The sequence below is a fragment of the Podarcis vaucheri genome, assembly GCF_965113315.1.
Source record: "Podarcis vaucheri genome assembly, chromosome: 1".
Classification (NCBI taxonomy): Eukaryota; Metazoa; Chordata; class Lepidosauria; order Squamata; family Lacertidae; genus Podarcis; species Podarcis vaucheri.
The window spans coordinates 101181656-102168110 of NC_138759.1; the positions used below are offsets into that span (position 1 = coordinate 101181656).

The window sequence follows — 986455 nt, forward strand, 5'->3', positions numbered from 1 at the left end:
TATTTCGCTTCTACCCAGTATTTAGAGTAGGTTCATTCAGGAATGACCCCCATTTATTTGTAGTGTTAGTGTCACTACTCAGGGCAATGTAACTTCTTTTGTGATTTGCTACAACTACTGTATAATAATTTCAAAAGAAAGCCATAGGGCCACACTAGGTAAATGAGCACTTTCCATTCCCCTATGACTATCTCTTCACAAACTGGCTGATGAATTATTACAAGGAAATATTACATTGGAGTTGCTGTCTTGTAATGGAAACAGAATGCTGATCTTGATGCATTAGGAAGATATTATTAAAATGATTCACTAAGATCATTTTAGAATAATTAGAAGGATGTGTTGCTTAAATACAAGTGACATCTCTCTCTCTCTCTCTCTCTCTCTCTCTCTCTGTGTGTGTGTGTGTGTGTGTTTCACGTATACAGTATTCACATGAGGTCTGAATTGACACTGACTGACCAGGAATGAACTGTTGGGGTTGTAGTGCAATCATTGAAGATGTTGACCGAATGTGTGGCAACTGTGAAAAAGGATCATTAGGAAAGGAACTGAAAACTGCTGAAATTATAATGCTGTTATACAAATCTAAGGCACGTACAGCCAGCCCAAGTTATTTTGGCACTGGAGGCAAACCACCAAATAGTGACCCCCTCCCCACAAGGGACCAAGGAGTAAGTAAACATTTACAAGAACAAGAAGGGAGGAATAAAGATCTACATCCAGATCAGCTGCTCCTGTGGACCCTGTCACCTGAGGCAGTCACCTCACCTTGCCTCATGGAGGGCCGGCCCTGATGACCACAACTGCAGTTGGAATATTCTGGTTGCCTGACCTCCAAAAATGATATTGTGGAGTTGACAAAGGTTCAGAGAAGGGCAAGCAAAATGATTGAGGGGATAGAGAAACTAAAGGGATGCTAATACTCTAGAATGGGGATCATTAAACACTCTAAAACAGGGGTGCCAACTTCAATAAAATGTTGTGGGGACACAGGTAAGCCCCGCCCCACATAATCACATGATGCAGTGCACACACCTTTCAAATGACAATGTTCATCAACTTGGGGGGATATGACCCCCTCAAATATTTTATTGTGGGGGCCGAAGCCCCCACAGCCCCTAAGAGTTGGCTCCTATGCTCTAGGGCAGGGTTAGCTAACACCCTATTATAATGCTGTCTTATCTGAACTCCCAATACATTTTTTATTATCTCCCCAAGACCCTGCCAATTTCTGCTGCAGAGGGGGGGGGGGGTTGTGTTCCTCTATATTTGTCTGCCATGGTGTGTGTGTGCGCACACACACACCCTCTGTATATGCACGTGCAACTGCATGTGAGGGTGAATGCAGCTGTCAGTCCCCCTGCCATTCTAGAGATAGGTAATACCCGCATAGGATACATTTTGCTGTATGCAGCATAGCAACAGCTTCAGATGTCTACCAGGCTGCTTGCAGATGTCAACTTATCGTCTTCAGCTACAGATGTGGCTAGATGAAACAGCTTCCCTTCTGCTGCCTGACAGGCTGAAGTGTTTACGCTACAGATTAATAGGCGTTCTTGTCACTAAACTCAGGTGGTAACAAGATACTGTATTTTATGACGTATTCTATCCATCTCTCAAATATCAAGCTTGAAAGCAACGGCTGTGCAGAGAAAACTATTTGAGAGTGCTTAAAATTAATTGCAATTGCAATTTATGTGAAACGAAATGATGTGCATTCCTGATACTGTATTATTTTTACATTGTTGAAAGAATTAGCGAGTTTAAAAGGCTGGAAATAAGAAACAAGTCTTCCTCATAAATGTCACATCCACGGGACTTGCTTCTGTGCAAACCTGCATAGGCTTGCTCAGTCTGTATTTTGTTTTGTTTTTAATGAGCATTTGTTCAATTACCAAGCAGTCTGGTACGCACTGTTGTTACTCTATTGGTCCCAGTGAGACAGTGAGGCATGCTTAAGTGATAGGGTGCTGCTTGTGCTTGCCAACTCTTGGTTTGGGATTATGGACTCTTTGGATCAAAAACCCTTATCCGACAGCTGCCAAACCAATTCCCTTCCCCATTCACCCTTAACAGAGAATTGCAGAGTAGAAGTGTAACACTGGTAGGAAACAGCAGCTTCTCCTTGCCCTCCCTTTCCAAAGCTTTCAAAACCTCATGCAAGGCCTGGTCTCTAGATGCTGCTAGGTAAGCCACTCTGCTGGTCCACTGAGTTCAGATCTCCCCCAAAATAAGCTGTTGCCACCACCTACTGATTTACAGACAGCAGTTGGAGTGTCCTTTTATATTGTTGCAGGCCACCCCAATCTCCAAGTGGTGCAAGATTCCACGGGTTCCAGGCCTTTACCGAGGGTTCATGTTTACTTTAGGAAATGAAACACAGTGGAGACTCTGATGTCTTCACATTTTTGCTGTTGTGGCCAGCCTGAGTGCCAGGGGTAAGGCAGTGGGCAGTAAGTGGCATGCAGAGGCAGCGGGCAGCGGCTGTGGCAGGGGGCAGCACGTGGAGGTGGAGTCAGGCTGCAAGCAGATGTCATTATGGTGTGGCACAGTGTGCACCAATGTTGGTCACCTGCAGTGTGGGCCCCTGGATGTCTTTATGATATGTGGTTTATTTACACATATATCCAACTTGGGCTTACGGTGGAGGGGTCTACAGCATTAACACCCCAAAAGCTTCTCCCATAGCTGCAGCCTTTGATTCAAGCAGAAATCAAGCACAGTGGTACCTCCGCTAACCCAGAAATAGTACCTCGGGTTAAGAACTTTGGTTCAGGATGAGAACAGTTTCAGGTTAAGAACAGACCTCCAGAACGAATTAAGTTCTTAACCCTTAGAGAGCTCTTAGAGAGCCAGTGTGGTGTAGTGGTTAAGAGTGGTGGTCTCGTAATCTGGGGAACCGGGTTCGCTTCCCCGCTCCTCCACATGCAGCTGCTGGGTGACCTTGGGCTAGTCACACTTCTCTGAAGTCTCTCAGCCCCACTCACCTCACAGGGTGTTTGTTGTGGGGGAGGAAGGGAAAGGAGAATGTCAGCCGCTTTGAGACTCCTTAAAGGGAGTAAAAGGCGGGATATCAAATCCAAACTCTTCTAACCCGAGGTACCGCTGTATTGTGCTCTGCCTTTCCAGCCTCCAACCTTTTTCATGCATCTTCTAACTTACATAACTCCGTCTAACCTCCCTACTTTAAACTCTAGCTTTAGCTGTTGAGAGAGGGGATCCTCACCCATTTGCATCGTGCACTGAGCCACCTTGATGGTTTCCCCCCCTCTTAATGGCCCATCACACAGGCAATCACCTCAACGCAAAAATTTAGCCTGGCTAAATTTGCTTTTTGGGATGCGGGTGGCGCTGTGGGTTAAACCACAGTGCCTAGGACTTGCCGATCAGAAGGTCAGCAGTTCGAATCCCCGTGACGGGGTGAGCTCCCGTTGCTCGGTCCCAGCTCCTGCCAACCTAGCAGTTCGAAACGACGTCAAAGTGCAAGTAGATAAATAGGTACCGCTCCGGCAGGAAGGTAAACGGCATTTCTGTGCGCTGCTCTGGTTTGCCAGAAACAGCTTAGTCATGCTGGCCACATGACCCGGAAGCTTTACACCGGCTCCCTCGGCCAATAAAGCGAGATGATGAGCACCACAACCCCAGAGTCGGCCATGACTGGACCTAATGGTCAGGGGTCCCCTTTACCATTTACCTAATTTGCTTTTAACACTTGCTGGATCAAAGGATTAGAAGTTTGGCAATTAGTTTGAAACCCTGATTCTAACACTTACTGGATCCAGGGATTTAGAGAGCTCTAACAACTCACGACTAGACCTAATGATCAGGGGTCCCTTTACCTTTACCTTGAACAACTCATAACAATATACCCAGCATGCGGGGTGAGATCTAAGCTATTATTCCCTAGAGCATAACATATCCATGCATTTAAAAATCACTATAATACCAAATAATAGTGTTAATAGCCTAACCTGCTCCCACTATATTAGCTGCCATAACTTCCAGCTATTTTCCTATATCTCTACTCTTCCTGATCTCATTCCTTTCTTCAAGCTGCAGCTCTCTGTGCAGCCGTCTCTCAACTCATCCCTTCTAACTGTCACTTCTCAGCCCAGCTCTCCATCTGTCATTTTCTCCCACCCTGCCCATCACACTCCCCTGCTGTCAATCATTTTTCCCACTCATCTTTTTATTACACCTCTTTCATAGTGAGGTACAGGTGGTGAAGTCTGGAAAATAGGGAAGAGCAGACAGTTTTTAGGAATGGGCTGGCAGTTGTAATTAGTACTGAGACAAAGAATCACAAAGGCAATATTTTAACATGAATTCTGTGGCATGTGATGCGTGTAAGCTCTCCCCCAAATGTATCTGAAATGCACAATTTCTGTGGCTGCAAAAGAAGTAAGGCAGCAGAAGTAACACATTTCCTTGTCTTCTGTCATCCCTGTCTTCTCCATGGCTCCCAATCCAAAGCTTAAAGTTAAGCAGCTCTTTATTGTTTTGGTGACTGGGCACCACTCCCCATCCTCCAAGCAATGTGCAGCACATCAGTAGTGGTTGGTGGTCCACAAGTGTTTACATGACCTCCTAACATCAGTGTCACTGTGGTGTATCAGGAGTGGGAGAGGCTTGGAAAAAGGGCTTTCAGTTAGCTCCAAGAATGTCATAGGTTTAAGGAGCAGTGCAGGGAGGTTACAAAGGATTTTCAAACATTCCCAAGCTGCTCTTTAAACTTCTGGTTTTTGGAGGTTTAAGGAAGAGCACTAGCACTGGGATGTTTTTTTAAAAAGGGCTTAACACCCTTCCTCATCTGGTTTGATCTTCCATGTGATTCCCATGATGTCTGATCTCATGCTGCTGTTGTGAAATGTGGGAGGGAAGGTTTAAAACTTCTCCCTGCCTGCAACCAACCAAGCACTGCTCAGCTGACTGGGGAAGAGCTGAGAATGGCGAAAAGGGGGCTGGACTCAGGAAAAGGAAACCTGAGTCAACACGTGCACATTCCCCAAGGCCTTTGGGGGGTTTATGCATATTAGCTGGAGGGTGTACAGAATTCAGCTGGTTGTTATGCACAATAACTACTCAACTCCACACTTTCCTTTGTAGAGTACATGGAAATGTACGGCTGTCGCCACCCATTTCATGCAGAAGCATGAAAAGGTATGAAGAACAGGGTAGTCTGGTGGCTTCATAATTGGGTGGAAGGCGAGAAGGGTGCTTAGTTGCTGCAATGTGTGGGAAAGGAAGATGCAGGGAGTTACCACAGGTGTGGTTTGCAAGGGGGTAGGCACAAGAGGAGGGGAGAGGCATGGGCATGTGGATGAAGGTGAAAACAAGGGCGCAAAGCAGGCTGGCAGAAATAGAGGAAAGAAATGGGGTTGGGATGGTGAAAGGGGACTTGAGGTGGGAAGTGGAAGCCCCATGGGGTTAATGTGGGGGAATGGCAGAGGGATTGGGAATGATGATGAACATTTTGGTTTTCGAACGCCATAAACCTGGAAGTAAATGCTTCGGTTTTCGAACACACCTCGAAAGTCAAACATGCCATGCGGCTTCTGCTGAGTGCAAGATCTGGAGGCCTAGCTGTTGGCTATTGTGTTTTTGGTTTTCAAACATTTCAGAACTCGCACGGTCTTCTGGAATGGATTACGTTCAAAAACTAAGCTACCTCTCTCTCTCTCTCTCTCTCTCTCTCTCTCTGTGTGTGTGTGTACAAGAGAGAGAGAGAGAGAGAGAGAGAGAGAGAGAGATCAAATTTATTTGTTGGATAGCCAGCTCTAGAATATGTGGCCTGATTTTCAGGCAACTGGGGAGAAATACCTATCTGCTGTGATGGTATCTGATCAGCACGAGATAAAACAAGATACTGAAAATCCTGCTGCCTGGAGTGGTTTATGGTAGAAATAAGCTGGTGTGTGTGTTTTTTATATAAAACTCTGTTGAAAGCTCATTGCAGCCCCCTCTGTGCTACACAGAGTAGCAAAAGACACAGATTTATCTTAAAACATTTTTCTTCGTTTTATAGCTCTACTGATGATTTTAAATGTTTATGCTATTGGTGCTTATATGCAGTAAATCATAAATGATATATTGCAACAACCCTTTGAAGTGAATTGCTTTTCTTACCTTTATTTTTTAAAATGTGAATTTAGTGTCTGTGAAGAGTAACAGATTGACAATACCAGTACATTAAGTCCCTCATTTATCTTCAGCAAAAGTATAAAGTGGACAAGAACAATATACTTCCCGCACCCCTCCTCCCCTCACAACACCGCTTGGCTCCCATGGCAAGTCACCCAAGCAAGAAGATTCCTCAACTTTGTTAATTTTTCTCACTTAATCTGTCTCCTCCAGGCTTGCAAATATAATCCTAGGTTTGTCATTTGCTTATCATAATTGTGATTTCAAATAGAAAAGCGGTGGAAAAGAATATCTATTGCATTTCCGACACTCCAAATCGTCACATTTCACTGGGGTTTTGTTTTAATTTCTTATCCATCCTTACCCTAAAAGCTATCAGTGAGTAACTGTTTTTTTAAAAACAGGGGGCAAAATAGTAAATTAAGATAAATACTTGAGTATTCAGTCTCTTCCAACATGTACATATAGTGTGAAATGTACATTAGAAAGACAGGAAGTTGCCATGGTCCAATAAGCTCAGTGCTGACTACGCCAATGGCAATTGCTCTCCAGGGGACATTTCTACCTGGAGATGCCAGAAACTAAACCTGGGACAAAGCAGGTGCTCTATAACTGACAGTGGCAGCTGGTAACATTTTTACTTGATAGAGCTAAAAATAGTTAACCTTGATGTTTTCGTCACAATGGAACTTGTACAGCACTTATTTAGGAAAGTGTGCCATTACACATGAGTAAAGCAGCAATTAGGGGACATTAACGGTTTTCTAAAAACAGTTTTAGCTAGCAAAAATAGCAGAGGCAGCCTTTCCCCCCTCTCAGTATTCCAACAAGCCAGTGTGGTGTAGTGGTTAAGAGCGGTAGACTCATAATCTGGTGAACTGGGTTCGGTTCCCCGCTCCTCCACATGCAGCTGCTGGGTGACCTTGGGCTAGTCACACTTCTTTGAAGTCTCTCAGCCCCACTCACCTCACAGAGTGTTTGTTGTGGGGGAGGAAGGGAAAGGAGAATGCTAGCCGCTTTGAGACTCCTTTGGGTAGTGATAAAGCGGGATATCAAATCCAAACTCCTCCTCCTCCTCCTCCTCTTCTTCTTCTTTGCTGAAACCTCTGCTGTTATTGAAAACTGCAATTTTCCTCTCAGTGATTCTCCATCCATGCTTTACTCAAACCTCTGCCATTGTTTTAAACCACCACTTTCCCCTTCGCAGTTCTGTCTCTTCTCACTCCTGTGTCATCACTTCTGCTGTTGTGCAAGCTGCCTTCATTTTTCCCCTCCAGTACCTTGCCCTGACTTAATGCAAATCGAGGATTGTGGTGCGGCACTAAAGATCCTCCAATGGCAGCTGTACAATGACAGCCTTACATTTTTATTATATGGAGAGGCAAGACACATGACTACATAGGTATCTGCACTAAATAATGATGCGCTCTTGCTATGATGAACAGAGCTCTGCAGATTTGCAAATCAAATTCAAGTAGTGGTTTCCCTTGGCCTAATACTTAAATATGCACCCTTGGAGAGTTACCACATCAAATCATTCTCTTTGGCTACCTAGCCATCATTTAATTTGCTGCAGCAACCTCCAATTTGTTTAATCTAATTTTGAAACATTGACTGAAAATGAACAAGACACTTTGTTTCCACATCTGTAACAAATGAGATGCAAAGGCTAATATCATAAACCAGCCATTCTGGAGAATTTCTGTAAAGATCAGCGAAGGAAATTGGTTTATGACTGTGTCCACATTCAACACAAAGGACCAAAGTATTCCACAGGTATTACAATTCAGTAGTTTGCATTTTTTCTATTCTGTAAACTGTCACAGTATAAAGACTGGAAATAAACCTGAGAATACAATAGTAGTAACAGCAGTAGTATTAGAAGTAATGTAGTAGTTATAGAAGCAGTAGTAATGTGATGTAATGGCCTGACATTGTAGTTTATAGTGCTTTAAAATAAGCAAGAAACCCAACAACACTAATCCCATAAACAAAAGAGAGTTGAATGCCTCCAAAGAGTGTACAATCTAAATTGCTACAGCAGAAGAGAAAACAAACAAAAAAAGGGACTGCAGACTTGGCCAAACATCTGAGGAAGAATAAGTCAGAAGTTCATATGTAGTAGATAGCACTAGGCCCCCGCACAAAAAGTCCCAATGGTTTTAATGAAGATGCTCTGCATCTGCTTAAAAGCAGCTGAAATCAGCTGGTCTCAAAAGTGCTTAACATTGGCACAACAAAAAATTGACAAGATATGAGGCTGGCTTGTAAAAAGTAAGGAGATGTGTAAGATTCAGCAGTTGCGTGTTGAGTTCCACAGTGCCACCCCCCAAATAATCACACACTTCACACATCAATTTTGTTTAAGGTTTTTGGCATAATTTTGGCCACAACTTTATTCAAAATACAAAAAATTGTGAGTGGTTGCTTAGGCATTGGTTATGACTATCTGTCCTGGCCCTCAAGGACAGGGCTGGCCCTTCCGGACTCCACCGGAAGCCAGCGTGGGAAACAAGTATTGGATAGAAGGGAGGCCGGGAAACAAGCCCTCACTTCTGACCCTCATGTTCCGGTGGGGCTTGCACGGCCCAAGTCCGGCTCCACGGACAAGGACAAAAGAATGGCAAGCCCCTGGATTCCTTTAACGGAATTCCCTTTCCGCATCATTTGGAGGGGTAGGCACTTACCCCTCCAAGCACCAATTAACCAATGCCTAACCGCCAACCTTACAAGTTGTGACGATTTGCTACGCAGTAGGCAAAAACCAAATGGCACCAGCCAATCAGCCAGATGGCAAAATTCCTACCGTGCCCCCGCACCAAGGCGAACGACACCATGACAGGCATAGCAAGGTCAAGCGATCAGCTTAAATAAAAAACCCCCCTATTAAAGGGAGGGAGGGCGGGTGATCCGATGCAAAACGGCCAAGAGGACGTCCCTACGTCTGGCCCTTCTATTTAAAGCTTCTGACTCCTCCTCCAAATTGGTAACAATCATATTCCCCCAGCAACCCGATTAACCCTAAAGGCCAGGGTTGCAGATTAATTTGCCTAGTCATGGCTGGGCGGCCTGTTCCCCAACCGCAACACGTGCTCTCTGTTAGGGAGAACACGCTATACAGAGCCTAAAAATGCTAATCTCCACTTAATTCTAAATAGACAAAAATATAACTTTTAAACTTAGGCAGAGTGAGGCGACAGTCTCAGGCAGCATATGCTAAGGAGCAGAGAGTGATCAGTTCCCTGTGTGCTACACAGCCTGTGCTGCATCCAGTGTGTTCAGGGGACTCTGTCTTGTTGGCATTTGTACATGGAATGGAGGAAGCACCACCTTCTCCTTCACCTTGCAGGCAGCAAAAAGTCTTGGGCTGGCCTTGATCAACGGGAAGGAAATGCCTGCTTTGTAGCCAGCGCAGGAAAGGAATGAGTGTAGGTTCCACAAATACAGCAATAGGATGTTACCTTTTGTCTTAAATCTTCCCTGCGTGTGTATGTGTGTACGTCTGCATGCATTTATTTAACATACAAATGGTTATCTTGCCTTCCCATCTTTGATTCCTGAGGTGTCTAAAATAAATTAAATATCTCAAAAGGCAAAAGAGATTCAAAACAGGAGCTGTTTAAAAGTTGAAAACCATAACACTATGAGACAAAGCAGCAGGGTGGGGAGAGGGAGAGGAAACGTGGCAGGCCCAAAGCCTGCCAAAACAGGAGGGTCAGCAATGAGGGGACAAGATATCTCTCTCTGGTCAGGGCCATAAAGAAGCCTTGGTCCCATATTCCTACACAATGCTGTTTAGATGCCGTCAGATGTGGAGGGAAGCCATTGCTACAGTAGAAAACTTAATAGATGAGCATATACAGGAGGGATGTGTGGATGTTGAGAAGTCATTTTCATGTGCAGTGGGATTGATTCACATATGGAATCTTGTTTCTATAGTGCTGAGTAGGGGAAAGGATCCCAAGTTCTCTTTCTTAAGTGGCAAGTTGTATAATGACAAGAAGTGGTTTCCACCCACCCGCACTGCAGATGATTTATCATTTTCTATTTATCAGCGTGGTGTTGTTTGCCATTTTGTACCCGTTCCCTTCCCCTGGGGCTCTGTGCTGTAGTGTACTCTGTCATTTTCAGCAGCTTACTTCAGACTTAACTGCCTTTAAAAGTTTGTCATCGTCTGCTAATTTGCCTGACACTTCACTCTTTGCATCACTTTTCTGGGTTATTAATCAAAAGGAGAAAAATAAGGTCTGATTTTGAACTTGGAGGACGCTAGACTTTGACCTGCTCTTAAACAATTCTCTCGAGGCAGTCATTTTTCAGCTCTGAAGAGAGCCAAGCCACTGATTCTTTATTGTCTTCACATTTATTTATTTTTTTGGACAAACTTTCCTTGACCTCACATGAGTAGCATCTTTTATTGCAAGCTTTCCCCAGTAAAAACACTTTAAAAATAAATAGAAACACAAACCCAGGATTCGTACATTTAACAATCCTAACTGTTTCCTGAATCCAGGTGTTCTAATGATTTCTGTTTTTCCCTCATTGCTTTGAACCTTTTGTGCTATTACTGTCATCTGCCACGGGCTGCCATTCATCACTGAGGAATTCTCAAGTGAGTGAATTTGATGAATTCCAGGTATAAATTTCTACATTGGAAGAAGAGTTGATATTTTAAATGACAGGAGGCTTCTGTCTTTTTGTCATGTTCCAGTGAAATGCTGGACACTGGCAAAAATCTAGTTAGATATCAAGACCTTTTTATTAGAATTTTTATGACTTTTCTTCATATGCATTCTTCTTTGTTGAGTTTTTATATAGATAGATTTTACAGCCTCAGTCCTATGCTAGCAAGGAATCGTGTGTTCATTTTAAGATCCCTGTTGAAGAATTTCATTTGGAACAAATCAGTTTTACACAGCAGAGTAAACATAAAAAGCTACATAATGAAGCTCATTCCATCATAAACTACAATAAATAAATAATATTAATTTTTATGTTTACATTAAATTATTCTCAATAAGCATAGGCTTCCGCTATATTAATACTAATTATTTTAAGCCATCTTGCGGATTCATTTAATACTGAGGCCCAAATGCAAATATATTAATTCCAGAATACAGTGGGACATAATTCTAAGTATTGTATCTAACTAAGTCATCTTCTTACTGCAAGGACTCCCATTTGTGCAAAGAAAGTTGCCCCTCTCCCCTTTGCCTGCCCTGTTCTGCTCTAGGTTTTCCTCCAACCGCCAGCAGCAGATTTGGAAGTTTCAGAAGTTCATGATGAGAGACAAGGAAAGTGAAGTTTTATTGAACAAGTGGAAGTGCTTACAGTAATGGAACTATCCTGTGGATGCAATTCATCTTTGAATTTTGTTCTAGACTGCAACCATGAGGCAATAAACTCTGTTGAAAACAATGGGATTTTCTACCATATAATGGGTGGGTACTGTCCAAAGAACAATGGCTTAATGACATTAACAACAACAACAAATGTTAGGGGCACCTAAACCTCATTGAACAGGATCCCAGAAGTCTAACTGATTTAAGCAGGATATTTAAGCAGGTGGTTAATTTCTTACATTATAATCAATGAGATATGGTTACCTTTGGTTAGACTACCTACTGAAATAAATGAGACTTGAGTACATAGTAAGGAACAGTACCATTGATTATTACGGGTCATAAGCTGTGACCAGGATAGTGCTCTTTTCACATTTCATTTCATTTCATTTCATTACAGTTTTATTATTTGCTATCCCAGCAATTAATTCCACATATTTCATTTTCATGTGTTCTACCTCTTCTCAGATTTTTTTTTTTTTACATCTGAATTGTAAAACCACTGAATTTTCCCCAATGTATCATTGAACCTATATACTCCAATAAATTAAATACAGTGAGATTATGCAAGGAGGGTGGACGGCAAAATTTGATAGTGAAGGGCCTGACCAACTACTATGACTGACTGAAAAGAAACCAGCAGAAAAAAGCTAATATGATTCCCTTCCCCCATCCACTAATGAACAGGGGCAGTAGGTCCAAAACCTCTTCTCCCCCTTCATAAACTTTTTTTAAAAAAGAAACTGTACTTATAGGGTGACACTGTGCATTCCAAATATGCAGTGCAGGTGAGAGCCCAGCTACCCATCGTAGATAGATAGGTAAGTAGGTATATATAGATATATTCTTTAAGTACCTAACAGCACCCCACGTAATGAAATCCATGGAATGGAACAATGACTTAGAAGAAGCAGAAAAGAAGAAGATCTATGATCTTTAACAAGAAAAAAGTTTTTCTATGAAGAAATCCAGAACATAAGCACAAAGTAAAGAGCAAAAGTGTTGCCTAGCGGTAGACAAAACTATCAGTCTTTGTTCACAAGCTTCTGTGAAAATATGGGGTACTGAACTTAAGGGTAGAAAAATTAGAAACTGACAGAAATTGAAATTAAGTAGTCCTCATAGGCATTCATAAGCATTTTAGTGTAGATGTCTCATAAAGCATACATTTTCTATGACATTTTGCCTAATACAGTGGTACCTCGGGTTACAGACGCTTCAGGTTACAGGCGCTTCAGGTTACAGACTCCACTAACCCAGAAATAGTACCTCGGGTTAAGATCTTTGCTTCAGGATGAGAACAGAAATTGTGCGGTGGCAGCATGGCAGCAGCAGGAGGCCCCATTAGCTAAAGTGGTGCTTCAGGTTAAGAACAGTTTCAGGTTAAGAATGGACCTCCAGAACGAATTAAGTTGTTAACCAAAGGTACCACTGTATTCACATTTTTGCAAAGCAGTTTCTCCTCATATAATGCACTTTTGTGTAACTTTCACCAATACACACATTTTTTTGTGCACACCTTACCCTAGTATATACATTTTGTACACAAGAATTGCATTGCAAAATTCAGAGAAATGTGAATTTTGAAGGCTGGCTGGTTTGGATTGTGTCTTGTTTCAAAAAGTAAAAATTAGGTATCTTTGTCTTTTAAGGCAAACTAAAAAAAAAAAATTCTCCTCCATCCAAGCCTTTGCTTTCTTATTTCAAAAGACCACCATCAGTTATTTGTCTTTTCTTCTTTCCACCTATCTATGCCAATCCAGACACATGTCAACATATCTTCTCCTCACTCAGTCAAATTGACAGCTCTGTTTCAGAATCACTGAAACAGTGCAATAATCACTGAGTGAACACTGATCAACTTTGCTAAATTACAGCAAGTGTATGCTTTGGGTGTAAGAGTTCTGTTAAAATGTGTATGGCATTCCCTGAATTGTTTTTTGTTTAGAATCAGCATATTCAGCTTGATGACCAAAATAATGGCCAACTTACAGAAGGTGGCTTTCACAACTAGTATGTCGCGGATGTATTATACGTTTGCTGCACAGGCAAAACTGTATGAGCCTATTCAGACATGGCTTTTCCACTGCCTTGGGAAAAGCTTCTCCATGAAAAGTCTGGCGATGGCCCTTGGGCTTGTACATGCCCTTACTTGTTCTTCTCATAGAAAGGAATGAATCTTTAAGGAGAACTTCATCTCTCACAGTCATGGGAAAGGCTGAGATTGAATGGATGCCCACATTTCCTCAAGGGGAGGAGAGGGTCAGGCTAGGAGCAAGGAATGAATACATGAGATGGCATGGCCTGCTCCCAAACTCTCCATGGGGAAAATACCTCATAAGGCAAGTGGCATCTAAGTAATCCAGAACCATCCCTGCCTGGTGCAATTAATAAAATGGCACCCCCTCATTCCATATACAAAAGCTAGCAGCTGAATCTGACCTTGACACTGACAACAGGACAACTGGCTACTTTAGGGAGTGTAGGGCAGGTCACGTGAAACACACAGCTTTATCAATTTAGCATTTTCCATCTGAGGCGGCTGCTTCACTCTGCCTCACAGTAGGACTGGCCCTGGAATTGGCTCTGTGTGAGCCTACTAATCATTAGAGAATATGCAATGCCACACGCTTCTCATGCTGCCACTTTCCCTAAGGAGGAGGCAGGCATAATGAAGTGAAAGGGACATAAAATCCCAATTGTATTGGACAGCAAAACACTGCCGTGTAGAAGCGTGGTACTTGCATTGTTTGGCCTTCCTTTATTTTGTTATATAGCCTATGTCTTCCACCAAACAACTAAGGTTTACAGTAAGAATAACTGATTTGTAACCCCATTTTAAAAGTGTCCCGCTTTTGTTGTATGCTCTCTGATGCATTATAGCCTGGGTCTTACTCTAAGCTGGTTTGTGTCGAATTATGCCACTACTTGGCCTCAAGTCGAAAGTAATAAATGTTTTGTTAAATAATTGATCTAAGACTATAGAATGAAGCAATTTATCACTGAGTCATGATTTTGTGCCTGTTTCCAGTAAATTGTTACAGTATAATTTCCTCCAGTCATTCATCTTAGAAGACTTCTAATGCTTAATGGCACCACACAATACTGAATTTGCCATGTTTAGAAAGAGGATTAGGCATTTATGCGAGCATCAAGAATATCTGTATTTGCCCCCAGTGCAAAAATAAAATAAAAAAATAATGTGCATTATCTTTTTAGTTAATTAACCTACGAGGTGAAATTTCAGTTGCATGCAGACTGCGACAAAATCATAACGCTTAATGACAAAACTTGTTGGATAACTGGATGAAAATGCAGGTGGAGAAAGGAGTAAAGTGGAATGTGTAGTAACCATGTCTAACATGCCCCTTCTGTTATGGAAAGGCAGCTACAGTAATGACTTTTCAACATCTCTTAAAAATGTATAAGCTTATCCAAGCTTTCCTGGACTTTATTAATTTTTAATCATTTTTGCTTTGGGCTCAACTCAGTTTTATTTGTGATGTGCAGCTGCATTTTGCTCTCAGCTTGTTTTTAGGAAATTTTCTTGAATTCTGTTGTGTTTTTATTGTTTTTATGTAAACCGCTTACAGATTTTATGATATTAGGCGGTATAAAATTTTAATAAATAAATAAAATTCTAGGACTCAGCACTGATATTTTATTAAAGACACTCCACATTTTATTCCTGGTGATTTGTTGAATGAATGAAGCCCTGGGTAGATCAACATTTTATCCAACAGCTGGTAGTATGGTGGGTGACAGTGGTTGCCTGGTCTCCCGAGAACTGATTTGCTACTGAAGGGAATGGTGGGGAGGCCAGTGTGAAGCAAACACACTGGCAGTAATGCCAGATTATCTCTGCCATGTACCAGCCTTTCCATTGCCTCACCCCTCTGCCTCCCACTGCTCTCTCCGAGCAGTGACTTGGTGGTTAGGAGGGCAGATGAGCGCTACCTGCTTGCCATGCCATCTGCTACTGATTTTATCAGTGTTTTGCATGTAGCTAGTGAGCTAGCTAGGATGATGATGATAATAATAATAATAATAATAATAATAATAATAATAATAATAATAATAATAATAATTTTATTTATATCCCGCCCTCCCCAGCCAAAGCCGGGCTCAGGGCGGCTAAGAACAATCAGATAATCCAACATTCTAAAAACATTTCATTATAAAAATTAATTAAAAAATATATGTGTGTATATGAGTCCCTTATTTCCTTGGGAACCCAATAATCTGGATAAGGGGAAGTGAATTTTGCATATTGATTGGAAAGCAAAACCTGCCATATATTGTCACTGCCATGCATCCAAAAACTCCCCGCCCCATTATTGCAGTCAAGGGAGGAAAAAACAGAGCTTCGTGAAGACCTTACTGGTGGCCTCATGCGGCTGGTGAGACTGTATTCTCTCCATAGGTTTCCAGTTGCTTTTACTACTTTGGAGCTTCTCATACTAGAGACAAGTTCGCTTTTTCCAAGGATGATCTTTGTGATGAGCTGTCAGGCTGCAGTGAGCTTTGGGAGAAAGATTTGTTCTGCAGATACTCAACTAGAATCAAGAAGTCTTAACTGAATCAGGCCAAAGGCATGTCTGCACTAGAGTGTTGCAGCCTCCTCCATCTTGCCAGCCAACCAGGCTCCTTCTGGTTGTCTGGCAAGATGGAGGAAGCTGCAACACTCTTCCACTAGCTCCTAGGCGGTCAGCTGCTCCTTCCTCAGACCCCCCCCCCCAATTTTCTGCTAATTCTCATTGCAGGAAAATATATCAGGGTGACGGAGGAGAGCAGAAATCTTCCCACTTCTACCCTCAACATGAAGGACTTTTAAGGGATGAGATCTTCAGTCTGAGAAAGTCCAAAGAGATGAGGGAGGGAGTGGAAAGAGCATTACCAGCTCTTCTCTTTCTCCATTTGCTGTCCTGTTTTCAGCCTCCAAAGCAGATTTGGGGAGCGTGTGGTCCACACAGGGAAGACAGTGGTTAAAGTCCCATTGTTGCTTATGGTAATCTTTGCACCGATGGGACATGTAGTAAAATACTGTTCTATGAGAGTTAAACAAGATAGGCCTTTTCATTTTAGAGTCCATTGAAAAATTGACATGAGTTCCCAGGAATATGGAACAAGCTCTGTACATACCTGTGCTGTATGCCTTACTGCTATGTCTAGATATACATACAAATCAGTCTGAAATTACCTACTTGCACCACTATGCTCTGTTGCTCTGTGTTTTCTAATTTAATTATTATTTTTAACTAGCTGTTGTTGTTATCTGCTAAAATCTGATTTTACATTCATATTGCTTATTTGCTTATGAATTTGATTATTGTGGATTTTATTGCCATTAGTTGCCTAAACAAACAAAAAATGGAAGTAGTTGAAGGATACAAATCAGTTGCCCTATGCTAAAAGTTTGCACTGTTCATTCAAAAATGAATGAAATGAATACTTTAGTGGAATGTATAAAAAAGGATATAAAGTAAAGCTGGGTGACAAAACCATGACAATAGAAACAGTATAATGAGAATGATTGGAAGTTTTATGCAGAAATTTTTATTTGATGGATATGATTTTGTACAAAGTTTCACTTCTTTTTCTTTTTTTCTTTCTTTCTTTTTTCTTTTCTCTTTTTCCTTTCTTTATTGTCTTTAAAAAAAAATTCCTGTACTTTTATGTCTTGATGTTTTCTCTTTTTTGTAACTTTTCTATACTTACCTTCATTGTACGTTTGTATTTTAAGCCAATAAAGATTTACCATGAAAAAAATAAAAAATAAAAGTTTGCACTGTTCTCAGAGAAATAATTCTGAATAATTGCCCCAACTGACAGTAGGAGACAGGTGAGAGAACATCCTGCACCCAAAGTGTCAGTACAGACATATCCTGCCAGTGAACTGAGACACTAATACTATGCTCACTTGGCTTGTGACATAAGTCAAAACACCATTCCTGTCACATGGGAGTGGTTCCTTTTAGAGTGCAGCTAATTTCCAACTCAGTTATAGCTCAATTTGAAATACTCCTGCAAACACATCAAAGGTGCAGATAATATACACCTTACTTTATTCAGTACAAAAATAATTTCTCACAAAAACTGCTTTAAACACACACACACACACACACACACACACACGTGGCAGAATGAAAGAAGTTATCTCTAAAGCATTTTTCCTTGCTTTTAAATGTACAGCTGTTGTTCTTGCAATTTAGATCTGAAAAACATTCTGAGTTGTTTTTTTTTTGGGGGGGGGGGTGACGTGGGAATACAAACAGCATCATTGTTGGTATTTTTACCAGCATTTGGGGAACAAAATTTATATTGCTTTTCTGGAAACTTTGTTATTTATTTTCATACCTTGATGGACCACCTTTCTCTCCTCACAGAATACAAGACAGCATACATATGGTTCTCAAATAGTCACCCATCCTAGCATTGGCCAGACCCTGAACCACCATTCAGGAGAAGGAGCAGGGTTGGGCTGAGGTAAAGCTACCCTAGCTCTCCCACTGCACATAACAGGCAGAGGCAAACTCAGCCCTCCAGACGTTTTGGGACTACAACTCCCATCATCCCTGACCACTAGGCCTGTTAGCTAGGGGTGATGGGAGTTGTAGTCTCAAAACATCTGGAGGGCCGAGTTTGCCTATGCCTGATCTAGCCCATCCAATATGGAGGGGGGCATTTCTTCCAGATCCTGACATATAGCAAACTGGAAAGTAATGGTGTGATGTTGCAGCTAAAACAGAGTGGGATGGGGAATGGGATATCCTTGCCTGAATGCAGGAATGACTGGGTGGAGATTCTGCCTGCTGTCCCTCTTCTTGATTTCCATGTATACTGTTTAATTCTTCATATGTGTATGTGATGATACACGTGTAGAGCTTTCTCCATGCAATCAGGAAGCCCAGAAAAGTAGCGTGGAAACAGCACTACAGATACACTCTTCTGTGCATATGGGATTGAGGCCTTCAGATGAAACTTTGGAGGTCAGGAGAAGACACAGCAAACACAACTATTCTCTCCTTCCTCACTTAAAAATAAATAAATTGTATTCTGTAATTTTCAAAAAGGCTTATCGATGTATAGATGTGCAACTCCATCTGCTACTTTTCCTAAAGGGAGTAAACATATTCATGGCAGTTTCAGAACACAACACAGAGCTGGGAATTGCTACTGTACCTGTGGTGCTGCACTATTGGTGACAATTTGTAAATGCCATTTCTTGATAGGCTGCAAATAATTAACGACTGAATGGCTAAACAGATTGCTTGGAAAGAAAGCCATTGTGAGCTTTGATCACTGAAAATTATTTTCTTTTTTTAAAAAAAACAAAAAACCTGCTGCTAACAGTAGGTAAAAAGTTAATGAGAAACATGTAAATGAGATACATGTAAATAATTAATATATCCTTCAGTTCTGAGAAAGATTTGTTGGTGCTGCTGCTTAATAATCAGTTAGTTCATTGTGTTTTTAATCCTTGACAATAAGGGTTGGACCGTTCTTTTCATACTTTTTTAAAAAAGAGTTAAATTGTTGTACTAATTACCTGGCAAATTGTGGCTTTTCATGTGTCTACCACCCAAACATCGTACTGGGATGCCTAGGGCAAATCACTTGGTAATATTATGCAAGAAGGAACATGCTACCAGGGCATTATAAACAGAAAAGAGCACATCAATTTGCTAAAAAGAAGTGTCAACGGCATGGCTGTAATTGCACAAATGTTGCTGCTGCTGCTATTAGCTATGGCAGCTGGGGCAAAGCAGCTAATGTTGAAGGCACCCTTGAGGCCAGAAATGAGATTTTTTGTTGGTACTTTGTGCTGCTCTTATCTTCTTGAGCCTTGATGCTGCAGCTATAGACATGATGCTATTGGGAAACATCAGCCATTACTTTGACCTAGTTTGGTGCACTTGTGTCATTAAATTCTTACATCCTTAATGTAAGACATGAACTGTTACGTGATTAAGAAGGCTCATACATTCTTCCGCCATCACCTGGTATGGGATGTTGCAGCTGGGTATCTTTGTCTGTTTTATTAGTTATTAATTGAGCTCATAATGAGCTGTCCTAGCATGGAAATAATCCAGGTCATTTGAACTGTGAGTTTCAAGTTTTGACACCAAAATTTGCAAGTTTGATGAGGAAGAGCCTTTCTTCAATCCATTGAACAAACCACAGAAAAGTTTTTCTCTGCTTTTCATCAAAATTCTATATACCAATCACACCTTACAGCTGTGCAAAAGCTCCCAGAGGTAAATCTTCAATTCTCCAGTGAACTGTGTGCACTCCCTGAACTGACCAACAGGGTACAGCACAATGAACCTTCTGAGCTCTAGGAGCAAAAAATGTTGACAATGCCTTAGTAGTCTGTCCAACTGTTGGCAAGCTCCCCAGTCAAACTAAATGAAAGCTTAGGCAGAGTCATTTTACATATTTTCTCATAAGCACTCCTGCCAGCCAATATAATTGTAGCCAAGACTGGGTAACTAGCTAGAATGGGGCAGTCACCAGTCATATGAGGTGAGGCATCAACTTCAAGAGATTTTGTGAAGGAACCTTCTAAGCACTAACTTGGATCATCAACTTTTCCTGAACTTGGTTTGTCATGGTGAAGGATTGAACTGGACATTTCTTCCTGAAGTTTAGGCACATGAAGGATGAGTTTTGAGGTTCAGCAGGAAAAGAAGAGAAAATCCAGTCTTTATTATTACCTTTAACTTTGCTCTGCTGTGCAAGCTGATATTGTACACAGTATGAAAGCTCAGCCAATGACCTCATTGCTAAAAACTTCCAAGAGCACAGTTTTCTTGATGGGACATCTTGCCACAATTTGGAGCATAAGATTCCAAATCTTTGTTTGGATTGCACTTCCTAGTCATCCTGCCTAGCAAGTGATATTTCTAAATCCAGGCATCTCAGCAAAATTCCTCCTAATAAATTTTATAAGAAAGTTATGATTGATAAGGGTTGATTTGTGTTTGAACTTTGCAAATTCACAATATTATCAGCCTTAACATCACAATATGAAGAAGTGTCTCCTATATTTGGATTCCTCAGTCAAATTCCAAAATGAAAGAAGCTAAAACCAGTTGCAAACATATATATACTCCTTTTTCGTTTTCTTTTCTCTCTCTCGCTCTGAATCAGATGAGGACAATATCTAAATGAGGACGATACAACTTTCTCTTCTTTCTGTCAATATCAGGCTCATGCAACTGTTAGCATGGGACAGCCCAAGAGAAAAGTATCTGGCTTTTCTCATCTTGCTTCCTATGCTTCCATTTGGTGTCATTGCCAGGCAACCAACCAGGAATACAATAAGGTGTGGGAAGAGCTAGTACGAATTCAGGTTACCTTTTGCAGCTGCTGTGGCAGGCGGTTCCAGTGCTATGGAAAATCTCACAGGGCTGTCTGGTAGACTGCTGTTCGGAATCTTATCACAGAGTAGTGCCCAGTAAGACTGGATGAGAAAAAGGGTCGTCCAGCAAGATACCTCATGGGTTCATCAGAGTAGATGATTTTTTATCAAGGACTTGTGCTTTTTATCTGGCTGTCAAGGTACAGAAAATGTAGAATGCACACAGACGTCTAGATAGATAGGTTGTAAAAGGAATGACAAGGTTGAATCAGATAGCTATTCAGGAATGTAATTAAATTGCTAGAATATTATACAACATTTTCATTCATATATTTTTAGTATGTTCATAATGCTTACACATTGTCCAGTAGATGGTGGTATTATTTCAGCAACTCTCTCACTCTTATCTCGGAACTGGTAACTCTCTCTCTCTCTAGCAACACTTGGGGTTCATAGAATCATAGAATTGGAAGGGACCCCAAGGGTCATCTAGTCCAACCACCTGCAATGCAGGAATCTCGACTAAAGCATCCATGACAAATGGCCATCCAACCTCTGCTTTAAAACTTCAAAGGAAGGAGAGTCCACCACCTACTGTTGAACAGCTTTTATTTCCAGAAAGCTCTTTCTGATGTTTAGTCAGTATCTCCTTTCTTGTAACTTGAATCCCTTAGTTTGGGTCAGAGCAGGAGAATACAAGTTGAGAGGTCATTGGGGGATCTTGGAACATGTTGAAAATAAATGTTTATAAACCTGCCCAAGATTTACTGATGGCAGTTATGAAAAGTACCTGTGTGAGATTTATGAAAGCTTCCGTTTTTGTAAGTGCAAGAGAAGCACAGTCCAAAGTGGGCTCTGCTACAATTTTTGGTTCTTGGTTTTTACTGTTTCTTCATAATTCTGAAAATGAAGACGTGAGAGAGGCACATTTTAGTTTTACAGTGGTACCTCGGGTTAAGAACTTAATTCGTTCTGGAGGTCCGTTCTTAACCTGAAACTGTTCTTAACCTGAAGCACCACTTTAGCTAATGGGGCCTCCCGCTGCCGCCGCATGATTTCTGTTCTCATCCTGAAGCAAAGTTCTTAACCTGAGGTAATATTTCTAGGTTAGAGGAGTCTGTAATCTGAAGCGTCTGTAACCTGAGGTACCACTGTATTTGGTTGCTAGGCTTTTGTTTTGGGCAGGATAAACACGCTTCTCATGAAGTAAGGTCTTGCTCAGAAATCTCACTAATTAGTAAGCATTCATGGACCACATGACTCTTTGGATATCATCTGTAGGTAGGGCTGCCATATGTCCTGCCAATCAGGCAAATGTACTGGGAAACTGGCAACAGGGGTTAAATCGTGCCTAAAAAGCTCCTGGTTTTTACTTTTTGAAATATGGCAACCCTATCTATAAGTGCTATACAAAAACAAAAACAACATCAAGTCCCTCCCCACAGACTTTTATTCTAAATTAGCATATCTAAATAATCCAATGTAAATGAACTGAGTTGTAAAATGGTCTATTATTGTGCTGCAGGCCTTTCTTATTTTACAGATAGCCTGGCCATGGTAATGGAGTGCATAAAGGCCAATGAACTGAAAATCAATCCAGACAAGATGGAGGTACTGTTTGTGGGTGGTTTGTCCCCCTGGATTAGTGTGCAACCTATTTCGAGGGGAGTTGCACTCCCAATACCCATGTTCATAGTTAGGGTTGCTCATTGATCAATCTTCTGTCAGTATTGGCTGATACACCAACTGTGACTCTAGCTACACACAGGTAACCCTTGCTTCAGTGATCCATGTCCTGGTAACCTTCTGTTTGGATTACTGCAATGGATTGTATGTCCAGTATATGGCTGAAAGATTGTTAAATTGGAGCTGGGAAACACAAACATATTACAGCAGTGCTTTGACACATCCAGTGATTTCCAGACCTGATTCAAAGTGTTTTCCTAAAGGCACTTCACAGCTTGAGACTAGAGCATTTGAAGGATTGCTTCTCCCCTACCCAGACTTTGAGAGCTTTGTCAGAGGCTCTTCCCAGGATATTTCCACTGGCAGCTTAACTAGTGTGAAAGAGCCTTTTCAGTAATGGCACCTTGTTTTTTGAATTCCTCCCACAGACAGGGAGGTGCTTACTCTGTTTTGCTACCATGCAAGTATCTTCCTATTAACCCAAGCCTTCTACATTCGTTCTATTTTAGTCCACTATTGTTCTCCGCATCCTATTTATTTACAGGTTGTCATATGACAAAAATGCAAACCAAAATCAAACCACCCCAAATTGAGTGTAAATCAGCATCCTGTTGTTCAATGCCACATCTGCAAGAACAGATGGGTGTGCCAATAGTGCTGACATACAGAACACAGGAGTTGTAACACAGATGGAACAGAAGCAGGACGGGACATGATACATACCAAAATACGCCCAAGGTTTTCATAGCAGTGGCACAAACCTGTGTGCCTAATGGTTAGAAGCAAAGCAAGGTGTTCAGGTGTTGCTAGGCTCCCAACAGGTCCAGTGTTAGGAAAGAACTAGTTGGTTGAATGAAGTTCACTAAATGAGTTCAGTAATCTCTAAACTGCCAGGTGAACTAAAGGGGATTTAGGTGTTGTGATCACCAGTTTATCCCGTTTAGAAAGGGGAAAGTGCTTGTTTTGCCCTGCATAGGAAGGGTTGTGTAAAAGTAATAATAACAACAACAACATATTTATACCCCATCCATCTGGCTGGGCTTCCCCAGCCACTTTGGGTGGCTCCCAACAGAATATTAATATTATTAATATTAATATTATTAATAATAATAATATCTAAGAGTATACAATCACAGTGTGACCTTATGACCCTTGACAGCTTCACCCTTGTCAATTATCGCAGTGACCTGAAATGTTTTATACTGGGATGCCAATTGATTTGTATAATAATAAAGCAATAAAACATCAAACATTAAAAACTTCTCTAAACATAAAATAAAAGTCCCTTGTATTTATCCCACATATATATCTCAATATTCCCTTGAGGTGGAATTTGGTAGCAGCTCTATCAGGAATTACCAACTTTCCCTTCTGAGTGGAGAGGTATTTTTTGCTGTGGACTCCCCAAAGAGGAAAGGGACATGGGTGGTGTTCTGGTCTAAACCACTGATCCTAGGGCTTGCCGATCAGAAGTCTGGCGGCTTGAATCCCTGTGACAGGGGTGAGCTCCCGTTGCTCAGTCCCTGCTCCTGCCAACCTAGCAGTTCGAAAGCATATCAAGTGCAAGTAGATAAATAGGTACTGCTGCGGCAGGAAGGTGTTTCCGTGCGCTGCTCTGGTTCGCCAGAAGTGGCTTTGTCATGCTGGCCACATGACCCAGAAGCTGTACGCAAGCTCCCTCGGCCAGTAAAGCGAGATGAGCACCACAACCCCAGAGTCAGCCATGACTGGACCTAACCGTCAGGGGTCCCTTTACCTTTACCTTTACCCCACAGAGGAGGCAGAATGTGACAGCCATAGTCCATCTTGAAAATTACAAAACAACAACAACTACTACTTTTAAGAACATTTATTTGGTGCTAAACTGTTCTGAGAAATGTCACTGCTTTTAGAAGCTTATTTTCCCCACCCTGCCTCAACATTTGTTGAATATTTTAGCTAAGCAGGAGCCGATAAATTTCCCTCAGACTTTAACTAGACAAAATTTAGTGGCAGCTCTAAATGGGGCATCTGACAATGGATGAAAATGCCACATCTTGCACTATAAGTGGCAGAAGCACAGAGAATCCATTCCACACAAAGAGCCACTACAAGCACAAAAACAAACAAAAGCAATTCACATTCAGCCCTTAATGCAAGGGAACATATTAAAATGGAAAGCACATGCGCATAAGGCTGCCTTAGAAATACAGACATGCTCCCCCTGCCCAACCCCAGTAATATAAAGCAATTTATATGTAAAGCATCTGTAATCGCAAAAAGTGCCTTAAATACAATATTCACATTCCAGCAATAAGAGCTCCTATATCTGACAATGATAAATCAACATATTAAAAGGCAGGCTGCTCTCTGCAGCAGATGCTATTTGGAAGGAAAACAACAAGTGAGGTTTGTAATGCGGAGTGAAAATAGTGACAGCACAAAGGGAGAGGAGTAGCTGTAGGCCAGAATACACACACCTTCAGCTGCAACTGCAGGCACACAAGGGGAAGAATGAAAAAGATGCAGTGACTTTGGGATTCCTCTCTGGCTGGAAGAAAAGAGCCAATGACTTGGAGGTTGGGATTCCACCACTTCTGAATCCTGACTGTTCTTTTGGAATCTCGCATTGGCTTATCATCCCACATTATTATTTTGTGTCACTATATTGTTGTCAGCTAGTCTGAAAGCAAGCAGAGATATGTGGATGTATTTTAAAAATAATAATAATCCTGCTTTCAACAAATCCACTTGTTAGTCAGAGTTGCAGGGATCTCTAGAAACAAGCTCACAGAGTCCTGTATTCTCACATGCTATGTAACCTTTTTGCATCAGACCGTCCTCATTTTGACAGCTTTCTGACAATATTATAAACCATGCATGCCAATAAATATTGACATCCTGGGCATCAGTGAACTAAAATGGATTGGAATGGGTGAATTCAGTTCAGATGACCATTATATCTACTGCTGTCGGCAAGAATCCTGTAGAAGAAACGGAGTGGCCCTCATAGTCAACAGAAGACAAGAGTGTCTGGTCTGCTCTGGTCCATGGGGTCATGAAGAGTCGGACATGACTAAACAACTAAACAACAACAAACAATGCATGCCAAACTAGGGAGACGTCACATCATACATTTAAAGCACCATAATACGGCTTTGAACACTTATAGAATCATAGTTGGAATGGACCCTGAGGATGGCGTCGCCCAAAGAATTCTGGGAGTTGTAGAAGAAGGTTGCTGGGGGTTGCTAGGAGACTCTTCTTCTGTTCCCGGAGCTACAATTCTCAGCATGGTTTAACAACCAATCCCTTTCCCCAGAAAACTGGGAATCATAGTTCTGCGATGGGAATACAGGATTCCTAAGAACTACCAGCACCCTTAACAAACTGCAGCTATCAGAATTCTTTGTGAGAAGCCAAGACTATTTCAAATGGTACCATGGTGCTTGCTTTAAATGTATCATGTGAATGTGGTCAGAGTCTGGAAAGGAACATTGTCCTGAAGCTCAGTATTGTCTCCACAGACTGGTAGCAGCTCTCCAGGGTTTCAGGCAAGGCTCTCTCCTAGCCCTGCTTGGAGATGCCAGGATTTGAATCGAGGACCATCTGCATGCAAAGGAGATGTTCTACACATGAGCTACAAACCTGGTTTTGATTAGTGTGAAGCAGCTGGCAAATTTTGTAGTTTTGCAACATCTCATTCTGTAAGGAGAAGCATTTCAGCTTGCCAGATGGAACCCCGCCCCTCTTGTTTTCCTGCACGCTATTTCAGGGGTTCTCCTGACTCCCCCAGAACTAATACCAGTTGGGGGAGAAATCCCATTGCACAAGTTCAGGGCTTCTGCTGATGGGACTCATTAGTTGAATCCCACCCCGTGTCTCCATTGTACCTTCAAATGTGTGCCACCACAGTAGTATTCCATCCATAATTTGCTGATCTCAGGCTCCACACATGATCTCCTGTTTGTTGCACAAAATGTAGTAGTTCTAAATCCAGAATCATTGATGTTCATCCTCAAAATTCTGCTTTCAATCTAGACCGATTCTAGATTCTGTTGTCCAGAAGGGAGGGTGTGGTTACTTGATATGCATTTGAAAACCCTCCCCTTGATTAGGTTATCCACACCTTATCCTTCCTGCACGGGCCCTGGATAAATGAAGAAGGAAGTAAGAATTTCGATCTTGGTCTACGTCATCCCACTATGTGGTGCACTGATGAGGCCACCTACATCTATTTTCAAATGGACACACTGAGGAGTAATGCAGAACCAATCTGCAATGAGCTTTTATTTTTTGAAATAAAACCAGTTTCCCAAGAAGCACTTTTCAGGGACAAGAAAATATGCAGCAAATCTAGTTTGTGCATGGACTACATAGAATATACAACTCCTCAGTCTCCATTAATTCTAGAATAAATTATTGTGTATGCAGAGCCTAAATCTGGGAAAGGGACTGCATGTGGGCTAGTGCTGGTCTGCTTCAAAAAAGAAAAAAAAGAAAAGAAAAAGAAAATATGCTACTGTTTCCATGAGGATCCCAGATGTATTTTGTCTGAATCTCCACCACAAAACTGACTGCAGCAGAATGAATTCATGGTCAGAATACAGAAATCCTCTATGGAAACTATAACTACCAGCTATTATGAGAGTAATATTTCCATCAGTAAAACAAATCCCCTGGAGATTTTGTTTTGTTTTGTCTGGGGATTGGCTTACTTTATGCATTAGAAAAGATGATGTGATGTTTGCCACATTAATTACTTTCAGCAAAAATCAGAACACAAATTACAAACTTTGCATGCATGAGGTAGTTGAAGTGCAGGTGCAGGCTCTGGCCTTTTCAGAAAATGCCAGCATTTGCACCTGTGGAATGAAACCAGCTCTTTGCAGCCTGAGATCTCAGAATCACATCCAGTCTCTCCCAGACTTATAACTGACTTCGGCACATGATGCAGAAAAAGAACAAACTTACACTTGGCCTATATTCTGCTTCAGTGGCGACAAAACAAAACAAGAGTTTGACTAGGCTGATGTGCTTTGGAACAATCCTAGTGGGGGACATGAAATTCCAGGTGGTCACCATCATCTTCTCTCTTTTTTGTAATTCTTTTTATTTGATTCTCAAAAATATAAACATACAACAAAAAACAATTCAGAATCCAACTACAGTGGACCCTTGGGTTACGTACCTCTCTGGATACGTAATATTCGGGTTGCGAAAGCGGCAAACCCGGAAGCATGACGTGAAATGAAACTACTCAGTTCTCCCTGATCATGTGATACTGCTCACTATTTCATCCTGCTTGTAGAACAGTTTTTTAAAAGATAATTAGCAAATGTGCCGGAAGCTGCAGAGGTGGTCAGAATCATAAATCCTTTATAATCCAGAATCACCAAGATTAGCTTAGTTTAGATTAGTTTATTTTTGTGGCTACTAAGCTACATTTTAGGGACGCAGGTGGCACTGTGGGTTAAACCACAGAGCCTAGGACTTGCCGATCAGAAGTCGGCAGTTCGAATCCCCACAACGGGGTGAGTTCCTGTTGCTCGGTCCCTGCTCCTGCCAACCTAGCAGTTCGAAAGCACATCAAAGTGCAAGTAAATATGTACTGCTCTGGTGGGAAGGTAAACAGCATTTCCGTGCACTGCTCTGGTTCACCAGAAGCGGCTTAGTCATGCTGGCCACATGACCCGGAAGCTTTACGCCGGCTCCCTTGGCCAATAAAGTGAGATGAGTGCCGCAACCCCAGAATCGGTCATGATTGGACCTAATGGTCAGGGGTCCCTTTAGCTTTAAGCTAAGTTCAAGGTGCTGGTGCAGGTGAACAAAACCCTATATAGCCTGGGACCAGGATAACTGAAAGTTCATGTCACTCTTTATATACCCAATCCATGAGCAGAAGATCAGATCCATTCTGTACTAAGAACAGGGCTTTTAGTGAGAAACAACCTACCATTTGACATTCCCTCCAGGTACGTGTTAAACTGGCACTATCTCCATTGGCTTTTTAGCCCCTATGGAAGACCTTCCTTTTTCAACAAGCCTTTTACACTAATATCTTTATCCCAGTCTGCATCTGTTCTGGAACTATCTTAAACTGTTTTTATATATGGAAGTGTTTTTAATAGTTTTTACACCTTTCTCATTTTGGGGTTGCAACAGTTTTATTTGTTTTATAATTGCATATTTTATCACTGTAAGCCACACCGGGACTTTATGGTAAAGGATGGGTAAGAAATCTAATAAATTACTATCATCACCATTTATTTATATGCTGGCTTTCCACAGAAAACTACTCTCAGGGTGGCTCGCAATAAATGACCTCTCATCTGTCTCTTCAGGTTGCTTGGTATGTTTTGTTTGTTTATTTGTTTGTTTTTGTCCAACAGTAAGTACACTATGAGCACAAAACAGAGGCAAACAACTACTTGCAGCTTAGTGCACACTAAGGATGGAGGCAGAATTCATTAGAACTGCTTGTCACAGCAGACCCAGTGAATTCGGTGGTTCCAAAGTTGCCTGTAAATCAGAACACAACTCCCAATCACACTACACATTTCTCCAGATTTTGCAATACATTTTCAGTGTCCCAAAAATGCATGTAAAACATATATTTTACGGGGGGGGGGGAGGCATATAAGGTGCATATTTTACAGAAAATCACATTGAAAAGCATTGAAATAAATACGTATTTTGTGGGAAGGCATACAAAATTGTATACATTTCACATATTCTTTCAAACACTCCATGCAATTTGGGATGGAAAAGACCAGACAAAAATGAAATCTGATGTGGTTAGCCTGGTCTGTCCATCCATAGTGTAAACTAAACAGAGAGATTCAGCCTGTTATCTCTCTCAGACTTATAGCCAGATAACTGTTTGCAAACACAGTATCATGGAGCTAAAGAAAAATCACAATTATGGTGATATTAGACCCCCAAAAGGCAAAGCTCTGCTTTGTTTGTCTTCTAGCGCAACTGTGATAGTAAAAACTTGGAAATTCTGTTTGTGTTCAAAGCTGCCAACCCTGTCACCAAGGTTAATAGCATCTTTGCCTTGGGCTCGTTCACACAGGCAATGAATCCCAAAGTGTTTTCACCCACTAATCTGAGTCATTCTTAGTTCAAGGTGTGTTCCTGTGAAATACACACAATGCCCACCTCTGCCTAAGAGGGTACTATTACTCTGCCTGTGATGCTGACTATAGGTTCAGTTATACTGAAGTGAGACAATGGCAAGAAATTATCCAGGGGACTTTCTTCTCATTTTAAAACTGCCATCTTGGATTTACAGCTTGATAATGCACATCTCAGGGTAAGTGATCAGGCCTGCAGTAGCAGCAAGATGCAGCACCTCCCCTAGGACTCTCAGTTAGCTCCCATCGCTAGCGGCCATTACAAGGGAAGGTAAAATTCTAAGCTCCAGAAATAACAGTGTTAGCGCCTTGGAATGAACTTGGCTCAGTGATACTCAGAGCAGTATGTCACAAAGCAAACCCACCTCCTTCAGAATATAACAAACATACCAAGCAAAATCATAGGCAATCTCACTATCATTTTCTATAATGGCTCTGCAGAGAAGTATAAATTTTACAGAGATTGATTGGTCTGGTAGATAAAGCCCATATCAGGTGAGCATCAAGCTGTGTTGTGAGATAGCTATGCAATGCGGGGCATGGAACATGAAACCTGGGGGAAGCGTAAAACCCGGGCAAAGCATCCAGTTACTGCCACATCATAAGTAGATTAACACACACAAACTCACATGCTTTGGTTCAGCTTTCTAATATCCAAGGCTATATTCAACTTTCAAATGGGTAAGCAAAAACTCCTCATCCCCGACAGTGTGCTATAAATTCAGGAGGCATAGCTATATCTAAGGAGAAAGCAATAAGCTTAACCTAGCCTTGACTTGCTGTTTGTCCTCCAAAGTTCTGGCTCTTTATTTTGTATTACTAGCCTCCCACATAATTCACAGTAATGAAATGCAAGTAGAACATTATATATATATTTATAATCCTTGGTTCACATTATTAGGAGTCTTAAAATAGCTATTTTGTAGCAATCCATAAAGTTTAATGTAGAGGCTGAATCCAGCATAAAAGAACTCTCTTCAATTTCTTTTGCATAGGGTTACGACCTTATTCATATGTGGCTTCTTTATTAGATTCAGAATGTGCCAAACTTTTTTATATGTATAGAAAAACACAGCAGGAACTAAAGTGACACTTCTGGCTCCTTGTGCACCTTGTGCTTTCATGATTCTGTTGGGAAGTGGAGAAACTTGAGGACCCTACAACTTTTGTGGTATTATGCAACAGGAAAGCGCTTGCCGTTAGATTTTTTTTAAACACCATGTTTTCATTCGTTTTCTAGCAAGCAGTAAAAATAACATTGCAAGTAACACAAGCAATGCTGCAGGGAGTAGACAGATGCAGAGCAATGAAAGAGCAATGGCCAATCAGAATATATATATACATATCTGAACTGAAAATGCATTAGAGCCCTGCCTAAATTCAGTGATATGAGAAGTAGGCTCTCCATTGTGAGATGAAGTGCTAGTGGATGGTATGTTGTGCTGAATTTTTTTTATCTATTTATTGCACTGATATCCCACCTGTTTCTCCAAGGATCTCAAAGTGGTTCTCCCCATCCACATTTAATGTCAACAACTATGAGGTAGGTAAAGCAGAGGAGAAGGTCACCCAGTGAGCTTCATGGCCAAGTGGGGATTCGAACCCTCACCTCCCACTCTAACCTTTACACCACACTTTTGTTAATAAAGCTTATAAATGGAAATAATGCTATATTGAATTTGTTGTGCTTCACTGTTCTTTTAATTAACCTGTAAGAACGGGCTTGTTTACAGGAGGTAATAGCCCCTGGACTTTCTTCAACTGTGATTTTTAAAAATCTAGACTCCAGCTGTGGTCTGCGGCACATTCAAAGCGAGAGAAACTCAGAAAGAAACATCTTGCTATCTATCTCAATACAGGCGGGTTTTTCATGGTAACAATGGCTAGGTTTTCACAATGCTGCCTCAGGATACCCATTCTGGAGGGTGGCAACACGAGAAGGGGCCTTCTCTGCATTGGCTCCCCACCTGTGGAATGCTCTCCCCAGGGTGCCTTCATTATAAACCTTTTTAACCAGGAATTCGGTTGATCTGTTGTTTTTGTTTTTATTATGTATTTTGTGGTTTTATATACTGATTTTCTTCTGTGAATTGGTATGCAAATTCAAATAATAATTCAGAAATTACAACTTTAGTCAACCAGGCCCTTGATTGAGGGACCAGGGTGGAGTGAAAGTGGCTTTGAATATTAGATAACAGGTGTATAATTTTTGGATGCAATGATAAACTATGGTTTGTCATTATGTAAACTATGGTTTATCATTAAGTAAGCAAGCCTCAGGCTCTTCAGCTTTCCCTCTCCTTCTCTTTCCCTGATGTGGCTGCATTTGCTTTTGTTTTTAACTAACCACAACACTATGCCCAAACCCAGACAAACTCTGGTCTGTTTTAAGCAGTGCTTTATTTCTAAAAAAAAAAAATGTTTAGGGGTACTCTCATTTTCCTACTCATATTGAAATACTGCCCCTCAATGAGGCCAAACTTAGATTCACAAAATGTTTAGGAGTATGCATACCCCTATGGCCCCCCCACCCGAAAAAGCACTGGTATTAAGTATGGTACTTAAAGTATGGTACCTTACATTAATGAGCCGACTTCGGTTCATTCTTTCTTTCTTTTCTTTTTTTAAAAAAATTAATTAAAGATTTTCCTTTGTTAAAAAAATTACGTGCTTTGTCTCTTTTTTCCAGGTTGTAGAGTCTTTTCAGGATGATTCAGACATAACACGAAACTGTGGTTAATTGGGAAAAGGAAGCAAAGGTTCTGATCTTCATAGCCATGCCAGAAAGGTGAGCACACAAGCCTAAGTCTTGTTCATGTAATGACAGCATGTCCGAATGAAGCCAGTGTGTTTGGTAAGCGGTAAAGATTGCAAGCATTTAAATTATTATCACTCCTGTCTACCCCATGGTGAGACATGCAACTCACCTGCTCCTCCTTTTTGAAATTTCCTATGATGGGGATGTTGCTCTGCTCTTTAGTTTAGATGTTATGCTGCATGCATAAGCAAAGGCAGTTCGACTCCCTTAGCTTGCCAATGTGTTTTCTGACACCTACCAGCATCCTTGGCCACCTGATGGAAAAGCAGAAAAGAATGATAGAAGCAAAGTAGGAGGTGGAGTTTTTAATTTTTCAAAAGCTTCACCAGCTATTGTATGTGTCAGAGCTGCTTCCAGATCCTAGCTCACAGAGGATCACGCTAGCCAGCAATCACTTTGTAAAAGTCTTTATTGAGTTACAGTTTCCATTCTCCAGCTGCTGCGTGCAACTCTACGTCTTATGGGTTAGACCGGCGAAGCTCCGTCTGAGTCTCCGCCCCTTGTACACCAACTTAATATCCTAGCCTTACTCCACCTTTTCCGCCTGACTGTTCTTCTCTGGGTCCCTCTGCCCCCCTGGGTCTCTTCCTTCCTGGATTCTTCTGACGCCGACCCCCCGGACCCTCCTGCCTCCTTGCGCCGGGCTTTAGGACCTGGCTCCCTTTCCGGGCTGCTTACTGCGCCACCTTCCTGTGCATTTGAACTTGGCGCGCGCGCCCAACCTTCCACTTTCCGTCTGACCGTTTCTTCGCTCCCTGATGGAGGTGTGGCCACTCCTGACTCGTGCCCTCCCTCCTGTTGTGAGCTGCCAGCGCTTGATACCTGACGCCCTTCCTCTCCCCTGCTCTCTGTTGGTGACACTGGTCCCGATTTCCAACTGCTCCCCTCTGAGCCCCCTCTGGCCCTTTCCTCCTGGGGTGTCCCCCTAGGCTCCCCCCTTGCCCTGGCCACTGGTGTTCCTTTCTGTGAATCTTCTGATTCACTGGAAAGACTCGGAGATCTCGGGTCGTCGTCATCACTCATCCTTTCTTCTGCCTCCTCCCCCTCGCTCTCTGTTTCCTCCCTTGCCCTTGCCTCTGCTCCTGAACCCCTGACAGTATGTATCAAACATTTTCCAATACAGCTATTGTATGCATCAAACATTTTCCCTTGGCTGGCAGAAATTTTATTTCTTTGTTGTTTTCCTTATTATTCTGAATGCTATTTAAACTGACAGTGTCTGAACACTGTGCCATGCACTGGCATCAGCTATTTTATTATTATTTTTAATAGCTGTGCACCAGTGCATACCGTTAGAAATTCCAAACACTCTCTCAAATAATAGGGGGAAAGTGGGGATTTATCAACATGCATGTGCACACACACACAGTCTGAGGACAAAATACTTGATTGCCTACCCTTAACACAGAATGAGGATTACTCCAGTCATAGATGATTATCTTTAGAAGAGAGGCACAATAGAGCTACTTGCTATCCCAAGAAGGATTCTCTGATTAACATGGGCTGATAGTCAGAGGTTTATTTACCAGCAATTATTCACAACTTTCCATTTTGACTTGCCCTTGACTGTCTGCAAGCAAATGGAAGAATTAACAAAAAGGTGGCGGAAGGACAGACACCGGAGCAAAACATAATTGTCTCTTACACTGTGCTGAAAACCAAACCATTTGAATACAATATCACATGATATGGTTCAAATAATTCTGATTAGCAAACTCTATTAGAGAACACAAATTTGTTATCACGCAGAGGGAAATGCAAAAGCTACAGTCCCTCAGCTCCCGCAAATCAGTTCGTTGAAGCAAATGGTGCTGCGCTGATTTACAACTGTTGGGGATGTGGCCCATTAGGTTTTGTGGAATCCTCTTTTTAGCAATTCTGCAATTTGATGTCTATTACAAGGTCCATGGAGTTGGCTTTAGGCATTGAAAGAAATGAGAAATACCTTGCCTATAGAGGAAGCTTTCTGGGGGTATGGGAATTGGAAGAGGGAAGATTGTTCATTTCTGCTTCAGATCTGAGAGGAATATAACTACATTTCTAAGAAGACGAGAGATGCATTATGTGTTCCTAGGTCTCTTCTGCTGTATCCATTCACCTATGCTCCATTTGATAAGTAATCTTGCTGACCGCTGCTAATGGGAACGTAATAGTGGACCAGATGGACTTTGGTTTTTCACTACCTATGAGAATGGTGTCAACACATCTTTCTCCAGAATATTGTTTTATCTGATCAAACCATTACCAAGAGAGATATGTCAAATCCTACCTGCTTTATTGTATGCGGAGACTTAGTACATCTCCACTATAGCAAAACCTGCACCACTTGTTTACTCTCAGTGTCTGCTGAACTGTGAATGCCAGAACACAGGACCCCTGACAGAGAAAGGAGATGAAGTAAGCTTTGGAGTCAGCTGGGGTTGCCACAGCGCATTTTACTTCAACCTTCTCTCACAGCTGGAGTTATCTTTCCACCTACTTGAAGCAATTCAAACCACATAATGCAAGGAGAAATTTGTGCACCCACGATAAATTGGATTGACAAAACTATCAGGGATGAGGAACTTGTCATTATATGAAAATGACTTTGGGTTTCATTTTGTTGTCTGGGGATAAGTTTGTATAAGGCAGCCCCCACGGTCCTGTTCCAGTCCTGCAGAGGAGCGCTTGGGGAAAGGCAGTTGTCACAACACCATGGACAGCTCCTAGCGAACAAGAAGTGGAATGAGGCCCGGTCCACTTAGCCTAGGCTCTGCTCCCACTCCTTAGGGAACTAGAATCTCTTATAGGAGCAACCATCTGGACTGAAGATTGCCTTCACTCCTTGGCCTCTTGCCTGGTGTGCTCCTTGTGCTGTTCAACCGGCAAAGCAAAGTGGGAGGCACTCAGTTCTTCAGGGGAAAGTGCCAATGAGGTTTCCTCAGGCCCTGATACTGTTCAGTGAGCTCCTGCTTGCCAGGCATGGGGGTGAGCCATTGAACTTCATGTTACAGCCTCCACATATATAGTTTAATATCCCCAGACCCTGAACTGACCTCACTTTCCCTAGCTGGCTATTGATTCCCCCCCCCCATTCCAGGTATGCATTGCTTGAGCAACAGGGTCCTCATGAGCACTCTAAGGAGTTCAACGTGGTGTACAAGGCTTTCTTCTCCTTGTTTTATGCTCACAACAACCCTGTGAGGTGGATTAGGCTGAGATACAGTGACTAGTCCAAGTTCACACAATGAGCTTTTATTCAATTCAACCCAGGTCATAATCTAACACTAATCATTACATTACACTGGGATTTTTTTTGTCTTCTTTGAATAAAAAATGGATATAAATTGACTGTTGTTACATTCCTCTCTTAAAGTTGACTTCTTATTTCTCTCTAGGCCACTTGAATTTTAAAGAGACTGAGCTCTCCCAAGCCCCCTTTGTGAGCATGGAACACTGAAATCATATGCACAGAATGGAATGTTGCGGGGGGGGGGGTGAGGTCATGTGACCTTAAATAGTTTGGATGCTTCCACAATATCTGAAGCTCAGGCAACCTTAATTGTTAGTGTTTTAGTTGACTATCAATCTTTAATCAAAACTTACTGAGGTTGTATTTTGAGAGTAACATAAAATTCTCTCTCTTTAAAGAAAGAGTTTCAGATAATCATGTGTCCTTCAATATGGGTCAGACTATAAAAAGAGGTGCTAAATGAAACTCGATCGTGTCTTTTAAATCACTTGTCCCTTTTCTGTAACTGTTCTATGGCTTGGTGCTGACCAAACAGGCCTCCTCCCCCCCCCACTTCTGCTTCTGCTTGGCAAACATCCTTTCCAGAGGAAAGGCAATGCACAGCAAGCTTTATGGATATCAGCTTGTGAAAAAAGAAGTTTACAATGGATTTGCTGACAGACCTTCAACTATTATAGACCTAGTCAACCAGCTATAATAAAGGGATTTATCTTGGATTAGAGTCCCTGGAATTAATCATTAATTGGATTAATGAACAGCAATTCATCATGCATGCCAAGCTTTGCCTTCTTCTGACTTCTTGCTCCAATCCCCTTGTAAAAATTTATCAAGGGGAACCCCTCTGCTTGCATAAAGTTCATGAACAAGTCTAAGAGATCTGTAATTTTGTCTTCAGTGGAAATGCCCAAAGTGATTACAATTCCTTCTGTTTCCTTTTATTCCCCCTCCCCCGGCCCCTGGTTATCTTATTATAATTTCCTTTTACTTACATTGGCTGATTACTCTTATTTCTAAAAGGGAAGTTGCAAAATTATCTTCATTATTACATTTTCCAAAGTACAAAATGAGGGTGATTGGATTGTGGATAATTTTAATGTGTTTTTTAAATAGGAAACTTGGTCATATGTTTAATAATGCTAAGTCAGGAGTGGGGATGCCAGGGCCAAATGCATACATCCAAGTGGGTGGCGCTGTGGTTTAAACCACTGTGCCACTTGGGCTTGCTGATCAGAAGGTCAGTGGTTAGAATCCCTGCAATGGGGTGAGCTCCTGTTGTTTGGTCCCAGCTCCTGCCAACCTAGCAGTTCAAAAGCACGCAGGGCAAGTAGATAAATAGGTACCGCTGCGGTGGGAAGGTAAACGGTGTTTCTGTGCACTGCTCTGACTTCGCCAGAAGTGGCTTAGTCATGCTGGCCACATGACCTGGAAAAACTGCCTGTGGACAAACGCTGGCTCCCTCAGCCTATAAAGCGAGATGAGTGCCACAACCCCAGAGGGTCTGCTGAGTCCCCCACATCACTGGGGAGTCCCGGCATGTGTCATGACAGCAGTCAGTCAAACCGGCTGGCTGGGGGGCATGGCTAGCTGCATTTAAGGGCCGCCCGACTGGGAGCTCTTTCCTCTGCTCCCAGCTTCCACAGATCTCCTGCCTTCCCGTCCTTTCTTCTTGCGTCTATCACCTGACCTTGTTATGGACTTTGGTTGGTCACCTGTTGAAGGGGCCTGGTAGGAATTTTTCCAATTGGCAGATTGGCACCAGCCACTTGGTATTCGCCTGCCTCATAGCAAATTGTCACAACTTTGTAAGGTTTGGCGGTTAGGCATTGGAAAAGCTTGGTTTATGGGAGGAGAGGTTGTGGCCATCACCTACTCCTCCTCTGTTAAAGGAATCTGGGGGTCGTGGTTCCTGTCCGAAGCCCGGGTGGAGGCTAGGCTAGGGCCATGGCACGACCTGTCTGGTAATCTTACGGGGAGATCTGAGTTGACGTACATCAACAGGGCTCCCCCTACAGGTGGTTAACCCTTGTGATACAGCTATAGTCAGTTCGGGTCCAATGCCTAAAGCCAATACCACTCACATTCTGTAACCAATAAAAGCTATGGCCTTTCCCCAGCCCATTAACCTAAAATAGTCGTGTCCACGTGTTTTATTCATCAAGGGAAGGGGGTGCGGGGCCTTGACACGCAATTTAAACTGGCTGCTGTGTTTTGGTTCTTGTATTATTTTAGGAAGTCCAAATTAGGCAGGTTTGCCTTTACATGTGAACTGAATCTAATTTATTCCTGGATAGCTCAGCAGGTGCTGCCAAGGTTGCAGGTTGGATCCCTGTATTGGACAGCTGCTTCTTCCTGCATTGCAGGGAGTTGGACTAGATTATACTCAGGGACCTTCCAACTCAACAATTCTATGATTCTACTCCCCATTCTTAATCCTTGCTTAGGGCAAAGACATGCTTTTAACAGATCTCCTTCACTAGATATGGGCAAAGGCACCCATAGTCCCTATTAACTTTGTTCTTTTAAAAAATAACTGCTATACATCCAGGTTGGAACTTTTGATGAGGAGGTTACTGTGGAAAGAAGTTTGTCTCCAGGCCGACTGAGGAATGGAGATATCTAGCAAAGCTCCAGCAAGAGCCTATTGGCTGTGTGAGCAGTCTTTCCTTAACTCTTTCTACTCAGCTAGCTGGGCAGGTGGGAAAGGCAGAGGAATGCAACCAGTTAGCATTAAGTCAGGAAACCAAGTTCAAACATAATAGCAAACTCAAGCCAAGATCCACAAATCAATTTCAAATCATGTTTTCAGTTTGATGCCCCCAAAGAAACAAATTAGTTGGCTGGGGCAGCTTTAGAAATGCAGACAATTCAGAGTTAAGCTAAACAAACCATGTTTTTGCATTGCATCTGAACCTAGTTAATATGTGTTAAAAATATTGGTACAATCTAGCTAAAAGACCACAACTTTCAAGTCCTTTCAGTTTCAATGGTGCTCCAAAGTGCTTCTGTTTGGTTGGAACATGCCCTGGGTAATTAGCATTGATAACCCTTAATAAGAAAATACATCTTACACTTCAGGGTCCCTTCCAACTCTACAATTCTATGATTCTGTGATTCAGTACAGTTTTAATTCTCTTGCCATAGCTTGCTGAAGATGATACATGATAAGAAATAATAAAAGAATTGTTTGCAACTTTCCCCTTGGTTAAGCAATTTACACCTTCAAAGGGAGCCATTCGCTGACTATGAAACTGTCAAATGAAGGGATTCCAAAATAGCACCAATGGTGCTGTTTAGCTTTTCGAAGGCTGAAAAATAAAATTGCAGGAAGTTTAATCCTTCTAGAGTTGCTAATCATTTTCTTTCAATACCCATAGCAGTTAGAAATGATTATAATGCCTCCGTTAACAGCAGGTCAGAATTAGAAAGGCAAATAATGTCTAAAACTTCAAAGTTACTTCATTGTAGATCTTCCTAATGCATATGCACAGGGTTTCAACTTGAAATCAAAGAAGATGTTAGCATGAAAAACTATGTAAATCATTAAGGCTGCAATCCTGCACATAGGCTGCTTAAATCCCATTCACTTTAATGGTACTTAAGCTGCCTAAATATGTGTAGGTTTGTAGCCTAAATCCTCTTTCTCTCCTAAAAGAAGATTAAAAGGAAAATGCATAAACCAGTATTTCCAGGGGAGACAGACAGTCCCATCAAAGTAAGCACACCTTACTAGGTCAGCATTATTTATCTGTGTTTATCTTTGGTTCGTTTTCCTTCGCTTTTGAACCACATTACGCCCATAATACAATTCTGTGATGTCACAAAATGCCTAAAGGACAATTATAATCCATATAGTTGTGTGTCTAATGCCTCCATTCCTAGGAAGTTAAGAGGAACCCTGCTGAAGCAGGGCCCTTCAAGTCCACTGTCCTCTTTCTCATAGTCACCAGCCCCAAGCAAGGATGGCTGGACCACGCAGCACTGGGATTCAGGTCAAGGCAACTTTGCATTTGCCCTATCTTAGTTGCATAGACATCTCAGAACAACTAAAAAAGCTGAACGATGTGTGGGTAGCCCAGTATAAACTCAACACTAATACCATATGATTACGTCAATGACATGCTGCAGAATACACCTGCCTCCTCATCAGTGTGGAGGGGTCCGATTTAATTTGGGGGGGCAGGAGTGTTGCATACCCTTATGTTATCAAATTCTGCCAAAAGTCACAGCTGGAGTTGCTGCTTAGGTATAATATGAAGAATGTAGAAAGAAGAAAAAGAGTTTATAGAGTTAGCCAGGGGCATTCACATGGAGGGGACCAAGATATGTTATATGTCATCCTATGCCTGCACAGTCATTGTGATTCAAAGAAAAGGGGATGGTGGGGCTACCATGAGGGTCGATCTGGCCTAAAGCTCTACCCCCCCCCCCCCGCAATCCAAAGAAAATGCTATAAGGAAAAGGCGAAGAACTTGGACGTGAGAATGAAACAAGATTAGTAGACCTGTAAATGAGTCACGGAGTTGCCGAGCATTAGAGTACATGGATGCAATACTCAGGACCTATTGTGTGTTGATGTGTCAGGTAGAATACTCAAAGAAACTCTAGACTCCAATTTAGGGCCAGTAGCTGTAATGGGGTATCTAGCTACAGGCATACCTCAGAGATATGGCTGGTTGAGATCCAGACCACTGCAATCAAGTGAATATGGCAATAAAGTGAGTCACACATTTTTATTTTTATTTTGTTCCCCAGTGTGTATAAAAGTTATGTTTACTCTATACTGTAGTCTATTATGACAGGCCACTCTGGCTGCAGGGGGAAAACCCGGCTCCTGCCTTAGCCCACTCCACTCCTGTGGCCAGAAGAGAGGCAGCAGCCAGAGTGGGGCCTTCCTTCCCCTGGAGGCAGCTGGGCTGCCTGCAGTTGCACCCATGTCCTTGTAAGAAGCAATGCCTGTAAAGCTCAATAAAATGAGGTGCAAGTCTTCCCTCCACTCTACTGCCAGTGAATGCTCTTGCGCTGTCCCCAAATCTGTGAGGCTTGTGGGGTGGGGGGCCCCAAAACAGATTGGGAGGCACAGCAGGAGAGGGGATAAGTCCTACTGCACAAGCGGAAGTTGTTCTGCCCATGCAATGAGTTACTTGGCACTGTTTGGATATAACCCATGTTGCTGATTGCCATGGATGTGGTCTGAGGAGTGTATGCTCTGGATGATGATACCCTGTGCTTTGGGCAATCATAAAGCGAAAGAGGCAGTGTTGTGTGTTTCAGAGCCATATGATCACTACAGATCTAGACAGTTTTAGAAACCCTCAGGAAAGAGTAAACAGGATCAGTTCCCTATAACTGCTTCTAATATATTAATGGCTATGTTTAAAGTAGATTTTGATTTTATTTCCCCCTTCCTTGCATTACCATTGACATTAGCAGAGGCAAAGTTAGGCCAGTGCTGAGCACTTCTGCAAATCCCTTAAGCTTCTTAGCTGAACCATTGTAGAGCTCTCTTTTAACACTGCTCATGCTAATGTGAGTTAGATGTGTTTTCCTGGTCCCTGTGGAGGCATCAAACTGTCTTTAATTGAGTTTAGAAAACCATGTTTTCTATCCTGGGCATGGCCCCCAAAAGCTCTGCCCAGATAAAATGGAACAGAATGAATTTCGAAACAACTCAGATGGAATGGTTAAAGAAACATTTATTGAGGTGGACAAAAGCCATATCATCCATCAGAAACAACACATAGCTTTGGCGAGTGCATTTGCTGAATAGTGTACTCACCATTTAACAATGGAAGCACCTTACCCCAGGGAATTATTTCTGCACAATTGTGTGGCTCAGGTAGAGATTCTCTGGCTGTGATTCCTCAACAAGATAAATAATGGCATGTGCTTCGCGGAACTGTGAATGCAATGGCAGTAAAGAAAGAAAAGTTTATTACATATAATTGCTTGCTCTGTTTATGCGACTTCCATAGGAGTTGGACAAGCAATTTAGTTTACAGAGATTTATAATGGTTTTCATGAAGATGTATGAAACTAAAAAGCTGTGAGCTTTTCCCAACCACCTATAAATCATTTTACACATTTAATTTCTCCTGGTCGTGTGTTTATATATGTATGTATATAAAAAATTAAGGCTGGCTTTCTGAACTGGCAGATACTTTGGGATTTCTTTTCCCACTCTGCATAAGTACAGCCTTCCTTCATTCAAATCGTAATATACATTACAACTGTTTAAAGCAGGGTTAATGGATGTTAACATTATATTTATTGAAACCCCCCCCCCCCGAAAATAATATATTACAGGTAGGTGCACAGAGGAATTATATATTTGGCTGCTAAGCTGAATAATAGTAATCATTATGGAAGAAAAATGAAACCAACAACTACATAATGATACAAAAACAGGGTTCCCTGTGTCTCCTAAGTAGCCCCAGAACTCCTCTAATGATCTGGGTCAATTTCCTATCTTCCAACATTACCCAACTGAAAACAGGAAAACTTTTATGTATGGTTTGCCACTAAGCCCCTATCCTATTTCTTGGCGGTGGCAGAATCTGCATCTGCTGCTGCTGAAGGGAACAAAAACCAAGAAATGTACTGCTAGCTGACAGCGGGGAGGCCAGCATTAGGAAAACAAGCCATGCAGAGTCCAGTGCAGGTGGTCATTGTCAGTTGCACTCTGTGACTTCTGTTTTTGAGGCATGCTTGGGAATCTTCATGGGGGTCTTTTGGAGAACTCAAAGAGCATCAGTGGTGTGTCCTATTGGGAAAGGTAAAGAGCAAGGGAATCTGGTTGCCTTCTCAGTCGCTGCCTCAAGGTGCCTGGAGCATCTTAAAAGTGGTGGTTCCAATGGCTCTCCTCATCCCTTGTCTTTCCCATCACAACAGGAAAGATCAGAGGCCATGGAAGCTGGCTCTTTGCTCCTACTCATCTGCATCACAAGATTTGGGTGGCTGTTGTGGGGAGGAAGGTTTTAAACATTCCCTCCCAACCACCTCCTCTGCCCTCCTGCTGCAGTGGACAAGGATGTGTGGCTCCTGTGTTTGTGGTTTATTTGAGAGTTCTTGGGTATTGTCAGTGTACAGTTCTCTGAAGCATTTGTATTCAGGCTCAAACTGAATGCCCGTCATGAAGTGCTATGCATGGTGTTGCCAAGGTGAGTGAGTCTGTTGTCCCCCATTGGTTATGCGCAAATTGCTTTTTCTGTTACTGATAATTTGGACTGCATTTTACAAAAGACTTCACACATCCTGGGTTAGTTGGGAGTGAGAATGTAGCAAAGGAAAATTTGAAAGTGTTTTCTTAGCTGAAAAAAAGAAAGGAAGAACTCATGCTGAACCAATGTCACTAGTATATAGTTGTGGTAGATTAGCAATATTGCATTATGTATCTGTGAGTGAGTAAGTATGTGTGCGTGCGTGCATGTGTACATAATCTTTTTGGCCCCTACAGTGCCACTGAAATTCTGTCAGTGAAAGATGTAAAGAGGGATAGGAGAGCTAGCAGATTTCTGGGCTGTGCATTTCACAGCTAGCTGTACTTATAAGCATTGCACTTTCCAACATAAAAACAGTCAAGTACAATATTACTCATTCAAATAGTCTGGAGTGGGTGGGGGAAGAGAACAAACCATTTAGGCTTTGTACATATGAACAAAGGCAAAACAGCAGCACATCATTATAGACTATTTGGGCAGTGGTGGGAAAGCAGCTGCTGATTTGGGTAGCCAGACTTTGGAGCGGACGTTGGAGAAAGCTGTACCTGCTTTTTCAGAAGCTGTAGGAAAAGCAACAAAGGAACTTGTGGTGCCTCAACAAGTAACACATTTATTATGGCACAATTTTTTATGGTCTAGAATTCACTGAATCAGACGCATGGTGTGTCAGATAAATTGGAAGGTATACACACACACACACACACACACACACAGTTGAAGAGGGGTAATTTAGAGAAGTCGGGTTAAAATAAAACAAAATGAAGAAACAAACAAAAACCCAGTCAGTAATAAAGACATAGAACTTACTGAGGGTGGAGACGGGGACAGTACGGGATGGTGAAAGTTTGGATACGATATTCCAGAGCATATATAGATTTGTGCCTGGGGAACAGTGTTAGGTGCTGTAAAGTTCCTGTCAGGGCCTTCTTAGCTATCTCCACCCCATCCTTTGGGCTGAACAAGGAAGGGTCAGTGGGTAAGAAAGAGGCTTTTGCTGACTGACACATGCAGGTCATGCGAAGTCAGGTAGGCAGAACTGCTTTCATCCCTCTACCCTGCTAATTTAGTCCTCTTACCTTGCACTATTCCCATCCTAAGTCTCCATCCCAAATCCTGTTTATTAGGCAGCAGTGCAGTCAGTTAAAGGACAGTTAAGCCCAACAAGCATAAGAATGGGCCCCTCCCTTTCCTTTTCCCTTTGTACAGTGGTACCTCGGGTTAAGAACTTAATTCGTTCTGGAGATCTGTTCTTAACCTAAAACTGTTCTTAACCTGAAGCACCACTTTAGCTAATGAGGCCTCCTGCTGCCGCTGCGCCACCGCCCCACGATTTCTGTTCTCATCCTGAAGCAAAGTTCTTAACCCGAGGTAATATTTCTGGGTTAGCAGAGTCTGTAACCTGAAGCGTATGTAACCTGAAGCCTATGTAACCCAAGGTATATAGATCCTACATACTCTTCAACATTCCACATGACACCCACACCATACATTTAAAGCATTCTTACACCACTGTACGAGTCATGATTTCCCTTAATGAATCCCGGGAACTGTAGTTTGTTAATGGTGCTAATAGTTTAAAGGGGGTGCTTAACAAGCTACAGTTCCCATGATTCATTGGAGAAACTTTTTAAAAAAAATTATTAAAAGTTATAACAAAACATATTTTCCAAAAACATATCCTTATTCCCCCCCATTTTTCCTCCCCCCCCAAACCCATCCCCCCACCCCACCCCCCGACTTCCCTCAGTTCCAGTCTTTGGTTTCTCCAATAATGCTGTTTTCTGCATGCTACAGAATTGTATAGATCCTCCAACTGTTTAGCTAATTATTATCAGTAAAAAAAAATTGTGAATGTTTATTCAAAACCTGCCAAGGAGTCCAGTTCGCTTTGTTGCATCTTCAAATACTTTGTGAAAGGTTCCCATTTATCCTTAAAGTCACAGTTATCCTTGTCCCGTAGCTTATGAGTCAATTTTGCCAGTTCTGCATAATCCATCAATTTTTCTTGCCATGATTCTTTAGTTGGGATTTCTTCAGTCTTCCATCCTTGTGCTACCAGAACTCTCGCGGCCATTGTCGCATACATGAAGATGTTTTTCAACTTTTTTGGCAGGTCTTTCCCTACAATCCCCAACAAAAATGCCTTGGGGTTTTTAACAAATGTTAAATGGAACATTTTCTTCAGTTCATTGTATATCATTTCCTAAACTTTTTTAATTACTTTACAATCCCACCACATATGATAAAATGTTCCCTCCTTTTCCTTACACTTCCAACGTATGTTTGAACTAGTTTTGTACATTTTCCCTAACTGCACTGGTGTTGTGTACCATCTGTACATCATCTTCATGTAATTCTCCTTCAATAGGGAACAATCTGTAAATTTTAAGTCAGTTTTCCATAATTTAACCCAATCCTCCATCATAATGTTGTGACCTACTCATTGGAGAAACTTTGACTCTTCCTTAAGGTGGCATAAGAATGCTTTTAAATGTGTAGTGTGGGTGTGAAATTTATTTGATCTGTCCTCATGTTGTTTTCTGGGCAGAAATAATAGCAATTAGGATGGTGAATAAGTAACATGCATTTCCAAGCTCTGGTTGTAATTAATTTGAAGGAGTGTTTATATAGGTAGAAGATTGTGCACATTGTCCTCTATGTCAGACGCACACAGATTAATTAATTAAACAGTGCCTTAAAAAAAATCTCTTCTGTTTGTGAAAGTTTGTCTGTATTTTGGTCCAGAACTTTTATACTTAAATTGGACAATTTTGCTTCTTTGCATTTTGTTTGGTAATTAGGAAGAGCACTGTAGCTTGAGCTTTTCAGTGACCTCTCTTTAAGATTGTGTTTGAATCATAGTTAATTTGTTAATCATAATTAGGGACGTGCTGGGATTAAGACATCCACGCTCTACGTATGTTTTTGCAAAATATACAGAATGTATTAAGAGACATGCTTGGCACAGTTATTGGAGATGCATAAACAGCTTTCTTATACCTTTGGTTCCAGTTCACAAGGTCACAAATATAGAATTTATGTGTACTGTACATGGTGTAATCCTCCACTAGTGTAATGTGTGTATTGGATAGCATGCCTTCATCCACACATATCCTTGATTCTTGTGAATCCCCACCTTTAAAGGGAAGGGACGTACAATGGCAATATTGGCATCCTGAACAAATTAATGATGCCATTTCTTCTGGTGGCAGCACAATTGCTAATCACAACAAAATTGGAAATCTGAGGAAGAAGGGCCTGGATGAAGAATCATAGAACTGAATTATAAAATCATAGCATTGGCAGGGACCCTAAGGGGCATCTAATCCAAACTCCTTTTGCCCAACGTGGGTCTTGAACCCACAAGCTTGAGATTAAGAGTCTCAGGCTCTACTGACTGAGCTATAAGAAGCCACCAAAGGTAAAACACACTGTTGCAAACAGCTCTACCTCAGAAACTGTTGGAACAAATTCTAGCAATGAAATGCATGTCTGATCTAGAGATTTATTATGGCTGCATTCAGACAGCACCCTATTCTATTTTCCTGATGTTCCCTTGACTGTTAATTTCCACATTTAATGTGATCTTTCACACAAATAAAAGCCACTTCTGGAAATCTAATAGAATCCAGTAGATGTTTAGCACTCATCACCATGAATTGTTTCCAGTAAAATCCATTTGTAACCACGTTGTGAGGGGATGATTAGCTGCTTGTGCTTAAAATTGTGCTCCCTCAGAGTTTGTGCGGCTCCACAAACCTCCGTGTGTGACAGAGCTCCTCAGACATGTCTGCTCTAGTCACTCGTAGAGTCTGACAGTGGCTGCCTGCGGAAGCGCTTCCAGCAAAGAAGCTCCTTAACGGAAACGCGTCTCCTGGACTCACGACGTGGCAGCTTCCGGCGAAGCATGGGTCTCCCTACGGTTGCTTCTGACACCTCCCCGCTGTTTTCGCTGGACGTGTCTCTCACCCCTTCCTCTCCCCTGCTAGTTCCTGCCTTGGCTGCTGCGTCTCTCTCAGCATTACTGAGATCCTCCTCCAGAGACCCCTCGCTCCCCCTGCTGGTCCCTGCTTTAGCTGCTGACTCTCTCCCAGCCTCTGGGAGCCCTACCACCTCCCTTTCCTCTGATGTCAGTTCCCTGACACACGTTAACTCAGAAAATCATGAGAGTTTTGCATTGTAATATCTTGTGAGAAAATTGGGAGTGATATCCTGGCATACAGTTCTTTTTCAGCATTTAAAAATGAGTGCAACATGGTAGTGTATTGATCAGAAAGGAAACATTCCACAATGGAACAGGTACTGCAGTGTAAAAGGACATCAGAAATGAATGCAACCTGTATGGTTGGAGTCTAGCAACAACCTACTCATTCTATCCTATTAGCATGGCTAGGAATAACAACGTAGGTTTTCAGTCCTTATTTAGAAAGCCTTGTCCTATTCAATTCCACACTACTTCTCTATATGGCTTATTTCCAAGAACTAGCAACAGTAAACAAATTATGTGTTCCCATACTGTTTTACATGGCAGTTAAGAAGTCCAATGTCTTTCCATTACTGCTGCAATATTTACCTGTTGGGACATTCAGGTGAAAAATATATTTTTGCTCTGTGCTTAAAATGGCACAATTGTAGAGTATCAACTTGCATTTTAAAGCCATAAATCCACAAAATTACATTATGCTTATAGTTGTCATCAAAATATAAAAGGGAGCATTAATCTTCCAGAATTTAATTTTGCCTGAATTTTAATTCCTCTCTTTATTACCAAGGGGATTTATAGATTTTCACAGAGTTTATGCTTGAGTAAATGGTATGCTACAGTACTAAAGTAATTTTCTAGCTGATAGTTTCAGCATTGTCCTCTTATTTTCTATTAATTTACATACAACTATTATGATACTGATTCATTTCTCAACTCAGCATAAGTGTTATGCTTGCAATATTTCTACACTTGGCTGATCTCTCCAACCAGACATGCCTTTGCCGAGGGAGAAGGTTGGATATTTCCTTCTGCACTTCTTCCTACTTTCTCCTTTTCCATCTTTGTTGGGTGTAATTTGCATAGAGGCAGCTAGCCTTGTTCCAAGGGGGAAATGCTTGTGTTGTTTATTTAAAACTGTACAGGTTGCAGTTTTGCTCAATGGTCCATGGTGACTAACAGATAAAATTACAACTAAAATGCAACAGTAGAAACAAACTAGCAGTACCAAAGCAAATCAAAGGCCAGTAAAAGAGATGCCCAAGCAACAATAATCACCTAGGCTTAAAAGCCTGGCAAAGCAGCAGTTTCCTAACAGCCAAATATGTAGTGCACAAGGACGAGGTAAACTTTCATGGGGAGAGAATTCCTTAACGTGGCCACTTTGGAAAAGGCCTTGTCTTGAATCACAACCAGCTGCACCTCTAATGGTGGTGGCATCCAAAGCAAGGTCTCCTTTGAAGACCTCAACAGATGGACAGGTTCATGGAGAAGAAAGCAGCCCTTTAGGTCCTCAGGGACCACACCATATAGAGCAGAAGTGGACAACAGCTTTTTTCTGACTAGAGCTGCATTCTCTCAGGGTTTATTTGTCAGGGACCGCATGCCAGAAGTGTTTGGAAGCAGAGCTGATGATGGTTGGAGCCAGAACCATAAGTTTTATGGATTAACTCATCTAGAACAAATACCACCTTGCTTTTCACCCTGGCTACCTCAGCTTAGAATTCCAGTGGAGGTCTACTAAAAAATAATCCCTGCTGTGTTTGATAGGGTTACTCTCAAATTTTATTTTTTTAGTCCAACAGATCAATAAGCTTCAGTTGTGGAAAGCAAGTGAAAGTAATTCCTTCTGACTCCATGCACAGACCCTGAGCAATTTCTTTTTATCAGATAAAATACTATACATCCCAACTGTTCTGGAACTACATGCATATAAGAGGGAAAGGATTTAAAAGGCCACTGGAAGCCAGTGCTGGTTAAGCAACAGTGGGATAGCATGATGTAAATAATGAGCAGGTGGCACTGTGGTCTAGACCACTGAGACTTGGGCTTGCCAATTGGAAGGTTGGCGGTTCGAAACCACACAATGGTGTGAGCTCCCGTTGCTGTGTCCCAGCTTCTGCCAGCCTAGCAGTTTGAAAGCATACCAGTGCAAGTAGATAAATAGGTAGTGGCACGGCAGGAAGGTAAATGACATTTTCGTGCGCTCTGGCTTCCATCACAGTGTTCCATTGCAACAGAAATGGAAAGCTGTCTATGAATAAATGGCAGCTTCCTCAGCCTGAAGGGAGATGAGTGCTGCACCCCATAGTCACCTTTGACTGGACTTAACCATCCAGGGGTCCTTTACCTTTACCTTTTTACCTGATACCCATCCTGGGCAGGCTGAAGTGCTTTCCGTGAGGCAGAGTGCTGAATATGAAAAGAGGACTCTTGTGGGGAAGTCAGTTTGCCTAAAGGCTATATCTGGAGAAACTTGCACCTCAGCAGAGAGCTCAGCTGAATTTTCAGAGCAAAATCTGAACCTGAAGGATCTGGTTTGTCTTGACTGGTCAGTTTCATTTTATATTCTTAGGTAGTGTATACATGGCACTATTCAGAAAGAGTGTGTCTGTAGTTGTATGGCCCTTCCGAGACTTGTAACACTCCAGAATGCTAGTGGGAGAAACCACAAACGCCACCTGCATTCATAGAAGGCTAGACATCTACTTGATGTCCTGGGTTTCTACAAGCAGAAGGTTTTTGTCCCGAGAAAGTTATACCTCCTTTCTGAAGTGGCACAGCCCCAGAGGGGTTGTTTCACATGCCTCTTCCAAACGCATGGACTATTTCTTTGGGAATGCAGGGCATTATCCAACTAACTAGATATGCTAGCACAAGAATCCTTAGCTGTGCAGTGGAACCCACCATCTCATCTACCCACACATGCACTGCCTGCCAGGTAAAACTGCTCTGGAGGGTTGGAGGGAAAACCCCAGAACAGATTTAGGGGTCCCATAGTTGTATTTGCAGAGTGATCAGAGAGTGATCAGAAGGCAGGGAAGTTCCATTGTGCAGTTAAAAGTCCTTACGCTAGCATAACTATTGGACACCACTCAAATGATGCAACCGTATTTAGAGAGCTAGTTGAATTTGGTTGAATAAATAATAGTGGTTTGTTGAGTGGCATCTTTTCTAAAACACAGATCCTGATGGAAGAAGTATGGAAAGGTTTAAGCAAAGATATATTCATTTAGACTTCTCCTTTAGCAGTCTTTGTTGGAAGGCAATGAATAACTTATAAATATTTAAATATAGAAATATGACACAGCTATGTTAATTTAACTCATAAATATTCTATGGACTCCCTAAGATTGCATATTGTTTTGCTTTGCAGCTTCCTTACTTGTACAATCTATTTTTAGGATTCAATTATCATATCAGGAACGGCATCATTTTCAATGAGCATGCACATACACACACAATTTCACCTATGATCAGAATTTAGCCAGGTGAGATTATTTAACATCCCGCCACCACACACATTTCAGTTGTACTAATTAATAGATTGCTAAAAGTAAAAACATTGTGGTGCTTCATGTGGAGCTGCCAGCTCATGGGAGCAGATATGTTAGCCTGAACCCATTACCTTAATTGTTATCAAACCATTTAAGTACAGTGGTACCTCTGGTTACGAACTTAATTCGTTCTGGAGGTCCATTTTTAACCTGAAACTGTTCTTAACCTGAGGTACCACTTTAGCTAATGGGGCCTTCCGCTGCCGCCGCGCTGCCACCACACGATTTCTGTTCTCATCCTGGGGCAAAGTGCTTAACCTAAGGTACTACTTCCGGGTTAGTGGAGTCTTGAGGTGTTTGTAACCCGCGGTACCACTGTACTGTATTTAGTTTTGAATTATCTGGCATTTTTAAAATGTTTTGCAAAAACTCAGTGTAAGAAAATGATTTCATGAACAGCTGTAAAAAGAAAAAGAAAAAGCAGTGCTTAGAACCAGGTACAAAGACAATTACTTGAACCAGGAAGTGGAAACGAACTTGAGCCCAAAACTGGCTTAGAGGATTTATGACATCCCCCTGCCGTAGGAACTGTAACTGAACCATGATTAAAATTCCCTGGCTTCTTTTGGGAGTGATAAGGTAAGGGCCTCACTTCCTCTTCTGAGTAACCATAGAGAGGAAGGCAAAAGTTAGTATTTTTGTAAGGTAACTGTTGCAGGAGATGAGAGGAGTAGCAGGAATTATCCTGGGATTGAGGGATCATTATTCTGTTTGCTGCAGGTATTTTGTACCACAAATACAAAGTTCATATGAATACACAGATAAAGCCAAGCTAAAAGTTTGAAATTTCTAGAGGCTGTGCTATATCAACATGAGAACATGAGGAAGAATTCTCTGCATCCATGCTATGATAAACAAAAAAGCCTAAAACACTTTACACCTCTCTCATGTGAAGATACACTACCTGTCTTTGATCATTTTGTTCTGCGACGCTGTGCAGATTTAGTTAACGAAGTTGAAATTGCTTCTGAATAGACATGCTTATGATGCAGATGCAAGCTGGCCTAGAGGATATCCTTTCTGAGATGAAGAAACCACAGTATCAGTATTATACATGTGGCTAAAGCACACACACTGATACAATTCCATTTACACTTGCCAGAAATCAGAAATACCTGAAATGAAACTAAAATGATGTTTTCTTTTCCTGCCATGCTAGCTGATTTAGAAATAATATTGTAGGACTGAAATTCATTCCGGCTGCACAGCTGTCAAGGAATTCTTTTTATATATAATTACAATGATACATACACAGGAAGTAGCCACGTAATTCTATGCATGTCTACTCAGAAGTAACTCCAACTGAGTTCAGTAAGGCTTGCTTCAAGGTAAGTATCATAGGTTTGCAACCTAAATCATATTAATTCCAAAATAAAAATAAAAAGAAGAAACAATTCTTAATATTAATGTATGTATGTAATAATAAAAAGAGGAGTAAAATCCAGGCATCACATTTCAAAGCAAATCTAACAATGGGTTTTGTTGCTTCTTTTCTTTTTAACATGATGTTGGTACAATACACTAACAGTTATTGAGGATGTTGCATATGTGCTTAGAAATTGCTTCTTTAAAAATACATTTTTCTCAAATTATTTATAATAGTGTCATATTTCACACTGCAATTGTAAACTGTGCACACTAATCATTCTATATAAAGTGCATTTGGATATATAAAATCAGTTAGATTTTCACAGTTGTGTCTGGACTGGAACCAAACCAAATAGGAATGAACAGGAACTAAACCCATATTTCTAATGGGGCAACTTTCTAAAGTGAATACAACAGTGCAACCTGATCTTCTTCACTGCACTTAGCAAAGAAATCAAAGAAGTCATGTTGATCCATAAAAACTTCAAACCATAATTGGATAATACCTTTATGAAGACCAACAAAAAAGTTACAAAAATGTGGCAAGCTTTTGAGTTCTCCAGACCTCTTCATCATGCAAGATGTTACACAAATCAAGGAATGGTGGGACAAGGGGACAAGGATACGCAAAAATAAATAAATAAATAAATAAATAAATAAATAAATAAAATGGGCAAATGTTGTCAAGAAGTCAGGTTGTAACCTAAAGAAAGTATCTTTCAACTGTGGACTTTGAAAAATGGTGGCTTGCTCACACAGCCATAATTGCCAGATGTTTTGGTAGGATGTCCAAAACTCATAGGAGATACAGAAATAGATGGAAATGAGATTTGTTGGGGGGGGGGAATGGTTGTGGCTAATGCCATTATGGCTTCCATAGACCACCTAGTTCTCTTAAATTCCTTCCATGTATCATTCATGGTGGGTAACCTGAAGCCCTCTAGATTTTCCTGGACTCGACTCCGTTCATTCCCCATCAAGCCCGTATATACATACCATTAGTGCAGTTTTGATGCCTAGTGTCACAGGTGAAGAGGACTCAAGAAATAGTCCTGAGTCAAAAAAAGAATAACCCAAGGAAAGCCTGTGGGCATTGCTGCCTATCTTCTACCCCATATGTTGAGAAACTTTCCCCTTTGCTTGGAATAATTATTTCGAGACCTAGAGAGATTTCGAAAAAGCTTCTCCATCCTTCATATTTTCTTCAGGCATGCTAAATAAATAATAATCCATTGCAATTTGCTACTGCATTCATGTGGTGATCTTTCACCCAAATGCTTTACTGTCCAGAAACACATTGCACCTTCCATCCCATTCATGCTTTACTAATTTTTTGAAAAGGTTAATACAGGTGGGCTTTTTTCCCGCTTTAATAGCTACTTGATCATTGCTGAAGTCATGCTGTATGCATTAGTCATGCAGACTAAAGAATATATCTAAATGTCGTATCCAATTATAAAGAGAGTTTTTCTTAAACTGGGATATCTATATTAGCACAGCTGGGATTGAGCAGACATGTTTATTAGGGGAAAGGGCACTGGGTTCAATGAGTTTTGGGTGTCTGCCAATCCTGAGGTAGTTGACTAGACGCTCGCCATCTGGTCAGTCAGTTATTTTGCCTGTAAAACCCATCCCGATAATGCATGGTAGCGACACACCATTGCTATTTTTTCTTCTGAGCGTGGTGCTCTCGCTAAATTACATTGCGTGCTGGGAAAACACAAGCATGTCATGAACAAAGGCACTACGACTTCTAGTTTCCAGATAGAACATCTTTCCTTCTCCTGAAGGTATCAATATGAACGGAGCTGTCCTGGCTTGGCAAACTTGTTGCGCAAATGCATGGAAACAAAAATACAATGTACGCAGGGCCAATGTCACGTCAATGTCATGACCTTATGAGTGGAAATACTAATGGAAGCCTGAGACTACACACACTGTCAGGTTGTAATTCACCATTTTCAAATTGCACAATAGAACAGGCATGGGAAACCCTAGGCCCAGGAATGAATGAGGTTGTCCAAGTCTCTCTACCTGGTTTTCCTCAGGTCACAGCCCTCAGTGGCCTTGCTTCACAACTTCTTGAGTATTTTCATGTGGCAGGAATGTATCATTGAACTCTGATAATGCCCCTTGCTTGCCTGGATGTAAATGAGGGTGTGGATGTATGTAGAAAGTAGCTTAGCATGTGAAGGTAAAATGTACATTGATTGTTCCACCCACTTTTACCTTTGGTCCCATCCACCAATGGCGTGTAGCTGTCAGAAGGTTGCCCAGGATGGGATGAAGCCCTTAGGTTGAAAAGGTTCCCCCACTCCACTGGTAGAATGTGGCACCCATCACTATGAGTTCACAGATTTTGATCCTGGGATTGGGTGTTCCTAGAACGCATATGTCTGAATTGTAATAGTTTCCTCTTTTTGATGCCTCAAACTCAACTATCAATGGAATATATAAGAAATATACAGTCCTTTTTCTCCTACTAGAAAGGGAACATTCCTAAAATAAACACTTCTGGTTTACATTCAGAAATAACACCATTTTTGAATATCATTCAGAGAACTTCTGAACATCCTCAAAGCAATAAAAAGCTTTAAAATGAGACCGAAAATTGGTAGTCTAGAAAATGGCATTTTAGAAATGGTAATGTCTATTCCACTCTTCCATTACTGGCAAAAATTGAGCTTGACATTTGGCGATATTGAAATATATTTAAACGTTCTTCTGAATCAGGTATGGAGTTAAATAAATGATGTGCTTAACATCATACCCCGCCCCCCAAAAAAAAGAGTGCCGCTCCTGCCTCTGTTTTCCACTATGTTATGATTCTGAAATTAGGTAATTTATATATAGATAGGTATTCAGTGAAGCAACATGCTAGCTTTGTGATTATTTCCTAAACACTGAGGTTAAGCAGCATTCTGTATAGCTGCTCAAAGAATCAACATTTCCCCTACCATCTCCCACCCAATCCCTTTATCAAGCTGTTGTTTCTTCTATCTGTTGCTGATTTGTTGAGTTTTTTATCCTTCCTTGGTCACATGGCTGATCTAAGCCAAACAAGGTATGGTGTAAAAAGAATGATCTTACAATCCAATGCAGCCAATATGGCTATGTGTTAATGTCATTAAGGGTGACTGAGACCAAACAATAATGAGGGCAATGTTCCTTGGATCAGTCACAAGGAATATCCCAACCATTGTACATCTACAATACTCAATGTATATGCTATCTTCCTTCTAAGGAGCTCAAGGTGGCATACATGGTTGTCCATCCTACCCATTTTTTTTCTTCACAACATTGTGAGTTTGGCTAGGTTGACCGACAGTGACTGGCCGAAGGTCACCCAGTGAACTTCACCACTGAGTGCTGATTGGAGATTTGAACTCTAGTCCCCCAGGTCTTCCCAGCCTGACTCTGCAATATTGCTTAGGTAACTATTCAAGCAGCAATAAAAGAAATGAGTTCTGGGTTTGAATAAAATTGTGAAACATTAAATTCTGTACTAAGCGCCTCATTAAAATGTCTACATTTACAGTCGAAACAAAATAAAAAAAAATTCCTTCCAGTAGCACCTTAGAGACCAACTAAGTTTGTAATTGGTATAGGCTTTTGTGTGCATGCACACTTCTTCAGATACACTGAAACAGAAGTCACCAGACCCTTATATTTAGTGAGAGGGTGGGAAGGGGTGTTACTCAGAAGGGTGGTGGGAATGGTTGATTGGCTGATAAGTGTGGTAAACCTGTTGACAACTGTTATCATGTAAAATAAGATAAAGCTATTTTTAGCCATCTCACCCCTTGCTTTTTCCTGTAAGACCAATTGCAGTCATTAAGAGTCATCAACATGAGTGGAGAGTGAAGAGCTGGACTCTAGTCTGATAATGCAGCAATATGTTACAATGGTGTTTTTGTTTGTTTGTTTGTTACTATTTATTATCAGTGTCGTCATTAGACATAAGGCACTGTCAAAAAATTGACACTTTTTCCAGCATGCATAATAATGCATTGCAAACAAAATAAGCACCATAGCTACATAAATAACCAGTAAAAAGCTAACACTAGATGTTCCAGAAATGCATATTCTTATTAAAATATAATTGAACTTACTCATTAGAAAAAAACCCTCTACAAATGTTAATACACTTAAAATATTGCTCAGGTAGCTATTCAAGCAAGAGTAATAGAAATGTGGTTTGCATCTGAAAATAGCTGTGCTTAGCATATGGGAGCATATTTTTAAATGAGGTCAGAGAGATCCGTATCAAATAAAATTGTGAAACATGTAATTATATACCAACTGCATCATTAAAATGTCTACATTTACTCAGTTTCTCAGGCAATGGTGTGGCACAAAGTACAATTAGATAGATATAATTGTGTTATGTTCAAAAGTGTCCCTTTAAGTATAACTGTAGCATGGTTTCCATTGTTATCTTTTCCCCCTTGTTAAACATTTTAATTATGTTTTAAGGCAGCACAGAAAAAACCAATAGGAAACAGATGGCCAGTCATGATATATTTTCTGTTAACCCAGTCCTACCCACCTGTAAATCCTGCATTAGCCAGTATCATTGGGTTGAATCCAAAGGGATTTCTACTCACATTTACACACTTGGGTAGATTAAGAATTATTTCTGCTGATTCTTCCATTCAGTGGCAGCTTCCTGCAAATATACCCACTTTGCTACTGATGATCCCTCTCCTTTCAGGGTAGAGTCTTCAAGAGGTCAGAGAAAGGGGGGAGAAAACTGATTTGTTGGTTCCAACTCTTCTGAGTAGAGACGAACAGCAGTAGGGATGTATGAATCTGTCAATTTCCATTTCTCATTTTTCCAGACTTGTCACATTTCCCCAGCATTGTTTTGTTTTGTAAAAAAGGAAATTTTCATTAAAATTATTCAGCATTTTCTGTGTGCATTATTTCCCATAATATAATGCATTTGAATAGTCTTTTTCACCAACGTATGTGTCTTTATTCACACTTTCCCCAATACGTGTATTTTTGCACACTTTTTTGGGTTGAGAAACTGAGTTGCAAGATTCGCAGAAGTGTGAATTTCAAAGGATAGCTAAATTTAACTTTATATTTTGTTTCACAAAGTGTGAATTAGATAGGTTTGTATTAAAATGAAAACTGAAATTCTTCCCCGTCCCTAATTACCATATACTCCAATAGAGGTAAGACATAGCTTAACTGATAGAAAGGAGAAGGAGAAGGAAACGTGAAATATTGATAGCAGCCTGGACAACTCAGTTGGTTAGAGCTTGGTGCTGATGTTGCCAAGGCTGCAGGTTCAATCCCCATACAGTTGCATACTCTTGCACCCCCTAGTCCAAGGGGGTTGGACTAGATGATCCTCAGGCCCCCTTCCAGCTCTACAATTCTATGATGCCTAAGAATTGGTCAAATTGCATAACCCCCACCCCATTCCATATTTTAGGTCAACTCACATATAATATAGACTACACCTATTGCGACCATTCTTAGGCATTTTATTTAATCTATGAGAGAAGTAAGGTGCCATCAGAACATAAATCAATGTTGATTTTATTTGAAATTAACACAGCCAGATGATGCTGGACCTTTAGTTAAAATCTGAACCCAAATTGCTTTTGAAATACTTACATTAGTCATTTTTTTCCAATGTAAAGTTACATTACATTAAGTCTTCTAATGATAATAATAATAATAATAACAATACCACACCCATCTGGCCGGGCCTCCCCAGCCCCACTCAGGGCGGCTTCCAACAAAATATTAAAATACAGTAATGCATCAAACATTAAAAGCTTCCCCACACAGGGCTGCCTTCAGATGTCTTCTAAAAGTCTGGTAGTTGTTTTTCTCTTTCACATCTGGTGGGAGGGCGTTCCACAGGGCGGGCGCCACTACCGAAAAGGCCCTCTGCCTGGTTCCCTGTAACTTGGCTTCTCACAGTGAAGGAACCTCCAGAAGGCCCCAGGTGCTGGACCTCAGTGTCCGGGTAGAACAATGGGAGTATAGTGGACCTTCAGGTATACTGGACCGAGGTCGTTTAGGGCTTTAAAGGTCAGCACCAACACTTTGAATTGTGCTCAGAAACACAATTGAACTATAATGAATAGGAATACCATTTGAACACTCCTTGTTGGCCTGGTGTTAATTAAGATTGTTTCAAATTTGGTCAAGGTGACCTTTGTGGCTCCCTTTTCTAGTAAAAGTTGAAACAATGCCTCTTAGTTGCAAATACTGGAACTATTTCGATTTATCATTATTCATTCAGTGTCTTTGCTCATCTAAAACTATCAGTTTCCTCTCAATTATGTCCATGAATCTTCCTAACTCATGAATAGTCCAAGTATATTTATTTCCAGACAAGGCAAAGCTTTGTTTAAATACAAAGTTGGCTAATGACGTTTCAAGATCCCCCCCCCCATTTATCTTAGAAGATAATGTTGCTAATATATTCATGGATTACTGCATAGATTTAGGCTAGTTTTAAATGATCTTCTGTTGAATCAAGATGACTACGAACATTAATGCTAGGAAGAATTATTGCTCCAACAGGCATCGTGGTTATTTCTTATGCATAATTTTAAGCAACTGGCATTCCATATCATTGGGGGCTCCTGTATTATTCTGTGTCGTGTTTGATTGGCCTCCACATACAAAATGTGAAAAGGTATCCAGTCCTTTGAAAAGACCTCCTCCACCCCCCAAAAAAGAAGCTAATTTCTAACCCTTGTGCTTGCAAAGGCATACATGCACAATGGTACTCTGACCTCTAAAGAGGGGTGAAAGCATATCCTGCTCTTCCTTCAAGGAGCTCAGAACAACACAGTATCACTGGAGGGCAGGGCAGGTTGAAAGATAGCATCTTGCTCTGGGCCACTTAAAGAGCTTTATAGGTCAGTCTATGAAGTGTTCACATCTAAACCCTGCACTTTATTGACTGTATCACGTTTATTATTTTTGCTGGATTTGATCCAGAGTGGAACCCTGCTCAAAAGACACAGGACAGAAAAGGGAATGTGCTTTCTTTTCTTATTCCTTTTTCCAACTGCAGCCTCCTGAAAGACTGATCTGGAAGGTTGGGACTGTTAGAAAAACACTGGGACCTAATTTGAATAATAGAATATCTGGCATCTGGTGGGCGGAGCTTTTGTGTTGTGCTCCGGCATCAGCCCCTCCCTTTGGGTGTTCAGCTAAGTTCAGTTAGAGCAGGCATCCCCAAACTTGGCCGTCCAGCTGTTTTGGGACTACAACTCCCATCTTCCCTAGCTAACAGGACCAGTAGTCAGGGATGATGGGAATTGTAGTCCCAAAACAGCTGGAGGGCTGAGTTTGGTGATGCCTGAGTTAGAGAGACCAACTGTCATTCTTGCCGCATGAGGTTGCTTTAGTTTCTTTCAGACAGTATGTTATTGTGTTACAGTTTTCTTTGTTATTAAAGCTTTGTTTGACATATACGTGAGCTGCTTACATTGCTGAAAGAAAAGAAACTCTGCTGAAGAATGGTGGAATATCCTAAACTTGGGTAAGTGAGGGGATATTCCCAGTCTGACAGGAGAATTGATTTTTTTAAATCACCTCCATCAACCACAACAGGGACACCCTCCAAAAAAGCATGGAGGGAGGATCTGGGATTATTACCTTTCTCCTTCCTCCAGGAGGTGCCTCCATTACATCTCAATCTCTTTCTTCTGTGTAAATCAGCTGGAGGACAAGGAAGAGAAGAGAGAGAATGAAAAAAGAGCTGTGAGTGGAGGGGGGCTTTTCCCATCCTTTGGCCACCCTGGGAAACTCAACAAACCTGCTGCACCTGGAACTGAGTGTGGAAGGTGCAGCTGAATGGGACACAGCTGTGGGCAGCCTGAGGAAATGCCATCCACCTGGGGCCTGCTCATAAACAGCAAGTCTAGAGGGAGAGACTAGAGTGATGTCTGCTGTTTCCAGGAGCTCCTCTCATGGTAAGACGGTTGTGCACGAGCTGAGAGTTTGTTGGACCCCGAGTGAGAACTCAGAGGCTGTGAGGGAGGTTGTGTCAGAAGGAAAAGGATCTTGATTTTTTAAAATTGGGTTTTATAAACATGAAAAATGTTATACAAACAAGTATACCAAGTTTTCTCATGCCATTTGTGTATCACAAAAATAGCATAACAAATGTGGAAAAATATCTACAACATATGTTTCATTATTAGTGGTCAGTGTACAAGTTCATGAATTGGTTTAAACAATTAGGAAGGGAAAGAAGGGAGAATGGTGTGTGGAGTGGTGTGCTTATGCTTCCATTATTCTACTTAGTGTGTGAGAGGGGTTCTGTCGGCGTTAATTGTATGGGTTCCCTTACTATTCTCTTGTTGTATTTCCCTGGTGGTGAGAGAGGTTGGGGGTGGCTTAGAGTGTGGTTGGTTGTCTTTGGTTAGCTGCAGGGTGAATTGTTGTGTGTGTGTGTGTGTGTGTGTGTGTGTGTGTATTTTTGAATCAGGTTAGCCAGATTGATTCGTATGCTGTTGGCAGTTTCTTGTTGTGGTCATGTTGGGCTGATTTTTATATATTAGTAACTTCACACTGAGGCAACATTTTTATATGTAACTGTATTTTTGTGATACTTGTTTAAGTTGTCTGTTGCTGCTTCTTGTTTGCACACCGCTTAAAGATACTTTTAATATATTAAGCGGTATAGCAATTAAATAATCAAATGAAAACCAAGGGCAAGCCTGAACTCAAAGCTTTGTTTTTACTGGTATCAGAGACCACTGCCACAAACATGTGATTAAGTAAACAAAAGCCCTTCCCACTAGGGTTTAGTAGGTTTGCATGGCTATAGATGTATTCTTTGACTCAGTAACATGCAGATGAGGGCAATGGTTTTCAGTGGAGTGTACACAAGTACAGCAGCATGAAGGATTGGAGTCTTACTTGGGTTTTTCATGCTATCTGAACTGATTTACATCTGCAGTATAATAGTCGTGTCCCAGCCAAAATTCTAAAGAACGGCAATTACAAGATAAATAGTGCAGTGCCTGCTACCGTTCACCTCGCAGGGTCATTTATAATGAAGCACTGGAATCCTCAAGAGGGATTACCAGGGAGCTGAACCAGTATTTAATGTCTGGCATCTTGAAAAATATATTGTCCAAAGGACCATGTGATTGCCATTAAAACAATCCCTTTGGACTGTTTGATTTAAGAAGCTGGTGGCAGGAGGCAAAATCTAAGTAGATGCAACTAAAATGCAAGGTTAACAACAGAGTGCCTAGCCATAAAAAAATCCCTCTTTAACAAAATGTAAGCACACCAACAGAGAGACACATCTTTATCGCTACTCCACAACATAACCAACTTTGGAAGCACATATGCATGCACACACTCCAAGGCAAAGTCAGCTTACATGTGTTTTATAACATGGTGAAAGCAGTAAGAACTCCACGGCTAAGGTTACTTCATATGCCAAGTACTGTTGAGTACTTCAAGTGTCAGCGAAATGGCAAGTTCATTTGTCTTCCTGAATGCGAATCTTAAAATAGAGAAAGATCTTTGCTCTGTAAATGCAAAATGATAATTGAGCTGCAAATCTCAATGGCCGATTAAAAAACAGAGGAAGAAAGTGGTGGCAGAGGTGCTGGCTAATTTGTCACCCCAAATTTCAGAGGGTTACCAGTTATGACACTACTAGATCAGCCTCTGGATGAGGAGTCATACCATGAGATCGTATGAGAAAGTGTTTTATTTCTAAGCAAGTGTTTTATTTCTAAGCTTGGTTGCAACAGCTTTGAGGACATATGGAGTCCACAGTAATTCAGCCACCTGTTGTGATGCTTTGCACATTGTCTAGTTGAGTGTCTCAATCTGGCCGTCTTTTCTCAAGCCCAGAAACTCCTGCGCACAGACTGAATCCACCTGCATCTATGGTGTCTGCATAAATTTTCATGAAGAAAGTTGATTTTTATGTCCCTTCCTTTTCACAACCCAATTTGCTCCCTCCATTTTGAGTTATAGGGAGAGCCAGAGACACACAACCAAAGCAGGCCCATGTGTCTATATAAGTGCAAATAGGTTTCTGGGCTTGGACCCAGCTGTTTACTTGTTTGAGGCGGATTATCCAGAAATGGAAACAGTGCTCAATATGGATATACCTTCAGGTATACAGGTATATATACCTGTATACCTGAAGGAGCATCTCCACCCCCATCATTCAGCCCGGACACTGAGATCCAGTGCCGAGGGCCTTCTGGTGGTTCTCTCATTGCGAGAAGTGAGGCTACAGGGAACCAGACAGAGGGCCTTCTCGGTAGTGGTGCCCACCCTGTGGAACGCCCTCCCATCAGGTGTCAAAGAGATAAACAACTACCTGACATTCAGAAGACATCTTAAGGCAGCCCTGCTCAGGGAAGTTTTTAATATGTACTGTTTTTAACACTTGATTGGGAGCCGCCCAGAGTGTCTGGGGAAACTCAGCCAGATGGGCAGGGTATAAATAATAAATTATTATTATTATTATTATGGAGATAATATTACTTTGTTCTTTTTTAAACAACCTTTCTTCTCTTTAATTTTTAAGGTTTTCCATGATTTGCTTCTCCTTAGCATTCATTTTCTCCATTCCTCTGCCATTACTCTTATTTAGGAATGGATAAAATGGTCAATTTCAGTTTCTCATTTCCCCCACCAATCTTAAATTCACTTTGTCATCATCATCTTGCCTTTTTTTTTTAAAAAAAAAGGGACCCTCCTAAAAATTGTCTGCATTTTAATGAGCATTTCTCCCAATACGCACATTTTTGCAAACTGCTCCCCCAAATAGAATGCATTTTTGTATGTCCTTTTCATGATACCATGGGTTTTTATGGGCACTCCCCCTAATACATGCATTCCTGTACACATTTTTTTGGCTAGAAAACTGAACTGCAAAAATTGAAAAGTGTGAATTTTAAAGGAGAGCTTTGCTTTGGTTCACATACTATTTTGGAAAGTTTGAAATGAATAGGTGCGCATCGGTGGTGTGCGGTGAATTTTTGTGTAGGGGAACAGTTAAAGCCAGCTTGTGAAGGCAATGGAGGGGGGGCGACTTCATCCACATGTCTTCCTGAAGTCATGTGTGTGAACATCGTGCCTCCCTCTCTAAGCTGGATAGAAGCTTCCCGGGCTTTGGGAAGGAGGTGCTGGGGAACATTTAGGGGACTAGCCTGGTCCACTGACTTTTACTGGTCCTGGAAATCCAAGTTTTGCTTTGTTTTAAAACTTTGCCAACATATCATTCCCCTTTCCTTTTACTCTCTTCTGTTGACCCCACGTTCCTTTTCATGTCCACTATTCTTCTGTTTATATCTCAATTGAATTGCAAGCCAGGAAACTTGTCATTTCATGTGTGTGCGCAGTGGCTCATATATTTTAGACCCTCTAGTTAAATGGTAAAAAAAAAGGGAAGTTGTGAATCATTTATAATTTTTCTGACTAGTATATAGTCACAACAAAGCAAGGTCAAAGAAGCAAAAGGGAAAGCATATTTTAAAAGGCTTCATCAATTAAACCAGAACATTGCTATTTGTGCTAAAGAAGAAGGAATAAAACTGCATAAGGTCATCATAATTACCAGGGAGCCTCCTTTTGTTTCATCAAATTCAAAGGCACAGTTTTGTTCCGGGTCATCTTCTTAATTTTACAGTGGCACAGAACTATCTACAATTATTCCAAAATACCTTCCTTGATTAGCTAGTAGTAAGTAATTCAGTAGTCCGTGGGTTGCTCAAGATGTGTTCTTTTTTCAAAGTGGAAGTTCAATATAACTTAACTGTTAAAGAAACTCAGTGTTCCAAATAAAATTGCCATGCATCTGTGGCCAAAGTACATGTGACACTAATTACATATCTTAAGTTGTATGTTTGTCCAGATGCAAATTGATCGGGCTACGAAATCTACAGAGGGTGGAGAAATTTAACCCTCTCTTCCTCTATCACGGTCTAGATGAAAATTGCCCTTCCAAAATTGCTACTTGCATGAGAGGAAAGATTCCATTAGTGCAACACTGGAGGGGGAGGGATTTTTCTGTGTGTCACCTTTTCTCTTCCCACCACCTCCCCATCACTCCAGAACCTAACTGAGCTCTACTGAGTCTGCTATTTGCATTTGAAAAAAGATTCACACAATATAACATTTAGTATGTGCAGTTTGGCCCCGACAAATTCAAATGAAGACAATAAAGGAGAAATATAGAAGTTGCCTTAGTTCTCTGGGAAGGGAGAGATAAATGCACACACTAAGGCACACACAGGTGGATGATACCTCCCCCTATCCCTTTGCTTCACACCAAATTGATCCCTATAGTTTCAGATAGCAAATGTATTGTTAAAAGCAAGTACATGTCAAATTATTTTCAGCATCTTAGGGGCTGAAGAAGACTAACTTTTTACTAGTTAGGATGGGGTAGCTATAGAGATTTAATTTGAGTAAAAAGAACAAGGTTGATTTAACAAGAATGAGGAATTCTATTGAAATACTCTCTGCAACTTCTAGCACCTCCCAAGAATCAGATTTATTTAAACTGTTTGGGCTTTGCATGGCCATTTTGGTGGATAGGGATGTGGGATGGCAACTATCTATCCATATGCTTCTTATTGCCCTATGCAAGCTGTAAGTAGAGATGCCATATTGGAGGGACATATGCACAACTTCCCTCTTGCTACATTGAAGCTCTGCAACTTGCGCTTCCTTAAAAAATGTATAGTTGACATTATTATTGTACTGTACAGTGCTTATATCCCACCTTTCATCAAGAACATGAGGTTGCATACAAGGTTCTCCTCCTCACCTTTTTATCCTCACAATAACTCCTGTGAGGTAGATTAGGCAGAGAGAGAGTGACTAGCTCAAAATCAGCCAGAGAACTGAAGAAAGAATTGAATCCTTGACACCCAGCTCCTAGTTCAATCCACTAACTAACAGCTACACCTCACTGTCTCTCACATTGAAGATAATTAAACTAAAATATAATTACAGAGGAATAGAGGAGGTGATGATCTTGTAAATACATTTGAACCAAGCTAATTTATAGGTCAAAATGTGCACTTTGAATTGTACCCTGAAGGCTGCAAGCCTGCAAGATGCCACATAAGCAGGGAAGCATGAAGTTAAGACAAAATGCTCGCTATTGCATTCTATGAAAGCAGAATATGGGGGGGGGGAGTGCTACTGGGAGCCTATCCTGAGCCATCACAACAAAATTGGATAGGAATAATAAGAAATGAATATTCAACCAAAATAATGAATGAAGAAAGCGACTGAATGGCTGATTTTCAAGTAATGAGCATAGTCAATTTCCTCACATTTCATACAGCACAAAACAAGTTTCCATCAGGAAAGTCACAAGGCATATCCCTTTCCAGATGTTTTATTGAATTATTTAAATACATGAGTCTATTAGCACCAATTCATGTCAGCGCTACACTTCAGGTGTGAAACGATCTTAAACGAATATCAGATAAAGGATGGACCTGTTGCAGCAATAGATTTACTGTTATGGATTTAAGAGGTCTCCACTGTATTCACATTACTTTATTGCCATTTAGTGCACTCTAATTAAAAATAAAAAGACTTCTCCTTGCCTTCCCTCCTCTTGTGCATTTCTGGAGTGATTTAGCTTTAAAGCGAAAGAGCAAATGACAGATCACAGGAAAATGTTAAACTATAAATCACCTACTTCTCTGGACACACTGACTATTTATGAGGTTGGAGGGTGAATTCTAGTTACGTTTCCAGGCATTTGGATACATTAATTCACCTGCATCACTGTATCCACCATGCACCATACTTCTGTGGATGTTAGTTACTGCCTTACTGAAAACCTGCCAAACATTTAGCAGGTCCTTGCCGGTTCCAACTGAGCCATGTTGCAGACTGGCAGAATGACTGCAGGGGGTCACTGAAACATGCAGTGCATAGAGGTATCAGTTCAGGTTGCTAGCAATGACCTCTGGTCATTGTAAGGGAAGAACAGACAGGAGGACAAATCAAGTTTATCCATATTTTAGAGGTGTTTTGGTTAGAGGTGGGCTCTAGCTTTTTCTGGGGGCAGGGGAACAAAAAGAAGCCGGCTGTAAAGCCAAGGGAGAATGAGAGAAATACTGCCAAGATTTCAGGGAGGATGGAGTTTGTTTGGCTTACCTTCCATCAAGGGCAGAGAACCTCAGGCCTAGGGGCTGAATGTGACCCTTCAGGTCTCCACAGGATTCCCATCACACTTCTTCCCCAGGCCCACTGCCTGTTCCCAGCCACACCCATAAGCAGCCTTGCTTCACAATCTTCTTGACTGTTTATGCCTGACTAAAATATGTCCTTTAATTCCAATAACTGCTTGCCTGGCTGAAGAATAGTGAAGGGTGTGTGTGTGTGTATATGTAGAAGCTAGCATAGCGTACATGAAACAGTTACATTCATTGTTCTTCCTACTTTTGTCTCTGGTTCCACACACGCCTGCCATGGCTCCTGAAAGGTTGCTCAGAAGGTACTGCACCCCTCAGGGTGAATAAAGTTAACCGCCCCTGCTTTACATAGAGTCATAAAGTTGCAAAGTACCCCGAGAGTCGTCTAGTCCAACTTCCTGCAATGCAGGAATCCATAACTAAAACATCCATGACAGATGGCCATCCAACCTCTGCTTAAAAACCTCCAAGGAAGAAGAGTCTGCAACCTCCTGAGGGAGTCCATTCCACTGTTGAACAGCTTTTACTGTCAGAAAGTTCTTCCTGATGTTTAGTCGCAATCTCCATTCTTGCAACTTGAATGCATTGATTCAAGTCCTACCTTCCAGAGCTTGCTCCATCCTCCACATGACAACCCTTTAGATATCTGAAGATGACTATTATATATCCCCTCAGTGTCCTCTTTTCCAAATGTCTCAAACATTCCTCATAAAGCAGATGAAGGCACCATCCAATTGTGCTGATGCTGGTGTAGCATGGCTCACCCCTCGCAGGGATTCAAACCGCTGACCTACCAATTGGCAAACCCTAGGTGGTTTAACCCACAGCGCCACCCCAGAAAGCAAATCCCAGTAACCTCTGAAGCAGTGAGATTGCTAAATGTAAATAGGCTTTAATAATAATTAATAAATAGCATCAAGATCCAACAATCAATGTTTATTTTGCTTAATAAGTGGGGTCACAGTCTTTTAATCCTACTTTCCCTTTCTACACTGCTATCTGTGCAGAGCTAGACATGTTTTTAAAAAAGTTTAAATAAGTGATCTCTCAAACGATGTGCAGAGCAGCATAATATTCTGGACAAAAGTTATTTTATCCTATGTTTATTATGTTAATTTGCTGCAGATTTTCAGTATATCTGTAGCAAAGAGGATCATTATAAGAGCCTCTGCTCATCATGGAAAACATTTCTGTTTGTTTTTCATTATCTCTTTCTTGTAGCAGCTGATTTTTCAATATTCATAAAAATAAAAGGTCCATTGTGCAGTGTATTATACACTCCTGCCAGAATCTGCTTAGTTTCCCCTCTGAAAGCTGAGCGAATCCTGCTTAGCATTATATGGCTGTCCTTAGCTCTCTTTTTAGCGGTGGCTGCCAAACCATTTGGAATTACTTGCTGTCTTTGTAACTTACACAAATGCCTGCTGGGGACTGAGATTAATACCAATTCACAGTGTATAACCTTTCCCACCTGCTCTCACTTTTAGTATTAGGATTGCCTTTTCCTGGGAGGAACAGTAAAAGAGGGTGATTTTCCTTGTTAAAGGTTGTCCTGGTTAAAGGATATTCTTTCAGCACCATTCCATAGTTTCTTGTTTTCTTTCTCTCCTTTGTTGATCCAGCTGTCTTTACAAGTTCCAAGTGTTGCCTTGTTAGATTAAAGCGGACTGAACTGAAGGGGCGGGGGGGGGGGGCTAAATGCAAGCATCCCTGCAAGTGTTGCCAGCTCTCATTCACTCTGACTTGAGCAAGCCTATGCCTAGAGATATCCACCATGAATTGGGCCGAAAAGGTGGCTTGAGAATAACCTGTTTTCCGTGGAGTATAAAGAGAGGAAAAATTTCCACTAGCCATTAATTGTCCCTTCTAAGATCTTATGCACCACTCTTCAGCTCCTCCTATTCAGGAACTGTGACAGGTGTTTAATAATGAATAGTGAAGTGTTAAATTGTATGTATATGAAGTCATTTTTCCTGATCACCGAAATTCCCCCCAAAAAAACCCTTTAGCAGCTGCACGTTAAATTCTGCAGGTTATGCCGCCAGAAAAGAATAATTCCTAACCCATAGAGCCATTCATGTATCAATTTAAATGCATTTGTCTGTGTGATGGAATAAAGCAGCTACTCTGTGAATGAAAAGCAGAGGAAAAGAATAATTCATCTAACCTTCACAATGGGAGAAAGTGGATGAGAATATGGTAATTATCTCAATGAAGTTTGACTGGAGCTCTAGTTTCATTACTCATGGAGGAAGCTGTGGTTTCTTTTATAAATATAATCATTTAGAACCATTCTGTTCTTCTTTCGGTTAAGCAAATAATAAAGTGCTTTAAGGAACTTTATGACAGTTTTGTTTTTATAGATGATGGGAGAGAATCAGGGAAGCATGTGCTTTCTTTCTAGGAAAATGAGGGGTCAAATCTAAAAACAATATTCCGCCCCCTAATCCGATAATGATTGGGTCTTTCCTAGGCCTGCTCGCAGGATATAAGTGTGGTTATTGAAATGCATGGAATGGAGGGCAGGATTGCATCCACACATCCTGCTCCCAACCTCTGTACATGCAGCTGCAGGTACAGACAGAGGCTGGATCTAGACACATCAAAGAAGCGCTTTAGTTAAAGGCATTGTAAACTTTGTATGAGAAATCAGATTGGCAAAAACGGAACTCCACAGCGCCATCTGGTGTCACAATGTTAGAATGCATATACAACACATATAAAGTGCTTTTTCTTTGCCAATGTAGCTGAGTCCAGAGCCCGTGCATGTGTGAACATGCATGCAATTGGGAATGCTGCCATTTTCAGTATTCCCTTTTGCCTGCAGGCTGTGTTCACACCAGCTAGCATGATCTTGCTGCAATCTCCTATTCCACACACTCAGAAAACATATCTCTTGTGAGCAGGGCTTCTCTAGTTACACAGCAGCTGGTTTAATATGTTATTTATTTATTTGATAAAATTTACACACCACTTGAGTGTAAAAAATAAATAAATCCTCAAAGCATTTTATAAAAAGATAACCATGAAGAGAAAAATTAACAACCATACTGTAAACATACAACAATTAAAATGTTAAAACAGATTAAAATTAGCATAACTTTCTAAACATATGGGTAGATGTTATAGAGAAATAGGCTGAGTGTCACCAGCATACTGATGGCGCTCCAGAACTCATAATGTCCACTCCCAACAGCTTCGTAGAAGAAGATGCCAAGGACCACTTTATTCTTATTCCATATTTTTTTCAGGGTTAAAATCACATGAGCAGAACTGAGCCTTGGTGACCACTTGCCCAAAGTACACATTGAAGGCTACATGTCAAGCAGATCCAGGGATGTTATCTGGCAGAGGCAGCTTGTCTTGTTTTGCCCCCGAGGCAAAACAGGAAGGAGCTGTCATTTGCCTGCTCCCTCTTGCCGCTGAAGCCTTGCTTACCACAATCTCATGAGGCTTTCATGAGATCTCCCCCAAACCCAGCAGAACCAATTCTCCTTGCTTCTCTGGTGGCAGCCAAAGGGCTTTGGTTTTTGCTTTGTTCCTGTTCCTTTTGAAATTTTCCTTTTGAAAATTTTCCATTTTCCCACTGAATCTTCATCTTCCCCCTCCCATTTGTAAAGCTTATCTAATCGGTTTTTATAATCGTGCCATCTGAACCAGGAGTGGGGGTGGTTTCAGCAATAAAATGGTGAGGCGGGGAGACCATGCCATTATTCCTATCCAGGCTGAGAGTCCTTGTGGCTTCTTATTGTAAAAGGGAAAAAAAGAGTTTCACTCACAAAAATTTGATGTCACATCTAGCGTGACCCTTGACAATGCTGCTTTAAGTGCATATATTGAAGCTTGCTCCATTTTCCTTTGTTCCTGCATAGATAGGTACCTTCCCTTTGTTCTTCACTTGGAAATAACACTGGACAAAAATGAAACGCACACTGAAGAAAGGCCTAAGGATAGCATGCCTTCAGCCCAGAACAAATGGAGGAAATTTCTCAATAAAACTATCATAATTTGCTTTATAACAGAGTTTCCAGACTGGCTTTCTGGCTTGGCTTCTCTCTCATGCCTTTACCTTAACTTTCTTTTTCTTGGTTAAAAACAAACAAACCCAAAACCAATCAATGTCTCAAATCTACTTACAGCTTGTTATCTGACTGGCTGCAGTCTTTACTCTAGGATAGTGCTATTACAGTTCCAATTTCATTAGACCACTCCCCTTCTCCAGTGGGTGGCACTGCGGACGTGCATCTGGGACCCCCCAGTGACCCGGCAGTGGGCAGAGGGAATGCTGCTCATGTCATTAGGACTCCCAGCTGAGTCACCCCCCTGGGCAACCAATCAGGTTAGCCAGGGGGCGTGGTCAGTACTGTTTAAACTGCAGCGCGGCTGAGGGCAACCTCCATTTGCCTTCTTGTTGGAGCTCTTTGCTGTAGTCATCGTCTTTGTTCACTGCTCTCAAGCAGCCACTTTGACCAGGCTCCATCAGTTGCAAGGCAGCTATAATCCCCGTGCCCACGAGATCAACTGTAAAGCAGTTCTTCTGTCCTCGCATTTGTCTTATCGGAGAGCTTGTGTACGAGTGAAGCACAGCATGGTCAAGGGCTGGAGAGTGCCATTAAAGTTCCAATATCATTAACAGATTTTCTGCAGTTCTTGAATATAGATTGTTTGAGCACTGTGCTTTAAGAATAGCCACCCAACTTTAAGCATTCACTTTATACATGAAAGAGAATGTGCCTTTTGCAATATTTGCACACATACATTTCCCACCACTCCAAAGCGGGGGGGGGGGGGATGCATTTTCTATAATTTGAGTCAGTATCATTATTATTATAAAGACAAGATGGGGGTACTGCAGTAGCCATAGCAACAGAATCAGGGGAAGGAAGAAGAGAATGGCTAAGATCTCTCCTTGTGTGTGTCAGGGCATTTTTTTCAGCCGGAACTCGCCGGAACTCAGTTTCAGCACCTCTCAGGTGGGCACCATTACTATTATAAGACAACAAGGGGGATGTTCATGGTGAGTTCCAGCACTTCTTTTTCTAGAAAAATAGCACGTGTATGTGTGTGTAGACAGACAGAGGGGAAGAGAGAGATGAATGAGAGAGGATATTATATAAGAAAAGCCATCCAGACAATTCTGAAACAGCAAGTAATATAATCTGTTGGTCAATTATTGCTCATTTCTCATTTTTATAGTAGTTTTGATCCAGAGTTGCACCAAGTGATGTCACAAAGGATGCCCCCATAGTCAGAGGCACGGAGGCAATTTTCACCAATTCCTTATTCTTCCTGGATTCCCCTATGCCCCCCTGTCTGCTCCCAGAAATTGAATGACCCTCAGAACACTACAGGTGGTTATACTAGGCAGGGTCAGTCCACCCATGAGGCAAGGTGAGGTGCTCACTTCAGGAGGCAGGATCCATAGTGGCAGCAAATCTGGCCTACAAAGGAATGCATCACCAGCTGCTGTTGCCACAGGGGCAGTAATGGAGACCAGATCTGCTGCCTCCGCAACAGCCCCCTGCCCAATGCTGCCTCTACAGCAGCCTCTTGGTGAATAGGAGGCACTGCTGGTACCCTCCTAGGGAAGAAATAGCGGAGGCTGCCCTCTGGGATCTCTCTTCAAGTATCCCTGCTGCTAAAATTGTGCTGTTGTTAAGCATGTCACAGCAAAAGATACAGACCAGTATGAAGTTGTGATGACAACAGGTTTGTATACTACATTCAAAAAAGTAAAAAAGGCTAATTAATTCAAGCTATCTGCTTTGTGTATATAAAGCCTTTAAAAAGGCCAGGCATGGGACCCTAATTAAAATCTATTAAAAACAATAAAAAAGGAAACAATTATGACAAAATACTAATATATTTTCAAGAGAGCTAAAACTAACAGAAGCTGTAGGTGCATAATATTTCTTTGTCTATCCGTGAAAACCACCCTCAGTTACATCTTTTGTTTTAAGAACAACTAGAATGAAAATGCTAGACTTCCATGCAGCACATTCTGATCAATGAGCCAAATAATGAAATTCTATTAGCCTTATATAGTAGCAATAATAGAAGGGCCGAGCAATCTAAAACCTGGCTGGGCAATGGCAGGGACAGTCCCATCATTTGTACCAGCCAGAGAAGCAGAGGGCAGAAGAAAGGCAGCTGTGAAGTATGTCAGCCTGGAGTTGGCATGCTGACTGGGCCTGTACAGGGCCTGATGCTGTCAAGTGAAAGTACTAGTGGAGTTGGCTTGGGATCCAGCAGATCCCAGGCTGGCTCTGCCCCCTTTTTTGGTTCTTTCCAAAGGCTACCACAAGCAAAATGTGCACCAGCTGTACTTCTACCACTTCCTGCAGGGAGCAGGAATTACTCCATTAGTATTTACTGTAAAAGTAAAGGGTAAAGGGACCCCTGACCATTGGGTCCAGTCATGACCGACTCTGGGTTTGCGGCGCTCATCTCGCTTTATTGGCCGTGGGAGCCGGTGTACAGCTTCCGGGTCATGTGGCCAGCATGACTAAGCTGCTTCTGGTGAACCAGAGCAGCACAACGCCGTTTACCTTCCCGCCGGAGCGGTACCTATTTATCTACTTGCACTTTGACATGCTTTCAAGCTGCTAGGTTGGCAGGAGCTGGGACCGAGCAACGGGAGCTCACCCCGTCGCGGGGATTCGAACTGCTGACCTTCCGATCGGCAAGTCCTAGGCTCTGTGGTTTAACCCACTGGGCCACCCGCGTCCCTAGTATTTACTGTACTATATTAGTAATTCAAAAACCAAGCAGTCTGGTCAAAGAGGAACAGATCACTGTGTCCCTCAACTGTTTGGCAGAAGGTGAGGAGGTTCAATGCTAGTAGCCTCTTAGCTGGCTAATATAAACATTTGCAGGTTCTATTGCTCAGCCAAGAACCTCCTACTTCACAACTGGTCTTTCAAGCAGGGCACTTCCTAATCAACAACTTGAATTGGAATTTGAGGCCTCTGTAGGTAAGTGCCTCCACTTCTGCTCACCATTCTGCCCTCTCATCACGCTCCCTTGCCTTTCACCCAGCTTCCTTTTATCTCCCAACACCAAAGAGGTAAAGCTAGGCTAGAGATCTGCTTCTCCAGATGTTGCTGAAGTTTACTGTTTAGATTTGACAAATTCATGGCCTAAAATTTTGTTGTATATTAAAGCTTTCTAACAACCAGTTCTGAAAGGTTTTCACTAAAGGAGATTGGGGGAAAACCTTTACCTTGTGGTAGGTCACAAGAGACAGTTGTGCAAATTCCAACTTGACTCATAGTTTCACTGGAACTAAGTGTTAAAAAACTTCAACTAGTTTAAAGTTTATCTACAGTAGTCTTTATTTTAAGTGGTTTGGTCCTTTGGGTTTTGAAAAAGAAATCTCTGTATGTAATACAATTGCCAAATGTTGCTCTTAAGAAAATAGCAATTGGTTCAATTTAGCAGTAGGAAGTGTGGCTAATGTGCACCTCACCTTCTGCTACAGTCAAAGCAAACAGGGCAGTGATTCCAAATGGCTCTTTGATTAATGATCACAAAACTTCATGATTCCTTTACTTGGGTGAACAGCTTTGGTGAAAACAGCAGTCCGCAGGACCTCAAAAGCAGCTGGATTTCATTGATTAAGAATGAAATAATAAAGTATTAATTTTACTAAACACGAATCCATCAAATAGCAGATCCCTAATGAAGGGGGCAGGGGATGTTGGGAATCTGCACCTGGTTTTTCAACTGCTAACATAATTTACAACGGCATAATTTATATTAGAAAAATGATATTCAGAGTAGCTATCAAAGATAAACATATATTGCAGAAGGGTTCTTCCTTCTATTTTAGAAGGTTGAACTATTATTTGGGTAATGAAACGACGATAGAATGGTCATCAATGTTTTGGAAAGTGGACATGAAAGACCAGCAAAGAAGAGCAGAAGGGAAATAACATTTGTCTCAATATGTCCGATTATTGCATTCAGTGGTAAAATTAAGCCACATTTATGATGAGGTAAATGTTTTCTTGTAACTTCAGATAAATAAGTTTGTCTTATTGGATAAGTGTTAGCCAAATTTATGGACAACTGTAAAAAAACCCATATTTTAGATTCCAAGTGAAGAGGCAGTCCTGATATTTCACACTTTCATCCAACCTCTTGAATGTACACTTGACTAACGAGGCTCAGTATATCAACCAAATTCTGCCTGAATGCTGCTGTTTGGAATGGGCACGGGGGGGGGGGGGTAGGGAGAGAGAGAGACTCATACATCAGAAATTGCCATGAGCTTTCCTCTTCAATATGTATATACATTTTCAAAATACAAAGAGCAAAGAAAGCCATATTTTTCAGGGGCAGTGGGGTGGGAGATGAGCTATTTATAAAGCAAGAATCCGAACACAGGAAAGGAAAACTAACGAGTGTTTGTTTACGTGAAGGTTCAAGCAGCTTCACTTGGGTTTTCGGCTCCAAAGTAGAGGATACACAAATACAGTATGTCTCTGGCAACTCAATTCCTAACTGCAAACAACAGGGAAGAATAAGGACCCACCCTCTGCCTGCGCAAAAACTCTCTGTCTCTCAAACTCCTCCTTCCAGCCCCACCCCAGCCTCTACCTGCATCCCATGATAACTCTTGCTCTCCCTCTTGGCTCTCCTCCTCCCACTGAGTCCGCCCTCTGCCTGCACATTTTTGAGAAGAAGCGCAAATATGTGAAAAAAGGTGTCCCGTTTAAAGTTCACACAGGACAGGGGACACTTTTCTCAAAAAAGAAAAAAAGGGGGGAAAAGGATGATCACATTTTTCTAGGGACAAGTGGCAACCCTAGCTATGGATCATCTACTTAGAATAATTCAGACCCTTAATCAGCATTTATACTTGGTTTTAACACTTCAGGCCTTAAATGGTCTTAAATAAATGATAGGAGGTGACTATAGTGCTGGATTATGAACCTGTCATATCCCAGATTTATATTTATGCTAGAAGCTAGAATGGTTTTTTTCTTTTTATCTAGACTGATGCCCAAGTGACACTGTCATTACCTTTTGTCCTGGTATAAAAATGCTGCATATTTATCAAAAGCAGTCACCACAAGGAATATAGATAGACACACACATACAGATAGACAGAGATACACAGGCAAACAAAATGAGAGGGTGAAATAGAGCAAAGTTTCTTTAACAACACTCCCTCCCCCAGCAGCAGTTTGTTCTTTTTAAGAGCAAATGGAACTGCAGGCATTAAAATTAAATCAGAGCAATTTCATGAAAGGAACAAAAAATGTCAAGACCAGTGAAACACATGCATAACTACATAATGAAGAATACAAAAGGAAAATTGGCTAGGAAAAAAAGAACATATGTGAGAAAAGACTATTCTTGAAGTCTACTGTGCAGTAACTATCTCAAAGCCTTAAAAATATATGAAATGAATTATCACTCTCTACTCACTTCATACCACTTATAATGAACATCAGGGAAAGGCTTTTTCTAATGCAAGAAAATTCTATTCATCCATCCCTATTATGAGGCTCATTCATCTGAGGTAAAAATCATTTTCATTTCTGATTTTGAGAGTTTCATAGGGGAGGAATGCTTATTCCTTTAAAGCATATTCAAAGAATATCCTATATGTCGTTGACTGTCATTTTATTGTACAGTGGTACCTCGGGTTACATACACTTCAGGTTACATACGCTTCAGGTTACAGACGCCGCTAATCCAGAAATAGTACCTTGGGTTAAGAACTTTGCTCAGGCTGAGAACAGAAATCGTGCTCCAGTGGCACGGCGGCAGTGGGAGGCCCCATTAGCTAAAGTGGTACCTCAGGTTAAGAACAGTTTCAGGTTAAGAACGGACCTCCAGAACGAATTAAGTAGTTAACCTGAGGTACCACTGTAGTTCGTGACAAATTTTAGAACTGGGGCAGTTTCGAAATCACAGGTACAATATGAGTGCCCCTAAACCACAGTTGGGCCAAGTTAGTCAAGACGTTGCCACCAGGTAGCTGTTCCTACAACTGCCTGGCCTTTTCAAACAAACCTAACTTTTGAAGGGCAGGGAGATGGCCAGCAGAAAAGAGCTTGTAGGCCTCATTCCTAAGGCCTGTGCACTCCCGAGGGTTTTGTTTTGTTTTGTTTTGTTTTGTTTGTTACTGGGATATATGGAAGTGTAGTTAAGTCACATCCCCATCCACTGCACAGACTTTAAGAATGAAACATACAAGGCCAATAAATGTCATGAGCCAGCCTTGTCCACCACCAGTCCCCCGCTTCCTGGCCAAGATCCAGTCTCCTTGGGAAGACTGAGACTGGATGAGGGCAACCACCCTTGCAGACCCTCCAAGTGTCACTATTTTCCAGGACATGGCTGGATCTACAGAAGCCATCCCAGTTTCTGATTTGACCTTGGAATGTCCCGCTTTTCCTTGGGACGTCCCTATTATTGGAGAGATGTTGGAGGGTAATTGAGTTATGCAACCCCTGAGCCAAGAAGATAAGTAACTATACAACCTTGAAAGGTAAAGGGACCCCTGACAATTAAGTCCAGTCGCGAACGACTCTGGAGTTGCAGTGCTCATCTTGCTCTATAGGCCGAGGGAGCTGGTGTTTGTCTGCTTCCACAGACAGTTTTTCCGGGTCATGAGCAGCGCACGGAAACGCTGTTTACCTTCCCACCGGAGTGGTGCCTATCTATAATAATTATAATAATAATAATTTATTATTTATACCCCGCCCATCTGGCTGGGCCTCCCCAGCCACTCTGGGCGGCTTCCAAAAAAAATTAAAATACTGTAATAATATTTATCTACTTGCATTGCGTGCATTCGAACTGCTAGGTTGGCAGGAACAGGGACCGAACAACGGGAACTCACCCCGTCGCAGGGATTCGAACCGCCAACCTTTCGATTGGCAAGCCCAAGTTACACAGCGCCACCTGCCAACCTTTGGAAAACACCTAAAGGCAGCCCTGTATAGGGAAGGGTTTTTAATGTTTTATTATGTTTTTATATATGTCGGAAGCCACCCAGAGCAGCTGGGGTAACCCAGTCAGATGGGCAAGGTATAAATAATAAAAATTATTATTATGAAATAGGACGTCCCTATTTTCAACGGAAAAAATGTTGGAGCGTATGTGATGATGAATCACAGTAAATCATAATAATGCCCTCACCCCATGTGTGCATTCCAGTGCCAAAAGCTGAACATTTCCTCCCCCCTCCCCCCAGATTCATAGACATTATGCACAAGACATCTCTAGTCAATGAATCTTCAGTCAGATCTAGTTCAACCAAGATGTAGCATGAATATTAAGACAAGAGATGGATGAGGTTTGCCTTCCTCATGGAATTGCTGAGTTTATTTGCCCCCATCCACAAATGCACCCCCCAAAAAATAAACTCCCACTGCAGTAGCCTTTGGAAAATACGCAACTCTTGGTGACTACCAGCTCTTTTTGCACACTAAAGAGGAAGGGATGAGTGGGGGGGGGGAATCTCTTCTTCCCTTTTTAATGCCACTGCTGCTGTGGTCCAAGTCCAATAAGTAGGTGTTTTCAAGAGAAGGACCAGTTCCAGACACACCATGTATTCAGTCTCTTCTGATGACACAACCCCATAATGCATATCAACTAGATAGATCCACACATTTGGGGAAATGGGGCATCTGAAAGCAACTCCAGCCTCAGATTACTCTGGCAGAAGATGAGTAAATCACAGATTATTCAGAATGTGATCTTATACACATTCCCTATAGAAAAGAATTCTTGATGGTGTGGGCTTATTGACGCTGCTGTGCTGTTCTTATAAATTAGACCAGGTGAAAAACATTGGGGCTATTTCACCTCTGAGGCAAGTTGACATGATTCAGTGGAGCTCCAAATTACAGCAATGAAAAGTGATTCCACATGTGTAACTTTCAGGTTAAATTTACAATGCTATAAAGGAGATTTTTAATAATATAAATAAACTTAAATCCCTCAACCTGCTGTTTTTTGGCCAGGGGGAATGAAGCCCAATTCATTTTCAATGCCATCCAGAGTACATAGCCCCTCAGCAAAGGCACTCTGGGTAACTTTAAACTTTTTTTTATCTTTTGAAGTATTTGAGTCTGTTACTAAAATGTTTAGATAATTTATCACCATCTTCACTTGGGAGAGATACTGCCTAAGAAAAACTGAGGAGAAGCCAAGAGGGATTGTTGAATCTCACAAAACTAACATTTAGCAGAGAACTGCTAAAGAATTTACAGTCAAGATGGATTGGAAAAAACTTTCCTCCATTCAGGCAGGCATGAGTTGAATTGGTTCCATGTGCTTATTTTTTGGTAACTGCATTTCTAGATACCATGTCAGTGAGAAACACCTGCTTGTCTTGACCACCCAGAGCAACCCAGAAGAAATCCAATATCATCCAATGTGTCCAGTAATCTAGATCAGATGGGGGAAATAGCTGCAAATTACTGGCAAGGAGGGACTTACTTTGCATTATTCAATATCAGTTACCTCTCTACACAACAGCAAGTATACTACTCTCCCTCCCCCCTCTCTATATATAATTTACAGGGGTAGCCAATGTGGTATCATGCCTGTGTTGTTGGACTACATATCCCATTATCCCTGATCAACAGCCATGGGGGCTGGGGCTGCCAGGAGTTGGAGGAAGATTCCCTACCCCTTCTATTTAGCAATTATGTAAAGGAAGAGGAAGAGACTCCTCCTAACAATGGAAGAAGAATGACCGCTATGTCCTATGGAGGGAGGAGAAAAGGATATCCTGTAAGTACAGATAGGATGGGGAGAGCACAAAAAAAATACAAGCATTGAATGAAAATGACAGATAAACCCATAGCATGCTCCCAAAGTGCTTGGAATGTCATGGAGGTTTCTGTTCATGTATATGACAGAAGGCAATGTATCTATTGGTGTTCTAAGTAGATGAGTGTTAGAAATGTGGCCAAATTCTTAGGAGTGTCCTGAATACAGGCTGTTTGTACAAAGTACTCTTTTCTGTGCAAAGTACCCTTTTGCCTTGTTTATCATTACTAGAATTCCTCATCCTGAGCTCTAAGTTGCATGGCATAGGGACAGAGAGCTATAGATGTATGCTGCAAACCCCCATCAACTTAGTATTGGTCTTCTTGTGTGGGGTTTATATAGTGGTGGTGCTGTACTGTGACTAGATCTCAACATACACCGTGTTCCATGCTGTCTAGTGACAGTGTGGGCAGTTGAAGGAAAGCAAAGGAAATTACTTGGACCACGGCCAGTGTAAAGTTGTGCTATCAGAGAGAGCATAACACAACTCTATCCTGTTTTAACAGAGTGTTCTGTCAGGGGATCAGTTCTTCTGGAATTCTATCAGTGGGACATCCATCAAATCTTTTATCTCATCGGCTGACAGAACCTGATCATTGTTTTCTGTCCTTAGAACAAAATCCTAAATACAACCCTCAGAATGGAATTTATTCTGAGTAAGGATGTATAGGATTCTGCTGTACCAGAAGGATGTTTCATAGGCCACAGTATTCTAGATCAATGGAAAAAGAAGTGTGTGCTATTAAAACGCCTTTATTATCATTCAGCCATTATCTCACTAATGTGTCATGGAGGTAGATGAGAATTTAGATTCAGCTCCTACCTTTTAGTAAAACCTGCAGTTTCAGTAACTTTACCATTATCTTTGTTAAAGCTCTGGATTCTTCCAGGTAAGTATTTCCTATTGCAACCATTTCCCTTTCCAGTAAATCTATATACAGTTCAAAATGGCTGATGAATTTGCAGTTTTATAGAGGTCTTTCTAATTATCTAATTTTTCTCTTGTCGTTTCTCACCCCTGGTAACACTTCTGAGGTTTATCTGTTCAATTTCATGATTTCTTTTTTCACAGAAAAGAAATTAAGGCCTGAGCTCGCCTTTAATGAGGGCAATGAAGACAAATGAGTGGCAAATAATATGGTAAGAACAATTTCCTAATAAATATAATTTATAGATAGAAAGGATGGAGTCGCCTCCTTAAAAAATACACCTGCATTCTGTTACTTCTATTTTAAGACTTCACAGGAAAAGAATATTGTAAATCCATGTGCTAGGAGGCCTTGGATAATCATTTATTTTCTTTGGATAAGAGAAATCTTAACTGCAGTAGAATTGAGTAATCCTCCTCCTCCCTAAACCTTTTATTGTAGTATACTTCTGTAGTATTCAGTGGGGGCTACCCTGGGTCAAGTGACCTAACAATTGCAGAACAATGTTTTACTCATTGAAAATTGTTTTTAGATTGGTTAGAGAGCTTCTACTTTATCTACTCTGCAATCTCTGGACGTTAGCAGGAATGGGAGATGGCATAGGGGAGAAACACAGTGCTTGGCCCTGTTTTCTTGGCTTAATAGCAAACTGCCAATAGAAAATAGAGTGTGCAGAGTTACCTAGACCTATGGCATGGCATGGGACGAGTTACAGATTAAAATAGATGGATGCCTCACTGCCCACCATCTCTTAATAGTTGGCATTCTTCTTGCTCAGTCCAGACCATTAGGTGGTAATATGGGAGGAACTTGAAACTTCTCAAACCTTTTAACCAATGTACCAGAGACTTTTCATATTTAGTTAAATATCCCCATGTGTAGTTTAGTTAGTACTTTAGTACTTTAGTTAACCCAGGGATACGGACTCCCCTCCCCATTGGTCACACTGCCTAGGGCTGATGGGAGCTAAAGTCCAACACCTGGAGATCCCCACATTCTCCTCCTCTGATATAGAGTCACTTGCATGGTGACTTTAGTTTTCAGCTGTCACAATTTCACAAATGTTAATTAGGAAGTATTACTTTAACATAGGTTTTGAAGCAGTCCTGGTCTCTGCTTGCTCTATTCTCTGAATAACTCACATTTTGAAAAGTACCTAAATACTTTATGCAAGGAAACAAATGCAGAACGCAGAAGCTAAAATGCATAACTAAAGGATTTGCTTGGGGTAGGATTTCCAATAGCAGGAAATGCTTATAGACCCCCAGAAAGCTCTGCTAAAAGTGTTCTTTAAAGCATACATGGCATAAGAAAATTTAAAATTGGGAGTGGGAAGATCTTGCAAGCATTAAGAGCATTTGGCATCACAGATTGCTGGATAGCACACAAATCTAAGTTCCTAGTTTCAGAATAATCATGAGCATGCACTGCATTAGTTGTAGTGAAATCAAAGCATTAGTTTTGACCTGCTCGTTAATTATAAATGCGGGTCATGCCACATATTGTTTATTGACCGCCTCAGAATCAATGTAACGTAGATCATACTAATTCAAGGAATCCAGACGGCTGCAGCATGCATGCCCATTGTCTTACCGAGGTGAAGGGTTCCTACGTGTATTATTTTCTTTTGTGAAATGCTTGCCTGTTCTTATTACTGTAAAATATTGCTTTCGTCTTTTTCTTTAGAAGCCCTCTCCCCAGGGCCATGAGATCTAAGAAGATACTTGATGTGAGGGAGGTAAGTGTGGGTTTTATTTTTCCTCAGAGCAATGCTCATTTAGAATTCACAGGAAGAACTCAAGGAGATATTTGCAACTTTTCCCCATCACACAAAGTTAATTTAATTTACTAGTAGTTTGATTGTCATGGCAAGGTACTGAGACACCTGGCATGGTTCTTTCTGTGATTTAAATTGTATCCACCGGTTCACATGCTATTATTTGCTTTGCTAGTCGTCTTGGTTCACCTACCATATCATGCAACAAAGGGCAATACCTTCCATGCCTTAAAAAATACCCAGGAATAATTAACCTCCCAAATAGTCCTGTATGCTTGTCAGAGAAGAGTTGTTAAACAAATGCAGAAACAAAGGAGGCCTATAATTAAACTTCACTGAAGGGCATTCCTGATATTTTCTGAGCTTCTTTGGGTGCTTTTTGTCAGGCTTTGTCTGTCGCTTTCAGTGCTTTCAGGTTTAGGCAGAACTGAACGGAACATTCACATTGCCTTCCAAGCTGTCCTTCCAAGCATTGCCTTCACACAAAAAATCTATGTGAGCTGTATTCAACCCACTCAACCTTTCTTTCTGCTCCATGCAGCCGCCATATGGTGTGACACTTCATCATAACTGCAAAGCTTCTTGTTCCAGGGCAAAAGCCAGGGAAACTTGTTTAGGGAATAATGCAACATTATGAGAGCCAGTGTGGTGTAGTGGTTAAGAGCAGTGGACTTGTAATCTGGTGAACCGGGTTCGATTCCCTGCTCCTCCACATGCAGCTGCTGGGTGACCTTGGGCTAGTCACACTTCTCTGAAGCCTCTCAGCCCCACTCACCTCACAGAGTGTTTGTTGTGGGGGAGGAAGGGAGAGGAGATTGTTAGCCACTTTGAGACTCCTTAGGGTAGTGATAAAGCAGGATATAAAATCCAAATTCCTCCTCTTATTACAGGTTGGATATTATAGCCCTAAAGTCGGACTGTGATTGTTCATACTGATAGATTATACTATTCTATTGATTATACTATTCCATTGGATTTCTCCCTGATTTGGATATTATTTTTATTTATTAGATTTGTATACCATTCTTCATTTGACCATCACAAAATACATAATAAAACAGAAAAAAATGAACAACCCCCCTCCCACAAACACATTTAAAATGCCATAGGACAGTGGTGGCCAGACTTGGCCCTCCGGCTGTTTTTGGAGCACAACTCCCATCATCCCTAGCTAACAGGTCAGGGATGATGGGAATTGTAGTCCAAAAACAGCTGAAGGGCCAAGTTTGGCTACCACTGCCATAGGATGTTAATCAGCCAAAGGCCTAGTTATAGAGAAATGTTTTCACCTGGTGTCTAAACGTATTTAATGAAGGCAACAAACACATTCTCATGTTGCCACCCTTTGGACCTCTTCTGGAGGAGGCACACAAAGAAGGTCCACAGATGATGGTTGCAGGGTCCAAGCTGGTTCATTTGGGGAGAGGCAGACCTTGAGGTATTGCAGTCCTGAGCCATTTAAGTATTAATAGGTTAAAACCAGCATTTTGAATTGGGCCTGGAAACTAATTGGCAGGCAAAGCAGTCGAGCCAGAACTGGTGTAATATGCTGTCTTGCCTCAGTGAGCAATCTGGCCATTAAATTCTGCACCAACCAGCTAATGTTTATGAAGTACCATATTTTTTGCTCTATATCTATAACACACACCCAACCATAACACGCACATAGTTTTTAGAGGAGGAAAAGCCGTAGGCATGCCACCCGTAGGCATTCCCTCCATAACACGCACAGACATTTTCCCTTACTTTCTAGGAGGAAAAAAGTGAGTGTTATGGTGCAAAAAATACGGTATCTTCAGAGGCAGCCCTACATATAATGTGCTGCAATGATCTAGGCTTGAGTTATAGATCTGAGTTAGTTATACCCACTGACTGACTATCATTCAAGAAGATTTTTGTGCTACCAGATTTCTTTTCAGTTGACTAGGCTCAGCACAGCAAATGCTAAGAATTGGTGGAGAATTTTGGATCTAGAATTACAAGATTCTAAGATACGATATTTAAGAAAATGCATTCACCTGAAGCATCAGGTAGAATGTTATCCAAGATGTACATAAATCCGTAAGGTTATAACTGTTGGGAAACTGTGTACGTGCAGCTACTCACACAGAGTCAGTTAAGGTTTGGCAGACAGCCAGAAGGCAATCTGAAGGAGTAAGTCTGCCTGGAGATAACAGAGACATGAAGACAGCTTCCTGATTGGTCAAGCTCTTTCAAGGGAGTGATAATTAATGGCCTACTAACTGGAATGTGTTAGTTCAGGAGTTCAGTGTTCAGAGTTCTGTGTATCAGTGTAGGAGTTGAGAGTCGTGTCAGAGAGAGCTAGCATAAGATCCGTGTTCTGTTCCTGTAAATAGTCCACTGTATATAATAAACACCTAACTACAAGTTCCTGGTTCCTGATTCGTCTATCCTGTCTGCAGCCAAGTCGCCAATTGCTTCCGTGGATTCTGCATGTACTCTGCTAGGTCTGGCTAAGGTCCTGCAACTAGTCAGAAAGTTGTGAAACACCAAATAGGTTTTACCAATAATAACACATGATCTAGAGTGGGGGGGGGGGACGACTGTTTTTTAGATCAAGACCCACACTCCCTTAATGGAAACTTTCTGGAGTTAGCACACCTGTGGTCCTGGGTACCAAAAGCAAAATTTGGTGATGCAACAGGTGTGATTCTTACCTTTGTACATTCCAGTCAGTCAAAATTCAAGGGTTTCTACACACATACACACCACATACACATTTTCCATATTTTATCCAGGCAAGGAAAAAGCATGACCGTACTTCAGTGATGCATTCCAGCCATGCAAAAGCACCTGAGGAAGGCTGATGAGGGTTGAGGCCTAGGAAGAGTCCCTGGTGGCATAGAGAGAGATCTAGTTATTGCCTTTGGCCTGGGGGTTCCATACCCCTGAATTGAGGAAACCTCAGGGGTTTTGACTGTGACATTAACAGAGAGGTGATAAAACGGGCTAACTAAATACAGGTGTAGGTGACTGTATTACATTTAAGCCACTGTTTTATTTTTCTCCCAACACAGCTTTTGGAGGGGGGGGTGTTGCATGAATATTTGCTTATTTTCCTGTATGGTGCTTTCTAGCACACAAAGATGTGTTCATATAAGAGAAGACAGATGCATCTCTTTTTAGTATAACACTTCTTGCTTGCCAAGTCAGCCAAAAACACCTCCTTGGCTGTTTTTCACAGGTGTTCTAAAAGGAGATGTTTTACTAAAAATATACATCATCATCGCCCTGGGCATGTATGCCTCTCCATATGAGATAGAAAGTAAGCCATGCATGAGTGAAACTTTTGGGAAAGAAGGGCAGTATTAGTAGATCACTTTTCATGAGATTGAGGTTGATGCTATGTTTGAGAGGAATAAGGTATTTTGTACTGGGACAATCATGTATATTTCTCAGGATGAGGTTTGCATAATTGATTCATGTTGAGAAAACAGACATAATCATATAATTGCCTAACCAATTCTTGTTGGTAGTTGTATAGAGAGCAGTAGCAACAATGTCTATAGAGAATTACCAAATCCTATGACTGGGGGGGCATAACAGAGATGCTTAAGATTATTCATGGTGTGGATAGAAAGGAGCTTCTCCCTCCACTCTCATAATACTAGAACCTTGGCCCAATCAATGTACCCAAATGTTAGAAGATTCAGGACAGACCAAAGAGAGTACACTTTTCACACAGTGCTTAGTCCAACTATGGAACTCACTCACACAGAAGTAATGATGGCTGCCAATATAAATGGCTTTAAAAGAGGATTAGACAAATTCATGCAGTCTAAGGCTATCAATGACTACCAATGATTGTCAGAGGCAGTATGCCTCTGTATACCAGCTGCTGGGAATGGCAAGAAGGGAGAATGCTGTTTTTCCCCAGGTCCTGCTTATAGGCTTCCCCTAGGCATCCAGTTGTCTTCTTATGTTCAGAATTGTATTTGAATTTTTATTTGCAGAAATAAAGAGGTGACTGAGAAGGAGGCATCATTCTGGAAAGTTGGGAACAGGGGCCTTTTATTTAAAGAAAGAATGGAGAAGTGAAGGGTTGCAGCTTTCTGTTTGATACTATTGTGGGCATATTTTGATCAGCAAAACAAGAATGGGCACTTATGCCTGGATGCAAGACACTGAGGAAATAGAGAACAGTCAAAATTGTACAGGAGACTCTGATAGATATATCATCTTTCCCTCTGGGCCATTGGAGAGATAAATCTGAAATTTATTCATAATCAAAGCAATTCTGTAAGGAAATAAATGGGTACGAAAAGAAATAGCCTTAACAACAACAACAACAACGAGTCAGTAAACACAGAAATTAAGGAAATAACAGATTGTACATTTTATTCATTTATATTAAAGGCCAGTCTTAAAAGGAATACCTAGCAAGACCATTAACAACGCAGAGCCCTCATTCTGTGATTTTATAGACCCCAAATCATTGCAGCCACTTTTGCTCCATACAGAAAGACTTTAATTTCCAATCATTCAGAGTGTACTGCTTGTACATTTTCAAGTGTTTATATGTTAGGAAACCTCATTGTATTCTAAATTGTACACATGTATGGAACCCAGGTGTGTTTGTCGTTGTGATTTTATAAATATGGGGGGGGGAGTACTGGGAGAAGTTGCAGTTCTAGATCCAAAATAACTAGCACACCTGGGGTCTATACATATGTGAACAATTGGGAGATTGCCACTAACGTTGTGATGCATCTTTAAAAATGCACATATAAAAATATATAAAATCCAACTCATAAGTTTTCCTTAGTGGTAAAATGTACAATGCTAATGCATAGCCTCTCCAATGAACTATTTTAGTGACTGTCTATAATAACTGATAAGGGACGCGGGTGGCGCTGTGGGCTAAAGCCTCAGCGCCTAGGGCTTGCCGATCGAGAGGTCGGCGGTTCGAATCCCCGCGGCGGGGTGCGCTCCCGCTGCTCGGTCCCAGCGCCTGCCAACCTAGCAGTTCGAAAGCACCCCCGGGGGCAAGTAGATAAATAGGTACCGCTTACCAGCGGGAAGGTAAACGGCGTTCCGTGTGCGGCTCTGGCTCGCCAGAGCAGCGTTGTCACGCTGGCCACGTGACCCGGAAGTGTCTCCGGACAGCGCTGGCCCCCGGCCAATAGATGTGAGATGGGCGCACAAACCCCAGAGTCTGTCAAGACTGGCCCGTTCGGGCAGGGGTACCTTTACCTTTACCTTTTTATAATAACTGATAAAATCATATATGAAAAATTCATACATGCAACCATTACTGCACCTCACCTTTTTTCATTCAGAAGCTGGACACAAAATCTGCCCCCCCCCAAAAAAAAATGTTTTGTGAGGGAGGAGGATAAAAACTACAGTTTTGGTGGTCTAAAACACAGGGATAGCATCACTTGAAGAAAGCATGGATTGGGAAGGTTGTGGGACTTTCTAATCCTAATTAAGGCTGATACAACTAGATAAATGGAACCTCTTGTGTACCCAACAGAAGAACTTGCGGTGCAAACACTCCCTTTACTATCCCAGGGATGGCCTTATTACATGTTGTCCCTGTTGCAAAGACAGAAAATAGTAACTCTGTAGAAACTACAAAGTTAATGTATCATCATTGTTTCCATTTACAAGCTCCTTCATTTTTTTCCCTTCAAGACCATAATTTTAGCACTTAAATCTTTGGCTACTTTCCTTTAGAGAAATCCCTGGACATACACACTGAAAATGTAATCCTAAGCATTTGTATTGCAGCCAAGAGAACAGGTCATTTTACTTAAGTCTAAAAATTCATCCTTTAGTCTCCTGGTGTGCATGGATTTTGCAGCACATTAGTTAAAGTCACATATTTTTCAGAGACAAAAAAATAACAGCTTGTTCTTAAACCACAGCACATTATGGGTTCTTTTAAGCAGCAAGAAATATGTGGTTTGATTCATACACAGTTATTTTTTGCAGCTTTGCCAGCATAAAACACTTGAGCATGCATCTGCTAGTAAACATTTTGATCTGTTGTAAGAGACAATCAATGAAATGAGTGTCAGAACATTGTTTCCATATTGCTCCCTAGATTACCATACCCACTGGCCAAATATTGCAGCCCAAGAGTGGGTGTAAATGTTTATTTTATTTTTTAAAAAAATGCATGTCACAAAGCTGCAGAAAGTTTGGCTCTCTAATGATCTTGCAAAAGTTGTGACATTTCCAAACTGGCTGGTTTTATGAGCAACTACTGTATTGAGGTATTTAGTGTGTGGCAGCCCCGCCTCCCAAAAACCCCCACCTTTCTTGGGCCAATAATTACATTATTAAGTACATGAATGAAACACTCCCTGAGTTGTTGCCCCTTTCTAACCCCTCAGGAATGGGGTAACTGAAACCAGTCCTTTTTTTTCTTTAAAAATGTTTAGGGGTACTCTCATTTTCCTACTCGTATTGAAATACTGCCCCAAACTTAGATTCACAAAATGTTTATGGGTATGCATACCCCTGAGTTCCCCCCAGAAAAAAAAAACAACACTGACTGAAACCATTAAGTTGTAGCACTTGTTGGAAATCATTTCCCTGCATTGTAAAATATCCACTTCAGGATCCCACCACTTCATCTTGCAGCACTGAATTATTGGTAAAACCTATTTGGTGTTTTGCAACTTTCTGACTAGTTGCAGGACCTTAGCCAGACCTAGCAGAGTACAAGCAGAATCCACGGAAGCAATTGGCGACTTAGCTGCAGACAGGATAGACGAAGCAGGAACTAGGAACTTGTAGTTAGGTGGACAGTGGACTATTTACAGGAACAGAACAAGGATCTTTTGCTAGCTCTCTCTGACACGACTCACAACTCCTACACTCACACACAGAACTCTAAACCTCTGAACACTGAACTAACACATTCCAGTTAGTAGGACATTAATTATCACTCCCTTGAGAGAGCTTGACCAATCAGGGAGCTGTATCCATGCCTCTGTTATCACCAGGCAGACCAACAGTTCCATGATTAGGTATGAACTATGTGGAATTATGTCCTTGCCTTATTGGTCTCTTCTGAGTACGGTGCAGGAACATTCCTACCTCAGCGGCTCTAATGGGCCAGAATGGGCAGGGGATCAGGTATAGCATTTTGTTGATACTGGTACCCTGACAACCTGGTAAACACTTTTCTGAGTTGCTGTTCCAGTACTGGATTTCATAGGACTGGCCTGTAAGCCAGCCTAACAGTAAATTGCATTGTCTTACAATCTGCTTTCCAGTATCATCACTGCTTCATGAATCTTCAGTACTCATTTATTTTTCACCCCCAATCATAAGAGATCCAGCTGTCCCTGGAATTTTTCCACTGAAATTGAGTCAGATCATTGCCATTGTCAATATGTACTTTTGTGAAGGTTTGGAAGAGATTCCTTAAGTGGAATTGGAGGTTTCTAATTTGTATTTTTATATGGCTCATTGTTATGCTAATGAAATCACAATGAAACAGCACCAGATGCAGTTTTACTGCCATGTACATGGTTCCTATTTCAAGAATATCCCATTGTGCTGAGTGGCTAATTGACTTACAATATGACTGATGAGTGCAGTATGCTTTAGACTCATTTCCAGCAGTTTCAGCTGTTATCACACCATATTTATAGATATTCTGGAAATATATAGGAAGAAATGCCTGCTGAATTATTAGTAGTCTCCTGCCTATTGTGGTAGTCAATAGAGAGTATAGGAACATAGGAGGTTGTCTTACAGCAAGTCAGACCATTGGTCCATCTAGTTCAGTATTGTCAGAGTAGACTGTCAGCAGCCCTCTAGCATTTCAGACAGGAGGCATTCTCAATCCTACATTGAGATGCTGGGGATTAAACATAGAATCATAGACTTGTAGAGTTGGACCCTGATCGTCACCTAGTCCAACCCCTAGAAATCTCAAGCATGCAAAACTTGTGGCCATCCAATTTCAACTTGGAAAACCACCAATGAAAGAGAGTCCTCCACCACCTGAGGGAGTCTGTTCCACTGCTGAACAGCTGTTACCATCAGAAAGTTTCCTAAATCAGTATGAGGAATGAGGGTGTGTTGTTGAGTGTTGTGCACAGGGTGGGGGGGAAGGTACCCTCGGTCTCATGTGTATTTCCACATTGAGTTGATCACTGTTCCTTTGAAAGGGGGAAAAAACTAAGTAAGAGGAAACAAGTGAACATGACCCTCATACTGTCTTTTATATGAGAAAAAAAATTCCATACAGTCTCTTTGATTACTCACTAATAAATCATTGCTTACTCCCATTCCTTCTCCTGCTAGCATGTTGAAACTACAGCAAATCACTGATCTTGCAAGACAAACAATGTGCCATCCATTTTAGAAACTATTATCCTTTGCTGTTGACGAAAGAGTGCCTTTTGTGTCTGGCTTTTGGAAACCAAGCTACATTGATATGCAATTCATAGAAGTTCAATTATGCCTCTGATGAAAACAATTACAGCTGGAATTTAAAAGTACAGATTAAAAGGTTTGAATACTTGGCAACAGTGATTTTAAGAAATATTAAAAGTAAATGGCTTTTTAATTCTATGAATTCATCAATTTGTAAGTTAATGAAATTAATGAAGCAAGAAATGAAATGGAAATTCTAGAAGTTTGCAGGCCTGTACTTAGTTTTCTGTCTATGCAAAGTCCTAGAATAGGCATTTACCACTACTAAGAGCTAAAGGTAATGAATAGCTTCATTTGAACACTAATTCAATTATACAACTCTCTTCCCTCCCCTTTCCCATCTACCAAATAATTTACAAATGTCTGAAGTCGACGATGGATGGACTTTCTTTTCTGACCAGCAGAAATCTGGGAACAAACACAATGGCCCTGATCCAGCAAAAGTTAGTCCCACTGAAGTCCCACTGAAAGCAATGGAGAAAAGGGAGTTTAGACTAACTTCTAATTCTAGTGGTTTTAGTGGGAATTCAGTCACAGTTAAGTTTAGTTGGATTGGCACAACCGTAAATATAAAGGCTGTAATACATAGGTTGAAACTACAGAACTATTGCTAAGGCTTCTGTATGGGTCCACACATTCCCTCCTTACTCTGAATAACAATATTAGCTAAGTTTTGTGCTTTTTCCTTCATATTGCAATGACTATACTGAGAGGTGACACTTTCTACATTATGGAGTGTGAACAGTAACACAATATCCAGAGAAAAGATTTCTTGCCGCATTTTTATTAGGAAGTGGGGAGTGATGAAGAGAGGTCCAAAGGCATTTGCTATACAGTAATTTCTTATTCTTTTCAACTTAGTTGCCAAAGGGAAATTTCGAGAAAGAACAAGAAATAAACTACAAACAGAGCTTCAGATTCATAAAGCCTTGAAGTTGGGGCTTTATTTTTCCTTAATTTTGTTCTGATACACAATGTAACCATTTTGTGAATCTAGCCATCATCCACCACTCACAACCACCCCATATATTACAATATCCTCCACAGATATTTACTTATCTACTAGGTGCTTATAATGTGGGCAAAACTGTCATGCTGCACTTAGAAAAATGGAAACTATGCATACTTCCACATGTAAATCTAAAGGAATAATTCTAACTGAATGTAGAAATATTGACTAAGGGCAGTATCCAACCAAGCTATTCTGTTAGAGCAAGGAATTCCATTTATGCAGTGGAACTCCCTCTCTGTTTCCCCTCCCTGCATCCTCCTCAAATCTGCTCCTGGAGGGTTAGGGGAACCCCCAGAAAAGGTTTAGAGGTAGTAGCATCAATATCTAATCATATACGCCTCAAAGCATTAAATATAATTTAAGCTGCATGTTGCATTCATATGTGAAACAAGTGTACAGATGTTCTTCACAGGAGTGTATGAGGCTGCCTTATACCTTGTAAGACCATTGGCTTGACTAGCCCAGTACTGACTTTCCAGAGTCTCTAACAGACTAGGGTTTTGCTGGCAAAGCATCCTTTCTGTCATTGATCTACAACCCATAAACTCCCCATGAACTGAGGCCAAGGTAGGATTCTCAAAAGGAGTAATGAGCTGGAATAACAAAGCAAAGCAAAATCTTTCGGGTTCAACAAATCACCTGACCAGGCATGGGTGTGGTCAAGCCTTCAGACTCAGATGCCATACCCTCTAATATTTCTCCAATGAAATTAGGGGCATCCTAAGGAAAAACAGGGCATTCCAGGATTAAATTTGAAACTGGGATGAGCCAGTGTGGTGTAGTGGTTAAGAGCAGTGGACTCTTAATCTGGTGAACCGGGTTTGCATCCCCGCTCCTCCACATGCAGCTGCTTGGGCTAGTCACGCTTCTCTGAAGTCTCTCAGCCCCACTCACTTCACAGAGTGTTTGTTGTGGAGGAGGAAGGGAAAGGAGATTGTTAGCCACTTTGAGACTCCTTAGGGTAGTGATAAGGCAGGATATCAAATCCAAACTCTTAGAATCATAGAATCATAGAGTTGGAAGAGACCACAAGGGCCATCGAGTCCAACCCCCTGCCAAGCAGGAAACACCATCAGAGCACTCCTGACATATGGTTGTCAAGCCTCTGCTTAAAGACCTCCAAAGTAGGAGACTCCACCACACTCCTTGGCAGCAAATTCCACTGTCGAACAGCTCTTACTGTCAGGAAGTTCTTCCGAATGTTTAGGTGGAATCTTCTTTCTTGTAGTTTGGATCCATTGCTCCGTGTCCGCTTCTCTGGAGCAGCAGAAAACAACCTTTCTCCCTCCTCTATGTGACATCCTTTTATATATTTGAACATGGCTATCATATCACCCCTTAACCTCCTCTTCTGCAGGCTAAACATGCCCAGCTCCCTTAGCCGTTCCTCATAAGGCATCGTTTCCAGGCCTTTGACCATTTTGGTTGCCCTCCTCTGGACACGTTCCAGTTTGTCAGTGTCCTTCTTGAATTGTGGTGCCCAGAACTGGACACGGTACTCCAGGTGAGGTCTGACCAGAGCAGAATACAGTGGCACTATTACTTCCCTTGATCTAGATGCTATACTCCTATTGATGCAGCCCAGAATTGCATTGGCTTTTTTAGCTGCCGCGTCACACTGTTGGCTCATGTCAAGTTTGTGGTCAACCAAGACTCCTAGATCCTTTTCACATGTACTGCTCTCAAGCCAGGTGTCCCCCATCTTGTATTTGTGCCTCTCATTTTTTTTGCCCAAGTGCAATACTTTACATTTCTCCCTGTTAAAATTCATCTTGTTTGTTTTGGCCCAGTTCTCTAATCTGTCAAGGTCGTTTTGAAGTGTGATCCTGTCCTCTGGGGTGTTAGCCACCCCTCCCAGTTTGGTGTCATCTGCAAATTTGATCAGGATGCCCTTGAGTCCATCATCCAAGTCGTTGATAAAGATGTTGAATAAGACTGGGCCCAAGACAGAACCCTGTGGCACCCCACTAGTCACTCTTCTCCAGGATGAAGAGGAACCATTGATGAGCACCCTTTGGGTTCGGTCAGTCAGCCAGTTACAAATCCACTGAGTGGTAGCATAGTCAAGACCGCATTTTACCAGCTTCTTTACAAGAATATCATGGGGCACCTTGTCAAATGCCTTGCTGAAATCAAGGTAGGCTACATCCACTGCGTTCCCTTCATCTACCAGGCTTGTAATTCTGTCAAAAAACGAGATCAGGTTAGTCTGACATGACTTATGACTTTCCTCCTCCTCCTCCCCTTCTTCTTCTTCTTCTTCTTCTTCTTCTTCTTCTTCTTATCTGGGACTGTCCCTGGAAAATCGAAACACTTGGAGGGTCCGAGATGCTCCTTCCTCTGTTCTAGAAACATAGGTAAATGGTGTGTGTACCCCCCCCCACACACATATGTAATGCAAAACATTGATCTTCAGTTAATGGGTTGTAGTGTACAAGTGATTGACACCAGGTGTAACTACTGTACCAGTTACACCAATAGTTTTAAAGGGGAGAAGGGAGAATAAAAAAGATAAAGAGAAGTAGCAAATCACAGTGGTCCCCATGTTGTAAGTTGTGACCGAACATGGCCCTGAGAAGTTTGAAGACTGCTGAGTAATAAAATTAAACTTTATACGAGGGGAAAACTTTTCAAGTTTGCAGTGGGCTAACTGTACCTAGGCCTATGTATGATGCAGCCAGTTGTACTTCCCATTTTTCATTGCCGTACCTAGATCCTGGCCCTGACGAGATTTAGATTTCTAAAACTGGGTAAAATTGCTACTTTGCCCGAAACAAAACACTATTCTAGTTCCAAAGAATATTTCTGCGATGATCTTTCAGATTTTCACATTAAAGGAATGTGTTGATCTTTGATGCCTTTGACCGTGTTCAGTTTGAAGCAGTCTTCATCCATTTCAAATAATTACAAAAACTGTAATATCTCATCTCTTTGTGATATTTTCTTTTTTTTTATTTAAACATTGAAGTCATACATTGTGTCTGACTAGTGCATGACCTAATCTGTGTCTTGCATCTCTGGTTCTCATGTTATTGTTGTTGCTATTATAACTGTATCTCTCTCTATAGCTTTTCATTCGTATGCCGCGTTATCTTGGCAGCAGCGAAGTAATCTCTGTTTTAATCATATAATTAATCTACAAGAAAATGTTGTTCTGCATCATCAAAAACTGATAAATATGTATTATAAAAGGGTGTGAGCCGTGGTGTTAAAGTAAATGGAACCTGCACACAATAACTTGATTAATCATTTTTCTCTCTTTGGTGAATCTTAAAATTGAGTTACTTTTGAAAGAATTTAATCTTGATAGAGAAAATTCTTCTGTAATATTAGTTAAAATGCTGTAATAAATGTATTCTATGAGGTTGGATCAAGGGTTCCATAGGATTGTGGTGGGACACTCTGGAACCGGGTAAAGGCTTGCAAGATGAAAACAATTACAACCGTAGTCATAAGGAATAAATAGAACATCAGAAAATACACAACCAAACTGAACAATTTCCACATAAATCATAATAAGATTGAAAATAAAGATACAAAAAATAATATAAAAAGCACCAACAACAACCCCCTCCCCCACAACCAAAAACACTAATAAGCATCTGATTAGTAGTCAGGGAATGAGCAGTAATTTTTGTTGTGGTAATTAGGAACTTAAGAAGCCAAGATATAACGATACAGTACAGAAAATATTTTTCCGAATCTTAAATCAAAGATATTTTTAAACTGTAATTATTATCACTACCAGCTTTTTTGACATGCACTTGCATTTCTCAACCCCATACAAGTTTTCTTTAAGTATTGCAATTAGCTAAGCTTGAATATAAAACTAATTGTGCTGAACTGATAAAGAATTTCGTGTTTAACTTCCACTTGATTTTTTAAAAAAATAAAATAAAAAATGTTTTAAAACAATTTATTGAGTTTTCAAGAAAATATTACATCATTCCAAGTAATTTGGTATATGTATAGAATACATTTCATGCTTTGTTCTCTCATATAAAATTATTATTTAAAATGTGCAGGTAGTATTAGACAGCTGAAGTCAACTCATTTTCACGTTAACCAAAAATGACTCTATAAATTGTTGAAACCAAACATACTTTTTCTGGTTTGTTGTGAGAGCAATAGGAAAGGGGATTGCCACTATGACAGGGAAATAAGGAGATAAGACAGAAATTTGAGTGAAAGTGGGTTGGGTTTATTTAATGAAAGATATTAAGTGAGGTGCGGCTAGTGTAGGAAGTGGTGAAGAGAGTGGTGATGACAGTGCAGGATGCTTAAAAATGTATAACTGTGGTGAGCCAACCCTGCTAAGGGAGGGGGTGGTATTGTTTATCTGCCCCTCCCCTTAAACCCCACCTTCTTAGATGAGCAGGAAGGCCTCCCTGATTAACTTTTGCAAGAGTCCCACAACACTGGACAGGCTGATACAAGTTGACCTCAAAAGTGCACCCTGCCTTGCTAGGGAGTCTCTCAGTCCTGAAGGCAAATCTTGAGATTATTAGACACTTTTAAGGTAGAAGAGGTAAATTACTACACCCTACCTCCTAAATGTGACCAAATTAATTTAACAGCTCCCACTCATCAACCTATTAATTTAACAGCTCCCACTCACCAATCTATATTTATCAAGATAGAGGACTTAAAACAAAACACGGACTAGGCAGAACACACACAATTTGTCAGCTGAGCCAACATGATAACAGGCCAGGAACTCCTACTCATCCCCACACGATGCCAAGCAGAGGAGCTTTTTACTCAAAGAGCTTGCACCTCTTAACAGCTATCCTCTTTGAATCTGAATATAGATAGATATAAAAAGATACAAGCTCCCTAAGGAATATTAGTTGCAAAATCTTTTGTCCGCTTCTAATCCTCTTTCTAGGAAGCTACCCGAAACCTTTTTCACTAGTGAAGTGATGCTCAGAAATCTGAATTGCAACTTACCGTATTTTTCCATCTATAAGTCACCCCCAGACTCAGATTTAAGAAAATGGGGTGAGGCACTATCCATGTATAAGACTCCCCCTAATTTTTGACATCATTTTTTAGGGAAAAAACCTAGTCTAATACACAGAAAAATAAGGTAATTGTCTCTGTTCAGTAAGTCTCAACATTTAAGATTGCATTCCTGTAGCCAGTTACCTGACTGTAAGTAAGCCCCAGTGAACTCAATGGGACTTAACTCTTCAGTAGGCACAAATAGCACGTTTAGCCTTCCACAAAAGAGTCATATATTGTTTCCAGCTCCTTCAAAAAATCAGTATGGAACCAGCCTGAAATATTTCATGCAGTCTTATCAAGAAACATTTTTTCTTCCTTCACTGAAGGTTTTGCCCACTTAGAAGACTTTGCACTCATCTTTATTATTATTTTTTCTAAATTCAATGAAAATACTATAGTTAAAATGTGTAACATGTGTAGCTTTAAGTCAGTCCTCAAGGAAGCCAGCATTCCCTTTCCAATTAAAATACAGCTCTGGAAGTGAAAGAGCATATTGAAGTGAATTTTAGTTCCATATAATGAAAGCTATAATAATCTTTGTTTCTGAAAAGGAAGCCACAGTGATTAAATATGTAATCATTATAACAGCATGATCTTAAACACTGAATAAAATACCAGCTGGACCCACCTCAGGTGCCTAATTCTTGTGGAGAACGAGAGCCCAGTGAACAATTTAATTTCGAAATTAATAGGTGGTTAGTAAGAAGCTAGGGACGAGAGCATATAAAGCATTGTACGTCAACGAAAAGATGGGGGGATGCCCCATGTTTGAGTCCATAATCTACGTAATTTAGGTATGAATGGATTTGTTCACACATAACAAAATGCAGATTACGGTATGCATAAGACTGTGGTAAATAGGAATATAAACAAAGTATTGGGTAAGACAAGGTTAGTTTTGCTTAATTAGACCAAATTCTTTTTTGAAAAAAGTAAAGCATTTCCCAAAGTGATGGTATTATAACTCACATTAGTGACAGCAAAAACAGATGTAGTTTTTGTTTCATAATCACTTAATAGAATAATAGAAAGCAATCTTACAGTCATTCCCTTTTAAAAGGGCAGACAGCTTAGTAAAATATTTGGATATATTTTGTTGTTATTAATTGATGCTTCATAAGGCAGTACAGTGGTACCTCGGGTTACATACACTTCAGGTTACAGACTCCTCTAACCTAGAAATATTGCCTCAGGTTAAGAACTTTGCTTCAGGATGAGAACAGAAATCGTGCTCTGGCGACGTGGCGGCAGCGTGAGGCCCCATTAGCTAAAGTGGTGCTTCAGGTTAAGAACAGTTTCATGTTAAGAACAGACCTCCGGAACTAATTAAGTACGTAACCCGAGGTACCACTGTATAGAATCAGGACAACATGGGGAGGTCTTTGCAGATCCTAGACTGTATTTGGACTTGAAATACCAAAGAAAAGTGTGGGTGTATAGAGAGGAAGTTTTAAGCAAGCATAATTTGTGGTGTTGCACAGCACCATAAATGATCATGGAGCACATCTGTAAACGCATCAACCTTTAGCCTCGTTCAGGGAGCTTGATGCAACATAAAATAGCCTTTTAACTGTACAGTGGTACCTTAGGTTACAGATGCTTCAGGTTACAGACGCTGCTAACCCAGAAATAGTACCTCGGGTTAAGAACTTTGCTTCAGGATAAGAACAGAAATCGTGCGGCGGCAGCAGGAGACCTCATTAGCTAAAGTGGTACCTCAGGTTAAGAACAGTTTCAGGTTAAGAACGGACCTCCAGAACGAATTAAGTTCTTAACCTGAGGTACCACTGTAGTCTTACTGGCAGGTTTTTTGATAGTTGGAATTTTCTGGCTTTTGAAAAGGAAGTATATTAAGATGCGATATTCTTCATACATAGGTGTTTCTGCATCTCAGACCAGTGTGTGTGTGTGTGTGTGTGAGAGAGAGAGAGAGAGAGAGAGAGAAAGAGAGAGCGAGAGAGAGAGCGCAGAAGTGGTCAGCAGGGTGGCAGAGGAAGGGCAGCATTGCACAGCTGGCTTCCCAATACAGAACTCGCAGCCCTTTGCTCTTCCCCTCTCGGTAAGCAGCAGCAGTGCTCGCCTTGGGAAGCCACATGGACAACACCGCCCTACTTGTACTACCCTGCAAACAACGACTGTGTTGCATGATGTGTTTGTGTCGGGGTGTGGAGGTGCATTCCCTTCATGCAGCTACAATTGCACTTCGAGACCCCCAACCACCCCCCAAAAATGAAGACACAGTGACACAGGATTTTAGTTTAAGTTACTGGGCAAAATTTAGGCCACAGCTTTATTGAATACAGAATGTGAGTGGTATTGGCTTAGGCATTGGAATCATCCAAACTACGTATATCAGACTCCCACCCGCATCTGATAAAAGGGTGAAACACCGCCAGAGGGAGCCCCACTGATGTGAACCGACTTGATTTCATCCCTGGTGCCCCCGTGGGGTCCTGGTATAGCCCTAGCCTCTACCACGGGGTTTCGGACAACGGCCAGGCCAACCCTGATTCCTTTAACAGAATACCCTTGAGCTTGGAGGGGCAGGTGATGGCCGCACCTCCCCTCCCCACACATTACTGATTGAATGCCTAACCGCCAAACCTTACAAAGTTGTGACGATTGTTAAGCGGTAGGCGAAAACCAAACGGCTCTGCCAATCTCCCAGATAGAAAAATTCCTACCAGGCCCCCATTGCAAAACTGGCGACCAACAACGTCCATAGTAAGGCCAACGCACCAGATTAAAGGGGTGAGTGGGTGCGTGATCCGTTGTGCAAAGGCAAAGAGGTCCAGCAAACATCGCACAGGGATTAAATAATGTTTTGTGGCCACCCTCCAAGCCAAGCCATTGGCTTTAGAGACCAAGTGACCACGAAACGACAAACCAGAGTGGTGCAGGGCATAGCCCTGCCCACACCAGGAGGTGGGAGATGCCTGGGGGCCTGAGCGCAACGCGTACCCTCCTTGAAGAGGATCTGATTTCCCATACTGCTTTAACATTCTATCCCTATTGACAGGGCACTCTGGCACCTGTAGCTGTGTGAGGGGAAGAGGGCTCACTTAACTCTCATAACCCTTAACAAACTGCAGGTCCCACAGCTCTTTGTAGAAAGCCATGACTGTTAAAGTGGAATTATAGTGCTTTAAATCTGTGTATGTCCCCATCCCCCGTCCCCACTCTTCTCAGGCTAGAAGCAGCAGGGCTTGCTCTTCGCTGTTTGCTATTACCTCCCAGGAAGCACAACCCACTCAGACTGTATCTACTAATAGGTATTTCATATTATATCCATTCTCTTTTAATGGAATGGAATGGAACTGAACATTACACAATCTTTAGGTTGTTCAGGCCTTCTAATAACATGCCCACTTCAACTGTGTGGGGGTTCAGTGATGGCATCCTTCAACTGCCATTCTTTGGTCTCTCTCCTTCCCTGTCCAACAATATGCCATGGATAGGACAGATTGCTGTTGCCCCAGGTCTGAGCTGATTGCTTGAGGAGGGCTTATGAAATTAGGCCAAGAGCCATTTGAAATTAGGCTGAGGGCTGCATGTGGCCCACCTCTGATCTAGGCCAATAAAAAATAAGTTGTCCCTTAAAGCTCTGGCAATACCATTTCACAGAATAATTCCATACACCACAGTAAAGGGAAGTGTGTAACAAACTAGAAGCATGAATTCTTCAGTTTCTCACAGCGAAATAAATACCCAGTTGTCCAGTTTATATTATTTTTATCTGAAAGTTTTCTGTAGTTAATAGTTGTTGTTTTGTGGTAGTGGTTGTTTTCTTTTAGTAGCTTGGTTAAATTCTAAGCTTCATTGACCTATCTGATTCCTTCCATTTTTCAGAAATTATTTCTTCTGGGCATATTCTTTTCTGAACATGGTTTACTGCCTGCTCAGACACACACTCCATTGCTTCTAATCAATTCTGACTATCCTTGTATGATATTTGTATGGAGCGCTGTCAGCTAAAAAGTAGCTGAAGCAGAAGACCTATTTCTTCACAATGGAATGCTAGAAAACTCATCCCTTTGACTCCCCAAATGCATTTGAAGGTAGACAAATACAGTACTGTACAATGGATTTTCAGTGATGCCTGCTACGGCATGCATACCTATCTGGTATATCAAAAGATTTTTAGCTGAAAATCTTCACCAAACTGAGTGGTGTGTCTGCACGACATGCACACATTAATTCACTCACACTGTAAACTGTTTTTCCTTCAGGGGGGGGGGGAAATGGTCTGAGATTATGTTAGGTGAGTAAACATGTTTAGCTCTAGGTCAGACATTGTAACAATAATAACATCAGTAAATTATTTCTAGCCCAGTCTCTGTCACGTATTCTCGCTAAGAAACTTGTTGGCAAACATGACCCTTTCTTACGCTTCAAGAAACTGAACTCTGTTTGGCTAATTTTGATTGTGTTGTCACGTGTTTCCCGCTTTCCTGAGTGGTGAGTAATTTACAGGGTTGGTGCTGTTTGAATTTGGCATCCTAACCTTTGGATGAGAATAGAGGCAGACTGATAATTTCTACTGTTGACCCACTTTGGAACCCTTTGGGGGAGGCAAAAGGGGGTTCAAATCTACTCACTATGTCCCCCATTTCCACATCTAGGCTATTCTTAATGGTTACTCTGGTGGTGGCTGCTGGTTGATAGACATCATTTGCTACTCTAAATTGCCTCTGTAAGTGACAGTACATTATCACATACCTTCAGTCCCAAGGCTATTCTGGGGATAGTAGGGGAGCAAGAACCACCACTTCCCACCTAGAATGCCTTTCTGAACAAGACTTGGTGCTGATGTAGCTGTCAAGAATTCTGCTCAATATTGATCCAGAGCAGATTCCAATGTATAGTTAGCAGAGTAAAATAAATGTAGCATGTTGCAGAATTCCATAAAAATAGACCAGAGGCAATTAATATTTCATCCAGCAGAGCTTTACTGCTACTGAAGGCAAATGAGCATAATGGTCACAAATCCATACCTTCAGGATTGGCACTGTCCGTAAGAAATCCAGTTGCAGCAGTCTTAACTTAAACTTATGATAACTTACAATAGGACTAAAACCTTAACACTAAGCATACCAAGTACAGGACACACCACAAGGAAAGAGAGATAGAAACTGAAACTCAGGCTGCTTCTGATCTATTATTGTAGTCAGCATGACTTTGAGTGAAAGAGATAACAGAACCAGTTTAAACCAGCTGTTCAGCTTCTCTGAAGGAATAACCCAAACATCAGGAACCTTCTGCCTGTTTCTAGGCAGAATATAAACTTGCTTGTCGGTAGAAACTTCCAGCTTGCACTAGCTTGTATCACACAGAGAAGCTTCCAGAACCCTCTTGAGTCAATAGAATAGGAAAGATCCTTGTTGTTGTTTAGTCGTTTAGTTGTGTCCGACTCTTCATGACCCCTTGGACCAGAGCACGCCAGGCACTTCTGTCTTCCACTGCCTCCCGCAGTGAAAGATCCTATTCTATTCTAAATAGGAGAGCTATATTTCAGCTAAGCCCTAGATGGGAGAGCAGTAGAGACTTGTCATTTCAAAAATATTTATGCTCTCTCTTTGTAGAAATCCAGTGGCATAGTGACACTTTCTCCAAGATCTGATGCATCTCATTTCAGATTCCTCGCTATTCCCTAATTATTGGCAGCCATCAGCCAGCCATTGTGGGCTGTTAACTAGCATTCTGTCTCATAAAGGAATTGTAAGGCAGAAACCACAATAGCATAGTTTGCCAGTAAAGTTTAAAACTCTGCTGCTATATTATCTCTTCTCCCTGAAGACATAACCCAAGATAAACAACTTTACCTTCACTACTAGCCAGCCTAAGGATTTTATTTCTCCAGTTACTTTTATCCCTTTCTCTCTGTTTTGTTTTCTTTGCACATTTGCATGTGAAATGAGAAAACTTTGCATTAGCTTGGCGAACTAGCTCCTTGGGACATTTATACCTTGTACTTGGCACTGTGCTGTTGAAGTCTATAGACCATCCACATGATGAGCTATTCAATGCATGTCTACCAATTTTAAGATTGCTTCTTAACATCTGTTCAGAATTTGTTCATCCTGATGGCCCAGACATCCTTTGTGCTTGGCTGAACATGGTAACTTATGATTACTCCATTTATGCCAGTTAAAAATCTAAACAAGTGCATCAGTGTGCACTCTGGTTTGTTTGCCTTTATGAATATATTGAGTTTAACTTTTTGGTGCCTTTGGGGGTTTCTGTCTGAAATGCAAAAAAACTCTTTTAGACAACAGCTACAGCATCATTATATGGGAAACAAGCAAGTGTTCTCCCAGGTCTGTCAACCTCCCCTCCAACTTTCTGTTATTACATTGTTATCTATCATTTCAAGTTAATGCTGGTGCTACATGCTAGATTAGACTAGGGTGCCCATATGTACTACTTTCCAGAGGTCAGCTGGAGGGCTTTCCAGTCCGAATCCAATTTAAAGATGAAGACCTATATAAAAGTGGAAAGGAGGGGCCTTGAAATTGCCCATCTATACTCAGCATTCCCTGAGCAGGCACTCAGGCCCCACTATGATCACAATCTTCCCCACTATGGTGAGACATATTGTATATCACTTTAAATTATAGTCACTGCCCCACAAGTGAGGCATCTGATCAAGATCTGCATTTTAAAATGAGCTTAAAAAATATATTTGTAAATGTTTGTATCTCTCATGCCAGGCAGAAACCATACTCTGGCAGCTGTTTATCTTCCTGGACAAAGCCCCCCCTGATTTATTTATAGCAGGAGCCAAAATTCTCAAAGTTGTAAAAAAGGGAATTACAGGCTGGGAGCAAAGGTTACTAGGTTACTGACCCTACAGAATACAATCAAGCTGCAAAAGCACTAATTAAGAGTTGGTAAATAGTAGGATTCATTGTTTAACAAAATATAATACCATGTGTCTCCCATTAGAGATTTGAGCCACATTTCCTAAGGTTAAAAGGGCAAATAGAAACAGCAGCTGGACTAGGGAAAGAGGCTTCTCTCTGAAGCTGCTTTGAAGCTTCAGAGAACTTAGAGAACTTAGCTTTTACTAAGTTCCTTTTCTTCTAAAAATCTATATATGTTATGTATGAAATATATTGGCTTAAATGTAATTATGCAAAGGATTTAGAAAGTTAGAAATGTTAGATTCTTATGTTAGATTCTTATTTCATTGATGGTGTGTGAGAATGTGAACCCAAGATCTCTGACCTCTGTTTAAGACAGAATGAGCATCTGTTTTAGCCATCTGTTTTGCAGTGAATAGGACAAGAGGGCAAAAGGTGAAATGTTAATTAAGGTGCCTTGTCGAGGTAAATGTAAGATATATGGCTACTTGTTTGCCATTTATAGATAGAAGGAAATACAGTAGTACCCCGCAAGACGAACGCCTCGCAAGACGGAAAACCCGCTAGACGAAAGGGTTTTCCGTTTCGGAGGCGCTTTGCAAAACGAATTTCCCTATGGGCTTGCTTCGCAAGACGACAGCCCATAGGGAAATCTCAGGGACAGCGGGGAAGCGCAGCGCGTCTTCCCCACTGTCCTCGGACCTCCTCCCGCTGCCGGCTTCGGAACGAAGCTCCGATGCCAGGCGGCGGGGGGGGGACGCCTCCTCCTGCCGCGCGGCACCGGAACGAAGCACCGATGCCGGGCGGGGGAGGGGGAACGCCTCCTCCCGCCGCGAGGCATCGGAACGAAGCTCCGATGCCGGGCGGCGGGGGGGGGAACGCCTCCTCCCGCCGCGCGGCACCGGAACGAAGCTCCGATGCCGGGCGGCGGGGGGGGGAACGCCTCCTCCCGCCGCGCGGCACCGGAACGAAGCTCCGATGCCGGGCGGCGGGGGGGGGAACGCCTCCTCCCGCCGCGCGGCACCGGAACGAAGCTCCGATGCCGGGCGGCGGGGGGGGGAACGCCTCCTCCCGCCGCGCGGCACCGGAACGAAGCTCCGATGCCGGGCGGCGGCGGGGGAACGCCTCCTCCCGCCGCGCGGCACCGGAACGAAGCTCCGATGCCGGGCGGCGGGGGGGAACGCCTCCTCCCGCCGCGCGGTACCGGAACGAAGCTCCGATGCCGGGCGGCGGGGGGGGGAACGCCTCCTCCCGCCGCGCGGCACCGGAACGAAGCTCCGATGCCGGGCGCCGGGGGGGAACGCCTCCTCCCGCCGCGCGGCACCGGAACGAAGCTCCGATGCCGGGCGCCGGGGGGGACGCCTCCTCCCGCCGCACGGCACCGGAACGAAGCTCCGATGCCGGGCGGCGGGGGGGGGCGCCTCCTCCCGCCGCGCGGCACCGGAACGAAGCTCCGATGCCGGGAGGCGGGGGGAACGCCTCCTCCCGCCGCGCGGCACCGGAACGAAGCTCCGATGCCGGGAGGCGGGGGGAACGCCTCCTCCCGCCGCGCGGCACCGGAACGAAGCTCCGATGCCGGGCGGCGGGGGGGAACGCCTCCTCCCGCCGCGCGGCATCGGAACAAAGCTCCGATGCCGGGGGGGCACCTTCTCCCGCCACCCGGCATCGGAACAAAGCTCCGATGCCGGGGGGGACACCTTCTCCCGCCACCCGGCATCGGATGGCTTTCCTGAAGACTTGGGGTGGGAGGAGGGTTTTCCTTCCCACCGCCAACATTCAGAATGCTGTTCTGAATGTTGGCGGTGGGGAGGAAAAACCCTCCTCCCACGCAAGCCCCGGGAACAGAGGGAAAGCGCTGCGCGCCTTCCCCTCTGTTCCCGTACCTGTCCTGAAGGCTTGTGGTGCGGAGAAAAGCCCTTCTCCGCACCGCCAGCCTGGCGAGCGGTTTCCCTAGGAACGCATTAATTGATTTTTAATGCATTCCTATGGGAAACCGTGCTTCGCAAGACGAAAAACTCGCAAGAAGAAAAAACTTGCGGAACCAATTAATTTCGTCTTGCGAGGCACCACTGTATAGCTCTTTGTCTCCCATAAAAGGTAATAGGAAATGGGTGTATCTTTTATGATTGGTTCTAGCAAACAGCCAATAGGAATTTCAACCAGGCTGATTGGACAGAGGCAGCCAAAGGAGGAGCAAGGGGGCTGGGCTGAGGGAATATAAGTGCTGGCCATCAGGGATGGAAGGGCAGAACTTTGGTAACCATATACCACTGTGTCTCTCATTTATTTGTCTGACAAATAAATTATTATTTTAATTTCTCTATTGCTGCGTTGAATATTTCATTCCAGCTAAGCGTTAACCACAAGCAGGGTGCTACACAAGCACTGCGTGTCTCTGCCTTATCGATGAGCTCAATATGCTGCCAGCTCACCAGGGTCCCCAAGGAAGCGACACAAAACAGTTTGTGGCACTGCACAAACACCCCACTTGTTAAATTTCCTCAGTCCTTCCCCTTTCCTGCTGGTCTAGTAGGGGAGATGGTGGCTTAACAATCAGCCCCTCTCCCCATGGAGCTCTGGGAATTATAGGGGCTTTCCTAACAGCTAACTACAGCTCCCAGGATGCTCTGGGGGCAGCCATGATTGTTTAAAGTGGGATGAATCTGCTTTAAATGTGTACTGCAGATGGGAGGGGTCTTACTAGGCTGGCTCTGTCAGCTGTGATAAAAAGAGCAGCACTATATGAAAAGACAGAAGTGGGTGACTGCATACTTGAGAGAAAGGATATATACATTAAGATTGATGTGTTGATGCTTATGATATTCAATCTTAATATGAGATTATGGGTTTTTTTCTCTGTCTTTCCCTTTTCTTTTATTCTTTCTTTCTCTGTTAAATATGTTATAAAATTAAAAATAATTTTCAAAAAATAATCATCAACCCAAACAAAAGACCTCTGAGCTGATGTTGGGAGGAAGCCCTGCCATCATCACAGTCGATGCAATGCAATGCATTCCTTCCAAGGCAAACAGCCACATCTGAAGAATGATTTTTCACCAGGATTGCAAGTGTGGAGAGGCGGATTAAAGGTTTGTTCCCCTTCCCACTTGATTTGCTCCCAGTAGCTGCTGTCTTCATTTTTTTTAACAACACTGTGAACATTATATACAAATACATATTTAATGTCATGTCCAGCTTGGTTGTCAGTTTGTAGCAAAGGTCTATCTAATCAAACTACCCCATTCAATCCCTGCCCAGTCTAAAGCCAGAATTGCTTTGAGAAATTGCTAAATTGAACTCACTTGTGTGAAAATGCAAATTATGCAATGCATTTTTTAGCCTTCCAAAGTTGTAAACTGAAAAGTTAAACTGGAAAGTTGGGTCTCTCTCTCTCTCTCTCTCTCTCTCTCTCTCTCTCTCTCTCTCTGTGTGTGTGTGTGTGTGTGAGAGAGAGAGAGAGAGAGAGAGAGAGAGAGAGAGAGAGAGAAACGGTAGCCTTTCTGTCTCTCTGCTTCAATCATACCCCTTCTTTATTTTTCAATAGCGGCAGTGCTTTATGACACAGTGATTCATGCCATCCTCACTACTGAGTTCAAGCTGCTTCACAGCAGTTTTCAGCAATGCAAAATGAAACATAAGTGGTAATTTCAGACAGTAGGGAATGGTTCATTCAGGATCTTGGGGTAAGCAGGTGTGACCTAGGCAGGCCTACATGATAAACTAAACATTTTTTTTCTGGGAGTAGTCTTAAGCCTTTGCTCTGAATCTTCAGACAGTTTGTACCAAACAATTATATCCTAATTAAACACTGAAATGCTTCTTTCTTACCAGCAAACCCTTACACAAACTCTTCCTGTACCCTATTAAGGTCTTTTCCTGGTGCCAGAGCAGCACTGCCAAAAGCTGCTTCTGCCTTGGCAAGGGGATGGGCGAGGTCTGGCTCCCAGCGGTAGAAGCTGAATCTGGGATCCCAGCATTCAGTTTTATATTCCGATGGTGCTGTGCAGAGGGGGCATAGAATTAGACTCCTACTTTCATAGACTTCAATGGGGAAAAGGCAGCTTAAATGTAAGGATGTCACTTTTAGTGATTCATGGCTCTCATTGTACATTCTCAGCTGCCGTCACATCATAGATGCTTTCCTCTAAAGAGATTTAGCTGCTTACATGCTTTGCAGACCTTGAGCGTCATAATGCAATCTGATGGTGAATGTTACCAACTATTGTTATAATGATAAAAGTCACAAAGTTGTATAACCAAATTGCATATAATGCAATGCACTAATACAGTGGATAATGCCTTGACCTAAGAAGCAATATGTGTTCACAGAACCAGACTTTCATGCACACTTTCATTTCTATGATTCATCAGCTGTTCTGGAAGCTCCATTGATAACATCATCCTGCAATATAATTTATTATTTATACCCCGCCCATCTGCTGGGCTTCCCCAGCCACTCTGGGCGGCTCAGTATTGTCTACACTGACTGGTAGTGACTTTCCAGCTTTGGAGACAGAAGTATTTTCCAGACCTTCCTGGAGATATCTGCAGAAGCCCCATCTGGCTGGGCTTCCCCAGCCACTCTGGGCGGCTCAGTATTGTCTACACTGACTGGTAGTGACTTTCCAGGCTTTGGAGACAGAAGTATTTTCCAGACCTTCCTGGAGATATCTGCAGAAGCTCTACTACCAAGCTAAGACCCTTCCATATTGAAATGTGGATAGGATGGATAAGAATGCACATTGCTGCCTATGACTTGGGCCACTAATCATGCACAACACCTTGTTTTGTGTAAGTACAGCTGGACTGGAGCCAGGAAATATATTCTAATATCACAGCACTTGAAGAAAGACATTTAAGACAACATAAAGGAAAGGGGAATATTGATATAAAAGATGTAGATTTCAGCATCTTACAAGTGTGTTGTGCTTGTGCTTTTATACCTCTTTATCATCTGCAGGATGATTGTTAACAAAGGCTTTCCCCAGTAGCTTGTAAGCAAAATGAAAGAGAAGATTTAATATGGATAATATGAAGCTCTTACCTATGTGCCAGAAAGCAGCTGATAAGGTTTTTCTTTGTGAAGTGCTGTTTATATTCACAGGTGAGAGAGTACAGGCCATTTCCTCTGAGGACAGATTCATCTTTGTGGATAGAATCACAGAATTGCAGAGTTAAAAGGCACCCCCAAGGGTCATCTAGTCCAACGTCCTGCAATGCAGGAATCTCAGCTAAACCATTCATGAAAGATGGCCATCCAACCTCTGCTTACAAACCTCCAAGGAAGGAGAGTCCACCATTGTTGAACAGCTCCTACCTTCAGAAAGTTCTTTCTGATCGTTAATCAGAATCTCTTTTGCTGTCACTTGAATCCATTGGTTCACGCTCTATCCTCCAGAGCAGGAGAAAACAAGCTTGCTCCATCTTACATGTGACAGCCCTTTAGAAATGTGCTAATTTTTTATTTTACTTTGGATGCCAAACACTGACCAAGATCCAAAGGGGTCCCGTCCCCCCCCCCCAGAAGTTAGCTTCTACGGGTAAACTACTCCTGAAGCTTTAATTCTGAAGTGGCTTGCTGGACATCATGGGTGAAAAGGACTGCCTTGGAAAGAGAGTCTTCAAGAGTCCAAGGTCCCCCATTCCCATTATGGTTAGGAAATACTTTTTCTATGAATCTTAGCATAAAACAAATGCTAACTTTTAGTTGGACCCAGCATCCCAGAGCAGCAGCAGAATATAGGAGCAGCTCATCGTTGCTGCTGCTAGCCCAGGCACAGGCAAGCTCAGCCCTCCAGATGTTTTGGGATTACAACTCACATCATCCCTAGCTAACAGGACCAGTGGTCAGGGATGATGGGGGTTGTAGTCCCAAAACATCTGGAGGTCCGAGTTTGCCAATGCCTGTCTAGCCTGACACAGGATGGAGGAGAGTAGTCGTAGTCATCACTCGAACTCTTCATGTCTCAATGAGCCATCAGAAAGCAGAATATTCACATCATCGGACATCACCTCAACAAACACAATGTTTTTCAACTGAGTTAACATTTTCAGCTGTAAGTCGTAAAATGATGACAAATCCTGATGTAGTGATTAGAGTCTCTGACTAAGGCTAATTGAAATCCCCACTCAGCTGTGAAATTTGCTGGGTGATTGGGCCAGTCACTGTCTGTCAGCCTAACCTGCCTCCTAGGGTTGTTGTGAGATAAAATAAAGGGTGGGGAAGCCATATATTATTATAAGCTGCCCTGAGTTTCTTTGAGGAAATGTGGGATAAAGATGTAATCTAAAAATAAGGTGATGTACATGCAGTGTATTCCCCCCCCCCCGGGCAGTATGCTGTGATATGGAGTACCAGCACCCAGCACCTTGTGGATGGGTGTGATATCTTTTAAGATATGAGTACCAACACCTCATTTTTAAAAGCACTTTGTACATGTATGTATAAATTAGCCTATCACCCTTTTGATTCTTTTAAGCACCTCTACATATCACAATTAATTATCACACAAAAGAAAAGCAGGTGTAAAGACGTATATATTTTCCAAGCTCCAAAACCTGAGATAAAGCAACGGCCAAACAGTAGTCAAATAAAACCATTCACGTGTAATGTATCTGCCAAGCGGTAGTTGTCAAAAACTCAATAAGAGAAATTTGAACTGCCTTGTGGTAAGTTTTGTTTACCAAACACAGCATCCAGCCCCATAGCCCCCAAAATAATATTATTCTTTTCTATAATTGTCATTTATTCTGTCTACTCTGATTGCAAAATCTTTTAAAGTACGTTAGTAAACTGAAACATTGAAAGCAGACACAAAATCTAATTATCCATTGTTTCAAAATACCATATGTTTCTTTTAACATCAAACAATGAAGTAGAACACATGCATATTTCAAAGAAGTCTTTGATAGTAATGGATAAGGAGAAAAGGCATTATCTTGGCCTATATACGGCACGTATGTTAAAATTTTTATTGAATGCTTTTATCTTGGCCAAATGTTTTACTTTTCCTCATACAGAAGGGTAAAAGAAAGCAGGCAATGTGGCTTGTCACTTCTATGGTAGACATAATTTTGGATCCAGTTATGATCCTGGAGACTATTTTTGGCATGTTGATCCTTCTTACAAAATGGCCAGATGTTCTTACCGACAGTATGAAGGGGCAGGGGAGACGTTGAAATAAAACATATATTGATAGCATCAGGAATAACCCAATTCTTTCTGAGTAGCGTAATCAATCCAAAATGCAAATGAAAGCAATTGCTTTTAATGCTGGAAGAAAAACTTATCTGCTGGTTGTTGTTTTTTAACCAGCTGGAAAAAGGAATAATTCCAATCACAGCATACAACCAAAGTATACCCTTTCTTCACATTCAAGTAAATGGATCTTGAATAAGAATTTAAATGTCAGTAAGAGGGGTCTAAAGAATCCTTTGCCAAAATAAGCCAAAAGATTGCCCATGTGGCTCTGTCTGGGAAAACAATAATTGCACGGGAGAGAGGAGAGGTGCCATGTACACTCACTCCGCCCCTGCCTTTGTCAACCATGTTGTCCCTTCCCAAAGGCTGTTGAGAGGTTGAGAGCACATCTGCAGTGGAGCTGCCTACTGAACCCACAGAAGCTGTCCCTGTGAGCTGGAGCCCTGAACAGCGGTGGGGATAAACACGCACGTCTCCTCTATCACTCAGTTTCTCCTCTATCGCACCATTGTAGCACTTACGTTTGACTAATGTCAGCTTATGGAAGTGAGAGCTGGACCATAAAGAAGGCTGATTGCCGAAGAATGAATGCTTTTGAATTATGGTGCTGGAGGAGACTCTTGAGAGTCCCGTGGACTGCAAGAAGATCAAACCTATCCATTCTTAAGGAAATCAGCCCTGAGTGCTCACTGGAAGGACAGATCCTGAAGCTGAGGCTCCAGTGCTTTGGCCACCTCATGAGAAGAGAAGACTCCCTGGAAAAGATTGTGATGTTGGGAAAGATGGAGGGCACAAGGAGAAGGGGACGACAGAGGACGAGATGGTTGGACAGTGTTCTCGAAGCTACAAACATGAGTTTGACCAAACTGCAGGAGGCAGTGGAAGACAGCAGTGCCTGGCGTGCTCTGGTCCATGGGGTCATGAAGAGTCGGACACGACTAAACAACAATATCAGCTTCTGGTGCTCTTTGGCTACTTGTTGTTCCTAAGAACTTACACCAGCTGCATCACTAACATGCCATTCTGTGTGGGATAAAAGCGAGAGAGGATTTTGAAGTTTCCAAACTCTTTTCTTCTACTTCCTCTATTGTTGTTATTCTTTGTAGATTTGTTCACTCTTTTTATTATACTGTGAAAAATTTCAATAAACCTTTTTTAAAACAAAAAATATACCATTGGTTCTCTTCCAAGCATGCTGGGATTTTACAATGTGACAGAGCGTAGTTTTTTGTACGCTACTTCTCCAACCACACTGAACAATCGAAACTGGAACCATTTAACAGTATTGTAGGATACACATGAAATGAAATACAACTCAATATGTCCTACTGGTGCAGTAATCCTCCAGTTTCTAGTGTTTGCACTTTGTAGGTGCAGTGTTGTACACAGTTACCTGGGAGTAAATCTCACTGAACTTAGTGAGACTTGCCTCTGAGTAGGCATGCTAAGGCTTGCACTGCAAAATACCCCAGGACATCATGGTAATTATGTGCCATTTCAGTTCACTCTACTTCCCCCACATGTGCCTAAATCCCCTTCTGTGCTTGAGTTTGTCCTTCCTGCTGTGCAATTAAATGCCATTCGAATCCTGATATCATTGTAGCAGATTGAGCTTGCCCTCGTGATCTTTTGCCATGGTCCAATCAAGAGAGAATAATAGACTTTCAATGTTGGGTTAGCCCAGCTTAATCTCTGTTATATGTTTCCTACCTGCAAATAGAGAATAGAACAGTTAGAGTTCAAGAGCTCCCCTACATAACTATCATTATATTAAGTAGAATTATTATTCCTATGTAGGCTAAAACTCAACCTTAATGATAGCCTCTGTATTATCATTAGTAGGTGTTTTCCTCATGATCCTATTTTTGAACGCTGTTTTCCCTGAATCATCCTACCAGCAAAGGAAAATGAGAGCTAACCTTCAATGCCTCAGGGGGACAAAAATCCCCTGTCAACCAAAACAACTGTTGTTTAAGACAAAGGAAAAGTAAGGTGTTGCTACATCTGCCTCCTCCTCTGTGGGAGGTAAGCACACATATCCCACAGAGCTCCCCGCCCTGAATAGTCCAACATTATATTTTGTTCTATTTTTAAAGTAATGTTCTGTGCACAGGTGAGTCTCATGCTGGGATTCTGATGGATTTAAGGTCTTAGTATGCAGATTAGTATGGAAATGGGGAAAGGAGGCGGGAGGAATATGTATTGTTTTCCACACTGCAGAAGTCTACTCACATCGGGGGCTTTTTCAAATTAGCATTGTTTTGAGATTGCTTTCCCCTAACACAGCTGAAAAGTTCATACAAAAGCAACACTTCATATGTCTGAGTAAAACAGATGCTTGACAGTGCAACCCTGAGAGTGCTTACCATACCCACGCCAGTGGTATAGGACTGTAGCAGTGGTGGGCTAGGAAAGAAATGTTTTTCCTTGGTTCATTTTGGTTTTGTTATTCATTCATAAAAATGACATTCATTTCTTTAGAAAGTTATTAAGATCACATGCATTTCTTTACTTACATGTCATATTGTTGGTTCCTTTATTTTAAGTCGCAACGAAGCTGGTTTCAACAGCTCCCTACTGGTAGCCATTGTTCTGTTTTCAAAGAGTGTTGTGTGGTTCTGAGGCATTCTTGGTTCATGGGGAGGCATAGCTCAGTAGTAGAACATCTGCTTTGCACACAGATGATTCTAGGTTTAATATCCAGCCTAAAAACCTAGGACAGGCATAGGCAAACTCAGCCCTCCAGATGTTTTGGGACTAGAACTCCCATCATCCCTAGCTAACAGGACCAGTGGTGATGGGAATTGTAATATCAAAACATCTTTGTTTTGTATGATTCCTTGCAAATGAAGGTGTTAAATGTTCAGAAAAAGTCAGGGGGCCTGGGCACGCCGGGGGCCTGGGCACGCCGGGTCGTCCTCTTATATACCTGCTGGGATTGACAAGGCATCTTATCCTCACCTGAATCTCATAGCTCTCCTGTAGCTGCCTATGATTAGTTATCATTAACTCTTGGGGGGGGGAGGATCACATGTCAGGTGCATGGAAGTTGCTGAACCGATTAACCAACTAGAAGGATTACTGTTAATAGCACCAGTTTTCCTGTAACTTGATATTGCTGGATAGTTTTGATGAACTGCAAAAGCATTTTTAGTTTGCTTTCTGTTTCCACCCTGGAACTTTTCTTTATTAGTGCCACTTTGTTTTGTATGATTTTCTGCTTGTATATGTTGGTATTATAATTATGTGCCCATTATATGCCTCGCTCTTCCCAGACCTGCTCTCTTTTGGCCTGTATTTTGGAGCTTTATAATTTAGGAAGACTTTGGAAGAACTAGTTGACAAGTCTTATCAGTCGCTGTCATATGAGTGGATTTTATTTGCTGCTATTCTGTTCTTCTGATGCACCAGGGTTTACACCGGCGTAATAGAGTTGGCCAGGATGCCAGAAGAGATACAATTTATGAGCTTTCTCCATTATCTGCACAGCAGAGGGTGTTCAGTCATCAGTGCAAAGGCTGAGCTGAAGTATTTCCTGCTGGTTACCTGCTTTCAGCAATAGGAGTCACTGTTTGGTAGTGCCCAATTGGTTAGCTGTCAGATTCTAGAGCTCCCTATTGGTGGCTCTTAGGTAATTCACAAAATACAGAGTCCATTCATAAAACACAGTATTCATACATAAAGCAGTAACATAAATCTCCATTGCTACATACTGGGTTTATACAATATTTCAGTGGTTGAACATACAAGCTTGTGGCCATGCTGTAGTGTCGTGCTTATGCAACTGTGAATAAAAGGTGGCTGGGCTCATTGTCTCAGGGTTGGGGGGGGATTTGATTTGATTAGTGCCACTTTATTTTGTACGATTCCTTGCAAATGAAGGTGTTAAATGTTCGGAAAAAGTCAGAAGCCCAAGGCAGTATAAGTTCCTCAACTAAATTTGTTCAACATTTGTCAGTGACAACAGCTCACTCATAGGAACACGAGAACTAAACTGACTGGACAACACAATAATGAACCCGAGCATGAAATTTGACAGTTGACAGCTGAAAATGCATGCACTTACTTGCCATTAGAAAGTTCGTCTACCAATGCTTATACGATTGGTTAGAACATGCCTTGTAACATAAGATGTGTTAAACCCAATACATAACATGGACTGCAAGAAGATAAACCTATCCATTCTGAAGGAAATCAGCCCTGAGTGCTCACTGGAAGGACAGAACCTGAAGCTGAGGCTCCAGTACTTTGGCCACATCATGAGAAGAGAAAACTCCCTGGAAAAGACCCTGATGTTGGGAAAGATGGAGGGCACAAGGAGAAGGGGACGACGGAGGATGAGATAGTTGGACAGTGTTCTCGAAGCTACTAACATGAGTTTGACCAAACTGCGGGAGGCAGTGGAAGACAGCAGTGCCTGGCATGCTCTGGTCCATGGGGTCACGAAGAGTCGGACACGACTAAACGACTAAACAACAACAAATGTGCATATGCTTCGTTTCAAAAGACAACAGTGTTTCCCCCCCGAACAGTTCCAAGAAACAGCAAATTTCATTTCTGGTTTTCAACACACAACGTGAGGTGTTGAAAGACTTGGTGATGCTACCTTTGGATGTCAGCCTCAGATTAGAATGTGATGAAAGAGGACATACAGCATTACTGGACAGTAAAATGCCTCCAGCCGCAAGCAAACCTGTCCTTGTTAATTTTATCTCAAACCCATTAGTGATTTGTCACTGCCTCTGAATTCTTCAATCCATTTTCTCTATAAAAATGTCAAGCTGTCTCTTAAATTCATTTATGCCATTGGCTTTTATGACCTTCCTTGAGATCTTACTTTTTGTTATTTCCCATCTTGTATGAAATAGCTCTGCCTGAGTGAATTCCCGGGTTGCTCTTAATTTTCTATTTTTGGCTCTGAGGCTGTATGTCCCCTAGTTACTAAATTCCTTACCAACAGGAACATTTTGTGCAATTAATATTTTTTTTGACCCAGTCTATTATCAATTAATTGGCCAAAATACCTATAAAAATAACCTCAGCTCAGTCCACATCTGGCAGCTTAAAAAAATATATTACGTGCAGAAAAGTTGCAGAAATTAGGAAGGGATTATTCACGCAGGGAGTACGCACAAACTGTTCTCATCCCAACACTTCTTCTTCTTCTTTGACGATCACTCGTAGCCGAGTAAGATTGTCTTCCATAAACACAGTTTTAACAGTGAGTCTGTAAGTGACTGTGGAGGCCAATTCTGGATCCACACATCCTTCCACAGTGGGGAAATTGGTTTCTGGGCGGGAGTTGATCACAGTGTGGATTTGCCAAGCGTACATTCCTCTTAGCATGTTTCTCCCTTGTGTCCTGAGTTTGAGTGTCTTCAAAGCCCATGACACCTTTGGTAAAGGCTGTTCTCCAACTGGAGCGCTCACAGGCCAGTGTTTCCCAGTTGTCAGTGTTTATACTACATTTTTTTATATTTGCCTTGAGACAGTCTTTAAACCTCTTTTGTTGACCACCAGCATTACACTTTCCATTTTTAAGTTCGGAATAGAGTAGTTGCTTTAGAAGATGATCGTCAGGTAGATTATTCAGGACTTTAATCCATGTCCCTGGAAAATATGTTTATGGTAGCTGGGAGTTGGACGCTCAATCTCTGAAACTCTGGACTTTGGTTGATTTTGGCTATGGTAAAATAAGGCATACAGATATATATAATCCTTGGAAACAAGTTCCATTCAAATCAATGTGACTTTACTTCCATGTAAAATTTAAAGCATCATGTTGGCAGCCACAAATCATGATATAGTTTAAATGCAACAAAGCTTGCCCAAAAGAAGCCAGGTAAAACAGTTTATGTTCCAGTTCTGCTTTCATAATATATTGAAAAACAGACTTGCCTATTCAAAATCAGGCTTCATAGAATCTAGAGTTGGAAGGGGCCCAAGGGTCATCTAGTCCAACCCCCTGCAGTGCAGGAATCTCAGCTAAAGCATCCATGACAGATGGCCATCCAACCTCTGCTTACAAACCAAGGAAGGAGAGGCCACCACTTCTCATGGGAATCTGTTCCACTGCTGAACAGCTCTTACTGTCAGAAAGTTTTTTTGAATGTTTAGTCAGAATCTCTTTCCTTGCAACTTGAAGCCATTGGTTTGAGTTTTACCCTCCAGAGCAGGAGAAGACAATCATGCTCCCTCATCCATGTGACAGCCCTTAAAATATTTGATGATGGTTATCTTATCCCCATTCAGTCTCTTCTTTTCCAGGCTAAACATGCCCACCTCCTTGAAGCACTCCTCATAAGGCTTAGTTTCTTAGACCCTTGATCATCCTGGTTGCCCTCCTCTGCACACTTTCCAGCTTCTAAACATCCTTCTTAAATTGTAGTGCCCAGAATTGGTCACAGTATTCCAAGTGTGGTCTGACTAAGGCAGAATAGAGTGGTACAATTCCTTCCCTTGATCTGGACACTATACTTCTGTTGATGCAGCCTAGAATAGCATTAGCTTTTTTGATGCTGCATCACACTGTTGGCTCATGTTAAGCTTGTGATCCACCAAGAGCCCTAGATCTTTTTTACATGTACTGCTAGTAAGCCTGGTGCCCCCCCCCCATATTTGTGAATCTGGTTCTTCTTGCCTAAGTGCAAAAACTTACATTTGTCCTTACTGAAATTCATTTTGTTAACTTGCGCCCAGTTCTCCAATCTGTTAAGGTTAATTTGAATTCTGATTCTGCCTTCTGTGGCATTGGCTACCCCTCCCAGTTTGGTGTAATCTGCAAATTTGATGAACATCCCCTCAACTCCTTCATCTAAGTCATTGATAAAGGCGTTGAACAACAACAGGCCCGGGACAGAACCCTGTGGCACCCCACTTGTCATTTTTTCCAGAATGATGAGGAACCATTAATGGGTTTGGTCAGTCAACCAGCTACAAATCCACCTAACAGTTACCTCGTTCAACCTACATTTTATCAGCTTCCTCACGAGAATATCATCAAATGCCTTACTGAAGTCAAGATATACTATATCCACAGCATTTCCCTGATCCACCAGGTTTGTAATTCCATCAAAAAAAGAAATCAGATTGGTCTGGCATGACTTACTTTTGAGAAACCCATGCTAGGTCTTAGTAATCACAGCATCTTTTTCTAAATGCTCACAGATCAACTGTTGAATTATCTGTTCTAGGACCTTCCCTGGTATCAATGTCAAGCTTGGTAGTTACCTGGGTCTTCCTTTCCCCCTTTTTTGAAGATGGAGACAACATTTGCCCACCTCTAGTCTGTAGGGACCTCACCTATTCTCCAAGAATTCATGCCCATGCCCATGCATTTGCCCACAGGAATTTCCCTGTAGAGTCATGTTCACAAGCATATGACCAAGTACAGCAGTGTGCATACAAATTATATTTATTTGGTGATTCTATACCTCACTTTTTGATTGACATCCTCAAAGCGGCTCACAGTGTTTATGAAATACTTGGATACAGAATATCCCACCCCTGTACAGCTACACCCAAGAAAGGATGGCATTCCTCTCAGGGTGAAGCAGGAACCTAATGTCTTCCTTACCTGCCTCCCCTCCAACTTCTTTTCCTCAGACCAGTTGGCGGTAGATGCTTCCATGGTTTTCTAGATTTGACCAGATATAACACTTTCATTTCCCTTTTGTAGTTAAAACTTTGACACCTTGGGTTTGTCATGGAAGTCCCATACTATAGTTTCCTATTGTACAGTAAAAATGTACCCTACCACATACATTAGTGAACATTCTAGAAAGTTGCTTGCTGTTTTATCATGGTGTAACGTGCAAACCAATGGCCCATGCATTAGAGAGGCCTTTTAAGTGCAACTGTAAATAAATTTCTGTGCTTACAAAGAAGCAAACATAAATAAAGTTCAAAGGCAAAACACCCTGAGACATAAATCAGGCTTTGAGTTCACTTTCTAATATATATATATTTACATAGGTAAATGAATAAAGAAGAATGAAATTAAATACAACACTCCACTGCTAATAGTGTCAGGGAAATAATAAATTTACAAAACTAATCTGTTCTACACAAGCTGAGCTAATGAGTGTCATATGGGTCACATCCTCAAATTGCAAATAAATGCTATCATTTATCAAACTAACATGTTATTCAATAAATCTTCACCGCCACTCTTTGTACTTATCTACTGTATCATTTCATATTTATTTCTGATTTAAGAAACTGTTTCCCGTGTCTGACCTCATATAATGGAAAACTACAGAAATCAGACAGTAGCTAATTCAAGAGCCGTATAATTTAGAGCTAAACAGAGTCAGAGACCACTGTTGGCGTGCTCCTCTTTCACTGCACTGTGTATCCTGAGCACAGATATTAACAACTGTTCGTCTTTCTGTGAGAAGTTCAGAATGCAAAACAGTGTGGCTTTTGAAAGACTTCAGAATGCACCAAGTTCAAATATGAAGGACTGTCACTCTTGGTGGATTTCCCCTTCACCTGATGAGTGGGGTTAAGGAGATGTGGGGCAATATTAATTTCCATCATTACACATACATTTCATTGAGTGAGCTGATACTTTTAAATCATAAGCCACATTGAGCAGAGGCAGGAAGTGAAAACAAATAAAGGCTCTATTAATGCAAGTTTGACATAAAAGAGCCAATGTCAAAGGCTTGGGATCCCTAGATGTTTGCCTCAGGCAGCGTTTTGCAGAAGGGTGGTGCTTGGCAGTGATTAGGGTATTCAAATGGCAGAGAATTTCAGGGCATATGAATGTTAATTTAGTCTGTGTCTCAAACTGCAGCTAAAAATCCTCTCACCATCTGCAGCTTGTGCTAGGAAGTGGTGTGGAGGGTTAGTTGAAAGCAGAAGATTCATTAATGCTCTCTTGAATCAGTGGTTAAGCGTGGAAAGGAAAACCTCTTTTTCCATGAGTGAGTCGGCTACTGAGTGAGATTCTACTCTTTTTGGGAAGGGTTCCAAACACAAAGCCCCAGCTGTTGGGTTGGAAAGGGGAGCTGTATGTGCAGGACATGTTTGTGCATAAGTTCCCTTTCCAACTGAGGATACTTGTGCTTCCTTAGCTGGATTGCGGCCGATTTGTGAGAATGCATATAGGACGGGTAGTCAACAAGGTACCTTGCAGGTGTTGTTGGACTACAAGTCCCATTATCCTTGGTTATTGACCATACTAGCTCAGGCTGGTGGGAGTCCAAAAACATCTGCAAGGCATCATGTTGACTACCATTGGCACATATATTTCATAGGAGGGGAACAGGATCTGGCTGGTTGGCCAGATCCTGGACTCCCTTACCACCCGTGGGCCACTTTGACAGGTCAGTATGACCACCCATCTGTCAACAACAGCATCATGACATCAGGTGACCCAACTTCAAAGAAAAGGAGTGCACTCTAAGTGAGCTCCTGATAATTTCCTTTCTTCTTTGCAGCCCTACATGGGTTTGCACCATCACCACCAAGGCAAAATATGACTCTCTGTAGCCAATCCCAGCAGCAGTTGCAGTCAGCATTTCTCAGCTGACCAATGCTGACAGCAGTCCTTGTTTTTCGCAAGAAAAGGTGCCAAATACAAGCTCCAGTTTGCAAAGGAATAATTTGGAGTGCAATCTGGAGTGCACTTTTATTTTTTTTATTTTTTTCAGTACATTTTTATTCAAATTACACAAAGAAAATATACAAATAAACATACCGCTAAACATATCAGTATACATATAAGTACATATTTACATAATTTATTATTTCCCTTCCCCAAATTATACAAAAAATCATAAAAAGAAAAAGAAAATCATAATATTTCGGGCTCTACCGAGCCCTGGACTCCCCTCCACCCTTTTGGTAAGTATCAAATAAATTCCACAATCACGTATTTTGTTTTTATTCTTAAAAGTTAATCACTCACTGTTAGATTTATTCCAACCCCGCCAGTTTCCTCTACAAATTGGTTCCGATATAATTCCAATATTTATTCCAATTTTTTTGAAATTTCTGTTCATCTTGGTCTCGTATTCTACCTGTTAGTCTAGCAAGCTCGGCATAGTTTACCATTTTGACCAAGAAATATGTTCTGGAGTGCACTTTTAGGCTCCCTGGTAATTCAAATCCCCAAAATGCAAGAAGAAACTTGCACAATTTCATAGGGTTCCCCAGAATCAGTTCATACATCCATTAACTCAGGTATGCAGTTGCATGAGTCTTACTTTATCTAACTGCATATAGGAGGGAGTGAACAGATAAGGCTGAAAACTGTACCACATGTTCATTGGAAGATTATGCCCTCGTCCTGCTTACTTTCTTTTTACAGTTGTAAGGGGTGGGGGGAGCACTGAAAGACAAGGTCTTTTTTCAGAAGTGACATTGTCTGTGCTCCTGTGGTGAGATGGGGTTAATTACAGCTACAATCTTAGACAGGAATTCATCCATCCTGTAGCCATAAGGGACAGAATGCTGTAACATCTTGCCTTCAAACATCATTCTCCCTTTCTCCCCCGCCCCTCTTAGAAATATTTGATTTATGTTGAACCTGCTTCTCAGTGCTTGCGTTATTGTGGAAACAGATAGGAAGTTGTTTCTGAAATCCACATGCCTCAACACTTAACTCACTTAAAATCGTGGCCTTTCTGTACCCTTCTAAAGTAGTACCCAATGGGCCCATTACAAAAGGAAAGGGGGGGCAAACACCTCTGCTCAAACTCTGAAATACTTCTGCAGATTCTTACTTAGGGTGCTCTGGCAAACTGCCTTAAATAAGCTACCGAAGCCTTCAGAAACACCATGTGTTGGGAGAAATTGCTGGCAGCTCTTGCACGACCACCATGGAAATTCTTGTCCGTACCTTTAAGGCATTGGTGCTGGTGGTAGAAGGTTCTGCCATCAGAGCTGTGCAAGTGCATTGCTGGGGCCTTGGTTGTTGCCCCTGGTGACATTAGCAGCTCAATAACTGCCCAGTTGGTATCTGTGTACTTGCACAGTGCTGGTTGCAGCATCCCCTTTAGGACCATGAAATTCCTACTTCTAGTGCAATAACTCCTGGAAGCAGTCTTCCTCATTGGCTGACTACCTCATTGGCCAATGTTCCCTATAAACTATTAGGAACAAAAAAATTGTCATCCCATCCAAAACAAAGCTATACGCTATCACATGCAAGTCACATTTGGGTGCACCACATTGGTGCATTGTTGGGTTTTTTGTTGTTGTTCTTGTTTAAATTCTTCTTGATTAAGACATTGAATAAGGTCTACAGCATGGAATCTGTCCTTTTCACTTATGAATATCAGATAAACTTCTAATTGTTCTGCGAACGTATTGCTCCGTGTACAGCTTTGTGCTAGCTGGCAGGGAACCGTCCCTGAAGAAAACTGGGGTGCCCTAGGCCTAGAAGAAGCCAATATGTTCTTGGAAGTACCCCAAGTTTTCTGAACATCTGGCTCTAATAGAACTGTTCTATGGTGACAGTAATATATTTTCAGCTAAGACCCTTTGAGGACCAACTGCATGTGTCAGCATCTGTGTAGCACCTTGTAATAGCATTCTGCAATGTCACCTTCCTGAACGAACTCTTCTCATTACAACAACATATCACAACCTTTGCTCAGAGAAATGTGAGAGGCTGGTGACCAGTCCTAGGTGGTTCCTTAATGCAGATAATGCTTTTGGCCAATGGCAATAGGATTAAAGGGTAAAAGCCTTTAAGAGTATGGAGATAAGTTGACAGAATATTATTTTTTAAGGAATGTATTCACTTGTCTTCCAACACAGAACAGAGTAGGTTTGCCAGGCTAAGGGTACTGGGTCTAGCTTTCCCATACTCATGCTGTTACTTGTAATTCACTTAGAAGCCCTGCAAGAGAATTGCCATTTTGACTTTTATATTTGACAGCTGAAATTTTGCATGGCTTGAATGCAGCTTAATGTACAAAAGTAAGAGTCACACCCATGACTCTGCCCACTTTTGCCCCAGCTGCCCTTACCACTGACTAGCATGTGGGCCTTGAAAGGCTTCCCAGGAGGGAATGCATACCTTGGGCTGAAAAAGGTTTCTCATCCCTATCCTAGCACAAGAATACATTTAAGAGCCTGCTGAAATTCTTCTCCGGTAGCCCAAAGTGGGACTTATCCTCTGAAAGACTTGATTTGTGTCTATTTGGTTATGTATCAGACAGATTCTTGACATGTCAAGAACCCTTCCAAATCCTGATTAGACCTAAGACTGCAATCCTATGCACATTTACCAGGGAATAATCCCCATTAAACATAATAGGACTTACCTCCAAGTAAAGATGTATAGGCTATTGAGATACTTCAGATGAGAGTGTCTTGCTTTGTTGTTATGGTAATGATGTGTTTTAATGTTTCCCTTTAAAGATAAAAACCTACCAGTGTATATGTGTCTTACAAATCATTTGCATATAGTTTATGTCACTGAAACTCCACAATGCATAGCCAAATTGCTAAAAATGTATTTACATGATATTAACTGTTGTGTTTCCTACTGCAAATGCCTCACATATGTTTAGTCAGCTATTTCTAATATGGCATGCACCATTAAAGATCAAGTAAATGTGTTTGCCGCGGCTGCCTGTTTAAACTGGCCTAATATACCATTCATAATAAGCAAAATGTACACAAGCATTGTAAGCTATTTTATAAATCATCATTATTAAAATACATGGGCTGCAATCCAGAGAAACAGGGCAATGTATTCTGTGGTGCTTTCTACGAGCAGCCTATGACTGACTTAACATGCTGGCGACAAAACTCAGCAGGGTTGTCAAATGCAGTTCTCAGTGCATGTAGCATCAAGAGTTGCTGACAGAAAAGCAAACAAGTGGTGTGTGTGTGAGAGAGAGATGGACTATTGTAAAGGAGGATTTAAATGCTAAATCATAGCCAAACTCTTAAATTGAAACAGATGGCTTTTTCAGTGTTGTTTGCATACTTTTACTGATCTAGACTGTAAATGCAGTGTTGTAAAGCACTTTTTAAGATACAATTTTTTAATGAACACTGTTACAACATAATTTTTCTGCACGCGTACCTCCGTAGCAACTTCATTAATAGATTATTAGAAACCCTGTTTTGATGCCTATGCGGAAGGTAAATGGGAAGGTGCAATACAGAAAGGGTGAATGGATAGAATAATTAGGAAGGAGATGGTGGCACAATGAATGAAGTAAACCAGTTGTCTTTCAGCACTAAAGTAGATACACTTCACTTTTTACAGCATATAAATAATGAACCTGTTAATTCCCATATTGGCTGTTCAAGGAAGCCACATGCTTCAGACTTCCCTACTGGCCCTCTTGAGGGTTAAGACCAGCAGAAGGAGCTCTTTCTATAGTTTGGTCTCCCTCGTAAGCTTGGGCATTGGAAGTCTGGGAGAGGACCTTCTCTGTGGCAGCCTTTAAGCTGTGGAATTCCCTCCCCGCAGAAATGCATTTGGTACCTTCATTGAACAGCTTTTCTCATACTTCTAGGACTCACCCTATTCTTTTGGTTTAAAATTACTTTTAATATTGTAGGGTGTTCTGTTTTTGTTTTGTTTTGTTTTGCTTTGCTTTTTTGCTTTGCTGGTTGTTGTTTTCTGTAACCTGTCCTGGGATCGCCCTGGTGAAGGGCAGGTAAGAAATCTAAAAATAATAATAATACCAGCAGCAGGTTTGTTTCCACCATGTTCACTCAGTTTGAAAGAGAACTTGAAAAAGAAATCAACCCTGTTTGAATATGCTCTCCAGAAGCAGGAGAGATGTCACCCACTGAACTGCATTATCTTCTTTGCACATTGATAGATCACAATTAAACTAGCATATCCCCATTTCTGATAATTCTGCATTTAATGTTCAAATAACAGCTCTAACCAGCTTCAGGAGGAAAGAAAGAAGGAATATACAAAAGAAACTGCAATGTGACTTCTGAAGATAGGTCACTAGAAAATTATGCTTTGCCAATTTGTTTTTAATGTTGAAAGTCATGAAAATAATCTTTCCCTTGTTTGGGTGCAGCAAAGTTGTTCTTGCCAACATGCCCGGTGGGCAAGAGTGTTGCTTATGTATTGAGACTTTGACCAACATCAGAAATTATTGTGGGTGAATTGTTTCTATCCAAACAGTTGGTCCAATTGCTGCATAACTGAACAAGATATGAACCTGTCTTATACTGAATCAGATCACTTTTCCATCTAAGCCAGTACTCTCTACCAGCAAACATTTCCCTAGGTCTCAGACTGAGGCCTTTTCTACCGTAATGCCATGTTTCACTCCATTTGGAGAAATTTCCATGCCCCCAGTATCCAGAGAAGACAAAGGCTGAAATCCTAAATGGGGGGGGGGGCTGAAGGTGGCTGGACTGCTTTATCCAAAGTTCTGTCAGTCTCTTAATGTTAGGATCGAATGTAAGGCTTCCACACTGTCACTAAAAGACAATCTGCTTGTTGTAGAATAACTAGCAGGGGCTCCCAGGAGGATCTCAAGATCAGCCTGATCTGTATCCATGACTGCTAGGTTCCCTGTTCCCAAGTTGTTTGAGGCATTAAATGCCAGCAGCAAAACATTGGGCTTGGTTCATAGGTAATAGGCCACAATACAGATCTTTCAACACTGGTATAAAATTGCATGTCCCACTAAGCATCCTAGCAGATGCATTTTTGCAGTAACTGTAGTTTCCAAACTAGCCACAAGGGTGGCACAAGTGCAGCCCCACATGTAACATATTACAGTAGTCTAATCGTAAGTGTAGCAATGACTAGACCACCATGGCAAGGCCAACCCTGTCCAGGAATAGTCATAACCAGTGATAGTGCTATTTTTCTAGAAAAAGGGGTGCCGGAACTCACCATGAATGCCTCCCTCATTCTCTTAAGATGGCAATGGTGCCCACTGAGTTCTGCTGAGTTTCAGCTGAAAAAAGCCGTGGTAGTGATTGATCTAAGAGCATCCTTAAACCATCCAACTGCTCTTTCAGAGGGACTGCAAGACCACCCAGAGCTGGTACACAGCTCAGTTCTCAGACCTGCCATTATCAAAGTTGCTGTGTGTGCAGAATAAGGTCCAATTTGTGCAACAGAACTTAATGCCCTCTCCTCCCTGCCCCATGCCCACCTGCAGCCTCTAAATGAGCTCTGGAAGATTAGGTGAACCCCCAGAACAGGTTTAAAGGGTCCAGGGGAGGAGAGGGTGGAAAACCTCATCTTGCAAATGGACTTCATCCCTGCCCCCCCACCACTTAGCACATTAAATTCAGCCCATTGTTTTCTTTCCAAAAAGCCAGGGAGATGCTGCAGAAGTTTGCATTTGTTCATTACTAACTTCAAGAGACTAACCTGACAGATAAATAGCTGTGTTAAGAACAAGGGGTAAAATAAACAGAGGTTGGCAAACTGCAAGAATGAATCAAACTTAAAATGAATCTGACTCATGTTATCATATCTTCTGTGAGATATAGGAAACAATCAACTCAAGGTCATGAAGTAAAATAATTGAGGCAGCAGGTTGCAGAGAGTGCAAAAAATCTTACAACAGAGCAGCAAATGGCAGTATCTGAAGCCAAAGTGCATAGCATTAAAGGCTGGCCCCGTGATTTTGACTGAGGCAGAAAATCCCATGTGCACCGCTCTGTGTGAGTAAAAATACAACAAGAAATCAAATTACTAAGCATTTGCTACCCTTTCACAACACCCAAAATCAACTGCCTGAGGCAGCTCTGCCTATTATTAGAGCCAGCCTTGAGCATAATAAGAGTACATGACTGCAGAGTTTTCTGGGGCATGAGTGGTATTACAATCCTATTCCCTTCCCCCACTAAAAATTGCAACACTGACACCCAGCATCTCTTAACTGGAAATATCAGGGATTGATCCTGGGATCTTGAGAGGCTAAAGCACATCTGCAGGTTGCAGAACTGATGCAAGATGACTTGACATCCTAATTCTCCACCACTGTAAGATACAAAAACCATAGTGGCCATTGGTGCTATTGCTTCAAGGCTAAGGAAAGAGACCTCTTAAAGCAGAGGAAGATGGTGGGTGTTGGAAAAGATATTCCCAGTCCTTTCAAAGAAGTAAAGGGGCAGAGTTTGTGCCCCATCCTAATGCTCACACAGGGCCCTGTGTTCAGTGTTGTATTGGCTTGAAGCAGATTTGCCCATGCCATGCAAAGCAAGTGTTGATGGAGCTATTCAGCACTCTGTGCCCTCCATGATTTATATGTGGTTCAAAGTGTGAGATGCACTAAGAAAAAGCCAGTGTGAGCTCATCTAGTGCCAGATAACTGGAGCATTTGGTTCCTCTTTGTCCCGTTCCTATTTCCATAGCATGAATGGGGTGCCAGTTTAGTAGCAGGTCCAACCCTGAACCGCAGAACTCCTCCAAACAACCTATTTATTGAGCAATCATCCTGATTTACTTGCAGAAGGCTTACGCAGAGGTTAGACTATGTCTGGCCTTCACTGGGCATTCATTCTGATTTGTTTATGGGGCAGTTACACAACGTTGAACATTCATCCGGATTTGCTTGTGGGGTGTTTATATGATTTCCCATTAAACATTTATTCATCCCACATTTTTCAGTGCGTGTCCCTGTCACTTCCTTAACCACAAAAAGTCTGGGTGTTTGTTTTTAATATAAAAAGTAGATTTGCTGCACTAGGGAAACAGTGCTTTAGTCCACTTTGAAGGCACAAACCTAAATTTCACAAAATAGGGACTGCCTGAAGGCACCTCTTTCCTAAAAGTTGCACAAAGGATTTATCCGAACCTAGCTCCACTCTCTTGCTTCCCTGGACTTGACTGCAGGTTCTTATTCCAAGTGCCAGTTAGTCTTTGTTTCCAGTTCCGCAGCACAGCAACCATTTTTGCAGCTGTTTTCCTGAATCCTTCATAATGCCTTCCGCAGTTCACAACACATGCCCGTTGCTAACAATAGGTAAAAATCTACAAATGAAAGGGAAGGATGCCAGCCGTAGCCAGTCAGGCACCCGCTCTGTTTGGCATAACATTTATGAATTACCGCCAGGCTTTTTTAAAATTCAATAAGCCAACCTGTTAAGTATGCAGTTTTGCCAGGCCTTTTCATTGAGAGCATACGATCTCCTCCCTAGATACGGGATTCTACTTCTGTCAGACTTTGCAGCTAAATTGGATACAAGGTTACCCAGATAATTAATCACACTCAGTGCTTATTGTGCATCATCCTTATTACGATGTGTGGGCAGATTTTGCACAGCTTGTATTTTGTCCTATCTGATTGTGTGAAAGCAGCCAGTTATCTCTCCTCCCATATAATCAGCTCATCAGCACCTCCAGCTTTCTTTCTCTCTTTATCCTTTTAAGAAATGTGAAACATTGCTGGAGATAATACGAAAGAGAGCTGTCAGGGAACAGGTCTCTAAAGAGCATTAAATAATGTTTCCGATTACACAACCTCAGTTACCACTGCGTGGCATTGTGCAGTTAACAGCCACCCAATATTTCGCTTTTCTTCCAGGTAGAAAATAGCGACGCATTATTGTATTGTAGCATTTTTGATTGTCACATCTTAGTCAGCCACATGCTCCCCTCAGTTATAATCAGACAATTACAGTGGAGTTAATAGAAGCCATGAGAAAAGAATTTGACACAATAACACAGAACCTGAACGTATGCAACCAATACGTTGTTATATGTTTGTGGCAGAATAGCTATATACCTTTGAGTGTGATCCAGTCATTTATGGAATATTAATTGCTCAAATTTTAGAAATATGGTTAAAAAAGAGAGGGATCTATCTTTGCTTTTTCACATTGTTTTTGGGCTTTTGTTTTTGGTATTTTATCTCGTTTTTATCTTACTGTTCACCAATTTAATAGAAACATAGAACTGTAGAGCTTGAAGGGACCCTGAGGGTCATCTAGTCCAACCCCCTGCAGTGCAGGAATACGCAGCTGTCTCCTATGGGGATCGAACCTGCAACCTTGGCATTATCAGCACCACACTCTAACTAACTGAGCTATCCACCTGATGGCTTCTGGCTGTGATGCACTTTATAAAATTGTAAAAGAAATAGAATAATAATGGAATGCTGTCCATATCTTTGGGGTTCTATTTTTAAATGTTGCTGTTGTTGCTTCTCTAGACATATTTGTCTCAAAGACTGATGTGCTCCATTCTCCTTCTGCATGTATCGTCTCCTTTATTCTCTGTTGCGTGCTTTAATCATAGAGTAGCATTGCATCTTTATCAGCCACGGTGAATACAATCAAGCCCTGGTTGCAGATTCTGATTAGGAGGTTTATGTTAACTGTGGTTAGCAGCAATGGAGGCATTTATGTTTGCCTGCTTGTTTAACACATTTATATCCCTGCCCTTTAGCCAAAAGGGCTCTCTTGAGTGGCTTACAAAGCGTAGTATTAAGACAGTCCTTGCCCTCAGGATCACAATCTAAAAAGACATGACCAAACAAGGAAAAAGGATTAGGAAAAGCATAGCACTATGCCATGGTTAAGCAAACCTGGAAAGGTTTATCAGGTGTCTTGTCTCTGGGAGGCTTGAAAAGTGTTGCCCAGGCTGCCTTTGTTACAGCTGTGGATGCCCATCCACCTTCTGAGCCTGCAGAAACAGAGAGGGCAGAAGGAACTCACTTCACCACCAACTATTCTCAGCTACCTCATCCATGTCCATGTTTCCTCTGCTGTCCAGAAGAACGGGTCTCATGTGGTGGTCTGCTCAGCTCAGCTACACCCTTGGCTCAGTCCCTTGCTGTTGAGGGAAAGCTTTCGGCCAACTCTGCTTCTGGGTAGCAAGCTGACTCTTGGTCTTGTCTGCTTCGCCAGAAGGCTCTTGTGGCTGTACCCTTGTGCCACAGCAGAATCTGTAATGCCCTAAGTTTGCATCTTCCTCCAGCTCTTCCCACCCTTCTCTTGTCTCTGTCCTCTCTTCTGCTGCAGTCTAATGAAGCTGCATATACATTCTACCAGCTGCATCCTTGGAAGCTCGCAGCCATTATGCTCCCCAAAAGCTTATTTGCACGAAAGAGGAGGAAATGGGGGGCAGGGATATTATGAAGGGGAAGCCTAAGGGCCCCCGTGCTCCATATACATATGGTTTTTGCTTGGCCAAACTCTCCTGTCCCTTCTCCCTTTTTTATTTATTTTTTAATTACTTTGCATACATGATTGCTGGGCATGCTACAAAGTGCAGTTGCTGGGGAGATTGCAACCACCCATCATTCTAATTGACTCAGACGTCTCAAATTCCATCTAAACATATAAATTACCATGTGAAATTTCATGCAAATTTATGAGCTGGACCTATGCTGAGTCTTCTTTTAGTTTTCAAAATGTTATTTTGAAGGTAAAATAAGAATCTGGTAAGAAATAGGAACTAAAAGAAAGAAAACTGTACAAAAAAAGGGGTTATGCGCTGAGTCTTTTAAGTACCCAGCAATACCTGCAGGTGATAGGGTGGGGAGTGTGGAAGGCATGTTCTCAAAACGTTGCAAACCCATGAATGTCACCTTGAGTTTCTCAGAGGAACAGTGAGATATAAATGTAGCCAGTCAGTCAGTCTCATAAGCACTGATCAGAGTATGGGAACACTGTGTCTGCTATCTGGCCTTTGAAATGAACTATCTAGTCAAAATTTAACGTGGTGTTCTTGTTTTTAAAAAACAAAAATTCAGAGGGAAGTGAACATCATGTTCAATCACAGAGGCGATCACAGGCAGTCTTTCATTTTCTTTTTTTCCTCCTAGGTTTGTGGCTTTAAGCTTCCTCTGAAGCACAAAGCCACAAGATCCAGAGTTGTGTGAGAGAGCTGGGCTAGAGGCAGGAAGCAGGCAGAAGCCAGAAAGTGAGGGCCATGCTTAATTTCTGCTTGAATCTATTGGGGAAGCCTCTGGGGTGTTAATGCTGTGAACTCTTCCATTGTAGGCTCAGGTTGTCTATATGTGTAAATGAACCATGTATGATAAAGACACTACAGTCTCCACTGCCCCACATTCCAAGGAAACTGAACCTTGGTTAAGCACCTGGGACCCCTGGAATCTCATACCTCTTGGGGATTGGAGTGGCGTGCAACAATATCAACAATTTTGTCCCTCTATAGCTATGTAATTTCTTGCTCTGTTAGAGATAAGAGGGTGGTTAATATTTTGTTTGCATATGTACAAGTTAAGGCTTAATAGAGCGAGCCATGCCACTAGTCATCTATTCACACTTGACAACAGAGTGCAAATTGTGGGTTGGGTCTCTCTGGACAGGCGAGTTAAGTAGGGAGTCCTTTTTAAAACCACCTTACCAGTCTCCCCCCACCTGGTACCCCCAGATGTTGTTTGACTACAACTCCCATCATCCTTGGCCATCGCCTATGCTGGCTGAGGCTGATGGGAATTATAGTCCTCCAACATCTCAAAGACACCATGTTGATGGAGGCAGCCTTTACCAGTTATCTTTTGTGTTTCCTGCTTTTCTACTTTTCATGTCCCTCCATCTTACGGACATAGAGCTTCTCTTAATTTAATTTAAACTTCTGCAGGTTCATGAAACCAACATTTAAAGCAATGATGGGCAAAAACCTCTTGATGTGATTCAACAATAGATAATAATTATGTGCATTTTTAGTGAGTTTTCTTTAAAAGAAAGCCAGTTTCTTTCCAACTGTCTTAAATATATTCATAATTCATCATGCCGCATAAAACTGGTTTAAAATCTAGTCCAAACCTCAGACAGCAATTTCTGCTTGCACAGAGTGAAGGGGGAGAGGGATACCCAAATGGGATTTATTGGCCTCAGGTGTCAGGGACGAAACCCAGCAGCACAACCCTGTTCATTAAGCTTTAGGCAAACATGACAGTGCAGCCAAAGAGGCCTAAGGCTTTTTTAAAAAAAGGTTTTAATAGCTTTCTACCTAGCTAGTGAAGCATTTGAGGTCTGTGACCACCTCAAAATATGTTTTGAGTCAACACAAATCATACACCCAAGCAAATGGCATAATGTCCTCTACGAGATGGCGTTAGATCCCACCCAGCCCAGAGCTTCCTGCAGGTTCATGGCACTGGAATTAAGGAACACAGCTAAGTCTACTAATTTCAGTGGGTTTACTCTGAGTAGAACTTATTTGAATACCACCCCATTTCTATAAATGCAATGTATAACATGCACAAGCGTTCTATATAACAGGCTTCCTCAACCATGGCCCTCCAGATGTTTTGAGACTACAGTTCCCATCATCCCTGACCACTGGTCCTGTTAGCCAGGGATCTTGGGAGTTGTAGGACAAAAACATCTGGAGGGCCGAGGTTGAGGAAGCCTGCTGTATAACATGCACAAACCATGTATTTCCTCAGGTTCTGCTCAGTTCAATGGGGCTCTCTCCAAATTAGCTAAGTATATCAGCTGCACAGTTTCACGTACTTGGTGTACTTGCTTTGCAATATTTGTTTGCTTTCTGATGGTGAATTATAATTAATCTGCCTGTTCTGCTGTATCTCATAGTCTATTCAAATGTTGTATCTCTTTACCCCCCACCTTCTTCTGGTCACATAACTCCTTGATTACCCAGAAATATTAATTCCCTGATTTACTACATCCATTTCCTATAGGACATGGGTAGCCAACATGCTGCCTTCCAGATGTTGCCAGAGTACAACTCCTATCATTCCTAACCAATGGCCATGCTGGCTGATGGGAGGTGGACTCCCACAGCATCTGGAGGGCATCACATTTGAACCCCTGCCATAGGATGTCCTAACACCATCCCAGTTGTTGAATACTGCACAGTCTCACAATAAGATATCATTCATTGCTTTCCTCTTTGCACCTCCTGCACAATTTCTGTTGATCCAAATTTTCCCTACACTGTTTAACCTCCAGTTAGAGCTGAATCACTCTAAAATGCCTTCCCATTAATGTACTCAGTATTAAAATATGCAAAATGAATAGACACTGGGTGTATTGTTCTGTAGTACAATACAATTTTACTGCACCGAAATTCCCCAAGAGCAAAAATATTATCTGTGATTAGGGCATAACATACTCTAACCATTATAACATCTGTTAGAAACAGGCAATATTCCAGTTATTTCAAGAGCATTTTGACTTTGAACATTGGGCTTCTCCCACAAAGGATGCTACCCTTATTTGCTAATATCATGCAAGTTGGTTTTATGAAAGATACATTGGATACATAGAAACAAACTCATTTTCCTCCTTCAAATTCATAGTGAGAACAAAATTATGGTAATAGAAACTTTCTTCTTTAAAAAGACACACATGTGGATGTGAAGATTTCCACCGTCGCCAAAACTGACATATCTGTAATATTCAAAAAGGAGAGGCAGTGTGATGTAGAGGTTAGAGTGGTGGACTAGGCCCTGGGGGACCAGGGTTCAAATCCTCACTGGGTCATTAAGATCACTGGGTGACCTTGGGTCCATCACTGCCTAACATACCTTATAGGGATGTTGTAAGGATTAAAGGAGGAAGGGGTGAACCATGAGCTTTGAACTCCTTGGAGAAAAAGGTGGGATATAAATGTAATCAATCAATCAATCAATCAAATGTATTAAAATATTTCTAACCATTCATGTCCACATGGAAATGCACAATTATACTATTCCCCCCACCAAGTATGTGCTTGTTTGCAATCACATTCTCTGAGCCAAGTCATAATTAGCCCAAAATTGTTCTTTTATAGGCCAAGTTAAAGCAATTATTTGAGTATACTAGAAAATGAATGGTTTACAGTGAGCTCAGAAGAAAATCAAAGACACAGAGGTCTTAAGCTCTAATTTCCCCCATTACTGCCAATATCCCTTGCTGCCCTGGGCAGTGAGATATAAGTTGAAATAATAATAATAATAATGATGATGATGATGATGATGATGATGGAGAGAGAGAGAGATGTAGCTAGGTAGGTTTATGCATAGTATACACACTTAAGTGGGAATTCATTAAAAGGGTTACTTCTGAATAGACATACATAGGACTCCATTCATAGAATCATAAAATTGTAGAGTTAGAAGGGACCACCAGGATCATCTAGTCCAACCCCCTGCAATGCAAGAATCTTTTGCCCAATTTGGGGCTTGAACCCACAACTCTGAGCTTAAGAGTCTCATGCTCTGCCACCTGAGCTATCCCAAAGAGCTGTGTTCTCCATAAATTTTCCATATCTTGCATTATGCTGCGGAACCTTGAAAGCCCAAAAGGCTTAGCTCAAAAGTTAACATACAAAACGGAGTTTTACAAACTGAATTTTGCTCATAAAATTCTTATCAATGGAAGTAATTGAGGAAGACCACTATAACATCCCTGGAGCTTTGAAGGTCTGCATTCCAACTTTTAAAATTAATGAAAGTCATTCCATGAATAAAGATACTGCCTTATTGCAAGGAAATTAATTCAGCAGCGAGGAAACTGTTTTCTCATCTTCCCTTTAAAGTTACACAAATGTGAGTTCTTAACTAATTAAGCATCTAGTAAGAAAGAGAGGACAGAAGAAAGGTCACCCTGGTAGAAGCTGGCACAGTTTGTTTCCCTCAAGAAAGATTATGGGATTGCTACAGTTGAAACTGTTTGAGATTATACTTGATAATTTGTAATTAACTCTCCAGGGTATTGTGAGACCCAGTTAATAAATACTTGAAACACGCTTGGGGATCATTGGAAGAAAGGTGCTATGGGGATGCAAAAGGTCATTACTCTGCTTATCACTTGCTTCCTCCCATTACAGAAGAATGCAGGGAAACCTCTGGATTTCTTGACACTGCAAACAGAAATCTGCAAAACCCTTGCAGATGTAAATTATCTCTTCCAGAGGGAGTTTGCATGTGTTTACATTGAGTATTACAAGTGTAATTCCTTCTATAGGTAAACAGTAATTGTTTTAATAATATTCACACTAATGTTGGTTAAGCTCTTTGCCGGTAGATAAGAGAGCCACAAAACAGAGTAAAATTATAAATACCAATGTTGTTACCCATTAACAAGATTTTCAAGTTTCTGCCAAAGGCAAAGAATGCCAATCACACGTTTCCATTTATGAGCATACCGTGCAATTTTTATTCTAAACAGTCTGCGAGGCATTTTAAACAGTCAAATAATAATCGAAAGCTCAGGACTAATTTGCATAGCTGCTGGGCTAATGGAGAGGGCTGGTTTCCAGACTCACAGTGAACTGTCATTTAGTGGTAAGGCACTTACACAGGCTTACCTGGAACCAGAAGCCCAAATTACAACTATGGGAGTTGCAGAAGGACCACTGACCTCCATCTCCTATCACATCTCAGTTGCATGTAACTGAAAAAAAGATGAAAAGATAAATGACAGGACAAACATATGACTCTTACTGGCATCTGAAGGCAGTCCTGTTTAGGGAAGCTTTTAATATTTGATGAATTATTGTATTTTAATATTTTGCTGGAAGCCGCCCAGAGTGGCTGGGGAAACCCAGCCAGATGGGTGGGGTATAAATTATTATTATTATTATTATTATTATTATTATTATTATTATTATGGCATTTCCCCACTTTGCAGCAGGGGTCAAAACAGTTATGTAATGGCATTTTGTGGTTCACCTTTAGTCGGCCCTGTGTGTGTTTAATAAAATAATGTGTTTTGGGTCAAGAGAATATTTCCTATTATGGCCCTTAGCACTGCAGGTTGTGATCATCTCTAATAGCTCAGAAGAGAGCAGGGTGGCACAATCCAGTAGGAGATTTTTTTTTCCTGTGCACATCTCACTGAAATGAATGGGAGCTACCCCAGAGGACTGTTCCACTCTTGTGCAGCTCTCATTGTTCCAGTGGGGCAGGCACAGGACATTGCCCCCATCATCATTATCACTATGTTTAGGACAGAGAAAAACGAGCTTTTGGCTAGATCTCCTACCCAAATAGCTCACTTACTTTTTTATGAGCCCAGTTACACTTAAAAAGAAAGGGAAAAAAGTTGCTCCTAATTATGCTGTTTAAAATTAGAAGTATCACACCAGCTGGGAAACATAAAAGAGAGCATTTACAACATTATTTAAAACACAGCAGCAAAAGAATAGAAGCCACATTGCCTATAAACCATCGGCGGAAAGAAAACAATTCTCAGACACTAACTACACAGGAAGCTACTTGTCCCTTGGCTGTACCAGCCTTTCATAATAAAAGCCTGAGCTGATATCCTTCCCTATGTGGGCCATGGCAGACAAAGCCCAATTGCTTGACCTACTCTCCAATTCCAGGTGATGGTGGTGGACTTGTACATGCCTCCTATAGTCCATTCATTTCTTCCCCTCTTCCTTGAGTGCAAAAACTTGGGTAATTTTATGGAGTGCAAGAAGCATGGTGGATGGTGCTATGGGCATTGATGGACAAACCCCTAAGTTTATCTTGAGATGGGACAGTGAAAACAGTATAGACTTCCCTGGAGCATCTCCTAAATATCTCAACAGCATCTCAGATATTGTTCATCAGGGCAGCTATGTCCATATGTGGAATGTCAGGCACCTCAGAAACTAAACGTTCCAGGGTCTTTCCACATGGGATGCTGCACCTAGTTCTCCTAGGCACCTGACATCCATATTATGGCACAGACACCCCAGAGAACTATGCCTTCTAGACTGTTTGGTGCTTTGAATGCTGCTGTGGCAGCAGTCTAGGTACCAGGAAAGGAAGACATAATTAAGACTTTCTGCAGATGTCTCTGTGCTACCTTGCAGTATAAATGAGGAGTTGGGGCACTTATGGGAGCAGGAACTCATGGGACCTGGCAAATGTTTTATGAACCCAGCCTCAAAACTTCATTTGAAATAGGAATTTCTCAAAACAGCTGGGACGGAGGAAGAGAGATTTGTAAGACCGCCACTGTGCGAACCAAAATCCCCCCTCAACTTTTCCACTCTGTTTCTGGATTCCAAAATGCCAGCTACTTATTGTTCTTAGATCCTCAAGCGTGCAATGTTATAGAGTCTTACTCAGGCTTTATAGGACAAAATATGGCACACCGAACTCCCTTAATGTATTAATATCCCCCTGTGCTCAAGGCAGACTGACTAGAAATATGAGCAGCTCATTTATTTGAGGACTACGGGATTATATTGGTTTGCAAAGCAAGGAGCTATTAATTTCTGGCCATACTCACACATTCTATTGTGGTGAATAAGATGCCTCCACAGGGTTGACCAGATTTAGTTCAAGACCTATATATCAAGCAGCAGAAAGACAGCTCCAATAAAAGATGTTTTAAAAGGTGAACACTGTTCTCCTTAATCAATAGACTAAATCAAGGTTCATTATGCTCCATCCATTTGTTGCACTGCTTTAAACACAGAATTAATTAAGAATCCTGAAAGCGTTGCCTAGGCTTGCTACAGAGGTAGCAACGGTGCTTTGCTTCAGTTCTGTCTTTCCTGTGGAGTCCAAGTACTGCAGAGAAAACTTTATTTGAGCGTCTGAAGATGATCTAATTGCTATACATGCTAGGGGTGTGATCTTTTCCTACATGGCTAGAGCAATTTCCACAGAGTTCAACGGAGCTGTATTTTCACATCTTCCCAAGCATGGATAAATGTGAGGCAGAGTACCAAAGCAGGCTGAGGAAAGGGAGAGGCATTATATGTAGGCAGAATCATAATTTGGCCACATAAAAAAGGAATTGTATCAAAGAAGAACAGATTTGAAACGAGTTAAATATTACTGCAAGAGGAGCTATTCAGCGAAGCAATGTTTTCTAATATCTGTGTAACATTTCAACTCTTTCCTTTAAGGACACTGGCGCTACTAGATAAACCAATGTCCCACACCATCTCTTTTGCTTGTTGAAAATCTTTAGGGCTATCCATGTACAAAGGTGTGTGAGGACCAGTTTATACATTTATTAGATGGTGAAGTGGAATTAATCGGTACACAACACAATCAAAATACGGGTCAAGCAAGTGTGGACAAGCCCAAATTTGTTGTTCTGGTAAGGTATGTTTCTAGCAAACTGCTAGAAACTGCAGTACTAACATTGAAGTCCTTTGTGACAGACAAATGGCCTGAGAAAAAAATGGCTCATTGAAAGGAAAGACTCCTTTTGGTTTCAGTAAAGGTCACTTCACACAGCCGATAGGCTTTCTACTTCTCCGTGTTTCCTGACATGCCCAGTACATGTTTGCATACACATTTTTCTAGTATTATTATGAATGTTTCCTTTTCAAATATTATGGTGTTCACCACAAAGTCATGCAATGAATGCAATGGAAAAATAAGGGTGAGGCAGTCAACAGATACATGATCAGTTCACATGACCACCAGGTGTGCACTTGTCCCATGCAGTGAGATGCAGTACTACAGACTGGAGCATCTCCCTGGGCAGTGAAGTATTCTTAGGCTCCTGGGCATAGCCAGGATTTGTGGGAACGGTAGGACTTTTGTTGGGTGGGACAGAACCAATGTGATTGGTCAGTTAAGTACTTGATGGGGGGCAGCTTCCCTCTCCCGCCTCCCCCCTTGGCTACGCCCATGTTCAGGCTCCAGATAGGCTTTGCCCATGGAATATGCCACCGGATTCTTGCAGGAAAAGGGTTCCTTTTTGGATGGACACTTTTGACTGGGCATCAACCATTTTCCTGGTTCTGGTGTGCTCTGCTTCCCTATCACAGTTCCCAGCTCCTGGAGCCCGCGTAACAGTTTCCCTATGAATCAAACCTGACAGTGTGTTTGCCATTGGATTTCTGCTTAAACTTGCTGGTTCCCTTGGCTTTCTGTCCAAGCTTGAGCTGATTGCACGCTGATATTTCCATATGCTCAGCCTTTTCACAAGCCTCTGCTAACCACCCAAAGTGTGGGCTAGGGGTGGGTATCTGAAAAGCAAGTTCCTGTGTGTGGCGACACCAACAGATAACTGCCCCAAGAGGAGAAGCGATTCTTGCAGGCATTTCATTTGCCAGGAAGTGGGTTGTGTGAATCAGCTGACAGTTGTAGCCTCAGAAAACATGCCTTTTAACATGCTTTTCATTGCGGCTATAGAGCTTGAGCCCATTTATGTTCACTGAGGATATTTTCAGATGGTTTTCTCCTTAAGAGCTCCTTCAATAGCTTTCCCCTTAACAATGGCTTCCCCCCCAAAAAAAAAAAAGTTTTCAGAAGGTGTTGTGTGATTGTGGTGAAAAGTCCCCCCAGCTGAGCTTTTATACCCGCATTAAAGACACACACCTTGCATCCTACCAGTGCAATTGTTGGAAAGGCTTGTATAACAAAAGCCCTTTCAAACACATTAGCAATATAATCCAAGGACTGGTTTTTGACTTGCTGTTGATGTGTTTTCTTCTTTCCCTTGATTTATGTTAGCAGCAGGTCACAAACACAACATTGGTACTAACAGAAAGCAACTGGGATGAATAAAATGTGGGATGAATGAGACAAAGGCCAGGGCATATTGAAGGGCTTCTTGAAAAAATGAGCGACATTTTCTCAGCCTAAAATACCTAGGAATCCAAATACAACAGGTTCTCTTGTGGCCATAACCATGTGAAAAACATGACCCTATCAACGCAGCAACAGCACTGCAAATGGCCAAAAGGGAGAAAAGGAAAGACTTAGGAGTGTGGAACCAGCACAGTAAAGCAACAACAATGCTGTCAGAAGGGGGTGGGTGGGAATGGCCATTGGTAGCAGCCTAGGAAGCTTCCTTAAACCAAGTCAAACCAACTGGCTCAGTATGGCAGGGGCTGGCAGGGGCTCTCCAGAGCTGCAGGAAGGAACATTCCTAGCCCTAGCTCGAGATCCTGGCGATTAAAACGGGGACTTCACATACAAATAATGTGCTTTGCTACTGAGCCTCTCTCCTTGAATGCATAACATGATTAATATACAAATCACTTTCTAAGTGTTGCACTTTGTCCAGCTCCTCACATATTTCTGGCCAGATGTGACAAGCACTTTAGTGATGTAAGCTTCCTGCAAGGGGGGGGGAGGTGCAAGTCTTATCCATTTCACTATTTTCATGTGTTTACAAGCAGCAGGCCCCCCTCTAAGTCATAGGAGCCAACTCCAGGGGGCCAAAGTCCATTTGCCCTCCATAAAATATTTGAGGGGCCTGGGACCCCCAAAGTTATTGGACACTGCCATTCAAATGGTGTGTGTGTGCCGTATCTTGTGATCGATTCTGCAGGATGGGCCTTACCTGCCCCCCCATTTTATTCAAGCTGGCACCCCTGCTCTCTCAGTCATACTTTCTCATCATGGTTACCAGATGCAAACACACCTTGTCGCATGTGTCCTCTGGTGGACTGTGCACCATTTTTCAATGTGAAAGTGATATATTTGAAGAAGCTAATTGTTCATCTGGGCCCTTATCTTTATGTAAATGTGTGGTTTTGCCAAGTGTTACACAGTCTGAAAACCCCAAGATCGGGAGTTCGTCATCTTGTAGCTGTTTGTTTCATAATTAGATAACAAATTGCAATCAGTCTGAGACCACTTAAAATGTTCTCTGTCCCTTTCCCCCCAAGATTCTGATTTGTTTGATATTAGAGCGTGTGCATCTTTGCACAGCTGATTTGGAATTGTGGTGTGGCATAGGAAATCATGCAGTGTTCTCTTTCATTCTTGCTATGCATGTCACAGTAAGGAAGCGGTTGAAAAGCTATAGAGAGACACACACACCCCTCCCTTGCTGGGTCCAAAGGCCTAGGAAAAATAACTCCCAAAGATGCCTTTTGATCATGATAGACGAAATGCCTTGTCTGATGAGTAAAGACTACCCATGCCCAACACAGAAAAAAAAAATCAATTCAAAAGACCTGTTGCAAGCAGGTTCTGAGTATTTAGGGCTGGGTAAATCAAATAGTAAGAAGAGGTTAAAAAAACAAAACATACTGTCGCAAGCACATTGTTTGCCATATTCATCAACCTCCATCTTCAAGGCCTTTAGGAAAGCAAAAACAAATGTTGAATGACAAGAAAAGGCCAATAATGTCTGTAGACCTAGCAGGCTAACACAGAAAGGCACCCTAGAACAAGAGACTAAATGTTAACACTTCCTTCAGGTACGATTGCTAACACAAAGAACAAATATTATTAGGAGCAAATGTTAAAGTATTCCAAGCTCAGCATTTTAGTCTGCAAAGCTCAGCCTATCTTTGGTGAATAATGCTCGTAAATACATCTAAAGGGGAGACAATCATGAGAAAAGAGATTATATTCAGAGACACAGCTTCAAAACTACATTTATTATTAATTCAATAGAGCCCCTCTCTTGAATTATTATGCACTTTTCATTTCAGATGCTCCTCTAAAGCAGTATCATTGGCAAGACTAAGAACGCAGTTCCATTTCTCATTTAGTACGAAGGCATGAAAAATACACTTTGCATAACTTGATATATCCAGTCTTTTTTTTTCTAGCCAAAGAAACAGGTCTGTTTCATTGCTGTACTTGTTTTGACCCAGACTATACTGTATAAGGTACCCTTCTTGCAAATGTTTTCCTTTTAATTTTAGTGTGGTAGCACATGAGAACAATGTGTGTACGAAGTTGTAGCCTTTAATTGAAATTAAAGGTAAAATCTCATATGAGAATTGTGTCCGCCTCAGAACACAAACAGGATTTGGGTTTAGAGTGAATGACTTCATTAAAACTAATCAGGATTGCCACTATTTTGCATTTTGCCTGAGTCTGCATCTGTATTTCCCTTGCTAGTGTTTTCTAATTTCACAAAAAGAAAGGGGGAGAAAGTGTGCTATGTGCAGGTGTTTTTTGCCCTGCGGTTTTGTCTGATTCTGCACTGCATCATTTTCCATATTTTCCAAAGAACATAATGTTATTTCTGCAATCTAACATTAGATTAACATGGCTGGACAAAAGAAGCAATTATGAATAGAGCAAGCAAACATCCCTGAAATTTCTTAATATTGAAAATGTCAGTGAGAGAGAGAGAGAGCTCATCAAAGTCTGACTTCGCAATCCTCTAGTCAAATGGTTGAATTTAATCTGGGAGGAAGAATTATTAATATTCCTTAGCGTCATTAACCTTGTTCAGTAATAAGATCAGTCAGTGCTTCATTTCTACTAGAGATGGGTAGACCCATCCCTGTCTGATATCGAATGAGGCTACACAGAATGGATTAATTTGCAGAACATCACTGAATATTCAGATTTTGTCTGTTTTCATTTTCAGTCCATTCTGAATGGAGGCACTAAAGATGATCCCAGTGGTGTCTTTGGGAGCACAGCAACTAGAGGTATTCCCACCATCAGCCCTCACTGCAGGCCATTGCCACCAAGTCCCTAACTTAGTAATGCAAGGATTGTGAAGGGATTGTGAAAACAATGGGAAACACTGGAGAATCTCCCTCCAAAAGCAAATATTAACATGAGAAGAGGGATTCCTTTCAGGAATGCATTGTCTGATTCCATTAATTACCCCCCCCCCCAATAATATGCTATTTGCATTTTAAAAAAACAAACAACCCCTGTTTATTAGTTGCAATATGCATTTAACATCACACCTACTTGGGCCCTTAGGCTTCAAGACTAGTGGTGGTCAGGTAATGAGGAAGCACAGGGAAATGTAGTTTCTATGCCTTCCATTCTGGAGTATGTAAACTGTATTATGTGCTCAGCCATATCCAGGGCACGAGGAAACACAGGAATTACATTTCCCATGTTTTTCACCCTATTCAGATACTGCTATATGGACATGAACGCTGAAGCCTTTTAGTTGCTGGAAGCCTTCCCCACCAATCACCTCACCCTGACAGGCAGGCCCAAATGATTGTCTCATTTGGAAAGTCATGTTTGTCTTATTTGAGAAGTTCTTCACATTGTGGTATTTAGGGTTTTTCCCCAGTGCAGATAATAATTCCACCATGTGAAATGGCTGGCATATGTTTAAGTGTTGTAATACTACAAATGAAACATGAAACAAAATGTTGCCAGTATGGACTGCTCCAGTTCAAGTTTCCAGTCAGCCAGCCACGTTCTCTTTCAATATATTCCCTTACATCCCCACCCCTGGTTTCCACTCTTTGCTCCCAAGAGTCATCATTCTGTGTCCACTGAGCATACTTAGTCCTCATTGGATTATTTTGGGTTTCCACATACACGCACACAATCCCCTCCAATCCTGGGGTACCCCAAAGCTTATGAGCACCTCTCCCTTGCACATGGGTGGTTTCATTATGGGTACATAAGTAACTGCACTCTAAGAAAGAGTTATAAGTTTATCAGGTTTGTAAGTCATGCATCTTTTGACTGAACTGTAATGAATGTGCAAAGCACACAGAAACTCCCCCAAGAATGAGCTTATTCTATCAATGTGTATGTCGATTCTCCACAACTGCAGTCAGGGCCGGCCCTAATATTGGGCAGAGTAAGTCAAGTCTCAAGCAGTAGATGCTGAGGGGCAGGGAATCATGGTGAGGTGCTGGGGAGCAGAACTGTGTATGCTGCCCTGCAGTGCTGGTTGTCTTGGGCTCACACATCCTGGAACAGGCGTAGACCACTTCTGATAGCCATTCATCACAAGGAAATGTATCTCAAATAGACTACCTGAAGAGCTAACTGCTTAATGACAATTCTCTAAAGTACACAGCATTATATTTAAGACTTAGAGGTGACCTTTGCTCAAGGGCCGGTGAAGCAGCTGCCTTCAAAGTGCCCCTGCACCTGTGTCCAACCTCCACCCCCAGTGTGAAATTGCTGCATCACACCACTGGGATTTTAAGTAGCTTTGACAGGGTGAGTTATTGTGTCAGTGCTAACATTCTGCATCAGGCTCTTTTCTATGTGGCTTTCATTCTGTTTTTCCCTGTAGGGGCTAAGAATGTGAGTCAAGCAGACCCTGGTTTCTCAGCCATAGACTCACCCTGGTTTAGGCAAGTTGGGATGCAAGAAGCATCAGTTCACATCTGCAATATGTGAATGACAATAATAGCTTTATTCAGGGATTCGCTGGATGAAAAGTGAATAGAGAGAAAATGTACCAAGCACCTAATTCCCTGAACTAATCATCCACAGCATCATCTTACCAGGATACAGTGTCAGATGATGATGATGATGATGATTGCATTTATTACCTGCCCTTCACCAGCAGGTCCCAGTGTGGGTTGCAACAATTTAAAATTCAGAATTATTAGCTCCTGCCCAGCCCTTCACTACTTCAAGACACTGCTCCAACACCTTCACTGCCTCTTCTGATTCAAATGGGCATCTCCCAATGGTTTCTTATCAGGGCCAGCCCAGTATGTTTTTCTGCTAGAGACTAAAAATATAAAATATAAAATAAAATAAAATGATGCTGTCCCCTCCCCCCACCTCTTACACCATAGCCCTCCTCCGCAGCTGCCACAGCCTCCTCCACAACCCCACCTCCTCTGCAGCCACTGCAGCCTCCTTCACTGCCACCTGAGACAACTGGAGGCAGCTCAGGGAAGCCTCAGTGCACTGAATATGGGAGGAAAGTAAAATGAGGCTGGTGAGGAGCAGGTGGCAGTGGACAGCATGCTTCTCAGAGGCTGGATCTGCTGCCTTTACCAGCTGCTGTCCTGGGGCAATGGCCTAACCCAGCCTCATGGGCAGACATGTTAAACAGCATAGAAGATAAAAGGTACCCACAGCTCAAAAGCCACAAGGCCTAGCAACAATCTCCAAGAGCTCCTTTTTGGCCATGATCCTTTAGGTAGGAGCAGAACCACTGTAACACAGTGCCTTCAGACTCCATCCCTCTGAATTGTTCCAGAAGTACATCATGGCCAATGATGGCAAAACCCACTGTCTCTTTTGCAATAAAGGTCATCAGTCTGGGCATCCAAGGTGGTTTCAATGCCAAACTTGGGCCTGAAGCCCAACTAGATATAGATATGGGATCTGAAAACATTGGACACACCCCTAGTCATATCCTGCTGAACCTTCTGAGGTCACAACACAGCCTTGGCATTGTCCTGAAACATATATATTGTCCCCGTTGCCACGCAATGCTCAGTCACTATTTTGAATAGCATACTATGTCTTTGCAGCTTGGTTAGTTCAAAAAATTGATTTTTTTCCAATGAATATGCAGGAGGCAAGTCTATTCAGATTACTCTGTAAAACACTGTGTGCTTAGTCAATTTTTGTTATTGATTGCACTGTGTTTAGTTTAATGTGTCAAGCCTTTGAGTATTACAACTTACTTCACGGTTCATTCTTTATGCCTGTGGAAATCCTTCTTTTTTAATTGCAAAATAAAAAAAGCCTGCTTTATAGTGCAGCATGAATACAGATAGATCCTAGCTGCAAACTTTGGATACAAATGTGGATTTATGATCCAATGCTGGAAGGGAGGTTCATGTAAGTCGAGAGTTTTCGTTCAAATTTCCTACTGTTTATACTGGTTGGAAGGTGGAGAATCTCTCTGTATGAAACATTTAATCTTGGTTTGTGAAGGAATCAGGGGGAGGGGAGCATTGTCTACAATCCTATGTGCAATGTTTTGTAGAAGTCAAATGGACTTCCAAATCAAAGTGTCAGACTTGCGGTGCCACTTTGCAAATAGTTCTGCTGAAATTTATTTTCACAAAATTTAGATTGATAGCCTTGTTCAGGAGTGGCATTACTTACTGGACTCTGACTTATTACACTGACCAAGATCTATTGAAATGGATGTTGCTTGCATAGCAACACTGAGCTGTGGATTAGAGCATTTACACTTTTACATTCTTCTGAAGATTACCTCTGTAGCAGCTTGAAGCTTGAACAACTGAGGTTTATTTCTAACCAGACTCACAGTTCACTCTCTGACCTTTACCTTAAACAATATCCCCACCGGTGGGCTTTGACCTTAACCATGTTTCAGATGGTGTAGTGTGGCAAAAGACATGAGTCTTTGTAAACGCTAGCATGCTAAGGTGCATCTGAAGCACGGGAGTGGGCTTGCTTCAGGAGCAAAATACCTGTGTTTCATGCCTCATGTCTGATCATTTAGAGTCTCTTCAAGGCACTAAAGGGAATAAGAGATGAATTTATTGGGGGGGGGGACCCTCTTCCTCCATTTCATGGCTGTCCATGCAGCATCCCTCATTGAATCCCTTAAACGGTTTCCTATCCACTCCCCATATCCAGTACAAAGATTTGGTCCCTATCTTCAAAACCCTCTTTGTTATCTTTCTGAGCTCATACTTCATGCTCAGTGCTGGATTACCAAATAGGCCAGTCTATGGCCCCACGCCTTTTAGGGCCTCCACAACAATGGATCAAAATATTATTAATTTGATATTGAAAGAAACTCACGATCAAGCTTTCTTAGTTCAATGTTATCCCACTAGAATGCATGCACAAGGCCCCCTGAGATTTAGACTGCCTATGGCCTCCACAGGGTTTAATCCAGTACTGCTCATTCATACTTAAACTATTCTTCCCCCACCACACTTTTGCTGCCCTGGAACTCCCAGAATATTTATGTCAAGGAAAGGAAAATCTGTGGACCTCCAGATGCTGATAGACTCCAATTCCCATCAGTCCCAGTCAGGGAAGTTGGGCATTGCAGTCCAGCAACCTCTGGAAGACCACAGATTCTATATCCCTGAACTATGTGATGCTTCTCCTCTCTCTTCTAGCAAATTCCCCTTCCAGACCCACTTTCTCCAGAATGCCTTGGTTTATTTCCTTATTCCTCATCCCTTTACATAAATCAAGCTGAAATAAATGTAGCTGAGCACATATTCTTCCTCGTTGACTCTCCCCTCCTCTTCTTCCCCTGTTCCTTTGAGCACTAACAATTCATATTCTAACTTGCATTAGGTGTTTAATAAAAACCATAAGTGTGAATATAATACACTGTATTCTGAATGTGATTGAGTGAGCCAATGAACAAATTTAGTCTTGTTGACGGCGGCAGTTATCTAAAGGTTTGCACTGAGCCACACAAAATGCACGTTGATGTGTTTTGCACCAAATTTTCTCATGTAAAGGCATAGCAGAAGACAGTTAACTTGTTTCAGATTGTATGCAACATGAGAGTGATTTTGAACCAGCTGCCAAAGCCAGGGCTGTTGTTGCAGAACACAGTACTGCCAGGGAGCAGGGGTGGGGGTGGGGAGAGGAAGAGAATGACACCTGGGTATTTATCAGCTAGCTTCCCAAAAATGCTCTCAAGTGTCAAATACAACTTGTATTCTCCTCTGGAAATCTTTTCTGGTTGGAAGGATTTCTTCATTCCAGAAAAAGCTGTGACCTCCTCTTGAGTGCAGTCAGCAGTGCCAATTATATTGGGTAACCCAACTGAGCAGAAACAAACCTTGACTTTCTTACTCTTTCTGTCAAGGCTTGTGCACTGAGCAGAAACTGGATTACATATTGATTTAGGGCATCTTCTTATCCAGGCATGTGTATTCATACTGAAGTGGTTGCCTGAATATTACTGGGCCTCAAGCCTGACAAATTGAAGTAAACTATTAGTTTCAGGATGCAAAACAACGCACGCATAAAGTCTTGCTGTCAGGCACACTGTGTTCGCAATTTAGTCTTCTCAGAGAAGGTTCCCATTCATGTCAGAGCTTGGTTCTACCAGGACCAATGTTGACAGCCTGCAGGGCTTAGGGAGGCAAGTGTCTCAACCCTCAGACTTCAAAATGAGAGATAGGGGGCGTTATTGTTCAATTGCCTGAGAAAGTAGCTTGAGAAAGTACATGGTTTAAAAGGCAAGTATTCTTTTCCCTCTCACTGAAATGGAATCCTGATGTGAATGAGCCAATGGTTGTGGCCAATTGCTATGCTCACGGCAATAATCTGTTACCAAGAAGATCAGCTAAAACTCTCCACATGCCTCAAGACCATGTGTCTATGTTAACCTTGCTCTCAGTAACTACTGTGGCAACACTCAGTGCCTTTTTAGGTTAAGTGAGAACTGGGTATCATTTACCAGGGGAATCCACAGTGATTCCCGCCAGATGCTCCTCAGAAGTGAATTCCCCCACATGTGACCCATATTATGACCCCATTTACTTAATAAAACCCTCAAAGTTCAATGCCGCCCCCCCAATTCGGGGTTAGTTAGAAGGACAAATCCTAAATTTAGAGTTGAGTTGCAGTGATGTGGGCAGGAAGCAAAACAGCAAGCATGGAGAGCCATGCTGGATCTCTGTTTGAATCCAAGGCTGCAGCTATGGGAGAAACAGTACCCTTTTGGGGTGTTGATGCTGTGCCTTCCTCCATTGTAGGTTCAGGGTGTATGTAAGTGTAAATAAACCATATAACATAAAGACACCACAGTCTCTGCTATGCCTCAATTCCAAAAGGAAACACAGACCCTGGTTAACCACCTGGAACCCCTGGAGTGGCATGCAATAGTGTATTAATATAAGCATGTTTTGATACAGTTATAACAGTGTATGTGCTACTTTTGGAAATCTGGAATGTATATAGCATGTTAAAATTGTGCATATTTTTAACAAAACCAGACAGTAACAGGATGGGAAATAAACCACTCATGGATTTTTGGGATGGGCATTTTAATGCATCAAAATAGACAGGAGACTTTAAAAAAAAAACCAAGACACGGGGAAAGTTCACATGAATTTGGTTCAAAAGAGCTGTAAATAAGCAAAGTATAGGCGTGTGTGTGTGTAATCAGAATATATATTTATATTAAAAAAAAACCCATATAAAAATATAGGGATCTGAATCCCTATATTTGTTGACAATCCAAATAATAAAGCATCACCCAGTAGTGATATTAGCAGTGTTACTGCCTGCTTTCTGCCCTGTATTCCTGTGGGCAATACTGTCTTATCTTCACTCATATTTGAGATTGGGGAACAGAGTGCCTCATCCTCCAGTTCTAACCAGGTAGCACTTCATCTGACCATATCATCTTAGGTTGCTGGTAAGATTTTATCTCAAGGGATCAGTCTACATCCTGTGCTGCCACATTTGTGTCAATGGAAGGCTTTTTCTCCACAGGAGCCATGAAGGAAATATAATGTGTGAGAAGGGATGATCTATGAATAACATGGCTCCCATGAATCCAGGTGCAGCAGTGGTGACATCTATGTCATTGGAAACTACCCCAGCCCTACATGCTGTAATCTGTCCTTAATGTTTCTAGTGTATTTTTTTTTTCCCCAATGGACAAAATGTTCTCACTTCACCCTTCTTCTATAGCAAGAGTGAAAAAATAAATTTTTATTCCTGCTCCCCATCTGCTGTAAAGAGCAATTTACCTGTAGGAGTAACACCAGTTCTTTATACGCCAGTGATTTCTTAATTTATAAACCAATCAGTTATGCACATTTCCCCATGAGGACCTCACATGTCAGGATATATTTTAACAGTTTATAAGCACTTCTAAATTAGATTAGCAGTATAGTAAGTAATAACGATCAAGGCTTGGGTCATTTCCTAGGTATTAATGGCCAGCTGGGGAAAGCTGATAGAGGCCAGGAAGTAACCAGAGATGCTGTTATCATTTTATTAGAGATTTGTTTGTTTGCTTTCAATTATAGGCAAAATGCATGTTCCTTTGATGCTGTGCAGCATGGCAGCATAGGAATAAAGTCACCCAGCAGAACAAGAATATTTCAACTCACAATTGCAGGAAATAATATTTCACTGTGTTTGCACCTGATTAGATTTGAGTGGGATTTATTTCAGATACATACACTGAGGACTTTTGCTTGTTTATTGATTTCTAACATCTATATCCCAGCTTTCCACCAAGGAGCTCAAAGTTGCAAGCACAGTTCTTCCTCCTTCCTCATTTGATCCTCATAACCACCCTGTGAGGTAGGTTAGGATGTGTGACTATGACTGGTCAAAGGTCACCTCGTGAGCTCCATGGCTGAGCGAGGATTTGAACTCTGGCCTCCAAGGTCCTAGTCCAACAATCAAACCACTACACAATACTGACTCGCTCTTCAGTCCAGAGAATGGCATGTGTGACATTGTCGACATGGGCTGCCATATGTCCGGATTTTCCCGGATACATTACCAATTACCGCGCAGACACTGCTTGCGTCTGCAGTATTCCGGATATGTCTGGAACGCCCGGGTGTATGGCAACCCTAGATGTAATTGAAATCAATGGGATTTGGTCATACTGGTATTCTGAAATCCTATTCAAATTAATGGGATTACTAAATTAACCAACCAGCCCTAAAGTGGTGCTTGATTGTGATTTTTATTATTTTGGCCTCTGAACATACTGGGACTTCTTGTTGTAAGGTGGGGGGGGGGATGAATATGAGAATTAACCTCTGCAGTATCAGCCTTCATTGCAGACTGCAGTCATAGCATGCATGTTGCTGTCATGAAGGGTTTCGAGCAGAGATGAACAAATGGTTTTCAGCAGTGTTAATCTCCATGAAATGTAGCAGATCTGAATGAGTTAGATTTCGAATGTGACATGCTTGTAGTTTTTGAGTGTCATGGCAATAGTCTCACGGATTCTGCCATTAAAAGAAACCCGGAAAAGAATGAAGGAGTGGAATGATGAACAAATGATTGAATGACAAATTGAAATATACTTCATATTTTTAGTCAGATCATGTCTTGCCATGCCACTGTGTTGCAACCAAGGCCCAATTCATGCATATATATAGACAATTTAATTGCTTACCAATGCACTGTTTGGTATGTGATGACAGGCAGTTCAATGGATGAATTGATGAATGAGTGAATAGGCTGCGTTATGTACAGCATTGAGAGCAATACTAGCACTGGAGCCAACTCCTAGGGTCCAAGGTCTCTCCAGCCCCCCAATAAAATATTTGAGGGGGCTGCCCCTGCAAAGTTGATGAGCATTGCCATTTAAATGGTGTGTATGCATCTTGTATTGTGATCAATTATGTGGGGTGGGGCTTACCTCCCCCCCCCCAATTTTATTCAAGTTGACACCCCTGGATAATAAGACTATTTTATGGGTGTAAGGAATTGCTAACTACTGCCTCAAGTGGCAAGTGGTATCTCTACAGCTTCAGTGAAGAACCATCAGGACTGGCTCTACCTACACTAGCCACTGATTTCCCCTGGGCAGAAAGGTGTATAAGAGGCTTCCTGTCACAATGAGACTTTTTGTCTTCCTGCACTCTAGTGTGCTCTTGTAGTCTTGGTTATTCCTCTATCTTGCTTCCTGGTTTGTCCTTTGGCTCCGTCTTGCTCATTGGTTCTGACCACTGAACATTCTCACAGTTCCTGCTTCTCAGTTCTGGATTCACTCCAGACTGCAGTTCGCAGCCCTGTCCTGACATTCAGGTACACAAACAATCACTTAATGTAGCAGTCAGAAATATAATAAAATATGTATGTGTGAGCCAGCTCAATGAATGAACAGGATTTAATACAGAGGCAACTTCAAATGAGGCAAACGCAAACATTGTTGTGGTGGAATAAATCTGTTGGTGTTCACTTTTAGTCATCTATCATTTGCCTTATCTTTCCCCTCTATCCCCAAATTTGCATATATGAAATTGGTCCTTTGTGCTTATCGTGGGCTGGTCTCACAGCAGCTGAATTTTAGTATATTTGCTGAAGCTATTGTTAATGACACTTCTAGCGAGGAGCATGTCTATACATGCACCAATTTTTGCAGACCTTGGCATGAACTACGAATTGTGTGGAACCATAAGTACAGGGCACAGTGGTTTACTGAGGTGGGGAGCCTTGTTTATCTAAACCCATCTTTTGAAACTATCTCAAGGTTCTAGTTATTCTGTGGCCGCCATCCGTATACTGATGACATGGGCTGTATAACATCTATCACTGTTATAGATGCCCAGCCGTAGTTTACAGACACAATTGCATAACATGTAGTAAACCCAACCTACACAAAGCACAACCCCAGCCAACATGACAATAGTCAAGGATAATGGGTGTTGTAGTCCAGCAACATCTGCAAGACACCCTGTTGTGTACACAATGCTGAACTAGTTTGACCAGTGGTATGACTCAGTATAGGGCACTTTCCTGCAGTGGGAGAGGAAGGGGGTACGGTGGGTATGGTCCGCACTGGGTGTCATCACTGAGGGGGATAAAAAATGAGTTTTTTAAAAAAAATTGGGCTCTCGAAACTTTTTAGGAGTGACGTGGTGGCTTAGGCACCTGCAGATTCCATGCTGCCTAAAACGGCAGCGTGGGACTTGCGTCTGCCTGCGGCCTCTCCCTCAACTGCCCTACAGCTGAGGGGGAGGCAGTGGAGAGGCTCCAAGCGGTGGAGAGGCTCGCCCCCCCATGGGCGCAGATCACTCCGCCCCCATGGGCGTGGATTGCCCTGTCCCCGGCTGCAGGACATGCCCCCGCACCAGGCACCCGAGCGGCTAGCTATGCCGCTGCCTTCCTGTGTTGCTATAGATACTGTTGGCAGTGCTTCTGAATAGGGGACAGCAATTAAAGGGCAATAATGGCTCAGTTCCATACTGCTGTTCTCTGCCTTTGAATGGGGGAAATTATGGGCAACTATGAACAAGCCTACACAGGTGATGCCCAACAATGAACTGGATCTGCTTTGTGACAATCTGCTTTTAGCTACCCTAAACATGAAATTCAATATGAAGGATCTTGGATATCTCTCTTTCTTTCTCTCTCTCTCTCTCTCTCTCACACACACACACACACAGAGAGAGAGAGAGAGAGAGAGAGAGAGAGAGAGATTTTTCATGTTATCAGATCAAGCAGCATAATGTTGAAATGCTGGGAGCCAACAGCATTCTGAGCATTATTCTCTACTAACTGCTGTTAGTTGCTTCCTGTAGCATAACTTTTAACAGCATGAGGACCACACTTTCTCAGTGCATGACTGCCACTTGTCCAGTAGGTGTTCTTGTCAGTCATTCCTTGGTTTGACTTGAGTGGATAACTGTGGAAATAGAAAAGCAACAATTATAACTAAGCACATAGCCCTGTGCTATAAGAAAAGAAAAAAAGGTCTTGTGCAACTTATATTTTACTCATCACAACCCTGACATCTAGACATCTGGCTCAACAATTTGTGTGACATGGGTTAGCTGAGAGTGGAAAGAGGGGCTGGAAAAGAAAACAGGCTCTGTCGTGTACCAAAAGCTTATGAAATGTTGATCTGGTGTGAGTACAATGAAATTTGTATGTAGTGTAATTATTTCAGATGTGTGTATCCGGTGATTGATGTTCATGGTACTGTCAGCAAGTAACATATCTCAGGTCAGATCCATTAGGGAGCTGTGGTTTTTTATACAAGATACATATGACTGTATAGGGACGCGGGTGGCGCTGTGGGTAAAACCTCAGTGCCTAGGACTTGCCGATCGCATGGTCGGCGGTTCGAATCCCCGTGGCGGGGTGAGCTCCCGTCGTTCGGTCCCAGCTCCTGCCCACCTAGCAGTTCAAAAGCACCCTTAAGTGCAAGTAGATAAATAGGGACCGCTTTCTAGTGGGAAGGTAACAGCGTTTCTGTGCGCTGCGCTGGTGCTGGCTTGCCAGAGCAGCTTCGTCACGCTGGCCACGTGACCCGGAAGTGTCTTCGGACAGCGCTGGCTCCCAGCCTCTTAAGCGAGATGAGCACGCAACCCCAGAGTCGGACACGACTGGCCCGTACGGGCATGGGTACCTTTAACTTTACCTTACATATGACTGTACCTATAAAGCAGAATCAAAAATGAGACATTGAAAGCTATAGTGAGATGGAACTGGTTGATGATCGACTTATAGAGTTGGAAGTATGCTAGTCCAAGCTTGATGCCGGATCCACAATGCAAATGGCAACTCCAGCATACCTGAGAAATGGCTATCCAGCCTCTGCTGTTGGAAGAAGAGGCTATTATATCTTGAGGTTCCACTGTTGAACAACTCTATTAGGAAGTTTCTCCTAGTTTATTTATTTTATTTCATAAAATTTAGGCACTGCTTGATTGTTTTGGGGGGAAGAACCTCAAAGCAGTTAACAACAACAACAAACAATGTTTAGGTGAAAACTGCATCTCTGCAGTTTTTACCAATTGATTCTATTCTGGCACTGTGGAATAAACAACAAGGTTGATCCATATTCTGTGTCACAGTCCTTTCGATATCTGAGGAGAATGCCCCTGCTTAATCTTCTTTTCTCCAGGCGAATAAATTTGGCATTCAGCGGTTCTGAGCCCAGAACCAAGAGAAGTGAATGATCTAAATGACATTTATTGGTACTTCCACAGGGTGCAACTAAGAAGGGCTTAAAAACATACAACTACAATCAATATCCAGGGTTTGTTGCCACAAAGTGCTCTATCTTCCTGTAATATGGGGACTAATGGCAAGAAAACCAAAGTGGACTTTACAAGGCCTTGCAGTTACTAAGAGACTCACACTGCGAGCTTGGAAGGATATTCACCATCTATTATGCAATGGATAATATGCTTGCTTCATTTGAATGTGTTTTCTATATCTATTGGTACATTTGAAGGGCATCTGGTAATCCACATATGTAAATTAAGATAGATGTGTTGATGTTTATTGTATTGCAAATGTGTGATCAGTTTTCTTCTCCTTTTTGTGTTGTAATTTTTCCATTTCTTGAATAAGTCTGCAATATATCTATAGATGGATAGATGGATTGATAGATAGATAGATAGATAGATAGATAGATAGATAGATGATAGATAGATAGATACTGGAAAAAGGATAAACTGAGAGATGGACAAAGGACTCCTTACCTCCCACTGGACAGCCAGTGTGGTGTAGTGGTTAAGAGCGGTAGTCTCATAATCTGGGGAACCGGGTTCGCTTCCCTGCTCCTCCACATGCTGCTGCTGGGTGACCTTGGGCTAGTCACACTTCTCTGAAGTCTCTCAGCCCCACTCACCTCACAGAGTGTTTGTTGTGGGGGAGGAAGGGAAAGGAGAATGTTAGCCGCTTTGAGACTCCTTAAAGGGAGTGAAAGGCGGGATATCAAAACCAAACTCTTCTTCTTCTTCTTCTTCTTCTTCTTCTTCTTCTTCTTCTTCTTCTTCTTCTTCTTCTTCTCCCTCTTAATACAGTGTCTTCTATGTGCAGCTTGGGAGAAAGCAGCTGAGGAGCATATTAATGGTCTCTCTTTTTCCATTTGTGTGTGTGTGCGTGCGTGCGTTTGTGTGTGGCTTGGGTTTAAGGATACAGTGGAACATCTGGAAAGCCTTTATGTTTTAGGACTCCAGTTGCCTATCCCTACTTTCTGAGTGAATATGGAATATAAATGACCAAGCAAGGAAGTAGCAATTCTTAACTGTAATTTGAAAAAATTTACTTAAACAATGAAGTTCTTAAAAGGAAGCAGCAATCTTATTCATTCCTGCCCACCACCAAAACCAAGAGAAAGCCCCCTTTCAGTTTGTTACTTAATTCATCCCGCTTATTAATACTCTCTCTCTCTCTCTCTCTCTATATATATATATATATTACTTAGATTCAGTACATATATATTTTACCAAGAATTCTCTGAAATGACTTGACAATTTGGATTGGAATAGTATTTATTCAGTATGGACCCTGCCTCTGAAAATAAATTCAACCTTCTGTCCACTGACATCAGCAGTTTGGTGTATTACTTCAATTATGAACACATTAGAAGGATGAAAGGATTGCAGTTCTGTTAGAGGAGCACAGGAGAGGTGTAGCCCACTTTAATTTTATAAGTAATGAGCCTGGAGGTTGTTGTTTTACCAGATCAGGCGGTGTGCTGCCTTTAAGCAAAAGTAAATATGCCAGACATAATTATTACAAATCCCCCAAAGCCTTCCTTACAAATTAGTTTTTGAGAAAGCAATTTTAAAAATGTCCCCACCTACTTTCTCACAGGATCATCCTTTAATGTTCTTGCCATTATTGGGATTCTGATTCCTATGTGTTTGATACAGCCTGTTCTAATAGACAAGCCGCACGCTGAAGCTCTGAATTTTCCAACACGTAAGCTCAGTTTGTTCATGAAACATGGTGAAGCCGCAGCTGTAGGGTGGTAAAGTTTTAAAGCCAGTGATTTCACCCCCAGCTGTACCATCACCGTGCCTATTCCTTTAATGATCCACATCATCCTCTTTCAGTAGGAATAGGAAAAAAATGTCTGCAGGTTAGTAGTTTAGTCATGTTCATTAAGCAAAGTTTGAAAATTCCTGTAGGAAAGAAGCCAGCTCACTCTGGAGTGATTTCCCCTATTGCAGTGTGAGGCAGTGATGTGCTTGATGCCAGCGGTGGAGCAAGCCGATCGGGCACCTGGGGCAGTGTGCATGCCCTGCGCCCGGGGTGGGGCCAGCCACCCACAGGGCACTGTGGGGCCTCCAAGGAGTCTGCCTGCCTCCTCCCACTCAGCCGCCCTACAGCTGAAGGGGAGGAAATGGGAGGGCTGTTTGGGGCAGTGTGGAGCCTGCGGGCACTCAAACCACCGCGTCACTCCCAGGAAAGACTCGTTGCTTGGGCGCGCTGCAGGCCCCACGGTGAGTGTCGCCCACCATTTTGCCACTCCCCTCAGTGGGGACACCCGGGGCAGCCCGCACCTACCACACCTCCCTTGCTACGCCCCTGCTTGATGCATGCTGACAGGCAAGGCACTCACAGCAGGGATAGGCAATGTGGTGCCCTCCAGATCATATTAGACTTCAGTTCCCATCATCCCTGAGTTTGGCCATGCTGGCTGGGGATGAGAGGAGTCCCAAAGCATCTATAGAATGCCATGTCACCTGTCCCAGACTTACAGGAATGGTTACCAAGCTCAGGAATCAGCTTCTTGTTGCAGTGCAGTAGACATGATAAGACTTGTTGTCTTGGTAAGACTTGCATTTCATGCAGGCATTTTTTGGTTAATGTTTTTGTTTGGCAGTGTTTGTCTCTTTTGCTTATTTGCATTGTTTATGAGTTTATTGATTTTATATACTTTTGAATCCTCCCTGGAACTCTTCATCTGAGAACCTGATGCTCTCTCAACATCCCGGGCTAGCAATAAGTAGTGTGAACATAAACAGGTAGCAAGGAGGGCACAAATCCTTACTGGGAAAGATGCAGGAAGGCATTTTCTCAGTCCCATTGATGATGCCATTGTGTGAGGTGACAGGCGATTAATAATTAATCAATTTCAGAATTATTTCAGAATCAGATTTATTTATCATTTGTCACTTTATTTTAATCTGTCCTGGGTCTCCCACCTCTAAATCAAACACAGACCACTAGCTCCAATGAGAGAGATTTTTCTGCTAAGTTTCTTCACCCACAACCCACAAATAAAGTGTAACACTGAGACTGCAGTGATTGTTTCTGGAATAGTTTTACAGCTGTGACTTCCCCATCATCAGAAAACCAAGTAAAAAGAAAAAGGAAAGAGGAATGTTTCCACTTTCTATAAACAACTATTACTACCCTTCCCCCAACATCTCACGTCAATCACAAGAGTCTGAAGCCAGTATTTCAAAGAATGCATTAAAGCTGCATACACACAAATTTTTATTTTAGAATCAGTAGACACTAAGTACTATTTTTTTTCTACATAGTCCACACACAATCTATAAGTATTTGGTTTTTCTTTCCTCTTCTTCTTTTGCTCCGAAAAGTCCTTGTTGAGAAATTGGCTTCATTTTGAAAACAAAAGCTCATTGCAGATTGATTCTGAAATTACCCTGTAGTGTGCCAGTTTGAAGACAGAGTTAGGTGGTCCAGGCAAAAAGGTAAAGGAACCCCAGACGCTTAAGTCCAGTCAAAGGCGACTATGGGGTTGCAGCGCTCATCTCACTTTCAGGCTGAGGGAGCTGCTGTATGTCCACAGACAGCTTTCCAGGACATGTGGCCAGCATGATTAAGCCACTTCTGGCGCAACGGGACACTGTGACGGAAGCCAGAGCTCACGGAAATGCCGTTCACCTTCCCGCCACAGCTGTACCTATTTATCTACTTGCACTGGCATGCTTTCGAACTGTTAGGTTGGCAGGAGCTGGGACAGAGCAACAGGACTCACCCCACCGTGGGGATTTGAACCACCGACCTTCCGGTTGGTGCTGTGATCTAAACCAGTGAGCATCTTGGGCCTGCCAGTAAGAAGGTTGGCAGACATATGCAGTGAGGAAAAGGTGTGGATAACCTAATCAAGGGAAGAGTTTTCAAATGTGGATCAAATAACCACACCCGCACTTGCTAGCAGCAGGACCTAGAATCATTCTAGCTCAAAAGCAGCATGTTGATGATAAACGTGGACAATTCGGAATAGAGGAAAACTACAATTTTTGTGTGTGCTGCAAATGGGCGAGTGTGTATGAATCCTGATACTTTGGAGACACTGACAAAGCCCAAGACGGCTATAGCCCTCAATGTACTGAAGGTGAAATTAATAACGAATAATGGAAACTTTGCACATATCTTGATGGAGTTTCTCTTCTCCTGTGTGCACCCTAGAAATTTTAATGTGCAGATTCTTTCATTCAGCACTGGAGAATTTTCAGCTTAAAATACATAGGAGATCAGAAGGAACGTGAAAGCAGGCAGACAAGAAAAGTGCAAAACAGCGAGAGCTATTCTGCAAGGCTATAATGACCTTTTAGTGCTCCTGAAATTCCTATGCTGTGATGTTTCATATTGAAGGCTGCCAAACAGATGGCGCTGTTATGCAGTCTCAAAAACAATACAGCACATACACCTTAGGGAAAATCCTGAATTTCAGATGAAACGCTACAGGTTTGCTATGATCAATTGCACTCAACAGTAGAGGCTCGTTTTTGTGTTTTTACAATCCAGGAGATTTCAAAGACACAGATCTAAATCATCTGCATTTTTTTGGCCACATCTGGCTAGAGATGATATGAGCATATCTTTTTAACCTTTTTTACTGTGAATTGGAAAGTAAGTACCTCTCTTAGTACTGTCCTTATAAAAATGCTATGTGTGATGTGTAAGTGAGGCCAATTAAATTCAATGAAGTTCCTAAAGACACAGTTCCAGAATTCAATTACTGGTTGAGATAGTCATATTAATGAATTCAGATTTTTCATTTGGAAGCTAAAAAGAGAAGGGAGAAATCCCATTTTCAGTTTTATTTGGAGACTGAACCTCTAAAGCAGAAGTATTTGAGTTGATTTTCGTGGGGAGCAGAAAGCAGCAAACTTCACCTGCTGTCAATCTAACAATGAGCACTGCTATGCAATGCCAGTCACTTTGTGCCCACAGAAAATGAGAACCGTTTTATCTGAAAAACAACTCTCCTCTTTCAACTTGATCTTCTTGAATATTCCTCTATTTCCAATCCAGCAAAATAAAATAGAAAGGGATAGCATGCATTTTGGCACCATCCTCTAATTATGCTACATCCCCCTGTGGAACTATACGAGGAGAGGGGATTCACACCCAAAGTTGTGCATGATTATTTAAGCTTTGTGGGGACAAAAGGTCCGAATCACATTGAAAGCAACATATGTCATCTAGAGAACCATATGAGCAGTCATTATTGTGTTTTCATCCCTAACGCCCTAAGGATATGATAGCAGCTAAGCAGGAGAATAAGATGACAATTGACTTTTGTAAACTGCTCTGAGAACCTTTTCAGCAAAAGGGTAGGGTATGAAATCTCGTCAGATGAAACAAATGAATAATGCCAAGATTGTTAAAAATGCTTTTTTTTATATAAAAAAAATAAAGGTCGGAGGCGGGAAGGACTTTGCATGGTACTGAAAGGATTGTAAAGTGAGTGCCTGGTGAGCCACCATGGGAAGGACATTCCACAGGCAGCAGCCACTGCTGACTTCACCCCATTGCCACCCTCCAACATTTTACAGTAGAGTAGTGCTCTGAGGCGGGTCTCCAGGGAAACTTAAGGTTCTAATAGGCTCATTGGTTCAACTAACTAACCGCAATCCAATACACGTTGATTCAGAGGTACCACTGTATTCATTGAAATCTGCTCCTAAGTAACTGTGTATAGATGTGTATCTGAAGAAGTGTGCATGCACACGAAAGCTCATACCAAGAACTAACTTAGTTGGTCTTTAAGGTGCTACTGGAAGGAATTTTTTTATTTTGTGTATAGAATTGCAGCTTTAGTTTAGCTCCAACCCAGAAGAGTAGACGCCCTAATCATGTACTTAAAAGGGATTACAAGAGTATCCAAGGCATTAGTATTTAAAGACATTCCTGGAAGTATGTCCAGCTTCATAAATATCATGGGAAATGAAGTGTAGGCAAGATCGTTGCAGAATTTAGCATTTATTGCTCCCTTCTAAGAGCTGCTCCCTTCTAAAAGTCTGCAGGCATTTATCTTAGCATTCTTTCCTTGCGAATTCTGACAATGACTCCTGGAATGAATTCACCCAAAATATCCAGCTCCCTTCTTTGAATTATTGCGATTACTAATTTGATTTAAAAGAGGCAATTTTCTTCGACAAGGCCAATCTGTATTTAAGGGAGGATGGAATATAGTATTATTATTCCTTCTGCTATCAATAAAAAAGGACCAAAGGCACCCTTGCAATTTCCCCCTTAAACGATCACTCCAACATGAAGAAGTAATTTAGTATAACATAATGATTAAAGACCCACAGATGACAGCATCATAAGAAAGCTATAGAGCCCTATGGCTTGGAGTATTTTTCTGGCTTACTGCCTATCCTCTCTTACAAGGGATTGTGATTGTGAGTGTTGGAATGAATTCACCCAAAATGACCTCTAGAGAAGAAGCCCCATTTTGCAAGAATGCTTTGAAATCAAGTGTTATTGCTGCATATATTTTTTTTTAAAAAAAGAAAGTAATATAACTTTTTTAAAAAATCATATTGGTGAAGAGATAGTAGATAGGCTATGGGCAAATTATTATCATATTTTGTACGTCAGATGGTCTCATATTAGAAATAAATTTAAAGAAACCAGGATGGTAAGAACAACAGAGAGTGACAGGCCTGCCTTGCACAAGGAGCAGATGAAATGTAAGCTGAGGAGATAGGCACAGTGCTTTGTTTTCTGGGGGGGACGCAGGGGGACTCATACCCCTAAATATTTTGTGAATCTAAATTTGGCCTCACTGAGGGGCAGTATTTCAATATGGATAGGCATAAGAGCAAATGAGAGGTGTAATGGATAGAGTCCCAGAAAAGAACTAGGGAGCCCTTTCTTCTTCAGACCCCACTCAGCAGTGAAGCCCACTTCATGAATATGAGTCAATCACCATTTCTCAACATAACCTGCCCTAATAATCTCACAAGGTTACTGTGAAGACAGCATGGCTGGAGGAAAGTACAATGTGTACTATCATCCCTGACCTACATGGAGGAAAAGCAGGATAGAAATGCAATCCATAAATAAAACACTCAGACCAATTCAGACTGGAAGGGAGCACGTTCTTCCTTCGCTCCAGTTTAGCTAAGGAAAACTGCATGCATAACTAATAGAAATTATATGAAATCTCAGAATGAAGTGTGTAATATCCATGAGATCCAGAACAAGACCCTGGGCCCTGGAGGTAACTGGGGAAGCCACCGTCATTAGGTGTCTAGTGGCTCAGCCGGTGCATTTGGCTCACCACAAACTCATCCAGAGTAAACTGCTGCCACCACCCACAGAGCAGCAGGGCTCTCCTTAAATATGTTTCACCATGCAGATAAAGACCAAAATATGGGGTGACAGAGGTGCCCACTTGAAGAAATATTGTGGGGGGCCAGCTAATCCCCGTTCTGCATAATCGATCACATGATGCAATGCGTGCAAACTATTTGAATGGGAATGCCCACCAACTTTGTGGGGGCCCAGTCCCCTCAAATATTTTATTGTGGGGGCCAAAGCCCCTACAATCCCTAGGAGTTGGCTCCTATGTGGGGTGAGATTTATTTCCCTGGACTCCAAGCATACACATCACGGATTCAAACCAGCTATCAGCTATTGAATTTGTTTGGGACACGTAACCAGGAAATGTAATCATGTAATAAAATATAGGAAACATATATCCAATGTGGATCAGAACTGTTTCGTTTCCAGTGCGCAGGAAACAGATAGACAGGATTTTCCCATATTTAACAATGTGATTCTTTTACCTTCGCTCTAAATTGCTACAAGAACAGTTGTATCGCATGATCTGCAGTTTGTACAGAGCCAGATAGAGAAGAATGCTTACAGAAAAGATTGTTTGGGGCATTGAGAGAAAAAGCACAGTGGTATTGTCAGCTGTCATACGTCGTACGCCTCCTGTCTGAAGAAAGCAAGAAACAGTGGTGTATGCAGTGATCCTGCCTGTATGAAATGAATGGATAATCCGCAGGCTTCCTTTCCAACTTGCTATCCTCTAGATCTATTTGTTCAGTCCATGGCCACTAGCCATGCTGGCTGGGGCTGATAGGAGTTGTGGTCTAAAAACATCTGGAACTGATAAGAGTTACAGTAAATTGCACATATATAGGCAGCAGTTGATGTCATGGTGGGTCTGTGCTGCTCACCTGACCTCCCTCCAGCTGAGTCACTACAGCATACCAGGATGGAAAGGGCAGGGTTGCAGAGCCATCATTCAGGGTGTGTTTGCACCATGCCAGCTTTGCTGCTGCTGAGCTCCTCCCCCCTCAATCCTGGTATGCTGCACTCAGGCTGACAGAGGTCAGGCGAATGGCATGGACCCACTATGCCAACTGCTGCTGCATATAGGAGCTTCATTCCCCCCCCCTTACAGGGAAATGCTTTCGATGTAGGAAATACAGATGGCATCAATCGCCCTCGGTCTGTGAACTGCAGGAAATCTAACCATTTCTCTGAACCAGTCAACTTTTGGAGAGGTTTTCATCTTCCCACTTGCAAGGATTTATGGCAGCATTACACACAGCAATAAAGACATGTGGTCATTATTAGAAGCCTGTGTTAGATAATCTGGTTGCTTAGGTTACTGGGCAGTTTAGCCTGCCAAAATGATGCATGAATTGATATAGCATCCACAAAAAGTAGAATTTAGATAATTTTAGTAAAAAACAAACAAAAAAAACCCTCATTAAAGAAAGGTCCCAAAGACTTTAGAATTAGCCTAGCAACCATCTTCTTCTTATTCTTTTTGCACAATGGCAACTTTCATTTGAAGATATCAGATTGAAAATTATCAGGTTTCCATTGTCACTTTCAACAAGAATAAGATTATCTCCCTTGTTTTTTGCCTTTAGAGAGAAGCTAGGAAAGGGAAACGTTTTAATGGCTTGGGTGCTACAGATTTTGCTGTATTTAGTGGGAGTGTGGTGATACTTTGCATAGGTGGCTGGGTCTGATAGCTGACAACTTACCCTAGTGACTGGCTTTGGGCTCTGGGCACAAGGCAATTAATTACATCATGGTTGTCAGGGCTTTGCCAAGACAAAATGAGTGAACCTAAGACAGCTCGCTACACCTGCACAGGAGGACAAAATTGTAATTGCACTTACCTAAGTTACTCTGAGCTGGCTCCCAAATAGCATTTTGTTTGTCAGCCATAACTCTTTCCATCTTCATGCATGGGATCATCCTCAACGTGTGTGTTGTGCAGCCCAGAAGAAGATGATTGTAAAAGAGATTAATGTTACATTCCTTTTGCCACCAAATAATGCTGGCTAGTTAGAAATGGTCTGGCACATTTCAGCTTTGAAAAGGTGCACAGATATATTAAAAGAGAGAGTGAGAAATAAACACTGCCCTAAGTAAAATAGTTCAGCCATATGCCAGCAAAGCTAACTAGCCAGCAGGCACTCTGAAAGCTTTGCTCATAAGAAACCTTGATTGTAATGCTTTTTGTCCATTAGTCATTTGGCGTGGATGCTTTAATCAGAAATATGCCATTCTGTTCATCACTTTGTATGCAAAATGACCACTTTCTTTAGCTATTTCCTGTGCATTTCCTGAAGGATAATTGTGTCATAGCAATGTGGTTTAGGGTGCATGCATGTATCATATCTATTGAGACACTCTTGATGACTTTGCTGTCAACTGGAATTCCATCTTGGATGGATGGTTGCGGTGCTACAAATCCAAAATCCATGTAGCAGTTGCTGCTTTGACAGAACAACCGAACAACAAGCAAAATGTACCCCAAACACTAGCCAGGTACATGTTTGTTTTTCAGAAATTGGATGTCCACACCACAAAGAGAGAAAGCGAAGAGAATAGATTGTGGGGTCATTTCAGGTCTCTGTGATTGAAAGGGTAACAACAACAACAAAATCATTGCGTGAGAAAGATTCAAGGCAGGTTTGGGAGACCTGCTTTGGAATACATCCAAAATTAATATAAAAAGATTCCAATTTCTACATAGGACAAGCAAGTCAGTCTCCCTACGCCAGGCTTCCTCAAACTCGGCCCTCCAGATGTTTTGGGCCTACAACTCCCATGATCCCTAGCCAGCAGGACCAGTGGTCAGGGATGATGGGAACTGTAGTCTCAAAACATCTGGGGGCCGAGTTTGAGGAAGCCTGCTCTACACAAAAGAATAATTCTGACATCAAAAATGTCCCAATAGCTGAGTCACTGCTGCTTATTGGTTTCACGGTACTGATCTACCTGCCTCTGCCTCTCCCATTAAGCAGCAGCGACTCAGATGTTGGGAGGTCAGGTGAGCACCAGTGACCCAACACACTGTCCACTAATGGCCACTGTGCTGCTTTCGCATGCATTTAAATTTTCAATGAATTGTCACAGACTGAACTTTTCGCATTTCGTTACCATTTAATCTCTGCTACCATTTCCCCCATCTACCTGGCAACTGGGGATCAGACGTCCTGAGGTGACAGTTTTATAGCAGATATATCAGTGTTCCTTAGGAATAGTTGTGCATGATGTGTGTGATGAAACCTCAAAATCCTTCTCTAAATGTGGGCCTCTGGTTTCTTTATTCGATCTTTTGTGATGCTACTTCTGTAAAATATTTACTGGACAGAAAGATGCTATATAAAGCTTTAAAAAATAATAATTACTTTTGACACAGAACATCTCTTTTCAGAATAAAAAATGGCACCTTTTAATATCCTGCAATGTTAGCTTTCTCAATCTGTCATGCTTCTCAACCTGCCAGAAAACCTGCTAATTGTGTCCATAAAACCTTTATTTGTCTAACTTAATATGTATTGTCCTAAAGCAGCAGCAGAGAGGAACAATAAAAGGAATGTTAGATTGAATTTGCAAATAATGATACTTTTGATACTGAGCACAAAAGCTATGTTCTAAATCTAAATCTCTGTTTTCCAATGGAATATTGGACTCTAATCAATTAAGCAGTCAAATATTGTCCCCTGACGAGTCAATTGATTGCCTGTTATTTGACCACAGTCAAATAATATTTCATGAAGGCAGGGAATGCCTTTGTTGACAGCCTGTTGTTATTTTTTTATTGCAGTTATATTTTTATTGCAGCATCTCACTATCAATTCCCCAAATTATCCTATTAATAATAGACCTCCTTTCTTTGTTTTATTTTGGAAAATCTCGTTTCTGTTTGGCTTCTGCTGTGATCATTTGTTTCTTTTCTCTCTGTACATTAATAATATATAGAATGGGACACAGTGGTCTAAACCACTAAGCCTCTTGGGCTTGCCGATTGTTAGGTCAGTGGTTCGAATCTGCGTGACAGGTTGAGCTCCCGTTGCTCTGTCCCAGCTTCTGCCAACCAGCAATTCAAAAGCATACCAGTGCAAGTAGATGAATAGGGGAAGGTAAATGGCGTTTTTGTGCGCTCTGGCCTTCGTCATGGTGTTGCTCCAGAAGCAGTTTAGTCATGCTGGCCACATGACCCAGAAAACTGTCTGTGGACAAATGCCGGCTCCCTGGCCAGAAAATGGAGATGAGCACCACACAACATTTTCAAATTTGAAAGAACTTAACCATCCATCCAGGGCCGTCTTTACCCGGGGGTGCAAGGGGTGCAGGGCACCTGGGCACCAAATTCTGGGGGGCTCCAGGCACCCACCACTGAAGCCGCCTAAGCTCTTAACCTGTTATGAAATAATAAATAATTTTGATCAAGCTATAAAAGCAAAATACATATATACCTAGGTATTACCAAAATGTATACCTACTGTTTCACTTAAAGACTTTCAACTTTGTGCACTCATTTACCAAAGATACGCTGCGCCAGCGGCGGCGCTCATCATTCACAATGGCACATTTTAATTTCATCACTTACAGTTCAAATTCATTTAGAGAAATACTTAAGTATACAATATACTTAAGTATAAGTGTATTGTAAATAAATGAGCAAATAAAAAAATTGTTTCTTTTTCCTCCCTTCTTTCGTAAACAAGAGATTAGGCGTAAGCGTGGTGTCTGACATAAGCATAACAAAAGTTAATTTGGGGGCTAAACTAAAATTGGGAGCGCTGGGTGGATCTTTACACCCTGGTGGCAAAGATCTAAATGCTAAAGACAGCCCTGCATCCATCCAGAGGAATATATAGAACATTTAAATATTGTTAAGTCTACAAATGACAATTAAGAGAGACAGAGAATAGTTGGTGTAATTCCTACCTGTAAAAGTTCTCAATCCTTTTACTTGGTCTTGGCAGTTTTTATTTGAAAAGCAAGGTTTGGAATTTCCACCCCCTTTTGAGTAATAGAACCGTAAGCCAAACTATATTATATTTCCTGACCATCATTTTTCACAAGTATCCTTTGCATCAGCATTTCTCTCATGCTAAACCAGCTCCTTTTGCACTGGAAGCCCTGAAAAGGTTGGCACCTCCAATCTGCAGAGGAGGACACACACATTATGCTCTCAAGCTTCAGAATCTTTATTTTATTTTTTTTAGCTCTTCTCCATGTTCTTCTGTATTGACCCTTGACTCCGGTGTCACTTAAAATGGCTATTGAAACAGTGATGGATATTATACAGACTCTGTAAAATCCCTTGCAATTACTGCAGAAATTGTCCAGAGGGATAGGCTAGGCTAGGTTAGGATATAACTACAGAAAACACAGCTATGGCCGGGGGTTGTGGGGTGAGAGAAATGTTAAGGTGGACACAAAGGTATTTCTTTTCATTCCTCCAAACTTTGTCACTCACACATTTGTTGCCCGAGCTCAAAATGAAATAATTGGATCCAAAGGTCAGGTCATACAAATGGCTTCTCACATTGCTCTTTGGGATACTGAAATCAGTCACTAGTCTGGAATCTGGCGTCTTTATACGGCCCTTGGTTCCGAAGCAGCAAAAGAACTTTCAAGACCCTGCCCCACCCTAGTTCCTGGCTTTGTAAAAGGAAACACCAGCAAATACCGTATTTTTTGCTCTATAAGGTGCACCAGACCATAAGACGTACCCAATTTTTGGAGGAGGAAAACAAGAAAAAAATATTCTGAATCCCAGAAGCCAGAACAGCAAGAGGGATCGATGTGCAGCGAAAGCAGCGATCCCTCTTGCTGTTCTGGCTTCTGGGATAGCTGCGCAGCCTGCATTCGCTCCATAAGACGCACACACATTTCCCCTTACTTTTTAGGAGCGGAAAAAGTGAGTCTTATACAGCAAAAAATACGGTACTTAACATTTATCAGTGGCTGCTCCAGATTTTGCGGCAGGCAACCAGAGAAATGGTATAATTCCTGTACCAGTAATACAGATTTCTGTTCTCCACATTATTCATCTTTTAAAACGATTATGAAGCAAAGGGTAACAGGTGGCTGGAGAGGTTCATTTTTTTCATCTGACTAGTAGCTCATTAGCAAACAAAATAGGCTTTCTATTCCCACCACTATGCTAAGATAGCTCTGTTAGTAGAGCATAAGACTCTTAATCGCAGGGTCATGATACACTTAATCTCAGGTTCGTGAGTTTGAGCCCCACATTGGGCAAAAGATTGTGGGAGGTTGGACTAGATTACTTTTGTGGTTCCAGCTCTTCAAAAGTGGTGTTTTATTCCTTTCCTTCACAGTTTTTTTATTTAATTCTCTATTGGCTTATTTTCTGCTTGACTCTAAGTGAGTGACATTCATTCCTGTACAGCTTTTTGCTATGCACTGTGCAATGTGGATCATGAAAGTAGCAAGCCAGAAAAAGGGACTGAGTATTTTGACTCCCACATTATGGAAAATTATAGCTAATATGATCGAAAGTGTTGCATGGATATTCCACATATACAACTACAAACAGATGCCATGCTCCCACGTATATTTTCCCTGTAACGTTTAATCTCACCTAATTTGGTATAGTGTTGTCGTTTTTTTTAAAAAAGGCAACATTCACCATTCTCTTCAGAGAGTTCTTTCACAGCCCAACCCAGTTCACAGTATGAACGTTGCCTCAACTGTCAACAGCTATGTTTTCCATCTGTTAATTATTTACTCTTATTTTTGGCTCTGCACTTTCCACTATGCTATAATTAATTCTCTTGTTTCTTGCTTGCTTCTCATAAATATTTGTCCCTTTGGAATTTTCTTCATAAATATAAGCGGTGAACTGAAACAAATGTGCAGGCTCTCACACAACTGTATGACCTCAAAATGCCTACAGGAGACTTCTAACCTCATGTTTCCTCTCCTGGACACATACGGTCTCCCAAGGCCAGCAAAATGCCTACATGGACCACTGTCAAAAAAGGGGTCGTGAATACGTAGTGTGGGGTTATATCATCCAATGAGAGGGTTGCATCCGTTAGTTAGTGAATCCAGACCAGTTCTCTGCATGCAACTGCCTCACCACCACATGGGACAGATTTAAGAATTATGTAGCACCACAATAAACAGGGATGAGTATTGCTAGCATGCTGGTCTAACCATGTGGGAGGAAATTGCCTGCATTGCTAAGATTCACCATGAGGCAGCAGCAGCTATGCTGCTCCAAATAATGTGTGAAGTGCCTGATCAATAGCTGGAGACTATCCTCTTCCCTCTCAACAGTGACCTTAAATGAAGTCAAGTTTAAGAGGGGGATGTTATACAACCTTTTAGCACTATAACTTCGGAGCAGCAGCTTTTTCAAAATACGAAGCTCTCAGCCATGTGAAATGAAACATGAATTTTCACACATCAGTATTCTAATATAAAAGCTTCAATGCAAATGACTGCCCTGAAGAGCCTTCCATGGATTTGGGGCATTTTCTTAAGGATTTAACTTTCATTAGAGAACTATCTTGGAAACTTGAGATAGATATAATCCTGGTCTCATGATTCACAGTCCTCCCAGTGTCATCCTATCCATTTTTGGAGGCTGACACTTATACAGATAAGAAGTGTGTTGCTAATCAGCATGAGTCTGCGATAATGTATAAATAAAATGGAATTGGCATAATGAAATTTCAAACCCCTAGGAGAAGGAAAAAGGATATAGCTTCTTTTTAAACATTCTTTGCCTAGAACAGAATAGGATTTGCTTATACGAAATGTAAGAAATTAAAGTGGGAATCCTGTTTAGAGCTATCATAAGAGCTATTAACTCAAATCTTAGCATTTGGTGGTACCTGACTTTTTGAATTTGCTTGAGTGGTATTGGTAAGCAAATGCAAAATAACCAAAGAAGTCAAATTGTCTGCTGAAGTCTATGAGACTAATCTTTCAGCAGAGTCTGCAAATGTGGCACAGTCACACTAGAAAGATGCAATAGCCACTAAAGTATATATCCAAAATAGACTGCCAACCAAGGGAACCACAGGTATAACTTTTGAACTTTGGCATGGAAGAGTACCAACGTCACACACAGTACATGTGTTTGGCAGTACCGTGCTACCTCGAGTTACAGATGCTTCTGGTTACAGACTCTGATAACCCAGAAATAGTACCTCAGGTTAAGAACTTTGCTTCAGGATGAGAACAGAAATCATGCTCTGGTGGTGTGGCAGCAGTGGGGGGCCCCATTAGCTAAAGTGGTGCTTCAGGTTAAGAACAGTTTCAGGTTAAGAACAGACCTCCAGAACGAATTAAGTTCTTAACCCGAGGTACCACTGTACTGCCTATGCCTATGTACCCAAGGAGAGTAGGCACAAGTTAGATTCCGGAGCAAAAGACTGGTATGATTGTCTATGCTCCAGGGAGTAAAGGATACAGAGTAATGGACTTGAATACTAAGAAAGTCAGAACAAGACATGTGGTTCATTTTGATGAACACATGAAAACTGATATGAGAGGAACAGTGATAAACTTTTCTGATCAGTCAGAGGAAGAAACACAAACCAACATAAGCTTTCTTGAATTGATGTATGACAGTCCAGATCTGCCTTCTACTGCCACATCACCTAGCACAGATGCTGAACAGGAAAGAGAAGCAGAGAAGCAGATTGCAAGAAGCAGCACAGTCAGAGGAGAGGAGGCTGATGATGAGATGCCTATGTTAGATGTTGCACTGACACATATGAAAACAGGGCTCTCCAAAGAACAGAATTAGAATTTTAATCAATGCTTACCAGCATAGTTAGTCCTTAACAGAAGCCAGAAGGCATAGTATCTATCTAAGTTTCCCCCCTTCACTTTCTTTGACACTTTCTACAGCAGTCAATCTTGTTTTGTCCATGACGACATTAATAATATGTAAGGAAGCACCAATCATTAAGTTATGTGGAGTGAGAGAAACACCGAACAGGATTGTTATTGTCATAATAATAATGACCCTCTTTGGAATGCTTGGAGAAATGGATTGTATGCAATCCATGGATTGTATGCAATTGTATGCAATTGTATGCAATCCATGGATTGTATGCAAACTTTTGACAATGTCATTGCCACAATGGATACCTAGTATACACAACAAATGACGTGATTTGCCTATTTATAGCTTTGTGGCACCCAACTGTCTTTGCTGAGTCCATGAGGGCCTAGGCATATGACAAGTTTTACAATCCAGCTTCATAAATTTTGTTTATTTCAGTGGATTTAATTCCTCCTGAGTAACAGAGACTAAATCACCTGAAACCCTTGTTTCAGTCTGTAACTGACTGATTTGTGGATTGCATTTTTTTAAAAAAACTTCATTTTACAATTTGCTGATGCCCAGAGTTTCAGCATTCTTTCTCCATACAACTTTTGTGGCTGTAGCAATTATTAATATGTTATTAAATTTCTTCTCCAGTAGCTGAGAAGGTATTAATTTTTAAAATGGGCATTTTCATGAAGGTGGTTTGAAGGTTCCGTCCATGCCATTCAGACATGACAGTGGCTCATTAATACCAATCTATCTGCCTAATGTTGTTTCAGTAAACAGGACTTTGAGGTTCTAGGTTTTTATTGTTTTCTGCTGTCATTTTGTTTTCTTTTTCCCACTCAAGCCACATCATTATTTGGAATGCACAAATTCGTTAACAGTACTTTCCTCTCAGGGAGAGATGAAGCCGATATATGGATGACTTTCTTTAGGACTTCACAGGATATCTTTGGAAAAGTCATTTTCCAGTAGTCATGCTCCAGTAGTGGGAAATCTCCAACCCAGGGACCAAATTAGGTCTGGCAAGGGTTCTACTTTGGCCCATGAGGCTGTTTATGTTTATATATATATATATATATATATATATATATATATATATATATATATTCCTTTTACAACAATTTAAACACTTACAGAAAAAACAAAGAAAAAACAGTACATTACAATACAAAAACACTACATAAAAATTAACAAAACAAAACAAAAACAATTTAAAAGCACATCAAAAGAGAAGAAAAAAGAAAAGAAAGAAACTTCCAATATCTTATCTTTCTTTCACATATTTCCACGGCCTCCTCACACCTCCCTTTTTATATTCCACTTCTATTAATTATTTCAGCAATTCCTTTCCATCTTCCCCTGTTTTCTATCCTATAATTATCTTAACACATTTTAACCTTATTTTCCTTTAATACTCTATTAATCTATTTATACTTAATTCCTTATAACATTTCTACTGAAGCCATATAGCTTCATTCCAACATTCTTCTAACATTCATTAATTTTACAATATTTCTATAAATAATCTTTAAACTTTTCCCAGTCTTCTTCCACCGACTCTTCTCCCTGGTCTCGGATCTTGCCAGTCTTTTCTGCCAATTCCATCTAGTCCATCAACTTCATCTGCCATTATCCAACACTTCAGTGCTTCCAAGAGACAACCATTCTCTCAGCCAGCAAAAAGCAGATGGTTCACAACAAAGTTAAGGGGTCTGGCAGGGCAGGTCCACCTCCTTCTTTAGCATCCGTCAATATCTTAAATTTTACTCGAGGCTTCCTGCCCTGCCAAACAAATCCAGAAACATCCCTCTGCCACCTCCTGAAACAATCCATCCCATCCAAAACTTGCACTATTTGGAACAAAAGCAACATCCCCGGCAACACAGCAACCCTCATCCCCACCACAACCACTCGGCCCAACAATAGCAACTTCAGATTTATCCATATTTCCCAATCCCCCTTCTCTTCAATCCAACGTCCTTCACAGTTACCCTTAAATAAATTCACATTTTTGGCGGCCATACTGACCCCCAAAAGCCTCTCTTTCTCAACTGATGTTAGTCCTGTCTCCTCTAGTCCTGTCTCCTTCTGAAGCTCTGTCAAGCTTTCCTTTCCCAATTCAGGTAGGGCTCTGGTCCTGAAATTCATCTGTTTTTCTTTAAGTTCCATCATAACAGATGTCACATCGAGTTGCCTTTGAATGGATGGGGCTCTCTCACACTCCAGTTGTATTGTTTTACATTCAGCAGCAAGGGTTTTCTCCCTGACTTCATCCGCAGTTTGCCGTGTCAAGGTAAATTCCTGTATCAATCTCTGGATGGTTTCTGTGTTGGTGTTCACCTTTTGTCCCAGATTGTCTGTTTTCCTGTGAAGCTGTTCCAGCTAATCATTTATTTTCACTAATGCGACCACTAAGGCCTCTTCTGTCGACATTTCATCTGTTTTTTCCTTTCCATTTGCCATAACACTTGAGAGATTCAAGGTCAATCTCAGAGTCTCACAATTTTTATCTTGCAGCTGGAAATCCCCCTAGCCCAGCTCTTATAAAGTAACCAATTTCAGAGACTTCCACTAGGGGGAAACAGTTTCTATTTATAATAGTCAACAATGTCCCCTTTAAACGCAACTCATACAATCCAAAGTTAGTTTCAGATTTCAGTTACTTTGTACTCCTTTTTAGAAGCAGCCGGAGACAGTAGAAACAATGTATTTCTCTTACTTTGCTAGCTGTCAAGGAACGTTCTAAGTGCTGTCAATGAACATTCCAAAATGTCAGTCCTACTGGCAGCCCGTTTCCAGGGTCAGAGCGGCGGTATTTTAACTCCCTTCACTCTCTCCTGCAGGCATACTCAGTCCACAACTTCCCCCCCTCTTCTCCTGCCTCCAATGGGGTTTTATGCTCTTTACCGATGGAAATTTAGACTTTTACAAAAGGCTTCCCAAGACTTCAGCCTACAGCCTCCTTGCCTCAGTCTGTTTACAAATAGGGAAGGCGGACTTCCTGTTTTGAACCTCCCCGTTTCAATGCCAAATTAAACGTTTAAAATCCGATTCTCCCGTCTCAGCTCTACTCATGGGTAATTACTTTGGAGTCAAATTGTCCACAGGAAAAAGTCAAGTTTTGGTAGTTAGAACCAAAATCTTGTAGTTGACTCTCCAATGAGAGGGGATGTCATTGGCAACCCTGAGTAGCAGCAGAGAAGCAATATTGTTAGATAACCTCCAGAGCTCACCGACAATTCATTAGACAGAAATGAGCTGGCATAAGTTGGTTGTAAGGTAGTCAGTTAACTACTTATTATTATTATTATTATTATTATTATTATTATTATTATTATTATTATTATTATTTCTACCCTGCCCATCTGCTTGGGTTTCCCCAGCCACTCTGATTCTTTAGCTTGTGTCTTTGCAATACATTTGAAATACATTTGCAAGAAGACACCATGGGCAACCATTTATGTGCTTTATGAAAATCTGGAAAAATAGCCCCTGGCGTGTCACAAGGGAGTGACAAAGCTTACTCCTTAGAGCAGGGGTCAGCAAGCTAAGGCCCATGGGCCAGAAGCAGCCCACAGAGGCCATTTAACCAGCCCTCGAGCCACCCCTGAACCAAGCTGCCCACTTGGAGAGTCCCTGAACACTGCACTAAACCAGCACAGTGCGGCATGGGGCTCTCTTCCACGGCTCTGGAAATTGCTTCTGCGCATGCCCAGACACCAGAAATTGCATCTGCGCATGTCTGCGGTGCCGGAAATTGCTTCTGCGCATGCCCAGACACCAGAAATTGCTTCTGTGCAGGTGCGATTTTTGGCATCTGGGCATGCGCAGAAGCAATTTCTGGTGCCACGGACATGCGCGCACAGAATTGCCAGCGTCGTGCTGCACCGGTCCAGCCCATGGAGGATCTCCATGGAAGTGACCGGCCCATGCCTGGTAAGCCTTGCCGACCCCTGCCTTGGAGGGATGGCTGCTTCAGTAGCACTTCAGAGTCAGTCTCTTCTGGCAGAGATTTGCCGATCTGCTGCATGGACTTCAGATCATACATTTGCCGGATGTGGTTAAGATTAAAAAGTACATTTCTCCCATTGCTGGTAGGAAATGTGTGTGTGTGTGTGGAAGAGAGAGAGAGACTGATTTGGGCCCATGTTGGATGGAGCAAAGGCTTAAAGCCGCCCTCTTTTCTGTACGTCACAATCTCAACCCAGGTCTTACCCCCTGCTTGTTTTTTAAACATATGCAAAGTCATGTTATGGGGCAACTGCCATGTCTCCAGTTTGGCCCTCAGTGGAATTTGAGTCTTGTTTAGTAGGATGCGGCCCAATAGAAAAACATTTTAATGATTTTATTTATTATTCACTTTCCAAAATGCAAACAGTTTAAGAGAAAGCTAACACAAACAAACACTGTTAAGTAGCTAAAGGCTTACCAGTGCAGAGGGCAGGAAGAGCTTAGAACTCTGCATGAAGCATCATTATCCTGGAATAATAGTTGATGCAGGGAGAACTGTGAAATGGGATGCTGGTTTGATTTTGTGTAATTCAGTCCCAAGGAAAACAACAGGAAGGGTCTGACAGAAATGAAGGAAGGCAGAATGCAATTTGGTCTTTGATGTGTAAACAGATTTAGTACAACAAAGATCAATGAGGAAACCCTCCAAAGGAATATGTATTTTAATGAATTATCATATTTCACGATTATTATTATTTTTTAAAAAATAAATAAATTTCAATTTCAATTATAGACCAGTTTATAAACAGTACTGTGCCTCTCAGGGAAAACATATGGCAATCAAAACTTCAATCAAAGTCCTGCCAAGTCTCTCATAAAAAAATAAATAGCCATAAGCCAGTGTGTTATTGTCCTTTTAATGTTAGTTGAATGCCTATAATTCTTCTCATGTCCGCCCCCGCTGTCAGCTTTGTGACATTATCGGCCTCTGTTTCACACTCCTCCCCTTGAAGATAGAAGATTAGCTCATATAGAAAATGTTGCCATGTTCTGGAGTATTATTTTGAGATGGGCTGATGGTTTATTAAAAAAACCCCAAAACAATAAAAATTATACACACTAGAAAAGTTACTATGAAGAGAAGGAGGGAAATGGATGTATCTTTTGAGAAAACTGAGTACAGCTGCAGTGAGGCAGCATTCCTCACCGATTATACCCAGAAATACACCGTATTTTTCACTCTATAACATGCACCCGACCATAACACGCACGTAGTTTTTAGAGGAGGAAAATCCGTAGGCATGCCACCCGTAGGCATTTCCTCCATAACACACACAGACATTTCCTCTTACTTTCTAGGAGGAAAAAAGTGAGTGTTATGGTGCAAAAAATACGGTAATTTAATGGGGCTTACTCCCAGGTAAGTGAAGTTAGGAATGTACCTTAAACTGTTTCTACAAGTAAATAGTACAAGAGCAGGGCTGCTTGCAATCTTCCCAGAATGCTCCTGTCCACCACACAGACATCTCTCTCTGCCTGCAGAGCGCAGAAGTACTTTGGGACAGTGTCACATGATTTTACTAAAGATGATCCTCCTCATATGGAGGTGGGGGGATGGGAAATCTATATAGTATTCAAAGGTCATGCAATGCATCTGCATGGGGAAATGATCTGTAAATCATACTTTTTCTTCTACATTGCACACTTGGCAAGCCATCAGTAATTTCCAGCCAGTGTTCCTGTGTTAGTAGCTGTGCTTTTGATTAAAAGTGTCTGTATCCGAGAAGCTGCATGGCTATGCTGACAGAACAGCAATTTAGAATCCTTGTACTCCAGCTTCAAAATTTGTGGTTTTTGCTCAGAACTCTTGTACTGAGGAGGGGGAAAGTCCCCCCCCCCACACACACACACACAGAGAGAGAGAGCGCTACCGTCAGTATAAGTGCTGCTTATAGGGTAAGGCATGTGCAGAGTCAACCCTAGTGGAAGTAAGAACATACACTGGAAAAAAATACATTGTACTAATTCAACCAGCACTTTCCCACTCATAAGTTGCCTCCAGACTGACACTATTTTGCAGGATGGATTCAAGCAAATTGAGGTTTGTGCAAGTGTTCTGTTGACTTAGCACAACAAAGCCACTTTTCTTGCAGTTTGGGAAACGACAGGGAAATTCATTGGAAAGGATCAGATGAATGTATGATTAATGGGAAGACATGGAGATATCCCACAGACAAATCAGACCAAAATGCTCAATAAAGACCAAGCCTAGTGTAATCTCCGGATATGCTTTCTACAAGCAAAACAGAATGAACGCACAATAAACATGTCACCCGAAGGAGCTCAGTTTTGCTTCTTGTATCAGCAACTGTGATAGCAACTACTACCTTATTGCCCTCCACAAAATCAAAATAAGAGCCGCACAGATCAAGCCTGAATACTTCATTCAGAAAACTCAAGTTTCATCTAGAGATCCTTGAATCATCCCTCTATCTTGAACCTTGTTTGATTGGCAACGTTGCTCCTTGTGGTGAACCAAAGAATGACTGACACCGTCCTCTTTGTCGGTACAGTGGTACCTCAGGTTAAGAACTTAATTCGTTCTGGAGGTCCATTCTTAACCTGAAGACCACTTTAGCTAATGGGGCCTCCTGTTGCTGCTGCACGATTTCTGTTCTCATCCTGAAGCAAAGTTCTTAACTCGAGGTAATATTTCTGGGTTAGCAGAGTCTGTAACCTGAAGCATCTGTAACCTGAGGTACCACTGTATTAATTTAGGCCCTGTACCACTGTATTTAATTTAGGAGGGGGAAATAGAAAGCCGCTGAACTACTTTGCCTACTCTTTTGCCTCTGTCTTCCTAACTAGCAGAGGTGCAGGAGAGAATGAAATTCTCTGCCAGGTGTTCTGGCTGCTAGTTTGCTTACCAGATGCAGGTGAGGTAATCACTAATTGATCTAGGAACAAGTGGCTCACTCCCTCTGCTGATCAAGTCCTTGATACATTCGCCCTCAGTTCCAGTGGGTTAAGACAGCTTCCTAAAGGCAGCTTGTGGTCAAACAGAAGGCATAAAGGGGTCAAATTACTTCCTTCTAATCCACCTGCTAAGTACAGCCTAAGTGGAAGGGAGTCTGGATGACAGCCATAGAGGGAAATATCTCAGCCCTTGAGAAGGTAAATATCTTACACTGAAATTCCTGTGAAACGTTTTTACTCTATTACAGCTGCAATTAAAAGCTCCCCTCTTTAGCTCACTGTCTTCTAATGGGATGCATTCTGGAGTAATTCAGGTTCTTCAAAGTTTGAATGCAAAAGGGATAGTACCTCACTAAAAGAATGCTTATATTCTAGACTAAATATTGAGCAAAAAGTGATGATATTGAGGATAGGTGAACTTACCCTCCCCTACTTTCTCTTTCACCTCATTTTCTTCCTTTCACCAGTTCTATTTATGTGTTACTCATGTGTAGGGCATGAGTGTAAAGTTGGGCTGAACATTTTGCCCTTCTGTAATGTTGCATTTCCATAATACGTAATTGTTCTTTGTTGTCACATGTGGATTGTGCTCACCTGTCAGCCATTTTTCTTTGTTGCATATATGGGAAAGTCACACATATTCCAAAGTTCCTCCCCAGTTCTCCTTAGACTACTTTAGGCATTACAAGCCTAATAACAGGTAACTGAAACAACTGCATATTATTATTTTATTATTATTATATGTGATCCTCAAGGCAGTGGCCTCAGAAGCACCATTCACACCGATGGTGCTTAATAATAATCATACGCAAAGCAACAATAATACGGTATGTTGTAATACAGCATAAGACCAATTTTATTGGGCCATTGGTTAACACTCCTGATATTGGTGCTCCTGTTGTGTGACTTTTAGAAGTGGAACCTGCATCTCTCACATTGCTGTATCTCGCTGCAGCTCAGATTCCTGCACCTTGTAGTGAGGAAGGCACCCAACTTCCTCTTCTAGTTATTACAGCAGAAGTGCAAAGAGTAGGCGTAGCTCTAGAAACTGAGACCCACTAACGCAGGCACAGCCCGTCAGCTATTTCTTGCTTGAAACTTTTCCTCTCTGAAATCTTGTCAGGGAACAAAAATAACAAGTTTATTGAGCCTTGTGGACTGCATTCATCTTGATGAGTCACACGCTGCTCCGGTCTGTGCTATTGCCACTTCTCTGTAATGTGCAATGCAGTCCTTAGAAGTAATACATGTTGGTTTCATGGGCACTTTATCGTTCTATGAGACCAAAGCAGAAACGACTGCCTGTGCCATTTTTTAAAATAGAATTTTGACACTTGCGTGGCTGGATTAGCCATTAAAAAAAAAATCCACTGAATAAGTGGAGATCAAGCTTGGCAGTAAGTCATTTTCTTTTCTGAAATGAAGCAATAATTCTTCTTGGTCTCACCACTTGAAGCGTCGTGCAAAATATTGCAGATACTAATGGGTTAAGCCAAACTAGGGTGGGGAAGCAATCACCCCATGCATACTTTTCTATGAAGTGCAGCTGGAAAGATGGCACAAAGAGAGCAGCTGAAGGCATAAAACATGGTGCAATACATGAAATAGTAGGATGTTTGTTCTCACAGCAGTTTCTTGAAGCACTAGGCTGCAGGTAAGATAGATGTGTTGTAAAAGCAAATGAGAAAGATCAGAAGCTGGGGCTGCTGACCTCTGTGGTGGGTGGAGGAGGCCAAGCTGAGGAAGACTTAGCAAAAACAAGATTTCCAATAGCCTAAATCTTAGGGAATGACAGGTTGTTGGATTAAAGAAAGCCAAAACCACAAGAACACCCCCACCGAAGTCAATTAGTGAGCATATGTCCTCCTAGAGGTGAAGCAGTTTCACACAGAGTTTGTGAAATTACTAATAACATCAGAAGGCTAAGCCTGAAGAAATTAGTTCTTTTCTAGGTATGATTGCTCCTGTGCCAATTAGTGCCTGAGGTCTTCTGACTGCAGGAGAGAGTGAGCGAGCTAGTATGTTGCATAGATCGTGCGGCAAAGTGTATTGACCCTTAATGAGGCCAAGTGTGTGGTCCAGAGTGAAGGGAGTTAGCAGCGCGTGAGAGGAACACATTATTGTCAAAGAGATATAATCAGATTATTGATCCATGAAGTCAAGGAAGGGAAGGCAAAAAAACAAAAAAATGCAACAAAATTTGTTTCCAATGTTGGCACGATTAATTACTACTTAGGGTCAGGTTGGCTACAAGGCAAAGCAGTACTGTTTTGTGTATGTGGGAGAGGAACATATGCCCAGCTACTTCACTTGCTATTTCTGGCAGATCCTGCCAAAGAGACAAACTGTTAAAGAGATAGCTGGGAAGTACCGTGGTAGAAGTAGTCATTCATACTAACTAAATTCCAGGCTAGATGACTGTAACATTCTCCGCCTTTGAAGGCGCTTCAATTAGTTCAGAATGCAGCTGTGTTAATTGGAGCAAGCACATAACCCTTACTATATGATCTGCAATGATAACCATATTGTTTCAAAGTGCAGCTTTAATCACTAAAAATCCCAAACAATCTAGACCAGAGTGTCTTAAACATAACCTTCACCATATGGATGTGTCTGGCCTGGCCTCCAAGAACTGCCTTGGAGGCTTTGCTCTAGTCCAGGCACAGGCAAACTCGGCCCTTCAGATGCTTTGGGACTACAATTCCCATCTTCCCTGACCACTGGTCCTGTTAGCTAGGGATGATGGGAGTTGTAGTCCCAAAACAGCTGGAGGGCTGAGTTTGCCTATGCCTGCTCTAGCCTTACCCCCGTTCTCCGCTCAGTGGCACTGAGATGTTAACAATGTAATAAGTGCCCTGCTGGTTTTGTTCTCACAATGGCCAGCCCAAAGCCATGAATGCAATAGCATTCTTCCTAATAATGCTCCATAGTAACTGGTATTCAAAGGCATACCACCATCACGGCTAGTCACTTTGGATAGCCTTATCGCTCATGAAATTTTCCAAACATTTCTTATGCTATCCCAGGTTGATAGTCAATTACTATATCTTGTGGCAGTGAGTTTTTGCAGTTTATCTATGTGCTTTGTGGAGAAGCGTATCCTGAATATGTCAGCATTCAGCTTCATTGGGTGACCGTAGATTCTAATATTTGGAACTAATAGACTTTAATTCCCATGGAAAATCTTTCCTTCTGGTTCCAAACTCCACTGGTCAGTCACAATGGAGCTTCCCATCTCTACCCTTCATTCTTGGTGACATATGTTTTGCTTTTGAAGACTTGCTTCCTCTCCCAAAGCACAGGGATTGGAGGGCTCTGCTAAAACGATTCCCTCTGATCATACATAAGACCCTTCCCCATATGCAAGTTTTTTGTAAGCAGGAGACGTGCATTTGCAAAGCTACTCCTCCTTGCCTGCCTCCCCCGGCTGTGCTGTTTTGCTAATACAATATGCTTAAAGGTAAAGGTAAAGGTACCCCTGCCCGAACGGGCCAGTCTTGACAGACTCTGGGGTTTGTGCGCCCATCTCACATCTATTGGCCGGGGGCCAGCGCTGTCCGAAGACACTTCCGGGTCACGTGGCCAGCGTGACAACGCTGCTCTGGCGAGCCAGAGCCGCACACGGAACGCCGTTTACCTTCCCGCTGGTAAGCGGTACCTATTTATCTACTTGCCCCCGGGGGTGCTTTCGAACTGCTAGGTGGGCAGGCGCTGGGACCGAGCAGCGGGAGCGCACCCCGCCGCGGGGATTCGAACCGCCGACCTTTCGATCGGCAAGCCCTAGGCGCTGAGGCTTTAGCCCACAGCGCCACCCGCGTCCCTACAATATGCTTAGATACAGCTTAACCATTAGTAGATGCTTGTATGTAGCATTTCTGAGATGTCTGGACCTGAAAATGCTTCAGAGGACCCTGGTTTGAATTGTGCGTTGTCATACAATTCCTTACAAGGCACCCTGCCTCATCTCTCAGTTCAAATCTGATGCACATTCCTATACTTTTACGACTTACCTAATATTCTAATACAGTCTAATCCATTTGCCTTCTGCAGTAAGTTTTTACTCTACATTTTTAAAAAACCAATATATACAGTAGATATAGTTCTCTGGGTGTCAGGGGCTGGTTAGCTGCTTGTGCTTAAAATTGTGCCCCTTCAGAGTTTGTGCGACCCCACAAACCTCTGTGTGTGACAGAGCTCCTCAGACATGTCTGCTCTAGTCACTAGTAGAGTCTGACAGTGGCTGTCTGCGGAAGCGCTTCCAGCAAAGAAGTTCCTTAACGGAAACGCGTCTCCTGGACTCACGACGTGGCAGCTTCCGGCGCAGCATGGGTCTCCCTGCAGTTGCTTCTGACACCTCCCCGCTATTTTCGCTCGAAGTGTCTCTCACCCCTCTCTCTCCCCTGCTGCTTCCTGCCTGGGCTGCTGCGTCTCTCTCAGCATTACTGAGATCCTCCTCCAGAGACCCCGCGCTCCCCCTGCTGGTCCCTGCTTTGGCTGTTGACTCTCTCCCAGTCTCTGGGAGCCTTACCACTTCCCTTTCCTCCGATGTCAGTTCCCTGACATCCACCTCCCCTCCAGGGCCCCCCTCTCCCCCGCCCCTACTTTCTCCTCTGGGCGGTGAGGAGCTGAAACCCCTAAAAGAATCCTCTTCATCTTCAGACGTCTCGAACAATTCCCTCCATCGGTCTTCGTTCCGACTCGCTGAATCCTCCTCCACCTCGGAATCAGCGAACCCCTCCAACTCTTCTTCGTCGTCGGTGGTGGCGAAGTATTCCCTCCGGAACCTCGCCACTGGCTGGGGTTTTCTAGGGAATCTCTGATGAAAAGTTTCAATCAAAACCTCGTCATCTACCTCCTCTGCCCTGACCCAGGTGTTTTCCGACTCCGGCTCCCCTTCCCACATTACCAAATACTCTACTTGCTCTCCCCTCCACCTGGAATCGAGAATCTCCGCTACATGGTAGCTGTGTTCTTTTTCTTCCATAGCTGGTCCCCTATTGACCCTCCCCTCTCTGTCCCCTATATACGGTGACAGCAATGATCTGTGGAACACTGGGTGCAACTTCATGTGGTTCGGTAACCGGAGTCTGAAAGCCACTGGGTTGACCTGTTGCGTGACTTCAAATGGGCCCAGTCTTTTGGGTCTTAACTTCTTACAACCTCCTTTAAATGGTAACCCTTGGGTGGACAGCCACACCTGGTCCCCCACCCTAATGCTTTCCCCTTCCCTTCTGGTTTTGTCTGCCTGCCTCTTATATTCCTCCTTCGCCCTGTTTAAATTAAGTTGGAGCTGGCGATGGATCGCTTCCATTTCTTCAACGAACTGTTCTGCGGCAGGAACGCTCCAGTTCTCCCCCTCCCCCCCTGGGAAGGCTCGGGGATGACACCCGTGATTGGCCAAAAAAGGGCTCATCCCCGTGGACACGTTCTCTGCATTGTTATAGGCAAATTCTGCCAACGCCAGCTTCTCCACCCAATCATTCTCTCTGTCATTCACATAACACCTCAAATATTGCTGGAGGACACCATTAGCTCTTTCCGCCTGCCCATTGGTTTCTGGATGACGGGCAGTGGAAAAATTCACCTCTACATGCAATAAGCTCATGAGCTTCCTCCAGAACCTGGAAGTAAATTGTTTCCCTCGGTCCGAAACCACCCTCAAGGGGGCACCATGCAACCTAAACACATTTTCCACAAACAATTTAGCGGTTTCTTCTGCTGTGACCGCATGTGAGCAGGCTATAAAGTGGGCCATCTTGGTTAACAGGTCTACCACAACCATAATGGCTGTCTTCCCTTTGGACCTGGGCAGATCAGTCATGAAATCTATTGCCACTGCCTCCCATGGTCTTTCCGGCGTGGGTAGTGGTTCTAATAAACCTGCCGGTGCCCGCCTCTCCCCCTTGGCTCGTTGACATCGGTCACACCCTCTCACATATTCACGCACATCTTCCCTGACCTTGGGCCACCAGAATTCCCTGGTAACCAGCCACATGGTTTTGTGTTGCCCAAAATGCCCTGCTGTGGGGCTATCGTGCAGTTGCTTGAGTACCTTTTCCCTCAATTCCCCTTCAGGTATGTATAACGCTCCCTTGTAGTACAACGCCCCGTTTCTCTCCTCAAAACCCCCGGGTTTGTCTCCCTCCCTCCGGAGACCCCTGAGTTTGTCCTGGGCGTATTCATCCTGCACCGTTCCCTCTACCAGTTCCCTTTGCCCCACCAAAGCCGCCCCACACACCCAGCGGTCCTCGGGAATAACATGGGTCTCTTCGGGTGCACCCTCTCCCTCCAAATATTCAGGTTTGCGTGAGAGAGCGTCCGCCCTAACGTTCTCCGGGCCTGGTACGTAACAAATCTCAAAGTTAAATTTGGAGAACTCCTGGGCCCATCTCAACTGCCTTTGGTTGAGCACTCGCGCAGTTCTCCAATACTCTAGATTCTTATGGTCCGTGCACACTTGCACCTTCTGTTGTGCACCAATTAGTAGATGCCTCCATCTCCGGAAGGCCTCATAAATCGCAAGAAGTTCCCGGTCGTGCACCGTGTAGTTTCTCTCAGATTTGTTCAGCTTTCGCGAAAAGAAGGCACACGGTCGCCACTCTGACCCCTCCTTCCCCGGCTGCAGAAGAAGCACCGCCCCTATGGCTCTGTCCGAAGCGTCTGTTTCGACCCTCAGCTTTTTTTGTAAATCCACATGTAGAAGTTGTTCGTCAGAGGCGAAGGCCCTTTTCAGTTCCTCAAACGCTCGCTCCGCCTCCCCCGTCCAAACAAACTTCTTTTTGCTGCTGAGACAGTCCGTGATGGGCGCCGTCAGGTGGGCGAAGTTTCGGATGAACTTACGATAAAAGTTTCCAAACCCTAGGAACCTCTGCACATCCTTCTTGGTCTTGGGTGTTTTCCATTCCAGCACCGCTTGAACCTTGCCGGGGTCCATGGCCAACCCCTTGTCTGACAAGCGGTACCCCAGGAATTCCACCTCCTTGGTATGAAACTGACACTTTTCCAGTTTCACCCACAGTCTGTTGGCTTGCAGCCTGCTCAACACTTCTCTGACGTCTCTCACATGTTGCTCCTCATTCTCCGAATACACCAACACGTCATCTAAGAAGGCCACGCAATTCTTGTAGAGCAAAGGCCCCAGTACATGGTTCATAAAGGCTTGAAAACACGCGGAGCCTGTTTGTAATCCAAAAGGCATAACGAGGTATTCAAATGCCCCCAAAGGGGTGAACATGGTGGTCTTCCATTCATCCCCTTTCCTTATACGTATCAGGTTGTACGCCCCCCTTAGGTCCAGCTTTGTAAAAATCTTTCCTTTTCGCACCCTGGTCAAAATATCATCAATCCTGGGCATAGGAAAAGCCGCCGGCTCTGTCACTGCATTTAGGGCCCGAAAGTCACATACCAGCCTCGGCTTGTCCGTGTTTTTTTTATCCACAAAAAACACTGGGCTACCCCCCGCTGCCTTGGACTCTCTGATGAAGCCTCTCTTCAGGTTCTTGTCAATGAACGCTCGCAACTCCTGCATCTCCCTGTCTGACATGGCATACAACTTGCCTACAGGAAGCTGTGCTCCAGGGAGTAAATTGATCTGGCAATCAAAGGGCCTATGCGGGGGTAGTTGGTCCGCTTCCTTCTCGCTGAACACGTCGCTGAGATCAGCATACTGTGGTGGCACCTTCCCCTTCTCCATCACTTCCGTCCCTGCTAGGGTGGCTTGGGCCCCTGCTGACCCCTTTTCCGCCCTGCAGTGTTCTAAGCAGTGTGCGGAACCGAAGGAAACCACTCTTTGATGCCAGCCCACCAGCGGATCATGTAGAGCTAGCCAGCTCATTCCCAAAATAATGGGAGCGCCTCCCAAGGTGGCCACATTAAACGCTATCAGTTCTGTGTGCCTTGCCACCCTCATTATAATTGGGACGGTATGCAAGCTGACGCCTCCTCCCAACAGTTCCCTGCCATCAATCGTGGTCACCTGCAGGGGGTTGCTTAAAGGGATAGTCTGTATCTGGTGTTCAGCAGCAAACTCCTTGCTCATGAAATTGCAGGAGCTGCCTGAGTCCAACAGCGCCTTTATTTTTAGGGGGTGTCCATTTTGCAGCTCTAGCGACCCTTCAATCACTAGAGCAGGTCGAGGAGCTTCTGGCACTGGCACTTGGGGAAGGGGCACTTTCACTGCTCTTTGGCCTGGCTGCAGTGCCCTGCTGGCAACCAGGCGTTGGCTTTTACCTGCTCCGTTTCTCCCTGCTCTTCCCCCTCAACAGCTCCCACCATCCCTTGCCATTCCTTCCTCTGGGGGCAGACTCTGGCAAAGTGGCCTGGCTGTTGGCAGAGATAGCATTTCCGGGCTCCCTTTCCCTCCTTCTTCGCCCCCTCACTGGGCTTTGAAACTGCGCGCGCGCGGGCTGTTCCGATTTCCATCGGCTCTGCCGGCGGGAAAGCTGGCTCAGGAATGTCTGGAATGCGTAACTCCTTCCAACGTTCCCCTCTCCCTTCCCGCCTCTCCAAGGCTCTTGCCTCCTGGCGCGCTCCAATGGTCAGCGCAGATTTGGTCAGCTGATCCATAGACCCCGCCCTGGGGCTCCTGGCCAGCTCGTCTTTCACAGCTGAAGAAAGACCTTCTTCAAATAGCATCTGAATGGGTGCCGCCGATAAATCCCACCCCAATCTGTGAATCAGCATGGTAAATTCAGTCCAGTACTCACGGACAGATCTGCTTCCCTGCTTGCAAGCCATTAGCTGTCTGCGTACCAACCCTTCCTCAATATCGCTGGAAAACATGATATCCATTGCACGAAAGAATTTCATAGTGTCCTTTAGGATATCGTTGTGCGTTGCCATCAGGGGTCGAACCCAGTCCCGCGCCCCCTTCTCAAGATGCCCAATTACGAACGCAACTCGCGATTCCTCATCAGGGAACTCATCAAACTGCACATTCAGAGCATATTGCATCTCAGTCCTAAAGGCATGGTAATCCTTGGGGTCCCCCCCAAACTTCTGCACCAATCCTGGTACCTTTCTGGGGAACTGAGTGGTTCTCCCCTTTTTGTCAGCATCCTGAGCCCTTCTCTCCTCGAGCCTCGCCGTCTGCAGCGCAAGTTGGACCTCCAGAGCTTGATACCTTTCTTCCAAGCTTGGACCAGCTCCAACCCCTGCGTCTCCGGTTCCGACTGGGTTGCTCATGATGCTTTCTCCTGCACAGGCAGCGTACAGAGACTGTCAGACTGCTGTCAGGGGCTGGTTAGCTGCTTGTGCTTAAAATTGTGCCCCTTCAGAGTTTGTGCGACCCCACAAACCTCTGTGTGTGACAGAGCTCCTCAGACATGTCTGCTCTAGTCACTAGTAGAGTCTGACAGTGGCTGTCTGCGGAAGCGCTTCCAGCAAAGAAGTTCCTTAACGGAAACGCGTCTCCTGGACTCACGACGTGGCAGCTTCCGGCGCAGCATGGGTCTCCCTGCAGTTGCTTCTGACACCTCCCCGCTATTTTCGCTCGAAGTGTCTCTCACCCCTCTCTCTCCCCTGCTGCTTCCTGCCTGGGCTGCTGCGTCTCTCTCAGCATTACTGAGATCCTCCTCCAGAGACCCCGCGCTCCCCCTGCTGGTCCCTGCTTTGGCTGTTGACTCTCTCCCAGTCTCTGGGAGCCTTACCACTTCCCTTTCCTCCGATGTCAGTTCCCTGACACTGGGTAAATCCTTTTTTTCCCTGCTCATGCTTAATGAACCTGGGAAAATGTGACGTGAAGTATGCATTCAAGATACATGACTAAAAGAACATTATTCAGGCATCATAGTGCATGAATAGGTATGACTGCTCCAGAAATATTGTGAAATAATAAAACTCTCCAAAAAGATAAACCCAGTCGTCATATATTTTGTAGAGTATTAGAATCGATCTTCTATAATTTTTAGGATTATTAAAGGATATTTCAAGAGTATTTATGTAAATGAATTGTTTACACATTGAAATGGACTGTAGTCAACAAAATTTTATAACATAATAACTGCTTTAGTCTTTAATGGGCTTTCAAGGCTCATTGGTGTTTTTGCTTAATGCAATACATGCCTATTGTCACCTGTCAGATTTTGAAATATTTGGATTTTCAATTGCCTTAACAGAGACCATGTCATTTTGGATGGACTGTGCAAGCTAAATAATAGTTGTAATAGGTTGTCTAGTTAGCTAAAGGCCACCTACAATTTCCCAACTGCAAGTTCTCTCTGTCTCAAGAAATAGAAATGCAGGACAGTTTAATAAAGAGCTAGTCCCACATCATTACATGTCACCAAATTTCAGAACCATACTAGTTCCTTCAAAAACTTGCATAAGGATAATCAGAATATATATATTTTTAACAGTGCCAAGCTCTTGCTGCCAGCAAGCTTCAGGCAGTAAATTTATTGTTTACCAGAACTTTGCTATTGCTTTCAGTTGTCAACTGTGTTTAAAAGTGTTGTCTTCCCTCTCTGAATAATGAGAAGAAGAAAATACAGGGCTAGGGATTCTAGATAGACATGAATATGGAGCAGCCTAATTTCTACATGATATTCTCTCTTTCAAAACCCTGACCCCTGGAAGCCTGCACAAAATGTGTTAGAAAATAGAAAGGTTTATATAAAAAATATCCACAGGCAGAATCTTAAGTCTATAAAGGTGTGGGCTCCCACCCTCATGAGTACAAAAATCCAGAGAGCTGAAGTAACAATATTATCATGCAACACCTTTATACTTGTGAAGATAGAAAGATGCTTTATACTGAGCCAGGTCACTGGTGCTGCTAATTCAATACTGTCTGCCATGACTGGCATGGCTGTCCTGGGTTTCAGGTGGGGGGCTTCTTTGGCAGTCTTACTTTAATTTCTGACTTTTTCAAGAGAAGATTGTGCTGTTTTAAGTCTGTGACGTTTCCAGCTAGTGGAAAAGTGTACATGAATATAATTTTAGGTTTTGTTTTTAAAAAACCTTACTTTCTTTAACATTGTACAATTATGATACAATGGTACCTTGGTTCTCAAACTTAATCCGTTCCGGGAGTCTGTTCAACTCCTGAAATCATCCAAAAGCCAAGGCACAGCTTCTGATTGGCTGTGGGAGCTTCCTGCAGTTGAGCGGAAGCTGCATCGGATGTTTGGCTTCCGAAAAACATTCGCACACTGGAACACTTACCTCCGGGTTTGCGGTGTTTGGGAGCCAAAGCGTACACGTGCCAAGGCGTTCGAGAACCAAGGTACGACTGTAGATTGTTGGGTTTTGTGTGGGGTTTTTTTGTGTGTGTGTGTGTGTGTGTGTGTGTGTTTAATGATTGCATTTTTAATGGGATTTTAGATTTTTATACTTTGATACTGGAAAACAAGATGCAACAGAACTTGGCTTTGAGAACCAGCATTTTAGAATTGGCTCTAAAATACTTTGAGCAATTGCACAATTTTGCATCTATAAAGATATTGCGTCTTACATAATCTAGCTTTGGTGCTTTCTCGGTAGTTTGCATTGCTAGCAAGCCCCTGATTAAAAAATGAATGTCCAGGTTTTCTGTTGGAACTTGGCTTTGTTTCGCAGTACGAATTTTTATCTGAAATTTAATTTTATTATGCCTGTTCATTGAAATTAAATTGCTATTGGAGTGGCTCATCTTGGGAAAATACAAATGTAGCATTGATGCTCCTTGATCAGATTTCATGATGATGATCAAATACCTCAGTCACACACATTGTTATAACTCATCCTTGAAATGTTGTTAAGCGATGCTTTCCATTAGGTTCAAATTGATGCTAGGCCATTATATATGAAAAAGATGCAACTTCTCATCCTAGCATCAAAATTCCTTGCTGACAACACAAAAACATCCAACCTCAGATTATATATATATATATATATATATTTGCTTTCGTAGATTTTCACGGGTACAGGAATGCAGGTTTTGGTGTCTTCGGGTGTCTTCCCGTGTAAGAGTCGGGGTGTCCATAAACACAATATCAAAACAGCCTTCTGCACCAACCAAAAAATAGCCAATATCCTCAGAAACCCAAAAGACAAAATCCAGCTGGAAAACCAAGGGGTCTATGAAATACCCTGCAAAGTCTGCCCAGCCACGTACATTGGACAAACAAACAGACGAATAAATGCACGTATCGCAGAACACAAGAATGCCGTCAAAAAAGAAGAAAAAACTTCCTCTCTTTTCCAACACATGAAAGAAACAGGACACGAAATTAATTTTGCAGATTCCAAATTGCTCTTTAACATGGAACATCACCACAAGAGAATAATCATGGAAGCCATCGAGATAGAGAAACACCCTCACAACATGAACAAGCGTGACGACACGTCCCGCCTGCCAGACATCTGGAAATTAGCCCTCCCCACAAAAACCGACACCAGAACCAGAGGCACACAGAACGCCGTCACCAATCAACCACACCAGACCCAAACCCAGACCCTCTCCACAGACATATTACAGACTCCATCCAGTAGCCAAACTATAGTGGCACCTCCGGATGCTGCACCCCCCTGCAATCCCTACACAGATCTGGCTGGCACAAGGCACAAAACCACAGCTCGCCCCTATACACGAAGCCAAGCCAGAGCACAACTAAATGCAGCACAGCCATCTTCTCAGAAAAACTCTTCACAAGCTCAAGAGGTCAAGACACGAAAGCTTTAGCAACTAATCTACACTTAATGACCCACCCAGTGGTATTCAGAATATCACTCATGAAATCACTCAAGATATCCCTCAAGTAATTAAGGAACAAAAGAAGAAAAGGCACACTAATCTATGAACTTCCTCTCTGCCCAGAACGTTGGAGGCTATACACCACACCCCTCAACAGTATTTATAGGAACTCAAACACCAGACTCTGCTCTGTTCCAGTAACAAGAAGCCGAAAGCACCAGCCTGAAGATGACGAGTGAGACCTCGTCGAAACGTCGCACAGACACCCCGACTCTTACACGGGAAGACACCCGAAGACACCAAAACCTGCATATATATATATATATATATATATATATATATATATATATATATCAAAAATAAATGAAACTGATTAACTGTTGAGTGCTACATAACTACAGCTAATTAAAGAGGCTTCAGTGATGTTTGTGCAGATATGCATGCTTATTACATCTAAAACCTATTATTTCCAAGGCTGGGAGGGCAGCTTACTTCAGTAGCGTAACTTGATAACAGCACAGTATTCTTAATTTGCTGACTGAAGATGGCCATTCCACAGCCATTCCTTCATAAACGTTTTGGGACCTAGGAAATTGTAATTTGTATTGCCCAGTTGTTAAAATCCCTATTTGAGGGCCTGGTGCTTGAGGAGGTAGTAGCAGTTGCCCTCAATTTGTTTTTGAATGAAATAGAAAAGATCACCTAAATTAATTTAAGTCCAGGTTTAGTCTGGGTTTGGGCACTAAGACCCTAATGTATGAGCTTTGTTGAGAGGGGAGAGGTGGAGTGTGATTCTGTTAATTCTTCTCTATCTCTCCACAGCGTTTGATACCATAGTATCTTGCAAGATTAACTCTGTAGAATGGGAGTTAGGGACACTCATGAGTCCAATCAGCAGAAGCCTTGTGCAAGGATTTTTACTTGCACAGTGGGGTCCCCCCTCATTTCCCCCCATGCCCCGTGAAACTGGCTTGCAGTGGTCAGAAGAATCCATGGAACAGTGCAGAACAGGGAGACAAGAGGGTGAAATGCTTGCCCAGATGAAACGATTACCTTAATGTGATGTTGGATTCCTCCCAGTGCTGCTTTCAGATAATAGCATGGGTGATTTTTGCTGTAGAGTCCTGCAAAGTTCCATCTTATCCCCCATGCTGTTAAACATATGTACCACTTGGTGAGATCATCAGAGGTTTTGGACTGTGGTGTTTTTCTCTATATATCATCTAAGTCAAGTGAGGCTGTGCAGGTGATAGGTTGCAGTCTGTGTAGATTACGACTGATTTTGTGTAGAATACAACTGTGCAGATTAAGTTTGTGTAGATTACCACACAACTGAATTTGATGTGGCTTGGGTGAGGACAAACAAACTAAAGCCAAACAAAGCCAGATAAGATAGAGGTGCTGTTGGTAAATGGTTCCTTTGTCTGGGAATTAGGTGAGCAATCTGTTCTACATGGGATTGCATTCCCCAAGCGAGCACAAGTGTGTAGAGACCCATTGCAGCTTTGGGGTTGGTTTGCCTCCTACCACAACTCCTGGACTGTGATGATATTGCCGCTATGATGCATTCTCTGGTTAAACTCTTGATTTGATTACTCACATGTGTAGTATGTGGAACTGCCGTTGAAAACTATTTGGAAGCTTCAGTTCCTGCAGAATGCAATTGCCAGAACTTCAGCTGGCACAGCCCAATGGAATAATTTTACACATCGAATCTGAATGACGTACATTGGATGTCTATTGGCTTCTGAGCCTAATGCAAAGTGCCTCTTCTTCCAGGCTTAGTTAAACAGCCTGGGACCAAATACATGAAGGGATTATTGCCTTTCCTTCCTCTAACCTTAATCTTAGGGTCTTCCAAGGGGGTTGGCTCTTCCCTTGCCCTAGGAAGTTTGTTACATGATAACAAGGGAGTTTTCTCTGTGGTGGCACCATATCTCTAGAATCCCTTTTCTATAGGAGTACAGTGGACAGTCGGGTTGTGAATGTGATCCGTGTGGGAGGCACATTCGCAACCCACAGCGCCGCGTCTGTGCACACGCGGGTTGCGATTTGGCGCTTCTGTGCATGCAACCCATTCCGGTACTTCCGGGTTTTGGCGCGTCCGTAACCCGAAAAAACACAACCTGAAGCATCTGTAACCCGAGGTATGACTGTACTGTTAATACCAATGTCAACATTTATTTATTTATTTATTTAATTTTATTGTATTTTATTTAGGTATTTTTCGTTTATTCATCCCTTTTATATTCCACATTGTTATCTTTGGAGATGGATGGCAGCAAAGGGCTTTAAATATTTTAATAATTGTAATATTTGTACCCTGCCCATCTGACTGGGTTAAATATAACATGAATGATACTGGGGAAAATAGCTTCCTCTTCTATTAGTGGATGCCTTTGCTGGATCAAAAGCAATTTCACGAGTGCAAGGGCACCAGTTGGTTCCACCTACTTTACTGCAGCACATTCAAATAAGCTACAAGGCCGGAAGATTGTTGCTGTCAGCCATTCACACTGAAATACACTGAACTGTAATTTGTATTTTATGTACAGTTCTTCACAAAGCATGACAATACTTTTGAACTGTCACTGAGTAACTAAGGGACTGCATTTGGCTCAGTCTCTCACTGTGTTCTAGTGACCTTGCATACTTAATCATAATTGAGAGTCAAGTGACTTTTATGGGACATGAATTTTAATTAGGCTTCACATTAACAGTGAAGGTACTTTGTCTAGAATTCCTCTGATTGTGATAATTAATTGGCTGTCAGGAGTCAGCCTCCTGTCTTCCAGAATCCGTTGAACAGCATATTTTCAAATATTTATGAAGATGTTTTAGTGTGTATCATAGAAAATTTCATTATCATTATAATTACGCTTGGAAATAGGACAGTTTTCTATTGTCAGATAAACCTTGGGAGATAACCCTTATATATACTCAGTTGAGCACTCAGCATGTGAGGGGTTCCTGCAGATACCAATTCATCAGTTGATCTGTTCTGCACAATATAGGAACCAGGCCTTTACTATGTACTATGGCCTTGCAGCACCTACACTTTGGAATCCCCTCCTGTTAAATATTAGGCAGAAACTGGCTCTGTTGTCTTTTGGCATCTACTTAAGACCTCCTTCTTCCAACAAGCCCTTTCTCAGAAACAAAATCTGAGAATCCAAGGCAAATACTCAAAGGAGATACAGAGAGAGCATGCAGCTTTATTTGTCTCTTATTGGAGCCCAAGGCAGCTGGCTTTTCTCTGTCAAATTCCACTTACACACACGGCATGAAGCCATATGGTCAGTGCTCTCAGGGGGGTAGTAATATTTGGAGTCTAGCACCAGCACACACATCAACCCATTCAAGAAATGTATTAAGAATAAAAGGCAGGTGGGCAAAAGAAAGAGGCAAAATGGAGCTTTTATAGAAAATAAAGAAAACAATTTAAGTCTACCCTATTGTAATTACTGAAGAGCAGGCTTCTGGTCTTATGGATAACATTGCAGTGTTGATAGATGAAAGTTGAAGGACAAAGACTGTTGGCAACAGTAATCTTCTAAAGGCACCTTCCTGATGGCCTTTGACTGACAGCTGGCTCTTAAGTAGCTACTCACAAGACAGTCATGCTCACCAGGAAGAGGTGCTTTAAATATTTGGACATTGGGAGAAGAGCTATTGCCTGGAGCTATTTCTCCTATCCTTGCTAGATGCAGCCCATTCCTCACTTAGTGTATTCAAGGGAAATGTGTGTCTTCCATTAGACATAATGGGAGATTAGGTAGACTGGGTAATCTTAACAGGACAGGCTGACAGTAGGGCATGGAGCCATGAGCTGGGGGGTCCATATGGTTGACCATGCCTGTGGAGAAGGGGGAGTTAAGGGCTTCAGTGAGTTCTATAAAAATACTGTTCTGGGATGGTCTGTTCTGTTCATATTGTTTTTTCTGTCATGTTTTAAAGATTTCCCTCAGCTTTATGGTTGCCATACAACAAGGTAAAGGGGACCCCAGACTATTAGGTCCAGTTGTGACTGACTCTGGGGTTGCGGCGCTCATCTCGCTTTATTGGCTGAGGGAGCCGGCGTACAGCTTCCGGGTCATGTGGCCAGCATGACTAAGCCGCTTCTGGCGAACCAGAGCAGCGCACGGAAATGCCGTTTACCTTCCCACCGGAGCGGTATCTATTTGTCTACTTGCATTTTGTGCTTTTGAACTGCTAGGTTGGCAGGAGCAGGGACTGTCGTGGGGATTCGAACCGCGACCTTCTGATCGGCAAGCCCTAGGCTCTGTGGTTTAACCCACAGCGCCAGCTAAAACTCATGCTGCAGTGGATCCCAGTGTATAATATTTTTATTAATACTGCAACTTCCAAACTAGGTATACAGGAGTGGGGGAGATTCCTCAGTTCATAGGTAATCTCCCCATTGAAGGAAGTTGGTGACTGATATGTTCCTTGGCCCTACAGTGTGAGCGGAAGAGAAAGTTATCTGAGAAGTGGCAAAAATTACTCTTATCACAAACGTTTCCCCCTCCTCACTTGGAGATAAATTGTGTCCCTGGTATCTTTTTGGCTGTAGATAAACTGATCAGATCTGTATTGCAAACATCTCTGTCCATTTAGATTGTGCTTAGGTCAAGTTTGAAGATAGAGTGTTTACTTTAAAAGTTAAAAATGACTGCATACAAAGATGCATTGAAAGAAACGAAAGAGCATAATGTAGGCTGTATTTTCAACCTGCTCCATAGGAAGGAGAGTGTTAATAGCCACATTAATTTTTACTTTTTCCTATGCATATCATTTTGTAACCTGTCTTGTCCTTTGTTACTGTTTTTAGTATGTTCTTCAATTTGGTGTACAGAAATCGCACCCTTTAAACTGTTTATTAAAAATGCAAATCCACCCTCTATAAAAGTAAAGTTTAAGAAAATTAGCCTCAGTTGATCAATTCTCAGCTGTTGAAGCACCATGGCAATCTCAGCAGAAAAGCCTCATGGTGTTGCTCTTTGTCTTTTAGGTTTGCTTTCTGCGGTGTGCTTTCATGCTCCTAAATAGTAATTCAAAGTTCATGAGGCAACAGTTTTATCCTGAGAGGAGCTTAGCCTTCTTTGGCAAGCTGAATTTCTTGTTTTCACTCAGAGTGGATAGCATGTCCTTTATCGCAGCTGATCGCACAAACATGAAAGGTTGTGTCTGGTGCCTTGCAGGGTACTTTAGATTTCCTTATCATTATAAGTCACCTTACGCTGCCTTTCCCCCTTTTCTTCTAAGCCACTATATTCCAAGATGAAAGAAAGAGGCGATAGGAACTCAGAGCAACAAACTTTCATTCTAATCCTTCTATGGGAAGTGTTTAGTTCTCTTTTTCTTTCTCTTCCAAAGACTACTACATAATGCAGACACTACTTACCTCTTTTCAGATTAATATGTTGGAATATAAGAAAACAATGCTCTAACATGGCACTAATATGGCTTGCCTTCTTTTTATAGGCAATGGCCTTAACATGATCACTATCTTCCAATGTAGTTTTGAAATTCATGATGTTCTGTCACTTGTGTTATCTCAGGGTTTTTTTTCATTCATCTTAACTATTTTCTCTTGATATATTCCACTTGCTCAAAGCTACTAGTGAAAAATGCTGGCAGAATTAAAAGAACAATGAAAGATTGAATCAAAATAGAAATAGATCAGCAACTTTCTAACATGAACATTGGTGATAGTAATTTTTAAAAAATGGGCTTGAGGGGTGTTAGGATTTTGTTTAGTTGTCTAGTTTTATTTTGTTAGGCATTTATGGAAAACAATAAAAATACTTAGCAAAGTAAAAATAAAAAATCCTGAGCTTCTGGTTTCTTCTCATGTTATAAAAATGTATTTCAAAGAAGGCTACTTTTACATTGTAATTACTATAATTACACTCTATATTATTATACAGCTTCTTGTTTTCTTCATAATGTCAGTGCAGTACTGGACATTTCTAGTACACTATCACAGGGCACAAATGTGTGTAATTTCAGACCTAATAAAAACTATCGCCTAATCATTTTTAAACTTTCCTCCCCTACCAATTGTTTTTATAGAGCAGAAGAAAACTCAGATAGGAGGAAATCAGTGGGTGAGGCACTGGCAGCACAATTTCGTAGATGCGAAAACTGGTAAGTACTCAAGCTTTCTCTGAGACTCTTCCATGTTGTTTTGCAGTCGTCCCCCCCCCTCACAATGCTTGAGGAAATGGGTTTGCTGATGTCACACATAATTCTGCCCTCAAATACCATGCCACCAAGTTCTTAATTTTTCTATCCATGTTTCTGATCTTAAACCAAAGGCAGGAATCGACTTCATGATAGAAGAGAGAGAGGATAAACTGTTACCTGTTTATCTGTGAGATCACCAAGTCTGAGCCCCCACTCTCACCCTCCCCCGCTCTGATAACTAAGTTATCTGTGTCTCATCTTCTTGCTTGGAGTCTGCGTCACTGTGACTTGGTTCCATCTCTGCATCTCCAGAAAAGAATTCCCGGGAGGGAGATGTGTGTGTTTTTCCTACTAGTCTCTGGGTTTGAGAGGTTTGCATGCACTCAAATGGTGTTTTGCAACTGGTTTGTGGCTGTGAGTGTTCATTTTGATGCCTTAAGCAGGCTCCTAAACTTTTGTTTTTGAGTATAGTACATCTGTTGAATATCTTCTACTGCCGCTGTTAAAAGTACAGGAACTTGGTGCAGAGAATAGGTTGCAACCATACTTGTTCCCCACAAGATGTACAATCTGAAAAACCTTTCTAGACTGCCTGGTTGGAGCAGGATTGTATACTGCCCAGTGAATTTTGGATGAAGGGCAGTATACAAATTTAATAAATAACAATGGTTGTCATTTTTTAAAAAAAAACCTTGGCTCTAAACCCAGGAGAAAATATGGGAAAATATGCATTGTGTTGGGTTGTTATGAGATAAAAAGAATGTATTATTACTATATGATTGATTACCTTGTGGTTACTAACATAATCCTATGCATTTTACGCAGAAGTAGGATTCACTTTGAGTGTGCATAGGCTTGCAGTGCTCTGCCTCCCTTTCCTTCTGCCTCTGCCTGACCATTATCTGCCCTACCCTTTGTCCCACTGGCCAGTGCTGGAAACAGAGCAGGAGCGCCAGCAGCTCTCTGGGAGGTTATTTAAAAGCACAGTAAGTGAGGGACGCGGGTGGCACTGTGGGTTAAACCACAGAGTCTAGGACTTGCTGATCAGAAGGTCGGTGGTTCGAATCCCCGCGACATTGTGAGCTCTCATTGTTCGGTCCCTGCTTCTGCCAACCTAGCAGTTTGAAAGCACGTCAAATAATTGATAAATAGGTACCGCTCCGGCGGGAAGGTAAACGGCGTTTCCGTGTGCTGCTCTCTGCTCTGGTTCGCCAGAAGTGGCTTAGTCATGCTGGCCATATGACCCAGAAGCTGTCTGCGGACAAACGTCGGCTCCCTCAGCCCATAGAGCGAAGTGAGTCGCAACCCCAGAGTTGGTCACGACGACCTAATGGTCAGGGGTACCTTTACCTTTACCTTTAAGAGAGATTAGTTAAAATGTAGGCCACAGATTAGGAAGGATGAACAGGACCAAGTGGCTTCTAGCGTAGTTGAATAGCAGTGTCACAAGACTATGAGAAAAGCTAGCCTAGCATTCTGTTCTTACAGTACCTGTTCTTACAATACCAGCTGCCGATGGGATGGCTACAAGCAGAACCTGAGTGCGAAAGCACTCTCCTCACTTATGACCCCCAGCAACTGGTATTCAGAGGTGTACTGTCTCCCAGCGATGAGGAAGAATTTAGTCAGCATAGCCAGCATCAGCTAGGAGGCCCTAATAGCCTTATCACTCCTCTTTTCAAACCATCCATGTTAGTGGCCATCATTATTTCTTGTCAGAGCAAATTTCATATAGTGTCAAGGTAGGTTTCCTTCAAAATTAGTGGACCTTCCCGAATGATGATAATTAACAAGAGTACCTGCTTGGCAAAATAATTGATGGACTTTGAGGAGCAAATTGGTAAATTTGTATGTATCAGCAAACCTACCATAACATTACGTTCAATGGGTCTTCTGTGAGTAGGACTTAATTGGCTATAGTCCACTGACTTGAACACTGAACATGTTTGTTTGTCACTGGTTGGACAGAGAATCCTGTGCACAAATAGATTTTTGTGCAGTATTCTTCAGAATGACCCAGAAACTAGAACCACGTGTACTAGCCATTTAAAAACCTTTGAAATCTGCCATTCATCATTCAGAAGGGCGAGTAGGGAGACTGGATTCAGCTTCCTCCCATGCAACTTTTTCACTGTCAACCATCTGACTAGTGAAATTTCAGCTTTTTAAAAAAGGCTTTGTCTTTGCAGATTGGTTACTTTGTCTGTCTTTCTCATGGATCAGAGCCACCATGTTTATTTACCAACTTTTACTCCTCTTAAACAGAAGAAGTAGAGTTTGACATTTTGTACAACTTTGTGTTGAGGGCAAAATATGACATAAAAATTGAAAGTTTGACATTTTGCTTCCCACGTTAAGTATAACGGATCTTTGTTTCTTGAGTTGACATTGCTCAAGAAATAGGTTTTTGAATGTATTTACAAACTCCTCAACAGGGTAGTTAGAGTGTTAGAGTTTCATTTGAGTAAATAGAAGTCAACATTTTTGTGAAGTATGTAGGACTTCATTTTTTAAAAAACATAGGCAAAATGACTTTTTTTAACCAAATGAAATATATTATTCTATTAAAAATAGTTTTAACCAATACTCAAAAAGGGTTGCGATATGTATAACATTGTTCAAGCACAACTGCACTAGTATTACATGAATCAAGTTCTTTTTAATAAAGGCCTCAACATGGCAAAGTTTAGAAATAGGTAGTATGCATGCACATAATACAACAAAATCTTTTATAAAACAGCTGTATTTTTTTGCAATGTTCGTACAAAGGGAAAAAAGAGCCACCACAAACATATTTAATCTGTTAGATTAATATCTCATGACAGCTAAAAAATCAGTAATGTGTAGCAGAAGAACAAAAGCCCCCACCCCCATTCTTTGTGTACAGGTGTGTGAAATCTTTTGTGCCTTTAAAGTTATGTATAAAATATTTCAAGGACTGTTTTTTTCTTAACAACCTAGAGAAATTGCACTATGTATTTCTGTCACAATTAAAAAAAGGCAAATTGTATTGATTTTTCTTTTTTTTTATTCTTCATAACAACATAAAATAAGCTAATACTGTACCAGAGAAAGTGCTGGAAACTCATTACATTGAACGCTTTCCACCCACTACTGAGAATGTGATTTTGAGGTTTGTTGAAGAAATTTTAAAAATAATCCACAGTAGCTTTTAAACAGATACAAAATGATGAAGACTGGCTTGATTTAATATTTTTAGGCAAGTATGGGTTCTCCCCACTCTTCCCTTTAAGAATTCTCTTATTGATGTGTGTGCTTATGGCTTTTTGCTCTCCTTACACCACGGGGGAATTCATCATACACAAATAATGCATATGGCCGAGTAAATAAATATATAATATGTGTGTAGGCGATGCCCTCTTGTGCTCCAGGTAAGCTACTGTATACAGGACTGCAGAATAGGCCTTAGCACACATCAATTAAGGTCCTTCCACTTGCAAGTCGTATATCACTAAGTTCTATACGGTTTTACTAAATACGAAGGTTTTTTACATGGTATATATGTTTAGTATAGCTTGGACGACCACTGAATCTCCAAAACGGAAAAATCTGTGTTCATGCAGACCATTAGATGTTCTCTATAGTACTCATAACTTCTTGGCAACCTAAAGCTAACTGTAAAAGGAAGTTATGCTTTATTTGTGAAATTAGGTTTCCTAAAATTTTAACAATCTGAAGTGAATTTTTAATGGGCACAAAGAGAGTAGACCATCCATACTTCCACCATTTAAAAGATAAACAAATTCACACACTGTACTACAGCCTTCAGACCATATAATGGAAAAGTGCAGATATCATCTTCATTGATTAAGTAAAACCAAAGGAAAAGGCTCATACAAAATAGATTGCTCATATTCACACTACAAAGGATTTTTTTTTAATTTGTAACAAATTCAATGTGTGTTATATCAGCAGCATTGTTGTAAATTTTACTGTAGTGCAGAATTTTTTCCCATAAAAATACCATACAAATGGTCAGTCAAGTCATCAGCAAAAGAAAAACCCAGAAAACCACCAACCAAACAGAAAAAAAATAAATCCAGAGGTAATGCTGATGCTAAAACAATTATAATACTGTTGGTACATAGAAAAGTAATCATTATATTTTATACATTTATACAGTATACAAAAGGTTACAATGGATTATGCCACAGTCTCCCTTATGCCAATATCTATTTTCTTTGGAAGGAGTTCTTTCCTCTCATCAACACTGGCTAAGGAGTTTCGACAATTTTGCCCATCCATGTACAATTTTGCATACACTGGATTGGAGTAGTTTGTTGGCTGAAAAGAGTTAAATATGAGATATTAAGAATAGCTCCAGCACAAAAATCAAGAGACCTCTCAATTTAATACATCATACAACGTGCACACATAGGAACAAATCAGGACATGATTATTCATTACCTTGGCTCACACAAATAACAAAGAGTTGTTAAATAACTAATGGGACATGCTTTTAATACAACTGATGACATGCAACATGAGGGGAAACAGTGCTTTGTGTCAGGGGGGTACTCAAGAGTACGCAGTACTGGCTCTTCTTTTTGTTAAAAAGTGTGGCACTTACTGTAACAACTTCATGGTGAGTACCGACGCCTATTTTTCAAGGGGGAAAAAACACTGAGGGGAAATCAAGTTTATTGGAAATATGGGAAGGGAACATATGAAAACTATGCCAATTCATTTCTCCGTTTCTTATATTTTCATATGATCCTGTTATGGAGAATATGAATAGCAGTTACCCTTGGAATGACCACAACTCTCAAGGGATACTGCTGCAGAAATGCTTACAAACTTCATAGTATGTTAGGATACCTGTTCTTCAGCGCAGCTGCCACCGCAATATTTTGATTTAAAAGTTAGTAAAGGGCAGGGTGCCTTAGTGACAATAATGGGTGCCTCTCTAGCCGGGACGTTGATCTAAGTCAATGAATAGTGTTTTAAAAGACTGCCTTCTTACTGTGTACAGACACAAATATTCACATGTGCGCAGTCCATTTGGATACATGTTCCACAGGCACATGAAGTGACTCTCAAGTTCTCCACTTGTATGAGGACAGCTGATGGAGAAACTCATACATGTTGTGCTTGTGCATGGAAGGCGTAGGAGAAGTTTCAAAGGGCAACTAGATCAGACTTAAATAAACTCTTTTCCTAAGTTCTAAATATCCTACTCACACACTTCAATATTTCACTTGGTAATTGTACTGAATATAAAAGCAACCACAACATTCAGACCACCTCGACATTGAGCCCATAGGACAGATCTAGTCATTAGACTTTGTTATGGTTTAATTATGAGCATTTTTGCAAGATGCCTTTTTTCTATAGTAATGTCTTTATAGCTTCTGTATCATTTTATTTACAAAAAAAGAATATGCTTGAAGCATGCATGAAAATATTAGATAATTTTCATCATTAGGATATAGTTAAAGGACCATAGGGACGCGGGTGGCCCTGTGGGTAAAACCTCAGTGCCTAGGGCTTGCTGATCGCATGGTCGGCGGTTCGAATTCCCGCGGCGGGGTGAGCCCCCGTCTTTCGGTCCCAGGTCCTGCCCACCTAGCAGTTCGAAAGCACCCTTAAGTGCAAGTAGATAAATAGGTACCGCTTTATAGCGGGAAGGTAAACGGCGTTTCCGTGTGCTGCGCTGGTGCTGGCTCGCCAGAGCAGCTTCGTCACGCTGGCCACGTGACCCGGAAGTGTCTCCGGACAGCGCTGGCCCCCGGCCTCTTAAGTGAGATGGGCACACAACCCTAGAGTCGGACACGACTTGCCCGTATGGGCAGGGGTACCTTTTCCTTTACCTAAAGGAAAGTTCTGGATATTATTAAGGCTGCAACCTTATGCATACCTAATTGATACTAGACTTAGTAGAATTATTGTTGAGTAAACACACATAGCATTGGGCTGAATGTTGTGTGATATAACCATAGCCTATGCAACTGGCTTGAGCTCCATTTTTCATGGCCAGATAAGCTCACAATTAAAGCCCTATAAAAGCCCAGTGAATGGGTCTGTCCAGTCTGTTTGTCTCATGCTGTATATTGTAAAAAGAAAAAGAAAAAAAGGGATTGCCAGCTCTACAACATCCTATGAACGTTTTGGTGCAATACATGCAAAATGATATCCAGTTGCAGAAACCACATTACAAATGAGTGTAAATGATTTCATATAAATACATGCATCCTTGCATATGAATATGATTATTAATAATAATGTCACTGATGTTTAAGAAAGTTTAAAGGTCTTTGATTCATTACTCATTAATTATGGGTCGGAGTCAGTCTTGACTTGTGGACATAAAGCCTTGTTCTGTCCACGGAAACCTTCTGATCTACGAAGAGGAGTGGCAGGGGGAGGTTATTTTTCCCAATTTCCCTCTCACTTTGCTGCCAGCAGTGCCGCCCCCCCCCACTGTTCTGGAGGGTCCCCAACCCTCGGGAAGAGTGTGGGAGAGAATTGGCAAAATTCACCTTCCTCCGCTACTTAACTGGAGCATACTCTGAGTGGAATGCCACTTGGAATATTCTAACCAGCAGGGAGCAAAGTCTGGATCCAGTCCAGCAGATGAAATTTAGAGAACGCTGGGAACATTCATGTCCAACTGCCTACTAATTTTAAAGCCTTTTAAGTTTACCACTAACTTTATTTCAGTTCTGTGCCTTGTGCTCATAAACTTGTTCCACTGCCCTAAAATCTGTTACACAATCCAGCGCACAATCAGGTACAGAGAACGCATCTAGTTGGGCATGTCATTTTGCTTATTAAGACACTAAATATTGTGTAATGTTACTGTCACATTATTTTGAGCAGCCGATAATACTCCAGATAAACCATTTGTCTGATGCAGGGTATTAATATATATATAAAGTGGCTAGTTGATCCTAATTTTAATGAAAAATTTATTACAATTTATTTCCCAGAGAAATAGTTTGTCATAAATTTGTGCACTTTTTCCTCCTGTCAGTTTCTTTTAGTGTGATAAAAAGTTTTCAGTTAGTTATGCTCACTTACTATCTTGCCTGAAGTTTCTCTTTGAATTAGTAGCTAAAAGGTGCAAACACTGATTTCTGTGAAAACAGATGTCAAAGCATCACCTTCGACACTACTGTCTAAATATGACTGAATATTTGAAATTATTTCTTAGCTGGATCTGGCTGCACCATAATGGGTTAGAGCTATTCAATTTGAAGTTTTCAAGATGGCGCTGACGACAACATAGTATCCAGTTCCTTTTGAGGATTATAACTCTTCTTCAGAGGTGGCTACCACATCATCTGTGGAAGACAGTTTTGGACAATTTCTCTTTGAAAGACCTAAAGAAGTATTATAATACTCAAAGTTCATTAGGTAATAAATTAGCTTATGTTCATCTTGGATGTCTCTTTTTCATTTGGTTACTTACTGCTTTGGCTGCCTTTCCTTCTTTTCTTTGTTTTACTGTAATGGGTGCCTTGTCTGTTTTAATTTTTCTGAAGAAGCTAACAATCTGTATGCTGCGCTGATGCTACACAGCAAAACATGACTTATCTATGAATAAGTTTCCTTCTTATCATTGCTTTATTTCCAGGGCCAAACTAGATGTGACATGAACTGTGTCAATACAATTAATGTGCATGTATCTAAATAGCAAGATTGTGAGGGTGGGTGGGGAGCAGAATTTAAATTCTTTATCTGCCTGCCACAAAATCACCTCTTTGAAGCTGCTACTTGTGTTTCTAAGGGAGCTCCCATTTGCAGCTGTATATCTATCCCCACAGGCACTGCAGGCTTCCCTGCAGCTGTTATTCACATAATAAATGTGCACATTAATTGCATTTTCACTTTTAACATCAGGTCTAGATTCATTTATACTGTTTCATATCATATTGTGTGGCTATTTTTAAATACACCATTCATTTAAATACTTGTTTGCATATTAGTGCTACCTTTATCAGTTGTAAACTCATACAAATCATTTCTAAATCTTGAGTAAGGGGCTATGGTAGAATGAGCATGGAAAATGAATGGCAGTTTCTCACCCCTGCTGTTAAAGGTCCTTTCAGGTCAGAGTTTAAGTAGATTGGCGGTGCTGTGTGGGGAAGCTTGAAGACTGTGGACCCTCCCCCTATATACCTGGCCTGCATTTAAATACAGCAATTTTTTTGCATTTAGTCCTTGTTTTTAAAATACTGCATTTTCCTTCTACATTTTGAAATCATATTGAACAAGCAATGAGTAAAATTACATACTTGAACTTTATCTTTTTCCAAAGATATTTTTTTTAATGCATACAAGTTTTAAAAATACTTTCATTAGTACAGGAAGCATTTCTGTTCTACAGTAATCTTCATTTTTTCAAATGGCCCTAGGGGCTAGCCCTAATTTATTGTATACACATGTGATTAATTGACTAGGACACACTTGGCTATTTCTAAAAACTATTCATAATCCAGCTACTCCTCTGTCATAGGGCAACTGTATACATCATAGTATTGAAATAATTCTTCAAGGTCTTGTACAGATGATGGTAATTTGGAACAACAGGAGTGTTTCCTTTTAAGTGATGGGGAGATTCTTTGAAAACTTAGCAAAACTACTTTGCTAGGGTTAGGTGTGCAACTGGGGTGTGTGTGTTCATTTGGCATGTAACAAAGAGATTGGCCAGAATTTTTATGTGCCTCAAAATACTTCACATGTACAAGATGAAAGAAGCCTCTCCCAGTGCCATTAAGGTGACCCCATGTTAAAAAAGGATATCACAGATTTGGAAAAGGTACAGGAAAGTAAAGCAAAAACCATTAAGGGTTATTGCACATTCCATACAAAGAATCACTTCAGTATATAGGTCTTTTTAGTCTAGAAAAAAAAAAACAATTAAGGATTGATAAATTGCATTTAGAGATAGAAATCCCTTTTGCATAATGCCGGAACATTTGATTGGGATTCTTTTTTAAAAACAACATTCATTGACACTGAGATGTGCAGATGGCGGCTATCTCTGATGAATTTCAAAAGAATAAGATCTGTTTTCCATGAATGGATCAAATACTGGTTGCCAGCATTAAATAAATGGAACCTCCATGTCTCTGAGGAGCAGATTTTGACACCTTCGTTCCATACGTGATTTTTCTAGATACACTGCTAGAAACAGAACGCTGGGCCAGATAAACCATTAACTCTGACCCATCCAGGCAGTGATAATCATTAAAATAATTTAAATCCCTATAAAGTTCCAGGCAGTTCTTAAGTTTTTACACTGTTTGCTCACTATCTTGCTATCGCTCCAGCATCACCATTGAATAATGAACAATTTGGAAATGGTACAATGGTCATTATGTAAAATAAGTCATTGAGCAGTCTCAGGCATGAGATATTTTGTAGCAGCGGGAAAGAGAGTGTTTTCCCATCACAGGTCTTCAAAATTAATTAGGTAAAAGCATATGGTTAGTGCAGATTTCAAATACCTGGCGGGGATAAGAAAGTATTACGTTTTTTCAGTTGAAAATAATCAATATATATTAGGAACAACTCACAATTGTTACAGTGTATAATACTGAGCTGGTTTCACACATGAATGTTTGCATTTGCGACTTATAGATTAAGCATTCTGGAAATAATGGGTTGGATTCAAATGAGTCTTTCCATTTCAGAAGAGGCCCTGATCAGTAAGAGTGGTGGAGGCTGGTCCACAGCCCTCCCACTGAAAATGTCACGTAATTAAAAATCCCTTCTCAAAATCTTGAAGCCATACATTCTGTTCTTATTATTTCTACCTTGCTCTTCTATAAGTTTGTCAGTGGACTTCTGAAATCAAACGTTAGGGCACTGTTCCTATCTGGCTATGACTCCACATACTTCCTCAAATCTGGAAGATATTCTCCTAAACCTCAGACATAACATAGGTTAATTATGATTAGTATGGTGTAATGAGCTTTTGCACATGAGCAGAGATTATTACTTCACATTTTCAGGACTGATCCATGCATTGCAAATATGTTCTGATTTGTTCTAATGGCTCAAATGAAACTGTCCGTCCCCCCTGATGGTTGGAATACTTTTGGGGTTTTTTGTTTTAATTTAGAGAAGTATATTTTGGATTATAAATAGTTAAATTGATTTTGGGGAGAGGAAACCTGTGTAAGCAAGTTTTCCCAGCATTTTAAAAGTTTTTATGTGTTTTGTTTTCTGGCAGTGGATGTATAGGTGTAAACAATACATAAATTCACAAACTTAGTCATGTGATACGGCTTAATTTCGAAGTAAGAGGTGCGGAATCAATCTTGTCTGAAAATGCTACTTAGACCCTCTTACATGGAAACACTTTCCCTGTCCAAAGATGTGCAGAGAAAAAAGAGACAGTGTCAGTCTGTACACATATAATGGCAAGCTTCTTAAATAAGTGCTGTCAAAATCCTATTGTGATGAAAGAGCAGGTTAAAAAATTCAGCCCTACTAAGTCAAAAAGCTACCAGCTACTACTGAATAAAGGGAGGCATTTTCACCAATTTTATTTTTCCCCACCTCCAGAGAGCTTTGGAAAACTCTGAAATAGTGTGGGAAGTACTTAGGAGGGCTGTAGGGGAGAAGAGAAATTTGCAAAAATTAACCCCTTCCTTGCATATTAGCTGGAGCCTTAACTGGATCAGAGCTTCTTTTTGCAAATGGAAGAATACCTTTGGATCCTACCCAATGACAATATTTTGCTATTACTGTATTTAAAACATAATTATTTAAATTAGGAAACAAATATTTGATTTTACCTTTTCTGGATTTAATGTAAAATCTGAAAGACCTCTTTCGTTGTGATTATGGCCCACCTCATACATATTATACGATGGATTTCCAATCTCTACATTGATTCCTCCATTTATAATTGGTTGTCGTCGGATTGTTTTTGCCCTAAAATATATCACAAGGGAAAGAGTGAACAAATTAATCTCTGTATTGGGTTGTGTGTGTGTGTGTGTGTGTGTGTGTATGTGTATAAAAAATCTGTGAAAAGAAGGAAGTGATTTTCAGGGTGGAGGGGAGATTGCCTTGCCAGATTAATTTTCAATGTTTCCAAGGGGAGTGGGAAGCTTTTCCTCTGCAAAGACACCCCTTCTGCAACTATCCCTTGAGAGTTCTCTTCTTAGTTTCTTACTGTTCTCTCACTAAACTCTCTCCTTGGAAAACATTATTAATTCCTATGACTTTCAGTACCTCTTATATGTTGCCCCATTACCTCTATAGATACCCCACAGCTTTCCAGTCTCTCTGTCTGCCAATTGCTCTATTTGTTTCTGGGAGGGGAGTTTTTGTTTTGTTTTTACTATTTATGTTGGGTTCTCATTTTGTATTTTTTGTGTGAATCGCCCTGTGATCTTCGGATGAAGGGCAGAATACAACAACTACTACTGCTGCTCCACTATGTTGTCTAATTGCAATATCAAGGTCAGCAAGTCTAAGCCAGAATCAATTCTCTTTCCTCCCAAGTCTTCCTTTCTTTAGCCTATGTCCGGTCTCCTTGGTAAATAGGTTTCACGTCTCTTCTTTGTACACTATATCCAGTTATTTGCCAAGTTTTAATGCCCTTCTTGCATACCTAAGTGCACCACTACCGAAAAGGCCCTCTGCCACATTCAGATGGTATGACAATTATCTGAACCCGGCAGAGGGCCTTTCAGTGGTGGTGCCCACACTGTGGAATGCCCTTCCATCAGATGTTAAGGAGTTGAGTAAGTATATAACATTTAGGAAACATCTAAAGGGAGCCCTGTATAGGGAAGCTTTTTAAGGTTTAATGTTTTACTGTGTTTTTTATATGCTGGAAGCTGCCCAGAGTGGCTGGGGCAATATAAATAATTTGTACCCCACCCATCTGGCTGGGTACAAATAAATTGTTGCTGTTGTTGTTAGTAGTAGCAGCAGTAGCAGCAGCAGTAGATTCCCCACTTCACTAGCTGTCCCTTTGTGTACCCAGCCTAAATATATTGTCCTTACCTATTGTATCTGTTGGTCTTGATTTCTTGATGCCCATGCCGTCCGCTCCACTAGCTCTCTCTTACTGCCTTAAACAGTCACGCCCATTCTCCCTTCTTTTTGCTTTGTTTTACTTTTGCCATGAACATGTAGCTGGCATCATTAAGTTCCTTTTCTTCAAGGTCTATCTGAAAATGTACCTTTTTATGTGGCCTTTGACTCATCTTCTTAATCCTAGTTCCCAACTATGATCAAGCTTTAAGTAAGTGTATTACATTTGCTCAAATTCATCAAGCCCTACCATTGACTCTCCCACCTCTGTTCCTGTTATATTCCCCATTGGCTATTTCATATTGCAAACTCTTTGGAGTATCTGCACATAGTGCCATGCAGAAATAGGATTGGACTGAAATTACACAACCATCATCACCATTCAAGGTTGGTTGTCCTTAGAACCTATCCAGTAAATTGCTTCTTCTTCCTTCAACAGAAATTTCTTACCTTCGCTTTCTTTTACAAAGTAGCAAACCTATTACCAAAGTAGTAATCAAGGTCACCAAGAGGACGAGTGGAACAATGATTGCAATGCTTCCTGCAACAAATAACAGAAACAGGTTTGACTACTGATAATTTAACACTTGGCAAGGAAACTTTGATAATACCTCAGTAAGCAGAGTGACATGCAACTTTGATTGTAATGTAGATCAGGTTTTAACAAATAGATAAAGTAAGGTAGGGATGGAATAATGGAAGCTGTTAAATGGTTTTTGTCTCACCTGAAACCTGAGTTGTAGTTTCTTTCCTGCCAAAAAGCTGTGAGCCAAGAATAAACCTTGGTTACAGCTTGTGGGTTTGTTTCGAGAGAAACCAACCATCAGCTCTGGTTTTGACATGATACTAAGCAGGAGCATATCTTAGCTCCCAGCGGTGTGGAAGCAGCCTGAACAGGGAAAAGCATTTACAGTAGCACATATTATGTTCACCTTTTAAACTATAGTTCAGTTTAACTGCATTTCAAACTAATGTTTGAACCAGGTCACTGACTGACCTAGAGTTGTTCATTATATTTCGGTGTTCTGATTCTAAAATATTCTACTGAGAAGTCTCTTTGGGTTCTCTCTATGACAAGATGAAAAGTGTAAATTCCTTCTACTATTAAGTTCCAGCAGTTGGCCTGCCTGTCATTCCTAAAGTCCTTTTTCAAAGCTGACATTTTACTTAAGTCATTCGTTGAGCTATTTGATTTCTGTTTATTAGCCATTTCACTGCCACCTGACAGTCATACTCCAGTCCCTCTTTGTGTATCAGTCTGTCACCAGTCTCCTAGATAGCTCAGCTAGTTAGAGTGTGGTGCTGATGATGCCAAGGTTGCAGGTTTGATCACCATGTGAGGCAGCTGCATATTCCTGCATTGCAAGAGGCTGGACAAGATGATCCTCAGAGTCTCTTCCAACTCTACAATTCTTTTATTCTATCCCTGTTTCAGTTTGTTAAAGTAGATTACAAGCCTTCTGGATAGTGATCATGACACCATACCATATGGTTAAAGTTTGTAACCACATACTACTCTGCCAAGCACAGGACATGCCAAACATGTTTATTTGCTGAAACATTACATTTGACCTCTCAAATGTAATGATCTAGGGACCATATTTAACTTTTCTTATCTACTTGTTAACCACCGACTTGTCTAAATAGGTCTCTAAACCAGTTAGAGAGTATACACATGCAAATACATGTTTCTGCATATGCATATCTTACTTGATGAGCACAAACAGGTCCTGCCTGGTTATCCTCTTGGACACAATAGCCCAGATTGTGTGCAAGAAACACTTAATTCTTTTTAAAAGTGAATTTCCTTATAGTTACATAACTACCTTTGATTTGGTGCACTTTCTTTTCTGTCAAGTGCTTTTTCAAAACCTAGTTTTCCATTAATTTTGATTTATTCTGCAATTCTAACTGAAACCGAACTTTATCCATCACTTGTAAACTTTCCTCCTATTGTCTTCCTATGGCCCAAACTAGATGTCATGCTTTTTAGTTCACAAATTACCTGCCATTGTGGGGACCTTGATTGGGATTCAGGCATGGAGGGGTAGTGGAGCTTTAACCTTTACCCTTATTTGATCCTGATTGAGATCAGTACCCCTCCCCTAATCCTGCAAATGGCATGGCAAGGGAGAAGAATCTCCCATTTGATTAAATGTTCCAATGTAAATGGCAGGTGCAGGGCCCCCTATCCATATCAGGACTGCGTTGGTGTAAAGAATTAACCTCCCCCTTTCCAGTGTCCCAAACTGTGAGCTTCCATGCTGTCAATTTGTGAAAGAAAATGTTTGCAAAGGCAAACTGCATAATAAACATTTCACATAGTTAGGCTCTAAGAGTTGCCCCATACTTTTCATATCAGAGCGCCCCACATGTCCACAGGAATGGTCAATTATCATCATCATTTTATTTGTATGCTGCCTTTCCAAAGATAAAACCATGCCCAAGGCAGCTTACAAAATGAAAAGATTTACATTACAAACATAACAAAAGTAGTCATAAACAGTAAAGAAAACATAAAAAACACACAACCGAATTGAACAATTTCCACTTAAATCATAAGATCTAAAAAATAAAGATACAATAAATTAATGTCAATAACAGTAGCAAAATGCCCATTCCCATAACTTCCACTGCTATCAAAAAATGCTTTGTTCCTTAAATAGCGGCTTAAATTATATTAACATTGTTATTCAAAAAAACTTACTTGTACTGATATTGTCAGATTTGCTGCTTTTAGGAGCTGGCCTCTCACACTGTGTACCAGACCAGTTGGTAGAGCATCTAAAACAACCCAATTAAGATAATAAAATCAACTGACACCTACAAATTATATAAAAATATATTAAACAGACATAGCCCACATTAATGACCAAAAAATCATGTCCTAGAGTCAACAAAAATTGTCTCCAATAAGGTGTAATGATGCTACCATTTTCATTTCTTCAATATTTATCAAAATTTACAAAATAATTAAGTGGTAATACAACAATGCCAGTTTGTACTGTTAACATTGGGTATCAAAACCTGCAATGAAAGTCACAGATAATAACTAAATATAAAGTCTCTTGTTAGTAGAGACTGATGACATTAAACATTCACAAACCGGGAAGTCTCATTTTTACTTACAAAACTGTTTTCATTTTACTATTCTCTCCTGTGTCTTTTGCAAAATGTCTTAACCTAAAATGTATTGACTTTAAACTAATAGAAGCACCAGAATAGGAATCCTAGGCATATAAGTAGCAATTATTTCTGTTCCTGAGCAATAATTGTGCTTTTTATGAACAGGCCACAAGTAGCAATGAAATGCTATTAAAAATGGAATATTCTGAAATGAGTTACTTGTTATCCATTAAGCTTGGGAGATACCTGGGCTGCATTATTTTAATTGGCTGATTTTCATGGGTAGTCAACCTGGTGCCCCCACCAGCTGTTTTTGGGCTACAGCTCTCAACCTTTGGACGTAATGGCGGGGGTTGCTGAGCTTTGGAGTCCAACAACATCTGGAAAACACCATGTCTGATACTCCTGCATTAATTGATTGCGGGTGGGGGTGGAATGGTTTCCAGAGAAGCAAACTAATTCTACCTCAGCGATGTCTGTCAATGGGGGGGGAAGCATCTAGGAAGATGCCTGAAGGAGACTGAAATAGAGTTATACCTTGTTTCTGATCATGTAGGCACATGTAAATTGTCTGCTTTATATCATGCCAGATATAAATTTTATGAGACAGTGCTGAGGAGCAAACTAGTTAACCATTCTTGTCAATTGATTGAAAGGAGTAAAGCAGAAGACAATCCCGTAACAAAGCCTTAAACTTTTCTACATCTCATGGATGGAAGACAGGTATTCTATCTACCAGTACTTGAGCCCCCTTTTCATCATAAAGGCAAGAGTAAAGCAGGGCATTTTAATCTTCATCTTCTTAAGATGAGAAAAATTGATCAGCATGTTGTACGGTGTAGAGATAGCCACCATAATATTTCATTAGATGAAATATATCTTGGTGGTATCTACTGTTATTAATTTGTTAATTTTGCTTATCCAAGGAAAAGTATACTTCTAGCTTTTCTTCTAGTAAAATCTGTCTACAGACTGATTTTACACACACACACACATATTTCCTCAGGCAAGGAGGTTCATTAACACTGAAATAGAATTTGTAGCGATGTAATGTTCAAGTCAATTAGCCTGTTCTTTGCACACTCTGAACTACACACACTTGATCAATTCGGCATAAAAAGTATTAAAAGCAACTCTATTTTCATACTTGAACGAAAGTTACCTTTAAGTCAAGAAGAAATCATCAAAGTTAAATTTAAGCTAATAGTACAAGTGTTTGCTATCATCTGTCTTAATGTTTGCTGCCATCTGTCCTGTATATGTTTGGACTGTTGTATCTCCATCCCAAACATGTTAACTATTGGAAAAACTTGTCTTAGTATCACATCTGCTTCTATCCTATATAGAGAAATGCAATTAAGCTATGGTTTCTAAGTATCTTGCCAATAGCAGCAGACTGTTGGAAAAGAGACTGGGTGGAATAGGATGTGTATGCAGGCTCTGGCCTTGCCTGCAGTTGCCATGCAACCCCAGAAAGGTTCTGCATGACTGAAAGGATGTGGCAATCTGTTATATGGCTGCACTGAATGTGTGTATGTGTGTGCACGCGCACACACATGCATACATCTGGGGAGAGGGGGAGCATCACTATTCAATTTTTCAGGTCTATAAAGCAGCCCTAACTTACCTGCAAATGGGATCCTCTTTAAGGAGGGTCCTGGTTGCGCACGGGCCCCTGAGAGAACCCCCACCAGGTTGAAGGTGCTGAGCATGGCCCAGACCTTGTCTGTATGGCCCCACAATCATACCAGGCTGTTTGAGCCAATCAGTGCAGTTGGCGTGATTGGTGGAGGCCTATAAAAGTGGCAGCGCGATGTGGCTGAGGCACTTGCTTCGCGTTGCAGAACACCCGCCCTCCCGTCCCTATTTGTAGGTGTTGCTGCTTTGGCCTTGATTCGGATATTGGTTGGTTGCCTGTTTTGGAACAGGGGCCGGGTAGGAATTTTTCCATTTGGCAAATTGGCAGTGTCCACTTGGTTTTCGCCTACCCCCCTTAGCAATCGTCACAACTGTGTAAGGTTAGGCGGTTAGGCATAGGCTTAATGAAGTGTGTGGGAGGGGAGGGGCGGCCATCACCTGCCCCTTCATGAATAAGGGTATTTCGGTAAAGGAATCTGGGGGTCCTGGATCTCGTCCAAAGTCCGCTTGAGGGGCTAGGGTCATGCCAGGACCACAGGAACCCAGGGGTGAGCTTCGTTGGTCTTCATCAATGTTGCGCCCTCATTTGGTGTTTACCCTTTCAGACTCCCTGCTGGGAGGGCAGGAGTCAGTGATAGTTTGTCAATGCCTAAGGCAATACCGCTCACTTTGCTGTAACCAATATAGCTGTGGCCGAAATTTTGCCCATTAACTTAACAACTGACACTGACTACGTGTCAGTGTGAAGTTATTTACTTGTGGAAGGGCTTGGGGGCCTTGAGGCGCAATAGACCATCAGACAGAAACTATGGTTTTTGGAAGCATAGTTTGGTATAAGAGAGTTGAGAAGATAAAAAGTTAAATATAGTAAAAGTTTGGATACATTCCAGTGAAGAAATATGAAAGTGTTTGTATGCAGTGAGTATCTGGCCCAATTTCTGAAAATACAAATTTTTAAAATTCTTTACATATTTGTAGCTTATATGGGACAGTTTACATGTTACTTATGCTTGATGGCAACAGATTCATTGCTATGGAGCAACACACATAAATAACTTGCTACTTTCTTTAAATTGTGCTGGCTATAAGTCATAATACCACAACTAATTTAGCACTGATGTATGTGATACAGTGCTTCCTGATTTTAAGTTCTAAACTTATTTCTGTAATATTTGTACACTTAACTGAAAATCTACAGTTATATTTCTTGATTTAAAAATCTGTAAAGTACAGTGCAGCAAATATCACTATGGTTTACAATAACATTTAGATTTCACAGGTGATAAATAAAACACCATTTGTAATAGCATACTACATGTGCTGAGTCCACACGTGATGACAACACAAAACAGAAAAGCGGAAAATCATACTATGTAGCCTAAATTAACATTGAAAAATAATAATTAAAGCCAGAGTAGCTATTTATTATTATAATTAGCAGACTATGTTCCTGGTACTAGCAATACTCATTTCAACACCTTTGAATGGTGTAGACTGCAAATACTCAAAAACAGGGGGAATGACATATTGTCGAATGGCGGCAGTAGAAGAAATATGTCCATCTATCTGTGGATGCGCTGTAAATCACAGAACCTTATTTTGGAGAAAAATCTTTCATATGTCAAATCTTAGTACCTTAACTTTGAAACAGTGAAATCGGGTGGCTGGTTATTAATTATTATTGCATTATTATTATAAATGGTGAACACATTGGGCACAAATCTAGCTGAGGCTAACATTTCTATCTCCTATTAATTACCATAGGAACTCTACACATATCATAATTATTCTTGAAAGTGCTTAATGGTAGCTGGATTGGTTGCGAGTTTGGGTCTGGGGCCAATACAAGGTGCTTATATTAGTGTTTAAAGCCCTAAACGAATTAGGCCCAAAATATCTGAAATACCAGATCATTCCCTGCAGACGCTCTTGTGGGTTAAGATCAATAGAGGGGCCCTACTCTGTATTATTATTATTATTTTTATTTCTTCAACTTAATCCCTGCCTGAAGGAGTCCGTCTACAACAAAACCAATTTTAAGCCCACTGCCCTCAGTAGTGTTTGTTTTTTGAAGGGTGCAGGGGTTTGCGTGGCCAGGTGAAGACAACATCTGTGGCAGTTGTGGCATTCCCTCCCTATGGAGGTACATCTGGCACCTTCGTTATATAAGGAGGAAGTCATCTGCTCTTTCCTTAAGCACAATCATTTATGCTTGCTAGACAGTAAAGTCCCCTTTTTGTCCTCCTGCATGCTGTTCTGGGGGTTCTCTTGACCCTCCAGAATGGATCTGGGGGAGGTGTGGAGGAACACAAGGAGAACTCCTATTGTACTAGTGGGATCTCTTGCACTGGCTTCTCCTAATGTGAAGGATTGGTTGGGCCAAAGATACCTTTGTATGCTGAAGACACATCTCTCTACTCTGGCCTTTGACTCTTCAGACATATATTTTAGTACCCACCATATTCCTCTGTCTATAATTATTTTTGAACTATTTTTTTTTTTAAAAATATTGAATTATAAATTGTTGTAACCAACGCTGTAATGGCGAAGTATGGATAAGATTAATAAATAATTGTGCTTTCCTCTTCTCAAAATCTGCATTAGAGGGTGAAATGTTGATAATTTTGTGCATAAAGCCCTTGCTTTACTTTTTCATGAACAATAGTTCTCACACAGCAATCTACACTTGTCCTAAATCTTTCATTCCTCTTTCCCCTGACTTTTTCACTGTTAATGAAGACTTCATATATGTAATAAAATCTAAAATTCTCAAATAAAGTATATTAGAATTGTTGTGTCAGGGAACTGCCATCGGAAAGACAGGTGGTGGAAGGGCTCACGGAGGTTGGGAGAGACTCAGCAGCTGAAAAGGGAACCAGCAGGGGGAGAGGCGGGTCTCTGAGGGAAAGTGAGCAGGAGGGATGGCTCAGAGACACTTCCAGCGAAAACAGTGGGGAGGTTTCTGGACCTCCTATAGGGACACCCACTCCGCGCCGGAAACTGTCACGACGTGAGTCCAGAAGACGTGTTTCCGTTAAGGAGCTTTTATGTTGGAAGCGATTCCGAAAGCAACCACTGTCGGAATCTGCCAGTGACTGACGGAGCCATGCTTAAGGGGCTCCGTTACAGACAGAGGTTTGCGGACTTGAACAAACTCTGAGGGATTTGGATTTTACGCACAAGCAGCTCATCATCCCATCACATGTTGGTTGTGGTTTAGGCCACTTTCTGTAATCAGACGACTAGTTGCAACGAAGGGTTCCTTGTAATGGTACTATCCTTGCCTTGTATTCCCCTCACAATGTTACTTCCAACACTTTTCTGTAGGATCTCCCAATCCTCCAGAGCAGAGTTTTAGAGGGTACAGGGGGTGGTAAGAAGAAGAGGAAATTTGCAAAAACTCTCCTGCAACAATAAAGTGCAGATCTGACCACTGTAAAGGTTCCTTTTTTTCAAACAAAAGAAGCTTCCTCTGCAAGCGAACTTTTTGAATCCAACCTGTTATTAATATACTGCAATCACATGATTAGAGCATTTTATCCTTAGATTAATTTTCTAAAATATATTCATAGATTCACTTGAGTCAGTGCTTACAGAAACAGAGTTTTGTGATTGGTGTTATCTGAAAAGATTCTGCAGAATTAATGCTGAAAAAAGGTGTGTGCCAATTCTAGACTAAAAATTGTACATTTTAAAGGGCCTGATTTTGAAGAAAAAAATCAAAATATTTTTGATAATATTGTTTAATTTTAAAATGTTCTTATAAACTTGTTGTGGTTCAGTATGCTGAAGAGTAGCATTTTTCAAAAGAATCCATTGACTGTGAAACGGTTAAGAAAATGTTAGTGATTGTTGTTGTATTATACAGTTCTGTCCTCACTTGACAGAGGTGTAGATGAATGCATATGGATGTTTCATATCATTCATAAAATTTCAATTGTTTGATGAGAACAATGGCTTTCTACAAGAGCCATATCCATTTTTAAGGCTAAACATTCAATCATTCAATCCACATTGTAGGCTGAAGCACTGACGGCATTTTGCCATTCTGCAGTGTAAAGTGGCATTCATAAAAGGAGTGTTTTGAGTATATTTATGATTCACTGATATCTGAGCAATCTACTGATTTAGCGTGTTCTCCTTCCTGGAGAGCATGTGTTGTGGTGGGGTCTGGCACGCCACCCCCTTGTTGCTGGGTGGGATCTTTTGGATAGCCATTAGCAAGGATTGGGTAGTTTCCTGTTACTAGGGAAATTTTGATGTTGCCAATTAAGGGGAAGGGCTAAAAGGTTTTAAATGAAGATACGCAGCACTGACTGTTCTCTTTGCTGCGTGCATCGGAAGACCCGCCCACCCTCCCTAGGTATTGGTCTTTGCATTGACCTTGCTATGCCTGTCATGGGGTCGTCTGCTTTTGGGGCAGGGGCCTGGTAGGAATTTTGTCCAGTTGGCTGATTGGCTGGTGCCATCTGGTTTTTGCCTACTGCGTAGCAAATCGTCACAATTTGTAAGGTTAGGCATTGGTTAAAAAATTGGTTGGTGGAGGGGGTATGGATTGGTGGTGCCTGCCCCTCCAATGCTACTGCTGCAAGGGAATTCCATTAAAGAAATATAGGGGCTTGCCATCCTTTCGTCCAAATCCCTGGTTGGGGCTTGGGCCGCGCAAGCTCCTGGGAGCATGCGGGGGGAGGTGAGGGTCTAGTGCCCGGCTCCATGCTCTCCCCAATATTGTTTTCCCCGACTGGCTTTTGCTGGAATCCTGAAGTCAGTCCTGTCCCGATGGCGGTGACAGATAGCCAGAACCAATGCCTAAGCAACCACTCACCTTTATGTATTTTAATAAATTTGTGGCCAAAATTATGCCAAAAACCTTAAACAAAATTATGTGTGAACTGTGATGTATTTGTGGGTGGCTTGTGGGACCTCGACACGCAAAGTGGGGCAGTCCTGTACATATCCACTGAACAGCAGGTCCCAATGAGTTCAGTCTAAGATAATTAAGATAACACCTAAAATCTTTTTTCTGTTTTTGATTACATTAGGTAACTAATGCATCTTGGTTGGTCTTCAACCTTTCTGCACATTTGAGTAGAGTAGATTTATATCTTCAGGATGATATGGCTTAGGAAAAATGAAATGAGCTGGTTAATGTAAAATGATGATGATGCTTCAGGAAGCAATTACAGTGTTTATAAGGGAGACAGACAGATTGGTCTACTTTGGATCTGTGTGCCTTGGATTTATTTGGGCAGCAACGTATGTTTAGATGAACCATATTAGAGAACCTTTTTGTTGTTTTTAGATTCAAAGAGGAAGTATAACTCAATACTGCCAGTTTACATATCATTTTATAAAGAACAGAATAATGAAAGACAACATTCTATGAGATTCAATAATAAACCTCTTAACTCATCTTAGGGCAGTGCCTTTATTAGGCCAAAATGTTGCAGAGTAGTGTGCAAGCTTATGAGTTTTCCAGAAATCTTCATCAGGCTAGAGTAACAAAGCAAGAGGGTTGGGGGATGGGTAAGTGGCTGGTGATAAAGCCATGGATCTCAGACTGTGGTTTGGTAAATCTTAAGACAGAATGTGAGAAGAGGCACCAGACATTATTCTGTGATATTTCAGCTGGCCTAATAATGGTATAGCCTTAAGATGGATTTTTAAATTCAGCATTGCTACTTTTTTTGTGTGACTTGAAAAATATCAAATTTAAGCAGTGGAATCCTAAACTGTGATCTTATATAACCTTTGCAGTTCTATTCTTTGACGGAATACTCCTTCCATTTTCTAGGAAAGGTGCCCAATTTGGTTTATAGTTACTTTTAAAATTATCTTATTAAGACCTGCTGTGTTGGGGAGGGATCTATCTATACTTCTATGTGACCTCCAGCTTTTAGGAATATATTCCTTGCTTAATATCCCTTAAAACTTCCCAGACTCTGTCATGCTTATGCTTCGGGTCATGGCAAAATACTGGGAGATACTGCAAATAAAATAGGAGTGAACAGCCTAGAGCTCAGGAACTGAACGTAGCCCTCCATACCTTTCCGCCTGGCCACACCACTTCCTCAGGACATGCCCCTTACCCCAGTTCTACTCCACATCCTTATTGAGTCTGTTTGGCTGTGTGGAATGCATCCAGTGCTTCCTGTCTGGTAGGGCTGGGCGATATATCAATATATTATCCAAAACCAGTTTGAAGTCCATGCCATGATATTCTTTGATCTAGCAGTATATAATGAATCATGACATGTGTGCTATGCAAAAGTCACAATGTGGGGAAAACTATGAGATTTTTATTCCTGCAGCCCGTTAATTCTGCTTGCCCAGCTCTTCCCTGCCTCTTGCAGCACGGAGAGAATCACAAGAGCAGGCACCAGCAAAAATTAGGATGTGGGGGGAAACCGTTAAGCCTGCCAATGCCCCTACAAAGATATCTGTTCAAAAACCAGATATCAACCACTGCCTGGTTCATATATCTCTAGACTGAGTGTAGTGTTTGTGTAGCTGGAATGCAGCCTGCTGCTGAAAGGTAAGAGTTGCATTCATGGTTTCACCCTCTTTGACCCCATCCACCACTGGCATGTGGTCTCTGGAAAGTTTCCCTACAAGAGAATGTGGCCCACAGGTTGAAAAGGTTCCTGAAATAAAACAATAGTATCACTATTGATAAAGTATTCTATATAGTGGGCTTTATTTATTAGTTAAAAATAACTTTAAAAGAGTTAAGAACAGTCAACAACCACAAAGGTTACAATCCTATACACACTTGACTAGGAGTATGTCCCATTGAACTCTGTGGGCTTACTTTTGAGTAGATATGTATAGGATTGCACTGTAAGTGCACTTGACAAAAGCAAATACATGCAAATAAAATAGCGAATGGGTACACAAAATACTCTGGCAGGAAAAACTCAAAGGAAAAGTAAGATTTATGCTGGGGGATACATTACATAGCACACCCTAGATGCCAAACATGTTAAATAATGTCTAGTTCACATCTTAAAAACAGAACCTTTTTCTTCCTAAACTTCTTCACAGATAGTCTATACACAAAGGAGATCCATATATAAAAAAGGAAAGAGAAACTTGACATGCCATACGTCCAGCATGCTGCTGGCAGAACGTTTGAACTGCGAAAAATTAAAATGGCCAACTAGAGAACTGTTTATTTGTAGCAGCAGCTTTACATTGCATATTCTCTATTTTAAGACTGCTAAGTGTATGGATTGGCACAAGCACATTGTGTGTAAGGTTCTCCATGCTCCTCAGGCAACCCAAATGGGAAGCAGCTTTCAAACATTAGGGGACCAAAGTGGCCCCACCATAATAAAAGGTTGCTTTTATTATGGGGCAGCCGTAAATTATGCCCACAAAACACAGTGTATGTTTATACTTATTTCTATCACTTGGTTTAAGCATACTTAATTACGTGTGGGACTTCTCCGCGACCCTTCCCCTCTGCAGGGAGGTGGGACCAATTCGGATGGTCCGCCCCCGCCACTTAATGGATCCAAATGGTTTCCAGAGAGTGGTAGGGGATGCTTTATCCCATGTTGATGGCCTTTCAGCTGACTCCCTGGTGGCCCGCTGGAATGCGGAGTTAACCAGGGCTATCGACTGTCTGGCTCCGAAGCGCCCTCTCCGATTGCATGGAGCCCGGACAGCCCCGTGGTTTTCTTCGGAGCTGAGGGCGATGAAACAATCGCTGAGACGGCTAGAGCGTCGGTGGCAGAAAACTCACTCCGAATCTGACCGGACACAGGTTAGAGCTCAACGTCGAGCCTACCAAGTGGCGATAGCGACGGCGAAGAAGACTTTCTTCACCGCCTCTATTGCATCTGCAGAAAATAGTAGCAGGAGACTCTTTCAGGTGGTCCGCAACTTAACGGAACCACCTTTACCATCGGGGCCTTGTAAAGACCCCAAGATCTCCTGCAACGATTTTGCAACGTTTTTTGCAGATAAAATCACTCATATTCGGAAGGAGCTAGACACCACCGTGGGAGCAGGGCTGGGGCGGGAGAGTGCTAGAGCCCTGTCTGGTCAAGTTGCATGGAATCAATTTCAATCCGTTACCCCCGAGGATGTGGACAGGCTGCTTGGACGAGTGAAACCAACCACCTGTCTCCTTGATCCTTGCCCATCCTGGCTTATAAAAGCTAGCCGGGAAGGGCTGGGCGATGGGCTCTGCGGGGTGGTGAATGCTTCCCTCTGTGAGGGAACATTCCCAGATCCGCTGAAAGAGGCGGTCATTAAACCGCTTCTTAAAAAACCATCTTTAGACCCGGCCAGTATGGCCAACTATCGCCCAGTCTCAAATCTTCCATTCTTGGGCAAGGTGATTGAGCGTGTGGTTGCTGAACAACTCCAGGCACGCCTGGAGGATGCGGACCATTTGGATCCCTTCCAATCAGGGTTCAGGCCTCATCATGGGACTGAAACTGCCTTGGTCGCACTGGTTGATGATCTCCGGCGAGCTAGGGACAAAGGTGAGAGTTGTTTCCTAGTTCTGCTGGATCTCTCAGCGGCCTTTGATACAATCGACCATAACATCCTTCTGGACCGTCTAGAGGGGTTGGGAGCTGGGGGGCACTGTTATACAGTGGTTTCGCTCCTTTCTCCTGGGCCGTGTTCAGAAAGTGGTGGTGGGGGATGAGTGTTCAGACCCTTGGGCCCTCACTTGTGGGGTGCCTCAGGGTTCCGTCCTCTCCCCCATGCTTTTTAACATCTATATGAAGCCGCTGGGAGAGATCATCAGGGGGTTTGGACTGGGTGTCCATCAATATGCAGATGATACCCAGCTCTACCTTTCTTTCAAATCAGAACCAGTGAAGGCGGTGAAGGTCCTGTGTGAGTGCCTGGAGGCGGTTGGAGGATGGATGGCGGCTAATGGATTGAAGTTGAATCCTGACAAGACAGAAGTACTGTTTTTGGGGGACAGGGGGCGGGCTGGTGTGGAGGACTCCCTGGTCCTGAATGGGGTAACTGTGCCCCTGAAGGACCAGGTGCGTAGCCTGGGAGTCATTTTGGACTCACAGCTGTCCATGGAGGCACAGGTCAATTCTGTATCCAGGGCAGCTGTCTACCAACTCCACCTGGTACGCAGGCTGAGACCCTACCTGCCCGCTGACTGTCTGGCCAGAGTGGTGCATGCTCTGGTTATCTCCCGCTTGGACTACTGCAATGCGCTCTACGTGGGGCTACCTTTGAAGGTGACTCGGAAACTACAACTAATCCAGAATGCGGCAGCTAGACTGGTGACTGGGGGCGGCCGCCGAGACCACATAACACCGGTCTTGAAAGACCTACATTGGCTCCCAGTACGTTTCCGAGCACAATTCAAAGTGTTGGTGTTGACCTTTAAAGCCCTAAACGGCTTCGGCCCAGTATACCTGAAGGAGCGTCTCCACCCCCATCGTTCTGCCCGGACACTGAGGTCCAGCGCCGAGGGCCTTCTGGCGGTTCCCTCATTGCGAGAAGCGAAGCTACAGGGAACCAGGCAGAGGGCCTTTTCGGTGGTGGCGCCCGCCCTGTGGAATGCCCTCCCATCGGATGTCAAGGTGATGGAAAACTACCGGACATTCAGAAAACATCTTAAGGCGGCCCTATTCAGGGAAGCTTTTAATGTATGATATTTTAATGTTTTTTTGGTTTCTGTGGAAGCCGCCCAGAGTGGCTGGGGAAACCCAGCCAGATGGGCGGGGTACAAATAATAAATTATTATTATTATTATTATTATTGCACCTAGTCTCAGTAGAAATGAGAGTTTTGAATTCAAGATACCGTAATACATTTTCCTGTTGCACAAGGCAAGTGTAGCTTCATATCTGAGTTGTGATTAAAAGCTGGCAATAAATAAAGATAAATTGCACATAGTAAAGAGATAAGGCAGATCTTCTAATTTGTTGTTGTTTGGAGAATTGCTTTAAAAATTCTTTTCTATTACATTGATTAAGATGTTTATCACTTCCAAGAGCTGACAAACTGTCTGCTTTCCTTGTTCAATTAATCTGTACATTGTAGAATTAAAGGGTAAGGTTTTAGAATATCAAACGGTGTATTTATGTGTAGTTTGGCATTTTTATAAACTTCAAGCTATTTAAATATAGACTTATTTATGAACCTCCTGACATGTCACCTTATTGTCATTATGTAGATAAATAGTAGTATAATATCCTGTCCTAATAATATAGCAATAGCATATCTGACACTATTTGAATACACTCATTAGCAAGACTACACAAAAGCTACATTTTATTGCACAAATGAACCCTGAGATTAAGTATAAATTGTGAAATGTATATGGATGTGCATGATGTGAACCAATGAACTGTGGCCTGAAATGATGTCACAAAATGCGCAGCATTAAGTGGAAGGTTAAACCTACTTGCATCTCGGTTCATTAAACGCAGTTAAAGTGCAAATTCCCTCATTCTGACAGTAGTAATCACAAGGGTTCACTTTCTGGTCACAGCGCTGACTTTTAAATCCCACAGAGCATCTGCAGAATTTCAGTAAAATACAGCTAAATAAATAAATATTCTGCCTTTTTTTGCCGAACATATTTTAAATGCATAGATAGTAGATAGATAGATATACACATCTGATGCTAAAACGTACAAGGAGAAAATATGCTCAGCATATCTATCTATGCACTAATTCAAGTGGGTACAAAGAGCAGTTATAACATATACTATGTAATTAAAGATGCCAATCACCCCTCTATCATTTCCAGTTAAAACTCTGAAAACTGTCAAAAACCAAAAAAAAGACCTGGATCAGCAAAATATTCATTACCACCACACTTGGTAAGAAAAGAAGATAAAATGGCACAAGGAATTGATTGGGTGTAAAAATGTTCTAATGATTGTCAGATACAGCAGCATACTCACAGACAGACGGGTATGTTTGTCTCTGGATCCAACTGACATATACCACCATTGTAGCAATAACCATCACATAATTGACAACTGGATGCAATCTTTCCATTTGTGCAGCTATAGGGGAAACATCATTACTGTTAGATACACTATTACTGTTGAATGCAGATTCTAGAAACCAAAGTCACTGCCAACCCATGTTGTTTACATTGTCAGTTATTTGACTGTACAAGGTTGAAAAAAGATAATGCATAGGAAGGTCAGAAGCCCTTGGATAATAAATAAATATCCAAAGATAAGCAAATTGTTCATATCTGGATGGTCCTGACAGTTCCATAGTAAAACACATGCCAATTATCCTAATTGTGTGATATGAAAACAGCAGACTGATTTACTCATGCCCATGTCCTTATTCTGAGATGAATGATTGAAGGATGTGAATTTATATCCAGGTAAGAATCAGAAGTCACTGATTAATATGTTACATTTTTAGCAGGGAAGTGAAAGGTACTAATGATTTTCATCCCTCCCATTCACACAGACACACACACACAATTTCCTGGGATATTTGTTCTTTTTGCCTTCTGGCTTGTTTTGAATCTCTGTGCTGATCGGAACAATTGGTATATATGTGTATTTTAAAATCTCATATATATATGGCACCAACTCAAGTTCAAGTACATTTGAACCACAGACTTGATACACAAGTAGTCAGTCATACTGTGTGCCACTATTTTGATACATGTTGATTAACTGTGCATGCATTGCACTGTTAAAATATTTTCCTCCTATTTAACTATTTATCATAATGTAGACTTACTTGCACATTATGTCATCGCTTTCCTTGTCCAGAATGCACTGCCCTCCATGGCATTTTATACATTTGTCTGTTTCACACTTTGGACCTTCATATCGTAGAGGACAGACACATTCTACATTGCCATCATCAGCAATGGTGCAGGATTCAGAATTAACACAATAATGATGGCAAACATCTGCAACGAATGAACATTTTATATACTACAAGTAATAAAAATAGGATACCGTATATTGTTAAACACAGCATCTTAATAGATTGATTATACCAACAGCTTCTCTCGCAACACAAGGCACTTCAATAAGATAGCCAATGGTCTTTTTTCACTTATGACAAATAAGTCTTACCACTATTCCCTGAGTAAGCATTCAGTTTGGCTGACTGTGGTTGGCATGACCACAGAGTTCCATTGGAACTGCCTTTTCTATTACCTTTTTACCTGTTGGGCAGATGTGACAGGAATCACTAGGAAGACCAACTATTTGATTCTCAGAAGATTGCTAAATGCACAAACCCTGTGTCTTCAATCTACAGATTTGGGTTTTCTTTGGAGAAACATGGGTGTCAAGTAAAATCTTCTTCCATTAAGCTCCCCACTTATATACCTCATCAAACCCCTCCTTAATGCAGGCCCATCCATAGAATTTGAAAACCCACTAGTTGACACAGCTCCAACGATTTCCTCTACCTTCCACACTACTCTCAAGGATTGCCCTAACATTTTCCATTGCTACAGGATCAGCTATCAAGAGCTAGAATAGGGAAACTTTGCTTACATGGCAGTCACCTTGGGTTTTAAAAACACAAGGCTATGCTCAAACCACTTTGCTTTCTCTTATAGACAAGGGCTTATTCTCTTCACTGTCTGTGAATGTGTTTATTATAATTGCTGTCCTGCATATATAATATATGGCAAATTTACATTAGTTACTGTGCATGCTTTTGTGTTAGTCTGTGAGAGTGTGTAAGTAAGGGGTGGCGTAGGTACACATTTAGGACAGTGTACAGTGGTTTCTACACACAAGCTGAGGGATTGTGACTGGCCCAAGGTCACTCAGTGAGCAGAAATTTGAACCCTCGCCTCCCATCCTCACTGTATACCACACTGACACTCTCTCTCAAAATTTTGATTTAAAATTTTACTCCACTCCTATTTAAGGGCTAATACTACTGGCCTGTATTACAAGATTATTGTAAAATTACTCCAACAATGCATGAGGAACATACTAAGGCCATAATGGTGTTGTAAGTGTTGTTTATCATAATGAATAAGTGATAAGCTACATAAGCCTATTTGGAGGTAATTGTTCTCTACTATAAGCCACAAAGTCTAATATATATCTAGGCAACAACTGCTTACAATAAATAATTCTCAAATCCTTGGAAGCTTTAAATAAATAACACCCCTTCCTTCTCCTTACTTTTATTTGCTCATTAATGGATTTAGTTTATCTGAAATATGCTGTTATTTTAGACTATGTCAGCAGACATTCAAATCTGATAATCAACACACAGTGTAGCGAGTACCCTTAAATTTACATTTAAATGAATTCTTTTTTTAAAAATGATGTTTGCAGAAGCAGTCAACCAGAAACAATTTGTCTGGCTTTTGAGTAAGCCTAAAGTAAATATTTTTTTTTTCTTAATCTGTGTGTCTGTCTGCATTGATTTATGTACTATATTGTTTTCAAATACCCAACTGAAGTTATTTTAGGATCCACAGAGTTTATTCAATACCAATAAGAAAAGAATCACCATTATTGCTGAGGGGTTTTCATTAAAAGCTTTGTATTTATTTAATAGTCTGCCTACTATAAATGTGCTCAATGAAAATTCTATTTAAGATGCATGTGATTTTCTTTCTTTTGCTGTTTGACAGATCTTGTTGTACAAATGAAATACTTTAGTATAATATAATAATTCATTGTATCAGAACTGTTCCAAGGCTTTCTTCTGGCTCTTCCAATTTTACAGTATTTGTAAGAAAAATTTAAATACTTCATGGCTTTGAATCTTTTTATTAGTTTACAACTTTGTTTTTGCGCTTTTTATTAATGGTGCATGTTGTGATTTTAAGTATGGGCATAGCCAGGATTTTTGTTGCGGGGGGGGGCGCAGAACCTCAGATTTCTATTGATTTTGATTGATTTAGGTGGGCAGCTGTCCCCCCTAAATTATGGCTGTAACGAGTTACATGCCATGATGTGGATACAATGTGAAAGCACTTTCTCAGAGGGTGGCTCAAAAAACTCTGGAATGCTTTGTCCAGTGTGTATTCATTCCTGCTTATTTTAGAAAGCTTTGTATAGCTGGTTTCAGCTGGCCTTTAGGGAGCTTTAAAATTGTACACAATAAAACTGGCTGCTATTTTGATTGTCTGATTAGGGTAGCTTTTATTACAATATAAATTTTAATTATACAGTTTTATTCTGGATGTTGGCTGCCCTGAAGTGTCTAGAAGAAGCTGTCATTTTTTAAAATAAAAAAATGCCGTTGGTATAGGTTGCTATTCATGTTTTAAACTTGCAAAGCTTTAGGTTTGCTGCCTTATATTGATAATACTTACAATATTGGCATCTGTCACCAGTATATTCAGGCTGACAATGGCAGCGGGGCTGATTTCCAGCAGTGACAGTGCAGGTCCCCCCATTTTGGCAAAAAGTATCACAAACTGTTTTGTTGCAGTTTGGACCTGTAAACCCCACTGTACAGCTGCATGTAGGCCTTCCTGGAAGACAGAAATTGAATTTGTAAAACTAAGTATGCATTTTTGACTGAAAAATATATAAGTGCAGTTAAGAAAAAAAATGTATGTTACAGACCAGTTATCATTCATGCCATGTACAACTAAACATTTTATAATTACTACTCAAATAAAGGAAATTTAAATTTAATAACATTAGCAGAAAGAATAACAGCAGATCCATAAGTGAAATGGAGGAACAATAAGCGATTTTGGCCCCTGTTTCTGTTACGCAAATATAAGATTCTAAATTTTCTTCTTGAATTCATTTAACATTTAAGGGTTATGAAGCATGGTTTTGTGTGTGTCTGTGTGTTTGCTGAACAGAATGCACAGAGCCTCAATGAGGCACTTCTTGATTAGGGATCTAGTGTCTAAAATGACAGCCAATTCATTTTAAATGTGCACTTCATTATTACAAAATAAGCAGCTGGAACTATGATACAATGTTGTAGTATCCCTACACCCTATGACAGCAGAGAAGGACCTATGGCCCACAGGTCTAATGAGGCACACTGGGCAAACTACACTCACTAAATTACTCTGGTGGTATCACCAACCACAATACTGTAGAGGAGTCTGCCCCTTTTGGCACTTCTAGCTTGCTGGACTCAATCCCCTATTTGACTTAGTGATTGTTTATATTCTTTCCTTTCTACCGAGTTTCCATTTATGCCCACTCTATCAATGATGTCATCCAAGACCAAGGTCTCCATTTCATCCATCTTGGTATAGAGGCTTCTAGCATTAGCATATTCAGACTTATAAACAGTGTCTCCCTTCAAGGGATAAAAATGAGAGCTTTCTATAGAAATAAGTGGAGACTTGTGCTGCAGTTTGGATTGGGAATCAGTGAGTCCACCATTCCCTCACAAAAAGCCTTCTGCAAAATGTGAGGTTACCCTGAGTCTCCTTCAGCATCATGGGTGGTTTATGTTTTGGGAACACAGGTGTGGCACTCTCAGCTGATAACTGGTAACAAAATATAAGATTCTAGCTTCAACATTCAATCCTGTGCATGTGTACTTAGGAGTAAGTCCCATTCAGTTCAATGGTACTTACTCCCTGGTAACTTTGAGCTCCTGCTTCTCCGTGATCCCCCTTCCCTCTCAGCTTCTCATACCACAACTGACCCCATTTAATAGATCTCTGTCCTTTGAGGGATTTACATGTCCATGGGTTACCAAGGAGAGTAGGAGGCAGGACAGTCAGCTTCTGCCCTCCCCCTATTTGCTACAAATATGTGGATCTAATCCTATATGTTAATCAGTTCAATAAATTCATTTCTACTGTTGTATTTTGGACACTAATTCTTGAAAAAGTAAAGTACATTTTTCATAAACTTTTGCTATTGTTAGTATTGCAGCTTTAGGTTTTAATTATGTTTGTCAGAGCCACGCTTTTAATTAACAGATGACATTTTCTCCGGTCGCTTATAATAGTTCAATACAACTGTCACAAATTTATACATTTTAATTAAAACTGCCCCAAACTCTACTTACGTGTTGTCCACAGAGGAATTTACCAAACGGCTTAACTGTAAGTAAACCACTAATGAATAAATCTAAGAGTTGGCGGTGAGATTTGTTTAACAAATTAACATTTGTGTCCAGATAATGAAGATCTATAATTTACAAGGTTGTGTTGCACAATTTTAACCCCCAGCACACTATGAATAGTAACTTGCAATTTGCCTAATTACTTACTTATTGTTATTACTTTGGATTTGATATCCCGCCTTTCACTCCCCTTCAGGAGTCTCAAAGCGGCTAACATTCTCCTTTCCCTTCCTCCCCCACGACAAACACTCTGTGAGGTGAGTGGGGCTGAGAGACTTCAGAGAAGTGTGACTGGCACAAGGTCACCCAGCAGCTGCATGTGGAGGAGCGGGGAAGCGAACCCGGTTCCCCAGATTACGTGACTACCGCTCCTTTTTAATTAAGCCTTGCTGCCAGTTTTGAATGCTCTATACCCTATTTGCAACATTTTTTTCTTGGGGCGCATTGGAAGAATCCATAGATATGGAAGCTATTCCTGTGCATGTATATTATTTTACCAGGATTATTTATTCCTCTATAATGCATGTGAATTTGGATGTTTGATTTTAATATATTTTTAGTATGTATCTGAATCAGAATACATGGCACAGTAACAATAGTAATAATAATATAACTTCAAAATTGTGTATTCATCAACTACTGAAACTTTTTTAAAAAACAACCTTTCACTGAAAAATGGTAGAAATACTCACCAAGGACAGAAGCTACACAGGTTCCTCCATTTTGGCAATAGTTGTTACAGTGGTTAGTTTCACATCTTTCCCCTGAATAACTTGGCCAACAGTAACATCTTTGATCACCCTTTTCATTAATAACACACCTTCCTCCATTTTCACAAGTCAGCTTACATGTATCATCTGTACTTAAAGCATAAACATGCAGATCAAATTCCTATAAATGTTAATCCAGGCATTCAAAGAAAATGAATGCTAGAATGATGTGAATCATGTGAGCTATAAGCATTTCAGAAATCTTGCAAAAATGTGCGTATTTGCCTTTACAAATAATGTATGTCAGCTACTTTTCACCTTGGCAAAAATATGCATTGATGCAACAGGAATGATTTTGTACATTAGTGCCTCCTAACACGGTTACATTTCCATATCCATAACATGATATGGCTGTAGGAAATAATAATATTTCTTGCTCTGATCTATTATACGACGACTGAAATGAATGTGCAATCTCAGATTTTAGCAGAGAAGCACAAGTCAGAGTTAACACTTTTCAAGTCTCCATGCATTTCATGCAATTTAGTAAGTTTTTCTGAAGTTGTTACAGTTTTTGAAATGTTACAGTTTTTCAAAACTCATCCATTTGTTCAGGCATAGGCAAACTCAGCCCTCAGATGTTTTGGGACCAGTGGTCAAGGGTGATAGGAGTTGTAGTCCCAAAACATCTGGAGGGCCAAGTTTGCCTATGCCTGCATTAGTTCTTAGACCTTTATATACAAAACCATAGGAACTGAAATCCTGCAAGGTTCTCCTGTTGGCTATTTGCCAAAAAGGAGACAAATAAGTTAGCAGCTGTACATTCATAATCATATTCACCTTTTCTTATAATAAATTATAATACCCACCTAAAATGCTCAAATCACTGCATGTTCCATTAAACAATGACTTTCCTTCAGGACATACACAAGCGGCACCTGAAGGGTTGAGTAAACAGAGGAACTCGCAGGTAAACTCCAAACAAGGATTGAGTGCTGTTTGAAGAGGGAGGAAAATCAGAAATGCATAAATGGATTATTTCTGAAATAAAGAATAAACAAATATGCCAAGGCCTTAAATTAATTAAGAGTCATGCCCTGAACAAATCTCTATGAATCAACTTGTGCTTTATATAATTAGCAATGCATTTAATTCCAGAAATAGTATTTTTGTCAGTGAATATTTTCTAAAGCAATCTGCTGTTCTGTTACTATTTTAATAAGTATTAATAACAGTCGTCAGCTAATTAAGATTAATGTTCCTTTAAAATCCTGTGATGCAGAAACTCTGATACAGAAAAATGACAGGTTGGAGAATTTTCTACTTAGAAAACAATCCGGTCAAAATAATTTTTAAGTGTATTGATTTCAACAGGAGGCATTAAAGCACATGACCGACAACACAATCATATACCTGTCTCTCCAGATTAAGTTCAATGGGACTTGCTTCTGAGTTGAGATATTTAAGACTGCATTGTATCTCTCTTAATTATATAACTGGGCAACCATTGCATAAATGAAAACCAAACTGAGGCCCCTAAACCTTGAGGTGTGGTCACATTTCAGCTTCATGGGCTGTGGTACTGAGGAGCATTAGCCTTGGTATTTTGCTGCATATATTTACTTACTTGTAGCATCATCCTAGACCCTTTCTCCTAATGCTTTAATATCTGTATGTTCCTCCTTTTGTGCACTCATCTCCATAGTTATCATGCGGTAAAGGTAAAGGGTAAAGGGACCCCTGACCATTAGGTCCAGTCATGACTGACTCTGGGGTTGCGGTGCCCATCTCGCTTTATTGGCTGAGGGAGCTGGCGTTTGTCCGTATACAGCTTCCGGGTCATGTGGCCAGCATGACTAAGCCGCTTCTGGCGAACCAGAGTAGCGCATGGAAACGCCGTTTACCTTCCCGCAGGAGTGGTACCTGTTTATCTACTTGCACTTTGACGTGCTTTTGAACTGCTAGGTTGGCAGGAGCAGGGATCGAACAACGGGAGCTCATCCCGTCACAGGGATTTGAACCACCGACCTTCTGATCGGCAAGCCCTGGGCTCTGAGGTTTAACCCACGGCACCACCCGCGTCACAGCGCCACCCGCATCTATCATACGGTAGGGCTGAGCATAACACATGAGGAATTATAATATTTGATAGAAGGCCATATAAATATCTTAAGCTCTCCAACTGGGTTCTGTGCTTAAAGAAGTAACTGCATCCAGTTTGAGAATAATAATTTATATTTATTCCAGAGTTCAATAGGTGGGCATCAATCACTCTATCTGTTAAGTTTCAAGCACTTAGAAATATATTTATAATTAACCAAGAGTATGTTTTAAGATCCTAAATTGTGTATTATCTCTGCTTAATCAAGATCTAAAAGTCCCAGTAGACTTTCAAGAATAAAAAGAACACTAAACCTAAGTGCTTTGGCTAGGTATCAAAATGGGCAATTAGTTTTCCCAACTTAAAATTCTTCTTTCAGTAAAACTATTGGGAGTAATCTTCTTCACTTTATATGATATGCTATGGTAAAATAAAAAAAAATGATGTATTCTTATGTCTGAAGTATTTATACAGAATAGATTTTTTTAGTTAACGGTGCTTTGTAAAATGAAAGACTTTTAATTTAAAAGAAAACTTATTTTTAAAATATTTCAACAATTTTACTTGGAAAATACAATACAGTCAGTCCAAAGATAAGTTTATCTTAATTAATTTTTTTCCACAAACATACCTGGCGACTGAATTATGACTATTACAAGATAACAAAGCCAATTAATTAGCAACATTAAAAGTTCACACCCAACTCTTTGCTAAATATCAGTGCTCGATGGGGAGACCCAAAATCAGACGAACTGCATTGAGGAAAGAAGGCAGTTGGTCTTTTATTGCAAGTGTACTGGTTACCTTTAGTTTTTTCCCCCATGAAATGCTTTCTACCCCAACCCCCACCCCTTCTCTTCTCTTCCCCCTTTTCTCATCAACCATAATACACTTGGCTACCAGTATCAGTTAAATAGCAATCTGCACCACCCAAAGGCAGATCTAGTGCATCCACTTATTCCCAGGATGCCAGAAAATAACTCACTTGAGTACACGTTGCCGGCATGCGTAACACCTATGAAGTTGCGTGTTCAGACCCAGAGATCTCCCTTCTAAATAAAGAAACATTTGACTCAAATTTTAGTTTTGGTTTTTGGCAGGCTTTAGGCCACAACTTTATTGATTACAGAAAAGTGAGTGGTTGCATAGGCTCTGGTTCAACTAGCTCCCTACACTCTTGCAGGTAGCGCTGACCCAGAGCTCTAAAATGGGCCAGCCAAGGGTGAACACCTGAGGCAGGTGAAAAGCCTGGGAGCAGACTCTGTTCACTCCCCAGATGCTCCCCTGGACTCAGGCACAGGCACAACCCCGTTTCAGGGGTTGACCAAACCAAGTTGAGTCCCTGGATTCCTTTAACGGAATACCCTTCACATAGGGATGGCGAGACCGTTCTCCCATCCCTATCACCTGAACCAGTGCCTATCCGCAACCTTACAAGTTGTGACGATTTGCTGCATGGCAGGTGAAACCCAAATGGCAACAGCCAATCAGTCAAGTGGAGAAAATTCCTGCTGTGGCCCTGCGATTGACCTTGCTATGACAGATGACACAAGATGGCATAGCAAGGTCAATCGCAAGAGGCCCTAAAATTAGGGAGAGGTGGGCGGGTGTTCTGACGCACGAGCCAAAAGAGGAAGTTCTGGGTCACGTGCATGGGTGTATATAGGTCCCTCAATCCGTTTAGACTGCAACCCCATTGGCCAGATTGAAACCCAGCATCGAGGACCCTACCAACTGGGTGCTGTGGCTATCCAATAGACCCACCCACAACCAAGAGGTCAGTCTCCAGATCTCACCGCAACATGTGCCCTCTTTTAGGGAGGACACGATCTATCATGTTTTCTCATATATATATATATATATATATATATATATATATATATATATATATTCCATGTACAATGTCTTAAATTTATAAAGATCTTAAAATATTGTATTGAAAAGGAACAAAATATACTCACAGTATGTTTGTTTATAGCGATGTGAAATCAAGGCACTTTTTGTCTTATCTGTCTCCGTATTTAGATATTCTACAGAGCCGTGACCAAATTTTTGTACTCTAAATGCACCATTTTTAGGTCCTGCTCCATATATATAATTTTCAAAAATATCAATTCTATGGGGATGGAGTAATCCTTGAAGAAGAAGAAATGTGTACATGTCAATTTAGATGCTATCATCTGGTAACAACATATTGCTAGTTGATATAAGCAGAATTTGGCGTGCCCAAGCAATGAAGCATTTACATGATTTCCCTGCTAGAGATAGTCACCCATCAATCTGCTGCAGGATTCTGGATGAATGTAGCAGGAGACAAAAACTGATTACAGTGGTACCTCTAGTTATGAACTGAATTTGTTCCGGAGGTCCGTTCTTAACCCGAAACTGTTCTTAACTAGTTGCATGCTTTTGCTAATGGGGCCTCTTGCTGCCGCTGTGCTGCCAGGACACGATTTCCATTCTCATCCTGGGGCAAAGTTCTCAACTCGAGGTAACTCTTTCAGGTTAGCGAAGTTTGTAACCTGAAGCATTTGTAACCCGAGGCGTTTGTAACTCGAGGTACCACTGTATTTGGATTGCATCACAGCCCTCATCATAGAGTGCCTTCTTTGTCACTGTTAGGTTTGGCACAGATCTGGTGGATGGTTGAGCTTCTGGGAGGACCACTGTCCTTTGGGCAGGGGGACTCAAGAAGTGTAGTATTCAAGCCTAAGGATGCTAAGGACTTGTAAAGGTAGGTAGTGGGCGTTGTAGGGACTGTTCCTCTGAGATGTCCCCTTCACTCCATTCCTCTTCTTCCAGGTCTGCCGATTAGAATAGGTCTGTGCCAGGAGAAGGCAGGGTGAGTGGGATTTGGGTATTCCCTGCAGCCCTGTCTCTTCGAAGTTAGAATAGATCAGGGAAAGCAGGAGGCCTGGAATCTCTAGCTTAGCCCCTGAGGGGCACCTTAGATCTAAACAGTTTGTACTGAAGGAGTGGGAGAGGAGCCCATCTCTCTTGCAAAGTGACTGCTTTGTTCAGGCAGGAGCAAAAAACTGATTGGGAGCTTCCCACTTTCCCAGGGAGTTTCTTCTTCTCCCTCATGACCAGAGCCATAGGCCTACACTGTTATGCCAGGAGTAGATGTTCAAGTGTTACGTTCTAATAGTTTCAAAGACTCATAGATGTACAAATACCCAAGAATATCCTGTTCATATCACAAGCCCTGCACTAAAGAAGAATTTACTTTAGCCTAACTTTGTTTGTCTAAATTATAATTTGAAAACTTGTTTTTCAAGCACAACAACCAAATGCTGCAGACTTATCTATAAAACTAAACGTATTTGCATGGTGTAGTTTAACCAAAGAATCTGGTTTACTGCCTGTAGAATATAAATTACTTTGGGGCAGAATCCACTGGATCCCATTTTGTGCTGACGTAGAGTGCAATAACCATTTCCAAGACGGTAACTAATTTTAAAAAGATGAAATAAACTTTAAAGCAGTATTTTGATATACGTTGTGATTCAGTTTAGGGTCTGTGGCCACTTGATTCAAATTATACATACCTTGCTTACTGGTCACACATATGACCAAATCAGATCCATCAAAGAGGACACTTCCAATTACAGATAATTCAAAATCAGCCCAGAACAAGCGCTGACTGAAGAGATCAACTACAAGACCTGCAAAAAACAACATTTTTGTCAAAATAATTCTCTTGAAAAATAGTCAGAAAAGAAAAATAGCACATACTCGCTACATAGCAACAACACAAAGGGCAAACACTATTTTAGAAGTTTGCTTATAAGGTTAGGTTTTATATATATAGTTTATATAGTTACAGAATCTCTCAAATGTGTTAATCGCCAATGGATACCAGAAAAACAGGGTTACGAAGCTAATCCAAAAAGAAACACCCCCCAAAAACCAAGACACAGAAGAAAACAATGGCATGGCCCTCCTTCCTTATATCAAGGGCACTACAGACAAAATTAGCAAAATCCTCCATAAACACAATATCAAAACAGCCTTCTGCACCAACCAAAAAATAGCCAATATCCTCAGAAACCCAAAAGACAAAATCCAGCTGGAAAACCAAGGGGTCTATGAAATACCCTGCAAAGTCTGCCCAGCCACGTACATTGGACAAACAAACAGACGAATAAATGCACGTATCGCAGAACACAAGAATGCCGTCAAAAAAGAAGAAAAAACTTCCTCTCTTTTCCAACACATGAAAGAAACAGGACACGAAATTAATTTTGCAGATTCCAAATTGCTCTTTAACATGGAACATCACCACAAGAGAATAATCATGGAAGCCATCGAGATAGAGAAACACCCTCACAACATGAACAAGCGTGACGACACGTCCCGCCTGCCAGACATCTGGAAATTAGCCCTCCCCACAAAAACCGACACCAGAACCAGAGGCACACAGAACGCCGTCACCAATCAACCACACCAGACCCAAACCCAGACCCTCTCCACAGACATATTACAGACTCCATCCAGTAGCCAAACTATAGTGGCACCTCCGGATGCTGCACCCCCCTGCAATCCCTACACAGATCTGGCTGGCACAAGGCACAAAATCACAGCTCGCCCCTATACACGAAGCCAAGCCAGAGCACAACTAAATGCAGCACAGCCATCTTCTCAGAAAAACTCTTCACAAGCTCAAGAGGTCAAGACACGAAAGCTTTAGCAACTAATCTACACTTAATGACCCACCCAGTGGTATTCAGAATATCACTCATGAAATCACTCAAGATATCCCTCAAGTAATTAAGGAACAAAAGAAGAAAAGGCACACTAATCTAGGAACTTCCTCTCTGCCCAGAACGTTGGAGGCTATACACCACACCCCTCAACAGTATTTATAGGAACTCAAACACCAGATTCTGCTCTGTTCCAGTAACAAGAAGCCGAAAGCACCAGCCTGAAGATGACGAGTGAGACCTCGTCGAAACGTCGCCCAGACACCCCGACTCTTACACGGGAAGACACCCGAAGACACCAAAACCTGCATTCCTGTACCCGTGAAAATCTACGAAAGCATATATATATATATATATATATATATATATATATATATATATATATATATGCAGGTTTTGGTGTCTTCGGGTGTCTTCCCGTGTAAGAGTCGGGGTGTCTGTGCGACGTTTCGACGAGGTCTCACTCGTCATCTTCAGGCTGGTGCTTTCGGCTTCTTGTTCAAGCTAATCCAAAGCTAATCCAAAAAGAAACACCCCCCAAAAACCAAGACACAGAAGAAAACAATGGCATGGCCCTCCTTCCTTATATCAAGGGCACTACAGACAAAATCAGCAAAATCCTCCATAAACACAATATCAAAACAGCCTTCTGCACCAACCAAAAAATAGCCAATATCCTCAGAAACCCAAAAGACAAAATCCAGCTGGAAAACCAAGGGGTCTATGAAATACCCTGCAAAGTCTGCCCAGCCACGTACATTGGACAAACAAACAGACGAATAAATGCACGTATCGCAGAACACAAGAATGCCGTCAAAAAAGAAGAAAAAACTTCCTCTCTTTTCCAACACATGAAAGAAACAGGACACGAAATTAATTTTGCAGATTCCAAATTGCTCTTTAACATGGAACATCACCACAAGAGAATAATCATGGAAGCCATCGAGATAGAGAAACACCCTCACAACATGAACAAGCGTGACGACACGTCCCGCCTGCCAGACATCTGGAAATTAGCCCTCCACACAAAAACCGACACTAGAACCAGAGGCACACAGAACGCCGTCACCAATCAACCACACCAGACCCAAACCCAGACCCTCTCCACAGACATATTACAGACTCCATCCAGTAACCAAACTATAGTGGCACCTCCGGATGCTGCACCCCCCTGCAATCCCTACACAGATCTGGCTGGCCCAAGGCACAAAACCATAGCTCGCCCCTATACACGAAGCCAAGCCAGAGCACAACTAAATGCAGCACAGCCATCTTCTCAGAAAAACTCTTCACAAGCTCAAGAGGTCAAGACACGAAAGCTTTAGCAACTAATCTACACTTAATGACCCACCCAGTGATATTCAGAATATCACTCATAAAATCACCCAAGATATCCCTCAAGTAATTAAGGAACAAAAGAAGAAAAGGCACACTAATCTAGGAACTTCCTCTCTGCCCAGAACGTTGGAGGCTATACACCACACCCCTCAACAGTATTTATAGGAACTCAAACACCAGACTCTGCTCTGTTCCAGTAACAAGAAGCCGAAAGCACCAGCCTGAAGATGACGAGTGAGACCTCGTCGAAACGTCGCACAGACACCCCGACTCTTACACGGGAAGACACCCGAAGACACCAAAACCTGCATTCCTGTACCCGTGAAAATCTACGAAAGCATATATATATATATATATATATATATATATATATATATGAATGAAACTGTTGGGAGTGGTCATAAAGAGATTTGGTGTGAGCTGTCACCAGGACATATGTTGATGACACCCAGCTCTATCTACTGGAATAATGTGAAACACTGCAGGTGCTTAATTGGTGCTTGGAGGCTGAATGAGGCCTAACAAACAGAATCCTTGATTCTTCTACCTCCCTCTATGCTATCCTGTCTGCAACTTGAGATTCACCAGGGAGACCATTTATTCCATCATCTAACAAATATGGTCTCTTAATACGGCCTTTTTGGTTTTTGCACTCAGATTGTGGAACACACTTCCCCATAGATTAGAGCAGTGCCAGCATTAGCTAGTTTTTGGTGTCAGGTGAAAATATTTATTTTGGGCTTTTAAACAATATTGGTCTTTGTATCAGAGTGTGACAACTAGGGGATCATGTATATTATTTTACATAGTGATGCGCTTGCTGTGTATTTTATGTTTGATTTTATGTTGCTGTATTTTTGTCTTGTTCTGTGATCTGCCCTGAGATCATCTATTGATGAAAGTTAGGAATCAATCAATTAAAGAACATTCGCTTTTCCCCTTCTTGTTTTTTTCATTGGCTTGCTGCACTGCAGAGCTACGGTCCCTTTGGATACTGCAAACCTCTATATATAATTCACCAAAAAAAAAAAAAATTGATGAGAAGCTACCTCTATTATTAATGTGTGTCTGCTAACATAGTGTTGATCCTATGCACATTTCTTCACAGTTTATAAATATTAGCATTTCTAAGACTGGGGTGGAGAACTTTTGTCCCTCCATATGTTGCTGAACTGCAATTCCTGCGGCCCCTGACCACTGACCAGGCACACTGGGGGTGATGGGGGCTGTAGTCAAACAATATCTGGAGGTCCACAGCTTCCAAGAACAATGATGAACTGTGCCTTATCAGCCTGTAGACAATGACATTACAGTGAAATCTAATAGGCCATGGTTTAGTAAGGAATGATTAAATGATTACTTTGATGATCTGAGTCATGTTAAGAGCTGCAGATGGTAAAAACATTTGAACCATAAAATGGTTTAATTTCTTGCTGCTGCTGTAACAATTTGACATTTTATAAGAATGAAAGGGTTTTTTATTATTTCTACTGAGGTAATAAGCGTAAATCAAATACTGCAAGTTATATATAGCAACAAAAGATCTTCTGAAAGTACAAAATTGATCTTCCACCTGGAGAAAAAGAGGAAATTGCAAAAGGCGTAATTCTGGATAGGTGAAAGAGATACATATCTGCAGCCTCAAAAAAATGACAGGGGGACAAAAGGAAAGGAATGATACCATCCGGTGCAGCATACAGTGGTCTGCTGAATGGGGCGTAATGCAGAATCAGCACCTTCACCACCTCTGAATGAACTACAGAATGTCTTAATTAGTCTTAGCTGAATTAGAATGCATTAAACGTAATTCTAGTTTGGGTCAGAATATTTAAAATATATCAACCATTTTTAACTCACATAGTACGTGTATCCTTGTGACAGATTAAAAAATCATTTAACACATCGAGTCTTTGGAAAAGAATTTACTTAAGGGAAGGGTATAATAAATCAATGTTTTCTGTACCTGTTGGTCTTTGCAAATTTTTTTGTACTAATATCCTCCTCAAGGTCCCATCCATTGCTGCTTCTTCTATGTGAGAATGGTCTCCAATTACTGTCCAGTACATCATGCTGGAAAGACCAAATACGAAATCACATTCTACTGACAAGCGTACATAATGCTAAACAGAAGAGGATGCCAACTGAACTTTGTCACCATCTTCTGTTGGTTTCAACTAAGAATGCAAACATTTTCTTTTGAACATCAACTCCAGTGGATCAGAATAACATCCTATATGCCAAACATTAAATGCAGATGCCCTAGCATTTACCATAATCATGTAAAGGCATCTTGCACCCTGTAAATAGGAGGGCCCAAACCTGTACAAGCAGGCATTCTATGGCAGCAGTAAAGAGTACAGATTTGGCACAGCACTGTGCAAAGTATATCTCATATTGGCACAAATACATGATATCTTGGGATGCGGGTGGCACTGTGGGTAAAACCTCAGCACCTAGGACTTGCCGATCGTATGGTCGGCGGTTCGAATCTCTGCGGCGGGGTGAGCTCCCGTCGTTCGGTCCCATCTCCTGCCCACCTAGCAGTTCGAAAGCACCCCTAAGTGCAAGTATATAAATAGGGACCGCTTTATAGCGGGAAGGTAACGGTGTTTCCGTGCGCTGTGCTGGTGCTGGCTCGCCAGAGCAGCTTCGTCACGCTGGCCACGTGACCCGGAAGTGTCTCCGGACAGCGCTGGCCCCCGGCCTCTTAAGCTAGATGGGCGCGCAACCCCAGAATCGGTCACAACTGGCCCATTCTGGCAGGGGTACCTTTACCTTTACCTTTACCTTTGCCTTACATGATATCTAGAGACCCATTGGATGTTGTTTGACAGTGAGTAGCTTTGATCATTCATGGTGATGTCTCTGCCACCATATTATGACACTGCCTGGCAATGACACAAGTGATCCTTACCCTGCAATTGCCAGTCAGTGGTGACCTCTTAATAGATTGTGTGTTCCCTTGTTCACTACTGTGTTTCCTCCTGAGCTGCCATCATTTAAAGGTTTCTTGGCTAAGGTCATCAATTTGTTGTTGAGGCATGCTTTGTTTTTCCAGGTACATTCCAGTTTGGTTGAATTAATCACATTCTCTGCTAGTCTAACTTTGAGGGGTGGGGTTCTGTTAAATAAATGTGCATGATTCCTTTCTGCATATTCTCTTCTTGCCTCTGGCCAGGATCCAAAGATCCAGCCTACAAGTTCCATATTTTCAACTGGGGCTTTGGATTGCTGTTTATTAAACAGCACTACCCAGTATGGTACAGGGAGTCTGCTGTTCAACAACAACAACAAAAACCCTGTAAAATAATTCTACTAAACATTTGAGGCTAGTCTGAAGTACGTAAGTTCTCTGGAGCCACACTTCTGTCACTAGAATTGTGTCTGTTTCTAAAAGTGAGGTCTTTCAAAAAACTTTTTTAAACTTCATTTAAAGATTGAGTAGGACCTATGTGACTCAGGTGAACCACTTAACATATTATTCACATAGGCTGTTGTGTACAGGATATGTCTTAGCATTGGCTGAATATGTAGCTTAGAATGTGGAGGAAATATGTGTAACAATTATTTTCCTCATTCTGAACAAAAGTCATCCAAGACACAGAAACCACACTGAATGATCTAGTAAGATAAATTTCATAAAGCCAACGATAACATGTACAAAGTTAGGTTTTAAACTCATAGAACAAAAATAGATCAAAGGTCTTCTTAACAACCTACCCTTTGGGAGGGTTTACGGCAATTGCATATGGTTCTCCTGCCATATTTGTAAGGAGCCTTGTGCAGTTTGGTCCATTTATCTGTCCTACATTGATGGAATATCTTAAACTTGTCCAGTGAGTTGTATAATAGCTGAACCAGTGCATTCTAGAATGATCAGTCCAGTAAATATTTCCAGCTATCCAGTCAACAGCAATATCTCTAGGCCTTTTGAATTCAGGACACTAGGAAAAAACACATCAGATTTTAAATTTAAAATGGCATACATTTCTCATATTTTAAAACTAACATTTTAATACTGAGTTCAAATGAACGTTTGAAATAAAAAATTGAAAAGGCGTTAATTTCAATAGTCTGCAATATCATACAATTAAACATGGAAAGATCAGTATCAACAAAGATCTTCTGTGGTTTAACATTAGCAGTCACCAAAGCTTCCCCACTTCTTCTTCTTTTGCAAGTTCCATATGACTACAATAAATTGCTGTAGGGAAAATATGAATAATAGGTAGGAGGGTTGCCAGATGGTTGCTTTGTGATATGTCACAATCGGCAAGCTTTCCATTGCACAGCACAACAGGTAGCTATTTAGGCACCTGTGCTTTGTCGTGTCTGGAAAACATTCATTATGGATTTTGCTAATAACTGTAAATGAATAATTGGCAGCTACTGAGGTACCATGCAGCAGCAATGAAGCAGTCGGGAGGTGGAACCCAACTGACAATGAAAGCAGGGCAGACAACAAGTAGCCCAAAAGTGGGATGATGGAGGAAAAGTCTAGCGAAATCTTCAGGTGATGAAAGAGCAAATGGGGTACAGCAGCTCTGTATGCAAAAGCATAGAAGAGTAGGTAGCAGTCCCAGGAAGATCATGTTTGCTCAGCTCACTAAGTTTAGACACTACCAGACAAGCAGTTCAGGAGCCCAGTTTTTCATTGTAGGGAGCATAATTGGTAAAGAATATTCCTTGAAATTGCAGATCGTTCTATTTCAAGCCTGCTCATTTTGTGGTCCAGCAAATGGTTTTTAGCCTACTGGTGTTATATTTTGATCTGTCAAAATACTTAACAATTTTCTTTTTGCAATTCAGCCAAGTAGAAAAAACGGATATTTTATTTATCAAGCTCCTGATGGTTGTATAAAGCACAGGGTAGACGTGCTTTATCTGATGATCAGACCCCGAACTAAGTATTCTTGTTTATAGCCCTGACCCTTCCCCTAGAATGTTTCCCTCTCAATTTTTCAGGTATACCACTGCTAGTGAGCGTATTATATTGTTTCAAAAATGAACAAACAACAAACAAAAAACCAACCAGAATAATATCTTTGCATTCAAAGTGATATATTGTACACAGAAAACATTTAAAGAAATTCTTTTCATAAACTAAAAGGTCAGTTCAATCTCCAGGTGATATGATAAGGACTGCATGGGGAAATATATGTGTGTGTGTGTGTACACACACCCAGACCCAGACACCCACCCTTAATCCTTGAAAAATGAGAAACCTACCCTCTCTATTTAAATTGAGTATTAAAGAAAAACTCACAATATCATCATAACAGTGTTGCTTTGAGATCATCACATGGGCAATGACTTTATCTAAAGAATTGTGCTTCTGCAGTATTCCAAACTTCTGCATTAGACAATCTGATAGTAACAAAGACCTAATGGTATTATTGTTTGACGCAACAGTTTCCAAAATACACGGACCAAAATTGACTTTGAATTTAGGGGACTAGTCATAAAAAATGCAAATTGGATAACAATTTCCAAACATATTTGAACACTCTTCAATAGCAACAAGTCATTGTTAAATAACTACAAATAATGACCTCAATGTGCTTTCCTCCAACCACCAATGCACTGTGCTTTTTCTCTATACTGCTAACCCCGCCGTCCCCTGCTGCTTCTTTGCTCTGATTTACCCAGTATCTATGCTGCTTTGCAACACAGAAGCAGGTCATTTAGCTTTTGTTTTGGTTGCATGTAACATTTAGTTATTTTTTAAAAAATTCTCATAGATTCCCCTGAAGTCTTAAGCTGAATGACTGAAGTCTGTCAGCTGAAATAACCTGTGGGAGATATTGTGATTGACAACATGCTTTATTTATGTTTGAAGTTTTATTAGTCTCTTTATTTGAATTATTTATATGCCACCCTGGGAAGGCAGCACAACTGAAAAGGCGCTTTCTATGGTCACAACCCACCTAACTTCAAAACGTAGAGGGATTCAGTGGAGGATCTGTGAAGATGATCATAACATTCAGCTGGTTCATGTCAGAGGAGGCAGTCCTTTATGTTCAGAATGAAAAACAAACCCCAGCAGGAGCCCCCTTCGTATTATTACTAACCTAGGCTAATTTGAATAGTAGGTAATCAATCTTGTTTAATGGGGACTTTTTATATTTCAAAATTACCACATGTAGTATACAAAAACCAAGGGGGAAAATCCAGTTCCAAATTAAAAATGAGCAAAAATATATGCTTAGTTTACTTACTATCACACCATTACTGCTTTGTCTCCTTTCTCCCTCATGGATCTTTGTATAGAAAATGCCTCCTGGATTAAACTGAGTACTCCAAATTATAATTTCCCCTTGATAATATAGATCCATTCCAGTTATTCTTGAATTATGTTCAATGTGTGCAATCTGTTGATGAACATCACTGTAGTTGAATGGATATACAAAACCCAGGATATCAGTGTCATTAGCAATGTAGAGAACTTGATCTTCAGAGCCTGGAGATTATTGTAATGAAATACAAAAATAAAGTAAATTTCAACTACTAAGAAGTAATGTGCTTCATGTATGTTAAATTTTCATATTTATTTGGATACTCCTGTTGCCATCCACACCCCACTTAGCTTTGGATACTTTTAAACCCCACTGAAGTCAATGGGGCAGTTTCAAAATAATTCCAGAGGTAAGTGTAGTGTGGAATGAAACCCTATAAACATATGGCCTTCCTACAAATAAAATATAATCTAATTTTAGCAACAAGTGTCTCATATGTAGGTATATTGAGTAACCTCCCCAGGATTATTGTTATGTGGGACTTCAACATTCAAGCCAAAACTGCCTTATCACAGCTGGCTAAGAATTTCATGACCACTGTGACAACCATGGGTCTTTCCCAGTACATTACTAGCCCTACATACAAAACAAGTGTTTGTCTTAGAGGAAAGTATATTCATACTCTTTTCATGGTCAGACCATTTTCAGGTGATTTTTGTCTTACTGTGGCTATTTCTCTCTGTGGAGGTATTAGGCACATTATGATGGCCCACTTCCAGAGATTTGTGGAAGCTGATCAGTTCTTAAATGATCTTGGAGAGTTCCCAGTTAATACGACTGGTGCTCCTGTGGAAGCCCGAGTCTCAGTATAGAATGGTGAGACAGAGAAGGTGGTGTCCTTGCTGTATCAATGACTTTTGAGGCTATCAACCACAGTGTACTTCTGAGGTGGAAGTTTATCTCTTCTTAAACTGCATATTATGTGACTTGGCATTCTGCACTTCAGTAGCAACAGTTCAAGGCTTTTCAATCTGGAATATGATACTGAGAAAAAGCTGTTTCCATAAATGCCTCTCTTTTCAAGCGTAAGAGATGCAAGCACAAAGCTGTAATTATCTCTTCACTTAGGGTGTTATTCTTTTCGGCGCGTATCAGAGATATAAATAGCAACACATGAAAGCAATGCACTTGGACTGCAGAATAGGATGTACACCTCGCACAAGCCAATCATTCAGTATGGAGCCAGGTTTTAAGCAACTTGAGATATGCAGAACTGGGAGGGCTTGGTAAGGATATTGGAGGTTGCAGAGACTTCCCATTGACTAGACTGTCCTGATGCACTGTTTCCATATGCATATGCATATGCATGGGGGGGGGGAGTGGGGGTAGGGATGGGGAGAAGAGAAGCAATTCTCTGTTGAGTTGTACAGGGATTCATTTGCTCATGAGCACTGTGGACTTTTGTGGGAAAGGATCATGTCCAATATGTCAACTAGTATATTCAAATTGTTTTACCTTTTGCAATGCAGCTGCTGTTTCTTTCCTTATAATTTTTTTCACAAGTACATTTGTATGATCCTTTCACATTGATACAAAGTTGGGAGCAGATGCCAAATATTGCACATTCATTGATATCTAGAAAAGAAAAACCTTTATCATTTCTTTTTCAATTCATTGTAGAAAGTCACGACAGATAACCATGAAATTGGAACTCAGATTTTTAAAAGCCCAAAGCAATTCAACTCTTAAAAAAAGAAAAGAAAATAGCTATTAGCTCAGTCTACAGGTTTAACCTTAGACTCCTAGACTAAGCAAAAGATGCTCAGATTTGAGTTTTGGCATATTATTCTAGCTATTGAAAAGAATTTTAGGCAGTCAAGATGGGCAGTTGACAACTTGTAGGCAGTCCCTTCAGGACACCAAGTGTGAGACTGTTCAAAACCCATCCAAAGAATCTGTTAAAACTGAGTCTTCTATAGTTCAAAGTGTATAAATCAGCAATTCCAAGCTTAAATACATATGCATGGTTATATCTCAGAAGAAAAACAACCAGCAGTTTTGTCATGGATTTTGCACAGAATGGCTTGATCTTCAAGTGAAGGCTGCTTAAATTCTAGAGGCCATTCTCCATTCAGGCTGTTGGATGGCATGTTGTGAATGCAGCAATGGAAAAGAAAGGTTTCTTTTGTACAACAGTCTATGCTGCAAGTAGATAGCTCTCCTATAGGAATTAACTGCCTTGATTTTAGCTAATTTCACTAGCTCTTCTAGATCAGATATCCTGTGAACACAGTCTGCAGCTATATTTTGTATTTTCATAAAACATACAAATCCGAAAACATACTGGATTTTACAGCTTGGGGGGGGAATCCATTGCCATCAAAGAACTGTCTGCCTTATGTAAAATGGTTCAATGACAAAAGTAACAAAATGCTAGACAACAGAGATAAATTGGGGAAGAAAGTTGGGCTGTAACTGAGTAAGAGCAACTTTGAAAGATGCATTTCTCTCTAGCTTTCTTTTGCTTGGTCTCTGTTTTATTGCTGTTGCCTTCCATTGGGACTTTTATTCATTTGTTTATTTAATTTATTTATCTATTGCAACATTCTTTTATCCTACCTTTAAAACTAGAGCAAAACCCCTTCATCTGTTTGCTGCCTGATCTGCACCCTTACATCATGCTTTAGTCTCATAATGAATGGAGTTCCTTTTTATTTACTTCGGACTGTCCCTCCTTCCCCCACGTTGAATTACGATGACCCAAATAAAATGCCAGACTTAGGTGTTCTCCTTAACTGCTTTTATTCGTAAACCTATAGTTCCAGAGTTTATAAGCTTGGAAAAAATAAATTGCTTTCCTTGATGAGAAGAGTGTTGGTTGAGGTATGCAAATAAATGTGAGATAGAAATGCTATGAGGCTGCTGTCACAAAGGCATCCTGTGGGAAATGTGACACAAGGAAGGATACGATAGTCCCCTGTGCAGTTGGGGAGTTACCCTCCTATGTGAAAGCAAGCCCCAATCTACCTCTCTCATTCACTTTTCTGATGGTACCTCACTTGCCCACACACCAGATCAGTTAAGGAGCACGAGACAGACTAACGCTGGTAGTCTCATAGAGACTGGTAAGGTAGAGGTAAAGGGACCCCTGACCATTAGGTCCATTCGTGGCTGACTCGGGTTGCGATGCTCATCTTACTTTGCTGGCCGAGGGAGCCGACGTTTGTCTGCAGACAGCTTCCGGGTCATGTGGCCAGCATGACTAAGCCGCTCCTGGCAAACCAGAGCAGCGCACGGAAACGCCGTTTACCTTCCCACTGGAGCAGTACCTATTTGTCTACTTGCACTATGACGTGCTTTCGAACTGCTAGGTTGGCAGGAGCAGGGACTGAGCAATGGGAGCTCACCCCGTTGCGGGGATTCGAAGCGCTGACCTTCTGATCGGCAAGTCCTAGGCTCTGTGGTTTAAACTACAGTGCCACCCGTGTCCCTCATAGATTCTGGGAATCCCTGCAATTAAGCACCTTCTTTTCTGGAAAATTTGTGGTATTTATTTAAATCTGTATCTGTTAAGGGGTGGGGAGGCATAACAAAGAGAGCCAAAAAGAATTTTGCAGGAGCTTAAAAACACAAAAAAAAATATTATGGATGGTTAACTTCCTAGTTCAAAACAAAAGGTTTTGTTGTCATTAATTTCAGACCCCCAAAGTGGACATCTCATAACCATACTTGATTGTTATTTGTCAGCTGCTTCAGATTCATTGTAAATATATAACTTTGGACCTTTTTATTATTGAATTTCTGTTTTTATAATACTATTTTACTGGTTTTGTGTTGTAGCTCTGTTTCTATTATACTGTTCTACTGTTTTCAATTCATGTTTTTGTATACCACTTGGGGATTTTTAAATACTAAGTGGTTTAGAATGCTTTTGAATACGTAAAACAAAAATAATTTAAGGCCATCTTTTGACATTTAATGTTGCTATTCATTTTTATGGAATATTTTTGAACATAAGGATTTCAAAGCAGTTTCTACACAAATACCTTCACACTGCCAGTTCCTTCTGTTCCTTTGAAATCCAGGCTTACACTGACAGAAAAGAGGTGTTTTCGTTTTATTACAATATGCATCATCACCACAAGGGTTCACATTGTTTTCGCAGCTATATTCAGTTAAGCCTAAAAAGGAAATAACAAAAGATGCAAAATCAAATGGATTTTAGTTTATTTCCATGTTTGTTACAGAACATCCATAGCCATTGTCTTCATTCGTAGCTGATGAAGAATTTTGTCTCCAAAGAAAGTCAGCTTTAATTTTTGTTTTGAAGTTAGCTAGTCCTGATATTGTATATGGTTGTATATACTGTAATGCCATGTTCCCAATCCTTCATGGTTTGCAGCATCAGGAATGAGACCCATGCTTCAACCCCCTCCTTTCCCATAATCAGCTTGGTTATTACTTCCTTTGATAAAGCCATTTTTGAGTGAGCCCTCAAAACCAAGTTCAGTTTGTATTCTACATACATACATAATTTTATTTTTATATTGCCTTTCCATAGCTAAAACTATGCTCAAAGAGGTTTACAATGTGAAAAAATACATAATTGCAAACAATGAACAAACACCCCAGTCCAATAATCTGTTCAGGTGCCTCAGTGTTTGGAGCTGGAGTCAGTCAGGGCCCTGTCCTCCCAAGCCAGGTGTGGAAAGACCTACAAGGCATGGAGAAGGTCTTCCAGGACTCACAGCCAAGCTCGTCTAAGAATGTGTTCCCCATCTCTTACTGCCCAGAAGCAATTAAAAACACATCCCTTCTAGAAAAACCGTCACAATATTTTCCACTACAGTTTTATTTAAATAGGTTTATTAGTAGGAAAAAAGCAAACAAGAGATAGTGTCCAAGATGAACTTTGTAGAGCCAGTGTGGTGTAATGGTTAGAGTGTTGGACTGTGACCTGGGAGACCAGGGTTTGAAGCTCAGCCTTGAAGCTCACTCAGCCTTGAAGCTCACTGGGTGAATTTGGGCCAGTCACCATTTCTTAGCCTAACGTACCTCACATGGTTGTTGTGAGGAGGAAACAGGGAGGAGAACTGTGTACACTACTTTGAGCTCCTTGGAAGACAAAGACGGTATGTAAATGTAATAAATAAATAAATTTCTCTCAAGGCTAAATGCAATAATGGCTCTTCCACACTCCCACTCATCCTGTTCCTAGAAAGCACAGATCTGAGAGATGTGCTGCTTCTCCCATAGCTTTCCCTGGGAAATCTGCTCCTTTCTGCTGAATCAGAACAAATATTAATCTGAGGAAAACCCAACTGGTGCTTGCTCCAATTCAGCGGTAAAGAGTGGATTTTCCTGAATGAAAGTGGCAGGACTAGCAGCAAGGGAAGTGTGGGTGAGCCCTGTCAATGTATCTCATTCCCTTATTACATAAAGGACTGCTTCAGATTGCAGATTGGAAGCTGTATTTGCAAAAGGGAAGTGAGTTCTTTAAATCATTTTAATATAGATATTTATGTATTCCCCACATTTTTAACATACAATGCACTTTATGATCCTGATCAGCTAATAAATTAACAGGAGGAAGCAATGTCAACTTTGGCTCAGTGGCCACTTTCACATGTAAGCCAAACTCTGGTTTACTGGCACCATGTGAATGTACAGGCCCTTGGGTAAGGTCACAGGTGGTGTGCTCCTCTCCTAGCTAAGATACTGTTTGGTTCATGCTAATTTAAATTCTATAAGATTACACATAACAGGTTCTATATAATATAAAAACATGTTCTTTTTTATTATTCTGAGAATGGCAAGCTTTCAACTTCTAAATCAAACTTACTTGTTTTACAGCCTTGCTCATCTGAACCATCACCACAGTCATCAAATTGATCACACTCCAGTTCCACAGGTACACACCGCTTATTGCTACAAGCAAATTCATCCTTTTTACAAGGCCTTGCCTTATATGTAGTTTTGTCTGCAAAATGTTACAAGCGAGCAATCAGATTTTTCTCCCTTTGATATTATTATCATTAATGGAACAAGTGCATTTAACAGTGAAACATTACCAATAAAAAAAATACTGTTTCCTGGATATGTAGAGACCTACTATATACTTGCAGCAGCCCATGACACATGACAATCAGAAGATTTCCATTTCTCCCACGGGAGAATTCAGTATCCCAGGATGCACATGTGCATGCTACAATTGCCCAGAGAAATACATATTTCACACAGCGGTGTCTGCACTTGCTGCTTCAAGAAGCGGCAAGAAAACACAAAACTGAGAGGATGGAGCTGTCTGAGTTGACATACACTCCCCTACCTCATTTTCTTGTTTTCCACTTGGGATACTAGCTTGGCCCTCATTGTCAGGATGTTTTCACTGAGTATCATGTGGAATAAGGAAGATGGAATATGCTGGTCTAGCCTATGGTCCTCCTGTGCTATGCCTACAAACAGCATTGAGTACCGCTGCACTGTGTACAATGTATAGGACACGAGACAGAAACTAGCAAAGGAGTGGTGGCTGTCGTTACCACGCTGATGCTTTAGCTGCAGTCAGTTCTGCTACTCATTCCTTTAATTTCAGTTCTCTATTCCACTGTAAGTCAAGGCGTCACTCAGTGAACCAGACATGACTTGGACAGTACAGACTTTGGTACTTATCAGGGCAAAATGATAACAATGGTCCTATGAAGTCCAGGTGATCGTGTCAAAGACTTGGACTTTATGGGATATCCTTAACACATAAGAGATGTTAGCATTTCACTGAACACAGTTGTTAGCCATATATTGTGACTGCCCTGATACCAACTTAGTCTGCATACAAAGCTCAGTTGGCAGAGCACGAGACTCTTAATCTAGGGGTCATTGGGCAAAGATTCTTGCACTGCAGGAAGTTGGAGGAGAAGATCCTTATGGTCCCTTCCAACTCTGATTCGATGAATATTATCCAATTAACTGCTAATGGTCCCATATAGCTTGTCCCATTCCTTAAGAACATGGTTTCACCCTGTAGGCCACCGAACCTATCAAGGACAATACACAACGTCTGTGCAGTGTTGATGACAAGATATAATCCACATATTTTCATAAATCAAATGAGAACTTTGGTCTTATGATAATCCAAAGGGGAAAAAAATACCCACCACAATGGTCTTCATCTGAGTCATCACCACAATCATCAATCCCATTACAAATCTGCTCACGTCTCAGACAGACTCGGTTATTTCTGCATCGGTAAGGCCTTGTTGGGGGACATGGAAATTTTACTGTGAAAAAGGGAGAGAGAAAACTAATACTATAATGCTCATTATGTATGGAATGTATCCGCTTTGAATAGAGAGGCAAAAGTGATTACATGCCAGATATAACTTGGATTGTATCCAGTGATCCATGTGTGTAGTTCTGCTGTTGCAACGGGAGTTCTATTTGCACACTTCTACCCCACCCCTTGCTCAGGAGGTGGCCCCTTTCCTCCTACCCACCCTGGGGTGAGTTAGATGGGACAGGAGAGGAATCAAAAACTCAGCAGTAGACACAGAAGTCTGTTGTACCAGTAGATTTAAGGGATTCAGCCCCTTAAACGTTTAACCAGGCCTTTACTATATGTATATACAGTGGTACCTTGAGTTACAAACGCCTCGGGTTACAAACGCTTCAGGTTACAAACTCCGCTAACCTGGAAGAGTTCCCTCGAGTTGAGAACTTTGCTCCAGGATGAGAACGGAAATCATGTGCCAGTGGTGCAGCGGCAGCAGGAGGCCCCATTAGCAAATGCACGCCTCAGGTTAAGAACAGTTTCAGGTTAAGAACGGACCTCCAGAACGAATTAAGTTCGTAACTAGAGGTACCACTGTATTATGACTTTAAAACTGCAAGATTTAGGAGACAAGGTATTGCTGAAATGTTCTCACTTCAATGCTAGCTCAACTATCAAGAAACTCCTCTTGGAACGTTTGGAGGGACCATGCACCACTACTGTGTTTTAACTTGCTTCTTTCCAATGTAGTATTTACAATGTTTACTATAAAGACATAGGCTGCATACACACTATATACCTTTAAAGCACCTTTGAAACACATACTTCCCCTCAAATAATTCTGGGCTCTTCTGTTTACCCCTCACAAGAGTTACAATTCCCAGCAGATCACAGAATTCTTTAAGAAGGAAAATGTGCTTTGAATGTGCTTTAGCAATATTGGGTGGAATTCAACATAGCGCTAAGTGGGGTATGCATGCGGGGAACAGGGTCACACAATGGGAATTTTCTACTGTTCCTGCTGCACACCCCCTAAGCCATTTTTAGAGAGTGGGGTGTTGGGATTACACTCTGGGCTATCTGCAGCCACTCCAGATCTCTGAGCGTCCTCCGGTGAGCATAGCTCTGGAAATGGCACCCTCCTCTTCTCCAGGGCACTCCAGCGACATAAACCAACTTGATTTATGCACACTAGCCTTCTCTTGACACAGCAAAAGAGAGAGGCATCATAGTTCTAAACTACTATTTATTTACGCTATATTACACAGACACAGAATGCACTCAACAGCTTAGTTGAATCCTTCCCACAATGTGTACACAGTCATAAATACGTATGAAAATGAAACGAAACAAAACAAAACAAAACAAGTGACCAAGCAAAACACAAAACTGAGCAGTCAAAAGGAAGTCAAATCAACACACCATACTGTACAAAATGAAACTTACCACATATTTCAGGGAGTTCATCAGAGTTATCTCCACAGTCATCTTCTCCATCACAAACCCAAAAATGCAGTTTACAGAGTGAATTGTTGCAAAGAAACTCATCCGATCTACATATATTCCCCCCTGAAAAACACGGAAAAAGGAAAATAGTTTATACATGTATTTTTATGCTTTAACGGGGTGTATAATGTGTCTGTTATTTTTCTATAGGGAAGCTGTTATCTTGTTGTTTGTTTGTGCATTTGGGGACAGATGTCTTGCTGTATGCCGGAGTCCTTTCTAATTCCTGGATCAAATAAGGATTCAGTTGCTGGACGAGTCAGACAGGTTTCTTGTCAAGGACCCCTAAATATGGGTTGTTAAGGTAACAGAAATTGGCTCTGTGCCAGAGGACAAATGAGTGGGCTCCCCTCCCTCACCTGGCTGTTACTGTGAAGGACAGGCCAGAGTTATGAATGTGAGCTGGAAACTAGAAGCAGGCAGCAGCCTGGGCAGCTGACAGATAAAGCCATGCCTGATTTCTGCTCGGATCCTAGGCTGTGGATATGGGAGAAGCAAGATCTTCTGGAGATGTTAATGCTGTGACTCCCTCCATTGTAGGCTCAGATTGTATATATGTTTAAATAAACCGTATGTAATAAAGACACCACAGTCTCCGCTGTCCCTCATGCCAAGGAAAATGAGCCCTGGTATGTGCCTAGACCTGCTGGAATTTTACACTGCTTGGAGATTGGGGTGGTGTCCGTTCTTTATCATCATCATCATCAACAACAACAACATCATCATACCACCCTATACCTGGAGGTCTCAGGGCGGTTCATAGAATAGAATAAAATAAAAATAAAAACAACAACCCAATAACCCCATATATATGATTCCGCATTGTGTTTTAATATATGGACTTGATTGATTGATTGATTGATTGATTGCTGCTGCCGATTGGAAGTGGAAGTGACATCAGTAGGGCAACAATTCTCAGCACCCAGTAGGAACGACCATTTACCACTCCTCCTATAAACCAACTCAGAACAATGTTGTGTTATCTGACGTAGAATAACCGCACAGGCACGTCAGACACCATTTGGGTGAAACCTGCTTTCGCACTACCACCGTAGTCAGTGGATGAGCACAACACGTTACAATAACTTTAAAGGCAAAAGAAAAAGAAGAATCTGTGCCATTTGCTGCTACATTTAGCTGTTAAGCCTCAATTCCCCCCATAAAAACCATTAAATAAATTTTACCTGCCCCCACAGTTGAAAAAGACAAAGTCTCCCTCTCTACTTGCCACTTGCAAATGGGCTAGTGAACTGAGATGGGCATTTTATTTAAATCCTATTTTGAAGCACGTCATTTAGATAAAGTAGCCTATTTTCAATATGGTTTTATTTTGATCATTTCCTAAATCTGATTTGCCTAAATCTTCTAAAATAATATGCTTTTTTCTAAAATGAAAAATAAACTTAATAGAGGAAACAGAATTATAGATCTCAAAAAATAGGTGGGCTTAATGCAAACACAGAAGGATTGATAAAAGAACAAATCCACAAATCAGCAGATAGTTTAATTATAAATACAGCCTTCACAGAGCACACACTTCAGAGATGGAAATTGGGATTATTCCTGTGATTGCCTAGGTTTAGGATGAACTAGATTTGTGAAAAGGCAGCCTCAATGAGATAATATTGCTCTATATTTTAAGGGATTACTACAAGTCATAATTCTTTTTTTTTATAAAAAGGATATGGCTTTTCTGAACAAAATAGTGACAGCTACAAAAATGCCGTTGTGCTAACGGCCAAGGAAAAAGGTCTATTCTATTGAACAAAATGTGACATTCTGCAGGTTAAGGTAAAGGGGGTGGGAGTATCGTCAACCACTTCTGTTGCTACCAGCTTTTTCTCCTTTTGTGCAAGTTATAGCACTTGAACATTTGGATAGCAACCTGAAAAGAGTTGAAGGCTGCAGTCATAAGGCCAAGTTGCAAGCTCCCCTTCAGTTCAACGGGGCTTGTGCCAATAGAACAAATGTAGTTCTATTGTAGATTCCCCCTCCCCCCCATGGTGATCTCTTACTCAGAGGCAGCCTGTTTTCCTTGTACATTCTTATAGCAAAATAAATAAATAAGGGCAAATAAAAATTACTTTGTTTGTATTAAGTCTTATGCAACACAATTTTACCCATATCTACTCTGAACCAAATCCCATTGAATTCAATGGATTTTACTTCCAGTGTGTTTCGATTACAGCCAACTAAGCACTGGGGAGGTTCATTCTGGTTAAATATGCATAGGACTATCCTGTGGGCACAGATATAATGGCAAAAGAAAGAAAAAATAATTACAGTACTGACATGTTTTGGACTGTTCTCCATGCTCCATAGGACTGTGTTTTGTATTTTATTGTATTTTAATATTTTGTTGGAAGCCACCCAGAGTGGCTGGGGAAACCCAGCCAAATGGGTGGGGTATAAATTATTATTATTATTATTATTATTATTATTATTATTATTATTATTAGTGGGGAAGAACATAATGACTCTCACCTCTGTCACAATGTTGTTCATCACTGCTATCCACACAGTCTTGGATTCCATCACAAAGCCATCTGATAGGGATACAGTGGGCCTTATTTTTACATCGAAACTGATCTTCCTTACATTCTGTTACACAATCCATCTGTTTAAATACATTTATATGTGGCAGTATTTATAAACAAAAGCAACAGAGTTATAGACAGACCAAGTAGAATTTGCCAAAACTGATAAAAATAATCCAAAGGTGGATCACTTTTCTCTTGCTGACAAAAAAGTTACAATTAACACTGAATATAAATAACTACAAATGCAAACAACACCATTCTGAGTTATAAAGGAGGGGGCATGACATCGACACCTTTGCCCTAAAACCACTCCTTAGCATCGAAAGTTACATGAGTAGAAGAAGTGTGACTGTGCACTGGGCTTTTCCACCTCTCCAGCTTTCAAGCAAGACTTTTTGTGAGTATAGAAAGTTGGGACCTGGGAAAGAGTGCAGGGGCTGGAGGAGGAAGGGGTATAAAAAGAAATGAAGGAGGGACCTATCTTGTGTGACTGGAAGTGCCCTTGCAGAAGCACAAAACACTTTTGGATACTGCTCAGTAACTACCACCCAGCCCACGGAGCGCCACTGTTCTTATGAAATTCCCCATATTTATTTCTTTATGGATTTATAACTTGCTTTTTGACCAAAGCCATCAAAGTGGGACACAAAGTGAAAATGTAAGGATTAAATTGTTGCATCCTGTTGCATATTGGTTTTTAAATGCAATAATTAAAACAGCAAACCTGGGCGTACTCAAGTAGTTGTCTGATCTTTCAAGCTCCTCAGACAAGAAACAGATCTGGTGAACCTCTGACATGAGGTAATTCCAGAATTTGGGGGCCAGAACTGAAAGGACCTTACAGCTATGCAAATCAATGAAAGATTCAACTACTCCATTATTGGGGGGAAATAGAAAAGCCCAGTAATGACTGAGTTATTTGCTTTTCTGTACAAGGAAACCTCTGGGGTAGAATGAAATTCCACAATATTTGCTACTTTAAATTCAAACTTCTAGCCAAAACTTTAGAGCAGGTCAAGACTAATTAACTGCGTACCTCATCAGAGCCATCAGGACAGTCATATTCTCCATTACATCTGAAAGATGCTGAGATACACCCTCCGCTGGCACACACATACTCACTCGAAGAGCAGGTTGGAGATGCTATATCAGAAATATATTTGGCATTAGAGAAAGGCAGTGCACTGTAAACTTGGTATTTGGTAAAATCTGTATTTCTACAGAGTGGCATGTTTGGTAAGGGCAAAATATATTACTAACAGTGTTTTTCATTGCAGTTAATAATTCTCTTATTCCCCCCCCCCCCCGATAAAGATTTACCTGGTTCACAATTTTTCTCATCTTCCCCAAGAATGCAGTCATCGTGTCCATCACATTTCCACTTTGAGGAAATGCACTGACCATTGGAGCATTGAAACTGGTCTTTTAAGCAGCCAGAATCACAGTATCTCTGTCATAAACAAAATAACGCAACCAATTGAAGTAATATACAATACAAAGTGCAAAAAGAAGATTATGCCTGGAAACGAACAGCATTTGTGAATTCTCCAGTAATAAAACAATCATTTCCAAAGTTATACAAAAGTAGCAGAAGTTATAAAATGGAATAGTAATCACAACTGGATAGCACGTATAGTAATTTGATTGGGTGATAGTCATGGACATGGCCACCTCAAATACGGTGACATTTTTCTTAAAGTACATTCAGAATTATCACTTCAAATACGGGCTAAAAATAGGGATATATGAAACCTTTCTTATTATTTTCTGTGATATTTCCACCTCATGGAAAATTGAGACCACGTGACAGGGCAGCAGCCAGATTTTTGCAAGGTTAGAATTTTCAGAACTCTTAACTCCAAAGTTACAAAGCTGCACACTAGTTTGGACCTGGACCGAAAAGGGATTAAGACGAGGTTTGATTATGCATTGAATCAAAGAACTGGATGGGACCCAAGGTTCATTTAGTCCAAGCCATTGCAGTGCAGGAATCTTAACTAAAGCATCCATGACAGACAGCCATCCAACCTCTACTTAAAAACCTCCAAGGAAGGAGAGTCTACCACCTTCTGAGGGAGTCTGTTCCACTGTCGGACACTCTTACCATCAGAAAGTTATCCCTGATGCTTCTGTTTTGGAAAAAAGCTCATAGCTTTTCACTTTAAAAAAAACCAATTTTTTTTTTGCTGTTGGGCAGCAATACCAGGCTATTTTACTCATAGTTTGTGATACCAAGTGTTGGCAGCTTGCTTTTCCTCAATGGAGCAGGCTATGATGCCATTTTATTTTGTTGACTTCCTTTTGCACAGGTCTTACTGGCTAGTTGTTTCTTTTAATATAGTCCCCCCCCCTGCAAACTACTAACTGACTTCCTCAGTAGATCAGGATATTTCCTGCAATCTAGTTCAAAGTTAATTGACCCCAATTCTACAATGTAGCAATAACATGAAGAATTTTTGTGAGACCATGTTGACTCAACCTTACTTTCAACTTCCTAGAAATTCTTACGTTTGAGCCTCCAAAGTCTTACATTTGAGCCTTTTCTTTAGGCAAAAACTAATACTAAAACTGAATTTTGGCAGTATGTTCTTCTGTCCTACCAGTTGCACATGTTAAAGGAGTGGGTTTGAAGTCATTTGCCACTCTTGCCATATATTTCTATACTGCCTTTGGATCTGCTTGCTCAGCAGCTATGTAGGGGAGGACCGGGACCAATGCTTGTAGATCCAAATCAAGTTGTTAATCCTGGATCTTACGTAGAGTATTGATCACATGGTTTTAGGTGGCGTGTGCATCAGTATATAAGCCCAAGCATGGATGTTTTGGGGGTACTGAGGTGGAAAAGGCACTTCACCCCCTGCTGCTAGTATCCCATCATATATAGGCGCTAAGTATCAAAACCAATCTCTTGCAAAGCCTTACCTCATCAGAGCCATCGGCACAATCATAATCACCGTCACACCAAAATCTTGCAGACATACAGTCTCCATTTGAGCAGTGAAAGTCTTTCTGAGCGCATGTTTGTGGTTCTGAAAGAAGAAATGTTTCAGATTCAAACTAAACATAAGTTAGAGAACTTTTTTCTTAGTTTGATTGAACTCTCCCAAGCTTACCCGTGATACACTAAGAACTGGAATCAGAACTGTTTCCTGGTTCCATTAATTTTGTGTTCTCCCTTTATATTATTTATAATGTTATACATCTGAGGGTGCTAATTGGGTTTAATAAATATTTGGATTTAATTAGAACCGGTATTTTAGAACCCATAATAGCTGGATTCATGTGTATTCAAGATGTGGGCTGGCAGCTGTTAATATGCGAAGAGTTAATTAACCTAAACACACTTCCTGGGTTGTGTATTTGACATTGTAATCCTGTAGAATCAACAAGTCTAAAAGCTAATTAGCTGAGGTAATTTCCTTGTGCGGTGACCACCTGGGGATAAGCCATTTAGGTGAAACAAAAGAATGAAAGGGCAGATCTCATTTGCAAATGTGCTGGTTCCCTCCCTCTCTCAAGGGCTAAGTGTGAATAAATGTGAAAAGCTAATCCCTTTTCAGGCAATGAGTTTTAGGACGTCAAAGGAAGGGCCTTCTCCTGGATTATAAAAGAGACCAGAATTTAGGCTATGGGGATTAGGGCTGGAGTGATGTAACCAGGAAGCTGGGTTGTGCTGGGCTTCTTGTTGTTGTTGCTATGGAATATTCTGGTGCATTTTGGGGTACTGCTGCTGTGAGCCCCTCCATTGGAAACTCTAGGTTGTATATATATGTGTGTGTGTGAATAAACTATATATCCTAAAGACACTAGCCTCCATTGAGCCTTATTCCTGAAGGAAACACTAACCCTGGGTAAGAATGCCTGCAACCCCTGGAATCTTATGCAGCTGCTTGGCAGAGATTGGGGTGGCGTGTAATAATATTGTAACATTATTATTATTATTTCAAAAAAATCCAGATTAAAAATGGGGGGGGGCATGCTCATACATATTTAAAATAAGTATGCTTGAAATTCAGAAACTATTGATAAAAGGTATTTTACACTTATATACCCGCAGAGGCTCTCCACTTTTTAGTTCCATATAAGAAAATATGCATTTTTAAAAAGGACTATTTTAACTATCAAAAGCTTCCCAAAAGCTTTTGATGTTACTACAATGTAGGCCAAAGTTTTAAAAAGAGGAGTGCTAATGTAGTGCTAAGGAGATCACTCCATCAGTTTGAGCATTTCTGCTTGTCTGATGGAATTATCTCCCTTCTTCTCCTCTCCCCCCCCCACCCCGCTGTGCACTGTTCTATGTATTCTCCTGCCCCCCCCCAGTCAATTTGGGAAGGCATAGGGACATACGGGGGGTGGGAGGAAGGGGAAACCTCATCGTGCACAAGCTTCTGCGATTATTATTATTATTATTATTATTATTATTATTATTATTATTATTTTCATTTCTATACTACTTTATAACGCATTTCCGTGCGCTGCTCTGGTTCGCCAGAAGCGGCTTAGTCATGCTGGCCACATGACCTGGAAGCTGTACGCCGGCTCCCTCAGCCAGTAAAGCGAGATGAGCGCCACAACCCCAGAGTTGGTCATGACTGGACCTAATGGTCAGGGGTCCCTTTACTTTTATACCACTTTGTATGTTAAGGGGAAAAAATCCTCAAAGCAAGACTGGCTGATTGAATTTGGACCCAAAGCTTTCTTTCACCTTTTTAAGCCATAGGAGCTAACAAACCAACACTGTGCACTTCTTGCTACTGCAGTTAGCTACTGTAGGTGATTTGACTTTACTTATTTCAACAGCTTATGCAAGTATTTCAAATACTCAAAAATTCAAATTTTGCTTCTGGAATAATAAGGCATGGTCTGACCAAGGCAGAATGGATCTGGACTTGATACAGCCTAGCATTAGCTTTTTTTGTTGTAGCTGCATCATGCTGTTGACTCATGTTAAATTTATGATCCATTAAGACCCCTAGATCCCTTTCACATGTACTACTAGTAAGTCAGAAATTACTTACTGCAGTTTTCTTCATCAGAATTGTCACCACAATCATTTTGGCTGTCACACCTCCAGTGATCTGGAATGCAGTTGCTGTTCTTACATTGGTATTCATGAGGCCCACAAGTTTTTTTATCTGTAACCAAGACAGATACTGCTTTTATTCTAATAATCTAAGGTAGTTAAGCATTGTGAAAAATGCATGTCAGATCTATAGCATATTAAACTATGTTTCACTAGCAAAGGTACTGAATTAATTATTGCTGCTATGTCAGAATGCATCTTATTTTTACCATATTATTATTTGCCCGAGGGTGGGGGATAATTATTTGCTTGGATCCAAACTTGGATGTGGCTGATGGGAAAATCTGAAACATAACTTTTCACAAGAGGCACTTCTGCCAGTAGAAGGGAAGAAGCAATTTAAGATTCCCCCTCCCCGCTGCAGCCTCTTGTGCCCTCAGAAAACTTGCTTCAGGGGATTTAGCGATTGTCTAGAACATGCGGGTGGCGCTGTGGGTTAAACCACAGAGCATAGGACGGCACTTCGAATCCCCGCAACAGGGTGAGCTCCCGTTGCTTGGTCCCTGCTCCTGCCAACCTAGCAGTTCGAAAGCATGTCAAATTGCAAGTAGATAAATAGGTACCACTCCAGCAGGAAGGTAAACAGCGTTTCTGTGCACTTCTCTGCTTCGCCAGAAGTGGCTTAGTCATGCTGGCCACATGATCCGGAAGCCGTACGCCAGCTCCCTTGGCCAATAAAGCGAGATGAGCACCGCAACCCCAGAATCGGTCATGATTGGACCTAACGGTCAGGGGTCCCTTTACCTTTTAGAACAGGCATGGTAGCAGAGGGAGGATAGAATCAACAAAAAAATCCCTCCCCTCCTCTTCCATCAGTGGGATTCTCCACTGGATCAAAACCCTTTTTCTGCATAGAAGGAGTCATTCTAATCTGAAATGATTCTAATATGAACTGACTTTATTACCACTAGTTGTGATGAAACACTTAATATTCTTGGGGGTTTTTTCAGGACCCACTCTTTTCCTTGGTTTCAACTGTTTTTAAATAGCTGCAAATCACCCTGGGACCTGCTGGTGAAGGGTGGGTAATAAATTTAGTAAGAATATTTTAAAAGTAATAATTCTTACAAGCCTTACAACAAAAATTGCTCCTGTACATGGTTACAAAGAGCTGGCATGCTCAATTCCATTCCCAATCTCACATGGTTTTTCATCCAAGAAGTAGGCTGTATTCAATGGACAATGAGTATGCTCAGTGGTCTTTGGGCTGTTGGCTTCTCTCACCACTTCATGATTTCTCTCTCTCTTTTGGTATGTCTGCAAACCCTGAATTCCCACCAAGCCTGCTGATATTTCACTCTTGTGCATGGGACATATAGCTTTGGCCACGTACGGGCAGGCACTAGAGAATTGCATTTGCCAGTAGTATACAGGATACTCACCACAGTTTGCCTCATCAGACCCATCAGCACAATCAGGATCCTCATCACAAACCCATAGTTTAGAAATGCAGTGCTTTGTTGTTTTACACTGAAAATGGTCAGGAGAACAGCTGTTTTCCGCTTTAAAGAAAATGAGCTACTTTAAGTACAGAAACTGTTTTCTAACATTCAGAAATTCTAATTAAAACAATCAAAGCTGTTTTAAACTAGCTTTCTCTCAATTCTTCAAACAAACAAAAAACCCAAACAAAAAAACCCAATGTCTTATCTCCACTTCCTACATTATTCAAATTATATTATTCAAAAGAATTCACCAAAACAACAATGTGTATATCATGTTTGACTGACCACAAATAATGCAATTTTGGAGTTTCTACGTAAGTAACTTACGACAATCTCTTTCATCTTCTTCATCACCGCAATCATCCTGTCCATTACACCTGAGATTTATTGGAATGCACTTTTGATTCTTGGTGCACTTGAATTGACCTGACAGGCAGACATGTGTATCTGAGGACAAACAAATAAGAAGCTTCAGGACAGAAAACTCGGGTGATTCTCATTTTATACTGCTCAGCTATATTACTGCTGTTTTGAATGCCTCATTATCAGGGCTGGTACCAGACTTCAGTGAGCACTCAGCATGATGTTTGCAATAAGTTCCCACCTGGATCTCTACGTAGTGCTGCAACATGCTACTACTGGCACTGCTGCCATCACCATCACTGTATGTTGCCACCAGTCACTCATCTCACCTTGAACCAGACTGGACAAGGCAGGCAGCAACACCTGTTGCTACTGCATGCTGCCACAACTTTTCAATGGGAATCAAGCTGTTACTTGGTTCTGATTTGCAGTGCTTGGCATATTTGCTTACCTAAAAATCAACCATTATCCAAAATAAAGAGATTTGAGGTCAGCTATTGCATTTTGGGTAATCATATTCGATATTAAATTGGCTCTTTGAATCTTGTTTGAACTGTTCATTAAAGTAATTTTAAGTTCAGACTTCTTCATGTTTATCTTACAAGCTGAAACTTTGCACACGCACACACACACACACACACACACACACACACCCGTTATTCCAAGTGCATTTTGAAATGACAAGCTGGCAACACATCATTACATCTCCTTCATGTAATTATGTTTTCCCTTCTCTATCACTCTTTTTCATTCCTCTTGTACATCAATTTTATCCAGGGTTTATTGCCAGACAGCCTTTTCACCAAACAAAGAAGAGTGTTTAAAGAGGTCACCGTTCTCTTGTAACTCTCCTGATAGCTGTTATCAGTCATCTTATAATAATATTAGAGTGATACACTCTTTGTAATTATCTTCCAACTTCTTAATGATTCTTAACAGCTAAACATTACTGGCAGCCTGGTACTATTCAGAATTTTAGCTAGGGAAACTCAAACACCTGGATGCACAACAGCTGATAAAATGGCATATTCTTTATCAGTTAAAGAGACAGGCTTGTCCTGTTTTACAGATTTCTAGCACTGTATCAGATCTCTTTAGTACTCTTGTGGCAACAGTAAGTTATAGAAACACTAGGGCAATGAGGTTTCTCCTTCAGTTCTTAGAACGTTGTGCTGGGATATTTGTGTGGTTTCACTTTCCCCACACCTGAAATACCCTTGCACAGCACTTCTGCACCTTAAACAGGATTGTCCTCATCCTGGAGCATTAGCACTGAAGACTAAACCAGCCACTGGATAGGAGATGTGAAATGCTAGCAGCCCTTTTGCAAGGGAACAATGAAGCTGAGGGAAGGTAAATTAGTAAGGAAGCATAATGAGAATATATAGAAGATTTGAGAAGATTGTAGAATGCAAAGATAAATGTAATGTCAGAATGTGTAGGAAATCGAGTAGGGGTGGAGGGAAGCAGGGGGAGGGACAAAAGAATATTATATTTGATTGTTTGATATATGTGGGGATGGGGAGTAGCTCTGGTATATTTGTAATGTGATGTAATATGGAAAAACCAATTAAAAAAGAAAAAAAGCTGGAGCACAGTACATGATGCTGTGCTGCAGCTGATAAATGGTAGACTATAGCATCAGATTCTCTAAAAAGCTTTTTCTTTGATTTCATTTATTTCAGAAAATTTATATACCACTTGATTGATTGAACAACAGCAACCTCAAAGCAGTCTCATGGCATATAATGCTTACCACAATTGAGTTCATCAGAGTTGTCTCCACAGTCATTCTCTCCATCACATATAAATGCTGGTAAAACACAGAGTCCAGTTCCACACTGAAATCGCCCAGGCTGGCATTTAAATTCAGCTGGAAAAAAGAATAAAGTGCTAAACAGCTGCATTTCATGGTAATGAGTTTTTTAAAAAACAGCAACAACACAACAGCCTATCATAGCATTTCTAGGCTTATGAAAAAGCTATCATATATTTGTTTACTAATAAATAGATATGTAAAGTGTCTATCTCTTAGTCCAAGTACGTTAATGAAAATTTTCCATTATAAGTCAGTGTTTTTTTTAATCAAATGCATATAAAATGTTTTGCAATTAACATGAATGCATGCCTCTACTCTGTAATTTTTAAAGCAACGTGAGAACTATCAGAAACTGGGTGATTCTAATTACTTCTCTTTCCTCAAAGAAGCAATTAAATGTATTTTCTCTTAGCTGTACTAAAATTGTTTCAGCCAGATGACTCTCTGTTTACAAATTCACAGCTACACCTTTCTCCCACAACTATATGACGTCCAAGCAGGAGATGTGGAAGCTAATTGGCATGAAACCTGAATTTCTCAGCAACTGTAAGTTGTGTGATTTCCTGCATTCTGATGTTCCTCAGGACATCAGATTGCAAGTACAGATCAGCAAAATGACTGCATTCAAACTACTTAATGCACCAGTACTTACTGTGAAGCACAAATACCTTCTGAATCAAAACAAGAAACAGTACCAGCTAAAATAAGTACAATGGTACCTCGGGTTAAGAACTTAATTCGTTCTGGAGGTCTATTCTTAACCTGAAACTGTTCTTAACCTGAAGAACCACTTTAGCTAATGGGGCCTCCTGCTGCTGCTGCACCGCCGCCGCATGATTTCTGTTCTCATCCTGGAGCAAAGTTCTTAACCCGAGGTACTACTTCTAGGTTAGCGGAGTCTGTAACCTGAAACATATGTAACCTGAAGCGTATGTAACCCGAGGTACCACTGTATGTGTATGCCTAGGTTAATAACTAAAACTGAAATTTGCCTCTCTGTGAGTGTGAAACTATGGTAGCTTGTTCAAATAGAATCTAGTCAACTCCAAAATTATTAGAAAGATTCTAGGCATCCATAGGAAGATGTTTTACAGCTTTGCTATAGGACTGCTACAAATCACTACTATGACACCACAGTCCTATGCATGCTTACTCAGAAATGAATCCCACACCATCATCCATTGGTACTTGCTGTAGTATGTGCATTTAATATTGTGGTCCACGAGTTCTTAATTTGATTGATTCATTTTAAAATTCTACATTTTCAGGGTTTTCTAAATTAATGGAAGATTTAATAAAACATTCTCCCCAAAATAGTAAGGGTTGCACATTTGGGAAGCCTTTCTCCATTCTAAACCTCAATGCAAGTCATATTTGTTCTTTATCATGGCATTAGTAGTGGTGACTTCACTCCTTCTAAGTAGCAAGCCACTCACCTACACCTTCACTTACATTTCCTCTGCAGCAGAGGACACTTTGAGCTCTAGACCTCAGAGATTTGATTGAAATTTGAGAACCATTAGCCCTGTGAAGCAAAGGCAGTCAAACATAACTAGTTTCCTTCCCAGTAATCCAGTCTGGATTTCAAATTACAGTGGTACCTCGGGTTACATACGCTTCAGGTTACATACGCTTCAGGTTACAGACTCTACTAACCCAGAAATAGTGCTCCAGGTTAAGAACTTTGCTTCAGGATGAGAACAGAAATCGTGCTCCGGCGTCATGGCAGCAGCAGGAGGCCCCATTAGCTAAAGTGGTACTTCAGGTTAAGAACAGTTTCAGGTTAAGTACGGACCTCCGGAACGAATTAAGTACTTAACCTGAGGTACCACTGTATAGTGAAAAATCACCTAAACTCAATTTGAATTGACCCACATGTATAAATATACCTATACACAGCAGCAATCAGTGTGGCTGAGTGGCAGCGCTCACTCTTGACAGCTGAGTTGCTGCTGCTTATGGAGAGGAAGAATGAGGCAGCGTTGGCCCAGTAAAGATGCACCAGCAGGAAAACCAGATTGGTTACACCTAGAGCTGTCCTATGCATGATGCAAGGCAAGGTGACCGCCTCAGGTGGCAGGACCTGCAGGGGCAACAGATGCCAATGTTTATCTTTATTCCTTCTTTGTTCCTGATGTCAGTCTTCACTCCCTCTTCCCTTCTTCCCTAGCAGGGAAGGGGGTGCCATTTTGTAGTTTGCCAAAATGCCATGGGGCGACCATGGTTCTACGGGTGTGTTAGCACAATGCCATCTTCCCTGCTGCTTTGCTGATCCACTACATACTCTTTACTGGCGGACAGCATTTGGTTGTTGCCTAGTAACTGCCTGACAGACTTCCAACATAACTAGATGAGGGAATACTGTTAATTGTATGGTAAGAAAGTGACCTGCTGAGGATCCTGTTTTGCTTCTGCTGTTGCACTGGAGCTCTAGGAAGCTTTCAAGCTTGCTGATTAAAAAAACTACTGGCCTAGTTTATTTAAAAAATTGAGAATGAAGAGATTTGAAGAGTGTGCACCAACCAATATAAGCCATGTGCAGCAGAAAAGTCTCCACTATGAATTACCATGCAGAAAATGCAAAGCTACGCAAGCCTGTTTTCATGAATATAATATATTTGTATTCACCTGTCACGTATTCATCTGTCATGGCAAAATTATAGCAGGCATACTTGTACCTGCTGCAAACATTGTTTACTTTTTAAAAAATGACAGGAGTATTGTGGCAGGTGCATGAACTATGAGCCTATCAAAATATCTGCAGATTTTACTGCTGCAGGATACTGCAGCAGTGTTATAAAAGTGCTAAGCAGCAGTACATCTTATGAAATCTCTAGTGATTGCCAGACTGCTGCAAATCTTCTTTTGTATTATTTGCAAAAGCTATAATATAAATAAGGGAGATATTAGGAAATTATTAAAAAAGTTAAATATTATACCAAGTTGCAGCAGAAACGCTTAGAAAAAGTTCTATTTCTCCAGATAATTAAGTTACTATCTAAATTGTTTGTTCACTCTGTAGCAGTCTTGTAGATTTTATTGACTTAACAACAAAGACAAAGTGTGTTCTCCCTCATGGAGAGCATGTGTTGCGGTGGGGGCTGACAAGACACCTCACTGTTGCTGGACAAAAGAGTTTGGCCATCTTTAAACAGGGGCGGGCTGTTACCAGGGAGATTTATATGTTGCCATTTATTGATTGACAGCCCTATTTGTTAAATACTCTGCACGCAGTGACAAGCTTCCTCTTTTCGCTGCGTGCTTCGGATCACCCACCCTCCCTCCCTAATGCTAGGCTGTTTGCTTGACCTTGCTATGCCTGTCATGGGGTCATCTGCTCTTGGGGCAGGGGCCCGGTAGGAGTTTTGTCCATTTGGCTGATTGGCTGGTGCCACTTGGTTTTTGCCTACTGCTTAGCAAATCGTCACAACTTGTAAGGTTGCGGTTAGGCATTGGTTTGGGAATTGGTTGGTGGAGGGGTACGTGCCTGCCCCTCCAATGCTGCTGCTGCAAGGGAATTCCGTTAAAGGAACCCAGGGGCTCGCCATGCTTTTGTCCGAACTCCCTGGCAAGTGGCTAGGGCCACGCAAGCCCCTGGGAGCATTTGGGGAGAGGTGAGGCATGGTTCCCAGTCCCGTCTCTCTCCCCGGGTGACTTACCCTTTCTGACTTCGCGGGGGGTGCAAATGTCAGACTCTCCCTGTGCGGGGTCAGTTAGTCGCTACCAAAGCCTAAGCAACCACTCACATTGCTCTATTTTTAATAAAGTTGTGGCCAAAAGAAGCCAAAAACCTTAAACATAAATCAAGTGTCATTGTATTCTTATTTGGGGTGTCTTGGGGACCTCGACACACAAATTTATATCCCACCTTCCTGCAAGAAACTAAAGGCGGCATTCATGGTTCTTTATCTCTCCATTGTATTCAAACAACAAACCTGTAAACTAGATTAGGCTGAGAGATTGGCTTAAGGTCATCAAGCAAATTTCATGGCCAAGTGGAGACCTGAATCCTACTCCAACCCTCTTAACCACCGTACCACATTGACTCTTACAGTAGGAAAATGCTAGGTTAATGCAACTTGCTAAAATACTTACGGCATTCTTCAGGTTCATCTGATCCATCCCCACAATCATCTACAGTGTCACACTTCCACCAGAATGGAATACATTTGTCAGTTTTGCAGCGGAACTGTAGGAGAAAGGTATAATATGGAAAACCTTCAAGTGTTAACAGTTTTTATTGAAATAACATGATTTTTTTTGCAGCTGAAAATAATTTATAAGAAATCAGAGCCCAAAGCCATAATATGGAGTCTGCTGTTCTTTGAAATTAGTTTCTTGCCCACTAAAGGTATTAATGATCTGGATTCACAGGCATACTTGGGCGAGTGGAAGGCACTTCCATTCTCATGGGTTGGGGGAGGGGGGTATTTTTGGAAATTCCATGACATGCTAGCTCAGAAACAGAGGGGGACAGTGGGCTATAAAAGCAAATGAGAGATGGAAGAGCCTGTTCCATGAATAGAACTTTGGAAATCAGGATCCAGGCCAATGCATTATCAGTCAAGTTAGGGTGGGAGAATAGCTTTGTCGATGTACTTAATGAAATTTATCCAAATAAGGAATATAAAGATAGATGATTTAGGCTTCAACACCATAACACCATAAACCAGATTTTCTGATTTTGAAAAAACAAAACAAAAAACCAAGTTCCTAACCAACAGTACCTTCATTCATTGCTCTTTAAAACTATTAGAGCCCTCCCCCCTTAATCTCAAAACTCTCACAAGCCTTTACGCTGCTTCAAAGTCTCTAAATACATTAATAAGTAATCCTTATAAATGTTACAATACACACGTTCTACTTACTTGACTGGCTGTGCAGTTTGATAAGCAAGTCTTATTATCTGCGGCGAGGTAAAAGTTGGTGGGGCAGGCACAGGTGTGTGTTTTGCCTGGGGACAGGAGGCACAGGTGACTACAGCCACCGTTAGTCAATGCACAAAGATGTTTAGGCACTAGGAATGCAAAAGAGGAAACAATTAAAATGTGCTAAGGTGATTCACATGAAAAGCAACATAGCTGGCTTTCCCCCAGATAAACTTCTGGCAAATAGAGGTACCTCAGTACGGCTAATAATAAAGTAAACAAATATGCATATAAATATTTACCATCAGACTATCTATATGAATGAAAGTAATTTTTTCCAGGGGCAGCACATCCCATTTCGCCACCCGAGGCAAAATGGAAAGGTGCTGCCCACCAAGTCCTCCCTTATCTGGGTCACGAGGCAGTTCCAGCAAGATCTCATGGAGTGCACAAGATTTCAGTGAGATCTTGCCAGAAGCCTGTGGCACTGCCACTTCTCCAGCAGTGGAGGCAGTGAGGTAGGATGCCCACCTAGGCACTCCCTCTTTGTGTCCTAATGCCTGAGGCAGCTGCCTCAGGCTACCTCATGGGCAGGCTGGCAGGCCCTGTGTGTGTTTGAATCAATGCAATTTAAAGGCCTTTTGTACTTTTTCCCACTTTTTCCTAGGATACACACACAAAAAGGTCCAAAAGGCCTTTAAATTGCATTGATTCAAACTGTCTATAAAATACAGTTTGCGTCGTATTATATTAGTTCAGACTAATTCAGCCAATTGACAAGCCTGAAGGACTCCTGAAATTCAAAAATACTCAGAACTAGCAGAGAATTCTGGACCCTGTGCAACCGTGAACTCTTTCTTGGTGTCCAGTAGAGACTTACTGGCAGTGGTTGCAGGCTCGGTAAGAGTTTACTTCTTTCCAGGGCCCGTTACAAAAATTGAGTGAGAACTGGGGCAGTTCACAAAGCCAACATAGGTTGCTTATATAATGGACCTTCAGTGTCAGACCTTCAGTGAAACTAACCATACTTCTAATATTTTGCTCTTCTTTCCGTCTTACTTCTTTAGCAATTCAATATAAAACTGCTTAGGTTAATCACTAAGCAAAGTCTTCAGAACTCTAATGAAGTCAGAATGCTCTTTACAGAACACATGCTGAAAATATTTACCATCAGGCTGTCTGTATGAATGATACACTTGGATATCAGTTATGGCATGCCACGAGTTAATCAGTGCTACTTTATCTGCTCCAGAGGTTTTATGGGCACGGTTGACTGTCTTGGTTTTTCCATCAGTCCAGTAGATGTAGTCTTCAAATAATGTGAGAGCAATCACGCCTAGAATATGTTGATTAGGAACTGCAAGAGAATGTAAGATTAATGTTCAGTTTTGGAAGACTGCCAGCTAAAATATTCCATACTGCAAAAGCTGACAAAGACAAGGACTGCATAGCTTCTTGTGAATAATGGCTGTGACAACCTGTCAAGCCTGGAGGCTCTTTGTTACCAGTTAAAAGTATCTAGGATTAAGATTAGATACATCAACCCCACTTGGCTAAACTCTGTTGGCCTAACCATAGTGAAAGAAACAGCTGGGTCCCAGGGAACTGATAGCAGGATACTATTTGAGCACTGCCACATGCAGATTTGAAAGTTTTTGCACAAATTGTAGGCTGGATGTAATTTATAGCTTCTGCAGGGATTCCTTAATTCTTTGGATGCAGCTTTGTTTCATCATACAAGGTTATTGTTCTATTTAAAAAGGCAATTCAAGGGCACACTGTTTTGGTTATACTGTGTCTAGGCATGCATATGGTGCGCTTCAAGTCACCACCACAACAGCAGCAGAAGAGCAAAGAGTGTCAGAGCAGAGCCTATTACTTTCTGGGCATGTACAAAAGACTCTTCCTTTCCACACAGCTTGAGTTCATGTTCAAGATAGTGAGTACACCCATTTCTCCAGCAATTTTCTTACAGTTTTTCATTTCTATCTGAACTTCTCCCACATTTTGGGATTGATGTTCCAAATTAACTGATTTTGTTTTCCGAGTGGCACTGTGCATTAATGGCAAATCATCCTCTCATGTCCCCCCCCCACTCCAACTTCAGAATTTTGTTCAGACCACTGAGTATGTTTAGTTCAGTGTCCCTTTGCATGCTGTTTTAAGTTCACCCATTACTAGTAACAAGCATGTAAAATAGTAATTCACAGTTCATAAAATTATCATGGCAGTAAGGATAAAGCTCTATGAAGAGAGAAGAAAATGAAGTTATGTGCATGAAAAACACTGCGTTTTTGTGCTGTAATGCTAGTATTCACTTTGTTGTGAATTATCAGGTGGGATTTCATGTGCGCTTTCAGGCTTATTTCATGCTCAAGGCCACAATTCCCCAAGGATCACCTCTCCCCATATGAACCGACCCAGACCCTGTGACCATCATCTGAAGCCCTTCTCTGTGTTCCTCTGCCATGAGAGGTCCAGAGGATGGCAACACAAGAACAGGCCTTTTCTGCAGTGGCTCCCCATTTGTGGAATGCTCTCTCCAGGAAGGTTTGCCCAGCACCTTCATTACATATCTTTAAGAACCAGATGCAAACATTTCTCTTTAACCAGGTCTTTGGCTGATTAACAATCTATATCTTTTTAAATATGTTTGTGGGAGGGCAGTTATTGGTTTTTGTTCTTGTTTTTATTATGTTTTGTGTTCTCATTTTGTATTTTTATGTGGTGAACCACCCTGCCATTTTCAGATGAAGAGTAGTATGCAAATGTTATTTAAAATAATATTACCTTAAAAAAACAAACTTTTAAATAACATTGCATTGTGGAATACTAACCATTCAAGACTACTGTGTAGAAGACTGCTACCTAAGAACTATTCCCATAATATGCACTGATTTAACAAACCCAGTGATCATAATACTATGGGAGAATTCAATGTTGCACTACGTTGAACGTTACAACAGTGCAAGCATTTCAGCTTGCCAATTGGAATGATCCCCCCCCCCGGCTACCTCCATGCCCTGTTCTGGGGGTTCTCTTGTCCCCCAAGCCAACTGCAGGAGGCACGAGGGGCGCTGGAGGGGAAAGACCCATTGTATAAGCAGAAGCCACTGAACTCTGGCCCTCTAGATTGGGCTCCGAAGGAGTATCACAAAAGGGATACAATGCAGTTTGTAGGGAAGGTAGCAAGTGAAGCAATCCATTGATGGTATAATACAGGAAAATATTTGCAAGTACTACAGTAGATGTTTGCGATGAGAATAGGAATTGTGCTATGTTTCATTTTTAAAATATCCATGAGTTTCATGTCAAACTCTTTTATGCTTGATATAAGCGCTGCATGTCATTGAGCGTATTACCACTGAGTGTATCTTTTTATGCTAAATCTAGTAACCTTTGTTTGACAAATGCTGCTTATAAAGAACTGTTAATCTTGTCTATCAAGATGTAAATTGATGTACGCAATTTTATTTACTGATAACTGCTCACAAGATAGTGCAACTGCTTATCAATCTATATTAATGATTTGTTTTCCATTTTTCTAAATGCTTTTTCCCCCTGTACCATTGAATAATTAATTATTTTAAATAACGGTACTAATTTTAGGAGATGACATTTGTCAGTTATGTGCAATCATTGGTAGTCCTTAGCCTTCCTCAGTCAGTATTGCTCCCATGTGGGGATGCCAAGTAGAACTTCCCCCTAGAATCTACATGTACTGTACAAACATCTGTATCAATAGCAGTGAAGGCTGATGCTGATTGGGGCTGGTAGGACAGAAGGCAAGGAGGTGAAAAATAGGTGGAGTCAGAGCCAGTAATAGGCAAAACCAACTATGGTAATTCTGGTTTTGTCCCCATTCTTCTGCCTGCCGAGTTCTACAGATTCTAAGGAGGGGAAGCTATTAAGACAGTGGACTGGGTGTAAGGAAGGAAGCAGGCAGGTGGGACCTTGCTGAGGAGAGACAGAGATTGGTGGAGGAGTACCCCATTTGGCTTATTGGACCAGTGATCAATAGAACCTTCCCCTTATGTAATATTTTACTTACTGATACAGTGCCTGTCAATAAATAAAGGTAAAGGGACCCTGACTGTTAAGACCAGTCGCGGACGACTCCGGGGTTGCGGCGCTCATCTCGCTTTACTGGCCAAGGGAGCCGGCATTTGTCTGCAGACAGCTTCCGGGTTATGTGGCCAGCATGACTAAACCACTTCTGGTGAACCAAAGCAGCTTACAGAAACACTGTTTACCTTCCTGCCAAAGCAGTACCTATTTATCTGCTTGCACTGGCGTGCTTTCGAACTGCTAGGTTGGCAGGAGCAGGGACCGAGCAACGGGAGCTCACCCCATCATGGGGATTTGAACCACTGACCTTCTGTTCAGCAAGCCCTAGGCTCAGTGGTTTAGACCACAGCGCCACCCACATCCCTTCTATCAATAAATATTTCTGAGCAAATAGGACTAGCCTGAACCCCTAAATAGCAACTGATCAGGAACAATTTTATCCCCCCCCCCCAGGTTCTTGTACTGCTCTAGGATTGGTGCTAACAAGATAAAGGGTGACAATTGTGTCAAAATATTAAATTATGACTGTGGACACTTGTTGAAAACACTGAGTGTGTTTTCCTCCACATATATTAGGAATACGCATATATAGAGGAGGAACTCTGAGAGCTTTAGCTCAGATTTATTGCTTGTTACAGGGCATCATCATGTAGGATGAAGTGGTTTAAGAGGAACCAAGATCTTTTCATCTTATAACACTTATACAAAATATGACTTTGCAGTACTAAATGAAAAGTCAGCTATTAAGGTGCACATTCTTTGACAGCAGGTGGCAGAACATGAAAGTCAAGTGGGTGGGGTGAAGGATGTGTGATAGGTACATTGATCACTATATAGGGGGATATGGTGACGTCAGAATCCGCAATTCTGCAACTATTCCTGAAGAAAGAAAATGTGACACATCAACAAAAGATTTGTTATCAAAGGAAGAATTGCAAATGTTATTGGTTTTCATTGAAGTACACTCTCTACTATTTGCTGAGTTCTGCCCACCTGCATCGTTATTCTGATATACCAGTAGCCTGCAAAGAAAGATTAAATAGTCCCAATGGCAAATCTGGCATTTCTAATATTTTACATCCCTTTCTGTAAGTAAAATTATATACAAAGCAAAGAAAGCATGGTTCTCTATAATCACTGTCTGCGATGGAATACTGGACTACGGTGGTACCTCGGTTTACGAACTTAATCCGTTCCGGGAGTCCGTTCTGTAACCAAAGCCATTCTTAAAACAAGGCACGCTTTCCCTAATGAGGCCTCCTGCTGCCGGTGCCCTTCCACTGTTCAGATTCCGTTCTTAGGCCAAGATGAAGTTTGCAAACCAGGACCCTACTTCCGGTTTTGTGGAGTTCGTATACCGGATAGTTTGTAAACAGGGCTGTTCTTAAACCAAGGTACCACTGTATACGGAAGTCCATTAAATGAGTTTGTAAATTAAACTGTTCACCATGGAAAGCATAATTTTGAGTATTTTGTCAAAGGTTTAATCAAGGGTTCATATGCAATTTACCATTTTATGTATAAAAATTATGCTTTGAATCTCGCTCATTAAATTATATACTCTTTATGACAACCTGTGTACTTTCTTCTTATTTTTTAAAAAATATGCACAGTTCAATATTGATTAATATTTATTTTATTTATAAACTAATATTGATGTTTTTAATATGATTTTGAATACAGTACTTATGAGATTTGAATAAAAAATATTAAAGGCAGGTGAATTCAGAAAAGTCCATCATTGTTCATATGTATGAACCTCCATTGTCTTCCATAGAGCTTTGACTATTTCATGTCAGCTGCAGAAGTAGTATAGTGCTGGCCTCATGAATAGAAACCAAGTTGGGAGACAACTCTTTCATTTTCCAAGTACTATGAGGTTAGAAATAGGGCCCTTTGAAGTTGAGCGCTAACTCCCCATTTGAACTTTCCCAATTTTGACAATATACACACAAAAATTAAACCGTGCTTACAAGAAATAAATTGGTAAATATGTGAAAAGTGATTCCCATTATAATCCTGATAGACAATATTATTACTCCTTTATTCTAGATGTGACCTGATGCTATGAGACAGTCAATTCCCAGATAACAACTAATAAGGCAAGATTCAAATCAGCGAAGTCTTCATTTAAATTAGCAGCTCAATCTGTCAACCATTTGCTGCCTGGCTTCTTAATTTAGTAGCAATAATCCCCCAAGCTTGCCTAGTAACAAATAAAAATATTTGGTACTTACATGTGTGCATGTACATTTGCTGTGCATATATATATATCAAGAAGTTTTGTACAGGAGTCACAGTGTCACAGCAGTAATTCTCAAATCGCTACAGTTGATTAAGGAGGTGAAGATCTCCAGAACTACACTAGTCAGAAGTAGCTAGCATGCTGCCCTCCAGATGTTGTTGAACTCATCAGGGGCAATGCTAATCAGGCCTGATGGGAATAGTCCAATAACATCTGGAGGGCACTTGCACTAATGGAACCCAGTAAACGAAATATAAAAAACGACTGGATTTTTTAAACTCTGTTCCACCGGATTTTTATACTAGAGAAAGATAGATACGAATGGGGGGGGGAATAGTAAATGTACATCATTAATTGGTCTTTATATATTCTTCCTCATTGGTCTTTGTATATCCCTGAGTTACATATTCTTGAATCACATATGTACTGTCATTTTAAAAGAACTAATGGCTGCACTTTTATTAATGAATGGAAATAAATGTTTTATGCTTGTACTGGTGATTTTCTCTCCTTTTATGTCTGCATTAAGTATTTTTAGCTTTGGAAAGGATAATTGAGTAGTGCTTTAAAAAAACAAAAACAAAAAAACAGCTACAGTCTCATGCTTTCCATCCTCTTGGATATGCAGTGTTCTGATTTCTTAGCATACATTATTGGTGAAAATGTAGTCGATAGAAATACGTTCACTTCTATAATGAGCATAAAAAACCTAGCTAAATAACAAAATGTCTGAACTTTGTTTCAGAGAGCAACTGACCTTTATTTCTACGAGAGCCATCCATGTTAGAAAATTCAATATGGCTTTCATCAGCCCAGTAGAGTCTTCTGTTGACATAATCTATTGTAAGAGCCATTGGTCTAGATATCTGTGTTTCTATCACAATTGTCTGATTAGAGCCATCCATGCCAACTCGGCCAATGTGAGGATACTCACAGCAATCAATCCAGTACAAATATCTAGGAAATAAAATTGATAACTCTTTTGTTTATTGATACAAATGTATTCGTCAGGGGGGAAAATGTGTATAATCAGGGGATCAAGAATTATTCTATTACTGCAATCCTAAACATTCTAACTAGGAAGTACTATTGCTGGTTAGTAAATATAGAGCTCACTGATTATATTACTTGTCAAAAGAGTGAAAATCTCTGAAATATGGGACAAACTAGACTCTATGGTGGCAGGTCCATTTCTTTTCACTTGTTGACTCCAGTTGAAACCAGGTGGTAGCAATCTTAATGTTACCAATAAAAGGAATGCACTGTCCTATGTCCTCTTCCCCTCAGTTGGAGCAAAGGATTAAAGTGGAATATGGTTCAGGAGACAGAAGGGTTCAGTGCCCTTCACCCACATCTTAATTTTATTGTTAATAAAATATCCTCACCCCAATTTATATGGATGTAATGAGCATATGAATGATGTCCCTATAAGACCTTGTTTGGCTGTACTGTCTCAGAAAACAATCACACATTGCAGGGCTGCTATTTTTGCTTGAGCAAATGATTCTGCAGGAAGATCCTGACTTCATCAATCAAATGACAAGTTCACAAATATTGATATTTTGCATCAGAAAAGAAAAACGAGTGACCCACATGTGGATCATGGGTCACATAAGATAAGGCGAGCTATTTCCACCACCGCCTGCCCCCCAAATTAGAAAAGGCTTCTGCTCATTTCTGAGGAGGAGAGGAGGATAGGCACTACTGTAGAAACATAAATAAGATTTCTAAAGTGCCCTTAATCAAAATTTATTCAGGCCAATTAAAATATTGTTTGGGGCAGCTGAAAACAAAAGAACACTTTGTGTTATCTATATGCAATGTTACACAACCATTTCCATGGCCACGGGGGCTTTAAATCTGCATATTGAAATCAATGGGCAGTTCACAGCATAAAACACAAATGCAAAATAAAAACAAGAACAAACATAGAAATAACACCCCTCCCCCCTCCATTTAAAAGGACATAGAGTCATAGAATGTTAATCAGACAAAGGCCTGGTTGAAGAGGAACATTTTCACCTGGTGCCTAAAGATGTATAATGAATAAAGACATCACTATTGATTTCAAGATGCTGCAGCTCCAAAAGCTGTTAGGTGAGAAACAGCAACCCACCGCTGAAGGCCCTTTTTCTCTCCCCTACCAGATGTCAAAGGGATGGCTGGGTGCTTGGCAGAGTCAATCAGGAAATCCTACTGCTTGCCTGTTCTTTGATGTGAACACTATTGCTCACCTGTTCTTTGAGATGAGAGCTCCCAAAGCTAATTTCCAGGCTAGACCAAAGCTGGCTTGCCTGATATCTCTAATAAATAGCTACAGTCCTGGCTTGTAACATCCAGAGAAATAATGCCCAAAGAAAATATGTCACTGGGTATAATTTGGAGCAAAACATCTTGTCAAGGAACAAAAAAGCTTTACCAAATTCTTAAGATCTACTGGATGTTTGTATTAATTTTAATTGAGGGACCCATCTGCCTGTTAATTGTAAAAAAGAATTCCTTATTCTGAAGCATAACTGTTTAAATATAGGGGAAGCTTTACTGCTTTATTATCTTATTTAAGGATGTTTCATCTCTTAATGATATTATGCTGTAAAGTTTTAACTTATTGCAAATATATCTCTGTCAGGTCACATAATTAACCCTCCTTCTGCCTTCAGAGGAGAAAAGGATATTTCAATTTTCCATTCTGGAATTTTCAAATATGTTATGATAAATACTTGAGTTGTCTTTTGTAACCATTAAACACATTCATAAACTAACCTCAGAACCCACATTCTCCTAATCAGATGTGATCAATTAACATAATTTGTAATATAGTTCCATACCCAGCTTGAGGATCTAAACAGAGATCTCTCGGGAACTTCACCCTTTTGCTCACAAGAACGGTGGGATACAAGCCATTGACTTTTGATACTTCAATAATCCTTTTTTCTGTGTCAGACCAATAGAGATTCTTTCCAACCCAGTCAACTGCAAGTGCATTAGGAACAGCTGTGTTATGAACTACCTAGAGAAATTAAAATTGTATAAGTAGTGGAATACACAGAAAAACAAGAACAGAATCCATTTCTTATTCTTGAAAAATATTTAGAAGATGCAAGAGAGAAACAAATGATATTACACTTGACAAATGTGATTTCGTAATTGGCAGCACAATTAATTGTATATCTACTGAGAAGTAAGTTTTGTTGTACTCAAAGAGAGTATATAAGATTACAGACCAAATTTCCCAAGGTATTTGAGGGAAATTATGCATTTCTTAAAGAATATTGAAAACAACAACGAAGAGGCTAAAGTAAAACCCAGGTTGGTTTGAGAAAGCTATTTTAAAATAGTAAATTAATAAGGTTGCCATATGTCCAGAATTTCCTGGACATATCTGGAATACTGTAGTTGTAAGCAGTGTCTGGGCAGAAATCGCTACAATGGCTGGGAAAATCTGGACATATGCCAACCCATGTTGGCTGTGTTGTTTTTTGGCAATTTTCTTTAAAAATAGCCAGAATTTGCCAGAAAAGCTCCACAACTTTGGGTAAAGCTAAAAAAAAGACTCAACAACTTTTCTGTCTGGATTTTCAGTGTTTGAAATATGGCAACCCTAAAATTAATTTTTTTGTCCCTTTTCTCCAAGTGCAGGCTGATATCCAAACTGCTAGTTTAGACACTAGACATGTCCAGTAGAACTGCTGCTTTTCACTTTTTTGATTTTGGCAAGCAGGAAGACATGTCATGTTGTAATCTGCTTCTGTGAAAGCCCCCCAGAATCAAATACAGTATGGAAAGTGGGCTGATTGCTTAGAAACACCTGGAGCATGTGAAATGCCTCTTTAGGTGTAACTGTCAGTAGGCGCTCCAGGAAAATTGACAGAAGACAGGAACAACCACCATTACTGTTAGACTTCAAGAACAAAGTGGGGTCCTTCCATATCAAGTGATCCAATACTTCATGTCTTCCCATTTTCTTAATATTTTGTACACTTGTTGAATGAGCAAAACTAAGTTTAAATCCATAGAATTCTAACATTATTGTTAATTCTATCACTCTGGTTTCGAACACATTTTTAAAAGAAAACCCTGACTAGCTTTTCAAATGCCCTTTAACTGAGTAACTTTCTAAAGAAATGCCTGATATGAAATGACTGATATTATAGGTTTAAGCCTTGTTTATTCTGTTATATTTACTCTAAGATCCTAAACAGAACCCAAATACGGCAGATATATATGCACAAAATATTTTTTAAAAATGTGATCTCATTGAGATCCTGTCAGGGAACTGACATCGGAGCCAGAGGCGGAGGCAAGGCTCCCAAGTGATGCTGGAGAAGGGCCCAGCAGGGAGAGAGGCAGCTCATCAGCTGGGGAAGGAAATCAGCGTAACACCAGGGATATAGAGCGGCTGATGGGGGAATCGGCGAGAGGGCTCCAGGACTCCTTGCCAGAGACCAGCGGGGAGAGCACGGGTCCTCCGCTACCCACACCCTCCCCTCCCTGCGCAGAAGACTTCCGCGCAGGGAGAGTAGGAGGAGACTTGGCATCAAACAGCTTTTATGCTGGAAAAGGTTTAAGAAACGCCCACTGACGGATTCTGCTAGCAACTGAAACAGCCACGAAGTGAATGGCTATCCAGACAGAAAAGGTTTAACCAGGCAACCTATCCAGGAGTGGCGGCAACTTACGCATGAGCAACCCCTATTATTATTACAGATCCCAATATTAAATTTTGCAAGTAGCTCTTAGAAATATTAATATATATTTTTGATTTTTAAAAAATCATATTCATTTTTAATCACTTTTTAAATTTTTTAATTTAACTTTGAAATCTAAAGTCCATCATGTGACATATCATATTAAAGCCAATGAAGTTCTGAAGAGATCAGTATTTTTAGTTTTGAAATATCCGGGCTGGGTTTTTAAGGCTTTTGTGTAGTCTGGCAAGGCCAAAATTTTCATTTTTCCTTTTTTTTTTGGAATTTCAAACCCTCATAACTAAAAAATGGGATGAGATTAAAAAAAACAAAACTTTAGATTTGAACTTAATTTTGATCATTCAACTGTGGGTTATCTGTGAGAGGTCTAGTTCTGTGGCCCTACCTTACTTATGTATCTCCTATGATGTTATAGTTTATAATTATTGTGTAATGTTTTAATTCTGACTATCGGTCGAATAAAGAAATTGATTGATTGATTGATTGATCATTCAACAAGTGTACCATACAGGATGCTGAAGCTATCAAGGGCAACTATCCAGTTACAGCTGTGGCCTTGCGTGGGATGGGCTATACCACTGCCACTTCATTTACAACTTCTGCACCTAATAGTAAGGCCACACATTCATCATCCCGCACAGAGGCCATCTGAGATCTTACAAGGTATCGCAGGCAGTGGTTTTCCCCCGCTAGAAAAATAGGTGCTGGCACTCACCATGAAGTTGTTACAGTAAGCACCATGAAGTTGTTACAGTTTAACAACAACAAAAGAGGTGCTGGTACTGTGTACACTTGAGTAAAAAGGTAAAGGTAAAGGGACCCCTGACCATTAGGTCCAGTCGTGGCCGGCTCTGGGGTTGCAGTGCTCATCTCGCTTTATTTGCCGAGGGAGCCGGCGTACAGCTTCCGGGTCATGTGGCCAGCATGACTAAGCCGCTTCTGGCGAACCAGAGCAGTGCACGGAAACGCCGTTTACCTTCCCGCTGGAGCGGTACCTATTTATCTACTTGCACTTTGACGTGCTTTCAAACTGCTAGGTTGGCAGGAGCAGGGACCGAGCAACAGGAGCTCACCCCGTCACGGGGATTCAAACCGCCAACCTTCTGATCAGCAAGTCCTAGGCTCTGTGATTTAACCCACAGTGCCACCCGTGTCCCTGTACCCTTGACTACCCCCTGGGAAAAAGCACTGATTGCAGGAGTATCCTGAGACCTTGTACAACTGTCCCAGAGCCCTGCAAGCAAGGCACAGGGCTTAAAAACTCTTTGCACCAATAACTTGTTAAGAAAAATAAGTTGCAAACATACAGGATAAATTCAATCAGCATACTTAAATGACTTTTCTAACCCATCAAATAAAACAAGCTGCTTTGACTTCATTCAATCATATTGTGACATACAGCATACAGTTTTGTAACGGTATCTTCATTTTTATTTGCTATTAGAATTACCTAACCACACATTTAACTGGACATGTATTAGCTGAATAAACTATCTGCACGATTTGAGCCCAGTTGATCTTTAGTAAAAAATAAAAATAAAGAACAGATATGCTATTTTGTATTTATAATAATTCTTACTAGCTTCAGTTGTGCAAATGCATAACCCTATTTGGCATATAATAATATTAAGTAGGAACCCAAATAATGTTTATAATTCCATGATTACTTTCCAATCACCTTGACATCATTTCCATTCAGATTCATTCTGTTTATTCTACTGCCATTTGGCCTGCTGGAATCAATCCAATAGACGAACTCCTCTTTGTAATCAAAGTCTACTGCAATCACATTGTTCAGACCCTGAAAAGGAAAAAATAATTAACCAGGTTTTTCCATAAGCCATTTAATACAACAAATATGAAAACTCTGACAAGATAAATAACCAAAGATTAATCAAAAGTGTATATAACTGTATAATATATGTCTTGTATATTTTCAAGTTTGATTTATATCTTTTAATAGAACATGATGCTGAAATAAGACTGCTCGATTGTGGCACTCACATGTTATTTAAACTGATAACTATAAATAACCTGAAATTAACTTCCCCTTTAAGTTAATTTATGTGTTACAAATTCAATTTTCCCCCCAAGTCATTAAGCAGTAAGGTTTGTACAAAAAATAAAGCACATTAAAGCACATCTACTAAACACCTGGAATTCCACAATTTCTTGGGGGGGGGGTAGTGTCCAACCTGGCTGCAAGGCCATTTTCCAGGACTTTTGATCTCCTAAAGCTCTGAATTTTTTGCAGCTAAAAAAATCTATGAACCACATTCTGGATCTTTAAAAAGAATATAACAGGAATCAAACACAAAGGATAATGGACTTTGTGAAATAATAATGAATGGAAGAAGGGGTGGTGAATGCTTCCCTCCGTGAGGGAGCCTTCCCAGACCTGCTGAAAGAGGCGGTTATTAAACCGCCTCTTAAAAAACCATCTTTAGATGCAGCCACAATGGCCAACTATCGCACAGTCTCAAATCTTCCATTCTTGGGCAAGGTGATTGAGCGAGTGGTTGCTGAACAACTCCAGGCACGCCTGGAAGAAGCGGACCATTTGGATCCCTTCCAGTCGGGATTCAGGCCTCATCATGGGACTGAAACTGCCTTGGTCGCACTGGTTGATGATCTCCGGCAGGCTATGGACAAAGGTGAGAGCTGTTTCCTAGTTCTGTTGGATCTCTCAGCGGCGTTTGATACCATCAACCATAGCATCCTTCTGGACCGTCTTGAGGGGCTGGGAGCTGGGGGCACTGTCATACAGTGGTTCCGCTCCTTCCTCCTGGGTTGTGTTCAGAAAGTGGTGGTGGGGGGATGAGTGTTCAGACCCCTGGGCTCTCACTTGTGGGGTGCCTCAGGGTTCTGTCCTCTCCCCCATGCCTTTCAACATTTACATGCAGCCGCTGGGAGAGATCATCAGGAGGTTTGGGCTGGGTGTTCATCAGTATGAGATGATACCCAGCTCTACCTCTCTTTTAAATCAGAACCAGTGAAGGCGGTGAAGGTCCTGTGTGAGTGTCTGGAGGCGGTTGGAGGATGGATGGCGGCTAACAGATTGAGGTTGAATCCTGACAAGACAGAAGTACTGTTTTGGGGGGACAGCAGGTGGGCAGGTGTGGAGGATTCCCTGGTCCTGAATGGGGTAACTGTGCCCCTGAAGGACCAGGTGCGCAGCCTGGGAGTCATTTTGGACTCACAGCTGTCCATGGAGGCACAGGTCAAATCTGTGTCCAGGGCAGCTGTTTACCAGCTCCATCTGGTACGTAGGCTGAGACCCTATCTGCCTGTGGACTGTCTCGCCAGAGTGGTGCATGCTCTGGTTATCTCCCGCTTGGACTACTGCAATGCGCTCTACGTGACTACTGCAATGTGCTCTACGTGGGGCTACCTTTGAAGGTGACTCGGAAACTACAACTAATCCAGAATGCGGCAGCTAGACTGGTGACTGGGGGTGGCCGCCGAGACCATATAACACCGGTCTTGAAAGACCTACATTGGCTCCCAGTACGTTTCCGAGCACAATTCAAAGTGTTGGTGCTGACCTTTAAAGCCCTAAATGGCCTCAGTCCAGTATATCTGAAGGAGCGTCTCCACCCCCATCATTCTACCCGGACGCTGAGGTCCAGCGCCAAGGGCCTTCTGGCGGTTCCCTCATTGCGAGAAGCAAAGCTACAGGGAACCAGGCAGAGGGCCTTCTTGGTAGTGGCGCCCGCCCTGTGGAACGCCCTCCCACGAGATGTCAAAGCGATAAACAACTACCTGACATTCAGGAGACATCTTAAGGCAGCCCTGTTCAGGGAAGTTTTCAACGTGTAATATTTTAGTGTATTTTTGGTTTCTATGGAAGCTACCCAGAGTGGCTGGGGAGGCCCAGCCAGATGGGTGGGGTATAAATAATAAATTATTATTATTATTAGTAGTAGTAGTAGTAGTAGTAGTAGTAGTAGTATTAGGGAATCCACCCCCCCCCCAATGTACTGCAACTGATTTAGCATGGTTCCAATCTATTTATGTCTGCAAGGATACAGTATACTTGGACAAGATTGCTTCAGAGCTCTTGCAATATTTCTTCTAGGTCCTATAACTTAATGGCAGGGATATTCAAATGATTCAGTTAGATGTAGTGCTAGTTTAAGTGGATGACATTTAAATGGAATTTTAGACTGAAAGGCAACATCCTCTGCAGGAGGATCCTAAGCAACCTATACGCAGCCACTGTCACCTGACCTGTTTTGAGTGCTGTCTTGGCATTGGGAGCCCTTATGTTATAGCCCCTAGAGATTTATCCCCTTTCAGTGGCAGTTTAGGTGTGGGAAAATAAATACCATCAAGTATAAGCTGACCGGAATACAGTGGCGTAGCATGGGTTGTCAGCACCCGGGGCAAGGCAAGTAATTTGCGCCACCTAACCCGTGGATTTGCGCCCCCTAACCCTAACCCCCAGATGTTGCGCCCAGTGCGGCCGGCCCCCCCTGCACCCCCCACGCTACGCCACTGCCGGAACATAAGCCGAGGCACCTAATTTTAGCACAAAAAACTGTGAAAACCTATTGACTCGAGTATAAGCTGGTTCACCACACCACAAACCTGGTGGTGGCTGCAGCGGCAGAGGAAGAACAAGCAGCCTGAAAGGGCTGCTTTCGGGCTGCTCGTTCCTCCTCCACTGCTGCCAACAGTGGCAAAGGCGGCGTAGGAAGGAGCAGCCCGAAAGGACCATCACTCGAGTACAAGCTGAGGGGGACTTTTTCAGCCTAAAAAATGTACTGAAAAAGTCGGCTTATACTCGAGTATATACGGTAGTTTGGTTTGGGCATGTTGACGCCCTTCAGGCACCTTTAGATGATGGGTTGGCCCGCGGGGCTCACTTCTCGGATTCTGCGGTTCAGAGGGTGAGATAGGAGCCTCCACCTGGGGTTCTGCAGTCCCAGGGATAAGGCTTCCTCACCTTCAGGGTGTTGCCTGGGAATTGGGGCAGGCTACGAAGCCGTGCCTTAATTCCTTCGGCAAGGGCGGGTCACCCAATGGCTACAGTTATACAGTTAAGTTAGTTCTTTCCCCATGGTCATCCCCCTCTGCTGATTTCAATTTAAGATCTAAATAAAAGTGTCCCAGTTAAACCCCATCTTATGTGCCTGCCTCTTTGTTTGCCTATTGAGGTGCAAAAGCAGGTGCAGGAGAAATTATTCAGGATTCCATTAGAAGTGTGAAGTTAGATCACATAACACTCAAATTGGGAACTCTCAGATGTAGTTTCTGAGAACAAGCTCTGGGGGGAAAGGGGGGGGGGTTCTCCAGGAAGGGAGAATAGATGCTGTTCATAGTATCTCACAGTTAATGAATCAAATGTTCTTGACAAAATTGACAGGATTTTGAAAGAATTCATCCTTTGAGTATGCCAAGCTGGCTTAGGTGCTTTATAAATTCTTAAAGAAAGATACAGATTCCGAATATAAAGAGAGTCAGTAGGAGGCATTGAAACAACTTAAACATCGGTCAACTTAAAAAAAAACCAAACACAAACACAAAATTTTAACATATTCTAATTCCAATCAACTGATATTTTAATATTTATACCCTCCAGAAAAAAATGTCCATTAAAAACTGTGCATTTGGAATACATGGTCCAGTATTTCTAGCAGAAATACTTACCATGAGTATACATTTACAAAATGGGTTGCAATTCACAGTAGAAATATGGGTCTTATTAGAGTAGGATAACACATGATATCATGATGACTGGTGCTCATAAAAATAGACACTGGTAGTGGAACTTTATTTGTAGGAAAAAAACATTTCAGCAGGTATGGCTACTCAGGATATTGGGACCTGAATAGTAATTAGATTTAACATATACATATTTGTATCAGGTTGAGTGGTCCATTCACATAATTAAGTAAGGTGACAAAGGAAAGCGTAATAAAGAGAAACCTCATTTATTATAGCCCTTTACAGTTACTAGAAATACAACAACTGAATTATAGACTTTTAATGCTCACAGCCAACCTTGTCCATAGCTTATCCTGTGCTATGGAGTGCAGTTAAGACTGTGGTTTTATGTTCATCAAGCATTCTAAACAGCAATGAGTATTAAGATTATTAAGTATTAATTAGATGATAATTGGAATTGTACCTGTTTCAATGAAGTGTAGTTGGATCCGTCAGTACTGATTTTTCTGATTTCATGATGGTCAGCCAGAATTAAAAAAGGTTCTTCATCTAAATATAGCGAAAGGAGAAAAATACTATGTTAGCATTTAAGTTAATTTATGGAGCTTCAAGAAAAGAAATACAAGTAGTGAAAAATAAAATGCTACATGCTGTGAACAGTGTTGTGGATGAAAGAAACATTAAAAGCATAATATTTCAAGTAAGATCAATGACGCGTCATAATCTGAACAAGAAATTCAATTAGCATTTCTTTCAGAGTACTTTAATTTAGCCTTTGTAATACAGAAAATGTATTAGCACTCTCAATAATTTCAATTCCAAAATGAATTTAAGCACAGCTACTCAGCCTGGCTTTTAAGGGACAAATAGGTGATAAGTAACAGTTGACATTAAGAAAGGGGAAAATTCAAAAGTCAGAAAGGTCCAAATTAATGCATGCCAGAATTTTCAGCGAGTAGTGAGCTGAATAGTTCTGAAAATACATTTAACTTACATTTTAATAATTCAAAATTTCTGTAAATGAAGTGCACGTGAAGCATACTTGGAGCTACTGTACATTAAAAAATACATTTATAGTGCAATACTATACATGTGTAATCACAAAGAAGCCCCATTAATTTTATTGGAACTTCCTAGTAAGTTATTCTCAGCACAACCTTAGAATAATATTTAAGAAATTTACAATAAAAGGAATGCTGAGCAAATTCAAACCACTCTAAGCCCTGATTTTCAGAGTGACAGATTTTCAGAGAGTCAGTTTTGCAAATCAGTTCTGGGCTACTCAAATGGCATGTAGAATGATGGTGTTGCCATGATCACCCCTGGCCTGTTTCTTCCATTTTGTGGAATGTTTCCCCTTTAATTTCCCAACAATACATGTCTCTTGCAACTGGGCCTACTGAACATTAAAGACCATTTGCATTAATTCTATTCCCACTAGCCCTCTCCTGCTTGTGAAAGGTGCATCCGTTCAATTTCCAGGGACCCTGCTTCCTCCTCAGCCCCCACACCACAGCCTGTCCCATTCAGTAGGCCCCATTTAGCTGACTCTCAGGAGAGGATTTGTGGAGGAGCTGCTGGGGCAAAGGGGGAAGGGAAGTCAGCTTCCTCCAGCACCCTGTCACATGCTTTTCTCTAGTTCCAATCCCATAATGTGAAACAAATGATGGGACAAGATGCTCACATCTGGACAAACATCTATTTTTACCTAAGAATAAGTATGCCTTAAGACAGTTTGGTTAGTACTGGAAAGTTTAATGCATTGTGCATTACACAGTTAATTTTGTTTGAACAAAGTATGTTTAGGTCTTAAACCTGCATGACTAAAGGAAAATGTCAAAACTAACTTAAGTTGCATTGCTTTCCATGGGACTTAGTTATGACTAAGCTTAACTGCACTGAGTCAGTAATATTCCAGAAGCCAAGGAAGCAAATGATACCTGAAAGTGACTTGCAGCCATTTGGGTTATTAGGTTGCACCTCATAGCCATCTGCACACAAACATTTGTAGGTGCCATACGTATTGATGCACTGCTGGCTGCACGGAAAGCCAGACAAACATTCATCAATATCCACACATGTTTTGCCATCATCCTTCATGTGGAAGCCAGGCCAGCATTTACACTACAAGGAAAAATAAAAGCAAATTATACATCAGACATCCTAAGGGTAGCTGCTTTCTTCCTTGCACAGGCACCGTATCAATGTGATCAAAACGTTGTTTAAAACCTAGTAATATAACATCTAAAATAACTTTTAAATGACAATTCAGACCAAGTCGTCCTCTCCAGGTGGTTTTCCATAGCAGAAGTTTTATATTTCTGCTGCATGTTTCTGTAAGAAATTCCAAAGCCCACTTTATGAAGGAGAAGAGGTAGCAAGGTTTTAGGATACAAGTTAGAGGTGGACTGTGAAGATCTACCCAAAGCATACAGATGACTGTGATCTCCTTGTCTCCATTGCTAAATGCTACACTAATATTTACCATCCTGCTCTTTCCAGGGCCAAAGCAGGGCAGAGAAGAGGAACCTAACTTTTCATACCAGTCATATTCGACTAGCAGGTAGAAATATTTTTCAGCAGCTTCTGCTCCCCCCATCACATACATACACATACAGATAGACCTTCCCTTAGATGCTTTAAAGAACCCTAGGGGAAAATGTTCCTCACACCACCTCTTATTCTTTCCTCCCAATCTTTTATCTTCTACTTTTCTCTCATACTTTTCTCTTCATTTCCCAATCATTAGACATAGGATGCTAGAAGCGTTCATACAAAAGTACTGGGGAAGCCAATGGGCTAGTATTGTGAAATTTCATTCCCCCCTCCCACTTCAAAAAGGTGAGTATAATCAAGCTCAGTCTTCATGCTAATTTACAAAAGCTCTAAACACATTTTTAATTTGTCATATATTTAATTTATTGGTGTTATTTTGATATTTCTGCTGGTTATTCAGTGTGATGGGACTAGTTTCACATGATTTTGTAGTTGTTTTAATGTTCTTTTAATTGTGAACCTGGGCAAAAATTTGTGGGAGATTAACATTTAAAAGTAAAATGATGACCAATTAAAATATTTTTAAGATGACTGACATTGCTATACATTTTTTTCCTTTGCTGCTTCCCTCAGTCTGCTTCTCTTTTTCTCACTACTACCACCAAAATATTTGGTGGGAGGGACTGATGGGAGCCATAGTTTTCCTACCCCTGCTTTGCACTCTGCAGTTTGCTGTGCAGTGTCCCAGTCTTAGATTTTAAGCATTTAGAACAATCCTTTAATCTGACCAAAAGAAAGTCATAACAAGATATTCAGACATATTTCAGTTTATTTGGCTTTCCATGAAACATTCCGCCCCCAAGACATATAAAACAAAATCTAGTATTAGTCATACAGTCTTATACCCTCTGTATTATATCAATGGAATAGCAAAAGCTGGTGAGCACAAGGTGTGCTCTCTTTTCCAGGAAGTGTCAAATTCTAATGTTTATGTCAAATATGCAAGTTAAATTTAAGATTTAAAACTCTATTTATAACGTACTATTTTACACACCAGGACTACCAACCTTGTACCCAACAGGAAGATCTTGACAATCTTGAGAACAGCCACTGACTTTCTTACTCAAGCATTCGTTAATATGGCAGTTTCTCTCATCCGATCCATCACCACAATCTTGTTTAGTATCACAAACATTTTCTTGGGGAATACACTTGCCATTTTTGCACATAAAAAAGGAACTGTTGCATGACTGTTCTAAAAATAAGAAACAAGAGGGAAAGGACACAAATGGATTGCAATGAACACGTTGAGATGTGTCAGGATTAACATGTGGGCTGCATCTTAATTTATAAACAGATCATTCGTGAAAATTCAGTCCAGTCCTTACATATTCTGTTTACATATCCCGCAGCAACATTTCCATTTATAGAAAGTTTGCCATCAATTTCACTGGACTGCATCACCAGTCAGTGTAACTATGATTAGTCATAAACATACTGCTGGTTTGTTTCAAATAGTAAATACAAGTTCTGTCTATATTTCCTTTCCTCTAACACCTATATGTATAGGCCAAGTGTGGCCCTCAGCTGGATTTCATCTGGCCCTTTGAGTTCCCTCCTGTCTATCAACTATTTAGCATAAAGATGGAAAAGGCCTTCATGTTGCAAAATATGGAACAGTGGGTCCTGCCTCTGCAGGAAGATCAAAGCATGGGGAGAATCAACAACAACAACAACAACAAGCCCTGCAGCACCCCACAGCTTAAGATCCAGGGGGCTGAGAAACTCTCATCCAGTGCTCCTTTCTGGAACTTTCCCTGGAACCACCACAGATCAGCTCACCAACCCCTGAGCTTCTGAGGCTGGAGGAACTACCGAGGACTTGTGTTCCTTGCAAATATGCAACGTTGCACACCTGCAGTTTTCAGGATGCAATTGTAGTTTTGGCGTTCAAGATTTTGAACAGAGTTAGGGCAAGGCTTACAGTTTTGCTGTGCAATTACGTTACTAGCCCTGGGTTGGACAATTTGAGAGCCTGATCCTCCCTTAGTTCTTTGTGGCCTGAATGTTCTCTCAACACTCCACAAATACCAAATTATACTGAAAACTACATTATTATTTAACAACAATGCTAAATTATTTTACACATATATTTAATTGTAAAGATATTTTAAAGGCTGAACCTGCACTTCTGCATTTTATGTTAATTGGATGTTCATCAGAATGGTCTGGACAATCAAAATCTCCATCACATTGCCACTGAGAATTTAACAGGCATCTTCCATCAGCACAGCTGAATTCTCCAGGATTACAGTGACGATAGCCTAAAAAAGAGTGGCCAAACATTAATAATGTAGACCTCTAATATTTATATTCCAAAAAAGGTACTATCTATCTTTTACAAACAGGAGCTGATTCATAGAACATTTCAAAGTACTTTGCAGATGTCTTCCTTAGCAGATGCAAACTTCAGCCATAGTGGTGACCAAACTATCCACCTCCTTCTCTGCTGCTGTGCCTCTACAGGTGACCTGGGTATGGCCAAAAGGAGCAGTTTCAACAGCTTTTAGCAAGGAGTTACAGGGCCACAACACCCGATTCCATGGCTGGAAGCTGTTGTAACTACTCTGACAAAGCAGAACAGTCTCCAACCATGAAACAGGGCACACAGGGCTTACAATTCTTCATGAGCAACTACAGTAGCAGATTTAACAGTTTCTGGATCTCTGCTAAATATGATAGGGTTGGGACATGTCTGCAACATGGCTGTAGCCTAGGCTCACATGACCTAGAATACTACACTGAAACTAGTTTTTGAAGACAGACTAGAAATGTGTCTGATCTGACAAATATAAAGGGTTTGAGTTTAAAACAATAAATTTTCTTACTTACTTTGCCAAACATTTATTAGGCATTACAAGTATAGGCCATCATAAAATATCCATATATAAAATTTTAAACTATATACAAATACACAGCCATGAAAATATATAATAACAAGGATTTTCATTGAGATTTCTTCCCGCTAAATAGTGCCATTCACCCCTCTAGGAGATACTATCCAATACATTTGTCAGATTAGAGTTTCTTTACTCAAAATTATTCTGCTGTGAGTTAAGCAGTAACCGGGCTGAAGCCACCCAATAAGTATTATGGCTCAGTTCCAATTTATCCCAAGCTCTGAAATTTCCAAATCCAAAACTCTATCCACAGCAAAGAAATACCTGTTTACCCTCTTGTTCTTTGATTTTACTGGTAAATGTGAAATGTTTATTTTCAAGAGAAATACATAGCGACTTATTTATAAATGATAACTCCATGGTCTATTTAAAGTTGACTGGATTCCACATTCTTTCAAATAGGACATATTGAAGAGATCAAATATCTGGTGCTTCTTAGAAACCATTTTAATACATTGACAAATTGCTCTGAAAAGGCAAAGATTTTCTCTACAGAAATCTTAAAGGAATATGAGCACTGCTTCCTTAGAAGAAGAAGAAATTTAAAACCTGTTAACTTACTTTCTTCAAACGATTTTATTCTATTTGTGGGGAGTTTATCCTTGTCAGCAGACAGATACAGAGCACACAAACTTCAGCATTAAGACCTGTCTCTGTATCATAGATTAACAGTGCAATCTCACACAGGTGTCCTCAGTAACTCACATTGAATTTAACAGACTTTCTCCCAGGTGTGCATAGGATTGCAGCCTAAGCTTCTCACAATGCTCCATTTATAGTGCACTAATGTACTACTACTAATGCCTTATTTTAGGGAAACTTATTTCAGGGAAAAATATTTTAGGGGAAAATATATTAGAAAAAGCAAAAGTAAGCACTTTCCTTTGAAACTTCTTTCTTTGGGAACTTGGAAATTTCAACTGGTTCAAAATGAAACAGCCAGATTACTGTCCATTTTTTCATTTCAAACTCATATAGCTCCAGTTTTAAAACAGCTGTACTGGTTGCCAGTTTGTGTCCACACCCACTTCACAGTGCTCACATTAAAGCCCCAAATGACATAGCCCCAAAAGTATCTTAAGAGTGCCTCCTTCCTTGCTGAAGCTTTCAGGTGTAAAAAATTATACTTGCCACATTCTAGCGATTCATCCGATCCATCTCCACAGTCATTATCATGGTCACATACAAACTGCTTGGGAATGCAGACTTTATTGTGGCATGTGAAAGTATTTTCATCACAAGTATTATTAGGAGCTAAGAAAAAGAAAATGGAGCGCAAGACAGTGAACCACCAACTTATAAAGAGAAAATGTCAAGTTATTGTCAGCCACCAATACAGTGGTACAGATAAATACAGCAACCCCTCATCTTATTTATGTATGTTGCAAAATGGTTCATACCACATCCTGCTGTGGCAAGCTCATCACTTCCATTCGGACAGTCTCTTTCACCATCACAAAGCCAGTGCTGAGGAACACAGGCATAGGAACCTAAGCAGCTGAACATGTCTGAGGCACAGGTTACGGAGCCTGGGGGGGGGAGGAATTGGTATGATTTTAATTTTATTTGTTATGTACAAAAGTTATATTCTGATTTGACTTGTTAAAAAATAAAATAACATATACTACAATTTTCTTTAATGATTTCTAAAATCTGAAGTCAAACAACAAAGACCATACATCTGAGTCAGTAGCAGTCAGGGACATGCATGGGTGGGACTGCACTGCTCAGCAGGGACAGTGTAGGCGCAACATTGAGATTGTAGGGTTGTGTCCACTTCTGTGCTACACTGTGCTGAGCTCCTTACTGCCTTTTCCTTCCTTCTCAGTAACTGGCAGTGATGTGCAGCATTGGGAAGTCAGAAGAGCAACACAGCTGCGCCTGCACAGCCCCACCAGCCACAACTGGTTCAAGGAACTTGGATATTGCTCATCAAGTTCTTATTACTGCACAATACCATATGTCTTATAAGGGATACCAAATACTACATATACTTCTTATATCCTACAGAATATGATAACGCTCCAATACTTATTTCTGGTGGTTGTTCATTGAGTTGACTGAATGAAGAGGCTAGGGCCAAGTAATTTTGAAATGTGCACCCCAAGCTCCTATTTGTATCACTGTAGTACTCACCACATATAGGTTTGCTTTCATCCAAGCCATTTCCACAATCATCCTCCCCATCACAAATCCATTGTTTAGAGATACACTTATTTTCAGAACAAGCAAACTGATTCCATGAACAAGAGGAATCTGCAAGGGCATGTAAATGATAGGTGTTGCATATATTCAATAGGAACAGATTCAATATCAACACTATGGAAAAAAATCTAGCATGCCCCCCCCCCACTGACAAGCAAAATTCTTCCTAGAAATTTCCGATGAAGTTCATTTCACATATTGCCCATCTGGAAATTCCCTTCAAAATTCCTAAATTGCCAATGGAATTTTGCTCAGCTTCTCCAGACAATGTTAAGCTTGTTTATATATATTTAAATCACATTATAAACTACCTCCCATCTTTAACAAACATAAATAAAAATAATTCTTGTTCTACTATTCAAAAACAGCTACGTAGAGGAAAAGACACATATGCATGCCTTCCAACAAGCATTTAAAAATGTAATTTTATGTTAAACAAATATCCTACAACATATTATGTGAATACTTTTGCCCACTACTTAAGGAATTTTAAGTTTTTACGAACATATTGTAAAAAAACAAAACAGCTTTAAGATCAAAATAATTACAAACTTTCTTAACAGCTTGAACTTATATGGTTCTGTGCAATCTAACAGTAATAAATATATATAAAGGTTCTCACAAGAAAAATGGCAAAGTTCTTTGAGTGACTAAATATTCAGTAAGGGACATTACACCATAGTAATACATATCAAACCCATTGAAATTGCAGAGGAGTCCTGCAGCAAGGCAGATTTTGATTATCTGTCCTTCTGCAGCCTCCACTGATATGTCCCTCATTGTTCCAGAAAGTTCTCCATCCCCCCGGAACAGCTTTTCAGGAGACTAAAGTAGCAAGGAATAATTTGTGGAAATCATCTCCTTCCCCTCCACCTCCTCTGCATACTCTAATCACACCAAAATATATTTATGTTTGTTGATCTCTAGCAAAGGAACCTAACAGCAGAATCCTATACATGTCACATCAAAGTCAACCCCTAGGTAATTTTAGACTTTGGAATGAATGGTCTTCTTGCATCCCTCCTTTAGAAGTCAACATGTATTATTTCAGTTGCGCGGCACACAACATATCTTTCTCCTCCCTCCCACCATTATCAGATTTTATATGACTTATTTTATGCTGCTCTCTGGTGGTCTTTGCAGGGGGCTGGACTGTGGGGCAAAGATCCTAACTGCACCACTCACTACAGAGCTATACAAGATTACAATCTAGGTATATATGTATATGATTAGAGCCTAAATGACCAAATCATACAATAAAGTGTTTGCTATGTATCATGCCTATATAATTTGCAGGATTTCAAGCTGTTCATTGAGATTTGTTAAAATACCAGTTTAGTTTAATTGTATTCTTTTTCTTGCAGAGATTTCAGTTGACATCTCCTTTGCACAAACACCCATGGTTCAAAGATCAGATACTAACAACAGTGAGGTAAGATACTAACCACAGTGCAATTCATCACTTCCATCTTCACAATCTTTTTGACCATCACATACCCAGGTATTCAAAATACACCTCCCACTTGGACAACTAAAATAATTTTCTTCACATGTATGCTTGTTTCGAACTGCAAAGAAAATAAAAGAAGCAATTTGTTTCTGGTAGTCATGGAATTTTGGATAAAATATACATAGAAAAGATTATCTGGGTTCGATCCACTAAATAGAAGGGCTCCTTTCATTCATGGAAGGGGTTTTGATCCATTAAAGGCTCCCACAGGAGAAAGGGAAGAGGCAATATTTGCCCATTTTCTCTTCCCCATGTAGCCATGCCACCTTCTGCATTCTTTTGGGCAGTTGCTCAGCTGTCCAGACCAGTTTCTCAGACACTGAAGGAATACCAACATTGCCGCTTCCTCCTATATGCAGGAGTGTTCCATATATAGGTTTGTCAAAGAGAAACTCAACATACAATAAAGTAACAATGCCACTAATGAATAATTCTTTATCATGAATAAATATAGAAATTATTTTTATTTCCATAATTACCTGGGCATTTAAGTTCATCTGTATAATCTCCACAGTCATTAGATCCATCACACATCCATTCTGGTAGTATACAAAGTGATGTAAAATTACAGCTAATAAATCCTGAAGATTTGACTCCAAGTTTATAGAAGTGAGCACAGTCTGTGCTATCTGAGGTACACAAAACGGAATGGGCTTACATTAGAATATATTATTTTCAGTGTGGATCTCATCACTGTGATTTCTTTGACAGTGGTTGCTTAATTTAGCTCCCACAATCACAGCATTGCCTGTTACCAATTGAATTACATCACACAAATTAAATTTACAGTTATATATTAGTATTGTATAAGAAACAAATAATTACAAATGGGAAAAAAACTAAATTCCTTACTGCAGTTTTTCTCATCAGAAGCATCCAAACAGTCCACAATCTGATTGCATTGTGCTGATTTTGCAATGCAAGTTCCATCTGCACAGTGAAATTCTGTTGAAGTACATCCTGAAACTACAGGGTGAAGTGTTTGGTGGGTGGGGAGTAAGAAAGAAAGATATACACATAACTTGCAAGGTTTGGAATACTTAAGTTTAAAGTTGCTACTAATTAATTATAACACTTAAATGTGTGTTGTTTAAAAGTAACAAGTTACACAGGGCCGTCTTAAGCATATCCGGTGCTATAGTGCAAAGATCCCTCCGGCGCCCCACCCCCCATTTCCCAGAGTTTCCAAGCCTCTGTGGGAATCGCTCTCCTCCCACGGGGGCTTGGGAAGGAAGCTGCAAACCCATCAGCCATATGATTGACGGGGCGCAGCCATATGATTGACGGGGCATTATGTCTGCCATTTTTATATAAACTGCTTGCGACTTTTCTGCAATTTTGTGCTGCTTTCTGTGAGACTAATTGAGACAGTGGCATCATGGCAAGAGTCTCAGCAAACAATTGTAAAGCAAAAAACAAAGGGAAAAGCATAACACATTTTTTGGAAGCCAGGACTGGAGTGTGCCAAAGTGCCCTGCCTGAAGAATCGCTGATGAAGCAGTGGTCCCAATTACTCTCTTCCCCATCCAACTATAACCAATTGATTTGAGATGCTTTTAATATTATCATATGCAAGTTGCCTTACGTTACTTTCTTTTTAGATATTTCACCTCACAGAATTAGTTTTATTTTCTGTACGTTCTACAAACCTATCATTTCACAATGCCATTGCACTTTGTGCACTAAAAAAAAAAGGTGATTTGCCAAAGTTACAGTCTTGAGTCTGCTTTTTCACTGGTTAAGCCAGACAGAAATTAAATGAAGAAAGATAGAATTATAGGGTAGAAATAAGGTAAGTGTCTGAGATATTTCTCCACAAAGTAGAACTACAGTAGACACATCGGTAATTGAACCAACAACAATATTCACAATTCTATTCACTGGGGTGGAGATTCAGGGATATCTGAAATCAATCTCACACAACATTGGTAAACAGTGCACAATGTAGTAGCATTGGGTTTGCACTCTGAACTGCTCGATTTTCACCTACAGAGGCCTATTTTGCACACATAGGACTGCTGCTGAAAGTGAAAAACGCCTGCAGACGCTTATTTCTACATACCACTTATTCAACAAAATATGTTGACTGAAATATTTGACTGGAATTGGGGGTGGGATGGTGGTGTTGAATTATAATTCTGGAGTTCAGATATGACTTTTATTGGTAGTCAATGAAAATAAATATTTGGTCATTGGTTCGGGGCACTCACAGATTCTTGAAATTTAATAAATGCTAGAATTCATAAACATTATACTGCAGGAAAAGAAACAAACAAAAGAAGTACCTTCACAGCCTATTTCATCAGACCCATCACCACAGTCATTTTTGCCATCGCACACTTGATCAGTTGTAATGCAGCGACGGTTAGAACAAGATTTAAAGCCTCTTCGACAGCTTCTATTTTCTGGTAAATTAAAATACAAAGACTATTATTTTATTTACATAACCTTCCTATTAACATGGCTAGATGAGAGTAAGTTTTGGAATTTGGAGCGGAGTCAATAAACTATGAATCAGCTTATATGGCTGGTCAGAAACATTACATGAAAACAAGATATGGCAATGTAACCCAATGAGATAAAAGGATCTTACCACAATAAAATAACTTCTCATCAGACTTGTCTTTACAATGGGCGATGCCATCGCAGGACAGCTGGTAATCAATGCATTCTCCATTTCCGCATTCAAACTCAGAGTAAAAGTTGCATGAGGAGTTTTTAGCTGAAAGAGTGAACAACAGAAAAGCAAGCATAAATTTGTTAGTTTGTTTGTTTGTTTGTTTGAAGTATGAATAATCTGCACTTCGCCCAAGGTTCCCAGGGTGGAAATATACACAGTCTAAGCAAAAGAAAAAAGAAAAGAAAGAAGATCAAAACAAGTGTTAAAACAAAATACAGAAGTTCAAAGTAATGGTGCAACAGCCAATGGCAATTCTGTAACTAACTAAATATATATTACACATATATATTTGTGTATATATTGTGTTTCACATATTTGTGAAATATGTGTATTTCAGACTGCAAATATTCCACTTCAGAGTGCCCTGGACCCAAACCATGGAGAAATAGAAGCCATGCTGCTATGAAAACACACACACACACACACACACACACACACACACACACACACATTTGTAATTTCCAATTTCATGATGTTCTGAAACCCTGAATCATTTCATTTTCTATTCAATTAAGAATGACTAGTTTTGGAATAATAGAATCACAGAATTGTAGAGTTGGGAGGGGCCGACTCTTCAACTAAATAGTTGGACTAGCAGGAGCCACAGCAAGGAGTCTCCTCTCTCTTTCCCCTATGTGCCCACCAATCAGTTCTGGGAGGATCGGAAGAAGGGGAAGGAGAGGGGAGATGGGCCTGCCTGGCCAACTTAAATGCTTGAATTGATGGAATAATCAGCTTAGCAATTTGTTGAATTCCACCCTCTTATGCCAACCATAAAAACCACATTTGTGCCAACCACAGATTACTACTATCTGCTACTGATTCCATACTGTCAATTAACAAGACCTGAACTGAAAGTAATGAATTTGGACCAGAACAGAACACTAAATTGGTGGTATACCAAAACAATAAAAATGTGCTCTTGCCTTCATTTCTCCACACATGAAAAATTTTAAGCATACTTGGAAAAGATATAATACAGTGGTACCTCGGGTTACATATGCTTCAGGATACAGACTCTGCAAACCCAGAAATAGTACCTCGGGTTAAGAACTTTGCTTCAGGATGAGAACTGAAATCGCGCAGAGGTGGCGCGGCAGCAGCAGGGGGCCCCATTAGCTAAAGTGGTGCTTCAGGTTAAGAACAGTTTCAGGTTAAGAACGGACCTCCGGAATGAATTAAGTACGTTACCAGAGGTACCACTGTACAGTGGTACCTCGAGTTACAACCGCCTCAGGTTACAAACGCTTCAGGTTACAAACTCAGCTAACCTGGAAGAGTTACCTCAAGTTGAGAACTTTGCCCCAGGATGAGAACAGAAATCGTGTGCCGGCGGCACAGCAGCAGCAAGAGGCCCCATTAGCATACCTCTAGTTAAGAACAGTTTCAGGTTAAGAACAGACCTCCGGAACGAATTAAGTTAGTAACTAGAGGTACCACTGTATTACAATGTAGCGTATCCGTTACCTAACAACCAGTGGTAAGATCTGTACTAAAGTTGTCTGAGTTAAACAGCTTAATGCCTTTGGGAAGTAAAAATACTTGAACATGTTGCCAAATTAATTCCAGTTTAGAACTTACTGCAAATCAGCTGTGTGAGGTGCTCTCAGTGATATGCTGATGGTTTATTAGTAGTGGTTCCAAGTCTATACTGAAATAAGCTGTTAATAAGAAATACTAATGTTTTAATTACATTAACTTGGAACCATTGCAAATCAGGTGCCTGTCCATACAAGATCAATTGATCTCTACAGGATATGAGTTTCACGGCTATTCTACGATTGTGGTACACTGCAGCTGTGCTACAGCTTTAATTAACATGCTTTTTATCACTGTAAATCATCTGTAGGAGCCACTTGATCTCAATTATAATGCCAAACAGGAGCACCAATGCAACAAGGACTGCATATCTGTAGTACAGTCACTTTAATTTATTGAAGAAAATCTGCTTTAGATCAACTCTACATGCACAATTCCAAAGTTTGAAACATTTTAATTCCAGCAGTCACCTATGCTCTTTAAATAGCCTCTTGATGTGAAGTATTCAAATAAATCATATACATTATTAAATACAACTAATTAACAAAATATGGAGATATAAAAATTGATGTAAATTTAATTGATGTTTACAGTTGTAAGCAGCACTTAAAGACTCTTGGAAAATGCCAAAAGTTTCATTGGAGAAAGATGCAAAAAGTCCTAAAATTTAGAGAATGGTAAAGGCAGAACGCTTACATTTCTCAGCTAACTTTCTGGATGTTTCAAAATACTGCTTCACATTTCTAGCCAGTGGTTTTAGATCACTCTCTTTATGAGAGTAATGGGTATGTGGAGAGTTTGCAGGCTGTGAGGAGTAGTTCCACTATTTGCCACCAGTCATGACTCTTGGACATTTGTGCAGTTGATATGCGCAAATAAAAATTAGTATTGTTATTGTTGTTATTGATTTGATTTGATTTATAACCAACATTTTACCCTAAAGTTTTACACTGAGTCTTACATTTGGCAGACAGATAGGTTAAGACAGAAGATAAAGGGTGCAGTGAAAAAGTTTGGGTACTCCTCCCATGGTTATGTGTAATTGTAAGGCATACATAATTCTTGGAACGCACAAGGGCAAATTCAAGCACTTACATATACATAAATTATATGCTTCAAAAGCTTTCATCAATATATTTTCCAGACAATTTAGCAGATACAAGCAAAATACTGCTGGATCTAGATATGCTGTAAGATTTTAATCTAACTAAATTTTACTGTGGAATTACCCTGTCAGAACCTGCTTCACCTGATTGCAGTTCAAAATTCCATATCTATGGCTTTCATGCCTTCTTTTGTTCCTGGTGCCGTTCCAGTGGCGGGGCTAAGCAGTCATGGTGGGCTCCGTTTGTCCTCCATCCCTCGCCCCGCCCCTGGGGTGCACAACACACACACACCCCAGGCAGTGTGGAGACAAGCTCCACTGCCGATTGCTGCTATTATCAATTAATATTACTTACGCACACATCTGTTGTCATCTGTAAGTATTCGTTCACCCCTACATGAACAATTAACACGGCCATCGGGGGTCAGAAGACATAAGTCATGACAGCCCCCATTCATCTGGGCACAAGGGGATAATTCACCTAAAAAAGAGAGAAAGAGAGACACTATAATATAAAACCATAAAAAGAAGTAATCTAATATTGACATTGGAACTACTTGCTTTATTGTTCAAAAACGCTTGATGATAATAGTAACAATAGTAATAATTTTATTATCTATGCCCTGCCCATCTGGCTGAGTTTCCCCAGCCACTCAATCTTGACTGATTTATGTCTAACAAAATTATGGGGCGCCTAAGGAAACACAAATTAATTGTAAGCTTTGCTCTTAGTACATAGAGGAAAAAATGGAAAATAGGAAGCTGCAAGGTGCTTCATCTGTGACTGTATTTTGATACCTTCAAAACTGTATATATAAATGAAAATATTGCAGTTTAAAAAAAAGGATTTTCCTTGCATAGCTGAACCTTGTGCCCTTCTCTTTTCCCTGGGGGTTTCCTCAATGTTCCAGAGAAAATTTGGGGGTAGCATTGTGTGCCAAGTCCCATTATGCTAGCAGGAATCCTTGTGCTGGCTTCTGCTAGTGCACATTTCTGCAATTATTTTTCCCTAATACAATGCATTTATATGCACACTTAACACTAATAATAGGCATTTTATATGCATTTTGAGATGAAGAACTGTATTGCAAAAATTTGAGAAGCGTGGATCTCAAAAAAAGCTGTGCTTCAGATCATCTACTGTTTTGGGAAGTGCAAATTATGTAGATTTGCGTTAAAATGAGAATGAAGCAGAATTTGTCCCACATTCCTAGGTGGTGGTGAGGGTAGCACTGATGGGAGTGTTGCTGCCAATCCAACACAAACCTCAATTTAGGAGTTGCCTTGCCCCAGGCCAGTCCAGGTAAACAGCAGTGATGTGGGGAGGGGGGGACTCCACACACACAGTTAATGGAGCAGTCTAATGAGCAGGCCAATAGTAACTATATTAGAAGAATTAGGTACGTTGAATTGGGTGGCATTAGTTCCTTCATGAAGTATGTGTCTAACCCCATTATTATAACACTGTGATGGTGTGTGATATGGATGGGCAAACTTGTCAATTTCTGTTTATCCCAGTTTCTCATTTTTCCACTCTTAAGTTCAGTTTTCCACATTTCCACATCATGTTGTGAATTAATTTAAAGAAAGGTCTTCATGACAATTCATGAGCATTTTAGTGTGACTTTCTCCAAAGCTTTGCATGCAATTTTACATTTTGCATGTGATTTCTCCTAAAATTGTGCATTTATATATGCAATTTTCACTAATGTGAGCATTGTTCGGCACACTTTAGTATACAACTCTTTATACTTTGCTGGACTACTGCATTGCAAAATTCAGAGAAGTTCAGATTTTGACAGATAGCTGTGCTTCAGTTAGCACACTGTTTTGAAAAATACAAATTGTAAATGCATATAAATGCAAATTGAATTAAACTTCTCTCCATCCCTAGTGCATGATGCCATAAATGCCTAGTACTACACTGCCTTAGGGAGTAATTTAGGCTATGGGACATTCACCCCAAAGAAGTTTGAAATGGATCTGTATCAGACACTGAGTTCCAAAGACCTTCCTGCAAATTCCAATCCATATCAAGATGCATTGTGCATTAGTCTATGAATTAACCATGCTGGGCAAGTCTGATTATGGTTATAACTTTCCAGGTGTTTGCACAAGGCTTGAAGAGAATTCTTCATCTTTCTTTATCCAAAGGAACACTGCAAACCCATCATCTTCTGAAGATTAGCACTTGTCAACAAATGCTTTAGTTAAGCTTGCAGCCCCCTTTGGTATGTGACTTTCCTGTCATATAAAAGGTTACTATATAACTAAATAAGGAATTACAGTATGATAAACTACAAAAATAACCTTTTTACTTTTTTATAAAAAAATAACTGTCTACCAATAAATAAATATTAATGGTGTGTTTGGTAACTTACAGCTGTTAGTGTCATTAGCAACAGCTATGATGCCCATTGGTTGATGTGGTATGTCAGATCTAAGAATTTTTGTATCTCCACCTGTATATTTATTGGATCGCAGAATAGCTCTTCTCACCCAGTCGGTCCAGAAGATCCAGTCATCATAAACGGCCAGACTGAGAAAGGTGCCAGGTCCAGATTTGACAATCACCTGGTTAGAAAAGGAAATAGGCATCAGTTGAATATATATTTATACTCCTGCTGTTTGTCTATTTCATTTCTTCCACAGGATGTTATTTTTGTTTCAATCAGTATCGGAGATTGGCAAGACAGATTGTTTCAACAAATGGCAAAAAGTTATTTCCAAAGATATCTGGCAAGGGAAAAACCATAACATATAAAGTATTGATAGATGTGAAAGAGAGAGAAGGTTTCTCTCTGCTGGATACGAGATTATATTACGAAGTAGATTGTATGTGCTGGTTGAAGGAATGGTTGTTATTGAATAAATCACATCTTTTAGATTTGGAAGGTCATGATAATATTTTAATAACATGGAAGGGTTAATGTAAAAACCTGCAGTTTCAATATATATATGGGATATACACAGGAATAGATATATAAAAGAATATGTTGAGATAATATGGAGTATGCAGGAAGATGATAAGAAATTTAGAAAACCACAGAAAGAGGAGGAAGGGAGTCGGAGTTTGAAATGTTAAAATTATGACTGAATAATTGTTGTTATATATATCAATTATTTAATAAAAGTAATTGGGATGCTATGTATCAGTTCTTGGCATGCTGGCATCATTTGTGTCATTGGAATACACAATAGTTCAGAATATAGTTGCATTTCTATAGCAATGTAGTTGCATTTGAATAATTAAAAGTCACACATTATTTTTCCCACATCAATAAGGATTAAAGGGCACTGAATGGAGAAGGCAATATTATTGTAAATTATTTTTCTTCAGTTATACAGAAAGTATCAGCATATTTCTAGAAATCAGCATTATGATCTTACTCACATTTCTGAGTGATCCATCATATTCACACCTTTCTATTTTCCCCAAGCTGCCATCGGAAAAGTACAATTTCTCTGCACTGTGATCAATCGCAAGTCCATTTGGTGTCAGGAGGTCAGTGCTAATAACAACTTGTGCATTTTTGCCATACAATGTAGCTCTCATGATGCTTGGATGCTGCTCATTCCAATTAGTCCAAAACATTAAACTATATGAAAAAAGGTTGAAAGACAGACACAATTTCCTCATCTTAAAATGGACATTTCAGCCACATAAATGGACATATAATGCAGCAGTAGTTCTGCTTTTAAAGCTGATGGAATTATTGAAAACAGGTCCTTGTAATCACCATGAAATCACATCTACATCAGCAGCACTTCTTTAGATTAAGGGAAACAACTACTGAAATAGGACAAAAGGTTCCAGGGTTGAGGGCAAATAGTCTAGATGTTTTGGGAGTGGGAGCTTTCTTTGACATCTTTTAAAATATGTAGTCTGAGCGTTAAAAGGTCTCCCCACCCCCCACACGGTCCATCTCTCTGCTCAGTCGCTGTAGGACATGTTTTCCTTAGGAGTTGACATGATGGCAACAACATTGTGTCAAGATGTAAGTGCTGTTGCTGTCAACTCCTGTGAGGGGGGGAAAAAACTTCGGCTGGCACTGATAGAAAAAGAAAATGTGCTTAACTCTTGGGCTACCTTTTAAAACATCAAGCTAAGTCACACTCCACCCAAATATTTTGGCTAACCCCACCACCAAAAGCTGAAAGGCAATCTAGACACACACACACACACACACACACACACACACACACACAAATCCCCACATTAGGATGGTGAAGTGCCACACTAGAAAGTGCCACTTCTGTTCAGGGATTCTAACAATCCAATCTCAGGGTTGAGATGCCATGGATATTCATCCAAGATTGACTTGAAAACAAATGTCTGGAGAAGAGGATTTTAAAAGAGAGATTTCAAGAAGCCTGGAAACTGTCATATCTCCAACTTGGAAGAAGAGCAGTGCAATAGAAAGCATTATGGCATTCCTTTCCCCTATAGCTACCAGTCCCTCAAGAACCCTTCTCTTTATTTTCCTACAATTAGGAGGTGGCAGTAGCAGCGAAGACATATTATTTTTTCTTCTTTCCACTCATTTGTCTTGAAGTGCTCCCTGGTGTATAACTCTGGCCTCAGCACATTAGGCAGATAGGTGGGTCTTGAGACTACAGGCCACAAGGCCTGTATGGAGATTCCAACACCCAAACTCAACTGCTCTGCCAGTTCTGATGCAGTCTCCAATGTGTTGGGATACAAGAAGAGGAATTGGGGAGAAACATTTCCTACTACCACCACCGTACTGTTTTACATGTCAGTAAAGGAAATAGGGGATACTTTAGGAGCCAACAGGAAGGTGGGGTGTCATTTGACAAGTCCTTCAGACGTGGGGAATAAAAGACTCGAAACCTGCATAGGCAACATATACAAACAAATGATTGCCCTTACCCCACACAACTTGAATCTTTTTACAAGCATCAAAAAGTAAGCAAAAAGATAAAGAACACTATCTAATACCAAAAGGAATTTGTGGAAATCGAGACATTTTGGGCAAAATCCATTAAAAACATTAAGGTGCAACTTACTCTTTGGTAGTCCCATAGACTATGATTGATGGGAATTATCTCATATTAGAAACATATACACACAACACTGTTTGTTTCCTAGTGCAACCAAGAGGAACCTAACTTGACAATGTAAAGTTTGTCATACAGTAACGAATATGACTATGGCACTTACTTTTGGCATTCATCAAGAGCTAATACATGTGGATGATCATCTTCAGACATAGTTATGACGGCTTCTCTGTTGAAAGCACCTCTCCGTTTCTGATCAACTGTGTGTCTTGTGATAGAAGACGTAGTAGAGCTGGTCCAGTACAAAGTATCCCATGTTCTATGATATGCAAGACCCTCCACAGAACCGACATCTGATAGAGAACACATATTTTATATTTAAATCAAGTGAGCACGTTCCAAAATAGAATTGTGTAAAACTGTCATTGTCACACATGCAAAAAAATGTAATTACCACACAAAAATAAGCTACCTGTGCAATGCTAATGGACACATGAATGTTTTAATAATTATTCTGGAAAATAATGGTTGAATAAGACTTGAATATGATTGAACATGATTGAATATGCTTGTTAAATAATAGCTTGAATTAACAGCAGTGGATAAATACAACAATTGGAATGTGAGTTGGGGGGTGAGTTATCTTGAATCAAGAATAAAGGGTGATAGCCAGCTAAGGCATATGCAGAGTTTTCAAAGGTTCTACTTGGGGTACGACTAATGTTGAATATCATCCAACTACTGGATACTGCAAAGCTTCCATACATACACAGAATGCTTCCAACATATATTGCCTGGCAGCTGGAGAAACGTTCCCAACATACACAGCAATCAGAGTGGTTTGTACATGTAGCAGGGGGACATAAATGCAGTTTATAAATAGTGGTTTGTAAATGTAGTAGGGGTTGGTTTGTGCGGGTTTGCAGAACTGTCAGGGAAAGTAAGTAAATAAAATGACCCCTTCAGAAGCCATAGGAGAATGGGGACTGCTGCAAGTCCTTTGATTTCAACTGGAATGTAGCCTATTGGAAATAGCCATTAAAGATGGATATGAAACCATTAGCAACTGTCATACACTAATTATTTGCCAACAAACTCGTGATAAATATTTTTCATTGTCATCTGAAGTGTCAAATAATATTTTGATAACATGAAAATCAATGCCATACACTGATTTTCTCAATCTGTAATAATGCATAGGATTTATATATCTATCAATATAATATTTTCAGCCCTAACACACTAAATCAGGGTGGGGAAGCTTTTTAGGCTAGTGGGCCAGATCACTATCTCTCCACCCCACACTTTAGTGCCTAAATTAAAGCACTGATGGCATTCAATACAGAGAGCACCAATTATATTTATTTCATTTCATTCATGAAGCAATGTGTTTATGAGTTTATGAGTTTCAAATGAAGTGAACACTAATACAATATGATATTAATATACAACACTCACATTATTCACCTGCTCCTGACAATCTGAATTAAATCAGTAATATGGTATATAACTGATTAACTGTCTACACAACGGAAAGCAACAGCTTATGATTTACAGAGGCAATGGTACAGTGATCACATCATTACATTGCCAAATGCCATCTATCACTTTTACTGAACTTAACAAAGATGGATTACATCCCACCAATGAGATGCAGCCCATGAATACTATCCTGCTGCTCTTCATCTGACTTGCCTGGAAAACGGAATAGCAAATAAATATCAAAATAACTGATGAAATCACATGAAACACCCTTTCCTGTGCATAGACAATACAAACAACTAAAAAACACCAGCCATTGCAATTGACACTTTTACAACTGGTTAGTTCAAACTAGAAAAACACACACAGAGAGATTGTAAATATTATTTCCCCCATGTTTTAAGTTCATTCAACGTATTATGTTTCTTGTTCTTAAGATTCAATTCTTAAAATATCCTACAAAAACGGAAGGCACAGTTATTCCTCCTCCAACCTCAGCCCTCTGAGACATGGTGAATAAGGTACATGAAACCTATTATGCCCCATGCAGGGTTGGCCCAGGATGTTTTGCCATTTGAGGCGAAGCAGAAATACTTCCCACCTCCACCTGAGCTTTCCCATCACCACCTCCTCCTTTGCAGCCTCTCCTTTCACTAAAGGAGGCAAGGGAGTAGGAGGAGGCCAGAAAGGAGCAGACGATGGCAGGCTAGCCAGCCCTGGCCCCATGAATTTTTTCCAAACAATATTGGGGGTTGCTGAACTAAAAGGAGCTGAAGAGCTTGATGCACATTCCTCATTTTCACACAAAGAAAGTTCCTACATAAATCTTTCCACCGGATAATGAGAAAAGCACAGTGGCGGTGGTGGAAAAGACTAGTGGATGATTACGAAAACACAGATTTCAGCAACAAATACAATCTGTTCTCTCACCACTGTACATGCTAAAACTGGGAACTAATAATAGCCATACATAATTAGGTGTTTGGCCTAAAGAATACTGTGAGCTGAGTTGTGGTCAATGCATTTTTGGAGGTATTTTAACCATATTATGCATTTACCGGTACTGCTTGTTTTCTTGTTTACTGTGCTCACTCATTGTGTTCACGCAATTTACCTTTTCAGGAAGAGTCTGTCAGTTGCTTTCCTAGCCCAGATGCTGGGAATGAGGTTGGTTTCTGACAATCTGTTCATACAGAATATTTGTAACAGACAACAGGTGGTCACCATTTGGTGACTGATATTAAAGCAGTGTTTTGAAGCAATAAACCATATGAGGATATGATTCAACAGTTCACACAAATTATAAATGGCACAATGAGAGCACTAATTAATTCTTTACTCTTTCAGTGGGTTCCTAAGATAGTCATAAAGCAACAAACCACCAATTGCCTACCCCCACCCCCAACATGTAATAATAAGCTATAATAAAAATGAATAAATTGGCAGGATGAAGAATTTGTCTCCTGACTGACAGATTGTTTGATTGTCTGATTAGATCTTTTTTGCAAACATTAAAAGAAAGATGCTACTTAGCATGATAAAATAAGTATGCATATGCAATTTGTAAAATTAGAAAATGTGGCACTTAGTGAACTCATCAACCAACTCATCGGAATAGAGATTTAACACTATAATGACACATGCTTTTTGCGGGACTCTTTATACACCATAAAGAAAGTTAAATATTAGGCAATTTCTATGGAGCTTATTAGTAAAAAACACAAAACATTTAATACTTTTTTCCTGGATTGTCACAGACTTCATATTTTATTCAACTCATGGTGAAATTACAAAAATGATATAAAGATCTTAAATTTTTATTATAGAAAAAGTTATTGTACAGAAGCCTAAAAATATTAAAGGAACCTAAAATATATATCATACTCAATAAGATAAATGCTAGCCTAGATGCTTTTGTCTGGCAGTTAAATAGGAACCACTTAACTAAAAGGAACAGTAACACACATATGAACAACCTCAGTGGAGAGATATGCAATATATTACAAAGCCAGTCACTTTGTGTTAGGGATAAATTGACTTTTATTCTATAACTCCTATTGCTTAAAGGTACAAATAGTCTAGGCAGCCTTTCAATTCAGAACACTAATATTATGAAATATGTGACAAACTGACAAAAGCAAATCAATAACATTTTCCATATATATATATACGCACTCGGCGCTGAATTAATACTAGCTTTTCTCACTCAGTCCTTTAAAATCCTTTCCTCTGTCAGATTTTTTAAAAAAGATATGTATTGGCTTCATAACTACGTCATGATATAGGAGTTGAAAGGAACTGGAGTCCAGTGAATAAGCTGATGAAGCTGTTGAGAGCAGCCATTAGAAGTTTTGGAGCAAAGTGTCACCAACGCAGCTCTATTTCTCTGTAGCATCTGAATCAGAAGAGGCTGTCAAAACTCCGGTGTGAATGCAGTAGTGAATTGGAGGGGGCCCCCTATAAACTATGCTTGAATCATGGGAAGATTTGGATGGGTGGTCCCCGTGTCCAGGCAATAGGCAAGTTACCTCTTCTTTCTTAAGGAGTATGAGTAGATAGGGACGCGGGTGGCGCTGCGGTCTAAACAACAGAGCCTAGGGCTTGCTGATCAGCAGGTCGGCGGTTCAAATCCCCGTGACAGGGTGAGCTCCCGTTGCTCAGTCCCTGCTCCTGCCAACCTAGCAGTTCGAAAGCACGTCAAAGTGCAAGTAGATAAATAGGTACCACTCCAGCGGGAAGGTAAATGGCATTTCCGTGCGCTGCTCTGGTCCACCAGAAGCGGCTTAGTCATGCTGGCCACATGACCTGGAAAAACTGTCTGCGGACAAAACGCTGGCAACCCCAGAGTCATCCGCGACTGGACTTAACGGTCAGGGGTCCCTTTACCTTTACCTTTATGTAGCTTGGGGGTGACTCCTGCACACATCTCTGTCACTAGAGGTACAACTGTCCTTTGTGTCTAGGAATGCCTTTTCATCACCTTCATCATCAGCTACAGTCATTACTGAACAGCCTGACCACTGTAGTACATATTTTGGTAAACTCGAGGCTGGTTTATTGCAACACGCTCTGTGTGCGGCTTCCCTTAGGCCTCTTCCAGAAAAACCAACTGGTCCAGAATGCAGTGGCATCATTGCTGCTGTTTTTTATAAATAAAATGCACTGGCTTCCCATCCACTACCAGGTCAGGCTCAAGGTTTTTTTACACCGTTCTGAACAACTTAGGTCCTAGTTACCTTACGGACAACCTGGACCTATTTATCCAAACTGGATTATTGAGATCATCTGTAGGACTGTTGTTAGTCAACTCCCAAGTTAGTAAGGCTGAATAGTAAGTAATAAAATGGGGAAGGAGAACTGAGGGAATCTATTTCTCCATCCCTTTCCTTCATTGGAAACCTTCATTGCAAGTGGAGCTCCATTAACCCCATGTCTGGCTCCAACTCACCATAATTTTAAACCAAATACAAGTGAAAATGCAAATTGCACCCCTAGTTGTTACCATCAGCAAAACAATTCTAAATCAGCAGCTTTTAAAGTTTTGTCAGGACAGTCAAAAGAATACTGTAAACTGCTCTGGGATCCTCAGATGAAAGGTGGTATATAAATTTATTTGTTGTTGTTAATTTTTTCAGTGATAAAGCAATAATTTTTTATTATTATTTAGCACCATCATAGTGCATGGCACCTTACAGAGTTACATGGGCATAAAAGATAAGACCTTGCCTCCAATCTAAGATGTAAATGATCTCTACCTATAACCACCACCACCCAATTTAAAAATGATAATTATATATTAATAGAAGCCTATCTCCCACTACTCCTATCCTGGTTTGTGACTTTTGCAAGCTCTCTCCTCATCCCCGCCCCCATGCTACTCCGTGCATAATCCAGGTTGGAAAGGATGCAGTGCATTCTTACGGACATTCAGACTGAAGAACTTTACTAATATAATTCAAACATAAAAGGAGAAGATGCTGTCAGTCTTAACTTGCTCTTATACAGTGGCGTAGCATGGGTTGTCAGCACCTGGGGCAAGGCAAGTAATTTGCGCCCCCTAACCCCCAGATGTTGCGCCCGGTGCGGCCGGCCCCCCTGCACCCCCCACGCTACGCCACTGCTCTTATACAGTTACTTATGCACCACTACAGGTAAATAATCTAACAAAATAACAACAACCAATACCAGGTTTATTATTGACCAACCACTAATTTAGTCTTTAAAAACCATAATAGTTTTACATCTAAAATCCCCAATGTTGGAGAGCAATCTTTTTCTCACTAGTAATGTTCATGTGCAAGAGATCACAAGTTGACAACGCAGCTGATCTTACATTTTAAACATACACAAGCACACACCCCTTTACTATATTAATCCTATGCTTACAATATGGTATTTAATTTGAAAAAGTGAATGCAGCATACATGACAGTTGACCGAACATATGGTGAGTTAAACTCTTCTTATATTTATTTATGGTAGTTAAAACTTGTCAGTGACTGATATCCTTGTGAGTTTTAAATCTGTTTTCAGTGAACTGGAAACATGTTAGATAATGGGTTGTTTATACACTGTAAATCTACTTTCAGTGAGCTGGAAATGTGTTAGATAATGGGTTGTTTATGAGTTGCAAATCTGTTCAGTGAGCTGAAAGTTTGTCAGATAATGGGCTGTTTATGAATTCTAAATCAATATTCAGTGAGTTGGAACTATGTTTGATAATGGTTTGTGTATGAGTAGTAAATCTGTTTCCAGTGAACTGGAAACATACTAGATAATGGGTTGTTTCGAAGTAGTAAATCTGTATCTAGTGAGGTGAAAACATGTTAGAGAATAGGGTGCTAGTGAGTTGTAAATCTGATTTAGTGAACTGGAAACCAGTTTAATGGAAGACTCCTTACAAGTCATAAATTTGGTTTCTGTGCAAAGAAAATGTTAAATTACGTGTAGGATTTGGGTAACCATTTGCTTTTAGGGATGTGTAAAATCCATCAATAAATAGTGTCTTTTTAAGTAGTAAAAGTTTCTGTGAAGTGGAAATGTATCTTCAATATCACCAATTTTATTCTTGAGTGTTTCAATGAAATACTGTAGATATTTGCTTGAATATACAGCAGCCAGATACAAATTTTGTTTTCTCTTAACTGGAGTAGGAGAGCCCAATTATCATAGTCAAAGCAATGAACAGGCATGGAAGGCTCTTCATTCCCTCTCTAAGATTAAAACCCTGAATTACATCAATGACACTTCCCCCTCCCCCCAATGCTACAAGCCCCTAAAAGGCAGAACTCTGAGTCACATCTAAATCTCTCAGACACTATGCCTACACCACTATATCTCTGAGGCTAATAGAAATATATGATAAAATGTTTTGCTTAACAGTTTTGCTTAATATCACTTCTACAATCTGTTCATGAAACAAATGTAGAAATTAGATTGGCCAGCTCAAGTAATATTGCCCTCTGTAATCTTGTGCATGAAGTTTGTCTCAGAGAAGAATTTTGGGATTTACCATGATCAGTTTTTCTTTGGGGCAAACATCACTTAGTTGAAACTGGAAGCCAGGGCTCAATGTTATTGAAATAGCAATTGTGAATGAAGGCAAATCATTTTTTTTAAAAAAGTTCAGCTGCAACCAGTGCATCAGTATCAGATGATATCCTAAAACCTGAGAGAATACATTTAGATTAAGAAATACTTAGATGCCCAATTTATTATTACAGCTTCCAGTCAATTAAAAGTCAGTAATTAATCACTTGCCTTTTAACCATTTAACCATTTAAGCTAATATTGTGTATTCCAAAACTCAACATATTGTGTTTGGAGAGTCTAAACAATTTATTACAATTCATTACAATTTAATAAACAAAAGCTACCACTCACTGCTAACAAGAAAAGTCTAGCTGGAATGTTTTCTTTTTCATTCCCTATTATGGGAACAGGCAGCTATGAACATAGCAGTAAAAAAGTGCACCCTTAAATTTGCCATCCCACAAATTAAACCAATTAAGGCTGCGATCTAAAAATATGTACAAAAGATAAAGTCCCAGTGAGTAAGCACTGCACTGTAAAGCTTCATTTATTGCAGCTATAATTTAGGGCATGAGATGGTTGCACTTTGGGGGGTAAAAATAACTAAAAGACAAGTGGATTTAAAAACAACTATGCATAAGTATACTTACTTTCAACTACAACTTTTCTGCCAGACCAATCATCTTTAATAAGTTGTATGTTTCCAAAGTGTGCATCACTGAAGAAGATTCGGTTAGTACCTCTTCCTTTTTGGCTGTAGTCAAAAGTCAGTGCTATCACATTTTTGAAATATTCAGGGTTTTCGTAAGGCTGTATTGGTGAATTTAAATTTGTTTCATCTGAAAGATGTATACTTTTAAATATTGTTCTTCCTGAATAAAGCAAATAGCCATCATGTCTCAGGCACGTAACTCCATCCTCGGCTAGGTAGCCATGTGCACATGCACATGTTCTCTGCATGTTTCCTCGAAAGAGGCAAAGTTGCTGACATCCACCATTGTTCTTGGCACAGATGTTGGTTCCTGCAGGGAGAACAATAAAAATTCTGATTTTTATAACTTACCATGTCGCTATGGAGGGTTTGGGGATCCTCTAGAACAGTGGGAAAGGCAGAATCATGAAAATGACCTCTCTACCTTTCTGCTGGAACTATTATTTACCACAGTCATTAATCAATGATTGAAAGAATTGTTGAGATTTTTATACAATTGCTAAGGATTACTGTTATAGATATATATTGGCTATGAATGTTCAAATGCCTCATACAAGGTCATATTTTATTATTTTAGAGGTATTAGAAGAGATATATGAAATATTAAGAAATGTTTATTTAAACAAATGTACTTGGAAACAAGTCCTTTTAATTTCAATATGATTTAAAAACAAATAAGTATGTATAGGCCTGGTTTGGTTTTGGTTGTTTTTATATATTAAAAAAAAACTGAAAGTATTTGTAAACAGTATAAATCAATATATAGAAATTCTATCTCTAGAAATACTTAAGTATATATAAATATAATCAAAAGCACAGACTTTTGTTTTAAGTGGTCTGGTTGGTTAAAAATGTTCATTGTAATATTTGTTAAATCAGGCAAAAATGAATAACTTAAGGACCAAATGTCAAAGTAACAACTTTTAAGTACCTCATGTTGGGAATCCAACCTGTTACTAACACAGTTGTCAAAACATATTTCAACTATTAATTTTAATTTGTACTTTTGATGTTAGCACAGTTTCTAATTATGGCTTGGATCCTGAATTTGCTTTTGCTGCTGGAAGAATCTCACGAACGGTGTTTTTCTAATGGTATGCTCCCACCGGTGAATGAGGGGATGATTTTGGTTGATTTTCCTATCCCTATGCAGCCCCATCCATAAAAATTGGGTCCAGATGGTTGGAGGACCCCCTAGAACAACAGCAGGGCTTCAGGGAGAAGAAACTGGTAAAAGATTGCCTCATTCCCTCTGCAATTCCTTGTTGGATCTAACATCTTCCATGAACAGAAGGAGTCCTTCGGTCTGCAGAAGGCATACTTAACCCTATATGTTTAAATATTTGCTTTTCTGAATTCTTCCATAGACAAAAAGGGGAAAAAATAGTAATGAAAACAGAATGATTTGATTACAAATTCAATCCAGATTCAAATGATTTAAGGAGCTAATGTTCACTATAAACATTTTATGTGTCTCTGTGTGTATTTGACTGTTCACTGTTTTAAAGAAGTCTACCAATTATTGTTCTTTCCAATAGAGACATTTGTTTACATGTAAACACAGTCCAGTAACTTTGGTGCACTGCTAATGGGAGATAAGCCAAAGGCACAATTCAAGAGGTGCTCCCCACTGCTGATGTAACCTTTCCCACCAACACAAAGCAGCTGAGCAGTAGTAACGCTAGACTAATTTTTGATTTCAGTATCTCACACCCCATAATCTGTTGCCATGTGGCCATAAAAATTGCCTGGCTTTTCTTTGCCTCTGTAACACAGCAGACTGATATGCAGAAATTAGTAGGTGAAGCTTTTCATGACACAAAAAGTACACATTACTAAACTGCTGCAAATCAAATAGCTGTTAAGGCCAACTACAGAACAGTTCAAAAGTTGACAGCTCTTGCCATGACATTTACCCTGATAATATCTTGTTCCTTGTTGGGAGCTTTTGCAACTGTTCTAGAATAAACATCTCCCAGTGAAACATGGGTTAGTTCCAGTGCCATGACCAGTGCTATTTTCCTAGGAAAAGAGGTGGCAGAACTCACCATGAATACTTCCTTTGTTATATTATAATGGCACCTGCCTGAGAGGGGCTGGAACAAAAGCCCTGGCCATGACTTTTGGCCTTGCGGTAAGATATGCCTGGGGTTTGCTTAAGTATCAGATGCCTGTGCAGTATGGGGGAGCAAGGGAGGTAAAAAAGGGTCATTACAGCAAAATAAAGTGTATTTGTAGATTACACTACATGTCCCCAATATATCTAAGCACATGAGACATCTTTCCTTGTCAAGCAAGCAGATAATTGAACACAATCCATTGAGCCTCTATGTGCAAGTCTATGGATGTGTACAGCATATGCACAGAAAGGCCTTTCCCTTTGGGCAGAATCCAGCCATGTTAAGCACTTTGAACCCCATTGATTTAAATGGAAGTTTTAAACACAGCTTTAAAGCATTTGTAAGTTGGCCTGAATCATTCCTTCCTTTTCCGAATAGCAGCTCCAAGATGTTGCTGTCTTTCAGAAAACCCAGTGTGCAGTGAATCATGCAATGTTGGTTTGCAAATTAAAATGCTATCTCAAAAAATGATCTTTCTGTGGTCTCCTCTCCATCTCTGCAGTTAGCACAACAAATGCCACAAACAAGCCATGAGCTTCTAGTTACCTAGCATAACATATTCAACTTACGCTGATGTCAGTTACGAAGTTTATACTACTTATTATAGTATAGCAACCTAGAAATACTTAATTGTTTCTTTTAGATGGAAAGACTTATGCAACCATGCAAATAATATCAAATATTTTGGAGACATTACAATCATTAATATTTTAGTAGGCTACAAAGGTTAATATTTGTTGTGGAAGGGTGTATATGCCACTTAATCAATAAACTTAATCAGTAAACTTAAACATATTTAAAAGTGTTACATATTTTGGATCATCTTTGCTTGTTGTAATGCCTTTCTGTTGTTGGTCTCCATCTGTCTCAAGAGACCACCGAGTGTGCCTGTGGAAACTAAGTCAAAGTACTGTGTTAACAGCACCAACTGACCTCATAGGGGCACAAATACTGGGGCACATTCCTGTTATATTTTTAGTTTCTTTACAACAACTTTACACACCCTGAGTGACCTTAATGGGACTCTGTGCAAATGAAAACCTGACTTTTGGCTTCAACTACTTTTCACTTCACTGATTTTAAATGCCCTTTAAACCATGCATTCAATTAAGACCCACTATCTAAAAATGAAGTTAATGCTATCAGTATTTAGGATCTTGCTGACAATGAAGATGCGGGCATCTCTGCTAGAAGGTCACATTAGAGGGTCAGTACTTGTTAAAGGATAAAACAGGTGTTTTGTGAACACTGAAATTATGCCTGTGCCTTCCTCCATCTTGAACGGCCATCATGATACCGATGCATTACAGCTTTAGGCCTGTGTTAATTACTTCTATCTTAATAAAACTTATTTTTTTAAAAATAGTTGAAATGAGATAGAAAACATTTCAAAATATTTTCACCTGTTTCCCCCCTTTGTCTTCCTGGCTCAGTGACAACCCCTCCCCCCCCAGACAAATTAACCATTTGTCGCCTAGTAAAATTTGAAAAGTGTATTAATATCATTCAGATATGATTTTTTTTTTCAAACTGTCAGTCATCAAATTCTAGCATGTTACTTCATTATTCTCCCTTACCCCCATTATTATTTCATCTAGTGCAATCAAGTTGTAGACACAGGCACCATTCTCCAGAATAAAACTGTTCAAAAGAAGCATAAAGCCTGTTTGAAGGAAGCAGGCATTAAATCTTACTAATTCAGCTGGGAGATATAATTTTTAAGGCACAACACACAAACACGCAAATATTTTTATTTCTGAAGGTAACATAAACAGAAGTGGGCAATAATCATCTATCAAAGCAATTAAAAATAAATATAATAAACCTTCTAGAGTGTTAGCCATGTTAGTTTGTTGCAGAAAACAACAGCAAAGCATTGTGTGGCATATTTAAAGACTAACAGATTTATTGCACTATTTTAGGATGTGAGCTGAGGATCGTGAAAGCTCATACCGTGATAAATACGTTAGTCTTTAAGGAGATACAAAGTTCTTAGTTATTTTTTAAAAAACTATCTACACTGGAAATTCAGGAACTTATTTAATAAACTGTAATATTGATGTCTTAGAAGATCCTTTTATTTATGTGTATAATATTCCACACAGTTTTCATTGTTATATAAAAAAGTGACATCTCAAGTGGAGGCAGCATATTGAGTCATTGTATCTATACTTACCACGAGTAAACAAAGACAAGCAAAACCTTTTGTATTCCTGAAATTTTAAGTGTATTGTGTGTGTATATATGCACAATTATAGTTCTCTGTTACCAGACCTAATAGGGAAATCAACACAAAATCCTCACATTTGTGTTCATCTATATTCTTGTAACATTAGAATAAAATGTAATCACAATGGGTTTTATCCAACTGATGCTCTTACATGAGTGCAGGAACTTTTGATCCAGCAGGAAGCATCCATTAATGGAGAACAAGAGCAAATTATTTTTTAAAAAAATTAATTCTCCCTCTACCCTGCAGCCTCCAGCATTTTCTTCAAATGTCCTGGGCAATCTCCCATCAACCCAGAACTGGTTTATTTTATAGGATTCATAAAGTACTACAGCATTCATAATCTAAAAACCAATATTAACAATATTTAAAGCCAAAAAATAAACTAAGCACTGCTGAATTCAGACACACACTTTCCAGCCATATGACACATAATATTTCACTCTATGTCAGTAGCAAGCATTACCTCTTTATTAGCAACAATGTGGTCTGTACCAATTTGGCCAAGAGTCAAGCCTAATGAGCACAGCAGCTCATCCCCAGTAGGTCTTGCCCCATGGCTCAGTGGCCGAGACTGTAAGTTCCTACCTCCCCACAGCTGTACAACTTCCCTCCTTTCCAGGGCTTTTCCAAGCAATCAGATACTGTGCCTGTGTGAAATCAACCTCTCCTCTCCCCCCCCCATTTCATGTCTCTTCTGGCTCTGGGAGGCCAGCGGGGACGGGAGCTTGTCATAGCAGGAGGGGGAGACACCTGTGATTCTTCACCAACCTGACTCATCCCTGCCTCTTGGCATCCCTCCTCCCCTGCTTAGGCTTCTGCCTCTGATTCTGAACTTCTCTCTTCCATAGATTCCCCCAGCTTACTAAAGTCCTTTTACCTCATTAGATTCTGACATCTCCTCTTCCCAGTCTTCTCCCTCTGACCACTCATTGTTGTCCCACCACCACTCCCCAGGGTTTCAGACCTCTTCCCTTGGTGGTTCTCCAGCTGCCTCTTCCCACCATTCCTCTGCATCCAACTAATCCATGACACTATTCAGTTCATTAAAGACACATAGACATAATGCCCACGGCAGCAACTTAGTCCTGAAAGTTCCTCAGGCTGGAGGTGGGACAGCACAGGTGAAACCAACCACCCCATGATAACAGATTAAGTCTCTTCTTCTGGAAACACCTCCGTTATGAAGGCTGCTAGGGTTGGAGGCTAAAGCAAAGCAGGTGGAAATGTTTGTTGTTCACTGGAGATTCCTTGTCTAGAATTTCAAGTGCTTCCAATACTAGCGTGAGACTAGTTTCAACCTGAGTGCATTCACCAAGTTTATGATGGACTTGGAGGATCATTTTCAGTTCAGTTCTAGTTCTAAGCTGAATTTATCACTCAGTATGGGAAATGGGGTGCTCCTTGCATCCTGATATCAGTTTATGTAAGTCATGCCTTCTTGATCACGACAGTCAGGAATGGCCTAAGACATTTTGTTGCCCGAGGTGAATGATTTATTTATTTATAAAAACATTTATATGCCACTCTTTCATAAAAATTGAAAACAAAAGCAGAAAACAATTTCTTTTGTTGCTACGTAATTTCTAAAGAACTTATCTATAGAATATGGTTATAAAATGTCCATTTTTTACTTTCTATCATACAAGAAACTTCATTTTGGGTGGGTGCATATTAAGTATTGAAAATATGTAACCTTTAGAAATTTCCTATATATTCTATATTTATTTACTTACTTACTTACCTACTTACTATATTTTACCAAGTAGGCCCAAAGTAAGGTGGGACTCAATGTCATAGAAATGTGGCTCACTTTAATTCTAAACTTTGTTTCAAACATACTGTGGTAAAATCTATTACATTTTAATTTCACATTGGTTTTTTTTCAATGATATTGGCCTGAATATTGTATGATCTTTACAATTGCTTTCTCCTATTTTTCATTTCCTGAACTATATTTATAATTATTAGGTAGGGGGTTATCTTATTTGATCATCATTTAGAATATTGTTTTATTTAATATTTTAATAAAATACTGAAGACTTGTATATATGACTGCTATTTAGCAATTTCTGAAAACATTCCATTCCAAAAATACAGTGGTTATTTTGTTTTTCATTAAAAAAAGGATGATAGGGGAAGAAGGGTACAATCAAACATTAAAGTGTTGAACAAAAGTTTACCTTTCTCACGTCCTCTATTGAAGACTTTCACTTCCTTCAAGTTTATTCCAAGACCTGTCCTCATGGATACAGCCTCTGTGGCATCATTTTTGTGGCCTCGTCTGATGGACCCATTTGCATGAGCTCTGCCAAAAAAATAATAAGAAAAGGAAATATCTGATCCACAAATCTCAACTAATTAAAATAAATTAAGTCATTAAAATGCAGGAGACATCTGGCCTAGCAGAAGGTGAAAAAGCATACTTTTGACTGTGATGTTGATATGGTTTAGCTTTGAATATCGAAAAGTGCCTTTTCTCTGGAAATTACATAGCTTTGTGAGATCCTTTCAGTGACCTTGCTAAAGAATGGCTAATCCTACAAGGGTGAAGCATTTGGCACAGAAATAACATTTTGAGACTCAAATACTTATGGAAAAATAAATTACCTGTCAGACCAGTAGATGTAAGCCCCGAAGACTGCGACTGAAAACATATCCACATTGCTTCCTGACAGCACAATCTCCCGATTCCTTCCACTCTCAAGGTCGATTCTTTCTATCTTGTCCATTCGAGCATCACACCAGTATAATTTATTTTCCTATGGATCAATTGAAAGGTAAGCTCCAAATACTTTTATCCTAGCTTTTATTAGGTAAATAAAATAATGAATGTTATGTGGTGTAAATGTTTTAGCATCTCATAGCATTAAATGGACTTTATTTGGAAGAAGGCACAAAACCAACCTCATGGTCTACAGAAATTCCATTAGGCCATGTAATTCCAGTGCCAACAAGAACCATCTTCTCTGATCCATCTAAACGTGCCTTGCCTATGCAGGGTGCCTGTCCCCATTCTGTCCAGAATAAATATCTATAACATGGGAAAAAATAGGATAAAATCTATGTTTATTGAAATTGATCACGGGGCAAGTTCTTGAGTACTATGAGCATTAGAAGGTTTGGGAAAGTTCTCATCATTGCCTGTTCACTGCATCTCTCACTTATGTTTCTGATAGTCAGAGGGTATAATGGATGAATGGTGTGGGATAGGGAATAAGGGGCTACTATAGGAGGTAAAAATTGGCAAAAATCAGACAGAAGCACCTTGTGCAAGAATGATAAACTTAGTATATTAAGAGGTAGGTGTACAATATATATATTCTTAATTAAAGGTTTTGTTTGCTAAATTTGCTAACTTGCAATATGTTACTTTGTTCACATACGCTTCTGTATACACAGATGTGCTCCATGAGATATGAAAATTATTAAGAATTTTTGCTAGTACCCACTCCTTAATGGCATCACATCATAGGTCTGCATACTGGATTCCCAGCACTGGCCCAAAGGGACTATGAACTATGGCCCAAATCCAAATTATTAAACAGTTAGTTCTGCATACTTATGTAAGCTTTTGGCTTGAACAGCTGCCCTTTGTTCCACATGGGAAACATCTCCATTACTGATAGGAGACTACGGCTGAGAGAATTACATTTTGATAAGATTGCCAAAGAAATTGAGGGCTAAATTGAGAGTTAAACTGGGAACACAAATACTTAACCACTATTTCAATAATTTGGTTCAAATGCATGCATATAAATTTTCAAGTTACCCTTTTTCTGGGTGTACAGCTATAGACCTTGGCTGGTCCAGACCCTGAGAAATGACTACATATCGAAAAGATCCATTCAGCCTGGAAACTTCAATATAGTTGAAGCCATGATCTGTCCAATATATATTACCTGGAATGGGGGGAAGCACCATTCAGTTATGGTGATATAAGCCTTTAAGAATGCTTATACTAACATGGCTATTAATGTAAGTTTTATGCCTGACTTATTACTTATTAATAAACAAAATCAACAGTTATATCGTATTTGTAATGGTCAAATGATATTATAGTATACTTGTTACAAATTCATACCTAACAATTCTAAGAGGATGTTTAAAATAAATCTTCAGGGAAAGGCCACAAGTAACAACAATCTGCCCCCCCCCAGTAAACAGAGTACATCAGAGCTTCTTACTGAGTTAATAAAACAAATACATCCAGAATAATATTTAAAAAAATGTGGCTAGTTCTAGACTCCCCATGCGTGGAGTAGAGATGTCCTCTGCAGAAAGGGAGTCAAGGTGATTTTCACAGATTTGTCGCTCCTCCAGCAGCCCACACTGTCCCATGAGAAGCTGCTATGGAGGATTGAGCACTTTCTAGAACAGCATGGAAGGTAATGTTGGAGGATGAAGGGGGAAGGAATATTATGGGTCTCTTACCCCACTTTCATTGGACCTGATGCCTTTTCCATGAGTGGAAGGAGTCATAGATTCATGGAAATGTAGAGTTGGAAGGGACCCTGAGTCCTTCCAGTCCTATGCTTGCATCCATCCCACTGAATATTGAAAAGGAAACTGAAAGATGCAAGCATAGCTAACCTACTATTTTCCCCTTGGTTACAAAGTAAACATGATTTGAAATCATGACTAGTATAATTGTTTTTAAAAGCATTTGATAGCATTGAATGGAGTTATTTATATCAGATGTTAAATTTAGCTTTGGAGATAAATTTATCAAATGGATTAAATGGATCTATCCAACCTCCCTGGCATTTGTTACAGTATCAAGGGATGAGTTCTGATACTCTCCATCTTTATAGAGGATGTATCAGAGCTTCCCTATCTCTGTTAGTATTTACTTTATCCAGTGCTTTTTTCTGGGGGGACGCAGGGGTAAATATTTTGTGAATCTTAAGTTTGGCCTCATTGAGGGGCAGTGTTTCAATATGAGTAGGAAAATGAGAGTACCCCCTAAACATTTTTTAAGGGGGGGGGAGCACTGGCTTTATCAATCAAGAATTTCAAAGAGTTTATCTATGTTCAGAACTAAAAGGGGTTAACATTTTTAAAAAGTGCAGGGTAAGACTATATGCAGATGATATCGAATTAACTTTGCTTGACCCAGCAGAGGGGTTTGAGAATGGGATAAAAATACACTCAGAATTTGCATTATTATCAGGTCATAAGGTCAATATGAACAAATCAGAATGGTTAGGATTTAACGTTGGGAGAAAAGAAAAAGACATGATAGCCACAGACTATTAAATTCGAGGGGGGGGGACACCAATTCAGTACTTGAAAACATGGATAAATGCAAAATCATCATCTGCTGTGGCAGAACAATCCAAACCATCAATGTGTGCGGATTGGATGGAAGTGCACCTCTACTGAGCTCTGCCACCTAAGCCAGCCTTCAGTCAACCAACGACAATGGAGTGATCAGTGTAGCACTTTCCTAGGTGGGCAGTAGGATACCTACCAACAGCAATGTGGCAGGGAATGGGAGGTTCTAAGCTGGTCCAGGAGCTGTTGGTTCTTGAAATGGTTTCTGTGGAGTTTGGAGTTTACAGGGTTAAAACTCCTTGGTGTCCTGTATCTGGGGAGGGGCCTGATGCAGGGCCGTATGTCACAGGCTTTGTCTGTGAAAGTTGGTTTCACTTTAGACTGAGAGACGCTGCAAAAGAAGCTGGGTGTGCTCTAAGCACTGGAGAGATGCCGGAAAGTTCTGATGAATTTATTGCTGTGTAAATAAACACTTTTAGAGATAGCAACGAACTGTCTCTGGACTTGATTTATCCCTCTATCTCACACAGACAGCAGGACTGCTGCGACTCTGTCAAGCTTGTAAAAAATTGAAGGTCACGACATGCACATATCCCAGGTCAGAAAGGAGGACCAGCAAACCCTTTGAGCTGGTTCATGCAGATTTATGTGGTCCGATGCAGGTAGCTTCTTTAAGTGGATCGAAGCATGTTTTGGTTCTGATTGATGATTTTTCGAGACACACCTGGCTGTTTGCACTTAAACACAAGTGGGAGGCGGCTGCACTGATCAGTGGAGGCGGTGGAGCTGCGTTTCTCTGCCAGGGTGGTTTCCTTTCAATCTGATTGAGGGGCGGAGTTCACAGGTTCTGCGCTGCAATCTTTCTTCAGGCAGAAAGGTATCAGTCATCGATTGACTGCCCCCTACAGTTCGCAACAGAAAACACCGCACCCTACAGGAAGCAGCGAATGCTATGCTGGCAGCCTCGGGTCTGCCACAGCGCTTTTGGACCGAGAGTTATAAGACGGCATGCTTTGTTCAGAACAGGGTGTTCAATTCAAGTGTGGGAGACACGCCCTACTTTCTGCTGCATGGGAAAAACCCTAAAGTGGATTTCTTGCGTGTGTTTGGCTGCGAGGCATGGGTCCTCATTCCAAAGGCCACTCGCAGAAAGGGTGAACCAAGATCTAGGAAAATGATATTTGTTGGCTATGAGCCGGGCTCAAAGGCGTGGCGTTTCGCATACCCTACTGGCAACCAGTCTAAGCTGCTTATTAGCGTCAGTGCTGAGTTTTGTGAGCAGAGTGGGTGGAAACGTCTTCACGGGAACCTGGATGTTCTGTTTGACTCAGATGAGGAAGAGGAGGAGGATGAAGCTGAACCTGTTGCTGAGGTGCACAGTCCACAGCCACAGAGTCCAGAACCAGAATCTCCAAGGCAGAGGCTCCGAACCTCTCCAAAGGGGAGTCCCAAGACCCCTCCACAGGTCTCTGTCAAGTCTGAGCCAAGGAGTGAGCCATCCTCGCCTGCAGACCCAGCTGTAAAGCTTAAAAGGTGCAGCAGGTCAGAGGGGGAGATTTCTGACACAGAGGATGGTGTGGCTGGCCCAAGTGAATCAGGCGCAGTTCCAGAGTTCACGCTGAGGAGATCAGCAAGGTCAACCAAGGGAAAGCCACCAGAAAGGTACGAAGCCACTAGCGTGTGGGTAAGTGTGGCTAGATGTGAACCTGAATCCTTTGAGGATGTTCAGAAGTTGCCTCAGGAAGAAGCTAGCAAATGGCGTGAGGCGATGCAGAAAGAGATGAACTCAATGGAGTCTCTTAGTGTGTTTTTACTCACACAGCTGCCGGCTGGCAAGCAGGCTGTGAGTTGCAGGTGGGTTTACCATCTTAAACCCACAGAAGCTGGAGAACCACAGTATAAAGTTAGGTTAGTAGCTCGTGGATTCACACAGAAGAAGGGAGTCCACTTCACGGAGGTCTCTTCGCCAACCTCGAGGGCCGAGACTTTGAGGACACTTTTAGCAGTTGCTGCAGAGAGGTTGGAAGGTGAACCATTTTGATGTGGATGTTGCCTACCTGAACTCAGACCTCCAGGAGGAGCTGTACATGCTTCCTCCTCCAAGGTTTGAAGTCAGTGTGCCAGGCATCGTGTGGCGGTTGCACAAATCCATCTATGGATTACGCCAATCTGCCAGAAATTGGAACATGTGTCTGAATGAAGCCTTAGAAGAGCTAGGTTTCAGGAGAAGTGTTGCGGACAGCTGTCTTTACCTTAGAGGTTCAGGTAAGATGCAGCAAGCTGCTCAGATTTTTGTTGATGATATCTTGATCATGACACAGACAGGTAAACAAGTGGAGAAGTTTGCTAAGGAGCTTGGAAAATGGTTCAAGCTCAAGCACCTTGGAGACGTCAAGTCGTATCTAGGTGTAGAGATAACGAGAGCAAGAGATGGAAGCTTTTTGCTCAGCCAGAAAGGTAAGATTGAACAGTTGCTTGAGAAGTTCAGAATGTCTGAGTGTGCAGGTGCCAAAACACCCATGGGGGCTGGTTACGTGAAAGAATGTCAGCAAGTAGAACGCGTTGTGTTCGAAAATACTGAACTCTTTCAATCAGCTCTGGGCAGTCTGCTGTATCTGTCACAGTGAAGCAGACCAGACATAGCGTTTGCTGTCAATCTGCTCAGTAGAGAGGCTTCAAGTCCTAGTGTGCAGGCCTGGAATGGTATTAAATGGGTGCTACGTTACCTGCAAGATACCAAAGATTTTTGCCTCAAGATGTCAGCTGAGGGTAGTATCAAGCTGACTGCATGGGTGGATTCAGATTAGGCTAACCTTGAGGACCGCAAATCAGTGTCAGGACTAGTGGTGAAGTTTGGGAACTCAGTAGTTGGGTGGAGGTCCCGGAAGCAAAGTCTCATAGCGCTTTCATCTACTGAGGCTGAGTTCAGTGCGCTATCTGAGGTTTGCAGAGAGCTGGAGTTCTATGTGTGTTTGGTCCAGGAACTCTGTGGAGAGCATTGTCTTCCCATCGTGGTGCATGAAGACAATCAACCGTGTCTCAAATTGGCCGAGACGGCGCAATTCAACACCAGGACCAAACATTTGGACATACGTTTTCAGAATGTGTGTCAGAGCGTTCGGAGGGCTCTAAAATACTGTCCCTCAACCAAGAACCTCGCTGATGGTTTCACAAAACCATTAACCTTCCAGAAGCATGAGGAGTTCTGTGAAGGTGTGTTTGGGGTGAGCATTGTTGCTTATTTCCCCAGATGCAGGGCAAGAGGGGGTGTGGAGTTTGCAGGGTTAAAACTCCTTGGTGTCCTGTATCTGGGGAGGGGCCTGACGCAGGGCCGTATGTCACAGGCTTTGTCTGTGAAAGTTGGTTTCACTTTAGACTAAGAGACGCTGCAAAAGAAGCTGCGTGTGCTCTAAGCACCGGAGAGATGCTGGAAAGTTCTGATGGATTTATTGCTGTGTAAATAAACACTTTTAGAGATAGCAAAGAACTGTCTCTGGACTTGATTTATCCCTCTATCTCACACAGACAGCAGGACTGCTGCGACTCTGTTTTCCTGCCCAGGACAGCCCCAAGCAGAACTATGCAGGGAAGCGCTGACTGGACGGCAGGATTTAATGGCCAAAGTTTCACTGCTATCACATGCAGCATCAAGTCAAATATAGGCTGCCACAGCAATCTACCTTCCATCCACTTTCTGCCAAGGCCACCAAACATAGCAGGGCTGTGAGGTCAGTGGTGGCTATGCTGCTTCGTACAGTCTCATCAAACAAAATTGTGCTTAGTCATCCATTTAAATAACATGATAATACCAGATGACAGATAAATGATAGTAACATTTATTAATGGCAGCACATTAGCTGTTGCCAACAGATGGAAAACAATTAACCCACACTCGTATGCATGAAAACATTGGATATAGTTTATATGGTCAACTTCACCAACGTGACAAAAGAAAGAGAGAACAAAATGATCGGTTCATACTAAAGAGCGTCTTTCTCTCTTCAGTACTGGAATGACAAAGTGCAAACATGCTCTTGCTCTTCTCTTGTGCAATCTTATTAATCTACTTTTACTATCATTTGTTTCATATATATAAATTGCCACAGTACTATTCTATTTATTGTTCCTGGGGGGCGGATGTGAAATGAGACTGATGTTTTTCATATGAAAGGTAATAAGAAAAGGAAAAGTCAAGCAAAACCTAAATGAACCCGAATAAAGAATTAAAAATGAAGAACTGGTGTTACCCGCTATCCAATCCACTGCAATGCCTTCTACTCTTCCCAAACCATTTGTAATGATGTCTTCCTTCCATGTCTGGTCCCTTCTAGCTCTGCTTATTTTGTTGAACCCCATGTCTGTCCAGTAGATTGTATCATTTCCTACAAAAGAAATATTAAAAATTAGCAATTATCAAAAATACAACCTTAAATCTGTAATAAATGAATCAACTTAAAACAAGATCTTGCGGGATGGGCTCAGTCTAATGGCGGCCTCTTCTTAGCACCTCAAGTGCATGGAGATGCCATTGATGAGAAACAGTGCCTCCATCATAGCTGCGTACATAGCTGCATACATAGCTGTGTACATAGCTGCTGTGATTTATGTAACTCTGCAAGACTGGGGGGGGGGGATGTTGGTACATATAAGCAGTGTACTTCATGAGCCGTCTTATTGACAGAAGTGTGAATACACATGGCAGTTCACCTTTTCTGTGAGCAAGAAAAGAATAGGTTTCCATTTTTACTGTTCATAAAAGGTTGAGCTATTTATCAAATGAGAAGATATGATGTTGTATAAGTTTGGTCCTCCAGGCAGTGTTGCCCTCCTTGGGATTGGGGGCACTGGGTTGGTGGCATTACACCCACCCCCACTCCCATGAGCCACTGTATTAAGTTTTTATGCACACTTGCCTTCCCCTTGTCCCTTCTAACAGTAACATAAGCATTCGTCTTTCAAATGTTTAGTTAGTATGGACATAATCTAGGTTGGCAAGTATAGATCAACTCTGATAAAAGGTTTCATGTTCAGTTGCATCAAATATTCAGGACTTCTGCTCCCACCTTGAACTCACAAGTCGCTTCCAAAAAAGATTATGGTGACAATATTCCGTAACTGCTCAAGATGTTAAAATATGTGTAAAATAAAGATAAATATTTGTATTCACCTGCATGAAAATCTATGCCCACAGCAAATGAGGCTCCTGATATAGGCATTAATGCATCTGTCTTATCATTTGGATCAAGAGGAACTCCTCTGATTCCTTCATGAACAGAATACATCAGGAATGATTCTATGCCTAAAGAAAACACACAGGCACAGAAACAGTAAAGATTAAAACCATTATGAATATCAGCAACTGGGGTGGATGGTGGGGTCTTCAAGGGACATTGGAAGGGAAAGAGGAATCAACATCAAACCTCATTAATAGCCTAATAGCTGTTTTGGGGATCTTATCTGATTAATGGTAGAACATATAAATGGAACACAAAAGTTCATACAAAAAAGTTGTATGAAAAAATAAGCACCTAATGCTACAATTCTATATCCATTTACCTAGGAATAAGTCTGAGGCAAATGGTTTCCTTTGGAACCAATCTGGTGTTTCTCCCAGTTCATGTGCACCATGACCACCTCCCTGGCCCCTCAACCCTTCCCTTCTCCCCCATGATAACTGACTGACTTGCTGGAAACCTAGCATAGGGGCTACACCCCAGCTGGTGAGCTACTTCTAAATAGCACTATAATTCAATTACTCCAGTACCTTTGCATTCATTGGACAAAACTAAAGCTGAGCCAAAAACAAAACAAAGAAACAACATTTTTTTTTACAACATTTCTAAAATGTTAATTTCCACACACCCCCCCCAAAGAAACCCCTGTGGTGGCTGACATTTTCTCCATTTTGAGAGGCCATTTCCACATGGCTTTAAACAGAAAACGGCAAGGTGGGGGGAATTTTACTCTTACTAAGCACTTGGGCAGAATATTGCCTTCACGTTTCCCCTTATATCTGCAAATATTAAAAGGATATATGGTTTCTTTCTATAAAATAAAATAAAAGCTTGATTTTCAAGGAAACTCCTGGAACATTGGGTAGTTTGTATGGTTTGCCCTGTGAAACGTCTACAAATATTGATTACTTTGAGCCAATGGTTTTCAAACTTTCTAAACTCAGAGAACATTTCCCACATTAACTTTCTTGCCTTGTAGAGGATTATGTGAACCGAGAATGAATCAAACATTAAAGAGGAACATCAATAATAGCAGACAAGCTGTCTTTCAAGAAACCATGTCCTTTCTTATAAAGAACCTCCTAATAAGCTTCCACGGAAACCTAGTGTTCCCAAGAACATAATTTAAAAGTGCTGTTTCAAGCAATTATTTCAGGGCATGTGTACAACTTACTAACACACTGATATATTGCTGATGGAAAAGTTTGAAAATGCACAAAGAGAGAGTGAAATCAACTGTTACAATTTCTTTGGGCCTTTTGCATATTTCCATTTGTTTTTTTAGAAGCAACATGTCAGAAGGCTCCGAAATCACTAATTCTGAAACTGCAAGAACTAGCTTTCTGTTATCAACATCAAAATGCAGAGATTGGAATTACAACAAATCCCCATATTAGTTAATTTTGTAAATTCTATAAAGTTAGTATAGGAAAACCTGTAATAGCAATAACGTACCAAAAATACACTCGGAAGGATCCAGAGTAACAATAGTCATTTTATTTCCCGACTATGAAGCAGTAGGAAATTACTCCAGTGCTTTTTATTTATTTCCTTTACTATGCATTATTATTTTATTTTATTTTGGTAATAGTGAAGCTGTACCTTGACACGACATACGGTTTTTCCGAAGGTTATAGCCTACAGTACACAAGCATGTCCGGGTTGATTCTGAGGTTGGTAAGCAAAGTTGGGAACATCCTCCATTATTGTGTTGACATGAATTGCTACCTATAATACAATGGAGTTGGGGAGGGGGATGAAATAGAAAACAATGTAACAATTATGTGTGGAATACAAATACGTAAAGGCTAAACTACATGTGACCTTAATTGCTTAATTCTGCCCTTGAGTATAGGTTCTGTTCCACAATAGCAGAGTAAAAGCTTTGATCCACATCGGTGCCCTAAAATTCACTTTAACCATTAGCCCCCATTGAAGTTCCAATCTGGGTTGGCTACCCACACCTACAGTTTGCATTGCAAAAACATTTTATTGTATCACTGTGGAGCAATTAAAACACCTTATGCACCACTCTAGGATCTTGACCCAGATTGGGCCTCCAGCACTGGCAATCGGGGGACCAAAGGAACGCACTTCGAAGTAGACAAGTAGGACTATGCTTTTAGTCATGTAATGCTGACACGAATTTAAAACATATTTATATAGTATTTCAATTAAAAAGTAGGATTATATTTTTTTGGAAAATATTGCAGTGGCAAAATAATCATCAAATTCATTTAATTATGAAATGCAAGTTTTCTGTTTTCAGTCAATCATAATTGTATTTCAAATTTATGTACTTTTAAAGTCTTCAAACCATGAGGTTTTCAATATTTTACAGAGAAAAGTTATTAAAACCTTCTCTAATAAAATATTTTAACCACATGGCCGCTTTCCAAACTATTTGGCATTCCCCTCCCTTTAACTCTAATTATAAGTCAAGAAGTTTGTATTCTAGTAATGAAAGCTGCCACCCAGGGCAGAGTACACTTAAGCCCCATTCCCTTGACACTCTGGGGCCAACTGTGCCAGAGTGGGTGAGCAGCCAATAATTACCCAATATTACCACATTTTTGCCAATTATGCATGTAATGGGAATTGGGGTTGCTTGTGCGTAAACTGCAAACTGCTCCAAGCTGGTTGTATAGCTAAACCTTTCCCTGGTTTGACAGCCCTTACAACGCGACTGTCTCAGTCACTGGCAGAATCCGTCAGTGGGCGTTTCCTAAACTTCTTCCAACATAAAAATTCCTTGACTCCAAGTCTCCTCCTAGATTCTCTGGGCGGAAGCTTTCTGCGCAGCGTAGGCATGCCAAGCGGAGGTCCTGTGCTCTCTCCGCTGATCTCACTGGAAGAGTCTCGGAGCCTCCCCTCCGCAGTACTCTCAGCCTCCCCTTTCTCCCTGGTGTCCCCTGGATTTCCTTCCCCAGCGGAAGCTCTCTCTCTCTCCTTGCTAGTTCCCTCCCCTGCATCATTGGAGAGTCTTACCTCTCCTCTTGCCTCTGATGGCAGTTCCCTGACAATGCAGATAACAATTAATATCAAAATAGTTCCAATTAATTCTATATTTATACAATTTAATCAAAGTGGTTTCCCGTGCTCCTTGATCAATGTTTATTTGTCCAGTTCTTATATTGCTGTGTTTCATTTTTTCCCCTTAACTTCTAATTACATTTCAGTTGGTATATTAATCGTTAAGGTAACAGCTACATTTTAAGTGAATACTATTCGAGTTATTACATTATCTAACTTTTCATAGGATTTCAAAAGAGGTGCTCTAATTATTTTCCTTTTCTCTGTCTGAATATATCCAGTTATAAAGTCCTTGGCCTTTGTTCACTGTCCCATTCTTGAAATTCCTCCAAATGCTTTTGTCTCTCAGCGTAGCTGGGGTGGGGCTATAATCTTGGAGAATTCTCAGAATATCTCATTAGCTCCCTCCCATCGTGCTCTCATCTTGCTCAATGTTTCTGGACAACAACATACTCCAACAGTCCACTCTTTCTCACTACTCAGTCAAGAGTGTTGAAGTTTCCACAGCCTGAGAAAAAGGGATCCGACTTCCACCACAGGACATCTTGCAGTACTTCATTTTAATTAATCACCATCAGCGTCTTCATGCCTCCCTCGTCTGCTGCCCCTAATCTTTATGACTGCATTTTGGCCAAAGTCCACTTGAGTTATATCTCTTTTCTGTTGTTCTTAAGGGTGGTAGAGGTGGTATCTGCTCTAATTTCCCAAGATAATCCATTCCAGCCGTAGAGCTCTCTTCTCCTTCTATTTCTTTAAACCACATGCAGATAACTGTTGTTTTAATCACAGGCTTTATTCCATTTGTTGGTGTTTAGTCGTTTAGTCGTGTCTGACTCTTCTTGACCCCATGGACCAGAGCACGCCAGGCACTCCTGTCTTCCACTGCCTCCCTCAGTTTGGTCAAACTCATACTGGTAGCTTCGAGAACACTATCCAACCATCCCATCCTCTGTTGTCCCCTTCTCCTTGTGCCCTCCATCTTTCCCAGCATCCCAGGCTTTATTCCATACTGCAGACCAACTTCATTTTATATCTTTAAGATTTTGCATCTGGAAAGGGTTGCCAAATCATTCATAAAGAAACTCAAAGTAAACAGGAAACCAGAGGCTCTCCTCTTTGCCATCCACCGCCCACACCAAATAAAATATTTTCCCAGTTCCAAACCTCAGATCAATGCAGCTGGGTAATTCCACAGTTCTGATGACAACAGCTTCTCTTGGAGTGTGCCTGACTTTAAAGCCAGTTAGAAATCCAATTTAACAGGAGAACTTCTGCTTCTTAATGGCGGCATAGGAGGGTTTTGCCAGGCAAAGTGCTTTTTGCACTCAGAGCCTTCCTGCCGCCCTCATTCCATGCCAGAGTGAGAACTGTAAGTGAAGCCTGCTCCTCCCTTCCCTGAGAGGAATTTCCAAGAATAATTGACCCTCTACCATTCTTTTCTTCCTTCGCTTTCTACCCCCACGGTCTTGTGGGGGCTACCTCCATTAAGGCAGACAGGTACCGGGAACCAGAATTATAAAATTTTAGAGCTGGAAGGAACTGCTTGTAGTATATGAAATCCAGCTGGTGAATTAGGCAAAGTTGTAGTTACAATGTTTGTAAAATGGAAAAAAAGAGGAGAATCGTTAGACTTCAATACATAATAAAGGAGTTGGGGTCCTTTAGACCTTCCATTCAAGGGCAACAGGCTCAATGAAGAACAGACAGGAGTTCTTATTGAGGCCTTATCTGCAGATAATTGATGCTAAATGAAGTTTTTGCTTTTATTAAATTCAAAGTTGATATAAAGTTATGATGTTGCCTTTATTAAACCCAAGCAATGTGTGGTGTCTCCTCCTTTTCATTAGTGGTTCGGGTTACAAATACTAGTATGGAAATAGTTATATTCCATTTATTTGGTACTAATACAACTGATCTATCATCAAGAGCAGATGTCCTAAGTTGAGCTTCCTTCAATGAAAGTACTTCTGCCATTCAATGGATGGGGATTCAATTCAGTGAAGAGGAGACACAGTATTTATTGATTCTCCTGCACTCTCTGCCCCACCTTTTAGGCTGCTCCAGAGGGCTTCTGAACCCTTTGGAGAGAAAAATTCAGGGGACACAAGGAAATAATAGCAGGAAAGAATAACTGGTGAAAATAACTTCTTTGATTCTATTTGTGAGAGAAGAGTGGAGCAAACCATTCAACTGATCATAATCATAGAAAATACAGTTTACCTTGTTGTGCTGCTTTATCATACACCTTCATATGTACAACTCCCGCAGTTTTGTTCCGCAGAACTGTGGGATTTCGTCCATCTTTCTTATTGCAGGTGCCCAGCTGGCCTAAGTTTTGGTCTGCCCACCATAGCTTCCGATCTGTAAAGATAATGTTTATCATTAAGGAAAAACACTTCTTTACTAATATAACAACTTTCATATAAAAATAGATTCCCATATGATGTCTTAGTTATTTATGAAGTAAAATGTTTTTAATATATTATTTTATTTTTAAAAATGCCTCTCTCTGCACCTAAGCATTTTTAATGAACAATAAATAATATCATGTGGGTGGTTGGATTTATTTATTTGATATACCACCCTTCATCCGAAGATCACAAAGCAGTTTACAACATAAACACACCAAAAAACCCACAAAATACATAGCCAAATAGCAAAAACAATACCACCCATCCAATGCATTAAAATAAGACCTATGAACAATGACAGTTCTATAACGTTACAGTGTTAAAAATGGCAAAGATTTGTCAAATACCTAAAGCCTCTTTTTTTTTTACAATTCTCTGTCACCCTATTAATAATAATTAAGATAAATAACAATTAGAAAGTACCGGTAATACTGTTTAATTAAGCGCAATGCATGATGCTGTATGAGCAGCACCACAGCTAGAAATACGAAGCAAAATACCATACCTTAGAGTTCCGGAAACAGTTTTGATGGTTTTTTTGTTCAGAATCAAAACTATTCCAGGAACTCTAAGGGACCAAATTTGTCTATTATGTCTAGAAGAAAGGCATTATATTATAACACTGGGTACCAGGCTCTCAGCACAAGTGGCGGTTCACCCCCTAGCTCCAGCATTAAAATATAGCCAACCCACTCAAAAAGCCCCAAAAGATTGGCTGTCGGTAAGAGATTACATGAAAAAACCGCATTGTTTTCAAACTATATCCTGGTTATGTTTTGACTAAATCTTGTAAAGAGTATTATTGAAAGAGAAAGAATTGGGAGACTTAAAACAAAATGACACAGTGAGGGGGAAAAATTGCAAAAGGAAAGCCGCAGTGAGGTGGTAGGAAGTCACGGGTGGGAAAAGATTTGTATGGGTAGATGTATAATGTATTAATTTAAGGAATTATTTTGTAATTCCTCAAGAATATATGTATATGTACAATCTATACTCAATAAAAACTAAACTTTAAACAAATAAATAGTCCCATCTGCTGTTGAAAATCATTGTAACTGGACAAGTGCGGCTCAAAAGCTGGTATATTATACAGAATCATCATGCAAGTTGCCTTTTAAAAACACAGAGCAGGCCAGCACTATCAATGGCTCCAGAACTAATTCCTGGGAGTTATGAGACCAGTCCCAGCAACCTATGACAACTTGTGCTTGTAAAATGGCTGGTAAGGGGAAAAGCAAGAAGGAGCAGAGACTTTAGAGGACATGTCTACTGCTGTTGCTTTTTCGTTTTTTGAAAGGGGAACTCTTTATGAAGGCAAATGCCAGACAATCAAATAAGTTCACCACCAAAGCTATGACTCAGGCACCTACTTTCTCACCATGTATTTATTTATCTTACTAAATAATTTCTACCACAAACTTCAAGATCAGGTTTCCGGGCAGTTTACAAATAAAATGATAAAACTCTATCATTACAAAAATGCAACCAAATGCAGTTAAAAGCAGTATTATTATTATTTTTAAAAAACACCCCAAAACCACAGTGTAAAAGTCCTTCACAGCACAGACTTATACATACATACTCTTTAAGTAAGAACAATTGAGTTCCCTGGTAAATGTGCATAGGATCACAGGCTTAGGACTAATTTCTTAGTTCTTACTAAAAAGCCCAAACATTTTTAAAAGCCTAGAATAAAAAAGGGTCCAGAACACACATGTGAAGGAAGTGGATTTTGCTATCCTGGATTGACCATAGGTCAATACTTGTAGGTATTGTTGCATAATTTACATGTATGGGAAAATATGTCTTTCTCATATGGACTGTTGCATCTTGTATGGGGGCGCATATTTTTACCTGTCTGTTCATTTGGGAGATTGTCATGTTAATGTGGACTTCCCCCTTTATAATGGGACTTCCTTTCGCTCTCCTATCCTCATACCTCATGCCCCTCAAATCTCCTAGGAAAGGCTGGAGGAACCAGGAAGTACCGTATATTTTGCTCTATAAGACTCACTTTTTCCCTCCTAAAAAGTAAGTGGAAATGTGTGTGCGTCTTAGGGAGCGAATGCAGGCTGCACAGCTATCCCAGAAGCCAGAACAGGAAGCGGGATCGCTGCTTTCACTGCACAGTGATCCCTCTTGCTGTTCTGGCTTCTGGGATTCAGAATATTTTTTTTCTTGTTTTCCTCCTCCCAAAACTAGGTGCGTCTTATGGTCTGGTGCGTCTTATGGAATGAAAAATACGGTATTTAAGCAAATACTTCCTGGAAAAAAGTTCTTGCACTAATGGGATGACTTTGTTGGATAAAACCCTTTGTTCTCTTACTGTGGTCTGCTTTGTATAACTTATATTCTGTTTTATGTAATTGTCTAAGTTTTTTTTAAAAAAATTAATTGATTGTTATAAATTGCCTTAGAGATCATATGGTCAAAAAGTGGGATGTAATTAAATAATGCATACATTAAATAAACATTAATAAAATAGGTAAATTGAATTAATATTTTCTCTTGCTGAAAAAAGCTCATTATTTTCAATCAGAAAACACAGTATCATCAGTATGTTATTGAAGGGTTCACACAGGAATTCTAAATATGAATAATAATCAACTGACAGCTGTGAAAAAGGCAAATTCCATACTTGGGATCATTAGTAAAGGAACTGAAAATAAAACTACCTCTATCATCAGTAGTACAGAGATGTTTGGACAAACAAGGTGACTCCAAGCAGGGGAGTAGGAAGGGGGCGGGGGGGGCAATTATACAAATCTATGGTGCAACTGCATTTGGAATAATGTGCACAGTTCTGGTTGTCTCATATCAAAAAGGATATTCTTGAGTTGGAGAAAGATTTTGAAATGGGCAATGAAAACAATCAAGGGGCTGGAACAATTCTCCTGTGAGGAAAGATTTCAGCATGAATGGCTTTTTGGTTTAGAGGAAAGGTAAGAGGTGACGTGACAGAAGTTTATAATATGATGCATGGCATGGAGAAAGTGGATACAGAATTTTTTTCCTCCTCCCTCTCTCATGACACTAGAACTCATGTGAAGCTGTATGTTGAAAGATCCAGTTCTTCAGCACGCAGAACACAGGTAAACTCATAGCAGGGAGCAACAGCCACTAATTTAGATGGGTTTCTAAGAAAGGGTTAGACAAATTCTCAGAAGATAATTTTATCGGTAGCTAGTACCATAACTGAAGGGACATGGGTGGCGCTGTGGGTTAAACCACAGAGCCTAGGACTTGCCGATCAGAAGGTTGGCGGTTCGAATCCCCACAATGGGGTGAGCTCCCGCTGCCCTTTCCCTGCTCCTGCCAACCTAGCAGTTCAAAAGCAAGTCAAAGTGCAAGTAGATAAATAGGTACCACTCTGGCGGGAAAGTAAACGGCGTTTCCATGCACTGCTCTGGTTCGCCAGAAGTGGCTTAGTCCTGCTGGCCACATGACCCAGAAGCTGTACACCGGCTCCCTCGGCCAGTAAAGCGAGATGAGCGCCGCAACCCCAGAGTTGGTCATGACTGGACCTTTACCTTTAGTACCATAACTATGCTGTGCTGCCACGGTCAGAGGCAATATGCTTCTGAATATCACTCGCTGTAAACCACAGGAGGGGAGGGTGTTCTTGTGCTTGTGGGTTTCACACAGGCATCTGGTTGGCAGTGTGCCCCTTACAAGGCCTGCCCCACTCCATACCTCCCATTGCTCAGAACCATTGCAAGTGGAGTCCTCCACTGCTCTCCCCAGCTCCCCTCTTCCAAGGCACATCCTACCTCCCTTAATTAAAGGCAACCCCCCCAATTAAAACACACAAATATTAAAAAGCAGTTAAAACAACTTTAAACCTTTTAAACAATATGGGCAAGGCTATCCCCAGGGAATATGATGTTATGGGGGCGGCCCTTGCCCTTGCCTCCCTCCAAAGCCATTCCCCCGAAAAAGGAGACCTCGTCAGCCCAGGTCTCGTTATAGCCTCGCTCCCCTAGCAGATTGAGGCAATGTGGGCTCTCAACCAGTCAGTCTGCAGGGGGTGGGGCAGGCATCTCTCTGCTGGCCAAAGGTGCAAAATGGCAGGCTTCCTGAAGAGGAAGCAGTTAGGTCTCATAAGGTCTTATTAAGATGCTGCCTCTTGACATATCTGCTTAAGTGCCGTGTAATGAGGCAACAAACACGTGTCATTAATAACAAATAGCAAAGTCATTTGTCATCACAAGTCCTAGCTATTAGAAGCGTTCTTTATTGTTTGCTGAATTGCCTGACAGCCAATAAGCCCTTATCACTAATTAACATTGCAAAAATATGCTCTCAGAACATCAGGTCAGTACCTTCACCCTGGTCTACCTAGTGATATGCTAATGTCCCCAAGGGGATAGAGTCCTGTTTCATCATAGAATGTCTTAGGTCAGCTTTCCACAGAGAACAACAAAGTCTAAACAGTTCCCTAATTCCACTTTTAATTAATTTACAACTCAATAGCCCAACAACCTATAATACTCAGCCTCCTTTCTCCAGGCTCTCACACAAAACACACAACCTCACCCAAGGTTTCATCTCCTCCCCACTCTCCACTTTTGTGCTTTTATTGAATCAACCAAGAAAAAAGTAATTTCTGGGGCTGAACCAAAGTTCACAAATGAGAACATTTGGCTCAAATTTTAGGAGGGGGCAAAAATCACTCTCCTGAAAATAGGTATGACTTGAAGGGTTAAAATTCTTTTAAAAAATTTTCAGGAGGCTTATCCTTGGTGGTGGTGATGCAGCAGTCCTTGCCATTCCCTCCCCCTTTCTTTATTCTAACTCTGCCAACCATGGGAGTGACAGAGCTGCTCTCGGCAGCCAAATCTGCCCCTCCCCTGCAAATGGCCTGTTGTAGTACAACTCGAGGACATTATGGGGACATCAGTGGCACCCACCCACTCCTATTGAAGCCAATTCCCTTTTAATTCCTCTTCAATTGCTTTTTAAATTTAGAAGACACTATATTGCAATAGTGCAATAAAGCGGTCTGCTGATCCCATATATATTTGATATTTTGTAAATCAGGCATATCTACATATAATTAATTTACTTTAAAAAAATACTCTTCAAGCAAACATGAGAACAGAAAAGCAAAGCAGCTATGATTAACAGAAAATCAAAGCAGCTAAGATTAACAGAACAAACTTAAACATGTCTACGCAGCAATATTTCCCGCTGCACTCGTGGAAGGGGTGGCCTTTTGATCCAACAGACATGTCTACTGCTGAAAGGGGAGGAGAGTATTGTCATTTTGTCTTTCCCCCTCCCCCTATGTCACCCTCTTATGGAAAATCACCCAATTTTTGAAGTTGGTTTTCAGAGGATGCAGGGTTGAGGGGGAATCAGTAAAATATGCCTCCCCTCTTTTTCTGTCAGAGGCATAAGGGCATCAAAAGGATCCCAGTCATTGAGTTCAATGGGGGTTATCACCCGGCAAGTAGGTATAGGATTGGAGCCCAAATATATGTATCACGTCATCTCATATATACCAATGGCTTAGACTCGTTCTTTTCTTACTCATAATGCATAGAAATTCAAAGTGTTTATTAAAAATCTATACAGATGCTTTGTGCATACATTGTGAATGCCTCACTGAACCACAGTAATAATGAATGCATTTCCCCCCTAACACTTTAAACAGATCTACAGGTTAATTAAATTCAAATGTGATGGTATCCACTTCCTGTGCAATATGATAAATTTATAAAATGATAATGGCATCTCCTAAAGCAATGATTCTGTGGAAAGATTGCTCTATACACATTATTATTATTATTGTTGTTGTTGTTGTTGTTGTTGTTGTTGTTGTTGTTGTTGTTGTAAATGTTCCTGAAGAGGTACAATGAATGTGCTTTTACAGCCACTGGCATGGACATAAGATGGGGACAGCAACAGCATTAAATAAAACAATGGATCTATGAAAGAGAATTTCTAATTATGGGACAGATCATCAAACCTGTCCCAGTTCTGTTAGATGGATATAGAACAACAACATGCAAATTGAGAAAAAGTTAGGCAACACTATCCTCTGCTGTTCACTCCAGCTTTGTTGATTTAAGACAAGGTGTTACCTAAACTTTCAACAAGGACTCCCTGCTTGGTCAATTCCAATGTGGTTTGTCTTGTCTATGAGTGAAGCTCTTGTGAGTCTCCAGTACTAAGGCAAATTCTATTCACTATAACAAACACTTTCACCCTTCCTACGTTATTTATGATTGATCAAAACTCACAGTACTGTATTGATTGATTGATTGATTGATTGATTGATTGATTGCATGCCTAGGCTACCCATGTATAAATGTTGTAATGGGAACCCAAAATCCATGCAATGAGAGACTATGTTTGCTGCAGTCAGTATCACTGCTAGATATTGTTTAGGATGTTAGCCATACCCTTCACTGTTCCAGCATTGCAAAAGTGAGGCAATCAGGAGTCAGACTCTTCCGACTTCAATCATACAAAGAAGTGTTCAAATAGTAGCTCCCTATGCAATTAATAAGCGGAATATTCACAGTACCGTTCAACTAATGGGCCTAACAAAATTATTGCTCCTTGTCAAGTCCTATACCAGGTAACTCCGCAACCGGGAGCTTCCCTGTGCAATCTGAGCAACATGTCTTCTTCAGTTCAGCATACCCCAAAGGAACATGTCATGGTAAGGCTCTTCTGCCTATTGCACTACTAATTAAGATAGTTGCTATTTGCATAAATAGTAAATAGTCTCTAGTCCACCTACCTCTCCTGCTAATTCCAATCATGTAATTAGACAATCCTGTTATCTTTGTTCTCAGATCACAGAATCATTTTTTTCACAACAGACATTAGAATTAGAAGACAATTCAGCACAGGGTTATCTCATCACTAGCCCTTAGAGTATTGGCCTTCTTTGCAGTCTCCTGCACCTATACAATTAAAAAAAATTCAAAAAATCAAAACAGAATTCTCAAAAATAGCCACATGCTGTTATCTTGTTTTCATCTTTGCAGTGACAATGGCTAAAATCCTTCTTAGGCTGCATAAATCCCATTAAAATCTAACTGTGAGCCAATGTCATTTCCTTTGTACAACTATTCTTTAATTACAGCAGAAGTTGTAATTTCATCATATTGGGGAAAACCATTAGTAAATTTGACTAAGCTCAGGAACTAAAAGTTCCAGTCACACAAAGGCTAGGCAATCAACTACATTTTGAGGAACTAGGAAGACTTGACATTTCAATGTAAAATAAAGAAGTAAAGAAATAAAAGAGCCTAGTTATTCAAAAGGAGATTTTCTATGCTCACCTGCCAAATACATAACCTTAAGCTGAAGAGCAATGTTTGTTCCCATTCAGTTGGAACAGAGAAAACACAGAAGAACACAGTTTAAGTTCCATCTATTATGTACAGGCAGCAAGTGTGCTATGTAAGCAGAAAACTTGTATACTTTTTAAGCGTCCTTCACACATTCTTAAGCACTAACATTTGTTTTCACTTAAATAGTTGATTAACTGCATAATATTAAAGTGTATCAATATTAGAATAGATGGATCAAATTAAAATACCTACCTGTGCTATTCACATACTATTTTATTTTACTATTTTAAGTATTATTTTACATTTAAAAATATGTAATCAATTTATGCCAACAGTGTTTTCCAGTAGCTAATTATAAACTTATTACTGTAGTTGGTTTATAATGATATAGAGGTGTGTGTATATATATACCTGTGTGTATGAGAGCGCGCACACAAAAATACACAGACACACACACACAAATATATATACAGTAACACTTCTGTACTTAGTGATACATCTTTTCCTTCAAGAGTTGAAACAATACTTTGAATACAGATTCCGATGGGGCATTAATTTTCATTAACGATTGTTTAAATCCTTAAGAGATGACAACCATATACTGTACTTAAAACTGGACAAATTGCCCAGATATATTTCATTTATCACTGCTAATGTGCTTAAGAATATTGTGGCAGTTAGAAAATTTAGGTGTACAGTGGTACCCCTGGTTGCGGACAGGATCCATTCTGGAGCTGCGGTTGAGTCCTGAGGTTTCCACAACTGGAGGGACTGCTTCTGCATACGCACAAGCGGCGGTAGAATGCTTCTGCGCATTTGCATGCAGCAAAAACCCAAAAATATACTTCTGGGTTTGCCGTTTATAACATTTGTTATAGTGAATATTGCCTGTCATTATAACCAGTTCAAGACTCATTGAATTGTTAAAGAGTATGTAGATCGATATCTGTTTAGGGGAAGTGTAATATAATATAATATAATATAATATAATATAATATAATATAATATAATTAATATAATATAAGTGTATGCATCAGTTAATTTAAAATGTAAGCTACAACTTTCTACATTTCTATACTGTGTGAAATAAATACAACACTTCAGGTATTCAAAGTATTTGTCATTTGTTTGCCTCTGTATTCAATAAAAATGTATGTTAATGTATACATACATTAACATGTATGTATGTATACATTAATTTATTGGTTATCAAATCCTATGACAGTCTTAATTATTGGTTATCAAATCCTATGACAATTTTGCTAGGATGCATGCATATCCTGGTGCATATACAAAACAAACATGAAGAGTTTGAAAGGAACTTTTTTGCCTTCGGCCATGGTTATCACAGAAAATGAGATGGAGGAAAACAGGGGACCTTTCCATTAAATCTTTGTTAAAATCAGCATGGTACACAATGAAAACAATTTTACATTATATAAGAGTATATAAAAGCGCACAGCTGATATGTGCATTTCAGAAAGTTTGACTACTATAACAATACTTAATTCTAATTTGCACGGTCAGTATCATATTTTATCAATTATGTACCTAGTTTATTTGTTCAAATATATTATATTGATCACTTAAGTAACAGAAAGCTTGTTTGACATATTTACGTTAATTTTTAGTCACAAGTGAGATGGGCTTGAACAAGACTAAAGGACATCTCCAAAGAAGCCCCCCCTGCCCCTTGCAAATCCACTGTGACCTGCATTCATTTTGCACACCTCACAATGACTCACTGTTCACCAAATGTAGATTGTCTAAGAAAATCCAAATCAATGCCTAAATCAAGGTCTTTCTAAGGAAGAAGGGTGTTGGTTCTCAACTTTATTGCTACTTGCTAACAAATGCAATGTCTGAAGTGGAGCTTTTTTTAGTTGGGGGGGTGGAACTGAAGGGAACTGCCCCAGGACTCACATATGAGAGGGGCGCATCAACACTGGCCTTGCAGCATTGTTGCCAAGGCTCAGGAAAAACAGAGAGTGAATCATCCTATCTCCACTCATTGCTGATTTCACTAACTGGGCTGGGGTCTTCCTCTCTGCATACAGAGGCCATCTGCTCTCCTGCCCTGTCCCCACGCTGGCCCTGCATGCAAAAGTGATGCTGCTGCCAAGAGACTAGATCTGCAATGCTGCCCCTCGCCATGGATACTCCTGATCACCCATAACAGGTAAAGTGGGGCAAGCCATGCTAATTGTTCTTCAGTGATGATATATTTGTGAGAAGAAAAATCCCTTAAAGATAGTGCTAGCCCCCATCTTTCTCCAGGAAATCTAATAATAATAATAATAATAATAATAATAATAATAATAATAATAATAATAATAATTTTCATTTATACCCCGCCCTCCCCGGCCAGAGCCAGGCTCAGGGCGGATAATGCCAGTAAAATCACAATAAAAACATAATGGGGGGAGGAGGGGGAATTTAAAATAAAGGTTAAAATGCAGCCTCATTTTAAAAGTATGCCCACGGATCAAAACCATAAGGGAGGGAAAACATAAGGGTCAGACTGAGTCCAAACCAAAGGCCAGGTGGAACAGCTCTGTCTTGCAGGCCCTGCAGAAAGGTGTCAAGTCCCTCAGGGCCCTAGTCTCTTGTGACAGAGCGTTCCACCAAGTTGGGGCCAGTACTGAAAAGGCCCTGGCCCTAGTTGAGACCAATTGAACCACTTTGTGACTTGGAACCTCCAAGGTGTTGTCATTTGTGGACCTTAAGGTCCTCCGCGGGGCATACCAGGAGAGGCAGTCCCGTAGGTACGTGGATCCTAGGCCGCGTAGGGCTTTAAAGGTCAAAACCAGCACCTTTAACCTGACCCTGTACTCCACTGGGAGCCAGTAAAGCATTGGATTAATGTGATCCTGCGGCAAGGACCCCGTAAGGAGCCTCGCTGCGGCATTCTGCACCCGCCGGGGTTTCTGGGTCAGCTTCAAGGGCATCCCAATGTAGAGTGAGTTACAATAATCAAGCCTGGAGGTGACCGTCACATGGATCACTGTGGCCAGATCAGGGCGAGAAAGGTAAGGGACCAACAGACCAAAATGCCACCTTTGCTGTGGTTGCAACCTGTGCCTCCATGGAAAGGGAGGCGTCTAAGGTTACACCCAAGCTCTTGACAGAAGGCGCTGGCACTAATTGAGCCTCCTCAAGAGATGGGAGTTGGCCGCCCAACCCCATGTCGCCCCGACCCAGCCAGAGGACCTGCGTCTTCAAAGGATTTAACTTCAACCGGCTCCCACGCAGCCACCCAGCCACAGCTTCCAAGCATCTGGGAAGAGGAGTTTGATTTGGGCAAAGGGTGCATGAGGGGAGGCTGTTCTCCTTACAAAAAAAATGGGCAGCAGAATGCACAATAATTTTTAGGGCTAAGTGGGCACTTCTGAATATGTAGATGCAGTTTCACCATTTGACTTAGTAAGCGACAGAAACGGTAGCTACTGAAACATCTATTGGGGGGATATGAATTTAATTAGCTGCTTAGACTTAGTTGAGCCATTAATTTGCCTAGCACAGTGCTGCCCTATTCTGTCTGGCAACTACGTTTCTGGCATGCAGTCCTCCTACCATTTATGCTCTTTAACTGGTAATGCTGACAATGGAACTTGAGACCATTCCCCCTGCACAAACACCATCGGAGTACCCTTCACAATTTGCAGGGCCAGTGCCAAACATCAAGGGGTCTTCAATCCAGGGATCCCCAGCCACCACCAATCCTACTTCTTACAGTGGCATAGCTGTCTATCCTCCTCCTCAAACACATACACATTCTTCACCAGCAGCCCCCTAGGCACTTGGGCTCTCAACAAGAGCCAAAGGAACCCTCCTTCTCATAGAGCCAGGCATTGTGAATTGCTGCAGAATTGTTTTTTTTAAAACTTGAAAAAATACCCTAAGTTTTAAAAGCATTTCCAGCTCCCATGACAACAAGTATTAATCATTATTAATTTAAAATAGTTCAGTTTTTGATCCTGCCTCTTTGGCAGTGCCAACGTCAGGCTCATATGTGCCCATAGTGCTGGAAAACCAAACGGGTCTGGTAGTGGTGCAGGCAGAGTCTGGTAGTTGGCACCAGCAGCACTGCCTGTTTGAGTTCTCTGCTCCCCCAAAATTAAAACACACCCTCACTGATGCAGGCAGAAGAAACTAAACACAGCAGCAACAGACTCTCCCCCTACCACCACCACCTCTGAGGCTGGCAATATTAGCAGTTGGAGTAAGTAGTAGAGCACAGTCTGGGAACACTGACTAGGCAACAGATCACAGTTTGACAACCCTGATTAAAACCAAATACCCAAACTCTGAACATTTCCAGTTTCACATTTTTAACTAACTAAAAAAATAGTGATTTGCTTTTACTGCCCTGTCTGTCAGCTCCAGTCAGGGAAGCACAACCCATTGCACTTGAGATTAACAAGTATATCCTCGTGATCCCTTTCCCCATCTCTCCTGTAATGCGAAGGATCACTTACACTATGATGTTGTGACATCACCTCATTGTTTTCCTAATCCTGTCAGTGGTTGCCAGTAAGCTACATTAGAGCTGGGAAAATGTGCTATGTGATGACATCATGGTACAGGGTCCTTCATAGTACAATGAAGAACACGACATGGCTATGTCATTTTCAGTTGCAGCACATGAGGAGAGTTGCCTTGTGGATACAGGGAACTGGCTTCCTCAACCTCAGCCCTCCAGATGTTTTTGGCCTACAACTCCCATGATCCCTAGTTAGCAGGACCCGTGGTCAGGAATGATGGGAATTGTAGTCTCAAAACATCTGGAGGGCCGAGGTTGAGGAAGCCTGATTTAGTCTAAGCAGCATTCTACAAGTTCCTCAAACTCCATGAATAACAGAAAACAAAAGATAAACTTGGCTCAGACCTCTAACTTTGTATGAATAAATCTCATAAGGCAGATTGGTTTCATCAGTGGATCACTGCAATGCCATACAAAAGCACACATAGTTATTCTTAATAAGAGTAATGGATCCTTTCCTGGTGTTGTTTTTAAATCCGCTCCAATACTGCTGGTCATTGTCAATTCCAGATACTACAGAGCATTACATTGTAAGATGCAGGTGGGGTTAAAATAATATGTCACATGTGATTACTCCTCAGAAGCACCAATTTTACTGGCCAAAGCACCACAAATTATACATACTTCATTACTAATTGCTATAAATAATTGCATGGGTCTTCGCATTAGATATAAATGCCCAAGCTACAAAACCTTTTGTTTAAAAATTATGTCAGTTTGACCCTCCTTTACTGTATCTGCAGCTGTGACACCTAGTTATGGCCTAACCAGTCCAATTAAATGACCATCCCTGACTTGTTTATTTCCACTCCCAAAGTGCAGAACAGGCAATGAGGCGAACCACTGACACCCCTGACACCAACATGCCCCCAAACCCGACTTGCTACAAACCCAGCAGCCAGCTATCCTGCATTCTCCTACAGAAGATGAGGTAGGAAAGTTGCACAATGTTCAGAACATCCTTTGTCCCCGTCACAGCCGCACATGCAGAGTCCTTGTATTCAGAGTCCCTGAAAAGCAGCAGCTCTAAGGAAATGGACCTACTCCCTGGTCCATCCAACATAGACCTACCAGCACCAGATCCCTCACCAAGCCAAGCCCTGCAAATCCTAAGGATTTACCTTGGACTACAGATATCAAGGAGTGGGCTACCCGCTCTTCTGAGCTTTAAGAAATGCCTGCAGCACCTCCAGTGAACCAGCAGCAATTTATCATGTGGCTACACCAGCTAAAGCCATGGTTACTAACAAGGGTGCCACATTGCCAGGATTTGTAATGAGGATTTGAAATTCATTTGAAGCATACCATGGTGTTATAGTCTCCTCCTTAATAACAAAAAAACCCCAAAACTTGTTATTACTTGTTTAAAAAATTGTGTGCTTGTGTGGTGGGGTGTCTGTGTTTCTGGGGCTGGATCTACACTCACCATTTAAACATTATTAGAACAGTATTAGAAATATCATTCTAAAAGATCAAGACAGAAAAAGTCCCATTCGGTTTCCTTTGGCTTCCTTTCCACAAGGTCTACCTAGTTTATGATAGCTAGTTGCTCTGCAGAGCGCTCTGGTGTCACATTTTAAAAACACATTATTAAAAAGAACATCATAGGGCTATATGGTTATCAGAACCATTCCTTAACTTTTTTTTTTTAGCGATAAACATGAATGTAGATCCGCCCTCAGTTTTGTTCAGAGCAGTATTTATATCAAGCAATTTGCAAGAATCATAGAATGCTAGCATTGGAAAAGACCATGAGGGTCATCTAGTCCAACCCCCTACAATGCAGGGATCTTTTGCCCAATGTGGAGTTTGAACCCACAGACCTAAGTTTAAGAGTGTAATGCTCTACCGACTGAACTGTCCTAGGTTCTTCCACCTCTGGTCCCTGTCCTTAATGGATGAGGCATGGTATACCTGTACCAGTCCTAAACTAGCAATTCTAGAAAGTGATCTTGGTTTTTTAATAGCAGCCCTGACTTACTTGCACAGCTAAATACTAAAAGCTGCATATTCCACAATACCAAAAAGGGAGGTATGGAAAGGTCTGTTACAAAAATGGAAAAGGGGCTATAACTGATAATGTTATATTCACTATGGAGCAGAGAGACTCCCATGGATAAAAATAATGCACTCCCCAAATCACCTGACTTCCAAAGTTTCTAAAACCATCTAGTTTAAAAGAAGATTTCTATACTATAGCTCAATGGAAATTTATCCATCAAACAATAGTTTAAACCAAAAAATTAAAACAAAAGAGGCTAACTTCAAAAAATTATACTAAGAAAGTACTTTCAGAGCAACGTGGGAGTTACTTTGAAAGGCTGACAGGAAAATGAAATGCTGAATATCAAACATGCTTATTTAGCTGTTTACTTACCCATAATGGTTAAGGCTGTAGCTTTCGTTAGTTCTTCTTTCATTGAGTCTATTACTTCAAAACTGCCACCATCTAAATTGCATCGGTTTATGGTTCCATTTCCTGAACTGATCCAATAAAGCCTGTTTTCTGCATAATCTATAGATAAACCTGAAAAAAATACAGTAAATGAAGCATATTTGAAACAATTTAAAACTTATGCATTTTTTTTATTGCTTACACAATAGCAAAATTTATCCACAAATTTTAAGTCATCTAAAAAGTAAAGAGCTGTTTGTGGCAAACAGCAAGCTAAGTTTTCATTTGGCTGAATAGTGTTGTGAGTTTGTGAGTGCTAGACCTCTAAATTCCTGGATCCTTTTAAGTGCTAGAATTTAATCAAGGCTTGAGGTGCCAAACTGAATGCCAGACACTTCTAATTCCTGGATCCAACAAATGCTAATAGCCAATTGGAACAACAAAGTATCAAAGGGCTCGTGCTAGATGGCAAGTGGGTGGAGCCCCCTCCCTCAACAGATAAAGCCATAGTTGAGAGGAGTTATATGAGCTAGAAGCTGGATGCAAAAAGCTGCAGGATGGAAAGGCAAAGAGACAAGAGATCCATGGCTGATTTCTGCTTGAATCCAAGGCTATGGCTATGGGAGAAAGAAAGACCGTATGGGGTGTTGATGCTGTGAATCATATATCTTAAAGACACCACAGTCTCTGCTGTGCCTCATTTCTAAAAGGAAACAGGAACCCAGGGTGATCGCCTAGAACCCCTGGATTCTTGTATCGCTCTGAGACTGGGGTAGAGTGTCATAATATGTTGTCTACTGTTCTGAGAAAACACATGGTCACCATACAATTATTTCTAGAAAAGGTACTTAATAGGATTGCTTAGTATTAATTACTGTTGCTGTGTTCTAGATTAGCATTTTTAGGAGGGGGAAATGGAGAGTGGAATACTAAGCAGGCCGCAGGTTTATAGAAAACATGATATAAAAGCATATTTTGACAGTAGCAGTATAATTACACTTTAGGATAAGAACCTGATAGTACTATGCAAGCATTCTGTATAGCAGCCTTCACTACATGGGTGCTCTCCCAGATGTTTTGATGCTGGCTAGAGCTAAAAAGAGTTGTAATCAAAAATACTGGGAGGGTGCCAAGTTTGTGAAGGCTGATGTATAAGGTTCTTCTCAGTTCTACATTTGTCTCACACAAGCACAGAGCATGGGGGGGTATTTCTTTCCTTTCTCCCTTCCTTGACAACCAGATCAGAAATATGTGGGAAATTCATTATGGGTCAGTCAGTCAGATGGAGGCTTAGCAATACTGCCATCGTAGGACTACCAAAGGATAGCTCCTTACTCTTCTCCACTGCTAGCAGGTAATAGGTGCTTGTCCCTTCTGTGAATGGAAGGGCTCCAGAGACTGATATTCAGTGGAGGCTCAGTGCAGTAGTAAGGGGAAGGAGGATCATCCCCTTGTAGACCTGTGTGCCATAGACTACACTGATTCATCTTCATGGAGGCACATTTTCAGGAAACTGTAGGGGAGAAAGAATGGGCGAAAACTGACCCCTTCTTCCTACAGTGGAATTGGCCTATGGCCACAGTCCTGCTCATGAGAACTCTGGACCCTATCCATAGAATAACTTATTTCAAAAAAGCAAATATATATGAAATTGATTACTTTGAATTTGTGGTATTAGGTTAAATAACTTCATTTTTATTGCCACAGAATTTTGGTCTATGCCAGTATTTTTGCATTCTATGCACCACTACGGTCACTCTATATCATAAAGAGTGCACAGTGTAAGAAATATACATAGTGGAAGATTGAGATGTGTGAGGGAAGATACATGTTTATTTGAAAACAGATTTTACGGGGGCAGGGGGACTCACAACAGGAAAGGGAAATATAAACTGGAAAATACTTTTAATTAATGACTCCAACCACATACTTCTAATTAATGAGTTCATTTAATTAATGAATAAAGCTTTTGCTCTTAATACTTCTGAAATCAAGCAATAAATCTAAATTAGGAATATTAAACAATGGATTAGCTTTGAATTTTTATTTTTATTTAAGAGGAGCAAAATTCATTCAGCCGAAACTGCCTGAAGGCTGCAATTATTCACTCAGTACCAGTACTCACTCATAGAATGCAAGATGGGTGTTCTGACAAGATTATGATGCACTTGTATTTCAAAATTTGCTTATGATTATAAGGTCTGGCAAAGTAAGTAAGATTTTAAAAACCAACAAGAAAAACATAAACCACTCAATTATTGAACACTTTCTTTCTCAAAACAAAAATCAATCCAGTGAACTCTAATAAAAGAAAGATTTCATATTAAATAAATTATTGTTTCTTTACAATTCTAGATTTTGAGGCTTTACTAACACTATTAGAAAGCTCATCTTCGTACAATAGGGCAAGGTAACAAACATTCTATGCTGCTCTTTCAAGCAGCTCCTTTTTGGATCTTGCTTTTTGTTACCCACTTAAAATCATAGCAAAAACATTCTGTACCAAATATAGCTTGCCCACCATTTTCAAGGGTAGTCCTATGTAGAATGCATCATAGCAGACCAATTGATTGTAATGTTTCAGGGACAAGGATTACTGAAGCTATAGTGGTCCAGGGTTACTACATTTATTGCTGAGGCTACCCTAATCTATGAATGGTCATAGCTGTTGAGCCCACAGGAGATAAAAATAGTCACTCCTAGCCATAGAAGCCACCAGGGCCTTAAGTGACAAGACTGGATCCAGGGGGATCCCCAAAATATGTAATTGATCCTTTAAGGGAAATGCAACCCCATCAAGAACTGAAAATCTTCCAGTTTACTGGACACAGAAGCAATCTACCCACAGCACCTCAAAGTCACAACTCTAATACACCAGGAACATTTATGAGCAAGTGGGTAAGGAAATATTTACGCCAGGATTTGTGGGATGTAAACACAGGAGCAGTCAATGACAACATTCCTAGAGTGTACATGTTACAACATGGGGTGGGATGTCTGTCCAGCAAGCAGGTAAACTTCCTGGGGACGGACTTCCTCTGCATGTGACCAGAGGTGGGTGTGGCCTCACCTGTGCAGGTAATGACAAAAGCACAGGGCAGGCAGCCATCTCTCTCTCTCTGCCATCACCTTTCGGATAAGCAAGATGCCCTCTTGGCTCTCAGCCAAGAGAGGAGAGGGCTATCTTCCTATAAGATAGATTCTAAGTATATGTAACCTTTTTAAGCCTGTCTGCCGTCTGGGATCATATTGTGAACAGATCGTGAGTAAACTCTTTTATACTTTTATAAAGACTGTGTTGTGTCTTATATTTTAAGAGGGAACAAAGGGGAAACTACCAGAGTAATTATTATAGAGGTTCTAGCGAACCTGTGCACACGTTACCGTTGCGAACTTAAAGGGGAATGTCTATAAACTCTGCTGATATTTTGGGAACTTGTTAGCACAAGTTGGATAAGGATATAATTAGTCAATATATCCTCTCCTGCACCCCAGAACATTCCCACAGGATTTAGGCATAGAACCGAACTGAATGCAGATAAAGATCTTGCCAAGATTAATATTGGATGACATTAAAGAAAACTATTTTAGAACCCTATCCCCGTGGTATTTAACTCCATACAGAATAAGTAAAATATATGGAACAGAGCAATGTAACTGCTGATGGTGTAATACACCTTGGGCAGATTTCAGTCTTGCATTTCAGAACTGCCAGATAATACAGTACAGATCTACTTGATTTTGTAACCAGTGCATCTGATACAGTATTAGTATCATATGTACTCTGGTTTCCTAACAGCCAGCAGCAACCAAGTGGCAGCATTCTGAATCTGTTCGAGTTTTTAAACTGTCTTAAAAGGCAGCCCCACATAGACTAACCAGGATGTGACTAATCAGTGCATTACCAAGGCTGACATAGGGTCATCTATGAACCTGCGAAGAAATCCTGTTTATTCAAAACTGTGTTTTAATGGGTATTGTGTAATGTATTCTGTTATTGTATTGCACTGTGCTTGGTGGGTGAAGTCTTCTGTCTGGTCAGATGGAAGTCAGTTTAACTGTCCCTGGGGACATCAACTGACAACTGAGGAGGGGTTGGAAATAGAACTGCCAGTATGCAAAAGAAGGAACAAAGGTGTGCATATTCTGATTGGCGGTTGCAGGTTTAGAATTCTTAGTTAGGCACAGTGATTGGCTAGGGCTTGTCTAGACTGGCCAGAAGAAGTGAATATAAGTCTGGGTGCTAGTCAGACAGAGGTCAGTCAGTGTTGGTTGCTGCTTGGTGTTCCTGGTAGGTAGCCAAAAGAAGAAGACAGCAGAGGAAAAGGAGGGAGGAAAACAAAGGCCTGAAAGGAAGGCAGAGTGGCTCGGTGGCCCCAAAACTTGCTGGGGTAATATGGCACCCTGAATGAGAACAAAATTTGGATCCCCCCCCCCTAAATATTCCTCATTTTCACAATAATTCCTTTTGGTACAGTTGCTTTTTAATGAATTTTCTCAGTAAAAAGGTAAAGGGACCCCTGACCATTAGGTCCAGTCGTGGCCGATTCTGGGGTTGTGGCGCTCATCTCACTTTATTGGCCGAGGGAGCTGGCATACAGCTTCCGGGTCATGTGGCCAGCATGACTAAGCCGCTTCTGGCAAACCAGAGCAGTGCACGGAAACGCCGTTTACCTTCCCGCTGGAGCGGTACCTATTTATCTACTTGCACTTTGACGTGCTTTCGAACTGCTAGGTGGGCAGGAGCAGGGACAGAGCAACGGGAGCTCACCCCGTCGTGGGGATTTGAACCACCGACTTTCTGATTGGCAAGTCCTAGGCTCTGTGATTTAACCCACAGCGCCACCTGCATCCCAAATTTTCTCAGTAGGAACACATAAATATAGAGTAGTAGTAGTAATAATAATAATAATAATAATGCACACCTTTGGCTCGGTGCCCTGTGCACCTGCACTGCCCTAAATCCAGAGTTGGAGGTAACTAAATTACTTGTTTTAAGCTGAAGAGAGGAGAGGAGAACCTATCTATGGTGCTGAGGGACAAGGAGTGATAGGCAGCTGGGAAATTGTGTCCTCCCTAAGAGAGGGCACATGTTGCGGTGAGACCTGGAGACTGACCTCTTGGTTGTGGGTGGGTCTACTGGATAGCCACAACACCCAATTGGTAGGTCCCTCATTGCAGGGTGTAATCTGGCCAATGGGGTGCAGTCTAAATGGATCGAGGGACCCATATAAACCCATGCACGTATCCCAGAGCTTCCTCTTTTGGCTCGTGCATCGGAACACCCGTCCACCTCTCCTTAATTTTAGGGCCTTTTGCAATTGAACTTGCTATGCCGTCTTGTGTCATCTGTCATAGCAAGGTCAATCGCAGGGGCACGGCAGGAATTTCCCCCACTTGGCTGGTTGGCTGTTGCCATTTGGGTTTCACCTGCCGCGTAGCAAATCAACACAACTTGTAAGGTTGTGGATAGGCACTGGTTCAGGTGATAGGGATGGGAGAACGGTCTCGCCATCCCTATGTGAAGGGTATTCCGTTAAAGGAATGCAGGGACTCAACTTGGTTTGGTCAACCCCTGAAAGGGGGTTGTGCCTGTGCCTGAGTCAAGAGGAGCATCTGGGGAGTGAACAGAGTCTGCTCCCAGGCTTTTCACCTGCCTCAGGTGTTCACCCTTGGCTGACCCATTTTAGAGCTCTGGGTCAGCGCTACCTGCAAGAGTGTAGGGAGCTAGTCGAACCAGAGCCTATGCAACCACTCACTTTTCTGTAATCAATAAAGTTGTGGCCTAAATTCTGCCAAAAACCAAACCTAAATTTGAGTCAAATATGTCTTTATTTAAGGGGGAGGTCTCTGGGTCTGAACATGCAATGCTAGGCTGTGGTGTTTGGTAAGAGAGCCAGAGGAAGATTCCAGGATAGCAAAACCAGACATGTGCTTCAATAGGTCAATAGGAGTTGAAACAGAGACTTCAATGAAAGACCGCAGTGACAGTGTTCATGAGGCTTAGCTGGATGGAGTAAACAGAAGGGCAATCTGGAAAAAGAGTTTTTAAAAGGTTCCACAAAACTGTCTTGGTGTAGTAATAGTAGCATTAAATAAGCGGTATTTAAGTAACAAGTTAGCAAAGTAGATTCCAATTTAAAGAGACAATGCTATATTAAAGTATACCTGAAGGAGCGTCTCCACCCCCATCATCCAGTCTGGGCACTGAGGTCCAGCACTGAGGGCCTTCTGGTGGTTCTCACACTGCGAGAAGCGAAGTTACAGGGAACCAGGCAGAAGGTCTTCTTGGTAGTGGCACCCGCCCTGTGGAACGCCCTCCCACCAAATGTCAAAGAAATAAACAACTATCTGATGTTTAGAAGACATCTGAAGGCAGCTCTGTTTAGGGAAGTTTTTAATGACTGATGTTTTAATGTATTTTTAATATTTTGTTGGAAGCCGACCAGAATGGCTGGGGAAACCCAGCCAGATGAGTGGGGTATAAATAATAAATTATTATTATTATTATTATTATTATTATTATTATTATTATTATTATTTAACTGCATAAGCTTGTGCGCTACATACTCTTGCAATAAACATTAATATCTTATTAAAAACACTAACTTGCTAGCCAAACCCCTACCATTCCCCTGCAGTAATCGAGTATCCCATTCCCATCCCACACTACTACTAAGCTCACTTTTCACCTTCCCAACTTAGATTTCATGATTTTATTCTACCTCCTGCACATAAAACAGACAGCATAATGCAGATAAGAATTGTTAAAAAACCCAACGTATTAGTCTGCACTGGGTACAATTTGAAATGTCGTAATCAAGAAATGCTCTGATTATGTCTTGGTTAAAATTTCAATGTTGCTGACCCTTTTATCTCTGTGTGAATAATGAGCCACTGTTTCTTTTATCATTCATGTATCACCAGACCATGGAAAGAATGAGCGTCATTAAAATAACTCTAAGTGATATAGATCACAAGTGAATATTTTAGGACTTAGCAATAAAAAGTCAATTAAACTATCTCCCAAAAACAGACATTTAGAAATAATTTATCATTTTGTGTTCCTAGAACTCTGAGAACATTCAAAGAGATTATCTGGTACTTCTCAGACTCAAAAGCACATTATATTTACGATAATCTTGTTAATTACGTGCCGTGCTTGTCAAACATGATGCTATAAAGCAATAATTAATGATGAGATGAAGAAATGAAGAATGCTATAATGTTAAGTTTCTAGAAGAAAACAAATCTGACCTTGTATCATACAATTGGAAGAGTACATGACAATATGAATAATTTTCAGCATTCAGGAGAAAGTTATTAGAACTACATAATGATAAAATGTTTGAGCGGTAGCCGCTAGTAACAACATATATATTAATCAAAAACCATGGATACATCAATCTAGAAACACGAGAGAGAAATTTTCCTTCATCTCTTTTTGTCGCTGGCTACAGAATGGCAAGAGCTGAAATCAATGCTATCAGTCTGGCAAGAATGATTTACTGGATAGAGAATTTTAAACTTGGTCTGTAGTTTGGATTCAGGACACTGAAAAGATACTACTGTGAAACTAAGGTGACATGGCACATGAGCAGGCTTCCACTCGTGCAGCATGACTTCCCCAGGCTCTTCCACCACCTCCTACACCTCTGGAGTAGTTTTTGGAGCTGCATGTGGGGCTGCAGGGGCGAAGAGGTATCCATTCTGTAAATGGTGTCCATTGCATTAACAGACAGACACCACTGCTTTTCACCCATAGTGCTGTGTACTTGCTTCTGTACTGCCCTCCCTCCCTGATTAGCCACTTAACTTGTTCCTTTCAGAACGGAACTCACATGCTACTTGGAGTATCTCCACAACTCATACAGCAATTCTAACAATACAATAGTAAATTGAAATCTGGAAGCCAGATTACCCATGACTCCTCATTCTCAGTCCAGCACAAGCTGTGGCCCAGCAAGCCAAACAGTATACATTGTCACCTACTTTTCTCCTTAAAATCATACATTTAAGAGAAAGTTGCACTAAAGTAACTCTACATGAAAATGAGTGATCGTAGTAATATTTACCAACTGGATCCTTTTGATTCTGAAACAGTATTTTGCTGTTGCTGCCATCCATATTTGCCACATTAATGGTGTTTCCATCAGTCCAAAAAAGTTTTCTTTACAAAGCAAGACAAAAAAAATTGCATTAAAAAAGATTAAGCTGCAATCCTATTCTGTTTTGCATTATCATATTGGAAATAAAATTGGCATGAATTCAGAGTGTCTCTGTATAGATTCTACAATATTCTTTTTTGACCACATTCTTCCCTTAGTTAAATAAATAAGTATGGTAACATTATATACTGAGCATGCCACAGGGTTACAATATAGACTGGTGAAAAAGCAACACAGAACCTCCCCCCTCAAACAAATAACATCCCCATCAGAGATGAATGCATGGAGTCCCCATTTCTGATTTCTTCTTCCACTCTCCCCCCTCCCTGCTTTTGGCAGGTGTGGAATTCTGAAAATTGTGATCTATACACAACTAGTAGATTTCATGGGGACTCCAACTCCCACAATGGGTTATCTATATTAGGAAGCTGGCAATGCACAAGAAACAGAGGCATCACTTCATAACTTAATTTATTAGTTAGTACAAGCAGAGCTCATCTTACATGGATTTCACTTATGTGATTGCAGCTATATGCAAACCACCCCAAAATCAATAAGCAAGTAGAGCACGAGGGCAGGAAGAAAATGGCCAGCAATCCCATCAGCTACTGGGAGAACACTTGGGTATGGATGGAGAGTTGGTGGAGTGTAGAGAGAGATTGGAGGCAGTTGGAGAGAGATCAGAAGAGGCTGGAGAGGTTGCGGAAAAGGTTGGCAAGTCACCAGAGAAAGTTGGAGGGATTTGCTGGGTTTTTAGGGTTTCCTGTGGAGTGTTCTGGCGTTAAGTGATTTTGCTTATACACACAATAGGCAAGAACGTAACCCTTGTGTAATATGAGATCAACCTGCATTTCACCTGAAAGACGATTGCAAAAATATTTGTGTAAATAATCATACTTTACCCTTTAGCTGGATGAACAGCAAGACACTGTGGTTTATCAATTCCATGTATAACCGAGGTTTTTAAAGAGCCATCTAAATGTGCCACGTTAATTTGTGTTTCATCAAACTCTGAGCTAATCCAGTATAAATTACGGGATAACCAATCCACAGCCAGTCCCCGAATGCTTTGAATGTCTGCAAAATGTCAAACAGCAAATAAGTTGCCTAATCAGCTCTACCAAGAAGTTTTCACTCATTATAGGAAGGCTTTAAATATCACTGAAATTGTAAACAGGAAGACCAAAACACAGGTAATGGGATGGATGCATTTGCCATTTTGTAATTAGAAAGAATTTTTCAATTAATGGAAGGGACAGAGATCTAGCAGAGGCTCCTACTGGTAGAAGGAAGGGTGAGGCAATTTTGGGTGATTTCACCCTGCAGCTTGCAGAGAGATCTCCCATACTGTTTCAGAGGGTCCCATGCTTCTCCAGAGCAGCTTTCTTCAATGGAGGCACAGGGAGATATAGGGGAAGTCAATGAAATCTCCTCCTTCCCTCCAGTGGAAGAGTTCTATGGACCGTGAATGGCCCACATCTTTCCATATCTTTCTGCGTTTAGAAAGGCATTGTTCACACACCTGTGAAAACTGTGTTGGTTGCAAAATATCAGTGGAGAATGTGTGAAAGGGTCCCATACAATACAAATTTAAGTATTATTTTTTCATAGATTGGTAGCAGTATCTACTTTTCTTTCTTTTTTAAAAAAATGCCCTTAAACTATGAATCTGTCCCTTCAATGCTGAATTTCATGGTGAGAAAATTGAACTTAAGAACTTAAGAAATGGTTTGTTGGACCAGACTGACATGCTTCTAGCTCAGCCTTCTAATCTATTATCAAAAGTGGCCAGATGTCTCCTGCAGCTCACAAGCTGGTTATGAAATCAATGGCCTTTATCTGCTTATTACAAATAAGATTCTGCCCCTGAAGCATCTTTGAAGGATTGTTTGTTCTAATTTCCCTTAGACTGAAACTGAATTCACTTAGCAAGACCACTAAATGTGGGTCCTAAAGTTTATATTATATACCGACTGCCTTAGCTATTCCATGATGACTCTCCAACATAACATCGTTAATGATGCAGGGCAGAAGGATTAGAACTTGAGAATTACTTACAAAATCCCAGTGCTGCATCAATGGTTTCTTATTATTTGACAAACATGAAACTGCTGCTATGGTATGTATCATTAAGAGCGAATTCAAAATGCTTAAATTCCATATCCTCCTGGGAACTTGTTTGAAGGCTTTAAAAAGGCGGCAGAATTAAATTAAAATGGTGGTTGTGGAAAAAAGGTGAATTCCATGTTAGGTATTGTTAGGGAAAAGATTTAATTTAAACGGCTCATATCACAGTGTTGTTACACAGACCCATAGAGTAGCTGCACTTGTAAAGTTCTAGATATAGCAAAACTAGAAAAGGTACAAAAAGAGAAAGCTGTAATGATCAAGGGGCTGGAGCAACACCCCTATGAGTACAGGTTATTTAACATTTGGGTTTTCTTTGTTTGGGGGGAAAAGGCAGGGGACATGCTGTCAGAAATATATAAAATTATGCATTGTGTGGAGAAAATGTGTTGAGTTTTTCTCCCTCAAGAATCTTGGATTATCCTATGAAGCTAAATCAGGAGTTAAATAAGGAGTACTACTTAACTCAGTACATAGTTGAACTGTGGGATTAATTGCCACAGGATGTAATGGTGGCCACTAACTTGAATGGCTTTAAAAAGAAGTTAGAGAAAATCATGAAGGATGAGGCTACAAAGGAACACTAGTCACAATGACTGTGTAAAACATCCAGTATGTTATGTCTCTGAACACCAGTTGCTGGGGACGCAAGTGGGATTAGTGTATTGCTCATGTTCTGCTGGTGGGCTTCCTGTAAGCATCTGTTTAGCCGCTGCAAGAACAGGATGCTGGACTAGATGGAGCATTGGCCTCATCCAGCAGGGCTCTTGAGGAACACAGGATGCTCTTTGACACTGCATCAGACCCATTGGTCCATCTCCATCCAGCTCAGTGTTTACACTTGACTGGCAGCGGTTTCCCAGGCTTTCGGCCAAGAGTCTGTCTCAAATCTACGTGATTTAATCCGAGGCTTTCTCTGTGCAAGGCACATATTCCACCAGAGATCTACAGCCCTTCCTGCTCTTATAACGCAGTTACTCAACAACACCATTTCGAACCTGAAAAAATATTTCTCAGTATAGTCTTAGGAGGCTGAATGATTCAAACTAGATCAGATATGTGCATTATGTAATAATTGACAAGTGTCTTGTATTGTACCAAATAACCTAAGATTAGTTTTGCACATTAAACATCACAACAAGATGTTTTTAGGCATAAGAGTGCTGCTATTAAAAGTGTTGTCAGATCTTCACAGTTCAGTTTGTTAGCCCCCGTCCACCAGTTGGACTTGCAATGTTGCATTTAAAATATGTTTACCTCTTGATATAACAGTTTCTAAACCAGTCCCATTAATGAAGGCCCGTTTTATAGTTTGCGTTTTCACATCAGTCCAGTATAAGCGCTCCTCTGCTGCATCAAAATCTACAACTGTTACATCATCTATATCAGGAACCGTGAAGGCTGTTATGTAGTTGAAGTATGGGTTCTCTATGTCAACACCTCTTATTTCTGAACGTCTGGCATAAAGAAGAAATTTTTTCATTTCTGTAAAAAATTAGGTATGCCATTTATTAGATGCAGATCAATGGAATATTATTACAATCTATATTTTGTTTTAATGATTATCTAAATTATACATTTATATATTATAATAATCTGGTATTCATGCATAATTTAGTACAAAGCAGGTAAGCACATTCATCTGGTCATTAGTAGAAGATCACATTGTCCCATGATAAGTAAAAAGTCAGCCATGTTTGTTTTTAAACAGATAAAAAACTAAGAAATCGTTTAAAATCCAAGTATCTGTTTTTCAGAATACAGTGTTACCTCAGGTTACATACGCTTCAGGTTACATACGCTTCAGGTTACTGACTCCGCTAACCCAGAAATAGTGCTTCAGGTTAAGAACTTTGCTTCAGGATGAGAATAGAAATCGTGCTCCGGCGGCATGGCAGCAGCAGGAGGCCCCATTAGCTAAAGCGGTGCTTCAGGTTAAGAACAGTTTCAGGTTAAGAACGGACCTCCGGAACGAATTAAGTACTTAACCCGAGGTACCACTGTATTTTTAAAAGACATAACATTATTTGGTAATTCTAAATGGCAATAGCAGGCAGTGTGCTGGGGAGGTGGTGCTTACCTGACCTCCAATCAGCTGCATCAGATTGGCTTACTACAGGTATAGGCAAACTCAGCCATCCAGATGTTTTGGGACTACAACCCCCATGATCCCTAGCTAACAGGACCAGTGGTCAGGGATGATGGGAACTGTAGTCCCAAAACATCTGGAGGGCCAAGTTTGCCTATGCCTGGCTTACTAGGATATAATGGGGAAGGTGTGAGATAGCAGTGAGGCACCAGCAAATGCACCAGCAAAATCAATATGCTGTTCCTGCCAATGTATTTGCATCATAATGCATCACTATAGTTTTAAAGTATTTCTTCTTAGAAGCTGCTTTCTGAGCTAAGACTCCGAAAGTGATATCAAGACCATTTCAGATGAGTACACTGAGATTAAAAACTGTTAAGTACTTTTTTTCATTCTGCACTTTACCTGCCTCATCATTTTCTGATGATGCCCTTTCTGCTTGCCAACCTCCCTGTTCTGCAGAGATAAGTTCGGTGAATGTACTAGACACATCCACAACAAAAAAGCGAAAGTAATAAATATCAAAGCTTGACAAGCCAAATACATTTGGGAATCTTGTTGGTTCACGTGAGGCAAGAGTTACCCTCAAAGTTATCAGTGAACAACATGTCCTCTACTCTGAAATTTAAGTAGTTAATAGAGAATATATGTGTGTGTAAGAGAGAGAGAGAGAGAGAGAGAGAGAGAGAGAGAGAGAGACTTACCATAGCATGTTTTTCTGTCTATTGACAGCTTCATTAGATGAGGACATGCACACGCAGCACTTCTGTTGTGATTTATCAGGCACATATGAGAGCACGGACCTCTGCCATTGTTAGCAGCGCAAGGATTGGGAGCTAGAATTAAAAATGTAAACTGAACATGCTAGTCATACATATATATGTATTCTGCAGGAGACCAATGAAGGCTGACAATGGGGGGAAAATATATTAGAAGAGGAGAGAGGAAGAGAATGGCAAACAAATCTACTCCATAGTAATAGTTCGCCACTGATGGACTCTTCTTCATTGGATGTTTTTAAGCAGTGGGTGGATGGCTATCTATCACGGATGCTTCAGTTGAGATTCCTGGATTGCAGGGGGTTGGTCTAGATGACCCTCAGGGTCCCTTCCAACTCCAATTCTGTGAGAATGCTGCTGCACTCAGGTCCTTCTTGCAGCATAGGCATCTGGTTAGCTACTGCGAGAACAGAATGTTGGACTAGATGAGCCACCAGCCTGATCTGGCAAGCTCTTCTTATGTTCTGAATTGTGTGCTCACTCACGTGGGTCGGAAGACATTGGGATCCTGTGGAGGCTCCTCAAAGTTAAGCAGTTTTCAAAAATTTGCCCCTGAAAACCCTACATTGACTCCACACTGCTCTGGAGCATCCCCAAACCCCTGGAGCAGCTTATCAGAGGGAAATGGGGGGGGGGGTGTAAGAGGGATGAGAAAGAGGATATTCCTTTCTTCTACTGTATTCTGTTTACGGTAATTTTGAATTCAAGCCATCAAAGCTTCAGAATAACCTCTTCAGAATTATCTCCCTAGTAAGCAGGGCTTTTTGAAAGCCGGAACTCCCTAGAATTCAGTTCCAGCACCTCTCAGGTGGGTGTCATTGCCATTCTAAGAGAACAATGGAGGTGTTTGTGGTGAGTTACGGTCTCTCTTTTCTAGAAAAATAGCACTGCTGGTAAGTGATCTGTTTCTGTATAGATGCAAAATAATTCTACATATATTTTTATAATCTGAAGACTTGTAATTTGGATGGCATGCTAAGAGATGCCTTTTTGAACTGCAATTATTGACAGCAGAGGCTTATAAAAAGGAAGCAGATACTTGTGATCCCTTCCCCTGCCTCAAATCACAAGAGGTGTTCCTGCTGCCGTAGTCCTTATAAACCACAGGAAAAAGTAGCTGTTAACATTTGCCCCCATTCCATACTGATCTATTAAAAATAATGGCAACATGAGAAGGTTCCCAGGTCAATGCCGTATACAATATACCAACACAGCCTAAAATAATATTTGTTATGGTTCTGACCTGGGGCTAAAAAAATCTAACCACTCTCTCCCATTTCCAGCCAATTGCTGGTAATACTTCACTGAAGCAGATGCAAAGGGCTGTTAACTCAATGTTTATGATTTCTTTAGTGCTCTTAATATTGCTAAAGTTTTAAGATGTCATTTAGCCAACAATAATGCTGCTCAGAAATGCTCCTTTTATTTATATAAGCAGCACAAAACAGGAAGCATTAAAAAGAATTTGAAGTGGTACTCACATAATGTTAATTTAACAAGTCAGTCATATAAATAATAATAGTTATTAGCTAAGAGATATTCAGGGGATGCAGGTGGTGCTGTGGTCTAAACCACTGAGCCTAGGACTTGCCGATCAGACAGTCGGTGGTTTGAATCCCCGTGACAGGGTGAGCTCCCGTTGCTCGGTCCCAGCTCCTACCAACCTAGCAGTTTGAAAGCACATCAAAGTGCAAGTAGATAAACAGGTCCCGCTCTGGCGGGAAGGTAAATGGCATTTCTGTGCGCTGCTCTGGTTTCGCCAGAAAAAGCTTAGTCATGCTGGCCACATGACCCAGAAAAACTGTCTGCAGACAAATGTTGGCTCCCTCAGCCAGTAAAGCGAGAGGCCGCCACAGCCCCAGAGTCATTTGCGACTGGACTTAACTATCAGGGGTCCTTTACCTTTACCTTTAAGAGATATTCATTCATATTGCTGGTATGTAATGTAGAATCTGACTATGAACAAAAAGACTATGACACTTTTATTAGAAGTGTTAATTTACCTTGTGGTTGACGACTTGGGTGATAGATTTGAAGATCAAAAGGTTGTGCACTAGTTTTTTGTATCACACTAACATTTTGTCCTGTCCATTTGTTGGCCTTTGACAATGTGTTTGTCCTCCAGTCTGTCCAATATACTTCACTCCCATACAAAGAGACAGCAAAGGGATGAGAAAGATATTCATGTCCTCGTATAATTTCTATCATGTCAGTTCCATCATACAGTGCGGAATAAATAGCATCTGACCTGAAAGATAACCCCCCAAACAGAAATCCATTGTGAGAGAATTCTGAAACTGGGCTTAGTGCAGTTATGAAACTATATTCTGGAAAATTAAACAAATATGAAAGGAATGTATTTCAAATGTTTGGCAAAGGATCATAGCCCAGTGATTCAATCCTTGGCATCTCCAGGAACAACTGGGGAGGGTGGGCAGGGTGGGAGGGGGGCTGCCTGAATCCTTAGAGAGCAGCTGCTAGTCAGTGCACACAATACTGAACTAAAGCAGGAATGAGTGGCTAATCAGCAGTCATCCAGATGTCATTGGGTTTCAACTCACTTCAGTCCCAGCCAGCATTGTTTATAGTTAGGGATGATGAAAGTTTAATCTAGCAGTATCTGGAAGGCGATATGGTTCCCAACCCTGGACTAAGAAATCTGACATGGTGAAGGCAGCTAGCTTCCTTAACTGACGTGCCTCTAGTCAATTCACCGAGACTGTAAGTGGAAGCGTTGGATAGGCAGTGAGGTTGGAGAAGTGCAATAATGTCAGTGGGGCCAATTCTGCACTCCTTCCGATGCATTTACATTACACCAGCCCCACCAACAAGGCTTTTTTCAGCTGGAGCTCACAGGAGTTCAGGTGGGCACCATTGCCATTCTAAGAGAACAAGGGAGAAGCTTATGGTGAGCTCTGGCTCCTCTTTTTCTAGAAAAATAACACCAGCCACCACCAGTTAGCTCCTCCCCCTCTTTGGTTTTGATATGCAACAGAGATCAGCTGGTGGGGGTTGTAAGCAGCACAGCCTCACTGCTGCCTGAGAGAGGTAATATGAAAGGGGAGCTACTGTTGGGTTCTGGGAGTCTGAACACAACGAGTGGCTTGACTTTATGCCACCATAGAAGTGCCTGGTGTCTGTTGTGCACATGGCTTAGTGAACAGCTGAAGACGTGCATAGATAGATCATCTGACTGATCTGGTCCTTGGACACAGGGTGGAATTACTCATGCCAGGTTGAGAGTGGGAGAGGAAGAATCCCAGCTCTCACATAAAGTGGAGGGGGCCTGCACTGAAGGGTTGTTAGCTTGTTGCTAACCTGTCTCCTTATGACGAGAATCTGGCAAAAATTAATAGAGCTGTTCCCATTCATCCCCAAACACTTCTTGTGTCTTCATTCCTACTTGCAGGGGTGGGAAGACAAAGAATAAAAGCAGCTCTGCAACTTTTCTTTTTCTCATACAAAAAGCACAGGGAACATTGTTACCTGGCATCTGTCCATACTATTCGTTTTTCAAAATGATCCACAGTAAGGCCATTAGGCCATGCTCCACTATCCATGTCTTTATATATTATCTTCCTTCCCGCTCCACTCATGGAAGCAGACTCAATGCGAGGAAAATTGGCATCCCAATCTGTCCAAAACAGAATTCTGAGTGATGCAAAAAAAAGAGAAAGAAAACAAAATTTACACTAAAAGATGAAACAAATAATATATACAGGTGTGTGTGTTTTTAATACCATCATCTTAGCAAATCTGGGCTAGTTATTCTAAGTAGAATACATTTCTGACATTGCCAAAACAGCTATAAAGTTTTAATCATGGAGTTCCATAACCTTCTAACACAATGAAACTATTCTGAAAGGAAATGAAACTATTCTCAGGATAGCTCAGTGAACAGAGCATGAGGCTCCTAATCTCGGGGTCATGGGTCTGAGCTCCATGTTGGGCAGAAGATTCCTGCACTGTAGGAGGTTGGACTTGATGACTCGCGTGGGCCCTTCCAAATCTACAATTCTGTGATTCTATGAAGTTGAGCAAATAGCCCATTTATATTAGAAACCCAATTCTACCCTATTTCCTATGGCCTCAGCAGCTGTGACACATGCTCAAAACAATATCTCAGTCCCTCCTTGCCACCAGCATGTCCTTGTCATTTACGATAGCGAAGCGAAATAAGGAGTGTGCCAGAAAGGACTGGAAGGCATAGATACATTTTCATTCAGCCTAGACTCCAGATGGTGTTTGGGTGTGCTCAGAACTGATCTTACTCCAACATCCACTGGAGGACAGTAATAATATGTCAAGGGGCGGGGAATAACATTTTAGAGTTGCATAGGAGGGATGCAAAAGATCCTAACCAGGAATTCTCCATTTTGAAGCACTGATAAGACTGATTTTCTCCCTACCTGATTTTCTTCCCTGCAGTGCGCCCTTATTCCCTCTTCTAATATTGCATACGGATAGAATTTTGAGACAGGTGCTTTACATTCCAGTGTCAAGATAAGTGCGAGTAATGTTAAGGCATAATCAATGCTAATTGGATGTAGACCTGATAGGCTATGGGCATTTGATTGCATTTGGACGTATAATTGCAACACATTTGAGGAGTGGTAGAAAGTAATGATCATGCTCTAAATCTATAAAGGGTATGTCTGATTGTGAAAGAGGTTCAACTTGGGAATTAACTGCCCATTTCCCCAAATGTAAGGGAACATGGCTGCTCTGCCTTCAGATACATTAAACTGGTATGAAGCAATCTTTGCAATCTGTGTCACTGAGAAAATGGGATGAAGGGGGAACAATATATATAGCTGATAAAGTCTATTACACAGGCTATTTTGGCAATTATACTATTTAATTTTCCTCCTTAAATATCCTACTTGATTTAATTAACATGTTGCTCTGACAGTACACCACTACCACCTGTAGAAACATGGGAAATGAAAATGAATGTGTGTATTATTTTTATTAACATTATTATCAACATTATTCATTATTAACATTAATTATTATTATTAACATTATTATTATCATCCCCACATAACTTGTTTCATAGTAGGGTCATGCTAAGGACAAATGAAAAACAACATCTCACAATACCTATGAAAAACATTTGCACAGTTTTGTTGTAAATAATCATTACAAATACATTTAATTACCCATATCTAGGATCCAAAGCAATAGCCCTAGGATGTTCCATGGCACCTGCTATTAATGTTGTCCTCAGTGTGCCATCTAATTTAGCAACTTCAATTTGGTCCAAATTGCTGTCTATCCAGTATATATTTCCAGCAATCCAGTCAACAGTAAGACCTTCAGGGGTAGCTAAGCCATGCTGGACCACTACTTCAATGGAGCTTACCCCTGTGAAAATATTAGAAGAGTTCTTAAAATGATTAACACGTTAAGTTTAAACTTGCACAAAGTAGACACTGCAACAGAAGAACTACTTACTTTTAAAATAATGATACTGTAAAACATTAGAAAAATTAATATATTAGAAAAATTAATATATAGTACCATAAGGCATTATAAAATAGTAGGTTTATGCCACATGTAGCCCATTCACAATTTTGCAATTATGGAGAAAACTGAGAAGTTTACTAATTTCAGAATGGTGAGCTATCTTTGCAACAACGTTTACCTTTTTAAAAAATAAATAAATTGCCTTGTGTTAGTGGGACTTGCTCCCAGTAATGTGTAATGTGTGTAACCCTATACACACATTACTGGGAGCAAGTCCCACTGAATTCAATGATGCTTACTTCCCAGTAGACATGTATAGGATTGCACTTTGAGACACTTTCTGTGGAACAGGAATTATCATTATCAATCCTCTAATATGCAAATTACCACACTAGGCACAGTATGACACGGAAACTATTAGGATTTACTAATATTATTTTCTTACTATAAAATACATTTTTGGCGTGCATCGTAGCAAGGGTGGCGCAGTGTCAACTATTAAGGCTGAGCAGAATTTGGCCACAATCCTGCACACTGTGTGCATGGAGAGCATGGTATGGATGGAGTTCATGTGTCCTCTCCCCGCCCCCACCTGTCGCCTCTGTTCATGAGCCTTCTACTATTCTAAGAGCCATCCTGTGACTCAACAAGGCCATTTGCACTTGCAGCTGAGACCCTCCCCCATCTTACCTTCAAGCATTTGGAGCCTGCTCTTCCCCAGGCCCATGGTGTGCAGGCTACTCCCAGCAGAAGCAGGAGTGGAGACACGTGCAGGGGCCTGGTGGGAGAGGGGAGGTTATACTAGAGCCCTACGGGAAAAACTTCACACTCTGTTCTCTGTGCAAGCAGCATGCAGGATTTCGGCCTGTGGAAATTTGTGTGTGTGTTTAAAAAAACCATAAATCATATGTATTGCATCATTCGTTCTACTGGTGGTAGGCTTTCCTTCCAGAGGAGAAAGAAGAAATGCTGGGAGCAGAAGCTCCCGTATGTTAATTGCAACTAAGAGTAGATATGGAGACTGAAATAAAGCAATCTGAGTAAACCTACTTACTCAGAAAGAAGCCCATTGTATGTGCTGTAATGTATCCATAATGCACATTTCAAAAGGCCACAAAATGCATGTATTTGGATACAGAGGAATCCTGTGTATGCCTACTCAGAAGCAGTTCCCATTGAGCTCAATGAAACTTACACCCAGGTAAGTGAATATAGGCTTGCAGCCTCTGCAGTCTGGCAGGGAAGAGTCTGCCATTCTGCCTACTTCCAAATGGTCTCTTTCTCAAAAACACCATGTCCTTTGTAAGTGTATTGTGCCCCCCGGTGGGACCTCCCCATATTCTGAGAACCACTTTCTGAACAGCTCCATATTCTAGGCTTGAGGTGTATTATGTTCAAACAACAACCATACTAATAACCCTACTGGATCCATCTAGTCCAGAACTCTGTTTTCCACAGCAACCAGGTGAGCTTATATGAGGGTCTTATAATAGTTCTCCCTCACTACTGCCTCTCAGTAAACTGTATTCAATGGCATACTGCCCCTAAACATAGAGGTTCAAGTTTGCCTAGGAAGCTTAGTTTGGTCAGAATTGAGGGTATACACTTCCAGAGTTTATGCTAACTACATTACTTCTGGTAAAATGAGCCACCATAACCATTAGAGGGCCGTGAAAATTTGTGTCTCAGGCTTTTTACCCATGTACTGTCTGAAACCAAAGGGGCACATTGCCTGCCAGATGGATATTTTTTTCCAGGTTTCCTACCCCACTAGTACCGCAAGCAAAAGGTGACAATCAAAAAAGTTTGGAGAACGTTAAACAAGGGGGAAATAGTATCACATTATAAGAGCCATTTTGGACTGTATTCTGTAATAGCATGTGGGAGAAATAATTTCCCCAGAATTTCATGGATTCAACATAATTTCACCAGTTTTCTCCAGTTGGCTTTTCCCAAGATCATTAAAAATAAATAATTCTTCATTAAAAATAAATAAAACTTCATTTCTTACCTCCAGTTTCAGAAAGCTTGCCTCTGTAAATTTTATCTTCAACCACATCTGTCCAGTACAGTAAGCTCTGATTGAAGTGAAAATCAAGTGCTATTGTATTTCTCAAACCAGGAACTAACAGGCTGTAATCCCGTTTCTGTAGATCGATCCTTCTGATCTCATGCCGAATAGAGAAAATTATGAAAGCTTCAAATGGATCTGGGAATACAAAAGTATTATTTGTATAAAATATAATGATTACATCATTATGGTGACAGTAATAAAAAGGCATTCATTAGACTAACTCTGACAGAATATTATAACCGTAAAATACTTATGCATTACATTTCTTGTAGTATTTTTTTCTAAAATACACATTGCCACTTAAATCTAACCTTTATTCAGCTACAACAATATTGATCTGACACTGCAAAAATGAAAATTAGATTCAACAAACTAACTGTGGTCTGAAGTTCTAGTAGCAGAAATTTATCATTGGTGACAGCTCAGAAATATTCACAGCAGAATCCTGTACATGTCTACTCAAAAGTAAAACCAACTGTGACCAATTGTGCTTTCTCTCATGTAAGATGTGCAGCCTGGCAGGGGAATCCACCACCTCAAGACAAGGGAAGGAAGCAATACAGTTTTCATTTTGCTCTCTCAAGAACCTTCCCCTGTGCTTTGCTATCTAGCCCTGAAGGACTGAGCACTTGATTGATTTATAGTAGAAAGTGTGGGGCAATTCTTCTATTGTGGGAAAGGAAAAACATGTCCTTTTATCCTCCTGCAACTTCACTGCATTTGCAGATGAGATTTTAGAAAGCACTTCATGGCACTTATCCATTCTATCCCACTACCTCCAGATGTCTAGGGCTCATTTCACACCTTTTACTTCTCTCCCCTTCCCATAATTTACACCTTCAACATCCCATGTTTCCTGGAGGCTACTAAGCATGTTCAGTCCTTGCTTATCTTCATTTTATGAACTAACACTTAAGCTCATTAGTCAGAGACTTCTGCATAACTTGGGTATACATGTATGCAGAAAACATGACCTTATCCATGGGTGGGTTCATTTCACCGACAAACCGACACACACATACAATGAACAAATGGGGATTCTTTACAACATTTGATTTCTCTTTATAGAAAAAGAGTAAAAATAGCAAGCAACAACAACAATGGGGAGCCACAGCAAAATGCTGTGGTGCATCCCCTGCTACTAACAGACAAACTTCTGTTCAATACTCTAGGCAGAATGGAAACAGTGTTCTAGAAACTTCATATATGTCAACATATCTTCAGGCTCAGCAACAACCTTACCCAGGTTTACCAAAAAACAGGAGAACAAAATAGGATAAATAAAAATTGTATTACTTTTATTTGTAAGTACCGTATTTTTCGCTCTATAAGACGCACCAGACAACAAGACGCACCTAGTTTTTGAAGGAGGAAAACAAGGAAAAAATAATTCTGAATCTCAGAAGCCAGAACAGCAAGAGGGATCGCTGCGCACTGAAAGCAGCAATCCCTCTTGCTGTTCTGGCTTCTGTGATAGCTGCGCAGCCTCATTCGCTCCATAAGACGCACACACATTTCCCCTTACTTTTTAGGAGGGAAAAAGTGAGTCTTATAGAGCAAAAAATACGGTAATCACCCATCTAAATTCAACATCCATTTGGAATGAGAGGAAAATTGGAGATGAATTATATGTACAGTATATTACAGTGTTAGATGCCTAATGGCAGCAGCTTCAAACCCCCAACACTAGCCCTGAAGTTGTGAATCATAAACCCCTTTCCTCAGTACAGATGTAAATATATGGGGTTCTTTGGTGTAATCTAGGCCAAAGGAACTGTTGGCTTAATCATGTATGGATGTCTGAGGGTAGATGTTGCTTGCGGTCTGTAAAAGATGGTGTGCTGTTATAAGAGTTGTAAACAATTCTGTTTTATTTTGTAAAAAAAAGAGAAAGTTTATAAATGTTAAAAGGAGGTAGACCGACTATGTTAATCCAGTGTTCCGCTCATTACTACTCAATAGGGCAGTTACTCCCATGTGGTCAGAAGAAAGATTATATAATCCCCCCATGTGAAAAATACAAGTATAAATAATCAGATCTGTATGTCAAGCTTTGTTAATTGAATGGCAATTTGTAAATCTCTACAATTTGTGAATAAACATTCAAAACCCTTTTAATCTAGGTGTTTAAGAGTTAAAGATGAAACAACCAGTGACATACTGCTTCTCCAAAGTGAATAGGCCTTATTTTGGTTACCCTATATTTTCATAAATGGAGTTCTACAGTAGTGAATAGTCTGTAAATGTCAACTTACCGATATTAGCACAGCTTTCTCCATCTTTATTGAGCTTCCAACCTTCATAACAGGAGCACTTAACGGTATTTTTATGCTGTTCACACACTTGGCTGCACTTCTGGTGTTTGGCACAATAATCTATGAATTCACAGGTTTTATTGTCTGAGCTCAGGTACAATCCTGGTGAGCATGAACACACAATTCTACCTCCAGGAACTATTGAGCACTGGTGGCTGCAACCGCCATTGTTAAGCAAGCATTCATCTGCAATTGAAGAAAACAAAACAGAAGTTGGTGTTTTTCAGACATAAAATGCAGACTAAAAGAAGGCTACCAGATCTGTAGTAAATTGTACTGGATTGAGACTAGAGAAAATTAATGTATAGAACTTTTCAGGAATCATTATAAATAAATTTCACTGCATCTTTTATTAGTGTTGGAAGGAAAAGTGGAGTATGTTACTACACATAAGGATTTTTGCTTATACAGTGGTACCTCTGGTTACCAACGTAATTCGTTCCAAAGGTCCGTTCTTAACCTGAAACAGTTCTTAACCTGAGGTATCACTTTAGCTAAGGGGCCTCCCGCTGCTCCGCATGATTTCTGTTCACATCCTGAAGCAAAGTTCTTAACCCGAGGTACTATTTCTGGGTTAGCGGAGTCTGTAACCCGAAGTGTTTGTAACCTGAGGTGTTTGTAACCTGAGGTGTTTGTAACCTGAGGTGTTTGTAACCCAAGGTACCACTGTAAAAGGTACATTGGGTGCCATTCTAGGTCAGAATAAAATGAATACAATAGGACCAAGTGCAACATCACAGTGCAAAAAGCCTACCCTCTAAATGGTTGTCTACAATGGTAGGGATCACAAATGGTCTAGAGAACATGCATAGGTCATGGCAGGACTTGCCTCTCTAATCCCTTCACTGTATCACTTTGACAGTGTGAAAATTATCACTGAATGCAGAGTTTGGAAGTCTGCTACAACCATCTAGAACTGGGAAGACAAAAATTGTGCAGATCCATTTCAGTGAAATGTTGTGCAATTTCAAGTGTAACAAGGAAAGGGATAATGAAAAGCTCAAGTGATAATGCACAAAGCTTTCACAATATTAATGTTTCCAAAGGGCAGATGCAAGTATACACGATAAATCTGATAAAGGGAACTTTTTAATATAGGAAAGAGCAAGAAGTACCACAAAGGACATCTTCATCAGATCCATCCGGGCAATCTCTTATCCCATTGCAGAGCTTCTCCGGCTGTAAGCAGATGGAAGTTTCATTTGCGCAGGGGTATTTTGGTGGTCCGCACATATACCCTTCACAATGATCTTCATCAGAGCGATCCTCACAGTCAATGTCCCCATCACACAGCCATGCTTTGCTAATGCATCTCCCTTGAAAAAAGAAAAATAAACACACAGAATCAGACCAAAAGCAAATGCAGGAAAATATTCTGAACAAAAATGTTCGGAAAAACTTTGCCTTGTATTTTAAAATAACACCTACAACAAAGTTGAGAACAGCCATTTCCTGCCCCAATGTCAAATTTAAAAAGCGTTTGATGGAACAAAAGTGCACGGAAGTAATTCAACATTTTATCTGTCCAAGGAGAGTATATAGAGAAAATGTGTGTGTGCGCGCACAGTGTTATTAAAAACATGAGCTTTGTTCCTCTTCCTCTTTAGTGCATTTTTAAATGCAAAGGAGGGGGAAATTTTATGGGAACAGTTACACTTTGCAATGTGACTAGGTAAAAACAGAATTCTGAATAAGAATAGAAGTGGTAACAAAGTATCCACCCCCCACCCATCCCCAATCCAAGATGAATCTGAAACAAATTTGTGAAGGATAATAATTTTTGAATAATCATAAATAAAAAGGGGTAATCTATGATCAGTTATTTGTTTAGATAGAATACTTATAAGCAGCTTCATATCTCTGAGACACTCTCAAATAGGGTTGCCATGTTTCAAAAAGTTACCACAATATCTGGTATCAAGTGCAGAAAGGCCCTACAGGGATATGCTTATTCAGGTGACATTTTCTGCCTTCAGCCTTTGCTATTTTTTCTTTTATTTCCCCAACTGCCATTTTTGTTTAAGGAATATTAAAATATAGATCTGAATTATTGAGATTAAAGGCAAATATTGAGAGTTATTATGCTCCTAAATTTATTTCAAGTCAATTGAACTGCCGAAGCCCTGATTTTGTTTTAATCGCCCTTCCGTGATCATTTTGTAGTTAGCTGTATCTCAATCCCGGTTCAAACACGAACAGTGGCACTGGGGAATCTGATGTTTGGCACCATTACACTATGGCTTACTATGTCAACATGTGGACTCTTGGAGGGGTTCTTACAGTGGCTTTGCCATTGCCTCAATCTGCCTTACTCCTCTATCATGCTGAGCTAGGCCAAGGATTGGCTTAGAGTATGGTCTGAACCCAGGATCATGGTTAAGTTCTCTCCACAATGACCACAAACTGTAGCCAAGAAACTCAAGGCAACTGCATGTGTCCTGTTGTTGTACATGAACTAACTGCACATGTGCCCATTTCTCTGCCTGTATCCATGCTTTCTTCACATGCTATTCATGAAAATCCTTTTGCTGTGAGTTTAACTATCTTGTAGGTACTAATAGTAAAAGGACAGTAAATAAAAAACTGGAAAAACAGGACCCCCAAAGCAGAAATTCTAGCCATCCATGACAGGTAACTTTGCTTCAATGACTCTAACAATCTCCCAGTTTTAACACATAATCTGTAAGGTATAATTAATTTAATAATATTGACTGACATAGTAAATAGTATACAACTGCACTTACTGCTAACTAATGCAGTGGTACCTTGGTTCTTGAATATATTCTGTTCCGGAAGACCGTTTGTGTTCTGAAACATTTGAAAACTGAGGCGCAAATAGCTATCTGTAAATTCAACTGAGAAAACTGAAAAACACAAAGCGGAAGCTGTTCGACTTCCGAGGCGCGTTTGAAAACGGAAGCATTTACTTCCGGCTTTTCGTCATTTGGGTTCTGAAACGTTCGTCAACGGAGACGTTTGAGAACCGAGGAGCCACAGTAATATACAATCATAAACTCAAAAAAACTTAATGATATATTTAATGGTGCTAAAAAAAACCCTATTCTAACATTGGACAGATTCCATTTCATATGAAAATAATTATCCAGAATACTCCCACTTTGCCTCCATTAATTTAAGCACTTCTGTAATCTTCCTTTTCCTTTTCTCATGTTGTCTACATCATTCCCATTAGCTGATCCATGCCCGATGCTCTGAGTATAGTACTATTGGCCCTTATTCAACTGCAAATGTGCAGGTCTGTCAGATAAGTAATTAGGGATGGACAAATAGGTTGATTTCAGTTCTCTGTTTCTTAAATTCAGTTCTTACATTTCCACGGCAATTTGTGTGTTTGTGTGTGTGTGTTTAAAAAATTCCTCATGAGAACTCATCAGCATTTTAGTGCTAATTTCTCTCAACGCACAAAAATGCAGTTTTGACTACTATACAGACTTTTTCAATCAATTTCCCCTAATATTATTAAGCATCTTTGTGTGCCATTTTCATTAATATATGCATTTATATGCTCATTTTACCTTGCTAAATGCATTTTCTTCATTGCATGGTTGGAGAACTGCACTGCAAAACTAAGAGAAGTGCAATTTGCTGGATGGGTGCATTTCTTCTCTATCTCTAGTAGTAATTATACCTAGAAGTTATTTAACAGAAAGGAAGTATAGGGGGAAGGAACCCTCCTAAACAGCTGATATGTATGTGCTCTTTCTTGTAGGGGCTATAAACTTCTAGCCCCAGTTCCTGCATCATGTTGCAGAAACCGTGTGTGCAGCATAAATTGGCATGTGCAAGTCTTTATTGAGCTAGGGCAGAAATGGGGAACCTGTGGTTTTCAAGCTGTTACTACACTCAAATGCCCATAACCCTTCACCATGTTACCGAGGGAGCTTGAGTCCAACAATTTCTGATGAGCCATTGGTTCCCCATCCCTGAGTCAGGGGGACCTTTCTTGGGTATATCTACATCTACATCCTAAGCTGGGCCATGATGATTACATTCCAGAAAAATACGTAACATTCCTTTAATACAAAACCACCCGCCTGTGAATTTGGCACCATAGGCCTCCCCGATAAAATGTTTTTTGGGAGGGGGGAGGTCACGGAGGCGGCCCTGGGCCAGTGGCAATGGGAGGAGGAGGAGACTGGGCACCAGAGAGGAGGAGTTGCCAGCCATTGACACCATCCTGATGCCTCATTTGGCTCCACTCTCTAGCTCCTAGCATCCCTGTTTCACACATACATCATGTGTGCATCATCACCCCCTCAATCTTCTACTTAAGTTGGCACTTCTGGAGAGCCTAATCTTTCCATTTCAGTTTCTCTTAGCTTCCTATTTTTCTGTTCATCAATTTCCATATCAGTTTGCAATATATATTTTTAACATAAAAGCATTTTAGTGTAATATACACACCTTTGTACACAATCTTCCAGAATATACACATTTTTGTGAGAACATTTCCATAATAAAATGCATTTTGGTATATTGTTTTTATTAATATATGCAATCTTATGCACACTTTCCCCAAATACACACTTTTTTGTTGGAGAACTGCATCATAAAATTCAGAGAAGTGTGTATTTTGAAAGCTAGCTGTGTTTTGCTTCAGGTGTTGTTCTAGGAAGTATGAATTCCTCCCCATCCCTACTCAGTGGCAGAAAAGTTCCCCAGATCTGCAAAGGAACAGCAGCTGTTGTCTCTCACTAACTTTTATAGCTGCCAACAGGCCCCATATTTTCTATTTCTAAGAGGATTACATTCAACTTTCCCTGCTACATCCCTCTTCTAATTTTTCCCCTTGTTTAACCCCCCCCCCAATATTCACAGGTCTCATCCAACATCTCACAATTGTTAATTTTTCAAAGTTGTTCGTATTTCCTCCTCTGTTCTCTTCAAGTCTGTTGCCTTGTTGGCCCAACATGAGGTTTTTATTTAATTGCCCAGTCTAGGCCAACAGAGAGCTAATGGAAGCCACTGATGCCAAGTAAATTGGAAATAACCCAAAGTAAATTGAGTTTGCTTCCATAATAACACACTGCCTCAATTCTGTTTTATAGATATATACACTTTTAGAATAAGTCTACTTCCTTGACTTCTTTTTCACTTTTCCCCTATAATTTATATAAAGATGACAAAATGACATTGGTGACCCCTATTCTCTCAAAATTTCCAGGCAGGACTTCCGAATGGTATCTGGTCTAACTTTTGACAGGTGTGAACAGATTATTAACAGAGATTGTGGATGGATATTTCCTTCTGGCTATAAAAACACAAATATCCATTAATTAAACCAGCTGCTGTTACAATTTTTAATCGGTTAAGGACTTTTTTTAAAAAACAAACAAACTTACCTTAAAATATGTAAGTTAAAGGTATTAGACATGTTTTAAGTATTCCTGACATCATATAGCATATATGTAGTACAACCCATTTTAATGTACTTAGCATGTTGTGATATTTTACTTGTATGGTTGTTGATTTAATTTTGTTCAGGTTTGTGACCACATAATAGATATTGTCAGGGAACTGACATCAGAGGAAAGGGAGTTGGTAGGGCTCCCAGAGACTGGGAGAGAGTCAGCAGCTAAAGCAGGGACAAGGAGGGGGAGCGAGGGGTCTCTGGAGGAGGAGCTCAGTAATGCTGAGAGAGACGCAGCAGCCCAGGCAGGAAACAGCAGGGGAGAGAAAGGGGTGAGAGACACTTCCAGCGAAAATAGCGGGGAGGTGTCAGAAGCAACTGCAGGGAGACCCATGCTTCGCCGGAAGCTGCCACGTCGTGAGTCCAGGAGACGCGTTTCCGTTAAGGAACTTCTTTGCTGGAAGCGCTTCCGCAGGCAGCCACTGTCAGACTCTACTAGTGACTAGAGCAGACATGTCTGAGGAGCTCTGTCACACACAGAGGTTTGTGGGGCCGCACAAACTCTGAAGGGGCACAATTTTAAGCACAAGCAGCTAATCATCCCCTGACAGCAGTCTGACAGTCTTTGTACGCTGCCTGTGCAGGAGAAAGCATCATGAGCAACCCAGCCGGAACCGGAGAGGCAGGGGTTGGAGCTGGTCCAAGCTTGGAAGAAAGGTATCAAGCTCTGGAGGTCCAACTTGCGCTGCAGACGGCGAGGCTCGAGGAGAGAAGGGCTCAGGATGCTGACAAAAAGGGGAGAACCACTCAGTTCCCCAGAAAGGTACCAGGATTGGTGCAGAAGTTTGGGGGGGACCCCAAGGATTACCATGCCTTTAGGACCGAGATGCAATATGCCCTGAATGTGCAGTTTGATGAGTTCCCTGATGAGGAATCGCGAGTTGCTTTCGTAATTGGGCATCTTGAGAAGGGGGCGCGGGACTGGGTTCGACCCCTGATGGCAAAGCACAACGATATCCTAAAGGACACTATGAAATTCTTTCGTGCAATGGATATCATGTTTTCCAGCGATATTGAGGAAGGGGTGGTGCGCAGACAGTTAATGGCTTGCAAGCAGGGAAGCAGATCTGTCCGTGAGTACTGGACTGAATTTACCATGCTGATTCACAGATTGGGGTGGGATTTATCGGCAGCACCCATTCAGATGCTATTTGAAGAAGGTCTTTCTTCAGCTGTGAAAGACGAGCTGGCCAAGAGCCCCAGGGCGGTGTCTATGGATCAGCTGACCAAATCTGCGCTGACCATTGGAGCGCGCCAGGAGGCAAGAGCCTTGGAGAGGCGGGAAGGGAGAGGGGAACGTTGGAAGGAGTTACGCATTCCAGACATTCCTGAGCCAGCTTTCCCGCCGGCAGAGCCGATGGAAATCGGAACAGCCCGCGCGCGCGCAGTTTCAAAGCCCAGTGAGGGGGCGAAGAAGGAGGGAAAGGGAGCCCGGAAATGCTATCTCTGCCAACAGCCAGGCCACTTTGCCAAAGTCTGCCCCCAGAGGAAGGAATGGCAAGGGATGGTGGGAGCAGTTGAGGGGGAAGAGCAGGGAGAAACGGAGCAGGTAAAAGCCAACGCCTGGTTGCCAACGTCAGGGCACTGCAGCCAGGCCAAAGAGCAGTGAAAGTGCCCGTGCCAGAAGCTCCTCGACCTGCTCTAGTGATTGAAGTGTCGCTAGAGCTGCAAAATGGACACCCCCTAAAAATAAAGGCGCTGTTGGACTCAGGCAGCTCCTGCAATTTTATGAGCAAGGAGTTTGCTGCTGAACATCAGATACAGACTATCCCTTTAAGCAACCCCCTGCAGGTGACCACGATCGATGGCAGGGAACTGTTGGGAGGAGGAGTTAGCTTGCAGACCGTCCCAATGATAATGAGGGTGGCAAGGCACACAGAACTGATAGCGTTTAATGTGGCCACCTTGGGAGGCGCTCCCATTATTTTGGGAATGAGCTGGCTAGCCTTACATGATCCGCTGGTGGGCTGGCATCAAAGAGTGGTTTCCTTCGGTTCAGCACATTGCTTAGAACACTGCAGGGGGGAAAAGGGGTCAGCAGGGGCCCAAGCCACCCTAGCAGGGACTGAAGTAATGGGGAAGGGGAAGGTGCCACCACAGTATGCTGATCTCAGCGACGTGTTCAGCGAGAAGGAAGCTGACCAACTACCCCCGCATAGGCCCTTTGATTGCCAGATCAATTTACTCCCTGGAGCACAGCTTCCTGTAGGCAAGTTGTATGCCATGTCAGACAGGGAAATGCAGGAGTTGCGAGCGTTCATTGACAAGAACCTGAAGAGAGGCTTCATCAGAGAGTCCAAGGCAGCGGGGGGTAGCCCAGTGTTTTTTGTGGATAAAAAAAACACGGACAAGCCGAGGCTGGTATGTGACTTTCGGCGCCTAAATGCAGTGACAGAGCCGGCGGCTTTTCCTATGCCCAGGATTGATGATATTTTGACCAGGGTGCGAAAAGGAAAGATTTTTACAAAGCTGGACCTAAGGGGGGCGTACAACCTGATACGTATAAGGAAAGGGGATGAATGGAAGACCACCATGTTCACCCCTTTGGGGGCATTTGAATACCTCGTTATGCCTTTTGGATTACAAACAGGCTCCGCGTGTTTTCAAGCCTTCATGAACCACGTACTGGGGCCTTTGCTCTACAAGAATTGCGTGGCCTTCTTAGATGACGTGTTGGTGTATTCGGAGAATGAGGAGCAACATGTGAGAGACGTCAGAGAAGTGTTGAGCAGGCTGCAAGCCAACAGACTGTGGGTGAAACTGGAGAAGTGTCAGTTTCATACCAAGGAGGTGGAATTCCTGGGGTACCGCTTGTCAGACAAGGGGTTGGCCATGGACCCCGGCAAGGTTCAAGCGGTGCTGGAATGGAAAACACCCAAGACCAAGAAGGATGTGCAGAGGTTCCTAGGGTTTGGAAACTTTTATCGTAAGTTCATCCGAAACTTCGCCCACCTGACGGCGCCCATCACGGACTGTCTCAGCAGTAAAAAGAAGTTTGTTTGGACGGGGGAGGCGGAGCGAGCGTTTGAGGAACTGAAAAGGGCCTTCGCCTCTGATGAACAACTTCTACATGTGGATTTACAAAAAAAGCTGAGGGTCGAAACAGATGCTTCTGACAGAGCCATAGGGGCGGTGCTTCTTCTGCAGCCGGGGAAGGAGGGGTCAGAGTGGCGACCGTGTGCCTTCTTTTCGCGAAAGCTGAACAAATCTGAGAGGAACTACACGGTGTACGACCGGGAACTTCTTGCGATTCATGAGGCCTTCCGGAGATGGAGGCACCTGCTAGTTGGTGCACAACAGAAGGTGCAAGTGTGCACGGACCATAAGAATCTAGAGTATTGGAGAACTGCGCGAGTGCTCAACCAACGGCAGTTGAGATGGGCCCAGGAGTTCTCCAAATTTAACTTTGAGATTTGTTACGTACCAGGCCCGGAGAACGTTAGGGCGGACGCTCTCTCACGCAAACCTGAATATTTGGAGGGAGAGGGTGCACCCGAAGAGACCCATGTCATTCCCGAGGACCGCTGGGTGTGTGGGGCGGCATTGGTGGGGCAAAGGGAACTGGTAGAGGGAACGGTGCAGGATGAATACGCCCAGGACAAACTCAGGGGTCTCAGGAGGGAGGGAGACAAACCCGGGGGTTTTGAGGAGAGAAACGGGGCGTTGTACTACAAGGGAGCGTTATACATACCTGAAGGGGAATTGAGGGAAAAGGTGCTCAAGCAACTGCACGATAGCCCCACAGCAGGGCATTTTGGGCAACACAAAACCATGTGGCTGGTTACCAGGGAATTCTGGTGGCCCAAGGTCAGGGAAGATGTGCGGGAATATGTGAGAGGGTGTGACCAATGCCAACGAGCCAAGGGGGAGAGGCGGGCACCGGCAGGTTTATTAGAACCACTACCCACGCCGGAAAGGCCATGGGAGGCAGTGGCAATAGATTTCATGACTGATCTGCCCAGGTCCAAAGGGAAAACAGCCATCATGGTTGTGGTAGACCTGTTAACCAAGATGGCCCACTTTATAGCCTGCTCACATGCGGTCACAGCGGAAGAAACCACTAAATTGTTTGTGGAAAATGTGTTTAGGCTGCATGGCGCCCCCTTGAGGGTGGTTTCTGACCGAGGGAAACAATTTACTTCCAGGTTCTGGAGGAAGCTCATGAGCTTATTGCATGTAGAGGTGAATTTCTCTACTGCCCGTCATCCAGAAACCAACGGGCAGGCGGAAAGAGCTAATGGTGTCCTCCAGCAATATTTGAGGTGTTATGCGAATGACAGAGAGAATGATTGGGTGGAGAAGCTGGCGTTGGCAGAATTTGCCTACAACAATGCAGAGAACGTGTCCACGGGGATGAGCCCTTTTTTGGCTAATCACGGGTGTCATCCCCGAGCCTTCCCAGGGGGGGAAGGGGAGAACTGGAGCGTTCCAGCCGCAGAACAGTTCGTTGAAGAAATGGAAGCGATCCATCGCCAGCTCCAACTTAGTTTAAACAGGGCGAAGGAGGAATATAAGAGGCAGGCAGACAAAACCAGAAGGGAAAGGGAAAGCATTAGGGTGGGGAACCAGGTGTGGCTGTCCACCCAAGGGTTACCATTTAAAGGAGGTTGTAAGAAGTTAAGACCCAAAAGGCTGGGCCCATTTGAAGTCACGCAACAGGTCAACCCAGTGGCTTTCAGACTCCGGTTACCGAACCACATGAAGTTGCACCCAGTGTTCCACAGGTCGTTGCTGTCACCGTATATAGGGGACAGAGAGGGGAGGGTCAATAGGGGACCAGCTATGGAGGAAAAAGAACACAGCTACCATGTAGCGGAGATTCTCGATTCCAGGTGGAAGGGAGAGCAAGTAGAGTATTTGGTAATGTGGGAAGGGGAGCCGGAGTCGGAAAACACCTGGGTCAGGGCAGAGGATGTAGATGACGAGGTTTTGATTGAAACTTTTCATCAGAGATTCCCTCGTAAACCCCAGCCAGTGGCGAGGTTCCGGAGGGAATACTTCGCCACCACCGACGAAGAAGAAGAGTTGGAGGGGTTCTCTGATTCCGAGGTGGAGGAGGATTCAGCGAGTCGGAACGGAGACCGATGGAGGGAAATGTTCGAGACGTCTGAAGATGAAGAGGATTCTTTTCGGGGTTTCAGCTCCTCACCGCCCAGAGGAGAGAGTAGGGGCGGGGGAGAAGGGGGCCCTGGAGGGGAGGTGGATGTCAGGGAACTGACATCAGAGGAAAGGGAGTTGGTAGGGCTCCCAGAGACTGGGAGAGAGTCAGCAGCTAAAGCAGGGACAAGGAGGGGGAGCGAGGGGTCTCTGGAGGAGGAGCTCAGTAATGCTGAGAGAGACGCAGCAGCCCAGGCAGGAAACAGCAGGGGAGAGAAAGGGGTGAGAGACACTTCCAGCGAAAATAGCGGGGAGGTGTCAGAAGCAACTGCAGGGAGACCCATGCTTCGCCGGAAGCTGCCACGTCGTGAGTCCAGGAGACGCGTTTCCGTTAAGGAACTTCTTTGCTGGAAGCGCTTCCGCAGGCAGCCACTGTCAGACTCTACTAGTGACTAGAGCAGACATGTCTGAGGAGCTCTGTCACACACAGAGGTTTGTGGGGCCGCACAAACTCTGAAGGGGCACAATTTTAAGCACAAGCAGCTAATCATCCCCTGACAGATATGTTTAGACTTCTTTTCACCTTAATGAAAAGAAAATAATCTATAATAGAATATTCTTCCTACACTCTGATAGGCTAGACACTTGCTATTATCTAAAACAAAATGCATATGTGAGCACATTAATCTTTATTGCACTACCTAGGAAAAGGCCTACAATTAAACTTTTATTGTTATTCATGTTTTGATACTTATTTCAATTTGAATGTATTTATGAAAAAAAGGTTTTTTCCCCTAGACATTGTTTTATTCTGTATTATTCTCTAAATAACTGCCCTATAGTAATTCATTCTTTGCTTTTATAGCTGTTACATACACACAGCTTCTACCTGCAAAGCTTTCAATCGTTTTGAAATATTTACACTATGCTATATTTCTTATTTAATAGCACTCTTTGCCAATTGCATCTGGAGTGTTTTACATTGAAATAATACAATGAAATAGATAAAACCACATCAAACAAAACTCCAGAAATAATTTTAAATGAGGGAGGTCATTGTAATTTATAAAAGAACACAGCATAACTGTGTGTATATATCAGCATTTTTGCTCACGGGGAGTGACACTCACTGTGCATGAACAAGGTCTACTAAGATAATAAAAAAGAATATATTTCAAACAGTAATGTAGCTTTTAGTCATGCAGTCCCTGGGAGCTTGTCCCATGGGCCACAGGATAGTATCAGACCTCCCTTCCAAACTTCAGAAAGATTTTGGATCCAGTGTCCCTGCCAACACAGAACCCTCCGTAACCCTGGCAGCTCCAATGTTGGTATGGCCAGTAGTTCTTCAGATCTGACTCCAACTTTAAGCGAAAAGCAAATAGTAGCATTAAAGAGAAACATGACCACTTTTATACTGGCAGAGCCAAAAATTATCTCTGGTTTTGGCAATATAAAATTGGTATATTGCTTTCAACTAAACAAATATTACTTTACTCTTAATAAAACAATTGTACCTGTGGTCTTGCAGGAAAATTTTGTTTTAGCGTCACATGGGCGTATGGTTCCATTACAGAACTTTTCGTCGCTGCCATCCTCACAGTCCTTTTCTCCATCACAGCGCCATAAGTCAGGAATACAGTTTCCATCCGGGTGGCACTGAAATTCTTTCCCATTACATCCTCCAAGAGAGGCTGTTTCTAAGATGATAATAATAATACAAATAGATGATCAAGATGACAAATGTCTCTGTGAGAAACCTGTTCTAACACAGACACTTCACTGGAGATGCTATGCCAAATCTATCTATCTATCTATCTATCTATCTATCTATCTATCTATCTATCTATCTAATGTGTATCAGCAGCTCCTCTCTGATCCTACATATGCTTATGCAGGGCAGCTGAGCACAAGCAAAGAAAGAAGTAGATTCTCCTTCCACTAGTGCCTGAAATCTGCTGTATACATGATCAATGTCAGCAAATTGTATGTTGAGACCCCAAAACCACCCCCTCCTCAATGAATGAGACACAAGGACACGGATATTAGGTTAATATTATTGGGCAAAGTTTGGTCACAACTTTATTGGTTACAGAATGTGAGCGGTATTGGCTTAGGCATTGGAGTTGACCTGACTATATCTGACTCCTGCCTGTCATGCAGGGAGTCCAGTAAGGGTCAACCACTGATAGGGGGAGCCCCGTCAATGCATACCAACTCGAGCTCCCCCTGGTGTTCCTGTCGGGGTCATGTCATGGCTCTAGTCCCCGACCCAGGCTTCGGATGAGAGCCACACCCCGGGATTCTTTTAACAGAATACCCTTAAGCTTGGAGGGGCAGGTGATGGCCACACTTCCCCTCCCCCATCATAAGATCAACCAATGCCTAACCACCAAACCTTACAAAGTTGTGACGATTGCTACGAGGTAGGCAAAAACCATGCCAATCTGCCAAGTGGAAAAATTCCTACCAGGCCCCTCAATGGTGACCAACCGTGGTCCATAGCAAGGCCAATGACGAAACCTGTAAATTAGGGAGGGCAGGCGGAAGTTTGAAGAAGCAGGCGGATTGGCTGGCTGGGTGGTGGCGTGGCAGGGAGCCTCCGAGTGACACGGGACTCAGTCCCCCGTCCCCAGAGGGGAGTTGGTGGCCACGTGGTCCACCACAACTCCTCCCCACTGTTAAGTGGAATGGATTTCCCAATAGTCCACATGTCTCCATTAACTGCAAATAAACAAACACAACTGTATCTGTCCTTTGCTGGATACCGAGGTGAGGTGCAAATGGGGGTTGTGCTACACCCCTCTCATTTCCTAAAGATCTCAGATTCAGTGAAGTGGGCGTTTAAAAAAAAATTAGTTTCCCTTCAGTGGATTAGAATGAACTGTGAAAGCAATTTTGACTTCCTAGAGTTTTGGTGCCAAAATTCAGTGGAGCAGGACTACATGATTCAACCCATCCTGAGACCACAAGATACATGGATGATACATCCTGAGATACATGGATTTATAGCTAACCAGTGAGTAATAGAAAGATGGTGGGTGGGAGTACTCAAGCACCCTACGCTATTCAGAGATCCAATACATTCTGAAGACCAAATAAGCAACTTGAGGCAAGTTGAAGGAACAACTTCTGGCTATATAATTATTATCATTCTTTTCTTAGAATGGGTTTATGTACTCTTCACCCCTCTTCTGTTGTTAACCAGATTGTGTTCTCTGTGGGATTAACAAGAATGAAATGAAACAGGATAGGAGCTGCTGGTCAAGTATTATTTGCTTACACACCATTTATTCTGATTTCACCCCAGTTGTAAGGAGGGAGAGACTAGTAGATTGATGGGACCTTCACCTCCCACTACTCTGAACCATGTCTCATACTTCTGCCACAAAGAAGTGTATTTTAATTAAGTTCATTCTTGCTCCTCCTTCGTCTGTAATAGTCACAATCCTATGCTTTCTTTAAACTTGGAGACATCCTTTTCAGTTACTAATTTTCTTTACGCAGTCTATTGATGCTGAGAAGATCAGAAAACTGTTGCACTGATGCAACTTGTTTCTTTATTTTACTCAAAGACTGAAAGAACTTCAAGGCTACCTGTGCTTGTGTTACAAAAATGTTTGTGCCATAAATTTAGCTTTTGCAAGGTTTGCCAGTGTAATTGCTCCTAGTTCTCTTTGAAGTTTTATACTGCTATTTTGTGATGTTACTTTGAGGCAATTTCAAGCAACCCTTGCTCAAAGTCATCACATCATTGAGTTTCAAAGCAGGGAGAAATCTGTGCTTGTGGCTTCACAGTGAAGTGTCCTTACCACTACATACATCATATTCCACAACACGGAATTCAAATGTTTATATTCATCCTGACTTTTCAAGCATAAAGAATGTATGCTGCTACCCTGAGAAAAAAGCTAATTATGAGGATATTTGCTGAAATTATAATGAAACTGACTAGTTTCTATCATATAATGATATTTGGGTTTTCAGGAGTCTAAAACCTAAGTATGTATGTGTTGCTTATTTCTAAACTTTCCAGCACATAATAATATTCCAGTGACCAGCTATTCATATACAGATAGGTAGCCGTGTTGGTCTGCCATAGTCAAAATAAAAAAATTCCTTCCAATAGCACCTTAAAGACCAACTAAGTTAGTTCTTGGTATGAGCTTTCGTGTGCATGCACACTTCTTCAGATACACTGAAACAGAAGTTGCCAGATCTTTCTATATAGTGAGAAGGTGGGGATATATAGAAGGATATATAGAAGGATCTGGCAACTTCTGTTTCAGTGTATCTGAAGAAGTGTGCATGCACACGAAAGCTCATACCAAGAACTAACTTAGTTGGTCTTTAAGGTGCTACTGGAAGGAATTTTTTTTATTTCAGCTATTCATAGTCATGGATTTATGTGGGACTTATGAGTGGTAAGCTGCATGCAGAACTGCACTTGCCAAAGACATCCAAGCACATTTTACAGCCTATTTGTAATTAAGTCACTCAATTTTCTCTTAACTCAGCAGTCTCCAACAGCAGCCAACTTTCCTGCTGTTGACAGAATGCCCTGTTTGGAACCTGGTGACACCAATCAAGAGCAGTCGCTTTTCTTCTTGGGAAGGCAGCTTCTGAAGCAGCTTGAGTTAGTGGTGCATTATGCAGACTTCCCTGCTGCCTTGCCTTTCCCCTCCTCATAAGTAGCAATGACTCAGCAGTCAGAAGGTCAGGTAAGCACTGTCACTCCACCTCACTACCTGCCAAAGATGCAGAGCCAAGTGTCCTACAAACTCAGACAATTGCTCTCTAGTTTGTTTCACCTGGAAATCTTTCTTCCTTTGTTTTTCTGAGGCTGCAGCTAGATTTGGATGCCCGAACTCTTCAGTCTTTGTTGTTCTTTGCTTAGGAGTGCCCCTGTTGGCCTCCACATTGCCCATGGCTTCCCCTTTCCTAAATATGTTAAACACTGCACCTTTTTCCTGAACATTTGCCCACTTTCCAACAGGCATTTACTATTCCTGATCAACTCCTTGAAGCATTAGGTTGCTTGTGCCCCCATGTCCCAGTAAATCCTTGTCATGGTCACTGAACGAGAATTTCATTTTGCTTTGGATTTATGCTGCTACAGAGGATCCCCACTTTCACTCTTTTGTCACAGGTTTCCAGCAGATCGTAAAAGAAGCCAGATTTCAGCACTTTCCCCACCACACCACTTGATACTGATGCATCACTGTGCAAGTATTATTTGATCTGTACTGCATCATTTATCTCACTCCTCACTTCTGGACAAGCCTTCAGTAATTTGCCTTACGATCTGCCTTTTAAAAAAAGGTTTATCCAAAAAAACCTCTCCCTTTGTTACTCCTGCTTGGGTATCTCAGGAGGCCCCCCTGCTACCTAGAACAAAGCTCCCAACATTACCCACATAACATAAAAGTTTTATGTTACGTGTAACATAAAAGTTTCTGGGCCAGTTCTGCCAGATGAACATCAGCTTCCCCTTCAGCAGATCAGAGTCAAGGCTACAAAGAGAAATGATTTTCTTAGCACCAGATTAATTTCCTCCACTTGTTTAATAAGGGCTTATTCATAGACTGAACATAGGAAGTGTGGGAACAATATACCTTTTGAACAGAGCACAGGCAACTTTTATACTGTTTATGAAGCTTAGCCTAAATGTTGTGGAGCAGAGATGCTTAAAATGAGCATCTTCTTTAGTTTGACACTATTCATCTACAGTCCACATGGGGAGGCTGTTTTCCATATCCCAGCAACACCTGAGGTGCAATTGGTGGGGATATTTGAAAATACCTGTTGTGGCACTCACAATCTGAACTGCCCTGCTATGAGATTTATTTAGCCTTGTCCCTGATGATATTCTATGTCCAGCCAAGAGCAGTCTAATTTCAGTGGATCTTTCGCCTGACCGTTGATTGCAATGATTGTTCTTGGCACTCATCTTGGGAGAGGGGGAAATCACATGAACCTTCTCATACACTGAAGTTACAGGACTACACTGACTGGCCCTGGCTTTTATATCTGGCAGCATGTTTGCCAATCATGTGACGTGCCCCTATGCACACACCGAGTTATGAGCAAATGACTCCTCCATGCAAGGGAAACTCCTGGACCAATCAGGAACACTACTTTATTATTTTATTTTTATCTTGCTTTTCAGACAATTATTGTCTTCCAAAGTGGCTAGCATACACAATTTTTAAAAAAGAATGAGATGCCCTGCCACAAACTAAGTATGTGTAAGAAGTCCTGTTGGAGCAGGCCAAAGACCACCTAATCCGGCATTCTGATCTCACAGTGACCAAGAAGATGCCTTGGGGAAGGGCACAAGCAGGGTGGCTTTTGTAAATTAAAAAGAGAAAACGGGATACGGAGATCCTGTCTTACAAGCTTAAAGGACAATACACTTCGAGGGGAAATGGGGAGGAGAAACAGAGATGCCCTTCAGATGTTGGCGGGCTCCAGCTCCTGTCAGCCACAGCCACTATGGCCAACAGACAGGGTTCATGGGAGTTGTAGTCCAATAATTTGGGGGATCTGGAGGGCCACAGATTCCCAATCCCTGTTTTAGCAATTCAATGTGAAATGGAAAGTAGGGAATTTACATTTTTAGTTATTAATAATCAATTAAAATTAAATAAATGGAGTCTACTCAACAGCGCCTCAGGATTTTCTTCAGCCAGCACCTACTTGGGTTTCTAGTCTTTCCCCAGTATTCATGACATCTTTCCTATACTTAAAAGAGCAGCATAATTCAGTGCAAACAGAATGTCTGCGTAAAGGGCAAACTGGATTTTATAAAGAGCTGCAAACCAGATTTTAAGTATAGTATTTAAAATCACATTCTCACAGACAGCTTGGCCTCAAGCTAAAATATAGCCTGTGGGTAAGCACAATTATTTATAAATAATTCATGTTGCTTTTAATGCTTAAATATTAATTCTTTTGTGCTAAAAGCATCAGGATAAGGGAAATCCGCGAGGATAAGTTGTGATTTTTTTTAATATGAAGATTTTAATTTGTGTATGTATATGCATGTATTTGTCCCTCAAAGCCAGCCTGGTTCTCCAGCACCTCATACACTGAAAGCATAAAGGGGGAGGGAAATGATCCATGCTTCTGGAGCAGGGCAGTCCAACCTCTCAGACCAAGTGGGCCACAAGAGTTCTTTGACAAAGAGCCCATGGGCCACACAATTAATTAAATTTCTGTATCTTAAATAAGAAGTCATTGCAAAGCATACTTCTCAGAAACATCATTTCTGTCAATGGCCTTGATAGTTTGGCTTGTACAACATTGCTGTTTACCATACACAAATTCAGTCCAAGCAGATGAAACCCGAGAGCACAGAATGAAGGAAGTTGTAAATTCATTCCCTCATTTGAGCTTGCATTCTTTGAATGGATTTTTACAGATGATCTTAGATAGTAACATAATACAATATCTATTATTTATATAGTGCCCTTCAGTCCTGAAAGGGGTCTAAAAGACACTTAATTACCATAAATATACACCTCAATACAGTGAAAACTGAAAGCACTGGAAATATATAAACCATTACTTTAAAGATAGCAAATAATGATGATAATAATAATATGCATTTAGAAATTAGATTATAAACCACTGAAGAATAAAAATGTTTTAGTTGCCACTTAAAAACTACAAATGATCAAAGAGGGGGCCAGCCAATTTTCTCTAGAGAGAGTTACAGCTGCTGTGCTACAACCGAAAAAGCATGGTCATAATGAAAATGCTCCCATGCTTAGCACGTGGTATATTATATTTTGACTTTTTTCTGTTGGAAGTCCAGAACATTTACTAAGCTTTGTTAACAATCCTTCAGATGTTCTAAGTTGTGCACATCTCTTATTTTATACATTTATACAGGCTCAAGTTTAAAGTTCTTCAATACCAAATGCCATATATGCATTCAGTTTAGCAGTACATTCTCATGCGTGTCTACTTGGAGATGGGGGAGAGAATTATATAAAATGCCAACCTTCCTTGGTGCAATTTGGTTTGTTTTCATCACTGAAGTCTCCACAGTCGTTGTCCCCATCACAAGCCCAATGACCTGGAATGCATCTGCCATTGGAACATCTGAACTGATTGTCAAAGCATGAATGAGCACAGTTCAGTTCATCACTGCCATCCCCACAGTCATCATCTGTAAAAATGTGTAAATAGTTTACTCATGCCTTAAAGTAGTCTTGCAAGCTATAAGCGGAAAATAGAATTTAGGATGGGTTCTCACTTCAGTTTAACCAGGCTTTAATTCATATTATTTTCTCCTTTTCAAATCAAAGTTCATACACACTCACCAAGCTAATAATTGTGTACATTTAAGTGGTCACGACTGGACCTAATGGTCAGGGGTTCCTTTACCTTTACCTTTAAGCAGATCAAAAAACCTCACCTTTAAACAATGCAACTAATACTACAGATAGTACACATATACATGTGTATGCACTTGACTCACATAACCATTTCCTTTATCATGAGACAAGAATATGTGGGTTGTGAATGTGTGTGTGTGTGTGTGTGTGTGTGTGTGTACTGTCATGTAATACATTCCCTGTGTGATTGGGGGCCATGTGCATTTGATGCCTCCCAACATGTAGAAGATCCTCACTTTAGGAAGTACTGAAACAAAGCCCAAGTGAATCAGAACAAGAGGCATATATATAAATCATGACACTTGAACAATCTGAGAAAATTTCCAGAGTAAGGATATTTCTGCCCCTTCCAAATGAGACTCTGCCCTCCATATAGAGAATAATTACTTCTTTACAATGCAGACAAAGAGAAGGAAGGATAATTTTGTGGTATTGTTTCATTAAATATGATGTTTCAGTAACTATTAAAATAACTGGATGCTCATGTCCTGTTGCAAAATATGCTCTTGGTACACTAAAGCATTTACCGTATGTTAAAAACATACATGGGACGCGGGTGGCGCTGTGGGTAAAACCTCAGTGCCTAGGACTTGCCAATCGCATGGTCGGCGGTTTGAATCCCCACGGCGGGGTGAGCTCCTGTCTTTCAGTCCCAGCTCCTGCCCACCTAGCAGTTCAAAAGCACCCCTAAGTGCAAGTAGATAAATAGGTACCACTTTATAGCGGGAAGGTAAACGGCGTTTCCGTGTGCTGCGCTGGTGCCGGCTCGCCAGAGCAGCTTCGTCACGCTGGCCACGTGACCCGGAAGTGTCTCCGGACAGCGCTGGCCCCTGGCCTCTTAAGTGAGATGGGCGCACAACCCTAGAGTCGGACACGACTGGCCCGTACAGGCAGGGGTACCTTTACCTTTACTTTAAAAACATACATATGGTCAAAAAAACCTGAATTATTGGTTCTTACCAGCATCACACTGCCACTTGCTACTTATGCATCTTCCATTTTTGCATATAAAATGAGCTAATGGGTCACAAGTAGGGAACTCTGTAAAGAGAAAAGTCTAACATGAAATGACAAAATGAATATACCAGTTTGACTCTTCCTTCACCAACGGAGGGATGGAAAATAAAAGTGTTATTACATTAGTAATTGTGGTGACCAATTCACGAGAAAATAATGTATATCTATAAATTTGTGCCATCTTTTAAATGCCTTCTGAAAATGCTTCCATTCCACCAGGCCTACACAGGTAATGAAGAATACATCTTTCCATAATGGTTTATTGATATTTGGTTTTAACATTTTTATATGTTTTTAATTGTATGTTTTATGTATAATTGCTGTAAATTTCTTTTTTCTTTTGATGATATTGTGGTATATAATACACTCTTCCCTGAGCTTTCTAGCAACTGGTATTCAGAAGCAAACTGTGTCCAACAGTGGTGATTTAATATAACCATCAGGGTTAGCAGCCTTAGTGTTTAGTACACAGATAAACCTATAAAATAAAACATTTATGGACAGTCCCCACACATTTTCTGCCGCCAAAGACATCTGAATGTATTAAACACACCAGGATTATGACCAGCTCTTCCGATAGTCGTACCTGATTTATGTCAGAACATAAATTAAATTAGCTCCCAACTTGTGTATACACCCTGAGAGATGTTATACAGAAGTCACGTTTGGTATTTTTTTCTCTGAGTTCTTTAAAAAAAATTATTTACTGTACTAGCATTTATTTATGGAACTATTGAACATATTTGCTAAAGCATTATTATTCCAGCTGAGAAGATTTCAATGCAAGTTGGAAGCTAGATACAGACAGGACAAAGGTGAATCAATGTAAGACTCTGTATTCACCTTTACTGCATTATACATAGCATATCTTGCTTCTGCAGACAAGGTTAGAATATATTATGGCTAAAGCAGAATCAACAGACAGTGTAAAGCTAGAGAAGCACCCACCCAAAAAGTAAACATACAGTGGTACCTCTGGTTATGTACTTAACCCGTTCTGGAGGTCCGTTCTTAACCTGAAACTGTTCTTAACCTGAAGCACCACTTTAGCTAATGGGGCCTCCTGCTGCCGCTGCGCCGCAGGAGCCTGATTTCTGTTCTTGTCCTGAAGCAAAGTTCTTAACCTGAAGCACTATTTCTGGGTTAGCGGAGTCTGTAACCTGAAGCGTATGTAACCTGAAGCGTATGTAACCCGAGGCACCACTGTATTTTGTTACACTTGCTCTCCTTAACAATTTTATCAAGCAAATAGATGACGCCTAAATCTGAATTGATATGACAGCTTTCTTTATTTCAAACTTGGCTTCAAATGAAAGCCAACGCAACTGAGAACATTGAGCTGAAAACCACCCTAACAAGAAGACTGTTGCTTCCCTAACAGTTGTGATATAATAATTTGTGCAAGGTATAAGAATTGCTGGTGTGTTGATAGAGATCAATGTACCTCTGTTTTCATTGCCTTGTGCAGCTACTTTCATAGCTTTGAATTTAAGTGCCTTAGATTGTAACATTTTGATATTGATGTATATTCTATAAACATCTAAGTGATTTGGATTAACCAGTGAAAGGTTTGTTAACTAAACGAGGATTTTTGTGTGTGAAGGAGATAATGTTGTTTATACGTCTAAGGAAAATTTAATTTGAATGTCTATTAGCTTGCACTCATTATGAAAAAAACCCCAAAACCTTTCAGCATTCTTTCTCATACACAACGTGGAGGAGGAGGGGGGGGGAAAGCTTGTGTGGTCTCAGCTAAAGGCAGTTCTGCTATCACTACCCAACAGTATGCAGAAGAACATTGCTTTAAATCCTATGCTCCACAGGGCTCAGTACAAGGATAGTATGGCAAAATCAGCATCTCAGAAAAGCAGACTACAAAGGTACAGGACAATATGAGCAGTATTTCCTTTGTTAACTTAGCTTTAATTGAAAAAGGAAATGCTGAGTGAACAAGTGGCTCAGTGTCAATTATTCTTGAAGCTCATTGAAGGTCTGTTGAAAAACCCATGCAATATTCTAATGTGTTTATGGTAAGCAGAATTAACACATGGCTCTTTTTCATATTATCTAATTTAAGATCAAGATACTAAGGATGTCTTCGTCATCCTTTGTATACGGGTGTTAAAGATAAGAAACTGGTTTCATATTTAGCCAAACTTAAACTAAAAATGCTCGTTTTCTAGAAAGCATCACAGGCAAATTTTTCTCCCTCACCTCACCTATAATATAGCTAACTTTTACATACAACTTGATGTAAAGTTGTGCCTAAGTTGCAGGGGCGGCACATCCCTTTCCCTGCCTTGCTGCTCCCACCACTGCCATACCTGTTGTCACTGCTGCTTCTCCACCTGCCCTGCCGCTTCCACAATTTTCGGTGAGAACTTGCATGATTTCAGCTGATACCAGAAGTGCTTCTATGCCAGAGGCAGCAGAGAACCTGTAGGTCCGCATTGTGGGGCTTCAGCCATCTCAGTTTGCTTAGATGGCTGAAGCTAGGAAGCAGGAGATGCCTGGTTCAAAACCTGTATCATCCATACATTGAATGGACAACCACAGCAAACTATATTCCCTTGGTCTTGGCCCATCTTATTCAATGTCAACAACAGCACTGGCCTTCTTTGCAGAGTTGTTGTAATGATGAATATGATAATGTGTGCAGGAATGTCTCGCCGGCTGGGCTGCAGCTGCAGTAATAGCATTCGAGCTGCAGCAATGCTGCTGCTATTGGGGAAAGTGAGGCAGTGGCAAGGTCAGGGCTGTACAGATGCCCCAGTGGAGCAAATCTGCCACTTCCACTTGTGCATCCATACAGTCCCACTACTGCCTTGCCAGGCGGCTATTGTTGTGGTTCCACCCCACTGGACAAGCTGCTACTGGATATATGTGCAGTGCTTTGAATATTCAAAGAACAAAGTGGTAAGGTATAACATAAAAACTAAGGTATACTTGACCTCAAACCATTGCTGTGCCCTGAAAAACTGTTGTTGTGGTGGCTTTCAGACATAGAATTATTGTGAAGTCACTAAACATGCACATTTCTCCCAGTGGTATGCTCAGATCAAGAATTTTCACACCAGGACATATTCTTCTCATACATCTACCTTCCTTTAATTTCATGCACAGAGCTGTTCTTCCCCCAGTCTCACCTGGGGATCAAACCTCGGGCCTTTCATGCAAAAAGCATGCGCTCAACAATAGCTACAGCCCCTCTCTTTGTAAGGCCTTTGTGGAGGTTGTATCAAGTTATATCATTCACATATCTTGAATTGAGGCTTATAGGTATCTTACCGTGGGAGTGAAAATGTGTCTATAGATGTAACAATATTAGGGATAAAAATACACTATTTGCTATATGTTCACCCAAGTGAATTTTTCAAATCAAGCATTTTGCAGTACCTGAATAAAGCACCTCAAGATCCTTTGACAGAATTATTATTAGATATGCATAATATTATTACAATATTATTCTTATATATTACATATACAGCAGTGTCATTTACCACAGCTGCCAAGAAATTAATGTGCACACATTTTAATGCATTTTATTAAAGATTTTAACTGATTTTAATCATCATGCTAACAATTCTAACTTGTATGCACAGTAAACAAGATGCATATAAAGTTGGTTTATGATACATTTCTATGCATACTGTCAAGGTACCTTTTTAAACAACAACAACTACCACCAAACAAAAAGCCACTAGTTTTACGCCAGCAGCAAAAACAGTCTCTACTGTGTATGTCGTAGAAGAAGGAGAGGACAAAGGAAGAAAGAGAGGACTGAGAAGAAGGAAAGATGACAGACGAGGATTATAACAGGTTGAGCAGCAGACCAGTGAGTGCATTTATCATAAAAATAAACAAATAAAGTCCTAAATAAAGAGTGAGGGCATGGGGTGGGGGAAAATAGATTGCTGTGATGGTCCAAGGAAGCAGCATTATTTATTTAACCTTTTTATTTTTTTACCACACTCTTCACCTGTAGAGGTTACCAGAGCTGCTAGCAGATCAGTAAAAAAACAAAGCAGTCCTCACACCTTTCAAGTATACAATCTGAAAGTCATGACACAAAAGGGAAACAGAAATTATAGGAAGAGTTTGGATTTGATATCCCACTTTATCACTACCCAAAGGTGTCTCAAAGCGTGTCCCTTCCTCCCCCAAAACAAACACTCTGTGAGCTGAGCGAGGCTGAGAGACTTCAGAGAAGTGTGACTAGCCCAAGGTCACCCAGCAGCTGCATGTGGAGGAGCGGGAAAGCGAACCCAATTCAACAGATTATGAGACTACCACTCTTAACCACTACACCACACTGGCTCTCTAGGAGAGAAGATGAAAATGGCAAACCAGTTTGGAAACAACTCAGGGACAGCAAAGGGAGCTGGACTCACATGACGTTCCCCACTAACTTGGTAGTGCAGTCCTATGCATTTTATCCGGAACAAGTCATTCTAGATAGCAGTCCCTCAGGGACAACCTTCCAGGGGTCAAGTGGCAGTGGAGTGTCGGTTCAAAGCCCAAGTGTGTTGAGAAGGTGGGTAACGCTATGGATGTGACTCTTTCCTTCTGCACTGTAGGCTGCATTCTACCCACACAAAGTCCAGAGGTTTCTACATGGACACATATCTGTGCATCCCTCTCCAAACAAGCAAGATGAATTACCATAGTCCAAGAACAAATAAGTTGGCAGCCATAGATACTCAACACCTTGGCATTATTATTATTATTATTATTATTATTATTATTATTATTATTATTATTATTATTATTATTATTTTGTTTCTACCACGCCCATCTGGCTGAGTTTTCCCAGCCACTCTGGGGAAGGATGCAGCATTTGCTATAATATCTCAGGCTGTCTGGCTTTCTGTGGTGACCCATAGAACAGCACACGAGCTTACAGTAAAAATAAAGTCCTAAAAATTTTTTTTTACCATACTATTCACCTGTAGAGGTTACCAGAAAGGCTAGCAAATCAATAAAAAAAAAACACAAGGCAGTCCCCTCAGGGAAACATAGAGCAACTTTAATGTAATTATAAAAAGACTTCCTGCTTTATTTGTATGTATATCGGTTTAATTTTTTACTTCCTCTATTAATCCCTGCCCAGCTTTTATTAGTACAAATTAGTGGTTGAAACTATTTACCACACACTATAAATGTGAATGTAAAAAATATTCATATCAAAATAACAAAAAATTGCTGCTGTTTGCCATTGCTTCATGTGTGTGCAATGCTCTTTATTTTTATTTTTTTTTCTGCTTGTGAGAAGTGCAGTTTGTCAGAATAAAGGTAGGGCTGTTTTTCACATGTTCAAAAGAACTCATCATTTTTCATTGAAAGTGATGGAATAAAGTGCTAATGAAACCTGTAACCTTGCCAGCATAATGAAAGAAAGGGAAAAGCCTCCGTTTGATAAAATCATTAGTGATCTCTCTGCAATGACCTCTATGCATAATGTGGAGTTTTTGGGGAGAGAGGGTGCATTTTTGTCTTGTTTAATCAGGGGAAGTCATGCTACAGTATTAAACATTGATCACCAGGCATTCATTATTGGACTAATGCCTTTCTGTTTCAAGCTGAAATACTAAGCACTCTGGGGAGTATGTCCCTTTCGACTCATTTCCTTCTGGGTATTTATCTGAAGCATCTTTACATTCATAGGATGGCTCTTGAACTCTGTGAACAGAACAGATGATAAGAACCCAGGAGAACCATAAAGGCAAACCTTCCTCCCCTCACACAGACGTTCACACCCAACATACATGCCAGCAATGGCACAGCGGCTCCTTCAGTTCTGCTACTATGGTACTGGCTCAGAACCACTGTAATATATGGAAGGAATTTATTCTGTGACATTGGTCATGAGAGGGGTAAAGAGGTGAGACAACGCATTAACCCCTATGGATGGAAATCAATGTAAGGCTGGGGGAGGGGGAAGTATGCAGGGAGACCCTTCCGCCCTAAGGAGTTGGTGTGCCTGCTTTCTGTCAAAATATGTATTTCATCCCAAACTCTTCCCTGCTGAATTCCCAATAGCATCACCAAATCAGCAAAGAATAGTGAAAACAACAATATGCGGAAATCTTCCCATCACTGAAATATCTCATGCTTTATACAGGAAGCGTGGAAGACTTTTCAGATGACAAAGGGAACTGTTTTGGACATTCTTTTTCATGAAAGGGAAGTCTTGGGCAACAAATGGGAAGCCCTAACATATGTCTTATTTCCAAAAAGGCTATTAATTAACTTACCACAAGATGCCATTTCATCCGATTCATCGCCGCAGTCATCTTCCCGATCACAAAGCCATGAACTTGGAATGCATCGTCCGTTACCACAAGAAAATTGGTCAGCTTGACATGTTCTTGCTTGAGAGAGAAATTGACATGGAAATAAGTATTAATTATTTTGCTTGACTATAATATAGCTCAACTACTATGTCAATTTCATGCACAACTGTACTTTCTAACATACATTTTATAGTAGCATCATACTTTAGTTGAGCCATTGAGCTTCTAATGCAAACTTATTTTAGCAAGCTGTTAAAAACCACTGTCAAAATTAAAGCTCTTAAAACATATTTAATTTTTTAAAAAAGAAAAAAAAGCTTCCTGATATTCATGATATGGCTTTAGGAAGAGAAAAAGGATGAGAAATAAAACAAAAAACCTCACAATAATTGCAACACACACACGATTAAAAATAATAATATAAATAATGTTAAAATCACAACACTATATTCAAAGATAATTCAAGTATGGCTACATTAAATGCCTATTTATGTTCTGAACTCTCATGTGCATCAGTGAAATCACTCAAAATGGGGAGTCGCCTGTCAGCTCAACAAAGCTCCACAGATGAGTGGCAAAGAAGCTTTCCTGCTTGGCAGCTGAGCTGCTAAAGGGAGCCCCGCTGACCCTCCGGCTCACGTAAGCTGGAGAGGCAGTGGATTTGCACAGCTGATGCGTAGGGAAGCTTCTATGCCATGTGTCAGCTGTACTGGTCAACCAAGCCTGGTTCCCCCTCTGGCTCACATAAGATGGAGGTGCAGCAGGGCTTTCTGACTAACAGCTGATGCATGGGAAAGCGCAGCAGCAGCCTCTTTCTCATTCATCACCTGTTAGCTGGGAGCCTCAGCAAAGCCCTGCCATGCCTCTGGATCACAAGGAAATATGATGTCCCCTTTGGGGGGGTCTGTGGAGGGTCTCCTCATGAGCCAGAGGCACAGTGAGGCTTTGCTGAGGCTCACCAGGTCTCTCCCCCCAGAGAGCTGCGTGTATGCATGGTTGCATGTGAATATATGTAAATGGGGGGATGCTGCTATATATAAATACATAAATAATTATAATTGCAAGATGCAGGGTGACAAATAACCTTACATGCTGTCTGTCAGTGCATCCTGCTTAATTTCAACTCCAACAAAATGTTTAAGAGAGACAAGTTTCTACTTTCAAAACAGCATAATGCTCTGATGGTCAAGTAAAGCCATATGGATAGATTAACTGCCAAATCACTTTGGAACAGCCAGGCACAAATAATAAGTAAAATGTCATTGGCATTCCAAACCTACTGCCATCAAAATCTCAATTCATTTAAATCTGCAGTAATCAGATAATCAGTAAGAGTTTGGTTCAGTGCAATTTTCCGCCCAGAGAATTTATTCAATGTAGGATTAAGATAAAACTTAGTCACCTCAGGAAGAAAGTTGTGGCTTCCCTCCCTCCTTTTTACCTGCACAAGTTTCATTTGATTCATCTTCACCACTGCCACAATCATTTGCTCCATCACAAAGCCACCTCTTGGGGATGCAACGGTTATTGTGGCACTTAAACTGATTGTCAAGACAGCTGTGATTGACTGGGAGAAAGAAATACTACATTTTATCTTAAGTACGTAACCAGACACAGTACTGCTGAAACACTGATAATATGGCTTATATTACATTGCATTTGGTGCAAAAAGGGTGAGAGGCATATAGTGTAACGCTATACATGTCTACCCAGAACTAAGTCCCATCAAGTTAAATGATTGTAAGCTGTTGTTTTATCTTTGTTAAATAAAGTATTTCCCCAAAATTAGTTCAGTGGGGCTGTTTTCCAGGTATATGTGCATAGTATTGCAGTCTTCACATTTTTAGACTACATGCATTTCTTTACTCAAGGATCCTAAAGTTTCAGTTACAAAAATAAAATAATTCATAATTCTAAAATAAGAATTAAGGATTGAAATTTCCCTTATACACAAATAAAGCTACAGAATTGGAAGCAACAATTTTAATGTACAAAAGTCAGAAACTAAACCATCCCTCAAATATTTTTAATTAATTAATTAATTTATCAAAACTCTTGATTGTCTATGGCGGTTTACAAAAACAAAAATATTAAAATGTTTAATAAATACCAGGTATTTAAAGGTAAAGGTACCCCTGCCCGAACGGGCCAGTCTTGCCAGACTCTGGGGTTTGTGCGCCCATCTCACATCTATTGGCCGGGGGCCAGCGCTGTCCGGAGACACTTCCGGGTCACGTGGCCAGCGTGACAACGCTGCTCTGGCGAGCCAGAGCCGCACACGGAACGCCGTTTACCTTCCCGCTGGTAAGCGGTACCTATTTATCTACTTGCCCCCGGGGGTGCTTTCGAACTGCTAGGTGGGCAGGCGCTGGGACCGAGCAGCGGGAGCGCACCCCGCCGCGGGGATTCGAACCGCCGACCTTTCGATCGGCAAGCCCTAGGCGCTGAGGCTTTAGCCCACAGCGCCACCCGCGTCCCCACCAGGTATTTAGCAACATTCAAAATATGATGAAAGTCAATAGCTAAAAAGAGATAAAACATATGCAATTTCTATACGTCTCGTTAATGCTGCCTAAACAAAAATGTTTTAAACCTGCATGTCAGAGAACAAGGCAGCAGCAGATGAAGTGTATTTGGAGGATTCAAACCCGAACAGAGGAAACCCTAACAAAGATTTCCCCCACTCCATTCTGTTTTGTTGATCTGGACATTGGCAAACATTCACAAAATATTCAACATTTGGATTTAAAGAAGCATAACTCTCTCTCTCACACACACACACACTTCTAAAGACAATTAAGACAGAAATTGGGATAAAGTTTTACCAGGAATGGGTACCAGAAAATCAGGACTAGGATGCATGAGCAGAACTACAGATGGTTTTTTGTTTTGTTTTGTCTTCAACCCTCAAAATTTACCAGAACCAGAAACAAAGTAATTAATGGCTGCTGCTGCTGCTGCACAATGCTAACTTTTAAGCACTATTTAAGGCTTAACAGAACTATCTCATGATTCATGGACAATGAAATGGGATGATTTCACTTCATCTGAAGTGTTATGCAGTTTAATATTGTTTGTGCTTTGAGCACATAACTGTGGCCCTTTTATGTAAGAAGGTTTCTACCCAATACTGCAAAACCTGAAAAACAGTGCTATATGTTTGTTTGTTTATTTATTTATTTCTCTATCTGCTTATTTAATTTTCTCAGAGACCATCACAAAAGCTACTGTTTGGAGGAATAGTATTTTACTTGTTGATATGTGTTTGGGGCAGTAGGAGTGGTCAGTTTATGTTTGGGTCTACTTAGCACTGAATCAATCTCTAAAATTGCTATTAATTGCACTGCTGTTACTCAAAAATGCAAATGTGCAAAGATTAACATGAAGTTCTCTAGTCAGCTTTGGTTACAAAAAAACAAACAAAACCACCACCGTAAAGTTAATGAGCATGAAATGTTGCTTATGATGCCCATTCAGTACATTCTTCCATATTTATTACATATTTTATAATGCCATAACTTATTACTACATGTCTTCACAATAATTATCTATCCATACATATAAAATTAATGTAGTTGAGGGCAATGCCTATTAACCAATAAAACAAGGGATCTTACAGTTCAAACCAAGAACAATAAAAGTTGAAGGATGCCAAGGAAGCCTATAAAGGCATAATGTTTCACATTGAAGGATTAAACTTCCCTAATAAGACACACAGGGAGCCAGAGCTGGCTTAATACCAACCTACTACGCTCCTTATGCTTAAATCCCAAAAGTCCTTAACTAGTTTTTCATGCTTTGTCTATTTATACTACAGCTGTATTCTTTTGGAGTCATTTATGTATGTGTAGTGGCCACTTATAACACTAACAAACAGAACATTTTAAGAAATAACAAATGCTTATTATTTTTGCTGTCTTTGACCCAACTCTGTATGTGGTACCAAATGAAATTTTACTATAAATTATCTATATTATGCCCATACAGGTAGACTGTGTATTGTTAATGCTGCTGCTGCTATTATTAAGCAAGTTTAAGATATGAGCTTCATTGTTCATAGGTTTGTTCTAGAGACAGTTTGCTGTTGTATCCGAGTATGTTTTTATGCTGCTGAAATTATGTTAAGGTCCTGCATAACATGATGTGGAAATTAATTGACCCATTAGGTTATGGGCACAAGGTAGTTTGCTTTGTATGCCTGGTTTATTGATATGCCACCACATCTAATCACTGTGTATATTTAAATGAGAGCCAACTATTTCTCAGAGCATCTCTCTTGCTGAAATCAAATGAAGTGTTTAATTTATGCTTGGATCATGCCCTGTGCTTTTAATGACGCTTCCCACCAGTTTCATTTTGAATTCTCACATTTTGAATAATTCAAAATGATGATCTGAAGGGCTTTGTATTTGCAAGCCTATTGCTATGATTTTGCACAGACAACACTTCCAATAGCGGGCTATGGAATAAATATAGATAGGAAATGGTAGTAATCTTGCCTATGAAACACAACAGCTTAAGATGAAAGTCTAAGGCTCTGAGGTCATAAAAACCACCTACAGTTCAGCAACCCTTCCAAAATGATAAAAGGAAAGCTTTATTGGACTTGGGGAAAAATGTGCAGCATATAAAAATGTACCTTGTGCTAAGCATGAAATTAGTCAAGAACTAAAACTGATTAAAATTGGATATAAAGCTTTTATGTTGTGCCAACAACAAGAGTAAAACTGTAATTTCAGTTCTCCCAAAAAAAATGACCACTGTTATTCAAAAGAAAAAAGGTCTGTGCAGTTCCTGTACTTATGAAATACTTGTTAACATCATACAGTTGTATGATGTTAACATACAGTCTGATTGTGCAGGGGCCAAGAAGCTAGTAGTATTCACAGCCATTGCTTATTATTACTATTCCATGAGCAGAAAACGAGGGATAGAACCAAAGACTACAGAAAGAGAGAAGAGACCCTCAAGCTGTTAGTCCAAAAACCTGGTGATTTAATAATACAACATAAAATGCCAATTTATTATTATTGCCTTATCTATAGATATGGACATCAACGGGTTGCAGTATTACATATTATTGGTCTGTAGTAGCAAAGTGCCCTCAGAATCAGGCTTTTGGTAGCAGGAGAAACAGAAGATTGGATTTTCACTTTTATCTTAGTGTAAAACTAGTATGAGAACAGATAAAAGCCACGGATGGAGATGGTGAAAAGCAAAGGAACAAAGACATAAAATCTAACTTTGAAACAGAAACTATCACACAGTGTCCAAAAGCACTGCTCTAGTCTTAGATCATACTGAGGGCTTCTTTGGCGATGGTTAAGGGATAGATAGTTTCGAATCACTTTTGCATTTGTTTCATTGTATGTCAATGCAGTCTCATTTCTGCATCAATCTTCGATTTTAAAAAAGAAGCAAAAATTGGCATTTAGATACATATATTTGAAAATGTTTACAAAGGCATACAAAATATGCATTTCTGAACACATTTTCTCTCTTAAAATGCACATTTCTGAATATATTTTTATACCTAATATGAATTTTAAGATTCATTTTAATACTTTTTTGAGCCAAGAACATCATCGCAAAATTGAAGTGTGTGACATCTGAAGGATGCCTATATTTTGAGCCACACATCAGACTGAGATATGTGGATCAATTCAGCCCTGTTAATATCAGAACTTCAGAAGCTTTATTCTTTGAGCACTCTTAGCCGTGCCCTTACTATATGCAAAGTCTGCCTTTACTGGTCCAAACAATTGCATGCAAGTGCACATTCAAATAGTAATTTACCGATAATGATTGAATGTTTGTCATCAGGAGAGAAAAACACTGCTAAAGAAGTAAGTGTGAAAAGTTATAAAGTGCTATTTTTAAAATGAACAACTTGAACAGACAGCAAGAATATGTGCCTAGAAATATGTCTTTTACAGAGATCAAAAAAGTGTTAAAAAATTCATCTGTTCAAAAGAAAGAAAGAAGAATTATTTAAGCATGTATGCATTTTTCAAACCTGAAAAGGCACATAAATAGCTCCCAATATAGGCCTTTATCTTTTTAAAAATGATACCATACTGATCACACTTCCCTAAGGCGATAGCAGCCGGGTCCTTTGATGACAGGTAACTTTCTCATATGCTCACTCATCTCTGTACATTCAGGAAACATTCATACACAAAAATCTAAATTTTATATCCAAATACAGATTTTTAAAACATTTTGATGAATTTTGGAGCTGAGAATTGCATTGGGGCACATGGAACTATGAAAGGTGATGGGCAATTCAGTTCCGATCTGCACTTCACTCGCAAAAGATCAGACTACTTTGTTCTGGAATTTGCAAAGACAGAATTCCTCCAGCATTCCTGCCTATGACAAATTGCCATGCTGCAGTCTATGACCCCATTCTCTCCCACAGGAACACAACTCTTTCCTCAAGATATGAAAACAACTTCTCCTTGGCACAATCCCCTCATGGTATGTGTGAATTTATTTATTTTAGTACATTTTTCTTCCATCATGGAACTCAAGCTAGAGTATATGGCGTTCCAAGGCAGTCTCTTCCATACAGACACTGATCAGGTCTAATCTTTATTTAGCTTTTGAAATATAGCTGTATCATGGGTCCTCAGACCTTGCCCTGGGACATTTTTAACAACTGGGTGGAAGTAGACCCAATTGTGTTGAGTCTTCCTCACCCAAATGGCCCCACCCATGTTTCTGCTTACATGCATGTGGACCAGATGCCCACATGATAGGCATGGGGTTGCACCACTCAGTGCATGTGGCCTTTGACACCTGCAATATGTATATTCAGGACCCACCATATCCTTTATGATTACTTTTTGTAATCAGAAGTTCCAAAAGTTGTTTTCAATGATGTATTTAAATTGTTGCAGCCTACTCTGGGACTTTAGGGTGAAGGGCAAGTAATAAAACATATATAACTATAACAATGATAATAACAATATAAACTAGAACATTTGAAAAGCATTCTAAGATTCGCATAGAAATAGGGATGCTGCAAATTATTGCTGACATGCTGTTGCCTCCAGTCACAATAAGCATTTCTCATCCTTGCAATGGCTTTTAGTAGTAAAGTAGTGGAAAACATTTAAGACATCACACTTTTGCCTGCATTTCAGTTCCCATATGTCTCCTTTACAATATATCGAGGCAGCAAAAGCTGTACAGCATCTTGTTCCAAACTTATGTCTGTTTTCTTGGACACTCTTCAAGACACCATTGCCAAGAAGCAACGAAGTGTTTAGCAACCTTCTGCACAGTAATTCTGGCTTCTGGGCATTTAAATTGATTTCCCCCAGTTTTTCCAGCAGAGTTTACCTCCTGGCCCAACAACCATGCAAGGGCAAGGGGCAGTAGCATTTGAGGAACAAAAGCAGACACATTAGAGGGTGTGAGGATCATTAGCATGATGAGCGTTATGAAGCAGGGTCCTCCCAGTATGCTTTAGAGTTCCTATTCCCTACAAATGCAGACCGAGAAAAAAATGAATGATATATATATATCTCTCTAAATGATTAGTCAGCTATGGCAGCTTCATTTCCATTCCCCTCAGACACTTACATATTTGCATAGATTAACACTCTCATTACATATTTTTTTTAATGAGAAAAGAACAGACCACACTTTGCACAGATACATACAGCAAATCTCTGAATGCTCATCAGAGCCATCAAGGCAATCATCATCCCCATCACAGCGCCAGCGGTCTTGGATACAGCGCCTGTTCTGACATTGAAACTCTCCAGGTTTGCATAACTTGGGTAGCACTTCTCCAGAATTAACTAAGGGTACAAATGCATAAAGAACATGCAGTATTAGCTGCCCATACACAAGCATTAATTATTCTTTCTACTTCATAGCCTTCAGCTCTCATTATTACATGTTCATAAAATGACAATCCTATCTGGAGTTTTCTGTAAGAGCAACAAAGTGCTGGGGATTCAGTCCACTTACTGGCTCCCACTCCAATATTAATCAATGGTTTAGGATGCTCCTGCATCATTGTAGTGCAAACCTTCACTATAATAACAGCACCCCATTTCCTTAAGTGCTAAATGTGTCCCTCTGAGCCTCTCCATCTGGCTCTTGGGACTCTCTTCAATAAATACCTCTCCCTAGCCATATTCCCTCTTCTCAGGACACACCTGTCACCAGCCCTGATTCACACCGTCCATGTGTGTGTTTGCCTACAACAAGGGGAACATTTATATTTCTTACTCTGCCCACTTCTACCTCTGACCCACCCCAAAAGGTTGCCTAGAAGGGAATGCAGCCTTCAAGCTGAAAATGTAAGGGGGGGGAGGGAGTCATTTCAGTCTAGGTTTAAAACAACCCCAAGACTACCTTTAAAGTCCCAAGCATTGAAGGGAAATCCTTAGAATACTGAACACTGTGTTCAGTAAAAAAAAAACCCCTCTGTGTTTTTCTGTTCTGCTGGTGAAAAAGCATAATCTCCTACACTTAGACATTTGCAGTTTTACAGACATTCACAGGCTTCATTTTTTCTCCCTACAACATTAGTATAAACTCAGATACTCTCTAGGAAGATCGTACTTGTGCATCTTGTACTGTTTCCCTCCAAATGCTGGTTATCAGCGCAAGCACACACTCTGCCTCCGGGAACAGCTAAACAGAGAGTGCTGCAGCCTCCATTGTTAACACGGCACGCGTTGTCGCCTGAAATAAAATAAAAAAGCAACCTTAATGACAAATAAACAACATGTTATAAGAGTATAATATACAGAGACCATGAAGAAAATTGCCTTTATCTAGCAGACACACTGCTTTGATCAATGTGGTTTCCTGCAGGTACAGCAGGTACAACATGATCTAATTTGGTCACAATCTTATCTCTTACTTTTAAAAGTATAGGACTACAATGAAACACTACACATTAGAATGAACTTATTTGTTTCATTTTCAAGCCACCCTTCCAGCTTTATCGTAACTGAGGTAACATATGTGATGCAGTGCTGGTGGTGTGCATTTAAGTTTACTGGGGAATTTAAAAACTGGCAAAATGCTGGTGTTTGAGAAGATTGGCATGCCAAGGGAGGGAGGGGTTGATATATTGAAAATATTCTGGTAGTATCCTTGTGTCAGTGATGGTCAGGCAGGGGTATCGGAGTAGCTTTCCCCCTCATACACTCAATTCATTTTCACCAAGAGGAATTCCTTACAACCATCCATTCCATATAGGACAAGCATTCTGGGTTCAGTTTCCCCCTTACAGCAGAGTGACAGAATACTGAAAAAGTGGGTCAGAAAGACTGGAACTGGTTTTTTGATTGTTTTAAAATGCACAGTGGAGCTTAAGGTTACAATCCTATAGCACTTACCTGGGAGTAAGCCCCATCAAACACAATGTGGCTTATATCTGAGTAGATAGATATATAGGGTTGTACTGAAAGCAACTGGTGTCAGTTGAAAGTTGTAAAATAAAAATGCATGTCAAGCTACGGAACAATAATATAAGACGAGGGCACTGATTATTATTGACTAGTGTTACTGCTGAATTTTGCCTGAAGCTATATTGGAAGTGGATGTTAAAGTTTTAGCTCTTGCAAAACATCTGAAAAAGAAAGAACTGCAGTTGGTTTTGCCACAACTAGAAAAATTCCTTAGACATTTACACAAACTTAGGTCATCTCCAATTCCACATAAAACAAAATTTAGAGCAAATTGGAGAGTCTTTTTGAGGCAAACAATTTCAGGCTTTTCAAGGGACTTTCAATAAGCCTAACATGACATCTCAGAGGATTTTGAACATCTTCATCACCTACTTAACCAGATAGTGAATGTGACCGAAATACCATTTCATCATTTTGAAACTTAAAATCTTTTCTGATTAATACCACAGACCACACAACTAGAGAGGCCTCAGGTGTTTATAAGCTCTGTAATACCATTCAGCTTTTAAGCTGTGTGTCAATAAGGCCTGGCTTAGATTGTTCCATGCATCACAGACAACCACTGTTGAAATACAGGCTTCATATAGCATTAAACTTTATTGCATGGCCTTAGAATCATAAAGAATATCAGTAACTAGATAATAGTTCTTAGACAAACAGCATAGACATTGTCTTATATTTAGTTAAGACAACATATATATGTATATGCGTGTTTATGTGTGTGTCTGGGATCCTGAAAATGATTCATTCAACAATACTAAGAAGGAAAAGTATTTCACAACTGCATTTTAGTTAACAAGAAAACCCATTAAAGTAAAATAAAACTTGGATGGTTACACAAATAACTCATATGTGACACATCCTTCAAGTTATCCTCAGTACAGCCTTAAAAAGCTGTTAACTGGTTTGTAAATGTAAGCTGACAAGAGGCATGTAGGGTCCATTTTTCAAGACTGTTCATAGGTGGCATCAAATTTATGTGTGTTTGTGTTGTGATTGTTTAGAACCTGAAATGTTGGATACATACATTTTAAATCCAAATCAACACTCGGTTTATTGAGCCATGTAACTACTACTACAAGTCTTGGAGGAGATATAAAAGTGGGGATTATTGATTAGTCCGTAGATGGATTTTTAACAAGCAGTTTATATAAGCTTAACTAGCGACATAGGCTTATATCCTACTTCCATTAAAGTAAATGGAAAGAATCAATTTGGATTCTGTGGAAACCAGACTAAATGTGCATGACGACTTTATTATTCTTCATCAAAACAGATCCCTATACCATTACCAAATAGGAAATCAATTACCATGTGATGCTTCTCTGTGTCTTTGAGACCAGCTAGAATTGTACATCACAATTGTACATTACAATTTTAGCTAGTGGCACAGCTAAAAGAGAGCCTGAGGTGAAATCTCTCTTGAAAGGTGAGAAATCTCCCCCGCCACACACATTCTGGGTAGTATAAAGGAACACAAGCTACCAATATTCAAGCAGCTGGTTATTTCCCATACCCAGGGCCCTTCTCTTATTATTTATTTTTGGATGTATGTATTTTGTGGATTTCTGAATAAATGTTCTCTGTGTTAAAAAATAAAAATAAAACACACACAATGAAATCCAGAAAGATGGACACCAAATAAAATAAAATAAAGTATAAAACCTAATAAATTATGATTATTTTATTATACTACTATTATTATGCTTTTTATTATTGTGCTCCATTTAATGTGTTCTCAATGTTGTACACTCCCCTGGGATCTTTTGCTACAGAGCAGTATATGAATTGATAACTAACTAACTAACAGCAGCTGCACAAAGCTGAAAGACTAACCAGCACAGAGTTATAATGAGTCCAGCAACTAAAAACTTTTTCAGATTCATAAGAGTATTCCAGAACATCCTTTGTTCCCTTAATGGCCCATTACTTATATTTTAACACTTGCTGGATCCAGGGATTAGCAGGGTCTTGGTATATACAGCCTACCCTGCCCACAACTAATAGCAATATTTTGCAAGAGAGAGAGAGAGAGAGAGAGAGAGAGAGAGAGAGAGAGAGAGAGAGAGAGAGAGAATGAGAATGTTTTAAACAGATGTTGGCCTTCCCAGTAAGCCAGTGTGACAGGAGGTCAGATAAGTGATGCTGCTGCATCAACTGCTTCGGATATATGCTGTTTGCACTCACATCTTGCATGCTTACTAATAAAATATAATCTCAGTACTTCCAATTTCACAGGCATTTAATGACCAGGGCAATGACTTTGGGACCTTTCATCCTGGGGGGAGCTTTGGCTAGGGTACCCACTCCAGTCTACCAGGTGGCAGAGAGATGTGAACTTCCCAGACAAGGCCAGCACTCTTGGCATTGGTGGGCTGCAATGGAAGCAAAAGTCACTCCCCAAACGCAGCAGATCTCCTTTTACAGCCATGGACAAGGCAGGAAAGGTCTCAGAATCCATGACCACTGCAGAAATGATGTGTGGAGTATCAGTTTGCTGCCAGGGATTCTAGACATGGTAGTCCAGGAAAACACACACTGCCAGGATCTGGGGTCATGGTGTTCCCTGACAGCAATTCATTACGTTGACTATTTCTTGTTTATGGACTTATACATACATTATATAATGATATTTATGATTTGTAAATTTTGGATTATAACTACTACTAATAATACATTTACCATACTTATTAGCCATGTGTTACGGCTGTATTTGAGCAGGATATGGGGAAGACCTGCTGTCTCTTCCCTCACCTTCCCTAAATTAAGCATCTGGACCTTGGGGTACTGAAGGGAAAGGAGGAAGAGATAGAATGAGGATATCCTGCTCAATCTCCAAGTGATCAGATGTACCATTCCTAATATCCATGCTTGATTTTTGTGAGTTTAATCTGGGCAGATAGCACAGTCTACCTTCTGTTTCGGAGTTCCATCTCTCTCTCTCTCTCTCTCGCTCTCTCTCTCTCTCTCTCTCTCCGACTTTCACTATATCTCTCTTCTCTGTGATGTTTGTTTATTTTGACAAACTCACAGTTGCAGAATCCATGCAGAGTCTACCTCCTCAAAATAAGGAAATCACCTATGGATTGAGAGAAAGACCCCCTCATCTATTGTTTATTGTTTTCAGTCTGCCTACCTAACTGGGGGGATTAGACTTAATCCAAACACTAGTTACCCTCCTCCCACCGAGGGGGGAGAATAAAAATAATTTTATGGAGGTCCCTATGAATTTCTAGTATTCTCTCTTTCAAAGCAAATTGATCATATTCAAATTTAACCTTGAACTTTTAGCTACACAGGAAAAGAACTGGAAGAGTTATCGGTCATCAGACTTAAAATTACATAGAAGAATGGTTAGATCTTACATCTTCAAAGCCATGAAAAGGTTATCAAAGCACAATGAACATAACTTCAGATCTTTTAACTACATATTTGCAGACCTTAAAAACTTCACAGAAAGATATTTAGATCAAAACCACAATAGGATTTGTTCAACATCCAATAATATTTTTAGAAGGTCAGAGCAAAAACCTAACAAATCTCAATATCTATAATTAATGGAGTATCTCCTCCAGTTAATAATAACTCTGATGTATGATGTATGATATTTGTTGACGCGAGTGGCGCTGTGTGTTAAACCACAGAGCCTAGGGCTTGCCGATCAGAAGGTCAGCGGTTCGAATCCCCACAACAGGGCGAACTCCCGTTGTCCGGTCCCTGCTCCTGCCAACCTAGCAGTTCAAAAGCACATCAAAGTGCAAGCAGATAAATAGGTACCGCTCCAGGGGGAAGGTAAACGGCGTTTCCGTGCACTGCTCTGGCTCGCCAGAAGTGGCTTAGTCATGCTGGCCACATGACCCGGAAGCTGTACACCGGCTCCCTCGGCCAGTAAATCAAGATGAGCGCAGCAACCCCAGAGTCTTCCGCGACTAGACCTAACAGTCAGGGGTTCCTTTACCTTTACCTTTACTATGTTGACTGGATCAATGAATTGTTGGAGAATAAATAGTTAATAGTAAACAACTACATAATCCACAGACATAATCCAGCAAGTCATTTGCAATTTATTTCAATGCATCATATTTATGACTAACTTAAGTCATATTTATTTTAATGGCAGTTAGTTGTAGCTAATGTTTGCTGGAATGTCTCACAAATTAATGACAAAGATTGAGGCAATGTGGTAAAAGGGTAGCCTTTCTGTAATTAATGTTAAAGCGCTGCTCAGTGTAAATACAGAAAATATTGTTCTCAGTACCTTGCTGCTTGTGGGGATCATAAATCTGAAGCCCAAACAGAGGTGATCTCTCACTTCTTAGAAGTGTCACGTTTCTAGTCATCAAATCCAGTTGGAAAATAGAGCCATTCATATAATCTGTCCAGAAAATATAATTCCTATGGTGTGACAGTCCAAATGGATGGTTTAATTCTTTTCCACTGTAGACCACCTACAATTAATCAACGTTAGTTAAAGAGATGTTAAAATTCACTGCACCAGTAAAATGCTTTACAATTCCACTTTAAAACAGACAAGGGGAGGGGGGAAGACAGAGACAGAATTTGAACAATTTTGTCCAAGCATAGATAAGCTGGTCAGAAACAGGCCATGTTCAAGGTCTTATTGTTAGCACACAAATCCCCTGAACAACCCAGGGCCATGTTACTTGAAATACCAGCTGCCTCACACGGACCTGAAAGATGTCTTAGATCATCTTGGGAAATTCTCATTGTGGTACCACATCTGACACAATGTCACAGGGTATTGATAAAAAGGGTATTTCCTGGTATTGACCCTATACTTTGGAATGCCATTCCTTCTACTATATGTGAAGCGGCAACCATCAGTGTCTTATAAATTCCCTGATATTCTGTTCCTGCTTTAATGTGTTTTTAATGCAGTTTTATACTACTCTTTTACTGGTTTTATGTTGCACCTTTGTTTTAATGTTATCGTTTAAGGTTTTTAATGTTGTGAACCACTTAGGGATTTTTTTAAAAAAATTAAGCAGTTTATACATGCTTTAAATAAATAAAATAAACCATATAGTCGTAAATACAAGGATTGATGTGGGTAATATTAACTAGCTTTGAATGTGTATTGGAGGAATTGTTCCTCTGTGCTGCATTAACCATTTGTGTGAAGATTCCCCATAAAAATTAAAACAATCTTAAGAACATTCTTAGCTAGGGAATAGCCCAGAAGAGCTATTTAGCTGTCTTAAGATTGTTATTGGTGCACTGACTTCTCTGTTTATTCTCAGTTTCACCTAAGGGTGCAATCAGGATAGAAATTGTGCTCATTGATCAACTGGAAACACTTTTTTTTTGCACTGATGATGGAACAGACTGAAAGCTGCAGAAATCTTTAGCAAAAGACAAATTAGTTTTTTTCACCCCTTTTGCAGAAAGTCCTCTAGAATGTCTGTGTAATTAACTGGAATCTTCATCCTACCCACAGAACTGGGAAGAAATTAAATGCAAGGAGCCAAGCACTGACAGGATTGTTCACACTTCACATTAAAAAAGTTAGGATACCGGAGCAGTTTTGTCTGACTGTTGATGGTTCTATATATATATAAAAATTCTTCCAAAAAATCCTTTTTTTTTTTTTTACTATGGCAGACCAACACAGCTACCTATCTACTACTGTTGATGGTTCTGTGATTCTGCCTAACGCACAAACATTGGTGAATAATCACTACATTAACCCTATGTGTACGGCTCGCTGGTTTAGGCGTATTTTTAGAATGTTATGCATTTATTTTTACATATCCTACTTTGCCTCCAAGGAGATCAAGGTGGCAAACATGGTTCTCTGGTTTTAGGAGAGGCAGACACAACCACACTGTCTTCTAGGTTCAAAACAATGGACTCTACTATATAAGCTACAATGGAAGTGTGAACTCTACTAGGTCAATGTCAGAGAAGCAGCATGTGCTACAAAAAGTATTTAAGTAGTTGGCTGTGCCAACCAATTAAGATGGTCAGGGAAAGCAATCCCATTAGCTTTAATTTGGACCTTTGTACTGTATCACCATGTACCGAAAACAACTCAACATTAACATAGGATTATTACGGTAGATAACAAAGTCTCTTTGTGTTCTGCTTCTTCTAAAGAAAATAAATAACATATGGTTGCACCCTGCAGCAGGATGCCAGCTAAACTACCTCAGTCATCCTTATGCTGGAAACGCCCCCCCACCCCCAGCACATAGATCAGCCATAGAAGGAAATTAATTAAAAAACAAATAAACCCAAAATTTAAAGTTGCAATATAATTCAGTGAAATGAAAGCTTGAGGGCAACACAGCATCACATTTCTTTCACCTTTCTGTCAGTTCCATTCAAAAATATTCGTTCAATGTGATCATAATAGGCATCACACCAGTACAATATGTTGTTTTGATAGTCCAGAGTTAATCCATTTGGCCACAACATCCTTGATGTAACAAAAATCTGTCGGTGGTAGCCATCCATCCATGCCTTCTCAATTCGTCCCACGCTATCGTCTATTTCATCTTCTTCCCAGTCTGTCCAATACATCCAGCTATGAAATGATAAATAAGCATCCATTTATTATTTGAACCAAATTGCAGAATGCCTTCTACAGAGATGCAGTAGCTCCATTGGGTTTCTACTTTAAGCCTTCTTAATGCTTTCTTTCTTCCTGTCAAGAGCAATAAATGAGTAACAGAGGTAATCCACCAAGGGGGGCAGGGGGAGAAAAGCTACTCCTATGTGACCTGAGAGAATATAATCAATTATATGATTACAAAACTGAATTGATTGACATGGAAAGTTGATGCTGTGCTAATGAGCTGCTTCGAACTTTACCTAATCACACTAGGCTTAGGATATCTCTTTCTTTTAACTGGCAAACTGACTTTATCATAAAGGAGAGAATTATGCAATGATTGGAGAATATGTATTTCTAATGCAAACTAATTTAACCATTTTCCCAGTTTGTGGAAATTTAATGACTAGGTATAAAGTAGTTCTGCAACCGGGAATACCCCTCAGCACTCCCATTAAAATTGTTTGTTTCCATAAAAGATTGTGAATCATCTCCCTTTTTATTATACAAAAATCACTATGTCATAATCAGGAGCAAACACTCTACACTATGGGTGATATGCAATTAAGTTACAGTAGACCCACTGAAATACATTGACTTAAGTCCAGTTTCAATGTATTGAATATGACTTACAGGGCTGTATTTTGAAATAAAATGTTTAGGATACCCTATACCCTGTAAGTCATAGCCAGGGAAAATATCAGTGCCTACAGAATTCTAAGACAAATTCATCAAGGAATAAGTTGCCGCTGGTATACACCATGATGACAGTATAGATAAAAGCAAAGTTTAGCAGTCTAGATTTCTGAATTCTATTACAAATTGGCACCAAATATTATTTGGTCTTACTGCAGAATTGAGGTAGTATCCAACATGCATGTTTCATAAATTCTGATGCAGTTGTGTGTCTGTGTGTAAGTTTGATGCCAAGCATGTTGAAAGACAGCTTATGCGATTGATGGTCAGACTATTGAACATCCATTCTGATTTGTTTATGGGTCAGTTGTATTACAATGGTCATTCATCCTGATTTGCTTGTGGGATGTTTACGTGTTTCTCCATTTAATCATTCATTCCACACTCTTTCCCCCATTACTTTCCTAATAGCAACAAATCTTATTTTTTTAAAGAGAATTTGTTGTGCACGGATAATGTAACACTTCCAACCACTTTAATTGCACAAACTTGAATTCCTGGTATGCTCTTGAATCCCTCCCCTCCCCCACAACAGTGACAGTCTGGAGGCACTCATCTACTTGTGCTCATCTGAAGGCACCTTTAGTAAAATCTTTATGTCAGCTATCTTGAATTGAAGTAAATAACCAGATCAATATACTCTTTGCTCTTCTCAACACTACAATGAATCAATAGCACTTGCAAACATTTATTTGACTTGTTAAAAGGCCATTGCTTAAAAATAGTCCTCTTTGTTTTACAGTTACCACCAGTCACGTCCCAAGCCAGGATCAACCAAAGTGGCATTAATGCTCACATCTGGAATTAATTAAAATACAGGCATAGCTTCAACAATATTTATCTGAAGCACAAAGAGAATTATAATGCAGTAACTAATATTCCTTTCTATAAAAAACAAACAAACCACGTGTTATTTTAAAAAGATACAAATGGGGGAACTGGCTGCTGTCAGGCACAGGATGCTCAAATACATAGATCACAATTCTGCTTAACTAAAATAGTTTAGTAAATGTGTGTCAGAACACCCTTTTTTCCAAACTTTCCCTTTCTGAACTATATAAGCTTAGTATTATGCTACAAATCTAGAAGACTGCAACCCATGAACTGGAACATTTCATAAACGCAATTGCCAGTGTCAATTTGATACAGGTTCAGCTCACATTTCTTCTATGTAGTTTAAGTCAATATAAGCTTCTTGTGGAATAGCTTGTGTTCAATCAAGTACTATGTAAAGGTGCAAACCCTGGAAAAATGGGAATTAGCCTTACCACGAATTTCTGTTTAATGATCTGGATGAAAGGCATTCCTCCTATGAGGAGGCAGAGTCCTCTCAATGCTTTTGCCTCCTCTCCAGGCAGAGGAATCATCCCCACTAAGTATGGACCACTGGTTCCTGATGGAGAAGATCCTCCTGAACATCAAACCTCTAGGGAGCCTGCACCATCAAACTGACTAGATCTGGGAACCAAACCCCTCAGGCCACCAGAATCACCTCAGTTTGGACTTGATGGACTTTCTGCACAGTTCTCTGAATCAAACTGAAGCCAGAAATGCATAAAGTTATCCCAGATGCCACTCTGTTTCCAGTGCAGCCAGAGACAAAAAAATGTGAATTGAAGGTGCTTAGCTGAACATTTTCTGCTGAAGCAAACAGGGCTGTCACTGGTTGACCCAGCTAGCACGCCAAAAAGTAGAGCACCATAGGGTTCAGCTGCCACTATGCCTCTTTCACAGTTATTTGGCTCAACAAGTCCACTCTTTTCAGATGTTCTGTCTTCAAGCTGAGTAGATGACACAGAAAGGTTTGCCATACTCAGAAGTTTGGATACCTCTGACATCAATATGCAGTATCACGAGCCTCCCTGTCTACTGACATAAGCCTTGGCCAAATTGTTGTAAATCCATATCAAACCAGAACAAACATGGCATCCCTGGTCCTCCAGAGTCAGGATCCTGCTCAAGGTAAACCATTTTCAAATTCAGAACATTGAGGCCCATCTTGACATTTTTGCCTTGGATAAAGGCCACCCCCCCTCCAGCCAAAGAGGTTTGAATTGGTAGTGAGAACCACACAAGAGGGCCCCTCCAGGGACACTCCTGCAGACAGATTATGGGGTGCCAGCCACCAAGACAGCTCCCTCTTCAGTGCAGATGGAATCCCCACCATCTCAGACCTCTTTGCTGCAATGACATATTGATATGACCTGAGCAGTTGATGAAGTGACCAGATATGAAATTGAGCCCATGGCAGGAAAACAAAGCTTGATAGCATCAAGCCCTGCAGATAGGTAGATTCTATCAGAGTGCTTGGCAAAGATCACAGAATGACATGTAAGGTCATCAGAAGCTTGTCCACCTATTCCAGCATCAGACATATCGAGAAACATTTGGTGTCAAGGCAAGCTCCAAGGTGCCTAAGAGACTTGCATGGGGAAGATGACACTCTTTTCCATGTTGACCAAAAATCCTGATTCTTGCAGACAGGTGGCTATTGTGTAGGTGTCCTGCATGCCCTGATTCTGAGAAGGGGCGTGCACCAGAATGTCATCCAGTTATGAAGGGACACAAATGCTCCTAGAGCATAGATGAAGTCCTTCACCCAAGAAAGGAACCAAGGAAATTTCCCCTCCCTTGGAAAGGCAATTGGGGGACCAAGACTCCTGGAGTACTCATTCCTGTCCTCTGCTGGCTGGAAGCTCTATATATGACATCAGCCAGAAGAGACTGTACAGCCACACATATCTTGGTGTCAGAAAGGCCTCCAGAGGGGCAGCTGAGAAGTGAGAGGAAGCCATTGGAGCAAATAGAACCACTTTCTGCCAACTGAAGAAAAAAGGTGGGAAAGCCACTGCTGTGTACCAAATGCTGCAGCCACTTCTTTTCAACAAGTACTAGTATGCTTGCTGAGAAGTTAAGCTGGGACCACACAAGCTAGCCAACTTGCCAAAAATTGAGGGGTTTAACACTGGTGGCCACTCTGAGAGTACCAGAAAGGACCCCTGGAGGGTTAAGTCCAGTCAAATGCAACTATGGGGTTGCGGCACTCATCTCACTTTCAGGTTGAGGGAGCCAGTGTTTGTCCACAGACAGCTTTCCAGGACACTGTCACGGAAATGCAGTTTACCTTCCCGTCACAGTGGTACCTATTTATCTACTTGCACTGGCGTGCTTTCGAAGTGCTAGCTTGGCAGGAGCTGGGACAGAGCAACAGGAGCTTACTCAGTTGCGGGTATTTGAACTGCCGACCTTCCAATCAGCAAGCCCAAGAGGCTCAGTGGTTTAGATCACAGCGCCACTCACATACTTATTATAGGCCTGCTAGCAAGAGAAAAAAGGAGCCAGCCACAAACAATGCATAAATGGCACTCCCACTTCATGGTGGTTCTTTGTAGGATTTGCCAAAAATCTGTTGCTGTGTAGCCAGTTTCCCCCTGATTGGAAAAAAGAAGTTGATGAAACTGGCCCTTTGTGGATATAATGTCCACAAACATACACCCCAAAGAAAAAACACCTACAAAGAATCCCAGAGGGTTGGGAGTGGGGGGAAAGGACCCAACGTTTTCTCATGACAAACCAACAAGCAACCAGGAGAGAAAACAATAATTCATAAAACTCACAGGAGATTAGTGAGTCACAGGAGATCAGTGGGGGGGGGGGGTCAGGAAAATAGTCTGAAGGAAGGTAAAAAACAACAGTAGTCTGAGAATCTATCAACTTTTGGGTTGTCCTGGTTTTTACCTTTTGAAATATGGCAACCCTACCTTGGGAAGACCTGCTTGAAGCCTCCAAGAGGAAGCATCATCTCATAGGAAGAATGTCTTCCATCTCTATAGACTAGTTGGTATATAGTTCATTATTCGGTCATATTCTGGTTTACTTTGGTTCTAGAACAGCATGAAGGTTCATTTGCTATACACTATCTAACTCACCCGCTATCTTAAAAAATCTGGTGAACTTGAATAATGAATAGTATAGAAAATAACATGCTGTCTTGCAACATTATTTTGTAAGGTTTTTAATATGCATATTGCAGCTTATAATATATTAGTTTCTGATCTTTTTAAAAATTTGCTTAATAAGAATATTACTACAACTATCTTGAAACTAGTGGAAGCAGCAAGGAAGGCTGTTTTATAAAGTACATTCACTTGAGACCATGATCCATTAATTTTGAAATGAACTGTTCTTTGAGTACATGTTCACTACTGACTGCTGTCTCCTGTGCCCCAAGCTGACAAAGCAGAGCAAAGAGCATTCTGATTAACATGAAGCTCATAACTTCTTAACGTATCTATCATTTCTCGGTTCTCTAAATTACTATCACACCACTTTGTGTAGGGGTGGGGTGGGGATCAGTTATTTGCACACTGTCAGATGAATGCTCTGGCCTGATTTCCCCTGGGCAAATTTCTCTGCTGTAGACTTGCACCGAGAAAACTTGCTGCAGCCAAATGCGGTGTTTCTCTGCTCCCAAGGCTCTTCTACAGCTGCAGAAGAGATGGGCAGAAAACTCAGCACAATTTCAGCTGTATATCTCTTCACCTTTAGCCCTCTGTAACATGGCAGACCTAAACCTAAGTACCGACTCTTCAATTAGCTATTGTCCCCCATTATGTCCAAACCAGGTTCAGAGCAAGCCAGGTTCTTTAACCTGTTTTATTTCACAGGGGTGCCAACTTAAATAAAATGGGGGGGGCAGCACAAGCAAGCCCCACCCCACAAAATCAATCACAAGATATGGTGTGCACACACCATTTGAATGGCTAATTATGTGCACGCTTTCGATTTAAATATATGGCATTTCCTATCCTATTTTCCTATATCCTCATAGAACTCTAGACCAATGGTTGCCATTAATTTGACTCTGAATTGATTTTGGAATGTATTTTAATTAAATGACTGTGATTTTATGTAAACTGTGCTTTTTTTACTGTTGTTAGCTGCTCTGAGCTCGGCTTTGGCTGGGGAGGGCGGGATATAAATATTATTATTATTATTATTATTATTATTATTATTATTATTATTATTAAAATGGTGATGGTGATTGTTTCTTCTTTGCAAGGTTGGCTTCATTTAAGCTTTCGGGTTGATTTTCTCACCCCAAGGTATCACCTGAGCTGATCTTCTCCAATCACTTCATATGGGGATACATTCAGAGGGTGATATTAGATTTCTTTGCTACCACTCTCCCATGTCAGGTTTTTCCAAAACTATTCAGTCCAAACATATAGTGGTCAAATCTCTCAGTGTATGTCAGCCCCTATTAAAAGCTTCAATCCACCTGGTCTTTGACAACTGACATCCTCTTTTAAATTGCATAAAAATTGAGTTGAAACTAGGTGCTGGCAAAGTCACCTTGTAGTGGGGCAAAAGGTGCTGTGATTCCATTGGTAGTTCAACTCAATATTTATGCAATTTAAAAAGACGATGTCAGTTGTCAAGAGTTAGCTATCTTGCTGACAGAGTTCAATGAACACTATTGCATACTAGGAAGGCTAATACTAAAGTTGTATCTTTAAGTAGATGGAAGCATGGTGTTTGTGGACCAGTTTAAGATTATAAAATCACTATTTAAATTCAAATTCTTAGAGGGACTATTGAAAAAACAGGATATTATAACATATGAACATAGAAAGCAGCCTAATATTGAATGTGACCATTAATCTATCTAGCTCAGTATTGTCTACCTGGACTGGAAAAGGTTGTCCAGGAAGTGCTGAGTTTTGTGTTCGAGATGAAGTCTTCAATGTGAGTAAATAGCTACTAGGCAATCTTCTATTATTGTAACAATCTAAAAGGTTTCAGTATTTGACTGTTTTTGAATCCACCTGTTAACTTTGCCAAATTGGCTCTTAAACTGTATTTGAGATAAAATAATATAAACAATTAAATAGTAATGTAGAATTGTTCTTCACCAATTTGGTCTTACTTTTCAAAAGGGATTTTTAATGTTACCATATTGTTCAATCTCCTTGTTGGTAGGGTTGGAATATTTTCATAACCACAATATTGGATGAATCCACATAGCTGCTGTTTTTCCTCTAATCCCTATTGTGCTCCTTGATATCAATTTGACTCTTCCCCTTCTGTTAAAATAGCCCAATTTTTGCAAAAAAAAATAAATCATTTCACACTCACAAATTATATAACGGTACATACAATGCATGCATAGTGCAAGGTACACATTCTGGCTTTTGCTTTCCCGGACACAAGAACTATTCAACTGACTCTCCTGTTCCTTTCCACTCTAGAAGCTGATGTCTACTCCAGTTTTACTCCATTTCCTGCCGGTTCCATTCTAGGCAGTGATTTTTATTCCAGTTCCATTCTATCCCCTCCCAGTCCATTCCCACTCACAGCATTTAGGATGCTAAGTCAGATCTTCAGTGAAAGAGCACAGCTAGCCGCTGAGTTTTAATTCCAAAACTATATATTAATTGAGTGAGTGCGTGAGTGAGTGAGTGAGAGTGTGTTTGTATGTGCGCACGTGTATATTTAATAATGTTTTGAGCTTGGAGTGAAGAAAACTAACCTAGCAGCAAACTGCATTCCCCCACACCCTTGGTAATTGTGCATATTTTATGCACAGTTACTAGTAGATAATGCTGCCTGGATACAAAGGGAGTAATGGTGGGTGAATCATAGTGGTGAATCATAGTGGAGAACCCAACTTTGGTGGTCACAAAAACAGCAAACTCCCAAGCATTATCCCCATGGACATTTAGGCATACAATTCACTTACATCCACTGAAATATCTAGCTTAACAGTGCGGGAGAATATTATTGGGGGGAGGGAGGTTAATGGTGAAAAGGGGCTAAATTTTATTTTAAATTATTTTTTAAAAGCTTTCATACCCATTGACAGGATCCACAACAATTCCTCTTGGGTGTGACATGTCTCCTTCCAACAGAATCTTCCGACTTTGAGAGGCTTTCTCTAATCTGGCAACATTAATTGTTTTCCTGTAGCCATCATTTGTCCAAAACAGATTATTTCCAAGCCAGTCTACTGCAATGCCTTCCACATTATCAAGATCTGTTTAAAGAAGCATCAGATATATTACACATGATATATTGCTAATGTTGTTATGTATTTGTCATGCTTTAAACCAGTTCACTTTATCTTAAGTCATCCAAATGTGATTAAGAAGTTAAGAGTGCATACTATGAAGGAAAGAAAACAAATTGATCCACTGTAAAATGTCCTAAATGTGTTATAACATCCATATGCAAAATATGCAAAAAACCAGTGTGGTACAGTGTCTAGAGGACTGGCTGACTGGCTTCTTATTCAGTAACAGAAGCTACTACCTGGGTTGTGAGGCTGAACTGCCATGCAGAGCTCCTTCAAAAAAGAGTTTGTAACAGCAGAAATAAATATTTGATCAAAAACAAGAATATAAAGTCAAAGGAAGAAAGCAGAATCAGACTGCAATTCTAGACACACTTACCTAGGATTATGTTCCATATGACTTACTGCAACTTATGAGCACACACGCAAAGGATAGCACTGTTAATTATACAGTGCACACAGAGACATATATATGCACTGCCCTTTGAGGGAACTGAGTATTATACATATTTCATTATGTCATGAATTCAGTATGTAAAGCCAAAAGATGTGGACAATATCGTTTATTAGAATGCATGCCAACAGACTAAAGGAAATGCAGACATCAAGGAAAGGAAGGGAAAATATTTCTAAAGTGTTTTGGCAAATTCTTCACAAAATTTGTAATGGGAGGGAAAGGAAAAGACCTAACTAAAAGCAACTGAAGATTCGTACTTAGCTCTTCTTAATAAATGTTACCAAGGAAATGGGTTTTTAACTTTCTAGGTACAATGAAGTTTTTCAATGGACGCCATCTGTGTGTGACACACACACACACACACACACACACACACCCCCCTAAGTTTTTGAATTAAGCAAATCCTTGGGATAACACTATTGTAGCACAGAAAGTCACATGGTAGGCATCTGTTCCAAAAATGCAATATAAGGAAATTAAAAATAAGCATTTAATGAATAGGGCTGCAAGCAGCTTAGGCCTTTCAGATCCTTAGAACAAAGGTTTTGAGGATGTTAATTTTTTTCAATAAAAATACTCTGTTTTTTTTTTTCCATTCCCCCACTTCCAATATATTTCCTGACTGGCACTAGGCTTGACAGTACCCAAAGTATTTAAATATAGCAGGCATAGTGGTAGGTCTGTGAGAAAACCAACCCAGCCTCTGACATGGTAGATTAATATGATTATACTGTGATACATCACATTTAAGCTTAGCAAAAGTAAAGAGGTAAAAAAGATTCTGGGGTAGAGGTAAATTTTGAAGTGCAGATCTCATCATGACATCCCCATTCCAAAAGGAGAATCTGAAAGGGCAAGTACCTATGTTGATTAGATATAAAACCCAAAGAGCAGCAGTATTGCATAATATTCACTTTATTAAGATGAGCTGACAGTCACAGAACTGGCAGAGGCAGATTTAGGGCAGCGCAACTGGTCCCCCCAGGGCACGTATAGGGGGTTCCTTCCTGCCCCCTTCCCAAAGCCTACATGGCACTTGCCCAGCTTTGGGAACGAGACAGAGGGGCTCTTGGGAAGGACATGGCAGCCAGGGCGATCCACCCCTTCCTCACCCACCCACCCCAGCCATGCCACTGTATAAACAGAAACAAGAAAATCAAAGGGACAATGTATACATTGGCAAATATGTAAATGGAATGGAACATGCCCAATGGACATGAGAATGGATTTCAGAATGGATGGTGACATGTTTGTACAAGATACTTTTATCAAAAAATTTCCTGCAAAACTTGAATCCCTGCGTCAAACTAAAATTCTTCTCCGTCTTATGATACTTTCCACCCAATGGAAAATGAGTGAAATGTTAAGGGTAGACTTCTATGTGCACTTACTTGGGAGTAAACTCCATTTAACTTAGTTGGAGCTATTTCTCAATAAACATAAATTGCATCAGCCTACACATATCATTAATCATGACTGCTCCTTTCATTGTCTACACTTCAAAATAACAGTACAGTGGTACCTCGGGATGCGAACGTGATCCATTCCGGAGCCCCGTTCGCATCCCAAACAGAACGTAAGACGCGACAACGTGTCTGCGCGTGTGCGGGTCACGTTTCGCCGCTTTTGCACATGCACGTGACGTCATTTTGACCATCTGCACATACGCGAGCGGCAAAACCCGGAAGTAACGCACTCCGTTACTTCTGGGTCGCCACAGAGTGCAACCCGAAAGCGCTCAACCTGAAGCGTATTTATCCCGAGGTATTACTGTACTCCTCAGTTACTAATCCAAAAGTGAAAAACTTAATTAGTTTCACTTTGGAAAAAGAACCTATTAAGGATACTCTTTATACACACACATTGCCTTCCCTTCTCTGTTGCTACACAACCTCCTCTAATGGCCTTTCCAGTTTCTCTATTTGATCTCTTTTAGTCTAAGATCATTTTAACCCAGGCCACAGACAAAACAGATAATCAAAGCTGCTGGAAAATTGCAACTCTTACTAAGCAAGTACAGAAGTATTGCTATGTTGTAGGCATCATTAAGCAGTGTCTGTGACAAGTACACTTTACAAGCACCTTCCTTAGCAAATATAATGAATTCTCCCCCTAAATTAATGGGCTTTTCTACCTGTTCTCTTTCCCTCCTTTTTCATTGTAGGTTATGTTACAACACGGGGGCATACAGGTAGACTAATAAAGTCTCAGACAACTTTTAAGTATTTCTGTTATCTGAGGCAGGCAAAGCTGTATAGATCAGGATATGGACTCAAGCTGCAATCCAAACCCCAAAGGGGGAGCGGTGGGCTTAATGGCATGACAGTACCACCACTGCAGTCGGGACTCAGGATGGAAGGTGGCTGGTAGTTAAATTGCTGAAGCATCCTAAAATGGCCATTATGTGGCTGCAGTGGAGCTGGCTCAGAAGATCCCAGGTTGGATAAGCCCCTTTCTGCCCTGTTTCAAGGTTGGCATCCCTCCGTAGGAGGAATTATCCACTCATTCGAACTCTGCCCTCACAAGGCCAGCACATGGTGGGTTTTTTGTGCAGCCTCAGTAATAGGCTGATCAATAAACCAAGGCCCCTCAAGACAGATGTGCTGTGGGTGGATACAGGAAATTGGTTTCATCATATTCTGTATAATGATGCATGCAAGGACACTCCTGATCCACTTCAGGCCAAGTTGGCCTCAGTGGCCACTAGTATCAGGTGACTGACAGGTGAACGGCCTCATTCATGTGTGAAATTTGGCATGGCAGGGATGAGAAGATAGGATCTGGCCCACCACTCAGAAAACATTCTCCGCCCCTGACTTAGACCATATACTGATGGACCCTATACATACGGTACACAAATGCTATGTAATATAATATACAAAACAGGAACCAATGGTCCAGATTTGTACCCCATTCACCTATTATTCATCCCTGTTTTATATAGTTCAGACCATTCAAATGCCGTCAGATTATCTTAACCAAGAGTAGAGAATTTAATCAGAAAGGGAAAGTGAGGGCAACCTAATATATAGGAATTCTGTAAATAAAAAGAATCTCATTTGCAATTAGATTTGTCCTTTGTTTTGATGCTGGGCAGAAAGAGAACTGGAAGGAAAAAAATTAAAAAGTGGCAGGAATATTTGGAGGCAGGGAATATTGTTCCAAACAAGTCACACCAGCAACCAACTAGAAGGAAAAATAGTATCAAGATTCGTCCAGCTGCATAATATAAAGAAAATGATGCAGAGGGGAGGGGGGAATAGATCATTTAGATCTACTAGCACTTATTAGAAGTCAGTGCACCTAGTAGTTAGTTTGAAATGTTCTAATTTTCCTTAAGCATAGATTAGCACTGTGTTATAAAGAATCTGTCTCATGATTAGAAAATGATTATTTCATAGTAGCTGAGAAAAAATCTCATTACCATGAAAAATGCAATGAAGTTTTCATGAAACAAAAGCATAAAGACACAGAAAAGTATTCACTACTGTACTCCTGGTCAGCTCAGCAAGGGCTATGAAGAATAGCAAATGAGATCAGCAAGGAAGGAATTAATTCCACTGTCACTTAAGTAGCAGAGCTTGAAATGCTTTTCTTTGAAATGGGAGTTTAGATATAATCTGCTGGTGAGTGAAGCTGCTTAGATGATTGACTGCAACATTCTTCGGTATGTACAATTTGAACTAAAGATGTCTTGGAAATAAGCTCCCTTGTGAGCTTGGTACCACTTGATGCCTTTGATGTATTGGGAGGGGGGAACCCTTCTCTGGGTATTTGGGCCATGCAGGATGTGTTAAAATTTGATATACTAATGACCGTAACATGCACCATGCACTTTGCAATAGTGTTTTTTGCAGTTCTTGTAGGCTTATTATGAAACAATTCTATTACTTTGCTGGTGTGGGGAAGATAGCTTTTTAAAATCTAGAAAAATGCAGAGCCACAGATGAAAGTAGGTATCAGAACCAGGCTACCAGCCTTGTATAGATCTGTAAGATCAACAGAACTGGGGATGGAGAACTTAGGGCTGGGGGTCAAATACAGCCCTCCAGACACCATCATCCATCCCTTGGGATTCTCCCTATGCCACACTTCCCAGCCAGATCTTGCCCCTTCAGGTCATATTCTGCACTGGCTTTGCATCATCCTTGAAATGCCCCACCCCCATGGAATGTGTTCTTGATCTCTGATATTGCCTCCTTCTTGCCTGACTGTATGTAGAAACTGGCCTAACACATTGCTCTACCCAGTGTTGCGGCTCTTCCCACCACTGGCACGTCCTGCACGTGGCCCCTGGAATGTGGGCTGAAAAAGGTTCCCTATCTCTGACTTTGATCATCTGGGAACATTTTACTCAGGGCACCACACCTTACATATGGCCACGAACCCCAAATAGGCACGTTGTACACCACTTAGAACAATTTAAAATATTAAGCCACTTACAAATACTTTTTGAAGCCAGTGTGGTGTAGTGGTTAAGAGTGGTAGTCACGTAATCTGGGTAACCAGGTTCGCGTCTCCGCTCCTCCACATGCAGCTGCTGGGTGACCTTGGGCCAGTCACACTTCTTTGAAGTCTCTCAGCCCCACTCACCTCACAGAGTGTTTGTTGTGGGGGAGGAAGGGAAAGGAGATTGTTAGCCGCTTTGAGACTCCTGAAGGGGAGTGAAAGGCGGGATATCAAATCCAAACTCCTCTTCTTCTTCTTCTTCTTCTTCTTCTTCTTCTTCTTCTTCTTGAAGAAATGAAGTGATTTAAAGCAGGATTTCCCAAACTTGGGTCTCCAGCGGTTTTTGAACTACAATTCCCATCATCCCTGACCACTGGTCCCGCTAGCTAGGGATGATGGGAGTTGTAATCCAAAAACAGCTGGAGACCCAAGTTTGGGAAACCCTGATTTAAAGCATAGAAACATGGATACAAAGTAGGTGCCAAGTTCTTGCAAATACTTGGGTGAAATTTTTTGTTTATACAAAATCCTTCTAAGTTCCACCTACCATCCTTCAAGATTGTCTCCCGCTCAGAGCCATCAATTTTTTGACGTCCAATCAGGAAGCTTGTAGTGTCAGCAAAGTATATGTAATTGGTCTCAGCATGAAAATCCAGAGCTCGAGGATTAACCAGGTTTTCTATGGGGATCATATATTCGTCAGCTACTTTGGTATTCAGGTCCATTCCCCGTATTATTCCCGGGCGTCCCTTGCCATAAAACAGGAACAACTCATTCTTTGGTCCTGCATAAGAAAGATTACAAACATAAACCACCAATGCTGCCTAATTTCTTTACACTGAATACTGTCACTGTTTAATTAAATGGTGCAATTAGTGTTTCCCCCCTCAAATCTAAACCCAAAATTAAGCTCCCAAATATTCTGAATGTATCTAAACTCAATATGACTGGTTAATTGCATTATCTTAATTAAAACACAAATTACTTCTGTGATTGAGTTATATCTAATTAATCACTGCCTTTTCTTTGCAATACACATTTCAAAAACCGAATCGACCATAGGATAACATTAGAGCCAGGGTAAAATGGCCTGTTATAATCTTTCAGGCATTCTTCAAGTCATTAGGATTTATTAACTATACCAGTACAGTAAACTTTAGCAAACAGACAAAAATGTGCAACGCAAAGGACTGCAATTTCAACTGTTCATATCTGTGCAGATGCATTCTGCCAAAATGGAAAACGTAACATACAAATATCAATCATGTTGTTTCTTTCTTAAATAGTGGCCCATTTCGTAACGTGGGGCCTTGAAAGAATTATGAAGTCTCCTTCTGTATAAACTACACAGTATTTAAGATCTTCCACTTAACACTGTGAGCATGTTTTTGTAGAGCCGCTTTTGTCCAGCAAATAGAACACTGGACTGGAGGCCTGCATTTAAATAATTTATTACTTAGCCATCTCCTGCCTTTTATAAGCCATTCCCTTTTAGCCGTTCTGAAGATCGCTTCACAAAGCTATGTCCCAGGCTGGATTACTGCAGTGTGTTGAATCTGAGTCTGCCATTGAAAAACGTTCAGAAGATCAACTGGCACAGAGCAGCCTTTGCTAACCTTATGCCCTCCAGATGTTTTTAGACCACAGCTATCTGTGCAAAGCTGGAACTGAGGTGAGCTGTAGTCCAAAATATCTAGAGGCACCCAGGCTGAGCAAGTGTTTATATCACTCTCATGCTGTTTCAAGTGCTTTGGTAGCTCATTTGCTTTGGGGCTCATTTCAAAGTTCTGGTTCTGACCATTAATATCTAAATGGTCTGGAATCAGGATACCTAAGGAACTTACTCAGATGGTATCCCATTGCCATCTCATGCACAAGTGAGGAAGCCAGGCATGGTCTTTTTCTGACTACAATATTTAGGCTGTGGAAGTCTTCATCAAAGGCATTTGCATACCTGCCTCACTGCACACCTTTTGAAAGGCGAGCGCTCAGAAATACTAGGAGCCAAACCTTGGCTATTTGGAAAACCTTTGGATAAAATTAAGTATGTAGCTGTCAACTTTTGTCTACATTTATATGGGCTTTGTCTTTCTCGATTTGGTAAACTTCTGCTTTTGTGAACTGCCTTCAAGATTATTGCAGGAAATGTGAAATATTAATCTTTTAATGAGTCAAAAGAACAGCAGATGCTGTGGACTACAGCCAGTACAAAAATGTTCAGAGGAGGAAAATACTTCTACAAAGCTACCTGAATGTTTCCATTTAGCAAAATGTTGAGAATATAATGCTGTTGCCGTGAGCCCTGGGTCAGTATGATTTCGGTGAAAGCAAAGGAAGTGCAAACATTTCACGTAATTTGCACGAACCAAATCCAGTTTATAAAGGCAGCAAATGTATTAGCATATGTAAATCAATAAGTTATAGGACTTTTTTGTTGTTACAAATTAATGATGACTGAGAGCCCTTAATGCAGCCTGAGAAGGATTTTGTAGGATTAAGACAAAGACTTATCACAATAGCATATTGTAGGAGACAAGGATAACCAGATAAAGCAGAATGTTTCAATTGCTGTTATCATTCTGCGAAAGGACTAATTTACTCACCTCTGCTGCTGCAAAGCCAAACCCAAGCCAAAAAACTTACACCAGCAAATAAAAACAGGATGGGGGGTAAAATGGCAGGTGCATATTGCCAAGCACATTTCATCAACTATCACTTAAGGTTAGCACTGCTGCTGTTGATGATGATGTTAATTAACACTCAGAATCCCACTCTGAAATATTAGCTGCTGGCAAAGTGTTTGATTTTAAACAACATACTTTTGCATGACCTGCCATCACTTCCCAAGACGAAACCCATCCTGCAGCGACAAGTCCTGGCTTTGTAGCTGCTGCTGAGCAAACAGATGTGTGAGCAGCCCCCTGGCATTCCATATGGGTCTAGTTCACATGCATGGTTCCTGACTGCAACAAATGAAAAACAGCAGGTTAGAAATCCTTTTAAAGCATCACTGTCATATGCATCAGTGCGGGGAGAGAACTTAGGTGACAAGACACACTTGAATGCCACGTCTTTGTCCCCCCCGCCACACACACACACACACACACACACACACACACTCCCAGCAGCAAAGAGGGTTTAATAAAAGGGAGGCAGCATGTAGTCCACAAACAGTAAATACTACCAATTTGGCTGGGACACAGGATAATCTTTATGGACTCAAGCACTCTTCACATATATATTCTTTACTCGTGATTATATTACAGTGGAAATTATAACATTTTGGAAAAGTGTGCACTGCATGATCTCAGCTGCTATTGTTAATTACTATTCTTCAGTGATCCATGTCTACTCTTAGTGTTGCTGGATAATGAATAAATGAAAATTAATGTATTTTTCGTCTTTTGTTGGAAGCTGCCCAGAGTGGCTGGGGAAACCCAGCTAGATGGGTGGGGTATATATAAGTTGTTGTTGTTGGGGTATAAATAAGTTGTTGTTATTGTTACTTGCCCTGGCTCATACAGCACTGCTACTCAGATCTTGTGAATAACTGTTGTACAACTACTATGGGTGCACAGTTCATGTTGTACATCTCCACTGATCCTAAAACCCACATTTCCCCTTGATCATATTTTAGTAAATTTTAGTATAGCTCGTTACCACATTCATTCATTCATTCATTCATTCTTTAAAGGCTGGGTGTTTCCATACTAGGATGACCAGGATACAACCTGGAAATGGGCTATACAGTGGTACCTCGGGATACAGATGCTTTGGGTGTCAAACTCTGCTAACCAGGAAGCGGTTGCTCCAGGTTAAGAACTTTGCCCCAGGATAAGAACGGAAATCATGTGCCAACGGCGCAGCAGCAGTGGGAGGCCCCATTAGTGAAAGCACGCCTCAGGTTAAGAACTGTTTCAGGTTAAGAACAGACCTCTGGAACAAATTAAGTTCTTAACCTGAGGTACCACTGTATGTTCTTTCAAATCACCAGATTAAACAAGGGAAATAGTGACTCACCAGTTCTTTCTCTAATTCCTCTCCCTGCCTTGTAATGAGTAGATCTCCAGATATATCATAGAGCAGGGAGAGGAGAGCAACAGCCAGAAGATTCAGGTAACAATTGAATGGACCCAGCTGTATTGCCTACTTGTAATGCAGTTTTAAAGGGGCAAGTCTAAGATGATTAACCTGGAAACCCTGTTCTTTAATGGTCTGCTTTTGCAGCCCTTTTAAAGAACAAAAAAAGGTAAATATTAATGAGGTTTCCTCTTCATTTACTGCAATGCACTGCCACTTATTTCTTTATCTTTCTTCTTCAAAAGATAAGCACTAACACTCTGAGGAACTGGTACAAACATTTCCCATTTGTTTTAAAGGAACGAGCAGGCCTTTCTTGTAACCATAATAAGCCTATCCCTCCTGCTACAAAGTTGTCCCTCATTTGCTTTGATCCTATCTTATACCAAAGATTCAAGACCGACCCCATTGCTCCCATTTCTTAACTAACTAACAACAACAACAATAATCACTTCCTGTATAAGGAGTGTTAAGAAATACAATATTGAAACATATGTATAAAGTGTCTGGTAACTAAGATTCCCTTATATGTTACACTGTAGGAGCTACTTTCCCATGGTTACAACCCACAACACTGCTATAATGTTTAAAGGTTGGTAGCCATGTGAACAGGACAAATAATACAGATCCCTTACCACCTGGTTGTAGTCTCTCTGATCCTACTTTCATAATAAGAACCTGATCCACTGGCCAGACCCATGAAAAAGGCACTCAAAACACTAATGTATAAAAGGCATATGATAAGAGGAGTAATACACTTTAGCTCTGCCACTGTAGGGATTCCATACTTAATGCTGACAGCTTTACTGTGCCGCTGTAATATAACTCTTCAAAGGACACTCACGTCATTTTTTAAAAAGCATGTTAGCCGTAAAATATAAACCACAATATAATTCTAATCCCGAACTTCCTAAACTGGCAATAAGTAGTGAGGAAACATCCCAGCTCACGGTATAAAACTCAGTGAAGGATTCCACATTGCGCCACAGCAATCATTTTGTCATCACAAACTTTTCAGTCTATCATACATATGATCCTGCCTCTCCTCCCCCTGCATGCTTTTCTGAGGGTTCTCTGCCCCCCCTCCTGCAAGAGCCAATTTGAGGGAGCCAAGTGCAGGGGGAGGAGAGGGGAGAAAGCCTCATTGCAGTAACAGAAGTCCTTGTGCTAACTTCCACTAGTGAGACCTGTTAGCTGATCCTGCCCTTAAAAGGTAAAGGTAAAGGACCCCTGACAGAGTCGCAGTTGACTCTGGGGTTGTGGCACTCATATCGCTTTACAGGCCGAGGGAGCCAGCGTTTGTCCACAGACTTTTCCGGGTCATGTGGCCAGCATGACTAAGCTGCTCCTGGTGCAATGGGGCATCAAAACCAGAGCAGAGCATGGAAACACCATTTACCTTCCTGCTGGAGTAATACCTATTTATCTACTTGCACTTTTTGGTGTGCTTTCGAACTGCTAGGTTGGCAGGAGCTGGGACCAAACAATGGGAGCTCACCCCATCACGGGGATTTGAATCACCGACCTTCTGATCGGCAAGCTCAAGAGGCTCAGTGGTTTAGATCACAGCACCACCCACATCCCTTCAATCCTGCCCTTTGTTGTTGTTTAGTCGTTTAGTCGTGTCTGACTCTTCGTGACCCCATGGACCAGAGCACGCCAGGCACTCCCATCTTTCACTGCCTCCCGCAGTTTGGTCAGACTCATGTTTGTAGCTTCGAGAACACTATCCAACCATCTCGTCCTCTGTCGTCCCCTTCTTCTTGTGCCCTCAACCTTTCCCAACATCAGGGTCTTTTCCAGGGAGTCTTCTCTTCTCATGAGGCGGCCAAAGTATTGGAGCCTCAGCTTCACGATCTGTCCTTCCAGTGAGCACTCAGTGCTGATTTCCTTAAGAATGGAGAGGTTTGATCTTCTTGCAGTCCATGGGACTCTCAAGAGTCTTCTCCAGCACCATAATTCAAAGGCATCAATTCTTCGGCGATCAGCCTTCTTTATGGTCCAGCTCTCACTTCCATACAACACTACTGGGAAAACCATGGCTTTAACTATGTGGACTTTTGTTGGCAAGGTGATGTCTCTGCTTTTAAAGATGCTGTCTAGGTTTGCCATCGCCTTTCTCCCAAGGAGCAGGCGTCTTTTAATTTTGTGACTGCTGTCACCATCTGCAGTGATCATGGAGCCCAAGAAAGTAAAATCTCTCACTGCCTCCATTTCTTCCCCTTCTATTTGCCAGGAAGTGATGGGACCAGTGGCCATGATCTTCGTTTTTTTGATGTTGAGCTTCAGACCATATTTTGTGCTCTCCTCTTTCACCCTCATTAAAAGGTTCTTTAATTCCTCCTCATTTTCTGCCATCAAGGTTGTGTCATCTGCATATCTGAGGTTGTTGATATTTCTTCCGGCGATCTTAATTCCGGCTTGGGATTCATCCAGCCCAGCCTTTCACACGATGAATTCTGCATATAAGTTAAATAAGCAGGGAGACAATATACAGCCTTGCCGTACTCCTTTCCCAATTTGGAACCAATCAGTTGTTCCATATCCAGTCCTAACTGTAGCTTCTTGTCCCACATAGAGATTTCTCAGGAGACAGATGAGGTGATCAGGCAATCCCATTTCTTTAAGAACTTGCCATAGTTTGCTGTGGTCGACACAGTCAAAGGCTTTTGCATAGTCAATGAAGCAGAAGTAAATGTCTTTCTGGTACTCTCTATCTTTCTCCATAATCCAGCGCATGTTTGCAATTTGGTCTCTGGTTCCTCTGCCCCTTCGAAATCCAGCTTGCACTTCTGGGAGTTCTCGGTCCACATACTGCCCTTACAGCACAGCAATTAAAATAAATGCATCTCAGCCTTTATAGCTGTTAGGCCACCTGCAACAACTAGGCCTTCAGGGGCTTTCAAACGGATTGGAGTGCAATAGCCATCTGGAGGTAAGATGATAATAATTTTCAGGGCCACCATTGAGAAGGCTCTCTCCCTTATGTCCACCATAAGAGGTAGGCAAATGACAACCGTTTCCACTTTAGATCTTAGCATGTGATCAAGTTAATACGGCACTGAGGACAGCACTAGTCCTATAAATCATGACCACTACCATATCCTTTCATTTCTCTGTGCAAAATCCTGAACAAAATATTGTGATTTAGCTTGCCTGACTACTGAAGAGCAGTGAAAAATGTCAGGATGAAAATAAAATTCCTCCAGATCAGCAGCAACATAAAATAACTGAAAGTGAAAGTTAAAGTATATCACTTAATGTTATATTTGCAAATATTAATCTCTAGAACATCCAGGTATTCCTTTTTAGGAAAAGAAATAGAGGATGAATATCTTTCCCCTAGTTTCGTCCAGGCTCAGTCACCATAATACAGACATAATATAAACAAAGTATTATTTGTTAAAAGACAAACACATTATAGCTAAATCTCAGAATTACGTAGTTATAAAAAGTGTTATCACTGATTCAGGCCTCAGGTTAGAAAGAGGAGAGGAGACAAGCACAGTAATTATTAAGGAAGATTCCTTTTTTTTTGCATTGAAAATCAGAGCAGCTGCATTTTTACACACTACCATCAGCTAGTACCCTATTTATTTCCAGGTTCCTGACCTAATAACGTTGGGAGGGCAGTTTCCCAAATTGTAGAAGTAGTTTGAGATAAAAATCCATTATACCGAACAATTTATAAAGATAAAGGGAACACTATCAAGTATAGTGTTCTGCAGACCTGCCTAAGCAGTTTTTGTATGGAGGCTCTTTCACGCTTGACAAGCCATGACTTGTTACTGACAAGCCATGATTGTTTTTTTGGAATTTTTGGTTATGGGCTGGACGTGATTTTGTTGCAGGTGAATTTCAAGGTCACCAGTAGACACCCATGTTCATAAGGAATGATACTGATCTAAAGGGCTATGTTGCTTTTTAAGCACTGCCTGTGGTTTTTCATTGTTGGTTACTCTACAGGGAAATACAGAATGGGCCTCAAAAGAGATTGAGCAACAAAAAGGACAAAAAGAATATCGTACCAGAATACAAAATGGTAGAACTGAGAGTAATGTAGATATTTTATTGGAATCCTGGAGGACCAAATGGAATCTGTTGTAATCCTTAACAGAAAAATAATAATTGCCAACTAGAATTATCAGATGGCAATGGCTCCAATCCAGGTCTAGTCATGCACAATGAGCTCCTATGGGAATGTTTACCCCAGCCTCATCAAAAGAAAACACCCAGGTAGTTCAACTTGGACTGGTGTGCATGCACATCTCTATTAGCTGCGCACATGGAAATGTTGCTTTTGTTCACAAATATCCTTTGGTGGATGGCATTAATATTTCAGTCAAAGTACCACTAGCATGTATGCAAAAGGTCTGGTAAGTATTAGCAGCTGGTGATGGCCGCTGGAGCAGCTCTTTGGGCAGTGGTGATTGCCGTTTTCTCTACCTCCTGTTTCATATATATATGTGTGTCCAAAGTCTCAGCTTTCAGCTTCATATACTTCTTAGTAATACCCATATTTTCATGATTTTCATTTCCAAAGGAGGAGCTGGCTAAGTTTCTCTTATTCTAAATACACCAGTAACCAGTTTGTATGAACTCTCAAGCATAAATATGAAATGTTTGATCTTGAAAGAACTAAAGTTGCATCCCAGCCACTGCTACATGACATTAAATACCTTACTGGGAAAAATATGAAGAGAAAATAAAACAAGGATTATATAGCCCATTGCATATGGAAAATGCAATACAAAATACTTTTGTTATCAATAAAAGTGTTTCCCCCCTTTATTCCTATTCTGTTTGCTTATATATTTTTTTAAATAATAGAATGGCTCACAAAGTTGATAACTGTAAAACAGCAAGATAAATAATACCCAACTGATATGGTAGTCAGCCCAGCAAACCTTAACAAGCAAAAACATATCAATTCAGATATAATATAATTGCAGAACTATAGCAAATGGCACAAAAGGATAAAACGTAATTACAAAAGGTGCAAGAAGCAGCAGAGCATAATAATGTACTAGGCACACTCAAACCTCCCAACTCCCTCTGAGAGTGATAGAAAGTCATTTTGCAGCAATATACTTCTTCATGTGCTGACATCAGAGATCTGAACTTATAGGGTATATGGATGCTCTGTCATTCAAGATACATCACACTTTACACTTTACACAGCTTTTTGAATCCTTTGTAAGAAAGTAACTCTTATACAAATAGTGTGGCCATAAGTCTACATCGTTATGTTTACAGATCCTGTTTGTGACAACAAATAAATCACAGCCATTTCTTTTTTCTTTCTTTCGCTACTACTAACGGTTCCTTGGTGGGCAACCTATGTAAGATAAGAATCATAATAAAATTCATTGGATGGGAATCAACCAATGAGTCCTGTTAACAGAAGTCCTATGAAAGGACACTTGCACAACAGGGTTGTGCCCCCCACACTCCCAAAAATTGCCTGGGGCGGGGTCAGGAGAACCCTGGAACAGCATATAGGGAGAGGAAAGGGGGATCATTCTTTCTGGAAGGCCTAGATGCTTGCACTAATGGAATAATCAGAAGAGGGTGACATTGAATTCCTTCCATTGTGTTAAGAGTTAATTTTTAGCATTAATTTTATAGTTTTAAGAGAAGCATTAATGAGGACATTGGACCTGGTTGACAGGACTGTTTTCCTACCATGATGCGACTGTGAAACAGTTATCTTGTGGGCATTCATATGGAACCCGTCCTTGTTAATGACTTTTCTACTTATCCTGTTGGACTAAAATTTTAAGTTCAGCTAATGTCTTGGTAGCTGTCTAGTGGAAATAATGGGAAACTAATTTAGAATAATAATTGTAGGTGTGTTTTCTGCCCCCTGTGTCTCATTATTCGAGGAAAGTAGTCATATGATTCAGCCATCCTCATAGATTTATCTTCTAAATATGGTATGTCAAACTGACATGTTCATTTTCTTTCAATTTTAACGCTGTGTTAAACTAGGAATATGGAGAACCTGACCCTTTATTGCAGTCTCTACTTTTCAGCACCATGGGTTCAGATACATACACAGAAACTCCACTGATTGCCTTGTTTTAAGAACTATGGGTATGCACTGTATGTAAAACAAAATACAGAAAACAAAGTATGTCCTGTGTTGGATACTGTCCATTGATTTGAATGAATTGTGCACTGGAATGCATAAATGTAATTCCAATCCCTACCCACACACCACCTTTTGGAACCCTTTGCACACTTTGGTACCAATCACTTTTCTCCCCAGCATAAGTGAAATTGAATGGAATCAGACATAATGCAGGGTCACAATAATTGCCCATACCAGTGGAACCATGCCTACAATGAAGAGTGAAACTGCTTCCCTGATTCCAAGGTCTACACTGTTTCCTTAAATCACAGGTAGTAAAGGATAGCAGTGAAGTTGCTGGAGCCTTACCTGTTGGTTGGATTCTTGTGTGGTACACATGGATCTCTTGAGCATTTTCAAGTCTAATTAGCATCTGTGTATCTGTGCCATTAAATCTGTTTATTTGTATGACACTGTAGTTATCCAAATTTGTTGCATACAAATAGTCTTCAAATACAGCCAGCCCATAAAGATGTCTAACCTGAGGGAAGAAAATATAAAATTATTATCTGATCTTATCAATTTCCCCCCTAATCAAATGGCAATGCAAGGCTACACACAGAAATGAATAATGGGAGTCATATTTATAAAGTCAATATTTGTTAATGAAAAACTCATTAAGACTCAAACCACAAATGGATTCTGCTTTCTTTTTACTTACACAATATAATTTTGTTTTAAATTAACTCAGAAGAGTTGTAGAGAGGTTTAGGTAAGTAAGAACATATCAGATGCCAAAGGGATTAGATCGAGCACAATAAGCTTTCTCCAACTGTGACCAATATTAAATACTTGAGCCTTCATCAGGCGTTCTTTAGAAGGAAATAACACAAAAACAAAAATGATCCATGTTTCTGATGTAACTTCCTAAAGGCAGGGTAGAGCAACATGTTCAGCTAAATCATATGGACAGAAGCACATGGAATGAGAGCCAATAAACCATGTGGAGACACAGGTCCACAGCCTCACTTGATTCAGATGTCATGTTGGGAGAGTGGGTATCATCCACATAATGATGATAGTTCACCAGAAATTCCTGGATGATGCCACCCAGTGGCTTCATATAGATGTTAAAAGGCATGGGAAAAAGATGGTACCCTGTGAAACCACATAGTACAAGCACCAGGAGGCTGAGTGAAAGTCCCCCAATGCTACTCACTGGAAGTAATCCTGTAGGTAAGAGCAGAAGCACCATACGAGTTCCATCTCATAAGAGCCATTCTAAAAGAATATTATGATCGTTGGTATCAGAAGTTGCTGAGAGATCCAACAGAAGCAGCAGGGTGACACTCATGCTGCCCCCCTCTCAATTTAGGTCATCAACCATGGTGACCAAGACTATTTTAGTGCTAAAACAAACCCTGAACAGGTCAGATAATCCATTTCTTCCAAGCATGTCTGAAGCTGTCCAGTCACCATCCTATCACCTTGCCCCAGAGGATAAATAGTAACTTAGCAGTAATTCTTCTATACATCTGTGTCTTAGCATGGTTTCCTGAGGAATGGGTGCCTGCACACCTATAGTCAGCATCACTACCCTCCCACAAGGATGTATTAATCTCCTCCTGGAACTACTCTATCAATTTATTCTGTCCAGCTTTCACAACTGATGAACTGTGGCCAAGGACACAGGAGGTAGGCCACATCCCTTCAAGCTCCTTGTCTACAATATCAAGCCACAACAACTAAAAGGGTCTAAAACAATAGAACCAGAGTGTTCTGGACACCCTCCCTGATACTGTAACTACACCAACACAAAGTTTGCAACAAATCTTAATGACTTTGTCCTCAAAGTACCTTGCAAATCTGTCACAGCAGGCATCAGAGAATTTTGTTGTCCCCAACTCTACCTTTAGCTAGCCCAGTGTTTTTCAACCACTGTTCCGCGGCACACTAGTGTGCCGCGAGATGTTGCCTGGTGTGCCGTGGGAAAAATTGAAAAAGTCAAAAGATATTTTTTTAAAAAAACAAACCAAATTTTTGCCCACTAGGCGGGCGCCAGACTGTGTCCACCCTATTTTCCATCCGTCCTGGGTGGGGATCAGATCGGATGGGATCGGATGAGAGCGGACAGCTGGTCCGCTCTCATCCGATTCCCCATAGAGAGCAGCGGGGCTCTGACATCTCCCTCTCCGCACACAGTGCAGAGACGGAGCTGTCATCCGCCAGCTCAGCGGATGTTTTTGTTTGCCATTGTTTGCCATTAAAGAAAAAAATATTAAACCATGCTTGAATGTTAAACCATGCTTCTTTGTGTTTATTTGATTCCTATTCAAGAGAATTACTTTATATATAGTCAATATAGGCACAGAGTTAAATTTTTTAACGTTTTCTAATGGTGGTGTGCCTCGTGATTTTTTTCATGAAACAAGTGTGCCTTTGCCCAAAAAAGGTTGAAAAACACTGAGCTAGCCTATTTCCCACCCCAAAAACCTCTGAAAGTTGCTATTTCAACTTGAAAACTCAACAATGGCAGAGAAGTAAGATTTCTATTCTGCTATCACTGACACATGATAGGCAAGCTTGTGTGCGCCTATCTGTGTTCAGTCATACTCAGAGACTTCTGCCATCTGCTCTCCAGCCATCATCCAGCTTATTTAACTGCCTGCAGCTATCTCTCCCCCCCCCCCAAGAAAAACCCAAGGAGCTGATCAGGATCTGCAATGTCAGAGAGGATGCTTAGGAGCAACGTTGTAAATAGCTCTACTGCCATTCCACAGCAAGACAAAGGCCTTAGCAGGAGCCGGCAAAAAAATTCCCCAGAACATTCAAGCTCTGTCAGAGTCTATAAATCTCTTGGGTGGGGGTATATCATCTTAATCCTATCCCTTCCCAAAATCAGGATAACCTGCCACTGAAATATCTACTCCAAGACTCAGGGTCTCTGAGAAAGCGAAAGGTGCTACTGCTGGGAGACTAGTGTGAGAATGTGCATAATGCAAATGCATGAGATAGATACAACAAATAAAAAAATTTCTTATGTAGAATGAAATCTAATCCTTTGGCATTCCTGTTGTGGTTTAAAACTGTGTCCTACTAATACTCCCTCATGGGTTTCATTTGAGCCTGTTGACAGCAGTAGTTTTTGTCAGCCCACCCTGAATTTAGTTTAGATTAGCTTTTCATATGCTATCCTATATATACATATGCAAGCTGAGTTTAAATCAGCAGGTACACAACTGGAGGTCTGAATAGGCTGACCAAAAATTGAAGCTGTCACAGGCTCAAAGAACTGTACAATACAGAGTCTTCCCAAAGCAAGGACAATTCCTAATGCTTGATGATTCCTTGTATCAAGAGGCCTGTTGGAGATGTGAATTTGGCAGAGCTCAACACATGAGCTTCACTGTATGCTCACTTTGCGAATTAGTTCACACCATTAGATTATTTGAAATTACTCTGAGGAGCAAAACTGTATGGGGTCCAAGAAATGAAAAGCCACTTACTTCCATCACATACCTGGGCTGTGTATTATGCATGCTCATTTCTCACGCTACTACAATTTTGTTTACTACAATTTTAAAACCTGCATTTCTGGGTCTTGAGTTTGGCAGTTTCAGGAAGTCCATGCTGAATTGATATTGAATCACATTTTCATCATAAATGCTCAAAAAACCATGTAAAAATTAGTATACAGCGGTAGCTAGGCAGTCAACACTTGCCTCACTTATAGGCTCACGTTGTTGTTTGCTAAAAATTATGAAACAGTCTTTCTGTAAAGTATTTCAGTGGACACAATAATTGCCATTAGGAAATGCTAAAGCTATGAACATTCACAACACATGCATACAAACATGTAAGTATATATGGAAACATAGTACTTACAAGTCGTCCTTTGATTATTGTGTGTCTGTTGTGTCCCTGGTAGTCAACAACTTCTACAGAGTCCAAATAGACATCTACCCAGTAAACATATTTACTGATCAGGTCTAGAGTAAGGGCAGTAGGCTGCTCTATTTTAGATACTACTATCCTTGTTCTGTTCATCCCATCCATGTCACATCTCTCAATTTTAGCGACATTCCCATAGTCGGTAAAGAAGAGTTTTCTGTGAAATAACATTAAAGCTCATTTTAAAAATTATGCATTTTTGACAGGAAGCAAAACCACAAGGTTTATTCCCTGAAAGAAAAGTTCTCTCTCTTAAATTAGTATTTAAATATATTAACTTTTAGAAGAATAGTTGTTTCAACCTATTTTTGGGGGGGAGGAATAAAGGTGCAATCCAAACTCCTCCTTGTTGCCAGTGAGGCTTTGCATCCATGGAATCAGTAGCAGAAGGTGAGAGGGGCAGCGTGAACTGGCCAAAATTGGGCCTGATGATGTTGCATGACAACAATGGGACTGGCTTGGATCCAAGCGATTCTGGGTTGGTTTAATTCCATCCCCAGCGCATCCTTGGAACAAGGCCTTTCACTGGCTACAATCAGTGGGCAGCCCATTCAACAGCACTCCCACCTGCACATTTGGCAAGGCCAAAGGCAGAGTGCTGCATAAAAAACTCATGCTTGCATCAGTTTGGTAGTGGTGGCCAGCAGATGGTCAGCTCAGATGGGAATGTTCAGCAGAGAGCCACTTCCACCTAATCCAACCTCACCCGCCCCCAGTCCAGAATAAGGAGGGTGTGGATTGCACTGCAAGAGTCTTGTGGCACCTAAAGACTAAATAAAGTATAATAGTGTAAGTTAGTGCCACAATAAAACAGCCTTTTAAGATGCTAAAATACTTTTCATTGTTTTTAAACCTTGGCAGCTCATAAATTGCAATATTAATGAATATCAAAACGTTAAAAAAACCCAACCTAGTTATGGTATTCAACTTTTACTCAGAGTAGAACCATTGAAATGAAAGAACACGATGGTTAGGACTATTAACTTCAACGGGTCTTCTCTGAGTAAAAGTTGAATACTACCCTAGGTAACAAAAGTTATAATGATTCTACTTTATGTTTTCAGAAGAATGACTGTTACAATCTTGAATACTGAAAAGTTTATTCCATAATTTTATTTGTTTAATTTGTATACCATCATTCCTCAAAGTAAGTGACGGCAGTGTATATGAGGTAAATGATTTTCACAGCCTTTGAAGTAGGTTAGACTAAGAGAAAATTAGTCACCTGAGGTCATACAATATACTTCCTAGTTAAAGAGAGTTTTGAACTCCCACCTCTACAACCCTTTCTTATACAACAGCAATATATGTTACAAAAATGCAGAAAATACACACATCAATGTTGTTGATAGTGGAAAATAGAAAATTTGAGGCTAAATACAAAAGACAGAGATATACCAGTCCAAAGCTATGCATGACTTATTTAGGCTCAACTGACAATGTTGTCCTCAGGCATATTTAGAACACAAAATTTAAATTATGGCTTTGTGAATATAGCTTTCAGTAGTACAGAGTGGCAGAACAGCAAAGTAATTAAGCAGCTGGAAAAGTAAATGTGAGCTATTGACAAATAATACACGCAGAAGTAATCCAGAGTTCATGACTATCTCATCTTTCGCAAAGCGTAACATCTCACAGAAGGCACACTATTGACACATTAGTCTTATCCATTTTGAAAGAGAGAGAAAAAAAATGCTAAGCCCTGAAAAAGCTCTACTGCATTTATCTCTCAATAGATTTGACTCACTGATTCATTCAGTATAAGACTAACAAGAATCTATCAAACGTACCTCCAAAGCTTCTAAGCCTGATATTTGATTAGCAACCACTATGTTTAGTAAACACAAATCAATTTCAATTAGCCTGACAATATTTTAACAAGATTACTTTCTCATGAGACTAAATTACATTTGTAAATAGAAGACCAACTTGCCATGACTTTTAACACTATAAAGAATAATCCGATTTCGAGACACTGAATGTTATAATATTGCTGTGCAAATCAATGAGATGATTTTCCAGTAAAGGGCTGCTAAGTACTAGAATTTGAAGAAAAGACCTGAGTTGATGATGATTAAGTATTTTTTAAGTTAGTAGGATTTAGCCAATCTAAATATTGTGTCATCCCACCAAGGGCATGATCCAGTTAAAGTTAAGTACTTGTAAATCCCATCGATTTCAGTTAGAGAGACTTAAGAATGCACTTTGCAGAATCAGACCGTAAGTCCGGTAAAGGTCAATGGTTTTCTTCAAACTGTGTTCAGAGGAACTCTGGGGTTCTTTGGATTTTTTTTAAATGATATTTATTAGAAGTTTAAAAATTACAGAAAAAAGAGGGGGGAAAGAAAACAAAAAAAATTAACAGGACATACATTACAATGCACAGAGAAAACATAAAAATACAACAATACAGCAAAAAAGAACAATAATATTAAAACACACATCCATATTCCATATCTTTATCTTTCATTTACTTGTTTCATCGACCTCCTCACACCTCCCTTTTTGTACTTTAATTCAATTAATTGTTTCAGCAAATTCTTTCCATCTTTCTCATTTCTTATTCTATAATTTATCTTAACGGTCTAACCTATTAATTAACTCAGCAAATCCTTTCCATCTTTCACTGTATTCTGTCATTAAATTATCTTATTTTAACCTTATCTTACCATAAAAAGCTTTAAAACTTAAACTTAATACTTAATACTTATTTATACATAACTCCATATCGTTTCTACTAAAGCCAAATAGTTTCATTCCAACATTTTTCCTAACACTCATTAATTTTACACTATTTCTCAAAATGAATTTTTAAAAACTTTCTTCCAATCTTCATCCATCGTCTCTTCTTCCTGGTCTTGGGTTATGTCAGTCCTTTCTATCCATTCCATCTAGTCCATCAACCTGGTGATCTTTTGTCCGAGGCTCTTAAGTCTTTTCCATGTCCCTTCTGCAGATCTTCTTCTTGTTTATACCTGCACTTTACTTTGTCTTTTGTTGATCTTTTTCTTAATTTCTTTCCTTTCTCATTGAGGAGTAGGTCTCGGGGAGACTCCAACCCAACAATATCTCCATCCCCCCTCAACAGGTCAGCCCACTCTCCACAGTCAGCACTGTAATCCAAAAAGTATTTGAAGGCATGTTTCAAAGTCCCTCCAAAGTTAAGAGCCCCCACAACTCCAGAACCCCCCCCCTGGCCCAAAATCAAATCCCAAAAGCCGAAACGGCCCTGCATAGGGGGATCCATCCAACTTCCCATCTCCAAACCAAACAGTACTCCATCTCTCCAAATCTGACCCTCTCCAGGTTCAGTCTTCAAAGACTGCAGCTTATGATCCTGCAGGGCCTCGGGTCTCTCCATTTGTGTTAGTTGAGGTTCAACAACAGCCTCCTCCATTAGCTTCTGCATTTGCCCTGTCAAAGCAGATTCCTGGATTGCTTCCTGATTGGTTTCTATATGCGTATTCACTGTTTGTCCAAAATTACTGACTGCAACAGTCATCAAATCCATCTTCTCATGCAGCTGCTCCAACAAAGCGTCTTGCAAAAAGCAAGCACCAAAACGTCTTCTAGGCACATTCTTGTCCAAGGTCAAAGTCTGGTCTCACGATCCTTAATCTCCACAGCTGTGGAATTCCCCAGATCGACTCCAGCAACAGTTTAACAAGCTCCCTCTAGAGGAGACAATTTCTATTTGTATCCATCTTTTAAAAGCAGGTCCAACAAAAGAAAGTTACTTTCGTTTTTCAAATATTTTGTTTCTTTTAAATGCAAAAGGCAAAATTGGAATCAATATGTTTCTCTTTTTTAACTATCTGTCAAAAGACGTTTCATTCACAGTCAATGAACTTCCCCAAAACGTCTGTCTCTGACACCCCATTCCCAGGTTTGAGATGGTGGAAATTTATCTTTCTTTACTCTCTCTCCTGTAGCTTAAACAATCTAAAATTCCCCCTCCTCTTCTCCTGCTTCCAAGAGGGGTTTTGGTAGTTTTAACTGAAGGAAATTTAGTCTTTTGTATACGACTTTCCAGACTTTAGCTTGCAAAATTTTGCTTCATTCTGTTTACAAAAGTGGAAGGCGGACTTCCTGTTTAGAACCTTCCCGCTTCGGTGCCAAATTAAAATATTTCGTAATCCAATTTTCCGTTCTACTCATGGGTAATTGTTTAGAATCCAATTGTCCACAGGAAAAAGTCAGCGCTCTTCGGCAACGGCTGTGCAGCTTCACTCCGTAAAAGTAGCGGTTGATTCAAAACACCGCGCCACTCACCCCACTTCGCTTCGGGACCCCGAAAAAGGGTTTCCCCGCGAGTAGGGGAGGCGCTCTTGGTGTCAGCCAAATCCCACGTTCCCAGGCTTCCTCCGCCTGGGATTTTTAAAGGGTCTCCGCCTTCGCCGCGGTGGCAAGACCCGATTTTCGCAGAGCGGGTTCCTCTCGGTCAGAGGAACTCCGCCATTGCCGATGACGCTAACCCGGAAATTTATCTGAGTTTCCACAGTTACGATCAGTAATGATGGAAAAGCTTTTCTTAAAGGCTGCTTGCTACTATTGATCTAGAGATGATGGCAATGGTGGACTTGCCAGTACTCCACATGAATGTATTATGCAACCTAGAACATGCCCCAGAATTCTCTGCAACATTCAGAGGCCTTTTTTTTTTTTCAAATGGTCATGGATTCCCCAATAGACAAGATATTGTGAAATGATTCCTAGAGGGTAGAAATTTGACACCCATTCTCCTCCGCAGCTAACACCTGTGTTATTTGAAAGATGTCACTAAGTATACTTATAATTACTGGAGTAAAGTGCTGCATCTATGTGGACATTTAAGTGGTTGGAACATGTAAAACAGGTCTCAAGCACAACTTATGACTAGAATATCATGGACAAAACTCGAAAACAAATTTCATAGACAGACAAGGCTATAGACTAGGTTTAGCAGACATTTTCCCACTGAAGTATCACAGATGGCTGTGGTTTCATTCCGGATATGGCAAGTGGCCATGAATTTGTTAATTACTGGAAACAAATCTGGTTTACTACAGTGTTATTTATTATTGTTATTTTCTACACTTATCCCTTCCAAACTGAATAATGCAATGAAACATGAAGCAGAGGGTAGAAGAGGAAATAACAACGTAAGTTATGTTATAAAATGTGTCTCCTCTTTTTACTCATCAACGGCACTAAGAGCAGACTACAAAATATAAGAAAATACAGCAACAAAAATATACAACAGAAGCTACCATTTGCTAATTTTTGTTCTGTTTAGTGCTGGGCTGAACCTTTTTGGTTGACTTTTCTTTTGCCATTGAGGAGAAGACCAAATATGGTCCTAAAGAGAGTTAGTCACCTGATATGAACAAGGGGTCCAGTCTTAAAACATTTTAAAAGCACACAGAGACAGAGCACTGTAAGGCTCTATACATGCAAGGTCTGAGCACTTGCTGGAGTGACTGTTCACTACACTGGCTTGGAGCCTGTGTAGATATCCTAGGGTTCAATAAAGGCTCTTAGGCCACCCCATACAAAAAGGGTGAGTATAACCCCCTTGCAAATTTCTTTGAAGATTTCCCACTCCTCCTCAAATTGTCCTCCAATTTTGTTGAGGACAAATGAACAGGAAAGTTATGGAGCAATTTTTAGCCCACTGTGATTTTTGTTGCTGAAATACTGCTTTTGTCAACGTTTGTGACAAAGCCTCCTGCCGTCTTGCTTCTTGTGCATAGTCGAAAAAGGCTGCAATCAATACATCTTCTGAAGAACAACTGCATCGTTCATTAACTTTGTTTGCTCTCTCAATCACCTTCATTATCATCAATAAGGGTCACAAGTTCTCATTATACATTTTATGAAGCCTGAATGGATATCAATGTAACTAACATCTTATTAATAACAACATTCCCTTTTCATATCTTGGGAAATTGCTAACATAACTGAGGCTGCAGTCTTATATATGGTTACCTGGGAGCGACCCCTACTGAACACAGATGGACCTGCTCCTTAGCAGGTGTATAAATACCTATAGAGTCAGAACTTAACCTCCTGCCATCTTAGAAATCTACTGTGAAAGCTTGCTATATTCCTTTAATTCATCTGGTCTCTAAACTGAAGGTCTTATTTTAATCAGAAACTGGAAAAATTGTACTTTCTTAAAATGGTATGTGGAACATGAGAAAAATAATCACCACCAAACATTCTGCATATTCTGGCAAGTAGCCATAAATTCAACAAACATACAGGTTGTTTTTGTCTCTTATGAAAAGATCCAAGCTATTTTGAACAACTTAAATATAAAATTGAAAATAATTTTAAAATATCCTGAAGTTTTTATTTAAAAGATTTCCTTTCCAGGATGAACAAAGCCTTGCATGTTTACTGTTCCAAGTGAAATTGGGTTTCAGATATTTTATGAAATTGCTACAGTGGTACCTGGAGCTTAAAAATATGTAATGATGACACCAGGAAAGCCTCCTTGGGGGGAGCATTCCACAAGCCAGGAACCACCACAGAAAAGGCCTGTTCTTGTGTTGCCACCCTCTGGACTTCTTGCAGAGCAGACACACAAAGCAAGGCCTCAGATGATGATCACAGCATCTGGGTCAAATGGGGAGAGGTGGTCCATGATGTCTTCTTCTTCTTTGGTGATCACTCATGGTCCTTGAGGTATTGCAGTCCTGACCCTGTTTTACAACATATGCCCTCAACTTCCCTCTCATGGTACCTGACAAACAGGCTCTCTTGTTCTAGGACCACTGAGAGATGCCTTTTCCGATTTTAAACACATAGAGCCACCACCATCCATATTCTAAAACCTTATTCTGAACACATAAGGCAATTCAAATGTATAGTATCATAAAGGTGAAAGAGACATAACTGAGTCAGCTCTCCTTTGAGCAATTCAATAGCATTAGGAAGAACAGCTGCATGGAGGATAGGACCCACTAAGTAAAGCTATGTTATACAACTCTAGATTTCTAATTTAATATATGTATTAAAGATTCAAGAGTTTCAAGGGATTCAAGGGAGAATTGCAGTTAGCATGAGGATAAAAAGATAGAACAATGTTGATTAGCTAACCATTACAATCTAAAATGATTTCTCAGTGTTTTACCAATCTGAATATAAAAAAAATTCCTTCCAGTAGCACCTTAAAGACCAACTGAGTTAGTTCTTGGTATGAGCTTCAGATACCTGAAGAAGTGTGCATGCACACGAAAGCTCATACCAAGAACTAACTCAGTTGGTCTTTAAGGTGCTACTGGAAGGAATTTTTTTATTTTGACTATGGCAGACCAACACGGCTACCTATCTGTAACTGCAATCTGAATATAGTAGTCTTCTGAATATGGATGGAGATAAACTTTTTTATGTGGTAACTGCGGGAATCCAATCATGTCATGTATCATGTGGGTGGTGTTGTTGTTTTTCACGTGCACATGGATGGAAATACTTTGCACACTGTGGAGTTAATGACAGTAACCCAGAGTTTGCTCCAACCGGTGTCCTCCAGATGTTTTGGTTCAGAGTTCCCATCATATGGGCCAATGGAAATGCAGCCTGGGACCAATGTAAACTGTGGTCCTAAATATCCAGAAGGCATTAAATGGTTGGAGGCTGCTCTAAAAGGTTCAATTATGAGGAAGCATTTTTCCTCCTGGAACCAGGAACACAGAATACATATGGAAATCTGCCTTGGGGCATATGGGTGACAGGAGGGGAGAGATGTTTAAAAGTAAAGAGAAGAGAAGGTTAGCTCCAAGTACACATTATATACGTATATACCGTATTTTTCGCTCTATAACACGCACCCAACCATAACACGCACGTAGTTTTTAGAGGAGGAAAATCCGTAGGCATGCCACCCGTAGGCATTCCCTCCATAACACGCACAGGCATTTCCCCTTACTTTCTAGGAGGAAAAAAGTGAGTGTTATGGTACAAAAAATATGGTATGTTCAACCTAGTCAAAATATTTAAAAGTTGACAAAATTAATTAGTGATTTATAACTAAGCTAACCCCTTCCTCTTGTTGATATTGGTATCTCTCCATTTTTAGCAAGTGCGGTAATGCCAGCATTGCTAGCAGATGAAGAAACAGCCGTGCCATTAGTATACACTGCCTATTCGCAGCAGAGACAGTTCAAATATGCTACAAATATTTATCCTGCAATCCATGGGGAAAGATCCAGGATTTAGAGAAATGAAAGTTTTGTAAAAAAAATTAATTATTTCTTTACAAGACCCCCACACCGTTATAAAAAACATTACAGCTGGGGGTGGAGGTAGAGTTCTATCCAGGCATACTATAATGTGGGAGAAATGTTGGTGAGGAGGCAGCAGTCACAGGAGCAGCATAGGTTTAGAAGGAAGAACACAATTCAAAGTGTTGGTGCTGACCTTTAAAGCCCTAAACGGCCTCAGTCCAGTATATCTGAAGGAGCGTCTCCACCCACATCGTTCTACCCAGACACTGTGGTCCAGTGCCGAGGGCCTTCTGGCGGTTCCCTCACTGTGAGAAGCAAAGCTACAGGTAACCGGGCAGAGGGCCTCTTGGTAGTGGCACCCGCCCTGTGGAACACCCTCCCACCAGATGTCAAAGAAATAAACAACAACCAGACTTTTAGAAGATGTCTGAAGGCAGCCCTGTTTAGGGAAGCTTTTAATGTTTGATGCATTACTGTATTTTAATATTTTGTTGGAAGCCGCGCAGAGTGGCTGGGGAAGCCCAGCCAGATAGGCGGGGTATAAATAATATATTATTATTATTATTATTATTATTATTATTATTATTATTATTATTATTGTCTCAGCACATGAATTACAGCAGCAAGCAACAAAGAACTCCTCCAGTGGTGAGGGAGGGAACTAAGCTCCATCCAGGAGCAGGTGTTGAGGGGAAAGAGAATGATGAGGAAAGTCTCAACCCTCCTATGCTAGGACCCGGAGACTCACCAAGACCTCTCTGAAGGAAAGATAAGGTTTTGAGGCTCTGAAAACACTCATAAATTGGCTGCTGCCATCCAGGGGAAACTGCAAAATAAGACAGATGCCAGAGTGCCCTTCTCATGTGTATTCTGACAAGTTGCTTCAAAAGCATTCACAGAGTTTCTCTCTCAGATACCTTTTCCCCAATCTTCCAAAAAATGAAGACACGGTGCTACACTTGAGCACAAGAGATGCCAACAAACCTCAGTAGGCTTGAACCCTGATTTCTCACTTAAAGAAAGGTGCAAGCTTTGAGATGAATTCTGGCATAACCCACATGAGCTTCCCACAGACAGAAGAGAGCAGACAATAGTCTCTCTTGCCTTTGGGCATGCAGAACTAGCAAAAGCAGCTGAGGATCACAGAACCTTGCTATCATGGTGCAGGAGGATTATGTTGGATGTGTGAATGATTTCAGGCATCTAAAGATCATGGAACTTTGCAAGCTTCTACAGTTTCCAACTTTTAAAGGCAAAGCTGCCTAATTGGGTTAAACCACAGAGCCTAGGACTTGCTGATCAGAAGGTCGGCAGTTCAAATCCCTGCGACGGGGTGAGCTCCCGTTGCTCAGTCCCTGCTCCTGCCAACCTAGCAGTTTGAAAGCACAAAGTGCAAGTAGATAAATAGGTACTGCTCCGGCGGGAAGCTAAACGGTGTTTCCGTGTGCTGCTCTGGTTCGCCAGAAGCAGCTTAGTCATGCTGGCCACATGACCCGGAAGCTGTACGCCGGCTCCTTCGGCCAGTAAAGCGAGATGAGCGCCGCAACCCCAGAGTCGTCCACGACTGGACTTAATAGTCAGGGGTCCCTTTACCTTTACCTTACAGTTTCCAGCTTTTAAAGGCAAACCTGCCTAATTTGCACTACTTGTGGTAAAACAAGAACCGAAGTACATCAACCTTTCAAAATCTGCACTTCTCTAAATTTTGCAAGACATATCCTAAAGTAATGTGTGCATAAACATGCATATATTTAGTGAAAATGACATACAAAATGCATCATCTTAGGGGACACTGCTTTGTAAAAAAGTGTGCATGAGGCAGAATTGCATAGAATAATCATTGAGGTTTTCCCCAAGTCTATGATTCTATGTTAGGAGAAATTAGCACTAACATGCTAATTAATTTTCATTATTTCTCTCTCCCTCCCTCCCTCTCTCTCTCTCTCTCTCACACAAACACACACAGGGAGGGAGGGAGGCATTCTTGGAAGCAGGCCTCTGGGCTCTTGCTCCAATTCTTTTTTTTTAGTATATAGCAGTATCCCTGGTAATGGGGTTAAGTTTAATTAATGTCATTTCTTTCCCCATTTAAACCAGGTAAAGATCAATAGATGTGATTAATACTTTTCATGGTTGCAAAGTTTTAATGTAAATTAGTGCAAATTTTATTAATGTGTACCTAGAAGCTAATTTGGAAGTAATAGTATTACAATTCAATATTCTGCCTTGCTGGCTTGCAAACACTTTTCTTTCTGCCTTCTCCTTTTGCTTCTGTCTTAAGTAACAGAAAAGAATAAGTCAGGCTTGAAAAAAAGATCTGGCAGAAACCAAATGATCCATTTTATATCTAGGAAACAGTAAGGCTCTACCAGTCAGTCTGACAGCTCTTGTTAGAAAACTACAGAACAATCTGCAATAACATTGTCTGCATGAGCCAAATGATTGTTAAGGCTTAAATAATTTCACTTTGAAATGAATTAGTATACACCCAATCTGATCATAAGCCATTTAAATAAAGGGCTTTATTTAGCCACAGAATAAGGACAACACCAAGCAATAATTAGGCTTGCTTCTTGTACAGCATTAGCCAGTAGAGGTGCAGATATCTTCCTGATGTGTTTCCCCAGCTCTGACCTGGAGAAAGACCCAGTTTAAACTATGCTATCATTCAGAGCTTATCCACGCTTACTTTTCCTCTGCTCTTTCCAGGCACGGTCTCTGTTTTATACCTTCATGTCTGAACGCCCTTTCTTTTGCTCCAGAGCTTTCCCCACAAAAACCCACTCTTTAAAGTTCAAGCAGGGCAAATGGCAACTTGCGGAAAACCTGCTCTGATTGAGTGGTAAAAAATGGGTTTTCACAGGGAAAGCTTATGGGGAAATATATATATATATAAAATACACACCTGGACAGGAAGCTTTTAAGCACAGACCAGTACCTGGAAAGAGCAAAGCAAAATGTAATTGTGGATAAGCCTCAGTCTTTTCTGACTCCGAGATCACCTTAAAAAGGTAAAGGGACCCCTGACCATTAGGTCCAGTCGTGACCGACTCTGGGGTTGCGGCGTTCATCTCACTTTATTGGCCAAGGGAGCCGGCGTACAGCTTCCGGGTCATGTGGCCAGCATGACTAAGCCGCTTCTGGCGAACCAGAGCACGGAAACGCCATTTACCTTCCCGCCGGAGTGGTACCTATTTATCTACTTGCACTTTTGATGTGCCTTCGAACTGCTAGGTGGGCAGGAGCAGAGACCGAACAATGGGAGCTCACCCTGTCGTGGGGATTCGAACCGCCGACCTTCTGATCGGCAAGTCCTAGACTCTGTGGTTTAACGCACAGCACCACCCGCGTCCCTTACCATAGGATTAAATAATACACAATCTAGCATAGGAAGAGCCCGCTGGATCAGGCCAATGAACCATCTGCTCCAGCATCCTGTTCTCACAGGGGCCAACCAGATACCTGTGTGCATAGGAGCCAACTCCTAGGGGTTGAGGTTCCTCCCCCCCCTCCATTAAAATATTTGAGGGGGCCAGCTCCCTCCCCCCCAAAAAAGCACAGGCACTGTCATACAAATGGTGTGTGTGCACCGCGTTTTGTGGTTGGTTATGCAGGGTGGGGATTACCTGCCCCTCCCCCCCATATTTTATTCAAGTTGGCATCCTTGCCTGTGGGACTCTTTTCCCTCTTGCTGTTTCCAGCATCTGTCACTTCATTCACTGGCTGAGCAGAACACTGGCAGGCTTGATTCTCACAATACAATTGGACAGAAGAGCACCTCCACATTTTGCCTTATATTTCAGCTTCTGTAACTGGGAATCTGGGGCAGCTGGTGGCCTAAATAGAACAGGGTTTGGGGGGTTTTAGGATAACACGCAGAGGAGAAAACCCATGGACTTGTAATCCTTGAGATCCTTGGAAGCAAGATGGAGTATAAATGTAGTAATATTAATAAATATATTTTTTCTATATGTCTCATTTCCTTACCAGTCCCATGCACATTTTGCGATTTTCCTCCTAATACTATAACCTGCACTTACTCAACATTTGACCAAATTACACCCCCCCCCCAAAAAAATGGGGTGGAATTCACCTCACAAACCCTGTCAGCTGAAGCCCTGCACAAGGACTTCTGTTTACACCATAGGGCTTCCCCCCTCTCATCCCGCTGCCCCACAACTGGCTTGGTGTGTGTGTGTGTGTGTGTGTGTGTGTGTGTGTCAAAAGAACACACAGAACAGTGTTGGGGGGAGATCATTCCGTCTGGCAAGCAGCAACACTTGCGTAGACAAAACATTGGAAAAAAATGTGGCATTGAATTCTACCTATTTTACACGTTTTAAACATTTTCCTTGACCTAACACAACAAATAATTCAGTTTGTCACAGTACAAATGGAGAAATATTTCCCCTGAAGCCATCACATCATTAGATGGAAGAAAAATACACACCTCTTGTCAACTTCACAAAGCCACTCATCACACATTGAGAATAAGCTGCTTCTTATCCTTTCCGTCCCAAGTGTGGCACAAACTATCCTCAAACTTTCTACTCTGACACTGTCAAGTTTTGAATCAGTCCACTGAACCATTTTTTAACTATAAGCTATAGAAAATCTGCCCCCTGGTTTCTCATTATAGTGGCAGGATGTGATTCAGCTGACTCATTCTTAACATTGGGCCACAACTGTGACCCTATAATTCAGGTTGTTTTTGTGTTACTTTTAGAACTTTCTCATATAAACTCTTCAAAAATTGTCAATTTTGTTGGAGGTAAATAGATTCACCTATGACTTTCTGGATTCACAGTGGTAACCTATAGGCCAAAAGGTTTCATATCCCATTACTAATCCTCTGAGTCAGAATCCAGTCACTGGTTGAAGACTTTCTTTTTGATAGCCTTAGGTTTTATATGTGTGTGTGTCTCACAAAGCCTAACACCATGTCTCTCAGCAACAGAATAGGATCATTAAAGAGCTTTTTTCAAATGCCTCTGATATGAATGTGGAAAAATCAGTTGGTTGCTATGATTTTTTACTTTATTAGTTTTTTTATTGCTTTTACACAATGAAACACTATTAAACTTCTGCTATGAGTGAATGAAAATAGGACTCTTTGTTTTGGAGAGAGAAAAATACATTTCCCCCAAGAATGAGTCACCCATTTAATTATGCAGCAAGAGAGGGCAAATTACCTTATTCCTGCATAGTGCAAGCTGAAGTATCAAAATGGCCTGGAAGCTATAAAGATATTTAGGTAATCAGAAGCTTGGCTATGTGGCTGCTGATGGCATAAGGGTGATCAGAGTACAGTCACACAAGTGTTATTTCCACCATGTCTTTTCCTACTTGTTCAAATCCTGGGTGCAGGAGTTGCTTCATGCATTTTGAGAAATGTGTTTTGCATGGAACACCACACACACACACGCAACCCCTCTCCAAAAATCAACACCTATAGCAAAGAAGAAGAAGAAGAAGAAGAAGAAGAAGAAGAAGAAGAAGAAGAAGAAGCAGCAGCAGCAGCAGCAATTGTTTGAATTCACACTTAGGCTATGATTTAAAGCCTTGCACCTACATTATTTAAGTGGGTTGAGAAGGATGTGAAATTGTGGTCAGTGTCTTACCCACCACCATAGGGGTTGGTCCAGCCCCACTGCTGCTACAAAAGATAAAATATGAATGATATATAAAAATGCACCACATAAAAAACACTGTATTCTCCAAGCTACTGCTCGTGTCAGGGTCATGACTAGGGATGCAAGAGCAGTGGTGGCTGCTGTGCATTGGGGCTGGTAGGGAAGAAGGCTAAGAGACCAACAACAGGTAGAGACAGAGTCAATGCAAGAGAAAAACAGCTAATTCTAGTTTTTTAGGGTTTTTCTCCATCCTCCTTGACGCCACAAGGGCAATACCAAACTGAAACAAGATGAAGTTCAACTGGCTTTAAGACGGCAGGCAGGGAGATGGGGGGCTGAGTGAGACTATGGTTGGCTAGGCAGTGCATCAGCTTCCACTGTGGAAGAGGAAATCATATAAAATAAGTGAAATCTGTCTACCCCTAATCTTAAGGCATGCCTTCTTTCAAACTCAATCCCTTGGCCAACTGCTGAAAAATGTTGGTGAGATACATCATTCTGAAAGCCAACTATCTTTCATTTCTATATATTTTTGTTAGCATGCTATACATATTAGATGTCTATCTTTTAATGAACATATTGTCCCATTTATTACTCTTCAATGAAGTAATGATGAAAATTATTTCAGATGTTGATTGTATCACAAAATTTCTTCTCTTACTTCTGTAATTGAGCGACAAAAATGTAGTTGCTGATAAATGATTTTCCATGGCTACCAAAATGCTAAATATCAGGTCAAGTTTGTGGTCTTGCTTTATTAAATTTATCATTTATTTATTGCTTTCTTCCCTTGATGAGACTGCATTAAAAAGCAGGCTTTGTTCAGTACACCTCAAAACCGAAATGCTTTTTTGTGCATATTTGAAGCTATCACATAACAACTTGATAATTTTAAACTTAGAATGCCAGTTAGTGTAGACAGAACTTTACTCCTTAATGCAAGACAAGGTTCACATGCAACCCTGTGTGTGCATAGGTGGGCGTGGAAAAGAAAGAAGAAGCAAACTCAGTCCAAAATAAAGCAAACAATTTGGACCGCAATGTGTGGTGGAAGAGCAAATGTTCTCTAAATCTGCTGTTTTTGAGCTGACACCTTGGGTGGTGCATCAGCACTAGAATAACAGAGCACAAATGATACAATCGCAGTAAGAGTAGTGCGGAAGGATGAAGAGTGCTGTAGCTGGTGCTGAAGATTCGCAACAGCAATAACTTGGAAGAAGATACACAAGAGCTGAACACCCTGAAAACAGATACAAGCTGTCTCTACATGTGCACAAGGTTTATGTGAAAGACTATACATTTGTTCAACAGTGCAGCTCAACTCAGACAATACACTCATTGAATGCTACATGTAACTATGAGTTTAAAGCTCAACTATTTGTGTGCAGTTGTTGAATGTTACATGAGAACACACACACCCTACCAGCAATGGAGACAGTGGCACCTCCAACTGTGAACTATAAGGTTTGAGATCACAGTATTATTGCTGCTAGTGTTGCTATATTGGCACCGGCTATGTATCACACTGTCAGTAACACGGGTAACTGAGACAGGTTGCCAAGCCCATTCAAAGAGATGGGACCGACATATTTAAATGATACAAGGCTTGCTGTCTGGATACAGTCAGTTAGGGCATCTTCTGCTCAGAAAGAAGGGAGAGTAGCCTGATTCCTCACCTCTTAATGCAGTATGCTGAATGCTTGAAAATCAGTTGTGCTAACTGAGCCTTTCCTCTCTTTTCATATAATCAAGTGAATAAGGATTCGGAAAGCCATATTCATGTGATGGTTTCAACTGTCACATATTTTACTGGGTTGTTTAAAGCTTTCTTCGTATTGTGACAGACCTTGCCATTGCCTTTCCATCTTAATGTTGCAGCTTCAGTGGGAAAGCGGCTAGTCATCTGTGAAAGCTCTCACATGAAAATATTAACATTTATCACGAACAGGCTGTTAAGGAATCTGAGTTCATTCTCAAAAGTATCTCATGGTACCACTCCCACTCATTCATATAGCAGACAGAAGTAGTCAATGAAAATTGGCTGGAGCATGGGTTGGCAAACTAAGGCCCGTGGGCCACATGAGGCCTAATGGCCTTCAGGATACTGCCCACGGACGGTCCGGGAATCACTGTGTGGATTGCCAGCGCACACATTCTTTCCCTCTCCCTCCCTTTCCCTCCCATGGCAGCAGTGGTGCCGCCTCCTCCCTCCCTCCTCCTGGCTTCTCCCTGCCCTGCCTAGAGGAGGAAGGGGGCTGGGCTTTGTTGGTGCCAGCAGTAGCAGCTCTCAAGCAGCCACCATTTTAAGCAGCCCATCTCTGGAGCCCTTTCGCGCACCACTCATTGTCCCGCCGCCACCAGCCCCTGCCGCTCGCAAGACACAGGTAAGCAGCCACTGGGGCTCATGGTGCTCTTTCATTATTTTTTATTTCAAAATATAGTCCAGCCCCCCACAAGGTCTGAGGGACAGTGAGCTGGCCCCCTGCTGAAAACGTTTGCTGACCCCTGGGCTGGAGTAAGTGGTATTAAGACTATACACCACAGGCATAGTTGTCCTGCACAAGATTAGGCAAGAAATTTTTTTCTTGTATCTTCATTTTTAAAGATGAGAAGAAAACAGACTTAAGCTTAGTTTATAAACATAAATAAGGCTTAGCAGATCAGAGGTGAAATATGGTCCCCAGACTGATAGATGGCCCACTCATTCACCAGTATATTTGGACAAATGTGCTTTAAAAAAATAATGACATTTTGAGAAGCTTGAGTCATTGAATCCTTGGTATTTTAACTTAAACTTTTTCAAACACCATTTATTTCATAAAATCAACAATTCTGAATTATCATTGCTATTTGTGAGTTGTCTTTATTCTACTAACATTACCTTGAAGGTATGCACAATGAACAGGAGCTTTCTCCACACCCATAATACATTTTATTAATATAAAAATAAATTATAAAAACATTATTTTGCCTTGATATTTTATGACCTATGCTAGACTAAATGTCAGCAAAAGTTGGCATTTGAAAGCCTGTCTCATCCATCTTTTTCAGAAAATGCTACAATAAACATCATTATAAAGGATTATGTTAAACTAATCACAAATCTGAAATTTGCCAGTGCTTCGAATGTCATATGCAGAATGGGAACACACATAAGGCCACACACAGAAGCACAGATTTTTATCAAAAGTTTGTGACCCTGGTTATTTTTTTATTTTTAAGTGATAAGTGAAAGAACTTCCAATTTGGCATTTGGAACACAGGTAAAATTCTTGTTGGTCTTGCAGAACCATGTCATCTTCATCAAGATGCCTTAATTAGGTATTATTCTTTACAACATTTCACAACCATGAAGATGTGGAAGGATCCCCCCCCCTTCTACTGGCGGACCTTCCTCTAAAAACCTAATTCAACATTTCATTCATGCAATATTATGCTGGTACTCAGGTTTAAATGCCCCCATGAAGAGATCCTTAGTTGCAATATCCCCCATCATTTCATCCTGAAACAGCTTCATGTGATCAAAGCTACTCTGTACAGAACTGCAGAGTGCAGCCCCTGATAATTATTGTTCTAACACATGCAAGAGTTGGACTGGGTTGTAGCAAAATTAAGGGTAATCTTGCATGGGATGTGGGACTCTTGAGCACATGATGAAACCCACTAATCACATTTGCATTACAACCCTGTATACATACATATACATACATGCATGGATACATACATACATTCTGCTATGAATCTGCTGCTTTAAAAATATTGTTATAGGGTTAAGGGGTGGTTTGGATGAGGTCATCAGGTGCCCCCCATGCCTGTGGTTTTATATTGGTATGATAGGAGTGTGTAATAGAAGGAACTGAGGAAAGGGCAGCCTGGCCACCATTTTTATCCACCACAATTCCTCATACCTAGTGCCATCTGGGGTCATACTGAGCATAAAAAGGTAAAGGTAAAGGTACCCCTGCCCGTACGGGCCAGTCTTGACAGACTCTAGGGTTGTGCGCTCATCTCACTCTAGAGGCCGGGAGCCGGCGCCGTCCACAAACACTTCCAGGTCACGTGGCCAGTGTGACATCGCTGCTCTGGCGAGCCAGCACCAGCACAGCACACGGAACGTTGTTTACCTTCCCACTATAAAGTGGCACCTATTTATCTACTTGCACTTTAATGGTGCTTTCGAACTGCTAGGTGGGCAGGAGCTGGGACCAAAAGACGGGAGCTCACCCCGCCGCGGGGATTCGAACCGCCGACCATACGATCGGCAAGTCCTACTCACTATGGTTTTACCCACAGCACCCCCCCGCCATTACTGAGCATAAATGGTGGCAAAGCAGCAACAACATGGTAGGGAATATTTGGAGAAAATTTCCCAAAGTGGCTTCTTTTTTCCTAGAGTTGTGAGAAAAATAAAAATATTGGATAGTGTATGGGGGGGGGAGTCTAAGAAATTTCAGCTCAGTTTTAATTTGACTATCAACCAAGAGTTATGTCAGACGTACTCGCAAAGCTACTGGCTTTTCCTTTTGCTAGCTGTGAGCAATGATTTTTTTGCATATAAAATAGGATTTTATAATTAACTCCTTCTTGATATTCTCTCCCATTTTACCTTGCAGGGGGGTAATGTACAGATGTTCCTATTCATCATTATCTTCTATTTATACATTGGAGTATGATAAAAATAATGAAATATACATAGCATTGTGCTTCAGCTGAAACCATATCTGGCTGGGCAAATATGCATTGATATTAATGCAATTATGGTTTAGGTTTGTTTGTGAATTCTTTGATAAATTAAGAGTTTAGTAAACTTAAGAAGACCATCTATATCCAGGGAATATGAAATATGAATTTCTTGAGACACATTTATTAAGCTATAATAAATGCAATCAGTGGCAGTTGCTGGCCATGCAGATGATGAAACATATGTTTACCAACAATTTTGCTGTCAAATCTAGTCCCTTTTTACGTCCACAGGTGAACATTTATATGAATTGGTCATGACATTTGTGAAATAGTTTTATATAATTGTCCAAAGGGTTATTTGTGCAATCAAGATTTACTATAAGCATAGCCTGAGAGTCGGTCACCAGCAGTGACTGACATTCATGCCATAATTCATTTGTACATGTCTGCGTCTCTTCATCTGAAAAATAAGAATTCCCATTTCTACCTGTCAGTTACTGAGAGATTTTTATAATCACCTAAAGAAATTACTGCTTGCATGATTTTTTTCAATATGTCTATTACAGAAGTAAGGCAAATATGCTCACATGTGATTCACTGACACTGGTTGTGGGCTAAATATTTTCCCATCTAGTTTGAATCCTGACTGACAGCTCACGTTAGAATAGTAACCTAATTAAAGCTTCCCCTTCAAATTCTTTAAAACATACTCAGAATTGGTTTGAATGCACACATACAAATAGCATATGCACACCATACAGTTGTCATAGCAGTCATGCAATCTTGAGCTGCCCTGGACCCAATGGCCTCAGTGTGGATATACATCCCCCCGAACCATCATCCTGAAAACTTCAAAAGCAACTCTCAGACTGCCCATGTCAATTCTGGAAGGAAACTTATAGATAGAAGTGTGAATGATACCCCAGAATAATCCACAGTTTGTCCCACCCACCCAACACATGATTTGAACTCAGTTGGCTAGGAAGCCTGAAGAGGGAGATAGAATGGCTATAAAACACAGCAACTGCCTCTGCCCAACCCTCATACACTCTCTAGTGCTGAGCTGAGTAGCCAGTTAGTCTTTTCCAACTTTGTCTAACTCTTTCCAATTCTCCACCCCATTTGAGTAAAACATGCCCTATCAGTATTTTTAATCTACAGAAGGAACAAACATTATTCAAAATGCCAAGATCATTATGGAATCAACATATTTAATGAGAAAAGTATCTTTTCAACACCAGAGTAATAGTGAAGATAAAATGGCTGAGAAAAAACATCCCATGCAATTGTCTTGCTCTACATGCTTTCAGTATTGCTAAATTGAATGAAATCTTTCCATGGGGGAGAAAAAAATGGATGGGTGTGTGAAGCGAGCCCCAGTATAAACATTAAATGGAATTCCATTTTTTGTCAGCTGAAGCACGACTGGAAATAACCCACCACTGGAAGTATTTTGCAACGTTTATCATACAAGTTTGGTAGTCCAAGGTGTGGCATATTGCATTAGTAGAAAAACAAACTCAGTGTTGTTGGGTTAATGAGGTGAAACAAAGAAACACAACTTTCTAGGTACCAGGAACCCTTTTCTGCATTAATGTATTTTTCGCTCCATAAGACGCACCGCCCCCCCCCCCCAAGGAAGAGAAACTGTTTGTGCATCTTATGGAGCGAATGCGTGGTCCCTGGAGCCAAATTGCCCAGGGGCAAAAAGCAGATCTTGCATTTTTGTTGTTTTTTTAAAAGAGGGAAGTTGGTGTTGAAACAAAGCCACTGATCGTTTGCCAATCGGGGAGAGAGATAAGGGATGCCAGAGATAAAGGAGGCTGCCTGGGAGTGGGGAGGTAAAGACAGCAAACTTGCAAAGGAGGGAAACACGAAGACTAAAGCAATAAGGAGAGAAATTTGAAGAAAAGCAGGAGCAAAAAACTGTTCCAGCTAAGGAAAATACACTACACTAAGGCAAACAAGAGGGAAGGGAGTGTTGAAAGGAAACAGCTGATCAGTGGGGTTGGAAGAGAGATAAGGGACGCTAGTGGAGGCTGTCTGGGAGGGGGGAGGTAATAGCCCATGGATCCTCAGGATTTTTACATTGGGTCACCCCAAATTCACCATTAGATCACATAGCATGTCCATGGCTACAGCCTGCACCAAAAAAATCACGCATCCACTGTTTCCTGCGGCCACAATGGTGCAAAAATGTGGTTACAAAGCACGGATCCACATGGATCCTCAGGATTTTTGCATTGGGTCACCCCAAATTCACCATCAGATCACGTCTGTGGCCACAGCATGAACCACAAAAATCATACATCCACTGTTTCGTTCAGAATATTTCCCCCTTGTTTTCCTCCTCTAAAAACTAGGTGCGTCTTATGGTCAGGTACGTCTTATGGAGCGAAAAATATGGTATATGGCAAGTCAAGGTGGTGGTGTGAAATGCCCAGATCCTTATAAAACATTTTGGTCGGGCTTACTACCAAGATACCTGTTATATTGCAACCTAAAGCAAATGTGCCTGTTAGGTTAAAGTTCTGCTCTGGTTTTGTGAAGTTGCTTGTGTAATATGGAATTGTACTTAATGTCTGGAAAGCTTTTTAAAGTAAAGAGTAACTATTGCAAACAACAACAATGGCAGGGAAAGGAACTTTGCATGCTGTCTTGAGCTCTTTGGAGGAAACGGGAAAGAAGCATAATAGTTAAAAATAAACAAATGATAAATAAATACATGTTCTGCTTTCATGGAACCCCTTCAACATAAATTTGCCTGCATGCCTGTCATGGAATCTCTACACCAGAGCTTTTCAAATTGTGTGTTGTGACATGTTAGTGTGTCAGCTGCAGTGTGTAGGTGTGTCACACTCCAGTTGGCTAGTAAAACTGAATTACTGTGTCACAAAATGATGCATGCCTAAAAAGTGTGTCACCAACATAAAAAGTTTGGAAAACTCTGTTCTACACACTGCAGATAATTCTGGGCTATTTTGTAGGGTGTATTCTCAGTTCAGGCAAGTATTGGTCCACAATCAGGCAGCTGGTCCACATTATCTGAGAATGTGTGCACCCCATGCACAACACTGCCCTGAGGCTAGACACTGTGAGGAATAACTGCTGATGCTGGATAAACTGTCTTTCAGGTAGCTTGTCTGCCATCAACAAGCTTCTTATCAAGAAGCCCCAGGGTTCCTAGAAACACAGTTTTAGAAATCACTGCATGAAATTATAAAGGACAGTTGCAAAGGTCAAAGTTTTTGCATCGTCTATGGCATGTGGCACATAGAGTGTGTGATAGCATGATAATTTGCTAAAGGCTCACTGTTAGTAGAAAGCATTTATCAAAAACTAGGTTCTGGCCTTTGGATTCTTTACACCTGAAAGGCTTCTGAACTGATACCAAAATATTTTTACACTGCTAAATTCAGTATGAAGCATATGTCTCAACTCCACCCACAGAAATCTTGTTGCTAGTTTCTTTAACATCTTTTTTCATTTCAGCTGCACAACTGGGAAATCAAGGTTGACCATTTAATTTTGAAAATAATACTAGGGCTTATGTCTGCTATTTATCATTTGTATAAAACAATAAGCAGCCAGGATGTGAGAAACCAACAGTAGGCAAAAGATAGAGAGAAAACATGCCATCATTTCTGAAGGTTCATGATCAATAGAGGTCAAAATAAAATAAATAAATTTTGCATTAGAAAACACAGATCAAATCCTGCTCACAACTTTTGTGGCTTTCCCTTGATTATAGACCAAAGCCTGTCATCCTTCTCAAGCAAAGGACTCTTCATGTCCATTTGATCTTTTGCTTTTCTTTTGACTTCAAATGATGTTACCAATTAATGATAGCTGAGATGTGATTTGCTTGTGATGTAGATGCTACAGAAGCTAAAATGAGATTGGTGGTGTTACATCAATGCTGGCCACTAACTTGCTGTCTGATGCATATGACTCACTCCCACTATAAAACTTTGTTGCACTTGAAATAATGATGTACCGTATTTGCAAAAGGTTCTGATCCTTATTTATGAGACCTTTCCTCCATGACCCCATACATTTGCTACCTAGGAAAGAGTGATTCGGTCTATAACCTTTATTCCAAATTAGTATAAATTATTTATAACATTCACTTAGAAACGTGGTCTCTTCATTAGAAAACTTGAGGAATTCAATCGTAATAAATAAGATGATCTGGACCTCTCTGCACCTAATGTGTAGATTAGAAAGTAAATTAGCCTTCGGATTTCACAATTATCCAAACTTTGAGATGCAATCCTTGCTCCGCCCCCCACAAATAAACACACAAATACATAAAAATACATTGAAAATGCATATTTGGGGAGATGTGTCTAAGAATGTATAATTTGTGAGAGAAAAATAAACATCTAAATATGTATTGAAAAGTGAATTTTCATGCAAATTACAGCTTATTATGGGCTACAACTCTCAAAAGGGAGAGATAACAGGAGATAAAAAATGGTCAATGCATTGGGTAGTGGAGAAAGTACTTAAATCTCAGGAATTTAAAAGGTAAATTTCTATAATTTAAAATTTAAGGACTTTGTGTCAAAGTCTTCTGGTGGCTAGGCCCAGAGACTGAGGTGGCAATGCGTATGGGAGAGTTCAGCCCTCTCCAAGCCTCCTCAGAGGAGGAACTAGAGTAGCAGTCCCTCCAGTAGATCTCCATACTGTGTTAACTCTTGTCAATGGATCCAAATATGCCTTCCTCATATCTGGTGCCCACAACAATTGCCTATAATCCTGTTCAGATCTCAGACCATGCCGTCTGATCTCCCCTAAGCCCACAGGAGCTTTAATAGCAGCAGCCCAATCCAACAGATTCAGACATGCTGCAGGAGATGACAGGACGGTAAACCGGGCAGAAGCTTTAAAACCAACAGCTGCCTTCCAAGCTCCAGGCTTCTAATCTGGAAAAGCAGGTAGTCAGAGACAAGTACACAGTCAAGGTCAGGCAGACATCAAATGGCAGGCAAACAGGGATCAGAGGTGACAGATACAGTGGCAATAGTCAAAGGGAGGCAGATGTAGATGATCAGGCTCTAAAGTCCAAGGTATGGGGGACCACAAACCTTGCAGGGACTGTGTTAGGAAAATATGTGGCTGCCACACAAGTTGACAGGGAGAGTCATCTTTTTCAACATAAAGTGATCTGTGCAAACAACAGGACATGATTGTGTCCTTTTGTTTCAGGGAGCATTTGCAGCCATGTTTTTACAGTGTGTGGCAGCATCTGTCCATCTTTCAAAAGATACCAAGAAACAATTACATGTCAAAAGAAAGGGGAGGGAGGAATCAAAACCAGTCCTCATGGTTGAGCAACTTGTACATTATCCAGGCTATGAATTCCAAATCAGGACTCAATTCTGATCTCATTAGTCCAGGGGATGCAGATCAGGATGATCCAGTTTGGAATCCAGATGTGATGAACTCCTCTGCTCCTAGCTTGCTTTCCCAAGGTGATCAACCAGAAACATTAATTCAACCCCTCCAGAGCCTCCTGGTTTTTCAACAATCTCCCCCTGCTCAAAGACCACTTATTAGGCTTGCAACAGATGTAACAGTGGTGATGATGATGATGATGATGCACAAAGTGAGAAGAGGAAAGGATGGAGAACTTGTTCAATGTCCATTCCATCTTTGACACAGTAACAGTTATAAAGGATCACAGCTACTTTCTGTCCTGGAGTGCCAGCCAGACAGGGGAGGAAAGGACAGGAAGCTTGCCCCCTTTTGTTCCTCTTATTTTACTGATGGAGGACAGAGGGGAAACCAGGGGTCTTAAAGGGGACATTGATCTGATGATTCAGGAGGCTGGAGATTAGGAGGGAAAGGATTTGGGGACTGGGCGAGGGCAGTCCAGAAATTCTTCTCTGTCTCTAGCCCAATATTTTAACCTGAGCTGTGAAAGAATTCAGAGCTCAAATAGCTCACCTCTTCTTTGAGGTCAACTTTACAAGTTATTCCAGGCAGAACCTCAGCAAGTTTCACGGGCATCTCTTTTCCAAAAAGGAGAGATTTTATTTATTTACAAGGAAGCTCAGTCCTAATCTCGATTTCCAGTCAACTAAAGCCGTGGTAATTTGTTAAGATTCAACACCCACACTTCTGGATGCTTATTCTAATTCATAAAGTTTTGTAGTTCAACAAGAACAAATAACAGATGCCTCTGGGGCGATAAGAAAGAACACAGTATATGAAATGAACCCAGTGAAGCATAATGCATGTCAAATATGCTGATCAGTTGCTTTCTATGAAAATCTTGAGTATCTACAGTACAGCTAGCTGGGAAATGCTTAAATAAAATGCACAAGACTTTTACATATCTACAAGTTCAGAAGGACCTATTTTTGACAGACTGGAGAGAAAGCACCATTGCTTAAATAAAACATTAACATGGAACAAACCTTTCATAAGAATATTGCAATTTATATAATTTTTCATAAAAATATTATTTACCAAGAAGATCTTGCATATCAGCTCTTAGTCCTTAGTAGAAATTAGAAATAATCCAACTAATTATACATTTCTACAGCTTATATGTAATGAAATGTCAACCTTACCTATTTTTCATTTTTAGAAAGTGTCTGCAAGGTGGAATTGCTTGGGTTTTGATTCCACAATGTACCTACTCAATGGCAAGTCTTTGAAATGTAGAAAGGTGTAATAAAAAAGTTAGACTGGCTTTGTATTATGCTTTAAAAGAAATGCTTAAAGGAGATCTGCATGCTATGCTCTGTTTCAAGAACAGAAAAAGGACCTTTAACAAGTATTGGAAGAGCTGCATAAAAAGGAATCAACCCTCTGCTCTCAATTAAAAAAAGTAAATTTGCATGACTCAGAACAAGTCTTAGTTAATCCAGTCTCAGCCCTTTGCTTCTGATTGTAGATTCTTATGTGAATTAACAAGACAAAAGCATGCTTTGAAAGAATTAGTGAGGACAATTCTGCCTATTGTGTTAATGGTTCATTATGGTGTGGTAAGCCTAAAAAAGCCTTACATAATCATCAATATTTCTTGTTCAACTAAGAATCATCATTGATACTCCCCAACATTTGCTGATCTATAGATCAAATTAAATGTGAAGGGATATCTGTTATGAGATTTCCCATCTCCTCCTAAGAAAAGCAGCCATGGGTGAGGAGGGTAAGGCTGGTTCAAATGGGGCTGTAGTAGAATGGGAGAGGGTTAATTATTTCTCACCATGTACTGTAGTTTTCTGAAACCTAATTTCCTCTAAGCAATATGTTCAAAAGAGGAGTGGGGATCCAGGCATGTTTCACCCTGGAGAGAAAATAGCAGTGGGTCAGTGGCCAGAACCTTGATCTGGATGGCAGAGCTGTTATTACTTGGATGGGCTAGAGAGAGATGCAATGGAATGGCTGACAACACAGGGGGTGGATAAAGGTTCACCTAACACCATCCAGATTGGTACGAATGATTGGTTGAGAGAAAATGCACTGATCTCATCAGCTGCAAATCTCTAGGTTTTTTCATACACCACAACTAGCATTACTTTCTTTTGATCCAAGCATTTGGGGCACCAACAATGGCGAGGCGCAAATGACCCAAAGCGTATCAACCTTTCCTGTAAAAAGGTTAACAAGGCAATGTTCTGGACAGTATACCGGCTAAATGGGCATGTTATTCGGTACCCTGAAATCACCTTTGATGAAATGGACTTGTAGCAATCAGATGGCATATACCTATCACCTGTTGACAATGAAGCCTGACTAATGAATATCTACTGGGGCTTATGGGATTGGTTACAGATCTGAGTGGTTTGGCAGCAAGTTGATGGGGAAGAGCCAATTTGTGTGGCAGAAAAAGACATTGGGTTGAATCCTTAGCCTAAAATTGGAGGTGGGTGCCCCCCCAATATCCAGGATAAATTTCAGAGTACCCCATTAAAGAGGTCCAAGGGTTCGGTTGTGTCCAAAAGCCCAGATGCGGACTAACAAGCCATAGAACATATCTGAATAGCATTCTGGTGGGATTCCACCATTAGATCTGCATCAACGAGGGCTATCCTGTTGCCAGGATTGACCCTGATGGAGATATCACCCAGCAAGTGGGTTGGCTGATCTAAAATAAAAACCCAGTACCTATGCCAAAATCCATCTTACATCTGCAACCCATAAAGTTGTGGCCATTTTTTTTTCAATTCCAAGCTGCTGTCTTGTCTTGCTTATTGCAAAACATTGTCATTTCTCTGCCTCTGTGGCCGCCGGCTTGGTGTTCTTCGGCCCGCAACTGATTTTACTTTTAGGGGAAAGTGCAGATATGATCTCAATTTCCATGACATATCTAGGTTTTTTTGCCCAAGGAAAAAAAAAAACCTCGATCATAATGTATGCTGAATCATTCACTAGAGATTGATATAATCTCTCTGGCAACCGTGGCTACAGAAATGAGAAAGGGGAGCAGTAAGAAAGCAGGTGCCTGAATTCACCTTTTTACCATTATAAAAGTACTCAGGCTGGATATAAGTAATTTTGTGTTCTTTTTACACATTTGAAATGCAGGTTTCTCTTCACAAAGTATGGATACACATTTCTCTTCTTCCACTGATAAGACAAGATTTGTATGTTTATGAAATAATACAATAACCTGGATAAAGGTAAAGGTAAAGGTACCCCTGCCCGAGCAGGCCAGTCTTGACAGACTCTGGGGTTTGTGCGCCCATCTCACATCTATAGGCCGGGGGCCAGCGCTGTCCGGAGACACTTCCGGGTCACGTGGCCAGCGTGACAAAGCTGCATCTGGCGAGCCAGCGCAGCACACGGAACGCCGTTTACCTTCCCGCTGGTAAGCGGTACCTATTTATCTACTTGCACCCGGGGGTGCTTTTGAACTGCTAGGTTGGCAGGCGCTGGGACCGAGCTGGATACGTACTACCAAATGTTTGTTTTAATAAAAAAAAGTGGGATGAGTGCACATACCAGTGACCCTAAACAGGGCATACCAGTGACCCATAAATTTCTTTCAAACTGCCTCTGTCTGAAGCCTAATCTTGCCTCTGATACATAAGTGTGATAAGAGAAAGCTCGCATACATAGGTTTTAAATAAATAATATGCACAGCATGCACCATAAGAATCAAATGGGTTTATACAGGATAAAGAGCATGCTGTATGGCCTTCTTTGTGACTTTTTTTTTAGTTTAATTTCTTACTGAAAGCTTTTCTCCATTAAATATTAAAGAACTAACACCTTTGGTAAGTACTCAACATTAGCTAAATTCAAATGCCACACATCAGGACTTAGTTGCCTGCTGCCTTTGAACAAACTGATGAGAAATGCTTAGGTATTTTTATCAAAATATCTACAGCTGGACACCAGAACTTTGCTGGTTTCTTGATAATGAGAGTCTGATATGTGCTACATTTTTCCTATGTTGACCACAAGGGTCAACATTGCAGCATTACGTACATAGAGGTGAAGGGAGATTTTGTGACAATATGTTACATGCTTTATCCCCCCCCCCAATCCAAAGTTGTGGCTCGCCCCCTGCTGAAATGTTACAGTGGGCACTCTGAAAACACATTTGGTCTACAGAGTAGGAAGTGACCCTCGGCTGGCAATTCCCAAACTCCTTACTGCAAAGTAATGTCATTAAAAGTAAGCCACTTTTAGAAATAAGTCATCTAATGCTTGCTGCTGAATTCTTTTAGCAGAGTTCGTATTTCTCCTGATAGTGCTGAAAAGTTCCAAAGAGCCTTAAGAGACCAGGAAATTATTTCACGCAAATTGTGCCTCTCCATCATTAGGATGTGTAGGCTGAACTCCATTGCTCAATTTAGAATCCAGAAGATGGAGGTCTGCAAGGTGACAGGTATTTTGTCCTAACTTCTTCTCCCACAAGTAGGCAATTATCTCTGTTGTTCAAACACTTTTCTAACCCAGTGCAGACCACTCTCAGGTACTAACAACAAGACTTCAGGAACTCTTAATTCTTTACTTTAAAGTACACAAAGCAGTGCACAGGTTACAACAACAAAAACTGGTTGCACTTTCATTTATAATCCATTTGAGCCAGAAATTCAAACGTAAACCTTGTGATACAGACAACTGAATCTATGGCAGTCATTTAACAACAATGTAAGCTAACATGAAACCACATAATGTTTGCAATAGATCACTGGACATTAATGAGATATCCACTAATCCTTATTTAATTTGAATGGGAATGAATTTTGATGAAGGCACATAAATGGAAACAGTAGCTATATAGCATGCCTTTGTTTTAACATTGCACAGTAGTTGCCCTTTTGATATATTTCCTGCTATATCATATGATAAAGCTGGGGAAACTCAGTAGCTCTAGCACAATTTACAGATTTTTTTAAAAAACGTGGTCATTAAACATCACTTCAAACTAGTGATTATAATTGTTCATTTATAATTATTTGTATTACAAATATGGACTATGTGAACTACGGGTCGGTTTCATAACAGAAGGTCAAAGTATGCTGTCTCCTCTTGGGTGTGTTTTTAGCTCTGTGTCAACAAAAAAATCGCAGTAATGGTGCTTTGACACGTCACAAAAGTCAAACCAATGTAGGGCTGATATAGCAAACATATAAAAGTAGTAAGTCCAAGGAAACATGGCACTGTATTTGCTTTTAAAGCAATTAACTCACCTACATCAACCACCACCTCTAATTCACATGTCAGAAAGCTGGTGCTGATTTGCCATTCATCTGTATTGTGACTTATGATGCAAACTGTGGACCACAATAAAACTGTGTGTGTTTTGCTGCCAGGTGTGTAGCAAATACATGTTGAGAAAAGACCAAAGTTAGGAACCAAGGTGATGGGGCTTGCGTGTCGAGGTCCCCAGGGCCACCCCAATAACTCACACATCACACAGAATTTTTTGTTTAAGGTTTTTGGCATAATTGTGGCCACAACTTTATTAAAATACAAAAATGTGAGTGGTTGCTTAGGCATAGGTTGCGACTATCTGCCCCCACCATGGGGGACAGACTGACATTCCACACGATGCGAAAGTCAGAAAAGGGGAATACACTTGGGGGTAGCGACGGAGCAGGGAACCTGCCCTCAGCCCTCCCCAAGTGCAACCAGGAGCTTATTGCTATGGCCCAAGCCCCCTTGACAGAGTGGACAAGCAATAGTTAGCCCCCGATTCCTTTAACGGAATCCCTTGCAGCAGCAGTAGCATTAGAGGGGCAGGCACAGCCAATCCATGCCCCTCAACCAACCAAACCATAAACCAATGCCTAACCGCAACCTTACAAGTTGTGACGATTTGCTACACAGTAGGCAAAAACCAAATGGCCCCAGCCAATCAGCCAGATGGACAAAATTCCTACCGGGCCTCTGCCCCAAGAGCAGACGACCCCATGACAGGCATAGCAAGGTCAAAGTGAACAACCCTAATTCTAGGGAGGGGGGGACGGGCAATCCGATTCACGGGCGAAAAGAGGAAGCCCTAGCCTCGTGCAAGGAGTTTTAGCATTTTTGGCTGTCAATCAACAAATGGCAACATTAACTTCTTCCCAACAACAAGGGAAGCCCCAATCGCATCAGTGGCCAACAATCAATTAGCCCGCCCCCAACTTTGGAGTGTCCTGGCAGCCCCCACCGCAACACGTGCTCCCCATGAAGGAGAACACGCTTTACCATAATCAAATCACTCAAATTCTACTGATTATGAATGCAGTCTTTACTCTGTAAAAGTATTATAATGTTGTCCTATATTCATAAATGTGACCAGCCCTCCAACACAATCTTGAACATAGGGAAATGGTACCTCTAGAAAAATAGTCTATCTGTCCTTGTATTATCTAAATCTTGATTGGAAATGGGCATTTCAGGGACTTAGGAAGAGGTATTTTATTTTGCAGCCTTGCTACCAGAGATCCCTTAACAAGAAATGTCAGGGATAAAACCTGGGTCCTTATTCCTAAACAACACAAGCTTTGTCAACTGATTGTTAGATTCTCACAGCCTTTGGGCACAGTGGCAAATGTCACACAACAATAATACACCTTAAGTTAAAATGATGAAAATACTGATGCAAAATAATCCTTCACCCTCTCTTAATCATATAGACGTTTCACCAAACAACCCCACACTATTTAAAACTGTCAATAGAGTAGCCCAAGCAATAGATTCACAGTCAGATAATCAAGAGATGACCTTTTCTTTTGATTAAGCATTTCAAGGCAACACAGAATTGAAGGAACATTAACTTCAAGCAACAATACTAATACTAATATGATGTGAGAAAGGCTAAATGTCCCCATAAACCTGAGATTTAAAATAAAACCAAGCTGTATTTAAACACTTCCACTCATGTACACAGTTTAAATACTCTTCTCATAAAATAACAGTTTCCCACATAGTGACAAACTAGGAGCCAGGCTTACTCTCAATAATTTATTAGGAAAAAAGTGGCTTGTGGCTCCATGAAACATTATTAAACTCTGTGTTTCTGCTTTTCATAGAATAGAAGATGAAAAGTGTCAAAGTCACTCAAGTTACTCAATAAACAATCTTGTGTTTAACACCAAATTTATATTTCCTTCAGGGCAATCCCAGCTCCCAAGTGACTGTACCTATGTTATACATGTGGTTTTCAGTATTCAAAATTCTATATTTCTTTGCATATTCCTCAATATCTCAGATGCACACCAAAAGAATGTAACACATGAGCACATCCTAAGAATTACAGAATAAAATATTTCTAAAGCTGAAATGGCTTACTTTATCAATCCTAAATTTGGCTAACACACTTTACATCAGAAGTGTAATGATTTAATAGTACAAATGATGTAAGCATAATAGAGCTATATAAAGTTTACTTCAATGCACACTGGATTTCATATGTAAAAAACAAACAATCTATTTTGCATCTTCACCAGAAAGAAAGAAAACAAAACAGAATTCATGAGAAGAAGACTGCTTGCGGCAGACCATGTCATCTTAAAAAAGACAGCTTGCAACAGAAGAGACAGAAATGAGGGGATGCTCTTGCTTATATTTTAAAAATGTGGGCCACACTTTCACAAACCCAAAAGACAGACAACCTTCCACCCACAAGGTGGGGGACTCAAACCTGTTCCTCCCACATGCTGGGACTATACTAAAGGAAGGATAGCTGGCAGGCACTTTTTAGGCCACAATACAGGGGTGGCATCTTGATGAGCCACAGGTTGTGAAGGCCTGTTTTGGGTAGTGCAATACAGTACAGTGGTACCTCAGGTTACAGATGCTTCAGGTTACAGACTCTGCTAACCCAGAAATAGTACCTTGGGTTAAGAACTTTGCTTCAGGATGAGAACAGAAATCGCACAGCGGCGGCAGCAGGAGGCCCCATTAGCTAAAGTGGTGCTTCAGGTTAAGAACAGTTTCAGGTTAAGAACGGCCCTCCAGAACGAATTAAGTTCTTAACTGGAGGTACCACTGTATCTTAAAGGGGGAAAACTGTATCACTGCAAAAGAAAAAGAAAAACAACAACATTTTCTCTGTCTCTAAACTAAGCAATTGTCTCCAAGAATGTTGGTTCATGTGTTAAGAAGTTTATTCAAAGTACAAAAGAAAACTGCCAAGGAATATTTTAAAACTTAGCTGCAGGTGTCACTTGTTTCCTGCTTGGCAGGGGGTTGGACTCGATGGCCCTTGTGGTCTCTTCCAATTCTATGATTCTATGATTCTATTCTATGAACTTTAAAAAGCAACATTCTTTATCATTGAAACTAAGCACACATCAGGACAGAGTCAAATTCCACCACTGTAGAAAGTGTATTTTAGCTCCCCCACCCCATGATATATATTGTTAGCATGGATTCAATGTCTAATCCAGCACATGCTGTGTTGAAAATACAGCAGAGAGTGTTTCTTATTCCCAGCTGTCATTTTCTTTTTTGTTCCCCTAAGAAGTATTCATTACCTGATTTTACACTGCTAGGATACCAATAATGAGAAAATAAATAGAAGTCAAAATAAAGAACGCATAAGGAATGCATGGCAAATATGATACATGATGACCACTAGTTAATACAATACCAATAGTTAATACAAGTTAAAACTTTAAAAATAGATCTAACTATGTTATCACAAAGGAAGGCACTGTTCGCTTTTCTCCCCTTAGCACATAATATCTGCATAAACTCTCCACAAGCTTCATTTAGTGAATAGAGAAAAGTGAGCATGGTGTAGAAAAGAGGTTGCCAAGAAGGTTCTCATGGGTGCGCATACACCAAAAGAAGCCTTCCCTGGTGCCAACACGTTCCAGTCTTGCCAAAACTAGGCTTGAAAGAATTATTCTACAGTAGTCAATAGAACAGGCTGCAATGCAAGCTTGGTTTCAGTGTGGATGTGTAGCGTCCTCAACGGTTCATCCACATAATATGCCTGCATGCCCTAAAGGGTTGACAACCCCTGGCTATTCTTTATTTGTTTTTTTTTTAAAAAAACACAATTTCCTATTACTTAAAAAACAAAACAAAAAACAAAATGTGACGTAAAGTTACAATTGAGTGCTACTGAGACAAGTGCTGCATTAGTTCATATAGCTACTGCAACATACAACATGTGTCCTTTATTCATTCCTTATGGTAAGATGGCAAAATGTGTCCCATTCTTTGGGGGGAAAGACCGAACTATAACCATGCACATTCAAAGTGTAGTGTGTGTCTTTGTCATATTCCAGCAACACAAAGAAATGGGCGGCCCACGCAGCTGGGGGTGGGTGGCGGAATCCGCAGTGGTTATGTTACCTGCTCTCCAAAGTGGTACAAGGCAGGAATGAGCGAATTGAATTTTGTAAACATCTTTTACTGAGCTTGGAATTACTTCATCCCCACAATTTCAGCACAGTATACCCACAAATTAATACACTGTCCATCCTCTCATGGTTGCTCTCCCCCTCCCCCCGTTTCTGGTATTTCTGGTTTATAAAGTGTTGTGCTTAGTGCCAGTCAACTGCTCTTCCTGCAGTGAAGTATTAACAGGTTCCAAAGCTCAGACCTTTCCCTCATTACATGCCGAAAGGGGAAGCTTTTTTTTGGGGGGGGGGGAAACAACCCTCAAGATGCAATCTTTCAGCTCAGTAGGGAAGCAGTGGCCTGAGGACAGCAAAAAGCATGTATTTATAGTTGATAGCAGAGAGGTGTCCAATAGTGGGATGTGTGTGTTTTTATTACAGTCCGTTTTCCCATCTGACATCTCTGTGGGGGAATGACATGCCACTGAATGACAAGGCCCCATTATTAACCCCAAGAGAACACATTAGGGCAGATGTAAACTTCATTGGCCAAGGTAAAGAACCCTACCAGAAGAAGCCATAACAAAAACAGCAAGCAAGTAAGCTCTGTGAACAGAGTGCCTTGTAAGTCAGGAAGGAAGGAATCTTGTTTCCTCCACCCCCTTAGATTCAAAGGGCAGAAGGCTAGCCCCCAGCACATACACATACAAAGCAGGACAGGAAGGTAAGAAGATGCATGAACATATTTCGAGGTAAAATGGAATAAAATAACATAAAATCATTTCCACAGGATTCAAGCCTTTGACTAACCAATGTAAGTGGCCATGGCCTTCTACACGTGGAATAGAAACAGGTATGCTAATTTGGAATCTTAGGGACTATGGCTGTACTATACACACAACTTTGGCTAAGTCTTGCCACTAAGCTATGCTATTCCATATCTTGTCATCTCTCAAGGCAGAATTCAAGCTTCAGGAATAATAATAGTTTGTCAGGAAATTGGCATTTCCCCCTGTGTTTTCAAAACAACAATCAGCAGAAAAAGTCAGGACAAATATGGAGAATAAAAGGATATGAGAGCAATAAAGGAAATGTTTAGGCTGGGGAAAGGGAAGATAAAACTACTGGAAAATACCCAGCATATAAAGTATAACTGGATATAATTTCAAAACTCTACCTGTACATATATCACACTCTCATGAAAGCTGCGCACACAGTGTGTTAATCACTGACTCTGCTCACCCCGCTCTTCTCTCATTGTAGGGTGTGTTTTGTTTGTTTGTGTGTAGGCAGAGAGAAAGGGCATCTTTCCACAGGAGGAGGAAATAAAATGAATGATTTTATCATATTGATCTGGCCTTCCTAACATGTGACCACCAAGCTTAATGCTGTTCACGAGTCATGAATTATGGTCTGCCAGGTACTTGACAACCTTTCCCCTCTCCCTCTACTTTTGCAGCCCAAGGTAGAAATGGAAACATGTTTATCACGCCCTCCAAAAAGCCTGATGTATGGATGAGTAGTATTGATCACATTGTAGAGGTCTGAATAACACTGATTCTAAGACTATTTAACACACTTTAGGAAAAGGGCACTTGTAACTTTTCAGTGCCCGTCCAAGAGGGAAATGTCATGGTTGGTCTGTTATAATACATTTACTGGCAATATTATTCTATTTCTTATCAGGATACAGAGCACATGTTTATTTCAGATCTACTCCACATGTTTCTTGTAAATAAGATACAAAGGGAATTCTAAAAGCAGCAGTTTGCATAGCGTAGCTTGCATGTTGGCATCTGTCTCCACTGGGACACAGTGGAGGAGTGCACCTTTGGGGGTGAAGTCAAAGGTGAAAGTGCCTGCTGCAGCTGTAGAGGCCAATACAGGAGAGACTTGTCTTGTTGCAGCTGGGGCAAAATGAAGGTGTCTGGTTGTGCAACTGCAGATGCACCACTGCATTTCTTCTCTCAGTGGTAAATCCTCCTCTGGTCACTGATCTCCAGGCACTGCAGTCATCTGCAAGGGATTCCCACACAGCAGAGTTGATGTTGCCAGTTTTCATGTCACACTGGCAGACAGAGTTGGTCAGCCTATGGACCTTGGTGCCTGAAGCCAGCTCCCCATAGAGCACATCCTTGGGGATCTTGCCACCTTCCAGTCTGTGGACATTACCAAGCCAGCATAGCTCACTGGCTTGCTATTGTATCTCCCACTCCCACTCCTAAATTAAACCAAATCCCGCCAAAAAGAATGGAAACAAAAATTCTATCCGGCATACAGTCCTGATAGAAACTTCATTGTTTCATCTATTTTTCAATACTGTAGGAAGTGGGAACATAAAACATAGACTTTTTTTTTTGTATATGCTTTCTACATGCACCTCAGCTGGCCTTCGTGAACATTATGCTTGGCTCGTCATCTTGAAATGGCTTACAAATTCTGGGACTTGTCCTTGGTTTCATACTTCTTAGCTGCTAAATACCACACTGCACTATATGAACAAGTTCTCTAAATGCTGCTTTTATTTTATTTTATTGTAAAAGTACCATTAATGTGTCAATATTTATTTCTATAAAGTTCAATAAAAGACAAACAAGGAATACTCTGGTCCCAGCTGCTTAAAGCTTTTTTAAAATTCTTGTTCAGAGACATCAAGCAATGTTTATTCATGACTATTTAAATATTGAGGGGAAATGGCAAAATATGAGCAAGATTATTGGTTACAAAACAATCCTGTGCATAGAATTCAACTTCTGACTATATATTACTATTCAGAATTTATGGAAATGTATAAATTAAAGCTTTATATCCTTATAACTATGCTTAAACAGATTCAGCTGTCTAAATAGACTGATTTAAAACAGTGCTATGTCAATATTTGTGGTTGAGTTTTTCTCAGCCTGTTGCAGGAGAAGGAAAAGGAGAAGAAATTTGAAGGAAATGAGACAAAATTCTGGAGAATATTGGAGGGGTGCAGGGGTTTAGTATGGTGCTTACCTTATTAAAGTTGCAATGTGGCCAAGGCGTGTGTGTTTTCTTCCTTCAGTGTTTTGGTTTTTTAAAACAACGCTCTCATAATCCTTGTGTGACTCTCTGCAGCTTCCGCAGTTCCCTGCACTGCCTGGGTGCCCTAGAATACATTCCCCCAATGGGACGATCTGTGGACAGCTGGAGAGGCAGCCATTAGAGAGCCTTAGAGTGGAACAAAGTCCTTTTAACTTTCAAAACGCTGTGTGCTGCTCTTATACACTCCACTTCCTCTGTCTGATGTGAGTGGGCATTTCCTACAGGATTATTCAGAGACCACTTGACGCTTGGTTACTTCTACATCTTAGGCCTGCTGGAGATATGGTGTTGTGGAAGCAGTCCTAAACTGTATGCTCTGTGGATGACGAGAGGGACTGCTGCTCTGGAAAGAGGTTTTGATATGTACATTCATATTCTTCATTCTGAGGCAGAGCTCATGCTTCGCTCCAGTACTTATAGGCTTTATACCCTCAGGTATGGGAACTAAATAAAAGTAAAGCAACTTGGTTTCAAATGGCCATGTTGGTTGTTAAGAGGCCGATATTGCAAAAAGATATAAGGACCTAATATATACTGATCTCATGACATCTTGGCACATACAACCAATGAGAACCTGACCTACATGAAAATAAAGAATCCTAACATGGTTGAAGATATCTGACAAGGATTCCTTTACCTTGCTGGGGATTGAGAGGGTGTGTGGGAGCTCAGATTAACTAGGACAGTTGACGGAGAACCTCCTGCTTTCTCCTTCATTTCTCCTTGCTTCTGTTCTACCACCCCACGGCCCACCCACAATATATTTATCTATTTACTTAAGTTTGTTTTATGTGATTTTGACAGCCTGAGAGTAGGGCTCTGAAGGAGGGAAGGCAGTTGAAGGGGGATAGGGGAAGGGAAGGAACAAAATGAATTTAATATCAACCAACTGTTTTCGAATACAAGCTCTTTTATTGTATTAATATATTTCAAGTTTTTTAAAGCTGTGAATAAAAATGTAGTTTTTATGTGATAGAAAAATAATGTGCATAGGTATCCATGTGAACACTTTATTGCTGTTCTTTCAATTAAGAAAATTTGCAAGTCTCTTAATACTCTCTGTCACCTGTTGCCTGCATCTGCTAGAAGTGCCCTTTCTCAGGTAATGGCCATAGTTAATTCTTCAAAAGACAATAAAAGAGTTTCAGAACCATGATGTCACAGAAAGTAAAAGCACCACCCGGCAACGAAAACATTAAAAGCACCATGAGGCATTCAAGACACCATCTGGCATAACTTGAATTGTCAGCAAACACAGAGTTCAAATTGATGGGCATATTATTGTTTAACATAGTTGACCAGTTAAAAGGTATAATTATAATTAGATATTCATTGTAGAGTTTTATGGTTTATATGGAGAAATGAGCATAGTCTCGATTAACTAACTACAAACTCAATGGAAAGTGTTGCTCAAGCTAATGTTTTTGAAAGTTAAAACCACTGAAAACATGAGCATTTTGCTACTTATCTGAAGAACAGCTTAGATTTACAGGAACAGAGGGGATATTCACCATGCTTTTCTAATTTAATAGTATGCATTTGCACATTTAATACTAAAGAAATAATAATTATACCATGCACAACTGCACTGTAATATATATACAGAATACACATGAATAATATACTTGATTTGTGTAACTTTTAAATGTTTCATTCCAGTGATGAGCAAACTTCCTTCATCTCAAATAATAAATGGGTTGTGAATTTTAGGTGCATCAAAACCCTCTTATGAAACAGACAGGGAAGCACCTATATCATATGTACCTTAGTTTGGGATTGCCTAAAATTGCTAAACGCTCAATCTCTCTACAAGTTGTAATCTAATCAAAACAACTATTTACTGGCTGTGGAGAGCACAGAGACTTTGAATATCCTTGGCAATAAGTACTTTAAGATTCATCTATAACCTGTTGTTAAGCAGGAACAACACAGTCATCCCTTTGTGAGTACTTGGAAGTGAACATTCAAGGATGACACTACCATTTTGAGTCACTGGGCATTTCCAGTGCTATTTTTCTAAAGGGGGGGAGGCGCCAGAACTCACCATGAATGCCCCCTTTGTTCTTTTATAACAGGGGTAGGCAACCCAAGGCCCGTGGGCCGGATGCGGCCCAATCGCCTTCTCAATCCAGCCCACGGACGATCTGGAAATCAGTGTGTTTTAACATGTGTAGAATGTGTCCTTTATTTAAAACGCATCTCTGGGTTATTTGTGGGGCCTGCCTGGTGTTTTTACATGCGTAGAATGTGTGCTTTTATTTAAAATGCATCTCTGGGTTATTTGTGGGGCATAGGAATTCGTTCATATTATTTTTCAAAATATAGTCTGGCTCACCACATGGTCTGAGGGACGGTGGACCAGCCCACGGCTGAAAAAGGTTGCTGACCCCTGTTTTATAATGACAATTGTGCTCATCTGAGAGGCACTGGAACTGAGTTCCGGTGAGTTCCAGCTGAAAAAAACAAACACTAGGCACTTTCCAAACAGCTACTATTTTTCCAGTGGGATTCAGCCACAGTGTGACAAATTCAGCTTGTGCACCACTCAGCATCTGTAGCTATCTCACTCCTCACACACCCCTGCTCTTGGACAGACTTCCTAGTTAATCATTAAACTGCAAGTCCCAACCTAGCAGTTTGAAAGCACATCAAAGTGCAAGTAGATAAATAGGTACCGCTAAGGCGGGAAGGTAAACGGCATTTCCGTGCGCTGCTCTGACTTTGCCAGAAGCGGCTTAGTCATGCTGGCCACATGACCCGGAAAAACTGTCTGCGGACAAATGTCAGCTCCTTCGGCCAGTAAAGTGAGATGAGTGCTGCAACCCCAGAGTTGTTTGCGACTGGACTTAATTGTCAGGGGTCCTTTACCTTTACCTTTTTATTATTTTTCAACTGCTGTTGCTCTGAGTACCTTATGTGGGCAGTCCAACACCTAGTCTAAGGAATCAAAAGTTATTTATGCTGTGCTCCCTGTGTTTATTTAAGTTTACATAATTATTTCAAGTATTTCTAACCATTTTTCACCAGAAAAGATCTCAAAGTTGTTGCTGAACAGAGAACAGTCTTTTTTTCAAGCATAGGCTAACAAAGACTCTCCTCCCTGAAAGAGAGGGGAGGGGTTGTGGTCGGGGCCCGAGCTCCGGCTAGCAGGCCTGGCACCCAATCTTGGTCTGCCACTTGATGTTCGAGTTTCCTGGTTTTCGAGAAGAGGCATGCGTTGGGAAGAACTGATGCCTTTGCTGTGGGAGAAAGTAGCCAAGCTCGGCCCTCCCGACGTCCTGGTGATTCATTTGGGGGAGAATGACCTCGTCAACAAAAGGAGTGTGGACTTGTTGTCGAGCATAAAAAGAGACTTGAATGCATTCGCAGCCTTGTGTCCCAGAACAAAGGTGTTCTGGTCCTCCTTCCTGAAACGAACTGTGTGGCGCGGTGCGCAAAGCTGTATGGCCATTGAAAGAACCAGGAAACTCGTAAATCGGGTGGTAGCCCGTTGGGTGCGCTTTATGGATGGCCGAGTGATTTATCATGACCGTATCCGGATTAGCGATCAAGCTTTATACCGGGATGACGGTGTCCACCTATCGGATCTGGGGAATGACTTTTGGTTAGCTAGTGTCATCAAAAACATCTGGGATTGGTTGCAGCTTTGAGGGTATTGGCGGCGAGCCTTTGGCTCGAGTGGCGGTTAGGCATTGGAATAATGTGTTGCGGTGTGTGGAAGTGCTAGGTGTGGCCATCGCCTATGCCTTCAATTTTTAGGGGTATTCCGTTAAAGGAATCTGGGGGTCGTGTATTCCGTCCGATGCCTGCTTGGCGGGAGGCCTTGGCACGACCCTCGGTGACAGCAGGGGTGAGCCTATAGTTGGATGAGCATCAACAGGCTCCAACTACTGGTGAATAACCCACTTGTTTCGATCCAATGCCTAAGCCAATACCTTTCAATTGCTGTAACCAATAAAGTTGTGGCCTTTTTCTAGCCCATTAACCTTATATCACGTGTCCTTGTGTCTTTATTTCACTTCTCCTGGGTCGGGTCCTTGAACCACAATGGCTACTGGCCTTGGACACATCATCTGATGAATGCTGACCATGGAAGTGGCTAAATTAGCACATATGCTCATAATATGATTTGAAATATTTATATTTTTAGTCTGAGCATCTGAGCATCTTTATTTTTCAGCATTCTAAGGTTTCATGCTTCTACCTGGTTTCATTTTCTACTGTGTTTTCCCAGTCTTCTTATTATACTGGTTTGCTATAAACAGTTGCAGCCCTAATTATTTCAGAGATAAGAATAAAAAATAAGTAATCAGATAACTTTTGTAAGCTCAACTTCAGTTTCTACTAAACTATGCAGTGTCGACCTACCCAGAACTTCCCATGCAAAAGAACTATAGAGAGCTGATGGATGAAGAATTGTATTTAAAAGCTCGTACAATGTCTTTTCAAGAAAAAGCCTAATTCTGATGGTCAAAGGCAATATTGAACCTATGTTTTCACGGTGTTGTTCCCCTGTTGGTTCAATGGAGAACAACAATCAGAAGCTTTTAATTGATTTATATATGAAATTGTTGTATTTCTTTATTGTTGCTGTTTTTATTGTTAAAACACTTGAACAAGATTTATAGGAAGCAATTCATGAAGGGGAATAATGAATACATAAATGTGTCACATAAACCAGAAATATGTGTACAGTGGTACCTTGGGTTACATAAGCTTCAGGTTACATACTCCGCTAACCCAGAAATAGTACCACAGGTTAAGAACTTTGCTTCAGAATGAGAACAGAAATCGTGCTCTGGTGGCATTGCAGCAGTAGGAGGCCCATTAGCTAAAGTGGTTCTTCAGGTTAAGAACAGTTTCAGGTTAAGAACGGACCTCCGGAACAAATTAAGTACTTAACCCGAGGTACCACTGTACATGGATTTTTTTTAATTAAAAAAAATACACGCATTTTCACCAGTTCCATGGATTTTATCTAGCAATTGTTGAGAAGAAAATGGTTTCCAATCCATGTATGTCACCCCTACCCCCCACTTTGATACCCCCCTCAGCAGGTATTTTGCTAAATGCTCAAGCAATCCACAGTGGCAGGGGGAGGGGAACAAAATCTCTTAATATATATCCAATGCATTTGACAATGCTGCTTGCTCCTTGGCTCTCAGCCAACATCTCTTTTTTTAAAAAAAGCCCATCTTTTGTAAATGAAACAAGCCTAAAATTGAAGAACTCTGGATGAGCCCAAGTTGCACAATGACTAGATATGCAACTAAACAGAAAATCTCCAAACAAACACAGTCAACAACATGACAAAGGCAGCCTCTCGCATGGAAGGTAAGTTAAGCAGTGTAGGTTTTATCTCCATGATGAAGTACTCTTTGCAGTACGTATAACAAACAGCCCTAAATCAGCATGTTAATAAATAGCATGAAGTCAACCTTGCAGGAAAAAAATTATTCTTAGTAACATTAGTTGCATCAGCACTTTGCAAATGGAAATAGTTTTGAACAATAGGACTATCTTATATCAACGGAAGCTCTCGGAATATAGAACTGTGTTGTGCCGTGTCATCAACGTCTTTCTAGCCTCCAGTTAAAACTTGTGAATTACTGTTATTTTACTTTCAAAAGCTGCTTGTGCAGTATGTCACCAGTCCACAAACTCAAAGGATTCAGTCTACAGTTGTGTCTCTCCCAATCTTTCACCCCGGCATTCCATAGTTTTTAGCCGTGTAATTATTGGACACACTGGCAGCTGGGGCTTGCCCATGGTTATAGACAGTCATGGGTAAGCTGGGGGCATGGTTTGGGGCGTGGAGCAAAAGTTAGACTTCGTCCCTCTGGTCTGCTCTCTGACTATAAAAACCAGCCATGCCTGGGTTCCAGCCTCAGTTGTTGCTAGATTCCCTGCCCATGTTCCCTGCTCTTTATGTTGTAGGTAAATGGGCAGTCCCTGCAGAGGATATTGCTATGGAAGTGTTCAGTCACCATACAGGGGGCCAATGTAATCAATCTATTCCTTCATAAGCCCACTCACACTCATTCATCTGGCTACCAGGCTAAATACAAGGCTCGGCTAAAGCTGTTCACAATTTGCCACCTTAGTTCTTACATGGTCTATTTTTTTTTCATAGCGATATTTTGATAGCAAGTCTTAAGGAATCATGTGAAAGACTGGACTTGTTTGGTGGGAACATCACTTTCAGCACCTGAAGTGAAAATCCCTGTTTAATTTGTGTATTTTAGATATGTTTAATCCCCACTTTTAAGTATTTTGTTGTAAAGTTATATGCTCAATGCTTTCATCTGAGTCCTCAATTGCTAAGTATGTTGGGACATAGAAACTCTGAGATTTATTTTATGATTACCATTCCACTAAACAAATTATTGCTGCAACATATAACTGAGAAACATTGTTTCCTCGTGCAAAATACCACATAAGTAAATTCTGTAGTTTCTGCTGTTGTATTACTGGAGCACTGCTTTATAGCTACAGTTTTATATTTTATATTCTGTCATACTTGCATATACCTAACTGCTTTTTTAAAATCTTATTTTGCATGAGTCCAGCACAAGTTAATAGAAAATTAGAAGCATGCTATTTCTTCTGAACCACCTTACCGCACCAAAGATAATTCTTAATTAAATGAAGGTAATAAGAAAAAGGAGGCCAACAGACCCTCAGCCTTCAGCAATCTACATAGAAACAGAATGTTTATATGTGAACTCTTACCGTGATCATGCCAAAGACAGAACTGTTGTCTCTGAAGTGAGAAAAGAACTTTATAAGAAAACCTGCCCAGTGCCTGAACTGAGGCAGGGAGAAAACAAAGTACTTATGCACTTAAAGAGATGATAACAAGTCTGCCCTCGCAAACCTCCTCTTTTTTGCAGGTGCCGAAACCCCCACTGCCCAACAAATCAGAGGAGGATTTGATCCATTGCATCTACAATCCCCTGACATGCCCCAAAATTGGGGGGGGGGAGTACACTAGGCCTAGAACTAGCAAACCATTTTCCTTCCCCTGGGGCTGATCTGGAAAATTCAATTCAAAAAGAATAAGCCCCAAGAAACACACACACACCCTTTGGCAGTCATGGAGTATTGGATGGGGGGGGCTGGGATCCTTTGATTGACCCTGCCCCTTTTCAGTAGTTGTGTAGATATGTAAAACGTTTTATCTGCAGCATCAATTGACAAGTTTTACTATGCCTGTCAAACTTCAGTGACTATTTTTCTTCAGTTTTAAGGGGCTATGAAATTGAGATAACTATTAGGTTTGGTTGGGAAGGGTCTGCTTTTGTCTCTTTTGTTTTTCAGGAAAGCTTTTGGGTAAAATTCATACTGCCTTATACAAAATTGCTACCTCCTCTAGCGTCAATACTTAATTTAAGTATTCAGTGGTATGCATTAGCAAGCAAACAAAGAAATCATCAGCAGAAAGATTAACGGTCTTTCTTGATACCAATTGCTTTCAGTATCTTCAAACTTTTGTAGTGAGTCCTTGCAGGGAAGTCAATACTATCGTTTACAATGTGTGTGGTTTTTGTTTTTTAAAAAAGTAAATTTTATTTTTATAAAACCTGTGCTGTTTCTTTTTAAAGCAAGTTGTTCTGTTCTATCATTTACCTGAAAATTATTTTGCACACCATTACCAACTCTGTTGGCATCCAGCTGTGTCAAGAGACAATGGAGTGCACCTCAGGGGGTGAAGTCAAGTCACTGGAGAAACACAGCGCCTGCTGTGGCTGCAGAGACTGGTGACTCATAACTGCTCCCTCCCATGTTGTTTTTGCTGTGTTCACAGCACCAAAGTGACCTCCCCAGGGCACAAGCCTGGGCAGTGTGAATGGAGGTCCTGGGCTGCCCAGACCCCACTTTCACCTTGCTGATGTGGCCCAAAGTAATGCAGAGTGATACATTTGGCATCAGCTTGGCTGCAGGAGTTGCCAGAAGGAGGCATACAAGATGCCATCCAACACATTAATAAATAATAATAATTAATTATAATTATAATACTTAATTTATTATTCACTTTCTAAACCACCATTCTCAAGGCAATTTACACATAAAATAGTTAAAAAACACAAATACAAGACTAAAACGCTAACAAGTGGTAAAGACCAACTTATTAAGCTGCAAAACCCATTGAAACAAAAATGGCTTCAAGTGTTTCCAGAAAGTACAGATAGTGAGTTCCTGTCAACTTTCAACAAATTCAAATTCATGTTCCTCCCTCAACCTGCTAAACAGGGGGCCTGGACTCTTAGCTTTAATTAAAAATGCAAGTCAATCAGACATATATAAATAAAATATGAAATCAACACATGGATATAACTCTCTAACACTTCTTAGGCAGATACAGAGGCACTGCTGCAGCAAAGGACACTTAATCACTGTAGCTAAGCAATCAGGAGGCAGGAATATGAGGCATTTCCTGTATCTTTCTTGCTGAAGAGATTCACTCTTTTCCAACTGCAGTGAGTACAGGTACAGGAACATATCAAATGATGTTTTTAATAGCTGTGTGGCAGGAACAAATTAAGCACAGTAAGCCTTTTCTAGTATGGAAATTCAATTATGGGGAAAGCTTTCCCTATTGACATTCTGTCCGATATCTTATCGCTTGTGTGTGGGGCCCTGATTTACGTTTGGACTCTGTAGTTCAGCACAGCAGCTCATAACATTCTAAATACTGAATAAATTCTTGAGGATGAACTTTTTATGAACTAAAAGAGTTCCTCTGGATGAACTTGGATTGAAATACTTTGTTTTTTAAAAGTACAAACTAAAACTAGTTCATTTTTAAAATGAACTTCCCAAGCACCTGGGAAACTTTGAAAAAAGCCTTTTTTAAAAAAACCCAAAACCGTTGGCATGCTGCTTTTTATTATTAATGAGAAGTAGCAGCATATTTTCTAACAAGGAATGCACACAAATTAAGCTAGTTAATTAATTAAGTTAGTTCAGTGAAAACTGGGTGCAACCCTTTATATTGTTGAATGTTGCTTAAATCTATCTATAATGGACTGAGATTAAACTGAAGTGTAAGTAAAAAAGTCATAAGTCCATCATTTTTATCATAAGGAGTTTCTTCTTCTGCTGCTCTGTTCTAAAACTTGTGCCATGAATTTTGTCCCCACATATGGTATTTTCACCAGCATCATTCATTACTTTTTCATTCTGTCTTTTTGTTATATATAGTTTTTTGTTGGCACACAGCTCATTTTTAAAGTATTTTGTTTCTTTGGTACTTTATGACCAACTGTCATCATTCCAGACAATCAGTGAAAGCTATTTCATTCTAGCATATAAAATATTACAGGAAAATATGGTGAAAGTTATAGATTCTATACCCACCCTGGACCCACTGCTCTGCAATAGGTATTGACCAGTTGCTAATACACCATTTATTGGCAAGTTAATCTAGAGGGTTGTGACCGAGCAGATGCAGGCAATCTTGGATGAAACTGCTTAACTAGACCCATCTCTCTTGGGGTTCAGACCTGGTTTTGGAACTGAATTGTCCTTGGTCACATTGGTGAACAGACTTTATTAAGACAGAGAAAAGAGGAGTGTGTCCTTACTTATTCTGCTCAATCTATCCAAGGCTTTTGATACCACCAACTGGCTTTGTAGGATAGGTGTCATGTACATTGTTTTACACTGGTTCCATTTTACCTGCAGGGTTGCTTTCAGAGAGTTGCTCTTCAGTTCCCTTGTATTGCTGCTATGGGATGCTACAGGGCACTATTTTGCTCCCAGTGCTATTTAACATTTATACATGGCTGTGAGGAATGGGGATTTGGCACGAAGTGTCATCAGTAAGTTTAAGCCCTGTGGGTGAGTGGTTTCTGTGTCTAGGACAGGCATGGCCAAACTTGGCCCTCCAGCTGTTTTGGGACTACAATTCCCATCATCCCCGACCACTGGTCCTGTTAGCTAGGGATGATGGGAGTTGTAGTCCCAAAACAGCTGAAGGACCAAGTTTGGCCATGCCTGATCTAGGCCAATGACTTGTCTGGATGAGTAAAAATTCCTCTGAAGGAACAGGTATGTAGTCTGAGGGTACTCTTGGATCCATCTTTTCATTTGAAGCTTGAATGGCCTCAGTTGCTAGGAGCACCTGCTACCAGCTCGGGTTGGTAAGACAGCTACAGCCATTCCTGGACCAAGATGGCTTTGCTACTGTGGTCTTGGCATCGGTAACATCAAAACTAGATTACTGTTAGGATATTTCCGTTCCACCTTAAAAGGGAGCAGGCTTTGTGAGTCACAGAGTCTGCGCATTTCCTGTTCACAGGATGTTTATGTTTTCTGTTGCTTAACGTTTCTCTCTCTCGGTGCCTGAAACACTGAAGCAGGCAGTCATGTTTTTCTCTGTTCTGACTAACGCAGAATAAACTCTTAAATAATGCTCTCCTGCGTGCATCTTTCGCTGTGCATTATCTGCTGATAAGAGCGTGCATCAGCCCTGGAATGTGGCAAGCTATTTCTGGAGCTCGTGTCGCTAATTGCTGATACTGCGTGTCTACGGGAGATTGATGGACGTCCGGAGGCGACGTGGGGCCATGAGGGACTTTGTCTCCCTGGCAGTATCCCAACAATATACTCTATGTGGGCCTCCCTTTGAGCTTAACCAAGAAACTACAGCTGGTGAAGAATGCAGCAGCTTGTTTGTTGAAGCTATGGAGTCAGCTATACAGCAGCAAATAAAATGTTTTAAGTGTGTTTTAACTACAATATACAATGTGACACTAGATGATGATGGTGAGCCTCATGGAAAATCCAATATATTTTTAAGAACACCTTTTTTAAAAAAAAACAACAAAACAAAACTGTTTTTATGTATGTGTAGATTCCACAACAAAACAAAACTGTTTTTATGTATGTGTAGATTCCTCCATTCTGAAGAAAATCAGCCCTGAGCGCTCACTGGAAGGACAGATCGTGAAGCTGAGGCTCCAATACTTTGGCCACCTCATGAGAAGAGAAGACTCCCTGGAAAAGACCCTGATGTTGGGAAAGATGGAGGGCACAAGGAGAAGGGGACGACAGAGAATGAGATGGTTGGATGGTGTTCTTGAAGCTACCAGCATGAGTTTGATCAAACTGCGGGAGGCAGTGGAAGACAGGAGTGCCTGGCGTGCTCTGGTCCATGGCGTCACGAAGAGTCGGACACGACTAAACGACTAAACAACAACAACAGATTCCACCCATGTAACACTTTTGCTAAGGGAGCTGCACTGGCTGTTAATATGCTACAAGGAGAGGTGCTAGGTTTTACTTTTAGTATTTGAAGCCATAAGCAACTTGGGGCCAGGCTACATAATGGAGTGCCTTGACCCATATAAATCTGGCTGGCAACTGCACTTCTTAGATGGGGCCCTGTTGAGAGTACCACATTTCCAGAGGTGAGCAGTTCCAGCCCTCTGGAATCAATTACTGGAAATTGAACAGGTGTCTAATGTCATGGTGTTTAGACACCTACTGAGGATATTTCTGTTTAAGAAGGATTTTCCCGGGGTATGATCCAGTCTATGGACTATTAATTGGTAGTACATCAGTAAAAATGGTTTTATTGTTTTAAAGCTTTGTGGGAATGCTTTTTTATATTGAGAACTTGTACTTTTTGTATTTTATTTTAACTTCTTGTACCCCTCTTTTCAATAAATCCCAATGTGTGTTGGCCACGTCGCTTATCACAGACTCCTTTTAATGTACCTTTGACATGGTGTGGTAACCTATTGGCTTACATTGAAACATATGCACTTAAGAGGTTGTGCTACCACTTCACTGAATGTGTGAACTGAGGGAAGAACTAAGGGATGATGTCAGGTGCTAGAAGGCTTCAGCCAGGAGCCTGGCATGTCAGACACTCGTTCTTCTGCTTACTGTGCTACTGGAGTTGGTTCTTTCATCTGTCTTCTACCATGAATTTGTTGATCACTCCTAACTTTAAGTTCAGCCAATTAATATCTTTTTAAAGGTAAAGGGTAAAGGGACCCCTGACCACTAGGTCCAGTCGCTGACGACTCTGGGGTTGCAGCGCTCATCTCGCTTTATTGGCCAAGGGAGCTGGCGTACAGCTTCCGGGTCATGTGGCCAGCATGACTAAGCCGCTTCTGGCAAACCAGAGCAGCACACGGAAATGCTGTTTAACTTCCCACGGGAATGGTACCTATTTATCTACTTGCACTTCGTGCTTTCAAACTAGGTTGGCAGGAGCAGGGACCGAGCAACGGGAGCTGACCCCATCATGGGGATTTGAACCGCCGACCTTCTGATCGGCAAGCCCTAAGTTCTATGGTTTATCTTTTTAATAGGACATAAATAACATTATCACTGATGTCAGGAAATTTGTTTGTATTTTGCTACAAGTTCTCCTTATCTAAAGGGCAGGTTCATCTGGGTCCAGTTCAGTTATCTCTGCTTTTACACTCTTCCCAATCATTCATCTCTAATGACTGGTAAAAGTAGACATGTTTTCATCACTAAAGGATGCTGAGGTAAATCATGAAATAGATTTCTAAGGCAGGAAGAAAGCTATCATCTATCTATGTCCTCTGTTATTGATTACTGTTCATGTGGAGTATTTTGTTTTTGACAGAATACTTGTGTCCATCTCAGTAAAATAATTGGACTGAATCCAATCTTTAGCTATCCATAAAAAGGAAGGGCTACTTCCATTCTTGAAAAAAGTTTTTTAGTTCATCAGAGGAATCTTGTTGGCAGAATAAGGAAAGGGTGATGTTTGCCAGTTCCCACCTAGGAAACCACTGTCCTGGAGGATTCTCCATCCCACCAGATTTGATTTTTTGAGAGCCCAAGGGGAAGTGGAAATTGTCAACAACAACAAAAGCCCCTCCCCCCATTTCCATCAGTGGAGGTGTTCTCTGTGACCAAGGCAAAGTCTAGAGCCAAACTTTAGCAGGTGCATATATAAACATTAATTATTTTCCCCATTGTTAAGCATATCGCTTTGCAATTTATTAGAGGTCCTTTCATGAGCATTTTATTTGTTCAGTCATTTCCTGTAAAACAGGTACGTCCTATTTTTCAAACATATAAGTATGACTACACAGATAAAATGCTTATTTGTCTCATGAGAAGTGACAAGTTCTGGCAGCAGAATGAGAGTAATACTAATTTAGAAGATGGAGAATGGTGGTGACAGCTCAAGTTTGTACTTTGTGCCGAGAAAAAGAAGGGTCCCTTAGTACCATTTATCAAGTAAAGAGAGCTGAGAGTAGGGGCAGTTAACAATTCCATTCTGATGAAGTGGGAAATGCAATATATAATTGTAAAACACAGTTTTAGGTCAGCACTTGATCCTTCACAATTTGTTAATTTATCTTCTAACAGGGTTGTTCCAGCCCCAAACTGCAATCCAGTGTATGCATCACAGAACATTTTGAACTAAAAGGAACCCAAAAACAGAAACAAAACTGAATATGTATGTAATTTCTTTCTCCTCTTTATAGCATAGATATCTATGTTATGGACAATTTACTTTCTGCAACATGTCCTGTACTTGAAAGTAATCCAAAAAGAAGATAAAGTGGCAAGCTGTGTAAGGCCTAAGAGGTAAAGTAATTGTTTTGAATTTAGTTTTCTTTTAACTGTGTTTTTTAAAAGAAATAAAAGAAGCTGCTGATATTTGCTTCATTTGAAGAAATATCACATCATTTTCCCAGCAGATTTTTTTTTAAGGCAGAGGAAAATGCATAAGGAGTCTGTGTCTAGCAGGTTAAAAAAATAACAAAATCCAATAAATGTTTTAATGTAATATGAAAAAACCAATTATTACTTATGTTCGCCTCTTAGAAATGGAGAAGTGCTTCACATATTACATTTTCTGCAGCCAGCCTAAAGTCCAGGAAATTCTAAGCTTAATTTGATTTTGAGAGCTGCCTAGAATGTTGCAGTTACCCACAGAAGCTTTAATACTATTAATAGTACTTGTGTGCCCAAATCACTTAACTACCCAGCAGCAAACCTGTTAAGCATTGCTGTCATTTAACCATTACCGAGAGAAAAAATCCTTAGTCTGAATAATAGCATTTTTTAAACAAATACTACCAGAGCAATAATGCTCAAGATTTACAGGTTTTCAACTTGCAGTGCATGAGCACACATAAGTCCTTTTTGTTAGCACATTTCAGATCCCCCAAATATATATTTCATACCATGCTGTCTAGCAACTACTTGTGGACTCAGACACAGGAGGTGCACAGCCCAGCACAGGGCAGGCCAAGGGAAGAAGTAAGACACATGACATTGGCACTGGGTTGAAATAGGCCTCAAACATTGATTTATTGATATAAACAGATTTTGGCGAAGGCACCCAGGAGTCGCAGGTAAGCTGTCATTTTTAGATTTATGCGCTCTCTCAGATTTCATTCATTAGTCACATGGGAAACTTTGCATTCCTAAATCAAGAAATATCAAAGTTTGTATCTGCCTGGAATACTCATATTTTTGGAAGGACCACCCCTTCTTCCATGGACGAAGGGTAAAATGTGCAAAATACAGTATTCAATATTTTCTCAGAGGGACACTCTTGTTCCATCATGTGTTCCAGCACTGTTATAGGTTAGGCTGAATTCCTGTGCACACTTACTCATGAGTAACCCCTACTAAGTTTAGCGGGACTTGTTGTCAAGAAAACCAGCATTAAAGAGTCTGGAAACAGATTTTGTATTTAGCAGGTCTGGAATGTGATGTAAGATTTCTGAAATATCTCTTCCTCCAACGATTACCTTAGTGAGAGAGCAACAAAGCACATTATACTTAGTGCATTCTACGTGCAGTAATAACAGCTTGATTGTGTTCATTCACAGGCTAATGTGACACATGAAAGGACGTGTGGATTGTAGCATCTGCTCTGTGGATCTGAAGTCCAACTTGTAAACACAGGTGTGACGGACAGCAGAGCCAGACTAGAGTCTGGTAATGTTGTTCCTCTGAAAACCCACCAGAGTGCTGAAGCTACAGAGTCAGCTAGTCACAGAGTGGGGAGGAACAGCACTATGGGAGGGGGAAAGAATAAAAGGAGCAGTTTCTGAGGGAGAGATTTAAGCTGGATTTAAGTTGAGGGATAGGGTTTGGGTTTTGAGAAGGGCCAAAGGTTCAGGTTAAGAGATATAGTTTGGTGGGAGGTAGGGAGTGAGATAAGGAGAACTGGTTCTGAGTGAAGTTAAACATACACACTGAGTCTGAGTCTAGCCAGGAGGGGAGAGTTCTTCTAGGTACAGAAGACTCCCAACCCAGTAACAAGGGGTGAGGTGATTCCCTGGTGATCTGTTATACTATTTAGAAGACCTCAGGTGTGTGATGGTTAAGAGAGTGGGTAACTTGAGGAGAAGTGCCCCTCGCTCATGAAACAAAGTATTAAGTTGTGAAGGAAGTATTTAAGTGTAATATCTAAGTGACAGAAACTGAGTTGAACATTTTACCATCTGTTCTAGCAACCCGAACACCTACCACCTGAAGTGTAACACCTTGCTTTTAGTAACTGAAATTTAAGAACAGTTAAATTATTGTAGTATTGTGTTTAACCCTGAGACATCTTAGAGTTAGTTAAAGTAAATAAGTTAACTTCAACCTGAAAGAACACATTTCCTGACCCACTTAGTTTCATAAACTTCTTTTTGTTTAACAAAACTTTTCTTGTTTGTTTGATCAACTCCTTCCTGAGACTCTAAACCATTAAGTTTTCCTTCTTACAAGTCCCCCACTAGATAATCTGTTGTAAATTGTAGAAATTCATGTAATTGGTGTACTGTGAAGTGGGTGCACTATAGTTAATTGGGGGCAGTTAGTGGGAGTGGACCCGCCACATTATTAATTGGTGATATTAGGTGGTGGGTTTGCAAAATGAGGTCTATATTAATGAGGGGTGTGGGTTTTTTAAATAGAAAAAAACATTGTGTACAGTGGTACCTTAGGTCCCAAACTTAATCTGTTCTGGAAGCCTGTTCCAAAACCAAAGCATTCTAAAACCAAGGCGTGTTTTCCCATAGAAAGTAACGCAAAATGGATTAATCCGTTCCAAACTTTTAAAAACAAACCCTAAAACAGCAATTTAACATGAATTTTACTATCTAATTAGACCAGTGATCCATAAAATGAAAGCAATAATCAATGTAAAGGTAAAGGTAAAGGGACCCCTGACCATTAGGTCCAGTCATCATGACCGACTCTGGGGTTGCGGCGTTCATCTCACTTTATTGGCTGAGGAAGCCAGCGTACAGCTTCCGGGTTATGTGGCTACTATAAAAATAAATAAGACAATATTGTAGATGATAAAAATAATATTTTTTTTCTCTTACAAGCAGTGATGATAGTCATTGTTTAGATGGGGGGCTTTTATCCATTTATGCAGTCACACAATCAACCAGTAGCTGAACTGGGTTCCACACAGTCACAAGTCGCAAAAACGTAGTAAGAAGCGACAGTCACAAGTCAGTCCCATAAAACGAAGAACAAATCACAGTCAAAAAACCGAAAAGCCACACAAACAAAAACGCAAGAACAATAGCAAAAACAAAAGCTCCAGATATCACCTCTTTGTTGTGTAGGTGCTCGGGACTCAAAATCCAACAGACTCAACAGGAAGCCTCTGATTAGCAGCGGGGGACTCAATTTACAAACGGAACACGCTCAACAGGAAGCATAACATGTTCAGCTTCCAAGGCAAAGTTCACAAACCAGAACACCTACTTCCAGGTTTGCAGTGTTCTATTTCCAAGTTGCTCATAAACAAAGCTGTTCTAAAACCAAGGTACCACTGTATAAAAATCTGATAAATTCAGTGCCAAAGCAGACTGAAAAAGGATATTCTGTTTCATTTATTCCAGCTTGGGGAGTCTAGAAAATTGATTTGGGCACTACGTTGTCATTCTGACAATGAATTATGGGAGCAAAAACACAAATCCGAAGGTTCATCCCAAATGCTTTAGCAATATGTCATAAAAAATATCATACACATACATGATTTGTCAGATTTATCTTTCTCTATGGAACCTTTCAAAATGCTAGGGTTAACCCCAGGAGCTTAACCAACTAGACTTATACTACTTCAAAAAGGATTTCAATTGCTTGTGTATTCTGTTGGTCTAAATTGTTAGAGCACATATTTTGTACATGAAATGCAACTGCCACACATCTTTTGCTTTGTGCAGTGGGCTATGCAAGTGGTGTCACTGTCAGAAACATTAGAGATCCCCTCCCTGTCTAGCCCAGCTTACAACCTGTAAACTTGGATTCAGTATATTCAGAAAAGAGTTAACATGGTAACTTTGTAAAGTAGCAATTACAACAAACCCTAGTTTTCTTCTGGAGCCTTCTCAGCCAGCAAGACCCCACCCCTTCACACCATTCTCCAGGGCTGATCTCCAAATTCCAACCTCAATGTCTATTGTAAGAAAATGTCCCCAGATTACTACAATCACTGCACTGCCAACCCTTTCTTTTCTTTTCCATTTTTCTTTCCAGCAGCTGACTGCGTTTCTCCGTTTTACCTAGCAGCAAATCTAGCTTCCCCCTATCCTTCCATTATGTGGAAATGGACATATTCATCACTGGAAATGACTAACACTTGAAAGTGCTAACAGAAAGCCTTGATCAAAAAAGGCCCTGAGAATATTATTTCCCTAAAGCAAAATGTAATTTATTTAATCCTTGAATGAGAACAAATTTCCATTTCAGAATGAGTTTCTTTAAAAAAAAAAAAAAGCTTCCTTGAAGATTTTTGGATAGCAAAACCACAGCAATGCTACAGCTTCAAAGTCAGTGCCTACCTATAATGCATCTCAAGCCTTGCTAAGAGATTTGACAGGATGGAGGCCTTGACAGTTTCCTAAGAACAAGAGCCAAGCTTTTTGGAAGACTAACTCAAATCACTCTCTCTCACACACCTCAATGTGGAGGAAGCTAAATAGGGTTAGGAGGTGGTTGCTGATGGCAGCAGGCAGATTATCTCTGTAATATGGCCCATTTGTGTAGTAAGTGGCTTTCAAAATTGTATCCCCTCATAGAGCACTGCCATATAGAAACATGCACGGGAGCACTTAGCTTGGTTTAGCATATTCTATCTCGCTCCATTTTAACCCTCTTATAAATTATTGTCTTTTTATTTATTCTTTTTTTTAAAAAAAATAGTTTTAGATCTTCACCCCGGGATTGTAAAAAATTCATTTTTTTATTTGATTTCACTGATCCTGCCTGCAGGCTACAGCAGCGGATCATGGCTGGGATCAGGAGCGGCCAGGACACTAAAAAGCCTCCTGGAAGCTGTACAAGTGGCAGTGGTGGCGAACATACCCCAGTCCCAGAAATCAGTTCATTCCTTTGCAGCAATAGTTAAAGAATGAAAAAAACCCGTTCTTTAAAGCTGAAGTGCAACAAACAGCAATTCGGGTTTTCTGCGAATTGTCATTTTCTCTGATTCTGCTTTAACTCACGGGTTTTCACAGGGAACCCTCTAGAGCACAAATGAGAGGGTGCTCAGACACAGAGCTATAAAGCACAGACTTTGCCTGAAAAGAGCAGAAGAAAGTTAAGTGTCAGTAAATCTAAATAGGTAGTTGGGCTGCCTTGGTGAACCAATTGGCTCATATCCTGGGTTCCCTGACTCAAACAGGACAATGAGATGTCAACATATGGCTATGTGTATGCTAGGCCCTACCCTGACAAATACAAACCACTGTCAGTGGGATCCAGTAATGGAATAGATCGAGCTGGTTCAAGACAGCAATTCGTTTCTTGCAATACCAATTACTAATAAATAAAGCTCGCATTTGCTAAGTGTGGTTTACTATTAATATAAAAAGATGATGGTCCTGAATACATTAATAGCAGAAGATATCCCGTAAGAGTGTGTATATAATACCTTATGGGAACACCCAGTTTAACTTGCTAAATATAAAAATGTACATATTTTGTAATTAAATGTACAAGGCTGATAAATGTAGGCAACTTTATTAAAGTGTTATGCACATATTTATATGCCCCATTCATTTCATGCTTCACTTGCAATGCACTCTTATGATGAAGTTTTATTAAAAAACCTAATAAAGAATTAAATAAAACCAATATCATTATGAAACAGGTAAGGACATAATAACTCAATATCATTATGAAACAGGTAAGGACATAATAACTCAATATACAGAAATTCTGCTTTGGTGGTTAGGTAATAATGAATTCATATGAAACATAAGAACTTGGAAAAAGAGAAGAGGCGAGATAAAATGTAGTAGCAGAAGAAGCTACAATATACGTATATTGAAATGCTTATCTTTTTCACTTTTGTGTCTTAAAAGGGGTATACCATTAACCATCATTTTTATAACCATAGGTCAATATCTGGAATCTAAAGACTATACTTCAACATCTCAACATCCATTAACAGACCAGAATTACTAGTTTAAATTACATAAAGTAAAACCCAAATATATTGCATAAATAAATACACGAGAAAAAGGAGCTAGGTGGTTTGAAAATATCCCATTCATTGTTAAGAGAATTACTAAACAAATCAGTTTAAATACAACTTTGACTAATTTCTTTTGAAACATCACTTCAGTCAGATCTAGTCAAGCTTACCATCTGCTGAGTACACAAAAGCAGCTCTATTCTAGAATCATACAGCTTCCTTTGCAAAGTTTGCACGCAAGCTGTTCTTGTCAAAATTAAACCCATGTGATTATTCATCTTAATATTCAATCAGACGTTAAGTAAAGAGTGACAAAAGTCCACATATGGATGACAAGCTGCTTCTGTAGTAAATATTCTCCTTTTTATTGAACAGAGTCTTATGATATTGTAAGATGTTCTGCACCAGCCACTACAGACTTCACTATCTACAGGCTAATATAAAACAAGGTTGAAGTAGCCACTTCAAAACTCAGGCATCCACATTTACATTATTATGCCATGTGTCTATTGCTGCGGCTGATAATGAATGAACTTGTTGATATGATTGGTGAAATGACAAAACATAGTTCCTAATATTTTGCATTCATTCTCCAAAAGTTTGCAAATGTGTTGCTATAACACAGATATACATTCTTGACTGCTGAGTTTTTAAAAGCACAGATACAAAATATTTTAACTGTTGCTCCAAAGCACATTGAGAAGGGTACCTTACTATTGTATATGCACACACTAAGTTCCAATGTCCTCATTTAAAAGAAAAAGTTGACAGTGACATCTCTCTTACTATCTATATTCCATAAAAATTACATTGGAATTTTAAGCCATGGACTTTTTGAGACAGTGACAACAAAGTTATTTTTCAATTTCCTCTGTGATTTGAAAATGACAGGGAAACATAGGAACTAAATTGTTCTGCAAAAAAATTGTTGCAACTGAAGCAAATTATGGAGGCATACCATAGAAACATTCTGTATCAGTTATCTTATGTTCAGAAAAGTTTTGGGTTGTGAGTAGCAAGGAGAAACAAACTTCTGCTAACCTGTGAACGCTATCATTTGTATTCAACAATTGTCCATGGAGTTCAGTCGTTCATTCTCTTAGATACAGAAACCAACCAGAAACTATGTAGAAAATACCACGTTTGTTCTCCTTCCAGTTGTACCTTCCCCCCTCTCACACACAAAAAAGACTTCTGGGTGCCCATGAGAACTATGGTGCAGCTTGCATCAGCAGCAACAATATCTTGCCTGGGATGCAAGGAGCTACTCTAGACACACCTGAGCACATTCCAGTGGGATATTTTCTAAAATGATTTTATTTGAGCAGAAGGGCTGTCTCCCTTCAATATTACAAACTGCTTTTGAAAGGATTTCAAAAATGGCTTGTGGTGTGATATAAGAGGTCAGGTGGTTGTTTAATATAAGACTGTAGTTAATTTGGGTATTTCAAGCTACTAGGTTCACTTCCGAATATTCTTCCTCATCTTTTTCTTATGCTATGTGCAAGGGCAAACAACAAAACATATAATTCAAAGCAAGGCTTCTCAAATGTTGTGTTCTAACTTCAGATAACCAGCAGGCTTTCCAAATGAGAAAAGATTAAAGATTGAGGTGCTTTCATTCACCGATCATTCAAAATGGAGACTAATGAGAATACACACAGGGGAAAAAAACCATGGGAAGCTTTGATTTTCTTTATACTTAGCATGCCTATACACATCTTACAACAAACAAATATTATATCATTGAAAGACTCACCCCAAACTTGGATCCACAGCAACTGCTCTGGGGTTGTGGAGGTCAAGATCGATCAAAATAACACATACAGTTCCATTGTAGTTGCATACAAAGATTGTGTCACTCATACGATCCACAAAATAAAAATTCCCAGTAAGCCAGTCGACTGCCATTTGTTGTATATCTGCCAGAGTGAAAAGATTGTTAAATTAATTATGCTAATCCAACTTCTGTAACTCCAGATATTACTCCAAAGGAGATATTCTATACATTTGAAAGAAGTTCAAGTTGTTAATGAATTCTTTGAAAACAAGGGATAAGCAGTGCCTTTTTTCTGGGGGGACGCATACCCCTAAACATTTTGTGAATCTAAATTTGGCCACATTGAGGGGCAGTATTTCAATATGAGTAGGAAAATGAGAGTACCCCTAAACATTTTTTAAAGGAAAAAAGCAGACTATAAGTACAGTAAATTCTGCCTAAAGTAAAATTTAGTCACAGAATACAAAAAGCAGAGGGAATGTTATAGTTGCCATTTTTTACTTCTGTTGTGAACAGACAGAATTCCAGGTGCAAATGACATACTGTAATGATCACAACTGCAAACCCCATAATATTTCACTGTGAGTGCATCATAGAAGGAGTAATTATGACTTTTTCACAGAAACCACAGATTTCCACCATGTGAGGAAGATGTTGGTTTGTAACTAATCAAAGAAACAGGATATGAAATAAGCTACGAGAAACGCAAAAAGCTTCAGAAATGTATTGCAATCCTGTCAGTCTAGCAGAACCACCCTACCACAAAAGCTCCCCAGCCCTGTTTCCTTCAGAACAATGAAGGAAGTCCATATTTTCCTCATCACTTGTGCCTGGCACTTGGCTTACCTCAACTTTTTATAACCCTGTACATAAACACATTACAGCTGTAGATACAGGAAAAATTATGTATAGGAGAAAAGAAAGGTAACGATACCTTCCTTACATGGGTCCCCAACTGTTTGTCCTAAATCCATGGGCAGTGTTGGAATATATTTCCATATACTGCATATCCAAAATATGAAAAGGAACAGACATGGATCACAGTCCACCCTTGAATGGACAGAGTTTGAGACTGGCATAGGGCTCAATGGAACCTCCCTCTTTTCTTGCCTCTGATCTGCCTGTTGTACACATGCAAGGAAGATGCAGGTAACTCTCCAACCGAAAATCCATGTTTCCTTTATTGTACTCATCCAGCCACCACTCTCCACCATGGTACTTCAGTTTGCAATCTGTATTGCTTGAAAGCCAGGCACAGGGGAGGGATGGGCAAGGGATCCATGCCTATGCTGATTCGTGTAGTTGTGGCTATACAACAGATGGATTGTATGATATAATTTCAGTGAGATAAAATGAATATACTTAGATGAAAGTATGTACCTATCCTTGAGTTACAATAGTAAGCGTGATTGCAGGTGTGAGGATGTATTCAGAATTTTTCATTTCCAATTTGATGGATCACAGCTTGCTACGTTGTCAAAAACTGAGCAACTGGTTAATCTTAGCTATGATTTGTTTGGAGCAAGCCAAATTCAAAACATGGGCTACGAAGCTCGCTTAATTAAATAAACCTTAGTTAAGATTTGGACAAAATGCAGATCTGTGGATACTGAAAAAAATGAAAGCAGAAGCTTCTGATCTTCTTCTCAAGGCCACGCTGAGGAAGATGCACCAGGCCAAGGCTCACATAGGTTCCTATCAAAAATAAATAATATTTTATCATGTTTCCTGAAAGCAGCTGTTATGTAACAGGTCATTTATACAAAAGGCAAATTTATAGCAATTGGCCCTTACAATAAGGAGAGGTGGATGAAATATGCAAAATTAAAAAATGTGGAGTAACACTTCAGTTGTCTTAAAATTTATTTTTAAAATTGTTTCTATGATAGTTTTTAAGTACAGACAGGGTAAGCCTACAGAATCAGCAGCTTGCTGCAAACAGGCCTTTGAAACGTCTCTATTAGGGCTTTTTATGTTTAAGGAAAGGGCTGGTGCTGTGCTGTTTTTAGTGTAACAAACTGTATGTAAACTGTAATATTAAAAATAATGATATAAATTATGACTGCACAGTGGACTACACAAAACAAAACAAAAACAAATACTGGGTGGTATTCAGCTATTTTTTTACATATAAAAGATCCACAGAAATTAATGGCCATAACTTAGATATGATCATTCCGTTTAATGGATCTTATCTGAGTAAAACTGATTAGAACACATCAATTGAATTTAATATGGTAAAATATTGACGCCTTCCTTTGCTTGTAAACAGAGGCACTTGTGAGGTGTTTTTAAGAGGAAAGGCCCATAGTGCTGTCTTGCTCAGTTCTGTTCTGTTTTATAGACAATGTTTTCACTCCTGTCTTCCCATACACCGTTCTTCTGACACCCCTTGAACATTGCCCTCTCCTGTCTTTTTCGCCCCCTCCCTCTTTCTGCCTTGCCACCAGGGGTGACAACCCTTAATCTTTCTATCCTACTATCCTAGTCCTCTTCTCCCTCCTTGCTATCCTTCCTGAGGCAGACTAAATTCACTTTGTTTCTCACCCTCTTTTCCAGCCACCTCCTTCTCCTCCTTCCCTTAGTCTGGTTTCCTTCCATTGGCCCAGGATGCTACTCGCTGCTGGTATCCATGCACCCTGCCCTCTTATTTCTTGGAGGATGCTTTCAGCATCCTTTTCATCTGCCACTCCCGCCTCCTATTCCTCAGCTGTCTCTCAGCTCAGTTGTTGAGTGACAGTGCCTGCCAGAATCCCTCTACCATAGCCTATCACCTGCAAATAATAGTAGGTGATCAACTGACCACCATTCCAACGCTGCTTAAGGGGCAAACACTGGAAAACTTTCCTTCCATTACAGCCGTCATAATGTACTCTTCACGGCTGTCACTTCTATTTATAGCCTTTCTCTTCCTGCTCCTTCTTTCTCCTTTTAATTCAGAGGTGTGTTTTTTTTACCTCCTCATTGTTGCCTCTGTTTTTAGAAATGTGCAGCTTTACTATGACAGCACAGACTAAAGTACTACCTGCTTCAGTCTCTGCGTCTGACAGTAGCCATTGCCACATAGTTTAAAAGAAGGTTGAAATTTGTAATTCATTGTTTTCTCTTTCTTCTGCCCTGTATTGCCAAACTCAAAAACAAATTTTGAAAATTGCATAAAATGTTGCTTAGGAAAGATGTGGCATTTCATGCATGCTTGCATGAGCGCATGCACGTACGCACCCACACATATAGTGGTGAGATAGACAGCCAGCTTTTCCCCACCTTTGCCACAGGTTGGAATTGAGAAAGGGTAGGACAGCTGCTTTGCTTGCAGAAGGCCCCAGTTCCAATCCCCAGCATCTTCAAGAAGGGCTGGGGGGGGCTTCTGGAGAGCAGCTGCCAATCAATGTGGACAATACTAAGCTAGATGGATCATTGGTCTGATTCTGTGTGAGGCACCTTCCTGTGATTCTAAGAAAGGCTGAGCTTTTTCTACAGGTTTAATAGTTTATTATATCATCTTTCCAAAGGCTAGTGCACATTTATCGCTGATGGCTAGTTTATTATGATGACAGAAGATTACAACAGGGGGTTGTCAAATCAATTCCACTCATTTTGGTATCAGTGTTGGATCTTCAATACAGCCAGCCTGCAACTTAACTTGTGCACCTTCAGCTTTACACACTTGGCCCTCCCCCACCCCCCAAAATTAAAAGACTTTGTGTCTTGCTGTGTTTGTGTTGAGCATCCCGCCAGTGAATTATAAATGACACGCTGCTTTCAAGTTTGGAAAGTTGTAATGAATTACCAAAGTTTGCCTCTGCCTAAAAAGCACACTCCACACTTTTCTATGCACATCATGAAAAACCTACTTAACTTGCAAATGCATTTTTAATGAATAAGGCTTTTAATCTCTGCAGTGTTTCTCTCTCACTAAAGGAATAAATGACATTAAATGTCTTCTTTTTAAGGTCCATAGTTGTCAGCAAGTAGGTTTCAATATACCTAGTGTAACAAAGCTTTGGGGACACTCCTTTTGTTAAACAAAAAACAAAAAACCACCAACACTTTTCTTGCCTCCTCTCCAACCATTTAAATGTCTCTAACAACCAACCAATTAGAATTCCACATTGCATTTTAGACCTATGTGGTAACACTAGAGCCAAATTATGTACATACTAATTAACTTGTAATCTTAAATTTTTATTAACAGTGTTTTAACAGTGCTTTTAGTGCCTCTGGATGAATCACAAAATTGTGTTCTCTGTTCATGTAAATGGTACCCACTTAAAGATCAAGTAAGAAACATATTCAGCCATGTCCAATTTTAATGCACCTTTTGCATGTTCAGAGCTGGAATTTAGCTTGGAATCTCAAACGTACAGATAAAACAACCAGCAAGTGATATTCTAAAACACTGCTCCAACTGTCCATTTCTTGCACTGTTAAAAGCTGCATATTATTAGTTTTCTTCTGCTTAATTCACAGCCCTCACCCTCAAGTGTAATGGGTGTTAATTGTCCTTTATTAATTTGTTAGATGCAACAAGGTAATGTTACACTGACCTTCCTAGAGAGTAATAGCAAGATGTCAAATATTTGAAATAAACTCAGTATACTGAAGGAAAAAAATTATCAGTATTTAATCTATTTATCAAGGCAATTTAATTTACTTTAAAATATATTTTTATTGTTTGCAACAGAGCAAACAATAAAATAATAAATTTCTTACTAAATCTGTCATTTTCAGGCCATGAATATTGACTTGACACTGCAGGCTTTTAAGAATTGCCTTCACACTCTTGGCAGTGAATTTGTCCCACCCTTTCTTAGAGGAAAGATACTTAGGTTAGTGTCTTCCTTTGGGAGGAGGGCAGGTACTATTTAAGGCTGATCCAACCCCTCTTTCTGCTCTGGTCATCATTGCAGAAGGCTGCAGTCGTTAGGTGGATGAATGGGAGACATGTAAGTCTCCCTCTCCGATATCCCTTTGAATACATAGGTGGGGGGGGGACTAGTAGGGAGCCTGCAGGACAAAGTTTGATAGGAGAAACAGTGGAACACCATCTGGTGCAAAGGCAGGATACAAATTTAGCAACCAAGCAAGCAAATAATATCCTTTTTCCCTAGCATGGTTACTCTAATCAAAATCGGAGCATTTTCCCATGCATCCCTGGTTTCCTACACTGAAGAGGTGCCCTACTGGGCAACTACATCTCACTAGCTGCCCTGTGTGGTACATGGGTTTTACAAGGATGGTATAAAATAAACAACACAGCACAAAAATGTTCCTATAGTAAAAGGCATATAGAGACTCTATGTGTATGAGGAATAAACCACAACTGAGGGGGTAAAGATGGAGGAGGAGATGGCTGGGGGGGACGACGACTGGTAAACCTACTTGTGCCTTACCCCTATGTCCCAATCCTTTGCAACAGTGTATGTTGATGGCTGTACAAGCACCTGTCTATGGACTGTTGCTAATGAAGTACCAGGCAAGAAGAGGGAGATGGGAGGAATTATCACTTTTTCAACTATCCCCCTCCTGTCAGTGGAAGAGCATATGCCTGCGCTGCCCAGGGCGGGCGCATTCCTGAGGGAGGCATGATGCAGAGGGTGCCTCTAGGCAGGGGATAGACACTTGGGTGCCCTGAGCAGCGTGCATGCCCTGCAGCCAGGGGCTGAAAGAGCTGCCCATAGTGGACATTCGGTGTGCTGCCCGACAGCGACTCCCAAGCCTCCCCCAAGCTGTCAAAATGAAGGGGGAAGGGGGGAATGCCGCCGGCAAAGCAGCGCAGCTCCCCCCTTACCCCGATGGCTTGGGGTAGGCTTGGGAGTCACGGGCAGGTGGCGTGCCGAATGTCACCCCCCTCAGTGAGGGCACCCAGGGCGGCCCACCCCCACCCCCACTCCTTCCTACACCCCATGCCTTGCATAGCAAAAGCCTTCGTATCACCTTTGGTAAGATCAACACAGCATCCTTAGTAATTAAATATATTGAACTGACAACCAACTATCACTACCAGATGGTGTTTGAAAACATTGCCCCTAATGTACATTCCTCCCTATAGCATTGTATCACTGTATTTCAATTTCTTTTTGCCTCTGTACAGAGTAGCACATGTGCTAGCCATAAACACATGCCTGGAGTATGCCCTTAACATGCTAAAGGATTTTGACACCACTTCGTTAGTATAGTAACAATTCTTTACTAGCAGGTAATCCCCTGTATATATTTTAAGCATCACAGAATATTCAGCTTCCAGAGCACTGATCTAGTTAGCATATTTTACCAACTGTCTTAGCTGCCAAGGACAAAAAAAATCCATTTAAAAAATGTCTAGAAGAGCAATCTAAATGGCAATTATCAAGGGAAATATAGTTTGTTTTGTTTGTAACATGTGAAGATGCTTGGTTTTCACAGATCTTATCCCAATTCAAGAAGTTTCATACCAGTCCTTGTGAAATTGCTCTATAGTGGAATAAGAGCTGTGAATGTTATTTTCTCTTTCCTGTTAGGGTTGTTGATTTCTGGTTCAACAAAAGCCAAAGACTAGCACCCTCAACATGGAACTGAAAATAACATTCACAACCCTGCTGTCAATTGAGATAGATTTCATTCTGCCTGGTATATTGTGATGTACATAGAGCAACAGAGGGTTCTATAACAATATTCTCATGTAAAAAATAAGATGCATGCCATCAGGTGATTGTAGAATTGTTCAGAACTGTAGGAATAAAAGTAAAGTTTATGCCAGTGGCAAAGTAAATTCTGTTCTCAATATATAAGTATAAATGTTTTCATACAAGATGATTTCTCTCTAGTATCATAGACCGGGAAAGTGGGTCCTGTATACTCATCACTACGAATACTTTGCTTTTGAAATAATTTTTTGGCTAGTAACAAAGGAAAAGTGGGTTATCATTTCTTACTGAAATAGCATAAAAAGGGGTAGTCCTTAGGTCTAGGCTTTTCAGAGGTATCTGGTTAGCAACTGTGGGAAGCAGGATGCTAAACTAGATGCTATCCTTCAGAAGACTGTCAAATTATTTTTCAGGCTAGAACACAACGAGCCTGCTGGATCAGACTAAAGGTATTGCATGCTGCTGTCCTAAAGTGGCTATTCACATACCTCTGTAAAGGCCACAAGCAGAATAAGAAGGCAGTTGCTCCACAGAAATAAGAATGCATTGGCATTCAGTGTCTCTTCCACAGGCTGCCAGCTGGGCAGCAGGAAGGAGCTGCAGGGCAAATAGTCCCACCATGACATGTGCTAATCCAGTGGGCATCACCTGCAACTTGAGAGTGTGGCTGCCAGCCTCAGCTCCTTGAGTTTGATCTGAAGCCTTACGTGGCGTCCCCTTATTAGACTATGGAGTCTGCCCAATGCACCTCCTGCCAACATATAAAGTTTGTGACAAAATCAACTCACAAACCAGAAAAACTGCGGCTTTTTGGGTGGCTCCCCATTTGTGGAATGCTCTTCCGAAGGAGGCTCACCTGGCACCTTTGTTACACATCTTTAGGCGCCAGGCAAGAAGTGCGGCCTGCCCCTTTAAGCACTTGTGAAGCAGACCAGAGTGAAGACTCCTGCTGTGCGGTCCATTCCATTGCCCCACCCCACCCCAGCTGCCATGGATTGGCCAAAATTTGAACTGGGAGCCAACGGCCGGAGTAAAGATGGTGTGGTTTTGAGGGGATGAGGGAAGCGCTGCACCAGGTCACAACCACCACCCACCCTTGTACTGGGTAAGCAGCCATTCTCTTCAACCAAGCGTTTGGCTGATTAACATTCTCTGTCTGTGGGAGAGCAGTTATTGGTTTGTTTTGCTTTTGTTTTGTTGTTTGAATTTTGTGTCTTTATTCTGTATTTTTCTAATGTGAACCAACCTGTGATATTCAGATGAAGGGCGGTATACAAATTTAATAAATATAAATAAATAAAATTTCATACCCTAGCAAAGTTCTTATTCCAGACCAGGACCTCTCCTTCAGCAACTGGCCAAGGTCTCCAATTATCTCCAGCAAGGCTGGGAACTGTCTCCAGGCCATAGTGCCTAGCTGTCACCAATCCTGGAGACTGATTGGCTTATTTTCCACTTGCACAGCACAAAAAAGTCACCATGAATGAAGCTCATCGACCAGTTTGAGAATGAACAGATCCATGGGGGAACCCATTTCTTACTTTCCCTCCATTGAAAAATATGTCAATCTATCCCAGCTCTAATACATCCCAGTAGCCCATTTCTTCAATAGCTTTGGACCTATCTAGATTTGGTCTTCTTTCAGCAATGGGATAGAGTTATATCATTCTGTTCCCTCTAAATTTGCATCATGTAAGTTTGCATCATGTCCTGATTAATGAAGTCTTTGTTTTCAGACTGCTATAAACAGCTGCCAAAATATATTTATCTAACTCGCTTTAGGAAATCTAAAAGTTCCAAAACGTCCCTTAGCATGCACACACACACACACACACACGTATTTATGTATGCATCCTACAGAAAGAACATATTTGTTTTATTTACCTAACATCGGGTTAGTGTAAATATATCCATTGTCTCTTATCACTTATTTCAGGGGTGGGGACTTGGATCTGACTGGTGGTCCTGCTCCTTATCTTTCCTACCCCTGCAAGCTAACTTCTACTAGACTAAGATAGTTTTTTAGTTACTGTTCCATCTTCTGTTCTAAAGCAAACTTGTACAATCACCTGGGAAGAAGTCCCATTGAACTCAATGGGATTTAATTTTGTGTAGATACATATAGCACTGATTTTAAAACAATACTAAGACAGGCTGCTTAATTTGTTCTTGCTGTAAATTGCTCCATACTGACCACATCTAAAAAGGGAACAAAATATTATAAAATACTCATTTTTCATACTCTGTGACCACTACAAATGAAATAATGTCCTTCTTGATTGTTTTTTAAGTGGCTGACTGTTTTTGCTGCCAATTTCAGGCACAATCAAAGGGTAAGAACAGAAAATGGTCCCATCTCCCATTTCTGCTTTACTGATTTTTAGTGGTGTTGCCAAATGATTGTAAATTTGCAATAGGGTCTCAGCTGTTTGGCACCTCTGCAGAACAATGAAGGCAGATTTATAGAGGTACAACAGCCGTAACACTCTCTTTCTTTTAACGGCACATTCAAAAAGCGTACTATAAATCTTTGCAGACAGTAAATCAAAACTGGTTATTTACTTCAAAGTAGTTAAGTAATCTGCTGCTAAACTTAAAATTAAAGCATAATTTAGCATCAATTGATGTGCCATCAACCAAGCTATTAAAGGGGATATATGGTATGATTACGCTACCCTACATGCTTTGGCTGTTTCCAATTGTCTCTTTCCAAGGCATCGTGTAAGCTCCCTCCACGTTCTCATTGGAATTCTAGTTTACACTCTGCTTTTTCTCTATGTCATGAAGTTCAGTGGGGGGGGGGAAATAGCTTCTGTTCTTCAAAATTAATGCTGCCATTTTTATGTTATCCCATAAAGATGCTAAGCAGTGGGTAATTAAAATTTTTAAGTTGTATACAATATTTTAATAAAATATGGATTGACTTTCTAGTAAAAAGTTATTAAGAAAATGACTTGGGGGAAAAGGTAGAATGTTTTAATACTCTGAGTGCAGGTCCTCAAATATGCTTCTCCAGGGATAATATAAAATCTATTTATTATAGTCAGCTTCTTAAAAGGGAATTCATATTTCAGGCTTTATTGTGCCAGGCTGGCATTGGGGGCTGGGGGGAGGAATTGCTAAGCAAACAACATTGATTCACACTACTTGAAATTGCAAAGCATTCTCCTACTTAAATTAGGACTTTTAAAATGCACATAGGCTTAAAGCCACATACTATTTACAGAGACAATAAACAAACTTTTTTGTGTTATTAGTTAGGTATGGACAGATTTACAATACACAAGTAAGTGGCAATTGCAATAGTGTTAAAAATGCACTTTTTCTCCTTTTCCCTAAATTCACCTATGTTCTTCTCAGAAATCAACATTTCCTAGCTGTCATTAGATATTTAGTGCTAGTTTTTAGCTTCTCAAACATGGGTGAAAAAGCCCAAAATATTAATGTCTATTTTGGAAGCTTTCAATGTGAAACATTTTACAAATGGGTACGGCAGTGTTTTGCGCTGATGTGGCAATACAGAAAACAGTGAGCATCAATTAGGCATGCTAAATCAGATAAAAATAAAACTGAGTAAACATTATCAGCAGAAAAGCATCCAATAACGATCATCTTGTTGATCCATCAGGAATATTTAATAAGCCAATTAAAGAAGCTTATCCAATATTGCACAGTTATTCCTTGGCTACTAAGGAAAGAAATGCACTTAATTTTATGCATTCAGTCATAGCAAAAAAAAAAAAAAGTTGTTACAAGAATTAAACTTAGGTTGATGTGATTCACACCGTCACTTTCAGCTCTCCTTCACATGGAGGGTGGGGGCAAGTGTAGAAGTTTGAGCCAACGCATCTCCTATTAAATTTCCAAGAACCATGGGAGTAGGAGCTATAGGAACAACATTTCCTGGGAACAAACGAAGCTCTCAATTCTACTCTGGCTGGCACTGGCTACTGTCATTCCCTGCCTCTGCCTATCAGCTGGGTGTGAATCTCATTGCACCTCTTCACGCTGCTATTTTCAATAATATATGCTTTGCATCTGTATACCTTGTAATGGAAATTATACAGTGTTTCCTTCACAACAGTTGCTTTGAAATTTAGCAAAGAGCTTTGTGGCTACTCCCTTGCCTCTCTTAAGTATATTGCATGTTTAGGACTGTTATTCAAAATAGCAAACATACGAAGTTGCAAATATTTGCAATTAAATAGTTTGAATTGTTCATATATTATTTAGTTTTATTCCATTTGTATCCCATCGTTCAGACCTATAGATTCTCCTCCACCAAAGCAGCTAGTTTGGATTGGAAACCTGGTGTTTTCCATATGTTTGTGAACTACAACTCCCATCAGCCCTAGCAAAGGGCAAAGGGTCATGTTTACTTCAAAATATCTTGAGGGCACCAGGTTGGGAAAGGGTGGTTTAGTTCCAGTTCCGATCCTGGTTATTGTACATTGTTCCCTATTGAATTTCTCTCTCTCTGTCTCTCTCTCTCCCCCTCTCCCCAGAACTGCATCTGCACTCATGCAGACCGTATTCCACTTTGCCAGTCAAAACAGATCCTCTCACCATGGTAATGCCTCATATGTACCGTTCTCAACTGAAAAACTTTTGTGTTTTACACACTATCCAAAATCTTAGAGGCTAAAAAAAAGCTATTACTTTTTATAGCTAATTAGTGTCTAATAATCAATTTGACACACAGACTTTGATAAATGAATGGAATAAAGAATTAATGAGCCCCATCTTAGTTAAACAATGGCATAATGTACTAGCCTCCATTTCTAAAGTGTCATTAGATTACAAACTATGTCTCATACAACAAAAGATTTTCTTTTGAGTTTATTGGACTCCATCACGATTGCTTAGGTAAAGGTAAAGGGACCCCTGACCATTAGGTCCAGTTGTGGCCGACTCTGGGTCATGTGGCCAGCATGACAAAGCCGCTTCTGGCGAACCAGAGCAGCATACGGAAACACCGTTTACCTTCCGGTACCTATTTATCTACTTGCACTTTGATGTGCTTTCGAACTGCTAGGTTGGCAGGAGCCTGGACCAAGCAACAGGAGCTCACCCCGTTGCGAGGATTTGAACCGCCAACCTTCTGATCGGCAAGTCCTAGGCTCTGTGGTTTAACCCACAGCGCCACCCGCATCCCCACGATTGCTTAGCATGGTCTATAAACAACAACATGCTGTTGGAGATGCAATATGGAAAATGCTTCTTTGAAACATGTTTATACAGTGTTCAGTGTTTGCAAGTTTTTTGGGGGAAATACTAGGGTGTATAAATACTATTTTGGGGAAAGCGTTAAAAGTTTCGTCATTTAAAGCTATATATCTAATATATGGAGCTTGACAATCAGTCAATGTAAATGGATTCTCCGTGCCCTTACATCTGCAAAAAGACATTGGAAGGATAAAAATATGCTCCCTTTGATCAATGGATAGACAACGTGACAACTCTTGCAACCTATGAATGGATCGCTTTCAGACAAAGATTACATATGGACAAATTTAATGATATTTGGAACATCTTTATCGAAAACATAGTTGACTCCTGAACTGAGGGAAATAATAAGTTTATCTACTTACATATATGCTACATACAGTGGTACCTCGGGTTAAGAACTTAATTCGTTCTGGAGGTCTGTTCTTAACCTGAAACTGTTCTTAACCTGAAGCACCACTTTAGCTAATGGGGCCTTCTACTGCCGCTGCGCTGCTGCTGCACGATTTCTGTTCTCATCCTGAAGCAAAGTTCTTAACCCGAGGTAATATTTCTGGGTTAGCAGAGCCTGTAACCTGAAGCATATGTAACCTGAAGCATATGTAACCCGAGGTACCACTGTAGTTCTGCAATCTTAATTACATGTTATTGTTAACTTCATTATTATTGTTCTCCTTTGCTTTGTTTTTTATGTATTTCTTTCTTTCTTATTTTTCCTCATTTACTTTAATTCATCATAAAATTTTCAATAAAATATAAAAAGAAAGTAAAGACAACCAAATAATGCAGCTCCCCTAAGCCTAGCCTACTGTCAAACATTCAGGCTGCTATGGCCTGTTCCTTGTCCTAGATCCAAGACTTAGCAGGATTCTGAAATTCTATACATCAGTTCTCTGAGCAGTAGTGCCAGCTATTACGTACTTAGAACCTCGATGAGAATTTTGCTTTAAAAAAAAATTGAAATCAATAGTTTCATATACTTATAAAAGGGTGTGTGCCTTTCGTTGAAGTCTCATTGACTTCTGCAACACCATACTTAATCAGCATGTATGTGGTGGGCAGATAATCACAGCAACAATTTGCATTATTTCTAAGATATTCAATTTCATATGATGTAGAAAGTGACCACTTAGGAAGGACTTGTCTCCTTTTAACTGAAGATGTTAAATTACTACACACTTTCTTTTCCCATTTAACCAGGCAGATTTTAGTTTTTACCCATTAAGGATTCTACAGGAAAGAGACATATATTACAGGGCTTGAAAATGGACCGTTGTTCAGTTATTGAGAAAGTTTCAGGATAAATAACGAGGCAATTTTGCACTCATTTTAGCTCTGCATTGCACATGCAGGCTATTCATGCTTTGTTAAACATTTTCAGGTGTCAGTTATTGAGCCGTACTCTTGATCTCAATGGCTTATTACGTGCATTTTCACCCATCTTTCTTTTGCTTATAATCAATTTCCTTTGTGAATGAGCAAAACCTGAGTACATATTAAAGAGAGGAGGAAGTTTTTGGGAGTTTTTTGCTTACTTTAATTTCCATTATTATGGATTTTCAAAGTGAAATACAATGGAAATAAGGTTGTCATTTTTATTTTGATGGGTATGGAGAGCAGAATGCAAGGCAATGCTGGTGCATGGTCTGAAAACAAGTTGAAGAAAAGCCCAGAAAGACTTCTCTGGAACAACATACAGGGACAAATATTCAAGCACTCTCCAATTAGTTCATTATTTTTGCTTATATGGTGTGATGGAGTGTTTATGTAATTATGCATGCAAGGAATATTCAGACTTTAGCATCAACTCCAGAACCGTCATGGTGAAATGCATAGACCATCTCATCAAACTCCAGCTGCTCTGTGACATATTGATAAAATGAACAGCTTATACATGGTGACAGGACAGCCCAACCTTCTCATACATTAATGCCCTTACTGCCTTTATTAAATTCCTTCAAAGCATTAAATGACTTTGTTTTCAAAGTGACTCAGAAGAATTGCACAATGACAACTTGCCTATGCTTAAAGTAATTCTGTTCCACTTGCTTAGAGTGAACTTTCCAATCCAAGAATAAATGTTCAAATTCATAGCCATCATAACAGTCTTCAAATCAAAAAGCCTCAAGTTGCCTTTTCTCTAAAGACAAAGAATCTAATATTGTTCATATCCACTCCCAATTTTTAAAAGGCATTCATTGTTTCCGAACAAAAAATAAAACTATACCCAATAGCAAACACAGCTTGTTTATTTAAATTTGTACACTGCCGTATTCTAAGACTTCAGTCGGTGAAAAGACCAGATTTATGAAGGAAGATAAATAAGGGTGTCACCTGTGAGGAAGTCCCAGGTGCAAAAGGATTTGTTGGATAGCCCTCTCTGACTTCACAGAGCACCAATATAAGAAAAGGGAAAAGCAATGTCAGATTTCCCTTTCCTATGACTGCTGAAGCCTCTGACATCCTGTCCCAACAAAAGGAGCACTGACATCAATATGTCGAAAAAGGGAAAACTAGGAAATGGCTTGGATTCATCCAACTTCCCCTCTCACACACCCAAACTGGGAAGAAATTTAGAGACGTTCCTAACCACGTCTAAACCTCTCTGCTTACATTGTTTCCATGGGCAGGGCTTAAGATATGACAATTATATGGCCTTATCTCCCCTGATTACTACAGTAAGATGCCACTCTAAATAACGTTTATATAATAACATTAAATCTGTAAGAAAGTTTGCTGAAAAGACAGAGGCTCTTCTTATCATTTTGCTTGAAGTTACTTTCTCAAACTTAAAATACTTACTGTGAAGATAAGGAATAGTGCTTATTATCCATTCATCTGTTAGCATGCCAGTTTTTGATGTCTCGACGCATTTCAGCTGACTTGAAGATTCCCTTGATTCAATCCAACAAACTGTGTTCATGTTGTATATAAAATCCAATGTCTGAATTCCAGTTCCTTTCACAAAGCCAAGGGTGGATGATTTAGTTCCATTTAGATATAGGACCTCAATAGTATCAGAGCTTGCAACCAAAAGAACTGGAGGTGAATCATTAGGATCTGGAAAACATTAACAGAACAAACATTAAGGAAAGAAGAGAATGGTTAATTAACAAATAAAAATGAACACATTAAAATATACCCAACAATTCCTTTCAGGAATTATATCAGTTGATATAGATTCCAACCTGGAGTGCTAATCCCACTTTCATTGCATTGGAAGAAGATTCAGTAATGACGAGCCACCTTACATTTAAGATTAGGTTGTGAAGGAAGGTGTGTGTGTGTGTGTGTGTGTGTGTGTGAGAGAGAGAGAGAGAGAGAGAGAGAGAGAGAGAGAGAAATAAGCCAGTTTTTAGTTGTGATTTGAGCACGTCACTCATTTTTGCCTGCTTCAGAAGGACCCATGAGTGTACTCAAATTGGACAGGAAAGAGGAGGTGCAATGCTAGCTGTGGAGAGTGACAGAAAGGTATTGTTAGAGATTTGTGGCAAAACCTATAAATTAATAAATGCCAGGGTTTTGATTAACGGGGGATGGGTTAAAACAAAGTGCAGGGCTGTGCCAGACTAGGAATTCCTGGGCTGGGTTACTCAAATCAGCGTGACCGAGCTAGGTTAAGGGAACAATAGAGAGCCATTGAAGGTCGTTGCCACTGCAAGAGAACCGCCTTGAGGTGTGAACAGGGACAGGGGTTGGAAAGATTGCCAGGGTAACTGCTCTGGGGGACGGCAAGGTGTTTCTGGGAAGGAGGAGGAGGAAGTAAGTAAGTAAGGGAGAGATCCATCTTGGAGAGGGTAAAGGAAGGACTGTCTACAGTGCTCTGGGCCATGCTGCAAGATCAGGACCCCCTCCCTACAGACTGAGGGTGTAAATAGGCAAATAACCCCTATTTCTTAATGCACAGTGTCTTCTATTCTCCCAAGGTACAGAGACCCTGTGTGGGTGCCTGAAATCCCATGCGCTCTTGCCATGGCTTGGCAGAGAGAGGGATGGGCGTCAGGCTTTTGTAACAGTATGAAGTCTAAATCTGGTCTGAACTTCCACCCTGGAATGAACAGGCTGAGAGAGGTTCTTGAAGAAACTATATCAGAGACCATGATCCTCAAACCCCAGAGGAAAACATAGCTTCCCTATTCTGTGCATCACCAGGACAGCTGGTCCATCCAGAAAGTGTACCATGGGAACTGGCCAATGGCTCTGCTGAATTCAGACCCTCCAAGGGACAGTCCTGGATTGACAGAAGCCATCCTGGTTTCTTATTTGATCCTAGAATGGCCCACTTTTCCTTAGGATGCCCCTATTTTCATGAGAGAAATGTTGGAGGGGCATGGAATAGGATGTCCCCAGGGCTTTTTTTCCAGTTGGAACTCACCAGAACTCAGTTCCAGCACCTCTCAGGTGGGCACCACTGCTATCTAAGAGAATGAGTTGAGTTCTAGCCTCTTTTTCTAGAAAAATAGCACTGGACATCCCTATTTTCCTCAGAGAAATGTTGGAGGGTATTTGAGTTAGGAAGTCAGGCCACCTTCCCCTATATAAATTCTCTTATCTCCTCAGATCTCCGAACAGATTAATTTGTGAAGATTTGAACTGGAATTACCCTGATGAAGTCAGATGAAGTTAGGCTAGAGAAGTTAGATTATAAACTAAGCAGGGGTATGAATCTGAAATAGAAACTTAACTATCTAGCTTTTATACAACACAGACTCCAGTTCCACACTGAAAATATAGTATTGTATTGCTGTTTTTTAAAAGATGTAGGCTCTAAAAGGATACAATAATCTTTCTCAGGCATAAAACTAAAAATGAACATTTGCAGCAACAAACTAGTATTAAAAGTTAAGGGAAAATAAAAATAAATGAAATTCAAGAATGATTGCTGTATTCTTTCTGTATAATGATGAAAATGTATGGCTGTGTGTCCAAGAAATTCATATTGGATAATGGTACTGAATGATACCTCCCAAAGAGGGCTTTGCACATCCTCCCAGGTTTATGACAAGGGAAATGGTATATTCAATATTGAACTGCAGTAATTGAAATTTTTTAAAGTGCTGATCATAGTTGGTGAAAACAAAGGTGAAGACAACAGGCTTGTGATTTGGAATATAAAAGTCTATGTTTGGCACACTCCCACCCCTGAACTAGAATTTGTCTCAGGAGAATATCATGCAGTAAGGCCATGCACCAACACAAACATCATAAAACTGGAACTAAATAATAATTCACATCATTAGAGGTTGTGTCAGTCACATGTTGACACCTAATCTATACGTGTTAACTCACATTCCTCCTGGAGAGGTCTGGCAAGTTGCCATCCTCCTTAGGACCATCATTTAAAACAACAAGACTGACAATATCCTAAACTGGAACAGATAAGCAACGACAATTCACTGTAGAGATTTGCTTGCCTCTGGAAGAAAACACCCAGATTTGTCTTCCATTCTGATTCACTTTGATTAGCTTCATGACATCCACTTGTTGCAACTGCTCATAAATTTTCAATAAACTGCAGGAAGTTGTATGTGCTTACAGGATGCAACTATTCCAGGTATTTAAATGTGAGAGCATTCACAGTAAATAGGTATTAAAATATAATTTTTGAAAGGATAATGTTCCTTGCTGTTTTGGAAGGTGTTTGGTTGGGATAGCAGACCAGTTATTGTCTTTATGTCCTTATTCAGCCCTACTATTTTGTTGCTATTTTATTATATTGCTTTACTCAGCTTTTACTCAATGATAGGCTAACCATCTGGATGAAAGATCTAAGTATTTTGTTTTGAATAAAATAAACAAATTGCTATATTCACAACCAAAGTGTTTATAGCTCTAAGGCAGGAATAGCCAATGCCGTGTCCTCCTAATGTTGTGAACTCCAACTTCCATTGCCCCAGCCAGCATGACCAAGGGTCAGGGATGATAGTCCTCAACATCTGGAGCACACTATGCTAGCTTCGAAGACAGGTCTTAACTGCAATAAAGACTCTCCTCCCTGAAAGAGAGGGGAGGGGTTGTGGTCGGGAGCCCGAGCTCTGCCTAGCAGGGGGCGTGGCCCCCTGCTTCCAGCTCACCTGGCTGGCGCTCACGCCCCCTCGGTGGGCACCCAACCAGGTGCCGCTGGGGGGGGGCGTGTTCAGCAGCCTTTTGCTGCAGCGACAGCCTTTCCCCGGCCTCATTCTTCGTCGTCGCCTCATCGGGAAGTCACTCACCCTCCACTCCCTTTAGCTAGGGCTTAGGTTTTTGGCCTTGCTGTGGACCTTAGGTTGGTCGCCCTGGTTGGCTAGGGGGCCTGGTAGGAGTTTTTCCATTTGGCATTGGGCTTTTTGGTTTTTTCGCCTACCTCATAGCAATCGTCACAACTTGTGCTTTGGTATTGGTGGGTAGGTTAGGCATTGGAATAATGTGTTGTGGTGTGTCGAAGTGCTAGGTGTGGCCATCGCTTATGCCTTCAATTTTTAGGGGTATTCCGTTAAAGGAATCTGGGGGTCGTGTATTCCGTCCGATGCCTGCTTGGCGGGAGGCCTTGGCACGACCCTCGGTGACAGCAGGGGTGAGCCTATAGTTGGATTAGCATCAACAGGCTCCACCTACTGGTGAATAACCCACTTGCTTCGATCCAATGCCTAAGCCAATACCTTTTCATTGCTGTAACCAATAAAAGTTGTGGCCTTTTCTTGCCCATTAACCATATATCACGTGTCCTTGTGTCTTTATTTTCTCTACGCGGGGGTTGGGTCCTCGAACCACAAGCCATGTATTGTGACCAGCTTGTTGGAAGAAACCCCAAACTACTGTATATGAATCACATTTTAAATGTTTTATGCAATACACAATTTGCTGGACAAGTTTAGATAACGCAGGTAACTCGCAGCTTACTTGCATTGTGAAGATTCAACTTTACGTGGTTGACAGCTGGCCAGTTGAAATCCCACAACTTTATACGCATGGAAGGTAGGGCACTTATAAGTTATTTTTGCACTGGGTTTTCCACATAACAAATCATACAGAAGATAATGTAAACTGGTGCCTCCTCTCTTTACATATCCTCTATGGCAAGACTTGCCTAACATAGGAACAAGCCTCCAGCAGAAACTTTCGTTCTATAGTTCTTATTCATTCACAGGGCCTTGTGTAGTAGAACATCCTTGTCAATCATATAAGTGTCCTGCTTTTACTACCTATTTTTGCTTGTCTTGTGTTACCCTTCTCTTCAAAGAATCACGGATTTGTAGAGTTGGAAGGGACTATGAGGGACATCCCCTGCAATGAGGGAATCTTTCACTCAATGTGGGGCTTTAATCAGCGACTCTGAGATAAAGTCTCGTGCTCTACTGACTGAGCTATCCTTCAGGGCTTGTTTCAAAATGACTTGCTGTGGTCCTGTTCTCTCTCTCGTGGCCTCTGATCTTTCTAAAAGCATTATGTTATTTTTCCCTACATTACATTATATTCCAAATCTCAAGTGTATACAAGATCTCAGATGCACAACAGCTAGAGATAAACAACAAAGCACACAATCTGAGCATTTTTGCAGTGTTTTGAACATATATGCGGATCTACTTTGCTGTATTGAAAGGCTGTAAGAAAAGCAATATTCTAGTGACAACGAGACTATAATTAGGCCAAATGAGTTTTAAACTGTTCAAATAATGATGCTCTATTTGGTGTTTTAATGAGACATGAAATGGCACACCTCTAACCCACATATAAAAAAAGTCCTTAATTATATCTCTCTTTCTCAAAAGGTAGTTAGTTTGCTCCTTGACTGTGGTTAAGATGATGAAAGACTTGTATTCTATTCTCTTCCTATCTGCTTTTTCCTTGAACCACAGATCAATAAACAGTGTCACAGCACATAAGAAACCAAAGTCTCCCCCTGCTACGCTGCCACCATCAGCTACAACTCTATTGCTGAAGAAAATCTTCAGAGTATTAGAGGATATGCTTACCTTATAGAACATCTTTTACAAAGGAAAGACAAAAAAACACTGGGAAAAAATTACAATCCACTTTGAATCATCTTGCTATATTAAAAACAAGCTTTATAACAGATGATTCAATAGGATCCAGAAATTTGCTAGGACTGAGACAAAAGGCTGGTGGGAAAAGAATGCATGAAGTACAGTATTTGAAAGAAAACAAGAGCAGAAATATATTTCACAATTATATGCCTGAAAAAAGAGTAGTGCAGATTTGAAATCCTAAAACTTTAATTTAATTTAGCGAGTTTCTCACATGAGCATTGTCAATTTGTTCTGAATCTTTTTTAGAAGAGTAGAAAAACATACACATTAAAGACTGTGCAGAGCAGACACCTTTTGATCATAGTAAGGCTCTCTTCCTTTCATTACAGTCTATTTTTCCCCATAGATCTGCTGTAAATGAGAAATATAACCTTACACGAGCTTTTCCAGAAGCTAAAAATTTAAGTAGCTGTTTTTGATATTCTTTTTCTTGCATTGACACTAACATAGTTGTGAAAGCCTTGCAAAGAAGAATAAAGGTTCTGAATCTTCAGCAAAACTCTATTTCATTTTCCCCCACCCACTAACTAGGGGTTCTGGCCTACTCTCAGTAATGCAAATATGAGTCCGATTGATTCCAGTCAGCTAAATGGATTATTATCAAGGAGCAGGCCTGCAGCCTAGTTATCAACTAGATATTTGGGGGGCTTTTTAAAAGAAAAAGCAGACATAAAAGGATTGTAAGAAATCTGATCACAGCTTTATGACAGCTATTTCAGCATCTAATTTCAAATCTCAATTTGGAACCTGATTTATTTATTTTTTAAGCCAATGATGGTCACTGTCCACTAGGACTAGTGAGGTGAAGGGCAGGGCAGAGGGCAGGGCAACTAACAGCAGTCAGAGCTGGACGAAGGCAGAGCACACGTGCCACATACAGAGACAGAATTTAAGTGGTGAAGTGGGGAGAAAGAGTACGGCGAAGGGAAAGGAAGAAACAGGGAAGTTAAGGGGCAGAAGCAGCTGGGAAAGGGCAGACAATTTATAGGCAGGTGGGAGCTCTTCTGTGCTGCACTGCAAGAAAGGAAGCCCTTTTATCCCAGCACAGCACAAAACCTAAACAACCAGATCATGGTTCCAATATAGCAACTTTTCCTCAGCTTCTTCTTGCTCAGTCTTTGAAGTGGTATGTTGGCTAAGCATCCTTCTGTCAGAACAGAACGCAGCATCAGCAATGTGAGAGGTTGAAACCATCCTGAATGAATTCTAATTGGTCAAGGGATACCACTCAAGAGTAAAATTGGGAGAAATAGGACTCATAGGATGGAGGTTTAGTTAAGCTCAGACTGGCTTGACATTCATTAGGTACTGGCAGCAAATGCAGATCTAGGGGAGCATGACTAGTTTGGTTGCCCAGGGTGTGGAGCTTCTGGGATGCCACAGCAGGCACCATAACTATGAAATCCAATGGAAAGCAAAAGGTGGGAGGGGTGGCACTAGATTTTGACGTCACACAGGGCACCACTGAAATTTGAGACTCCAGGGTGTGCCGCTGCTGGCACAGTCATTTATTTGCGGCACAGAAGCTGAACAGACACTATATATAGAAAAATGTACACTCATGAATGAAACCCCCCACTCAGAATGTTTATCTTGTTGAAGGCAAACAGGTAACTTTCACATATTCCCTCTTGCAGACCTCTTATGTCCCTGAAAATCTGCCCTAGAAGGCAGGGGTAAATAACATCATGTTAAAATGGGAGAAATATTCTGCAATGTCTCCAGTGTATTGATTGTGGGCAATGGTTTCAAACAAGCCAATCGGCTAGCTGGCAATGTCGTCAGGCTCAACTTTGGCAAGGGTCAGCTCCACCTCCAAGTTCCTGATTGAAAATTCTAAAGTGTAGCTGATCCCAGTGAGGCTTGAAGTTACTGCTGATCAGCATAAACTCCAAGCCCTGCTTTCAGCAGAGATGGGCTTCTGTTGGTGCTTGCATTGGGTGAAAAATTTAAAAGGCACCAAGTACAAGCCCCACTAGCCAATAAACAATCAGTGGTGCGTTTTAAGATTCCTGACTGTTCCTTTGCAGTCACATCTTTACCTGCCCCATACCTGACATCATAAATGGCATCAAAGGTGGGAAGGGATGGGGGGGGAAGCATCACAGGTAAAAGTAATAATAAATTAGGATTGGCTGCCAGGTTTAAATAGGCCCGGAGTATCAGAGGTTGCCCACTGCTGATTTAGAGAATTGACTGATTAATAGATAGCTATTAGAATAAAATGGCTGCCACTGAAAATTCTGTTGGAATACAATAAAAGCATGGTGCTTCATTTGAATAAGTACTGTACTGCACTCTTTCTTCAGAGTTGGAAAAGGCTCCTCTTGTGCAACCACATACACTGATACCAGAAAGCAGGGCTAGGAGTGTTGTGGGACTCCAACTCCCATCAGCCCCAGCCAGTGTGGCCAATGGTCAGGGATAATGGGAGCTCTAGTTCAGCAACACCTGAAGTAAAAAATGAAACTGACCCTGTCCATGTGAATATCCAACATAGACATTTGTTGGATATCAAACAGCAAGCCCCAGTGATTTAGTGCCAATGGATGCATTTTTAAAAAAGCAGCTGAGTGATGCAGAGTTCTGGTCATTTTGGCTGATAGAATACTGCCAAGATTCTGGGCCCATGAGGGGGAAAGGAATAAATAATTCCAGGCTCTACATTTCCTTATCGGAGAGCTCTCTCAGCTATGGGAGGGATGTAGAGGCAATGAAGTGCAGGAACAGCTGTTAAGGCAGGCGAAACAAAATGAAATGAAAAAGAAAGCTTCATATAACAGGCATTTTCCTTCCAGCGAAGTCCCTTGCTTACAAGGAAACAGGGAAGGAAGAGCAAAGGAAAGTTTTTCTGTCATAAAACATAGAACTGTATAGGCCAGAACAAAGCCCTACGTTGACACTGTACACTACTAACCAGGCAGGGCTAGTTGTCACTGTTTTAGTTGTATTTATCTGCAATCCAAAAGGAGGTACCTCTCTGGTACCACTGAATCATAGGAAATGCAAAATATATAGATGGGCTGCACCAAAAAGAAAAGAAATAAAAACAAAAACGAATGGTATGGGAGTAAAACAAAACAGGGATGATGTAAAGTTACCTAGGCTCACAAACTTGAGAAGTTTGCTGCATATCACTATACTTTCAATTTGTGGCTGGCCTAATCTGATGAATGCTGTAATCCAACGTCTGTTAATCACAAGTAGACCTTAGTCCCAGGTAAATGTACATAGGTATCTACTCAAATACTGACAAATACTTATTTCATAACAGAAAAAACTAGGTTAAAGTAAAAAAAAAGTGTTTATCTGTAGTTAATTGGCAGTTTTGAGTACAGTATCAGCAATGACACCTGCCAAATCCCACTAAAATGACATTCATGATGAATGACAAGTGAAAAGAAATATTGAAATTGATTTTTGCTGCATAATCTTAGTTTGTATTATATTACTATATTTCAAATCCATTGCTGTGGTTTGTGGATCAATATGAAATCTAAACAGGTTTTATTTCTTGGGCTTATAAATGTCTTTATTCCTGTATACTGCTCATAGCTTCATGATCCTATGTTTATTTTAGTTTCAGTATAATAAATTTATGTAACAGTATGAAGACCATCCAATTAACCCATCTGTATGTCCATAAAAAACAGTGCAGCACCATACGTGTCTACTCAGAAGTTACAGTGAATTCAGTGGGACTTACTACATTGCAAAAGTATATAAAAGTATTTTTCATTTATTTTGTTTTTCATTTGCACCATGGAGAAGGGTGGTCTCCTTTTACATCCCAATTTCTTTTTCTTCTCTTTTTCACAGTAAGGCAGAGTGCCTTGTGTGTCATTATGCATGCTGATGGTGAACAGATTGCAGGGGGAAAATAGGCTGTAGAGTCAACACATTGACTAGGGAAATCCTTTCTTCAATTTGACTTCATTAAACCAAACTTGCTAATTCCCTTAAATGCTTAGTTTATTATTGCTAATGAAAATATGCATTAATTATCTAATAAGGCATAGTATTAATATCATTATATCAATGCTCATGGGATGTTGCTAGGAGCAAGGCAGAGTCTCAGGTCTAACATCCAAAGGGAATAATTACTTCCTAATAGTTTCATTTAAGGTGGACTTAAATTATTATAAATACTCATCTGTATGTGGGAGAGAATCAGATGAGATCTAGTTGAAGGATAGAACTGACTGAATTAACCTTGACTGAGTGGAGCTGTCTACTCACATTAGCTAAACTTTTTCAAATGTTTTTGACTAATATAAAGACTACCATCTAATACTTTGGGGGAAGGGTTTTAATCCAGCTTTCTGCTGATGTGTTAGTTTTCTATCTGCAAGGGGTTTGAACTCTGACACCTTGAGGGTTCTGTTCTGGTTTTCCAACTATATAAAATGTAAAAATGAAATTTCATTCATACTTTGGCATAATCTATCACATTTACTAAGGCAATAAGTTTTATCTACTAAAAATAAAGATAAATATGAAAGAGCTGGGGGGGGAAAAGAACTACATAGGTGACAACTGTTTCTCCTTACCTCTTTTAACTTTGCAAGATTTTTTGTCTGGCTGAAGAAGATAACCTTCCACACAGCTGCAAGCATACGAGCCATCTGAATTTTCGCAGGTTTGGCTGCAGACCCCATACAGACTGCATTCATTTACATCTGATGGGAACATCAAAATGGTTTGATTAGAAGCAAGTGTTAGAATGAGAGATTTACATACAAAGCCCCCTTCCTTTTGTCTAAACATCAAGCTTTCTTTCATGTATCTTCTTGAGTCTCAAGCCATATGGTACAGCTAGAATCTGGGACATTAGCTGTCTGAAAAGATGGTCTGAAGAAGAAGAGTTTGGATTTGATATCCCGCTTTATCACTACCCAAAGAAGTCTGAAAGCGGCTAACATTCTCTTTTCCCTTCCTGCCCCACAACAAATACTCTGTGAGGTGAGTGAGGCTGATAGACTTCAGAGAAGTGTGACTAGCCGAAGGTCACCCAGCAGCTGCATGTGGAGGAGTGGGGAATCGAACCTGGTTCACCAGATTACGAGTCTACCGATCTTAACCACTGCACCACACTGGTTCTGACTATCTGAGGGCTACCCAGTAAATGTGTGAAAGTTGATGTAAGAATGTTCACATCCTAGTTAAAAGCAGGATGACTTTCAGATTACTTCCATCAATTCTGTAACTGAACTCTAATAATGTTTTCAGGGTTTCAATGTTCTGTTTTCCCCATGATCTGCCAATCTCACCCCTCCGTTCTGCTCTGTTAAATCAGATCATCCTGGCTAAGCAGCAATGACATTCCATTTCTCTCACTTCTTGACAAAGGATCTTGCTAATCGCAAGAGTGACAGCACTGATTCCAACATTTTGACCTTTTTTAGGACCCCTGCATAAAAGTAATGTCCTGTTTGACCATTGGCTATTTTCTCACTCATCCATGCCCAGGACTGAAATGCTATCCTGTTCTATCACAAATATCTTACTACTTCAAGGCAATGGTTCTTCAGACAACTATGCATTTAAAATCATATGCAACTTCTCCAAGATCTCCTGAAATCAAGATGAAACCCCACCAAAGTAGTTCATTGAGCTCAAGGGCTTAAAAATAATATGACAGAATGGTTATTTACCTTGGCACGTTTTCCCATTGATGCCAAGTTCATATCCTTTCTCACAGTAGCATCCAGTTCTGTTCCTGGATATAGCACATTTGTACTGGCACTGCATTTGTTGACATTTTGGTTGCATTTCTGCAAAAGAAAGATAGTAAAATGTTATCAAAGTGAGCATATTTCATATTATTACTACAGCAACATTCTTGTTCAGTTTTTTTTTTAAAGGGGAAAAAAGTAAATGCATTTACACCACCAGAAGCAGGCCAGAATGGAAAGACCCCAACTCTGACATTCATGATCTTGAGTCTCTAGCTAACACAGTTTTCCTGAGGCAAGTTAATAAGTTCACAGATCAAAGTTTTACCTTTCCCACCCATAAAGCCTTAACCTGAAACACGGGGGAAACAAGAGAGCAGGTTGATCTTTGGAGCTGCATTTGTTCTAGAATAGGGAACCCTTGCTAACCTTGGTGTGTTGTGTGTGTGTGTGTGTGTTCCAAATTTATTGAAGTCCTTCAACATGAGGAACTATGGGCATTTTTGGACTCTTACAATAATGCCCCTAAGCAAGATGGTATTCCTTTTAATCTCCCCTCAACTGCATTCCTGAACAGGAACCCTGTGACAGGGATTTCTTTAAAATGTAATATTTACATCTAAATCCACCAGTTCTTAAACATCCCTTCATATTATACAGACAAAGGTGAAGAACTTTCAAGCTGGTGAAAAAGAAGCCCTACGATCACTTGGTGCTAATTATAAATTGAATTCCCAGTTCCTAATTGGTGGTATTGGCAGCGCTGCCACTACCAGGGTAGAAGGGCAGCAGTAAATCAAACCAAACTGAAGATCTTCCAGCCAGATTATCTATTTAGCCTGTCACAAGTATTATATTCTCCCTGTAAATGGGGGAGGGTGAGGCAATTGCAGCACCGTTTCAGTGAGGTCTATAACTTAGCTATGTCAGTTAACTGTTGCTAGCTGAACAGCAGTTTCTGTCACATGTATTTCAATTCCTATTGCTTTGTTTCTGCTTTGCCTTTTCTTTTGCAGATTATCTTTCTTCTTTCTTTTCTCGCCCATGTCTCCTTTCAGCTACTCCCGAAACCAACTTTCTCCCTAGGTTTTGGCCTTTCCAAGCTTCCTGCACTCCTCTCTTCACTGATACAAGTATTCTGTCACCTCACAGGTGTATATACTACACATGGCCTCCAGCTCTTGCTTCCCCTTCATATCAGCAGGCATTAACAACTTTAACACTCTGGGGCAAATATAATTTAGCTTGCAATTCCAGCAAGTAAGGCAAAGGCCAATATACAAAACTGCTTTAAAATGGGAGTGACTTTAGGGGAGTTTGTATGCTACATTCAACAGGTGTACAGTCTGTGTACATGCCTATACAACCATTGAGCTGTATGTGTTATTCACATGTGACATTCAACAAGTGTACTCTCTCTAGTCTATACACATTTGCTGGCTGCAAAAGGGAATTGCTTCAATGACACTTATTAAATTTGTCACGGAAGCAATTCCCTTTTACTGGCAACAAGGCAAGGCATGCCAGGCATATTGCACTTCCTTAAACAGTATTGTGTTCATTACTTGTTCCTGGTCACTTATGTTCTTTTTAGAATTACCATCAATGTATTGCGTAAGTCAGATTTGAAGTGAAATGTGTGTCGGCCTTCTGAGGTACAAAGGAAGTGAAACTTTCCCAAGGGTTAGTAAACTCTACACATCTTTGTCAGGTATATCCTAAACTGAAGAACAAAGCATGTTTTTCCTTAAATGCAACACCAATATGAGGAAAACCAAAAGATTCATGTCTGAACAAGAGATGCACCCTTCAAGTTTGCAGTTGAACAACAAATGGTTTTAAAACTTTTATGAGCATGGTATAAGGAAGTAAGTGGAAATCACGTAGACCTATCTGCCTTTTCTATTGCACTTTTATCTTTAATCACGGTTCCAGACCTACTTTGCCTCAAGTAAGAAATATGCAACATAGTTATAGTCAGCTCTTTCTAGCTGGCTACTTGAATAAAGGAATCACCTATGACAAGGCCTTTCACCTTTCTAGGGAAAGTCTGAGGCCTACAAAACTTCCCTCTTTACTGCACACTGGTTCTGGCTGAAAGTTAAAGCATGTTTCTATCCCTTGGAACAGGCATAGGCAAACCCGGCCCTCCAGATATTTGGGGACTACAACTCCCATCATCCCTGACCTCTGGTCCTGTTAGCTAGGGATGATAGCAGTTGTAGTCCCAAAACATCTGGAGGGCCGAGTTTGCTTATGCCTGCCTTGGAATGCTGCTAGAGAAGTGGCCACAGCTTATCTACAGTTTCACCAAAGGAAGTAGTAGGATAAAATTGAACTCCATGTGAAATCATGCTTCCCTCCATCCTTACTTTATTTTCACAAAAAGTTGAAAAACTCCATGATGTAGGTTAGGTGAAGAGCCAGTGACTTTGTTTCTTTCAACATTAGAATTAAGCACCGTTCAGTGAAATTAATTGCTGGTAGCTTTAGGACAGCCCCCCAAAAGTGTTTTCACACAATCCTTAGTTCATTTGTGGAATATGCTACTATGGGATGTGGTGATGGCAAGTGACTTAAATGGCTTTGAAAAACAATGGGCAGAATTGTGGAGCATATGTGCCCCAAATAAACAGCAATTGACCCTGACAAGTGGGACCTGCCAGAGCATCCTGGCAGGCGTGGTATGAAGGGGTGGGGCGGGGTGTCGCACGTGTGACACCATGCACACACAACAGCTGCCTCCCCCAAAAAATGTGGGACCCAACTCGGTGCCCCTGCTAATGCTTCACTCTTGTGCATACAGAAGAACCCAGAGCAGAACCCAGAGAACTAGCATTACTGTTAGTACAGACAATGATAGCTATATGGAACATCTAGGATCCAAAGTAGTCAATGGGGAAGTGTGGGCAGGGGGAAGATGAACAACGGGAAAGGTTGTTTGCCTTCATGCCGTACTTGTTGACTGCCTGGAACAATCTGGTTAGTCAGTGACAGAAATCAGGATGATGAACTAAATGGGCCCCTGGTCTGATCCAGAAGAGCTCTCATGTGTTCAAGCTAATGGCCATTCATTTAGTCTCACGGCTACAACTGCCTGAGGCATGAGGTTGCAGAAGCTTTTGTATTATTCCAGTAACTGTTTTGTATGCTTGGCTCAGTTCCTCAGTTAAAACCCATCAGGAATCTCTGACTTTCGCTCAGCTGTGTTCCTAATTAAAAGATCTTGCAATTTCATTTGTCAGTCAAGTTCTCGCTGTCTTATCCTCAATTCAACGAACCACCTCTCACACAACAAAGTCTTTATTGATTTCAGGCAACCTCTCTCTGGGTTTTTGATTTTTTAAAAATGAAAACAAGAGTTACCTTGCCAATCAGAAGTTTGCTGTTAATTCATCTCTTTAGCAATGACTAATAAATTTATTGCCCTCCTACAAACAATGAATTTCCAGAGAAAGAAATCCACTCATAATACAGTAATTCCGGCTAATTACTATCCCTTATTAGCCCTCCAATAACAGAGTGAGTGTGAAGCAAGGGCTTGCCTTCGTATATGGTCTGTTTCCAAATAGTATGCTTATCTGAGATACGTTAACACATTTCAATACTATATTGGAATATCATCCAACTGTTTTGCAAAGCTGGTGTCAGCTACTACAGTGAGAAGGTTATTGGGTGACAAATCTTTTGTAATGGATAGAACAAAATGATTTGTTCAGACAGAATAGCATGAACAAGTTTTTGTTCACTTGTTTCTCCTATTCCATCTCCTCTACCAGCACAACCCTGAGAAGAGCGGAAGCATTCACTTCCATTTTTCATGAACTGCAATTTAGTATTACATCCAAACCTTGAAAATTCCACTTGCACAGAGTTTACCATGATAGTTACCCCTTTTCTGGGTGGGTGGCAGCTGTGGCCCCTTACAGATCATCCGTTATCTCCAGTAGCCAGGATGAACAAGCTTGGCTGGCCCTGTAAATCTTTTTGGCTGGCCCCATTGCAGGGTGGGATTGCCCACTAAAATCTCTAATTTGAACAGGCCAATCAGGGGCCTGCTAGTGGGCGGAGCCTCACTGATGGATCATGATTCGGATGCTTGCACTCTAGTTCAACAGTGACACATAAAAGCCACCTCGGTAGTTTGGAGTCTTGGGGAGGCCATAATCCTTGGCACGACCCTGTCAAAAGTTTCCACCCTCTGGCTGGAGGATGGAATGGGTATACACCCAATGATAGCCTAGCCAAAATCCACCTACATCTGGAATCTTTAAAGTTGTGGCCATTTCTAACCCAAATCATTCTCTGCTTGAGGTTGTTCATTACAGCTTAGCTATAGCCACTGCACAAGGGAGGTGGCGCTGTGACTAGGAACACAACTTTCATCTGTCACTCTCTCATAACTCTTCAGTTCTTATAAAATCGATATTTTTTTCCTTAAACACACAAATCCAGGCAGCTCTTTGCTGATGCCACTTCATGCCTTCAAAGGCATACAACATTTTACCATAAAGGTAGCTTGATTTAGGACGTTGTAAAAGAATAAACAGTAGAAATATATAGCTTGTCATCTTTTACTAGTGACAATAACAATAAACTTTATTGATATAATTTAAACATAGTATATAATTACACAGTTCATTGAAAATTGTTAGCCTGCATGTGTCCTTTTGCAATTCTTATACCCTAGACAGGTTGTATTTCTTCCTCAAGCAAGCATGAAGGAGGGGTCTGCTGAATTCTTGTTGTGAAAGGGGGAGCCTCTCCTAAAATGTAACCTGATTTATTAATCTCTGTTTTATCTTTTGACTGATGAAAAGTATTTCAAAATATTTAAAAGTGGATAACCAGATTCACTTCCTCTTTTCGCTCTTCTAATCACTCAGAGAGGTGTTTTTTAAAATGCGTATTGAATTCCTTCACATTGCCATTTATGTCCCATTGAATTCAGTAGGACTTAGGGGCAGGTAAGATTGCTGTTCTGTTCCCTAAAACATGTTAACAGAAGTTGATGACAGAGACATTAAATCTTAATTCATTATGACGTCAGGTGACCAAGAGGCAGGTTATCCCACCCACCTGTCAAAGTAGGCCTCTGGATGTGGGGACAAGTAATGATCTGGTCTGCTAGGACAAAAAGGTTCACTACCCCCTGCTATATGGGGAGGGGAGAGGTTTTTTTTTCAGATTTCCCCAGAAGGGAATATAGCTCAGCGGCTAGCCATATGGTCACATGAAGAAGATCCCAGTCTCAGGACCTGACCGTTCCAATTAATGCAGCTCAGGCAGCAATGATAGGAAATGATTTTGAGAACAGGATCAATTAGCAATGGAGACAAAAGAAGATGGAAGGCTGAACAGGGAAGAAAGACATAAGGAATATGGTAGCCAAGCCACATGTGGAGAATGAGCAGTCAACTCTCCCAGGAAGTTCATTTTGAGAAAAAAAGAAGCCTTCTCATGAGTGGTGCTTGTTCTCATTTTACTTATTTAAAATATATTTTAATGGCCTTATGATGAAAAATTCCAAGGTGGTGTATAATGGAATTTCTAAAAATATTTACACAGAATTGCTGTAACTTCTTGCTTCTTTTCCTTTTCCTTTCCATTACTATTTCTAAGCAAATGCAAGGTCCATGGGGCTCTGGCTACATTGTTTCCCTGTGCAAAGTACTGCCCTAGTCAGCTGGTTGGGGTTGTCAAGTGATAGTGTTGCTATCACGGTTGCTATGATTTCACAGAATCTAAGTAATACAGTGGTACCTCTAGATATGAACGGGATCCGTTCCGGAGCCCCGTTCACATCTAGAGTTAAATGTAACTAGCAAAGGCACGTCTGCGCACACGTGCGTCAATTTTTGCCCCTTCTGCACATGCACGTGACGTCATTTTGAGCGTCTGCACATGCGCAAGGAGCGAAACCCGAAAGTAACACAACTCGAACGCGCAACTCGAACGTGCAACTCGAACTCGAACGTGCTCAACTCAAAGCATATTTAACCCGAGGTATGACTGTAGTTTAATTTACCTTTTTTATTTCCCAGCATAATATCTACAGTGCCACAATAATAATAATTTTAAAAGACCATAGAGAAAATATAGGTGGATTCTAAACTTGCTTACATTAAGGGAAACCTCACCAGATTCTACAGGCTTTACTTCTAAATAAACTATATTTTGGACTGGAGTCTCAGGACTTGTAGCATTCTTTAAACACAATGCACCTGATTTAATTGAGCCCCACACTACCATAGCTCCAAAATAGTCTGGTTACTTTATTTAAAAAGAAAGAAAGAAAAGTGTGGTCATTGTGCTTTGTTGTTTTGCTCTGCACTTTTGTCTTGGCATGGAGACAGGTTGAACAGACCCATGTCACTCCTTGAATGGATGTACACACTGTCTTCAGTCAAGCTGAGGGCATATGAGAACAACAGGGAGAAGAATAGGCCAGTGAGAGTTGGAGTGAGAACACAGCCCTATTTCACAGGATGAGCCTTCATACTGGATTGTGCTGCATATGTTCTCCTGGAATAACACAATCATTTTATGGAGCTTACGTGAGCATCCTATTTTATTGACCAGTGTAAGAAGTCCTTTTTGGCTGATGAGGTCAAAGTCTTTCATCAGGTCTATGAAGGTGGTGCACAAGGGGCATCTCTGCTCTCGGCATTTCTCCTGCAGCTGACGGAGTGAGAAAATCATGTTGACTGTTGACCTCTGGGCTCTAAAGCCACATTGTGACTTGAGATAGACCCTGTTAGACAGTGACTATAATCTGTTGAGAACTACATGGTTAAAGGTTTTCCATGCAGCACTCAGCAGGGAGATTCCTCAGTAGTTGTTACAATCATGGTGGTCACCTTTGTTCTTGTAGAGGGTCACAACGCTTGAGTTATGCATGTCTTGTGGCATGCATCCTGTTTCCCAACACTGCAAGATAAGGCCGTGGAGTTGCATCATGAGGGAGGAGTTGAGGCTGGCTATCAACACTTCTGCTGGGATTCCATCCCGTCCTGGGGTTTTACCACATGCCTATGAGTTGATGGTGTTCTTCAGATCATCAAGGGAAGGACAGACACCCAGATCTTCAAGACAGGCAGAGTCTGAACGCTGTCAACTGCTATGTCAGCAACCATGTTTTCCTTCAAGTACAATTCTTAATAGTGCTTTCTGCCGGTTGCTTCATCTGCTTGCTGTGGTCTGTGATGATTTCTTCAGACAAGGTTTTCAGTGGTGCAGTTTTCCTGACGGCTGTTCCAAAGGCCTTCTTCATGCCTTCAGACATTTAGTGGGTGTTGCTACTGACAGCAGGCAAGCTGAATGTTCTGACAATCTGCTGGGCATCACTCCTTGCTTTTCTTGGTGCAGCAAGTGTCTTCTTGCAGGACTCATGCTCAACCAGGGCAACTAAACCTACAGCTTAGTGAATGTAGGGAGGGTCATTCATCACACACACACACACACACACACTGTTTCACACAAATGTTGTGCCATGTCTGGGGGGGGGGTGACAAGAAGGCACCTCGTGGCAGTGTGAGCAGCCATCACGCCGCCGCAGCCGCATGTGGAGGACCGAGCACTGTATGGATGGCGGTGGGATCCCTTTGTTGCTGCTACAGCCACATGTAGAGGATCCTCCATTCGCAGCTGTAGCAGCAATGGAGGGATCCCGGCACCGTCCGTATGGCGCTCGAGCGGCAAACCGCTATGTATAGTGCACGTGTGGCGTCGCTACGTACGGCACATGCATCACACATAGTGAATCCGCACATGCGCCCTATGTAGTAATGCCTCGCCCCAGGTGTCACAACACCTTTGCTCGCCCCCAGGGCCAAGTACCATAGCTGTCAACCTTCCTTATTTGGCGGGAAACTCCCATATTCCAGTGACGTTTCCCACTGCTATCCCGGATTGTTGATATCCCGTAAATTTCCCAGATTTCAAAGAAAGCAGCTCCTCTCCCTCCTGGCTCCCTGCTGGCCAGGGAGGCTCCTCAACTGCATTGCTCGGCTGCCCAGTAAGGAGTCTAAGAATGACTGGGGGGTGGAGCTTGCATGCATTGTTCCGATCAAATCGGCTGCGTTGCCTGGGGACTTGCCTTTGCTTCAAGCACTTCCCTGCTGTATCCCTTTGCCGGGTTGCTGCACAGTGGGAACCACCGCTTGAGGCTTTGTTTGGCTTGCTGGCTGGGCTTTCTGCCTTTGGCTCGGAGGGGCTCTATTCTCTCTCTCTCTCTCACACACACACACAGAGAGAGAGAGAGAGAGAGAGAGAGAGAGAGAGAGAGAGAGACTGAATGTGTCACTTAAGCTTATAGTAGGAATGCTGTAGCTTCACACACTTACCTTCACACAATGTGTAATTAACTTGGGGATTTTTTTTTACCGCAAGATGTGGTGAGGTCAGTACTTTAGATTTACAAGGGGATCTGAGAGATGAATGGGAGATACGGTTTGTTAGTATTAATGGACAGCTAAATAGAAACGTAACCCCAAAAGTTAGGAGAAAGATAGCCTGACTGGATAGCTTTGCTCACTAGTAACATTGAACCACGAGGACAAGATGGTTGGACAGTGTTCTCGAAGCTACCAACATGAGTTTGACCAAACTGCGGGAGGCAGTGGAAGACAGGAGTGCCTGGGTCAGGTGAGGCTGCTGATCCCTTATTTTGGCTGCCAATCCCTTATTTTAGAGGCTGCTGATCCCTTATTTTCAAATCTGAAAGTTGACAGCTATGCCAAGTACACTGTGAAATGATAAAACACTATCATCTTGTAGTTCTGAAGCAATGGGTAGCCCTTGAAGTCCTTCCTAAATGTGGTTGTGGACAATGGCAAAAAATGTACATTTAAAGCATGTCTTATTTGCTCTTATCATGGGTGCCTCAAACTTTAGGTACGTTCAGTTCCCAAAGGCACACGCAGCAGCCACTGTTACTTACATTTAATATGTTATTTATCCCTTTTGTAACACAGAATTAAAATGTCTATCCAAAAGGCTAGTCTTAAATCACACACATAAAGTCATTTATGCCAGCAAAGCACATGAGGAGTTCTATTAGCCTCTAAGCTTCACCCAGTAAACCATACAAATGAGGGCAAAAAAGGCTGCTATACTGCGTTCCTGCCAGTATTAAGGAACATCTTCATTCATTATTTTGTTTATTTTTAAGGTGCTTTTTTGAACTATAGTGCTGCTGCTCTAGTTATTTTTAATGGAACACGTTGCATATGATAGAATTATATTGCAGTATCTTTTTTCCCCATTTAAAATGACCTACTACATTATGCTGAGGCATCATCTTCTGCTTTACAAGCAAGAATTGCTCAGTACCATGTTGCCCTTGAAGAGTATAAAGAACTTTAGGACAGATTACTAACACAGCTCTTCTTAGAAATCGCATTCTAATTGTATACCATACATATTCTAATATCATTTGCATATTCAGATTTTCTTTGCCTGGCTTGTGTTTCCATGGATGTGATTGTATCTATTCATGTTCTTTTTATTATTTGATACTCTAATGTCTAGACCTTTATCAATTATATGCTGTAAGCTCCGTGTTGTTTCTCCCCTACCCCCGCCATTTTATATTACCCATTTTTCAGGTACATTTCTTTTGCAGATTAGGCGGTATGATCTAATTTAATTTGCCCTAAGCTTTTTGTCGTTTCTGCAGCATAACTCTCTCTTGTTTTCTTTCCTGACAGCAAAGGATACTATGATTGATAGAATTCAATTGCTGGTTTGAAATAATGCAGGCGGTTCTTATTGTACAGTTGTCGGCCTTTTTATGAGATTTACCTATTGTACCATGAAAAATGCGACAAAAATATAATGATCTTTGGTCACACACCTGGTCCCATAACTCTGCCATGGTAAATATACCATGGAGAATAGATATGGAGATATGAATTGAGATTCATAAGCTTGCTTACCAGTCATAGCTGTGCAGAGTCAAAGGCCAACACAGTAGCAAAATGATTCACATTTAAGATAATGTGAAATACATGAAGAAGACAGATGTGCTCTATTAGTTGTTGCATGAATAAGTTAGAAACTTAGGCAAGCAGGGTAATTACTTTGCTCAGTTCCAGATTCTATCCCATGTCTCCAGGTGTACATCACTGTTTCCTTGCGTATAAGTGAAATATGCTATAATACTATGACAGCCTTCACTAACATGGTGCCCTCCTGAGGTTTTGGACTATGGCTCCCATCAGCCCCAGGCAATTACTAGCATCCCTTTTATGAGTAAGATGCTTGAGAGGATGGTGGGCTGGGCAACTGTAGGCACCCCAGGATGAAGCAGTTTCTGGCCCAGTTTCAGCACCAAAGCTGTCTTGGCCATCTGACTAATGACCTGGAGGGGGATGGAAAAATACTATTCTTAATTTTCCTTAGCCTCTTGTTGGCTTTGATTATTGTAGACCACAATATCATCCTATAGTGTCCATGGGGGTTGGGGGCACTGTGTTACAGTGGGAGGTACAGTGAGAGGATCCTGCCTCCAGGATCACTGCCAGAGAGTAACATGTGGAAACTCCTCTTTGAACCCATAGTAACATTGCCATGGGGACCTACAGGGTTTCATATTGGCTCTCATGCTATTTAATGTTCTAGTTATTTTTTAATGGCGTGCTAGTATTTTTCTTTCAGTTACTATTTTTATTGATGTCTATGTTGCACAGTGTATACATACACATCCCTCTGAGCTCCTCTGGAGGAAGGGATTTATAAGTGTCTTAATGAAATAAATATTACAACCTTCTGTTATCTCCGCAGCTACTGTAGTTCTGTGGTCAAGGTTCATATGGATGATGTTCTTCCACATAGTTAATTCTGTGAGCAATACTTATTAAATTTAAAACATTGCTAGACCCTCTATTGCCATATCTTCTGCTTTGCAGACAAAATATAAATATTAATTATAAAAACCAAACAAACAGGTCATATAGGGCAGCAAAAATACTGTATAAAAATGTGAAAGAAAACTAAAAAAATTGTTCACTAGCGGGGGAGTGGGTGATAATGCCAAGTAAACTTCTTTGATGAGGATATTCTAAAGACAAGGAGCCACAAACAATTAGTAAATAAATGGCAATATCTAAAAGTTTCTATAGATCCCATTATACAGAAATTTGATGTCTCTGGAGTTTTGTTTCAGGAGACCCTCTTTTGTAAAAAGTCAGAAATACTCACAAAGGCTTCCCTTCATTATACAGCACAGTGGAAAGTAATTTGTACGAAATTACTTCAAAGAGAGGTTCTGAACCACCTGAGAGTGAAGAGTCAGATTAAATCGCATACTCCCAACTGGACATAAACTGCACTTAGATGGCTGTGCTCTAGATCAGCAAAGAAATTATCAGCGTTTTCTCTCAAAATGGGAACATAGCAGCAACACACTTCCCCCCTGTGATGTCAGGCCATGAATTTAGACCAAGGTGACAGCCACTCATTGATATGAGTAGTATTAGTAGTAATTCTATTATTTGTACCCCACACCTTAATCAAATTAATAAAAAACTACCTGGACACAGCTAAACATTTGATTCAGTGACATACATTTTCATTGAAATCACTGCACTTTTAGACATGCAACAAAACCTAAGATTTAAAAACTGGACAATCTGCACACAGGCAGAAACTAGCACTTTAAAAATATTGCTGAATAATTGTTCCTGAAAACGTAGAATGAAAAATGGATGAAGAATATCTTATAACCTATATAGACAGAGAGCCTAAAGGCTCAGTACCTCATCCAGTTAGAGGAACATCATAGAATGATTTCTAGATCTTAGATAGATTGAATAAGTTTATATTGGGGAGGGCAAAATAGCACTGTCAATTCAAATGTCAAATCTATTATGTGAAACTGCTTTTAAGCTCATAACAATGTGTGCCGCAAAGCAGTTTTGCACTGCAGATGAAGTTTCCCCACACAAGAACTTACTGACCTTCAAAGTGTTGGTGCTGACCTTTAAAGCCCTAAACAGCCTCAGTCCTGTATACCTGAAGGAGCGTCTCCACCCCCATGATTCAGCCCAGACACTGAGGTCCAGTACCGAGGGCCTTCTTCACTGCGAGAAGCGAAGTTACAGGGAACCAGGCAGAAGGCCTTCTCAGTAGTGGTGCCCGTCCTATGGAACGCCCTCCCATCAGATGTCAAGGACATAAACAGCTATCTGACCTTTAGAAGACAACTGAAGGCAGCCCTGTTCAGGGAAGTTTTTAATGACTGATGTTTTATTCTGCTTTTAGTCCTCTGTTGGAAGCTGCCCAGAGTGGCTGGGGAAACCCAGCCAGATGGGTGGGGTATAGATAATAAAATTATTATTATCATTATCACTCTAAAAATCTGAGGAAAACTGGGATTCCAGCCATCAGTCTTCTAAACCACCCACTATAAGAGAACTCAATTGGGTATCTGCATAGATGGCAAACAGCAGAGAGAGAGAGAGAGAGAGAGAGAGAGAGAGAGAGAGAGAAGAGACAGAGGGACAAACAGGAGGATTATCCTTTACAACTCTCAGATCACATTGAGAATCAGTTTTATGAAGCCAGTGCTGATCCTGTTTCTGTCTCACAGGAGGAGACTGAGTGCTTTGCATTTTAAGTGCACAGGGTTCAACATTGCTTTGGAGTTATTTTTTCAAGCACTTAACAGTTTTATAAAGTTTTGATCTTCAATCCGGAAGGTTAAGTGAAGCATAACAGCAAATGGCTTTAATTCTAAGCATCAGTATTGGCAGGAGGTCTGGGATCTCTAAGGAGTATTTTTTTCTTATCATTTCCCTCTAGTTGGGAGCATGTGCTTCAGGTTTTTGAGGCTAATATGATATCCCAAAGCACTGGATGTCATCATTGTATAGCTTGCTCTTTATTGCTGTGCTTTTTATGTCTTTATCTTTATTCAGTGTCAAGGACCTTCACAACTGGACAGCTTAAATGCTCCATCAGATTATTACAAAGATGACATGAATATTTTCGCAATGTTTAAACTGCAGCTGTGCTGATGTTCACCGTTGAATGCTTTCGGCATGAAAAGGAGCACAAGTTATTCCTTGAATAAGTTTTTCATGGTTTTTGGCTTTGTCACTGCCCCTCTCAAGACCACCACTTTGCGGTAGCTGGAATTATTGCACCAATTCAAAGAAAGAGCAACATCTTTGCCCCTGTTCACAGCACCTTGAAACACTTCAGTCCCTTCTGGTCCAAATGTACTGAAATACCCCACATTAAATCCTGCTGCTTTGCCACCGACATAAAAATTATGTTTGAAACCAATTCTTTCTGACTTGGCTAAGCAGTATTAGGGGTATTAGGACTGTGCAGTATTGATGGTGCAGTGCAGTATCAGGCAAAAAATATGCATGAATGGGGACAACTGTAACTTTGCAATCCATGGCACAGCATAACAACTCACAAAAATCATTGCCTTAAAAAATAAAAATAAAGGAACTTTATGGAGTACACATGAAACCAGAAAAAATGACTTGGCTAAAATGTTTCCCACTTCCAACCAAGAAAACACAGTTTTCTCCATTTCACATTTAGCACCCACAGCTTTTATTGATAAATATCCACATTCTATTAAGATATTTGCTACACACTAGATAGGACTTTTTTCTGTATGCACAAAACAGCTAAAGGACAGTGCCACTGAGTGCATCAGAATACACACCTCTCAGCACCGAATAACCCTAGTTAGATGCCACCTTGCAACTATACCGAGCACCCATATCCTCTGTTGCTTTATTTTCTATATATTCTGCAAGTTCACATTCTGCAAGCTTATGTGGCCGGGGTTTCACCGTCCTACCAGCTACCTTCAAATTGAGTAAATTCATGTACAATCTCAACACTGTCATCAAACTCTGGAGGTCTCTGGTTTCTTTTACAGGTGCAGTAAAGCTGCAGGAGGCGGGGCCAAGGCATTATAAGGTTTAGATAACTACAGGGTAGCCAAATGGGATTTAAACAAGCTACAACTTTATTGATGTCAGCAGGTTTTGGCATAGGATTGATTGATTGATTGATTAGATTAGATTAGATTAATACGCCACCCTTCATCATAAGATCTCCGGGTTTATGATCGCCCTATACTGTACATCAAATCAGGGTGACCTCTTCAAGATCACCATTTGGGAGGATGCTATGGCTCATCAGCCCCCCCCCCCAGGTGTCTGGACAAAAGCACCTCCCCCCTGGATCCCTTAAGGGGATACCCTGAATTTGAGAGGCAGAGGGGCTACACCCCGCTTCACTCTGGCTAAGGATTCAGCCCAGTGCCTTATCTGTCATCTGGTTGTGACAATTGCTATGAGGTAGGCAAAAATCCCAGACAGGTCCAATTTGTCTGAAGGCAAATTACTTCCTGGCCCCAAATATGGTAACTGAAGACTTCTATAGCTAGGCCTGCTGCTTTTAGAGCCAGGAAGCAGATCAGAGGGGGGAAATCTTTCCTCTGCTCTTCTCCTCATACCATGCCTCCCCCAACTCACCCACAATTGACTACAATGGCTGGCGAGCCCCAGCAGCCAGTGTGCCCAGCAGAGTAGGGAATTCCCCCCATCTTCCCCCCATCACACCAGAACTAGGAGGACATTCCAACTTGCTGCAGCCGAACCAGACCACAACCTTCACTCCCCGCAAAGCTGGCGGTAAGCAGCCCTTTCCCAGTATTTCCGACTGTTCCCAAACTGTGAAAAAAAGCACTGTATATAATACACATACACACAAGACCCCATCTTTCAATGATTATATGCAGACTCTTAGCCACATGCACAAAATATTGCTGCAGCTCTGAGTTCCAGAATCAATCTTTAAGCTTGTTTCTTGCCTCTTTATAGTATCTTCTTTAGTCCCTCAACAAATCCCTTCACAGTCTTCCAAAGACTGAACCTGCCCTTTTTTTCTCTCCAGTAAGAACCCTTTAACCTATCACCAGCTTCACACAAGAATTCAAAAACCAGTAAGTTTAAATGAAACGTCTGATAAACGACCTATCACGTTCAAACTTTTTGAATTCTAGTGAACCATATAAAATCTGAGAAGCCTCACAAGTTACCTAGTCAACAGCTCAGCAACAAATAATGCATCTTTCTGACTTTAGTTAGGATTAGGCAGCCAGATTTCCCTCTCAACACACTAAACCAAATACAACACATACTTTGTTTCCAGCCGAACAGCATTCTGGTGCAATAGGTGAGTGTTGCCCTGCCAACACTGATGTTGCTGTTGCTTACCTAGATGGGGGTGGGGGCAAAGTGAAGTTGGGGCTGAGTGGGAACACCAGCGTCAGCGTCGGATTGGCTCCTTCACAGCCCCATCCTCAATGCCAACCTATCCCCCCACTTCCACAGGTAAGTGGCAGCCATGTGGTTGAGGAGATTTCACCCCTCCCATACCCAAGAATCTCCTGATCATCTCCTGATGGTCTCTGCTGACTCTCCACAGAGGAGGAGGCGTGTCCTGCCTATCTACTTATTCTGCCCAGCAACATATCACTGTGTGAGAGAGAGAGTCAGTCAGTCAGTGTATCGGAGAGAAAGTGAGAGTGTTGGAGATCCTAAAGATAAGATTGCTGCTAAGAGCAGCTGCAGACTCTCAGTGTAGCATTGATTTATGCTTAGAATATTCAGCTCTGTATATAGTTTTGTATCATAGTTGTAGTTACAGAATAAAAGGAAGATATTCTACAGAGCTGCTCTCCGAGTGGTTTATACTCTGCAAGACTCTGCAAAACTCTGCTGCGCAACGACTATATTATTGAGACAGTGAATCCGGTGCTCTCAGCTCTAAGCTGTGAGTCCACAGCACTGTGACCTGTTCCTGTGAGAAGGAGGTCTCTGGCGGTGCTACCCAGCTCGCCTAGCCCAGTCAGGGTTGAGGTGCAAGAGTCCAGTTGGTGCACTGGCTCTCGGGCGATGCTGACAGTGGTTTGGGGTGGATAGCTCAGTGGCACCGTCCCACCATACTAGCCATTACTTGTTTTTACATATAGGTGTCTCCTCATAAAGATAGATTCTTCACAGTTTATGTTATCAAGATCTACAGAGATAATTTGGATCTTCTCTCCCTCCCCCCTCTTCTGCATTACTTGTACTGGTCCAACACACTGGTAGCTACACTTCAGGAAAGACAGAAATTCCAGAAAACTTTCCTAAATGACTATACCACTATGATGCTTTCATATTCCCATTGGTCAGATAATGTATTTTCCAAAGTACTTAAAAATTCTCTGAATGGAATCATTTTATTTTATTTTTGTATTTTTACCCAATTTTATATTTTGTGAAATTGTTAACAAGCTTGCCCCCATATTGCCCAACAATAAAATCAGAAAACAACTTCTCTCTCTTTTCTATGCCATTGCCCATAGAAACAGAAATAAAACACACATCAATTCCCATTTGAGTGAGATTATATTACTATAAAATAATTCCTTATATGATACAATCTAATAACATTTTCTTGAAGCAAAACTTATAACATACATGCCATCATTTCTGGTAAAGTAAATGAAAAGGTTGTCATTTTCAGAGTGGCAAAGGAACCTAGAAATTCCTAAGTAATAACTGATAGACCTAACAGAAAGTCGGGATATCACAACCCTGAGAGAGTTATTACTGTTGAGAAGAAGAAAATAGCAGCAATATTTGTATTGCCTTGGAAGACTTTGTTCTTTTTGATAGTTTTCCTCACACACTACATTCAGGCTACTTTCAAAGTCCAGCTGATCTTTTTAGTATTAGGTTCATCTCCATTGGAGCCCATTCTATAGAAAATGCCATCATTAATGGTCACAAGTGCCCTATTGATTGCCACTAAATCAGGTAAGGTTAATTGGCTGCTGCTCCTTGACATCTCTTTAGCATTTGACACCATTGATCACAAAATCCTCCTTGATCAGCTGAAGCCTGCAATTCAGTGGGACAGTGATAAATTAGTTTACATCTTGTCTTTGAGGCATGCAATTTACAGAATCAGAAAGAAGTCCTTCTGCCATCTACCACACAACACTCATCTGGGAAAGGGCAAGGGTGCTTGCCTGTTATTAAGAGCTTTCTGAGGCTTTTATTTGGGCCATAATTGCACTGAACTGAACACATCACTTGACTCTTCTAGCTCTTCCTTGGGTGGAGAACTAATCCAGCAGAGTTTTATATCAACCGAGGAGCTTGTCGGTCTACCAAATTATACCAGGAGATGGATATTCAAGACCACTGAGGTCTCATCAAGTCAACAGAATTGCTGAACTTGGATTTGGAAAATCAAAGTCTTCTTGAGCCAGAGACTTGCCGTGAGCAAATTCCCATTGTTTGGCTTCAGTTATAATGAAAACAATAAAAAGACTGTGATACACTTTGTACACTAACAACACACTTGTCTACTCAGAAGTTAATTCCATTATCTTCAATAGGGCTTACTCCAGGTAACTAGGTATAGGATTTCAGCCTAACGTTGCATATTTTGCAGGGAGGACATCCCATTGAAATGAGTGAGGCTACCAAGAAAACACGGGTGGCGCTGTGGGTAAAAGCCTCAGCGCCTAAGGCTTGCCGATCGAAAGGTCGGCGGTTCGAATCCCCGCGGCGGGGTGAGCTCCCGCTGCTTGGTCCCAGCGCCTGCCAACCTAGCAGTTCGAAAGCACCCTCGGGTGCAAGTAGATAAATAGGTACCGCTTACCAGCGGGAAGGTAAACGGCGTTCCGTGTGCTGCGCTGGCTCGCCAGATGCAGCTTTGTCACGCTGGCCACGTGACCCGGAAGTGTCTCCGGACAGCGCTGGCCCCCGGCCTCTTGAGTGAGATGGGCGCACAAACCCCAGAGTCTGTCAAGACTGGCCCGTTCGGGCAGGGGTACCTTTACCTTTACCTTTACCAAGAAAACAAGCATTGGATTGGGCTGTAAAAGTGCTATAACCTTGATTAATAACTATATTTTATCCTATCAAACTTCACTGTGTGAAGTTGAAAAGCCAAGAAAGGTATTTTGAGTAATGCCTTTTACTTCCAAATATTCTACTAAATCTATTCACCATTTCTGTTGTTCTCCCTTCAGAGTCCCTGACTTTTCCAGGCACTTGCCAGGAAGAGAGAGAGAGAGAGAGAGAAGGAAGGGGAAAGAAAGGAACAAGAACATTGGTCATAAATCAAGCAAGCATGTGGCATATCCTTCAGATGAATCCATTTGAGCCACTTGTATTTTTTAGAGTGAGGCAGCAGTCATATTTTTAAAAAATATATGAAGGGGAAATTGCTAACAGTTTTTCACTGAGAAAGGCATTGAGGCTTATTAATAGTGGGCACCATGTTAATAAATGTTATGGTCCTCACCGTATCCCTGCTCAGCTTCAGAGATATAGGCTAGAAAGGTTGATATATGGCCAAACCTACGATGGAGCAAAAGTTCTTAACATTAACTACAGAGTGTCATGGCTTTTTACAGATTAGGAGACATGCATTTGTCAAAGAAGTCTCAAAGGAGGCAGCAATGAGGGTCAGATACACAGGCGCGCTGAATGAAGTCAACCCATTCCCAGACTACACTACAATGAAGAGATGCATCATTCTCATTGTCCTCTAATGTAATTGTTCTTTGGGATATGCAGTTGCCACTTTGGTTCCTAATAATCAAGGGGAAACGTGTAAGAATCTTTCTTACCTATTTATTGTGTTTATATCCCACCTTTTTCTTCCAAGGATCTCAAGGTGGCCTTTATGGTTCTTCTCCCCCACATTTAGTGCCACAACACAACCCTATGTGGTATGTTAGGTGGTGAGGCAGTGACTAGTCCAAGGTCACTCAGTAAGCTTAATGGCTGAGTGGGGATTTGAATCCCGTTCTCTCATGTCCTAGTCCAAAGCTAAACACTACCCTACACTGTCTTCCCAGTATTCTGATCACTACTAACCCCCTTCAACTGGCTTTGTAGACCATACCACCATGCCTCAGACTCTGACTTTTGTTGGAAAAGCACCCTTCAACTCTGCAATTCTACAAGTAGGCAAGGGTCTTGCTATTTTAACCAGTCTTCAACTGCTGCATTGAAAACCATTTTTATTTAACTCTTTCAAAAAGAAGAGAGCAGGCGCAAAGGAATAAGGAGCTCATTTTCCTCTACTAGCTATTGGGGCAGGGGGGGACTATGGCAGCTGCTGTATGTTGCACACTGGTGGAGAGAGCTATTGCAATTCTCTCTTCTGCATAGCTAACAAATATCATTTGCATTAAATAAGGAAAATAAAATGTGGCGGTAAGCTTCAGTATAAAGACCAAAAATGGAACTTTGTCTAATCCTAGATCAGAACATACAGTGTTCTACCTTTCCATCCTCCAGGTAAAAAATAATAATGAAGGCTATACTTTTAATCTTATACTTTGAAAATAAAATAAAAATGTTTTGCCACAGGAAATGCTCAGATAAAAATAAAAGTGTTGATTATATGAAGCTAGAAACATTAGAGCTATGGGCAAACTGCTAAAACCTTATTTCACATCACAGCATTTTTATTTATTTATTGTTATACAGATGTGACAGAAATTATAGGAGGGGTCACCAAACCTAGGGACTGTGGGCACATCTGAAATTATGTGAAAGTGTCACAAACAGCACCCCTTTCAGCTTCCATCTCTTTCACCTCCTCAATGTCACTCTCCCTCCCTAGAAAGAGGGAAAGCACACATGTGCCTGAATGTGCATGTGCAAACACACACACAGAGACACTTTGCTTTTCCAAGGGGTCTAGCTAGAAGTCAGATCCAGTATAATTAAAATGGATCCCTTTAAATTTGCATATTTTTATGCCCCCCACAAATTGTAACAGATTAAAGCTTACATTGGTACACACAATAAAAACCAGAGATCCAGTACTTGCCAGCACTACAAAAAATTATTGCTCCAAGGCATAGATCCTAACAGCTTCATGATTTTTCCATGGTACAACAAAACCAGCAACAAATAACAGAACAAAATGTCCACACATAGGAGGCCACACATGGTGGTTCTGAGGGAATTAGCAAACATGAGAATCTATATGGTTCTGTGAATCTGATTATGTTTTTGTACCATGGCAGAACCTACAAGCACTGAATCTGTGATTCTTACAGTTCAGTCTATAGCGACTGCTGGTGGCTGGAGCGTGTGTGTGAAGAAGCGTCTCCACCCTCATTGTTCAGCATGGACACAAGGTCAAGCTCCGAGGGCCTTATGGCATCTTCCTCCCTGCGAGTAGAGAGGTTACAGGGAACCAGGCAGAGGGCCTTCTCAGTAGTGGCACCCGCCCTGTGGAACGCCCTCCCATCAGATGTCAAGGAAATAAACAACTATCTGACTTTTAGAAGACATCTGAAGCCAACCCTGTATCAGGGAATTATTAATGTGTAATGTTTTACAATTTTTCAATGTGTTGCAAGCCACTCAGAGTGGTTGGGGAAACACAGCCAGATAGGTGTGGTATAAATAAGTTGTTGTTGTTGTTGTTGTTGTTATTCCGCCTTTTCAAGGGACTCTGCTCCACTGGATCTGACAGGTGTGTGACTTCCCTCTGTCTCTTATACTCCATCCCCCTACTCTATTCCTCTGACATCCTACTTTCTCCTCCTCGCTCTGCTGCCCTCCCCAGATCATTCTCCTTTCCCTCCTACCTCCCTGGGTCCTTTTTCAGCAGGGTGGGAAAGTAACCACACATTCTACCTCATGACAAGGGAGGCACTGGAACTGGTGACAGGGCGCAGTCTTCACAGGCACCAGATAACATCCAAAATGGCACAATTGTATCTTGCGATGCCACAATGGAGACCACAGAGTTACATCATTTGTAAGGTATTCACCACATCACATCTGCCTAGTCACATCTGCTTGTGATGCTTAGAAGAGTGACTGTCCACATGATTTACAAATGCATGATAGTTACAAATACATGAGACGATTCTCTATCTTAGCCAAGAGAGAGGGAAGATTCTCTTCCTCTCTCAACTACTCTCCTTCCTATATATTGAACACACACACTTTTCAATATGAACTATTAAATATATGATTCCTGCCCCCACAGGCATATTCTCTTAGAATTCATAACTACTTTGCAAATAAAAAGGCAGTTGAACAGGGACTTAAAATATATCAAAAGCAATGAAACCTCTCAATGGGGGAAAAAGGGAACTGAAATTGAAATTGGCCGTCTAAATATAAATAAAACTACTTATTTCGTTTCTTTCAGAGGGAGTGCTGCGGGATTGCCCAAAGGATCATAAAAAATAGATTGTGACAAATATGTATCTTATTTTTCATATTTCAGAAATAGAATCTGACTTATTATTTATATTATTTGGGGAAAATAAGCTGGAACATACACATTTGCACACAGTGTGCTGTTTCGTGCAGACCTTTTCTCTCCACAGCTTGTAATGAACTGCAAAAATATGAACTGCAAGGTGGAACAAAAATTAGAGAGGAAATGTCTCAGAGTAACAAATACATATTTTATGTATTCTGTAGCCTTTCTTTCTGCTAGTTGGACCCATGACTGCATGGCACTCTCAGACCCACAACAAAAATTCCTAGGCTCCAAACTTCAGGACAACAGATAAAATACAGTGCTTACTGAGGGAAAACAAAGGCGCTATTCAGAAAGTATGAGGTGGGCTGCCTCCTGTCTACTTCTGTTTCAGCCTGCATGTTGTTATTCAGATTAGTTCACTATTTCTATAACAAAAAATTTACTCCATTTGTAAACAGACCAAGTACCAAGTATATCTATGCCTAACAGTCAAAATCATTTGCTTTGAATAGGTTGATTTCTTACCTTGCTCAACACAGACAGCTTTCTTCTTCCCTTTTGTTCAACAGGATACACACACACACCCCTACACAAAACTAAAATAGGAATTAAATAACTGGCAGTTCCTCCAACCCAATTTAAAGATGACTCTCCTATTCACCTCTTTCATAATAGCACAGAACACAGCCTATTGGGCCAGTATAGTCTATATGGACAAGCAGTGCCTCTGCACCATTTCAAGCAGCAGTTTCCCCAAACCCTACTTGCTTCCCTTTTCTACCTTGCCTGCTGATTGCAGCATCTGGGCTTGACGAGGCATATGACCCTCACCTGTTCTGAGCCTACTCCTGCTGAGGAATCCCAGAGCTAGCGAGCCCCACCTGGCCAACTGTGGACTCTTGCCTGCCTCAGCCTCCTAAAGCTTCTCTCCCACTGCTCCCTATGCCTCAGAGCCCTCTGTGTTCATGTAAACAGGGGTCCCTCTAGTGATAAGGTCCTGCTGTTCTGGTTCCTACGCACTGACCGCCAAGACCTGTCACTCCGTGAGTACTTCCTACACCAGGCGTAGGCAAACTCAGCCCTCCAGATGTTTTGGGATACAACTCCCATCATCCCTGACCACTGGTCCTGTTAGCTAGGGATGATGGGAGTTGTAGTCCCAAAACATCTGGAGGGCTGAGTTTGCCTATGCCTGTCCTACACCAACCTCTCCTTCCCCATCCCCAGCTTGCCCCTGTGGGTCCCAGTCCTGGCTGCACTCCACACGGGGATCCTCTTCTTCCTCCCCTCAGTCTGCCAGTTCATGACAGTGCCAGTTCTAGTTGCATGCATCTTCCATTCCCACACACCTCACCAGTCCTCCTCCCTAAGATGAAGTGTGGACTGATATAAATATGTGAGTTATTGATATAAATGGAAATTGTGAGGGTGAACAACTGAACTTAGTGATTCAAACGCCAGGATCAGGAAGTCACCATCTACCCAACTAGACTAAATTTCATTTCTGAGGAAGCTTCTCATCAAGACTAAGTAAGAGACCAAAGCTATGTGAATTCAGCAGCCTGCCTGGTCTCATGAATGCTGTGTATATATATGCAAAATGAGATATCAGCTTGAAATACATGTTAGGAACAAAGGAAGCTAGCTAATACTGAATTAATATTGTCTGCACTGACTAGCAGCAGTCATTCCCAGCCCTAGCTGGAGACTTTGGAGACTGAACTTGGGATCTCTCACATGCACAGCACCATCTCTATCGCTGAGCTATTCACCCACCCAAACAGTGTTGTGATTGACTGCAAATAGGATAAGAGCCTTGGGGTAAACCCCAATTCACAATAAAAGTAAGTATTACACTGAATTTCTTCAAAAGGAAACCAAACCCAGGTAAATGCTACACCCCTGGAACTTTTCACTGTTCATAGAATTGGATTGGTTATAAGAACTCATTATTTGTGAACATAGCAGTAATATCACCAGGCAGGAGTGCTAGAAAACTGCATTTGAAGAGTTTGTAATATTAACTATTAATGGATAAACTATAGTATAAATAGAACTCATAATTGGACAAAACAATTATCTGTATTCCAAATGCAGATGTAATAAATTCAAAGTACTTTCAAAACAACGACAACATAAATGACTCAAGTAACAATATACGTTTCCTTTCTTGCTTTCTTATTTGTGTTTGACCACCTTCCATCCAGTGTTTACTCTATTTTTAAAACCAATTTATTCTTTAAACAATTTGACAGCTAAGAAGATGGAAACGTGACCCATAGCCTCTCCATTTTGTTTATAGGTTTATCCTTCTCAGACTGACAGTTAAGGAAATGGCAACATAACATCTTAAAATGAACTCAGCATTTGAAAAAAAACTTTTCTGACCTATACTACTGAAAGAGGAAATATTTATCATGTATTGTAAAGTTTAAGAAAAACAATGCACAAGACTAGCTGTGGAATCTATTAGTGATTCTTTGGAGGGTGCAAAGAAACAACAGTTTTGCTCTTAACAGTAACAACCATCACAGAGCATTGAAAAGCCATGTACGTTCTTCACAGAAAACATTTTTTCCAGCTTAACTGGAAAATGTTTATTTCACATAGTGTACACTTTTTGAAATGCAATACATTCTTTCCAGATGAATTATCCAAACAAGGCTCCATACATAATTTATTGTTCTTGTTTCTAAATGTGTATTTGATATATTTATGTTCTTTGGAGCTTTGGTTTGTCACCTTTCTTGATTATATTAGGGAAACATAATTGAGTAAAAATATAAGTTAAGGGTCGGACACGACTAAACGACTAAACAACATAAGTTAAGGAAAAAATATTGGGATACTGTACAATCCTATGGCCTTGCTGCATATTAGTTTTCAAATGGAGCTGCAGCAAATTATTTGAAGTTACTCTGACATGTGGGGGATTTATTTTTCACCTTTCAAGCTATCTGAAGGAATATGAAGGTGATCTGCACAGAATACATCCAAGACCTGCTAGTCCCCTTAAAATACCATGCTGAAGCATCAGAGCTATAAACAGCCTCTGGAAGGTGACACTTCTGTGAATGTCACCAAGCTTATGGAGCTAAACTGTAATTTGCCCATTAATCTCCAATACTTTTGCTAACATGGGCTAATAAAGGCTAAGCTTGCTAGCACCCATGAAAACATTACAAAACCTAGCAGCTCTCCAGAATTTTCCTAAATGAGAAATGTTTTCTAAAAACAAGCTACAGTTAAATTGAAAGAGAGAAAAACAAGAAAAGAGAGAGAGAGAGGTGATACTGTAGCTGCTACAAAACTGGAGAATGAATGCCAACACTGCAACAGTGCCAAAGAGGCCAATCATTCTGTGATGGCAGCTCCATGATTACTAATTATCAGAAGGTGAATCAGAAACAAACTGAGATATAACTGCTAGTGGCAAGTCTTTTTGTTTCAAACACAACAGACAAATATAAGAGGCCTGCTGAGAATAAGCATACTTCAGCTGATGCATCCACTTTTTGGACCAAAGTATAATCTGAAGGGGTCATACAATATTTAAAATTAAAAGGGCGTAGGAGTGCCCCTTTTAGCAAAAATAAAATAAAAAATGCTTCTACCACAATAAACCTCAAGATTCTATAGCTTACTAAAAAGGGACTTGTTGTGCTTGAGACTATGTGTTTATGATCTACCTGATATAAGGCCTATGAATGTGCCAAATTTCAAACAGATCCGGTTCAAATTGCCACAGGCATAAGAGGCTTTTAAATGCTCAGAACTGGCACATTAATCCCTTTTATTGCACTGTTTATACAAGTACCCCATATACTACTTTCTCATGAAAACTAATGTGCTTTATTCGGTCTTGCTGATATAGACATGGGGTGGCATTCAAGTAAGTTTTACTCAGAGTAAAAAGGTAAAGGTACCCCTGCCCGTACGGGCCAGTTGTGTCCGACTCTAGGGTTGTGTGCCCATCTCACTTAAGAGGCCGGGGGCCAGCGCTGTCCGGAGACACTTCCGGGTCACGTGGCCAGCGTGACGAAGCTGCTCTGGCGAGCCGGCACCAGCGCAGCACACGGAAACGCCGTTTACCTTCCCGCTATAAAGCGGTACCTATTTATCTACTTGCACTTAAGGGTGCTTTCGAACTGCTAGGTGGGCAGGAGCTGGGACCGAAAGACGGGAGCTCACCCCGCCGCGGGGATTCGAACCGCCGACCATGCGATCGGCAAGCCCTAGGCACTGAGGTTTTACCCACAGCGCCACCCGCGTCCCATTTACTCAGAGTAGGACCATTGAAATTAATGAACATGACTAAATTAGGCACATGCATTTTAATGAGTTTACAGTGAGTAAATCTTAGTTGAACACCACCCATAATTTCATTGGTTTGACAAAGTTCTGAGCGTTCTAACGTTTGTGCCCTGTTAAAGCCTGTGGCAGCAACTACTGGCAAAATAATACATGGCACGTGTATTATTTGAAGCAAAAATTTGAAGCAAAAATTTGCCAGGATATTTACAGAGGGATGCTATGTGCAATGCCAGTTCCTTCCGTTATTTAATATGACTGTGTGATGGAGTGATCAGATATGGGGATGTTACCAACCTTTTGGGGGCCCACAGATATACCTGAAAAGCTGATAAACTATCATGGAGAACCATACCCCACAATCCTGAGTGCTCCCGCTGCAGCTGCACACACATCAACACATCCCTGTAAGCCCTAGCTCACCTGCTCCAATACCCTCCTCAACCTACAACCTCAGAAACAGAAACAACACTTTCAGCAGACTCTTCCTGTACATTGATCCATGAATGCGGGCACCATCCACATTGACACTCCCCTATCTAGTAGGCAGTCCTTTAAAATCTATCTAAGTTAGTATTCTCTTAATGACAGTGACTACTCAGATGCCTCTGGGTGATCCGAAATGTGTATCTGGGTGATCAGAAAGAAAAATCCTATAGGAGATATAGTGCCAATGGTAACAATGCAGATCTGTTAGTCAGGTGTGGCTAGGCCAGTAAACAGATGGATCGTGGCCACAGACTGCAACTGCTTCTGCAATGAAGCCAGGTTCAGGTTCAAACAGGCTCCCAATTAAAGGGAGTTGTGTAATACAGAGGCTACAACTGAAAATGCCTCCTGAGTTCTGATGTGACCTTGAAGTTCTGAGCTTGAGGCATACTTGGCACTTCCAACCTTCAGGGCTGCAGTATGGCCTTCAATGTCCATCTTCCCTTATGGGTTACACATGCTGTTCTGTGATGGAAATGCTAAAGGCCTTTTACTCCACCTAATTCAGAATATTTTTTCAAGTGGTGTAACAGCTGCTTTGGGACTCAATATTTTCCAGCCTCTGCACAGTGAACAATTTTTCTGTAATAGGCTTTCCAAACCCTAAAGTTTGCCTATGTGGTGCCAGGTAATTTAAGGGCCCACTAACAAGCCAATCATTGCAGGAATGCTTTCTTCTTTTATTCAACATTTTGTTTCACTCCCACCTGACCTATTTCCACCTGCAGCAGCCTATTTTAGCTGAGCTGCAGTTTGTTAGCTAGTGATATTTTTTCCATTGATTCAAAGTACCATCCTGGGCAAAGTTGGACAGTATAGAGAAAATGCAAGTTATTACCATTCCAAAGAGTAAGAGAGGCTGTTAAAGGATTTGCGGTCATTAATTAAAATGTCAAATGTGTAATGTCCTTAAGAGCTGTTATGGAACTTTTCAGATGCCCAACTACAACGCAAACTTTTATTGAAAAATGATCCTTAAAATCTCTCTTCCCTTACACTTCTTCCATGCAGAGAAGCCAGATGCATATTCCTGCACTGCATGGAGTTGGACTAGATGATCCTTGGGATCCCTTCCAACTCTACAATGATTGTGTGATTCTAGGAAGCTTTTTAACTGTACCCTGCTCAAACCAATAAATACTGTGGGGCTTCAGGTCAGGTTTGCTTTGCCTTGTCCCAAGTCTCAGATTTCAAGTAACCCACTAAACCCCTCATGCCTCCCAATTCTTGGACATTTTGTATGCATAGTAAAACCCTAATATTTGTTATATGCTTGAATTATGAAAATGATTACTTTGTAAGAATACTACTGCATAAGCCTTCTCTTTCACCAGATGCAGAATACAAGGGAGCATTGCAAAACTATCACTAGGATGTACAATCCTCATTAAACGACAGATTATTTATATTAATCTTTCTCTTTTTAAACTGCACAAAGTCCTTGTCAGGAGCAGGGAGCCTGGGCATATAAAATAAAGCACATAAAGTAAGGCACAGATATAAGCCCTGAGTTAGAGCCATTTCAAGTTGAATGGGGACATGTAAATCCTGCTGATGTGTTAAGTGTAAATTGTCTTGAAAATCATGCTCTGCTTCAGCATATATGGAAGGGTCAGAGGAACACCTCAGATTTGAGATCCCACCCGCCCTTGCTCAATGTGGTAAATACATAATTTTCTACTTATATTACTAGTTAACCTCTTAATCGATAACCCAGTTCATAATCTGAGGTGCATACTGGGTGTCATAATATAAAGCCAAAGGTATAGTAATCAAGACTGATTGGTTGCTGTTGGCTTACTCTGGAAATATTGTTAAATACTTTGTTTCTTAATGCCCATTTTTATGTTGTTAGGTTCGAATGAAACTGTGCTGTTTTATGTATGATACAAGATATTCAGTCTGACAGAAATGACTTATCTGACTTTTCCGGGGATGAAAATACTACAAAAGGTCATTTGACATTACTTATCTTCCTAGTGTTAGCTTAGTAGTAACAGAGAATTATTTGGAAAAAGATATATGTGGTATTTCTTGTTGGGGGGGGGGCAAGTAGAATTTTCTGTTAAAATAGAAGTCCTAACCTTCTACATACACTTCTACAGTAGAAGGCATATCAAACCCAGTTAGTGAGATGAAGCAGCCTTCAGGATGAAGTGCCGTGGCTGTACTTGACGAACATGAGCTATAGCATTGCATGCAAGTGTTTTGTATAACTTCTTGCTCAGCATAAAATCTTGCTCTTTTAAATATAACAGCGGTGAGTTCAGTACTCAGGTGCTCTCATTTGCCTTAGGAAGTCTGTCTGCTGCATTCCTTGTGTGCTTTGCATGAAAAATTTATATGACTTCTTGAAATGGGTTCTAAAATTCTACAAACCCATGATCAAACTTCAGTACATAAAAAGCTTATATATCACATTTTCATCCACTGATGCTAATGCATTAGCTTACAGTATCAGGAGGAGAGACTCTGAGTACTAAGAAAAAGCCACCTATACCAGTAAATATGAGGGAGGCTGCACGGAGTAAATTATCTGAAGGAGACAGATGTCAAGGGTTTGATTAATGGATCAGAGAAGAAAAAAGAGGAAAAGACCTCTTACGATCTCTTTAAATTGCTGCATTTGGACAAAAGACATGGTAAACCTCCCACTTAGGTTTGCAGATTTAGCAGTACCTGAACTTATCCTGAACTTTTATATGGAAACGTTTATATATAGCAACTTGTCAGATCATTCTGTGGTCTCTATAGCAGGAATCATGACACAAATTGCAGTATCCGGTAGCTGCTGCCAAATACTAGGAACCTTAGGGCTGACTTATACAGGCATGTTAATCATTTGACAGCATCAAGTGATCACACATCAGACACTAGAAACAGAATGTTTGTGTTGTTTTCATTTCCGGGCGCAGAATGGCACTTCTAGAATCCATGGCTTCTGCTTGGAAGGCAAAATTACAGCAACTACAATCCCACAATCCTTTGCAAGAAGTGATGCTCATTATTTCCACAGCAGTGGACCCGGGGAGGAATGACCGCTGGGAGGAGCGCAGAAGGAAGAAGCTCTGTGGTGCACCTGTAGCAACAAAACCAGATGCCTTCATCTGTGCCACCTGCTATAAAACATGTCTCCCCCATATCGGCCTCTACAGCCACAACAGGCGCTGTAAGTTTCAGTGGTTTGACTTTTTTCTCAAAGGTGCACTCTTCCATTGTCTCCCGAGACAGGCGGATGCCAACAACGATTTCCAATTTAGTGACTGTCCCTAGTGAACTATCCCTGTTATATACTCCCCCTTTTGAAGGTTTGTGTGTGTTTCACTTGGGAATGAGGGGCTTCTGCAGAAGGAGGAGATCTTGCCCCCCATCCCACCATTTTCCTTGGAGAGAAAAAGTAGACTCTGAGGCAAGAGACAAAATGTTTTTCCCCATTACTAGTGCAAACTGTAAAAACTGCACAGGCACTTATCAGTGGACTATTAACGCATTATTAAAATACAGTGGTACCTCGGGTTAAGTGCTTAATTCGTTCTGGAAGTCCGTTCTTAACCTGAAACTGTTCTTAGCCCGAAGCACCACTTTAGCTAATGGGGCCTCCTGCTGCCGCCGTGCTGCTGGAGCACGATTTCTGTTCTCATCCTGAAGCAAAGTTCTTAACCCGAGGTACTATTTCTGGGTTAGCGGAGTCTGTAACCTGAAGCGTATGTAACCCGAGGTACCACTGTATGAACAATTAAAGAATGTCCTAAACATTCACAAGGCAGAATGTTCTTCTGTCTTGTGAGTAAGACAGTAAAATCAATATTCCTTTAATGGTTGTAGGTGGTCCCTTGATTCAATTCACCAGCAGGAGTGCTGGATATATGTGTGTGTGAGAGAGAAGGAAAGATTTTCAGCTTTGAATGGGCAGACGCAGGGAGAGAGAATGCAACAGATGAAAGTTAACTTAGCTGGAGTTTGTTAGAACTGGGTATCTGGCCTAGGGGTTGGTGCAAGCTGCCACCTGAGAATCCAAGGGTGCTTGTGCTCTGTGTATATATTTATGAATAAAACACATAATATGAAGGAGCCATTAAGTCTCTAGTGCTCTTTGTTTTATTGGAAAGAAAATCCTCCAGTGTTTCCCCCACAATTTCTCAACATAGTCAGAAGTGGCAAACATGGAACAGTATTTTGGGTCATGCTTGTACAGTAGTGGACTCACTACTGTGTAAACACTGAACAACTGACTCATGTGGGGGGGGGGGAAATACCAGGGAGTATATACAAAAAGTTCTTGTGCAATAGCAATGTCTGAAAAGGTGAGTAGATGTTTGGGACGGTTTGGAGAAGGGATCCCATATGCCAGCATTTGCCACAGCTAAGACTTCACATCCCAAACCACAATGTGCTACAGGCAGGGAGAAGTACAATAGAGAGGCTTGGCTGTGTACACACAACAGTTTAAAGTGGATTCGATGCAACCCCTGTTTTGTTTGTTTGTTTGTTGCATGAATCACACAACATTGTCCTCCAACAGACAGCCTGTACGTCCCCTCCAAAGGCATAGTGTGGGTACTTAGTGGTTTGTTATGGGTGTAGTGTCATTTTTCTGGGTGCCATTTTTTACCACACACCCCTACTTCCATTGGCAAGGTAGTTCTCGGTGGGCTGCTGCTGCTGGAATTATGATTCCCAGTGTTCTGTGCAAGTTTGGTTCATAGGAAAACTTGTCTCTCAAAAATAGGAAAAATTGACCACTCACACAGGTGACAAAAATCTGTGAGAATACCCACCATGGGTATCATGTTTCCAGAACTCAGGGAAGTATTAATTACAGGAAGGGCACTGCCCATGAGTGTAGACAGGAAACACTGAGACAAGAGTTCAATTGAAAGTTCTTGCATGCACAAAAGCACATTAACACACTGATATCTACACAGCCTAAGAGTGTGAGATCTTCTTAGCAAGTTCCTCGCTCAGCTCAGCCAAGAGGTAGCCGTAGGCAAGTCATTGTCATCCCCATCTCCTCCTTCCCATTTTCAATACAGAAATAAGTATACTGATTTATTATATAGTTCTGTTTTAAATCACTATATAAATGCTAATGATGATATTTCCACTTAAAGACAGATTTACAAAGCAACGGTTCCACATTATTTATTTAAGTGAGGCAAGCTGCATGCTACAGGAGGAAGCAAACCTCCGTCTCCTAGGATCACTAACAATTTTTTCAGCTATTGTTTGCTACTGAAATTTATACATCAACATCCACTTAAACTTTACTCTTTTCACAATCCCATGTAATTCAGCATACTATTTCTATCCAAGCCAGTCTGTGAACTTGATATCCATCAGTTTCTTGTTTCATGTATGATTTGCTATAGTTATTTTCACCCCACTTTACATATAGCATAGCTAATACAGAAAATTGCAGGGAAATCGCTACATTTCAAATTCTTACTATGTAAGGAGAAACCGAGGGATGAGGCCATCAAAAATTAGCAGGAAAACAATTAGGGGGAGTGGAGGACAGTGCGTTGCAATTAAATTAAAAACCACAAAAGAAAAAGATGAGAAACTGCAAAAAAAACCACGTTGAAAGCACCAGAGTAGGCTACCTGATAATAAAAGCAGAGAAAAACACTTGTGAAACAAAAGTCCGGTGTAGTACTATGATTTGCCATCCCATAGAGTGATTGCTGTATCCTGAGATACAATCATTTTTCAAATTTTGTAAAGAATGAAACAGCATTCAAAAAAGACCTCCAAGAACAATGGGCAGCAGCTGCAACATTCTCCTTTTGATTTTGAAAAAAAGTGTGTGTGAGGGAGAATGTGACCTGATTGAGAAATGTAACTCGACATCAGTAGCTTTGACCCATCCTCTTTCAAAAGAAGAGAAGTGCACCCTGACTGAGAAAACAGTGCCTGGAAAGCACATTCTCCTAATCTCTCTGAGGAAACAAGAGCCAGCTGAGCTCTACCAGGCAATAAGCCTCTCTGTTTGTTCTCCTTCAAAGAGTGACAAGAAGACCTCACAGAGAAAAAACAAAATAAGAAGGCCTCCTTGCTTGTCAGTAGAAGAACTGCAGAACAACTGAGAAACAACTGCAGAATCTCATAAGATGTACCCTATAGATACCCGAACATCTGTGAGGTTACGATCCAAAGTGGTGAATGTTTGTTCTAATATATAGAAGGAGAGAGGAGAGAGGAATTGCTCTCTCAAAAGCTTCCTCAAGAACTTATCAGCCCACACAGACAACCATTTTAGCAGTATCTTGCACTGATATAGGGTAAACAAATAAAACTAATATCGTCACTCGCTGGGATGACAGAGCTCACCCAAGGCAGATTGGTAACTTATATGGGCTTAGAGTAATGGGGAAATAAAACATTTGCACCACTGGCAATTTCCTTCACCAACCCCAAATTGTATTTTGAATTCGGAGGAGTTTAAAGAGTCATTTTGAAGTTCTGTGGATACAGCTTCTAAGAGGTGAAATTCAGAAGACAAAATAGCCCCTGCTGGATCACACCCATAGATTTTGATCTCTAAATGGCAATTATTACTGAAATTAGCACCGCAATGAGTAGGTTTACTTTTACTTTTTAAAAATAACTCCCTTAAATCAAATAAAAAGAGCAAAAAAAAAATTCCTTTCAAACCACTAGGATATATAAATTAAAGTCTCACTTTGCACTTCATGCTAGCTTTAATAAAGCCAAGAAAGCCACAGAAAAGCAGAGCAATGCACAGAAGTGGGTTGTAGTAATTTGGTTCACATTGCTTAATTAATAAATCCAGTAACTCAGATGAAAATATACCGTAAAATGAAATTAAAAAATTATGCTACTCATGCACAGGATATGCTTATCTTTGGAATATAATAGCAGAATTAGTGTGTGTGTGTGTGTGTGTGTGTGTGTGTGTGTGTGTGTGTGTAAAAGAAGAATATTGTTTGGTGAGAATACTGGGTTGTATCCAGAGGTTGAGAGAGCAAAAGAAAGTTAGGTTCAACAAATCTTTCTTCTCCTCTCCTTTCTACTTTCTACCCCCTATACCTCTTGAAGACACTAGCCAGAGTTTGGGTAGATGGGGTGGACAGCGGGGGCTGTTGCATGCAGGGATGCACCAAAATCAGGTGAAAGGACCTTGCAGCAGCAGAAATTTCACTTGAGCAACATCCTCCTGCCCAATTTCAGATTATTCCTCTTCTCACACTGTAATCAAGTATGATGCAGTGCCTGCCCCACCCCCATTCAAGAGGGCCCTCAACCCACTGTAGGTGTTTTTTGTAGGGTTGGAGGGGGAAGTACAGGGGCTTCAAACAGGAGATGGGGGACAGAAAGATCAGTTGAGTGACCTGCCTTCTGCTCACACAAACACTGGATACAACCCATTCATAGAAACGTTTGATCCATATCTGAATAGTTGGAAAAGCATCATGCAGCTTTCTAAGCAAATGAAAGTTTAATAATAATAATAATAAATTTTATTTATATCCCGCCCTCCCCAGCCGAAGCCGGGCTCAGGGCGGCTAACAACAATAAAACAGTACAAAGGTACAACATAAACAACATTCTAAAATCATTCATTATAAAAATTAATTAATTCAAGCCACTAGCAACCATTGGGCCAGAGCTCTGCGAAGATTGCCGAGGGAGGGAGTCAGGCTGTGCCCTGGCCAAAGGCCTGGTGGAACAGCTCTGTCTTGCAGGCCCTGCGGAAGGATGTCAAGTCCCGCAGGGCCCTGGTCTCTTGTGACAGAGTGTTCCACCAGATCGGAGCCACAGCCGAAAAAGCCCTGGCTCTAGTTGAGGCCAGCCTAACTTCTCTGTGGCCTGGGACCTTCAAGATGTTTTTATTTGAAGACCGTAGGTTTCTCTGTGGGGCATACCAGGAGAGGCGGTCCCGTAGGTACGAGGGTCCTAGGCCATATAGGGCTTTAAAGGTTAAAACCAGCACCTTAAACCTGATCCTGTACTCCACCGGGAGCCAGTGCAGCTGGTATAGCACCGGGTGAATGTGATCTCGCACCGAAGACCTCGTAAGGAGTCTCGCTGCAGCATTCTGCACCCGCTGGAGTTTCTGGGTCAGTCTCAAGGGCAGCCCCACGTAGAGCGAGTTACAATAATCCAGTCTGGAGGTGACCGTCGCGTGGATCACAGTGGCTAGGTCAGGGCGAGAGAGGTAAGGAGCCAACTGCTTAGCTTGGCGGAGATGGAAAAATGCCGCCTTTGTTATAGCTGCAATCTGCGCCTCCATGGAAAGGGAGGTGTCGAAGATTACACCCAAACTCTTAACGGACGGTGCTGGCACTAATTGCGCCCCCGCAAGAGATGGGAGTTGCCCCCCCAATCCCATATCGCCCCGTCCCAGCCACAGGACCTCTGTCTTCGAAGGATTTAGCTTCAACCGGCTCCCACGTAACCATCCAGCCACAGCTTCCAAACATCTGGTCAGTGTGTCTGGGGCCGAGTCAGGATGGCCATCCATCAACAGATAGAGTTGGGTGTCATCGGCATACTGATGACAACCCAGCCCAAAACTCCGAACAAGCTGGGCGAGGGGGCGCATAAAGATGTTGAAAAGCATCGGGGAGAGTATCGCGCCCTGAGGTACTCCACACACCAAGGAGTGGCGCGATGACAATTCCCCCCCCCCAAGCGCCACCCTCTGTCCCCGACCAGAGAGAAACGAGCACAGCCATTGAAGGACTGCGCCCTGGATCCCCACGTCGGTAAGGCGGTGGTCCAAAAGTTCGTGATCGACCATGTCGAAAGCTGCTGATAGATCTAGAAGAATCAGCAGCCCTGACCCGCCTCGATCCAGCTGTCTACGAAGGTCATCTGTTAGGGCGACCAGAGCCGTCTCGGTCCCATGACCAGCGCGGAAGCCAGACTGGAATGGATTTAGAAAGAGAATGGTTCATATTTATAAATGCACACAGACTAAACCTGAGAGTGATATGACGTTGATCACATCTCAATTTTTTAAATGTTCGGAATAGTTTTACCTGTTAAATTATTTTGAAAAATTATCAATGGATAGTTTTATATATCTATATATATATAATCCAGAGCAGTGGCGTAACGTGGGGGGGTGCAGGGGGGGCCGGCCGCACCGGGCGCAACATCTGGGGGTTAGGGTTAGGGGGCACAAATCCACGGGTCAGGGGGCGCAAATTACTTGCCTTGCCCCGGGTGCTGACAACCCACACTACGCCACTGATCCAGAGACCTTTCTGCACCCATTTTTAGAGCCAAAGCATTCATGGAGATATTTAATCCTTTCCTCTCATACCTCTTCCTCTGAAAAGCCCTCTTCCTAAAGATGCTATTAGCTGCATTTGGAAACAAATAACTTGGGCTGAATCCAGTGTTCACCTTCTGCAGATGGAAAGCCTTCTGATTTAGCATAGGGAAGATGCTGTGGAAGAGAAGGCAGGTCATTTTTCATCCCCCAACCGCTACAATGCAGCAGGTGGCTGTGGGGAGAAGTGAGGTGCCAGCAAATGTTGCCTTCCTTTCTCCTGGGGGGGACAACCCCTGAGTGGAACTTCATTTGAGCATGCTGCTACTGGCCGAGGCAAAGTCTAGCTCCAAAGCAGATGCTGCAACTTTTTGTCCCCTTATCTCTCCCATTTCTGATGTGTACAAACACACTGCTTTGTATGGTGAAGATTTACTATATGGTGAATGGAATCTGTGGGGGGGGGGAATGTAAATGCAGCGTAAATAAGCTGGTCACATGCCAACAAAATACATAAGTTTGGAACGTAGTGAGAATTGGCCACCTTTTTAGAAGTCAACATTAATTCAAGAGAACAAAAGCAAAAGAGGATAAAAAACCAGATCAATTTCAAGCGACCTCAAGTCACAAAAGATACCTGCTTTTAAAAATTCCACAATGTTTTAAAGATCTCAGACTGCCATGGAATACATTTAAGGAATAAAAGAATCTTAGTCAACACAGTTTTGTGTTATGTCCACCACTTCTGCTCAGAGAACAGTAAAAGAAGAAGGCTAATGGCTTCTGGCGATAGTGTTAAAATAAAGTTAAAGAACGTATACAGACTTAGCAGCTGCAGCTTAACAAATCAAACACAAACACAAACAGTAAAATATCCATCAGTGATTCCAGTCAGACAGCTTTCATAACTTTTATCCACTATCTACAAATCTCAACACTAAATATTTTCCTCTGAAGTAATTAAGAGCTCTCTGATACATTATCTTTTTTCAGTGGTAGTCTGGACATGTGTCAAGCTGCCCGTAGATAAGATGTTATGCTGAACACAGTGGAAGACAAGCAAGATGTAATGCAGAAGATAATCACTTGCATGACTGAATAAAATGAGCTCTCCCTCCTCCCAATTCAGTTTTGCAATGTAATTATTAGAATATTATTAATTCGTACCTCTGTAATAGATTACCAGGTTTGCATATTAGGCACTGCTTTATGAAAGTGAGTCATGGGCAACTTACAACCGCCAGGAGCCCAAGCCCATGTTCCCAGCATGTTTGCATTCCTCTTTTAGTGATATCTCCACTGGCTTTGCCATGTCCACAAAATGGAAGGTGGCAGGATCCCCAAGGATAGCTTCAGACAAACTCTGCATTACAAAGACATCTGCAAGCAAGACATAAAGGCTGGCAACACAAACCCCTCTGTGTGAGAATGCCTTGCAGACCATAGCAGTGCCTGGAGTCAAGCTGTGTATCCACAGCAGTGACTAGAGGAGAAATGACCACTGGAAGAGAGAATAAATGCTATGGTGCATCTGCAGCACAGCCAGATGCCTTCATCTGCCCCAGCTGCAACAAAACATGTGTCTCCCATATCAGCCTCTACAGCCACAGCAGGCACTGTAACTCTCCAACTGTTTCACTTCACCCCCAATGGCACAGTCTTCCATTGTCATCCAAGAGAGATGGATGCCAACAGCAGACATGGCTATGCTTCAGTTGGTTGTTCCTGCTTCTTTTAGAATCAATGAGTTTGAGACATACTTAGAATGACTGAATCAAGAGTTTTACACAGATTGTGGACAGTGGTCTGGACCCAAAGAAGCATAAGTGTAATTCCATGTATTCAAAAATACATTGGACAACTAGCAGCCTCCCATGCTCATAACATTTTATACTTGCGGAAACCATTTCAGCATGGTATATAAATTAACAAAAACAAGAATACTAATTTGAAACTGAATGGATTTTGCAAACAGGTTTGAATGTATGATATGGAGGTGAGCCATTCAAAGGGGAAAAGTCAGAGAGATGAGCTTTTTAAAATCACCATCCTGATTTCACCCTAGGCTTTGAAGTTAAAGACACTCCAGTGTTATGGGATTTCTCATGAACAACACTCCTCAGCTCAGTGACCTCCATCAAGTGGATTTAACCTTGTGATTACCAAACATCTCACCCTACAAGTATATAATGTGGGCTGAAACTGATCAGTCACATGAGTAAGGCAAGTTTTAGCTGCGTGCTGTGGATCAACTTTAGGATTATGGTTTCAAATATTTGCTGCCTTTTTTAAAAAAAGGAAAAAAGCGGGGGGCGGGGTTGGCGATTTGCATCAAGTAAGCAGAGGGAGAAATCAGTTACAGTGGTTTGCTGTGTTAAGGCTGCTACAGTTACAATCCTAACTTAGTTCAACAGACTTATAACATCCATCGACAAGGAAGGAGTTCTTGACTTGATCCTGACCAGCTTCAGTTGAAAATGAATGGGGGAGGCAACCCATCTCAAACTATGTTTTTTAAAGTTAAGTTTGGGAGAAGGAGTGGGTGGATGGTGAAGAGCTCCAAATCCACTCAGAAAGAATCCTGGGGGTTCTCATGCTACAACACACCGGGAAGAAAGAGAGTTGCCTAAGCCAAGGAAAGATATGGATAAGGTCTACACATGAAGAAGAAGAAGAAGAGGAGGAGGAGGAGTTTGGATTTGATATCCCGCCTTTCACTCCCTTTAAGGAGTCTCAAAGCAGCTAACAATCTCCTTTCCCTTCCTCCCCCACAACAAACACTCTGTGAGGTGAGCGAGGCTGAGAGACTTCAGAGAAGTGTGACTGGCCCAAGGTCACCCAGCAGCTGCATGTGGAGGAGCGGAGACGCGAACCCGGTTCCCCAGATTACGAGACTACTGCTCTTAACCACTACACCACACTGGCTCTATGAGGATATTTCTCCCTTCCCCCTTGGTAGGCAAGCAAACTTTGCTTGTGCTTAGGGACTATGGATCACTGAAGAAAGCTGAAAGGGGATCGGAGGAATCCTGCAGATAGGGGAATTGGCCTTTTTGTTACAACATGCAATGAGCGTGCCTAATGCAGCTCATTGGAGCCCCCTGCCCATATAAGCAATGCAAAAAAAAACCTTATCAACCAGCCCAAACCCCACCATTAGCAGTGGGCCCTTCTTTCTGTCTCACTGGCAAGCACAGCTCACTGTACAATGACACAGGACAGGGCCTTTTGTGTTGTGGCCATTCAGCTATAGAATTCTCTCAAACCTGTTGGGTTTCTGCCAAGTTAAAACTTAGCCTTTTAACTTGGCTGTAAGCTCAGTGCTACAGCATAGACTTTGCAGATTCCTATGTTGCTATTTCTTTTCCTAAACATTTGGAGGAAATTAGCTGGACTGTTTAAGGTTCTTGTTTTATTCTGTACTGCTGTATGCTATTGCTGGTTGCCTTTTAATTATTGCATTTCACTGGGCTTCTATGTGATGTTATATTCTTTTGAAATATGTTGGAAACCACACTGTGTTCATCATTTTTGATGAAGGATGATCTAGATATTTTTGAAAGTAAAATTAAAAATTAAACAAAACTGCCATGCAACAAAACTGTCATATACAGAAGACCCAGCATTGAATATAAGTCCAGACAAATATCTTCTTTTAATTGTTATTTTCCATACTGTGTAAGTCACAGCTGAGCAAAATGAGTATGTTTGATGGTGAAATTTTGACAAAAGCACAATAGAAAGGCCTTTGACTTTCATTTTGTAAAGGTATAAAAAGGATAAAATACAAGACAGGAGCCTGAATTTTAATGGCACTGCTATTGTTCTTGAGCTTCTCAAAGCCTTGTTAGCTAGTTCACTTTTCTCTTAAATCTTCTTCTGACATAGGTTATCCAGATGGAACTGAGAGCAGAATTTAACTTCTGAAGCCACAGACTGGTTAATAATTCTGTTACTGTTGTGGATACATGACCCATAAGAGAACCTAAATCTCCTTTGGCTGTTTTGGCTTAAGCTTTCTTTTTCTTCCCCACCCCCTAAAAAACACTTCAAATTCTTTTATTCTTCAAATAATCAATTTTTGTCTGCTATGTATGTAAGGAATGGCTGCTTTGAAACAACAAAATGTCTGACACAGAGCCCACAATTTCTGTAGCTGTTTCCAGCTGTGCATGCCAGATCCATAAATAATTAAGATACTGGATACTTAATGAATCACAACAATGTTAATGAAATGTAAATAGTGTACTGTATTAATAGTGAGAATAATTATTTTTGCTTCTTTTCAAAACATACCTCATGGTATTTCTGATAGTTCAGTACTATTAAAATGCAGGTAACTAGTTTTGGTTTCAAAGGTTTTGAGATGAGAGGTTAGCAGCTTTAAATAGTAGCTACACCAAAGCAATCCTCAATGTATTATCATCTGTGTTTGGGGATCTTGAAGAATTCCAATGAAAATAAAAATGAGAGCAGAAATTGTCATTTCCTTATTTTCCCCATGTCTTGGAATGGAAATCAATCCATTGAATACAATTGGTGTACGCCATTCTTGCTTTCAGTCTGCAAATGTTACGTAGTGGATTATGCCCCCAACCCCCATTTGTATAGTTTCTTTTGCTTTGATATGGGATGGAATAATCTAATTTACATAATTTCACCAGAATGGCTATTGAGTTGAATAATGCACTTTTCAGTGGAAGACGAACTGTAGTGCAGCAGAAACAGTGAAAAATGTGAGGAATGCAGGGTACGACTGAAGATGATGCATTCTTACATCACTCTCTGTATTTGTTTATTTATGTAAAAGCTTACCACAATTCAGATTTTTTAACTACTCAAAAATTTCAGAACTCGTAAAATGTAATGGAAGCCAAACAGAATGAGAGCCAAGTAAACAGATGATTTAATTCTAGGAGCACTATAGTGAACTGAAACTGTGAATAGTGGTTATGTGTAGATGGAAAAGCATCCCTTACTCTTTCCTAAAAGAAATAAAGCACATGGAGGGGGGGAATATCAGATCTTGCATGTTTAGCATGTCTCTAACACCGTTTGCAGGCAGGTGCAAAGAACCTTCATAGGCTTTCTCCTTGGAGGTATGTAAGCCCCATTGGGCACATCTACCACCACCAAAAGCACTCCTTGGGAACCTAGCATTCTAGAAGCCCCAAACAAAAATCAATGCTCTTTTCAATCATTAAAGGCTGCTTGACTGCTTGGTTTCTTTCAGGATCCTTTCAATGTCTATTAGCCTTAAACCAAACTATATCACATCAAAGGAAGAAACAGGCCTTCTCTTTTAGTGATGTACTACAGAAAATAGAGTGTCACAATCCAGTTACACATCAGAGTAATTTATTCAAAGAATATATGGAGAAAAGAATTATGAGAAAATCTGTAGCAGACATAAAGATATATAAATGTTGGACATGATTCCCCTCCCAGCCCCGTCATTCTATAAAGAATGACGGGGCTGGGAGGAGAATCATGTCCAAAAAGCCTTTAATGTTATATAATGCCTTCAGGCTTGAAAACACAGAACTATGATCACTGACAAGAATCAGCTTGTCAGTCTGTCTTTCAGACATTTGGATTTTGGCTACTCACATAATACCGTACACAGGAAGAACTTCCTTCCATATCTTTACTTCATATCGAAAAACTATTGATTGGAACCAACCACAAATTAACCTAAGACCAGTGTTTCTCAAGCTTTTTAAACCCATCCCCCCATTTAACTAATATAAAAATCCCATGCTTCCTAATTAATTTATTTGAATTTTCAAAAGAATTGGAATATTATGACTCTTAATAATAAATAGTAATAAAACCCAATAAAAGAGTTGGCTTCAATTATGATGCATGCTTATCACAATCTTTTGGGTTCAGGGCACCATGGAAGATAGACAACATTTTAGGTCACTTTCAGCATCCAGACCATTACATTGTTTTGTTTCAACAGCTATAACAGCAGAGAAACTAGCTTCCTAAGGCATGTGGATGAAAATGGCATAATGATGCACAGAGTCTGTTCTCCTGTTTTGGGGTATACAGGAACATATTTCTGCCCTATCCTTTCCAAAGAAAATTGTTTGAAATCATGGTTGGCAGCTGAATCACACCTGAGTTCCAAAAATTCCTCTTGGAGATGCTCTGGCAAGGACTGAACATTAGTGATAAAAGGGTTCCTCACAGCATGCTCTACAATCAGCAGAATACTCTGGCAGTGGGAACTGAGCAGACTATTTCATATTGTCTGCAGAAGCAAGTTGCCAACCAATGAAACTTTTCCAGGTGGTTCCTAGGTAGTCACAGCAGACATAGTCAGCATGTCTGGAAGCAGTGGTTGGACCTGGTTGGGCATTGGCTGTGATTAGGAAGTCCACCACTTCTCTCTTTGTGGTGATTATATGTGTTTAATTGCTGTAATGTAGTAATGTACAATCAGTTTAAAGGGAACGCCCCGTCTATAGCAGATACACATTCCAGTGCAGAAACAGATATCTCTTCTTCTCTGATGAGTCTGGGTGCTGAGATTATTTTAATAATTATTTTAAAAATTTGTGCCAGACCAGTATATAGATGGGGGAATCAAATTAACACCTACCAATTTTGTCAGATGTCACCATAACTGGCCCCCAAAATTGGCATAATTCTATGAAGTGTACTGAAAAATGCTCTCTCGTGCTCTCTTTTTCCTTATATATATTCAACAGCATGCACAGATTTGGGTGCAATGGCATTTGCAAATACACATGCTAAACAGTGGCTTATAACTCACCTGTGAAAGGCTAACATTCGCTAAACCTAGAAATATACCTGCTCAGTTGGTAAAGCATGAGACTCTTAATCTCAGGGTTTGAACCCCAAATTGGGTGAAATATTACTGCATTGCAGGGGATTGGAATAAATGACCTTCGTGGTCCCTTCCAACACTGCAATTCTAACCCTGCTTATGCAAAGGTATTCCTGTTCCTCTTGAGTTCTTTTTAACAAACAGCTAAGAACTCAGTTCAGTCTCATTCTGCCATCTAACAGCAAAAAACAAATTCAACCTCTTGCTGCTGAAAGGGTGGCAAATTGGTTGCTGCTGACAGCTGAGTTACTCTAAACAGTCTTTAACGGTTTTGAATGAGAGCCCTCAGAAAGTACAGGTCTTTAATGGGAATTGGCTGAATTCCATTATTTGGTGCATAAGAGGGATTTTACAACAACTAAAATAGACACTGTGTCACAATTAAATTGTTTTTTGTTTTGCTTTTCTGCAAGCCACCATCTTCATGCATGGATAGTAATGATAACACTTTCCCCCTCTAACTCAATTTGATTCATAGCCATGACACTTAATTTGTTCCTCTAAAGCAGGAAAAACTGGATCACCAAAGGATATGATCAGTACATGACTTATTTTTCCTTTTATACAGTAATTACTCAGAGAACAATATTTTCTTGAGCATAGTTATAATTTGGAGTTGAATATATCTCTGAAAATATTTTATTCCATTATACACAATGGCAAAGAATATAGTATTTGGAAATATACCCAGAAGGGGAAATCTCTTTGGCATAGTAGCCCCATCCATTTCTTTAATAGTCAAAACAAAATGAACACAGTACTTAAAGTAATAGGTTTTTAAATGTTTTCTGAGATGAAGTGGTACTCACTCCAGAGCATTTAATTCAGTACTGCACAGTTAGAAAATTGGAAAGAATGAACAATTTGTTGTAGTGTATTTGGTTGTGTAGACACAATGCTGCTCCTATCAGTATTATGATGCAATCTGCCACATTATTATATATTTGTACAAAAGCTGATATATGCAAAGCTGAGATTCCAATGCTTTATTTTTCATCCCTTAGGAAACTGCCTAGGTGGCACACAGAAAACATTACTGTCTGTAGGAAAGCTCAAGGCATCCGATTCTCCTGTTGGCTAACAAGAATAAGTTCCCTTGCTGTTTTGGAAGACTAAAATGATTAGGAAGAAACAGGAAGAAAACAAAGTTGCAAATAGCAAAGTGAACTTATTTCTTCCCTTCTCTAAGTGATCTTTTTTAGGCATGTGTGGAAATAGCAGGATTCAATCAACAGAAGTTGTGAGTTTATCTATTTATAACATGCAGAACAATGCTGTACTTCAGGTGAATTCATTAACAAACTCCTTTTGGAAGTGAAACTTTACAATGTTTCACACTGTGATGACTCTGCCAAGAATATTTGCTTTGGTATCCTTGAATGCAACCAGATGGACACAGTTTCACCTTCAATAGCTGCAAGTTGTAGAAAAACAACATTTGAAGCACGGGCCAACATGTTTATATATGTTATTATATATGTCATCGGAATTCACCTCTAGTTTTGATCCAATGTTCATTTTTATATACCAGTGCAAATTACATTGCACTGGACTAGATACATAGACAGATACACACATTATTGAGCACTGCATAATGAGTATCACAAACAGCTTATTATAAAGAATGTTATGTGGAATCTGATGCAAATTATAATGCAGACATAAGACCTTTAAGCCGCAGCGCCAGCTGAATAACAAAGACTCCTCTAGCACCTTAATGACTAACAAATTATTGTGGCATGAGCATTTGTAGGTCTACTTCAACCTAATCAGTTTTGGCTGAAGAATTATATGTCAGCAGTCAGGTCAAGCACAATATGGTGCTTTTGTTTAGCCATTCTCCCACACAGATAAGGAAAAGCTCTGATAATCAAGTCTTTCCTCTCCCCCTCTACCCCACAGATGAAGTATTCTGTCAAGACCTGACACCCATTACAACTCCTTTGAGGACTTATTGTACTTTTAAAGATGATTTATAGTGTGCTTTGAACATTGTTGTTTCATATGGTGAGGTCTTGTTAAAATGCTGATGTATTGAGACAGAGCACCACCACCTTCTAAATTTAGCTGTGATCATATATAAAACCCGTCTTGGAGGCTGTGTAGCTACAGAAATTGCTTTCCATAAGAAACAGAACCCTTCATTTCTCTTAAAAGCTTTTCACCCCTGAACAAAGCCCATTTCCTTATGGGATGTCAATCCCTAATTGATTTTGGAGGATCTGACATAAGGTTATGCAAAGATGTTTCATGCATTTGATGCTATATGCTGAGAATCAGCATATTTTTATGAGTCAACAGATAGTCAGCTTCATTTGAGATTTTTCTTTTGTAGCCATACAAAACTCATATGAAAGAGGCTTATGAAAGAGGCTTATAATTTGTTTAATGACACAATTATGGGCACTTCCACATGTGCTATGCATGGAAGTTTAGCACAGTATCCACATGGCAGTGTCCTCATGAAAACACAATCCCATATTATTTCTCCTTTTAATCTGGATTTACTGTTTCTGCACAAAATTCAGTAAGTGGGTGAAAAACGAAGACATGATAAATTGATCTTAAAATGGGCTGTGGGCTGTGGAATGACATCATGTGGATGCTGCAAAAAACATGCATGCCTAAGAAGCAATAACTCCACAATAAACTGTGTAGAACTGCCCTCTATGCGCTTTAAACAGCAACTTTCCTCCTGACAAAAACAGCTCACAATAAAGAGTAAAAACATTCCCAATCCTAGTGCGAGGGCACATTTGGTAATCTACACCCACACTAGGACTCCAATACTTCTTTAATAATCCAATGAAAGACACATGGGGTGGGGGGAGTGAGCCAGCCTGTGATCTACTAGATTCTGAGCAGCTCTTACAGCCGGTACCAAGATTGATCATGGCCCATTTGCTGAACCAGCCCCAAGCTGGCACAGGGAATGAACTCAGTCTGCCTGCTCCCTACCTTGCTACCACTGCTGCTGGGCTACAGATGTGGCAGACTGCTGCCTAACACACTAACAGTACAATCCTATACATGTATACTGAGCAGTAAGCTCCAATGAGTTCAACAGAGAATAATCCCAAGGAAGTATATATAGGAAAGTCACCTAATAGTGTTATCCTGTGAATATGTACTCAGAAGGAAGTCCCCTTAAATTCAGTAGAGCTTACTCCCAGGTATCTATGTATAGGATTGCAGCCCCAAAATATTACTATCACTGTGGAGTCCCACAGAACAGACTGAACAACATCCATCCCTGTATGCTGATACAGTGGTACCTCGGGTTACATACGCTTCAGGTTACATACGCTTCAGGTTACAGACTCTGCTAACCCAGAAATAGTACCTCGGGTTAAGCACTTTGCTTCAGGATGGGAACAGAAATCGTGTTCCGGCGGCACGGTGGCAGCAGGAGGCCCCATTAGCTAAAGTGGTGCTTCAGGTTAAGAACAGTTTCAGGTTAAGAATGGACCTCCGGTATGAATTAAGTACTTAACTTGAGATACCACTGTACTCTTTTTTAAGTATAATAACTGTTAAATATAGTATATTTCTACAAATGGCTGTTAACTGCCTGCAATTTCCCATCTGCCACGCCCCCTTAAAATGAAGTATGTGTTAAGACAAGGGAAGGCATCAGCCAGATCAGAACATGAAAGATTGCAAGTTAAGATGAAGTTTTCTTGAAACACCAGTCAACTTGCTGTCAGTACATCTAATATTCTATAGGCTCGACTTTTAAAAAGTTGTCTGTCATCCTGCCATCGCATTCATGACAATTGTTCTCTTCTCCTGAAGATTGCTTTTTACACATTTCAGAAACAAAGCATTCCTCATGCTGTGATCTTCTCCAAATATATCAGAAAGATGTGGATCTGACTGCTTAGTTTAGCAAAACCCAGTATTCCAACAGACAGCCAAGTCACTCAAATCAGTCCAGATGCTTCCGTTTACTTGATGTATGTTATTCACCAAAGCTTGTTATTAACTATAAAAAATCCCTATGGCTAAAGCACAAAACTGTTTTTATTGTGTATTTTTTTTTTTAAAAATCTCAAGGCAAGTTCATGTACATTAGTACTTTTAACCTGTGCTGGAATTCACCTGAGAGTTGCTGGTAATGGGTTCTTGTGAGATCCCCCTGAAAAAAGCCCTGCTTTTAACCACTTAACCCACCATAGCTGCTTCTCTCCTTCTCTCCTGCTTCTTCTAAAAGTCAGATAGTTATTTATTTCCTTGAGATCTGATGGGAGGGCGTTCTACAGGGTGGGCACCACTACCGAGAAGGCTCTCTGTCTGGTTCCCTGTAACCTCACTTCTCACAGTAAGGGAACCGCCAGAAGGCCCCCGGAGCTGGACCTCCGTGTTGAGGCAGAACGATGGGGGTGGAGATGCTCCTTCAGGTATACTGGGCCAAGGCCGTTTAGGGCTTTAAAGGTCAGCACCAACACTTTGAATTGTGCTTGGAAATGTACTGGCAGCCAAGGTAGGTCTTTAAGGAACAGTGTAATATGGTCTTGGCGGCCACTCCCAGTCACCAGTCTGACTGCCGCATTCTGGATTAGTTGTAGTTTCCAGGTTACCTTCAAAGGTTGCCTCACATAGAGCGCATTGCAGTAATCCAAGTGGGAGATATGTAGAGCATGCACCACTCTGGCGAGACAGTCTGCAGACAGGTAAGGTCTCAGCCTGCGTACCAGATGGAGCTGGTAGACAGCTGCCCTGGACACAGAATTTACCTGCACCTCCATGGACAGATGTGAGTCCAAAATGACTACCAGGGTGCGCTCCTGGTCTTTCAGGGGCACGGTTACCCCATTCAGGACCAGGGAGTTCCCCCACACCTGCTCACCCCCTGTCATCCAAAAATAGCACTTCTGTCTTGTCAGGATTCAAACTCAATTTGTTAGCCACCATCCATCCGCCAACCGCCTCCAGGCACTCACACAGGACCTTCACCACCTTCACTGGTTCTTATTTTAAAAAGAGGTAGAGCTGGGTATCTTTCACATACTGAAAGCCCCAACCCCCTGATGATCTCTCCCAGCAGCTTCATATAGATATTAAAAAGCATGGGGGAGAGGACGAAACCCTGAGGCATCCCACAAATGAGAAGCCAGGGGTCTGAACACTCATCTACAGACACTCTCAGGTGAGTCAGGATCAGCAGAAGAGAACCTCAACCATCTAACTATAGTACAGTTAGATATTATACTATAACAAACCATTTGGACAGAAGTATCTATTCCACATATGGAAGGACACCTTTGTATACAGCCAGTTATGTATTGAGACCCATGTGGTTTTTTCCCACCAAACTATGGAGTTCAAATAAGCCATGTCTTCTCTAGATTGCCATTAAATGAGCAATCTTCTTCCAAACAGTCTGTTGTTACAGGAATAAGGAATTAAATACTGTCAGATTAAAGCACCGAAAATATTTTTAAAAACTGTACTTCATTGCTTTGAGAAGGTCTAGAATGTCATTTCTGAAACAAAAAGTGAGGCTGGGAGGAGGAGAAGCTGTGCTTTTTAGGCAAGTGCAAGTGCAGAGGACAGGAAGAGTGCAATACCAAACAGTCAACAGATGGCAGGGTCAGTAGGAGAGCAACACCAGGCGATCAGCAGATGGGTAGGTCAGCAGTGGAGCAACATCATGTAGTTGGCAAGTGACTACAACAGCAGGAATGCTTCTACACTCACTTCTCAACATGACATTAATCATATCTGTTGGAATTTGTATACTTCTTTGGATAAAAATGTCTGCAAGAATTAGTGTTAAATTTAGCTAGGCGTTTTAGCTTTGTCAGAAGCTAACCACTCGCCTGCTGCTAATTCTTTCAGTTTATTCATTCTTGCACTGATGGACACATAAATGGCAGGGGATCTTAGCAAAATAAAGCATGAAAAAATATATATTAGCAAGCCTTTCTCGGACAGGTTGGGTTTTTGTCAGGAACACATAGAGCATGTGACAGAGAGCAAAGAGAAGGTAGAAGGACGGTGTTGGAAAATAAAAATATATATATATATTAAAAATTCCAGAAGAGCAAGCATCAAATACACATTACAACAGGCATTTCATTAATTTCTTGAAGAAATGCCATTGTGTTATGCAAATTACATGTAATGAACTATTACTAGAAAATAAGGGTCCTTTTTCTTGTGTCGTTTAGTAGACTAATTCCACCGGGTTGGTAAGCAAAAAGAAAGGGTGGGAGAAGCAGCCGGTATTGTTTGTCAAAACTCCCATGATGCATATTCCTTTTTCAGAGCAATTTGGAATGGCACAAGAAGAAGTTGGTGCTCAAGGTCCTTATGCAAGGAGATCTTTCTTCTGACTACTCAGGTAAAAGGAATGAACTTTTATACAATCCTTCATTGACCCTTTCTCTCCTTCTATAAAATAATAATATACAGTGGTACCTCAGGTTACATATGCTTCAGGTTACATACGCCACAGGTTACAAACTCCGCTAACCTAGAAATATTACCTCAGGTTAAGTACTTTGCTTCAGGATGAGAACAGAAATCGTGCTCCAGCGGCACGGCAGCAGCAGGAGGCCCCATTAGCTAAAGTGGTGCTTCAGGTTAAGAACAGTTTCAGGTTAAGTACGGACCTCCGGAACGAATTAAGTACTTAACCTGAGGTACCACTGTACATGCTTCAGGGTCTGAAAAGTGTGAAGTTTCATTTGCACTTTGCAAGTGAAAAATGATACATAAGTTGTTACAATAGTAATTTCCCACATAGTAATTCCACAGGTGTTGTCTCCTTACCTTTGGACTAGTGGGCAACATAGACCTCAGAAGACAGACAAATACATGGATTAATTTAGATAAAATATTAAGTCATACCACAAGGGCATAAACAAAAGAAACAGAAACCGATTAAGAATGACAAGATTTAACATTCTGACCACTGCTTTCCTTCCCGTTATATGGTAATTTTTGAAGTTGTCACTTGGTGAGATCCATGTGAAAGCAGGTTCTCTGAAGAGGAAGAGGTGCAACACTGAGCACCAAACTGGGGATGGGGCATGTACAGAACTCATACTTTTGTGTGGCCTCTTTCCCTCCACACTTTGTTTCCTCTTGCCTAACCCATCATTGACATGTGGCCTCTGGGAGGTTGCCCATGAGGGAATACAGTTTTTGAGCTGAAAATAGGATTCCCACCCCCTGGCTTGGAGGATCATAACTGCTGGATTTTGTACAGGGCACAAAACATGGTGGTAGAAAAGGGTACGTGTAAGTTGGCATTTAGCAAATCATCCAAACTCCTCATACAAAACTAGCCCGGAAGTGAAGCTGTACCACAAATGCAAGACACTGTTCATGGCAGGCCGCTGAGTTAAAAATAAAAGTTGATTTTACTTTTTTCACTTCCATGACATATACATATATCAGACAGGTCACCTCTGTGACAGTATGTCTAATTGGAAGCCAGCCATTAATTCAGACAGTGAATATCCAATTTGCATTTCTATCAAAAAGTGGCACGAAGAAAATCTTAGAACACTGGCATCAATTTAACACTTCCTTTTGCTTCTGACCTCCTTTCCTCACATGTTGCCCTATTAGTCCTTTTTCTGTGGAAATTGGGCCAGCTATCTGCATACAGAATGCTGGCCTCCTCACAGTTGGCTTCCTTATTAACTAAATATGGCAAGTAAGAAACTTAATTATGTCTCATGGAATACCAATCACTTGGGCTATTTTTGTAAACAAAGTAGAGATGCTATAAAAATAGTAAGTAGCTGATCACTAGACACATTTCCATGCCTGTTTAACTGATTTCTGAGAGAAAGCCACAGTGTCATTTAAATTTGAGAGCTTGGAAAAAATTGGCAAATATTTCACTTGCTTGTTTAGGTAAATGCCACTGCAGTAAACTTCCATTATTTGAAGCTTCTGACCAGGTTGACTCTCTCTCTCTCTCAAAACAACAACATAAGAGTATCTTTCATGCAGACTTCTGAATATTCATTTTGGAGACGTGTAAGCGGCTCCTCTCCTCTCCCGCTTTGCTCCTTTAAAGCAAGCAGGCTCTCTGTCCCTCTCTCCTCCCCACTCAGTGGCTCTTCTCCCGCTTTGCTGTTTCAAAGCGAGCCACGGAGGAGGGAAGGAAGGGGAACCATGGATCCTCTGCTCACAACTGCAGCAGATCCCCGCCCGCCACCCGTAGGCATTCCCTCCATAACACGCAGAGACATTTCCCCTTACTTTCTAGGAGGAAAAAAGTGAGTGTTATGGTGCAAAAAATACGGTACTTAATCCGTTCCGGAGGTCCGTTCTTAACCTGAGACTGTTCTTAACCTGAAGCACCACTTTAGCTAATGGGGCCTCCCGCTGCTGCCGTGCCGCCAGAGCACGATTTCTGTTCTCATCCTGAAGAAAAGTTCTTAACCTGAAGAACTATTTCTGGGTTAGTGGAGTCTGTAACCTGAAGCGTATGTAACCCGAGGTACCACTGTATTCATTTGAAGTGGGGGAGGCAGAAGCCATTATAAGGCCAGAAGGAAGGACAACTAAACCACAACTGGGAGGTGGGAACTTCTCCCTCTCCCAAGCCCTCCCTCTCTTGATTCACTTAAGGAAGCCCACAACCCCAACAGGTTCCCACCACTGGATCTTTTTTTAAAAAAACAGTACTCTCTCTTTTTAATTAACCAAGAAGCTCTCACTCCCCCCCCCCCAAAAGGCAAGACCCACATTTTCCCTTCCTGTTACTTGCAACCATACTCTGCGTCCCCCACAATACCCCCATCCACCCACATCATCATTTATAATCTCCCAGACCAAACAAATGGGTCTCCTTTTTGCCTTCTTCCTCTCTGCTCAGCCCTCTCGCCCTACAACCAAGCCTTTCATACATCTGATAAAGGCACTCACCAAAGCACCACAGCCGGGATCTGGGCCCAAGAAACCTCAAAAGATGGAAGGTGGGTGTGTGGGTGGGGTGGGACAAGGCCACTGCCTTGAATGAGTGCGGGCCCCCTCTTCCTCTTGCAGGGGAGAATGATCAATGATTGTGTGCCAGCCCCATATGGTGGCTGGGTTATTTTTGGTGCTTTTTTGCTAGGCTGAGCATGTTATAGCCAATCAGGAGGCAAGGAGGAGAAGAATAGGAAAGGAGGATGGGGAGAAAAGTACAGTCGTACTTCAGGTTAAGAACTTAATTCATTCTGAAGGTCCGTTCTAAACCTGAAACTATTCTTAACCTGAAGCACCACTTTAGCTAATGGGGCCTCCTGCCGCCGCCGCGCAATTTCTGTTCTCATCCTGAAGCAAAGTTCTTAACCTGAGGTACTATTTCCAGGTTAGCGGAGTCTGTAACCTGAAGCATCTGTAACCTGAAGTGTCTGTAACCCAAGGTACCACTGAGTATGCTGTAGCCAAGAGGAGGGGGAAACACAGGAGGTTTAGTTAACCCTTTCAGAGGACTTGGAGGACTAGATGAAGGCAGGCGGACAGACAGACAGACAGAGGCTAGTGCTGCCTCAGCTTTCCCCACCCACTGCTCCCCTGACGACCATTCAAGGCTCCCCAGGGAACCACAGCTCACCACACAAGAACCACTGATCTAGTCCATCAACGTCAGCAATGAGTTGCTTACATGTTTCAGCTGGAGTTCCAAACATCTTTCCAGCTCTGCTATTAAGGAGCTCTTATATGAAAACTATAAGGATAAAAAAATTAGGTATCCTGTGTGTGGACCCTATATACTCAGCTACTGAACAGCATCCCTGAAAAGTACAGCAGGTGCCTTCGTTAGTAATAATTTTTAGATTAAAACTGATTGTTATGAGGGCAAATATTATGCATAATTTATTTAAAAGTTTAGTTTTCCAGAGCTTCTAACACAAAACTCACTTGCTAGAATATACGGTACTTCCATTAAGATGGAGAAAATTGCAAACAAATTTTTTTAAACCCCCTCATATTTACAACTCCCCACCCCCCACTGCCAATCTAGGTCCTGCCTAAACAAAGCTGTAAGGCAGAGATAACATAACATTTCACCAAGGATTAGAATTTAGAACTATGTGCAGATATTAATTCTGTCACTGGACTACTTCCAATCTATGGATGCCTTAGAGCAAGAGATACAAATATTTTAATCTCCCGCTATCACTACACTATTAGATCTGCTTAGCCGAGGTTATACAGAAAAACAAAATCAATGGTAAAGGTAATTTCTGAATTTTTACATAAACCATATACAGTATATATTTGAAGACGACTAATTTACTGGTGCAGAAATAGACCAGAAACTCCCCTAATACAACTCCATATTCTAAAACACAGCCTTATCCTCCATGGATTTTTCTAATCTGTTTTTAAAGCTGTAGAAGCTGGTTTCCATCAGTACATTTTGGGGGAGCAAATGTCATGATTTAATCTACTTTGGGTCCACTTACTATTGGTTTCCTTGTCTTCTGCCCCACAAATCTCAACAGGACCACCCGCCACTGATTACTATAACTTTCAGTCCTGTATTACTGAACTAGAGAAAACAATTGGTTGAAAAGACTTCTCGTTTAGGGATCTGCTGGCCCTCTTCAGGCGTTCCTGTCAGTAAAAACGAGATTCCTGTCAGTAAAAAAGGAGAAATGACTGCAGAGATAGCAGAGGCTGTGCCAGCAGCAACAGAGTGAATGGAAGGCAAGAACAATCCAAGTCTACAGAGTTTCTTCTTGATGAACAATAGCATATTTTAAAACGACAAGTCTTGGGCAGCCCCCACTGGAATGGAAGTGGGTAGTGGTATTGAGGGCTCCTTTCACTATTCTACCCTCTCATTACATTCAAGTGAAAACCCAAATCTACTCTCAAATTTCATTTAGAAGCAAAGCATGGTGGAAAGCCTGCTTTCACTTATCTTGTAATAGGGCTGCTTCACATGCTTTGTTCTGAAGTTTTTCTCATCTATATTATCTACAGCTATGTTCACCGGAGAACGAGGACTGATCATGACTGCCAATTAAGGCAAGCTTGCTGCTAATGTTTGAAGCAACACTTCTGAATCACGTAAAAAAAAAAAAATATTACACAAAAAACCCCATATTGTTAACCTCCACTTTGAGTTCTATGCTGCTTGTTCCACTTGGCCCTGCATCTTATTCACCTCTTGTTAGAATGGCTGCAAAGTTCAAAGCTAATAGTTCCCGGCTATAATAATCATGTGCATGACACAGACATGAATTTAATGAGTTCACTGTCAGCTGTAATAATGAACATTTGACTTCACTATGTTGGATTTAATATGCAAAAACTATGATAATAAGGTCTCAATATTCCTATAGGTAAGGAATATTCAGATGAATGACTTCAATGCTGCAGAAACATTAGCCACTGTAATATTGTGTGTATGTGTCTGTGTGCGTGCACAGAGTCCTGTCCTACAGTTTATTTCATAGCTTTTGGTTTTAGTTCCAGAGTTAAATACTTTTTATCATTTACTCTTGCTGAGTCTTTTTAGCTTTCTGCTCTCCAGTCCATGGTAGCAATTCTAAATGGTGTTGCATTATTCCTGTTTATTTTCCCAAGCTATTAAATGTCACAACGAAAAGTGCCTATTAAATTTTGTGTGTGTATTAAATACCACAATTCTATAGGCTCTTGCAACTGAAAGAGTTTACAGCAAATAATGTTTATGTAACCCCATTACCACTGGGCCTCTAAGTTTTCGCCTCAGATTCCCCACAGCATACTACTGTACTGTGAAGCATTGCTGTAGCATATAAATAGAAGTTGAATCAATTACCCTTTCTTCTCTCCCAGTCCCAGACAGTTTGTATGCTTGGTTCAGACAATTATAAAGCACTACTGAATTTTATGGAGTTCAGGTTCTGTTCTAAAATAGAATGACTTGTCATTTCCTAAACGTAGAAGATATCTACGTCTTATATTGGAAGGTGCTAAGGGGTTTTGTGGTGGCAGCAAAGCCTCTGGTAGTGATTTGTTCTGCTAGTCTGATGTCACAAGACACCATGCTTCAGGAATAAAGGAAGAAAAGCAGTTGTAGGGAGAGATGAGCCTGAAGGAATTGTGGAAATGAAGAATGAGAACGTAAACTTAGAAAAGGGTTGTAAGGGGCCTAAAGAGACAAAGCTTCTTGTTTTGAGATGCATCCTAATAGTTTGTTTATACCAATTGGCTGAATATATGTGATGCAGAAGATGATTGGGCTGAGCAGCCGAAGCACAAAATGATTATACTTTTAACTTTAGCTGGGGTGAAACACAGAATGGAAATCAAGACTCATTACATGTTAATGTGGAAATTATGTAAACATATGTTCCTATAAGAGCATGTTAAATTGTCATGGTCAGTGAACTAAGGTCCTTGATAATTTGGAGCTAATGGAATAAAATTTATCACTTTTTATTATACCATAAATACATTCTGCTTGAGGGTGGAAAATCAGCTGTGGGTCTGGTCATTCAGAGTGGCCTAGCAACCACATCATATGACCTCAACAATATTAGGATAAATGTGTATAGGTGGAAGGAATAATCATCTTAACAGTACTTCTACTATATAAATGTTTTGAAGACTGAAGACACAGTGGGTATCCTGCTAAAGGGGTCCAGGGTGTGTGTCTTTGTCCAGGAGCCCACATGGGTGCCAGTGGGCCATAGCACCCTTCCGAGGGATGGCCCTGACAGGGTAGTCCTACTTGATAGATGTACTTCATAATCAAAAATAATTTGTTGACATACATCTATTTTTCTGTTGAGCAATCTTAAGCCCCGTTACATTATTTCCATTTTAAAAACATCTATTTAGACCCTACCTGAAATACCCAGCATACTAAAAAAATCGAGGATCTTTAGCCAGCACGACTGATCATACCTGGTTCACAAGTAATCTTTGTGCGCTGAAAGATTTGGTTTGGATGCCCAGTGTATCCTGTAAATTGCCCCAGTATATGGACAATTTCAGAGGACAAAAGTTAGCATCTGTAACCATTTATTATTATTATTAATAATATTTTACAGTCAGGTTCATTTTTAATATTTATACATCAGCACTTTACAATGTGTTTGAAAACTGAAACATATGAGCTAAGTAGATGTTGATCTTTTTTTCTAAATAACTTCCCCACCAAGCCGACCAACAGCATCATGTTTCAGCCTCCTGTGATTTATAATAGCTGTGATATTACACCCGTAAGATTGGGCTTTCCTTCCTCAAGCTAAGCCTATTCTTCATATTTGTTTATTTTGTAATTAATAACATGACTGGTGGCTTTTCTCCTCCATTCAAAGAATAGTTATCTGCCCATTCTTTCTCTCCATCCTATTGCAATGTAAGGTACCCATTGATTTCTACTCTCTTTCCCCCTTCCTTTCTTTTAATAGTGCATATAATTGCCCAGTGAATATTTGACTCCCTTACATGCTGCTTTCTCCTGAGGATTCCTGTGTGGCAATTAAATGGATATTCACATGAGTGTAATATAATACACTGGCAAAATATAATGATGACATTTTATTTTGACCCAGTAGAATTGTCTTGATAGACATTGTAATTATACTTTCTTAACCAGATTCTCAAATGATCCAGTTACACTACAAAAGGAGATGATGTGGTAACCACACATGTAAACCTCCACCTGCAATCTAAATTGATCCAGTCTAGTTACAGGTTTACAACCACTATTTGTGAGAACTAGGCCAATTCTGGCACAATCTAAAAGATTTTGGACAGAGATAATTGGCCCTTGGGGTATATATCTCAAGCTCTGTATTCTCTGCCTGGCTTTATTTTATGGTTTTTTTAAAAAAAAAAATCTTTCAAAGATAAGTAAGTATCTTACTTTTGGATACCAGAATGCAATTAAATGTAGTGAATTGTTCTGTCAACTTGTTGTGCAGCTAATCCAAAGATACAAACAAGCATCCAACTGAAAGCATGGAACAGAGAACAGTGGAAACAGGTTTTTTCCCCCTGAAGGATCATATGATTTTGAATCTGACTTTGTCTCAGCATATAATACCAAAAACAATGCCCATCGGCCACCACTGTACCACCTTGGTAGTTAATTAATATATTATCATAATTATGCTATGCAATATTTGTCTTGCAAATATAGTTAAATAAACCACAACTCAACCAAGAATACCCAATATTGTTAAAACAGGTTAACAAGCATCCAACTCTTCATACTCATGTATCATAGTCACTGATGAGGCTGTTGTTCTCCCGTCAGCAAAACAGTTATTAAAATTACTTGTTTACACCAATATGTGCTTAGCTAAATCATATCTCAGACAGAAAAGTATTCCTGCCTTGCAGATTTATAATTTTAGAATATTCACAGTTAGAACTTTCTTAATTCACAACAGAAAAAGCCTTCCACAGTAAATGGTCCAACCTATACATAAAACACCATGATTCACCCTAGATAGGTCTATACAGTATGTCTGAAACACCTAGCATAGCCTCTGAAGAAGTAGGAAAACAACTTCTCAGAGCTTGTCAGTAATCTCTTTTCATGGGCAGCAAGGATGAGCTTTTAAATTCCTCTGACAACAGGACCTAGCACTTTAGGATTTTCAGAATGGTGGCTCCTACAATTGTTGTAAAGCAATCATGCCCTTGCACGTAGATTTGCAAAGCCAACAAACTCATCCTTCCTCTTCCAGCTGACTTACTTCTTACCTCACCTCACCTTAGCTTTTATTGTCTGTTGCCATGAGAGCTCACCATTAGACAGCTGGAAGGTTTAGGAATTCTGGTCCTGGCAAAACTGATCATTGTGAGCTTTTCTCTCAGCAAGAGCCTCTGGACTGTTAAAGAAATCCTTCCCCTGCACTTGGCCTCATGCTGCTGCTAAACTCTTCAAAATCACTAAGGCTGGATAGACTTCCTACTTGCCTCTGATGCTTCAAGGACTTCACTCTAAGGGCAGGTGTACCTAGGCAGGAGAATTAGATGGAAATGAAGGAATAGAATGCTGAGGTGGTAAATGGACGGCAACATGAAGGTGGAGAAAATTGCATCCTTAATTTTTAATGCTCCCCCGAATAAATAAAATTCCCTCCTAGTGTAAATATAGCATCCTGCTAACTTCTGCATCCCACTCCATTATATACTGCTATATCAGAAATACACATAGAGTAGGCAGAATTTGTGAATGATGCTTCCTTCTGAGAAAGTTAATGGACCATTTCCTATTAACAGCAACAGTGTTGGAAAGAAGGAATTATATTCCCTCCACATTGTTTCCAATCAAAAGTGACATTAATAAAGGTGACCCACTGCACACAATTCTTCCCATGGGTCAGTAAGAGGGCCCTACAAATTTATTCTAGATTTTGGATGAGAAAAGTGTGCCAGCGATGATCAAATCAATAATGTCATACAGATTTCTTTTTTTTGGGGGGGGGGGTATTGTGGTCATTTGTCATGATTACATTCCCATCTTAATTCACTTTAGAGTCATTAATGTTCAATGGTATACTTCAGCATCTTATGTCGCGGCCAATCCTAACTGCATGCAAACCCATCTCAGACTTTACCTTAGCAAAAACTGAGTGTCCCACCCTTGCACAAGTGGAAGTGCTTCTTCTCCTAGCACAAAGCCTTCACTGGATGCATTTCATTACATTTCCAATTCACAAAAGAAAAGGGACAAATGTCAAAGCTGGGGATTTTTGTGTGTGTTTTTTTTAAAGAATGAAAAAAGCATTTTGATGGATTGAATTGCAGACACGTGCGGTAATTGCTCTATGTAAGGTCAGCAGAGATGAAAATGAAATAACATTACCATTAGATTAGATGTTAACAAATGATTTAACACGCACACAGAGACATTGTGTGAGTCCTCTACTTGCAGGTGGCTTGGTGTGTTTTTTAAATTTCCTTTTGTCTCTGCAGGTTAATAGCAAAAAAGCCCAGTTGTATTATATCATGTATTATAACATATGTTTGTATTAAGCACATCTTTATAGGAGGTTTTACATGATTCTTTGTGTTCTTTCCCCTAATTGACAGTATTTCTTATGCTGGCTTGTAAGTGGAAAATTATATATTTGTCTTTAGGTGTTGCTATTTCTTTTTCCTACTGCAGATTTTATCTTCTAATCCAGCTGCTGTTGCTTGGAGTAGAAGGGGTTTGCCTTTATGGCTTAGTACTGTTAATTTTTCAGAATCTTCTGAATGATCCTTTGCCTACACATTGTTAAACTACAGTGTATCTGAACCATTGGACTTCTAAACAATAACCAGCAACTGAATACTTCTACTTCCCCTCTATGCTGCCCCCAGATGTCCCTGACAAGATTAGTGCCATTAAATCTGCCACCACCCCAAACAAAATCTATCATTATTGTTTTTAGAAGGTATGTAGCATCACCCAGTACTGATCCCGTGGTGTATTCATGGTACTCCGTTAGAGGGGTATTGGTGGATGTCCCTGTACAAAAGCCAAATGTGGGGAAGATAGGTCATAGGGCTTCCAACGGTGGCCTTAGGACAGCCACCTCAGTAGATTGGTGTCTTGGGAAGGCCATAATCATTGGCATGACCCTGAAGTAGTTCCAGTCCTCCAGCAGTAGGCTGGAACATACACCCAATGTTTGAGCCAAAGTTCCATCTACACCTGTAATCAATAAAGTTGTGGCCATTTTTAATCCAGATTGTTGTTTGTCTAAGTTTGTACTGTTGCACCTCACCATAGTATTAGGCCTGGGGTGGGTGGGTGCACTGTGACTGGGACCACAATTGGAATTCCTTTTTATAATTCTTCCCACCCACCCACCCCCTTGTAGAGCAACAATACCAAGATGTCTTGGCTCAGTATATGAATGTTTAGATCAAAGGCAAATGCATAATACAACAAAACAAAGTTTAGGTTTCTTTCTCCATCCCACCCAATGCCTTTGCAATCTTAACAATGGTAAATCCTTCAGGAATCCCTTGTTTAGCCTAACTAATTAATCAGAAATAGAAGGCAAACAAACTGTTGTTTGAAGATAAATGTTCTGTAGATTAACTGCAATGATCAATCAAGTGGGTCAGTTCTACATTTATTTATAATATCGCTGTTTATTGCACCGAACAATGTCTTCTCTAAAGCCCTTCAGCGTTGTTTATGGTTCAGAACTATTGAAGTAGGTGAAAACCATTGAAGTGGCTCCTCAAAGAGTTATTTCAATAGCCAGACAACAAGAGAGAGCCTCCCCACAGGGACTCCTTTTATCACATAATCATGTTTACTATCAGGTATTTATCATCAGTGCAACCACCAGCCACTTGGGTAATGACATCTTCTAAACCAACAAGGTGCTCAGTATACAACATCTGTGTTGCAGTACCTACCATTTAATTTCTTCTCTGTTGGAGAAAGTTAACCCTGTGCCCAGTCTCTAGGCATCACTTTTTTGTACCCCTTAGACCCATTATTTATGTGGTTATTCTGTATCTTCTAAACACTGCAATTTGTCCTGTTTCTTTTTCTTCTATCAACTGCTGCTGTCATCTTATTTTTGGTCTGCTTACACCCTCTCAGTGTTGCTACACAAAATGCTCATAGCAATTTAGCAGGTCTTTCAATGATGCATATTATGTAGGGGAGAATTTGCATGTAAAAGATAATTGAAAATGCTTGATAAATAATGTTCATAACAATTCTAAAGTTTGTTAGAAGCAGAAGTTTCCTTCTCAGAGTTCCCCAGCAAGTCGGCTAACTGCTGGTTTTAGTTCAAGCTGTGAAGAAATTCAAGACTGACACAAAGAAGGCCCAGTCACTGCCTGGTGGACTCCACTAATTGAGTCAATCTATTCTAGAGCCTGATCCAGGTAATTGAAGTCAGTGGGAGTCTTTGCATTGACTTTGAAGGAGACTCTTTCTTGCTTAAACAGGAAAAGTAGTTCTTTTAACAAACAAAGTTTGTGGTTCCTATAACTCTAGCCTGATAACTGTTAATTATACGGATAATATTAAATGCATGTAGTGCTAAAACTAATTATTTAGTAGTTAAAACAGAGTACTGAGAATATGCACATCTGGTTGCAAATGTTAACTTTTTAATGATTCAAATATTCACTTGGGGCAGGTAAGATAACTTATGAATGAGGGTGAACTAATTTAACAGACACAGATGGTTAAATGATCATTTATTTCAACTGGGGCAAACAGACATTATGGTTCTTCAACTTAAAACAAAGGTCATTATCTTTAATTTGTAAAGTTCCTGAACAGTGTTAATAATTTAGAATAAAGGGTGTTGAATATTAGAATTTTTTAACTAGATCCCAGCTCTTATGGTGTAAGCTTTTGCTGCCAATTTAATTATGTAGATTACTTTTTTTGTATGCCGCCTTGACCTGTTAAGATTCATAATGAAGAAATCAAGATAAATGTTGCTAAGTTAATATAAAGTGCAAGAAACATGCTATAGATTAGATGAGGACCACAAAACTGCAGGAGGGTGTGAGGCAGACTTAGAGGGCAATCCTATGCATGAGTTCAATGACTTGCAGGGAAATGGTGTAAGATTGCAGACTTAATTGGATTAGTCTCTCTAATTTAGCATACCATGTCAAGTGCAGCTCTAAAGCCGTTTTTGTAGTACAGTAATGATTTATAGCATATGCCTGCCTGTGATGGTACTTAGATGATTCCTTTGTCACAGGCACACTATAATCTTGGTAGACAGCAACAAAAATACAAAGGCAGATAACCACATACAAAGATGTCCTGTGAACCACCCTTCAGTTTTCTTATATGGTGATAAACAAAAAAGAAGGTATGTAATCATAAAGACTCTTTTGTCCCAAAGTACTCCCATCATATTTTACTCTGAGAGATATATGATAGCAGTATAATAGATACAAGAACAGCCTTCTTTCACTTGATGTATAATATATCATGGGCTTCTTCAGAGCTAAGCAGCAACAGAGGGAACAGGAAAGTATACAAACTTGCAGTTTTTCTTTAAAATGATAAACAGTGTAGTTGTATTTGACATGTATTTATCACCTGGGCAGGCCAAAAAGAGATTTATTAAGACAAGATTTCTGTGGAAGTGCAAACAATAAATAAAACATTGGGCAGGAAAATGTCACAGGGTTTTAGCCCTTGCTTTAATGCCTGAAGCTTTGTTTTCCATTAAAGAAATATCAGTTGTTAAAAGTTATTGCTGTTCCAGTAAACATCGTTCAGCATTTGTTAATATCCCTAATGCTTAAAGATGGATCCTTCTAACCAATGTTTCATCCTCAGACAGTGAATATAGACAGACAACCTATCACAGAGTGCATGCAACTCAGACCTGCACATCTTGTTATCCACCAAGTCAAGCACAGCTCAGGAGCACTGTAGTTTGGCCTGTCAGTTGTTTGACAATTCCCCAGACAGACAGCAAATCTGGGTTTATTGAGCTCCTGCTGGACTATCTTCAGCTTGGTGGGTCACAAGTTCAGCAAACCTGATGCAACTACTTGGGAAGTAAGTCATCTTCATTAATGCTGCCTGGTGGTAAGGACAATTTTACCACTGCCCTACTTCCTTATACTTTTGATCCAGTAAAATTTTCCTCACCACTTCGTGGGATGAGACAGACTACAAAAGGTTATATGCATGTTATTCTTTATTACCACTTGGTAAAAATGCATCTTGCAACTATACAGCACCCTTTAAGACACCCGCAACCCAGCATTTGATGTGCAAACCAGCTAGCTTTTGAAGTTCTTAAATGTTAATGCTGCCTTTTTTTTGCTGCCCTTCTGATATTTCATTTCATTTTGTGTGTTTTTTTGTGGTATATCCAATTACATCTTGTGATTCATCTTATTGTTAACTCATTTGGGACAGTAAGGAGCCAGGAACAAGACAGAAGTCAGGACCAAAGAGCAAGCTAGAACCAAAAGACACAGAGGAGGCAGAATCAAGGAGCAAGACATACCGGTAAGTCAGGACTTGAAGGGCAAGGTCAGAGGCTGCCCACAGCTAGGCCTCCAGGCAGTTCGATCAATGGTAAACACAGGTGGGTGAGAGGAAAACAGTTGGCTGAGTAGGATGCTCTCACCCTCCCCAGCATGTTATGAAGAAGAAAAGTCAGGGAGGGAGGCCCAGCCTCAGCAGTAGCTTATTCTTGAAAGGAAAATATATTTACAAATTGAGACACTGCCTCAGTGTAGGAGACAACAGCAGGAAACACTTTCTGGGTGGCAAGCTCAGTGGCGAGCCAGGAAATCCAGGAATGGATATTGAAGGAAGAGTGAAGGGAGAAAGAAATTGCATGGTACCCCAAGGATAGCTAAATGATGAGAAGAGTCCCAGTCCTCTTATACTAGGAGCCATGGACACATCAAGGCCTCTCTGAAGGAAAGACAATGTTTGGGGGTTCTGAAGGTGATCATAAATTGGCTGCTCATTTTGAGCGGTGGGGGTATAATCTAGGACAAGAATGATTCTCTATGAACATAAGAAAAGTGTGCTGGATCAGGCCAATGGCCCATCTCATCCAGCATCTTATTTTCACAGTGGCCAACCAGAATGAAAAAAATTCTATACCTTAAAAAAAATAGCTGAAGAGCTATTTAAGGAATATAAATGAGCAGAGAGAGCAGGTAGGACAGTTAGGAATAAGGGACTCAGCACCAAGTGACTCAACTGACAATATATTCAGGAAAACTGAACCTCCATGTTCTAAGTCTCTGTTCTTTCTGCATAGCATGGGCTGAGGACAGCAACAGGGAAGGGCATCTGACTGACCATTAGGTGGACTTTCAGTGTAATTCAGAAAGGCCTTCTAATTCAGGTGCTTGCATATTTACAATTGGAGCCAACACATGCAGTGAGTTGTTCAAGTGCAGTGTCATTTTTTCCACAGAAGGACTTGTATTTATAACCGTACCCTCTAGATGCATTTCTGCTTCCCACTGAAGCAGCAAGTTCACATATTGGGAGTACTCCTAGATCAAACACTGCTCTGGGGACTCAGACGAGGCATCAGTGACCATGACAGCCTAAATGAGCAGGTGCCTCCTTTATTCGTGCTCTTGTCACTTCCAGGTCAGAATACTGCATTGCAGTCTGCGTGGGTTTGTCCTTGAAAAGCAAGAGTTGTGGCTTCCTGAGTTCTGACTGGAGACAGAAGTCTGGGTTGTTTTATACTGGTTTGCCCATTCCCCACCTCCAGCTTTAATGCAGGGTGCTGGCTCTCACCTTTAAAGTCTTGAATGGCTTGAGGTCACAGTATCTCAGGGAACATGACCAGTCATACAGTATAAGCCTGACTGAGAGCCAGGTTCTTCTTCAAAGGCCTTCTCTGCATCCCCTCGTGGCTGAATGTATGGTAGTGAACACTGAATACAGGATATTTTCAGGTACCACATCCAGAATCCAGGATAGCCTCCAGAGAGGGATGTGTCTGCTCTCATTGGTGCTCATTTTGCAATGGAAAGCAAAGGCAGTTAAAGATCAGCAAGCTGTTTCAGGTTATTGGTTTTAAACAAGGACTTCACTACTGCTGCTACACTTATAAATTTGTTATAAACCTATTTCGGCTTCATCTTATTTGACTGTGTTTTGTTGATTTATGGCTTGGGGAGATTGTTAGTCACCTTGATTATTTTCATAAAAAGACAGCACCAATGTATTAGAAATACATAAAACATAAATAATATGTGCGAGAGGAAAACACCATAGTTTAAGAAAGAAGGTGGGGGCCACTGGTGAATGGCAAAGAATCTTTGTAGAGGAGCCAAGGCCAGTACAGTGTAGAAATGGTAGCATGTCAGGAACATGCCAAGATCTCAGGCATTTCTGCTGTGAAATTTTATGGGTACCTTGATGGCAATTTTAATAATTAATCCATAAGGCGAGCAAAAGCTCTCACCTCATCATCATTTATAGGCTGCTGTAATACAATATGGCAGTTTCAGTTTCATGGTTTGGACAGGTCAGCAAAACTAAATTTGGAATTAACCCAATGGTTAATTACAGAAAGATAACTGCAAAGACACCGCAGTCTGTTCTAAGCACAAAGCATTCATGTGGCTCAGAAAACTCAGGAGTCCAGAATTAGCTTTTTGAGTTCTTCAACTGACCTTTCTAAATATTATTAAGCAATTACTTGTATTTCTCTTTCTAGCTGTGAAGCAAAATATCCCCCATTTGTTGTCTTTATTTTCAAGAAACATGTTTTACTATGTGAATAACTGAAATTACATCATGTAGTTCATCACCATTCAGGTAATAAATGCATAACTGATGCTACAAAATGTTTAAAACTACAAGGACAAAAATAGAAGGGACAAGTATGAGGAACAGATATGAAGCGCAGATGTGTGTTCTGTTCTGCTTGAATGTGGAAAATTAGATACAGGGTAGGGACAGGGAAAAGAATTGATCTGAAATGACATATGGGCTAAAGGTGGAAGAAGCCCTTTCGTAAGGTCAAAATGGGATCACAGCTTAGTTCTTGTTAAAAAGAGAAGGAGAAAGAAACAGGTTTCTGGCAGCTTTGAGATATGCTGTTTTTCCTGATTTTTTTTCCTTTTGTTTGTTTACTATTTCTTGTTTTGCTTTGTAATTGAGTTTGTGGAGGGGGGAACACTTTAAAATAGAAGACTATGAACATGCAAAACACATCTCGGCAATTCTTGATGATAATCAGTCTTTTTTGATGTTTATTTCCTTGCCCCTCCATCTTCTTCCAATCAGCCATTTAAAACTTGCTATCAATAAACTTAGTTCTGATTAGGGTAGTCCAAAAGCAGGGTTTTCAGCATATATGTTCTTAGATTTGATGCAACTGTTAACACACCCTTGAAGAGTCAGTAATGCAAAAATGCAGTAACAGTTTCTTACACACACAACTTGGACCCACCAAGAAATAAAAGTCTTTGGCTCTAACCTGAATAAAAGTCTCTGAATCTTTTTGATGCTATTGTATGTTTTTCTTCCTAAATGTAATGGAGAAGCTTTGATCCTGCCTGGTTGTTTTGTTGCTGCACTGTTCTGAGCCAAGCCATGGTTTAGCTTAGCTTGTCATCCAAACCTGGTGTTGTTGTTTAGTTCTCCCAGACAAACCATGTGCTGTAAACCATAGGACAAGCCTTTATTACCCCTCCTGGTTTGTCTATAAACCATTAAATCATGAACCCTGGTTCATATTCTAGGCTAAGTCAAACCACATTTTAGTTCATCTCAGTGTAGTTGCAAAATGACTGGGGAGAGCAAAGCAGCCACAATCTCCTCTCTGGCAGCCCACACATTTGTTTGTTCATATTAAGCCATGGTTTGACTTAGCATTATGTGCAAATTGGGCCATTGTTTAAGACCCAACACTAGACTCTTAAAAATGAATTATTCAATGTGTTCATGACTTGGGAAGAGGTGGAGACAGGCTATTTAAGCCTGCTCTGCCCACACTCTTCCTTCTTTCCTAGACACCTGCCCTCCAATCCTTTGCAGTAAAGGCTGTTTGCTAGTTGCCCTTTTCCAAAGGGGTAAGTATGTTGTTGTTAAAAAAGATCCGATAGGCTCTAGGTCTTTTCTTTGTCACCTGCTTTACACAGAAGGATACAGAGAATGGTCGCCATGTCTCTCAGCTCAGAAATGGTGCCTAATATAGATATGTGTTCACATTTTTAGTCTATGAAATGAACAAAAAAAAAATTAAAGACAACCTCTGGAGTTCTTCAGGGGGAAAAATACAACACCAGCTTTTAGGGCTGGCTGTGACAACCAGATTAGATTCAACGACAGAAAACTCTGAATTGTGAATGTTTACAAAGAGAGACAAAAAGGAGGTGGGGAAAAAACACTAACGGTGTAGAGTGGAAAATGTCGATGTAGGGACTTTTTTATTCTTCTGTCAGTCACCCTGTATCATGTAAGACATTTATTCATTACACCTTTATGCTCCTGAGAATGGAGGGTTTCGATTGAGATTCCCGAAGACATCCAAACCCTTTCAACATTTAAAGTACATAAACTGCACCCAAACACTCACAGTTTAGCATCTTCACCTGTGCATCGCACTACAGGGAACCATGCATTATGTAGACCCCATACAAAGCAGGGTTCCAAAACACAGAGAAAGTCTGCACAGACCCATCCTCACAGCTGCATTCTAGATGATTTTCTCACCTTTTATTTTTATTTTTATTGTCATTTTTCTCTCCTTTGAGCTGACAACATTTGCCGGAGAGAGTGTCAGAAATTGATTATCATCATATACAAGAAAAATAATAGAATCTAAAAGCATTGCTGATCAAAATTTCACTCCTGTGTCAGAGGGGAAAATCTAAAGAGGGCAAAAATAATGCTAGAATGTATTGATTCATTAAAAGCATGTAAAGAATGCTGTGATAAGGATTTCTTAAAACACTCTTTCTCCTGCAGTGAAAATGCAGCACACAAAAATATCCTAAGGGAAGATTGTAACACCCTGTGTCATTGTTACATACAAGAAAGGCACTGATTTTTAGCAGCACTTCCTCCTTCCTTCCTTCCTTTCTGAAGTGCATACAAATGTGATTCCTTGCATGAAAGAAAAACAAAGCTCTGTGACCCCCCCCCCCCAGGTTGCAGTAAATGATTGGCAGTACAGAAACCCTCCACTTTTATTTGATATAGTTAATAATTTTGACCCTTAATGATCTGTAGCAAGTTTCAGAGCAATCTTCTATATTCAGGAGAAACGGTTATACAACCTTGCAGAATCATTTCCTCCAACCAGGAGATTGTGAACAAGAAGTTCAACCGGAGGCCATGTGCTCACATAAATGAATTCTCCTTCCCAGCTAGTGGTGGTACTTTTCATGTGCAGAGAGCCACTTGCAACAGCTTGTATACTGACATCAAACAGTATTTTGAAATGTTACCTCTTTTCCCAGTATTATACTTGGTAAGTATAACTCAGGTCCTTGACAGTCAAACACCTTCATACCTAGGATGTGGTTTAATGAATTTGCTTTCCCTCAGCCCATTACATTTATTGCAGAAAGAAAAAAATGTACAGAAACTATAAGAGAATCATAATGGACTAGAGTACGAATAAGCTAAACTGGGATTTCAACTCCATACCAATTCAGAGAGGGAAATGTATTTCTTTTACAGGTTATAAAATAGGAAAGATAGAATGAAGACTTGGGGAAAATAAAATGTAAATAGGAAAAGACAAGATGAGAACATGAACTCATACTGAATCTTTTATATATATATATTTACAGTCTTGCAATGCTGGGTAAAATTACCGCTTGTCTGTTCAGCAGAAGTCAGTTTTATATGCTCATACAGAACCAACCATCAGCCAATCACAAGGGCTCCTCTATAGAAGCTTTTGCTAAGTATCTAATATCTAGTGGGCCTCCTTAGGAAGATCATTCCATAATACTGATGCCACAACCAAGAAGGCTCTGTGGAAACCCACTGTACTTCCATCAGTGTGTGAACATAGCAGGACCTCTGATTTGCATATAATGCACACGGAAGGATTTGTAAAGGACAAAGTCATAAACCCAAGTCCCAAACTGTTTAAGGCCTTTAAGAGAAGAGGCAACTCAAACTGAGTACAATATTTTCTAGGTTACTATTGAAGATTCACTTTCACCCATGCACCAAAATGAATGGAATAGTAAAATAAGCTCTTGCCTTAACTTCCACATCTTGTAAATGCAAATATGTTCTACCCTTTTCGAGTGGGATTCAGCTAGCAAGTCCCGTCAGTGGAAGGCCACACAAAGACTTCCACTTGTGCAATGGGGCTTCCAGTAGTTGCTGTGGGTGAGCTGAAAAGTGTGAAGGCTGTAGTTCACACTTTTTCAGACAATAGAATTTGTAGTATGTTGAAAAAGGCAGGCATCTTACCTATAGAGCTGCCTTTCCAATGAACAAATAGGAGTGTGCTTAGGATTCCTAGTTTTATTCTCACAACAGCCCTATAAAGAAGTCTAGGCTGATATATAACAGACTGGCTTTCTGACAGAGCAGAGATTTGAACCCAGATCATTCCAAGCAAAGTTCATTACGACACTCTGGCCCATGCAATTATCTGCATAATGGATCACACTACAAGTACCATGCTAGTAAGCCTGTCCCGTTTTGGATTTCTAGGATGGATGCAACCCAGTCTTGCCCAAAGGGTGGAAGTTGCAGAAATCACCAACTTACCAGGACAGTAGCAACTCCAGAGACAGCAAAAGTTAAGCACAACACATTTGGTGCATGCTTGTCTTTATGCTATGAAAGCTGCAGCAGCAAATTAAACTCTCAAACAGTGCCACTAAAACAAGTAAGATTACTCCAGAGCTACTCATTTGTGAACTGCTCCTTCATTCTCTTCCAGTGTTCTATAATGAAAGCCATTCTCAGTCCTCGAACATAGATGGAGAACCATTCATAAAGAAAGCACACACCTTGATGTGCTGTTGCATGAGTAAAGATTCTTCCAGGGCAGATAATCCCCAGCTGCTGAATGTGAGCTAGTGGCAGAGAAGAAAATATTAAATACCATGCATCAGTGTTTCCTTATCACTTCCCCCTGTGGCATACAGATCATAGTGATGATAAAATACTTTCCTTTGACAGATTGTTTCATGTTTCCTTGCAGTGTGATGAATTAAGCATAAATATGACCTTGCAGTGGTACATGGCAAATAAAGAAAACAAAAACAAGCAGCAGTATCCACTGCTGAAATGAAGAGGTCTCAGTTGCTGCCAGGGGACCGTCTTCAGAGCTTTTATCCTGAAAATATCATCTACATTTATGCACACATCAATCAGCGGCATAATATGTGGCTATCTATACCAACATCACCCTTGGTTATTTAAGTGGATTGTGTTAAAAAGAATAGAAGATCAGCAGAGTTGATAGCTAGCTAGCTGGTGGTAGTTTCTGATGTCTCAGATACATTTTTCCACCTTGATTTACTCAGCTCTGTGGGATGCAGGATCAAGTAATTCTACTTCCCTTCTTCAGGCCAGGCTGCATAATGACAACAAGCTGTTAGTTCTCTTGGGAAGCAGGCTGAATAGGCATCATTACTTTCACTTGCAAAAATTATAAACCGTTCTCCCAAAGAGTAATTTTCAGTTATCTGGAAAACAATACAGCTATTTAAATTGTTATTTCTGTCAGAGACCACCCTTTGTCTAGTCCTCCATAATTCAATTCTCTCCTCCCACAACATATAATCTGATCTGACAAATAAACCCATCAGGCAGAGCCGGCAATGAATAAAAATCGCAATTACAGAATGCAAGTAAATTGTGCGAATACCAACAACACAGTTTTCACGCCCCACCCCCTTACCACTTCAAAGGTATGGACTTGAAACTGGCTTTTTAATGCATGTAGGCATTTACAGGCTTTGGCTTTGTGTCTAAAGAGAATGTTCAACATGGAAACTCTAAAAGGGAACCTACCCAAAAGAGACAAGCCCTTACATGTCACCCTTGCAGAGTCACCACCAAGGGAAGCACACTGATAGTGGGTGAGAAATCTGGAACTGGCTTCAATATAAAGTAGTTTGTCACAGATTTGTCTGCCACAGATGGAAATGGCAATTTGGTGGGAAGGGCTTAAGCAGGGATGGGGAACCTGTGGTCCTTTGGACCAGCTTTAATTGGTCCTAGGCAGCATGACCAATGGGCAGGGGTGATGGGAGTTATAGTACCACAATGGGAGGGCACAGGTTACCCATCCCTGGGCTAAAGTCCAGTCATTCAGGCATAATAAAGGATTACACACATGGGGACAGGCGTTGGAAATAATCCCACCCTGTTCGCTCCAGAAATACCTCCAGGTTACAAGCCTGCTCCTTCAGAGGGAGTGTAACCCAATCTAGAGCAGGGCACATTTCACTTATCCAGTCTAGAGAACCACCCAGTACTCACTAGCAGTGCTTCAGTCTTGTCTGGATTGAGCTTTGGTTTATTGGCTCTCATCCAGGTCATTACCAAGGCGAGGCATTCACTGCCTGAAGATGTAAAGGAGCAGTGTGTTGTCAGCATATATACCTGGCAACTTACTCCATAGCTCAGTGGTGTCATTTAAATGTTGAACATACTGAGAGTAAGATTGAACCCTGTGGAGCAGGCCCATGCAGAGGGTTGTGGCAGCTGGATACACTTAGCCTAGACTTCAGAGGGCTAAGTTTGCCAGGATCCCCGCCAGAGACCGGCTGCTTTTTTGTTTGAATTTATAACTTTATTCCAACAAGATTCTCATCCCAGGCCTCAAGCAACTCTGCCCACATTGGTAGCTCCATGAGGCCAAACAATGTACCCCAAGCACCACTCTTTGAAAACCACAAATAAAGTAGGACTGTAACTGTTGCAGAGTGCTGACCCCCACCCCCAGCTGAGACAGCCACTTCCCAAGGATAGCATGGTTGATGGCATCAAAAGCTGCTGAGAGAACAAGGAGAATGAAGAGAAGTACACACACACCCCATCTCTTTCCCAGTAAAGGTGGGTGACCACAACAATTTCTATGCCAAAACCAGGCTTAAACCCTGACGGAAATCAATTTAGAAGTGAATCAGACTGGATCTGGCCCACAAGCACTATTCATGACCTATGATAAATATCTATATTTATTTACTCCAATCCTATTTTCATCCAGCATGATACTCCTCTTTGATATTTTATGCAATCTCTTGGTACAGAGCTGCTTTGGCTAAAACTAGTGCTCACTTATTCCTTTCAAACTGCCCCTGTGATTCTCCAAATCCCACTATGAGCATTTTTTTATTCAATAAGCTATGCATGTGTTTGGCCTAGTGAATCTATCTGGAACCAAAAAGAAAAGTATGAATAAGGCATTTGGTAGAGAAACTAATTACTGAAGAGTGAGTGCGCATAAGTAAGCATAGTCTCATCATTAGTATGATTGTCTCATCAGCATTTGCAACTGGTGCTACAGTAGGGAGGAGACAAAGCTGAAACAGGAGATAGAGGAGAGATAAAGGGGTGCTCTGAATAGTAAACACTCTTCCTTTCAGTGTGCTGCTGTTGATTCCCTTGCTTCTCTCTAACAGATTTCCTTCTATAGAAAGTCAGTGGTCTCTCAGGTCTCCAAGAGATGTCTCAATAGTGGCACATACTAAAGCAACACCTAGATGGGATGCAGCTGTCCATAACTACTAGCATACAGTCAGCTTTGTTATCCTTAAGGCTGGATATATCTGATGAATCATGCACAGATGGAGGGAGCTGTTAACTAGCAACCACAATATTCAGCCTGCATGGCAGGCTTAGTGCTTCAAGCATGACTCTAGCACAGAGGCATGGGAGCTTTTGCAATCCTGGTGTTTACATGCCCACAGTTTTTCTTATTGGAAAATCCAGACAGAAAATGGTAGGATTGTTCTCAGGCCATTGTCTATGTATTCTTTTTGACAGAGAGATTATTGTTAGGTAGTAGTGATGGTTGCTGTGGAGATTAAGACGGGTACAGCTAAGTGAGTCTGCGTTTCAAACATTACATAACATTGGATAACAGCACAATTGGGATACAGAGAAATGCTGCGGCAGAGCCCATGGAGACAGAAATGGAGAAATCAACTGCTGAATCCTCCTTCTTTCGTCTTCAAGTTTCCTATCAATTACTGCCCATGTGCACTAGGACAGTGTTGGATAGACTCAGAACCAGAGTAGGCTCCATGTTTGAAGGAGTCATTGACAGGGGGTCCTTTGGTGGGCCCTGTAGGAATTCAATTTTAGGAGATTTTTAATTAGGTTCCAGTTGTTTGATCTAGAAGATCCTGCAAAACCTCCTTATGACTTTTACTGGGTCCATGGAGCTTTAGGTCACCCACTGGACGTACAGCACAATGAGAACAAATGAGATGGTGGTTTCAGAAAAGCCTCACACCAACACTGATTCCTGAACCCACATATCCCATCAGAGCAGGGGTACAGTCTAAGACAATTCCGGCAGATCCTGAACCCACTGCTCTGTTTCATCTTATTTGGTTCTTAAAAGCTTGGTGTCCATAAACGGTTGTCTCCTTCAAATGCAGCACCCCACTGACTCTTTGACCACCCCTTTTCTCCACCTGTGACTTTGGCTTATGCTCCAGAAGTCAGTCATGTGCATAAGTTGAGTGCAAAAAGAGAACAGAGTAAGAAATTACATGAGGTAAGTAAAAATACTTTGAGAGGCATGTGAGGATGGGAAAGGGAAAAATATGAAATAAAATGCCTTCTCTACTTGGAGCCTCTGGATTAGCAAATTCTTCCCCAAATGGGGAGGCTGCCACAGTAACTCCAGTGTAAATGTCTGTATTTAGTTAAAGGAAAGCTGAGATATGGAACTTCTCACCACAAGGAAAAGGCTGTGGGAAAGAATTTAGCAATTAGTAGAAAATGACGTCAGTATTTGCCAAACTCTGCTTCCATCTGCCCCTATTTTGTGACATGTTCTGCCCTTGCAACAGCATTTTGTGACTGTAGGACCTCAGCAGTTCTTATCCAGCTCCGGTGGGCTCTGGAGGGTAGAAAATGTGAGAACCCCTAGATGAGAAAATTTGCTGTCTGTATGTAAAACCTATGCATTTACAAATTTCATTATCTTCCTGGTGAACCCAAACAGCTATGCAGTAATTGTTGCCGCTACCTGTTCAAATTGAATAGGCTCAAAAGGAGGAGTCTCATTACTTTAAAATAATGCAATAAGACTGCAGCCTTCTTGAGCGCCTGTCAATAAAAATGGATTTGCAATCAAATTATCATATGACAGTAATCGCTGCTTTCTAGTTACTGACATTTCCTCTCTAAAGTTTACTTTATGACTAAGGAGAAAACAAGCTGCTATTTTGTCACTGCTGAAAGATGGATGAAGGCAAGGAGGCACATATACCACTGCAAATAGGCTATGGCTCTTTGTCAATATAAGTGGACAAAGCGTTTCACTTGACAAGAAGCAACATAGACCAATACCTCATTCTCATAGAAGAGGTTGTCATGAGAACTGTACAAAGCAAACATTAATTCTTGTTAACATGAGCTGATGAAAGAATGGAAGGTTGCAAACATTTAACCCATCTTTTGAGTGTGTTTGTTGCTAAATATATTACGCGCCAGTTACCTTATGCAAATTTTCATATGTTTTTCAATTTCACTGAAATGTAGAACATTGCTTTCCTTTAATATTCCTCACTCTTGCTTATTATTTTAAATTTTAGCTATGCAAAAGGGAAATTGCTGTCAAAAGCCCATTTCCTCCCAGTCAGAGTAATATTACTGATTGCTATACCAAGCCAGTCCTATGTAGAGTCAGTTATGTTTGTAAAGCCCACTGAATATAGTGGGATTTACTTCTGAGTACCTGATTGTGGAGGCTCTTTGGACTATTAGTAGTAGTAGTAAAAGAAGAAGATTTATAACCTGCAAGCAGCTACTCATATGTAGGAGTTCATTATAGCACTAGTGCCCTATATACAAGTAATGTGTGAATAGCACTATTGTTAATTCGACCATCTTTCATTAATCCCACCTGCCATGAGCATCTTTCAGTTACCAGAACTTCTTTTAAATAATAGCAAGTCATTACTAAAGGTCCATGTAATGAGTTTCTACAGTCTCCTTTGTTGAAGGCTTCTATTTTTCATGTGATGCATAGCCTGATCTACAGAAGGAAAAGTCTTCCTTCTGTTATCACTTTCATAAACAGCATCTGGGGGTTCCCAGGATGCATTTATATGAAAATCATTTGGGGTTTGGGATTTTTTTCCTGTCTGGTTGTCAGTTGTTCTATTATTTATTACTGAGATACACTCTGTAGTTAATAGCTGAATGCAAAACTGCTTTTAAATCTCATGTCTGTTTTGCCGTTTCTATTATCCATTTCTCCATTTGTGCGGATTCTACAGGACTCACTTTAGGTTATCAGATTGCATTAATCGCTTCCTCCTGATAAACCTAGTCCTTAGAAACTCCTGAACTCTGCTTCATTGTTTATGTCAGGTTTTCTAGCCTCAATTCTTCCTCTAACCAATACTATGGCAGAGAGAGGAGGGAATTAGGGGTTCAAATGCAGGGATCATTCAGTTAGTAACCTAAAGGTTAATTCTGTTGAGCCTTAGTCACCCAACCAAAAAGGGGTATAGTTGGAGGTGTTGCCTAGCAACCAATCAGAATGGTAAGCTCCTTGCGGAGGTAACTCACGCTTTGATAGGTTGTGTTGTTTTGAGGTGATTTTCCCTATATGTTTAGTTGTTCAGTTCCTTCGTGAGATGAATTTCGCCTGATCTAAGAATGAAAAAGCCTCTCTGTTCCTTTCTCCTCATGTTATAGTGTACAGGAGATCAGGTAGCCCTTATTGCTCAAGGAAATCTAAGCTACCAAAGGAATTCCTTTATATTCCTTCCTGCTTGGGAGAAGCAGACTGTGAGGCTGGCTGACTGGGTACTACCTGGCCAGATCTCAATGGAGGTTGCAGTTATGTGGCTCACCTGGGACAGTAGTAAGCAATTCCTAACAGGTTGCTGCTTCAAATCCTCCCATAGGCTTTTGACTACCCACCCACAAAAAGAAAAGTCATAAAACCAGGTAGCAGCAACAAGCAAGGGTGCAATCCACACATTAGTCTGGGAAGTGCAGATCAGGTGAGCCAATCTCAAAAATAGCACTCGCCAAATTCCTTGAGCATCCCTATCTATGAGTATTCAAAGTCCTAACATTCTCCACAAATAAAAATTTGGGGGCCTATATCACAATAAGTGAATGGTGGAATGAATGAACTGCCATTTGTCTTGTTTCTTACAACTATGCATACAATTCTGCCAGAGCAGTTTATCATTGTCACTAAAAATATGACAGGAAAATTAGAGGTACTCTGGGAAATACCTTTAAAGCTTATTAATTGTGCAGGTTTTGTTTTGTTTTGTTTTTTAGTGTTTGGAAATACCTGAGGTTGCAAACTTTTGAAGTTTACCCATGAAGTGATTTTCTTTTCAATGACTCTGCAAAACTAGGACACTTCCCAAAACAAATATATTTCCTGGGTATATTTACAACAGTTTTTTAAAAAACAAACTCCTGCATCATAGATATATATCCACTGCAATATTAAACAATGATAATGCCCATCTAAGTATTTTGCAATCTTTCTTATGAGTTATACAAAGACACCCACTAACTCTAGCAAAAGCATTTGTGAATCTCCTGCCATAAACTGCTATTCTGAATTTAGTGATAAAAATAAGGGCAAATCACGGTGGAAAGCACTTTCCCCATTAAGTACAAAATGGTAAAGTATTTTAGTCTTTGGGGGGATTACACATTGGCCTGTGTTTTAGATGTGTTGGCTTTCCCTCTGCTCAACAGTCAAGAACTCTAAGCCCAGAGTGCTGCTTAGTTCTGCGCAGTTTTCATCCTCTTGTCAAAAGCAGGGAACCAGCAGGATTTCCCCAAAGAGCTGCACTGGTGGCTATCTATTTTTAAACATCATAGATTATTCAACCATACATCATAAAAGTAAAGAAAATGCCCCATGTCAGGCACAGTCAGGCTTATGAACAATTCCCTGAAGAATTTAATCGTACAAATGCTAGTGGTAAAACATGCCGTAAACCTAATGTTATGCTTCGCATGATTGTCCTTAATCGCAATGCGTATAAAATGCAAACACTTGTAACATGTATGTATAATACGTCAGATTAAATGTGTTCGTGGGAGGGAGCTTTTGGTGTGTTTTTGTTGATATTGGATATTTTGTGTTCTCACTTTGTACTATTTATTTTGGGAACTGCCCTGTGATCTTCAGATGAAGGGTGTTATGCAAATAAAAACAAATAAATAAATAAGAGGAGTTGTGTCACATGGAATTATAGAGATCTTGTTTCATTATGTGCATTTCATTGGCATTATGTATTGTGTTTGCCTGAGCTTGAGTCTGGACTAAGGATTCTGAGCCCTTGTGTCCTAATTCAATACATAATATCCAATCACAGAACATTTCAGGATCTGGGCCACTGCCAGTGGCCCTTAAACTCTGAGTTATGATGCACAGCTTGGGAGTTTAGACAGCCAATCACATTGAGAGTGGGAGTTGCTTTGCCCCTGTTGTCCAGTTCTGTTTGTTCAATAAAGGTTCTTGCTGTTATCACTGTGTCTTGCTCATAGGAACCCACCAACACTTCAATGGGTATTTATAACTGATTACTATTTTCAGATTTCTTGGTCCCAATGAAAATTATTATGTAGATGGTTTTGCTGTACAGATCAAGCAAAATAATAATAATAAATAAATTCTCCAAAATCTTTAACTTTACTTCATAAAGTAAAGAGACCTGGAAATACAGGGTGTTTTTGAAAAGTGTTAAAGGCAGCTTGCTTATGGGCATTCTTGGAACCACAGCTGGTAACCAAATCAACATTCTGCCTCATGAGGAGTTTACATAAAATTTTCCTGCATGCATAGAGCCCTCCAAGACCAACCACAGCCCAAGCCAATAAACATAATTAGACATCCCTTCTATTTAGCCAATGTTTACCAGTTTGAAAAACATACAGACCACTAGAAAAGCATGTCTAGACTTGCACTTGAATAAAAAACAACATCTATGGAAAAGAGAAAAGTTGTTTTGATCACTTTCTTTGGGCATTTCACATATCCAAAGGTCCTTCCAGAAAATAAACAATAAGCTGTGTTGGCATCTGCAAAATACTGGGCTGACTAAGTTGTATGACTGAAAATCGATTGAATGATTAAAAAAAAAACTTGTTGATTTAAGATCAGAGTTAAGACAGACAGTGCCCAGCCAACCAGCAAGGTCTCTGATTGGCCCATTTGAACTTAAGGTTTTAGCGGGCAACCACGCCCAGCAGACCAGCCAGCCAGGGAAATTCCCAGATAGGCAGCCAGCGACAAAAGCTCTGACCACCCAGGGATGGCAGCTAGGAGCCAGGGATATGCTGTAACCATCACCCACCCAGTAAAGAGGGTGAGCAGCCATTAAGGCTCATAATGGCTCAGGTTCCACAAAGCCAGAAATTGGAAGCTAAGGCTGATGCTGTAACAGGCATGCCCCATGAGGCTGTGAGCAGTGATGTGTTCAGTGCCACAAACCGTGTTTGCTTACAACTTAGCCTCTGTGCACCTGCCTTTTTCCATGGTGTTTCAGGCCCAAAGACAGGTAGGTAAATGTACCAGAGACCAGCAAAGATTCCCCATGTTATCCTGTTCCTGTATTGTCTTATGAAGCACCTGGGCTTTATTATTTTGCTAAAGGCATCCTCTTGTGCATTGACGTACATCAGTAGAAGAGAATAAATACTATTCACTTAGTGAACCTCAGAGGAGGCGGGGTGGTGGTTGTTTAGTGTGCGGCAGGGTATGTGGAAAGGGATTAAGTATTTTTCAGTCTGGGGTTGTGTTTGTGAGGTGGGGGTTCAATTTGGGGCAAGGGGTGTATGTGTGTTTCAGTGTGGAGCAGTGTGAGTGGGAACTGTGGGGTGGGGTTTAGTGGGGGCATAGTCTGGGGTTTCAACATGGGGTGTGTATGTGGAGTTCATTGGGTGGGATTTGAGGGTGGGATGTGCAGGGCTGGGTACGAGGTGGCGTATGGAGTATTTGTGGCGATGTGAGACAGAGTCTGCGTGGGGAGGTTTGTGTAGATCTTTCACTGTGTCACTGGTTATTTGGCAGTTTGCAGCATGGGACGCAGATGGCACTGTGGGTTAAACCACAGAACCTAGGACTTGCTGATCAGAAGGTCGGCGGTTCGAATCCCCGCGATGGGGTGAGCTCCCGTTGCTCGGTCCCTGCTCCTGCCAACCTAGCAGTTCAAAAGCACATCAAAGTGCAAGTAGATAAATAGGCACCGCTCTGGCAGGAAGGTAAACGGCGTTTCCGTGCGCTGCTCTGGTTCACCAGAAGCGGCTTAGTCATGCTGGCCACATGACCCGGAAGCTGTACGCCGGCTCCCTCAGCCAATAAAGCGAGATAAGCGCCGCAACCCCAGAGTCGGTCACGACTGGACCTAATGGTTAGGGATCCCTTTACCTTTAGCATGAGATAGGGGCAGGTTTGCAGTGTGGCATACAGGTGTGGTTGAGTGCGGTCCCCTCTAGTAGTTTGACAAATGGTTAAACCTATGGTAAGCATCTCATACTGATACATTGCCACAATCACTATCTCTCCATATTGCCTGCCTTGCAGGGTTCTTATGATATAAAATACTAAGAAAACGTTCACCACCCTTCTGGCAAACCTCCTGGGGGACATTCAGTGTGCTGCAGAGTGGGGCTGGGGTATTTTGTGAGAGGGGGTTCAATGTGGAGTTGCAGTGTGATGCAGAATAGGTTGCACTGGGGTGGGGGCATTTGAAGCAGTAACGTGTCTGGACTGCCATGACAATTTCATTACAATTATGGTATATCAATGTCTCTAGTACAGCAGTTGCCATATGTAAAACTTTAAGAACGATTAATTGCTGCTGTTCAAACACCATCTGACTTTCCTGATAAATTCTTTGATTACTAGGTCACAAGTTCAGATGTTTCCATGTTGTTGTTGTTGTTGTTGTTCCTATATGAACCAGAGCGTATAATTATTGCCTGGTTATACTTGGGTTGAAAGGGGCTTAAATGCTGGCTATGGATGGAATTAGGTCACATCTAGCACTATTTAAGGTTTTAAGTATGGTTGTAAATAAATAGGTTTCTGAGAAATATAGAAATGCTAGATCTAGAAGGTCTGAAAGAAAGAAAACTTGCATTTATTTTCTCTTCCTTTATATGTAATCTTGTTGAGACACCAACTAAAAAGTTAAGCTAGCATTATGCAGATTTACCTGGGAGAGTAATCAAATTCAACATAAGTATTTCCAGTTAGAAATGCCTAGGGTTGTGCTATTACTTATTTGCAGCAACAGCAATTTATGTCAATTTCATAGTCACCTTGATGTTATATTTTAAGTTGACTTCATAAGAATAGCAGGTATGCAGCCAAATCCTATGCATCTTTACTCAGAAAAGGATCCTCTGTGTTCATTGAGACTTACTCCTAGGTAAGTGTACAAAGGACTGCAGTTAACTGCAGTCCTGAGGGATGCACAGATTCATAAAAAGTGGGAAATGGCAATCAAACTTGTTGCAGGTCATGTGGTGCCTACCTCTGAAGATATCAAATATTTAAACCAACTTATAAATAAAAAAAGAGCTGTACTGTCAACAGCAATGAATTATGCTGGGTTGTGTGCTAATAATTAAAAGGTACCTTTAAAGTTGCCTTAATATGAGGGTTATGTAAGGAATAATAACAGAAAAGGAGCATGCAACATTTAAATAATGTTTCTGATAACTATCTGGCAAGTGATATTTCGATATCTGCTATGAATATAACCTTGGAGTCCACAATAAAGCATCCATGGACATCACAGAACCCTAACACACTTCCCCTATTCCTCCCAATTATTATTTTTTTAAAAAAATTCAATGATGCCTTGGGGGAGTGACTGCTTTTCTGTTGTTTTATTTCCTTAAGGGTGCTATCAGTGTTTTGCCCACTGGTGGGGAATGCATCTGTAAGACTGAGTATCATCAGTTACAGGTAGGTAGCCGTGTTGATCTGCCACAGTCAAAACAAAATAAAACAATTCCTTCCAGTAGCACCTTAGAAACTAACTAAGATTGTTATTGGTATGAGCTTTTGTGTGCATGAACACTTCTTCAGATTCCAATAACAAACTTAGTTGGCCTCTAAGGTGCTACTGGAAGGAATTTTTTTATTGAGTATCATCAGCTGCTTTTTTGGTGAAATGTGCATTTTTTGGTGCCCACAAGAGTTTCTTAGATTTTGAGATGTGCCACTGGGCCCAAAATGTTTGGGACTCTTATATACTAAGACCAAATTAGAGTGCCCCTGTGTGCATAATGAAATAGCCCAAATCACAGCACCCACATATGGGGAATTGGACACCAGTATGGTCATCCCACCCCAAAAGACAGCAACAAAGAGTCCCTGGTCTTTTTAACTCAGTTCTCATGTACCATGACATATTAAAATAATAATTGAGATAATCCAAATTCCAAAGCAAATCTAGTTAACTGTCCCAATATTGCAAGTCAGAAGGGTCCATGAGTAGGAGAAGTTGGGATGTCAGGGAAACGGCCACTGTTTGCTTATTCAACACGTGTCTGGAATGGAAGTCAATCCAGTGAACAGGATTAGCACTTGCTGCTGCTGTTATTTCCAGCCTACAAACCACCCATAATTGATGACGTTCCCCTCCCAACCATTTGCATTGTGTTTTTAGAAGCCAAATTGCAGTGGGATGGAAGCAGGTGGGGCTGATGGACCTGGGAAACCTTAAAATGTTCCTTGTTCTATAGTACAGCAGAGATTACCCGCTGTTGTCCCATAAAGATCACTCACCCACATCATATGCAGCAGCCCTGTGGTGACCTACTGTTGTGCGCAGGGCCGGGACGCCTATGAGACAGGGTGAGGTGGCTGCCTCAGGTGGCAGATTTGCCTGCCAGCCAGAATGCCTGCCAACTTTCTTATACTCCTTGGCCTGCCTCAGGCAGAAGCTATGCTGGCAGCCAGCACTGGTGTACATGCATACAGCAGTATTTTCAGTATTGTCCAGGGTGCCAAAACATCCTGGACCAGACCTGGTTGCACACACACACCAATATCCAAGTGGTATGGGACTCCAGGGGTGCCAGTGCTTACTCAGAGTTTGGTTTCCATGGAATGAAAGTCAACAGGAACAGTGTTGTCTTTAGGATATATAGTTTTATTTACACATGTATACAACCTGAGCTTAGGATAGAAGGGCTCAAAGCATTAATAGTTCAACATTTGTTGCTTTCCCATCAGGTTTCTAGAGAGGTCTCCAAAGCCATAGCTTTGGATTTAGCACATAGAGCAAGTCAAGCCTGTGTCCCTTTTCAGTTTCAGCCCAAGCTAAGGCTAGCTCAAGATCTATTGTTCTCCTACCCCTAGGATAACACTGAAACCAGCCAGGTGAGAGTGGGAGAAAAGCTACCCCCTCTATTTTCTCTATGGCCAACTCTTTAGACATGTGAATAGGGTGCTTAATAGACCCAGCTACAGCCATGTTAAATTCTTTGTTAAATTAAACTGGCCTGTCTAGTTCAGCAGTTCCTTCTACGGCAGACTACAGCCTTACAGATTCAAAACCAGTGGCTTTAGTTGCGATCCACCATCACGATGACTGGAGCTGATGGAGTTGAACACTCTATGAAGGGTCAGGTTTTTCCCAACCTTGATGCAGATGGAAAACCAGGACAGAAATTAACTCAAATAAATGCAGAAAGAAAATTAAGGTGCATCCAACTGCATGCTGTATTTTATGAACCAGCAGCAAACCAATGGACACAGAAGGCAAGATTTCTATTGCTAACCCTACAGATAAAAGCTTAAAATGTTACTTTCCCCGTGTATCCCTATATATATTATGCAGGATTTCCCAAATGAATGCTTCTTATAATCTGGTGAATTTACCCTTTCAAATTAACTGCATGAAAGCCACTTGAGAATAGCTTCAGGGGTTGTCAGTAAGAGTTCCCTGAAAATCAGCTTCATCTGCAGGAACCAATATCAGGGGATAACAGTGCAATCATATGCATGTTTACTTGCATACACAATTGTATGCAATGGAATTTATTCCTAGATAAATGATTTAAGATTGTAGGCTAAATCTAACTCCACTATTATTAGCTACACAAGCTAAAATTTCTTTGCACATTTCCTCCCTTCTTCTCCCTTCCTAACTTTGTGTACAATCCACAAATTTTACTCAGATTCTTTATCATGTTGTCTCACTAATACTCTTGGTTATCACTTTTACAGATCATTTTCACACTAGATTTTGTCCTTGTGTGGCAATGAAAGATAATAGTGAATCATTTTCTTTTCTCTTTGTGTGTGTGTATGTATAAAACAGGTAAGAAGATTGATATTTTAGACATCGTAATTCATTCTGGAAGTTATTTCAGCATTCGTTATGATGCATATCTTCAGAGTGAAAGTATAGAGGACACTGAAAACATTAAGCACTGAAATGTATTCATGCTTGTTAGTCAATACCTCTGATTAAACTGGTCTGTCAGAATCTGCACTTTTAAATATGAAAAATTGCTATATGGATGTACTCCAATTAGCTCCCTGTGACCCTGGAGATGTTTTTTTGCCTCCAACTCTTACTAGCCCCAGTCATTACAGCAAATGGTCAGGCAAGATGGGAGTTGTAATCCATCAATATTTGGAGACCCATGAGTTTGCCATCCTGGTTTTTTGTGAAGCACAGAGGGTCTTGAGAAGACTAAATCAAGATTAGATCTAGCTCCTCAAAGCAATTGTTTGCTTTATGTAGTTTCCTGTATTTACTTTCACTAAAAATAAATACATTTATATATACATTTATACATAAATTCAAAGTGGCTTACAGGTTACTAAAACTGACTAAAACAACTAACAAAAATAATAAAAAACAAAATTATGAAAAAACAAAACAGTAGTATTATAGGAGTGGGAGGGTATGGTTTGTATGTACAGTGGTACCTCGGGTTAAGAACTTAATTCGTTCAGGAGGTCTGTTCTTAACCTGAATCTGTTCTTAACCTGAGGTACCACTTTAGCTAATGGGGCCTCCCGCTGCCGCCGCGCCGCCGGAGCACGATTTCTGTTCTCAGCCTGAGCAAAGTTCTTAACCCAAGGTACTATTTCTGGGTTAGTGGAGTCTGTAACCTGAAGCGTCTGTAACCCAATTTACCACCGTAATCTGTTGGATCCATCCAACTCTGAAGTTTTATATTAATAAATTGGGATTCTGTAGTACGAGGAACTGCTGAAGCAGTCTTGTTGTAAAGTTAATGCCCTAGCCAAGTCTTTTTACACGGCTAAAGAGTTGGCCAAGCACTTTTGTTGCCATAGTAACAACTACCTAGTGATGCTTCTATTACCTGGCTGGAGGCCATGACATGCTAGGAAGTATGAGAACAATTGCTCAGGCACCAGACATGCTTGATCTCATCAGTAGCTGGGAACTGTAAAGACACAAAGACTGAGCTTGCTTTGTATGCTAAAGCCAGAGCCATGATTTTTTTGTGGGGAGCAGGACCTCTACAACCAACCGAATAGATGAACAATATATTTTGGGGTGTTAATACCCTCCCATCCTATGTTCAGCCTGTACATGTGTGAAGTCTCTGGAACCTTCGTTCCTGGAAAACCAAGCCCGTGATATGTGCAGATCCCCCTTGGAGACTGGGATGCACATAACAGCACTATATCATATGAGCATAGGTTGAAACAAAATTAAAAGCAGAAAGATAAAACATTAAGCCACCTGAAAAGCTTGGAGAATACAAGGAGCTTAGCATCATGCCTGAAGCTTAAAAGAGAGGAATTGAAGCATACCTCTCTAGTGACAGAGTTCCATATTTTGGGTGCTGCAAGAGAAAAGGCCCAATTCCCTTCTGAGAATAGTGGAACACACAGCGAGGCATTTATCTTTTTATTTATACAAATTTCTACGCTGCTCTTCAAGCAAGTTTCCTGGGCAGCTGTCCAACACACACACACACAGGCACAAATTGCATTGTGTTTTATGAACCCAAGCTGTATACATGCTCCTAAAATCTACAGCAAGAAAAAATATTCACAATTAAATTTTGGACCACATCAATGTGTCTATTTTAACATCAAAGGAATTGAAAATAAAACTGCCACTATCCTAATGTCATTATACAAATCTGTAGTGTGACTGCATTTGGAAAAATGTGTACGGTTCTGGTCACCTCACCTCAAAGAGGGTAGTATAGAGTTGAAAAAGGTTCAGAGAAGGATAACAAAAATGATCAAGGGCATGGGTCAACTCCCCTATATGGGAAAGGTTTCAGCATTTGGGACTTTTTAGTTCAAAGAAGATAGGATTAGGAGGTGACATGATAGAAATTAATAAAATTATGCATGGCATGTATAAAGTGGATAGAGAAAAGGTTTTCTCCTCTCATTACCCTAGGGACGAATCTACACTGGTCAGTTAAAGCGTTAAGAATGTGTTATAAAAATGTGGCACCAGAGGGCGCTGTAGAGAAGTGACTAGTCATCAGTGTAAAATTGTATTGAGAACTATACTACTTTATTACAGTGTTTTCCAGATCCGTGTAGATCCAGCCTAGAACTCATGGACATCCAATGAAGCCGAATATTGGATGATTTAAGATGGATAAAAGAAAGTATTTCTTTGCACAGTGCATAGTTAAACAATGGAACTCATTCCTATAAGAGGCAGTGGTGGCCACCAACTTAAAAAGAAGATTAGACAAATTTTTGGAGGATAAGGCTATCAGTGGCTACTAGTCACAATCGTGACTTCCACCCTCAATAATTTAATTTATGCCTATTTGAGGTTTAGGCACTAGCACACATCCAATGATGCTACCAGGAGCATGCCAGGGCCAACAGACCTAAGCCTCTGTCCCACAGCCACCCGAAAGCTGGCAGTGCAGTAGTGGAAAAGAGTTGCTAGCTTTGCCACAGGTATGAAATTCATGGCATGTAATGCCCAAAGAGAAAATTTAATGAAAATGATTTATAGGTGGTACATGACACCAGTCAAGCTTGAAAAAAATTACCATTTGCCCGACAATAAATGTTGGAAATGTAATGAGACTGAAGGTACATTCTTTCACCTTTGGTGGACATGCCCAAGGATTAAGACATTCTGGAAGATGATTTATAACGAAATGAAAAAGGTATTCAAATATACCTTCCTGAAGAAACCAGAGGCCTTTCTCCTGGGCATGGTCGGCCAATTGGTGCTAAAGAAGGATAGAACTTTTTTATGTATGCAACAACAGCAGCAAGAATACTCATCACGAAGTATTGGAAGACACAAGATTTACCCACCAGGGAAGAATGGCAGATGAAGTTGATGGACTATATGGAACTGGCGGAAATGACTGGCAGAATCCGAGACCAGGGGGAAGAGTCGGTGGAAGAAGACTGGAAAAAGTTTAAAGACTATTTACAGAAACACTGCAAAATTAATGAATGTTAGAAGAATGTTGGAATGAAGTTATATGGCTTTAGTAGAAATGTTATAAGGAATTAAGTATAAATAGATTAATAGAATATTAAAGGAAAAATAAGGTTAGAATGTGTTAAGATAATTATAGGATAGAAAACAGAGGAAGATGGAAAGGAATTGCTGAAACAACTAACAGAAGTGGAATACAAAAAGGGAGGTGTGAGGAGGTCGTGGAAATAAGTGAATGAAAGATAAGATACTGAAATTGTTTGATGTGTTTTAAACTGTTTTTGTTTGGCTATGTTAATTTAATGTGTCAGTGTTATGTAGTGTTTTTGTATTGTATTGTATTGTATTTTTTGTATTGTATTGTATTGTATTGTTTTTTTGTAGTGTTGTGTTAAAATTGTTGGAAAAGTAATAAATATTATTTTCAAAAAAAAAAAAAAGAGTTGCTAGCTTTGAATGTTGTTTTATTAAATTTGTATGCCGCCCTCCATTCGTAGATCTCAGAGTGGCACACAACATACACAAAAAGTATGCATTCATGTCCATGACTACTAAAAATAGAAAAATTCCTTCCAGTAGCACCTTAAAGACTAACTAAGTTAGTTCTTGGTATGAGCTTTCGTGTGCATGCACACTTCTTCAGATATGCACACGAAAGCTCATACCAAGAACTAACTTAGTTGGTCTTTAAGGTGCTACTGGAAGGAATTTTTTTATTTTGACTATGGCAGACCAACACGGCTACCTATCTGTAACTGGAACCATGACTACTAAGTAATCCGTACATAGTTCTGGTAGTATAGAGCATAAACAAAGCAGCTGTGAATACCGCCCCCCCCCAATCCACGTAAATCTGAGACAAGGAAAGGGAATAGGTAGCAGCAGCGAAATGTAGCAGGAGAGGCATTTTGGGTCATTAAAAGTCTAGAGGAATCCAGACCCAATTTGGAATGGGCTCGGAAAGTTCAAATCAAACCCACACATAACCAAATCAAACTTAATTCCTATAACTGAACACGACCTTTTAACTTTCTCTTATTTTGTGTGAATGTATTTGAAATGTCACATTATAGCTATTTCACAGATGATATTTTGGCTGGTTTTCAAGTTGTTGAATTGATGTTGCTGAATATATTTGCTTTCGGTTCTTGTGAAATTAGATCTAAGAACAAAAAAGCATATTCTTTAGCAGAGCTACACAACTTATTATGTGATCTACTAAAATCAGCACAGGACTTCAGACCACAAGAGAGTCAAGAAATCTGATTTCCCAGGGCTTTGAAAACCCCAGAAGTTATTAAGCACTTAGCAGGTCAAAATAGACCTTTTGGCTCACAATATGACTTTTTGTTAAATCTCCAGGTCCATGACTTCCTTTCTCATTGACTGGAAGATAGGCTAAATCCCATTCACTCCAATATTGACACACTGGATTATGCTTGCCTATAATAAGATATGGACAAACTCTGTCATGGATTCAATATCTCAGTAGTAAGGCTTCGATGACCAAGGGGTCACATCAAAGGAATGGAAAAATTTAGTTCCATCGAAGTTGTCCTACATGTAGGTATGAAGTCACATATTCATTTTCCCCACTGAATAATGTTGTCTTAATAGTTTAATGATATATGACATTTCCTGAAATTAAAAAATAATGCTTCCTCTCCCTCTAAGGAATACTGGCATGGTGAGAAGAATTCACTATTATTTAAATAAATACTTATTCAGAGAAGCATAAATTGACTTAAATATTACGTGTAGCTTCATCTGAAATGTTGAGGTTCATAGTGGTAAAATTATCTGGCTGAACAAAGCATCCCAAAATGTGAAGTCAAATCATTTGATACTGTTCAGTGGGGAAGGGTGTGTGTCAGACTATATGATGTTTAGAAGGATTTTGAGTCAGCACATGGATAATAATAATAAAAATGTGTATGTTATAGTGACGTAGCCAAGACAGATGCCAAGGCTTGAAATGCAATGCTTTAATTTTGGTTGAAAGTGTGTAATATCATTTCCAATTGAGAGGGCTATTTGCTTCAGCTGCATAAAATTGACTGTAGTTGTGATTAACAATTTGGAGCTAAAGCCATTTGAATTATTGAACAAGCCATTCTACAGTCTTTTATAACCACCAAATATTTAATGATTAAAATATATTACTAGGCACTGTCTTGTTTTTACATTACGTGTATACACACAGAACACAGTGGACTTCTAAACAGCACTGCACAGTGTGGTTATTTATTTCAGTTTCATATAGTTGCACTAATTTCTGTTTTAAAACTTTTCACATCTTAAAGTACAGGACATATTTATGCATACTTGCCATACAAAAAAGGATAAATTCCTGGGTTAAAAGCAATTCTTTTAAATTCTCCCCAAAAGTCAACATTATGATAGACAGATGAACCTCACCAGGAAGTGGATTCTCATACCTTCCAGTATTTCTCTGATGAAATTAGGGACATCCTATTCAATAATAATAATAAACTCTGCCCATCTGACTGAGTTGCCCTAGCCACTCTGGCCGGCTTCCAACATATATGAAAACATAATAATAATAAAATTAATTCAGATGTTTTCTACAGGTTATATAGTTACCTATCTCCTTGACTTGGGGGAGGGGGGGTCATACTCCATACTCTCCAACATTTCTCTGATGAAAATAGGGGCACCCTAAGGAAAAGCTGACATTGCTGGATCAAATCAGAAACCGTGACAGCTTCTGTAAATCCGAGACTGTCCTTGGAAAATAGGGACACTTGGAAGATCTGCATTCTACAAGTGGGAACCACTGATGAAAAAAGACTCTGTCACTGGGCAGCACTAACTAGACAACCCCCAGTGGCAGCACCACCAACAAGGCCTCACCGCCAACCTCAGGCTCCAAATGGTTGGTGCTGGGGAAGGCACTCGTTTAAGGCTTTGTAGGCTAGCACCATTTAGGACTTTGTAGGCTACCACCTTGAATTGGGCCTGGTAATTCACTGCCATGTTGTGCTTGTCAGCAATTACTTCCACTTTGCACAGCCACCTGATGAGAAAAGCTTAAACTAAGTCAAGAAGTTAAGGGTCAGCCAGTCGGAGCACCTCAGCAACAAGAAATGAAATGAGTTGTGGAGGGAAAACATACAGTCACCCATGTTCTCTCTCTACAGGTAATATCAGCTCTAGAGAGGGGAGGAAATGTGGATTAGGACTGCAGTGCGGAAGGGAAGGGTTAAATTTGTGACTCTTTGTAAAGGGTTGTAAGCTGCCCTAAATGTAAGGGGGGTGGGGAGGCAGAACACTTGGAAATGCACCTCCAGCATCACATCTATCTTAGGAATTTCAAGGACGCTCAAAAGGATTTGGCTAAGACTCACAACACTTTTCTGTAAGGCTCCATGCAACACTGAATTATAACAATTTTTTATTACACATTTGAAGTTAACATAACTATTGGTCTTCTAAAATTCAGATGATGTAAACACAGGGCGCATAAATCATTTCTGAAGCCATCTGTTGTTATTTCCTTCCTCTTACTGCTAAAAGCCAAAGTAGAGAAGACCAGGCCTCCGGCCCTCCAGTACATTTCTCTTTTGAAAGTTTATTTTGTAGCAGAACTTTCGCAGTATAAAGTACGAGAGAATACACATGTATTTATAATAAGACAATTGGGGCAGAGTCTGTGTTGTTGTTAATCGAGAATTCTGTGATTCCTTCTAGCAATATTGTTCTTTTTTGCCAGGTTTACATTCCTCTGGGATCTCCAGTCTGTGTTTATTCTCTTACTTCTTGGTTTTCAGTGAATTCAGCTTCACTCAGAGATGAGAGGCAACTTCTGTGAGCTAGGTTTCTGAGAGTTTTGCACTACTTGTAATGAATTAAATTTTTAAAAGGTTTGGACACTGGCAGTTACAATCATCTTAGATACCTTCTGAACTTTGTTTAAAACCTTTGAGCCTCTGGAGGCTTTCTCTTTTCTCCCCATTAACACTTTAAAGAACACTGACCAAACTTCTGACAATCTCCCTCAGGACAAGAATAGCTTCTTCCTAACGTGCTCCTTGACAGGTCCTTTAAAGTCATTAGCTTCTTCTTTTTTGTTTTTGTTTTTTTTTACTTCCTTCAAAGTCCACATGTATCTTTATTTCACCCTGAGCTTATAGCAATTTCCTCCAAACCTTTGAAGTGTGTCTTAGAAGGCAGCAGTCAATGCTGAGCCACAACAGCTAATATCAAGTAGTATTCTATGGGTTTGTTTCTCACATTTTGGATTGTTTGCCAGAGGAATGAGAAGACAAAGGCAACTAAAGGTCTTGGCTGGGAGCCAAAGTACTGCTTCAGAAAAAGAAATTTTGGGGCTTCTATTTCTCAAACCGCAGTCCCCTGTGCTGCATGGCAAATAATGTTTGAAACTGAGTCGACTTTGTAAAGTAGTTTGTGTGATATGGTGTAGCCCAAGGTTCTTCAATACGAAGTCAAAAATCCCACTGTGAATACCTTTTGTGTATGACTCCCAACATTCATATTTGAAGTGGTGTTCTGGGGAAAATAACATTATCTATATGCTGAAACTAAAATATCTAACACATCTGAACTGCCCTCTTGAGAGAAGATTCTCCCACAGTTTGGTGGAACAGTAATATAGAAGATGACACTTACGACTATTTAAACGTATGAACTCCTAGAAATGGTTTTTGCACCTGATTATAAGAAAACATTAATTCACTGGAAATAGCTTTCCTGAAACATTTTCTGCTACCCCATCAGCAAAGCAAGAATTGAATTTGTTATTTGCCTTTGGCAAGCAGACATTGAAACCATGAATACATGCATGATGGAAATTGGACTCCTCTTTACTATCTCTTTGTGAATATATGCATTTTTTGTAAGCAGCTCTAAAATAACGTTGTATATTCTGTGTACACACTCTTCCTTAATATTTCCAGGTGGTCCCTACCACTTTTCTACCTTACCATTTTAGGTACGTTGTTTCTTCCCTCCCTGCCTTTTGCTGTCCTCTGATCTACAGTGGTGCCCCGCAAGACGAATGCCTCACAAGACGAAAAACTCACTAGACGAAAGGGTTTTCCGTTTGTTTAGGTGCTTCGCAAGACTAATTTCCCTATGGGTTTGCTTCGCAAGACGAAAACATCTTGCAAGTTTGTTTCCTTTTTCGTAAAACCGTTAAAACCCAAGATGCATTGCTTGAAGAGGTGCAGTTGCGACTTGACTTCGAGGAGCAACACATTGCATGCAGTGTAGTAGCCTTTTTTGAGGACTTTGCTGATTTTTGAAGCTTTTCCAAAACTTCTTTTGCAGCCATTTGGTAAGTTAAACTTTTAAAACTTTTTTGGGGGGTTTTGGATTTTGGGTTGGGGTGTTTGGAATTCAAGGACTTGGTGTTGGGGAGAGGTTTGCAAGAATCTGGGAGCTTGTGTGGTTTTTTTCTGCATTTTTATGATTTTTTGTGACCATTGGGGCACTCTGCTGTTTGTTTTTTTAAAAAATCTGGGTTTGAATTTCTGTTCTGAGGGACATTTGCATGAAGTGGAAGGATGTGCAGGCTTTTGCACAGCGGCACCACCCTAACAAGCACGTGGCACATGACCTTGCGAACACTTTTGATACGAGGGTCATGTTGTCTTTCAGGGAGGTGCTGAAAAGGCGGATGAAGCAGCAGACCATGGACAGGTTCTTCAGCAAGAAGCAAAGAGTGGAAGAGGAACCTTCTTTGAGTGGTCCCCTAGAGTCTTAGAAAATGTACTGTACACTTTGTTGATTTTTAAATGTTTTTCTGTCATGTTTAGAAACTTAATTAATTGTTCCTTCAATTTTTGAAATGCTATTTTTTGCAGATAAAATCACTCATATTCGGAAGGAGCTAGACACCACCGTGGGAGCAGGGCTGGGGCGGGAAAGTGCTGGAGCTCTGTCTGGTCAAGTTGCATGGAATCAATTTCAATCCGTTACCCCCGAGGATGTGGACAGGCTGCTTGGACGCGTGAAACCAACCACCTGTCTCCTTGATCCTTGCCCATCCTGGCTAATAAAAGCAAGCCGGGAAGGGCTGGGCGATGGGCTCTGCGGGGTGGTGAATGCTTCCCTCTGTGAGGGAACATTCCCAGATCTGCTGAAAGAGGCGGTCATTAAACCGCTTCTTAAAAAACCATCTTTAGACCCGGCCAGTATGGCCAACTATCGCCCAGTCTCAAATCTTCCATTCTTGGGCAAGGTGATTGAGCGCATGGTTGCTGAACAACTCCAGGCACGCCTGGAGGATGCGGACCATTTGGATCCCTTCCAATCGGGGTTCAGGCCTCATCATGGGACTGAAACTGCCTTGGTCGCACTGGTTGATGATCTCCGGCCAGCTACGGACAAAGGTGAGAGTTGTTTCCTAGTTCTGCTGGATCTCTCAGCTGCCTTTGATACAATCGACCATAACATCCTTCTGGACCGTCTAGAGGGGTTGGGAGCTGGGGGCACTGTTATACAGTGGTTTCACTCCTTCCTCCTGGGCCCTGTTCAGAAAGTGGTGGGGGGGATGAGTGTTCAGACCCTTGGGCCCTCACTTGTGGGGTGCCTCAGGGTTCCGTCCTCTCCCCATGCTTTTTAACATCTATATGAAGCCGCTGGGAGAGATCATCAGGGGGTTTGGACTGGGTGTCCATCAATATGCAGATGATACCCAGCTCTACCTCTCTTTCAAATCAGAACCAGTGAAGGCAGTGAAGGTCCTGTGTGAGTGCCTGGAGGCGGTTGTAGGGTGGATGGCGGCTAATGGATTGAGGTTGAATCCTGACAAGACAGAAGTACTGTTCCTGGGGGACAGGGGGCGGGCTGGTGTGGAGGACTCCCTGGTCCTGAATGGGGTAACTGTGCCCCTGAAGGACCATGTGTGTAGCCTGGGAGTCATTTTGGACTCACAGCTGTCCATGGAGGCGCAGGTTAATTCTGTATCCAGGGCATCTGTCTACCAACTCCACCTGGTACGCAGGCTGAGACCCTACCTGCCCGTGGACTGTCTCGTCAGAGTGGTGCATGCTCTAGTTATCTCCCGCTTGGACTACTGCAATGCGCTCTACGTGGGGCTACCTTTGAAGGTGACTCGGAAACTACAGCTAATCCAGAATGCGGCAGCTAGACTGGTGACTGGGGGCAGCCGCTGAGACCACATAACACCGGTCTTGAAAGACCTACATTGGCTCCCAGTACGTTTCCGAGCACAATTCAAAGTGCTGGTGTTGACCTTTAAAGCCCTAAACGGCCTCGGCCCAGTATACCTGAAGGAGCGTCTCCACCCCCATCGTTCTGCCCGGACGCTGAGGTCCAGCGCCGAGGGCCTTCTGGCGGTTCCCTCATTGCGAGAAGCAAAGCTACAGGGAACCAGGCAGAGGGCCTTTTCGGTAGTGGCGCCCGCCCTGTGGAACGCCCTCCCATCAGATGTCAAAACAATAAACAACTACCTGATATTCAGAAGACATCTTAAGGCAGCCCTGTTCAGGGAAGTTTTTAATGTATGATATTTTAGTGTTTTTTTGGTTTCTATGGAAGCCGCCCAGAGTGGCTGGGGAAACCCAGCCAGATGGGTGGGGTACAAATAATAAATTATTATTATTATTATTATTATTATTATTATTATTATTATGTGTGACTTTAAAGAGCACTTAATAAAGTCTTGCTGTACCAAATTTGGCTTTGTTTGGACTTTTTTTGACCATAGGAACGCATTAATTGAATTTCAATGCATTCCTATGGGATTACGTGCTTCACAAGACGAAAAATTCGCTAGACGAAAAAACTCACAGAACGAATTAATTTCGTCTTGCGAGGCACCACTGTAACTTGAGATGTCTTCTTCTATGAAATTGAAGCTCAATTTCTATGTCAAGTCGGCTCCTGCCAGCTGCACAATGCTATTTCTGGGAGCACTGTTGCAGCTGGACTGTGAATGGCTGTTTGGCTTGCAGATCCACTCCAGCACCTGCATCTAGGGGTGTGTTTACAGGCTTTATATGTTTTGGCCATATCCCCCGAGGGAACTCTAAATGGAGGGTGGCCCCACTCCTGTGGCATGGAAGTGTGGTAATGCTTAAAGTTAGGTGAAATGAGCACTCTTGGTCACATTTTAAAGTGAAGGGCATTTCTAGAGGCCAGCTGCTCTGAGTTGTGGGGTCATCAGCCTGGATATGGAGCATTATCAAGTCTCACTTGCCACATCTGTCCAGATCTGTTGTGGGGCCTCCCTACTCAACATAAGGTGGAGCCAGGCTTTGGGGCTTTGCCTCGTCATCATGCCCTTTGGAATGGGCAGGGTTTGGGTCAGCCACAGTTAAAGTCACATTAGCTTCCTGCTCTTCTCATTTCCCCTGCAGACATTATAAATATAATGTGATCCTAGTTCACCCCATCACTTATGTCTCACATCTGTACCTGGCTCCAGTCAGTACACTCTTAAGACTATATACAACAGCTCAAGATAGGAAGAGCTTCAAGAAAGCCAATACAAAGCATGCATTTTTCTTTGCATTGTGGCCACAAAACAGTGGTCATTCCCAGTCCATTGTGTCCAAAATAGTTTTGAAACTGTTACACTGAAGGAGCTAGGAAAAAGAGTTACTATCTTTAAAAATAAAAGAAGAATTATTTTGCTTGGCTCATCATCTCCTCATCTGCTGTGTAAGATGAAGAACTAATATATTTTTCAAAATACAACACAAAAATGAGCAAGTCATTGGTATCTTATAAACAATATGCATTGTTTATCATGCTCCTCATACTTGTTCCCATATACTGTACATATTATTTCAGATAACCAAGCATCAAGAATCAGCTTTGAAAGACACTGAAGCTCATAATGTAAAACAATCAAACATGATAAAACCATTTTTATTCTCTGCTACCATGAAGAAAAGAATTTATGCAGTTTGCTCACCAAGAACAAAAGACAATTGCATGTATCTATAAGCTGACAGTAAAGAAATAGCAGTGCCATCACCTGTTTCATTCAGTGTTCATATGCATTACCTTTTTATGCTGCAGATACAAGCATAATGTAACTTTGCACTGAAAAGCACTCTGCCTTGTGTATGTCCCATTTAAAATGTTAATGCAATGAATTAACACAACAGTAGTATTCTCCCCACTGTAAAAAGCCATTCAATCATTTAAATACTTGATACAAACCTCTCGAGAAAATTAATCAAATCCCCTCCATCTCCCACAAGACAAAAGACCTGCATTTTTAAAAGGTACATAAGTTACAAGAATGCTTATCTAAACTTTTATAGCAAGGTTTCTGCAAGCAAATTGCAGAAATACATTGGATTCAGTTTATTTTCTTTGTGTATTTATTTTATTCTTACCACCCACCCACCTTCCCTTCCTCCCAGAGACTGAGTAGTTTGACATCTTTCCTATATTTAATGGAAATGAGGAGCTACATTCAGTCCTTTGTGTAAGAAACCTAAAAATAAGTAATCAGATCACTGGGGTGATATTGAACTAAGGTTTACTCAGAGCGGACACATTTGTTTTATTTATTTTATTTTACAGTGATATCTTGGGTTACAAACGCTTCAGATTACGAACTCCACTAACCCGGAAGTAGTTGCTCCGGGTTGCAAACTTTGCCTCAGGATGAGAACAGAAATTGCGCGGTGGCAGCAGTGGGAGGCCCCATTAGCAAAAGCGCACCTCAGGTTAAGAACGGTTTTGGGTTAAGAACGGACCTCTGGAATGAATTTCATTTGTAACCCAAGGTACCACTGTATTTATGAAATCTGTATACCTCCCTACACCCACAGATCTTAGGGTGGTTCACAAGATAAAATTATAATATAAAAACACAAAATACATAATCCAAATAAAAACAAAAACCCAATAACACCCCCCAACACATTTTAAAAGGGCATTGGATGTCAATCAGCCAGAGGCCTGGTGAAAGAGGAACGTTTTTCCTGGCACCTAAATGTGTTTTATCCTGTGAACCGCCCTGAGACCTGTGGGTATAAGGTGGTATATAAGGAGTAGCAGCAACAACAACAACAATAAAGGCACTAGGTGAACCTTCGTTAGGCAAATATTCATCTCATTCATTGAAATGAATGAGTTAAGACCACTAATTTTTATAGGTCTGCTCTGAGAAAAGTTAGTTGACTTACTCCCACAGCATATTGTTATGGGTTTGTATGAGGCAATAATCCCCTAAAAGTCCTGGGTGCCAGCTTCTTCCCATAATTTCTGAAATTGGTAAATGTGAGGTTTGAAGTCAAGCCAGCTTCCTCAGGAGCTGGACTTACGAGAAGTGCCATCCCATCCCATAACAAAGGCAAGTGATAGCAGAGTCATTACCCTGACATTCAGCATTATACAACAAAGGGGGAGGTTGCCAGGGTAACAAGGGGGTGTGATGTCACTGCAGTAAAAGAGGGTGTTCTTTTACACTGAGGTTTTTGGACAAGGCATTCTAGGAACAAGACGGAGGAAATAGGGAGAACTCAATGCTCTGAGAACCCGGGGTGGCTGAGGCTATGAGAGGAGCAATGAGGGACGCTCTTGGGTATAATATTCTGCACCCACTCCATTTTAGGCCTTAGGTGTAAATATGTGTAAAATGAACTATATTTCTTAAAGACACTAGTTCCTGCTGTGCCTTGATTTCCCAAAAGAAACATAACCCTGGGTGAGCATCCAGAAACCCCCTTACCAGAGCCGTCTTTCCCATTGGTCTTAGTGGTTCGTTGCGCCAGAGCGCTGGCCTCTCAGGGGCACCCTAGTGAGTGGGGGAGCTGTGCTGCTTTGCCGACAGCCTCCCCTTTTCCTGCATGCCCACCAGCTGCGCCCCGCCAACTATATGGCTGGCAGGCATGTAGCTTTCTTCCCAAGCCTCTGCATCAACCCTGCTCCTGGTCGTTGTCCTCCTCCTGTTTCCTGGTGAAAGGCAGAGCACAGCCTTCCCAGCTGCCTTCTTGGGCGCCCTGATGCCAGAGAGCATGTCTGCCAGCACATTTTTCTGCTTGATCGCCACCACGCCGGGGATCAGGGCGGTGGGGGAGGCAGAGGACATTTTCCACCGTCCCCTCCCTTGTTTTGGAGTTGCCGGGGGGGGCGCTGGAGGGATCTTTGCACCACGGCGCCGGATATGCTTAAGACGGCCCTGCCCCTTACATCTTGCTACTGCTTGGCAGAGATTGATATTGGTGTGTAACAATACAGGTCAGGTTCACTGCACAAGACAGTTAACAAGCAGGGACTCCTTCAGTACTTGGATTAGTCCTTTTAGAGCACAAGTTCAAAGGCATTAGAAAGTTTAAAATCTTTGCTTTGAGTCTTTTAAACAGTGCCGGGAGACAGACTTCCTGGTTGCGTCTCCCGTTTTGGCCGAATTCTCAGTTAATTTAGTCCCAGATCGATCTTTCCCCTTACTCACGGGTTGTAGGGTTCTTTAGCCGAATTGTTCCAGGAAAAGGGTCAGCGCTCACCGACAGCAGCTTTGCGGCTTCACTCCACAGAAAGAGCGATCGACTCACAGCACCGTGCCAGCCCCTTCACGCTCCGGATCCCCTTACTGGGTTCCTTCAACGTTTTGGGGGGTGCCAATGGTGCCCGCCGAGTCCCACGGCCACAGGCTCACTCTGCCTGCGGTTTTCCGGTGTGGGTCTCCGCTTCGCCGTAGCGGACGACCCATTTCTGCAGAGCTTCTCCCTCACAGCAAGAAGGAGACCGCCATTGTCGTTCGCGCCGCCCCCGGAAGTCCGTTTTTGTGTTTCTTAGTTATCACAAGCAAAGCTTGTCCTTATCACAGATCTTTTCTAGCAAATCTACCACTGTAGAGGGATATCTGAAAACAAATTAGGGCTTATACTTGTACAGGATATTTAGTGTCAAACTGAGCAGGAAGATACATGTTTGATGTATATATTATTTCATGTCATAAAACAAAAAGATGTAAGACTAAGGCAAAAGCTATCCCTTTAATGTATACCCCTTTTCATGTGTTTGACTTTTAATCCATCTGCTCCCTAGTCCTACAGTAGCATTTATCTCCATGACTCTAAGCTTTTAAAGCGACAAACAAAAGCCATTATCTGTCGCTTGAATGAGCTCTTAGCTTCCTGTACCCCTTATTAAATTCGCTGCTATCTATGCATATCAGTTGTGAATTACTGATCAGCACTGTTTTCAATTAAGCAGTCATGTGAATCTGAATTTGGTTTGCATGGCACTTCTTTAGTACCAGTACCAGACTACATTACAACATTTCAGTCTTAATTTCCATCTGCAAAGTTGAAATAATACTAACATACTTTGCAGGGTTGCCCCAGAAGAAACCACAAATGGCATCCTAATACCATAAGTTGTCATCCATAGAGGGCTGTTCAGACACGAATCCAAATTAACAACTAACCCGTGCTTTCTCTAGGACCTACAAATGGTCCCAAGTTACCAAGTACTTCAAATATTTTGCAATGAAAGTTTTAAATTTGAAAAAAGAACATCAAAGCCAGGTGACCTAATCCTATATTCTCATGCACATACTGCCAGCTGAGAACAGGTTACAGTGTTAAGCTTCTTTTGTTAGGGTCAGCAGAGCACCAGACACAGACATCAATGCACTTGCAATACAAGTGGAGGGCAGCCCCTATTCCATGCATCTGCACTATGCAAACAGCTTTTACTGACACTGAGGTGGAATCTACACACATATAAAAAATGCTGTGAAAATGCTTTTTTAAAAAAAACGCTTTGAAAAATATATTGAATTTGGCATAGCTCACTATCACCATCTAGTGTCACATTTGTATATCACACTTTACAACACAATGTTTTGTTTGCAGCTGTGTAGCTGAGTCCTGGGGTAGAGGAATGGCAGCACTATGGCTGGAATAATAAATTATAGCCTGAAGGTTTTCGGAATGGGCAACAGCACAACTTTTGCAGAGGCACAAACTTTTGATGTTTTACACTGAATATTCACTTTTGAAATGCCTCCATATTTTAATAATTCATATTTTCTTTTGCAGATACAAAAGAAGAAGAAAACCCATAAAGACCACAATAAAGAAAAGAAAGCAATCAAGTCAAGAACATCATTCCATGGGCCACTACACAGTGATTCACCCTGATTGAAGTTATACATTCTGAATTTATAAATTAGGCTTTTAAATGTTTTATTTAAATTTTACAAACACTTATTTCCCTTGAAATCAGCATTCATAAAGCAATTTCAGAATTTTGTTCTGAAATATACACGTTGCATAATGAATTGCACACTTTTTAAAAAAGTGATTTTGAGTGCCACTCTTTTGGCAGAGAACACAATCTATAAATATTAGAATAAAATAAATAGATCTAATGCTTGTGATGCTTCAGTATTTGTACATAAATAAGAACAGCTACCATTTTAATGAGCTGATTTATAACCTTGCAATGTTACTAATTAGGCTTATTCACTCATTTAGCAGTTTTAACAAACATATACAGGGGAAGGGATCCCAGGAGCATAATTCGTGTTGAGGGCTAAGACAAATTGCACTTTAAAAACTGCCAAATTAAATGAATTCTTTTCTTTTGACAACTGTTTGAATAGCACTTTATATCATAAAATGCTGACGTTTTCTTAATGCCATTCTTAATAGTTAATTAAAGATGCAAATTCTCAGAAATACAAAATGATTTGGTCTACTGAACCATTTCCCACTTTGACCACCAAGACAGTGTAGGGCAAAGAATAACATTAAAAACCTTACATACTTTATGTGTGATCATGTGAATGCCAACACAAAGCATTATCTGATATCGCACATCAATCAAATCCCTAAATGTGAAAGCAATAGTAGGCCTGCTATGGCTTTGCAGTTATGACTATTGTCAGGGAACTGACATCGGAGGAAAGGGAAGTGGTAGGGCTCCCAGAGACTGGGAGAGAGTCAACAGCCAAAGCAGGGACCAGCAGGGGGAGCGCGGGGTCCCTGGAGGAGGATCTCAGTAATGCTGAGAGAGACGCAGCAGCCCAGGCAGGAAGCAGAAGGGGAGAGAAAGGGGTGAGAGACACTTCGAGCGAAAATAGCGGGGAGGTGTCAGAAGCAACTGCAGGGAGACCTATGCTTCGCCGGAAGCTGTCACGTCGTGAGTCCAGGAGACGCGTTTCCGTTAAGGAACTTCTTTGCTGGAAGCGCTTCCGCAGACAGCCACTGTCGGACTCTACAAGTGACTAGAGCAGACATGTCTGAGGAGCTCTGTCACACACAGAGGTTTGTGGGGTCGCACAAACTCTGAAGGGGCACTATTTTAAGCACAAGCAGCTAATCATCCCCTGACAGCAGTCCGACAGTCTCTGTACGCTGCCTGTGCAGGAGAAGGCATCATGAGCGACCCAGCAGGAGCCGGAGCCGCAGGGGGTGGAGCTGGTCCAAGCTTGGAAGACAGATACCGAGCATTGGAGGTCCAACTTGCGCTGCAGACGGCGAGGCTCGAGGAGAGGAGGGCTCAAGATGCAGACAAGAAGGGGAGAACCACTCAGTTCCCCAGAAAGGTACCAGGATTAGTGCAGAAGTTTGGGGGGGACCCCAAGGATTACCATGCCTTTAGGACTGAAATGCAATATGCCCTGAATGTGCAGTTTGATGAGTTCCCTGATGAGGAATCCCGAGTTGCTTTCGTAATTGGGCATCTTGAGAAGGAGGCGCGAGATTGGGTTCGACCCCTGATGGCAACGCACAACGATATCCTGAAGGACACTATGAAATTCTTTCGTGCAATGGATATCATGTTCTCCAGCGATATTGAGGAGGGGGTAGTGCGCAGACAGCTAATGGCTTGCAAGCAGGGAAGCAGATCTGTCCGTGAGTACTGGACTGAATTTACCATGCTGATTCACAGATTGGGGTGGGATTTATCGGCAGCACCCATTCAGATGCTATTTGAAGAAGGTCTTTCTTCAGCTGTGAAAGACGAGCTGGCCAGGAGCCCCAGGGCGGTGTCTATGGATCAGCTGACCAAATCTGCGCTGACCATTGGAGCGCGCCAGGAGGCAAGAGCCTTGGAGAGGCGGGAAGGGAGAGGGGAACGTTGGAAGGAGTTACGCATTCCAGACATTCCTGAGCCAGCTTTCCCGCCGGCAGAGCCGATGGAAATCGGAACAGCCCGCGCGCGCGCAGTTTCAAAGCCCAGTGAGGGGGCGAAGAAGGAGGGAAAGGGACCCCGGAAATGCTATCTCTGCCAACAGCCAGGCCACTTTGCCAGAGTCTGCCCCCAGAGGAAGGAATGGCAAGGGATGGTGGGAACTGTTGAGGGGGAAGAGCAGGGAGAAACGGAGCAGGTAAAAGCCAACGCCTGGTTGCCAGCAGGGCACTGCAGCCAGGCCAAAGAGCAGTGAAAGTGCCCCTTCCCCAAGTGCCAGTGCCAGAAGCTCCTCGACCTGCTCTAGTGATTGAAGTGTCGCTAGAGTTGCAAAATGGACACCCCCTAAAAATAAAGGCGCTGTTGGACTCAGGCAGCTCCTGCAATTTCATGAGCAAGGAGTTTGCTGCTGAACACCAGATACAGACTATCCCCTTAAGCAACCCCCTGCAGGTGACCACGATCGATGGCAGAGAACTGTTGGGAGGAGGCGTCAGCTTGCAGACCATCCCAATGATAATGAGGGTGGCAAGGCACACAGAACTGATAGCGTTTAATGTGGCCACCTTGGGAGGCGCTCCCATTATTTTGGGAATGAGCTGGCTAGCCCTACATGATCCGCTGGTGGGCTGGCATCAAAGAGTGGTTTCCTTCGGTTCCGCACATTGCTTAGAACACTGCAGGGGGGAAAAGGGGTCAGCAGGGGCCCAAGCCACCCTAGCAGGGACGGAAGTGATGGAGAAGGGGAAGGTGCCATCACAGTATGCTGATCTCAGCGACGTGTTCAGCGAGAAGGAAGCTGACCAACTACCCCCGCATAGGCCCTTTGATTGCCAGATCAATTTACTCCCTGGAGCACAGCTTCCTGTAGGCAGGTTGTATGCCATGTCAGACAGGGAGATGCAGGAGTTGCGAGCGTTCATTGACAAGAACCTGAAGAGAGGCTTCATCAGAGAGTCCAAGGCAGCGGGGGGTAGCCCAGTGTTTTTTGTGGATAAAAAGAACACGGACAAGCCGAGACTGGTATGTGACTTTCGGGCCCTAAATGCAGTGACAGAGCCGGTGGCTTTTCCTATGCCCAGGATTGATGATATTTTGACCAGGGTGCGAAAAGGAAAGATTTTTACAAAGCTGGACCTAAGGGGGGCGTACAACCTGATACGTATAAGGAAAGGGGATGAATGGAAGACCACCATGTTCACCCCTTTGGGGGCATTTGAATATCTCGTTATGCCTTTTGGATTACAAGCAGGCTCCGCGTGTTTTCAAGCCTTTATGAACCATGTACTGGGGCCTTTGCTCTACAAGAATTGCGTGGCCTTCTTAGATGACGTGTTGGTGTATTCGGAGAATGAGGAGCAACATGTGAGAGACGTCAGAGAAGTGTTGAGCAGGCTGCAAGCCAACAGACTGTGGGTGAAACTGGAGAAGTGTCAGTTTCATACCAAGGAGGTGGAATTCCTGGGGTACCGCTTGTCAGACAAGGGGTTGGCCATGGACCCCGGCAAGGTTCAAGCGGTGCTGGAATGGAAAACCCCCAAGACTAAGAAGGATGTGCAGAGGTTCCTAGGGTTTGGAAACTTTTATCGTAAGTTCATCCGAAACTTCGCTCACCTGACGGCGCCCATCACGGACTGTCTCAGCAGCAAAAAGAAGTTTGTTTGGACGGGGGAGGCGGAGCGAGCGTTTGAGGAACTGAAAAAGGCCTTCGCCTCTGACGAACAACTTCTACATGTGGATTTACAAAAAAAGCTGAGGGTCGAAACAGACGCTTCTGACAGAGCCATAGGGGCGGTGCTTCTTCTGCAGCCGGGGAAGGAGGGGTCCGAGTGGCGACCGTGTGCCTTCTTTTCGCGAAAGCTGAACAAATCTGAGAGAAACTACACGGTGTACGACCGGGAACTTCTTGCGATTTATGAGGCCTTCCGGAGATGGAGGCACCTACTAATTGGTGCACAACAGAAGGTGCAAGTGCGCACGGACCATAAGAATCTAGAGTATTGGAGAACTGCGCGAGTGCTCAACCAACGGCAGTTGAGATGGGCCCAGGAGTTCTCCAAATTTAACTTTGAGATTTGTTACGTACCAGGCCAGGAGAACGTTAGGGCGGACGCTCTCTCACGCAAACCTGAATATTTGGAGGGAGAGGGTGCACCCGAAGAGACCCATGTCATTCCCGAGGATCGCTGGGTGTGTGGGGCGGCATTGGTGGGGCTAAGGGAACTGATAGAGGGAACGGTGCAGGATGAATATGCCCAGGACAAACTCAGGGGTCTCAGGAGGGAGGGAGACAAACCCGGGGGTTTTGAGGAGAGAAACGGGGCGTTGTACTACAAGGGAGCGTTATACGTACCTGAAGGAGAATTGAGGGAAAAGGTACTCAAGCAACTGCACGATAGCCCCACAGCAGGGCATTTTGGGCAACACAAAACCATGTGGCTGGTTACCAGGGAATTCTGGTGGCCCAAGGTCAGGGAAGATGTGCGGGAGTATGTGAGAGGGTGTGACCGATGTCAACGAGCCAAGGGGGAGAGGCGGGCACCGGCAGGTTTATTAGAACCACTACCCACGCCGGAAAGACCATGGGAGGCAGTGGCAATAGATTTTATGACTGATCTGCCCAGGTCCAAAGGGAAGACAGCCATTATGGTTGTGGTAGACCTGTTAACCAAGATGGCCCACTTTATAGCCTGCTCACATGCGGTCACAGCAGAAGAAACCGCTAAATTGTTTGTGGAAAATGTGTTTAGATTGCATGGTGCCCCCTTGAGGGTGGTTTCGGACCGAGGGAAACAATTTACTTCCAGGTTCTGGAGGAAGCTCATGAGCTTATTGCATGTAGAGGTGAATTTTTCCACTGCCCGCCATCCAGAAACCAACGGGCAGGCGGAAAGAGCTAATGGTGTCCTCCAGCAATATTTGAGGTGTTATGTGAATGACAGAGAGAATGATTGGGTGGAGAAGCTGGCGTTGGCAGAATTTGCCTATAACAATGCGGAGAACGTGTCCACGGGAATGAGCCCTTTTTTGGCCAATCACGGGTGTCATCCCCGAGCCTTCCCAGGGGGGGAGGGGGAGAACTGGAGCGTTCCAGCCGCAGAACAGTTCGTTGAAGAAATGGAAGCGATCCATCGCCAGCTCCAACTTAATTTAAACAGGGCGAAGGAGGAATATAAGAGGCAGGCAGACAAAACCAGAAGGGAAGGAGAAAGCATTAGGGTGGGGGACCAGGTGTGGTTGTCCACCCAAGGGTTACCATTTAAAGGAGGTTGTAAGAAGTTAAGACCCAAAAGGCTGGGCCCATTTGAAGTCACGCAACAGGTCAACCCAGTGGCTTTCAGACTCCGGTTACCTAACCACATGAAGTTGCACCCAGTGTTCCACAGATCATTGCTGTCACCGTATATAGGGGACAGAGAGGGGAGGGTCAATAGGGGACCAGCTATGGAGGAAAAAGAACACAGCTACCATGTAGCGGAGATTCTCGATTCCAGGTGGAGGGGAGAGCAAGTAGAGTATTTGGTAATGTGGGAAGGGGAGCCGGAGTCGGAAAACACCTGGGTCAGGGCAGAGGATGTAGATGACGAGGTTTTGATTGAAACTTTTCATCAGAGATTCCCTCGGAAACCCCAGCCAGTGGCGAGGTTCCGGAGGGAATACTTCGCCACCACCGACGAAGAAGAAGAGTTGGAGGGGTTCGCTGATTCCGAGGTGGAGGAGGATTCAGCGAGTCGGAACGAAGACCGATGGAGGGAAATGTTCGAGACGTCGGAAGATGAAGAGGATTCTTTTAGGGGTTTCAGCTCCTCACCGCCCAGAGGAGAGAGTAGGGGCGGGGGAGAGGGGGGCCCTGGAGGGGAGGTGGATGTCAGGGAACTGACATCGGAGGAAAGGGAAGTGGTAGGGCTCCCAGAGACTGGGAGAGAGTCAACAGCCAAAGCAGGGACCAGCAGGGGGAGCGCGGGGTCCCTGGAGGAGGATCTCAGTAATGCTGAGAGAGACGCAGCAGCCCAGGCAGGAAGCAGAAGGGGAGAGAAAGGGGTGAGAGACACTTCGAGCGAAAATAGCGGGGAGGTGTCAGAAGCAACTGCAGGGAGACCTATGCTTCGCCGGAAGCTGTCACGTCGTGAGTCCAGGAGACGCGTTTCCGTTAAGGAACTTCTTTGCTGGAAGCGCTTCCGCAGACAGCCACTGTCGGACTCTACAAGTGACTAGAGCAGACATGTCTGAGGAGCTCTGTCACACACAGAGGTTTGTGGGGTCGCACAAACTCTGAAGGGGCACTATTTTAAGCACAAGCAGCTAATCATCCCCTGACAACTATTATGAAACATTTGCTCAAGATAAGCCAGATGAACATCCATATACATTAAATATACATCTCAGGGTAGGCCAAAAGGTAGGAACCAGACAAATTATTAGTGAAGAATCACAAGGAATACCAAGGTGGATATGGAACCACTGCTAAACTGAATCTAGTCTGGCTCTGAAACAGGGGTACCAACTTAAATAAATATTTGGGGGGCAGGTAAGCCCCACCCTGCATAACTGATCACAAGAGGTGATGCATGCACACCATTTGAATGCCCTTCAACTTGGGGGGGGCTTCAAATATTTTATGAAGGGGCAAAGGGACCTTGGTGTTTAGGAGCTGACTCCTATGCCCCGAAGTGGGTTTAGAGAAGAGGGAAGTGGGTTGATGAATGAAGGTGAGATACCAAAAGTAGCATGGATGACAAACGCACAGAGGGGAGTCAGAGAAGATGATGCTGGAAAGGCAAAGTTGGGTACACTCATTTTATTTAACTGCGGCTACAAAAGGGGTGTTTCCTAGCCATTCATATTCTGGAAATATGTCATGGCACGTGACGACGAGGACAGTTTATAAGTGGTAGTGATAGAACTGAGAGGAGGGAACTTTCAGAATCGGAAGAATTTCGTACAACCCCAGATGCCCCTCTGCCCACAAGTACCACCATGTTTTATAACATTTCCTTGCAAGACAGGGGGAAGAAAGCAAAGAACAGCCCCAATCCAGCTAAAGTTCAATAAAGCTGTTAGAAAGCTAAAAGGTTCTGCTTAAGCATAGAAGTGGTGAAACTTGCATTAATGTATCCACAAGAGTAAATCTAAAAGTTAAACATAATAAACAAACTCAACCACTATGACCCCTAAACCCCTGAAAGTGGGATGTTTCAAACCATCATCAAATTCACTTACCTCGACAATGTACGCCTTCATCATATCCATCAGGACAGTCATACACGCCATTGCAGAGTTGGGACAAGTGAACACATCTGTTGGTGCCAATACATTTCATATGATTCAGGGGACACTTGAATTCTGTTTCTTCAGGACCTAAAAAAAGAATAGATACAGACTAATTAATATGCATTCTGATTCTGTTCAAATAAATAAAGATTAGTAAAGCAAAGAAAGTACCCTACTGTCATGTATTTGCATAATATTTCCACTTTAATGCTAACTGCAAGCTTTTCTGTGCAGTTGTCTACTATGCAGCTTTCCTGTGCATTACCAGCAGAATTATAGTCTCTTAATAAGGATTAACATAATTAAAAGAAAATCAACTGTTTAAAGAGGATTATTTTTAAAAAATGAAGACTATGCAATTTATCATTTTTATGGCAGGTTTACTTTTCTCTAAAGATTAGGGATGCTGAAAATTATATTTAGCAACGTTAAGGACAGTGTGCAGATTGTTTTCAAATATTATTCAGTTCTTATTTTTCAATATAATTACAACACAAACCTGCTAGTCTGTTATTTAGGAGACCTTAGGCAAGGACTTAACCATTTATAGCAGAAAAGGGTAAAACAACCTAAGCAAAAATGCATTCATTATGACATGGCAACATCAAGAACACCAAAATATTAATTATTACCGTGCCTTGGCAAATTATTGTTCTGTGCCCATTTGCTATGAATCAGATTATGTGCCTTAAATTAGTAATTGTGGGGCACAGCCCATTGCTGTGACCCATCGCAGACACTCCAAGTCCAGGGATGTCCCTGATTTAGAAAAACTATCCCGGTTTCTGATTTGATCTTGGAATGTCACACTTTTCCTAAGGATGTCCCTATTTTCATTGGAGAAATGTTGGAGGGTATGGAGTTATCTGACCCCCAAGCTGTCTGAAGTCAATCCTGTATAGGGAAGGTTTTTTAAAAGAAATGTTTAATGTTGTATTATGTTTTTATATGTGTTGGAAGCTGCCCTGAGTGGCTAGGGCAACCCAATAAGATGTGTGGGGTATAAACAGTAAAATTATCATTATGGAATGGGATGTCCCTATTTTCACTGGAGAAATGTTCGAGGGTATGCCATTGTATTTCTGGGTGGGTTGCACAACTGGGAGGTTTTTTAAATGCCCTCCTCCATTTCCAGGGGCAGTTTCACCAAGCCAACAGTGTAACAATACTGTTCTGTGGCCCCTTTAAAATTTAGGAACACTCTCTCCCTCATGTCTTGCTTAAATTCTGTTTGAATATATACTGCCAGCATATGCCCATACAATATACACTTGTTAACTATTGATGTGATATTCTTGCATTTTCTGTTGCAGAGTGGGAAAATAGAAGGGGGAAGTAGGGATGGGAAAGTAAAGTTAAGTCACAGATGGGTCTCAAAATACTAAGTTTATATGTGGGCCTCACATCAAAATGTTTGATAAGTGCTGCATTAAATGCTAAGTTTGTTCAAAGTCCTAGATTCAGGAAATCTAACTAGCAGCCTGAAAGCTCATTCTGGTCCCCATAGGCTTCCCATCTGGTCCCAACATAGCTCATAATCCACAATTGTGGTTCATGCAATAGCTCTGATTTAAACAAAGGACTGTTTATCAGCAACTGTTAATCAGCTCTGTTAGTCTGTTGCAGCAAAAATAAAGTGCATTGTGGCACCTTGAAGACTAACAAATTTGCGTGTACACAGCTTCAAACACCAATGGTAGCAGCACACCAGAGCCAGAGTAAATGGTAATGTGTACACAGTTTTAGAGGGTTTTCCTTAGAAAGGGTAAATTTGGATTAAACAGAGGGAAATACAACCTGGCATTCTGATGCCAACAATGTCATTGTATGCATGAGGAGCACTGAACACACAAAGAAGACCCATCTCAAAGCACACTGAGCCAGCCAAAGATGGATAAAAGGAGGAAGAGTTTAGTTCTTTTTCACATTACAGTGAAAATCAGAAAAGTTCTTTTATTCTATTGACAGAAAAATAATTTGCATCAGTCTTCCACAAGATTACCTTCCACTGTACTAAGTCAATTGGCTCTTATACTTCCTTCTGCTAAAATATACAGACTCTCCTATAAAGAGAATGAACATTCTGAAATCTTTAAAATATTATCTGACTTATCCCCCAGTGAAGGGGATCACACAACTACTTGCAAAAGCCTATTTGTTTGTGAACAGGGGATGGTTTGAAGTGAAGATGAATAGACTCCCAGAAATATATATTAATCATGAAACTACATTTCCAAGGGGAATTTTTTATTCTGTTTACAAAAACAAATAAGCAATAGATTAAGAGGGCTGATTAACATACAAATGTGATTATTCTGACATTGAGTGGTCTGGGTATATGTAGTTAATATTCTTTCTTGGCATATTGCTCTCTCAAGGCCACGTAATATTGTAAAATAAAGTTATGCTAGGATTGAGTGAGAAAGCCTGTAAGCAAAGGGTTGGTTCATCCCTCCCTTCATTCAGGGTCTCCTCATCCTAGGGGTTTTCAGTGCTCAGATGCTGGAAGAGGAATGCACTCAGTCAATCTTGATAATTTATTTCCTCAGTATAGAAGATACTGGGAGAAAATATCCTGACCTAAGCAACACTATGACGTGCTAAAGATGATCTTGTGGCCAGGATAAGAGCTTGTACTATATTGCTATTCCTAGTTAACCTAGGCATCATACATTTAAGCAAATTAAGGTAATTTCCCTGAGCTGGGCCCCTTATGTGTTTTGTAGGGTTTTGCAGAGTAGGTCAACACAGCTGCAAAAATATAATTATAAAATTTCACTCTAAATTTAAAATGAGCTTTGCATGCCTTAGGTTTGCCATTATGTGCAACCATGCAGCTATCCAGAAGGACATCGGGAGGGGCCTTGGGTTAGGAGACTCATAGTGACTAGGCTGCCATAATGTGAGTGACACCAGCAGGTAGAAGAGAACTAGAATTTAAGAGTTCATGTACAGTGATGGAAGATTCATGGCACCCTAGAGCTGCATCCCTGTTCATGACAGCTTGGTAATGCATAAAGTCATCAGAATTCCATGGGACTTAGTTCTCAGAAAACATGTATAGCAGTGATGGCCAAACTTGGCCCTCCAGCTGTTTTTAGACTACAATTCCCATCACCCCTGACCACTGGTCCTGTTAGCTAGGGATGATGGGAGTTGTAGTCCAAAAACAGCTGGAGGGCCAAGTTTGGCCATCACTGATGTATAGGGTCAGACTACATGTGAAAGGCAGATGTGTGAAAGGCCACAGCTAAGCTCAGATAACTGCATCCTTTGTGTGTGTGTGTGTGAGAGAGAGAGAGAGAAACGACTTTAGCATTCAGTAAAGAGGACAGGCAAAGAGGAGCACCCCTGACTGTAGGCTGCAAAGAAAGATGAAAGCTGCCTTTGCTACCTCAACATTCTGCCCGAGGTTCAGCAGGAACTCACCTTAGGGCACAGGGAAGTCAGGGCAGTAGAGAAAGGTTTGGCACTCCCCACCCTCAGGGCACTTCTCCTCAATGTGAAGCATTCCCCCACCCCTAGGGAATGGACTGGGACTACGCACTCTCAGCAAGAATTACTGTGGAAAGAGCTTTTACCTTTCTTACTGGGTTTTGCAAAGGTCTCCCCTAGGCTCTGGAAGTGGTATCTTGGACCGACTTGCAAGATCTTGCACTGGCTACTAAAGGCAAAACTGCTCATGTGAGGGTAGTTTCAGGGGCTCGTTCTGATTATAAGCAATTTCGGTTTTACATGCTACCCCCTGGAACGTAACCCCCATGCAAGATGTGATCCTAGTAGTATTACAAAAAAAGGTCAGTACAACAATGGAGTCAAAGTTTTAAAGCAATCAGGAAAAATGTCACTCTACTTTAAAATTTTCAATGTTGTTTTTGTCCCTACATATCCTCCTTCCTCAATAAAACCACTTCCTTCTGCTACTGGAACAGTCACATTACAATGAGAAGACGGAAATTATGTTCTCTCTCGAAATGATCTCATATATGACCATACAACATAATTCAATAATACATAATGCATTTGAGGACACCATGTATCAGGGAAAGACAGTTTGATATAAATCGTCTCAGATTTTAAATTGGTTTTTTAAAATAAAGAAATACAGATGAATCATTCTTTCGAGGGCTCACATTCTTTGCTGTTCTATAATTATCCCCTCTCCCAGTGGAAGTGCATATAAAAGTGGTTCTTAATGCAAGTTTTTGCCTGTCTGTGTTTGTACATATGCATACAGAAAGTAACCACTATCATTTGGAAGTTTGGAGTGTCATGAGATAAAGGTTCTTGAGAGCAGAAGAAGTAAGGCAAGGCCTACAAGGCTTACACAATCATTCAAGCCTAAGCCTGTTAACTGTTAACAGCAAACTGCTAAGTCACTGTGACTCGTGACCCATCTTGAGTGATGACTCATTCTCCCTATAAAAGCAGCCAGCGTCTCTGTGGGCCTCAGTGTCTGTCTGTCTGTCTGTCTGTCTGTCTAGCTCAGTGTGTGTGTTTGTGTTGTTGCAGACAGAGTGGCTCCAGGACTCCAGTTAATCAGCAACTAAGACTGTGTGAAGAGACAGATATATGCTCTGAGCACTCTGTGTATGCTCTTTAACTATGCTGTTTATGAACAACTTTATTTTCTCCAGTAAAAGTTTTATTCTGTTTATGAAGAAGACTCTGTGATTAATTTATCGCTGCGTGACATGGAGCAGGTGGCCATTCTTCAAATGATCATCCCATAATTAAGTGAAAGAGTGTTTGAGTTGGGTCCTGGATTTTGGGTTGCTTCCTGGATTTTATCTGAAAAATCAATCTTGTTAAGTCAGTCTACACATGTTGGACTGTTCATACAGTATGTGTAGCTCACATGTATAATTTGGTAATGTGAGGGATGGGGGGAGGTGTGTCAGGTGAATTGGGAGGCAGTGTGTCGTGTCACTCCTACCGTGCTCAAGGGGGCCAATTGGATAAGGGATTGCCATATCCATCCCTGGGACAGAGAGAGAGAAAGAAAGAGAACGCTCTAGTAATGTTACCTACAGCTTTCTGTAAAGAAAGTAATTTAAAATCTTTATTTCATCAATATTTCAAATCCAAATCAATTTATCCACATGTGCTTAGCTTAATACTGTGAGGTACCGACTTGTCCAAGAACTTTAAAATCATAGGGAACATGGATCTCCAATGAACACACACCCAACATGAGTGTACCACAGTCCCTATATCTTCAAATGTTTTCTTTTTAAAATCAATTTGCAAATAATTACTCTGAGCACAAAATGAATCAGCTGCCTTTCCTACCCTCAGCCGTGCATTGAGCGGTCAGAGGGTGGCAGGGTGACCGTGTAGTGACCTCAGAGATGGGAGTCCTTCTGGGTGAGAAAGGAGCTCTCCTTCCATTGACCTTGGATCTTTATAGTTCCAGGCAGGACCTCACCTATCACAAGTCTTCAGATGCTTGTCATAGTATCCTTGGTACTGGCAATCAAAACAAAGGTTTCTCTGCAGTGGTTTTCATAAAGCAAGCACCTATGGACTCTCTCTGCAGTATTATCTGATGAAGTTGATTAATGACTGTAATTAAGATATTTAAGCTAGAAAGAGCAATCCATACAACTACCATTAGAACTATGTTTTATAAGCATAGGCTGAAATGGTAATGCTGTACTCCTGAAGAATACAGTATTTGGGCAATAGAATTTAAACCCATAAACAGGCAGTGGTAGGGGAATTCAAAGGGGTGTAGGCCTAATTGTCATGCACTATACACAGCAAATTAAAGGACTGAAGCTAAAGTCTGGGACACACTCCCCAGCCATGCCCAATTGCCCTTAGTCTGAAAAGGGCTGCTTTACTCGCCCACAGGGCTCTGTGTGAACTATGACAGCCCCTTTCAGACTAGTATCAATCATACATCCTCCTGCACATTCCCATTTGACCGTTCATGCATTCAAACTGAATGTCTGAAGACAGCTTTGGTGAGGCTTAAAACTGAGTAAACATGGAAATCTTAACTGTTTGCACAATGTAGAAATTTTGGGAGGAAGAAAGCAAAAAGACAGTAAACATTCAAGTATGGGGGGTGGCATAAGCAAGTTAATAGCAAGTGATAACAAATATATCAGCATTCTCTTTCTAGAATCATAGAACTGTAGAGTTGAAAAGGGACCCTGAGGATCATCTAAGGTGTCTAAGTCTAAACAGATTGAAAGTCCCATTCATTTGCAATCCCTTTTGCATAGTTCTATGCTATGTGCTTCTGTTTGCAACGATATTACCATTTAACTGAGTTTGGGAGCATCTCAGTATGATGTCTACTTTGTTTAGTCCCTTTAAATAAAACAAGCATATCTGTATTGTATTTGCATTGCAGCTGACTGAAGGATCCTAGCAGCGCAACGACAATGAGCATCGGTCTCAACAAACAACAACGAAAGAGAGAGCACTATGAAAAACAATAGATGACGGCAAGTATTACCTGCAAAGCTGCAAATATAAAAGTTACAGAACTAGACCTTGGCTTCATTAAATCGTTTTAGCTTTGTTCAAGTCATTGGAGCACCTCCAGTTTACAGCACCCCAGGACAAGCTCAAAGTAAAGTGGTCTCTTTGTAACAAAACAATGAAACAACTGTATACATATACTCTCAGAAAGAAGAAACTGTTTTGGCTTTTAGTTTTGTTTTGGTACATTTCACTCCAAGTGAGAGCTTCCAGTTTCCATCAACAGGATGCCATTCATTCTGGCTTATGCTTAAAGTGTTGCAGTACAATTAAGCTGTTCCAGACTTCCACATAAATGACCCGTTCAAATGAACTTGAGAAGGGTGGTTGTATTGGCATCAGAGACTTAATGGCTTGAAAACGGTAAATGTGCATCTAGGCCTGATTATTGTACAGTAGTGACACAATAAGATCTAAATGAATGGACTGTGTCCTCCTACTGTGCCTACAGCTTATTTGTGCAACTTAATGATCAAGCTCAACCACATTCAGTTTCAGAGTGAATAACACAGACTTGTTGGAGATATTAATGCACCCATACTTGCTGATTGGTTCTCTCATGCAATGGTTTTCTTCCAGTCATTGTCTAATGAAAGTGAGAAAGGTGAAACCAATCTTTTGCATACTTACTTGGAATCAGCTCACTGATTTCAACAAGACTTACTCCCTAGTAAGTGTGCATAGGATCAGCGTCTCAGGGGCTTGAAAATAAATAACCCATCTTAAATTTCTAAGATGCGAGAAGAGCTTTTAATGCAGGCTGCTGTAGGCAATCTCCAACAAGCAGCAACATTCTTCAATTTGGTTATGTCTCTTTTCTCTTAGCCCTGCTTTCTGCATGTAATTTTCCAAACCATCATTTCCACTTCCCTCTCACCTGATATTAGTGAGAAAATAACAGACATTTGTTCAACTTGTTTTCAGCCTCAGTTTGCATTACTTCCATTAAAAAAAAGAAGGAAATTCTTTCTCCCATTGTGAATAACATTTTCTCTTGTAATGGATCCTTGGTGAAGTTGGAATTGCTTGAATGATTTGCTCTAACTGCTGTAACTACATTGATAGGTTTTAACTTTGTGGAAAATTTTGGTCCCATGGGTTTTTCCTCCTTTTTAAAGCTATGGAGCTGATAGCTTTTTATTACTGGGGAACATAAAGAAAGGCAAATGGAAATAACACATGAATGATTAGGCAGTGCAAGTGTCCCCCCACAGCATGTTGCACTTAAATGTCCCAAACCAATGAGAAGCATCAAAAATATATATGAAGGCATATACTAATAGCAATTTCAAAACTCTGTAAGTCCTTATGTAGCCAAAATGTTACCATCTACAACTAAAAGAAAGGTATCAGCAGGCTTAGGAGGACCTTAAGGCTTGTATAAGTATGAACCATCTTGTGGGGGGAGAATTCTGGGGAACCCCATTCTCCCTCCCCAAGCCCAGAGTCTGTTCACTGGAGAGAATAATGCAGAAAATCTGTTTAAGAGGGAGGGATGAAAAACTAGGGGGAGGAAAATGGAATGGACTATTGACACTGAAAGGACATTGAACAGAAAGACCCCACACTGCAACAATTGTAGATTGTTGTCTTAAGTTAAAAGTATTTTCTGTAACACACACACACACACACACACACACACACACCCCAGCTTAGAACTATAGCTATGACCAGGCTGACTTGCCACTGGGGCCAAAAGATTGCAATATGCAGGGTTTGAGAGCAACCTTCATTAGATGCAGTGAAGTGCCAAAGTGATGAAATTTATAGGGATTATCTGGCAAAAACATAGGTACAAAACCATAGCAGTAGCTCAAAAAGAAGGAATGCATGCTTCTTTAAGATGCAATTGGAACAAGGATAGCTAGAAGCCACCCTCTTGAGAAATTTCACTAGTCTTAACTTTGCTTGAAATTCACATTTTTCTCAAACTAAACATTTCCATTTCTCCCTTGAAATTTTGCTTTAAGGTCAATATGAATAGCAATTCTAGGACCAGCATTGTGTTTACACCAATTATTTGCATTACAAATTTTAGGAAGTGGTATAAAGCAACAGTCATGGGTAACTATGCTCCTTAAGCATAGTTTTTAAATGGTCCTCTTCTCTGAAATCATTTCTCTGCTCCGTCCCCCTCAATTTGCTGGATAACTGTGTTAAAAGTTTATTCCCCCCCCCTAACCTATGAATGCCTTCCTAAACCTTTAAAATGTGTTCCACTCTGAATCTGCCCTAAAAAGAATGCCTATAGATCAGAAATCCCATTATTGCACATGCACATTGCAGTGGATGATGCTAGCTGATAAGTAACATTGAGCAGTAACATCATTAGGGGAAAAAACAGTTTGGCATTTGGAAAGGAGCAATTAAGAAATCGCAAGAGGATGCAGATTGCCTTATTGACTAAATTTGGTTTTTGAATTCTTAATGCCTCCTGTACATTATTTTAGGAATCTTACTTGCAAAATTAGAGTGTGCCTCTAATCTTTAGTTGAAAAAATATCTTCCGAATTATAGTTAATTAAGTCAAAGCTAGCCTGCACATTTTTTTTTAAGGAAAAAGAAAAACCAGAAAAGTAAACTGAAATCTACAGTTCACACACATGAAGACTGAGCAGCCCCTACCAATTGCACAAGAAAGAATTCTTCAGAGCACATTGTCCAACCATTTCAAGAACAAAATTGTGAACCTCTGCAATTGAATTGAAAATCAAAGAAAATGTGGCAAAGACTTCTTTAGCTTGCAGAATGCTTAAATAGCTGCTGGTATTCTTTATATTCTAAGAGACTGACATAAAAGCTTTGTTAATGGATTTTTCTGGTGATTTAATACAACACACTAAAAGCAGTGTTTAATGCCTGTTGTAGTAAGAAATGAATGTTGTCTCATGTAAATTGTCATTCATTAGTTATAAGGAACCTATTAGTAATTTTAAAGGGTGGTTTTTTCTCTCTTAAACTTAATTAGCATCACACATTTTGAGACTTCCTTGTGTCAATTGTTGTAATGATTTGGTGTCTGTGCATGCTAAAGAATGGGCTGATAATAAGTGCCTTAGCTTGAGAGAAATGATAGTAAGGTGAACAAAAGGGTGTTAATTACCCATACAATTAAAATGTCCAATACCAGCAATATTGTAACACTTCCCCACTTATGGTTCAGATATTTACGTACCCAACTTGAATAAATGTCAGCAGAAAAATGTAGATGTTGATCTTTGCAGAAATGTAGTGAGTATAGGTAACAGAAGTACAAGGTTTATGATGACAGCAAAATAGTAGGCACATAATTTGAAGATCCTATACAATAACCGTCTGCTATTCTTTTTATTCTTTCTGATTTAAAAGGAAACAAACAAATGGCAAAAATCTTTTGTAAATGCACAGTGTTCCCTGAATTTCACAGGACAATACAACATTTTCCTCAATTATTGGGCCAGGGTGGTATATTGGTTAGAGTGTCAGACTAGGACCTGAGATACCAGGGTACAGATCTCCACTTGGCCATCAAGACCATCACGGGGGGGGGGGGGCTAAAGCCAGTTGCTACCTCTCAGCCTAAACAACACCACAGAGTTGTTGAGAAAGGGAAGAACCATGCATGACACTCTGAGCTGCTTGGAGAGAAAAAAGTGGGATATAATTGTAAATAATATATATATCATATTAAAATATGCATAATTAAATTAAATATTTACTAGAATTAAAGTTGGAGGGTTTGTTTGTTTTAAAAAAGAAATGTGAAGCAACAACAAACAAACAAAAAACACCCTACCAGAATGTCCAGCTCAGTTAATGCAAGTTTGAGGAAAGTTTGTTTTCATAATTATTAATTCTTTTGGTATTTCCTATACAATGTTCTGATCTTATAGTTGAGGAATTCAAGAGTTGGATACAGGATCTCCCCTCTCTGGAGGTAGCAGCCATAAGTAGAGTTATGTCCAATAAGCTCCTCTCAGCAGAAAAAGGAGAAGTCTTCCCCCCCCAAAAAAAGACCCTCTTCCCTTGTAGCCCCCAGTGCTTTGCTGTTCTAGAGGGTCTTCCAACTTTCTGAAATAGATGGGAAGATGGAAGCAGGAGGAGAGGACAACTGACAAATATTGTCTCTTCCCCTGTTCCACCATGGGGATTTTTCCACTAAAAGATTAAAAAGCCTTCTGTTCACAGGAGGCAAAATCTGGATCCAAGCCATAGTATTTTCTACTCTTGGCAATTATGAAAATGGGAAAATATTATGGAGGGTTGACTCTCAGTAGTCGGGGGTTGGAGACATGTGGAAAAGATAAAGGTTTGGGGCAAGAACTGGCTTTTAGTTGTACACCCGTTGGCTATAACCCACCTTCTTAGTTAAAAATGTTGTTTTTGCTGGGTGATGTTCACTGCTATATTAATGTGTAATTTAGGCAATTACATGAGAATTTGCCATTATAACATTCATACTTCTGAAAACAAAATATGTTATTTACAGAGCCAATGTGGTCCTTTTAAATTATGGATCACTTTTAAAATAGAGGGGATGAGGGAACCAAAGTATTGTATTATTTAATCTGTGTTGTCACTAATTTTCAAGTGTTTTTACTTTTAATGCAGCAGTGTAATGTATACTTTTAAAAAAATAATTGCCTATTTTTCAGTGTATTTCATTCACTTTTGTCCTCTAGAAGAACACATAAATGTAAATGAAATCTCACTGAAACAGAATGCGTAAATCATTTTTTCATACGATGTACTGCACAGAAATAATATAAAACCATTTTACCTGTGAGAATTCACAGTTGAACATTATAGCAGTTATAAAGTGCCTTTTTACAATGTAAAAGCAAAAACTGCATCTAGAAGAAAAACTTTACAAATCACAGACATTGTGACTTCTATTTGGATTTAACATGCTGAACAGTGCGCAGGGGGAGGAGAAGGGAGATCGTTCAGTTGCTGATGGAATGATCAGAGGGCCTTGATTTCTTTCCTATGTTTCTATGCAGAGTTGTATGTGCAATGAGAATATGAATGCCACTGACAAACACTTATCCATTGTGATTGACAGAAATTTTTATAGTGTTCTGATTGACTGTCAGTAGGGTACTTTTATACGACGGCATCTAACAACATCATTGCCACTCATGCAATAGAACTTCCCTTCCCTCTCTTTCCACCATGGAATTTACTCCAGAGAGTTGAGGGGAACATCCAGAGTAGATATGAGGTGAAGTGGAGGGGGGCAGGGAAGGAAGGAGAAGTTATGTTGCACAGGCAGAAGACTTCTGCTCATGCAGTGATTTCCTTGACTACAACCCTCCGTTTACTTCTTTGGTATTGGTATGCTGTTCACAATTTTATAAGCCTTTGGGTCAAATAGCATTATATAAATGAACCATAACATAATTATGTTACAGAAGTTACATCAACAGGATTAATTGTACCAAGGGCCTCCAATTCCATTCAGAAACTAAATGACTAAAAGATATATCCAGGTTCCGAGCAGACCAGTTACTCAACCAAGTCAGAACAGAGCAGATCCACATTTCTATTCCGCTTCTTATCAATTGGGAGTATCCTGTTAGAGCAGCAGACAACTTTCAATCGGAAATTCTGTTCTACACCCAAGCTTCTGAGACTTATGTGCAGGTTCTTCAAAAGTACATATAGTAATACATTGAAAGCAAACATGAGATCAGTTTTAATTTGTGAAAAATTGTTTTGTTAAACACAAACAGCATACTTTGTGTCTGAATCCTGAACATAGTATAGAAATAGCATACCTGATGGTTCAGTTGACTGAGATAACCTTTTATAGATACAGTGGTACCTCAGGTTACAAACGCTTCAGGTTACAAACACTTTGGGTTACAAGCTCTGCTAACCCAAAAGTAGTACTTTGGGTTGCGAACTTTGCCCCAGGATGAGAACAGAAATCGTGCGCTGGTGGCGCGGCAGCAGTGGGAGGCCCCATTAGCGAAAGCGCGCCTCTAGTCAAGAACAGTTTCAGGTTAAGAACGGACCTCCGGAACGAATTAAGTTCATAACTCGAGGTACCACTGTATCAGTTAACAATGCAGAAGTAGAGGCTGTTTCCCCCTCCCAGCTTTCTGGCTTTTTCTGTTAATGCATAAGGAAGGGAATTTCGCAGCATTTTCAACTGCCTCACAAAATCTGCTTGGGCACACTTCATAGGAGCTGAGAAGCCTTTAAATAAAACAAGAAGCAATAATTCCTTGGGACTCAGTGATTAAATTTAATAAACTACTAGGACTCCCATCTCCCTTGTTTCACCAACAATATTTCATCCCACAACAAAATTGAGGATGTGAGGGAAAAGAAACCAGCCCTTTTGGGAGAAAGTGAATTACAAAACCTTCGGTGTGAGGTATTAGAGAAACAAAAGGTGTGCAGTTTTAAGAAATATGTCAAAAGTCACAGGCACAGTATTACCTGCCAACAAGGAATTTTGCACTGCATTATCTTCAGGGCCATCTTACGCATAGGCACTAGGGGTGTGCTGGGCGCTGGGCTCTCAGGGCACCAGGCTGAGAGTCTGTGGCCCGAGAGCTGAGTCTGGAGAAGAGCCCGCCCGTTGGTCAGAGCACCACAGTGGCTCTTCTGCTGTGGGTGGCTCTGCACCACGAGTTCGGGGGCGACTGAGCCAACGAGACGCTGAGGCAGCCAGCCAGCTCTGCCCTCCTGCACACCTGGGACTGGGCAACCTGGGGAGACGGGCGCACCGGGCGAATCTTTGCACCCTGGCATTGCATATGCTTAAGACAGCCCTGATTATCTATTTGCTAAAAGGTATTTGGGACTTCCCTTCTCCTCAGTCTGGAAACTACTGGTAGTGGACAACACTGAAACACAATTGCTGACAGGAGTGATAGAGTATGTCAGCACATTATACTTGTGCTCAATGATCTGCAATGGCTGCCAGTTTGCTATTGGGCCATGGCAAGGTGTATATCTATAGCCCATAACACATTGGCACCAGTTTACTGCAAGTGCCACACAACACCCATCATTCCTTTAGTGTGGCAACACCTTGCTCTGCAATGCCCTGCCTATTCACATTAGGCCAGTGTTTCCCAACCGGTGTTCCGCGGCACACTAGTGTGCCGTGAGACACCGGCTGGTGTGCCGTGGGAGGGAGGCGGGCGAGTCGGGCGGCGAGAGGCGGCGGCGGCGAGGATCCGCGTCGAGCCGGGGGCGGCTCCGCGGTGGTGGTGCCGAGCGGCGGGGCAGCGCGCGCGACAGCGGAGGAGGAGGAGGCCGGCATGTCCGGGCAGCAGCAGCAACAGCAGCAGCAGCAACTCCCGGCGACGGCTCCTCCTCCGCCCGCTATCGCCGCCACCACCACAACAGCCGCCGCCGCCTCAGCTGCCGCTGTCCCTCAGTCCCTCGCTCTGCTGCCTCCTCCCACCCCGGCAAGGGGAAGGGAAAAAACGTTCACTTTTGTGCGTCCCTCCCGGCGTGACGCTGCGCGCTGACGTCACGGGGCGGGGCTTTAATGGTGGTGTGCCGCGAGATTTTTTTCCGGTAAACAGGTGTGCCGTTGCCCAAAAACGTTTGGGAAACACTGCATTAGGCAGGCATCTTCACTATGCTGTTTTAGGGGCCTGCTGAAAAATTCTGTTTCAGAGGACACAAGAACTTGTTACACCTTCTTTTAAATTAGTTTAATGTTTTACTGCATTTGTTGTTTTAGATGTTTCAAACTGTGTTTAAAGGTTTTTAATTAAGTTTTATTTTTAATTGTGCTCTTTTAATGCAGATCTGTTTGCCACTCTGGACTTCTTTAGGGAAGCGTATTAAATAAATAAACTAATTCATCTTCATATAGTAATATGCAATATATTGCATACTCTTGCCCACTGAGTTCAGTGTTCCAGATAGTGTCAGCACCATGAAGCAACAATTTGATATTCTTAACAATATTTCACATTTTGACAAATTTTTCCATATTATAGCAAAGAGCCCAGAAATATAGATGGGTCGACTGTTTAAGGAGACTCTTGAAATTCAGTGTCTTCTCTCTCTGAGGCAAGTGAACCCCAATTCAAATTTGGGAGCGCCCCACTCAGGCTTGCCAAGTGAATTGGGATTCACACCCTGTGAAGCTGTCAGGTGCACCCAAGGATCCTCCAGGCTTGCTAGCCCCAAATTAATGACAGCTCAACAAGAGGAAAGAGCATCCTCTGTTTGGCTGAGAAGAGCTGTCATTTGCAAGTAGGGAATCATGAGCATGTCAGTTCCATTCAGTTCTGTTTCAGCTCCATTGCCCGTCTCATTCTCATAACTTATAACCAATCATCCATGTGGCCAGCAGGGCATGCACATGCTTTATAATTTCCTATTGCTTCATATTAATGTTCCCAGTTTAATGCACATGGTATAGACAGCAACATGTGCTAAAATATGCTAGCATAACACAGTGGAATAACATTAAGAGAGTATTTTATATTGAGAAATGGGGGATTACACACACACATACACTCCCCACAGTTCTATGTATATTTGAACAAGTGTTGTATATTGTTTATACAGTGATTTAATCAAAACACACTTAGATTCTGCTGGGAAAGAATAATTTAGAATAAAGTCAACTGTCAAGGGATGGAAATAGAAACTGCACAGTTTTACAAGCACAAACACTCACTTTATTGAAAGCAATCCATCTCTTTCATGTACTCATATTCCTAGCAGTTAAAAGATTTTTCAGTTAATCATAACGTAGAGTGTATTCAGCTGAATTTATGACAGATATTAAGAACATCTGCCCCCATATTAGAGTGAAATTTCACTGTGAAGCATCAAGACTCTAAAATGTATTCAGATGAAATGTTGCTGTGTTTTAAAACATGAAACCAAGAATGTGTCAAGATCGTTTATGGGAAATGTTGTAAACGCCAGTGTTTTATTATAAGGAACATACAAGCTTTCAGAAAGATATGGTAGCTGCCAGATGGCCAGAATAAGCCTATGGTTACTATTTAGCTTCTCATTCTAAAAATGATACATTGCTTTCTACAGCCATAGCATCTCTCCTTACCCTCCAATGCCTTAAACAATCACGTCTGGAATATTTACCCAGCAAATAGTAGGTCCTTCCCAAGTCATCATATCTCCTTTGCCTGCAAACTGCACATTAATTCCAAATATTGTTTCTTTTTTTTGTTCCAACCTTTATACACTGCATTACTTCTATGCCTATTTAGAACTTATAGAGATACAGTTGTAGCAAGGCTCACCAGGACTTAGTCAAGGCATTGGTTTCCAGGGAAAAGGCTCAGTCCTTCAACATGCAAAGTAAGAAATATTTTTAAAGCCCCTTGAACAGATGAACTGTGCATCTCTCTCACTATCAACTGAAGATCAAAGAGTGTCACTAGAAGAAGAAGAAGAAGAGTTTGGATTTGATATCCCGCCTTTCACTCCCTTTAAGGCGTCTCAAAGCGGCTAACATTCTCCTTTCCCTTCCTCCCCCACAACAAACACTCTGTGAGGTGAGTGGGGCTGAGAGACTTCAAAGAAGTGTGACTGGCCCAAGGTCACCCAGCAGCTGCATGTGGAGGAGCGGAGATGCGAACCCAGTTCCCCAGATTACGAGACTACCGCACTTAACCACTACACCACACTGGCTCTCACTAGATGGCACAGAATGCAACATTAAGGTGCAAACCTTGTGCAGGTGGGTTGGTGAGAAACCAGTGAAGGTTTAGCAGAGCAATCACAGCATTGCAGTGGCATAGTGTGTGTTGCCAGCGCCCGGGGCTGCACGTAGGTGGGTGGGAAGGAGGAAGGGAAATGGATGGAGTATACATGTGCATTTAACTGCCTAATGGCATCTGCATCACCCAGGAGATTGCAGCCACAGAGATAATAAAAGAAGAGTCGTTCTGTGGTCTAGAGAGGTCACTTCTTGGTTTGCATGGAGAAGCCGTTTTCAATGGAACCCAGCGACAGAAGCATACAGCTGTATTGAGGCAGCATTGGGTGTTGAAATGTTGTGCCCCTAACAATTTTGCACCCTGGACAACCGTCCCTCTGCCATCCCTTGAATATATAAAAACATTAAAAGTGCCACAGTGGTGGCATAGCACAACTTCAATCCAGCTTGGGGGGGGGGGAGATTGGGCAGTAATTGAGTGAATGCCTCTTGGAACTAGACATGTTGGCAATTAATGGGAGTTCAGGAGAGAAAACAGTCCGACGCAGGATGCCAACCGTTCATTTAAGGCACAAGGTGAAGTTGGATGGGAACTGGACAAGGCTGGAAAACCTCCCAACCCTTAAATAATTCCTCTGCTTTCCTGTGTGTGGGAGAGTGTGATTTTTCATCCCTTTTGAAAACTTTACAACTAACATGTTACTACTCCTCCTCTAAAATTTGAACTGGCTGTGTGGAGGAATAATGCAGGCAGACTGGGGGAGCATCAGGAAGCAAGTAACACAATGGTATGTTGAGCAAATGGCCCAGTATAAATTTGCCTCAAATTCACAATTAATGACATGTTGCCGAAGACACCTACAGCAGAAGTGTCACTGGGAAGTGACCTTTAAATAAAGGGACAAAGGTTTTCAGGTAACCTGCCATCACGAAAGGGATAATCGCTTGGTATGGTGAAGCCCTTGATATTACAAATAAGAAGCATATATCCAGATATTTCCAGCTATTATAGATATAATTTATCAATTTTGTACCATATTCTATGTATATTTGCTCAGAAATAAGGCTCATATAATTGAATGTGAATAGCTCCAAAGAAAGTAAACAAAGAATTGCAGCATAACCTGATACCTATTTATTTAGACGTAAGTCCCTGTCGGTTCAATGGGGCACATCCTCATGTAACTTTGCATATGATTTCAGCCTGAGAGTGCAAAACCTATACATGTTTACTTGCACTGAATCATACCCAGGTAAGTGTGTTTACAATTTCAGCCATATCAATTGACTTGGAATATCTTGCACAGTAGGTGCCCTTGTGGTATATCAGTTGTTTCTGAGTTGGTTGAGCATTTTATTAGCTGCAAGAGATATTTATTTCAGTAACAGATTGATATGTTAAGTACCTAATGCTATATTTAAAATGCAGTAAAAACAATCCATGGCTAAGCAATTTATCTGGCGGGGGCAGGGGAAGATGAAGCCACTAACTACAGTGGCAGGGAAATAATACAAGCAGACACCCCAATTTTGCAGTTCATGGCACGCAATTACACAAATGAATTTCTACTTAAGTCAATGGGGCTTCAAGTGAGCTTCAATTCCACCCCCTATACTCCAAGCTGATATATTAGTGTCTTAAGGGTTAAATCAAAGTGTTAAAAAAGGTAAGAGAACAATGTTTCCATGCCTCTCAATTCATTCTTTTTACCATGACCCTAGTTATTCATAAATGAATGAGTAAAGGCAGATTACTGTTCCTATCAAACTAACTGTTGGCTTTACTTGAACTCTACAGAGAATTGTGACTGTATTCATGCGCTTCTGCAAAACACTTGAAATGCAGGACACTTGTTTTTATTACCTGCCCATGTTTTCTTTACTAAAGCTATCTTGAATCTTTACATACAGTCATGCCAGAGTCCAGGAGTACTAAAACCACTGGGTGGTAGCCAACTAAGTTTTACTCAGAGTAGACCCATTAAAATGAATGAGCATAATTAAGTTAGATCCATTAATTTGATTGGATCTGCTCTGAGTTGAATACCACTCATAATTCAGAGCAAACAGGAACGACTATAGAGTCCTCTCACTCTATACTAGAATAGGAATGGACCAATCTGTCACTTTTGGTTTATCTCAGTTTCTCATTTTTCCAGTCCTTGTCACATCTCTACACCCGGTTGCAACTTTAAAAATAATAATCTTCAGCATTTTACAGTGCATTTATCTACAATTTAATGCAAGGTTACCTAGCACATGGTATGCGGGTGGCGCTGTGGTCTAAGCCACAGAGCCTAGAGCTTGCTGATCAGAAGGTCAGCGGTTCGAATCCCTGTGACGGGGTGAGCTCCCGTTGCTCGGTCCCAGCTCATGCCAACCTAGCAGTTCAAAAGCACGTCCAAGTGCAAGTAGATAAATAGGTACCACTCTGGTGGGAAGGTAAACGGCGTTTCCGTGCGCTGCTCTGGTTCGCCAGAAGTGGCTTAGTCATGCTAGCCACATGACCCGGAAGCTGTACGCTGGCTCCCTCGGCCGATAAAGCGAGATGAGCTCCGCAACCCCAGATTCGGTCATGACTGGACCTAATGGTCAGGGGTCCTTTACTTTAAATTATGACGAGTATTTCTGCAGCACTGGTGAGCTGTGAGTTCTTCCTTATTTGAGTTGGATAAAAGAAGGGTAACAGGTACCATATAAGTGTTGTAACAGAGCTGCTACAAAAAGACCACTATCTATTGAGCTATGGGTTGTAATGGAAATTCTGTTTCACAACATTTGCATTTCATTTAATCTATGTTCACTTCAGTAGGGAATGTAAGTGAAATGCGTGTGTGTGTGTGTGCACGTGTGTATCTATATATAATAAAACTGGACCTAATGGTCAGGGGTCCCTTTACCTTTACCTTACCTAACACACACATTTTCCCAAGCTATGTTCCCAGATACAATGCATTTTTGTATGCATGCTTTCAGTGATATGAGTATTTTTATCCACATTTTCAGCAAATGTATGCATTTTTTCAACAACAACAAAAGACGGGGGGGGGGGGGAGGTCGGAAAACTGCACCATAAAATTCAGAGAAGTGAATATTTCAAAGGATTGCTATATTTCATTTCACCAGATGTTTTAGAAAGTACAGGCTAGGTAGGCAAGCATAAAGGTGGAAGCTGAACTGAACTTTTCACCCATCCCGATAATGGCTCCAACTAAGTCCAACTTGTTGAAGTTAATGGCCCTAAGTTAGTCCTGTCAATTAACTCCAGTGGTCCTACTCTAATGGTTCTAATGTTGGCTAGGAAAAACCTCCCTCTGTAACACCCCCCCCCAAGAACTTCATACTCTGTTCTGTTGGAACAAGATGGGATGGATTTTGGGATTTAAGGGAGCAGGTTGTTTGCAAATGTCACCTTCCTCTGTCTCTGCCCATGGAATCCTTCTGCTGGATCAAAAGCATTTTGTGGCTGAAAGAGCCTTTTTATTTGTTGACAAAGAAGCCAGGACCCAACCCTATGTGTTTTTAATGACTGGAATGTACAGCTGACCAGTATAACGAATCTGGAAACAATTATTTTCTAAGGTTTGCAAGCACACCTTTGGTCAAACATTATGAATAAATGTTTGTTGTTGTTGTTTGGTAGAAATAAATATGAAGCCGTACCACATGAGCCTGAAGTTGTTTACAATCCTAAAACCCAGGGTGGAATACTACATCTATTAAACATGGGTTACTTTATTTATGCTAAACAGTTCAGTACCTAGTTATTAGCATCTTGTATGGGAAAATAAATAACACAAGTTAGGCTTTGGATATTTCTTCAGGGAATAGCAGCAGACTATGTTATGTTGGTACATCTGTCATGATTGGCAGCTGCTCCTAGAAAAAAATATAATGAATACCTTTGTGTTATTCATCAGAGTTGTAAAAAGAAATGGGGAGGAGTTGGGGCATGGAGACTCACCTAGCCAGAATACTTGCCTTTTTTTAAGTAACACAGCAGATAATTTTTGAACAACCCTACATTTTGGGCCTTAATTATCAATCAGCTGAGACTGTAAAGTAGAGGCTGAAAATTAGGGCAGCATAGTAAACCTGAAGTTTTATAACTAAGCTGCAGAATTATCCCTAATGAGCTTCTTTTTCACTTTTACCCTGAGCAAAGAGGGTGGTTTGCAGCATGTCTAGAAAACCAAACAGCACTGGGACACTTATAAAAAAAAAACAACCCTGGGGATATATGGCAAGCTGCTTGTTTATTGTTTATTTGTTTATTTATTTCATCAAGATGGCCTGATTATAGTTTTTATTTTGCTTTGCTGAGTCTGGAAATGGGTTTCTAGAAGGCAGCACAAAGATGATTCAGAAGACTTGCCATTTTTTTTTCAACGTAGCAAAAGCCCCAGACCACTAAGGAAGCTGTGATAAGTGCAAGCCTGCAGCTGAGTTACATCCGTAGACCACAGGGAAACAGTCTTTACATTTCTCTGTGCCTCTGGAGAAGATTAGGATTAGGGAGAGATGTTCCTCTGCCTGACTTTGCTTGGCTCTATCATGCTCCAATGGTGGAGGGGCACACAGAATCCCCCACTGTGCTGTTTGGGAGGTGTAGGCTGTTTGGGAGCCACTGCTGGTAGTGTTGCTGCCAGCAGCAGTTGTTGCAAGGCTCAGATATAGGGCATTTTAAAGGTGAGGGTGGAGAAACACTGACCAAGGAACTGCCAGATCCTCTGTTGACCCATTGACAGGTGAGACCAAATTTGGACCACTCTGTTTCATCATCCTGGAGCTGGTGCACCGAAAAAGAAAAAACATGTGCTCCATCTTCTGCCCTGACCATCAAGGATGTGGCACTGATTCTGCTGTTCCAATTCAGTCCCAGGTTCTTTCTGAGAGCTTTTTCACATGGGACAGTGCATATCGAGATAACAATTTACCAACTGTACATATAGATATATGGCTATAGAAATGAACTTTTCATCAAAAGTAACTATGGTTTACATAAGTTATTTGCTATTACTGCTCTGCTGTATATTACAAGACTAGCCAAACTGAAATTATTTAGCCTATAAATCTTTCAGAAGCCAATAAAACACCATTTGCTTCTCTTGGTTATAGGCCACCTGGCTTTAAGAGGTCACTGATACTGTCGTTCAACTTCCAATCAGAAGTGGCCCTAGTTTGTGATGCATAGGGGAAATGGTGTAGAACTGAGGCACATTCATTGCACGTTATTTCTGTTGCAAGACCTGAAATTACATGCTTGGTGCTAGCAAATGAATGTTTTGGATGGGTTGCAAAAGTGCTGCTCTGTGCAGCATTAAAGCCCGAGGTGGTGCTCTGGCATTCTGAGACAATCTGAAATGTTGCAGTGAGCTGGCTCTGCAACAACAAGAACTGCCATGCTCATTATATAGAATTACGAAAAACAGCTCAACAGAATCTATATGTGCGCATGGTGAAGCTAAGGATCTCTAACATATATGCCATTCTGAAGCTTTTTAAGGTATAATAAATCAAGCTAAATTGGAGCATACATGCCTGAGTTATAGCAGCACTCTCAGACAGTAGGAAAGTGACCATCAGAAGGCAGTACACATGTTGTTAAAGCTGGGCTGTTACAGTACATGCTTGTTCCCACACATCCGCCCTGGACTTTGAATATAGGTTATTTTTGCCCATGTCATATAAGAACTCATCAGTTTCTGGTGTAGAGGCTCACAAACAAGGGTATTTCATCATTCAGTACTGCAGTCAGACATAACACTAGACCCTGGATAATAATAATAATAATAATAATAATAATAATAATAATAATAATAAATAAATAAATAAATAATTTTATTTATATCCCGCCCTCCCCAGCCAAAGCTGGGCTTGTCTTATAGGGGCCCTATTCAGGTGATGTGTCAGTTGCAGGTGATGATTTTCAGGTTCATTCTGATGCATTAGGGAGTATGGGTTTCAGAGTTTACTTTAGGGGTTGCTGGTGAGCTCAGGCTTGGCTGGCACATTGCTGGCTGGCTAAGGTATCAAACATGATCTAATATTCCTTGATTCCCCCCCCATCCTCATTGTGAGGGGATCTTCCGAAACCACAGGGTGCACTTCTAAGCAGATAACCAGGCAGTAGTCAGGATTTTAGCCAAGCAGTCAACCTGGTTGGACTGGGTACTCCAGTTGCTAAGAGCCTTTGTGCTTCTTTAAAAATAAGAAGAAAGGATGCTGGTTGATGAAACAGCAACCAGCATTCACTCCAATTGACCCCAGCTGCTGATGCTGCGCCTATTTGCCAAGGATGCGTCATCATCTGCTACTATTTGAAAGTCATAAGGGGGTGATGGAGCCCTGAACTTCTGCTGCACCAGCACTTCCATAAGAAAATAAAATGACCTCAAAAACACTGTCCACTCATAATAATATAAAATGCAACACATTGCTACTTGTTTCGGTATATCACATTATTTCCGTAACCAAAGAAGACAGCAAAAATGTACAAGGGTTATTTTACAAAAGAGAAGCAGTGATTATATGTTTCGCTAAGATACCGTAGGCATCTAATGTGATATATAGACTTGTAGATTGTGGTTGCAACAGGTAAAAAAGATGCTTTGCGTTTCAAGATGAGACCTTTTGGATAATTCCACACTTCAGATCAAGTGTGCCTCATACAGCCTTCTAAGCATGCTGGAATTAAAACTGATCAGTCTTGCTTTGTTAAGCACCCTTGTGTGAAAACGGAATTTTTTTCCTGTGAAAATTGATTCTGTATGTTTCTAACAAAAAGGGCTTTGCCATTATGAATCTGAAAAATCATGGTTTTGTGAGTAAATAAGATTTTTTCCCCCTGTACCATTGTCAACTGCAAACATTAACAGCTGTGTCTATCGTCAGCCAATAGACCTGAGCCACTTTTAATCCATAATGTCGTGTCACTGGACATTGCTATGAGTGGGGAACAGTGTCTTCTAGGGTTTGTATTTTAACCTACTTTACTGAATTATAAAATAAAAAATGTACTTCAAGTAAAGTATGGAGGGAAGCATTTGGAAAGTATAACTTTTATTTTCTGCTTTTGTCCACAAATATCTTAGCTCTTCCTGAGCAATACTGGAGATCATAAAAAGTAAACCCAGAAGAAAAGCATTTCCACAGTCTCTGAAACACTTTACTATAACAAATACTTTCAGAGTGATATTTTGAGGATTGCTGGTTCTTGTCTATTGTACCTTAGAAGCTTTTCTGGAGGAAAAAGTCAATGCATTGTTGGGGGGTCCTCCTCCCATTTCTCTTTATCGTAGTCTCTTGGGTAACCTTTCTTCCTTGTGTTTTTTAAAAAAAGAGCACTTTAAAGTGTGCTTTAGTACTCAATTCATCCTCTGCACTTCACTCTCTTTTTGCTGTCTCTGACAGTGAGTTGTCATGCCCTTGACAGGTATACCACACTAACTTTTTCCTTTTTAAATGTTCAGAATGAGTTAATAGAACCATAATATCTCTTTAATGTCACCTTTAACATGTAGGACCAGTCATCAACAGAAACATAAGTTTACTTGCCAACATCTAAAAATCCAAAATGGTCTTTAAATCCCTAACTATTTTGTCTCTATTAGTCCAACCAGAATGATTTTGCTATACCTGAATCATACATTTGAATCATACATTTGAAGCTCCCCCCCCAAAAAAAAGGGAAATGCAGTTAGCTAAGGGTGCTGAGAATTGTAGCTTTGTGAGGGGTAAACTACAAATAAGGAAACTCAAGAAGACATGACCATATTTGCATTCACTGGGATCATTTATCAAAATTGAGATTGAATATAAAGGTAAAGGTAAAGGTACCCCTGCCCGAACGGGCCAGTCTTGACAGACTCTGGGGTTTGTGCGCCCATCTCACATCTAGAGGCCGGGGGCCAGCGCTGTCCGGAGACACTTCCGGGTCACGTGGCCAGCGTGACAACGCTGCTCTGGCGAGCCAGAGCCGCACACGGAACGCCGTTTACCTTCCCGCTGGTAAGCGGTACCTATTTATCTACTTGACCCCGGAGGTGCTTTCGAACTGCTAGGTTGGCAGGCGCTGGGACCGAGCAGCGGGAGCGCACCCCGCCACGGGGATTCGAACCGCCGACCTTTCGATCGGCAAGCCCTAGGCGCTGAGGCTTTAGCCCACAGCGCCACCCGCGTCCCTGAGATTGAATATACAGTAGATTAAATGATTATTTGAATTTGTAAACTCTTAACTAGGCACTTCATGCTTAGTTTTCTACAACAAAGTTAATTTTCTGTTAATTATTGCTAAACATGAGCAGTTAAATATGAAGTCCTGAACAGTCTGCTTGCAAGACCTTCAAGCTGAGCTATGTAACAACTCAGAATAGGTAACATCATCATCAACAACAACAATTTATTATTTATACCCCACCCACCTGGCTGGTTTTCCCTAACCACTCTTGGAGGCTTCCAACAAAATATTTAAAATACAATAAAACATCAGACATTAAAAACTTCCCTAAACATGATGTGCAAAGTTTACACATTCAGGGAACATGCAAGGTGGCTGAAGAAAGGAAAATCAATAAATTGCACGGTCACTGTATCTTAACTGACAATGTTTCTACATAGGAAATCCATAGTAAGTTGAATGGGATGGGGAGTGGGGAAAGAAGAGTAATGAAAGGCAGAAAACCAGGGATGTTTTTTAACTAGAAAGGGTGGAAATTGTCTTTTAAATAGGTTGAAATCCATTGTAATGTTAGCGCAAGTTGCTGTAAATTGTCCTGATATTATTTTACGAATTGTTGTTTAGTCGTTTTGCGAATAGTGCTATATAAATATTTTTTATAAATAAGGGGCTACAACATAGCTTAAATATAGTTCAGGGGAGCAGCGTCTTTTCAACAGGCTAAGTGGCTCCCAGATGGTTCCGTCCTCTCTCCTCTCTAGAGAAGAGAGCACCAAAAGTAAAAGCTGGGCGAAGCAGTGATGCCAAGTCCTTTTTCCACCTCTTAGATATTCTAGCTGCTGGGAAGTGTCCATGCACATGCACTGGTCCCACCAGTGCACCAACATTTCCTCAACGTCACCGCTACTGTGCCCTGCTCCAGGAGATCAGCTCTGTCCCACCACATGTGTCACTGTTGAGTGAATGGTTGAATTAGCCGTGTGGAAAGTGGCAAACACTGACTGGCAGTGTCTATGCTGCCACAGAGCACTTTCTGCTTTCCTCTGCCAGACAAGACTGCAAGGCTTCATGGCAGCACTTACCCATATGACAGTTTTCTGGTGCTGAATTTGTCTTTCCATTATTCCTTATGTTATGCTATGCTATGCTATGCTACCTAATAGTAAGGACAGAGGTTGCTTCTTAGAGAAATTGTTTGTTCTGACAATCAAACTGAGAAAGTTTTACATGGACTTAACTCTGAAATGTGCATTTTCTTTCCTGAAGCTGTTTTCATCGCACTGTGTGGGCAAAAACCTCTCTCTCTCACACACAAAATTCATTTCCTTCTCATTATCATCAGAGTCAGGCTCATTTTCGCACTTGCACCATCACTTTTAATTATATCCAGTCTCGTTGTGTTATATTATTTCATACATTAGACTTCATAACCATGTAGCTGGTGATCTTGTCAGTATCAGTGATAGCGGCAGGGAATGTCATAGTGATTTTTGTGTCCAGTTTTGCAGCATTTTTTCTTTCAGCTTTACCACAAAAAATAAATAAATTAAGAAATTGAGACTTGCCATCACACCCATGTGTCAAATCAGCATGTCTGTACATTTCGCTGTGGTTATTCCACAGTCCCATGGAAAATCGTACAACTTCCTTTCCTTTTGGCCAGAATATAGTTGAAACAAGTTGGTTTATTGTCCACATTTGTATTCCAGCCCTCTTCCAACTTAAGTTAAAATTTTAAAAACAACTGAAAAAGCAAAGTAAAATTCTGTCCCCTTCAAAGAAAGTGACTACAACAGCCAGGTGATTAAAAGGTTGATTCTCTTCCATCTGAAGACACAGTGCTGGTGGAGCAGAATAATCTTAAGAGAGTATCATGAATGCTGCAAACTTTGATTGTTCCCATCCCTGGATAGCATTGCCGCCATGTGTTAAAGAAAGGGATTAGTGCTTCAGATAGCTGTACGTGGCTCTGATTATTAGAGCATGCTACGTACCTCACAGAGCAACTTGGGTGGTTGACAAAGCTGAATTTACTGCTGAAAATGTCTAAAGCTAGGCTGCTTGCTTGAAGGGGTTTTTTTGTCACAAGCAGTTGCGTTAATTAAAGTTGACAAATCAGAAAGGCTGTTATAGTTATCGGCACTCTGAAGGAGAGGAAGCCTCTGCAAGCAGTTTCCCCAACCCTTATCTCACCTTTTCACCTCATGATGACTTTGCCTTCTTGCAGACATTCTCTTTCCTGACCTAAAGTGATTTCAAACTTATCAGTGTTCAACAAGGAAGACGGTGAGGAGCTGGATGTCTGTTTCCATACCACTAGAGATTGTACTCCCACCCTGGAGATAAGGACAATGTTGACATGCACCAAGATTCAAATGATTGTCAGACATGACTGTAATCCGTATTTTGTAGAGTTTCATCAAGCTGCTATAGAGATACAGTCCCAAGAGAAAAAGCCCCTCAATACTCATGCGTTAACTGGCATATATTATTTAGGCCTACGCCTGTTCTTTACACGTTTGGCTCATCTTACTAAGCTGACTTAAACCTAGATGGAAACTATAAGGGAGGGGAATTGTATGCTCCTGAAGTTTCTAGATTTGGGATGTCACAGAGAAGAAAGCACCAGGCTTCGTTCACACTGAGATGAAGAATGTGACTGCAGATTTTCAGAATGTACAAAACTCAGTGGACCTTTGTTAAAAACAAACCACCACATAATTCCCACTTAAGCTTTCTATAGAATGTTTTATGTGACAGCTCTGTGGTACAGAGCTCTTGCTTTAGCAATCTACAGGTGTGGATGGCACCCTTTCGGTGTACAATTTTCATCTTGGGTGATATGTGTGAGCATTAGTGCGGTAAAAGAAGGTGGAGAAAAGAAAGATTATGAAAACATTACTCTTTGGGATGTCAACGGAAAAAGCAGAGAAAAGCAAAAGAACAATTGTTTTTGAAGGGCCAATAGACAGGTCGTCAAGGCAAAAAGCTACAACAGACTTCAAGAAACTAAAATAAATGCAAAATAGCAAGTCTGAGGTGAGTAAGGCAAGAGGGAAAAGGTTATATTTCTGATTGGTTCTTCATACTGCACAGACTAAAAAGACCGCACACCTTCCACTTGCCTGAACACAGAGCCTTTCATATGTTATCTAGTGGACAGAGAGTGGGACTTGAATTCAGAAGTTATAGATTTCATTTCGTCTACTGCCGTGGACTTCAAAGATGGATTTGGATAAGTCACATATGCAAAATGTCTGAACCTTTGTTACCTCAGTTTTCCTGGTGGTTTTGTACACATCTTTTTATTAAAAAATTTTCAACATACCAAAACTGAAATACACTAAATAACTCGTCATAGGTTAAGTAGACAGAGCCCAACATTGAAATGAATTAGGTACATAAGACCATTAAGAACAGTACAAATAAAGAGCCAATGGTAATCTTGGCCATAAAATTATTCACCTTATGTGAACATAAGCCCTCCACATTGGGGAATGTTGAGAGGGGCTATAGAGGTCTTTTTCTCCTATTAAGAGAACTAATAAAGATAATTTGTCTTGTGTCAGACTTCTCATATCTGGAAAACTCTATCCACTTTCTGATGTTGTGTTAGGTTTTGAGAGGGTGTTATTCTCTATATCAGTCCACCAGTTGTGCACTCCCCACCCCGGATGGTCAGTTTCTTGGTTGCAAAATGGGGGTAATATGACTCATTTCCAAGGTTTTCCTGCACAAAGTTTGCAAAGTACTCTTTAAAGCAGGGATGACAAGCCTGTGAACCTCCTGATGTTGTTGGATGTTGCTAAATGTCCTGGTCACTCTAAACTAGACTTCTGATTCAGGTACAGTAGAGCACACGATTGTGTTACCAGTGTTGAAGTAAGATTTATCCATCCCAGTCAGCTGTCCAATGGAGAATAGAGAGGGGATGGCATATTGTTCTTTGCATCAGGCAGCAAAATATTTTGGGATGGCTCTGGGTCTGAGTATAAGGCAGATCCTTATATTTCTTCCTTGAATTCTAGCAATATTGCTACTTAAACATCAGTAGGTATACCACAGTCTATTTAAGGCCTACATAAATTTGATTTGGTGTTTAAATGCAATGATTTCTATCTGGAACATAAGAAAGACCAGGAAACGCGAGAATAAGGTAGTTGCAGAAGAGAACAAAAAGAGAACGAACAAAGAATATTATACCTGAAGATGGCAGAAAGAGCAAAGCAAAGAATTAGTTGCAGAGGAACCCATGTAAAAGCAGCAACAATAAAATACCAGGCTACAAAATGTAGTAGGGCAGACCAGAAATATGTCATATTTCTCAAGGATATTGGTTTTAATCAAGTTTAAGATGGCTGCATCTTGAGATTATTGCTACATAACAGGAGTTGAATCGCACATCTGCCAAGTTCCTTCCTGGCTTGCCAATCTACCACAAAGGTAGAAATGAAGAGGCTATTAAGAATGAATCAGCATCTTATGGTACTCTTTCCAAGTTGAGTTTTAAGAAGACTAAACCATCGCAGTAAGATATAAACAAGATTGCCCAGATTTCCCTCTCGAGAAGCAAAAAGTCACCTTTTCTAAGGATGTTAAGGTAGCAGTTTTCACAAGTACCCAGCCTACAAAAGCTGGGTAATTTTGGCTAATAAGTAGGCTATCACGGCATGACAACGACAGCACTGAAAAGGAACTAGGTAAGGAATAGGAAACAATAACAGTTATTCTGATACACTGCAAAAATGTCAAAGTAGGTTTTGATAATGGCAATGATAAAAGATTTGTAATGTCATGTCACTTGAGTGAAAGCTTACAATGCAATGAAAGGGAATCTTCCATTTATCAGGACCATGACACTATTGCTACTTGCAGTGAGAACAGCCCTGACTGAGCAAACAGCATTTTTAAAGGACAACCTTAGCCTTAAAGGATACCACGTAAATAGCAATGGAATGAAGCTATAGAAAAGGCAGTGGCTACTATTGCTTTTATTAAATATAATTTCTGTCTTTATATCAACCTCTTAAATATTTGATAGAAGCAAGTATTTTAATTGTGGTTTTTTAATGATTAGAAGAAATGAAATTAAGTTGTCAAATCAATCAACATATTTGATGACAGGGTAGAATGATAACAAAATATGTGCAGTGCCTCAGATGGCAGGTGATGGTTCCTACTGGCTAAGAATCCAGGTCTCTCAAGTTAGGCCACAGTTGCAAAGACTTGAGAAGCAATGATACTTTCCCACCTTTCCCTAATATTACAGAAGATACTTCAGCTCTGATTAGGTACAGACCTCTGATTCTCTGGTAAACCCATATAACTCTTATTCCTGTACATTTGACTGGTAACCCAGTGATGGGGTATGAGATACTTCCTTCTGCCCTCCATGCACTCCTTCCTTCACCTTCTATCTAAATAGACTCTTTCACTGGAAATGAACTGCAGCATATATTTGCTAAGCTATGGTATCAAACTCATTCTGGAAACTAATCCAACATGAACATTGATAGTTGGCTATACTGAAGTCTCATAATTGTTGTCGAAGTAGTCACATATGCCAAACACTCTCTTAAACACTTCTACCTCTTTTAAATATCCCTCCAGTGATGTTTAATGGAGGAGGGAGGTGCTTCAGAGAGCAGTTAGCCTAACCACTCACTGAAGTGCATCTCAGTCTCCTTTCAACAGCTCACCTGGGCTGCCTGCCACCCACCCTGCTTGCTTGCTTGCTTGCTTCCTTGCCTGCAATTTGGCAGCAATGCAAACTGTAGCGTGACAACAGTTCTACAGTTTTAATATACGGTATATAGATACACATGTGCACACACACACACGCATTTCACTTACATTCTCTACTGAAGTGAACATAGATTAAATGAAATGCAAATGTTGTAAAACAGAATTTCCATTACAACCCATAGCTCAATAGATAGTGGTCTTTTTGTAGCAGCTCTGTTACAACACTTATATGGTACCTGTTACCCTTCTTTTATCCAACTCAAATTAGGAAGAACTCACAGCTCACTAGTGCTGCAGAAATACTCGTCATAATTTAAAGTAAAGGACCCCTGACCATTAGGTCCAGTCGTGACCGAATCTGGGGTTGCGGCGCTCATCTCGCTTTATTGGCCAAAGGAGCCAGCGTACAGCTTCCGGGTCATGTGGCTAGCATGACTAAGCCACTTCTGGCGAACCAGAGCAGCACATGGAAACGCCGTTTACCTTCCTGCTGGAGCGGTACCTATTTATCTACTTGCACTTTGACATGCTTTCGAACTGCTAGGTTGGCAGGAGCAGAGACCGAGCAACGGGAGCTCACCCTGTCGTGGGGATTCGAACCGCCAACCTTCTGATCAGCAAGTCCTAGGCTCTGTGGTTGAACCCACAGCGCCACCTGCATGCCTAATTTAAATTTAATTTAATTTAATTTAAATTTAATTTAAATTATGACCCGCATCATAATTTGCTGTCAGTTTATTCCATTTATTGCTTTTCTCCTCCTCCACCATGTAATACAAGTTGCTGTTTACTGTCGCTGATGTTGCACAACTTAAAAAGGGAAACTTTTAAAGGAATATGGAAGGACAAGATAGCTTTCAATAGTTTTGTCTGAAAGCACCACTGCAAATAAAAGTGAGCATTTTAAGGATAATGCAAGTATGAGATAGCTTTGTAGGATTTTCTGTGCAATTCATTACTGACAGTCAAGGAACTTTAATTAGCATCATTGCTAAAATGTGTTAATGTACGTTCAATTATAACATTTCAAATATTAGTCACAGTCACTTTTGCATTGTCCATTCCTTTTTTATGTGTGTCTTTCACTCCTCTGTGTGTGTGTATGTAAATGCATAGTGATGAGAGAGCTTCCTCTGCTCCTTGTTGGGAATGGGCTCAATTAGCAGGAATTTATGGGAGGACAAATCAATCTCACATTAATTTGTATGAACTGGGCTCATTCTCATTTAGCATGGTGCCAGCATGAGGAGAAGTCATAGTGTGGGTTCCTGGAATATGACACAGGACATTTGCCTCTCATTCTTCTGAATATGAGAAAGAATGGTGCTGTAACATAAAACCCTATTCAAGAAAGAACTTGTACCTGTCTTGTAATAGCCCACAACTGTGCTTACATTCTGACAACCAGAACCAGCCATATAATGAGGCAGAATGAGGCATTTGCCTTGGATGGATCAGGACAGGTAGTGGATTGTGCCTTACATGGGAATAACTCCTGCTGCCACTGCTGTACTATGACTGTTGGAGATAAGCAAGAAAGCCTGCGTGCAGTCTGATTTATTACACACACATTGCAACAGTTTTCTACCGCTGCGGAGACTCTGCTGAAAGAAGCTGACGGTGAGCTACCCACGTGAGTCCAGTGTGGCGCAGGGAAACGTGCCGGACTCCATCAACAAGCCACAGTCTGCACTGCCCACCTGTACACCATGGCTAAGCTCTGCCCACCTGCCACCTTCCCACCAGGAATGGAGCAACATTGAATGGAGCACCACCACTCTAAGGGAAACACGTGGCAGAACTCCAACAGAACTCTCTGAGACTACCAGAATTTATTCTAAGAAAGTGCTCTTTACCCACAGTGCTTCACTCTGAGGGGGCTGGTCCCAAAGAGCACCTGTGTCATTGCTGCTGTGCAGCAACAATGAAAAATCCTGCTGGAGGCAATCTCCAGGGACATCTCACCCAAAATGTATGGATGGTCATGGTGTGACTGCAGGTCAAAGAGGAAGAAGGTGAAAGAGCAGGAATGATGGGGTGCATGGAAGAAAGCAGAGGCAGTGGTTGCAGAGGCCCAACACCAAAGGCAGCGGAAGAAACAGAGAGGGGGAGACTATAATGTTTTGTGACAACTGGATGTTGTCAGGGGCCAGATGCTAAGAAGATCATCGTATATTTTTGTAAATCAGAATTTTCAGAATGCACTGATCACCTTCTGAGCATAAAAAGTATAACTTGGCTCCCCAAAATGGAAGCAACCCACAGCAGTCCTGTTGTTTACTTTGAAGAGAGCATTGCTTTGGGTTAGGTCTCTCAGCAGGCAAGATAATCTTTTCAAGAGCACTGTGGCAGTACTCAAGAAGAAAAAGATGACTCAATTCTAAGCCATTACTAGTATGTAAGCCATATCTGGACTGCTGGGATCTAAATGCAACCTTGTCTTCCAGTCTCATTACAGAGAAAGTAACATTAGGTTTGTATTTATATAAAAGTCCCATCAAGGTCTCATTTGTACATGCTGAGCTTTCCTAACCCAAATTATATACACTGAGATAGGGAGCTTTTTGCTGATAGTTGGCAGCTGTCCAAAGTCTTCAAACAGCAAATGAAGAACAGAACACTCTGAGCTGCATTTTAATTTCCATCTTATTTCAAAACAGGATACATGTCCTCTCCTCAATCAATTCAGGATAGAGATTTAGTATGTAAATCTTCAGCTCTTACAGGTGCTACAAGCTTTTAACTCACGTACCTTCCCTACTACTTTTTTCAAAGATATTTTTGTTCTTGTCATAAAAAGCTATTTCCCATTTTGTTCTTCAGCTTTCTTTGTCAAAAATAGAATACCTTTGTGTTCTATTTATTTTTAATTATTTTTTCAGGTTGAAATACTTCTACCATGATCTTCTGCCATTGTTATTTCTTTTCTCATTCCCTCTCAAATTTTTCTTCTTAAAAATAGATATTGATATATTGTAAATAATAAGATTTTTAAAAGTTTTTAGAGATTTTTCTATTTCTGCTCTGATTTATGTGTATAGTTTTAGACTGATAGATAAGAGAGAATATTCACATCAAAGTTTTATGTTACTTGTGGGGTATATTCATTTTATCGTGTGTGTGTGTGTGTGTATTCCATTAATACAAATTACTTAAGCTTATAATGTTTGCATTCATTTTTTTTTTGACTGCACCATGATGTGAACTCACCGACATTTATCCCAGCTTCTGATTCCTGAATTTGTTTGGATGTTCCCCAGGCCAATTCGATAAATGAGATTGCATCTTCTCCGCAGTGTGAGTGAATAGCCCAAATGGAGTAGCATATCAGCACCACACTGTACAATAAATTTTCATGCAATGAAAACCATTACACAGCACTTTCCCCAGATTTCTTATACTAGCAGCAGTATCCAATCTTGTTCAGGCAGGCACACTTGAAGAAATGCACATATAAGAGAAGTCCAAACAAAGGTGAAGGCAAACCTGGCTGTCAAAGGCATTCACAAAGTGTCATCTGACCCATTCTGACCAGCTGGAGAAAGAAGCTCACTTCAAACCGCTGTCAGCTCAAGAAAACGAGGAAATCTCTTGCATTCTGAGCCCATTCTTTAGTACTAGGCTATTAAGTCAAAGTCATTCCAGGCCCAAAATTTTAGGTTTTAAATGACTATTTTAATAGACTTGGGACTCTGTTGTGAGTGTGTGTCATGAGGAACATGAATAAAGAGTTTCAACACCTGAATACACGCCCCCCTCTCTCTCACACAAAACAACATACATTCCTCCCAAATGTATTTATGTGCAATGTACTGATTTGCGAATGAGACTATGGCATAAAACAAATATGATTCATTTCAAAGGAGTTGTATAAGTGAGTTTACAGGCCAGTGCTCTGTTCTTTCTACAGATAGATAACTAGAAATGCATAAATAAATACAGCATTTTTGTGGTGGGGAGGTGAGGAGAGAAAAAGAGAACATCCGTTTGTTTTGTTTTCTGAAAAGAAACCTTTACTTTGTATGAATGATGACAAATAAAATGGTTCTAGGGCACTGTTACTGGAGCACAACTGGCTAATGTCATTTGTAGATTCCAGGTTTAAGCCTATTTATTGTTTTTTTCACATAACAGCAGTGAATATGTATTTCCATATACAAGAGGGAGATGTCCCTATTACAAAAGAGTAAGAACACAGCACAACTGCATAAACTACATTGCATGCAAACCTTACTATCTCTAAGATTGGTAAATTGTTTCAGCTGTGAAGACTGTGTACAACACTTTCCACAGCTAAAATTCCCACTTATAAAAGAGGGTCTAATCCTGTTATGAGCCAGATCCAAAGGTACAGCTTTATATTTTCCATTGAATGATTAACCATATCCCATAACAGATAAATTTTACATCTTGGGATATCAATTACAAAATGCCAGTGGATCAACAGTAAGCATTTAATAGAAAATGACATGCTATTATATTTCATTGACCAAAACAATTTGTTGTTATGAGCTGTCCTTTTAATTTTGCATCAAATCATTCTGTTGTGCATTCATAAGACAGAAAAGTAGAGATCCGAGATTGTGGATTAGCAAACATAAAAGTAAAATTAGAACTAAAACTATTGAGGCCCTACTAACATCACGTTTACTGGAAAATAATCATTTTCCTGGATTTTGAAGGCTTCCAGCAATTGAAAAGATGAATGTTTATACACATAAAGGGAAAGATATCCACATTTAGGCTGCATTCGTAACATGGGGTTTATTGCATTAAAGGCTAGTTCTTCTGTTCCATTTTCCATCTTTCCTTTCACAATGCACACACCTCTTCCATCAAATCTCAACTGCAATACCACCATGTTGCAGTAACTGTCATTCACACAGCAGGAACAAGCAACTAATGTCAACAGAGTTATTGGTTCCACTTACGCTGTGGTTTCCCCATGATTCATTGCACTCCTCTCCCTCTACATTCTGCCATTATTCTAGGCTTTACCTTTTGGGCATGATTTTCAGTGCTAAAATACTGGCACATTCTTATCATGAAGAAAAACAGGTGGGAAGCACAGTACATGTTGGTATGCCGCCTCACAGCTTGTCACATGAGCAGCTGTGGTATAAAAACCTGAAAATTGTGAGGAAATTGCCATGCAAAACTCTCACAATTTTCTAGGTTAAGGGGTTTGGAAATGGATGTTTCCCAGAATCAAATAACAGAAATGAGTGATAAACTTGCATTCTATTCCACAATATTCCATAAGTTCTCCAGAAGGGGTAACTCTTAACAGGTTAATATGGGAGGAATGATAGCGGAGTTGGTGAGCAGAGAAAGCCAGGATACACCCTCTAGCATCTGTATGCTTTATTCTTATTTATATGTGTTGATTCATTATATTTGGGAGTATAATACAAGCATCGGGTTGTGTACAAAATTGCCTAATTTGTACAAGGCCCATGCAACTGAACTCTCCCTTTGCCCATCTCCCCTTGCTCCTCAAATCTCTTCTGGAACTTCACTTTACACTTCAGAGCAGATTTGTAGGAAGCATGTGAGAGGCAGGCAAGGAGAGGGAGGGGAAGTTCTGTATAGGTTTTACTCAGGCATAGGCCCTCCAGATGTTTTGGGACTACAACTTCCATCATCCCTAGCTTTCGAACTGCTAGGTTGGCAGGAGCAGGGACCGAGGAACAGTAGCTCACCCTGTCGTGGGGATTCAAACTGCAACCTTCTGATCAGCAAGTCCTAGGCTCTATGGTTTAACCCACAGCGCCACCCATGTCCCTTATAGCAGATAAACACAGGAAAATTAGCACAAATCGAGAGCCATGTCATGTTCAAGCATTACTGCTGCACAACCTCCATTTGTTTTAATGGGATGTGCTCATGATCTCTACATACAAAGTGCCCCCTGAAATTACAGGAGGATTAGAGTAGTAGTAAGAAGTACAAGGGACAAAGTTGTCACAGTGTCTGAGTTTAAAAAACTTTTTCCCCCCTGAGAACAATGAGGGGGCTTGTAGACATGTTATTTCTATGTGCCTAGCATAGTAAAACATTGGTTCTTTTCCTCCTGCATTCTGGGAATTATTTCTATCTTCTCTTTGCTTTTAAAACAGACTATAAGGCCTGTTTATAATCAATCACGCTTCTCTCCCTCTCTTTCACGCACAAGGCTAAAGGTCTGTGCCTGGCACAGATCCTTTTGTATATCATTCCTTACATACCACACTTGTCTCTTTAGGTCACCTTTAGTTCACAATGATGTGTAAATCACAATGATGTGTTAATCCTCAATGTATAATTAATTGTGTGAGTTTATATAACAATCTAAACATTAGTAAACACCTTAGTCATAACATTATCAATCTTAAGTCATAGGTGGATTAAGAGCTTATATGCCTGTCTAAATACAGCTCTAACATTCTGTCTTTCATGTGCCAAAGATCTATGGAGCTATGTAAGCCCGCCTTACATACAAATGAGCCAATAGGATTTCAGTTTCTTTGTCTTGTATTGAGCCAATCAGCCACTGGCACATTCGTGGCCATGCTTGTTGTAACTTTGAATAAAAGGAGATGCTGTGAGGCTGGAGAAAGAATCTCTCTCTCTCACTTTCATCTGGCACACACGCAAGCTCTCTGAAAGAAAATATCTCGTTGTCTGTCTTTATTCATCTCTACAAACCCCCAAAATCCACATCTGGTGACCCCGACGTGATCCTGAAGAAGGGTAAGTAATCAGATCCCAATAGAGATCCCTTTAGAGCCAAAAGCATTCCTCATACTAATCCGACTGGGAAAAAGTCTAAAGCGCTTAATTCGTTAGTATGGGAGGGGATTTAAGTAAGGTGCAAAAGGCTCATGCGAAAGAGCTTCTTTCGTTAGTAAGACAGACAATAGACAAAGTCCAAATTTCTCTAAAAGAGATTGAACAGCTGCTGCAGGAGATAAATCATCAATGTCCTTTTTATAAAGCAGAAGGCACATTGCAAATTAGCACATGGGAGAAAATCGGCAAAATTTTATTCTCTGAGCCACGTGCCCAAATCAGCTGCCTACTCACGTGGCAAAAGTGTGCTACCGCCATTGCGAAATTAGAACAATCTTCTCTTTCAATTTCTTCACTGCTGGTAACTGAAGAAATCACTTCCCCCCCGCCATACCCCCTGATTTTGCCCCCTTTGTCTCCTTCATCACCTAGCAGAAATCCCCCTCCCTTTTCTCCTTCCCTTGCTCCTGCGTCGTCTCAGCTTTCTGAGACCCCTCCCCCTCTCCCTGCTGTAAAAGTTGTGGCTCAGCCTGCTGTTTTTTCTGCTGCTGCTCCTTCTCAGTTTACAAATTCCCCCCCAATCCCCCCTCACCCCCCTTCTCTGCCTGAACAAGCAAATCAGCATGCCTTTGTCCCTTCCTCTTTGTCTTTAGACCATGCTGCTTTGCCAAAACAATATGGAGCCGTCCGTGCTGGGCTTTTACAGGCTAAGCAGGATGGGCTTTTTTCAATGGAAGAAACAGCTGCATGGGCTGGTGAAATGCCATTAATTTTTCCTCTCACTTATCAAAATGCTCCTGGAGGTCAGCAATTGCAAGTTTATCATGAAAAATTGCCTTATGCTGTCATGAAAGATCTCAGGAAAGCCATTAGTGATTCAGGTCTTAAATCTTCTTATGTAATGGGAATTATAGAGGGCATTTCTACCTCTTTTACAATGATTCCGATTGACTGGAAAGATTTGATGAGGATGATGTTATCTCCAGCGCAATTTTTAGTTTTTGAAAATGAATTTAAACATGCCGCCATCGCTCTGGCTGATCAAACGCATACAGCAAGCCAGCTTTTCGGCGCTCCTCCATTTGAGACCCTGGCTGCCCAAGCCGTGTTATCACCTTCACACCTTCAGCGCACTGCAACTTGCGTGCAGCGTGCATTTCGTAAAATTCCTGTCTCAGGACAGCCACTGAGTTCTTTTGTAAATGTTAAACAGCAGAATACAGAGCCATACCATCAATTTGTGGACAGATTGAAGGAATCGATCTGTAGACAGATTGATAATGAAACGGCTCAAAGTGAGTTGCTAAAAAAATTGGCTTATGAGAACTCTAACACGGACTGCAAAAAATTGCTGCAATCAATCATAAGCCGTTCAACATATTCCCTTGCAGATTTGATAAAAGCGTGTTCGGAAGTAGGGAGTCAATCTCATACAATGTCTTTGTTTGCCAATGCACTTCACGCTTCCGTGATACAAACAGGAAACTGTTATAATTGTCACCGTCCAGGTCATTTTGCAAAACAGTGCAAGGCCCAAGGTGGGACTGCACAGAAGAATAATAATGCAAATACCACGACCAGACCTTCCAAAAAATGTCCAAAGTGTGGGAAAGGCTATCATTGGGCGAATCAATGCAGGTCTCAGGGAAACTTCAGTGGGCCCAGTCTCTCGGGCCCCAAAGAATAGAGAGATGTCAGCCTTTGGTTTCTGCTGCTGCAAAAGTTACTAAAAATATGCCTTCTGAATTTGCCATTGATTTGATTAATCAAGAAACCAAAAACACTGCATTGCCTGGTGAAATCATAATCATGGCCAGCCAAATGGCAGGTCCACTTCCTTCTAATATCACAGGTTTAATTTTACCTAAATTTTCTGCTGCAAAACAAGGCATTCATGTCATCCCAGGTGCCTTGCCTCCTGACTATGTGGGCACAATCATGGTTCAATTTTGGAGCCATATGCCCATGCAGTTAACAAAGGGTGAATCCTTTGCTCATTTGGTGATGCTGCCTTCACCACCTGATGTTGTTTGTGCTATTGACACTAATCTGCACAAGCTCTCTTTATCTTTTTCCCCTCAGCTTCTAGCTGTGACCCAACGTATTGGAAGAGAGAAACTCCTTCGTAAGTATAAAATCAATGGAAAAATATTAGAGGGTCTGATAGACACTGGTGCGGATGTTTCGGTCATTTCCATTAATTTTTGGGAACAAAATTGGCCGCTTGAAACTTCTCCTGAAGTGTGGGGCGTGGGAGGTAATCAGGCTTCTTGCAAAAGCGCACAGTGGCTGCCTGTCTCTTTGCCTGATAGCTCTGAAGTTATTGCATATATTCAGCCCTGTGTGCTCAAAATTCATCTTAATTTGTGGGGAAGAGATTTGTTGCAACAATTACAAGCATCCATTCAAATAAATGAATAAGTTTGTGCTTCCACTTACTTGGAAGTCCACTGATCCTATATGGATTCCGCAATGGCCTCTTACTACAGAGAAATTGATTGCTTTGAGACAATTGGTCGATCAGCAATTATTAGCTGACCATATAGAACCTTCTGTCAGCCCTTTCAATAGCCCAGTCTTCGTAATTAAGAAGAAAAATGGGAAATATAGATTTTTGCACGATCTGAGGTCCATAAATGGTATCATTGAACCCATGGGGCCTTTGCAATGTGGTATGCCTAATCCAAATATGATTCCACATTCATATCAATTGGCTATAATAGATCTGCAGGATTGCTTCTTCTCTATTCCCCTGCATGAAAAGGATCGCAAATTTTTTGCTTTTACAATTCCAGAATTAAATAATTGTAGACCATCTAAGAGATATCACTGGAAGGTTCTGCCACAAGGCATGATAAATTCCCCCACCATGTGCCAATATTTTGTGGATAAGGCACTTCAATCCTTTCGTCTTAAGTACCCACATCTTAAGATTCATCATTATACGGACGATATCCTTTTTTATTCTCCAGTCCTTCCCCCTAATTGGAAACATGATTTAATAACCTGTTTGTCTTTGTATGGTTTAAAAATAGCTCCAGAGAAGGTTCAGGAATCTCCCCCCTTTCAATATCTAGGACATAAAATGATAGCTAGTTATTCTATTCCAATAATCCCTGAACTTCATATTTCAAAAACAATGAAATATGTACAACTGCAACAATTGCTGGGAAATATTAACTGGATAAGGCCTTATTTTAAAATCCCTCTTGAAGTGCTAAAGCCATTGTTTTCAGCCTTAAAAGGCCATCAATCTCCAGGTGAGCAAATCACCTTGAACTCTGATCAACTCAAAACTGTTGCAGAGTTGAAAGCACTCATGCGTATTCATTGGGTGGATCGAGCGATTCCTAATGTTATGCCTGATTTGGTCATAATGACGGATTCTGTACAACCTTTTGCTGCAATTATTCAGAAAGGTCCATCAAAAGTTCATATACTAGAATGGCTTTATTTACATCATGCACCAAGAAACACAGTAAACCCTTTAGTGGATCTCCTTGCTCAGCTCATTAGCAAGGGACGACGACGTTGTAAGCATCTTTTTGGTGTTGATTGTAATCAAATCATTGTCCCTATGCCTTTAGAACAATGGGAAACAGCTCTCTCCACGAGCATGGATTTACAGTGTGCGTTCGCTGATTTTGTGGGTCAGGTGGATTGTCATATTCCACCCGATACTCGCCTGCAAATGAGCAAGCAATTCCCTATGTCTTTCTCTTCTATCATTTCCCCTGTTCCTTTGAATGCCCTGACTGTTTTCACTGACGGGGCTCCTTCTAGAGGAGTTGTTGCTTGGCAACAGAATGAGGAGTGGCATAGCCTGTACACTCTCCCACAAAAGTCTGCTCAGCGTTCTGAACTTGCAGCTGCGGTAAAAGCTCTGCATTATTTTTCCTCACAACCAATTAACTTGATTGTTGACAGCTTATATGTTTCAAACGTCATATGTAGAATGCAAGGCAGTTATGTAAGTCCTTTATTAGATGATAACTTGTTGAGTCTCTTCCTGTCTTTGCAACTGCTTCTTTCTAAGCGTTCTCACCCACTCTTTGTAGTGCACATTCGCTCTCACCAACCTTTTCCAGGTTTCATTTCAGATGGAAATGCAAAAGCAGATTCTTTGCTAAAGATTTTGCCTGTCTCTCCTATAGAAAGTCATGCTTTTCATCATCAAAATGCAAAAGCCCTTAGCCGCCAATTTCAAATTTCATTGGAAGAGGCGCGTGCAATTATTCAGCAGTGTCCTCAATGCTCCAATCAGATTGGCCATCCCAGCCCTGGGGTTAATCCCCGTGGACTGGAAGCAAATCAGTTGTGGCAAATGGATGTAACTCATTTTGCCCCTTTTTCACCCAGGAAGTTTCTGCATGTCTCTGTCGACACATACTCTGGCTACCTTTGGGTTACGCCTCAAAGAGGAGAGCAAGTAAAACATGTTTGCAATCATCTTGTTCGTGCAATGTCAGTTATGGGCAAGCCTCATTCTATAAAAACTGACAATGCCCCAGCGTATTGTGCAAAAGGCTTTGCTAAGTTTTGTGAAACTTGGGATATTCATCATCTGTTTGGCATCCCTTATAATTCACAAGGTCAAGCTATAGTTGAACGCTCTCATCGTACCCTGAAAACTGCACTGAACAGGCAGGAAAAGAAAGCAGGCATTCCAAACTCACTTTCAGAAAAGGAAAGTTGGTTGTCAAGTGTGCTTTTCACTCTTAATCATTTGAATATCTCCATACAGGATCACCAATCTTACACACGTCTTCAAAAGCATTTCCAGCAAAAGGAAATTCTTCCAGCTCCACTGGTGCGCTATAAAATTCTACCCTCCAATGAGTGGAGTGAACCAGTGAAATTAATTACATGGGGTAAGGGTTACGCTGCAGTTTCTACTCCACAGGGTGCTCGGTGGGTTCCTGCACGTTGTATTCGGCTGCACCATGGCGTGGCGACAGGTTCTTCCGGATCCATTGCCTCAATTCAACCACCAACTCCAGATCACCCACGATGTGACGTCCAGCCCCCCCAGGATTCGTAAGCGGGGACATCGCAATCCCCCAGTGACGTGGGGCCAAATAAAATCGCTCTCTCTACAAGCTGAACAGTATAGGAGAGAACAGCAACTGGAAGCAAGCCCTACTAACCAGCTTCTATCCCTCATTGCTTGTCTTAATATGAATTCCATGATAATTCTCATTTTCAGTATTTTAATTTTGCCTCTCTCTACTTCAGCTCTTCCTACTGGTGATTCCACATCGTTAAATGTATGGGAATCGTTTGCAAGGACGCTCAATGTCTCATCATTTTGCCTTACTCAGCAAGTAGCCATTGGTGATATCCTTGGCTCTTGTCTCATTCCAGTTTGCCATGATCCTCATGACATACAGAATGATACTTGGTTTTTCTCATTCCTACCTCAAAATGATTCACTTCGTACCCTTGGGTATAAAGGTTATCACAATTGGGGAACGCAAATGCGTGAACGCCCACCTTTAGCTATTGATTTGACAACACCATATGTAGCCTCTTATAACGCTGTTTGTGCACGTATGGTCAACTGTACGAAACAGAACTGCGTGAAAATGGGCAAAAATAACTTCAATTGCTCTGATTATGTAAACATTTCTTATATATATAAGTACACAGAACTGCCAGCAGGCTGGTTTTGGTCCTGCCCAGGTTACACTTTCAATTACATTCCGGCAAACATTAGTCACGGCACACCTTGTTGTTTAAGCCGTCTGTCTATCATATTGCCTGAAAAACATCATTTCTCTTACTCTAGACATCAGCGTAGTGTTGAATTGTCTGATGACTGCGATGATCTTGTCTCTCTCCCTAGCAGGTCTGAATACATCTCTTTAGCTGTCTCTCTCTTAGGTGTTCCAGGTTTGGCTGTGCGTAATAGCGCAAATATTAATTCTTTAGCTTGCTCTGCAGCAAAATCCCTGAATATTACGTCTAAGGCGCTTCATCTTCTCAACACAGAGCAAGCTGAACTTCGCAACGGTTTATTAAGGTCGAAATCTACCTTGGACTACCTACTCATGGTACATCATTATGGTTGTGAACAATTCAAGGAAATGTGCTGTTTTAACATCACTGACAATTCTAAGGCCGTTCAAAGGCAAATTTCTCATTTGCAAAATCTCACTCACCACATCAAAGAGGATATCGGATTTTCCGGACTCTGGGATTCCTTTTCCTTGTGGTCGACGGCGTGGCTACCTAATCTCAAATGGCTACGCGATGCCTTTTATTATACCATTATTATTGTATGTATATTAATTTTGTTTTGTTGCTTTCTCCAATGCATTCCTAGCCTTACAAATCTTTTTTCTCGCCTTCTCTCTCCTCCACCACCACCTAGCGCGCTCCTTGCAGCCTATTATGCGAAATGGCAACGCCACCAGTAAGTAAAAAACAAAAATAAAAGGGGAGATGTGGGTAGGATTATTTTGAGATTTGTTGGCACACCACTAATCTTGAAGTACTTTTGCCCCATCAAGCCTAGCAGTATTATTTCCGGCATTTGATGGCAAACCACTGATCCGGAAGTATTGTTGCTTTATTCACCTTGTTGCCTTACCTCGCAAAGAAGAAAAAAAAGGAGGAGATGTAGACATGTTATTTCTATGTGCCTAGCATAGTAAAACATTGGTTCTTTTCCTCCTGCATTCTGGGAATTATTTCTATCTTCTCTTTGCTTTTAAAACAGACTATAAGGCCTGTTTATAATCAATCACGCTTCTCTCCCTCTCTTTCACGCACAAGGCTAAAGGTCTGTGCCTGGCACAGATCCTTTTGTATATCATTCCTTACATACCACACTTGTCTCTTTAGGTCACCTTTAGTTCACAATGATGTGTAAATCACAATGATGTGTTAATCCTCAATGTATAATTAATTGTGTGAGTTTATATAACAATCTAAACATTAGTAAACACCTTAGTCATAACATTATCAATCTTAAGTCATAGGTGGATTAAGAGCTTATATGCCTGTCTAAATACAGCTCTAACATTCTGTCTTTCATGTGCCAAAGATCTATGGAGCTATGTAAGCCCGCCTTACATACAAATGAGCCAATAGGATTTCAGTTTCTTTGTCTTGTATTGAGCCAATCAGCCACTGGCACATTCGTGGCCATGCTTGTTGTAACTTTGAATAAAAGGAGATGCTGTGAGGCTGGAGAAAGAATCTCTCTCTCTCACTTTCATCTGGCACACACGCAAGCTCTCTGAAAGAAAATATCTCGTTGTCTGTCTTTATTCATCTCTACAAACCCCCAAAATCCACAGGGGCTCATTTGGGAGGTTTTTCTGTCATTTACACTGAAGAGAGCTTCTGTTGCAAGCCTTGTCTGCCCACCCCACCCCACACCCATTGACAACAGTGTGATTAGTAAATTGTAGAGCCACAACAACAATTCCTAAGCATCTTTATTAGAAGGCTTTCAGTTCCTTTTAAGCTTCCTCCATAGTGTTTTTATTTTGTCTCCTTTCGTAAGTGTAATTACACAGAGTTTTGTAATTGCTCCATACTCTATAATTACAGAAAATGCTTTTCCTAGTGAGAGAATTGTGTAAGGACTGCCAAATCGTGGTGTGATGTAGAGGCCCAGAATGTACACAGTGTACAAGTGGAAAGGACATTGTTTCATGGAAGATATTTTATATATTTTCTTGCACAACAATAAAACATAATATCTAAGCATTTTTCAAACCAATCAGTTCTGTGCTTGAATAGTTTCATGCAACATTCTGTTCTTGGAATGTATGCATGTTTACTACTAAATGGATTTGGAATAATTATTGATAATGCACTGAAGCAGGCATGTTGTCCATTTAGGAAAGGTGTTCACAGCATTTCTGTTTTCCTCATGGCATTACCAAATATATTTTCAGTTGGTCACACTGCCATTTAATGTTTTTTAAAGGTTTTGTTTTTATATGCTATTTTAGCTCATCCAGTTCTGAGATCATGGAAAAGTCACAATAAAAATATTTCTTATAGTGGGCAATATTCTGTATTTCTATGTGACCAGGCAAAACTAAGTATGTTTGCATACAAAACCTTGCATTTCTCTTAGTAGAACAATTACTTCAAACTTATAAATATTTACTTCTCTGTTACTGTTGTTAACCAAGGCTGTTAGATCCACTGGGAACAATAACTTGTTCAGAGCCATAAACTGTGGCTCTGAGACCCAAATTCTGTTCATCTTGATCACTACATAGACAACCCTGGTAGTCCCATCATTGCTCCCATTTCTATAGCTTCCAGAACCACTCCTGCTCCTTCTCTCTTGCTTGCAACCAGCTCCCTAAATCCTTGAAAACACTTTGCTGTAGGTAAATGCCACTCTGGTGACTAGTCCTTCTCTAAGCACCATATCAAAGCTGGTTCAGGTATTTCCCACTAAAATGATTCAGATTTCACCCACATTGACTGAATCATTTCAGTTTTCTATGGAGGAATTATTTATTTGAAAGTATTCAGCAAATTAGGGACGCGGATGGCGCTGTGGGTAAAACCTCAGCGCCTAGGACTTGCCGATCGCATGGTCGGCGGTTTGAATCCCCGCGGCGGGGTGCACTCCCATCTTTCGGTCCCAGCGCCTGTCAACCTAGCAGTTAGAAAGCACCCCCGGGTGCAAGTAGATAAATAGGGGTCGCTTACTAGCGGGAAGGTAAACGGCGTTTCCGTGTGCAGCTCTGGCTCACCAGAGCAGCTTCGTCACACTGGCCACGTGACCCGGAAGTGTCTGCGGACAGCGCTGGCTCCTGGCCTCTAGAGTGAGATGAGCACACAACCCTAGAGTCTGTCAAGACTAGCCTGTATGGGCAGGGGTACCTTATTCAGCAAATTAAAATAATTCTACTGATGAAAAACTTGCCATGTCACAGGGAAGGCAAGGAAATTAGCCTTCTCACTGCTGAGATATGCTTTAATGTGGCAGTGTCTAGAATTGAGTACTTAGGTCCAGAAAATGCAACTGCAAACTCAGCTACAAAGTTCACTACCTGCCATGGGCCCTAGATTGGGGGCTGGCCAGGCCAGGCCAGGCCAGGAGCCGTAGCCAATGGAAATGGGTCCAGCAAGCTGGGAAGGTCAGGACAGCCCAAGGAAAAGGATCATGGGGGAGTTCGTAGTGGGGAGATTTCCTTAGCTCATCTCACATCATCACCAGGCATAGACTCCACATCTGTCTCCAGATCTGGCAAGTTCTGGCTCATCCACTTTGCCTATTTCACCATCAGCTCCACCTTTGGAATTTTCAGAAACCATGACTAGCTCTGCCTTTCTAGGGAAGGGGGTTGCCTAGCCTGTTCCATCTATAGAATCTTAGAATTGTAGAGTTGGAAGGTACCACAAGGGTAATCTAGTCCAACCCCCTGCAGTGCAGGAATCTTTCTCCCAACGTAAGTATCGAACCCACAACCTTGAGATTAAGAGTCCCATGCTGTACCAACTGAGCTGTCTCTGAGCTGGCAGTAGCACATCCTTCACTGTCCAAATCACAGAGGCACCAATGCAGGCAAGAACAGAGAAGATTGGCTAAGTCTTCTTGGTGAAGTGCTAGGCTGACTGCTTAATCTAAGGGTCAAAACTGCTTGCCGTGCTATGTTGAGCCTGCCCCATTCCCTTATCACAGGATTGCAGGGGGCATGCAACTGTTGAATCAATGTATTTGTGCTTTGAGCCCCAAAACCCATCCCGAATAGAAATAAAGACACAGTGGAGACAGAATCTAGTTTAAATGTTAATGGGCAAATTTTGGCCACAACTTTATTAAAATACACAAATGTGACTGGTATTGGCTTAGGCATTGGTATCAAACTACTGTATATCTGGCTCCTGCCCCACCCTGCAGGAAGTCTGGAAGGATAAACAACCAGCAGGGGGATCTCCGTCAGTGTATATTGACTGGTGCTCATCCCTGGGGTTCCCGGGGGTCCTGGCATGGCCCTAGCCCCTCTCCAGACTTCGGATGAGATCCAGACCCCCAGATTCCTTTAATGGAATACCCTATTCATTAGAGGGGCAGGTGATGGCCGCACCTCCCCTCCCCACATCCCCTTAAACCAATGCCTAATTGCCAAACCTTATAAAGTTGTGGTGATTGCTAAGAGGTAGGCAAAAACCAAGTGGCCACAGCCAATCTGCCACATTGGAAAAAATTCCTACCTGGCCCTCATTCCAAAAACAGGTGACCAACCGAAGTCCAAAGCAAGGCCAAACATGACCTAATTAACGGGTGGGTGGGCGGGTGTTCGGCAGCGTGAAGCAAAAGGCGGTCCCTACGTTGTGCTGCCAAATAGATACTCCCAACCCCCAACCTTGCCATGCTGCTGATTGGCTAAAGGCCATTGGCATAACTGTGACACCACCGGCTTGGAGCAGGGCAAGCCCTGCCCACAAGCCGGTTAGGGAAGAGTTTCAGGGCCGAGCACAACATGGATCCAACTTACTTTTGTAGCCACGTGTAGCACTTATCTGAGCATTAAAGATTTTGGTAGAAACCTCACCCTGAGTTTGAGTTGTTCATCAGGTTGAAGCCAGGACACTGCCAAGGCACCTTATTATTTATTTATTGGTAAACACAAAAAATATGCATTCAATAACAAGGTGAAACAGTTCCCACCAGGGAAACACCCATCAGTCTCAGCTAGGGCAAAAATGGGAAGGACAGGTCTCCATTGGGTTCTAGGACACAATGCAAACAACTGGTGTCTTCATTAACTTCTGTTCACTTTCCTCAGGCACCTGAAAGCTACATAAATTGTTTACAAGCTGCAAATGGATGCTGCTGATCCCATTCGGGTGACCTCTTTTACAGACAGTTTTGAGATATAGAGAGGTAATTATGGTATCCACATCTCTGAATAAATCCTGCCTAGTATATTCATTTACTCTGCTCTACATAAATACACTATCTGAAATAAATCCAGCACTGTCTGATCAAATGTAGTTCTGCCTAAACATAATATTTAAATAAAGAAGAAAGGGAAAGGGTCATTATATGCCACTGATTAGCAAAAAGATGAATGCACCTTGTCTGGAAAGCTTATAAAATGAGAGCTAGAAATATAGGAAAATATATTTTTGCTCCTTCTATTCTTGAACATCAAGCCTGTTACTAGGGATACATAATTCTGTCCATTTCAGTTTCTCATTTTTTTCAATCACAAGTTCATTCTTCCACATTTCCACATCAGTTCACAAATATTATTTTAAAAATTCATTAAGAAAAATTCACCAGCATTTTAGTAGACATAATTTTTTCTATTTTTGTGTGTGATATTCCTTAATATACACATCCTTGCAAGCAATTTATTCTGGTTAATGTATTTTAAGCACACTTTCTTTCTTTTTCAAGCACACTTTCTTGAAACACAAATGTTTTTGTACACTTTTTTCCAGTGGGAGAATTGCATTGCAAACATAGGTTCTACATTCTTCATATAGTCAATGGTCAGTTTTGCTGCCATGATTATACTCTGCAAGTTCATAGATAAAATAACAAGAAAATTACCCATTCTTATATGCAAAACAAACTTAATAAACTTAAGAAAGTGCAGGTAGCCGCTGCCAAAATCTATGCGCATATATATCCCTTATAAGTCTGCTCTTGTACACTACCATTTAGAAATGTTGAACATTCGGTCTAGGTGGCATGGGATGAAAATAACCCTTCAATCTCTTAATTGGTTGTATACAAGAATAGACTTGTCAAATTGTGCTCAGTTCAGAATGCTGCACTGTAAGACAGATATAAACATTTTGGAATAGCTCCAAGGGCAAGGAGGATGGTCTTCAGAATGAGAAACAGAATGAGGAAGGGTAGAAGGAACTGGGTATGATTAGCCTGGAGAAGATGGAGGAGGATATGATAGCTTTCTCAAAATACTTGAAGAGTTGTCACATACGGGAGGACAAATACTTGTTCTTTGCTGCCTGAAGAATAGCATTGAATCTAATGTGGCTAAGATACAAGAGGGTAAATTTCTGAAGTACATTGGAGTAAACTTTTTGATGGTAAGGGAAGTTCAACAATAGAAGCAATTACCAAGACTCTCCTTCACTGGAAGTCTTTGAGCAGAGGCCTGAAAGACACCCTCCAACACTATTATTCCGGGGGGGGGGGATTATATGCATGCGATCAATTGGTTTCTTTAGGCTACTGTCAATAGAAAGAGTTAACTACCAGATAATGGTAATTCATGTCACCAATGGGTTATTTGTTAATTAACTTCATTTTTTAGAATAGCCTCTTTTTGATTGTTAATCATAATACGCTAGCACCTAAGGTTAAATGTACAGAGATGCCTTCAATGAAAATATCTTCCATAATGCATCTGGACACTAATTAGATTCCTTGTTTTTCAAAATCTAAGTATGAAATTTAATATTGAATGGATAACTTATGAGTCCATTATTTCTGTATAGAACAAACGCATGAGGGAGGGGAGCATTATAGAGAAAGATTGTTTCCAAGTCTTCAAATGAGACTTCATATATTTGTTTCAACGTCTTACATAGACCTATAAAGGGTAGGAGTGTCTAGTGCCATGATGCTGATTTCCTCTAAGTATGTTCATTCTGCCTAGATGAAACATATCGAAAAGGCAATGGCATGGCACTCCATTCTTTAAGCATTAGAATACTGAGCAAAAATGAAAGCAGGATAATATTTCATCTGTACATCGGCATTATGTATGAGAGTGAGAAAAACAGAACAGAGAGCAAGAGACTGAACCACGGATGTCTCAGCAAGCAGAAATAGCTATCAAATAGGTACAATCTGTGAACAGCTAAGTTGCGTTTCTAGCTCCTGAGAGTTTTTGCAGCCAATAATAGACTGCTTCCTTCTTCTTTCTTTAATTGCATGGATATTGGGCACAGTGGGTGGGAGAGATAACATCTTCAGCAGCTAATTAGCCAGAGACCTTTGCAGTTTCCAGCCATAGATGAAAGACTTTGGGGCAGCCCTGCACATATGTTCTTGACATTGTAGCCTTTATAGTTCCATAAAGACATGTATATATTTAAAGTTTATGTTAAGTCTATTGTGGTTTTTGTTGCAAAAGACTAACACCCAGAGATCAGATTCTCTATATCCATCATGCTACCACATTCATCATATGTTGTTGTTTTTTAGAACGACCATGACATCTGATTAACATGTTGATAAAATTCTTCAGGCTGTGTTAATGTCTCTGTGATACTTAACCACATGTGCACACACATACACACAAGTTTTCTGACCACATGAGGGTGAGAAGTTCTCGCCATGGTGGAATAATAATTTAATAAAACTTTATGGTGATGGTAAAATTTTAGTAAATCTTTCACTGAAAAGCAAAATCACAAAGGTTTTCAAATCTATCAGATATCTAATAATCCTTTTGCCAGCTGCTAAAAAAATTACTTTGACTCATGTAGTTAATATTGCTTTTAATAAACTTTTGCTAAAAGAAATAGATTTTTTATTTAAATCACCATTTGGAAATGTTATTCTATTCAATATGATGAAATCAGTTTAATCACAGGCCTAAGTAGCGGTGAACAACACTAAAAGTGCTTCTTCTTCTTCTTCTTAGTAACACCTGAATTATTTTGTTTCTTTCAGATAAATGCTTTGTCCAAGATTATCTGTGAAACTAATTAAGGAAGAAAACAGCCATCTGTTGTCATTTTAAAATTGCATGGCCACTTTGTATTGATGTGGAGCATTCTCCTTTGCTGATAGCAATGGTTCTGTTTGTGAGCATGGCCACTTAAGCCTTTATTTAACAACGGAGCAAGCCCTTGAGAAACAACAGCTCCCAGCATCAAAGCAGAATACTTTCTAAAAAGCTACACAGAAGGATATAGAAGTATTGATTTCAATTATAGATTTAGTGTATGAAAAGGCATTTTAAATTCAACTTGTGCAATTTTCATTCTATTATGTTAAGTATAGAGCTAGCAATATACAGTACACAATATAAATGGCATGAGTCCCAGTAAAATCCTTACATTCAATGGTTCAAGTCTTAAGAGTTCTAAGACCTGATCCCTTAAATATAAGCATTTTACTGGTAATCAAGTCCATTCATACAGTGTACATTATTAGTCATCCAATCACTTATATTGCTGTACTTGCAGATTCAACTGGTTTCTTGCCATGCCATGAAGTGTCATTTAAATAATACAATATCAGCTTGGAAACCACTTTTGTGCGTGTTTGTCTCATGTAATAGCATTGAAAGCCCTGCACTGTGTGGGTTTCTCCAAAGAAATAGTTACTCTCCCTCCTGGTGGAGTGGGAATCATAGCATTGTTGAGTTGGAAGGGACCCTGAGGACCATCTAGTCCAACCTTCTGCACTGCAGAAATCTCAAGTAGATCATACATGATAGATGGCCATGCAACCTCAGCTTAAAACCTCCAAGGAAAGATAATCCACCACCTCCAGTGGGAGTCTGTTCTAGCTCTTACTGTCAGAAAGGTCTTCCTGGTGTTTATTTGGAATCTCCTTTCTTGTAACTTGAATCCACTGGGTTGGTGTTCTAGCCATCTTCCATGTGACAGCCCTTGAAATATTGGAAGATGGCTATCATGTCTCCTCTCACTCTCCTCTTATCCAGGCCTGACATACCCATACTCAACCATTCCTCACAGGTCTTGGTTTCCAGACCTTTTATCATCTTGGTCGCCCTCCAACTAGTCAAAATCTTTCTTAAGTCGTGGTACCCAGTACTGGACACAGTATTCCAGGTGTGGTCTGACCACACAGTTACCTCTACCTGCTTGATTGCAAACCTTTAAATCTGGGGTGGGAAAGCTCAGGCCCAGAGACCACATCCAGCCCTCCAGGCATCTCAATCTGCCCAGACCATATTTGTCATAGGCCCTGATCTGCACCCTCCTCCAGTGCATTTGCCTGGTTGGAATGTCTTCTTGAACTGTGGTAATGTTTGTGTGTCTGTGTGTGTAAATGTCTGAGTTCCTCATGGCTGGAAAATAGCCAGCCAGAAAGGCAACAGTCACACCCGTTGCTCTGTCCACTTTTGCCTCTGGTTTCACCCCCTACTGATATGTAGTTTCTGGAAGGTTGTTCACAAAGTTGGCCGTTGTGGAAACATAATGGTACACTAGATAGAACTTTGGTCTGATCCATCAAGGCTCTTTTGTTCTTCAGGGCATGCCTGTGGAGCTACACATGGAAGGATCAAAGGAAACAGTCCAACAAAGTGGAGGGAATCAATCTGTTTTTTGCCATGGATGAAGTAGGAAGAAAGTCCTGTTTTCTAGGCAAAACAAACAAATAAACAGATGAACTTGACTTTGCCCCAGCCAGGTAACAGGTGACATCATATTTGGGTCCATGTTAGTATCTACAGAGCCCTATCGTCAGTATACAGCCAGTAACCAATCTTGTCATATCAGTGCCTTTTTGGTGAAGGCAGAAATGTAGATCAACCCAGATGAACCCGTCACACGTTTCTATTTAAATTTCTTCTGCCTCATTTAAATGTCTAGAAAAGACGATACTTGCCCCTCACTCTTTATAATTTAATGTAGTACAATCATTAATGGAAATTACATTCATAGCACTTTTAAAATTATGTTAAAATAGCATTTAATTGACAGTAATTATTGAAAATTCAAAAAAGTGTCTCTAATACATGTCTCCTGCTTTTGGGAAGGAGCATTTAGGTTGTCAGCAGAACACTATTTGTGCATATTTTATTAATAAATGTTGTTGTTTTTTCCATTACAAGCAATTATATTGGATTTTAAAAATCTTAAACCATTTTCTTGATTTTTTTCAAATTACTAGAAATATTTTAACCCCTTTGCTGCAATTTATGCTAACAGTGTGTGTCTGTGTGTGTGTGTGTTTGTCCAGTAGCACCTTTGAGACTATATATATATATATATATATATATATATATATATATATATGGACTGTGCCCCCAATCTGACCTTTAAAAAATGATATTATATAAGACCTTTACAATTCTCTTTATGTAAATGAGATAACCCAGAGAATATTCTGTTGAAAGTATCTATTCCAATTCAAAAATTATAAATCTATGTAACTCTTATCTGCCTTCCATAAGCCTCATTTTACAAATCAATCTATAAATTCTTCCAGATTTTCTCTAGCCACTATCCATTGGTTATCTCTTACTCTTTTCACATCGGAGTGGGAAAACATTTCTTTTAGACTGAGGATTATGTTCCCATATTAACAACCTTTCAGGAGCTACAGGCCAGTGGCAGCAAGAGGAGGAAGTAGAGGAAAAAGTGGGAGAAGCAATAAATGTAAATGTTACCTTTGTAACACTAGGGTAGTTTTTACACACATTCACACACCCCTTTCTAGCCTCCATCCAGGTTACAAAGAAGCATCATCAGAGTTCAGTGACATGTCCTAGCCAGGTAAATGCACCCAGTAGAGCTGGTAATGTGTGTCAGAGCAGGAGGTTTGGCTTGAGGATAATCCCAAGGGCAAGAAAGATCTGGAGGGACGCATTTCACCCCTTAGCCTAATATCTCCTACCTAAGCTTGTCAAATTCCTACCCGTTTCCCATACAAATCTTAGAATCATTATTTTAGAAGCCAAATACCAGTCTAATTGCAATGAATAAAAAATAAATGAGTTCTAGTCCGTGTTTACTTGCCTGTTTTCTGGAACATTTGCCATGCTGTTAACATGATAAATGATTAACATATGGGAGAGCTAATTTATGTCAATTTATGACAAAACTCGTCCTGCAACTTTGGATTACTGCTACATAGCCATTGCCTGTGCATACTATTATGTAACATGAGGCTGAAAATATTAAGTTGCTGAGCCCGTTAGAACTTGACTAATTATTTTATGCAGCTATGATGGAAGGTGCTATGGTCAAGTGTTATTTAACTTTATAAATACTAAGGCTGATGTTCATTAGAGCTGCAAATTCACAGCTTTATCGTATAACCATTTAAATGTTAATCAGTCAAAAGGTTAGAACCATTATTAATGGTATTAAAGCTCTGGCTTTGATTCAATGCATAGGACACTGAACATGAGGGGAATCATTTCATTATTATTATTGTTTTAAACAGTGCACCAGTTAATAAACTCCCAATATTTTCTACACAGCACTGTATATAGCTCTTAAACGTATCTTCTGACATTCCTTGTTCTGCTATAATGGCACGACAGGCTGCATCTGCATGAACAATCCTTTGATCTAGCATATCCAGTGACAATGATTTAACATTTTGGAGGGGTTGCATAGTTGCTTGCAACTGAAAATGTCTTATTAGTGACAGCTTGGTAGGGTGGGGAGGGAGACAAAGGTGTGGAAAATATCCATTTAACTATACAGTGGACTATATGTTTTCAGGCTTTATGACAACCGTGGGCTAGATTAAAGGCTGTGAATCTGATGTATGTTTGAAGATAGCCATATTTTTAAAGATATACTTTGAAGGTATACTTGAATTTTGATGTGCAAATGATCAAGGCACAGTTAAAGACTTGTAACTCCTGTTGATTTCAATGGAAAGAATAAAGCAGGCTTTTAGCTGTCTCATTTAAATAAGTGGAAATTAACATGCTTAAGAGCAAAATCAGACAATATACCAAGCACTTAAGTGAAACAGCAGCTTCCCTCACTTTGCAATAGAACTTGTGTCTTGAAGCCATGATCATAGCTGTCAATGTTTCCCTTTTTTTAAGGGAAATTCCCTTATTCCAAATAGGATTCCTTGCAAGAAAAGGGAAAAGTTGACAGCTATGGTCATGATGTTCCATGTTTACTCACCCCACACAAGGAACGGCAGGCTATAATGTTCTACAGGGACGGGGGAACACTGGATAACTTTCCTGCAAGAAAAAGGTAATCTTTGCTAGAGATTACAGGGGGATGGGCTCAATACGTGGGAACCATTTTTGACAACAGCCAGATATTTAGAGCACAGTAGGATGTGGGTGGTGCTGTGGGTTAAACCACAGAGCCTAGGACTTGCCGATCAGAAGGTTGTCAGTTCAAATCCCCACGACGGGGTGAGCTCCCGTTGCTCGGTCCCTGCTCCTGCCAACCTAGCAGTTTGAAAGCACGTCATAGTGCAAGTAGAAAAATAGGTACCACTCTGGCGGAAAGGTCCGTGCACTGCTCTGGTTCACCAGAAGTGGCTTAGTCATGCTGGCCACATGACCAGGAAAAACTGTCTGGGACAAACGCTGGCTCCCTCGGCCAATAAAGCAAGATGAGCGCCGCAACCCCAGAGTCGGTCACGACTGGACCTAATGGTCAGGGGTCCCTTTACCTTTACCTTTCCTTTAGGATGGCCCTAACTTTGACTGGAGAAGCACTTGACCTCTAAAGATTGCTGCACAGATGCCCTCTTATGAAAAAGCACTGGGTGCATTTATTTATTTATATGGATAAACCACTTGATTGCAACAAAGCCCAGCAATCCTCTAACAGTTCACAGAAATACAAAATAAAACTAAAAATATCATAAAACAATTTAAAACAGGCATTTTAAGATATTTATGTCTATGGATCCGAATACACCAGCTCAACACCAGCTATTCAAAACTTAGATGCAAAGTTATTTTGCTGATTATTACATCTATTTAAGTGCATATGTAAGTGTGATTCAGGAGTGGAGTTTTTTTCCCAACCTACAAAGCCATTCTTCAGCATATCCTTTCTGATATGAAAACTAATGGTAGAAAGTCATACTATGTGTCAAAAACATGAAATGAAATGAAAAACAACTCTAGGTAGCATTTTCTGGAATGAGTGATGTAATATGTATGCCTTGCTTTCTGTTTACATCAGTGAGCCAGAGAGATCAGGACTGAAGGATTCTTTCATCACATTACTCTGTAAACTTTCATTTCTGCCAAAGTACAGCCCTGCTTCTACATGTTCCCCTTCCCGTAATAGTTCTTTAAAAAAATTTCAAAATAAGTCATGGAACAATTGTATGTGTGTATGTTTCTGGGACTTTGATTATTTGTATCAACTGAAGTAATGCAAAAGTCGTTTTCAGTAAGTAGCCTCAATATATATATATTGTAATGTGTGTGTTGGATGGGAGAGAATGTGGTCTCACTAGCTTCCTTCCTTATTGGTCAGGAACATCCAATTCTATGCACTTTGCTGGTGGCCCTATGGCCTGTGAAGATTAATGCACCTTGCCGTACCTGCTTAGGGGACTGACAGTGCAATCCCATATATGTCTACTCAGAAGTAAGTCCCATTGGGTTTAGTGGGGCTCACACCCATGTGAGTATAGGATTGCAGCCTGAATTCTTAAAAACACAGCATCTCATCCCCTAAATTAGATATGGACAGTCCTTATAATTTTCCTGCAGTCACTTTTAATCTATTTCAATATATTTCAAGACAAGTCAGAATTATTGCAGAGGTCAATGACTTTCACAATATGGTGGATGCAACTTCTTTTAATAGTTAGAAGTAAATCCTGGCCATCATTTCTGATGGTCAGATGCAGAAGAATCTGATGCAGGGCCATTGCAATAAATGATAGTAAATAAACACTAAAGGTAGAATAAATTTTAACAAATTATTATAATACATATGTGTATCAGAAAGGAAACTATTGTTGATAAAGCAGGATTAGAGCAAGCTGGAATATTTTATTTAAAGACTTTTGCTTAATAGTAAAAACACAAAGCAAAAAAGAAACAAAACAAGTCAAGGCCCACAACATTATTTCTGCTAACACTGCAGAGACAGGTTGGGTAAATGTCTGAACCTTCCCCTCCCTTTCAAGCCCCATGTGCAGTAGTAAAGTAGTAAAATACCACTTTAAGCAGTTTTGGCTTCCTCAAAAGAAACCAGGAGCTGTAGTTTATTAAATGTGCTGAAAGTTGTCAGGAGACCCCTATTCACAGAGTGGTTTAGCAGCCCACCAATCCCTCTCCCAAGGGAACTCTGAGAACTGTAACTCAATAAGGGGAATAGAGGTCTTCTAACGACTCTCAGCACACTTGACAAACTATAATTACCAGGATTATTTGTGGAAAACCATGAATGTTTAAAGTGGTATGGTACCAATTTAAATGTGTAGTACAGATGGGCTCCAGATCCTTATGCCAGACAGAAATGTGTATATGCAGTGGTACCTCGGGTTAAGAACTTAATTCGTTCTGGAGGTCTGTTCTTAACCTGAAACTGTTCTTAACCTGAGGTACCACTTTAGCTAATGGGGCCTCCCACTGCCGCCGCGCCGCCACCACATGATTTCTGTTCTCATCCTGAAGCAAAGTTCTCAACCCGAGGCACTGTTTCTGGGTTAGCAGAGTCTGTAACCTGAAGCGCCTGTAACCTGAAGCATCTGTAATCCGAGGTACCACTGTATTTATGATAGGAACAGTAACATTACAAGTTTTGTGTCACTCTCTTGACAGCTCTGCATGATATAGGAGACGGTATATCTGGTTGCCTAACTGTTTTGTCCATTTTAGGTGCTTATCAAGGAAGATAACACACTGTAACCACAAGAAAACAGTATCAGGCTCCTGACAAAACCAGCAAAGAAGTTAACAAAAAGATGTTTAAGAAGAAATAATGGGACGCCCCGAAAGCAAACATTATCTTTGTTTAGGATTTAAACTGCAGTTGGAATTCCATTCCAATTCCTAGATGGGTAGATTTATTTTGAAATCATTCAGGGCAGCATGTGCTCTGTTCTTCAAATTTTATTTAAACTGACCATGATATATATTATTTATGAAGTTAATTAATCCATATATTTTTTGCACTCTCTGTCACAGAATAACTGTGGACATTAAGTTTAGCCAGACTGCAACGGGTGTGAAGGAAAACAAGAGGAAGTGTTGGATCCAATTCTGCCCCTCCATATGCAGAAGGTTTATTGACCCAGTGGATGTCCCCACTAAGGGAAGAAGAAGGAAGATGGCAAAATAGCAACAGTAGCAGAAGCAGCTGCTTTGAGACATGTTTATGTGGTTGCCACCTAGTATCCCCAAAGCAAAAGTGTTTCTGGAGAAAAAGTTGGAATTGAGCATGCTTGAGGCCTGAGTGGTTCCAAGATGGATGGCAGACTAAAGGCTGTATAACAGAAACCAAGAAATAAAACAGGTGTTCATCTTACTGGTGTAGCCAGCATACATTAGAGTAGCAGCAGCAGCAGCAACTGCTTATAGCAAAGGCTTTGTGCTCTGCTGAAAGTGTGCGTACGTGCTTACACACTTTCTGCAAGTTTCCCATCTTTTTCTCTGTGGGTTCCTGCCCTGCTGCAAGAGGGTTTTCTCAGTGTATATGACCAGGGGGAGGTGGGTTTTTCTTCTTCCTTTGGCAATATCTCCTTCCCAGGGTGGTTCCACAACAGTCTCCTCCAGAGAGTTGAGAGACCCTCCAAAATAGCATGGAAAGTAGTGGGGGGACTGCAGAGGGAAGATGAATCAGCAAACGAATCCTTCTCCTCCCTTTCCATTAGTGGCAGCAGCTGATGCATCAAAAAATCTACCCTCAAGAGGACTTACATTTGCATGAAACACAACTGGAATGTTTTTCATTGTAAGCAATCAACACAAAGCAATAGTACTTTTACAGTGCAATCCTAACTGCTTATGTCTACCTGCTTCTGAATTATTTTTAATTCAATGGCATTCACTCCCTGGGAGGTGGAGCTAGGACTGTAGCCTTTACCACCAATTATCAAATAGATTCGGTAGCTTTTATTTCTGCATGTTATAGTACTCTTTCCTTCCATAGGCCAATGAACCATCCCAATCAGAAAAGCTGACTTGAATATAGGACTGGGACTGAATGGAAAGGGTTCCAGGCATTTTGTCTGATTACACCAGCACCAGATATTCCCCAATTAAATATACAATATAGTAAAATGTTTCTACTTAGTTACAGTGCCACCATTCAAATAATTGTTCTGATACAAATGAAACATGTTCCAATTTTGGATTTTGTATCACTTGTTCCCCTTTCATGACCTATAAACCTGCTGCATTATGAGTAGCACAAATGTAGCTATGACTAACTGTTGTGATTATTTTTCCTATTCCTCCTTTATTACAAAGGCAAAAGAGTAGAATTTGTGGCAGTGGACTGATGACTTTCATGCCTCAAAAGATACATTGCACCTAATGCATCATGTCCTTCAAAACATGCATTTATTCCACGTGTTTTAAACAAAGCAAAGCAAGTGTGTGGTTTTTTTCAAAGTTTCCTAATATATATAAACTCTAGATGTTTTCCCCCTGCCTATTAGACCAAATAAAACATTGCGATGTTCTACTTCCTAAGGAGAACAATTCCACATGATTGACTGTTATACTGGAGATCCCAGTGTGTGAAAACAGTCCACGTTATGCCCATCCTTCAATATTTTTTGTCCCTGTGCACCTTACTCAAGTAAAACAGCTGGAGAAGTTTTTAGCTTGTTAAAGCACAGAACAAAGTACAGCTGGGCTGGCTCCCTTCCGTGGACTTCTTTTGCATTTTAATAGCAATGGAGTGAAATTTGCTGACAGATATAGAATTGCTAATGTAGACCCATTAGAGATTGATGAGTGGGTGGGCTGCTGCTCTGTCCCTGATATATAGCATAGAATTCCTGCTACCTAGGCATCTAGAAGCCAGGCACACAGCTCTAATGCTTCAGATCCTGCTAAGATGGTGACAGGTTGGTTGCATGTTGGCATCACAAGGTGCACAGCAAAAACTACAGTGGGCTGTGGATGAGCTGAAACATGCCACCTACATGCTGATTATCAAATTAAGGAAATTTTGACTTTTGTAGCTCTGCACCCATTTGATGTCTAATATAGATGTGGGATTCATACAAAGTGGACAGCGGTCATTGCACAGTTTGTGATGGCTGTAATCCTAACTCTATTTCCTTGAGAGTAAGATCCATTGAATTCAATGGAATTTCTGGGTGGACATGATTAGAATTGCCACTTAAGAAATGAAGCTTCAGACTTCAGAGCAGTCTCCTCCAACCTGACGTCCTCTGGATGTTTTGAACTACAACTATCAGCTCTAGCCATCCTGGCCAATAGAGTGATGAAAGTTGAAGGTCCAGACATTTGGAGTGTACCTGGTTGGATTAACCTGCTGTAGAAGACTTTTTATAAGCACAGCTTAGAAGAAGTCACATATATAGCAGCACAAATGAGAATATTCAGGCAAAGGAAGAAACACAAAGAAGCTCCTTCTTTGCGGCTTCTTTATAACTTGTGAAGCACCCAAATAATGTTTGTCCTTAAAAGAAAAAAATATTGTTCTTGCACTCGACTTCTATGGCAAAGAAGTTTGAAACTGTAACTGCAGTGTTCCCCTTTCTTCCTGCAGCATTTCTCAAGAAAAACAAAACAAAAGTCAAATAAGAAAACCCCAAGTATTTTAACTGGCTGAAAAATTAATAGCATGACTGGAAAGACTTCTTCATATTCGTTCTATATAAATTTGAGGCTGGCAGTACTGAGGGGTTTTGGTCACCTTAAGCGCCTCAAACCTTAGCTAGAGAGAGGTGGCTTCACACATTACATTTTAAGTGTCATTTGTCACATTTTTCTATCACATTAATGAAAATGTGCAAATTGGCTTTGCGACCCACTGGCAAATGATAAATTTTCAATCCTGACTTACAAGATACATAGCCTGCTGAAAGTTGTCAGACTCACAACCAAGGAGGGCGGGGAAGTCACAGTGCACACTCGGATACATACTGTGTTTCATCAGACTGAAAACAAGTATATGATACATTTCAAAATATGGTAATTTCAAAGCATGTAAGCAGTCAACTGGCTGAGACCAATAACTCATAAACCTAAATATTCGGTTCTCAGTAGTGCCTGATGAGTTCTGCAATAGAGCAAGGAAAACATTCACAACATTTTACTTACTGCACTGAGGACACTTTACGCATTATACTTTTAGATATATAGTAAAAATATAGACTTGAATCCAAAGTTTTCATTCCATTGAAAATGGAGGTACAGTGGTACCTCAGGTTACAGACACTTCAGGTTACAAACTCCGCAAACCCAGAAATAGTACCTCGGGTTATGAACTTTGCTTCAGGATGAGAACAGAAATTGTGCGGTGGCGGCAGCGGGAGGCCCCATTAGCTAAAGTGGTACCTCAGGTTAAGAACGGTTTCAGGTTAGGAACGGACCTACAGAACGAATTAAGTTCTTAACCTGAGGTACCACTTACATGACCACAACTGTCGTTCTGTGGATGAAATGGCCATTCATTAATAGAGTGAAAACTTTGAAATCAACCCATAGAGTGCATGGAAATCTAGGATGGGCTTTGACACCCTGTTGAGTGTAGTGACAAACAGGTCTGTTGCTGTGCAATGTGTGAGACAACATGACAGGGCACTTATATATTGCCTCAGTGTTGTTACTATCTCTCTCATCTATAAAAACCACCACTGAAGAAATACAAACATTTTGTGTGCCCGCATGTGCATGATCTAAGACATGCATGTGGAGGAAAAGAACGGCTGTCCCCTCCACTGCACATTCAATGGGGAAGTCATTGAGATAGGAGCTCCATGTGAGAATTGGGGGTCTTGTGGCAGTAAAGGATGGCTGGATATTGGATGCACCAGTTTATAAATGAACTTGATGAGATAACATTTTTCAAGAAGACAATAAAGTCTTCTTCTTTTTAGTGCATTTTGAAAATACATTACTGTGACCTTGAGAAGCAATCTATTTCATTACTAAAGGAGTTATTCAACTACTTTCTTCTTTTAAGGCTACTCTGCTTTAACAGTAAATGACAGTCAATTGTGGCATTCCATTTATTAGCTGGCATTTCAAACCTTTAATTTTGCATCCATTTGCATAGTGTTTCCCTTATAAAGTCATTCTGAGTGAATTTACACAGGCTACTTCCAATTTCCTTTTTTTATTTTCTTGAATAAAAAACATTCATTTTCTATTTTTATTTTTCTAAAAAACAGTAGCTGCAGGCAGCTAGAAACAGCAAGGTTGAAAGCACTGCAGCAGCTTTATCCTTAACCACTTTTCTTACAAATAATCATCATAAACTGCTGCCTCATTTAGCATTCTTCTTTTTATGCGGGTAGTTCATAATAATTTTAATTTTGCAAGTGAAGAGATGCGGATATTAAAAGTCAATGTACTGTCTTGATTGAACTGCTCTGAAACTTGAGCAGCATGGTCTTACGACGCCGTTTCAGCTGGTGTAGCTTGGCTTGTGCTCCCGCAGACAAAACAGCATAATATGCTTGACAAGTGAAGTAGAGACACAGCACCAATGAAAAGGTGCTCTGCCATTGGAATGGCTTGGCAATGCCTGACTTTGTTCTGGTGTTAGTGACAGAAAGCTGCATTGAAATATACATATACATTTTCTTGGTCACCTCCCAGAGCAATGAGATGGCATTCTCCTTGCAATGGATGGATAGCTCAATTAATCTTGCTTTACTTCATACTGCTATTGGTTGGCTTTCGGGAACAGGATCATGGTTTCTGGGCAGTGATGATGCTTCTGGTGTTACCCCATGTTTGCCAAAAGTAGGCAAGAATACATTTTTCTTCCTGTCTCATAATACTAAAACTTGGGGCACTTGGTGAAGCTGAATGTTGGAAGAGTCAGGTCAGACACAAGTAAACACTTCTTAACACAATGTGTAGTTAAACTATGGTATTCAGTATCACAAGATGGCCACCAATGCAGATGGCTGAAAAAGAAGACAAAACATATTTATGGATGATAATGCTGTCAGTGGCTAGTAGTAAAGATGGCTATGTTCTCTCTCCAAGTCCTGTTTGTGTGCTTTCCATGGGCATCTGGCTGGCCAGTGTGAGAACAGAATGCTGAACTAGATGACCTGATGGCTGATCCAACAGGGTATTCTTATTATTTTTATGTAACAAGGAATCTCAAGGAATCCTTATTCCCTCTCTTGGAACAGTGGTTCGTAAAATGACAAAGAGAAGGAGGATCATTCACAATCATGCTATGGACACAGAACAGTTGTCCCCTGACCACGATATGTTATTGAAAATGTCAGTATCCTGCTTGTGAGATGCAGCATATATTTTGGTAATCAGTTTCACACACGGTTGGTGGAGCTTTGCCCTAATGTGGCAGCAGAAGGACAAGGTGTTCCTTTTTGTTGTTGCTAATATCGTATATTATGCTTTCTCCGTGGAGCATATTATCAGCAGCTTTGTAAAGCTTTGTTCTATGACACCATCAAAATAAAATATTTCTGGATTAGTTGGTGTTATTATAATATTTTGTTACGTATTTTGCTGCTGTTGTACTGTTTATTATTTTACTTACGATAAGATAATATGATTTTAGCAGGCTTATTTAATGGTTTGTATTGCTATTTTTATGTTGTTTGTTAGCCACTTTTGGATTTCTACAGAAATGAAAAGTGAAATATAAATATCAACATTCAAATGGAGTGAAATAATACTCTGATATCATAGCAATTTGGGCAGTTGTTTTGTTTTGTTTTTTTACTATTTATGTGGAACTTGTCTTGAAGTATGTGGCTCTAGAACAGTGGTTCCCAACCTTTTTGGGGCCATGCCCCACCTAAGCATCTCTAAAATCCTGATTCTGCTCCCCCCCCCCCAGTGACATATAATTCTTATTATTCAAAAAGTGAACTCCTATTCACACAGAGGTAGCCTAAAAGGCCATTCACTGTTAATAACTCATTCTCAAATTACCCCCTGTGGGGCATGTGCCCCTTATTGGGAACCAAGGCTCTAGAACCATAGCACACTTCAAAACAATATGGATTTGCTGGGAAATAAATTGTTTTTTGGCATGTGGAAAGTTTTAACAACTCTAACTTAGGCAATCTGCCATACGGCATTCACTTCAATTCTGCAATGTTGCTTCCACCAGCAAATGAAAAGTTGATGTTCCTTTGTTGCAACATCCATTTATAACCGTGTGCTAAAGTCACTGACACCAGCTGCTACTAATGATGAGGCCACTGGTACTTGAAAGAATCTTTGCTGAATATCTATGTCAAGAGCATAAGTGGCTTCCTGCCTGCATTAGGGTACTTTACTGTGTGGTGCTCTGGCTCAGCAGACTCACAAAAAAGTCAAAAGCCTTTATCTTTCATTCACCTCCATAACTAACAAACATAAATCATGCATAATAAAAGCTCATACTATCAAGGCTCTGTGGTGTAAACACTGTGATGAATGCTTTTTTGTGATAAATGTTTAATATGGAATGAAATGGTCAATTTCTCTAGAAGCAGTCTGCCAGTGTATCTTTCATATCACTGAAATGGGCTGACTTATCACAACAAAATGAAAGCAATGTACCAAAGAAAGCTAGGGATGCCTTCCAGAGTAAAGAAACCACAGATGATGATTATCTCATGGCTTCAGTTTTTTTGCTGGGTTGTGGAGGTGCTAGAGAAAAACCCTGAAACAAACAGTTCACAACTCTCTCTCTTTTTTAATCTGCATTCTGTTGTGAAGACAGAAAATGAAAATTAAGTGGCAGTAATAACACAGAATCCCAGGGGAAAACAGGCAACGCAATACATTCAAGCAGTCTGGTGGCAATGGCACTCATTCCTAGCCAGGTTGGAACCAATGGAAGCCAGAGCAGAGAGTTCTTGTTAATTTGTAATATCTGCTACAGTGGTGAATAGTAGAGCAAGATTTGCCATCCTTTCTAGCAACCTTGGGTGCAATTCTGTATAAGTTTAGGCTGCATAAACTCTGTTGAAGTCAACTAGGCAGGGTGCAGCATTTCTCCAACAATATTTGATTTAATTCAGCCTTTTCTGAGCTGGTGCCCTCCAAATGTTTTTGTCTACAACTCCCATCAGCCCCAGTCACCATGGTTGTGCTGGCTGGAGCTGATGGGTGACCTAGTCAAAAACCAACTTGGTGAAAGCTGGTTAAATTCAGTGAGGTCAAAAACTTGTTCTTCAAAGAAGCCGAGTGCCTCATTATATTGATTTGTGTTCTGTTCTTTCAGTACCTACTAGGCAAACCTGGATTAAGTCACAGAGTTTCATCCCTAGGCCTTGTCATTAGACAACAAAACAGTGTGAGATCAGGTAGGAGGCTGACAACACCAGGGCACTCTGCTTCCAGAGCATTTAATGTTCTTGAGAGCTTCCTTAGTGCTGAACAGGTCAGCACAAGTCTGTGCCATTTCTTGTACTGCTGTTGATGCTCCTGTTCCTCAATCTGAAGAGTCTGTAAGTCACTTTTTCAAATATGTAATGAAACAGGAGTTCAATGAGTGGCCTGGAAACAGATTTGTGTAAAAGATGTGGTGTTCCTCCACCACATTTTTTTATGAGAATCTGTTTCCAATCCACTCATTGACTCATCTGTCATTAAACAGAGTCTCAGGCAACATATGCACCATTCATTTAAACCTCCCCTTAAAGAAATCTGGGAACTCTAAGGTTAAAGGTGCTGGAAATTATTAGGGGACCACTATTCCCCTAACAGAGCTGGAGTTCTCGGAGTGGTTAAAAAACCAGTACCACGTCCCAAAGAACTCTGGAAATTGTTTCTCTGTGAAATGAACAGGAGTCCCCTAAGAACTCTCAGCAGGATTCTTTGGGGAAGCCATGACTGTCATCGTGGTATAATACTGTTTTAAGAGTGTGGTGTGGATGTGAGCCTTGGTTTCACCAAGGTCGATTTTATTCACAGTACATTCAATGGACAAATCTACTTTTATTACTGTTTTCAAAGAACAGCAAAATAATACCTCATATTAAATGTATTTTGCATTTGATTGTATTTGAGGCATAGAGCACATGGTGCTGACATGCTGTACACAGCGCTGATTTCTCTTTTGAGTCATATAAGTTTATACTGGTGCCTCTCTTGAAAGATAGTCTATTTGTTTAAAAGTCAACTCCATGGTTATTCTCAGTAAATCAAGTCTAGTCAGGAAATTTTCCTTCTACCTCATGGACCAAAACAAACAGTCTGATTTATGACTTACTTTCCACTTGGCATAATGATGTCTAACAGTTTTTGAGCACATAAGACATCGAAAGTAAAAAATGATACTGGTCTTACTGGCAACATCAATCCTGTGGTTTAAATATTAATTCTTCAGCTTACATCTCCCGCCAACATTGTTATCACCTCAGTTTTAAGAAAGCAATACACATTTTTCTGGGTTTGTGGACAATGCACACAAACAATCTTTGGTCAGTGATCCAGTTGAGGCTCCCTGTTCCGAGTAGTCCACAGGAGCCAGTTTTAAGGGTCTCTTCTTAAAGTCAGCTCAAAGTTCAAAACCCCAACAACCTTGCACAAAGAAAACGGGAAAGCCTAGCCAAAAAGCATTCTCTCTGCTATGTAGTTTTTTGTTTGTAGAAGGCCTTATTATGTGAGTCCTGAACAATGCTCCAGGTGAGTGTGAACTTTAAACAACACTTAGTGCACACACTAGTTAGATTTTAAATTTTAAACCTCGTGCTATACAGCTGACATTTGTGAACAACAAGCATCACACCATCAGCTGGCTAATTTAAGTATTAACAGCCTCCAGCAGGAAAACCAGACAGACTGCAAGTCACTTATGACAGACTTTCTAAATGTAGGTTTTATTTGTTAATCCTATAAATGAACAGGCTTTTATACAATATTTTGACAAACTGAGGTGGGAAATGCCAGGAAAAAGCCAGCAAATGGTATGAGTCAGAATTTACATAAATCCTTTCAAGCATCTGCTCGTCTCGGACCATATGGATTAAGACAGCAAATGAGGGTACCTTTTCCAGTACCAAATGTTTTGTGAAATTAAAATAATGTAGACACGATGGAAGCAAAATTTCCTTGCCTTTTTGCCTGTTATGCTAAAGTTCATTGAAGAGACAGAGGGCTTTACTTGACAAATGGGCAAAGTCAATTAATTTTTAAAAACAGTGTATCTGAAGAAGTGTGCATGCACACGAAAGCTCATACCAAGAACTAACTTAGTTGGTCTTTAAGGTGCTACTGGAAGGAATTTTTTTTCATTTTTAAAATTAATTGATTGAAAAATAAGCTGTGTTTTTTTTTACAAAAAAACCCTCAATCTAAACATCTGCATTCTTCTTCAAGGGAAATTGTATACTACTGATACACAAATGCTGGTCACAGAAAAAGCTGTTATCTCCCAATTTTGTTTGTCCTTTCATCTTCGTTCTGCCATTTTTCAGTGAACTTCAAAATCCAATTTTATAAATTGGCTTGGAATGGAATATTTAGATATTAAAAATGCCACCTGTCCTTCACATTAATTAATTTCAATAACTTGAATTCATATGATTAAAAAGAAACTCTAAAAAAAAAGTTATGGCAGCTTGTATGTGTGACTCCCAAACGCAATTTCAACATTATACATGTTGTAGACTAGCCTAACAATGTAGACAAATTTAGGAAGTGCAACTTCAGAGATCATAAAATATTTGCCCCAGCATATACAAAAACACTAGAGTACTGCATGAAGAACAGATACTGTACAGAGTTTCAGCTCTGTTCAGTGATTTTATTAAATTAATAGAGGGCAAATTGGTAGGATAGACAGTTTTAGATTCAAAGACTTCCATATTTGTGAAGTCTGTATGGTATAGGCATATCAGACACTCCTCTTTTATAACACCAGAATACATTTAATTAACACATTGTTAATTAACATGTTGTTGCACTCCAGCTCCAATCAACCCCAACAAACTTGGCCCACGGTGATGGGAGCTGGAGATGAACAAGATTAGGAGGGCAGTATGTTGGCTACATCTGCTTTAAACAAATATGATGCCCCGTTCTTACATCCTAGCAAACCTTTTAGCATTTTTACTTGGAAAACTCTCTCCCTGCTGCATACCTATTTAGCATTGAATGGTATCAACTTGAAACTCACCCTTTGCTTTCAGCCTACCATAACCTGGTAGGGCTAATCTCTTAAAAATATTTAGAAAGAGAGAGGCATCAATTACAGGGACTTTAATTAGCACTGAGATGAAGCTTGGGGGTGGATGTTGCCTGCAATTTGTGTAAGAGTCTTGCATGTGGCAAATTAGAACTCATCCAGAAAATTAACCAAGTGTATAATGATCACAATGCCAGTTTCAAGGCACTGAATGTTAAATATAGGACTTCTGAATAATTGTCTCCTGAATAATTGTATCTAGTTGTGAAGACACAAAAGGCTTTTAATCCAGCCAGGATTTAAATTTTAGTAACACAATGAGTTGGATCCTAACTAGAAAACCCATGAAGCCAGCCAATGTTGATCTCAATTCCTGTAGCCCCTGTTAATTCTGCCAGGCCAGCTCCCCCCCCCCCCCGCCTCATGTAGGTGACAGCGAATCACAAGAGCAGGTGCCCCGGCAAAAATCACGATGCGGGGGGAAACATGAAGCCAGCCAATGCCTCCATTCTTATTTTAGACATTGTGATATATCAGTATATCGTGATGTTTAGCTGGCAATATATCACAATGTTGAAAACCAGATGTTGCCCAGCCCTATCTTGCACTGAATCTTAGTCTCATATATGAAAGAAAGAAGCCTTTTCATTGTGAGTGCCTAATTAGAATCTAAGGGACGTGGGTGGCCCAGGGCTTGCTGATCAGACCACAGAGCCTAGGGCTTGCCGATCAGAAGGTCGGCGGTTCGAATCCCTGCAAAGGGCTGAGCTCCCGTTGCTTGGTCCCTGCTCCTGCCAACCTAGCAGTTCGAAAGCATGTCCAACTGATAAATAGGTACCGCTCCAGCGGGAAGGTAAACGGCATTTCCATGCACTGCTCTGGTTCGCCAAAAGCAGCTTAGTCATGCTGGCCACATGACCCGGAAGCTGTACGCCGGCTCCCTTGGCCAGTAAAGCGAGATAAGCGCCGCAACCCCAGAGTCGTCCGCGACTGGACCTAATGCTCAGGGATCCCTTTACCTTTAATTAGCTGTGGCGGATCTTGCTGCACAGCGAGAAAAAAGGCTGAAGAAAACTGAAACTGACCACTGTGCATGCAAATGGATACTAGATGCCATGTGCATGTCAATACAACCTTGGCATTGCAAGGGCAGTGCTCCATTCCACCATGAATGGAGGTGCTGCTTCCCACCCATCTTAGGCATGAACTACATATTACAAAGAATGAATGACTGCCACAAGCTCATGGCCTCATCCCTGTGGACAGAAACACCTATGTCTATGGGAAGATCTAACTAAAGAAAATAAATGGCGTTATGCCATCCTGCTCTCTGCCTCCACCCTTCTTCTTTGACTGCCTCTTGGGGAGGTAGAAGCCCTTCGTAAGCTGATAGTGTCTCAGGCATAACAAAACAGAAGACATGTGGAGAACAAAGCAGATGAGAGGCGCTGCTGCTTACAGTGGTAGCCATGTGTCCCTCACAGTTAGTCTGTATTGTCTCATTAGAGGTCTGTCTGTTGCAAAATTGCCGTGCCTGTTGCTCATGATGTCTTGCTGTGTATGAGCATTGGTACAATTCATTAATTTTTGCTATCAGTTCAAAGGTTCAATTTTAGCATATCTACTTAGCTAAAGTATCTCTTAGAGCATCCCTCTGCCCCTCCACACAGTAATTTCATCTAAAAAAAAAAATTCTTATTCCATTCTACCAGCATTTTTCCCTTTCAGTGAAGGCTATAATAGACGTCAGTTTTAAAATAGCTGAGCCATCAAGTAACTGATCTTCGCTGTGGACTCTGCAGGAGTCTTTTATTTAAAAGTACCCCTTGGAGAGCTAAAGGAAAAGAAAAGAAAAATCAACAACACACTGACATCTGTCAGCTATTTGTCTTCAATTAGCAAGCATAAGTAGGATTTTTTTTAAAAAAAGAAATCAACAAAAACAATTCCATCATATATTTTTAAATACATGAATTTAGCAGCAGTCTAATTCAAAGTGGTAGTTTCGACCTTTAAAGTTGAAGTAATTCGGGATCAAGTTACTTGATGGGTTTCTTGCACCCATATAATCCAGCTCAAACCTTGAAATTGACTACAAAGGCTCTGCTCGCAGACCCATCAGTTGGTACAATCAGGCTGGTGGGAACACAGGACAGGGTCTTTTCTATTGAATCTTTTGCCTATGAAACTCCCTCCACCAAGAAATATGTTTGGAGCCCTCTCTGTTTGCTTTAGGTAAAGGTAAAGGGACCCCTGACCATTAGGTCCAGTTGTGGCCGACTCTGGGGTTGTGGCGCTCATCTCACTTTATTGGCTGAGGAAGCCAGCTTACAGCTTCCAGGTCATGTGGCCAGCATAACTAAGCCACTTCTGGCGAACCAGAGCAGCGCACGGAAACGCCGTTTACCTTCCCACGGAGCGGTACCTATTTATCTACTTGCACTTTGATGTGCTTTCTAACTGCTAGGTTGGCAGGAGCAGGGATCGAGCAACGGGAGCTCACCCCGTTGCGGGGATTCGAATGGCCAACCTTCTGATAGGCAAGACCTAGGCTCTGTGGTTTAACCCACAGTGCCACCCGCATCCCCAGTTTGCTTCAGGTGGTCCCTAAAAACAGTCTTGTTAAATACACCTGTTTCTAGGAAAGTATAGGGATCAGTTCATTTGTTATCTCATTTAAAACTGTTTAGTGTAGTGGGATTTTGGGATGCTAGGTTAGTTGTTATCATGTCTTATGCATTTTTTTGCATTTTTAGAAATTCTAAATTGGTGGTGCACTTACTGGTTGAACATATATATTAATGGTGTAGATTATCTTATTTTGTGTATAATTTCCTCACCATGAGCTACTTTGGTTTTGAAAAACACCATGCAAATATATATCAAAATAAATACTCACAATTAAATCCCATTAAAATCACTAGGTTCTATTCAATTGTACCTGTATTCAGTCAGAAGCAGTCATTTCATTCATGGAACAGTCTTTGATCTAGCTTACATCTCTGCTAATGGAAAGGGACAGGGTAATTTCACCCCAATTTCTGTCCTGCTCCAAGGCTTCTTGTGCTACCTTCTGCATTATTTTGGAGGGGCCCCAACCTTCCAAAACAGATATTCAAGAGAAAGAAAGGGTAAGGAATGATAGAGAAATTTGGTTTACCGAATTTGAATTCCCTGAAACAATATGTGAACTGAAAGGCAGCTATTCTTCAAAATTCCCACTTTTCCTAATTTTGCAATGCAACCAAATTCTACTCTAACTAAAAAAGTGTGCAAAATTCAAAGGTAAGGGGAAATATCACCTAAATGCATATATTCAGGGCAATATTTTACAAAAATGCATTATATTACTTTATTTTTTTATGGTGATACTCCCCAGTACACAGTACTGACATCTCCCCCACCCCCAAGGTGCTCAGCTGCATGTGGAGCCACAGCATGAGCAAAGCCCTGCTGGGGCCCTGCTACCACTCCCCCTGCCCTGGGGTTGGCCAGAGCACATGAGTCCTCCTCCCCGAGGAGAACAAGAATGGGCAGTGCTGCATGTGACACATTTCCCCCACCATGCACTGGTTGTGGTGGGGCACTGGTTAAAATTGTTTTGAAAATGCTGATTGGTTTTTGTGAGAACTTAAAAGAAACAACCCCCACCCCAGAAACTGGTATGGAAATGTAGTGCTGCATTTAAGAATGGGAAAAGGAGAAGCTGAGATAAAACTGAATAATTTGCCTATCCCTAGAGGGGGCTGCTGAAGGGATCAGGAATCAGCAAAAAATGGTCTCACTCTTTCCTTTGTGGAGCTGTCTGCTAGACCCAAAGCACTTCTGTTAACAACATAAGTAAAGCCTGCTAGATCAGGCCAACAGCCCTTTTAGTCAAGCATCCTGTTCTTGCAGTGGCCAGTCAGATGTCTGCAGGGAATCTACAAGCAGGACATGAGCATAAGAGCATCTCCTCCTGCCCTATGGTTTCCAGCAACTGGTATTCAGAAGCATTAATGTTTCCATCCATTATATTAATGGAAAATAACAATTAGGTGAGCCATAGGTTCAGCTCACACTTCTGTTTGTAAATTAAGCTGCAACTGTGTGCCTAACTGGCAAGAAACCCCACTGAACACAAAGGATCTTACTTCATGAGTAAGCATAGGATTGCTCTGCTAGCTTTTGTTTGTTTGTTTAACAATCATGCATATTTCCAAAATAGTAAATACTTTCGATGGATCATTTCTTGACTATTTCCACTTGCTACAGACTAGGTAACCATAAATGGGGGATGATGGGGAATGATTCATTGCTAATTCTGCTGCTGTTGTTTTTGCTGCTCTCATCCATGCATTTTGTGCTGTTATATAATGAAGAATAAGACAGAAGCAAGCCTGACTAAATGCCTGCCTCTCCAACTGCATGCATTCAGTAGAGTAGAATGTAGCATTTGACATGCAAGACCGTGTGCCAGTAACACTGGTTTAATACATCACTGGAATCAGATAATTGTCAGATAGAATGGGCATTTCTGATCAAGGTACAGCAAGAAATGCAATCTCTTCTTTATTTCCCTTTTATTTCCTCATCTGACATTTATAAATTCCACACAGTAGAAATCCTTTAATGACAGAACATTTTGCCCTCTCCTGAGGAGCATGTGAAAATAAGCAAAAGTAGAATAGGTAGAAGGCAGATGGCATGAAATGCAAAGTAGTCTAATGTCAAAATAATGGTTATGGAACTGCTAGGACAGAACAGAATCTTAGAAGACAACTGAAGGATACTATGCAGATTAGTGCAAGTGTATCCCATGCTTTCTTGCATTAAAAGCTCTTCATTAAAAGCGAAAATATATATAAATTTAGAGTTGTGCGTGAGGATTACGTATATAGCATAAAGCTATATACAAGTGTATGACATCAGTATATGTGTAGAGCTAAATGTGGTTTACATTGGGACGAATTCAGCATAGCAATAAGTGGGGCATTTGTGCAGAGAATGAGATCCACTCACACAGTGGGACTTTCTCCTTCTCCTCCCCCTGCACGCACCCGCACACACACACACACACACACACACCTGTTCTGAGCATTCCCTCAATCCCCTATATGGTATCTCAGGTGTGGTTTACCATTCAGTATGGTGGGTGGGTCAGAGGCTTCTGTCTGAAAAACACTTCCATGGGAATGAGACTCAAAAACAACCAACGTCTGAGGCTCTGTGCCAACAGTAACTAACACAATAGATGCAGAAAGGAAAGGAAAGCTTTCTATGTGACATGGGGAGATTTGGCTGTCTTGGTACTACAATGGTACCTTGGTTTATGAACTTAATCCGTTCCAGAAGCCTGTTCTTAAACCAAAGCATTCTTAAACAAAAGCGTGCTTTCCCATAACAGCAAGCGACTCAATTTACAAATGGAACACACTCAACAGGAAGTGGAACATGTTCTCCTTCCAAGGCAAAGTTCACAAACCAAAACACCTTCCGGGTTTGCAGCATTCTTAATCCTATTTGTTCATAAACGAAGCTGTTCTTTAACCAAAGTACCACTGTATATGGGAACTGTGCCAGAATGCTAATCCATTTTCACTGGACTGTAACAAGGAACAATCCCCCAGAGCAGAATTAGGGGGCATGTGGTGAGGAGAGCAGGGTGAGAAGTGGTCCTTGTTTTGTGCACACAACAACTTAGTTTAATCCTTTTTACTACACAGAAATCCAACACATGCCCATGGTAGTTCCTTGAACCTGGGACTCCCTTTGAAGACTGATGGTACTTACTGGGACCTGTCAACTGAATGGGAACATACTTATCCAGGTCTAAAACAGAAGCACTGCTCCCTGGCCCATTTGTAAGCACAGTTCAACATGCATGGTGCTTACATTTTAAGTCATACAAAGTAGGGCCTGAAATATCACCTTCTCTCCTTTCAATATCCCTGTGCACAACAATCATTTTTGATCAGCATGACGCACTGTCTGAGGTGACAACTCTTCTCCACTGGCCCTGTCGCTCACTGCTGCCTCCTCTGGCTTTGGGACACTTCATTAGTTTTCCCCACCCAGATCTTGAGGAGGAGGTAACAGCAGCAAACAAAAAAGCAAGTAGAAGAGTCAATATTGATGTGGTTTAGCCCACATTTAATTTCATGGTATGCCATCAAGTTCAAGTTTGAAGGTGGGCTTTGAAAATGTCAGAAGAGCATGCTGTGAGTTCTCTTGATATCTCTTTACATCTTTCTTTCTTTAAATAAAAGCATACATTCTACTCATGTAAAAACACCAGGCAGGCCCCACAAACAACCCAGAGATGCAGTTTAAATAAAAGGACACATTCCACTCATGTAAAAACATGCTGATTCCCGGACCGTCCGCAGGCGATTGAGAAGGCGATTGGGCCACATCTGGCCCCCGGGCCTTAGGTTGCCTCCCCCTGTCCTTACATATTTCCCATAGATGTTAGTGTGCACGATCTCATGAGTAGCAGAGACCCTGTCTTGTGTTACCTGATGCAATTCAGGTAACATGCTAGCCTTGTGTTAATAGGAGAAATTTCCAGGCATCATGTTTGGAACATTTCTCTTAGGTGTTAAAATTGCTCTAAGGTCTCCATGGCACTGATCCTACCCCGCCCCCGCCCCCAAACCCAAGTACAGCAATCTATGTAAATCCTTAACATCAATAGCAAGCCCATTCTGAATTGAGCCATTTATGAGTTTGCCCAATATAGATAACAACCTTCCTGCTTCCCCTACTGTTTTCACATATCCTTGGTCTTCCAGTTTCCTGCTGAAACCAATCTCAGTCAGAGAAGCTATTTTCTTGTTATCAGTTCTCTGATCAGAGGCAGAAAGTACTTATAATCTCCCAAGAAAAATGCTCTCACTAGATTTCCAGGCAGTTTGGAGACCCAAGAGATTTTGATAGCTGAGATAAAGTTTTAATAAGAATCAACATGGTTGGGTGCCTATCAGAAAAGAGCTTAGACCTCAGGACCTTTTGATGCTTGCCTATTTCTTGTGATAAGGGAAAAACAAATAAAATGCAGCAGTGTCCATTGCTTGTTTGTAACATGCACACTAGGAAACCTTAACAACACTATAGAATTCCCTGTGATCCAAGATATCTTCTAAGTCTGCAAGTATGCTTTCTGCCAAGACAAACAAGCATTTCTCTGTGTTAGAATTTCTGAATAGGTCGCTATATGTGCCAATCAATTTCCCCATGATACTTTATTTCTTGATTGTGTTTCCTTCTATAACTGGACAGTGATTTTTACTAAAACATCACAGCAGGTGCTAGAAAAAGGTCTAGCCTGAAGGATATTGAAATGTTTCAAGGATTGTTCATACCAGAGTTTACTGTGTGTTTGCAGCTATCTTCATTCTTATTAAATTTGGGTAGTCCACATGATGTTGCCCTTGAACAACACCAGTCTTGATGCTTTTCATCTCTAAATTTGGATCTACCCAGTGCTTTTTTTCTTAAAAAAATGTTTCGGGGTACTCTCATTTTGACACAAGAAAATCACCATTTTATAGTTCAAATCAGGGAAAATAGACAAAAGTACAAAGATTCACAAAATGTTTAGGGGTATGCATATCCCTGTGTCCCCCCAGAAAAAAACACTGGATTTACCCAATTTTATAAATTGGGGTGGATGAAAAGTGCTCCAAACTAGGGTCACAAGTTATTTGACTTTTTTGTGTGTGTGTGGTTTTTTTGCTACTTTCTGCTATTCCCCTTTCCTTGCCCACTACTCCCTCAGTGCTTTCATTTCTTTTCTGGCTGTGCTTGTAATGATTCCTGCTGTGCTTCTTTTGATCTTCCAGATTTGCACAAAACTGGAAAACTGCACGAGCAAAGCTCATTTACAGTTTCTACACCAGATAAGTTAGGCAGCAAACTGAAAAATGTGCACTGAGAATTTACAAAGGCCCATCTTGTCCAGCATCCTGCTGCAGTGGCGTAGCGTGGGGGGTGCAGTGGGGGCCGGCTGCACCGGGCGCAACATCTGGGGGTTAGGGTTAGGGGGTGCAAATCCACGGGTTAGGGGGCACAAATTACTTGCCTTGCCCCAGGTGCTGACAACCCACGCTACGCCACTGTCCTGCTGTCACAGTGACCAACCAGATGCCCCTTGGGAAGGTCTGCAATCAGAAGCTGAGTGCAGCAACTCTCTCCTAACTTGACAGTCCCAGCAGCAACTGATAGTGCAGGTAGAACAGTCATCATGGCTAGTGGCCACTGACAGTAAGCCATCTTCCAAGTATAAAGAAAGATAACCAGCTAATTTAATACTGTTTCCGAGATTTTAACCAAATGTTGCATATGCTTTTATAGTAAATAATGAAATGCAAAATGCCTTCTAGGATAGGTGGAGAATAGAGAGGTGAATATGATACATGTGGAAAAGAGAGGTGAATGTGATACATGTGGAAATGGAAGAAGCACTTGTCCATTTGAAATACAAAGTGATAATACTAGGACAACTTCGTGGATATTGTTGGCATTTCAATAACTATTGCTGATTGTAGCACTTTCAGGTTTCTAAATCAAGGTCTGGAACTGCCCACAGAGTTTATAGAATAAATTGGCACATGATTATAGACATCCTATACATCTGCAATCAATGGAAGATTTTTCACTAAGCCACTTTAAAAACTATCTTTTATTTTGAAATATTATTTTGTATCCCTTTTGTGCTAGAATACAACTATCAGCAATACTTCTATAAAAATAAAATTACTACCATCACCTGCTAAAAATAGATAAATGTCTACAAACCTGTCTACAAACAGCCCTGATAAAAAAACATTTATAACTGTTATAGCCCCTTTAAAGGTAAAATAATAGTAGTGGTGGTTAGGCAATGGTGCAATAGAGCTGCTACCTTTTGTTTGAAACTGGCATCTCTGCTGCTATATTCTGGCACTTATTGCAGGAAACACATGTTGAACTTTACATCTAAGGCAGGCAGATTGCTGAGATCTGAGTTTTGCTGGTTTCAGACACTCTGCCAGAGAGCTCTGCATCTGCAACCTCAATACGATTACAAGGTCACAGGATAAAAGAGAATTTTGAGGTTCAGTAACACTGATTAAAACTGTATGCTCCATGTTTGGGCATGCCCATGGAGTTTGTAGAACAAACTGGCACAAGTTTATTGGCTGCAAAAGATAGGGTCAAATCTATGGTCTCTAAGCAGAAGGGAAATAGCTAGAGAGCAGACTATTGCTTGACACAATGCCTAAGGTTTCATTCAGGCATTTCCTGCTTGGAATTCCTAGTTGAAACTTGAGGCAACAGCATCGCTAAGTCACAAAACAAATATATAGTAATATCCAACATGGATCTTATTCAGAAAAAGAAACTCCATTGATTTCAGTGGAGTAGTGTTTAGTTGGCTATCACACAGTGCACTCAAGCTAAGACTTCTGATCCAGTGGACACTTTTGCTAACCAAAGAGGAGAGGCGCAATTTTTTACTATTCACCCTTCTCCCTGTAGCCTCTCTGTAGCATCCTCCGCCTCCTCCTCCTCCACCACCACCACCACCACCACCACTACCACCACTTCCTTTTACCCTGTTCTGGTCCCAAACTATCTGGTTTTGTCAGGATTTCAAGGGAGAGAAGGAATCAGTAGAATTCCTGTCTCCTCTTTTGTTAGTCACCAGATCAAAATCCCACCCATAAGCACAAAGGAACTAAATAGATTGTACCTGATGTTTTTTGGATCCCAGCCAAATAAATTATTTAGGTGATGCTAAATTTATATTCTCATTCATACTTATGGTTTTCACGAGTGCACCGCCTGTAGCATATGTAACATGATATAATAAGAATTCTGTATATTCTGTAGAGAGCATTCCACAGACGGGGAGCCACTGCAGAAAAGGCCCCTTCTCATGTTGCCACCCTCCAGCCCTCTCAAAGAGGAGGCACATGAAGGAGGGCCTCAGAAGATGATCTCAGGGTCCAGGTAGGTTCATATGGAAAGAGGTGAGCAACCTGGCCACTGAATTCTGCACTAGCTGAAGTTTCTGAACTGTCTTCAGAGGCAACCCTATTGCAGTACAATTGCACACATTGCAGTAATCTAACCATGATGTTACCATATGGTTACCAGATTTTTTTCAATGAATCCAGGGACCTTTTTTTTTTTTGGAAGCTGAGTAGCAACAGGGAGTCAGTAGTGGGTATGGTGAGGCAAAAGACCCTGGGCCCAAGCATGCACACATATTGTATAAAGGTGCAAAGCCCTTCTTTCGCACCCTGTGAAACATAAATGCACAGTTTTTTTAAAAAACTGGGCAATGACGTGCTGCCTGCCTGTGTCTCCCGAGGCTTCCCTGATCTCCTTCCCTCTTCCCCCTTTGTTCTGACAGATCAGGGGAGGCTCAGGAGTCATGGGCGGGTGACTGTTGCCCAGGAGGGACCAGCCTGGTAGTGCAGTTGGCTCTGGCTGGCTTCAGGAGCTGCTCGCTACTCATTGCTGTGGCGCAGGAAAAATGGCAGGTGCCATGACAGCGAGCAGCTCCTGAAGCCAGCCAGAGCCAACTGCGCTACCAGGCTGACTCTGGGCTGCTGAGGCTGCCGCTGCCATGTTTCCCGGGGACAGATTTGCAAATCTGGGGACATTCCAGGGACGGAATTTGTCCGGGGACAGATTTGCAAACACCATATTGAAGATTCCATGGGGCTGAAAATCATTCCCCAAGCAATACCCTCTGGGAACAACCATCCAAGTAAGACTGGAACCACTGCAAAGCAGAGCCACCCACTCCTAGTTTGCACAGTCACTCCAGAAGGATACCAAGGCTGATAGTATCAAAAGCCATTGAGAGGTCGAGAAGAATTAACAGGGACATGTTTCCCTTGTGTCTCTCTCTCTCTCGAAGGAAGGCGACCAAAGCAGTTTCTTTGTCAAAACCGGGCCTAAACCTCAACTGAAATGGTTCATGAAAATCAGTTTCTTCCAAAAGTGCCTGGATCTGGTCTGTGACCACTCGCTCCAGAACCTTGCTCAAGAAAGGGAGATTAGCAACTGGCTGGTAGTTAGGTTTTCCAAATCCAGGGAGGGTTTCTTAAGGAGTGGTTTTACCACTGCCTCCTTCAAACAGGCAGGGACCACCCCCTCTCATAAAGAGACATTGATCACCTCCCTGGCCCAGCCATCTGTTCCCTCATTTTCTTTGCTACAAATTGTTTCCATCCATTAAAATAAAATTAACACTCAACCCAGTCTGCCTGTCTCCGCCTGTGCAGTGGTGACACAAGACTCACTCTTTGTGCACACCTTCTTTGCTCCGCTGGGCTTTTGTGGAAGCCAACAGACCCTGTTGTTACATCAGCTCCAGGATGGCATAGCCTTTTGCTTGCCCCTCACCTTCCACCCAGGCCAATGTGAGCACCAGGGCTGTGCATATGGTGGTGGCTCTGCAGCCCCATCATGCCTTCCACTGCCCCGGCTGTGGTTTGGACTGCTCTGCCATTTGTGAATTGAAACAAGCAGACCTTGCTCATTAAGCTAAGTCACAAATTACTTGTTTGTTTGTATGTTAATTAAAAACCCATAATATATGTTAGGGTTATAAAATGTGTGGGGTGTGTGTGTTAAAATGAACTAATTTTAAATGGTAATTGGTACAGCTTTTCAAAGCATCATCTCCCTGTACAGCCTTTCTTCCCCCAGTACTGATGATGTGAATACCTGCCTGAATTTCACAGATATTAAATTCTGTAATTTTTCATTTCTGGAAAATAATAATTCTGTCTATTTATGTGGTCTCATTTTTTACTCATGCCATATCCTCCGCAGTTCCTACTTACAATATTGCATTTTCCATAGCAATCTTGATTGTGCTGCTGATAGAGCCTTCTGCTTATTTTAACTCAAAATGTTCTATGTAAACATAAAGTCTAAAGCTAGCGTGCAGTCTGAATGTTATATACGCTTGTGATGTAATGCAGAATGAAGCATTTGCAATTATTGTTTCCAAATCTACATAATTTATGGAAGCTTTCCTAATTGTATATTCATTTTTCTATTCTTTCCCTTTCTGTGCTCTGTCACATTTTCCCTACTTCTACAAGATGAAATGTAACAAGGATTTTGCACTCATATCCAAGGCACAATTTCCCGCTCCACTCAGAGCTTCTCTCACTCCTGTTTTGCATTTGTGCAAAATACTGCTGGTAATTTTGTATATTTGCTTATGTATTCCATCCACGAACAAGCCATCAAAGAGACAGAGGTGAATGTTCTGCCATATCTGAAGAGCTATAAACATGTGTATGGATTCGGAATTTAAAGATCCTGCTGAGGACTCTATACCCTTGGGAGAGACACCATATCCAATTTATTATCTTTCCTCTGACAATGGCATTATTACGAGTGTAGTAATACCAGTTTGCCATACTACTCATGTCTACCATTAAATGAATGTTAAATTCCATCCTTATTAAAGAAATTCTTCCATTTAAACACAGCCCTCTGAAAATGAATCTGCCTTTCATCCACCATGACGAGAGCCAGATAACAATGAAAATGCTATTAAAAATGATAACTGTATTTAAAATGTCATTACATTGCAAGCTCTTGTGGTAATCTGCTTCTGGTCCAAAAGTGAGAATATGGCTTTGTTGCTGTCTAATGGAGTGCCCATCAATGTTTTCAGCTGCTAATATTTAGCAGGCAAATATTTTGTTGGTCTTTTCCAACTTAGACTAGCTGGAATGAGATATTATGATTAATTCTCCTGTTCCCCCTTTGCAATATGTACTAAAACTTGCATACAGACTTAATGTTGTTGCATTTTTACACAGCCCCACTCTACATGGTTGATTACATTGGTGGTGGGGAAAGAGAATCATACAATGACATGGTGATGGTATCTAGATATGTGAATGCGGTTTTGGTGGCAGCTACATAAGCAGGGTAATGTCTAGTTCAAGGGTTCCCAATAGTGGCCTGTAGACCACTAGCGGTCTGCAAGCTTCAATGACTTTGGTCTGCAGCATGTCTGAAAAGAACACTTACAATTTGAATTTGACAGATTTCCATGGAATTCAAAATTTTAATACAAGAACATACAATGTGAAATGGCATGCACAGAGGGTCCCCCCCCTATTTCTGTAGTTCTCTGAATAAATCCAGACCTAAGTACTTATTTCCTGGTCTTGCAAGCAATTCCTCAATGCTAGTTCCCCTCTACGGATCTACCTCGATGCTGTTACCTGGGATACAGTTCGGGAGATATAAGACTGTACTAAATTTAACTGTAAATATATAGCAAATGACAGAAGAAAAGTGAGAAGTGCATATATTGTGTGAATAGCAAGAGTATAACAAGCACCATATGACCATTCTGCCTTTGTTGATATGCCAGATTGTAAACCTGTGAAAGGAGAAGCCAGCCCCTAAAAGCTGAAAAGTATTTTTATGGTACGTTGTGTCATTCGTAAAAAGGGTTTAAAATGAAAAAAAGATGATTTTTCTTTAGAATAGACTCTTACCCTAGGGCTAACACAGCTCTATTTCATGCCAAATAAAAGTTAGATGAATCTCATAATAAAATGTTATGGCTGCTGGCACAATTAATTAGGGCTTGTGGAGAGCAGAATGCAACTTTCACCTCAGTCAGAAGTGTCATACAAGAAAGGTGACAAATATTGGGACGGAAAAATAAATCTGTATATGAAGAAAAAACTAAATCCATCTGAGAAGGAAGAGGCTGAGAAAATTAATCGGCCAGAATTATGTATCCGGGCATTTGTTAAAATAAATGTCAGAGAAAATGTTAGGCAGCCACAAAATGGGTATGTGAATAACAAATGTATGTACCATACTGCTGCACTGTAATATGATTACAGAAAGAAACCAAGGCTAAATTGTGGTGAATAGTTAAGTAGCATTCCAAGTGAAAGCTCCCTCTGTGTGCAAATTAAACCACAGGAAGGAGGAGGGGAGAACCTCACTTCACAAACCTCAGTATGCAGTTCTAAGCTTCTCTCAGTGCTAAACAGAACCTGCATTAACAAATATTTCACAAAGAAAAGAAAGTCTCCAGTGTCCCCTAGAGAGAAGGAATTAGGTGAACTCGCTTTTCCCATACAACATCACTATGATTACTATCTAGGCTTTCAAGAAGGCAATGCAAACAGTGCTTCACAATTACTTACCCTGACCACCTCCCCATAATGAAAATTCTGCCCTGTTGTGGCCTCCGAGTAGCAGGAGGGGAGGCAGCTCAACAACATGGTTTCCTATTAGTAGGGTGTCTTGGTGAGTAGAACACTTCACATGTTGCACTTCAAGCACAAACAGTGGTCTGTTGTGTTCTAACATGCCAGCTTGGGGTTAACATCCTTCTGATCTCAGTTCACAGCACTGCTTTCTTAGGACTTAAAAACAGTGCAGCCCCCACACTATCATACTAGTTGCCACTCATTGTTCCTTCCCAATCCAAACAATCTTGGCTTTCAGCTCCCTTACAAGCATCTTCTTCAGATTCGGCTAACTACATTGTCTGCATTTCAGTGCCAGCTGTAATAGTTTTGGGTGTTGGGCCCATCATACTCCCTTTCCAACTCTTTACCTCCTCTCTCAGCATCACTACTCTGGACTACGTCTATCTCATCCTCTGCGCCCTTCGCTTTCCCCATTATATCTTGCACCAACTGAGTTCACCCCCTGCCTTGGTTAGTATCGTCTTTCAACCCTGCTAATCCACGGCCATGTGTCCTGATTCTTAATGCTATCTGCTTCATTCAGGGCCTCCTCCAGTCTTCTCCACTGGCTGGCTCCCTCGCTTCAGAGTCCACCTCCAAGCAGAATATGAGAAATGAGGAAAATGAAGCAGAAATTGCTGAAACAGGCAACAGCAAGCCCACCAGTATGGAAGGTTAATTTTTTAATGAGCAAAATAAAACATTCCAGATGTTCAATGGTCTAAAGTCAAGCAACTTCTGTGAAATATATAATTGTTGTTTGACAGAAATGAAGACACACCAGCTATATATTACAGGGCTTCAGGATTATTGTATTACAGATTTCTCCACATGAAGAAACGTGAAGTAAATAAATCTCACACCCATACCAGAAGGTGTAGTAGTACCACTGAGTAGAGGCTGCAGGAAGGATGGAATGCAAGCTTCTCCTTCTCTCAAACTTAGAGAAACATTATTTTGCAATGAACCAAAGAACAAGCAGATCTGCTCAGAAGCTAATCAATAAAAATCAGCCAGATGATTGAGAATTTAGAAATATAATAAAGCTGTGTGTTGAATGGAAACAACTTAACTGAAAGTTGGGTTGTATCAATTTAGAATTGAATTTTGAGGAAGCTAGAGCTGAGTTTTCTTTCAAGCTGAAATCTCATGAAGAATGACCTCCTGAGAAACAATCACAGAAAGGGGCATATTTATGTAGCTTTCTGACAAAGGGATGAAGAAACTTAGTGAATATTTGGCAAGTCAGAATCCAGATCATATTGTTTGCCAGTCAATCAGTGTGCAGAACAATGTGAAAAATAACATCTATATGCCAACAAAAATGTACTAATGACTGGGATGTCTCTTGAGATTTGTAACAGATTTTACAGGAAAAGTCTTCTAGCCCTTGTTGAAAGATAATTTCTTTTTCATTGGGTTAAATGGGTTCAGGGAATCCAGTGCAAGTAATTCAGATACCGCTGGACCTCAGAAGTAACACTACTCTTGAAATATAATAAATCATGAAGCTCTCAACCTCCATTTATAGGATCTCAGATTGCAGTGCTGGAAAACACTCTTGTCTGATAGCCAGTCAAGCTTAATGGACTAGATGAACCAGCTACCATCTGACTCAGTAGAAGACAGTTCCATGTGTTCTAAAGGAGGCCAGAGTTTTAAATGAAATTGCTTCAAAATATTTGCCTATTTAACTGTGTGCAATTGTCAGCCACCCTTTCTTGCAACAAGAAAATAAAGTGTTTTGCTGTGAGAACATTGCATCAGGCAGAGCAATTCAGCAAAGCAAATTGCTAGGAGATAACGCAAGTCTGGCCCATCCCATTCCATGTTTTGATAATATGGTTTGTTAGTGAAGAGTTCTGCTTGACTGCTTCAGCTGCAACATAATATGGATAAATGCAGGCCACTGTGCAGTTTCCTCTAAGCCTTATTAACAGTGATGACTTGACATGGAGCTCTATGGCTGAGCGATGACAGATAACGGCATTTTATACCATGATACATAGCCTACAGGATATTCTTTCTTTTTAAAAAAGTGAACTTTCATTTTAATCATCTCTCTCTCTCCAGATCCATGGGGGAAACCTATGTATATATGTTTCCCCCATGGATTCATCTTTCTCTGTTTATGAACAGATGTGAGAAGGAAACACGGTTTATGGCACAGTGGTTCTGAATTAACTCCTTTATGAATCTCATTAAGATGCAAGCTAAATTTGATATCCCTAGACAATTCCAATAGATTTCACTAGGTCAAGCTTTTTATTTCATTAAAAGGCAGTGTTCACCCCTCCCAAAAAGAAACTCGAACAAAATTTTCTAAAGGCTTATGACTTTTTATCTTTCATTAAAGCTGCTGCAAAAAAGGGGGTTAGAGGAAGATGATGGTGATTATTTATACCTGCTCTCTTCAATTATTTCCTAAGGCACCCTCACCAACTCTGTAATGAGGAAGTTAGGGTTCTTCCATTTTCTGAATATCACTATCCATATTAAAAAATCTAAGACAAGCAGAATAAAAATGTCCAGATGTGTCACGATGTGCTTAATTTCCTGAAACAGCTACCTGTTTGTACTCCTAATAAATTCATGCTGAGCCACATGAAGTCAGTTTTGGCACACAAAGCTGTGGAAAAAACAGGCTAAAGGAATGGAGAGAGGACGGAATGAGACTGCAAAAACAGAATGCTAGAATATGGAAGGAAGGAGGAGAAAGAGTGTACGAGAGGAAGGGCATTTTCATAAGAACAAAGCCATATGAAAATCTGCAATAAGGAATGAAACTATCAGCAGGGTAGTACAGAGAGTATGCCAGATAAGCAAACTTTCTAAAATTCAACTGCCTTTTATTTCCATTGAACTGAAACTGTTTCCTCCTCCTTGAGCTAGGTGTGTTCTCAGCAGCCGCTACCTGACGGAAGGGTGAGAGTGTGTCCTGCTCCAGCAAAGGAGCATCAGGAGCTCACTTTAAGCTCATGAACGTTCCTTTGAAGTCCTGCATGACATCAGGTTTAGGGAGGGTGGGTTTGGCTTCCCCAAAATGCCCTCACAAGCAAAATGTGGAGGCCTGGCAGGTCAAGTCTGACCCGTGGGCCAGAGGCTCCCATCCCAACCTAAATGGGTGTATTTGTATGTATCTTAAATTGGAAAATGTTCAGTAATGTTGAAGAGATTTGCTGAGTAAAGGTCTACGTACAAGATAATTAAAAGGCAGTGCTGCTATTTCAACCTCTAAAAACCGAATGTTCAAAGAGCATCATGGTGCATTTGGAAAGCCCTTTCCCAACCAATATACTTTAAAAAAACCAAAAGCAAATTAGGAAGTCATACACAGGGGAAAAAAGAAACTGGATTGCCCCACCCTCTACAGCACACTAATGATACTGGAGACTGATGGGTGGGATCTCCTCGTCATTCCTATGTTTGCAGTTGGATGAGGGGTACACAGCTGACTAGCAAGAGAATGGGAGGTGGGGAGAAATGTTTCCTTTAAATTGCCTAAATTGAAATGGATTATAGAAGGATATAAGGGACAAGAAGGAGTATGGCGTGACATTTTGGGGAAAACTTATTTTTAAAAATTCTGATTGACATTTCACCTGGCAGGGCTATGCCCTGGTTTCCTTAATGGCCCAGCTTCCATGGCATCATTGAAGCACCTAGATCAGGATTCCTCAATCTCAGCCCGTCAGATGTTTTTGGCCTACAACTCCCATGATCCCTAGCTAGCAGGACCAGTGGTCAGGGATGATGGGAATTGTAGTCTCAAAACATCTGGAGGGCCGAGGTTGAGGAAGCCTGACCTAGATCATAGAAGTCTCTTTACAGTCTCATATATGGCCTCTTCATAGAAGTGCTTGTACTTGCAATAACAAAGGCTGTATTACTGCTACAAGAGTAGTAAAAACATTATCTAGAGCGGGGTAACTAACCAGGTGCCATCATCACTGACATTTGGCCATGTTGACTGGAGCTGACCGGAGCAGTAGACCACAATATCCGGACAGCAGTATGTCGGAGTACCTCTAATGTAGATACTGTTTCTTGTGGTATTGATAATGTGAGCTCCACTGCTAGAGACTACTTTTCCAAATAAGATGAACAGCTAAGCATGAGTTCACTAAGTCAAAAACATTTTCACTCAAATAAAATGATCTCTATTTTCTGCATGGAACTTTTAATCTTCTATTAAGTGGCATTTATATTCTATGGTGATGCCATCATAAAATTAAATATATTAATAGACCGATAAACAGTGCAGTAATCAGCTGAAATTACATTTTAATCAAAGGGCAAAGTAGGAAAAGGAATAGACAGAAATCATATTAGGTGCTTCTAATAGCATTTTAATTTTTTCATTGTAGTGCTACTAGTATGGTAACTCTAAATTGAAAACTATTAAAACATCATTTTCTCAGAAGCAACCTAACCCTTATATTATTCACAGGAATGATAGCACACTCTGCAGAGGAAAGGAATGTTAATTTGTTTAATTTATAAGCACTTTCCCCACACTAATTATATAACTTCCAAAATACTGTTTCCTTGTTTTAGTTTCAGATTCAGGGCATTCACAAAGAAAATAGATATTCTGTATTTGTGAATAATCTAGCCTTAAATGCCACTAGGTGTGTTTTGTTGGAACTGTAATCTGGTCATGCTGCCCTGTTGTTTATTCTATATAATATACATTCAATCTTTTGCAGACACTCTTATGCTATTGCTTGATAGCCAACATGATATCATCAAGTAAACACCAGGAATTTCTGACATACACTGGAAAACTAACAGCTTAAGATTCTTAATATAATGTGGCAAAAGCATACAATAATATACTGCTTCTCAAGCAATGCTGACACCACTGAATCAGCTATACTTCACTAATGTGACTCAACTCAACAGTGTTCAAGTGGCTAGTGTATTATGTTCATTAGAGTGGCATGATTTGTCACCATGAAGCACAAAGGGGGAGTAGGATGTTTACTGCTAGCATTATTGCATGAGTTTTCCAAACGAAAACAGCAGCTCAGCCTAGCCCCAAATGAATACAAGTGTCAACTGTCAAGTCAAAACTTCACTGGTGCATTGTCAAATTCATCTACCTCTTCAACTTCCCACCATCAGCAGCTCCCTTCACTTTGTGCATCTATGTTTGAAATGGAGCACACACTTATAAACCCTTGTTCCAGAGCTACACTTACAACCATTGCCCAAAGTCCCTGCTTTAGTTTCCCAGTCCCAAAGCTCTCTGAGCAATCCACTAATTGTTATCCACCCAGAGTATTATCTCTCAGAAAATTAATTTAGGCCACTCATTGCAGCATTACCAGCAAATGGATTGTTCAGTAGGAAACCCTGAAGATATTCAGTTTATGAAGATGGATAAGGGAATATGAGCAATTGAGGCTATAATAAGATGCATGGGTGAATAACCATACTGGGTTGTATTATGCCAATGTCCCTCTGCTTATGGCTCTTAGATACAGAAGACTCTTCCATCAGCAGAGCAGAAATCAAGGCAATCTCTGCCAAATTGTGCCCCTGCCCCTGGCATTGCCTCCCATGCTGTAATGAAGGTTCTCCAAATCCCATAGAGCGGATGTGGGAGGGGCGCAGAAGACACAAATTAGTATAGTTTCCTTAATGGGTTTTATAAATAACTTTTGAAAGAAAGTTAAGAGCTTGACAGAGGGCTCAGTACAAAATGCAAAGGATTCCCCCCCCCCATTAACTAGTTATTTGATGAGTATGACATTTTTGCGGGCAGAAGACAGAGGAAGCTGAAGAAGAAGTGAGGGCAAGTACTTGAAGATGCTTTCACTATGACATTCATATGACAGCACCCCATTGCAGTTACATAGCTATGCAGAATGAATGTGCGGGGAGGATCATGTCTGCTGGCCTTGGGCCTGGACCTCTGTATGTTCATCAAAACTTCTGAACAGTGCCTACGCAAGGTATAGGAAAAAAAGGGTCTCTATATGCACACTGTAGCTTGTATTCCACAAAGACCTGTTTATATGCCCAGTGTAAGAATACTAAAAATGCAGAGAAGGGGAGGAGGGCAATTGCAGCTGGCCCAGCTAACAAATTATGTGTGTTCATTTGTCAGTGGAAACTGAACCTACACTGCTGCTGTACATTAAAATAGTTTTTTGCACCTGTGGGACATCCTGAATATCAGTTGGCAGATAACCCTTTCTTGGGGAACACATTCTTTAGAGTGCTACTTGCATGTTGGGTATTATTGTGATTATTTTGATTATGGCCAGGCTTTAGGCTCCACCCCAACACCCTGAATCCTCAATTTTACACTAATATTGACTCCTATGATTTAGCGTTTTCTTGTATTCACTACAGTGGATTTGAATATTCACTTTATCCATAATAATACATTGAAAGGGAACAGAAAAAGAGGTGTTGCTACAGCTAAATGATAGCATGAACTGAAAGCATTAATTGAAGAATTACTTAAAAAAAACCAAGGCAGTGACAGCTGTAATGTCATCATGTCAATTAAATCTGCTAAAGCAAATCTGAGCTTTGGCCTTAGGAGAGTTGTCTGCTGTAGCCCAATGGACAATTTCAAATGCATTCCCTACTGCAAAGTAACTCCCAGAGAATCAGTTTCTCAGATGCTACTAATGTCACATTAGAAGGTTCGAAGTGCTAAGAAAAACACATTCTTTAGAATCAGTTCTCATTTTTAATTATTGCACCTAAGGAGATAGTAACATTGATTAATTATTAATTACTCAAGGAGGGGGGGAAGCTTGTTTTGCAGTGTTAGCTGAGATAGAATTGTAACAGTAAACTATTGTAGCAAGCAATATTATCAGATATTTTCATGGACTGGTTAGAGACAGGCGAGTGGTGGGAGGAATGGGCTAGGGAACCACCAAAGGGAGAAGGCTCAGAACCCAGGGAGTGGTGGTGAGACAAAAGTGAGGAGTCAGAGGGAGAAGACTAGAGGTGTCAGAAGCTAAAGGGGTGACAGGGTTCAGTGAGCAGGGGAAGCCTGTGACAGAGAGAAGTCAAGAATCAGAGGCAGAAGCTGAAGCAGGTGAGTGGGAGGTCAAAAGGCAGAGATGAGTCAGACTAGAGAAGAGTCACAGGTGTCTCCCTCTGCTACTGTGACATGCTTTCCTCCCCCCCCCCAAGCTTAGTGACTCCCAGAACCAGGGGTGGGATGAAAAGGGTGGACAGGAGGAGTCATAGACAGCTGTGGGGAGGTGGGGACTTTAAGTCTTGGCAATTGATTTCATGTGCTCATTTGGCCCAAAACTCAACCAAGTCTGTGAAGATTACGTTTCACTAAATTGAAAAAGTTGACTCCAAACAGTGTGATTTACTGACCAGCTTGCTCTGTGACAGATATTTGCGTTGGTTGTAGCTCTGCTCAACCATTTTAGAAAATAGGAAATGCAACATGTGGGGGGACCCTCAAAAGAATAAGTGGGTTAGCCTCACCTTCTGTCCCTATACCATTGCTTCTCTGAATGATATAGGCTCACTGTGCAATGTAGAATAGTAGAAGGAGTCAGACAGTCACCCTCCAACTTGTGGAGGAGCATGTTGAGGTTTGAGGAGTAGAGCTAAAGCACGGACAATGCATTTCCTGATTTCTAGAATGCATGATTAGGGCTAGTATAAAGTTGGTAGTTCTCCCTATCTCCAGTACTGTCCATACAAGAACCTTATTGCTTCATGACTGAAAGAAGCACAAAATTCCTCCTGACTCCACCCAGATACAACTAAGTCCTATGCCACCTGGTAACTAAACCAGAAAACGACACTATAGACACACAGGAAGGGCTAAGTTCTCACTTCCTGTTCTCCCTCTCCACTCCAAAAGTCCTCGTTCTAAGGACCCTTTGCAATGGAGGAGGGACTGTCAGGCTGCTTAGGTTGTAGGGTGTACTAAGCATTTGTGGAGAGCAGCGTAAGTGATAGCACACTACTAAGGTGGAATTGCTGGCTGCTTCAACTCTCCATAAAATATTAAACTGGCAGTTTAATACATGCGGCCACACACTTCAGAGCATCTGCTTGAGGTCATGATTTTTTCTCTGAGATAAAATATTTTAATATTTGTAAAATCATTTGAAATCTATTTCCTGAATTAATCATAAATTGTTAATCCAATTGCCACCAGCATTGCACACTTTTTCAGATAGATAGCTCTGAATAAAAATCAATACTTTTAATTAATAAATAGTGAACCGAAATGTACAAAAGCTTCTATGACTCAGTCTAGGGATGGATGTATTAGTCTAGTTCTGTTCCATTTAGATTCATCCCCCCCCCTCTTTCTGTGGGTTAGTCCTGAGCAGAGTATACTAATTGAAATTGATAGATATGACTATGGTGAGTAGAACTTAGTTGGATACAAGTCATTCCCCCCCCCCATTCTGTTCCATTCCACATCATATAGAAGGATTTTTTTTTGTCTTGTCTTGTTTAACAAAACAAAACACCCCCATACAAACACTTACATGCATATAAAAATAGTTATTTGGGACCATATTTGACTTTTAAAACATAATTTTGAACATGTATACATTTTAATGCATCTTTTAAAGAGAGAATTGCATGACAAAATTTGGATGATGGTCATATTTTATTTAAGTTCTTATCTTCAAATTTATTGCATGGTCATATTTTATTTAAGTTCTTATCTTCAAATTTATAACTCACTTTCCCTCCAAATAGCTCAAAACGTAGGATTTCCCTCTCCTCATTTCATTTCAAAATGTAGGTTTTCCCTCTCCTCATTTCATTCTCACAATAACTATGTGAGGGATGTTAGACCGAGAAACAGTGACTGGTCTAATGTCACCCAGCAAGGTATGGTTGAGCAGGAATTTCATTCCTGATTTCTCAAGTCCTAGCTCAACATTCTAACAATCACACCCTTTGGGCTCTGATTATACTACACTATATGGCTTAGCTTGAGGGTACAGATTAATTTGGCTCAGTTTTATAGGTGATATAAATGAAATCCTTGAGCGTCCGTAACTTAGTCTTGTGAAAACCGGAGATGCAATTCACCTGAAATTGGGAGAGGGATTTTGCTCCAGCAGAAGTTCTGGACAAGTTTCCTCGACACTGTATCAGTGAGTCTCCCTCCGCAATGCTACACAACCCACAACCCTCTGGAGAGAGTTTTCAGTTGGTATAAGGGGAAGCAGGAGAAAGGAAGGGAAGCGTAAGGTTGGTTGTATGAGTCATAGAATCATAGAGTTGGAATAGACCACAAGGGCCATCGAGTCCAACCCCCTGCCAAGCAGGAAACACCATCAGAGCACTCCTGACATATGGTTGTTAAGCCTCTGCTTAAAGACCTCCAAAAAAGGAGACTCCACCACACTCCTTGGCAGCAAATTCCACTGTCGAACAGCTCTTACTGTCAGGAAGTTCTTCCTAATCTTTAGGTGGAATCTTCTTTCTTGTAGTTTGGATCCACTGCTCCGTGTCCACGTCTCTGGAGCAGCAGAAAACAACCTTTCTCCCTCCTCTATATGACATCCTTTTATATATTTGAACATGGCTATCATATCACCCCTTAACCTCCTCTTCTCCAGGCTAAACATGCCCAGCTCCCTTAGCCGTTCCTCATGAGCTCCCATTCTTTTGTGCAACCATCGGATGCAACACAACATCTGTAACACAAGCACTTAGCAAGTTAACAAAATCTGAAGTGATTATTTTTCAGACAGTTCAGAAGCAGGAAAAATGTTCATCTTGCTCTTTATGTTTCAGAGATGGCTGAAAAATGAAGGCAAGGGAAAGAAACTGATTCATCAGCATATCTACCAGTGCAACTCATATCTTTGAAAAAGTAGCTAGTTACCACCCAGCTCATTTTTATTTCAAAAGTTAAATGGGCATCACCATACTAATCCTACTTTAGAACCAGCAATAAAAGTTCATGGTGTAGATGTATCCCTCTCCTTCATGTAAGCATAAAACCTGATTGAAATGTAAATTTTAAATAAAAATTTCTAAGTGCCACAGTAAATAATAAAAATTACAGCCACACGAAGTCATTCACAACAGCTACAGTAATTTAAAAGAGGCTGACTTCTTAAACAGCATAAATAAAAAAGTGCTTTTTTAATTATAAAAAGTAAGAAAATCTGAGCAGCATGAACAAAACAAAACAAAAGCTTCTAATATTTGATTTGGCATTTTCCTGTTGACATTCTGCATATTTCATTTATATTTTCCACTGTATAAGTCCCCTCAAAATATTCCCTTAAAGGCAAAAAGTTTGAGATCCAGCTGCTCCTGCAATCATCTTCATCTTTCAAACACTTAGAACATAAATTAGGTTAAAATGATTATCGTGGATTTTACCGGGCTTGTAGTAACATGCTGTTTCCTAGTATTCCAATTAATTATGTCCCTTTGAATTTTTATAGAGCATGCTGTGGTACAAGTACCCCATATGTTCTAATTAATTGTATTTTAAAAGGGAAATGTGCTAACTCAAGAAAATAAGTTACATCTGGAAAAATAAGAAACAGAAGGCCCACAATAAGTTGAAGAGAAATTTTCTGCTGAATTTTTTCATCAGAATACGGACAGATTCCTATAATTCACAATGTAAACAAACCACCAGATTTTTTTCAAGTAAAAGAAGCAATGATGCCATCAAGGATTCAGTCCTGCACAAGGGGCCATTCTCACCACATTTGTATATGGATAGTTTACCATATGGCAGTGATGATGCGGATTAAGATATCCACAGGCACCCATCATTTCAGAGTGGCTTACAGAGCTAATAAGCAAAACAAGGCCCAACATTATTTTTTGATAGCAAAAAAGGTAGGATTTACTTTCTTCTGGTGACAAATGGTAGTGCATGTTCTGAGACAGTAAGCAGGTGCCACTCACTCAAGATACATTCACATTTATTCTCCTAAGTGAAATGACCACAGTAAAATTTACATTGAGGAAATTTTACCACATACAAAAACAGCATTGCTATTAGCTCATGTCTGAAGAATGAACAAACTTGCTCTATATTGGATTAAATATATGGGGTTGGTTTTTTAACTCTTGTAAAAGTTAAAGTGGAGTTCGGATTTTCTGAAGATTACATAATCTACACAACAACAACAATTTATGGACAAGCCTTTAAAAATCCTCATTGAGACCTTCTGTATCCTTTCCCTCAACATACTTCTCACTTTTTTGTCTCTGTATCACCTTCAAACTCCACCTTCCAAGTTCCACCTTCTACTTTCTATGTCCCTACTCTCTTGGAGTGCCTAGTAAAAATTACTTTATTATAGATTACACAACTTGATTTTAGAAATTTTATTCTAAGCATGTTTAGTTTAAGAATCATCCTGGTAGTCGAGGCTACAGAACCTAATACACCAAATAATAAAATAATAATTAAGCATGCTTCATTTTAAATGCTTGCTTAAGCTCATTTATTCACCACAAGGACTGTTAATAGAGAATGGTGGGTTAAACTAAACAGCACATATTGTGAAGTAAGACATACTGAAGTCCAAGGGATTTCCTTTTGGATAAACAAGTTTGGAATACTGGTGCAAATGAGTTAAAATGTAGCTATATCTAAACTACATTATTAAACTACAGAGGCTGAAGTTGAGGATGTCACTGATGCCATTTTGCAAGGTCAGAAGAATCTCTGTAAGACAGTCATGAGTCAAAGTCAAGCCTCCTGACCTGAGTGCTTTGTGGCCTTGGCAATGCAGGCAAGAAAGAAAGAAAGAAAGAAAGAAAGAAAGAACATTGGAGGTGGTCTGTTTTATAAAGTGTTAAATCTATAAGAACCAGATCTTGTGACTTGCTAACATCCCTAATATACAGAATAATAAATCATATGTAAATGGAAATTTGTCTTTTTATTCAATGCATGACGTAAGCAAAGTTGGTAGAAATTCTGCAGACACATTTTCTCACTCTTCCACATTTCCAAGTCACAGTAAGAGCTACAAGGAGGGATTTTCCGAAGCACTGAATCTTACCCTCACAAAGCTCACTTTGAGATTACCGTAATGGGAATCTTATCAATGAGATAACAAACAAAAGCAGAAAAGCTCAACCACATAACATCAATAGCAGTTAAGGTATTTCAAAACTTTTCCTTAACTAAAGCTGCTGGTTCACAGAGACTTTTTAAGTGAGCAAAGCAATTAAAAATCAAAGTAAACTGTTTGCCCAAAGCCATTAGGGTTTAGTTCCACACTATGTGTTGTCAGTGTAGATTCACTACATGTGGCAGGGTACAGGGTGGGCGAATCCACTTAGGAAATGCACCTGTGCATTATGAGATTAAATATTATGTTCCAGCTTCTTTGTAAGTGTGTGCTTTTAAATAACATAAACACCCAGAGTGCCAAGGAACGGAAAGTGCAGCAAAGGTTAATCACCGAAACGCATTTGCTACAACAATTTAACAAATTTGGCTTGAAAAATGAAGTCAGGTTGGCTTGAGAAACCAGGCTAAAATACCCTAGGCTCTTACTATACCACAATGCCAAAATGTCCTCTCAGTTACGGGGAGGGAAGGAGTGAAAGAAAAGAAAAGAAAAATTAGCAAGATGCTGCATTGGACAAAAACTAAGGGAAGGTTCTGGAGGTTGCTACAGTTGGTATTTGTGGTAGGAGTCTCATTCCAGAGCTTCATTAATAATCCAGATAAAGGCCATGCTGTTAATTAAATTTGTATATGAAAGTAAATCAGTAAGTGCTGCATACAAACCTCAATAATAAGCACATTTGTGCTGATTTTGATAACACCTAAGCCAATGAGAAAGTCTCATTCAGTAAAGTGTGCTTTAAAAAGAAATTTGGCTGCTCTCCTGAAACAATTTATTGACTTTAGATGCTATCACTATATCTACAGTGACAAAGATGCAGGACACATAGATAAAGGAATTGTGTTCAACAATGTCAACCCTAATTTTGCCCATTTCATGGATTACCTGTCCCAAAGGAGAATTCTATTCGTCTGGGATATCTGCAGTAATACTCAGATTGTTAGCACCACACTTTGTCTCACTTTTTGCCAAATCAGGAGAATGAGGTGTGTGTGCCATTTACACAGGTTTGCTTATTAGAACAAAGTCACCTTTTCCTGGCTGAACTTCACCCTTCTGTGTAATGAGTACCACCAAAAACAAAGGTTATCCTGATTATACAGAGTAAAATAAACAGAGCATTTTCAACATCTGTGCTGATTAATCCTCCATAGATGTTCCAGATGTCACCTAGGACAACTGATTTTCACTGAAGGTCAATAAAAGTTAGACAAATCATAAAACCATTGATTCCACCACCCTGTCCAAAAACGACCCTCAAGTATGCTGCTTGAGAACTGAGACATAAGCATTATTTTTGTCCTCCAAATCTCTCTGTGTGATATGACAAAAGTCATACAAGAAGTAAGCAAAATGTTTTTATTAAATCAGAAGCATCTTGCCTGGTGGGGCACAGATGCAATGTTAACTTCCTAACAGCAATGTTGCTGTTGCTAACTAATCAACCCTTCTGTATCCTGCTCTTCCTTTAGAAAGGTGAGAGCAGCTCATCCTACCCTGGGAAAGATGACCTAGCACTGTCACTCATGCTATATTAAGTTCCAGATTACAAAATTGCAATGCACTTCATGAAGGGCTGCCCTTGAAGATAGTTCAGCTTTAGTTGGTCCAAAACGAAGCTGGGCAGTTATTAATTAGTGTGCATTTTTTGAATAATAATATGCTGCCAATAACCTTGGACTACATTCAAAATGTTGTTACTGACCTTTAAAACCTTACAGGAGTGGATACCCTAGAAAAGGCCCTCTCCCTCTTCTAGCAATAACAGTATCTGGTGAGGCCCTGCTATGAATGCCTAAATCCACCAGGACTAAGAGCAGTTCCTTCCATCTTAGTGGGGGATTCTGCCTGTGAGACCTGCAGTGGTAGGTTCCTTTTTGCCTTTTACAAACAGATGAAGACTTTTGTTCCATTAGGGCTTTAAGTGATCATACCATTTTATATAGAATAGAAGCATAGAGTTGGAATAGACCACAAGGGCCATCGAGTCCAACCCCCTGCCAAGCAGGAAACACCATCAGAGCACTCCTGACATATGTATTTTGGAGCTGTTTTAATTGGTTTTCTATTATTTTATTATAATTTCACAGAATCATATAATTGTAGAATTGGAAGCAAACCTAGGGGTCATCCAGTCCAACCCCCTGCAATGCTGGTACATCAACTAAAAACCTCCAAGGAAGGAGAGTCCACCACCCACTGAGGGAGTCCATTCTACTGCCAAACAAAAGAGTGATGAAGAGGGGGATGGAATTTATTGTCAACTTATTACCACAAGGCCTGAGAGGTGCTTACAGCAATATAAAGTACAGCATTAAAAACAGTTTAATACACATAAAACTGATTAATTTTTTGGGGTCACCTTGAGGACCCAACTAGTTAAAAAGCTTGGGTGAACCATGTCCTTTTCATGCACTTCTACTAGGAAGGATTATAGAAAAACACAGCAGTCCAGTGCCATTAATGATCTGACAATAGCTTCACGTCTCTCATTTTCATCTAATACACATTCTATATTATTACTACTTAGTATCTGACTAGAAGAAGTAACCAAGCTGACTAAATTGAGACGATTTTTGTGTGTGTCTAATACAGACCAGACAATCCCCCCCCCCCAAAAAAGTGAATAATTTGTGCCATCTGAGAGGGTAAAGAACTGGAAGCATATTATTCTGGGGCTTAAATGTCTGCACATATTTCTTTTGCCTAAAGGGCAAAATGTAACATGCTTATTTTGATTCATAAAGATTTGAATGTCCTTAGTCTGACATATCGGATCTGCTTCAACCTAAAGCGCACTGTTAAGAACACCATGCATGTACTGCTTCTGGAGAGAAAGGTTCTTAGTCACTGCATCTCAACTAGTGCTATTTTTCTATATATAAAAAAGAGGTGCCGGAGCTCACCATGAACTTTTCCCTTGTTCTCTTAGAATGGTAATGGTGCCTACCTGAGAGGTGATGGAGCTGAGATCTGGTGAGCACCGGCTGAAGAAAAGTCCTGCTCACAACTATGCATTCCTATTGGAGACTTTCTAAAGTTAAGCCATAATTTAGAAATGTTGCAGACATTGGGTTGGCTTTTATAGGCAAGGGTTAAGACTGTAAAGGAATGGAATTTAGAGTATCTTTTATATATTAGCTATTGTCAGTGATTGGCAGGGTGGGATGGGTTATAAATTCAATTAACACTAACTACAGAACAAAAAAAGGAGTTAAACAATGAATCTGTATGCAAAACAGTAACTTCAGACACACAGTACAGTATTCTAGTTCTTATGCGGCTTATTATCTGTGTCCCCTTTGACATGGCACAGGTAAGTAAAATATGAATGAAATTTCATTTGCTTAGCAGAGCTGGTTGTATTGAATATTAAATGCACATCTTTTGAAAACCCAGCTTTTGTATAGTAACAACACAATGCTGATAATTCATTTGAGGAAAAATTAAAAGTTTTTGCTTGCAGAACTTTAAGCCAACGACAATTTGCATTTATTCCAAAACGATGGCTAAATCATGGAAACTGGCCAGCACTTTTCTGATTGCCAGCTTATTTCTGTAGTTTTATATGGGGTTTTGTGCTCTGTTCTGTTTTTGTTTTTTAAATGAAGCCCTTTTATTCAATTCCCATAATCTCCTGAGCATTTGAAATGAAGCCCAACATAATCAAAATCAATTTCTCTTCTAACCATGTGGAATATGTTTAGCATTCAGGATATATGTCTGAAAGAAAGATACTGAAGGAGTTTGCGGGTGGAAGGTATCTAAAAAGTTGTCCAAACTTGTCATGCTGTCTTTCCAAATGAGCTAGCTGTGCCTATTAAATAACTGATTGCTCCAGTGTAGACATTGCCTTTGCCTTCTCTGCATGCCTTTCAATAAGGTTCTTCCCATAATGAGATGTACGCCTGAATAAAGTTATCTTTCATATTTTACTTTTTGTCACACTTTCTGTTCAGCAGGTACCTGCAGCCTTGCTATCAATTTTGACCCAGCAGTTCTCAACAGTTTCCTATGAGCAAAGTGAGCAGAATGTCAATTGGAAAACAAGAAATGGGAGCAGCGATGACACACACACACAGCGGATGAGAGATTCTTTTTCCTCCTCCTCCTCTTCACTTCCAGAATATATCCAACAGCATATTTCTTCCTTATATACTCCTTTTTTAAATATGTTATTTACATCCATCTCAGTACAGGAAATTGTGCTTTGAATTCAGTAAAACTGCTGGAACAGCTGCACTTTGTCCTAACAGTACAAAATCAGATACAGATTGATATTTCCATTAATCCTCCTTTCTCTAGCCTGCCACAATTTAAAAAGCAATTTTTTGGCTGCAAACTCCATCTTTCATATTGTGAATAACATCCTCCATTTTTATTACAGTTGCTTCTATGTATTAGTTACAACACATATGTAACAACACATATGTTCGTACTCAGTGGTGGTTGCCCTGCATTTTAAGTGGAAGAGACAGGTGTCTCCTGCAGCTTTCTTATGCGACAAGACCTTTTTCAGCCACTGGCACCTATGAACAAGGAGAACCACTGCTGATGAAAACATACAACCATGTTAAAACGGGCATAGTCTTTGTCTTTAGCATGTACAAAGTTGCACCTGGGGATGGGAGATAGCATCATTTTCTGTTCTGTCTTTATTTGTCATGTCGTGCACTGTTTCTCTGCACTTCACTTTCTGCCAAAAGCTACATTATTTGTCTTGCTGTTCGTTCTGGTAAAATTGCATAACTATTGTAAGTTATGTCATTAATTATGTAAATTAGGGAACTGCATTATTCCACCCCATGCATTTCAGTGCAAAGGAAACACAAGGCAAATTGGTGGAATGGGATGTAACCAATTATGTATTGTTTGCAGACTGGAAGCTATACAGTGGAATTACTAGTATAAAATATTCCAAATACATATTAAATATAACCGAATGAGGGATGTCAGAACAAGAAAACAAAGTTGGAGGCGAGGCCTCATTTTTAAATGTAAAAGTAGAAGGGAAAAGTAAATGAAGAAAGGAAAAAAGAGCAGTAAGGTCCCAATTACTGAAAATTCCAGCCCCTGGACCTGTCCTCAACCTCACTTATAAATCTGACAGGATTGCAGAGCCGCAGCATAAATGTTTGCAGTATAATTACCATCAGGGCATTGAATCTTTCTTGATAAGAGATACTGTAGTTGCCTTCCAGAAATTATTATTTTTATTTCTTCTTTTCTCAGCAGTTTCCCCCCACATCTTTTCCCCACAATATTAATCATTTATTAGTCTAAAATAGCAATCCTAAACATAGGATGAAGCAGTATAAGCTACCACTATTCCAAACTCTGTTCAGGAGTGGGACTTCTGCCAAATGTGCAGGCACAGACCTGGCAGAAGCAAAACAAGCTTTTAAAATATAATTTTACTTAAACCATCCTTTTTGTTGGCATTAGCTCCATCAGGTTGCCAGGTTACGTGAGTGAGCTGAAAGAGGTCCAGAATACTGTAGGTATAAGTCTCTCCTTGCCCCCATCCCATCCCTATAACATCCCTGGGATGTCTTTTTTGGGACTTATGCCAGTGTAAATTCCACTGCCTTAAGTTTTCCCAGCTGAGGCCTGGTTAAGGCTGCATACCCCCGGCTCAACCTAGTTGAGGGTCTTACTTCAGCATATACCTGGCTGAGCCATGATGTGGGAGTTATGTTGGTATACTCATCTGAAAGAGCCTAAGATCCACTTATTCCAAACTTGCTCACCCTCGCAGAGCTTGGGTTTGGATTGTGCTGTTTGGGAGGAAATCCTACATCTTGGCTAGGAAGCAGAATCACTGACAACCACACCAGCTAAGAATGGAAGAAGAGCTCTCATTTTTTCCCCCTTCATTTTTTTATGCACCCGGTTTAGGTTGGCATAGTAAAAAGGCTGAAATTGGACCCCTTTCCAGTCGCTGGGATAGCTTAAAATACCACCAGATTATTGGCCAGCCGAGGTCCTCAGCCTCCCTGCCCTAAGAATGCCCCATTCCAGTTTATGCTGGCTTCCACCTGTGAGAATATCAGTGTCAGTAGCTGCTGCCTACTTGTGCGATTGGTGGGCATAGCAGAAAACTCTGTAGAAAAAAATCTTCTCCCACCAATAAAGCTGAGCCAAGCCCGGAAGAGGGAGACTTCTGTCACATCCAAGCCTCTTCCATCACAGCAGATTGGAGGATTTGTATGCATTTGGTGCTTTTTTATGGGGGGACGCATACGCCTAAACATTTTGTGAACCTAAGTTTGGCCTCTTTGACAATATTTCAATATGAGTAGGAAAATGAGAGTACCCCTAAACATTTTTTTTTAGAAAAAAGCACTGTATGCATTATTTAAAATAAATATTCTTTATTGGCTTCCTAGAGCATTGTGTTCCCAACACCATTCTTTCTCTGATTCTTGTGCTCATAGTATTCCTTTCTTTTCTACTAGCTATCGTTCTACCCAATACATATTGCCAGGCGTCAAGTTTGAGTGAAACAAAATCGACTGCTTGGAAATGTGAAAATAGTGGTGTACCTCAACTCTTACACATAACAATTGACCCACAGCAGAGGAAAGAGGAAGCAGATGCTATGGATGTCTTTTCTGTAGATCACCTCATGTTGTATAACATCTGTGCTACAATAGAAACTCCTTTTCAGCATTTCAGGCCAACATATAAATTATGTGGAGATGGATTTTTATCTCAGAACATTTCCTGACAGAAAATTGTAGTCTGTACATTTCCTCTTGCAATTTTCCTTGCATTTTAAAATTACCTACAAGATGTTTTGGAAGCTTTGCACAATTAGGCCATAATCCAAGAAAGCACTTTAGCACTTAGGGCCACTTCACACAATACATTTTACCTGCATAGGTGTAAAAAAGATACATGGAGTGATATGTATACACCACAATGGCTGAGAGTTTGTCACACAAGTATATATTTATAAGCAGATGTGTCTGGTTTCTACACATATTCACATGAGGCAACAAATTATTGTGGAATTTTCACATATGACTATTACATAGATATATGTATTCTGATCCATCATTCTTGCCTACACACATACCGGTGGGGTTTAAATAAAATGCTGTGCAATGCAAGCCCTTATAGCAGCATGCCTGACATACAGGGTGACATGATGAGAAATCTCCTTGCTTCATTTGTTCTGTTGTTGCCAAACTCGCAGCAGCACCTACATAGTAGGTGAGGAGAGTTTGTGGGGAGATGGAGGTTGATGGCTGGTTTGGGGGAGGGAGTTGGAGGCTCACAGTGGTGGGCAAGGGAGGTATCAGTTGGTCCAGAATAAGCTGAGCTATTTCCCAGTTTTGAAGGGAGAGGTGAGTTTGGCTTATTCCTAAAAGGACTGGGATGATATAAATGTGTGTGGCACTATTCAAGTGCCAAACCAATAAATCTTGGATCTGTTCTAAAGCTAATTTATTAGTAGCAAAAAAACCAAAAACAAACCCCTCAATTGTTGATATGAGTAGAAGTGCATGACACCTTACACCTTTATTCTACTTATTTAAATATGCAAGCCACACAACCTTGAACATGAAAATGACAAAAAACCAGGATATGTTCTCTGACAGTTACCAAGGAAATCTCAAAACCGATGAGGGCCTAATCAAATCTCACTCTATTTTCCATTATTTACAAGTGCCCTGCAACAAGTCCAAATGTGAAAAACAAGCCTCGTGACACAAATATTTCTGTCATTTCCTCAGTACTATACATTCTCTTAAAATCCCAGTAATTACAAGCAACAGTGCTAGGCCTCAATTCCTGAAAATACAGGAACTTTAATCAATATTCACCAAGTTTTTGACCCTTACTATAACATAAGAGAAACTAACACATTTTTTAAAGGTAATCTTATTTATTTACTTATCTGTTTCTGAAATTTACAACCTAGCTGTCATAAGATTGTCCCAGGGTGGAAAGTATGAAGGTGATATTCTGTTGTTGGATTTAATCAAATACATTTTGCATTTCCTTTCAGGGGTTTAATAGGATCTTTCCACCACCCATTAAGAAAGTGCTCTGGGTGGAGTGGCTGATAGCAACCCATCCCTTGACAGTCAAGCTGGACAGCCACAAAGAAACCTGTGTTTTAAGGGTACAGTGGTACCTCAGGTTACATACGCTTCAGGTTACATACGCTTCAGGTTACAGACTCCGCTAACCCAGAAATATTACCTCGAGTTAAGAACTTTGCTTCAGGATGAGAACAGAAATCATGCTCCGGTGTCGCGGCAGCAGCAAGAGGTACCATTAGCTAAAGTGGTGCTTCAGGTTAAGAACAGTTTCAGGTTAAGAACGGACCTCCAGAACAAATTAAGTACTGTATTTTTCACTCCATAAGACACTTTTTTCTTCCTAAAAAGTAAGGGGAAATGTTTGTGCGTCTTATGGAGTGAATGCGTGGTCCCTGGAGCCGAATTGCCCAGGGGCAAAAAGCAGATCATGCTCTTTTTTTCTTGAAAGAGGGAAGTGGGTGTTGAAACAAAGCCGCTGATCGTTTGCAATCGGGGAGTGAGATAAGGGACACTAGAGATAAAGGAGGCTGCCTGGGAGGGGGGAGGTAAAGACAGCAAACTTGCAAAAGGGGGAGGGAACAGGAAGACTAAAGCAATAAGGAGAGAAATTAGAAGAAAATGAGGAGCAAAAAACTGCTCCAGCTAAGGAAAAGATACCTTGCTAAGGCAAACAAGAGGGAAGGATGTGTTGAAAGGAAACAGCTGATCAGTGGGATCGGAAGAGAGATAAGGGAGGCTAGCAGAGGCTGCCTGGGAGGGGGGAGGTAAAAGCCCATGGATCCTCAGGATTTTCGCATTGGGTCACCCCAAATTCACCATCAGATCACATGTCTTTGGTCACAGCATGAACCACAAAAATCATACATCCACTGTTTCGTTCAGAATATTTTTTTCTTGTTTTCCTCCTCTAAAAACTTATGGCCAGGTGTGTCTTATGGAGCGAAAAATGCGGCACTTAACCCAAGGTACCACTATAGAGGCTGTCACAGCTTAAAATTAGCTGCTGTTTCTTTAATACAAGAGGAACTGAGTCAGCATGAGTCAGCAGCCTACAATGAATCAGCAAAGCCTGCATGACTCATGCAACCTTTCAACTACATATGCCTGTATGTATAGAGTGGTCCTTGACTGTGTGTGGTGTGGGTTGGTCAAAAGCTGGTTGCGTTTGCTATGCAGGAAAGCTGTTGGTAGTAACTGGAGAAGAAGGTTATATTTAGAATAAAAGCAGCATTCTGCAAAGTACTCTTTCTCAAGGACTCTTTGTGCTGACTAGGGTCCGAGGACCAGGCAAAGAAGGTCAGAACCCTTCCCCCCCCCCAAACACTGACAGAGGCATACCTAATCCAGTTTTTAAATCTGATTAGCAGAAGCCACAGGAAGAGAATGCTTAATATGATGTGAATAACAACATCGTTTCTCTAAAAAAAATACACATTGCCAGAATTTGATACATAAAAGATAGGAATAGAATCATGTAAGTAAGCAAAGGGAGTGAGGAGTCATCCCATTTACAGCCTGCATAATTGTTCCCCAGGTCTTCCGGAATCTTGCCTTGCTAAGCTTTCAGAATGTCAAGCAGTAGGGTTTCCATCAGCTCCCTTGTGAGGCTATTTTATTATTTTGCCAATGCATTTTACTGACTAGTAATATAAACTTTTAGCATGGCTGGAGGAGGTTTTACTTTACAGCTAAATTGGAGTCACCACCCTGGTCAACTGTACTGAAAACCAATGAAGAATCAGAGTGTTGTACTCTTTCCTATCCATCTGCTGGTGAAAACCTTCAAGGGTGATCTAGGCAGCTTCAGTCCCAGAAATGGGTTAAAAACTAGAATGGAATGTATCTTAAAATATGTATCTGTTTCAAAACCTGGAAAATACCTGGAGCTGACCGGCCAACATACACACTCAAGGATCTTGCCTCAAAAGGGCTTATTTGAGATAAGGTAGCAGTTATTTAGATAACACTGCACCTACTTTGTGCAGACTGGATTTCTGCTCAGGAAAAGTTGATTCCATGACAGACAGATAAAACAGTACTAAATACTATTGCTTTATGCCACCATAGAGCAGCATTCTGCTTCACTGTCATGGTAATTTCATGCTACCAGGGTAGAGAATATTACTTCACTGTCATAGTAGAAAAAATAATTTCAGATGACTAGATGTATATCTTGCTTTTGAATGGATTTTTACCTTTTTACGCTATGTTTATCTGGGTTGTTTTTAGGGAATGACAATACTCTGTTAATGTTTGTAAGAAAAGCAGAAGCCTTCTGAGGCTGTTGGAATTTTGACTAGCAAGAGGAAATTCTTGATATCTCTTTGTGTGCCTTGTGAAGAAAGGGGGGGGGGGGAAACACCCTAACCAGTGCTATTTTTTACACTTCCAAGCAAGCAATTTTGCTGGAGAAGGTGTTTCTGCATTCAGCACACATATGCAAAAAGATTCTTTAGCATTAGCAACATACATAGTAGCAAACTGCAATCTCCCCCCACCCTCAATAATGTGGAGGGGGTCCGGGGCTGGAAGGGAAAGGATGTGAGAAAAAGTATTATATGGTACTTCATACTAAAAGCAAAAGAGCAAAGATGAGGTAAGCTACAGATCCATGTAGAAGATTGAGAAATATCACAATGCTATACGCAAAGTAGAATTTACTGTGGAAGATGGGTGTAAATACCTGCATATAAAAAGAAGCATGCAAAAATGTATTCTGCTCGATACATAATTATGGGACTGTGCAAGATTTTATATTCCAAAAACTACTGTTCAGTTTGAGGGAAGTGCTAAACTTCAAACTAAAGTCATTATCCCAGGTTGATACAGCTTACTTGCCCTATACAAATGTTAAAATCCCTTAAAACCAGCCAGCTTTTATATTGTGAAATGCCTCTGGTATCACGCTGTGCTAAATTATATGTGGTGACTAAAAATTGCAGCATTATGATTCCAGACTGACATGTCTGGCTTATGCATTGATTATGAATTGCATTGTGGGTATAAAGATGAAAACTCTCTTATGTACAAGGAGTTTTGATGAGCTTCCGAAGCAGGCATGTTTTAAGTTTTCTTCTTCTTTCTCACTCCCATTAGTTTCTAAATAAAACCTGTGCAGCACCCCCACCCAATACATTGCAAAGTACAGTGGTACCTTGGGTTAAGAATTTAATTTGTTCTGGAGGTCTGTTCTTAATCTGAAACTGTTCTTAACCTGAAGCACCATTTTAGCTACTGGGGCCTCCCTCTGCCGCCGCGCCGCCGGTACACAATTTCTGTTCTCATCCTGAAGCAAAGTTCTTAACCCAAGGTACTATTTCTGGGTTAGCGGAGTCTGTAACCTGAAGAGTATATAACCTGAAGCATATGTAACCCGAGATACCACTGTACGTTGAGTTTTTGCTTACTTCTGCTTAATTTGGGCTTAGACATTCCACAGCTCTTGCAGCTCTGAGCAATATTTTCTCATTTGTACTTGTCTGACCTGATTTTGTTTCCATATTTTCCCCTAAATTACAGAGGGATGCTATAAATGTCAATAAAAATTAAGCTCTAGCCAATATAAAGCCACATATTCCTTTAAGCCGCTCACCGGTCTTCATCCCTGTAATAATTAAAAGCAGCAATTTGCTATACTTCTTATATGAAATTATACACTAAAAGTAAAACAATTCCGGTAGCAAAACAACCTGATACTGAACTATTGTTTACTATATTTACAGAAGGATACCTTTGTTCACAAGCACAACAGCTTGAGTTTTGGTTGGTAGATATTCACCTAAGCAGCTTGCCCAATTCCAACAAAAAACCAGATATCAAACCATTGTCCAAAATCTGTATAAAGGAGATTCCACAATCTGCCAGGGAAGCTTGAACAAGTGCTGTGCTGACCCTAAAGTTAGGAAATTCTTTTTCATATTTAATCTAAATCTGACTCCTTGTGGTTGAAAATGTTTTTTTCCCTAGCAGCACTATGAATATCCATTATTTCACACTTCCAATTTGAAAATTGCATATGTGCTGTTAAAAATGCTTACCCCAAAGTTAACAGCAGGTTTAGAAATATAATTATCAGATATGCTGGAGGCGGGTGGGTAACTTAATGAAAATGGTAGTGAGCAATTTGGTTAGGTATCAGTCTCCACGATTCAGAGCTGCATTATACTGCTTCTAGGCGGGTCTGTACAGAGGACAGGATGCTCAGTTAAACCAACTGTATGCCTTTAGTGACTTCGTTCACATATAATGCTAAACCAAACTATGGCTTAGCAAAAATGAACAAATGTTCCTGGAGTGATGTATGTGGCTACTGCATCTTTACTACTCTCCTCTTGCTGTTGCTCCTACACTATCTGGGTCTAACTTGTGGTTTGGCTTAGCATTTGGCAATATTTAATCTAGGCCATGCATGACTAAACATAATTTCTTTGGTCTAAATATCTTCCAGAAGTGTATTCATTTGGGATGCATTTCATGGTCATGGTTTCCTATGGGATTCCTATTAGATTTCTGTGGGTAGGGCTATCAAGTATGAGTTGTCCTCAAGAAATACCTGGCCAGAGCCTTGGACTTGATAGTGCTGATAACTATGGTGATGTTTCTCTATGAGAACTATGAAGGCAAGTTAATGATCATAGAGGACTCACTTGGGACTCAGCTAGATTGGTAAAGAAAAAGCATTTTACATGCATTATGTATGCGATATAACACTGTGACACCGGATTTCTCTGTAGGAGTTTACAATGCGTTTAACTGAAACACTTCTTTGATGTGTCTAGATCCAGCCTTGGATTGCCCCCGCTAGCCAGGAAAGGGGTCAAAATGCCTGTGTGTGAAAATAATAGATGCAGTGATATGAGTCATAAAGATTAAGGGGGCTATCCTAAGGCAAATTCCACTGAGATGACCAGCAGGGGATGCAGCAGATCTCTGGCTCAGTCACAATCTTGGCTCAGTAAAAGATAGGCTGCTGTAACTTGCTCATCCTGGCTGAGCCAAGACCAGTGTAAATCCCCAAAAGGAGGCATTCTGGGAGCATGTTGGGGGCAGGACCAGGGAGGGCTGGATTTGAATCCTGTTCACCTCAATCACATAGCCTGGCAACCTGCTGTCTATTTTGAAGACTTAGGCAGAGCAGCAACAGCAGCCTCACTGCTGAACAAGACTTGAATCGAGTGTAACTTTATGCCAGCATAATTTACACCTGCTTGCTTTATGCCAGCTTCTTCACAGTATTGCTCCCTAAGGCTACAATCCTATACACACTTACTTGGGGATAAACACCACTGAACACAAGGAGACTTCTGACTAGAAAAAGAATTGTACTATGAGAAAGGTTGATAGGTTTGGGTTCCTATGCGCTAACAGCATTTGATGTGCTGAATGTCTTCCCCTGGAGCTCTGATGTGGAAGCAGTGACCTTTGACTGTCTATTATAGTGTTTAAGCAGTGCATACAACTGTGCTTAACCTGTATATTTGTAAACAAACACAAATATTACAAAGTGTTTAATGTCTCCTGCCAAAATAAACTATACATTGGTAAGCACCGTGCATCTGGATTTTTTTTTAAAGCTCAGAGAAGGGTGGGAATAACAATATGCACAATTTTAAAATGAATGGTTCATGTAATTATTTTAGAGGCAGGGCTGGTTACAGGTTTATAAGAATGCATCAGATATGAATTTAAGTTCTGTTGGGTGTTGGGAAGGCAGGTCAGCTACACAGCCGTGCCCATGCTATCCCACCAGGATTGAAGGGGGGAAAGTAGCCAACATGAGCCGACCAGTCAAGTGAATGAATATGATTGTGGGTAGATGCTTGTTAGAACATCCATAAACTCCTCTGACATTTCCCTAAATCTGATCTTGCACTGGCAAAACATATGTTTGGAGGTGTGAAAAGAGAGCCCAGTGCCAACTTTCTCCTCTCTTTCTATCCACATATGACATGTTCTCAACTTTGCCTGCAATTTGGTAAGCTTTTCATCGGAAGTAATCACTCATTATTAGTCTTATTAAAGATAACTAAAAATCAAGAGCATCACTTAAACATAAGCCAACAAAACATCAGCATAGTGAGTGACTAAGCTACAGAATTTACTTTACATTAACAGAGAATAAATTTCCCTTTCAAGGCAGTAGTGGGTTTTAATTTTCAGTATAAAAAACTCTAAAATATTATGTATATTTATATGCTATTGTGTTCAAAAGCCTCAGGCATCATTCCTTAATATGATACTGGGAGGTAGTGCTGGCTTAACACATTCCCAGCTGTTCCAACAATTTGCACCAAAAGAGAAAGAAAAGAATTTTGCATTGCTGCTATCCAAGCCAACAGTTTCTTTTCATTTCTTTTGGTATGTTGATAGATAAAACAGTTTGGAGGTTCAAGAAAACCTCCCTAGAAACATTATATGGACAACAACTTCCCAGTTCTATTTAATAACTTTGGAGTCAGTCCTAAGAAGTTTATAGTCTACTGGAGTACAAATGTTCAGTTGAATAGTCTTTCCTAAAGCAGTTTTTTCCTAAAACATGTTTTTTCAAATGATATCTTCAAATATAATAAAAGCAAATCCAAGGGAAATCATTAATAATCTTTTCATTCCATTTGCTGCCTTGTCCTGTACTTGTCTATCACAAAGATGATCCTCAAAACCTCCTTGGGGACCTAATGTGAAATTACTCGTCAAAAGTAGGTCAAGAGCCACAGTCATGGATAAGCACATTGGTTCCCTGCTCATACTCTTGTGAATTTAATACTTTATAGAAGGTTCCCTATTCAGTTGTACAGATTAAACTTCTAAATTTTATCATGGGTAAGTCTATCAAGAGTGATTAGCTCTAAAATCACATATATTAATGGTAAACTCAATTCCTTGAGTGTCAATCCTTTTGTAGCCAAAATGCCCCCAATCCAGAAACAAAGGAGATGTCAGCAGGCATGGGGTAACCAAACAGTTTTAAACAACAACAACAACAACAACAACAACAACCAACCTTGGGTGGATGGGGTGGGACAGAGAACCCAAAACAGCCCAATGAGGATTGTGCATTCTCTTTGAGCCCAGAATGCGGGAGGGGCAGAGAGAATGGAGTATCATGGAATAGGGCATGGCTGATTGACTGGAACCCTGAGTAAGAGCATTTCATGCCACAACATTTTGTGGCAGATCTCATTAACAGAACATCTATCTCCAGGGGTAGATGATGGGGAAAATAGCACACAGAATTTACCATGATAGTCTACATGTGCGTTTCTCAGAGGAGTCTTGCTAGAGACAGAAAGTTAGCATACATGGTCATTGCTCTCATCCAGCAAAGAAGTTTCTAACATTCTTAAAAATAATATTAGGCTTGAATCTTCTTCACTGAAGTCACATTGGGAATTTTATTTGCAGAACTATTTTAGTCTGCAGCCTTTTCATCATCTGGACTAAAAGCATTATTCGTCAAAAAGCAGCACTTTGAACAGGGAGGCATTTGTGGTAGCAACATGAGCCGCTTCCTTCCTTCTTAGCAGACCCCCTTGATGCATTGTGTGCATGCTGTCATTTTTACCTAGGCAGAGACTGAGCAGAAAGGATGAGCCAAAAAAAAAAAAAGGAAAGCCACAAAATAAAAACAGGTTGTGTGGGTCAAAGGACCCTAAAGAGATGAAATAGGAGCCAGAAAGGAGTGTTTACTGAAAAAAAGAAGCAAATAGATTCGGGGTTACCCCAGTGGCACCCAGAGTGAGATCTCTCCAGGGGTGGGTCTGCTATTGGGAAAGACTGTGGTGGAAGTTAGAGATGAGTGTTCAAAATGGAGATAAAAGAATGGATATCAGGGTTTATCGGGGATGGTCTATTGGACTTCGAAGGCTGCACCATGCAGAAGAAAATGGGAGTTATTATAATAATAGTTTGCTTTGGGCAGAAAAATATGTAGCATAGGCCTAGCAGTTGCCTTCATATTTCATTCTGTGTTTCATATTTTCTCATTAGTGAGTTTACTTCTGTCATACCTTTTCTATTACATGGATATCCCACCTGTACATTCCTATCACGTGGATGCCCCACTTTTTAGTTCCTAAGCAATATATTGTGTCAGGACACTTTTGTCTTTTTAAGCTTTCTTCGTTCTCTGTGTCTCCATTCATTTCCACCTCTCTCTTTTGCTAGTTCTACCCATTCAATTCTTCACCTTTATACAAGTGCTTTCTTCAAACACATGCAAAAGAAAAGTGTCAACAATTCTCCATCAGAAGAGCTGCAAACGTACACTTCTGTAGGAGTTAGGTGTTGCAGAAATTGCAGGGTGTCTCTAGAATGCATTTTTCTGCCAAATCCTATAAACAAGAAGGATTTTCTCATTCTCAACACCACTTTGATTTACACAAATCAGTAACGACAGTGCAACTATTTCACAAAAGGTATTTTTCAGCTACAATGTTAAACCAATTCTTATTTCATGCATTCTCTGGTAGCAATAATAAAAAAGTGACTTTAGAGAAGGTAATACTCATGGAGACCTCCTGTACAACTGAAAGGAGGGGGGAGGAATTCTCTTTGTTGTTATCTTCCTTTTCTTAAAAAGAATAATTAAAAGAAGCAACATCTTGGTTATGTTAAGGAATATATATTTTGTCTGAATATAGTGCAATTCCCACTGAAAAGGAAATTCACTGAACTGAAAAATAAGTCAACCGAGAACTATTGTACTTGAAAGAATTCTTCGCTGTAAAAAAAGGAAAATAAAGGAAAACCTTCCATGAAACACAGCTTTTTGCTCCATTAACCCATATAGAGCTAAAAAGGATTACAGCACAGTTATAAATATCAGGCAATTCCATTCAGAATGAAAAGAAATAGTAGGATTCAAAGGTTAAGAACTGGTTTCTCCAAATTATTCAAATATTTGCAATTACTAATCATATCTAACTTGGATACATTTAAAATGTCATTAGACAAATTCATGGAGGATGAGTGGCATACCACTCATGACACGAGAGAGACTGCTGGAATCACTGCAGTCTTTTTCACCTGCCGTGACCCTCCTGCCTGCTTAGAAGCCTTATAAGAATGAGCTGCTGCTGTACCCACTTAACATTTTGTGGGGAATGGTCTTTGCCTTTTGGGCAGGAACATGAGTGAACTGCATTTTTAAAAATACTTTTGAAATGTTACAATTTTGTTTTGAACTTTGGTTACTTGTATTGCTTTGTTTATTTCTTCGTGAGCTGCCTTGGGGGCCTTTTTGGCCTAAAGGCGGCATATAAATAAACAGTAGCATAACATAGCATGAAATATAGCATAGAATGATGGCAACATATGGCCTCCAGCATTAGAGGCCTCCAGCAGCCTCTGAATACTAGTTCCTGGGGATTACAGGTGGGACAGAGCTGCTGGGCTCATCTTCTGCTTTGGAACTCCCATAGGCATCAGTTTGGCCACTGGGGGGACAGAATGTTGGCCTGAATGAATAAGTCTTTGGTCTGAGGCAGTAGGGTTCTTAGGTTCTTAATTGTCATTCGCATTTTAGGTGGATACTTCCCCGCTTGTGCCCCGACTCACTGTTTGGTGAGGTACAGATGTGTGAACCTCTTGCTTTCTGCTGCGCTTCTCTCACCCATTCTTCTCACTCTTCCTGCCTGTCCAGCTGATGGTTGGGGGGGGGCAGATCACTGAATGGACTGCTTTCAGGAGAAATAAGAAAACTAGGGAGCTTAGGTTTGTAGTGTCAGTCCACCCAGAAGGACGGGCTCTTTCTAAACCTTCCATTTAGCAATGGAAGCACCATGTTTGACACCACAGTACATCTTTTGCTGACGACACTCTCCCTCTTATGCTGTACATGGCCTTGCCGTAAAAGCAGGAAAAGAAGCAGGCCTCATGCTATAGATATCCACCACATATGCTAAATAAATGTTAAGACTGTAGTATTTACACTGTACAATGTAAAAGAGTACCTACTACTATTTTTAAAGGCCTCACCACAGTGTTCTGTACAGCGACTATGATGCTATCCGAGAAAAATGTTAGATGAAGATGATGGCTCATTATTAATGTATAGACTGGAGAATACAGAATATATTACCAGATATGCTTCATGCTTTCTGTAGTGACCACGGATGAGAGTTCACAGCAAGCTCACTTCTCTAGGTTTTTTTATTTTATTTTAGAGGCAGCCAGAGGGGTGGAGACTCATATATAATATGCTAATATTGCTGGTAATATTACTAATAATACAGCTGTTTTTAAAACTGTAGTGGACCATTCTTATGGAAAACTAATGCTCACTATACATATTGTTACTGAAGCACATTATAACTGAGTTTTATGCAGGTACCTATGTCCTATTGAGTTTATGGTATCCACCAGGCTTACCAGAGGAAGTCGTAATGTGTACATGATTAAACCTTGAGGACAGAAAGAGAAGCTTGCCCTTCTTCACCAGTACAATAGTGTCACCTCAGGGTGTAACTTTTTTGTGTGTTTATTTCCTTTTAGATTTCTTTCTTTCTTTCAGCACTTTGAATCGGAATCTGTGTGATAGGAATAAAAACTCCACACAGATGAAGGTGTAAGGTACCTCCAGGGAATTTAGGTTGCAAATGATTGATGTGCTAATAGGATGCTTTGTGTAAAGATTGAAAAACAGACTAGAGGTGGGGAAAGGCACATTGGCTGTGGTATTATAATCTTTAAGAACTAAATTCCATGAGAAACAGAAAGATCTTTGGATGTGAGTGTGTTTTCACTTACTCCAGAGACTCAGACTTCCTCCAGTAGAATTTGCCTCTAAATAATAAGTAAAAATTGGCCAGTTAAAATGATTTAAGCCTTGCATTATTCAGATTCAGAGCAGAATGTGTATTCCAGGGTCTTGTATTTATTCTCATGTATTACTTTTCAAACCAATTTGCCTGTGCACTTTAAAGCAATTAAAACATTACAGCACACTTTTAAAATGTGTCACGCCATATTAAAGTGAAAATCTGTATATATTCATGACTACAAACAAGTACTTGTTTGCTTAACCCACTGGAATATTCTGGACATTTCATCTCATTTCATTTTTGAAATCACCAAGTTAAAAAACAAAGTATTATTTACTATTACTGTACTCAAATCCTTCTGCAACAGAAATGCAAATGTTCCATTTATATAGGGATCATAGTACTTTGAAACAGTGCTTCTGCAAATGAGTGGAACACAGTTAAGCATTTTACTATTCCCCCCCTCCCAATAATTATGCAAGTCATTTATAGTTTTCCTTTCTTGATATGGTATTTACTACTTATGATACTTGCAAAAGATGTAATTCCTAATACAAAGTCCTATCTATTTGTGCTACATTTGGTATTTCCCCCATTAAAATAAGAAGAAAGCTTTTCTCAATAGAGTAGGAAAGAATTTTGCATAGAAATAACATTCCATGCACGTAGGCAATGGCAATTCAGATGCAAATTCACAGCCACTTACAATCTTGATCATACAGGTGCATAGGAATAGCTCTCCCCCCCCCATCCTGGGCCACTGGCATGACTTGTTGTCCATTAGAAATACAGGATCAGGTCTTAGAATAATTTCTTCATCTGTTGATTCAGGCAAACAATGCTGAATCAGTCAGAGCTGTTCTACTCGTTGTACAGCATGAAGTGATGAACTGAGGTGGTAGAATATTGGTTGTACCACTTCAGACTGAAAGTGAAAGGGTCATGTTTTTAAAGAAACATCCAAGTAAGAAATTTGAATGATCCCCCGTATACAAAGCTCCTCACATGTAGGAAAAATAGGAAATCAGAAAGAAAGCTTTGCCAGATCTTTCCCTCTGGTAGTCTGATTTACTTTTGGAGAGCTCCTTTCTTGATCAGCCTTCAAAATAGGATAGGTGCACTAGTCTAGAAGTCTAACAGTTCAGTCAATGTACCTTGTTTTGTACATTGTGCAGAATGTCTCTGATTCCATTATGGTAGCATCTTGGAAGCTGCTACATACTACTCCTTCCTGTACCTCAGAGGTAGTGCGAGAGCCCCACACCATTTGGGAGCCGCCTACACCGAGACTTATGTCCACGTCATTCCAGAAGGGCAACTCTTGCTTGAGAAGGAGCAGCAAATGAAGCTCAGCTAGCATCTCCTCCTATGTTGCCCAGAACTCTCCATGCTACTTTGATGGCATGGAAAAGCCAGCAATTCAGTGGTCCTTACACCACTGAAATAATGAGCTCTTCGTCATGCTCCACAAAGACCTGATTTTAGGTGGCATATAAACAAACAAACAAGTAAATAAGAAATAAAACAGTACTAGATAGCGAACCTATTTTCATTCAGTAGTATCATAAACACTACTTTTATGACAGTGCAGAGTTCAAACTGGCAAATTAAACCAGTTAAGCCAGTTATCCATTTCAGATACAAAAAAAAAAAAAACAAAACCCATTTGACAGCTCTAGTGATCAATCACATATAAATTTGCAGCTGCCACTTATGTCCATTCTATCTGTTTTTCTGGTGTCTGTTTTTTTTGAGAAGTACACATTATCGGCTGACCTATTTCAGCATCTCATTCTGCACCCTCCTGGCTACGGGAAAATACAGACAAATGTAAAGGTACTGGTAAAAGCATTCAATAAGTTCAGAGCATCACCTCACCATCTTATTGTAACACACTGCATGTTCAGCAAACATCAAGAATCTTTGATCAGAGGAAAAAGACATCAAAGTTTCAAACCTCCACTCCAAAATTATATCCATCAAATAGTGACTTTATTTGCAGTTTTAAAAATGAGGAATATTCTCAAATGTTCTTCTTTGGATAGAACTTTCTATTGGGCAATTGTTAAAATAAATCACTAAAGCCTTGTAAATTGGTCTTTGTGAATGCAGCATGCTAAAGAAATCAATATACACATTTGAGGAAAGTGAAACCATGCATTTATGAGTCTCTTAATGTGCAAGTCATCCACACTGTTTCTAGATTCTTTTACTCTCTTAATAAATTCCTCACTGTAATGATCAATAAAAGGAACATCAGGAGAATTCTAATTTTAATGTCTCCAAATGAACAAATAAGTCATGTAAATTGTTATTTAGTTCAATTATATTCCACTTTGTTGGCCCATTGACCTACCACTATATGATAAGATAAAATAAAATACCCAGAAATAGTGCTTCAGGTTAAGAACTTTGCTTCAGGATGAGAACAGAAATTGTGCTCTGGCGGCGCGGCAGCAGCGGGAGGCGCCATTAGCTAAAGTGGTCTTCAGGTTAAGAACAGTTTCAGGTTAAGAACAAACCTCCGGGACAAATTTAGTACTTAACCAGAGGTACCACTGCACAATAATTAAGTGTGCAATGGTTTTTTAAATTCTTTACTTGCTGGAGTTTATTTTGCCTAGACCTCCTCCGATTTTCAACCTCCAAGCATCCAGTGGCTATATTTGAGCATGAATATTGATCTTTTTGAAGTTTTTCATCAAAAATTATTTATACCTTGTTAAAGAACATTGAGGCAGGAGGTGCAGAGCATCATTTCCCTCCTAGCAACAGCTTAAGGAGATAAGCAAACTTGGTGGCTTGTACATGCTTGATATTTTTCAGAGCTTGGCTCATGGCACCAAAGGAGACATACATCAGCAGTTCCTTAACTGTGTTAAATAGCATGCTATTGGTGCTATTTTATTCATTAGGGCAGGAGGAAGCTGACACTGGTGACATTACAATTGCAAGGCCTTTTTTTTTTACCTATTACTTCTTACAGTAAGAACTTCAAGAGTAATCATGGCACTGTAAATTAATGGGATTTGACTTCAGAAGGAATTAAAAATATTGCAAGATATGACATCCCAGAGGAACGTTTAGATGTATTGTTATCTCAAAGTGAAAGTTTTCACAGTAAATTTGGAAATGACATTTATTTTTTTTGACAGCAGATTGTATGGTCATTTGTTTTCATTGTGTAAAACATAAATCCACCTTCAATTAATGAAAACTTACAAGAATTTGGGATATGATGTTCACGATTAAGTTAGCAAATATGGTTAAAATTAGAGAAGGCATGCAGCAAGAGAATAGGTTTATAGAAAAATTGAGTCTTTTCATTTCATTCTGGAATAATAGTGTTCACCATTCAATAAACCCTTATAGTTTATCAGGAGTAACTTAATTTTAATTTTTTCTTCCTTATAGATTAAATTATAATTTGAGATAGAAATACAGGAATATATAGTGTTATTACTTTATGTATCCCTCCTTGTCATTTGTCTTTCTGCTTTTATTTTATTTTACTAATTATAATACTTTCAATTCCTAGCTCATCGCCAATTTAGACTATAAATGCAGTTGTCAGCGGATCTTAAAAGTGTATTTTTCTGCATTGGTATAATATGAAAAAACCACCATTCTATCATCATGTGTCAAAGCCTTGTTTTATTTTTGCTCAGAAGCACTTTTGATTTATGTTAATTTTAGTTCATGAATGTTATGCTGTTAACTTTTGAAGTAATATCACACATTTCCTTTTTAAAAATAAGAAATGTCCATGATCCAAGTACAGCAGTTGCTTTTGTCCACATACAAATGGCTTGCTGATTTCCCCATTGGCTGTAGCAATGCAACATAATGTATGCAACTGAATGCTGGATTGAATGCTGCTCCTGATAGTTGCTCCCACCCTTCAATTTCTCATAGTGCAAGAAGCTCTAGTATTCATTTGGGACCCAACCAACAGAGATGTTTTTCTCACAAATGTCCTGGGGGTTCTCTAAAACATCTGTCTTCGCTGGCTTCACCCACCCCCTAGTAAGGGATAGAGGAGTGCAGTGGCAAAGGCAGTAATGACAAAAATAGCGTCAGTTTCCCCACCAGGGATTATGGGACTAGGTGTTACAGACCCATCCACGGCAGAGACAGATTCTCTGCTAAAGTCTCCAAAGCACAAACTACTGCTGCTTGTCTCCACCTGTTTCAAGGTAAGTTCTTGCAGTACATGCAGAGGAAGAGGGAGACCGTGCTCTCAGATCTGATGCGAACAACAGACTGTGAGCAAGTTTCTGCTCACCTTGAACCTGCACTCAGGGATTCAGCTTTCTGTGACGTTCCTACTACTACCAGCTAATGTTTACCCCGCCAAAACAAGCGTTGCAAAATCTATGCACTATCCATTACTTTTAAAAAACAAAGTCATTATTTGAAGACCATAAAGAAATGGTGCCTCATAAAGAAATGCTTCTTCATGGTAGCCTCTCTCCAGCTTATTGCATGACATTGGAAGGACACACAGGAAATCATGTTTAATGAATGGCACAAGACTCTTTGGATGAAATCATTGTCTGAGAAATTAACCAGCCAGATTAGAGCAACAAGGAATGCTGTGCGAGAAGCTAACTCTCACTCTTCACTGACTGGCATGCCTTTATAACATTTTTCATTGCGGAGGCAGGCAAAAATACAACCTCCTGGCACACATGGTTCTTTATGAACTGATTCGTGTCATGGGTTAATACTGCTACAGAATGGAACCTGCCTTAAGAAGTCAAAGGATACTAATGTATGTAATATGCCAATCTTGTCACATATATTTACTGTTTCTTGTTTCATGTTTTTTTATGTAGCTGATAAAAATGTCAGTGAAAATGTTTATTAAAACACGGGAAAGCTTTTTCAGTTCTGATACAGGACTGAAACAGACTTTTGCACAATGCAACATGGGAAGCTGCCTACTGAGTCTGACCATTTGGTCAATATAGCTCAGTATTGTTTGCACTGACTGGCAGCAGCACGCCAGAGTTTCAGACAGGGTTTTCTCCCAGCTCTACCTGGAGATGCCAGGGAATGGGACCTTCTGCATGCAAAGCAGATGCTTTACCACTGGACTACAACCCCTCCACTGCTTTCTGACTGTCACTCTCATTTCTGTATCTCAGGGATGGAGACTCTGTGGCCTGCCATTTGTTGCTGAACTACAATTCCCATCAACCCCAACCAGCATAGTGAAAGGAGTTGTAGTCCAGCAACATCTGGAGGGTCACAGTTTTTGCACTCCTGCTCTGATTCTCTTAGAAGGATCTCCTGAAATGTAGCTCCCTTGCCTGTTTTTATATCATCCATCTCACAGCTATTTTTGTATGTACATTTCTCCAACATCCCGCTATAGAAACACCCATCCGAAAATAATTAATGATAATTGAAGATGTTATTTCATGTGGTGATATTGTCTAATTAACACCTTCCTGGGTTTGGTGAAAGCTCGATAGCTTACAGCTCCGTATGCAACAACTGTTCAAGGAAAACTGATAGTTTTGAGTATTCTAGAACAAGTGAAAACTCCCACCACCTGCCTCATATTACCTCTCCCTGGCTCATTGTGGCATTTTATCTCCTCTGTATGTTTCTCTTTTCTGTGGCTGCCTATCCTGCTATGAAGAAAGTTCAGGGTGGGTTTTTGGGTGTGCGTTTTTTGCTTTGCAAATTGGTTGTAGTCTCCAGTTAATCTAATTGATAATAAAACAAAGGAAAGCAGCCCAAAGTAGTTTTAATTTGAATCTATTATTTCCAGTTCTGCCAGGTTGAATAATGAGAAGCCCTCTTCTATGCACATCTCATTTGCACCTATTTTGCAATTCCACATTCAAACTCCTTGCTCCAACCTTCATCACACCCAAACAAATGTCATGTGATATGCTGGTTTTGGATTTTCACTATATTTTTACATCTGCTTCTCTACATTCCTCACATAGTCCTGCTTCAGTGTTGCATGCAAGTACCGGTACATACAAAAATGTATCATCTTATTTCTAGAAAATTTAAATGTGCAATACTGTTCACAGGATAACAAACTAATTTGCTTCATCTACTATGCAACTGGACTTTTTCAAGTGAGGGGGGAAATTATACTGATAATTACTGTATTAGATTGCATAATCTCCTGTCAAAATGTAAACATCACACGGATATTTAGAGTCTGAGGCTACATACCTTCTTAAAGAGAGAGAACAGATGTTACAGAAATCAATGTTAGGCTTTTTTCTTTTGTGTGGATTTGGCACAGCTACGTACCTGAAAAGATAGCATTACATAGCTTTGCAACTGTTGACGAGCAAAGTGCACTGTCATAGTTCTCTCACTCTGTTATGTGTTGATCACCTGTATCATCCTGCAAAATGGTAAGTTTAAAAAGGATACATGCAAGCTGTCACATGTGCAGAGGAGGGTGACCAAGATGATAAAGGGTTATGAGGAACAGCTGTGGGAGTTGGGTACATTTAGCATGGAGAACAGGAGACACCAAGATAAGATATGATAGCCATCTTCAGAGATCTAAAGGGCTGTCATGTGGAAGATGGAGCAAGCTTGTTTTCTCCTGCTCCAGAGGGTAGGACCCAAATCAACAGATCCAAGTTACAAGAAAGAAGATTCCAACTAAAAAGCAGGAAGAACTTTTTGGTGATGAGAGCTGTTTGACAGTGGAATGGACTCCTTCAGAAGGTGGTGGACTCTCCTTCATTGGAGGTTGGATGGTTCATCTGTCATGGATGCTTTTGTTGAGATCCCTGCATTGCAGGGAGTTGAATTAATGGCCATTGAGGTCCCTTCCAATTCTAAAATTCTACGATTCTATGATTCTGTGTAGTGGATATTGCAGAAGGGCAAAATATATGAGGCAGGTAAGTCTGTAAATGCTTTCAGAATCCAAAAATGTGAAGGGCTATCACTTGTATGTTAAATCACAAAGTCTTCTCTATAAGATACTGAAGAAATTTTCATTTATAGTTGTATGCAGTTTTTCTTTCCCTGTTTCCAGACTGGGATTATCCAGTGTAGTAAATAACGTTGGCATTATACTGTGTCCTACAACATTGTCGTGGCATAACATCCCCCTCCCTCCCTTAAGAAAATGATGGTTCTAAGAAATTTTGTTGGTGAAGTGATGCATTTGGTTGAACTTTCCCATTCAGCATTCCATTTGTATATTTGCTTCTATCTGTTTGTAATACAGCAGTTCCATGGAACATTTAAATAAAAAAATGAGGTCTGGTGCATATGTTTAGGGAGTAATTCTGCATTTCAAATTTTAACATTAGCTTAATACATTTTGGAAGATGTAGGGAAAGTTTGCAACATTATAATAAAGGCTGGTATGCATGTTCAGAACACCATTCTATGTTTTGAATTCTTAAAACAGCATGACTCATACACTCATTCCAGGTTGGGGAGATGCAAATAGAATGAGATGTTACAGTGCTTTACTAGTTTCACTGTGACAAAATGATGGGACCTTTAAGCTTCTGCTGATTTGGGTGTGTGTATGTGTGTTTGTTTAACTTGCATCAATCCTGCTGGTGTGCGTGTGTGTGTGTGTCCCAAAGGAGCCCAAGATGATTATATCTATTTTGCTTCCAGCATGACTTTTGAGAGCACCTCTGAAGTCAATGGGGGTCAGGAAATATTTTGAAACCATCTATAAAAGCAGGGTCTAGCTTTAACATTCTTATATTCTTAATCTTTTGCTTCATTTATTTGAGGAAGTGAAGAGTTAGTGATTTATTTCTCTTTCATGCTGTGTTTGTTTATACTGCCATATCTCAGTACTTAGCGTAAGTGGGAACTCCTATGCTGATGATGCATTTTAATGAGGACATGCTCATATGGGCTGAGACGCGAATCAGGGTCTCTCTCATTTCAGTACTTCATTCCTAATTTGATTTTAAGAATGGACATGGGTATTTGTCCAAAAACGTGTGTGTGTTTTGTTGCCTATTATCAACCAATGCGAGATCCCTTTCTGATGATAGTCAAATGATATTACCGTATTTTTCACACCACAACACTCACATTTTCCTCCTAGAAAGTAAGGGGAAATGTCTGTGCGTGTTATGGAGCGAATGCCTATGGATGGCGGGGGGATCCGCTGCAGTCGTGAGCAGAGGATCCATGGTTCCCCTTCCTTCCCTCCTCCGTGGCTCGCTTTGAAACAGCAAAGTGGGAGAAGAGCCGCTGAGTGAGGAGGAGAGAGAGACAGAGAGCCTGCTTGCTTTAAAGGAGCAAAGCGGGAGAGGAGAGGAGAGGAGCCGCTTACGAGTGTAAGCGGCTCCTGTCCAGTTGGAGCCTTTAAAGCAAGCAGGCTCTCTGTCCCTCTCTCCTCCCCACTCGCTAAATAGCAGCAACATTTTTTCAAGCAGGCTCTCTGTCTCTCTCTCCTTCCCACTCGCTAAATAGCAGCAACGTTTTTTCAAGCAGGCTCTCTGTCTCTGTCTCTCTCTCCTCCCCACTCGCTAAATAGCAGCAACGTTTTTTCAAGCAGGCTCTCTGTCTCTGTCTCTCTCTCCTCCCCACTGCTCTTATAAGAGCCTTCTCCTCTTATACCCCTCTTCTGCATTATTAACAGCATTCTTCTCCACCCACCCCACGCGTGTTCCTTGTCCCTTGAGTGCTTTTCCTTCCCTCCCCACTTAAAACATGGTTACGAAGCACAGATCCACACTGATCCTCAGGATTTTTGCACTGGGTCACCCCAAATTCACCATCAGATCACATAGCATGTCCATGGCTACAGCTTGCACCAAAAATATCACGCACCCGCTGTTGCCTGGGGCCGCAGTGGTGCAAAAACGTGGTTACAAAGCATGGCTCCACATGGATCCTCAGGATTTTTGCATTGGGCTACGCCAAACTCACCGTCAGATCACATGTCTGTGGTCACAGCATGAACCACAAAAATCATACATCCACTGTTTCGTTTGGAATATGTTTTTTTTTTCTTGTTTTCCTCCTCTAAAAACTATGTGCGTGTTATGGTTGGGAGCGTGTTATAGAGCGAAAAATACGGTAATTACTTTTTATCCTCCCAATTGCATTGTGTTTCCTTTGCACTGAAATGAATGGGGTGGAATAACTTAATGACAATATAATTATGCCACAGTAGACAGAGAAAGTAACACAGTATTTGAGAGATGAACTGCAGTTGAATGGAAGCAGTGCTACATGTGAAATCATGCCTTCTTTTATCCCTCTCTTTGAGTCATGCTTGAAGTATGTATCACTATGATATACAATAGGATGTAGATGATTTAAAGAGTAATCCTATGCACATCTACTCAGAAGTAAGTCCCACTGAATTCACTAGGCCTTACACTCCCAGGTGTAGGACTGCAGCCTCAGTCATTAAAATGTGGCTGGTATACCGTTCTGTGAAGACATCACTAGATGTTACATGGAGTTACTCTGTGAGAACACCTGTGTAGGTTATGCTACAAATCTCTGCATAAATGTAGTAGAATGAGATTTATATGCTTCCAGCACTGCCTTCAAAGGAAAAATGCAGACACAGCAAGGTGCCAATTTACTTCATCTCCATAGTTTCCCCACCTGCTCCTACACATTTCACTACAACAAATGGAGCTAACTTCGTTCTCTCTTACCTATGCTAGAATTAACCTCTTGTTAAGACCCACTGCCTCCCCAAATCGCCACAGCTAGGACTCTTTTATTTTTAGCATGATGCATTTAAAACTAGCACTATTAATATTCACTCAGTATTTAGCTTAAAGTACTTTATTTTATTTGCATGCTTTAGCATACAAAGCACAAAGGTTAGATTTGAATTCTGCTCATGAAATGGCTTTTGATTCAGTGGATGTGTTCCCTAACATGAAGGAAGGGAATTTTCTCACATTTCCTCCCCCCCCCCCTACATTTTCACATACCACCATCCACACTGTTCTGCAGGGTTTCCCAACCATCTGGATCAGATTTTGGACATGCAGTGGGAAGGGCAATTCAAAGAAAATTGTTTTCACTTCTCTTAAATTAACTGGTGCCTCTACAGATCAAATGCTTTCACAAAAGTGGAACAGCAACATTGGATTTCACTCATAATTTGCATTGTAATTTATTGCACTTTTCCCCTACCCAGCAACTGCTCAAATATTTATTATACAAAGCATGGGTCATGTCCCCCCTCCCCATTCTTAAACTCCAGAACTGAAGTGCCTATTTTACATCTTCACTTTTTAGATATATTACATTAATGAGCTGGTTAGAATTCCTCCATTAGACTGTGCCTCTTGTTTTATATGGAAATAATACTATAAAAATTCTAAGAATACTAATTTCATGGGCATGGAAATGGTGAGATGTAAAGCGAACAACAGGAAGGATGTCTGTGGTCGCAGCACACAAGGCATGGAGTTAGTATGCTCGCAATTTCTTTCCTTTTGGGTGTAAAACTATCAAATAGGATAGTTATTAAATAGGATCAATTGCAATATATTTGAGAGAGGGAGCTTTATTGTGTTTTTAATATTCTGTTGGGAGCCACCTAGAATGGCTGGGGAAACCCAGCCAGATAGGCGGGGTATAAAATTATTATTATTATTAACTGGATTTGGAGGGGGTGGTAGTTTCACAATGGTCCTCCACTCTTTTGCATGCCACGTGCTCCCTGATATGCAGCATTTGTCACATTTATGTCAGTGATATGGCAGTGAGATGCAATCACTGAGGCAGTCGAGTATAGTTTCATGACAACATGATGCAGCTAAATCAGTTTGAGAGTAATCTGGTCACTGATCTCTCATATTCCACATGCTCTTTCCTGATATGTAACACTGCTCATAAAAGTATCCCACTTTGAGTGAGCGCTGGAAGTATTAAATGGGCACATCAGTGGCTGACTATAATGTATGAATTGGTCCTAAGATATATTGCATTAACAGCTATGCCATCCAGAAGAAGGCTGTGAACTCTTTTGAAAAGTCAATCACCCATGTGAAGGCCTGCTATTATATATACACTCCAAAAGATGATTTTCAAATCTTTGGTTTTTTTCACGCTGAGTAAATTTCACTCAGAACAACAATTTTGCAGAGCCCGCATATGTCTATAAGTTAACAGGCAAGCACCACATAGCTGAGAAAGAAGTCATCTGAAGTTTTTCTTTTCACATATCTTCAAGTGCATTACCGAATAGTCTAAATTGCATTTCATTTGAATTTCTATTGCTGGGTAGAATGAGGCATACACCACTTTCTACGGTTATACATAATGCATTGTTCATAAGTTCTTTTGTCCTGTATTATTTCCCTGTCCACAGTGAAACACCTTTTCACTGGCTAATGCTACTTTGTGCTGTACGCCTAATAAAACATCTAAATCCTTATTTTAAATTGCGGCATGGCTTTTTAAAAAGAGCAATTTCACATTTCTTTGGGAAAGCCATCTGCTTGTGAATGACAATGGTTCTCATCAGTAATTTTGCGAGGAAAAACAGTCATTACACTTTAACACATCTCCGAGTACTGAATAAAGAATAACATGCAACTATTATTTAAATAGACTGCATTCTTTACAGTGCGATGTTTAAAGGCCAGACGTGTCATTATTATAATAAGAGCATTTGTAATGGGTTGCACTGTAACTGAGGCCCAAGGTGAAGTGGCATTATCTCAAGCAGCAGCCTTTGAACAGAACATTTTGCCACAAAATATTATTGTCATTTGTGAATCTATCTACTGCAAATATGGTAATTATCTGTTTGCTCCAACAAAGTCAATGCGGACACTGGAAGCAACTTTGCTTCCTGTATCTTCCCCAAATGGCATCCACCTAACGTAAATCAGGTTTGGGAAATGTTTACTAGAGCTATACATCTAAACATGGATAGTCTTGTGAAACATTTATTTATGAAGACCTTGCACCAGGAACATTAGGTTCAAACAGCTCAGATAGGAATTAAGAGTTCCTACCTTTAAAGGAAAACATAGCTATTTATAATCACATGTGTGTTTTTATTATTTATAATTTTATCAACCGCCTTTTACACATCTCATGTGTCATTGCAGCCTTCACAATTGTTGAAGCATGTGTGTGCGTTAAGCTAACCAAGTATAAGATGTCAAGTGAGAAACTAACATAAATGTATTTCTGAATTTAGAAAAGGAATGTGTCAACCCCACCACACACACACACACACACACACACACATGCTAATTACACTTTCCCCTAAATAGTCTTGAATTCTGGCTTAATTAGGAAATCTCTACTTAATTCTGAATTTTAAGCATGCACGGTTTTCTGCAGTTTTTTGGTTTACAGTGGTACCTCAGGTGGCATACGCTTCAGGTTACAGACTCCGCTAACCCAGAAATAGTGCTTCAGGTTAAGAACTTTGCTTCAGGATGAGAACAGAAATCGGGCTCCGGCGGCATGGCAGCAGTGGGAGGCCCCATTAGCTAAAGTGGTGCTTTAGGTTAAGAACAGTTCCAGGTTAGGTACGGACCTCCGGAACGAATTAAGTATTTAACCTGAGGTACCACTGTATACAGTTAATCTGCTTTATCAGGCCATACAGAACTCCAAAACTTGGGGGGGGGGACCAGATGGGGGAGAAGCATCCCTATTTCAGAAAGGAAGGCAAGTGTTATTGTTACATCAGCATAACCCTATTGAATGGTTTGACTTTTAGGATGAGCTTCGTGCTTTGCAGCTCTGGCATGACGTCACTAGCATCCTACTGCCCGTGGTGCATTCTCCCACTTCCTGCAATACAATTGTGTGGCATCTGACAGAGAGCAGTGTGGCTTTTTTCAAAAGACTCATGAAAAGAATCCCGTAAGAATGTAAATCAAGTGGGAGAGAAAGGTGACGCACATAAGGAGGGAGCTAAGAGTCAGAAACTTCATTTCTATGGCAGCCCTAAGTTTTCACACACAATCTGGCAAATGATGCAAAGCACCCCTATATTCTCTTTTGGTGGTCTAGCTGGAATTAGAAGAATGATGCTTCCTGTGTAGCAGATGAAGCAGAAGAGTGTGAGGGGAAAGAACCTGACTAATCAGGCAAAGTACCTGACTATCAGCAAAGGCAGGCCAAACTCTAGAGACAGCTAAGTGATCTAAGGTGTTATGTTAGCTTGTAGAATGTACAGAGGACAATGCAAGTGTATTTTTCCTGCCTACCCCCCTTGCTCAGTGAAATGTGAAAGTAGCTTTCTTGCGGGCGGGGGGGGGGTTGTAGTTGGGCAGGAGTTTGAGTTGGATGCGACAGAAATGATTAGACACATTCAACCTATTTATCTTTCAATCAATTACTAAAAAATTAAAAAAATAAGAAAAGAGGATTCACAAGTTGTTAGTTAGATTGGGATAAAATGTATCATACAAGAGAGGTTGATTGTTTAGCCACCAAAATAACAGTGAAGGCTGAAAGCACAAGCAAGCTGTTTGGCATCTAATGATTTCCCAAAGTAGGATGCCAGCTCCAGAATTCCCAAATAATAAAAAAACAAATTATATTATTTATCTATATCTGCATAGCCTCTGTGTTGCATTTCAATAAACCTACTTTATGCCATCTGCACATGAACGGCACAGTGTCTTCTCTGAACCAGAGCCACAACTTTAGGCTACTGAAGCATGAAGGGAGATCAAATATCACTGTTATTGCCTGTCAATAGGTGGTACATTGCAGTTTGATGGTTCCCTCCTCCTAAAGGTACATCACATCTGGCAACATTATTCTGCAAGTCAGAAGAAAAGTTTAAAACTCCAAGTAAGCCTATTTGAGGGCTTGTCCACAGAGGACCAAAATGTGAATTTGGAACGGCCTGCCTGCCCATTAATGCATGGACACCCACATGACACCTCTCCATCTCAGTGTTATCCCAGACCTCTCCCACCCCACCTTAAATGCAGACTTTTTATCTTTGGAAAGTCCAAAATGGAATAATCCTGCATTTAGAGCAGGACAGGTTCAGGGTAACCCTAGGATAGGGTCTACATTTTATTCTGGTGTGGAAAAGCCCAAGAACTCCCCTGATCACTTTTTTTTTTTTAAAGGAGCCATAAGATCATACATCAGTCTGCTTCCTTTGAAATGCCTCCCTCCCTTTTATGGCTTCTCCCAAAAAAGAGAGCACTTTTTCCTGCTTGGCGATGGCAATGCAGATGGATAGAGCAGTATGAGCATTGCTGATCTGCAGTTTATAGAAATGTTGGAGGAAAAGCTTTGCAGCCAGAGGATAGCGTTGGCAGGGATGCGAAATGAGAAATAAAAAAGAATAATTGAAGGAGGCAGTAGGCTACAGCACTGCAGAGGTGAGCAAATAGCTCCCAAAGAGAAGAGAAGAAAAATAAACATGATAAAGGAGGTGAGAAGCTAAAGACAGCACAACGGGGAGGGCAGGGGGTTTGTGATGTTTGGTGTCATATGTCAGGGCAGCAGCATCCAGTAGGCACACTCAACACCAACGGCAAAGCTAGAAGTGTTATTAACCATATCACTCTCTTGCCCCACCACTTCCTTGCTGCTTTTTAAATAACAGCCACAGCCACACACATACCAATATGTATCATGATCGTGACAGGTTAAAATAGGTAGTTTAATCGTTTCCTCCATGCTAGACCCCACTGAAAATCTAACCAGAGCAAATGGGGTTTATTGTTTATCTAGCTATCTATTGGCCGCCCTATGGTCCCAGGGTGGGTTTTAGCATTAAAAACAATTAAGCTCTCCTCTCGACCCATGCCATGCTCCCAATTCGGATCTGCTCCTCATGATATTTTAAAAGCACACACACATATGAGAAAGAGAGAGAAAGAATGTTTATGATTTGTTTGGCCCTAACCCAGCCACTTTCCTACATTTTAGACTTACAGAGCATGATGAAATTGCTTTTCCATTACTGCAGGTGGGACTATAACCACAATTTAGACAGGATTTGGCTAGAGTCTGGGATGTGACAAAGGAAGCTAATGGCCCTTAGTAGGAGCTAAGGCTAAGCTAATGATTTTCTGATGAAAAAATATCTGGTAATGTCAAATGTTCAGAAGGTGTGTTCCCCACCCCACACCCCGACTGAGGAGGGGCTGTTGCAGGGCCATGTAAGTGTGTGAAAAGGAACAAAATAAGCATATTTTGGAGCTCAAGAGAGGAGCCAAAAAAGCAAAGAAGAGCTGAGAGCAGAAGGCAAAAGTATATTGTTATTAGACTGCCTCTCTGGGGATCAGATGAAGGGCAGTAGATTTGCAGCCTGCAGGAGTGCGTAAGGCTTGGGTCAGCAAGTGATTGTAATTAAGTGGTATACAAATTGTCTAAATAAACAAACATAATTATTAATTATGTTGTTTCTGAGTGCACATGGATTCACAAATGCCATCCTTGGTGCCACAGGCTTCCCTTACTGAAATTAGGCTTGAAAGAAGCTGATTTTGTTGTAGCCAATAGAACAAGCAAGGGCTTGGTTGTTTGGGGGTGGGTTGATGCCCACGACATTTTGTACATGTTCCTGTGGACTTAAGTGGCTCATCTCCACCTATGCCCTACCTGTATATGTGAAAATAAATGCAATGCTACAAAACACCACCGGCTATCTCTCTTTCCAAAGGAAACCAAACCAATGTTACTGCTTCTCTTGGAATATCTCACTGCTCAGGGAAGTAGAAAGCACATAACTGGAGGATATACAATGCTACAGCTTGCTGCTCCTAATGTTGGAAGTTTCACTACTGTTTAACAATGATCTTCCAGTTTCAGGCACACTTGCTGAATCCCTTTCGGGTGGTTGATTCTTCCTTTTCTGCCTGCAGCTCATGGTGTTAAAGAGATGAAGGAGTTGAGGAATGCCTCAGTTTTGCCTGCCATCATTCTTCTCCACAGTCCATCCAAAACCATTCTCTTCCAAATGCATCTTCTTTTAATGAACAGGGGACACCATTGCAGCAGGAAAAACAAGCCAAGGGGAATAAACCACAAAAGAAGTAGAAAAGAATGAAAGTCAAATGGACGAAAGCTCAAAGAACTCATCTGCTCGAATATTCACTTGCACTCTGGGGAAAAGCATGAAAGACACGAATGGTTCCCCTGAGGGATACAGAAAGCCATACAGAACCATGCTTCCTTACAATGCTGTTAAGGTGCCATAGGTTGAACCAATACTCTGAAGCATAAATCCTCGTACTGTTGAAAACGTGTAGCTGAGTCATAAAAAATAACATTGCCCTTCGGCTAAAAAAAGGAGGAAAAGGACAGCACCATTTGAGTCTAGGTATTAATTATTAGTATAGTTTTGCCTTTTAAAAGGGATCCCCCCCTTTAAAAAAAGTTACTGGAGCTCAGTTTTCAAATAGGCACACATTTTAAAAAGCTAGCGCAGAGAAAGTGCAATTTAGCTAGCAATTAATCCTTAATGTGATCTAATTATTCCTGACATTTGGGCATCAGGCACTATACTTCAGGGGCCATATTCTTCTCTTGCACCATAGGTAGGAGTTTGCATTGAATTCAAGTAAGCGAACTGCTGCCATCAGCTTTCAGTTAAATTAACTTCCTCCCTACAAACCTGATCTGGAAACAAAAGAGGCATAAGATAATTAACCATGGCTAAAGTGGAAGAAAAGCTGACGTTCCCCCATGACCATACTTTGCTAGTGATGCAGAATAAGGTGCAGTCTAAATCCTTCCTTTCCAAATGTGCAGCTGCACATTTTATTCCCAGAGACAGATAAATTGCAGGGAATAAGCATACCTGACAAGTCACAGAGACCTGTATCTGCACAATTCTAGGCTTCGTTTAGGGATTTGAGTAGTTCTCATTTCTCCTTGCAGTGGTTGCATTTTAGTGGTGGGGGAAGTGACCTCCATAGCTCCTGCTCTCACCAAAAAACAGAGAGAGGATGTTGATTTATTTGTAGTGGCAAAGTGCTTTGACACTCAAGGGTGAAATTCACCTGCTTGAGAAAGGCCAGCAGAAAGTTTATGCTTAAGTGTACCTGAGTGGATCATATAACTGCTTTTGCTGATCAACTGCAGTGGAAAGAATTTTAGCATTTAATACAAGGGTATGATTGCACTTTGTGCAAATTTATGAGCAGGAATAGAAGAAACAAAAAGCTTGTTGTAGTTATGCTGTTTTGCTTTTTACTGGATTTATGCTGCTTTAAATACTCATTTATATTTCCTTATTGTTAGATGGCTCAGAGAACTTCTGCAGTGGCATACAGATACCATGGACAAGTATATAAATAAGCAGCTCTGAACATTTTTCTATTGCCATTTAGGTTCTGCAGAGTTTGCAGCAGAGGAAGCTTATATTAGCTCGACTCCTATCCTTATATAGCAACGTACACTTACTTGAGCCATTTATTATGCCTTTATTGCTTTGACTCATTCATTATATTTTTCTCTGCAATAGGAAGTGTTGCTTTTAACAGTTAATGCTTTATTGTTGAGAGCAGCTGAACTTAGTTCTTGGAAAAGCAGCATACAAATATGAAATAAAATGCTATCGGAATGCAGCACCAAGAGTGTGCAATCAATTAATTAAAAAAAAAAACCCCCAAAGATGCCTGTCTTTACTGAAATATGCTAATAATGTACATTACTTTCTTGAAACATTCTGCTAGTCTTATCAAAATTATTTTAGCTTCTGTTGGCATTGCTCATACATTATATTTAAACCAGAACTCCATTCATGTCAAATGTCTCTTTTCATGAAATTTGGAGTCAACTCTGCTAAGGGTGCATCATAAACCACTTTTCTCAAGGGATTGACTGTTCTGAATCTTATTACTGGGTGTGCACTGGAACATTTAAAAATTCCAAGCTGAGCGAATAGCGGCTTCTTGTCCATGTGAAGGCATATAGCCCATACAGAGTCTCAATACTGCTCCTCCATCTGGCTCCAAAAGTGGTCTGACCAGGACTACATTTCCAGGTAAATGAGAAAACTGGCAAGAAACCACTTCAGGTCTCCCAGAGCTGACTCACTGAAGCAAAGGGGAACAGCAGGCAGAGAGTATAGAAGAAGAAGAAGAAGAAGAAGAAGAAGAAGAAGAAGAAGAAGAAGAAGAAGTTGTTGTTGTTGTTGTTTGTACTTGATATCCTGCCTTTCACTCCCGTTAAGGAGTCTCAAAGCAGCTAACAATCTCCTTTCCCTTCCTCCCCCACAACAAACACTCTGAGGTGAGTAAGGCTGAGAGACTTCAAAGAAGTGTGACTAGCCCAAGGTCACCCAGCAGCTGCATGTGGAGGAGTGGGGAAGCAAACCCTGTTCACCAGATTATGAGTCCACCGCTCTTAACCACTACACCATGCTGGCTCCCTATAAGGCCTTGCTGCCCACCTCCTCCTCCTCATTATTCTTATCAAATGTGCCTCCCCAGCCAATCCTCCTGGTATGCCATGTGAGACTAACTGGTCACCATATTTGGGGTTGAGTAGAATTTGTTTTCTTCAGGTTGGAGTAGGGATTTTTTTGCTCCTATTCCACATTTTGGTGCCAGCTAAAGACAGCTAACAATGAGTGTTAAGTTGGTTGGTTTAATTGGTTTGGTCACTGTGGCGATCACACAGGGTCCCCGGACGTTTGACGGTCTATTGATCACTGTGCCACCACTGTGGTTGCTTCCCCACTGCCACCAACCCATTTCTCTCGGGTACACATGGAGTCCAAACAGTTGTTCACATTAAACCAAATAAACAAGTTTATTTTATAAGCATTATCAAGTTTATGGTTTCAGATAATTTTTCTTGTCTGTTTCTTAATTCTTAGTTTCTTTACCGGCCTATACCTTCCTAATAACTTCTAACTGGTTATCCCAACTGTCTATCTGACTCCTCTTAACAGATTCTCTCACATCAAACTATCCCAACCCACAGACTTATCCTCCCTCTCCCCTCTCTAACACCCAACTGACTCCTTAACAACACTAACTCTAACTCTCACTCCTCCCCTTGGGTTCCCACTGGCCAATCACTTCACACTCATTTAACCCTTTCTATATGACCCTGCATGATGTCACCTAGGAGGGCAAATGCCACAGTCACTTGCCAGGTGTGTGTAGGAAGGGAAGAAATGGACTTAGATGGCAAGTACCTTGAGGCACTTTCAGGTGACTGGGGATTCCAGAGAGTTGCACACAGGGCTCTGATACCTGTGGGACGGAATGTGGATCACTTTGGGGGTTAACCTATGTCACCCACCTAGGGTTGTGCAGCCCTGAGAAAGTGTGAATTGGGAAGACCCTCCTCACCCAAAGAGGCATGGCAGGGGGGAAGAGTTAGATTTAAAACCAGCTATTACTCCTTGCGGGGAAGACTCGCCCACTCAGCAGGCTTATGATAGAGTTTTGGATGATTTCCCACACAAGGTCTCTTTCCCCTATGTAGCTGTAGAAGTCCATAGTTTCTTAGCTATATTGTAATGAAGTGGCCCTAGTTTACCCTACATGTGGTGTCTTGCCTTTATGGTTCCAATCCCCTTAGTGCCATTTCTCCTGGCCAACAAGTCCTATAGGCACAATTCTTTCTGCAAAGTTTCCTTGTCTCTGGGTTTGCAACCAAAAGCCAGCTTTTGCTCCTCAGAAAGGCAATTTTGATCTACAGCTAAGGAAAGGTGGTAGGCTTAGAACTTGTCTTTAAAAGGCACCAGGAACCTCAATTGCTGTACTACAAAACATCATGTTTCTGTTTTAAATTCCTGTAACATTTATCCTGTCTATACTTCAGATAAGATGCGAGTTAAAACTGTCTTGCCAAAACAATAATGCTTACATAAAATTTGTCCTGTGCCTTTTCTCCTAGTATTAAATTTTGGCACTGGAGCCCTGAAGAAATGTATGTGCTCCATTTCCAGAGTTCCCTTTTTCCTTTATGGACCATCTGTTACCAAAACATATGATAGCAGTTTTTGGGACTGTCAAAACAGTCCCTGTCCCCCCCCCCCCCCAAATAGAAAGAAAAACCCCACCCTCTCTAGAATGTAAGGCTAAAACACCAAAAAAGCTACTGCCCCTTTTGGCCAAGTTAAACAATGTACCTAGTGGAATATTTTAGTAAAAGTACCCATCAGATTGGACATAGATTTGTGGACATAGATTTGTGGATGGGAAATAACAATGCTGTTCAGCCACTTGACATTTCAGATGATTATTGGTGAGTCTTCCAACTCAAAATCTGACAGCGTCTGCCCACAAAGGCAAATATTTGTCATTCAGCAAAAGCCAATATCAGAGGCAAGGAAGCTAGCAAAGCAAGCACAAATGTGAAATGTTACTTGGAGTGATAGTGAAGAAGGAAACTTACATTTAGCTATTACACATTATTGCTGAATATGTAATGGGTAGATGAAATGTTTATACAGAAATGTTATTTCTTAATATTCTTCCAAGATGTAGAAAAAATATTTCTATGAATAAAAATGGGAAGAAAGATCATGGCAATGTTCTAGACACTTTGTGTCCTGTCGCGAAATAAGGCAAGAAACAGTTATGTACACACTGGAATAATTACTCACTGGCAAGAGTGCTTGCTCAGACAATTAATTTTATGTAAATACTGCACCATTCCTGTGATCATGCACACTTACAGCTCAGTGCTAAGATTTAGATTAATCTGTCAGTGAAACTGAAAAATGCCATGAGCCAAATCCTCTGTTAGTTCCATTAACTTCGCAGCATTGATGCCAGTGTGCGCCAGATGAGGGTCTGGCCTCTCCATTGATTCGGGTGCCCAGCCAAGCTGGTTGGATTTGAACATTGAAATGCTTTAATTCACAAGCAAGCTACAGGCCTAGATGGAACTATAATGTGGTGGTTCTTAATTTGAAAAGCCAAATATATAGAAAATATAATGCATTTTTTTCTAAACCAATTGCATATTGAAAGAAAGCAGCAAAACACTCAATTAAATATGAAGCAGGAGATCAAATCTTTTTATCCAATACAACAACAGCAGGTGACATCACTGAAATCAGAAAAAAAAGCTGCTAAAGTTAACACAATGGATCAATTTAGTGCTGTATCTAAAAACAACAGCTTGCATGTTCGTGTAGGGTTATAGAAGAGCTAGTATCCTGTAGCTTTCCCTTCTGTGGACAAACAGCAATGTACCAGATTCATTGCATACTGGCTTTCAGGGGAGGAGATGCCAGTTCAAACTCAACCTATGAAACAGAGTTATGAATTGTAAAGCACTTCACAGCGCAATGTAGCTAAAAATTTCACTTTTGCTTGTCATCCATAAGCAATGCGTTATTGGCTAGTGTTCAAAAGTGTGGGTGAATGTGTCGACAACAGAATGCTGACAAACAGTGCAGCTTCTGATGCTAAAATTTAAGTTCAGCCTGGAGACAAGGTGACGAGGTAGGCAGTGACCTCAGAAAGATGTTTGAAAAGATGAAAAGGGAGGAAAGACTGGAGCGGAAGCAAGAAAGGAGGGGACAAAGGAAAGGGTTTTGATGAAAACATCACACAAGCCCTAAATGTAGGACTATGTACTCTTGCCATGAAGGAGGGAAGGGAGAAAGAGGGGCTAACAGCTGAGAAACTGAATGTAAGGCATATATCAGAGGCAGGTGGTTGAAGGAGTAGTAAATATGTGTGACAGCACAAACGTGAAAGAAATTGGAGCAGAAGAGTCCATATGAGAAAGAATAAGCCAAGGCAAAGGAATGGGGTGGGAGCAGGGGGTGATAGTTATTTATCTTTTAGTAGACTGAGAATGCTTCTATTCACCTTTTCAATTTATTTTTATATTTGTGTACTTCCATTAAGGCCAGAAAAGCCCTCCCAGGCAGCTAAGAACAACAACAATAAAAAACATAACATAAAAAAATTAAAAATACAACACAGATACATAAATTGTTAAGTAAAAGACAACAGGATAAAACAACACAAACCCAGACCAGCAATCCACAGACCAATTCCAGACTGCTAGGAGGTTTTGCAAGAGGCTTTCAAGTGCATACTAAGAATTTAGGTTTGCAAAATTAAAATGGATTAAGCACCCTAAAAAAAGAAACGGACTCTTTGAAGTTAGCAAAGTGACAGGGAAATGTATTCAAATGCGCGAGAAGAAAAAATAACTAATGAAAATTTTTTTTATAAACACCCCATAATCAAATTGTGATGAATGCAGGATGAATGTCCATTGTTTTATAACCTCTGTGCAAACAAATCAAAGTGAATACTCAATAAAGTCCAGATATAATCTTAAACCTGTATAAGTATTGTACAAGTAAATCAGGATAAGGATTCAATAAACATGTCAACTGGAAGAGCCCATAATATAACATACTAAGCAGTGGCAGTTTAAAAATCCAGCCCAACATCATTAATTTGAAGCAAGTTGAAAAGGTATTTAAGGCCTAATTTAAAACAGGGGAGAAAACACTATATCCCATGGGGGACAGCTCCACAAAGGAAAGTATGCTTTCGAATGTTGGGAACTGTTATTGCAGTGAACACCTAAATGTAGATCTTCAACCAGATAGACAACAGAGAAGTATCAAAAGCAAACGGCTACTAGAAACATGGAAACTTGCAGTAAAAATAATAAAAATCCTTAAATACTCAACAAGAAACCAGCCTGCTACCAGCGGGATTGCCTAGTGTCTCTATTGTCTCCCTAACTGTTCAGCTCTTCACTGACTTTTAGCCTTTTTCTTTCTGGTCAGCTAAAGCACATGGTTCAGAGAAAAGAAAGCTCCTGTTGTCATCCGCTACAAGAGAAGTGCTATTCTAGGAAGATACGTCTATTGCTCCCAAGGGGTAAAGGCAGCCTATATACACACTGCACCAGTCCCTTTTTTAAAAAACGGATTTGAAAAAGAAAAAAAATTCAAAGGAGTTTTTATGAGAAGAATCCCAGTAAAGCAAATTGCATTTTTTAAAGGACTACAGATAACACATTGCAGTATACATTAATTTCTAGTGGCTAAGAATTCGGCCTTCAGACTGGAATGGCACTGGGGTATCAGCACTTGAGTAATAGCTGCCTCATGCCAAGTGGTGGCTTTAAAAGGATGGTGTCCCCCCACAGCGATGTCCCCACCTGGCAACCCCCCAGTTGGACTCTAAATTCTCCAACCAGGGTAAACAGATGAGCTCAACTGGCAAATCCCAGCCCTCTCCCTGTGACTCCAAGAGTGGGAGCCACACACCAAAAGTGCTCCCAGGACAAGGAGGAAGCATGGGGCTGAAGAACGTGGCTGGCAATGGTTCAAAAGGGGAAGGAAAGAGAGAGGAGCATTTCAGCAGACTCATTTGAACAAAGAGATGCTGGGACTCCCAGTGATGAATCTGAAATCAAAGATCTGTGGGTATTAGTTTACATGGGTCTTCATTTTCTTATTCAGTAGAGTCTTCCCAGCTCAGATCCAGGGCTTACTTCCAAGGTGACATGATGTGTATTTGGTGCTCATGCCACATTCAGGTACGTATTTGGTTGAGTGGGAAGCAGATGCCTCCCCTGAGATAAAAATAGGCACATCATTTAAGATGGACAAACTCTACTGAATAGGAAAATCAGAAACCATTAATACAGATTTAAGTGCTGCATGTGTTAATAAAAAAGGCTAGTGCTGCATGTGTTAATAAAAAAGGCTAAAATATAAGCCCAAATTCAGCACAAGAAAATTGACACCTACCAACCTTGAGAATATGTGGCTGACTTGGGAACACCCTTTTGCTTCAGCCCTACATTCACTGAATCATACCCTACCGTTTTAATAATCAGATTGCTCCGATCATCATTAACTAGTCTGGCTACTTATGAAGATTAATAAAGAGTTGGTTGTGGATGGTGTTCACCCCTGCCCGCCCGCCCCAAAATTGGGCAATGTATTTCCTGCCTTGCCTGCCATCACTACCATGATATGTAGTGTCAGCTACAAAAAGTCAAATCTCCCACTGGTCTTGAGTAAAATCAGACCATTTGTTGCTCTTGAGTAAAATCAGACCATATAAATATTATCTTTGAAATGTCTTCATTCTTTCTTCTTATTGAAAATAGAATTCTGTATCACCTTTACCTGATGCATGACACTTTTTGTGTATATATCTTGTGGTCTTTGACTTCCTGTCCCCCTCCTCTGCCCTCCAAACTCACCTCAACACTTCATAATCCAATTTTATTACTAGCTACTCTTACATGAAATGATTATCTTGAGGACATGGATCAGAATTCCTCATTTTGTTCTTAGTTCTAAAAACAAGGGAATGTGAAGATACAGAGATTTAGTCTAATCTCAAGAGTGCTGAGAAGCCTGCACTCAAATAGCTCTCAGCCATAGAGAAAACAAGATTTTTTTATGATGATGATTAAACATGTTTTATTAAAGCTTTCCCTGACATTTTTCATACTTCACTTCTTTCACCTATCACTTTCTTTTTCATTTTCCCCCTTTCCATTTTCCTTTGAGGTGTCCATATTCCTCCTACTTTTGTTGCAAATGACATTTGGTATACTATTATTTTCTCTCTCCCTTTTGCTTCTGCCCTCTGTAGCTAATCTACTAGGTCAGAAAGGAAATATGGAACATATGCTTGGATGAGATTGTTCATTATAAAGTGAGACACGAACAAAACACCTCTCTGTTCTTTCAGTGCGCGTTTCTACAAAAAGTCTATACATCATGAAGAATCCACCTTTTATAACTAAACGAAACCATCAGAAATGTCACAGTTCAAAGTAAAACTAGGAACTCGCAATTCACTTTTACTTACAGACATCTAGTGACTCATCAGAATCATCAGGGCAATCAGGTTCTCCATCACAGAGCCAGTTTTGAGATACACAGGTCCTGTGATCATGGCAAAGAAACTCGCCTACGTCACATAAATATTCTGTAAACAAAACAAAAGTGAATAATGAAATGGTTTATGGATGATTGAAAATAAAAATATGGCAAATAAAAAAGTTTTTTAAGAAGAAATGAATGACAAGCTAATGAAAGGAGGCTTTTAAGCAAATATGCAAAAAATGCATAAAACATAAAATGCATTTGTTGTTCACCCTTTCACCCAATACATAAAACACTACACCTACATTTAAAAGGCATATATCAGATGCATTAGACAAATCCTCACAGTGTATAGATTATATGCTGAAATTGTCATTCCGCACAAGAATTCATTATGACGGTTTATTTACTATCACCCACACATAAACACTGAGGGGAAAGGCCTTGTGTGCAACACCTGTGGGAACCATTTCCCCCTCAGCTTTGTCCTGGCACTGCCTCCTCAGGTGAGTTTTGTGGTTGCCTAGCAACTGTTAAAGACATACACTTTCCCCCAGAAGCTGCTAGTGGGGAAATTCAGTCGACAGAATCACTGGCTGTCAACTATGGGATAATAAATTCCCACCATTACCTGTAAGTATCTCCTGGGGTTCTTCCCTGTGTTCACAGGAGTGATGACTCTCTGATGCTGGAGGCAGCATATAACCATGACTAGTGGCCATCGATATACTAGGGCCTAGTCTACACCTGCGGCAGAACGAGGCAGCCTAAAGCTGCACCAAGTCAGCTTACAGGTGGTGCATTCCTCCCCTGTGTACATATGCTGCTACTGAGTAGCCAGCAACACCTCACACAAACACACATCTACTAGCTAATGGTGCTTTTGCTCATTCCCTAGTGGTGAGCCTACAAAGATACCCAACATCCATAGATAGCTCTCCCCTCACTCACGCAAATTTCTCAGTGGTTGCAGCCACTTCCTGTGTTCTATTCTACCTCACCTGCTTCAGCTAATAGGGGAATTACTTTATTGGAATGTTCTATTACATTAAATAGTCGGGGGGGATTCAAAAACAAAGGGCAAATTTAGCTACATTCTTTCTGCCTGATGTGCTAGTTCTCTGTTTGCAGGAAGTTTTTTTTTAACTAAATGGGGGAGTGTTTAAAGTAGCATTTATCCCCTTTCCAAGTCTGAGAAGGTTAAACTACCTATGTATTTTACAGCTCTTCCCCCACTCAGTCATCTTTACTCAAGATAATATATTTCCTTTTTGGAAGGCTTTTCCTGTCTTTGTTGTTGTTGTTGTTTGTTTGTTTAAAAAACATTGTCCCTTTGAAATATTTTTAGGGTGTGTATATGTCTGGGATTGCTTATGTCTCTCGCTTTGTGCACATTGTGGATGTGGTGTTAAATTGCTAGAAGTGTTCTTTGTCTTTTGTATATTTTATATTGTCAGTCAGGATTGTAGTGGTTTGGGTTTCCATGAGACTGAGAAACAGGATAAAAATGCCAGTAAATAACTACATTTAAATTTAAAATTTAAAAAAACTTAAATCATGTGCCAACAGTTTCCCCCTAAACTTAATTACCTTTGCTATGCTTGTCTCATAATTATCTCATATCACAAAGTGATATGTTTAGTTTTTCAATAATAAATTGCTATTACGTGCTTGGGCACTACCTGCATGAATGATGCTCAACAAACTGGACCTAATGGAAAGTCTCTTTGCCACAGTATTTGATTCAAATGGCTCCTTCAGACAAGGTGTTTTTGAGCATTCATCCTGCTTTGCTTGCACAAAACTTACACAGAAGTGAGATTATATCCATCCTTATTTTTTCTGGTTCATCTGATGAGCATTCACCCAGTATAGTGGTACCTCGGGTTACAAACGCTTTGGGTTACAAACACTTCGGGTTACAAGCTCCACTAACCCGGAAGTAGTACCTCGGGTTGAGAACTTTGCCCCAGGATGAGAACGGAAATAGCGCACCAGTGGTGCAGCAAAAGCAGGACTCCCCATTAGCGAAAGCGCGCCTCAGGTTAATAACGGTTTCGGGTTAAGAACAGTTTTGGCTTAAGAATGGACCTCTGGAACGAATTAAGTTTGTAACCCAAGGTACCACTGTATTCACCCTGATTTGTGTGTGGGCTGTTTATACGTCTCCCCTTAGCCATTTGTTCATCCCACACTTTTCAATGCATTTCCCTGATATTTTCCAAACTGCAAAAAAGCCTATTATTTATAGTGGATTTGTTGCACTAGAACCCTTTAAATGCACACACCTAAAGTTCCAGTCTGTGCCTGCATATCTCCCACAAAATAGGAACAAGTCTAGAGGCACCCTTAGCTTTTACAGTGATTATTTTTGAGCCTGGAGGAATTTATTGCTTTGTTAGATAAGTTAAACAGTAAAAGAAACTAACAAAACTTAAAAACCTAAACAATTTAATAAGCTGTTGTGAAATACGCTGGGATTAATTGTTGTCTCAGACAACAGATCTGTATAGAATTGGTGTAATCAGGGCAGAGAATGCCTCTGGTGTGCTTGCTAAAGCAGTCTCAAAGCTTTAAAGAAACTGTTTATTGTTCCACAGTGTTAGGGACAGTTATATATTATCCCTCTAGGAACTAACAGTAGGAGGGGTAGTTTGTTGTAAGCACCCTATTTATTTTATTTTGTATCCAAGTATACTATTTTCAAGGTCAGCTCCTGAAAACATTGGCGGTGGCATATTCAAATGAGTGAATTTCTTCCTTCAACGTAGATCAACCATTTGTATTATTAAGAATACCTAGTGTGCTATTTTCTTGACTCAGTGGAAAAGCTAAGTAATGTTTTGCATGTAAGCACATATAATAAAGCAACCTAGACTGCTGAGCAGCGGAGCGAATGTTGTTTTAAGCCATCTTGTCTTTGTAAAAGAATAAACTACTTGTTAATTAAACTGTGGGATTATGGATCCCATGGAGGAGGTTTGGTTTAAAGTAGTTCAAAACTCCTGCTTTATTGTACCACTGCTTAAATGTACACCTGAAACCAAAACAGAGAGCAATTGTAACCCCGGTTGTCATGTTTACTGAATAAAAATTGCTCAGTCTGCCTGGAGCCGACATAAAGCTACATGCAAACTGCAGTGGTATGCTACATTACATCTGCAAAGGCCTTTAATAGTAGTATTATACATCTTCCCAACATCCCTAAGAGGAAAATAGGAAGCTGCCATATACCGAGTCAAATGAATGGTCCATGTATCTCAGTACTGCCTACAAACGCTGGCAGTGACTCTGCAGGGTTTAAGGCAGGGTTCTTTCCCACCTCTACCTGGAGCTGCCAGAAATCAGAGCTGGCCCAGCAATAGACAGGGCAAGGATGCTGCTTCAGGTGGCAGAAGCCCCCCCCCCCAAGCGGCATGTCCATGGGTGCCCCACCTGCCCTTCCACCAATGGTGAAGTGCCACCACTATCAGCACCAATTTGGAGCAAGATTTGGTGAGGTCTCACCCAGAACCAGCACAATCTTGCCCCAGATTGGCACTGGTGGTTGTGCTGCTTCTCTGCAAGCAGCAGATGCAGTCAGGGCACATGGTGGTGGCAGAGCAGGTAGGTGGTGGCAGCGGTGGCAGGCCAAAGCAGCACTTTCCATTTCGCCTCAATCGGCAAAACAGGACATGCCACCCCTGTAAGGAATTGAACCTAGGGCCATTGTAGGCTAAGCTACAGCCCTTCTCTAACCAGCTTCAGGGGAAATTCAAACTAAAAACAAATAAGCAAGTCTTTTCTTTGTATAATGTTAGTTTCAAAGGTCAGTTCTGTTCCTTCGCAGGGCTCATTGATTTGTATGAGCAGCTCTATACTGTAGGATCTGTTCAAATGACAATTTTTTTAAAAAAATTATGTAATAAATGCACAGTTGTGATTGATTTATTGTATTCATTGGGACTGAGCCAGACTTATGCACAACAGCAGTCCTTCCTTAATAACACTGAATAAATACAATTCTCTGCCTAGTTAGCACAACTTGGAAGCTGTATGTGGAATGCAGTTATACGAGTGTCATGACCTTTTACTGAATCATGCTTATAACATCATCACTACCACTATTCTTCCCCCTCCCCCTTTTTGGGGAGGAAGGGGAGTGACTTTCTGAACAAGTTTAGCGTTTGAGCACTTCCCCTGGGTACCTTTGTATTTTCCAAAGTGAACTTTAAAAAATGTCTGGGGCTTGCTCTCCAAACGTAGCCAAATTTTTAACATATCAAGTTAATGACACTCATCTTCACACACACACACACACACACACACACACTTGATCTTAGCCAAAAGGCCGAGAAACCTTTTGACATCTCAGTTGAACAGAGATTATGCTCATGCAACTCTAATGCGATTGAATCCATTGGGCATGTTCTTCTATACTGCCTGTTGTACCGTGATACCCAAAGAGAGCTAATTTTACAGTTATTAAGGAAATTACCTGGCTGCTCAGAGGAAACTTATGTTAAATTCCTTCTTGCTGATAAAGATCTGGATAACATAAGACCTGTTGCAAAATTCTGTTTTATAGCAACAAGAACAAGACAGGAAGTGGTGAAAGTGATGGTCAGCAAATGAGTACCGATTTTCATCTCCAGAATACAGATTTTAGCTGAAGGAGTGTTATTTTTAATGCAAATCAGTTTATAGGAAATGTTTAATTACATCCACTTCATTATGCGGATGCAGCTTATGTTGTTGTTAACTTTGCTGTTTGGTATTTGACCGCAATAAAGATAACTAGATTGATTGATTGACTCATATTTAAAGTTACAAGCAAGAGGTTTCTTTTACTTGCAGGACAAAACTGTATGGACAATGCAAGGTGTCTATCCTACATTTTAAGGCCCAATTAGACAAAATAACCTATGCATGACAAAGCACAGTCTTTCTCTGTCTTTTATTTTTTGTTTGTTTTTTATAAAAATCAGTCTTGCATCTTGATCCTATTTACTCTCAAGTGCAATTAATTAAATGGCACTTCATCCACATAAGTACACATACGATTGCAGCATCACTAGCTGCATTTGATGTTGATGGAGTAATCCAAGTTTCAGATCTGGGGAAAAGACATTTAGTTCGAAAGTGTATCTTCCAACTTATTTTTCTAAGAATATTAGAACAAGGATAGCTGAAGGACACAGAAGTCTCTGAACTATTAAGGTAGAGGCCTTTCTTCTCTGCTACATTTTATTATGTTTGATACTTTTATCTTTTCTTTTTTAAATAAAATACAGTTTTTCCTCCTTGATTTCAGCTGCCAGTCAAAATACATCATAACCAGACTAATGCCTGTAATAATGAACAAAAATGCATGACAGCAACCTATGAATAGCAACATAAATGTCTCAGTAAATGGAAGAACCAGCTAAGAAATATATGAAACCAGAGAACTGTCTTATCACCAATTTCAAGGATAATGAGAGGCACAGAAAAGGAGGAAAATATACCTTTGTTATGCAAGAAATAAAGTCAAGGTGGAGGCAGAAATGCTTGCTGTCATTTCATTCAAAAAGTAGGGCTATATTTTTGTAATTGAGGTTATTGACTGTAGCATTTGTGGCATTCAAATAATTCAAAATGACTGAAGCAAGTCCAAATTAGTGCAAAGAGTCTTTGGGAGTCATTTGCGTCCTACTTGCTGAAAGAAGAGATTTGGCATTGAGGCACACTGGGTTGGGGAGATTCCTGTGACTTTCCTTATTTCCAGGACGCAATTTCACTTCTCATTTGTTCCCCTTTGCTAGTTCCACACTACTGTCCTGACATCATGCTGTTATCTGTAGTACACATCACAACACTACCTGGTGCAGTTCTATTTCAGCCACACTTTTTGTCTGCCTAGCAAGTGAAACTCCAGTCAAAGCAAAAAAAGTTGACTTCCCTGGGGAATGATGTCACACGAGTTGCAAGCTGCTTTATGGTTTGTAGACTTGTGCAGTATTTTGCCAGTCAAAATGCAACAAATATACAGTGTAAAATGGTACTCAAGTTGAAAGGTTTCCTCCAGATTATAAAAGAGACAGTTTGACCTGACTGCTGCCTTCTTGTTTTCAGAATATTATACACTCATACAATGAAGTGTGCCAAATAACTGCATGGCCTCAATCTAATTTATAGCCATTTTCAGCCGCACTGGAGTACTCAAAACAGTCCGCATTGGGTAGTACACTGATAGCAGGCTGTATAGAGCAGGGCAATTGTATGCTGCGGTAGAGTACTATAGCTGAGTTTTACAGGATGTGCTTTTGTGCAGAGGTGCCAACAAGAATATCTGGCCCCAGTATGTGTATCAGGCCCTCTGACTCACTCAACAAAAGAGCACACAGATTTGACCACGTTTTGTGCCGTGTACAATTTTGTGTCCTCTTCTGCAGGTGGAGTAGAGGGTTCACACATACAACAAAATGTTGGACAGATAGAATGAGAACTGGTGTAGATTTCTCCACAATTCTATTTCCATCCCTGAAAATGCTTAAACTGCTGAATTTCTGCCTGCCACACAGCTGTTTGAGGCATAAACATGCTGCTTTCCACCAGTGCCAACCATGACCCAAAGCCTAGGCTGCAACCCAGCAGCCACTTACCTATGTAGGAGTAAGTCCTATTAAAGGCTGAAATTCAATGTTGCACTATGATGAAAGTTCCATCTGTGCAACCATTTCAGCTTGTCAAATGGAATAATCTCATATCGCTCCTCCCATGTGCTGCTGGTCTGGGAGTTCTCCTCCCCCCCCCATCCAAGAGCCAGTTTGGGGGAGCACAGGTGGTACAGGGAGGATGAAACCTTTATAGTCTATTTAAGAATAGTTGTATTCTATATCAGCTGCATTCTCAAGTGAGGCATTTTTAGCATCACTTACAAAGTGCTCTAAGATTAGCTTATTTCATATCGTTAAAGTGAATGCTGGCTGCAATCCTGCATACAGAAAGGCTGCTTAAGCTCTATTGATTTTGATAGAATTTAAGCAGCCTAAGTGTGCAGGACTACATCTGCCGCCTTTTCTTGACACCTCCTGCTTTCTCGTCTTAGATCATCCGTCTGCGCTCTTTTTGCTACCCAGCTTGATTGCTCTCAAAAAGTGAAAAGTCACAGACCGTTGTGAAACAGTAGGAAGCACATGGTTCCAAGTCACCTTACCATGAGTCAATGAAAACTCCACACTTCAACTCCTATCTTGTACTTCCACTACATGGCGAAAGGTTGCACCTGGAGAAGCATGGGTAGAGTTCTGCTTTTGCAATGAAGCATACTCAAAATGGTGGCTCCTGTTGTCTCTCAAAGATCTACTCCTGAGGATAATGGCACTGGTCCACCCTGCGTGAAAAGAAGTGTCTCTCCAATGTATCTTATAATTAATCTGATATACACACATGTACAATCCAAAACCTATGAAGCTTTGTGTGCAAATGGAAAAGCAACTTGTCTTTAATATACTCCAGAATGTTTCTTTTCATAAAGGGACTCATAACTTAAAAGACATGCTATAGAAACATAGATGGACTCTGCTCAGGAAAACCAAAAACGAGTGAACATTATCATCTTGTGATAAAATAATTTAGGATTGCTGTAGATTCTTTGAGGGGCTGCAAAATTTACCTTTCTTTTATTATCCAATAGTTCATTTAGCGATTCAAAATGTGGCAGTTAACAGAGAGTCAGAATATGCTTTGAATGCAGGTGGCAATCAGTGTCAGCTAGCTAGGAAACAGTTGCCCTTTGAAAACATAAATTTTAACCCAATATGAGGCTAAGGGGTAAAGGTTGTTTGTCTTTGATCACATACTCTGTCTGAGGTCAAAGGTATTCTCTTGTGTTGTTAGTTGGTTGAATATAAATTAAGAAGAGGAGGTCAATAGGCCTTTTAAAAGAACAAAAGAAAATATTATTAAGCAGTTCTTCAGAAGGTATTTCAGTTCATAAGCATGTAAATGAGCCAAATTTGAATCCACAGTAAATTCAAAGTATAAAATAAATGAACTATTGCCATATTTTAATAGCTTGGAAATATTTTGCAGTATGTTCACTTCTAGAATGACACATTCTGCCTCCTATTACTTTCTCTGTCTTTCATGTCAATGCTCAGAGTTACTTCCAATTCAAAAGTTCTATACTCTACATCTTTCCTAATGCTTCAGTCACACTTCCTTCAGACCCTCTAGGTAATTGGTGTGCTGTCTTCAAAGTGCTTCCAAACTCCATCTGCTCAGAGAGCTTGAGACCCCCAAAATCAAATTTTCCATATGCTAGCACTTTGTAAAGTAAACAAAACATAAATAGCATGGAAGGTTGTCTGTTCATCATAGTCTGGAATGTGCATATTAAGCGCTCTTTGGGGACTTTAAAGAACATTATTATCATTCCACTCAGCCAGAGGTAGCGGCATAGGTTGCCTGGGTAATTAAGACAATTGCCAATACCTCCCCACATGTTGGGCTTCCATTCCACCTACTCTCAGACTTCATAACAGTTTATAGTCCATCAGTGTACAACTAAAGCAACTATAACCTGAGTTGACATACCATTAGGAACATAAGAAGCTGCCTTATCCAGGGTCAGAACATTCATCCATTTTGCTCAGTACTGTTCACACTGACTGGAAGCAGGACTCCAGGGTTTCAGGCAGTGAAAAATTCCCAGCCCTATCTGGAGATGCATGCAGAAGGTCCCACATTCAATCCTCAGCATGGCAGATGCTCTACCACTGAGCTACGTCCTTTCCCATTGTTATTTGATGGACCTTTGCTGTTCCAGTTGTTTGAAATCTGAATATGGATTTTTGAAAATTAAAACTAATTCACCTCTATGTGTCCTTCCTTTGCAAATAGCTTCCTTATAGCTTTGCTCAGCCATTCACTTCCACACAATCCCAGAACACATAGAGCAGCAGAGCTGCTTGCATTTGTCCTGTTCCCACAAGCTCAAGCTCTGCCCTCCATGTATGCAGAGGGAAAGCTGAAGGTGGGATTGTCATGTGTTTGGCTGATTGTGCTTTGAATCCTCCATGTCAATGGGAATGCCAATCATGCAGGATTCCAGACAGTATGAAAGACACTAAGTGTGTTCAGTTGTTCCATGCACAAAGGTCTGTGATGGGGACATTAGGAGAAGGGCTAGGATGCATCTTTCTCCCTCCATGCATTCTGAGCACAGATGCACTGGCACAAGGGAGGATAGCAATCACTGCATATCTTGGAATTACTACTAGTGGTGGCCTTTAATGAACAGAAAGTCCACAGAGGTATTCCTTTTTTTTTTTTACATAATAGAGGCAGTAATTATTAATAATTAATGCCATTACTTCTAATCACATCATTTGCTAGTCTTTTTTTTTCTAATGGGCTTTAACGATATAGGAGATTATCACAGTCCAAATTTAGAACTATCAGGTTGCCAGATGATTGCTGATTTGATGTCCCTTTCAAAACAACGGAGCTAGACTCTCTAGTATATGGTGCTGCAAGTGGGAGGAGAGGAAGTTCAGCTGTGTGAGCAGACGTCTGTTATACTCACTTTTGGACACCATTGGATTTCACCTAGGAAATACCATGAACTACAGTTATCTGGCCTAGAGAAACTTTCTATATACATGGTTTATACTTATTTCATATGCTAATTTGAACAGTCTTTTCCTTTCTTTAGATTCTTGCAATCCTTCTGAATATATATAATCAAGAAAGACAGAGAAATAGACTTTTTGGTGAAAGAAGAAAAGAAGTGCCAGCACTCGTATCCTGATGAAAATGCAGTAGCTGCCAGCACAAAATGGTTACCGTGGGCAGCAAAACAAGAGCTGCCAATACTCTATATCAGTGATTAATGTCACAAAAAACCATGTGTATTCGGCATTCTATAATGTACACAGCATGCACCACAGTTTCAGAGTGTTTCTCAGTTTTCAAAAGGTGGTTGGCCCCTCATGCTAGCTGACTCCATAACCTAAAACAGAGCCAGAATGTGTTTTGCATTTCGTTCTGTAACTGAGCAATGAGACAGAGAGTGGTGAGTAAAATTGTTGGTGAACAACAATCAAGGATAAGGCATAGGGCTTTGATATGAGGGGTGGGGGGACTCAACAAACTGAAATAATGAATTATGAAGTATAAATGGCTTTTTCTTCTTTGGTTCTTAACGGAGTTCACGACACAAGTTTCAGCTTCCACTCACTCATATTTCTTGAAACTTCACTTGGTTTCTTCCCACATGGAGCAGCTTAATTGAGAGATAAATGATGTCTATAACAGATGTCTTCATGTTTGCTGAAACATGGAGAAACACTGCCCACAACTTTTTCTAACAAGAGTGTGGCAGGGGAAATAGGTAAACAAGCAGCAATAGAACAAGGATGCCCACTTGAAAGGGGGAAAGCCAAAGGAGGGAAGACTTTGAAGCAGAACAATTAGCATGTCAGCCTTTCCCAATCTGGTGCCTGGCTGACAATGCATTGAAAACAACAAAAATGCTCCCTTTTTTCCACTGCTATTTAGTGCCTTCCCCTTTGACTTCTTCTGGCTGCTGGTGCTGCTAAGTGCTGCATGTTCTTTAAAAGAAATTGCATACTGTATGCCAGCCTTCAGCCACTGTAGTACACTGATCATGTACATAGTGGAATGACATAAACAGTGCTATGTAGCATAAGATTTAGCTAGAAGACAGTGAATGCATTGGCTAGAAAGCCAGTTCAGAGCAAGGGCAAAGCTTCCAGAAACAGCATTTCCCTCACTCTTAATGGGTGAACTTTTCTACCTCATTTGAGAGCAACCCTTGAAAAATGACCCCAAAGAGGATGGTTTTTTGCCACTGCCAATCAGGTCTATGAAAAAGCACAAGTCCCATATTTGGCTCAGGCTTGCTTAACCAAACAGTTTAGCTATAAAATATACTTTGCTTATTAAAAATGAACTTACAGGATGAAGTCTGCAGATTAAGATGTGCCAAGAAGATAGAGTGCTCTTCTGAACAAATACTGTTTCTTTTCTTTTCTGCTTGTTCAGAAGTGCGAACAACGGTAGAGAAGAATACATTCAAATAAAATAGGCTCTTCATTGCTCCTATCTTTCCGTCAATTCATTTCTTTAATTCAGCAGTTTATATATATATGCAAAACATGGACTTTTTCACTTTTCCTCAAAATTGTAAAGGGAAAACATGTTTTAAATGCAAAACTGGGGAAAATTAAAGATATGACAGTAATGTCTTGCTGCAGCTGGCCTAGCCATTTATTGTCATTTTATGCTAATTAAAAAAATTAGAGATAAAGTAAAATATAGGCAAGCAACACTGCAAAAATTTTCATCTTAATAATGCCAGGTCTAGCAAAGTTGTGAGATGCACAGATGCTCCTTAAAAACAGGTGTATGCTAGTGCAGAGCAAAATGAAATTTAAACATTTATTTTCCAGTAAATGTAGATGTTGGTTAAAAGAAAGGCTGACCAGACAGCATTAAAGATGTTGCAATAGCTCTAATAGCCTCCCACAACATGATTAGCGCTTCCTTAATTACCAGTTTTGCTATCTCTATCAGACCGCATAGCTCAGCCCAAATTATTTGAAATGGAATCTGTTAAACATTTTTCACAGTCAACCCAACAACAATTACATGGATGAGGCAAGATGTCATTGCTGGTTAAAACATGCAGGGACATGTCTACTACAGTAAGTCATGGTGCACAGGGAGGAGCACTTATTGCCTGCGAGATCAGAAGCAACATGATTGTGATGAAGGAGCTGAACTCTGTAGAAGTCATAAGTGTGTCCAGCATCCAACTCTGTGGGTGTTACAGATCCTCTTATTGGCCTGTAAGTGGTTTAGGTACCGTATTTTTCGCTCCATAAGACACACTTTTTTCCTCCTAAAAAGTAAGGGGAAATGTCCTATGGAGTGAATGTGTGTCTTATGGAGTGAATATGTGGTTCCTGAAGCCAAATTGCCCAGGGGAGAAAAGCAGATTATGCCAAAGCTCTTGTGATTTAGCTATTATTTGCTGAACTCAGTATCAAATGTCCTTTACCTTACTCGAATCAAGATTCTGTCCAAGACACGGCATAAACACCCAAAGACCCCAAAGGCTTAATATGAACATGTATACATTCAAAAGTCCTTCCCTTCCCACTGTATCCTCTTTTGACCAGCTCCTGAAAGTTGGAGATCGCTTCCTAGCAGTTTTTAACAGCACTTGGAAAATAAAACAGACAACTATTTCCCTGGGAACAAATGTGCTTGGCTATTCTAGCAGGAGACACATTATATATCATTTGAATATCTTACCATAATCTTTTCCAAGTTGACATGCTGGCAAACACCTACTGCTACGCATTGCAAAGGATTCAGGGACATATTCTAGTTTATAGAGCATTGCCTGAGCATGTGCCTTGAGAGATGAATGTTTGGTTCAGCCACACACAGAGTTGCAGTAGTATTATCATGGTTTTAGGAAAATGTAACTTTATCTATCAGGTGCACTTTTAAATGTATAGATCTCAGCAAGGAGAAGGTGACTTTATCAATTTGAATGCATAGCAAATATCCTTTAGAGCTGCTTCTGATAGTACAGATTTTTCCCATTACATACACAGTGTGGTGCTTTTCCTGAGCAGGTTCTGCATCATAGTGGTTTATCAAGGATTCACATGATGCATCTTATTTCAGACAGCAGGACAAAGGATCTGTAACTGTGGTCTGTAGGAAGTGCATGTGTGTGCGCGCATGTCTCTCTGTGTGTACCAACTGCAAAAATCCAGTATGCCAACTGTCCTGTTTTTCCACCACTGCTGTTATTCATTACTGTAAACCATTCACATAACACTTTAAAAATGCAATCTGTTTTAGCATATTCGGTTTCTTCATCCACACAAAAAACAATAATTCAAAACTCCGTCAAGTAGGTCATCACTGCCTCACAAATGGAGAACTGAGTTTGACAATGAATTGCTGAGCAAAGATTTGAAACTGGCTCTTTCTTGGTGCAAATAAACCCTTAGCTTTGTGTTGTACCTTAGCTCAGTGATACACCGTACACTTAAAGCATAAAGGTAAACCAACTGGGGTTGCGGTGTTCATCTCGCTTTATTGGCCGAGGGATCTGGCGTACAGCTTCCGGGTCATGTGGCCAGCATGGCTAAGCTGCTTCTGGCAAACCAGAGCAGTGCACGGAAACGCCGTTTACCTTCCCGCTGGAGCAGTACCTATTTATCTACTTCTACTTTGACATGCTTTCAAACTGCTAGGTTGGCAGGAGCAGGGACCGAGCAACGGGAGCTCACCCCATCATGGGGTTTCGAACTGCCGACCTTCTGATCAGCAAGTCCTAGGCTCTGTTGTTTAACCCACAGTGCCACCCGCGTCCCTTACTTAAAGCATACACACACCAAAAATTGTTGCTCAGTGAGGAGTGAACTACAATTCCCAAGATTCTTTGGGGAGAAATTGTGTGTGCAGTCACAGAACATTAGGGCAGTGCCTTGGCCTTGTTAGGTCTAAATCATCTTGCCTGACAACTCCTTGCTTGATGAGTGGTTTCCAGTCATATGTACTGTATGTTAATAGGCCCAGATGATTTCCAAGGCACTCCAGTGTGGGAGAAGGCTCAGATACCTTCACATACTAATAAAATGGGACTAAATAGTCATCTAACCTTGCTTGAAGCTCATTTTCTCTCCTTTTCTAGTCCTCATTTTAATATCTGTGATTGAGGAGAAAACTGAGGAGAAATTTTCCAATGTTTCCTTGCTGAGATGGGAGAAGAAAGAGAGCTTTGAATGTGCAGATCAGGTGGATCTTGGGCATCTCAAGGACTCACTCGTCAGGCAAGGAGTTGCCTAGCAATTGACAGCCTCCATCCTAAGGAGAACTCTGAATATGCAGATCCAGTTGCCTGTCAACCAACGAGATTCACACTTTTGAAAGTACCCCTTTTTGAAAGTATTTTCTGCATGGTTCCAAGGGCAGAGTGAAACAAAACCATGGCTGGATCTTGCCTGTGAACCATAGGTGCTCACTCATCCTATAGGCAGACAGGGATTAAATGACTTCAGCAGCCTTTCCTCACTTACTCATTAGGTAACAGCCCATTCTGTGCATCAGATCTGCCAAGAATAAATCTTGAGGTCCCATAGGGATCGGTGGAATCAGATGAACTAACACTAAGCTTGCCTGATAAGCAATTTGCTCTCTTTATAGCTAACAAGTGAAGCCCTGGAAAGCTTTCTCATGTGGATGTTACTGTTTAATTCAAATGCTACTGTGCTATTTTTAGATCTTCCCTCCTCTGCTTTTTTAGAGATGAGCTACTCTGGCCTTACAGGTACTTTAAAAAAAAATACTCATCAATATATAGCCATCTCTGATGTAAGTACTGCTGTTTGTTGACATTATGGACTGCCTCCAACATGAAGGGGGCTGCATGCCAAGAATCTACTGTCAGGCATCTGTCATTTGAGGCAAGCATTATTTTCTAATGAAAGCACCATAACTGCCAGTAGTATCTCACTGCAGGTACAGGTTACAGACAAAGTGTGACTTCATACATTGCTATGGTATTATGACACCCTTCCACCCCCAGCAACTGAAAACTCCTATAAAAGCTGCATGAAAACTGCTAAGAACCTCCAATGGGGCCTGCTTGAATCAAACTGAAGATGCATATGATCTACTTTATTTATTGATCATAATATTTCTAAATCTCCAGCTTATTAAAAAGAAATGTCACGCTGGTGTACAATAAGCGCATCAGAAAACGATGAAATCAAAAGAAGCAGACAAATGGCCAATGCCGACTCAAATTAATTATCCCAAAATGCTGTCCTGATATTTCCTGCAACTTTTCCCAAGTGGTGGTGCAGCTGTAGTCAGCAGAGCAGTGGTGCTGCCCATTTGCAAAGAATGTCTCAATGGGAACAAGACTACGTAGATCATCATGACACAGAAATTTCCCTGGGGGCACTGTTGGTAAAACAAATATGGCTGCCTCACTGGCTACTGGCCTTTGTTGCTGTTAAGGAAAGAAATGAAACAAAGGAAAACCTCTGTCAGTTCTGAAGACATTTTTATAATAGTAAGTTGCCTCCAGACTAGGCTTCTCCTTTGAAGTTTATCTTCCTTTTGGTGACCATTTTCCTCGACTCACTGAAAATGTATGGGCCAAATACCTCAGCTCAGCACTAGATAAAAACAGCTACTCAAATTTTAAGATGAAAAGCAGAGTATGGAGGAAGAGTTAGAATCATAGAATCATAGAATCATAGAGTTGGAATAGACCACAAGGGCCATCGAGTCCAACCCCCTGCCAAGCAGGAAACACCATCAGAGCACTCCTGACATATGGTTGTCAAGCCTCTGCTTAAAGACCTCCAAAGCAGGAGACTCCACCACACTCCTTGGCAGCAAATTCCACTGTCGAACAGCTCTTACTGTCAGGAAGTTCTTCCTAATGTTTAGGTGGAATCTTCTTTCTTGTAGTTTGGATCCATTGCTCCGTGTCCGCTTCTCTGGAGCAGCAGAAAACAACCTTTCTCCCTCCTCTATGTGACATCCTTTTATATATTTGAACATGGCTATCATATCACCCCTTAACCTCCTCTTCTCCAGGCTAAACATGCCCAGCTCCCTTAGCCGTTCCTCATAAGGCATCGTTTCCAGGCCTTTGACCATTTTGGTTCCCCTCCTCTGGACACGTTCCAGTTTGTCAGTGTCCTTCTTGAATTGTGGTGCCCAGAACTGGACAAGTACAACTTCTTCATTTACCCCTCATCATCAACAGGAAATGCATTAGTTTGGCTAACAGGGGTGTGTTGCAATGTGCAGTTTGGTTTTCTGTAGCCTTTGAAGTAAAAGAACTGTTGACTAGTGAAACAAACTTAGAAGAGCTGTTACAAAGTGGTTGGAATCCATATAATATGTCACTGGAGTTCAGTGAAGCGTTCTATAAAATGACCTGAACCCACGCTACCTTACCTGTTTTCTAAAGCTTTACAAAAAGGTAGGTGTTTTTATCATTGCTTTTAGAAGAAACATAGCAAATGACATCCCACAGTTGGCCAAAACTGTGTATCAGCATAAAGGCAGTTCCACTTGCTTTTTATTTAAAGGGCACTGAAGAGACACAGTACACTCTGGAATCTACCCAAATGCTTCTCTTTCTCCTTCTTTGGCCATTTATCATTTCTAAAGATGCTTAGAAGGTGAAAACAGACTGGGTGCAGGTGAAGGCTGGGGAATTGTAATAAAATAGTGGGTGGTGATTAACTGCCTCTCTCTCTCTCTCTTTTTCTCTCTTGGCCTCCCTCTCTTTTTTATAATAATATTTATTAGTTTTCCAACAAATTGAACACAACACTACAAAAAACCAAAAAAGAAAAAACATACAATAATACAATACAAAAAGGGGAAAAAACCTGCAAAACATTAATATACAACTAACAAAACAAAACAAAAGCCATTTAAAACACAGTCCAATTTCAATAACTTATCTTTCTTTCACTAATTTCCATGACCTCCTCACACCTCCCTTTTTGTATTCCACTTCTATTAATTGTTTCAGCAATTCCTTTCCATCTTCCTCTATTTTCTATCCTATAATTATCTTAACACATTCTAACCTTATTTTTCCCTTTAATGCTCTAATAATCTATTTATACTTAATTCCTTATAACATTTCTACTAAAGCCATATAACTTCATTCCAACATCTCCCTATCACCCCCCCCCCATCTCTGAAACTCAGAAAATAACTCTGAGAACGTGTTCTCAAACATCTAAAACTTTGATGCGGAATATCTGTCAGCTATTCAACAAGTGGTCCGCCAGAAAGTTAATCAAAGAGCATGTAAAGAACCAGAAAAACTGTACATGCTTATGTTTTAACCCCGTGTTCTGTAATACAACTCTATAATAAATTAGAGGCATACTGGAGTGCTTTGACACACTTCTGACAAATTCCAGAAGTGTATAACCATATTTTTGCAACATTTCTGTCCAAAGTTTTCTTCATTTAGAACTGACACACAGTGATTGTTTTTGTGAATGCATGTGACATGTGCATAGATTATTGGTGCACCAATTTTTTGGCTGACATGCACCCGGTGATGGGTGTGATAGTGATCAGTCACATCACCAGTAATCAAAGTCACAGTCAATGCCACAGTCAATGCCACTGATATTTCCTTTGATGAAGGGTATTAAAATTGGGATTTGGAAAACTGTTACAAGGATATGCAATGAAATTCAACTAAGGGGAAACGAGGAAGTCATTTTACAAAGTAAATAACTGTTATTTTCAATAAGGTTATGGTTTATGTTTGTTATGTTTTGTTTGTTTTGTGTTTTTGTTTGTTGTTGATATTATAAAAACTAATATTTTTTGCAAAAAAAGAGAAAAAGATATTTCCTTTGATGAAAGGGCAGGTGCCTAAACTCAAAGTTCCTACACTGCACTCTTCATATGAGTAAACAGACTTTCTTTCCCAGGTATATTCTTAGAAGCAACCTTAGGCATGAGCAGCCACATGGTTGTTCATGGTTATTTGAAGCTAGTACCACTGAATTTGATGCATAACACTGCATCTTTCCTTGGCATGAACAAGTAACACCTTCTCAGTGAAGGCTATGTCAAACCTGTGACTAAGATACATCATCATTATCATTAGCATTATGTTTGATAATGTTCAAATACTTGGATGGGTAGTGAAGAATTCCACCCAAATTAAGACAAAATGGTTGTTAGAAGTTAATAGTTTCTAAAATTATTAGCACATGTCCTGTATTCTTCATAGTACCAATCAGAGAATTAGCAGATATACATGTTGAACATAATGGGTTTTTAAAATGTCAAAATATGGTCATTTACAAAATATGCAGTTCTTTGCTAAGCTAAAAATTCCATTCACATAAGAAAGGAAGTCAATTGGAAAAGACGACGTTCAGATGGAATAGACCAGTTAAGCCAAAAAAGATTAAAACAAAATGCCTTCATTTTACTTAGCATAATTGCATGCTCAAATATTGTAAATGCCAACAATAACTTTTAAATATGCATCCATGAAAATAAATCTTCATACACTTTAGATAACTGTAGGAGCAGACCCGTGATTCATGATGACTTTATTAAAACAACAGAAGTTGTACACTTTGGAAACTCACATGGAATGTAATTGGTTTAACTCATTACAGATGTGCATTAGTTCTTGGACTTAGAAAGCAAAAGACCAATTAGAGCAGGGAAGAAAGCTGCTATGATTATCCTAATTAAAATTTTGTTAAGTTATTTATAGAATTACACAAGGAAATTACATTCCTTATTGCATAAGCTATGCAACAAACCATTAAACGCAGTAATAAAATCTATCACACAAAAAGACCAATTATAGCACATTCATGTAAATCCCTTTGTGCAGTAAATCAAAAGCATCAATCACTACTGCTTCCTCACACAAACACAAAAGAGGCATTTCTGTATCCTTCAGTCGGTCAACACACTTGGACCCCTAGAAGACTGCCTTCTGTTAGATTGGTTCATGATGTATTGACTAGGAAGCAAATATCACTTCTGTATCTGGCTACCATATTTTATGGTACTAAGCTTAGATTAACAAAGTCAAGAGATGTGGGAAAAAGCCAAGAATTGCTTCATAAAAAAAATACTCCAGAAAAGAATAGTAAATTGTTTCATCACCTCTTCAAAATGTGTTGATTTATTCCTAATTAAGAACTGATGAAGCAGCATTTTGAAATCTTTTTATCAACACAACACACATGATTAACTCATAAGCAATCAAGGCATTACGGAGAAAATTAGAAGTAGGATTGTCATAAAGAGCTGATGATCTACACCTGCAAGATGCATCTGCTAGGGTTTAATTTGCACTATGAAAGAGTTTGCCTGTCATTTTCCATATCTAAGATTTTAATTATGTTTTCAATTCTTATTTTAAATTGAGGCTTTAAAGATGAAAAATAAAAGGTCTCAGAAAAGAACTTTATTTTATTGTGATGATTTTTTTTTTTTTTTTTTGCTGTCCAAATACATGTCAATAGCTTTTTTTAAGAAGAAGAAAATTAGGAACTATTCTTAGATACAAAAGCTAATGACCACTGGTGTCTATTTCACTAATAAACATTTGGAACATGGTAGCATTATAAAATTTGCCATATATGCTGTTACACAAGTGCATTTATTCATACAGTAAGTCAGCAATGCTCTCAAGATTAACAACTTAATCAAAATCAAGAAATGTCTACAAATGAAAAGCCCCTCACTTCCAGTTCCTTCTATAGATGACCTTCCAACTTTAGATCAAAAGATCTAACTGTGTTTTATGTAAACACTTAGGGATTTTATATATTGAGCAGTATAAAAATTAAATGAATGAATGAATGAATGAGGCAGTAAAAGAAAAGCTGCTGGAAAAGGCATCTCATTTTTCTGCCCCTAAATCCCCAAATTCCATTTCTGTGCTCTGAGACCTTAGTCAATTCTGCAACCTCTTTCCTTCTTCAATGATTCCTCTTCCAAGTTCTACATAAAGGCATCCTAATTATTGTCTTTCATTTATCCTGATACGGATATTGATCAGAAAAGTTGTGGCAGTCATGCAGGTAAGAATGAGCCTTCATATATGTCACAAAATGAAGCACTTCTTGGAAATCTATACAACTTGTTGAACTACCACAGGCAATAATGTTTATAGGCTGAAGATATCTTTTTCAAGAGAATCTTACTTAATCCACCGGGGCTTTTTTCCCAGCAGCCCCAGGCTTTTTTCCCAGACAGCCCTAAGGTAGCAACCAAGATTTCCTTGGTTATAGTCTTATTTTCATCTCTTCTTGAAGTAAGGTATTATTAAGGATGCTTTAAGACAAACCAGGTTTCTTTCCAAGTGAACTGCACTGGTTAAGCGGCTGTAAAATGTATGAATTTAATCTCTTCTGAGAACTGTGGCATGCCCAGGATTCCATTAATATCCTTCCTGAAAACTGAAGTCCTTCCAAATATCTTTGATTACATCCCCTTCAATTCTAATGGATTGAACCCACACATGCAGACATATACAGAGTGCCTTAGCACTTTTAGAGATATGCTAGGCAATCTTAAACAGGTATACTCAGAAGACCCACTAAGCTCAATTGGATTTACTCCCAGGTAAGTGGATATAAGATGGCAGCCTTTTTCTTTTCTTCTTTTGCATTGGGTTTCAACAATAACACTAGCGGCCTTAATTCCCCAGAATCCAAGTAGAATACATAAAATCCAAGTGAATATAGAAAATGCCTTCCACATTTATTTATACCACAATCTTTTGTACTTTATCTATGATTCTGCGAACAGTGTCCAACCATTTTATGTCTGACAATACACAGATAATTCTTTCTCCATATGCCACTATAGACACATGCACTTGTGTGCATATACACCCACCCACACCTGCTTTGATTAGCCTTCTTTGACTGCAAAGCTAAATGTGCTTAAAATGGAGTAAGTCCCACTGAACAGAGGTGGTACACATTTCCATCTAAATAAAAGTGTGGGATTGCATTGTTGCTTTTATGTCTGTTGCGAGGGGATGCAGAAACATCTAATAACATACCTCCTGCTTGCATCCATCTAAGAACCAGCAAAGCAACCAGTTTAAGTCATTTAGAATGTGAAGGTCCCAAGAGCAAGCTCTAATTCTATCCTGTACATTCTGATGGTTTCTTCACAAGCTTTTGATGGCCAGTGGTCAGGGATGATGGAAGCTGTAGCATGAGGAGTGTCAGACGTTTGCTAGCAGTGAACTTGAGCAAGAAGAGGCAACTGGTTTTCTGCAAGGACCACACTTCTTCAGGGGAGGGCTGCTGGGAACTGTATGCCATGCGTGTGCAGGTGACTGGTACCAGAGACTATCTGATTAGAAATAAGAGGTTCTCCCCCTCACTACCCCAAATTCATTCTTTTTTTCTTTTCTTTTTTGTTTCCCTGCTTTACTCTGTCCAGGATTCTGTTCATCATGAATTCTGGTGTAGCTAGGAAATTAGCTAAAATTAATTTCTGAATTGGATACTGGGCAGCTTGTCTCAAATTACAGTTCCTACATCTCGTTTGCCTATTACTCCCTTCTGCATTGATGAATCAGTAAGGGGGAGTCTTGATGAGAGCGGTATATGACTGCTTCAGAATTCTTTTCCTGTGCTCTTCAGTTAGTTTTGCTGATAGGAACACAGGAAGCTGACATACTTAAGCCATTGGTCCATCTAACTCACTATGTTCTACACGATAATATGCACATATTACTTATATAAATGTTCTACACAGGCAGGCAGCAGCCCTTTGGGGGTTTCAGACAGGCATCTCTCCCAAACCTTCCTGGAGACACCAGGGATTGAACCTGGAAGCTTTTGCATGCAAAGTGAATGCTCCACCACTGAGCTGCAGTGCTTTCTCAACCTGCCCCTGCACGGTGGTAAAATGCCACACTACACAATCCCGATATATGCACAAATCAAGCTTGCTCCACTCACACCCCTGCCACCCAGTGATGCTCTATCAATTCACATAAGTGCACGTGCTCCAGAAAGTGGTAGGATCCGTTGAATTTTTAAATCACTTCATAGGCTAGTAAGATTTTTGTTTTGCCTTTATTCAGTGCACCTTGCTGAAGCACTTGGCAAAGAACGTTGGGTTTGAATTTAATCCTATTAGACATTTAAAACTGTCAGTTCTCAAGTGAGGAGGAACGGCAGGATTGGACCCTAAAATTACAAATTAATGCTGTCATAATATTTCCTGCAACTTATTATTTCACAACGTATTCATCTGTTTCTTATCATCCAGCCACACTGACAGAGCTATTAATCTTGGCTACAGAGAAAACAAGCCAATTAAAATATTAGCTTCTTTCTTAAGCCCTTTGGAAGTTTTGAGCTCTGTCATTTCACACAAAAAAGGAAAGCAATTTAACCTTAGTAACTCTCACTCCCACTAGTAGCGAACCGTCTGCATTTAAATCTGCTTTGTAAATGAAGTCAATGGGTGCTCCCTCTCTCATTGCAGAGTATTTTACATGTTCATGCATGAGGTAAAATAAAAAAGGAAGAAATACAAACCAAACTCTCCATCACTTTGTGTGTATCTGGTTTCTAGAGCTGCAACTCCAGCCCCTTGGAATGAGTTCCCAATTGAAATTAGACAACCATTTAGCATCTTGATATTTAGGCGGCTCTGAATACATTTTTGTTTAAAAGACTTTTCCTGAAGTAGGCCAGTCATTTTATGGAATATTAAGGCATAAGTGTAGAAATAGTTTTATTGCTTTTAATTTCATTAAGTTTGTAATCTTCCATCTTATTTTATTTTATTGTACACCACTAGTGCAATGGGACTTTCCTCTCTCTCTTCCTCCCCAGTATGCCTTCTTCAAATCTGTTCAGAAAGGTCATGAGAGCCTGCAGAACAGTGGGGGTTCTGAAGCAGTTTATAAATCAGCAAATAAAATAATGAAATGATGGCAAAAGAAGAGTATTGAGCCTTGACTGAAGTTTGCTGTGTGACATACATATGCAACCTGTCTTTAAACACCCTGCCAGTAGGTGGGAGGTGGTCACAAATCATATCTTAGGCCACAGGAGAATGAATGGTATCTGGAATTTAATCAATCTGACCTCCTTCACAGTAGATATGCAGACTGCCAAAGGCCTAAGAGCCATCAGCTGTGATGGACCATTTGGCAAATGTGAGCCCCAACACCTGCCTGACCATGCTATATGCTGACACTGAGCCTGGGTAGCACAAAGTCAGTTAAGGTAAATATATTTCCCTGTTCTCGCAGATGGAAATGTCATTCGTTAGATCCAAAGGTCCATTGCATAAGCATAACAGCACTCCTTTTTGAGAAAGATGTTCCCACTCCAGAGTTCCACTGATTCTTCCTTCCTTTGCTGTTTCCAGTACCCCATCTTAAGCTATTCCAGAGACCTGATTTAAAGAGGGAGTGCGGTGAGAAGGAGGGCCAGGAAACTCTTGCTGTATGAGCATAACTCTGTTCAGATTTCTTTGGATCCAGCATCATGCCCTTAAATATTCAGTTCAACTGCTAGTCATAACAAGACTTATGGCTGAAGAAGCCAGTTTGTATTTGCTGTTTGGTGCCTACTTTCTGTTCCATCTATAAGGAAAACATCTATGTATATTATCATTTTTTTCCACACAGCTGCAATTTTTAGTTTTATGCCCAGAATCTACCTTGTTTTCCTGTGAAATTCAAACTGTGAAGAATCTGCACAGCTCGGTGTGAAGATGTTTTCTCAGTGAATTTGTTTTAAAGACTCTTCTAAATCTCATTCGTGAAAGGTACTAAACAAAACATCAGCAATGGTATCCTGTGCTATGATAATTACAACTTGTTTTACCCAAAATGAAAATAACTTACAGGTGGAAGTGGAGGGGGGGAGGATAGTTTTAACTGTGGAACGTGATTGCTCAACTTTTGCGTATTAGTATACTGTATTATCAGAAAACATCTTAAATGGGAGCTAATTCTCCTAAGCTACCAATCACTGCAGATGGTGACTGGAGTCATGAAATTAAAAGACGCCTGCTTCTTGGGAGAAAAGCAATGACAAACCTAGACAGCATCTTAAAAAGCAGAGACATCACCTTGCCAACAATGGTCCGTATAGTTAAAGCCATGGTTTTCCCAGTAGTGATGTATGGAAGTGAAGCCATAAAGAAGGCTGATTGCCAAAGAATTGATGCTTTTGAATTATGGTGCTGGAGGAGACTTTTGAGAGTCCCATGGACTACAAGAAGATCAAACCTATCCATTCTTAAGGAAATCAGCCCTGAGTACTCACTGGAAGGACAGATCCTGAAGCTGAGGCTCCAATACTTTGGCCACCTCATGAGAGGAGAAGACTCCCTGGAAAAGACCCTGGTGTTGGGAAAGATTGAGGGCACAAGGAGAAGGGGATGACAGAGGACGAGATGGTTGGACAGTGTTCTCGAAGCTACCAGCATGAGTTTGACCAAACTGCGGGAGGCAGTGGAAGACAGGAGTGCCTGGCGTGCTCTGGTCCATGGGGTCACGAAGAGTCGGACACGACTAAACGACTAAACAACAACAACATCTAACCAACCATATTTGCTCATTTGTGATGATTTCATGAGAGCATATTCAAGATGCTTTGATCTGAATGTGTGACAGTTTAACCAGAAAGAGAGAGGAACTCTCTGTCTCAGAGCAGCACCCCTGACAAACAAGCTATATGGGCCAAGCCACCAATAATATATTCCACCAACCACAACCCTGTCTATGCCTTGTACCGTGTTGTGCCTTGCCTCTAAAGCAGTTAAGTCAGCTGACACCAATATGTTTGGGGTTTTTTTTGGAGGGGGTAAGGTTACATTAAATCCAGGGTCTTGATTTTAGGTGAAGCGCTTGGACAGGGAGCTGCCCTTAGCAGCTGCCTACTTTCCCTCAATATCTCTGGCCCTTGAGCAAAGCTAGCTTCCCTCTGCAACCCTGTGTTAGACTGGAAGCCTGATGAAAGAATTAAGATTGCTGACCCCAGCCACCCTGTAAGTTATCTTAAAGGCACCTCCCAAATAGCACAGGTGTGTGTGTGTGTGTGTGTGTGTGTGTGTGTGTGTTGGAGTGGTGCTTTGGAGATTCAAGAGTTGTGCTTTTGCGCACTTGGAGGGGGAGCTGCCCGACTGGTGCTTGGAGTCACCACTAGGCCACTCTCAAGCCTGGCACCAGCCCTAAATTCTAAGGAAAGTTAGAAGAAGCAGAGAATTAAAATCAAAAGGCTTTGGGTTGCCCTTAAGAAAAGAATGATGCTCTAAAGCTAATCACACAAAGGCATAACAGATGGTTTCAGAATGCACAACTACTAGCGACTCAGTGAACTGGAGACATTCTCAGAGGAGTAGGCCCATGACCTAACACCATGTTGATCAATCTATTGGAGATGGAAATGCATACTCAAATGTCTCATGGGTTGACTCACTTAAGAGCAGAGTTGAATAGATGTTCGTGCAAAGCTTCAGCTAACAGCCCCAAGTAGCAAATGAATTAATTGTGCCAACTGTCCTTGTATATCATTAACCTCTCTTACGTAATGGTTCTAAAATAGTCAAAAGGAAGAACCAAAGCACAGAGCGGAATAATGTTTAGAGACAAGATAAATTCCTGAAGTCATGCATCACAAGATCTGGGAGAGGGACCTAGACAGTGGCCATGTATGATAAAGAGTAAGAAGCAGCTTCTCCAATGTTTTAGTGGGTCATTGGTAGAAAAGCTCTCTGGTCAAAACTCGTAAATTACTTGCAATATTCTCCCCGAGAAGAGTCCAATAGGTTTACAGGCATAATATTCAGACCTCTTTCATTCTATCATACTGTAATGAACATCCTTAATTTTTTAAAAACAAACAAACTCGTATCATATTCAAGAAAATGTAATCTTCATAAAACCAGCTCTACTTAACAAGTGTGATATAAATCCAAACTCGTGTTCTAGAGGAAACAGAATTAAACTAGTATAATATGATGCATGTGCACAGTTATGGAAACAGGTAGCTCTGTGCCAATCTGCACTTAATATTTTGCTCTGGTGCGGGAGGGGGGTTAAGATATGATTAAAAGTTACCCAGCTGATAGCTTGATTTTGTGCCATTTTGACTGCCTTGGAAAAACTGCGTAAATTCTTGGGTTGCATCAGGCCCGGTGAAGAAGAACATCTGTTGGTGTGTCATCTGCCTCACAAAATTTAATGAGCTATAGTCACGTACCTGGAAAATTGTGCTCATGTTTTGTTTTGTTTTAATTAGGAATTAAATAACTTCTCTCCCCCCCCCCTATTAATTATAGTGATGCATGAGAACAGTGTGTTTATTTGCAGATATCCTGTGAGTGGCACTGGAGGAGTCTATGACATGCACAACACAGAAGGAAAGGACCCCAGAGATTACGATTCTATTAGCTGGTTAAATAGATGGCTGCTTTAAAAAAAATAATTATCTGAGGGGTGGGTGGGTGACATTATAAAGTGCAGAAATTCTACAAGAAGAAGAAGAAGAAGAAGAAGAAGAAGAAGAAGAAGAAGAGAAGTTTGGATTTGCTATCCCGCTTTATCACTAACCTAAAGAGTCTCAAAGCGGTTAACAATCTCCTTTCCCTTCCTCCCCCACAACAAACACTCTGTGAGGTGAGTGATGCTGAGAGACTTCAGAGAAGTGTGACTAGCCCAAGGTCACCCAGCAGCTGCATGTGGAGGAGCAGGGAAGTGAACCCGGTTCACCAGATTACGAGCCCACTGCTCTTAATCACTACACCACACTAGAATATTCTACCAGTATTCTACAAATCAGGGATTGGGAATCTTCTACTAACCAAGGGGTGCATTTCCTCTTTGGAAACTATCCATGGTAGGTGTGGAGAAAACAGAAGTGGGTGTGATATCACACACTCCTGCACACACACACACACACACACACACACACACACACAATATACAGTGGTACTTCTGGTTACGTACTTAATTCGTTCCAGAGGTCCGTTCTTAACCTGAAACTGTTCTTAACCTGAAGCACCACTTTCGCTAATGGAGCCTCCCGCTGCTGCCACTCGATTTCTGTTCTCATCCTAAAGCAAAGTTCTTAACCCAAGGTACTATTTCTGGGTTAGCAGCATCTGTAACCTGAAGCGTATGTAACCCGAGGTACCACTGTACACAGCACACCATCACATGCATGCCAGTATGCTCTAGTGATTAGAGTGTTGGACTAGGACCTGGGACCGCAGAGCAGTGGCATAGCATGTGTTGCCAGCACCCAGGGATGCAAGGAGGAGTGGGCTGGGAGGGAGGGAAATGGACGGGATATGCATGTACATTCAACTGCATAATGGCATCCATACCACCCACAAGATTGTAGCCGCAGAGATAAGAAAAGAAGAGTTGTTCCATTGTCAGGAGAGGTCAGTTCCTGGTTCACATGGAAAAGCGGTTTTCAACAGAACCCAGAGATTAGGGATGCCATATGTCAAGATTTTCCTGGACATTACTGGGATTTCAAAGGCGGAATTGACTTCTGGGGGGAATTTCTGATAGGTGGTGCTTCAAAAAATCACAGGATGTCTTTTTTTGTCATTTTTGTAAAAAAGAAAAGAAAAATTGCTCAACAATTTGGGGGCCTTCCTAAAAAACTCAACAACTTTCAGCGTGTCCTGGTTTTTTACTTTTTGAAATATGGCAACCCTACCAGAGATGGAAGTGCACAGTTGTATTGAGGCAGCACCAGGTGTTGAAATTTTGCGCCCCTTACAATTTTGTGCCCATGGCAACAACCCCTGTGTCCCCTCCCATGCTATACCACTTCACCAGGGTTCAAACACCCACTTGGCCATGAAGCTCATTGGGCGACCTTGGTCAGTCACTGCCTCTCAGCCTAACCTACCTCCCACTGTTGTTGTGTGGATTAAATTTGGAGGATAAAAACTGTGTACACCACCTTGAGCTCAGTGGAATAAAAAAGGTGGGATATAAATGCAATTAATAATAATCATCATCATCATCACACAAACACACCAGTTTAACACTGCACACCACTCTATTTTGCTGTTTAGCCTCTTTTCTTTTCCCACCCCTTCTCTTAGGTCCACTTCTCAGGCTGCTCTGTGTTAGAAATGATTGCCAGTTGCTTAATATAATAAATTGTATTGCTTTTTAATAATAATAATAATAATAATAATAATAATAATAATAATGCATCAGTATATTTTTTGTCTTTTGAGAAAAATTTAAACATAAATGTTTAACAGAATTATATATATATTTTAAAAAATATCAAAATATTATGTTCAATTACAAATAAATTATTTAGGAAAACATTAATCAAACATTATTTCCCAAGGCAAAGTAGGATAAGCAAACCAAATAAATGTGTATTGGTCCTATGAAATATGCTTTTGTTTTTCAGGCAAATCCTTCATTTGGTCTGCAGGGCAGGAAAAATATTTGCCAAGCACATTCAAAGGGGAATAATTTACCCTTGGGAGCTAGCAATTTTGTTCGGTGAAGTGCCCCTGTCAGTCAAATGCCCAATGTGCTTTGACAGTAGAGTTAGTTTGTGAAAACACAGGGGTGTCTAGAATCAGATCCGCACATTTGTGCTATCAAATATGACACCCACCAGGTACCTGCTATGAGTTTTCAGAGAACAGAAAATTCCAACACACACATTTATGCAATACCGACCCAGACAATAAGACCGATTAATATCCTGAAGCCTTTTCCATGTGAAGATCACCTTTCCCAGAGTAGGGTGAAAGACTATGTTAACTACAGCGTGACATTAGCAGTGCAGTCTTATGTATTCTTACTCAGATGTGAGACCCATTGAACTCAGAGAGGCTTACTCCTTAGTAAGCGCAGATAGAATTGTGGTCTTAGTCGAGCAAAAGAACACACACACACACACCCCTATTTTTGAAGCAGAAAAAAATGTGCAAAACACTGCTTCTGAGAATGATCACGACTGCGACTAATCAAGATTTTCTTTTTGATGGCTGTTAACACCTGCAAATCCAGGCAATTTCCCTATCTGCTCATTTTTCAGTTTTTAAAAAATCCCCTCTTGTGGCTTGATTAGTGTTTAGATAGGGTTGATCTCCTGATGCTCTAAGACTGCATTTGAAGCTTAAGACAGTTATAGTAATACATATATTCAGGAAAAATCATGTTCAGGGGGGAAAGGAAAATAAAGCACCACCCACCCTTTAATGTTTTAGTGCTTATGCACACAGAATCACTCTCACCTGAAGAAACTCAGAGAGGGAAATGATGTGTATGTCTAAAAGTTTCCTTACTGAGGCAGAACTTTTTACTTAATTGGCTGTGGATTGGCATTCAACATGTGTCTGGGGTAGAAATGACCTCCTCCTTTCCCACTATTTACCTACTAAAGAGCACAGTTGCCAAAATAATTAGAAAAATGAAACGGCAGAAACATGATATACTTTTCAAAGTAAAAAAGTCTCTTTGAAGTTCAGATAATATACTTTGTGGTGTTGCTGAGCATACAGTTTTTTAAATTCATAGAAGTATGGGGGTGTCATTTGAACACCGTAGTTACACAACAGCAGGATGGCAAATTTAGCTTAGGAAAAATATTAAAAGCAGCAGTTTGCTTGAAAGCTGTGATTGAGCAACTGCTTTCTTACACACGTTGTAAAAAAAAATATGTGTGTTTTTCTTGCTGCCAACTGGATATTCTACAGGAAGCAAATGATTTTTACACCAAGACCTGAAGCAAGAGGCAAAATGCCTTTGAATTAACAGTTCGGGATATTGGATTATACATATGAATTTCTGCACATGTTTAGGAGGTAAGTCCACAAAGCTGATTATGAGTCTAAGCCAAGGCACATGAGGTTACCTGCTTGCTAAAATTCAGCAGTTCTGGATCTGACCAGTGCCTTGATGGGTCTCTGCCTGCGAACCACATGTACTGTGCCCAAGGTTCCACAATGGAGGAAAAGCAGGGTGTAGATATAATATACTGTAATTAATTAATTAAAGGGCCCCTGGACAGTTAAGTCCAGTCAAATGTGGCTATGGGGTTGCAGTGCGGGTCATGTGGCCAGCATGACTGAACCACTTCTAGTGCAACAGAACACCATCACGGAAACACCGTTTACCTTCCTGCCACAGCAGTACCTACTTATCTACTTGCACTGGTATGCTTTCGAACTGTTAGGCAGGCAGGAGCTGGGACCAAGCAACGGGAGCTCACCCCACCACAGGGATTCTAACCACCAACCTTCTGATCAGCAAGCCCAAGAGGCTCAGTGGTGTAGACCACAGCGCCACCCACTTTTGACAAGCACCTCCTATATTAGAAGCCTTGGCCATGCAAAGACACTGTTGGAGGAGCCAGATAAGAGGCACCTTACCTCCTTCCTCCAAAATACAACAGTATGGAATGAGTTTCCAAATCAAATGTAGCTTTAAGAATCTCCCGTCACCCCCTTAAAGCAGCAGCATTTCCAAAAGCATCAGGTGCTCCTTGAATGAACCAAAGCATTTCTTTGAACAATGCAGATGCCATGATGTTTTAAGGAAACTTTATATGACATCCCTATAGCTAAAACAGCACATTGTTTAACCCCACATTACAGGTCAACAACAAAGCAAATTACCAACACATGTGTCAATAAGGATCAAGAGCTTCTATCGCTTGACCTTCTCACCAACATAACAGGAAAATCAATGCATCACCACTCTCTGTGTTTCATGCTGCTTCATTGACACAAACCTGCTGTCTAAAAACGAAAGTTCTCCCCTTGGTTAGATTACTAGGTCTAAATGATTCTCCCCCCCCTTTAGCTTTACCTTCAGACATTTACATTCTTCCAGTTTATAGCTATTTTATCAGCCATCCCAGCCTTCCTCTGAGGAGAATACATGTGGGTTAGTTTAGTTTATCTTTAAAACAATTGTGTGAAATAGTAAGGATGAAGGAGACCGGGCTCCTTCATGAAGGAGACATGGCTGAGTTGAGAGTTCAACCTGGGTTTCCCCAGACCTATCACCACATTCCATCTACTGAACAACAATAGAGCCCCACCCAGCCTTCTGATATGAACTGCTATTGAACAAACATGTAGGGACCTGGGAGCCTGTGTGCTGGTCCCACTTCCCAGTGCCACATTCCCACCAACTCCACCTGCAACCTTGAGACAGGTAAGAAGGGCACTTCCCAACCATGTTCAGAAGTCTGCATGTTGAACCATTCCCACAACAGGGTACCATATGTTTGCAATTAGGCAAATATCAATAATGTCTTTGTACATATAAAATTTGAGCTGGCTGTTCCAAGTGAGACGTATTGCCTATAGGAACTTTATAAAAATTGGCCTTTTTGGCCACACAAATGAGCCATACAGGAATGCATGAGTGGCTGGCTAATAAGACTTGCTGTGGGTATTAATTCTGGTAGATTAATTTGCAATGGATATGGTCTAATCTGGTGAATTAATCTACAGAGCTATTGCGTCAGTATTTGTAATCCTATCCTGTGCTGGAAATTAATACTAATGGCAATTATGTATATATAATCTTTTGTACTGCCCAATTTCAAATTATGTCATTATGGAAGAAGTAAACCACAAAGCAATACGTACACCCTTTGATTAATATTTCCCCAAAGCTTACAAGTTACAATTGTTTGTATTAAGGGAATAATAAGAACTCTAAGATTCAATAAAATCAGTAGTTCTCAACCTTCTAGTCACATTGAAGACATAAATGCTGCATCACCACAAAATAACATTGACATAAAACTGGCCCTTTATGTGAGAGCTTAGTTCTTTTACCTGAAGTGCCCATTTAAAACATGGTTCGAAGTATATTGCCAACTATCAAGGCAATAGTTCTCTTCAAAGCACTTATGTCATTCACATTTTCTCTCAGACAAAAAGGAATTAATTTTATGATTCTTTTTTATTGGATTTCTTGCCCAGCCCTTCACCATAAGGTCCCAGGGCATGTTACAAGAATATAAAAAATGCAATATTAAAATCAGTTAACACAATTTGCAAGCAAAAGAGTAGGTCCTAAAATAGATATATATCTCAACTTTCAATGAGACAGATGATGGAAACTATATAATGAAGGTGTCTGGTACACCTATGTGAGGAGTGAATGCCACAGATTAGGGAATGGCAGTCAGTAATTAATTTTCAAATAAATTTGATTTAAACACCAGTGTTTTGGATCTCCACTTCGTGATGCCGCGCTAACTTATCACAGGACAGAAACAGTGTTTTAAAGTAACTTTAAACAAACATTGAAGAGATAGGTAAGTACTTTACCGGACCAGCATGTTAGTAGAAATGTACTTTTGCTTTGGTTCTCCACATATGCCACCCATGAAACTGAATCTAAGAAATGCACCATCTTGTTCCTACACTGCACAGATATCATCCAAAACCTTACATCCATTAGGCTGCTTTGCCAGTACAGCAAACAACTGTGCAGGTGACAACTCAACATTGTTGGAGGTACATCCTCCCATGGTTTCTTACAACTCTGTAAAAAGAAACCATGCTGATAATTGACAGTGGGAACTCATACAAGAACCTTCACTTGTGTAATAGGGCTTTCCTCATTCTGCCCCTCATCCCCAAAATTGGCTCAGGGGAGCAGGAGAACCCCCAGTACTGTGCCTGAGGAAAGGAGAGTGGGAACATTCTGTATGGCAAGCAGAAATGCTACTGCTGCTGGAAGGATCAGCAAAGTGTGACACTGAAATATATTGTGCATTTACTTCCTTACATTTATACCCCACCTTTCTTTTGTCATGGACTCAAAGTAGTATACATGTGGTTATCTAATAATAATTTATTTATACCCCACCCATCTGGATGGGTTTCCTCAGCCTCTCTGGGTAGCTCCCAACAGAATATTAATAATAATAAAAATAAAAAGCGATAAAACATCACACACGGAAAACTTCACTAAACAGGGCTGCCTTCAGATGTTTTCTAAAGATCAGATAGTTGTTTATTTCCTTGACATCTGATGGGAGGGCGTTCCACAGGGTGGGTGCTATTACCAAGAAGGCCCTCTGCCTCAAGGCGCTGACCAGATCCAGACCAGCTTAGCTTCAGCTTGATGGTGGTCTCATGCACTCTTAGAGAATACGCTGTGGCCATACAAGCAAAATCTAATGCTAACGTAGCATCTTAAGCTCACCAAGAGTGGGTTTTATCAATGCAGCATCAGCTAAATGATGCACACAAACCGAATTGCTCATGTCAGTGCTCTGCTTCTGCAAGCAAATATAACTCAAGAGCAAAGGACTCTCATGAGCTCTCGGCTTCACTTCTATGAACTGTAAAATAGGAAACAAATCCTCTGTGCATTTATTGTATCAATGTTTGACTGGGAATGAGAGTACATTGTCAGAATAAAAGAAAAATTGCTCTTGAAAGTATCATCATTCTCTGTTGCCCCTTCAACAAACTTTTTTTTTCATTACTTGCTTTCCAAATCAGGGCAATTTAAGTTGTCCCAAGAAGTGCATTTTCCCACCCTTTCGATTCCTGCCTATGGGTGAAGATGGGATTCCCTTTACTATCTGCTAAAACAGAAAAAGAAGTGGTGGTAATAACGAAGATGGTAGTTACAAAAGCTAAGCAAAGATGTGGGCTTTGTGTATATGGATTTAGAGACTGAGTGTACAATGGATATTCAGTAATAACACATGCTTCCACTTATGCTTCCACTAAAATAAAGCCACCACTTCTGTATATATTGCCATTGAGCCGCTGAGATGGTCACTTAAAAGTAGAGATGACATTTCTGTGTGATGTCGGTACTTTCAGGGTGAACTGAACTTGAACAATAGTCTCGTTTCATATAAACCACTGAGCAACCATTAGAAAGTGATGATGTTCAGTCTCTAGGACTGAACTTGTGCCAGAATGGAACCAGCGACCTTTAAATGAACCACTCCATACCTCATTACCAATCCCATGAGCCGTTCAGTCATCAGAAAAACTCTTTTAAAAAAGAGCATTCTAGAAACACAACTCGCTTTGAAGAATTCTGATACACAAAGTTTATTTGTTGATATCCCAACCCGAGAGATTGCAAATGCTTCTCTTCACAGCCAATTCAAACAGTTTCATTTATGAAATTTTCAGTACTATACAACTTAAGAAATTATTAATCTACACACACACACAGACAGACAGAGAGAGAGAGAGAGAGAGAGAGATGTACAATTTCAACAAGCATCAAAACAAAATATTTTGTCCTCTAGATCTGTAGTCTATATAATGATTCCATAGACCAGCCGTTCTCAACCTTGGGTCCCCAGATGTTGTTGGACTACAACTCCCATCATCCCTGACCACAAGTACTGTGTGATACACTGAACCCCCCCCCCACACACACACTATTGTGTGCAGTCTGCTTTCTGCCAAGGTATCACATGTATCAGTTAGTTTGAAAAATACCAACCTTCCAGGAAAGAAGAGTACAAAAATATCAGTCCAATTCAGTACCATGATATTATGGCTCCACTTTGCATTACAATAACAGCTCAAAACCAATCTTAGAATGACATCCTCTGTGATCTTTGTGCTATATAAACACACAGAGACACAGTAGTATTCATGGTAAAATATATCATTGCAGATCAATGGGGGGGGGGGCACTTTGGCCACTTTCCACTGAAGATGCAGGCAGGCATCTCAGCACTAACAAGGTCTTAATACTGACTCTCTGTGCCAAGATGGGGGCTTGCCAGTGGCTGAAGCTTCTGGCCTGCTCTCTGCAGTGCTTCAGAGCCACCACTGCAGATGACCAAAGTATGCTTTAAGCTTCTAGCTCAGTGGGTGATGACACAAGGGAGTCAGAAGGGCTCCATCTTTTTCTATACAGCTGATAACTCTAAGATGCCTCTTCAGCATGAATTTCATGTTATTCAGCCACAAGGCGAATCCTCAGACTGCCCATCCTTGGTTTTAGAACAATTAGCTTTCAGATTGCATCCAGCTCAAGCATACTCAGAATAAGGGGCAGCCCCGTACAATTTGCTGCTGTAGACAAAACCACCTTCTCCACAGAACTGGGCCGCTATGCTGCTGGCCCACCACCACAACTGCACCCTTGCTTACAGCTGCACCCACGCTGCCACCACAATGCAGTGGGGGCAGCAAGGGGACAGTGTTAGAGGTGAGGGCAAAGACGCTGTGGCGGCAGCAGCTGTGGTGCGAGCAAAGCAGTGGCAGGACTGACAGTGGCACAATGGGGCTGGTAGCGGCACAAGGGTGGCATCAGGGAGGGGCACAGACTGCAGACTGAGGCAAACTGCTTCAAACTGCTCCTTGCGAGTGCTGGCCTTGCTCAAAATGGATCCACAAAGTGGCTAAATTAAGTTCGTTGATTTCAGTGTGTCTACTCCGAGTATGTATCCAATCCTTAGCTCTGATTCAGAGGCATGGGCTTGGAGTGTGTAAAATATACATGTACTAGAACCCTCTAGAATTTTGGAAGAGGCCCATTTCCTTGCTTAATTAGCCCTATGGAACATCCTGGAATGACACAGCTGTAAGATATGCCCAAAGCTATATTTTCCCTTTCAAATATCTCAAAAGCTGCAGAATCTTTTCTGTGACACCACTTCAGTTTATTGGACACCCAACGGTGAGCCTGTGTGATGCAGTCAGTTTGCTTTAAACTGTCTTGGAAAGGAGGCCTTGGAGTCTATCATGTTTTTGCCCAGCTAATGAGGTCAGAACCTTGGTAAATGTCAAGTTTATGAGTAACGTGCCATGGGGGTCGTGACCATACATGCAATGGAGTCAATAGAGAGTTGCAATTATAACACTTATTATTACTAAGGGGGAAAGGTGAAAGCCATGTGTTAAAGAAAACTAGAGCACAAAAAAACCCTCTATTGTTTAAAAATGCTGTATTCCTCCCCTCTTCCCACTGAACAAGTAGCAAACATATGTATTAAATACAGGAAAACCTAGACAATTCTTAGCACTAAAATTCATGGTCTGATGTCTTCCTAAACCACAGTGTATAGTATTGATTGTTATTTTATTAGTGTACACAATGTGCTAGACATTTTATAGACTTAAGTAAAGCTTAGTTTCTGTCAGTGGACAAAAGCAAATTATTTTATTTTAGTCTGCTCTCTAGCAAGACGAAATAATAACTTGATTTATATCCTTCAGCCATTCCAACACATATGGTCAAGAGACTGAAAACACAGCAGCTTGGATACCTGAGAAAACGATCTTGCTTGCAAATGTAATTCACGATGCTGTGAAACTGGCCCCCAAAACCTCACAACATCTCTCTCCTTCTCTCCTTTGGTGACAACCTATGTCCTGTCTTGCTAAGATGACTCTCAAATTGGAGTCAGTGAGGAGAGGTGGGTGCGATGGCAAGAGAAGCTTTGAGGAAAATGCAATGCCAAGTTTTGTTCTGTCTACTAAGGAAGATCAGAGCAGTGAGATATACCAGCATAAACAAGATCTAATTCTGATCCTGGCGCATATTCTAGCATAGACTTTCTATGAAGCTGATTTGCTCAATTTAGCAAGCAGTTCTTTTCTTTGCCTTGCACTCCTTATCACAGCTTTGCAGGGCAGGTCTACATAAGCTATCTGCAGCTGTAGGAATCGCTTCCCCCACCCATCCCCAAACAGTCACTTACTTTAATACAACGTATCAAAGCATTAACATGACTGCTTCTTTAAAAGGGCAACAATATAGCCATCTCTGTCACAAAGCAGGCAAAATTTTGCTGATCACACCTGCTCATCTTAAGCAGCTTACACTCTGTAAGAAATGTGGGAAATGGGACACGATATAAACCATCTGTTATTTGCTTTCATGTTGTATTTTACATGCTAAGAAATACATTTTGTTTTAAAGGTTTGACAACTGAGACAGGTAAAAGAAATAACAGGAGTGTGAGTGTTGGGCTGTGCAAGTGTTGCAAAGAATGAAAAGGCAAATACTCACTCCATCTCCAATCCATTTTATGTTACGGAGGTAGCTATCAGGACCCATGAGGCAAAGATGGACAACCCATTGCCTTTCCATTAGTGCTGCTTCAATAATCTGGTAGTTTTTTAAATAGAATGCAGACCTATTTTATTTCCTTTGCCTTAACAATTGTAACAGATTTCCCCCCTAATAATATATGTGCAAAGCTATTTTATTCTTGGATTTCTAAAGGTGAACTGATCTGACCTTACCCTTCAGAAACCAGCTCTGCCACTACTCCTTGAAAGGCAACCATTGCCCCACAACTCAGCAACCACATCCTCAGAATCATGCGGGAGACATCAGAGGTAGGTGAGGGGAATTATCCTTTTGCAGCTTGGGACCCTCCTCATGGAACTAGATGGGGTTAAAGCTGGGTTATGAGGGAATTTAAACAGCAGGCTATTTCTGGAGGAAGTGAACTGGAAAGGGCTTTTGTTTCTGTAACAGTTGGCAGAATCTAACAGAGCTGGCAGAGAAACCCAAAAGCAATAGATAAGATTTCTGATAAAGGTAGAGCTAATATAGAATTCTGTTTTCCGCCCAAAAAAACCCCCTCTTCTTTTTAAGGAGGTCATCCAGAAAAAAATTGCACACACTCCCCTCTTATAAGTTCACCTCACGTTCCGAAACTTTCAAAAGACCTGCTCTATTTTCTTACTTTTACAGTCTCTTTATAACAGATTGCAGGAGAATACAAAGAACAGGTGTCTTTCAGCTGGGATCATATGACGGGAGGAGAAAAGCATGACACCTGTCAGGTTTCATTTGATCATAAACACAATATTGTTAAATCCTGAACCCGAGAGTGACTAATATTTGCTTACTCTCTAGCAAAAAGGGTAAGGCAGTAGCAGGGGGTTGAGAACACCTATATGCGAAGCCTCGTTGGGTCAGGCTGAAGGTGTATCTACTGATCTACTCACAACCAAAAGCCCTTGGGAAGCTTTCAAGCAGGAAACGAGCACAACATTACTGGCATTCAGAGGCATCCATCTTCTAATGGGTACCTTATGCCATACATTTTATAATGGCTTCTTTATGGAACCTTTATTCCCAAAGGAAAGGTCTCCAGTCCTGGAGCTTGTAAGTGACTTTTGTTTATGTTTGCTCAGTTTCTTTGTACCCACATACAAAGGCTGTCACAGCAATAATGGGGCAGAGTAGGAGTACATCTGTGCTATTAAGGACATGCTAGTTCAAAACACATTTCGCCCTGAAGATGTTCTCTCTTGTTACCTCTGGCTCACCATTACCCTCATAAAAGCCCAACATAATGAAGATCTGTTGGATCTCTCAGCACTTATCACATTTATTCCTTCATGGCAAACATAAACAAGGATTTTTCAAAGTCTGCTACTACTAAATTGATTTCAATTGGCTTGTTAGAACTAAACTCAGGCCCAGCAAACTGAAGCTCTTTGATTCTGATGTATTATTATAGGAGATGAGAAAGCTGGAAGACATCATCTGCTCTCTTGGAACTTTCCTAATACAAGTTGTGTACACAGCCTTTATTAGTAGCTAAAAGCCAGTATTATTGTTGGGCTCCCTGTCCATGAAAGGCTGCACATTGCTCTTCAACCAAGTGCTGTTTTCCTGAGACTGGATGTCAAACACTAGGAATTACCGGATTAGGCACAGTTATCAGTCTGCTGGGTTGAAGGAAGGGAGAAGGAAGATTTTGGGAAACTTCAAAATTCACAGAGATGATTGTATTGAATAATTTCAGTGCAGGGAATCTGTGTTCAAATCCTTACTCAAGTCTATGTTCACTAGCTATCCTTCACTATGTCACTGGCTGCCTATTACAATACTGGGCTAAGTTCAAGGTGCCCTGTACAGCATGGGACCAGGACACCCAAAAGATCATATCTCCCCTTATATACTCAATCAATCACTGTGCTCTGCAGCGGAGGGCGTTCTGCAGATACCATCTTATCAGGATGCCCATTACACACAACTTAGGAATTGGGCCTTTAGTGTCTTTTGGAATTCTCTCCCCTTGAATATTATACAGGTGTCATCTCTGTTGTATTTTCAGTATCTTCTGAAGGCCTTCTTTCAATAAGCCCTTTAAGCTGAAATCTTTCTCAGTCTTCAACTGTATTGGAATTTATTTTTCATCTTTTAAAAAATAAAAATAGTTTGTATTGTTTTATCAGGATATGAATTTGGTAACTAAATAAGTATTGTTCAGTCTCAGTTCTCCCTGTGTACAATGGCAGTAATGGTGACCAGTGGCATTTCGAGCAAAATATATGCCACTTTGGGTATTCACCCCAAATCCTGTGTACCCATAAGCACATCCCTTGTTTTCTTAGAATGGCAATGGCACCTACCTGAGAGGTGCTGGAACTGAGTTCTGGCTGCAAAAAAAAAAAAAAAAAAAAAAAAAAAAAGTGCAACAAAATACCCTTAACTATATTTTAGCTTGAGGAACAAAGAAGGACTAAGAAACAGCTGGGGGCCTGGTAGAGGCAGAATGAAAGCTCTAATTCAAACCGGTCAGTTCTAAAGTGGCTTTACCCAGCTTGATTTGACCCCCCCCCCCCAAAAAAAAACCCTTGCAGAATGAATGTTAGCTACAGGTTCAGGGCTAACTCTAGGCAGAGTGATGCAACTGTCTCAGGAAGCAGGTGCTAAGAGTCGGGAACAGAGCTCCCTAAATAAGTACTTGTAGTGGCTTTTGAATGCTCTTAAAATAGGACCCTGGAGGGACACGGGTGGCGCTGTGGGTATAACCACAGTGCCTAGGACTTGCCGATCATATGGTCGGCAGTTCGAATCCCCGCGGCGGGGTGAACTCCGGTCTTTCGGTCCCAGCTCCTGCCCACCTAGCAGTTCGAAAGCACCCTTAAACTGCAAGTAGATAAATAGGTACTGCTTTATAGCGGGAAGGTAAACAGTGTTCCATGTGCTGCGCTGGTGCCGGCTCGCTAGAGCAGCGATGTCACACTGGCCATGTGACCTGGAAGGGTCTGTGGACGGTGCCGGCTCCTGGCCTCTAGAGTGAGATAAGCGCACAACCCTAGAGTCTGTCAAGACTGGCCCATACAGGCAGGGGTACCTTTACCTTTTACCTTAAAATAGGACCCAAGGAAACACAGGACAGAATGAGGTTCTCAGTGAGGCTGCCTGACAAAAATATAAGGCGTGTAATATGCACATATGAGACCTATCAAAGGTCTATCTAGCCCAGTACCGCCTGTTCTGACTCAGGGCCACTTTGCTGACTTCTGCAGGAAAATATGGCACTTCCCCATCCTCTGCCCCATTCCATATACAAAAAGCTACTTGTTTCAAACAATGGGCTCCACCACAGCTGAAGGCAGCAAGATGTTTTCTATGGCAGGCTTCTAACTGAATCCTTTCTCTGGCCGAGAGACAGTTGCTTTACTTGCATAATGTGGAAGGAAAAGAGGCATATTGATCTTCCAGCATGGGCATTTTCTTTGTATAGAAAGCCAATCAAGGCCAATAAAGAACTAATATGAATGGATGTTGGCGTTCAACATGTAAACAACTGGATTGAAAGACCAATGAGATCAATGGAAAACTCTGGATTTTACTAACAAGGTAGTATGCGTGCTTGTGTGTGGGCACACATAGATATTTTTTCAGCTGTAACAACACACATTTATGCATTTATTCGCACATTATATTATAATATGTTACAGCTAATGAACGTGTTCCAGATTAAATTTGTTATGTTATAGCTTTAGTGGATGGTGACAATGTAGGCTAAAATTGTCTGTTAGTGGTTAAATTTCTCATCAAAACAGCATCAAAACAGCTCAGTATGGGAAGAAATAATCTTTTAAGTAGGCCGCAATTTGTTCAGGGCATTGCATGTCAGAAGAAACATCTTGTATTGGTCTTAGTGAGGAACAGGAAGCCAGGAAAGATCTTTAAGGACCAATATTACATTGTCTCATATAGAAAGGGTGATCAAAACAATGGTTGTTACATTTTGCACAAGCTTCAGTATCAGAATTGCCTTCCAGAGTCACCTCATTTACAAATGAGGAGGATACTAGGGCGTGAAAACCAAGGGCAGTCTATCTCTGTTCAGAATGGCCATAGCAAGCAAACCAGCCACTGAGACCACTTAGGCTTCAAGTGACAGTGTAGAATCTAGGAGCACCTCTAGAATATCCTTTAGCGTATGATCCCATCTACAACACACCACCTTTCTATTTCCTCTCTGAAACTGGCTCTGTAGAGCCTCCAATTCCCAACCCACAGAGCTGGTCCAGGTGGGTACCATGGCCAATGGTCAAGTGAGTGATCAAGAAGAACAAATATGGCAACACTCTACCATGTACCTCTTCTGAAAGAGACCACTTAAGGTAGCTGTAGATAAAGTGGGGCTTTGACATTTATGTGAGGCACGCAAGATTGAAATCGACAACTATGCTCCTCTCATCCCTGATAACATACACATAACAGCTTCTGTCTGGTGCAAGGTGAAGCTAGCAATCCTGACATTATGTAGGATGGCACAATGGAACCTGTGAATTCTGCTCACAAACACAAAATCCATCTTGTGGTGCCCTACTGTCACATAGGAATAGCTTTCCCGCCTCTGACACAAGAGGATGTGTGGTAACCTCTGAGACTTTTTCTAGGAGCAGAGAGGGCAAGGGTTTAGTACTCTTTTATAAGGTGATGGAGCTCAACTCAAAACCAAAACGTATATTTTGAAAGGTATTGTGTCCTCAGCTTTTTACACAGATACAGAAACACAGCAACATATGAAGGGGTGTGCATGCCTTTTCTCGGCAAATTCTGCCCAGGGTGTAGTGGGGAAATAAACAAATCAGTAATAGGATTATGTTTGTCTGGCTTCAGCTTATTCCTGTTAGCTTGCTTAACAATGGGAGACAGGACAGGTTGTGGCATGGAATATGAATCCATGATAATGGCTTCAATATTTTAAGTCACTGTAAACTACTATTGCAAGCTCATTGTGTAAACCAGGGCTGGGAAGAAATAACACTAACTTATTACTTTAGTAGCCCTCCAGCCATGCAACTCCTTTCTGGTATGCAAACTATTTCTTCATTGCAATAACTTTTTCTATATAGTTTGATCAGGAATCATGGCAGTATTAAAAGTTTTCCTGCCACCCTGCTTGTGAAATAATAAAAGATTTCTTTTATGTTACCAGTAATTATGAAGCAAGCAAGATGTTGCCCTTGAACCACAAAGCAGATGCAATATTCTAAGAGTTCTAATTTACTTCCAATTGAGACTTAATGTTGCACATGCAAAAAGGGTTTCTTTTCATCAGTCTATTTCTTTAAAAATAATAATAATAAGTTGCTATGCACATCTAAGCACAACTGTCTCAAATATATCAAAAGTAGATTGTCATATGGCAGATGTTCTTGAGTAAATATATTTCATTATACTCCACAACAAGGTAGAGAGGTAATTTTAAAGGAACCAATTAACTCAAATGTTCACTCCCCCCCCGCCTCTCTCCTTTTGTTTCAACAAATTTCCAAGCTTATAAATGAAAGTAGAATATTGTCACATTCTCCTGGGTTTTGGATTTTTCTACGCTTCTTTTTTCTTTTTTCTGACTTTTAAGCAGCATTTGCCTTTGGGATTAGTTATTTTCTTGTAGGACACGGAAAGAGATTTCTCTCTCTTTGCTTTTTACAAACACATGCAAATTTCATGTAAGCAAGGCATATGCTCGATCTAAATTGAGTCCAAGCAAGGCAGTTCGTTCAGGAAAAGCAGATGCATTCACCTTGGGAGACTGGTTGGATATATAAACAGGATGTAAACACTGATTTATTTAAAAAAGAATGTAGCAAAGTGAGATTTAATGTATTGAATTTGCATTTTTATACTTCCTTACATGGGCGTAAACCCCACTGACTTCAGTCAGACTTACCTCTGAGCAGAAGCAGATAGGATTATGCTATCAGAGCACCACAAACTTACTTGACTGGTTGCAAGAGAACTGATCCAGAAAATTGAATTAGAAAATTCAAACAAAACTCTAGAACTGAAAATAAAGTTACCCTGAGGGGTGAGTTCACACATCATCATCGTCATTCCCCTGGTCACTAAGCACTCAGATATGCTTATATTAGGGAGGGAAATGCAATAAAACAATAGCACACAAATATTATGGAACATGAGCTTTTTAAAAAACAAACATACAAAAAACAACTATTAAAAGCAACCACTGGCAGTCACTATGGAAAGAGCTTTCATATCACCTCACTTTGAAAGAATATTCAATTAATGTAGTTCAGGAACCAATGACTATGGCCCACTTCATATATTATGTGTGAGGCCATTCTCTATGCTGGTACCCAAATTGTGGAATACCCTTCCTTCACAGATTCCACTGGTGGAGATCCAACCCTGATTACTAGTCCTTGGTGTCAAAAGGGCTTCTAGTCACCTTGGCCTTTGTTGAAACTGATTGTAGAGTTCAGTAGCCTACCCCTGCTGATGTGCTGTACGTAATGAAGATTTGCAATGTTGTATCGGTTTTATGATATGATAAAAGAGATATATCATTTGGCAGAGTAGAGCCTTTGCTAAGCTATACCAAGGAAGTTGGGTCAATTGAATGGAATCTTTGTCACCAACTTCTCCGGAAGTTGCTGCTGAACCCATTATTGAACGTAAAACTCAGAAACACCATTTTGTACTTATCAGTAATTTTTCTTCTCAGTTCTACAATACTTAATCACACACTCTCTTTGAAAGATGCATATTGGAATGTGACAATTCAACCACCAAATTAATTCTGCTAAAAGAAAGAAAAACACATCACATTTTTAAAGTTAGAAAGATCTGGTAAAAACTAAATAATAAACACAAATGAGTAGTAAACACTTTGTGTGTGTGTGTGTGTGTGTGTGTGCAGTTTTATCCTAATTAAAATCCAGAATGTTGTTTACTGCATGATGGTTATTTAATTGAGGCTTGTGAGGCACAAGTAACAATTTACTTTTATTGTTCAGCAGTTCTGCTCAGCTTAATTTTGATCACAGAAAAAGAAGCTATTCACTTCACCACTCTCTCAAGGGGTCCCCCCTCCACCCCAACTGGGAATTCTTCCTAATGGATTAACCCTTTCAATTGAAATTTTGACACTGTTGTAATTGTTCCTCGTATGCAACCTATCATGTCAAATGAAGGAATAAAATTAAGAGAAACAGTGGATAATTTGGTTCATTCAGATTGTGTTTGCTCTCAAGGAGACAGGCTATTATTTCTTAAGAAAAACCATAATGAGAAATTTTATGAGCTGATTGTTCAGATCAAGAACGGGGCATTAGAAGAATGTGAATTTGATTAAGGGCCACCTGAAACCTTAAGCCTCAGCATATCAAATAGGAAGGGAAGTTTTCTTTACAAATCATTTCACAACAGGGGAGTTAAACACTAGGCTGAGAGAAGGTTTGGATTTTTTAAATAAAAAAATATATTCTAGACAGTAGGGAAAAGAAAAAAAATCAGCATTTCTCTAATTCTGATATTGAGCAATGTAAATCCAATTCTTTAGAGAATGATAGCCCCTTTTAAAGAAATAAATCATGATTTTATATGTATCCTGTACAAAATTAAAACAAAATGTCTAGCTGTTTGTAAGTTATATAATAATGTGTTACCTGAATGTCATTATTCTGGTAACAGTAAAAATATCATTTAATCAACATTAGGGTTGTCATATTTCAAAAGGTGAAAATCCGGACACAAAAGGAAATCTGCCAAAATCTACAGTTGTCCAGATTTTTCTGGACATTTCACCGATTTTTGCCTGCATGGCAGAAACCCTGACGTATATATTTTACACCATTTGATTAGTACCCTGTGAGCTGGAGCTCACTATTTGTATTTGTTGGATGTGAACTATCACCAAAGTAGTTTTGTGCAGATATTTTATAGTGTTTTATATATTTTTACACAAACACACACAGTGAGAGGGAAGAAAAACCTAGAGTATGTTTTCTAATGTCTGCCCTTGTAGGAAATCTGCCCTCTCAAAGTTTCTGGCACAACAAAGATTGCTGATGTGCATATGAAACTCCTGAATGTGCAAGGACTTCACCATTTAATTGAATATTTTAACTGGAATTTTAAAATTTTAATTGTTATTACAGATTTACATTCACTATGAAGCATAGCCTTGCATTGGAAAAAAAACCCTTCTTTCCTCAATCAAGCATTGTTCTTAAGTGTGTGAATGTACATCTCACAATCGCCTCCATTGCTTAACATGTGCAGTGCGTTCTCAAATAGCACGATAGATCCTCCTTTGTCTTCAATCCAATGAAAGGGGAACAATCCCCACATGTCCTCTGGAGAGATGCATGACTGGGCTTAATGCCTTCTGTAATGCTAGGGAGAGATGCAGAATCATCCTATTTTCAGATCATTCTAGCAGCAGGTGTTTTGCCACAACATGTACAACATTTCATCTTTCTGTCTCTCTACTGCTACAGGATCTTAAAAATTTGGACACATTTTTAATGAACTGCCCAAGCATGCAGGCACCCACCCAGTCACACTCAATGTAAAGTCAATTGACATTTTCCAAGCATTGTCCTTTTCCTACCCATCACTGGAAACATTCTCCCACAGTTCAAGGGTATGAATCTCTTGCATGTGTGAGTTGTCCTGTTTACAGATAAATCCATTTCCCCCAACATTTTGCACAACCAAGACATTTACTTGGGCATAAGTCCCACAGAACTCAGTAGGGGTCTCCTTCCAAGTAAATGTGCTAAGGATCACACTGCACAAGATAGATGTTATAAATTGCTCTGTGTGTGTGTGTATGTGTGTGTGTGTGTGTGTGTGTGTGTGTGTGTGTGTCCCCGTCCCCTCAGTGTTGAATAATCCTTGAACGGGGAGACATTTTCATTCTAATGCTAACTTTAATTTGTTTGTTTAAAGAAGACTTTTTTAAAAAAGCAGCAAAAGGCACTGTCATATGGTCAAAATCAAGCCATGAAGTCCAGGCACAATTGCATGACCGTTATTCAGAGAAGCAACTCTGTATGAAGTGGGAAAATGTCAGGGTGTCAGGCATCCAGTATGTCCCAGTGCCGTAGTATATTTTCCATAACCACAGACTAGTGGAAATTTGACAGACACGGCAAAGCTTCTAGAAAAGTTTGTATATGAATTTACTACTTTCTTTAGTAACATGGACTCCTTTGGTTATTTCATACCTTCCGTGGATTTAAATCAAAGCAACTCGAACTAAAACCTAGTCTCTTGGCTGCTTACCTACAACAGGAACCAAATGCTTCTCAGTTACCTTTCCAGAAAGTATGGAATATTTGCATGAGACACGATACATCTTTCGGGGGGGGGGGTCATGAGGCTGAGGTCATGATTCCACCTACAGGAGAGCTCTAGCTGGTTTCTGCCAATGAATCACATAACTGCAGACCTTAAAGGGAACATCTAAGCTCATCCAATCCAGCTACCCACAGAGCTACTGAATTAAGCACGCTCAAACTAATTCTGTCAGAGCAGTTCCTAAAATAGAAGGCTTTGGGCTATGATAAAAATAAATTGCACCTTTGGGCCACCAGCCGAGACTGGGAGGGATTCAGAAAGCTAGTAATGCCAGAGGTGTTGATAGAATAAGAAATATGTCTTTACATGTAATATTTGCAATTCTGATGCAGTAGATTAGTCATTTGAGATTTCCTTCACAGACCAGCTACCACAGGTAGGGCCTTTTATTTGCATTCAAGCAATATCCTATCTACAGGGAGAAAAGCTGACACATTAGATTCTTATTACATCATAAGTGGCAAAGGCTACAATCTTGCACACAGGAAGGCTGTTTGAATCCAATTGACTTAAACTGAATTTAAACAGCCTGAATGTGTGGAGGATTGCAGTCTTGCCCCATTAATATCAATGGGTATTTTGCTACGGATTTCAAAGAGAGAAGAATTACACCGTGTGAAGATGTCAGGTAAAGTCACACTTTCAGCACAGTCCTATGCATGGCTCACTCCCAGGTAAGTGTATATAGGGCTGCAGCCATAGTAAAATGTAAAATAGTCAATTGCCATTGCTGCTGGCACCTATTTCTAGTCTGAGTCAGTAGTGAACAGTGTAGTGAGGCAATGCCAATCAGCTGACCTTTAGTCAGTTGTAGTGCTGCGGCTAACTGGGCAGTACAGAGGGAAGGGTGATGCAGCAGATAAGTTGGTGTTTATAGCATGCTGACCTCGTCACTGCCCTGCCCCTCCACACCTCCTGGTAAATAGCAGCAGTATGACTGGAGGTCAGGTGGGCAATGGCGCCCCACCATGCTGTCTATTACAGATCTGAGCCAGCCCACCTTTAGCTACCAGATCCTGTTCAGCCTGTGTGAAACCCATGTTGATCTTCTAGATTGGCCATCATTACGTAAGGTAAGGCAGAATAGCTGCTGCCTTCCAGATGTTGTAGAACTCATCATCATCATCATTTTCCAATGTCTCTGGCTATGCTGGCTGGGGCTGATGGGAGTCATTTGGCTGTCTACTCTTGGCGTATGGAACAGTTAAGGTCTCCCTGTACATTTCTTAATTTCTATAACACACTTTTATGTTTGCTATCTCCCCCCAAAAAAATTCAGTGTCCTTTCCCTCCCTTTTGTATTTCCATACTAATACTTTCTGCCTAATATCAGCTTTCTTTTCATAGAAGTCAAGGAAGGGATGGCAGAAAAACTATGTGGATGTGAAGCAGGTGATCAGGCTAAATTCTGAATGAAGCATGCATTCTGGAGAATGAAATACACATTCAAAAGCCAGCTACATTCAGAAGCCAGAGAGAGAGAGAAAGAGATTCCATTTTCTTACCCTGAATGCTTGGAACACATAAAAGCAAAACTTTGAGTGGAGGACATTAAAAACACATACACATCTTAACCCAGGGTGAACCAGTATAGCCACTGGGGCAGACTGAATCTTTTGAGTTCAGAGAACTTGATGTAGCAATCAAGCAACAAAATCCACACTTGGGTGATTTATAACTTTCTAATGCTGAAATGTTGCTCTTGGACTGCTTTTTGCAGAATTGCTTGTTAATTTTGCTTGAATTGTGAAGAATGTTACTTCCATGCAAATTACGTTAAATCTCATTTGCAGTTTATTTTTCTCCATGACTGGTCATCTTTCATTTCCTCCGCACATGTGTTCACAGCTCTGAGTCGGTGTGCAGCCAACCAGAGGCTGGTGATCCCTCCTGAACTCATTGAAGTCCGCATACGAGAGGGCATACATTAGCACCAGAGTTCAGGAAGAAAGAAGCATTAGCTCTCTTTGTATTATTCAGAGTTTAAATGGACCATCCCTCACCTTTGGCAGTAGTTGCTAGATGCTGACAAAATGTCACAGCTGCAAGGCAGGCAAATTTTTTAAAAAAGAAGCACAGAATGACCAGAAAGGTCTTCCAGGGCTGTAGCTGCTTTACTCAGATCTGGTATCGGCTCCATTTTATCAGCCCACAAAATACTGAGGAAGGAGGGAACAGGGCAGATGCATGCTGAGCCATTGCTACAGCCATGCCCTCCTATTATTTAAGGCTCCTAGACTGTGCTAACCTACTTTTGGAGGTTGGAGTGGTGCCTATCTCTTGAGAATCAGAAAGTCAAAGTGCTTAAGCAATATCCTCTTCCATGTTCTCTGAGCATAATAAACGTCAGATACACGGTGCAATCGCCACCAATCTTCACCTAAAATGAAATTCAAAGCAAGTCTAGGGATCAGTGCTTGAGAAAGACATGTGGGGAATTCTGATGAAAGGCAAAAGGGTTGTCATAAAAGGAGTGAAATGTCTCAACAAGGTTTCCATTCCATTCCATTAGTTCAGTGGCCAGATTCCACCTAAGGTAATATGAAAGACTAATCTGAAATCAAAACATCCAAGGACTTTTGAAGGAAGGAGCAGCCACATTTCCAAAGGAGCAGTAAGACATTTCAAGGCTTTGGCTCTGGTTCACATTTAATGAACTCAGGAAGGCAAGGGAGACAGAGCTAACAAAGAGGAAAGGATGCACAAAAGGAGAACCCTATTCTCACAAGATCTATTTATTTATTTCTTCAAAAGTTTTCACATGACTTATTACAGTTCAATGAGTTTTGGGACACAGGTTTCTTCTCCAAGAGCAACCTTACAATGTAAAATTTGAAATTCTTCCTCCTAGTCTAGTGCAAGATGGGCAACACCATTGGTTCAACTTGCTTCAGATATCCTATAGAATTAAAAAGTTTGATTCGGCTGCTGAAGAAGGAACCCATGTTCCAAAATACACTGAGCTGTAATCAATCTTATTTTCTCCTTTTAGTGTGCTTAAAGAGGTAACAACAACAAATCTCTCAACCAAGAGCTGTAATGCCCCATTTATTTCATATGGTATTTTCCCCCTATATGGACATACACTTATTCTGGTAATGCATTATGTACAATGTGGCCATCATTGTGCTCTAGCTCAGTTCATATCACTATCACTGTTTCCGTTGTAACAGCACTATTATTTCATGCAGTATTTATCCCACAACTAACAGCTAAATTTGGGACGGGAGTGGCGCTGTGGGTTAAACCACAGAGCCTAGGACTTGCCGATCAGAAGGTCAGAGGTTTTAATCCCTGCAACGGGGTGAGCTCCTGTGGCTTGGTCCCTGCTCCTGCCAACCTAGCAGTTCAAAAGCACGTCAAAGTGCAAGTAGATAAATAGGTACCACTCCAGCGGGAAGGTAAACGGCGTTTACGTGCGCTGCTCTGGTTCGCCGGAAGTGGCTTAGTCATGCTGGCCACATGACCCAGTAGCTGTACGCTGGCTCTCTCGGCCAATAAAGCGAGATGAGCGCCGCAACCCCAGAGTCGGCCACGACTGGACCTAATGGTCAGGGGTCCCTTTACCTTTACCTTTAACAGCTAAATGCTAAGGATTGATTAAAGATCTTTGTTAACAAAACCAAACTACAGTATCAAAACCTTGCCACTGTACAAAATTTGGAGAAAAGAGTTTCATATCTCTCCAAAAATGTATCCTGATTTCCTGATGCTTACCCATACTGTGAGGCAGTGGTGTTAAATACAATATTCTAAAGCTGCCCTGTCAAGCTCGTGGCCTGTAGGCTGAACACAACACGGCAACTGTGTATTAAGGCTGCCAGGTGCTTGATAAACCCTCTGGTGTCCCCGCCCCCCCAGCTCAGCCAGGGTTGCAAAAACAGGGGATTTAGTAAGCACCTAGCAACTGCAATATGTGGTTAAGATGCAGCCCAGGGACTGTGAGTTTGACAGGCCTGTAAAAATTTAAAGGAATGCTGCTTTAACATGCAAATGAAATGCAGCTTAATGCATGTGAGCCCCATCTGTTTGCGAAACTCAGCAGCCGAGATGTATGGAGGCCAAGAACACAGTGTATATAAATTCATCAAATAAAAAGTAATTACTCTTGGAAGAAGGAGAATCATCTTACATTAGCTCTGGCAATAGCATTCCATTCCATACACATTAAGAGCAAAGCAATCCTAAATGTATGATTAAAGCAGGCATTAGAGCAAAGATTAATTAATTGACACTTCTGCATTGTAGTGCCAGTACAGAAGTCACATGATGGGGATTCTGGGAACACATCTTTAAATTTGACAACTCCAGCATCTTCAGTGACTTTAGCTTCCCTACCCTTAAAGAAAAAATCTGATGCAGTTAATAAAGATTGCCCCCCCCCCCGTTGTAGTGCAATGTATTCTTCCATTTTAAGAACACGGAAGAAACTCATAGTTGACGGAGAGCATATAGGTGACCTTCAAATGTTTAGAAATTTATAAAAAGGTGTATGTTTTTATAGAGGATTTTTTTTAAAGGTCAATACAAATCAGTCCACTAATCACAGCTATTTCTCTGCCTGCAAAATCAGTTTCATCCTGTTGCATTGGGGGTTCTGGTTCAACAGTCAGCCTCTCATAAAAGAGAGGCATTTCATAGATGTAAAGAAAAGTAGCTGTAATAACAGTGCTTCAATGCTACTTACTTATCTCCTAACCTCCTCCTTTCAAACCTTTCCATGCTCTGTTGCCCACACTGCTCTTACCCTAGAATTAGCTACCAGAAACACATTTGACATCAAATGCTGCCTCCCGGTAGCATTGTGCTGGCGCCAAAAGATTCACAGATAACTCCCTTAATGAGATTGTCAGCCTCCTGCTTGTTAAAAATCTACCTCCTCAGCCCATACTCAAAATACTTGAAGGAATAATGGGTTACAGTCACTGTACTAGTTTTAACTAAATTAACCTTTACAGGCAGATTACAGGGGAGTTTATTGATCGTGGCATCATTTTCCTCCAGCACCAACATATTGACTTCTGCTGGTCATCTTAATTCTGTAATATATGTCAGTTTTCACAAGCAAGAAAAGGATTGTGTGCGGGGGGGGGGGGAGGGAGCTGCTTCGAGGGGCTTGAATCAAAAGCACATGCAAAATGCAGAAGCATCTTGCCCATGGCTGAAAATAATCGCTGCAATAATTTTTCTGCCACAGAATCTCACATTCTTCAGCTAATGAGCCCTTTTGGGAAGTTGATATGTTAGAGAACACACTATTACAGCCTCATTTTGTTCAAGCATTCTGAATATTAACATTGCAGGCTTCCAAGACCCAGTATCTCTGAGGTTTAACTATGTGCTGATGTTATTGTCCGGACTCAGCAATGTCTAATTGGTTGGACGTAGGGATGGGGAAGAATTTGAGCTGCATTTCACAGTGAACTGAAGCAATCTAACACTCTTGATCTTTCTTGCAGCTCACCACACAACTCCCAGTTGGAAGATGCATTTTGTAATGCACACAAATATGTATTTTACACACAATATGTATACAAAATGTGCCTTTTGAAAATGAATGCATGGAAGTATAGTGAAGTGTGAATTTTATATTTTAAAAGTTTGTGTTTTGCAGAAGGTGTGGTCTAAAATGTGCACAATTTAAATGCAGATTCGTTCAACTGCTCTTTCAAAAAGTCTCCGCGATACTGGATGGAATGGACCTATCATTGTCAGCAAGATTCGTCTGAGACTGAATATGGTTGGTCAGTCCATCCCAAAGTGGACACCTATGTAATTGCGTGGTGAGACAGTAACCAAGAAGGCATAAGGAAATTGTTGCTAGTAGAAGGAAGCAATTTGGCTCCTCACAGGTATAGGACTGGAACAACTCAATTCCATTGCTAGTATGGAGCAGATGAAGAAGTTTCTTGGCTGGGTAGCTATTCTTATTGTGACTGCAGGTAAAGGTCACCAGCTGATGAATAATAATAATAATGGTTTGTTTTAGCCAGAACTCACCAGAACTCAGCCTTTGGTATCATCCAGCAAGTCCCTTCCAAGAAAGGTTGACCTCATCCTAAGTTGGATGGAGGTATCAGCTCTGCCCTGGCTGTCAGTCATAATAAAGGTATACTTCAGTTGCTGCTTGCACTGTTGCAGCTTAATCCTATCCATGTGATTAATCAAATGGACTAGGAATGGCACATCATGATTAAAATATAATATGAAATTCCATAGTATTACTGAAATAAAGTCAAATTTTGAACTGTTTGCCTCCCATTGTTTAAACCAAGAAACAGAACACACATTTAGAACCAATTGCATGACAATGTTTTCTTCTGGAACTCAACAGATATTAAGGATGAGTTCAAACCACCAAGTCTGTGTGTTGAGAGTTTGCCGCAGCGGCTGCTTCCTCTAGAATTTGGTATCTGGTAAAGTGGTTGCGTGTGTACTGGAATGTATCACATGTTCCAAATTTAGTCAAGGTTTACTGCATTAAGCTGGTCCTTCAGCAATCAGGACAGCATTGGGGAGTCACCCCCTGCCTTCTCTGAGCATGTGTATTTTAAAAGGCACAGGCACCAGATATGTGTGTATGTGGGCTTTACATCTAATTCTGCTAGCACATGTTCTGCATGCAAGTACAAAAAACAGAGTGAATAGCTATCGTGAATGTTATTTGGACATTATTTCCATGGCAGCAGGCTGAAGCTGGAAGAAAGTTGCTCGTTTTTATTAAGAGATAAATGTCCAAAGCTTGGCACATCAACCAGTGTTCCTCTAGGCAGTTCATGCTATAATGAATGGAGAGGCGGCACTGACAAGTTTCAAGGTGGTTTGATTAAAGCAACGTATCAGCAGGAAGAAATGTGGCAAGATAAAAGACTGATTACCCTCATTTGGATGGCTTAGAACCAGAATTTGTGTGTGCGTTTCCTTAAGCTCCCAAGTACACTATTTAGAACTGGCTTCACGTATTTTAGAGACAGTAAAATTTTAAGAGGATTGTATACACTGTAGGAGCACTAGATTAAATGGACTATTTTCTAGGAGCCACAAGACCTCATGCTCACTACCCACCAGTGATCCTCTGCTTAGTACTACACAAAAAGCATTTGATGAAGCCAAAGATGCTGAATAGAATGTGAAACAGCAAATATGATGTCATTATTAGTAAAGCAGGGTCATGTTATTAAGAGCTTTCACTTAAAAAGGAGTTGGCTGCATAGATAAAGTGAAAATGGATTTCAAGATTTCAGCTTTCAAATATAGGGTGAAGCAAACATTCACCAACAGTGGATCACACATTGGGCCTAAAGGAGATTCCAATAGGATTTGCTGTTCTGGCACCAGATGAAGAATGGACCTATAATACTATAGTTTACAAGTGAACTAAATAATAGATCAACACCTTCCACATATTTTATGTATTTCCTTATTATAGCTCCTCAGAATTACATCCATCTTTAACAAGGTTGGGGGAAAGCCTAAGAGAGACCTAAACAGCTCTAAGTGCAAATACTGCCCACCCTCTTCTCAAATCTGTTAAATTTTATATTGTTGCTACAATTGAGATGTTTATTTGGAACTGATTTAAATGTAAGCCACCAATACAATTTCAGATGCCCACCTTGCTACTATTAACAGTTCTGCTCTTTTTCTAAATTCCATCCACTTCCATCCCCTTCTTTTCAGTTTCCTTATTCTCCCCTTTACCTCCAGCCTTATCCTTTATTATACTGACTCTTCTTTCGCTATGCATTTGCCTCTCCAGATTTCCATTTCTCTCCTCTCTTTATTTCGTAGCCAGTTTGCATTTCATGTTCATGTTCATCAAGTGAAGGTGTGAATCAGCTGTCTGTTGCAGATTAATCACAAAGAACAAATTTTTATAGCACCTGGCTTCAAGGAGGGCTGTGCCAAATATTCTATACTTTTCAGTATCTTTTTTGTCTCTCTCCACACCCATGTTCCTCTCTGAATTCCGTTTGACACTCTACGTTAGCTGGCACAGCTCTTCACTATTCTAATCACTTCTGCTCTGTTTTGAAGGTTTCTCTTCTTCACTCATCCCACCATCTGGAGGACTCCCAGAAGACTCCACCCATGCTTTTAATCTGGATTCTACTAACATTGCACTGACATAACTATTGAGTTCAGGGGAGTTAAACCTTGTTTATGCAGGTCTAATTGAGAGGAAAACCACAGGTGCAGTATGCACCCTGAACCTCCTTCATTCCTCAGCTTGGTTGTACAGCCAAACCATGTACCTCTGAAACTTGTCTGACAGGCCATCTGCTTCTGATTAACAGGCCTTTTTTTTTTGTCTCAGTCTCTTCCCTGTGACAGTTTGTGTTGAAGAACTTAGGGGAAAACATGACAACATACTGCTTTGTATTTTGAAAAACGATACTGCCTGCTCACACACTGATTGTATAAGCTAACCTTTTGCGATTCAAAAGTTTTGTGCATCATTATGGTACTTTAGAGGGACGCGGGTGGTGCTGTGGGTTAAACCACAGAGCCTAGGACTTGCTGATCAGAAGGTCAGCGGTTCGAATCCCCGCGACGGGGGTGAGCTCCCATTGCTCAGTGCCTGCTCCTGCCAACCTAGCAGTTCGAAAGCACGTCAAAGTGCAAGTAGATAAATAGGTACCACTCTGGCGGGAAGGTAAACGGTGTTTCCGTGCACTGCTCTGGTTCGCCAGAAGTGGTTTAGTCATGCTGGCCACATGACCCGGAAGCTGTACGCCGGCTCCCTCGGCCAATAAAGCGAGATGAGCGCCGCAACCCCAGAGTCGGCCACAACTGGACCTAATGGTCAGGGGTCCCTTTACCTTACATGGTACTGTGTGGGAAATACAAACTCAGAATCCAAAATTTCATTCTACACTATTGTGTGATAATATCAAACCCTCGTGACATATATTTAGCTGAGAGGCAGGGCAATCCAGACAAGGTGTGGGGGACGACTGAAGCAGTAGCATCACTACCACATCTGAAGCCCTCCCTGCTCATGCTGGTCAGGGCCGGGGGTGGGGGCAGATGTTGGTGTTTTTGTGTGTGTGCAGAAGGGCCTGGATCAGGCTCCCCTCAAGGAGCTGGACCAGCTTTGTAGCTGGCAAATCCTTGGCTAGCCCAGCTCTGCTCCCACCCTGCTCCTCTTTTGGACCCCTCTGCCAAGGGTAACTTCTGGTGGAGATTCAGCTTCCACTACATTAGTGGCACACCTTTCTGCTAGTGGAGGCTGGTGGTAATGGACCAGTGCGGACTCCAACACTCTCCTCCACTATTAACATTAGGGCAGGGATTAGGATTGCAGCCGAACTCATGTTACCAATTAAGTTCAACACTTGGTCTATAACATTATTGTGTTCATATTTGTTCTTTCAATGCGGTATAAATGACTCTAGACTTTAATAGCTAAATTGTTAACAGCACGCAAATTGCCTTTTCTAAATTTCATGTATAAAACTATACAGTATATGTGTGTATATGTGAGGGTGGTATTCAACTAGTGTTCACTCAGAATAGACCTAACTTACTTATGATCATTAATTTCAGTGGGTCAATGCTGTTTAAAACTTAGTTGAATTCCATATTTGCATTCATGTTACGTATTCACTTTTGTGCATTTTAAATAATCAGATCCACAGGGTTATTAAAGGCATAGCTGACATTTAAAATTACACATAAAATGTATACATCCTTGCATAGTGATAGTGGTAGCTGTTTAAACTGAATACTGGAGATCCAGAACAGGCATTTTGTTCATAAGGGAACCAAACACTGGAAGAATTTTCTGAAATGTAAGCTGTGTATAATTTGCATATTTTTAAAGCATATATCATTAATTAGCATGCCTGAGAGCAAGTGTGATCCACTTGTTAGGTTCCTGGACTTTGAACTAAGGCCCCTTCATCTTAGCAAGAAATTGCCACGAAGGAAGAGAGCACATAGCCCTAGGTTCAAAACTTGGCATTACCTAAGAAAGTTCTCACATCAGAGCTCTGAAAGATGGTCCACTTAGACCCCAGAGAGCTTTTACCAGTTTGATTTGACAGTTCCAGGCTAGCTGGCAATAGATCAGTATCTGGAAACCCTTTATACCTGCATTCAGATCCCAGGTGTGCTTTGAGAAATGTAAGCTTTTAACCACTTTGCACACATATTCCTATAGTAATGTTTTCGTGCTTCTCTAAATGAGTTATAGTTGTTATAACCATCAATCTTACTCTGAAGTAGCTAATTTGTGGCCCAGAACCACAACCTATGAAATATTACAATCAATGCAATGCTGAGAAAAGTGGTGGCATGTTTCACCATCTGACTCACCTAAACCCTTGATTTTCAATTTTCCATTAAATCTGCAATATGAACCCTGGCTGCCAAATGATGGTGCTTTAGTCAGAAAAGTCTACGATTGCATCTCCAACACATTTTTAGTGGTAGTTCAGACCCACATGCTTTTATCCCCCCCCCCAATACAGTATCAGGGCTCTGTCTGTAGAGAAAGGCATGCTCCGTAACTTATCAAAAGGGGACACATTAACCATCCAGGTGCTGAATCTAATAGTTACAGTGCTAATAGGGCAATTATCACACAAGTGGCAAAGTGTTCAGCAAGTTCCTCATTAGCACAGTTATCAACTGCATATTAATAAAGTAGATTCTTAGCTTTTACTTGGATCATATTACAGATGGGCACACACACGCACAGCTTGAAATGCCTGCCATTCTCTGTTTCCACATATAGAACTAACAGTTAATTTGCTCTTTCATTTGTTACTTTTCTCCTTTTCCAACATATATCTGAAGCAAAGCGGGTGAAACGGTGGAAAAGAAACTGTGAAATATGGAAGATGCAAATGTTTTAAGAATGGGATCATTCCACAAGGATTTCTTCACATTTGCACAATGGCTAAATTTGGACAAAGCACATCCTATTCTTTTCACTAGTCTCCAACAGATGCTGCTGACAATTTACTGAATGGTGTGCCAGTTAATCTATTTCAGACAATGAGAAAAACAGTGTTAGTTTTCACATAAATTAGATCATGCACAAACATATTAATTGTGAAGTCTGGAAGCAGGGAAAGGGATCATGTGGCGCAAATGGTCCCCTAAAGTGCTTTGGGAAATTTTCAATCTTTTCAATAAAACATTTTCTTGGAATAGAACTGTTGCAACAACACTTAAAAGATGTTTGCATACTCAACAGGAAGTTCTTGTTCTTTGAGCAGCAAGCCCCCATGTCCTATCTGAATAGCTTTTGAAACTTCTTGAAATTAGTTTGCCATTGGAAACAGCTTTCTCTTGAAGGTATGGAACAAGTTGCATGATTATTTGGATCCTGACCTACATGTCTTCAATGATCAAGTTGCCAGTGTGTTTGCAAAATAAGTTTATCCCTTGTATATTGTGCATCTATGTTGTTTTCAAAAGCACATTGCATATGTTGCTCTGATTTTTAAAGGACTATAAATCTGTTTGGTTTCCAACAGCAACTATATTTCAGTAGCAAGTCTGTTGTTGATTATGTGAACTTTTTGATGCTAAGGGAATAGTTCCCCCACAAAACAATCTGTAGAAACTAATCGAGCTAAGTCCTTTAGGTCTCATAACATCTGCTAATGAGATGAAGCAGGATCTAAAATGTTGATAAGTGCAACATATAGCATGTAATATAGCTGTCACAAACTGGTAAAATGTTGCTATGGCTGTTTAATCAAACTTTACTGGTTGACAACTGAAACGAGACTGTAGGGGGAATCAGTGTAGAATTTATATAGGTGTTGAACACAGATACCTATATTGCCTTATCGAATTCAGCTGGGTTTGCTTACCAAATGGGAGTGGCTTCGTTTTTTCCAACTAAATCTGCAGGTTTCCCTTTCACTGAAGACAGAAAATAATTAGTACTAAGAGAGAAATTCTCTCCTAGAATACTGCTCGTGGAACTTGTTAAATACTACCCTGAACAGCATCTTAAGCTCTGACTCTGATTTAAATGAGAAAGGGCCAGCCAGATCCATCAGTCCAGTGACACTAAAGACAAAGATGCTGGAAAGCAAACCAGGCTCCATCCTCATAGCTAGGCCAGAACCACTACCAAACTACTTTGAGGTTTATTTTACAAACAAGTGGTTTAGAAATCTAAGTAAGTAAGTAAGTAAGTAAGTAAGTAACCAACCTATTCAGCCAAAGGCATCTGAATGAGGACCTCTGGACTTAAAATACTCAGAGCCTGAGGAACCATCCCCTTCCACACCAGGGACAATACAAATTCTTCAACTCTGCCTGTTGATGCAAGCATCATCTGTAGGGAACCGTTTGAGAAAAGGAAGGGAGCTCGTCTCTAAGCCTGCCCCTTTAAGAGTTTCTATTTCTCAAGGAAGGGTGGAGCCTAGGAGAAATGACCTGGCCATGGAGGAGATCGTCCTAGGCTTCCTTGAAGCAATCTGCTCACTTGTTGCTTTCCATGTGCTGATTGTTTCCATCATATTAGGACAGGACAATTCAGGCCTGGTCAAAAGCAGCAGCCATAACTCAGATTTGGAAAAGGAGAAGTCATCTGAGTCTGCCTTATCTGAGCCTCCAGCAAAGAACAGGCTCCAGGAACTGATCCTGAGATAGGTGGTGTAAAACCTAAGATCCCTCTGAAAAAAAGAGGGTTCCAAAGATAGCTCTTCCTGAGCACTCCCTGAAACTTACTCCCTAATTCCTGCTCTCTGGTACAGAGAGTACATCAGACAGGAAGCAAGGAAAGGGCAACCAAAATGCTTCAGGCTCATAGGTTGTCTTTTTAAGGATTCTCACCTTTCAACCATATAGGATGGAGTCAAGGAAGGAAGCCAGCATATTAGGTGTTATTTGAATCTAGGATTCCATTGGAGTACTTCACTGCACCCAGTGAGCTGTCCATGGTCCTCATATATCTTGTTTCTGAGCCTCTAATTTCTCCTAAATGCTGGACCTGTACTAGTTGCCTGTCTCTTTATGGATACCATAAAGGACGGTCCTCCTTAATTCATGTTCTTGCTGCCACCCCTGACTACTGGCTTGCCTTTCTGCCTCTCAGGCCATTCACTAGCTCTGCCACTTCAGAGTTCTGATTTTTGTTGTCGTTCTCAATTCTTCAAATGATTTCATTTTCTTCACATTTTAAAAATATAAATGAAGCAAAATGTCTTTGTTTAATAGATCCATTGGAGTGGATAACAGTTTTATAGGTTTCAATGGGGTCATTGGCCCATGCTGCAGCCTGAATCAACAATTACTTGGGGTCATGTTGATGTAACTCTTTTATTTCTATGAAAAACAGTTATGCTTTCCCCACACAACTGTGTGATCAAAGTATGATTGAGTGGTTTAAGGATAAATCCTCATCCCCTTGTGACAGGGGGGAAGAGAATGGCAATTAGCTCTTTACTCTGCCTTACCTACTTTTCTGGCATCGGGCCTAATCATCCCTGCAACTGGTCCTCCACAAGGTAATTACTTATTTCAAGATTCCTCTTTAGCGAACCCTTTCCCCATCTGCTCTGTTTCCAGGAAGCAATGCCAAAGGAAGAGAACTGACACATGGGACATGAGCCATGAACTGACAACTCCTTGGAGCGAGGATCAGTTAGAGAGATGAAAGCAACTGCAGTTAGCAAACACAATGTTATGAATTGCTGGTACACGGAACCAAGGCCACCCTCTGGGCATTAGGGGCTGAGGTTTCTACAATTATAGTGCTATAGTAAACCTTGAGCCGGAAAGACATATACTCGTCTCAAAAAAGATATATACAAATTAAGGTTTTTGTTTACATTAAGCAGTTTTTGTTTGCATGAAGCAGAGCTGCAACTAATTTAGCACTCAGAATTGACACCAGAGTTAACTTAAATACTAGAGGCTTGAAAAAGCATATCTTAACTGATAACTTGATATTTTTATTTTTAAATCTCATTGGCCATTTCTTCTTAGAGCCGAGGGTAGCATTCTTTAGGCCAATTCAAAATGGATCTCCCCAGAACAGATTAATTTGAAGGATGGCTATCAGACACAGAAAATATGTTAGTAAACTGGATCCCATCCAAATCAGCAAAATCTATAGGACTTGCAGTACTCCTGAAGACACTCCTGGGAACACATCCATTACACTTTCCTATGCCCTTCATTTCCCTAATTCACCAGAAGATGATAGGATGGTGAGATAAGGCTAGGCCGGGACCAGCAGTGCAGAAGGCTATTCCTTCAATGGTTTGCAGTACCACTAGATGATAATGAAAACAATGGAAGTGATGAGAAATGTAGTTCTCATGGTTCTCCGGCTACTTCTGTGCTGCCATGCAGCAGCATCCGGATCTCGATGCATTACTGTGTGGGTTTCTGTGTTATCAAGGACTCATTAACTTTATAGATACAAACAAAATAGAAACAAAGCTAATTAAGGGAGCAAGGTTCAAGTAGGCAGCCGTGTTGGTCTGACACAGTCGAAATAAAAAAGAAAAAAAATTGTCCAGTAGCACCTTAGAGACCAACTAAGTTTGTTCTGGGTATAAGCTTTTATGTGCATGCACACTTCTTCAGATTAAGGGAGCAAGGATAAGTCACCACCACCCTGCTCAATGGATGCTATTCAGACATGTCTCTTTGCAAACAAATGAACTCCTTCCATTCATGGGAGGAACTGGGATACAGCAGAGGTTCCACACCACAGGAAGGAAGAAGAGGTAATTTTGGCCGATTTCTCCTTTAGCATCACCTCCCACAAATGTCTAGAGGGTCCCCCAACCTTCCAATCAGCTTTTTTCAGGGGGCACAGAGGGCTGTAGGAGAAAGGAGGAATTGGTAAAAGAGGAAGTCCTCCTTCCCCCAGCACAAGCATAAATTAGATAAATTTCTGGTTGCCATAGCCAGAATACTACAGTTGGAAGCAGTGTCTGGGTGGAAATTTCTGAAATATCTGGGAAAATCGGGGGGGGGGCTCAAGAACTCTGCCAAAAAAAACCCTCAATAACTTTTGTGTACAGATTTTCACTTTTTGAAATATGGCAACCCCAGCACAACTGTTTCCCCCCCTTTCCTCCATTTCATCAAATTTAAAAATGACTCATGTTTCCATTTCTGCAGCCTCATATTAAACAAGTTCTGCTGACATTTGTCTGCAATCATTTATGCACAGAATGATTGCTCAATGTTTGGTATGAAAAATAATCATAATTAACTATGTGATACGGTAATTTAAAGAGAGGCAACAGAAGCATTATTTCATGTTGATTTTATTAATACCTTCTCTTCATGGTTTTTAACACCTCTTCAGAGCTTGAAAATAAAATTTCCCTACCATTTTGGTCTTTTTCCTATTTGGGCAGCATTGTGCCTAATGGAGCTTGAAATTAACATGACTTTTTTTTTGTTTACTTCCTGTTTTGCACAAGCAGCATCAGGGATGTTGATCTAGCTTGTTAGTTAAATGCTACAGCAAAGAATGCCCAAAGCATAATGTGTTATTTCCCATTAGTTTCACAAACTTCACAGAATGACTGCAGTTTTGTGGAATGCAAAGCAGACAGTTAAGTGAGGATTGCTGAGCCTTGATACGGAAATTTTCTGCAGGTACAGGAGTTTGAGAGTTCATGTGCCTACTTGTCAAGGATTGTATAAGGCATCTCACTGGAAGGGTAGTTTCACATAAGAGCAGCAGGCTATCCTTCCATTAATGAAATGGATGATTTGCACAAGTGAGCTCCTCATCCACAAAGGAACTTACATGAAGCTCTGCTTAGAAGAAGAAGAAGAAGAAGAAGAAGAAGAAGAAGAAGAAGAGGAGTTTGGATTTGATATCCCGCCTTTCACTCCCTTTAAGGAGTCTCAAAGCGGCTAACATTCTCCTTTCCCTTCCTCCCCCACAACAAACACTCTGTGAGGTGAGTGGGGCTGAGAGACTTCAGAGAAGTGTGACTAGCCCAAGGTCACCCAGCAGCTGCATGTGGAGGAGCGGAGACGCGAACCCGGTTCCCCAGATTATGAGACTACCGCTCTTAACCACTACACCACACTGGCTCTCACACTGGCTTAAGGCAGTAGTGTAAGCCATCCTGTTTTGGTAGACAAAGGTGCTATGTGTTCCGGAGCAAACCTATGTCTTTTCAGTGATAATCATCTTCTGACACAGAATATTAATAAAATATTACTATTAACACTTATGGGCATGACAAAAGAACCAAAGTGTTGGAAAGCAACTGAAGGGACTGCGTCGATGTTCAGTTGTATGAGGAAGACGTGATATTTCTAATTATTGGCTAGTATTGTACTGTATTAGTAGAATGGTAGTCATGATGACAAAGGACATTTATTTCTTAATTTACCGGATTTCCTACCTGCCCTTCACAATAAAAGCCCAGTTATAATCTTATAAGAATGCAATATTAGAATCAGTATTTTTTTCAGCTTAGTGTAAAGTGTAGATTTGCCAGGGGATAATGAAATGGAACAAGAAAATGAACCTCCTTTCCCTCAACAACAATTCACCCAGAGGAAAAATAGTAGACATCTTAAGCCACACACTCACATTAGCCAAGTGGGATCTTGGTGTGCATCTGGTGGCCTAAAGTGCTGCTCTATGAACCACAACTGAGTGAAGGGTTTTCTTGCAAGAGTAAGATGTTTCTAAAATGTAGGTTCTATATTGCTATAATACCTAACAAGCAGAAGCAAAAACCACAGGATATTTCATAATCCAGAGATGAGATTTTGTTGCTTGGTATTTTTCCATGAATATGTCTAATGAAATCAAATGGTCTCTAATAGTTAAATTTAGTACATTTATACTTTCCTGCTGTCTCGCCTGCTACTTCCCTAATTTATCTGGGCTGCTCCATTTATGGTACTTTCTAAGCCAAATTTTTCTCAGTACTTACCTATTTAACTATTATTTCCAGTGGCTGTGTGTGTGTGTGTGTGTGTGTGTCCTGGAACATTTTCAATATATATTAATTTGTATTTTTAAAATTACCATTGTGTAATACTCCCCAATCTTAGGAGTGTTGAAACAATTCTAATTCAATATGTTGATTTTATACTGTGGCAATGCTTGCTCTGCTCACCCATCATTGAGTTAATGTGGATCACTATTAACAATCAAGGCCAGTCAGTCAAAGCCAGGTCATTGTACTATGAATATGCCTGACAAGCATCTGAGAATCTAGAGAAATTGCTAATGTGGTTCACTTTCTTTGTGGCATTGAAGACAAGTCACTGTTGTCTCCATGGCTTTCAGGATCTTCAGCTCCTTGAGCAAAAAGAAAAAAGAAAAAAAAAAGGGGGGCATAAAAAATGAAGGCTCAAGAAGAGACTACTCTATGCTATTGGGCTTCAGAAACCATTTGTGTAATACAAAGTAGCATCTACGAAACAAAATATATCATAATGTATGTTGCTTGCTATAGAGTAATGCTGTATGAAAAATACAAAATGGGCATGATGGTATTTCTCTTCAGCAAGCATTTGTTCTTGATATTGTGCCTTATATAAGTGTGCCTGTCTATATAAATATGACAAATAGAGACCAATTTGAGTCTTATGTCACACAAAACCTGCCAAGCTCAAGGTGGCCTCAAGGTTGAATACAACCTTATTACTTGTCCATACTGTCTACTCTATTACCCACCTTTGAAGTGTACTATCTCTGACCCTCTGGTTCAGGCAAGAAACACAATACACCACTAATGTTAACTTGACTCCTTGGAAGAGTAATACCATTTTGAAACAAGCACAATGTTATTGCTTGGCTCCAATCCAAACCACACACACACAAATGAAAACCAGAAAGAAAATTGGTATCAGGTTATTTTTTACACTACGTATGTCTTTTGGTCTTTTTGCAATATAGTTTCCTTGTAGCTCTCAACTGTAGTTTTAAAAATGTAATAAGAACTGCAATATTAATAGATCACAATGCTACTTTTCAGTATAATTATATAATTCTGGGCTTTTTATTTGGACCAAGGTGAAATACTGGGAAAACAGACTCGACACATTCCTAAATTCTGTTGAAATATGCCTTTGGGTCATGGATAAAATGAATTTGGTTGTCCTAATCTAATCCCAGGTCACTCCAGGGGCCTATGTTTAGAAAGCCATCAGACAGACTGCTATAGGAAGTGCTTTTCGCTGAGCTGGCAGATAATAGTAAATAATGCACAGTTCATGAATGAGGCTTGCAGAGATACACACTGCATGTATGACACCTGCTTAAAAGTCATGCTTTTGGTCTTGCATATGGCAGGCTGAAATAAGAAGCTATTTATTACTATTTTAGGGGCAAATAAAAGCTCCCTAGAACTCGGCAAGCACAAAAGCAGTCCAGTATATTTTCCACCTCCCTGTCTATTTGTGTTGCACAGGGTGCTCTTTAAATGTTTTGTGTAGTTCAGTTGGGGAAGCAAGGCCAACCCAATATAATATGCTGCCTGAGGCAAAGAACATAATGGTGCCCTCCACCCATTCCACACACAAAAGCTGACCCGGCAATTGGACCTTGCTTCTACACTGGCAATGGGACAGCATCCTCCACCATAACTAAAAGATGGCAAACTGGCTAAGAGGCAAGCAGTGTAGTACACACAGGTGTGGTCTCCAACACATCAGTGCTGCTGCCACCTCTAATCTTTGGCTACCTCACTCATCCTAATGGTAGGGCTGGTCCTGTGAGAAATTTCTTTTCCATCTTCTCAATCCCAGAACCAAGAAGGAAAGAAATTGGCTCTCCCTTTAGAAAAGGAAATGCTTTCTAAAAATATGGGATCATACTGTTCAGTCATCTTGATACCTAGTTTCATGGGCTTCCAGTAACTTGAATGATCATCTGTCTCTACTATCGCCACAAACAAACATTCATAAAATCCATCAGCCAACCACCTTGGAAAAACCAAGCAATTTTCTCTCTCAATATGAGGTGATATCCTGCTTCTGCTTCAGTTGGCCTCAAGCAGGCAACCAAGATCTTTTTTCCCCTCTTTCTGAGGAGCAAAATACTGGTACAGAAGTGGTGGAAACTAGAGACAAGACTGCCTCTGTTAGATCCAAGTCTTACACCTTGGCACTGGGATCCCTGCCCCTGATCATATTTAATTCAGCAGCAGGGTATTAGGTACCAAAGCTAATGGGGAGAATTTGCTGCATTCACAACTTTGGTCTTTAGAGCTGGAGGTAACAGCTTAGCAAGTCGAACCACAACTGTGTTGTAGCAAAGGCAGAGCAATGAGATGCGGAGGAGCAAGAGGAAATAAATAAATAAACAAAAGGTCTGTGGTAAACAGACACTTCAGGGCTACAGCTGTTTTATTATGCCGAGCGCTAAGCTTCAGCTAGCAACAACAACTTGCTTGGGAATGGCTCCTTTGAGAATCGTCACGAGAGAAAAATGTCAATACTGATCAGGCAATTGCAAAGAGAGGTTTTCAAGGAAGTGCAAAGCTTTGTTAGAGCCAAAGATTTCGTTAAATATTCAATATTTGGAGCCTGGAATTTGAAAAAGCATCCTTTTATTGATTTCTTCACATCTTTCCCTTAACCGGAATGGAGACAACATAATCACAGTGTCTTCTTCCTATGTGGGTACTTATTACAGGGTTACAGGATGAAAGATCCCAAAATGAGAAATAGACACTGATCCCTAGGGTGTGCCCACTTGTGGATGTGTGTCAGAATGAATGAACTCCACAGGAATCAGAGTTTATCCCTGTTTCCTAACAAACTAAGTGCATTGTTCTCAATAAGTCCCCTTTACAGCCTTTTCTTTCACCGTGTAATCCCCAATCTGATTTTACTCAAAGCCACCTCAAGGTTTCGCCTTATTTTATAACAAATAGACAAGAGAGAGAGTATTTTACCATATTACTGAAGCTCATTCTTGTACATCACATTTTAAAATAACATCTCTACACCTGCACACACATATTAGTTAAGTCCCAGTTTCCACGTGCATTCTTAGAGACCAAGTTATCAGTGAAGAAAGAAAACTGGAGAATTCTGGAAGGCTAGTGATGGGTTCTAACCATGAAACAGATCACCTAATGCTGCAGAAAAATCACATGGATGTTGGAATAATCACTCACCTCCCTCAAAACTGCTTCTAAAAAATCATGCTTGTGTGATTCCCTCATGGGGGAAATATCCCTTGTGGGGTAATACGTCTGACAGCAAATTGAGTTGGCCCTAGGATGGTTTGTGTGGGGGAATTAATTGTGCCGATAGAATTAAGTTGTCATCCAAAAAAATGATAGTTAACCTGTAAAATTTTCAAGGTTCCCATTTGTTTAGAATTACTTTCTGCCAATAGAAGAAAATATTAACCTATCACTAGGTTTTTGTCACCTCTTCCACACAAAACAAGAAATGGTAATTTTATAAACTGCAGTACAGTGTTCACACTACCCTGTTAGGCAAATCATTAATAAAAGTTCTGTCTCACTGCCTTAATCCTTACTTGTCATTGTGCCAAATATCCATCCTTCATCACATTTTTACTCTTCGCTTTGTAAGAATGGAAGGATAGAAGGACTTTGATGGTCACATTGAGTTCCCTGCTACTTCATGATTTTCTTCATGTAAAAAGGGCAGCCTACATGATTTAGGAGTGCTGAGGCAAAGAGCTTCAGACCAGGAAACCTTGCCCAGCTATGCAGTCTCACTCCCAGTGAAGTCAATGGGTTATAACATATATCACCAGGAGCAGAACTGCAATGCCTGTCAGGGCTGCAATGCAAACAATCAATCTTTCTACTAAGATATCCCCCGATGCCAATTTACATTAAAAAAAGAAAAAGCTCCAATGAGAAAATATTTATTAATAATAGCAGATGTTAATGGCAGATAAAATAAGCAACATGCTATGATACTTGGTCATTTTTAGTTAAAAGATGTCACAGCCAAGTTGCAATTTATTTACTTTCCTGGCTACAAGCATGTGTTCATCTAAAGAAAATTTCAGATTGTAATCAACAGATGGCAGAACATGATTTTTTTTTTCAATTTTCTTTCCATTTTAATGTTTAGGTCATTATCTTTAATTCACTTAAGCCATTCAGTAAAACTGCAGACATAGTAACTCAGTTCAGCCGAGATATGTCTGTGCTACAGAAAATGTTGAAAACAAGTTTCTGTGTAGAAAGAAATTTGGAGATATCCCATTAACATAACAGTGGAGATAAGAGGAAAAACATAGCAAAATTAAATTGGCTTGATCTTGAACTAGACAATATACAGGTAGCATTTCTATTTGATACTAAGTCCTGATAAAAATTGTTGAGGTAATACATGCATAAAATAGATAAGGTAGAAGTGCAAGAAGTATTTAATCCAGGTCTCTGAAGCGTCCTAACACATAATTTCAGGTTGTATCACTACTAAATGTGTTGGAACAAAACCAGGAATTGTCTATAAATAGGGGTCTTAGCAAAGGGCATTGATTGTTATTTTATCTTCAGATCTGAAATTAAACTCCTATCCTTGTAGCACCTACATAAATAACTTCAGTAATGTTTGTGAAAGGTTCTAGTGAAAACTGCAGGGCTACCTTTTAGATGAAGTGTTGATAGTTCATGTGCAATAACATCTCTTCTAAATACAGAAAATGAGGTTGTTTCTACATTACTCTGCTTTTTTAATTGACCCCCCCCCCACATTTAAATACATTTTTAAAATGTATTTTTGAATGCTTCTCAATGTATTCAAAATATGCTTTATGAAATATGTTCTGGTGTGCTTTTTGAGCTTAGAATTGTATCACAAAATTCAAAGACCTGCGGACTGCCAGCACACCAAGGGACAGCAATAGAAGAACTGCAGAACAATAAGCAAATTATGTCAGCATTGGCCAGCGGGTTTGAATTGACATATGAGAGAAGCATCCCTCCACTCCTCCAGGCATGTAAAGGGCTCCCAGGAGAAAAATATCCCTTCTTGCTAAGTGAGCTTTGGGTACATGTACCCAACCTGCACACCCAGACTCCACTGTCCAGCCTTCACCAAAGTATGCATGTTAGGCCTAAAGGGCAGCCCCAAAGACCCCTGCAAGCCAAAATTTGTGGAAGATGACTCAAGAATGCCCTTACACCACAAAATGCCTCCGGGTGCTTGTCTATTAAGTTCTTAAATTCTATTACCTGACCACAATGAATGCCACAGGAGGTGATTAGTGTCGGCTAGTTCAGTTGTGAAATCTGAAGGAAAACTCTGTTTTGATTGGCATTAGTCTGGGATAGGCCTGTCAGGTACACTTGCCCCAGGTGTCAGATGGCTAAGCTTGTTGGAGGCCCCTGCCGGCTACTCTTTTGTTTCAGTTTATAACTTTGTTCCCACCCCAGGTCTTGGACAAGCTCTGCACAAGCCTGGTCTGGGAGATACAGGTCAGGTCAGTTCATATCACAATGCACAAAACCAGAATTCCTCAAGCATCCTCAGACCATAGGTCCATCTAGGCCAGATATGTGGAAGCACTGCCCACCTCTAGAAGTTGTTAAACCCCAGTTCCTACCAGCTCCAGCCAACATGAGCAATGGTCAGGGGTGCTGGGAGTTGTAGGCCCACAACATCCATAGTTTTCCATCCCTGAACTAGGTAAATATCATCAACACTGATTGGAAGCAGCTCTTTGGGGTTTCAGACAGTGGGCTTTTTCAGCTCTACCAAGATATGCTGAAGCTCTGACTTATCACCTACATGCAGAGCATGTGCTCTACCACTAATCTATAACCCTTCCCCTTTTTTTTAACAGAACAATGTGCCCGCACCATTTGCTTCAGCCTTCTGTGCCTTCAGTTGTTTCATGAATTATACTATGTGCGTGATAAGAAACTAACTGCAAAATAGCAAGGTGGTGGGGGAAGCAAGTAGTGTTATTATATGCATCATGGCACCAAGTTTTGTTATATGTGGTGTTTGGTTATGTGCCCAGGTGCATCAGAAATGTGCAGCTGAACTGAAAGTTGTGGAAAACTTTCAAATTTCAAATTAAACTTAGAAATAATCCTAGTTAAAATAGAGTTCAGGAGGCGGAGGAGGAGGAGGAGAGAGGGAGAGGGAGGGAGGGAAAGAGGGAGGGAGGGAGGGAGAGGGAGAGGGAGAGGGAGAGAGAGAGAGAGAGAGAGAGAGAGAGAGAGAGAGAGAGAGAGAAGATGGTAAGAAAACAATGGTAAATGAACTTAAAGAACAAGGGCAAATCTGTTCAACTCTGGAGCATTCACAGGTAACAGAGTCCAAATGGCTGAGCTTGAGAGTTATTTCATATAAAACTACTTAAAATATGCCAATTGAAGAGAAAGTAAGCACATATACCAAAGTCTTTACAGGGGTCTGCTGGGTCTGCAAATTTTGCATTAGTTTTAGCATCCAGTGTTTGACAACAACAGAAATATATATTCATACAGAGGAGAAGCTGGCACATTTACAGACTCGCTTCAGTGCTGCTGCTCATCTCAGGGTGAACTTAGGTGATTTCTATTCTTGAAAGCATGTGTGACCTTTTTTGGAAATAAAAACAAATATCTCAAACGTATTTGAGAAGAAACCTCATTTCTTTCTCTCTCTCTTTTTTAAAAAAATAAAAAACCCTAAGTTTTAGCACTGATTTTCCAAACATTTGTTTTGCATTTCTCCCTCATGGTTATAGAGCTCATACGGTTATATACCAGAAAACTGCCTTATGCCAGAACAGGCTATTTGGCCATGTAGCCCACTAATGTCTACTCTGACTGGTAGTGGCTCTCCAGGGTTTCAGGCTTCTTTCTCATCACCTGTTATTGAGTCCTGCTTAGCTGTGGGTGGCTGGAGATAATCCACAGTAAATCTTTCCAAACACTATGAGGAGGAAGCAGCTCAACTACCACAGGCTGACCTTCTTCAATCTGGGCTTATCCAGACTTCCTTCTGCACTGCATTTCCAGGAGCAGGTCAGTGCTTTGTAGGTCCATGTCAGAGCGGTTCTCTCTCCCCCCCCCATGCTTTCCCAAGGGAAAACCCACCATTTGTCACTGAACTGGAACAAACAGCAACCTGTAGGAAACCACAATATGTGATTCAGCCCTTTGAAAGTGTGAGGGCCACCACACTGATGCTCAATGCCTATCAGCCCTCCTTCTTTATACATGTATATCCAATAGAACAAGAAGGAAAGGCATTGTGAAAAACTGGAAAACTACTCAGCTCAATGAACTGAGGCAAATTCAATGAACTGAGGCAAATTTTGATATCACACAAAAAATATTACATTGCTTCTACCAGGACATAGAAATGTTTGCTTTACTGCGCTAATGACAGAGATGACTTTGAACATAGTTTTATGATTTGGGCAATTGAAGGGTGGTCATTTTAAGGCTCTTTCAATGTGCACAGATGTGTTTTTAACACTTCAGGGGGTGAGGTTGCAAGAAATATATATAAAAGGCTAAATAGCTATTCCGGTAGGATAAGCATCACTATGCATTTGTCTTAAAAACAAAAACTAAATGCATATAGCCTCATACTGGCATGCTGTCTCCATTTCAAAAGCATTCCTGCTGTATTACTCAAGGCAGCTGGGCGGCATGGTAAATGTGTCATTTGCTATTTAACTTCTCTGTGACCTGGATTTAAATTCACAGTAGTGCAGAATAAGACTTCAGTTCTCTCAGAAGGCTATTAAGCTCTACTACACAGAAAGGCTTGTGCGGAATTGAAAATTAACAGAAACACTTCCCCTGTGCTGACCATTTTGTATATACAAACACCAGTGTGTATGTGTATGTGTGTGTGTCTGTGTGCACACATTCACATGCATACACAAAACATGCTCACACGCTTGAAAGCATTAAGAAGGGGCAAATAAATGATTTTTATTAAAAGGATTCTTTCATGATAAAAGAAAGGGAGCTGCCTTGAATAAATCTTCTGTTCATTCTGAGAATCTCTGCAAAATAGTCTAAACAGTCAGCGGGCAATGTGATCCAGCACATACTTACTCATTCCTATGTGCTGCCTCTCATCAGCCTGCTTTTCAAATTGTCTGTTTCGCCTTTTGAGAGAGGACAGAAAGGAATGCCACTAAAAAAAACCCCACACAAAAACACCCCAAGGAATGTTCACCTTTTTCACCACTGTATCACATTGTGTTTTATTAAAGCCTTTTTATTAAAATGCTAATTCATATGGAGAAAAAGAGATTTACTATAATCATGCTGTATATCTTTATACTAACCCACCATGCTGCTGAACTGACGTCATTACCAGCTGGGGTCACCAGAAGGAAAAGAACCAGTAACCTTTCCATTACACTTTGATCCAGCTCCATGGCCTGTTGAATTATTACTGGCTGAACTTTGTAACTAAGAACTAGTGCATGTTTGCTTTTTTCCTCCTCCCTCCGAATCCCTTTTTGTTTGATGTTGTGTCTTCTTTTAGATTGCAAGCCTGAGGGCAGGGGCTTTTTATTTATTATCTTTGTAAATCTCTCTCGGGAGCCTTTGAGGCGGGTCAGGCATTGAGGCACAGGTTAAAAACGCTTTGGATAAATTCATTAAGTAATACATATGACTTTGGTAATGACTCCATCAATGGACGAAGAAGATGAGAAAAATCACACAACCTGCCACCAAATGAAAAGCCAGCAGCTGTAATCCCGAAGCCTGTATTCTGATCTAAAGTTAATACAAGGAAATGATTTAGCATTACTTTTCAAAATATGAGATTTGGGGTATTTTAATGATGATTAGGATGGGAATGAGCATTGGAAACAGTTGGTACTTTGGGCTATTGGCCTTAGGAGGTAAAGAAGAGATGGAAATCCATCATGTGAAGGACTGAAGAGTTGTGCAATCTCAGTCTTTCCTCCTCTTATGTTTCAAGAAATCCCTGTTAGAAATTTCTATTTCTAAATTATCAATCTTTAATATTAATACATTTTATGTTATATTTTTCCCTATCTTGAGAACATGTGTCTGCCTGATGATCAAGCTGAAACAGCTAAATAATTTCAAATAACTGAATTGATAAAATATAAATGATCCCATTTGCCAAAACCAGAAATGAACAGCATCATGACTCCTAACACAAATTCTTCCTTCAAAATACAGTATTAATTTTGCTTTTCACTTCTATGCTATTTTAGTGTTCCTAGTCTTGGGGTTGGTTCACACACTTCAGTTTTGTTAACACCAGAGTTACCACGGGCTATGCATGCCTGAGAAAACCAATAGCCTGTCTTAGGGGACCAGATGAAGCATGGTTGCACTAGCAAACCCCACACAAGAATCTCCATTCCCCACAAAAAGACATTTGGATGCACTTGCGGGTCCCTTTCAGACAGGAGACCCCTGCCTAGCATGGGAAGGTTGGGGAGGCTTGTTGGGGATGAGTCAACATTATGCGCTCACACTCATAGGAACATACAAAGTTGTCATTGGTCCATCTATCTCAGTAGTGTCTACATGACTGACAGCAGCTCTCCAGGGTTTCAGGCAGGGGTCACTCCCAGCACTACCTGGAGATTCCAGGGATTGAAACTTGCACTTTCTGCATGCAAAGCAGATGGTCTGCCACTGAGCTAAGGTTCTTCCTCACTGAACATAGTGACCCATGTATTGCTTGTACACTGAAACAGGTCAAATGTATGAAATGGTACCACACCAGTCTCAATCATGTTTGGATCAGTATATTCTGAAATTGTTTAGGACTCAGAACTGATCTAAATGGAGGGCAGTAGAGGGAGTCAAAGGGAAAGATCTGTGCTGTCACATTGCACATTATCTTCCCTCTGATCATGCAAAAGTGGCAAGAGAGTCTTATATGTGCAAAATTTTGGAGGACATTTTCCCTACTAGGAGTTAACTTAGGTCTGTTGAATGAAATGTGGCCTCCACATTATGGTAGGAAATGCATGGGGGAAATCTGCTAGTGCAGACATATACAAAATTCTTATTCTTTCCCCCCTTTTTTTTTGACACAGCAAGTCAGGCGGGAATGTAAATTGTCCATCTTTCCCAGATGGCAGAAAAATCACTGACCATGAAGGGGAGGCAGTGACAGCAATCAACACTGAGTGCGCCACACATTTACCTTGGTATACAGTAAGCAAAGGTCAGTCTTTACATGTGGTTTCTCTCAAGAGGATGCTACACTTGGGAGGAAAGTCAAAAGCCTAGTAACTGCATTGGGTTAGACACATTTGTTGCCTTAAACTTATAAACTAAACTTTAAAAAAATGGATTTTATACGCAGTGCTATATAAAAGTCAGTAGCTAATGATTCACCATAATACATGATTTAGCTGCAAGCTACAAAAACATAAAATAGTACAAGAAACTAATTTCTTATGCTGCTTTGGGCATTTGGATGATTTAAAGTCAGATGCTGCCATATTTTTTTTTAGATCCCTGACTCATGGCATCTGATGAATGACTGATCTGTTTAGACATCCTTTTTCTAAAATAAATGTGCTGAAATATCCGGATAAGCCAATAAAAGTTGAGATCTCCCCACCCCCAAAGGTCAGGCAAGGATACTGCTGTACCACAAACTTTGCTGCTTTCTTTCCCAAATGTTAAGATACAAAAATAATGAGGCATCGGTAAGGTGTTTCTAGAGGAATCTGCCCATGCATTTTAACACGCAAAGTCCTGTGGTAGATGTGTTACCTCTATGTACTTTGTGCATGGATCTGATACTATCATTCATTGTAACAACTATAGGACCACCTAGCACATGACCACAAAGCAAATTTGCATATGCATTAGAGTGTCATTGTTTACTTCCCTAAATTACTGGGAATGCTCTTATCAGCTAAGCACTGAATAATGAAGAGCAGCACTCGGCAAGAGGAAATAAATGCATGTGCTTTTAACACATTAAACTGTTTATGGAGTCAATCCTTATGGAGATGAGATGAACTAGGAATTCATGAAATAATTCCTGGAAGGTTGTGATGGGAAAGGCATTGAGGCTATCTTTTCTGTATTCTGAACCATGAAGCCACTCCCCACGAAAGAAGAAAGGAGCAGAAGAGTCTGAAACAGAATAGGAGTCCTGTTCCCTTTACTGTTTCCCTCAGCCCCAGCTTGCTCAGCCTTGAGGAAGAAGCGTATCCATGACCCTTCATTTCATCCCTGCAGAAGAGGAGGAAGGAACAGAGCAATGTGAATAATTAGCTCTCTTCCTAGATTGTCCCTCTCCTATACCAAGTTAGTCTGTTAGTTCTTCTAGGATGGCATCTGACTGGAGTTGGCTTGCTAGTGTCTCCAGCAAGGGTCTTTTCCAGCCCTGCTAGTTAAGATGCTGGAGATTGAACTGAGCTATGGAGCCCTCCCTCCACACTCTTGAACTTCCTCCCTCCACCTTTATTAAAGCAGCTAAACAATCTCCATAATTGCTATCCATGAAAACCAATGGGTATTTCTCTCATATGAATTACTCCCTATAATAAGAACATCATTTATATATGGATGGCCCAGCATATAAATAAAACGGATGGTAAACCAAGAGATGATTCATGCAAGCAATTTACCCCTGGGTCTTATGCATTTCGTTTTATCCACTTAAAAACAGACATAGGAGAAAACTCATTTCAGGATAGTTAGCATTGTCTATAGTTCATGTAAGCAGCATTGTCTATGCCATTTCACACACTGTTGTGTCATATCACACACTCTTTGCACAGTTGGTAACAGATGTCTGTTAAACAAAAAGCAAACAAACAGCCCCATATCTGCTTAAAATTTGTACAAAACAAGCTATTGTGGAGGCCCTTCTTGTGATGGTGTCCTAAATATGGAATTCCCTCCCCACAGATGCCCAGCTGCAGCATCTGTTGAATGTTGACTCGTTCTGCTGGTTGCATCTTGCCCTGAGAGTAATGGATATAAAATGAAGGAAACCCCTACTTTCACCTGTGAAATCTTGGGGGTCAGGTATGTTTGTGCTCCTCTTCTGCAGTGAGGAACCATTCAGGAAGCACATTGCTATCAAATCTATTGATCCTCTTCCTGACCCATATCCAGTGCTACTAGAGCCCTACATTTGCTTAATGCATCGTGTGTTCATAGTCTACATCAAATCCTTCAATGTATTTTGTAGCAGAGTTGTGCCAAGACTCATCCAATTACAAATAAAAGCATTGAGCCAGATGACCTAAGAGTCTGTAGTCTTGTGTTACACACTAAAATGAGTAATGCAGTAACATTGCAATATGTCAAAAGAGGAACGTGATTTCAGATGCCTTGAAAAGCTTCTCACCAGTTTCAGTGGAAATGTTGCAAATACACCCATAGGAACAAAGAATCTTAGAATTTTAGAATGGGAAGGTGCCCCAAGAGCCATCTAGTCCAACCTGTTTCAGGAATCATTGGTTCTTTAGGTTCTTTAGGTTCAGTCAGTCACCCTGCTACAAATCCTTCTAACAGTAACATAATCTAGCCCACATTCTACCAGCTTCTCTGCAAGAATATCATGGAGGACTTTGTCAAAAGCCTTATTGAAATGAAGATACACTCCATCCACAGCATTCCATGATAAACCAAGCTTGTAACTCTACTGAAAAAAGAAATAAGAATAGTCTGGCATGACCTGTTTGGAGTGGTTCTCCAGGTGTTCAGACTCTCCCAACCCTACCTGAAGATGTCAGGAATTACACCTGGGACCTTCTGCATCCAAGGCAGATGCTATGGCTCTTCTCCTTCATATACCCAAGCTCAGGATATATGAAAGGCTGAGAGAGAATTAATGATCATAATGCTACTTGGCAGATATATGTGAAGACCAAAAACGGCTCTTATTGTATATGGGTGTGATTCCTTTTTATGTCAATGGCCCATTGCTTTTTGTGAGAATCACAGCATCAGTAAAGACACCAACCAGCACTACCAATGTATCTGAGGCAACAGCTGAACTTTAAACAAAATAACCAAAAAGATTTATCAGATCTATATCCTACCAGAACCAACAATAAGGGAGTGAGAGTATTCAGAGCAACAATATTGAAGGAATCTCTCACATATTCTGTGAGTTAAAATATGTAAATGGAATACAGTTGCTGGGAGATGGAAAGCTATTTGAACCTGTGAAAACATTGCAATCTGTGCTGCTTTTGAATTTCCAAGATCTGTATGTTTCATGCTAATCAGTTGATTCATATTGCTACTATGCTAAGCAAAAGGATACCATATAAACTATGCTCCCTCTTTAATACTAAAAGGCAGTCCTCTGCACCTAACACTGGTTCTTGATAGACAGATCAGAGAAATACAAATGTACAATCCTCCTACCTGTCAAAATGCTTCAAGATCTCCATACTATATTACTAATCTGCGATACTGGAATTAAGTTCTATTGAACACAAAGGAACTTACTTCTAAGTGTGAATAGGATTGCACTATATGTTCTTTGTCGTACAGCTGATTGCTGATTTTGGTAGAAAGACTATACTGTAGTGTGAAAGAGCATTCAGTTGCCATATAAATAGAGGTAGCAGAGTTCAAACATTACTGGTAGCTCCAGGAGACATTAACTTTGATCACCCTCTAAATTACTAGCTGGGCAAAGCCAAGAGTCATCAGCATTTGTTGAGGCAGGTTCAGTTCTTCCCTAATCTACTGCTAGTAGGATTTTAGGAGAAATTCAATTCAGCTTGCATTTAAAGGAGGCTTTATCACATCTTCCAAAACAATACGAGAAGCAAAACACCACCATATTTTGTGGTCCAGCAAAGTATAGAGCTAACCAACCGTCAAAGATTTGGGGTTTAGGTATACTTCTAACTAACTTCTACAGAGAAAGGAGAGGGCTTCCTTAGTGAGAGAAGAACGCGGCACCAAGTCCTTTGAATTGTTGTTTGTTCCTTCTAGTGTGCTATTGTGTTTTATGAGATAAGCTTGAAGTGAAGATGGCATGACCTTAATTTGGGAAAGAGCACATCTTTAACTTTACAGTTCCCGAATCTCAAATTTAGCTCAAAATATCCTCATTCATTGTCTGTGTGAAGTCTGGTCCCTGCTAACCGGAGGTTGATAACAAGATCTTTCTGCAAAATACAAGGAATAGTGCTCTGATCTTTTCAGCAGCTATTAGGGTCAGGATGTTAGCTGTTCTTCCAGCTTATGTATGAGACAAGAGCTTGTACTGGTCACAGATAGTTCATGAAGGCTCTATTTTATTAGATAACGTTTTGATTACAAAGCAAAGTATGAGCACTAAAGAAGTATATAAAATGCCCATGGAAATTGGGTGCGTGCACAGAGAGTGTTAACAAATAGGGAGCCGTATATAACAAGGCATGCAAGTCCTTGTTTGAGGGGAAATGCACCAAACAGCAGTATTTCCCAAGGTAGATTGTGGCTAATGCCATGTGTACATAGAATCAAACACCTACAGTGAGAAGACACCGGAGCCAGAATAAACAGTAATGTGTACGGCAACTATGATGGAGAGAAATAATCACAGGTCAACTGCCATAGAGAGGGTCTGCCTCTGCATGTTTGCCTGACCCGCTCTTCTGTGAGGTGCTTGTGCATATAAAATGTCACTGTTTATTATGATAATGCAAAGCTAGTATGCCTCCTCTGTCACTCAAATATAATGCACTGGTCATAAATCAGTAAGAGGCATGGCCCTTGTAATCAGTACTGCATGTATTGGCTGTTCCCTACATAATGCACTTCTAAATGTGGGCTATTATTTTACACCAGGAATACATTAGTACAATCTACAGCCATTATGGCTTTTGCAAATCATCTAAGAGCATCTCTCTCTCTCTCTCTCTCTCTCTCTCTCTCTCTCTCTCTCACACACACACACACACAGAGAGAGAGAGAGAGAGAGAGAGAGAGAGAGAGAGAGAAACAGAAACCCTCCTTACACTTGCCTGCTTTTCTTGGAAGAAATGTTTTGACCATGACAAATGTGTTTAGCAGACTTAGTGATGAATAAGCAAAAGGAATTATCAATGTCCCTTTAGTGCATTGTCATTTCTGCTTTTACACTTCATGGTTTTCTCAATTGAAGAGTCATAAGCTCAATACTATAATCAAAAACATCTTATAGAGTCCCATGTCTCTCCCTAGTAATCCTTTGCTTTAAAGCTTCAGAGTCTGTGTAGGAATATGTTTGTTCTGAAATTCATACTCTGTATGGCATATACTAATATGATAAGGCCAATGTGTTTGCTCTTCAACTAGTTAAAAAAAAGAGTAAGAGACATCATTGAGATATGGGTGAAATATAAAGGAAAATTGATACAAGTAAATTCCCCACTAACTCCAGTGGTGATGATAGAAGACTTCCCATGAAATTTTTAAAAAGAAATTGAAAAAGAAGTGAAAGAGAAGAAACTACTTAAAATAAAGGAATGGGTGGAAAAAATGAGAAGCAAAGAACAAATAAGAGAAGCTCTAACAGGAAGCAAAATAACTTGGTTTAACTGTATACAACTGGAACAATGGACAAAGAAGTGGTTAAGGGAAAACAAGAAATGCAAAGAATATACAAAATTTGAAGAATGATTATAAAAAGGGCAGATAAAGAAGAAAATATAGCTATAAAGGGGAAAGCAGTGAAATTTATAAAGTATTAGTAGAAATAGATCAATTAAAAGAGGTATGGGAAAAGGAGACAACAGATAAATAATCAAAGCTGGGAGAAAATATGGGAGAAATGCGCTTTGAAAATGTTGTCTAAAAGGATAGGCAAAAATTATTATTTTTTATAAAAAAATAGCTTTCTTAAAGTTCAAAATGCATGTCTGAGTACACTCAACTTTCCCTTGCCTGTGTATAATGAAAACCAATAGGACATGATTGCTTCCTCCCAAGGTTTCCTGGACTTTCACTTTGTCGATCAGTTCTTTCCTTTTGGTGAGGACCATAGAATCAGGTCCAAAAGAGATGATCCCCTTGATGCTTCTTCCACCTTCTGGTGGGAAATGAAATTGTCAGTGAGACAGTTGAGGAATTTGTTGGACCTTTGAGTTCCAATAGATATCGGGGTATCTCTCCTTTTTGAATGTTTGGTAACAGGAGTGCCAACTTGAATAAATTATTGGGCGGAAGGTAAGCCCCACCCCACATAATGGAGGACATACACACACCATTTGAATGGCAATGCCCATCAACTTTTGGGGAGCCCGGCCCCTCAAATATTTTAGAAGAGGGGAGGAGAAGGGACCTCAGTCCCTGGGAGCTGGCTGCTATGTTTGGCTATCTGCTCTGAGAAGGCATTGTCCAAGTCCTTAGCTAGGCTTGGAGGTCTCACCCACAGTAAGGTCATTGTTCTTTCCCTTTCCTACAATTTTTACCCATATACTCTTAATCTGCCTTCCATGCTCCAAGTCATGGATCTATTCATACTGTAAGTGTATACTCCTCCCTTTCTGTTTGATCTATTCCTTTTAAGAAGGTTGTACCTCTCAATTTCTACATTTCAGCCATGAACAAAAGATTCCCTGCCCTACCTCTATGTAGTTGAGTGCTTCCTTTTTCTTCTCCTCCTCCTCTCCCTTCTTCCCTGGTGCCTAACTTATTGTCCTTTTGGCACCATGCAAAGACAGATTTATTCTCCTGAGCTTTTGAGATACAATTTTAATCCTTCTGACTTTTATGCAGCTTTTATGATTCTGTGGCTTTTACTTTTTATTGTGTTCCCCCCATTTACTTTTCCTATTGTTTTATCCTTTTTTTGTAAACCTCCCTGGAAATATGATTGAAGAGTGGTATAAAAATACTTATAATAAATAAATCTCTGATGACAGATTATAGTGCAATCTGCATGAATCATACTATATGGATAGAAGGGTGCAAAACATTTTTAATAAGGACGTGCAAATCTTGTTCCATTGTATTTTACAGAATCGTCTACCAGTATATAATAATCAGTGTCAGTTGTCCATTGTTTGAAATGTCTTTGGATTTTCTCAGATGTTGATGGGTGTGTGTTGGTGTGTGTGTGTGTGTGCAGTTTCTGCCCTCAAAAGCCCTTTATAACCCATGTTCTGTGCATCTGGCATGCAGTAAGCTCAGGACTAAATTTCCATTACGTGGCCACAACCCTAGCAAATGCTGCAAAGAACAGTGATGAAACTGATACGCTCTCCATGTCCCGCCCCCTCCCTGCAAGCAATCTCTGCTGCAACTCTGGAGTGTCCCTTCACTGTAGATGTGAAAAAGGCAACAGTTTTAAAAACCCTTGTCACTTAGGGCGCTTCCAGACTGCCACTATTTCTGGGTGGCATTCTATCATATACCTGAAAATTCAAGTTGCATAACTGAAGTTGATTTAGTGCACTCGTTCAACCAACCTGCTTATTTTCCCTGCTCCCCACAAATGGGATTTTTTTGAAATAAGGGATGGGAAAATGTGGCAGGGAGTATAGGATAGAATTGCTAAATTTCATGGTCATTTAAAAACAAAACCTAGGCAGGTTGTGGAGTCCCATCACATTCCTAACTCTTAAGCTGGCACTTAGTTTAATAATGTATCAGGATGAATGTTCAATAAACCTGGAAGTGACCTTACACACACACAGTGCTATTTTTCTAGAAAAAGAGGAGCTGGAATTCACCATAAATGCCTTCCTTGTCCTCTTATAATGGCAACGGAGCTCACCTGAGTGCCCGCAGAATTGATTTCTGCAGTGCTTTTTTCCTGGTGGTACGCAGGGGTACTCATACTCCTAAACATTTCGTGAATCTTTGGACTTTTTGTCCATTTACTGTATTTATTTCCCCCGATTTGTACTATAAAATGGTGGTTTTCTTGAGTCAAAATGAGAGTAGCCCTGAACATTTCTAAAGAAAAAAACCCCACTGGATTTCTGGCTGAAAAAAGCCCTGCAAACACCTACACAAACACAATAGAGAAGAGACTGGCCCCAACTTGCTGCTGATGTGGAAGGAGAACAGTGCACATTTCAGGCTTTGCACAGAATTCTCTAAGGTCCATGATTTCAGTATCATCTCGACAAAGCAGAGTCTTCTCTGGACTTGCAACAGAAGCTGCAGGGAGCAGGGGCTGAGTTTGTCAGCTGACATAAATGTGAACTGACACACAAAGTTGCCTTACGCTCAGCTAGACCATTGCGCCTTCCAGCTCAGTAGCATCTACAATGACTATCTGCGGGTTTCTAGGATTTCCCATGAGACTTTTCCTCCCCTCCCTGGAGAGATCAAACCAGGGACATTATGCACGCAAAGCATGTGATCTATCACTGACTGACACATACTACCAACTCCCAGCGGGGTGCGCTCCCGTTGCTCGGTCCCAGCGCCTGCCAACCTAGCAGTTCAAAAGCACCCTCGGGTGCAAGTAGATAAATAGGGACCGCTTACTAGCGGGAAGGTAAACGGCGTTTCCGTGTGCGGCTCTGGCTCGCCAGAGTAGCTTCGTCACGCTGGCCACATGACCCGGAAGTGTCTGCGGACAGCGCTGGCTCCCGGCCTCTAGAGTGAGATGAGCGCACAACCCTAGAGTCTGTCAAGACTGGCCTGTACGGGCAGGGGTACCTTTACCTTTAAAGTGCAATATACATATGTGACAGTAGATGGTGACAGTGAGCTATGGCAAACTCAATGTATTTTTAAAAGCATTTTTTTAAAAAAAAGCATTTTCAAAGACTTTTTTATATGCTTGTAGATTCCACCTGTTAGTGCAGCTGACACTTCCTTTTAGCTCTTGGGAACAAATGTAAGGATAGCCAATTGCCTCAGTTTTGTGGGTGACCACTTCCTCCCGTCCCCCGCAAAAAAAAGCTACTGCAGGTCATAAAGAGTAAAATGTAAGACAAGCAGAAGTGCACCTAAGATGTCACAAAGCAGTCTCACCCAGTAATATCAGAAGTCAGAAGGCAGCCATCTCACCCAATGAAAGTTAGCATTTGGCTTGTAGCCCAGAGCACAACCTCAAAATAAGTCTGGCCCTAGTGTGGTTTTCAAAGAGCTATGAAATTCCTGCCACTGAATAGAGTATGAAAGCTTTGCTCGCAACTCTTCCTTATGCAGAAACCCTTCTTCAGGAACGTATGAGCAAAATAGTTATCACATCCTCCCCCCTATGGCTTATACACCTTCGTAGCAGAAATTAATTGCAGCTATTATGTGTACCTGGTGCTTATTTTTGTCAATGCTTTTTTCACATTATACAAGCTTATGCTGCTATAACTGAGAGCTTCCCTGAACTCTGGATATTTAGGCAATGTTCAAATAACAGGTGCTAAAGACTATTTCACATTTAAAAAAAAACCAAAAACAGTAGAAGTGCCAAAATAACGTCCATAAAGAATAAAAAGTATATCAATATGTGCATCAACAACTAAAATAGTACTGATAATTTGGTGTAAGGGAAAGGAAAGGAACAAGGGAACAAACCAGAGACTGCAACATAATGATATGTGGCACCGATATGTCAGACAAAGAAATATGAAGGCTCTGACTGATTTGTTTGTTTTTTAAAGTAAAGTTTGCTCATTTATTTGCTAAGGAGCTTTTCCAGTGCTGCCACCCAGCTAGATACACAGAGTAATAGTAACCAAACTAGGAAAGATCTCCAGAAATATTTGAAAGGGGGAAAGTCTTCCAAACTGGTCGAAGAATAAAGCTTAATTTTCATCTGAAGAGAGAGAGAGAATGGGATAATCATGAGAATTCTAGAAGGATAAACCTGTTGAATAAGAGCCAGAGGATCTTTACAAAGTCACCCTAAGTAGGATTGAGAAAACAGTGAATGAAACTAATAATATAGGGATTAGTACAGTTTCTTGAGGAACTGGTGCTTTTTATAGAAAATATTCATAAAGATAAAGGTGGTGTGGGGTTCATAAGACAGTTTTGACAGATCAATTACTTTTCACCAAACCAAACCAAAGAGAACCTTTAAGAACCTGCTCTTCTGTCTTGCAGGTTCATAGGAAAGGAAGCAATATTTGAAACATTATTGTGGCAAAGTGAAAATAGTTGCTTTATTTCTGCCAAAAGAGGAAGAAGAAAGTGTGCTTTAGAGGAAACAGTGCTTTGCACAAACAAGATGATTCTGGAAACAGTGTCTCACAGTTCAAACCTGCATAGAAGAATGATGTAGAAACAGTTCTGAGGAAAAAGAAAGCAAAACGCTACAAACTCCAAGAACCTGTTCAGGATAAGAAGCTTTTCACTGTAGATTAAGATGTGAAGAACATAAACTGACATTTATGGAAATGATTTAGGCACAAGGTAATTTAAAAAAACAACAACACGGATTGATAGCTGTACCATCTGGAAAAAAAATGTAATCAAAGACAGAAAGAACTTTAAAGAGAAATCTGGCAAAGGTCATGAGAAACCACAACTGCTTTGATATATGAATGTTAATAACCTGGTGGGAATAGGTGGGTGGTTCTAATGTACTGTTAATTCATAAAGCATTTCCATTCCATGACTATGTTAACAGGTTTGCACAATCCTGCAGTTTGCAAAACTCCTTCAGTTCAATGGAGCTGATGCTATCAGAAATGCTTGAAAGACCAAGTGGCTTCAACATGTCTCATAAACTAAATGCCAAGTGTCCATGATAAGACTCAACATGTTTTAAATCAATACTATGCATTTTAGAGCACAGCGATCTAAAAGAGTGTTATGACTGAATATCTATCACCCAGAACTATGTGCTTTGGAAAGGAGCTCGTTAATGACATCCTATATTTAGTTATTGGAATTCCAATTATCTCTTTTTGCCCTCAAAAGTGTGCTATTTATTTTGATTGTTTTAATAGCTTTGCAATCCATCCTGAGACACGTAATACTGCAGGATTAAGGATATGTCCAGACTTTGAAGAACTTCATAATAATCCAGATTTGCTTCCCTTAAAAAGTGTCTATTGGCATTCCTTGCATGTATTTGTCATTCCTGAATACAGTGGTACCTCAGTTTACGAACTTAATCCGTTCCGGAAGTCCATTCTTAAACAAAAGCCATTCTTAAACTGAGGCGCACTTTCCCTATTGAGGCCTCCCGCCACCAGTGCCATTCCACCATTCGGCTTCTGTTCTTAGACCGAGATAAAGTTCGCAAGTCAGAACACTACTTCTGGTTTTGCGGAGTTCATAAACCAAATAGTTCATAAACAGGGCTGTTCTTAAATCAAGGTACCACTGTACTGTGAATTGCATAAACAACAACAACCCAACCCTGTCAAAACCATGGGCATGGATGATTTCAGTGGATAATTTTTATTCCCTACAAAAGTGTGAGAATAATTCAACTTAGCACTGAGATGATCACTCCATCAAGTGCAGGGTGTGTGTGTAGAGGAAATCCTGTTGTGCTAGTGTAAGCACTTGCATGGGCTTCCACAACAGCAGCCTTTCTCAATCTTGAGTCCCCAGATGTTGTTGGCCTACAACTCTCACCATTCCTAGCTAGCAGGACCAGTGGTCAGGGAAGATGGGAGTTGCCCAACAACATCTGAGGACCCACAGTTGGGAAATGCTACATTAGTGGGATCAGTTAATTAAACCATATGTAAAAGAGCAAGAGAAAGCAACTTGTATTTTGGAATGGGAGTACAAGTACTCTATCTGGAGTGTCTCATGTTGAATATTGGCTCACTGGCCTTATAAAATTGTCTGCTGATCACTTCCATTTATGTTGTTTGTAAATAAAGAATAGGTAAAGGGACCCCTGACAGTTAAGTCCAGTTGTGAATGATTCTGGGGTTGCAGCGCACATCTTGCTTTACAGGCCAAGGAAGCCGGCGTTTGTCCACTCCGCAGACAGTTTTTCCAGGTCATGTGGCCAGCATGACTTAGCCACTTCTGGCACAACAGAACACCGACACCAGAGCAGTGCACATAAACACTGTTTACCTTCCCACTGGAGCAATACCTATTAATCTACTTGCATTTTTTGGGGTGCTTTTGAATTGCTAGGTTGGCAGGAGCTGGGACTGAGCAACAGGAGCTCACCCTGTCGTGGGGATTTGAACCGCCGACCTTTTGACCTCAAGGCTCAGTGGTTTAGACCACAGTGCCACCTACATCAAATAAAGAATATATTACCCCAAATCACTATGGGTGATGTCCAATGTAAGGTACTCCAAGCAGACCCACTGAAATAAGAAGACTGAGGTCCAATGATTTCAATTCACTTTGAGTATGAAATAGCTGGCTACTCCCACCCACTATGTTTCCCATTCTCTCTCATTCAAATGAAATCAAGTATGAGTTAGCACCTCCCTTTCAATTTCTCACTGTGTATGTTAGTAGGGCACTTCCAACAATATTATTAGTAGATAACCTGAGTACAGTACTTTACTTCAGTTGATAAGCCACCACTGACTTTAGAAGACAGCCAAGGCAAATGTGGCCTCTAAAAGTACATGTAGTTCTCAATAAGATATCAAAAACAAATGTACTGGTAAACAACAAAGAAAACTACTTATTTTTCGTACATTTTTTCCACTGTCTCATTTTCATATTTTCCCCATATTTGTTTACAAGCTCCAATTGGCAGAAGGGAGGGGGTGGAAGGAAAGATCACTCCTACACTAAGAATTCTAATGCTTCCTTTGGGATCACACCAGGTCTTTGCTTAACATCCTATGTATATTCCCTTCTTAAGATTCAGATTCGTCTTGCATTTTTAATAAAAGCTGGTATTACAGAAAACCTGGATCAGAATCCAATATTTTTCAGGAGTCATTTTGGAACTTGGTTTATTTGGAGGCTCTTGCAAAGCCAACCTATACATCAGAAACAAATAAAATATTTTATCACTAGCTGAACAAATCTCTTAATAGGCATGGATCCCATTTGCAACCAGAGGTACCACTGTACTCCTAATACTAAGTAGAATCCAACAATTCTGACATCTGCATGCTAGAGCCCTGCTTGAATTCATTATAAGTACATAATGATTACATTCCCTGATACTGAAGAGGAAGGGGAGGGGGGTTCCCTACTTATGTTTCCTTTTCACATTAGGGATCCGTGTCCCATTTGTTCCATGGAAGGTTTAAGGCACTGCAGTCTTGAACCTGGAACTCACCGGGTTTGGGACTGAGGTGCTTTAATCTCTGTGTCACTGTGGTGGTGTACCAAAGGAGTTAGCTACTGCACTGTTCCCTGCTGTACTTCCCTGTAGATGGTCAAAGGATATTTCAGGAATAGTCAAGTGACACGAAAACCCAATAAGCTCCTGGGTGTGGTTTCGTTCCTAAGTCTGAATCAATTATTGCTCAAACCAGGGCCGTCTTACCCATAGGCGCTAGGGGTGCAGGGCACCCGGGCGCTGGGCTCTCAGGGGCGCCATGCCGAGAGTCTGGGGCCCAAAAGTAGAGTCCGGGAATGAGCTGGTCCGTCAGTTGGAGCACCACAGTAGGGTCTTCTGCTGCAGGCAGCTCTGTGCCACGCGTTCAGGGGAGATTGAACCAGCGAGACACACTGAGGCGGGCGGCCAGTTCCACCCTCCTGCGCGCCTGGGACTGGGCAACCTGGGGGGGTGAGGTTCCGGGCAGATCTTTGCACCCCGGTGCTGCATATGCTGAAGACAGCCCTGCCTCAGACACATACTCATCTCTCAAATCAGACGTCTGTATGTACCTGACAGTCCAGCCAGCTGCAATGCGCCACTTCCTGCTTCCCCTCTAGCCAGGACAACAGTTTTTAAGCTGAAGTTTAACTTGAAAACTCATTGAATATGGATCAATTTTAGCTCCAATGACACTAACGGTGACTTGCCAAATCTGGTGTACTTTTTAGGCAACCCCCCCTTCCACTTCTATTCTAAAAAATATCTTACAATTTGTCATTTCTCCATTTGAAGTTCCAGAAACTGTCACTAAAGACCAGTTCTGGCATGATTCTAAAAGACCCAGTTCTCTAATCTCTTCTATACTGAATGGTTCACCTCAAGGGCAAGATACCCCACTCCAGTAATGGAATTTTGGATATTTCAAATCATAGCAGCAGAGTGACTACTATCTGGTTATTTGACATTGCTGCCTTACTGGGCTCATTCCCAGGTTGAGCTGAAAACTAATTCAAAATTCCAGTTTCTCAGAGTGTAATGGCTGACAGTAATTCACAGCACTTCATATTCAGTTTCATTTTTTTATTTTTATTTTTGCATGTGCTGCATTAGATTTCATCACTTCTTGTTAGAATATGATACATGAGATAATGTGCTAGAACACAGCATCATATGCCATTCCTCTCCACAGTTCATCACTTATGCGACTCAATCAAACTGGTAGAGGGTGGCATATGTTTACTGTACCTTTTATTGTTAATATTATTGATTGAATCTGACTTATAAAAGGAACAGTTGCAGGTGTCATACAATGAAAACTGTGAGTGTGTCATAGTTTTCCTCTGACACTTCAGTGCTCTCCTTAGCAACTTACTTGTTGAAGGAAAAGTGAATATCCCCCCCACCTCCACCATGTCCTGAGGATGCAATTATTGATAAAAACCTATAACCTATTGGCCTACTTAGAACTCTAAGTGGTCTGCTGTTTGTGTTCTTCACTTGAAGATCCATCTATTCAGTAAACAGGACATTTGGACCACAGAATCTATTTATATATGAAATGTGAGTTCAAGGCATATTGATCTGTATGATAAAGGGAGATCACAGGTTGTGCTGGCCTAGTTTTTGTTGCTATTGCTGTTTACTGGTTTCTTTTTCCTGTTAAACTTATCCTTAATATTCTCCCTCTTTAATTGCATGCAAGACAAAAGATTGAAAAGCATTCAGAAATATATGCATTCACACTTCAACATTTACTTCTCTCCACTTCTTTTTGTTTTGCTTTGCTTTGCTTTGCTTTGGATAGATGTTTTACAGAGTTGACTGGCACAAGGAAAAGGTTTGATTGATAGGCATCGAATTCAGGATGATAGTTTACTGAAACTGTTGAAGCAAACTGAAATAATCCTCTGAAAGTCAAATTTTTGCAGCTGTATAATTGTAAGGAGCACATATGCAATATCCAATTTGGACCTCTGTGGCTTCCATTCTGATTATGTTTCCATGGGATAATAAGGTGAAATTCCCAGCCTTCAGTTCCTTGATCCACCGTGAGAGAAGGATGAGAGAGAAATTTGATTCAATTTGCATTTTAACATGAATCTGCTTAATTCAAGCTTCCAAAAACAATATGTGAACTGAAATGCAGCTATCCTTCAAAATTCACACTTTGCAGTGTGGTTCTCCAATGAAGAATATGCATATATGGAGGGAAAATGCAATGATGCATCTATTAATGGAAATGACATGCAAAAATGAATTGTACTAGAGAAATTTCCTCCCAAAATGTGTCTCATTATAGAAATTAGTAGTAAAAGGCTGATGTATTTTCATGAATTATTTTTTGAAATAATTATGGAAGTATGGTGAGCTGATGGTTGGAAAAATAAGAAACGGTGGGAAATCAAAATTAACAGATCCTTCTGTCCCTATCTCTAGCTTATATGGACCTGGAGATAAAGTGGTATGTCTGCCTCGTGGTTTTTCATTTCATCTTGTGGTAACAGCATCCCCAAAGGTCAGGGTCTCACAGAAGCTTAGCCCCAGCTAGGTGAGTACAGAAAATTCAACCACACTCTGCAAACGGGTAAGTGAAACACTTCACATGTGAATGCAAATCCATATGGTTCTCACTTACATTGTGAGGACTCTGATCTACTACAAAATTACTTAAGATTGTGTCTCTCTGCATTTCAGAGTTGGTCTGACTAAAAGACAGAAACCTGCCACTTTTGTAAGATAAACAGAACAGGAAGTGTAATGTGTAGCCTGCAAGTTTTAATTTTTGCAAGGCTGAATGGAGACTATCCCTTTTAATCAGGCCTTAGGGCTGAGGAAGTATGCCATGCAGCTCTGAAATTGCTATATTGCTATATATGGTAGTAAGAAAGAATTCTGTTCTGAACATTCCTGTCTCTCTAGTACAGGGTCGCCAAGCTTCCTGAACGAGTGAGCACATTTCAAATTTTGGGAGTGCTGAGAGTGCCTGTCACAAAATAACTGCCATGGAGTGTGGAACAACATAAAATGGCTGGTATATGAAGCACAGCATAACATAAAATGAGAGGAAGAGAAGAAGAAGAAGGAGGAGGAGGAGGAGGAGGAGGAGGAGGAAGAGGAGGAGGAGGAGGAGGAGGAGGAGGAAGAGGAGTTTGGATTTAATATCCCGCTTTATCACTACCCAAAGGAGTCTCAAAGCGGCTAACAATCTCCTTTCCCTTCCTCCTCCACAACAAACACTCTATGAGGTGAGTGAGGCTGAGAGACTTCAAAGAAGTGTGACTAGCCCAAGGTCACCCAGCAGCTGCATGTGGAGGAGCGGAGACGCGAACCCGGTTCACCAGATTACGAGACTACCGCTCTTAACCACTACACCACAGAGAGACAACCATTGCCAACAACTTTATGTTTACCAATGGGAAGTCAGCTGTGTCCTGGCGGTCCCAATTGTAGATATCAAATGATATTGATCACACACAAACACACACACATACTGCTGCTGTTGCTGTCTAATACCAATAGTTCCAAGGAAAAATATACAAGGTGGCATATCACACTCACTCTCATTTTGCAGAAATTTCATTTCCCCTGATAACTGTTTATAGGAGGGCTAAAGACTTTTAAAACAAAAAAGTCTGGGGTACCTGCCTAGGGACACCAACGAAAGTCTTCACAGGCACAAGGGTGACCCCTGCTCTGGCGAGTTGTTGCAGAGCAGAGCCTATAGGTGAATTTCAATCTGAACCATGCCCAAGGGTCATTACCCAGAGGGATTGGGGCTTGAAAAAATTGAGACATAAACTCCACTTCACTCCAGCAGGCTTTTGCTGGGTTGCATTCATTTGCACATTGTAAGGTTGTGGCAATTATTTACACTTCTTAGGATGCAAATGTAGGGTTGCCATATTTCAATCAGTGAAAATATGGACAGAAAAGTTGTTGAGTTTTGGGGGGGCAAAATTGTTGAGCTTTATAGAGAAACGGCAAAAATGGCACTGCCAATATGGGCTGCCAGTATTCTGGATATGTTTGGATGTGGCCCCTAGTAATATTGGGGTACTCATGTTTAAAAGAACCAAAGTTCTGGTTTTTATCTCCTTCCACATTAGGAGTGGAATTTCATGTTACTGTTGTAGTTCGAGAAAAGCAAGTGAGTGTTAATTTTTACAGCGGTTGTAGATTCGTACAAGTTCAGGCCTTTAATATTATCCTTTTAATGTTTCTATCTCTACTTTCTTTATCTCTTTGGGGCCTCAACCTTATTTTCTTCAGACAGAACTAGATTTTTTCTCTCTTCAAACAGCAACATCTGAGTTGAATTAAATAGACTTATCTTCATCTCTTTCTTCTGAAAGTACATCCGTGCACTGCATAATATAGCCCTCTAATTGACTCAATGGGTACTTTTACATGCAAAGATGCCTGAAAAATTAAGCTTCCTTTCAGGACTATATTTTGAGCCAAATAAGAGAAATTGCCCTAAGTAGACATGCAATTTAAAATTAAACGTAGACAGGAACAGAGCATGCTGCCTGGCAAATTTTTATTAGATGTAAAAAAAATGTTTCCAGTATTCTCATGACATGCTGAAATGTAAATCGTTTTAATACTCTTAACTAATGGCAAACTTGAGTATGTTTACAGAAGAATTCTACACTCCATTATGTTGGGGGAGAAGAGATGTTGTCACTATGTTGGCTGAACAACCTCTGTGTCCTATAGATGCTCACTCCAGAGAGGGAGAGGAAAACACACAATACAGGAATAATAATGTACAAAATAATGTACAAAAGGCAGCCATGCCCCCTTGATCCACCAGTGTGCCAGTGTTGAAGCCCGCATGCTGCCCACACACAGGAGGAGCCAATGGAATTCAAGGGATGAGGAAACACTCCCATAACACAACCATGCACTGCAATGTACCAAACAACACTGGAGCATCCCAAATGCTTCAGCACCAGTGTGGAAGTGAAGGTTGTCAAAAATCACTGGTATAAATCTTTAAAATGTGGAGGGGATATATACCTGACACATCTAAGATTCCCATAAAGGTAAAGGTAAAGGACCCCTGACAGTCAAGTCTAGTCGCGAACGACTCTGGGGTTGCGACACTCATCTCACTTTACCTGCCAAGGGAGCTGACGTTTGTCCGCAGACAGTTTTTCTGGGTCACATGGCCAGCATGACTAAGCCGCTTCTGGTGAAACCAGTGCAGCGCATGGAAACGCTGTTTACCTTCCCGCCGGAGCAGTACCTATTTATCTACTTGCACTTTGACATGCTTTTGAACTGCTAAGTTGGTAGGAGCAGGGACCAAGCAATGGGAGCTCACCCCGTTGCGGGGATTCAAACCGCCGATCTTCTGACTGGCAAGCCCTAGGCTTAGTGGTTTAGACCACAGCACTACCTGTGTCACCTAAGATTCCCATAGGAACATCAAAATTCACCGTAACATACATATAGAACACATATCTGGAATGTCATATAATCCAGTTGTCACCTGAGCTGGTATTTACTGTTAGCCAGCTCTGTTGACTGATTTTTTTTAAAAAAATCCTGGACAGCAGAAACAGCCAATTAAGTAACAATTTTAGGCCTAATCAGTTGTTAAATGTTGTCACTACTAATCAGCTGTTTAGCACCCTTAATGGTGGACAGCCAATTAGCTCTCAAAGACTTTTAATTCTGAGCATCTCACAGATGGACAGTATTTCCAGGATCATTCAGTTATCTGGAAGCAGCAGAGGACCCTATACTCATCTACATTTCCCATTAACTAGGTTTGAGAGACCTTACAATGGAACTATTTTAATGCAAAATTCTGAGGCAATGTTCTTGGAGGGGGGAGGAATAGATGGTTACATAATCACAGCTAAACTTGTGTCTGACCATGGTAATGGGCTGCCTGAGAGCCAATAAACTGCAGCTCAATTCAGTTAAAGCACAGTCTCTATGCATAGCTCCTTAGTCTACCCCCTGAAGGATTAGGTGTGCAGTTTGGAGTGCACCTGGATCCACTATGGCCACTGCAGACATAAATGGCTCTTGCAGGATGGTTTGCCTTTGTTGTCTATGACTTTATCTGGATAGAGCCTGGTTTCAGATGTCTACACTTGGGTGACATCTAGGTTTGCATCTATGAATATGGTTTGGAATCTGCAGTTAGTGCAAAATTTAGTGGCAGTTAAGTGAAGAATTATGAATGTTCACAAATATCAAAGCAACATATCATATCAATTCTGGTACAGCCACACTGACTGCCAATTCATCAATTAAATGCTAATTTTGATTTATTAAGTGTTATATGACTTGGGACTCCAGTAGCTTGTGGACTTCCTTTGCCATCTGAGCTGGCCCAGAGCTGAGATCATCATCTTAGGCCTTTCTCAGTTTGCCTCCTATTCCTATTTTGTTTATGATGTTAATATTTTAAGGATTATAAATGTCATATTGATTTGTTAATCATATAATGTGACTTTTGTTGCAATTGTCATGTTTAGCTTATTTTTAGTTTCAGTTTTGTTAATGTTTTATGGATTGCAATTGTTTTATTGATGATTTGTTAATCACTTTATATGATTTATTTTGCATTTGTGATGTTCTATGATGTTTTATCATGTTATTGTTATTTATTGTTTGTAAGCCGCTTTGAGATTCCTTTGAATGAAAACCGGCATAGAAATACAATAAATTAACCAAATCAGTCAAATCAAGAGAAATGTCATTTAAAGTATCAGCCCTGCATTTTATTTTAAAACCTTCACCTCTGAGCTGCCACTTACTGAATTTTCCACAAATTAAAGTGTTTGTATAGCAATTCCACATTTTGTTTTTAGACAAAGGAATAATAGTAATAATAATAATGAGACAATCAAAGTGAACTGCCTCAACCTTGGAAGATGTGCTTTGTGAAAAGTTACAGCGATAGCCTAGCTTTATTTTCCAAACATCAGTTTGTCAACCCTTTTTCAGCAGCCAAATCTTTTGAGCCATTTTAAGTTTCAGGATATATAAATAAGCCTTTCAACAGTGAGCACCACAGTTTTAAAAGAAGTATAGAACGGTTGTACCATGATGAATGAGCATGTAGGATTCTGAAACATTCACTTCTAAGTGTAAAAGAAAATGTCAATATCTATCTCTTCAGTATCCTCGGCTTTCTGCTAAAGTGTGTGATATCATTACAAGAATCACACTATTTCTGCAGAAAATGTTTCTATTTTTGTTCATCTTCTGCAGCAGTGGTTTTACGAGAATGCCAAGACAAGGCACTAATTTAACTTAGAACACTGTGGTTTTTCGGTACGTACTCTGATGTTTAACCTGGAAACATCTGTCTAATCTAGGCCACAGGGCATCCACACATGACCTTTAGCGTTCCCTCCTTGGCCACATTCCACTTTGCTAGATTGCTTCTGGCCATGCTTAGGCATTCAGGGCATACAAGGCTCTAAGAAGACACAGAAACTTTCTTGCTTTCTCCCTACTCAATCAATGTGCTCTGTCCCTTCTTGCTCAGTCTTTTACCATAGACTTTACTGTAGATTCCCCACTGTGTTTCCCTATTTTAAATCGCCTCTCTTTAAGGTTTTGAAAAGGCCCAGCTTCCCTTTCTCAATGCGCCTGAAACTTTCAGTGCTCCCAAACAGAATGAGTAGCCAACTGCCTGAATACAAGGAGTGGGGGAAAGGAGATGCACCAGTTGAGCATCCCATGAGAACAACTATAGGATGCTACCATGCTACCATTCCCATGACTCTAGAACCAAGATAAATCCCTGCTAATAGACGGCACCAACAGAATAATAGGCTACATACCTGCCAGGTGGGGGTTATCAAAAGGAAGAACGCTTCCACTGAGCCACACTGGCAGAAAAATGAGTAATTCCTCAACATTGAAAAGCCCTGACCCAACCAAGCACAGAAGACTTGAAACAAGACTTTGTGCAACTAGCAACCCAAGAGAAAATTCAGCTCTATAAATCACATTAAAAAGTCAAGATTCCAAGAGATTTGGAGTGCATTTATGGAACTCTTCTGCGAGTAATGCACACAACTAGAAGCAGTGGGAGGCACAGTGCAGGGATAGAAACATATCTAACTTAATGTGCTCCAGCAGAGCACTGACACTCATTTATCCTAACCCTTCTGTGAGCATGCAGAACTGAATGCTGTATACCATGCTAAACAACTAGGAGGGGGGAGGGAAGGATTGTATTGTTCTGTTGTAATAATGTGGAAATCCTAATGAGCACTCATACTTTACACTATGGGTGCCCTTTGCAGGATCGCGCATTGTGCTACAGTTCCCAGGGAGCTCACTGGCAAACAGGGGCTGGCTTGCCTCTCATTGTTAATCTTTGGAGGTTCATGCCCAGCCTCAGTAATAAAGTTTCTTGCTGGGAGGTGGGGCCAGCCCCATTTATAAATAGGGGGTGGAGCCAACAATAGCCAGGCAGTCGGCTCTGGAGATTCACCCTCCCCACCCTCCCTTTGTTTAACTTTTCATGTTTGCAGGTTAACTTTTTCTTCCTGTTTGCGTGTGTAGGTCCCCAGGCCACCCCTCAAATAATTTCACACATCACACGTAATTTTAGTTTTGGTTTTTGGGCACTATTTTGGCCACAACTTTATTAAAATAAAAAATCAGTGAGTGGTTGTTTAGACATTGGTTATGACTATCTGTCCCCCCGCCTGGGACAGAACTGACATACCGAGGTCCGATCAGAAGCCAGTAGAAGGGAAAGTCAAAGTCGGGGATCATTTGAGCTAAGCGTCGGACCCACGCCGCTCACCCCAGCAGCTCCCCAAGGCTTGCCGGCCCTGGTCCCATGACAGGGATTGGATGAAATCGTGGCAAGCCCCAGGATTCCTTTAACGGAATTCCCTTCAGCGCAATAGGAGGGGCAGGCACAGCCTATCCTGATCCCTCCACCACCAGCTTTTTATAACCAATGCCTAACCACAACCTTACACGTTGTGACGAATTGCTAAGTAGTAGGCAAAAAACCAAATGGCACAGCCAATCAGCCAAATGACAAAATTCCTACTAGGTCCCTGCACCAAGGCAGGCGACCCCAAAGCAAGGTCAACCGGAAAAGAGGGCAGGCGGGTGATCCGATACACTCTGCAAAAGAGAAAGGAAAACCAGAGTGCCCCAATATTTAAAGACTATGGTCCCACCCACCCAATTTGCAACATACAATTTGCCCCAGCAACCCGGTTATTCAATCAAAGCACCAGGCAACAATCATTAACCTGCCTAGCAACATAGGGCTGGCTCGGCGGCCCACACCGCAACACGCGCTCTCATTTAATTGGAGAACGCGCTTTAGCAGGCGCGGCTATGGTTTTTGACTGGTTGCTGTTGAATGACGGGGAAGAAATTTTCCTGCATTGGCAGGTTTTGTCTTCCCCGCAGCAATTCGTCACAACTTTGGTGGTTATGGGTGGAATCCTTTAGTCTTTTCTTCCCTATAATGGGGGGAAGGGGGTGAAGTGGTGACTCACCCCCCACTGTGGTGGCGATTCCAGGGTCCCCCTCTTAAAGGGGTTATATATATGGGTGTCACTGGCCATACACTGAAAGGTCGTCAGTGAACTACCCTGCATGTGGTGATATGGGGCTTGGCTGCCTGCTACACTTACGTCTCACAGAGCACCCCCATATCCCATTTACCCTGATGATTTCCAGTTCCCCCAAGCTGGGGGGCTGGGAGGGATACACGCCCAAGGCCTAAGCCAAGGTCTTCCTACATTCGCAAGTTTAATAAAGCTGTGGTCTAATTTTAATTCCATATAACCTTGTCAGAGTCTTTATTCCTTCCTTATGATCCCTGGGGGCTGGGGCTGTCGCCGCCTGGCCACGCAATAAACTATACATTATAAAAAGAAAAGAATGGCAACTCTTCCCACGGTTTAAAGCTGTCATTTGCACCACAGATCTTGGAAGACCACAAGTGGCCACAGTCCCTGGATGGAAATGCAGAATGCAGCCAAGTGTGTGTCTTTTCCTGGCCACAGAAAGCCATCATTTAGATGGGGTTGTTTCAATTCGGACTGTAAACCAGACATTTTATTATTATCACTACTCTGCTTATTTCAAGCCACATCTGGTGACCTATCCCTGGGAGGAAGTCTTTGCCTAGGTAATCATGATATTTTCTGCTTTTTTCTCTCTTTTGTGGGCTTTACATTTGTCCTCCCTACAAATAGCAGCTCTGCTCCAATGGCTCAGCTCTAACATATGCCAGCCTATGAACTGCTGAGCACAATTGGGAGTGCATGGTATAGATTTCTCCCAGGTGAAATAATAATAATAATAATAATAATAATAATAATAATAATAATAATAAATTTATTTATACCCCCGCCAGGACCGGGCTCAGGGCGGGTAACATCAAAGTATGATACATTAAAAACATAAATCAAACAATCAATTAAAAAACAGCTTAAAATCAAATTTGGAGCAGAATAAATTCAGATGGCAACCTACGGATTATAACTATAGGGGATGGGAACATTGAGTGCTTACCAGGCCCAACTGTTTGTGCTGGTCTTATATGAGCCAGTGGAAAGGGTTAGGGAGGCCACTTACATACTGGGTCTTATAACAAAAAAATATTGTGGACTGCAGATGTACCAAGCTTCCAGGCCATCAGGTATAAATAACTGTTCTGTATTATTTCACCTTCAGTACTGGATTCCACAAAAGTGTTGGTAACCTCTATTTTATACCAGGCCTTTGGGGGATCAGATTCCTTACTCTGGTGCTTAGATTGTCCAACAGTTTTCTTGCACTGACTAGATTGTACTTGTCTGTTCATTTTAATGTTTAGATTTGTTTTATTATGATTGGAAAGCATTCCGGGACCTTTTGGTGAAACGCTGTCAATGCATTCTCTAAATAAAATAAATAAAATATCAACCTGGAACTGTTTTGCAACCTTTCTCTTAAAAGATAACTCTAATTACTGTATGTGGGTGTTTAATTATTTGTGCCTTAAGCCACCCATTGATAATAAACAGAAGCTACATGAAGTGGAACACATTTGATTGAATTCTACTATTATTATTATTTTTTCCTGAAACTAAGCCTTTTTCATTTTGGGCCAAGTACAGATAACATACTAATTTGATGGCAGCATTTACACATTTAATTAAATAAAAACACTGAGCAGTATTTAAGGAGAGAGTAAATGGTCTATAATAAATCCAACTATGTTCGATGTGATTTTTGTTGTTGTTAAAAAACAAAGACTGAAATGTGTATAGTTCTTTGGAAGCTTGTTGAGAGATAAATGTTGTGGGCAGAGTCAATGAAAATTCTCAGTGTTCAAGCTGTTACTGGTATACATTCAGCTCAATTTCTTTAAACCATCTGCCTTGGATCATCTTTAAATTTTTAAGTACGGCGTCTGAAGAAAGTAACACCTTTCAAAATAGTATATGGAATTTAACACCATCGGAAGGCAGCTCATGATGAAATTTCCTTTCAAATAAGTACACACAAGTTACAAACCCATGTGTTAGTTTATTTTAATTTTAGTCTGTCTAACCTCCTACACCTGTGGCAATATGAAAGTGGGAGGGGGGAGAGCTAACTTACACCCAGTTTATATGTTCATATCTCACCTTTTCCTCTATGATGGATTTTATAGGGACGAGCATGGGCTTTTCAGGCAGTTTTCCATCCAGGCACTAAATAGACCAGCTTAGCTTGAGCAAGGTTGATGTCCCATATGCTTTGGGAAGACACCAATGATCAAAGACAGTTCTTACATATGAGAGGCAATCAGATGAGTAGCCAACTGCTCTAAAGATTCTTTATACTGCACAAGTTAAAGACACCTGCAAAAACAGCACAAATGAATTTATCTGAACAGGATGCAGGGAACAGATAATACTGACACATGAAATGGATGGGGCAGTGATAGAGAGAATAGTTAATTGGGTGGGACAATGAGCCTGGCTTTCAGCTCAGTTTACCCCCAGCATTTCCCAAAGCACCTCAGCATCCTAGGCTTTTTCTCAAGTTTGGAGGCTGAGGGGCTTATTGGGCATACACAAACTCTGCCATAAAGGCTACAGAGGTAGGATTAGATAAGTCAGCAGGAATAAACCAGAACTAGGTTATTTGTTCCACAAAGGCCCACTCATACAGCCAGATTTCCATCATATGCTGGAAGCTGTACACTGATATGGCTAAGGAGAGGGCATTCCACCACAAAGGGGAAGGGCAGCTGAACATCAAGTTGTAAGGGAAAAAAAATATGAGATCACTCCTCAGAGGAGCAAGGAAACCAATATCCCAGATAAAACCCTAGCACTACCAGCAAACTTGAGGTCCTGCTGTTCCTAACAGACTCTGACTTTTAAGCTGCAAGACCAGGGGTGTCCATATCAGTTGCCTTCACTTCTGGCTGTGTCTTGGACCTCCCCATCACCCTCAGGGCTACAGGAGCAGAGGGAATGGATGACAATTGATGTGCTGAGTTAGCCTCGCAAGGGAAGAGAGGAAAGCTCATGTAGATGTCTTCCTGGATCAAGGGCTGGCTCAGAATCCAGAGCCAGAAGCTCATACAGTGGTACCTCCGGTTATGAACTTAATTCGTTCCGGAGGTCCATTCGTAACCGGAAACTGCTCATAACATGAGGCGCGCTTTCGCTAATGGCGCCTCCCACTGCTGCCGCGCCGCCAGAGCTCGACTTCCACTCATGTCCCAGGGCAAAGTTCACAACAAGGGGCATCTACTTCCGGGTTAGCGGAGTGTGTAACCCGAAGCATTTGTAAGGGGGACGATACGTAATATGAGGTACCACTGTATATAGGTTCTCCATCTGAGCTAGGCAGTTCCCTAAAGTAATAGCTCCTTCTGGCAAGCTCCAGGTTCCAGGACACAGCCAACCAGTTGTCATGTTCATATCCAAGAACTTCTCCAGAACTGAATCTCTGATCTTAATCTGACTATGCAGCCAGATAGTGAAACGAGGACAACCCCAGCATATTTAGCTTTTAGGCACCCCTTATCCTTCTGAAATGAAAAATGTTTCCTGAACCTTCTTAAACTATTCTTCTCCAGCTCTAGTTAAAACACCAGTCGATGCATTCATTTCATATCCTATTGTATGGCATTGTGTCCATGCTCCTTATTCCCCCCACTTTGCTATTTCTTTACTGCTCCAGTCATGGATCGTGAGCTCTTCGGCTTAGTGTTGTAAAAGCAGAGTGCACATTGATGGCACACTATATTAAAAAGTAAAGGTACAGTTGTTACACAAAGTTACCAGGTTTACATTTTCCTCTCTGAAGACAAATGAAGAACCATCAGACCACAGAGGCCTACAGTAAACCTTTTCCAGAGGTATCACTCTTAAATTTTATTGTACCTTGCAAGAGAGTTATTTCTTGTTCTTTTCCTCTTAGAAAAGTTCAGTTTCTTTAAAAAATGGAGAAAAGGTAAAGACCACTTCCTCCCAAGTCAGCCTAAAAGGGTTTATTGTGTTAAGCCATACTGAGCATATCTGTCTATCAGATCATTATAACTACAAGGCCACTTTCAAATGTGTGCGCCTAAATGCTCAGAGGATAACAGCATTTCTGCCTACTCCATAATCTTTGTCAGATTTGTGCATTCAAGCGAAGTTTCACATTTTGTGTTACTAAGTGGCAGAGAAAGCAAAGAAGAGTCCTTGAAGGGACTGCATTAAATAATATGTGAGAGAGGAGTAGTTGCACAATGAGGAAGAGTGGGTGGGGTGATTCCTTCCTAGCAATAAGGAACTTTGGTAGTCTCCTGCTGTTTGGGCTTCTGCAGATGAGATGCTTGCTTTTTGAATTTATGTGCTTAAACAAATTGTTCTTAGCATGCCATCAGTTGCGGACTGAAAATGGTGCTTCTTCAGCATTGCTCACGTTCATTCTTCACACCTAAGCCACTGTACCTTCAAATTAAGGAAACTGATTGGAATCAACAGCATTGTCAGTGTTTGCTGCAGTATTGCAGGCAGATGGCCTGCTATGTAATTTTAGCTGCTCTTATTAAGTTGGGGGTGGGTGGGTTGAAAATGCTTTGTTTCTGTTTTAACGTAATTTTATGAAACTTGTATCTGCTACCTCGCCCTGGGATCCACTGAGGTGAAAGGCAGATTAGAAAGGCTCTTAATAAAAATAAATAAATATTTGTCTGGAGCATTCACTCGGTCTTTATTAGTCTATTCTGTCTAAAACTGTCATCTTTAATTCACTCATCAGATAATGGAACATCTGATTCACTGCATTCTAGCTTGTCCTCCCTCCTGGTTTTCTGGATCTGATTTATGGTAAAAAACAACAACACAATTATTGTTTCAGCCTGTCAAGTGTGGACTGTTAAGAACTATTTAACTTTTTCAGGGCTAACACGTCCTCAATTATAAGCTTTGTGCTTGTGCCCTCTGCTTCTAACTTCCCTTTTCTATGGAGTGCAGAATATTCACAAATTTGATCTTTAACTAGTATGCCGCTGAATCTCCCAAAATCTGCTCCCCAACCCTCCATAGCAGATTTGGTGGGGTTCAAAGGAGCTTAGAAGAGAGGGGGGAGTTTCACTCAGGCAATTACTTCATTGGATTCAACCCTTAAAGTTTTGAACTGTGATAACCAGAATTTATTAAATGTAATTTTCCCTTATGTACAGTGTTACTGATTTTGACCCTGCATAATATTGGATTGCCTGTCCCGGAAACTCTGCATCATAAGCTATTTCTGCATATCTGAATTGACATAATGTCTTGTGAAATAGTAACAAAACCAAATAACAGCATTCTTTCCTATAGTGCAGGGCTGGACTTTGAGGCAGAATTCACCCACTCAGCAGAATGAGTAAGTGGGTCCCAAATTTCAAGTGGGCTGTTTCATTTTGCAGCAAGTGATTAAATTCACATTAAAATCTAAAGAGAGGGGGGGGGCTCCCATAAGACAATTAAGGGCAAAGTCTAAAATTGCCTGAGTGCAACACTGGTTATTGCCACTAATATCAGTGCTGCCTCTGTGCTATCACCATGTCATTATTTAAGCTTTAAAAATGAATGCTGGTATGCTTATTTAGTGCCAGCTGTGTTCTAGGTGATGTTCACTACTGTTCTGATAATAAAACAGTTAAATATAACTCTTGTCGTTTATTTAGTAGCATGTTTTACAGGCCACACATCTTGTGCGAAGATTGTGCCCTTCATTAATTTGTTTAGTTGACAAATGTCTCTGCCACCTTCATCAAGTAATGCAGCTGGACCTGCGTTCCATCCATTCCAATTTCCAGCTGCGATGATGTGCCACAAAGAATTGCTACAGCTGTACCAAGCGGCAGAATGAGCAAGATTTAATTTATGAATATGGAGGATTTCTACCCCTTCTTCCTTCAGCGCTTCTGTTTCCAGCAGGAAGGAACTGGCACATTTTATGAAAAATATATAATCCACATAAAAGGATGCAGGGCAGGGATTACACATTCTGCCCCCCCCCTCCGCTTTTTTGAACCCACTATATTATTTCAACCCAAGAAACTACAGCTGCAGTATTTGACCCCCATGATCCTGGATACTGTGTTGAATGTTAGGCAGTGGGAATGAGTGAGATGGTTCTTATTTGATTGGCAACAAGGGAGACAGTGATGTGTGTGATATGTGACCTTGAATAATGTGTAGACAAGCTCAAAGCAAGGAAGGGGAGTTAAATATAAACGGAGGGTGTTAAGAATGTGTATCTGAATTATTTCCTTAACAAGGTTACTCGCACAAATTCTGACAGCTAGAGGTGTCTTTGTGAAACTCCCTCCCCTCCTTTTTCCCAGATACTTGAGGAGAAGCGCCTGAAGCACAGCCAACACTAGCTTATTATCTCTATCAAGCAAAAGCACTAAGTTTCACTGGGATCTTTCTCGGTTATACACCTTTTAAAGTCCAAACTTGAAAAAAAATCATAGCGATTTCTTTTCATAGGAGGGCATGCTCTTGTTTATAATAGCTTCCAACAAGCAGCTGTTTGTATTTTCTTTTTCGAAAGCACTACAAAAACCCCAACGTTCTATAGGCACACACAAGTGTGACCAATAGTCTCACACAGAGTGATGTCTCTCATTCATTTCACAGGTGCTAGAAGTAACGGGGCAACAAGACAGACAAAATTGTGTGCGTATCTAAAAAGCCAACAGGCTAACGGCATTAGCATATTATTTTAAAGCCAAGCTGTTCATAGACGTTTGTAGTTCTAGCTCCTTTCTGAATATGGAAAGAAGGGACGATGGATAGATATCCTGAAAATGTGGAAGAGAGGGAAAGTGGATGGGCAGGGGTTAAATCTTCAGCAATGAGCCTTATTGACCGGCAGAAGATTGCTAAAGCATCCGCTGTTCATTGCTGTGTGAGTTCACAGAAATTTCCCTTGATGAACTTACACAAATGTTAGCACTGGGCCAATCAAGAGAACAATTAACCATGCTCAATAGTTCACTGATTGCACCCAAGGATGTCATCCTGCAAATATTGAGATAAGGAAAAGCTATTCAAGATGTGGGTCAATATATAGTTAGAGGTTTGCACCCTAAGGTTAGGCACTGAGAGCAAGAATCACTTTTGTCATACCCCCTTTTTTGACATGGCTATCTATCTGATTGAGCAAAAGTGCCCATGATCTAAAACACTACACGTTCATCACTACTTACAATCATCCATTAACTCAGGGGTTAATCAGATCCTCAACTTGATTGCCTGTGACTGGCAGGGATGGGTGGAAGGGTGGGGGAAAGGGTGCAGAAAGAGAAAGAAATGTGAGTAGCCCCACTCACCTTTAGCTCTGGCCCCACCCCTTTTGGCCCCAGCCATGCTCACATTCCATCTTGCTCTGCCCACTCACAGTATGTGACTCTTGGCCAATTATCCATGAGGTAATGTGGCCATCAAGAAATGGGGGGTACTTTTCAACACCTGCTTTAATGAAACACCTCACCTTTTTACAGACAAAAAAGCACAATAGCTAGGTGCTTTTTCTAATTGGAAATGTTGTGGAATTAGCCCCAAGTGCATGCACATCACCTGAAATCCATCACCAAACTCTATGATTAGATATTTCAGTCAAGAGAGAGCACATTAAAGGAGCAGCTTCACAATAGGGGTCAATCAGGTCAAGACCAGCCTTGTCCATTTGCCTCTTTCTCTTGAGTCACCTGACACAGCCCTAAAAAAGCACGGCTATTCTTGGCATTCTTGGCATTGTTGCCATTGGTCTGATGTCATGGCAGCTTGGCAGCCTAAGCATATATAGTTATCTGCTTAGTAGGCTGTAGAATTTAAATGTACCATATTGTTGTAGACTGAGTGAGCAGTTTTGAAGTCTTTTGATGAAGCCAGACAGGCAATACTTGATACATGTGCACAGGGCCAGCCCAATACATTTTGCTGCCTGAATCGAAGGACAAAAGACCTGCCAAAATAACCCTAATTGGGTGTTGTTCTTTCTGAAACCATAAAGCTTATTTAGTTTCCTTAAATATTACAATGGCACATTCAAGAATCAGATATGCTCTTCTCTTTAGCTTTACAAAAAAGAGGAAACTGAGGTAGAGGACAGATTGTTTCATTAAGTTACACTATTCTGAAGAATCTACATTGTAATCCCTAAACGCTTCATTAGGTTGAGTTGTCCCATATCTAATAGTGAGTCATCAGCAGAACAGGGATTAGGATTCAAGAGTTTTTGGCCCTCTACTCAGCCTAGTAAGCTACAACACATCTGGTAGCTTACTGTGGCCACCAAATTATTGGCACTGGGGAAGAGAGAGAGAACGAACTGTACAATTCCCCCGCCATATGGATGCAATGCTGACTCACTTCACCTTGAATATATAAATGGTATAATGACTTTTGCAATAAGACTTTGAGATGGCTCCAGAGAGCTCCTTTTATAAGGTGACAGTTCTTCTAAGAACAAGCTTTATTGGCTTACATTTCCAGGGCTCCTATAGAACTGGTTATCACATTGTTTAAGAGCACCCTTCATCCACTGCGTTGTGTCTGCATGTGTTTTACAGCATTATTTGTACCCATCACACCTTTTACCTATAAAAATAAGAAGGCAACTTTAAAATTCTGAATGCATTACGTCTGCACACAAGGGATATTCACATACAAACACAGCCCTCTGCATGCTCCCTAGACCTCTATTAGTGGAGTTTGTGTGAAAAGGATTACTTACAGCAAGAAAAGGGGGAAAAACAAATTGTTGCAGTCGATCTGAGGCACAGCAATAGTATGCTCTCTCAAGTTGTAAACTGAGTATATATGCACATACACATGAACAAATATACAGTAGATGCAACCCTGTCCTTCTTTCCTGACTTATCCCAAATCTTGTCATTTTTTGGGGCAATGGGGCATAATTAATATGGTCTAGTTTGACATTAAAGCATCCCACTTCTTTTCTCTCCCAGCTTCATTATACTTGGAAAAGTCCTTTGCTCACCAGAAACATAATTGCAGGTAATCATAAGGAGAACGCATTGATGCCCCACTGAGGCTACAATCCTGTACCCATTTTCCTGGCTGGGGAGTAAGACTCACTGAATCCAGTGGGACTTAGGTCTGAGTATAGGGTTGTGCAGTAAAATTGGAGTCAGTACAGGAATTTCCAGCACCGTATCATCCTATTTAAGATACCTGCAATTTTCATGGTAAAGCAGGAACATATTGGTGACTCTTTCAGTTCAATCCTATGCATGTGTACTGAGAAATGCATTCAGTCATACCCAGTGGGACTTTCTCAGAAGAAAGTGTGCATAGGATTGCATCCTGAAGCTGCTTAAAATGTGTGTGTTATGTACAGAAAGAAAGAATAATGTGTTAATGCAAGCAGACAAATATATATATTTAAGAAAGACAAAATACAAGCAGCAGCAAACATACAGATACCAAAAAAACTAGAATGGATAAAAGGGAAAGGGAAAAGAGGGAAAATAATACCCTACATTAATTCATGTAATACATCTTTTATAATTACAGTCCAAGGCATCAAGAAATCACTTTATCCTAATCTTCTAAAATATATCCTCTCCAGAAACTTAATTGGACCACTGGGGGTCTGTGTTCCATCTCTGTTGTATTGACATATATCAAAAATTTAGACCAAATAGCATACAAATGATCTGATTTAGATTCATCCCTAGTTACTTTTCTTTGATATTTGAGACACTCAAAGACAGCTATATCCCCAACTACCAAACCAATAATCTACTGAGGGAGGTAAGCAAGATTTCCACTGACTGGCTATTGACATTCTTCCCGTTGCTAGTAATAGATAGAACAGTGTTTTATGAGATACTCCAGGATTTGTATTGCTTCCTATTGAAAGCAAGGCCCAGACTGGTTGTGGTGGTAGTGAATGATCTATGATTTGAGAGATAATGGTAAAAAAAACTTATCCATAAACTAAATAAAATTTCTCATTCCTACCACATATGCATATAAGTTCCAAGGATATCTTAAGACCTTGGGAAGAGCTCATTGACTGGCTTACTAGTAACTTGTAAATATTGGATACCAGGCCTTTAGAATCCAGAGATGTTTGAGCAATTAAGGATTCAAAAGTAGTTAGAGAACACATAGCTGTCAACGTTTCTCGTTTTTAAGGGTAATTCCCTTATTCTGAATAGGATTCCTCGCAAGAAAAGGGAAAAGTTGACAGCTATGAGAGAACATAAACAACCCCCCTTAAAAGCTAGAGATTAAGCAAATGTAGTAATCTGAATTAACTGAATCCATATATGTGGAATATTACCATTTTTATGCATTTTAGTTCTAAGGCAGCACACAAAGGATCCCAGCTTTTTCTTTTCTTTTCTTTTTTCAGAAAAGAATCTGGTAGCTTTGATCTCTGTAGAATTGCAACCAAACATGAAAGCTTAATACTATCAATGTGTTTGGAGAAAAAAATAGAAATTCTTATCTAGTTTTGTTGTAAACCAATCGTTCTTTATGACATCCTCACTTTCTTTCTTGGTCACACTTGTGTGCAAATACACGGACACATATGATGAAAGAAATTATGTGGCTTAAACTTATTAAGAATGTATTGGACATTGTTGCCCTAACTATATCAAGGGTATTAAGATGCTGTAATTCTGACTTTTCATCCCCTCAGGTCACTATTGGTAACAGTGGCTTTTGTTGTTGTTGTTGGTCATACCTGACCTGCAGTGATAATGAAAGTTTGCACTGGAAATCTTCAACTGAATGCACGAGAGGGAAAATAACATATCGTAACTAAAAGCTAATTTTTTTTGCTAGCTTCTTCCTTCCTTTATTACATTCAACGTTGTCATTCATTGCTATAATATCTCACAATTAATGGCAGTTAATTAACCTCAGAGAAACATTAGTGATTTAGATTGCTTCAGATGTCTACTTAAAAATAAGGCGCTGTCTCATAGAAATGTTAAGTGAAGGAAGACTTGTTTAAAAAATATAGCAACCCTTCTGAGTTTGAGAGAGAAAAGTTACACCGTCTTAAACTTTCTTTTTTCTGCTGTTTCTTTGTTCAGGGACTTTTTAATAACTGACAGCTGCTATGAGTTGACAGCATTCCCACTATGACCTGCTGTTTTTGAAAGAGCAGTACTTGCTTGACAAATTGTGCACTCAGGGGAACAGGGGCACAGATTTTAAGAAGCCAGTGCCATTTTCACAAATTATACTGCACCACAGAGAAAAAGTTTTGACCATGCAATGACTAACTAGCTGAGCTTAGCACATAGAGATCCCCAGGAGCCTGAGGAATGAAATCTCCTTCAAAGATGGGGAGATATACTGTCAGTGGCATTTTGTCCTTGGGGTTGCATTGTTTTCCTCCATGGGGACAGATGTCTGGCAGATCTACCAGTACAGCTCTATCCATCCAGATACTGTGTATGAGAATACTGTGAGTCTTGAAGAGCGTCATTACCCAACATGCTGCAAGTGCAAATTCACACTTCTCAGTTTTTGACACTCCTTTACAAATGGAGCTCTGTCGGTCGTGACATTCTCTGGAGATTTATAGCAAGGTGCGCTTATTAAAACAGCATCCACTTTAACCCTTTTAGGAGCATTACATATATAAAATGAATATATACAGGAAAACCTAAAGTCACAGACTTTTCCCAGTTATTAGACTTTTCAGAATATCATAATTTGATGGACTTTCAGTTCACCTTAGGGGCAAAATGGAGAGATGTTACCAAGAAGCTGTCATTAGCCATTGTTGAGTTTTGTTTTTCTCAGCAGTGAGCAGATTTTCAACAGTTGCCCAATCATGGACATCATGTTGTTCTGCACAATTTGTGACCCAACAATGTTAAAATATTTTGCCTACGGCTGTAAAATAATAATTTCAGATTTTCCTCTCTGTAAAATCATTATAAGCCTCCAGGCACTTTTCCATTTAAATCACAGACTTAAACTTTATTTGTGATGCATTTTGAAATTTAATTTGTTAGCAAGTTCTTTTTTTAAAGAGTTAATACTCCATTTCATGGAACGCTGGTTTTTTCGAGGTGTTCTGTCACAACTTGCATTTGCGTTTAACTGTGAGAAAGAAACACATTAACAAGTGTAAAAATGTATGGTCTTTTTTTAAAAAAAGAAAAAGAAAAGACCATACTACAACAACCCACTACTGATCTTCCAATAGTCTGTTAAATATATTATAATCTGTACAAGGCTATAAAAAATAAATTAACACAGTAGGGCATGGAGTTTGCCTCTGGCCTCCAGCCTGGGGAAAAGTGATCATTCTACTCAAAACACAACCAAAGATCAATTTTTTAAAATAAAAAAGACCATTAAACCACTGCAGCAAATGGTGGCAGAGAATGTGAGGTGAAATAACAGGAAAAACAACAGCAGAAGAAATAGAAAGTAGAGCTTGTAATGCGAATAGAACACATTGGCAGTAAAGAAACTCTTTATGGGTAGCAAGCATCACATCACTTTCCATTTCAAGAAACTTTTGGGAATTTTCAAGAAGTTTTTCAGGCTTGTATTCTAAGATATATAAGCACAACTCTTGCACAATGCAGATTTTCTGCCCCATCACCTACACTACAACCTCCTTTGGGTCAAAGAGGATTACAAGTAGGGGTCGTTGGGACCACAGCTGTATGAACGAAGGGATCTTCTGCTTATACAAGGGTACTTTGGGATTCTAGTCTCTCTCTCTCTCTCTCTCTCTCTCTCTCTCTGTGTGTGTGTGAGAGAGAGAGAGAGAGAGAGGAAGACTAATGGCAAGGGACTCTATAAACAAAGAACTCTTGACATGAATGTAGAAGAGCTCAGCAGATCAAGACTTCCAACTCCTATTCGACACCCTTAAACTGTCTTTCATTTTGTTATAAGTGTCATTTCATTTTTAACATCTAAAAGAATACATTAGTACAAGGCCACTTCGTTCCCATTTATTTATTTATTATCTAAAATATTTTCTGAGCAAATGGCCATCCAAAGAGGACTACTATTAAAAATGAGAAAAAGATAATAGGCTTTAAGTTCATCTCAACAGGCTGCAATTTTTCTGATGTCCCTAAGAAATGGATGAGAACGTTGTTTGATCTGCATTTTAAGCAGAGCTACCTAATTTGCTGGACTACCTAATTTGCACCTCCTGGACCAAAACATGGGTGATCATGTAATTATCATTCAGATTTTGCACCTCTTCATTTTGTGCTAAAATTCTTAGCTACACACACACACACAACCTTTATGTATATTGTGTTGCTCTTCATGAATCACCTATTATTGTAGAAATGGACTGAAGTGCACCTGCACTAGCATCTAGTTTTGAAAGACAGGACAAGAACCTGTAGCTGGAAAAACCTTTCCCAACCTACAGCATTGCTTTTGTCTAATACTTCCTGTGGTGCTGCCTGTGTTGACCACTGTGTTTGGTCATGACCAATTTTCATGGACCAGAAACTGACTGAGATATCTATCCTTAGCTTCCCCCTGTTCTTTGCCTCTCTGGAGAAGGCAACAGTAGCTACTCCCATAGAGAAAACTGTGTATAGTTATTTCTTTGTTCTCTCGGGCAAAGAAAAGAGAGAGTCTGTTTTGACAATGAGTGGTCAACACAGGCAACACCCCAGAAGTATGAGACAAGAATAATGCTGTAGGCTGGAAAAGGTTTCTCCAGCTACAGGTTCTTGTGCTATCTTTCAACACTAGATGCCAGTGCAGGTACAGAGGGAATTCTGTATATGTGGTGGTTTATTAAGAGATTAATGCTTGAAGCAGCCTTCAGGAATGTGAAAGACTAGGCTTCTACTGCGCTATTCAAGACCAAAGAGATGGTAGACTGGGGAAATGTTAATTATAGGAATCATTGGCTTTCTACTTCCTATTATAGAAAGGAGTTCATTAGTAGTTTTCAGATACAGAAAAGACAAAGACAAGAGAGGGGAACTCTGACCCAGTTCCCACTGAGGAGGTAAATCTGTGTCTTGGCGGTACCACTTTAGATTGCAGATGTGTATCCACATAACTGAATGCTCCCCCTTAGCACATGTGCGTGCACACACAAATTCTTCCATAATAAACTATACAGACAGAAGTATTAGGGTTCCAGCAATTTCTGAATATTTATCTATTTCAGCTGTAAACTGCTATAATTTAAAATATCTCAGAGCAGTTCACAAGCGACACTGTCAAATACATATCAGAACAAAACAAATCCATTAAAAACATTATCAGCCTTAAAACAGCAGTGAGAAAACAATTCCATAGACTGGTGTTCTCCTGTCTTGGTTCTCCAGATGATATTAGACAACAACTCCCACCATCCCCAGACTGCTTAGCCAAAGGCCAAGGCTGTTGGGAGTTCCAGTCTAACAATGTCTATGGACACCGCCACACACAGGTCTACAAACCAAACTTTCCAAAGCCTATTTAAGAAGGCCCAAAGGCCTGAATTAAGATATAAACTCATTTTCATTTGTGAAATCAATCAGGTGAGCCTTAGACTCCGAAATGGTATAACCCAGACACAGGTTCACTTCTTTTGTAGAAGTGTCCTAAGAAGATTTATAATGCACAGCTGTTACACTGAAATTTAATATTGTTTCATGGAATACACCACAAGCATCAGTTGTGATCCTCTGAACTTTTTGTCAAATGTGCAGGAAGTAAAACTAACCAAAGAATAACTGCTATTGGCAATGGGTTAGAGGTGACAATTTCAGAAGGCATTCCTGCAAACAGTATTTTAATCATCATGTCTATGCATTCTTCATCCAGACTAACATAAACTTAAATTCTAAACCAAGGTCAACATAAATGTTAATTTGCCATTTGCTTAGGATATTTACCTTCTTCTACTGTAGGGAGCCCTTCATGTGATGCCAGGGAATTACGATCCATAAGAGCCAATGGATAAAAGCCCAATCAATATAAATACAAATGCTTACAATACAATTGTTGTACAATTATAACATCATACAATTTTTAGATTATTACAGTGGTGTAATTGGTAGCTGGGCAGTTTCTAGACTGATGAGCAATTTCTTAGCATTAAAGAAATAGCCAAATTGTTTCTAAAGGCTGATCATGCTGTCATGAAGATGATGGAAAGATATTACAAGTCAAGAGGAATTGTTAAGTGGGGAGGATATCTTTAGGAGGTTGATGTCCTAAAAGTAGAAGAATTTTAGATTTATATAATCTCTTTAAAGATACTAACCAATCTTTAATATTTCATGTGTCTTAGTATTTTAAAGGGAGAACTTTTCTTTAAAGTCTTTTGCCCCTTCCCCACAAATAATTAAGAATAAGGCAGAAGTAATAATCAGAATGCAACTGTTCTAAGTAAATTGGCTGCCTGTCTCCTAAACTCACATAACCCCCGATTCACAATCCATTTAATAGCAAGGCATTTTTGACCAAGATAGATTGCAATTTTATATAATCAGTATAACTGTGCTTTAAAGCTCAGACACTCAGTCAATACGATATTTCAAAGCACCGTTTCTAGGGGACACTCACAGACTCAAAGCTCTCTTCTAGCTTTCTAAATTTTGCAGAATTACCCTACAAACCAAAGGGGTACCGTGGCTGCACCATCATTTCCAAAAGTGATGAGATCATGTGCTTATGTCATCATTTCCATAAATTACCGTGGTTTCCTTTCATACCCTTTCTATCTTTTTAGATAAAAAAGGGCTGCAGACTTAAGCACTGGGCAAGCTTCATTGGTTATATTATTGGCACACCATGGTAAAGGAGAAAGGAGCAAAGAAATGAGGATGAAGAGCAAGACTAGACAGATTTCCCTCCCAATGAAGTCATGGCCAAACTTGGCCTCCAGCTGTTTTGGCACTACAACTCCCATCATCCCTAGCTAACAGGACCAGTGGTCAGGGATGATGGGATTTGTAGTACCAAAACAGCTGGAGGGCCAAGTTTGGCCATCACTGCCCTAAGGACTAGTCCAGACACAGGCAAACACAAACCTCCAGATGTTTTGAGACTACACCTCCCATCATCCCTGACCACTGGTCCTGTTAGTTAGGGGTGATGGGAGTTGTAGTCCCAAAACATCTGGCGGGCCAAGTTTGCCTTTGCCTGGACTAGTCCAAAGTGGGGGGGGGGTGATCAGGAACCATCTTTGAGTTCTTTGTTTGCCGCTTTTCCATGGTGAGCCATCCTCAGAGCAACTCACATCAGAGAAAATTGTACAATAAAGTATAGCAACATTTCTAGCCAATTCATTAATTACAAACATAAGAAAATTTAAATAGTCATACAAATATTAAAATCATAGAATTGTAAAGTTGGAAGGGACCACAAAAGTCATCTAGTCCAGGCCCCCTGCAATGCCAGAATTTTTTTGCCCAACATGGGGCTTGAACCCGTGGCCCTGAAATTAAAGAGTCTCATGTTCTACCGACTGATATGATTCAAACTTCAACCTACCCCTCCAATTCCTCAGGTATGTCAATGCACTAGCAAGCCTAGAAGATCCAATTCACAGGAAGCAATGCATTCCAATAGACTTGAAAATCCCCCCCCCAATAAAGCTACTGGGAGAAAGAACTTGCAAAACAAAAGACTAATGGCCAAGTCTACAGACAAATGGCCATAATAACTCAAAGGTGTAGGTGCTTTCTTTTACCTGTACTCAACATTATACATCAATCCCCTTTCTAAGCCATCTAGCTTGGATTCAATAAATTATTGCAAGAAAATATCTAGCATAGGTTTCTAATAACTACCAGATATCTCAAGAATGCCTGAAGCATTTTTAAAGTGAAATGTCTTCACTATAAGTGATGGTTTATCACCAACACAGTGAGAAATAACCTCTAATATAAGATCGGATATTAACAGCTGCTTTCATTTTGGGGAACCACTCAACAACAACAACAAAATTGAAATATCCATTAGAGAACACATTATTTTTCTTGGTGGGTGGAAATGAATGGTATGGTTCTAATGGAGATGAGATATTTGTCAAAACTGGGAGTCATTTGTTTTTAGGAGTCATTCGTCCCCCAATTCATTTATCAGTCCCTATTTTTATCAGTCCCTAATTTTCCTTGGTTCCCTTTGCGTACTGCTGTTTAATCTGGTTCACTGTGGCAACACAAATAACAATAGATGTATCCAGGCATGTGCGTGGAATATGTGTCTAGTGCTGTTTTTCTTTTTTTGCCATCGCTGCATTCCCCACTGCATTAAATGCACTGCCACTTAATTTACTTCACCATGGTGAGCCAGGGTGTGCTGACATCACTACACTACCTCTGAAGTCATCAGCACTCATAAACAAAAGGCATATTCAGGCATTCTCTCAAGGTGTCGATGAGTACAGAGATATGAATTCAACCCCCTGCCCACAACATTCCCATGTGCAACACCCTGAGCATTCAGTCCCCAGGTGGAAAGGGCTTTTACTCACATTTGCCTGAAAGCATGGTCTCAGAGAACCTGCTCACATTCAGCTGAAGGCCCATTAAATCCCTCTGTAGAAGTTCTCTGCACAAAGTAGAGAAGAGCCAAGACTGGGAGTGGGGGAACACATATGAAGGTGTGACAGAAAAGTTGGTTTCACAAGCGTTTCTTTTTACTTTTTTCTCCTGCCAGCAAATGGTTAAAGAATGGCAGCCTCTGACTGGGAGAGTTTAAAAGGAGAGGCTTTGGAGGGAGATAGGGTTAGTGTGGGGAGTGGGTGGTTGAGAAGGGAGGTTGGAGAGATTGCGAGTTAGGGAGGGAGATTAGGATAGGATAGGAGAGGAGAGGAGAGGAGAGGAGAGGAGAGGAGAGGAGAGGAGTCAGGTTGAAATATAAAGAGTGTTGAGAAAGGAGAGTTGGTTCTGGAGAAAACATCCATTCTGAGTGTACAGTGAAGGACTGAGGGTAGTGTCCTGTAGGAGTAATAGGACCAAATCTTGCTGAGGGTGAGACAGGAGAAGTAGGACCTGAAAAAGACCAGTCTACTTAGGTCTCAAACTAAAGACCAGTCTACTTAGGTCTCAAACTAAAGACCAGTCTACTTAGGTCTCAAACTAAAGACCAGTCTACTTAGGTCTCAAACTAAAGACCAGTCTACTTAGGTCTCAAACTAGTCTGGAGGGGAAAGAAGAGACTTCCAAAACCCAGTGAATGAAGGGGTGTGTGGTGAGCCCTTAAGAAGATTACTGAAAGTACCCCAGGAGCTGGATTTGTTAAAGGGTTGGGTAGTGAAGGAAAGTACCACCCTAGAAAGGAACCAAACTATAACGCCGAAACCTCTGAAAATTAATTGAAGTGAACTAGTGTATTATCACTGAAGTAACATAAGTTTCTCCATTTGTATTATACTACCTTGTTCTAAAAATAAATCTTTATTGTTTATTTAAAGAACCCCCCTTGAGATCCAACTTATTGGTTATCCCCCACAGGATACTCTGGGATAGTTAGCTTTTGTTTTTAAGCCTTTGGGTAAAAGGTTGTTCAGTGAGGTGGGGGCAATATATTTAAGTGAGAGTGGGCACATTGGCATGAGTGGTAACTGAGGCGCCGAGCTCGTCGCAGAAGGCCTTGTGCATGGGGTTTCCATTTGCACCCTTGCCTCCATCCACATTTCGAGCATTCACATTTTGTTTACTGGTGTCCATGACTTCAAAGCTAGTATTGTGATGCCGTCATACCACATTACACTCCACAGTCAATTAGATTTAAATGGCTGTGGGAGGAAATGACAAGCCCATAATGGCAAGGCAGTAGCAAAACAGCACTGGAAAGATCAACACTATGACATCACAAATAGGTTTACGACAAAATTTTGATAACTTTTCAACATAAAACCAACACAAATTCAGTTAAATAGAGTGAGCTTGGCCCTGTACATATTTGGATAGAGAATAATTCCATTCCAAGTCTACATAAGGAAAAATACAAATCAGAAAAATGGTATTCTATTAACTCAGGCCTTGATTTTATTTCAGATAAAATTCAAGGTCATTTGGTTTATGCTTAATTGTAGTAGCTGGGAACAGCTGATTCTGCTGCATCTCTTTTGTAGGTGGTATGGGAATATACTGGTTTGTATGTTTTATGATTGTGATTTGTAATATTGCATTATTGGAGTGCATCTTGTATATTGCCTTGAGCTGTTAGTGGCTGTATAAAAGTCAATAAATAAATATACAAGAATGCAAGAGGATTAACAAAGAAAGTCCTGTGCATAAGGAAAGCCCTTTTGGGGAAATGGCTAGTCAAAAGGAAAGTTCTGCTATTTTTATGATTGCTTCATTCAGAAGATCATATCTGTGAGCCAATATAAATAATAACTTAGCTTCTTAGCTGTGCCTTTAAGGGCAGGGTTTTAAACACGAATTGACAGCATAGAGTTCCCAATCATGATCAGGACCCTAGCATGATGCACAGCAGCTCAGGTAGCAAATTACAAGCATTAGCTTCTCAAAATTGTCGTCACTGATTTTGATATCAAATATCCTCCAGAAATTCTCAAATTTTTCAAAGAACGTTCACCACATTTTTATATATTTGCATTTGACACCCTATAATTAAATTTGATACAATACAATATTATATTGAAAGCAAGTATTTTAAAGGTCACGTGCAATGCTATTTGGCATTTGACATTTTGATAGCTGACAGTAGTGTCTTGACAACTTTCACTGGTTTCATTTGATAGTGTTGCGTATCTGGCAGTATGGATAGATACATGGAATGGTAGGTAGTACTGACAGCTAACAACTTGTGATTTCATGACTGTCAAGGCAATCGAGAGAAGACGCCTGTTAAGTCCAAAGTATGTACTTTTATTTTGAATGTTGTGGTTAAGAAGCTCACACTAAAAATGTAAATTTTCATTATTAATTCTCACCCTCAAAATCTGAGTGGCAAAGTTGGATGATTCTTCATAGATCTACAATTTGCACATACTTGCTTCAGCTCTCACATCCAACACCTGCTTATTCCAGGGATCACCAAATATATTTTCCATAGACTGGGAACAATGGGGAAAGTCAGTTATTCCAAAACTTAACCACTTCACAGTTGAATGACACAAAAGAAAGAGACGATAGCTTGTGCAAGAGTGCCAATAGGTGACACTGTGTGGCACAAGTGTGCACAGTGTGGCATAAAGGAAGAAAGTTTCTCCCTGTGCTGCAGTAGTGCTCAGTATAGCATATCCTATTAGCAACTCCTTTAGCAGATCATAGGTTCATTATACATGCAATGACCATTTTGTGCGGGGTTCTGTTCTTGGCCCCCATGCACACTGGCAGAGCACACACAAGTTTGCTGCTCTGCACCCTACCCTGTTACCCACCCAACCTCGTTACACCTCATTGTCCCCCATTCCACCCCCTTTCTTCCCTCTTCCAGGTCCAAAAAGACCCCCGTGTGGGCGATCACGTGTCATTTGGACATGCCTAAAATGGTCACCCCCTATTTAATTATTTTAAACTATTATATCTCAGTGCTTGGCGTGCTCTGGTCCATGGGGCGATGATTAGTCGGACACGACTAAACAACAACACAATCTCAGTAGAGCTGCTATCACTGAGGGAGAAAAGAAAAAAGAGTTAGATACACTATTGGGTATTTTCCTTTTCTATTATGAAGTTACTATTCTGCTACATCTGTTGTATTTTTATTGCTTGACCATTATTGATTAGTTACACTGGTGCAGGATTTAATAAGGACTGCACTTTGAAGTCTCCGCTGCTTGCTTGAGACTATCTGGGTGGTGGGAGATTGAAGGGAGGAAATAAAGGAAGCTGTTTTTACAAGGAAGCTGTGGATATTTAAATACTGGTTGGGCATTTATTTGTATAATGGGGCAAACTATTTCTATGTGAAGTTTTTTGCTTTTGTTTCTGTTTTGCTAAACTGTTGCTTTTATGCCTTTGCAGTTTAAATTATGTTAGCCACCCTGGGCTCTAAAATGGAGGATGAATCTTGAATAAATAAATGAAATGAAATACACTTTACAACTATATGGCTTGTACAGGGCAGGAGGGTTTTCTTTTATTTCCTTTTTTCGTAACAATCTGAAAAACTTAACAGAAGTGTCAATTTTCAGCAAGTGTTTTATTTCTAGATTAACACTGCTACCAGCACACTGCTGTTCATATGGCAACATACATGCTTAAATAGAGAGAGAGAGAGAGAGAGAGAGAGAGAGAGAGATCTGTTTCATGGTTATTAAGTTTTAAGACACAACAGCCACAATCCAGAATTTAAGTCCAGTACAGTGGTACCTCGGCTTACAAACACCTAGGGTTACAAACACCTCGGGTTACAGACTCCGCTAACCCAGAAGTAGTACCTCGAGTTAAGAACCTTACCTCAGGATGAAAACACAAATTGCACGCCGGCGGCACGGTGGTAGCGGGAGGCTCCATTGGCTAAAGTGGTACCTCAGGTTAAGAACGGTTTCAGGTTAAGAACGGACTTCCGGAATGAATTAAGTTTGTAACCAAATGTACCACTGTATGCAAGTGCATTAATTTCAAAGTGTTAAAGTGTTCCTAGCTTCTTAATCAGATTGGAGCCCTTTCCATTATTATTATTATTATTATTATTATTATTAGCCAGCAGAATCAGTGCAATTAATCAGCTATTATAATACTAAAAACATTTGTCTGTCACTAAACGGCATTGTGCTCACTGGTGGAGCCTGCTTGCTTGCCAGAAACCCATTAACAACACATCACAGATGAAAAGGAATTAATCTACAAATGATTTCAAAAACAGGTAGGACTATTGTATCTGAACTAATGATTCATAAAATCATTTGCAGCTATTAGTCTATAAGGATAAGTGCTGTTACCGCTTTTATTTCAGTGCTTGGCATGGCTCTGTCAATTTAGATTCTACCTGGTGCAATGTGATGGATTTGTGGAAGCTATTGAGGTCCTGTCAGGAATTTCAAGTTTAGATTGCTATATACAATTACAAGTGTCATAATATGAAATAACAAAAAAATTAAAAATTTACAAGAGACGGGGTGGAAATCTGGGTGGGTAGGGGGAGAATATCCCTAGGCTAAAAAGCCACATGTTTAATACTGTATTCCTTTTTTTAAAAAAATGCAATGCAGCCTTTTAACATAAGTAGATAAAAGATCACATCTCTGTGGAAAGCCTAACATCATCTTGGAACCCAGGGAAATGAGGAGGTGGAGGAGATGTCACATGTGGGGATATTTTAATAGGCAGATATCAACACCTAAGAGCATTTCACCAGCTGTCAGTGGCACAATCTATTTTGGCTGGGCACATTTTTTAGGGAAAAAACCCTCAGCTTGAAATACCTTAATCAGCAGTTCTATTTCTCCTGAACCTAAGTTTGACAGGTATAAAAGCAGGACTTTGCAATGTCAAACAGATCTACATGAAACCCAAGGAGAGAGGTGGATACTGTTGTAGAGCCTTAGAATTTGAGGTGATAACAGAAGGATTCCAGTGACAGTAATTCCCGATTTACAGTGGTGCAGCTGAGTACAAACTGTGGCCTGGCTGGTGAGATATCTCAGGGGATGAGAGACTGATAACAGGATTCAGAACCTTAAACTTCTAGATCTTCATGTTAAATCCAACCAGAGGATCAGGGACTGAAAATACAAACCCAAACATTATCTAAATCCTCTTCAGCTGTCTGTGGAAGAAGAATTATATTTCTCAAGCCATTTGCTAGAGTAGAAACATTTCCAAACTCAAACTTTATCGCAATGGAAGCTTCAAGTCACCCTCCCACTTCTGATGTAGGACCATCAATGACACTACACACTGTTATATAAGCAATAGAGAGAGACACACACACATTGTATTAAGAGCTTACAGCCTAAACCACAATGGAAGAGAAAAGAAGTGAAGCTATAGAGCAGCAAGGTAGACAGATACAAGAATAGTTGGGAAATATATCCATCAATCTAGTAGCTCTGTGGTACAGCATCTGCGTTATATACAGAAGACCCCAGGGTCAGGTCCCAACATCTTCAGGCAGGGCTAGGAAAAGCATGTAGAAGCCATTGCCAATCAGCCTAGACAATACTGAGCTAGGTAGTCAGTTTCCTATATTCTTGGCATGTTTCTGACATAGTGAGGGTGAAGATAATGGCTCTCTGGGAAAGGCCAGTTTTCAAGAGGGTTTGGAGGAGCTAAGAGTTGTAGGACTGGAAAGGTATTCTCAGAGGGATTTCCAGGCTTAAAGGGCACGAATGGGAAGAGTCGTTTAAGGCCGCAGGAGCTCACCAAGCAACTGAGGATCAAAGATAAAGGGCAGTGATTCTGTTGATTCAAACAATCTGAATGGTATGAACAGTAGATATTCATTTGTCATGGGATCAGATTTCCCAAGATTCCACGCTTTGGCCTGCTTGTCTGACCTGGAAAAGAAAGTTTCCCTTGCAGAGGGAGAAAGAAGAGAGGAGATGCTGCAAAGGAGAGTGAATGGAGGCAGAATCAGAGGACCACAACTTGTGAGCTGGTCTGTGAAGGAGCTCTAAGACTCGAAGTAGAATATTCTTATTAGCAATCTGGAAATTAACGAACTGTGTCAGAAAAGCCCTGGAAGAGGAGGATGCATGTTGTTAGACTGCCAACTGCAAACGCCTGTGTAAGGATGTGACATTTTTACATTTTGGATCCTGGTCTTATATACCACCCCCTAAATGATTACACATTTCCTCATTTACCTCCTCATTACATCACCTGTTGTTGTTAGCCATGTGTTTGGTAGAGGCCACAGGGCTATTAGAGAGATTGCTTCCACACTTGAGTACAGTCCTGGCTGCACAGAACTGCTCATTGCAGAGTTTCCTCTACAAAACGTGAATGGAAGCTGGATTTCAGAGCCACCCATACTCTGCCTTTTCAGACCCCGCTGATTCAAAGCTTTACAAACCTCTTTATTCTCCCCCTTCTTCCTCCAAGTGAATAAATGATGTAAAAAGTGAATCTGATATCCACAGATCTTGTCACAAATGGCCTGTGAGGTGGCACGCTGCAGGCAAGAGCAGATGGCAAATGCTAAGTAGACACTGCACCAGGTAATTGGGCTGTCCTCAATGCCAGTATGACACAGCACCAATTGTATTTTAAGAAGTCAATGTATGTGCAGATCAACTCACACATATCTCTGAGTCAGATCTATTGTCTCACTGTGTGCGTCTTGCCTGTGAGTCCACCTTGGCTGTGAGTCCTGGAAGATCAGCTCTCTACTTTGCAGGCCTTTACCCACCTGGCCTGGGAGAGTGGGGCCCGCCAAAAGCTGAGGCTGCTGAACAGACTGTTGGGCTGGGGTATTATTTAGGGCGTCTTGGGGGGGGGCAGGGTTGTTGCTGTTATTTGGGTTTTTTGTATTTTTATTATGATTTATGTGGAAATTGTTCAATTTGGTTGTGTAATTCTGGATGTTTTATTTATTGTTTATGAATGCTCCTTCATCCCCAGCACGGACCCCGAAATATTTTACGTCCTATAGATGATTTGTCTCAACATAATCCTCCAGATCCTGGGACGCGAATGGTGCTGTGAGTTAAACCACTGAACCTAGGACTTGCCGATAGAAGGTCGGCGGTTCGAATCTCCACCACGGAGTGAGCTCCCGTTGCTTGGTCCCTGCTCCTGCCAACCTAGCAGTTCAAAAGCACGTCAAAGTGCAAGTAGATAAATAGGTACCGCTCCGGCGGGAAGGTAAACGGCATTTCCGTGCGCTGCTCTGGTTCACCACAAGTGGCTTAGTCATGCTGGCCACATGACTCGGAAGCTGTACGCCAGCTCCCTCGGCCGATAAAGCGAGATAAGCGCCACAACCCCAGATTCGGTCACGACTTGATCTAATGGTCTGGGGTCCCTTTACCTTTACCTTTAATCCTCCAGATTAAAGGTGCAGCCTCTTCTCGTCTACAGATTACAAGGAAGAAATGCTGAAGAAATTAGAATTGTGCCCCCATGTTGTTTTTTATGATGTTTCTAAACACATCTGCATATTTTGCAACATTAATATTCAGAAAACATCAATATTCAGAAAACACGTCACAATTGCAGATGCACTTTCAAATCTATACAATTAACATTAATGCATTTGCTCTCCATTTTAACAAGGAGCTCTTATTTTCTCCAGAACTATTATGGCCCCAACAAATGTTTTATTGCCAAGGTAATACGGTCCTACTAATTGCAAAGGCAACAACCAAGGGTTAATGGAACCATTTCATGGAAAGTTGATACATTAAAGAATTGTTGCAACCAGCACTTTTGTCATACTCCTGGCAAGGTTATAAATGATTGGCTTTTTGTCTAGTCACTTGTTAAAGAGGCTAATAGCATACTAAAAATCCTTCCCTTTCATGTACAAATTAATTGTATCCTTTTGCAACTCACATCAATGTGCCTTGCTCGGCATTTTAAGGCTTATGAAAGGTTTATATGGAACTGATGCATCCTCTCATTTATTGCACACACTACCTCAATTATCCCCTTTCCACAAATTGAAAGCAAAGACTCTCACTGCTGGCTACAGGCCACTATCAACATGCACCAATTTGGCAGAAAAACGAAAAGTTTCCTTCAAAAACGAAACAAAAAAGGAGAGAGTGAGGGGGGAAAGGAACCTCGGGAAGCCTGCTAAAATGCTGGCAAATTATGTCTGTATCTACTAACACCTCCAAAAGAAAAGGCTGCATTTTAAAAATGAACCGCACGTTACTGCTGTAAATTTACAAGGGACCTGATCTCATTCTACTAATTGTGGATAAAAGAAAGCATTACACAAACTGCCGCAGAATGATAGAACTCCCCGCTCTGCACATCCTGTTAGCAAGAGACAAAAAGATTTTAGAGCTAAGTGCTCTAGTGTCATGTCAGGCAAGAGTCTTGTTTAACATGAGTACATCATGTTTACAATAGTGATGGATCTCTAAGGGGATGGAATGGAGCCTTCAACAATCCTCACTGCTGCAAGAGCTGCAGGGGGAATTTAATGTCACGCGCAGGTTGGAGTCTTGAGAATGAGGCGTTTCCATTTGCCTTCAAGTATTGTTGTTTAGCATGTATTGCCCTAGTGCTCTTGCTTTATATAATTTTCATATAATTCAAAATTATTTATAGACTATCTTTCATTGTGGAAAGAAGCAAGTGGGTTTACGAAATCAAAGCAGTAATATGAATAAAGTTTCAATAAGACACAAACCGGCATAGTCTGAATTCAGCAAAGTATTAAGGATCAGTGCCCAAGAATGTCTGCATGAACTGATAAGTTTTTACTAACTGGCAGAATGCTTGCACTGTAGGAGCCCGTCATATCTCTAAGGGGAAATCATTTCACCATGTAGGAACCACAGCAGAGTTGCCATAAAATGCATCTCTGCTAGCCACGGCATGACCAGAAGGGCAGCCTTCAACATCCTCAATGAATGGGCTGATCTATGTGGAAAGAGGCAGTTTTTCAGATAGCCTGCTGCTTGCATAATAACCCTAACGGCAACTCCACATAGAGCATATTGCAAGAATCCAATCTTGAGATTACTATTGCATGAATTACTTGCCCAAAACCAATGCAGCCCACATTTTACCATCTCGTCTGCAAGGATATCACAAGGAACTAGCATGGGGGAATAACATTGGCAGCCTACTCCTAAGTTTTGATAACCACACAGATTCTCAGTCACTCACCATTCCAATAAATGAAGCCCATCATCCACCAACAAGCTTCTCATCCCAACAGAACCTCACTACCCATCTCTCACCCAGGAGCCTCTCCTATTATAGCACAAGCAATCACTAAGCTAAAATGGGTAGCACCAGTGAACCTTATGGCATCTCAAAGGGCAGAACCCATTTGGTGGGGGTCCCTTATAAAGTAGCCCTGAGTACACTGAGTCCTGTCCTGCACAGTGCTTCTCTGGCAAGTGTTGCTGCTCAGCAGATGGTCTTTGAGTTCTTCAAGTAGTGAGAACTTCCAAATCACGTAGGGGACCTACGTGAATGGAAAAGGTTATCTACACCAGAAGATATCCCTCAATTTGCGAAGAAGTTGTGTTACCTTGGGGAGAGGCTAAATGCATAGCCTGCAACCCTTTCAAATCTGTGTTGCACGCAAAGAAGAGCTGTGTTTGTTCCCTGCTACAATATCTTGTTGATTGTGTTGATACTGAATAATGTAAGACCCGTTTTGTACATTACAATATGTGGGAAGAGAGAAAGCATGAGTAACAGTTCCTGTTTTTGTGCTTCTCAGATAAACAGCCAAAGGAGACATCTGTGCATCACCATCATAATGGGATGCAGAAGCCTCAGATGCAGACACAGGGAATGGATGTGGCTATCTACTTTGATATCACACAAGTAGAAGTAAAACCTCACTCCAGCTCCTAAAGGCCACTTCACTTCTGTAATGTGTATAGCTAAAATAGAAAACACGGATGATGCAAACAAATTCATGGAAGAGAAGGCTATCAATGGCTACTACCCTTGATGGTTATGTTCCACCTCCACTGTTCAAGGCAGCTTCCTTCTGAATCGCAGCTGCTGGGAATCTAAAGGTGGAGAAAGTGATGTTCCACTTAGGTCCTGCTTTCAGGATTCCCATAGACCATCTGGATTGCCACTATGAGAACAGGATGCTGGGTAAAATGGGCCACTGGCCTGATTCAGCAGAGCAAGCAGAAGCGGCTGCATGCTCCTCTTGAGTCAGTGGCAAAGCTAGATTAGCCTCTATGTGACTCATGGAGTAGCCCTGAAAGATGCTTTTTAAAAACCAAGGGAGAGCAACAACACAAGCAGTTTGAGGTCAGAACAAAGTGACCATAAATGCAGCAGCATTTGTTTTGTGTGTTTTTAAGTGGAGCATCTTGATACCTGTATTTTATTTTTTCCTTTGTTATGGGAATATTTGCCTATTCACAAAGATAATTACTTGCCAGAAGCTTCATGACATTGTGTTGCTGTAATGAGGCTATAGCTATCTGACATGAGGTCAACTCATTTATTATCTTGAGGGTGGGGGGGGGGACTTGAACAAACTCTAACCAAAATTCCATATATGTGCCTTTTGGCTACAGAAGTTTAAATGCAAGGAAATTCCAAGACTCAAAGAGGGAAGAAATGTAAACTTTCCTAGGCCTGCCTTTGCCTTTTTAGCATCTCATATTTCGTGCTATTTGATAGTATACATGACTAGATTTAATACTCAATCATTTTCCCAAATCCAATTTGACTGCCTAACGGGGTTTAATTTACATGATGATACAATTTCTCACACCAGAAAGCATAGTAACCCTTCTTCTTCATAGGTTAATGGTGATCTAGCTTAAAGCCTAAAAGATAATTACAAGGAATGTGCTTCAGGTGACAAAGTACTTTTGACAATCCCAGACTGTTGATAGCTTTTTAATTATAGCTCTCTCCACCATAAGAAACAGTGAGCTTTTCTCCTAAATAGTTGGAAGGCATTTTCTGCTGTATTTTTATATTTTATTTTATTTTTACTAAATTGCACTGTGTAGTAATCAATATTTTCAACTGATGGGTTCCCTCAGGCTTTCTTCTTTTTGCTGCTTTTATTTTAAGGTTAAATTTAAGTTGTGGGTTAATTTCCGCCCCTCCTTCCCTTATAAAATGAAAAAACAAATGAGTAGCAAGGACAGAATACAAACATTTATTGACTTGCCTCTTGTCTTTGGTACTTAGTTGATATTTTGTGACATTTGAAAAACGGAAACTTTGCAGGGTATTTAGGAAAGAGCTCTGGAAAGAGAAGGTCAGGAACCAAAGGAAACCATTGAGGGATGGAGTTGAAGATTATTAACTATGATCAAGGGTAGAGGAAAACACTGAAAAATGACTTTGCGGGTTTTGAACATCACACTCTTTTTTATTTTACAGGTTGCCATATAAAGCTATAGATATTCTGTATGTGAAGAAAGGTGGTTTCTTTTGGAGCTTGCAAGCTTCAAGGGTAGGGTTTTGTTTGTTTGTTTGTTTGCTTGCTTGCTTGCTTGATCCAGCTATGACATCACTATTGCCAACATTTTGAATACATAGATTGGTCCAGCAATTTCTTACAGCATACTTATCGATCAATTCCTTGGGTGTTTTCTTTAAAGGTGATATATCAATTTGAGATGGTAGACAGACACATGCTTAAGATTACTATCTTAAGTGTTTATTACACTTACACACACAGAGAGACACACACACGGAGGCATAGGATGGTGAGTTGTGCAAGAAGTAACATTAACTTCCTTTTAAGTCCTCTGTAAATGCAACAGTCTAGAAGAGTTCTAGTCAAGATGATGCCCTCCAGATGTTATTAGACTACAACTTTCATCAGACCTAGCCAACATATCTAATGGTCATGGATGATGGGAGTTGTAGTACAGCAATATCTGAAGAGCAACACGTTGACTATCCCTTTCTAGAATATGTCATTTAAGAACTGACAGCTGTTCACAGAAAGGCTAGAATCCCAGCCTGTTACATTGGATTTAAATATTATTTTCCATTTTATCTCTAAGAAAGTTCAAATAAAACCAACTGAAAAGGTTTCCAAAATGCAATGCAAACAGCCAATGTTTTAGTTAAGGGTGCACTTTAAATTTCAATTTTCTTAATTAGATGACCTTTTGATTTTTATTCTAGGATATTTGTTAAGATCTAAGGAAAAAGGGAAAGCCATTTTGCAACTAAAATGTTCAGTTGTTCCATAAAACATAAATTTTGACATAGTGATTTTCATACTGAAGGCACAATAAACACAGATTGGTACCTTGGACTTTCTACAATAGTTTAGGAAGATAGTAATTGTTTCTCAAGTTGTTTTAAAATGAATAAAAACAGAATGGAACTGACAATTTGCAAAGGAAATCTTAACCAAAATCTGTTTTCTGTTAGCTAATGTACTTAAACTGTAATGGAAGAGAAAATGAGTTGTTCAAAAAAGGAAAAGGGAAAAATGTGTAGAATTGTTAAAGATAAATAGCAATTAAAATATATTGTAAACTTTAAAACATTATTCATTACTAATCCTGGTAAAAAACAAAGCTACTTGAGCTATAGGCCACTGAGTTTAATATATGCTTATGGAATATCTTTCTTCGACACTGAAACCAGAAGCCAGTCTCACTCTCACCGTATGTATCATCCTCTTCAAAATTTCCTGATAACCATTATCAGACTTCACCTCTTCTTTTCTCCTCGCCCATTGACAACGTTCTCTCTTCCACCCACACTTCATCTGTCTTTAGTGGCCGCTCCAGTTAGAGCTATGATCTGCTCAGCAGGCAGCTTGCAAGATACGTTGAATATGAAATAAGTGTTTCACATTACAAACTGCACAAAGCACGTGAATGTGTGTCTGGCATGCGTAGGTGGCACAGCTGTACACTGAACTGGGGTAGATGCAAATGAACCCAAATCTTCACTGAACCCAATTCATGCCCACTTCAGCTGTCTGATTGAAATATGTGATGTGCAATCTGCTCCCTATAAAGTGACGAACATTGCAGCAAAAAGTCCCAGTTTCATATATATGCTTATGGGGGTTTAAACTGCCAGCGCCTGTCCAGGGAAGATGTCAAGCAGTGGCTATGGATAGCTTGATAGAAAAGGTCCCAGTCTGCAGCAGCTATGAAAAATGTGATTTACGTATTAGAGATCATTAGCAAAGGGATTGAAAATAGAGCTGCTGATATAATAATTCTGTTAGACAAATCTATAGTGCAAGCACACGTGGAATGCCATGTACTGTTTTTGGTTGCAGCACCTTAAAAGGGATATTACAGAGCTTGAAAATGTTCAAGAAAGGGCAACTAAAATGACCCAAGGGTTGAAACAACTCCCTTGTGTTAATGAAATACATTTTGGGAATATTGAGCTCAGGGGGGAAAGGCTAGTAAGGGGTATGTGATAGAATTTTAGCCAAGAATGCAAGGGGTGGAAAAGAAGATAGAGAGACCTTTCCCTAATACTAGAACCCCAAATCATCCAATACAGTAGGTGGAAAGAAACTATGGAATTCACATTGGTGATGGTCACAAAATTGGATGGCTTTAAGAGAGAGTTTGATAAATTCATAGAGGAAAAGGCTATCAACAGCTACTAGCCACAACGGCTGTATTCTGCCTCCACTGTCAAAGGTAGTATGCCTCTGTGTACCAGTTGCTGGGAATCCCAAGTGGGTCCTTCTGGCAGGGTTCATAGATGTCTGGTTGGCCACTGCAAGAATAGGGTACTGGACTAGATGGGTCTTTGGCTTGCACAAGCAGGACACTTCTTCTATTCTTAGCCATGACTGTTGGTCATGCTGGCTGGGGCGGCTGGGAATTGGAGTCCAACCAAGTCTGGAAAGACACAGGTTCCCCACTTGTCCTACTGGTTTATGTGTGTGCGTGCATAAAATGTCAACATAATATTATACATTTATAAGGCTCCCTCCAAAAAGCTAAAGACACTGAACATGGACTTGCTGGGGTTTATTTCCACACCCCATTGAGAGGGATTACAGCACTCAAGGATGAGCAGGGATTTGGATCTGGGTGACAATGCTCTGAATCCGACACTGTAGCCCAGGGTTTCCCAAACTTGGGTTTCCAGCTGTTTTTGGACTACAACTCCCATCATCCGTAGTTAGCAGGACCAGTGGTGAGGGGTGAGGGGAATTGTTGTCCAAAAACAGCTGGCGACACAAGTTTGGGAAACCCTGCTCTGGCCCTGGTGGCAAATTGGTTCTCTGCCACTTTAGAACAAGAATGGAACATGCATACAAGCCATCAACATCTCCTAGCCCTTCTCTGATTTCTCCACAATTAGTGACATTTGGTGTCAAATATTCTTCTCCCCCCCCACTCTATGAACGCAGTTGAGTTTCAATCAATTGCAACCAGTGTTGCCTCACAGTCATTTGTTATTTCTCTTCATCTATTCTCCATGGTTGTTTTTTATATAGTTCACCTGAACACTAGCTCCCCTTGTGCATTATACAACCTTTTTCTAAAAATGTTTTGTGTCTTGCTCTGTCTATAATGTTCTTCACTGCGGCTATTCCTGCCCCCTGACAATTCGCTGCTGTAGATCTCAAAATATCTGATCAAACTATGCCTACTTTGTGACAATTCACTTGAAAGATGATCTCACTCCATGTCCTCTTCCAAAACTCATCTGAAAACCCACTTGTGAACTATTGGATTTGAAATCCATCTTTTCCAGGGAATAAATGGCTATGCTACCCTTGCACAGCTGCAAAATCTTTTCTCCATCTCATGACAGGCAGCAGTGGTTATTTGGAAAAAAATAGTCTGAACAAACTGAGCAGCCACTTCAAAGCAGCGAAGGGAAATAATTAATCGCAGGAATTGGATTAAGTTTGTGATGGCAGCGTCACTTTCATTCATTTGCAGTAACTCCTTGTGCAGTTCCCAGAAAAAGAGTCTGAGCTCTCTTAGCTGCATTTAAGCAAAAGAACCTGAAGATTTATTCAAGTGCCAGCTGTGGATTAAGCCAAAATGCACAACACACCCTTTTGGCTAGGAAAACGACCAATGTGACTGCAACCAGATTTGGGGGGAATGTACGAGCTGCTTGTTGGGCCAGCCCAGGATCCAACCCTTATGCGCCAATCCTATATATGCACAACTGGTATGACCTTGTCTGCGATGCCAGGATAGCATAATGGCTTATTCTTTTGCAGCAGCCTGTAATGCGCCACCCTCCTTTCTGATTTGCTGAAGCAGCAACTCTTAAGGTTGGGCTGTTATTGAGCCTTTTTTCTTTTCCTTTTTTTTTTGATACAGAAAAGGGGGAGGGGCAATCTTGCCACCTCTCTGCACTTAACAAACAGCAGTGCCTGCAATCCATAAATCATTGATCTGAGTCGCAATGTAGACACCACTGAGTGTTCTTTTAATGCTACGCATAGTCTGTGGTCTGTGGCTTGCAAACAAAACGTATAGGAGCTTCTGTTTTTGTGTGTGTGTTTGTCCTTTGTTGTCAAATGCTTCAGTCCTAATAGCAGAGGGGACTGTTTTTAGGTGCCTGAATGATTAGGAGGAATATTCACCAAAAGGTTCAAAGGCCTGATTCTCAATGTATTCATATTCAAGACCAGCTTGGATGGAGGTGGGGAGGGCAAGCAACAATAGCAAAAAAGAAGTATATTCACTGCTGTTACTTTTTTACATCTCATAATGACAAGATATATAGCTGCCCCACTCACTGAGATTACAAAGACAGCCTATAGATTAGGTGGAATATCCAACGGCATCTATCCATACTCCTGTACTTGCGTGGTCTGTTCAGGATTTGATCAGACTCCGCATGCTGCGTCCTATATGGCATTGTAAGTACACAATTCTATGCATGGACTCAGCTACACAGGTGCAAATAAAACATTTTGAGTATGTTGTAAAGTGTATTATACAAATGTGACACTAGATGGTGATAGTGAGCTATGGCAAATTCAATATATTTTCCAAAACTTTTTTAAATTACAATAAAAAAGCATATTCATAGTGTTTTCTACATATGACTAGATTCCACCCATGTTTATTCAGACACAGGCCTCAGTGTCTTCAATTAAGCTTATTCCAGTGGATGCCTAGCATTGCAGCCTAAGGCATCTCAGAGTGATTCAGGATGCTGTGTATCAGTGGCATGTCTCATGCTTTTCATTATTATTTTTTTAAGTTTTACAGTGAGTGATGCTAGGAAGTCTCACAACAGCAAATTTGACAGCGTTGCTATACTTGCTCAGTTAGTATAAAATAAAGACTAGCTACTTAAATAATGCTGATGTTCCCAGAGTTCTGTTATAACCTATATTCTGAATTCTATGGTGGCAGGAAGGGAAGGGAAGGGAAGGGAAGGGAAGGGAGGAAGGAAATAAATGAGAGAATGCACAGTGCTATCTTTGTCTGATCCTTTAAACCTTAGGTATACCATTGAAAGTTTGAAATCTTATATGTCTGATGGAGAGAGAAAAAGACAATGCAGTTCTCTTTAGCATTACCTCCAGCACTTTTTAAACAACAGGAGCTGGGGTAGTCACAATGGAGAAACCAGTAAGTCAGGCCTTTAATGGATCCCTGAGATAATTGCCAAATTTTCTTTCCAGTTCCCATTGTCAACAACAATTTGAGGGTTCTGGTAAACATTACTCTGTAAATTGGGCATATTGACATATGTGGCACCTTATCCTATGCTTCTACTTAAGCTAAAATTACAGTGGAAAGCACAAAAATGCAAATTAAAGGCACTGAAAAATAAAAGCCAGCATTATAATTTAAAAGCATATCATAAAATAAAAGGTGTTTCAGTAGGAATCTTGTGAGTACTATTGACTGCTCAGGCCACCTGCACAGATACTGCTGAGCTTAGACTCCTGCTATTATAGCATCTTTTCTATTCGTTTCTTGTAACACAGATACAATGCACTAATAAGGTTTAGAAAAAATGAACTGGAAGCTGAGTAATACCAAGCGAACAATGAATTTGGCTGACAGCAGGGGGAAAGACAACCCCATCTGCATTGAGTCTATAGGAATAAACTATAATTTCCACCTTTTGCATAATTTTGTGTATGTGCCATTGAATACTTCACATTCCCATTTTTCTCTGGAAGAACTTAGTCTGTTTCTTATGGCTGTTCAGATGAAAGTGCAGTTTTGATTTTTATAATATAAACAGAACCAATTATTGAACTTTGAACATTCAAAGAGCAGCATCAAAGTGCAGTTTTAAGATCTATCATGCACATGGCAAATCTCATCATGTTGTCAACAGTAATTCCTGCCTGCCTATTCTTGGTCAGAGAAGCAAGTAAAAATGAAGATCAGGGCTGTGACCTGCTATTATATAAAATATGACTGGCTGTCCAGCACGCTTCTAAGTATTAATTGACGGCAGTGACATTTGGAAATGGGTAGAGATGATCACTGGGCAAAAGTAAATATAAACTGTGAAATGAGGACTACTTGGCAAATCAGTGGGTTGCTTCTGATCTTTTTCTGAGAGGTGTTTGAGGTAATCAACATTCTAACATACTGTTATAAATTTGGGAGGGGCTATATTCCACCAAATGTGTTATGAGTTTGTGGGGAGCCCGATCCCCCTATATTCTCAGATTTAGTAAATGTCAGAAATAAATCAATGCCTGGAGTACTAAGGGAAGCTGCCAGATGCTGAGTCTACCAGTGTCAAAAAGACAGGCCAAACCAAGAGAGAAGATTGACCATTAGCAAGAAACAAGGAGAACAAAGCACTAGGCTGATTGGCAATGCAGAAGGTTAGAGCCCCCGATGCCTCCACCCCTCTGAGTGAGTAGCCTACCCAGATGTATAAAGCTGGCATGAATTTAAACATGCAACTTAATTTTATAATGTATATATTCAAAAATAAAGACTATTGACCATATATAAATAATTGTTTTTTTTTAAAAAAATAGACTACCTTATTTGTGTCTCTGATTTTTGTTGAGAGTTTTGTTTTTTGTTTTATGCAAGCCACTTAAGAGGGTTTTTTAAAAAAACAATTGAGCACTAGTCAAATTGTGGGATGTAAACACAGGAGCAGTCAATGACAACATTCCTAGAGAGTACATGTTAGAACATGGGGAGGGATGTCTGTCCAGCAAGCAGGTAAACTTCCTGGGGACGGACTTCCTCCGCATGTGACCAGAGGTGGGTGTGGTAATGACAAAAGCACAGGGCAGGCAGCCACTCTCTCTCTCTCTGCCATTTTTCTTCGATGAGGAAACATCTAAGGATGCCCTCTTGGCTCCCAGCTGAGAGAGGAGATAAGGACTATCTTGCTACAAGATAGATTCTAAATGTATGTAACTTTTTAAGCCTGCCTGCCTTCCGGGATCATATTGTGAAGGGGACGTGAGTAAACTCTTTTATACTTTTATAAAGACTGTGTTGTGTCTTGTATTTTAAGAGGGAACAAAGGGGAAATTACCAGAGTAATTATTATAGAGGTTCTAGCGAACCTGTGCACACGTTACCGTTGCGAACTTAAAGGGGAATGTCTATAAACTCTGCTGATGTTTTGGGAACTTGTTAGCACAAGTTGGATAAGGATATAATTAGTCAATATATCCTCTCCTGCACCCCAGAACATTCCCACACAAATTACATTAAATACATACATAAAAGATAAGGAATTCAAGAGAGTTTGGCGGGGCTACCTTGTGAAAGTGACTTTCTGCTTGTGGAGGACATTTATGAAACCATGCAGTAGTGGACCTTGGCACCACAGATTTCAGCGGTGCCCGGTGTGATGCCAAAATCTGGCAACCCCCTCACCTCTCTCCTTCTGTTGGATGTCATAGTTGTGGCACCCCCTGTCACACCACAGAAGCTCTGCACCCAGTCAGAATGAACTGGTTGCGCTCCCCTAGATCTGTTTTTGAACCAAATTATGCAAAATACACCTCAAATTAGCATTTTTAGGCTTAATGCAGGACATCAACAGCCAGCCCAAATGAAAACATGAAACAGGCTTCGGCTCAGGTGAAAAGAGTCCTGTGGACATAGGCCAATTACTGGGGGCTATTTATTCTATATTTGTTATAATTTATTGCATTATATTACTTTTCCTCCACTGCAAAGCAACATTCATAGAGTTCCCAGACAGTCTCCCATCAAGGTTTCCACACTGGGACCTGCGAAGCTTCATCAAAGTTACTGCATTGCCCTCAGACCATGGTCCTGGCACTATAATAGTGTTATTTCCCTTTACTTGTGTCTTAAAGGCAACTTCCTGCCACACATATCTCTGCAACACTCTTGGGAACTGTTCTGGTCTTATTATGTCAACTTTCCATTCATGCTGTCATGGGGCTTCATGTACGAGAGGACTGGGAGTCCTGAACAGAATTATCAGTACCGAAGGTTCCCAGCTTCCTTCAAAAAAGCTCAGGCAGTGAAGCTCATTTGTTTGCATAGTAGGTATGCCTGCAGAGCACAAAATGTATAATGACTCTGACTAATAACACTGCACATAAAAGGTCATGATCCTGTCAGGCAACCTTACGCAGGTAAAAATGGCCTCCCCGCTGCTGCCTTAAAAAAGAGAAATAACTCAAATGAGCTTAGGAAATTCAGCTCTGTCTGCCATTGCAAGAAACAGGAGTCTCCGAAATGTGTAGGGCTCTACTTTGTCGCCAAATGGAGCTCCTCTGTGAGCAGGTTCCTTTAGTTATTTCAGTGAAGGAGAAAACTCCACACCTTTTCAAGCTCAGCGTTGTCCCTTCCACTTCACTGAACAAGCCTCCTTTGATAATGGCGAAAATATTTCATCTTAAAATAAAGGGTGTTGTTTTTTTTTAAAGTGAAAGCAAATATAAAGCAGAAAAAGAGACTGCACAAGCGACAGTGCTTTCACTCTGCGAAAAAGAAACTTGCATATGAAAAGGATGTCACAGATTCCCACTCGGGGAGGGGGGAGTAATAAGTAGGCTTACAATATAAACAGGTAAAGTGCACACAGCTCCCAATTTTTTCTTCTGATGAGACCACGCGCACAGAGTGGCTTTTTCATTTGCTGCCCTGCTGCCTGTCACAACATGCAAAAGAGCTTCAAATCTTTGTGAAAGGAAAGAACAAAGTGGAATGCTGGGCATGCAAACTAACCTTTCATTTCTTTTCCTGACCCAATGACTCATTGAAAAAGGAAGCAGGGATCTAAATTTGAAAAGTCTGCGGCAGTGCAGTTGCTATGGCATACTCAGCTTGGGCAAGAGTACAACCAGCAAGTTCTCTTCCCAACCTGGAAAAAATAATCCCCGCTGGGTATTGTGGTAGTTCTTGGTGGTGGGGGGGAACCATCGTAGCAGCAGCAGAAATGCCCCTTAGCTCCAGCCCCTCACTCTGCCTATTGCTTTAAATCAAGATATCTGAGATCACCTCCAGACTGTCAGTGTTTTGCAGAAGGGATTCAGGTGAATACAGTAAATATAAAGGTAAAGGTAAAGGTACACCTGACCATTAGGTCCAGTCGTGGACGACTTTGGGGTTGCGGTGCTCATCTCGCTTTACTAGCCGAGGGTCATGCAGCTAGCATGACTAAGCCGCTTCTGGCAAAACCAGAGCAGCACACGGAAACGCCGTTTATCTATCCCGCCGGAGTGGTACCTATTTATCTACTTGCACTTGGACGTGCTTTCAAACTGCTAGGTTGGCAGGAGCAGGGACTGAACAACAGCAGCTCACCCCATTGCAGGGATTCAAACTGCCGACCTTCTGATCGGCAAGTCCTAGGCTCTGTGGTTTAGACCACAGCGCCACCCGCGTCCCTAAATATACATTTGCACTATTAAAATGGATTAAATTGCTCTGTCACCTTGACACAACAAATCCACTTTTAAAAAATGAAAACAAAACAGCAGCATTTTATAGTCAGGAAAGTGAGAGGGAAATACACTGAAAAGTGTGAGACAAATGAATAATTGACAGAAAGATGTACAATCACCCCACAAGCAAATCAGGAAGAAAGCTCATTGTGGTATAAGCTCCTTGCAACCAGGTGCTGAATAAATACTGGACACAGTCTAACCCCTGCATAAGCAAGCAAATCAGAATGGATGTTCAATAAATAGGTCACCTGCAGAAGGCCCTGGGGCAGCGAAAGAATGTGCCATGCTGGAATCTCTTGATGTTGTTGTACAGATGGACCACTGATCACTTTTGTACTTGCCACTTGGTGTGGCAAGCAATAATGTGCCCCACATCAGTGAATGAGCCCTGGTGGGGTTCAGCCTAGGGTTGAAGGGCTTGTGCCGCCAGTGTCAATCAGGGACAAGAGCATTTTTCCCTCTCATATGACAAGCATCTTCCTTTGATAACCTGAACTAGAATGCAACACTAGATTGTTGGCGAGGATAAGAGAGACAGCACAATAAAAGTCAATGAGCCTGAGTTACACAAGGCTGACACCAGTTTCATCTCTACGGGCTCATGATTGACCGAGGCAATCTGAGGTTCTGATAGCATAAACCTATACAGTCCACTAGGAATATTTGCTCTCCATTTCATATCTGCCATGAAGAGCCTTAAACTTGTTTGCTGAATGTCACTGTTTCAGTTCATCAACTCACAATGCAGAGACCAAAGTCAGTTCTACGGGGACAAATTCTTCCCCCTCTCCTTCCCCCCTTCCTCTTTGAACAAGCACAAATGGGGCATGCTAACAGGCTGTGAAATGACTACTCCTGGGTTTTGTTTCAAATAAACATCTTTTGTATTAAATCTTCTGATTTTTCTAACCCCAATGCAAATATTTACAGAAATCAATCATCGTTTGTTGCCTCAAAATGCTTCCAAATCACCTATCCCATCACTCTCTCTTTCCTAGTAGGTCACAAAAAAGTTATTAAAAATAATATACAGCACACCACAGTGACAGCTGTCATAGCAGCTGCATAAAACAAATGTGTTTTCCCAATTCTTGCCCAGGGGGGCAAAAAATAAACAATGGAAATTCCCGATGAGGGAATAAAAGACCTATCAAAATATCACATTGAAGTTGTGCCTTAGCTTGCCATCAAGTGATTATAGACTCATGATTCTGCTAAGGAGCAATGAAAAGGTATCAGAAATAATTGTTTAAGGAAAGGAACAAAGCAATGGGAAATTACTGATGAGTCTCTGTTTCCAGCTGAAAGTACAATAGGCTGTTGCCTTGCTGTCTCAGGTGCATTTCCCCAAAGTGAGCCTGTCATGGACTGGTAAAGTTTTAAGCTGCCTGGGATTCACCCAACTTAGCCACCCCTGCATATGTCGCAGCAACAGCAACATCCTCGTTAGCTCAGATTATGGCTTCCATTTTCAGGCTTGTTATGGGCCCATCTTGCCATTGCCATCCACATACCCTGTCAAATTAGTTGGGGAATATCAGCACCATGGAGGCACACATCTATGTGTGTGCGTGCGTGTAGAATGTTTCTAAAGAACACACTGTGGGTGCCTCTGTCACTCTTTTGTGAGAAGGATTCAGGCACATCCCATACGTTTAGGTTTCTGCAATTATAGTGGATTAAAGAACTCTGTCACTTTAGCACAACAAATCCACCGACTTTTAGCAGCTTGGGAGGTGACCGGGAAATGCACTGAAGAAAGTGTGGGATGAATGCATGCTTAACAGGACAATAAATATATACAGCTTGCAAGCAAGTCTAGGTGAATGAAAGATGAATACTCCTTGTCATGTGACTGCCCCATAAACAAATCAGAATAAATGCTTAATAAAGACTGCATATAATCTCACCTCCATGTAAGCTTTGTGCAAGCAAATCAGGAGGAATGCTCAATAAAACCAGTCATTTGGAGGAGCCCCAAGTTCCTTTCTGAGATATGCCAACACTTCCTGTAACCCACGCTAAGCCCCACAAGAGGGCTATTTCAGAAATTTAGAATCGTGAGTAATGGATTTGAATATACTGCTCTTCAGTTTGATTTCCTGAGCAAGCTCACATTCAGGCAAAGGGTAAATAATATCCCCACTTAGGAAAGACAAGTCCAAGTTATCTATCCACCTGACAGAGCAGAAATGCAGCTAGTCTTATCTATCAGGTACTATGCAGAAAGCAATCAGTAGTTCTCTCTTTCCCTCTAGCTTCTAAATGGCTGATGATGATTAATTCTCAATTAAGGGTGAGCTTAAGTGGCATTGATGCAGCTTCAGTTCTGCACCTGAGATTCCATGTATACTTACTCTGAATTGATTAATTAGCTTGGCACTCTCTTCAGGATCCTGGAGTCTCCCTACCACACCACTACCCAGCCCAGAGTATGGGAATTCATGGATGTTGAGAGATGTCTGCATCAATACTTTTGCTGATGAGAATTCTTAGAAGGAAAAAAAGGTAAGAAAATCCAGAGAGGACATGCCAATTGATTTTCTATGTAAACAAATAAGCAATTAAAGTGACCACATGCTTTTGCCAGTGTGGAGTTAATGACTGCTTAAAGAGAGAGTAAATTTTAAATTGTGGCTTCATTCTTTGAAGTGTATAAGGAGCTTAACCAGCAATTGAAAACTGATGAATAAATGAAAACTGTCAATTCAGAACGGTACTGTAGAGCAGGGCTCAGCAACCTTTTTCAGCTGTGGGCCAGTCCTCTGTCCCTCAGACCATGTGGTGGGCCAGGCTATATTTTTTGGTGGGAAATGAACAAATTCCTATGCCCACAAATAAGCCAGAGATGCATTTAAGGTCATTTAAGGTCAAGTTGCCCAATTCACACTTTCTAAAACACAACCATCTGTTGAAATTCACACCTCTATGAATTTTGCAACGCAGGTGTCCTCCTACTGTACAAAAACACATATATAAATGCAAATAATACGTTTAAGTTTTTATATAAAGTCATCCATTAGGAAAAATAGCATGACAAAATGCATTGGATTTTGGAAAATTGCTTTGCAAAAAACATCATGTATTAGGCAAAATTGTACACAAAGCCACAAGTATTAGTAGAAATTCACATCTGCTAGTGCAATTTTCATGTGAAAAGAATTCACAAACTGATGTGGTAAACTGAATTTATGACTGGGAAAATCAGAAACCAAGAAAAAGCACAACTGACAGCTTTATGCATAGCTCAGGGTGATTAACCACACCACTTGGGCATGTTCACAAACTTGTTTTCATCCCTCTGTGGTTTTCTTGTGAAGGTTACAGTCTCATAGTATGAATACTATGAACTCAGTATAAGGCAAGTATGGTGTATTTAGGCATGGTGTATTAAATACAACTGAGCCTTCAGATTCCCCTCCCTCTCTTCCTTAGTCTAGGAGAGGGTTAGGCAATGCAATTCCCTTCAGATTTGTGTAATACAACCCCCCCACCTATTCTTCCTCATTGCATCCCCTATACTCCCCCAAACTGCCTTTCATTCATAACAAGGTCTATTTGGATTCCTCCTGATATATCCTGAAGTACCAGGGACCTTGGAAGTTCTTATGCAGCTGAAAGCCCCTTTCTGTATTGAATAATATCCAGCTGTTTACCACTGAGGACACTGAGTCTAAAAGGAATAAGCCCGGAATGTTTCTCACATAGAACTAGCTCACTGTGCCGACTTTACAGAAGGTTAAAGATCAGGCAGGAATCCATCTGAAATCCTAAAGGGGAAAAATATTTCTTCTCTCAGATGTCCAACAGCCATCACAAATCTACGTAGAAAACTCCCCCATCTTATTTCTCCACTAATGCTCTCAGTATTGCTTCCCCCCCTTCCCCTACTTCTCTCCTCACAAGGGAATTGAGCTGTCTGCCTGGCTTAGCTTTAAGCATCAACAATTCCATTCTGTTTTACCACATTCTGCTGTGTCTCCAAGTTCTGATGGCTCCTCTAAAAATATGATAGATTTCCTTCCTTTCCATATTCTCTCAGCAATTAAATATGTTACGTGTAAACTGCTGAGTCCTTGCCAGTACGCTGCAATTGTCCCTCTGCCCCCCTTGTTTTACTGCAGCTCATGAAAATCTCTTGCCAGCTATTTAGTTCTATGATTATCAATAGCCGGCGATGAACCCAATATCTTACTTACAATACCAGGTTGAAGACACTATTCCTACTGATAAGATCAATGTAAGGGCAGTTTTCACCCCCGCCTTCCGACTGCATAATCTTCAACGTATTGCTTACAGCTTCATGAATAATAATTCTGCTTGAGTCACATTCTTTATTTTGAATGATTCATAGTTCCTCTCTTTCCCCCCTGAAACACATTTGAATTTTAGCAATATAAGAAATGTGGTTATGATACTTGCATCTCACATGTACCCAAGAACTCAGGGGTACAAACACTTTTATATTCCAATGTGAAAATCATAGGCTGCTATCTATATGCATGGTTATGTGGGAAGAAGTTGCAGGAAACTCAATGGGGATTAATTGTGAGTAGACATGTATAGGATTGCATGTACGTAATTCTCCTATTTACATCAATTTAAAATGAAATTTTAACTTGAGGTGGCTTGAGGCTTGTCTTTGAAGAGCAGAGCAAGAGGCTTCAATATTCAGAAACATTCAGAAACATGCTTACAATTTGTGAGGAAAGCTTTTACAGCTCTGTAAAAGCTTACTCTCGGCAAGAGAGTATCAGACACATCTTTCTTTGACAGGGCATTCTGAAGTATGGGGGCCACCACTTCACATACCCTGCTACATACTGTATCCCAAACTAATACGTACAAAAGAAGAAGAAAAGAGTGTCTGGCAGAAAGTGTTTCCTTTGACTGGTACAGGCATCTTCCATTGTAACAACCAATGATCTAAAGCACTGGTACTAAATTCTAGCAAAAATAAGTACAAAATGTTATTTATATTTATATCTCACTTCACCTCAATCTGATGGCAGCCTATAATCTGAACAGCATGAAACTTCATTAAAAGCACAGCATCGGTAGATTATCATTATACCATCATTATATCACTGGAGCAAACAAAGGTCAAAGATGTTCAATCTGCTGTGACAACCTGATAAGAAACTCTAGGGCTTTAGGTTTTGTTTTTCTTTTCAAATGTTACTCATACTCACCATGTTTGGTTCCCCCACAAGTGCTTGAAATATAATCAGCAGCATATGTTTCCCTTGCATTGGGACCTGACTGCATACCCTCAATTTCACTGCTTATGATTTTAATTAAGGCTTTACCTAATTGTGTATTTCATCTTATACTACCTCTTGGTCTTTCTTCAGTCTACATAGCTTCCCTCCAGCAGAAGGGGATCTAGGTAAAACCATCTTCCCAACCCCCTGCTGCCAGTTTCTCATGTTTCTCGTGTTTATATACTACTTATCCACCAGTCCAAAACTAGCTTCTAAAAACATAGCATAAAATATTTTACTGAAGTGGAATTAAACACCTTGCTTTCAAGAAAAGCACTAAAGAGAACTGTTTCTCTAGCCTTTACACAATCTTTCCTGATGTATAAATTGCCCAGTATTGATAAAAACATATACTATTCTTCTGCTGCTAATCTGAGACTATATTCCCGTTTAGACAATTGTTTTCTGCTGCTTACTATGCAAAAATCAATTTTCATCGATCCATTTAGCAGTTCAAACATTGTTTTCAACAAAAAGGAAAAGTATGTTGCGCAAGGTTAGGTACTTTCCCCACTAAGTTACAAGTCCCATCTAATGGCAGAATAATGCCTGAAAATCACACCGCATTGGAAGATATGAATGCATGTAGATGTATACAGTCATCCTAATAATCAAGTTTATGGAACCAGAAACACATGTGCATGTGCACACACACACACACACACACATATAAGGAGAGGGCTCAGGATCGCATTGATCAGGGATGATGGGAGTTGTAATTCAGCAATCCCTGAAGAGCCACAACTTCCCCATCCTTGAATCAGAGGGCCCTTTGCCTAGAACCCCCTCAAAAGTAGGACTCGCATGCATGGCTGTCTACTACACATCTAACAAATATACAAATTTACTTAACAAGCATTCTCATTTTCAGCCAGCCAATGACACTCCTATTTGCATTGTACAATTGTTTAAAACTCAAAATGGATCTAGAAAGAAAGTTCACAATTTTTATTAATTTTGTAAAGAAGTTTTTGCTGTGTTTCTGGTATTTAATAAATTTGCCCTGATGCTCCCAGCCACAACTTTGGCTGCAGCGTACCACCAGCTGACGTGAAAGCTGCTCAAAATAGATTGTCCAGGTTGTGCATGGCCCAAACATATTGACAGACAGATGGACATCAAGGAGCGAGTGGCTTACTACTTTTGCTAGAGCACAGCCTGCTCTATTTCAGAAATCTTTAGGAAAATCCATATGAAGCATGTATTTCCACTGTGGATACAGAGGTGAAAGCAAGGACATCCCCCCCCCCCATTTTAAGTTTTACACTTCATCACTAACAGTCCTTATAAATATTGATCAGCCACATATGCAGGATAATAGTATCGCTTATTTAGCTGAATGAATAGCTAAAAACAAAACCAAAAAACCCCTAGGAACATAGGGATTATGGATAGTCATCATTCACAACAGAGCTGATAAAATACAGGAAATGAATACATTTCTCGAAGTATAAAATTGGTTAATCATAGTAAATGCATTTAAAGGGGTAGGAGGTATTCCTTTTGTCTTATCACCATTAATTCTGTCTTTGCCCTGGCGCTGCATCAAAGAAGACATTTCACAGATGCAGACCACAACCTACAGATTGCAGAATCGCTGTTGTTTTCTTTAACCTTGCTGCCCAAGTGTTGAAAAATTTGCAGCTTGGATTGCTCTAAATCCCCTGCATTTATCATATAAAAGCCCATGGAAAGATAGCAGGCTTTGCTTTCAGCTGAAAAAGGGAGGTCAAACAATGGTGTGCAATAGCACTTGAGTTCCTATATTACTTAAAGTGTCTTCTCTGGGTTTAGTTTTCCCAAGTGATCACTTTAGGAAATTCTGTCAGTTAGGATACTGATCCTGTGACATTTTCCGATGCTTCCACAAACACCCAAGGGAAAATATAAATGCTTGTCACTATATTTGCCAGGTCTGCTGCCAGAACACGGATGGAATTTTTATATTCATTTTTAATACTCTATTCTTATTTTTTTCCTGTTCTCTCCCAAAGGCTCAGGCAGCATCTTTTAAAATTGTACTGTTTTATAAACATGGTTTGCGTAAAGACCTCAGGGACGTCTACCCAAAGTCAGGAACTTTTCCACCGTCATTCCTTATTGTTTGCTTCTGTAAACGACCTGCAGATTTCTCTGGTGTACAGAACCAAAGTTTCTGCATGAAGACAGACGGAGAAGGTAAATAATGCATGTAACTGATAAACTGGGCCTTTTGTGCACTTACACTGGTATAGTCCGTTGCAGGTGTGTGTTTGGGAATTTTTGGCATGCGGCCACACAATGTTGTCATTATTTAGCTGCTATTCTGGAACAATGTTGTAAAAAAAAAATCTGTTTATTTTTCTACCTCATAAAAGCATACATTTGTGAAAAATCTGGAATGGATCCTCATTATCTGCATTTGTGTGACATGTGTACAAGCATTGCCCAGGTTTCTTCGTGGAAGAAGTAGGGGTTGGGTGTGGATTAGAAGTTCCATTGAGACTTCAGGAGGTAAGACTGATATTAGGCAGATCCTTCTTCATTGTATATTATTTCCGACGACTAATAAAACCCCTTTTTTGTTGTTGTTGTTTAAGCAAGCCTAGTCAGAGATGTATTTTTACTATATAGATTTGGTTTTTTTAAACTACTGACTTTATATTTTGGTAATTGTGTCTTGTTTTTTTAAAGTCTGTTAATTTTAGTAGTATTTTAATGGATACTTTACATTACATTATGTTAGATTGTTTTATTTATTTGGTGATATACAACTATTGCTAAATAAATAAATAACACATAGAATTAGCCACCTTCCATTTTGACACTAACAATGGATTTTGAATAACTGTTCATTTGGAAACCATGGGTTCCAATTTTTTTTATTTCAACCGCAGATAAGTACTGTGTAAAGACCACAGTGAAATCTCACTGTCTGTACTTGCCATGGATGAAGCCAAAGCAAAGAGCATAGTTGTTCCAGGGTATGTTTTCAGATTAACATAAAATCCTAGAAATGCTGCCTATGAATGATTCAGCTAGAAATAGATATTACAAATTAACTACGTCTGCATGATCGATTGTTTCTCTTTTTTTCTTCAAAAACTGGCAAATTGATTATTGTTAACACACACCCCTATTAAAAAAAAAGAGTTTGGTATTATCGTAAATCTGTTCCATTTACACACTAGCTTGGACAGTGAAATATTACACCTTGACATAAGAAATATTTATGAAGCACAGGATAGCCTTTTGACAAAGAGAAATCATTCTTCCCCCTGGTTTCTCGGAATCATCAGTCAGATAAAATTTATATTAAAAACAACAACTCTCAGACAGTTACAAGCACCATCGCTTATTATTATTTTTAAATAAAGAAAGCATAATGAAACAAACAAAGAAATCTGAAGTAGTTGACAAAAGTAACTGCATCATCAAATCACAGCATATAAGATATGTAGAGCTGCAGCAGTAGCACGTGGTAAAATTTTTCGTAGGGCAACTGTTAGGGCCAGAGGCACCAACTTCGGATGATGTCATGAGCATTGTGCCTCCCTCCCTAAGCCAGACAGAAGCTTCCTGGGCTTTGAGAGGTGCCAGTCTTAAATGCTTTAATATCCTAATTTACTGGGAGCATTTAGGGGACTAGCCTAGTCCCCCTGCCAAGTCCCTTGACCACACGCCACTGGCTTACAGCAATGGCAAAAGGTCTTTAAGAGGACTTATGAAAAGGAAATCTGAAGACACTCAAATACAGGCCAAGATTGCAATGGCTTTTTGCAATCCCCCCCCCCAATTTCCTCCTCACTTCATTTAAAGCTCTGCTCTTTTTGAGGATTCTATGGGGCACGTTTGTGTTTCCAGAGCTTACACCCCCTTCCCTGCATTTGGTATTCAGGTAGTGGTGGCAACACTCCTTTTAGAGTCCCATCAGATTTGGCACACACACACCCTCTCCCAAATCACCCTTCTTTTCCCTAGTAGAATTGAAGCTGCCACTTAGCCAATCAGATCTGGCAATGCATCAATGTCACGGGGACCATAGGAAGCTAATTCAGAATGGTGGAAATGCTTCATTCATAGCATTTTTCCCTTGCTCTAAATGTGGTTCCTCATTAGTACACAAATCTGATTGACTATGTGGAAATTTTAGCCGTCCCAAGAAGGCCAAGTCCAAAACAAAAATGAGACTTAAGAAGCGGACAGTTGAGGTTGTGAACACCCACGAGGCAACATAAAAAGGTAAGTCTGTTGTGCTCAAAATAAAGATTCCACTGGATTAGACCAGAGTTCACCATCCTTTTTCCAACAGTGACCCAGCTTTATGCCTCTAGGAATTCCATAGATAGGGTTTGATGGAAATAGCTTGTAGAAATGGGTAATAGCAATGTCTCCAGTTACTTTGGGTTGGAACTAAGTCCACCCTTTAGCTTGTCTCATTTTCTTATGCAGCAGTTTGTTAACCTGTTGATTAATACAATGGTTCCCAGATTGTGGTTAGTTACGCTCAAGACACCAATCCTCAGCTTCATATGTATGTTTACTTGGGAGTAAATCACATTGAATTGGGATGTAGGATGAAGTGGGAAGTAATTCTCAAGGAACCTAGAACATTAGTCATGGTGAATGTGTCACTTTCACAGGACTTCAGTGCAGCTAAGCCTTTGGGTGTAGCCAACTTTTCTAAGGTTCAGAAGTTTAAATAATAGGAAATGGTAGTTCAGATTGCCCAGAGGATGGTTTGAAAGTAGACAATCAATTTCTTCTGCTTAGAGAGAAGCCCAAATGGGAACCGTACTTAAACTGCTCTGAGGTTCTCAGAGAAAGAGACGGGTGTTCAGTGAAATTAATGCATCAATAAATAATAGATATAACATCATAAGAAATTATCCAACCACAAGAGCAATTTACCACTAGAAAAGAAACTCCCCAGAGTAGTTGTGTTAAGTAATTTGGGGGATTCCATGACAAATAATGTGTCAGGATAGCTTTAGATATTTGGTATCATCAGCGCAATGAAGCTAGGCTATATATTCATGGGAAGTGCCTTCTAAGTCTAAGATTCCATAAATCTATAACTGGCAATCTATTCTAGAAGGGGGATACTGTCTTTCCCACAGTGTTTTATAGTGTTTTCAGTTGGGTGATTTAACCAATGGCCTTTCTGAAAATAACTTACAAAGCATTTTACAGTTATGGGCCTAGAGAAGACATGACAAAAGGCCAACCAGATGCTTATGGAAAACACACAAGCAGCACACCATCACAATCACATTCCTTGGTCAACTGCCAGCTTTCAGTCTACCTGACTCACAGTGTTGTGATGAGGAGGCAGAGAACATACGTTCTGCTTTGAGCAGGCTCTGAGGAAGTGGAGCATACAAATGCAGTCAGTGATTTAATGGGCAAATAACATCAAAGTTATCAATGCCATCAATTACTGGAAGAAGGTATTCCATTTCAGTCAAGTTTACCATTTGATCCATAAGTCCATGATTACTTATCATAATAACAGATACACTATCTGTTCGTTTTTTGTTTTTTGTTTTTTAGAAAGTCTGATTCTCAAAACTAAGAGTTCCAAAGATTTTAAAATAACCATAAAAAGGCTACTGGGTTTATAAGCTGTGAACCAAAGCAGGAATATTTTGCATTAAAAATACAGAGAGTAAATATAGCACATATAAAAATCATTAGTGGTTTATACTGTGCTTTTACAAATATCTTGTAGGTCTCTGGAGTCTGCACAACTCAGAACACCTTGGATGTAGAATGAATTATGAAAATAAATACTGTGGTATCAGCCTTGCATTTCCTCCCCGTTCCTGTGCGTAAGTTGGAGGTTGGCAATTTGGAATATATAAGAGGAGTTGTACTGAACAGACATTTGAATAAAATTATATCCCTGTTGCACTCACTTTTATACCAGCCTTAACCTGCCATAAAAACAATACAGTCGCTCTGTTTTGTTGATGGGCCACCTACTTAGCCATCTGTCCATAACCTCAGGGCATGGCTCAAGCTTGGCATGGAACACAGCCCTGTGGAATTAAGTCGTTCCCTTTTAAGCACACTGCAGTATGGCTCTCTGGAGTAAATCATCCTGGCTCATAAATGTGCAGAGATGTTTGCTGGAAGGCATCAGTGTCAGGGAAAGATTAGGACCTACCACTGTTCTGGCAACAAAACATCCATGCCATGGCCCTTTATTGATCAAACCAGACCTAGTGTTCAATGCTGGCGGTGGGGAGATGATAAAACAAAAGACAGGGGAACTTGATTCATCTATTTTGAATAAATTGGTCCCCTACTCATTTGGCTTCCTTTGTGCAAAAGATGTGTCAAATTTCTCCCATGTAAAAAATAAATACCGGATTTTTTTGGACCCAAAATTAAGAAATGAACATTTCTTGAGTTCTTGAGTTCTTGAGCTATTGGGGGGGGGTATTGCTCTAAGTTGTTGAGCTTTGGTGGGCGAGATCGCCTTTCAATTTGACTCACCTCCAGTCGCTTGCCCATTTGCTCACCACAGCCGCTGTGGAGCTTTTTTGGGAGGGAGGGAGGGAGGGAGGTCCCACCATTGTTCCTCCACCCGCCACCAATCAACCAATCAGCCGCCCACTCAATCACCCTACTGCCTGCCCGCTGCAACCACTGACAATTGCCCACCTGCCCACCCCACTATCCATGTATAAGATGACCCCCAATTTTTGCCAAAAAGGAGAGGAAAACAGCGTCTCATACATGGAAAAATACAGTAAATTGGATTAGAAATGTGGGTGGATCCAGAAAATTACACTAAAAACTTTGTATCAGTGGGGAACCTTTATCAGCCCAGGGGCTATATACCCTCATGAGTAACATTTCGGAGGCCACATGCCAAAATATTGATGACACCCTATTTCTCCAAATGTCTGAGTCAGGTGAGGACAAGCAAGATCTGGATTGGTGCCTGGATGCAGTGGTGGAATGAATTGATTTAAATCCTGGCCACATGGGCGAATGGTTCTAATAGCTTGTGGGAGATAAGCCACTTCCTTGTTCAGGACAGGACTGCACTCCTCCTGATGGAGCAGGTACTGAGACGGGGGCCCTCCTGGATCCAGCTTTGCCGCTAGGAATGTCTTTTACCACCATGTCAGCTGAGGGCTCATCCACACCTACCTTTTGCCTTGTGCTTTCTAGGTGCAGGTCTGCACATTAAAGTGACATGTTTGAGTGCTTTTTTTTCTTTTTTGACCTGTTGCTATCCCCAGGAAAACCTGCTCTTTAATGTTGAAATGGAACAAACAGCAATTTGGGTTTCCCACGGATTGCCATTTGCTCCGATTCATGTTATCATGGGGAAAAGTGGGGAGGGGGAATCCTTGGACACAATGCTTTAAAACACAAACATGTTCCTAGCAATGTGGTAGAAAAGGAAGTCCAGGTGAGCCCTGAAACTGTTGCTGGATCAGGCTTGGCTTTGCTTTGTTCGGTAACAGGAAACCTGGAAGACAGATCACTGTAATGATCTCTGGGCTGGGCTGCCCTTGAAGTTGGTTCAGAAGCTGCAGCTGGTACAGAACTCTTCAGCCCTGTTGCAACCAAGTGTTGGCTACTGACTACAAATAACACCTGTGTTGAGGGAGAGGCTGCCAGTACACTACTGGCTTTATGGCTTTACAAACTAAGAGTATATAAAGCCATAAACAACCTGGGAGCAGTGTACTTAAAATACTTCTGTTTTGTCTAGATCCCTGCCTGATCTCTGCAATCTGCCACTGAGACACATCTGGCAGTGGTTGGGAGTGTAAGGCTGCCCACAACATGAAGGTATTTATTGTGGTGCTGCTGAGTTTACAGAACCCTCTACCCAACAAAATCAAGCTGGCACAGTCTGTACTGTGCATTTCAGCAAGACTTCTTATGAAAGCAATGTGCTTTTTAATATAATGTTCTTGTCAAGTGACCCAATTAATACATCTGCTTCTTCAATGTATTTGCTTTTATTTTATTTACAACATTGTTTTTGGCTTTAATTGAGATGTTGTACACTGCATAGATATATGAGTCTGCAGTATAGAAGTGAATGATAATGCCAGAGTGGGCAGAGGCAGAAGGAAAAAGTAGGTGGAGCAACTGATAAATCTGTGTGGTGCAGTGGTTAAGAGCGGTAGATTTGTAATCTGGGGAACCGGGTTCGCGTCTCTGCTCCTCCACATGCAGCTGCTGGGTGACCTTGGGCTAGTCATACTTCTCTGAAGTCTCTCAGCCCCACTCACCTCACAGAATGTTTGTTGTGGGGGAGGAAGGGAAAGGAGAATGTTGGCCGCTTTGAGACTCCTTCAGGTAGTGATAAAGTAGGATATCAAATCCAAACTCCTCTTCCTCCTCCTCCTCTTCTTCTTCTATACCTTTGTATAATAAGCTACAATGCAGGCACACAAAAATCAGAGGTTTCTCTACTCATCCATCCTCCAACTAGGCAAGTGAGTTACATTATCAAGGGGATATTAGAGTCAGGCAAAAGCATTCCAGGAGGGCATGGTGCATGGTCAATGAGGAGGAGCGGTCTAGGGAGGATCCCGAGGCCTAGAAAGAGAGTGCTTGAGGGCCACATTTGGCTGCTTTAAATCAACAAGCCTTTAATCTGTAAGGTTTTTAAAAAAATAAAATCAGGCAGTGGGGAGAGAATTTGGCTGCCCATCAAAGTGCTAAGTAATGCAGTCCTGTATCTGCACATATTCCAATAAATTATCAGATGCAAATGAGCAATGGCCCTGGGAGAGACGTCAAGACTGTTCTGCTCTCTTGCGTGGGTGTTTACTGATGCAACACCTATGTTCTCCATTGTGTTACTCCTGATTTACACACCAGATTTCCTCGAGGTTAATTGTGGAAAGAACCAGACCTTGTGGGAGAAGTGAACAAAATTATCTTGTCTTTTAAATCTAAATTAGAAACAATGAGTCAATCTGCAAAGCCCCACAGAGATTCAGCAGTGAAAAACATAATGGGTCAATTTTTAAACTAAATGGAGCCCTCTAGCTGCTGTTCACGGGGCTTAAGCTAAAGGCTACGTGGCTGATTCATTCCAATAGATCACAGCTGGCCAAGCACTTTTCATTTGTGATACCAGATACCCACACCCCATAATCGCCCTAAAGTGAAAGCAAAGCAAAACTGAACAAAACAAAACATATTAGGCAGATCATAAAAATCTGTTAGGATTGGTTTGCTGGTTTGTTTCGGGTAATAAAAATACAGCCTTTGTTTAAAAAAATAAAAATATTAATTTTTATGATCAGGCATCTGCCGAGTTATATTCCTGATATGCAGACATATTTTGTCTGTTCTGATAGGGAAAAGACAAATAATTTGAGCCTGTGGCATAGCTATATCTATCTACCTCTCTGACTTATCTATACACACATCTTGTGGCTTCTCTGAAATTAAATGAGCATGTCTAAAAAGAAGAAAGTACATTTTGAATATGGATGAAAAATGAGGTCTTGGAGAAGGGGACTGTATCTGAGTTGTAGCATATTTTTTATTTTATTTTTTGTCAAAAGTCCCAGTCCCCTGGCATTTCCAAAGAAAAAAGTTTTCAGCATTACTGACAGTGACCTCCTAGGCATAAAACCCTGGAGAGCTGCTGCAGAGGAAATAGACAACATTTGGCTAGATGTTCTGCCTTGCTACAAAGGTCCCTCCATATGTTCCTAAATTTATCAGCTGAGGCTTTCCCAAAATGATGGTAACTAAGGGTGCAGCAAAAGGGTCTGGTCAAGGAAGAAATCACCTTCCCAAAGTGCAAAAAGCATTTTTTAAACCATTCTAATAAAGTTGCACCAACCCCTCATATCTCAACCATTTCTCAGTCATTTTTCACTCTCCCTGCTTTTGCAAGAAAGGACCCAAGTGCTTGGTCTAGTCCTGAGGAGGTTTGGGCTGCTGTCTACGTTAAACCCAGCCCTGCAGCCAATTGGAAGAAAATAAGCTCTCTCCAAATTCTGTATTTTATGGGATACAGCAGTAGTGTGGAGAACAGAAAATGCATGGGTGCTGTCGTACGCAGCAAGAGATTTTGTGTGAAATGTTTCCTTTGTGGTTTGAACAAATGTTTAACCTTGATAGCACAGCTGTCTGAATTTCATCATTCATGCTGAAGCAATTTGCTATTGGCAAATCAGCTTTTTGTGTGTGTCTGAAGCAGGCTATGGAAGCAGAGGACTCTAGGAATTCCATCAATAGTGTGGAAAACCCAAGCTTAACAGATGTATTGAGCTTGCTTTCAGTTGAGTGCTGTCAGCCGCAGTGGCTACAATTCTTAATGTCTGAAGGAAAGCCATAGTAATTTCTTCCTGAAAGGGAAGATATCTGCTCGCTCGAGATACGAGCTGAAAGGAAAAGCCAGTGTTTCATTTCTTTATTCATTAAATTTGGCATGAGAAGGACAGAGCTAGCATGTCTGTGCATTCTGTATGACTGCATGCCCTTCAGAGGTCTTGTTTCTTGCTTATTCTCTTGCCCCTATGATTAATTGAAGAATGGGGATTTTAATTTGTGAGGAAAGGTTGATTAATCTACCAACAAAAGCTGCAATTGTTGGTCCTCCAGGGCTCTCTATATGCAGCACCGGATTTAAAGCACTGTGGCTAGTTTCCCTGCACTGGACGCCGAGCTAAGGGTGCACAAATAGTAATAATAATAGTAGTAGTAATATAAAAACCTATATTTATATGAGCACCTACTGAGAAGATTCATAAATAGCAGCTGTACCAAAATGAATTATTGTGAAAATAAGGGGTTGGGGGGGTTGGGGAGGTCCCAAATTTTGTCCTCAGGACGCCATATTACCAGAGTCTGCTATATGGTCCTTGGAATGCCATGTCCCATACCACTTTTTCTCAGGCCAAACCCCCTCACAGAACCCACTTCACACCCCAAGCATTTTTGCCCAACAGGAGCATGTCCCTGGACTCTGATAATAACCCTCTGAATGAAGGATAGAGAGGTGTTTGTGAATGCGTGAAAAAACTAGCCCGCTCTAGAAAGATAAACTTTACATTTGCTGCTTTCCCAGCTTTTGCCTCTGGCCCTGCCCACAACTAGCACGTGGCCCTCGGAACATTTTGCCCCATGGAATGTGGCCCTCGGGTTGAAAAGGGTTCCCCACATCTGCAGGGACTAAGCCTCACTGGGACGACCGGGATGGGCTTTTGAGGAAATGTTCACAGGATTGTGCCCCAAGGCAATCTTGCCCTTGCTTGTAAGTAAGTCCCATTGAACACAGTGCAACTTCCTTCTGAATAAATGTCTCACACCAGCATCCCCCTGCAACCAGTGGGAGTTGCTGTCTGAATTTGTACATGGTTTTGCTTTTCTAATAAGGTAACCCACAGATACTGTTCGTTCTTTTGAGGTACGCTACATGTTTCCACAATATGCGTGCGGGTGTGGTGGCTGTCTTCGTTGTAGATATAAAACAACACACTTTCTTTTTATTGTAATCATGCCTAGAGTTTTATTACTATAATTAGTACTCCCACAGCTATATGTAGCCCCAACCTCTCCTCTGAATGCTGATGATGAGATACAAGTGTTTTATCAACATGATCCAATTATTTCCTTTAGGAAAAATAAGGTAAACAGAGGCAAGCTAAAGTTTATTTTCCTTTTTTTTGCCAATGGTGAGATTCAGCAGAAATCATCTCTGTGAAAGCCCTCCCTATAGGGAGCAATTGTATCTGAAATATGCATTTTCCTAGGCTCCTTACTAGATCTCTCAAATCTATCTCAACCAGGAATTCCATTTGCAGTAGTCTGAATGCTAGGCTGGGAGGGGGGGTCTTTCAATATACTTTGCAGCTGTCGATAGGTCACAGTCTTTATTTTAAAAACAAAAAAGCCTAACAAATGTAAATTCACTAATTGCTTTTCTAAAACATGTGCCTGCTTAAAAACCAAAGTATAAGGCTGATATTCCCCAGAATTTTAAGCAATGTAATTATCTGGAGTTGTGAATGATATGGTGCTTCAAGTGGATTTCCCTTAAGACATCAATTTATTTAAATGCCCATGATACTCTGTGTTCAACTCTTTCACAGAAAAAGGCTTTATATTACAAGTATTCCCATTTTTAAAAAATCGCATTGCAACAAAGCAGCCCTTCTGAACATTTCCTGGAATTGCTCAATAATGGGTTTATCTCTCTCTGGAATATCTTAGGCATCAGTTCCGGCTTATGATATCACAAATGACACCATTCTACCATGGTTGTCTGTTGAGGAAGAATACAATTCCCTGCCCAGTTTGTATCTGGAGGTCAGAATCTGCCATAGAAGGGCTGGTAGAGTTTCTGACTTTGGGGGAACTTCCCCTTGTCTGACCTTTAGCCATAACAGCTCTTCCCTGCAGCCCTGACCATTAACTGGAAGCAGATGAGCAATGTATCCTTGTGAAGATGCTTTTGGAGAAGACAGGCATGCACTGAATTTTCCAGCACATGGATTCTAATGTCAAATGTCTCACTGTGGAATTCACCCACCATCTACCCAAATCCAGACATTGATTAACTGTTGGATCTAGGCTGCAGTAGATTGCAAGTTGCACATTGACCTCACCCCAAGCCCCTCTTTCCTCAGTTACCTTGCAGAGGAATATGGAACACGCATGGTAAAAGTGTCTCCATTTTCGTCTGCATAGAAAGCCAAGGCTTCTGCTAGACATTTTTACACACAGGAAATCATTAGTTTCTGGATAGCATGCTGAAAATACAGACCAATATGAACTAAAAGAACCACTATAACACGTTCAATCATTTCACAACATAAGCGTTGCTGTGTCTGAGCCAGTGATTTCATATTAGATGCCTTTGGCTTTTAAGAAAGTGCTAAAAACCCTTGCAGTCAAAAGTTCAAGAAATGCTACTAAAGACTTGTAAGTGTAACCTTAAAAGCATGCAGTAACGTGCCGCTACTTAAGGGGTTTATATTCCAAGTGTTGGAAAGAGTACCATAAAAATCTTTGTACTTAAAAAAAATCAGATCTAGATAGTCACCATTACAAATGAGCAATGAGATATTAGAGCTCTTACACTTTGAGAGACATAAAAATTGTAATTTAATGATTACATGCTACCTTTGATCTCTAGAAGCATCCCTCTGGTATGGGATGAAAGACGGAATAAAGTCCTAAATGCAAGGTCTACTGTCAGCCACTTCAACACCTAATTTACTATACCTCCAAGAAATCAGCAGTGAAATTCTATGTCATAGTTTTAGGCTTTTAGCAATTTTCTCATAAATTACCTTGGATCATATGTTCCCCATCAGTCTGCACACTTGACTCTTATCAACATGCATACTAATTCCAAACCCAAATTGTGTCTGTGTTTATTTCTACTCTTTGCTATTTTAACACCAAAAAGTAAAACCAATGTTCAAAACTCGACGTGCAGCACATGGATACACAAGTTGCAGGTTACCGCTATTTTAGCTGTAAGCTGCCTTGAGTCAAGGGAAAAGGTGGCATACATACATACAAACAAAGAAACAAATAATTATAATAATCTACACAGAAGCAAGTTCCGCTGTCTGTTCCACTCAGGTAGGTAGAGCTGGAGCTTGAAGGATCCTTATGCAAATGTCTCTGTGATAAGCTCCCAGCCACAGAGAGAATTCAAAGGGCCAAACTACATGTTAGGTGAGAGATCCGTGATTAGACCTGTATTTTTTTCCTCTTGAAACCAGTCTGGGGGAGGGGGCATACTTTGCAAAAGATGGTTAACCCTTTCACCACCACCCCATCCCAGTCTCACTATGTTATGTGCCATGGCTACTGATTTCTTATGGAGCTGTTTTGAGAGTTTCTTTTCACAGTTTCTCCCTTTTAATTTTTTTTATTCTATTTTTTGCATCCCTGTCAACATTGGGGTTCTCCTGAGTTTGGCAGTACCTCCCTCTTCTGTGTAGGTGCTGCCATTTTGGCTATATAACAGTAGTCACTCTCCCTTGAAGTATTGGAAATAGACAATGAGATGATGGTGCCATCATCCGTGTGCATTTTCATTGCTGGAGAAAGGGAAAGACTATTTGGTCACTTTGAAATCAAGAGACAAAGACGCCAAATCTGGCCATCTAGGCCTGTCTCTTTGGCCCTCAGAATTCTTCCCAGGTCACACAACTCATTGGCCCTGCTTTTCATAAAAGTGTTTTCCATGGTTGGAATATGTCCTTGAACTCTGATAATTTTTCTTGCTAATCTGGATGGAAGACAGAGCAGTACAAAGGTAAAATTTACACTATCTGCTCTGTTTACTTTTGCTTCTCTTCCTACCCACCACTGGCCTAGTGGTCCTCAGAAGACTGTCCAGAAGGGAATTTGGCTCTGAGGCTTAAAAAAATGTTCCCCACCCGCCACTACCCCTGCTGCATTAAAGGAACTCAAGATAAGCAAGGTCACACATTGCTGTGGTTTGGCCTACAACACAAGGTAACGCCATTCTCAAGCTTGTTAAATGCATCTTTCTCATTTGTATGCTTTATCAATAATAAATGCCATCTTAAGGGGTCAGACTAGGGTGCCCTTAATTGAGTTACTGAGTGCTTTTACATATCTGAATTGCAGAGAAGGAGGCTACTAAAAGCTAACTTTTCTGTTTTTGCCTTTGTTGGATTCCAAGACCATTGTGACACATGGTGCATTGAATGTAGGGCAAGCCTTCTCTCGGAGCAAGGGAGCAGCCAAATTAAACTTCAATGCTGCCAGAAAGGGGTTGAATGACAACCAGAGAGGGGGGCCTTCAGATGGAATACATGTCATTTGGAGCTATTAAGTTTAGCATTTGAGTTCTAGATATTTCAAGGACCATTAGTGTAATCATCCCTTGCTAGATGTTTTGCGTGGCATTTTATAACAACGTAAGGTCAGAATAATAAACAATTCAGTCAACAGGATGACTAAGTCTAAAGAGGAAAGCTGTCCATATCTGTTCCTATGGAAACTATTCCAGCAAGCAAGCAAGCAAATAAATAAATAATGAATGAATGAATGAATGAATGAATGAATGGCACATTCAAGGCACATTCAAGGCAGCTCACCCCAAAACCTAGTACAATGGCACTAATCAACTTTCTTGTCAGATATTTGTAGAATTTACCACAATTAAATTTATCATTGTGGTGTTATTGTTTTCAGTTGCCTTACCACGTTGCCTACTGCCCTGGGCTTCTCTGGGAGGAAGGGCAGGGTAGAGATTTAATAGAATGAATAATACTATCAGAGAAAGACACTAGAAATGGTGAGGGCAAATGTTATTGCCTCTGTACCAATGCTGTACTGGTCCAGATAGTAGAGAATGACTACAAGCAGGGAGACTGCTATTGCACTCAGATCCTTCTTTCGGGCTTCCTGTAGACATCTGGTTGGACACTATGAGAACAGGATGCTGGACTAGATGGGGCTTTGGCCTGATCCAGCAGGGCTTTTCCTACGTCTTTATGATGGTGAATAATGGCAAGGCTGCTGAGTCATGGAAGGCCATAAGGACAAGAAACAACAAGTAATGATTCAACACTAAAGAAATCTATTTAGAGACTGGAAAGCCAAAACTGAAGTCAGCATGGTGTGGAGCAGTAAGGTGGATAATACTTCACTAAGCATGAAAGATAATGACACGAATGAGTTGCTGTGCTCTATTATATAAATACCCATACTCTGACAATGTGATATATGTATTGTATGGTCTATACAACATAATCGCTCTCTAAAGTAATTTATATGCAGATAGGGTATGTATTTATGTAAGATATTAAAATTAATTGTGTGATAGACGAAGCAGGTATAAGAATCCATTATTTTAAAAAAGATGGCTTAATCAACTAGCATATAGAGCATGATTCATTCACTGCTCAATTACGCTTTGCGAGGGCACACATCTGGTAGTCTGCGTAGTAGAGAGTGCAATCGTTTCATCCATGTCAACCATGTCTAGTATCCAGCAGCTACTATTATTTTTAATGCAGGTTTAAAAATTCATTAAAATGGCTCAGATCAGATCCAAACTTGGCACTCGGCAAGCAATAAGTGATAGGTATGCCAGCCACAAAGCACTCATAACCATATATTTTCTCCTTTCTCTGTGCTGTGAACCAAAATAGGCTTTAGAGAATTAAGACAATACATGGTCACATTTGGACATTTTATGGAAACCTTTTAGGTTTAACAGGCAGAGCCAAGAAAAGTCATTTTCTAGGAAGTGGTAATGATTGTTAAAATGCTGGGATACGGCTTTCATTTCTATAGCAGAGTCTGAACAGTTTCAGAGTGGGTCTAAAAGTTGTTTTAGTCCCCAAACAGTTAAAAACAATGATGCCTAAGGCAGAAAGAAGTAGTTTTTGGCTTTTTCAGGCCTAATCTTGGGACTGAAACTGCCTTGGTCGCGCTGGTCGATAATCTCTGGTGGGCCAGGGACAAAGAAGAAGACGAGGAAGAGTTTGGACTTGATATCCCGCCTTTCACTCCCCTTAAGGAGTCTCAAAGTAGCTAACAATCTCCTTTCCCTTCCTCCCCCACAACAAACACTCTGAGGTGAGTGAGGCTGAGAGGCTTCAGATAACTGTGACTAGCCCAAGGTCACCCAGCAGCTGCATGTGGAGAATCGGGGAAGCGAACCCAGTTCACCAGATTATGAGTCCACCACTCTTAACCACTGTACGATGCTGCTCCCTAGTTCATAGGTGGGGCCCTCTGGATGTTGTCTGACTGCAACTCCCACCATCCCCCTGACCACTGGCCAGGCTAGCTGGGGCTGATGGGGGTTGGAGTCCAACAACATCTGGAGGGGCACAGACTCCCTATCTCTGCTGTACACACTCACCTGGGAGAAGGTTCCACTGAACTCTTGTTGGCTTAGTTCTGAATAGACAAGTATCTAGGAGTGCTTTGCAAAATTACAAATAACTGCTACACTGGGCTGTGTCCTAGAATCTGGTGTTCCATTATCTTGAATCTCACGTCTTTGAATGCGGTAGTACTATTATTTATTTCAAGCATTTTTTATCCCAGTCATCAGCAAAAAGAAGCTCCCAGAATCGCTTACATTAAAACAACAACACACAAGACAGTCCCTGTCTGCAGGCCTACACAAAAAGAAAAAGGGGATCGAGGAAAACAAGCAAACACAGAGCACCAGTTTCTTAAGGCTACAAAATTATTCCTACATTTGTAGCTTGAGCAGTTCAGGCAGAGCCAAATGGATGTGATCTCTCAGCAGCAGAGTCATGTAGCAGGCTCTGCTTCCTATATATCCCACTGGTGCAGCCAGATAGAATAATCATGCCAATACTTTTTTTTTTTAATCCTGAATTGGAATTCAACACTTTTAAGTTTAATACTTTAAAGTCCTCCCTTTCCACGAGCAATTAGCATACATTGCACGAGTAGCCTAGCCTTAATTGTACTCCTTAATGGTCCTCTCCTCCTCATTATTCAGCAACCCTTCATTGGCCCCTCAATGTAGCATGGTAATTTTTCCTTCTATTGTTTCTTCAGATTTTAAGCTGATAACGGTGCCTGCCAAAGTTATGTGAAGTCTAGAAGTGACAGGCATTATCTTGACTTAGCAGAGCTTCAGAAAAATGGCTTCCACTTTATTAGCATAGACCGCTTGGTCTCAAGTGAATTCAAAGTGCTTTAGCTGCACCTGTGCAGATTATTTGACTGAAGAGGGCAAACGGCAAGGCTGATCTAGAAAAATACAATTTTGTTAAATTAAGTTATGCTCATGTTTGCATTGCATTTACTTTAAAATGTGAAAAAGGGAAAGTGAGGGGAAAGATCCAATCATGTTCAATCCTCTGTACAGCAGATTTCACCTTCTGAAAGTAGTTTCGGAATACCACAGACCTGGTTCACACATCATATCGAACAACAGTTAAGGAAAAACTATGATTAATATGCTTATACAACGTGCCTGTGCATACTGGGAGCCAAGATTTTATCTTGAATTACAGAACTTGGTTTGTTTGCAACCCAAGCATCCACTGTAGTAGCTACAAAGAGGGCTCAGAATCTCAACCATGAAGCAGTTAAATGGGGTCATTCCTCCCTCCTGGTGCCATAATCCAACAGAACTCTTCTATCACCCAAGCTGCTATCTACCCAGCAAGGGAAACTTCCAATGGCTTGTGTCAATCAAGATTAAATGCCAAATCAACTTATATGAGTTGACAGATGTCAATGAAAATAACTGGCAGATATGCTGCTACAGCTTTGTATGGGGGGGGCTAGGTTATTTTGTTGTGTTGTGCCACTGTACTGCTTTCCAGGCTTTTTATCAGGCAAGATATGAAAGTATTCACATTTGGGCAACCAAAAGACCCTCCCCCCTTTTTCCTTACAGGGACAGAAATTGCCCAGGACTCCACAAATGAAAGGCCCCCACACATGGAGGTCCCACATCAACATTGTTTAATGCTGTATTTGACATTTATGTTAGGGTGATGAAACATGAGAAAAGGATCCATGTGCGCAAAAAATAATAATGAAGGAGTGATATGTATCAATCTTGGCCACTTCGAAATTATTTTCTGGCAACCTCTAGATCACTGTACGGAAGTATTTTAAACTGCAGTTTTAAAAAAATTGTTTTAATCTGATTTAGTATTGCTTTGCTTTTGCTTTTTAATTGTTTATCTGCTTGCTGCCCTAGGCTTCTCCAGGAGGAAGGGCAATATATAAATTCAATATATAAATACGTCGCTTGGGAATCCAATATAGTATTTAATTTTGTCTTTTAATTTTAGAGACATAAAATATTAATATTCTGGTTCCATGTATGGATGGCATTTGAAAGCATCATATGCACATTTATTTATTTCCTTGCTGGAAGGGGATGCCATTGGCACATGGGACTGAGAGAAGGAATGGATGAAGCCCTGGCCTCTCCTATTCCTAAAAGTGGCATACTCAGAATGCTTCCCCATCCTTAATTCTATTCACTGTACACCAGCGTTCAACTTGCCTGGGAGTTCTGCCCCATTTTGTATCTGAGCCAAACAGAGGCACCAACTTTGGCTTGTGACATCACGTGCATGATGTTGGGAGGAGCCAGGGGGTGGAGCCAAATGTGGCAGCAGCACGGCTTCAATGGCCAGCAACTCCTCCTTCTCCTGCCACTACCACCAGAGTGGCTCCTGCCACTGTTTCGCCACTTCTTCCCGAGGAGGAAGAGCCGGCAACTGAAGCCATGCCACACTTGGCTCTGCATTTGGCCTCCTCCGCTCCCTTTGAACACCGGGGGATGGCCCCCTCCCAAAAATATTGGTGCCCCAAAGAGCTTAGGACAGGGGTCAGCAAACTTTTTCAGCAGGGGGCCGGTCCACTGTACCTCAGACCTTGTGGGAGGCATGACTGTATTTTTTGGTGATGGAGGATTAACGAATTCCTGTGCCCCACAAATAACCCAGAGATGCATTTTAAATAAAAGGACACATTCTACTCATGTAAAACAAGCTGTCCGTGGGCTGGCTTTAGAAGGCGATTGGGTGGGATCCGGCCCCCAGGCCTTAGTTTGCCTACCCATGCCCTAGGAGATGGCACCCCAGAAGCCAAATGTCATTGAGTCCCATGTCTGAACTACACCAAGTCAGAAATCTTTGAGTACATGTGTTAAGGCTTAGCACTACCTAGGAGTATATTTACCCATGCTATATTTTGTCTTGCTTACCCAAAGGGCACTACTATGATTAGAGTATGATCTTATCAACCCTTTGCCACACCAGGGTTATCAAAGCTGTGATGTGCCTCTGTTCACATATTCAGATTGCGGAATCCATAATGGGTTCCATATTCTTGATCCAGAGTCCATTTCATAAGACACCTGAAGACTTCATGCAACAAAGCTTTTTGTTGTTTTTCACCATAGTAAAGCTGATTTTCAGATCAGATGAGGGGAACATGTAGTTCAGCAACATCTGAAGCACCACAACTCCCAGCATCCTGGCCACTGGCTCTGCCTACTGAGGCTGATAAGAGTTGTTGTTTGATAAGATCTGAAGGGACAAAATGTTTTCCACATTTGCTCTACTCCATCCTGTAAGTGCTTTTTGTTTAAAAACCATACACTGAGTATAGATGTGTGTTAGTACAGTTGTTTATACCGCCATCACTATATTGTTGCTCTGTGCTTCTTCCATAATATAGTGGTACCTCGGGTTAAGTACTTAATTCATTCCGGAGGTCCGTACTTAACCTGAAACAGTTCTTAACCTGAAGCACCACTTTAGCTAATAGGGCCTGCTGCTGCTGCGCCGCCGGAGCACGATTTCTGTTCTCATCCTGCAGCAAAGTTCTTAACCTGAAGCACTATTTCTGAGTTAGCGGAGTCTGTAACCTGAAGCGTATGTAACCTGAAGTGTATGCAACCTGAAGCGTATGTAACTCGAGGTACCACTGTACATAATATTATGGATGCTCACTCTCATTGAACCTCAATTTTGTTGCTAAGGATCTTTAAGGAAAACCCCAAAACTTCCTGTTTTTAATATCCAAACTGATATAGTCCATGGATGTTTAAATGGTCACATGCTCTTTAGTATCACTACAGATTTCATCGGAAATGACTAGTGACATATAATGCTTTTAAAGAGCAGGTGGTAATTGAACTGCAGACAGCTAAACCACATAATCACAATTAGCAACATTAGCAAGAGAGTGCAAATCTCATTGAAATCAAGACACCTGGTTGTTTCCCCTGGTATCTTTAACACTGCTTGATATTCTCTTGATTGCTCTTGATTGCCCTTGTGAATCTACTGTTTGTGTCTTCCTCATTCTGATTAATTACCCTTCCATAATATATTACCTTACATTTTAGCCAAGAGCAGACTGTACTTACACATACTTTCCCTGCTGAGAGTTAGCAGTTTCTCCTTACATAGAGGACATTTAGCACTACTTTCCGGACACATGATTTAGTCGCATTGGCTTTAAATGCTTTATTGATCTTGTGTTTGTTTTTAATCATGGGTTTATGTACATTTGTTTTTAACCAGCTTGTGCATTTTAGTCATGTTTTATACATAATTGGATTTGTACTCTGGATAATTTGGGGTGGGGTGGGGGACAAGCGGTTGATAAATTTCTAAATAAATAAATACATCCAAATGCAGAAGGGTTTTGGGGGGTTTGGGGGGGCAGGTATCCTTGGTCAATGAATCTTTGGTGGAAATTACAGTTTCCGATTCTGGCTTGTTTCAACAAACCTTAGCTGAAACTATCCACACTGTATTTTTATCGTATGACAAAATTACATCGTGATGCTTCATAGGAAGCAAATCATAAAGGCAAATTGTTATCACCATCTCTTTGGTTTAGTATTTTATCTTGGAGACTGTGTCTGAAGTAGTTAATCTTCCATCCCAAGGCTTCTTTTCAGCCAGAACTCACCAGAACCTCTCAGGTGGGCTCCATTGCCATTGTAAGAGAACAAGGGAGGTGTTTTTTCTCTAGAAAAATAGCACTAGTCCCATCATTGAAAGGTGAGCCCTCCCCTGCTCCTGCAATGAAGCGCACAGCAACCCTGTCCTGGGTCAGTAACATGGGGGTGGGGAGTCAATAGTTCTCACAACAGCATGGTAATTTGGCCTACAGCCTAGTTACTTCCCATCCATTACATCTGGTATAGATACTGGGTTGCTTCCAATAGTGTTCATACTCACTGGTAGACCCTGTAAAAATAATGGACATGACTAATGTATGTCCATTACTTTCAGTGGGTCTCCTCAAGTAGAGCTTAGTTGGATACGCCCTCTGCTCTCCTGTGTTTGAATCAGAACTTGAAGAAGTATTCTGCAAAGACGGATACACACTTTGAACTATGCATGTGGAGAAGCCCTGATATACAAACCCATCAGTGAATCATTTCGCCATTTTTGATATGAACGCAAATTCCAAGCAAATTAGATGTTAGATTTTGCAACCCTTTAAAAATACTGTTAACATTTTGAAGCCGGTAGGGTAAGCCGAACAGAAATGATGTGGAAAATCTGCTGCCAATACTGCATTTCAGATTCCACCCCTCCTGCCCCCACTTTCAGCAGCAAAACTGATTATTCTGCTGTAGCCAGCAAATAACCTCAATTAGAATAGAAGTTACATGTATTCCTGTAACAGGGACTTTATCTCCCCTTGGCTAAAATGACCTTTGAAAAACTAAGGTAAAACTTTTAATTAAAAATGTGGGTAGCTTTTTAGCTTGCTTGTAAAACAGAAACTTTTTGCACACTCTTTCATTGTTTCTGAAGTACAAAGGCTTACAACAGGTTCTAAAATATTCATTGTTTTCTATGGGTAATATGTATTCACTTATAGGTTTAATCTTCAACTCACATTTTTCACATAAAATATGCTCGTATGAAAGGTCCATTTCTTTGTCGCTATGATGCTTTATGAATAAAATAGGTTATGGCATTTCCATTTGGTAAGTTTGTATATGAAAGACGGGGTTCATTACGCCAAATTGATTAATGAGTGAAATATGTCAGTTTGCACTTGACGCGCAATAAACTGTACTGTTGGAGAACTGCATTTATTAGTATAAATCATTTATTTGCTTACGAGCTGCACTGGGGTGAAGCTAAATGTAAGTTGAAGTTAAATAAATACAGGCATCCCCTAGCTTGTGATTCATTGCACACAATCCCCAAAGAAGTTAATAACTTTTCTATGTTGAGTATGGGCACTTTTATTTTCTTAGGATGAATTACAGAAATGAAAAGTTGCCTTGAGATACCTTTATGCAGATAATTCATAGCAGGCTAAGCTGATTAGTTATTGTTTTGAAACATGCCCCTTCTTTTCAAGGGCTGTGCCTTATCCCATTGCACAAGAGAGCTGCAGTATAAGTGCCTCTTATTTCAAAATATGCAAAGCATCAATTATTACCCTTTTCTAAGAGAGAGAAAAAGGTCAAACATTGCAATGGAATTTGCAATAGTTGGAATTTAACATATAGGATTCTGAACAAAAATTCTCCCAAATCAGCAAGGTACATACTCACATGGAAGCAGGCTTCCAGGCATAGGAGCCAACTCCTAGGGGCTAAGGGATCTTCAGCCCACCCCCCATAAAATATTTGAGGGGGCCAGGCCACCCCAAAGTTGATGGGCATTGCCATTCAAAGGGTATGCGTGCACCACATCATGTGGTCGATTAGGCAGGGCAGGGCTTACCAGCCCCAGCCCCAATATTTTATTCAAGTAGACACTTCTGCTTCCAAACACTTACCATGGATGCAAGCAGATGCTGCTCGTCTAATAACATTAAGCTGCAGCCAGTTCTCTGAGAAAGTAGCTTCATCAAGTAAGCTGCAAGTATGTACAGTGGTACCTCGCAAGACGAATGCCTCGGAAGACGAAAAACGCGCAAGACGAAAGAGTTTTTCGTTTTTTGAGTTACTTCGCAAGACAAATTTCCCTATGGGCTTGCTTCGCAAGACGAAAACGTCTTGCAAGTTTGTTTCCTTTTTCTTAAAACCGCTTAAAGAGATGCAGTTACGACTTGTCTGTGCTTCGCAAGACGAAAAATTCGCAAGACGAAAAAACTCGCAGAACGAATTAATTTCGTCTTGCGAGGCACCACTGTAGATCTAGTGTTCAATGGACATAGCAGCAGATCAATGCAATTGTAGCTTCTTTGGCATGGCTTTGCATGTGCCTAGTTGCGTTCAGGCCATCATGTGGGTATCATTCATGAACTGATGAGATTACTGAGGGTTCCGCCAGGGTGGTGTTTTATTGTAGGTGTATTCTGCAACTTGACCTTGATGCAATAATAGCGCATGAGTGGTGGATTTACTCTGCTTTAGTGTGTTCTGTGTTGCTTCCCCAATGCTATCACATCATTGTTGTCCAGAGGGGCAACAACGCAACAAAAGCTGAACAAAAATAAGCCAGAATGTTTGTAATATAAAAAAGCATGGGATTTCAGCAGAAAGTTATCAGGATATGCACTGACTGGAAATGAAGCATGCCACTGTTGCAGGTGCAAACAATAGAGAAAGAGCTTCTAGCGCATACGACCATCCTGACAGCATCTTGAGCACAAATAATCATGAATGCACATTAAAAATGGCACCTGCGTATGTCCCTGTGTCAAAGAATTGGAGCCATCTAGCCTAACACTCTCTAACTAGTGGCAACTTTCTAAAATCTCAGGTAGGGATCTTTCCTAGCCCCCAAGCATCCCCAGAGATTGAACTTGGAACTTTATGCGTGTAAAACATGCTATGGGCCCTTTGGGGCTTACACCCATGCAAAGAGATTGGGTTCAAGGTGCACCTAAACAACAAGTAGTCTGATCCTCTGCCACACGACCAGCACAGTTGTCATCTAAATCTGTAGCAGTTTAGATGCAGATGAAGGAGCATTTTTTATCTGAGAAGCAGTGCAACCGTACTAAGGGCCAGGTATTTACTTGTGGTTCTTGACATACAAAAGCTGGAGGACAGCAGATTAGGGGAATCTGTGGCCCCAGCCATCATGGCCAGTGATCAGAAAATATATGATAGGCCCACATGCTGGCTCTAGTCCCATCTAGACCCTCTTCTTGTTCCCTTCTTATCCCTGGCAAAGTCACTGAAGGTTCTTTCCTGTCATACTGTAGCTGAGTTGCTTCAGGAGAGCATGTGAAAATTTGCTTTGTGTGCTGGCCTACTGCTGGCATATTAATATCACATCAAGACAACTAATGACACCTTTGCTATAGTTTACAGACACTGGTATTGAATCCTATGAAGCACTGTACTTGCTCAGTACAACAATGGGCCGATGAAGCATTAGTAAAGGTGAAGTCAGCAAGATAATGGCTGGTTCTTAATGTGCAGCACAACAAAGGGGGTGGAAATCACTACATATCAACTGTAAGCTGCAGGTGGAAGTACACCATCTAAATAAAGGCACCATCTAAATAGGAAATATCCACAACAGGGTTCTTTTTCCTTAATATTAATGTACAGGAGCATTAACAATATGCCTGCTATTGACACAGTGACTCTTGAGCACCCTCTCCAGTGCTGCAGAGACTAGCCCCTGGTATTCTAGGGAGCTGCATGCAATGATACATGCTGGATGATGGCTAGAGTGCCAAAGGCATACTACTCACTCCGAAGCTGACCAAGCACTGCTTAGAGCACATAAGCACACCTACCATGTTGCAATAAGGGCCATAAAGAGGTCTTACTTTGCACCTCTATTGTGATCTCAAGTGATTGTCCAGCAGAGCTTTTCTGGGCATTCACAGCATCTGGTCTCACCTGTTGGTGGGGATGGTCCTTTAGAGGCAATGGATATACTTTATGAAAGTGTGGATAATAAATACTGAAACAATTTAAACAGTGTAGTTGGGAGTGATTCAGGCTATGCCAGCGCCTCATTCTGCTACATGTATAGATCAGACAGGCATCAACCAGACCTTTAAATAAAAGCATTGACAATTCCTGCTTGATGATTCCACAACACAGAGGCCCTTGTCCAGATTTTTAAAACTACGTGAAGAGCAGAACATATTTTAAAAACACAGCCAAATTGTCAAGTAATCATCATTATCCAATGAGCCAACTTTATAGTGCTAGCTGGCACCAGAGTCTGCCATTTCAATTTATTGAACTTACATCTGCTAACAATGGTATTATGCTTTGCCAAATATATTTTAAGAGGGGTGCCAAAGGTCTATGATAGGTCCCACTCTTCCAGATTTTGTGTGTGTGTGTGTGGTCTGTCAGACTGTTATATACGCATTCTGGTAAACAAGAGAATGGAGCAGTATGGGACAATTTCATCCAGTAGCCAAATACATGGTGTTTGAGACTACATGCCCACCGAAAAGTGAACATTTAGCAACTGTTACCAAGCAACAATCTCTGAGACTAAATTGAATCCCAATTTTTGATAGTGGAAATAAAAAACTTAAATCTTTTGATCAGCGCTTGCTATAGCATATCCTGTATTTACACTCAACAGTTTCTGATATTTTCTTTATCATAACACATACCTTCTTCTAATGTATATTTGTAGGCAAAGCTAAACCATATGTTTCATGAAACAATTCCCTAAGAAACCTACTCATTTTTTTTAGCATAAGAGTAATGAAGAAAACTCGCCTTCGTGAAGGCTTGCTATAGTGTGATATCAGGTACCCATCACACAGAAGCATTACATCATGATTTGATGTAATGGTGGTCTTACATTTTCTAAGCCCTCCAGCTTTCAAATTCAGGGGCACCAGTTATTAGTCCATTATGTTTTCGCTGTTGTTGATCTACTGTCCTCCAAACCCCAGGCAAGAGTGCCAAAAAGTGTGGGCAAACTGTCTTTGATTTCACTTTAGTTTGTGCTTTGAAACAAAGTTTTGATCTGCCTCCCATGTTGCAAGGAAATTCACCACAAGATTGCTGTAGCACAACTGATCTAATTTTTTACCTGAAAGGAATATCCTAGAAAGAAATAGATATGTTTTTGTACATTTCTTAAAAGGAGGAGGAAAATTCCTTCATCTGGGTCTTTCCAAAGAATCTGACAACCTGGTTTCATGCTCTTTGTGAAACATACGGAAGAGGCAGATTTAGGAGACCACAACCAGTTCAGTTGTACTAGGCATGGAGCCATGGTGGTGCTGCAACTATGATTTAGAATGGACTGCAAGAGATGGAAGGGGGGCATTGAATTTTGGCATTGTACAGAGCAACACTGAAATCTGTGACTGCATATGAACTAAAATCATTCAGGACAGAAGAACCAAGGACTCCAGAATTTACATAGTGAGTGTTACAGTAGAGATTTTGATTCTGACAAGGATATCTTACTATTGCTTCAAAATGCAGAATTTCCTTTCATATGAGGAGCATTAATTCTGAAAGATTTACCCAATGCACTTATACTCATTTTGTCCAATAACAACTAATAATTCACGCCCAGACATTTGTCACCTTGGAAATGCAATTTAAAATCATTATCTAATCATTCCTTTCTGTTTTCCTGGGGGGAAAGAAAGAAGGGAAAATCCATTCCACACACCCCCAGACGAATAATAGGAAGATATAAAACACCAGGTTTTTACTTTTCATAAAATCAAAAGGGACTCTTGATCTGAAAGAGATTCACTCATACATGGTCCAAGTTACAGTCAGTGTTTCAGTTTTTTCACACATGAGAGAATTGAAAAAGGTTAGCAGCAGCACACAATGCTTATTCAGATATTTGAAAAATGTTCAGGGTACATATTCTTTCTGCCACTGTACCACTTTTGAAAACAGGAAGAGGGTGGTCTGTTTTCATGCATACACACCCAGGGTCAAAAAAACACAAAGCAGATGTTCCAGGTGGAAACTTTCTAGACTAGGCACCAACCAGAGATGAAAACATTCAATGCTACAGAGGAGCATTTGAATATGCTGTTCCCAGGGCCGGATTTAGGTTTGATGAGGCCCTAAGCTACTGAACGTAATGGGGCCCTTTATATATCCAGCTGTCCTTTGTCAACAACAAATTGTCGCTGTTTTTTGTGTTGAATATATGCTATATGGTAATTTATGAACCTAATAGGTATCTAAAGCCATTTGCACATAACAAATAGGAGCCTACACGACACGAAACACTGTTGCTGTATGTAGGTTTTATTTTATTTGTTTTTTATCTTATATTTTGGAAATGTACATCCAATTGTTTTTTCTTTTAAATTTTTTTGGGGCCCCCAAGTGAGTGGGGCCCTAAGCTATAGCTTGTTTAGCTTATACGTAAATCCAGCACTGGCTGTTCCCACCACTACCTGCATTCTGAAGCAGTACAATCCTAAGAGGGCTGCAGTCATCTGTTTTGACCTTAAGAAACTGATAAACTGTTCTCAACAGGTTCCTAACAGAATCATAGGTTTTGAAGGGGCCACATTTAGCACAGTCATTTTGGTAGCTTTTTCTTCTTTTCCTTTCCAGATTATCCTTTCCATATTAACTTGTCTACCAATCACCCCTGTCATGGAGCCTCTTTTCATGGCAGAGGAATCTAGAGCAGAGTCTCACCACTGGGACTTGCCATTATCCTCATGAGATGACAGAAATCCACAGAAAGCTTGCTCAACACTCCCCTGTCTTGGTTTATTGCAGAGAATGATTGGTAATGAAAGAGAAATTGTCTATGGGAAATGGAGTACTCACATCACCATCTTCTAAGTGAGAGTTCCTGCTAACCTTTCCTGGAATGCAATCTGCAAAAAAAATGTTCCCCTTGCCTAACTTCTTCCACAAGGCTTTGCCATCTGTCTGCATGCCCCAGACAAATAAGCCTACAGAACTGATACCATAGTGTGCCATACATGTTACAATAATGCAGATAAATCGAATGAGTTGATGAATATATTCATGGAGTGAACCTGTTATCCCGGATTGAAGACCTGAATATATTTAGATCCCAGTCCTAAGCATATTTACTCCAAATTGAATGGAAAGGATATCTGAACAAATAGCTAAAATTGCAGCATGAGCTGAACTACTAAAAATGGACTTGAAGTTGTACACCACTGAATTCTAGTTGCTGGGGAGCAACAATAGGACATGGCCTCTGATGGACCACTGAGAAAAAGCAGGACTGAATAGATCAGCAGGGCTTTTCTTACATGTTGATGTTATATGATAAAATATTTTAATAAGCCAAATGATATTTTATATTGAGACAAGACTAGACCCACGGAATGTCATTGTGTCTACATTTTGCTCCAGACAATAGGATGGGATATGGCTAACTAACCTAGTTACTAATATTGTTCACTAAAGGCACAAATCAATGGTTAAAATTAAAAGAGCATGGCATTTTATTAGTTATCAATATTGCTTTTCAATTTTAATTATAGACAAAAAATTACTGAAGGGGGAGAAGATGGGCAGTCAAGAAGGGAGGACGTCATCTAATTTTAACCTCCTTCTTCAACTCTCACCCAAGCTTCTTCACCTTGATCCAATGAAGAGGATCTATCCATGCATGGAAGCAGGCTTTGGGGAGCTGATTTGCTTACCAGGAGCAAGATGAGGTATAAATTGAACAAGCATCCAAATGCATACCTGATAGAAAGTGTTTGCAAGGTACATCTTCCAACAGAATGCACATACAGATCATAGCTGTCAACGTTTCCTGTTTTTTAAGGGAAATTCTCTTATTCCGAATAGGATTCCTCCCAAGAAAAGGGAAACGTTGACAGCTATGATACAGATGTGCCCAGAAAGGCCTATTCTTATAACAACAATTCAGTGTGCAAATAGACACCTGCAGTATCCAGAGAGTTTGGATCTGGATACAATCTCTATTTGTGCTACAATCCACTGAATGGGCATAATAATAGAATCATACAAGTTGGAAGGGACCCTGGGGGTCATCTAGGGCAACCACCTGCAATACAGGAATCTTAACAAATGCATCCATTACAACCTGTGCATAGAAACCTTCAACAAAGGAGAGGCCACCACCTCCCAAGGGAGTTTGTTCCACTGTCAAACAGCTCTTAAAACCATAAAGTTCTTCTTGGTGTTTTGTTGGGAATCTCCTTTCTTATAACTTGAAGCCATTGGTTCAGGTCTTAGCCTCTGGAGCAGAAGAAAACAAGCTGGCTCCATCTTCCATGTGCCAGCCCTTGAAATATTTGAAGATGGCTATCATATCTCCTCCCGGTCTTCTCTTAATATAGATGCATTAATGGATAATGCATCTCTACCTTGGTTCAGAAGACTATGGGTTTCATTCCCGCCTGGTCACCTCGTGTTATATTGCAGAAGGTCCCTTTACATGCAGAAGGTCCCAATTTCAATCAAGAAGAATGGACAAAGACCTCGCCTGAAACCCTAGAGAGCCTCAGGCAATCAACGTGAACAATGCAAAGTTAGATGGACTGACCTGGTAAGGCAGCTGACTAATTCCTGAATTCAGTCCATTTGCAGATAAGGAGATTTAAAAACTGGGAAACATGAAGGGTGTACACCATTTCCTGGCACACCTTGGAATTTATTTATTTAGTGCAAGCAATGTGCAAAGAAAAACAGGGCAGCCCCTGCTCCAAGGGGCTTACAATATAACAATCAGCACAGCATGCAGGAAGTCATTTCAGCCCTCACTTTTTATGCATCAGTATGTAGAACTTCATTTTAGTAACAGGGCAGTGAGTGGAAAAAAAATAAAATGCCTTCAATTGTTAATATATGTTTAAAAATCTGGCTCAGCTCTGTGCATGTTAATGACCTCTGTCCTGGAGTGTGTGACAGGTGCTGAAAATAAAACTCAGACTGATTAGCATCTATTTAATGTCTTTAAATGAGGCGTTTCTTTTCTTCTATATTTGTTGCAGCATTAGTGGAACTGCCATTAAATCCAACATGTTTCTACTAGAACAGACACATCTACCCTGAAGCCAAAACATCTTGGCCAAAATCAATGTATTTTAACTCAGAACAATAAAACTATATCCAAGACAGTATGCTATTATTAAAACCAATAAATGCCTCCTAAAAAACAATACATTTTTTTCAGTGAAGCCAAATGACAGCCACTGGAGGAGTAAGTTGAAATCCAGTTTATTAAAGAAATATTGTTAGAGTACTTGCTACACAGTACAGCTCATGGTGGGAATTTGATAGAAAATGTGAAGTCATATGGACAATACATGGAGCAGAAAGTAAACATCCATTTTTGGTTGTGCAGATGCTTTGTGTGACTGGATTAGTTTATTTTAGTTGCATAAGAACATAATAAGAACCCTACTAGTTTGGACTAGAGGCCCATAGTCCACGATTTTGCCCATTACAAATAAGTAAAGCTGTTGTTTTTTTCTTTTTTTAAAAAAAGAACATTACTTTCTTTGCTCGGCTTTTCCATTTAATAAATGAAGAGTGATGTGGATGTTCTTTCTGATTACCCAGTCTGCTGTTTCATTAAAAATGGTGGCTGAGATCCACTAACCAGATGCTGCCTAGTTGGGTCTCTGCAACACTTGGAGGAATGAAGAGAGATAATGTAAAAGTTCCTTCAGTCAAGCATCATGCTCATGGTTTGTGTTTGCAACAACTCAGAAAGAACTCTAAGGTTATTTTCAAAAGACTCTTTGTAATGCCACATGCTGTGGCCTGCACCGTGAGAAGAATAGGATGGAAGGAAGCTTGCCAGCTAACCCAGCCTCTCCTTAACTTCAATGCTACCACCAGATGGATCAACACCTGGCTTGCCAGTAGTACTTGTGAAAAGGATATAGGGGTCTTAGCAAGCCACAAGATGAGTCAACAGTATGATATAACAGCGAGGAAAAAAGAAAAGCTAATGCTATTCTATATTTAGCCTGGAAAAGAAGAGACTGAGAGGAGATTTGATAGCCATCTTCAAATATCTAAAGAGCTAAAGATGGAGCAAGCTTGTTTTCTTCTGTTCTGGAGGCTAGGACTTGAACCAATGGCTACAAGAAAGTAGATTCTGTTTAAACATCAGGAATAATTTTCTGGCAGTAAGAGATGTGGAAAGGACTCCCTTGAAAGGTGGGGACTCTTTTTCCTTGGAGGTTTTTAAGCAAAGGTTGGGTGCTCATCTGACATGAATGCTTAAGTTTAGATTCCTGGATTGCAAGGGGGTAACCCCAGGGTACCTTCCAATTGCAATTTTATGATTCTATTATTCCTGTTTCCCTGCCATCTTCCACGAAATAGCCATTTTGTGAGATAACAAGACTCATATAACCAACATGCTTAAGTCTAATTAATGTACGAAGGGGTTGATAGCATAGAGTGGTGTTTACTGGTTCTTAACTTGTGCTGGCCCAAGTATTAGCCAAAGGGGCAGCTTCAGCTGGTAAGATGTGCATTATTGTAGCTGTTACAGTATATATTCTTGCACTTCTGCACAACCAGGCATAAGTTAATAGGGCTGAGTTGCTGGTTGCAAAACATTTCAGATTGTGTCATTTAAGAAACCCAAGACCAAAGACTCAAATTGACCCAAGATAATATCCAGTTCATGCCATGCATGCTCTTCAACATGACTCCCTCCCCCCCCACTATCATTCAATGAGTTATTCCTTGTTGGTCAAATTCAATTGGTTTACAATCATATTCTGAAAATCAGTCCCCAGCCCTATCTCCTCCGCCTGTGTGGCCATGAGATGATCAGGGGCGTTCACTTCCATTTTTAATTAACTAAACCTTGGTTTCAGTTTGTGATCTATAATGAAAGAACTTAACTATGAACCAGGGTTCAAACAGAAATACTGAGTCAAACTTTGGCTTAGCAGAGTGTGGCGCAAAAGTAAAAAAAAGAACAAAATGCCATGAGATTCAGACGTTCCAGTAAATCAGGCTTCCTCAACCTCGGCCCTCCAGATGTTTTGAGACTACAGTTCCCATCATCCCTGACCACTGGTCCTGCTAGCTAGGGATCATGGGAGTTGTAGGCCAAAAGCATCTGGAGGGCTGAGGTTGAGGAAGCCTGCAGTAAATCATAGTTTAGCTTCCTGTGTTGCACAAGCCAGGCCAGTATTCCCTAAATGGAAACTGTGGTTAGTGTTAACAATTATTTATTGAAACAGGTCAGGATTATTAACTATGGTTTGCAGTTGGCTTGCATCAATAAACCATGGTGATCATAATCACAGTTTGTCCAGATTCAGAGAGCAAATTCTTCCTCCCCAGAAAATATAAAAGGAATGGGGAAAAGCAAATTCTTTTTTATAGCAGAGGGCACAAATACAATATTAAAATTGAAAGAAGACTAGTCTGAATAAACAAGTTTTTTTAAAAATAAAAATAAAGGTCACAGAGAAGAGTAGAAAGGGAATGATTAATAATAACAATAAAATGCAGCACAATGCTGTGTGTGTGTGTGTGTGTGTGTGTGTGTGTGCATTGCACACACAATTGTCTACATAAATCTTTTACAATTCTAGCTTCATTTCCATAAAAAAATACTGCTTAAAGCAAAGAACTGACTTCTTTAGACCTTGCAACAAAGCTGCCAGTCACATATTACTTTTATTCATATCACACATACAGCATTGATATTCCCTGCTGATTGAGCTTGGAATGTAAAAACCAGCAAGGAATTCAGTTTTATGATTTTAATTTATATTGTGTAATTGGTTAGTCTTTGCAGTAACGTTGCTGCCGGCCAGGGACCATGAGTAAACAAAAATTGCAGCTTAATGAGGTTATCATGAAAAATTATCATTATCATATCAACGGATAGTTATAAATCTGTTATAAATACTTATAAAAACAGAGTGAAACTGAAAAAAATTAATGTTAAAGAGAAGTGTTGATTTCTGCTGGTCACCATGTGTCATAAAAGTGTTGCTCTCTCATCATGGTAAAAGAAAACTGAATTTAGAGCCTGCTTTCTAGCCCAGGGGTAGGCAGAAATTAGATCAGGATCTATTCATAGATCCTGGGGGACCAGCTGTAAATCATTCCAGCTTCCTATGGTTTAACAATAGCGAAAACAAATATATATGTATCCACATATATTTGAATGCTCAATAAGCAGGTTGCACAGAAGTGCCTTTGTGTCTTTTGCACTTGGCTGTGGCTGGAAGATCTTGGGGCACTACTACAAAAAGGCAACAAGCAAACAAAACAAAGTAGACCCCACAGTGCTTAAGCCTTCCCAGCCCTGCTCTAGCCAACTGTGCTTTGGAAGTAAAGTGGAAAGGCAGTCACTTGGCTTCCATTCACTGTGCGTACTTGCCATGCTATCCTTATACACACGCACCAACCATTGGGAGGAGTGGAATTAACATTTAATAATGAATAATTGTCACCTGATACCTTGGCCTCACTCCCTTTTATTCTCAGCTGGCCTGTCCCACTTGCTATGCCTACTTATAGCTACCTTTCATTCTCAAACAAGAAGATAGGAAGTTGACCAGTTAACACAGAGATATGCCCGAAGTATTTTAGACAAGAAACCCAATTTGTCCTACTTTCCATCTGCCAGAGAGTCTTCCTTTCCCCACCTTTATCACATCATTAAATATCCCCTGTCTGAAAATTGCTTGGAGCCCCATAGGTCAATCAATCGAAGGAACAAGATACATTCACTTCCTGAAGGCAAACAAAGAGGAAAATTTTATTTGCCCAGAGAACCTGATGGTTATATAATTCCTTCATTTACAATCTTATTCGGTGAATAATGACTTTGAGAATATCTTGCAAAGATCTGTTTTACATCTATATTAGTTTCTACACTCTTACTAATTTGGAAACTCATAAATCACACCATTCCCCTACAGACAAAATCGACATAATAGGAGATTTAACTGCAGATTTCTATAACCAAGGCCACAACAGAAATGGAAGCAGATATCATACGGGACCCAATGACAGCATTTGGACACCAATGGTGCATTCACAAAACCATTCCCCCACTATCTGACAGTCATCAATCCCCATAAATTTGGATTTCTTTAGGCAGGTATTCAACTATTCCGGGGCGGGGGGGGGGCGGGACATTCTGTTTCTTTCTTCCTGCTTGAGGATTGTATAGGGTGGCTAAGCGGCCCTACTTAACATAAGACAGCGCTCTGTTAAAAGGCAGGTTTTAATCCTTTCTGAAATGCCCCCTATTTGCAGGATGGTACAGTCAAAGTTCAGGTTAAAGACAAACAACCATAAGAAGATGGAGCAGGTGCCTTGAAGCTGTCCATCAACAGGTAGCACTTGGACATCAGACACATACCTAGTAGAAAAAGAGGAGTTTGGATTTGATATCCCGCTTTATCATTACCCTAAGAAGTCTCAAAGAGGCTAACATTCTCCTTTCCCTTCCTCCCCCACAACAAACACTCTGTGAGGTGAGTGAGGCTGAGAGACTTCAGAGAAGTGTGACTAGCCCAAGGTCACCCAGCAGCTGCATGTGGAGGAGCAGGGAAGTGAACCCGGTAACAGCCTTCCTCCTATGATGAGATGTGATTTATTTCTATTTGCAGGCCTTGGCGCGGTGGAGCCAATGCAGATATGACATGAGTTGCATCAAAAACACAGAGCAACAATACTGAGATATAAACAAGGCACAACTTTGTTCATTACAGCTGTCAGCAGATTTTGCCATTGGCACTGTGTACATATCCCAACATCAACCAGCCCATATGCTGGTATATGCCTAGCAGGGTTAACCAAGGTTAAGGATCACCCTATGACATACATTAATTTTGGGTGAACCCCTCCCCCCAAAATCACTATTTGGAGTGCTACGGCCCATCAGCCCCCATCTAGGCATCAGGACAATTGCACCTCCCCCAGGATCCTGTTAAAGAAATACTCTGAGGAGCAGCAGGGGGGCACCGCTCTGCTCAGTTAGAACTAAGGATTCAACACAATACCTTTTCTGCCATTAAGTTGGAATAGTTGCTATATGTGCCAGGCAAAAAACCCAAGAGAGGCCCAATTTGTCTGAAGGCAAATTACTGCATCGCCTTGAATAAGGCGACTGAAGGCTTCCATAGCAAGGTGGGTACATAGGGTGTACCCCATACCACTGGACACCCACAAACATATAGAATAAGGGAAGGGTGGGTGGGAATCCCACATGCAATTGGCTTTTATAACCAGGGAGCAGACCAGAAGGAATAAATTTTCCCTCTTGTTCACACCCAAGCCATCACACCTCATAGCTCGCATGTGACTGGTTGGAGCAGCAGACAAGGCCCAGTGTATAACACGGCTGACAGAAGAGGAAGTTACATCTTCCTCCAGCTGCACCGAAGCTGAAAAAAGGAGGAGCTGTCCACCTGCAGCCACACCAGACCACAACCACTGCCTCCTGCCATGCGGAGGTAAGCGATTTTTGTTGCAGTTATTTCCAAATTTGCACCCATGCATATACCATATTTTTCACCCTTTGGATGCACTATTCCCCCTCCAGAAATGAAGGGAAAATGTGTGTGCGTCCTATGGGGCGAATGCAGGCTTTCGCTGAAGCCTGGAGAGTGAGGGGGGTCAGTGCGCACCGACCCCTCTTGCTCTCCAGGCTTCAGGAAGCTATCCACTAGCCATGGGAGAGCTGCGTCTCTCCCACGCCTAACGGAGAGCTTGCCGGCACCCAGAAGCTTGGGGCACGCTGAGCTCAGCACGCCCCAAGCTTCGGGCTTCACGCAGCGCTCCGCTAGCCGTGGGAGCGCCACGCGAAGTCACGCGGCTCTCCCATGGCTAGCGGAGAGCTTGCTGTCACCCAGAAGCTTGGGGCGCGCTGAGCTCAGCACGCCCCAAGCTTCGGGCTTCGCACAGCTCTACGCTAGCCGTGGGAGAGACGCACGACTTCGCGCAGCTCTCCCACGGCTTGCGGATAGCAGCCTGTTCTGGGGTTGGGGGAAGCTCGGGCTTCCCCCGCCCCAGCCCCGCACCTGGGGGGGAAATATATTTTTTCTTTTATTCCCCCCCCCAAAAAAAAACCTAGGTGCGTCCTATGGGCCAGTGCGTCCTATGGGGCAAAAAATACGGTAAATTAGCATGTGGATATTTTATGCAAAACTTATCCAGCAGGGGGTACTAATGGGTTTCCTCTTTTCTGGTGATGAGGAAGTGGGCACTATTACATTATGCAACCTCCCCCCCCCTAAAAAAATAAAATAAAAAAGCATAATCTCTCTCTCTCATTCACACACATACACCACCAGGGCCATAGGAGCAGAGTAGGCAGAGAACTAGGTGGGAGCTTCAGGGTTGACATCAAATTGCCTGGCTAGCTGCAACTCAGGAGGAGTGAAAACCACATACAGCAAGGCCTTGCTGTGTACCAGAAAAAGATGAATACTCTACCTCCTATAGAAGCTCACATTCTGGGCAGCTTCATTCCCTTCCTGGACTGTGGAAATGAACACTAACTATGACGTTTTTGAGGAAAGAGCTTGGTAGATTGGAACAAACTTTAGGAGATACTTGAAATAATTTTAACCTCTCATACCAGCTGACTAAATGCATTCCCTCAAACTCATTTTGGCTTCAGCTGCAATTACTGGCTTTTCTCTAACAGCTATGCAGACTCCCGAATCGGTTTCCCATTTGGATACCTTGACATCTATCTAATGTACCTTTTGTTCTTAAGAACCAAAACATTTTCTGCATAAACATAGCAGATTGGCATACCCAGCATAGCCCGTGTTGGGGAAAGCGGCAAATGGTGCCACTAAATACCAAAATCTGTTTCTCTTCAAAGCACTACATTATGTATATGCATTAAACAGCATGTGAATTATTCCAAATGAGTTTTACATTGTGAAAAAATATGCTTAAAATGTGCCCTCTTTAACATTTCATTAAAAAAAAACTTTTTAAAAAACACCTTAGCATCCCAGTGACCAGCTGTACCAGACAAGACATTAATGATTTAAAGGGATATTAAGAAGATCAGCAGATTTTGCTTAATTACACAGGCACAATGGTCAAATATACCTAATGTAAAAGCACTGTGGCTTCAAGGAACAACTTATTTATGCCACAGTATTGGACTCAAGTGGACAGTTTCATAACATTTAGCGCTAATCTTTGCTCAGTGCTGCATTAGTGAAGCCATTATGTACATATATGGGACTAGTTAACATATTCTTAAAGGATATCTTAGCTGCATCTCCAACAGCCTGGCGGAATATTTACCACCACTGCACATTTGGATGTGCATCCCAGTTATTGTGGTTCACACTCTGTGGAAATAAACTGAAACTGGAGAGGGGCAGCTAAGCACACTCGTCTTCCAATACTTCTTCCTGCCCCCAGATGGAACTAGAAGGGGCTACTGACTGAGAGGTTCTTGTCTTCCATGGACCTAGCAGGGTAAAGACCCAGACATCTGGTATGCCCTGATGCCTATGCTTATACGTGCCAGGGAATCTCTGACAAGTGTTTGCTAATTAGGCAAGTACCACAGACCTCCTGTTTTTCAAAAGCCAAGCTGTGGACCCCCAACTTATGAAAATGTTGATGCCTCTATGGTAGTTTTCATTATGTGAATGGTGCCAAGGAACCCCTGGGTTCCATGGACCACCAACTGGGAACCACTGCTCTAGATCCAGAGGATCCAGAGCTTCCCTATTGGCCTGAGCAAATCACAACTCCAACACATCTTTTCAAGTGAGAAGAGAGTCTTCCTTACAGCTTCAAAAGATATGACGGGCTAGATTGATTCCAGGGATGTGTACCACTACGCTGGCCCCGTTTAGCTTGTGGCTTATGTTACTATATAATTTTAAAGGTATTTTCCCTTGAAACATTTCACGTTCCCAGTCTGACTTTTGTAAGCAAAATCTTTTGAAGCTGAGAGGAAGACTGTCTCTTCTCACTTGAAAAGATGGATTAGGAATTAACATTTTAATTAAACATGGTTTAACTAATATTGGGAACATTGCAATTAAAGCCGACACAGATACAGATAAACATATCTTTTTATAGTTTGTGTCCTTTTCTGCTCTGCAAAAAAAACTGATGAGATTTAGGACTTTCAGCATCCTAAATCATAACACTATGATATCACACATCAGATAATTGTACAAACATAATACCAAAACAAAAGGGCAGATGGTGCTGTAGCCAGAACATTTGAAACAGACACTGCCTATTCTTTGCCTTAAACATGTTGGAGGCCATGCTCAATATGTAAATTAATATAAAACACCATATTATCATGCTTATTAGTTGAATGGACTCTGCTGTGGAGATAAATCACAAACAGTTTTGAGGGGGTTGTCCTTAGCGGTGGAGATGGTAGTAGCGGCAGCAAGGGAGCACCCCACTGTGTCTCCATGGCCGCCACTGCCAGCCTCCTCTCTTGGGCTGCTTGTAGTAGCTCCTGGAGAGCAGGCAAGGAGGGAGAGAAGCTACCACCACCAAGGCCCAGCCTTGCATGACACTCCAGCTCTGAGGTGTAGGCAGAGAGCAGGGCTGCCCTGGACAGGAAGAAAGGGAACGTTGGAGAATAGGCAGTCTGCGCTCTATCCTCCTGGCTGTGTCACAATCTAAAATCACCACCTTAGCCCCCCCCCCTCTTCTTACAGTAGCCTTCTATTAACTTGCTGGCCTGATAGCATTTAAACCCTCCTGGCCAGAAGCAGGTAGGTTAATTTCTTCCTACCAAGGCTTCCAAAGGAGGTGAGAAGGAATGGTTCCATCACTTCAACCGCTCCTGGGAACACCACTTTTAGCCATGGCTTCCAGCTAGTGACATTTTTTGTTCATTAGTTAGACTTTGTGTTGTTGTTTTTTATGTGAATGATATGCTGTCAGTGACTGTGGTTAATGCTTAATGTGTCATGCTTAATGGCATCACCAGGGCCTGTCCCTGTGAAATCACCAAGGAATGTCCCTAGGTCTCTGGTTTGGGACCCCAAATCCCCTGGAATTGCTCCTGCCATGGCAACTCTGGCACTTTGCAGTTTTGGCACTTTTTGAATTTTTCTGCAACTTTTTTTTTAATTTTGTGCAATCTCTTGCACAAGTGAAAGCATCAGAGCTGCTATAGAATACACCTATAACATGAATACTTGTGCAAGCTTCTGCAAGCTAGAACCAGTGGCTCTTTTCCTTCTCCGCATGGTTCTCTGGATACAACTCTAGATAAGCAATTTACATTGCTGGCTATGTTGTGGGAGTTCTGATTCTTTCTGTAGAATGCAGATTGCCCTTAAAAGGTTTCTGTTGTTTTTGTAGAAATGTATCACATAACACACCTACTGAAAAAATGGGAACAAGATATGGGGGACAAGCATGGAAGTTTGCGACATAACTTACAGCAGTTACTGCATTTTGGAAAGATACACCTGCATTTAAAAAAGTGTGCATGTCTCATTTCAAGCAAAGTTGCTATGGTGACAACCTCATTAGAACACTGCATTTGAGAAAGCTAACCTGCATTCAGAATGTTAGAAAGAATGTCATTTATAATAACACTTAATGCAGTAAAAAGTCAAAGTACAGAAGAGTTATGTGAAGAGAGTCTGCTAATATAAATTATGAGAATAAATGAAATATAGCCCCATGCTCTCCTGCATTATTCAGCTATAACAAAACCTAGCCCAACCAAGAATGGTCATCGCAGATCTCCTTGAACATCTGAATTCTGATGTTTGATCTGTGTAAGATAATATTTGGCTTCCTGGGATTCTTGCTTTTTCTAACAAACCTAGGCAATGTCTTCATCTTTCATTATTTCCCTTCCTTTCCCTTCCAGAACTTGAGAGTTCAAGGCTTCTTTTGAGTGTGTCTGCTTAATTAGAATTCTCACATGCTCACCTCAATAGTGAAGTCAGAATTCAAGCATCAATTTAGCCATAGCTGGGGTAACTTTGGATCCCCTGTAGACTGTGAAGGATCCTTAATTAAAAAAGAAAAGAACATCTCTAGAATGCAGTCTGTAAGTTTGAAGAGGTGTGTTCAGGCATTTTCTGGACATAGACCCAAAAACTCAATGTGTGAATGGGGGGTGCACACACAAGCCATGTTATCTCAGGAGATGTTCACAATGGAATCAGGCTACATTTTTATTCTGATTTGAGTTCTTTTTCAAATTGTGAATATGGTTGACACAACAAGCAACACAGGAGGCTGCCACATCTAATGTAATAGTCCCTGGAAATAAAGCGACTTAATTTGATCTAAATAATCTGGTAGATGGGTTTATACAATAGTATTCATCACCGATAGACAAATTTGGCATAGGAAATCATAGCATCTTGGCTCCCTTCTTGTGTTAGAGGCTTTTCTGAAAATTCCCCCTCCCCACAAACACTAGTTGGAGGATATAATTATGAGTGCAAATATTTGAAATATGGATTGATGTGATACCATCATAGATATGAAGGGTATTCAACTTCTTTTGTGAAGGCATCCTTATAAAGTTTGCATTCTGACATACCTTCCTTATAGACTATTCAGATTTTATTAACAAACAGCATTCTATGAAATCATTTAGACAGTTGGCTGGCAAGCATTTTTAGTAATCTCTGAAAAATGACAGGAGGGGAAAGAAGAGCATGGCATGGATAAAAGGTGATGAACCGCAAATGGCATCCACTCCCAGCACCCAAAGTGGTGTGTTTTTTCTGGTGGTAACATCTGCTGCTGGTAACAATGTGGTCCTGGGCAATGATGGCTTCTTGCGGGGATGGGAATACCTTCCCACTCCTTTGCTGATTTGCATGTATCAGCCGAGAAGCATGGGTGCACTGCGCCTGTCTTTGTGCAGCGTGCTCCGATGTGCTGTTTGGCCATGCCCACTGCTGGAATGTGGCTCCTAGAGAGGTTATAATGGGGAAATGTGGCCCTTGGCCAAAAAAGGTTAGCCTATGGTTTGACTCCTGCATGATTCCTTGCAACTTACTAGGTATTGCTGACCGACTGGAATAGCAATCACAAGGCAGCAGATAGTAACTCAAAAATTATTTAACTTTATAATCATTCATTGTACACTATCAGTCCTTTATGACAGCTAATAACTCTTGCAAAATATCCTGTAACTAGCGCAACAGTTGTCAGTCAGTCAGTCAGTTTTATTGCACATAGCCAAAGGCTGCCCGCAATGTACACAGAATCATTCAACAATTAAAAGAAAATACGCCGGATTAATACCAAAAACTTAAAACATTTATATTATCAAGACATTACCTACTCTAAATAGAGCTATAAAAGTACCTTAATATACAGGTTAAGACATTAAACAATAAAATTTGTAGGCTAAAATCATCACATGGCCACTAATATATACAATGTGCAATTATATTCGGAGTTTGGTGTCTCAAAGTAGCTAACAATCTCCTTTCCCTTCCTCCAGTGAGAGCCAGTGTGGTGTAGTGGTTAAGAGCAGTAGTCTCGTAATCTGGGAAACCGGGTTCGCGTCTCCGCTCCTCCACATGCAGCTGCTGGGTGACCTTGGGCCAGTCACACTTCTTTGAAGTCTCTCAGCCCCACTCACCTCACAGAGTGTTTGTTGTGGGGGAGGAAGGGAAAGGAGAATGTTAGCCGCTTTGAGACTCCTTAAAGGGAGTGAAAGGCGGGTTATCAAATCCAAACTACTACTACTACTACTACTACTACTACTACTACTACTACTCTTCTTCTTCTTCTTCTTCTTCTTCTTCTTCTTCTTCTTCTTCTTCTTCTTCTTCTTCTTCTCCCCCACAACAGTGAGGCTGAGAGACTTCAGAGAAGTGTGACTAGCCCAAGGTCACCCAGCAGCTGCATGTGGAGGAGCAGAGACACGAACCCACTTCACCAGATTACGAGTCCACCGCTCTTAACCACTACACCATGCTGGCTCCCTGCTTCCCTCCTCCCTGCTTCCCTAGTCAGAAATGCAGCAGATGCAGGATAGAAGCTGAGTACAGTATCTAGATCTCCCTAAAGGAACATCTGCTGCACTGCAAAGTTAGCCAAAGCTGGGCTCAGCTGCCGTTGAAATCAGATTGGTCACATCCATAATGCTGAACAGTGGGCATTCATTGACCGAAGTATATTAATGTATATTTGGATTTCATTATTTTAAATCTATGATTTAATAACTTTAATTGACAGACATAATGCATGGGTACAATACATTGGAAGTTGCTTTAGGGTTTATAACAAGTAGAGATAATTGTAAATGAAAAATGAAAGAAAACTGCATGGCTTAGTAAATGAGTAATTAACCTTTCAACTCTCCAACTACAGATGGAATCTTGACAAGAGTGACTGAAATAGCGCTAATGGTTGTTAAAGAGTGCAATAAAATTAATTTGATAGTTTTAGATTGATTTCTTTTCCCTTCCCTTCATACTGCCATGCTGGAGTCCCGCTTACAAGCACATTCCACCTTACCATCAAATCCATCTGTGAATCATGCCTCATGGAAAAGGATTAATTTCTCTTTTTTATCTCCATTCTCCATCTTAAAGACTACAATTATCATTTCAATGGCTCTTACTGGGCTAAAGAATCAGGAATTTAAGTGGCATGCCCATATGGTTACTAGAGCTCTATCAACAAGAGCAAAGTAGTTGGACTGGCAGATAACCCATTTTTGAGGCTCTCATTTTGTGCCAATACTTTACCCTAGCTACTAAAATGGCTTAAAAATAAAAGTCTAAAGAAAATTGCCTAATGAAACATGCCAGAAGAACTTATTAAGCTTTTCCCTGCAGCTGATCCACCCCTCTTTCAAGATGCTAGCTACAGCAGTATGCATTCAGAGTGAACTTATGTGCCATCCTTAATGCCAGACACACATATTTTTGCCCAGTGGTAATAAATACTGATGGAGTTTGGACTGCAAGCAGCTACTGGATTAAGGCATGCCTTCCTACATATATGGAGTTCTAGCTGCAGGAAAAACGTGTTTGAGTAGAACATTTTCATTGTACACACCTTTAAATTAACATAAGCAGCATGTTCTGGCATGTTCTTCATTCAAGCCCATACCAGTATTGATGTTTTCTGTAATCAAATAATTCTCTTAACGAGGCATACAAAAACCAAGCAGTTCTAATAGATTTACTGAATTTGTTCCCCATCCCCTTTCACACTGAAATCTCAGTGTGAAGCAAGCCATCATATTAATAGTAAAAATTAGAGTTCAATTTTAGAAGTTTAAGGAGATGAAGTGATGAGTTCTAGGTAATTCAGATGACAATAGGACAAGGCTGTGGCAAAAAAAGAAAAAGAAAAGCCCACAAGCCAACTCAAATGGAGTTTGCTTTTCTTAGGGATTCAAGCAAGAATTTAATAAAAAAGACTTTCTCCTAAATATCCCTGTACCTACTGATGGTGGGGAAGACTTGTATTTTATTAGCATAGCGAACAAATAATTAATTAATTAACTCAACCTATATAAAGTACCAATGAACAGCTGTAACATACTGATAATGTGCAGTTCTTGTTGACACAGCCATATAGGAGTATGTCTAAATCCATTTGCAACTTACAGATTTTGCAATAAAAGGCAGTGTTGGCTAAACAGCTAATTGAATCCCCCAAGGGCATTACTTTCACCCTCGCCACTTAGTTTGTATTCTTACTCTGTATTAGGTATCACTATGTCATCCAAAACCCCAAATCCACATTTATTGCGGTAGATTTAAAAGATTGGCATGCTTTTAACATTATAATTAATGCTCATTTCTCACTTACAACATTATACCAATTCTCATTCTGGTGATATTTGGTTTAGCTTTGTTGGCATGTCTACTAGCAAAAATATATGCTTGAAATCTCTATTGTTCCTCGTCTGCTTCCCTCCATCTGGGCACTATTTGGAAGCACATGTGAAAATTTTACATTCTTCTGCTATACAGAAGCTTTCTATTTCCATATATGTAGGGAAATAATACAAAGACCTAAACTGGCAGCCATATTCAGTAATTGGTTCTCAAAGCATTTCCCATTCTTCCACAGTAAGAATCCATGGTAATGTCCACAAAATAAAGTGATGTGGCAATAGACCCACACAAGAAGCAACATAACATCCTGAGATTATTATTTTTTAAAGCATTTATCTCTGGTCTGGTCTATGTTCTTAGTATCCTTCATATTACATAACTTTCCCCATATTTATCACTGGTCATATTTTGCTGTTCTGGGGAGATTATAAGGGTGAAAAATCTCTTTTTTCTGTTTTGTGAACAATGCAGTGTCCATTTAAAATGTCTTTGTGACCCAGACAAGTTAGTTGCTCTTTCTGTCACCTCTGATTTGAAGTTGCAGTGAGATGAAATTCATCCAGAGAAGATTTTGTTCTGAAACTATGGGTATATTGAACGATAAAGGGTAAATGGCTCGCAATGGCTGTGAGAAGGGGGAATTATTGTGAAGAAATGAAAGCTTGTATTACATTTCCTAACCTCACAGTTCTAATTCTGTTTTCCCTGTCCTTAAGAGTTGCATTTTCCATTGAGTAATTGAGAAAAATATTTAAAAACACTTACATGCTACTTATGCAGCTTTTCTATCGGTGTCTCATTTGTGGTATAATTTTTACTTTCCCATTGTTTTGTAGCTTAAGAGAGGAACTTTGAATAAATCAGAGCTGCAGTTACCAACTGAGTAAGATTAATCTTTGAAAGGAAAGCATGAGAAACTTAGAGGTGATTTGATTACAGTTTATAAGTGCATCCAGAGGAAGAAAATTCTGGATGTAACAGATACATTAAAGGAGCGAGAGAGTGGATTCAGCAATGGCTAAGAGATATCTGGACACACTGTTACATTTTATACTTTTGTAATGTAGATAGTTGTTATAAATCTGCCTTCATTTTGCTATTGTAATTGCTGTTTCAAGTCCTAGTTTATGTAAGTAAATACTACTTTTAGTTCTTCACAAAACAGTGTGTGTGATTGTTATTATAAGGAGGAGAAAGTGGGTAATACCAAGACAATCCAGTCTGCCTGAAAGCATCCTGGATTGTTGTTTCTAGAAGATTAAATCAACCTTGTTTTAGCTTCCAAGTTTAATTTGCTAAGGATGGTTCTCTGCTGATCTTATTAAAGTGAGCAAGGAAGGATAATAACTAAACAATATATCCTCTCATAGTATTTAAATCCATTCCTACGCATAGTCACTTGGAGTGCAGTTGGGGCACTTTAATTAATCTGTTTTGCATTGTATCTATATATAATGGAATCCAACTGATCTGAAGGTTGGATTGCATAATTCTCCCATTTAGGAGTAGCTACAATCCTACACAGTGAGACGTGCATTCAGGCAAACATATATAGGCTCAGCCTGGCTTCGACTAGTCCAATGGGTGTAGGCTGCAGTTTTTGCTGAGGTCTTTAAACCCTCATGCATTTTAGCATCTGAAGCTGTCTGCAAAGTCTTAAGGGGATTCAGCTACAATCACGACAGCTTCCAAAATAATTTTATGGAGTTTGGAACAGATGTTCAGAGGCTTGAAGAATTTGCACACATTTTACCATTTTCAGAACAAGACTAAATGGGTAGCACTCACAGGTGAATCATCTTCCAACCAATGGAACCAGAAGCTCAATCCAGAGGTTTTATGTAGTTAAACTTAGTTCTAATGCATTAATGGATTTTATGAAGAACTAACTCATTTTTAATAAGAGATACAGATGGTGTTCTTTGGTGATGGGAAGGCTTGCAATATGAAGTGGGCACTGAAGAGATTTCAGCACAACATTTTGTCAAGATGTGGCAGAAGGTCTGACCTTATGAATGATATCTGTCCTGATGGGGGTTTTTTTAGAGAGTAAATATTTTAAGTGGCACTTGACAGAAAATTTGTGCAAACATCTTGCCACTGAGTAATGAGGTCCGTGAGTGTACATCCCACTTGCTGCTTTCAAAATAAACTGATTTCAATGCTTCAACATTTAACAAGCGCCTCGAATTACAGTGTGGATTTTGATCTATGCCTTATTCTTCTTGCTCATATATTTTCTAGGATACCTAGAATCAGCTGCGGATAAATGCGCATTATCAAAAGTGTGAAAGAGGAACAAATAGATTCTTCTATATCTCCTTAAATAAAATGAGCAGCATTCATTCATTCAAGCAGAATTTGTTTTCAGCACACAATTACTTTCAGAGAGTGATGGGAATGGAAGCAATTTGTGGGGAAAACACTGGTCCCCCCCCCATGGTCCTTTACTGCCACGACGTAAGGTAGGTTAAAAAAAAAAGGTCTACTCCTCTAGAAAGCTTAGTTTTGCTTACTTCCTATCACAAGCAGATTTCCTAGATATCATCATGTAGTAGGATGTATTAGGATGAGCATCAAATAATGTTTCTAGTGAATTGTTGTGCAAGGATGGAGGTGGTTTGTCCCTATCCTTTCAGCTTGTATTATATCATATCTTCCAATACCTTTTCTGTACAATATTTCCTTGTGGAAGTGATGATGGAGGCCTGTCTGTTCTTGTGATAACAATGGCTCTTCCTGTCGGTTCTCATGAGAACTCAATGGCTCTCCCTCATTTTAGAGTCTTTTGCTGAGACTTTATGTGGTCACTGCTCTTTCAGGGTCAGAAAATAATTTTCCTCTCAGTCACAACTGGCTCTAGGTTGTGAGGTTCTTGACTTTCTTCCAGTGACAAGCAGGCTTTCATCTTAGGCATTAAGTCACACAACTTGAATGGAAATGGCATTGGACATAAGAAGACCCTCATGAGGTGATGTACCAGCTCCTGGTCATAGCTCTGGGGCAGATGAGCCTGTCATCACTCACCTCAGACTGCCAGTGGGATCCCACATGCACAGACTGTGCCATATCAGGTCTTCCCTACTAGTTAACTCCTATGGATATTCCTCAGCTGGGATGGGTTTTCTTCAGACCAAACAATCGAAGTTGGAAGTGGATACAGATCTATGCCATATGCCCCACTAATACTGCTTACTTTGTTATAATCTATAAAGTTGTGGTCTGTTTTAACCCACACATATGTTATTTTGTCTTGTTACCCAATCCTTGCCCCTGAGATAGCCTAACATGCCTATCCTACAAATGTGTATCAGCTGGAGACAATTTAAAGGGAGCTGAAGGTGATACGATGGGGCGCAGTTTAGTATACCCATATTTTCTAACAGTGATCTCTACTTAGTTGGTCTCTAAAGTGTTACTGGACAATTTTTTATTATTTTTATATATATTTCGACTGTGTCAGACCAACACGGTTCCCTACCTGAATCTCTGGATAAAAAGGTTTTGAAGTCTATGGGGTACAGAGACAATAGTGAGATAAAAATGATCAATGCCAAGATTGCATCATCTTGAATACTTGGGCAGGGGCTAGCATTAGCTTCTAAGTAGAAGGTAATAAAATGTTCTTGGACATAAATATGTGTTAGATCCATAGAAGCATGGGCCAAAGGAACACAGTTCCTAGTGATACTCTGCAAAAGCTTGTACAAGATTCTACTCGGTGCTGTAATAGGTTGATTGTATAGGAGTTCTGAAGCTATGGGTTCTGTAAGAGATTGCACAAGCTTTTGTGAAAGTGAATGAACATAGTTGGATTTAGTTTCACTTTTCTTGTGTAGCACTTTGGTGCAAATTGTAACACATTTCTTCAGTGAGCAAAAGATAGCTTCCACAGGTGGAAGAATACCATTGGATCTAAGTCTATGTGATCTGTTAAAAAAGCTTAGGACAATTAAATTTATTGTCGCCTTAAGAGTATTCTGTGTGTTAAAAGCTTCAAGGTGTGCTTTAAAATTGTGAATTATCTTTGTTCCATGTCCCTTTGAATGTGTGTCCATTCCCACACCTACAGACATTTTTCTTCTTATCTTCTCCAATATATATCACAAGATTATTCAAAGGAATAACACTAGAGTTCCTCAGACCCTTAAGTTCTCTTTGTTCATTTCAAGAAGAAGGACTTCAGTATTGCCATTAGATTATTTTATTTTTTTAACAAACTCTCAGTAGTAGCGAAATCCTTATGGGATATTTCTAAAAGTTAAGTTTTATTTCAATAGCACACGCATGGTTCAACTTGAAGGATAAAGTCATTCAAGACATTGCCATATACAGAAAGTTATGAGGGAATGTCCTATTGATAACAAGAATAAGACAAGCGAAAGTCCTTGCCGCTTTCATCTTAGCAGAAGGAGGGAAAAAGTATGTATGTTCTGCTTCTGAAGTGAAGCTATCTCTCAACAGTGAGCGGTTCTGTCAGAACATCAAGTCATTCAAGATGAAGCATAATGTGAAAAGTTATTTAGGGACATCCTGCTGACAATAAGAATACGTTACGGGACAATGCAATACCACTGTAGCGGTAACGTTTCAGAAAATATATATTAAGATACTTTTCTTTTCTTATCAAAGAGTTGTAGCGTAGTTTTATCTAAATAAGACCAGCAGAAAGGCTGCCCAAACATCCCTTTTCTTCTTCTTTTTCCCCAAAGTGGCACGTCTGCTTATTAAAAGAATTACTTGGTGATACAGATGTCACCAGGCATTTTAGCTCATGAAGAAAACACTATTTATAGGGCAATGAATCCAAAATAAGCTCAGCAGAGCATTATAGTAAAATGTACAGACAAAAGATTCTGCATGTACCAAAAAGATGTCCCAGGTGGAGGTATTTATGGGAAAATCACAAAAAATAATGAGTGGCCACTAACGTTTGACCTTAATGGATTTTAACCATTAACTTGTTTGTATCACAGAAGCTTGAGTTCCAATCTGCTAAATGGCCTGAGAAAACAGAATTCACATCAGTCATGCACATTCAGGTCAAGTTACAATCTTGGAGACTCAGTTCCTTAACTGTAGAGCAGCGCTCCCAAAAACTGAATGGGGTTGTGTTTCTTTTGCCATCATCACAGTGTGTTTTTTTAATGATGCTGCAGTCTTGGTAATCTTCTAGATTTTTATTCTGTTCTGTAATGCAGGTGTGTTCAACATATTGTAAACTTCTGTCTTCCTATAAGAAAATGATTCATGCTTCAGATACAGTGGAAAGTGTTTGCTGAAAGTGCCTAATTATGTAAGGTATAAGAGCAATATTCATTTTTAAAAATATTGTTTAGGTCTACAACTAAATGTATGTTTTGTTAAATGTCCTAAGGAATGCCTAACTTATGGTTCTCATGCAGTATGTGACTGCAGAATGATGTGTCATTTACAGAATGATGTGTCATCCTGTGAAGGTTCTTGCTAGTGAAATGTGCAGGGGAGAGTAATTTTACCCAGTTTCCCCTGCAGCCATCCCTCACCTCAATAGATCAGCTTGTTAGGGGCATGGGAGCAAGGGCTGCAGTGGGAAAGGAGAAGTTGTAAGAGATCAGTCACCCCTTCTGCCAACAGGAACATTCAGTGAACATATGAGCCTGCTAGATCAGGTTAATGACTATGGGGGCTCTGAAAGTAGGACCTGAACACATCAACACTCTCCCCACTTGTGATTTCCACCATTCAGAGTGCAGGCTGGTTGCTGCTGAGCTTCTAGTAGCCACTGAGCAGATCTCTGCCCATGGAACATTCCTGCCCATGGAAAGAAACTCATGGTTCAAACCTGTAAAAACAGCCACAAGAAATCCTCTGCTGCTTTTTTCCACTCTTCAAGATAGCCAAGAGCAGTTCTTCAAACGATACAGTTTTTCTCCCTACCACAAGTACCTGAAATGTCCTCCCTGTATTGTGGAACCATGTCAAGCTCATGTTGATAATGTGAGAGACAAACATTTAGCTTGAAAGGATGGAGCTTCCACCTATACCACAGAAATGGGCTTGATCTGAGTCTTTACAGGAGAACAGTGAAGCATCCCAACTATTCCAATGTAAGCCATTCATATGGAAAATGTAACACAGATACATATACAGAAAAATGTTCAACCTCTGTCTAACTGATTCTGTGGACATACTAAACAAGCTGAATTCTAAGGATCCTCAGTGTCAGAAAGTGGCTGGGCTGCACACCTATTTATATATTTTACTGCTAAAGCAATATGAATTTTCACCTTTAAAAAACCCACTCACATTTTGACAATGACTTCTCTTCCTAGGGAAGTGAATAAACATGAAGTGGCTTTTAAAAGACAACAACTGTCTAAATCAGATATTCCTTAAAAGCTGCTATTAGTTCTATGTAACATTATGCTAATATGCAACTACAACCTAAGAACTGCTAAAGAGTTTCTTCCTGCACACAATTATATTGAAGAATCCAATTATATGTTTAAATAATGACCTTGTGCCTCTAGGCCTAAGCAGTGCTTTGTCCTTCTTTACTCACAGAACAGTTTCTTCACTTACCAACACAACCTATTGAAAAAAGTTCAATTACATTTATGAGCTATTGAATTCTGCCTCAGCGTTTGGCTACTAATATCTGACAGAAAGATTGCTCACATTTACTATATATGTGACAAGCATTCTCCTTAATAAATACGCTGTATTTTGTTAAGCAAAATCTATTAAGTAGTGTCTGACAAATTTATAATTATTTAAATATGTATGTTGGCCAAGTACCAATATCATGAGGGTGCCTCTGCCTTTTAAGAGTAGGGCAGAAAGGAAAATGTACAGCTTCCTTCTTCACTGCACCACTCTGAAAGACAAAACTGTAGCTGGTGAAATTCAGCCTTCTTTACAATGCTTAAAGGCACAGGTCCTGGTAACAGCAGCACTCTCCCTCCCTGTGTGAGTTGTTTGTCGCTGCAGAGCAATGTAGGAGTGTTTGGCTGATCCACCTGTTTGTGGGTTGTTGTTTTTCTGCCTACTCCATACCCCACAAGTGTCTCAGAAAAACCAGGACATCCCATTTGTTTCATGTGAGAGCACAGTTCCTTGCAGGTGATGCAGTTGTGGAGATGGTGTACCAAAGGCAAGCACAAGTTTAAGAAAGCCATGGAAACAAAATACAAATACACACTTCTGTAGCAAACTTCCCTCTGAATTATACTTGTTCTGATTGCATCCAAAAGTGGTTGATAAAAGCTGTCTCTTCTGTACCCTACATATGACTGAAACAAAAACAAAAAAGATATTGCATTGCCTGTCTTTTATCTTGTTTGTCAGCACTGGACCATTCCTCTGGTTCTGGAAAGCCTTTCATTTTCAAGGGCTCAGGGACAATACAGCATTCTCTGGTCATGTGTATCTCCAGTTTCTATGGTAGAGTTGGAGCCATTCACACATTTGCTGGCCTTAGCCAAAGTACTGTGTTATAGCCATAGGGTCTCTGTCTACAAAAGAGGGATTATGAAAAAGGGTGAAGTCACCTATTTTGGGAGGGAGGAACTCAAGTGTTAGAGCAAGTCGTCTTAAAGTGTTGGCCTGGGGAGGGCTGGGATTTATCCCTATACTTCCCATTTACTTCAGTTAGGCTACCGGGGGGTGGGGGGCGGGATTCAGAATATTGTTTTGTTTTTAATCTAAACATACACACAGAGAGAGAAGAGGTTATAGCAGGCTCCAGAACACCTCACATGCCTGACCATGTATTTGTTGAGATTATATAATGTCGGGTGCCTCATATACCTTATGCAGGTCTACTATGAGTTATAACATTACCAGGGGGCAGAAGGGATATTGAGATTTGGAGCATTAAAATGTCTCCATATATGCTGACAGTGATAGACCTTTAACAACTAACCTATAGTAAAATATTGTTTAATGTCAAAATAAATACACCTACCAGGTTCGTCTTGTGTTTTTAAATGTCTCCTGGACGTTTAAGGTTTTCAAGGTCCATTAATGATGGACCAATGAATTTTAAAATTTTGTACTAATTAGCAAGTTTTAAAACACACACTTCAAAGCACAACTAGTTTCAAGCTCAATGTCAGGAACATACAGTATATTGCAAACTAATGAAGATAATGGGAGTTTTGTTTTAACTTCATTTGGAAAGTTGAACAAAATATTATGAACAGAATACTATGCCATTTGAGGTTAAAAAGTGAATGCTAATTAAGGCTCCTGTGTACCTTCTCAACATTAGATCAGTACGTAGTCCCTGTAATTACAGGAGAAACACTCACAGGAGTTAGTATTAAGCTTATGCAGATTTATAACTTTTGGCAGAATTGTTCCTTTAAAGTGTAGCAGAGAGTTGGTCATAATTATACAAGAATTGAGCGTGGGAGAGAATAATTTGTACAGCACACTCTGCCTCAGCAAAACATCTTTGTCCTCTTATTTCAAGGACCATTGTTTTTAATAAAGGGTGAAAACTAATAAAGAAATGCTCCCTCCATTCATTTTACTCATAAAATATAAAATCCAAGGGTAATCATGTTGAAACCAGGTTAACATACTGTATATGCCTTTCTGTTTATTTTTAATGATGTTGCAAGGTTGTATTCTTCTATTCCTGCTTGATAGAATCCAACCTCTAGCCAGAGATCACCAACTTTTTTAGGCTCCTGGATGTATTTGAATTTTTGAGCAAGTGCCATTAGTACCTCCAGTCTTTTCTCTCTCTCCTCCCCCAGATCAGCCACTCCACCACATACAGTCAAATAGAGAAAGTCTCTCACCACCAAAGGAATACAAGTGAACAGCAGAGAACCTGCACAAGCAATGCTGACACCAAACCCTACATATATTAAGTAAAATAGAAACATCACCACCTGGCCCCACCCCCACCCATCTCCCCACCCCCTACTCCTTTCCCCCTTTTCTTCCTAATGTCTCAACAAACGAAACTGATTTATAAAAATGTTAGATGGAAAAAATACGAGAGACATTGCACATACTTTTGTAAATCAAGAAAATCTTTAATAAAAATACATTGAAAAAAGTATATATAGAAAGTGTGCACAAACACACTTTACTGTTCCAGGGTATCTGAGTAAAATGGTAACCTGACCCTTGAGAAGCACATACAGGTGAATGAGGAAGTGAGAAAGAGGCACTCTTCAAACTTCCTCCTTCAGCTCTATGTCCTTTTCACAGGAGCAAAGTAAGCCACTTTCAGCACCTCATAACCAAGGGGGCAGTGAATGAAGGGGGTGGGCTAAAAGGCTTCATGGGCACCAGGGCAAGACCTTAAGGCAACAATTATGCCCAAGGGAGCCATGATAGTGACCTTGTATAGCAAATACAGCTGCATATTCTTGTGGGAGCAGCTGTTGGTTATGCCGCAGATAGGGCAACAGTTATAGTTTCTCCACATATTCTGCTCCCATCCTGAAGTAAATGCAGAATTATGGATGGGAAGACCAAGGTGCATTAGAACAAAGATAGGGAACCTGTGGCCCTCCGGATATTGTCGAGACTGCGATCCCTGACCACAGACCATGCTAGCGGATCTAATGATAGTCCAACGACATCTGGAGGTTCACAGCCTCCCCATCACTGGATTGAAGCACAGTACATATTTCACACATCTTAAGTAGCTGGAAGCATGGCTAGGGCTGTGTTTTCAAGAGTTAAGGGGAAATGTTTGAGTCACAGTAGTTTGGGATACTTTTACTTAGGAGAAACATTTTTACTATGCAACCAATGGATGGTGGGATATGGAGCTCACATGCCCTTTGCTCAGTTGCATCACTGCTGATTGCCAAAAGGTATACAGGGAAGAAAGAGGTGGTCAGGTTGGTGTGGTGCGTATACACCAGCAAAGGCAACATCACACTGCCTCCCCACTTGCTGTTATCAGCAGGGACACTACTGACCTGAGGTCAAAAGAGTGCCACCATCTCACTACACTATCAGCTACTTGTCCTATGTATGTTTACTCAGATGCAAGTCTCACTGTAGTCAATGGATAATAGAAAACTGTGTATGCACACCAATTTATTCTGGGGGTTTTTCCCCCCCACACCTTCAGGTATTTTGCATGTATTCCTTTCCAGTCCATCTTACTAATGAACACAAGGGCATACAACGGTGGGGTAGAAGATAGACTATGACTGAGTGACCCAGGTGAAAGTCCCCACTCAGTCATGACACTCACGAGGAGACACTCTTTCAGCCAAACAGAGCTCACAGCATTGTTGTGAGGATAAAAGAGGGCAGACAAACATGCACACAACCTTGAGCTTCTTGGAAAAGAGTAGCCTAGAAAAGTAATAATATTTTAACAGCACACATTAATGAAACACAGGTGGGGGGAGACATTTTATGGGATCTACCATCACATTAAGATCCTTTTTGAGATGCTTTTCACATCAGTTTGTATGCATCAGAATTAAAATATGTGAATGTACAGGGAGGTGCAGCAAACTGTCTTTACACTAATTCAGAAGTAATTTTAAGAATTCTCCATGTGTTTGTGGATGGTGCAGATATAAACAATAGTGGAATGGATTTAAGTAGGGGAACCCACTTATTCCTCAATGTAATCTTCTGTAGAGATTTGCACCGAATGGGGTAATATAACCGTGATCTTGCACATCTTCTCCCTGTGACTGTAACTGCATACATTCATAATATATATTAATAAAGCAAGAGGGAGATTTGTATGAGAACAGACAACTCAATATTGAAGCACTGAAACAGCTTTATTTGAATTTGCCCATCTTACAGCCGCTGAGAATACTTCCCGTCAGATTGACAAGTTGAAGTTCCATGTGGCAGAGCACTGTACAGCTGGTTTTTGAATGTTCTGCTTCTAACACCCAAGTATTAATAATGAGATTGGAGCCCAGCCTAAAAACACATCCAGCAAGAGCATTTGCTAAAACGCTTTGGGATCAGATTTTTTATTTTTTTTAAAAAAAAAAAAGGTTCACAAACAAGGATTAAAAGAAAAATGGCCACGCTAATAACCCTGTCTTTATTGCATCGGCACAGAATAAGCCTATATTTGGTACACCTCAGCTGTCTGTTAAACCACAGCAATTCTGTTTTAAAGTTGTTCCTGCATTTACTGACATGTTACGAAAGAAATAAAGCAACATTTCTCTTAGATGTGTGCATTCAAAAGCAACCCTTGACTAGTTTGTAGGTGTCTGGAAAATCATTTCCATAATTTTTATTCATGGTGTTTTCCTTAGTGGAATTCAAACTAGCTTTAGAAGAAGAAGATAAACAAAGACATAATCTATGTGTGAAAGGGCTTGAGTTATGCGGCAAAGGCATCTTGCTGGTATAACATCTGTCTGCTTCCCTGTACAGTGTGTTTTCATGTCTGACAGTGCAATGCCTCTCACAAGCATCAGTACATTGTTTGCAGGAGAGATGGTTTGATTTGAGCAGGCTATACTGAAGATAATGACACTAGAGACAAACAAACTAATAGTTCCCAGTTAGACAGCTGTACAACCCATCATCAAAAATCACCAGTCGCCAGCCATAGAGAGTAATTGTTGAGTTCACTGAAACAATTCTATTAGCAACACGCCCAATTTTACTAAAACCTAACAGACTTCACTGGATGCTGCATGTATTTCTAACATGTTGGGCAAAGACATCCAAAATATCGGATATACCAATAATGTTAAAGGCCTATATTGTCATGCTGCCACTGGGAGGAATAACATGCAGTTCTGCTGCTCAACTTCAGAGCCCCATGTGGCTTGGAGTCGCACACACACCAAACCAGACCCAGAGGTGATTTTTTGAGGCCCTTCTCTGACTGCCCCCACCAAATTTGGTGAGAGGTCACTACCAGAACACAGGCCTTTTGGGCAGTGGTGTGCCAGATATGGAATGCCTCCCCAGGCAGGTTCACTAGGTGCCATATTATGGTCCTTTTGATGTTCCCAGTCATTTTAAATTGATATTTTGGTGCTTTTAAAACACTGCTTTATATTGTTTGCTGCTGGTGGCTTCATCTCTCCTCTTTCTGTTGTGATCATTTGCTTTTTAAAAGGAGTTCATAAATTGTATTGTTCACCATTCAAAGAATATTAAGTAACTGGGTGGTACGCAAATGTATATATAAACAAGCACGACACACTGTAACACAGCAACAGTGGAAAAAGTTGGTCAAGTTGATGATCCATGTCCTTTTCATTATATTTTCAAAATCATATCACAGATATTTGGCCCCACGTTCTCAAGCTGCATGGCTACCATTCTGTATACATTCGGGACCCATCCTCACCATAGCCCAGCAGAACCCTTTGCCTGGCATAGCAGTGCCCTGCATGCCCAGGAGCCCATTTCATTGCTGTGACTGTAGTATCAATGGAAGGTCTGAGACCCAAGTTAGTTAACAAGTACTGACAATCCAACAGGTTGTTCTGTTGTCAAAGCTCAGCAAAACTATCTGCTGATGTCAACGCAGTGGCTGGCAGGATTTGGAAGCAAAAGTGCCATTCCTATAAGGAAGCATGTCCCCATCTGAAAGTTTAACTTTCAGTACTCTAAAAAGGAAACTGTTAATATTCTGCATTTTTTAATTATTTTTTTAAAGGAAGCTTGGTTGCATAAAATGAACTTTGTGTATTGTTTTGATTAAGCAATCGTTTTTAATTATTGTGTCATCCCTACAAGATACTATTGCTACATTGGCAAAACTTGTAAGTCATCACCAACTCATAGTTATCTCAGATACGTATATTACCTAGTTTGATAAGCTGTGCTATTATTCCATGGCTTCTAAGTAGGCTACATAGAACTGAAAAAAATTCATTAAGAAATTCTGATATATTCCACATTACCAACCCACTTTCTCATAGATACTAATCCCATTCTCCTCCCCAATTTCACCAGTCTCCTTTTTTATATATTTATCTAAGCCTTCTTAATGTAATCATTACTTTCCACCACTACCACCACCACCAAGTTCATTCCTAACCATAGTGTCTTATTTTGGATATTCTGTAGCCTACCCTGGAGAACTGATGTTAAACAATAACCATTGCCTGAATGGCTTCTGCAATCCATATAAAATGTTACATGGTGTAGAAATGTCACATCAGGCCCTCTTATGTTCCAAATCCTTTTTAGGTTGAGAATGTATGATTTGTTTAAACACGATGTGCGGATTCTTAATTTGCCCTGCAATTCTCCTCTTTTATCCAACATGACATAGTGATATGATGAGCTAGTTGATCCTAAGTGAATTTGATTTGGTGGGTATAATTTACAGGAATGTTGTCTTTTTAGGACTAGATTGATTGTAACTTAAACAGACATAGTACTTTATCACATAGGACTAAAACACTAGCAAGCAAAAACTGACACATGCACACACACAAACAACACACCAAAGCAAACATTAAAGCCATAGTTTTGAATGTGTAAATAAACAAGTGTCCACTAATCTCACATATAGTGAAAATGGACCTTCACCTTACATTCTACAGAAGGTTTTCAAATGTACTTGTATACCAGATGCAGTGATAGTTTCAACCTACAGTAGCTTAAATCTGGTCTGAGGCTTTAAAAGAAAGCTTGAGAGATTTTGGAATACACACCGGGGGTTGGGGCAGAAGATGCGTTTGGGAACCAAAGTCCTTTGGGGATAAGATGCTTAAGGATGATATTCCATTCACTGATCTGACAGGATCCATATGTAACTTTCAGGATTTAGTTTTGGGAGGTGGTGAGTACTTACCTGTTTTCCCCCTCGCTTTCTATCAAGTACGTTTCAACTGAAGGCATTTTTGAGGGCCAAAGTGTTGCTTTTCTTTTTTGGACAACCAGGCAATGATTTATTTATTTTTTTAAAAAAAAAAATCTGCCTCACTTGTAATGTGCAGTACCTATTTACGGTAATTTTTGAGAGCCAGCTGGGAAATTGACCTAACAGGTTTTGGTAGTTCAATTACAGCAGAAACAAGGGACCAAAATAGCATAACTAAAAACCATTTGTACTTGTTCAAATGAGTTTTAAACAGGCGAGTAAACAATTTGGTATCTGGTCTGCAGAGCACAAGAAAAAGAAAAGAAAAGTTTTCACAATGTAAATTCAATTTCCTAAACAATTACATTTTTGAATGGGAATCTAATTAATTCCTTGTAAACTAGATATGGAAATATTCAATGCATTCTCATTTCTTGCTTGCTTTGAGACTTGCACAGTTTAGGAAGCTATCCAAGTTAATGGGATTTGCTTTGCATCCATTCTGAAACAAGATATGCCATTTGAGTCATGCTGGCCACTAACCTTTCTGAGTTTAACAGCTATGAAGAAGAAAATATAAACCATGCTTTGATATATATACTTCAAACCAGCCACCACAACAAAATAAAGGAATCCTACATGTCCTTGTTATTATTATTAGGCATATGGGTAAAATAAATAAATAAATAAAGCAAAGCAAAGAACCTTCACCCAACTATGAATGCACTGTATCCTTTATATCCAAGCAAACTAAGACAATTTCCTTCCTGTATGGGCTCGATCCATAAGCCAGTTAAACTGGGATACTTGGACATCAGTTGCATCAAATACTTTTAATTTTCAGTCTTTGACTTAAACGGTTTACGAATCAAATGGAAAATAGAAACAAATATAGGACCTTTCACCTGATCCTAAACATGTTTACATGGAAGTAAATAATGACTGAGTGCCCCCCCCCCAGGATGGAAGCTCTAACACTGAACAGGCATGAGATTATAGGACCACCACTTTTCAGAGCTCCTGTGCTTTTAAAAGCAGTGTGGTGGGCAGAAATGCATGAAAACTTGGTGAAATTTATGAAACTTGTGAATTTCTGTCTATTTTGCATCTTTTAAAGTTGCAAGAACCCTTTCAGAAAAATAGGTGGCTGCTCTTTTTTTTTTTAAAAAAAAAGATACTCATTTGAAATTAATGAGCCTTACATGTTCCAAGTAATGAGTTTAGAGTGAGGGATAACAAATCAACTGAAATCTGGTTTGATGATTAGGCAGTAAGACTGGAACAGTTCTGTCCAACAAACATCTACTTGCTATTAATTTCACTGGAATCTGCTTCCAAATATACTAATTTGGTAGGTTTCATTGAAATAAATGGGCCTTGACTTCAGGGAGCTATATTTACTACTGAGACAGACATTTGCATAGAGTATTGGAATGCAATCTAAGGCTATAATCCTATGTCCATTTCCCTGGCAGTAAGTCCCATTAAATTCAATGGGAGTAAGCATGCACAGGATACATAAGCATCCTAAAGTTGAATATCCTGGATTAAACAAACAAACTCTTGTGTTGTGTATTGCTGGACAGTTTTATATAGTCCTGCATGAACACTGAACTGCTTAAATGAACACTGATGAAAAGGAGTGAATCCACAGGGTACTTTGAAAGCAATAGCTAGTCAATAGTTGCAGAATTATGCTGCTGAACAACTTGTACTTTCACTAAATCCTCAGCTAGCACTGGATAGATTTGCAGAGTGTGTGTGTCGGATTTCAGAGTATCAGAGAGATGCATCACTCACTGTTACTGCCTCTTCTTTCTGCCTGGTAGTAAAGCTATTGTTTCAGATCTATGGATAATTGCTGTCATATAAACACATCCATAGCTTTCTCCTCATTTACCTGGGAATCACAATTCCATGTAATAGCACAATTCTAAGACATGTCAACTAAGAAGCAAGTCTCACCAAGTTCAATGAGGCTTACTCCCAGGTAAGTGTGCCTAAAACTGCAGCCTAAAGCCTTCAGTTGACCCAATTTCCTGACTCCTGTGTAGTACTATATGTCCTTGAGAACCTAAATACTTCGGGAGTATTCATAGCATATTCTGTTACACCTAAGCCTTTACTGATCAGTGGAGATGTAATTAGAATCTGGACGTTTTCCTGTAATGAACTGCATGGTACTTGACTACAATTTACAAAGTGTCAAACCAGCAGATACTCTTGATAGAAAGTTCACCTGATCTAAGCTGTGTGTGTGTGTTTAAAACAGAGCCAGTATGGCAAATTTAGATGCTTTCAGCAAAAGGACATGGCCAAGTGTCCTTATAATCCTAACCATGGCCGTTCAGAAGCAAATCCCATATGAATTCAAAGGGGTTTAGTACGTAGGGTTAGGATTGCAGCCTGATCCACCTTAATGGGTCTGACCTCCAAGACAATGTGCATAAGATTGTACGTAAATAAAGCATCCTACTGCCACATATATGCTGTGTGTGTGTGTGTGTGTGTGTGTAAGTAAAGGTGCAGAGGATCCAGGTGGGAGGCAGCCATCCAAAACACATTTGCTGCCAAGGAGTCCCATTGAAGGCTACAATTCTAAACGCACTTGGAAATAAATCCCACTGTAATCCACTGGGTTTACTAAGTAAATTCCTCAGGATCAGGGTATTAATAAGCTATCCTACTCAGGATAACAGTGGGAGGCAGCTGACTCATTCAAAATCCTGCTGGATTGTATCTATGGCAATATTTAATTTCGCAAAACTGGCCAGGTGGAAAGGAAAGGGAACTTACTTCCATGCAAGCTATGTTAAAAATCAGGGGGTCAAGAGGAGCTTGGGAAAAGAGTAACCGGCTCCTTATTCGAAAGTGGTACAGGAGGAACCCCCGGCGGCCGAAAGGCTTCGTGAGCCCCAGAAAAGCGAGCGAGCGAAGTTTATGATCTGTTGCGGTCCCCCCACCCCCAACCTGCCCGGCGCACAGCAGCCGCGCAAGAGCTAATTTGATGCCCGGAAGCATGAAGGAACTGGAGGGGTGGGGAGATAGAAACTGGTCCTTGGAGAATGGGACCATCCTAGAAGCCTTACAGGGAGTATTTGAAGGGTGGAGGTGGAAGAATAAGAATAAGAATAAGAATAATATTTAAGTTAAAGGGAGCCTGGAAGCAGAGCGAGTTCAGACCCAAGCGGGCTTTTTCAGGAGCTCTAAGGAAAAAAGCGAAAGGCGCTACAGAACCCAGCGAAGCTCAAACTCCCAGGGATGCAACACCATCATCTGCAGAGCCGCAGCCAAGTCAACGCCGCCGCCGCCGCTGGAGAGGGAAAGACTTCGCTCTCTGGAAGGGGTGCAAGCATACAAGCATCTCTCTCTCCCCCCTCCCCCACCTGATCTTGATCCCAGCCGAGTGGGAGATTATAGTTATTTTAAAAACAAACAAACGAAACAAGCGAAGCGCAAGATTGTCTCAGGGGCAGCTGGTCTGCAGGAGTCTTAAGTGAAGTTTGCGCTACTTTATCCAGACACAGAGCCGTCCCAAAAAAGAGAGAGGTGGGGTGACACAGAAGAGGTGGCACAAACCATGCAAGTCAGACGCCTTACCTCCTTCGGCTCCCACTGCCAGGACCTTAGCAATAGGACATAATCCCGAGACGGTGAGGACGGCGAAAAGGAGAAACTCGGCCATGGTCGAGGGAGGGGAGTCTCGCGTCCTCCTGCTCCTGTTTCTCCTCCAGGCTGCTGCTGCTGCTTGCTGCTCTTCTTCGCCCTCTTTGGCCGCCGCCGTTGCTCGGTTGCACCCTTCGCTTCAAATAAAAAAAGAGAAAGAAAGTCACTGAGCGGCAGCAGCAGCGGAGGCGACGACGAGGAGGGTGGCAGGCAGGCAGGCTGGCTGGCTTGCAAGAGAGCAGCGCGATTGGCAAATGTCACGGGGTGGGATTGTGCGCCAGGAGCCCAGGCTGCGCTGCCTTGCCTTGCTTCGCCTGCCCGCCTTCTCCGCTGCTTCCAGCAGGATTACGAGGTGGATGTGTGAGAGAGCCGCTTGTGTGTCTCGACTTCTCAATGCAGAGTACGTCTGATCTTACATCACGCAAGAGGGGCAGTCAGAAAGAGAGAGAGAGAGGGAGAGAGAGAGAGAGATGCCAGAGGATGGGAATCTCACTGATTAATCACGGAAGCCGCCATCCTCCAGCTTGGGTGCCCACATAAATCATATCTATTACTTAGTAAGAGGCATTTAACACAACAAGAAGCATACCGCTTCAAATGGAAAGCCCTACAAATCAGACCGAGGCGGTCCAGCGAGGGGAGAGGAAAGTCAGCCATCCACGGATCCCTTTGGGATCTAGGTGCGAGAGAGAATAGATCTGGGTGGAGAGAGAAGGAGAGGGAGAGCGCTCGCTCGCTCGCCTCCAGCAACAAAATCCGGAGACTGCCTTCCTTCCTTCCCGAGAATAGGAGCGAGCCGTCTAAGTATCCCAAAAGCCAACACAGGCAGGCAGGCAAGAATGGAGCCTTTTGGGAAGGGAAGCAAAGTCAGCTCGTTTTTCTGGTTGGGAAATTGGGGAAATGGCAAAGGAGGGGAGGGAGCGACGGGAGAGAACCCAAAGTTCTCAAAGGCAGCGCTGCTGGACTCGTTGCAGAATGTTCATTTCCATTGCAAATTGACAGGTAGGGTCGGGTCCTGCTGAGTGACTCAAAAAAAAAAAAAAAGGTTTCTCACCTAGGAGAGGCCGAAACTCCAGATATGCTTAACAGTCCAAAAAGAAGCGGCGAGAGAATAGGGCAGCTTAATTAGGATGTATTACCTCTCCAATGCAGTAAGTGGAAGCAACTGGCTTCAGATTAGTGTCAAACTGCTCTTTAAAAAGTTAAGCGCTATCTCATACAGGGCTAGGCAGATTTCAGACTTGTAGGGTCTACTCTACTAGAACCCTCAGGGCCACCAAAGGGAGACACATGCAAAGTTGGGGCTAGCTCCTCCCGTTGTACATTATGTTAAGAATTAGGGGACTTCTAGGGTTGCCATATTTTGAAGACCAAAAAGGGGGCACATTTTCCAACTTCTACTTTTAACTATGGATTGCTATGACAACTCTCATTTTACGTACTCATAAAAAACAGGATGTGCATGCTGGACCCGATAATTTGTAATCAGTACTAAAACCAGTGCATTTTCGCTGCACCACCCACACTGCCACCTTGACCCTCCCAGTAAGCAGCAGTGAATCACCTGTTGGGAGGGCAGGTAAGTGTCTCCAACCCATGACACCATCTGCTACTGGGCAGAACATTACATTTGTTCAATTGCATCAGTACTTGCTTATCCCCAAGTTACTGGGTTACTCCTAATAACATATTTTAAGATGCACTGCATAAGAGGCCAACCACACATGGTCTTCAGCATGGTTTATGTAGCCAAAGATAGCCTTGCTAAGTGTCTGGTGCACTGGTGATCGCAACAGTTGGTTACTGTATTGCTCTTCATATGAGACTGCTGTTAAATTTGCCAGAAACCTGCAACTAGTACAGAACACAGCAGCTGGCTTAACTGAGTTATGTGCCTGACTGTGGCACGCAACACCATTGCTAAAGGAAGTGTATTGGCTGCTGCTTTGCTATTAAGCCAGGTTTAGGTATTAACCTAAACAACATGGAACCAAGAGAATGCCTTCTCCCATACAGAGGTGACCAGTTGTTAATATAATCTGCAGAGGTCCTCCTGATTGTGCCACAGCCTCCAAACTTCCATCTGGCATCAACCAACACCCTTTCTGTGGGGGTACCTGCTCTCTTGAATGGTATCCCCATGCTAATTTTCTCTCTCTCTTTTTTTACCATGGCTTTTGCTATCTACCATTACCAGCTGTTTACTGTCTACTTGATTATATAGACATTACATTTTATTATATTGTTGTACACTGCCTTGACATGCCCATATAACAGCTGGTATATCAATATTTTAATTTAATTGATTAAACATTGTCATGACTGCCATTCCATTGATATTTTAATGATAAATCATGGGTATCATGAAATATAATGATGTACAATCGCGACAAAGACACGGCTCTCCCCAGTTCCATTGACCTGAATAGAAACTCATTCACCTAGGTACTTCTATTCCAAGCAGCCCTGAATAAGAACACCCTGTACCTATTTTCATTTTCAATTTATAAGGAAGGGTCAAGTGTCCTAAACTGATGTGTACAAGAAAAATGATCAAGAGCTCTCTCCCCAGGCACCTGTGTCCCCTTCCCAGTCTGCTCTGGCAGGAAACCTAGAACAGAGGGCACACAAGAAGAGAGGCAGGCAAAATTATGCTGTGAGAGCAAAAGTCTTTCCACAAACAGAATGACCTCATTGGATACAGTCCCTTAGATGAGGAAACTGGAGACTCATGCAAATAGTGCATTAGATAATTTTGCATATGCAAGAGATATTGACAAAGAAAATGGCTTAGAAATGGAAGACACAACCTATTCTTGTTTGAAATGAATAACATGTGATAAGTAGACTAGATAGTAGACTAGTTTAAGAAACTCATCATGTGGCTTTGGCCAAGTCGCATCTGAGTTACTGTTATATGTATCCTAAGTATGCCTAAGGGGGGGGGGGAAGCACCATCATATTAGGGCTAATCCTTACCTTTCCTCTGCTCTTTCCAGACACTGTCCACACTTAAAGCTCTGTGTCCAAGCACACCTCCCTCCCTCCATTTTTGCTCTAGAGCTCTTTGCCCATGAAAACCTGCTCTTTAAAGTTCAATCAGAGCAAATGGCAGTCTGCTGAAAACCCAAATTGACGTTTGAGTGCTAAAGAGTGGTTTTTCATGGGGAAAGCTCCCAGGCAAAAAAGCATACAATGACGACGCTTGGACACAGAGCTTTTAAGCACAGGCATGTGCCTGGAAAGAGTGGACAAAAAGTAAGCATGGATAAGCCCTTAGTCTTCATGACACATGTATTCCTTAATTTTTGATGAGGTTTGAAGGGTCCTGTGGTGTTTCAAGGCCCCACTCCAAAGTTTAATGAAAAGTTGATGCTTTTATTTTTGCAGCTTGTGTAGTCAATTTTATCACTATTGGAATGACTGAGATAGCTGGAGAACTAGGTACATCAAGGTGATCTTTTAAACATCCTGCTTAATATTTTAGTTACTCTGCATGTCTGTAGATGCTTAGACCAGAACCATGCAAGTGAGGAAGAGCAATATTTGCACAGTATGCAACTTATCCACTTTCTTAACATAACTACAAATAATATTAGAGGTCAATAGTGCCCTATACGTTTACAAAGCCCCCCCCACAAGCCTCAATTTTTTATTTTTTTATTTTTTGGATTACCAATAAAACTGTTGTTGTCATTGTTCTCTCCCCCCCCCCCCAATCAACAGCTCTTTGCAGAATTACAAATTTTGCTTTTTGGGTCATTTTGACCCCAATTACAATGCTCTTTCTCACTGCTTTGTGCCATCTGAGAACATTGCAGCTGATGAACAATGCCATTCAGTGGAAGATGTCCAATAAGAAAGTATATCATCCAAATCATCAAAGCAGGCATAAAATTGTGGCTGTTCTCCAGTTCCAAAATATTGTATGCTTTATGATGCTAACATATATAAGAAGAAGGAAGATGATGTTACAGTAGCTCAAAATCTAGGACAGATTGTGGTTGAGAAAACTACACATTTACAGGGTTCTGGACTAGCTGTAATAACTGATGACCTTTTCAGCAATGTGCCACTAGTCTTCTGTTGGCACACTGCGGGGGGGGGGGGATGACGACACACCAAGCAAATAATAAATTACCCTAGCATTCTTTATCTACATATCTCGATATACCAACAGCAGCACTTTTGCTTTTTAAAAAAGATTAGCTAGTAACATACTCAGTCAGGGTACCCCAAAATTGGGTCTCCAGCTGTTTTGGACTACAGTTCCAATCATCCCTGACTACTGGTCCTGCTATATAGGGATGATGGGAGTTGTAGTCCACAAAAAGCTGGAGTGCCCAGTTAGGGAAACCTTGTACTAAATAAAGGAAGGGCAGTGGTCTTCCTTTCTTCAGTGTTGCAGTCTCAGACTACAGAGCCAAGCCTGATATCATTCTTGGTATAATAAGACTAAAGGTGCTATTACAGACACCTATGCTTATATAATCACATAATACAAATAAATTTAGTATTTCTTATTTAATACAGGATTTAAAGGATTCCAGTTGTATTCTGAATCTTCTGGATCTGTGGCAGTGTTACTGTCCCTGTTTGGACCTGGCTTGATTACCTGTCTTGGTTATTTACTTTGAACCCAGATAAGCTCAGGTTCCTTAACTTATAACTGGGCTACATTCAACTGCATTTCCAAAACGGTGTCCACATACACTTTCATGTGCACAATCAAAATGGTGGTTGGACGTTCATGATGGTACGGACATTCAAAAACTCATCACTGACTAGTAGACCTGGTTCTAGAGTTGGTAAATCTTGAGTTGGGTCTAGGGACATAGCCATTTTGCCTGGGATGTTGAGACGCCCAGCTTCAAAACTGGTAGAGCCTAAAACTATTGGCACAAAGAGGAGCAGTTGCTGGGAATCACGAGTTCAGAGAGTGCTGTTGTGCTCAGGTCCTGCTTTCAGGCTTCCCATAGACATCTGGTTGGCCACTGTGAAAACAGGACGTTGGGCTAGGTGGGTCACTGGCCTGATCTAGGAGGCTGTTCTTGTGTTCTTATGTCATCTCTCTTGGCAATTAAATGACAGTAAACAATGTGCTTCATGTAACCATTTTGCTTGTTCACCTCATGCAGTTGTGAAATTTGGAGATTGTGCTTATGCTGCTTTACTATTTTGTGCCATGGCCACAAGTCTTAGGAAAGTTGTTAAAGGTAAATCACAACTGATTAGTATTGCACTGCTATATAATGCCTATATATGTATGTTAATTGAACAATGTCAGACCCTCCAAGTGTCCCTGTTTTCCAGGGACATCCCTGATTTAGAGAAGCCATACAGGTTTCTGATTTGATCCCAGAACGTCCCACTTTTCCTTAGGATGCCCCTATTTTCATTGGAGAAATGTTGGACGGTATGGAGTTATCTGACCCCCAACCTGTCTGAAGGCAATCCGGTATAGGGATTTAAAAAAAATATGATTAATGTTTTATTATGCTTTTATATATGTTGGAAGCTGCCTAGAGTTGCTGGGGCAACTAGTAAGTTGTGTGGGGTATAAAATAGTAAAATTATCATTATGGAATGGGATGTCCCTATTTTCATCGGAGAAATGTTGGAGGGTATGCAATGTGTTTTATGTTTTTTAAACAAAAAAAAAAAACAACAACTATGGAGTCAGTTAGCCTGCACACACTGGTCTTGTGACTATGTGCATTGTGGGATATTATGGACCCTGATGATTTATTTGCTTCAATATACTAAAAAAAAGGAAAAGGGAAAACATGTCAATGAAGACATGTTTTTTTCTACTTATAAATAGAGTCATGCTTACCACCAGAACTCAAATGTTTTATTTTTATGGCTTTCTTTGGATACATTTGAACCTGAAACACAAAACTAATTGATTTGGTCTTTTTTTTCTATTGATGAAGATTCCTCTATGTGCTAATCCTTTTACAGGTAACATATATCATCACAATGATCATCCATGCTGTGAATATAGAGAAGGATGATCAAAGCCACACACAAGAGATGCCTATAGCATGAGGAATATGCAATTTGCTTATTGGCAAACTGGCTCTAACAAATCAATTTGTACTGAAGAACTGCTTTTACTAAAACATATTCCCAAACATCTAAAACCTTATTACTGTTTGGTTTCCCCACTGTTTTAGTTTTTCCCCTGTGTATTATTTCGATGATAAAATAGCTCAAATTGTTAACATTAGAGTAAAAGAGTATTTGAAAAACCCATTGATCTTGCTTTCTATATTACACATATGTATTAATATTGGGGGGGGGGGAATCATTTAGGGAAAAACAGCTTAAATGAAAGTCAATGGAGTATTTACAGGAAGTCAGGTGTCAATACACAATATGCTCCAGGAATTATAAATAAAAATGCAATTATGCGTAAGTAATCATTTGTCAAACAACCATCCATAAATGAAGCATGGTTAAAATAGTGTCATAAGGAGATGGTAATTATCATAGAAGCTTGGTTTTAATATATAGGCCATCGAACAAATAAAAGTTGACCTTTATTAAATCACTTTCCCCCTCAATTTCATTTCCATTAAACATTATTCACTATGAAGTCACATCTATGTAATGAAACGAAACTACATTAACTATATAGATCAGAAGTGCAAATATGTTTGAATAATGTCCATTTTAATCTTTTCACCATTAATAAATCAGCACCTAAACCCTATAAATTGCCTGATGTGCCTGGCAAACATGGGTGACTTTGACTGTTCATACATTGTACTAAAGCTGAACTTTATGTGAAGTAAGCTGGTTGCAAGTAGAACATATCTTATGTTAATGATAAATCAAATTAGATATTTAAGTGTTACTGAAATATATCAATTAGGAAAAACTAATAACCAGTGGTAACTTTGGGCTATAGATAGCCAGTCACCACCAGCAAACTTTCAGGCAATGCCTAATACCACCATAAAAGTAACAGAAACATGCTGGAGAGCTGGGTTGTATTTAAAGTACATTCCACATTCTGAAAAGGAAACTCATTTTAATAGATATATTTTTTAAAAAATGAAACTAAAAAATAAAATAAACACTGTAAATTTTAAGAAATAAAAGCAAAGTTTAGTTTACTCCATCAGTTGTGCAAACTTTGGCAGTCAAAAGAAACCCAAAGGAAAATCCAAACTTCATACAATATTCTCCATTTGCAGGCACACAGTTTAGGCTGTAGCCACTGACGGAGGAAGAGGAGTGCAGGGAAAGCGCACCGCCCCTGGCAGCGCGATCCTGGTGGGGTTCCATCACGGCTGCCCCCCCCGCACTGGGTTCCCTGCCCCCGCCTGCTCTCCGCCCCCCGGTGCCAGAGCATGAAGCTCCACCACTGGCTGTACCTACACACCTTAGAAAGAAAATTCCAGGAATCCATTGTTAGTTGACCGGCAGCCGCAAAGGACAAGTTCAGCAACTTGAATTATATTTGTAAATTTATCAAGCATCTTCCGAAGTGGTGGCTGAACAAACCAGAAAAATGATTCTCCAGAATGCCATGGATTTTTAAATAGTCACCTATCATATGAATTGGTCTTCATTTATTTGTATAGATAGCATTCCTCAAACTATTTATTTTGGAATGGTTCCATTTTGTTCTTGTTTTAGTGATCTAGGGATGGAAAAGTTCATGACCACCTAGACTAGAGCTCATTCATATAAAGGTACTCAGTGCCGGCCCACCCATGAGGTAAGATGAGGCAATCGCCTCAAGTGGCTGGATCCACAGCATCAGCAGATCCTGATGTACATTTTCATTCCTTGCTCCTGATAGAGATCTTCACTCACCCCATCTTCCCTAGCATAGGGTGAATGCCATTTTGCAGTTCACCTCAGGTGGCAAAATGTTTTGGGCTGGTCCTGCAATATCTTTTGACTCAGACATTGGCAATTACCAGTTAGACCACGGAAAAGAAAAACAGGTCCCTTGGGGGTTTTTGTTTGTTTGTTTTTGGTCTTTCCTTCCATGAAACAAATAATCAGTACATTCAGCTCTTGACAGCACTGACCTTCCAGAAAGAGTGAGGGATACGAAAATACACACTATGGACATGCATACAATCTTGTTGGTATCAGCTATCAACCAATAGTTGCGCATAGGTTAGCTGTATATGTGGCAGAGTTTAGAAAAAGCATAGCAAGAAAGATATGAGAATCTACCTCAGGATACTGTGACCTGATACTTTCCATTTCTTTCTTGTGAGCAACAGTAATGAGATTTGCTGGAGAGTATTCCTCTAAAGGGGGTTGGGAAACTGTCAATGGCTGAAAGTGCTTTTTATAGCCTTGTAACAAAGATTATAATTAAATAGAAAATTAACAAAGAAAACTAATGAAGAACAGAGGAATCAAAGCTACAAATGCTGTTCAAAACTTGTTTGTTCCTACACTGCATTATAACTCCTTCATCCTAATTGGTGTTATTAATACTGACAAGTTAAATAAATGAATTCATCAAGCTATAGAATATCATGAAATCTCTTATTGAAATAAATTAACAAAGCCGAACCAATCATTCTAACTCAACTAGTTTAAAGCAATACAAGAATATTAATTATCACCCAGAGTTAATTTTACATTAGCAATTATGGAACTGTTTTGATTTGCTTATTGAGAAATCAGTTCTATTGTATTATTTTGTTTTGCTGGCTGCATTATGCTGCTAACTAGCGATTCACCTGTTACCTGTCAGGTCACACTTTGAGAAGAAAGACAGTGGTTGTACATATCAAAGTTACTGGACTGTGTCAAAGGGGTGATGTATGCAGCTTCTGACAAGGAGAAGTTGGCCTGTGAAGCCAAGTTGCTAGGGAATGATATTGGCAGCATTTCTGGAAACAGCCCAGTGTCCTGCCCCATCCTTCCAGATATTAAAAAAGTTGCTAGGCAGCAGCTGACACAGGATGAGAAGGGTAAGAACAGCACTGAAGGGAGATAAATGTGGAGGGGGGGGAGACTTCATTTGAGCTCTAAGGTTTCACTATGTATATAGATTCTGTGTAAAGCAACCATCTCAAAATGACCAACTCAGAAAAACATTTGCTATGGGCTTTTACTGATGGCATGATCTAGACATAAAACTCATATAAATGTGTTGTGATGAGCTGTTAATGTGCATTGGCAACAGCTGCTGACCAACTTCTGCAGGACTATATTGGAATTTGCATTATGAGAAATAACTGCCGATCCTTAAGGATAAACTCACATCTCCCATTTGATTTGCTCATGTGTGTGTGTGTGTGTGTGTGTGTGTGTGTGTAAAATTCACAACAATTTCTGAACTTTGGGAACCCAGCAGGATGAGTGCCAGTCATTTGACAATCACTGACTCGACTTTTAAAAAAGGATTTATACAATAGTTTAAGAGGTAACAATTCGCTAGCAACAGGGAAGCACTTCAAACCGCTCCTGTGGTTAATGCCTTCAATATTCTAGCTGGTTGAATGGCCCAAAGTCCAGAAAAAGAACTTTGCAAGTTCTGAAAGTCATGTTCCCTTTTAAGCTTTTAAGCAATGGAAGACTGGGAAAAACTGTGACAGCTTTATTTGCAACATATCGAAACACTCATACTGATGAGTAAATGTTACCATGTACAAATCCCAGGGTAACTCCTCCACCATCCTCCAAGGAATTATTCAAATCACAAACTACAAGGACAGTGAAGATCTGTCTAAACCTCCAAAGAGCTCCAAAAGATTCACAAAAGGCTACCTCACTCACAACATGAAAACAACCTGCTATTCCTAGATCTCATAAATACCTATTTGCTGACGTTTTAGGTCCAAAGTTTTATATAAACTCAGTAGCCTCTGGCTATAGTATGGGTCATAACAAACCTTCATTACTAACTTAAATTACTCAGCTTGGAAAATGTTTCCATACAACCATGAAATATACTATTTAAACCCAATACTATGACCCAGTATTTCACACACCACCTTCTCCACCAACTATATTGGTCTTGCGTAAACAGGGCCAAAAATGAAACAGTCTGAGCAGGATCTTATCGTAAGCAACTTCCTGCTGCTGCTTGCTCATCTTAAGCAACTTCCTGCTGCCCATTTTCCACCAAAAAACTCCCCCAACTATTCTCCCCACTTCATTCTTTCCCCTTATACAGGGAAAAGTAGCTGCATGTAATTTAGAGTGAGGGAAATATTTGGAAGGGGAAGATTAAGAGCAACACTTTCCCTTCCACTGCTTCTTCAAGATATTCTCCATCCCAAGGATGCTTTTCATCTGCCTGCAATGTCTATTTTGTTCCTCAGCTGTACCACACAGAAATATCTTAAGTAACACTAGAAGAAAAGTATCACGACATGCACAGTCTCCATTATAAAAGGGTCAACAGACTATTGCACATGACTTTCCTGTCAATAAGGGGGGGGGGAGAGAGAATGTCTGTTGGAGAGGAAGAACCAGGCATCTTTCCCCCACTTAGAAGAGCTAGGATGTTTCTTTAGCAGCAGCAGACACCCAAAGCAGACTGAAAAGGTTGATCTTTAAGTCCCCGCCACAAGCTAATGGGCTAATAGTTTCTTTAAAGGAAAGTCTGTGTTTTGAAGTGTTTTTAAAATCCACATACTGGTGTGCGTAAGAAGTCAATAGCACAGAGAGAACAGATCAGTATAAAGTTCAGTTTGGAGTCATCGCTGTGGAACTTTTAAAAATTTCATCAGTTCTTGCAGGACACCAAAAGGCACATAAGTGGTTGCTTTAGAAAGTCTCCTATTGACTTGATATTTCCCGCATAAGAAATGGAGGGAGAGGGTCTGTGCTTATCCTTCCCAATAATAGGCAGCTTTTAAGGTAGCTGCATTATCTAATAGGGTATTGTATAAACAGTGTCCCCCCCCCCTAGAAAAATGGGAGAAGAGAATAAGAAATTAAATGGCAACAACACACATACAGATGGCACTTTGTATCAAATTATTTCTACTGGTTGACACCATGTATATGGTTGTGTTAGTTGTCAGTGCATTTCCAGGCTCAATTCAAAGTTCTTTAAAGCCCTAGATGATTTGGGGCCCCACTTCCCAAATGAGCCTACCCAAGTTGTGAGGACATTCTGAGGACACGCCTCAGAGAGCCCCCTCCTACAGAAATTCTAAAGGTGGCAACAAGACTTCTGATTGATTACCTTCTCCTGGCCTACGGAATGCTCTTCTCAGGAAAGCTTGCCTGGCCCCCACTTTGCAATCTTTTCAGTGACAGGCAAAAAATTAATTTTCCAACCCCAGACATTTTTGCAATACTAACAGTTTTACTTGCTTTTAGTATGCTATACGTAACACACACACCCCTCCTCAATCTATGCCTAGATATTGTTTATTGCAGTTGCCACACCTTTGAATGTGGGTTCTCTGTGTGTTTTTCCAAGTTGGTTCACAAAGAAGGGTAGTGCTGTTGTTGAGTTTTTGTGATGTTTAATCTATGTATTCTACAAACTATATTGGGATATTTTGTGTTTTGTTTCACTAAAAGTCACCTATAAGTTATTGTATAGGCATCATGTAAATGCAATATGAAAAGGAGATTCCAGGAACAGCTTAGCCTTTTTCAAGCTTTCTCTCCACACAATTATAATTGCATGAGGGAAAGAGTGGACCATACTCCCCCTGCCCACAAGTAGAGCCACCCCATTGTCAATGTGTTGGGGGGATTTGAAAAAGGGACCCTGCTGTGCAGGATGGAATTTCTCCTATAACTGGACATTCAGGGGTTAATAGTAAATGGGAAGAGAAGTTTTCTGAAAGTTAACCCAGACAAAGTCCTGGTACTGGGCAGACCATCAGGCTTGAGTTTAAATCAGCTTTGTAGTTTGTGAGTACTCTAATACTCTGTGAAGGTAGCATTGATACCAATGGGTGTGTTAGCTAGTTTGTCAATTATGAGACCTTGCTATGCTAATTCATAATCTGGTGATCTCCAGATTAAAAAGGTAAAGGACCCCTGACAGTTAAGTCAGTCACGAACGACTCTAGGGTTACGGTGCTCATCTCGCTTTACTGGCCGAAGGAGCCGATGTTTGTCCACAGACAGTTTTTCCGGGTCATGTGGCCAGCATGACTAAGCCGCTTCTGGTGAAACAAGAGCAGCACACGGAAACACCATTTACCTTCCCATTGGAGCAGTACCTATTTATCTACTTGCACTTTGACATGCTTTCAAACTGCTAGGTGGGCAGGAGCTGCGAAAGAGCAATGGGAGCTCACCCCGTCGTGGGGATTCAAACCGCTGACCTTCTGATCGGCAAGCCCTAGACTCAGTGGTTTAGACCACAGCACCACCTGTGTCCCTGGGACTACTGTAAAATGCTTTACATAGAGCTGCCCTTGAAAAGTTCTCCAAAACTCCCAACTAGTGCAAGGGATGGGAATGGGATCTGGCCAGCTTGCTGGATTCTTGCTCACCCCTAGAGGCCAAGTTTGACAGATGCTACCCACCTGTTAATCATCTTGCATCACAATGACATCAGGTGACCCACTTTCCTTTGCCCAGGTGGTTTGAAATCAAGCCATGCAGGCAAAGGCACAGCACTGCAAAGCACACAAGCAAAGATCACAGCAATGCACAACCATCAGCTGGAGGTGTCTATGAGAAGCCCATGGGCAGGATATGAGTATTAGTGGTTTGCCACCTAAAAATTGGCACGTAGGAGTGCTGACACAACTTGGGTGTCCTTCCACTGTTGTTTTCCAAGCAGCTGGCTTTCTGAGGCATGCTGTCCCTGATTCTGGCGCTAGGATATAACCACCATTTGTTTTTATTTTATTTGAATATTCATAAACTATACTTTCATGGGAAATATAGCCAGGCATAATGTGCAACATAAAAATATAATTTAGCAATAACAGCTTCAGTAAAAGCACCAGTAGCATGTCAATAAAAACTGATAGGTAAAAGAAGTCAAATACCAAACACCTTTATGAACAGTACATTTTTTAAAAAAAATCTAGACATAAGACTGTGCAGGAACTCCTCAGGGCAGGATCTGCCACACTAAAGGCTTGGACCCTGTTAAAGGCTGGCCACCAAAAGTGCCCCGTCAGAAGATCTCAGTGATTGAGGTGGAACATCGGGAATCATGCAGTGCTTAAGGTACTTTGGGTTTAGATTGTTTCAGGCTTTGTGAATAAACACAAGAAACTGGAACATGGTCTGGGTGCAAACCAGCAACCGTTCCCTCAGAAAAGGAGTAACATGTTGCATTCTGCAGCTTCTGGACCAGATGTAAGGGCATCTCCAGATAAAGCACATTACAATTACAGTAATCCAGACTTAAGGTTTATAATGCATAGACCACCATGGACCTGAACTAGTAATGATCACAGCAGGTGTACTAGCCAAAGCTGGTAGAAGGCACTTGTAGCCAGAGAGGCCATGAGGACCTCTAGTGACAAAGATGGATCAAGGAGTAACCCCAAGCTGTGAACCTGTACCTTCATCATGAAACCCCATCCATAACAGGCAACTGACCTATCTCCTCGCCATGGAAACTTAGAATCATAGAATCATAGAGTTGGAAGAGACCACAAGGGCCATCGAGTCCAACCCCCTGCCAACTTGACTGCTGCTATTGATAAGTTTTGTCCTCCATGAACTTATTTAATCCTCTTTTGGTGGCTTTCACCACATCATGTGGCAGGCAATATCATAGTTAAACTGTGTGCTTTGTGAAGTACTTCCTTTTGCCTGTCCTGAATTTCCTGCTATCCGCTTCATTGGATGACTCCAGGATCAGGTGTTGAAAGTTGGACAACAATGTGTGGGCACATTGATACCCTCCTCCATCCATTTTCTCACACCATATATCATTTTATAAACATCTCCATGTACCCCCCCTTGCTTACCCTTTCTCTGAACTAAAGAGTTCCAAATCTTCATTTGTCACAGCGTAGCTCCTCTATTCCCCTAAGCATTTTGTTTATCCCTATCTTGCCTTTTCCAGCTCTACTGCTGTACACCTATACACATTATTCCAAGTGTGGCCACACCACAGATTTGTATTAAGGCATTAGGATACTGGCACTTTTATTTCCACTCGCTTTCCTAATGATCCTTAACACGGAATCCACCTTTTCCACAGCTTCTGTCACTGGGCCGATGTTATCAATTACCTGAGAGGAAGATGCCGAAGAAACGCAGGGGGACAACTGAGCCTAGGAGGAGGTAAAAAAAGAAAATAAAACTGCAAAAACTGAATGTGTTGGACAAGGAGGCTGATTTCCTTTCTCATCCTCTCCAGTTACCCAAAATAGTAGGGATCCATTGAGCTTCTGTCTATCCAATGGGTGGGAGAAGCCTTTTTTTTTTTAGGGTGACCCTAAAAAAAAAAAAGCATATACCCATTTGATTAGGAATGGTTCCAAGCAGCAAGCATAGTATTCTATCAGCTGACACTGAAATCTGCTGAGGGGACACAAAGTTTGCTTAGTAATCATAATCCAGTTGGTGTGAATTAGGAAGTCAGCTGTACCAAGCAATGTAGCCTACTTTTTTAGGGATCTAGACAAATGGGCGTACATCCCGTAGGGAGCTTCAGCTAAGAGGGAATGTGCTTCACTTTGGTAGCAGAGAAAGCTCCAAGCAGCACTTCTTATCCTTTCTGTTTATTTCTCCACTTCCCCAGATGTAAGGTTTCCTTCTTCATTTCTTAGACAAGTCTTTCAAGGGGCTTTTGAGATTTTCCTTTTGAGCAAAATACACATCTGGCTGACTTGCAGTTTCCCCTATCCTGTGTAGCCTTCCATCAACATCCCAATCACCTAGTCTTATGCCAGCAGAAATATTATCAACATGAGGAAGAAAATCGAGGAGAATATGACAGAGTTCCTCTGAAGTTCTTATGACTGCTGATCCCAGAATCATATACAGTGGCGACTCCCAGGTGACCCATTTATTGAACATTCACTCTTATTTGTTTGCACAAAGTTTGTGGGACGGTTAGATGGTGATGTAGGGTGTTTATGGAACATTACTTCTGATCTGTTTGTGGAGAGGCTAGAAGACATTGCATCAAGCAAATATTATCCAATACTTTCTAGTTCATTTTTCCATCATTTTGCTTGCTGCAAAAAGTCTGACACTGTGTACAGAGACCTTTAAAGCACATTTGAAGCACATCGCCCCCCCAAAAAAAAAATTATGGGCACTGCACTTTGCAACTCACAGAGCTACATGCAGTGCTGTTTATATTTCACAGGTATTGCACTTCAGTTTAGGGCAAGAAGCATGTATTAATCCTGTAAATAAAATACTATTTTCTCCCTTTAATTCATATACAAACTCAACATGATTTTTTTCTCTCCAAAAAAGGATTTATCCTTCTGGGTTATTGCGGCCCAGCATCAATATCTTAATCACCTACCTTTTTAGTTAATTAGGCCAGAAGTTATCGCTTCTGTACCTGTAATGCTTTGCAAAATCCAAGATTCGTTTTACTTTAGAGGAGGATTAATAGTGTTACGTGCTGCTCAGTCTTTCATTTTATAGAAGCTGTATCCAAATGGGTACGTAAGATTGTATAATACACTGTTGCAAAGGGTGCTGTAATGTGTATGGGTTGCTCGTGCGTAAGTTGCCGCCTCTCCAGGCTTTGTTGCCTTGCTAAACCTTTCAGTCTGGGCAGCCCTTCACTTCGTGGCTGCCTCAGTCGCTAGCAGAATCCGTCAGTGGGCGTTTCTTAAATATTTTCCAACATAAAAGTTGTTTGACACCCAGTCTCCTCCTACTCTCTCTGCGCGGAAGTCTTCTGCGCATGGTGGGCGTGGGTAGCGGAGGACCCGTGCTCTCCCTGCTGGTGTCCGGTGAAGAGTCCTGGAGCCCTCTCGCCGATTCCCCCATCAGCCGCTCTATATCCCTGGTGTTGCGCTGATTTGCTTCCCCATCTGCGGAGCTGCCTCTCTTCCTGCTGGGCCCTTCTCCAGCATCATTTGAGAGCCTTCCCTCCGCCTCTAGCTCCGATGTCAGTTCCCTGACATGTGCTTTTAAAAGAACCTTCCTTAGGCCACACAGGTTTATGTATGCTTAGAGAAGGAACATGCATATGCTGGCAGCCAGGTGCAGGGCACTGGGTACTTCATCCTGATTAGGAATTAAAGCATATTAATCATAGAACCATCCAAAATAAAAGAGCATCTGGTTCAAGGCTTTTTTTATTATTATTTAAAATAAATTCAATAAAGGGCACACAAAGGCAGTCTAAATTATCGTTGTGGCAACAGGATGCAGTGGACAAAATATTTCTTCCCTGACAAAATTAGAAGAAGAAGAAGAAGAAGAAGAAGAAGAAGAAGAAGAAGAAGAAGAAGAAGAAGAAGATCATTATGCCAGTCCTTAAGTCAGCAGGCTGCATAAAGATGATGGTGCCTTTCTGCAATCCAAAAAGTCCTAATACTCTGCATGAGACTAATAATTCTAAGTGGATCTAATTAGAAACCTAGTTCTGCATCATCATCATTATTTTTTTAAAAGAAATGGTGTACAGATCGCTCTGTTCTCTGTTGCTTGGAATGTAATCAAGATTCTGAAAGTCATTTGAATGTACCTTTGCAAATACCCCTTTCACGGGCAACAGTGCAAAGGCAGAGGGGGCAGTGCTAGCCTGTTTTACTCACTTTTACTCCCTATATAAAAGGTAATGGGAAGACATGCCTTGGGTCTGCCCCTTTCCATAGAAACATGATCTGACACTGCTAGGAGAAATGCGATTCTGTTTGTGATACTTGAGTGACCCCTATAGGATACTTCTCAAATTATTGCTTGAACTCAACAGTGCAAAAAGACTGACAAGTTTACACCACGGAAGATTGGATTGTTACACCCCAAACAAATAGAGGATTGCAGGGGATGTGTTCGAGAATCCTCCACTTCTATCCTGCTTCCCCAGGGGATAGTCAATATGTATGCTTTGCTTCTCGCAGTGGGAATTTTAAAAGCATGCATAATACTGGTGAGGAGGAGGATTTTTTTTAGGTGAAGGTTGTAATCTCATGCAAAGGAATGAGCCTTGAACTCATTGCAGTTTACATCTGATTAAACAGGCACACAGGACAGTATTATTATTATTATTTTAGCCTATTATAATTTTTTCATTGAATAATAATATTTTTCAAAATGCAAACAAAAATCAAGTTCAGTCTTTTTCTACACGTGCATATTTCCCAGTTTATAAAAGTTTAAGGTAAGTTATGCAAATATCCTCAGGCCTATGCAAATGCATGCAAACTCTTCCACAGCAAGCTTCTGTTGTTTTCACCTTTTCCTCCACAACCTGCTTGTAGCTTCTGCACATATGCTTCCCCGCTCCAAATATCTAATGATCAGACTGTTTCAATATTTAATTTCTACATATTGACATTTTCTCACAAAACTCAGGTGCACCTATTCACCTTCCGATATGTTTTATGCCGTGTGCTGATAAGAAGAGGCTGGAAGAATCTTGAGACAGGTCCATAAATTGCACAATTGCCAATATACAGGTTAGGTTTGTTTCAGGTACTTTGTTGTTGTTTACTATTGCAACTCTTTTGTGTATCCTGTCTTTATTCTTAAAATTAAAAGAATAGATCAACAGAGTTATGCATGAAGAGGGGTGGGGCAATGGCAAGAGAAAATGCACAATAGCGATTCAGCCCATAACAGTTACACAAAGTGTTTCATTAATATTAAGATACTCAATTTTTTCCCCAAGGAAAAGTTGATGGTATGATTTATTTATTTATTTATTTTTACACAGCATGCAGGAAAAATAAAGAAATGCTCCATCACCATGCAGCTGCTTTTGGCAAACAATGACCCCCCCATCCCATTCCAGTTTAATTTTGTGTGTGTGTGTGTGTTTAATAGCTCTGGAAATCCATGTTTTTAAATTTCATGGAATGGCTGCACATTTGCAGATATAAATTATTATTATGTTGCTTCTTCCAGGTTGGGATATGTGTGACTTGTAAACTAAGGAACAGTTTATTTCTATGGTCTATCACACACATTCGTATTCAACTCTATCACTTTAACCCTTTCCTGTATTATCATTTCCTGTATATTTTTCTCCATCTTCTGAATTGCAGCAGGAGCAATCACCGCAGGAGTACAGCCAGAGGGAAGGAAGTGTTTAGCTCTTTCCCAACACAATGGTCCCACTACAAGTTGCTCCACCCTAAAAAAACAACTGGAGCTGGGTAAAGGGTGATTTATGTCCTCCTTCATTACAGGGTATTAGAAGTTTGGAAGCTAAATTCTTGTTCCACTTCTAGCTTAAAGCAGAAAAACAATGAACTGTAGCTGGTGGTCCACAGCACATCCATGGCACAAATGGATTACAAAATTCAGAGGCATGCAACTTTCAATGGGTGGCTGTGTTTTGGTTTTTTGTATTATTTTCACAATTGTGAAATAGGTAGGTTTGCCTTTAAATATGAACCGAACCAAATTTCTCCCTCTATCCCCAGGTTAAGTAAGGCTTCACCAATCTCACCTTATTTTTACTTGGGTGGTAAATTTGTGGCATGCTTCCCATATATTTTCTTTTAAAAACTAAAAACCTCAAAATGCACAGGAATATGTTTCAAACCAAGGCATTTCAAATAAGAGTCTTAATATAAAACAATGAAATAATGAAAACAAACAAAATAACAAGCACAAAACTTAGCAATTTTCACAAAAGACAGTAAAAAATATAAACCAGGACAACCAAATTATGGCATTTTGATCACATTAAAGTACAAAAGAAACACACCTCAAAACCTTCTAAATAATGGATATCAATAGCAGTGAAAAGAAAAAACAGACAGATATGGCCTCAAATAGACAATACTTGAAAAATGCCCTGCTTTTGCTGGAAAAGGAGAGGATAAACTAACCTCTTAGTTCATGAGCTTAGTTCCTCAGCCTCCAGCCTAGCCTGCATGAGTTTGTTAGATCACTGCCAATAATGTGGTGGGAGAAACCCTGAGGAACCACAGGTGTGGCTCATATCCAGAATCTGTAAGCCTCCAATTGCCATCCTAATTATGCCTGCAAGGAAAGGAGATTAACTCTTTAGTTGCACTGAGAGACTTCAGAGTAGCGGAATGAGAATGCAGGAGAATCCAGCTCATTTTTGTTTTTCACGGGAGCTGTCATGATGAGCTCCAGAAGGCATCATTACGCCACTGAGGTAAACAAGGAAGGAACTCCTTGAGAGAAAGTTATAGGTTCTACAATAAGCATATCCTGTTACCTTCCGCTCTCTCCTAGCTTTTCTTCTCCCACCCACTAAGAAGAGTTTGGATTTGATATCCCGCCTTTCACTCCCCTTCAGGAGTCTCAAAGCGGTAGTTGAAGAAGAGAAGATGCACAACTGACACACATTCATAGTAAATGGATCTCCATTTCAGACAAATTAGGGTGGCCGGAGAGAAGAGAGGACAGGGTTGCTGCACTTTTAATGGTTGGATAGGAAAAGAAATTTCATCAGGTGTCATTTGCAGCCACACCTTATGGACTGCCATTTTCTGCACAACTTCTGTCCTGTCCTTTTTGCAGCTGGACACCTAAGCCTGAAACTACCACTGCCACCTTTGAAAGATACACCCACACACCTCTCACTATCTTTCATCCAGACAAGAAAGCAGCATTACCAGAGCGCAAGGACAGATTTTAGCCTGGCAAAAAGACTCAGTGTGTGTGTGTGTGTGTGTGTGTGTGTGTGTATACAAAGCAGGACTGGGGAAGGGTGTGGCCTGGCAAGAAGGGGTGTGGCTGTGGAGAGGAGAGCCCTGAGGGATAGACAGGGAGAGTTGTGTGACTTAGAAAGAGCCCCAACAGCCATACGAGGGCTGGGTCTATACTCACTCTTTATTTTTATTTATTTTTATTTTTATTTTTTGCTTTTTATTGAGTTTTAAATTGGTTACTCATATACATATTCTATTCACTCTTTAACATATATTGTACACATATAAAAACCAAACAACAATATTTCTACACTCTTTAAATGCATTTGGTTTCTCAGTTCACTTTTCTTTTCACTTATTTCACAGGTAGAACTCTGCAGCATCCTCTGGTGTCAGATTCTTAATAACGCATTATTTACGTTTATCATAACCCTTTATAAACTCATTTTTAGTGTTAAAAACCACAAATGTAGATGAGTCCCAAGACCATGGGCCTGAGGTTACCAATCCCCAAGCTTGCTCAAAAATTGTGGGTACTGAATATAGCAGTTCACAGAAGTGGATTTGAGTTATGGACTCAGGAACCTTGAGGATCTCTGTTGGTGCCTGTATCTATTGCCTCATCCAGTATATCTTATACATAGCCCTGCCTGCTTTTCCGGCACCACAACACTGTTCAGAGGTCAGAATGAGGCTCCTTCCACCCTATTGGGATTAGCCTCAGTATTCTGTTGTTGCATCAACAGCTTTCCAAGCGAACTTTCACCACACATAAAGCCAAGCTAGCTATCTGGTGTAGGGGTTGCCTGCTTTCCCCCCTGTCCTCATTTTTCACAAAATGCATTAAAATGCCATTTGTTGCTTTTCACCCATCCCAAAGTCCGCTGCATCTTTCTGGGAAGGACAGATTTGCTGTTTTCCAAGAGGAACCACTAAACTTGTACTTTATAAAGTGAAGCCTATAACTCAATCTTTGTGAGTCAATGCCATTTCCAGACAAAGTGAGATCAATGAGTACAAGACGAATGATAACCCTCTTCAGTTACAATGAAGTATACAGCTCAGATCCTTTAAATCAAAGACCTAAGTGTATAGCGGTGATATCTCTTAAGCTATGTACAGAGCCAACTCCTGAGGTGGGCACATGATTACTTTAAGGGAGATGGCAAGTGAGGGCAGAAAGGAACTGGATAATCGATCTTGTCCTTGCACTACAAAAGGTGCTTCTAAATGATAAGGTGGGGAATGAGCAGAATCAATGAAAATTCCCATTGCCTCCATTCTACAGAAATACCTTTAGGCAATCAGTCAAAATGTACTTCACGCATGTGAGCCTGCAAGCTGAGGTAACATCCTCATCACAGAGAGAGGCTCTGTCAGTTCAAAGTTTGTCTTGTCTACTCAGAGCTCAGCCAACAGGGCTCAGCAGCAGTCATATAAGGGAGATAGATATGCTCCTTGCCCC

The 986455-nt window shown here is 40.8% G+C and overlaps 1 protein-coding gene and 3 long non-coding RNA genes across 6 annotated transcripts; 3 read left to right on the forward strand and 1 right to left on the reverse strand.

Moving 5' to 3' along the window:
- The first annotated feature begins 59033 nt into the window (after positions 1-59033).
- LOC309519201 lies at positions 59034-248830 on the forward strand. Its single transcript, XR_014213749.1, has 6 exons — positions 59034-59783; positions 78561-78773; positions 79885-79952; positions 81428-81479; positions 194903-194977; positions 248748-248830. It is a non-coding gene; the product is annotated as an uncharacterized lncRNA (long non-coding RNA).
- On the reverse strand, positions 197656-965867 carry LRP1B (LDL receptor related protein 1B). 3 transcript variants are annotated; one of them, XM_082196913.1, is made up of 92 exons: positions 965225-965867; positions 764637-764756; positions 626961-627098; positions 521428-521547; positions 520324-520452; positions 510549-510806; positions 495874-496036; positions 438263-438485; positions 434747-434918; positions 427044-427187; positions 424772-425008; positions 419102-419282; positions 411304-411523; positions 409235-409424; positions 404120-404242; positions 403207-403347; positions 396978-397103; positions 395498-395614; positions 389187-389267; positions 387830-387997; positions 381339-381521; positions 370409-370609; positions 369234-369479; positions 366916-367113; positions 364598-364802; positions 362922-363086; positions 361439-361683; positions 359361-359492; positions 357825-358052; positions 355343-355517; positions 354348-354442; positions 346255-346404; positions 331834-331974; positions 328183-328308; positions 326514-326645; positions 325594-325728; positions 319842-319971; positions 318977-319103; positions 318680-318831; positions 318253-318377; positions 311658-312029; positions 304158-304347; positions 302367-302571; positions 301354-301546; positions 299328-299453; positions 296242-296370; positions 295934-296053; positions 294501-294614; positions 294128-294277; positions 293584-293706; positions 292070-292189; positions 291334-291462; positions 291065-291187; positions 289157-289297; positions 288041-288228; positions 286418-286601; positions 284941-285026; positions 280486-280608; positions 276927-277108; positions 274856-275055; positions 268954-269142; positions 267786-267934; positions 267013-267106; positions 262855-262971; positions 261063-261182; positions 260673-260792; positions 259226-259342; positions 257130-257236; positions 255528-255657; positions 255244-255350; positions 254152-254284; positions 251608-251730; positions 250049-250171; positions 248737-248874; positions 246941-247075; positions 244410-244529; positions 242877-243118; positions 240379-240602; positions 238622-238728; positions 234166-234282; positions 232579-232752; positions 229386-229511; positions 228499-228663; positions 226071-226232; positions 223508-223682; positions 222700-222804; positions 222195-222308; positions 209745-209821; positions 207488-207578; positions 205786-205924; positions 203065-203163; positions 197656-199321 (listed from the first exon to the last, which is right to left on the reverse strand). In XM_082196913.1, the coding sequence occupies exons 1-92, from the start codon at positions 965307-965309 to the stop codon at positions 199181-199183; spliced, it is 13905 nt and encodes a 4634-aa protein (XP_082053039.1). In that variant the 5' UTR covers positions 965310-965867; the 3' UTR covers positions 197656-199180. The 3 variants fall into 3 exon arrangements, with proteins under 3 accessions (XP_082053039.1, XP_082053040.1, XP_082053041.1); XM_082196914.1 differs by lacking the exon at positions 764637-764756; XM_082196915.1 differs by lacking the exon at positions 222195-222308.
- LOC309519118 lies at positions 536665-541886 on the forward strand. Its single transcript, XR_014213684.1, has 4 exons — positions 536665-536816; positions 538582-538756; positions 539516-540041; positions 541532-541886. It is a non-coding gene; the product is annotated as an uncharacterized lncRNA (long non-coding RNA).
- On the forward strand, positions 765200-771899 carry LOC309519380. Its single transcript, XR_014213827.1, has 3 exons — positions 765200-765286; positions 769947-770204; positions 771723-771899. It is a non-coding gene; the product is annotated as an uncharacterized lncRNA (long non-coding RNA).
- Positions 965868-986455: the final 20588 nt, after the last annotated feature.

What these genes read in the sequence shown, in the direction of transcription:
- LRP1B (XM_082196913.1), bottom strand. Translation starts at nt 965,309, where the DNA reads ATGGCCGAGTTTCTCCTTTTCGCCGTCCTCACCGTCTCGGGATTATGT. An exon ending in AAACAGTACAAGATGCACAA is followed by an intron (nt 403,348 to 404,119) that starts GTACGATCTTCC and finishes TTGTACCCTTAG; the next exon opens with TTAATTCTGGAGAAGTGCTA. An exon ending in TGAGCATTCAGAGATTTGCT is followed by an intron (nt 397,104 to 403,206) that starts GTATGTATCTGT and finishes TCTTTCTCCCAG; the next exon opens with TCAATCACAGCTGTCTTGAC.